Source organism: Leopardus geoffroyi, chromosome C2, assembly GCF_018350155.1.
Source record: "Leopardus geoffroyi isolate Oge1 chromosome C2, O.geoffroyi_Oge1_pat1.0, whole genome shotgun sequence".
NCBI lineage: Eukaryota > Metazoa > Chordata > Mammalia > Carnivora > Felidae > Leopardus > Leopardus geoffroyi.
The window spans coordinates 45,036,373-46,174,111 of record NC_059333.1 but is presented as its reverse complement, the minus strand read 5'-3'; the positions used below and the strand labels follow the sequence as shown (position 1 = coordinate 46,174,111).

The 1,137,739-nt window shown below is 35.9% G+C and overlaps 4 protein-coding genes, 1 long non-coding RNA gene, 1 other non-coding gene and 2 pseudogenes across 24 annotated transcripts; 4 read left to right on the top strand and 4 right to left on the bottom strand.

Annotated features, from left to right (window-relative positions):
• Positions 1–6,730: 6,730 nt before the first annotated feature.
• RIOX2 (ribosomal oxygenase 2) lies at positions 6,731–35,005 on the top strand. 8 transcript variants are annotated; one of them, XM_045501737.1, is made up of 10 exons: positions 6,731–6,781; positions 12,581–13,052; positions 18,929–19,048; positions 20,113–20,241; positions 25,993–26,096; positions 29,282–29,384; positions 30,181–30,346; positions 32,326–32,414; positions 34,002–34,088; positions 34,513–35,005. In XM_045501737.1, exons 2-10 carry the CDS (start codon positions 12,618–12,620, stop codon positions 34,669–34,671), a joined length of 1,392 nt encoding a protein of 463 aa, XP_045357693.1. In that variant the 5' UTR covers positions 6,731–6,781; positions 12,581–12,617; the 3' UTR covers positions 34,672–35,005. The 8 variants fall into 8 exon arrangements, with proteins under 8 accessions (XP_045357693.1, XP_045357689.1, XP_045357688.1 ...); XM_045501733.1 differs by having other exon boundaries at positions 30,178–30,346; XM_045501732.1 differs by having other exon boundaries at positions 6,776–6,847.
• CRYBG3 (crystallin beta-gamma domain containing 3) lies at positions 34,931–164,716 on the bottom strand. 3 transcript variants are annotated; one of them, XM_045501728.1, is made up of 23 exons: positions 164,353–164,625; positions 146,568–146,634; positions 129,102–129,532; positions 116,935–119,036; positions 112,814–114,819; positions 111,411–111,455; positions 110,940–111,055; positions 109,835–109,982; positions 104,238–104,374; positions 102,566–102,680; positions 101,403–101,438; positions 99,163–99,296; positions 95,697–95,823; positions 75,014–75,156; positions 74,775–74,901; positions 73,849–73,881; positions 68,128–68,237; positions 58,319–58,445; positions 44,798–44,937; positions 42,420–42,543; positions 38,762–38,920; positions 37,245–37,404; positions 34,931–36,490 (listed from the first exon to the last, which is right to left on the bottom strand). In XM_045501728.1, the coding sequence occupies exons 1-23, from the start codon at positions 164,499–164,501 to the stop codon at positions 36,402–36,404; spliced, it is 6,825 nt and encodes a 2,274-aa protein (XP_045357684.1). In that variant the 5' UTR covers positions 164,502–164,625; the 3' UTR covers positions 34,931–36,401. The 3 variants fall into 3 exon arrangements, with proteins under 3 accessions (XP_045357684.1, XP_045357682.1, XP_045357683.1); XM_045501726.1 differs by having other exon boundaries at positions 112,814–119,036; positions 164,353–164,716; XM_045501727.1 differs by lacking the exons at positions 129,102–129,532; positions 164,353–164,625 and having other exon boundaries at positions 112,814–119,036.
• LOC123610769 lies at positions 63,035–64,695 on the top strand (annotated as a pseudogene).
• A 30,668-nt stretch (positions 164,717–195,384) lies between the features above and the next one.
• Positions 195,385–236,398, bottom strand: ARL6 (ADP ribosylation factor like GTPase 6). Of its 4 annotated transcripts, XM_045501721.1 has the most exons (10): positions 235,954–236,385; positions 233,184–233,333; positions 225,696–225,757; positions 225,190–225,258; positions 221,085–221,179; positions 218,341–218,352; positions 205,338–205,467; positions 201,670–201,725; positions 201,526–201,538; positions 195,385–195,913 (listed from the first exon to the last, which is right to left on the bottom strand). In XM_045501721.1, exons 2-10 carry the CDS (start codon positions 233,304–233,306, stop codon positions 195,880–195,882), a joined length of 594 nt encoding a protein of 197 aa, XP_045357677.1. In that variant the 5' UTR covers positions 233,307–233,333; positions 235,954–236,385; the 3' UTR covers positions 195,385–195,879. The 4 variants fall into 4 exon arrangements, with proteins under 4 accessions (XP_045357677.1, XP_045357678.1, XP_045357679.1 ...); XM_045501722.1 differs by lacking the exon at positions 218,341–218,352 and having other exon boundaries at positions 235,954–236,391; XM_045501723.1 differs by lacking the exon at positions 201,526–201,538 and having other exon boundaries at positions 235,954–236,383.
• A 13,226-nt stretch (positions 236,399–249,624) lies between these two features.
• Positions 249,625–1,117,630, bottom strand: EPHA6 (EPH receptor A6). 7 transcript variants are annotated; one of them, XM_045501718.1, is made up of 22 exons: positions 1,116,199–1,116,240; positions 1,047,579–1,047,643; positions 997,997–998,116; positions 952,309–952,362; positions 951,699–951,836; positions 746,646–746,801; positions 729,416–729,751; positions 577,830–577,954; positions 535,622–535,669; positions 535,054–535,216; positions 501,165–501,273; positions 497,366–497,439; positions 494,597–494,722; positions 455,858–456,043; positions 407,814–407,939; positions 384,248–384,309; positions 356,852–357,061; positions 280,919–281,068; positions 264,928–265,121; positions 262,540–262,611; positions 252,919–253,068; positions 249,625–251,967 (listed from the first exon to the last, which is right to left on the bottom strand). In XM_045501718.1, exons 6-22 carry the CDS (start codon positions 746,722–746,724, stop codon positions 251,853–251,855), a joined length of 2,325 nt encoding a protein of 774 aa, XP_045357674.1. In that variant the 5' UTR covers positions 746,725–746,801; positions 951,699–951,836; positions 952,309–952,362; positions 997,997–998,116; positions 1,047,579–1,047,643; positions 1,116,199–1,116,240; the 3' UTR covers positions 249,625–251,852. The 7 variants fall into 7 exon arrangements, with proteins under 7 accessions (XP_045357674.1, XP_045357673.1, XP_045357669.1 ...); XM_045501717.1 differs by having other exon boundaries at positions 951,699–952,362; XM_045501713.1 differs by lacking the exon at positions 997,997–998,116 and having other exon boundaries at positions 951,699–952,362; positions 1,116,199–1,117,630.
• On the top strand, positions 281,576–300,265 carry LOC123610766. Its single transcript, XR_006718289.1, has 2 exons — positions 281,576–282,378; positions 300,063–300,265. It is a non-coding gene; the product is annotated as an uncharacterized LOC123610766 (long non-coding RNA).
• On the top strand, positions 417,672–417,928 carry LOC123575959 (annotated as a pseudogene).
• On the bottom strand, positions 996,830–997,020 carry LOC123576325. The gene has a single exon (XR_006701329.1). It is a non-coding gene; the product is annotated as a U2 spliceosomal RNA (small nuclear RNA).
• Positions 1,117,631–1,137,739: the final 20,109 nt, after the last annotated feature.

Below are 1,137,739 nucleotides of genomic sequence, written 5' to 3'. Positions count from 1 at the left end.
CTTATTTTCTACAAGAGTGCTTCAAAGGCTTTCTACAAAATTATGCTGTTAGTGGCTCACTCTTTGCCTTAGGCCATCCAAAGGAGATGTTATAATGTCATTAACAAATATTTTTAAACCTATTATGAAGTAGTAATGCTTTCTGAAGTTCGATACACAAGCCTAAATTCTTTAAAAAATTTTTTTAATGTTTGTTTATTTTTGAGAGAGAGAGACAGAGCATGAGCGGGGGAGGGACAGAGAGAGAGGGAGACACAGAATCCAATGCAGGCTCCAGGCTCTGAGCTGTCAGCACAGAGCTTGATGCGGGGCTCGAACCCCCAAGCCATGAGATCATGACCAAGCTGAAATCAGATCCTTAACCGACTGAGCCACCCAGGCACCCCATGCCTGAATTGTTTAAAAGTAACACAATATTTTCAAGAAGACTAACTAACTTAACAAGGCACCCTAAGAAAGGAAGTGCTTACATACATTCATTTCTTCTGTTCTTCAGAGAACATTAATGCAGGTGTTTCAAGGGTTTTATGCTCTAAAGAAGTGTTATGAACATAAACCCACACATCAAACAAATTCTAGAGCATTCACACCACCCCAGAATAACTTAAAATATGTTTTGTTAATTAGGTTGTATGTTTGGTGAGGTCATATTTAAATTAAATGGTGACTCAAAGTGAAAGAAACCTGAATACCTGCTAAAGAGCTTTTAAATGAATATGCAGTTCAGGTACACAGTGAAGAAAGAGGTTTTCTGAAAAGAGCTCTAATAATTTAATGTGACTTATAGAGATAATGTGAATTTGAAGTAGGAGAGAAAAATAAGGTAAAAGAAAGGAGAATGGTAGAAGCTAAAAATGTGGTTCATTTCACAAAAAAAAGTTCTGTGGTATGTGTCCTAAGGGAAGATTTGGATTTGAGGGCAAAATTAATTATATTTAATTATTTTGGGTGATATCCTGGTCTAGATTAATACAATCAGATGATTATTGCTCATTTGTACAAAAGATTGTGTGTCTTTGGGCAATCAAAGTAATTAATTGCATGTTGGTCACCAAGTACTCAATATAATATGCCATCTTGACCAAAGTAATCAAATTATTTAAGTTATTAGGATCATTTGATTCTCTCATGACATTAACTCTTACTCCTTTTATGCAGTAAATTCAGTGGTGGAATTTCTGTTGAGTTCTACTTGACTAATGTAGATTAACCATTTATTATATTGCTGAACTATATTTTACATGAAATAATCTGAATTTGTTGGGGGTACTGATAGAATATGGCTTTATTTTTAATCAATGACTGTTTAATATGCTTTATTAGCTACAACTTCTCTGCCCCTTGCTGGCATCTCAGGTAGATCCCACAGCTTTTTAGATACTGTGAATTATCAATCAATCAATTAACAAGCACATATAGACATATACGTACAAACAAAACAGTTTGATGATGGAGATTTGTTTTCGGGTATAAAGCCTAGACTGATTTCAGTGTGTTTTCACTTTTCCCACCTCAGACTTAAACCCTGAACTGGGGAAATTGTCCTAGGAAGAAGGTAACATCTGCTCTAGGACAGGCCTCTCTCCTACCCTTTTCCATTCTACCAGGTTCAAGGGCAAGGAATGGATGGGTGAGATTAGGGATGGGCACAAGTCTTTTTACTTAAATGGTATAATGTATTTTAGTTCTTTGCTTGGTTGATGTCCTCTAGGGGGCAGGTACACCTGGTTTCCTGAGCATGAAACCAGTATCCTCACACAAGGTCCCACCCTTGGGGGTTAATGCTCTACAGTTGCCATCTTGAAATTCTTTTTTTTTTCAACGTTTATTTATTTATTTTTTTTTTTTGGGACAGAGAGAGGCAGAGCATGAACGGGGGAGGGGCAGAGAGAGAGGGAGACACAGAATCGGAAACAGGCTCCAGGCTCTGAGCCATCAGCCCAGAGCCTGACGCAGGGCTCGAACTCACGGACTGCGAGATCGTGACCTGGCTGAAGTCGGACGCTTAAGCGACTGCGCCACCCAGGCGCCCCTTGAAATTCTTAATAATGTAATCTTTAAATTTATTTTGTAAGTAAAGTCTGTTGGAACAACAACGCGTGTACCCAGGTTTGGCACGTGCAGTTCCGCTTCCTGTGGGACAGGTTCTGGACGTCACTTTCCTGCCTCCTTCTTCTGGTCCCACCTGAGGCCCACCACTGCTCTCTTCCCCTGGCAGGGGCTTGTACATAGGTCCACACATACCACAGCATTTCCCTGCCCTGGGCTGGCAGTGCCCTGGTGGGTTTGAAGAGTGTTTAGACTGGAGCATGCCTCTTACCCACCCCCTATCCAGGTAAGGTGTGAGTCCTGGGAGGTTATAATCTCCTGAGGTTGGCCAGTCTGCTTTGGGTTGGGACCCTGACCAGTGAATCAGGAAGATTGACTTCTCCACCCCTGGCCTGAGCACAGCAGTGCTGGTCCAGTGGTTAGCAGGAGGGGGTACTGAGTAGCCTGTGGGCCATGTGCTTCCGTGCATGTGTGGATGCTGAGCGGCATCGCAGGGTCCTCCCATGCCTGTGAGTGTATGCACTCACCTTTCAAGTATTCCTGTGTTTTCTAGAGCATGACATTGAATAGCAAATAAAAAACACCCACCATTATAGCGAAGAGAGAGACTGCAAAAGAATCGTTCTATATTTTAGTACCTTTAACAGCACTTCCCTCTTTTGGAACAAGGAGCTTCACATACTCATTTTGCACTTGGTCCCACCAATAATGTAGCCATCCCTGGTGGCAGGTGTTCAAATGTTGAAGCTTTCAAGGGCTACTGGTGAATGTTCTTTGGAGGTCTACATGCTGTGGTTCATTAAAGTTAACCCTTAGATCTCTGACCTCGTGTGACTTCATGCTCCTTTCCTGTCCATGCCAAAGTTTATGCATCTATTTTTACAAATAACAGTCTATAATTTTCTTTCTTAAAAGGGTTATTTTCCTTTTCTATATTTAGAAGCAGTTTATGTAAGGTATGTTTTTCTCTTCCTTGAAAGTTTAAAAAGATTCATTAGCAGACCTGTCAGTTCCCAGCAACTACACCTTTGAGATCAATCGATGGGTCATTATTAGGTCATTATGACAAAAAATTTTAAAGAAACATAAGTAAATGAATGTACCATCACCATGTGAATCTCTCTCATCCATCCATACATGTTGTGCTAGTCTCCCAGGAAACATTTTTCAGTTGGAGACTGTTTCCTTTTTAACAAAGGCAATCCAAGCAGTATGAACAGAAAACACCTGTGTAGGATTACATCTTATTTTTATAAGAATCATGGACAAGTTTATTTCAGGTTTTATGGGTAACATATTAAACAACTTCTCTCTCTGAGGGAAAGAGTCACTGGCCAAAACCCAACGTGTATTTTCATTTGCAAGTGCTTGGCTATTGAAGAAGAGAGGTGTGTAGCATCATTTAATTAAAAACGTTATACAGCCTGTCACTGACTTTCCTACAGGCATAGGCTATACAAGAAATCAGACTGTAAGTCAGACAAGAAAGTGGGAATACTAACCCAATCCAATTTTGTAAACATTGAGTAACTACACCATGCAAAGCTCTGTTCTAGTTCTCAGAATAGATGAAAGCAATTTCCTGGCTCCAAAGAGTTTAAAACATAGCTATAGGAATATTGATTTCAATGAGATGTATCATAACTATAATTTTGGAAGACCTCAGCCTGGGTCATTAAAAAAATGTGGCTCTTTCTGAAGTTAACTAAGTCTGACCAAGATTATTCATGGTGATATGGCTACGTCAGTGAGAAGGTGCCTTGTTGGATGAGTTTAGTCAAGGATGTGAAACATATACATGTAAAAGCCTCAGTTGCATTTAATTCATTCTGTGGATCATGTTCAAGATGTTGTAATGGATTTAACAATAATGCCTCTCAGGTGAATAGCATTCTACAGTTTTAACACGCTTCTGCTTACTCTGTCTCACCTGAGACTCACAGCAGCTTTATGAGTTAGACAAACAAAGCAAAATTAACCATTTTTACAGGTGCAGAAAATGAGGTTCAAAAAGAGGATTAGTCGATAGGCAGCATGGGATTTAAGTCCCAGATGTGCTATCCAATGGCTGTATAATTTTGAGCAAGTTATTTAACCTCAGTATGTCTTGGTTTTCTTATATTATATATATTGTTTGCAAAAGTTAGGATGATAATAATAATGGTACAGGTATTAAATAAAATCATATAAAAGAAATAAATCACTTATATCTTTTCTGGGCCAAAGTGAATACAAATACAATACAAATACGTAGGGGGCAGTATGCATGATTCCTGATTTTTCTCCTAATACCCTGTGGAAATTGGTGCACAGACCTTTAGGATTATAGAATGTGAGAGCCAGTAGGGATGATAAGAATTATCTGGTTCAATCTCACCTAATAAGTGAGGAAACTGAGCATTAGCAAAAAGAGAAAGTTAAGTTCATGTACTTCGCATCTCTTCCCCCTGAGTAACCTTAAAAAGTACACTCACACAGCATAATTCCAAGATTCTTTAAGCCCAGGATCATTCTGATTGGCAGTGGAGAAAGGACAGAGATGGGTTTGTGCAGCCTGACACCCAGGCAGGGCAGGCCCAGTGGGGAGCCCCAGTGAAGCGGCCAAAACCTAAAGTTCTATAGGAAGAACAGCCTAGGAAATCACAGGAGAGGATGACAAACTTGGGTTTGAAATGAAGCAACACAAAGCAACACAAAGGGTATAAACATAAAACACTCTTGCAGAAGTGCGAGTTATTTTTGTGAGAATCGTAGACAAGTCTATTTCAGGGTTTCTGTATAAGGATGGAATTCTCTGCTCTTTCCTATCATCTCGGCATCTTGTTCCCAGGCTCCACGGGAGGATCACTAGTCTATTGATTCAGATATCTGGGGGCTTCTTCAGGCCCTTCTGGGTAGGTCTGGGTCACTGAGCCATCTATGACTCAGCTATCTATGACATTGTTTTTATGAGAAAATAGATTACAGAAAGAAAATAACTGACTTTTTAATGAGTCTGGAATAGATAAGTTGGAGACTGCATAGTGGCCTGCTTCTTGTCCTCTGGAACAACTTTAAACTCAATGGACTAAAAGCAAAAGATGAAAAAAACAAAGTACTCAAACAGTATGTTAGGAATGCCATAGATTCTGAAAGCTCTTCTCTCACATTCCCCCCCCCCCCCACCCCATCCCTTTTCCTCACTTCTCTCCCTCCTCCTTTTCTTTGTAGACATGCCAGCCATTGTTTAGGTCTGAAGACTGAATGAGCATAACCTTTTTATTTTTTTTCTTTTCTTTTCTTTTTTTTTGCTTGCTATGCTAACAAATCTGAATTATAATGACAGTATCAGAGAGAACACATTGAAAGACTAATTTTGCATCAGGGGAACTCCTATACAAGATGTATGATTTTCCCTAGCAGAGCCGACTTCAATATGTACTTTTGTTCTGTCAGGCACCCTAGTGACGATTCTCCGTCTAGGAGATGGTTTTATTTGTGTTGACATTGAAACTTTTCTTTATACAAACACAAAGTGGTGCTTTTCCATATAATGGACATGGGTAAGAACTTACCATTTTCTGAATCCTTGTAACATCAATACTGTTCTACATTATCTTGGTAGATGTTTTGTAGTCAAAATAAAGAGCAAAGTACATTACCAATATAATGTCAAGTGGACTAGATTTTTTTTTATAGTCTCTTCCGAAAGACAGATCTGAGAAAGTCTTTCCCGAAAGACTTAGCTCTTCCAAATCTAAATGTGACTTTGTGCAAGTTAACTTCTCCAGACCCAGTCTTCTCAACTGTAAAATGGAGGTAAGCACAAGATTGTGGTGAGATGGAGTGAGGAGTCCCCGAAACAATTAGCATGGTGCCTTACAGCAAGAACTCAATTCAGGTGTTGCTATTATTGTTAGTTTCGGAGGAGTGTTAGACAAGGCTGTACTTTGTTCCCATTTGCTCACGTGTCCACATCGATAATCAGAGCTAGTCATTGGTCTCAATCATCCTGACAGAATGAAATAATTTCCTTTAGGTCCTCTTTGGCTGTCTACAGAGCAAAGAAGGACACAGGCCAAAGCAGAGATGTGCCATTGATCTCTGTGCTCAGTTGGTCCAGCCTCCCCACCCAAACGTTTCCAATCAGTTTGTCTGTCTAAAGGACAGAGCCTTAGGCCAAAATTAAATAATTGCTTTTGTTCTTCTCTTCTATAGCTACCGTCACAAAGAATTTCCAGTATCCTTTTAAGCCGGGATTAATTCTGACTCTGGTAGCAACGGGATATAAATTACAGTTGACAGTACAAAGCAGTACAGCTTAGCATGGAGAGCCCAAAAGAAAGCGATGGGAGAATCTGGACCTCCGACTCCCTAAACTTGGAAAGCTCTCGTCTCCTCTCTGCATCTGGGTTTCTCCATTCATAAAAAGAATAGGGTTGTACTATAAAACAGTTGCCCCAAATCCAGAGACTCATCCCGCCCCAACTCAAAAAAAAAAAAAAAAGAACCATGCATTTCCTTTAACACCAAAGGGGAAAACGTGATGGCGCGAAGACCCAACACCTGCCGGTACTGAGCGCCAGAAGTACCTACCACCCGCGGCCTGGCGCGGGGTGGAGCCGGAGCGGGAGCGGGAGCTCAGGCAGGAGCCGGAGCGGGCCGCCCCCCAGCGTGCGCACGCCGCCCCGCCCCGCCCCGCCCCCAGCCGCTGCCCCGCCCGCTCGCGGCCGCGCGCAACAGGCCGAGCAGGGTGAGTGGAGCGGTTTTCGCCGCCGGGGGCGGGGTCGTGCATGTCCTGTTCGGCCTCCGAGCGCTGGTGCGGGTAGGGCCTGGCGGGTGGCCTGAGAGCCCAGTCCCCGGGACCCTCAGAGCGGCCGGGGCGGCTTGGTGGGCGCTGGTGCTTTTGGGACCGGGGACGCGCGCCGACGCGGTCCATGATCCCGGGGACCGGGGCAGGGAGGACACGCCGGGTCTGCTGCTGCCCGGATGCGGGAGTAGGGTCACGAATTGCTTGAGCACCGAGAGTGGCCCACGTGGGCCGCCGGTGGTCTGGAGACTGGGACGAGCGCGCGGAAAGTTTGGAGGCTCCGCCGGGAGGGTGACGCCCGCCGGGGAGCGCGGCCTCCACGTGGGTTGTGCCTCTGGCGTCAGGTCGGGCCTAAGAGACAGGCTTTACTGCTGGGAGCCCTGCAGCCAGGGCTACGGGGCGGGGGCGTCGCGGCTGTCTGGTCCTAGCCTGACTTTAAAATTACAGACCCCTCTGCCAGTTCACTCAGCAAGTGTTACTAGTTCGGGCAGCCCGACAGTGGGTTGTCCAACAGGTTCGTGAGGCCGGCTTGCTCACTGCGTGTTCAGGAAGCAGGGGCCTGGGAGTCCACTGATGAGCTGTAAATTCGGCGCCAGGCCATTGATTTCCCTGGACTCACGTTTAAATGGAGGAGCCTGACTTATCCAGCCTCTGCCACCATCGCTTGGATAGTTTTTGCCTCTCTGGCCTCATCCTTCGTAACATCGTGCTTACCACAAGACACGGAGGTGTTGTAATCTATTTTCTTTTTAAAATAGGACTAAAAGGGTAACTGCCAATCACAGCATTAGGTCAACAAGAGAACGAGTTTTCCCTCCGGATGAACATTTCTGTTAGGCAGAAAAGGAGTATTTTAGGTCAGGGTGGACTGGGTTGCTCAGTGGGTTAAGCATCTGACTCTTGGTTTTGGCCCAGTTTATGATCCCAGGGTTAGTGGGTTCAAGCCCCCCATTTGGCTCCATGCTGACAGTGTGGAGCCTGCTTGCGATTCTCTCTCTCCCTCTCTCCTTCTCTCTCTAAATAAACAAATAAACCTAAAAAAAATATTTTAGGTCAGCCGAGGCAACCTCGTTACAGGTAATATTTCTGTCAGGTGTGTGTGTTTAATTGAGCAGAATTTGACTAATGTTAATGGATCTAAAATTCCAATGGAATATTTCCTGTGTTAATGTAGATTTTTAGGACCCAGCACAAGAAGTGCTTAATCTAGTAGGCTTGATAGGGGGCCTAGAAATTTGCAGGTGAACAAGTATTTCTGGTGACTACACTGTAAAAAGCTCTGCTCTGAAGACTGTAGAGACATACCTCCCTCTGGTTGGTAATAACCACTGCAGGCTAATTTGCCTTTCAGCTCTGACAGTGCGGTTGAATACCCAAGCTACAGCTGCCATCAGAATTATCCCCTTTGAATAAACTGTTTTCCTCCCAACTCTGTTTTGTGTAAGGCTTTTGAGGATTTTTCTCTAATATTATATACAGACTATGAAAAAGGAGGATAATTCATTCAGCAAACATTTCTTGGGGACCTATGTGCCCCGTTCTGTGCTAGGCTCTGGGACCGTGCAGATGGCTGTTCCCCAGACGAAGCTGTGTTGACTTTTTGTCAGTGAATATTACTACAGAAAAGAAGGTTAGGACACTTAAGGATATAAAGGCTCGGTTTATATTTATTGGCTGTAGAATGGATATCAGTGGATTTTATTGTAGAGTTTTAATCCTTCAGAGTTGTTCAGATCAGTTGGTGATTTTTTTTTTTTTAATCTGTGGGCAGCTAGTAAAATATGAACCGTGACTCTTTTTACACTAATGCTTATAGTCAACTCAGATTGGAAACATTTGTTTTTTTAAAAATTGGAATAATAGGTATATAACAGTTTCAGGTGTATACCATGATTTGATATTTGTATAAATTGTTAAATGATACCAATTGCTTTTTTTTTTTTAAAGTTAATGTTTGTTTATTTTTGAAAGAGACAGAGTGTGAGTGGGTGAGGGGCAGAGAGAGAGAGAGAGAGACAGAATCAGAAGCAGGCTTCAGGCTCTGAGCTGTCAGCACAGAACCTGACATAGGGCTCGAACTCACGCAAGTGAGATCATACCTGAGCCGAAGTGGAACACTGAACCGACTGAGCTACCCAGGCCAGTTGCTTTTTTAATAGCCACTAATTGCTTTTTTTAAAGACTGTTTTTTTTTTTCCTGTAGCTTTATAAAAATATTTACTCTAAACTTCTGCTTGGGTAGTCTGTGAGGTTTCTGGGCTGGATGGTATTGGCTTTACTTTTCTAGACAAAGGTTTTCCTTGTCTCATTACTATATTTCTTAGATACTTTAGAAAACAATTTTTTTTATGTTTATTTATATTTGTGTGTGTGAGAGAGTGAGCGAGCGAGCAGGAGAAGGGCAGAGAGAGAGGGAGACACAGGATCTGAAGCAGCCTCCAGGCTCTGAGCTATCAGCACAGAGCTCTACGTGGGGCTTGAAGTTATGAGCTGTGTGAGATGATGACCTGAGATGAAGTCAGATACTCAACTGCTGAGCCACCCGGGTGCCCCTAAATTTCTTAGATTCTAAGATATGCTTTTTTACTTTTTCTGAAATTGTGATGCATACTAAGATTTTTACATGTTTAATGTGATAGGGTATGTCATCTGTTCTCTCCTCCACGCCCCAAAGCTATTAAAAAGAATGGTTGTCTTACAATATGGGTAGTGTGAGAATCAGAGAAATAGTTTATTTGCCCAGTAATCTCTAAGCCAGGTTCCAATTAACTGAACCTTAAATCATTTCAATATGAAGGCAGACAAGAAATGATGCAACTTTTGGCAGTATGAATAGTGAAATATAGATTCTAACAAAAACATTTGTTATGCAGTGCTGGGTTTATTATGTTAGTGATCGTAGATAGGAAAAATGCTTTAAGTGATTTTTTTGGCTTAGGTAGGCTTAAAGAAAGGCCTTTCAGCGGCATCTTCCTGCTGCCCACATCCCTTAAATAAATTTTAAACTGACCAATTGTGAGAGATAAGAGATGTGTGGCTGAATATGAAATTATGTTTTCATTATAGGGTACCTTAATGGTAACAAACCTTCTGAACCAATTTAACACTTTTTTTTTAATATTATTTTTGAGAGAGGGAGAGAGTGAGTGCAAGCAGGGGAGGGGCAGAGTGGGGGGAAAGAGGATCCTAAGCGTGCTCCATCCTGACAGCACAGAGCTTGATGCTGGGTTCGAACTCATTAGCAGATCATGACCTGAGCTGAAGTCAGATGCTTAACCAACTGAGCCACCCAGGTGCCCCCAATTTAACATTTTTTAAAAATAGTGAGCAGTGTGTTGGGGGGATCTCTAAGACCATCTCTCGGTTCAGTGATTTACTAGGACTCACAGCTGATTTATTATAGCAAAAGACCAGGTGCTTAATTGGCCCAGCAACTAGTTGTGACAACTTGTGTGAAATGTTGCCAGCCAGAGAAGCTCATCAGACACTCAGAACTGAGGGTTTTTATTGGGGACTGACCACATAGGCACCCTCTGCCTGGCACCTACCAAAATTCCAGACTCTGAGAAGGAAAACAGGTGTTCATTATAAACTGCATTGTGCAAACAGTTAAGGCAGAGTGAGTCACTCTTATTAGTTAAAGGTGGTGGAATGCTCCTGAAATCTGAGTTCTCAGACCTTAGCTATAGTCGGGCCTTTCAAAGGATGGCTGGTAACTCTTCTGCACGAGCTGTGCTTTTTACTGTGTTTTCATGTCTCCTTGCATTTCTGCATCACATCTGGGTTCCAAGTATTAGCAATACTTTTGTTCATGGAAGCCTTGATTCTTTAATTGAAAAATCACACTGGCTGGGAAGCTTGAAAGGTGTGCAGAACATTTTCAGAAAATGTCTCATTGGTGACATAGCCAACACCAAAGTTTGTTTTTTTCTAAGCTTAACCCTTCAGTCCTCCAGTGCAAGCTTTTAGGGTCAGTTTATACTTGTTTTCCACCTCCGTCCATCAATTTGTACTTGTTTTCCACCTCTGTCCGTCAGTTTGTACTTGTTTTCCACTTCTGTCCTATGTGCCCTACCAAAGGCACTTGATCTGAGCTGTACAAAAGTTTAGCAGCTAAAATGAGGGCACTAGAGTTGTGTATTTTGATGTTTCCACTTCCTGAATTGTTCAGTTTATATTTGGGTTGCATTCCAAAGGTTCATTTGTAAATTGTTGCAATGTGTAACACAGTGTTCCAGGTGCTTACTTGCCAGGCCAGACCACTAATTCTACTTAGTCCACAGTGTAGCTGAAATACAGCTTAGTTATAATAACAAAAGGGCAGAAAACAGTGTTCTTAAAATTTTGCTAGCAGTACCAAATAGAAAACTGTGGTATCTATAAATAAGTTATTGGTCTCTGGGAAAAATCGTTCTTTATAAGTGCAGTGGTTCTTAGCCCTTCTTTAAGAATCAGGTGAGCACAATGTGCCCACACCCAAATATGTATTTATATATAGAGATGTAGACACACAGTTTGAAAAAGGATCTTACAGTTTCTGAAAATTCATGTAATTTGAAATACCGTTCTTGGGACGCCTGGGTGGCTCAGTCGGTTAAACATCTGACTTCGGCTCATGTCATGATCTCACGGTTCGTGAGTTCGAGCCCCACGTCCAGCTCTGTGTTGACAGCTCAGAGCCTGGAGCCTACTTCAGATTCTGTGTCTCCCTCTCCCTCTGCCCCTCCCTCACTCACACTCTGTCTCTGTCTCTCTCTCTCTCTCAAGAATAAATAAACATAATTAAAAAAAAAAATGAAATATCGTTCTTGAACCCCAGGTGAAGAACACCTGCATTATTATAAGTGTGATGGTAGTTGTGGTTTGGGGACAGTTCTGAGAGAGGCTTGGCAGGGCTTGGGATTGTCACTCCTCAGATGTGGTCCATGGACCAGCAAAAGCATTGTTACCCGGGAGCTTGTTAGAAATGTAGAAGGCAGTTCTAGAAGGCGATGCCTAGGTGATGTTGGTATTGTGTCTTAGTTTAAAAGTTAAAGCTTTTTAAAAATGGGGCATAACTGTCTTTAGCCTTTACTTTGTAGTCTTGAACTCGTTTGGTTTTTTTAATGGGGGCGGGTTTTCTGATAAAGTAGCAGTTTTCAGGAAAAAGCTGGGAATCAAAAGTGCGGAGGTTCATGTGGTGAGGAAGACTTGGGAGCAGCAGCTTCTTGTTCCAGCCACCAGGTGACACTGGCCCAGGGCACCTGGGCTGCCTTCCTAACAGTTGGGGGTCCTGGCGGTGAGCCCCTGTTGGTAGTTCTCGAGGCGAGTGCCTGTAACTCAAGAGTGCGTCTAATTAGATTTGGGACCTGGTGCTGATTGAAGCCAAAGTCAAGATTTTAGACTGCTGTGTCAACGGCCACAGGCTAAAACTGTGACTAGGAACTGCTTAGGTGGCTGAACCATTTAATTTGGGATCATTATGCCTCCTAACAAACAAACGGTGACTTTAACGATTTAGTGCCTATGCCCGAGAAAAAAAAATGCTTTCCTTAGATGAATATGTAATCTGAGTGGTGTTTGAGGCTGAATCCTATCTTGGATGATGTGGTGTTGGATTAAGGCTGTATCCCATCCTGGAGGAAAGGGCTTTGACTTACAGGTGCTCATGAAGGTGGCATGGTCCCACGAGCTGTGTGTGCGCCATCTGCTAATGCTAGAACTCCTGGTGAACCTAACCACGTGTGCTTTGTTCTCTGGTAGGTGCACCTCGTCACTGCTTTGTCTTGAAGACAGAACGATGCCGAAGAAAGCAAAGCCCACAGGGAATGGGAAGGAAGAGGGGTCTGTTCCCTGCAAGCAGGTGAAGATAGAGGCAGCTGGTGGGCCCTCCTCTATTTTAAATTTTGAAAGCCCCAGTGATCTGTTTGAAAGTTTAATCTCGCCCATCAAGACAGAGACTTTTTTCAGGGAATTCTGGGAGAAGAAGCCCCTTCTCATTCAGAGAGATGACCCTGCAGTGGCTACATATTACCAGTCCCTGTTCAGGCTGTCAGATCTGAAGAGTCTATGCAGCCGGGGTATGTACTATGGAAGAGACATAAATGTCTGCCGGTGTGTCAATGGGAAGAAGAAGGTTTTAAATAAAGATGGCAAAGTGCACTTTCTTCAACTGAGAAAAGATTTTGATCAGAAAAGGGCAACAATTCAGTTTCACCAACCTCAGAGATTTAAGGTAACAGGTTCTCCCTATTATGGAATCGTTAAATGTATTAAAGTGCTAACATTTGGCCACAGGTCAGCTCAGGGGTGAACCTGTGATGAACCTGCCAGTCTGAGAAGAGATACCTCCTGTTTGCTCTTTAAATGCATTCCAAATTAGGAGACCCTGTGTTATCTTTTGGCTAAACCATTGGAATCTCCCAACAACTCAGGTGGACATGATTAGATGTCATCACACTGCAAAAACTCTATTGCAAGTTTATAAATTATTACCCCTTCAGGAGCGTGTTCTGTGGGCTGTTTTATGTTTTGGTATATGGTAGACCTTTCTATTTGGTCATTATAAATTAAATTATAATTAAATGTCATTATAATATAAGGTGTGATAGTGTCGAGGTGATCATTTTCTTCTTGAAGTTACTTCCCTTTACTGCTGACATTCTAGCTAAGTAGAGGCTTTAGAGCTGTGACCGGATCAAGGACCGGATGCATGTTCAAGAAGGAGACTTCACCCTTATTAACAGCTGCTCAGGTGGCATTGAGGAGCTGGGTCTTAGAACTGTTCCTGGGGAGACAGTCATAGATGGAGGGTAGCTGTGATTTGCAAGTCTGGGAGACTGGCTAACTTTTTATTCTGTATCAGTGGTTAACATTTGAGAAATACTTGGCCTCCTTTCTGCTCAGTTTCTGCTTTATAAAATGCAGTCATAGCTTATCTGCTTCTGTAGAGGTTTGAAATCTTTACATGACAGGTGGCCCAGAAGGATTGAGGGCGTGTTCTGAGTTCAGAAATTCCCTTTTGTGATCCATGGCTGAACCAAAATGGCAGCATGGGAGGAGAAGGAGAGTGGTTCCTAAGGCTCCATGTTGAGGATTCTGGCTGTGTGATGGCTCCTGGGACTTTGTCATCAGTTACCAGTAATGTTTCCTATGATTGAACTCAGTTGCTTTGTTAGAGTACATTGGCCAAATCTAGTGAATGCATTTTGCTGTCTACATAAGGGATCTTGAACCTGTTTCTGCTCTGGAGAAAGGGTAAGTACTCTTAGATGTTTCAGTACAAGTCCTAATTTCAGATATTCCACCTCATGCAATCATAAGAAGTTGAAATGTCCCTAGGTTGCCCAAACACCCAAAAAGAACTTATAAATCACTTGCCAGACCAAGTCATGATTTGTGTTCAGGAAATGTGGACACCACAGTGCTTCTCTCTTAGCTAGTCCTTGACTCTTCTCTTGGTTAGAAGCAACACTTCTTAAAATGTGTGTTTTACCACACTCAGATATCACCTCACGCCAGTCAGAGTGGCCAAAGTGAACAAATCAGGAGACTATAGATGCTGGAGAGGATGTGGAGAAATGGGAACCCTCTTGCACTGTTGGTGGGAATGCAAACTGGTGCAGCCACTCTGGAGAACAGTGTGGAGGTTCCTCAAAAAATTAAAAATAGACGTACTCTATGACCCAGCAGTAGCACTGCTAGGAATTTACCCAAGGGATACAGGAGTACTGATGCATAGGGGCACTTGTACCCCAATGTTTGTAGCAGCACTCTCAACAATAGCCAAATTATTTTTTTTTTAACTTTTTTTAACGTTTATTTATTTTTGAGACAGAGAAAGACAGAGCGTGAGTGGGGGAGGGGCAGAGAGAGAGGGAGACACAGAACCTGAAACACACTCCAGGCTCTGAGCTGTCAGCACAGAGCCCGACGCGGGGCTCGAACTCACGGACCGCGAGATCATGACCCGAGCCTAAGTCAGCCGCTCAACCGACTGAGCCACCCAGGCGCCCCAACAATAGCCAAATTATGGAAAGAGCCTAAATGTCCATCAACTGATGAATGGATAAAGAAATTGTGGTTTATATAAGTACTACGTGGCAATGAGAAGGAATGAAATATGGCCCTTTGTAGCAACGTGGATGGAACTGGAGAGCGTGATGCTAAGTGAAATAAGCCATACAGAGAAAGACAGATACCATGTTTTCACTCTTAGGTGGATCCTGAGAAACTTAACGGAAACCCATGGGGGAGGGGAAGGAAAAAAAAAAGAGAGGTTAGAGTGGGAGAGAGCCAAAGCATAAAAGACTGTTAAAAACTGAGAACAAACTGAGGGTTGATGGGGGGTGGGAGGGCGGGGAGGGTGGGTGATGGGTATTGAGGAGGGCACCTTTTTTTTTTTTTTTTCAATATATGAAGTTTATTGTCAAATTGGTTTCCATACAACACCCAGTGCTCATCCCAAAAGGTGGAGGAGGGCACCTTTTGAGATGAGCACTGGGTATTCTATGGAAACCAATTTGACAATAAATTTCATATATTGAAGAAAAATAAAAACTTTAAAAAAACGTGTGTTTTAGACATCTAATAACTATGAACATAACAGGTCAGTGAAGTTGATTGTATGTGATTGGGTCACAAACCAGTACAAAGTTATTATTTGGCATATGTATGGTGTCCTTAATGGCTGTAATATCTGTACATTAGAATTATCTTTGGCTTTTCTCTGCTCATCTCTTAAGTCTTTTTTTTTTTTTTTAATTTTTTTTTTCAACGTTTATTTATTTTTGGGACAGAGAGAGACAGAGCATGAACGGGGGAGGGGCAGAGAGAGAGGGAGACACAGAATCGGAAACAGGCTCCAGGCTCTGAGCCATCAGCCCAGAGCCTGACGTGGGGCTCGAACTCACGGACCGCGAGATCGAGACCTGGCTGAAGTCGGACGCTTAACCGACTGCGCCACCCAGGCGCCCCTCATCTCTTAAGTCTTGTACATTTCTCCTCTCTGATTCCAGGTGGGCCAAACACTTGTACTTGCTTTGCCCCGTTGACTCTGTTCTTTGGCCAGGTTTATGAAAGTGGGAAGGATGAGCTTTCTCAGTCTAAACTCAGCTCCCAGGATAGACTGGGTTGCACCCTGCCTTTTCTCTTTCCACCAGTAGAGAGACCTATAGGAGCTGTGGGAGCTCATCCTCTTATAGTAGAATCTGGGTTCTAAATATTTTCTCAGAAGGACTAGTGTTGTGTATTTAGGAATGTGTATGTTAATATCAGGATTGAAAAAGTCTAGAGATGGTTTGTCAGTAGCTAGGTTGGGAGACTGTTTAGTGACAGTGCCTTGTTTATTGGGGTCTCAGTATGTGCACAACTTATTATTCTAGTTGGTCTGGAGGTGAATAAGGAGCAATCAGAAAGCCATAAGTTGTTTCCACTCCTGCTTTGGGTAATCCATATGTCAAAGGTCTGGGTGAGTTTGCCAAATACACGTGTTCACTTGAACCTTCTAACAGACATTTAAAATAGAGCATTCATTGTGGTCTGCATCTTACATGTTAAAAAAAACAGGTTCAGAGATGTGACTTTTTCGTAACTGCTAAGTAAGCACTTCCGACTCCAAATTTGAGGCAGTTTCATACCATACTTTTAAAGATGTTATTTGAAATGTAGTAGGGCTTTGGTGTGTGTGTTTTTGCTTTTCTCTAAGTGTACCTGTGGGCTTCTCTGGTCTTAGCAATTGCATTCAGTTTCGATTTTGTGAGTAGGTCAGTGGAGAGAGGAGGTTGTCCCCAGCAAGGGGAGAGGCTGCCACCTTCCCTTTTCGCTGCTCTGGGGTGCTCCTGGGCAGCTCCAGGCATGGTTGCGAGTTCTGAATTAAAGAAGACTGGTTTCAAAAGAGCCTTGTTTGTGCCTGAGTCAGTGTTGGTGAGGCAATGTAAATAAGTTTGCAGGTAAGTTGTTTTATGCTGTTCCCCAACAACCTTGGGGAAGGAGGTGGAGTCCTCATTTTACAAATAAAGAAGTGAAAGTCATTTAGTTTGTAACTACATCTTGGATTGAGGTGCTTTGTCCTGATCTCTTTCTACTAGGCTATACTTGGCAGATTCAGAAGCTAAAGGTTCAGGAGAAATAGGAAAATTGTGCAATTGCTAGTATTTTTGTAACCTTTAACAAGAAAGGAGACATATACGTATCAATTATAGACCCAGATGCTTGGGCTGGGAACCATAAAGTCACCTACATGGTCCTGAGATACCTCTCAAGCCATTAGAAAGAGAAGCTTTGGTTTTCTAATGGTTTCAGTCACCGTATAAATGTAATTACAGAACCAGGTCCTGCTCGCCCCTCCCTGGTATAAATTAGGCTTCTTGGGAGCTCTCTTAACTCTTTGGAGCTATTCAGAAGCCATTAAATTATTCTTCCTGTGTTAAGTAGAACCCTTGAGATCTATAAATAGAGTAGCCCAGTAGTCTTTATAAAGATGTCTCCCAAAGCTTTTTTTATACTGACCTAATTCTTTTCCGCTTGAAACTTTTAATACTGTAGGTCCTTTTTCAGTCAAATGGTAGGATTGATTCCTAAGCTGTGGTTATTGGTTTACTCACCAGATTTTTAAAAATGCATTTTAGCGGGGCACCAGAGTGGCTCAATTGGCTAAGTGTCCAACTCTTGGTTTCAGCTTAGGTCATGATCTCATGGTTTGTGAGTTCAAGTCCCACATGGGGCTGCCGCTGCCAGAGTGGAGCCAGCTTGGGATTGTCCCTCTACCCCTCCCCTGATTGTGGGCACACTCATGCTCGTGCATTCTTTCTCTCAAAAATAGGCAAATAAATAAATTAAAAAAAAAAACATTTTAGTGTCTGTTGTGTGTCAGGCACTGTACGTTCATACACTTGAGACTTGGGGTCTTGAATGTCCATTAGAGTCCTTGTAGGTGACCTGTGTTTTCCTTAAGATAATTCCAAAAGAGGCAATATGGAGCCATGGTTAGAGTGCTCAAGCCAGGCTGCCTGGATTTAAATCCTGGCCACGTCATCTAGTAGCTGTGTGTTCTCATGCTTCAGTTTCCTCATCTGTAAACCAGGAAGGATGATAGTGCTCACCTTATGAGAGAGACGGGGTTGTTGGGGACATATATAACCAGTATATGTAAAAGCCCTTAGAAACAGGGCTTAGAATAGAAAAAGTGCTAATAACCATGTGGCTTCCCTTCTCATCTGCTTGGGAAAATCAGGATTCATATTCTCTCTTTCTCTCTCTGTGTCTGTCTCTCTCTGGAACCAATGTATAACTCTCCCTGCACACATCTCCCCTTTCGCCCCTGCAAAAAAACTTGTTCTCTAATAAGTCTTTACTATTTCAATAAGTGGAACCAGGCACTAATTGCCCATCAAAGCCAGGAGGGTTTGAATAGTCTTCCCCTTCCACCAGCCCACTGTACTTGGTGCCTCCCAGGCCCTGCCAGTGCTGCTTCCAGGGTGCATCTGCCCCTCTCTGCTTCTCCCCCACCACCCTCGTCATCTCTGGCCTGGGCGACTGCCTTAGTAGCTTCCAGACTGATCTCTCTTGCTTTTCTCCAGGCCATTCTCCACATAACAGCCAGAGTGAGCTTTTAAAAATGTAAATTAGGGGGCACCTGAGTGGCTCAGTTGGTAAGCATCCGACTTCGGCGCAGGTCATGATTTCATGGTTCGTGGGTTCAAGCCCCACGTCAGGCTCTGTGCTGACAGCTCAGAGCCTGGAGCCTGCTTGGGATTCTGTGTCTCCCCTCTCTCTGTGCCCTTCCTCCACTCAGGCTCTGTCTCTCAAAAGTGAATAAAGATTAAAAAAAAAATTTTTTTTTAACATAAATTAGATCATGTCATTGTCCTGCTTAAAATCCTGCATGACTCTTGATTGCCTGCTTTGCCAGTTTCTCGTTTGTCTGTGCTGGTCTGCACCAGGATGGAAGATTCTCCAGGGCCCAGGCGTTGGCTCTTTCACTGCTGAATTCTTGGGTATGTGGAACATAATAGCTGCAGCATAAAGACTTGCTAAGTGAGTAAGAATGTGTCTTTCCTCTTATGTCTAATATACTTTTCACCTCTTCTCCTATCCTCCTTTCTTTTTCAGGATGAGCTTTGGAGGATCCAGGAGAAGCTAGAATGCTACTTTGGCTCCTTGGTTGGCTCGAATGTATACATAACCCCTGCAGGATCCCAGGGCCTCCCACCCCATTATGATGATGTCGAGGTAAGAGGAAGAAAATTGTTCTCTTGGGGCCTGGGTTAGCTGTCAGGGTTCAGTTCAGCTCTCTGCCCTTCTTCCTGTGTGGTCTTAGAGATCCTGACCTCACCTAGATGTTGGGCCAAATTAATCCCACCAAACTGGCTTCCTGCTCATTCTCAAACAGGAGAGATGGTTTCCAGCCTTACTAATATAAAGAGCTACATATCCCTACAAAACAGGTATTTATTGAATCTGTCCACAGAAAAGCATGAGTGGCTTTTTCTGTAATTTCACAACGTAAGGGTTTTAATAAAGTGAGGTCACAAGTAATCTTTACATCTGCTTTCATTTTGTCCTTTTTCTGGAGCTGCCAAAAATAGATAATTTTTTCCATTTGTGAAAATCTTGGGGCAGCTTGAATGAAGGTCATGGTCTCACTTAAGCACTGGCACCTTGACAAGTGTTGCTTCACTCTCATGTGGCTGCCAAAAAAGGTAACTCTTTGGCTTGGGCATTTTGTACTTTTATTTTTATACTAATACAGTTATTAGTAAAAAGTCTCCTTTTTCCCCCCTCTGAAGGCAATTTGATAGCAATACATTTCCCAAAAGTTTTTGATTTTGTTTTTAATATTTTAAACAGAGCTTTAAGATATCTTTGGCTGAATGAAGAATAAAAAACTTGACGTTTTCCTATCTGCCAAGGATGATATTCAGGATTTTAAGCACCATGAGTAATTTCTCAAACTTGGCTTTTCCCTCAGAGATTATGGGCTTTGTTGTCTGATAGAAGACTTAAAGGAAGGAGATAGTGGGATATAAAGAGCCCAGTGAGGCTTTATTACACTGGAAAGAATGAATATCCTTCCAGTATCAAGGTTCATGATGACCTGTTTTTTTAAAAGTGAAAAGCAGTAGTGGCAACTTTTATTCAAGTGTAGAGTGAAACACATCACTAATCTCTCATTTTTATTTTCCATCTGGAATGTGTAATTCATTGAAGCCCTTGGGGGGGCTAATACCCTAGAACCGCTTTGCCTCATGAGTTGTCCGGAAGCTGACATTCCCAGGTCCTGTGGCTCTCTTTAGGTTTTCATCCTGCAGCTGGAGGGGGAGAAACACTGGTGCCTTTACCACCCCACTGTGCCCCTGGCACGAGAGTACAGCGTGGAGGCCGAGGACAGGATTGGGAGGCCGACACATGAGTTCACGTTGAAGGTACGGGACCTCTATCACGGGAGCTGCTCGTGAGACAAGTTCAGGTCTGGGGTTTAGTGTTTGTGTGATGGTCCTCGGAATACACGCAAGAGGGTGGGAGGGGGGAGGGTGGCTCTCACTCGGCCACGTGCAGCTTGTAAAGGAGACTTGGTGTTTGCATGTGTAGAATTGAGCTGAGGAAATGTTACATTCATTTTCCAAACAACCTGTCTTCAAATATAACCCTAGTTGCACAGGAATGGATTATGAGCTCGGTGACTACTGCCTTAGAAGTGGAAGGTTTGGCCTGGGGCAGCTTCACCAAATCTAAGAGAGCAGTCAGGACTGGGCTGTAGCTTGCTCAGGCAGAGCACAGCCAGGGGCTTCTTAGTTTTTTTGTTGGTAGAATGCTAGCATGACCCACTCTCCTCCTGATTGTACAGTAGACCCTCTCTGCACTCCCCTCCCTCCCCCTGCATGTGTAGCCACCAGAAGAATACTAATAATGAAAGGTCTTAAGGAATCTTACTCCGGAAAGCCAGGTTGGTTGATCGTGGCGGCAGGCTCGCCGGCATCTTGCTACAGAAAGAGTCTGTCTTTGAGCAGTTAGCCTGGGTGGACTCGTAGCCAATCCCTAGCAGGTGAGATTGCTGAGAAAAAAATCTTAGAGGGATGAGAATAGGTCCTTAATTCAACTTTATATATTGAATTAAGATACCATAGTTAGCTCAAACCATTCCAGAGATTCTACCAACTTGATGTATATAGTTACTGTTTTTGCACTTCTTGTGTCTTGAATTTATCACTAGTTATAATTACTCAATGCCTTATGGACCTTTCTTGATTTTAAAAAGTTTTCCTGCCCGCCTGTACCTAGGAGAAGTAATCTCCTTTTTTGATGTGTGCTTATATTACAGGAGATTTGAATAGACACAATAAAGGTATCATTTTTTTAAGTTCTTGGTCAGCAGTCAGCAGACCATGGCACATGGGCCAGAAATAATGGCCTGCTGCCTGTTTTTGTAAATAAAGTTTACCGGCACACAACCATATGTATTCCTTATTTATTGTCTAGGGCTCCATTCACATTGCACCCATAGAGTTGGCTGGTTGCCACAGAGACCACATGGCACATGAACCAATGTTTCCCATGGAGCCCTTTACAAAAAGAGTTCACCAACCCTTGCTCTCCATGAAGCATGTTGAATAGGCTCTTGGTTGATTATTTTTAGGGAAAGATTAAGCTATCCATGGTCTCTGAGGCCCAGGCTGAGTTCCTTAGCTTGATGACAGCCAACTGGCCCTACCCAAGAAAGTTAGTCTTTATAGTGGTCTTCAGGTATAGATGATGTGGGTTCTGTGAGGCGGTGCTGGGAGGCTGGGATGTCATGGAGCGATGCCCATTGGTCACACTCGTGAGGATCTCCATTCATTAAGAGCAGCCCTGAGTCTCCTAGGAGGAGAAAGGCAAGCATCAGGTACCGTAGGGTTTTTTCTCAATTGCACATTTATATACATGTGAATTTTAAACCACCGAAGATCCTCAAATGAAGTCTTGGCATAAATGCTTAGTATATGAAACAGAAAAGCCGAGTCATTCTGGGCGGGGTGGGCATGAAGGCCACGACGAAGGTCATCACACCTGGGGTTTTGGGATGAAGACCACCTCTGTGATGGAAGCACCACTCTGGTTTTGGGGCCTGACACGCCTGGTTTTGAATGTAGCTGTGGTCGCTTAAGAGCTATGTGTTCTTGGGCAAGTTGTTTATGTCAGTCTCAGTTTCTCCTTTATTGAAAACGAGAGCATAATATTTACCTTGTAGGTTGTAAGAACTGAAGTTTTTTGTTTTTTGTTTTTTGTTTTAATATTTGTTTATTTTTGAGAGAGACAGAGTGTGAGCAGGGAGGGGCAGAGAGAGAGGGAGACACAGAATCTGAAGCAGGCTCCAGTCTCTGAGCTGTCAGTGCAGAGCCTGATGTGGGGGTTAAACTCAAGAACTGTGAGAACATGACCTGAGCCAAAGTCGGATGCTTAACCAACTGAGCCATCCAGGTGCCCCGGAAGGATAGGTTTTGATGCCTCCTTTACAATGAAACTCCTTGGAAGAGATGGCTGTATGTCAGTACATTTATTACTGCTTATCAAATTACCACAAATTCCCACAAATTCAGTGGCTTAAAACAACACACATTTAGTTCTGCAGTTCATCAGTCCAGAAGGGATTTGGTTTTCCTTGGCTGAAATCAGGTATTGGCAAGACTGTTCCTTCCAGAGACTCTAGGGGAGAATCCATTTCCATGCTTTTTCTAGCTTTTAGAGACCTCCTGCATTCCTTGGCTCACAGCCCTTCCTCCATCTGCAAAGCCAGGAACATAGAGCCCAGTCTTTCTCACGCTGACATCTCTTTGGTTCTCTGCTCCTGTACCATCTTCTACTTTTAGGGATCCTTGTGATTATGTCGTACCTGCCCGGATAATCCAGAATAATTTCCCTCTCAGCAACTTTAATTCCATTCACAGCCTATTCATATCATCTGTATTCATAGATCTGGGGATTAGGCCACAGACATCTTCAGGGACCCTGCCCAGTCTTCTCTCCTGCTCCTGGGAACACCTCCCAGGAGGCTCCCCCCCCCACCCCCAGACTTGCTCCAGGACCAGTCTCCCCAAGGTTACCAGGGGCTACCACGTTGTCAAGTACAGTGCTTGCTTCTGAGTTCCCATCATTCCTTTTTTTAAAGTTGTATTTATTCTGAGCTAGAGATAGAGAGCATGATCGGGGAGGGGCAAGAGAGAGGGAGAGGGAGAGAATCCCAAGGAGGCTTCGCATTGTTAGTGTAGAGTCTGATGGGGCTCGAACCCACAAACCGTGAGATCGTGACCTGAGCCGAAGTTGGACGCTTAACCGACTGAACCACCCAGGTGCCCCCGTCTGAGTCCCCATCTTAGCATCCTCCTGTCAGCCTCATTGGACACAGTGGTTCACTCCCACCTTCCTCACTGGGCTTCTAGGATGCCAGCCTCTTTTGCTTCTCTTTCCTGCTTACTGGCTGTTCCTCTTCATTCTCTTTGGCTGTTTTATCTTCAGTCTTTGCACCTCTGAAAGTTAGGGTGCCAGGGTTTATTTCCTGGACCTCTTTCCTCAATCCATACCCACTCCCATGGTTTTAAATTCCCTCTAGAGGGGCTGAGACTTCAGCTCATGTCATGACCTCACGGTTTGTGGGTTCAAACCCCGCATCTGGCTCTTTGCTGTCAGTGAGGAGCCTGCTTTGGATCCTCTGTCCCCTCCCTCTCTGCAACTCCCCACTTGTTCTCTCTCAAAAATAAAACATTTAAAAATAAATAAATTGGGGCCCCTGGGTGGCTCACTCGGTAAGCGTCCGACTTCGGCTCAGGTCATGATCTCACGGTTCGTGAGTTCGAGCCCCGCGTCGGGCCCTGCGCTGACAGCTCAGAGCCTGGAGCCTGCTTCAGATTCTGTGTCTCCCTGTCTCTCTGCCCCTCCCCCACTCACACTGTCTCTCTCTCTCACAAATAAACATTAAAAAAAAATTAAAAATAAATGCCCTTTAGACTGATGTATTTGCAATGCTATGTCCTGTCTTTAGCCCACATCTCGAAACTCCTATCCAACTGCCTACTTAATGTCTCTACTGGAAAGATAAAAAGGTGTCACAAACTTAGTATTCTGCAAAGCAAACTCCCATTTCCTGCTGTCCCCAGCCTTCTTTCCTGTAAATGTGACACATTTTCCTGCTTGTTCAGGATAAAACCCTTGGATGTGGATTTATACAAAAGCCTCCTATCTGGTATCCCTTTTGCAGGCTTTTCTGACATGACCATAATGATCTTTTGAGATCCATTGTACCCTTTGCCCAGATCTACAGTAGCTTTCTATTAAATCCAGAATAAAAGCCAAAGTCTTTAAAACAGGCGAGAAGGTCCTGTAATCCAGCCCCTCTGCTGCCTTCTCACTTCACCTCCCATCATTTCCACCCTCACTGCTCTCCTGCCACATGGACCCAAGCACATTTTTAACCTCAGGACCTTTGCCCTTGCTCTTCCCCCTGCCTGGAATCCTTTTGGCCCAGGTAGTCACTTGGCTAGCTTGCTCATTCTCTAAAGTCTCAATTGAAATGTCAGTCTAGCAGAGTGAGGTTTTAGCGCCCATCCTGGATAACAGTGGCATCTCTTACCCCAGGCACACCCTGCCCACCACCTCCATGTGCATCATTCATGTCTGTCTTCTGCTTCTTTGTCTTCATTGCACTTACCACTGCTTGACATTATTTACTGCTTTATTTTCTGCCTCGTCCCACTCGAGTGTTTTTCTTGTATTCATTGTCTCCTCTCTTCTCAAATGTTTGTTCTCATCTCAAATGAACTACAAAGGGGCAGGTCTTTGTTTAATGCTCTAACCCCGGTGCCTCGCATCTTGCCTGGCGTGGGAGGACGATGGAGAGGGTTTAACCAAATGTTTGTGGGATGAATAAATGAGTGAATGAATGAATGAAGGTCTCATTTGGAGGGTGGTGCAGAGACACTGAGCAAATGATAGCTGTAATTGTGAGTCAAGCATTTGCTTCAAGTGGTAATTTCCCTGTCAGTTTGGTGTCGTTCAGGGTGAATGAGCCCCTAAGATAGCCCTTATGAATGTATTTAATTGTATACTGTTTCTTTCAAAGGAAAATCTTAACGTTAAGGAAAGGGTTTTTGGTTTGTTTGTCTTTTTATCTGCTGTCTCTTGAACCATACCTCCTGGGCTCTTAACCAGAGTCAGACTGCTTCCCGTGTTGCAGACAGGAGGCTAGCGGCTATCAGGATTGCCTCTCCTCCTTAGGCAACTGCTATATGGAATGTTTCTCGTCTGGGTGGGATTGGGGAGGATGTAGCTTCAGGAGTGATTTAGGAAGGATATTTCTATCCCCTGGCTTGGGCGAGACCTAGCACAGGATGGAGGCGGCTCACCTGCCCAAGAGGGGGACTGATCTTCAGTTCCATCTAGTTTTTAGGTTCAAGGGAAGGGTTACATGGTTTTTCAACTAGTCATCCACACATTCATTGAGCCTCTATTGTACACCTGATGCTTTGGGAGTTCAGGTTCTGGAGGACACACGATGGACCTCGACCCTCCCTGGAAGAGCTCACAAACTTCCTGATGGTTGATGGGGGAGTGGCAGGTAAAATAGTACTTACGGTACAACCATCTGCCTGTCACTGTTCCAAGAGCTCTGGATATAGCATCTCCTTTAATCCTGAAAATAAGTCTGTGAATTTTGGGCCATTGCCTCCATTTTACAGGTGAAGGAACTGAGGCTTTGGTGGGTTAAATAATTTTCTGAGGTTCCTCACCAGTAAATGGCAACGTCTGTATGACTCTAAAGCTTCTACTCTTGATCACTGGACCCTTCAGAGGGTGGAGAGGAAGGGTGCAGGCTTCCCAGACACAGGAGGTCACCTGCTTGATCCCTGGATTGGGATGGGGCAGTTTCAAGTGTAACTGGTCTCGGCTGTGAATAACGAAAGTGACTTCGGGTACTGAAAGCCTCTCAGGACTGGGGTTCACAGTAACAGACTCACAGGCACAGTGAAGCTAGACTAACGGGACCCCAGGAGCCCAGCATACAGACCACCCCATGAATCAGTAAGTAGAAGGTCTCTAGAAGGGAGAACTGAAACTCAGAGCCTATTTTTGTTTCTTTAAGACAAGGGATTGAGAAGACCTCCTCCTTATTAACTCCTTCCTCCCTTTTCTTTTTCTTCCTTTAGCCGGGTGATTTCCTGTACTTCCCCAGAGGGACCATTCATCAAGCGGACACTCCTCCAGGTCTGGCCCACTCTACTCACGTGACCATCAGCACCTACCAGAACAAGTATGACCCTCTTCTCAGCCTCGTGTCCCAGGGCAGCTCAAGTTGTGGCCCAGGGCAACCACACACGGAAGGGAATGAGGGAGTTGGCCACTACTGTCCTGCTTATCCAATCTCAGGGGTTTCATTCAGGCTCCCTTGCTAACTCCATACTCCTTTAGAGTCTTCTCCCTGCCATCGCCCTGTCGGGGATTCCTCCTGGGAACGCCATGAACATTGGGATTTACCCAATGAAGACTCGCAAATTTGGGACGAAAGAACCATAGCTGTAGGTGTGGCAGTGTTAATGATGCCAGGCTGGACTGGTAGTCTGTCTATTTTTAAAAATCTTTTATTGCAGTAAAATATTTACAACGTAGTATATGCCACTGTAACCATTTTTAAGTGTACAATTTGGTGACAGTAATTACATTCACACTGTTGTGTAAGCATCACGACTATCTGTTTCCAAAACATTTCATCACCCCAAACAGAAACCCTCATGTCCACTGAAACCTCTGCATCTCTTTTAAGGTTTCTGTCTTTTATGAAAGTTCATGAAGTTATGTAGGAGAGGAAGTCTGGAACAGTAAGACCTAAACTCACATGTGCTGAAAACAGTTCTAATTAAAACTGTGTTCCATTTCGGTGAGTGCCTCCTCACAGGACCCGGGCAGAAGCGCCCTCCCTGTGAGTGATTTCCGAACAGCAGCGACCTTGCTAGTAGTCCAGACCTCCTTGAAAGTCATTACTGTATCGCAGCCTGCAGGCACCAGCCGCTGTGCTAGTTATGCACAGCCTGTTACTGAAGGGGCTTTGAGAGAACTTGCAGTCTGGAAGTCGGGGCAGATTCCATCATGGGTCTGCAGGGGGAACTCTTGCAGCATAGAGGAATGCATTTTGCCAAGCTGGGGCATCTAGGAACGCTTCAGAAATGACTTGACACCCAAGCTGAGTGAGTCTCAAAGGATGAGTAAGTAGAGGTGGGTCAGAAGGTCAAAGTAGGAGAGGCATTCTAGTCCTGACGGACAGCCAAGTCCCCTCCTACCTTCAAAGCCATAACTTGCAAAACAAGTTAGTAAGGCACTTCTACTTCCTCATCTGGGTTTTCTGGGTGAAATTAACCCCTGCGTTTAAGAGGCTGCTCCGAGGAACTTGCTGGAGCCTGGCCTAAAGTTAGTGCAGTCCTTGCCCACAAATAGAAGGCCAAAGCTTATGAAAAATGCCTTTGTCACTGTGGCTAGGCAGATTCTTGGGCATGGCCGGGAACAGAAAGTCACCAAGGCCAGCTTAAGAAGAGCGGGGACAATTGAGGGAGTGGGATTGTAGGAAGTGGAAAGAGCCAGCCACAGGGAGGCCAGAACCTGAAGTTCACTGTGGGTACAAAGTACCTCTGGGCCTTGACAGCCAGTTTGGCACCATGAATGTCCATGTAGCTTCCCGCCATTAATGTTACTCAGCTCCTCCCCCTTTCTGTGATTCTCTGTCTTTTGCATTTCACTTACTGGCCCCGACTGGTTTCCTAGTAATTGGTTTTTCACGTACTTTGCTGTCTTTCCTCATCTTCTGTTCACTCATAACATTGACTCACCATAAGCCATTATTAGGTTCCTTGTCTGACCTCCCTTTATCTCAGTGGACTTAATAGCTTTTACTTTTGCTAAACTGTTTCCTAGTTCCAAGAGTGAAGAGCTAGTGGGCTCTTTTCCCTGGGTCCCACCCATGTCTTTGGTCAGCTGGGGATGTGGATGGACACCATGACTGACGTGTGTAGGTCAGACTCTGACCTGAGCCTTTATCGGTGGTTCTGGGGCTAGGATGGGACAAATTTAACTCAAGAACCATTGCTTCCCAGAGATGTCCCTCTGCTTTGGTCCTAGTACTCTTGAAGGCACTGTGGCAGGGTGAGGATTTCGGGGCCTTTTCCTAACACCTCTTAAGGGTAGCTTTTTTGGGAATTTTTGGGACCTCTGTGGGACAGCAGCAGGTTGGTTTGGCTATTTTACCAAAGTGAACCCCTCAAGAGGTATTAACCTCAAATTCTGGAAAGGCCCAACATCCATTCTGACTCTGAAAAGAGCGCAGAGCTCTGGTTAGCTGCAGTTAATCTCTTCATGAGCTACTGCCACATGATTTCACCTATGGCCTTGCAAAAGGAGCTTATTTTTGTGCTGGTGAAAAATCTCCAGGAGGAGGTTCACGCAGTCAGATCTGTGAGGTTGGGTGTAACGTGAAGTTATAAAGTGGTGAAGATGCCAAAGGGTGGACATCTTAGGGAAAGTGTCTCTGATGTGGCTTTTGTCTTCGTTTGCCACTTTTCCGGAAGGGAAGCATAAAAGTGTTAATTTTGCTTAGTGGGTGAGAAGCAAAAGTCATACTGTGAATTTCCATTTTGCACGTAGCCAGCAATTTGAAATCTGGTGACACTGAGGAAAATTTTAAACAGCTAAGAAATGTTTAAAGAGAGCAACCCCACAGAGCATTTCTTACAGTGGCACACATTTGGGAGTGAGCCAGTGGTAAATGCCCCAGAGAAAGCACAGGTAATTGAACACCGATGCTCATCCCTAGATGTTATTTTTGGCCATTGGATTCTACCCCTCCATCCCAGTAAACCACTGCTAGAGTTTCAGCAAGTTGCAAGTTGACTATTTTAAAATTGTTGATGTTGGATATTTTACTGGGGAAGAGTGCCCCTCTATTACAAGGGAAAAAGGAAAATGTAGCGTCTAACAGTTCAGATGATTACACAGTCTAGGGATCTTATGGTTACCCTAAATGTATTTCTTTTGGAGTTTTTGAACATAAACATTTTTTATGTCCTATAATTGTTAAAATCTCCTACAAAGCTCCTCTCATAGACACTTGTGTTATAGTTGAAGACATTAAAAAACATTGGTCCCTTGAACTTCCCACTTAGACTGTGTATGATTGTGTGGTATCTTTAGGAAAAATTGTGAATAAAGTCTAGCTTCCCACTTTTAACTTTCCACGTGAGTGTCTGGGAAAGGCGGGGAGAGAAGCTGTGTGATTGATGAAGGTCTTTTAAAGTTTTTTGTGCTGAGTAATGTCAAATTAATTAAACTCACGATGCCTGGGGAAGGGAAGAAAGTTGGAATGCCCTTTGTAGCTTTGGGATTTACTCTCGAAATCAGTGTTTTTTGTAAATTCCGTGTGTGGTCTGTTTTCTTTTTTGGTGCATGTTGCAGTTCATGGGGAGATTTCCTTTTGGACACCATGTCGGGGCTTGTGTTTGACACCGCAAAGGAAGATCTGGAGTTCCGGGCTGGCATACCCCGGCAGCTGCTCCTGGTGAGGAGTGAAGGCGGGTGGGGGGAGTGGCAGCCCAGGCCGGCGGAAGCCGTGGTCCCCCTCGGAGGGACCCCAGGATCCTTCCTCCCACAGGAGTCAAGCTTGTCTCCTGGGCTGACGGCAGAGCTGGGAGGTTTGCAGAGGAGGGTCGTGCTGCACGTGACGTGGGACCCAAAGAGCCTAGGGTGTTGTGCAGACAGCCCTCTTTCCATATGTCACGGTGGCAGTAGCAGGCGCTGTGAGGACGCTGGCTGAATAAGTGGTTGAATAAGTAAGATGTGTGGCTAGGAGAGCCATAGATTGATTGCACATGATTACTTAGGAGAGACCCACAGGAGATCCTTGGGGTACTGGGGTATTCCTGGCTTTCCTCTGCATCCTTGTTTTATGTTTGAAACAGCAGCACTGTTAGGCTAGTTTTGAGGTGACTGAATTAGTGCTAAGATGAGCAAAGGTTACTTTCACTGTCTGAAGCAGTCACCTCAGGATGATGAGTTGCCTTCCTAAAGGCAGAGCCGAGACTGCACCATATTTCTAGGGATCCCTCTTTCTAGGCAAAATCCTGACAATTGATCTTGTTTTGGCTAACAAAAGGCAGCTTATGATGAATAGTGGTTACAAGGAAATAATGGGGTATTCTTAAACACACTGGTTGTCCCCTGCCCCGTACCCCCAGAAGCGTCATGGATCTTTGTCTGTACTGGGTGATTATGCTCAGTGTACTACTTTGGAGACCAGGACCTTGGTGGTAAGTCTTGTTGGAGTTTGGGCCAGCACTCACTTCTCTTTCCAGCAGGTAGAAGCCACAGCTGTTGCAACAAGATTAAGTGGCTTTCTGAGGACCCTTGCAGACCGCCTGGAGGGCACCAAAGAGCTGCTTTCAGCAGACATGAAGAAGGATTTTGTTATGAACAGACTTCCCCCTTACCACATGGGAGACGGATCAGAGTTTTCAACGCCAGGTGGAGCTTTTGCTTTTCTTCTAGGTGGTTGGGCTGATGTGGGATATTTTGAGGCTTTCCTGGGTGGGCTCCTCTTTGGGAAGATGGAAAGTAAGAAGCATCTTAAAGTTTATTTGAGAGAGAGGGAGGGAGAAAATCCCAGGCAGGCTCCATGCTGTCAGTGCAGAGCCCAATGTAGGGCTCCATCTCACGAAGCATGAGATCATGACCTGAGCCAAAATCCAAAGTCCATCACTTAACCAGTGAGCCACCCAGGTGCCCCAAGAAGCTGATAAGGTGGATCTGGATCTGTCTTTGGCGTGTTACGTTTGGATAGGACATGCTGTACCTTTAGGCATCCTGCCTCCCAGCATGTTGGGGAGAAAGAGCCCTGTGATTATGGGTGAAAAATAGGTGTATTTATGGGTCCTCTGGTATTCATCATCTTCAGGAAGTTTTAATAACTTGAACACTGAACTAATTCCAACAAGATGAACTCAGTGATGGGTAAAATGTTGCCACCAGCAGGTGAAATTTAAGAATGCCCAAGGTGGCCACCAACTTTCCCTAAGTCCCATGTGACTACTTTGGGACAGGTTTAGGCTGCAAATGACCTAACGCTTGTGGATAGATGGTGATAGCATACCATCAGTATGGCACTCCTGCAGGGGGACAAATGGGTTTAGGACTTATTGCAACTGGGAAGACCACACACTGTTGAGGGTTGTGGGGCATCTCAGTAAAAGAGTGTTGGAAGGCTTTATAGGATTTGGGCTCTGGTTAGGTGATTTTTTAGGAGGGTTAAGAGAGTGGGGCTTTGCTCTGAGTTGGATGCTGTCAGAAAATAGGGAGTCTAATTGGGTCTTCTGTAGGCAGGAGGAGTGAAAGGAAGCTGAAGTTGGAATTAGTAAAATGGGATCTGCTTCCCGGATTAGCAGGATGGGGACCTGTGGTCCTTTTGGAGGTTTGGACAAAGTTCTTGCTTTTGCCTGAGTTCTGACATGATTGTGGAGCAGTCTTGTTTTAGTCTGGCTCTCTCACAGAGAAGGGGCCTTGCTTACTGTTGGTGTTCAGGGGGACTGTGTTCAGCAGAGCACCGACACGTGGCTGTGAGCTCCAGGCCCAATCTCGGGCTGCTTGGTATTTTCTCCATGGAGTAAGAGTCTCATTTTTACTAATTTTTATTAAAACCTTTATTTATCATAGTTGAGAATCACTGAAATAGTCTATAAGGTTGCCTGTAACATCGATTCTATTTATATTTTTAGTACAATCTTTAGGGGAAGTTTAGAATTAGTTTGGTCCTATTCAAAACAGATTTTTTTCAGCATATATTTTCATCTTTATAGAACCGTTTTCTGAGTATCCGCTTATGGCACGGAATATCTTCTCTAAGTTAGTTTTCCTTGTCTTAGCCATTATCGTCCATAAGGCTCTGTTTTTTTGAGACTCTTTAACCAGATGACCCTGTAAGATTAGTCTGTTTTTAATGGCTACTTTTTCACTAAGTTAAATCTAACTTGGGAAAGGACTATTTTTTTATTTCTGTGAATTTTATTAGCTGGCTTTTATGATCTTATGCTTGACCTACATGGATAGAATAATTTGCTATGATTATACAACTAGTTGGTGAGATGGTGCGGTTTGAATGCAGTCCTTTCAGGGTCCACGTGTAGAGCAAGAGGCAGAGGACAGAAACTGGGGAAGGGAGTGTTGTGTGCAGAAGGCACGGTGGCCCTATTGTAACAGTTGTCATGCTTCCATGGTATTGTATACATCTATTTAATATGCTTAACCATCTATCGTTACTGATCTGTTAAACATCTGCCCTGGAAGAATGAGCTCCATAAGGATGTAAACTATATTTCAGTATCATTATAAATATAGGGTAAGCCAATACTTGAGTTGCAGGGTACCCCACATTTAGATTTTACCCACAGACAAGATTCAACCTGGGTTTCCTCTTGTGAAGGTTGTCTTTCTCCCTGTGGGTCTTCTAGGTGGACAGTTACCAAGGTTGGACAGCACAGTGAGACTGCAGTTTAAAGACCACACCATCCTCACAGTAGGGCTGCATCAGGATCAGTCTGTGAGTATACAGAGGGGAGGAGGTTTCCTCTTTTCTCAGAACATTTCTGTCACGGGCCTCAGGTTATCAAATTAACAAACGGCCCCTGCCTTTACCCCTCATGCATCTGTCCTCGTAACTTTGTGCCCTGGCTTTACATCAATCAGATGGTGCTTACATCTCACTGGGCCAGAGAGGCCTGCCTGTTGGACGGTTGGGGTTTGCCCTCATCCCCACAGATTCTCCTTTATTCCCCTCATGTGGGGATTATTGCCTGGTCTCAGGCCATACTGCTCTTGCTCAGATAACTGCAGACCCTTGTTCATGCACCTCCCTCAGTCCCTCTCCCCTCCTGAATGTTGTCCAAATCTATCATTTACATATGGCTTTGTGAAGGTTTCTTCTCAAAAAATCTCTATCTTGTAGATCATGGAGAAGAAAGTCGACATTCCATAACCTTGTCACCTAATCCTATGGTTGCCAAAACTGGCTGATCCTTGACTCTACTGAAATTTTTTTTTTTTTTTTTGGAGAGTGAGTGCCAGTGGGGGAGGGGCAAAGAGAGAGAAGGAGAATCTTAAGCAGGCTCCATGCTGGGCATGCTGATTCAGGGCTTGATCTCACTGTTGTGAGATCATGAGCTGAGCTGAAATCAAGAGTCGGAGGCACAAATGCCTGAGCCACCCAGGTGCCCCAACTGGAAAAGTTTTAGAAGTTTTAAATTCCTGGGTTTCATCTGCTCTGGGTTGGAGCTTCTGTATTTATTAGTAAAGCTCCCTGGACACCATCCCCTGCCCTATGACTTCACCCTCTTCCTTTTAATTCGCTATCTTGATAGGTACTCCATAAATGATTGGAAGGGGATGAGAGTGTGGGGCAGCTAGGTGTGTCTATAAGCAGACTGTCACAGCCATCATGGCCAGACCTGGAGAGGACTGATTTATAAAACACACAGGAAAAAAAACCTCAGAAGTATACACTCTTGTATTACTATTTAAAAAAAAAAAAAAATCCTAGTTATTCTGATAATCAGAATTATTCTGATATACAGAATTTGAGACCTTCTGTATCAGGCCAAGGTCTTTGACCCTGATGTAAGAGGTGACCAGGAATGAGTGAGGGTTCTGATTAGGATGATAAACCCCTCTGTGTAGGATGGAAAGGAAGGGAAGTTGGGACTATTTGGGAGGCTACTGTAATTGGAAGTTTTTATAGCTCCTGTGGCTGGTAATATTTGCTCCATGGTGTTCATAAATTGTCAGCTTATCTATAACTGGGAATGTCAAATTCTGACATAAAACTGTGCTGTTAGGATCAAAGGAACAAACTTGTGTTTCATTGATAAGTTGATATGTAAACATTTGTTTTTTTAATTAAACCCCATTTCTGATGATGTTCTACCAGCTACACTCTTTAAAAAGTGCCTATTTGTTACATACAAATAGTAATCTGATTATAATATATACCTTGTATATAATCATTTTGTGTCAAAAAGATTCTTTACAGTATTCTGGGTGTTGAATTTCATTATTGGAAAACATTCCTAGTAGTCACCTCCTATTTTGTTGTTGACAACTTAACCCACCCCTCCCCTTTTTTCTTTTAAAGGACGAAACTCAGGAAAAGATGATTTACATCTATCATTCCTTAAAGAACAGGAGAGAGACACACATGATGGGAAATGAGGAAACAGAGGTCCGTTCCAACCTAAAATGTCTTTCCTGTGATTTGGTGGTGGCTGGGAAGAATGTGTTACCTTTGATTTATGGGTGATGTGCTTTTTTATGATCGCAGCATGGACTTAACATTTCACACAATTGACAAAGCCCTTGCATGGGGATGATGAAGCCAGTTTTGTGATGTACATATACCAGCTTTAAAAGATACTAGCTGGGACTTGCAGCCTTGAAGGAAATGTGTAATGTAATAAATATGAAGCAGTGCAAATGACTATTATATAAACTAGGATGCCTTTCATAAAGTCTAAATTTTTATATGGGAATTGGCCAGTTCTGTAGGTTGCCTAATTTTAAGGTTATCAAAAATGATGTACTGATAACTATAGAAGTTTTTTTTTATGAAAGTACATTTTTTATCTAAATGGTTTGTCCTTTTTCAGTCTCATGGACTTCGCTTTCCTTTATCACATATGGATGCACTGAAGCAAATTTGGGGCCATCCAGCTGTTTCTGTCAAGAACCTGAAACTTCCTACAGATGAGGAAAAGGAAAATCTGGTGTTATCCCTCTGGACTGAATGCTTAATCCAGGTAGTCTAGTGCCTTTCCAGAGTTGAGAATGGACCATCTGTTACATACATATGAGAAGAGGAGGAGCAAACATTTATGTGCTAGGCAGCTTCTATTGCTTTCAGTCAGCAGCCTGGGAATGGTTCTACAGCAGCTTTCCTTACAACTGTCCTTACCTAACAACGTGAGACCTCCCTGTTTCAGGAAGTTGGTTGGCCATGTGTATTACAGAGGCACATGGAGGAAAGAATGGCAGATGAAGTATATGTCTCAGAAAGTAACAAAACCGTACTTTTGAGAAACTTCTTTAATCCAGTGTGGTAGAAAAGGTACAACTCGAATAAATGTATCACTGAAATTTGAATGTCATTTACCTGGCTTTGTTCTTTGGAAGAAACAACTTCTTTAAAGAGCCTCACTGGCTCTATAAAAATCTTTTCAACAATTAAAGAAATTTTAAATTGGTTTTTTACAATGAAAATATACATACCTTTGTGTATACATAACCCCCCCATTAAAATAAATTTACCCCTATAAGTTTCATTAAATACTGCCAAACTAATGAGAGTCACTCACATCTATGGGCTTAAGGGAGTTTTACAACGCTGCTTCAAAGATGACAAAAAGCCTGAGAGTGAAGGAAAAAAACTCAATATTTACATGGAAAGACCAAGTCTCTATAAAAAAAATGCTCAAAATAGCAGGTCTTTGTGTTTAAACAATTCACTGGTATTTTATATTCTAAAGTGCTTATAGGGGGATATTTAAAAATATTGCTAGCAGATTGAATCTATATAAAAATAGGTGGTTTTTTGCTTTCTGGTAAAAGTTGGGGATGAGGGGGAACAGCTGTCTCAATTTGTTTAAAACCAACTCAGGAGGAAAAAATACTAATTTTTAAAGGTGGTAACCATTACTTGATATCCAACCTGATTTTGCTTATAAATGGAAAGCTGAGTTTTCAGTCATTTTATTAAATAAAATGGTAGAGTCAAGGCTCAAATACTATTTGGGTTTTCATTTGAACATCTGAAATTTACTTCAGCAAAGAAAACTGTGACTAAACACTCCTCGAGGACAGATCAGGCAGAATCTAGGATGAGGCCTCAGCACCAGGACAGGTGACCACTGGTTACAGTCTTGCCACCCTGAAGGGTGCCTGTTACTACAGAGGAAAAGGATGGCCACAGGTTATTTGTGCTTTTTTTTTTTTTTTTTTAGTTTGGCCACAGAAAATATGCCAGTACTTGAGCCTTTTTCCTAACAAAGCTGAGGTCCTCCCTGGGGTCAGTTACAAGTGTGAATGCTTAAGGTGCTTCTGTTATAAAAGCTTCAATAGAGAAGAACCTTTAAGGTTACCTAAATACAGCAGCTTAATAGGAAGGCTTATTAAATGTTTTCAGGTATTGCTAAAAAAGTTATCTTCTAGGAAAAGTACAACTTGACCTAAAGGAATCTGTTTTCCTGTGCTTAGCACTCACACCCATCTACTAGGAGGATCTTAGGAGAGAAAACACACACTTGATGGAGATCAAGCAGGAATAGAACCTTTCACAGAAATCAGAACATGTGTTCGTCATAGGAACATTGAATAGCTGGCAAGAACACTTTGAGCTTTTCCACGGTTAACAACAATGGTTTGGAACCTGGGAGAAAACCTTCTGCTCAGTGATGGAGAAGTCTGAGGACAAGGAGCTTCCTCTCCATGGGATGTGAAGTTCCTTCTTCCTTTGCTCTTTCTCGAGATGTTGCCAATTCTCTTACAATATTTCAATGTCCCATTTCTGTGTTTCTTCTCCCTCCAGGGGTTGATTTACAATTACATGAGTCTTGTCATAATAATTTCCTCCTACAATAGAAATTCCAAAAGAAAAGATGATTTGTTCACACAGGTGCTTAACCATGTTCACAAGCTTTTGTTCATCCCATTGTGTGGTAGACTGATATTTGATTTACAGAGCAGCCTGAGATGGAAAACTGAGTTTAAATAAGCTTAGCTGTTATTAACCTCAAACCGGACCTTATCATGGCTCAAACTGAAAAACTAAGGGGTGTAAATTGTTCAGAATCGCTTTGTTGGGGCACAGTGCTTTTGCAGTCAAAGCGCTGGGTCGGAGGCAGCTCTGGCTGAATGTCAGGGGCTGTGATTTTGCTTCCACACAGACAGTGGCTATGACTAAGCCAGTTAAAGCAACAGCCTGGACCTTGCTAATAAACATGCTTGAACAATACCCACCGTCAGTTTTAACTGAGGGTTTTTAAGGAGTACAGCAGTTCACAGCAAAAAGAGGTTTCTTTCTAAGAAACAGGACATCTTATAGTTGATGAAGCTTCACATTTACAAATGTTCTCAAAGATCACGTAGCAAATGAGGATTTTACAACTGTACTAATGTACAAAAACCTTCTAAGGTTTGTCCTTAAGCTTTTCCTACTTGATCCAAGTAGCTAATTGTTTTGTTCATTAAAACAGCGTTATCTCTTTTCAAGAAGAATTAGAAATAGCTTAGTATTTCTTTTACCCAGGAAGAGGAGGAGGTTTGGAATTTAAATTACATCCAGGGACACACAACGTTTGTCCTGTGGGTTTGTTCAAAGGCCCACCTTTAACATCAAGGACAAGCTGATCACTGAGATAGGAGCTGATGGTTCCATTTCTGTTCAGCCTCCACTTCTGCCGGAACTGTCCGTGTTCGGTCCATAGAGCCACTTTGGCTCCAGGTGTGTCCCGGCCACCAATCACATCCAGGCATGTATCACTGGCCTAAGAGGATTAGGAAGAAAATTGGCAGCACTGTGTTATCTCGAATCAAGTGAACGGGGTCCCTTTTCTTTACACAACTCCCATCTAAAAAAGAAGACTGTATAGCATAGTTACAATTCCACTAACTTTTTAAGTCTTCTTTATGGCCGAGAGAAGGAGATGGTACAGAAATAGATCTACTGAAATAGAGGTGCTCATTTTTTAAAAGGATACCTGCATCTGACAACAGATGGTCAATGAAGGTTTGCTGCATTACAATTAAATGTTTATTAGCATAAACGTATCGGATCACTGGAGCTTGGTTTTCCTATAAAAGCATCCGTGATGTGCTAGATAGCCATATGATAATTACTCTTAAGTGCTTTTCATTTTTGTTGATGAGAAAAAGGTAGGCAATCCATTGGTGACATAATAAAACTGGTGTTCTGTTCCCCAGAGCATCAAATGTAATGGAGCATCACAAATGTAAACTTGGTTTTTCTAAGCTTTCTCCAGTAACAACTTCTTGTACTACTGCTTCCTTGTGTATTTTGAAAGCGAAAGGTTCAACATGTTTAAATCACAGACACCTGATTTTACCTGGGCCACAGTAAGGAATGTGTCACAAAAGCACAATGTCCAGTTGAATCCAGTGAGTTGTCACTGGTTTTAAAAAATCATTTAGGGGCGCCTGGGTGGCGCAGTCGGTTAAGCGTCCGACTTCAGCCAGGTCACGATCTCGCGGTCCGTGAGTTTGAGCCCCGCATCAGGCTCTGGGCTGATGGCTCAGAGCCTGGAGCCTGTTTCCGATTCTGTGTCTCCCTCTCTCTCTGCCCCTCCCCCGTTCATGCTCTGTCTCTCTCTGTCCCAAAAATAAATAAACGTTAAAAAAATTAAAAAAAAAAAATCATTTAGGCATATCCAGTGTGTGATAACCGTAGTTTTTCACTTCAAATAGAGAATTTTCCCATCTAGAAAATTCAGTTTCTAAGTCGATTTCACTGAAAAGCCTTAATAATATACATCACAGTATCTGAATAATCATGCAACTGTTTCTAGGAAGGTGCATTATTTTAAGTATTTTTTTAAATGTTTATACACTTTTTGAGAGACCGAGTGCGAGCAGGGCAGGGGCAGAGAGAAAGGGAGACAAAGAATCCGAAGCAGGCTCCAGGCTCTGAGCTGTCAGCACAGAGCCCGACGCGGGGCTCGAACTCACGGACCGCGAGATCCTGACCTGAGCCGCAGTCGCTCAACCGACTGAGACACCCAGGTGCCCCGACCTTTGCATTATTTTATACTCCCATTTCATCGGGCAAGATTCTGGTTTCCAAAAGAAAAAGCCAAAAGGCAGGGCGAGGTATCAGTGGGTGGTTACCTTGGACTTGAAGAGTCCTCGGCAGTAGTGCCAAACCTGAGTGGTCTTGCCGCTATAGGGAGAAACGCACACAGATGTTGCCCTTGTGTCAGCGACATTGCCGGTGACAGTCAGGTACTCGTCCTGGGCCCGGTTCCTTATTCTGATGTACACTGCAGGCTAGCACAGGGGAGAGACTGCCAATTAGGAAAAAACATTATGAACCTGGCAATCAAGCCTTCCACAGGACAGCAGCTTAGAAGGCAGGCGGTGACGGAATTCGGCTTGCTGTGCACTTGAGCCCTTCCTCCCTTGAGTCAGTATGTTTAAGTTACTATTTTTCTACTGACAGACCTCAGGTCACTGAACACTTTTCTCAACACGGCCCTTTTGGAAAAGTGAAAGGTAATAGTTTCATTCGTTAAAATGCCACATGGCAAGGGGCGGTGAAGCATGCCGGACTTGCTCAGTTTCATTCAGGAACCAGGGTGTCCCATCTGTGCTGGGAGAGCAAGGGGAGGAGGAGGAGGGCGAGATACTGCCCACCTACAAGGCTCTAACAACAACTTAGCGAACACTGCAATAATGAGACCCACTGTTTGAGCTACTGTTAAGTGCCAAACGCCTGCTGTGAAAGTCTTGAAAAACCCAGGTAGCTGAGGGCCTGAGCAGCTGTGGTAGTGTGTTTAATTTATACGTTGTGGGCCTTTACACTTCAAGAGAAGAGACTATGTATGTTTAATCACTATGTGGGTATTCAAGAACTTCATCCCCTGGGCCTGGAATACATACACAAAGTTTTCAAATACAATATTAAATCTAGGACTTGCCTCTAAGGATAATAGTTAATATTTATTGAGAGCTTAGTATATGTCAAACAGCGTGCTAAAATAAATGCTTTCTGGGCTATTGTATTATCTGTCCAAGTCAATAACCAGAAGAACCCTTTAAGAAAGTACAATTATGAGCCAAATTTACAAAGTTAACACAGATGTGCAGAAGCCAGGTTGGCCTTCACCAAAACTGTCCCTCTTAACCACGATGCTCTAAGGTTTGCTTACGTGTACTAATTATCCTCAGACACAGAGAACAAGAGAAGGTGGTGGTGTGAGTTAAGTCAGAGGAGGAAGGGACACAGCATAGGATGGAAACGCCCCAGAAACCATTTTTTCAGCCATAGGCCTCCTGTCTTAATGAAATAAAATACAAGACACTCCACATCCCCACCTTGGGTCATATGCTGGCACCCTAATCAGAATTCTGCTAGATAATAACAAACCATCTATTTAATAAGGAAGCACTTCCACTCTGAGAAACTCAAGTGCTAGGTAAATGCAATAATGTATCATGGTAAGCCCGCCATATTCTACTCTTTTGAAACTCAGATCAACTGAAAGCCAGCTGAATTTTGGTATATTGCTGCCACGTTCGGCCTTTCTAAGGAAGTAAACATTCTGAGTACTTAGGCAAATAGAAGGACACATTTGTATCTGGCCATTTAAAGCCGGTAAAAAAGACCTCTACTAGCAAAATGTTTTCAATGCTTCAGAGCACTACCACATTCATACTGACACAGTAATGAATGTGCTTAAATTATCTATGATTGATAATAAGTTTATAGGAGGGATATAATTCTGTAAGTCTCCCACTGCCAATTTTTAATTCTTGAGGCTTCAGTACAGCTTTATTAGTTTCTTTACTTTGCACACAGAAAACAGGCGTGAGGTGTGACCTTCACAGAGGACACAATTCCAATTATGTTAGGACCAAACATTACAGTTTTAATCAATTAACTCAAGCAAAGTACTAATTACCCTTATTACACACTTGTAGTCTGACTCTTCTGTAATTACACTTTAAAATAGTGATGTGCATTATAAGTGCCTTAGTGACTTCCTAATTCCCAAACTCAAAGAGGATCGCATTTTAATTATTCCTGAATTTCCACACAAGAAGATGAATTACAGCAGTACCGAGAGCCTCACCAAAACGGAAATGACCCATAATAATACTGTTTTAGAAACCCAGAATTCCTTCACTGGGTTCTAAAGCTGTGGCCTAAATAAACAAAGACAAAATAATCTATAAAAATATTCTTAAAATTGATTATTAAACCAGAATGGGAATCAGGTCCTAAAGCACAACACAATAACAACACAGTGTTAACTGTCAAAAAACTTCTGTGTGAAATTAGAGGCTGTTGTTCTAGCTATCCTTGATCTCGGGACCCTGAACAATCACAGAGACCTTCTCCAGTAAGGAGCTACGTTTCACAAGTGAGAGGATAGTCTTAGCGTCTAGGTTGGCCTCTAAAGTTCCTAACAACATAGGAGTAAGCATTATTATATAGTTGGGAAAAGCTAAACTGAATTCCCACTTCTGCCTTGCTTTTTCCTATGGTTTTCAGTAGGATTACCCACCATCTCACGTGACCGGAGTGAGGAATAAGCCAGATGTGAAGGTCATGAAATTCTGTACCACCAACTCTTTGCCAGGAAAAGCCTGCTCACGTTTAGTGTCACTCAGAAGAGCATCTCTAATTCTCTCAAGGGACACTGACGAAGGAGCTTTCAAAATAAATGTGTTCCCACAGTAATGTAAGCCAGATGTCGTGTCAGGCTCTTTACATACATGTTCTTATTTAATCCTCACAACAATACTGAGAGGTGAGCAAGGGGATCGCTGTTTCATGAGAGGAATCTGAGGTGCCAGGAAGTGAAGTCACTCACCCAAAGTCACACTGCTTACAAGTGGCAGAGCCAGGATTTGAACCAACAGAACCAGAGAGTGGTGGGAAGGGGCACAGTGTGGATGTGTGTGTGGCGGGGGGCAGGGGCAGCAAGACCACTTACTGGCTGCCATATGTCCAATCTGAACATCAGAGCCTCAGCACTTCTATCCACTATGCCACCCTCAGCTCAGTGCCTGGAATGTACGGTGCCACTCTGTAAATGTTAATCTTATTTTGGACAAAGTTAAGCGTGTGGCTGCTCAACACAAATTTTAGAAAATAAATCTGGGTTCAAATCCTGGTTCTGACAGTTGGAGGACTTTTGCTAATTTGCTTTACCTCTCTGACCTTTATTTTCCCATCTGGAAAATGGGAATAACAACTCCTACCTTAAAGGGCTGTTGTTGGAATCAAGTGAGAAGTCTTTCAAATTAGAAGTCAAATGGCATATCCACTGACGATCGCACCTGATCGCCTGGCTTGGCTTTCCCACCTTCTGTGAAACCTCCCATGGCTCCACACATGCTGATATTTCCTTTCTGTGACCCAGAAGCTTTTGAACGGAAGATCGACAAGCAGTAGGTGTGTAAGATCCATCCTGAGTTTTATTAAGTAGGGGAAAACATCCAAGTACTTAGAAAGTAAAACTAGGGCAGTCTCTGACTTCATTGTTTCGTTTGCTTTCCACAGACCTGATGATATTTATTTTTTCCATGAAAGGTCAACAAGGTCAGTAAGATTGTGGACTCAAACCTAAAACCCAACATTGACCTTAGATACAATTTAATGAATTGGTTAACATCTACAAGATTTCTCATCCTAATTTGATCCCCTTGTAACATAAATGTCAAACTAAATGGTCAATATTTCAGATGCTGTGGTTCATGACATTTGTACTAGAAAAATCAAGCTATTTTGGATCTTATGGGTTTTTTCTCTTCTCCTTACCTGCTTCATAGGACGGAGGGAACCAATTGTTTTCCATCCACTGAATGCTGTCCAATTTGGGATCTCATTAGGCTCAAGTAGGATTTGTCTTCCTAAGAAATTGGATCCTTCATAAGCTATCCACCTATATAAAAACAGGAAAAAAACAGAATACTTAAAAACAAAAAGCAATCTCTTATCAAAAACACCTTCTTGTGTACAAGGTTCATTCTTTAAAACTTCTGGGTTTGTAGATTTTCAAAGAAAAAATGTATAACTGTTTTTTAACAGAAAGGATAGGAGGGACTGGGAGGAAGCCCACTGCACTGGGGCTCAGAAGATTTGCATTCTAGTTAGGATTCTGGTTTCCTTACTTCTTTTTTTTTTTTTTTTTTTTAAATTTTTTTTTCAACGTTTATTTTATTTTTGGGACAGAGAGAGACAGAGCATGAACGGGGGAGGGGCAGAGAGAGAGGGAGACACAGAATCGGAAACAGGCTCCAGGCTCTGAGCCATCAGCCCAGAGCCCGACGCGGGGCTCGAACTCACGGACCGCGAGATCGTGACCTGGCTGAAGTCGGACGCTTAACCGACTGCGCCACCCAGGCGCCCCTGGTTTCCTTACTTCTAAAACAAGGTTCCCTCCGGGTCTAAAATTCTGTGTGTCTTTGATAATGCTTTTTTTTTTTTTTTTTTTGTAACAGTTTAACATTCAAAGACAGACCACAGCCTTTCCCTGTTACCAGTTACAAAATACTAGGTTTACTCTCCCATGCGTAGGCTCATCGCCAGGTGTCCTTCAGGGTCTCTCTAGGTGGTTCCAGGGAACTCCCAGGCACACCTCCTTCTATAACTTCTCCAAGGTCACCAAGGACAACTGAAAATTATCTACAGAAATCCACTCTCTTGCTTTAAGGCCCAGCTCTGTTGCAAAGCCTGCTCACTGCTCTTGAGGCCTCCAACTGGGGCCAAGTTAAAGCATGTAGAAGCGTTCAGGGCCTTGAGGGGAGTCTCAAGACTTAAGTGGCCACATTCATTCTTTTACTGACTGGCATGTGAATAGTTGTGACTGAGATAGGATGGCCAACAAACTGAAATCATCATCTGGTCCTTTATGGAAAAAGTTTGGTGAGCCCTGATTTAGCTCAACAGCTAAGGGTTATAATAAACTGGGATTGCCAGGAAGATATGAAATTCTCAGGACTCAACGTCACCACAAACAGTGCTTTCAGAAAGTTAAGTGTGGAAGATGAGGTGGCTACCTTGCCTGGTTCAGACAAAGCACTCTGCTTGCTTCTCACAATCAAGATCAGGCTTGGCCTGATTTTTCATGGAGAGAATAGGATATTTGGCCTTCCCTCTGCCCCTTCTTGCGTACACGAATCTAAACTATAGAGAGGCTCATCTACCTCTCCAGCTGTGCAGACTTTTTAAATAGGCAGGGAAGTTTCAGTTATAAGGCAAGACTTTAATAAACTACACCGCACCATACATTAATCTTAATGGATTCCATAGCTAAAAAGCATTAAAGCTTGACAAATCGGAGATATGGGATAATACGGGGATTAAACAAAACAAAATATGTCAACAGGGCAGCTGGCTGTGCATTAAGTCCTATTCTGAGCCATCTGCAGCCTAGGAAAACCTTCAGACAGCATTCTCTATTCCTTACTCTGTGTACTGATTTTCTCTTAGAGAATCCAGAACAGGCAGAGTAGGTGGATAATAAGTGAAAGAGAAGAAATAATGTCAAGGTAAAATAGTACCAGTTTTCTACAAAAGAGTGAAATAAGAAATGGGAAGAAATTACAACAGGTGAGTCAATAATTATCAGTTCCACTTAGGAAAGTAAAGAAAAGTGTAAAAATGCTGTGAAACTCGTATTATCACCAGGATGTAGAATTCAAAAGACTTAGTTAAGTGGTAAATAATATACTAGTATCTAGTATGGGAATTATTATGCTTAGAGAGAGTATGTCAATTTATGGTTAAGAAACACCACTGTCAAATGCTCTGAAGAAGAAAAATTAAATTGCTATACAGGTGACTATTCAAACTTCATTTATTATAATAGTTGACTTAATTTTCAAATCAATTTATATTCTTGGCCGTCTCTTCTGTTATCCCCAGGCACTTAAATAAGCAGAGTTGATTATCACACAATTTAAAAGTCATAAGAAATAAAAACAATCATCTTTATATTAATCATCAAGAGCTATGTGCGGTCTTTTAGTTCACTTTTGGTACCCCCCCCCCCCCGCCGCCCCCGTCTGTCCCCTGCTGGCACTTGCTCGCTTTCAAAATAAATGAACATTAAAAAAAAAAAAAAAAAAAAGCAACTGTGCAGCTCTCTCCTAAAACAGTAAGTGAACCAGGCCATACCTTTGTCCCATACTTACAGTCCACTTTTTACCCATACAGACTGGGTGTAAAAGTGCAGGTCCTTGTTCAGAACAGAGTTCACAGCCTCTTCTAGATGTAACTCTCTTCCCTCACAGTGTTCCAGAGCAAAAAGGCTAATGGAGGGTTCTTCAAAAACCTAACAGCAAAAAAGAGAAAGCATCACCATACAGGGTGGCCATTCTCCAGTGACCTCCCAGTCACAACACAGGGTACCCTGGATCCACCGTATTCTTGAATGCGTACAGTTTACTGCTCTACCCTCTAATGATGTTATAGTCAAAACTGCACAGGTGAGACTAAATTCTACTCATAATTTTTGTTCACGTTTTAATAAATTAAAATTGGAGGTTTATTTAGAACAGCAATCTCAGTCTCATAATGGAAATGGACACTTGGTTCCAATTAAGGTCTGGCTGTGCTATAATACGGGCATTTTGGTCTTGCCAGCACTTTCAGCTGGTAACAGGATGAACATGGAATGGAACAGCACCATTTCCCCAGAAAGCCACAGGAACAGTCACTGAGAATCCAACACATGATGGCTCCAGGCTCTTAAACTCATTTCTAGGAGGAAGAAAAAGGCATTCTTTTTCTTTTTTTGAGAGAGAAAGAGAATGAGGAGAGGGGCAGAGGGAGAGAGAATCTCAAGCAGGTTCCATGCTTAGCATGGAGCCCAACATTGGGCTCTCAATCCCATGACTGTAAGATCATGACCTGACCTAAAATCAAGAGTCAGATGCTCAAGCAACTGGGCCACCCAAGCACCCCAGAAAAAGGCATTTTTAATTTAACAACAACCAAAAGCCAAAATGCACAGGGGCAGGAGTGATTTCTACATTCAAAGTAAGTATTCCCCAACTCCTTGTGTCAGAGAAGAACAGAACCAACTTTGCTCTTTTTCACTCATTGGTATATGCAAGACAGCATGCTAGAAGACTTTTCAGGGATGAGAAGACAAAGCAAGGCACCATCCTTGTGTCTGGGTCATTACTAACTAGTAACTAAAATTGGAGAATTGCCCAGGTATTGAAATGTAATCCAGGGTAGAAAAGGATATGCTCTGTGAAAGTTCTCAGAATATAGAAGACTTGATGCTTTTTTTTTTAGCAGAAAGGAGCAAGGATCAAGGAAGCTTCACAAAGGTGGATGTCGTGGTATGTGAGCTCAGTCTTCAAGGATGCCATGATTTGGACAGGCCCAGAGAGAATGGAGGGAAGGCACTCTATACGAAGGAAGGGAGACAGAAATGCATGGAACATGTTAAGGGAATAGCAAATAGATCCATATAACTAGAATAGAGTCCAAAAGGAAACAGTGTCAAGTGCCCCCACTGTTTGCTAGGGGGTATTGAATTGTCTGCTTCTCCTTGTCACTAACAGGGCAGAGACAGACTTACTGCCAATGGGGAGTCCTTGAAGGCTTCTGGACAGGGGCCTAGGAAAGTATCTGTAATTGGTACATGAGAAACAGAGCACTAGCAGCAGGGAATGTGGATGTTCAAAGAACAGTAAATAAACAACTGACTTTGCATAAGAGCAAGATGAATTATGAAAGCATTATTCTTTGCAGCAGTGTTTGGAATAACAAAGGATACAGATGACTTAAATATCCATCAAAAGGAGACTGGCTAAATAAGTTATGGTACATTCATAGAGAAATACAGCTGTAAAAAAGAATAAGGAGATCTTTATGAAAGATCTCTAAGATATATTCCTTAGAGGTAAATACAGTGAACAGTAGTGTGGAATAGCATATTTCTTCTGCTTCCACTTGTGCATTAAAGGGAAAACTTATGCACATGCCCACAAATAATGTGCACGTGTACACATGAACAATTTTCTTGAAAGAAAGAAAAGAAAAGAAAAGAAAAGAAAAGAAAAGAAAAGAAAAGAAAAGAAAACTACTCCATGACTATCTATCAGGAGAATAGGATCTGAAAGATGAAAGTGGGAGCTGAGGTTTTGACTACATGCCTTTCGTACTTTTTGATTTTTGAAGCTTAGAAATGTATTATTTATTCAAAAATTTAACTTTTTAAAATGTTTATTTTTGAGAGAGACAGAGTGTGAGTGGGGAAGGGGTGGCGGGGGCAGGGGACACAGAATCTGAATCAGGCTCTAGGCTCTGAGCCGTCAGCACAGAGCCCAATGCGGGGCTTGAACTTGTGAACCATAAAATCGCAACCTGAGCTGAAGTCAGACACTTAACCAACTGAGACACCCAGGTGCCCCTCAAAAATTTAAATCGGTGATTATTATGCACATTTTGCATGTATGTGTATTTTTTTTTTAATTTATTTGAGGCAGGGCACACAAGCAGGGGAGGGGCAGAGAGAGGGGGAGAGGCTGAGAGAATCCCAAGGAGGCTCTGCACTATCAGCTCAGAGCCTGATGTGGGGCTCAAAGTCACAAACCATGAAATCATGACTTGAGCCAAAACTGAGATGCTTAACTGAGACACCCAGGTAGCCCTGTGTTTTTCTTTAAATGGACTTTGGGAAATATATCAGACAACATGAGTGAAGAAAACAGAAATGGAAAGTAGATGGGAAAAATACTCCAGTCCCAAGAAAGAGCCAGACCCTAAAGTGTGTGTGTGTGTGTGTGTGTGTGTGTGTGTGTGTGTGTGTGTGTGTGTTGGGGGCAGTGCAGGGTGGGGGGGGGGGGCGATGGTGGAAGGTTAGGACTGGTCAGCAAGGGATGGCCAGAAAATCCATCACAGTGCTAAAACAGACATAGGGCTAACAAATGGAATGAGTAAACACAGAAGACAACATGCAAAGATGTGGCTGGGGGCACCGTGGTATAACTTCTCATACGAGGAAATTTGGAGGGAAATGTAAGCTAAGAACTTCTAATAAATGAAGCTAAGAACTTCTATTTAGAACTGGGTGTTTTTAATGTTCAGACAGACAGGACAGACAGGGTAATCTTAACAGAAACGTCCACCAAAGACTGGACTTTTGGATCTGTGCTTCAGGGAAACAAATCCCATGCAGGCATGAAGAGCGTGGGAGCTCCCAGGATCTGGGTGACACCAGAGATGGGTAGGGGTGAGGAAAGGGAAAAGAGGACAGAACTGGGCAGACATGCAAAGGAGGCTGTGGAGGCGGTGGAGTAAATGTACTATGAAAGCACAGCTAAAAAGAAAACACCAAGGAAATAAAGGGGAAAGGAAAGGCGAAGGAAGAGTCATCCATAGTACCAAATACGTTTGCAATGTGGAGGAAGAGGGTGGCTGTGGCAATGCTGCTGGGGTCTGGGCAATCAGGAGGCAGCTAGAAACCTGTAAGAGAACTCTGAGCGGTGTGCAAGACACGAGGGGTGGAATCTAGGTCATAGGGACTGAGGAATGAGTGGTGAGAAATTGTAGACAGGGTGCACGGGATTGCGCATTTTAGAGAATGTTGGTGAAGAGAAGGAGGGAAATGGACTGGTGGCCCATAAGAATGTTTGTGGGCACAGTGGCGTAGGATAGAAAAAGCTCAACAATGTAAGATGAGAGGGATGGTTCTAGGGAAGAAGCGAGATGTCCAGTCCATTGTTTCCCATCAGTACAGAACCTCTGACTAGGAATCGGTCCATGAAGGGAAATATCACTTTGAAAAGATGAACTATACTTCCTCTGAAATACAAGGAAAGATAGGAAAAGAATGCCAAAGAAATTTCCAGGTAAATGTGTGAGTTAGTTTCTCTTTACATTATGTGGCAAAGGTTACCTGATGAGGGAAGAAGGTATGAAGTACTATCCAACAGCACTTTCTGCAGTGACAGAAATGCTGCTTATCTGTACTTATCAGCCACGTGTGGTCACTGATCATTTGGAATTCGGCTTGTGTAACCAAGGGACTGAATTTGTTTTATTTTAATTAAGTAAATATTAAATATAAATATGATGTTATAAATCTAATGTAAATAAATAAGAAATAATGACGTGGCTAGTGTATGGTAATGGAGAGTACAGATTTAGGGATTAGAGGATACTGTAAAAGAACGTCACAATCACTGTGTGCAGTGAGACAGTAAGGTAAGCCTTAAAGGGCTGTCCAGGAGCACTGATTTTCCTTCAGTAAACACCGCAAACTGGGTCAGGAATAGGGCTTCATCTCTAGTCACTGAGTGACCGCAGGTAAGATTCGGCACCTCTTCTGCTATCTGCGAAATAAAAACTGGAAGCATCCCAACAGCTTATGGAAGAAATGTCCTTACAGGAGTCCAGAGCAGCAGGTAAAAATAGCAGATTCTAAATTACCCACTAAAACTGGTGACTGAAGATGGATAATCAAAATCCACAGATAAGCCCCTGCCTTTACTGTTGGACTTTCTCCAACATCTTCACCCTTAAGCTTTTAAAAAAGCATTTCAGCTTATCTCTTCATACATCTTCTGGTTGAGTTACTAACTAGTAAGGAAGGGCAGCCAGGCAAGGAGCCCAGACAGGGCTCACAGTCAATTGTTAGCAACATTCTCCCCAGTGAAGAGCCTACTGGGGTAGAATGGCAGATGCCTCTATTAAAGGCATTTAAGGCTGACATAATGTAACTGTTTTAAACCCAAGAGGGAAAAAAATTAAAAGCTTACTAGGAGAATGCAATTTAAATGCTAAGCATTATTCTAAGAAAAATAGGACCTGTGTACATTTTTCTTCCTCTTTTGCAAAACGCAAAGACATTTTTAAAAAGATGGCCATTATCCCTCAAACTGAATCAAATTCACTTCCGAATAGCAATTCTGAATCTAGAAATTTGTCTTTGGGAAACAATGTAAAATGTGGTGCAGGGGATCACAAAAGATGGTTTTAAAATGATGATGCAGGAAGACAGAGAACAAAATTGTAAAGAATGATAGAGACAGTATTTTTTTTTTAAATGTTTATTTATTTTTGAGAGAGGGAGAAACAGAGTGTGAGCAGGGGAGGGGCAGAGAGCAAGGGAGACACAGAATCTGAACCAGGCTCCAGGCTCTGAGCTGTCACACAAAGCCCGACGTGGGGCTTGAACTCATGAGCTGTGAGATCATGACCTGAGTCAAAGTCAGCCGCCCAACTGACTGAGCCACCCAGGCACCGAGACAGTATGTTTTATGAGTTTACATAAATCAGTAAAAACAACCTGCTGCTCCACTAACAGCAATGGGCTATCACCAAGTGGTCCCATTGACTAGACTTCTCATTTGAGAACATCTATTATCTCTACGCTTACAGTTATCCACCCTCTAGAGGTCTGATCTATATTTAAACTTGATTTTTCTCTATTTAAGTTGTTTAAGTTTAAATGGTTTTAATTTTTAAATGTACTTAAATTTATAGATGCATTTGATTTATACGTGTACTTAAAGGTTAGGAACATCAACATAAGTGCTAATGTGGAAAGAACAGTGGAAGGTGGTAGATAGGTAATCATTCAGAAAAAAGAATGAGGAGCTACTTTAAAAACCTATTTTTCTGATACATTTTCCAGACATGAAAATAGGAATATAAACTACTAATAGTCTTCAAAACTGCAGATGACAGAATAATCTGAACTTTCCAAGGACAACAGAAAACACCAGAATTTAACTACAATTTGAGCTCTACAAATGTCTTGGCCTCAGTCCATGTTAACTTAGAAGACAGTCAACCATTTTGGGCCAAAGGCTCTTCTTAGGGGTCAATAGTAATGGGACATTCCTGCTGGGTTAAGTCTAAGGCAAAAATCAGACAGTTTCTAAAAGGAGAACATAGTTAAGAAAGAAAAAGAATACTTGAACAAATTGTATGAAAGAACTTTTAAGAAGAAAAAAACCCTCCACCTCATCCCATCAACTAAACCACATTTTAGGTGACAAGACTAGTAATAATTAATATATACAGCACTTTCATATGCACCAGACATTATATGTAAATATATCCATCCACAACTCCTTATCCATCGTTCAGGACACAAAAACCTTAGTCTAAGTCCCCCACCCCCCCCTTTTTTTTCTTAACTCAATTGGCAGCAAAATCTGACCTGAATAAGTAGAGGGCTACTTATAGTATTTCTCCAATATGTGTAGCCATAAATATATTTGCTACAGTAATAGGAATGTGTTTAATTATGGGGTGCTACTTAAAACGCTTTTGCAGTGTTTCCTTAAGTGCTATGAACCATATCACTGTTTAACATGGGAAAAATATCCCAAATCCCAAAATATATTCAGATTAGTGGATTGTGAATTTATTTACTTATTTAATCCACACAACTTCCCTTTGATGTGGGGGCTATTTTTAACCCCACTTCACAGATGAAGAATCAAGGCACAGGTCACACACAGTAAGTGTAAGAGCTGGCATTTGAGTCTACAAAGTATGACCCCAGAGGCTGTGTTCTTAACCCCTACACTGTGGCTCTAACATATTCTAAATGCCAGTAGTTTTAATGGCGAATATTTCTACTGGCATGTGAGATAATGTCTGGAGCACTTGACTCCCAACTTGGTCAGTTGGGCAACGTATATGATCCCTATTCTTACCTCTCTCTCTGGCTTCAAAAGTGTTGTCTGCCACCTGAATTTGAAGTTCTGAGATCCTAGTGAGAGTATTCTGCTAGAGGGACTACATTTATATAAACATATCTCCAATATAATGGATAAAATTTTTAAATCTAAGTAATTTTTGACTTAGAAAAAAACTATAGACCTTTACTTTAGCAACTGTAGAGTTCTTTGAGTTTCAAATCACCATGTATATGGAAGAGGTGTTGACAATAGCTCAGGGTTATATTAATTGGTTAGACTCTAAATATAACGTATACTTTTCAAAATATTCAGCAATCAGCCATGAGAACAGCCATATCCATAGAGCCTGACAACATCAATTCATCTCAATCTTTGCCAAATGAACAATGCCTAGCTAAAACAGGAAATACAAGTAAGATGAATTAAAGGAAAGTAACCATAATGCATACCTCTAAAACCATTCCATTCCAGAGCAATACCAGTGTGTTGGCAAAAAGTTATGTAAAATGATACAAATTTAAATAAGGCTCATAAATGTCTAATATGACTCTAATCTGGAATCTTTTAAGTTTGGCATATTAAAAACAAAAATATATAAATACCTTCAACCTACCATGCTAATGGTAGTCCTCATGTTGCTTAGTGAGTATTAATTATGGTCTATGAGCTCAATTAGTGAGTGCTTATGAGCTAAGGGCTGTACATGCAGTAGCTTGTTTAAACCTCACACTTTATTAGATGAGAAAGTTGAGGCTTAGGGTAGTCAGAAACATGTCCAGGGCCACTCAGCTAACAAGTAAGGGTCTGTCGGGCTCCCAGACTTCACCAGTGAACTATAATCCTCCTCAGAAAACTGCTTTCATTTGGTTTAGAAAATCAGTTTCATTCTAGATCTACCTTTCTAATTGGTTTCCCCTCTCCACTTTTTAAGAAAATTATTTGCACCTATTTAAAAGAAGCTAAACAGGGGCGCCTGGGTGGCGCAGTCGGTTAAGCGTCCGACTTCAGCCAGGTCACGATCTCGCAGCCCGTGAGTTCGAGCCCCGCGTCAGGCTCTGGGCTGATGGCTCAGAGCCTGGAGCCTGTTTCCAATTCTGTGTCTCCCTCTCTCTCTGCCCCTCCCCCGTTCATGCTCTGTCTCTCTCTGTCCCAAAAATAAATAAACGTTGAAAAAAAAAAAAAAAAATAAAAGAAGCTAAACATTAAAAAATAATATATAGATGGACTATGTACCCATCATCCAAAAGTAATAAATTTTATTATATTTGTACTGAATTTTATAAATATATTAACAGGTACAGCTGAATTTGAACCTCTTCTCTCTAAAGGTAATCACTATGCTGAAGATGTGAGTCCTTCCAGTTCGTATTTTTATAGTTTACTAATGGTTATGCATCCTTTGTTTTTATTTTTTATTTTTTTAATGTTTATTTATTTTGAGAGAGAGAAAGGGAGAGTGTGTACACACAAGTGGGGGAGGGGCAGAGAGAGAGAGGGAGAGAGAGAATCCCAATCTTGACAGTGCAGAGCCCAATGTTGGGCTTGAACTCACGGACCTGGAGATCACAACTTGAGCAGAAACCAAGAGTCGGACATTCAACTTACTGAGCCACCCAGGTACCCCTGCATCTTTTGTTTTTAAATTTCACTTACAGTATCTTACCATAATACCCTTTAGTAATACATGGAACTCACTTTCATTTATTGTAGCCACTGTCTTACATTTCCTCACATGGATGTGTTGTGGCTCCTTTTCATCCAACAATAAACTGCAGCAAACATCCTTATTTCACTGCCCTGCCTACAGCACCACCTCATGTAACTGACACTGTTTCCAAAAACTGTGTATGAATAATCCCACTTCTCTGCCACCAAACCAAACCATTCAAATGTTTCTATTTAAAGTAAGGCAATATTACCTAATTATTATTTTATTTTGCATTTACTTGATCACTAGTGAAGTTTAATATTTTTTGCATATCCTTTAGCCATTTTTCTCTCTATGAACTATTCACATCCTCCTGCTAAGTTTTGAAATACGTTTTTCTTTTTTTCTCAATTGATTTGAGAGTTCTTTTTATATTCTGTACACTAAACCTTTGCAGGTTTTATAAGGGCTGCAAATATACCCTCCTAAGTCTGTGGCTTGTTGCGGTAGGCTGAATAATGTTCCCTCACGTCCACACCTCTCACCCCCACCCAACCCCCAAAATGTCCACATCCTAATCCCTAAAACCTGTGAATATGTTACCTGACATGGTAAACGGGACTTTGTAGATGTGACTAACAGTTAAAAAACTTGAGGCGGGGATATTAGTCTGGATTATCCACAGAGGCCTAATATAGTCACAAGGGTCCTTATCAGAGGGAGGCAGGAGGGTCAGAGATACAGGACAGAGAGAAGTTGGGGTGATGCACTCTGAAGACAGACAACGGCCATGAGTCAAGGAATGCTGAGGAGGTTGAGAAGCTGGAAAAGGTAAGGAAACCGATTCTCTCCTTAGCATCTTCCAGAAGGAATGCGGTCTTGCCAGCACCATATTTTTATCAGGCTAAGACCATTTTAGACCTTCTGACCACTAGAACTGTAATCTGGTTTGTTGTTTTAAGTCACTAAGTTTGTGGTAATTTGTTATAGCAGCAATAGGAAATGAATACACTTGCCTTTTCCCTTTCTCTTACTGACATGTACATTTTGTTTTAAATCCATTCTACTCCAATACTATTAGGCTAGTTTCCATATTTTCTTGTAAGTTTTAAAGTTTGTTTTTCACATTTAGGTTGCCACAGTCCATCTGGAACTTATTTCTGCGTTTGGAGTAAAGCAAGATTCTAACTCTATCTTTTTCCATGTAAAGAGCCAATTGTCCCAACACCAATTTATTTAATAGTTCATAATAGCCCCATTGTAACCTATTTCAGTCACCTTCCAATTCCATTATTTACGTAGGTCAGTTTCTATGCTATCCTATTCCCCAGTTCTGTGTTCTTCCCTTGCACCAATACCCACTGTCTTTATTACTATTGCTGTATAATGCAATATATATTTGGTAGGACAAGTGACCCTGTCTGTTGTTCTTAGTAAGAAAATTATCTTGGCTGTTTTGGATCCCTATCTTTTCCAAATTTAGGATAAGCTTGTCATGTTTTACCATCTCACCCTAAAAAGGCACTATCCTAGAAAGTCAAAATTTTCTGTAAGCATCTTGCCTGAAGTTGTAATAATTTGGAGAGGACCACAACTTCACAATATTGAGTCATTTCAATCTATAAAAGATTATTATCTCTTCATCTTTTATGCCCTTCGATAAAGTTTTTATTATTTTCTCCATAAATGACTTACTTGCCTTGTGGTTTGACTTATTCTTAAGTATCCTATAGCTTCATTGGCATTTACCTTGTATCCAGAAACTTCTTAAAACTTCATATTAACTCTAATAATTTGACAACTTTCTTTCCTTAAACATTTTTTGGATTTTATCTTATTCAAGTGTTTGGGGATCCAGAATCACGAATAGAAATGGTGATAGTAGATACCTTTGTCTTCTGCCTAACTTTAAGGGGAAATGCTTCAAATGTCTCACTAGGAAGCGTGATGTTTAGTCTGCAGGGTTTTGCTGGCCTTCATTTTAAAATTGTATGCAATAGTTTAAACTATTAACTAAATATGGATTCAGCTGAAAAGTTTAATAGTAACCAAACTCTCAGACACGTTATAAACTCATTGCTTCCTTTCATTCTGTGGCTGGATTTACAGTCTTCGACTATTTATGGGTGTGTTCCTTATTTAGCATGCTTGCACAGAATCAATCACTGCCTTGCCAATTCTTACTCTACCTCTTAATATCATTATGTCATCACAGTTATAATTTCATTTGAAGTTTTTCTACAGCCTCTTGTTACAATGTTTCTTTTGCTTTGCCTGTTTATAGCTGCCAGGATTGGATTATTACTTCAAAGGAGGCCAACTTCCATGCCAGGCCACCATGGAGACACTAAAGAAGTAATGAGCAGAATGCTGCTCCCATGGAAACGCAATAAAAGGTTACCTCACACACTACTGGGCCAATGCTTAAAGCATTTATATAGGTTCCCCACTCACCTTCAGCTCCTAACCAACTGTTCTGGGGACTGTTATATGGCATACCTTTATTGGAAGCTAATCTACTATGTTATTCCCTCAAACCACATGAGTCCTAATGCTGGATATATTGTTTTGCATGCCCAATTAGAAATATACCCAAGATGCTTATTTGCAACAGAACTAAAGGCTGACAAAGATTTCAAAATACCTAACAGTTTCTTTACATATAAGTTAAGTGAGGTGCAAATAAATTAAGTGATTTTCCCAATATCATCTTAGTGAAAGGAGAACTATAAAATATACTCCTAAGGTCCTTTCACTATAAAATGACTGCAAATTATCCATGGGCTTCTAGAATGTAACATATGTCTAGACAAACAGAAATCAGCAAACTGTCATCTGCAAAACATACTCATCTTGTACGAAGAGGAAGTCTTAAAACTCCTCAACATTATTCCATTATGACACTTTAACAGTAATTCACAGCATGTCTGGGAATGCTAACTACAGGCAACATCCTCAGAATTCTGCAGTTGTAACTAATTAAAGCAAAATCAAGAAGTTAGTCCATATACATGTCAACTCAACTGGACAGAAACATTTTCCAGAATCCCACTGGACTGTGGCTTACACAGTGACATTAACAAATCTGGAGGAAAAGGTGGGGGCAGTGGGGATGCAGACTGAAGCAGAGAAGCAGGATAGGTAGAGGGTGTCTAGCATTTTCCAGGATTTGGAGAATGTAAACACCTGGGACCCTCAGGAGTCTCTTCTGTGGGGAAGGTTAGCTGAGTAAACTAATCTCAAGATACCTACTTCATTTTACCTGGATCTTATGCTCAACAAATAACCTTCTGAGGACTATTTCAGTTTTCTATGTTCTAGAGAGGGGAAAAAAATGCTCAGGACAGAATTCTCAAGCATTCTAGCCATGAGAATCCACCTTCTACAGATTACTGTATTGACCTGGTTCATTTATCAATCTCCTAGGTCGGATCAACTCAGGGTGTCAGGGCCACCAGTGTGAAGCACGGTGGAATTCACCAAACAAATGTTACCTGTTAAAGTCTCTTCATGGTCATCTGGGGGGTCTTTGTTGGGATGCCCAACCTTACCTCACATTCCTTCCATTTCAAAACCAAACGTACTGCCTAAATATATCTTCAACAAAGACTTTTTAAAGATTTAAAAACATACCGTGTAAAAGCATTAAGACAATGAATGTGTTGTCCTTACATAAACTGGATATATTCTTTAATCAGTTCTTAGAGAGAAAAGGCTATAGCTCCCAGGTCCTTCCTAAGACGCACCTTCATCTATACTGCTTGGGTTTCACAGAACCAAAATAGTGACACACAACGGCACGGTAAAACTTAAAAACATTTCTTCTATTTTCATTCCTTATTTTAATTATTCACTTTTGACTTCACGAGTGTTAACTCTTCAAAGAAAAACAGTAATACTCATTAATTTTGATTGATTCTAAAGCTCCCTCCCTAAAAACTTAGTTGGTTTAGCTCACTGAAATAGAAGTCCTGCAAAATCCTTTCAAGATGGTACTTTCATATTTAGAACTACATATACAAAATAAGTATCTGTCTGCTGGCTTGACCACTAAAAATTGCTAAGAAAATTCCTTTCCCAGTAAATGTGGACTACTTTCCAATGTCTTTTTCAACCGTATCAATACTTGGAGAGACTGAACAGACCACATTCTTTTTTCCCCCTTTCTGTTTTTTGTCCAACAGACAGGAAGTATCAATCAATAGCCACTTAAGTCTTTACCAGTTGGTGTCTAAGATGCAACTGAGAGAGACCGAGGACTGTTTCTATTTTTGTTCCTCAACCAAGACTCTATTCTTACTTAGCCTGATACCAAGAATACTCTATCCAGTAAGGTCTTGAAATAAGGCTACATTGCTTAGGCTGGGATCAAAGTTTCTGAGTATGATCAAAGTTTCTGAGTATGATCATCAGCTCTGGTTGAAAGGTCTCAGTCATTCATACCATTATGCAGGGCTTCAAATTATCTCATCTCTGTGTAAACCTCAGCTTTGACCAAATGCTCCAAGGGAATGATCACAATCAGACATCTTGAAAATATCCCAGATCCTCATTACTTCCTCTGCCCAGACCTACAAACATGGAGCACAGAACTGATGCTGCAGAGTAGTGATCCTGTTTTGCTCACATCAAAATTCTGAGTAAATAGGACAGAAAGGAAAAACCACTTACTCTACAGATGTGGGTCTCCAAGGTGACCCAGGTAATTCTGCACACAGCAGGCAGGAAATCCCTAGTTCCCTCAGACAAAGGTGTGAAATCAGTACCAGTGGCCATATCAGGACCCAGGCCTTAAAGTAACATTGTGTGACTTATCAAGTAGGATAATAAAATTATCAGGTTATTATTTTTATTAAGCAGCTGCAACAATTACAACTAACAGTTATAGCTAATTAATAGCTAATGTTTAATGACTGTTCACCATGTGCTGGGCATTTTATAAGCATCATTTCACTCAATATCCCAGGAGACTTATAAAGTACTATTATTTTTCATAGACAAGGAAACTGCGTAACTTTACTAATGTCATCCAAAATGGTTAAAATATCAAACTGAGATTTAAGCCTAGGTCTATACATATTACTTAGGTCCTGAGTTTTGAACTCTTGCTTTAAAAAATATATATGATGCATATAGATATGATATATATATTTTTTATATGTATCATATATATGTATATCATATATGTAAAATATAAAATATATATATATGATACATATATCAGTCTTACGTTTTGGATTTCATGAGTGAATCTCAATTTTACAGTCTATGAATAAATATTCATACTGTTATATTTACCCGTGTTATCACTTTTTCCAACATCACATCATTTATGGTAATTAAAGAGGACAAGAAAAATGTCTTATAATTATGTACCCAAGCAAAGTACTTACATAGTCAATGGGCTTGAGGGATTTAACTCTAGATGTTGGGCAGCCACAGGAAGTAAGGTCAGCATAGAGGCCTTCTTCTAGTACACACTGATTATTAGAAATGTCCTCTTGGTAATATAGGAGCCAGCTTAAAAACAAGCAATAAGACATTCGGACAAATTATATCAGTTGACATCTCAGGCTCATCATCATGCTGTGGGGAACCAGGGAAGGAGTAGGACATCAAAGTCATGGTGCTGACCAGCAGCAAAGACCCAGCTTCAGTTTAAAGAAACAACTACCACTATCATTTACTGACTGCTTACCATGTGCTAGACATGTGCTAGGTACTTTACCTATATTATCACACTGTGTCCTCAATTCTATGAAGTAGAAACATATCCTTATTTTTATAGGCAACAAAACTAAGTATTAGAAAGATTAGGTAATTTGCCCAAGGTCTCCTCAACTGTTAAATGACAGCGTTGCAATTTGAAACAAGACATCTGCTTTACGCTAAAGACATTAGCTTCATTTGGTACCTCCAAGTACACAACCTTGGGATCAGATTATGGTAATAATTAAGTACTTGAACAGATTAGAAAAATACTGCTTGTGTTTCTTTTAGGAATAACAATTAATTTGTATCCTTATTTAATGATGAGCCTGATGTCAGTGTAGGGGAGTAAAGAAACCAGACTCCTAACATCACATGACAGTAAATAAAATCTATCACCTGTACATCTGATAGCTAATGGAGATTTTTAAAAAGAAGTAAGCCCATTAAGAATCTTTGGTAGTGAATTATCTTCAATACACCACTCATCAAAAACTTGGTTAAGACCTATGCCCTTTTGAAAAGAAGGAGCCCAAGGGAGAAATGAACTGGCTGTTACTACTTCACTTCTGGTGTGTTTGAGTTTTAACCTTATACTTTAAGACCACAAGAACTGTACTCTTGCTAGACCAGGTTAACTTAGGATAACCACAGATATGCTCTGTAACACTGTAATTAGTCTCATATCTTCTATGTAATTGGGCATTTTATCAAAGGTTTTCAACGTGTTAGGCATGGAGTTAGCCCTTCCTGCGCATCATTTATTTGGCCCTTATAAGAATCCTTTGAGGTAGGCACTGTTATTATCCCTCCTTTACAGACGAGAAAAATGATTCAGGCAGATGATCCAATTTGTTGAAGGTTATATATCTAGGAAGTGGTGGAACTGGTCTTTAATCCAGGTCTCCCAGGTACTCAAGCAACCGCCAGGGTTCCTGTATTCTTTTATAAGACTGCAGTTTAATAAACTACACACAACACAATTTTAAATTACACACACACACACACACAGAAAGAGAGAGAGGGAGAGAGAGAGAGAGAGAGAGAGAGAGAGAGAGAGAGAGAGAATATTCCTTACATAAAGCAAACACAGGACTAATTTGTTCCAGATTTCAGTGTCCGGAAAAACACTTTCCTCCAGAAAACCTTCAATACTTCCCTTTATTAGATAATGAAAATATATGTCACTAAGTAATTTTTTATCTTAGTGGAGAAGAAACTCAGAGCCAAATACTAGTAACAAAATTATTTTAGATAATAAGAGTTGCAGATAATCTACTTAACTTATAGTACCCTATTTTATGTGTTTTAATATTGTAAAACCCTCGTATCCTTTTTTGTAAGTATAAAAATAATAACATCCACAGAGAAGTTCAAACTAGTTAGAGCTATAGAAAATTTGAGAGGTAAAGACTGGTGGAGTTAGGGTTAATCAAGGTTGACCGAGAGAATCAGTATGGACTGGGTGGACTGATCCTTAAAGAAATACTCAGTTTAATATCAAATGGAGGCTACAAACATATATACCAATAGGAGGCCAAGCAGGTAATATACATGAGTAGCATACCAGGTTAAAAAAAGAAAGCTGGAAATATATCCTATGGTACACTGGGACCACATATCCCATTTACTTAACACTAGCTAATAATTGCCAAAGGTGAATGCTTCTTAAAGTTTTCAAATCTTTTGATTTTTTAAAGAGAAGGTGAAAAACACCCTAAACCAAAATACTGATACATTTTTGTTTAACATACTGTGTAGGCCAAACAAATAACATTGCTGGTTAGTTAGCTTTACCTGAAACCTACAGCGTTTCCTATAGAGCAGGGATTAGCCAACTATAGCCTGTGGTTGTAAAATCTGTCCCATTGCCAGCTTTAATACAAACCACAAGCTAAGACTGCTTTTCACATGCTTCAGTTTTTTTTTTATGTTTATTTAATTTATTTTTTTTTTTTAATTTTTTTTTCAACATTTATTTATTTTTGGGACAGAGAGAGACAGAGCATGAACGGGGGAGGGGCAGAGAGAGAGGGAGACACAGAACCGGAAGCAGGCTCCAGGCTCCGAGCCGTCAGCCCAGAGCCTGACGCGGGGCTCGAACTCACGGACCGCGAGATCGTGACCTGGCTGAAGTCGGACGCTTAACCGACTGCGCCACCCAGGCGCCCCTATGTTTATTTATTTTTGAGAGAGAGAGAGAGCACGCGCGCGCGCACACACACACACACACACACACACACAGACAAGCAGAGGAGGGGCAGAGAGAGAGGGAGACACAGAATGCAAAACATGTTCCAGGCTCTGAGCTGTCAGCACAGAACCTGATGTGGGGCTTGAAATCACAAACCATGAGATCATGATCTGAGCTGAAGCTGGACGCTTAACCAACTGAACCACTCATGCTTCAGTGGTTTTAAAAAATTAAAAGAATAGCTTGTGATACGTAAATACACTGTGCAATTCAAATTTCACTGACTAGCATTTTATTGAAACACAGTTGTGCCCATTTATCTATCTTCTGTGGCTGATTTAGTGCTTACAATGGCACTGCTGAGTAGCTGGGACACAGCCTGTGTGGCTCACAAAGCTAAAAATACTTACTACCTGACCCTTATAGAAAAGGTTTGCTAACTGACCCCTGGTATAAGTAAGGAAAAAAAAAAATACTCAACTGAGTAAATGTTGGAAGAGGGGAAGACAGGGAGACAGTGTAAGGATAGAATGGGAATGGATGGCAAAAATGAGACTGACTGATGGTAAGCCCTGGAAAAGGAGGCATTTAACCATACATTTGTGGGTCCAATTCTGGAGTCTCTATTCTATTCCATTGGTCTGTGTGTCTGTTTTTGTGCCAATACCATGCTGTCTTCATGATCATAGCTTTGTAGTAGAGGCTAAAGTCTGGGATTGTGATGCCTCCCGCTTTGGTCGTCTTCTTCAATATTACTTTGGCTACTCAGGGTCTTTTGTGGTTCCATACAAATTTTAGGATTGCTTATTCTAGCTTCGAGAAGAATGCTGGTGCAATTTTGACTGGGATTGCATTGAATGTGTAGATAGCTTTGGGTAGTATTGACATTTTAACAATATTGATTCTTCCAATACATGAGCACAGAATGTTTTTCCATTTCTTTATATCTTATTCAGTTTCCTACAAAAGCTTTCTATAGTTTTCAGCATATAGATCTTTGACATCTTTGGTTAGGTTTGTTCCTAAGTATTTTACGCTTCTTGATGCAATTGTGAATGTGATCAGTTTGTCTTTTTGTTGCTTCGTTATTAGTGTACAAGAATGCAACTGATTTCTGTACATTGATTTTGTATCCCTTGACTTTGCTGAATTCATTTATCAGTTGTAGTAGAATTCTAGTAGAATTCATGTATCAGTTGTAGACTCTTTGGTGGGGTCTGTCAGGTTTTCCATGTATAATATCACATCATGTGCAAAAAGAGAAAGCTTGACTTCATCTTTGCCAATTTTGATGCCTTTGATTTCTTTTTGTTGTCTGATTGCTGATGCTAGAACTTCCAACACTATGTTAAACAACAACGGTGAGAGTGGACATCCCTGTCGTGTTCCTGACCTCAGGGGGAAAGCTCTCAGTTTTTCCCCATTGAGGATGATACTAGCTGTGGGCTTTTCATAAATGGCTTTTATGATGTTTCTGTATGATCCTTCTATCTCCACTCTCTCGAGGGTCTTTATTAAGAAAGGATGCTGTATTTTGTCAAATGCTTTTTCTGCATCAATTGACAGGATCATATGGTTCTTATCTTTTCTTTTATTAATGTGATGCATCACGTTGATTGATTTGCCAATGTTGAACCAGCCCTGCAGCCCAGGAATGAATCCCACTTGATCATGGTAAATAATTCTTTTTATATGCTGTTGAATTCGATTTGCTAGTCTCTTATTGAGCATTTTTGCATCCATATTCAACAGGGATATTGGCCTGTAGTTCTCTTTTTTTGTTGGGTCTCTGTCTGGTTTAGGAATCAAAGTAATGCTGGCTTCATAGAATGAGTCTGAAAGTTTTCCTTCCCTTTCTATTTTTTGGAAAAGCTTGAGAAGGCTAGGTATTATCTCTGCTTTAAGTATCTGGTAGTATTCCCCAGGGAAGCCATCTAGTCCTGGACTCTTATTTGTTGGGAGATTTTTGATAACTGATTCCATTTCTCGCTGGTTATGGGTATGTTCAAGTTTTCTATTTCTTCCTGTTTGAGTTTGGAAGTGTGTGGGTGTTTAGGAATTTGTCCATCTCTTTCAGGTTGTCCAGTTTGTTGGCATTTAATTTTTCATAGTATTCCCTGATAATTGCTTGCATTTCTGAGGGATTGGTTGTAATAATTACATTTTCATTCATGATTTTATCTATTTGGGTCATCTCCCTTTTCTTTTTGAGAAGCCTGGCTAGAGGTTTATCTATTTTACTTATTTTTTCAAAAAAACCAACTCTTGGGTCTCCAGCGCTGCCGCCGCCAGAGTCAGAGCTAGAGCCCGTGCAGGCTGAGCTGCTGAGGCAAGATGGTGGACTATAGCTTGTGGGACCACATAGAGGTGTCTGACGATGAGGACGAGACGCACCCCAAAATCGACACGGCCAGTCTCTTTTGCTGGCAGCACCAGGCCCGGGTGGAGTGCATGGAGCAGTTCCGGAAGGAGGAGGAGGAGCTGGAGAGGGGCTGCCGCCAGTGCAGGCGCAAGGTGGCCGAGTGCCAGTGGAGGCTGAAGAAGCTGGAGGCCGCGGAGGGCGAGGGTAGCAAGGCGGGGCTAGAGCGGCTGCAGGCTGAGGCTCAGCAGCTGCGCAAGGAGGAGCGGAGCTGGGAGCAGAAGCCGGAGGAGATGCGCAAGAAGGAGAAGAGCATGCCCTGGAACGTGGACACACTCAGCAAGGATGGCTTCAGCAAGAGCATGGTCAATACCAAGCCAAAGCAGACGGAGGAGTAGTCAGAGGAAGTGAGGGAGCAGAAACACAAAACGTTCATGGAGAAGTATGAGAAACAGATCAAGCACTTTGGCATGCTCCGTCACTGGGAGGACAGCCAGAAGTACCTGTCGGACAATGTCCATCTGGTGTGCGAGGAGACCGCCAACTACCTTGTCATCTCGTGCATTGACCTAGAGGTGGAGGAGAAATGTGCACTCATGGAGCAGGTGGCCCACCAGACCATCGTCATACAGTTCATCCTGGAGCTGGCTAAGAGCCTGAAGATGGATCCCTGTGCCTGCTTCCGGCAGTTCTTCACCAAGATCAAGACAGCCGACCGCCAGTACATGGAGGGCTTCAACGACGAACTGGAGGCCTTCAAGGAGCGCGTGCGGCGCGGCGCCAAGCTGCGCATGGAGAAGGCCATGAAGGAATAGGAGGAGGAGCAGCGCCAGAAGTGGCTCGGCCGGTGGTTTGGACCCCGTGGTCTACGAGTCTCTCTCTGAGGAACTACAGAAATGCTTCGACGTGAAAGATGTGCAGATGCTTCAAGACGCCATCAGCAAGATGGAACACACTGATGCTAAGTACCACATGCAGCGCTGCATCGACTCTGGCCTCTGGGTCCCCAACTCCAAGTCCAGCGAGGCCAAGGAGAGGGAGGAGACAGGCCCCGGGGACCCCTTGCTGGAAGCTGGCCCCAAGCCAGGCGACAAGAAGGATGTCAGCGAGTGACTCGCCCCTGCTGCCGCCTGCCTGCCCGCAGGCCCCTGTGTGCCCCTTTTCAGAAAACAAAAATAGATCCCTCTCCCCAGCTCCTGGCTTCCTCCACTTTCGCTGTTCCCGCCTGGGTCAGGGAGAGAGCTGCCCCCATCCCACTGCCCCCACCTCAGTGCTCATCCAAGTCTCTGCTTTGAGTCAAGGGGCTTCACTGCCTGCAGGCCACCCCCCCACACACACCCCACCCATCAGCATTATGCCAAAGGCCGGAGGGTCCAGGGAGGGGTGGAAGTCGCTAGGCTGGTCCGTGGGGTGTGGGGAGGGTCGCCAGCCCAGAGGTCTGCTCCAGTCACTATGGGCTCTGTTTTCACTGTTCATCCGCTCTCGAGTCTTCTATATGGTAAACAGCAAGATTTCAGAGCTCAAAAACAAACAAACAAAAAACCAACTCTTGGTTTCATTGTTCAGCTCTACAGTTTTTTTAGATTCTATATTATTTATTTCTGCTCTGATCTTTATTATTCTCTTCTTCTGCTGGGTTTGGGGTGTCTTTGCTGTCCTGCTTCTAGTTCCTTTAGGTGTGCTGTTAGATTTTGTATTTGGGATTTTTCTTGTTTCTTGAGATAGGCCTGGATTGCAATGTATTTTCCTCTCAGGACTGCCTTTTCTGCATCCCAAAGCATTTGGATTGTTGTATTTTCATTTTCATTTGTTTCCATATATTTTTAATTTCTTCTTTAATTGCCTGGTTGACCCATTCATTCTTTAGTAGGGTGTTCTTTAACCTCCATGCTTTTGGAGATTTTCCAGACTTTTTCCTGTGGTTGATTTCAAGTTGTGGTCTGAAGGTGTGCATGGTATGATCTCAATTCTTGTATACTTATGAAGGGCTGTTTTGTGACCCAGTATGTGATCTATCTTGGAGAATGATGGCCAACTAATCTTTGACAAAGCAGGAAAGAATATCCAATGGAAAAAGGACAGTCTCTTTAACAAATGGTGCTGGGAAAACTGGACAGCAACATGCAGAAGAATGAAACTAGACCACCTTCTTACACCATACACAAAAGTAAACTCAAAATGGATGAAGGACCTGAATGTGAGACAGGAAACCATCAAAACCCTAGAGGAGAAAGCAGGAAAAAACCTCTCTGACCTCAGCCACAGCGATTTCTTACTCGACACATCTCCAAAGGCAAGGGAATTAAAAGCAAAGATGAACCATCGGGTTCTCGTGAAGATAAAAAGCCTCTGCACTGCAAAGGAAACAATCAACAAAACTAAAAGGCAACCGACGGAATGGGAAAAGATATTTGCAAATGACATATCGGACAAAGGGCTAGTATCCAAAATCTATAAAGAGCTCACCAAACTCCACACCCAAAAAGCAAATAATCCAGTGAAGAAATAGGCAGAAGACATGAATAGACATGTCTCTAAGGAAGACATCCAGATGGCCAACAGGCACATGAAAAGATGCCCAATATCACTCCTCGTGAGGGAAATACAAGTCAAAACCACACTCAGATACCACCTCACGCCAGTCAGAGTGGCTAAAATGAACAAATCAGGAGACTATAGATGCTGGAGAGGATGTGGAGAAATGGGAACCTTCTTGCATTGTTGGTGGGAATGTAAACTGGTGCAACCACTCTGGAAAATGGTGTGGAGGTTCCTCAAAAAATTAAAAATAGAAATACCCTATGACCCAGCAATAGCACTGCTAGGAATTTGCCCAAGGGGATACAGGAGTGCTGATGCATAGGGGCACTTGCACCCCAATGTTTATAGCAGCACTTTCAACAATAGCCGAATTATGGAAAGAGATTAAATCTCCATCAACTGATGAATGGATACAGAAGATGTGGTTTATATATACAATGGAATACTACTTGGCAGTGAGAAAGAATGTAATCTGGATATTTGTAGCAACATGGATGGAAGTGGAGAGTATTATGCTAAGTGAAATAAGTGAGGCAGAGAAAGACAGATACCATATGTTTTCACTCATATGTGGATCCTGAGAAACTTAACAGAAGGGAGGGGAAGGAAAAAAATAAGTTAGAGACGGAGAGCGGCAAACCATAAGAGACTCTTGAATACTGAGAACAAACTGAGGGTTGATGGGGAGTGGGAGGGAGGGGAGGGTGGGTGATGGTCACTGTGGAAAGCTCCTGTTGGGAGGAGCACTGGGGGTTGTATGGAAACCAATTGGACAATAAATTTCATATTAAGGAAAAAAATATATATATATAAAGGAGGCATTTGAACTTGGCCTGACTAGTATTAGAGGGACGACTGTGGGATTTAAGGAAAAGTAGTAAAAATATGAAACTGGATTTGGGGACATACAATTAGGCTATAACTGGTTTCTGGTCAACAATGGAAAAGTAAGATGTTACTGGAATGGTGCTACTTAGGAGACAGAATTTCTTCAAATGCAAGAACTGGCTCAAGGGAAAAGGAGAATTGATGAATCCAAGATATCTTAAAGAATGAACAAAGAGATTCTGAGGAGTTATTAGGTGAATACTTGAAACAGATCTACCACTGAATTGCCCACTTTAAAATGGCTACAGAGGTAACGTGTATTTTATATTTTATAATTAAAAAATGGAGGAATTATGTTTTAGTCTTGAGAATCACATATGGTTCATTTATATCTGAGAAAAATCTAGTATATTGCTGTAGCTCAAAGAACACAAGATTTATTTTTTTATTTTATCATTATTTTTTAAAGTTTCTTTATTTGAGAGAGTAGGAGAGGGGCAGAGAGAGAGAATCCCAAGCAGGCTCCTCACTGTCAGTGGGGAGCCTGATGTGGGGCTTGAACTCATGAACTGTGAGAACAGGACCTAAGCCAAAATCAAGAGTCAGATGCTTAACTGACTGAACCACCCAGGTGCCCCTAGATTTGATTTAAATTTATTAAAATTGATTTAATTTAAAAAATCAAAAAGAATTGACTCTCTCTCTGCCCTCTGCTCACTCGCTCTCTCTCTCTCAAAATAAATTTTAAAAAAGGGAGGGGAAGGTACATGTGTAGCTCAGGTGGTTAAGCATCCAACTCTTGACTTTGGCTCAGGTCATGATCTCATGGTTGGGTTTGTGAGTTTGAACCCTACATGGGGCTCTGTGGTGACTGCGCAGGGCCTGATTGGGATTCTCTCTCTTCCTCTCTTTCTGCCCCTCCCCTGCTCACTTGTGCTCTCTCTCTCTCTCTCTAAAAAGAAAGAAAGAAAGAAAGAAAGAAAGAAAGAAAGAAAGAAAGAAAGAAAGAAAGAAAGAAAGAAGGAAAGAAAGAAAGAAAGAAAAAAAAGAAAGAAAAAGAAGAAAAAGAAAAAACAAAAGACTAAGCAATCTTGGGTCTAATATTTGGTGTGGGATCTTTGGAACACGAACTCTGAAATCAGGAGTACTCATATGTGAAACAAGGTTGATTTGATAAAGAATTTCAACAAAATATATATATTTTTTAAATTTAGGAGTATTATATCTAATCTGGACAGAAACAAAGTTTTTTAAATAGCATTCTATTATACTATCCAATAAACATACAAGCATTCAAAATATTTAGGAAATAGTCTAAGTTATCAGTGAGAAAATAAAATGACCACAATGCTCCCCAAAATTGGCTCACTAGCATTTCATTTCTCTGTATTACACAATGGTTCATAATACAAGCTAGGAAAAATTACTATAGGCTAATTAGCAGTTGACCAATGACTAAAAGAATGTTTTTAATTCACTGTGAATACAAAATAAGCAAGTCAAATCCCTGTGAATTTAAAGCAAATTTAGTTATTGAACGACAGTAGAAAGCACTCAACAAGCATACTTACCAACCCCGAAGAACTTTAAAAGAACATGGCCTGAATGAAGTCAAATCAGAGATTTCTTCTGTAAAATCTACACATTCACCCTGGAACCCTGGTTTACTGAATGCTTTGAGCTAGGAGAACAATAACACAACAATTTAATAGGAAACAACTGTGTGACATTATCACAAAAGCAAATGAAAACCTTTTATTTCCTATATTTATTTTAAAAATTCAGCAAAATATGAGACAGAATTTTATCTATTACCAGTGAATCGAGCTTAAGGGTGATCTGCTCTTTAAACTCCCATTGTTTGTTTCCTTACCCATTTCCAGCAATGTCACCATTTATTTACTATTTTCATCCATCTTTTGCATCAGATTCTGGGCACAGGGTCCCAGAAAAAAATTCTACCTGTAAGATTAAATCAGAATCCTTCCTCCACTAAAATGTGGTCCCTGTCTATTGTGTCAAACAATCATTATCCCTTGTGGTGAGACGACATGCATAAAATAAGAAGCGATGTAGTGTTAAATACGAAGGCAGTTTCAGCTAGTATGAGGGGTGGTTAGTATTAAGTCTTTTCTCTTCCCAAGTCTTGCTGATCCAGTTAATAAAAGGTTGAAGCATGAAGGCATGCCCCTACGTGGGCCTGACAACACAGGAGCAGATGGCAGAGAAAATAATGACAACAAGATTTCTGGAAGATTTACGGTGAACAAAGAAAGACATCCATGTCTTGTATTTTAGCTAAGAGACTTCTGCTTACTGTTAAGAATATCTTAAATGTACAGCTTACTGTTTAATATATAAACACATTTCTACTTCAGTCCTTTTTGTCAAGAAAAATCCATGAAATCTCCAAGTTATTCCCTTCAGACCAGAATACAATAATCTGCAACTCTAGTGGCCTTGAATCTATATAATAGGAAAGAAAAAGTTAATGAGCCCTATAAATATTTCAAAATACATGGGAGCCTTGAAATAACACAGCCCACAGGTTCACCCTGTACTGACAGGCCCGCATTGTAGCTAAAAATGCATCATAATGAGCGCTGGGCAGCATTGTCCTTTTTCCTGCTCACGCTGTATCAAGAACAAGGCTTCTTTGAGCAGTTGATGTTTGCCTCCTTCATCTTCCCAAGAGCCCTCTTAGAGGCTGATGGCCTCTGAGTTCTGTGCAACTGTGTCTTGACTGTCTTCTTCTGCTCTGACATCAAAGACCAGCGAAAACCAGGGAGGTGGGGGAACGGATTCCCCTGGACCATCCGTGGCTTTCACAATATAACTTCCTATCGTGAAACCAGTCTGCATTTGGAGCATTAAAACACCAGCTACTCCCTGCCTTAAGGAAGTTTCTATCATGATCCTTCTAGTGGATACAGAGGGTAGTAAGAAAAATGAAGTCCAGAATGAGACAGACCTGTGCAACAATTTCTCATGTAAGCACAATTTTATGTGTCCGGGGAAACTGCCGGTAATTTCCTTGATAAGAACACACATTTTGGTTAGTTTATACGCTACATGTTTTAACTTAAAGGCTTATAAAAACATTAGATTGAGAAGTATACCACAATTTAACTTCCAAAAATGTATAGTAATTTTTTCTATATGCAAGTATTATTTTAATCCATGATAAGAGTTGGAAAAGCCACATGCAAACAGAGGTCACGGCTGTCTTGTTCACTGTGCAAATACCCGGTTTTTATACTGCTGAGCTTAAGATTTATACTTCAGTTTATCACCATGAAGCCACGAAATCCCAGACAAGTGACAGTGCAAGCTAAACATATTTCAGATGGTCTATGTTGTAGCCAACTCTAGTGTTTAATCTGTCTTCATAAGCAGAAGCATTAATTAAAATACACATAGACACACACACTTGCCATCAAGTACCTTTTTGATTCGATGGGTTAGAATGTTCTTTGCCCAAATAAACAAACAAAATAAGCAGGCTTAATGCCAATCTGAGCTTATTTTATTTTTACACTCAAAGTAAGATGTCATATGGTTCACCCAAAATTTGTCCAGCCCCAGAAAAGTAATGCCTCACTCTGATGACCTTATGAATGCCTCAACAGAACATTCTCATGAAAATGTTCTGAGATTGGTCCATACAGAAACCAATTCTGTGATTATTAATTATAATTAAATTGTGGTTTCTACTCTTAGTGAAATTAAGTAACAGGACCTTGGTAAAATTAAGTCCTCGGAAAAGCCAGGTGGATAAATCACTATTTTGGTTTCCTTTCCAGATAAATGGAGAATGTACAAAGTAACTCAGATAAGATGCTTAGAATCAAGGCAAAAATCTAAACAAGAGATGAGTTTATTTCAAACTAAACCTGTGCCATTTAGGTATGGCTCAATCCCTACCAGCCTCCCAAATGGAACTGTATGGATGCAAAAAAAAAAAAAAAAAAAAAAAAAAAAAAGACCGCATACCACAGTTTTGCAGTGCAAACTGCCTTTTCACACACATTATCATACCTCTTTAGAACTACTCTATCAGACAGAAACTATCATTACTTTATGATGAACTTTTTGCAGAAATATTTTTTTATTATGTACTTTTCATTTGTGATATATGTGAATAAATGTAATAGGTCTTTAATATGACAAATTAAGAACTCAAAATTTTATTTATTGACCAAACACATAAGTTGGGCTCAATTTATTTCACACTATCAGAATAATTTTTTCATTGTAACTTCATTTATTCCAATGCTAAAACAATTTTTATGAGAAACTTTCTATCCTACCTAAATAAGACCTTGTGCAGCCTTATGGACCTCCTTTACACAAACATGTTCATTATTAAACAAAGAACAGTCTTGTTTCTATTTGTTTCTATTCTACTATTACATCACACTGTCTCCTACTGTCCTGTTTTGTACTCCTCACATCAAATGTTTACTACACAATAATTTTATTTCCCTGATTACTCGTAAAGGGTTTTCTTTACTTAGATAATTAGCTCTTCCTGAGTATTTCTGGTCTTTGGATTCTGTAAAAATGATCTGGTTGTAGCACCATGAAGAAGTGTTTCCCTCTGGTACCCTTGAATCTTACTAGCCTAAAGCTGTCACTTTCCTGTCCCCCATACAGGATAACAGTAACCCCAACTGTTAAAGATGCTGTGATCACTCTAAAATTCAATGTGGCCAAACTATCCAATACAAGAAAATATCTAGAGTTGCTTTTTCTCAGATAGAATCATATATAAAATGGAACAGAGGCTCAAAATTTAAAGAAATCAAAACTTCTACTAATAATATTTGCAAATGCACTTGAAAAAGATTCTAGGAAGAAAAAAAGGTCCTCAGTTGTATCAAAGGGAATAACTGTTTAGAATTTCTAGAGAATGGTGCCTGACTATACCACTTTGAAAGCTAAACTCACTTTTATAAGATTTAATCTAGTGAGATGTCTGATGTTCTGCTAAGACAAAGAGGTGATGAAATTATGAACATAATTCATATTCTGTTTTTATTTGGGGAAAAAAATGAAAAAATTAAATGCCAGCTGGTATTATGAAGAACTATATAATGATGCTGTACATTTTGAGTTGGCAATTAGACTTAGTGATTGATCTTCAGCCATAGGTAAAATAATAATCTTCTGCATTAAAGGAGGTGTTCTGGGTCTCAAATAAAACAGATCTCATCATAATATGGTAACACATCAGAACTAATATATTTATTAGAGGAACATCATGATGTGTATTTATCTCTGTATACATACATATTCTGGCTTTTCCCTTCTTAGGTTGCTTGAGGTTCCCTTTAAAATCACCAGCACAAAAAAAGAAAAAAAAAATTCTTCTTTGACTTCAACTCTGAGATGTCATTTCCTTATTCCTCAGCGAAAATAACATCTGAAATAGTCAATCTGACTATCACAGCTATTTGTGAAGAAGAAAATACTTTCTAGTTACTGAATGGAACCAGAGTGTCAGCCAAGATCCTTTCCCCTAAGTAAAAACAAGCAAAACATTCCGAAAATGTGGTCCAATAGAAATAATAAGAGCTTTGATACTGGGTAAACTAAGGAGGCTTTGTCTTCTTCACGTTACTAAATACTCAGCTATCATATACCTGTCAGAAACACTTATTTCACAAGGCTATGGCTGAGCCATATCCAGAAATATGAAGTGGGGCTCATTTCACTGGGTGTTTCCTGCTGCTTCCTTTCTCTTCAAGTTGGACTGGAAATACTATAAAGAAAATCCTCGGAGCAATCTGCTCCAAACAAGGAAGTCCATAAAAAAGAACAGGAATGTAGGAGGGAAAAACAGCACTTAAAAGAATGTGACTTTTATCTGCACTTAAAAACTTAGAAAATGTGCAGTTTGGAATTATCTCTGTTTAACTCTTTAACTACTCATGTTGATTCCTGTACAAGTGCTTTAAAAGTCTGCTGTTGGAGTTTTCAAAGATTCAAAATACAGATCTGGCAGGAAGTGTCTCTGAATCAACAACTCAATTATATTCAAAAAGGAAATGTTCCCAATAGGACTTGAACTAATCAGAAAATAAGAAAACCTGAAAACATACTGTTAACAGAAACATGGTTACAACGAAGTTGACTTGAAATACATAAACACTGGCAAGAACATGAAAAACATACACACTCAGAGAAAAAGATTTAGCTTCATCTAAAGCCAGCAAATGTCCAGTATTTAAGCTTAATCACTCAAATGGCTTCTTTTCCCAAATCTGTTATTTAAAGTGAGACAGAGGAAGGAAGCAATGTCTCTTATCCCCTCTCCCTTCTATGGATGTACTGATTATACCACAGGTCTTACTCTGAGGTAAAATCCTGAAAATGTGGTTTGAGTGGAGTCAGATACTAAAAAATGCCTATTTTGTTATTTCTAGCTGTGTGAAATGACACTTAAATTCCAAATCTTGGCTTTCTCATCAATAACTGGGATTAATTTTGACCTTACAGAGTTATCACAAGCACAAATTAAGCATAATTTGTAGCCCTCAATGGATCGTAAACAAACGTTAGGCTCCAGAGTACTGTTCAATCCTTCAATCCATGAACACACTAGAAATAAACAAGCAGGGCTGCAACTTTGCTAGCACTTTTAGGAAATATGTGATTTAGGTATTAGAAATACATTTACATAATAAGCATGCCAAGACAGCCATTTTTCCACGTTAAGTTTGCTCCTCCAAACACAGGATAACATACTGTGCTGAATAAGAATGTGACACTGAATGGGGGCACCTAGGTGGTTCAGTTGGTTAAAGCATCAGACTCTAGATTTCGGGGTCAGGTCATGATCTCATGGTTTGTGAGATCCAGCCCTGTGTCAGGCTCTGTGCTTGCAGTGCCCGGGCCTGCTTGGGATTTCTCTCTCCCTCAATCTCTGCCCTTCCCTCATTTGACCATGTGTACATGCACACTCTCTCAAAATAAATATATAAACTTAAAAAAAAAAACATGACATTGAAAAATGAACGGGCAATAGGAAAAGAGTGGCAGAGATTCAAAATGACCCCAAAGAGGTCAGAGTTAAAGCTCTATGAGGAGAAACCAAAAGGAAATATGGGAAGTCCAGGCCAATGCAACCAGTAACGAAGAGGGACACTCTTCTGCCTGTGGGTACCAAGTACGATATAAACTGTCCTGTCATATAGACATAAGAAATTTATCTGAGGGAAACAAAGAATTGAGATATTGAGACAAAGGGCACAAATGTTTTTAGTAAATAAAAAAATTTTCAAACATACCAAATGGGGAGGCTCATTTATTCCAAGTGGTTCCTGAAACATATATTAAAACATTTTAAAAATTGTAATCATATAATCTTACTTATCTTTTCGAAAAGTTTGAAAATACCATTTGAAAAATGAAAAAAAAAAGTAATTTACTAGATTTCTTGAACTAGTTATGACCTTCAAATAACTGAATTATCTTGATTTTAGTACTCATTACTAATTCCTTTTGAGTAATGTAGCTGGGAAAAAATATGTGCCTCAATGTCCATCAAACAGAGTCTGAGCTTCCTGTCATTACCTTTCCCACCACTATTTCATGGGCACCCTTCTTGTTGTGTGTTGTTACGCACAGAACACTCTTTCCTAACCACACTCTTTCCTAACATCATGATTTTGTACATGAGATTATTCCCTCTTTGAGGACTGCTTTTTCTGCCCCACGTCATCGTGTGACTAAACTGCTTTTAACCCTAAAGATATCACTCAACACAACCTCTTCTTGAGAAGAGGCCTGCTGCCCAACTCCCAGGCTCTGAGTGCTCCTTCACAGGTTCCCCCGCACTGCCTACACACCTCACCTCCTCACTCATTACACTACAATCAGTCATCTATATATCAATCTCCTCAAAGAGACTGAGACCCATCAGGGCGATCCTATTCATCTTTTATCTCCAGTGATCAGTAGTGTCTGGCATATGAAGCACCAAATAACCACTGTTAAATGAATGAAGTGATCAAATTACAGGCATCTCATTGATGTGTTGATACCACCTACTATCAGCTCCCTAAAGAATCTAAAGCAATTAATATGCTATTTTGTTTTCTCTGTATATTCACATAACATAATCCAGCAGTTTCACATTTAAAAAGCCTATTCTACATGTCCAGCTGTACACTGTTACATGCTCTAGAATTGGTTATGGTCGTAGCTGACTCACCAGTTGGATAGGTCGTATGGACATGATTATATTATTTGATCCTCCCCAGTCAAAAAAGCATTTGTATTTTCCTTTCTCTAAAATGTACTGTTCTCCACAAAAGAACTTCTGCTGGTAGGCAACCCATCTAGCAGGAAAAAAAAAGAAAAAGAACAGAGATGATACAGAATCGAGCAAACAAACCAACAATTTTAAAACCAAAGAACCTCTCAAAGTTCTCAGAATGGGAGAAAACTTACACGCCACTTTTAACGTGAATGGATCTGGTTTCACTGCCAAAGCCGATTTCTTCCAAGTCAGAAATTTCCTGATTTGTAATGTCAATAAACTTCCCACTTTCTAGGTCAGATTCAAAGAGTGTGATAGAGGATTCTATAAAATTCTAAAAAGAGGAAGAAGAAAGTTAAAGAGAGCATAAGGATTTTGTTCTATAGATTGTTGTACCTTTGCACAATTTTCATACTTGGGATTTCACACACATAACTCCAGGAGGAATTTTAAATGTGACTGGAAACAATTTTGATAGTTATTACTTTTAAAGCTTAAAGAAAAAAATAAATCCCAATTTACTTTAATCAGGAAATCAACATTGTTATATAAGTGGAAATTAATCAAGAGTTGGTAAATGGCTGGGACTTACGGGCTATTATATGTTACACTACTTATAAAGGAAACCAAAGTTTCACTTGTGCCTCAAAAGTGAAGCCACAACATGGAGCCAAGAGTAAATACAAAATGTACAGTGGGCATTTTGTGGGAGAAGATTTTATAAGCTTAAATGTAAAAGAAAAAATGAAATTTCCTTGACCATAGATTAAAAAAGTTAAAATGAGAGGAAAATTTTGAAGTTTTTATAGATAATATATTTACAACAAAAATATCAGAAAAATTTTAAGATCCAAGTTGATAAATCCACGAAGGACACAGACAATTCACAAAAAAGATTGGCATTAAAAACAAATATGCAAAAGTCCAATTTCACCAGTAAAAATTAAGAAATTCAAATTAAAATCCTTAGATACAATTTTCATTTTTTAAAATAAGGAGGTTGTAAAAATCCAGTTTTATCTGGAAACATTCCTGGTAAAAAAATAAATTGGATGGGGGCACCTGGGTGGCTCACTTGGTTACACATCTGACTTTGGCCCTGGTCATAATCTTGTTGTTCTTGAGGTCAAGCCCCAGGTTGGGCTCTGTGCTGACAACTCAGAGCCTGGAGCCTGCTTCTGATTCTGTGTCTCCCTCTCTCTGCCCCTTACCTGCTTGTGCTCTCTGTTTCTCAAAAAATGAATAAATGTAAAAAAAATATATAAATTGGATAGCAATTTTAGAAAATTATTTATTTATTTATTTATTTATTTATTTATTTATTTATTTATTTATTTATGGAGACTCTGGCACTTAATACTAAAAGAAACTATTTTCTGTAATATTTTTATTTATTAATTTATATATATAATTTATTGTCAAATCGGTTTCCATACAACACCCAGTGCTCATCCCAACAGGTGCCCTACTCAATGCCCATCACCCACTTTCCCCTCTCCCCCACCCCCCGTCAACCCTCAGTTTGTTCTCAGTATTCAAGTGTCTCTTATCATTTGCCTCCTTCCCTCTGTAACTTCTTTTTTTTCCCCTCTTCCCTTCCCCCCCCGCCCTCTATTAAGTTTCTCAGGATCTACATAAGAGTGAAACAAATGGTATTTGTCTTTCTCTGCCTGACTTATTTCACTTAGCATAATACTCTCCACTTCCATCCACATTGCTACAAAAAGCCAGATTTCATTCTTTCTCATTGCCAAGTAGTATTCCATCGTATATATAAACCACATCTTCTTTATCCATTCATCAGTTGATGGACATTTAGTCTCTTTCTATAATTTGGCTATTGTTGAAAGTGCTGCTATAAACATTGGGGTGCAAGTGCCCCTATGCATCAGCACTCCTGTATCCCTTGGGCAAATTCCTAGCAGTGCTATTGCTGGGTCATAGGGTATTTCTATTTTTAATTTTTTGAGGAACCTCCACACCGTTTTCCAGAGTGGCTGCACCAGTTTACATTCCCACCAACAGCACAAGAGGGTTCCCATTTCTCCATGTCCTCGCCAGCACCTATAGTCTCCTGATTTGTTCATTTTAGCCACTCTGACTGGTGTGAGGTGGTATCTGAGTGTGGTTTTGATTTATATTTCCCTCATGAGGAGTGATGTTGGGCTTCTTTTCAATGTGCCTGTTGGCCATCTGGATGTCTTTTTTTTTTTTTTTTTTTTTAAATTTTTTTTTTCAACGTTTTTATTTATTTTTGGGACAGAGAGAGACAGAGCATGAACAGTGGAGGGGCAGAGAGAGAGGGAGACACAGAATCGGAAACAGGCTCCAGGCTCTGAGCCATCAGCCCAGAGCCCGACGCGGGGCTCGAACTCACGGACCGCGAGATCGTGACCTGGCTGAAGTCGGACGCTTAACCGACTGCGCCACCCAGGCGCCCCTGGATGTCTTCTTTAGAGAAGTGTCTATTCATGTTTTCTGCCCATTTCTTTATTGGATTATTTGTTTTTCAGGTGTGGAGTTTGGTAAGCTCTTTATAGATTTTGGATACTAGCCCTTTGTCCGATATGTCATTTGCAAATATCTTTTCCCATTCTGTTGGTTGCCTTTTATTTTGTTGATTGTTTCCTTTGCTGTGCAGAAGCTTTTTATCTTGATGAGGTCCCAAGAGTTCATCTTTGCTTTTAATTCCCTTGCCTTTGGAGATGTGTCGAGTAAGAAATCGCTGTGGCTGAGGTCAGAGAGGTTTTTTCCTGCTTTCTCCTCTAGGGTTTTGATGGTTTCCTGTCTCACATTCAGGTCCTTTATCCATTTTGAGTTTATTTTTGCAAATGGTGTGAGAAAGTGGTCTAGATTTAACCTTTTGCATGTTGCTGTCCAGTTCTCCCAGCACCATTTGTTGAAGAGACTGTCTTTTTTCCATTGGATATTCTTTCCTGCTTGGTCAAAGATTAGTTGGCCATACGTTTGTGGGTCTAGTTCTGGGGTTTCTATTCTATTCCATTGTTCTATGTGTCTGTTTTTGTGCCAATACCATGCTGTCTTGATTATTACAGCTTTCTAGTAGAAGCTAAAGTGTGGGGTTGTGATGCCTCCCGCTTTGGTCGTCTTCTTCAATATTACTTTGGCTATTCGGGGTCTTTTGTGGTTCCATACAAACTTTAGGATTGCTTGTTCTAGCTTCGAGAAGAATGCTGGTGCAATTTTGATTGGGATTGCATTAAATGTGTAGATTGCTTTGGGAAGTATTAACATTTTAACAATACTTATCCCTCCAATCCATGAGCACGGAATGTTTTTCCATTTCTTTGTATCTTCTTCAATTTCCTTCATAAGCTTTCTATAGTTTTTAGCATACAGATCTTTTACATCTTTGGTTAGGTTTATTCCGAGATCTTTTATGATCCTTGGTGCAATTGTGAATGGGATCAGTTCCTTTATTTGTCTTTCTGTTGCTTCATTATTAGTTTATAAGAATGCAACTGATTTCTGTACATTAATTTTGTATCCTGCGATTTTATTGAATTCATGTATCAGCTCTAGCAGACTTTTGGGGGAGTCTGTCGGGTTTTCCATGTATAGTATCATGTCATCTGCAAAAAGGGAAAGCTTGACTTCCCCACTGAGGATGATAATTAGCTGTGGGCTTTTCATAAATGGCTTTTCGATGTTTCAGTATGTTCCTTCTATCTTGACTCTCTCGAGGGTCTTTATTAGGAAAGGATGCTGTATTTTGTCAAATGCTTTCTGCATCAATTGACAGGATCATATGGTTCTTATCTTTTCTTTTATTAATGTGATGTATCACATTGACTGATTTGCCAATGTTGAACCAGCCCTGCAGCCCAGGAATGAATCCCACATGATCATGGTAAATAATTCTTTTTATATCCTATTGAATTCAATATGCTAGTATCTTATTGAAAATTTTTGCATCCACATTCATCAGGGATATTGGCCTGTAGTGCTCTTTTATTGCTGGGTCTCTGTCTGGTTTGGGAATCAAAGTAATGCTGGCTTCATACAATGGGTCTGGAAGTTTTCCTTCCCTTTCTATTTTTTGGAACAGCTTGAGAAGGATAGGCATTATCTCTGCTTTAAATGTCTGGTAGTATTCCCCAGGGAAGCCATCTAGTCCTGGACTCTTATTTGTTGGGAGATTTTTGATAATTGATTCAATTTCTCGCTGGTTATGAGTATGTTCAAGTTTTCTATTTCTTCCTGTTTGAGTTTTGGAAGTGTGTGGGTGTTTAGGAATTTGTCCATCTCTTTCAGGTTGTCCAGTCTGTTGGCATATAATTTTTCATAGTATTCCCTGATAATTGCCTGTATTTCTGATGGATTGGTTGTAATAATTCCATTTTCATTCATGATTTTATCTATTTGGGTCCTCTCCCTTTTCTTTTTGAGAAGCCTGGCTAGAGGTTTATCAATTTTATTTTTTCAAGAAGCCAACTGTTGATTTCACTTATCTGCTCTGTTTTTTTAGATTCTATATTATTTCTGCTGTGATCTTTATTATTTCTCTTCTTCTGCTGGGTTTGGGGTGTCTTTGCTGTTCAGTTTCTAGTTCCTTTAGGTGTGCTGTTAGATTTTGTATTTGGGATTTTTCTTGTTTCTTGAGATAGGCCTGGATTGCAGTGTATTTTCCTCTCAGAACTGCCTTGTCTGCATCCCAAAGCATTTGGATTTTTGTATTTTCATTCAAGTCCATCTGATCTAATGTATCATTTGGGGCCCTTGTTTCTTTATTGATTCTCTGTCTAGACGATCTATCCATTGCTGTAAGTGGAGTATTAAAGTCCCCTGCAATTGCCACATTCTTATCAATAAGGTTGCTTATGTTTGTGATTGTTTTATATTTTTTTGGTACCAAATTCGGTGCATAGACATTTATAACAGTTAGCTTTTCCTGATGGATAGACCCCATAATTTTTATATAATGCCCTTCTTCATCTCTTGTTACAGCCTTTAAATTAATGTCTAGGTTCTCTGATATAAGTATGGTGACTCCAGCTTTCTTTTAACTTCTAGTAGCATGAGAGATAGTTCTCCACCCCCCCACTTTCAATCTGAAGGTGTCCTCAGGTCTAAAATGAGTCTCTTGTAGACAGAAAATAGATGGGTCTTGTTTTTTATACATTCTGATACCCTATGTCTTTTGGTTGGAGCATTTAGTCCATTTACATTCAGTGTTATTATTGAAAGATATGGGTTTAGAGTTATTGTGATATCTGTAGGTTTCATGCTTGTAGTGGTGTCTCTGGTACTTTGTGGTCCTTGCAACATTCCACTCACAGAATCCCCCTTAGGATCTCTTGTAGGGCTAGTCTAGTGGTGATGAATTCCTTCAGTTTTTGTTTGTTTGGGAAAACATTTATCTGTCCTTCTATTCTGAATGACAGGCTTGCTGGGTAAAGGATTCTTGGTTGCATTTTTTTTCTGTTCATCACATTGGAGATTTCCTGCCATTCCTTTCTGCCCTACCAAGTTTCAGTAAATAGGTCTGCTACTATCCTCATGTGTCTACCTTTGTATGTTAAGGCCCTTTTATCCCTAGCTGCTTTCAGAATTCTCTCTTTATCCTTGTATTTTGCCAGTTTCACTATGATATATCGTGCAGAAGATCGATTCAAGTTACGTCTGAAGGGAGTTCTTTGTACCTCTTAGATTTCAATGCCTGTTTCCTTTCCCAGATCAGTGAAGTTCTCAGCTATGATTTGTTCAAGTATACCTTCAGCCCCCTTCTCTCTCTCTACTTCTGGAATTCCTATGATACGGATATTGTTCCATTTGATTGCATCACTTAGTTCTCTCGAATTCTAATTCTCCCCTCATACTCCTGGATTTTTTAATCTTTTTCTCAGCTTCCTCTTTTTCCCTAATTTTATCTTTTACTTCACCTGTTCTCCCCTCTGCCTCTTCAATCCATGCTGTGGCCGCTTCCATTTTATTTTCCATCTCATTTATAACATTTTTTAATTTATCATGACTATTTTTTAGTCCCTTGATCTCCGTAGCAATAGATTCTCTGCTGTCTCTATGCTTTTTTCAACCCAGCAATTAATTTTATGACTATTATTCTAAATTCTTGTTCAGTTATATTGGTTAAATAGGTTTTGATCAATTCGTTAGCTGTTGCTACTTCTTGGGATTTGTTTTGAGGAGAATTCTTGCGTTTCATCATTTTGGCTAGTTTTCTATCCCTTATGCATTTTAAAAGCTTGTTGTGGTCTTTGTACCTGCGAGCACTGCTATATTAAAAGAGGGTCATACACTGTCCAGGGCCTGTCCCTTCAGGAGTTGTTTTTTCGGAGATTGTTACTTGCTCTCTGTTGTTGTGTTTGGTTATTTTATTACCCTACTCATAGTAATATTTTCGATCCTCTACTAGGTGTGCTTTGATTTGTTCCTTGGAGTAGCCCTATCTTCTTTCAAGCTTCCCCATTTTCTTCCTACTAGATTCAGTCTCTTTTCCTCCCAGGCTCTGGTGTTCATAGTCTTTTGGCTTCTGCACTTCTTTGTTGGCAAGTCACGGGAAGTACAGATCCTCCTACTCCTCTGCCATGTTGGCCGAGACCCTAAAAACCTTGGTGAAGAAAACCACGATGTAATGATGGCATGACCGGAAGTTGAAAATAATTTACAAATACATTTTAAAAGAGTGATATTGTTTAACTCTCTGATATTTTTGGTAAAATTCTTTTGTTTAGCTAGAAAAAGTTTCCTAAAACTAAATGATGGGGAATTTATATTCAAAGATGAATTTTTTTTTGTAATACCAAAAAGTTGTAAATAGTGCAAATACCCAAACGACGCATAAGCATAAATCTTTATACATCTACCTACCACCTGATGGAATATACTTACTACTGGCCAAGAGCTTTATGTGTTTTATTTCCAAAAGAGCTACCACATGAGATTATATTACCATCATTCTCATTTTCCAGCTAAGGAAGGGGAGTAATTTGCTTGAAGTAACACAGCTACTGAGGGGCAGAGACTGAATTTAAGTCAAAATCTATTTATCTACTCACCTTAATCACTGTCAGGATGAAAGAATAGGACAAAACCTCTCACTTATAAAACTGGTAAGACGATAAGCATGCAAACCCCCCCCCCCCCAACTTTTCATAAAATAAGACTAGTAGGAAAAAAACTCAAGTGTGGTTGGGTCCAGAGAAACTGGATAATTTTAACCTACATTTTTTACAAAACTTTGTAACAGATATACTTTTTAATTGGAAAATACAGAATACATTATTTTTAAACTTTTATTTTAATGTTTATTATTTTTGGGAAAGAGGGAGACAGTGTGCGCAGCGAGGTGCAGAGAGAGAGGAAGACACAGAATATGAAGCAGGCTCCAGGCTCTGAGCTGTCAGTACAGAGCCTGACACAGGGCTCGAACTCACAAACCATGAGATCATGACCTGAGCTGAAGTCAGACGCTTAACTGACTGAGCCACCCAAGAACCCCAGAATATGTTATTTTTAAAAAGAACTGTGGTAGGGTCCCCTTCCAAAGAAAGAAGAAAAAAAAAAGAAAAAAACACCTCAAGGCAACCTTGTTATTTGTATACTTGACAACCTCCATCCCCACCCTGTAACATAAGACCACTTAAAATCAGAGTAAGTTTGTGTGTTACCATATATGGGAGACAAAGAAATAAAAAATATATAAGAACCTGTGCCATATGGCATTTGGGGCTCAGTTCTTTGGGTACAAACCCAACTGAGCATTGCCAGCAGGAATAAAGTTGCTTTCTGAAAAGAAAAGCCTCGGTTTCATGACTCTCTGTGCAAGAATCCTGCTATATCACTTGGGGGCTCGTCCAGGATTCAGAGTCGGTGAGTTGCCACCTCCTTTGCCACTGGGAATGCGAGCCATCAGGGCACCAGGAGAGGCTGGCGCCAGCAGAGCACTTGATCCGAAGGAGACTAGCCCTCCTGGCGTGCTGGGGAAAGGACCCTGTGTGCGCTAATGGAACCCATGAGGCTCAGGAATCAGCTAAGGGAGCACCCGTCAGACTGGTAAAAACCCGGGTTCGTTTTGGTAGACCTGCAAGAGGCAGAAGGGGAGCCTGATCACCTCCCAGAGTCGCGCTAGTAATTCCACAAGGGACAAGGAACAAAGCTGCAACTCTAAGGCACTGGACGCTGGGTGGCAGGTTGGAGTCGCCATGTGACTGTGTTTGGGGACTTTTCTCTGTTTCCTGGATCAATGACTATGATAATTAGAGCCAAGTGTCTCTGGTTATTCTATATCAGAACAGGGACTTTAAGGAATATTCCCAAGCAGCTGCCAAAACTCCTTTTGTTTCAGGGAAATTCCTTGCCTTCTCTGGACTGACATTTACTGCCTAAGTCCACTGGTGGAAAACAAAACAAAAGAAACTGGTGCCTACTCCTCTGTCCAAGCTGACAAGATTTAAAACTGCGAATTCTCTTTCTCTGCCTTCCGCTGGCACCTTGTCTCTTCTGCGTTTCCTCCACCCCCCACCCACCCCTCCTGTTTCTACACCATTTGAGGGGTGGCCTGCATAACTGGCTCCTCAATGCCTCTGGCACCATCAGCTCCTCCTCCCACCCAAATGTCCAGGATCAAAGAATTCCACGTCAGATTTCCCCACCAATGTTCCAGGTAAAGATTAACCATGGGGAAGGGAACAAATTGTGTTTCACGGACCCAAGTAAAACGTATTCAGTGTTTAAGCTAATTTAAGTTTGTTAGTTTAAGACAGTGTTTATCAACATTAAACACACACACACACACACACACACACACACACACACAGAAACAAACTTTTATTCAACCTAGATTTGCTGAAGGTCAAATAGGTTCATGTTATCTCTGTTCTAATTTGCTAACAAAAGGATGACTTAAAGTGATGGTTAATTTTGTCTGTCTCAAAGTTTTCATGGGTAATCCTTAAGATAGCTTTCAAAGTCTTTGGTAACCTAAAATGTTAAAGTTTTGCTCGCATGATAAATTGAGATTTAATTCATTAGATATCTAACAAGAGATTAAAGCCCTATTTACTAGATGTAGGTTTGTGCTTCTCACTTGTTGCAAAAAACTAAGGGTATTTGGAATTGTTAAAAAAAAAAAAACATGCTTTGTGCTTAATGTATTCATAAGTTTGCCATCTAAAAAAAAATTCTGATGTAACAGAGTTCGTAAATGGTTACTACTTAGTTTTCACTGGAGACTAAGGTTTCTAAGAGTTAAAATTCTGCTACATGTAGTTAAAACTGATAAAAATTAGAAAAGCAACTCTGTATGTAGGTAAGTAAGAAATATAAAAAAATACATAAGAAATGGAAATATATATATTTTTTGAAGGTAAAAGAAAGTAATTTTGTCCTAAATGAGACTGGTTATTTGGAGAGAAATGGCTTGGGACAAAATCTAAATGCAAAGAAAAGTTGTAGAAGGTTTGTGAAGAAAAATCTTTAAAAAGACATTTAATGTGTGGTCAGGAAGGACCAAGGTTAAAATAAATGGATTTTAAAAGTACACGGGGTTAAGATTAAAATTCCTCCTCGTTTGATCCAAAGGCTGGGAAAATGATGGCAATACTCTGGTGCCAGCCTCCAAATCCTCCACATTTGTGTTATTCCTGTTCAGCAGAGGAATGGACGCCTTTGCCATGTGAGGGATGGATGATAAATGAAGGGCTTTTACTAAGATACAGGGGAGCCATTTTATTAAACTTAGCCCGTTGTATGCCAAAAATGGATATCCACATGGCTGAAACATTTATGTGGGCATTGTTGAGAAAGGCAGGGAAATAGACCTTGACTTTGGCTCTTTAACCCCCTCCCTCAATGGCCAATGATTGATATGTAAGTTACTGCTGGGCCAAAATAAAATTAGTGCATCCTACAACAACCAAGAAAATATTGCTTGGTCACAGTCCATACCTCCAACATACCCCCAAGGTCCTATAGGCAGGAAATGGAGGGGTCAAAACCACAAAACAAAACAAAAAACAGGAAAGACCAGGCCAGCTCTCAGAGGTAGAGTCAAGCCTGGTTAAGAATGAGTACTCCCAGCAACTCAGAGACTGACAGGGCTTTTGGCTGCCAATCACATAGCCAGCCAAAACAAGGGGCCAGGAGGTGAGGTTTCTCCTGGCAGGCTATAGGAAATTGAGATAAGGGACAACTTTCTTCCTTTTTCCTATAAATGGGTAATTCCCCATCCAAGGCCATTACTCCATTGGAATGCATTATGATTCATTTCTTTGCATAAAGGCTTGGCTCCCATACAAATTGGAAGAGGGAACCTGGCCCCCAGAGGAACATATCAATAACAATACTATCCTACAATAGGAGGTGTTTTGCAAATGTGAAGGAAATGGGGAGAATACCCCTATGTTCATTGTTTTTGGGCCTTAAAAAAATTAAGATATAATAATTTTGTTAAGTCAGACTCTTAATGAGACAGATGTTTTAAAAAAAAATTAAGGAAATATAAGATTTAACCCTTAAATTATGCTAAATTAGCCACTATCTTACAAACACAAAATGAGAGCTCAAAGGCCTTCCTGGAGAGGTTGAGGGAGGCTCTCATTAAATATACGGCTATCTCCCCTGACACCCCTAAGGCTGAGATAATTTTAAAGAACAGATTTGTCACTCAGTCAGCCCTAGATATTCAGAGAAAAATGCAAAAATTGGCTGTTGGCCTTGAAGGGACTCTGGAGGAGCTCTTATAAGCTGCCAATTGGGTATTACAAACAAAACAGAAAAGGAAGCTTAAAAAAAAAAATCTGAGGCCTTAATTGTGGCCTTACGTACTATGTCAGACCAGACTTCCTGAGGTCCTGGCACCAAGTGCCATTTATATGGCCATTCAGAGCACGAAAAGGAGAACGTCCTCAGAGGGGACAACCAAAATGAACACCCCATTAGCCAAGCCCCTATGTGGAGACAATCACTGGAGATCTGAACACCCCTCAGGGACCTCTATCTGTGAGGGTTCAGGTAACCAATGTCCCTGGAAGGGACTAACCGGGGCCTAAGGCTCTTCACGGTGGCTCCCCTAAACCAACTGTTTATCAGAAACCCAGAACCTCAGGTAACTCTAAATATGGAAGGAAAACTGATTTTCGGCTTAACACCAGAGCTACCCTTTCTGTCCTCCTTTCCACTCCAGGCCAACTATCCAAACACAGCACGACAACTAGAGGCATCTTTGAAAAACTAAATTTTTCTCTCAGACACTGGGATGTATATGAGGATACCTACTTTTTTCTCATTCTTTACTGATAATGCCAGAGAGCCTTACTCCTTTGCTAGAAAGGAACATTGTAACTAAATTAGAGACTATGGTGCTACTAACTCCAGGACAGATAAACAATTATGTGTTTTTGGAAATTACTGGATATTAAAGGGTTCAGGAAAATAGTTTGCTGCTAAATCAATTATTAAAGGAGACTCAATCACACCTACTCTCTCCAAAAAATAAATAAATAAACTGGGGTCTGACTCCTAAACACTGTCTCTAGCCCTTGGAATGGTTACAAACAAGCAGGGCAATTACTATTACCAAGCTCACAGAGCTAAAAGATGATTAAAACACAGCATCAGGGCTTCTATTTAGGGAGGGACAAAACTTATCAAATGGCCCAAAGATGTTTACTAGAAAAAATTTGTCAAGGACAGTTCTCCAAGTAGTATCAGGCTGTGAAGTACGTCTTAGAAACAATCCTTTCAACCACAAACTTGCTTTCCCAGACAGTCAAGGAACTGGAGACTATCCAGGAAAGATTAACAATTAGGTCTCACTCAGATGCCAAGGTCAAAAAAAAAAAAAAAAAAAAAAAAAAAATCCACCATCTGTTTGTATGGGTTAATACTTTTATTAATTGGATAGAGGCCTTCTCCTACAAGACAAAAAAGGCACAAAAAGTAATAAAAATTCTGCTTTATAAATAATACCCAGGTTTGGCTTACCTAAATATTTACAAATTAATAATGGTAAATGGCTGCCTTGACTCTTTCTCTAATAGAACTCCTGGCTCTTAAAAAAGTTTTACACATCAAAATAAAGCAGAATGTCTGCTTATACTCAGCAAAACTCTAACACCTCACAAGGATTATATGCCAAACTCTTAAAAATAGAGCCACCATTGATTACTTACTGCTCCTGCTTCTCCATCACGTGGGTTATGAGAGATTCCCTGACATATGTTGTTTACAAAGTCAGGGTCTCTCCTAGATTATTTGACTCGTTTGGAAACTGTAGACATTATCTTAAGACGCCATCTTATTGGTCAATATAATCTTTACTTTGTGTTTTTCTCTTTATGTCTACTAACGTTTATGCCACCTCATACCTGCCAGCCTTCCTGTAAAACCATACTGTGGGCCATTTGACCAACCCTTGGGTAGACTAACTGCTGTACCCCTATACCGTCCCTTAGCTTGAAGAAGCCAGAACGGTCATCGTCCCTGTTCCCTAACAGTAGTTACAGGCCCTAAGCCAGGGGAGAAATAAATAGGGAAAGGGTTAACATTAGGCAGGGAGAGATAAGGGACCTTCAGGGAAAGACTGCAGCTGCAAGTGGGAGGCTAAAAAAGCAGATGGGTTCTCTCCTTATAAAATCCTTTATGGGCACCCTGTCCCCATTATCAAGGGCATAAGCAGGGGATCTAAATGAGATAGACAATCTAATCCTAAAACAACAGATACGGGCCCTTGGCTTTACCCTAACCACCTTTCACCACTGGGTCAGGGAACGATTACCTGTGAATCTGCCTACAGATGCTCACCCCTTTAAACCAGGAAATGCAATATGGATAAAGTAGTAAAATGTCCAACCCCTAAAGCCCCTCTGGAGGGGACCATTCACTGTCATTTTGTCCACCCCTACTACAGTAAAGGTAGCCGAAGTGGGTCCCTGGATTCACCACAGCAGAGTGAAGCTGGCATCTTGAAACTGGGAATGCGTTCCTGATCTATCAATGCTGTGCAAGCTGACCATATGGAAGAAGCAATATGCAACTCCAGAGGCTCCAAGAAACTGCAGCCCTGCTTTAGTCACTCCAGAAGCTGACTAATCCATGCATGGCAGAAGCTTGAGGAATCGATGTCCTTAAGTCCAAAAGACTGTCCTTATTTTCTATATGTTTCCTTACTGTGATGCACTATCACGCCTTGTTTCCCACTATCATTGTGACTCCTGCTCTACTCTTTTCCATAGGTTGGCAGAGGCTGCCTCGGCTGGCTAAAAATGTGATGAGAGGTTTTTGTTAACACTCACCTTCCTTTTGGGAATAGAATACTTTGCTGGTACCTACATGGGGAAACAATGGCCTTAAGAGACTAAAAATTAGATCCCCACAAACCTTATAGTAAAACAAAATACCCCAGTCCTACTATTGGGGTTTGGCTTCTTAAAAGCTCAGTTACTGGAAAAAAAAAACTGTCTTCCCTAGTGGAGAAAAGTTCATTGTCATCTGTTAAAAACTTAGCATGCCTATGCCAAAGATTTTATAACTCAACTGTCCGAAAAACCCAATGGTGAGGGACCTCAGGTCACCTTGAGCCAGAGCCCCACCCCTTGTCTAACTTCTCCCATCTCTGAGAGGCCTGAGACAATGTCAACACAGGCATCAAAGGCGAGTCCCAGGTGGACTATGCTAGATATGTGCAAAGACAGCCTATATACTACTTCCCTCAGTCTGGTCAGGGTCATATGTGCTGGAAACTACTCATCCATCTTTCTTCCTGCTCCCACTTGCTAGAGAGAAATATTTGGGATTCCAAGTATATGGGGACAGGGAGACTCAAAGAAAGCAGCGTGCCTTACAAATTAATACTCAAAAAGATAATAAATGGCCTCTGGAGCATATAATCCAATATCATGGCCCTGCCACCTAGGCAGAGGATGGGTATTACAGCTACTACACTCCCATTTACATGCTAAACCGCATAATTAGACTGCAAGCAGTTGTAAAAATTGTAACAATGAAACTGCCAGAGCTCTTAACTTACTAGCCAAGCAACAAACCAAAATGTGCAATGCCATCTATCAAAACTGCTTGGCCTTAGATTACATGCTTGCTTCTGAGGGAGATGTTTATGGAAAATTTAACTTGAGCAACTGCTGCCTACAGATAGGTAATGAGAGGAAAGTCCAAGAAGAGATCACGGATCAAATGAAAAAGGTTTCTCGTGTCCCAGTCCAGACCTAGAACAACTGAAAGCCTGGGGAGTTATTTGGAGGATGATTTTCAACTCTCAGGGGATTCAAAATCCTCATGGGAATTATTGTCCTAATTTTAGGAGGCTGCTTAATCTAACCTTGCTTAGCTCCCCTGGTTGTAGTCCGCCTCCAATCTCATTGAGGCCATAATTAAAGAAAAAAAAAAAAAAAAGCCACTCATGTAATGATGTTATAAAAATTTAAACCTCTAAACCAAGACGATGCTCTTTGACCCTAAATAGAGGGGTCTGAGCATCAGAGGGGGTAATGTGGTAGGGTCCCCTCCCTAAGGATAAAAAAAAAAAACAAAAAAAAAAAAAACTCAAGGCAACCTTGCTATTAGTGCACTTGACAACATCCCTCGCGACCTTGTAACATGAGACCACTTAATCAGACTACATGTTTGTGTGTTACCATATATGGGAGACAAAGAAGTAAAAAATACATTAAAAACTATGCCACGTGGCATTTAGGGCTCAGTTCTTTGAGGACAAGCCCAACTGAGGGGTGCCGGCAGGAATAAAGTTGCTTCCTGGAAAGAGAAGCCTCAGTGTCATGACTCTCTGTGCGACATTACTGCTAGAGAACCAAACTCTCTTCCTCTGTCCCTACTATTTCGTTGTTTGTAGATTAGTCCTAGACCTATGGAAAATGTTAGCAACTTCTGTAAGTCTAAACAATATCAATTTTCTCCTGCTTTTAATACGATATAAATCTAATCTAAGAATAGATTTCGAGGATAAACATTCACCTTACATGAACAAGCAAAACAGTGTCAAAAACAACCAAAGCATCTGTCATAAGAAAATACATTAAAAAAACCTCTCATTTACTACTTACTTCTCAACTTCCAAGGAATTAAAAACTTCATATCAATGGATCAAATTTCATTTGAGACTTCAGGATAAAAGAGAAAGGCTTTTTACCTGAAATGTTTATTATAATTCATAACCCATAATTGTGTTTTTAATTCCTCCTTGACAGTAAACCTTTGGAACCTGACTGTATGTGTTACTTTCATTACCTTCACAAGGTTCTTAAATAAAAATGAGAGTTGGGTGAATTTATTTCACATCACTGTCACCATCCCTTCTTTTTAAAATTTTTCTTTTTTCATGTTTATTTATTTTGAGAGAGAGACAGAGAGCGAGCAGGGGAGGGACAGAGAGAGAGAGAGACACAGAATCCAAAGCAGGCTCCAGGCTCTGAGCTGTCAGCACAGAGCCCGATGCGGGGCTCAAACCCACGAACTGTGAGATCATGACCTGAGCCGAAGTCAGAACTTAACCGACTGAGTCACCCAGGCTCCCCACCATCCCTTCTTTTATTAATATAACACTTTATCCTTAAAATACTTGTACTTGTTATCATTGAGCTCCCCTAAATCTTAATTTTATATATATACATGTAATATACATGCATATACATGTGTACACATGTCTATCTTGAGAAAGATCCACCATTTTCCAGATACAAATATAAAAGTATAAAAATATATTAAAAAAAAAAATATATATATACATAATAAATATATAAAATGAAGCCTTTAAATGTTCCATAAGTGATTTGCCGTAAAGTCCCCAGGACAAGTCTTTCAACTGAAAAATGCACAAATGGGTGGCACACCAGCAATCCTGGTTATACTGACAACACAAATTTTCACCACCCGAAGAAGCTGAACATGCCTGTTTCTTGTAACCTGTAAGTATAAAACAAGCTCAAAGTGGCTGTGAGGATACAATGTGAGGATTAGCTGAAAGGAGCCCCATCTGGGTCCTGGTCAAGGAACTGGTACTAACAGTAATTAACCAAGCAGGCCCAAGAGCTCCAGGAGAGTCTATAGCAGTTCTTAATTACATGGCCCTCTCCTCCCTTACTCTGGTAACTCTGGAATGCTTATCTCTGCTTTTACTTCTTCTGCCCCTACAACTGTTCTCTACTCCCTGTTAGGGTTGCAGGAATAGGGGAACGAGGATAAGCTGAAACGCCATGGGTCACACTATATTGGAGTAAAATGAGACAAACACATAAAAAGACAAATACAGATATGTGTACATGTGCTGTGTTTGTGACCTTTCATTAAGAAATAACTATGTTATGATGTTATGTACTTTACTTGAGCAATGATTTGCACAAATCCTACCGTGTGGGCTGTGCAAGAGTGAACTGGGAAGCAGGCAACAACAATGCAGCCTGGAAGCTGAGCAGAGGAGGGACCCACTGTCACAGGACCCAGTGTCAAGTATAAGAGCTGACTGCTGCCATATGCTTGTGGATTCACAAATTTCCTCATATGGATTGAGTTTGTGTCCTTCCTACTCTGTCTGCTATTCTCAGACACCCGGCAAAGGGCCACAGGAGCCTCTTAAGTGGCATCACTCCCCTCTTTCCATCTTCTGCTTTTGTTTACTCAAGGCTATTCTTGCCTTACAGCTTTTGCCTTCTATCTTTTTCTAAGTACCTTTCTGAGCCACTTTCCTTTTTTCACTCTCTGCATTCTTCACTCAAATCTACATTATCTGATCTAGTTGACAGTTACCATCAATATGGTGTCCCTACTGGGCAGAGCTCGAACTAACCCAAATCCAATCACCTGGGCTAAATCTCCTGCAGATACATGTATGAAGTGTGATATAAAACACAGAAAAAACTACAAAAACCCAAACCCACAACTTCTAACTGCCTTGTTCAAGAGGAGATTGCAATAGGCACTTAAGAGTCATGTCCAGAGTAAGCATCATGAGATTTCTATGTTACTAGCATCCTTGCTTTGCCAGGTGCAATTATATAATTTTGAAAGTCACACAGATTAAAGTGGAGCTCTGTTGCTTGAGAAGAATGAATAATGATGGAATGATCTAAAATTTGTACTCCATTTTATATTTTTAAAGCACTTCTATCCAAGGGAAAATCTGGATAGCTTACTCTGGTAAGCTATCTCTGGTCCAGAGCTCCCCATTGTCAGAAAAAATGAGCAGATGCTTTGGGACCAAAGATAAGTCTTTAAGGATTAGTAAATTGGGTGTTTTTAAATTCCATACAATCCCATAGCTGATCTGCCCTGGAGCTCTTGTGCTAAAACCCCTGGTGGGCAAAGTATTATGAGACACCAGTGGAGAATTGGTATATACATTTATTTGGGAGAAATAATGGTCTCCCCATTGCATACCACCTGGTTTCAGAGATCTGAAAAGAGGCCCCAGGTCTGAAAATCCTAACAAAAGCAAATCCAAAAGTTAAGCTAGTATAAAACTGAGGGGAAAATACCCAGGAAGCCAAGGAATAAAAATTCATTGTTTAATCTCTGGAGTCTAAATACTCCTATATTCTTCTGGACCTCTCCTTAAAAAAAAAGAAAAAAAAAAAAAAAAGAAATTAACTCAAAGTCAGTATATCTGACTGCCTCATTTGGAATTAGAAACATATTTCCTGTTGTCTTCTCCAAGCACTCCAAGACACAGATCACATTATCCCTAAGGAACATGTCCAGAATTTGACCTTAGTAGATTCACAGTGTTCTACATTCTGAAGCCAGGACATTAGAAAACTGTATTGCATTATGCAACTTTTCTATCTATCTTCTTCTTTATTTTGTTTTATATTACTTTAACTTAGATCTTACATGTAGTGCATCATTCTTTCCCAGGTTAGGGACACCTGAAAATCTATATGGGGAAAAAGATGTCTCATGTCAAATCTACCTGCTAACCTATATAGGTTACGACAACCATGAGAACTTTAAATCTTATGTCTAACAATATTGTGTCTTAAATTTAAAATTTTTCAGAGAGAGTAGATCTTATGTCTTATCACAAGAAAAAGAAAATAATAATAAAGGAGCAGGAAGAAACTTTGGGAGAAGACAGGTATGTCTGGTCTTGATGGTGGTAATGGTTTCCCCGGTGTACACGTCTGCAAACTCATCGAGTTGTAGATGTTAAATATGTACAGCTCTTTATATGTCAACAGCGTCTCAATAAAGTAGTAAAAAAACCCAAAACTCTTCCAACTCTCTGCTATGTCTGAAGAATGCAAAATATTTCATCTGAAAATATTTTAGTGAACATAAATTTAAATTATAAATGAACTGTCTGAAAGTCATGTAAATATTTATTATACATGTGTACTGGTCTGCAATGTTAGCATACATTTCTAGGTACAAATGAAATGTTAATAAGCTTTTGGTTGAATGAAACCCAGTTTTCCAAAGTTAAGGTACTTTTTTAGTGTAATCACTCTGTAACAAAAATTAAAAAAAAAAAAAAAAAAGGAAAATATGACATGGGCTCTACAGTAACACAGACTTGATCTCAAATAACAATTCTACACTTGGTATGACTCCTACCTGAGACCCTTAGTTTCCATTCCTATAAGATGAAAATGGTAACAGTGTCTATCTTGTGGTCTTTGTGAAGATTCAGTACAAGTATGCATGTAAGGCCATTAATAAGCACTTGACAAATGTCAAGATTATAATAATATCTTTATAAGCTAACAAGTAGTCTTTTAATTGTTAAAAAACATCTTAAGAGAACAGAAGATTTTATGTCAAGGGAATTTATTTACATAAAAGCTGTCATTATTTTCGTAAACACCCCAAACTTTTGTATACAGCAGTAATCAACATGCCAATTCCTACCAGTTTTTTCCAATGTATATTATCATACTTTCTATACCAAATACCTACTATTTGGCTATATATAGTATTTATATCTTTTCACATTTTCTATTATTGGGAGATTTCAATGAGTGATTTGGGGTTTTATTCTGTTTGCTTGTTTTAGTCATAGTCATCATGAGAAGATGCCACATTCATTGTTGAACATTTCTAGGAACAGCAAGGCTTCCATTCAGCTATCTTTTTAAATAAGGAGGAAAAATATTAAAAATTATTCAACACTAGAGCGGAAGATTCTTGGACTCATGACCCATAGTTCCCTGAATGCATATGGTTGTGAAGAACTAAAATAAAAGGATGAAGGTTCTATCTTGTTTCATCTTGCTTGCCTTTTTAGAGGTCAAGAAAGGAATGGCTAAGTAGAGAAAATGCATGGACCTTGCATAATAGAATTGTGGACTAAGTACCTCATAGTTATCTCTCCACTGCTCAAGGAAACTCAGTGCCCAATTATCTTCAGTGGCCTGTCTTATAGGTCTTTTAGGTAGAACTGGTTTCCAACTCGTGGTCTTACTAACAAGGATCATTCATGGGGAAACACAAAAAAAGCTCCCTTGCTCCTGTGCAGCTTCCCCCATTCTTGGCTCCTCCTGCCTGACGAGGTGAATAGCCCAGACAGACAAAAACCTAAAAGGCCAGAGCATGCAACTCTTTGTGCCCATTCAAAGTTCATGTGGACACCCTTCACTTTATTATCAATTCCTTCAAAGAGGGCTTTAGAGGTCACTGCAGACAGTTAGTATTTATATGGGTAAAGATTACTTTGGGAAGAGACTGCAGTAGAACTCCTGAATTGCAAGAAAGCATGCTCCTCTGAACATACTTAAAAATCTCCAGAGCTGGTCAGAAAAATAAGCAACATTTGATAAACACTGATCCCTACAGAACTCTCTAACATGTATCTCCTCTTCTCTGTGACCTTGACTTCTACCTGGAGTTCTGTAATGTCCAGACTTATCTCCTCCATCCCAAGCCATTTCTGGATAGAGTCACCACAAAGATCTTTCTAAATTTCTAATCTAATCTTGCTCACTGGGCATAAGATCCATCAGAGGCTCAAGGTCAAATAAAGAAAAAAAAAACAATCTGGACTCAACATGTGTATAAGGCCCTTCATTATCTGGCTTTTGCCCTCATTTCTCCCAAAGTTCTGCCTAATATCCTGACTTAATTGTATTTCCCAAACACCCCAGTTTCACTTATAAGAGGATTTCTCAACCTCTGCACTATTAACATTTTAGACCAGATGACTCTTTGTTTTGAGAGGGCTGTCCTGTGACTTACGGAGGTTTGGCAGTATCCCTGGCATCCATGGAGTAGCTATCAGTATCAGCCCCCATCTAGGCCTCCACAAATCACAACAATCCAAAATGTCTCCGGACACTGTCAAATGCTCCCTAGGGGTAAAATCACCTCCAGCTGAGAACCAGTGGCTCGCATCCTTGCCTTTTAATGTTAATCTCTTGCTAAAATAGCACCTACCTTTCTGATTCACTCTGTCCTGGAACCTCTCCACTTGGCTAACTCTTGAATCAGACATTTTACTCAACTGTTATCTTTTCCTCTCTACTTCCAAGTGGGAGTAACTGACCTTTTTCTGGGTACCCTGAGTACTTTGTGCTTAATCCAATCATAGCCAAATAATATCAAACACTTATATAAATGCTATTTTCTCTAGTAGACTGCCTGCTCTGGGAAAGCAAGGACTGAGTGTCTGGCCACTGTATCTCCAGTATCTGATACAATACAGCTCACAAAACAGGTGCTCAAAAAGTACTTACGGGATTGATGGATGAAAAGTAAACATAAGTATTCTATAATAATCATAAAGTTAAGAAAAGCAGGCAAGCCACATTAGTGGTTCAGTGTAATGCTCTCAGGTATTAGAAACATTTTATAACCTCATGTTTTATCACAACTCATGACTGATTTTCATGGATAGAAAACAGAAAATTACGAATAACAAAGCTAACTCACAGCTTGTAAGAAGCGGAAAGACAAGATGGGGCCACTTAATGCTCCACAGGCATTACTGTCTTCAAAATCTCCTTCTTCAAGCAAGAATTGCTGGCCTTTAAAATGTTCTTTTTCATAGGCAACCCACCTAGAAATACAAAGGATATCCAATTAAGCCATGAATAAAAAAAAGAAAAAAGAAAAAAAAAAGAAAATATCCCGATAAAGCACTTAGTTGTATTATCACCATATTTAAAAAAAACAACACATTGTTTTGTTACCATTTATAAAGACAGATAAATGCTGTATGCTTCATGGATCAATAGCTTTTATAGTTTGCCGGCTTTTCCCAACAAAGGTTAACTATTGTAGAATTACAACAGAGCAAAGCTTGCTAATTGTGGTATGACATGATACTGTATCTCAATATGGTGGTGGTGGGGGGGGGGGGGCGGGGAACAGCCAATTAATGGAAAGTACAAATAGCCAATGACAAAAGTTACAAACCTATGCTGAGATTCAAAGAACCATTCTTATTTTATTGACAAAGCCCTTCTGTAATCACAGAGAATGATTACTATATTAAACATTTTTTTAGGGTTTAAATCAAAAGAACCTCTCAGTAGGCTTCAGATCTAAAACACATTACCGGTGGTTTTAACAAAGAGGAAATGCAACTGGGCTGGCATTAGCGCTGATGGCCCACACATATATGAAGGCTTCTGTAAAAATTTAGGGGTGGGCAATTTTGTTCCCACCATTTAATCAGTGGTGGTAATGGGAACAGGAAGCACGGTGACACAGTATGCTCCAGGGATACAGGTTTCTTGACTTCTCATCTAAAACCGTCAGTAAAGAACACTGATAAACACCATTGGTCATTAAGCTCCTCCACAAAACTTACCTTTTTATGGAATAATTCACAGTAGCTAACGAATGTAATGTGGGCATGGATGATTCATAACACACAATGGCCTGCTTAAATCTGCCTTGAGGGGCACTGTGGTGTTACAATGGGAGCCCCTCCAATGGAGAAGATTCCAGAATGACTATTTTGGGCTCGTGGGTTGGGAACTTCTGCATTCTGGGGCTTGACAAATGAAGCTGGGTACGGCTGACTACTATTGTTTTCAAAAAATTAAAAAACTACTCCAAAAAATTGTTTCCAAAGGGCATAAAATAATAGCAGTCGCTCAGCAATCATGTACACCTCCTCATTTTCTGCATGTAGGTGTGCATATGGCAAGGGAAGAGGGGGTCCACATGAATGGGGATAAACATATTTTATATATCTTAGTGAATTTGTAATATGTACAAGAACATTATATTATTCTTAAACTATTATGCGAAGATAAATTGCACAAGAAAGCTTTCAAAATTTTTTCTGAGTTTATTTTTGAGACACAGAGAGTGAGTGAGTGAGCTGAGGTGTGTGCCCGTGGGGTTGGGGAGGGACAGAAAGAGGGAGAGAATCCCAGGGAGTCTGCGCTGTCAGCACAAAGCTTGATGGAGGGGTCGATCTAATGAACCGTGAGATCATGACCTGAGGCAAAATCAAGAGTCAGACACTTAACCTACTGAGCCACCCAGGAGTCCCCAAAACTTTCAAATTCTAAATGTGGCTTTCATTTATATAAATGTGGCTACTCAAAACATGCTTTTAATAAACCTGAATGGGAAAAAGAATAAAAGATATAGAAGACCTAAATATTAAAGACAGATTAATAAATTATTACATGATGACAGTTCAAAAATCTTCTCAGCTTTTTTACAATAGATTAAGTTTTGTCTAAGATTCAATTTATATATCCATCTGGGATATTTAAAAACAGATGTTATCTGAGAAAAATGAAAAAACATCAACCTCACTTTCTCTAGATTCCTCAAGATGGGACAGAGATGAGTTCTTACTACCTGCAGATAAACAGTTAACAGAAGTGAAAAGTGGTAGTTACACTGAAAAACAATGAAATCAACTGTTCACTTTTAAATGGCGATATGACATTTTACTCCTACAGTTGTCATATGAAAAATGAAACTTGTCTATATTGTATCACAAGCCATAATGTTTTCTTGAGAGTTTTATAGAACAATTACAAAAAAACTCAGGAAACAATGCAAATCACAATCTAGTTAATGGGAAAAACATTCAGATTCCAAAGGGAAGAAAAGGCAATAATATTTAGCAGGGTTAACAAGAAGCATATGTGTTCACAGATTAGAGAAGACCCCAAATAAATATGACACAATAAAAATTTGTTTATCCAAAACGTGTTTGTTTTTCAAGGGCCTAATAATTTTTTAATTGAAAGATAAAGAATTAAATGATTACCAATATGTCAGACTAATTATGGATATGTCCTACATATCTAATATATGGCATAGTCTCTTATGTTTCCATTTTGGCTAGTGTGGCCATCACTTGATTTACAGCCAGAAACTGCAAAGTCTAAGTCTCTAAATGTAGGCCCTTGAGAGATCTAAGACCCATCATTTAACTTCTATGAATAAATATTTTAGTAGAATCTTTTGCTAGAATAGCATGAAAAAGTTTTATGGTGTTACTGCAAATAATGAGACATGGATACTTAAAATGAACCAACATTCCAAATAAACTATCATATCAACAGAGAGACCAACAATGTTCATGGAGAAATTCTAGTACTGAGTTGACAATGGCAAATAAGCTCTGATTTTATCTGCCAGGATACAAATACAAACCCATATCCCACCAGTTCAGTCATGGATTTTCTGGGGTCCCTGCCCCATAAACTGATGACTGAGATTAGGTTACACTTAGATTTATACTTAGAGGTTCTTGGGGGGGCTTCCTCAAAAACAGTATAATGCCAGAGGGTAACCGATGTAAAAAATACTTGACTTGGGAAACCTACAACCCAGGCTACTTCTTTAATGAAGGACTCACTGGCAAGATCCTCAGCACAGAAAGTTAACTAAGATCCACAGAATAGAGAATCAAAATTGGGGCTTCCATTCATATTCAAAATATATCAATTTCTTTTATCTGAGAGAGAGAGAGAGAGAGAGAGAGAGAGAGAGAGCGCACAAGCAAGTGTGCAAACGTGGCGAAGGGAGAGAGAGAATCCCAAAATGTGGGGCTCAATCCCACAACCCTGGGTTCATGATGAGTCCAAATCAAGAGTCAGACACTGAATAGATTGAGCCGCTGAGGCATCCCCCCCCAAAATAATTTTATTTTGCAATTTTTATCTTCTATATTGTGTTTAGCAATACCAAGTGTTTAAGTTTTAGAAACTATTTTCTACATTCAATCTATCTCAAAATCTCTAATACAATCAAGAGTTCACAGGAAAGCCATTAGTAACTTTTTTTTAATTTTATAGTACCTTACAGAAAAGATGCATATTTTTAGATTAAGGCACATTCTTTTTGCTCTGCTTAGCACATTTTCTGTGATCTTCAAAAAACAGACTATTAATTGAAATATTGAAAACATAACACTCACACTCCACCAATGACGCGAATTGATCCGATTCCATGAAAATCCCCGTTATTTTTTAAGAACTTAGGGACAGAATCTATGTGTTCACTAAACTCTCTGGCCTGTCCACAGAAGTGAGGTTTTTCATAAATAATAACCTGGAAGATATGAAAGAAAATTACTTAACATGCTCATATTTTAGAATAGGTACAAAACTCATTTACTTAAGTGAGACTAAAAATCCCAACATGAACAGGGACACCATCCATTTTTTTCACTAATATTTATTTACAACGTAGCACACTGACTGATATTCACAAGGATTTATGTGGGTTATTACCATGAAGATACCTTAATAATATGTTTCTGTCATGATTACGGCTGTTCTGGTTACCCCAATCCTAGGACCACCTGACAGGGTAAATTGTCTTATAATTGACTCTTAAATTACCTAATTTTAGCTCTCTGCCTGGAATTTAACACAGGCCCACCTTGTATTTATTGACTTTCCCCTATTAGACATAAATAAAAACACTCTTGAGGTTCTAGGACATAATAATAAATTATCTACTGGATTGAGAAACAACAGCTGCTTCTTATAACTTGGTGGCTGCCAGTCACTAGTAAGAAAGAGATATGCAAATTCCTGAATTTAAATATAAAACTTCCTAATAAGAAATGATTGAAAAAATTATGGTGTTTTCTTTTTGTTTTTGTTTTTTTTATATTTGATTCATGTGGGTGGGGAGGTAAGTATAGTAGAAAACCCATTTCTAGCATTTCATTTATTTTAAATTTGGATTGGTCCAAGTAGGTCTCTTCCACCATATTGGTGCTCTTTACTTCCCAAGTATGACCTGCCTGCCTTTAGTATGTGGAAATGATAATGGTGATAATGGCACTAATCTATCTACGTTCTATCACCAGGTCCTACTTGTGGCTAATGGCATACGTTGCATACAACTGGCAAAATAAGGCCCCATGCTAAAACATACTGACCAAGTTCTATCTAACTTGTTTTCAAAAATTTGTAAGATTATACAAACTGAAAAAAACCATGTAGTACAGCTCCTGTGTTCCACATATTTAATTTTCACAGGGTGATGTATTTGAAGAGATGGAAGTTTTATTTGGTTTAATACTTTCTACATCTGAACACATTCAAACTAAGAAGCAGTAATTCTTTGATAAGCAAGCCGTCAACTAACACATAACAACTTGAAAATGTGACCATGTGTGATAGCTATTTCTTTCATATGCCTCTACAACCTGTCAAACTGCAAATGTCCAGCCTGTCACACTTGAAGAAACTGAGACAGGAGTCACTCAGACTGTCACAGCTAATTTTGTATCTTTCAGGTCACTGGTTAGAAACCTCAGCTGCATGTTATCACAATCACCTGTAGAATTTCAAAACTTCTGACTAAACCCCAGACCAAAATGATATTCTGTGAGTGGAATACAATCATAAGTATTTTTTTTTAACTTGGATATGCATGACTCCAACATAGAGCTAAGGTATACTATGCTTAGATACTAACTTTTAAAAGATTCCACCTATGTGATTAAGAGAATGGTGGTCAATTCCGTAAGTTAGAAAGGTGAGAAATGGGAGGGTTGGAGGAGCTGTGTCTTGTTTTGCAGGATAGTAGATAGATAGATGAATCTTTGTTTCCATGCCTGCCTGTGGAAGTGCTATACGCTAGTTAAGCAGAGGTCTGGCTGAATCTTTGATCACTGCACTGGTTTTTTTCCCCCGCTCTCTTTTCACACACATTTTATAATTTCATTTCCTTTCCCCAAATGGGCTTAATCCTGGTGTCTCTACTGTTCCCTTCAGGTACTTATTTATTCTTACCAACTGATATCTGACAGGAGCTACCTACTGCTTCTTCTGATCACCCTGATCTCCTTTCTGAGCATCACTCCCAAAAGACTGCTCAATATCTCTGCTTGAATGTCACGCTGCCACGTCCCTAGCCCCTCCCCACCAAATCAAAAATCAAACCTATCACCTTTCCACCCTGTAGTAGCTGCTCATTGGGTCTGACTAGGTTGTCAGCAAGACCTCCATCCTTGCATACAGACCTCACTCTCCATCACAGCATGGGTCCTCAGTGACTGTTCGGTGCCGTCATTCCCCACCACTCCCAACATCCACCAAGTATTATTAGAATATATGCCAGTCATCATTTTTTTACTTTAACAGTTCAAAATATGTGAAGATTAATACTGAAACTATAAAAGTCAGTTTTAAGACTTACCTTTAGGTTCATAGGCATTTCCACTTTTAGTCCACCCTTAAGATAAGAAATTTTAATATTAAAGACTTAGAATATCTGGAAGTAACTAAGTGACATATGTAGGTTATATAAAAGTCTGATTAGTGAAGATTACATACCAGTCAGCTTTAAGTTGTGGTAAATTTTAAAATTTAAGTACAGAACTCTATAGCAGTCAAAACAGACTCAGACTGCTCATCGATGTAGATGGGACAAGAAATCTTCAAAATATACATTCCAGATTACAACCAATATAAGGAAGGAAACTGAGCTTTTTAGTCCTTAAGCACATGCAACTGATTAAAGATTTAATCCCACTGCAGAGAGTACCAAGAAACAGAGTGGAATTGCTAGATTTAAAAAATCACCTTTGGCAGAGTAGATTTCCAAACCACTGACACTACATTTCCTTATGACAACTGCTCGGGCTTTCTAAATTAGAGTGCTTCCCCTTCCAAATTCTATAAACACTTTCTATCATACTTACAGTCTTTGTGACATCAAGGTTGAAGAGCATAAAAGGTTAACCCCTTCACAAAAACTAATTCTAGAATTTCCTGTTTTTAATGCTACTCCACATTGTGGTATTTAAAATTTTGTAGGTTTTCTTGGTTTTTATTTTTTAAAAAGTACAGAGCAACCAAGAATGGTTTATCACTCACCTCACATTTAATTGAAGAGTCTGCCCTCAAATAAAAATGTTTGCAACAAAAATAAATACTGCATGCACTTATTATCTTTAAGAGAGCAACCACTGACAGATCTATTTATTATTAATGATGTGCTCATCATTCATTACTGCAATGGAAAAGCATAATTTACTGTAAGTGGTTTTCTAATAAGCATCAAAAAAAATTCAGAACTTTATTCAAAATTTTTGTACAATGGTACTTATAAGGAAATGGCATGCACTGTAATAAACTTAACACAAAGTAAATTCAGACATTTGTCTTCTAGAAAGCATTAAAATGTTTTCACACAGATATTCTCTATAATATAAAGAAACAGAAAAATAACATATAGGTTGTTGATTCAGTAGTATACATACTCATTTCTCAAGATAGAGATGCATGAGCAATCACCATAGCTGTTTAACTTTGGGCTCATGGGCATTTTGGAAAAATGCTTCTTTTTAATTTGCTTACCATCTGAAGTGGATGCAATGATTTAATTTCTGTTGCAGAAATCTCAAAGAGTCCATGGTCTTCCTCCAAAACTGTAGCTTGTCCCTTAAAATTAATATCTGGGTAGGCAAGCCAACTAAATAAGAAATGAATGGTTAAAGTATAATAGGGATACTATTGTCCTGTAAGAGTTAAAAGTAAAAAGGCCTATCAAAAGAAAAAAAAAAAAAAAGGCAAAAACCCAAAACAAAAAAACCTTTGTGGCAAAATTACAACTAGTAAAACATATTCGAAATGAGTTCACTAGAGAGCATATAACAAGAATTAATGCGTTATTAAGTACTCAACATTCAAACACTGTCTTATAAGTCTATTTATTATATGTTTTCCAAGCAGTAAGCATTACTTTTCTTAGAATTTTCCAATATTTAAAAGGTGTGACACCTTTGATTCAAGCAGAATTGGAAAAAAAAAAAACAAAAAAACATTCTACTGTTTTCTTTTTTTAAAGTAGGGCAACCAGAGGTGGGATTCTACAAGGCATTTTACATTTTTTTTTTCATTTAAGGCATTTTACATCTTTGGCCCACATTTTTAGAATCAATAATCAGTTCATTTGGCTGCCTCAGGAACAGCATTTGAAATGAGATTCCCAAAAGACCCACTACCTTCTACCTAAACTTGATAGGTACAGACATCTCATGGACAGGGTCAATTACTGGGTCTGCCCAAGAGTTTTAATCTATGGTTGGGAGAGATGAAGAAAGATGTCCTACAGTGACCCCCAACTTCTACATCAACCATCATCAGAGCAGATGAAAAGAGTGAAAGACAGAAAAGGAACCTGTGTTGAATTGGTATCACAGAATTGTCATTCAAACTCATCTGGAAACTATGAGCTCATCTGGAAACTAAACTCAGGGTTTCGTGTGCCTGGGTGGCTCAGCCAATTACGCATCCAACTTTGGTTCAGGTCACGGTTTGTGGGTTCAAGCCCCACATCAGGCTGTGTGCTGACAGCTCAGAGTCTAGAGCCTGCTTCAGATTATGTGTCTCCCTCTCTCTCTGCCCCTACCCCACTCTCACTCTGTCTCTCTCTCAAAATAAATAAAAACACTAAAAAAATTTAAAAACAAATAAATAAATTCAGGCTCAAAGTAGCACCGACAGTCTGAAAGATACCTTCAGAATCAGAAAGGTTTGGCATCAGACCCATGCCCACCAGCTGGTAGCCTGAGACAAGTAATATAATTTCCTCATTTATAAAATGAGTATCTCCACCTGCCTTGCAGGAATAGTAATAAACAAAAAAGCACCATGGGTCCAGCCCTGTGGAGGCACTCAATAACTACTGGCACTGAGACACTCTTGAAATAGTTCAAACTCCAGATTTTTAGGTCAGGGACATGTTTTTATTTCTCAATCTCAAAATTTGGTGGGTGAAAAGATGATGGATGAATCTATCAAGAACTATGTCTGAGAATCTCCATCTGTTCCTAGGAGTTCCACGTCAAAGACTTAACTGGATCCAAAGGAAGACAAAATCTGTTCAAATCCCCTCAACAGTCTTTCTTGAGTATCCAGGAGCATAAACTAAAACTTCACAGAAATGTATGTCACCTACTAAAATATGAAATAAAAAGTTAACTTTGGTGGCCATCAATCACTGTAATAAAAAGAAACTGATACATACACTCCTGACTTCACAGTGAAGGACACAGATTTAGGGATATTCAGCTCTTCCAAATTGGGGATGGCTCGCTGTATATGGATAGGACAATACTCTGGGTCAGACTGTGGGCAAAGTTCTATCTCTGGAATGCTGCAATCCTGAAAAAAAAAAAAAAAAAGGCTTTGAAATCATCTGGAGACACACACAATCCAGCATTCTCAATACCCTGGACATGCAATTACAATTATTCTCATTGTTCAGTTGAATTTCTTCTCAAAAACAGCACAAAGGAAATACTGTTTCATTTTACCAGTTTTAAAAATGAATTATTTTAAGAAGTTACATTGATGACATGAAAATTATAAAAATTAATTGAGAAAGTATTACTTTTTTTTTGCTTGGTTTTTATTTTTTTTCATAGTTTTTAAGTTTATTTACTTATTTTGAGAGAGACAGAGAGCAAACAAGGAAGGGGCAGGGAGAAAGGGAGAGAGAGAATCCCAAGCAGACTCCATACTGTTAGCATGAAGCCCAATGTGGGGCTCGAACTCACGAACCATGGGATAATGACCAGAGCCAAAACCAAGAGTCGGACGCCCTATGTAGTTTTTAGAAGTCTTGTTCTATTAAGCAATCAATGTTTAGTTACCAAACTATGTGAGTGCCAGAAGTCTTTAAGCCTTCCTTCTCAGAAGCATAACAAAGCCATGAGGAGGAAGGGAGTTAAGTAAAAGCTGATCTCATGGGGGATATAAAAAATAAATAACAGAGAGGCACAGTACTCTCTCAGTGTGTTATCTAATTTACATTGACAAAAGTAGGAATTAGAAGTGAGGGTAAAGGAAGTCTGTTTTCCTACTTGTGGGATTCTATTTATTTTCTTTAGTACAAGTTGGTTTGAAGAAGAAAGGCATTATAAAATTTGACCCTACACTCCATCACATACTCACTGCCACCATCTCCTGTCAAACCTTCCTTTAAAATTTCCCTTAACGTATATCTCTTATCTATTCCCACTGTCAAGGACTTTTATCAAGGCCAAGACATCAATTATGGGCCTATTCCACCAGTCAGGTATGAACCACATTATATACAGCTAGGCTTGTTAGAACACCGCTTTCCTCATGACACTCCTTGGCTCAAGACCCAAGCACATCAAATTTACATGTATTTGCCTTCCTACAACACGGCATCAACCCAGTAACCCACAGGAACTCCATACAACTCTTCAGTCATACTGGTATCCATGCTAATCCCACTCTCTTTTTTCATATGGTCTAAGTTTTATAAATGTTTTCCCCAAGGCAACTAAACAGGAAATTTTCTGTATTCTTACTTATGAAAATCATCTAATCGTCAGGTTGTAAGTCAAAAAAGACCTCATCTTTTCTTTGGGAATCAAAACTACAATTATTTTTCCCTCCTCTGAAATTAAAGATGTGCTTCTGTCTGAACACACTAACTCAGTAATCATGAGTGCTTAATTATACAATTCAAAATTTCAGTAGCAAAATTCTCACTTAGGACATTGTGAAATTCAAGTGATTATGCTTTAATGAAACAGGTAAATGAGTAACAGGGGTGATATTTATCAGGCTGAATAATTCTATTTTTTATTGTAATTAGTTTTGCAATTTTTAACTCCAATTTTCTGATTTTTTAACCTTTCTGCAAACTGAGTTTTGTTATTAATCATTCTTATCAATATGCACAAGTACATTAATACATCTTATTTTCAGAAAGCTAGTTCTGAAATGCAATAAAGAAGCATAACCTAAAATATCCTTTGAAGTATAAAATTGTTTTTTGAAATTTCATTTTACTTTTTTTTGGTTTTTTTTGAGAGGGAGAGAGTGAGCAGGGGAGAGGGGCAGAAGGGAAGCGGGGGAGAGGGAGAGTGCCCAAAGTCTTTAAGCCTTCCTTCTCAGAAGCATAACAAAGCCATGAGGAGGCCTTCACTCAGTGTGGAGCCCAATGCAGGGCTTGATTCCATGGCCCTGGGATCATGACCTGGGGTGAAATCAAGAGTTGGATACTCAACTGACTGAGCCACCCAGGCACACCTCAAATTTCATTTCAAAAAATAGCCAGAAATGTCCACAACAGTCACCTGTCAATCTTCAAAGGTTTTGTTTGCTATTAATAATAGAGTTCTATTAACATTATTTGAAATGCTGCCCTATTAATGTTCCCCTAGGGACATAAGGTACAGTAACAGAATACATAACTAAGTGTCTCACACAAATAAGTTTCCTCTGCATTGTGTTATACAAACAATGCTTGGGTGGTGTACTTTAAAAGGAAAAAGCTACAAGGCACTTGAGTCCACCACAACAAAGAAGGAAACAGCATAATGGAAAAAGTGTGATGATGACTAAAAAATGGAAAATAAACAAAAAGAACGCTTACGTTCTCAACTCTCTTTGCCAGAGGACCAGGTTTTTCTCTAGTTAAATGACAAAGATTTCAATAGTTAAGTTTCACTTTCTTTATGGGGGCTATTCTCACAGAAATAATGTCTCTTGCAAGACTTGCATAATTCTTGATGGATGGAGGCAGTAACACTAACAACTGAAGGGTACTTTCTAGTAATCTAGTGACAATGAACAGTTTATTCTTAGTAAAGTTTGTATGGCTTCCCCCCCGCCCCAACTTTTCTACTCATGATATACTTTTGATGAAATTTGCAAGCTTAAGACTATTAAAGCATTCTGTAGGAATGGAGACAAAACTATAGGAGAGAAACAGGGTAGGAATGGATTACAGTTAACAAAAACAATAAGAAAATCTAACTGACTCCACCTCACATAAAATACCATCAGTACCTGATCTAACATCCGATCTCTCTCTTCTCAGTAAATTAGTGAGGACAAAACCAAAGTCACTTCTGACCAAGAAAAATGTTATTCCTTTAAAAAAATATTAAATGCACAGTAAATAGTAATTTGCAATATTAATTTCTAATATTTGCAATGCTACCTCACTCCTAATTATTTCTGGGAGCAAAGATGACTTTGAGCAGAACCTACACCTGTCGATAACTGACGGTGTCCTTTGCATCTATTCATAGCAAAGTGAAGACATCATGAAGTATTATCTTTAAAGAACACAAGTTTTGACTACTCAGATTAGAGCAAATAAAAGAGAACAAAATAAGATAAAGTTAGTACTAGGCTTAAGCCTAGGTGAATCTGGAATGGTAACAATCCCCATGACAATGAAGCTATCAATAGGCAAAATTTTGACAAGGTTGGAGAAAGGAAGCAGTTTGATGCCTGATTCTTATTTTGTAAAATATTTAGAACAATGCTAATGCCTTTTCCATTCGATGCTCAATAGTTTTATTTTCCTTCCTCATTGAAAGGTGCTAGTCTGTTCAAGACATGAGTGCACTAACACTGCAATTTAAAACATGACTCCAGGGGCTCCTGGGTGTCTTGGTCAGTTGAGCGTCTGACTTTGGCTCAGGTCATGGTCTTGAGGTTCGTGGGTTCGCATCCCTTGTCGGGCTCTGTGCTGACAGCTCGAAACCTAGAGTCTGCTTCAGATTCTGTGTCTCCCTTTCTCTCTGCCCCTCTTCTGCTTGTACTCTGTCTCTCTCTCTCAAAAATCAATAAACATTAAAAATAAAATTAAAAAATAAATTTTTATTAATTTTATTAAATTTTATTAAAAAATATACATTAAAAATAAAATTTTAAAAAAGGCTCCAAGCACTCCAAGCACTGGAAGAAGGAAGAAATGCAAGCATCACTTACTCTTTCTCTTAATATAATCTAAGCAAATGGTGGATGCGCAAACACACATTTATATATCCATATTCAACAGAACTGAGTTTTTTGCTTGATTTTATTGTGGTTTGTTTTGTGGTGAGAAGGCTGCTGTTTTCAACAACTTACCTTTTTTTCTCCACTAGGCTTGGCACGAGGCCTGACATTCTCTCTCTCTCTCTCTCTCTCTCACACACACACACACACACGCACACACACCTGAAGGTATTTAAATCTTAGAAGATTATACCTACACACTATTCATTTCAATCAATTTCTAGTGAGTTAGCTAATTAAATGAGCACTCAGATGCCACTTGCTGAGCTGACCTGCTTGCAGTTAAGGTTTTCAGTGCAAACAAACACCCTCGATGCTGCAGCCGTCAATCTCCTTGTGGTACCAACATTCACATCCTTATTTAACACAAGTGGCTCTGCCAAGGACTTCCTCACATCTCCACCCGCCCACTGCTTTACTCTCTCAGGATTCCAATCAGGTGCCACCTCCTCCAGGGGAGTACCTCTTCTTTGTGCATCCTGAGGGCCCTGCAGAGCGTTCTCAATTCATATGCTTACGTGACTCCGATGTCCCTCCCCTAGACTTGCAGCAATCTCAAGCATGAGATCATATTCACTCGTATTTCCATTTCCCGTGTTCATCACAGTATCGGATCCAAAAGCAAAACAGGTATTTGTGAAGATACAGGCTTGTTTGCACTTTTCCAGGAAGTATTAATTCGCATAAAATTTTTGCAGATACCCCTTTCATGGAGACTTTTTTTCTGGAAGCTATGTTTCCTTCCTCTGTATGCCATTTGCAGCTATCAAGAGTTTAATAACATTGACCCAAATCACTATGATAGGATCCACCTGAATTTACATTTTTAAGCACATAAACAAAATCTCTGTAACTTGAAAAAAATATATATATTCATGACTGTCATATGATTGTAATAAATCATGCACTATTTTAATGCTGAAGGAACTCTTAAGAATGCCCTGGAGAAATAAATCTGTCCTTATCTGAGATCTCTCCTAACCACTAATTCGCCTCTCCTCTAAACCAACACAAAATGTTTTATTATACTGGGAGAACTTCCTCATGTGAGTATTAAATAGTATTTTCTAAACAGAAAATAAAAGAGGAACACACCTTACCTTCCTCTCTCCACCCTTCCTTCTCTGATTTCCTAAACACTCATATGCACACACTCACACACACACTCCTACACTCAGGGGTAGAGATCTATACTAAAAAAAAGATATTTGGAAATATTGGCTCTTTTCCTAAAGACGCCTGGATGATGTATTCCTACTACTATTAAAAATATATGTATGGGGCACCTGGGTTGCCCAGTCGGTTAAGCGTCCAACTTGAGTTCAGGTCATTATCTCATGGCTCTTGAATTTGAGCTCTGCATCGGGCTCTGTACTGACAGTTCAGAGCCTAGAACCTGCTTTGGATTCTGTGTCTCTCTCTCTCTCTTCCCCTCCCTAGCTTGTGCTCTCTCGCTTGCTCTCTCTCTCTCTCCCTGTCTCTCAAAAATAAACATTAAAAAGAAAAAAAATATATATATATATGTATGCACATATACATACACACATACATATATGTATCATGCACCAATTCATTTTTATGGGCCAGATTACAGGCAACATTTTCAATTATCACTCACTGTAACACTTTATATGCATAAATTCAAAAGATTATCATCAATATAATGAAGACTGGTAAAATTAGCACGGATATTAGCAACCGCTTTTAAACATCGCTAGACCAACGTACAGCTTTACTACTTGACAAAAGAAAATAAAAAAACAGGAAAAACAAAACAAAAGGTTGTGTCACCTTTAAGACACGTTTGATAGAACCCAATACAAAGTCTCTTGGTGGATGTTTTCTGTTCTGAAGGATCCAGTCACGATTTAACACCTTTTCCCCTTCTTCCAACACACATTTCTGACCCTGGAAATGTGGCTTCTCATATAAAATCCAGCTGAACAAATATAAAAGCATGATCGGTTATAATTAATTTTCTAAGAAATGAGGCATAAAACACATGATACTTAGTCCACAGACTATTGTACCTACTTAACTTTCAAAACCTGAGCTATTTTCCACAATTGGTATATAAACCTATTTTTGAAACAATGACATATGCTAATTTAAGTATAGACATAGGCATAAGAATAAAAGTGCACACAATTTGGAAATATTCCCAAACATAATCTACGCCTATATTTATGTATGCATAAATGCACGTATACTTTCTAGATGGTATATAAACAAAGCTATATATTTCTATCAAAAACAATAGCTTAACAATTCCAATTCTTAAATAAAATGGGAGCACAGGTGTCCCATTTTATTGCATGAAGACAACACTATACCATACCACTTACTTCATGAGTACTGACCAGTGGGTAACTGAGACTGGACAAAGAAATTTTGGCTGCAGCATATGCAAGGGAAATGGTCCATAACAAATGAGGTTTCCCCTCATTTTTACACCACACAAAGAATCCTTCACTTCTTGACCATGTCAGCTAGACAAATGACTTTAAGTATGTGGCCTTCACATTCCTTAGCATCCCACAACTTGTGAACTCGCTTTCAAAGCTATGTTTCATTTAGCTGATGCCTTCAACTCAACTTGCCAAATCCATCCTGCTACTAATGTAGTTTCAGAATGGTATTAATTGCATATAATATATATATTAGGTCTTGCTACTTATGGCCCATTGGCTTTAAGCACTAAAAACAGCCAGTATTTTCTGGCACAGTACATAAAAAGAACTATTAAATGATAAGACACTAATTATGTTTCAAAATATTCTGTCAAAAACCAGAGGAAAGGGAATGTGACTTTAATAAAAAATACAAAAAGCATAAAGAGTAAGAAAACACACTTAGTTGGGGGGAAAATGCTACCAAATTTTAAGAGATTTCTTACCAGCCCCTTACAACTTTTATCAGTATCCCATTCGGAAAGGACCATGATGTAGCATCGGGAATATTACAGTAGATCTCCTGCTTGTATTTACTTCCATGGAGATCATAGATAACCATCTGCAATATACAGAAAGCAGGCACAAAAACTAATTGTTAAGAATGCATTTAAAATTCCAAAATGTCCTAGAATGTAGAAAATATCCTAAACATACAAAAGATGATTAGTATAGATGCTAAATCTTTGAGTAAAATAATCCCTTTTAAAGTCAGTGAAAAGTATTTACTTTAAACTCCCCAAATCTGAAAGTAACTTTTTTTTTGTTTTTAAAGTAAGCTCTGTGCCCAATGTGAGGCTTGAACTCATGACCCTGAGATCAAGAGTCGCATGCCCAACCGACTGAGACAGCCAGGCATCCCTAATGTAACTTTACTTTTCATATTTTATCTTAGTTAATAAGAAACTTATGCTTACCTTCCCAGGTCTCGGGTTACACCTCAGAATTTGTTTGTCAACATTCTGAAAGAGTAAATGTGGAAGAAGTAAGCCTTAAGAAACATCAACAGAAAGATCTATAACTCACTTTCTTAGCAGTCACAAATCCAATTCATCACATATTTACTTAGGGACCATTATATGCAAAGTGTACCTCTAGGTACTACAAGAGATACAAGGGCAAATGTAAGGGTAAATAATGTGTTGTTTGTGCCCTCAAGGAGCTAATACCTGGAAGGAAGGAGCAGATGATCACACTCACGTGACTGTTCTGTGAAGGACTAGGTTAAACTCATGGGTAAAATACAAAGAAAATGCCAACTTATGGGCATCAAGGGGAATGACACCAGCAGAGAGGTGAGGTGATGGCACGGGGAGGCCCCCAAAAGGCTTGTTGGAGGAAGTGATATGGAGAAGGCCTTGAAAACACAGGATTTTAATAAGGGAAAAAATGTGGCAGGTTGGGGCCAGGGAGTTGATAAAAGAATTCCATGGAGAACATACTTTCCGAGGCAAGGTGGTAGGAAACACTGGGTGTATAACCAGAGCACGTGGAGACAAGGTTGGACAAACAGGACTTGGGTGTGCTGTAATATAGTGAAGATGTTTCACTTGACTTGGTAGGTGATGGGGAATCATTAAAGAAACATTTCTTCAAATCTTATCCTTTCTTTTAAAAAGACTTTGCCTTGCAAGCTACTGGTTGGTATTCTAGTATAACTATTTGCTACTGTGGCTATTCACGGTGAAGACATGGGTCTTGGGAATTGTAGAGAAAGTTCCATGATCTTGGGAATGACAGAAAGGAAGTCCCATGTTAAGTGAATATTCTACATTAAATGTTTAAATATTTCTAAGGCAAAAAAACCCCATAAAACTGAATTTCAAGACCATTACCAGCTATAATGTTTTCAGCTTTTTTTCTTTCAATTAGGCTGTTCGTGGCCCTGCTTTGTATGAACAATATGAGCAACTACTGACAGGATACTGCCAAGTGATTACTTAAGATATTTTAGAATATTATGAAATATTTTACGGAGACACATAAGCTAAATGGAATGTAACAATTTCCCCATATATAGTACCTTGAGAAATTCAGAATGCTGTCACTTAATTTCACTTGAAAACTAAATATTAGCAAAGAAGGGGGAAGTAACTTGCTTCTCTTATGCCTTTTAAATTCTGCCTAAGCAATTTTGTTTTCTCAATTTAACAGTCCGGCTAAAATACAGGGATTATGATACATTTCAAATAAAGTAACTTCTGATATATTTTTAAAACCATCTTTACACAACCTCACATCACTGATTTTCTTCATAAGTTTTTAGGTCATTTCATGACCCAAAGCACTACTTCATTTGTTAATAATCAAAATAACTTACCTCTGTGAATGAGCTTAATCCACCTGAGATGTCCTGAGCACGGAAATATTTTGACACTGGTTCCTGAAAAAGTCCACCAAATCTGGCTCCTTTGTCTGAGGAGTGGGTTTTGGAAGTATGCAAATACTGATGATAAGCACTCTTTAAAGAAGAATGTAGTTTAGAAGTAAGGTCAGATTTTTGTAGAAATGAAGCCTTTTCTGGCCACAGACCAACTTGCGGATTAGAGGTAGTAGGTTCATTTGACATTACGTATGAATTCTTAGAGATTCCAGTCCTTTCCTGGTCATCATCAGGATAAAACGTGATGGAAGGGTCTGGCAGCTTCGAAGTAATGGTTTCCTTCCTCCTAGGTCTCAGGCTTCCTTTATGTAATGGTTCCTCCCCCTCCTTCTCCTCCTCCTCCTCCTCCTCCTCTGCCTCTATCCCCTGTCTGTCTTCATCAAAATTCATCTTTAAACGCTCTGATACTGACTGGAGAAGGGATAAAACAGAAGAGGGCTGGTTTGCATTCTCTCTTGATTTTGTGGAGCCATGGTGACCAGGTGAGACCTCGCTGGACAGAATGTCCTCCTGAGAGCTGTCATCCTCATAAATGGGAGACAAAGCTAAGGGATAAATTTTGTACCTTCTGGCCTCCACTGATAAGAATGATTCTGAACTATCACTATCAAATGTCTCACCTAATTTAGTGTCCTTTTCAAAATGATGGACGAGGTCAGTTCTGCTCTCAGACCTCTCGCATGTGACTACAGGCATGCTGTCAGTAGATGTATCAGGAAACAGCAGAGTGTGTGTTCTTACTTCTGGGGTAGCACACCTGTCCTCATCTTGAAGGGGTTCGTCATATAATATAGTAAAGGAAGAATTTTCTTGTTCATCCTGAGAAATGAAGGCTAAATTAGATTCTTCTTTTTCATCACTATAATTATCATCTCTTATTTGGTTATCTACTGCAGTAACAGATGTTCTTTTGTCTAGCTTTCCCATGGTATCCTTGGGTCGAAAATCCGGCACTGCTAAAGCTGGGTAGCCTTCATAATCCTTGCTTAATGTAGGTGATTCATATCCCCTGAAATATGAGGCAAGTCTGTTGTCACACGCTATCAAGCCTTCCTTTCTCTCAGGGGGTCCTTTCTCTATTTCTCCAACACTCTCTCCACCAGGCTCTTGGGATGTTTTTTCGGCTTCAAATATGGGAGGCACAGCCTCTGCTTGTGTAATAGGCAATTCCAGACCTGTTCCATAGGTTTTCCTAACATTTACCACTGTAGATAATACTTTGTGTTTCCTGATAGCCTCATCAGAATCTTCTGGAGACAGTCTTTTCATTTCTCTTGGAGAGGGCATAGACACACTCATTCCAACTGCCTCTTTATCCTCTGTCTTACATGCCCTTTCCACTTCTAAGAAGGCAGGGACTGCCTTCTCGTGTGCTTCTTTCACTTCTAACACTAAAGGTACCATTTCAGTTTTCCTAACACCCTCTCCAGCATCCTTCTGGTAAGATATTTCCAACGAAGGTCTTCCAGTCTTTTCAGTGATGCCCTCAGCATCTTTTTTGTAGACGTTTACCACTTCCAACATAATGGGCATAACCTCAGTTTTGTCCAGATCAGCATCACTTAGGTAAATATTTTCCATTTCTAATGTAACAGGTATCACCTCAGTCTCTGTGATATCCTCTTCACCATCCTCTGGGTAAATATCTTCCATTCCTAACGTGGCAGGGATCACTTCAGCCTTTTCGGTAACCCCCTCAAAGTCTTTTTGGTACACATTTTCCATTTCTGACATAACTGAGGTCATCCCGGTCTTGCCAACATCACCTTCAGCATGCTTTTGGTAAATATTTTGTAATTCTAATGCAACAGGTATCACCTCGGCCTTTGCAATATCCCCTTCAGCATCCTTTTGGTAAATATTTTCCATTTCTAATGTGGCAGGCATCACTTCAGTCTTTCCAGTAATTACCTCAGCATCTTTTTGGTAGGTATTTTTCACTTCTGAAATAATAGGCATCATGTCAGTTTTGCCAAGATTTCCTTCGATATCCCTCATTTTATAAGTTTTCATTCCTAAAATGGCAGGTAATCCTTCAGTTTTTTCAATATACCTCTCAGCATCCACTTGGTGTACTTCTCCCACTTTAAAAATGTCAGCTGTTGGCTCAGTTTTTATCACATTTAGTTTGGCATCCTTTTTATGTGCTCTTCCCATTTCTAACATAGGAGGGGCTGCCTCATATTTCATAATATTCAATTCAGCATCCTTTTTGTTTGTTTTTTCCAATTCTAACATGGGAGATCTAAGCTCCATTTTTCTTATATTTACTTCCATATCTTTCTTGTGTACTTTCCCTACTTCTGACATTGTAAAGAGTGTGTTTTTATTACTCTGTCCTGGCAAGCCTTTTTCAGATATACACACAAGACTATCAGAAAAACTGTTCTTGGATGTCCCGGGTACATGGATGTCATCATTTGCAAATGGAGGCCATTTGAAATTTAATACAAGAGTTCTTGTATCCTCTGTCCCTGTTTTGTGATTATCCATACACGCTATTTCCACTTTATCTTTAGAGTCCTCTTTGAAAAATAAATGTGTTTTTACCTTATCATCTAACTCTTTATGGGGTGTATCTTCAGCTAGTAAAACAGCATCTGATTCCCACAAATTTGTCCTATCAGCCTGTCCAGCTCTATTTCCAGAAAGTGGGGATTCTTGGTAGAGAACAATTTCTCTTCCTTTAATTGACTCTGCGTCCTTAACTAAGTTACTTACAGAAAAGAACCTACCTAATATTTTATTTTCATTAATTTCACATGTGCTTTGATTTACTGCCTGTTCAGACACCAAGAAATCCCTTAATGTATCATGCGGCTTAACACTATCACTGTTCAGAATTTGTGAAGTATTAGCCTGAAGTTCAGAATCCCAGGTATCCTCAGTATCTTCAAAAGCATCATTTGCCAAATTTTCTTGGGCTGAATAAATAATCTCATTGACTAATTCCCTAGCTTGATCTTCTAACAAACAAGATAAATTCATTCTATCAGAATCAAAAAGGAGACTCTTCTCACCAGCTGTAAGTGAAACACAGACCTTTTCTTCCCCTGGGACATCTGACCTGTTTTCCATGCCCTGCTCTTCCAAATGCTCTGTTAGCTGGATCCCTGCCAGTGTCACTTCTGAGGAGTTTTTCTCAGGAACATCTTCTTTCAGAGTACCTGAATTCATTATGCCATCTATGGCTATATGCTCTTGGCAGGTATCAACTATGTGTGTGGATTTTAATTCTTCCCTGACAGAAACAAAAATTTCACCAATCAATGTATCAGCCTTTTTAACTAAACCACTTTTGAGGTCCAAAAGTTGGTCATGGACTCTTCTCCTTGCTTCTGTGTGCTCAGCAGAGGCTTCAGAACACTGCTGGCTTGAGCTGTTAACTGACGTCGGAGCCCCAGCAACTGCTCCAGTCTCTGCTTCCATGGGATTGTCAAATTGGGCAGCAGTTGGGAAATCGAGAGACACCTTCCCAGTAGGAGTCCCAAAATGTTCTTGAAAAGGGGTCACTTCTGCCCCTGTTGGGACAGATGTTTCAAATTCCAAATAAGGGCTATTAGGGCGCAGCAGGTTAGTTAAAGAGGCACCTTCATGTGTGGCATCTATGGTAACTTTTACAGAACTGGAATTATTTTGGTGACTATGTGAACTTAAAACCATGCTAACTTCTTCAGAGCTACCAGAGGAAGACACACTATCAATACTACCACTTAGGGAATGAGTATTCTCTTTTTTTCTGTGAGATAAGGCTTTCTTTTCTGATTTCAGCACAGGAACGTTGTGAAAGTGTGAATTCTCAGATACAAAAGCATTTTTCCCCAAACTTTTATCAGATTCCAGAAAAGGTGAATTTACTTGTGTGCTGTCAGCTTCTTGGAATTGTGGGGAAGCACTAGTTGAGTTGAATTTTGCCATTTCTGAGAAACCAGAAATCTTTCTAGTCCCAAAAATATGTGAAGGTTGATGAATCACATAGGTATTGGCCTCATAATTCTGTGCCATTTGCCTAGTAGCTTTTTTGTCATGAACAGGAGGTAAAATCTCAGATATATTACCTTTGGGAAAAGCAGGAGGATAAACTAAGGCTTTTGCCTCTGTTTCCGGAAAACCTTGATATTTGGAGGCAGGAAGAGATACCTCAGTCTGACAATTCTCTTTAATCTCCTCACGATCCACTGATTGAAAACTTTTGTCCTGTTCAGCCTCTAGGGAAGTTAATTCTGATAAAATAAGCTTTCCTGGCACATCTGTAACTTCAAATGGAGAAGAAATCTTATCCTGAGAAATATCTCTAGGCTCTGTTTGGGAAACAGTGATCTTGGAGATGGCTACAGTTTCTTCTCTTACAGAATGCAACTCAACAGGAACACCGTTCTGACCATCAACTTCCACCTTTGATAAAATTTTCGCAATGTCAGGTTTGGTTTCCAAGGAAAGAGAACCAGACTTCTCTGTAGTGCTCTTACTTGCTCTAGCATTTGAACACATCAATTCTGCTTTAGCAGGGCCTTGAGGTGAAATGGAACTGTTGTCCTCAGAGAGGCTTTCACACTCCAATCTCGAGTCAACTCCAACCTGGCATTTTTCACCTTTCGGAAGAACTTCCTTGGATTCAAGAGTTACAGATCCATGCTCCAGATGAAGACAAGCAGGAGTACCCTTCCCGTTTACTGCCTCAACACGATTTGCCACATTTTCTTCTTGACATTTACCAAGCGGACTGGAAATACCAACAATGCTGACATCCCCAGTTTCAGTGAGCACAGAACACTCATCCTTTGTAACAGGAGTATCTAACTTGCTCAGCATACCAACCCTGGAAACAAATGTAGATGAAATACTGAAATCTGATTTTGTACTGTCAAGGATAAGAGATGTTCTGACATCAGGTGATACTTTGGTTTGTTGAAGACTCTCAGAGTCAAGATGAGATTCTGAAATGTGATTTCTGTTAGGTTCAAAATTCAGCTTAGGGGATATTCTGTTTTCTAAGCACGCTACAACTGCTGATTGGCTGATGTGTTCTCCGGAGGCAGGGTTGTTTTGATTTATTCTAACCACATGAGGCATTTTGCCATGTGGCCTAAAACTGGACCTTTTGGGTTCCGTTACAAACAACTGGTCAATATCTTTGGGTAGTGGCTCAATTCTACCTTCTGGAGCTTTTATGTGACTTGAAGTTGTGGGTTCACTAACCAAGGTGCTTTCTGTTTCTTGTCTGATTTTTGTAGCAGCCAAATTTTTTTGTGAGTCTTGGGAAGACAGTCTATTTCCTTCATTTACAGATTCTGTGTCTGTCACAGCATGTCTCTGAAGAGCTGTGGTGCTGATATGACTGGCAGCCTGCTTGGCTGAGTTATCAACAGCTTGCTTGTCAGAACACTTACTCTCTGGCAACTGCAGATCTTCATGCATAATTGACTTATTTGGACTCAGCAAATCTGCACTGCCCTGTTTGGTAGTGTCACTCCCATCAGGTTTACTAGAAGAGCAGTCAGAAACAGCAGGGCTCTCATGCTCAACACGTGCTTCTCTTTGCACCCATGTCCCATCACTCATCACTGAGCTGTCTTCCTTTATTGTAGTTTCTGCTGTAGTTATCCCCTGAAAATCTGGACTGCAAGGAACTCTGCTACTGTTACTTCCTGTAAACAATGCTGAGCATACCAAATTTCTGTCAGTCTGAGAAACTGGTGCACAACTTAAATGGTGTCGTGAGTCAGATTCACTGGCAGTGGAGCTGAAGTTAGTCACAGAAGAAGGGGATGACCTACTTCTCACAGGTCCCCCAGGATCATTTTTATTTAAAACGTTCGTAGAAGCAGCAGTATTGGGCAATTCTAAATGGTTTGTCAGATGGCTTTCTGTGTTAACATTTATTTTGCTACAATCAGAGTCTTCTAACAGGCCTTCGAGCAAATGTCCTTTCACAGATATGTCTGTATTAGCTGATGACAACAACGACACCATCCTAGCCTCAATGTCACTTCCAGGGCCAATATGGATGCTTGTACTAGAGTCAGAACTTTCATTTTCTCTGTCCAAGTGATTCACAGTTTCCAATGCATTCTGGTGCTTCAAATATTTCCTAATTTGTCTGGGGCCTCGATATGTTGCATATGTTACGGAAGGCCTCTCTGGATTACTATCCAGTTGTCTGTAAAAAGAAAGAGCCCAATAGTATCATGAAATATAGTTAGTAACACTTAACAGTAATCCTAGAAGTTATGATAAAGTATATCTTTCAAATACTCCTACTCCTAATAAGTATTCAACTGGAGAAGGAAATCCTAAAATGTTTTAGGTAAACCTGTCTTTACTAAAAATAATGAAGATTTGACAAGGAACACATGAACATCAAGGCACATGAATGTTTGAGCTCCTTACAACCATTCCTTTTTAAAGATTTTTTTTTCAACATTTCTATTCATTTTTGGAAGACAGAGACAGAGTGTGAGCCGGGGAAAAGCACAGAGAGAAGGAGACACAGAATTGGAAGCAGGCTCCAGGCTCTGAGCTGTCAGCACAGAGCTCAAACTCACGAACTGTGAGATCATGACCTGGGCTGAAGTCAGACACTTAATGAACTGAGAAAGCCAGGTGCTCCAAAACCATTCCCTCTTACCTGATTACCTACATCTCTCTCACAGTAGTTACCAGACAGAAAGTGGGGTGACAAGTCCAAGGCTTGGGTTTTAGTTACAATCTCAAAGCGTGTTTGACTGGAAGGAACCACACTGCCTTATGTGCCTCATGGTGGCACAAGTTCATGGATATTTGTCCACCATATTAGAGCACCACAGTAAGCTTCTCTTCCTTTACTCTTGGATGTGAATTTGAACGGCAACTTCAAGCACATAGGGAGAGAACTTTTAAAGGAAAACAACTGGTAAGATGTCAAACTCACATCAAGCACTCAGCATGTATTTGTTAACTCAATGACAGAATTGCCTTAAAAATGCTCTTGTGTTAAGTTCTTCAAATATTCAATTTCTGTAGCATAAAACTGCTTGGGTAAGTGTAGGAATCAAAAGAGACTTCTAGTAAAAGTCCTCTACTTCTTCTCAGCCCCAGCATAAAGTTCCAGAGACTCTCAGCATCCAACTTCCTTTGAAGAATCTTTCGCTGGGAGTTCTCATGCTATCTGATACTGCTTAATAGCCCTGGACACACACCATTCTCTTCCCTTAAATCCCAGCCCCAGAGAGAAACTCCAATGTCTTCTGAGACTAAGTTCACAAGTCATCTCCAGAACAAACAGATCCCAGCGCCCCTTTCCTGCTAACACGGGCAGTTAGCCTCTGATCTGTGGGTGCAAAGAACCTTGAGCGCAGCATTTGCCATATCAGATTATAAAGATCTAGGCACTTAATGCATTTTCCCCACTTGCCTTGTGGCTATTTGAAGGAAGGCACTGTGTCTTAACCATTTTTACATTTTTAAATGCCCCCCACAAAATTTGGCAAATGGTACATATTTACAACTTTTGGGCAATGAATGTCTAAAATAAAGCAATGATAGTAAGTGCTTAGTGTGTGATTTCTTCCAGACTGCCTTCACTATTATCGATTACATAAAAGTGTTTTAAATTCTGAACTCTAGGCTCATTTTAGTATCCTAACACTAACAACGTATGGCAGAAATATTTGATGTTCTATTTTTTTTCAGATTAAACATATAATTAACAAAACATTGTAGAACCCACATGAATAAGAAATCCAGCCACCAGTATTCCAATATCTAAATAATGCTTTTTCTCCCCTGCTTTCAAGCAGTAACATTAAGAACACTAGACTCATTTACGCGATAAAACAGATGGTGAACCTCTTCGGACAGGTCAAATTTTTATGAACTGTGCCCCTCACATATTTCTTGAATTTTAGCTGAAATAATGTATTTCAATCTATATAATTGCTGGTCCCTGAAATCCAATCCACCACTATTGTGAAAACGTGTATTGGTTACATGCATGTTTTTACTGTCCATTACAAAGCGGCTAAACAAGATGACTAGGGAAAAAACTTTGCCTTATGAAAGTAGTTTTAGCTCCAGAATGAGTGTCAGGCTAGATCAAAGACTTATTGTGAAACAAACTCAAAAACGAATAAGGTAATTGCCTGTGAAAAAATACAAGAAGAGAAAAATACATGGTACTTTACAATACAGGTAAAGTAACGTCATTGGTGAAAACTGATATCAAAATACATTAATTAATCAGAAAACACAAAAGCCTTCAGAGCAACATGTGAAGATCGAGAAGCCCGAATAAATGACAAGAAATTTTTGGTCAGTTTTTCTTTCAAAGCTTTAATGTTTTATATTTAAAATCTACTCTCAACAGGCTGCAATATTTTTTCCTTCAAAAGATCAATAAAATAATTCTGAAGATATGGATACACAAATGTACATGATTCCAAAGAAATATGAAATGATATAGGAATCAGAATTCAATTTAAACTGACATTCTCTTCCTACCAACTCCCTCCTAAAAAGACCTCAAGACATTTTATCCTGCATCAATCCTAATGCACCTTTTGATCTAAAAGGTCTTCTATAAACCATATACAAAAAAATCCATTAAATGTCAACTCACTGTAATAATGCCTTTTGGTAGTTCTGGAGTCCTTTCAGGGGTGAGGAGAATCATTTTCTCCATTTTTTAGGATTTTCTGGGTACTTTCAACTAAAATGATTACATTGATTTATATGAACTAGTTTAAATTTGTAACCAGATAATCTCCTGTAGCACCTGGTGGAAATGTTATATGCTTGAAACTAAAACATACATTGCTTATACTAAACAACTATATAATCATGTTTAAAGCACTGAACATCAAAGTTTCAAGCCTAGCTTCGTGTACTATAATTAGTTGTGTCGGGTACTGATGAGCTACACTCCCTCTTTTTAAAAGATTAGTCATGTCACCAATGTAGTCTATTTTCTACAGCATTCTTTCTCAGGTTGCAGTTGAGTCTCCATAATTGAATAGTATAAGAATATAAAACTGTCCTTTAATTGTTAAGTTTTTGCCTGGTCAATAAAATAGAAAATGGCAATATCAAAAACATGTAACTTTAAAAATAAAATCTGAAGATGGAAAATTAAAATTTTATAAGCTGCACAGAGAAAATGGAGTATTAATTACACATATTATATAAATTGTCCATGGGATCTACAGCTTATCCTACACAACCAAAGTTAATATGATCCTAACAATAGTAAGAACCAAATAAGACAGGCTCTCTGCTCCTCTCCATTTGACAGACAGCCACATTTTCTTGTACAGTGCCAGCTGCATCCCTGAGACTTGATGGTGAAGGTTGGAGTAAATGGATTTGGCTGTACTGGTGTCTGATCACAAGGGCTGCTTTTTAAGTCTGGCGATGTTGATACTGTTGCCACCAATTTGTTGACCTCAATTACATGGTCTACATATTCTGGTATGACTCCACCCATGTCAAACTCAATGGTACAGTCAAGGCTGAGAATGGGAAATTTGTCAGCAAAGTCCATCTCCACCTTCCAGGAGTGAGATCCTGCCAACAGCAAACTGAGTGATGCTAGTGCTGAACATGTTGTGGAGTCTACTAGTGTCTTTACCACCATGGAGAAGGCTGGGGTTCACTCAAAGGATGAAGCCAAGAGGGTCATTGTCTCTGCCCCTTCTGTTGATGCCCTCATGTTTGTGAGGAGTGTGAACCATCAGAAGCAGGACAAATCCCTCAAGATGGTCAGCAATGCCTCCTACCCCACCAGCTGCTTGGCCCCTCTGGCCCAGGTCATCCATGGCAACTTTGGCATAGTAGAGGGACTCGTGACCACAGCTGATGCCATCAGTGCCAGCTGGCAGACTGACAGCCCCTTTGTGAAGCTGTGGTGTGATGGCCAAGGGGCTGCCCAGAATGTCATCCCTGCTTCTATTGGCACTGTCAAGGTGGTGGGCAAGGCCATCCCTGAGGCCAAGTGGAAAGCTCACTGGAATGCCGTTATGTGTCCTTATCCCTAATAGGTCAGTTACGGATATGACCTGACACCTGGAAAAAGCTGCCAAATACAAGGATATCAAGAAGACAGTGAAGCAGATACTGCAAGATTATCTCCTGCAAATTTAACAGTAATCCCCACCCTTCCATCTTTGATGCTGGGAATGGCATTGACCTCAATGACTACTTTATCAAGCTCATTTCCTGGTACAACAATGAATTTAGCTACAGAAACCAATGGTGGATCTTATGGTCCACATGGCCTCCAATTCAAGGAGTAAGAGCCCTCTGAACCACAAGCTCTATTAAGAGCACAAGAGGAAGAGAGAAGCCCTCAGCTGCTAGGGAGTCCTTGCCCCAGCTCAGCCCCAACTTACAGAGACTGTCATGACCTTGGCATCGATGTTTCCATCCCAGGCCCTGAACTTTGTCATATACCACCAATAAAATACACTGTACCCAAACCAAAAAAAAAAAAAAAAAAAAAAAGGAGAGCAAGAACAAAGTAACATACATAGACATTTCAAATATTTAAAGAAGTAGACATATGTACATATTGGAAATGTGAAAAGGTTTTATGCATTTTAGCCCAAGATATACCTACCTATCATGTAAAGATTTATTAAGCCTCCAGGTACCAAACACAGCTATATTCTTTTCTGTATATATTTGATATTCCTGATATTTCAAAGGTCAACCAAAGACATTTGTCATTCTTCAAAGGAAATCCTAAATAATAGCCTAAAAATAACAGCCTTAGAGCAAAGTATCTAACTCACTTTAAGAAAGTATGATTAAGCTACCTTCTCAGCATTAAGATAGATTTCCTTTCAAATTACAGTTAAGAATATCTTCTCTCATAATAGCAAAGGCTTTTAACTTTTCCGTATAAAGAAAAGCTGTGAATCCAGCAATTTTTTTTTAAATCACAATAAAGCTTTGACAGAAAATTTTTTCATGATGGATATGAATCAGTTGAAAACATAAAAATCATAGAACTTAAACTTCTTAAAGATTTCAACCCAACAGTGAAGTAGTTTCCTAATAAACTGCAATGAAGGCGTAAGTTAATGTATGGAAAACAATCTAAAAGTTGTCACCAAACAGGTTTAATGAAAGGCTTTATGGATATTAAAAATGAAATTGGCATAGTCAACATAAAAAACAATTACAAAGCTGTTTATTATTTTTAATTAAGCGAAATGAAATAATTTGTAACTTTTGAGCAGGATTTTTTTCTGAACACACTTCAAATTATAGTTAATAACTTACCTAAATTTTGAAAACTGTAATTAATAGTGACTTAAAAAGTATGCTTGATATTATAGTAATGGACAGCATTATACAGCACAGATTATTTTATAAACTTGTGTAAATTAAGCTATTAGCCCTTTTTAGTACACTCTGATTATAAAAGACCTACAGAGAAAAAAAAGTAGGGGCATTTTTACATGAGAAAGATGATGCAAAACCTTTAGTTAATTAAAAAATTGAAGTTATAAAAAAATTGAAATTTTGTGTGACACTCAAATCTCCTACCGATTTCAGAAGTGTAGACTCTAATGAGAGAAAACACTCTCCAAAGGCCTGAGCTAGAAGGAGAGCCATTCTAGATTTCTAAGTCAGCCTGACTGTACACTAACTTTGTTTAAACCAAAAGCCTGATTTATGGCTCACCAAGCATACACTGTATACTGATTTTATAAATGAGTTGCCTAACAGAAAACCATCTGTCCTTGCAATATTGATCAATGCTCCTATTCCCTGCATTCCTTGACCTTAAAACTTGTGCTTCCTGCTTATACGCTAGTCTATAATCTTTTGAGCTTTCATAAGATGTAAAAACATATATAACCCTGTAAAAACTGTTTATCACCCAGAGCACTTTCTTTCCTGTGAAGAATGTGCTTCCCAGGCAGCTGTTCTAACTTGGGTTTCAATAACACTCTCTTTCTTACCTTCAGAGATTCTTATATACAAGGTTTATTAATTATGCATCAGCAACTCTTAATTTTAAATAACATTTTATATTTGGAATATTCTCATGATCGCAATAAATTAAATATATCCTTGCTTTTAGTAAATTCATTTCACAAAACTAAAACAACTTTAATACTTATAATGCAGTCTCAAAATTATTAGTAAATATATTTTCCATATATTATTTAAATATCTAAAATTAGTTATAAGTAGTCCTTAATCATATTGTCAAAATAAACTATTAACAAAAATGGTATGTCAATTCTTATTTTTTTTTTTTAATTTTTTTTTTCAACGTTTATTTATTTTTGGGACAGAGAGAGAGACAGAGCATGAACGGGGGAGGGGCAGAGAGAGAGGGAGACACAGAATCGGAAACAGGCTCCAGGCTCTGAGCTGTCAGCACAGAGCCCGATGCGGGGCTCGAACTCCCGGACCGCGAGATCGTGACCTGGCTGAAGTCGGACGCTTAACCGACTGTGCCACCCAGGCGCCCCGGTATGTCAATTCTTAAATTGACATGTGACAGTAGGAAGTCACTAAACTGCAATTCTATACCTGATAATTTGTAGGACTTCTGGAGCTGGGCCAGAAGAGGCTTGTATCTCAGTCAAGACAAAAGCTTTGCAGAGGTGGTTCTGGTAACTGCCTTAAGCAATTTTTTTTTTTTTTTTTAAGGTTATTTTTGGGAGAGAGAGAATACACGTACATGTGAGCAGGGGAGGGGCAGAGAGAGAGAGAGAGAGAGAGAGGGAGGGAGGAAGAGAGAGAGACTCACCAGCAGGCTCTGCACTGTCAGCATGGAGCCTAGCCTGACATGGGGCTTGATCTCACTAACCATAACATCATGACCCGAACTAAAATCAAGAGTCGGATGCTTAACTGACTGAGCCACCCAGGTGCCCGGGCTTTAAGCAATTATTCTATTAATAAGGAGGGTTTTACTAACAAGAAATAAGAGGCAAGGTAACCTCTTCCATTTTCTACTGTCCAGTACCAAAGAAATAAACTTGACTAATCAAAACCAAAGGGGGGGATTAACAAGAAAAAAAGAAAAAACACAAACTTTCCATTCCACATAATTTCCACATAATAGCCTCAAAATCCTTACCACTTTAAGTTACTTTGGTACAAAAAGTCATCTGGAGAGGTTGTTAGAAGACTGCTGGGCACCACTCCCAGAAATTCTGATTTAGTGGGTCTGAATCAAATAATTTGCATTTCTAATGATTCCCAGGTGATGTTGATGCTGCTAATCCAACCACCACATTTTAGACAGAACTCCTTTATACAATCCTTTATTACCGAGGTACCCCAATTTAACCATTTTTCTGCTGTTGGACATTTATTTCCAGTGATATGTTCCTGTAAATAATATTTCAGTAAACACCTCCTTATATAATTAGAAATAACCTATAAGCTTTCTAAGCTTGATACATATTGCTCTAAAATATGGCCTCCACTCCTATCACTGTATATGGAGCATCAGCTCTATCAACTTTGAGTAATACAGAGTATATAATTTATTATTTTAGTAAAATTTTATAAAAGTTATTCCATTTTAGTTGGCATTTCCTTGATTGCTGGTGAGAATAAACCTTTTTCCACTTATGTATTAGCAGTTTGTATTTCTTTTGTTTATATTGTTTCACTTTTTTTTTCCCTATTGAGTTAGTGTCTAAAATGCTGATCAGCTCTGGGGCGCCTGAGTAGCTCAGTTGGTTAAGCTTCCAACTCGGGCTCAGGTCATGATCTCAAGGTTCATGGGTTTGAGCCCCGCATCAGTGGGCTCTGTGCTGATGGCTCAGAGTCTGGAGCCTTTGTAGATTCTCTCTCCCTCTCTCTCTCTGCCCCTGACCTGCTCACACTGTTTCTCTCTCAAAAATAAATATATACAAAAATTTTTTTGAATAAAATGCTTATCAGTTAAAGCATTCTCTGACATCTTTTTGTATCGAATTTTCTCACTTGCCAATATAATGTATCACTGTTTATTTTGTTTGACATAGGGAGTTTGAAAATTAAAAATAATCCAGGGGCACTTGGCTGGCTCAGTCAGTTAAGTGGACGACTCTTGATTTTAGCTCAGGTCATGACCTCTCAGTTCATGAGTTTGATCTAGCCCAGAGCCTGCTTGGGATTTTTGCTTTTCTTCTCTCTCAGAGCCCCTCCTCCACTCGTGTGTTTTTGTGTGTGTAGAGGGAGGGCGGGGGGATGTGCACATGCTCTTCTTGCTCTCAAAATAAACGTTAAAAAAAAAGTAATCTTGGGGTGCCTGGGTGGCTCAGTTGGCTGAACGTCCGACTTCAGCTCAGGTCATGATCTCCTGGTTCATGGGTTCGAGCCCCACATCGGGCTCTGTGCTCACAGTCGGAGCCTGAAGTCTGCTTTGGATTCTGTGTCTCCCTCTCTGCCCCTCCTCTGCTTGTGCTCTCTCTCTCTCAAAAATAAATAAACATTAAAAAATTTTTTTTAAAGTAATGTAGTTTACTGGTCTTTCCTGATACTTTCCATTGCTATCATGCTTAGAAAGTGGTTTCTCATCAAAACAGAATAAGTCATATTTAGCTAGTTTAGTTTTGTACTTTTTAAAATCATTTGTTACTGAATTTTAATTATTTTATTGTAATAATGAGATAAGTATCTAGCTTTTTGTTCCCTCCAAATTGTTAACCAATTTCCCCAAGTGTTCCTTTCTATAATATGGAAAACAATAAAAAAAAAAGAATATGTAAAAATGCCATCACATTCAAGGGTTAAAATCACATATATATAAGGGTCTACTTCTGGATGATCTATTCTGTTTCATTTAAATGTTTAGTAAGTATTACATTAGTATGACACTGTTTCAAATTATGTGGCTTTATCAGTACACTGACATTTGGTAGGGCAAGCCCTACCACATCAATCTTGATGGGCAAACTCAAGTCTATCAGGGTCTCAGTTCTCACAACTTTAAGTTGGGTCCATGCCTACCTTTGAAGCTTGCCTATGAGGAATTAACTCAAAGTACGTATATGAAGACACTCTGAAACTATAAAGAACTAAACAGCTCTAAGTTATCATCTATTTCTGACTATTTTATTATAGATGACCTCTTGAAATGATACAAATAATTCACAAGTAGAAGCTAATATCAGTACAACAGGGGCACCTGGGTTGGCTAAGCATCTGACTCTTGATTTTGGCTCAGGTCATGATCTCATGGTTCCTGAGTTTGAGCCCTACATTGATGGGGCTCTCCACTGACAGTGTAAAGCCTGCTTGGGGTTCTCTCCCTCCCTCTCTCTCTGCCCCTCCCCAGTTCATGCTCTCTCTCACTCTCAAAATAAATAAAAACATCTTTAAATAAAAATCAATGCAACAGATACTTACTGGTTATGAATGAATACTACTAAGTTACACAAAATGACTAATGGACCAAACATTGTTATATACATTTTCTAAGTAAAAAAATATTCCTTCCAAGTTCATTTGAGCAAAAGAAAAACAAGTTGGCGCCTGTCTGTTAATCAAAGACAGAAAAAAAGGGATGATGAAATAATCCTTATATCTACACAAGATTTCAGTTTCTCAGAGCTGTGCAAAAGCATCACAAGGCTAGTTTTACAAGTAGAGTCCATTTAATTTCTTTTCTTAACCCCTTTATTGTCATTCCACAAAGGAAAGATATGAATACAATGTGCATACAAACCTTAGCACCAAGCTAAGGGTATAAGCAAGGAAGAGACAGAGACAGGGAGACACAGAATCTGATGCAGGCTCCAGGCTCTGAGCTGTCAGCACAGAGACTGATGCGGGCCTTGAACTCACAAACTGTGAGACATAACCTGACCAACTGGGCCACCCAAGCACCCCTCCTTAGCACCAACTGAGCCACCCAGGCACCCCTCCTTAGCACCATTTCTGTTCCCAAAATGCAGACACCGGTCTTACTGCCTGTCCTAATACAGGAAGAATTCGGACAACAGAAAACACTCTCATTCAAGAAGTCTTAAATTAGAAATAAATATCGTACTGACAAAGTCAGCACCAAAAAGGTATTGGTACTGCCCCCTAAAATAGCACGAAAGGTCCTAGATTATATGTATGGTACACAAAATCATACAATTTTTTTTTTTTTTTTTTTTTTTTTACCTAGTAGCAAAGACATTACACAATACTTTTTCCAATTCCCTTCATTAATCAGGGTTAGAAGTAAGGCTTAAGAGCTAGATCCGTAAATTTAACTTTCTGGCTAAGTAAATTGTAAACTTACTTTAGTAAATCACTGGTTTCCTGTTCACTGTCTTGTGTTGTATCCAAAGAAAAGGAATCTGAGGGCTCTGCTGAGTTGGACTCCGGTTCTTCTGCTGGAAGCGCCTGGGTTCCCAGGGAGCCACTGAAAATCTCCCTTTCTCTTTTGACCCCTTCCTCAGGACGGTCACTGGAATTTTGTAAATCTTTCTCAGTTTTGTCATGGTCATCCTTGAAAGAAGACTGCTTGGCATCACCAAGAGATGATTTTCCTGAGATATTGAATAAGTTACCAAGAAACTGAAAAAAGCTTTCCTTCGGCTGCCTATCACTTTCTCCTATTTTGGTATCTGAAGTGGAGCGGGAGAGGTCATTTGGCTTTTTGGAATCTTCCTGCATTGGAAGAGCGATTAGCTTCTCAGCATGGTTCCTTTTGTGCTCACTTTGGGGAATCTTTGAAAACAAGACAGAGAATTATAAACATCATCATTTAAAAAATAACACAGATTGACCAATAACCTATTATACAACACACTGTGTGCCAGAGGCCAGGGATACATTTGTACGACTGATGGCTTCTGATTCCTCAGGCCCTTTACAGTCTAATGAAGGGCATGGTCAGCACACATTAAAGCTGTATAGTAAACGTTACACAGAGAGAGAAGTACAGCATGAGTGGGAAGCCAGAACAGGAGTAAGCAGTCCAGGTTTGGTAGCAGTGACAGCAGAGGAGGTTAACTCAGAGGATGATTCCTAGAAGTGCCCTTTAAAGGAGACCTAATATGTGACTCTGTGATGCTTATGCATCTCCCTCCATCCCCATCTCTCATCTCCTCCTCCTCCTCCCCTCCCCCCAACTCTATTTAGTGATGTGTCAGCTTCTAAAGAGTTAAAGATGAACGGAGTTTGGGTACAAAATGAGAAGAGTGAAAGATGTGTATGGAGAGGTAAGTAAAGGGACAGATCATGGCATACGTTATGTATATTTAAATGTGGCTTTCATTACTCTGAGCTAATGGACAGTACTTTCAAGCACTCTGGACCATCAGACAATACCTAAATAGACCTCATTTCGGCACTGTGCTAACCCACGAAGCCGCCACATTGTGTAAAACTGTTCCTCAATAAGATGAGGAAAGACAGCAACATGGTCTATCAATTCAGAGGAAAAGTCCACTATCCTTAATAGTAAAACACAAAACCCTGAGATGTGCATTAATGCAAAGCCTGGGCAGTACTGGGAATTCCTGCAGATGTTAAACAGTTCTGCAGGTGTGTTTCACCTGCTCATAGTTAAGTTACTAGGAAAGCAAAGCATATTCATGTGCACTCTGTGTGAGGAAAGACTGAGCTGCTGTATCGACATTCCATGTCACACTCTTTCCTGAAGCTTCAAGAGCTTTATGCCCACGTGCCAACTCAGCCTGTGCCTGCTCACCTACTTGTAAAAGGAATGTCTGTCTGACAGTATCTATCAGATGTCAAGCTCACTAGTCCTCGTAAAAGGAAAGCTCAAGTGCGAGTCAGAGAAAGGTCAGTACACCAAGGTAAAACCACCTTAGGGCACTGTACATTCACACGATAAAGTTTTATTAAGAGGCTGATCCTCAAGCAGGCAAGAGCATCATAATTATAATGTTATTTAACTTGTCCCATATTTTAATCCAAATTCAAAACAGCTTAAAGAAGTGTTCCACTAACTGCTAATAAAATTTAGCATATTCAAGCTTGAGAAAATGTTTAGAACCTATAAGCCCTGGAAATTAATTTCAAGCAAACAGTATTTTAAGTTTGTTCCCACCTTGGGAGTCAGAGGGTATTTTTGAGGAAATACACAGATAGCATTCTTTTTCTATGTGTCAGGAGCTTAATAAAACTTGTGAGTCTCTACATTTAGAATATCATCAACCTTCCAGAGTCACTCAAAGTCTCACCTTTTACTGGTTTCAACTGCAACTTGATCCCACACGTCGCCACCTCATCCCTCCAAGTTTCTGCTCATCATGGGAGCCTACGTTATAAATCAGTTGTGCCCTTTCCTCCCAAAAACAGCATAAAGAGCCTCTTAGTTTGGCAAGAGAAATGCTAGCTGACATTTTGAAAATGCTTCTGTGTATGAAGATATACATTTTTTTGTTCTTTATGCCATTTAATTTGTTGTAATTATCAGCCACAACATTTCTTCCTGTCAAAAGGAACTAAGACTGTAACATGAACAGAACGGTGATTTTTTTTTCTATAGTTAGTGTGAATGACTGCTCTTCCTGAGTAGCTATTTGAAGGAAGTAAACTATAGGCCATTCATTAGAATATTGTAAATGTTCTTAAAATGCTTTAAAGATTCACAAGAGTCTTATAAAATTGGGCAATGGATTTTTTTTAAAAAAGGAAAATTAAGAGAATATGGAGATTACATTTTTTGACATCAATAAAATCCCAAGAATAATTTCTGTCAAAAATATTATATAGGCATCTGACTCTTGATACCGGCTGAGGTCATGATCCCAGGGTTGTGGGATCGAGCCCTGTGTTGGGCTCCACACTTACCATAGAGCCTGCCTGGGGTTCTCTTGCTCTCCCCCCTGCCCCTCTCCCCTGCTCACATGTGTGCACACACTAAGGAAAAAAAAAACTATTTCACTGCCTCAACTATCATTTTTTACTTGACCTTTCAAAACACTGTAGACTGCTTTCTAAACAAAAAAAAAAGATATGTTTGCTAAGTGAAAGCATTTACACTTAACCTTTTTAGAGTTATACATAATTTTTTAAAACAATCGTTTGTTTTTCCTTCCCAATTTTCAGTATTTAAATATATATTTTTTAATTTTAATGTTTATTTATTTTTACAGAGAGAAAGAGAGAGAGCAAGCCAGGGACGGGCAAAGGGAGAGGGAGAGAGAGAGAATCCCAAGCAGGCTCTGTGCTGTCAGTGCAAAGCCAGACCCGGGGCTCGAACTCATGAACTGTGAGATCATGACCTGAGCTGAAACCAAGAGTAGGACACTTAACTGAGTCACCCAGATGCCCCCCAATTTTCAGCTTCTTTGCTATTCTAGAATCTCTGTATCTTCAGTTTACTGAAGAGCATTTTTTTTGTCCTTAGATGTCTCCACTGCTTAATTTCTCCCTAAATCTCACGAGAAATTTGTTTATAACAAGAAAAAAAAAAGTATCTAAATCTAGAAACAAAAACTAGCAGAAAAGTGTACTGCTATTCAAAGTAACACAATAAATTCTATATTTATATAATTAAAATTTTAAGTCTGATCTGAAACAGCTGCTCTTTCCCCTCAGCCTAAACAACAATAAAATTCAGCCTGCCACAAGCTAGGGCCAGTGCTGCCTGCCAGCAGGACTGTCTGCCAATGTTCCAAGGAGTAGAATGAAAGCAGTCAGGATCCAAGCAAACAAAACATCAATTCCAGTTGTTCTCAAAGATGTTGGTATTCTGAACATAACATACAAAGGCTACTGACGAAGGCATATGTTATCTGGGGAACTGGGACATTTTTTTCCTTCATACACAATTTGTTGCAATGCAGTGCCCTTAGGTCAATTTCAACCATCTCTCTACTCTCTTTGCTATGCCCCCAATACATGGAAGCATAGGAAAGCATTAGGGACACTGATAAGTGAAATGTAGCTTCGGCCTCAACGTGCTTATAGTTTAGGCAAGATGGTTATCACTGTGCCACTGTGCGGCTTAGAAGAGGTATGCACACAATGGAGGATACAATGAACTTGACTGGGGATGGGGAGAATCCACTGCAAGGAGGTGGGAACATCTGAGCTTGCTCCTAAAGGGTGAGAAGAGCATCCTAGACACACAGTATAGTATGTTCAAAAACAGAAGTATGAACTATGTTTGTCATGGCAGTGGTGAGGCTGAAGAAGACTGGGGTAAAGAGAATAGAGAATGAGGTTGATAAGATGACTCACAGAAGCAGAGGGAGAGGGACGACAAAGTCAGAGACAACTAAGTTTTCTAAATTGGGCAACTATTTGAGTAAAGTCAAAAAATGGATATGGGAAATAGGAGAGGTGAGATTAGGGCCTTTGTGGGGTTGGAAGGAGATAAGGCAACAAATTACTTAGATGGCAAATACATTGAATTTTTGGTCCCCTGGTGATGTACAAGTTGAGATGTCTGGAAAATACTCAGAAGCATAGTTTAAGAATGCAATTTGGCAAAAGACAGTGTGTGCAGGATAAAGGGGGGGACCAACAAGAGCCCTCAGGAAAAAAGATTTTAAAAAGGTGCAAATAGAGAAGAAATGACTGAGCGATGGAAAAGGCAAAAACCAGACCAGCTCATCCCTCCAGAATACTGGTTGCAAAGGACAACGAGGATTTCTAAAAGCAAATGGGGACTAAATGACAAATGCCAATGTGAGGGCAAGAAAGGTGACTATCCTCTCCCACTGTTCTTCAAAAACATTAGGTACACTCATACCTCAGGAATTGTACATCTACTCTTTCTGCTTAGAATGTTCTTCCCCCACATAGCTGTATGACTCACTCCCGTTCAGACCTTTATTGGAAAGTCATCTCTTCATTGAAACCTTCCCCAGTCATGCTAAAATAGTAAATTCCTCCACTATGAAAGTGCCAGTATCCTCTCTCTGATTTTTCTCCTTTGTACTTGCCAATATCAAATACACACACACATACACTTATATTATTCAACATCTGTTTCTTCCTATAGAAAGTAAAAACTGCAAGTGCAGGGATTTTTGTCTATTTTATACAGTGTAGCGTCTCTAGCACTTGAAATGTTCCTGACAATAAGAGGTGCTCTCCAATAGTTGTTGAGTTAGTAAATGAGGAACTAGGACTATAGAGAAGCCCTAAGAATGCAGAAGAAATAGTTGCAACAACTCAGGAACTTGCGAGTACAGCCTCCAACTCAAGGTGTTAAGCCAGGAGTAGTAGGTAGACAAGGGAATAGGAACAGGAGCACTCTGAATAGAAGGGAGCACTCTGAGAAGTTTTTTAACTAAAAAAAAAAAAAAAAAAAAAAAAAAAAGGAAAGACAGAATATGAGAGTTTAAGGTCCAAGACAGAATAGATATATTTTTTTAAAAATTTTTCTTTAATCTTTATTGTTTAGAGAGAGAGAGACAGAGACAGAGTGCGAGTGGGGGAAGAACAGAGACAGAGGGAGACACAGAATCTGGAGCAGGCTCCAGGCAGCTGAGCTGTCAGCACAGAGCCTGATGTAGGGCTCAAACTCACGAACCGTGAGATCATGACCTGAGCCAAAGTCAGACACCCAACAGACTGAGCCACCCAGGCACCCCTAGATGGCTTTTTGATCCTGTTCTGTGGATCAGCTCTGCACCTACTGGAAAGGGAGTAACTGCTATACAAGAGAAAAGGATGGCAGGTTCCAGAATAAAAAGCACAAAGTAAGATAGAGACCAGTATAGTCTCTAATACTTCTGATAATAATAAAGGGCAAGTATTATCCTTAGAGAAGAGTAGAGACATTTCCCCCTTCCAGGTAAAGAGGTAAGGAAGTGGCTAAGACCTGAGCAATGCTGTGAGGGGAGAAGCCAAAGATCAAGGTCCAACAAGTGGCTGTGACCTCAGTAAAGTGAGAGGAGAGATAACAAGCCAAAGGAGTGACACATAGGTGGAGCTGGGATTTGGGTTCCCCAAATAGAGAACACCTGGAAGATTGTTTTTGGGGAATGTAGTAGTAATTGGCTGAAATGGGTATATCAAGTAGCAGTTAGGGTCAAGGCAAACTTGAAAGCATTCACTCATTCAGTAAATAATGAACAAAAGGATACCATTCCAGGTGTTTAGATGCAACAGTAAAAACAACAAAACAAACAAAAAACCACCAAGAGCACTGCTTTCATGAAACCCACATTCTAGTGATGTAAGAATTTGTTTGCAGGTCTAACTAGTATTGGAGTGTATCACTTCCTATGAGCAGTCTATAGCAGGGAACAGGTGGCAGGTGCTGTCCCAACATTGTGATTAGCACAGGACATAAGGTCAAAAAGGTCACGGGGTAGAGTGTGTCACCATAGAGACTGTTGAGTGGAAAACAGTGAAGGGCCAGGTGACTCTTCCTTTATTGTGTCAAGCATCTGACTTCATCATCTTTCTACCTCAGACTCTGCCTTTACTGCACATAGCAAGGGTAATACTTCAGACACCCTGACTCACAGATCCTTAGCGCCCTCACCTCCAGTGACTTCCACTGCCACTTTTCTTGCCTCTTTAGTTAACTCTGACCCTAGTGGTTACCCATGACTGTGTCACCTCTGAAACTCCATCTCAAGCATTCCCCAGTGTCCCTACCTTCTCATCTTTCCGGCTGTCTTACCACACTGTCTCATGCCTCATCACAGCTTCTGTCCTCTCTTACACTGTCCCTTTCAGTTCCCACAAAATTTCCTGTATTTTCTATCTGGCTCTCAAATGACGAATAACCTCAAAGTCTCTTTGTTTTATTCCTTGGCCATCCCCACCCAGAAAATTTCCAGTTTTATCTTTTCTGCCTAAGCGAATGAGTCTTGCTTTAAAAAGCCCCAAGTATATGCACGCTATGCAGATACAGGCAGCCAATAATTCACAATTTACAGCTTCTGCTGGAAATCTGTCTGTGCTCTTTCCTCATTTTCCACAGCAGCTACTTCCCACCTCTCCTACTCCCTTCACTATCCCACAGACTTGCTCAGCAGAGCCCCCTACCCTCTCTTTCATGCAGATGATCCCTCACAGCCCTGACTCTAGCAGGATCTGCGCGGCTTCCTTCACTGATGCTCTTCATGAAGGAAGGACTCCTCACCCAAGGCGAATTTCTCCACCATGGCATAAATTGAGTCCTTGTTGTCTCCTTGGGAATTAAAGTTCCTCATCTGCCCCTTCTGTTAGCCCACCGTTCATAAGTAAATGTCCAAGGAAAGCCCTCTCCACTCTTTACTAACAACCTCCTCAAAAAAGGATACCTAACTCTCACCATCTTCTTTCCCCTTTCCTCCCAAATCACTCCTTAAGCGCTTGCATAATCTAGCTTCCTCCCCAGTTGTGCTGACCACAATCTCTAAAATACACTGTCCTACTTGCTAATATACTTTCCCCCCGCCTTGTCCTGCTCTTACATGAGTGTCTGCAGAATGTGAGATTTAATCCCTTCCTGATAACCAATCTTCCTTTGGCTTCTATGACATTACTCTGACATTTACCTTCTTCTCTAAACTTTTTGCATCTCCTTCCAGTTCACATCATTCTAGCCATCCCTTATGTAACATGTTGCTCCAATTTCCAGCCTAGGACTGCTTTATCTTCATGATCATCTTATCAGGTTTCATTTCCCACAGATTAATCAGAGGATTCCCAGATTTTTATTTGTAGCTCAGACAGTATATGTGATATATTAGTTATAACTATCAATTCACCATCCATATCCACCTGGATACTTCATTGGAACCTCTAGCTAAACACATCCCAAACTGACCTGACTATGCTTTCTTTCCACTCTTCCTTTTTCTGCAAACCTTAACATTCCCATTTGTTAAAAAGTCAGACAAAATCATCAGGATACCATGACCTCTCCCCTAGAATACTGCCAGCAGTGACTTAATCTGTTTCCTTGCTTGCACTGTCCCCAGTCTACTCTCCAGATAAAAACTAGAGCAGTCTTTTAGAATTCAAATCTGATCATCCTTAAAGACCTTTAAAGGCTATGCATTGCTGTCAGGATAAAATCCAAACTCTCAAGTATGGCACTCAAGGTACTGGTGGGTGGAGGCTCCTGTGTCTTTCTCCAATTTCATCTCTTGCCACTCACAATGCTTGCAATGTCTAATGTCATCATATCCATCCTCATTCAGTCCTTCTCCATCTCCTCTCTCCCCTCTCTCTTCTTCTTACTACAGAACATCCTTGCAATAATGCTATTCCCACTGCTGAGACCACTTATTCTTTGTCCTCTTTGCCTGGGAAATTTCTAATACAACTCAGGTTTTTCAGAATGAAAATCACCTATGTACATGTTCTTCCAATAAACATCCCTACCATCCTGTTTTCCCTGCCACCACAAGGTAAAGGCAAACAATTTTATATGCTTTCACCAAGAGGAAGACTATCACCTAAATTATTAACAGGTACTAAAATCTGACACTCATAAACTAAAAAAAAACAGCTGCTTACTAGAGAATTCTAGTTGGTTTGCTAAGACATCTGGCTGTTAACACATTACCTGACAAATTTGCCAAATTCTGAAATTCTACCACCAATAGTTACTATTTCTTCAGTTTTGAGGGAGATATTTATTATCAGATTTTTACTGATATCCTGAGTTAGCTATAGTTTAAGTAGTGCTAAAATTTTTAATCAAAATCACTATTTACTTTCATCATAACGGATTTAATTTGTGGGATGTTGTTTAATTAACTATAAACTATTGAGACATATTTACATGAATACTTTTTTCCAATAAATGGGTTTCACAACTAATGGTAAGGTGCAAAGGTGAGCTATTTATACGCTTATTGTTAAAGGAATTTTTGTTTGAAAGGTAATATTACATTTTTATCACAGAATTATTTTTCCACTAAAAAATTAGAACAGGCCAGCCGGTTGGACATCAACTATTTCACCCTGACTAATCTGGTTATTGTTTAACATAATAAGTTATCTGCAACTTTTAGTCATGACATATCTGTGCTGTGTTCTGAGATGTCACAAATAATTTATTACTAAAATTAGTTAAAAAGCTGAAGTTTGGGGCACTTGGGTGGCTCAGTCAGTTAAGCGTTTGATTTTGGCTCAGGTCATGATCTAATGGTCTGTGAGTTGAACCCCACATTGGGCTCTGTGTTCACAGCTCAGAGCCTGGAGCTGCTTCAGATTCTGTGTCTCCCTCTCTGCCCCTCTCCTGATCACACTCTGTCTCTAAAAAATAAATTTTTAAAAAGCTGAAATTTCACTTACAAATAATATTCTAGAATGGGGGGTGCCTGGGTGGTTTAGTCAGTTAAGCATCTGACTCTTGACTTAGGCTTAGGTCATGATTTCACAGTTTCATAAATTCAAGGGCCACATAAGGCTCTGCACTGACCCTGCAGAGCCTGCTTGGGATTCTCTCTCTTTCTCCCCCTCCCCTGCTTGTGCTCTCTCTCAAAATAAATAAATAAATTTAAATGCTCTAGCATGAAATCAAGTTTTATCTGTGATGATACTTTCAGTTTTTCATTTCCATGTAATTTCTGACAAAGGGATGTAGTTATATATAGTGTACCAAACAAGCGCCCATAACCACAGGTGACCCAAGACAGTCATCTATCATCTGTGTCAGAGGGAAAAAAAACATGAGAGTAAAAAACTGCCGGTCTAAAATAAGAAAAGTCTCAGCTATAGAGTAGCAATGGGTATGGACAGGAAGAAAGGGCTGTTGATGGTCCCTGGCACAATGAAGAGACAAAATGACAGAGTCATTTCCAGATGTCAAGATAGGGTAATTGGCGGCACCTTGAAGCAAGATAGGGAATACAGAAGAGAAGGAAATTAGGATAAAATAGACTGAGTTCAACTTTGAGACCGTCAAATCTTATACCCAGTGACACTGACAGGAAAGGTGCAAAGAATTGGCTCTCTTACCCTAAAGCTCAGGAGAACACATTGGGCTGGAAGGACAGATGTGAGCCTTGTCAAGGGTTAAGATGTAGGTAGAAATTCAATCAACCAGGGCAGGTGTGTAAGGAAAGAAGAAAGAGGAACCAAATGACATAAGATAGGAGAAAGGCCACTCCTTTGTTATGGTATCAAGATTTCTCTGATGAAAACACTGGGCCAGAAGAATAAATGTTTTTAATTCTATGAGAGCTTTCTGGAACCCCCTTCTAATGTTCTCAAATCAGTATGTGGCACCCATGGAGGAAAATACACTCACAGAAATCTGGAGTATGTAGATAACCTTTCAGAGACAGCTTCCATTTGATAAGGTACTCCATCATACCACAAAATAGGACCACTACTGGTCTCTGACAGAATGGAGCTGCCACAAATCAAACCAGATACCTTATACTACATTCAACACCCGGAACTCTAAGGATCAAGGCCCCAGACCAGCACCAGCCACACTGACAGGCTCTGGCCCTGGCAGTTCCTTTGGTCATCTGGACTACACAGTGATACACAGTGCAATCTCCACTTCGGGCACCTGACAGCCTCAGTCTTTATAGAAGGAATTAAGGGCTGAGAATTTTTTACTTCTGGCTAAATTTCAATGTGTGTACCTCCATGTGTGCCTTCTTTTCAAATGTGATAGAGAGTTAATGTTTCTAGTAACTACTTCTATACTATTCACCCAGAAAAAGTCAGCATCATTCCCAAAGAGTTATTTCTAAGTTTCAGCTAGACTTTATATGGCAAGAAGGCAGCTCTTTTCCTGAGTACCTATTTTGTGTCCAGCATCAGGTAGTGCTGTATGTGTTATCTTGGTTAATTCCAAAGCACTTCTATGAAACAGGATTTGAACAACCTTCCACACACTCCCACTGCAGATCAGCAAACCAAAGTTCAAAGAAGTTGAGTAAATTTTCCAAGATTACAAAACTACCACATGGAAAGCTGGGATTTAAGCCCAGATCTGTCTGATTCCAAAGACTGTTCTTTCCATCACTGCACATGTAATTTTAAAACTTTTCCAAGGAGGCCCATGGTTGGCAAAGGCAGGTAAGTAGTGGCTCACTATGAGACAACTCATTCCATCATCAACATTCCTATCAACTAAAGCTTTAATCTATTTATAAATGGGTTCCAAAAGTGATTACAATTGAATTTTTTTTTTAAAGAGTTCTTGTATTTGAAAAAAAAAATTTGGGGGGCTCCTGGGCAGCTCAGTTGGTTAAGCGTCCGACTTCAGCTCAGGTCATATCTCACAACTCGTGAGTTTGAGCCCCCATCGGGCTCTGTGCTGACAGCTCAGTGCCTGGAGCCTGCTTTGGATTCTGTGTCTCCCTCTCTCTCTGCCCCTTGCCTGCTCATGCTCTGTCCCTCTCTCCTTCAAAAATAAGTGCGTTAAAAAAAACAATTGCAAAAGAAAAATTTGAAAATCTCTACATAAAACTGACGTTTTACTCCTGCTATTATCTGTATTGCTGAGAAAAAAGATAGCAAGCATTTATTAAGGCCATAATTTATTTAAAAAATTAGGCCAGTAAGCAACTTCCCCCTAGCCTAACCAAGAAAACATTTAACGCATTTAAATTTGGCTATCATTTCACTTTCGGCCAAGAAAAAGGTGAAAGAGACCAATAAGGAAGGAAGAGTTATGCATATCAAAATATGAACAGATGTATATATTGAGTATGTCCATCTTACTAAACAGCACTGTACACTCAATAGATTAGTAGAAAGAACAGTTAGTGACTATTTCTCTTCAATAAGAACTTCTTGAGCTACAATTTTCCCATCTTCACCTGGCAATAGTTAAAAAAAAAATAAAAAGTGTGTGGAGGGGGTCTGGGTGGCTCAGTTAAGTGGTCAACTCTTGATTTCAGCTCAGGTCATCACCTCGTGGTTCATAGGTTCTAGCCCCATGGCAGGCTTCGCACTGACAGCACAGAGCCTGCTTGGGATTCTCTCTCTCCCTCTCTCTGCCCCTCCCCAGCTTATGTTCTTTCCCTCTCTCAAAATAAATAAATAAACATTAAAAAAAAAAGTATGAGTCTTTGTTGTTAAGTGACTTATTCACAGGATTAAAAATAAGTGTTATGAATCATAAATCATAGTAATATGCACTAGACTGATACTCCTTGATTATTCATAGGTACATTATAGGCATCTATAAACCGCCTGTTAAAAACCACTCTAGAAACTTCACAAAAGTTTTATGATTAGTTATAAGCAGCAGTTCTAAAATGGGAAAAAAGTTAAATTTTATATAAAGCAGATGTCAAGCTATTGAGAACAAGCCTAATAACCATCAATTTGTTTAGGACTGGGTTGGAGAATCTATAACCTATGGTCCAAATTTAATTCACTTTACTTAGCTAATGACTTGTTTCTGAAAATAGAATCTAATTTTTTAATAAGATTTCTTTTTGGTAAATCTAGTTTATGAATATATCTTATAAATTAAGTTCACAAATGCAGAACATTATACAGAACTGTATCTGAATTCTCGTCTCCTCGCACTAACAGTGTAGGTTTGTTTAGTGACAATCTTTGAGATTCACTTTCTTCAATTATAAAAAGATAAAAATTCTAATTAGCACTGTTGATGAAGCACATACTGTTTCTCTTGTACAAAACATTACAAAATGATAGTAAAGGAAATGTTTAAGTTATAAATACAAAGAGAGGAAGAGAATAGATATTAGCGGATAAGAGATTTCAAAAAATGTTTAGAAGGCAAAGGCAGCTGGAGGCAGGGTAACTGACCACAGGAAGCTTCTACCCAACTGTCACCAAGGGGGAGCTCTGATCATGAAGGAAACAATCTAGTCCATGGACAACATGAAAAAGGTCAGGTTTTAAAGACACTAGGTACCACTTAGGACAGTGTGAGACACAGGATAAAAAGTAAAGAGTTTGGTTGAAAATATTCAGACAGAATACGTGAGCCCAGGGCTCTTCCCTTTTCCTAAGCAGTTGAAGGATCCTCCCTACCTTCCATCACCTTCACCTCCCAACCAAATACATATAGAGAACATCTCTGAAGATATCAAGACTTTTGGGCAGACTGAATTTGAGGTATCAAAGGCCATCCATGCAGAAATGTCTGGAACACTGATGCTCAAGTCTGGAGTTAAAAAGCGATGTCAAATAGAGATGTGAGAGCCAAAAAAATAAAATAATAAGACTGAAAGATAATTACTTCGGAAGACTGACATTGAGGAAGACCTAGGACTTTGAGAAACATCTATATGAAAAGTCATTTAGCCAGAAAATCAGAAGGAAACAAAAGGTATTCACCAGAGGCAGGAAATGAAACAAAGTGTGATATTATGGAAGCAAAGATAAAAAAATAAATCTCTGTAAAGAAGACAAGACCTGGAAAATTAAGTGCCTCAATAGGTTAAATAAACTAAGAATTAAGAAAAGACTACTGACTGTGGTTAGCAAGATGTCACTGGTTTCATGGGATGACTTTTACTCATTTAACTACTTACTGAGTACTTATGACATGTGTACCAGGCACAGTACTAAGCTTCCCATGTCTGAGGAAACTAGAAAAGAGATAGGAATCAAATTGAAAGGATCAAGAATTTGACAATGATTGAAACAGACTTTCATAAGAAACTTTTGGGTAGAAACAGGGAGTGAAGTGAAATGATAGACTGAAAAGAAACCAGACCCACAAAAAGAAACAAAACAAAACAAGAAGAGAAACAGAAGCCAGCGAAGATGGAGGGATGGACAGTCAAGGCAAGGTCCAAGAGAAGGCAGGAAATAAGAGACCAAACCACTAGAAAGGGGCCCAAGGAAGTTTATCCTTGGAAGGCAACAAGGGATGAAAACTCCTCTGAAGTTGGTAGCTGGCAGCAGAGAATGAGAACATGTCTCCCACTCTTTTAAATAACAGCAGGCGTGAATGCACCAAGACCAGGTGTCTAAGGCTACAAGACCGAAGACTGTAGACCCCATAGAAAAATAAAGGTAGAATATGGACTAAGTATCTACAAGTTTTGCCAGCCATAGAAACCTAATTCATATAAAAGAAATAAATTTATCAGTGGAATGACAAATCCAAGTGTTAGAAATAGCTACCAATGTTCGCAAAACAGCAAAACTTATATGGCATATAAGTGACAGCTAAGAATATAATGATGTCCAGACATGGTATCAAGCTTCTATAGTCTTTAGTTGTTTGAAAAATACAATTAAATTTTGTAGCTTAAACTTACAACTAAACAATCTTCAACATCTTGATTTGGCATCTCAAAATCAAATTCAAAAGGAAACAGATAACATTTATTATTCATAGATCTGTTACATTTCAGACTCAACAGGAAAAATGCTGCATATTTTTCCTCATCACAGAAGGCATTATCATAAAATTCAGATTAATAAGATGGAAGCATGGTAACAAATGTCACATTACAGTAGAGTGCTGTGTTTCAGAAAACTACTTATTAGAAAGAAAACAAATATGCATGTTTTATTCCACTTGCTTCTGAAAATACTTAAATTGAGACTATTTACAATAATAAGATCATAAATATTGTTGCTGACCCATTTTTTCCCTGAAGGAATGGTGTTGACTATTGGTATTATCAAAATACATATTTTTTATGCATGGCAGAAATAGGTATCTAAACCATTGGATCTGTGTGGCTAGGTTGAAGAAATCTTACTAACAGTTTCCAAAGGACCAAAATGCTCAGGCCACTCCAGTGAGAGTGTCGTGATGCCCTTCCAATATGAGCTCAGTGGACTGCCCGTGTGTAAGTAATCCAATAAGCCTCAAATCATAAGAGAAACAATCTTGGGACTGTGGGCCATATTTACTTGGGAACACAGATTGCAAACTGAAATTATCTTAGGTATTCAAACCAAGATATTAAGAATGGATAGAAAGACTGTAATAGCAGAGGCCCAGCTGTTATATTTGCCCCACACATATATTTACCATATCTACAAAGGTGTGCCTTTGTCTGCAAGTAGAAAGAAAGACTATAGGGAAGACCAAGTTTGAAGAGTGAAGGGTTTTTTTTAGTGAGGTTATAGCTGAAGTAGTACAGTATCAGTTACAGGCTGTGTGGGAAAACAAGTAGAGACCAAGACAAGGGAGGCCCAGCAAGGAGAGCAGAAATGTTTGGTGAAGGTTAAGGAACAGGTACAATGAGGCAATGAGGGATTAGAAGATGGAATGAGGGGCGCCTGGGTGGCTTCGTCGGTTAAGCTTCCGACTTCAGTCAGGTCAGTCGGTTAAGCATCCGACTTCAGCTCAGGTCACGATCTCGCGGTCCGTGAGTTCGAGCCCCTCATTGGGCTCTGGGCTGATGGCTCAGAGCCTGGAGCCTGCTTCCGATTCTGTGTCTCCCTCTCTCTCTCTGCCCCTCCCCCCATTCATGCTCTGTCTCTCTCTGTCTCAAAAATAAATAAAACCTTAAAAAAAAAAAAATTAAAAAAAAAAGAAGATGGAATGACAGGAGTTAGCAGCCAAAGAAACCTTGAAGTTTGAGATCTCAAAAGAAAATATTTCCTGTAAAACAACCTAAGAGCAAGGCTGCATGTACACCAAGAGAAGTAAAAATCTTGAAGTAAGGCAACTCAAGACATGCAAAAACTGAAGAAGAAGAAGAAGAAAGCTACAAAGCCCATGCAGTGGTCAACCATCAGGTTGGCTAACAACTGGTTGAGGAGGTAGGAGAGGAGTAGGCAGAAATGTTACAAAACCTTAAAGCAGGATCTAATAGTCAAACTCACAAAGAAATGAAGAAAGATAAAGAAAGCAAAGTAATCCTGATTTTTTTCTTTCAATAAAGTTAAAAAAAAAATTAGATCCTGATGTTTTCTTTCAAAAAAATTTTGGGGGGCCTGGGTAGCTCAGTTGGTTGAGTGTCTGGCTCTTGATTTCGGCTCAGGTTATGATCCCAGGATCCGAGGATCAAACCCCATTTTGTCTCCACATTGAACATGAGACCTGCTTAAGAATATCTCCCTTCCTCCCTCTCCCTTTCCCTCTCCCTCCCTCTCTCTTCCTCCCCACCTCCAGGAGCCTGGGTGGTGCAGTCATGGCTCAGGTCATGACCTCATGACTCATGGGTTTGAGCCCCACATCAGGCTCTGTGCTGACAGCTCAGAGCCTGAAGCCTACTTAATTCTGTGTCTCCCTCTCTCTTTGCCCCTCCTGTCCCGCCACTCACACTGTTCCTCTCTCTCTCTCAAAAATTATATTTCAAAAAATTAAAAAAAAAAAAAAAGAATCAAGGGGCACTTGGGTGGCTCAGTCGGTTAAGCGGCCGACTTCAGCTCAGGTCATGATCTCGTGGTCCGTGAGTTTGAGCCCTGCGTTGGGCTCTGTGCTGACCACTCAGAGCCTGGAGCCTGTTTCAGATTCTGTGTCTCCCTCTCTCTGACCCTCCCCCATTCATGCTCTGTCTCTCTCTGTCTCAAAAATAAATAAAACGTTAAAAAAAAAAAAGTTTAAAAAAAAAAGAATCTCTCCCCCACTTGAGAATTCTTTCTAAAATTTTAAAAATTATAATTAAAAAAATAAATTTATATTGTTGACTGTGATGGGGAAGAATGAAAACAACTTTATCTCAACCATATCTAATGCCTTTCGAATTATATAATGTTTAAAAGTCCCCCTGTGAGGGAGAGGGGAAAGTGGGTGATGGGCATTGAGGAGGGCACCTGTTGGGATGAGCACTGGGTGTTGTATGGAAACCAATTTGACAATAAATTATCTATATATCTAAAAAAAAAAAAAAAAAAAAAAAGTCCCCCTATCAGGCGGTGCCTGGGTGGCTCAGTCAATTAAGCAGCTGACTCTTGATTTCAGCTCAGGTCATGATCTCAGGGTGAGTTCGAGCTCTGCATCAGGCTCTGTGCTGACAGCACAGAGCCTGCTTGAGATCCTCTCTTCTCTCTCTGCTTCTCCCCCACTCCCATTCTCATTCTCTCTCTCCCTCCCTCTCTCAAATAAACAAACAACAACAAAAAGTCTCCCTATCAATAATGAAGAATTCACTGGACTTTGTGGTCCTCCCACTGACCAAGCTAACTTACTCTGGAATGCATGGGAAGTACAAGCATTCTCCTGTATAGACTGTCACAAATCATGTAAGAAGAAAGTAACTGAGAACAGACTCCATGACTGTGGTACAGCTATGAAAACTTGGTCACCTATCTGGCATCGTATCACCCGACAAAACAAATGTACAATTTCTAGTAAATCACTTATGAGTAAAAAAAAAAAAAAAAAAAGTCACAAGGTTTAGTGATTCTCAAGGATTTTTAACCACACTTATCGGTAACTATCTAGGGAGGTGTGTAGCTTACACACTTTTCATGCTAGTCCTGTAGAAGCAAAAAAAAAAAAAAAAAAAAGCCAGTTCATATGTGAGCTGATCAAAAATATCCATCACATACTACGAACATGCAAGAACATGTTGTTAACTACTGCCCGCCTAAAGTACTATTAGATGTCAGCAGCATTTGGGAAAACACAACATAAATCAAAGAATGTCCTAGGGAAAAGAAACTCTGGAGATCAGGTGATCCATTTCACAGATTTATAACTAAAACTAAGGCTCTGAGATGTTAAGTGCCTCGGCTGAAGGCCTCACAGAAGGTTAGTGGCAGAGCTGGGATGAGCACACCATTCTCCGACTCTCTCAGTGCCCACTCCCCCCACCCTGCCCCACATACTATGTCCAACAGAGGTGGGCTGGATTTACACATCAATAATACAGTGCTCTTTTTCAAATGTCAAATGAGACGCAGAATCTAAAAGGAGCAGAAACTAAGAAAAATATTTGCTTAATATAATATTAATTTGAAACTATACCTTTACTGCTTCTGATGAAAGCGCATTTTCCTTTTTCTGACTTGTGCTCATGGGCTCATTTTCAACACTGAAAAATAAAAACCACAGTTTCTTTGAAATTAAAAGAGAATTACCAAAATACAGTTTCTTTGTTTAAAGTAAAAACTGAAAGGTCCTTCACGTGCAATGCTCAAAGGATTCACACACAATATGTAAAAGAATATGTTCATTTGAATCTCTACACTTGAAAACACATTCAAATATACTCATCTGGGCCTCAGAAATTCTTGTGAATCTATCATGCGCTACATTCTTATGTTGATAATCATCATTACAAAGAACAGCGTACAACTATCTTGGAAATGATTAACACTCCACAATTTTATTTATATTAGGGTTTTCCACAGCCTGATATTTATTTTTTAACGCCTATACTGAATGCTACATGGAATACAATATATTTCTATTCAGCAAGTCTTTATAAACATATAGGATCATCTAGTGAACTTTGGGAATACTCAACAATAGATGCAGGCTTATCTAGCCCCAAATGTGTCCCAGATGGCACCTTAAGAACCTGATTTTCCAGACAGTCACCTCCCAATTGTCTGGTCTAGAATACCTTCACAGATGCCTTATGTCATAATGAACTATGCTTCCTATTAGGCACATATACATTTCAGATATAAACTTTTATATTTTATACACGATCTTATTTTCATACTTTCATAATGCTAGACAAATTGAACAGCTCCCCACTAAAGATCATCATGACTGTCTGCCATGCGCCAGGGATTATGCTTGGCCTTGAGGATATAAGAACAAGTAGGTCAAGGTCTTTATAAAACTCAGTCTTGTAGGGGAGACTGATATACAAACAAACTAAAACTACAGTTTGGTAGAAGTTACAACTGCTCAAAGAACAAAATACTATGGAGCACAGAAGAAGCAAAGAACAGCAATTCTTCCTGCTAAGTGCTCTCAGAGAAGGCACAAAGGAGGGGTAATAGAGAATACGGCATTTTCAGGAAACCATGTTTTGTTTGTTTGTTTTTAATGTAAGACTGGCGCACAACAACTTGTGTCAGGCAGAGGTAACCCTGCTAGAGAGAATGATACCAGAAGTAGTGGCTGCCAGACCATGCAGAACCTGTCTGACACGTTTCAGAACTTGATCTTTGTCCTACTAGCACTGGGAAGCCTTTAGCCAGGGGACAAGCATAAAGCAGGAGGGATGATGGAGAATGGGGAAAACACAGGGCATCATAGTGACTGGTGGTAGAGGTGATGAAAAGGAGGTGGTCTCAGTAACTCAGATTAGACACAACAGAAAGAGAAGACATGATTTAGGCTAGTTAGATTTTCTATCCATAATATCCAGTGCAATTATGTAGACAGGGAACAAATGGTAACAATAAAAAGACAGAAAGGTAGAAAGATCATGAAGGTGTGGAAAATACAATGGATTTAAATTTCATTGAGTCTCAGACTCTACACAGAATACTCAAACCAATAAGAAATAGTCATATTCATAAGCCTTTGAAGTGTCAGCAGGAAAAGCAACTGTATAAAGGAAATAAATATGTGCTTAACACATGAAAATTCCATATGAAAAACCAAGGACAGAAAGAAAAATACTGTACAGTTCAGAATTGTAATCAAAAACATTTAATATACACACAAACACACACAAAAGGTCTCAAACATTGCTGTTTTAAAAGTGATTGGTTTCTTATCTCCATTTTCTATTTATTTTCTATTTTAGCTTTATTTTTTGTCACAAGGTTGTTAACAATTTTTTTTTTTTTTGAGAGAGAGAGAAAGAGAAAGCGAGTAAGAGAGAGAGAGAGGGAGAGAGAGAGAATTCCAAGCAGGCTCCATGTTGTCAGTGCAGAGCCCAACGTAGGGCTCAATCTCATAAATGTGAGATCATGACCTGAGCTGAAATCAAGAGTCAAATGTTTAACTGACTGAGCCACCTAGGCGCCCCAACAATTCTCTTTTTAAATTAAATGTCAATACTGGTTTATTCTAGATCAATGCAAAAAGAGAGAGTAACAAAATACATGTAAAAAGAGCACATTATAAGGATTTGTCATATAATCAAGAATAATACTGACCTTAATGGTTTTATAAGTGTATTCTCTAACTACAGTCTATTTTGAATGATTCACCTAAAAAGTAAACATACAAGTACCTTAGTCTCCTAGTTCTTCCCTTTAAGACTCCTGAAATTCTCGAGTGTTGGGGCGTCTGGGTGGCTGAGTTGGTTAAGTGTCTGACTTGGCCACAGGTCATGATCTCAGTTTTTGAGTTGGAGCCCTGCATCAGGCTCTGTGCTGACAGCTTAGAGCCTGGAGCCTGCTTCGGATTCTGTGTCTGCTTCTCTCTCTGCCCCTCCCCCACGCATGCTCTGTCTCTCTCAAAAATGAATAAATGTTAAAAAAAAAAAAATGAAACTCTAGAGTGTTTACAGCACTCTCTGTAAACTTACTGCCTATGAAAATGGCAAAAGTTTCTTTTCCAATACAAAAGGTCTGTAGAAAATGTAGCTCCAGGTTCATGAGAGCAATACAGAAATCAGTATTTTCAAGTAGTTATAATTACATACATTCTACACATACACACACACACACACACAATGCCATAAAAATATAGTTGTAGGTCAGCATATAAGTATTTTGTACTGAGTAAACAACTGAAGAATTAAAAGCTGGGAAAAAAAAAAGAAATACCTTCACAAACTTTCTAAACCTTATATGGTATGTTTAAGACTCATGAATCTTACTGCTAAACCAAAATTTAAAACTGTGTTGAGTTCTAAAATAAACAACGTATTTTAGAATTCTGGTTTAGCTATAAAAATCACTGTTTCAGTTAAAGCTTTCCCCCTCTTTTCTAGTTTACTGACAAAGAGTCCTTCTTAATTGATCTCAGGCCTCTTCAGGACTGCTATGTTTCAATCCTTTATTCTTGTCAAAATGACTGTTAACCTGATCATCACACTTTCCAGTTTAAAAATTCCTTCAGCAAATCTCTAGGAGGTGATGAATAAAATGAAGAGTCCTTAGGATATAGAAAGTTACTCACGTGGCCCCAGATACGCCCATCACGTAGAACCACTTTACATTCTCAGAATATGCTGGCAAACCACTCTCTTCTCCTGTATGCAACATCCTCGATACTTTGCCCTGCTCTTAATCCTTTACAATTTAGTCCGAGCTTAATCTTTATTTTTTTTTGGGTTCTCATTGAACCCAGTGATACCACACATACATTTATACTATATACTATAATGTTTAGCTATCTAATTAGAATTTTAACTCATTAAATTCAGCATTGTATCATTCATGTCTACGTCCCAGAGCCTAGCATTGTATCTGCCATTCAAATATTATTTGTTAAAAAAAAAAAAAAAAAAAGATACCAACAAGGTTCTTTATTTGTGCCTGCTTAATCAAAAAAATGGGAACAATGTAATCATATTTTTTTCTTAATGAAGCAGTATGTAAGTCTCTTGAAAGAATATACACCTTTTGTTGAAAGGTATAAAGAAGAAAGTGGGGTTGGTAGGAGAAAATACTCAACAGAAATAAGATTATTCTGAGATGATTTAAAGGCAAAACACACACAAAAATAAAACAGAGTAGATGAAAATACTGAAAACATTGACTTACCAGTCGGCTTAGTTAAAAAAAATGAGCAGAAAAGACTTAAAAGGCTTGGAATAGTATTCTCAGACTCTTAAATATATGAAGAAAAGAGAAACATGTTCAAATTCAGATGATCTAAAACCTTATGAAAGACGACAATCCGTTTCTATTGTTCTCTCACAATTTAACCCCCTTTGGGACCCAGGAATATTTCAATAGCAGTATTTTTAGAAAGCACACATTTTGCTCATGGCAGGGGGTGAGGGGCAGGAATCATAATCACACGTAGGCACAAATAAGACCCTGCATTTCCAAATAGCCTCATCTTACTTATTAGCTACGGGAATTCTGGAAATTAATCTTTCAAAACAGCCCAGGTAAATATCAAGGTCTAAGTAACACAGAAGCTTCTCATTTTTGAAGCTACCTAATTTACACCATACTTGAAAACCAGGAATCCCACATGCAGTCATTTACCATCTACTTTCCAGACACAAATTAAAACAAAACTCTGGGCCAAGAAAAAAACAAAGCATATTCTAGAGTTCAAATAATTTACACAGAGGAAAGTCTCTATCCTGGCACTTAATATGTATCTTATACTTCTATTTTTTATTAAATCATAACAAGATTCCCTAACCCATAGCAAATAAGCAGAAGAAGACTGGGCACATCAACTCACTCAGTCAGCAGATAAGTACTGGCCCCTTCCTTTCAAATCCCTTTTAAGTGCCAGGCACTGTTGTTGGTGCTAGGGGTTGAGCAGTGAACACACCAGATGAAATCTTTGCCCTCACTCCTTCAGAATCTCTACCTAGATGCACCACCATCACCTGGGCAATCGTATTTATAAAGCAAATTTATAGGCCTACCTGTCAATGATTCCAGTTAGGAGTGGGGCCCAGGAGTCCACATTTTCAATAACCAACTCCCCCTACCCAGGATTTTTCTGAAGCAGGTGGCCCTCTGACCACACTCTTGATAAACAATGGTTTGAGAGCCTCTATTCTTCAGCAGAAGCCAACAAATGAGAGTTGTACAGGGAGGAGAATGATCCAGTCTGAGGGAGCTCCACTTAATATTATTTAAATGTGTTCAGTGTTGATAGTTAAAGGGTAGGTATCAACTACTTAGAAGACTCAAGTCATGTAAAACACTACCCATTTTCCAACAGCCATGCCCTGCAGAGCTCCTGGCCCCAACCAAGAGCTGTTGCCCGAATGGGTACACTGACCATTGCAAGTGCAAAGTGGGACCAACAAGAAAATATACCCTTCGTGGGGCAGCTGGGTGGCTCAGTCAGTTAAACATCCACTCTTGATCTCGGCTCAGGTCATGATCTCACAGTTTGTGAGTTCGAGCCCTGCACTGGGCTCTGCAGGGATGTCTCAGAGCCTGCTTGGGAGTCTGTCTCTCCTCCTCTCTGCCTCTCCCCCGCCTCTGCATGCATGCTCTCTCTCAAAATAAATAAACTTTAAAAAAAAATAAGAAAATATACCCTTCTTTTAGGTGTATACCACAGACTGAAGAATAAGGGATGCTCCTGGGCCTCTTCCAGGCTCAGTTCCTCATGTGGTAGGAATGCAACTTCCTAGATGGTCAAGGGATAGACATGCGGGGACAGCACACAGACTCGGAGGACTGGGTGGAGGCACAGTGAGGGAGAGTAAGGCTCTTCACGCCACCCCTCCTAGAGCACAGCTGCTGTGTATTGCCTCTTACTCTGCCTTTTCTCTCACAGATTCATTCCTGTGGCTCTATCAGAAAAACCTGAAAATGTCAAAGAACTGAATACAACTTCCATAACAGTCTTTTGGAGGCTTGCCCACTTTTCTACGGATGCAGAAGTCTATGATTTCTTGCCATTTTCAGAAAGGAGGTAACATTTCTCGCTGAAGACATCACTGGCGGTAATTCTGAGCATATCCCTAAACACAAAGCCACTTAATAAAACGTAGTCCCCAATTTGGGAATGCCCTATACATCTAAACAGCCTCTCCCCAGCCCTGCCCCCGCCTGGATCCACTGTCCACAGGAACTTCTCACCATCCCTAGAGAAATGAAGGATTTTTTTTTTTCTCCCTTCTCTTTCTCTCCATCCCACTCAGCCTGCTGCCACCTGACATTATCTTCTGATTTTTCACTTCCGCTGTATGGTGTAATGGTCTGCAGTAGAGGAACCAGCAAGGTTAAGGACACAGAAAGACAGTCAAGGCAAATCTATTGTTTTCTCCTCCTCCACTAACATAAAACTCTCCTGATCCACTAAACAGCATCCCCCTCTCCACCACAGCTCCATCAGGCCTCCCTGTCTGGCATGTTATTTATTATTCCTCACCTCAGAGCCCACTTGACATTAAGTACTGTGATGAAACTCCAGAAGTGGCCAGAATCTGGCCTTCCTTTGAAATGTGATCAAATCATACTCAGTCCTCCGGGCATCACTTTACCTTGGAGAATTATATGAAAAAATAGTACAGAACAAGAAAGGGTCTTTTACCTATCCATACCCTTTTCCTATGGTCATTGGTAGCAAAATGCTTTGCAAAAACTCAAAATGGACAGATGTCTGTTTCAGGGACAGCACTTTAGGGACAAAAGGCACTTCAGTCAAAATGTACCTTCCTGGACTGGATTTTTCAAAGACATAAAATGAAAGAGTCAGACCAGCTCTCTGCCAGATCTAAAATCCCATATGAATCTCCACTGGCAGCAAGAATGGAAAAAGAAACAGGTAGGCTAACCTTGAAGTTTCTGTGGTGAAGGAAGAGACAGACTCTAACTAAGAAACCAACTCGGTGAGAAAATTAATACCAGGACATTGTAACAAAGAGGCAGAAACTTCTACAGTCCTTATTTCAACCACCTAGGGGCCTGTCCTGTATTCCCTTGGGCTCCACCCTCTCAGCCCTCACGTGGGGTCCTTAAATACAGTATAGGCTTTTATTCCCACAAACTCTCAAAGGGTCTGCTGCTGCCCTGGGAGCATCTACACTCCTTGGAAGTTTTTTCTTACAGACACAGCTTCACACCAGAAGCGTGGAGTTCTCTTTTTTCAATATTATACCGCAGGCGTATTATGGATTAAACCAACTTGTGTGCCCTGGCCTGGAGCCACATCCAACATTTCCAACCTAGCTTCTATGGGGATAAAGACAGAGCTCCACATGGACAATTTACAAACAACCATCTGGAAAACCATCCATTCATAAACAGTGTCTGCCAGCAGTAGAGTAGTACTTGTATTTTTTTAATGACCATTAACAGAATATAAAACAGGTGGTTATGGCACTATTTCTGGGCTTCAAATTAAAAGGTAACTAAAAGCTGCCATTTTAAGGCAGTCGAACAGCATGTATTTTAGTTCAAACATCTGGCATTTGAATTTCAGAACTCTTTGGAGAAAAACCGGGAAAGGGAGGAAAGGTAAGACATGATTATGAAACTCTGTCGCTTTACCATCTTAGACTCTTGTGACAGTCTTTTCCCTATCATGTCAGCCTTCTCCTATTGTTTATGTAACTACCTGGAAGCTGCTTTACGTCCGGTCTCCCTGCTCATGCCCCCCGAAACAAGACCCTTTAGTTTAATCACAGGCTACAGAGAACGTTGGTATGTTTGATGTGTACCTGAGCTGTCTATATGTGACTGTATTAGTAACTGTTCTACTATCCCAAAGTCCTTGACCTCATATCCTTCAGATTCTGAACATTTGTGATCTACCTCACATGAATCAACACCCTCCATCTTTAGCTGTGACATGACCTCAAAACAGGGTTCTAGTTGCCCTCTAAAACAGGCATCTGTTCATGTAGTATTCATCAAACTGTCCTAAGGACGGGGCACTGGAGGTTCAAGGCCAGGTGAGACTGTGCCTTCCCAGAGCCTGACCTCACCTCCAACTCAAATTCTTTCTCACTGCAAATTCTTCCAGACATCAATAAACCAACAACCTTTGTGAGAATATATAAACGCATACACACATATAAACCTATGCCCAAATGATACTTTCTAAAAGTAAACATCATCTCAACTCCCTACCTTGGCCTATCTCCTCTGGCCCTGACTCCGTTCCCCATGTCATTGACAGCTGCTCTCTCTTCCGTTCTGTTGTCTCTGCTCTCTCTAGCATCTGTGCCAATATGATATTACCCCCAGGCCCCTGGAAGTGGCTGTTCCCTCTGCTTGGAAAGTTCTTTCCTTAGATTTGTTCCCCACTCCCAAGTAGCATCGAGGTCCTTTGCTTAAGTGTTACCCAAGAGAGAGGACTTTCATGACCATCGTATCTACACCTCACTCCAGACCCACTACCTCCATCATGTTCCATACCCTCACCCTGACCATTATACATTACAGAATTTGTTAATTTTCTGTCTTCTCCCATTACAGTGCAAACCCCACATAGGCAGAGAGGCACATTTAGATATTCAAACTGAATTCTGAAAAGTGATGATAACACTCAGATTTTTTAAAGGACTAAATTTAAAATTATTTTTGTAATTTATATAAATATATATACTATTGTAGAAAATGTTAAAGCATTATGGTTGAGTGGAAAAAAATAAATTTCAAAATCCTGAAGAGAACTTCCACTTTTTGTAAAAATATGTATATATGTGTAAATGCACATTGAAAATGATCTGAAAGGATAGTATGTGTATGTTTGTCGGTAGGGTTATGAGTTGTTTCTTCTTTTTGATTTTCTTATAATTCATCATACCTGTTTTTAAAAAGTATATATTACTATTAAAAAGACAAAAAAAAAATGCAAAGTATTATAGTGATTGTGAAAAGCAAACAAATGGAAGTTAGTGAAAATGAATTCAGAATAGACAAATAACAAAATGCTAATACTACAAATATTACATAATGATAACTTATTTGTATCATAATATATAGGAGATCCTTATTTGCCTTCCTAAAACAATGAAATAATCAAAATTATTACAAGACACATTTCCAGCTTTGACTAATAGAGAACAATGCCACCCCTCCAGCGAGGGTACACTCCTTGGTGATCTGACAAGACAAGGAAGTCTGAGAATCTGTATCTCACCTAACCTGTCTCCACTTAATAGAACGGAAAATTGAGAGTATTTCATTTCTTGTCATAAGCAGCATGGTAATTATAAAAAAAAATATGATCTGCCACTAAGGTAGTATCTACGTTATATATAAATCTTAATACAAAGAATAAAGCACAAACTTCTAACATATATCTTTAGAAATTATATGAAACTACTATTTGTGAGGGTACTCAAATGCCATTTTCACAATTTCTGGTACTGCCATTTGTGCTACTTGTCATAAGGAAGATATAAAAGCTAGTGTGTTGTATTATGAAACCAAAATTGTATTTCATAAAAATCTAAATATTGGCTTTTGATTTTATTCCAAAATCAACAATTATATTGGCTGAATGAGTAAAGGAAGTAGGAAGAGGTATAAAATAGCTAAGTCCTCATCTACCATAACCAGAAGTCAATATAAGTTATCTAAAGTTTAGAACTCAAGAAAGAACTGTAAGGCATTGTTCAGACACATGTCCAAAAATACCAAAAGAAACAGCTTAAACAAGATTAGAAGTTTCCTCTAAAAAGTGTGTCAAGAAAGGGCCCACACTTGTTAAATGCTCCTATAGCCCTGAGTGGCACCTTGGTGCTCATCTTTTTTTTTTTTTTTTTTTCTTTTCTTTAAAGGAACATATTTTTTTAATGTTACTTTTGAGAGACAGACAGACAGACAGACAGGATGAGCAGGAGAGGGGCAGAAAGACAGGGGGACAGAGGATCCAAAGTGGCCTCTGCTCTGACAGCAGAGAGCCCAATGTGGGGCTAGAACTCACTAACCGTGAGATCATGACCTGAGCTGAAGTCCAACGCTTAATCCACTGAGCCACCCAGCAGCAACACCCCCTCCATACTCTGCCCTGGGTACTTAATTTAAGGGAAGAAAGATTTGTGCTATGTCTGCCTTCCCCACAAAACTGCATGTGTACTCTGAACCAAAGACCATGTTGTAGCATGTTCAGTTCTGGATTCCCAGAACCTAGCACAGTGCCTGGTATGAGGGGTAAATGAATTCTTGGTAAACACTGGTGAAAACACATTTTCATACATGACCTTTCCAGTAAAACAAAAAGTCGTCCTAATATACAGACATCCTCATTTTGTACACTTATTATTCTGTGGAGTTTGGGCTCATATGCTAAATCTGGAGATTTAAACCTCATATGCTAAACCTTAGAGATGAGGGCCTGCCTCAATTTTTAACAAAAGACTGAAAGTGTGAATGAAATGCTAGGGTCATACTGTTAACTCTAAGTATATGACAGGTGACCTCACGAAAATGAGTTGGTATTTTTGAGGCTCTGTTAATTCCACCCAGTTTCACATTATTGATTCATAATATACAAACCTCATTCATAAAAAGTGTCAAGATATCAAAGCTCTCTGTATTATAAATATTACTTCTATATATTTATAGCCTTAATTATAACTTCTCTCATTTGAATAAGTTAATGTAGTTCATGCATTTTTTGGAAAATCTCTGCCAAGTCAGGATCCTAAATTTTCTTGATTCTTTTTCCCCTCTTTTATACCCAGATATCCACCAGGTCTTAAACTAACCTTACTTCCCCTGAAATAGGTAATTCGCATAACTTTTTTATGTATAAAAAGATATAAAATGAAGATTCCTTCCTGTTCCTCATTCCCTGAGTCACTTTTCCATCTCCCCTAGTTAACACAACCCCAGTAACAGACTTATTTCACACTCCCCCATTTTTGATACAGGAATGGGAGCATACCACACACAGTGATTTCCACCCTTTTTGTTTTCCCTTAAAATCTTGGAGATATTCCTTTATCAGTACATAAAATGCTTTGTCATTCTTTTTGGCAGCTGTGTAATATTCTATTACATTGTTGTACCCCATGTAACAATTTTATTTTTTTCCTTTTGCTATGAAAGCAACACTGCAATGGCTAACTTTGTAAAGACAACATTGGGTCTGTTTGCAAACTGTACATGTCTAAGGGAATTCCTACAGGGAAGTGCTGGGTCACAGTATGTGAATCCAGAATACTGAGAGAACCTTCCAGTTTATCCTCCCACCAGTCACTACTTCTAGTTTCCCCACATCCAACTCGTTTGCTTATCAATTAGGGAGAATACGGTATCTTGCTGCTACACGTTCAGTTTCTATGTCTTTTGAAGAAGATGGACCCTTTTCAAGTGTTTAAATATATATTTATAATTTGTATAAATATATAAATTTGTTTTCCTTTTCTCAACTGTCAGGACCATAAACTCTTTATTGTACAGAGCACTAACCCAAGCCATCTGGGCAGACGTCCAGCTGCATGCCATTGTCTTTTATTTCCATTCAAAACCATTTTCTAAGGCCAGCTTTCTTTTATAGGTCTTCCTAAGTTAAGCAGAGGAAGCAATCACATAATGCAGCAGGCTCTGAATTCAGGAAGAGAATCTGACTCTGACTCCACCACAGATGCTGTGAGACTTCTGATTAACTGCTGGACCTCTCCAAACCTTAAATTATAGATCTGTAAGACAGAGTAAAAATACCTCCTCTCTCAAAGGTTGCTAAGGATTAAATGAATGTATGTATTTAAAGCCCCAAGCACAGGCCTTGGGTCTGATTATGGCCTTAATAAAGGGTGGTTTAGTTTTGTCATCACTAATCTGTCAAGCAAAAAAAACCCATTTGACTAAACAGTTGTTTCACTGCTTTGGGATACCTGAAATTAAATACCCCCAGGGATGACACATTGAGGGATAGTCCTGATGGAGTTGTACCACTGGCCATTCACAACTGCCACCTAAATATTATGAATGAGTTATTTCTGGGGTGCCTGGATGGCTTAGTTGGTCAAGCATCCAACTCTAGATTTCGGCTCAGGTTATGCTTTCACAGTATATGAGATCGAGTCCTGCATTGGGCTCCTCACTGACAGTGCAGAGCCTGCTTGGGATTCTCTCTCTCCAACTTTCTCTGACCCTCCTCTGTTCTCTCCTGTGCACCCTCTCTCTCTCAAATAAACTTAAAAAAAAAAAAAAAAACAACTTTATAAAAAAAAAAAAGAATGAGTTATTTCTGGCAGCAAAACTTCAACTTGTTTCTCTATCGACACTAAGTAAGGATCTCCAGTCACATGAAATGTTAATGCCCGAAAGGATGTACTTTTCTGCCTCCATTTGGAACTTAATCAAACCTGTGAAGTCTAGGAAGAGCAAGAGCAACAGGGGAAAAGCATTCATCCTGCTGGTACAGTTACTGTCACATCTCCCCAGTATTGTTTGGCAAAGGATGCTAAACAAACCATGCTCAGAAAAGTTAATTAATGTGGGAAGAGATCTTGAAAGCCCAAGTAAAGCTCTCATACAATATATGACAGTCATGAAACAGCAAGTGTATTATGAACCAAACAGGTCACATGCACATATGTCAAAAACATTTTTAGCTTATAATGAGCTCATCTTGAGAACAGAGATGTCCGTGTTTATCTCCTCTGTTAATTTATGCACTCTTTGAGGGTAGTTTTGGTCATTCATCTTTATCCCCACTGCTTAATAGCATTATCTCACACATAGCAGCCCTTCAAATTTATGGAATGAACAGACTCCAAATAAATGATGTTTTAAACTTTTATTTCATGCTGATCTTCTCTTTTCAGGAGAAAGCCCAGATTATTTTCCTGAATTTAAATTTACACCAACCTAAGTTTTCTTGCTACCATAACTGTATTAGCATTTCTGGCATATCTAGGCTGCAGTGTATTTCATTAGTACCCTAGTTGGGAAAGGAAATATTTTATCTTGAAGGGAATATTTTCCTCTTTGCAAAATTTGTTTTTATCTCTTTATATATTGTCCTCTGAGATGAAAATGCTATCAGTTTTCAATACAGTTAGAAGTTCTGATGACGTAAATTTATTGCTGGACAATGTGAAGTACTTGCAACTCTTAACACTGAGAGTGTACAACTAAGTTAGCTTACAAGGAATGCCCTCACCAAGAAACAGAATCCCCAAATTAGGCATCTGGCAGACACCCTATTAAACCCCAAAGAGAGAAATTTCACTTGAAAGATGATACAGTTTCAACACCCTAACAGTCTGTATTTCTACTCTGTCAAAAGTACCTTCTATGCTTTCACTCAACTTGGGAGTTCAACATTCTTAGAAAATACCGCTGAGGACTTCTGGAATTTTCCTGTCATCTTTACTACAATGGGTATGAACTACTGATGTGGTCCTTCAAGATCACACAGGTATCTCCTTATTCAACTAAACGAGTTACCAATTATTTTCTATAGTGCTTGCAAATCAGTGAAAATATAATCACCATGAAAATTCAGAGAACAAAGCTCCCTTTTCTCACCTACTTGATGCTGTGGTCAACACTGGTTCCTTAACAGCCAAAAGCTCTCATGCATCAGGGGCACTACTGACATGTTTGTTTTTTATGAGAATATCTCCTGTACAAGTCATTAGCATCCTTGCTCCACCCATTTAACACCCTCAGCCATGGTGACGAGCAAAAATTCTCTGAACTTTAAATAGAGAGCCAAACACTGTATAGAAATCTTTCAAGATGCCCCATGTGTCTAAATGCGCACTTCAGAGCTGCGGGAACACTGTACTACCTCTAGCTGAAAACCACTAGTAAGTGCTTCAATGTTCCATCAAGAAATAGTGATTCACTCCTCACCTAAGCTGGGTAAACGGGACACCAAGATGAATAAGACACAGCCCCTGTCCTTGGTTCTAGTGATTCTCTTACTTTCTATCAGTAACGATATACTGGAACACTGGAAGGAACAGCCAAAAAGAATCTATCTGAAATGGGCCACACTAACACTCTTTCTGGAACAAAGTATGAAAAATTCCCATTGACTTACGTATGCAAATATGTTTTGAATGAGCATAGTTTAGAAGAAGAGTGGGCAAGATGGTGTGGGGGAAAAAAACAACAGCAGCTTTTAGAGTCGGAGAAACCTAGGTTCAAATCTCAACCTTGAAACTTATTTCTTCCATGATTTGGGCTAAATCATTCTTCACTGGGAGTGGTATCACTCTACCTCCTCCCATGCACCTGGGTGGAGGTGTTTGGATTATCCCAATGACTGGAGAATGCTACTGGCAATTAGTGGGCGGGGTCACCGATGCTAAATGTCCTGCAAAGGACAGCAGAGTCCAGTTCACCAAAGAATCGTTCCACCCAAGATGCCACCAGTGTTCACTACTAAGAACTCTCCACCCTCAGTTTTCTCAACTGTCAGAATAGTGATCAGTATACTAACCTTCAAAGTTGAGGGTGAGGTTTAAATGAGATGCTGCAAGTAAAAGTACCCAACCCAGCAATATGTGTACAGTCTGCCTTGATAAATGCTGTTCTCACCTTACTGCCCCCCCCCTCCAGAGTTAAAATGTCACACAGCGTTACTTTTAAATAGGTCCATCATGTGTGATACAGCAAAGAAAGGGAGCAATCATTTCCCCCCAAATGGAGAATATTAATAGGCAGGTATCCTCCAAATTTGACATTCTCACAGTATCTGTTTAACAGGCTTTCACATAAGTAGTCTAACCTTTAAATCAAGAGCCAAAATCTGACCTAGCTCCAATCCTTACTGCCTCTTTCATTCTGTCCCACTAATGTATATTAAATTATATAGTCCCCAACAGATCATAACCTCCTATAGGCTCTTGCTCAACCTAGAATACCTGTTCCCTATTTCTATCTTACTGGCTAAGTTCTCTTATTAAAACACTACTAATGTCTCCAAGAACCAGGTAACAATCCCTCAACCGTTAAGCCCTCCCTGCTATCCCCTATCACTTTTTAATTATTTTCATTGTTTATTCGTTTTTTGAGAGACAGAGTGCAAGTGGGAGAGGAGCAGAGAGAGGGGGAGACAGAATCTGAAGCAAGCTACAGGCTCTGAGCTGTCAGCACAGAGCCCAAAGTGGGGCTTGAACTCATGAACTGTGAGATCATAACCTGAACCTAAGTCGGCCACTTAACCGATGGAGCCACCCAGGCATTCCCCAACCCCCCATCACTTTTAAGGAGTTCTTTCCTTATGTGCTCATAAATTGCTTTAAATATTATAGCAGTGGTTTGAAATAACTGGGATACACAAAGCTCAGAGTTTTCAAGTTTCCTATGAAAACTTCAGTTACATTTTCCTATCTATATAATCTAAAATAAATATAAGCACCTCCTGGATCTGGTCACCCAAGAAGAGTACTAACAAGCAATTCAAGTGTCCACACCTGAATTTGCATATATAACAGCGTTGATGTTTCCTGACCTTCTTTAATTGCCTAAGGTTAATGAGAACAAAACAGCAGCAAACTCAATAAATAAATGATGTGTTCACAACAAATGAAACCCAAATAATTTAGAGCACGCCATAAAAGCAAAGGCTTTCCTATGGTTCAAAAAAGGAAATGTTAGAAAACCTGAATCACGGCATAATCACAGCAACCCCCAAGGACCCTGTGTTTGTCCCAGTTGGTACCATCTGCATTTTGTGAGAAGCCAAAAAAGTGTTTTCAGGATAATGCTTAAAAACTGACTCTTATTGGTCTTATGTTTAATTTTCATTCTGTTCTTAAGGAATTTATGTCCCATTTTATATTTGTACATGCCTACATTATGTAAATAAAATTCATATAAACATCACTGGTAGTGAAGAAAAGGAAACTATACAAGTTTCAAGTTTGACAGAATGCATTTCATTTCGAGTACACTGAAAAATCAGAACGCAGATATTAACCCTTAATGTATGTTAAGGGGACTCAGAGTTGCAGGCACAGCGTTGGACTTAATACTTGTTCACTGAACGAAAAGTAGTTATGGACTTGGGGCAAGTTTCCTTAGCTCTGTTTTCTATAATAAAATGAGGACGCTAATCGCAAAGGTGTGTCCAACCTCAAGTGTAATATTTTTTAAGTACTTTTACAAATTGTTAAATGCTAAATACATGATAGGTGCTAATATTATTGTTTACAAGTGGTCTTTTCAGCTTCTTACAGTTCCTTGAGAGAAGGAGCCTTTTCCAGTCTTCTTTACCTCCTTACCACGCCAAGCACTTACATGTCTGCTGTTGGGATTCCTCGCCACCCAAAATCACCCGTATAAAAGGTAAACTGGGCTCCCATTAAAACTACAATTTTTTTGCTGCCTTTAAGAGCCAAAATGCCCCTTCATTTTGAAATAAGAGCACAGTGACAAACTGCAAATCTGTTTCCAAACTTGTAAACACCAGGGTGTTGTGTTACTAGGACACTGGGTACTACTAAGAGTTTCCATTTGTTTCATTAAACTTTCAATAAAGGCTTTGTATGTGTTTATATTCTTGAAAAGAAAGATTTAAGCTCATTTAAAACATAAAACACCCACAGAAAGGATTATCTGCTATCCCCTTAACATTGGGAAAGTTCTACAAAGATGAAGACAAAATTAGTGTTCACATAAGCACTATTAAAATTCTCAGTGTCAAAAGGCCAGTGCTTGCCTATCTGGAGATAATGAGAATGGAGAAGCGCTAAGCAGACAAGAGGCCAGCTGCTAGAGTGGTTAGCTCCAGAGAGAGGAAATTAGATCTGAGAAGTGCCTAAAAAGCCAAAACAGGGCAGGAAGGCAGGCAAAGTTTCAGCACAATTCTGTTCTGAACCTCAAGTTGGCCAGCCTATTCCCTTCTAACACTGACTCAAGTTTCCAACTTTTGCTAAGACTACTTGGGATTTCTTTTAAACACTGCTTTCATACTATCCAACATTATTAGTGTCGTTGCAGTGATGGCAGGCACCTCAGGCTGTCTGCCCCCACCAGATCTGACACTCTGGTTGAGCCCCGTCAGACTTCGAAACTATTTTTAACTACTGTGTAACTATGAATTTTAAGTTCCCCCTTAACAGGGCCACAATAGCTGAAGCTTCCCAGGAAAATTAACCAATTACAGGAGCTGTCTTGGAATGATGTGGCATTAACAGACATTCGTAATGGACACGTTTCAAAAGGAGGGAAACTGAGGTACACATAAGCGACTAGAACCAAATCACGAGACCTGAATACTAATGAAACCAGCTCGGTCACAGTTCTGCTTCCTATCCATTTTCCTCTGAAGTCCTCCACGAAGTCTTTAAAATCTGAAGTAAACACAGCTTTCTAGAGAGCGTCCTTCCAATCAAAAGGGATTACACTCTTCCGGTGCAGTTTGGGAGAGGAGAGACTATAAACTTGTCTTCTCACCAAAAGCTTAAAACAGCGAGATGTATTTGACCCCTCTTCCCTCTGAGCAGAAAAAAGAGGCTCAGGAACGGGCATTTTACGGAGACCCGTCTAAAAAAAATAATCGATTTTACAGCAGGTGGAGGAACGAGGAAAGACTGCGGAGAAGGGGCACGTTATCCTTGCTGAAACCAAGACAGCTAAGTCCTGCTTTCTGGAATCTGTTGGGGAACTTGAGGCAGATGTTCCCAAAGAGACATGAGAAAGGGCGGCATCATTTAAATGTCCAGGCAAAATGGTAAATAAAACTAGCGAGGTTTTGTATTTTGACGAAGTCTTGGGAACTCGGCATCACATTAAAAAAAAAAAAATCATTTTGAGGAAATTGAAATAGGATGGCAAAACACCATCTGAGAGGGTGGCGCTCCAACGCTTTACCTTTCCCCCACGAGTGGTTTCGGATGGCGCCCTCTCCGCCCCGGCTGGTGGCTCGGCTCGCTCACAACTGTTTCCCATTACTGCCGGCAGGACGCCGGGGGACTCGCTTTTGCCACAGAACTTGGAGCGCAGACGCCAGTGTGGAACGGGAACAGAATTACGTTCCGGGAGGGGGAGTGGGAAGGAAGAGCGCCGCGCAGGCTGGGCCGGGTGGGAACGCGCTCCTCCGCGGGTCACGAACTTCACCCGGATTTACCCAAGGAAAGGGGAGTGAGGCGGCAAGGGGACCGGGCGAAGAGGAGGAAACTTTAGCAATGGAGAAAGGAGAACAGAAAGTGGCGAACGGAGCGCAGCCTGGCCCCAGAGCAGCTGGCTGCAGGCGGTCGGTCGGGCCAGGGGCCCCCGTCCGGCGAGTTCGCACAGGACCCCCAGACGTCCCCCGCGGCTCCCACCTGGCGGCGCCCTGGCCTGGAGCGGGCGGCTGGCTCGTCCCCGACCTCTCCTCCTCGTCCTCTTCCTTGTCCCGGGAAGGGCTTCGGGGAGCGAAGAACCGGGAGAAGGTGTGCCAGGGGGCGCCGCCCCTCCTCCGGCCTCCAGACATGTCCCCTGCGCGGCTGCCGGTTCGGGGCGGTCCGCGGCGAACGGGTTTGGCGGTGTCCTACGCCGGGAAGCCCGGCGTGGCAGGACCGGCGAAGGCAGGACAGACGGCGCGGGCAACCGGCGCGGCTCAGTCCATCCCGGGCGGGAGAGGCGCGGGCGCGACGCGCACCCCGCGCGGCTGTTGCTAGAGCTGCACGCCGGCTCCTCCTCCCGCCCCCGACTAGCCCGCCCCCTGGGAGGAGCCAGAAGCCGCGGCACCGCCCCGAGTCTGGGCCCAGCGGGAGTCTGCGGGGCCGGCGGGGTCCCAGCTAGAGGCGGGAGCCTGAGATCCTGGTTGGGGTGAACGCGCAGCCTGGGACGCTGGGCTCCGGGTTTCCCGCCCAAAACAGTTAGGCTGTAGTCCTTTGGACTTTGCGCTCAGTTTTTACTCTGTATTACTGACTTTTCTATCCCTCAGGCAGTGAACGAAAACTGTACTCAGACTTTTAAAAGAAGTTGAACTCAAGTTCGTGACAGCACCTTGTAAACTGCGGTATCAGAGGGCCTTGGGCTTTTAGCTAGCAAACAGCTACTTCAAAAACACTTTCCACCAGGGCTGCAATAGAGATTACTCCATGGCGGGGTCCCAGAAGTGAAGGTGGGGCATAGGTGTCTGTGTAGGTCTGTCAACTCTTTTCTTGTTCAGTTACCTTATGTGTGGAATAACTTTTCCTAACCCGGATGCGCCTTAAATTTCTCACACTCCATGTTATATACGACTCTGAGAACCGTCTTGCAAAAACGACACTGATAAAAACGTGACTTAAATTTCTAAGTGTTTGTTGTTGAAATATATTCTACAGTCGTTACACAGCTGTCACTGAAATCTGGAAACCAGTCTTTAAGATGGCTTAAAAACAAAAACAGTCTAAATACAGTAGTATGGAATTTATTAGTTTTTTTATGTTTTACATACAGAAAGCCCTACATAATTAATGTATACATCTTGATGAGTTTGGAGATAAACGTACTCCTGAAACCATCATCACAATCTATGTCATAAACCACCAGAAGTTTCCTCTTGCCTTCTTACTATTTGATAACACTTGAACATACAACACAACACAAAAACTTCTTAGGAATTTTTTTAAGTGTCCAATACAGTATTGTTAACTATAGGCACAATGCTGTACAGTAGAACTCTAGGAAGTACTCATTTTTCATAACTGAAACTTTGTACCCTTGAAGAGCTCTGTTTCCTCCTCCTTGCGGCCCCAGGGGACCACCATTCCCCTCTACTTCTATTAATTTGGCTATTTTAGATTCATCATATAAGTGTTATCCTGTAATATTCGTTCTTATGTGTCTGACTTATTAATACAGTGGATAGGTATTCTTTTATTTTTATATCCTAGTAGCTAGCAGAGTGGCTAACATTGAGGCTCATTCACCGCAGGTATTTTGGTTTTGTTTACTCGTTTCTAAACTAAATTGCTCCTGAGATGGTGTAGAAATATTTACAGACATATTTACAAAGAATCAGACTTTTACTTGTATAAAAATTATATACTAGTAAATGAAATGTCCCAGGCAGTTTTGGCTTGGGGAGGGGAAGGAAGGTACCTTGGGGGTTATCCCTCCTCTAGCTTTGGGGTGCTGAAGAAGAGAAGGTTGTTTATGAGTAAGTTGGACATCTATAAGCCCTGGTCATTTCTGCATCAGCTGGTGGCTGTTGAGCCTCTCTGCCTTCCCCCAGCGGTCTCCTAGAAGCACTCTAACCCCTCCTAACTGCAGCAGAGCCCAAGGCACTCACCCTGATTTGTTTTAGCTTTGATTTAACCCACCAAAGTTAAATCAGCCCAGTTTCCTTCAGCTGGATTCAGACTGACCAGTGCTTTCTCATTGGAAATATTTCCTCCTTTTCTGTGAGTCTGAGAAAATAGGGAAAAGCTGGAATAATACATAGGCCAAGTAAAGTTCCCAATTCTAACTTATCATTTTAGCAGAGAATCTCCATTAAATGCCAATTTACCAGAAAGCCCAGATGACATGAGAACAAAGAGAGTATGAAGCAAACTGTTCCCTCCAGCTAGAAGGCCCAGAGAATGATTTATCTCCCCAAAGGAATGTTAAGTGAGTACCAGATGTGTCCCCAACTTGTACTGTGAAAAGCAGGCCCTATACCCTAATGTCCACGCAGTGGGTAGATTGTTTGGAAGTCTTTCTGGGGATAGAAGTGGGTGGGATCCAGCAAGATTTAGTACTGAATTATGGTTTTAACTAACAATAGCTTTCTAAGAATAAGAATTTCTCTGAAAAATAGCTGTCAAGGAAAATACAGTGACAGTCCTATTTCTGCATTAGCCACTATCCTCGGTAAGTGAGAAGGCATCAGAATTGTAATGTGTAAACTCCTTCATAAAAATTTTCTACAGTGTTGGTGATGATAGGATAAGTAGTGGAAATAATGCTAATGTTCATCCAAATAGAATCCCTTGTATTAATGAACAGCTTGTAAATGTATAAGATAGTATAGATGTTATTAGAGGCCCCTAGAGTGAACATTTGGGCCAATATAGATCTATGATACTTTTTTTTTTTTCTCAAAAACAACTCCTTCATGAAGGAAACAATATCTAATGATACTCTAATCTACATTCTATGGAGGAACAAAGCAGCACTTTGAATGAATTGTAAATATAAATGGTGCCTGGCTCCATTAAGGCAAGCTTTGTCAATGCAAGATTAGTTTAAAGCCATAAAAAAATGACCCTAAATTTTCACTGACTTACTTTTCTAATATTTATCAGTTCTTAGATATCCTACATCCTGATATTCTGACTCATATTAACAAATTTCTGAGTACTAAGTTCTAACATTATATTAGGAAGTCTGTACAAATGAATTTTAGAGTTGCAAGGATGTTAGAGATGAAAATTTAGCACAGTTCATTCACTCATTCAGTTCCATTTAGTGAAGGCCCACTGCAGAAGCATATTCGTTGTGAAGCTGATGAAGCTGAAGCCTCGAGGCTCCTCACTGGCACAGTCTCTTCCAATGTGAACTCAGGAATGGGATCACATGGTCATGTGTTTTTTTGTGAAATTTATACAAGTAAATATTTTAACTGCAATTGATTAAGACACATAATCTTTCCACTTGGGATTCCCACACCCCTACCCCCATCATTACACTTCTCCTAAAATCAGTTGATGTTGGATTTATTGGGAACATTTTGGCATCTTCTAGGGAATTTGAGTTGGATATACATTCAGTTTGGATTTAGTGATGTATATTTATCTGATTGTCAGTGTGTCCAAAATTTAACTAAATTACAGCTTAAATTCCAGTTTGTCCATTGTGCAACTCATCAAGCATTATAGCCAACATGCAGGAACAGAGGTCTTATCAAGGTATAAACATCAGGTCCCTGATGTTGAAAATGTGTGGGTAGTAGAGGTGAAACAAGATTTGAAATGTACAATAGGAAAAAGGGAATGTGGAAAATTATTCCAGGCATCAGAAGACAAAATACAAGAAGAATCACTTGCAATTGATGTGATTTCTGTCATAGCAGTAATATGTTCAATACTGCAGTGTATATAATTTTTATAACTTAATATATCAAACTTTTTTTTGAGGAAGAGAGCATGAGTGAGGGAAAAGGGCAGAGGGAGAGAGAGAGAGAGAGAACCTTAAGCAGGTTCCATACTCAGCACAGATTCCAACGTGGGGCTTGATCCTGAGCTGAAATCAAGAATCGGATGCTCAACCAACTGAGCCACCCAGATGCCTGCATCAAACTTTTTAAATGAAAATCATATAACATAAAATTTATCAGAATTCTTCTTTGTAGGGCACAAACCTGTCACAGCACTACAGTGAGTGTGTGAGAGTGTTGCATGTTTACATACCCCTCCAATCAATAATACACTCAACCAGATGTATAGAAAGTGATATTAGAAAAACAATGTTAGTAGAGCATGTGACTCTTGATCTGTCTTAGTTGATAGAGCATGTGACTTTTGATTTTGGGGTCATGAGTTTGAGCCCCATGGTGGGTGTAGACATTACTTTGAAAGTTTTTAAAAAAAGAAAGTCATTGTCATATGAAAGACTATCAAAGGGTATACTATTGGGGTGCCTGGGTGGCTCAATTGGTTGAGCATCCAGCTTCGGCTCAGGTCGTGATCTCACGGTTTGTGAGTTTGAGCCCCGCCTCGGGCTCTGTGCCGACAGCTCAGAGCCTGGAGCCTGTTTCAGATTCTGTGTCTCCCTCTCTCTCTGCTCCTCCCCTGCTCATGCTCTGTCTCTCTCTCTCAAAAACAAACATTAAAAAAAAATTCAAAGGGTATACTATTAAAAATAAAAGAAAAAAAGAATTAAAGAGGTATGCCAACCAATGGAAAAATATATTGATTTTCTAGACTTTGTGATTTAGTATTGTTGACTTTTTAAAATTGGTAATTTGCATGATTTATTTTTTTCATCCATTTCTATATCTAATTTTCATTCTTAATTTTAAATCATTTTTCTTTAAAAAGGACCCATCAAGTTGTAAAAATCTTCAGATACCTCAGAACCTCTGTCCCTAAGTGCCAAACTATGTGTCAGATGCATGCTTATTCTTAGAGATACTAAGATGAGTAAGATACTTTCCTTCAAGAGGCAAGTTTGACAGGAAAAACAGATGAGCAAAGAGGGTATAATAGGGAAATCTTTCTGTGAGCATACATATAGGATGGACCTTCATTATAGTCTATAAGTTTCCAGCATGGTTCATAGAGGAAATAACTCTCAGCATGCTCTCTTACCTCCTGCGACCACCATGACTCCCATAAAAAGAATGCACTTCAGTAGCTTATTTGATACAGGAGAAAACCTGAAGCTCTTCACATGGTGATTCCCAAAGCATAAGCACTAAACTCAAAAGTATGAGAATAGACTAAAAGTGCTGATCTCTGAAGCATTTAAATAAGGATGCAAGTGTAGTTTAGAAATGCTAAGCTTTTTGTTCTGAAAAGTCCACCAGAGGGATAAGCTTCGGTATATATCTTAGAGCACAGTATTTACTATGTGGCAGGTGGCCCAGGAATATTAAGACAGCTGTCAACATCAAGGAAAGCACCAGCCCATGAAAAGCAAGCAGATGGATTGGGGCACTTCGCTAGCTGTCTCCTAGAATAATAGCTGTGCATGGCCAAATGAGGCAATGTCATGCTGCCCAGGGCAGCAAAAAGCTATTACTGGATATAAGCGCTCAATTAGGAGATGGGGCGGGGGAATATCCTCCCATTTCCTTTGTTTGCATAGCTCAAGTTTTCATTAAGAACCACAACAGCATATAAGAAACTGTGTGTGTGTGGGGGGGGGGGGGGAGAGTGATGGGTGGGGAGAATAACGCTAGCACTTTGCATTCTGTTATATTCTGATTATCATGGTTTGTAACATGGGAAAATGCCTCAGTCTTACTGCTTCAATGGGAGCAGATGGTGAAATTTTTAAGTAATTGGTTATTCAGACTTCTAGGGGATGCATGAAGTTTTATTGTATTGTTTGTCTGGTTTTTATTTCTAGAACATGTGGAGATTGAGATCTTTCAAACACATATCTTTCAAGTTTAAAGTGAGATATGTTAGTCTGACCTAAATTACATTTACTCTTTTCTTCTCTTGATAACAATTGCAAAGAGAAATGAATTCTTTATAAAAATATAACATTAACAATTCAATATTTATTTCTCAAGCAGTGCCAAATTTGGTAATACTAAACCATTATATTCTAAAAAGTATAAAAATAGAGGAATTTCTTTAGCAAACACAGATTGAGATGTATGTCAAAATAGCTATTCATATCAACTCAGTTTAATGTGTCTTTTGAGTTAAATGCTGTCTAGAATACAAAGTCTTATGTAGAATATTAACTTTTATTAATGCAGCTTCTTTTTTTTTTTCAACGTTTATTTTATTTTTGGGACAGAGAGAGACAGAGCATGAACGGGGGAGGGGCAGAAAGAGAGGGAGACACAGAATCGGAAACAGGCTCCAGGCTCTGAGCCATCAGCCCAGAGCCCGACGCGGGGCTCGAACTCACGGACCGCAAGATAGTGACCTGGCTGAAGTCAGACGCTTAACCGACTGCGCCACCCAGGCGCCCCTATTAATGCAGCTTCAAAAGCATGGCACACATAATGGCTCAGAATAAGAATTTACTTGTATATGAAAACCCCATTTCCAAATATTGTTTTCCTTAATTATTTCATCTGAGTATATAAGTACTATATTGTGCATATCTGATATACAATTTTAAATGAACCTATTCTTTAAAAAATAATTATTTACAAATTTCTGGACTGCACTTATTAGTGTTGATTGCAAATTTTATTAGGGCTTCATGAAACAAAGCTTTAGAGTAAAATGATAATCGGCTTGTGAAATGGATTTCACTTTTTATTTGCAACATACATGTCCTAGAGTTCTCTTACTATGGACATGTTGTTCCCAGTTTGACTTGTTGCAAATGGTTTGAAAACAAGACATAGAGGCAGCTGTTATTGTGAGCAAATGTTTTGATTAGAGAGAGAAAGCAGCTGGAAGTGATATATGCTGTCATATAAGATGAACCAGTTTTCACGTCAGGACTTTACCTAACCAAAAGTGAGATTAGCATTACTTCATTTTCATGAATTTTCTTTGTATAGAATGGAATAGAAGTGTATCCACTTTGCGTATAACCTGGAGTGATGAAGTACTGAATATATCACTGAATATAAAGTTGACATACTTATCTATGAAAATCTTACATGATCCATTATGAAATAATATCATTGACAAACTTTCAAAAAATTATTTAAAAATACTGCTTAATGTAGTAGCAAAAAATCTGTATGAAGCTTATAAAACTAAGTGTTACTGTGGTGGATAAAATTTTGATTTTTTAGAAATGTAGCAAGTACGAGGGTACCTGGCTGGCTCAGCCTGTGAAGCATGTGACTCTAGATCACATTGAGTTCAAGCGCTATGTGGGGTACACAGATTACTTAAAAATAAAATCTTAAAAAAAAATTAATGTAGCAAGTACATTTCTCAATAACTCCACTTGTATTTTAAAAGATTTGTATAAACTCATCAAACTATAACTTAACTGGTTTTGCAAATAATTAACAAAAGCATTCAACATCAAATATTTCATTCAGTCTATCCTCGCAATTGAATTCCTTCCTCACCTCTTCCAGTCAACTTTTACTGGTAAAGAGAAAAAGGAGTAACCTATGACAAAAGGTAAAACTGAATTCAAAAAGTTACAATAGGAATATTTTGACTCAAATATGGAAGTAAAATAATTGTCATAATTTCATATTAATAACCATCTTAAAATTGAGTCATGCCTGTATTCTATCTTCTACTTTTTGTTTCAGCTCCTCAAATAAGCACTTCTAGGTAGTCAGTTTCCATTATAAATCATTTGGCTTACTTCTCATACAGGTAAATGTACTGACATACTTTGAATGACCAAGTCTGGAAGACACTTAAATGAATGTTTTTTGAACCTCACAGTTGGTATTAAACTCCACTTCAAATGATCTGTCATGTATATTATCAAATGAAGTAGCTGACTGCACCACAGTATAGAATTTGCCTCTATAAAATTATCAACCACCTGCAACCTGAGGGAAGGGGAAATTAACTTACTTATTTAAAATTCTGCCATTTTCATTCCAGTTCTTCCTACCACTTAAGTATATTCTATAGGTATATTTGGTCTGGATAACTTAAATAAAACACAATCTAGCTTAGAAAAAAAATATCTTTAAAGAAAATGTAACAAGTAGCTATTTGTTGGCAAAACTCCTTAGTTGGTCAGGAAGGTAATCAGAGAACTTAAAAAAAAAAAAAAAAAAAAGGACATGTTTACTGAAAAGCCTGTTAATCAGTCTACATTTCAGAAACACAAAACCAAGAAAATAGAAAATTCTGAAATACATATATAGAATCTAAAGATTATTGACCTAGTATTCATGACTCTAGTATTAGCTGCTTCAAATTTCCTTAGGAGAGTTGGTAGGAGAAATATACATTTAAAAAATAAAATACTTCATTTACAAAGTTATTTTATAGTCTTCTGCCCATTCACTAACTTCTTATTAAATACTTCTAGGCCCTGTTTGGTGACTGGAATCAACCATCAACAAGCTCAGTCTCTGAGATGGAAATAGAACTAAGCAAAAGTTACAAATTACAAGACAATGTGATAATAGAAACATGTACATGGGAAAAGGGACAAGAAAGTGCCTAACTGTATCACTTGGGCAGGCTGTACTTGGGGTCAAGGATAGATTTCACAAATCTCAGCTCCAGAAGTATAGATCATAAAGTCCCACAACTACAACTAGTTTCATACACCTGTTGTTATATATTTATATTATAAATCTATGTTAGATAAAACTAGATAAATTTATCATCAATTAAATTTACAATTAGATAAAATCTATATTAGATAACAAGCAATATTAAAGTCCGATAGGAGTGTACACAATACTAGCCCAACAATGAACACATAATTAATATTTACTGTCTGATTTAGTGAGAAAACATTGCAGTAAATGAGTGCTACTACATTGTGAATCATCAAATACTATGTGTAACATAAGGATATTCAAAAGCTTTGGTATGTTAATATGAAACTACCTTTAAGTGAACTCTTTGCTACATTCTTTAAAATAATTGCATAATTGGGGTGGCTGGTGGCTCAGTCAGTTGAGCATCCAACTCTTGATTTCAGCTCAGGTCATGATACCAGAGTCATAGCATCAAGACCTGCGTTGGGCTCCATGCTGAACATGTAGCTTAAGATTCTCTCTTTCTTTCTCTCTCTCTCTCCCCCTCTGGCCCTCTCTCCCCTTGCACTCTCTCTCTCTCTCTCTCTAGAATAAAAACAAAAAGGAAAATTCATAAAAAATAAGATAATTACATAATTAAAAGTAAATGACAATGATAAGGTATGAGAAATATGCAGGTAGAGAAACTGCTACACAGATTCTAATACGACCTACATAATTTGAGTTTACAGCTGCCAATTACTGACAAAGGCAGGTTAGACCAGTAAATCAGGCAGGAAAGATCTTACTACTAACCAACTATCTAATTTAGGACCCAAATCAAGTATATGCAAGAATTAGTTTGACATGTGTGACATTCTTATATCAATTATCTTTCTCATAGCTATTACCTTGGATTCACTCTAAAAGTTGTCAAATTGATGTTATTAATATTGTAAAATCCAGAAAGTCATGTGATCCATCTTTATGATTAGTGGTTATTTTTCCCCCTAAAAAATTGGCAGTAGTACTGTATTTTCTAATATTATATCTTTAAATTTCAAGAATTCTGTAATTCATAGAAGTATATTCACATTACCAAGCTAGTTGCAATTATCAACATATTCAGGTAGTCAATTTTTATATGAGTGATGCAATTTCAGACCTTTTTTGAAAATAAATTACTCATCTACTGTATTCTGTTCTGGTTCTTCTCATGGAGAATGCCATTTGCTCTATATTGCTATTTCATATAAAATTATTTTTATCTACAGATAATTTTAATTTTGAAATTATTTAATACCTACTGAGAAATTACATGAATAGTACAGAGATCCTTTTATTTAATGAACCATTTGAAAGTATGTTGTCAAAATGATGTCCTAACACCCCTCAATAGTTTGATGATACTTAACATGGCCATTGTCCTAAAATCCTAAGTAACCAAAATATAACCCTCAAAATCAAGAAATTAGTTAATACTACCATCCTAGCCTCAGATACCATTCATGTTTTGCCAATTGTCTCATCAATGTCTTTCATGGCAAAGTGATCCAATCCAGAATCACATATTACATTTAGTTGTCATGTCTCCATAGTCTCCTTTATTCTGGAAAAGTTCCTTGGTCTTTTTTTGACTTTCATGGTTGTGAAACTTTTGAATATTAAGGGCCAGTTTTTTGTTTGTTTTGTTTTGTTTTGTTTTGTTTTGTTTTGTTTTGTTGGTTGGGGGTAATGTGGACATCTCTTCATTTGGTATGCTTGGTGTTTCCTTATGGCTAAATTCAGCCTATGAGTTCTTGGCAAAAATACACCAAAAAGTAATGTTATATTCTTCTTGTGGCTGGTAGTACATGATTTTAATTTGTCCTATCATGGATGATGTTTGCTTGGGTCAGTTGAGTTCTATTTTAATTTATTGGCATTTTAACATATGTTTTACATTTTTTAAATAGTTGCTATAAGGATTATAATATACATCCTTAATTTTCACTACTAGAATTAATACTCTATCACTTCATGTACAACATAGTTTTACAACTGTTTAGATCCTTTATGATTCACCTTATCAGTTATACTGCAGCTGCCATATCTCATTTGTATTACATCTACATATATTATAAACCCCACAATATGGTATACTTTTTGCTTCAGACATTCACATGTACTTTAACGACATTAAAGCAAAAAAAAACCAAACATTTTATATTGACCCAAATATTTACCATTTCATTGGTTCATTGTTTCCTGAAAATTAGTTTCTCTTTAGTATCATTTCCTTTTAGCCTGAAGAATTTTCTTATTGGTAGTGCAAAGCTGCTGGTGAATTTTTTTTTCTTAGTTTTCAATCTTATTATTCTGGATCAACTTTTTTTTCAACACTTTAAAGATATTGTACTACTGTCTTCTAGCTTAGATCATTTCTGGTAAGAAATCCACAGTAGTTTATATCACTCAGTATATAAGGTGGATTCCTTCCACCTGACCCTGGATATTTCTGAAATTTTCTTTGGTTTTCAACCATTTGCTATGACGTACCTAGGGGTTTTGTTTGTTTTGTTTTGTATTAACTCTGTTGGGCATTTGCTGAGCTTTTTGAATCTATAAATTATGTGTTTAATTCAGTTTGGGAAATTTTTAGCCCTTATTTCTTTAAAAATTTATTTTGTCCCATTCTCTCTTTCCTTTCCCCGTGGGACTCCCAACTACACATATACACAAATATAACTTTTCATATGATGCCACGGAATCCTGAGGTTCTGTTTTGTTTTGTTTTTTCCATATTTATCTGTCTTCTCCACATGGGAAAATTTATTTTGATCTATATCTTCAAGTTTGCTGATTATTTCTTCTGTCATTTTCATTCTACTGTTAGTCTATGCAGTGATTTCTTAGTGTCCGATATATTTTTTAGTTCTAGAATTTCTTTGTTTTCTTTTATATTTTCTATTTTTCTGTTGAAAATTTCCATTTATTATAAGAATTTTTTCTTTTATCTCACTGAGATAAATTACTAAGCTGCCTTAAAGTCCTTACCTGATCATTTAAGTCATCTGTGTTGACCTCTATTAGCTTTTCCTTTGAAAATGAGTCATTATGTCGAGTAAATTTGGATTGTCTCTTAGATTTTGAATGCTATGCTGTAGACTGTGGATTCTATCATGTAATTTGAGAGAGCGTTGTCATTTTTATTTTATAGGGACATTAAATTGTTTAAACTGAAACTGCAAACTTGCCCTTGCTGATTGTGGACAGCAAATCAAATCTTATTTCATTGTTTTAGTTGTAGCTGTAAGCTGCTTTGAGTCTGCCCGCTGTTTGTTCCTGGTTTGGGACTCAGCCAGAGACTTGGGGATGTTTATACTTAGAATTTTAGACTCCTATTCTCTGGATCTATCCTTTACTAAATGTTCCTCCGTTTACTTTGCAGTGGCTTTGGTTGTCCTATGATCTTTGTCCTCTTTTCTTCAGGGCAAAATATAGTAGATTTTCTATCATAGGTTTAGCAGCCCAGAATTTTAGCTGTGACTGTGACCTGTTCTCAGAATTGAAGCCTCAAAATGGAGTCGCCTGGATGGCTCATTTGATAAAATATGAAACTCTTGATCTCGGGGTTGTCAGATCAAGCCCCACTGTGGGCATAGAGCTTACTTAAAAACAAAAAACAAAAAACAAAAACAAAACAAAACAAAAAACACCTCAAAACTCACCCCAGTGCAGTGCTGCCTTCTAAGTTTCAGCTCCCTTCCAAAATATGCCAGCTTCTGTTCATTCTCAAGAACCTTCAGGTAGTTGGATTTTTTTGTTGCTGCCCAGCATTTATAGTTTTCTGTAGGAAGGTTGGTCTATCAGCAACCTATTTCTTTATACCAGAATCATCATTCAGTCTAAGCTTATTTTTAAAACAATGAAAAAGATCATATACTACTATCCCAGTACCTCATGGTTAGAAGCTTAAGAATATCGTTAGGAATAGAAATGAACATATAAAAAATAGTTAATCACAGAATAATTTAATATTTTAAGTTAACACAGCATTAACCTTCATTAACATTCCAATTTTATTTCCTTATTATGCTCCCAAAATCTGTGAACCAGGGCAAAAATTACATGTATTGGCTTACATATTAATTAATTCAACAAATATGGGCCTAAAATGTACGGTGCAGTATCCTACGCACTTGGAATGCAGTATGTAACAAATTTTCTGCACTCATGGGGTTTATATTCTAGTGTGAAAGACCAACAATGAATATACATAAGTATATATAATAATACCAAGTCATGATACAGTGCAATAAGAAAAAATAAGGCAGAATGAAATAGGGGAAAGGGATGGATTTGCTCGTTTGAATATAATAGTCAGAGATGACAACTCTGAGGAAGTGACTTGAGTGAAATGAGGCAGTGAGGTATGCAAGGATCTAAGGAAAGGCATTCCAGCTAGAAGAAAGAATATAATGGTGTTGAGATTAGAAAGAGTGGCTCATTTGATAAATAGCAAGCTGGAGTGCAGTAAGTGAGGGCAACCAGTTATTAGGAAAGAGGCTAAAGATATAGCTAGAACATGTTAGATAGGAACCCTTGTAGACTCTGGCAATATTTTGGGGTTTATGTGATGAAAGCTATTGAAAGGTTAAGGATAGAGTGATATGTTTTATTTTTTAGAAACAAAAATGACACTGGTTGCTGTGTAGGAGAACAATTGTTGAGGTTAGAAGGGAGCAGAGGGTCTAACTAGGGAGTGAGTTTAGGGGTCTAGACAGGAGTTTATGGTAGTTTGGACCAGAGAAATACTAATGGAGGAGGTGTGAGGTCAGATTCTAGACTTTTAAAATACAGAATTTGCTGATGGATTGCAAGAGGGACATGAAAGGAGAAATTATATCTCTTCTTCATGTTTTGTTATGGATTATTTCTTTATTTTGAGAGAGAGAGAGAGAGAGAGAGAGAGAGAGAGCATGAGTGGAGTAGGGGCAGAGAGAGAGAGGGAGAGAGAATTCCAAGCAGGCTCTATGCCATCAGTGCAGAGCCCGATGGGGCTTGAGCTCATGAACTGTGAGATCATGACCTGAGCTGAGACCAAGAATCAGACGCTTAATTGACTGACCCATCCAGGTACCCCTGATGACTGATTTTTGGCATAATGGATAATTTGCATTATCATTTTATTATTTTACTTTGCTATCAATGAACCCAGTTTTAGTCACTGATACCTTATTTTAGTTGGCTAAATGAACTAATGCAAGTCAGTACATATAGGATATTCTTCCTACATTCATTCACAAATTGAATGGAATATTGATTATAATGGATAAGTTCTTGTGATTTTGGCATGCTTATATAACTTAGTACTGTGATTACTCACTTCTCCCACTTTTCTTTATATACCCTACTGTAAATTTTAGAATTGTATACAACATGATGCCATTTTGCCTTTACTTAACAGCAGGAAATGAAATTATCAGTACTGTTGAAATACAGCCATCTCAGATTTACAAAACATGCAAATGTGAAATTAAAAGCACAGAATTTTAAAAATTTTGGAAACCTCATTAACAGTTTTAAATATATTATCTTGGTATTTTCAGATGATGAATGTTCTATGAGACTTTAGGATATCACTTGTATTAACTTATAATTTCTACTTTTAAATTAATTTTGTAAAAGATCACTTTTTTTTCAGTGTCCTACATCTGTCTTGATTCAAACATATATACATGCATGTGTGTTTACATAGGTATCTTCACACACCCACATTGACAAAAACAGAAGGAGAAAAAAGAAATAATACAATATTGTGGTTTACTACCTGTTTTCAGTTCTTAGGTATAATTTCTAAATAGTTCATTTTACCATGGCTGGTCAAAGCCCTAGAAAAGTACCCCCAGCCTCCTGAATACTGACTGGTTGCCGCAAAAAAGCTGGTTTTACGATATAGAGTGTCTTGTATTCTAGTAGTGAGAATTACCTAATAACTCGATCAAGATCAGGAGATGAGAGAATATGTGGATCAAAGCAAGGTCCACCCAAGGCCTTGAACCCATTTCACAGCTATGGCAGTTATGTTTTGTTTTCAAAGAGCCAGCTTTTGGTTTTATTTATTTTCTCTATTGAGTTTTTAGTATCATTGGTGTCTACTCTAATCTGTATTATTTCTTTCAATCTGCTTGCTTTAGGTTTGCTCCTCTTTTTCTATTTCTTAACATAGAAACATAATATTGACTTCAAATCTTTCCTTTTTTTTTTTCTAATTTAATGCTGTATATTTAATTCTATATATTTCCTTAATATATATGCTGTTAACTACAGCTTCCAAATTTTGATGTGGTGCATTTTAATTTTTGTTTAGTTACAAATATTTTTTTAGTTCCCCTTGAATCATCCTCTTTGACCTATGGATTGTTTAGAAGTGTGTAATTTTTAAGTAGTGATTTTTTAATGTTTATTGATTTCTAATCTAATTCTTTCATGGTCAGAGAATGCACTTTGAATGGTTTCAACTGTTTTGAATCTATTATGGCTTGTTTTATGACTTGGTGAATATTCCATATACACTTGAAAAAAAGTGCTACTCTGATGTTGGATTGGGTGTCCTATGAATGTCATTTAGACCTAGCAGGTTGATGATACTTTCAGTTCTTATATCCTTGATGATATCTGTCTACAGGGCCTATCCATTATTGAGAGAGAAGTATGGAAGTACCCAACTATAGTCATGGATAGATTTCTTATAGTTCTGTCAATTTTTCTTCATGTATTCTGAAGAAGTGTTTAGGTAAGTGCACATTTAAAAGTGTTATCTTCTTGGTGACTTGACCCTTTATTACTAAGTAATGGCCATCTTTATTCCTGGTGATTTTCCTTTCTCTGAAATCTACTTGGTCTGATATTAATATTGCTACTCCAGCTTTCCTTTGAATAGTGTAGTGTTTGTACAGTAAGTCTTTTCTTATCTTTTTACTTACTTATATCACTATACTTGCAGTGAATTACTTATAGAGAGCATATAGTTCAGTAATGTTTTTATCCATTCTTTTCTTTTAATTGATGTGTTTACACCATTTACATGTGAAATGTATTTTTTATTTTAGAGAGAGAGAGTGAGTGGTGGAGAGGGGAAGAGGGAGAGAGAGAGAATCTCAAGAAGGCTCCACACTCAGTGCAGAGCCTGACATGACGCTTGATTCCACAAACCTGGGATCATGACCTGAGCTGAAATCAAGAGTTGGATGCTCAACCAACTGAGCCACCCAGGTGCCTCTGCACCATTTACATTTATTATTGATAAATTATTGATATGTTATTATTGAATTATTGATATGTTTGGATTTAGGTTAGGTCTCCCATTCTGTTTTCTGTTTGTTACCTCCACATTTTGTTTACTCTGCTTCTTCTATGCCTTCTTTTGGATAATTTGAACACATATCAGCGTTCCATTTTAACTTATTTATTACACTGTTGACTATATTTCTTTGTATAGTTTTTTTTAGTGCCTTCTGTAGATACTACAACAACCAGGAGCACCTGAATTGGCTCAATCAATAGAGTGTGGCTCTTGATCTCAGGGTGAGTTTGAGCCCCACATTGGGAGATTACTTAAAAATTTCTGTAAAAGATATTACAACAACCATACTTTTCACAGTCTACTTAGAAAAAAATGCCACTTCAAGAATTATGTGGAAAGAGCCATATTTGACCCTATATTCTCCCCCTTTATTTTGTAGTTGTATTGTACATTACATCTATATAAATTAAAACCCCCATAACACATTTTTTAAATTTATTTTTTATTTTTTTAATGCTTATTTATTTTGAGAGAGAGAGTGAGTGGGAGAGGGGCAGAGAGAGAGAATCCCATATAGGGCTCAAAAACATAAACTGTAAGACTATGACTTGGGCCAAAATTAACAGTAGTATGCTTAACTGACTGAGCTACCTGGGTACTCCATAACACATTTAAAAAATTTTTTTAATTTTATTTATTTTGAGAGAGAGCATGTGAGCACGCTGCCAGCATGGAGCCCAATATGGGGCTTGATCCCATGAACCATGAGATGATGACCAGAGTCTCAATCAAGAATCAGACACTGTTAAGTGACTGACTGAGCCACCCAGGCGCAACCCCCCATAACATATTTTTAACTGTCAAATATGTTTTAAAGAACGCAGGATGTTAAGTTTCCTTCTGGTATCATTTCCCTTCTGTTTAGAGAATTTCCTTTAGCAATTCTTCTAGAGCAGATTTGGTGGCAATAAATGCTCTTGCTTTTTGTAATTCTTAGAGTGTCTTTATTACATCTTTATTCTTGAAGGATATTTTTGCCGGACATTATTCCATGTTTATACTTTTATTTTTAAAGCACTTAAAAAATAGCGTACCATTTCCTTATGGCTTCAATGATTTCTGATGAGAAATCAGCAGTCGTTTGAATTGGTATTTCCCTATAAATTATGTCTCATTTTCTCTAGATGTTTTCAAGCCCTGCTTCTGAAATCTGTATGCTATGCCCTTAATCAAATTTGGGAAGTTTTTCATCATTATTACTTAAAATACTTCTTATGCTCCTTACTCTCTTCTCCTTCTGGGATACTGCTTATATGAAAATGGACATTTTGATGTTATCCTACAGTTCCATAAGGCTCTATTTTTTAAATTCAATCTTTCTATTATTCAAATTGGGTAATTTCTATTAATCTACCTTCATGTTCATGGAGTCTTTCCTCTCATTTTCATTCATATTTTAAATCTTTTTTTAAAAATGTTTATATAATTTTGAGAGAGACAGAGTGTGAAAAAGGGAAGGGCAGAGAGAGAGGGAGACACAGAATTCAAAGCAGGCTCCAGGCTCTGAGATGTCAGCACAGACAAACTGTGAGATCATGACCTGAGCCAAAGTTGGATGCTTAACTGACTAAGCCACCCAGGCAACCCTCATCGTTTTGTTTTGTTTTGTTTTTAATTTTTATTTTAATTCCAGTTAGTTAACATATTGTGTTAGTTTCAGGTGTATAATATAGTGATACAACAGTTCCATACATCAACCAGTGCTCATCACAAATCTACTCCTTAATCTCCATTATCTTCTTAACCCAATCCCCTACACTCCTCCCCCCTGGTAACTGTCAGTTTGTTCTCCATAATTAAGAGTCTGTTTCTTGATTTGTCTATTTTCCTTTGCTCATTTGTTTTGTTTCTTAAATTCCATATATGGGTGAAATCATATGGTATGTCTTTCTCTGGCCAACTTATTTCACTTAGCATTATACTCTTTAGCAAATGGCAACATTTCATTCTTTTTGTGGATGAATAATATTCTATTACACACACACCTCGCACCTTCTTTATCAATGGACACTTGGGCTGCTTCCACATCTTGGCTATTGTAAACAATGCTGCTATAAACATAGAGGTGTATGTATCCATTTTAATTCGTGTTCCTGTATTCTTTGGGTAAATACACAGTAGTGTGATTGCTGGATTGGAGGGTAGTTCTATTTTTAACTTAAAAAATATATCTTTATTTATTTTTGAGAGAGAGAGAGACAGAGTGTGAGCGGGGTAGGGGCAGAGAGAGAGAGAGGGAGACATAGAATCCAAAGCAGGCTCCAGGCTCCGAGCTGTCAGCACAGAGCCTGATGTGGGGCTTGAACTCATGAATCACAAGATCATGACCTGAGCAGAAGTCGGTTGCTTAATTGACTGAGCCACCCAGGCACCCCTATTTTTAACTTTTTGAAGAAACTCCATACTGTTTTCCACAGTGGCTGCACTAGTTTTCATTCCCACCAACAATGCAAGCGGATTCCTTCTTCTCCACATCCTCCCCAATACCTACTGTTTCCTATGTTGTTGATTTCAGCTATTCTAACAGGTGTAAGGTGATCTTGTAATTTTGATTTGCATTTCCCTGATGGTAAGTGATGATAAGCATACTTTCATGCATCTGTTGGTCATCTGTATGTCTTCTTTGGAGAAATGTCTGTTTATGCCTTCTGCACATTTTTAAATTGGATTATTTGTTTTTTGGGTATTGAGTTGTATAAGTTCTTTATTTTGTATACTAATGCTTTATTGAACATGTCATTTGCAAATATTTTCTCCTATTCCATAGGTTGCCTTTTAGTTTTGTTGATTGTTTACTTTGCTGTGCAGAAGCTTTTTATTTTGATATAGTCCCAATAGTTTATTTTTGCTTTTGTTTCCCTTGCCTCTGTAGTCATTTCTAAAAAAAAGTTGCTATGGCTGATGTCAAAGAAGTTACTGCCTGTGTTCTAGGATTTTAATGGTTTCAGGTATCACATTTAGATCTTTAATCCATGTTGAATGTAATTTTGTGTATGGTCTAAGAAAGTGGTACAGTTTCCTTCTTTTGCATGTTGCTGTACAGTTTGTCCAACACCGTTTTTTGAAGAGATTGTCTTTTTTTTCCATTGGATATTCTTTTCTACTTTGTTGAAGATTTGTTGGCTATACAGTTATGGGTTCATTTCTGGGTTTTCTTTTATGTTTCTTTGATCTCTGTGCCTTTGATTTTTGTCCCAGTACCATACTATTCTAATTACTAAAGCTTTGTAATATAACTTGAAATCCAGAATTATGATGCCTCCAGCGTTGCTTTTCTTTTTCAAGATTGCTTTGGCTATTCAGGGTCTTTTGTGATTCCATACAAATTTTAGAATTGTTTGTTTTAGTTCTGTGAAAAGTGTTGTTGGTATTTTAATAGAGATTGCATTCAATGTGTAGATTGCTTTGGGTAGTACAGACATTTCAACAATATTTGTTCTTCCAATCCATGAACATGGAATGTCTTTCCATTTCTTTGTATCATCTTCCATTTCTTTCATCTGTGTTTTATAGTTTACAGAGTACAGGTCTTTTGCCTTTTTGGTTAGGTTTATTCCAAGATATCTTATTATTTTGGGTACAATTATAAATGGGATTGTTTTCTTATTTTTTCTTTCTGCTGTTTCATTATTGGTGTATAGAAATGCAACAGCTATACACTGATTTTATATCCCACACCTTTACTGAATTCATTTATCACTTCTAGCAGGTTTTGATGGAGTCTTTTGGTTTTCTCTATATAGTATCATGTCATCTGCAAACAGTGAAGTTTTACTTCTTTCTTACCTTTACTTCCTTCCTTACCTTTAATACCCTACTTGCATCAATCCACAGATCATCTAAACAGAAAATCAACAAGGAAACAATGGCTTTGAATGACACACAAAAACAGATAGATTTAACAGATACATTCATTCAGATCATTCCATCCTAAAACAGCAGAGTACACATTCTTTTCAAGTGCACACATGGAACATTCTCCCAAATAGGTCACATATTAGCCCACAAAACCAGCCTCAACAAATTCATGAAGATCAAAGTCACCTTTTCTGACCACATGCTATAAAACTAGAAGTCAACCACAAGAGAAAAATCTAGAAAGACCACAAATACATGGAGGCTAAACAGCATGCTACCAAACGATAAATCGGTCAACCAGGGAAAAACAAAAGAGAGACAGAGACAGAGAGAGAAGAAATAAAAAAAAAATACATGGAAACAAATGAAAATGAAAACACAATGGTCCAAAACCTCTGGGATGTAGCAAAAGTGGTTCTAAGAGGGAAGTTTATAGCAATACAGGCCTATCTCAAGAAATAAGAAAAATCTCAAGTAAACAACCTAACCTTACACCTAAAGTTGCTCGAGAAAGAACAAACAAAACCTAAAATGATCAGAAGGAAGGAAATAATAGAGTAGAGCAGACATAAATGATATAAAAACTAAAAAACAATAGAACAGATCAATGAAATCAGGAACTGGTTCTTTGGAAAAGTCAATAAAATTGATAAACCTCTAGTCAGACTTCTCAAGAAAAAAAAAGAGAAAGGACTCAAAATCACAAATGAGAGAGGAGAAATAAAAACCAACAACACAGATATACAAACAACTATAAGAGGGTATTATGAAAAACTATATGCTAACAAATTGGACAACCTAGAACAAATGGATAAATTCCTAGAAACCTATAAACCAAAACTGAAACACAAAGAAATGGAAAATTTGAACAGACTAATAAGCAGTAAAGAAATTGAATCAGCAATCAAAAACTCTCAACAAAAAAAAGTCCAGGGCCAGTTGATGAATTCTACTAAACATTTAAAGAAGAATTTATACCTATTCTTTTCAAACTATTCCAAAAAACTGAAAAAGGAAAACTTCCAAATTCATTCTATGAGGCCAGCATTATCCTGATACCAAAACTGGATAAAGAGACCACTAAAAAAGAGAACTACAGGCCCATATCCCTGATGAACATAGATGCAAAAATCTTCAGAATAGTAGCAAACTGAATTCAACAATACATTAAACAAAAATTCACCATGATCAAGTGGGATTTATTCCTGGGCTGCAAGGGTGGTTCAATGTTCATAAATCAATGAACATGATATATCACATCAATAAGATGAAGGATAAGAAGCATATGATCATTTCAATAGACGCAGAAAAAGCATTTGACAAAAAACAACATCCATTCATGACATAAACCTTGAACAAGTGGGTTTAGAGGGAACATTCCTCAACATAATAAAGGCCATATATGAAAACCCCACAGCTAACATCATCCTCAATGGGCAAAAACTAAGAGCTTTTCCCCTAAGATCACGAACAAGACAAGGATGTCCACTCTCACCATTTCTCTTCAACATAGTATTGGAAACCCTGGTCACTGCTATCAGACAACAAAAAGAAATAAATGCCATTTTCATTCTTTAATTGGACCTATTCAGTCAGTTTTTATTCCAGCTATTGTACACTTCAGTTTTAAAATGTTCATTCCTCTTTGTTGTTATATCTTCTAGTTCTATGCTGAGACTACCCATTTGTTTCAAGAATGTTCATCTCTACTTTGGGCATTTTTACAATAACTGTTTTAAATTTTTTTTTAATGTTTATTTATTTTTGACAGAGAGAGACACAGCATGAGTTGGGGAGGGGCAGAGAGAGAGGGAGACACAGAATCTGAAGCAGGCTCCAGTCTCCAAGCTGTCAGCACAGAGCCCAATGTGGGGCTCAAACTCACAGACCACGAGATCATGACCTGCACCGAAGTCAGACGCTTAACCGACTGAGCCACCCAGGAGCCCCAAAAGCTGTTTTAAAGTTAGATAAATATGTTAGGTATCTCCAACATCTGTGTTCCATTGGCATTGGCATCACCTGCTTTTTCTTTCCCCCTGTGAATGTTCCCTGGCTTTTGTATACTTAGTAATTTTGCATTGTATGCTGGGCATTTCGAATATTACGAGACACTGTTAATCAAATTCTATGGAGATTGTTGATAATTTTGTTTTAGCAGGCGTTCAACCTGGTTGAGTTCAAGGCACAAGTTCCAACTAGCTTCATAGGAATTATAGTTTCAATGTTATTTGTTTCCAAAAACCTCTAGTCCATGTGTGTGCCACCCAGTGGCCAATCTTGAATTTGGGTCATAGTCTATCCTATAGTTTGGTTCTTAAAGTCTACACATTATTTATACTCAGACCCACACTGAGGTTAAGGCTGAGAGTCTGTAAACAACTCTATGGTGTTGTTTTGCCGATCTCCTCCCTCTCCCAATCTTCCATATACTGTCCAGTTCCTGGGGCTCCCTTTTCTTTTTTTTTTTTTTTTTTAAATTTTTTTTTTTTCAACGTTTATTTATTTTTGGGACAGAGAGAGACAGAGCATGAACGGGGGAGGGGCAGAGAGAGAGGGAGACACAGAATCGGAAACAGGCTCCAGGCTCTGAGCCATCAGCCCAGAGCCCGACGCGGGGCTCGAACTCACGGACCGCGAGATCGTGACCTGGCTGAAGTCGGACGCTTAACCGACTGTGCCACCCAGGCGCCCCTGGGGCTCCCTTTTCTGATCCTCCAGCTAGAAAGCTGGTGCTTTATGCACCCTACTCTGCCATACTCTTGGAGTGTGCCCTTGTATGGCACCAAGCAGTGGGAAAAGAGAACAAAGGGAATGAGCATTTGCTGCAACTTCTTGGGACCATAAGGACTGTAGAGGAGGGTTCATCTTCTTCAGAATTTTAGCTGTGAGTTCCCCAGTGCTGCTGTTGCTATTGTTGCTGCTGTTGAATAAATACCTGAGATTGTTTGGGGGCTGATGCACAACACAGTGTAGAAAAGAATGCAATATTTCCTTAACTTTTGCTGATCATTAAAACTTCTTTTCTACTCTTGGTGCTAGAATTTCTGCTGAAGCTCTGCACAGAATCACAATTCTGGGTTTGATGCAGCCTTAAACCCAGAGAGTGAGGATACCACAGGAAAAATGGGCATAGTTACTGATGACTGGTGGCACATTTAAATTCTGGTTTTCTTCAGTCTTCCTGCCATTATTTATTTCTCAGTCCTCAAGGTCCATGCATTCAAATAGGTGGTCTATGCAGGCTATACAGTTATATTCAGAGGGGAGACAGGGTGGAGTGTGCTTTCTCCAACTTACCCAGAATCAGAACTTCCAAAGTAGTTTTTGATCAACTGATTATCACTATGATTACTTATGGGTGGCTTTTATGTTCTTCACAATCCTAGGTCTTGTGATGTAGATAGTGGGGGAGGCTATGTGGAGGTCAGAGTAGAAATATGTGAGAAATCTCTGATTTTCTACTCAGTTTGCTATGAACTTAAATCTTCTCTAAAAATAAAGTCTATGTTAAAAGTGAAAAAAAAATATTAGGGGAGTGCTTCTCAGACTTCAGTGTATGTGTTTTACCAAAGGTGACTTTGATCGGAATTTGAGAGCAGTATTGGATACAGCCTGGGTTCTTCAGAAAGCATTGCTGAGGCAGAGGAACACTGTGCTATTACTTTATGAGGGAATAAAGTTATGGAAAAAGGATGATGAAACAGGTCGAGAGGCAATCTGAGGTGTTACTGAGCTAGATACTAAGTGTGACTAATTGTCAGATTCAGAGGAATCATTCCAAAAGCTATATAATAGTGTCCCAAGACTGTCCATGATCAATGGGAAACATAGAAAGAGGGAAGAATTCATTCACTGGCTCCTGTCTCCCACTGGCCATTGGTTCCCCTGCTGGGTTATGTATGTTCTGCAATGATAGTGGTGAGGGCATGGGAGCAAAAATAGGAAGCTCTAAAACAGGAAATGAGGGATGTGGGGCACTGTCAAGTTGTACCTACATATGATGGCTGGAGCCTACAAGCAGTGGCAGGAACAAGAGATAGTGAGCCTGAGAGAATCTGAAATGGCTTATAAAACACGTCTGAAATAATACAAAAGGTAAGAAATTTGTTAGATTACTTGCTGAGTTTGAGGCATGGAACTACAAAGTGTTGTGGTCATATGGTCATATTTTTCAACACGTGTTCTTTTTGGGCTAGGCCAGATTCTGGCTGCCTAATTATTCCCAGTGAATTTCTTTGGCCCTTACTGAAGAAATAAGCCATTCAGAAGTATCCAGATGATCTCAACTGAACCACATGAAAGCACTGGCATTCAGCTGCTTTGGGCCTACAAAATGACAATGTCATATGGTTCAATTTAATAGAATATGTTAAGACTTTCCATAGGGAACCCTAGGAACTGATATACCTGTAGATAAAACACTGAAGATAGAAATCAGCAGAGAACAGTATCTTGGATGGTGAATGGATATTCAAAATAAGAGTGGCTCAGATGTGCAAAAAAGATGAAATGCATCTGCTTCCTCAATAAAGGATTACAGTGAAAGGCTCAAATATTCAAAACACATCTGTTGCCCTTCCAAACCAAGCTCATGCACACCTCCCTAAAATAAATAGAGCCAAAGTCTAGAATAATTTTGAGGAAAACAAAACCGTTTTTCTAAATATAACATAGGCTGGGAAGAGCTTTACATTACTATGCAGAGTCTATCAATCACTAACGTGTTTACTTTCTGGCTTCCAGGCTGTGCCCCAGGCTTACTGAAACAAGCAACTGTGCTATTAGCCATCTACTCATTGATGGCTACACAGATTTGGAAGCAATATGAAATCATGATTTTTCTGAAAGTTGGCCCGGATTAGAGTTTTATCCAGGGCACCACTGCTCCCTCCCACTCTATAGCATTCTCTGTAAGAAGGAAGAGAAGGATTTGGGTTCTTTCTTTATAATTAGAGTTTATACTTGTAGTTACACTATTAAATTTTTCTGCTTGCAGCTGATTAGAGGATTATCTCAGTAAATGTAAGTATACTGATATTAATTTTGGCCTTTCAAAAAACAATTTGAGGTAGGTCTAAAGAAAAAGATGAAAAAATAAAAAAAATTAATTGAATAATCTCAAGGTTTCCTTAGAATAAGACATTCTAGTGTTCTGGTTTTTCATTTTGTTATAAGGTGACCTTAGGATGTAGCTACTCTTTCTCAGTTTGCTTCTGGGAGGCAAAATATATTATACTGATACTGAAATAAATCTAATAAAAATCAGGATGTAATTAAGTTAAACACAGAGTATTGTATAATCTTTAAACTTAAACAAGGTCTTCTTTGTGGTGCTAGTAATTCTGCTGAGACATTAAAAGTAAATATAATTGTTGGGTTCTTAAACATAGTTGTTGTTTGAATGCTATTTTACTGTAGGGCCCTATTCATAGAAAGACTAAGAAAATGCCCACTTAGTATGGAGTGGAAGCTTCAGGCTTGTCCTAATCTCTTTTAAGAAAGAACCATAGTCTATTTCTTAAGTTTATACTCATTTCCCATATAGACAAGTTATGTGTTGAGTACTGGGTATCTTTGCTTGTTATATGTAAAGATCTAATGAGCAGAAAAATATTGCCTCTTGCCTTTATAGAGACCAACATCCCATTTTAATCAGAAAATATGTCATTAACATTTAAAAAGTAGTTCTAGGGGAGGCTGGGTGGGTCAGTCGTCAGTTAAGCGTCTGACTTTGGCTCAGGTCATGATCTTGTGGTTTGTGAGTTCAAGCCTGGCTTTGGGCTCTGTGCTGATAGCTCAGAGCATGGAGACTACTTTGGATTCTGTCTCCCTCTCTCTATGCCCCTCCCCCGCTCACATTTTATCTTTCTGAAAAATAAACATTAAAAAATAAAAAAATAAATAAAAACTAGTTCTGTATTAGATATAGTATTTCATAATAGAAAACTAATTTTTTTTTTTTCAACGTTTATTTATTTTTGGGACAGAGAGAGACAGAGCATGAACGGGGGAGGGGCAGAGAGAGAGGGAGACACAGAACCGGAAACAGGCTCCAGGCTCCGAGCCATCAGCCCAGAGCCTGACGCGGGGCTCGAACTCACGGACCGCGAGATCGTGACCTGGCTGAAGTCGGACGCTCAACCGACTGCGCCACCCAGGCGCCCCTAGAAAACTAATTTTTAACAGTAATAAGAGCCCATGTTGATATAGGGTCTTGGAAATCTTATTTGTTCTTTCCAAAGTTTTATTTAAATTCAAGTTAGTTAACATATAGTGTAGTATTTATCTGTTCTTAAAAAATGTTGTTTTGCTATGCATAAATGAAATAAAACCATAGTATAGGGGTTTTAAAACATGAAAAGGGACAATAAGTTCTATTTTGTGATTTGATAAATTAAACTCACCAAATTAGTAGACAGTATTTAAGACATTAATAACCCACATTTAAAAATGCATTAAATCTCTATCAAATAAACAATAAGGTTTCTAGAAATGGTAAGTGCTGATATATCACATTTAAGAATTATAAAAACAACAAAATAAAAAAAAACCCTAAAACATGATAAAAATAACATGTTTGCAAGATTCATCTATAAATTCGCCTAAGAAAGCCCAAGGAGAAAAGCTAATGATCACCAGTGAGCGAAGCGTAACTTCCTACGACCTTAGGATGGTGTGTGCACACACACACACACACACACAGTACACTGAGCCTAAGATAGAGCTTGAATGTGAAATTAGCTTTAACTGCCAACGTTAATGATTACATTTAATTGGAAGAAGCATAAACCTATCTCAGAAATAGTTTACTACAGTAAGGTATTTCATAAAATACTTGAAAGAATTTATAACCTTTTCCAAGAGAAAATAAAAGAGAATGAGAGACGAAGAGAAAGAGACACTAATTTCGGGGCCTTATCCTTTATGGATATATGCTATATCACCAGTCACATGGCAAAAATTTTGAACATGGGGGCATAACTAATTTTTTTCGCTTTCATTATTACTTGTGGTCACTTAAAATGTACATCCACAAATTGAATTATAAATGTTTCCACATTTTACCATATATATTTCAAGACTATCAACACTAGTTATCATTTACATCAAAATATTGATGAATGTCACTGGGAGGTCTGGAAGTCCAAGCCAAATTCTTGGGGATAATCTGTGAGTGTGGTTATCCTTTAAAATATTAACAAGTCTGATGTTTCAGAATCTGCACAATCTGTTGCCACTCATTTATTTATTTGTTTAGAGAGTGTGTGAGTGAATGGGGGAAGAGTAGAGGGAGAGGAAGAGAGAATCTTAAGCAGACTCCATGCCCAGAGAGAAGCCTGATGTAGGGCTTGGTCTCAAGACCATGAGATCATGACCTGAGCTGAAATCAAGAGTTGGACACTTAATGAATGAGCCAGCCAGGTGCCGCTGTTGCCACTCATTTAAAGAAAAGGAAGGAAAAAAACTTTAGGTCAGGACATCTATCTTACTGGGGGGAGGGGGAGGCAGCAGAGATTTCAAAGAGCATTACTTTTTACATCTGAATCTATTTTTTCATCTTTAATATAATTATTTAGGAAAAAATTTGTAATTGTTTTATTCCATTTTAGAATAATATTTAGCTTTTTGACAAATCTCACAGAGGTTAAGAATGTAGATTTTGAAACCAGATTGTCTAGACTCAAAATCTAGGGTCCTCTGTTTATTTGCACTACAACAGGAACTGACAGTTTTTATGTAAAGCCCCAGACAGTAAATCATTTTATGCATTGTGGGCCACATTACAGTATCTGTTGTTCCTTTTTCTTCCCTTAATTAATCCTTTAAAAATATAAAATTATTAGCTCAAGGGCCATACAAAACCAGACTGGTAGTTTGCTGACACCTGATCTATGTAACAGAGAAAATAACATTTACTTCACAGCATTGTCATGAGGATTAAATGAATTAATATATGTAAAGTGTTTAGGAAGTTCTATATATCTAAGATATATAGGAAGTACTATATATCTAACCAAATTTTGTTTGCAAAATACCCACTCTTTTTTTTATGACTTATATAGCATTAGTTAGTGATTTCAAATTTGGAGAAGGATTTAATTTGCCCCTCTTGGTTTATTCTAAATCACCAGAAAAAGTTTAACATTGCATGTTAATAAAATGTCTAAGAGTGACATTAAAATTGAGTAACCAGAAGGGAGAGTAAGTAATGGTCCTGAGGCAGTTCTTTGCAAGCCCCATCAGGAACATCCTTAATGAGAAAGATTCACTATGAAAATATAATAACTAAGTTACATGAAACATTCAATTAAACATAATAAACAATTTTCTATTATTATAGTATTTCTCCACACAGAAATGGACAAACCTATTTTAATCCATTTAAATGAACATTTAATGTTTTATTTGTGCTTTTTAAAAAAAGTTTATTTATTTTGAGGGAGGGAGAGAGCACACAGGAGGGGCAGAGAGAGGGAAAGAGAGAAAATCCCAAGCAGACTCCACACTGTCAGCACAGAGCCAGATGTGGGGCTCAAACCCACAAACTGTGAGATCATGACCTGATCCAACACCAAGAATTGGCTGCTTAACCTGACTGAGCCACCCAGGTGCCCCTATGTTTTTAAATAAGAAGAGAATAATCAGAAAGCAGAAAATAAGCATAGTTAAAATGCTAGAGCATTCACACAGGAAGTATTTGCCTTAAGTACTGTTAAGAGTAATTGAATATATTTATGGAAATCACAATGTACTATGCCAAAAATTCCAAAGAAAAAAATATCTTATCAAGAAATAATTCACAATTTTTAGCAGACAACCCAAAAATGAAAAGCAAATCTATAAAACTCAGCTCTTGTGATTTACAAGGCACAGGTTGAATAGAGCCACATATATTTATTTACTTTTTTTTTTTTTTAATTTTTTTTTTCAACGTTTATTTATTTTTGGGACAGAGAGAGACAGAGCATGAACGGGGGAGGGGCAGAGAGAGAGGGAGACACAAAATCGGAAACAGGCTCCAGGCTCTGAGCCATCAGCCCAGAGCCTGACACGAGGCTCGAACTCACGGACCGCGAGATCGTGACCTGGCTGAAGTCGGACGCTTAACCGACTGCGCCACCCAGGCGCCCCTTTATTTACTTTTTTTAATGTTGATTTATTTCTGGGGGAGAGAAAGACAGAGTGTGAGCAGGGGAGGGGCAGAGAGAGAGAGGGAGACATAGGCTCCAGGCTTTGAGCTGTCATCACAGAGCCTGATAAGGGGCTCGAAATCACAAACCATGAGATCATGACCTGAGCTGAAGTCGGACACTTAACTGACTGAGCCAGCCAGGCGCCAAGAGCCACACATATTTAAATGCAAAACATACAACAGGGTTAAGTTTTGAACATTTTATGAAATGTTTATATTGAAATGTAGAGCTTAATGAATTAAGCTTTGTAACAGAGTGATGTTAAACACGAAAAAAAACACTTGCTTGAGCTTTAATGCAATAAAATTTAATTGTACACTATGTTAGAACACAAATGCAATAAACTCAGCTTCCACACATTTCCATGACATCCTGTGACTACTACAGCCCAATGTGCTTCTACATAGTCTTCACATGAAAATGTAGAGTAGAATAGATGTTTATAGAGTATAAACTAGATTTGGAGATCATGGGTTAAGAAAAAGGCAGTACTTCTAAATATTTACACCGGTGTGAGTTACTGTAGTTTGTGGAATACTAATTAGTATCAACATAGTTTTAAAAATAATTTTCATCAATCACTTAGGCCCAGAGTTTAAAATCTGAAGTGTTTACAGACTTAAAACTGTAAAAATTAAAAAACAAAACAAAACAGTAATCACTATTCTCTGACCTCCCCACCCCACCCTGGTCTCCCACCCCAATGAGAATCTTTTCAATCCTTTTAGCTATCATGGCAGATACCTCTATATTTCTAATATCTGTAATACTCCTTTAAAAATTTTTTAATGTTTATTTATTTTTGAGAGAGAGAGAGAGCGGGCAGGGGAGGGGCAGACAGAGAGGGAGACACAGAACTCAAAGCAGACTCCGCACTGTCAGCACAGAGCCCAACGCGGGGCTCAAACTCATGAACTGTGAGATCATGATGCGGGCCGAAGTCAGATGCTTAACTGACTGAGCCACCCAGGCGCCTCATATCTCTCAAATTCATCTGTCTTAAACAGACGGTTTGGTCCTAAATCCTAGCACCATCAGTTACCAGTAACATTTAGCAAGTAATTTTTTTAGGTCTCAGTTTCCTTGTCTATAAAACAAATGATAAAACCTACCATAAGAGGTTATTGTTGAGAATTAAATACTTTAAGATCCAGTATGTGTAATAATATCTAGCTTAAAATACAGCACTCATAGAATGATAGCTATTATTATTGCTATTATTATGTTATGGTGAATGAGGATTTGAATTCTAACATACCCCTTCTCCATTCTCCTATTCTCCTAAACACAGCATGTAGTAAGTATTTTGTTAAACTACATTTGGTGTTTTCATCATCTTCTTTTTACATTTCAGGCAACTCTACATTACTCAGAATCTCACTTTGTATCCTCATCAAAACAATTTATGAGAGGCTGGCAAGCTAAAATGATGGACTATTAGAATATTTTGGATAACTTTCAATTTTCCAAATCCAAACCACTGGTATTTCTGGGCTAAAAGAAACTGGATTACAGAATGTTTACTGTGGCTTTAAAATTACTTTATTCAAATTTCTATGAAACACACCACAATCATAGTTACTATAACACACCTGTATTTACTTACCTTTTGCCTCCTATTTTTATCATTTTTACACCTAAGGATGTTTAAGATGTTACACGTTATATATTGCAGTTTTTCTTTATATGCAGTATTTTTCAGGATTGACATCATTGTTCTATATACTATTTTCTAGTGGTTAATTTAAAATGAAAGCTTCTATTTAGAGTTCACAATTATAAGTGGTCTTATAGACCACTTCTTATAGACCACAAGAAGTCCACTAAAATAATTATTGAAGAATTGCACTAATTCATTTTTATACCTCTTAATATTAAAATGCAATATATTCATTTAGCCAATGAAATAAAATTAGATACTATGTATGAAAAGGTCCTCAAATTCTCCCTCATTAAATTTTAAGTTCTCTAAAGATAAAGAATATATCTTATTTACCTTGTATCACCGTTGCCTAGGACAATGACAAACTAGAGTAGGTGCAGAGAGGTTCAATACATATTCACTGGATGGATAAATTCAGCTTCACTTGGTCTCAGATAATTTACAAATGCTTGACATTAAAACACTAAATATTAAGTTAACACAGCATTAATCTTTTCAGCATAAACAAAGCACACTAGTTGGTATATTGCATATAATGTTTTATTGACAGTGACATATAGTAAAAGTTTTATGTATATATTAATTACCCATGGTCCCTTATAAATAAAGTTCTTCCAAGCACAATTGTACTGCAAAGTCATATCGTAAACTAAATTTTTAGAAGACAATTTAAAAAATAAAATGCATTAAAGATATTATAAATCCTGATGAGATATTGAGATGGCTTATAACTCTGACTTTAAACATTCTAATTACAATCAAATGTAGACCTTTACCAAGAAGTTGGTAATTCTGTGGAAAGAGCCCTTCTGGGGAAAGATTCAATTTTAATATAATTTATGGTCAGAATAGCATACCTGCAGTCCTATGTTCTTAAAAAGCTCATTCAGAGTCCATAAATGCAAGCAGAAGATTATAAAGTATTCTTAGATGCACAAACATCTTTTAAAAATTTGAAGTATTCAGTTTGCCTTAAGATACATTCCTTGAATTGAAAATTGTTGAAGTTTCCAAATACTATCTTTTCAGGTCTTCACAGCCTGGATCTGATCTGATAATAAAAACCAAATAAAAAATTATCAGTCTCCACAGGCAAGATCCATTTTCTAAAGTAATCCAAAATAAATCTATAAAAACACTGTAGAAACATATGCACACACCAGTTTTTTTAAAAGCACAAACATACTGTAGTTTTTGTTTTTGTCATTGTACATACACACAGTTAAGAGTCAACTAGTTCTCTAAGGCTTGTATGAAAAGTAGGAGTCCCTTGCCTCATCTCTTCTTTCTCTTTTCACAAGTAACTGCTTCTAACTCCCTGTTAGGAGATTTAGCTCTGTATCTCTAAATATACTTTTATTCTTCTTCTTAAAATATCAGTTCCTTCAATGTAATATGAGGCTTCAGTTCTCACATACTTCTCTACCCTGCTCCTCTGCAACCCTCATTATACTTCCAATACTCCCATTTTTCTACCATATTAATATAGTCATCAGTATGACTAGGTAAACGCTATTAACAACTGAGACAGGTTGTACCCCCTTCCCTGTTACTCTTTCTTTCTTTTACATTTTGTTTTCTCCATTTTAACAATTGTTCCTCATTCTCCAACCCTGCCTATCTGCTTAATTTTTTAAAGTACTTAACATAAATTCAATCCCACTACCCCCACACTGTTTAAGTGTGGAGTAATGAAACACCATTATATAGCCTATGAATTTCATTCGTATTATGAAATTATTTTGAATTACATAGCCTATGAATTTCATTTTCTTGAAGAAATCTTAGAGTCTTCCAAAACTCTAATCTGGACAAGTTGTTCTCTATGCTTGCCCAGTTATCTTGATATGAGATATTTCATTATCATTCTAGGATTTCATTATCTTTCATTATCATCCTGAGGATCCATCCCACATACTCTTATTCCTGTTTCGTGGTCTCTTATTTTCTCATCTTGGTTTATTCCTTTGTTTTTTAAGAGTATATCTCTCAAAGGCCGCCTCAGTAAGAAGTACAGAGGTACATTCTTGAGACTGTGCATGGCTGAATATGTCTTAATGCTACAACCACAATACAATGATACTGCCTGAGCATATAGTTCTTTTATTTTCCCCTTGGACTTTTCAAGGCATTGCCCAATATTTCACAGCTTCCAAATGTTGAGGTTTACAAGTCTGATGCTATTTCTGCTTCCTTATCCTTTACATGAAGCTTCTTATTTTCTTCCCAGGAAGCTGGTAGGATCTTCCGTTGTCTTCAGTGTCGAAATTAAGTAATGATGAGCCTTGGTGTGGGAATATTTTCATCCACTGCATTGGGCTCTCAAGAGGCCTTTGAACTAAAAACTCATCATTTAGTTCTAGAAAATCCTGTTTGGTGATTTATTTGATGATTTTTCTTCTTCTTTCTTCTCCCTTTGTTCATTCTAAAATTCCTATTATTTGGATATGGAGCCTTTTTTTTTCTTTCCGATATTTTTTATCTTTTTGCTCTACTTTCTGAGAGAACGCTTCTATTTTATCTTCTTTTTATTGACTTTTCAATTTCTTCTAATATTTTCCAAAAATTTTTTTTTTTTTTTTTTTTCCTTTGGTCCTTTTCAAGTAGTATCCTGGTCATAGTCATGAAAGTAATACCTTTCATTATCCCTTTGAGGATACTCTAATACGTTTTTTGAAATGTTTTCCCTAAATAAAAAGTAATACCTTTTCTTATCCCTTTGAGGATAGTCTAATAGTTTTTTGAAATGTTCTCCTGGGGCACCTGGGTGGCTCAGTTGGTTAGGTGTCTGACTTCGGCTCAGGTCATGATCTCTCAGTCCGTGAGCTCTAGCCTGACGTAGGGCTCTGTGCTCACAGCTCAGAGTCTGGAGCCTGCTTTGGATTCTGTGTCTCCCTCTCTCTCTCTGCCCTTACCCTACTCGTGCTCTGCTCTCTCTCTCTCTCTCTCAAAAACAAATAAATCTTTAAAAAAAATTAAATTCTACTTCCACCGATCTGTTTTTTGTTTGTTAATGTTCCCTAACTTATAATGTTTAGGTCCTCAAATGCTTGGTGATCCTTTGTCATCTTCTCATAAGTATGAGTGAACACTATAAAGCTGACTGAAGTTTTATATGTGTGTGAGGCTTGTCAAATGTGGTCTTTATTCTAGTGTAGCTAGCTAAGCCATTTTCTTGGAAATCTTTGATGTTAATACTTGTAGGTCTTTCTCTGGCTGGTCTTATTCCTCAAAGATGACTTTTTATATCCTGCCTACTGCTGGTGTCTTCTGGGAGAAGTAGGAGAAGGAAGAAGAGGATTACAATATTGGGTATCACTCCTCATTTTCAGATCAGCTCTGCCACACAGAGTTGTGCTTGGTGTTCCCCAGTCAAGATATTGTTTGACTCTCTGCAAGAATGAACCTTCAGTCTTTTGTGGGGGCAAGAAAATAATAACTGTTTTCTCTTTTCAGCCTCACCTCATCCTTAGTTCCACTTTCCATCAATAAGCCTTTGAGGGGATCTGAAATGTAAATTGGGATGTTTTCCAGCTGTCCTCAGTGCTAGTTCAGAATTCACCTTTCTCAGGTCTGTTAAGTCATTCAACATGCATCAGGCATCCAGCTTTCATAATTTGGTTGACATCTTTGTCACTTCCAGTTTTTTGCCCTTGTGGGTTAATGTCTTTAAACAAAAGTCCCCTTTCTGTTAGTGAGATTTGAGAAGGGGAAGAAACTAAGTATGTGTTCATTCCTCCATCTTTCATGGGAATACCCATATGCATAGTTTATAAAAGTCTTATATTAAAAGTTTGGAAGCATTAACTTTGCAACACAGATAAAGTGATAAAATGAGTACATTTCATTAGTCATGCGGAAAAATTTTTTTATAAATATCTCATTTGAAAGTTTCAAGCTAGAAAACAACTGATACCTCTGCAATGGTTTCTATATATTCTTTGATGGTTTTAAAAAATACTTCATAGTCTACTTAGGAGTTCTTGTCTTTGGGCTGTAATACATACGTAATTATCGAGAATCCTTCCAAAAGAGAATGGAATCATGGCACAAAATATGTCATTTAATATTTTACTCAAAACTTTTCAACCTTAAAATAATAAGATTAAATTGTTCATTAAAATGAACCAGAGGATTTCTTGTTTATCATGCTAAGAAATTTCAGAATTCTGGAAGCAAAATGAAGAGATATAAATGCAGAATATCTATCCTTCACAGTTAAATTTACATAAAAATAAGTTTGGCTAATAAATTAACAGCTATAGGCACAGACTAGTCTCCAATATTAACTGCTACCTAATTTGCAAAATAGGTTTTCACCTCTTTTTAAATCCAGAGAGATAGTAGGAGAATCAAAAGGTAATAAGCTATTTACTATCATACAGGAAAGATGAAAAAAAGGATCTCCTATTCATAACCAAGCTGATTACAATTTTTTTTAATTTTTTAATGTTTTTATTTAATTTTGAGACAGAGAAAGACAGGGCATGAGCAGGGGAAGGGCAGAGAGAGAGGGAGACACAGAATCTGAAGCAGGCTCCAGGCTCTGAGCTGTCAGCACAGAGCCTGACACGGGGCTCGAACTCATGGATTGTGAGATCACGACCTGAGCTGAAGTCGGACGTTCAACCAACTGAGCCACCCAGGAGACCCATACAATTTTTAATCTAGGTATTAAGTTTCTTCCTCTCATAAATAGAGAGTAGTTAGGTGAAAGGGTAAATTTAACATTCATTGTTTTTTTTCTTATGCTAGGCACTTTAACAGAGTGTTTCATTTAACCCATACAATTTTTGACTTTTATTTTTTAATTGTATAGATGACAAAATTATATTCACAAGAAAATAATATAAGATTGTTAATAATTAGTTAATAAGTAGTAGATTAAATCTGCTAGACTCAAAAGCCCAAATGCTTTTCATTACTATTCATGCTCCCTACATACAATAGGGAAACTGCCCACAGAAAACTGCTATAAATGTTACATAAAATAATACGGTAACACAAAGACATAATACTATTTCCAATAGTGTATTCTCCGTACAAAAAGGGAGGTAAGATGCAAAGATTATGAATCAGAAAACTCAAAGACACAAAAATTAGGTAATTAGACCAGAGTTGGCAAGTGGCACTGCGATGTTGGATCGTTACTGACACCTAGTGGCCTCATTATTGCAGACAATATAAACCGAAAAAAAAAAAAAAAAGAGAGAGAGAACTATAATTTACCAACCTGTTTTCAGTACTATGATTTTATGAGCAATAGTAGGGTTTCTCTCTGTGCTATAACTTCACTGTGAGCAATAAGCACTTGTAAAGTAAGAAATCAAGGCTGAAAACATGCTTCTGGCGTCTTCTGTAGAATGTTGCTCTGTAATCTGTTTTACGTGGGAATCAGTCCCATTAAATCATCAGAAGTGTAAACCACTTCTTTATCGCAATCTAAGAAACTAAGTTGGTGTGTTCACAGAAAAATTCCAGTTATTCTGCGAACCATGAGAGGTTCTCAATTATGTTTACTTAATTGTAAAATATGACTATAATATTCTTTGTAGTTTAATGGTAAATGTCATGATGTCTACACAAATACAAGACAGAAAAAAAGACAGTCTGTGCACTTTACTTAATACCATACTTTACTAATAACATAAAAATATTTATCAGATGTACATTTAGTACTCTGAACCAGAGAAAGGTCTCTTTCTGTATGGGCAAGCAGCCTATTCTTAGATTCATGAGGACATGAATAAGAGAAAACAAAATTACACATAACTGATATTAAAGGGTTAGTGTAGAAGAAATTAAATTTATAGCCACAAGACTACAACTAGAATTAAGAATATTTTGTCATTCGCCCTTGCTCAGGGCAGGGAGATTCCTGATAGGAATGATCTTCAGCTCTACTCACAAATGGACAATTTTTGGCCTCTCAGGGTCCCGTAATAAAAAAGACCTACAAAACTTGGTTTTATTCACACCCATTGCTCTGCGTGGGTCACTTCTTTAAGCCATTCCTTGGTTAGTAAACAATGTAATCTTAGAGGAAATGCTAGATGTTAATTTATTCCTTCATACAGTAAGCCTGTACCAACCTATGACAGCTATTTTGATGAATAACAAAATTGCAGTATATAAAACATCAATACAATACCAGTATTTATAACACTAAATGAGTATTAAAAATTGTGTAAGGGTGCCTGGGCGGTTAAGTGTCTGACTCCTGATTTCAGCTCAGGTCATGATCTCACAGGTTCGTGAGTTCAAGCCCCATGTCAGGCTCTGCGCTGACACTGCAGAGCCTGCTTGGGATTCTCTGGTCTCTCTCTCTCTGCCCTCCCCACCTCAAAAATAAATAAAAATAAAAAAAAAAGTTGTATAAACATGCTATGTATAAATGGAGCTATACATAGAATTCAGCATGATTCTTAAAAGATATATGCCATAGAAACTTACTTTTTAAATATTGACAGTAAGGCCTAAAATTTGTCCCAAATTTCAAGTGTGCTTCTATTACTAGATATGATAGAAATTTGTTGCCATAAATTATAATTATTTTCTAGAGTTATCATATATATTGAATTGTAAAGATGCAAATACTTTATTTAAATAAACTCTTTAGAAAAATGTAATAGAAGTAAATGTAGCAAGGTACTGGATACTTACTGTATTGTTTTTTCTGACGGCAGAAATAAATGGAAACAAGAGGGAGAAAGGCTATGATATAACAAAAATGAAATGTAAAAGGAGGAAAAAAATGTGAATGGAATGGAAATAAAGGCTGAAAATGCACAGTGTTTTGTGATGTACCTTGAAGCCAGTCTACACCTTCTTGCAATCCTTCTCCTTTTATGGCGTCACTAGCACTGAAATAAAATCCATAAGAAACATATCCATTTCACTACATCATAGAACATAAGAATAAATAATTATAATTTTTCTATATGGCAAATTATTATATTCTAGTAACATATCTGAGCAAAGCTGGTTAAGCACTGAAACTGAATATACATAGGAAATAAAAGTCTAAGTGCTCAGGAAGAAGACATGATAAAATTATTCATAATTTATATAGACATTTGAAAAAGTATATCACTAAAAAATTATTATTCTACTTTGCCCAGTCCTAGTGACTTAAGAGCATTTATTTATTAGAAATGTTTGACTTCGGTTACAATTTAGCCACATGATGGAGTGGCTTTATTTGAAATGGAATTTGGTATCTGTAAGGTATAAACCTATGATTATAACTTTGGTAAAGTGGCAGAATAAAAAAATCTCAGATTTCAATCATACTCTTATACCTACTGGCTTCAGGAACCTGGATTGATTACTTAACTCTCTGTCTCAGTTTTAGCATCTATAAAATGATGGTAAATTGACTAACATAATAAAAGGCAGAGGATTTTTATAGTATCAGATCACCTTTTTCAAAGACATGGACTGACAGCATTTAGTATAAACAATTAGATTTTCTGAATGATTAGGGTTCCTTTTAACTGTGCTGAAGCAAGATTTAAAAATGTACCTAACTACCTAAAATAATTAGATGCTAATAAAATCAGAAATTACTTCCAAGGCATTACTTATTAGATTACAAATATGACTTATCATGGAATTATTTTTTAAATAGAAAGAAACCAACAGCATTGATACATAATTATTCAAAGCAAATTATAAATTATCCGTATCAGTAGCAAAACATCAGTAACTGAAATGCTTAAATCAAGAAAGATCAGTGTATTGATTTTTATCACACATCTATAGTCCCAAACAAGACTATAGTCCCAACCAAACAAATAATACAATGGAAAAACTTTCCCCCTTTACTGGAGATGTTAATACTGTACTAAAAACCTTGCATCTTTTCCTAATAATTCCCAAATGTATGAACTCTACCTTTCCTTTTGAACACGTCATCAGGTCTATAACTAGAAAAAAAGCCAAAGTTTTTACCATGTCTTACAAGACCCAATGGGATATGGTCCCTGGCTATTTCTCAATGGCCCCATCTCCTATAATTTCCCCCTAGATTTCTGTTCCAGCCAGCCTGGACTTCGTGCTATTCCTGGAACACACCAGGCACATTCTCACCTAAGAGACTTTTCACTTGGCTGGTCTCTCTGTCTGGAAAGCTATTCCTCCAAGCCTTCGCATGAATTGCACCCTGACTTCAATTAGATCTCGCAGAGAGAGCACTTCTTATTATTCTCTCTCTTATTATCCTACTTTACTTTTCTTCATTCTTCCAGCTGACATTTTATATACTTATTTATCTGTTTTGTTATCTGTTGCCCTCAAAAGAGAGTAAATAAGCAAATACATATTGTGCCAGGGACTTAGTCAAAGAACACACAAGAAGAATATTAACAAAATCAGACCCTGAAAATCAGAGTTGACTACCTGTTTAGTACAACGATGAAAACCAATGATTAAACCACAGAAATTTTCCTATAATTTTCCAGGCTATGTTTCTCTATAATCTCTTGTTTATTGCCCAGTAAATTTACTTGTACCTAAGGCAAGAGAGATACAATATTTTATCTCCGTATTATTGAGTGTTACCTTTATCTGTAAAACGGGAAAAGAAAAATAACTGTATTTTCAATTTTTTACATGCTTTAAAGAAAATAGAAAAAAAAACACTTAACAAATGAAACACTAATCAGAACTTAGTGAGATATTTTTTGAATTAAGACGTCAATATTATAGATAAATTTCTTCTGTAAGTTATATAGAAAATATAGAACCAGGCAATATAATACTCCACATCATTACAATGTCAGGATGTTACTTTTTCTCTCAGTGAGAAATATTTAGGTGTCATAACTGAATAAATAAATCTATTAATATTCAACTGCTGATTATTTTAAGTAGAAAGATTTTTTCCATTTGCAAAGTAAATTTCTATTCCAAAATTAAAAGGACTATATCTTTTACTAATTTAGACACAGATTTCTTAATGTACTTCGTATCGAAACAGTCCCAACACTTAATACAATGCAAAAATTAAAAATTGTTTTACTTTAGATATTATCAATTTAGGTATGATTTAAAGAAATACAATGTTTCTAGCTTAAGATATTTCTTTACCTAAAATCCCTCCTTTCTTTACCAACCAAATACCACAGAACCTCAAATCCAACTCAAAAGACATTTAGTAAAATTGACTCTCCCTCTGATTTCAAAGTAAGGAGGGTTTTACTCAAGATATGCAGTGTTTTGCTCCTGGGTAGAGATGCTGTTGGCCCTGAGTAACTGAGGCATTTTAAGGGCTTTTTCAAGCTCTCTTTTATACTATTCCTTTTTCAGAATGAAGGTTAGTTCTAAAAATTCTTTTCTGAGCTCTACTATCTCCTTGTTCATACTCTGTTTCTCCTTCTAGAGGCAGTAGATTCCTCTGCCTCTGTTAGGCCTTTCTCCATAAAAACCTTCTTTAAAAAAAGGGAAACTGGAAAGAGAAGGACATCTTGCAGCAGGAGAAGGTAGGTGGGTGGACAGAAGGAAGCTTAAATTAATGTAAGGCCGGCACTAAAACACTAATATATCACTTCTGGTAATCCTTATTGGAATATTTTGGAGGAAAGACACACTGGAGTTAAATGTATCAATAAGAAACCGCTTTCCAAATAAACGCTGAATAATAATGTCAGATACTAATTATTGCAGAGTTCAATTTTATTAGTATGTCCAAATGAAATTATTATTCCCATTTCTATATACTCATATAAACCAAAATTCGTTGTGTACATACTAAGTACCTGGCACTATTATTATTCTAGGGGTTACAGAGTGAATAAAACTGATAAAATCCAAGCTCTCATGGTGTTAATGTACTAGTATGAGAAGATGGACTATAAAAGAAGCAATACCCAGATAAGACATTGCAATAGAAATATAAAGCAAAGTGTGAAAAAAAAGGTAGAGAGGTAAGATATAGTAATATTCTGGAGGGTTATCAGGAGGGGTCTCTCTCCTGAAGGAGGTATAATAGCAAGTCAGGAAAATTACTTTGGATAAAAGGAGTAACACGTGCAAATGTTCTTATGGGATTGTAGATGGCTGATACAATGTGCAGAAGGAAATCAGTGTGGTTGAAATGGGGTGAGTAAGTGGGCTAAATTATTCTTTTAAAGAGTCGTTTATATTTTTCTATCCCTAAAAAGATTTTAAAAGTTTTTTTTTTTCTAAGACTTACTTAGTTAAATAATCTCTACACCCAAAGTGGGACTCAAACTCACAACCCCAAGATGAAGAATCACATGCTCCACCAACTGAGCTAGCCGGGTGCCCCAAGATTTGAAAATATTTTAACAATAATATATTCATGAGCACTTGCACTGACACAATTCTATACAACAAAATCCCTAGCTTATATCCTATCATGTTACGTCACTTACACGATAAGCTTGGCAAAGAAAAATTGAAGCTCAGAGATTTTTTTCAGAATAAAATGAAAAGCAAATATAAAACTTTACCAAATGTGCCATGGTTTATCTTTGATGTTCTCTAAACACAGCAGTTGAGACACTTTTACAGATGTTACTGAATCTCTAAGATCCATTTTGTTTGCAAAGAATAAGATTGGTATTCGGCGGTGCTTAATATCTAAAAGAGAAAATAAGACGATCATCACACCTCCAGCTTTTTGGTCCTTCCCCCCAAATTCTTAAAACTAAAATTCACTAAAACTGTTTTCCAACCTCTTCTTTCTATATCGAACATACACAAACATTTGAAGACATGTACTGTCAGGCATGTATTTGAATGATAGAATTAAAAACAAACAAACAAACAAACAAACAAAAAACCTTTCTTCTTAAGACTATCTGCCCTCTGGTTGGAGCTTTAAAACAAAGATGAGTGAGGTGGGAGTTGGGGCTCGTTAAGCAGCTATTGAGCAGCACCTGCAAAGGGGTTAAATATTTTGTTTTTATTGTCAGTAGAAAGGAGGCAAACTTCAATGAAGTAGAAGATAAACTAGATCTTGATTTTAGATTTTAGTCACAGTTTTCAGGTAACAAGCTGGATATTTTAACAAGATATTTTTTTACCTTGTTACAATTTTGGAAATATTTTCAGTTTTGAATAGATAACACCTTTAAATAGTTCAAAATTCAGAAGACACAACATGGTATACAGCAAAAGAATCTCCCTCCCACCTGTCCCAGGCTATCCACTTGTCCTCTCTAGAAGAGTTAATTCATATTACCTATTTCTTGGCATCTTTTTAGAAATATTTGCAAACAATTATTATACATTATTCTTCATACAGATAGTAGCAGACTATTCAGTTTTATATATTTTTCTTTTCACTTAATTTCATATCTTGAAGACCATCCCGTATCAGTACATAATGAGCAGTTTCTTCACTATTTTAACAGTTGCAGAATACTGTCTGTTAGTACTATGTGCCATAATTTGTATAATCTGTTACCAGTGAGATATATTTGTGTTGTTGCCAATTTTTAAAAGTATAAACAATGCCGGGGCGCCTGGGTGGCGCAGTCGGTTAAGCGTCCGACTTCAGCCAGGTCACGATCTCGCGGTCCGTGAGTTCGAGCCCCGCGTCGGGCTCTGGGCTGATGGCTCAGAGCCTGGAGCCTGTTTCCGATTCTGTGTCTCCCTCTCTCTCTGCCCCTCCCCCGTTCATGCTCTGTCTCTCTCTGTCCCAAAAATAAATAAACGTTGAAAAAAAAAATTAAAAAAAAAAAAGTATAAACAATGCCGAAATGAATAAAAGTGTACACAGCAAATTTTGCACATGAGCCAGCATGTTTATAGGTTAAATATGAGAAGTAGAGTTGCTGGTGAAAGGATATGTAAATTGATATTTTGACAGTGATTACTGAAAGGCTTTCCCTTAAAAATTTTATCAATTTATACTTCAACAACAATGGATAAGAATTAATGTTTCCAGTGCCCTTGCCACAAGAGTGTTATCAAACTTGTTGCTCTTTTCTATATGACAGGGGATAGGTAAAAAGTACTATCAGAATATGTTTACTTTGTTTTGAGAAAGGTCAAGAATTTTTCTATATATTCAAAGGATATTTCTATTTCGTCTTTTATGAACTATCTTACCCTATCCTTTCCCCATTTTTTTAGTAAGTTTTTATTTTCTTATTGATTTGTAGGAACACAACAAGTAGTAAGGGAAAAAGTCCTCTAGCTATGATATAAACTGCAAATATTTCCCCTTGCTTGACATTTGCCTTTGACTTCTCATGGTTTCTCTTTTAAATAGTAAAATTCATCGATCTTTTCTTTTAGGATTCTGGGTTCTGTGTTATAGTTAGAAAGGTCTCCTCTTGCCCTGTAATATTTATTTTATTTTATTTTATTTTATTTTATTTTATTTATTTTATTTTATTTTATTTTATTTTTTTATTTTTATTTTATTTTATTTTATTTTATTTATTTTTTGCCCTGTAATTATTTTAAACTTCTCCCATACTTCTCCCATAGTTTCTTCTACTGCTGTAATGTTGTGATTTTTACATTTAAATATTTAGTCCAGCTAGAATTTACCCTGGAACAGAGAATGTCAGAATGGATAAAAAGAAGTTAGACATATCTATATGATGTTTACAAGAAACACACTTGGAACATAAGGACACAAACAAGCTGGGAGGAAAAGGATAGAAAAACATTATGCACACATGTAAATGTAAGAAAATGCACATGGCTACACTACTATCAGAAAAAGTAGTGCTTGGGGCGCCTGGGTGGCTCAGTCGGTTAAGCGGCCGAATTTGGCTCAGGTCATGATCTCGTGGTCTGTGAGTTCGAGCCCCGCGTTGGGCTCTGTGCTGACAGCTCAGAGCCTGGAGCCTGTTTCAGATTCTGTGTCTCCCTCTCTCTGACCCTCCCCTGTTCATGCTCTGTCTCTCTCTGTCTCAAAAATAAATAAATGTTAAAAAAAAAAATTAAAAAAAAAAAAAAGAAAAAGTAGTGTTCAAGATGAAGGGTATTAAAGAAAAAGACCGCATTTTTTGGTTATTGTTGTTCTCCGTGCAGTTTGCTTTATGTCAGTGTTTTTTAAGTTTTTGTTTAAATTTGTTAATATACAGTGAAATATCAGTTTCAGGTGTACAATACAGTGATACCACACTTCATACATCACCTGGTTCTTATCACAAGTACACTCCTTAAGCCTTATCACTTATTTAACCCATCCCCCCTACCTCCCTTCTGGTAACTATCAGTTTGTTCTTTATAGTTAAGAGTCTGTTTCTTAGTTTGCCCCTCTCTCTCTGAAAAATGCAGGCATTTAAAAATTATAAAAGTGTCGATCGTTTACTCAAGAGGACAAAACAATATTAAATGCATATGTATCTAATAAATAAGCTTCCAAATATATAATGCAAACTTTGACAGCATTAAAGGGAAATATAAAGAAATCCACAATCATAGGTGGATACTTCAAGGCCCCTCTCTCAGAAATTGATAGAATAGACAAAAAAGATCACTAAGAATGTAAAAGATGTGAACACTATCTATCAACTGACATTTACAGACCCTTCACCCAACAACAGCAAAATACATATTTTACTTAATTGCAGATGGAAGAGTCACCAAGCTAGACCATATATGTTGGGCCATATATTCCTAAGGATGAAATCATACAGAATATGTTATTCCATCAAATGGAATTAAGTTAGAAATCAATAACAAAAAGAAACCTCAAAAATTCTCAAATATTTGGGAAATTAAATATAATTTATATTTATATATTTATATATTTTATATTTATATTATATATTATAAATATATATTATATATTATACATATTATATATTTATAATATATAATATATAATATATTTATATATTTATAACATATATAAATATATATTATATCTAATATAATATTTATTTATATAATATATATTATATGTTATAAATATAGATTATATTATTACATTTATATATTTTAATATATATTTATATATTAAATATAATTTATATTTATATATTTATATTTATATTATATTAAATATAATAAATAATCTAAGGGTCAACAAAGAATTCACAAGGTAAGTTAGAAAATACTTTAAATAATAAAACAAACATATCAAAATTTGTGACATGTAGGGATGCCTGGCTGGCTCAGTCTATTGAGCATCCAACTCTTGGTTTTGGCTCAGGTCATGATCTCACAGTTTGTGGGTTCGAGCCCTGAATCAGGCTCTGGGCAGACCTGACTCAGCTTCAGATTCTCTCTCTCTCTCTCTCTCTGTCCCTCACCTGCTTTCTCTTTCTTTCAAAATAAATAAATAAACTTAAAAAAATTGTTTCCAACTGAAAAAGGTAATAAACACTGAAATACAATGTAAGTATAGAATTTTCATAATAAAACAAAGAACAAAAATTAACAAAAATTTTAAAAAGACAAACCATCAGAGGAAATTAACAAAGCCAGAGTTCTTAAAAAGTTAATATAGGGGGCGCCTGGGTGGCACAGTCGGTTAAGCGTCCGACTTCAGCCAGGTCACGATCTCGTGGTCCATGAGTTCGAGCCCCGCGTCGGGCTCTGGGCTGATGGCTCAGAGCCTGGAGCCTGTTTCCGATTCTGTGTCTCCCTCTCTCTCTGCCCCTCCCCCGTTCATGCTCTGTCTCTCTCTGTTCCAAAAATAAATAAACGTTGAAAAAAAAAATTTAAAAAGTTAATATAATCAATACACTCTTTAAAAGATTGAGAAAGAAAAAACTGAGGAAACATAAATTATCAATATCAGAAATGAAGGAAGATACATAGATCTTATAGACATTAAAAGGATAGTGAGAGGATATTATAAACAGTTTTATGCCAGTAAACCTGACAATGTAGGTAAGTTTAAAAATATGGTCATAAATTACCAAAAGTGACCCAAGGAGAAATACAAAACTTTAACAGACTTATATCATTTTAGGAAATTTAACTCATAATTCATAGTCTCCCTACTCCCTGACACTCCTTGCACACACACAAAATCCCAACCCAGATGACTTCATTGGTATATTCTATCTAACACTTAGGGAAGAAATAATACCAACTCTATCCAACCCAAAAAATAAAATAAAAAGAGAAAGAGTAAATACTTTCTAACCCATTTTATGAGGCCTCTATAACCTTGATGACTAGAGCATTTTAAGAAAGGTATAAACCAAAAAACCTCATGAGCACAAAAACAAAAATCTTAGTAAAATGTCAGCAAATCCAATTCAATGATATATAAAGAGGTTAATAATCAATGGTCAAATGAGGTTTAATCCAGAAACGTAAGTTTGGTTTAATATATGTGAATCATACTATCATTGCAATAGATGTAGAAAAAGCATTTGGTAAACTATAACATGAGTTTACGATGGAACCTTTTGGAAAATTAGGAATAACAGAAAATTTCCTTGACCTAATAAGGAAAGATATAAGCAAACCCTACTGAGCAGCATACTTAATGATAAAATGTTGGATGCAAAGAATGGGAGTAAGACACAGAAACAACATAAGTGTCTATCAATGGATGAATGACAAAGTTAGTGAATAACATGAGCTTGAACTATGCAGGTCCACTTATACATGCCTTTTTTTTTTCAATAAATATATTGAAAATTTTTTGGAGATTTGCCAACAATTTGCAAAAATCTGTAAACAAATCATGTATCCCAGAAACATAGAAGAAAAATTAAGAAAAGGTTAGGTATCTCATGAATGCATAAGATACATATAGATACAAGATGAATTTATCATTTAATACCATAAAAGATATACAAATCTATTATAAAAAGTTAAAATTCATCAAAATTTACATGTACATAGACCAAACATGGCAGCATTCAGTTAAGAGATATGCAAACAAATGTAAAGATGCAGTATTAATTCATAACTGCATAAAATTAACTGCAACACATACTGTACCACTAAGATAATTTCAAAGTCATCTCCTGCACCTATTGCAGTGAGCTTAAGTGTTGAAAGTATCTGTTTAAAATGCTATTTGACCCTAATCATCTCTATGTGAATTCTTCTCTCCAGTAAATCGTGTATTACTGTAAAAGTTATCTCTTACAGTTCTCACATATTTTTTCACCTTAGTTTGTGCAATACTGTAAACCTTGAATTATATGGCACCCATACAAAGTCCCACCAGTCATCCTGGAAGTGAAAGAAGCAAAGAAAAGTTATGACGTTACAAGAAAAAGTTGAATTACTTGATATGTACCATAGATTGAGGTCTGAATCTGTGGATGCCTGAGGTATGAATCTGTGGTATAAGGACCAACATAAAAAAAAAGAAAAGGAAATTCATGAAGCCATTGCTGCAGTTATGCCAGCAGGCATGAAAACCTTGCACATTTCATGAAATACCTTTTCATCTTGTATTGAAAATGTAGCTTTTGGGGCGCCTGGGTGGCGCAGTCGGTTAAGCGTCCGACTTCAGCCAGGTCACGATCTCGCGGTCCGGGAGTTCGAGCCCCGCGTCAGGCTCTGGGCTGATGGCTCAGAGCCTGGAGCCTGTTTCCGATTCTGTGTCTCCCTCTCTCTCTGCCCCTCCCCCGTTCATGCTCTGTCTCTCTCTGTCCCAAAAATAAATAAACGTTGAAAAAAAAAAATTTTAAAAAAAGAAAATGTAGCTTTTATGTGAGTGCAGGATTGCTATAAGAAAGGCATCCCTATAGACTCTAACATGATTCAAGAAAAAGTGAAGTTATTATGTGAACATAAAGCAAAAGGAAAGTGGAGGATTTAGTGCTAATAAAACATAGTCTGATGGGGCTCCTGGGTGGCTCAGTTGGTTGAGTGTCTGACTTCGGCTGAGGTCATGATCTCGCAGTCCATGAGTTCAAGCCCTGCGTCAGGCTCTGTGCTGACAGTTCAGAGCCTGGAGCCTGCTTCAAATTCTGTGTCTCCCTCTCTCTCTGCCCCTCCCCCACTCATGCTTGCTCTCTCTCTCGCTCTCTCTCTCTCTTCCTATCTCTCTCTGTCAAAAATAAATAAAAACATTAAAAATTTTTTTTAAAATAAAAGATGACCTGATAATTTTAGAAAGAGATTTGGCTTAAAAAGTATCAAGATAACAGGAGAAGTAGCTTCTGCCAACCAAAAGGTAGCAGACAGTCTCCAGATGCCATTAAGGAAATCATTGAGGAAAAAGGATATCCACCTGACCAGGTTTTTAATGCAGGTGAAAGTGCCCTATTTGGGGTGGGGGGGGGTCACAAAGGGCATTTATTAGTAAGGAAGAGTGGCAAGCACCAGGATTTAGGGCAGGAAGAAAGCAGGAAAAAGGTAAGACTTAACCATTTCTTTTTTTTTTTTTTTAATTTTTTTTTAGTGTTTTATTTATTTTTGAGACACAGAGAGATAGAACATGAGCAGAGGAGGAGCAGAGAGAGAGCAAGACACAGAATCTTGCACAGAGCCTGACGCGGGGCTGAACTCATGAACCACGATATCATGACCTGAGCTGAAGTCAGATGTTCAACCAACTGAGCCACCCAGGCGCCCCAAGACTTAACCATTTCTATTCAACATTGTACTGAAGGTCCTAGCCAGTGCAATAAGACAAGAAAAAGAATAAAAGGCATAAAGACTAAAAAGGAAGAAGAATTTTTGTTGTTAACTTCATACATAGAAAATTCTAAGAAATCTAGAGAAAAATTACTAGAATAAGTATATTTAACAACCTCCCATAATATAAATCAATATTTTCACATACTAGCAATGAACCATTAGAATATGAAATAAAATAAACTATTTACAATAGCTTTGAAAATATAAAAAAAAAAACTTATGGATAAATTGAATGAATGATGTGTAAGACATACATAGAAAACTATAAAAGATAGAGAAATTGAGAAAAGGATAAATACATGAAGTGACATACCATATCCATGAGTTGGAACATTCAATGTTAAGTCTAATGTTAAGATCTCAACTATCTGCAAATATGATCAAAATAAAATCCCAGCACAGTTTTACAAAATTAATAAGCTGATTTTAAACATTATTTAAAAATATAGAACACCTAAAACTACTAAAATCATCTTGAAGAAGTAGACCAGGATTAGAGGATTTATCCTGACTTCAAGATTTATTAAACATCTATGGTAATAAAGACAATGCAAAAGTACATAAAAGGGATCAGGGGAACAGAATACAGAGTCCAGAAACAGACACACACATATACACAAATTATATTCAATAAGCATGAAAGTCAAATGATTTTGACAAGTAATTCAGTGAAAACAATTTTTCCCCAACAAATGTATTTTGGGGTAATTGGATATCTGTAAAAAAAAATGCAAAAATTAATTCAAGATGGGTCTCAGGCCTAAATATAAAAACAAAAACTATGAAGCTACTAGAAGAAAGCATAGGAGAACATGTTAGTAATCTTTTTTTTTTTTCTTTTTTTTTTTTTTTAATTTTTTTTTCAACGTTTATTTATTTTTGGGACAGAGAGAGACAGAGCATGAACGGGGGAGGGGCAGAGAGAGAGGGAGACACAGAATCGGAAACAGGCTCCAGGCTCTGAGCCATCAGCCCAGAGCCTGACGCGGGGCTCAAACTCAAGGACCGCGAGATCGTGACCTGGCTGAAGTCGGACGCTTAACCAACTGTGCCACCCAGGCGCCCCAGGAGAACATGTTAGTAATCTTAAGGCAGTAGGCACAGATTTCTTAGAGAGGACATAAAAAGCTTGTATTAAAAGGAAAAAGTGAAGGTTGATGGAGGGAGGTGAGTGGGAGATAGGCTAGGTGGGTGATGGGTATTAAGAAAGGCACTTGTGATGAGCACTGGGTGTTGAACATAAGTGATGAATCACTGAATTCTACTCCTGAAACCAATATTGTACTGTATGTTAACTAAAATTGAAATTAAAAATAAAAATTGAAAAAATTGATAAATTAGACTTCACCAAAATTAGATAAATATGTTCATTAAAAGATACTGTGAAAATGGGACACCTGGGTGGCTTAGTTGGTTGAGTGTCCAACTCTTGATTGATTTTGGCTCAGGTCCTGATCTCAGAGTGTGAAACTGGCCCTGCATTGGGCTCTGTGCTGGCAGTGTAGAGCTTGCTGAGGATTCTCTCTCTCTTCCTCTCTCTCTGCCCCCCACCTCTAGATAAACTTAAAAAAAAAATAATGTGAAAAAAATAAACAGGTGAGCCACAGACTGGTAAGAAATCTTCAAAACACATATATTTGACAAAGGTATTCTATTTAGAATTTATAAAGAAATGTTAAAATTCAATAATAAGACAAACAACCAAATTAAACACATGGGCAAAGGTTTAAAAAGACATTTTACAAGAGAGGGGTGCATGGGTGACTCAGTCAGTTAAGCATCAGGCTCTTGATTTCAGCTCAGGTCATGATCTCATGGTTCATAAGATCAAGCCCCACACTGGGCTCTGCGCTGACAGTGTGGAGCCTGCTTGGGATTCTCTCTCCCTCTCTCTCTGCCCCTCCCCCACTTGCACACACTCTCTATCAAAATAAATAAATATTTTTAAAAAGACATTTTACAAGAGAATGTACAAGAATGGTTAATAAAATATGCAAAAGTGATCAACATTTTTTTTTTATTAAAAAAAAAATTTTTTTTAACGTTTATTTATTTTTGAGACAGAGAGAGACAGAGCATGAACGGGGGAGGGTCAGAGAGAGGGAGACACAGAATCTGAAACAGTCTCCAGGCTCTGAGCTGTCAGCACAGAGCCCAACGCAGGGCTCGAACTCACGGACCGCGAGATCATGACCTGAGCTGAAGTCAGACGCTTAACCGACTGAGCCACCCAGGCGCCCCGATCAACATTTTTAATCATCAGTAAAATAGAAATTAAAAGCAAATGAGATCCTATTACACACCTTGTTGAAAGGCTAAAGTGAAAAAAAATATAACATCAATCATTGGAGAGGATGTAAAGAAACTGGAACTCTCATATATGTTGTTAAGAATGTAAAATAGTATGACCACTTTGAAAAATCAAGGGGCAGTTACTTTAAATATGACCCATATGTCTATCCTATGACTCAGCAGTATCATTCCTAGGAATTTTTCAAAGAGAAATAAAAACATGTCTACAAAAGTCTTTTATAAGAATGTTCATATCGGATTTATTCATAATAGCCCTAACCTAGAAACAGTCTAGATGTCAATCAACAGGATACTGGATAAACAAACTGTTGGATATTTACACAACAGAATGTTACATAGCAATAAAAAGGAATAAACAAGTGATATATAAAACAATATAGATGATTCTCCACACCATTATGTCAAATAAAAAAACTTATGCACAAAAATGCATGTGCTCCCCCTCCCCCATTTACATGAAACTGTAGAATAGACAAAATTAATCTGGTGACAGAAATCAGATTAGAAGTTCTCTGGTATGAGGTGAGGAGTATTGACTGGGAAGGAGTGTGAAAGAACTTACTGGGGTGATGAAAATGTTTCTTGATAGGCAGTGTAGTTACATGAGTGTATGCATTAGTCAAAATTAGTGAACTATATAATCAAGATCTAAGCATTTGACTATATACAACTTATACATCAATTTTAAAAAGTTCATATACAGGGTGACTGAATCGATAAAAAAAAAACAAGACCCATCTATACACTGACTACAAGAGATTACTTCAGAATCTAAAGACACATACAAACCGAAAATGAGGGCATGGAAAAAGATTTCCCATGCAAATAGAAGCAAAAGAAAGCTGGGGTAGCAGTGCTTATGTCAAACAAAATAAATATTATTTTATTTATTTTTATTTTTCATTTTTTAAATATTTTTTAACTTTAAGTAATCTCTATACCCAACGTGGGTGTACAGTCTGAACTCATAACCATTAGATCAAGAGTCGCATACTTTACTCACAGAGGCAGCCAGGTGGCCCCAGATAAAATAGATATTAAACCAAAGATTATAAAAAAATACATAGAAAAGCAATAAATAAGATAAAGAAATCAATCCAATAAGAGGATATAACAAGTGTAAATATCTATGCACCCAACACAGAAGCATCTAAATATACAAAGTAAATATTAATAAATATAAAGGGGAGAAATTGACAGTAATATAATAATAGTAGGGGACTTTAAGATCCCATTTACATCAATGGAAAGATCATTTAGACAGAAAGCCAATAAGGAACTTTGTTCAGTGGCACTGAACAACACATTAAACAGATGGATTTAACAGATATATACAGAATATTCCATCCTCAAACAGCAGAATACACATTTTTTTCAAGTAGACCTGGAATATTCTCCAAAACAGAACATGTTAGGTCACACAATAAGTCTCAATAAATTTAAGAATACTCATATTATATCTTTTATGACCACAATGGTATGAAATGAGAAAAGGAGGTAAGTTTATAGCAATACAGGCCTACATCAAGAAACAAACAAATAAAAAATCTCAAACAATCTGATCCTTTATCTAAAAGAAATAGAAAAAGAACAACAAACAAAGCCCAAAGTTACTAGAAGGAGGAAATAAAGTTCTGGGTAGAAATAAATGAAATAGAGACTAAAAAACCAACACAAAAGATCATGAAACCAAGACAAACAAAACTGATAAATCTTTAGCCAAACTCATCAAGAGACAAAAAGACAGAAAGGACCCAAATAAGTACAATCAGAAATTAGAGAAGAAGAGACACCACAAAAATGTCAAGGATTATGAGACTGCTATGAAAAATTATATGCCAACAAATTAGACAACCTGGAATAAGTGGATTAATTTCCTATAAACATATAATCTTTCCAGACTGAATCAGGAAGAAATAGAAAATCTGAACAGATTGATTGCTTGTAACAAAACTGAATAAAAAAAAAATCAAATGACTACCAATAAACAAAAGTCCGAGACCAATGGGCTTCACAGGTGAATTCTATCAACATTTAAAGAAGAGTTAATATCTATCCTTCGCAAACTATTCCAAATAGTAGAAGAGGAAGGAAACCTTCCAAATTCATGCTATAAGGCCAGCATTATTCTAATACCCAAACCAGAGAAAGACACTCTAAAAAAAAAAATTACAGGCCACTATCTTTGATGAACACAGGGGCAAAAATCCTCAAGAAAATGTAGACAATCAAACTCAACAAAGGATAATACACCATAATCCAGTTGGGTTTATTCCAAGGACACAAGGATGTTTCAATATTAGCAAATAAATCAGTGTGATATACCCCATTAACAAAATGAAGGATACAAACCATATGATCGTCTTAATAGATGGAGAAAAGCATTTGATAAAATACAACATCCATTTATGATAAAAACCCTCAACAAAGTGGGTTTAGAGGGAGAACACCTAAACATACTAAGGTCACATGAAAAACCCACAGCTAATATCATATTCAATGGTGAAAAACTGAACATCTTTCCTTTAAAATTAAAAACAAGACAATAATGTCTACTCTTGCCACTTTGATTCAGCATAGTATTGTGAGTCCTAGCCACAGCAATTAGACAACAAAAAGAAATAAAAGGTATCCAAACTGGCAGGGAAAAGTTAAACTGTCACTAACTATTTGCAAATGACATACTATATATGGTAAACCCAAAAGCTCCATCAAAAACTGTTGGAAACCAATAAATGAATTCAGTAAAGTTGCAGGAGGCAAAATTAATATACAAAATTTTGCTATATATTTGTTATACATATACACAAAAATCTGTAACACATATTGCATTTTAATATACAAAATCCTTAACCAAGGAGGTGAAACTTATACTCTGAAATCTGTAAGACTCTGATGAAAGAAATTGAAGACAACACAAACAAATGGAAAGATATACTATGATCATGGATAGAATTAATATTGTTAAAATGTCCACTCTACTCAAAGCAATCTACAGATTTAATGCAATCCCCATCAAAATACCAACAGTATTATTCACTGAAATAGAACAAATAATCCTAAAATTTGTATGGAACCACAAAAGGCCCCAAATAGCCAGGGCAATCTTGAGAAAGAAGAACTAATCTGGAAGTATCACAATCCCAGATTTGAAGCTATATTACAAAGCTACAGTAATCAAAACAGTATCATACTGGTAAAAGAAAAATAGATACATAGATCAATGAAATAGAATAGAGAGTCCAGAAATAAATCCATGCTTATATAGTCAATTCATCTACAACAAAGGAGGCAAGAATATACAATGGAGAAAAGCAGATAACCCAGATAAAAGATTGCTAAGTTTTTAAAAGTGAAAAAGTCACATAAAAAGTACGAGCTAGATAATTATTACCCAAATATTTGAATAAGCTTAGGTTGTCTGATAAAAATACCAGTGATTGTTGTTGAGCAGGAAGAATTATTAGAAAGCCCCACACTCTTCCCATTCTATTCCTAATAAATCTACACTTCTTTTAAACCACCACCTCTTCCTAAAAGTCATAGCACAAAGACCACTTAAAATCTTTTTGCAGGAGTAAAGCTATTAATGCAGAGTTCCACAATACTTACTGGAGAATTGTACTGTGGAGAAAAAGAAAGAATATCCATCAATTGGTAAATGACAGAATAAATGTGGTACACTCATAGTATGGCATATTAGGCACTGTTAAAAAGACTAATTACATATATGCAATTTGACTTGAAAGGATTTCCATCATTCAGTGTTATCTGAGAATAGACAGATCAGAAGAGTATAGAGAATATGATATGATTTTAATAAATAAAAATGAGAAAAAAAATACCAAATTGTTAATACTGGTATCTTAAAAGGGGATAGAGGGCTGGCAGTTAGAGTTTAAAAACATAAAAGATCTATTTCAAAATATTTCTCAGAATAAATATATATGAAATGCTGTGATTGCACATACCTATATATACATACATGTATGAAAAAAATGGCAACCAAAATAATTTTTGTTTATTTTATTTTTAATGTTTATTTTTGAGAGAGAGAGAGAGATAGAGAGAGAGAGCATGTGCTTGCAAGTGGGGGAATGACAAAGAGAGGGAGACAGATCCGAAGCAGGCTCCTCGCTGTAAATGCAGAGCTCCACGCGGGGCTTGAACTCCCAAACCGTGAGATCATGACCTGACCCGAAATCGAGTTGGCCATTAACCGACTGAGCCACCTAGGCACCCCATAACCAAAATAATTTTAAATACATGTTGAAATACATGGATTTTTACTTCCTCCTTTCTTCTTTATCGATCTATATTTTTGGCTACTGACACCTATTCTTTTTATGCAACCAAAAAAAAAGGGTATTTTTATTTTGGGGCAACCTGGAAAACACTGCAAAACCTTTGAAATTTCATTCTTCACAGAGCTAGGACAAACAATTCTAAAATTTGTATGGAACCAGAAAAGACCCTGAATAGCCATGGCAATTCTGAAAAAGAAAACCAAAGCTGAAAGCATCACAATTTTGGACTTCAAGCTGTATTACAAAGCTATAATCAAGAGAGTATGGTACTGGCACAGAAGTAGACATATAGATTAATGGAACAGAACAGAGAACCCAGAAATGGACCCATAAACATATGGCCAACTCATCTTCAACAAAGCAGGAAAGAATATCCAATGGAATAAAGGCAGCAAATGGTGTTGGGAAAACTGGACAGCGATGTGCAGAAGAATGAACCTAGACTACTTTCTTATACCATACACAAAAATAACCTCAAAATGGATAAAAGACCTAAATGTAAGACAAGAAACCATCAAAATACTAGAGAAGAACACAGACAGCAACCTCTTTGACCTTGATCTCAGCAGCTTCTTACTAGACATGTCTCTGGAGGCAAGGGAAACAAAAGCAAACATGAACATCAAGACAAAAAGCTTCTGCACAGCAAAGGAAAAAATCAACAAAACTAAAAGGCAACCAGGGAGAAGATATTTGCAAATGATATATCAGATAAAGGGTTAGTATCCAAAATCTACAAAGAACTTATGAAACTCAACACCCAAAAAACAAATAATCCAGTGAAGAAATGAATAAAAGACATGAACAGACACTTTACCAAAGAAGACATCCAGATAGCTAACAAACACATGAAAAGATGCTCAACATCACTCATCATAAGAGAAATACAAATCAAAACAACAATGAGATACAACTTCAAACCTATCAGAAAGGGTAAAGCTAACAACTGAGGAAACAACAGATGTTGGTGAGGATGTGGAGAAAGAGGAACCCTTTTGCACTGCTGGTAGGAATGCAAACTGGTGCAGCCACTCTGGAAAACAGTATGGAGATCCCTCAAAAAATTGAAAATAGAACTACCCTACGACCCAGCAATTGCACTTCTAGGTATTTATCCATAGGATACAAAAATGCTAATTCAAATTGGCACATGCACCCCAATGTCTATAGCAGTGCTATCAACAATAGCCCAATTATGGAAAGATCACAAATGTCCACTGACTGACAAATGGATAAAGAAGATGTGGTGTGTATGTGTGTATATATATATATATACATACACATACATACACACACAATGGAGTATTACTCAGAAATCAAAAAGAATAAAATCTTGTCATTTCCAACAACATGTAAGTAGAATGTATTATGCTAAGTGAAATAAGTCAGAGAAAGGTAAATACCATATAATTTTACCCATATGTGGAATTTAAGGAAAAAAACAGATGAACATAGGGGAAAAGAAGGAAAAATAAGATAAAAACAGACAAGCAGGCAAGCCAGAAGAGACTGTTAAATAAAGAACAAGCTGAGGGTTGCTGGAGGGGCTTTGGGTGGCAGATGGGCCAAACAGTGATGGGCATTAAGGAAGGCACTTGTTGGGTGAGCATTGGGTGTTATATGTAAGTGATGAAACACAAAATTCTACTCCTGAAACCATTATCACATTATATGTTAACTGACTTGGATTTAAATAAAAATTTTAAAAAGTACATGCAAACATAAAACACGTGAAAATTTAAAAAAATAAAATAAAAAACATATATAATGTGCTACAGGTAAAGATATGAGTTCTGCATAATTACTATATTTTAAAATTGAAAATAAAGGGGAGTAATATACTCATTACTGTTAGAATTGTTGAATCATTGTATTGTACACCTGAAACTAATATAAAACTGTATTGATTATATTTCAATTAAAAATTCAAAAATTTTAAAATAGAGATAATTACATAACACAAGTAACAACTTTCTGCCAACACTAAAGAACAAAACATCTCATGTAAACAGACCCTCAAGCACAGATGCCACAAACACACAAACATACCTGGATGATTCAGAAGAGTATCAAGTTCTTCTTTGGCCACAACCATTCTTAATCTATCACTGCTATCAATGACAAAAATAATGGCTTGTCCTTCTCTGTGTAATATAAAAAATGAGAAAAATTAGCGATAAACTCATACATTTTTCCATATTTAGTATTCATCTGCATTTCCTAACCTGTGTATTATCTCTTTATTTATTAGTTTATATGAGTGATTAATATATTATCATTAGTCATATTTTATGTAAAGTAATTTGTTCTCAGTTGGTTGATAATATGGTATATTTAATGACTTGTTATTTCATAATTTTAAAAAATTACAAGTAAAATCATAATTCTATTACACAGATACAATCATTATTAATACTTTGGCATAAATCATTTTTGACATTTTCTTTGTGTATACTCACATATGAATATCTACATTTGTATTTAAATGGAATCTTGCTGTTTTACATCCTGACTTTCTGATATATAAACATTTCCGTGATCTTTTTCTGCAGTATGGTTTGAGCTTTTTTAATTTTGAGAGAGAGAGAAAGAGCATGAACAGGGGAGGCACAGAATGAGAGGGACAGAATCCCAAACACGCTCCACACATCAGTGCAGAGTCTGATGCGGGGCTTAAATTCACAAACCATGAGATCATGACCTGAGCCAAAATCAAGAGTTGGACACTTAACTGACTGAGCCACCCAGGCGCCTCTTGTTTGAGCTACCTTTGTATGAAACATTAAACACTATACCAGTATTTTTTACCTTAACCATAGTGATAAATACATTTTACATTAAGAGGACACATAAGTATACATAAGTATATTTGAAATAAGTTTTTGGAAATAATTACAAATAGCTTTTATTTTATTCAATTTGATTTTTTTTAAACTGATAACCATCTACTGATAACCAGCTACTGAACTGGCTTAAGGGTTCACCTATAGATCTCACTGGCCCTTAAAAAAAAGTCACTGATTCCCTCTGACCCTTTCATTGCATGGTGTCATCAAATACTGTGCCAAACTTCTATTGGACTTAGAGATTATTCTTAATTTTCATGATTATGAAAAAGTTTGGAATAAACATCCTCCTAAATACAATTTTTAAATTTTTTGATACTTTAAGATTTGTTCTTAGGACTAAAATTTCTAGGAATATATACAAAATTAAAAGTTTTAGATAAACACTGACAAATTGTATTCCAGACATGCTTTGTCAACATCATACTTATACTAATATCAGTACTTTTCCCATCCCTTTCCTGTATGGCTTCTTAACAGTTTTCCATTTTTGCCATTTTAAAAGCATATTTACATTGTATTTCATTAATTGCTAGTGAAGTTCAATATCTTTTCATATATTTACTGGACATTTATACTTTTTTTGTGAATCACTTATTCTAGTAGTAAGTTATTATTTTAAAGTTCAATGTCATTAGTAATCACACGAATATAAAAATAAAACAACTTTCTAGTTCTATTTCTCCTACCATTAAAAAAAATGAATACAGATTATCACCAGTCATTTATTAGTAATAGCCATAGAAATTGATATGACTGGAAAGATCTACCAAGAGCTTTAAAAATGTTCAATCACTTTGAACCAGTAATTTTATTTCTGAAATTTATTCTGAGGAAACATGGACTATGACAAAGATTTATGCAGAAAGATGTGTTAACTGAAGGGCTGTTTATAATCTTCAAAAACTGAGAAAAGCCTTTATGTCCAAAAATAGAAAAATGACCAAAAAATAGACATAGGAGTATGAAAAAATAACAGGTAGCCATGCATTAGTTATATTCTTTGTATGTTTTTCCTGATTTATTCTTATCATGAATGTTAACTGAAAAAGCAGGATAAAAAACTATACATGGCAATTTATAATGTTCCTTTCTCTATTATGTAAAGTGTGTATTTTATATTTTAAAAAAGAAGAAATATACAAAAAAGATTAACAATAGCAAATTTATTAGTAGTGAGATTTATGGAAAACAACTTTTTTATATTCTCTTCTATATTTTTCAAATATTAAAAAAAGTGCACTCCTTATATTTTATATTTTATTACTTTTTCATATTATAAGGATAAGATGCAAAAATTATATAATAATTAATATTATAGAATCATATAAATGACAAAGTAAACTTCCCTTATAATCTTGTTGTTCCCAAAACAAATGCTATTAATGGTTAGGTGTACATTCCACCTATTTTTTTTCTTCTCTATATATACTAAGCCCATATTTTTATTAAGAATACTATTTTTCTTTTTATAATTGAGATATGTCATTATAAACAGGGTTCAACACACAATTTTCAGTGTATATCTTTGCCCACCAGTATTAGTCATAGGATACTTTTCAAGCAGCAAAATGATGGCTGGAGAGCATGAACATTTTTCATTTTAACAGATACTGGTAAATCTCCCTGAAAAAGATGTTACATTCCCACCATAAGAATGACTTGTTTTGCCAACAGTACACTTAATCTTTTTAACCTCTTTCAGTCTAACAGATTAAAATGAATTTGTTCTTTCATAATTAGAAAAATATAGAGATACAAGATATAAATTTACTATTACTATAAACTTCCCCATAGTAACCATATTCACTTTCAACCTACAATTTATCTATAGTGTTCATAATTAATTAACTTCTTCCAAAAAGATTTTGAAGAAAAAGGAATTAAAATAAGAAACATTTCCTTTTGGAGTGTCTGGGTGGTTCAGTAAGTTAAGCATCTGACATTTCGTTTTGGGCTCAGGTCATGATCACACGGTTCATGAGTTCAAGCCCCACATCAAGCTCTGTGCTGACAGTGCAGAGCCTGCTTGGGATTTTCTCTCTCCCTCTCTCTGCCCCTACCCCACTCATGCTGTCTCTGTCTCTCAAAATACATTAATAAACTTAAAAAAAAAAAAAAAGAGAAACATTTCCTTTTTTTAAAGTACTATTTTCTATGTATTTTTTTATTGCACATTTGCAGGAAAGAATTAATCAAAAAAAATTAAAATCAGATCTGGCAGTCATGTCATAACCATTGAAAACAAGAGTTCATAATGACAAAAGTGCATTTAGTCAAACGATACTGATTATAAGTTTCAGACTCCAAAAGTAATTTACATTGCTTATATATGAAGGAGTCCTAGCAATATTAGAAGTTAATTAATTCATTTTAATACCACATGCAAATCTTGAGAGGATATAATACATTTGGATCCTAGTAACTTGATAGTTCTTAATCTGCAGTGATTAGTGAGCACTAGATGTGCATATGCTGAAAAATATCTTGTTTAGAATTGGTTATAGAAAAATGGATCAACTGTTAGTACTATTATTTTAACTAAATTTATTCAATAAATATGTACTGATGTATATGTCCAGCATCATACTTGGCCTTGAAGAAAAAACCTTAATAAGAAATAATCCCTGCTCTTGAAGAATTCATACTCTCACTATGGAGGCAGGTATGGTACAGGACTTTAAGACCTAAGAATTATGATTACAGAGGTGTGAATGGGCAAAGTACTATGTGAATGCTGGGGACAGAATACCTGGGCAACATGGTGAAATTTCACAGAGGAGGTGACTTTTGAGTTAGCCTTAAAGCATGACTATATTAACTTTAAACAAAATAAAAGAGGGCATTAAAAACAGAGGGAACAGCATATGCAAAGAACCAAAGTCATGAAGGGCCTGAAGCCTTTGGAAAATAATATAAAGTATGATCATGTATCTTTTTAAATTAGAAAATGTGCTTAAATTATATGAAAAATAAACATTGCAACCTAGCCCATGTAATCTTTTGGATTTATCTGTTAATCGTTATTTGTTATTAAAATATAATCATCTTGGGGCGCCTGGGTGGCGCAGTCAGTTAAGCGTCCGACTTCAGCCAGGTCACGATCTCGCGGTCCGTGAGTTCGAGCCCCGCGTCGGGCTCTGGGCTGATGGCTCAGAGCCTGGAGCCTGTTTCCGATTCTGTGTCTCCCTCTCTCTCTGCCCCTCCCCCGTTCATGCTCTGTCTCTCTCTGTCCCAAAAATAAATAAACGTTGAAAAAAAAAAAAAATATAATCATCTAGTTAACTAACATTCATAAACATACTTACTTATAATAGTGCTCCCAGAGATTTCTGTATCTTCCTTGACCTGACATGTCAAACACTGTAAAAGACAAACTACAGAAAAAGACAATAAAAACAAAACAAAATCAAACACCAAACAAAGCAATGACTACCTTATAAATTACTAACTTAAGGTGTCACTTCTATTTAAAATTTTAAATTTTTTCAAAGAAGCCACCTTTGGATATACAATATGCAATTTGAATCAATTTTCAAGTACAAGTCCCATAAAATAAATTTTTTGAATATAAATATTTTTCAATAAGTAACATATAAAAAATGTTTTCCTTACTAGAGAGATTATCAGAATTTGTCTAAACTCTAAATTCTGAAAAATAATCCACAGGTAGTGGTACAAATATTTTAATACTTATGGATTTCTGAAACAACAAATTAATTTTTCTAAAAGTAGAAGGAATGATGAGGTAGATCTAATATTATCACTTTTTCACCCAAAACTTCTTAGTCACAAGCATAATAAAGTGAATTACCTGGACGATTTGAATTTCTCTATGCTGAATCCTATGGTTGGAACTATATCTTGAGATTGAGCCTTTAAGAGAAAAGATAAATTTAGAAATTTGCAATTACCAAAGATGAATTATTCCTCAGGTTAAAAAAAATATCCAATATCCAATTCTAAAATTTTTCACTAAGGAGATGACAGAATTAAACAAAATTATAATTTTTACAGTGGGATCACAGTGTGTGAATGCTTTACAGAAGTTTAAGGTTTACTAATATGAATCTGTATAATGTGTATGTCTTAATTCATATTTTGTGGCTTGCTGCAAGTTACCACAGCCTTAAAGCGGTTTGATGAGTCATTCCGAGTTCACATACAGGACTTTGTACTCTTTCACCACATACTTAATGAGTTTCTATATACTATAGGGGACTATTCGCATATCTAGATGGTGAATATACATGGCCCCTGCTCTCACTGAGCTTATTATCGAAAGAAGGTAAACAGCAATAACCAAGTAAACTACAAATGAACACGATTTCAGGCAGTGATAAGTACAATGAAAGGTGATTTGGGGATGGGAGGCAATGGGGGAGGAGGTTGGTATGGGGCATGGAAGAGCCTCTCTGAGGAGGTGACATCTGACCCAAGAGTAAATATCAAAAAGGAGAAAAGCTATGACAAGATCTTGGCAAAGAATATTCCAGTCAAAGGAATTAGCCAGTGCAATGACCCCAATGCAGGAAGGAACTTGTCACTGAGGAAAAGTATAAGACTTGTATATCTAAAATGTACTGAGTAAGGCAGAGAGCTGTATGTAATAAAGAGAGGTAGAGCCTCGAAGGTCATGGTGGGGAATTCTGTGTGAAGAGATACAAGGGGGCAAAAGTACAGCAGGAGACATGTTAGAAAGTCAATTAAGTGACTTAAACTGGCAATTAAAGTGCCTTAAACTGGGGTGCCTGGGTGGCTCAGTTGGTTGAGTATCTGACTCCTGATTTTGGTTCAAGTCATGATCTCACAATTCATGAAATTGAGCCCCATGTCAGGCTCTGTGCTGGCAGTGTGAAGCCTACTTGGGATTCTCTCTCACTCCTCTCTCTCTGCCCCTCTGCCACTCTCTCTCTCTTTCTCTCAAAATAAATATACTTAAAAAAAAAAAGACTTAAATTGTAAGTCATCAAATGCCTCCTAACAGTTCCACCATCAAAACTATTCCTCTCTTTGAATAAAAAAATCCACTCATTTTCTGAACCTATGAGTTATTCCTGACTGCTTTTTTTTTTTTTTTACATTTTTTAATATAACCATTCCCTAAGTTTTATTGGTCCTATCTCACTAACTTATCACTTCTTGCTTTGCTTTATTACAAAAAACTTGTAATTGCTCTTAATTGTTAATATGCTATCTTAGACAAGTTACTTCTCCAAACCTTAGTTTTCTCAAATGTGAAATCTGTTATTATCTTTAACTTGTAAAGTTATCATGAGAATTAAATTAGTTAATGAATGCAAAATACTCAATACAGTGTCAGGCCCATAGTAAATACTCAACAAATATCATAATTATAGTCACTGATTTCAGTCTCTTTCCAACTTTCTCCATGCAATCAATCACAGTGTAACTTAAAAAAGATCACCCTTTAGTTCATCATGTTGCTTTTGTGTGAAAACAGCAGGAGTAGAAAGAAAACTGTTGCCTCACACCATTACATTTAATTTGGTAGTCTACTTCTGGAAATTTAAAATTCAAATGCAAAGACAGAAGCTGAAAAGTCACTGGAGCTTCGTCACCTTAGTAGCAATGTGCTAGTGAAAAGGCCTCCCTAGAGATGCCCGGTTTTGCTTTTCTGAAGTTTGTTTATTCAGCTTTTCTTTCTTATGAGCTGCCTATATTCTTCCAAAAATATCTTTCTGTTTATGTTAGAATTCATTTCCTGCGATTCAGAGTCCTCCTGCCTCAGATCTTAGGGTTTCTTCACTGCAAAACAAACTTTGGATTAAAGAGTTTCCTAATTTTTGTTGTCTCTAAATAACCCACTGTTTTGGTTTCTGATTTTGATCACAATCATAATAAAATCATCAGCTATTATTATCAGGAAAAATATAACAGTAATAAAAAAGCAAGGAAGTTAAATGTTTAAAGAAATCTCAGGGGCGCCTGAGCAGCTCAGTCAGTTAAGTGTCCGACTTCGGCTCAGGTCATGATCTCATGGTTTGTGGGTTCGAGTTCCATGTCAGGCTCTGTGCTGACAGCTGAGAGCCTGGAGCCTGCTTTGGACTCTACGTCTCCTCTCTCTCCACCCTTCCTCTGCTCGTGTTCTGTCTCTCTCCCAAAAATAAATAAGCATTAAAATTTTTTTTTTTAAAAAGAAATCTCAGAAGATACACCTCAAAAGAATAGCCCTATCCTCACTGAACTGTAGTTAGAACATTTGCCTAGTCTCTTCACAATCACCCAGCTTCTGCACAAACTCTTTGTTTCCAGATCTTCTCTTTTAACTTGCTGTTTTAATTAACAGGGATAAAATTAATCAACTTTCTTTTCTTCCCATCATTTCTAAAGTTGTAATGTAAGATAATTAGAAAGAAGAAATTCCACAAATTAATTAGGATAAAACAAGGTATGTGAGCTGGTGCTTCCAGATTCAAGTAGGATTCATTTTCTTCTAGAGAATGATCTCCAACATTAATCGTCCTCTGCTCTATCTAGGAACAAATACATTTGGTCATTCTCTAACTTGCTCAGGGAATGGTACAAAGCAAGCAAAGAGTATAGGAATTATCACCTCAGTGGAATAGTCTATCTGACACAGCCCAAGGATAGACTAATGTTAACAAGAATAGAACAGGATTTCTGAAAGAGGATTCTATTTGGTTGGTCTAGTAAACATGATATCCTTGGTGCCATCAATCATCATTCCCTGCCCAAAAATGAAAATAGAAAAATAACCCATCAGTCCATTCACCCAAAACACACTTATATACCTTGCAATATTATTTGGGATTTAGTGTTGATTAATATGAGATATATGCTCTTAAGGAATTTAAATTTATGAGGAAACATTTAATAAACAAGCTACCAATCAAATATGCAAGATATTTCAGATTGTTTTAAATCATACAAATCAGGATGATGTGGTAGTATAATGGCATTTATGTGGGAAAGGGCGGGGGGTGGTTGGGAATTGGAAAAGAAAGATATTTATAGAGTGCATCTCTAAGAAAATACAGCTAAGACCAGATTCTCCAGTGATCAGGTTAAAATGCCTCCTCACCCCCATTCATCAGTTTAGAAAACACCAGCAACCTCAATACATTGACAATAAATAAGCATTAAGATAGCTTAAAGCCATTTTGGGGCCGGGAAGTATCTAGTTACCTAGAAACTGCTTCTATCCACAGACAAAAAAAAGAGACGTTACTATAAGATTTGCAAATTTTTTTGCAAGAAGTTTCTTGATAGAGCATTGTAGATTTCTATAATTCACTTAATTCATTAAAAATAATCTTTCTAGAGGTACCTGGGAGGCTCAGTCGGTTAAGTGTCTGACTCCTGATTTCAGCTCAGTTCATGTTCTTGTGGTTTGTGGGATTGAGCCCTGTGTCAGGTTCTGCTCTGACAGCGCAGAGCCTGCTTGGATATTCTCTATCTCCCTCTCTCTTTCTGCCCCTCCCCAACTTGTGTGGGCATGCTGTCTCTCTTTCTCTCTCAAAATAAATAAATAAACTTTTAAAAATAATGTTTCTAATAGTGGATGTAAGCTCACAAGAGATTTCTTCAGTACAGAGACACTGAGGAAACAAGGGTTATTATCTATACCTGTGTGACAGATTGGGAGCCTTTTTCAAGTGGTCTTTTGGCTATTAGCACCAAATTAAAAAAAAAAAAAAAAGCAAAGCAACTTACTGTGTTCTTAGGATCTAGAGGTCAGTTATTCAAGGAGACAGGGTAGTTGCCTAAAGATTAAATCTCAGGAAGTGGTGTTAGAAAGTAGGTGATCATCCCCTTAAAATAGCTGTATAGCAAGTCTAGGCTAGTTTTGTAGTTCACCAGAGGTAACAGAGAGACAGGGATGTTGGAAAACAATGGAAGATTAATTAAAAAACCTTAGTTACTGGCTGTGAACCCAGGTTTTCCGAAGGGCTCTTCCTGACTAATGTGGTGTGTTAGGCAGGGTTAACAGGTTACAAAACCAGTCTGAAATGGGGGTATTATAAGATCACGGGGGTGTCTGGGTGTCTTAGATGGCTGAGCATCAGACTCTTGATTTCAGCTCAGGTCATGATCCCAGGACTGTGTGATTGAGCCCTGCATCAGGCTCCATGCTGAGCATGGAGCTTGCTTGATTCTCTCTCTTGCTCTTTTTCTTTCTCTCTCTCTCCTTCTGCCCCTCTGCCCTGCTCATGTGCTCTCTTTCTAAAAAAAAAAAAAAAAAAAGATTATTTTAAGATCCAGACTGAGCATGCTGTCTCCTTCCCTTTTTGACCCAAATCCCTAGAAATGACAAAAGAAACTATGAAAAAAAAAATCCATAGCTAATTTAAAAAATAAGAGCCATTGTCTTCAAAAGAATATCCTTGTTCAGGTAAGAAAGCTGTTTGCATCCATACCAAGGAAGATTCTTCCTATGGTAATAACCATATTTGAGAACATAAGATTACTATACTGTTGGGGAGGATGGAAAAAGAGACTGTAATTTCTATTCTGTTTTTTTAACGTTATTTCTCCCAATGTGAGTGCAGTAGACATTGGGGGACTGGTCCATTTTGTGGTTATTAATGGTGGCTCTGGTTTCAATAATTTTGTACTTATTTGAGATCAGTTTTACCAAAACAAAAAAATTTACCTTTGAGGCTATTCTCTGATGTGGAGAAAAGTGTAAACACCTCTGACAGAATAAGCCCTTGCTTAAAAAATTTCCTTATAATCTTGTTCGCTTATTGCTGACAGCTTTACCCACAGAAATGCAGGTCACCAGTCACTGAGTTTAAGCATTTGCCCATACGGATCTTCTGATAGCTGATCCACAGTACTGATTATGGGCCCAGGCACAGTTGGGTATGGCTCTACTTTTAACATATACTCACTGTTCTTTAAATTCAATTCTGGACCCCATCAACTGGGTAGGTTGCTTTATCTTCCTCTTAAGGACTGATAAAGAAATTTCGTATAATCACAAAGTCAGGAGATAGACTCCAACGTATGTGGGCTTTTTGACCTGATCTTTGCCTTATTGGGGAAGAATCTCTTTTTTCCTGTCTTCATATAGAGAAAACTTCATTAAATGATACTCCTTATTTCTCAATCTCCCCTCCACCAATTTATTCCTCTCCATGGGAAAAGAATTACTCCTTTGCCCAGTTTGTGAAGTGAACTGAGCATTCTTCATTCTTCCTCTCTCTCCTCATGCTTATCACAAGCATGCAATCTCATCTGATCTTAGCCATTCAATAAACCTGGAAGAGGAGGATTTTTCCCTGAGGAGGAAAACTTGAAATTTTGGGAGGCCAATCTCAATACAATAGAGTGTTAGCAACTCCTCTGAACAGACCTAACCTCACCCTCCAAAATCAACCTTTTAAATAAAGCTGGTATGTTTTTTTAAGTTTATTTATTTATTTTGAGAGAGAGAGTGCATGTAAGCAGGGGAAAGGCAGAGAAAGAGGGAGAGAGAGAATCCCAACAGGCTCTTCACTGAAAGCACAGAGACTGATGTGGGGCTCGAACTCATGAACCGTGAGATCATGACCTGAGCTGAAGTTGGACACTTAACGGACTGAGCCACCCAGGCACCCCAAAGGTGGTATTTTTGATCTCTGCCTGACTTCAGCATGTTTGCCTGAGCTGACTCCCAACTCGGTGGCGAACTCCTTAAATTAACTAAATTGCCTTCCAAATCCATCTTCGACTTCTTATCCTGGCTGCCTCAAACTGTCTCCAACCTGAAGATACACCAGGAGTTAGTTGTTTTTCTGTGGCAAACTCATCCATGTAGAAGGGAATAATGACCAGAAAAAAAGAAATAATGGTGTTTTTGTAATTCCAAAGCAATCTCCAACTAAACAGAAGTAAAACTAAAGCTGTTGCAAAAGAAAATGGAGTAGTAAGGCTGTCTATTCTGCCCAACCTGAAGCATTATTTGAAGACAATAAAATTCATCTTCAACTACTATATTTAGGAGCAATATTTCCCATTCTCTAGCCATTTAGTCATTAAAAGTACCAGCTTGTCTTTTGTCCCATCTGTATGCAGTCTATTTTTTCACTCTACATTTTTCACTAATGGCTTTTACCTAAATAAGTGTATTTACAACTGTAAATGTTAGTTGTCTATTCAATATTCATTCTCTCCTTCTTCTATACTTACAGGATCCTTATTATTCCTGGAAGCAGCAGTATGCCTTGCTTTAAAAAAAAAAAAATCCAGCTTAGGGGCACCTGGGTTGCTCAGTCGGTTAAGTGGCTGACTCTTGATTTTGGCTCAGGGCATGACCTCACTGTTTGTGGGATGGAGCCCCACAACAGGCTCTGCACTGACGGTGAGGAGTCTAATATTCTCTCTCCCTCTCCCCCCATTCTCTCTCGCTCTATCAAAATAAATAAATAAACTTTAAAAAAATCCAGCTTTATTTATAGTTAGGGGTAGCCCATGAAATGTAAGTTAGGAATCATCAGTTGGTGCTTCTGGGTAAGCTCTTCAAAGAGGGCTTATTTAGGAAGAAGGTCTATTCCTTCAGCTTATTCTTTTCTCCTCCTGGTGACTTAGAATACAGATATAATAGTTAACCAAGGTGACCATGTGGAGATCTTGAAGATGAAAACCAGGCACTTGGAATAGCATAACAGAAAGATGGAAGATGCCTGGATATCTCACAACTGACCACAGCCCTGGAATACCTCCTCAGGACTTATTTAGGTGACAGAAAAAGAAACCTCTTACTTATTTAGTCCACCGTTATGTGGGTTTTCTTTATGTGTAGCAGAACCTAACTTCAACTTATGTACCATGTGTTGAATGTATAGCTTTATATATTTTACAGTTATTAAAATTATATTTTCATATACTTATTACTTCTATGACTTAAAGTCATTCTGCTTACTACTACTGATAGGTATACCACACTCCTGGTAAACTGTCTAATTATCCATAGAACCCATAAAAATGATTCACCTTTCCCTTTGCTTATTAAGAAAGAGCCAAAAAGAAGGCAATGCTACCTAAGAGTAAACTTTGCAAATCTGTGAGAATCTTTAGAGAAAAAAAGACATTTGGAAAATATTCCAATTTAAATAATTATCAAGACATATTTATCAAGACAAGTATTACTAATGTATACCTGCATAAAATACACTGCAAATTATGGCACCCTGACATTTATTACTTTAAGGTACTACAAGGTTAACAGGATTTCATAACATGATTATCTGAAGTAATGATGGCAAACAAAATAATTCTGCATATTAACTTTCTCTCGCAGAAAATACTTAAAGCATCTAAAAAAGATACTTACATTTGAAGGTTTAAGTTTGTTGATGATTGTTGTTTTGCCACTATTATCCAGCCCAAGGCACAAAACATGAACCTCCTTCTTCCTTAGGCCAAGCAAGCCTGAAAGTCTGTCTAGCAATCCCATAATGTGATTCAAATATTTACAAACCAGCTGCAAGTCAGAAAGTAAAAATGATATATCAATCACAGGCACTTTAGGTAAGGAAAATATGAGCATGTGCATCAAAAATTTAATAATTTAAAGACATAATGATAAAAACCATGTCAATGTAGCTCTGTATTTAGTAAACAGAATTTAAGCTGATTATCACAAAGGAGCCTTAACTGAAATGCAGATTGGCAGCTTACAACCCTAGGTAACACACAGAATAATGCCCTTGAAATAACTGTACTTTTCTCATTGTAATTTATAATATTTAAGAAGAAAATGTGGTTAAACTCAGTATTGTGTGGACTATGCCACTTGTGATCTTGAAAATATATGCAGCCTTTTCTGGAAATCTGGAACAATGAATGGGCAAAGGGGTTCATGCTAAGTCTAATGCGGAAGCTTAGAAGGCAGATTAAAAAAAAAAGAGAGAGAAAAACTTAGATTTTAGCTACATTATTTGTGCCACTGGCTAAATCTTTTCTGAAGCCAGGCCCATTGTTGTATTATGCAATAATCTGAACTATTAAATTTACTGTTGTTGTTTGTTTGCTTCTATCCAGCTTAGGTTGCATTTTCTATCAATAGGAACAAAGAATCCTAACAGATATATTTATCTTAATATACTTTGCTAGACATATTGCTTGTTCATAACCTGCTATGAACATTCCAAATGAAACTTTCCAAAGGTGCTCCCTTTGGGTCCATCCCTCCCCAAAACATTATAATGTGATGGCAGAAGAGAGATATCCCTGTTGTCAGCTCTCAACTGCTGCCCAGACTGCTATAGCAGCAACTGCAATCTGTCTGTGTCCAAAGTATTTCCTATTATTTTAACCATCATTTCTGAGTTCTCTAAATAGTCATCTTATTTAATTGATTTATTCTCATCTCCATCTAAGGTTCCAGAAGCCTGTCATTCCCCATTTCCTTCAGTACTTTTTAACCCACACTATCCTAGGCAAGGCCATTCCTTGAAGGCTGTGAGCTTGCAGCAACTTAAATGACGAGGTTTCCAAGACAAGTGAATCCAAAAGGAGGCTGTGTCATCGATTTTGCTTAGGCCTGTTGGGGGATCATACGGAAATTTCAAAACTGAATTCCAATGATGCGCAGAAAAGAGAAGGTACAATGCCCCACACAAGCATGGGGCCTATAAAACAGAGCCACAGTTGTTTTATCCAAGGGATGCGTTTGATCTCAGGTACTCCACTTGTGCCACTTTTCTCCTTGTGCTGGAGATTCAACTCTCACTCCATCAATCGTTTAAATCTCCACTTAAGGAGCATTTGTAGAATTCACTATAAGTTAGCCTTCTGATATGAAGCAATTCACACAGACCATTTTAATTGAAAGTAGATTTGCTATTACTCACTTTGTTATTTATTGTACCAAACATACTAATATAAAGGCAATATCTTGTTTTCCATTTTTCATACAATTTGAACAGATTTTTTTAAAAAAATGACTACTTCTCACATCCTCCTCCTTTGAGCATCCACTATAAAGCACTGATTGTCAAAAGCTTGATACTTGAATATTCAATTCATTTTCCATAGAACCCTGGATTGTGATTTTCCAACCCTTTTTCATGGATTATCAAACCTAATGCTTGTTAATGAAATATTTGGGGGCATACAATTTAGAAGTCAGTTGTTCTAAGAGCTATAATTATAGCCTTATACATGCTTCTATTTCTTAGTAATCATACATTTCTGTAAGTTTAATTTTTGCATGCATGAAAGAAGAAAAGATAACAATTTAAGCCACTTAACGTTTATTTACAATGCCCTATGTGCACAGTGGGAGATAAAATTAAAGTTTTCTGTAGCTCACTACGTCTAAAGCCCTGTCAACTTTTGCTGCACAGGGGAATCAACTACTTGAAGTAATTCTGATGAAGGGATTAGGGCATCTGTATTTTGAAAAGTTACACAGTGTTTCTGATGTATAGTTACTATTGACAACTACTGGCTTTCAGAATAAAGCCCAAACTTTCTCCCATAGCTTTTAAGGTTCACACCGTGGCTCCAATCTACATTTCCAGTTTATTATCTTACTGTTTTATTGTTTTCCTCTCTCTGCACACCAATCAATTCTCTTGATTGTGATCTGAGATTCTTTCTAAAGGATTACTTGTTGCCAGAAGAGTCTTGAAGAATTAGGATGTTATCCACAGATAGTAAAGGGCTTGGAAAGTAGGCCTCAGAGATAGTGGTCGGGCAGAGAAAACACCACGAATGGTACTTTGTAAACTTTAAGAAGTATTCCTAGAGTGAATTATAGCTCACTCTTAGTACTTCAGGCATTTTTATTAGGCTTTTAGTTTTTGATGATGAAATTTCAATTACATTTTCCACAAACCAAATAAAAACAAAAAACTGGGCGGTGTTAAAACCAAACAAACATGCTCAACCCAGTTCAACGAGTTTTCTGGGGTCCCTTGTACTAACCGCATAAACCAGCTTTCCTTTTCCACCTCTTAAACTTTAGAAACAACGGTACACAGTAAAAAAAAAAAAAAAAACAAAACACTAGGAAAGAGTAAAAAGCAATTCTAAAACGCGGCGGGAGTGGTGGCGGTGGTGGCAGCGCTGGCTACAGATAGGGGGCAGGGAGATACCTGGTCTTTGAGGTTGGTCTTGCGGGCCCAGGAGCTGAAGAGGTACAGGAATGGGCCACTCGCTCGTATCCGTCTCTGGGTTAAGAATCGGGCGTCTCTCAGCCTTCTTCTCTATGCTTCCATTGGAAGAATCCCTGCTCCTGAGCAAAGCCGCTTCTACAAGTTGGGTGAATTGGTAGCTTGTGCCACAGCCGGAGCATCAGTGGCTGGGCAGGCGCCTAGGCGCGTAGCGTTCTCTAGGCAACCGGACGTTCTTCCGGTCCCGAAGCCACGCCTCCTTGGAGTTTTAGGAAGTCAGACTTGGTGCTCATGTTTATGGGATTGAAGAGCACCGGAAAATGCCAGAGGCACACCGAGGAGTATTAAAGAATGTGTTTAGACAGGTGGCGGGGTGAACTGCCGCCTTCCTGCGAGGAGCAGTGCTGTCCCGGATGGAGCATGATGGGAGTTGTAGGAGCGCGCACAGCCTGCTGGGAAGCTCCTGGCCTAGCGTTTGCTGTGGGCGTTTCTTTCCGTCCGGATTTCTCCCAGGCTCTCGGGAGAGTATCAGCAATTTCACCCCTTTGGGGCGGGCCCTTCTTGTGGCTGCCAGAGCGCTAAGAAACCTATGTGTGTTTACCCGACACGCGCGGCAGCGTGATGGCAACGACTGAAAGACACAACTGCGCCCACTCTGGCAAGGCGTGCACCGGAGTTTCCCCGATGCCCCTTAAACCGAGGCTTTCCGGGCTGTGTTAGGCCTCAGGCTCTGGAGTCCTGGAGAAGTAAAAATGTTAGGGAGTGGAGAGAAACTAGTGTAAAAAGGCGAAAGCATTACTCGACAGAGGAAGTATGCCTGTACTCTGGCTTCTTAGTTCTCTGATCTCCTGAAGAAATTTCCACTAGTCATAATCTGATTAGATTACTGCCCCCAGAATCAAGGCGGTAGGTGGTTCAGAAAAGGAATAGTCTGAATGCTTAACAGTAACCACCTTAAATTCCACTGGGATTTTACAGTGATAGTCCAGTTGAAAATACCTGGATATACGCATTTCTTCACATTTTTATAACCGCGCTTTCCAAAGGACAGACTACAGTTGGGAGTAATTTTGAAGATTTTTCAGTCAGCCTAACCTACCTCCGTCCCAGGGCCAATGAATGGTTTTCATGGCTTAAAACGTTCTTCAGATGAGTTTTCATCTCTGGTTTCCTTTTTGGCCTTGAGTATGGACCATCATCCCCCTCCCCCCCACCTCCAGCTAGTGTTATGTTTACTACCCTGCCTGATTTTTGGCCTAGGAGGGTGAAAAAAGAGACTGGAAGAGTTACATAAAATTATTGATGCAAGTGTTTATGTGAATGATTACAGGGTGGGTTGGTTGGTTTGTTTTGTTTTATGACATTTCCAAATTTGCAAATGTGATTATTTTACAATGAAAAAGACTGGGGTTCTGAGCAAATGACTTGAAAGGCTAAAACTGACAAAAACCAAAAACCCAACAGTTGTATATTTCAAAATACTTACAGATGTTCTTGAAAAAAATGGAGTACGGATATATTCTTTCTGTGTGGCCTTAGGCCAGTTAACTCTTCTCTATGCTTCAGCTTCATCACTTGCAAAAATACACTATTATCTCATTTGGCAGTTTTGAGGATTGAATAGATTAAAAAACTATGTATGTTTCGCACATAGTAGGTGTTCAGTAAATAAGTTCCTGTCTTCCTTCACCCTGAAATTTTTATCATATAGATAGGATTTGACCCAATTCCTAAATGTTCTGGCTCGTTAACTTCTGACTGTAAATGCATTTACAAGGAGGTATTACTTTTCTTTCTGTCTCGCTGTTGTGATTCATTTTGATGAGACATGGAAGCTAATTTCTGAATAGCCTGAATGACTTTTTTTTTTTTCCCTTAGAGTTAAGCAGAAATCTTATGTTTCAGAAAACATTAGTGGACAGACTCCTGTTTGGAGTTGATATTTTCTGTCCTTAGGTTGAGTTCAATTTTTGCTTAGTACAAAACAGTTGGTGAATACTGGAAATGTAACCGGGAGATTGGGTATCAAATTTTCAGTAAATTTGGGCATAAGCATAAATCTTTTACAAAAAAAAAAAAAAATAGCTAAGAAAATAGTTATCTCCGGTAAGTGTAGTTGATGTCTTGATTTACTATCATTAGAGATTAAATTGTGGTTATAAAACCTACAATGTACTTAATAATCTAGAAAATGCCAGTTTTGAAAATACGTCAAAGTTTAAAAACGTAAATATTTCATATGGTTGAATCTGCGCTGTGGTACTTTGCCAACTGAAATTGCCTTCGAGTACATTTAGGCTCAGCATAAAAATTGTTCCACTTGATGTAATAAGTTAGTTTGGCTATCTTCATTTTATTATGAGGGAAAGAAGCTTTAAAAATGGTATGTGATTTTCTGAAGACTACTTAAGATATCTGTATAAGAGAAGAAAGTTTCTAGTATTTTATAACCAGTTTTAATTTTACACTGGCTTTTGGAATTATAGTAGAAGAATTATAAGAGTCCAGTGTAAGATACAACTACAATACTATTCTGATTAATTCAGGATACTTTTAAAAAAAATGTTTATTTACTTTGAGGGAGAGAGAGAGAGAGAGAGAAAGAGAGCAGGGGAGGGGCAGAGAGAGGGAAACAGAAAACCCCAAGCAGGCTCTGCACTGATAGTGTAAGACTTGAACTTCACAAACCATGAGATTATGACCTGAGCCGAAATCAAGAGTTGGATGCTTAACTGGCTGTGCCACCCAGGTGACCCAAGGGTAATTTTTATGTATTTTATTACCAGCAACTTTTAAAAGAATATAAAAAATCACTGAATCATAGTTTATTGCACGTTTTTGGAATGAATAGTCTAAAGCTGTTTGAATAGTTGGACATTATGTGTATTTTTTGGTTTTCGGTAATTTTATGTACCGTATCACCTCTGCAATGAACAGTTTAATTTATTGAAACTCACAAAATAGTTGGCCGATATGAAATCACTACAAAAATATATATCTATTTATAATGATTTATGTGAATTTATCCCTTGACCCTAATGACATTAATTATCTTGAAAAATTACAGCTATGATTTTGCATCCAGAATTATATATATAAAGAGCATCTAGATTTAAGAGACTAAAAATGTATTAAATCTGCATCAAACAACAGTACAAAAAAGTCACAAATTTAACCACCAGAACTGTAACTTTTATTTGCTAATAGATATTTTAATAAACAGGCTTACTCCATCTGTAAGACCCTGGTAATGCCTCTTAGGAAATCATAGAAAAATAAAATACAATAATTAGTAATTTGTACTTTGTACAAAAATGTTACTATGTTGCTCAGCAGGTAGTTTTGCTAAACACCATATTCTTTCAGCAAATAGATGACATATGTAATGCAATTCACCACAAACAATCCCTCATTGAGAGCTGAGCATTCTATAACACTATTAACTTGTAAGCATGCCAGCACATGAAAATTTACATGGAACATCATAATATTACAGTAGATTTTTATAAGATGACAACAATACCACCTTTAGTAAGTCTGGCCTACTTCACTGCTATAGCAAAGTAGATAATAGGTAGGATTGCAGTTCAATTGTTAACACCCTTTTACTGTGTTTATCTCTCTATTATCTTGTTATACAACCAGAAAAGAGAACATAGTCTGTATAAGGAACCTGAGTGGAAGGCATATATTGAAGTTCTATACAGATACCAAAGAGAAACAGTAATAACAAAGGGAAAAAAACTATAGTGCTGCACTTCCTTATTCTCACAGATCTTTTCCTCCTTTTGTAAGAGTAGATGGGTACACTGCTAAATCCATAATTAATGATAACTAACTTTATGATAGGTTACAGAGAGATACATTTTAAAAACCATATTCACTCTTATAGGAAGGAGAAATGACTTCAGCTGCAGTTTTTCATGAGTCAAATAATTGCTTTATGAGGAATTAAATGTCTCAACCTAGACAGATGTTATCTGGTATTTTATATAAATGTACTATTTAGTATTAAATTAATAAAATTTTTAGGATTTGTGCTACAAAGATTTTTATAACTTTTATTTTGAATACACTGCAACTGTTGACATCTACCATTTAATATTTGACATGGCCATTTAAATATTAAGTGTTTAACCAAATACATATTTATATGTACACATATATCTTTATATTTTTGTCTATGCTAAAACAGCAAAAAAAAAAGGAGAGCAATCTTATTCCATTATTCACAATCTAATTTTATATCAAACCCATATGCACCTATAAATTCAACACATTGAATTACATACAGCCTATCCAGAAATAAAGATCCAAGCACAATTAAGAGATCATATCCTTCCAATAGGATAGGGAGGTCACAATGAACAAAACAACCATATTTATTGCCCATGTGTTTCTCCTAAATGACAGATGGTACTGATGTTTTTCATATGAAAACAAAAGTATTGTTTTACTAAATGATTAGAGCCTATTTGCCTTTTTTTTTCTTTTTTAATTCAATGGGGGGCTTAAAACCCTCCAAAATGGTAATTTGAGGAAATCTCCAGCTTGAGTATACATACACATCTTTCAAGATTAAACTAATTTTAATTTTCATAGGCTTTGAATTAGAATAGTAACAAAATATTTCTGCCTTTTACTCTATAATAGATAAAAATAACAAAACATGTGGAATGTCTATGTCATTGAGAAATCCTCAATCTCTACATTAGGAAAAGAGAACTCTATTACGAGAGTCCTTGAAAATCACAGAATTGTTTCAGGTCCTTCTAATAAGATGTCTCAAAAATATTCAGTAAGAATGGCTTTAAAATATTTTATATACTAGGTCTTTTTCCTATGATGTATTAACATACACACAAATACCCACTATGTGTTTATGTATATGTGTATGGCTATGTCTGTATGTGTGTATATATAGAGTTCACTTTCCCCCTTTCCAACTACTTACTCCTCCTCCAACCTATACTCCCTTCCCACTCCATATGCTGAATTTTATGTCATCTTGGTAAATAGAACTATTCACCTAGTAACATCCTTATCTTTCTACCACAAATCTATCAGCCTATCTGCAATTCTGCCTTCCCTCCATTGCCATTCTATGTCCCCTCCTATCAAAAACTAACCTCCCTACTTATACTGTGAATCCTAACCCTTCTACCTCTCAAGACCTTTTCTATAATTATATTCTCTTGCATAATCAGTTTCCCCTTTTCTACCAGATTGTTCTCATTAGTATATAAATATACTCTAGCATCTTTTCTCTACACACACACACACACACACCAAACTTCTCTTGACCCCATATTTCCCTGAAGCTACTGCCTTATTTCTTCTTTAAAAAATTTTTTTTTTCGACATTTTATTTATTTTTGGGACAGAGAGAGACAGAGCATGAACGGGGGAGGGGCAGAGAGAGAGGGAGACACAGAACCAGAAACAGGCTCCAGGCTCTGAGCCATCAGCCCAGAGCCTGACGCGGGGCTCGAACTCAGGGTCCGCGAGATCGTGACCTGGCTGAAGTCGGACGCTTAACTGACTGCGCCACCCAGGCGCCCCTCTTCTTTTAAAGGAAAACTTCTTGAAAGAGTTTTAGTAGATATTGACTCCACCACCTTTCCTGCAATTGCTTCTTAATCCACTTCAATCAGGCTTTGACTACACTACTTCATAGAGACTGTCCTTGTCAAGACCACAAATAACTACTATGTTGCCATGTCCAATGGCCATTTCTTCGTTCTCATCTTGGCTTCTTATAAGCATTTAATCCAGATGACCAGTTAGTTGCATTTCTTTTTTCTCTAACTTACTTTGGCTTCCTTAGTGTCTTATGTTGGCTTCCAATTCTCTGCCTAACTTCTCAACATTGGAATACCCTAGACCCTCAACTGTGGCCTATTTCTCTAAAAACCTTTCGCCAGGTGATTTCAAAATTTTAAACACTATTTATATACTGATGACTTCCAAATTTTTATGTCTAGCCTTGACTGCTGCTTGGAACTCATATTTAACTGTCTACTTGTTACCTCTGTTTGAATATCTAATGGGCATCTCAGGCATTATGTAGCTAAAACCAAACTCTTGATTTTTCCCTCCAAAGCTGGTTCTCCCCCACCACCACTGACTTAGTCTCTCATTCCCCAAATATAGAATCTTTTTGATGTTTATTTTTCCGTCCTCATACCCAATTCATTAGGAAGCCCTTTGTTCAAACATACCCCAAATTCATCTACCTCTTTCCATCTTTACTACTTCCACTTCAACAAAAGCCAACATTTTTTTCTGCTTAAACTATTGCAGTAGCCTGATAAATGTTCTTTGACTCGTGTCTCCTATTGGCCTCTCTTCAGTTCTACTGTGTACTAGGCACACTGTTGTCTCTACCCTCAAACATTCCAAACTCCCACACATTCAACTGGTCTCTGCCTAGAATGTTCTTGCCTCAGATCTTCTCGTGACTGGTTCCTTCATGCTTTTCAGATACCAGTTTACATGTCACATCATCAGAGAAAATTTCTTTTGCCATTTAATATAAAAGCCACAGTCATGCTATATAACTTCATTGCTTTAATTGTCAAGATAACGCTTATCACTATTTTATTGTGTGCCTTTACTACTAGTAGATCAATTCCATGAGACAAGGCTTTTGCTTATATCTTGGTCACTCTGTATTCTCAGTGCTTAGAACAGGACACTGGTACATGACAGTGTTTAATAAACATTAGCTAATGTAACAAATGGAACGATAGATAAATATGTTTAAAGTCAGTATAAATGTGTGTATACTAATTTTAAAATTTGGGAATTATACAACTTTGGACCAGCAGACATATATAACTTCCTTTATTTTTCTTTTGTTATATCTGTTCCCTATAGTGTCAGAGCTTTGCCTGGAGAAATCATGCTTGTTGTTGTTCTTTATGTTGAACTATAGATACCTATTTCACTTAACAGTAGAGTGAAGCTGTAAGGTGGGAAAAGGGAATGTTTTGCTTCCTCAAAGGGATTTTTGGAAACTCTGAAGAAAATAAGCAGGTAATTAAAAAAATGGAAAGGCATTTCACTTTTGTTTGAAGTATTCCATCTGGTGAAATTTTAAACATTGAATAAACAGTAATCAGTGAAAAATAACTATAAAAATATATGCTATTTTGAATATACAAAGTCCAATGTAGGAGTTTCTTTTTGTATTTCCATTCATGAGAAAGTAGAGTTTGCTTTCTGTAGCAGACTTTATGAGACATCTGACCAATATTAGATTAAAAAAAAACAGTAATGTCCAAAATAACAACTTGTAGCCACAGTGTTTTGGCATTTGGCTTTAACTTCTTTGAGAAGTATAAAGTTATAAGTATTATGAGACTGAAAGAAATAAAAGATGTAAAGTAGCTCTTTTTAAAAATAGTTAACTGAAAAGAGAAGGCAATCTTCTTGAACGAATATAAACACTTGGAGATCATAACATATAACATAAAATTAATATGTATGTACCACATTTTTTAAACTTTTCAAAGTATGTAAAATTTATATAATTGCATAAAAGCATAAATTGATTCTGAAAGTCTGTCCTTTCAACTACATTCTTTTTATCTGCATCTTATGTAAACCTTTTACATTTAATAACAGAAGAAAAACTCTTATTAATGATAGTGATTCATTGATATGTATAAAATCCTTCGACAGTTGATTATTGAATTTATTTTTTTTGACAAATTCTTTTATTATATATGTCTTAGAAATCAAGAGATCTAGTAATATGGAAATGTTAGTAACTGTGGTCATTTGGTTTGTTAATAAATTCTTTTAAAAAATTCTTCTTTTTGATATTTTGGTAAAATTTCTTTATTTTATATATCACTATATATTTTAACAAATATTAATAGACATTTAGTTAGAGATTCCCATCCTCAAAATGCATTTTAGTTTCACAATTACCAGAAGAGGAATACGACATAATTTTTAATCACTCTATTCTAATAGTTTTTTTTTTAATGTGGTAATTAATAGTTTTGACAAAAAATTTTTTGTATTACCTTCTTGTCTTTTCATCAGTTTTAATGGGACTTGGTCTGTTTTCCACACTCTGCATTCATGCTCTGCATGAATTTTTTAAAAATAAGGTTATTATAGAAGGTATAACATAACCAATATTTAAAGAAATGTTGTTAAGAAACTATTAAAATTCAAAATTCAAAATTAAGGTGTCAAAGTGTGTATTGCATACAAAATTACACCCAAGTGTAGTTCATGAAAAATATCCAAAGACATTTATGTCCTGTAGTTATTCAAATTTTCAATGACACGACCTTAGATGGAAACTGATTAAGAACATGATTAATAATGTATCAGAAATAAAGCACATATAGTAATATTTAAAAAATCAAATGTTATTCATATTTTTGAGGACTGCTCAGGTATTATGCCCTACCCCCCCCCAAAAAAACCCCTCCCATTTCACATTTATTTTTCTCTTGGAGGCCTAAAAAAAAACCAAAATTACTTCAAAACTCTATATTTGTAAAAAGATGATGAGATTTTTGCATAGTAGAGATAAATTAATACAATTTTCTTTGAACACATATAAATGGCATGGAAGAAACATCACATTGAAGCAAATTAAGGGGCGCCTGGGTGGCTCAGTCAGTAAGCGTCCAACTTCAGCTCAGGTCATGATCTCACGGTTCGTGAGTTCGAGCCTCCCATCGGGCTCTGTGCTGACAGCTCAGAACCTGGAGCCTGCTTCAGATTCTGTGTCTTGCTCTCTCTCTGCTCCTCCCCCACTCACACTCTGTCTCTCTCTCAAAAATAAACATTAAAAAATATTTTTTAAGCAAATTAAAAACTTCAATGACAAACATTTATAAACATCAAACCTTATTTTCCAAGCAGTGCAGGAATTAAAAAAATCCCCAATCATTGTTTATTGTCATATTGTCTATGAAACTCATTATTGTTTTAAAGATAGTTTTAAATATATTGAAATGATAGCACTAGATAAAATACTAATGAATATTCAAATAAGTTAGATTTAACAATGCTCACATCAGTCACATAGACAGAAAAATAGTTCATTCAGTTACAAGTTTGTTAGCAAATAGTAGCCATTGATTTTGTCATAGAGCTTCTAAAGACCACAATTTAGGCAGATTTATTTTAAAGATAAAAATATGTGGCAATAAATAAAGCATGTACAGTCAATGAAAAATTTTATTACAACTTAAATAATGACATTACTGAGTAAATAATTCTAAAGAGAGCAAAAGTTACTACTTTGCATGAAAAATCAGCTAATGGGATGAATTATATTCCAGGTTCTAAGTGAGTAAAGATGTGTTTAAATGAAAATTTAACAAAAGCAATGTCTAGCTAAATGCATACATTTGATTCTACAAATTACTAAATGTAGGGAGACAATTTATTATAAAGGTGATAGAAGAGGACATGTTAAATTAGGTAAAAATCTTGAAAGCACATTGTTTATTCATCTTTGTGATTTAGCACTATTCACTCCATCTATCATGATTTTGAAAAGTTAAATGATATTTGATCTTTCTAGAACAGAGGCCAATGAAGACTGTTCTGAAGATGATGATCTATAAATGTGGGGAAACTCATAGAAATGTTTCCATCAATATTGCTTGCGTGTAAGCTCATATTTAAGTTATCAAAGCAAGGACGTCTATCTTCAAAGTTAATAATGCCTAAATATAAAACTTGGATATATGAAAAATGAAGGTTCCCCTACCTTGGATTCTTCTTTATAGTAACATATCATTTTGGAATAAAGACAGTTTTCCCCTTCAACGATGGCTAATGAGCTGGAGACTGGTGCTAACTAAATAGGAATCCAGAGGCACGTTGTTCTTTCATTATGTTGTAGAGCATAGGATGCTTTAAAGTCATCAGTTGTTCTGATTTATTATGTGAGTTGATAACTTATTATCTGAGCCAAAACTGAGTTTATTGTAACAAAATAAACACATCCAGAGGTTAAAAATAATGGAGAAATATAAGTAAGGAAAGAGCTTTACTTGAGAGAAGATTTTTCACTGAGTTTAATACCTTTCTAATTTATAGCTCCCAGGAAATTGTGTTGTTAATCTGTACTTCATTTTATAATCTAAAGTAGAAACCACTTCTTTATGTTACATTTAAGAGCTATCTTTCATCCTCATCTGTCAGGTAATTTTTCTTTAATGTCTTTGTTATTCTTAAGGATGAATTAGGTATGTGTAAGGGTAGTGGCATTCTTTAAGATTTTTCCTTTTAAATGAAACAAATCAAAAGTTCTCTTAATGATATAGAGATTTGGTACTGTAGTTAACCAACATGAAAATTCAAGTGAGAACCTTCCTTTGTTTTGTTTGGAAAGAAACTACTTTCAATCAGAAAGTGCAAAAATACAATAAAAGGGAGGTGACTTGGTATCATTAAGACATACACAAAACTGTATTTGCCAGATTTCTTTTAAAAGATACAGTTTATTCTTTTAGTAGTTCTTTGCTACTCTTAGTAATTAAAAAGCTTTCTTCTTTTTTGTTTCATTTTTAAAGTTCAGTAATTTTGGAGTGGCTCAAAAATTAGCTCAGTCCATTAGGTGTCTGACTTTGGCCCAAGTCAGGATCTCATGGTGTGTGGGTTCAAACCCCGTATCAGGCTCCACGCTGACAGTGTGATGTCTGCTTGGGATTCTCTCTCACTCTCCATCTTCTCCCCCCCCCCCCACTCATTCTCTCTCTCTCTCTCTCTCTCTCAAAATAAATAAACTTAAAAAAAATCAAGTTCAGTAATTTTGCATCAACACTGAAAAGCTAAAGGTAGACTTTCAAATCTATTCTAAAATCCTAAAAAAAAAGCAAATGTCAAGCAACCAATTTTTGCTTTGACTTAAAACCAAAGAAGCCACGTCTTTCAATTAATATGTAAACATCCTTTTTTACACGTTTTATATAAATTCATCATTAATTTGAAATTCAAATCTAATTATTAGTAAAAAAAAAAAAGAGGATTAAAGTTACATTTTGATGACCTGTATCTTCTGAATCTGTTGCCCTTTTCCCCCCAGAAATGTCACATCCCCTTATAACATAAACAATTTATTTTTATCCTGGAAATCTTTGAAATACTGCCTAATATTTTGTTTTAGATTGAAACAGTAAGGTTAAGAGGGGTATTTATGCCTCCACAACTTAAGATTTCTCCTCTCCTTTATTTCATCTAGTAATATGTTAGATCTAGGCATGAGTAATCATCTCTTTCTCTTGTTAAATGTATCATGTTTGAAAGGATTTTATGCAACTATTGTAGGTTCATACTTATTACATTTATTAAAACTAGTGAATTTGCTTGGGCAAGCGATTACTCCAGAGTTGTTTTGAAAAATGGTTAATGTTTTCTAACTGGAGACACCTTTGAGGTAGTGAATCTACACATAAATTGAAAAGTTTGCCATTGGACAATAACAATCTGTGACTCTTAAGGAGAGACTGCAACCATGCTCCTCTTTGCTAGAGGAAGTGTGGAGTGTTCTATGAGAATTTGAAGCCCAAAATATTTCTCTCTATAGGGACTGCAAATCCAATTAATACTGGACAAGGTTTTATTAACTTATTTAATGTATTTTTGTCCTATGGAAAGAGCTGACTCTTAATGACTTGGCAATCACAGTAAATATAGCAAATAGGCTCTAACCTCTTAGTTTTAAGCTTAAGAGTTACTTTGAAGGTATAGACAGTTTAGCCAAACTCATCTTTGCCATAAAATCTTACGTGTGTAGGAGACACCTCATAGATATTTGTTAGAATGAACTAAATAGTTGACACTGCCTTTACTGAACATTATACAGATTGAAAGTTGTTGAAAATATTGATCACAAGAACCGAAAGTTAGGTGACTTCAGAGCCCGGTATCCAATGGGAGAATAACATCAATTTGACTCAGCATACTCCTTTACCTTTTGGAGTCTTCATATAAAAAGCATCAAAATATTTTTGGATTGGACATGAAATAATATGAGCCTTGGAGAAGTCAAGGTGATAATATTAAAAGAAGTGATATATCTGCTTTTAATCTCTTTGTTATATAAGCACACATACACCAACTGTGAATTGATAACAGGTTTTGATTCCTAGAATACAAATTTTTAAATTAATAATAAATTTCCTTATCTAAAGCTGTAGAAACTTTCCAAAGCATTTAATTTCCAGGTAATAAAAAGCCAGAGTTCATTCCCTCTCTGTGAGTGCAAATGCTCCCATTTATGTAGTGAGACCCCAAATACTTCTGTAACATTCCCTTCTTCCCTTTACCTTCAGCCTCTTCTGAGGACAGTGGTAAGATCTTTTTAGGTTTGCTGTGCTTCTTTTGTTGATAGGGACCAGGGGTGGAGTGGTAGAAGCTGAGAAAGGAAAAGAGATGGGGTGGAGGAGTAAAGAGAGAACAGAAGGGGCTGAGCATGGTGGTTTTAGAAAATTTAATGAAGGAATAGAAAAAAGAGACCTAATATTGGTGAAGATTTGGAGATAAGAGATTTAACTGATTTATAAAGTAGAAATTTGGTAGGGAAATATATTAAAAAATGGATTTTTAGGGAAATGTGGTTGAGATTCATTCTTCACCATCTCTTTGGAAGACCTTCTGTAAAGACTGCTTTTCAGGGATTGGATTTGGATTTGTTTTCCCTTCATAGGCTGAGATAGGCCTTAGAACTGTAGCCAGAAGGCTGTTTTATTCAGGTGATAGCTGGATAGATTTTAAAGAGTAATGCAGAGTGAAATAACAAATCTTTTTTATTATGGCATGCATAACTTACTTATCAACAACTAAGATAACTTAGTGCAAAAGTGCTATAATTCTTGATTCTTGTTAAGCCAAGAGCTTTGTAATTTGATTGCTTTTTAAATGATTTACAAACCTAACATCTCTTCTTGATTGTGTATTGTTTTTACATTACCCCCCCCCCCCAAATATGCCTTATACTCTGAGGTACTGAGTTGGTTATATATTGGAAACTGACCACCCAGAAAATAAAATGAAAATGTTTTTTTCAACTCTCTGATTTTCAAAATCTCAAAAGCTTCTCAGTAGTGTGAAATAGGAAATTTAAAATAAAGCAAGTACATGAAGGTATATGCATATTGAAGTTATCAAAAATCATTACTGAAAGCTGTGATTTATGTAAGTTACTAATTTTCTTTATGTAATTAAATTCTATACTTATGCATATTAAACGGTTTTAATTACTAGACAGGTACACTAGTAAATCTCAAATATTTCCTGTAAAGTTTCCAAATGAATTTGGCAATTTAACTGTTAATATTCCTGGATATTATAATATCCTTGGGATCATGGGGTCTGTGATTGGTAGTCAATGAAGAAATAGATATCCTTATTTTTTTAATGTTTCTGTTTAATCATGCATACCTATTTCAATCATGTGTGCACGCAACATTTCTGACCATGATGAGGTTCAAAATTACACGTAAGATTATCATGCTTACAGTTCTGAAGAATATAAATGTAATTTTAAAGAAATTTTAAAGAGCATTTGAGGTAAGACACAAAGTGAAAAGGTAGTTTTATAATACTAGAGGAAGATGTTAGGGAAGAAAAAAAGAAATATAAATCAGATATAGAAAAAAGATCTCTGTATTAAGAAAAAAATTCTTAACAGTGAACTTTAATCTTTCAAGTACTGAATGCCCATCTCAAAGAAGTTTAAATACTTTATAGAATTTATTTCATCAAAGTATACAGATGTTGCTGACAGAGTCCTATGGAAGACCATAATTATTCTATTCCTTATGTTTCTAAATACCTTTTTTGTTGTATTATAAAAATAAATATATATGATTAATAAATTTAATCTGTTTTACATCTGTTCTTATTTAATATATATTTGAAGACAGTAAATATGGAAATTTTATATTTCCTCTAAATGTATCCAGATTTGTGTAAATGTATCAAGCAAACTGCAGATAGTGTATGAGTGATGCATGACCATGCAAGTGATGGGTAGAAAATGTTGCTATTTCTGACACACTTACTTAAAAAGTGATGAATTTCTCACTTTTTTCTTTTTTTTAATATACTTTAAGGAATACTTTAAAGACTCTTCCTTCTAGTTCTATACAATTTTTATTTGAAATGAGAAAAAATTAAGCTGCAGTAGGCAAAAATTGGGAGATAAATCAGCAAAAGAAATGTATGTGGAAGGGTCTAGTCTAATGGGACAGTCAACAAATCTTAAAAGAAGAATAAAAGAAAGAGTGAGTCTCCTTTAATAGCAAGACAGCTGCTATTAGCAAAAAATGTAATTTAGGTAGGAATTGGAGAATGTGGTTTGGGCACCTTTATCTCTTAAATCAAAGAAAAACCGACTTATTAAATCAGCATCTTTAGATAACCTGCCCCTTTTCCTCTGTCTTAACACATTCTCCCTACTCTTCCACACCTAGCACAGTAGCCTTTTTTTTTTTTTTTTAGTTTGTCAGGCAACAGCTGATTTTACAATTGAATTTATTCATCAAGCAGTACTATTTTGATAAATTGACTCAGCTTAATTCACTGAAAAATGTATTTGCCTTTTTTTGCAGCCTCTGAGAAGATTATGACAATACACTATAGCTGTGTTCACATTTTTATGTTACTATGTTATGGACTCAGGTTGACACACAATTTATATACGCTTATGTTTTAGGTCTGTTCATACCTTTGGAACATGCAGTGACATACTTGTCTCTTGAGAGGTTCGGAAAACAGCTCAGCATGTTCATGTAACTAACTTATTTTTCATGAACAAAATATAAAAGTTCTTAAACTTGCAAAATGCACCAATATCAGACTGTCAGCCAAATGTATTTATTCTTGGGGCCCTCATACAGCTATCATAAAATTCTGTTTAAATTAATCTTCTTTACATTATATCTAAGGCTATAATCTTAGATCTGTTTTTCAAAGCAATTCCCCTGAAAATAATTAATTTTATCAATGCTTTGAAAATTGCTTTTGCAAACTTATGAAGGTGAACCAAGGGAACAGACATGGTTTTATTTCATGCTTCCTCTATGAAAGCCTTTAGAACACTGGACTCTTGATCTTTCTGGGGTGAGCTTCATAATGTAAGAGAGAAATGTAGTTAGTAAAAATTAAAGGGGAAAAGCCTCTAAACTACTACTTACTACGAAATATGTAGGACACTACAAGGTCAATTTAAAAGAATAGACAAACTCAGCCTTAGAAGATTGAAAAGCACAGAGTGTTTCTCCCTCTTCCTCCCTGATAACCCCCTTCTTAGCGCAGTCACATATGGCAAGAATTCACCAAATGAAATCATTGGTCATTGCTGCAAATAAGTCTAACAACATCAGGCATTAACAGTTAAACTATTATAAAATAAAGTAACAATATGATCCATAGAGTTGAATATAATTATCTAAAACATATTTATGTCAGTTTGGAAGCTACCTGATCACAAAACATGAAAGAAAGGTCAACTATTTCTTTTTCATATATCATCAAACTCTAAATACATCCATCATTAAGGAAGCCACACCTGGGAAAATTCCTTTAGGTTAAGTTTGTGAACACTTCCCAAATACTGTTGTACAAAGATGCACATCCATGCTGAGTTATTTACCATTGTGTAGTGGTAATCTGCAGTGGGCCAGGGTTTCATTTGCAGGTAACTCAGAGAGGAGCTATGAGGCGTGATTTTAAAATCCGGGTTGGAAGCATAAACAAAAGGTGTGTGCCCATTGTCTGAACAGGAGACTGCAGTTTGTGAAGTGATGTTTGGAGAATCGGAAGAGAGGGTAGTAGAGAGAATATCTTTCACTTTAGAAATGCTGAGGCACAAAACACAAGTGCTTGTAGTACTTTCATACATGAAATCCTTTCTCTTGTATGTGCATCATGTGTAAACGTAAAGTTTGGATACTGCTGACTATTCGTCTCTGGTGTCCAATGAGTATGACTCCAATTCTTCTAATATCACTAGAAGAGACAAAGATAGAGAGAGGGGAGGGAAGAGGAGAGAGAATATGAACATCTGGTTCATAGATCTGGTAAAGACAAGTTAGGAAATGAAGATTTAGAGACAGAAGATATGCACCATGTCAGATTTGCCTTATGAATTTAACAAAAATTGTGTAACTGGTAAAATGAGAGTTTAAACAAAGATATAAATGAACATCAGGAGTTTGTTACATTTTTCTTCTTCCTGGCACCAGATAATCTATCAAGTCAACCTCAAATTTAAGGGTACAAAGAAATGTTCCAAATTCAGGTACCAATGTAAGGTTCAGACATTTCATAGAACTAAAAGGTATACAATTTAGATAATGACACAACTTTTCAACAGCATTAGAAAATAATATATAGGGTAGAATGTATAATGTGGACTGTATTGGAGCCCTATGGTCATCCAATAATATGAATAAAATGCCTTTGTATTCTGTTGAACTATATGAAATTGCTATTATTACTTCAAAATAATGGCAATTTCAATAGTTCAACCAACCGGCTATCTGTTAAGCACATGCTGAACATTTTTACTGCATCCAGGCAAAGAATCATTTTTGAGACAATGGAAAAATGTCCAACATTTATAATATAGGCGGTATATGTGAGTCATAAGTAATTTGCCTAGGTTAACTATGTTGACACAAAGTCTAGGATGTGAATGAGAGTCATATGTATTTCAGAAAGCATTTACAATTTTTGAAAATACCTATTTGAATTAAACACATTCTTCCAACAGAAAATAGTTAACAGTGTAGTGTTCAATTTCCACTGGAATGATAATCAGAAATGGTGAGGAAAGATGTGGAAATGCCATACTACCCTTAGGAAATAGTTGAATCATGGTGTTCCTGATACTGCATTTGAATTTGTAATCTCCTGAGTGCAGCGTCTGAATATAATAATAAACCTAGAACCACTTACTCAATGCTCATTCTTGAAATCAGGTCAAAAGTCGTAAACCCTGCTGCCATGAAGTTATTCTTATATTGTCCCATCTTTATAGAATCCAGCCAGTCACCAACTGTGACAAACAAAGGATATTCGGGAACTTCACCAGGAGACTCTGGCATTCTAAAAAAAAAAAATCCATTTAACAGTCAGATAAAGAAAAAATTAAATAAAAACAACTTTTTTTTCCTTTTACAATATTCTTATGACTAATATTCTCATACTCCATTAAAAAAATCTCTAATTTTCTATCATATTTAAATCAGCCACTTTTATCTGGTCACTTTCACTTGTCAGTTTTTCTTTTTCTGCTTTTTGCCACTATTGGGTTTTATACTTGATGTGAGAAGACCTGCATCTTGCTAACTGCTATTTACTTTTTTCTCTTGCATACATTTGTGTTTTCACACATAAGGAATAGCCCAGTATCCATCCCCAAAGGACAGTAACTAGCCACAGGCTGTTTACTCTTACACTTTCTAACCTGCCACTGAATCCATGCCCGTTTGCCTTTGCACTTGCTGTGAGAGTCCCTTCTCCTTTTTACAGTGAATTCACTGATCAATCCTCCACTTATTTGTTCTCAAACATTCAACAAATATTTATTATTTATTAAAAAGTAATTTCCCCCACTACAGAGCTCACTTGCATGAATAAAATTTACATATGCATCCATGCATAGGGTAAAATAGACCAAAACACAGATATTACTGTGGTATAAAACAAAGCAAAATCAATGCAAGTTTGGGTTCACAAGCAAAAGGAATCCAGCATTGATGGATTTTACAGTAAGTCATATAGACATCTGTATTTTTGTTCCTAATATCTAATGCAAAGAGCATTCCAATTGGGGATATTTTTGTAGCTTTAATATAAAAATAATACAGAGGTATCATTTTGGAAAGGCTAGCAGGTGTGTGTGTATTCATACATACATACATACATATTTGTGTATGTGTATATATGTACATATATGTGTATGTAAATACACATAATAGTTTTATGTAAGGTAAAAATAGAATAAACATGGAAGTAACCTTACAAATTATAGTAAAATTAACTAAGAATTGTGTATTTAACTGATTCTGGCAATAGAGTATATTATTCTCCTTATAGAAATACATGAACACTGTAAAAATATTTTATATAGTTTTACAAAATACCTGGCAGTAAAATTGCTTTTATAGTAATAAGTGAGTTTTTAGCCCTCTAGGGTAATAAATATATCATTTAAAAATTATTAGGTCTAGAGTTTATATTAAATAGTAAAGCAATAACCTTTTTTTTATGTTTGGTATTTGAGTCAAATCAGTATTTTCTAAGTAATGAAAAATATTCCCATTAGAGGCAAGCCATTGAATTATTTTTATTAGAATACTGAAGGATAATCCAACTTTCATTTACTTCACTTTTAATTTTTTATAAAATTGAAGAATGATGGAATCCATAGAGACTTAACTAGATCCATAGTTTTTAACATTCATATTTGGAATACTTCATCATAATAGTTTTTGCCATTCATATTTGAACTATTTCAGCTTTAACTAGAAACTGATAGTGTATGAACACATATGATGAAACCACATGAAATAAGAATTCCTCCACTGTAGAATGGAGTATGCATGCCATATGACCCTGGTATCATTCTGTTAAAAATATATGAGAATGGGAGTTAAGATTAGTGCATAAGGTAAAAAATAAAAATCTCTAATCATCAAAATTACCCATAAAATCCTTTAATTTACCCTTAAATCACCAGACCTTGGGTCTTTAGGTACACCAAAGTCAGAGACATTCTGCATGGCCATACAAATTGCATACTGGACAACTCATGAAAAGTCTGAAAGTGGCCCTTGGAATTTTTCAGGACACAGTCCCCACTAAAGGCCTAGGGTTCACTTCTTTGGTTTTCCTTTGATTGCTACACTGACTTCCCTTTTTCTAAACTGGGGTCTAGTTGAAGGTGGAGATGAAGGTGAAGAGAAATAATGAGGAAAAAGAGGGCTTTTGCTTTTAATATACAATTGGAATTTGCATAAGCTATATGCATGTATCTTGTGACTACCAAGTGGTCCATATTAAGTCTGGTTATTCTTAACAGTGACTATACCCTTTTTACCAGTACTCAATTCTGTTGCTGTATTTACAACTTGGGAGGCTGTTAAAAGCTACATGTTCTTCTTTTATACAATAAATTGCAATGCTATTTTGATTGCGGGATGATTCATTCAAATTAGTATCAGAACGATTCATGATTTGACCCTAATGAAGAATAGTTATGTCCAAAGGTTGAAAACCTATCACAGCATCTACTAATAAATACTTTAATTATTGCTATATTTTTTGTTTCCTAAAGGTATTAATAAGTATTATAAAATAAGCAAAAATTCATATAAAATACACAATAATAAAGATATCCATTGCAAACAAAGTTAAACAGAATTTTTAATTATAGCATTTCTCCAAGTCTTCACTATTTTAATGTGCAATGTGAACATATAAGAGGATTAAGAATAGCCTCTGCATTATTTTCCTAAATTGTTTCACCAGTTTCTGTAAAGCATAGTTTAAGAAATACTGCTGTAGGAAGTTCACTAAGTTTAAATATCAAAATGACTAGGGTACCCTTATTGCTTGTTAACATAAATAAAGCCACATACACTAGAAAACTGAATGTCCTATTCTAAAACAGTGTGGCTCCCATACCTTTTAATTACTTGTCAAAGGTTTGTTGAGACTGAACAAAATTAAAAGAACGTACTTCAGTGACTTTCCCTTCATGCTCCTATCCCATTCTTGATGCACAAAGTTTGATGACTTGCACTCCAATCCCCTGAGATAACTCTGGAATAACTTTTGAAATTTCACAATTTCATGTAATTGGTGAGTGGAAATGTAATTTGCTAATTTTATATCCTTAGTATAGAAAGGTCGTGGAAGGACGTTCTGTGTCCTAAATGACTTAAATGGTCTATTTCTCTGTTGAAAAGCATTTACTATTTGCTCCCAGAATGTCTCACTACCATAATTCCCTTTCTCTCCACACATCTTTAGTAACCTAGTTACTCTTTGGCCTTTCTACGACTGCATTGGCAGTTGATTTAGTAAGGTCAGGGTCCCCTCATTGTTCATATCCACTGTGCAATAACTTTTCTTTCACCTTATCTTATAAAGAAGTTGAAAAATGCTGCTATTTTCTGCCTTGGAGGGCTGGGTACCATCACCCTCACATGAATTCTCTGGAATATTACCTAATAAACAATAAATGCCCTTTCTTATCAACCATGTACAATGATAAATTCAGTCTGCTATTTGCTGAGCACATAGAAATTTCTGCTATTTGGTGATTAGTGGGAGCTGCCCACCTGAGAAATGTCTTTACAGCAAAATCTGCAGCTCACATTGAAAAAACTACATATTGTAGAACAGAAGGTCAAGGGTCTACAACTTTCCCCAGAAAAATGAGGAAGGGGTAAAGTTAGTAAATTCTAAGTGTATAAATGATGGTCAATTTAGATTAGAGAGAGGGCTGGAATATAGGTAGAATAGGTAATGACACAGTTTAAGGTTCGATTATATATATATATATATACACACACACACACACACACACACACACACACACACACACACACATACTTGTAATACATCTAAATATGTAAAATTAAGTAGCCCTGAGAGCCAATAAGTTTTTACTCTAATGAGCCCTTTGAGTTCACAATAGTACTAGTCTTTTAATTTAGAAAGTTATCATATAGCTAATCAGTAGGTATTAAAACTGCCAGTAAAAAGCAAGAAGATTTTTATCCTCAAAAGTTTTCCATGTTTTATATTTATGACTCAAATATAATAGTAATATATTGATTAAAAATGATTCAATAAAGGTTATACTTTGAGAAATACTGTTGTAAGGTAAGATCTTGTTTTAACATGAAGCCATCACATGCTTAATGGCTTTTCTCTTGTTACTTACTCTAATATAACTTTTTTTCCCCTAGCTCCTCCATTTATATATGGTTAGCGGAACTGTACAGGTAGAGTCCATTCTATTTTATATGGCTTTTATTTCATTTCTTAATATCTTACATGTTTTAATAGTATTCAAACATTAAAGGAGTGTATAATATTTTATATGTTGATGCTTAATAATTTAATTCCCTGAAGTTAGACTCCTAGATGGCTAGCAACATTATTTTATTACAGATGACTATGCAGTCTTACATGTATCTTTTTGTTTTAGTTGAATTACTTCTTTGGGAAAAATCCGTAAGACAGAAGAATTTTTTTTATAGAGTTAAGTTAAAATTCCCTGATGGCTGGGACCATATCTCACATATCTTTCTATTTTCTGTCAACCTTAGCACAATGCTGAAAGTATTATAGGAATTTATTAAATAAGTGATGATTTAGACTTAAATATTCTCTATAGAAAAGTTTGGTCCATTACATAATGACTGATTAATGATGAATGATCTCTTTTCATTTAGTTCCCTTAAATTGAAGAGTAAATGCCTATTGATATAATGGTCAACCTATTAAGGAACATGTTGTTTATTTAACTTGTTCCTTGTATTGTGAAAATTTTTGCTTCTGCCTTTATAGGTTTCAGAGTGGAGGGAGAGGCAGCTAAAGGTGGAGTGAGGTAGCACAGGGTTAGGGATCTAGAACCATAGCAGCTGCATTCAACTTACTCAATATCACAGCTTTCACATGAGTTTCTGATCTCATAACTCAGGGATTACACTTCACACTATTTAGTTAATTCATAAAATAATCTTCTAATACATAAAATATCTACCTAAACTCTGAAGGAAGAATTTATTTAATCAGATGAAAAAGAGGGGTGCCTGCGTGGCTCAGTCGGTTGATCGTCAGACTTTGGCTCAGGTCATAATCTCACAGTTCATGGGTTGGAGCCCCGTGTCGGGCTCTGTGCTGATAGTTCAGAGCCTGGAGCCTGCTTCAGATTCTGTGTCTCCTTTTCTCTCTCTGCCCCTCCCCTGCTTGTGTTCTCTCTCTCAAAAGTAAATAAACATTAAAAAAATAAAAAAAAAAAAAAGAAAGAAAAAGAAAACCTTGCTCTTTCTACAAAGAGCTCTAATAGTAATCTTGAACACAAGTTAAATTAGTAAATGAATTTTGGTATTCTTTTTAAAATTTTAAAGTATGATTTTACTCAAACTGCTATAAAATCTCAAATGCATAGAACCATGCAATATATTTTGTGCCTATTTCATGCTTGTGGGTGATATCTCATGGTTCCAAACAATCTGACTCTCCACAGTATTCTATTGGGAGGATGAATTATTTTTCATCAAAGTTTTATTTTCAGTGTCTTCAAGTTTTTTAAAAAATTGATATGATTATTTAATTCCCATAAGGATGATAACTGGTGGAGAGTAGGAAGGAATGAAAATTTCAATATTGTAGATGTGTTTGAACATTAGGAGTAATATACAGAGTAGGAATAATACTGCTTAAAAATCTCCCATAATTCTTTTTTTTTTAAATTTTTTTTTTCAACGTTTATTTTATTTTTGGGACAGAGAGAGACAGAGCATGAACGGGGGAGGGGCAGAGAGAGAGGGAGACACAGAATCGGAAACAGGCTCCAGGCTCTGAGCCATCAGCCCAGAGCCTGACGCGGGGCTCGAACTCAAGGACCGCGAGATCGTGACCTGGCTGAAGTCGGACGCTTAACCGACTGCGCCACCCAGGCGCCCCAAAAATCTCCCATAATTCTAAACACCTAGCACATTGTCCCTACAGCCAGAGTGGTAGATCAGTGAACCTCAAGGAAAGACTATTCTTGTAAGAAAATAATATAGGGACAGAAATGGATTTCTTATCACATGCTAAGTATAGTTCATTGGCAGTGGTTGTCAAAATATGTTCTTAAAAAGGATACTATGGCAGCATTTGGGTGTAGTGGGAAAGAGTGTTGTGATGATTAGTAATGTCTACCATAACAAGGAAAAGAAGGAAAGCATATATTTGCCAACACTGGAAAAATTCAATCTATAAAATGCCTGAGGATATAATCCTAGAACTATGTTGCTGCCATATTTTCCTCATTTCTCTATTTTGTTATAGTTACTACTCTTTTTTTTCTCAAGTAATGTTCTTCAAGTGGCTGAACTTTGTAGGAGGATGTTGAGGGGATATATGGACTATATGCTTGCTACTTATTACCATGAATGAAGGCATATACGCTACCTCCTTGTATTGGCTTAGTAGAACATAAAATAACAGGCTGTGCCTCACTGCAAATTATTTTTGGGCTTTTAATATACTCCATCTATGAAGTCTGATTAGTCCAGAGAAAACCTATTTGGAAATGTAAAAAAAAATGTATCCTCTTTTCCTATATTCGTATTTCTGAAACAGTGCCATATTGGGAAATATCTTGACATTTTGCATGATTGCATACTGTGTAGTGGAAAGAACAAGGGCTTTGCATTTGGTGGGCCTTGTTAAAATACCCAATCCACTAATTACTTGCTATACTCTTTGAGTCTCTATTTCCTTATGTGAGGGATGGGGATAATTATAGTGAGGAGTAAATGACCTAATAGATAAAAGCACCTAGTACAATAACTGGCACACACTAAGCTTTCAACAAATGGTGATAATAGTTATTATTGATGATATATATTGGGATTTTTATCAGTGTTAGTATTGGTATTAATATCAGTATTATCAGTAGCTTGTGCCAACAGTTCATGTGAATTAAATTTAGATTTTCTAACAGGTAGAAGGTTCACACTTCCTGATTAACATTTAATATTTTGTCTTCCTTCCCCCAAAGATTTGCTAATCAATCAATTACAACACTGGTTTTGGCAAGCCAGTCATTTATGTCATGGAAAATACCACTAAAAGTTCTAGTTATAAAAAAATTAAACAAAATAAGTTTATCCATGACTTGGTATATAGAGATAACTGATTTTAGTAAGTCCTAAAGCCTAGACAGCATTGAGGAAGATCTTTTCAAAATGAATGGAAAATTTTATATCAAATTGTTGAAAGTTATTGCCCTCAGAAGACAACATTCCAAGTGCTTTATAAATGGTACAGAAGAGGTAGTACCATTTAACCTTGTAATGTTTACTTGTGGTTCTCTAAGCAGAGGTTCTCAATTTTGATACTGGTTTGAACTTTTTCCTACCTTCATGACTCACACATCATGAAGCCAAGTAGGTAGCCAAGTGCTTGAAAGTTCAATAGGAAGGAAAGTGGTGGTTCTAGTTTCTAACAGCTAAAATATTCTAAGATCCCTAACTATGGCCCAGTGGGCAGTGAGAATATTTCTAAGTGTCTTGAACTTGGCAGAACATGATTTCTGAGGCAGGTGACTATCAATGACTGGCCCATTGGGTCAACAGCTGCCCATCCCTGAATGCCACCTTTTCACCTGATGTTGTCAAAAGAGCTCATAATGTGTAAAATTCTTTGTTAGTGCTGGGGATCTGGAGCAGGGACTGGAGGAAAGTGTTATTCTCCCATCATATGGTAGCACTGTCCAAAAAGGCACTGGCCAGCTGACTTCAGCCTAGTGTACTCAGTATGCTGAGTGAATGGAGGAATCAGGGGTGAGAGCTGAAGAGGTTGGAGAATGAATGTATAGAATAATGTGGGTGTGGTGGGGGAAGGTTGGGCTGGTTGAAGGGGCACCCATATAGTCATCAGTTCACTTTATACTATTAAACCACCGGATCTCACATGTAACCCTGGCCTCATGGGAGTATGCTTGGCCTGGGGTTGAGAGTAGCTATAGCATTTATTATGAGGGTCAGGGGAAAGGGAGCAAGAGGTGTTTCAAAGGTCATGGCCAGGAACTGCTCCTGATGCCATTCTCCATATAGCCTTGGCCTCAAAGTGAGCCTCTTCTCCCAGGGGCTGTGCACCATGTGACAGCTACAAATACTTCTTCAAAAGGAGGTTATAAGGCAACATTGTAGAATGAATAAAAGTGAAGGTAGTGTGAAATTCACATTTATAAAAGGATGAATGCCTACATTATAAGGTACTTTTTACAACTTTATATAAAGTATATAAGGTATTTTTTTTAAATCAATTGGATTTAAAGTTATACTTATAATATTGCTATGCTCACTTATATATCCACATACTTGAGTAGGACAGAAAGTAAGAATGCTCAGAATTATAGAGCTCTGCATATCCCCATGGGAGCGTGCCAGGCATGAGAATATCAGCATTATTTAGAAGAGCTGCTCCAATGAAAGCTTTCTTGACCAACATTTTTTCTATTGGGTGTTCTGTCTGTTGAAAGGAAAAACTGCCGATACAAGATTTATAAAATTTCTGATATGCTAGTATAAAATTATTGAGCTGTGGGTTTCACAGCTTTCCTCATCCCTTTTGTTGCCTTTAATTTCTTCTCCTCTTACTATTCTGTCAAAAGAAAGGATAAAAGCTTCTCAGGTGAATTCTTGAGAAAAAAGCAATTAGAGTAGAATAAAAACCATAGGGACCCTAGTGGATGAGAGAGTTATGTCAGTGTAGAAGTGTGGGAGAAACCTGGGAGTCTGGGAATACTTGATGTTTAATAAGAGTACAGGAGGGTTTAATCAGAGTTGCCGTGGATTATACACTTAAACTCCTTTACCTGTTTGAAAGATAAATGGGAGGAAAGACTGAAATTCTATTCTCTGTCATGTTTCTTTAAACCAACATCACTTGGAGACAGATGACTGGGCTTTGGGACTTGGGGGGTAGATGGGGGAGTTCATAAAACAAACCACACATTCTTCAGCTAACATGCTATCCTTCATACCACATCTCTTGCCCTTAAACAGTCTCAGTTCTCTGGGATCAGGGACAGAGTGGGTAGGTGGCATTGGAGGTGAAGGGGTAGATAAGGGTAACCCTCTCAGGCTGCTGTGAAAATAAGAATGGTGATAATGGTTAGGCCTAGTACCCTTAGAACTCTGGTTCCTTTTGTTTCTCAAACAAAAAAATATATTTTTTAATTTTTTAAAAGGCTTATTTATTTTTGAGAGGGAGAGAGAGAGAGAGAGAGAGAGAGAGAGCGCACAAGCAAGGGAGGGGCAGAGAGAGAGAGAGAGAGGGACACACAGAATCTGAAGCAGGCTCCAGGTTCCCAGCCCAAGGTGGGGCTCAAACCCATGAACTGTGAGATCATGACCTGAGTCGAAGTCGGACAGTTAACCAAATGAGCCACCCAGGTGCCCCTCAAACAAAAGTACATTAACAGAAGAAAACACTAGCCCATATATCTTTATCAGAAACAAGGACAGCAAATCAGTCATCAAATGAAACTGCCAACTTTATAGAAAGTATGCAACTCTTGCCCATGTGTGGTGGTGCCATCACAGACTTGCCATTTGCTGGCCTGTCCACAGGACACCGCATATAACATCAAACCATAAATTTCTGGCCTTAAGACACAAGCCCTCATGTTGACTTTACCTCAGGATCATTTTGACTTTTTGGCATATTTCTCACCTTAGAGTCTTCATCATTATTTTCCAAGTACGATAAACATTCATAATCTTGAAAAAGCAGGGAAGAAATGGTTTTATCTACTTTTCTTCAAAAAAAGGTTCTTACCTGCCTGCTTCTACAGCCATAGAACAGTTAGAGAGCTCTGTTGATGGGCACTGGCTGTGGGGTCCATTAACCCTATACCACAATGAAAGGCTCAGATTAAATGAGTTCAGTTTATAGATAACCAAAGTTCTTTTCCATTAATGCACACTCACTGCATGATCTCTTTCTGTTAGCTCTTTCTCTTCCATGTCAATACATACCCATCTCTTCAATAAGACATATAAAAACAAAAACCAAGAAATATTTTCTCCAACTACTTCTCTTTCTCTTCAGAGACAGGCTTCTTAGTGCTTTGTATTGCTCTTCTCTCTGACCTCATATTTACTTCTGCTCCATTGCAGCCTGTCTCACACAACTTTATTCAAATGCTCTCGCTAAGGCTGCGCATAAATACCTGACCACTCTGTTGCTAAATTCAATGGGCCCACCCCACATCACTTTTTATCTTACTGAAGCTTTGTGAAGACTTGGGGCATTACACTCCTTGAAAACTCTCCCCATTGTTTTTGTTTGTTTGTTTCTTTTTTTTTTTTTTTTTTTTTTTTTAGCTCCTATGACACTGCTCTTTCCCTGCTTTCATTATTACCTGTCCGGTTCTTCTTTCTCAGTCTCCTCTGGGTACTCTCCTTCAGCTTATTTCTTAAATCTTGGTGTTGTGCTCTTTCCCTGTGTTAATTTGCATACTTTATAGTCTCCATGGGTCATCTTAATATTCATGAATCTTCAGCTATAGTCTCTATGTTGATGATCTTCAAATCTTCAGCTCAGATCTTTCCACCTGAGGTTCAACCTACACATATAACTGCCTATTGGACATCTCCACCCACACACCCCACAGGCACCTTCAATTCAGCTTACTTGAAATGGTCTCATTTCTATTCTAGAACCTTATCCTTCTTTCTCTTTCTCTTAGTGGTAATATTATATCAGCCAGCTTGTCTAAGAAAGTAACTTTGACAAAATTCTTGATTCTTCTCTCTCCTCCCTCCATATTCAATCGGTGACCAAGACACATTTTTTTCCTTGCCTGATAATAAATCCATTCTCTTATCTCCTGACCCCAAGCTTTTTCCCATTTCATGAGTCAGGCCCTAATCTTTTCTATCTTGAGTTTCTATAAGCATCTGTCTCTGTTTCCAGTCTTGTTCCTTGTTTTGCACTCAGTCTAAATCAGCTCTGGAGTGATCTTGCAGAAATGTAAATGTGATCATGCCATTCTCTTGCTTAAAATCCTTCAATGACTGCCCTTTCATGATAAAATCCTAAATCGTTCCCCTCCCCCTGCCGCCCTTTAAGCTACCTCTGTTGGACTGCTTTAGGGAAGATGGGCTAGAGTAATAGTTTAATCTCTAGCTATTTCATGCTTGGCTTCACTTTACTGAGGCTGCCAATTAGTGATTTAGAGGTGAATTCTTGTGTGCTCTGCAGTGAACTAAGGCCTGCTTTAAGTAGTCCTTGAAGAGCCTTTGGCCTTATTACTAAAACCTGCACCGACTTGAACCTATGACCTAAAGTTGAACATCTGTATATCCTGTTGGCTGTCCCCTGAGTTAGGAAAGTGAGCTTTGGAAACACTTTGGGTATTTCTAAGTCCTATTTGGCTAAATAAAGACATATATTCTCAGTCTGAAAATATTTTAAATGTAATCTTTTCAGACATAGATAGTAGTGTTTCTTTTCTTCTACACTCCCCCCTTCTTATAACTGATTTTTAGAGAGAGAGGAGTAGATCTTCTCAACTCTACTGACTTTTACAAAATGGTGTATGAGCGCCTTCATTTATTTGTCTTGTCATTTGTCTTTTTCTGGTTTTAGGAATGGAAAGTAACAATAGCTGGGTGTGATCATATCAGCAGGAAACATCCTCACTCCTGGCTGATTCACAAATTGCCCCTGTCTTGCTTGCCATTTCAAATAGAGGGACAGAACATAGAATGGACAAGAAAATTAAAGAGGCTGCAAATATATACCAATACTACTTACAGAGGCAAGGAAGGATAGGTAAATAAAAAAAAAAGATATACAAATACCAAAGATGCCTACAGGTTAAAAAAAAGAATATATATATACATATATATATATATATATATATATATATACACATATATATGTATATATGTATGTGTATATATATATATATAGTAATTCAGAAAGATTAGATATGGAGAGAACAAAAGGAGTACCTGTTTTCTTTAAAAAAATCCATTTAACAATGTTAATAAATTATTTTTTCAGCTGATAAACAAAATATGGTTTGTATAAAATATTCTAAAAGGTTGACAACTAGACAGTTATTACAGTAAACTTTCTCCTCTCTACCTGTTAGTCTTGTCTATAGCCTGAAAGAAATGATTGTTGAGGGGGAAAAATCGACACGATGCATCTTACACAAGGATGTCCTCCACCAGCGTGTGAAGGGCACTGGGATTGCGGATCAGTTTGTCAAGGAAGCTGACAATGTCAGTAAATTTTGGTCTGTGGTTTCTCTCCTTCTGCCAGCAATGGAGCATCAGCTGGTGTAGAGATGCTGGACAGCCCATGGGAGCCGGAAGTCTATAGCCTTCTTCAATGGACAGAATGACCTAAATGCAAACATACATAGGTTAGTCTCTTACTTTTTGGAACAAATAACACAATATATGCTAAATTATAATTCCTTTTTATATAGGAAGTAGAGGCCAAAATTTTGGTAAACATGAAAATTGCTTGTGAGTACAAGCAGCCCAAACAAAGATAAATACACAAGTTGCAAGTATCTACATTAATATCTGCTGACACCTCTTTGAGGAAAATGTTTTTAAACATGAGGTATTCAGAAGGGAGGTTAAGCTTCATCACAATTTCAAGAAATAGTTCCTGTGTGATTTAGCTGGAATGTCTGAAAACCCAATTAGGACATCAGAAAGTCAGCATTGGATTGATGCATTTTGTGCAAACCACCTGTGGCAAATGTTTTAAGTAAAATTATACCTCTGCTGAAGCACTGAACTTCTGAGTCATTTTTTATCCTTTTATAATAATGTCAGTGTGTATTCTTTTGCTGGCTATCATTCCTTCTTTCTTCTTTATTGCCTATTTAATTTCTCTTTGCTTACTTCTGGCTTTCCCTTAGTCTGACACTGATGTGATTATGAAGTCCTCTCAGAACTTCTAGGGTCATTCAATCCTTGAAATGCTATCAATGGTTACCTTAAGGCCACAGAGCATTAGGGTCATTCAGCCTGAGTATCCTTGGGGCCAGCACGGTCCAATTGAACTTTCTGTGATGACAGAAATGTTCTCTCTGTCCAACATGACAGCAAGTAGTCACATGTACCTGTTGAGTGCTTGAAATGTGGCTAATAAGACTGAGGAACTGAATTTTGTATTTTAGTTCATTTTAATTAGTTAAAATTTAAATTTAAGTAGCCATATGTGGCTAATGGCTACTGTACAGGACAGTGTGGCTCTAGTGAAAGGAATCTTATGAGAAGTCAAAGTTAAGAGTAACAAATGATGATAGTAAGTTTTTTTGTTTGTTTTGTTTTGTTTTGTTTTACTTAGGAAATCACACAGAAGATAAAGCAGGATTATCATCTACTTCATATACAGCCCACCTGAGAATTTCCTAGTAATATGATATAATTGACTCTGAATTTATACAGCTTATTTATTTATTTATTTATTTATTTTTTGTGAAGTGCTCAAAGGATTCATGTGACCCTTTATTCTTATATCCTCTCTGGGAGAAAGACAAAGAAAAGGGTTCATTCCCCATTTTTGAGGTGGGAAACTGAGGAACAGACTGATAGTTAAAGACAGGCACAATTCAACCTCATCCCTGCCCCTCATCAACAATAGAAATACAAAAATGCAAGTGCTAATATTGCTAACAGGAGACCTCTCTTTACTGTAGCAATATCTACGTGCTTTCTTTAATTCTTAATTTCTTTTTTAATTGACAGGACCCTGAAATATCCATAATTTATGCTAGAGGCAGTTTGTAAAAAAGGAGCAATAATATGCCTTCCAGAACCTCTTAGCTGCTAAGCTTTAGCTTTTTTGTAATAGGGGATTTCTCACAACCCCATCAGTGTCTTTGTGACCAGAACACTTTAACCCATTAGGATAATAGCATTTTTTAAATTCATTTTATCTCATTATTGAACAGGATTTTTTTTTTTACCTGTTTTCTGATTATTTTTGCTACTGAATAGGCTTGGATTTTAAGATATTTTACAACTCTTTTTAGTACATCAAAACTACTGTAGATAGTTTTGAAAAGTAACAAAGAAAAATAGTATAGAAAAGGATACAAAAATGCGGATTTGAAGGGGCACACGCACTCCCATGTTTATAGCAGTGCTATCAACAATAGCCAAATTAAGGAGAGACCAAATGTCCATCAACTGATGAATGGATTAAGGGTTAAAAGGGTGACAGGAGTTAAGGAGGGCAGTTTTTGGGATGAGCACTGGGTGTCATATGTAAGAGATGCATCACTGGATTCTACTCCTGAAGCCAAGACTACACTGGACGCTAACTTGAGAATAAAAAAAAAAAAAAATAATAATAATAATAAAAAAGAAAAATAGGATAGAATTCCATTATAAAAAGACTTTAAAATCCTACCCTAGGAGAGCTCTCTAGTTGATTGACCACAGTTACCTAATTATAAGTGCATAGAATAAAATAGATGACAATTGAGGCCACACTTGGAAGAAAAAAAAAATTAGCTGCTTTTACTTAGTATCCATCATGTGTTAGGTGATTTGCATGTTCATTGACTGATTAAAATAACTCAGTATGGTAGTTATTGTTATCTCTATTCTTATTTATTTATATATTTATTTTAAAAAAGTCTTATTTATTTAAGTAATTTCTACACCCAAATGTGGGCTCAAACTCAGGACCCTGAGATCAAGAGTTGCACACTCTTCTGACTAAGCCAGCCAGGTTCCCCATATTATCCCTATTCTTAAGTGAAAAAATTTAGACTCAGAGAGGTTAGGAAAATTGCCTAAATCCACACAGCATAGATGGTAGAGTTAGCATTTAAATCTAGTTCCTTTAGCTTTCAAACTTTTCCTCTGACCATTCCTCAGAAATGTTTTTCAGTTCTCATGGTAACATCTTCCGTTCCAATTTTATATCAACTAACACAATTTTAGGAGTGATTGCCATGTTACCTTTTGTCATGGCACTTGGCAATTGGACTTTGATGTTTTTATCTGGATCCTGAATTTTATATTCTGGGTAAATCAAACACATGTTTACTTCATAGTTTGCAAAATGTTATCTCAGGCTGAACAGAGTCATTTCTGAATGCTTCTGAGTCTTGTACACATTTCTATTATTGCTTCTATTACATTGTATTGTAACCATTCATCTGCTTTTCCTCTAAGGGTATTCATACCTGAAAGCAGGAATTATGTCTGTAGATTTTATATTCTCATCATTTAGTATGGTGCTTGACACATAAATAAATGTTATTGAACAAAACCAACGCTATTAGAAGAAAATTTTGGATTTGTTTTGGTGGAATAGCAGATTCTTAGAAAACCCAAAGTTTAAAGCTACCCAAGATGGATTCATGGTACAAGCATGACAGCATGTCAAGTCCCCTCCAAAGGAAGTATTACTAAAAATTGGTGTGTCACGCAGCATTCTCCAAAATGATCTCATGATCTCACTCTGGCTTGCTTGGACAAAAACTGGTGACACTGGGGCGTGCTCTTCTCCAGGACAGAAGGACTGGACTCAAACTCAACTTTCTGTAAGACTGGTGGCTTCTTCCTCCTGTCTGGAGGCCACTCCCAGTGGCCTCAAGATCACTGTCCTAGACAACTGTCATAAACAGTTAACACCCAATGCCACACTGCTTGGTGCCAAGCAGGCTTTCATATTCTCTTCTGACAGAATTGCTCTCATAATTGTTCTATAAAAGGAGAGAGTGACAAGAGAGTGTGGTCCCTCATCTAGAACTTTTACCCATAATGAATTCAGTACTGTGTCTGGCCCTAGCATGCTTTTCTGTGGGGACAGTGGGAGGATCGGGGAACTCATGACTTTTCTTCTTGCTGACCTCTGACTTTTAAGTTTCCTCAATCATTTAACTTGTGACCTTGTGAAATGTGTTGAGCCCTGGTTCATGTCAGGTGTCAAACATGAAGGTTCCTTATAGGATAATAGTAATAACAAGAATAACAACAGTGACAATAACATCTAACACTTAATGAGAGCCCTTGGATACTTCCAGGTACCAGTTCTAAATGATTTACACGTATCAACTCTTCTAATCCTCACAATAACCCTATGAGGTAGGTACTATCGTTATCCCTACCTTATAGATAAGGAATGTAAACATAGAGAGATTTAACTTGCCTAAGATTGCACACCTAAAAATTCTGGCTTTGAGGGAGCCAAAGAAAGATTAAGCAATATGATCCACAAATGGTTAACAGAAGGCAACATCTTTCTAATAGCTTTTTAAATGTATTCATCCAAAGATATATATATATATATATATATATATATATATATATATATACACACACACACACACACACACACACACACACACACACTATGTATACTATGTACACTATATATAAGAGTTAACAAATGAGTAAGAAATACCTCTGTCTTTTGGAAACACATATTCTGGTGAAGAAGACTGGGGAGTTTGAATACAGTAAATGCCAGTAGAACAGGGAGTTACGGGAGCATGTGGAAGGAGTGCCTAACCCAGTCTTGGGAAGGCTTCTCAGAGGAGGTGAGCTGGATCTTACAGGAAATGGAGAAGGTAGCAGGGTCAACTGGTCAGGCTGAAGGGAGGGAGATGTGACCTGATCAGGGAATGAAAGTAGATTCCTGCAGCTAGACTAGAATCTTCAAAGAGAGGAATGGTAAGATTTGAGGCTGGAAGGTTATGTAAAATTTTATTTCTTGGGATCATGAATGATTTTGTATGCTACAAATGACTTTTTTGCAAAGGGTTTAGGGTTTTAGCAAGTAAATGACACCAGATTTGCCTTTGGAAAGCTCGCTCTGGCTGCAGTGTGGAGAGTGTACCTGGGATGGGGAGGGGTGGGAGGCCAGGAAGGAGGCTTGTAGGGATCCAGGCTAGAGATCAGGATGGCCTTAGCGGAGGCCATGGCCGTGGTGCACAAAAGTGGACTGATTTGACAAGAACACATGATAGGGTTAAGATTAGATATGGCAGGACAGGTTTTTGAACTTGGTCAACTGGTAAAGACAGGACACAGGAGAAGAAAGAATTTGGGGGCTGGGCAATGCTGCGCTCAATTTCCTATGAGCTTTCTGGTTTCAGATTCAAGTAACATATATAACTCTGTGAGCTTATTACGTGCCAAGCTCTGGACTAGGTGTTTTAACATAGCTCACTTTATTTAGTCTCTATTTAGGTCTCAAATTACCTTATTATGTGAGTATGGTTATGCATATTTTATAGGTAAGAAAACCGAAGCTCAAGCTGATAAATAGATTGGGTTGTTATTGCATAGCTAATAATCCCCTGAAAAACGGACTGATAAGATCATCTTGATAGCCTCTGAATCACGGTAGTGGTTGAGAAGATCTGTGCTGAGCCTTGAGCCACATCCCTGACTTATTCCGCCAGAATTAGGTCCTGAGTCTCTCTCACGCTCTTGCTCCCTCCAGGCTTCACTCTCACCTATGTGCATGTGCCTGCCACAGTCACAGCGCATGCTTGGCTATCTCTGCTGGGTTTCAGATCTATCGCCTACATGACATAGAACTTCATAAGGCTGTCATACAGATATCTTAGATTTATTTTGTACAAAACCTATCCCATTCCTCCTCTGGAATTCCTGTCCTTTGCAAAGGGTACCGCCGTTCTTCTCATGACTCAAGGCAGAGATCAAGGAGTCATGTGGATCTCTCTCTCTGCCTTGATACTCAAAAGTAACTTAAGGGGCGCCTGGGTGGCGCAGTCGGTTAAGCGTCCGACTTCAGCCAGGTCACGATCTCGCGGTCCGTGAGTTCGAGCCCCGCGTCGGGCTCTGGGCTGATGGCTCAGAGCCTGGAGCCTGTTTCCGATTCTGTGTCTCCCTCTCTCTCTGCCCCTCCAAAAGTAACTTAAGTTGTTCTGATTCTACTACCTTCATGTATTCCAAATGTGCTCCATTTTAAATTCTCCCAATGATTTACTCCCCATTTTGATAACAGCCTCCTAACTGGTGTCCTTGCCTTTCATTCCCTTCTCTAATCATCTCCCACAGCCCATGCAAAGCAATCTTGACTGTGGGGCTGTGATCCCATCCTCCCATATCTGAAATTCTGCAGGAGCCTGGCTCCCAGTCCCCACATTTGGCTGTGTCCAGATCTTTGCTCCGGCCACCACAAAACACTTGTGCTCTTTCAGCTGGACAAGCTGAGCCCCTCAAGAGCAGCAACTGTTTCTTTTTCCCATAGGGTTCCAGCATCCAGCACAATGCCTTGTCAAGTCAAAAAATAGTTTCAATGGTCACATATGTGATCCATGAAAACTATTTTATGGGCAGCTTGAGAAAACCTATATTAACCTTTATCTTCATAAACATGTCTTTTGTGAGTAGTTTTGTTTTATAGGTGTTTTCTGATTCCTTAGTTAAGGACTGACAAAGAAGCAGAAGCATATGGGGTACTTTGTCTAAAAGACTAATTGAGGTTTGTTGTTTTAGGATATGAAGGGGTGATGATTAACTAGAAAGAATTTTGTAACAGTTTGGTTTATGATAGTTGTAGGCTGTCATCCTGTGGAGAAGAATTATACAAGGTTAAACCCTTATTTAAAAATGCAAGAAGAAAATTAAAATAAAGTGAAAAAATATGAAAATGACTGCAGTAATAATTTCCATGCAGAGGTAGAAGGAATTAGATTCTGTCAGAATTTATTATCTAAAACCTGGCTGGTTATTCTAAACAGACCGTACTGGTTCCTTGTCATCGACACTGCAATTTTTAGCAGCCTAGAATCAACATAAGGCTCAGTTGGGGCACGTAGCAGACTGTTCTGTTCTTGCTGATCTGATGAGTTTTCCAATTGTGTTGACAGTTTCTGAATCAAAGCAGGAAAAGGTGCACCTTTTATTAAACCAGGCAAACAAGAAGTAGACAGTCAATATGAAGATGCTGAGACATCCCTGAACAATACCATTGAACAAGGACCGCTCGGGCTATGCAGGGAATCACATTTTGTGTTATAAAACTGCTGAGTATCTCCAAAAAGAAGCACACGGAATTTAGTTATTCATACTTTCTTTTAAAAGAAACTGTCTCAAAATTTTAGTCTACTGAAATGTATACTAGTAAATGGAATGTGAAGTGGTTTTATTTTTATCTTCCCTCTAAATATTCATCATTGCTTTGTGGAAAACCTGTAATTTCAGGTAAAAGGGAGAAGGTGAAGCAAAGGGTCCCAGTATACACTCACTTTTTGTGATAATGATTACTTATACATATTAGGATATTTGGACTTGTAATACAATAATACTGAAAACACTGGTAATCTATTTTCCTAATATGCAATATAAACGTTGCATCTACATGGGAGAGAAAAAAAAGAAGGAAAGAAGTGGTCATAAGTAAATAACATTTATAATCTTATACTTATTTTGTTATTCAATATTTTTCAACATCTAGGATTTAAAATTCAGTGAAAGGCAGTCAAGACCCAAATTAAATTCAGGGTACAGTAAGAAAAAAGGGGGATAGAGAGGGGAATGAATAAGGTACAGGCAGAAACAATTTTTTTTTTTCCAGAGGCTCATTTGTAATTTGTAGATCATTAGGGCGTGGAAACTGAAGATTTCCTCATTTTAACTTTAAGATGAAAAGTTTCTTAAAAGTCTACACTTAAGGCAGTTCTCAAATCTCACTTTTTGGAACTCACCATAGAATGTCAAGGACATATAAAATGTATAGAGTGTTTGTCCTCAGTAGGTTACCACCTTTTGGACTGTTGAATGAGTGGACAAAATGGGGAACGATATGAACCGTAGGACTTTCCAAGGTGAAAGGTTGTTGATGGTAAGACTTGTCATCTGGAAAAGCTTTTACCCCTAACAGTAGAAAGTCATGCTTGTTAAGACAGATAACTAACACTTTATATGTAACACTGCTTCAGTGAGTAAGTCATGGAAAGAGCATTAGTGAAGGTGTCACTTGTACTGCATCAAAGTCTGAAACTGTCACTAACAAACTCAGTAGTTGGGCAAGTCTCTGTCTCCTCATTAAGGAAGAGAAGAGTACTGGATTTAGTACTTGCAAGAGTACCTTTTAGCTCAAAAAGCTGCTTCTAGAGTCACTGGAATTGCAGTCTTAATCTGCAGGACCTTTGGTAACATCTCTGCATCTTGAGTTTTTGTAACCTCTATGTCTAGATTTGGCCTTCATTGAATGGTCTGTTTCCCACAGAATTTCAAATGCAAATGCAGGGAGACAAAAATCTGGACAGGGCCAGAGTCTGTCCTGATAAACTAAGATTAAGAAGCTATGGAAAAATAGTTTATGAGTACAAAGAAAAGGGAGATTTTAAAATGTCCTCTTTGTAAATGCTCCAAAGACAGCAAAAGATGGAATAAAATTTGTAAGAGCTAAAGATTGTAAATATATTTCAATATATAAATATATTGAAGGTATAATTAATTTTTTATGAAAACATTACTGGCATGTATACATTCTTCAGCTTTGTGGTTGTTTGGTTAAAAAAGTTTCCCTTGGAAATTACACCGAGGTAGTAGTATATTAGTTATTGGTTTCCTCTACTTAGAACTTTACCATTTGAATTATTTACAATGGTGATTAATTGCCTTTCATAATATCCTCTATTACTCTTGCCTCTGTAGCAGACATGCATTATGCTAGTGTAATTAGTATGAATTTAATTAAAATGTTGCTATTTTCTATGTACCAATAGAAGGAATTATTGAAAAATTGAGAAAAGGAAGGCCATTTTGACAATTGCCTTGGTAGAGTACATATTCAAAGAAATGCAAAAATTCCCTTGGTAATATGGAAAAGTTGAAATAACGGGAACGGGCCTTTAGCGATTTCCTGTATCTTCCACAGATCATTACACAAGAACCATTACGTAATAAAGAGTTTGGAAAATCTAATCAGAGACAAAAATTGGAAATGCCTGGACTCTCCAACTCATAAAACCATACTGCATTTCTAGGTAAGTGGATTCTACACATCCACCATTCTTGGCTGAAACACTGATTTATAATTGAAAAGGTTATAGAATTATGAGGACAAACAAGAAATATGGTAAAAGGTTATTTTCTTCCTTCATAAATTTTGAAAAAAGGAATCAGTTCAGACAAGGTCAAAAGGTTCTTTTCAACCATATCACCTATAAAAGGAAAACCCTGAAGATAAACTCCAATTTTGTTTCTTCAGGTAAGTTTCCGAAAGCAATCTAAAGCAAAACTCATTATTAAGTAAAAACTTTTGAAAACTGAAGGGAATAAAACCCCACAGAAACACTGAGACAGCATTATGTTTCCTTGTAAGCTTTCAAATGAGATGATCCCTGATACTGGTTATCTTTTTGGGAAACTGAACTAGCTTAGTAGCATATGCCTAAATGATACCATACCCAGGAGACATTAGGGTTTCAAATTGCTTCAAGGAGACTTTTTTTTTTTTTTTTTTTTTTTGTATGGCATTATGTCAAGGGAAAAACTAAAGACAAAACCAAACCTGACCCAGGACTCTGGTCTTGTGTTCAGATCATTAGTTTGAGCCATGTCGCCTCTCATTTATGTGGCATTAGTTCTCCTCCCTACATATTAGCTCTGTGGGGATTTGGTTATTTAATGTTTCCTGCTGTTCATGTTTTGCTTCCATTTTCTTCTGTTAAGCACATTACACAGTGTAAATGTTGGGAGAACTGCAGTGCCCTTGGTGTCTCTCATCTTTGGAACCTGCATAGCTCCTAGCATTACATTGTACTTCCACTGTATAATAAACAACAATTATTTTGAACTTGAATGAAAATAACATAAAAATTATCCAGCAGTATCATAAAAAAAAAGCTAGAAAACAGTAAGGAGCTGTGCACCTTCAATGTACCTGTGACATGTTTCTGCTAGTAGGCTAAATTTGTCCATCATTAGAATTTGATTTTAAGCTACTGCTGTATATATTTTTGAGAAATGTTATAAAAATGGTACATTTCATAAATTTTTAATATCAAAACCCAGAACACTGCAGAAAAGATTTATAATTCCAAACAACAGTGAGTCAATCTGCATTCTTTTGCTAACAGAAAACAATGAAAACACTTCTTGTATGACAGAGTGGCATACATAATTAAAGATGCTTTGATTTCGTTATGTAGAACTTCTGTGGTATAGAGATTTCTTTGAAAATTAGACTTGCACAGTATAGCTTGGGGGCAACTTGGTGGCTCAGTCAGTTGGGTGTCCAACTTGATTTCAGCTCAGGTCACCACCTCACAGTTCATGAGATTGAGCCCTGTGTTGGGCTCTGCGCTGACAGCATGGAACATGCTTGGGATTCTCTCTCTCCCTCTCTCTGCCCCTCCCCTGCTTGCTTGTGTACATGCTCTCCCTCTCAAAATAAATAAATAAACATAAAAAAAAAAACCCATGCACTTTGGAGTAAGCAGGGGGCTTGAACTTCAGTTCTACCAATGCTAGTAACCTTGGGTAGGTTATTTAAACTTTCTGGAAAGCTTTAGTCATCTCACCTAGAAATGGGAGTAATAATAGGATTTATTTTAGATAGTTATTTTCAAGATTAAATGAGCCATAATCGAAAATACTTTCTCAGAAATGCAAGCTATGTTTATTACATTTGATTAATTAAATACCTTCTATGTACCTGGTGTTTTACAGACATTATCTCTAATTCTTTTGAATCCTGCAGTTGAGTATTCTGAATACTGTTACAGACAGTATCTCAAAAAGCTTAAACCACTTTCCTAAGATAACACAGCCAGTGAACTGTGGAGCTTGGATTTGAACCCAGATCTTTCCAGACTAAAACAGGGATTCTTCACTGGCTGTGATTTGTGTGCCCCACCTCTGACTGGTGACATTTTTGGTTATCATGTCTGGGAAGATGGTACTGACATCTGGTGAGTAGAGGCTGAGGACACTGCAAAACATCCTACAGTGCACAAGGCAGTCCCCACAACAAAGAACTACTCAGTCCAACAGTCAATATGTCAACAGTTCTGAGGTTGAAGAACCTTGCTCCAAAGCTCTCATGATCTTGCCAATATACCAGCTCCCTCACTAGAATACAATGACGCACAATGTTAATGTTTTAGTGCCCTTTGATACTACAATAAACAAAGTTGCTTTTGAAAACTATGTATACCAAAAAGGACAAAACAGTCTATCTCTGGAGGTACAACTACTTTCCTTTGGGGACCTCCTCTCTCACTGGGTGTGATTATGTGGAAATTTCCAATCACAGTGCTCCACCCACCTCTAAAGGCACAGGCTGGTACATAAAGCTAGCTTGGCCAATCACAGCATCAGTTTCCTTGGCCTGGTTTTGGCTCAGGTTTGGGCAGGACCCTGACAGAGCCAACCAGAGTCGTCTCTGGGATTGGTGTATGAATTTTCACAGAGGAAAAATGTTTCATTCTGCTGAGGAGTCCTGAGCCCCAGAGTGTAAAGAATACAAGAAAGAGGACCTTTGCGGTAGGAGAAAATGAGGTCCGTTGACCTAGGGAAGCATTAAAAATCCTGCACGGTCCTTGGGATTCAGCACCATTAAACCTTCTTAGTCTCATGAATGAAAAAAAATTTTTTTTTTTTTTTTTTTACTTAAGTTAGTTTGGGTTGAGTTTTTGTCATTTAAAATCAAAAGAACGCTGAAAAATAGAGTATGCATACTTTTTTGGTACATTAAAAAAAAGAAAACCGTTCCATTCACACAGTGTTGTTTCTAATAAAAAAGAAGGCAGTATGATGACTACACTTGAGGAACGCACATTCTATTTGGGGACAGGGCTGAGATTTACAAATGTCAGAACTTCACTTCCTTATCTACATAGTGGCCTTCTTGAGAGCAGGAACTGGGTTTTCTAGTTCTCCATCCCCATACCACATGCACACCTGGGCCCAGTGACTGGCACATGTTTAATAAGTAACTACTGAATAGCTAAGCAGATGGCACCTGCTGTAATGTTTGTTAGGCCTTTTATGGACTAATCTTGTATACTCTGTTTTTTCTCAGTTCCTTTCCCTAATGTACAGTACCACTGACCTTTGGGAAACTCATTATATTATTCAGTAAAACAGATTCTACAAACTCAGAATTGCTCATTGTAATAAAATTTGCCAGGGTCTACAGAATAGAGGGACTATTTTATAAAAATGATCTGAAATTTCCTAAACTCATTTAAAATTGTAAAACATGTTAACATTCCGTATTTAACTAAGCCCATAGCTTAGTTAAACTAACCAAAATGTAGTAAAAACATAAAATATTCAAACAGAACATAGTTGGATTTTTATTGTCTAAAATATTACTTTCTTTATTTAAAATGCACCTTGGCAAACATAAGACTATACTTTGACCAAACAAATGAGAAATGCAGAACAAACAGAGAATAACCAACCAGTATTTGGAGAGGAGCAGGTGGGGAAGTTTTGATTAAGCTATTTCTGCTTCCAAACAGAAATCCTGGTTATAGGATCTGTCACAGATATGCTGACTTCCAATATGTTACGCTAAACAGAATTTCAAATCTTTACAGCAGCAGCAAAAAATAGTCACAAGATACATAAAGGATTTTAGCTCTTACAGCTTTCCCCTGGTCTTGTATTGATCTGAGGACCTCAAGAGTTTGAATCCTTCCCCCACCCACAACTTCTTGTTCTCCTCCTATTTTTAGATTCTTGCTTGAATACTCTCTGGTAGCCACTCAAAGACTTTGAAAATTGCCCGCTTAGTTCCTATCTGGTCCTCAAAAAGCAGCCAAGCTCTGGGTGAAGGGAACATTCAGGTTCAGCCTTGTGCTCTGGGCATTGGCAATCGTGAACAAAGGAGAATGGCCTTAATGTCAGGAGTCTATTACTGGCTGCAGCAGCTTCTCCTGGTTCCAGATATACTCTTTGTGGCCAAATGAGGTTTAATAGACATAATCATTCTCTAAATGGTCATCTTGGCCACAGGTAATCAATACACATGGCCAGAATGGCTGGGCAAGCTATTGGGCAAGCTCCAGGAAGGGAAGGGTTGACAACAGAGTTTGGAACTCTCTGGGCAACAATTAAGAACGGTTTACATGGTAGTCTATGTTGGAAATTACTTATTTGGACATTTTCCGCTCTGAGGCTACTCTCCTAAAAAATCTGTTTTGTGGTATGGTATCTTAAATTTATATCTACTCTGTTCTGTGGAAGTCCTATCTCATTCTTGGCACCCCACACAGTTTCAGGAATGTCCGAAGCCTCACAAAAGAACAATTGGAATAATTCTTTTGCTGAGACAAGTATGATAATTTCTTCAGAGATTATGAAAATCATGACTTATTATTGCTGAAAGGGATATTAACAATCTAACCCAGTCTTTTTATTATATTTATTGGTCATGAAGCTGAGGCACTTTGAAAATTAAGTGACTTTCATGGTTAAATTATGGTCTACATAATAGATATGGTTACTAAATTGGTGGCACAGAGCACTTCAGCCGTTAGATGATAACCCAGGGGGCAGGAAAAATAATGGAACTTCTCTTTATGTTTATTTATCTCATCTGATATAATAAAGATTATTTATAAATATTTAATAAGAATGGCTAATTATGACTTTTATGACCACATAGAAATGACTTCTATGAATGTATGTGGCAATATACATGTGTTCAAAATCAGTGCCCTAGAATTTTTTATCCTCTTTTCATGTTTTTCCCCAGAAACAGTGGTTATCATGTTAGATACTATATCTTTTACTTATGTACTTTGTTTACAGTGTATCTCCCTTCTGCTGGAATGTAAGTTCCATGAGGCAAGACATCACCAGCCCTACATGGGGAGCTCTTTGGACTGTGAACCAAACCACCAAGAAAAGAAGCAGTTATTTCTTCTTCTCTTTTCCTTGCCCATGACTTATTCTAGAAGTTTATGAGCATGTGTTCTAATATTACCATTAAGTCACTTACTATAGGATTCTAAGGAAATCATGTTGCTTCTGTATGCCTCAGTTTCATAAGCAAGTTGGACTTGGGTTGGACTAGATAATCTTTTTGGTCCCTTCCAGGTATAACATTTGTTCCCTGTTCTATTTCTAGTTCCTAGAACAAAGAAAGCACCCAATAAATGTTTTTAAATGAATAAATGAATATATTGCTGGTACATAATGTGCAAACAAATATACGTATGTCAGCTGTGAATGCTCAAGAACTTTTTACCAGTGAGAATACATTATTTGTAATGTTTGGAGCCCTATCAGTTCGGCAGTTTTTGTTTGAAGCATGCTAGGGGGACTGGTTAAGGGTTAAATGGGGTACTAATGAAAGAGGGTACTTGAAGTGAGGGCTCTTCTGTTCAGTGAAGACTGTAATTCATCGGGAAAGGATTTTTTTATTCTAGAGAATTGTTTGAATGGCCTATTTTAGTCATGAGAAAGTAGGACAAGTAGGCAAGCATTATTTTGGGCTTAGAGTAGAGTAGGAACTATGGTGACTGAATCCAGGGCTTCCATTACCTTGGATAACAGGTTAAAAAAATGATTTCCTTTGGGGATCATAGGGGGCAAATTTCTGCTTCTGAAATTCGTTTTTTTTTTTAAGTTTATTTATTTATTTTGAAAGAGAGAGAGAGAACAAGCAGGGGAAGGGCAGAGAGAGACGGAGACAGAGGATCCAAAGCAGGCTCTATGCTGACAGCGGACAGCCTGACGTAGGGCTCAAACTCATGAACTGGGAGATCATGACCTGAGCTGAAGTCAGACTCTTAACTGACTGAGACACCCAGGTGTCCTTGATATTCAATTTTAAGAAGAACTGGGGAGGAGGTCACAAGTTGCCCCAAACAAGGTCCAGCAGCAGAGAAGAGCGATGACATCCTTTGAATAAAATTCCCAGAAGAATAGTAGACTCTAGCCTGGCCTGGATCCCAAAGTCTAAGTTTTGGGAGTAGAGCAGATGTTGCTTGTTATGGCACACTCTGTACCTCAGGGCAGATGTTCTGCAGGACCTAGTTACATGGGCTCTTTTCATGATGTGCTTTGGAGGACAATGACTGAACAGTGTGTATGACCTCCAACCTGCTGCCATGTAGGTTTCTAGACCTGGCATTCTTCACAGAGTCGGTAGGCCCCCATAGGACTGAGCAGGACTCAGCTTCAAAAGTAACACTCTATGGCAGGGAGAAATAATAGCCATGGTGAGCCAATCAAAACCAAGTTTTCTCTATTCCTGGTATTAAAACTTTCTTTGTTGCTGGGTGAGTCCTTTAGACACTTGGACAACTTGAGTCTGGGATGGAGTAATGGGGTCTGATGCACGGAGGGACTGCCCAAGCAATTGACTAGAAAAAACAAAAGAGATGTGAAAACTGTTTTACTCTGAGTGTGTTTAGAGATTTTCTACAGTTACATGGTCTTTTTTTTCCCTCTTTTTTTAAACCTGTGAACATTCAGGATCACATTAGAGGTGATTTTCCATTAGTATTGTTTCAGAAACCATTAGATACTTTGGCAAGTGAGTGGACCAAGTCCAAGTTCTGAGATGGAAACGTGTGAAATTAACATATATTTTCAGTTCTGACAGTACACTTATTTGCATTGTCAGGGTACTTACATTCTCTGATTACTGTTTTTATCTCTTAGGAGGTCACAGAGAACTCTCCTGTTGTATAATATTATTAATCACCCAGGTAATCTTTATGGGTCAAATAGAAACAAAAGAAATTGCATAAAGGGTCACATATCTCAAAATAACAATATCAAATGTCATATTGATAATACTCTGCCTGAAAGAATTTGCTCTTTTTCTTCTAAAATATCTAGTTTAAATTAATTTCCTCTTTACAGTGGTGCATTGCACTGCCTTAAGGAAGAAAGGAAAGGTAAACATTATTCTTTGTTTTTTGTTACTTGTAGATCAAGACAGTTGCATTAGCACAGTCATACTGCATTAAAGCAATGAGTGTAGAAGTCTCAGATGTAAGATGTGGACCAGGTACTCACATGACAAAGCCCATCAGCTGGTCCCTATGACACCCAGGACAGCTCAGAGTGAAAGGTTACTTACCTTCTCAAACTCAGCCACAGACCCTGAACAGCTCTCAGGAAGATAAAAGCTAATCTGAGGGCAAAAGCGTATTTGCTCCTCAGGGCTAATGTGTTTATACTTAAAAAATAAGTTTAACTATTGGGGTACTTACATCTTGATTAGACATTTCCCAATAAGGTCTCTCTCCGTAGGACATGACCTCCCACATGACAATGCCATAGCTCCATGCGTCACTTGCCGAGGAGAACTTTCTATAGGCAATAGCTTCTGGGGCTGTCCACCTTATCGGAATTTTCCCACCCTGGAAAACAAATTGGAGATTTCTCAGCTGGCTCACAAGTATATTAAAAAACCAAGTGGCAGTCCAATTAAATAGATTTTGTTAGAAAGATCTAAATACTGCATGATAGCATTGGCATTTTAAATAAAAGTAAGAGAACCAGAATAATGTTAAATGTCAGAAATATCTTTCCTATAATAATTATTCAGTGAAAACAACTTTAATGGGAAATAAGTCACACTTCAGAAATACTTTATTTCATTCATTAGAGAAATTTATTTTCACTTTAGATTCACACAATTAAACTCACTATCATGCCATTTGAAGAAAGTTCTGGATTATAGAACGTTAACACCAAATATCGTTCAGCATTCATTAAACACTGTATTACATGTATAAATAATAATGATAATACGTTCTAACTTAATTGAAGATAAACAGTTAAATACAGAACGGAGACATTCTCTGTAATTCAATGTTTATCAGAACTTTCTCTTTCCTTTTTATCTATGATTATATTTACTTCAAATTAAGAAATCCTTTAACATCATACAGGAGCACCTGAGAAGGATAATCTTTCTTTACGATACTTTAGGCTAGTTTATATTCTTGTTCTTCGGTGTTCAAGTTAACATTTGAACATGTTAAAGAGATAAAATTGCATGAATTTAATCTATATTGTTCAGGTATTAAAGTCGACTAATGTGTTATACTTATTTTTTTATCAACATTTATTACATTTTATCTCTCGAAACACTCTATAAATCCCTTTTTACTGTAATGACAAGAATAAAACAATTCATCCGTGTGAGTTACAATCTGAAATCTTTGCAGCGCGGAACAGCAAGCAGAGCGGAGGAGGGCGCCCTCGACGCCACTAGATGGCGGAAGAGAACGAGCTGCGCCCAGACCCCGGAGATGGCTTCTGCTAGCAACATAGATTTTTAAGTCAGAACGCACCTCGATGGAATTGTTTCATCATCATCAGCATTTCCAGGATCACATCATCTGATCCCCCACTGCGTTCAGAGTCTGATGTTAGGGTGAGTGGGGGTGGGAGGCAATAGTGGGTGCATTCATTGGCCCTTGAGGAAGTTAGGTCGAACATTTTTAAAGGTGAAGCCATGAATCGAGTAATCTAAACACTACTTTTTTTTTTTTTTTTTGAATCTAAGCACTTACTCGAAAAGAGATTCATCCGAGAGGGGAATAATTAGGTTTACAAGGCAAATGAGAGCATTAACGGAATCCTCATTTTAAAGACCTGTAGCAAGGAAATGTTGAAGGAACCTTGGGGATAATACCTTGAATTCAATCCCCTGATTTTACAGGTGAGCAGACTGAGCCCAGGGTTTAGAGATTTAGAGATTCCTCTAAACATTATTAAATACATAACGTCTACCAATGTTATCATAGTAGTATTATGGGGTATCAATATGAAGATGTAAATACTTCAGCATGGGGAAAAAGTTGGACCAAACTTATTTTAGTGTTGTAACACTGAACATCTGCAAGCATATATCATAGTAGTATAACGGAAGGAAGCCAGAGCCTGAAACCTTCGGTGTTCACACTTACTGGCCTTTCCAAATGAAGGCCAGGAAATTAAATTTACAAAGTTGGTGACAGTAGTTGAAGAGGGTGATGGGGAGAGGAAGCGAGTTTTAAGAGGAGGATTCATTTCTAAACCCAAAGTAGAGTTGCCAGATAAAATATAGGCCCCACCGTTACATCTGGATATCAGGTAAATAACAAATACTTTTTCTTTCTTCTTTTCTTAGTCTAAGCATGTCCCCATAAAGGAATACATTGTGTGTGTGTGTGTGTGTGTGTGTGTGTGTGTGTGTGTGTAACTATGTCCAAGTATTTCATGAGACATTTATACTAAAAAAAAAAAAAAAAAAAATCATGGTTTATCTGCAATTCAAATTGGACTGGGTATCCTATATATTTATTTACTAAACTGTGCAACCCTACCACAGAACATTAAAAAAAAAATTCAGAAATGGAAGTACTGTAAATGATCCAACACATAAAATAGTATTCTGAAAAAACACCTTGCGGTCTGTACTTCATGAGGGGACCAAGGACACTCTGACTTGTATTTGTGCACCAGCACTCCAGCAGCCTTTGTTTTATGGCATGTTTGTGGCTAAAGTCCCTGGGTCTCATGGCTCTGAATTTCAAAGCCACTTAAGTCAGGCTCAGGCTTGTTTCGAATATGAAGCCACATTTCCAGAGAATAAAGACCAAATCTGTAGAGCTAACTTCAGAACAGATGCAAAAGCAGTAGTCTCATTTGACATTTCTCATTCTGGATCTTTCTTTGTCTTTCTGGCAAAAAATACATAAAAATCTGCTGGCCCTACTAAATCTTTGTGAGTTCTATTAAGACAGGCCAATAAAAAAAAGTAGTTAACGGTTATTTTAGGTGCATTCACTTATTATTATTATTTTTAATGTTTATTTATATTTGAAACAGAAAGAGACAGAGTATGAGCTGGGGAGGGTCAGAGAGAGAGGGAGACACAGAATCTGAAGCAGGCTCTAGGATCTGAGCTATCAGCATAGAGCCCAATGTGAAGCTCAAACCCACAAACTGTAAGATCATGACCTGAGCTGAAGTAGGATGCCCAACTGAGCCACCCAGACACCCCTAGGTGTGTTAACTTATAAATGACATCTCATGTAAGTGAATCACATATACATTTATATTTTGCATAAGCTGATATCACATATAAATGATAACTTTATCCCTTTCCTAAGAGTTTGTTTTTTTCCTCAAGGAGAAGATATTACAGAATGCTTAATTAATAGCATTGCTGTCTGTTATGAACTGAATTGTGTTTCCTCAAAATTCACATTTTGAAGCCCTAAACCTCAATGTGACTGTATTTGGTGATAGGGCCTGTTAAGAGGTAATCAAAGTTCAATGAGGTCGTAAGGGCGGGCCCTACTTCAGTATGATTGCTGTCCTTATAAGAAGATGAAGAGATGCCAGATGTGTGCAGGCACAGGGGAAAGGCCATCAGAGGACACAGCAAGAATTTGTCCATCTACAAGTCAAGGAGAGAGACCTCAGGAGAAGCCACACCTGCCAACACTTAGATTTTGGATGTCCAGACTCCAGAACTGTGAAAAATAAGTTTTTGTTGCTTGAGCCATCCAGTCCCTGGTATTTTGTTATGGCATCCCTAGCAGACCGATACGCTACCCCTATGAAAAACCAAAAATGTTTATCTAAGATAAACAACATTGCAAAATGGACAGCAAATCTTTATTTCAAATTCTATTCCAAATGTCATCTTGAAATGGGAAGTGTGAGCTAGAATAAATCTGAAAGATGAAATATCATCACAGAAGTTTTAATGTAGGAGATATAATTCTAATTAATAAAAACACATGGTAACATGAACCTGACAGTATGCACAAATTTCAGTAATTCTGAGCATATATGGGATGGACATAAGGAAGCATTCAGATCTTTTTCTTTTTTTCTAGTGGCAGGATACAGACTGAATATAGTTGATCTCTAAGTGCAAGATAAAGCTGAAAGGAAGAGGTCCTTAAGAGTAGCACATGGACTGTATCCCCTTTCCTACTTGAGAGGACACACAGAAGCTTAGTTCTCCCCCTCCACCTTTTTTTTTTTTTAATTGAGTGGACCAACAAACATTTGTGGTTTAATCCCAGCTACTTATTTTTGCCCATGATCTTGAATCATAGACAGAGGTAATGCACTATGTTACTTTTTTCTCAAAGCATTAACCACCAGATGTTTGTTTCAGGTTTCAGGAATGAACAAATAGTACTTTAGATTTGAAATCACAATCATTGGAACATTACATATTGCTTTACCATATGTTTATGAGGGGGAAAAAAAGTTACCAGTGATGCTAATCAAAATGATTGAATGTAACTCAAAAGACTTCTTATTTCCTAGTACCTGCCTTATCCAGAAAGCTTAATCACTTAGGGAACAAAGGAGAAACAAGAAGTAAGCAAACCGGATCTAAGTTCATTATGGAAAGGGTTGTTAGCAAACCTTTTCTCTGCTTTAAAAGTCATATTCAGAGCTTAGTGTCTAAAGAGGGGTTATAGCAGGAAAAGTGCTGAAGAAGCAACCAGTAACCTTGTATACCTGAAAATCCCATACCTCCTGAGAGGAATTGCATTATAACTGTATTTAACATCTGAGGTTTAGAACCCAATCCTCTAATCTTCAGTGGAGGAGACAATCAATTGAAATATAGTGAGGTTACAAAGGCTTAATACTGAAACCAAATAGAAAACTTCTACTGAGAAACAAGAATACTTAAGACTCTCTCCATTTCTCATTCACTGGATTTGATGGTTATCTTAAAGGCAAATGGTTAGAATAGACAACGACCAGCCTGCAGATGTTTTTTTTTTTAATTTTCTTAATCTATGTCTGTAGTACCCACACTTCAATGAGTGTCAGAATTAAAACATACATACGATGCTTATAGATTAAGAAATTTCCAACAACAATTTTTTTTTTAATTTTTTTTTCAACGTTTATTTATTTTTGGGACAGAGAGAGACAGAGCATGAATGGGGGAGGGGCAGAGAGAGAGGGAGACACAGAATCAGAAACAGGCTCCAGGCTCTGAGCCATCAGCCCAGAGCCTGACGCGGGGCTCGAACTCACGGACCGCGAGATCGTGACCTGGCTGAAGTCGGACGCCCAACCGACTGCGCCACCCAGGCGCCCCTCCAACAACAATTTTAAGTATTTCTCTTTATGGGCTGCACATTCTAAGTGAGATGAAACTCTTCTACAGTCCATTGTGTGACTTCGGGCAAGTCTTAACTCTGAGTCTTATATTTCAGATCTGCAAAATGAGGGGATTTGAATTAATGATCATAAACTCATAAATTACAGTGCGTTTTAATGATTTGCCTACAGTTTCTTGGCTACTGTTAAATTGTAAGTAGACAGGCCGTATGAGTTGGTACCTAGTCCACATAAACAGATAGCCTGATGACACACAGTACAGGAGACAAACACACTCTTGAGTCACATCCCAGGCTGATAATTAATGGTCACAGTGATTATCCTAACTCATACGGAAGAGTTTAAATAACTTAATCACTTTTAGTTTAAGAAGGTAACAGTATGAAAATACATATTAGAAAGGTATGAAAATAGGACACTGACTTTTTTTCCCTTTTTGTTTTTTACTTTTAATGGGTTAAAATACTCTTAATGAGCAACCACTGGTTATTTGGAAAACTCATTATGTGAATGCTTACTGATGTCAGATGAAAGGGGCATTAATTTTTTTTTTTATTATATGAAATTTATTGTCAAATTGGTTTCCATACAACACCCAGTGCTCATCCCAAAAGGTGCCCTCCTCAATACCCATCACCCACCCTCACCTCCCTCCCACCCCCCATCAACCCTCAGTTTGTTCTCAGTTTTTAACAGTCTCTTATGCTTTGGCTCTCTCCCACTCTAACCTCTTTTTTTTTTTTTTTTTTTTTTTTCTTTTTTCCTCCCCCTCCCCCATGGGTTCCTGTTAAGTTTCTCAGGATCCACATAAGAGTGAAACCATATGGTATCTGTCTTTCTCTGTATGGCTTATTTCACTTAGCATCACACTCTCCAGTTCCATCCACGTTGCTACAAAAGGCCATATTTCATTTTTTCTCATTGCCACGTAGTATTCCATTGTGTATATAAACCACAATTTCTTTATCCATTCATCACTTGATGGACATTTAGGCTCTTTCCATAATTTGGCTATTGTTGAGAGTGCTGCTATGAACATTGGGGTACAAGTGCCCCTATGCATCAGTACTCCTGTATCCCTTGGATAAATTCCTAGCAGTGCTATTGCTGGGTCATAGGGTAGGTCTATTTTTAATTTTCTGAGGAACCTCCACACTGCTTTCCAGAGCGGCTGCACCAATTTGCATTCCCACCAACAGTGCAAGAGGGTTCCCGTTTCTCCACATCCTCTCCAGCATCTAGAGTCTCCTGATTTGTTCATTTTGGCCACTCTGACTGGCGTGAGGTGATACCTGAGTGTGGTTTTGATTTGTATTTCCCTGATAAGGAGCGACGCTGAACATCTTTTCATGTGCCTGTTGGCCATCCGGATGTCTTCTTGAGAGAAGTGTCTATTCATGTTTTCTGCCCATTTCTTCACTGGGTTATTTGTTTTTCGGGTGTGGAGTTTGGTGAGCTCTTTATAGATTTTGGATACTAGCCCTTTGTCCGATATGTCATTTGCAAATATCTTTTCCCATTCCGTTGGTTGCCTTTTAGTTTTGTTGGTTGTTTCCTTTGCTGTGCAGAAGCTTTTTATCTTCATAAGGTCCCAGTAATTCACGTTTGCTTTTAATTCCCTTGCCTTTGGGGATGTGTCGAGTAAGAGATTGCTACGGCTGAGGTCAGAGAGGTCTTTTCCTGCTTTCTCCTCTAAGGTTTTGATGGTTTCCTGTCTCACATTCAGGTCCTTTATCCATTTTGAGTTTATTTTTGTGAATGGTGTGAGAAAGTGGTCTAGTTTCAACCTTCTGCATGTTGCTGTCCAGTTCTCCCAGCACCATTTGTTAAAGAGACTGTCTTTTTTCCATTGGATGTTCTTTCCTGCTTTGTCAAAGATGAGTTGGCCATACGTTTGTGGGTCTAGTTCTGGGGTTTCTATTCTATTCCATTGGTCTATGTGTCTGTTTTTGTGCCAGAAAGGGGCATTAATTTGTTTACTGAAAGATCATTTTACATTAAAATGTCTTGTCAGTGGGATTATTTGTGGCAAAGGTGGTCTGCTTTGGGGAATAATGGTGGAGGAATCGGCACTCTGGGGTCTTCTGCTTTAATTCAATATGGTGTCCTGGGAAGTCATAGCAAATTGCAGAAAGATCTCTCACACACTAGTTTACAGAAAATCCTCACTTGGGGGATATTCTCCTTTCTCTTAAGAATTACTGATCTTGAGAAGTGACTCTATCTGTGAACATCTCTTTCTAGTTTGTATTCCCCAACCAACAAATGATATTGTGTACAGCTACATTATATTGTGAAATTTCTAAAAACTACATCCCACACCCTCACGGAGTGATGTACACTTCCCTCCTTCATTGAGGTTTACTGACCTGTGGCAACTCTGCTGTTGTGTGGAGCTTTATCTTTTTCTGAAATATGGGGATAATATTTGTCCTTCCTTGAAGACTGAGGGCTATAATGGAATGAATTCATCTGTAGTCACAAAGGAGAGATCTACTTACATTTTGGTTTCTAGATAACATTTATGAAGTAGATTAAATGAGATAGTACACACAAAGCACCCAACATATAATAGGCACTCGGGACACATTTGTCTCCTTAATTTAGGTACTTAAAAGTCTCTTTTTTTGGACCTGCATGGTAACTGTAGCCCATGTCAGCATCCCAGTTCTCTCATCTGGAGTCACCAGCCCACCACCTGCAGTGCTAGGCTCAAGGGTGAGCTTCTCAAACAAAAGCTTTTAGGAGCCAGAGGCAACACATAAATTGTTGGTAGACAAGCTCTGACTCAGTCATTGTGATTCAGACATGCCTTGTCCAGTTTGAGGAAATCTGTCTATCTTGGTCCAGGGAGTTCTGTCTATGCCTACCTTCCTGCCACTGCATGACCGATGTCCTTCCAAAACTGAGACATCTCTCATTCATCTTATTCTTTCATGGGTATAATTCTGTGGTTAAATGTTGGCAGCCAGATTTCTGCCTACAGCTGGATCTTCCTCATCATACTTTCTGGATTTCTTGCCTTTTGCTGAGTATTTCTCTTCTCTTTGTGGGGTGTGACACAATGGTTAAGATACAAACCTTTTGTCTTCACAAATGCACACATGGAATCACACACACACACATACACACAATTTTGCATCAGTATCATGTGATTTATACATGCCAGGTTGAGACACTCTTGCTGTAAGCAGAAGACCTTTTTTTGCATGGTATTTTAAAAATTAAGGCACTGACTGGTTCTTAATAACCAATTTTTATAGAATGATAAGTGCTGCAGAAATTTATAGTAAATAGCATTGTTTTAGGCCATAAACATGAAACAACTATTTTTATATTTTACATAAGACAAAGACTTCCTAACAGTTGTTTCTTGTGCCAGGCTTTCACTCCCTGTGCCAAGGGCCTTTGTGTGGGTATTCGCTGAGGTCTCAAGGTCTTGGATTTTACTGAATCTAAAGGTGACCACCTGTTTGGCCTTGAGCTGAAATGGGCTTGCAGTTAGGTTTTCTGTGGCTAAGTTTTGTTTTTGTTTTCTTTTTCCCCCTATTGTCTCTAAATGCCTTTAGACAGGGTGTTGCCACTTCAGAGCACGACCATTCCACTCCACCATCTCACTAAGCCTTCCTCAGATGCACTTGCCTCATTTCCATTATCCTCCTGGCTTCTGTAGGCATTGCTGTCCCCCTCTCTCACTTGAACTTCAACCCGACCTCCCTCTTCTGATTATGAAAAGAACGATGATCTACTTTTGAAATTTACGTAGACCATATTTTTCATAAAGAATAGGACCAGATGAGAAATGATTTCAAATAAACATGAATAGCTAACTCACCAGCTTTGTTTTCTACTCTGTAAAAAAAAAAATCCTAACTATAGAAAGACGTTCTCGTTCTCCTTTTCCCCACATTATCTACCTGGAACTACACTACATTTTTATTCATTGTCTAAATGCATAAACAGCTCAGTGAATGCTAATTTTTTTTTGTTCCCGTAATAAAACAGTGCTTATTGTGCTATTCAAAGCCTCAGAAATTAGAATCCTTTTCACCTGCTTCCTCCTAAATTGCTCCTGAAAATAATTCACTGGCACCTATTTCTCAGTACTCTCTTTCGATGAGAACATAGGTGCTACATCATTAAGTGAATAACACTGTTATGGGGGACATCTGTTAAATTAGATTTTCTATGCCATCCTATAAGGCAGATAAAGTAGGACACAATGTTACTGTAATGTGCTAGAATTAAACACATGCTTTATTATGAGAATTGCCATTGTGTCTGAGTGTAGATAACTTAAATACCATTGACAGTATAGGTAATTTTTTTCAACACAACCTATCGTTCATTATGGTTTTGGGAATATACCATATGGCAAGGTCCCAAGGGGATAGTGGATACTAACAGAGTTAAAAATCCTATCCCTACTCTTGCTGGAGAGTAGTAGTCTATATCTTTTCTTTCCATCCCTCTCCTTTTATTTTTCCTTTTAATCAAGCTGTAGAGAAGACTAATTCCCACTCTGCTACCTCCCCAGTGTATTTTGACAAAGTTTCTTAAGCTTCTCACATAGAGTTTTATGGCAAAGATCTATGGATATTAACACAGAAGTAATAGGTCTAAAAAGTGTACTGCATAAATCATAAGGGGGAGTAAAAGATTATTTTTGACCATTAATATTGGGATGTTCATACATTAAATGCTAATATAATATGTAAAATAATACAATTCTTCATGTTTATAACACAAGTGTCTACAAAGCATTTTTATCTGAATGGCCTCAAATTAATGTACACTTTGCTTTCTTATCAGGTTGCCCCGTGAGAACAATACTAATGACAAGCAGTAATTAGTGCTTATGCCATCCATGATCCAATGCTATTTATTTGGGGAAAAATTAATATCCTGTCATTAGGAAAAGAGACTACATAAAATGAAATATGTTTATTTTTATACTAGTATTATTTGCTAACCCTATTTGAAAACCCTATTCAAAAAGGACAGATAAAGTGTATAGGACTCTAGAGCATACACATTGGTGACCCTCATAAGTAAGGGATGCTTACTTTGGAAGCAGAATGTGCAACATAGGAAGAGAAAGTGACAGTGGAGCCGAATGTATGACTTCTGATCCCTCTTTTTTCCCCCCACTCATTCATTGTGTGATCTTGGACAAGTTACAGATTCTCTGTCAATTGAGGGGGTTGGACTGTGTGATCTTGCAGCTCCAGTGAAGGTTTAATATTCTATGATTTGTTAATATGCTAAAACTCTAGTTAGAATTAATACGCTGATTCTCTAGTTAGAAGGAACAACCTCCACTTCTGTCTAAGGAAACGTAGACAAAAAGGGTTAGTGCTGAGCTCCGTTGCTTCCTGCATCATTATTATGCCCACAGGCACTTTATACATTAAACCAGAGTCTTCCTGACAGACCCACAGTGTTCTGACTGAACATATATGAGAAGCAGGTCTTCTCTCGCAGCTGTCGCATGAAGTGTTGTGATACATCAGATCAGAGTGGCGCTGTGACCTCAAATTACCCATTGTCAGAAAGGCTAGCTCTGAGTGTAAGCCAAGGCGGGGAGACAAGATGACATGATGACATCTTTAGAGGCAGTCTGTTTGGAACCAAACACTGCACAAGTGAGGGCAAAATCTTCCGAAAAACTGAGGAAGCATTACTTTATGGAAAGGATGGGGCTGAGGGACTTATATTCAAAGGTGGGTAAGAACTTGAGAAAAGTCTGGAAGTACCTGGAGCTGGAAATGCCAAAAAATGCTTGTACAAATAAATCTATCTAGAAAGCAGACTTTGGCTGAAAGAATTATTAAAATGCTAGTATTCTGAATAAGTTTTAACTCTGCGATAGACTGATTACAATTTGCCACAATTTATATAGATTTCTTACACCCTCAGCATTTTAGTTGAGGAAATCTACACAGTCAACCCTTTGTTCATTCCATTATTCCAACATGAAATGTTATCTTGTCAACTTTTTCTTTAGCTCCTATTTTGCTCCTCTTATGCCTGCCTGTAACACCCACTGTCTGTGTTACATACCTTCTATGTACTATTATCTGGCTCTTTAAAATGTGGATGTAATGTTTTCTCAGAAAGGTTATAAAAATCTTGGAGGGTCTTTTAGTCTTCTTTGTAATCTACTTTAGAGTATTTAGCATGGTGCTATGATTATAATAGAATTTAATGATTATTGGCTGAGGGGATGACTGGATGAGATGAATTAGGCAAATGATGTAAAATGAAAAGTACAGTCTCAGAACCATACTGTATAAGTGGAATTCAAATTTTGCTTTTTTAGTTCCTTCTTAGTCATCATTATGAACTTGGTTAATGATAAGGAATAGATGAAAGGAAAATTTCCCAATCTGAATTTTCAGTTCATAGAGAGCCTCACCCAGAAAGGCACTGAAGGTCACTGGTGGCTTTCACTTACTCATTCATTCATTCTCTTATTCTTTGGTCATTTTTTGTTTGTTTGTTTTAAACACATCTCACATGCCAGGTGCTTGAGTCACAAAGACATTCTCCTTGTTCTCAGGGAGATCATTTTACAGTAGGAGACACATCGACATAAACAAATAATGGAAGCACAGAGGGTAAGGGCTCTAACAGAAGTCTGTACTAGATTCATTTGACAGCAAAAAAAGAGGGTCAGCTGTTTGGGATGGCTATGAGGAGAAGCAGAAAGGTGACATAACAGAGGTAAGTTTTAGGTAGAGTTTAAAAGGAAAGTAGGAGTTTGACTAGTAAGACAAAGAGGCCAGGACATCTCTTCAGAGAGAACAGAGTTCACAGGCACAGCATTTTATAATTTGCTATGCATATGTCACTATTTTCTTCATGCAAAATTATATACAATTGGTTTGATAGATTTTTTTGTTTGTTTTCACTCTAATTTTGTTGTGGCTGAAAGATCTGAATCATGTGGTAAAAAGTGGTATAAATAAGGTCTTTTAATTTTTTAAGTATAAAGGGATGACAGGGATCCTAAATCTCTTTTTTGACCTTTTCTACTAAATGTCTAATAAAAAAAATTAAATTACTTTTATTTCTTGCAGAATCACCTGCAGTGTGTGCGATCATGTATCATACCAAGCAGGTTGAAAGGTCTAATTTTACTTGCATAACATATTCACAGTTTTATAGAAGATTTTCCCAGTGAATAAATTTTGGAGAGGCAATGCTTGTAAAATAAGCTTCCAGCTTGTTTTGCTCAGGCTTAAGTATACCACTTGGGTTCTGAAGCCTTGTTCATTGTGGACAGCAGAGGGCTCTGGAGGACATCTCTGGAATGCTGAATGACAGAATCTGGATGTATTTGGCTGCAGGTAGAATGAAGAAAGAAACTATACCATCTTCAAATATCACAAGCCAATGGCAAAGTTTTACATAAAAGAGGGCCTATCTAATAGTGGGGTGGGGTCTTTTAAGAGATCAACCTGTATTTCTATGATTTGAAGGTTTCCTGGCTCTTTCTTATTTCACTTTGTACCTTCTTCTTGATTTGTTCTTTTCCTTTTGTTCTCTACTGTTCTGTTTTCTTTCACTCTGTTCTTGCTAATAAATGCTTGTTGTGTGTATAGAATAAAAGTTCCCTCAGGCAGGGATTTTGTTTGCTTGGTTCTTTTCTGTTTTCTCAGAGCTTAGAAATATGTCTGAGCATAATAGGTACTCAGTTAATGTCAGTTATAGGAATATTGGAAACGTAGCATAAGATCGTGACAGTATTTATTGTTTAATGGATGATAATGATACATAATAAGTGATGCTATGAAATGTGATAGATGCCATGGTAGGGGAGGTCAGAAAATGCTTCTAAGAGAAAATGATGTCTAGGCTTGGACCTTAGGGAAGATTGGAGTTAGACCAATAAAAGAGGTGTGAGAAAGGAGATCAGGGATGGAGTAGGAAAGACTGGTCTAGGTAGAAAGAACAGGTAAAAAAGAGAAATCATAACAGATTTAGAGGTACTGACAGAAGTTGCAATTGGAGAATAGAGTGTGAGGTGAGGGAGTGGGGAGAGACAGAGGCTAGAGAAGCAAGCAGCAGGCAGAATCATGAAGGGCTTCCTAATGCATTTAAATAATTTGGACCTTTTCTCATGGCAGTGGAAAACCACTGAAAAGCTTCAAGCAATAGGGTGATAAAACCAAGGGTTTTGCTCCTTTTTTTAGATCACGTTGGCTGCATTGTGGATTGCTGATGGGGGCTTAGGGGACAAATACAGGGAAGAGTAGAAGCAGGAAAATCTTGCCATGTCTAGGGAGTTAGTAACATTATTTAATAATTCTGTAATAGTCACACATGACAGCACATTTTAATACATTAAAAACACTTATTTCAATTCCTCTGATTAGATAGTTGCCTTATTCCAGAGAAGAATGCGATGACATTTACTCTGTTTAACATGTCTAAATGGAGAATTCAATCAATCATGTAAACAAAGTTAAAGGAGGAATAGTCCCAAACACTAATTTTGGAAAATTCTCTTCTCAAGGACTCTCATGTGCTGTCGAAGCATTGTTTACATACATTTTACATTTATATATTAGAACAAATCCCCTAAGGACCTGTTAATTAGAAAGATTTCTTATAATATTTAAAATTAATAATTCCGTGTTAAAAAACAATTAATCTTTTACCTTCTCCCACTTAATCTGTAATAGTTTTTGTGTGATTTATTTATGAAATTTATAGTTTAAGTAGTTTACCTAACAGGGAAGAAGGACAAGTGTTCAACTTTTTTTTCTTTCTTGCTTTCTCACATATATATGTGAAGTGGGTAGAAGAAAGAAAATTCATTCAGAAAGGTTGTTTTTCACTGTTGTCATTTATGAAATTCTATAGGATCAATTTTTAGTTGTTTATCCCCCTCTGAAAACAAATTTGCTCAGGGAAAAGGACTTCGTATGGGCTCAATATTACACTGCAGAGAATTCAACCCAAGGTCAAGTTGCTGAAGCAATTCAAGGAATCAAAAAGAGCAGTTATGCTTACCATAAGCTTCATCCATTATTTAAGCACAAAAGGAGATAATTTATTTAATTGTGTTTTTGACATGGTGCTTTTCATCCATACCTTGAGTCTAATATTTATATTTTGTTTTGTTTTTTTTTTTTTAGTTCACTGGTGATTTTAAAGCCAGTGTTGGCTGGAAAGCTTTATGTAATGTGCAAGTTGCTATGCATTCAGTTCTGCTTGTCATATTATTGCTCTAAGTAAAACATCTTTCACAGCATTAAACTTGTTCTCATATCTTGCTGGTAAACAAACCTGAACTTAAAGCAGAGCCCAGAGAATTCAGGAAGAAAAAAAAATAGGTCTAGTTGTAGAAAAATACCTGAGATGTTAAACCCAATATACTTTTTAAAAAATAGCATTCTAATTTGCAGGAAACTTCCTTTCATTTGAGGAAGGCTGTATTTATATTTTTCATTTGAAACATGAGTTTGGCCATCTCCAGTTAGTCTTGGGTAGACATTTGCTAGCAGTCCACAACCAGAACCATTTGGCCCAGTTTTACATTATTGACAGGCTCTTCCCAAATGGCTTTTTTCTGGAATCTAGAGGAAGTTGCATGTCAGCGTTGTAGTGCATTAGTGTTGCTGTCAGCAATGCTTCCCCAGGGCTGTCTGCTTTCTGCCTGACTTCAGCCACTGCTGTCAATCTTTCAGTTTCACGTACCCTCAAATGGTCCCACCCTCCCTTGCCTATATCTCTTAGCAAAGAAAGATGAACTTTCTTAATTTAAGGAGAATGAGACATATTTAGTACAGTGAGTCCCTGTGTTGTTGATGCTACAATGGGGATAATAGCCTAAATGTATTAGACTTGGATTTACTTATTTAGGATTTTTGTTTGTTTGTTTGAAGAGGAAAACCTAGACATTTTAATAGTTCGCTCTTTTAAATGAAGTTCACTCTAAAATAATGTGATTCAGTCAACCCATGGGAGTTGAAGCCAGAATGACTTGCATGCCACCTTCTAAAAATACAACCATTGGGATCACAATGGTTGGGACGACAACGAGAAGGAAAATAGTGATTAGCTTTCTGTATCCATAATAGGACAGAAAATGCCAAAAATGATAATTATTAGGCCATTATAATAAGAACTATATTACATTTAAAATAAATGGAAAAAAACCTACTTTGAAAAGTTTCTCTCTTTTATACTTATAAGTCAGGGTTCTTATGGTTTAAATTTTTGCTGAAACATGCTGCAACTTGGAAGCATCATATCTTTAAGAAAATTCAAAACTCCACACTTTTATCCCTTTTCTAGATGCTCATCTACTTTGACCAGATGCTTACTTTCCAGAAGTATTATGGAATTCAAACATTGCACCCATCTTTTTAATAAAACTTTCTCCTTCTGTCCAATGGGAACTTCCAGTAAGGAATAAAAAAAAAAAATCCTCATTAGTATTTCCCTTGTACCAAATCACTTCAGCAGTAAAGGAGAAAAAGTTCTTCCTCTATTCTAATACGTTGATCTTCACAAAGGTTGAAAGATAATAAAATGTCTGATAAAAATGCATAGCTTTGACCCTTAAAATCTGTGTAAGTGAAAGGGGAGTGAACATTTCTGAATGCTAAAATCTGTACTACAATCATATTTTCTTGGCAGGCTGATTTAAAGAGCTCTATGTGACAGTCAAGTTATACTAGCCTTGACAGTACAACTGGGTGAAAAAGATTCAGATCTGTTTTTATATTTAATTGGAGTGTAAGGGTCAGACTGTCAGAGCAGGATACTTTTGCCAGTTGTCAGAGGCTACCTTGGAGAACACTAAATTAGAAATGCAGATACCTGACATTATTTTCAACCTGGCACCCAATTTATACATTTGGGGAAATGGCTACATACCTGTATACATTATTTCTATCATCTATGGTTTAAGGAATTGATTGCATTACACTTGATGGGGGGTGGAAAGGAAGAAGGAAGGGATTACAGGTGAATGTGAGTGTCAAATAAGTACAACCCATACTGCACAACAGTCCAGAAGGTAGGTAACCATTATTGGACAAATTTATAGAGTAATATTAAATTAAAATGAAAATGTGTACATCTATGTACACATACATATATATTCCATGATCATGAGAAATATGTTCAAGTGGAGATATGTTAGAGTAGGCTATCAAAACCAATAAATTATACAATGTTTGTATTTGTTGCTAGTCTGAAATACGTATTGGATATCAGATATAAGTGCTTAGTACATTTTGCTGAAAGAACACAGTATTCTAATTCAGGAAAGTTAGTAATTAAAAGACTCGTCTGGCCTGAAATACGTATTGGATATCAGATATAAGTGCTTAGTACATTTTGCTGAAAGAACACAGTATTCTAATTCAGGAAAGTTAGTAATTAAAAGACTCGTCTGGCCATTTAATCTGACTCCCTGCCCCCACAGTCCTCTAATCTCTCCAAGAAGGAATACCTAACTATCACTGGTACACTAAGCTCTTTCTTACGCTCAGGGGCTGCTACTCCTCCTCGACAGGGAGCCCCTCACAGTGTAAGACTCAAAACTGAATAAGCCTTGTGGGTGTCCTCCTTGTTCATTAGGTCCTGCTTGCTTATTTGAGATCAACCCCTGTCCAGTTCTCATACGTAGATATTTGCCCTGCTCCTATCTAGTGTATAGATCTCATCAGAATAAAGTGATACTAGAATTTTTGATTGTGAGATCCATAAACTTTGGCATAGAATGTTTGCCTTCTTGGACTACCATTCACTATCTGCTACCCAATGCTCTGGATACTGTGCCTCGCCCACCAACAGGAAAACCCTTTTCTTCATCTTCTGACACAACCCACCTGCTTCCTGGTCTTTGTCCTCTAAAATGAGCCTAACATTCGACTCCTTTCTAGTGGCTTTTCCATTCTTCTTCCTGCTGTATTAGGACTAGCCTGCTCTTGTCTACCACTGATGGAATGCTGGCTCTGAATACCCACATCTTTTCAGAATTATATATCTAAAAATCCAATGGTTGTAGTTGGCTTATAACATTCAGTACTGAATATTTTGTGATATTGAAGGAGATTTTATAAATAATATACCTATATATGTGTACATCATAAATGTGTGTTGTGTATGTGTATATTTCTTCTTCCTCTATACCCTACACCCTAGATGTTGTTGTATCTTAAAAAGGAGATGGCTCATTCCTAGTGGGCTTGACTTTTGATTCTGTTCATCTGAGTTAAAGTTGACTTCCTAAAAGTCACACAAACATTAAGGAACGTGTCAGTTTCCATTAGCCTCATCTGCCTCTTGGACCAGGCTGCCATCCCTGAGCTCTGACTGGCCACTTGCCTTGGGAATGCCAAGTTCACCTCCACTCATTTAGGTCCATTAGCTATGGGCTCAGAATTTGTCACTTCCATCATTTCTGGACTTGATCTACCACACTGCTGAATGTGAAAGTTGGCATATCATGTGGTCATTAAGGTGCCAGTCCATTCAACTTGGAAACAAGGGGGAATTAACTCACAATTCCACAATCACTGGCCACTGGGAAACCAGAGATGGGAGGGAGTTGCACAGAGAAATCCCTCTTTCTCCCCTTTTCCCCATAAATGATTTCAAAGCATGCTTTCTCCATACAGCCCATTTGGAGAAGTTCTGCATGGTTATTGGACACATCTCTCAACTACTGTGTTTTTGTGGCCCATGTAAAGCAGGAGCAAGTACCACTAGGTTGTGATATTGCTTTACCTTCTTCCATTTTTCCTTAGTCTAGATGCCCTGCTTTTGTACATCCCAAAGAAAGCTTCATCATTTTGAATTCCTTTCTGAGGCTCTGTTTTCTAGGGAACCTGGGCTAACACAGTTGTCACAGAATCAATATTTCTGCCACCCTTGAAAATTCAGCGTATTTATTCTAGTCATATGCAAGTTTAGAAAAAAATATATTTAGTTAAATGCTTATCTGAACACATGTTATAGAAAATTGTTGCATAAGAGAAATAGAAGCAAAAAGAAATTACTTTCCATATGTTTTCTAGACATTTTTTGGTCTTTCTCTGAGGCACAGTTTATTCTTCTAGGCCTTGTGTTCTTGCTGAGCTCAGTTGGACTTGGAAGTGCATATCAGGATCTTTTTTGTGTGTCCTATATTTCTCTATTTATTATCTTGGGGCAGTAAAACATAGAGGTTAAGAGCAAGGCTCTTAGGTCACACTGCTTAGATCCAAATCCTGCCTCTGCTATTTAGGAGCTCTGGGCCTTTTGGCAAACTTCCTTACCTCGCCATACCTCAATTTCCTGACCTGTTAAGTGGAGATAATCTTAGTATCTTATGGGACTGTGTTGTGGATTAAAGAAGAGAACGTATCTAAAATGCTTGCAACAGTGCTTAGGTCATATAAGAGTGATAATTAGTATTATTTCTTTTATATTTAGTCTCTGTGCTAAAATCGTAGAATATACTCAGGAAAAAAATGTCTGCCATTTCAAAATGGGAAACGATGTGCTACCCCTGTTCTATATTTATCTCCACCAAGAGGAATGGCATCATTGTGTTTGTTGCTAATTGCAAGAATCCGCTGGGAGGAAGGGGAATAAAACGGTTCTCCTGTGGAACACCCTGAAGTCTAGGCTCTCAGAATCTACTTTCCTATATACACATGGATGTTCTCCTCCACAGTGACTAATGTTTCTTTTTTGGACACCACATATGTCAGAATTCTGGGAATTTGATCCTGTTTGACAACCAACCATGGCATTTTCCTTATTCACTGTGTAATGCTAGGTCACTGAAACTTTTTAACTCACTCTGCGTATCTGTAAATGGAAGATAATAATTCCTCACAGACTTATTTACTTATCATGAAGCACTTATTGTCAGCCACTAGGCTAGGACCTGTGGACACAAAGATAAATAAGGCATAGATCCTGTACTCAGCTTACTTATTACGAATAAAAACAGTTGCCACCAGTTTTAGACAAAGAAAATAGAGGTCAGAAAAGGCATGAAAACTGTCCAGGGCAATATGGCCAACGAAAGTGCCACATCTAAGAATTGGATACAGGCCTCTTCCCTCAAATCAGTGCTTTTCCTATGATATAATAATACTGCTCTACTTTTGTCAAAATTCAATAAAGTATTGTGGATAAAGTATTCTATAAATGTAAAGAGCTTTACGTATTAATTATATAGTGTTGTTATCTTGAAATGTACTGTTTCACTTGTTTAAGCACTAGAATTTTCTCTTTCAGCTTTTAAGTGGAAGTACATTTCCCACAAGGAAGACGAAGTTTTAGGTGGCAAAACAGAGTTTCACAAAAAGCCTTCATGTCAAGAATTGGACTGTGAATAGCTTGCTTGCCACAATTGTTGTTGTTGTTGTTATTTGTTTTTTCTTAAGACAATGACTATTTCTTTAATAATAGATAGGTAAATAAAACAAACATGCACTGGCTATTTTTAATAGTTCACTTTAATCTTAAAATTTCATTAATAATTTATTTCAATTAACATGCCAATAAAACTCATTCAACCTGTTTTGGGATGTTCTTGGGAAGTTTTATACTTCTATTTTTAAACTTTTTTTAAGTTTGTTTATTTTGAGAGAGAGAGAGAGTGAGAGAAGGGGAGAAGGGCAGGGGCAGACAGTGAGAGAGAGAGAGAGAGAGAGAGAGAGAGAGAGAATCCCAAGGAGGCTCTACGCCATCAGCACAGAGACGGACATGGGACTCAAACTCACGAACCTTGAGATCCTGAGCTGAGCTGAAACCAAGAGTTGGACACTTAAACAACTGAGCCACCCAGATGTCGCTGGTATTGGCAAGTTTTAAATGGAAGCAGTTTGGGGAGGAGGGCTGGCAGCACCCTAATATGTGAGAGAGATTGGCACAATGATTGCCGGATGCAGAATGCCCCACATTCTGCCGGCTCAGTCAGGCATATTAGATACCTTAGAAATTGATAACACACCTCCAAACCAAATTGCACACTGACAGGTTGTTACCAGCTTCATCATGACCTAACCAGTGGATCCCCGGAAGCAGTCTAGAACAGGCTACCCTATTGAAATTGCACATATAAATCAGCTGAAGTAAAAACTCTTTTCATGACCCTGAAACATTTCTTGAGGTCTGGAACACATACATCTTTTAAGGTTTTTACTACTGACAGGGGGACATACCCACTCATTCCTAGAAGTCATACACTCTCATATCCTTGTCTTTTAGGTGACAGAAAATAGCCTTTATTTTTGAAAAAGAATGTTATAATTTCTGTCCCTTTCTGTTTCAATTTTAGCTGAGGCCCAAAAAGGCCAAGGAGGAAAAAAAAAAAAGTACGTGGTAAGTATTCTACATTACAAACCTCTCTTACATTATTACACACTTGAAATGGAGATTAGAGGCAAAAAAATAAAATAAAATAAAATAAAATAAAATAAAATAAAATAAAATAAAAGCAATGGTTTTAGGACTCGTTGCTCAGTACCTAGATCACTGAGGTGGAAAAGGCTGGTATGGAAATAATTATTTTGGAGAATATAGTTGGTATGTTATGGCAACTCTCTTGTCAAATCTAATGAGGGGCTTTGACAGGAACACAGAGAATTTTTCTTTGCCATTGGAGTTAGGGAGAGTACAGGGCACTTGCTTTGAGTCCATGCCCAGAAAAGCTTAAAGGTGAGACACTGGTTGGTTGGTACCTGTTTTAATGAGAGAACATTGGTATGCCATTCTAAAGCTCAATTTAGTATTTGGTGCTAATACTAAATCTGTAATTTAATGTCATTGTTAAAAGCATGCATAGTAAAGCTGTGACCACCAAGTCTTGAGTCTTGGCTCTCCTCTCCGGGCCTTGTACCATTGGGTAAATCCATCTCCCTAGGCCTCAGTTTCTTCAACTGTAAACTGAGGATAACAGTACCGCTCTTCTCTTTTTGGGAAAGTTTAATAAGATAGTACATGCAGCAGTGCCTGCCCATAGTATGCACTCAGTAAAAGTCAGTATTTGTAATTATTATTACATTAGAACCCAGCTGTGCTTTCTTTCACTGACAACAGGCAGAGGAGTATGTTTCCTGTGCGTCAGATATGGACCTTACGGAATGGGGCCAGCTTGGTCTTCATACATATATTTTTAAAGGAACTTTGTCCAAAAGTGTAATATGACAACAGAGAGGTGAATAGCTGGAAAACAGAGACTAATGAAATGACTGTAAGCTCTAAAAGGCACAAACTAATAAGAAATCCTCAGGAAAGAGATGTATAACAATTGGGGACAGGTCCCCAAGGAACCTATGAGAGTATTCTATGAGAAAAAAAAGGTCTGTTTTAATTACCAAGCAAGCTCAGATCACCAGTGTGAGATCAAGAACATGCCAATTAAGTGGGATCTACCTTGCTGCTTACCTATTCTTCTCCTCCTCACACACATTCTATGAATGGGTTAGAGACTTTAGCATGAGAGCCATGGGAAAGAAGTACTAGCTTTTGTGATTGTGATAGAACAAGCAGGGCCAGGAAAAATGAAGTTGTTTTATTTCAAATTAAATTAAATTTTATTTTATTTTAAATTTGCAATCCATGATGTCTGGCTCTTTTAATCTAACCATTTGGTGTAAGATGTTATTTTGTGTTTTTTCTATATGGAAAGCTATAAAAAATCATCAATTAAGCTTAGCAAGTATCTTTTGAGTGCCTAATGTTGCAAGGTTCTGTGCAAAAAAGATGCTGTAACAAAAGTGATCCACTTATGTCCTGAATAAACTGCCATTCAGTAAAAGTTTCATGATATGTTTGGTTGGTTCAGTGACCGGGCATCATGCATATATCATTATAAAGTGTCAATTGTAGACTGTCACTATATAGGATAATCAGTGGTTGTACAACAGACAGCTTCTTATAAGGAATTCTCAGGTTTCTTAAAGATAATTAAGTAGAACTAAATCTCTGTCAAATGTTTGAATAAAGGACAAAGGATGACTTCTGGTTCATACTTGAGTATCCACTCTGTCTACAGTAATAGTATTTAAATTGACAGTGCTTTTACAACCTCACCTCATGGACTCATCTTTCTTTAACTTGTTTTCAGTTTCAAAGGACATTTTAATATACCACTATACATGAGTTCTGGCACTGGAATATCACCAACCCTATTAATCAACTGAATCTGCTTGTGGTTTTCCATGATGGTGTCATTTTTTGAGTAATATGGAATCAGATAATCTCTCACTGATGATGTATCTCAGTAAATCACTCTCTGAGTGCTGATAACATAATGACAATAACATATTAGCATAATTCATCATCACATGTACCTTTGCTCTGGGGATGTTTTATTGTAATGTATAATACACTGGCTGTCACTCTGATGATGTATTACAGCAAGACTTCCTCAGGAAAAAAACGCCTTTTGATGGAATACTATTCATATCAGATGGTACTGCCCAGGGATAAACAGTTGAAAAAAGTTTGACTTCATTTGCTATAGAATCCACATGAAGGTCAAAGGCACTACAAATGGTAAAAGATAGTTTGAAGACAACAGGTATCTATCTCTCTGTTATAAAACAGTTTCTAAAAGTTCAATTTTTGGTTCTAAGTAGGTTACAGCAGGTTTGTATCCCTAGTAAATATTTAATATCCACAGCACTGACACTATGCAATGGAAGTTTCTACAGCCTGGAGTACTACTCAGTGAAATGACACTCTTAAACAAGATGTGGAGCTTGCTTGGGGCAGAAGTGAAGTGACTTCCGAGGACAGATTAAAAGTGAATGCAATATATTATAATACCTTTCCTGCAATTTTGCCCCTTGAGCTACCCCATAGAATATTAGATATGAAAAGGACTCATAGATTCATCGATTTCATGGCCTAGAGAGAGTAAGACTTACTCTAGGTCACACAAAAGTGAGGGGTAGAGGCAGGACCAGACACTAGGTTTTTTGATAACAGTTTCAGTGCTTGATATAAGATAATCAAAGTTAACTGTGGACCATTTGCAACTTAAATAGCTAAAATAGGGTACAAGTATGGGGCTAATATGCTGAGCACAAAGTTCTTTATTTCTGTTACCTTTGATGAAGACCTTCATCAAAACAATGTCTACTTGACCAAGCACAACTATAACCATCCACTAGAAGAAAATGATGATGATGATGATGATGATGATGAGAATAGCTAACACTTACTGAGCGCTTACTGGACACTGTGATAGACATTTTGCAAATATTACCTTATTTTGTTCTTTCAATTTGTCGAAACACTTGCCCTGAAGCACGGATTCCAGAAAACAATGGTCTTAAATCAGCATATACAATCTTAAATCTTATCAACATCATTTTTTCCTTCTAAAACAAAATCCTTGTTCAACAGTGAAAAACACAAGGCTCATGTGTCTTTGATGCAATCGCTTTTGCTGATAATTATGTCCATGAAATCCTCCTAGTTATATTTTCTAAATAGAAGAAACAATTGTTCCCCAGAAGACGAGGCATGATCTTGTTTTATGTATTCTAGAAAAACGGCTTTATTTAAACATATACTGGTGCTGCTGATCCTCTGAATTTCCCTGCCAACAATTTATGTGCCTCTCCTTGTTTAGCTGATGTTGTTTAGCATCTTCCCAGGATGCCTAATTTAAATGATAAGGCACCCACACTGGCAGGTCCTCTGTATCTCCTTATGTTCTACCAGGACAGAGCACTTCATATGTGCTCAATCTTCTCTGCAAATGCCTATCTCACTGAAGCAGACAGTATTTTCCTCATTTACTTTCTTTATTATTATCAGATCATCATAGAGTCTTGAGAAGGGCCACTTAGCAACCACACATGTCATCCTCTGAATCACCGTCATAGCTTCAGTGTAAACATGCCAGCTGACCCTAAGAAACATTAATAATATTACAGCTTTTAATATCTCAATAGATGCTCATAATGCTTCTCTTATTTCTAAAGGTCAGGTAACCACTGGTAATGACGGAGTGCACAAAGGATAATAATCTATTGGGTAAAATGTGTGATTTTGTGAAGAGACTACCCACATGTATTTTTTAATTTGGAAAACAACAGGGCAGAAAATTGAGGTCACTGATAACTGAGTTACAGTAATCTGAGTATGAATGGAAAAGCATAATGTTTCAGAAAAGTTTTTCAGCAACTTTGGGCTACTATGAAAAGATGTCACTATAAATCAAAAGCAAACAAGTCACACACAGAGATGTTTCAGTGCTTTTTACAAGGCATTGTAAATCACATAAATTATTCAGAAAATGGCAGTGAGGTCCAGGAGAACGCCTGAGCTAGCTGAGGATTCAGGACTGAAGGGTCAATCGGTTTAGGACAAGAATGGCCTTTTTGAGATTTATGGTATTACTGGCAACTCTACCATAAAAAGGCTTGAGTCAGAAAACAAAACAAAACAAAAAACAAAAAACCACAAAAACTAAAGAAACCAAAACAGCACCAAAGCCTTGTGTTTGAAATGCCCTCCAAGCATCCTATTAAAAACTTCTGATCAAATACTGGTTATTTGCAAAAGGTTTACTACATACGCCAGAAGTACTTCTTAATAGTCTATCATTGAAAAAGGTTTACATACGGAATAAAGGAGTTAATTGTATTCAGACAGAAAACTTTGGTATAACTATTAAGAACAAGAAGAGAAAAGACAGATGAAAATAATGTGTTTTTATAAATTTGGCGGTAGGACACAATCTGAATAGAAAAGAAATTCCCATACAGTCAAAAATGTGCTGACAATGGATTCAATGTTTTATAACATAAACTCTCCAACGTTGGAATAGAGAGAGTAGGGCCATGCAGACTGTGGAAATCTCTCCATAACACCTTTGACAGCAAAATAAACTCAGATCCAAGAAAAGATCATGGTTTTTTGACAGAGCATGAAACCAGCAATCATTTCCCCAGTTCTGAGTCATTTCTATGGTGGCTCTTCTCTGGGTTTAAAGAAATGGTCACTTTCTTCACAAAACAAGTTTGTGTAGTTAAAAGTTCAAAGTCAGTATATCAGAAGGGGCTAGAAATGAAATTTCTCTGTTTTTTGTTTTGTTTTGTTTTTTGTTTTTGTTTTGTTTTTTGTTGTTTTTGCTCAGGATGTCATGTGGTTTGTGCCCTTCCAAACCTAATCATGTTCACATCAATGTTAATATAAGACTACTGCTTCAGTGGATATTTTAGTGCAAGAAGATAAATAAGTTGCTATGTGAGTTGGGTGTTAGGCTTATTAGAATATGAAATTCAAATAAAAACTTTTCCTCAAGAAAGAATTTTATGATACTATCTAAAGCTCAGAGATATTTTAGTATGTGAATATATATATATATATATATATATATATATATATATAAAAGTCAACAACCCTTCCCTTAATCACACCCATATCATTTGTTTTATGAGATGATTTACTAGGCTTTTATGTATAATTCAGGTGTAAAAAAACAAACCAACAAAAAATAAAATGGGCTAAAAGAGCTTTCCATTTTGACTCTAAAAATCAAGCTAAGTTGTAAAGGACCCACAATAGCTAAAACAATCTTGAAAAAGAACAAAGTGGACTCATATTACTAGATTTTAAAACTTATTATAAAGCTACAATAATCAAGACAGTACGGTATTATCATAAAAATAAGACACATAGGTCAATGGAATAGAATTGATAGACCAAAAATAAATTATCATGAATAAATATTTTTGTTAATTGATTTTAGACAAAGGGGTCAAGACAATTCAATGGGGGAAAATAATTTTCAACAAATCGTGTGGGACACCTGAATATCCATATTCCCCAAGAATGAAGTCAGATGCCTATCTTACACCACATGCAGAAATTAACTCAAAGTGGGCCACAGAACTAAATGTAAGAGCCAAAACTAAAAATCTTAGAAGAAAACACAGGAGCAAATCTTTGTGACCTTGGGTTAGCCAATGATTTCTTAAGCATGACACCAAAAGCACAAGTGCTCAAAGAAAAATAGATACGTTTTACTTCATAATTAAAACTTTTGTGTTTCAAATAAGGCCATCAGGATAGTGATAAGACAACTAACAGAATGTAAAATAATATTTGCAAATTATCTATCTGCTAAGGGAATTGTATCTAGAATACATAAACAACTCTTACAACTCAATTATATAAAGACAACCGGATTTTAAAAATGAGCAAAGGATCTGAGCACACATTGTTCTAAATACGATACATGAGTGGTTAATAGGCACATGAAAAGAAGGTCAACACCATCAGTAATTAGGGAAAGTCATAATGGCAAGCCCCTTCACACCCACTAGAATGGCTATAATCAAGAAGGCATTAATGCTGTTAGTGAGGATGCATTGAAATTGGAAACCTCATTCATTGTTGGTGGAATGGTAAAATGGTACAGCCATTTGGAAAACAGTTTGACAGCTCTTCAAAAAGCTAAACAGAGTTACCATGTTTAAGTCTACCATGACCCAGCAATTTGACTTTTAGGTATATATCCAAGAGAAAGACAAACATATGTCTACTCGTAAACTTGTACATAAAAGTTCATAGCATCATTATTCATAATAGCCAAAAAGTGGAAACAACTCAAATGTCCATCACTGATGGTTGGCTACAAATATGGTATATCCATATGATGGAATATAATTAGTCAGTAATAAGAAATGAAGTATTGATAATGCTACATCATGACTTTGAAAGCATTATGCTCAGTGAAAGAAGTCAGTAACAAAAGGCTACACATAATATATTCTTTGGTTAGTGTGAAATGTCCAGAACTGGCAAATATATAGAGAAAGAAAGTAGATTCATGGCTGCTTACGGCTGTGGGGAGTGGGAACAGGATGGGGAGTGAATGCTAATGAGTACAGGGGTTTCTCTTGGGGATGATGAAAATGTTCTAAAATTAGTAGATTATGGTGATAGTTACAAAACTCCGTAAATATATGAAAAAATATTGACTTGTATATTTTATTTTATTTTTTTTCAACGTTTATTTATTTTTGGGACAGAGAGAGACAGAGCATGAACGGGGGAGGGGCAGAGAGAGAGGGAGACACAGAATCGGAAACAGGTTCCAGGCTCTGAGCCATCAGCCCAGAGCCCGATGCGGGGCTCGAACTCCCGGACCGCAAGATCGTGGCCTGGCTGAAGTCGGACGCTTAACCGACTGCGCCATCCAGGCGCTCCGACTTGTATATTTTAATGAGTGGGCTTTGGGGTATATAAATTATATATTATTAAAGTTGTTAAATAGAACACAGCAATACAAAGACTGGCTCACTTAGCTCCTGGAACGAGGTTCTGAGTTTCCAGCAGCTCATTTGCAGCCCAGAGTGGATGCCAGGAGGAACCATGGAGCTCCACCCTCACCTGGAGTCAGAGCTATGGAGATACCTATTCACCTTCCTCACAGGTCCCTCCTACAAAGCTGATATGCAAAAAAACAAAACCAAAACCAAAAACAAACCAAAACCAAAACCAGAACAAAAAAAAATCCTAGCTTCCAGAAGAAAATTAATTTTTGTGTACCTAGCTAAAATCAAACATGCTTTTCAGCCCATCGTTGATATTAATGGAAATGAACATACATCTTACTATGACACTGGAAGGACCAACTGTTTGCTGTACCATATATTTCCTGGGACTTGTGAATAAGCCAAACATCACAGATGTTAGAATGAACACAAACGATTTGGCCAATCTCTAATATAAACATCAAAGTTTACTATTTTATTCTGTGAACTTTCATATGACTTCATAAGGCCACATTATCTGCAGATGGTACTATTTGGCAAATTACATTTACTTCAAATGATATTTGTTGTTATGAGTTTAATGTGTGTAAACTAAACAAAAATTGTTAAATCTTTTGATTATTTTAAGTTATGAACTGTTACAGCAAATATATGGCATGTCAAGATTCACAGAGAAAGAGAACTTTCAAGAAATAAAAGTAAAACTATATACAGTATTTAAAACTTGATATAAGCTATATATTTAGCTTACTCCATGAATAATTACAAATTTAAATATACAGAAAAAAATCAACATCTTCATTTAGGACAGAAAGTAGGGCTCTGTTGTGGATAAAAGGAGACAAATACCATATGATTTTAGTCATAGGTGGAATTTAAGATATAAAACAGATGAACATAGAGGAAAGAAAAAGAGAGAGGTAAAACATAAAATAGACTCTTAAGTACAAACTGAGCATTTTGGAAGGGACCCAGGTGGGGCATGTGTGATGGGTATTAAGGAGGCACTTGTGATGAACACCGGGTGTTGTATGTAAGTGATGAATCACTAAATTCTACACCTGAAACCAATTTACCATATATGCTAACTAGAACTTAAATGAAATCTTGGAACAAAAACAAGGAGCTTTACTCTTTTAATGACATAATTGTTTCTTTAAAAAAAAATTTTTTTAACATGTATTCATTTTTGAGAGACAGAGCATGAGTGGGGGAGGGACAGAGAGCAAGGGAGGCACAGAATCTGAAGCAGGATCTAGGCTGTGAACTATCAGCATGGAGCCTGACATGGAGCTCGAGCTCAGGAACTGTGAGATCATGACCTAAGCCGAAGTTGGACGCTTAACCGACTGAGCCACCCAGGCACCCCAATTATTTCTTTCTTATATTGAGAAGTGGGCCAAAGTACAAGTAGATTTTTTAAAAAAGTAATCTCATTCAAAAAAGAAGTAGGCAGAGACCCACATTACTTTTTTTTAAAAAAGTGATAACGTCATGTGAAAAAGAACCATATTATTAGGTGGTTTATATCAATTTAAGTAAATGATGGTAGAAATAATACTGTTCTTTGACCTAAATTGAAGTCATGAAAGACAAATAGAAGTAGAAAACCACATATCAATAACTGAAGAAACATACTCCCAAAAAATAAGGTGTTTTTTCTTAAAGAACATTGAAATACATGACTAGAAATCTGCACTGGCAATTACCATATGCCATCAGAGGAAGACAGGGAATCATACTTGATACTTACAGTAGACTGTGTTATTTGGTCACAAGTCTGCCTTTCCTTCCTGTGCTGACCATTGGTCACTGTGAGAGAAGCATAGTTCTTCGCCCCAGTGACTTTCATCTTGGCCCGAGACCTGCCTGGCCAATGTAACGTTAGGTAGACAGGTCACACCCAACCAGGGCTTTCTTTTTTTTTAAACATTTTTTTTTAAATTTTTTTTCAACGTTTATTTATTTTTGGGACAGAGAGAGACAGAGCATGAACAGGGGAAGGGCAGAGAGAGAGGGAGACACAGAATCGGAAACAGGCTCCAGGCTCTGAGCCATCAGCCCAGAGCCCGACGCGGGGCTCGAACTCACGGACCGCGAGATCGTGACCTGGCTGAAGTCGGACGCTTAACCGACTGCGCCACCTAGGCGCCCCAACCAGGGCTTTCTTTAATATGCTTGCATTGTTTGGCTCTCACTCTGGCCCTCCTGCCTGCACCATGAGAAGTGATGCCCCGGAGAGCTGCTGCTCCTTCAACCTGGGTCCCAGAATGAGAAATAGTGGAGCAAAGCTCAACCTAACAAACATTTCCAGCTGACCTATCACAGCTGACCTGCAGCCTCATGAGTGAGAAATAAAGGCTTGTTGTAAGCCACTGAGATTTTTTTTTGTTGGGGCCAGGAGGGGGGTGGGGATTGCTTATTATGCAGCATTATTATGAAAATAGCTTTTTTGTTTGTTTGTTTGTTTTCCCAACCTTTCCAGAATACTAGAAATGTTAATGATGGCAACAAAATTATACAGCATCTGCTATAAAAGAAACTAAGTGGAGAGGTGTACCTCAAGCCTAGAAAGGAAAATACAGTACAAAATAACTTAATGCAGGGTCTTTCCTCAACAGCCCTCAGAATCTCATTCTGAAACAGGGAATACGCTTATTACATTCATTATATTATAATCTCTGACAACTTAAAACACTTGCTTCCAGTTTAAACTTCTTGAAAATGGTAGTATTTTTATTTATTTATTTATTTATTTCCAATATATGAAATTTATTGTCAAATTGGTTTCCATACAACACCCAGTGCTCATCCCAAAAGATGCCCTCCTCAATACCCATCACCCACCCTCCCCTCCCTCCCACCCCCATCAACCCTCAGTTTGTTCTCAGTTTTTAAGAGTCTCTTATGCTTTGGCTCTCTCCCACTTTTTTTTTTTCTTTCCTTCCCCTCCCCCATGGGTTTCTGTTAAGTTTCTCAGGATCCACACAAGAATGAAAACATATGGTATCTGTCTTTCTCTGTATGGCTTATTTCACTTAGCATAACACTCTCCAGTTCCATCCACGTTGCTACAAAGGGCCATATTTCATTCTTTCTCATTGCCACGTAGTACTCCATTGTGTATATAAACCACAATTTCTTTATCCATTCATCAGTTGATGGACATTTAGGCTCTTTCCATAATTTGGCTATTGTTGAGAGTGCTGCTATAAACATTGGGGTACAAGTGCCCCTATGCATCAGTACTCCTGTATCCCTTGGGTAAATTCCTAGCAGTGCTACTGCTGGGTCATAGGGTAGGTCTATTTTTAATTTTCTGAGGAACGTCCACACTGGAAAATTCATTTTTTGAATTCTTGAAAACTTCAGAATTTTTGAAATTTTGAAAACTTCAATGAAGTTCATTTTCAAAAAATGAAGTATTTTTGAAAACTTCATTATGGCCCCTGTGTCCAATAATATTTTAACAAATATAGAACCACCTGTACTTTTACACAGAAAACTGAAGACACAGATAGAGATAAGGCAGTTGTAACATAGCACAAATGTTATCTTTGGTCTTTACAGTGAAGGATCTAATGCAGACTGAAATACATAAAGCACTTGAAAAAGATGTAATTGAAGAAAAAAATAAAATAAGACCCCTGACATTAAGAATGGAGACAGGATACCATGCCAGTAATTAAAGTTTAGAAACATAACTTTTTATGAGTGGGAGAGATACTGCAGGGGAAAGGACTTTCATTTGTCCTCTTCATGCACCATAAGAGACAAAAAGCCTGACACACAAATCATTGAAGGTGAAGTACAAGAAAGACTTTCTGCCAGATGGCTGTAAACAACTCTCACAACCATAAGAGTCAGACACAGAATTTTCTCCACAAAATATGGGAGGTGTTTTTTGCTGTGCCACAGGTAAACAATGTATACCCTAAAGCCAGGGAGAGTAGGAAGATATTTACTAACAGATGCCAAAGAATAGAGAATCCAAGATCCAGTGTTCCCTGATGGTTATAAATGCATCTCTTTACTATAATTCTGAGTGATTTCAGGGAAAACACTTGAAATCTCATTGAGGTATAAAGCTATAGGCACCATGTGTCAGTATAAACAAATGTGGGTACAAAAGCCAGGAAAGATAGTGCATGTCAGTTGTAAACATATCAGTGAATGAAACCAAAAGGTCTTGTGCATTAGAGAGATGTTAATAAATTCACAGGCTGAGAGCTGTAATAAACATATCCTGGCAAATTATAGTCTGGTCCTGCCCCTATAAAATCAGGCATATGTTTAGAGTATGAATTTCAAAAGACTTTCAGTATGTCTCATTGAATCTTATATAGCATTTGCACATCTCATTTATGGCTGTGATTGCGAGTTCCTTGGAAACAAAGGACAGATCTTATTCCTGTTTCTCTCTCCAATTCCTAATACCTGCCATATACCAGGAATGCAATATATTTTTTTTGTGAAAGAGAATATGGAAATAATATGGAAAGAGGGGGAAAGTAGGAAGAAAAGAAGGCAATAAAGGAAGTAAGGGCAGGTAGGAAAGGCAGAGTATTGATCATTAGCAATGAGTCCAAGCTATTAGATGTCCAATAGATGACCCTTAATGTCCAGATAATTCTTTCCTCCAGTCAGTGTTAGAAGAGTTTCCTCCTCTTATCTTTCTCCATGAAGCTGATGTGATGACACATCATAAATGAATAACTATATTCATTTATAACTTCTGAATGTGCTTTGGAACTGTTGAATAAATGTAATGATTGAGAATGTAAGCTATATTGCTCATTAAAGTAGAGAATGTGCAGATCTTGCTTGTATTACTTGTCATAATTTTTTAGCAAGAATATAAATCTTGGGGTAATACCATTTGCTATTCTAGAGCTTAAGGATTTACCAAAGAATGTACATCAAAGGAGGTAGAAGAATAGTGGTTAAAGCTTGTGGACTCTGCAACCTGTATGTGAATCTTAACCTTGCATTTTATTATTTGTATAAACTTTGGCTAGTTACTTAATTTTCTTCATGCTTCAGTTTTCCTGTATGTCAACTAGTGATAATAGTACCCACAGTAGTTATTATCAGCTGTTTACAAATACCTTTTCTTCCTCTAGGTAAATGGAGAGATTATTTTTGCCCACTTCTTTGAAGTTAGGCATGGCCATATGACTCGCTTCAGTCAACAAAACGTAAGCAGAAATTATGGGTATCACCCCCCTGCCCCCGTCAAAGCTTTTAAAAATCAATATGTTATTTGTCATTTTCTTCCTCATTGTTAAAATGACTGGAGATATTCCAGGTGGTGGAGGCACTGATATACCGTGTCTCCATGTGACAACCAAAGAGCACAATTTCTAACTGTAGAATATGAAAGACTGAGCAAGAAATAAACCTTCATTGCATTAAGCTGCTGATATTTGGAGGGTTATAGGTCACTGCTGTATAACGTAGCCCATTCTGCTATGATACAGCAATTTCACTGAGTTATTTTATGTGCATTTGAAGAAGCAAACACATGCACGTCTTTAGAAAGCACTCCATAAGAATTAGATATTATTCTTACTTTAGGCTGTTGCTGCATTGAAATGGCATACACATTAGCTGCATTTTTGGCTACATAATTTTGCTCACCTCTTCATTTGGCTGCAGTTTTATAATTCCGTAAAGAGAAAACAAAGGAAATTCAGACTTTCCCCTAGCACGACTGGTTAAAATTTGGTTTCATTAGTAGTTTAGGAAAAAATTCTTTCAGTTAATAACTTTCTATTAAAGTTTAATAACTTGATATTATGTAAATTTTTGTGATGGCTGCTAAATTTTTGTGATGGCTGCTAAAATTTACCAAGTTTCTCTATTAGCTATTATAGGAAAACTTGTTCTTTGCAGTACTGTTATAGAATTGTATCCTACAAACACGGGAATTGTGATAAATTCTGTTTCGCAAAATACCCATTAAAAGCAAAAGGAAGGTATGGTGCTTTTATTTTTTTTATTTTTATTTTTTTTAATTTTTTTTTTCAACATTTATTTATTTTTGGGACAGAGAGAGACAGAGCATGAACGGGGGAGGGGCAGAGAGAGAGGGAGACACAGAAACGGAAACAGGCTCCAGGCTCTGAGCCATCAGCCCAGAGCCTGACGCGGGGCTCGAACTCACGGACCGCGAGATCGTGACCTGGCTGAAGTCGGCCGCTTAACCGACTGCGCCACCCAGGCGCCCCGGTATGGTGCTTTTAAAATGGTATGTGCTGCATTATCAAATATATATATACATATTTTATAAGCAAGCACCAGTCCCATTGTGGGACTCAATCTCATGGCCCTGAGATCAATAGTCCCATGCTCTACCGACTGAGACAGCCAGGTGCCCCTCTGATATATATATATATATATATATATATATATATATATATATATATATATATATATACATACATATATATATATATTTTTTTTTTCCCCAAAATTTTTTTACTAGTTATTTATTTTTGAGAGAGAGAGAGAGAGAGAGAGAGAGAGCATGTGGGGGAAGGGCGGAGAGAGAGGGAGACAGAATCCAAAGCAGGCTCCAGGCTCTGAGCTGTCAGCACAGAGCCCGATGTGGGGCTTGAACTCACGAACCATGAGATCATGATGTGAGCCGAAGTCATATGGTTAACCGGCTAAGCCACCCAGGTGCCCCCCAATATATTTTTGACAAGAGAGAACTTCTGTTCCAATTGGACTTTGATAAGAAGTGACTACTTAAAGTTTTCCATATCTGGTAACTGAAAAAATTTTGAACAGACTAGTTTCTGGCTTCCTCCCTTTCAGTCCTTGTTTCTTTTTTGCTACTGACATTCTTTGAGGGCTGGGTATCGCAAGGCATGTTTAATCATGATAATGTTTCTGGCCCTGCACCTTTATATCATCTTGTGGTGATTCAGCATGAGGTGGGTGGAGGGGTATTTATGGAAACCATTCCTATCACAGGTGGCTAGCAATAACATTACTATATGTGGAAATGACTGAGAAACACATGAATAAATCCCACTGAATTAAAAACAAATGTATCCCCAGCTCAACTTTCTGATAACTGAATTTCCCCAATGCTCACGGTCACTCTAACACTAGGAGAAATGTTATGGAAAGTAAGCCAGTCAGAGCAGAGTCAGCAATTTTAACCAACTGCCGTTAGTATATCTTCCTTTTGCAAATTTTATAATAGATGATCACAAGAACACATTTCTATAGCTCTTCTTAGGTTCTTACAAGGAACCTCTAAAACTTAATCTTTATTAACTTCTCATAAAAGTTTTTCTATTCTTATGGATTAAATATTCTCATATTCATCCATCCATTCATTCATCTGTTCATTAATTAGAAAGTATTCATTGAATACCTAACATACGTTGAACATACAAATATGTATGTTCACCCATTCCTAGTGAACATATACTGGAGAGGTGGACATGTATATAATGGGCAGTAAATCCAGGGAATAGCAGATACTATTTATTTTTATCCAATATACATTAACCAAACTATTTCTTCTTTTTTGAGCTGAACTAGAATTGTGTTGGGTAATCCACCTTACTCCACAAAAACATGTCCACAAAACCATTGGTGGTAATTCTATTCTCTGTCTGCAATAGATTTAGGCGTGGGTATTAGCCGACGTGACAGGAGGGCAAGTCTGCTGAGGGGCTTCTGGGAATGCTTAGTGAACAATTCTTATTCCTCTTACTAGAACTGCAGTAGCCACTTGCAACCAGAAAGAGAGCTAAGCTGCACACAGAGGGGCACAGCAGTACTACGGAAAGAAGTACATAAGGCATTTTGTGGGGCTGGTGAGCAGCCGAATTAATCAACCCTCGAGCTACCATGCCCCTGGACTGACAATGCTTCAGGGAATTTAGAATTCAAAAAGAAAATTTTTAATAAGCTAGGAAACTTCAAATTAAACTGTGACAAGCTATTTTTGCCAGCTACTCTCCTCTCTGTAAAATTGTGAAGTTTCATTTTTCATTACTTTAATTCTGGTCCAAATATGAAAAGCAACCGAATGCCTCAGAGGGTGATTTGATTATCCTTTTTATAGTTACTACATCTGCACTAATGTTTGGGGGGTTATTATGCTGTTTATTTTCTATAATTTTTCCCAATTAACAGTTATTACCAGGAGCTATCTTTGTTGAATGAATGTTACTGCATACATCAGAGAACGTGTAGTGACATAAGGCAGACAACTATAGAAAAGGTACCCTTTTTACACAATGGTCAGGAACTAAAATATCACCTGAGTGCAGCTAAAATTATATATATTCATAAGAGCATAGTGTCAATAAAGGCTGAGTTCTCTGATATGAATTTAGCTTAATTAAAAATTGTAATTTAAACATATTCTAAGACCTTTTTTTTTTTTCTTAAAGGGAATACAGATTTTTCTAAAGGTTTCTGACTGAATAAAAAATGCAGATATATCCAACAAAAATGGTATCTGGGAAAGTGCTATAATAAGTTTATTTAATCTTAAAAGAATGTACTCAAAATGGAAGGGAAGGTTTTGCTGTTTGTTATTAAGATGTAGTCAGGCTCTAGGCAGTTGCTGACATTTGTTACCTTTCAGCTGTAACTAGGTGGGTCATCTCTATGTTTATAAATTCTCACAGTCCAATATGAGAGAATGCGTTTTGTTTTGAACAATTGAGTAGTGACAGACAAGCTGTCCATAGAGTACACAGATGATAGATCAAGAGGAAAATGAGCTCTTAGATAGTTTTTCAGTGTCCTTCACTGGAGAAATAGCCACGTGACATGTGTGGTGTACACGGTGGGCCTCCGTGTTTGCATTCATGCTGCTGGAAAATGCATTGCTTGAGCTAAATGCGCCCTGTATTGAGCACAAATGATTCGACCACAATTTAATAGGGAGGTCATTACTTCTGCAAAAGGATTTTCAAGGTAAGCAGTGAGGAGTCAGAGTCTACAGACGAAATTGAGACGTTACTTGCTCAGCATTGTAAAATTGTATGGCAGTATAGATAGATATTGATTCTTCTTTATGTCAATAAGTAGAAGGGTCAATTAAAAAAAAAGGCATGCTTTAGGTGGGTTGTAAGTACTAACACTTCTAGATATCCTTATTAAACCCTGGGGATTATTTACTTTCCTTAAATCATTTTAGTTTTGGCATCCAATGGTGCTCTGAAAAATGATCTACTGAGGGATCCGAGTTGAGACATTTTACCATCATCACCACTCCTTTGACCTGTTTAAAGTTATGAGGCTTTTCATCACACCATTCACCTTCCTCTGATAGATCAGAGTTGTATATGAGGGTTGGCTACTGACTCATAGCCTATCGGGTGATCTGAGAAGTAAGAAGGAAAGAAACAATTATTTTAAATCGTTGAATTCGATGGTCTGACCATTATTAAGAAACATTTTGGCTGCTTTTACTCCTGAGAGGCAGCCTGTAAGACTGTTCACACCTGTGCCATCGGCTATAACCAACGTTCAACCACTAGGCGTAGAAGTACTAAGCTGAGGAAGCCTTATGGGATGGCTGTAGCAAATCTTACGATAAATAGAGGCCAAATATATTTTTAAATGACATATGTAACATAATTTTGTTACAAATGATTCATATACAGAACTGTTTACAGTAAAATGTGTTAGCTCCTCCTCGTCTTTCTCCGCATCAGTTAACAACTGTTGGGCTTGGTGAGCACCACACCAACTCTGTTACAGCATATTTTCCTTCTTCATTTGTAAGGTCATATTTCATTCAAAACAGATCAGTGCATCAGCTACCTGAGTAGCTTAAAAAGCCTTTGCAATGTGAGTAGCTCAAAAAGCCTTCAAGTCACAGATTCATTCATTTGACAAACATACACAAATTTATACAAATAGAATTATTCTCAAAATTTAAATTTCAAATATGTTTTTAAATTTTTTCATTTAATATGTTCTGGAGCTCTTTCCAAGTCAATCCATTAATATCTGCCTCATTATTCGTAATGTCTGCATAGTATTTCATAATATGAATGTGTAATTATAGCCACTTACAACACATGGATGGAGCTAGAGAGTCTTGTGCTAAGTGAAATAAGTCAGTCAGAGAAGGACAAATACCATATGATTTCACTCATATGTGGAATTTAAAAAATGAACCAAATGAGCAAAGGGGAGAGAGAGAGAGAGAGAGAGAGAGAGAGAGAGAGAGAAACCAAGAAACGACTTTTTTTTTTTTTTTTTTTTTCAACATTTATTTATTTTTGGGACAGAGAGAGACAGAGCATGAACGGGGGAGGGGCAGAGAGAGAGGGAGACACAGAATTGGAAACAGGCTCCAGGCTCTGAGCCATCAGCCCAGAGCCCGATGCGGGGCTCGAACTCCCGGACCGCGAGATCGTGACCTGGCTGAAGTCGGCCGCTTAACCGACTGCGCCACCCAGGCGCCCCAAGAAACGACTTTTAACCACAGACAACAAAGTGATGGTTACCAGAGGGGAGGTGGGTGGGGGATGGGGGAAATAAGTACCGGGGATTAAGGAGAGCATTTGTAGTGAGCACTGGGTGTTGTGTGAAGTCCTGAATGTATAATTATTAATTAAAAATTCCTGTATTGAAGATATAATATTTACTTTGTTTTTCTCTGTCCTAAACAATGCTGCTATCAATACCCTGTATGTAATTCTTTGTTTTCACGTGAAAGTATTTCTGCAGAAGAGGGCCCTCCTTAGGTAAGAGTTGCAAATTGAAATTTTGAGATACTGCCAAATGCTCTTCAAGACAGATTTATCAATTGGTACTCCCACCAATAGTGTATGAAAGTGCCTATTTCCATTTATCACTGCCAGCTCTGAATATTATAAATCTTTCAAATTTCTGCCTATGGTTGAAGATACAATCTTGTTGTTTGAGTTTTCATTTTTCTGATTACTAGTGAGGTTGAACAAGTTTTCATATTTACAGTCACTTGAATTTCACCTTTGATGAAATGTTCTTTCTTTTTCCATTTATTCTATTTGGCATTTGCTTTCTTCTCTTGATCCATGAACCAAATGTTGTATCACTTTTGTCTTACCTACTTACTTTTGCCTTTTATTAACCCAGTGCTGATTCTGTATATTTTCCTGTGTACATGTGTGGTAGAACAGTTATAAAAAAATGCTTAATAGATTTACAAAAGTAAAAATACAAAGATTTTTTTTTACTTTTTCATTTTTGTGGAAGGTACTTTTATTACTTTTTAAAAGTTTTATGTATTTATTTTGAGAGAGAGAGAGAGAGAGAAGAGAAAGGGAAAGGGAGAGGGCAAGTGGGGGAGGGGCGAAGAGAAGGAGATACAGAATCCCAAGCAGGCTTTGCACCATCAGCACAGAGCCCAATGTGGGGCTCGAACTCAGGAACCGTGAGATCACGACCTGACCTGAGGTCAAAAGTTGGACACTTCACCAACTGAGGCACCAGGAGCCCTGTAGAAAGTACTTTTAATTTTATGTCTCCTTTCATTTAAAACACTTCAATATGCAATATGAAAAAAAAAAACCCGCTTCATTATGCAAATATTTGGACATTGACATGTAAACAAACCATGACAGTATAATTAAATCATGTCTTTTTTTATTTTTAGGTTCAATGCCTTTATCTGAAATTACTAAATTACTGAGAAGTTGAGGAACCCAATGGTTTTTTCACTTTCACATTTGTCATTCAGCAACACTCAAGTTCTTATGTGGTAAACAGTAGACATATAAAAATAAATGTCTCCCTGACGGAACTAGCGGTCTAACCAGAGAGAAAGTCATGTGCACACTTGTTGAGAGATCCTGGAGAACATGGGCCATGGTTGGGTGTATCTCCACAGTACACTTGTGGGCCCAGCCTGCCAGAAGTCTGTTTCTATAAGAAAACTCTCTTGGAGAAAGCACAATATAGGATAAGGGAGTGGGCATTATGAGACTGACATGTTAAATGAATTCTGAGACATCAAAAAATGGAGATGAGTCTAAACATATTGTGCCAGGGGCTATAATTTCTTTGTCCATCCCCACCATTGGGTTTATATTTGAGTTGTTTGTAGACTTGAGCAGGGAAGGAGGAAGGGGGAACTAAAAGTCAAAATGACAAGAGATATTTCATTAAAACCCTAAAAGATAGCGAAGATACAAGAAGTACTTTGGACTCTCTGTCATCTAGTGTAACTATGAAGAAGTGAAAGCAACTCTTCTGACCATTTCACAACAGAAAGTTGTGCAGCACCATTTCCCAAAATAGGAGCCATTGAAAATAAATTGCTAGTATGAGACAAGCAAAAGATTATATGGTCAAATAACGTTGGGTCACAAAGGGTTAGAAAATAGTCCTAATGTTGAGGCTTCTGAGTGCTTTTAATAAGTTAATCTGCCTTGGTGAATCAGCAACAGAGATATATAGAACTAAAATAACTTAAAAAGAGACCCTCTTTGGGGTTCCTGTGGAAGCCTTTCTCAAAGAAAGACACTTTGGCGTATTATGGGGTCTGGTACCTCTACGTACATGCTACAGATTCCCTTCTACTCATGTTCAAGATAAGATGAAGGTAAAAACCAAAATAGCTGAGGTTATTTACTCTTAGGTGTATTTAAAAGCAAATGATTGACTAGGGACTGAATTAAACATCTAATTATACTCCAGTTAATGATTCTTTCATTAAGCATGTGCCATAATATAGTACATTAATCAGGCGTGAGTTACTTAGTGTTACTTTTAAACAGTTTCTTGCAACCTTGTTTATCATGCCCACCAGTACCACAGAATGCATTCACATATATCAAGCACTTTTTTCTCTCTCTGTAAGTGCTCTTCTATGCATTCTTCCCTTTTAGGGTTGCCCAGAAAGCCTTGGAATTTTCCTTTACAGCTTTCTTTATTTTTTTCTCACTTGTGCTAGAGGAATGCTGTTGGCTCTACATTAAGAATACACCTAAAATAAAAAATAGAGCTACCCTATGACCCAGCAATTGCACTCCTAGGTATTTATCCAAAGGATAAAAAAACGCTGATTTGAAGGGGCACATATACCCCAATGTTTATAGCAGCACTATCAACAATAGCCAAATTATGGAAAAAGCCCAAATGTCCATCGACTGATGAATGGATAAAGAAGAAGTGGTATATATATATACAATGGAGTATTACTTGGTGATCAAAAAATGAAATCTTGCCATTTGCAACAATATGGTTGGAACTAGAATGTGTTATGCTAAGCAAAATAAGTCCATCAGAGAAAGACAAATACCATATGATTTTACTCATATGTGGAATTTAAGGAACAAAACAGATGAACATAAGGGAAGGGAAGGAGAAATAAGATAAAAACAGAGAGGGAGGCAAAACATAAGAGATTGTTAAATAGAGAACAAACTGAGGACTACTGGAGGGGTGTTCCATGGGGGGTATGGACTAAATGGGTGAGGGCATTAAGGAGGGCACTTGTTGGGATGAGCACTGGGTGTTATATGTAAGTGATGAATCACTAAATTCTACTCCAAATCATTATTACACTATATGTTAACTAATTTGGATTAAAAAAAAATGACTAGAATTGATTCACTTGTAATCACCTTCCTTTTCATTTTTAACTCCTTCAAACATTTTAGAATTTGGAACAGGCATTCTTTTGCCTTTTAATTTAAAAGACTACAGGCTGATATTCATTGTAACAGTAGTCGATTTTTGATGTAAGATTCAATTTATCTATGTATCTACACATTCCTGAAGTTCAATAAAAAGATGTGATGTAATAATTTTTCACTTTGTAATGTATATAAATACATACTCAGGGATTATAGAGAACAAATGTTGCAGATAAAGTTATCACCCTATGTGGCATAAAAGGAATTCCAAAGTTATGCTGATGAAGTTAGGTTTTGGTCTTCTAGGGTCCAAAACAAGAGTTATGCTATGTGCATTCTTTGGGATGTCACTATCGGGTTATTCTTGCTCTTTAAACTTTGCATTCAAGGCCTACAGGTTTTGTTTATGCAGGTTTTGTTTAACCATAAAACCAGAATCGAAGCAGGTTTCTGATTGCTTTCTGCTGTTCTTGTTGTGAATTAAATGAATCACAATGTACTGCTATTTCTTAGTTTGTCTCCTGCAAAGCACAGGCCCCAGAAATGTGATTTTCCTCTGGTTGGGAGCATGAATCCCCATATGGCTGTGTGTCTTGATGTATTAGAATCCTGCAAAGTTATGATTGTTCACCTCAAATCTGATGTACACCCCTGCCTCCTGGCTGAGAACTGATGAAGTAAAAAATGGCTATGCCATAGCCCTCAAATGGACTAGAATGGGAAAAGATGGAGACCTACTGGCTTACAAGGTTGTGGTTTCAGAGATGTGCTTTAGATGACAGCACTGAATAACAAATATAGTGGCTTGCTTCAGCAAATGGTTTTCTTGTCTCCTTTTAATTGAATCAGTCAGTTATTAGAGACTCAAATAACCATTTCTTAAAGTGGTTGCAATAAGCAGAAGCCATTGTGCTGTACTTTTCAAGGACTTGATTCAAACTCTGTAATTGAATTTTCCTGATTCCACTAAGTCACAAGGGCTACAATACTGGCAGAAATCAGTAGAAGCTGGTCCTATCTAAAGAAAATTTGTTTTCATCGTCTTTTAGTTAAAGATGCAGAATATGGGTCTACTAATTAATAAAATGATTACGTAAATTATCTTATTGCATAAAAATGGAAAATTACTTTGTATAGCCAGAAGTGCCCAGATATTCTTAAAAACTGCATGCGCAAATGGATAAAACTGAATTGCTGAAAATTGTAACTATTCTTGCATGAGCATGTTATGAAGCATTAGTAAGAGAGCCAGTGTGGATCAATGTGGCCTTATTAAAATCCTTAGGTGGGTAGTAGAATTGAGACAATATGTGCACTTGGTTGGAATGCAGTTCCTGGTACATAGAAAAGAAGCATGGCACTGTTAATATGCTCCCATTACCATTCACATAGACAGTATTTCCTGGGCAATGAATCGCTACCTAATCATCTAGGTTTTTATTTTTCTTGGTATAGTGTTGTGCTTAGCTTGTAGGTTTCTTTCTGTTTTTCTGCATACACATCACTTCAAGTATAGCTCTTTCTTAGAAAATGCTTTTTCCATTGGAATGAATATGAATATATATATATATATATATATATATATATATATAATTAAAGTGTAGTTGACATACAATACTATATTAGTTTCAGGTGTACAACATAGTAATTCAACATTTATATACATTATAAAGTGATCACCATGATGAATCCTGCTACCATCTGTCACCACACAAAGTTGCTACAATATTATCGACTATATTTCTATGCTGTACATTACATTCCTGTGTCTTAGTTATTTTATAACTGGAAGTTTGTAACTGTAACCCTTCCCCTATTTCACTCATCTCCCTATCCCCACAACTCTGGCAACCACCAGATTATTCTCTGTATCTATGAATCTGCTTCTGTTTTGTTTTGTTTGTTTTATTTTTTAGATTCCACATATAAGTGAGGTCATACCACATTTACCTTTCTCTGTGACTTATTTCACTTAGCATACTACCCTCTAGGTCCATCCATGTTGTCACTAGTAGCAAGATTTCATTCTTTGTTATGGCTGAGTGGTATTCTGTTGTAAAAATATACCACATCTTCTTTATACAGCTATGTATTGTTGGATGCTCAGGTTGCTTCCATGTCTTGGCAACTGTAAATAATGCTGCAATGAACACAGGGGTGCAAATATCTTTTCAAATTAGTGTTTTTTGTTTCTTTTTGAATAAATACCCAGAAGTGGAATTGGTGGACTGTATGGCAGCTCTATTTTTAATTTTCAGAGGACCATCCATACTGTTTTCCATAGTGGTTGCACAACTTTGCATTCCCATCAACAATGCACAAAGGTTCCCTTTTCTCTACATCCATGCCAACACTTGTTATTTCTTGTCTTTTTGATACTAACCATTCTGACAGGTATGAGGGAATACTTCGTTGTGGTTTTGTTTGCATTTCCCTGATGATTAGTGATGTTGAGCATCTTTTCATGTGTCCATTGGCCATCTGTATATCTACTTTGGAGAAATAAATATAGTGTCTACTCCACTCCTCTGCCCATCTTTTAATTGGATTATTTGTCTTTTTCATGTTGAGTTGTGTGAGTTCTTTATACATTTTGGATATTGATCCCTTATTGGTTATGTCATTTTCAAATATCTTCTGCCATTCAGTAGGTTGCCTTTTCATTTTGTTTCACCATGGTTTCTTTCATTGTGCAAAAGCTTTTTAGTATGATGCTGTCCTATTTGTTCATTTTCCTTTGGAATGTTTTTTAAAAAAGTATTTTCTGGAAAAACTTTTATACTCTACTACTATGTAAGTTATATCATTTAAATCAAGGGTAAAATATATTCTTGTTAATAGCAGACAAAACTATAATTAAAAATTATTACTAGGAAGCATCAGGCAGTTTTTGTTAGATCAGTCAGATATATTTCAGGCTGAAGTTGATTAAGATGGCCCTGGCTTGCTGCAATGGGGCATGAGCCCTTTGCTCCTCAGTGTACTCAGAAGTACATCAAGTCCTGAGCAAATAGATTCTGAAAAAATGGACTTGGCCAATGGGCCTAGTCTACAGACGCCCATGGAACAAGGTTCATCCTGATTTGGGGGCCTTTTCTTGGGAAAGCTGGTTTTGAGGTCCTCAAATTGTAGCAAACCTATTCTTGCATATGACCTAGAGTGGAGCTAACAGCCTCAACCTGATACTAACCTATCTTCCACTAGAGTAGGTTAGGCTGTTGGCAAAACATCCTAAAATTCAGATAATCACAGATGAGGTAATGTCCCCAAACCTGCGAATTCAGCTTGTTTTCCATCAGTGAAAGTGGACGGGGGATGCTATCCCTTTAAGGAAGTAGTTTCCTCTCCTTTCTTGCCCTGTCCTATGTCTGGAATCTGCAGGGATATTCATGCCACTCCCTGGGCAACACCAATTGCTTCTTCCTTTTTCTTCTTTTTTCCTCTTCCTGTCTCTGTCCTTAAGCTTTTTCACATTGAAGTTATTGAAATGATAGCTCAGAAAAAATTTTTTTGAAACCAAATACATGCAACTCTGACTTTATAGAAACAGAAAGTAGTGATGGGGAAGTGGTGTGTGCATAATTAATCTTTAAAGAGATTTCTTCATTTAAAAAGAGAATTCTCTACAGGGCCCTGTGAATAGCCAGTCTCCCTAGGGCCTTTATTTATGGCCAGGTATACAGGTATTAGATTTACAGATTCAGTCCTGCATACTTCTGTGAGGCAGGAGGAGGTGTTACCTGGTGAAGTTTCAATTTCCTTCTCACTACTCAGATCATTTTCACTTCTGAATACAAATGTGTCAAAGCTGAGGTTTCAATATGAAAAATCATTTTTAGCAAAATAAGTTTTAAGGAAAAATTTATATAGTTTAGTATTTTAGAGTAAGTAATAAGTTTCTGCCCTCACATGACCCTGAGAGGGGTCACTTATGCAAATGGTAACAATAAAATCAATCTTAACACAATTTAAGGAGTTATTCCCACATATTCAAAGATGCATTTTTGCCCTCCCTTCTTCCTACCTTCCTTCCCCTTCTACCTTTTTCCTTCTTCTCTCTCTTTCTTTTTTTTTTTCTTTCCTTCTTTCTCCTTACTTCCTTTCTGTCTTTCTTTTAAAACTAAAGAACGGTAGGCGGAAGTGTGGTACTAAAGATCCGCACTCACCACCATGCATTTGGCTTTTGTGCCCCATGTGACCTTCACAGTTGGTTTTATTGATAGTTGAAATTCTTTCTTTCTACCTAAACTTCCCCTAGCTACCTCCCATCCTCCAACAATAACATGTAAAAATAATTACAGTAAATAAAACCCTGGTCTTGAAAGCCAACCAAACTTCCAAAGTTGCAGAAATAAAAATAGTTTGGAAAAGGGACTAGTCATAGCAAAACAGTTCAGAGAGGAGATACAGAGAGAAAAGCATGGGGTTATCATTATAAAGCCAAGAGGCCTGCAGCAGAAAGTAGCATTCTTCAGAGGTGGAAGTTGGAGTAGTATTTGGTAGACCTGTAAAGCACTTTGGGAGATTTAACAAGTAAGAACCAGAACTTGAAATTGGAATTGAAAAAGACTTATTATATTACTTAGTCCCTTTGGTCAGGAAAGGAACAATACAATTTTGGATCTAAATTTAATTGGGATTTAACTAGATTCTTTGAAACTTTTCCATTTTTCATCTGAAAAGCACAAAGTGCTCATCCTTTCAGCAACAGTGATGGACTGTATAATCCAATAGTGCCTAGTGTATCCTAAATCAAGTTCTGAGCAGTCACAGCGGTGCAGTCAAAGGTATTCCTGAAATAAGAACCTAAACAGCTTTGCAGTGTGCATAGGGAAGAAGGTTAAACAGTTTAGATAGAATACAATCTGAATCATAGCTTCTATTTCTACTTTTTTTTAACATTGAAAATCTATGCTAGGATTTCATCTTTTATGCTACTATTCCTGCAGCAGTTTCTTAATAATTCCTGCTTATGTAGGACACTTAAAAAAAAAAAAAAAGGAACATTTAGTCATTTTGGTCTGAGTCTATCCAAAGTAAAGGGTATTTTAAAGTACTATCTTCCATGCAAACAATACCAAGATTACAGCAAGGAGACTTGATATTAAAAAATAATAAGGCAATGTGCAAATTAAGCATATTATATTTGACTTCTATGAAAGACTATGCCACTTTCATAATCCAGTTGGATATGTGCTCATAAACTCATACTTTCCAACACATTGCTCTCATATGATACTCTATAATCAAGCAAAAACAGACTCAAGCTGGTTTTTAAGAAAGTATTAGAGTGACTGGATAAGAATTTATCTCACCAACTTCTTCCTTATGGACATATTAGAGAAGTCCACATCTCTTGTCACGTCATTATTCCCTCTCTCTTCCCCAACCCTACCTTGCCCCAGCCTTCTGAGATAATAGAACTGAGACAGAGAAGGCAGTGACTGAATAGAGTGGCTCTTTGTAAAGTTATTAAACCCCATGTCTTCTGGTCTCAGCCAGCTTTCTGTTCAGAGGAGGCATTTGTGATACATAGACAGGGCAAGTATAGAATGAGCCACATAAGTAGTATCATTTACATTTTTATAGATGGAGAAACTGAGACTCTGGGTAATATACTAAAAATGTATTTGTAATTGAGTTGACACCACATACAGGCCTCTAAGGATCCTAAAGGAAGCTAAAATAGACCTTCTTGAAGATCTTCTACGATACTTTAAACTTAGGTGTTCTTAGAAGTTCTTTACCATCTCGCAGCCCCCAGATCTAATGAGTGAAACCTTCATTGTGGAAGACCTAGGAATCCAGAGCAGATGAATAGCAGTAGGCTAGTGAAAAAAATTAGAAAACTCTTCACAATATCTATTTTGAAGAAAGAAATAGAAGTGTGCATGTGATGGTGACGGTAATTTATAAAGGACCTCTGTGGACAGTGAATACACTAGAATGGAGTGAGTGTGCCACATGCTAAAAATTCAGGAAGATATTATACACTGTTCAAATCAGAGAGTTTTTTCCTCCTGTTTAAAGGCACGATGAATCCCCATCCCGAGTTGTCCATAAATTATTAGAAGTGAGTGATCCATGCCCTGGATCTGGGTTGCAGATAGACAAGAAACTGTCATTGAGTAAAAGAGGTTCTAAAACTTGATATGCCTGTAATTCTCAGGTCAGCATGGGCTTGGCAATAACATCTCAGGAGACCTGAGAAAACCTATAGGAAGAAAGACGGCATAAGAGATGTAAAAAGTGAAGCAGGTAAGTCTTTTTGTACTAGGTACCAGAGATGACCAAATACCATGTTTTCTACTGTATTTTTGTGGATCTATCTAAGAAGGAAGGTTGCCTTTGTACCTTTTTGTCTAACTTCCTCTCAATTTTAGCTAAGGATACCAGTCAATGGCATTTTCAGGCCCTTGTGGGAAGCATTTTTTTATCCTGTATTTAATTACCCAATAATCTAGTTGTATGTATGATGTTTTATGTGTATATTCAGCAATATGCATTATAACTTGTAAAGCTAATTATGAAGTATTTTATTTCCAGGAAATGGTTAAGGTCTGTCTTTTCTGCCTTTGTGTGATTGGTGTATAATGTAGCTAGCTCCTCATTATCTGAAAAGGGATGGTACTCTTAGGCAGGATGTTTATTGCACAGAATATCCCCCAACAACATTTCAATATGCTTAGAAAGTGGGCTTTTCATCAAACTTGTTAACAAGTTGCAACAGATGAGTGATATCTTCCCCAGAGAAATAGCCACAATGCATTAAGGAGAAGTCAGAAGAAGCGGAGAGCCTAGATAATCCATCGGTTAGTTAATTCACACCTGAATAATTGAGAGTTTGCTTTTCCAGTTATTGAATATTTATGAAGGTTCTACAATGTGCTGGAAAGTAGATGTGCCAAGTAAAAATACCAAAGAAAGCCAACCTGCACGCAGTTTCTGTTTAATACAGATCTTACTACTTGACTGGAACATGCAAAATAGAGTGTGCTTTCAAATTTCAGTGTGTATAAGAATTATGAGGAGGAGTGTGTCTGTTAAAATGGCAGATTTTTAGATGAACCTCAGAGGCGTTCCTTAGGAATCTTCATTTTTAATAATTTACCCCAGATGATTCTGAAGCAGGTAGTCCAAAGACTTTTCTTGGAGAAATTATCAATGTAGGTAATGACAGGACAAGTTTATTTCCTAGAAGGCACAGATAAGAAATCAGAGATTTACTGACCTATGAAATGAAGAAAGAAAAACCTAAAAGAGAATGCTTATTTGCATAAAGGAGAGTATGAGCATAAAGAAAAAGAAAAAAAAATGAGGCTAGATAATTAAATAATGGTACTATAAGAGATCTTAGTGTCTTAGAGATTTGCTATAATGTAAAAATGTCTCTAATTTGCTATAAATTACTTACAGTTCATGTAAATTACACTTCAGATGTGCATGGTTATTGCCATCTCACAGCTCACTCCTGGCTCACTAGCATTCTAAGAGGGAGCCCAGACTCCAGAGGGGACTGATAAAACTGTTGAGCTATTTATACTGGATCAATATCACAAGCTTCAATAAATAGTATAATGAATGTCAGAAAAGAAATTTCATTGTTTAAATTGGCAGATTTTTAACCAGCATAATGGATGTTAGAAGTGGTGAAATTAGTGGCATTCAAAATATGTAGATTGGCTAAAATTATTTAGTGATAATTTATTCTTCTTGCATATTCAGGATATAGAAATGCAGAGAGGCCTATAGCTCGCCTGTCATCTGAGGGATGGATTCTAATCTCTCAATAATCTCTAAATGGTGCACACAGTGAATCTGCTCGGCCTATAAGGCTACAGAATCTTGGCCTTGGGATGTTGTCTAGACTTCTTTAATTGATATATATTTTTTCAGGCAATATGTTTAGAGAATCCCTTATAAGAATGGAGAGCTGGAACCTCATTGATCTCATAGAATTGAGAATTGTATGAATAAATTGTATGAATGCCTTGTACATGTTTGTTAATAAATGTTTGTGTGTTGAGGGTTGACACATGAGGCAGAATTGTTCTGACTTGCTCTAATTTTAACTTGAAGCAAGTTCATGAGGGTGGTTGCTCATTTTCAGGCACCTCAAGTATTTAGGTTGGTATAGTTATCTACTAAAAACACTTTATGAGTTAGTTGCCATGAACTCACTTGGCTTAGACCAGGTCTCACACAAATGTAAAAAAGTAAAACTTCAATTGGGAGAGAAATTTGGTGAACCTTCTCTTGGGGATCTTTCTTTTGTAAGAAGAACTGAAAAAGCCACCTAGTTTTTAGGCTTTCTCTATTCATTGTCCTGCTTTTCTGGTCCCCGAAAGATATGAAAGGGTCAATAGAGGCTTGGTAGAAATGGTGTCAAAAGGCATACAGCCTCTGCTGGGTCATTCACTCAATGACAAAAAACAAACATGAGAAACAAGGATAAAATTTTGCCTTTTCAAACACCTGTCCACTGTGCTGTCTACTGGGCTAGGATCTCCATATGTTATTTCAGATCTTGCCCAGGCTATTCTGTAAAAGAGATACAGTAAAACCTTGGATTGCAAGTAACTTGTCCTGCAAGTGTTCTGCAAGACGAGCAAACATTTCTAACAAATTTTAACTTGATAAATGAACGATGTCTTGCAATATGAGTGGTATGTGACACCGAAGATCACATGATCACAGGTGAGCTAAAGATTCTCACACCCCCCGCTCGGGGATTAGGGGTGATCATCTTCCATGCTCAGATGCTCAGTCTCAGGTCACAGTGTTTGTCAGAAATTGTGATTTTTCAGAACAATAGAAGGTGCCCACAACTGGAACTAGGGTATGTTTTGTCACTTCAAAAGCACCTATGGACAGTCCATTGCTTTTCCAAACAAGAGTAAGCATAGGAATACTTTGCTTCATTCTAGTTCAGGCTGCCTTCTGATAGAGACCCTTTCCTCTGCTGCCTTATTGTCAGTTACATTAAATACAGTACATGACAAGTGTTTATTAATACTGTACTGTAGTCAAAATCTGTGCGGGTGTATACACTGGCCCCCATGGAGAAAAAGGTTGAAAAGAAAGGTGGTAAGAAGAAGGATATGATCATAATGGAAGGAAATCATTAAGAAGTACAAACAAGGTATGCAAGTGGCTGAAATTGCAAGATTTTATAAGAAGTCAATGTCTGTATCTCATCTGCAAAGGAAGAGGAGAAAAAGAGGAATCCCTCACTTCAAATGAAATCAGGGAGATGTGTAAAATGTGGGAAACTGTGCAAAATTTTGTAGGAAAGCACCACTTGAAAAAGGCTGTAGCAGTGTGAGGAATGAACCTGTTTAATGACAATGCAATGTCACATTTCCACTAAATCCTCAAAAGGGGGCAAAAGCAAGTGTCATTGGATAGATTCCTTGTTAAAGTTGCACAAAAAGAAAACGACTTCATTGAGGTAACAGATAGTAGTGATTCTGTTAGTGATAGTGAAAGTCATCCTACACAATAACCCTCTTCTCTCTTGTCTCCCTCACACTGGCCATGAAGGTTTTCAAAGGTAAGTGCAGGGCAACTTATTTATTTTTCTTTATATTTTGTATTTTATTTATTATTTTGTATTATATTGCAGTATTGTAATCATTTTTATATGACTATTTTTGGGTTGTAGAACAAATCATTTGAGTTTCCATTATTTCTTATGGGGAAATCCATTTGGGTATACAAGTGATTTGGATTACAAGCATACTTCTGGAATGAATTATGCTTGCAAACCAAGGGGTTTTACTGTACTTTTTTTTCCTTCTTATATTGAGTGTCTCAACCCCCAGCCCCCTGCTTCCCCAAGTAATTGCTGGTTTAAAAAAAAAAAAAGAATTAAAGCTAATCAGAAAGTTCTAGTTGTATGTTCCTCAATTTTCTGCTTAATATTTTAAAGTAATCATATGCTTTCAGTGTATCTTCCTAGAAAAGATGTTATATCAGTTAACACTTTTCACATTTATTTATCCATAGGTACTCAGATATGAAAATGTTCAAATGTGTTACATGATAATTTAGTTTTCTACAGTATAAGTGAAACTGTAAATGGGAAAATGGAAATGTTATATCTATATATTTATAGCAACATCTTTTCTGAGGTGATATTATATAAAATCAGTTCAGAACATGTAACCCAGCACCCTTTCATGCTGAATGGTAACAATATCTATGAGGTAATATCAACATATTAAAAAGTCAAATTATAGAGCAGGAGATTAAGCTATAGACATTGTGAAAGTTTAAGAATGTTTCTCTAAAATGTCATACTTTCAATAAAAGTAGGAGATTTAGGCTGGGTATTCTCTTACTTTTACAGTTATATGATTTATTAGATAATGTTAACATGCAGAGACAAAGTGGGAGATATCTATAAATAACATTGTATATGTTTGCCACAACTTGCCAGCAAATTATCATTTTGAGATATGATATGATGTTTCTGATTAATAAACCAAAAGGGAAACTCAATTATGAATTCATGCAATTAAACTTCATAACTAAGCCAAAATAAAGCCAACATTTGTAAGTCAGAATAACCCATCAGGGAAACTAATATGGTGGTGTTCTAAGGCTACACTGGGTAGAAAAGTGTTTAATGGAAAGAGGTAGGAAATACTTAAAAGACAAAGTTGTTGGAATTTTGCACATGACAACAAGACATTAAAATAAAGCTTTCACTTCAAATGAGAAATGACAGTGTCTTCAATTCTTTTCAGTTGAGTTCAGGGAACAGTTCTTGGGCAATAAACTAAAGCCTCTTCTCCAGATGGCCATTCTTAGTTCAAAGAAAGATAATCTCACAATGCTTTGGATCTCAGAGATAGGGGATTTTATGGGTTGAATTGTATCTCCCTCAAATTCCTATGTTAAAATTCTACCACCTAGGACCTTAGAATATACACTTACTTGGAAATAGGGTGGTTGCAGATATAAATAGTTATGGTGAGGTGACACTGGGATTGGGTGGGCCCCTAATTTAGTACCCATATAAAAAGAGGAAATTTAGACATAGCGAGAGGCACACAAGGAGAATGCCATGTGAGCATGAAGGCAGACAGAGGGATAATGTTTCTACAAGCCAAGGTATGTCAAAGATTGCCAGCAAACCACCAGAAGCTAGGAGAGGGGCATGAAATGGGATTCTTTCTCTCAACCTTCAGGAGGAACTAACCCTGTATAGTCCTTGATCTCAGATTTCTAGCCTCCAGAACTGTGAGAGAATAAATTCTTAAGCCTCTCAGTTTGTGCTACTTTATTATGACAGCCCTAGCTAATTCGTACAGGGATAGAAATAACACTGAAAACAAAATCTCTAGGGGCACCTGGGTGGCTCTTGATTTGGTTGGTTGGTTACATGTCTGACTCTTGATTTCAGTTCAGGTCAGGAGTTCAAGGTGGTGAGATTTAGCACCACATGGGGCTTTATGATGGGTGTGGAGCCTTCATGAGATTTTCTCCTTTTCCCTCTGCCCCTGCCCCACTCATTCCCTCTCTTTAAACAAAACAAAACAAAACAAAAAAACCAGGGGCACCTGGGTGGCTCAGTCGGTTAAGGGTCCAACTCTTGATTTTGGCTCAGGTCATAACCTCTGGGATCATGGGATCAAGCCATGTGTTGGGCTCTGTACTGGTGGTGCCTAGCCTGCTTGGGATTCTCTTTCCCTCTTTCTCTGCTTCTCCCCAATCTGTGCTCACTGCACCCCCCAAAATAAATAAATAAACATTACAAAAAACAACAAAACCAAACAAAATCTCTATCCTTAAAGTGCCTACCATCAGTTGTTCTACTATTAAAGTAGATAATCCCATTGGTAGAGTTTTGTCACTTAAATTGCAACATCAGGAGCCTGGAAACAGAAGTAGGTGAAAAGGAAAATGTATGTTACAAAGGGCTGAATTTTGATGAGGTTGACGATGAAGGGGACAGGCATTAATGTGCATTCTTGAAATAGCTGACTATGAGATCAAGGCTGGGAAAACAAGTGAGGGGAAAAAATGTTGGAAAGGTAGGTATTGATGAGCTACATCAAGCATAGGAAAAGTGGGGTTAGTGGGAGAAGTGAAGATTAGGTGGGCACAGGATTTTGTTTTAAAGACTTCTATTCTTTTAACTCTGGATTTGGGTAGGTGTACCCTCTTTGAAGGACAAATGTGGAGCACTGTTTCTTTTTAAACATTTTAAAGATGCCAATATATTTCTGAATTCTAATGAAAAGCACACAGTTGCTACCTTGTCAATGTTTCCAAAAATTCTTTAAAAATATAAAGTGTTTTAGACTCTTTATAAAAGCAACATAAAAATTAGTACAGTGACCATACACATATACACTGGTTGGCTTAAAAAATATAGCATTTCAGGGGTGCCTGGGTGGCTCAGTTGGTTAAGCATATGACTCTGGATTTCGGCTTATGTCATGATCCCAGGACCATGGGATTGAGTCCCAAGATGGCCTGTTTAAGATTCTCTCTCTGTCTCTTTCTCTCCCTCCTCCTGCCCCTCCCCCGCTTGTGTGCATGCTTGCTCTCTCTTAAAAAAAAAAAAAAGAAGAAGAAAATACAGCATTTCTTTTTTTTTTTTTTTAAAGTTTATTTTTTATTTTTGGGACAGAGAGAGACAGAGCATGAACGGGGGAGGGGCAGAGAGAGAGAGAGACACAGAATCGGAAACAGGCTCCAGGCTCTGAGCCATCAGCCCAGAGCCCGACGCGGGGCTCGAACTCACGGACCGCGAGATCGTGACCTGGTTGAAGTCGGACGCTTAACCGACTGCGCCACCCAGGCGCCCCGAAAATACAGCATTTCTAATGCAGTTAGTACAGTTTAAGCCTTTTAAGCCCCAGGGGTTCCTCTTCTAGTTCTCACTTCTGCCCTGACTCCCACCCCACTGGTACCTTCTACTCTAAACTTGTTTATCATGCATTGCTTTTTGTATCTCCCCCTTGAGTCATCCATATCAGAGGCAAGAGGGCTGAAGTCTTTATACCCACTGCCCCTGCCAGTTATCCATCAGAGGCTGTCCCTGAAGGGATGTGAATTCCAAGTTGCTTCCCAACTCCTTTTGCCAGCAGGCAAAGTGGGTGCTAGCAGTCTTTAGAGCAGTCTTCTGACAAAGCCCCAGATGCTGACTGGTGCAGTAAATGCATACTGGGAGCCTGTGTATATAAAGATGGTAAAGGAGATGAGAAACATGAGAAGCATGCTGTCAGTGTTGGCCACCTGCCACATCACGTGGGTATACCACACTTTATTTTCTGGTGGCCATTTAATTCATGCAGATCTTTATTCCATTTTTTTAAAAGATTTTATTTTTAACTAGTCTCTACACCCAACATGGGGCTTGAACTTCCAAACCCGAGATCAAGAGTCACATGCTTTACCAACTAAGCCAGCCAGGAGCCTCTGCTCAGTCTTTAATAGAAGATGCTAAGAGTATACCATAAAACATAGGCACCTTCAAGCATTCCCTAAAGATTTATTTTATTTTGCAATTTAAGAAAAAATATAAATCATCCATAAAATTCTTCTGTATGAAAAATCACTTTAACAGAGGGAGACTGTTTATTCTGGATTGTCAGAGACAAAGTGAACTGGGAGATGAGTTAGAACTTCTTAAAGAGAGCAGTTTGTTTTGATGTCTTAGGTCCGGATGCTGCAGGCAAGGTCCTTGCTGTAAGTGGGGACAGGGCCTGTGTCTGGGCCTCTGAAGGTACCCTCATCAAAGAAGAATCCTCTGTTCTCCAGGGTGCTTCCAATCCCTTTTTAACTTTCCAGTTTGCAGCTTGCTTAATCCTTGGCTATTTCATTTAATGCTTTAAAACATATGTTTCGCCTTTACTGTCTTTTTTCTCACTTGTTTAATTCATATTTATTTTTTTTAAGGTTTTTTTGTTTGTTTATTTAAGTGGGGATCAGGAGATATTTGCAAAAAGGGACAGGCTAATTGCCCAATCCCAAGGCAAAGAGGCTTGATAGCTTGATATCTGTTCCCTCCTTCCTCATCTCTCCAGTCTCTGTACTCCCTCACTCTTAGATTTTTGAAATACTAAAAAAGATTTCTATCTTCTATTTGAGCTAGCTCCAGAGGGTCTCCAGGACCCAAAAGGAAAGCTTGTGGGAAAGGAAGGTGTACTAAATCATACATAAACAATGCTTCTGACATGTTGACATAAATGAAGGGGAAAGGTATACTTTTCTACCCCCAAGAGCAGAGTACTTTCCATAAATGTGCTGAGGACCAGTATAAGAGCAGTGCTGATTTTGTCCATGCAGCTCACGGACATCATGAGAGAAATCCAACTGTGAACCCCCTTCCCCCACCCCCAAGTTGTGTGTATTAGTTTCAGACCAAAAGAGAAATTTTGAAAGATGTGATGGGGTAGTAATGCGTAAAGAGAATCCCTGAAATGAAAGCAAATCTCATTACAACTGTGATTTCAGGATTCTTTTACTCAACTATGAGAATTTTCCTTTTAATGGCTTGACTTTTAAAAATAACCAACTAACACACAACAACCACACAGAGAACACAAACTGATCACCTTCCAAGGGAGAATTTTATACTCCTTCCAGTTTTCAGCTCTTAAGGAGCTGGTTAGTATGAGGAACTGACTGTGTCCCTCCAAAAATCCTATGTTGAAATCCTAACCTCAATGTGATGATGGTATTTAGAGGTGGAGCCTGTAGGAGATAATTAGGTTTAGATGAGGTCATAAGGATTAGTGTCCCCAAGATGGGATTAGTGTCCTGATAAGAAGAAAAGGCTAGAGCTCTCTCTTTTTTCCACCATGTGAGGACACAGTGAGAGAGCAACTGTCTGCCAGCCAGGGAAAGAGCCCTCACCAGGGAAATGAATAAGCTGGCATCTGGATATTGAACTTCCAACCCCCAGAGCTATGAGAAATAAATTCCTGCTGTTTAAGCCACCCAGTCTATGGTGTTTTGTTATGGAAGCCCAAAATGACTGGAGAGTTAGGTTGAGAAAATTTCTAATAGGTATTTTAGTCTGGATGTCTGCAAACCTGATTATACTACTTGTAGTATAATTGTAGAATTTGCCACTTGAATACCTGAGTTTTATGAACTATAAACTGTCTCAGTAATAGTGCCCCATCCATCACAAACTCCAGTGTTCTATAAAGTTTCTTGAGTGTTTGAAGCCAGGGGAAGAACTCTTACAGTATATTAATACCTTTCTTTAAATGAATGTAGGGGCTTGAGTCCACCCCTGCCCCCCCGACGCCAAGTTAGCTGACCAACATTAGGGAGCCTGGTCTTAACTACAATTCTTTCCCCTCTAAACTTCTCTTGATAATGTTCCACAAAGAACCTCTTTATCAATGTTTTCCATTTATATGAAAAATGCAGTGTCTAGTATGAGGACTAGAAAGAGACTGGTGGTGCTATGGTACCACACAAAGAGATGTTATTTTTGGATTTACAAAGACAGCAGGGAACTAGCATTTTCTACTGTATTAAGGGAAGTAACTCGCCTTAGAAATAAAGTGAAAGAGAATGCACCTAACGTAAACTTTGAGCAAATGTATTGATACAAACAACAAGAAAGGCCTCATTGAAAACTGGAAGAATTCAGATTAGATCAAAATAGAACTATTGCTTTACATATATTTTTACTGAGAAAAACTTGGGATTTAATATTAGGATGTCATTTTTTAAAATGTTTATTTATTTTTGAGACAGAGAGAGAGCATGAGCAGGGGAGGGACAAAGAGAGGGAGACATAGAATCTAAAGCAGGCTCCAGGCTGAGCTGTCAGCACAGAGCCCAACGTGGGGCTCGAACCCACAAACTGTGAGATCATGACCTGAGCCAAAGTCAGAGGCTCAACCGACTGAGCCACCCAGGCGCCCCTAGGATGTCATTTTCTTATACACTGGATAGATCTACGGTAAAATGTATTTTGTTTTATTTTCATAACCTGGTTTCAAGATATTTTAAGTCATCCTTTTGTCATCCCGATGAAATTGGAATTAAAGAATACTCTCCAGATATTGTCATCTATTGATACCTTCATCGGCAGACCGTGACTGACCATGACGGCTAAGATTCTGGGACAGCGCAGACAAAATCAGGCACAGAATACATCTTACAGAATCCTGTTTTAATGGGGCACATTTCTGTCACGTTGTGCCACATTCATATTTCATTTTTGTTTTTCTCATTCTTGTGTGTCTGCCTCTTGTAAATTGTGGCCTAGTTCATTCATCCTCTCTTCTGCCTTGCATTGTGCCAGACAAGTTAAATACAAGCCATGTGCAGTGAGGGACAAGAGACTTCCTAAATGAGTCTGAACACCCTTCACATTCCAAAGTTCAGATTCACACGTACTGCATTTCCTGCCAATGTGAATGGCAGGATGGCTACAATCTAGACAGTGGAGAGACATGAGGAGCTTCAAAAAACTTTTATTAGAGACTATCCTGGAAACGTGACCTGGATTAACATTAAAAATTCAAAGTTAGAAAACTAGTAAAAATGGATATATAGTGATAGTTTTAAAAATTCCAGAGAACAGTGCAAAATACCAAAGGGAGTATTAATAAATGGCATTATATCTTAAGATTGTTAATATAATCCTCTTTCTGTCCATGTTTTATAAGGTTTCAAGAATAGGAATTAAAAACAAAAAAAGAAATATTTAGCCAGAAGCTTAATTCAAAATATCACAAAAAATGGACTGCTTTGGTTTTTGAGACTTCCTTATATTCCCTCGTTTCAGGATAAGAAAATTAGCCGTTTACAAATACACTTCCTTATGATCTTATTAGGTGCTAAAATGCTTTTGTATTTGTCTGGGCTATTTTCTAATACTTGAATAAACTGTAATAGTGTTGGTAGGAGGGAGAAATTCTTACTTGAACAGATGTGGTCTAAATTCTGTGGTTTTATAATCTAAAGTATAATATGAAGTAATGCAGAAAAATAGTTTAGAATTGTTTTATTGACAACTTATATATTACTATCCTCATATCCAAAATAGATTGGGAAAACATATCTATAAAATAAATGACATTTATTTTTCAAAGTAGTGCCTGCAATTGCTATTATTATTTCTGGTAATTTCCCCAATACAATAGAAAACCCACTGGAGTATTGTATAGTTTAATACTCTTTTCAGGTTTAACTCTTGACTGTTTCTCTCTTTATTAATAAGAGTTTAATCAGGTTTGTTGGTTTTTATTTACATTTTTCTCTTACATGTATCAATTAGATATAAGCTACTGAGCCCAAATCTGTAGAATTTCTCACTGCTTTAAATCCCCTGCTAAAATCATGGTTGTACTGCACTCTGGCCCTTAATTAAATGGCCTCTTCATGATCTCTTAAATATTCTCAAAACTAGGAGTTTCACTCCAATGCAAGAAAACTTAGCATTGGTATTTAAAAGTGTCAATGAAGAGTCTGCATTTTTTTTTTTTCCATTAAGTTTTTCTTTATTCTGGTCTTTCACCTGATTTTATTTTTTTTAACTGTTTGTTTATTTTGAGAGACACAGAGAGAGTGAGGGGGAGGGACAGAGAAAGAGGGGGAGAGAGAGAATCCCAAGCAGACTCCATGCTCAGCACAGGGCCTAACATGGGGGCTCTATCCCATGACTGCATCCCAGGACTGAGAGCACAACCTGAGCCAAAATCAAGAGTCAGACGCTCAACCGAATGAGCCACCCAGGTGTCCCCTACCTGATTTATTTCAAACATACACTGCTTTCGCTTACTTTAACAATTCCTTTTTTCTGATTTTATATATATATATATATATATATATATATATATATATATTTTCCACAGGGATTATGTTTCCACTCATACCTTAAATTTTATAGGTGAGAACAATGGTAAATTATTTTAAAGTCTACATTTTTGTCTCAATTTAAATGTGAGAAATTTCTCAGTTAAATATTAGGATTCAATCAGTTTTCTCTGATCTTTCCTCTGTTCTTATAGGTAAATGATTCAGAGTTATTAAGCTTTAATAAACAACACACAAATAAAATCCTTGTAGATCAGAGCTCATTAAAATATACATCTTCTAGGGGCACCTGGGTGGCTCAGTAATTTAAGAGTCTGAATTTGGCTCAGGTCATGATCTCACAGTTTAAGAGTTTGAGTCCTGCATTGGGCTCTGTGCTGACAGCTCAGAGTCTGGAACCTGTTTCAGATTCTGTGTCTCCCTCTTTCTCTGCCCCTCCCCTGATCGTGCTCTGTCTCTCTCTTTCTCAACAATAAATAAAAACATTAAAAAAATAAAAAATATATACACCTTCTTTTTCAGACAATATTAAACTAAGAAAAACAAAGTTGCTTTTTCTGGATTTCAAAAATTTTCAAATGTCCTGTGTCCCATTCATTCACCACAAGGGGGCATGTCTATACAGATGCATGGATTCCCTGTGGTAGCATCATTTGATGATTTCATGAAGGTTTTGTTTTATTTTGTTTTGCTTTATTATGCCTTTATGTCTTTTTTTTCCTTAGTATGTGCAGTTTTTATCAACTAATCCTAAGACTACTGTGGTTTCTAAGGATGAGTGTGGAGAATGCATTTCACTTTAGAACCAGAAAAAATATTCTAGGTCAAAATCTAGAAACTAAACTTCCTACAGTTTCTTCCATCTCCCATAAGGTATACTGGAGTTCAAATAAAACCTAATCATTTCCAAGTACCCTCAAACCCCATCAGCTTTAGATATATTAAACAATCAATGGCATAATTTGAAAAATACACAACTGTTTCAAGACTGAGATAAAATTCCGCACCTGGTGCAACTAAATGACTTTGCTATCTGAAAAAATTTCTTCATGTTTTTGGGCAAGCTATATATCATAGTTTAGGGTATGTTCACAATATGTTACAGGTCTTCAATAAGTGCCCAGAGAGGGGCATACATTTCTACATCAGTCAGTACTGGAGAGAAATGAAGTACATATTCAGATTAATGTCAGATAAGCTATTAATTTTTGTTTTGTGGTATGTTCTCTTATTGTAATGCCAACAATTCCAACTTCCCATCGCCCTCACCACTTTCCTCCCTTCCTCTCGCATCCCCTTTCCCTCTGTACTGACAAATATTTTACCTGCCTGGGACTTCAGTCAGGCTGGTGGAGGAAATGACTGGGTATGTGTCCAGATTGTATTAGAGCAGCTAATCAGGATGGAACCTTTAAATAACTTGTGTCACAATTAGCTGGGTGTTTATTAGGGATCCAGATTTGCAGATCATACCTTGCTACTCCTCCCCCAGACCTACTGAATGAAAATGAATCTCTGAGGCTGGAAACTGGGAATCTGCATTTTAAGTAAGTGCCTTAGGTGATTTTTATGCTGTTAATCCCAAAAGAAGCTATGATCCACACTTCAGTTTATTTATTATCTTGGTTGTTGTAACACTTCTGTAAAGTGGAGAGTGGACAGCTTTGTTAATTCTACTCAAGATGTGGAAATTGAGGAGCTCAGGCTCCCCAAGGCACAAGGGTTTTAAATTAATGATCCACGTTTATTCACTGAATTATTGCCAAACTGAGATTAAAATTCAAGCTCCAAATTTATAATCCCTGTTTTTTAACCATATTATCTCTGTAATGTTTGTTTTCTCCATTACTTAATGATTCCATATACACGTTGGGGTATTGAAATGTCTTGCTTATGAAACTCCATGGAGGTTGGCATGAAGATGAGGGGAAACAGCGTACCCCTTGATTTTGTTAGTTACTGTTTTATATTAGAGCACAATTTAGTTCTATTGAATTTGTGTCCTCCTTTGAGTAGCAATTATTTCTAAAAGCAAATGTATTTGTAACTTTAGTACAAGAGTCAGAAAATTTTTCTAAAGACAAAAAAAAAAAAAAAGAAATCTCAGCTTTTGCAAAAATAAATGGTACAAACACTTAAATTAAAAAAGTTACCTTCCCTTAAAGAGATTTTACTTGTACAGCATATATGAGAAATAAACTTTTGAACCACTAAAAAGAAAAAGGTAACGATTCAGTTTCTATAAAAAGAAGAGAATTAAGGACCAGAATGTGTTGAGACCTAAATTATGCAACATATACAGGCAAGAGTAATCTAGAAAACATTATCTTTATGTATAATTCATCTAGCAGCTGCCTATTTGTGACACATATTATACACTGATTAAGAGCATGGTTAAACAACTGAATAATGTGCATGCTTCATATAATAACACTCTGTTCTTATTGCAAGTTTAAAGAGGCAAAACTAGGTACAGTGAAACTTTCTGTGTTTATGTTAATTCGAACAAGTCATGATCTGAATATATGAAAATACTGATGGATCATGGATGCATTCAGAGCTATTCTTTGCAGAGAGAGGCCCAAGGGAGAGTTTGGGGAAAACTCTTTGCAGCCTCCTTTTCGGCAGCCTTCTTTAACTTTCCTGTAATGAGCCATGACCGCAAATGTTTGTCCTTTGAAACCCTGATTGGTAAGTAAGCTAGCATAAACCAAGCAGGGGTAGCCAGGTGACAAAATGAATAAATGTGAGAAAAGTATTTATTTCTTAACAAGGATATCAATAAATTTTTGTAATGTTTGAAATTCAATTTCATGTCTTTTAAAAGCAGACTCCAAGAGTCTGTAGTGCTTTGTCTAGCACTCCTAATGATTGTTTATGGGCTTGGAAAAGTTGATGACTGTGGGTCTTAATGGTAGGCCCTGGAGTGACAATGAGGGATAGGTATTGAATTGAAATTCTGAGGAAGAATCTGAGGTTTCTTGGACTATTGCCCAGAATTCCATTTTAAAAATCAGTAATGGTAATGTTCATTTCCTTACTCTTATCTTTCATTTAAAAATAAATGTAGTACAGTGAAATGACCTTGAGCCATCTTTTTGATTGGAGAAGTTGCATTAAAACAATTACATAAATGTGTTCTTTAGTCACTGATTAATACCAAGGTGAAACGTTATATATACTGGTCAGAAGGCAGAAGGATATCTTGGAGCTCTGCTAGGAGCTATTTCTCTATTTTTATTATATATATATATATATATATATATATATATATGCATATATATACACACACACACACACACATATATATATATATATATATATATATATATATATATATCTTTTATCATAAAAGTAAATTATCATCACAGCATAATTTTAAAAGTTCAGTAAGCAAAATATACATCACCAAAGACTAAGAGATCAATCTCTTTATTTCTCAATCTTCAAGACTTTCAACTACTACTATCTATTGCCTTCTGCATGGGACTCAGAGGTGAGAGATGGAAGGGAATTTGCAAATGATAGAAGAGAATTTTCAAAGGGAAGTATTGGAAGAGGAGGAGGAGAAAGATTCAATTGTGGGACACTCTCCCTTAACATTGTCATTACTGCAATGGTTAAATGACACCATTTCCAATGGAAGAACCATGTGCATACCACTTAATTTCTTTGGGCCTCAACTTCCTCATTTGTTTAAAACACACACACACACACACACACACACACACACACACACACACACACATCTAGGCAAAGCTATTGACACAAGATGTCCCAAATCTCCCCACCACTCTTTATTTTCTCTATTGCCAGTTTCCACCAAGCTGCCATTGTTTCCTGTCTAGGGTGGGGTGAATGAGTCTCCTTGCTATCTCTCTCATTGACCCTCTACAATTAATTCATTCTCAACATATCAGCCAGAGTGAGCTCTTAAAAACACAAATTCTGTTATGTCATCACCTGCTTAAAATCTTCCAATGAGTTCCCTTTGCAATTAGAATAAAATATCTACTTCTTTCCATGACCTTTGAGTTTCTGCAGGATTTGGCCCCTCTGTCCTCATTTCCTACGAATCCCTCAATGTGTCACCTATCCTGGACTTATTTCTACTCTTTTTTAAAAAAATTTTTTTTTTCAACGTTTATTTATTTTTGGGACAGAGAGAGACAGAGCATGAACGGGGGAGGGGCAGAGAGAGAGGGAGACACAGAATCGGAAACAGGCTCCAGGCTCTGAGCCATCAGCCCAGAGCCCGACGCGGGGCTCGAACTCACGGACCGCGAGATCGTGACCTGGCTGAAGTCGGACGCTTAACCGACTGCGCCACCCAGGCGCCCCACTACTCTTAAGATATGCCAAGCTTGTCCTTACCTTAGGATCTATATTTGTTTTCATATTAGAACATTTGACTTCAGATCTTTTCTTGGCGTGTACCTTTATAACTTTCAGGTCTCATTTCAAATACCATCTCATTAAAGAGGTACTTCCTGAACATACCTTCCAAGGTAGCTACTCCCTTTTATTTAAAAAATAATTATAAAAAAATATTATATATCCAGTATTTATCATTATCTGAGATTGAGATTCAGTTAAAAAAATAACTTTATTATTTTTATATAACAATTATTTTTATTCCCACCATGCTCAATACTGTAAACTCCATGAGAAAAGCTTGTTTATTGGAATATCTCCAGTGCCCAGAACAGTATCTGGCACATAGTTGGCACTCAGTACACATGTGCTGTATAAATCTCAGATTTTAACAATACATTCACTAGCATGAATATTTAATGCCTGTTCTCTCCTCAGATTCTAAGCACTTTTAGTTCCATTATCCAACTTGTTGCTTAATAATATTAAGAAATATATGTTAAATGAATAAATTATGATAACTGCATCTTCAGACTAACTGTACATTTACAGTCTTCTTAGTCTTGTTAGTTTGTATGACTAAGGTGATATTTTACTCAAACTTTCATTTTGAATTTTTCTATTTATATCCTCTATTAATATGGAGGTTTTCTATTTATTTATTTTTTAATTTTTCATAACATAATTGTTTTTTTTTTTAATTTTTAGTATTTATTGATTTTGAAGGGGAGAGACAGAAGACAAGCTGACAAGGGACAAAGACAGAGGGAGACACAGAATTGGAAGTGGGCTCCAGGCTTTGACCTGTCAGCACAGAGCCCGATGTGGGGCTTGAACTCACAAACAGTGAGATCATGCCCTGAGCCGAAGTCGGTCACTTAACCAACTGAGCTAGCCAGGCACCCCATCTATTTATTGATTACTATATAAGAATGTCTTTGGATTCCAAGTCATAGAGTTATAGATGCGAAATTCTCAGGAACTCAAGCAAATATGGCATTTAATTAAATTATAAGCAAATATGGAGTAAGTGGTTTCCACTTGTACACTATAAGTCGTTGTACTGACACAGAAGTGCAAAGATTTCATCAGAGAACCAGGATCTCTGTCGTCAAATGCTCTAGTACTGTACTATATCCCTGCATCATGAACTAGGTTTTTTTGAATTTTCCTCCTTGGCCATCCTCAGCTTTGGGTTTGTCTCCTTTGGCTTGTTGCTTCATGTATGAAAGATGGCTGTCCCAGCTCTAAGTGCTGTCTTTCCAAAATATATTCAAGGCAATAAAGGAAAGTAAGGGCCAGTATTAGACAGCTCTTTAGTCAATATTATTTCAGATAGACCTCAACCAGAAAATTTTCTAGAAGTTGTGCTTCTCACTTTCCTTTACTTCTAAGTGACAAAAGTGTAAAATGTAAGTGTCAGAGGACAATGGTATAAATATATCTGGTTTATATAAATCATGATTTTATTAGATCTGAGCTCATTACAAACATCCAAACTTAAAGATTTTATTAGCAAGAAAGAGATGACAAGAGATGTTTAATAGGTAGCTAGCAGGGTTGACTACTGACAGTATAAATAACTGATAACCTTTTTCAATTTCTTTGCTATTGACATGAAGCTTTTTATACTGGGAATAAGTAAGCTTTTCCACAGAGCTTTGATGTGGTTTATCCCACATTTATTTCTAATGTTCCTCTTTCCAATTTTTATTGTCAACAACAACAAAAAGCATTATTTCAACATCAGAAGTGGAACTCGCAATTAAGCATTAATAATGACTGTTTCTTCAGGTGATATCTTTGAAGCTCTAGGTTTGAAGTCAGCAGCTTTGTGTTCATTGTCTTACTTCATCTTTTTCTGCACAAGCAAGATGGGCCAGTGAGCACTGTACTTTCTGCTTGCTGAACATCTGCTGATTGATCTTTCTCAGTAAATCAATTTGGTTTGGGTTTGTTCTAAAATCACTGGGAGCAGGGAGACTAACTCTGAATTAGACAGTGTTGGATGTTGCCAACACAAAAACAAACAGCACTTGGTATTTGCTGTGGTTCTTGGTTAATCATCAGGTGTATGCTGAATACTTTTCAGCATTTGATTATTCCTCATTGATTACCAGTTAGGTTAGAAGGACTGGGTGTATGTCAGATGGTTGCAGGGATTAAAATTTTATGTATTATGTGATTTTATGAACTATTTGTCTTGTATCTTATCTATGCTGTAGGCATACTTTTGTGCTCAAAGCTTTTGACAGTTATGTGTTCACAGACTTTAAAACAGAATTTTTCCCTCTGTGACTCATTGTTGTAAATGCTTCAATATGTGCTACATTTGTTGCTTTGTAATGCAATTTTTTCATTTCTTTCTGATGCATTAAGGATTATTTTAGGCTTATTTATTTGATGGGTTGTGATTAACAGTGATATTAGAGAAGAAATAAATGTAATTTTATGGAAAAATGTTATAGTTTCAGTTACTTTCTACCCTTTTCTTATTGGTTTAGTTATCAGCAATTAATAAAGCAGCTATTAAATAGCATATTGTCTTAAGTTCTGGAAATCCTTTCAAAAATGTAAATGATAAATCTGTTCTCCAGGGCTTTACATAAATCTAAAGGAATTCATTACTTTAACAAATAAAACAAATTACCTGAAAGTCACACACCAAACTTTGAGTACTAAACAGAAAGTTTCTTAGTGGTCTCATCTTCAATAATGCCCTTCCAGGTCTAAGGCCTTAGCTTCTTTTCTTTAAAATGCATTTTCGACTGGGGCGCCTGGGTGGCTTAATTGGTTAAGCCTCCGACTTCGGCTCAGGTCATGATCTCGCAGCCCTTGAGTTCAAGCCCCGTGTTGGGCTCTGTACTGACAGCTCAGAGCCTGGAACCTGCCTCAGATTCTGTCTCCCTCTCTCTCTGCCCCTCCTCTGCCCCTCCTCTGCCCCTCCTCTGCTCGTGCTCTATCTCTCTGTCTCTCAAAAATAAATAAACAAAACAACAACAAAAAAATTTAAATGCATTCTAGAAAGACAAAGGGCTTGTTTTTGTAGATGATTTGCACAAATGGTAAATGGAGATTTTCCCAAAGCATGGCTTGGCTTCTTAATGGGATGTATGACTTAGCTAGATGGTCCTCTCTATCTTCCAGATTTCTGATAGAGCTGTTTGTTCAGTACTTTTCTCTTCTGTGTATGATGGTAATCTTCAAATCTTTTTCATTTGTTTTTCTACAAAGAACTCTGTAATGATCACAAACTGTTGTTTCCTATGCTTCAGAAATGAAGCTTTTTCAGGAAATGGCTCTTTAGATACTAATTTTCTCTGGTATTTTATTGATTGATTGATTTTTAATTTACATTCAAGTTAGTTAGCATATGTGCAATAATGATTTCAGGAATAGATTCAGTGATTCATCCTCTATGTGTAAAATCCAGTGCTCATCCCAACAACTGTCTTCCTTAATGCCCCTTACCCATTTAGCCCATCCCCCACCCACAGCCCCTCCGGCAACCCTCAGTTTGTTCTCTGTATTTAAGAGTCTCCTATGTTTTGTCTTCCATCCCTGTTTTTATATTATTTTGCTTCCCTTCTCTTATGTTCATCTGCTTTTGATTCCCATTTCCATATTATGCTCAACATCTGCTGTTATCAGTTCACTCAAGTAGCACAGTTCAAAGAAGTTCTGTGCTGACAACTACCATTAAGAGTTTGGGTCTCTCAGTCTGTGATCCAAGCTGGTGTGTGTAGTGTTCACCTCTTGAACAGTTATTGAAGAGGACTCTTGCTTTGCATTGAACACATGCTCTCTTTGGTTTAGTATAAAGCTTTGTTGCCCTTTCGTCCCCACTGTTGTGGATTTGCTTTCTGGCATTTGGCCTCAGAGTGCAGAGACGTTCATTTCGGAGAATACAGCTTCCACACATTAGATCATTAGAATTTCCTTTACAGAAAGTTTATATTGACAAAGATGAATAAAAACTATTAGATTTTCTTCTCACGAATTAGTCCATGAGATACTTACTGGTTCAAGGGCACATTTTTCCTTTGAAATTAGGAAACCTAATATGACACATTGATTTCTTTCTCTTCAGCTCATTATAATGGTCTATATATCAGACTGATTTTGACTGAGTGTTATCATAGTGTGTGAGGAGTCATTCTTTTGTTTTCCCCAAACTGTATAATTCCTTTCTTAGTGACGAATTTGGTTCCTCTCACCAGGATTTCATTGTTTTTCATTCTTCCAAGATTTATTTGTTCACCACCATTTTATTGAAAAATAAGTTATTTAAATCTTCACATACAGCATTCTGATAACATTGCTATTTTTCTTACTTTTTCCCTTTATAAAAAGTATTTATATTCACCTAGGCTGCTGAATTTACATTTGCCTAGAAGAAACTGTCATATCCCTTACTTTAATTTTTCAGTGAATTTTGTGCAGGTGCCTGTCCTCATATTCTATTTATGTTATTAGATGTAGCTTTTGGGGACTACTAGGCTTCATAGTCATCCACTTTAGACAAGAGTCTGCCTTTGTTTTTTTAAAAATTTTTTTTAATGTTTATTTATTTTTGACAGAGAGAGAGACAGGGCATGAGTGGGGGAGGAGCAGAGAGAGAGGTGGGCACAGAATCCAAAGCAGGCTCCAGGCTCTGAGCTGTCAGCACAGAGCCCAACCTGGGGCTCGAACCCACGTACTGTGAGATCATGACCTGAGCCAAAGTCAGATGCCCAACCGACTGAGCCACCCAGGCACTCCAAGAGTCTGCCTTTGTGCTTGAAACAGTCATACCCCCTCCATTTTTAGCTTGGCTAAATCTGAAGGAGCAATTGAAAAAAATATCATTCTTCTGGTTCACTTAAGGTAGACTTAGTGTAACATGCATCTTACCAAATGCTATATCTTAGTACAATGTCACCTCTACCATCAGTGACTTGAAACACTAGTAGGATACCTAAAAATAAAGTTTCATTTTTCAAAATCTAAGAAATTAGAAACATTTCTCAGTGAGAGTTCTTTTATTCAGTGCATCAGATATAAGATTTAAATTTTTTTAATGTTTATTTATTTTTGAGAGAGAGAGAGAGAGAGAGCGAGCAGTGGAGGGGCAGAGAGTGTGGGAAACACAGAATCTGAAGCAGGCTCCAGGCTCTGAGCTGTCAGCACAGAGCCTGACGTGGGGCTTGAACTCTGAAACAGTGAGATCATGACCTGAGCTGAAGTCGGAGGCTTAACCGACTGGTGCCCCAGATATTATAAGATTTTAAATAAAAATATTAAAAAAAATTTTTCCTGCAAAACTTTTTACTGTAACTCTTTTATTTAAAGTATACAGAAAATGAATGAAAATTCTGAGTATGTTTTATTAGCAGGTTCAGCATAATCTCCAGGTGAATCTTAATTACTCATGTTAAAGTACTTAAAGGCAGAATAGTGAATGATCTAAAATAATTTTTATCTCACCTTTACTGAAAATATTTATTCTTAAAGGTGGATGTATCTCAACATTCAAAAATTCCCTTCAGAAAGTCAAGCCAATTTATAAGCACTTGAATTAGGTAAAGGAGGAAGCTTGGGTAGATTTCCCCTCAACTTTGGCATACACATGTAAATAAGTCCCCCTCCTGCTGCTCCATTATTTGCTATAATTAGCTCCATGTTGGGTATAGACCATGACTTTTTAGATTGATAGATTTGACTTCTCTTATACCTTATGTAGAAGAGGGGAAGTTAAGAGGTGGAGCTTGGAAGAGGTCTTATGAAAGCAAAGTAAATAGAATTAAGATGTTAACAGAATTGTGATTATGCAGATTATGTGCTGTCAGTTGTGAGTGTCCATATTTCCACTAAGAAAGTAACATTCATATGGAATTGCTGCTCTCGAAGGAAAAAGCAAAGTTTGCCGTGGATAACATAAAATGAACACAATTTAAAGTTAGAATCAAAGAGTTTTAGAATTTTTAGCAGATATGGTGATAAAATAATTCTTCCATTTTGTTTTGATCTTTAAAGTATAAAAAAAGTAATCATTATAGTTGAAAAAATCTGTACAGTGACTGCCAATGTATTTTAAATAAAATTTATCTCTTGAAACAGAAAAGTGTGAGCCATAATATATCTTTGAATGTTCTTTTCAGGTAAATAGGACATCATTTCCATAAACGAGAACAATGAGTCCTAACATTTTCAAGGTAAGTTTAAGACTGGTTGCTTAGCAATATTCCAATGAGAGAGAGTCCCTCCCATGGAATTGGATATAAAACATTGTCCATGTGAATGTGTGTCAAGATTCAGAAAAGAGAGATTTCTTAGCATCTAAATTATAAACAGACAGAAAACCATGTAATCAAATGAGAACAATTCAAACTCAGTAAATATTGTATGATTAAGTCAGCCATGTATCAATAATTGTACATGTATTGTCAGGTGGGGTTCATAATCATTTGCCAATCTCTCCTTACTAAGTGCCTGGTAAGGTTAGCATGTAAACAAAAGGCCTCAGTCCTTGTCTAGATCCCATTTTTGGGCATTTTTGTCCTAGCTTTAGCCCCCATGCACATTTCTTGGTTTTCATTAAATTATCAGTTCTCAAGGTCCTTTGCAAAGGCTTGATGTATTTTAGCACAGGGCTTACCAGGAAATTCTCCTACTACTACTGGCACTTTTAGTTCTGCATTGCCCCTTCTTGGTGTCTGCACACTTATTGGTTTTATTATGTTTTACTATATTTGGTTACTCTTGGTCCCCTCTCTGTGTTATCATTTATCCATTCTCAAGAATCCCTTGATTTTTGGTTATTGGCTCTCCAAAGGAATAGGACCTTGAATGTGGTAACTCTATAATAAATTCCGTGGAGTACATGCTGAATGAATAGGTCTTAGATCTGAAGCAGAACATCAAAACATTCTTAAGTTACAGGAAGACATACTAAAATTTCTAGTTGTATTTGTCATAACTCTCATTCCTTTATTTACTTTAGTGTTTTATAATGGACATAATATGGTCTTATATACTACATGTATATATCTTCTTCTGCTTTTTTTTACATGTATATATCTTCCAAATAAGGCACTAGAATAATTGTTACTAGCTGTTGGCAAAGTAATCTCTCTTGTCACATCTCTTTCTGGTCTGGTCACACTGGCTCCAATGGCCATTCTGCTCATCTGCTACATGCTGATCAGTAAGTTCAGTGCTATGGTAAGTACTGGAATCACACGGGTCACTCTATCTTTTTTTTTTTTTTTTAATTTTTTTTTTCAACGTTTATTTATTTTTGGGACAGCGAGAGACAGAGCATGAAAGGGGGAGGGGCAGAGAGAGAGGGAGACACAGAATCGGAAACAGGCTCCAGGCTCTGAGCCATCAGCCCAGAGCCTGACGCGGGGCTCCAACTCACGGACCGCGAGATCGTGACCTGGCTGAAGTCGGACGCTTAACCGACTGAGCCACCCAGGCGCCCCAGGGTCACTCTATCTTTTCAGCCTGTCTGTTTACCAGGTCTTACTGCTCTTTGCTATGGTATGTGGCTCTCTAAATTGGTAAAGTCATCTTAATGGAAAATGTCTATTTATTCTGCTCCTATTTTGATTAGGAAGGGATAGTTTCCATGTAGCATACTTATATTTCAAGAATTGTTTTCCTGAAGATTACAAAAAAAATACTCATCTATGATGTCTTCCTGTTTTTTTTAAATTTTAATTTATTTTAATGTTTTTTTTTTCAGAGAGAAAGAGAAAGAGAGAGTGAGCGCGAGCGCGTGCGTGCTCACGGGCGAATGGGGGAAGGGCAGAGAGAGAGGGAGACACAGAATCTGAAACAAGCTCCAGGCTCTGAGCTGTCAGCACAGAGCCCAATGGATGCAGGGCTCAAACTCACAAACTGAGAGATCATGACCTGAGCTGAAGTTGCACAGCCTAACCGACTGAACCACCCAGGTGCCCCTGTTTTTAAAACACTTCACAAGCCTTCCTGTCCGAACACTTCTGATGCTGATTATAAAAACATTTATAAATAATAAGGAAGTAACAATTATAGTTACATATAAGAGAAAAAAAATCAAAATCATTTAAGGTAAAAGATATATTCTATGAAAGTTATATACAGATAACACTTAAAAAAATAAAATCATATTTAAAAAAATGTATCAATGGAGCATGCTCTTTAAAGTTATTTTCATGTAAATGTTTTTATAAAACAAAGAATAACTTCATATAAATAACCATCCTTCTCCTGTATTTTATTATACAGGATGTGCTTGAATTTAGGTATATCTTCACTAGGCAGTAAAGTTTTCTAAGAATCTCATTCCTTTTAATAGGAAATGCAGAAAGAATTTGGGGACTAAGTAATTTATATAAAGTCCTAAAAATGTGACATGCAATTGCAACAGAATGCCAATGTTCAATCTCACATTACCCTGACGACTTTGAAACAGAGTGCCTGTGACCCTTTGCTATAATTTTGCTTTGTAATCTAATGCCGTTAACGGCCATCTCTAATAGAGATTCTCTGTCTTGATTAATGTTGTCGCCATTCAACTAGTTGTTCAATCTAGAATTATTGGTGTCATTTTTAAATCCTTCTTCCTCCTTATAATTCATATCTAATTAGTTACTGAGTCTTGTAAATTGTATCATCATCATAATAATTTTCAATTCTCTACTCTGCTCTTTATTCCAATTGCTACTGCCCTAATTAAAGCCATATGGCCTTTCTGGTCTACAGCAATAATGCCTTAACTTGTTTCCTATAACCAGTCTTCCTGTCCTTCAATCCTTCCCTCCTTCACACTGTTGTCAATAATCTCATAAGACATACATGTATTTTGTTATTCCCCTATTTAAATAAATCAGTGTCTCTCTTAATTTTAATAGAAAACCTTCAAATTCTTGAAGTGCCACCCACCTACCTTCACAATTATTCCTAAGAAACCTGGGTTGTCCACTGCTCCTCTCCATTCTAAACTGTCCACATTTCCATCAACACATCCATTCACTTCCACAAATTTCCATATCTTTTTCCTCTTTTTGTTTCCTCTATCTCAATTCCCCAGCAATCTGCCTAGTGAAATTTTTTAACATTTGGTTCAAATTTTAATTTTTTGTAAAGTCTTCTCTAGAATTCTGCTTTTTGGTACTTCCATATTTCTTTTTAGACCTATATGTCAACAATTAATGCTCTGAATAACAAGAAAGCATAAGTCTACCCTGTAAAAGGGTAAACTCTTTGAAGGCAAGAATGCTGGTGTTTTACTTTAAAATGGTCATATTCATTATAAAGTGAGGTAATCAGTATGATATTTTGTACCCCAGGAGCCTTTGAAGAGTTAGGTATTTCTGAGATTAACAAAAAAAAAAAAAAAAAAAAAAAAAAAGCCCTTAATCACAATCCCTTCAACAATGATGTTGGAAAACCTGAACAGCTATATGCAAAAGAGTGAAACTGGACCACTTTCTTACACCATACACAAAATAAACTTAAAATGGCTTAAAGACTTAAATGTGAGATCTGAAACCATAAAAATCCTAGAACAGAGCACAGATATAATTCTTTGGCATTGGCCACAGCAACATTTTTCTAGATATGTCTCCCAAGGCAAAGGAAACAAAAGCAAAATTAAACTATTGGGACTATATCAAAATAAAAAGCTACTGCACAGTAAAGGAAATAATCAACAAAACAAAAATACAACCTACTGAGTGGGAGAAGATATTTTCAAATGATATGTCTGATAAGGGGTTAGTTTCCAAAATATATAAAAAACTTAAAGGACTCAACATCTTAAAAAAACCCCAAATAATCCAATTAAAAATGAGTAGAAGACATGAAGAGACATTTCTCCAAAGAAGATATAGAGATGGCCAACAGACACGTTAAAAGATACTCTACATCATTCATCATAAGGGAAATGCAAATCAAAACCATAATAAGATCACCTTACAACTATCAAAGCGGCTAAAATCAAATACACAGGAAACAAATGCACAACAATAGGTGTTGGCGAGGATGTGGAGAGAAAGGAACCGTTGTGTACTGTTGGTGGGAATGCAAGTGGTGCAGCCACTGTGGGAAACAGTATGGAGTTTCCTCAAAAAATTAAAAAATAGAAATACCATATGATCCAGTAATTTCACTAATGGGTATTTACCCAAAGAATATTAAAACACTAATTTGAAAAGATATATGAACCCCTGTGTTTACTGCAGCATTAATTAAAATAGCCAAGAAGCAACCCAAATGTCCAATGGTAGATGAATGGATAAAGAAGGTGTGGTATATACAGACAATGGAATATTACTCAGCCATAAAAAGAAGGAAATCTTGCCATTTGCAACAACATGATGAATCTAGAAGGTATAATGCTAAGTGAAATAAATCAGTCAGAGAAAGACAAATGCCATATGATTTCACTCATATATGGAATTTAAGAAACAAAGCAAACAAACAAAGGAAAAGAGAGAAAAAAAAACCACCAGAGTCTTAACTATAGAGAACGAACTGGAGGTTGTCAAAGGGGAGGTGGCTGGGGGAATGGGTGAAATAGGTGAAGGCGATTAAGGGTACACTTATGTGATGAGCCCTGAGTAATGTACAGAATTGTTGAGTTACTGTATTGTATACATGAAACTAATATAACACTGTAATTAATTAAACTGGCATTAAAAACAATAAAAAGTACTGAATCACATTATTTATCATTCAACTGATACCTCTTAAATTCAGAAACTTATTTCTTAATTGAGACATAATCTATAGCTTCTAAGAGGCACTTTTGGAGAATTAATATTCTGGTTACCTAACTTGATGTTTAATTCTGTAGTCAGATTAAATTATAATAGCATTGTTCCAGTCTCTAAAATCATGTAAGACAGAAGAACATGCTTGGAATCTGGATTTCAAATCTGACACAATAAAACCTAAATATGCTTCAAAATTTGGGGGACCCTGCCAATTTTATTAGTACCTTAAATTTAGTTATGAGCTTCCCATTTTAAAAAGTAGTTAAAATATTGTTTAATAAGGATTTCAAATATATCATACAGGCATACAAAGAGTCTAGCAGTTATTTCCTATTTTATTCTTTATTTCCTGTATCATTTTGTTCTGTTAGTAGATCACATTTGTTGGAATTTTTATAAATATTATATTGCATAATATTTTTAAAAATGTTTTTAATGTTTATTATTTTTGAGAGAGAGACACAGAGCATGAGGGGGGAGGGGCAGAAAGAGAGGGAGACACAGAATCCAAAGCAAGCTCCAGGCTCCAAGCTGTCACTATAAAGCCTGACGTGGGGCTCGAACTCATGGACCAAGAGATCATGACTTGAGCCGAAGTTGGACGCTTAACTGACTGAGCCACCCAGGCACCTCATATATTGCATAGTATTTATATAATAATTTTAAACACCATTCTCGAAGGTTGAATATAATATGCATAATAGAAAAATTTATCTACATTGTTCTGTAACTTGAAAAGTTGCTTCAAGTTATTCATCAATAAAAAGAAGAGAAAAGCCTTGAAAAAAAAGAAAAATGTATGACATCTTCCAATTAGAAAATAGAATTGGAAAATACTGCTTTTAGGGCACCTGGTTGGCTCAGTCAGTTAAGTATCCGACTTCGGTTCAGGTAATGATCTCATAGTTCCTGGTTCTACCCTGACAGCTCAGAGCCTGGAGCCTGCTTTGGTTTCAGTGTCTCCCTCTCTCTCTGCCCCTCCCCCAGTCACACTCTGTCTCCCTCAATCATAAAATAAACATTAAAAATTTTTTGAAAAAAAAAGAAAATACTTCTTTTTTGAAACAAACAATTTATTTTGAGACATGATAGATTTTTATTTTTATGAAGCCTTTTGGTCAAATTAAAAGATAAATAGATATTGCTACCTTATATGTCAGGCTCTAAGAGATTAATTCATTTTGCTTAGAAAATAATGAAAATATCATCAGTAAAGTGATATAGAGCATTTTACACCATAAATATGGTAAGGGCATAATATGCTTCATTCATAATATTAAACTTGCATCCCTTCTGGAGTAATTGAATACAGTGATGTTTCAAAAAAACTCATAGAAAATGAGATAAAAGGGAACTAAATAATGGATTTGCCTCTTTTAAAATAATGTGTAAGGTTAGAGGAAAGAGGAGAGGATAAAAACAACTTGAATAATTTTACTGACTTACTTTTCATTGAAGGTGACTGCCAAGTCAATGGTGAAGGTTTTGTTTAAAAAAGAACAACATATAGTATAGTTTTACAAATTATTAGGTTTAAGATAGCTGAAGAAAGACTTTGAGCCTGAAATCATTGAAACAATAATCAAAAAGGTTGGTGGAATTAACTGGTCTTGGGGCATTCAGAAATGCTTAAACTATTAATGAATTAAGTTGAGATCATACAATCTACAATGATAGTTTGGTTCTAAAGTTTTAGCCTATTCTTCTTGCTTGCACAATTCCCAAACATCAGTCAGAAAAAAGTTTAGAGGGTACTTATGTATCTCTAGAGAAACCTATCTTGTTCATCTTTAAGTATGATCAGATCAATCCATAACATTTGTTGTGAGGGCAAAAAAAAAGTAATTTCATAACCATTGTTTCTTCACTATCACTGACTTAATTGATTCACTATTGTCCTGTATAGAACTCCATTTAGGAAATAATTATTAAACATCAAAAATGCCTTGGGAAAAGGAAGATTTGTTGTAAAGGCAGTCATAACATGGAACTCAAGCATGATATTAAAGTCCAGTAAAATGAAAGAAAGAAAACAGTTAAATATAAGGAGGTGTTTTTGTTTTTGTTTTTGTTTTTAAACCAGGCACTCAGATAAAGCAATTATTTCTCAATTAAATAATGATGTTAAATTGTGAAAATGAGAGGTGTGAGTAGAAAATCAGGAAAGCCAAAAAGGATTATTCTTATAACATTAAAAACAATAAGGGTGAACAACCTATATATTGGAAAAGGACATGCAAACTTACAGTTGTTGTATAAGCAGCCTCTGGATCATCTTCCAGTACCCGGGAGAGACCAAAATCGGAAACTTTGCATACTAAGTTGCTGTTGACCAATATATTCCTAGCTGCTAGATCACGATGAACATAGCCCATATCAGAAAGATACTTCATTCCTGATGCAATGCCTCGGAGCATACCGACCAACTGGATGACTGTGAAATGGCCATCATGTTTCTGAAAGAGAATTACAATTGTTTACATTGATTTATTTTAATGTAGCACGTGTGTGTGCATGCATGCATGTGTGTATACATGTGTGTGTAGCATTAAGTAAAACGCTTGAATTTATTTTACTGGATCCAATAATATAAGAATCAAATTTGCTGATCATGAAATGTAAGAATTTGTTTGACATTTAAAAGAAAGGAAAAAGTCTAGCTGGAAGTGACAAAGGAGAACAAAGGATAAAAGCGAACCAACCAAATTAACTTCTAGAAAGAAAGATTTCAAAAACTTTAAGAAGAGAGACTGAAGTCAAATTAGGTAGCAGCAATGACTCCCAGAGATAGAATTTGCTTCCCATAGTTGTGAGTTTGGGTGGGCAGAAGGACTGCAAAACCCCTTGGTTTGGATAAAAGCTGTGTGATAAACTCGAAATATGAGTAAGAAATGATTACTAGGGAAAAGAAAACTTGTTTGCCTAAACAAGAAACAAGTTTAGGGAAGCTATGGGAAAGAGAGAAAAAAAATACATGCAAACAGAAAATAACAAGATTTTCCTATTCTTTCATTATATAGAGCAAATAGAAAGGAAGTTGTTGGCAACTGACTGAAATCAGGACTATTTTAGTACCCAGGTGGGAAGATTAAATAAAATCATATGAATAACAAGCCAGGCACAGCACTGGTATGTAGCAGACAATCTCTTGATTGTGCTATTTCTTCTCATTTGATTTAAAAATAACATATGCTTTTTTTAAAAAATTTACATCCAAGTTAGTTAGCATATAGTGCAACAATGATTTCAGGAGTGTAAGGGGCACTGAGGAATCTACTTCTGAAACATGCTTTTTTAAAAAGGAAAAGAACCTAATTGTCATCCATGTAAGATGTGTGCCTCAATAAGGCCAGATACAAACAATACTCTAGAAATTAAAGAAAAATAAAATAAAAATATTTTAAGTTTGGAAAATAACGCATATTGCTCTACAAAGTTATTTGGAGATAGTTGCCTTAAAAGGAGTTATAGAGAAACATGAAAAATTCCCCAGTTGGTTTTATATATTAGGTGACATTTATTTATGAATGTTATTAAAATGAATATCTAGTAAGAGACAGATGCATAAATAAGAGTTATCTTAAAATTTGCAAAGTTAAACAAGTTTTAATGGATACCTGATTTTGAACTATAGTGTGGATTTAAATACAGGCATGATCTGACCATATCACAGTGACACAGTATCCTATACAATGAGGATTCATTCGTCACTTAAATGAATAAGCTTATACTACAAATGAAATAAACTTTGTCTTTATATCAACTCATCTTCCTGATAGCTCTCTGATAATATCTCCCAACTCAAGTGCAGAGTAAGGAAAAGAACTCTCAAAAGAAACAGTCTATGTAGCAAGAGTATCCATTTAAGCAGTTCCTTCTGTATAATTAATGTATAAAAGATAACCTAGCAAAGAAAATCTTTGGTGTTATTAGCTCTTTATGTTTCCAATCCATCTTCCTAGACAGTGCACTATTAGATGAAATCTGCCTCTTCTATAATGTACACTACCTACCTCTCCTCTATTAGGACTCTCAAAGCCACTGAATAGAATTCAAAGCATAAATTCTTTCAGCCTAGAAAGGATTACACTACATTTAAAGAGGTGGCTCTTTTACCTATTAGAAATGAAGTTGCCTGGTACAGTTCTCATCAATGTAGAATTTCTGCATGGTAGGAAATGTGAATGGACCATCTGAAAACTAAGGAATGCCTCAGTTTTCTTATCTCTACAATGAGAATAGAATAATCTAACTCAGAGGTGCAGTGAGAATCACATATAAAACATAGAGCACAGCCCCTGACTTAATTTAATAGTTATTATTTCATAAAACCTTACAGTACTACAATTACATGTATTTCTTATAATTTAATATAAATTAATATTTAATATAAATATTTAATTTAATATCAGAAATTCTCCTCTCACTTTCCTGAAAAATCAATGGGCAACATACACCTTTACATCATAAAAAGAAATAATTTATTTAATACCAGGTTGAAATTTAATTTCCTATCTTTTCTGAGAGTGACACAAAGCACCAAGTTATTTCTTTAAAAAAAAAAAGACTACTTTTTTAGAGCACTTTTAGGTTCACAGCAAAATTAAGAGGAAGAGACAGAGATTTCCTATATATCTTCTGCCCTTTGCACATGCATATGCATAACTTCCCCCAAAATCATTCCCCACCAGAATGGTACATTTGATACAATTGATGAACCTACATTGATACATCACGATCATCCAAAATGCATGGTTTGCATTAGGGTTCATTCTTTGTGTTCTACATTCTACGGATTTGGACAAATTTATAAAGACATAAACACATTATAGTTTCATACAGAGTATTTTCACTGTCTTAAAAATCCTCTGTGCTTCATCTATTCACCAACACCACCACTCCTCCCTCCCCCATCTCCAAACCTTGGCTACCACTGATCTTTTACTTTCTTCATAGTTTTGCCTTTTCTAGAATGTCATATAGTGGAATCACACAGTAGGCAGTCTTTGCAGATAGGTTTCTTTCACTTCATAATATGCATTTAAGATTCTTCCATGTTTTTCATGGCTTGATGGCTCTATTCTTTTTAGTGCTGAATAAAATTCCTTTGTCTGGATGCATAACAGTTTCATTTATCCATTCACTTACGAAGGACATCTTCGTTGCTTCCAAGTTTTGGTGATTACAAATAAAGCTGCTATAAACATCTGTGTTCATAGCATGTTTGTAGTTGCAGGCTTTTATGTGGATGCAAGCTTTAAACTCCTTTGGTTAAGTGCCAGGGAGGGTGACAGCTGCATCACATAGTAAGAATATGTTTAGTTTTGTTAGGAGACCCCCAAAGTATCTTCCAAAATGGCTGTACCATTTTGCATTCCTACAAGCAATGAATGCGTGGCTTCACATCCTTACCAACATTTAGTGTCAGTGTTACCAGTTTGGGCCATTCTAATAGGTGCATAGTGGTACCTCATTATTTCAGTTTGCATTTTCCTGATGACATACAGTGTGAAGCATCCTTTCATAAGCTTATTTGCCATCTGTATATCTTTGGTGCCGTGACTGTTAAGGCCTTTGGTCCATTTTTAAAATGGCTGGTGTTCTTGTTGTTGAATTTTAAGAGTTCTTTGTATATTTTAGTCAAGTCCTTTATCAGATGTGTCTTTTGCAAATATTTTCTCCCAGTCTGTGGCTTGTCTTCTCATTCTCTAACATCATCTTTTGCAGAGCATAAGTTTTAAATTTTAATGAAATCCAGCTCATCAATTATTTTTTTCTTGGATTGTGTCATTGTAGTTGTATCTAAAAAGTGTTTGCCATATCCAATATCATCTAGGTTTTTCTATGTTCTCTTCTAGTGTTATTATAATTTTGTGTTTTACATTTAGGTCTGTGATACATTTTGCCTTAATTTTTGTGAAGGGTGTAAGGTTCTGTGTTTAGTTCTTCTGTGGTTGATTTTGCTTTTTGTTTGTTTTTATTTTTTGCATGTGGATATCCAGTTGTTCCAGCACCACTTATTGAAAAGACAAGTTTTGCTCCATGGTATTGCTTTTTCTCTTTTGTCAAAGACTAGTTGACTATGTTTATTATAGACTTTCTATTCTGTTCAACTGGCCTGTTTGTCTATTCTTTCATCCATATCACACTGTCTGGATTATTGTTTATAAGTCTTGAAGTCAGGTAGTACCAGTCCTTTGAGTTTGTTCTTTTTTGATATTGTGTTATCCATTCTAGGCCTTCTACCTCTACATATAAACTTCAGAATCACTTTGTTGATGTCCACAAAATAACTTACTGGGATTTTTAGTGGGTTGCATTAAAAATATATATCAAGTTGGAAAGAAGTGACATTTAAATAATACTGAGTTTCCTTAATCATTAACATGGAATATCTCTCCATATGTTTAGTTCTTCTTTGATTTTGTTAATCAGAGTTAAGGTTTTCCTCATACAGATATTGCACATATTTTGTTAGATTTATACCTAAGTTTTTCATTTTGAGGGTGCTAATGTAAATGGTATATATTTTTAATTTCAAATTCCACTTGTTCATTGCTGATATGTAGGAAAGCAATTGAGTTTTATATATTGTATATTAACTTCGTATTCTTCAACCTTGCAGATTGCAAGGTTTTTTCAGATTTTCTACATAGACAATATGTTATTTGTAATAAGGACGGTTTTATTTTTTCCCTCCTAAGCTGTGTACTTTCCTCACTTTTTCTCGTCTTCTTACATTAGCTACTGCTTCCAGTATGATAGTCAAAAGGAGTAGTGAGAGTGACATACTTGCCTTGTTCCTGATCCTGGTGGGACAACTTTAAGTTTCTCACCATTAAGTATGATAACTATAGGTTTTTTTTGTAGACAGTTTTTATTAAATTTAAGAACTTTCCTTCTATTTCTAGTTTACTGAAAGTTTTTTTTTTAATCATAAACTCGTGTTTGATTTTATCAAGTACCTTTTCCTATTTATGTGATCATGTGATTTTTCTTTTTTAGTCATTTGATGTGATAGATGACATTAGTTGATTTTTGAAAGTTGAACTATTCTTGCACATCAGGGTAAATCCCATTTGGTTGTGGCTGTAATTCTTTTATACAGTGCTGGATTTGATTTGCTAATATTTTTGTTCCAGTTTTTTTTTTTTAATTTTTTTTAACGTTTATTTATTTTTGAGACAGAGAGAGACAGAGCATGAATGGGGGAGGGGCAGAGAGAGAGGGAGACACAGAATCGGAAACAGGCTCCAGGCTCTGAGCCATCAGCCCAGAGCCCGAGGCGGGGCTCGAACTCACGGACCGCGAGATCGTGACCTGAGTTGAAGTCGGAGGCTTAACGACTGAGCCACCCAGGCGCCCCTGCCAAGTTATTTTTTAACAGCTTTATTGAAATACGATTCAGATACCATATAATTTATATTTTTAAACTATGCAGATTTATCATTTTTAGTGTATTCACAAAGTTAGGGTAACTATCACCATAATCAGCTTTAAAACTTTATAATAATTCCCCAAAGACATTTTATACTCATTGGCAGCCATCCCCCATCTCCTCCAATTTCCGCCACCAGCCCTAGACAACTACTAATCAACTTTCTATCTCTATAGTTTTGCCTATTCTGGGTATTTCATTTAAATGTAACCATAAAGCATGTGGTCTTTTGTGACTGTATTCTTTCACTTAATATAATCTTTCAAGGTTCACTCAATATTTTATTATTTTTACTGATGTATAATATTCTATTCATTTTTTAGTACCTCTATCGGTTGATTGGTTGATAAACAGTAGAGTTATTTCCACTTTTTGGCTATCATACAAGATATATATATATATATATATATATATATATATGGTTACATATATATATATATATATGGTTACATATATATATATATATAGTTACATATATATCCCTTTTTTTTAAGATGAAGGCACTTAAGTTCTATTCTTTTTAGCAAATATCAATTATACAATGCAGTGTTATCAATGATAGTCACTATGTTTGTTATATGTTAGATCCTCAGGACTTAGTCTAACAGAATGTGTGCATCCTTTTACAAACCGCCCTATTTCCCCTACTTCCCCCACCCTTGGCAACCACTTTTCCACTCTCTGTTTCTATAAGTTTTATTTATTCTTATTATTCTTATTATTATTTTCCACATATAAGTGATGCCAGCAATATTTGTCTTTCTCTGTCTGACTTATTTCACTTAGCACAGTATCTTTCAGGTTTACCCATGTTGTGGTAAATGGCAGGATTTCCTTTTATTTAAAGGCTGATTAATATTCCATTATATCTTTTCCAGGTTTTCTTAATTCATTCATCCATCAACAGGCACTTAGGTCTTAGATTATTTCCATATCTTGGCTGTTGTGAATAATGCTGCAATGAACATGGGAGTGCAGATATCTCTTAGAGATAATGGTTTAATTTCCTTTGGATATATTCCCAAAAGTGGAATGCTGGATCATATGATAGTTCTATTTCTAATTTCTTGAGGACCCTCTATACTGTTTTCCAGATTTTCTGCACCCATTTAGATTCCAACCAAAAATGTACAACTGCTCCCCATCTTCATATCCTTGTCAGCATTTTTATTTTTATCTTCTTGATAATAGCCATGCTTAGAGATGTGAAGTAATATCTCATCGTGGTTTTGATTTGCATTTCCCTGATGATTAGTGATGTTAACCATCTTTTCATCTACCTGTTGGCTATTTGTATATCTTCTTTGGAAAAATGTCTATTTGGGTCCTTTGCCCATTTTAAAAATTGGGTTATTTGTTTGTTTGTTTACTGTTGAGTTGTATCAGTTCCTTGTATACTTGGGTATTAACCCTTGTTGAATATACGATTGACAAATGCTTTCTCCCATTCCAGAGGTTACCTTTTCATTTTGTTGATAGTTTCTTTTGATGTGCAGAAGCTTTTTAGTTTGGTGTAGTCCCATTTGTCTATTTTACTTTTGTTGTCTTTGCTTTTGGGGTCAATCCAAAAAATCACTGCCAAGACCAAAGTCAAGGGAATTATCCTCTATGTTTTCTTCTAGGAGTTTTATGGTTTCAGGTCTTATGTTCAAGTTTTTAGTCCATTTTGAGTTAATCTTTGTGTATGGCATAATATAGGGGTTCAGTTTCATTCTTTTGAATGTGGCTGTCCAGTTTTCCTAGCACCGTTTGTTGAAGAGACTTGTAATTTCCCATTGTTTTTTCTTAGCTCTTTTTCATAAATTAATTGACCATATTTGCATTGGTTTATTTCTGGGCTCTCAATTCTGTTCCATTGATCTATGTGTCTGTTTTTATGCCAGCTTCATACTGTTTTTATTACTAGACCTTTGTAATATAGCTTGAGATGAGGAAATGTGATGCCTCCAGCTTTGTTCTTTTTCTCAAGATTGCTTTGCCTTTTGGGGCTCTTTTATGGTTCCATACAAATTTTAGGATTATTTGTTGTAATTTTGTGAAAAATGCCGTTGGAATTTTGATTTATGAGTCTGTAGATTGTTTTGGGTAGTATGGACATTTTAAAGATATTACTTCTTCCACTCCATGAGTATTCTGTACAGAATAATTTTCCATTTTTTGGTGTTATCTTCAATTTCTTTTTTCAGTATTTTATAGTTATCAGTGTACAGATCTTTCACTTCTGTGGGTAAACTTATTCCTAATTGTTTTATTCCTTTTCGATAAAATTGTAAATGGGATGTTTTTCTTCATTTCTCTGACAGTGTTTTGTTAGTGTATAGAAATGCAACTAATTTTTGTATATTGATTTTGTATCCTGCAACTTTCCTGTATTTATTACGAACAGGTTTTTGGTGGTGTCTTTAGGGTTTTCTGTATATAATATCATGTTACCTGCAAATGGAGACAGTTTGACTTTTTCTTTAATGATTTAGATGCCTTTTATTTCTTTTTCTTGACTAATTGCTTCAGATAGGACTTCCAATGCTATGTTGAATAAGAGTGGCAAGAATGGACATCTTTGTCATGCTCCTAATCTTAGAGGAAGAGGTTTCACTTTTTACCATTATGTATGATGTTCACTATGGGTTTCTCATATATGGCCTTCATGACATTGATACTGAATTTTGTCAAATACTTTTTCTGCATATATTGAGATGATCATAGGATTTTTATCCTTCATTTTGTTGATGTGGTATATCGCATTGATTGATTTGTGAATGTTGAACCATCCTCGCATCCCTATAATAACTCCCACTTGATCACATTGTATGATCCTTTTAATGCACTGTTGAATTTAGCTGGCTAATATTTTGTTGAAGATTTTTGCATTTATGTTCATCAGGGATATTGGCATGTAGTTTTCTTTTCTTAAAAAAATTTTTAATGTTTATTTACTTTTGAGAGAAAGAGAGAGAGAGAGAGAGAGAGAGGGAGAGAGAGAGAGAGAGAGATACAGAGAGCATGCGGGGAAGGGGCAGAGAGAGAGACACACACACACACACACACACAGAATCCGAAGGAGGCTCCAGGCTCCAAGCCATCAGCACAGAGCCTGACACGGGGCCTGAACTTACGAACTGTGAGCTCATGACCTGAGCTGACATCAGACGCTCAACCGAGTGACCCAGTCGCCCTGTAGCTTTCATTTTTAATTAACATTTAAAAGTAATACTTTTTGCTTATGACCACCAGGAGGCTGAGTTTCCACTCATCTGAGTGGGTATTTTGAGTGTAGTGCTGCTGATGAAATTTAGAGGCTTTTTTTTAAGGAAGAAAAAGATGAATTTTATCCCAGGTATTTCACAAGTCTGAGTAATGCGGTGACTTTTCAACTTCTAGACTATGTGTTTCTATTGTATTGTGGAGTCAAATTAGAATTCTAGAAAGCACAAAGGGAAAAGGCAGGCCAAGGAAACAATGCTTCCATTTGGCAAGAATTGTGCTTCTTCCTTGTGAGAAGATAAAATGCTGTGAGAGGGCCATCTGTGTTTTGAAATAGCATTTTCACTTCGTCAGCAAAAATTCACAAAATTGATTAAATATAGCAAAAGTTACTTTCCGCAATATATTTGCTTGAAATATTTATGCAATTAATATTGTTAATGAAAGAAAATGTGTAGAAAATTTTTGTTAAACTGTTTTTATGATTCCTCTTATTTAGACCCAATATAGGCTATCGAGTTGTCACAAAGAATTTAATTTTTTGCTAGCAGAGGAAGCTTTTGTTTGCCAAAAGAAGAACCATTTTCACATAATCATCCATATCCAAGTTCAGGGAAGTCCAAAATTTGTCAAAACCCTAAAGGGCCTAAAGCAATAGACATCTTTTACTTGAAAGCTTTTGAGGTTAAGTCTTATTTAGCACAATATAATTAAGCCAACATTTATTAAGCATTCCATTTAGCTCTTGATGCATAACAAACTATCCCCAAAACTTAGTAACTTAAAATAATGACAGTCATCTGTTTGGGTCATAAATGTGTAGCGTGGGGGCACCTGGGTGGCTCAGTCAGTTAAGTGTCTGACTCTTGATGGTGGCTCAGGTCATGATCTCATGGGTCATAGGTTCAAGCTCCACATTGTGCCCTGAGCACTGACATTGCAGAGCTTGCTTCCGAGTCTCTCTTTCTCTCCCTCTCTCTTTCCCTCCTCTGCTTGATCTCTCTCAAAATAAATAAATAAATAAATAAATAAATAAATAAATAAATAAATAATTAAAAAAAATCCACTAATGTGCAGCTTAGCTAGGGGTTGGCTCTGACGGTTCATGTCTGTTCAGGAGTCATTAAGTAGGGCAGCTCATCTGGGCCTGGAAGCAGTTTCCAAGATGACTCATTCATAAGTCTATCAAGTTTGGGCTGGCCATTGACCAGGAGTTCAAATGAGACTGTAGCTGGGAGCCCCTGGCTCTTCTTTACATGGACCTCTCCGTGGGATAGGCTGTGCTTCCTCACAGCATGGTGAATGGGTTCTAAGAATAAATGTTCTAAGACATAGGAAGTGGGAGCTGCCAATTTCTTAATCCTGATACTGGCTCAGAAACTGGTCAAACTATATTTTGTAGTTTTCAGTATATAAATCTTGCACTTTTTTTTACTAAATGTAATTATTTTATTCTTTTTGATGCTGATGCACATTTATATGCCATAGATCCATAGTTTTCACCAAATTCTCAAATAGATCTCTGACTTAAAAAAGCCAAAGAGCCATTAATCTAGTCAATGCCCCCTCTTTTCCAGTTTAACAGAGGGGAGACTGAGTCCTAGGAAAGTTATACAATTCATCCAAGATAAGTAAATGAGAGAGTTGGGCTTCAAATGCAGGTAGATGACTTCTGAATGGTTAACAAATATTTGTCAAATTATAACCTAAGATTCAGCTTCATAGGGGAAGAAGCATCCATTATCTGCATATTTTATTCTAATTATTAACTTGAGCTTACCAATGGAGTCTCACAAAATTGGCTATTGCTCCAAACTGAGCTCTAAAGCCAACCAAAACCAAAGCAAAACAAAATTAAAGCAAATAAAATAACAAATAATGAAACATATTTTTCTGATTATGGAAATAATATGAACCCATTGTGAAACATTGGGAATACAACAGAGAAGGAGGCAAACCATAAGAGACTCTTAAATATAGAGAACAAACTGAGGGCTTATGGCAGGGGCAGGGGAGAGGAGAAAATGAGTGACGGGCATTGAGAAGGGCACTTGTTGGGATGAGCACTGGTTGTTTTATGTAAGTGATGAATCATGGGAATCTACTCCCAAAGCCAAGAGCACACTGTATACACTGTAAGTTTAACTTTACAATAAATTATACTTAAAAAAACCATATAACATAAAATTTTGGAATACATTAGGAAACTATAAAAAGACATAAAATTCATTCATATTTAAGAGCCACCATTTGGTAGTCTAATTTTTTATGTTATTAAAATTAATCTCATATTTTTAATAGTATATTATGAAAATAGCAATGATATTACCCTATAAAATATTGTCTACAAAGATGATATAGTTTATGTTGTATAAATGTACATATTCCTATAAGTTTTGCTTCTTTTCAGTTTTTTATTATTAATTAAAACTTCAGTGAACAATAACATATACCCATCTTTGCATGAGGATAATTTCTAGAAGACTTTATACATTAAAGACATAAACATTATGAAAACCCTTGATGTAGGCTGACCAATTGCTTTTCAGAAAAAATGTTATTATGCTAATTTCTATAAGCCTATATGACAGGGTAGATCTCAGCACACCCTTGCCACTATTCACTGAAGCAAGAAAAGTTTTGTAGCAAGTACTGAAAAAGTGCCATTCCCTGTATTTTATTTATTTTTATTATTTATTTTTATTTCTTATTACAATGTAAGATCTGCAAGGGCTGGGATTTCTGTTAATTTTGTCCACTACTCATCTCTAATGCCTTGAGGAATGCCTGGTGCATAGCAGGTATTCAACAAGTATCTACAGAATAAATGAATAAATGAATAAATGAATGAACGATTGCATGTATCCTTTGAGCTGCCTTGCTCCTGTGGTTCGCTCCTGATGGTTTTCTTTTTTTTTTTATTTTTTATTTTTTTTAAATTTTTTTTTTTTCAACATTTATTTATTTTTGGGACAGAGAGAGACAGAGCATGAACGGGGGAGGGGCAGAGAGAGAGGGAGACACAGAATCGGAAACAGGCTCCAGGCTCTGAGCCATCAGCCCAGAGCCCGACGCGGGGCTCGAACCCACGGACCGCGAGATCGTGACCTGGCTGAAGTCGGACGCTTAACCGACTGCGCCACCCAGGCGCCCCTACTCCTGATGGTTTTCTTAAAGCTTTTATTCAAATTCCAGTTAGTTAACATGAGTGTAATATTAGTTTCAAGTATTCAATATAGTAATTTAATACTTCCATATAACACCTGCTGCTCATCACAGCAAGTGCCCTTCTTAATCTCCATTACCTATTTTACCCATCCCCCTACCCACCTTCCCTCTGGTAACCATCAGTTTGTTCTCTATACTTAAGAGTGTTTCCTGGTTTGCCTCCCTCTTCCCCACCCCCCTTTGCTTATTTGTTTTGTGTCTTAAATCCCACATACAAGTGAAATTGTATGGTATTGGTCTTTCTCTGACTGACTTATTTCACTTATTTCACCTCCAGGTCCATCCATATTGCCGCAAATGATACGATTTCATTATTTTTTATGGTTGGGTAATATTCCATCATATCTATATACCACATCTTCTTTATCCATTCACCCAGTCAATAGACATGTGGGTTCTTCCCATAGTTTGGCTGTTGATGACAATGCTGCTATACACATCGGGGTGAATGTATCCCTTTGATTTCGTATTTTTGTATTCTATGGGTAAATACCTAGAAGTATGATTGCTGGATTGTAGGATAGTTCTATTTTTAACTTTTTGAGTAAACTCCATACTGTTTTCCAGAGTGGCTGCACCAGTTTGCATTCCTACCAACAGTGCGAGAGGGTTCCCTTTTCTCCACATCCTTGTCAACACGTGTTTTTTCTTGTGTTACTGATTTTAGCCATTCTGTCAGGTGTGAAGTGATATTGCATGTAGTTTTTTTGTGGTGTCTTTGTCTGGCTTTGTTATTAGGGTAATACTGGTCTTGTTAGAGGTTTTTTTTTTTTTTTTTTTTTTTTTCTATTTTTAAATTTTTTTTGAGAGAGGAGAGAGAGAGAGAGTTTGTGTGAGCGGGGAGGGGCATAAAGAGAGAGAGAGAGAATCCAGGCAAGCTTGGCACCATCAGTGCAGAGCCTGATGCAGGGCTCGATCCCACCAACTGTGAGATCATGACCTGAACCGAAATCAAGAGTCAGATGCTCAAAGACTGAGCAACCCGGTGCTCCAGTAGTACTGGTCTTGCAAATAAGTTTGGGAGTGTTCCCTCCTCTTCTATTCATGCAAGTTATTTAAAAATTATTTTAACTACTCTTTACCACCAACCTTTGGAGAGGATTACATTAACTGCTTTCATTCAGTATTACAGCAATCACAATTCCAACAGCAATACATGGCCTCCTTAAAAATGAGATTTTGGTGTTTGTAAAGAAGATAAACCACTTACTCCATGTTCTGTCATGGGACCATACAATGTAGAATATGTACTTCTAATTCCCATGGCCAAGACATTTTCAGGGGTCCATGAGGTCGAAGCTATTTTTACAACAGCACTAAGACATATATCTGCTTTTTTTCACTACGGTGATATTTGTACTAATGGAACAAAACTCTTCTGGGTAAAACTGCAGAACCCGTAACACAAATCAAGGGTCAAGGTTGTGGCACCAAACCCAACTGTACTAGTATCCTCCATCCTCACGTTCTTCTCTGCCACATGAACTAAACAAACACACAAAAAGAATACAGTTTTGTATATGAGTGAGAATATATTTGATGAAGCAGTAATATTTTTTATTTTATTAAATGTCGGCCCCTGATTACACACTCTCAGGATCAACCGCTGTGGGGGGTAGAAGAGAGCAGGACCGGGCAGTAGAAGAACTTAAAGTGCAGTGCATTCACAACGAATGCCTTGATATATCCTATGGAATATCCTGGATCTGGGAGAACTCTTTGGAGTTGGTTCAAATTGAGGAAAAGTGTCTGGGTCCTTATTACCCTCACATCACTCAACCATTGGCTGAAAGCTGCTCCTGTAAAGTGTCACGATCTTTGATATGATAGCTTTCTCTACCCTCGGCCATTTCCCAGAGAGGGGCTCAGGTAAGGAGCATCAGCTGCCAAAACTCTAGAACTTGTAGCAATAAGGGAGATGATCTTGATGTTTCCCCCAGTGAAGTGTCTTCATGTGTATCTCCTTTTAGAATCTGCTTCCCAGCATGCCCAACCTGTGACAATCTCTCTCTCTCTCTCTCTCTCTCTCTCTCTCTCTTATTTATAGAATGTGGGTTTGATGAAAGAGAAGTTCCAAACATAGTTTTATATTCTTTTAGGAACTCATACTACTATTATTGATGCATTATTCTGGGGGAAAAATGCTAACATTCCTTAAACACTACAAACCAGTCGCAGTTATAAACTTCTTATTCTGATCTTACTCAATGTTTGTTAACAATTATGTGATATAAGTGTATTTATTATCTCCAATTACAGATGGTCAAACTGAAGGACAAAGATATTTAATAACCTAATAAATAGTAGAGTCAGGGCTTGAATCTAGGCAGACTAATTCCAGAGCCTGTATTCTTTTTAATTGGAGTTGTCTAAAAAGGAGCTGACCCAAACTTTACCATAATGACCCAGTCTGGGCTAGTTTGGGCAGCATAATTTGCTTAATAAAGCAAGGTATAAAAGAGCTCTGAGAACTCTAAGCCAAAAACAAACAAACAAGAACATTCTAGGTAAACCAACAAATGAGGACCTACTTATCTATGTCGCTGAGTGGAATAGTCCCATTTATTCACACATGAGGTATGGCATAAATCTATTTCTCTACAAATGATACAACTCTCTCCTTTATGCAAAATCTATATTCCCTTTTCTAGTCCTTGTCAACATAGGCTCCTCAGGTGTGGTTTAGGACATACTGGTTTTCTTGAACATGGTAAATGGTTAATAAATGGTGACCAAGTTAAATAACTTTTGGTACCATCTTGTAGTGCACTGGTTGCTATATTATTCCTATTGTCTTATATTTTAAAAAAAGCTGCTTTCTTTCCTTAAGCTAGGACACAGGTTTTCTCCCTTTTATGTAGCAGCTCCATCACAGCATCCACTATACTGCCATGCCTTGTGTCAGCACTCGATAAATATTAATTCAAACTGAATTGAATTGTTTATGAGGGGAGCAGAAAAATGTGAGAGTACTGAGATTTAATATCTTTGGGCTTCCTACTAGAGATTAATCAAAAAGAAACTATGAATTTTTTTTATGACACATGGTTTTTCCCCAGGAAGGCAGATTCAAATGAAAGAGAGTGAACGTGGCATATTTACACACTGCATCTCAGAGCTTAGTAGCTAGGATTCAGTTTGTCTTCATTCTTCTTTTTCTCTGCTGTCTCAGCCTGATTGCAGAGAAACATGCAGCTTAACCTCTATGTGCCAGAGAGGGTGAGCCTGACGGGGAGGTGATTTCTGAAAGCTATACATAATAATGCCTGCTACTTCTGAACACTGCAAAGCTCCACTGGACTGTCTCTCAGACCCCGAAGCAAAACATCCACCAGACTTGAGCAGTCATTGGCAAGTCACACTGTCTTCACAATGCAAGTAATGCAAACTCCGGATGATGCTTCTCAAGGCCCTGCTTGAAGTGTTCTGCTGCATAAACACTTTAAGCCTCTCAGGAGTCCATTCATCTTAGGTTGAGCTCAAGTACCTAGCCTGTGCTGAGGACAAATGTAGGAATCGAGTGCTATGCTGTCTTGAAATCATCACATCGTTGTCTATTTTTTGGAGAAAAAATTCAAATTCTATGAAAACACAAATATCAGCACATTGCTCCTTTCCTTTAAAACCTTCCAATGACCTTCAGTGAAGAATACAGTGCAGTATTTAATACAGACATGACCCTTGCTTCCATCTCTACTGTCATGTAACTTATTCTCATTCAATTTCTGTGTGTGTGTTTAATTCACCCATACAACTTGTTATTTCATGTCTGGTGTGCTGTGCTTATACAGTTCCCTCTTCCAGGAATGTCCATGTAGTCTTCGGTCACGTGAATTTTTCAGGAGAAGTATCATGTCTACTAGGAGGTCTTGGATGAATCCCCAAGTTCATTCTTTCAAATAATTCTCACTGAGAATCTACTACAAGTCAGTTATTGCTCTAACTGCTAGAGTCAGAGTGGGAATCAAAAGAGAAAGGTGCCTGTTCCAGTAGCACCAACATTTAATTGGAGGCAGAAAGACAGAAAATAAATGGGTAAGAAATACATGAGATACTTTTAAATAATGAAGAACTATAAAATAAATAAAATGGAGTAATGTGAAAAGAAGATGATGTGATGGAGGGTGTGAGTAGTTCCCAGCAGGAACAAATGGCTTAAGTTGAGAATGAGTTTGGCATGCTTGATGAATAAAAGCCAATGAGGCCAGAACTTGTTGAGTGACAGGGAGACTAGAGAGGTAGGCACAGGCAATATCAGGTAGGGTCATGTAAGCTATGGTGAATAGTCTGAAATATATTCTAAAATAATGACAAGTTAGAGAAAAATTTTGATTGATTGACTGAGAATGTGAGCAAGTGGGGGAGGGGCAAAGACAGGGAGCGAAAGAGAATCTGCACTATCGGTGTAAAGCCTGATGTGGGGCTCGAACTCATCATGGGGCTCGAACTCATGAAACATGACCTGAGCCAAAGTTGGTTCGAGAAGTTAGAGAAGAATTTTAATTGGGGAGTGATAAACTCTGACTTGCAAATGAAAACGTTAGCAGAGAGATCAAGCTGGAGGCTTTTAGAGTAACACAGGAGAGAGAAACTGGTGATTTGAATCACAGTTGAGATCTACTTTCAAGGCATAGCCAGCAGGACCTACAATACATTGGACCAGTCAGGAAAATGGAAGAATAAATTGGGACCAAATTTCTTTCTTTATTGCTCTCAAAGCATCCTATCTACACCAACACTGGTTAAAACCATATGCATATATGTCTGTCTCTCTCACTGGCTTGAACATAATCTCATCTAGGGCAACTGTCTCAGTCATCTTTGAAATCTCAGGACCTAGAACCATATCTGGCATGTGGCAGATATTCAACAGATATTCACTGGATTGAACTGAACTGAATTTATTTATTTTTCTCTTAATGGAGTGAAGTACTTCAGGCTATTAGTCAGTGGGAGGATACTTTAATGAAATATTTTTCATGGAGTTACTATAAGAGATTCTTTGAAAGAATCGTGAGTGAAGGAGAAGTATTCACTACACTTACAACCCCATCTTTACTTCTGAGGTTAAGACGGGTTTGACTCTGACTATGACCATCAGATTCTTACATTTTCACCAAAGAGTGATGAAAAGGGGGCTAAATAAGTTAGATATATTTCTACTATATTTCTTTGTAGTTCCTCACTGGAGAATAGTGATGTTGAACCCATCAAAAGAATTGCCTTACCAACTATCAAAAGTCTGTGAACCACAACATAAATCATTGTCCTAAAACTTTGTAGTTGAAAGTGTGCAATACTCCTTTATATATAGTAAATGACTATAGTGATTCAGTGTCCTGAAAATGTTAAATATGAATGAGAAACAGTGTTACATATGGTAGGTGATAAGCTGCTATTATAGAGTAGAATTAATAAAAATCACACGCCATCATTTAGCAAACATTTACAGAGAATCCAATTCATTGTGCAGTGTCTTGGCTACCTACAATAAATAAATCAACTTCAAAGATTCCTCACAAATCTGGTGTAATGACACTATTGGATAATGACAATTGATGCTCTAAAATGAAGTAATGAAAGTTTGATTCATATGCACGTCAAAAGACATTTTTGATTCACTAACCACAAGTGATAACGAAAGGCACCAGCCTTTCAAAACAGAATGACACAACCAGAAGGGTTAGTTGAAGCCTTGTAAAATGATTACTTCCAAAATGTTAACTTGAGCTATAAAAGGGCTGTGAAAAACATGTACCTCACTAAGTGGTTTACAAAAGACTGAGGTATATAAACAGTGGACTCTGTAAACCTCTTGTCCCCCAACTTCTGTGTTGCCAGAGCTTGGGGGATATGGGAGGATGCTAATCAACAGGCATAAAGTTTCAGTTCAGCAAGATGAGTAAGCTCTAGAGATCTGCTGTACAATGCACCTATAGTCAACAATACTGTTTTGTACACTTAAAAATTTGTTAAGAGAGTAGATCGCCTGTTAAGTGTTATTTCCAGAAGAAAAAAAATCTATTTGTGTTTACAAGTCCATGTAAAAGAAGCAAACTCTGGAGGAATTAAAATAGTATCTGTGAATCACAAGCAATAGTATGAATTAGTTTAACCATATATCTTGTTAAAATCTATGGTGATGAGAGAATGAGAGCTTAGAATAGGGTATGTGTGTGGGGTCCAGGTTATAGGTGATTCAACAAGGTGGAAAAAGACCTAACCTGTGGATAAGAGGAGGTGGGGAGTGTGTGCCACCACGTGGGATTTAAAACAGGAAAAGTTGGATATTTGAGGAGCTAGGAAGAGGACATGAATAAAGGGATGGATGCCACAGAAAAATGGACTCAAAAAAATTTTTGCCCAAGGCAAATCATGTAGAAGGGAGAAAAACACTCTTTTTTTGGTTTTGAAGGAAACTCCTGGCCCATTTCAGTATTGGAAGTTACATCCTTTAGCTGTGGTCTGTGTTAAAGAGGCTTTTATGGATCTGCCTAGGGACTTAAGCAATATCTTGGAAAGAAATATTTATGGGAAAGTGCATTTGAGTTTTCAACAATTGATTTATAAGTGACTTTGCAGAAAACAGACCTTGGAGGGTTACTTCTATAACTTAAGTTTAAAGTTAAATTTCAGTTTTTATATGTTCCTAAATCAGAAAGTTGACCATGCTGTGACTTTAAAAAATACTCCTGAATTTGAAAAAGAAATGGCTAAGGTTATTTATAGATTTGAAAAGACCAAGCCATTTTTTGTTTTAAAATAACCACTGAACAAATAAGAGTTAGTAACTCCTTTTTACCGAAGTCTTGGTTCTTGTGGCCTCCCCAGTTTAAAATCTTATTATAATTTCCTGTTGAATATTTACTAAGTCCTCCAAGGCTTTTTCTTTTGTAGTCATTATGGATTTGCACTTAAGCTAGGCAGAGCTGGAAAGGCTACCAATAACAGAATCAGAAATTTCAATCACAAGGAAACTAAAAATGTCATTTCTAAAATACCGAAAAAAATCTAGGAAGAGAGTAGATATGGATTTGTGAAACATGGTAGTTGGGTTTCAGAATTACATGTTAAAGGCTTAAAGTGAATCTGAATATAATATAGCTTTAGTTTACAAAGCTTACTACTGAATTTAATTTTTTTTTTAATTTTTAAAAAGAGTTTTGCTTAGGTTTATGCGACGTCAATCTACACTAGCTTCTGTGTGCTTCACTTAAGTAAAGCCAAGACAATTTAAACTTCTTTTGTCTGACATCTGGGGAAAGGTGTCAGAGTGCCAAAGCCTTGATGAAGCATCATTAGAGAGCATCAAAATTACCCAGGGAAGATTTTGCAAGATACATCTGCTTGAGTCTGTATCTATATTTTATAAAATCTCTCTAGGATGCTGATTCTGATTTGCAAGCATGGCTGGGAACTACCAAGACTCAGGTCTAATATTTAGTTCCATAAATCTAAAATCTCCTGTATGGTCCAAATAAGGATGTAGGAATGACTATAGAAGAGCTCAGGAAAATGCATGGAATAGCTCTTTATATTACTATAATTATGAACTCTACACCAATTTAAAAAATCAGCACAAAGACCTGTATGCAAAAGAATTAGTGAGGAAAATTGTAAACTACAACTTCGTGGTACCAGGTACTACAAATGACACAACACGTTTACAGTACTATAATGCTAAAAGAGATAAATTTAGGCTTTTGGAAGTTGATGATTGAATTTCTAAATTTAAAATAAAAAGCTCAGCCACCCATATGCTTGGTTCCAAGTACACCCTGCTTTCATATATTTGGATGCTTACTGTCATATTATTTTTAGAATAGCATTTGGTATTAAGCTGGCACAGGCATGAAAAATAATAACATTCATCTACATGAAGTTTTACACATATTTTTTGGAAAAAAAGGAATTAAGAGGATTAATTCAACTCTATTATGGTTTCAAAAAAAACTATTGGTAGGTGAGTGTGACTTAATTTTTTTCACTGTTGAATATCAAATGAATGTGATGTAGATTAATTTTGCTCTCATACCCCAGCACAAATATAATTCCACACAACACAATTTACAAGAAAAGTGTGCTAATAAAATACAGCTCTCATTATTAATATATAACTAGCATAAGGTAAAATGCCATCTTTACTAGATTTATAATTTGACTACATAAATATTTAAAAGATCCCTTTAATTTTTTAAATTAATATTTGCTTTGCATTTGTTCAAGGGAACTCTTCAAATGACTCACATTGCTTTTGAAATGCTGATATGCACTTATATGTATTATTTAAATACTCATATTCTTGACGTATATCTAGATTTTTTTAAATGGTGAAAATAAAACTATTTTTAGCCACTAGAAAAAACAGACCAGGAAGTAACAGAAAAACAATTTTAAAACTGTTAGTGACATCTTCTGAAATGTGTGTATGTATATGTGTGTATGTGTGTATGTGTAATATATATATGTATACATATATATGTATACATATATGTATATATGTATATGTGTATATATATTCTATATTTAAAATGTTTAAATTAATTTTTATTTATTCTTTAAAGTTTATTTTGAGAGAGAGAGAGAGAGAGAGAGAGAGAGAGAGAGAGCACAAGAGCACACACAAGTAGGGGAGGGGCAGAGAGAAGGAGAGACAGAATCCAAGGCAGACTGCACTGTCAGTGCAGAGCCTGATGCAGGGTTTGAACTCACAAACTTGCGAGATTGTGACCTGAGCTTAACCGACTGCACACCCAGGTGCCCACATTGTTTATTTATTTTTGAGAGGGAGAGTGAGAGCATGAGCATGGGTGAGGGGCAGAGAAGGGAGTGGAGGACACCAAATCCCCGCAGAGCCCCACATGGGGCTCAATCCCACAAACCATGAGATCATGATTTATGCCGAAATCATGGATGCTTAACTGACTGAGCCACCCAGGCACCCCTGAAATATATTATAATAATAGATACATTATGGAAACTTTAATAAGTACCTAGACACATATTCTAGGGGTTTTAGGTCTATTAACTATTTAATACAATATAATACAATAACTGTAAGAAGTAGTTATTGCCTATTATTGACGTTATTTTATGGATGTTAGTTGTCCTTCAATCTTCCCTTTTGCTTCTACACTTTATCCAATCTAACAGCAAATCCTATTGGCTCTACTTTCAAAATACAGCACAAAATCTAGTATTTTCCATCAACTCAACTACAACAATCCTCATCTAAAGTCACTTTCATCCCTTTACCTGGATATTTATTGCAAAAGCCTCCTAATTTCCTTCCATCCATCTGTACTTCACTACAGTCTCTGAATATAGCAACAGGAGTGATATTTTTAAGACACAGATTATATTGTATCTGTACCCTAAACCCTACAACAGCTTCATGTCTTACTCAGAGAAAACACAAAGGCATTACAATGGCCAACAATGTCCCAATTCATTGTTTTTACAACTTGGTTGCATATTACACTCAACTGGGAGAACTTTGAACAAATATTGATGCATGTGTTGCACCAAGAGATTCTGATTTAATTCACCTGTGATGCAGGCTGCAACTTGGGATTGTTAAAAGTTATCTAAATCAAATGAATATAACATACAGCCAAGGTTGAGAATCATTTCCCTTCAACATTTGAGTCCGTTTCTGCCTCCATCAACTCTCTGATTATCTTCTACCACCTATTCTAGCCATCATGACAGGGTGACTACATATTTTATTAACCCAACTGCAGCGTAAAAGGGTCAATATTAGTAATTTTGAAGGGACCATAGACATGAATTAGCACTGTCTTAGGCAAAAGAGGCATATAGTCATAAAGCATAAAGACAATTTGTAGCTCCTTGGGTATAAAATGCTCCAACCTGAGGGCATTGGAACCTATTCTCTTTGGAACACTTCTCCCCAGGTATCCATTTGGCTTGCTCCCTCACCTTCTTCCACCTTTCCTCATATGACACTTTTCAGTAAGACCTGATGTGTTCACTCAGTGTAATACTGAAACCTAATCTCACTCCCACCTTCACTGCTCCTGCTTTTTCTCTCTATCTGATGTACCATATATTTTGCTGAATTCTTTATTTCCCTTCCACTAGATTTTTTATCTCTGTTTTGTTCACTTCTGTATTCAAGGCTCCAGAATAGTACCTGGGGTTCTACAGTCTGTGAACACATATTTGTGCAAAAAAATGAATGAATGCTTTACCAGCTGTTTCATAATGGGCAAGTTACCTATTGTGATTTGCCTCAGTTTCCTCATTAGTAAAATGGGGATAATAGTAACACCTCATAATGTTGTCGTAAGCACCTGGTGAGTTAATGAATTCATGGAATTCAGAAATACCCAAGTCATAGAAAGCACACATAAATGTTATCCACATTAGTTAATTAAAGATATTCATCTTCATTTTTGCTTTAGTCACAGATTCTTAGGTCCACACCTGGAAATTGTCACCCCTAAAACTGCCTTGCTTCAGAAATCTTAAGTAAGTATCAATCTAGTGTGTTTGTAAACCAGACCTCAGGAGAAAAACGAAACAAACAAGCCCCAATTTGTGGTGTTTGCCCATTTGTGTGGTGTAAATACTTTCCTCATACCCAATTTCAAGCTACTAATAGTTTAACAGCCAGTTTTCTAAATTCCTGGCCATTTAATAATCATCTTTTGCAAGCTGGTATAATCTGTGGTATAACAAACCACTGCTAGTACCCTAGTTTCTGGTACACTTTTCTTTTCCTTCATCTCGCTCATCCTCACCATACAACTAGCCTTCCTCTTTTACGTAATAACAACACGCAGCTGATGACATTTCTACTCGCTTCTAGTCTATCAGTCTCTTTATTTCCTTCTTTCTCTATCCTGGATTCACCAGTTGCTTACCTGACAGATTCTTTTTCCACCACTCCAATTCTCCTTTAATACCGGTGTTTCTGTTGTACTTGCTCTACACACAACACTACCCCCCACCCCCCAACTTTGGTCTGATCAGCCACTTTTCCTTTTAACTTCAGCAATTATTTTAAACATTGACTTTAAATTAAGGTTTGTTCTCAAACTCCCAAATAAACTCTCCTACTTCATATAGAAATGGAACAATATCAGGTATCATTTCCTTCAATTTAATGCTTCTCATAAATCTCTCTAGGTCCACAACACACAACCCCATGAGTCTTGGAAGATGTGGAGGCTTCTACTATTCAAAGCCAATCCTCTACCAAGGTTCTTGATTTTGTACTTTCTCATCTCCTGAGATATTTTGCCTTGCCAATGTATGTTCTTTAATTCCCTATCCCCCAGTGTACAAATTCTCTAAATTTCTTTCTATTAAAAAATACCCTTTGCTTTTCTTTTTGCCTACTAGCATTTGATTTACCTCTTGCCTTGCTACCTCAGCTACTGTTTACCTAAAAAATGGTCTCCATTACCAACTCCTATTTATCTTTCAATCTCATTTTGCCCTATACATTCTGTCTGGGATCAACCCATTAAACATGCGCTTGTTGAGATCACTGAGGATTTAAGTAGTAAATCCCATAGATGCTTTCCAGTTTTTGTTTTCCTGACTTTCTCTGCTGCACTGGCGACAACTGCTTATTTGCTCTTGCCTGATGTGTAGGACTCCATGTCCTCATCTTCCTCCTTGTTCTTTTTTGACCACTTATTCTTAGTTACCTTTGGAGACTCCACCCAGCAACTTCCTCTGAGTGGCACATCACGGAGTTCCAACCTTGTTCAACTCCTTGCCTTTCTCTAAACTTCTTCCTAAAAAATATCATGGTTTGGGTTTTATAACCACTTTTATGCTAATGACTGCCAGATCTTTAACTTTGGTCAAGATTTTTCTCCTGAGCTTCAGATTTATATTTCTTATTGCTGTCTGGACATTTTCACTGCATGCTCCATAGACCTCTCAAATGGAATATGACCCAAATGAAATTCATCATCTCCCAACTACCAGCCCATCCTGTTCCTATGCTGTATCTTCCTATCAGTTGGTAGCACTACCTTCCACACATTCTTTTTGTTCCTAAGCATCCTTTCCTGACCACGTTTTGAAATATGGTTTCCCTATTCAATCTGATCCTGTCAGCTTCTGTTTTTAGTAATTCTCCCCCAACCTTTTGTTTTTTTTCTGTTGTTATATGGATGACACTCCCTCTTGCTTGCTCATGTGACTGTGCTTTGCAAATAATGTATCTGTAACATCAAACGAGTTGAGGTGGCAGCAAGAGGCTGTAGCAAGAACACAATAACATATTAAACTGAAACCAGTGGTATTTTTTTTTTGAATAACTGAATTTTGTGATTTGATCAACATTTTTGTGGTTGGCATGTGGTATCTCAAGGTTTTAAAGTATTTTATAACTATTATTATTTGGATTGCTAATTAATATTGTTATAAAAATGTAAGTCCAAAAATTTAGGGGGAAATCAGTTGCCAGGTTAAGTGTCACAAAAAGCGTTTATGAAATACATATACATAGTTCAAGAGAGATTGTATAGGGATGATGGTCAAGATTACACTTAATTCACACTAGTGTATTTCCTTGGAAAAGTTAGGAAAATTTGCACATCAGTAAGGTCATACATTCTGAGCAACAGGGCTGATTCTCTCCTTACTAAGTCAGAATGCATTTTTTTTTTAAATTGAAAACACACACATAGTCACATACCTACGTATATCCCATCTGCGTGTGCACATGCACACACGCGCACATACACAAACACAGGCACTTAACCACACCACTTCTTGCCAATATGTATCTGGAGGAATGTCCATAAGGATCCTGAACAATAGAAGATTTATGAATCCAGTGCAATATCACAGCCAGCCAGCTACCACCACTGTCACTAGATTGTAATTTTGTACTTAGTTTTGCTACCACTGTTTCATATAAAAGTAAATTGAAGTGATTTTCAAATATGTGGGAGACCAAAGGGAAATCTTTTCTGCTTCTAGCAAGCACAGAATGCTATTAATGAGCCATGGATGACTTCCCTACAATGCAATGCACTTAGTCACTTCCTCTTTCTGTGCTCACAGAAGCTGCGATTATCAAATTCTAAAGCAGTAGTTTGAAAAATGACTTCGTTTTTGAGAATTTGTGGGAGATGTGTATGTGTATGTATATATATATATATATATATATATATATATATATATATATATATATATGCCTGCCATGGGGAGTTGAGCATCTGCTATTGACATAAAGTTTATATACCACTTTGAGCTTCTGGGATAAAAGAGATATGATTACAAAGAAGGGTAAGAATATTAAAGAAGAGTAAGAAGGGAGTATTTGGCCGTGTTTTTTTTTTTTCTTTCTCATGCATGTGATTTTTATCTTAATAGAAATTCTATGTGCAGACAGGAGACAAGTTCACATGGGGATATGGCAGTGAACTTATAAAAAGAATAAGTAATTTTATTTTAAAAAGTGTATGAGAACATGGCTTTTTGAGTCAGAGACTTGAGTTTGAATGATCACTCTACCACTTAGTGTGTTACGTATTATTTTATAAACTTTAAAATAATCAACTCAATGACACTTGTATGAGGTAGATGCTGTTAATATTCCCATTTTATAGATAAGTAAGCAGAGGCACAGAGAAGTTAGTAACTTTCCCAAGTCACAAGGTCACATAGCTGGGAGGGACAGACCAAGATGATCTGGCATATATTGACATTCAGATTCTTACAGCAGTGGTAATGATAGCCACCATTAACTGAACATCTATTCTTTCCCAGACTGTGTGGCGTCTTACCTATATAATGTACAAAAGCCAAAAAATATTAGTTTTTAAATTTTAAATCATGAAATATACCACTTATAAACAGGTATCAAGATGCTTCTACATAAATATTTTATTGATAAGCTATTATATTTTCTTTATAATATATTGTAATTAATTCATGAGTCAGCAGGATAAAAAGGATATCTGAAGCTAAGAATTCTTTCCTAATTTGCTGTGGCAGTCATTTGATCCCATTTTCAAGAGCAATTTAGATTGAGTATGTGCTGCATTTATTTGCCATTATATTCAGCTCTAGGATATAGTTGATGCAAAAAAAAAAATCCATAACTTATCCCAAGCATCATTAGAGAATAAGTCATGTTGGTATATGTCTGATAAGAATGAGTTTTTGAATAAACATAATGGAAGGTCCTAACTATATATGCATTTCAAAGAACCATAGGTGGTCCTGATAATTTATTCTAAAATAATTTAGCACATTTACAGGAGAAATGAATACAAGTTATAAAATAACATCCTGAGAATGGCTACAGAAAAAATAAAAACAAATAGTTCATGTCCCCAAACACCTATGAATTTCATTTTGCTTTAAAAAGCATACTTGGTTGAGAGACTGCATTGTGTGAGGAGTATTGCTCTGTAATAACTTGACGATTTTGCTGAATTCAGCTTCTGGCATTGAATCTGGGCATCAAATCCAGTCACAGGGTAAATATATCATTACTGCTAATATTGAGAGAAGTCAGAAAAAGAGGGCATGAACTCAAGAAAAATAAATGAAAATGAGATTTTAAAAAAGAAAGGTAAGATGCAGAACTTAACCAAATAACATAGAACAAAAAATTAAATGAAGAAAGAATGCTTGAGGGGCGCCTGGGTGGCGCAGTCGGTTAAGCGTCCAACTTCAGCCAGGTCACGATCTTGCGGTCCGGGAGTTCGAGCCCCGCGTCAGGCTCTGGGCTGATGGCTCAGAGCCTGGAGCCTGTTTCAGATTCTGTGTCTCCCTCTCTCTCTGCCCCTCCCCCGTTCATGCTCTGTCTCTCTCTGTCCCAAAAATAAAAATAAAAACGTTGAAAAAAGAAAGAATGCTTGAGACTGTTTTTATCCTATGAAAATGAAGATAAAAAATAATATAATATATTCCAAATAGCAAAAGTCCAGTCATGTTATAAGTAAGAAAATGGCCATATCTCTGCAGATAGATGAATATTTGAGAATACAATGACATTCAAATATGTGACCTCTGCTGGGGATGAAAAATATTTACTGTAGTAATTATTTTTTGTATTCTGTTTTTTTTTTTTTTTACTATCAGTGAGTATTTTTGTAGCATATGATGGCTTTTTAAATATTAAAGACATTATAAATACATTTGAAATATAACTTCAAGATTGCTCTGTTATTCTCTACTACTATGTGAGACAAATGATTTTTGTATACACCATACTTTCAAGGATAAGTCATTTTAAAAAGAATGCTTTAAAATTTTTTGTTCTGAAAAAAAATCTCTGCTAGGGTTTTTTCTTTTTTCTTTTGTTTTCTGAAAGTCAGGCAAACGAACTTAAGAGTGATAAAACCAGTTTTCTGATATGAACTTGAGTCATTATTCGTAAATATACATCAATTTAAGGGGCTCAGCATTATAGATCATGCATAAAACATCATGCTGAATAGTTAAATGTGATAAAACAAAATGAATGTTTATGTGAGACAACTGAGTTTCATTTAATCTCTTTATAACATCATTTGGAAATATATATATATATTAATAAGGCATGTGAATTTATAGGAGAAATCAATTATATTATTATATGTATATACTCCTCCCATTGGTAACACACTAATGTATCACAGTATCGAAGAAATGCACCCTAGAGAAAATGTTGCTATTCTTCATGGAAAAATCCATGAATAACATTATGTAAAAATTAATTTATGATAAATGATTTAAATCTAGAACTCAGAATATCTTATTTAAATGCCATCAGAAAAGAATACCTCACCCGCAAAAAGGAGTCTAGGGATCCATTCTCCATATATTCCACCACAATCATTACTGGTCTGCCTGCAAAAAGAGCAAAAGAACACACAAGGATTAGAGCAATTACGGAAATATGTGCTGCAGTAAGAGATTTCCAGCTGTGGCAGCTAAATTATTTGTATTTTATTAATAGAAACTTCATTTGCCAACATGCTTCTACAAAAGTCTCCCTATTACATGTAGGCATCTCCCCTTTTTTTATGGCATCATTTCTGTTGAGTTCATATAAAGAATACAAATTACAAAGGAATTAAGCATTTCCTTTTCTGAAGCCCTGCAATCACTTGTTTATATTATGTTCTTTTTGTCCTAAGCTTTTCCTAAAAGATCATGAACAAGCTGAAGGCAGGGTTTAAGCAGTCCCTGTAGCTGCCTTGGCACTTGCAGAACACCTTGTCCTATAGTGGTGCAGTCACTGTGGCTGAATTACATTAGACTGGGCATTTCTGAAATATTCCTAAGGCAAAGAAGAAAGGAGAAATTCATAAATTCTCTTTAAGAAATTATAAACTATTAGTCATAGTCTGCTTTTAAGGGATTTTAAGTAGAAAAATGTCAGTAGATTGATGAATGCTACCAAGCTGGTGGGCTTTGCAATAGTTCTTGATCATGTCTTTATTGGACATAGATTAGATCAACAAAACATTGATGGCAGTGCATGAAAATAAGTAGCTCTGATTTTGTAGTCTAGTAACAGAAGCTAAAATCAGAAACTGAACATCATTTATTTCTTCTTTATCATATCTATTTGCAATTGCTACAGTTCCCAATACCTCTATTAGGTAGAATATTCGACATAAATAACTTAGATTTGTTTCAAAGAAAAGAATCCATTTGTTCTGCCAAATTGCTCAAGTTTAAAAGATAAACTAATTTCAGATGAAGAGAAAATATTTACCTGAAATAAACATATATGACATACTTATTTTTTACTTCTATATTCCTTGCTTCTCATTGAAATTTTTAGCAATTGAATCTGCACTGTGCACATTTTTTCCTCGTAAGTACAAAGAAGATCTGGAAAAAATTATGTGTACCAATGATGGAAATATTAGACCTCATATTGTAATTCATGTCTCTGTTATGAACTCAAAGCCTTGTGGGTTAAAAAGGGTGACTGTAACAAATTAGTACAATGTCTGCAAATGCTAGATTTTACATTTGAATCTATATTTTAAAGAAAGATGTGCTAAAGGTTAAATGTAGTAATAAAGCTCCCAATTTATCACGCATAGTATTAGAATCCAAAGAAATTTTCCATTTTGGTGGATTTCCATAATGTTCCTCAAAGTCATTACTTTCACCCAAACACAGATATAGAACTTTATCAGAAAATCCTGAGGTCAAATGAACTGTCAGCACTATTGTAGCAAGGAACTAGAAGATCCAGATTTTAAATCTGACACTTTGTCATGAAATCTTTTATTTGGCCATTGGTTTCAGAGAGCTTGGAAACAGGAGCTGGATGCAAACACTTGGTTAGCAAGGTAGGGAAAGTAAAAGATCATTTTTTATATTTATATATGGAAATTCTGAGACCGGTATTCCAGTTTCAATTGTAATGGATCATGGATGTTAAGGGGAAATGCTGGGTTACTACAGTGACTGCCTGAGTTCACCTACCCAGAGTTAACCTTTTCAACCTACCTTGACCATGCTGCCAGAGAAACATATATATACCTCTCCCTAAGAATGTCAGTTTTGATACAAAAGAGCTTGCAAGCACTTCGCTTGTATTAATACAAATTATTATTAGCCCTATTACACAGATAAGGAAATTGAGATAGAAAATTAAAGCACTTGCCCATCAAAGAGCTAAGTGGCAGTGTCGAGTAGTCTGTCTCAGAGTTTAAGCTCTTAACTTTTATGCCATAGGTGCCTCTCAGACATAATTTATAGATCAAAGCCGTAAGGCTTATCCTCCTTTGCTGGACCTCATCTCTCCTAACTAGCCCTGTCCTCTCCTGCTCCATTTGTTGTTATTATCATCTATACTGGTTCAATCCTGCCTCCTCTCCTTTCCCTTTTGGTATTCCCCTGCCAGGATTATTTCCCAATTTGCTTCTCCCTGATCTCACCTCACACCTCTTCCGTGAAAGTCCCCATGGTGATATTTCCTCTAGTGGCATTCCCATCACATCTATTGTCTGCACTATGAAATGTGCCTGGTTCTATATTAGGTTGTTTTTCTCTCTTATTTTCCCATAGATGCTATGTCTCCCCCCATTCATTAGGTTTCTCAAAGCTACCTCCCGTAAGGCTGAGCAGAGTAGGTGCTTTATAGTAACGAGTTGATTTTTCTCAATGACTTCGTAATTCCTCAGAGAGTAACACTGAAGTATTTCAGCAAGATTCTAATCTATGTGAATACCAAGTACTTTGAAATTAGTTCTATCTATAACTCCTTGGGAGACACTTTATACAATCTTAAAATTCATCAGTGACAAGTTTCATCTTCTCATTAAAGATAATAAAGAGTCAAATGAAGACTCCCCTGGTTTCTTGTGAATTATAAGCTTCCCACCTGAGCTCTGCATCTTTTGTATTTTGTGCAGTAATGCCAATTTAGAGCTGCTATTATTAAACTAAGGAGTTGTTTTATTAGAATACTGCTGGAATCTAACCTGTTATTTGTTTCCTAGTGATTTTCTATAGGAGGGTTAGTTACACTGTGAAGATTACAAGCAACTTTATAGTCTATGATTACATTTTATAATCAACAAAATAGATAAGTATAGGGAAATTATGAAAGGATGGTATTCAAATATGTGGCTAGGTGAGAGAATCCTATTGGCAACAGTGCTTTGTCTGTTATATTTTTAAATATGTAAAAATTATACAATACATTATTGCTCTTGGAAAATATATTTGGAGGTGATTCTATTTTTATAGTTTCAAAACATTTCAGCTTTTCTCACCTGTTTTCCAATTTTGGCCACTTCCCCAAGTGCCTCATGTTACAGAATTAACTTACTATTTGCTTTGTACTGAAGTCAATGGACAAAATCCAGGATTCTTGAATGTTAGTCAAGTCTCAACATCCCTAGACTTTTTTTTAGAAGTCTCAATGGCTTGCTTTAAGAAATTTTCAAAAACACTTCTTGAAGTCACACAAAAAAGTTAATTTCTTTCATTTTCCTTCAAAAAGTAGCCCAGAAATGTTTATTGGTATGTTAAATTACATTGGAATCAAAACCCTGTAAGAAATCACTTATATCCTGAACACAATGAATCACAAAATCCCAGATCATCTTTTTCTGTTTTAGACAAAAATTACTTCCTTTAACTGGGACTTTAATGTACTATTGACTAATGATTTTTTTTTTCAAATTTATAGTTTCCTAATACTTAAGATGATTTTGATATGGGTGGTGTTGAGAAACCATATGGTGATAAGAGTATATTTTTCTTGTGCTGTTGTTAAAGAAAACAAAATAAAGGAATTCTTTAAATGTTCTAGGGAAAACATTTTGCAAGTGAAATAGTGTTGTTTGTTTGTTTATTTGTTTGCCTCAAGAAGGTATGTGAAAGAAGGGGATTACAGGGATTTAACATTTTCATATAAGCAATGAGTTTGTACTGGATGTAGAATTTTGTATCAGCTTGGCCATTTCTAATATGATGTCAGTAATATCGAGAATCTAAAGAAATCACAATGACCCCCAAACTCTATTGTAGATTTAAAACAATTTTAGTTTATTTAACATTATATCATGTCTATATTTTATCTACCACATAATAAAGTTTGTGGTGTTAATTTGGATTGACGGTTACATTGCCTGTATTTATCCCCTCCCCAGGTGCAATTCCGGACTTTGGAGCCAGTTACTTAATCTATTTCTACCTCCCCTGTTTCTGCTGTAGAGATAGTGAATTATAATGATCTCAAATGGATTTGATAATAAATACTTTTCTTATCCCTCTAAGGCATTCAAAAGATATGGATGACATAAATTTGAACAAAGTTATAATATATTAAATAATTATTTTTATTCACCAGATAAGTACTAAAATTGGGGAATTATTTTTCCCTTATACTGTTGACTGGTGATTATCAGATCATGTCCCATGTGAATCTTAACTTTAAGGGATTCAAATAGAATCTTAACATTTCCCCTGAACCTGCTTTCCCTCCTATATTCCTGTTGGGGTTAAAACATCACCATCTACTTAGTTACTCAGGTTTGAAATCCCATTTTAATATTGGACTTTTCACTTTATCAAACCCCTGTCCATGAGTTATTAAGTTGTGCTGATTCTATATAAAATCTATTATCACTGCCCATATTCTGCCTTTATTTTCTCTTGCTTCACTTATTACAATAATCATTTGCTGGTTGTACTTGTTAATACTTATATAATCACTGTTCCAAAGAATGATCCAACTTTTTTTTTTTTAGTGCCTACTGTATATAAGTACTCTTCTAGTTTCTGAAGAAACACAATCAATACAAGGTCCTTGCTCTCATGGAGCATATAGTGAAAAGGAGAACGGAAATAGGTAAACAGTCAATTACTATAAAGGGCTAATGTTTCATACCCTCCCTTAAGAACTTGCTTTACTTATTGTCTTGTTTGCTGCAGAATTAAAATCTACACTGCTTGGCAATAAATTCCTTCACAATCTCTTCTCTGCCTTTGTTCTAGTGTCATCTTTTACCTCCCACTAGTTCCCTAACTCCTGTTTTTCAAATTATCTAGGGGACTCATAATTCATGAAGTGTGCCTTTACTTGTACCTGCCTGTCTTCCTTGGAAGACTGCCTTCTCACTGTTTCCACTTGGTAAAATCATATACTTAAAAAAGAAAAAGTAGAACTTATATACTGTCTCCACTGTCAATTCTATGAATCACTTTCCCTTTTAGGAAGAACTGATTGTTTACTTTCTCCTCCTTTTATATCTTAATCAAGTGTATGTGATACACTTATGGTATGGAATTGGTATTTGCTGTGTAGGTGTCTGCTTCCCTCTATAAAATGCCCTGGAGGTCAGGAAGTGTGCTTAGTTCTTCTCAGTAAATTCACTATTGAGCACAGAATTAGGCACCTAATAGGTGCTCAATTTCATTTTTTAAAAATGCAATGCCAGAAGGAACATATATAAAGATGTTCTTTATGACTGATTCTAGACCAAGAAAAGTTATTGAAATTACAGGATGGCAAATCAATAAATTTTAAATTATTTTCATTGTAAAATATATGGTTTTGAAGAAAGAAAACTTCAAAATTTAGCTCTGCTACCTATTCACTTCATGATCTTGGACAAGTTATTTTTGTTCTTTCAGTTTTTGCATTTAAAAAATGAGCATAATATTATATACTACATATGGTTTTCAAAGAATTAGATGAGACAACATAATTAGCACAGTGTCTGGCAATAGTTGGCACTTAAAAATGTTGGTGTACATTTACTTTCCTTCCTTTCTGTGCACAATTATCCGCTTTCCCCTTATTATAGTTGCCCACTATGTAACTTTTACAAAAAGTTTTACAAAAGTGGATCATTTCCATATTTTATTATAGTTTGGTATGGACATGAAAATTCTTTTATATCCTATGGCAAAGTAAAAATCACCACTAGTTACATGTTTTATATAATACAGTAAATTCTCAGTTTTGGCACTGAAATTCTTATATCTCAGGCAAATTGGGATAGTTGGTTACCTTACACCTTGTATGCTATGCACAGTGCAATTAGAAGTTGTGGGATTAGTATTAGATAATATGATATTAAAGACTTTTCCACTTTGGGCAAGTGACTTTTCATAACTCACTTACGCTACTGCCTGTCTCTTCATTCGTGTATATTTGTATATTACATATTATTACATAATAATAACACTTCCTCTATTGTGTGAGAAGTGAGATTAAATGAGAAAATGTGTTTAAAACACAGGGAATAGTGAATTATACTAAATACTGAATCACCCAATAACAGCTTAAAGAATGAATGGGTAAATGCAAATATCATATCCTACCTTACTGGCCTGATGTTAAGTCCTAAACTAAGAAGTGGTTTTCGGAGTTAAAAAGGTTCATAACCAAAAATGGCTATGTCAGTATATTTAGGAACTTTCTTGATGGTCTCAGAAGTCTACTTAAATCCTACACACCTGAAATTGACAGGTTTGAAGTTGTTTTTTTTTTTTTAATTTTTTTTTCAATGTTTATTTATTTTTGGGACAGAGAGAGACAGAGCATGAACAGGGGAGGGGCAGAGAGAGAGGGAGACACAGAATCTGAAACAGGCTCCAGGCTCTGAGCCATCAGCCCAGAGCCTGACGCGGGGCTCGAACTCACGGACCGCGAGATCGTGACCTGGCTGAAGTCGGACGCCCAACCGACTGCGCCACCCAGGCGCCCCTTGAAGTTGTTTTAAAGAACAAGATGGTTTCTCCTAGAGTAAAATAATCAAAATGGGTATTTTATTACTTTAAATGACACACTATAATACATAGTTTCTTTGGAATAGCTTCTGTAGGAAATAGATTCTTATCCCCATTAACAAGCTATGCTGTCTTTTGTACTCTACACATTTGTACCTGTAACAATGTGTTTTTTTGCTTAATTTGGAATTGGTTTTAACCTTAAATCTATTTGAAATTCCTGAATCTACATGATGACTTTGTTGATTTGGTTCCATGTTTTCTCTTAATTTCTTTATTTTTTTTTTAAATTTAGAAGCCATCCAAATGCTCCGAAAAATCATGAAGAATAAATTATTTTACCCAATGATAAAATCGCTGAGCAGAAATTAGGAGGAGGGACTACATTTGTGAAATCTGTAGCATGTCTTAATCTAGATTTGTTTCAGAGTAAATAAAAGGTGTGAGGTTTGAGAAATGAGACGTAATTTTCCTGCCAGTTCCAGAGAACAGTGGCATACCATCTACATCAATTAACTTCAGTAATATTCAGTACTATCCTGCCTACTGAAAATTACCATATGGGAAAAAAGACTTCTCTGTAATTAGACATGTCTTGTTGACAATAAAAGTTACTGCCAATGATGCCTAATGTTAGATTTTGTTTTCACTCTAAGACACTAACCATATTGCAAAATTTTAAAAACATATGAATTTTTAAGAGTGGCTCTCTTGTTTTTTTTATTACATCCATATTTACAAAAGTGTTATGACAATGATAAAATTAAAGGTACATGTTTTAAAATGATCTGGTTTATGACTTTTTGCTTTCAACTATAGTGAAATGATTGATTATACACCAATCAATTATTTAATTACTACTAGGTGGGAAGGAACAAAATGCATCAGAGCATTCTCATGACTTGAAATACTATGTAATACCTAAGTTCAAAACTGAATTAAACCATGTGACAAATAAATAATTTTATGCTGCCTTTGTTCTTGTTTTATTTTCTGTGAAACACTTTCGTGCAGGTAATTTAAAAATAGATACTACATCTAAGTCAGCATATATGTAATGAATGGCTAACTTTAAAAAATAAGTTTTTCAATATGCCATGCACTATTCTAAGGGTTTTACAGGTGTGACCTCATTTAACCCTCATACCAACCCCTGTGGTGAGGATAAATACTAGTTCAGTTTAACAGCTCAGATTACGGATGCACTGAGAGTTTAAGCAACTTGCTCAAGGATGCACAGTGACCAACTGGCAGAGCCAAGACTTGAATGCAGGAGATCTAGCTCCAGGGTCTGAGTTCTTGACCATCTTCCGATACCCCCAAATAATACTTGGGTCTCCACTAGTAATTTGAAGACATAAAGCATTACCCTAAATATCTGTGCCTCATCTTAGAAACACATTCTGGAAACACATTATGGACTGGGCACTGTGTTGCTCCCAAAGATGTTTTGTCCTTGAGAAGTTGCAGGATTTTAAGGTTTTATTTATTTATCTATTTATTTATTTATTTATTTATTTATTTATTTAGAGACAGAGACAATGCAGGGGGCGGAGGGGCAGAGAGAGGGATACAGAGAATTCCAAGCAGGCTCTGCACTGTCAGCACGGAGCCTGATGAGGGGCTTGAACTCAGGAAAACCACAAGATCATGACATATGCCAATACCAAGAGTCAGACGCTTATCCAACTGAGCCACCCAGGCACCCTGAGAAGTTCTTGGATTTTAAAGCCTCATAAAGCTCTATAATATTCTATATACACAGGCAATACAGGCTAAGGAAACTTGCTGGAAAAAAACCTTTAGATTTTGCTTTCCCCATTCTTAAGCATCAATTGATGATAATAATGCTGAGGATCCTTCAAGGAAATATTTTAAGAGAGTCTTGAAGCTTTTGAGAGAAGGTAGCATATTTTCCAGTAGTGTTTCAAATGGTATCCTTTATTTCTGGTTTCATAAATGTCTTATGGCTATACAACTAATCAAATATTCAGCGTTTTGGTCTTTTGTACCATTTGCTAATCAAAAGAAAATCAACACAAAATCTAAAAATAAAGCAAATGTCCAGAGAGGACAGATTTAATTCTAGCTACATAGGTTATTTATGGTGAGATTTTTAACAACAGAGAAAGTATTTCTTAAATGAAACACATATATAAGTTAAACTATCAACTACTTTCCTTTTTCCCTTCCAGGAAAGTTACTACTTATTTTTGAGCCTTTTCTGTAATTCTTATAAGGAGTTTAATTAAAAAAAAGAAAAAGAAAGTTCAGTTTTGCTAATTAAACTTTCTTTCAAGACCTCTGTGAACCCAACTATGAAAACCCTACGTTGTGCCACGGGCACCTTCCACTGTGCTTTGTCCTACAAGGCAAAAGAATGCTGCGATGTGACAAGTTTTATAACAGGGTTGGTCTATCCCCACTTATTTATGTTCACGAGTGGCCCAGCAGCCCATGAGGGCATGCATACAGCCCTCTGGGAGAGGAAAAGACATTTGAGCAGCTCAGTTACTTATCGTGTTTCCAATTAAGGTGTAAACACAAAGACACAGCAATTCCAACCAACACAGAAATTAAACACTAATTTACATGGAGACCCAGTTAATTTAGCAAGCTGTATAAAGTTTTTTTTAGAATTTCTCTTTGTGAAAAGAAAATGATTCCTGGATGAATCTTTTGAAAGTGTTGATAGTTTCTTTGAATAGCATCAAAAAAGAGGACACAATTTGTAATAATAAAACATGAAGATCTCTAGGGAGTAGACGTATATTCTCAACTGAGAATTTAAACAGCCATATAAATAAGGTCCATATTTTTAAGATTCAAACTTCTTAAATTATATTAAGATAAAAGTAGCATTTATGCCAATAAGAATGTATAATAACTAAGGTCAAAAGCTAATAGTATTTAAAGAATCTGAAAATAGTAAAAAAACACTAGTAAAGTAGAAGTAAAAAGAACTAGTAAAAAATGTGGAGATTACTTAAAGACTTAATATCTTTCATGTTTTTCTGGGAAAAAATAGAAATTCTCTTTTTTTCCATTTTCTATATGAGTGTGTGTGTGTGTGTGTGTGTGTGTGTGTGTGTGTGTATATATATATATATATATATATATATATATATATATAATTTATTGTCAAATTGGTTTCCATACAACACCCAATGCTCATCCCAACAGGTGCCCTCCTCAATGCACATCAGCCACTCTCCCCTCTCTCCCACCCCCCGTAAACCCTCAGTTTGTTTTCAGTATTTAAGAGTCTCTTATGGTTTGCCTCCTTCCCTCACTGTAACTATTTTTCCCCCTTCCCCTCCCCTATGGTCTTCTGCTAAGTTTCTCAGGATCCATATATGAGTGAAAACATATGGTATCTGTCTTTCTCTGACTGACTTATTTCATTTAGCATAATACTCTCCATTTCATCCATGTTGCTACAAATGGCCAGATTTCATTCTTTCTAATTGCCAAGTAGTATTACATTGTACATATAAACCACATCTTCTTTATCCATTTGTCAGTTGATGGACATTTAGGTTCTTTCCGTAATTTGGCTATTGCTGAAAGTGCTGCTATAAATATTAGGGTGCAAGTGCCCCTATGCATCAGCACTCCTGTATCCCTTGGGTAAATTCCTAGCAGTGCTATTGCTGGGTCATAGGGTATTTCTATTTTTAATTTTTTGAAGAACCTCCACACTGTTTTCCAGAGTGGCTGCACCAGTTTGCATTCCCACCAACAGTGAAAGAGGGTTCCCATTTCTCCACATCTTCGCCAGCATCTATAGTCTCCTAATTTCTTCATTTTAGCCACTTAGACTGGTGGGAGGTGGAATCTCAGTGTGGTTTTGATTTGTATTTCCCTGATGAGGAGTAATGTTGAGCATCTTTTCATGTGCCTGTTGGCCATCTGGATGTCTTCTTTAGAGAAATGTCTATTCATGTCCTTTGCCCATTTCTTCACTGGATTATTTGTTTTTCGGGTGTGGAGTTTGGTGAGCTCTTTATAGATTTTGGATACTAGCCCTTTGTCTGATATGACATTTGCAAATATCTTTTCCCATTCCGTCGGTTGCCTTTTAGTTTTTTTGATTGTTTCCTTTGCAGTGCAGAAGCTTTTTGTCTTCATGAGGTCCCAATAGTTCATTTTTGCTTTTAATTCCCTTGCCTTTGGGATGTGTCAAGTAAGAAATTGCTGCAGCTGAGGTCAGAGAGGTTTTTTCCTGCTTTCTCCTCTAGGGTTTTGATGGTTTCCTGTCTCACATTCAGGTTCTTCATCCACATTGAGTTTCTTTTTGTGAACAGTGTGAGAAAGTGGTCTAGTTTCATTCTTCTGCATGTTGCTGTCCAGTTCTCCCAGCACCATTTGTTAAAGAGATGGTCTTTTTTCCATTGGATATTCTTTCCTGCTTTGTCAAAGATTAGTTGGCCATACATTTGTGGGTCCAATTCTGGAGTCTCTATTCTTTTCCATTGGTGTATGTGTCTGTTTTTGTGCCAATACCATTCTGTGTTGATGATTCATCTCGGTAGTAGAGGCTAAAGTCTGGGATTGTGATGTCTCCTACTTTGGTCCTCTTCAAAATTCCTTTGGCTATTCGGGGCCTTTTGTGGTTCCACACAAATTTTAGGATTGTTTGTTCTAGCTTCAAGAAGAATGCTGGTGCAATTTTGATCGGGATTCATTTAATGTGTAGATTGCTTTGTGTAGTAATCACATTTTAACAATATTTATTCTTCCAATCCATGAGTATGGAATATTTTTCCATTTCTTTGTATCTTCTTCAATTTCTTTCATACTCTTTCTGTAGTTTTCAGCATACAGATCTTTTACATCTTTGGTTAGGTGTATTCCTAGGTATTTTATGATTCTTGTTGCAATTATGAATGGGATCAGTTTGTCTTTCTGTTGCTTCATTATTGGTGTATAAAAATGCAACTGATCTGTACATTAATTTTGTATCCTGTGACTTTGATGAATTTGTGTATCAGTTCTAGCAGACGTTTGGTGAAGTCTATCAGGTTTTCCATGTATAGTATCATGTCATCTTCAAAAAGTGAAAGCTTGACTTCATCTTTGCAAATTTTGATGCCTTTGATTTCCTTTTGTTGTCTGATTGCTGATGCTAGAACTTCCAACATTATGTTAAACAACAGCAGTGAGAGTGGACATCCCTGTCATGTTCCTTTCTCAGGAGGAAAGCTCTCAGGTTTCCCCACTGAGGATGGTATTAGCTGTGGGCTTTTCATAAATGGCTTTTATGATGTTTAAGTATGTTCCTTCTATCCTGACTTTCTCGAGGGTCTTTATTAAGAAAGGATGATGAATTTTGTCAAATGCTTTTTCTGCATTGATTGACAGGATCATATGGTTCTTATCTTTTCTTTTATTAATGTGATGTATCACGTTGATTGACTTGTGAATATTGAACCAGCCCTGCAGCCCAGGAATGAATCCCACTTGATCATGGTAAATAATTCTTTTATATGCTGTTGAATTCAATTTGCTAGTATCTTGTTGAGAATTTTTGCATTCATATTCATCAGGGATATTGGCCTAGCTCTCTCTTTTTGCTGGGTCTCTGTCTGGTTTGGGAATCAAAGCAATGCTGGCCTCATAGAATGAGTCTGGAAGTTTTCCTTACCTTTCTAATTTTTGGAAAAGCTTGAGAAGGATAGGTATTATCCTGCTTTAAATGTCTGGTAGAATTCCCCAGAGATTTTTGCTAAGTAACTCAATTTCTTCACTAGTTATGGGTCTGTTCAAATTTTCTATTTCTTCCTGTTTGAGTTTTGGAAGTGCATGGGTGTTTAGAAATTTGTTCATTTCTGCCAGGTTGTGCAGTTTATTGGCATATAATTTTTCATACTATTCCCTGATAATTGCTTGTATTCCTGAGGGATTTGTTGTAATAATTCCATTTTCATTCATGATTTTATCTATTTGGGTCCTTTCTCTTTTCTTTTTGGGAAGTCTGGCTAGAGGTTTATCAATTTTGTTTATTTTTTCAAAAAACCAAGTCTTGCTTTAATTGATCTGCTCTACTTTTTTTTAGATTCTATATTGTTTATTTATTATTTCTCTTCTTCTTCTGGGTTTGGGGTGTCTTTGCTATTCTGCTTCTAGTTCCTTTAGGTGTGCTGTTAGATTTTGTATTTGGGATTTTTCTTGTTTCTTGAGATAGCCCTGGATTGCAATGTATTTATCTCTCAGGACTGCCTTACTGCATCCTAAAGCATTTGGATTGTATTATCATTTTCATTTGTTTCCATATATTTAAATTTCTTCTCTAATTGCGTGGTTGACCCATTCATTCTTTAGTAGGATGTTCTTTAACCTCCATGCTTTTGGAGGTTTTCCAGACTTTTCTCTGTGGTTGATTTCAAGTTTCATAGCATTGTGATATGGAAGTGTGCATGGTATGATCTCAGTTATTTTACACTTATTAAGGGCTGTTTTGTGACCCAGTATGTGATCTACCTTGGAGAATGTTCCATGTGCACTTGAGAAGAGTGCACATGAGCAATCTTCCATTGCTTTGGGGTGTAGAGTTCTAAATATATCTGTCAAGTTCATCTGATCCAATATATCATTCAGGGCCCTTGTTTCTTTATTGATTCTCTGTCTATATGATCTACCCATTGTTGTAAGTGGAGTATTAAAGTCCCCTGCATTTACCATATTCTTATCAATGAGGTTGCTTATGTTTGTGATTGTTTTATATATTTGGGTGTGCCGCATTTGGTGCATAGACATTTATTATTGTTAGTTCTTCCTGATGGATAGACCCTGTAATTATTATATAATGCCCTTCTTCATCTCTTGTTGCAGCCTTTAAACTAAAGTCTAGTTTGTCTGATATAAGTATGGCTACTCCGCCTTTTTTTTTTTTTTTTTTGACTTCCAGTAGCATGATAGATAGTTCTCCATCCCCTCACTTTCAATTTGAAGGTGTCCTCAGGTCTAAAATAAGTCTCTTGTAGACAGCACATAGATGGGTCTTGTTTTTTTTATCCATTCTGATACCGTATGTCTTTTGGTTGGAGCATTTAGTCCATTTACATTCAGTGTTATTACTGAAAGATATGGGTTTAGAGTCATTGTGATATCTGTAGAGGTTTCATGCTTGTAGTGGTGTCTCTGGTACTTTGTGGTTCTTGCAACATTTCACTCACAGAGTCCCCCTTAGAATCTCTTGTAGGGCTGGTTAGTGGTGATGAATTCCTTCTGCTTTTTATTTGTTGGGGAAAACCTTTGTCTCTCCTTCTATTCTGAATGACAGACTTGCTGGGTAAAGGATTCTTGGTTGCATATTTTTTTCCGTTCATCACATTGAAGATTTCCTGCCATTCCTTTTTGGCCTGCCAAGTTTCAGTAGATAAGTCTGCTACTATCCTCATGTGTCTACCTTTGTATGTTAAGGTCTGTTTATCCCTAGCTGCTTTCAGAATTCTCTCTTTATCCTTGTATTTTGTCAGTTTCACTATGATATGTCATGCAGTAGATCTATTCAAGTTATGTCTGAAGGGAGTTCTCTGTACCTCTTGGATTTCAATACCTGTTTCCTTTCCCAGATTGGGGAAGTTCTCAGCTATGATTTGTTCAAGTACACCTTTAGCCCTTTTTTCTCTCTTTTCTGGATTTCCTATGATATGGATATTGTTCCATTTGATTGCATCACTTAGTTCTCTAATTCTCCCCTAGCACTCCTGGATTTTTTTCTCTCTTTTTTTCTTAGCTTCCTCTTTTTTCCATAATTTTACCTTCTAATTCACCTATTCTCTCTTCTGCCTCTTCAATCCATGCTGTGACCGCCTCCATTTTATTTTGCACCTCATTTATAGCGTTTTTAATTCATCATGACTATTTTTTAGTCTCTTGATCTCCATAGTAATAGATTCTCTGCTGTCCTCTATGCTTTTTTCAAGCCCAGCAATTAATTTTATGACTATTATTCTAAATTCTTGTTCAGTTATATTGGTTAAATTGGTTTTGATAAATTAATTAGCTGTTGCTATTTCCTGGAATTTCTTTTGAGGAGAATTCTTCTGTTTTGTCATTTTGGTGAGTTTTCTGTCCCTTATGTGTTCTAAAAGCTTTTTGTGTGCTCTGCACCTGCAAGCACTGCTATATTAAATGATGGTCATACACTGTCCAGGGCCTGGACATTCAGGAGGTATTTTTTTGGGAGATTGTTACTTGTTCTTTGTTGTTGTGACTTTGGCTATTTTATTACCCTACTCGTAGTGACATTTTGGACCCTCCACCAGGTGTGCTTTGATTTGTTCCTTGGAGTAGCCCTGCCAAGTTCTGTGGTTCAGGTCATGCAGATTGTTATGTTAATCCTCAAATCAGTTTCCTAGGTGTGCAAGATGGTTTCCTAGGTGTGCAGATGGATAGTGTTGATCTGGGTGCATTTCAGAGAGGATAGATGCAAAAAAACTTCCATGCTTTTCTGCCATCTTGGCCCCTCCCCTTGAAATTCTCTTTATAAATGTTCAAGAATTTGATATCAAATGCATCTTGCGGCTCTATTTTTAAATTTTTTCTTTTAAATGCACTGTCGATCTTACACGAGGATAATGATGTTCATTTATGTCAACTACACATAACTCTCTAAAACATTGAGTTTATAAGAACCTAGGATTCTTCATTTATGGATTTCAAGGTGTCCAGAGACCTCCTGAAATTGTATGCACATATTTACATATATGATCATATGTCTATTTTCTTGGTGAAGAGTCTGTTATTTTTGACCAAGAAACAGTATAATCCATTAGAAATCTGAGTCCATGACCTGTATTACAACATCAGCACTCTATAGGAGTCCTTAAATTCATAAATTCTGCAATTGATTAAAGGTTTCATAAACTGGATATTATTTGAAAGTTTGAATTATCCCTTCAATTTTGTATATGCTCCCATCATGAGTTTTCTTATCCCATGTGGGATAAGAAACATCTTCACATTGTCCTCTGTAAGTTTTTAATTATTTTTTAACCTGTTGTGTATTTTTCCTCAGTAAGTCAAAGAACCGTGCTCTTTGGAACCAACTGACTTGAAGCAATAGAGGAAGCAGACTAAACACACATTGACATTATCCAGCCAGCCCCTCTTGCACAGGTTTTGAAACTATCAGTATATCCCAAAAAGTGTTTTTAAATAACCACCTAACATAGCAATAAGAGTGTGCAGATATTTTAAAGGGGTAGTTTATTGGGGACATGACTAGAAATACAATTACTCATATCACTTTCCTTGTGCTTCTCTTGGCTGGGAGTGGTCTCTGTCATTTTATCAGTGACTCTCTTTTCTCTATGCCACTCCTTAGTCCTGAGATAGAATAATCTTGTTCTCCTGCCCATTCCTGCCCCAGATTTCCCATGCCAGTTTTTTAATAGTTGCAGTTCTGCAGCGTTTCCTTCTGAAGCTTGCAGATGCACAAACTTTCGAGGAGGAGGGTTCTCTGGGGAGAACCATATAAAATAAGTACTGAGTAGGGGCTATTGGGTCCTAGGTGGAATCACACAAATGTCAAGGAACAAAGAATCCAGGAGTTAGGAATCCAGATGAAAGTTTTTCTTTTTTGTTTTTTAACCATAGTTCATATTTTGAATAATTTATTCAGGATTTTACTTTGTATGTTTAATCCAGTTTTTCCTATACCCTTTATAATTAGCTTTTGGTTTGAGTGGGCACATGCAAATACTGATTCACACACACCTCACTCAAGGTAATTGGCAACATTCTCAGCTGCAGAAATGTATAAAATATACATCCTTTAATTAAAGAGCTTTTCTCCTCTTAAAAGTCTCTTACTTAAAAAGTAAACCACTGTCTCTTATCTTTTATGCATATTTATTACAACAATATTTTGTTAAAGATAAAATAAGGTCAATTGTCATCTATACTACATAAAAATATGAAAAGAATAATCATCCTCAGAACTATAGCCAATATAAATTATTTTGTCAGAAATGATTAATTTTGAAATATCAAATTATGGATCTCAAGCAAAGTTACTGACCTTTTTTAGAATGCCCGAATATATAAAAAATGAGATGGTTTACTTTGATTTTTCTGAACTGCAGTTCAATTGTATTTAAAAGTTATATACTTCCCTACTGTTGATTTCCCTTGGCATACTGAGTTCATGCCAATTTTCCTTAACTTACATATATTCTTTCAAAGTCTGCCACTTAGTCTTATATATTTGTGTTACTGCTTTTCTTCAGTCCTCTGTATGCATCAAAACTGATATTATATTCACTAGCTCTGAGAATCTCTGCAGCTTCAACTTTATTTATCATTCCTAACTTATTTCTACCATCTAAACTATATGCCTTCTGAATAAAAATTTTTTGCCTGAATAATAGTGCATGTAATATTTGCCCTGACTCCATATCAGATAGGATTTCACATGAAATATGGAAAAGAAAATATTGATAATCATGGTTAATGGATTTTGAAGACATTTTAATATTGGCTTAGCTCTGTAAGTCCTTTGCTATAGAAATGGTCTACTTAGATCTGTTGTTAGTGCATAGAAAATTGGACTGTGAATTCATTTCCTAACATTGCTAGTCAGGGGACACTCATGAGGATATGAAAAAGTCTGGCTATCTGAGTAGAAGGCTCATTCAAATCTTTTTTCAAAGGGTAAAAAATAATAGTAAACATTATTTTAGTTATATATTTAGTGACTGCAAATCTGGTGTTTGGGTCCCATATGTTCATATTTCTCCTGCTATCTGTTTCAGTGTAAGCAGAGGAGTCTCATGGGATTGATTCACTCCATCTTTGCCATTTACTTTGAACCTAACACATGGAAGGCAATGAAGAGAAGCTCAGGTAAAAATGTCAAAAGAGGTGTTTTATATATAGCATTGTATTTAAAGCACTAGCAGACAAACTGAGATGGTGTTTCAGAAGAACAGTCCCTCAACAACTGAAGAGCTTCCAAGATTAACCACAAAGGAAGTATTAGGAAGATCTTGAACAATGATTTCTTTCAGAATTTATCAATTTCTAAATCCCTCATGCTGCCTGTTTCCTTTGTTTTCTCTTTCATAGATTTTGGTTATAATTGATAAATCTTGTTAGTTTAAAGTGTATGTTTGAGTTTGGTCTTGAATCATGTGTGTGTGTGTGTGTGTGTGTGTGTATAATTAAGTAAATATTATATATATATGTGTGTGTGTATAATGTGTGTATATGCATATAAATATTATATATAGTAAATTATATATATTTACATATAAATATATATGTAATATTTACCTAATTAAAGAAAAATACAGTCTCCCACAACTGACTAAAAACTGCTAAAATATGTAACCTAGAATTTCGATGATCTAAACCTACTAACTTAGGTTATTATTTTCTGAGTAAATATTAGATGATGAGTATGCTTTTATATTTTATAAGTAGGTCTAGTTTTTAAGACACATTGTAATGTCTGGATCTTAGTGTAAATTTAAGATACTACACGATGTCAGATAGTTATTGCTGTGCAGTGACAGAAAAGAATAAATCAGGAAACGTCCATATATTATCCTATCATTTTAACTGTGTAATTTTATTTCTCAATAACTTTATTATGCTGGTTTTATTTGTATATGCTATATGTATGCAATCGCCAAAAACATAAAGGGTTTGGGTAGAGGCAGAGTCTGTCATACGATAAGCCACACATCTAAGACCCTATTTGTAATCAGTGCTCTGTGACGGAAAAAAATGTTCCATCCTACTTTCAGATACTGTATGCCTACAGAATTAAATCAAAGAAATAACTTGATGGAGGCACCTGGCTTGCTCAGTTGTTTAAGCATCCAGCTTCAGCTCAGGTCATGATCTCGCAGTCTGTGAGTTCTAGCTCCATGTCGGGCTCTGTGCTGACAGCTCAGAGCCTGGAGCCTGCTTCGGATTCTATGTGTTTTTCTCTCTCTCTGCCCCTCCTCTGTTCATGCTCTATCTCTCTCTCTCTCTTGAAAATAAATAAACATTAAAAAATTTAAAAAAAGAGGGGCGCCTGGGTGGCGCAGTCGCTTAAGCGTCCGACTTCAGCCAGGTCACGATCTCGCGGTCCGTGAGTTCGAGCCCCGCCTCGGGCTCTGGGCTGATGGCTCAGAGCCTGGAGCCTGTTTCCGATTCTGTGTCTCCCTCTCTCTCTGCCCCTCCCCCGTTCATGCTCTGTCTCTCTCTGTCCCAAAAATAAATAAACATTGAAAAAAAATTAAAAAAAAAATTTAAAAAAAGAAATAACTACATGTATTAAAAAGGACAATTTATTTCCATTTTAGAGTACGTGCCTGATTATACATTTAGAAAGGGGGCATTACTTCTTTCAGAGAGGTAGAATTTGATTCTAATTTTTTAAAGTTTATGTATTTTTCAGAGAGAGAGCGAGAGAGCGAGAGAGAGAAAGAATTAGTGGGAGAGGGGCAGAGAGAGAGAGAGGAGGACAGAGGATCTGAAGCAGGCTCTGTGTTCACAGCAGAGAGCCAGATGCAGGGCTTGAATTCATGAACTCTGAGATCATGACCTGAGCTGAAGTCAACCCTTAACTAACTGAGCCACCCAGGTGCCCCAAATTTGACTTTAATAAGGAGGTATACAGCAGGGGAAGACTTTGCATTAAAAAATATAATATCAGTTCTGCCATTCTACCTTCTCCTCTCTCAGCTTCCTTCTCTCTTCTATTTCCTTCTCTCCTCTTGTCTCTTCTTCTCTCCTGTGACTTTTCTTACTTTATTGAGTAACTACTGCTTGAAAGGCACTGCATCAAAGAATATTACTGGGTGATCAAAAAGAATGAAATCTTGCCATTTGCAACAATGTATCTAGATGGAACTAGAGTGTAAGTGAAATAAGTGTGTCAAAGACAAATATCATATGATTTCATTCATATGTGGAATTTAAGAAACAAAAGAGATGAATATAGGGGAAGGGAAAGAAAAATAAGATAAAAACAGGGAGGGAGGCAAACCATAAGACACTCTTAACTATAGAGAACAAACTGAGGGTTGCTGGAGGAGAGGTTGGGGGGGGGGATTGGGCTAAACGGGTGATGGGCATTAAGGAGGGCACTTGTTGGGATAAGCAGTGGGTGTTATACATAAGCGATGAATCACTAAATTCTACCCCTGAAACCAGTACTACACTATATGTTAATTAACTTGAATTTAAATAAATTTAAGAAAGAAAATAAATATATGAATATACTTGCTATTTAATTTTCAGTCAATTAGTTTCTGGCATTTTTCTCTATTTGAAACTAAGAAAGATAACTCTTTACTACGACCTTTCTAGAAATAAAAAAGGTCATATAGACAGTATAAACAATTGACAATAGTTAAATAAATACTGATTTTAGGCTTGTCTGCTTTCTGGGTCTCATAATTAAATGATTCATTGCAGTTAGTGCAAAAATAAGTACTATAGGGGCACCTGGGTGGCTCAGTGGGTTGAGTCCCACTCCTGGTTTTGGCTCAGGTCATGATCTCACAGTTCATGAGTGCAACTGCCCCATTGGGCTCTGCGCTGACAGAGCAGAGCCTGCTTGGTATTCCCTCTCTCACTCGTTACCCCTCCTATGTGTGTGTGTGTGTGTGTGTGTGTGTGTGTGTGTGCTCTCTGTCTCTCTCAAATTAAATAAATAGACTTAAAAAAATAAGTACTGGGGCGCCTGGGTGGCGCAGTCGGTTAAGCGTCCGACTTCAGCCAGGTCACGATCTCGCGGTCCGGGAGTTCGAGCCCCACGTCAGGCTCTGGGCTGATGGCTCAGAGCCTGGAGCCTGTTTCCGATTCTGTGTCTCCCTCTCTCTCTGCCCCTCCCCCGTTCATGCTCTGTCTCTCTCTGTCCCAAAAGAAAACAAATAAACGTTGAAAAAAAAAAAAAGGAAAAAAAATAAGTACTACATAAACACTGTTCCTTGATAGCATAGTGTGACATGAATACAAAGAAATGATTTTATAAGAAACATCATCGTGTATCTCATTTAAATTCGATTAAGATAAGTAACTGGGGACTAAATTAGCACCATCATTAGAACAGGCTTTGTGATTTCCTTGAATCACATAGCTAATGTCTTTTGAGACCCTCAAGGTACTGTGACAAAGAATCAATTGGGATAAAGCAAATTGATTGCTGCCCAGTCGCCATCAAACATTGGCCAACTGTTCAAAGTGCCACGGTACAGGTCAAGGGAGGAACTATTTTCTTGATGATGTCTTAAACCTAACGGGTGATGAGTTCATTTATTAGATAGCAAAGAAATACTTTTAAAAAATATGAAAGAATAAAAACTCATGATTACTACTTCATTCTCCTTTACACAAAATTATAAGGGAAATTCTCGGGAAATAACCTATAGATGTATGTAAGAGGATAAAAATTACCTTTGAAATTGTAGCAGTCATTACTGAATAGTGCCCGAGGAAATGCACAGGGATCACTTATCAAAGTGATATAAGCCAGGAAAAGTGAGTTGAGTTAATTTCAGTTTGAGGGAACAGGAACAAGTTTAGATCTATAAATTTTTTATGAAGCAATTTTGTTACACCTGATTTGTATGTAAGTCATGGAAACTGAACTGAGTTTTCTTTCCTATGAAAGCTGGAGGCAAATTTGGCTTAAAGCCTAGAAGAACAGAGTGCTAGAGTGTTCTTTCAGATCTCTCTCTAGAAAGTTGCTTCTGTGTATGTGCTATAGATACATCATCTTTCTTCTATTATTCTCAGTGGCTAAATGACAAGGGTTATTTATTTATTTATTTTTAGCAGTAATGCTGAATAATTCAAGTTACTTCTGAACTTTGTAATGTCATTTCTGCCAAACATACCTAAATCCACTGAGATTTGTCATTAAGAGTTAAGGATTAAGCTATTAAACTACAAATCATCCATTCCTCAATTCTAATCACTGAGATATTAATAATATATGTGAAAACTGCCTTTTTATATTTGCAGCTCTGAGAGCTTAGCTTACATAGATTTTTATTTTGTGTCTTTTGCGACACCACCATCACCACCAACAGTAAGAATAATATCATTTCTGAGCAACTGATACCATTTTTGTTTCTAAAGAGGAAAAAAAAAAGTGGCACTCATTAGAATTAAAACTGCTAGTTTTAAATTCATGTAGTTTTGGTTCCTACTGTATCAGTGGCATTGCTGGCCACAAAGCCTCCAACCATATCGGTAATTGTCCAATGATAAAACCAAATGACATCAAAGCATATTTACGATTCGCTATTTTGTATGTTTTAATTAAGAAGGCAAGGGTAATTGAAGAGCAACAGAAAAATAGAAATGTAATAATGTTAGGGCTTGTTGGTATAATATTGTTAAGAAAAGCAAGAAATGTGCGTGTTGGAATTTTGTTTTTATTGGATTTCCTAGTGTCTTCAAACATTCCCAGGATTGGTTGGCTGGGCCAGCCCTCCTGAATACATTGATGTCATCACCATAATTTGTGGCACAATTATGACTAAAAAACAGCAGAATTACACTAATTAAAAAAATGTTTTTGATACAGCAGGGAGAGGGGCAGAAGGCGAGGGACAGAGAATCTTAAGCAGGCTCCACACCCAGTGTGGGGGCTGACGTGGGCTGGATCTCATGAACTATGAGATCATGACTTGAGTAAGAATCAAGTCAGACACTTAAGGAACTGAGCCACCAAGGTGCCCCTAGAATTACAATAAATAAAGCTCCAAGGGGCGCTTGGGTAGCTCAGTTGGTTAAGGGTCCGACTCTTGATTTCAGCTCAGGTCATGATCTCATGGTTGTGAGATTGAGGCCCATGACGTGCCCACTGGGCGTGGAGCCTGCTTAAGATTCTCTCTCTCCCTCACCCTCTGCTTCTCTCTCTCAAAAAACAAAACAAAACAAAACTCTAAGAATCAATACCCTAATTCTATTTCTCTAAGACACATATAAAATATAAAGTGGGTTTATATCTTTTATACAACAGAAGAAGGCAGCTTGATATTTTATAAATTGGCAGGGAAAAAAACAATTTGTTTCTGAAATAATATCATGGATAATCCAGAAAGTGATTTACTAAACTTTGAAATTTCATTTCATTTCATTTCATTTCCTTTTTTAAAAGTATTTTTTACCAATTTTTTTAATGTTTATTCATTTTGTGAGACAGACACAGAGAGTGATTGGGGAAGGGACAGAGAGAGGAAGAGGCACAGAATCTGAAGCAGGCTCCAGGCTCTGAGCTGTCAGCACAGAGCTTGACAAGGGGCTCAAACTCATGAGCCATGAGATCATGCCCTGAGCTGAAGTCAGATGCTTCACCAAACTGAGCCACCCAGGCGCCCCTGAAATTGCATTTTAAAATTTTCGATTTCCGGGGTGCCTGCCTGGCTCAGTCGGTTAGACATCCAGCTCTTGATTTTGGTTCAGGCCATGATCTCATGGTTGGTAGGATATCACGCCCTGGAGTGCTGTCAGCATAGATCCTGTGCTCCTCTCTCACTTGCTCTCTGTTTCTCTGTGTCTCAAAATAAATAAATAAACATGAAGAAAAATGCTCAATTCCCTATATTTTCTTTCTTTCATTGATAAAATACAGCTTTGGTCAGACTGACATGTTTAAGGGGAAACTGTGCATTAATTTTCTTTTTCAAAAAAGTTCTTCAAGTTTCAAATTTGCTACTTTCTGGCTTTTCCTCCAATCATTTCTCTTTAGTAAAATTAAACTTTAATTAAATCTCTATAAACTTGCTCAAACATGGAATTGCCTGTCAATAATGCTGTTTTTAATTCTCTTTTCTAGTGAATTCCAAGTGGCAAAGTAGCTCCACTTTATCTTATTTTTATTCTTGAGTTATAAAATTTGAGATCTGAAGCTCTAGTCCTTATTTATGTAAAAATTATTCTAGAGGAGGCAGCAGCAGTATGCTAACTGGGTGTTCAGGTTACAGATCTGTCTTCCACTTCCTTTTACCACTTTCACGGCATTAGATATTATAAATGTGGTCCCTGCACTAAAGAAAGGTCACTTGTATTTTTTTTTCAACAATATATCTTAGAAATATTTATTTCTGTATTGTGTATCTTTCAGTTGTGAGCACAGTCCTGTGCTGTATATGGTGGCAGAAAACTTCACCTGAAATACCTACCAGCAGGAATCCTGGGGGGCAGAGATCCTCCCCCTGGCACTGGATGCGGGGCCTGGATGCTATTTAAAAACCCTGCCCTCAGGAAGCTGGGGCAAAACGCCTCCACCCCAATGGCCGGGAAGGATCCTTTTAAGAGATAAAAATGGACATTAATCAAAATCTATTTGTGGAAAAGCTGTTGATCATTTAACTGGGGAAAAAAATCCTATCATTAATAAAAACATCAAACTTTACAAGAAAGCTATAAAATTAAAAGGAATGAATGCATTTTTATTCATAATTAAAAAAAAATCAACTTAGGTTTTGAAAAGAAAGTACTCTTAACTAGTTACAATCCCAAACGATGTACAAGTAGTAGAATGTGAAGATAAAATTTCTAAACCTACATTTGACAAAGCAGATATAAATAAAAGTCACTGAGGTTGTCTATTTGCAGAGTCGTCCACATGAGTGACAGACATGCAGGAGACAGCCACAGCGGGATCTGAGATCAAAGCTGCACTGGAAGAAGCAGTGTTTTGCTTTAGGTCTATCAGCAGTAGTGCTTAAAATGAGGAAAGCTTTTACACCATCCAGCAATTATATATGTTTTTGAAATAGCGGTAAGGAAATCCATATCCACAATTCTTAATTTGTTACACCTTTCTATTAGGGAGAAGACAGAGTTTGCAAAGGTAGAACCACATGCTTTTGCACTTTTAAGAAGGCTACTGTGAAGCAAAAAAACCCAACAGGAAACCACTTGGAAGTTTATTCATAAGATTATATCATGAATTGTGAATAAAAGAATGTCAGAGCTGGAAAAGACATCATAGGTCATCCAGTCAAAAATTCTCATTTATAGACTAGCAAACTAAGGCATGAAAAAGGGAAGTGATGTCACTTAGGTGGCAGACTCCTAGGACAAAATCTTCCCAGTGTAGATTAAAAATAAATAATGAGCCATTTCCTATTTGGGAGATTGCTATTCTCTGAATATGAATCAGAAACCCTTCAGTTTGGAATAACAGCATTATAATTTGGTATCTCAATGACCTGAAAGACACTAAAATCATTCAGAAGAAAATTTAATATACATGCACTATCAGTGCGTGGGCAGTACTGGTAATTGATATGGTATATCTAAGTTTAATCACAGTAACACTCTAAAAGCAACTTACACTGATGGTTATAAGGAATGCACATCATTTGGGGCCTCTGAAGCTCCAATCAGGCCCAGCAGTTTTCAAATAAAGAGACCTTGAATCAATCCTCTCAGGCTCAGTTTTAGCAAGTCTTACATTTTTGAAGAGACTTCACTCTGTTCCTTGACACAAATTTCGCACCTAAAATATGTTAAAATTCATAGCCCCTTTGAAATCTGACCAGGATTAAAGGGACCTGGTATAACACATTCTATACAACTTGCTTCTACAGAGAGAGCTGATGCTAAAGAAAAGCCAGGATTTCTTAGATCTTTACAAATGCTTAGAAAGCGAAGTTACAATGTATATTTTAATGGGTGAGGCCTATTTATTGTGCATTGGAATAAAGAAAGCATGGAAAGAAAATCAAATGCTGTAATTAAGCTGGTTTTGCTGTTGATTTTATGAGGCTTTAGTGGAAAGGTCCAGCAGAGTTTGAGTCCCTTAAACATGAAGAGATGTGGCTAAAGTGCCAAGCAGTAGGTCAGAAAGTGTTCTGAGGGAACTTTTGATGAACAATGAATCTAATTTCTCCTTTGCTATTACATGGGGTGTATATATCATTGAGTACAAATATTTCCTCATGTACAATGTTTCCCATGCAAGGCATTTTCCACATTGCAATGTTTCAACACTGTCTGAGAAAGTACCCATCACCACGGAGCATTACTGAATACCAGGTAGAGACAATTATATATTTATACTGTATTCTTAAAGTTACAAAAGAAGTGGTGATTTTACAACAGAGAAAATAATTATAAGAAATTCAGATTTTATTATAGGCAGTAAAAACAGAAATATTCCAATTTTAGCTGATTATGGACTTATTGAAGCCAAGTGATAAGAAGTTTGGTTCAAGAATATGAGATTGTAGGGCCACCTGGGTGGCTCAATTGGTTAAGTTGGTTAATTTCAGCTCAGGTCATGATCTCATGGTTCGTTCAGTTTGAGTCCAGGGCAGAGCCTGCTTGCCATTCTCTCTTTCTCCCTCTCTCTGCCCCTCCCCTGCTTGTGTGCACACTCTCGCTCAAAAGCAAACAAACAAACAAACAAACAAACAAACAAACTTAGAAAAAAGAATACTAGATTGTAAAAAAAAAAACACAAAAAACAAAAGAACATAATCATGCACAGGAAAGAAAAAAAAATATAAATGCAATTATCTCAAAAGAAATTTTGAGAAAAACAAAAGTGTGTAGAGCAGACTTTAAATAATTTTAATATGCTTCAGATTTAGAGATTTTTATCTTTTTATTATTTTGGCATATTATGTGAAATTGTTAACTTAGAAAAGATGTCCATTATTTTAACTCCTTGAAAGAAACAAAATACAAATATTATTTTATTGCTATGATTACATTGATTACTATTTCTATTGTTGTGACAGCCTGTCATATTTAATAGCAGCTTTCATTTTCCTAAACCTGCTGCATCATTCATAATGGCTTTGTGATGTTTCTTTACTGTGGGTTAAAAGGTCTTTCATTTATTGTGGCATTTCTTCCTTAAGGGACTGTCATTTTTTAATATATGAAACAAACAGAAAAGCTGGTGTACATGAATACGTATTCAATTGAAATATGATATTATGTGATAATAATGCCTTATCAGTTTCCTCCTTAGGGTCAGTCATGTCAATAGAGATTGCATGAAACATTATAGCTCTGTTTTCACAATTGAATAATGAGGCTGAATTTATTTGTTATAATTCCCTTATCTCTTAATCTACAAGAAATTAAGTTCAGGAACCTTCTGGGATTTGATATGAAGTAATTTTAGTCTGGTTTGCTCTACTGCTTAAGTTGCTGGCCCTCGCTGTCTTTATTTATTTTTTTTTTAATACGTAATTGTAGCAAAGAAAAAAGACACTGACCAAGAAACACACTCTTAACTATACTGAACAAACTGATGGCTATCAGAGGGGAGGTGGGTGGGGCGACGGGTGAAATAGGTGATGGGGATTAAGGAGTGCACTTGTGATGAACACCGGGTGTTGTATGGAAGTGTTGAATCACTGTATTGTACACCTGAAACTAATATTACACTGTATGTAAACTATAGTGGATTTAAAATAAAACAAACAAAACAACAACAACAAAATAAATAAGCAATTGTGGAACTTATTAATTATATTGTAGTTAAAGAATGAACAACATCAAACACCTGTAGCAGGATAAATATAAATGTCCATCAGTTTTTTGTTTTTACGTGCATTCAACAGACTCTTTGTCAATATAAGTTAGATTTTTATTTGATGAAAGTATTCCTTTAGCCACTACAAATTTGAAATATAAGATGTGTCACTTCACACATGCTTTTCTAAATCTCAAACAAGTGAGTTTCCAATTTGTTAGTGATCTGGAGTCAGTGAGTTAAAGAGACACCAGGATAGGACACTAGCATTATATTATCTCTAAGATAGAGTTACCAGATAATCAGGTGTCCTGTATTTTTATTTGCTAACTCTGGCAACACTACTCAAATATAATTCCAAACACTTTTGAGTATCACACTAACAAAAGACACTATTAACTACTGGTATAAGGTAAATTAACATAAGTTACTGGCTGCAGGAGTTAATTTATCCGTCCTTCAGTACTTCAGTGGTTGTCAAGGTTGCTTAGGGAGTACTGCAAATTATGACTGGGGAAAGACATTATTTAGCAAGTGAGGGTCCGCATGTGAACCAAAGGCATCGCAATAACTGGTATACCCACTGCACAAAGGAGCATTTCCCTCAAAATGCTAGTAACACCACTGAGAAACATTGTCTGAGAGTAAAGCATCCTTAAAATAATGGTTGCTAGTAACCACAGCGTAAAAAAAAGCAGAAGTTGACATGGCCCGAATTTTGACATCTGGTCTGATCAATTAATGGAGGATTCTGATTGCCCAGATTATCTGAAAGTAATGTGGTCTATAGAGTAACCAGTTTTCAACGAGTTATAGTAAAATATATTTAACACTTAAACCGAATGAAACAAAATTTTATTTTGATATTGCAGTGATCTCTTTGAAATAACTTTACATTGGACATTCAATATCATTAAGAATTTGTGTAAAAAGTTGACTATGACTTTAAACTCTACGCCTTAATTTCCTTATACGTAAAGTGAAAATAACAATTGACCCTACCTCATGGGGCTGCTTGTAAGGGTTAAAGTAAATAATCATAAATATAAGACAATATCCTTAAATGGTCCTAATTTCTTTTTTAAAAAAGAAATCTCTTTGGGGGAGAAACCGAGGTAGGCTGATTAAATTTTCTAATGCAGAACTACCACCCTCCACCACTCACATACACAAAAACCGAACAGATAAAAATCTCTTCTTTGAAGATCATGCATCAGTAATTTAATTTTGTCTGAAAAATTTAATAAAGGAAATATCCCTTTAATAATGAATTTTTTTCCGATGTGGCTACTTCAAATCGTCGCCATCTTGTTTTGTTTTTGCAGATACACATTTTGACCTATGTGTAGAAAAAGAACACCTAGACGCAGTTAAATACAGTTTAGAATTGTAAACTGGAAATATATGCGCCCATGGTTATTAAATAATTTGTAAATAAAATATATTCATAATACTCCCCATGTATAATGCTCAACATTTTTATTGTTAGAGGTGTATACTCAGAGAATTTTGGAGAATGCTTGTTTAAACAATAAAACAGTGAGAAAAATGCTGAAGTATTTATGAAGGAAAACATTTACTTCATGAGCTTGAACAATTAGGGCAAGGCCTTGATTTCACCTGGCCTCAGGCAGTCATCCCAGAAGCCATGTTGTTCCTTATACAGTGGTTCTCAACCTTGTGTATACATTAGAAAATAGGTAGTCAAGGTCCAAGCAAACACACAGAACACACAGAAAACGGAAAAGCCACGTCTCCAACTGCTAAAAAGAGCTCTTTGTCAACTATAATGTGATGCAAGGATGATCTACACTGATACAAAAAGAAATCACAAAAAGTCCTAAATATGTAGCATCTCGTGTATATTGTGCATATGTGGTATGAGTATTATTTGAAATTAAGTGTCAAAATAAGCTGAACTTAATCATCAGATCCTATAGTGATACATTTTATGCTGTTAGTATATAAAATGAATATTATGTCAAAATAATTTTATTCCTTTTGTATTTTGTGTTTTATAATAATATAAAAGGTAACAAAGTATATCTGAATAAATATATAACATAAACAAATTAGTATTCACATAGTAGAGAGTTTTGGCTCAAACATGTCTACTGAAAATGACTAAAATTTTGGAGAGTTGAGAATTGAGTATGTATGCATCAGAGTAGAGATCCTTTCTTCAGCCTTAAGTATCCAGTATTCAGTTCTTTAACAGGCATATGGTAGCTACTACATGACTGCGTGGTTTAGGTTAATGATGGTACCTCTGAGCTACAGTGTGAATGAGCAAAGTTCAATGATGACATAGTCTGTTAAACCAAAGGCTATCTCAAGGGCTATTTTTCTTGAGGAATTCTCACTTCAGAACGTTCAAAGATTCTCTACTCGTTCTCTATTTATACATATGCCTGCCTATCCATCCGTATGTCTATCTACCTGCTGTTTGTCTACCTGTCCATTCCACTTATCCTGCGTCAGAAAGTGTGTTTCCTTCCAGTCCTAGTGTATCTCATGTTTTCTCTCCTGTGTGCCTCTCTTCTATTTCTGTTCCAAAAATTTATAGAGTACACATTCTCTCTTCTACCAAGAGAAGTACAAACAAAACAAAACAAAACCATAAGCTCATTGTTTGTTTGAACATATGCTTCCTAATTTTTTTTGATGGTGGTTGAAGCCTCAGACTCGAAGAGTTATATGACCATTGAAGGAAGACCAGAAACAGTAAGAAGCCATTTTCAAAAAAGGCATTTAAAGAATACATTTTTTTTTTACTCCAAAGAAATCTTTAATTCTCTTTACTTAATAACATGCAGGAAAAACTAAGCTGCTGTGCCTAGTTTGGTGGAGAAAAGATACCTGCCTCATCGTGGTGTAGTAGGTGGGCCAGCTGGGACCCCAACATTGTCTGCTTTAACTTGATCAGAAGTTGCACAGAGTAGGGTTTCAATAAAGGCAAATGGAATAAGTGGATTGGAAAAATGATTAGATGAAAAGTAATAAATTGCTCCTTCGGCAAATATCTTGCGAGGATCTAAAGGAGTACTGAGCCTGTTCAACTGCTTCCTAGGCCAACAGCCTAGATGAGACCTAATTATCATCAATTAGGCCTAACATGTGAAAGGGAACTATTACATTCATAAATAACTCATTCATACACTTATTCATTTGTTCAGTAAATATTTAGAAGCACCTATTTTTTTTTGTTTGTTTTGTTTTTGCTTGGCACTACAACATACATTTCTAGTACAAAAAGAGGAAATCAATTTTTGATAGGACACTGTTATTTTCAGGAAATGACTCTAACTAAGCTAAGCCAAAGTTACAATTACAAAATCTTTTCATTTCCTAAATTATTATAAATGGAAATATGCCTACAACTAAATTCATGTTTTCCTCTTTAGCTAGCTACACAGCTAATCTCCATGAAGATTCTGCAGCACCAAATACAATTAAAGATCATGCAACCATTACTGTTTGTTTTTGGCTTTTTTTTAATCCTTCAGGTCACTGCAATATGAATTTTATAGATTTATCATCCTGTTGTTGTTCAATAGGTCACAATAAAAGTATTGAAGCAAAAAGGGTAGTTTCATGGCTGGATTTTTATGAGTTATTTCTGCAATGCTTTTAAAAAGAAATTTGTAGCTTTCCTTGAGTTATTTTTAAACTTTTAGGATATGCTTGATAAAATTATGGTGGTTGTATTTTTTTAAAGCTAGCATTAACAAAGAGAATTAAGATATTCTGAAGCTGATCAAAAAAGACATTTATTAAAGTATTTTTAAATTTATATTTAAAGTAGACATTCTCTGACTCTTTAAAAACAAATGTTTTAAATGTCTGAGTTTCCTTATCTGTAAAATGATGAACTTGGACTAGCACTTAGCCGAATTTCCTTTAAGTTCTAAAAACCTGTTTACATAATTTTTATCCCATTTGTTACATTGAATTATATTTTCCCCAAATACGGATTATGTCCAGTGGTCTTACCTATGTTTGTATGTGGTGGGACTTGGAATCTGAATTATTAAAAAAATGTTCTGACTAAATTTGCAATATGCCAACACATTCATCAGTTTTTTAAAAATGCCTAGGCTTGAGACCAGAATTTTGATTCTACCATTCACCAGCTGGTTCATCTAGGGTAAATTATTTAGCTTCTCTGATAATTTCTTCATCTGAAAAATGGAGCTAATAATACACATATCACTTATACTGGTTTACTGCACATCATGGGAAGTGCCTGTTAGCGGCTAAAAGTAAGCGTTCAATAGTGAGAGAGAAATATTATCTTCTTTAATTCACTAAACTTGACCTACCATGGCATGTCTCTATGCCTCCGTGACATTTCCTCTTGAAAAGCCCTTCTGGCCTCTGGTTACTGTCAAAACATGCCCGACATACCCAGGGAGAACTCATATTCTTTCCTCTGTGCCCCCATTTAGTCTTAGCTACTAGAACAGAGGTAGAACACTATCATAGATACATTATTTATTTGTTTACAATTTTGTAATACCAAATGCAAATGCCTTTATGGCCCTTTGGGTATAATAAATAGGTATGTCAAATTGATGACCAAAAATAACTGATGACAAAGGCACTGGGTCAAATGAAAGTTCTGGCTAAGGGCAACAAATTCAGATGTTTTAAACAACACTGTAGAAATCAAATCAAAAACATACCTCTTAGCTGAGTTCAGCCTGTGGGCTGCCATCAGGTGACTTCTGGCTTACATGTCTGTCTTTTCTACTAGGATGTGATCCCTGAAGAACAGGGACAAGTCATGCACGTTTTATTCTCCTCTGTATGTCCAGTCCCAGCGCTTGCACATAGTGGGGGCTCGATGTAATGTTTATTGAGTTTAATTAAAACCACCTTTATATGAATAGTTCAAAGGCAGTTTGACTTTATTTGGATAAATAACAGACTGAGTTTTCTTGATATCAGAGATTTTAAAACCATGTATACTCTAATAATATAAATATCCTGAAAACTGTGTATAATTACTAAATTTCAATGAGATTTGTGACTTTCCACGAAGTGCTTATGAAGAAGCACTTAGGAATGAGGGACAAGTAAAATTCTAATAAAAAAATTAAATTCTAGAGTTCTTTTATCTAAGAAGTGGTGAAGGGGTGACCTGTACTTGAAAAGCATGTCTTCCTGATGGAGTCACCACACAGGGCTTTGGTCAGCGGACTGCTACCCAGCTTTTCTTTCTGGGGTCAGACTTCATATGTTCTTTAAACAACACCCAACAGCAACAACAACAAAACCCTATATGTTCTTTTATAAAAATGCTTTTTACCTCGGGTGCCAAGGTGTCAGTTAAGGAGCTGCTAAGCAGCATTTATCCATGCGTATGAGAGCTAGATCTATTTAGCTTTGCAGCCAGAGTGTGCTATGTATTTAATATTTATAAACTGTGGGTATATCTGTCACATTATTAAAGGGAAGTTTGTACACTTGATAAAGAGGTCATGAGGCAGGCTGCCTCTGCCTCTTTGTAATTTTCTAAGGCTGCCTTCAGTCGGGATTAGTCATTGGTTGCTAGCATGTACCTTGCTGTCAGGTGTATCACACTGTTGTCTCTCATGTACAAAGTATGAAAGAGAATGTTATGGATTTAGTTTCACTTCCAGATATGGGTGATAACATCATTGGCCATCTTATCTACCAAAAAATGTGCTAAAACATAATACCAAACATGTCTCATTAAAGGCTAAGTGATTGAAATTCCTTTCAAAGATCTGTTAGCTTTTTAAGGTCAGAACGGTACTGATTTGGAGAGAAGGCAAACCAAGAAACAGACTCTTCACCATAGAGAACAAACTAATGGCTGCCAGAGTGAGGTGTAGGTGTGGGTGTGGGTGGGGGGGTGATATAGGTGATGGTGATTAAGGAGTGCACTTGTTGTGATGAGCACTGGGTATTGTATGGAAGCACCGAGTCACTGTATTGTATAACCGAAACTAATATTACACTATATGTTAACTAAGTGGAATTTAAATAAAACCCTAAAAAAAAGAATGGTATTCATTTGACATGTATGTGGTACGGATTAGATAACAAGATAATTTGGTTTAATAGTTATCATTTCGAGAATTTGGTCTTGAAAATAATCAAGGAACACAGTAAGTCTTGAAAATAATTGAGAATAGCCAATAGAGAGCAAAACTAATCAAGACCCCAATGACTTTGCATCAATTCTGATACTGCAAGTATATGACTGAAGTAGTACCATAAAGGTGTGGTGGTGGCAAAGACATGTCCACTTTTCTAGGTAGCCAATTTGCACTCAAGGTAAACATGTGGGATTTCCTTCCATGTCCCTCCCTGCGTGGTGTAGACACTTAGGTGGACACCTCCTTGAGTCCTTTCAATTCAGATCATGTTATTCCTCATTAAAAAATTTCACATTCTCCCTACTGATGAATTCAAACCCAAGGAATAAGTATGGTTTCAGAGGTAGGTGGGCCAGGTTGCACTGCTTCCAGTCCAGGCCTTGCCTCCTTTCCTATTCCATCATGGGCTCAAGATGCTGCAGTACCAGACTCGGAAGGAATTCAGTCTCTTGGCCCTGACCTTGTCAGTCCTACCAAGACACGTGTGGTTCTCAAATATAGACATTCTGATGGGAGTTTGTGAATTAAATAACAAATGATTTAGTTTGTTTGGTGCATAGAACAGACCAAGATCAAGACGCAAATTGAGAAATTCCATAGTCAACTAATGCAACTTACAGTAGCCAAGGAATCCTGCAGTGTTGCCATGGAAACGGACCAAATGATTTGAAATGAAGACTGTTTTGTCATATTCTTAGGAAGTAAATATCTTTTGAATTTGAGAAAGTGTTGGTACAGAAAATACTTTATGTAACTAAGTGGGCTATTCAGAAGCTGAGAGATGTTTTTTTTTTTTTTTTTTTGTACTTTGTTTTCTAATGTTTACTTTAGAGAGTGAAAAATGTAAATGCTTTCAGTCAGGAAGCTTTTATTTAGTTTTGGAAATTGAACAGGAAATGCATCTATCTTGCAATCTTTTTGCACATTATTGGATGTTGGGCAAAATATATAACTATTCTCTGGTAATTTTGTATCAGTGATTTGAAAATGAGATATCAATTCTTCCTTAAATTTGGTCAATCTCTCTTTAAAAGAAAAGTAATTGTCACCATTTTGCTAGATTGATCCATTTCTTCTGAAGCATAAAATTTATGCTAATGATGACCAACAAATATAAAATATGGTAATGGAATTAATTGCACAGCAGTGTACCTATTTATTAGCATAGTGTCAATATCTTAAAGTTACTACAAAAACAAAAATGCTTTACCTTAAACTTTTCAAATTTAAACTATACTTTTAAATATAAGGGATTCATACTATCATTAGCTTGTTGAGCAAAGACTTACTTTGAATCTAGTTTTCCATGTTCAAAAACAGCTACAGTTACTTTAAATGCATACTGATCACTAATGGACTGAAACTACCATATTACAGAAATATTTGCCACATATTTCCCATTCATATTTTCTCAGAAGTGCTAAGGGTTTTTGAACTGTTAAATCTTTGCATACCTCTATGACATCCCTGCCCATTTCTGTACTAACCTAGGTGTTAAGCATGACTGTCATAAATGTTATACTTTCTTTTTAAAAAAAAATTTTTTACATTTATTTATTTTTGAGAGACAGAGTGAGACAAAGTGATAGTGGGGGAGAGGGCAGAGAGGGAGACACAGGCTTGGAAGCAGACTCCAGGCTCCAAGCTGTCAGCACAGAGCCTGACACGGGGCTCGAACCCATAAACCTCAAGATCATGACCTGAGCTGAAGTCAGACGCTCAACTGACTGAGCCACCCAGGTGCCCCATAAATGTTATACTTTCTGTTAAACTGAAAGTATGGTGTTGTTTGATGTTTATCTTATATTTGCAACCTGAATTTTACCACCTAAGTGTAATGTTCACATGTTGATTACCACATTATTATTTATTTATTTATTTATTTATTTATTTATTTATTTTGAGAGAGAGATAGAGAGAGCAAGCAAGCAGGGGAGAGAATCAGGGAGAGAGAACCTCAAGCAGGCTCTAGGCTCAGTGTGGAGCACGATGTGGGGCTTGATCCCATTACCCTGGGATGACGACCTGAGCCGAAATCAAGAGTCAGCCACTCAACCGCTGAGCAACCCAGGCACTCCAAGATATTTTTTGTTAAAAAAATGGTTTCAAAAATTCTTGACTTTTTACTCCAAACATATAAGAATTTTCATTGTTACTTAAATGTGTGGCTCACTCCTTCCAACACAAAGTAAGAATGCCCTATCTTGGCCTGACCCATTCTAAATGCCCTGATTAAATGCCATCTCTTTTCAGAGGCTTTCCGTTTTCTCACGGCTGGAATAATCTGCCCTCATCTGTGCTCCCTCAGGAGGCAGTAACGCTGCCATGGAAAGCACACAGGTGCTGAAGTCAGAGGGGCTCTGTTTCAAGACATTGCTGTGCCCTAGCCTGCTGGATGACTGTATTCAAGTCACTTCAACTCCCTGAGCCTCAATTCCCATTTCAGTAACATGTAGAAAACAGTCTGTTATGAGGACAATTATACAAGACAGTGTTTTAAAAAATATCTGATACAAAGCAGTCACTCACATAAGGCCTCTACCGACATTTCTTGGCCCTTTTCCCTCTCTCACTTACGTTTTTCCTTGCTGTATAATTGCTTCTGTTCATGACACAACTTACAATAAGTTCTTTGAAGAGTTTCTCATTTTTGTATTTTTATTTCTGACAGAACTGGGCATGGTGTGCTGCATACAGGGTCAGTTGTGAAGGTAAAGACAGGAAGTATAAAGCACATCCACATCTCCCTGACTCATGACAATGTTACTGATGGTTTTGAGAGCAGCTTCTGAGGGTGGAATGACAAAATCCATGTAATTGGTTTAGTGGGTTAGTCAAAAATCGAGTCATTAAAAGTGTTATGGCATGCAAACCCATACTCTCTAGCTCATATGCTCTTTATTCTCAGACAGACAGATGGGGACACTTAATGACACAAACAGCCAGACCAGGGGCCTCCATATATACCCTCCACTTCATTTCTTTCAATATTCTATATGTGTCCTCTCATTTATGCATTTAAGGGACAAAGAGAGAGAAGATTTCAAGGGCAGAGCAATCTTGACTGCTTGAGCCCAAGAGAAATGTGCAGCACAGAACTAAGGATGATGTTCTCTGAGGGAGAGACTGACTCACCATTCATTTTCTGTGGGCCTAATTCTCCTAGATCTGAGCCAGCAAATTCAACTGTGGCCTGAAGCAAACTAATAACAGTGTGTTGGGATCTATATCTAAATATGATCATAAGTGTGAAATGGGCTTGAAGAGAGTCAGGCCTTATTCAGTTTTATGGATCTTTTAATTTTTATCGAGGCCATTCCCATTTTTAAGCTTGGTGACTTTAGGAACCATATTAACTTCCAGGTCTGATCTGAGGTAACACTCATTGCTGGTAATAAGGGAGAAAAATAGAAACAGGCTCAAAGAAGTCTGATTTTATTACTCTTAAGCCACATGAACTGGGCCTGTCCAGATTGCCTAAAATAATACCTCCACCGACAATCTCCCAGCCCCTTGCTGTGCCACCATTTTCACTACTGCTGACCATTAGGTCATCCATGGCAGCCATTAGACTGAGTTCCAAATGAGGGTCGAGGTACATCCTATTCTGTGAGAATTGCTGAAGGAGATTCATGGATTTTATAAAGAGAGAAAGTGAGAAAAAGGGAGCTAGCAGGTGTTGTTCACTGTTGAAAATGCCCCGATCAATGTATTTTTCAGAGCTAATTCCAAAGCAGTTTCAGCCTCTTGTATTATTAGATTACTGGTTCACTTAGCATACACGTTTTTTTTTTTTTTTTATTACGTTTTCAATATTGGCTTGGATGTAAATTTGGGTAGTTTGCTAAGATATTCTTGTGATGGTGCATGATTATAGCTTCTTGGATATAGCGACAGTGTGAGAGGAATGGCAGCTTCTGACATGATATATCTGGAAAGGAAAACATTTGGAAGCAGTTTGAGTGCATTTTATTTCTGCATGGACTCTTTGGGCACCCAGCCACTTTCAAAAGCATTATTTAACAAATTATGGCACCACAAAAAGTATTTTATGCTCTGGATGTTAGTTTTCAAAAGAGGAACCAATAAATGTCTGGAGTAGAGAGAAGTACTATCTAAGAGACGTACTGGAGTGAGTTAAAATTAAAAGGACATTTATATTTGTAAGTGAAAAATAAAAACTTACTGCTTTCAAAGTATTACATTCAATTTTATTGCTACTTAAATAGACTCATTTTGTGTACATGTTGTGTTAATAGAGAAAAAAGATGTTTGTTTATTGATACTTTTAAGGAGCTGAATTATTATATGGTGATGAGTTTATCATCACATTTTATAGTTTCAGAGTTTAGGGAACAATGATGCACTTTTGTTTATATCTGATTTCTAAAAAAAATCCAAACAAAATGGCTCTCTCATTTACCCTTTAAATACTGGCACATGTGCTCTTAAATGGAGCAGGCCGTTGTTATTGTCTGAGCCATAGGTAAATATTGTGTCATATGAATCACCCTTTAGCGTCAATAAGGTTGGGCCAGTGGAGAAGTGGGGTGATGAAACTACTCCCTGGAAGAATGCTGCTCACCCATGTGAGGTAATTTTAGTGTGCTGGCAGAGGTAATTTCCTAAATGGCACCCTGGTGCCCTAGAAGACTTAATTCACTTCAGCTGAATGAGCAGTTGGATCAAGCTCACTCATGGAGAGTTACCCCATTCATACTCAAAGGCATATAGATCTCAAATTGAATATTCTTTAATTGGGTGCATATAACTTTAGGGTAACCTGGGTGCAGGTTTGGGAAAATGTAAATGAATGCAGCCTAATTAGAAAGCTCTATTTAAACTTGCTTTTCAAATCACATTTTCGCAGTACTAGATGGCAGTGACCTAAGAAGATGGAGTACTTCCAAGAAAGGAAAAAGCAAGTGACAATATCACTGCTTAACTGTAATCACAAACTCTTAGTTTGGAAAGAGTCCCAGAAAGTTCGTATTTAAGTACAGATGTAGGTATAATCTAGCAAACTGTATTTATAGAAAAGAAGTGCTGGCAAAGATAAATAATAGATAGTGGAATAGGCTTGTGAAGAAATAAACAATGAAAAGGAGATAGATTTTTGGGTAAATGACATATATAGATCAAATAAAATTGTTGCATAAAGATAAAGTCGCATGTTTGTATGTGTATGTGCGAGTGTGTTTATAAAGTACTGATTCACCAAACTTTAAGCACAATCTCATACAATGAACAAATGTGAGACTTTCAAATATTCAGTCTTTAATGAGACAAAAAAGTATAGTTTCCTCAGCTTTTTTTAATTTATAAAATGTATATCATGAAAAAACCATAAGAATAATCACTAGGTGAAGATACCCCATCTGAAAGAACTTTTACAACCTAATCAGCCTCTTATATCATATGCTGGACGTTCCACAAATGGAACAACGTTGGTTTATTCTTAATGTTGGAGTAAAGTTCTACATCCCTAGTCATGCTCTGACCTCATGGTGGCCAAGATTGACAGTGGCCCGTAAATATCTCTTTCCTCCTTTTTCGTACTTTCAGATTCCTTGATTTTTAGCTGGCAAATAGCTGGCCAGAATAAAGACCATATTTTTGCCAGCTTTCTTATGCATCCAGATGAGGTTATTTGATTAAGTTGTATGTGATCAAGTAAGTGTATGTGTCCCTAAAAGGAGGAAATAGACCATGTTTACCCTTTCCTCTTTCTGAAATCATGGGACGTAAGCATCCATCCTAGGCAGTGTGCTAAAGACAGCCCACTCAAGGATGACGCCTGCGTCTTTGAAAATCATGAAGCCCTCCTATTAGCCATAGATTGCTCTGAATGTTGCTTACGTATGAAAGAAATAATTTTTATTCTTTTAACCCACTGTTATTTGGAATTTTCTGTTACTCCCAACAGAATCTAATCTTAAACTGATTTTTGATTTGCCTCCTTTAACATGCCTGGTTCCTGAATTAACTGTACCAATATCCTATGATTGCTTTATCTCTTTGAATTTGAAACAGCCTTAATAATTATCATTTTGGCTATTCTAGACTATTCTTCATTTTGGCTATTCTAGACTATTCTTGTACATCTCCACCATTAGATAATTTCTATGAGGCCAATATCCTATGATCTTGTTCACTGTATCCTTAACACTTAAAAACTGATAAATGACCAGATGAATCTTATCATATATTTTCTACCATTTTTAGATATAAACCTTTTACTTTTGACAAGAATTAATTCTGGTTAATAAATGCAAGCACCCCACAAGTCATTTCTAATCTAGTTTTAATGCCATAGTTTTGTACATGAATGAGTTTTTATTTTTACCTTTCAACCATAAAATAAAGTGTATACATAAAATAAAGATGGTATGCTTTGAATTTAGAAAAACAAGTAGTCTGCCTCAATTGAATTCTTCTTCCACTTAACTTCTGTAACTCTGGGATCAACCCGAGGACAGAAAATATTGCTGACCCAAAAAGAACCCAAGCTTGTCAAGATTTATATGTCAGGGTATACTTAAGCCATTCTGACAGAAGACTTCCCCAAACTTTGTGCCTCCACCTGAATGTCAGCTGGTCAGGCTGGTTGGTGAGTGGAATGGAGGGAATGTTTGAATGTTTGTACAACTCTCTAGTGGGTGAGATCAATACACTGTTTGTCTCCTACTGATACTACGAACATCATAGGTAGATGTAGCTGCTCCGTGTTTACTCAAGGGAAACATTTACTGAATAACTTTTGTGGAATGTGTAAACTTCTTGAAGCTTTATAGAAATCTAATACATTTTTTGACAATTTTATTATGTGTATTTATAATTTATCTAGAGGATACAAAACAACTTTTTTACAGAAGTATAATTAACATACATTATTAGTTTCAGGTATGCAACATAGAAATCTAATACATTTTGATGGAACTCATTTGTCATTGACACCTTCTATATAGGATGGGTATTTTCTCTTGGAAAAAAAAGATTTCACAGAAAATCTCTTTTGAGATAGCCTTCCTATTCAAACTCCCCCATTCCTCAGGATAGCAAGGATCTAAGGATCATAATTCCTATAATTCTTTCCCCAACATACACACACACACACACACACACACACACACACACACACACACACACCCTGTATCCCTTCACTTAGTGAATGGACTTGACCATTCAGCTAATTGCTAAGTTGGAAACTTGAGGATCATTTAGACCTCTCTCACATTTGTCATCTTAAGGTGCAGTGTTCTATGGATTCCATGTAGAAAATATTGTTGTCAGTCATCTCCTTCTTGCATCTTTACCACAACTGTAAAACTTCTTTAAGTCCACCATTACTTTTACTCGGGACCATTGGAGCCATTTGTTAATTGACTTCCCTATCTTCAGGTTAGCGTCCCTCCAATTGCCCTTACATCAGCTGGCAGGAAGGCATTACCAAGATGCAAATGTGTTTATGTGAATTCCCTGCTTAAACCTTTTAAAAGCTCCCCACAGATTTAAGAATAATGCTTATAATTTAAATTACACTGTAATGCACAAAGATATTCTTATTAAAATTTAAACAATTCAGAACAGTGAAAATTCCCTTTTATCATTCATTTAATCCCTGCCTTTTACTGCTATCATTTTGATGTGTGCACTCTCAGATGTTTTTGTATGCTATGTATGTTTATAAAAGTAGATATGTAAATATGCTTCTTTATGTTTAAACTTGATTACATGTCTTGGAGACCCTCCTTGATATTGATCTACCTCCTTTTTAATTGCATCATAATATTCACTAGGACAAATAAGCAATAATTTATCTAACCATCTCCTTCTTGGTGAGTATTTGGGTTATTGTGTGTATATCTAGAATAGTTACATCATTGTAGGGTTTATGAGTTGAACAATATGTTAATTTTAAAATATGATAAATACGTTCAAATAGTCCACAAGAAGTCTGTCAATTGTGTCAATTTATACTCCTACCAATAGTGAATGACAAGTATGTTCTTATTTTCTCATCCCCTCCCTAGCAGTGGTATTATCAATCTTTTGCTAATTAGGTAAAAACTATTGAAATTTTTGGTATTAATTTGCATATCTTGGGTAATAGTGAGATTAAATACGTTTTCTTATTTTTACTAATCATATTTGTTTTTATGCAAATTGGCTACTCATATTTTTGCTCCATTTTATATAATGGAGTCTTTTAAAAGTGATTTGTAGGAACTCATCATCTAATTTCCATACTAATCATTTGCTTAATAAATATTGCAGTTTTTCTCTTTATCCATTGCTTTTCAACTTGTCAATCTCTCTGGCCACATTTCCCAAAACTGCTTTAATCTAATAACCCTTTGCTCCCAGAGTAAGGAAATGCTTGTAGGCTTATAAACCTATTAACCTGTTTCACATTTCTGTAGCTTCTTCCTACATGTTCTTTCTGCTAACAATATATCCTTTCCTCACCCTTCTAACCAAATTAATTCTTACTTGTTCTTCAAGACTCTGCTTAAGTGTTAATTCCTCTAAGAAAGTTTCTTTTATTCTCATTCTTCTTTAGATGGATCTAATGTGCTTAGCCTGAACCTCATGCACTCGTCCATTACCTATTATTGCACTCAAGTATCAATCCTCCACATCTCTTGTCACTTCTACTAGACTTATATACTCTTTGGGAGTACAGATGGAACATTATTTGTATTAGAATCCTATTAACTGCTCAATATATGTTTGTTGATTGAATGACTCTATAAATTCAGCCTTTAGGATAAATTATTAAAACCATTCCTCTGTTTGATAATGCAATTTGGATTTCTCTGAGAGAAACCTACAGTTCTTCTCAAAGCAATTAAATACTTTCTTCTAAGTTGTTTAAATAAAAGAGGGTGAAAAGTTATTTGGTGCACATTGTATGATAGGTTGATAAATAATATAATATTAAAATATCATGGCTATCATTTAGGCAAAGTATCTTAGAATTGGGAAGAGCCTGAACATTGTGGACATTCTTTTACTGTTCTATTTGCATCTCTGTAACTATGCTCTGTGTCAGTCTGTTTCATCGTTGGGCTTTCCGAACTCATATAAAATCAATACAAAATTTGCCTTCGTGCAACTTCCATCTGTTGGTTTTCACAGTTGTATGTAACAACACTTACCATATCTGGAGAATCCTATTATTGCCACTTACATTTTCTTACTACATTTTGACTGTAGGATAAACATACCTTGATCTATTAGACACTTATTTTAAGTCACACCACCTTAGTTACCCTACTGTTGGAAAAAATATACTTGGTCAATATTGCCTTTAAAATACGTTATCTGGGGGCGCCTGGGTGGCGCAGTCGGTTGAGCGTCCGACTTCAGCCAGGTCACGATCTCGCGGTCCGTGAGTTCGAGCCCCGCATCGGGCTCTGGGCTGATGGCTGGGAGCCTGGAGCCTGTTTCCGATTCTGTGTCTCCCTCTCTCTCTGCCCCTCCCCCGTTCATGCTCTGTCTCTCTGTCCCAAAAATAAATAAACGTTGAAAAAAAAATTAAAATACGTTATCTGGAACTGATCACAGTACACCAGATATAGACTATTAAAGAATCCTTCAGTCATTCAAAATGGTCCCTTTCCTAATGATATCAATGGAACCAAAAATGTAGTTAGCTTTTTGGAAATAGCCATGTCACACTGTAATCTATTATTGAACTTGTGGCCAACAAAAATTCACTGGCATTTTTCAGTTGACCAGCATTAAAGCTTTACTCTACCTAATATAATCTGAAAGCACACTGTTTTATATTTATTCTTTTAAGCTCTTGCTTGTTTTGGCCCTTGTCAGGTATCATGAATTCCTTGTATGCGAGTAAGAAGAATATTATTACCCTTTCTACCCTTTACATATTTTCAAAATTTCTTTATTTATTTTTTAGTGTTTATTTATTTAATTTTGAGAGAGAGAAAGAGAGAGAGAAAAGATGGCAGAGAGAGAAGCAAAGATGGCAACCAGGCTCCACACCATCAGCACAGAGCCCAATGTGGGGCTCAAACACACAAACCTTGAGATCATGACCTGAGACGAAATCAAGAGTTGGATGCTCAACTGACTGAGCTACTTAGGTGCCCTAGTCCAACAATTTCTTTTTTTTTTTTTAATGTTTATGTATTTTTGAGAGAGAGAGGGAGAGGGAGGGAGGGAGGGAGAGAGAAAGAGAGAGAGAGAGAGAGAGAGAGAGAGAGAGAGAGAGAGAGAGAAACAAGCAGAGGATAGGCAGAGAGAGAAGGTGACACAGAATCCAAAGCTGACCTCAGGCTCTGAGCTGTCAGCACAGAGTCTGACGCAGGGCCCAAACCCACGACCATGACCATGACCTGAGCTAAAGTCAGATGCTTAACTGATTGAGCTGCCCAGGAGTCCCCAACAATTTCTAAACTATGTCACTGGGAGGCAGAGTTATTCAAAATAGACAAAGTTGTTATTAAAAGGCCGTGAGTTTGGAATTATTCTTTACTAAGAAATTTGGCTGTTATTTTGTCTTTTACTTAATTCAGCAGTGTCCTACATCTAGGGGTGCAATATAATCTATATGCATTTTGTTATGAAGGTGTGGGCAGAAAGCAGAAGATTTCATCTAACATAATTAAGGGGCATAAGCTTTAGAGTCAGACAGACATGGATCACAGCTTGACTTTGACACCTACAAGCTGTATGATACTGCACAAGTTACTTACCATCCTTGAATTAATCTCTTTATTTGAGAAATGGAGAAAATAAAAATTAGCTTTGTAGTGTTTGTGAGGATTTGTTAAACTATATATGAGAAATGTGCAACATGGTATCTGGCACATAGCAGGCAATCAACAGGCAAATGAGAAATTGTATCAGATTAAGTTGGTCACTCATGAGCCAGCTATGTAACAACACAAAGGAATCCTAAATTAATTTTTAAAAAAAGTCTTATACATTCATTCTGCCCTTGGATTTAAAATCTGGGAACCAGAAGGCCAAGAACTATGTGGTGTATAATTTACTATGATTCTGTTACCTAGCTAAGGTCTTATATTACCGTGAGTGCCTTATAACTCAACAAGTATGTTAAAATATCACATAAAACACAAAATAGGAAAAAAGGAGCAACTAAGGGATTAGTGTTTAAGATCACATAAGCATTAATCAGAACCATATAGATTTTTTGGTCCAAGAAAGCTTCTACTTTAGATAAACTGCCAAGATTAAAAGGATAGTTTGCATATATGGATAAAATGCTGACTAAAGGAAAAAAGTAAAACTGGATTAAAATAACCTTATGGTTTTATGAACAGAAAGTGGCAGCAGAGGTATACTGAAATGCTGCTAATGTGCTACACATTGCAGTGTTGGTCTTGAGTCCAGAGCTCTTTTATAAGCAAGTTTCATTGACCTTCTACATTTCACATTGACCTTGATGCTTATAAACACTGCAGGGCTTGGCAATTAGTCTTTGGTGAACTGAGAATTCACTTCTTTGTAGGTTCTTATTGTTCGATCTCAATTAAAAGCTATTTAATGGCAAGTTCATGGGGAGTCAAAGTAACAGAAAAATTAGGGTCTAATGTATGTTGTGTAGTGTGAAATAGAGAAAAGAGTTTCAAGTTGCAAGGCAGACTTTCTTTTGTCTTAGGGAAATAAGATTTATGACTTACATGTAATTTTTGTCCTTTGAAGGTTACATCATAATGAAATAATAAGAAAAAATGGCATTTGAGATGATAATGCAGTAGCCAGGTCACTGAGAGAGTGACTTCTCTAAAAGTACAAGAATTTAACTCACAACTCAGCTTTAGAATCTATCAATTAGCACTTACGTTTTGGAGAAATTACCTGACATAAGCGATTATTTCAAAAGACGATATTTTAACTCTAGAACTTTTTAAAAAAGGAGTGTTTTCCTCTTGAATCTTCTTTGTGTCAACCCCTATAATCCCATTTCTACCATTTTACCTCTGGCCCTTACTACCCTTAATTGTGACTATTGCAATAGGCTGCTAATTGGTCCCTCTGCTTCTACTCTTTCCCTATTCGGGTTTATTAAGTTCTTGGGCTACCCTGGCAGCAGTATTTTGTAACTATTGAGACTGCTGCCCCGGATGACAACTCCCTACTGTGATACATGTGACGTGTTTCTATGTGACAACAGAATCTGACCTGGGCTCTGCCTACCATGTGCAATTCCATTCATCTGGGACTCTACCCCTGAATTTGGGCTTTGAGTTTCTAACTGTTTTTCCCTGACTCTCTATGTGAACTATTTCAGTCTGACCTTTCTCGGTTCTTAACAGAATCTGAAGATGACTTCTTTGTTGCCACATTCTGGCTTCTGGACTCTACAGTTGCTTGTAGAAGGATATTATTTCCTTGCACTCTGGCCGGGATTTAACCTCTAGCTTATCCTAGCCATTTTGTACACTACCCCTTCAGGAAGACTTGTCATCTTTCTATTCTTCAAGACTTTCTAACATTCAAAAAAAAACCTTCTAGTATTAAAAACTTTCTATTTCATTTTCGGTAGGGTTAAAATAGTATGGTTTAGTATTTAAGGCTTTCCATAATATGATTTAACATATCTTTTGGATTTATACCCTAATACCTCATCATGTAAACCTAATGCTTAAGGCAGACTGAGATGCTCCCTGTCTCCGAAATACAGAAATGCTCTTCTTGTCTTTGTGCCTTTGCTCATACTGCTCCCCTGACCTAGGATCCCTGGCATACAATCTTTTTGCTTGTTTGAATCCCAGGCACCTTTATCCTCCCAATTCATGGCCTTTTTCCTCCATAATATTCTCCTGACCACTCACTTCTATGACTCCTTCACATTTGTATTTGTATCACAATTTTATTTTATTTTCATGTATTTTTTTATTCTACTTACACGGACTTCAACCATAAAATTGCTGTTGGCAGCTGGGTAACATGTTAGTAGTGCAACCCAGTAATCGTGCCAGTGGATACTTCACAGTAAAAGAGTTTCTTTCATATAGCATTCAACAGGGTTTGATTCAACAAAAGCCATGGTGACTTACATAATGCCCGTCTGGTTCTGCATTCTTGTACAGAGAAAAGCCGTCAGAGGGTAATGGTTGATCACAGCAAGCATTTGCTTAACATGCAACAGGAAAGAAGGAACTCTGTTATTTTATATAAGTGGGTATATTTTTACACGCATATTGGAAAGTACCAGTAGCTACAGAAATAATGTTTATAATAAGTTCAGTGTTTTCAATATATGCTGATGCAAGAATAAGAATTCTTTCCAATTAAAACAGAAGTCTTGCTCTAATCTTTTGTCATGAGAAGTATTTTTATCAATGTATATAACATTTACTATGTTCTTAATATTCACAAATACATTCTTAATAATATAAATATATATTCAGTTAATCTTCCTAACAATCCAATGAAAAAAGAACTACTACATCTTTTTTTTTTCTTTTGGCAGAGAAATACTTGCTCAATGTCACCTAAATAAGTGACAGAACAGGAAATATAAGCAACCTGATGAGAGAGATAAGTGTATGTAAAATAATAAGGGTAACACAGCATTTTAGATGCCAAGTTAGATATTTGAGGAGGGCACAGTAGGGGAAAAAGGAAGTCATGATTCTATAGGAAGTAGGGAAGCCTTGATTTGAACCTAAAAAGGAAAAGTGATACTAAGAAAGAAGAGAGGAACATTCCAGGCAGAAGGAGCTGCTCTAGGGAGTATGGTGCTCTCTGAGTGCTTTAAGTGATTGAATGGAGCTGGAACATGTACAGCAATTATCAAAATGATCTGAGAGAGGAAGCAAGTGCCAGGTCAATATAGGACTTGAATACTCTGCTAAAAAACTTGAATTTTCTATATTAAACTGTGAGTAAACTTGAAAACTTTTAAGCAGGGGAGAATTTTATCTGTTTTGCATTTTATAAGGATCACTCCTGCAGCTCTGGGTAGAATGAGTTGGAGAATGGCAAAAATGGAGGCAAGAGATAAAAGTTATGTGATTCTCCCTTTTTTTAAAAAAAATCAGTGTTTATTTATTTTTGAGAGAGAGAGAGAGAGAGACAGAGCGTGAGCAGGGGAGGGGCAGAGAGAGAGAGAGAGGGAGACACAGAATCTGAAGCATGCTCTAGGGTCCGAGCTGTCAGCACAGAGCCCGATGTGGGGCTCGAACCCACAGACCGGACTGTGAAATCATGACCTGAGCTGAAGTTGGATGCTTACTGACTGAGCCACCCAGGCGTCCCATGTTAATTTAGAAAAGAAATGATGAGAGAACTTAATAAAGTTAGTAATGAAGATGAACTGAGGGAGATAGATTTAAGAAGCAAGAGAATGTGGATCTGGATTAGATGTGAAGAGTAAGAGAAAGGGGCAATCTATGATGCATCCTGGATTTATGATGAAGGAGAAGCAAGAAAGATCATGACTTCTGTTTTGGACATATTCTGAGTGGTGTATTTAATATCCAGATGGAGGAGAGCACCCAGCCATTGCATATTTGGAGCTCCGGGGAGTGGTGCTGGCTATGACTGAATTTGGTAATGCATGAATGGTCAGGATGAGCACAGTAAAAAGAAGGTTGGGGGTCAAATATTGGTCTCCCCAAACCTTAAGGGCAGAGGAAGAGGAGGACATGATAAAGCCAGAGAATAGCTAGTCAGAGGAGTAGGAGGAGAGCTGGGAGAGAAAGGGAATTGAGTAGGACAAGACAGGCTTTCTAGGAGGGAATAGGCAAAATGGCTAGTGTTATAAAGATATAATGAGATGCCCAACACTAATAAAATGGTTGTTAAATATTATTTTCAAAATATCAAAAGACTTAAAATAGGTAAGTAATACTATATTTCAAAAACATTAAAATAAAGTAAGTTCAAGTTTAATCCTGACTGACTCCAATGTGGCTGTTTCTTACAGATGATACAAAGAATAGCGTGAGCTGGATGGTTTGCACCAAGGGAAGTTTATTCTCACATAGTTCTGGAGGCTAGAAGCCTGAAATCAGGGTGCTGGTCCCATTGATTCCTACTAAGAGCTCTAAGGGAGAATTTGTTCCATGCTTGTATCTGCTGGAGACCATTGTCAATCTTTACTGTTCCTTGGCTGGTAAAATAAATCACTCCACTCTCTATTTCTGTTTTCACATGGCTGTCTTCTCCCTATGTGTCTCTGTGTCTTCCCATGGCATACTCCTCCCTGTATGTCTTCTCTCCTCTTATAAGGACACCAGTCATATTAGATTAAGGGCCTACCTTACTCCATTATGATCTCATCTTAACTAATTACATCTATCACCATTCTACTTCCAAATAAGGTCACATACTGAAGTACAGTCAGAGAGGACATGAACATGTCTTTTTGGGGGACACAATTCAATCCATAACAGTGGCTATCACTATACTGGACACTGCCACACATTATCATATGAAATCTTCATACCGCTCTGTAAAGAATGTATTATTAGCCCCATTTAATTGCTAGATTTCTTCTATCGTATGCTGCATGAATAATGTCCTTGGAAGTTGTGTAATAGAGCAGGACTGAATTTATTTTTAGCACATATGCCATTTTTACCAAGTTTTTTTTCTTTATGAAATAATTCATAGAATTGCAATGATGAATGTATTTTTTAAATTTAAATTCCAGTTCATTAACATATAGTGTAGTATTGGTTTCGGGAATAGAATTTAGTGGTGATGAATGTATTTTTAATAACTTACATATGAAGAAAGTAAACTCAGAAAGGCTTGTCAACCTACTCAAGGTCATACAATTAGATCTTTCTGCCTTTATTCCCAATGCTCTTTCCATAACACTATAATATTAAGTGTGCCAGATGTGATGTCATCTTCAGAATAAAAAATGAACCCAATTGAATATAGTAGACATCTGCTTTTGCTTGCCTGCAATCCATTTTCTTTGGGTCTTAGAAGAACACACTGACTTTCCTTAAAAACAACCTTTGCTTTCTCTAATTTCATGTGGTTTCTATTCTGTAGTGGTGAAGTTTCAAGACACCCCTCCATTCCAGTTGAGCTCCAGAGATAAGCCTATAGCATGTCAGATCGATGACGCTCATTCCAGGATGTTGTTACAAAGAACAGGGAATAAAGGCAACTATTCATTGGAATTGAAGTAGGTAGGGGATTAACATCAAAATACAGTGGGCTGTCACATGGCGACAGTTCACCCTGAGAGTGAAGCCATTATAGAATAAAGCATAGCCAATAGATTGAAAGCAACTTTTGTTTTTAATTCTAGATCCAGCCATACCTGCAGCTAAAAGATCCTAGATTTCTAGTTACAAGAGTCAACATAACCTCTTTGGATTAAGACAATATGACTTGTCTTTTATTCTGTTTATCATGTCTACTAATGAACAGAAGTTCTTAATTTTAAGGCAACCAAATATACAAATAAATCTTTTCTTCTACGGGTTAAAAAAAAAAAAAAGACAATATGACTTGGATTTCTGTGACTTCTTACAAAAGCTGCCTTGATTTTACAAATAAATTTGAATAATCAACATATAAAACTGACTTCAAGTCATGATTGTCCAATATAATCCTAACTTTAGTAATAACTAAGTATGTGACTTTTAGCAGATTCATTCTTTATAGTTTCAGGTTTCTCATTGAAATCGAGGAGGTTTGGCTAGATAGAGTAAGCACTGAAACTGTCTTCTGGTAGGATTGATAAATTCTATAAAGGCTCTTCCTATCTTTATGATGTCTTCCAGGGGCAAGACCTTGAAAATTCTTAAATCTTAATAAACATGTGTGAATGTATATTTGTATTCATAATGTGTAAATTCTGATATTTTACTATATTAATATCTAATACATTCAAGTTACATTCTGATATTTAGTTACCATCAGAGCTTACTTAGTATGATTTTAAGAAGTTAGAATTATTTAGAAAGCAGAATTTAAAAACTTTCTTTCAGAATTTATAAATCATACACATAGTTATTCCATTACACATATTCTTCTCTCTTTAAAAGATGTAATTAGAGATAATAATCACCTGTAAGAATAAGATTGTTAACATTGCTACAAATGCACAATTACTTGATTTTTTTTTCCGTAAGCTAATTTTCCTTGGATATTTATAATGGACTTTATAAATCATGGCATCTGATTAATGTAGGGGACTTCAAGGAGCTGTTCCTGACTGCTCAGATTCCTTTTGATATTTATTCAATTGATTTCTTCAGGCCCTTGTGAAACAAAATTTTCTTTTTTAAAAAAATGAATTTTAGCAGGAGACTCCTTAGGCTCTCTTCTGGTCTTTATTACTCTCTGTAAACTACTTCTGTCTTGGTATATGGATTGGATATCACTGATATCACCTCTATGCTGATGGGAGTCCTCTATCCTCCTTTTTCTACTCTCTTTTCTGACATTGGGAATGATATTTTTTTCTGCCTTGAAGGTCTGTATATGCCAGACATTTACCTGGACCATGCCTAAGCTTTCATTCTTGTATGACCTCTGATTATGCAGCAATTGGTCTTAAAGGGTGTAACTAACAGCTGCTGACAGCTTTTTCAGGTTTGACATTAGCTTCAGAGGTCTTTGCACATTTAATAGTAATTCTATGTATTGATCAAATTCAACAAAATGTTACTATTTTCTTCTTCTTTTTTTTTCTTTTACACGATCCATTATGCATGAATTATTTTCTTTTTGGGAAAAGAAAAAGTTGGATAGCAATTTTTGTCATGACTTATGTGTCATGGGTTTTAACACTTAATATGACTTGGAGTTTTTATCTATTGAATCTTCCTTTAAATGCCAACCATGCACCATGCAGCAATGTACTGGGCCTGGAGGTACTGAGAACAATCTGAAAAATTTGCCTTTTAGTTAAATTGGCTTTGTGGCCCATTTTTGTGAATATGCTATTTTTAATGTTCATTTTATTTCCTTACAGTAAACAAAGTGTTCATAAGAAAAAAAAATACTGGATCATATACTCAGCATTCAGAATGTATAATTTTAGCAATCAACTTAAATTTTACTGTGAAAAAATTAACTGCAATATTTTATATACAATATAATATTTTGTAATTAATATAATATCTAAACATTTAATATGATATTTAAATAATATAATATTTTATAATTATAAAACCTATATAATAGAATTGTCATTATTATTATGAAGCATGACAAGCATAAAGTTAAAACTACAAATACTTCAAAATGGTATGAAACAATAACAAAAAAGTCTACCAGCACCTGTAACCCTCTTTTTATATGGTTCTGATTAAAGGCTTAGATATATTTTTATCAAAGCCTTTTAAAGTATTATTTTATGCTGATCAAAAAGGATTTGAATAATATAACAGAAAGTGAATTTAGAATAATAGTCATAAAGTATTATTTTACTTCCATTTGTCTTTTCTAGGATACATTAATGTTGCCTGTACCTGTATATGCTGGCAATATACACTATGTATGTAGCGGACAGAAGAATAATGGAAGGCAATGGAAAACAGGAAAGAGGACGAAAGACAAACAGCCATGACACTGGGAGAGACAGGAAAAAAAAAACATATGTGAGGGGGAAACAGCAATGTCTACAATTTATTCATTGATTGAATGAAAAGTAGCTAGTGGCCTAGTAAAAGGCTCAGCTCTCTAAAGAACCTGAGGTGAAGGCTACCAATCTTGAAACTGTCTGTGGGAGACACTAGCTGAGTGGATGCCCTTATCCAAAGACAGGAAGTTCTGCAGCATTTAGCTGCCTATGGCTGTGAGAACAGCCTGCCATTCAGGCTGGAGATGCCTTCAGCCAGCTGGAAAAGCCTCTCATCTCAGCTGTATCACCCTCCGACAATTCAAGTGGTCTCTCTTCTTCTGTCCTCTCCTAAGCTTCAGTAGATAAACTCTACACTGGGAGAGAAAATCCGATTAATATCTTATTAATTGCCAAATCTACTACGTCTCTCCCTGTACTTGTGCTGAGGGAACCAGTTCTCTGCCATGAATTGGTAAAGAATAGGTAGGTGGAGTTGAACAAAGGAGACCAAGATGAACAACCAGAGCAGGTGGCTCGTCTACAGCAGCTACAGTTGATGAAATAGAAGAGTCATTGGACATGTGCACTGAGAATTCTTGAGATAATAAGTAAGATTTTAAAAAGCGAAAGGAAAAATGCACCAGAGAAATTGGAAAAAAGGAGGACACTACTGAAAATTCAATACTCATTTTTAAAAGATCTTAAGATCACAGGAGAATGGCAGATCTCGACTTAAGACATGAAATATGAAGGAGGACAGACTCAGGATACTAAGTGTGCATGTTCTGTGAGTTCCAGCAGGAGTGAAAAAATTGAGGAGAAGCAATTTTCAAAGAAACAACTGAAGAGAACTACCTTGAAGTAGGGAAAAAGTGAATTTACAGTTCTTGAAGCACATGAAAGCCAATCAAGATGTATGTAAAGAAGACATATTCCTGGATATATCTTGTAGTCATATAAGATGAAGAGACTATCTTATACCTTTCCAGATAGACACAGGAAGTTAACATCAATGTCTCTCATTAATAATGAGTTACATACTCCAGGTTAATAAAGAGTTAGGGACATGAATAGGCAATTGTCAGAGAAAGAGATGAAAATGGTCAATAAAAATAAAAAATAATGCATATATAGTTTTTAAATAATGCATAAGAAATTATGCATTATAAAATCATAATATACAATATAAATATATAATTATATATTCTATAAAATATACAATATATGAAATGATATAAAGGTAAAAATAATGCATATATAGTTTTTTATAATGCATAAAATTAACATATATAGTTAAAGATGCAAATTAAAACAATAATGAGGTGTTTTATGATCAATTAGATTGGTAAAAATTTTATTAAAGATGAATAATTGGTAGAATTAAGTAAAAAACAATGAGCATTCATTCTTTTAAGAGGATTCTAAGTTTGCACAATATTTTGGAAAGTAATTTGCAGTATCTATTTAAAATTTTTTTAATGTTTATTTATTTTTGAGAGAGATAGAGAGGGCACAAGCAGGGGAGGGGCAGAGAGAGAGGGAGACACAGAATCTGAAGCAGGTTCCAGGCTCTGAGCTGTCAGCATAGAGCCCGACGCGGGGCTCAAACTCACGAACCGTCAAATCATGACCTGATCCGAAGTTGGACACTTAACCGACTGAGCCACCCAAGCGCCCTTGCAGTATCTATTTTAAAATAGTATCACCCACACTTTGGCTTAAGAATTACAATTCTAGGAATCTATCCTATGATAATAAAAGCATAATGTGGATCCAAATTATAGCACAGTTTATAAAAAAAAAAAAAACGGAAGCAATCTAAATGTTTACTGTTAAGTGAAATGTTAAATAAAATATAACCATATAACTTAAGGCAGACATGAAAAAGAGGGATATTTAATGTGCTAATCTGGAACATAATATTGTAGCATGGCTATCATGCCCCAACACCTATTATTTCATTTTTCTACTGTGGAAAAGCCCATTTTTAAAAATTAATTTATTTTTTATTGAAAGCTAATTCACATATCATAAAATTTATCCCTCTAAAGGGTTTTAATTCTGTGATTTTAGTGGTGTGCAGCATTCAATACTATCTGGTAATGCTTTAAAATGTATCCAGGATTTGTTTTGATCAGGTATGGTAAGACAGACTGACAATGATAGTCATACAGGAATGAGTTTTTATATTCAAACATCCCTACTAGAAACAGGAAACATCACACACCACACAGGGCCACATGAGAAGCACCATGGTTGGTCAGGAGGTAACAAGAGTGAGGGGAAAATGTGGATGAGAGCCTTACCTGGGATTTTAGCAGGAAGGAATGAGCAAGGCAATGTAAGCTGATCAAGTGAGTTTACAGTTGACTAGTTGAAATAATTTCTGGGGCTTCAGGGTATAGGGGCTGAGCCTAGTTGTCTGATACTTGGCTCTAGGATAGTTAGGACCAGGGAATAATAGTTTGGGATGGGAGAGTTCAATAAAGAAGGTGGCGGGTGTGGGGTGGGGGTGTGTGTGTATAGGTTTTGGATTGATTTGTTTACATATGAAAGGGCCACTTGTGAATGAGTCCACTACCCTCTCTAGGAATTGATTGCCCTGGAGGGGCAGTTTCTTTAGGATCAGCAAGTCCCAGATGTCAAAACATCAGAAAATACAGAAAATAAGAAGGCATTATTAATACAGATAACAATATCATTAAGATAGGGACTGCATTTCCCAGCCTCCCTTGCAGCTGTTCTCAACACAACTTTTGCAGAATGTTCTTAATGTGAGTAGCAAGCAGCATCCTCCTTCCTGCTGGCTAGAGATGGCCAGGACAGGTAGAACTAGGGCAGAACCATAACAGGGAGATTGAAGTCCTATGCAGTGGGGAGTGGAAAATGAGATAGAAAGAAACTGATCTCAAATGACCATGGACCCTCTAAAAAGCTCTGTACTGTCTATCTAGACTCATGTGAGGAAGAAATTTATATATTACTTAAACTACCATGATTATAGCTGTTAAGTTACTCATAGCCAAACCAAATGTTCAATAATAGAATGCCTAATTTAAAAAAAAAATATTGAAACTAATTTGTATAGCATGATTCCAGTGAATAAAACTGTATATAGAGAGGTACAGACACAGATGCTTCTATATATACATGTATAGAAAATTTAGGAAGATGATCTCTGGATTATTAACAGGGATTAACTCTAGGAGATGGAACTGGATGGCAGAAGAAAAATCACATTATGTTTAACAAAGTTTTTTTTTAAATGGCAAGTTATGATTTGTTTTTACTCCTTATATTTTTGATTTTGTTTAAGTACAAATTTATTTTTTTTTTCAACGTTTTATTTATTTCTGGGACAGAGAGAGACAGAGCATGAACGGGGGAGGGGCAGAGAGAGAGGGAGACACAGAATCGGAAACAGGCTCCAGGCTCTGAGCCATCAGCCCAGAGCCCGACGCGGGGCTCGAACTCACGGACCGCGGGATCGTGACCTGGCTGAAGTCGGACGCCTAACCGACTGCGCCACCCAGGCGCCCCGTTTAAGTACAAATTTAAATAGCAAAAAGGTCCACTTATTTTCTTAGCTCCATTTACAAGCAGCTTTTAAAAAAATAAAAATTATAGTTAATAAACAGCATAATCATAGGTATACTAGTTTGTTGCTGTTAGCAATGTATTTGGTTTCCTAAAATATTTTTCTTGTCAGTCTGTTGTGAATCACCCTGCAAATCTGATAGTGTCTCCTATTGTTATATATAGATTATACACACAAGCATAGAGTTATGCTCATAACTATCAAGACCAAACAAATTAATTTTCTAGAGATTTTTTTAAAAATCCATGAAGTGAGCACTAATTACTTCTTTGTTGTCTTTCCTTTTGGGAAATGTCCCTTGTTTGTTCCAAGCTATTCTTGTAAGTTTTTCTCCTTCCAGAGGGGGAGGTATGTGACACAGTCTGCCCAGAGCGTCCCATCCACCTGGACACAATTATACCAAAGATGGGCATGTGGCCCAGCTAGGGACAATTTAGTCAATAGATCTGCAGGGAGTCATCTTTCCAGCAAGGAGAAAGAATCTGCCTAAAAAGGAAGCCAAAGGGAGCATGCAGAGAAAAGTAGAGGCTATCTATCTAATCTATCATCTATCTATCTATCTATCTATCTATCTATCTATCCATCTATCTAACCATCCATCCATCCATCCATCCATCCATCCATCCATCCATCAGTGATTTCACTGTTTTTTTGAACCCCTGCATGTAGCTGTTCTTGGATTACTACACTTCTCAGGTATGTGGCTCAGTAAATTATTTTTGTTTTTTCTTAAATTAGGATGAGTTGGTTTTGTGTTGCTGATTAATTTACTATTTTATTTGGGGAGATGTTTCCCTCCATTGTTTCAAGGGTTTGGTTATAGAAAAAAGTATGTATACAGATAACATTCTATTTATAAACTGGCCAACTCTCTTGCAAATTGAGTCTATTAGAAATGAAACCTAACTCATAGGTAGAGGCATATGGAATTTCCTACATTCAATAATTTTTCATCTATAAAAGTGGCAATTTTGTCAGGTTGTTCAATTTAATATAAAGATATTTTTCATCATAGCTTAGAAACAAAATCCCAACACAATATTTGTTTATTTTAGGAAGTACAGACAATATGAAAAATAACAAATGAAAACAAAACAAAATTATTCTAAGGCTATAATCCAAAAATAAACACTAACTTGGTTTAGAAAATAATTTTATTGGAACAAAAAACTATTAAGTTAATAATAAGTTTGCTATTTTGGGAATCTATTTAGCTAAAAAAAAACGCATGTTGCTTTCCAATAAATATGCTTCATAAGTTAATTTACTTTCTAAAAATTTTCTGCTTCAAGCTTTTCTTTGAGTTCATTTTTATTAACTAATTTGCCAACAGGCTAATCCATCTAAACTGGAATGACTTCTCTATACAATTCTCAACATATGCAGTGTTTGATAACTTCATTATTTACTACATAATCCCAATTCCAGAGTCTTTATATTAATGATATGCCTGGTTTATAAATAATTATAAAAAGGTAAGAATCCTATTATATACAATTTGATATATTATAAAAATATTTCATAGCGCTTTAGTCTACATTTTAAGTTTTAGACTGAATAATCTATTTGGTCTAAACAATCTATAGTTGGTAATGTGCCAAAATAATGGCATGAGTAAAACTGGGAATTCTAGAAATGCTAGTATGGTATTGTTTTAATGATATTGTTAAAATGGTTCATTTATTTATAAAGCAAATCTCCAGAGTGTTTACTTCTGTATATTCTAGAACATTCGTTGGTGCAGAGTATTCTAAGCACATCAGAATAAAGACTACACCATTTATAAAATTATATGTACAAGAGAAGAAAATAAGGCAAGATATAGGATAAAGAGTGTCTGGGGAGAGGAGGTAGGGTATTCATATTTTCAGACACCAGTCTGGTAAGGATATTTGGTAAAATCATGGCAGTGAACAAGAACATGGGGATCCCTGAAGCAGCAGTGAGCTTGGTGTGTTCCAGGAACACAGATGGTCTGGAGCACAGGGTGGTAGGAGGGGACAGAAGTAGAAGACAACATCTGAGAAGAAAGCAGGGTCCAGATCATTAAAGGCATTGCAGACCAAAGTAAAGACTTGGCAATTTTTTTTCCTAAGTGCAGTTTGCACATTTTTTCTTTAAATCACTCTGAGTATGAAAGTGGGTTGTGGTAAGGGCAACAGTGAAAGCAAGAAGAGGAGTTACAAGGCAATTGCATTAGTTTCAGAAAGATATCTTTAATTTAAGGTATGAGAGAGTCACAAAGTAGACATTAACAGGCTCCACAATATGTTCATTTAACTATAACTGTCCTGACCATTGAGGACAATATTTTGTAGGACAAATTTCCATTTGGGCAAATAAAAAGGACATGAAACATTTAAAAATAATAATAAAGAAAAAGTTACAGCTTTTGAAAATCAGAATATAGGTTTCCCTGACTATGGGAAAGTAGAGGTTTCCTGCGAAAATTTTGGAAAGCTGAAATGATATAAAGCAAAGAATATTCCCTGCTTTCTGGAAGTTTGCCTGAGACCATATTTTTAGGGAAGATCTACACTATTATGGTACTAGCATATGGTATTTATAACTAGATAATAATTGTTTTCTGCATCAATAAGGAGGTAGTTTCTGAACAAAATGTAGAAACTACAAAACTAGTATTTACTGCAATACCCACCTTTAGTGTTACGCAGAGAAGTTAATGTTTGATATAGGTGTACTTTATCTTTCCATGATTGACATCAAGATTCTAAATGATAGTATGGCTTTTGTCATCATGTCTTTGAATAACACATTATTTCCTAAAAGAAGGTTTTTTTTTCCTATTGTATAGGAGACATCTTTAACACAAGCAGAAATATACCCCTCAACCATGAAATTTACAACTGGATTCTTCATAAGCTTTTGAAGGGATTCAAATTTGATTTAGAGAGGGATTTGCTCCATTCATACTAGCTTTCCTACAATCTTTTTCTTATCGGCTTTCCTGGACAGTTCTCAATTTCTTAATTAGTAAGAAGTGTAGACATCTATACTTAGACTGAAGGGTGGGCCACTTTAACAACTGAGAATTTCCCTGTAGCTAAAACTTGGGGAAGATACCAAATGATTAGTAGCAATATTTTACCTATAGGAATGGCTTCATTTGCTTCACCTTATAAAACAATAGTAGTTTTAAGCTTTACATGTTGTACAATTAAAACTTTAATCATGTGGCAAATGTAGTCTTCCAAATGTTTTACTTGGAGGTAGTGTGAAATATTTTCTGAATCTATTATCAATCAATGCTATGACCCAGGACTATTGTTTGATTCAGGCAGAAAAAACTTGGAATACTGACAGTGACATAAGGGAACTTTTTTTTTTAATATATAAAGTTATTTACCTAAAATGTAAGATAATGATATGAATTACAAATCCTTTTTCAGGGAAATAACTAGTTTCTGCATTTTTTGAAACAAACTAAGAAATCCCAGTAGACTGACCCTTGATTCTTCCTTTCTTTGGAGTGGCCCCTTTCTTTGCTTGATTTTCTCCATCAGCCTTATGCTTCCTATCCAGACCTGTTTTCCCCAGGGAATATCCTGGGATTTCTTGCAATGATATGTAATCTATATTAAAGAAATCATTAAATCACAGAAACTGTAGCTAATGGAAGGCATTTCTGTATACTTTCATTCCAGTGTAATGGAATACTTCAGTGATTAGGTACATGAAATAGTGATCAAGTCGCAGAGGTGCTATAGCTTTCTATATTTATGGATAGCTGTACCAAATACAATAGCATGTCTCATATAATATATAGCTATGCCAAAATGAAAACTGAACTTATTTCAAGGAAATCATGCCATTAATGTTTAGGGGAAAGGTCGATGCATTATTTTCAGGGCTAAGAAACCTGAAATAGTCATTGCATCTGAATGAAAAGGAGAAAAAAAACTCACTGATGTCTCTGGTTGGCATTTGTGATGAGTGGAAAATGAATAAATTCACTTGCAGTGATTGATGTAACCTAATAAAAATGTCGATAAATTCACATCACTGTGTTGCTATATCTCAATCACGAGCGGACTAAGTTGTGCCTACTTTCTTTTCTCAGGCATAGGAAACACACTACCATATTTCTTCATCCATTCTGAAGTTGGGATTGAATGATAAGTGATATGACTTAGACTACATAACGTAGAAGTACGTAAAGATGAATTAGTTGTGTTCCTACTTCCAAGTTGATTCTTATCTACAGTAGAAAGAGACACGTACCTAAATAATTATAATGCAATGTAGTAGGCAGCGAAAATTTCAGAGGACAAAAACAGCTAAAAATATGATTGTTGCTCAATGGAATGAAAAACTACAAAAGTACAGAGAATCACAATTATGACAAAAGCTGCCAATTTCATATAAATGTGATTGATGTTAGACAGTGTTCAGATTTAGAACTGGCCTTGAAGTCTAAAAAATTAAGTTCCTTCTTTCGTTCTTTCTTCTTTCTCTTCTTTTTATTCTACCCCTATCTTCTCCTTCCTTTCTCCCTTTCATATCATTTTCTTTCATCCATATGCACTTAGTGCTTACTCCATTGCTCAGCACCATGCCAGGTGCCACAATAAATAAAATAAAAACTGTCTTCAACAGACCTTGACCTCCCCCCAAATGCCCATTCCAGTACAAAGGATTTCCCATTCTATTCAAAAGGAAATAAGTTTAAAATACATAGTAGGGGATATATATTAGAAATTTGGGAGGAGGGAGATGGAGGGGAGAATGAAGTAGAGTTGGGATAGAAAATTGGGATTAAGTAGAGAAAATGAGGTAGCCATACACAGCCATACACATTCTTTATTATCAAGAAACTAAGGGTCATCAGAAACCAAATAAACCTGTTTCAGAGAGATTCTAGCTGCTCAGAGTACATGAGTACAGCTTTGGTATCTAAGCGAAACCCTGAGGAACCAAGTAGAGAAAGACTATTTCCTTGCTCCACTTAGCACAGGACCCCACAAAATTCTGGGGTTTTGAAAACCCAGATAAATGCATTAATGGCAGGATTGTTTTATTCTACTGATAGGCAGTGACTGGGCTGGGGAAACCTCCATAATAGCTGTTAGCAGGTAGTGTGTACATAAGAGGGAGCCCCAACAGGTAGCAACTAACAGATTGGTTGGACTGTTTCAGAACAAAACCTCAGGGCATCAGAAAAGGGTGCTAAGGCCCTAATCCTGTGGTATAAGGGCTAAGAATACAACAGACTTCTGGGCCACATATAAATGGTGGTTATAGTACAACATGTTAAGTGCAATGCAGATGGCTAACCCATTGCAGAGATCTAGAAAGGAAGTTTCATATAAACTGTGTCATCCCCTTATAAGTAGAGTTTCCTGGCTGAGTTAAGGGTGATGGGGGCAGAGGAGAGGGACAATTTCCCCAAAATATGTGAAATAAGAAACAGCATAGTGTGTTCAGGGGAATTACCAAGGATTCACTGTTAATAGAATATAAACTTAAAGGTATAAAAGGCAGAAGATAAAGCTAAGGTATGTTGTGAGTGGGGCCAATCAAATAGAACCTTGAATTTCTAGCTTTGGCAGCATGAGGTTTGTCTGGTGGGTGAAAGAGGTAAAGGAAAGCCATTGAAGCAAAGAAGGAATCTTAAAAATGAGTAAACAGTTTTATTTAAAAAAACAACTGATTTGACAAATGGTGATGAAATGAAAAATATACAAAAAAAAAAAAAAAAAATCCAAAAGCAAAAACGAAAACACCTTGGCCCATACCTCACATTTCATACAAAACTAAACTCAAAATGGATCATAGACTTCCATGCAAAGTGCAAAGCTATAAAACTTCTAGAGGAAAGAAGAACAAATCTTTGTAACTTTGGGTTAGGTAAAATTTTTAGATATCACACCAAGAAGTATAATCCATAAAAGAAAAAAATATAAATTAGATATAACCAAATCTTATAAAACTTACACTGTTAAAGACACACTTCATAGAACAACACAAAAAGAAATAAAAAACAAAAATGAAAACAAACAAACAGATAAAAAAAACAAGCTAAAAACCAGAAAAAATCTACAAATCACATTTCTGACAAAGAACTGTATCTAGAAAATATTTTTTCAAACTTTAAAAACTCAAAATTAAGAAAAAACTAACCCAGTGCAAGAAAATAGGTAAAAATCTGAAGACACATTTCACCAAGAAGATATATATGGATAGCAAGTAAACATATGAAAAGATGATAAAATTAATAGTCATTAGGGAATGCAAATTAAAATGACAATAAGATACTGATATAGGTTCACTAGAATGGCTAATTTTTTAAAAAAAAGTTACAAAACCAAGTATTGTCGATAGCACAGAACCACTGAAACCCATCATTACTAGTGGAAATGTAAAATGGTACATCAGGTTTGGAAAACATTTTGGCAGTTTCTCACAAAATTAAACACATATTTATCTTTTAATCTAGTCATTCCATACCCAAACATTTACCCAAGTTAAATGTAAATATGTGTTCCCACAAACACCTGTGCATTAATGTTCACAGAATTTTACTAACAATCATCTAAACTGAAAGCAGACCATATGTCCTTCAACTACTGAATGTATCACCAAACTATGGTACATCTGTACAAAGAAATATTACTCCATAATAACAACAACAAAGGTGAATGACTCTCAAGCGCATTCTGCTAAGAGAAAGCAGCCAGACTCAAAAGTCTTCATTTTCTATAATTCTATCTATAGAACATTCTGAAATACAACTGTTCCTTAAAGAAGTATTCTGATTAATAAACATAGAACAGCTAAAGAAACAGAATACTCACCATTAGAAAATAACAGTAATAACTGCTGTAGGCAAGATCTACTATGGATAAAATTAGTAGGGAAAAGTTTGAAAAGAAACAGGATATTTGTATAATTTAAATTATCTCCCCCAAACATATATTAATTACAAAAGGGGAAAAGTAACTTTATAGTGGGTAATCTAGAAGGCAAAACCTTAACCAAGTGATTGATGTTAGCATCCCAGGAATAAGGCATATGGACATGATGTTCACAAAGGTATATAACTTCTGTGATACTCCAGCCAAAAATTCATAACCACAAATCAAATTATGGAAAAACAACAGACACACCTAGACTGAGGGACAGTCTACAAAATAACTGACTAGTACTCTTGAAAAGTGTCAAGGTCATGAGAGACAAGGAAACACTGCAGAATTGCCACAGATTAGAAGATCTTAAGGGGATGTGGAAACTCTCACAGGACCCTGGGACAGATGAGGACAGTAGTGAAAAGGCTGATAGAATTTGGACAAAATTCTGTAGTTTGGCAAATAGTTCTGTACTGATATTTATTTCTTGGCTTTGATAATAATCCTATGGTTAATGTAAAATATTAACATCAGGGGAAACCGAGTGAAGTTTATGTGGGAACTATATTATTTTCACAAATTTTTCTTAAGTTTGAAATTATGTCAAAATGAAAATTGGAGAAAAGTCAGAGTAACATATTCCAACAACAACAAAATAAGCATTAAAATATGCATCATCATGAAATTAAATAAGGAGCTTGCTAAATTTTTATTCATTAAGTTTATGGGTAGTTTTTTTTTTTAATTTTTATTTTGCGGGGGAGAGGGGCAGAGAGAGAGGGAGAGAGAAAATCCCAAATAGCCTCTGCACTGTCAGTGCTGAGCCCAACATGGGGCTTGAACCTATGAACTGTGTGAGATCACGACCTAAGCTGAACCAAGGGTTGGACACTTAACAGACTAAGGTGCCCAGGAGTTCCTGGATAGTTTTTTATTAGAAGCCACATATGCAAGGAGCCCATAATTATTTGCAGTGATTAAGACTTCTACTGTTCTTTATCCAGTCCTACATAAGACCATCAGGAACCTGGTGAAATTTCCTCAGTAATGACTGATTGCCTGAACTTCCAGTCTGGTAGAATGGTTCTCATGCTCCTGATGTCATGATGCAAATTTATGTCTATTATATAGAGTTATCTATAGCTCTTCTCAAATTCGGCACCATCAAACTTTTCACCAGAAGAAAAAAAAAAAAACTTCATCATGAATGATTTAGAAGGAATTTTTATTTTTGAAAATGAGTAAGATTTCACCCTCTAGATAATTCTATTCATTTTGATTTTGAGATATTAAAGGGCAGCATTAGGTATACATAAGATTGTATTTATATTCCTTTTTCTCTCCTAGTTCTATACTTTACAGTGCTAGCTTCATATTGAGCAACTTGTTACTAGAATTTTTAACCTGTTACATCTTATTACAGTCTACCTGATAATTAGCAGGCTGGTTAGGGAGAGGGGAGAACCACAGGAAGGACACATTAAGTTAGAGGCAGATCTAGAAAGGTGATTAAACTGAATGACCTTGAGAAAACCCAGATACTTAAACACGGAAGGAACAAGAATAAATTCCTCCTGAACACTGAAGAAGTACCTTCTCTCTCGTAAATAGGGAAGCACACTCTGGCAGAGTATAAGCTGCTGCTCCCAATTAGCCCCAGTGCTGCTTGAATGGAGTGAGGTACGCAGGCCTACCAGAGTATGTCATCTTGTTACTATTTCTTATAGTCACAGTTAGTTCATTTTATTTTTATTTTATTTTTAATTTTTTAAATGTTTATTTATTTTTTGAGACAGAGAGAGACAGAGCATGAGCAGGGGAGGGATAGAGAGAGAGGGAGACACAGAATCTGAAGCAGGCTCCAGACTCTGAGCTGTCAGCACAGAGCCATTGCGATGTGGGGCTTGAATTCATGAGCCATGAGATTATGACCTGAGCCAAAATCGGATGCTCAACCGACTGAGCCACCCAGGCACCCCTAGTTCATTTTCTATTTATCAATATGTATACATTATAATTCCAAGTGGCAAATGCTTTGCAGCAAATATCCCAAGAATCCACTGAGACTCCAAAAATTGCACAATTATAATTCATCACTATTTTCAGTAGCAGCAAATAGTAGATATTAGGAGAAGAGAGAAAAGATTAAGACAAATTAGTATTTCTTCTCTTATTGCTGCCTCTCATCGTTCCTTTTGTTAACCACATTTGTTAACCACAATCTTTGGGGTAGCAGTTCTGTCATGATCTCCAAGTTCTCTTGTGTCCTCAGTGATACTCACAACCTTTCTAAGTTTTCCTGGTCTGTTTTCTTTCTCACTCTTCTCAGGGCTATTTCAAACATTCAGGAATACCCCAAGCCCTTTACCTATCACTTGAGCAAATGACCTTGCCCCTTACATGACTGAGAAAAAAAAAAGGAGGCTGGTAACTCCAGAGGAGTCTGGGCCTTCTAGGTACCAATATCCTTTTCATATCATAGTTATCTATGTACCCATTAGGGTCAGCTTGGTACATTTGCATTCAGCTCCTCAGGGATTTCAAAGAGGAAGAGATACATGAAATAAATGAGGGTAAGTTTTAAGATGCTTTTATCATTCAGCAGGAATGTAATCTACAATTCAAGAGACTGGAGAAGAATGAAACCAGAGGATGTAGATGTATGGACCTGACCCAGGAGGACAGGTATTCTGGCTTTCTTTTTCACTGCCAAATGCCTAATGCTTATTAAAGTGCCTGGCACACAGTAGTTAGGTACATAATAAATATTACTTGAATGAATGAATAACATAGCATGGTAAGCATCTGGAATGTAAGTAAGAAATCAACACAATCTAATTTGCATTTTAACCTATCAGTCTGACTGCAGTGTGCACATACCTTATAGTCCACTGCAATCTGACCATCTTCATATAAGCTGTAATGGGCTGTGCCCTCCTGATTGCCTCACCCAACAGATGATTCTCAATCCTTGTCTTACTTGGCTTCCCAGCTCCCTTTACTCTATTGGCCTCTCCCTCATTCTTAGGAACCTTTCTTCTAGGTTGTTTCTTCTGTATCTTTTGTAAGCTTTTCATCTTCAGTTTGCCTGTTAAGGATAGTTCTCCTCAACCTTCTGGGTAAGCTTGTCCTCCCAATAGCTTCCACTACCAATCACCATCCATCTTTTTGTTTGTTTGCTTGTTTATTTTTGAGACAGAGAGAGACAGAGCATGAACGGGGGAGGGTCAGAGAGAGAGAGAGAGAGAGATGCAGAATCTGAAGCAGGCTCCAGGCTCTGAGCTGTCAGCACAGAGCCTGACACGGGTCTCGAACTCACGGACCATGAGATCATGACCTGAGCTGAAGTCGGATGCTTAACCGACTGAACCACCCAGGTGCCCCCTCACCATCCATCTGATGAGTACTCTTAAATTTTCACCTGCAGCCTAGACGTCCACCCAGGTTCCAGAGGATTCCTGGATTTCTTTTTTTTTTTTTTTTAATTTAAAAAAAAAATTTTTTTTTTCAACCTTTATTTATTTTTGGGACAGAGAGAGACAGAGCATGAACGGGGGAGGGGCAGAGAGAGAGGGAGACACAGAATCGGAAACAGGCTCCAGGCTCTGAGCCATCAGCCCAGAGCCTGACGCGGGGCTCGAACTCACGGACCGCGGGATCGTGACCTGGCTGAAGTCGGACGCTTAACCGACTGCGCCACCCAGGCGCCCCTCCTGGATTTCTTTAAGTGTCCCAGGCACCTCAAATACAACATCAAGTTAGAATTCATCATTTTCTCTCCAAATCTGCATTTCTCCAGAATTTCTTCTCTTGTGTTAAACCAGAAACTTGTAAGACATCTGAAATCAGTCACTGAAGTCTCCCAATTTAACTCTGGAAATATCTCTTGACTCTATTCCCTTCTTCTTATCTTTACTTATCTAATTTAGTTTCCCATTATGTTTTACTTGGATTACTACACTAGTCCCCTCACTGTTTTGCCTGCCTATGGTTTTTTTCTTTGAATATGTAATCTGTATTACATATTACTTTGCCCCTGATGTTTTGGATGCCCGAATCTGTATTACTGCTATTACTTTGCCTCTGATGTTTTGGATGCCCAAAACATGCCAACTTCTTTCTTAGTCACAAGAGTTTCTGTTTTCTCTGCCTGAATATTCTCCTACCAAATCTTGGCAGGGCTTGATCTTTCACTTCATTCAGGTTTTTTTCTCTTTACCTAAAATTATATTCATGCATTTAATTACTTTTGGTTTCCTCCAGTAGATAGAAGCTCTTTTTCAATACCATATTACCACTGACTAGATGAGTGGGCACCCAGTAAGTAAATATTCACTGAATAAATGGATGAATAAATTAACAATAACTGTATCCAGAACAACACATGCCACACATCACACTGGGGAATAGTGGCCTGCTTGTCTGTTGCTCCCAGTGGACAGACACCAACAAGTGGGTTTCTCATGAACACTGAGTGCTTCTTTTCTATAGCTCTAGGTTTTAATCAGAAATAATTTCTAACACCTGGTGGTGCTCAATAACTGTCTCGGAAAACAAAGCAAAACAAACCTCTCAAACTATCTTAGCTAGCAGAATGGCTGAACTCCAGAGGCCGGTGGGTTGGGGGGGAAAACTATCTAATTTATTTTTTTAGAATCAGTTTTGCAGAATATTTACCCCTACAATGTATATTCCTTATATCCAAACCTTGATTTTGCCTTACAGGAAAATTTTACCTATACATTCTCTCACAGATTGTTAAAATAAAACTTTATTAAAGGGACTTTTTGTTTCTTCTGGAACCTCTCTATCTTCTCTTTGGATTACTGATACAAACCTGAAGTTATTTAAAAAATTACAAGTGGGGTGATAAGTTACCAATGGCACAAATTTCCTCACCAACATCTGTGACCCTCTTCCTTTGGCAAAGGAATGGAACAGAAAATATTAGGGCTAAATGTGACTTTTACTGTTTTCTAGTCCAATCTGCACTCTTCAATCTTTTGTGTAGATTAAAACAAAACAAACAAAAAAAAAAAACTGACGCCTAAAGACATGGAGGACTTGGTCAAGACCCTGTAACTGGTATCTGGATGCACACCAGGTGGAGAGGCAGAGATCATATTGGTGGCAACAGTAATAGTCAGAAATCTTGGGCAATGTACTACTTGACAAGCAGAATGCAATTCTGGAACCAGAGGGGAAGTTCTCGTGCAGTTACTGTACAATGTATCTGACTGACTTGAATCTACTCCCTTAGAGCCTGTGTAGACCCACTGAAACTGTCTGAAAGGAACCCACAGTACTCTGCCATATTTAAAGAGGTTTGGGCATGCTGGCACTTTCTTGTTATAGCTCCTGTTCTGTCCCCACAGAATGTCTTTAGGAAAGTCCTACAATGAAATGAAGTTATGTTTGGGAATTCATTTGCTATCCTCATTGGTTTCTATTACTCCTTACTAGATCTATGATTTACCTGAGATATAGTTGGTATATCTAAATTTAATTATCAGCCTCTAAGCTGGGAGATAGGCACTTCATCAGTTCTCTCTTGTTCCTTCCATCATCATGATTCAAACTGCTGGCCCAGGCTTCAGGAGTGTGGTTATTGCACTGTATGTCTTCATCATTTAACCACTATTCTTATCTTTTTATAGGAGGGTAGTACTTTCTCTTTTGGTTAAGAAACTAATGACACTGGTGTATACCTTACCAGTTACAAATTGCTACTATGCATGCTACTAATGGCTACAAATCTGTTCTCTAACTAATGGCTTCTATTTGCTTGTTGGACAAAAAGTATGTGCTAAGCATATGGTTTAGCTCGATTAATCTCTGTTTATATCAGTTTTATCTTAACAGGTTAATGAAATTGTGATGCGTATCAAATAAATAGGTTCAACTTTTATCACACACACTTTTTATATAATGCAGCTTTTAATCATTTAACTTTCAAGTTTAAAATAAAAGTAGTTATATGCTTTGAATATGAAAGAGCAAAGTGTTCCCAAGAACTTTGTAATATGTATCTCTTGGAGATAAAATGTATACATAAGATAAAAAGTATCCCTATTAAGAATTTATAAAAGGATCTGATGAAGATTTTGATCTATAATTTTGCATTACTTTCAACTGAGATTCTGTGAGTTTATTTCTCAGAACCCCAGGATAGTCTACTAACATGACTGCATAAACTTATGCTTCATCTTTATCTTTGTCAGTATTATCTTTTATGCAATATGGTAGTCCTTAGGGAGCATTAATTGCTAGCTATCTTTTAGCTACTTAAGGGCAATCTTGGAACAATTACCATGTGTTTATGGGAATGAAGCATTCATTTATTTATTGCCTTTCTCCTAAAAATCTCATAGCACTTGAGTCAAGAAGATAAGAGTATAAATATGCCCACTTATCTTTGTGGGAATTACCCCTTTCTCTATCTCTACCACCCACCTCAGCAACAGCCCAGCACCCTTATATGGGCTCACTTTTACAAGTTCAAACTGTAATGATGATTGCCATTCAAAAGCATATTGAATCTGTCCTTTCTCAACTATCTTTTCCTCCCTTTCCTTCCCCCCACTTCTTTCTTTTTTCTTGAAATGGAACAAGGACCCTGACTTAGGAAGCATACAAATCTGGCTTTGTAGAGGTCACTGGTCCCATTTTTAGACAAGATTATTAGACATATGAAACAATCACTGCATTGGGGAGTATTTCAAATGGGCAGACACGTGCCACAGACTATCTCACTAAACCTATTCAGTTGATTTAGGATAAATAAATCTTACTACTTCATAGAGCTATATAAATCTTTTTCCTTTTCATTACTTTTATCCATATCTATATCTATATCTATATCTATATCTATATCTAGCATATAAAATATATGGCAATATGTGACATAACAAAGTCATATAATGTGATTTACCAGAGGGGGAAAACAAAGATCTGATACTTTTCAACCTCTGAATTTATTGTTTGACACATTTCCAGATATTACAAGCAAAAATACACATAAGAAGACCTCAACATTATATTTAAATTATTATTTTAAATGCTTTGCAAAGATTCATGACCCAACTTCAAAAGTATATTTTTCCTTCCAGAGAGATATAAGATAGAAGGAGGACTTGAAAAGTTCATGCCAAATTAACGCCAAGGAAGTCAGACAATATAAATAATAATTAACATATTGTTTCCACTCTGTCTTTCTATCTCTTTTAGATTATAGTCTTTACTAGCTATTATGGCATAGCTGGTTCTTTACAAATTTTACATTTTAGAAGTAATTTATTTTACTAACCTAAATATTTTCTCTATTTTAAAAAGTGGTATTATATTATTTTATTCATATTGTCATTTATTTAATGTCACTTAATTCAGATAAGATGAAGATAATTAAAGTATAAAACTGATTCATTCACTATGATATAGAAAAAGGAAAAAAAAAATCAACCCAACACACACACACACACACACACACACACACACACACACACCATGGGTTTTAGAGGTCTTTTTGACTCAGCCTGAATACCAGCCATGCTACTTGCCATACTACTGGATTAGAGGTTTTTCTGCAGGTTAATTAACCTGTCTGAGCTTCAGTGGACAATGATACTCATAGTAGCTGCCGTGAAAATGAAATGGTCAACTGTATGTGTAAAATGTCTGGCACATAGCACCAATAATGGCTATCGTTTAATGTGGCTTATTATGACACGTACTATGCTAAATGCTTTATATATTAACAAATTTAATCCTTACAGTATTACTATAGAGTAGGAGTTATTTTGGCCTTATTTTCACAGATGTGGAAGTAAAGGAGAGAGATGGTAAATAATTTACCTAAAGCTGTATAACTCTTAAGTGGCAGGAGTTTTCAAAACTTAGTGGCTTAAACATTTATCTTCTCTCATGATTTTATGGGTTGACTGGATTGAGGTAGGTGGTTCCTTTGCTCTAGAAGATGTCAACTGCAGCTGTAGCCATCTGGCTTTGGTGGTGGTGGTAGTGGGGAGAGGTGGCAATGTCTGAGATGGTTTATCACAAGCCTGGCATTCAGTGCGGACTGTCTGCGGGCAGCTCAGATAGACCTGTCGACTGGACATTCTACTTTTCCTCCTCTTTGCAATACTGCTCAAAGCTTCACCATAGGGACTGGTTTTGCTCAGTGTTGGAGGCTGGGTTACAGGAAGCAGTGTTGTAAGAGGACAAGCTCCAAAGTGCAAACGTGTAAGATGCTTCCACACAGACACATGGACAAGTCCAGAACCAATGGAGAGAGCAACACAAGGACATAAATACCAGAAGGCCCCATTAAGGTCACTAAAGTAATAGACCAGTGCAACAGCTATCTTCAAAAGTACACTTTTGGGTCTTCCAGGCTGTCAAGGCTGTTATCTTCTGTTCCCCTTGGGCAGCATGTTAGTCAATGCCTTATGAGAGGGACTTAGGAGTTTCATACACATACTCAGTTGTATGCTTTTAATAAGCTTTTATACTTGCCTGTTTTCAAATATGATGTGAAGTTTTAATTTTATATAAGTGGTTTAAGAGAAATATCATTTTTTTGAAAAAATGCTTCTCAAAGATTTAAATTACATTTTTTTTGTTTTTTTTAAATGCCATTTGCTATTGGGTTTTATAAGTTATAATTTTTAGTGAATAAGGAGAAATGAGTTAAGGTTTATGTCCTGTCATTATTCAAATAAAAGTGTTTATATAGCAATCTATTTTTTAGAGTATAAGATTAATTTTATATTAAGAAATATTAAGAAAGTTCAAAGGGATGGCTTTGAGCTCACTATTTCTGTAAAAACAGGATTTTTTCCCATCGAATTTTTAATTCTTTTTTCCATTTTATATAAATTAAAGTAATTTAGTTCTAATGGCATTTATGTAGATGGGTTCCATATAAAAATGTTTGTTTAGAAGTTCTACTTCAGATAAAGCGTCCTTATTTGTATATGAAATTTATTTCCAAGCAGAAGTATTTTACCTTAATGACCTAAAATATTTTAACTGTTTCTTCTATTAACATTGAAATTTTAACAGCTTTAGAAGAAGTAAACAGCTTATAGAGATTAGAAAGACATGTACCCCTTTACTTTTGATTCATTACTTCAAGTTAAATTAGCAAATGATTTACAGGTAATAGATACTATTTCAAAGCTGTTTGGTGACCAGTGCAAACTCTGATAATGTCATAGCCTAATATCAAGATTCTGAGGGGTTCAGAAGATGATATCTGAACTACATTATCTTCTTTTTTTAAATTTTTAATATTTTTATTTATTTTTGACAGAGAGAGAGAGAGAGAGAGCGGACAGTGAAAGGGCAGAGAGAGGGAGAAACAGAATCTGAAGCAGGCTCCACGCTCTTAGCCATCAGGGGGCCCAAACTCATGAACGGTGAGATCATGACCTGAGCTGAAGTCAGATACTTAACTGACTGAGCCACCCAGGCGCCCCCTGAACTAGATTATCCTCTTAATGGCTGTGGTATTGCTAGTGAGGTTTTCGTTTGTTTGTTAATTTTAAGGAACTAAGATAGAGATATACAAAAGAAGTAATGAAGAGAATCAGTACTTACTTTTTGTGACAACACCTTCCAGTCGAATGATATTTGGGTGGTCAAACTGACCCATGATACTAGCTTCTCTTAGAAAATCTCTTCTTTGTCGATCCATGTGGCCACCTTTCAAAGTTTTGATGGCAACGGGGATCTCTCTTTTCCCTGGTGTCTTCAATCGCCCACTACAGACTTCTCCAAATTCTCCTTAAAATATGAACAAAAGTAAAAAAAAAAAAAATGAACAAAAGTAGTTGTTTAAGCAGAATACTTACATTCCAGAAGAACTGAGTTGTCATACGGTACTGTTTTTTTTTTTTTTTTTAACATAATGACTGTCAACTGTGTCATTTCCACATGGAGATTTCTTTCTTAAAAATTAAACTTATAATGATGATGTGCTTGATCAGCATCATTTATAATGAATAATGGAATGCACTTTCATATGGTAAGGCACAGTAACTGCCATTGATAGATCTCCCTGATCTGCAGAGAAATTATGACTAGCAGAATGGGTGATGCTAATGTAATTCTATAGAAAAGCAATCACTGTATAACATTTCCTGTTCCTGTTCTCAATACTGAAATATGGGCCAAATGTCTGCTCTATTCAGGGAATCCATCAGGCATGTGTAGCTGACTTGATCCTGCAGACCATATATCTGAGCTTCACTACCACCAGAAATCAATGCTAGGGTCAACTGGTACATGAACATATTGAAATGACTACACTGAACTCAACTATAATAGGTGATTATACAGGCTAAATTACAAGTCACATGGTTGGAATACAAACATAGTAAGATAATTTATGGCTCAGCAATGGCTTCATTGGGAAGTAATGAATAGTAGGCAAATATTTATCACAAATTTAATATACATATTTAATATATATATTAAATATACATATTTAATATGTATACATATACATATGTGTATATGTATACATATACATATACGTATACATATATATGTATACATATACACATATCCAGTGCTACAGTGCTGTGAGTTCAAAGAAGTGTAAGACTTGGTCTCTGTTCTTAGGAGCTTATAGTCTAGCAGAAGAGTTTAGCTGAACAAATATAACACTCAAGAACATAAGAACCAATCTCTGCAAATGGTGTATTAGTTAACTAAGAACAGTGGCAAGCTAGAAGGCTTCCTGGAGCAGGTGAAACTTTTGCTGATGTTGAGCGATAGGTACGATTTGGATATTCAAGAAAAGCAGCAACGTTCCAGGCAGGGGTGCACAGAGGGAGCGAGAAAAATGAAGACAATGTTTCAAAGGTCAGAAGCCAAGGGTGGCAAGTGAGGTTATCGTGGGAAAGAAGTTTGGAAGTTTTCTTAGTGCAATGCAATAAATTCAATAAAACTTGAAATTCCAGACTTAACTTTTCTGAGGCCAATTACCTACATTTGCTCAAGAGCATGATGCTTGATCACCAATTTATTAATCTATCAAGTAAAGATAATAATAAAATCTTCCATAATTCTATAATGTCCCTTCTTCATCAGGATAGTGGGAAGATCAAAAGTGATGCTATATATAAAAGTGCTTATCAAATGTAAAGTGCTGTTCATGTACTTTAAGTTATATGAATCTTTGGAATGGTGAAAGAAATGAAAATTAAAGTATCTTCAGTTAGTTTATTAGCTAGTAGTTCTGGCTAATAGTTCAATGTAATGTAAATTTAAGTGTAGAGAACCAAATTAAATTTTTGAAGTACCATAGATTTCAATTATCCTTATTTGGTCCAAAGAAGAACCAATTCATTATAATCAACTAAATATTGACTATACATGAATATTAACCACCTTTTGCTATAAATGCTAAGTTATTTTTTAAGTGAAAAATAAAAACCCCTAGGAAGGAAATAAGACAAAATATTGCTTCTAAATTATGTGTAAACATGTCTATTAGAAATAGAAAGCAGTCTAACACGAGAGTTTACTCTATTTACGTTAAACCAACAAACAAGCAAATAGAAAACTCATACTAGAGTGGGGTCCCCAAGTTCAGTGCATATGATATTAGAGTTTTATAAATCTTGTTTAATTTGACATCAAAACAAGAAAAGTCTGTTTTTACTTAATGATACTCTCAACCTGTTGGAGGTTAAATGTTTCATGTTGACAGGAAAAGGAGGCTGTAGTTTTTCAGTTTTGTAATTACAAAAAAAATTTTTTAAAGATTTTCTCTCAGACATTAAAAAAATGGCAATTGGTAGAGATGTTTGACATTTTACTATTGAAGCTCTGAACCTTGAGAGAAAAGGTATGTACCTATGTCTAAATTAATGTCTTACACATCCAGGCCTACTAAGGTACTTCAAATTCCTTCTTGGACCACTGTGGTTTGTTATAATAAATATCCACAATAAAACAGATATTTCTTTTTTTTTATTTTGCCTTAATAAGTTTGCTAGTGAAAATAGAAGCTCACCAATATTTTAAAACTCCTCACCTGTCTTGAGCCCATAATGCAAGTGATTTTCTGTTAGCATTTCATAGTAATCCAAATAAACTTTTGAATGTAGTGAAATAAATAGAAAACACTGGTGTTATTTGATCAAGACAGGCAGAGTGGTAATTTTCTTTGTTTTTTTTTTTGTTCTCTGAAATTTATGTATCCTATTATCACCAGGTAGGTGTTTTCTTCATGTCAAACTTTGTACCATCAAGCTGTTATCACACTTATTTCAGTGACACTAAATATGGTTGCCTCAATTAAAGATCTGAGACTCCTAGTGCATTCTTCAGGCAAAGCCCAAAAATTGCAGTCAGGAAATGTATTAAAACCCTTATCTGTGGAAGGCCTGAATGTATAAGACATATCAGAGAGGAAAAAATAATCTAAATCAAATGCATAGTTTAAGATATTGCCAAAGGCTGTTCCATTATATTATTGTCCTTGTAGCAAGAGTTGAGGCCCTGTACATAACCATCAGTAAGATAAATTATTCTTCACTATGATGTGCGAACATTTTTATATACTGGTTAGTGCATCATTAACTCATGGACTACAGGAATATGGTGCTAACTATAGTTTGTTTTTTTTTTTTTTCTTTTCCAATCATTGTCGCCATCATTATTACACAGGGAGCACTTATACATTGCTTACCATGAACCAGATCTAAAAACTAAATATATATTTTGATCTTGACAACAAACATTTGTGGTGGGTACCATTATTATCCCCACTTTGCAGATGAAGAAGCTGAGATACATGGGCTAAATAACCTGCCTATTGTGACACAACTAGAAAGTGGTAAAACTGTAATTTGAACTCAGGAAGTCTGGCTCCAGGGTCTGTGGTTTTAGTGCTGTCTGGGATGTGTATTATTATTAATATTTTGTTATTATATTATAATAACAATTAGTATTGGATTTTCCATTTAAAGTCTACATACCCAAATTAAAACCGTGAGAGAATTGTGGAGGCGGTGAGGGACCATCCATTTGGGGGACTGCCACCTCACAATCTCTTGGAAGGTTTCCAAAATTTGCTCTCCCATGTCCTGAGACTCTGGTTTCCCCTACCTCCAACCCCTTGAGAGTCAATGAAGCCAAGAGCCACACTCCTGATGGCTTTTTAGAACATATCTCTCAGGTATAATGAGGTATTTCTTTCCTTACACTTGCTATTTCCCTCTGATAGGAATGTTCTCCACAAAGTGTCCTCTCCCTTGTCCATCTTCCTCAGTCCTCTATGGGGATGGTTTCTCATAAGCAGTAAAGGCCAAGATTTGAGGTCCCTCCTTCAGAAAACTTGCTCTGATAAATCCATCTAATTTAATCTCCACTACTAGCAGTCCCTTCTAAATGAGAAAGAAAAAATTAGCAGCTCAACAATCAGAAGCTGTCCTCGGTCTCACAGCTGGGCTATGTAACTCTCCTATCACACACTATACCAGCCTTGACAAGGTTACTCTGAGACCATGACAAAATGAGACAGAGCAAGGCCACTGTGTACTTTGCCTAAGCACAGACAAAGGCAAGGCCACATGCCAAAATACTAAATATGCCCTCCTCTCTTGGCTAGAATGAATAATGGCTCTTTCTTCACCAATTCTATCCTTATCCTTGTTCTTGTCTCCCCTCTGTGGATATAAGATTCATTAAGATACTGTGGTGTAAGTCCTAAAATTAAAGCCCAATATTATGTGCTGTTTTAATATCTGGGGGAAACTGGGAAGGCCTCAAACAGCCTTCCCACAGGCTCTCCTTCCCACTCGGCTCCCATATATATGGTTCTCTAGCCAAATATCCCTCTTTACCAAATGGCTCATATATAGTTCTTCCTTATCCCCATGTAGCAAGTTTCACTTTCCTGTCAGTCTGTGGAATGATTCAAACAAGCCAATCACATCCTCATAAGGGAAACAGAGGGTGCCTTATCCTCTTGGTACTACAAAGCCTGTCTCTTACAGCCTCCCTGGTTGTTTGGTAGGTTCCCAAGTGCAACCTCCAGGTGGCCCTGTGTAGTGTGTGGTGTCCTCTTCCTCCCTGGGCTGTGAGTACATGTAATTGATAAATATCTACCAACCTCACCTGCTTAACAGAGGGTGTTGTGTTTTTGGCATCCCATGACCCTAGGGTAAGAAGCCCTACCTCATCAACAGGGTGAAGCACTGTTCCTCAAAAAATTAAAAAAAAAAAAATAGAAATACCATGTGACCCAGTAACTCCACTACTGGGAATTTACCCAAAGAAAATGAAAACAGGATATTGAAGATATATCTACACTCCCATGTTCATTGCAGCATTATTTATAATAGCCAAGATAAGGAAGCAACCTAAGTGTCCATCAATTGGGAAATGGATAAAGAAGATATATATACACAACAGAGTATTACTCAGCCAATAAAAAGAATGAGACTTTGCCATTTGCAACAACATGGTTGGACCTAGAGGGCATTATGCTAAGTGAAGTAAGACAAACACCATATTATTTCACTTACGTGTGGAATCTTAAAAACAAAATGAACAAATAAAGAAAAAAGCAGAAACAGACCTATAAATACGGAGAACAAACTGGTGATCACCAAAGGGGAGAGGGTAGGGGTATAGGCAAAAAGGGGCGAAGGGGAGTGGGAAGTTCAGGCTTCCAGTTATGGGATGAATAAGTCACAGGGATGAAAGGTGCAGCATAAGGAATATAGTCCATGGTATTATAATAGTGTTTTATGGTGACAGGTGGTCGTTACACTTGTGATGAATACAGCATAACACATAGAATTGCTGAGTCACTATGTTGTACACTTGAAAGTAATGTAACATTGTGTGTCAACTACATGTGTATCAATAAAAATAAATAGAATAAAAAATACTTAATACAAAACACATACACACACACACACACACACACACACACATACTCAATTATAGAATTGTTGCTGCTTTCTGGCAGCATCTAATCTAATCTGCTTCCTTAGATTGCCTAAATCACCCAATGAAAGCCCAAATCCTTTAGTAGGTTTCATTTAAATTTCCCTTTACTGACACACGCTACAGTTCCACATGTTGTGTGTTTTTCCCTTGCTAAAACGAACAATAAACCCAACTGTTTAAACTACAGTGTGTTCCTGGGATCTTTGGCTTTGAAAGTATTAGCATAATATATTTACTGTATACCATTTCTGACTATCTGAAATTTCTGTGAAATTCATGTTTAACTATTTTACACATTTGGTAGGTATTTCTCCATTTAAAAATCTCTCCTTGATCATGTCCACTATAATGTAAGCCATGAAGGCATGGACCTTAACATCTTTATTTTCTATTGTATCCACAGTGCCCAGTACATAATAAACAACTCTTTAATATTTGTTGAATGAATGAAATGAATAAATCAAGGGGAAAAAGCCTCAAGACCCAGAGTTGGGATATCTTAGAGGACAGGGATTTTCCAATATGATAACATTTTTTTAATTGCATAGTATCCTTTGTTTTCTTCTCATTGTGTACAGTTAAGAGAGGCCTCAGTATCTTCTGCATTCAGTTTTTTTAACCTAATCATGCACAATCCATTTTCCTTCCTGTATATGGAGGTAACAGGAAGAATATTTTTAAGTGTCATAGAGAGAAAATGTTAAAAAAGAAGCGCCATAAAGGAAAAACATATAACCAATTTTTAATTTAGTTCTAGAGGGATATCTTAGTCTCTTGAGGTCTTAAGATAAATTCCATTATTATTAATGTTATCAGAAGGGTCACCTACCCAATTGTATTCAAGGACTTATGACTATTCTGTTGGATTTCTCCACAATACATAGCATACCTTCTACACATGAAAGAGAATAACATTTTTAAAGAAAATTTATAATTTCACACCAGTTGAAATGATATTTGATATTGAATGCTTCTGATTCACTGTCATAGAAAGATTCAACATGATGCAAGATATCCCATGTTTAACCAGACTTGTCAATAGGAAGAGTTAAGACATGAGAAAGGACAGGTTCTTAGAAAATGGGTCTTCATCAAACAATGGGTAGGGACTTTTTCTTTTTTTCTTTTTTTTTTTTAATTTTTTTTTCAACGTTTATTTATTTTTGGGACAGAGAGAGACAGAACATGAACAGGGGAGGGGCAGAGAGAGAGGGAGACACAGAATTGGAAACAGGCTCCAGGCTCTGAACCATCAGCCCAGAGCCTGACGCGGGGCTCGAACTCACGGACCGCGAGATCATGACCTGGCTGAAGTCGGACGCTTAACCGACTGCACCACCCAGGCGCCCCTGGTAGGGACTTTTTCAATGAATGAATTAAGTAACACATTATCCCATATTGTCCATTTTTTTCCCCACACCACATTTCAAATATTAGACAGCCTCTTTTTTCTTTCTGGGCAAGTTTTTTTTTGTTTTATTTTTGTTTTTGTTTTTTAAAGACATAATTCCTCTCAATTTTTGTGATTGGAATGTAGCAAGAGGACACAAGGCAATAATTCAGAACATTAAGAAATGGCAGTTAAGTCTGATAGCAATGTGCATGTTAATCATTCCAGTTGCCTGGAAAGTTGACTCATGATTTCAGTGGATTTATCTCCCTTTCTTCCTTCCCCCAATATTTGGAGGGCTACATTGTATTTTAATGCTTGGTGCACTACAGTGTTTCTTTACACTAACTTCCTAGTTGACGTGCCCTTTTGTTCATAATCAGCCTCCAATTTCACATCCCAGTCAGTTGTCAGGAGTGGCCAGACTCTGTGATCATAGGCATGCCTGCAGCAACGCTTCTTAACACACTTTTAAGACAGTATTTGATGTTTATGCATGCACACGGCAAATACATCTATTGCTGTCAAAGCTCTGTATTTGATAAAAATTTGTCTTTGTTTATATACTTGAGGCAAAAGCGGCCTTTGCTTTTCAATAAAATTCTGCCTTTCCTATTAGGCCACATGGGAGGGAGTTAAGAGGCGGGCAACAACTTGACAAGAAAATATTATGTGATTGATTCATTAATAATAACTTGAAGCTGTTTTTTCTATAAACATACCTTCAAAAGGCTGAGCTGACTGCTCCTTGATTTATCCTTCTCCATACCCTGGACCGACAATTATTCTAATGCTAGTACGTCTTGGTTTCAACTATTAACTCAGATTTCTCCTTACTAACTTTAAACATCCTAAAGGCAGAGACTATAATCTTATTGACCTTTCTATCTTAGTACCTTGCAAGACTCCTGACATCAAATAGGCACTCAGTAACTTGCTGAATGAATGAATCTGCCATAGGTTTGAGATTTCTGTGTGTACCTCCAAGGAGGGGTTGAGGATTTAACTGTATGATTCAGGCACATGATTACTTACTATTAACTTAATTAAATTAATTAATTGAGCTATAGCTGACACACAATGTGACATCAGTCTCAGGTGTACAACAGTAATTTGACAAGTCTACCCATTGTGCTGTGATCACCACAAGTGTAGCTCCTACCATCTGTCACCACACAATACTATTACAATACCATTCGCTGACTATACACTCCATGCTGTGCTCTTCATCCTTGTGACTTACTCCTTCCATAACTGGAAGCCTGTACCTGCCACTTTTTGTTCTTTTCTGCTAATACATGCTCCCAAATGCAACTCTGTCCTCAAGGAGATTAAAATTGTCTCTATTTCTGACATCACAAGTCCAGTATATAACTTACCTATTGAATACTCTTATTCACAACATTTTGACTTTTCAAACTCACTGCTCCCTTTACTCCCAGAACACCTTTTAAATCTAACGTATTAGCCTCTACCAAAGGGTCTCTCACACCACTTCCTTCCTTGCCTGAAGGGATATGGAAAGAGTTTCTCTTTAGACTAAATGATTTGCATTTCAAAACTCTGCCTGATGATCAAAATTGATTCTCCATTTTGCCATTCCAAGAATGATGTTAGAAATAAAATCTAATTAAAAAGTCTCTGTGACCCACAGAAAGTTACTCAATGTCTTCAAGTTTCGGTTTCCTTATAAAACATTGACTATCTGCCTTGCAGAGTTATGGGAAGTAAAGATACCTAGTACTGCCTCTAGCAGCTCCTACTACTATCATCAAATACTTCCACTTGCCCTTCAGCCACCCGCCTCCCCTCTGCAAATGAAACCCAGGACCAACCCAACCATCTGCCAGTCCCTACTCTCACAATCAGGTTGCTGAGCACTCTGCACTGGATAACAGTGTTACTAGAAACAAATGGTTCTTTACTCAACTGTATTCTCCTTTCAGTATACATACTATCTATCACAGGGTGATACCTTTCACCATCACCAACTACTGCCTCTTGGCTGTGAAGTTCCAAATCTAAACTTGTAACACAGACTCTCTCTTGAACTTCAGACTTGTATAACCCAGGGGCCATCTTATCATCTCCTATATTAGATTTCTTGGGCTGCTATAAAAAAGTACCATACCCAGAGTGGCTTAAACAACAGCAGTTTATTGTCTCATAGTTCTCATAGTTCTGAGAACTGGGAAGTCCAAGATCATGGTGCCAGCTAGTTTAATTCCTGGTTGCGGCTCTCTTTCTGGCTTGCAGAAAGCCATCTTTGCTTTGTGTCTTCACATGGCCATTCCTTGAGAAGGCCAAACAGAGAGCTATCTCTCTTCTCTTCCTTTAAAGCCACCAGTCCTATCAAATTAGGACTCCATCCTGAGAACCTCATTTATCCTTAATTGAAACTAGAAGACCTATTTTCAAATACAGACACATTAGGGGTTAGGGTTTCAACATATGACTTTTGGGAGGACACAATCCAATCAACAGCTTGGCTTAAAACCCATTTTCCTATCTTCATCTCTTCTTTCATTTAGTAGCCATAGTTGGTTGAATAACCAACTCTGGCTCCCCAGAGATATCTACTTACTAATCCATGAACATATGAATCTGTGAACATATTACCTTATATAGAAAAAGGGGCTCTGAAGATGTGTTAAATTAAAGATCTTGGGATGTGATTATTCTGAGTGATCCAGGTGGGGCCAAGGTAATCACAGGGGTATTTAGAAGAGGTAGGCATGAGGGACAGTCAGAGAAGGAGATGGGATGAAGGAAACAGAGGTAAGAGTGTCAGAGAGATATTTGAAGATGCTATGGTGCTGGCTTTGAAGATGGAAAAGGGGATACAAGCAAGGGAATACAGGTGACCTTTATAATCTGGAAGTCAAGGAAACAGATAAGTTCCCAGAATGAGTCAGTACTGACAATACCCTGACTTTAACTCAGTGATACTGATTTTGGATTTCTGACTGAAAAATAAGGTGCATGTTTTTTCAGCCCCTATTTGTGATAACATATGGATGGCTCTTAGCACAAGGCTTGGCACAGAATGAGTTCTTAAATATTAGCTTGTATTTAAGCTGGACAATATCCTCCTTTTAAGTATAATTTCTTATTCCTCTCCAATGCATCCTTTTACACTCTTCTATTACTGTCACTTCTCTCAAACTCTCACAGGGGTTTTGTCTTCATTTCAATCTCCAGTATGTATCATAGCAAACACCGTGGTTAACAACCATTCACCGAATGCATGTGTGATTCAACAGACATCCTTCCGATAGACTCCTTCATCAGTACTTTATTCTCTATGTTAAAACAGAGTCTTATTTGAGAGAGCAGCCATGAGAGAATATAATTTACCCTAGTTTGTGTGAATTCTTGCACTAGCACAAATAAGACATTTTGGAATTCAGTCAGGTAATAAATACTTCCACAGTATTCACAGTGGAAGGGTTGTGTTTAGACAAGCATGACTAAGAGAAGCTAGTGGATTGTCAACTGTAATGGTCAAAATGTTTTCATAAATGAGGAAAAAGTATTTTTCCAAATATTCATAAATAATTATTTTGACTAAAACATCCAATAAGTGTCCCAAATTATTATTAAAAATAGTATTATACAAGTTTTGTAATAGCAAAAAAGCATAGCTTTAATATACTAAATGTTTATAAATAAAAATTATAATATTAGATCATTTTATCTTAAAGAAAATATGCATAGATAATCACACCTTTGTAAATTAAACCATGATTCAGAACTCTAGACATTTTAACATGATTTTATTTACTCTCAAGGGATAATAACAGGCAGATGTTCTAATAAAACAATAAACATTTAGAAAGTTTGCTTTGTGTTAAATTACTATCTTAACTAATGTAAACCCAATTTGAGGTACATTTTAGTCAATCACTTTTGTTTTTCAGAAGACATTCATCAAACTTGATCTTTTCCAAAAGTTTATACTTCATTATTTTACTTATTCAAAAGATAGAGTTTACCAAGTCCTAGACTACAATACGTACCATTATTATATGTACAACCTAGAAAGTAAATGTTGCTGCTAATTAAGCTATGGATGCTATCAATTATAAGAAGCAACAAAATTCAATGATACTAAAATGAGAAAATTTACTTGATCAAAAACGTGAAAGAAGAGAAGAAATCCAGAGGCCAAATAACTGGAATGCAATCTCTTTTTGGTGCATATCCTCCTGACCTATTTCCTACACATAAAGTTTAAATTATTCTTTTCATAAAGTTGCAGGCATAATATATAGTATTTTTCTGTATACACTTGAGACTCTTATATTTGCTTACTACTATAGTACAGGTGATGCTGGATTAATGTGGGGCTTAGGGGTGCTGACCTCAGGCAGTCAAAATATGCATATTACTTCTGACTCCCCACAACTTAACTACTGATAGCCTACTATTGACAGAAAGCCTTACCAACAACATAAATCATTGATTAGCACATATTTTGTATGCTGTATGTATTATATACTGTGTGTTTACAATGAAGCATACTAGAGAATATACAATGTTATTAAGAAAATATGTCAAACTGAGTATTGTACTGAGTACTGTACTATAAAAAAAATGGTTTTTAAGTAGACTTGTGTAGTTCAAACTATGCTGTCCAAGGCCCAACTATACATGTAGTTTCCATGCTATTAAATGTAACTTATATTAACAAATCCCTTTTTAAAGAGCTTATATTCATCATCAAATTTGTTAATTGTATTGCTTATATCCTCTAGCCTCACTGATTTTTTTTCTTGTTGATTTAACAATTATTAAGGGAAGTGTATTAAAAACTCCTACTCCTTTGGCAGATATTTTTTTCTCAATTTCTGATTGTATTACTACTGTAAATTTTTGCTTTCTTTGTTTGGAATATGCTTGTATACATCTCATTCTTGACAGATATTAAAAAGTTAAAATCCAAAACTGTTATCTCTATTACTGAATGTCACCTTAGAAAATATGAAAATATTGCTTATAGTATTAGAATAGGTAAAACTTTAGCTTCAATCTAGCCATTTTATAACTAGGAAAAACCACTATTTTAAAATATAAAATAGTAAAATGAGTAAAAGTACTCATTGCTTCCTACTAGGTGAAAATAATAATAGCTAAGTAGGTACAAGGCACAATTTTAAGTATTTTATATAAAATAACTTACATATTACAAAACTAATTATGAAATTAAAGAAAAATTTAAAAGTACTAGGCCCTTCAAACTTGCTTAAATGAGCCACTGATAATAATAGAATTAGATATCCATACATTCTGGAATCCTAGTGAGAGACAAACACACTCTTCTCCATGACGTCCACAAGGCCCACTCTCATTGCTGGGGTAGTTACTGCTCTCATCCAGTATGATAACCCTGTTGTCCTTAAGAATATAAATAGTACATAGAATGTAGACCTAAAAAGTTTTTACCATCTGGCATTCTTCAAACATGTTTCTTAAGCAGATCCTTAAATTTTTTTAAATAATATTTATTTTTGAGATAGAGAGAGACAGAGTACAAGATGGGGAGGGGAAGAGAGAGAGGAAGACACAGAATCCAAAGCAGGCTCCAGGCTCTGAGCTGTCAGCACAGAGCCTGACGCGGGGCTGGACTTGTGCAACAGCGAGATCAGGACCTGAGCCGAAGACAGACACTTAAATGACTGAGCCACCCAGGTGCCCCAGATCCTTAGATTTTTAATCTATTTAAAATCAATACTTTTGGTATGGTATCTGCAAGTCCAAATTCCAGACTATTTTATTTTCAATATATCCAAATTAGTCATGAATGTCAGTAACCACCCAAGATTAGATGGCACCTGTCACGTCTGAGAAGAAATATAATTGGTTTAACTCTACTAATTGAACCCTGAAAGAGCATCCGCTAAAGAAACATAAACAACATCTAGTCTTATTTATTAGATTAAAAGCTCAAGAAATGGCTGACAACTGCAATATTACCATGTTTCAAGAATTTTCTAAGTTTAACCACATAGTATTGGAAGAGTTATTATTTAAAGCATTACATTTAGGGAAATGGAAGATAGAAGTAAAGAGAAATACATTTGTAATACTGTGAATGTATATCCTAAACTCTTTGAAGTTGATTCATACAGTAGAATTTTCAGAAACTTTTAAAAAGCATTTTGTGAAGGCATATAAGACTGCAAGCAGAACAAAGAAATATGCCAAATATTTCTGTTGTTGTTTATTTTTCTTTGCTCTTTTTTTAAATAATGGGAGGTCAAACGATTGCTTTGGATTTCGTTGCAGAGAAAATTGTGAATGTGACAGTATTCACGTTCATGTTAGTGAAAAAAAAATGTCACAGATGCTATGTTTCCTTCTGATTATAAAAGAACAACAATCAGGAAAAAAAAACAACAAAAGAGAAAAATATATTGCATTTAGTCTGAATACATAAAGAAATTTTTATTTGACATATTATAAAACTTGTATTTCCATACAGTAGCTGCTATCTTGAAATAAAAACAGGTCAGCCTATTTCTTAATCGATCACTTGCTTTTTATTAATCATAAGGAAGCACAGCATGTTCTTCCAGTAAAATATTTTGAATGGTATAAATTGATTGATTTTTAATGTTAAATGTTTAAATTTGGGAAGCTACATAGGAAGCAATTCTAGTAGTCTCACTTCATGTGAAAAATGACACTGTTTAAGAGTTAAAAAGAAGGGAGAAAGTCAGAAATCAATATATTAGAAACAAATACATTTATTTTTAAGGTATTTCAGTGGTTATCTCATTTTTAGACCATTGAAAATATAGTAGACTTGGTCTCTGGTTAAAGATAGTAGTGTACTATATGCTTAACCCCTTTCCCTCTATGAGGCCTCTCTAATAACAGAAAAGAAAAACCCTAAGTATAAACCCTTGTGGACAAAGGATAAAATGTGAGACTCTAGTGGATAGGAGTTGCAGCAAATTTTTACAAATAGAAAGTGATTGAAGAGTAGGAGTATTAATGGGTATAGTATGTCATAGAAAGGGAGAGGGAGACAAGAGGTTGCTTTGTTGAGAGGAGAAAATTTCATGTTGGAAACACAGATGGACTTCTGGCTTAGATGCACTCATTATGGGAAAGGGCAGGAGTGAGATGTAGGGACCCAAAAAACAGTAAGGGTATAGCTTTAAAGTTTAATACGGAAGAGTTAACCACTAACTACCATAAAATATCAAAAGATTCTTTTCTAGAAAAAAAAAGAATATTCCCAAGCAAAATAAAAACCACATACTGGCATTTGAGTATCTCCAATAAAACAACCCCCTAACCACCCAAAATGACACCTACTGTAGACACATTTACATTCTTACACAGAACCACCAATCAGTAACTATTTGTGAATATGAATGGAAAGCCAAGGATTACTGGTCATGTGAGAAGAGTATATAGTATGAAAGAGAGGCAAAAAATAATAAAACAGAAACAAGAAAACTAAAAGAAGCAATGATGATGTGTTATAATATGTTTAATCTATCAAGAAAGATCTAGACGTGAAAAGAAATAATAAAAAAATAGAGAAGTATCTGGAAATTCAATGCTAAAAAAATACTCAATAGAAATCTTGGGAGATAGAATTATGTAGATATAGTTAAAGACATCTGCTAGAACCTAGAACAAATCTACCTACAAAGGACAAAGCAAACACCAAATATATGAATGTAATGCTTAAAATGGTAAAAACTCAATCCATGGGTTCCACAAATGACTAGCAGACTAATAGAGCTCAGATGAGAAAAACCGCATGAAGGGTGGTAAGAGATACAGAGTTCAGCTATGGAATGAATAAGTCATGGGGATAAAAGGTAAAGCATAGGGAATATAGTTAATGGTATTATAATAGCACTGTATACTGACAGATGGTAGTTACTTGTGATGAATATATAGAGAGTTGTTGAATCACTATGTTTACACCTGAAATGAATGTAACATTGTGTGTTGCCTATAATAATAAAAAAAGAAATTTTGATGGAAATCTTTCTAAATGTAATTCATACTTTCCTGCCCTCTCAAAGGAGAAATGGAACATAATTTATCCTAGAAAAAAAAGGGGGGGAAAGAAAGATTACTAAAAGTTTTCCAAAAGCTAGCCTCCCTGGACTGAAAGAGCCTGTATGTGTATGGCACATTAATATGTCATTCCAAGGTAGAAGCCTCCAGGCATGGAACTGGTCAGCAGCTGTGTTGTCAGCTAAAAGTCGGTAGAGCAGTACCTTTAAAATTCAGAGGGAAAGATAATTTTTAACTTACAATTCTGTCCAGACTAATTATTCACTGTGTTTAATTGAAAAGGCATTTTCAGATATAAAAGAATCTAGAAAATGTAATTCCTCTGCAAACTCCACTGTTAATTAGGAAGCCAATGGCAAAGTGAAGATAGTAAATCAAGAAAGAGATAAGAGATACATCATGGGATACAGGAAATAATGGATCCAACTTAGTTAAGTGACCAGAAGAAAGAATGAGACCCATGCATCAGTCCAAATGGAAGCAGGAGAGCAGGCTTTACAGGAATGTAGTTAGTTATGTGTCAGAATCTGGACATACTGAATGACGCTCAAGTCTCTAGCAATCTAGAGCAGGGGTTGGCAAACTTTTTCTGCCAAAGGCCAGATAATAAATATCTTAGGCTTGTGGATAATTCTGACTCTTTTGCAACTACTTAATTCTGCAGGTTGTAGCACCAGAGCAGCTATAGTGTGTCCCAGTAAAAACAGGCAAGCTGGCCTGTGACCCATAGTTTGCTGAGTCCCGCTCTAGGGAAGCTCACCCATGGATTTCCAGCAGCATTACCAACAGGATATAGAAGAACAAACCGACTTTGGAGAAAGTGGTATCATTTAAAAGGACCTACACAATTCAGCAGTCAGGTTAAGAAAGGCTAAACCTTTTTCTCTTCCCAGCTTAGCAAAAAAATAATATCTGATGACCAGGAGCTCTCACATGAAGAATCTTAGCAGAAAGGACCAAAACAATTATAACATTAGTATAGCACTTTGAAATTAAGTTGTTTTCATATTTTCACTTTGATTATAGGCAAAAAACTATAAGCATAAAAATTAAGTACCTACATTGGTTGGAACAACATATAAAGACTTAAAGACAATATTTAAAGGTGAAAGGTAACATCAGTGACAAAGGTAACAACCAAACTGAGAGGAGAGGTAGGTGTTATAAGGAAGCTAAATCTTTATCTGTGATAATAAGAAGTCAATAGATAACATCTAATGTCAAAATAAATATGGACATAACCATCAGAATTAATAACAATCCATTAATAAGTATTGCCATGATGCATACAACGTGGAGCTAGAGGAGAGTGAAGGGAAGGGGTGGTGTGCTTGTGCTTTCATTACAAGCCCTTCTATTTTCTTTAATTTTTCAGATATGTGAGAGTTACTTGGTTTTAAAAATTAAAATTGATGATTGGGGCGCCTGGGTGGCGCAGTCGGTTAAGCGTCCAACTTCAGCCAGGTCACGATCTCGTGGTCCGTGAGTTCGAGCCCCGCGTCAGGCTCTGGGCTGATGGCTCAGAGCCTGGAGCCTGTTTCCGATTCTGTGTCTCCCTCTCTCTCTGCCCCTCCCCCATTCATGCTCTGTCTCTCTCTGTCCCAAAAATAAATAAACGTTGAAAAAAAAAATTAAAAAAAAAATTAAAATTGATGACTAGAGTGCTGTTAAACTTCATGGAATAAAGTAAAAGTTGTCACTGTTCCCTGGTACTATGGACATTTGTTCCACCAATCGGCAAGTGAATCGTAATAGACCAATACATCAAATGTAATAACAACAACCATACTTACTCTTTTTCATATTTAATATTTAAAAAATAAGAGTTAATTCTCCTCCCTCACCTCTTCATTTTTCTATCCTTAGCCAGGTATTAACTTCTGCAATAACGGGGCCCACGACCCAACAGGGAGCTGAGCAACACCTTCTGGACTTTGCTTACAACTTTGTCAAGCAAGACATTCTGCCTACTCTTGGGAAGAACTCACTTTTCACTTCTCTCTCAGTGACATGGTCATGAGTATTTAAAAAATGGGCATTGTATGTTGAGGATTTGCTTCCCACAGGACAGAGTTCTATACTGCAATTAATCTATTTGTAACTTCCCAGTTATTTCCTATCTTCATAAGAGGTATAGATCATGGGGGTAAAGAAATGTTATTTACTATAGCAAGAGCATAGTGACTTTCACCTTTTTGTAGAAGTCACCGTCACAACATCTGAACACAGTGTACATACTTAAAACTGAAAACTCTAAAATAGAGGATTCTGATCATATTCACAAACAAAAGACAAAACAACATCAAAAGAGCCCAGAGGGACATTCTTGGCTTGAAGATTACTAGATTCTTCTACATATATTTCAACATGTCAAATCTTCTGAATATCCTTGTGTTCTTTATCTTAGTCATTCTGGTCAGACTTGTTCTGTGTGCCTTGCTCTCATGAATCCCTGCATCCTTACTGGTTTCTCTGCTGCCAATCACTGCTAGTTGAATTCATCCTCCTCAAGACATCTGAATGATCATTTTAATTGTAAATCTGATTGCATAATTCTAACATTCTCCACTTGCTTTCCAGTCTGCAGGATGAAGTCATCTCTTAGGTCAGACTATCTTGATCCGTCAATTTAGCTTCTATGCCTTTTCTCTGAGAGGCTGATACATCCTTATCATAGCTCCATCACAATACTTAACCCTGGGAATGCACAAGGTGAATTACTGTCTCATCCCCTCATTCCAATCCTACACTAGGCTATAACCCTTTAAAATTTTTTTTTTCAACGTTTATTTATTTTTGGGACAGAGAGAGAGCATGAACGGGGGAGGGGCAGAGAGAGAGGGAGACACAGAATCGGAAACAGGCTCCAGGCTCTGAGCCATCAGCCCAGAGCCTGACGCGGGGCTCGAACTCACGGACCGCGAGATCGTGACCTGGCTGAAGTCGGACGCTTAACCGACTGCGCCACCCAGGCGCCCCAGCTATAACCCTTTTAAGGATAAAAGTCATTTAATGGATGAATAAATACTTTCATAATTTTTGTACATTATAAATTCTGTATCCATTCATTAAGGTAATGTAGCACCTACAACATGCCAAATATTATTTAAAGGGCTAAAGGGTATAGCAGTGATTAAGAGAGACAGAGGAAGACAGATGATAAGAAAATAAAAAAACAAATATAGGGCACTTGGTGATAATTGCTGTAGAGAAAAAGCAGGGTGATGGGGAAAGAGTGTGGGAGGAAGGTTGCTACTTTATAATCATCCCTACAGGTCTATTTGAGAAAGTAACATTGTCCCAGAAGTTGGAGGAACTGAGGAAAGAGCCATGGTGTCACTGGAGCTCGTGCTCTTAAGTCAAATGGAGCATCAAGTACAAAGGTCTTGAGATGGGAGTGCATGAGCCACATTTGAAGATGAGCAAGGAATTCACTGTTTCCAAAGAGCAGTGAGTGAGGGGGATGTTGTGGGAGATGAAGTTAAAGAGGTAGCTAGTAGGTGAACAGGCTTCTACTCTGATTGAGTCAAGAAATGATTGGAGAGTTGTGAACAGAAAGTGACACAATCTGATTTAATTTGAATGCATGTATATAGTCTGTGCTATATGTGCAGAACAGAGCACAGAGAGATACAGGTGGGAGGAAGGAGGCCAGGAGAGATGATCGTGGGTTGGGGCAAGGTTGTAGCTGTGAAATGGTAAAAATGATTGACTCTGGGACATATTCTGAAGGCAGAGCTGACAGGGTTAGCTTAAGGACTTATATAGCAAATAAAAACATGTGAACTGTTCTTCAAATGAAGGAAATTTGTGATGTCACCCCAAGAATAACCTCATGATAATAGTTAATATCCACATTAATACTGGTCCTGGTATGGCAGTGATTTTCAGTGGATCAATGCACTTAGAGTTAGCTAGTGGTGGCAGAGACAATTTATGCTATCACTACAAATAACTGAAACAGATAGTAAGTGTTACTATACACAGTCCTCGTATCATGGAGTTGAGAAGTGACTATTGATAGACAGATTGACAGATGGCTGGGATAAAAGCAAAGAACACAGCCGAATTCACCTAAGAGAGGTGGAGATTGTGTTAATGAATGGTGGTTTAGGGAATGGCAATTTCATAAGCGACAGATGATGCTATCCTTATGGAAAAAGTGTAGATTCAAATATAAAAGGTTATTTGTAATACAGTTATGGTTGATAAGAGCATGGGCTCTGAACTCAGACTACTCTGGAGTTGAATTTGGCATTATTAAGTAGCTGGTTCACTGTGACCAAGTAATTTAATTTCCCTAAGGTCTTAGTCTCCCTGTCTGTAAAATGGACATATGTGACTCTTGTGGTTCTCAGCACTGTGAGGACTCAAAGAGATGATAATACATGGAAAGCTTGCTTCAATCATGTAAACATTTAGTAACTCTTGCCTACTGTTAATATTGAAGACAGACTACCTTTCCTGATAGGATGAAGTAAGGGAGAGAACCATAGGAAAGATTCTGGCAGGAACAGAATACCAAAGGTTTCCCTTTAAAGAAAGAATTACATTAGTAAACATGGAAAGCCCATGTGCTTCAAGTGATAAACAATCCTAATATACATTATATACCATCTCATCCTGTGAGTTCATTTACTCCACCATGAAAGTAATAAATAAGAAGCTATAAAATATCATATATATCTGCCTTGTTGCTGTGTCTTTCCATCTTTCAAAAAGTCAACAAATTGTTATTTGGACTTAGTTGTGAAAAGAGACATTTGAAATGTAAGGGCTGGAAAGTTGGGAAAACTGACCATTTTTTTAAGTTTATTTACTTATTTTAGGAGATATATATAGAAAGAGAGAAAACAAGCAGGTGAGAGGCAGAGAGAAGGAGAGACAGAATCCCAAACAGGGTCCACAACATCAGTGCAGAGCCTGCTGTAGGGCTCAAACTCATGAGATCATGACCTGAGCTGACATCAAAAGTCATATGCTTAACCGACTGCGCCACCGAGGTGCTCAGCACAGATTCTGTGTCTTCCTCTTTCTCTGCCCCTACTCCACTTGTGCTCTGTCTCTCAAAAATAAATAAATGTTAAAAAAATATAAAAAAGAAAAAGAAAAGTGTGGACAACTCAGACTGGAAAAGAAAGATTTATGAGGGTCACATGCGGTCTTCATTTGAAGGGTCATGGAGTAGTGTAGGATTGGGGTTACTTTGTGTAAGTTCAATTTTGCAGAACAAATACCAGTAAGCAGTATTGTAAGATTATATACAGTGTTATAAGGAAGCACACTTTTACTTGCATAGATTGTCAATATATTAGAACTGTTCCCCAGGGAGTGCGTTGCCTGGTGAGGCACTGAACATTTTCATTGGCCATGTTTTAATAAAGGTTGGATGGTCAGTTAGAATCAACTTAATCTCATTTGCTTCTCACAACAGTCATGATGTACATAGCAAAGGCATTTCATTTTTACTGTTTGCCCAATAAAAGCAAAAATTCCTCTTTTCTTTAAACATTTTAAACTTTATATGTAATTAAAGATAGAATGTCACCAAACCAAAAAGTCCATTACAATTAACATCCAAGAAACAGGGCTAGAGTTATATTTGTGTCAAGAAAAAGGAGAAGCCTAGGCATTGAAGAGAAATTAGATAAAGAGCCCATGACATCAAACTAAAATCTCTCGAAATTGTCCCAAATTCCTCTTTACAATCTCCATATCTCTTCTTCAACCACTTGTCTCCTTCCCCATATACATTGCCTTTTCCTCACCTTGATATTTCTTATCTTTCAAATGCCATCTTCCTAATGCAATCTAATCGTTGAGTCTAGAATGATCTCTAGACTCACGGAATTTCAACAGTGACTTATATGTATGTTTTGTTAACTTATGATGCTCCTTTCTACCTTGTCCTTTCTACCTCCTTTCTACTTCTCCATTCTGCCTTTCTTTAAAATTTTTTTTTAATTTTTTTTTTATTTTTGAGAGAGAGAGAGAGAGAGCACTCAAGGAAGGGACAGGAAGAGAGGGGGGACACAGAATACAAAGCAGGCTCCAGGCTTTGAGCTAGCCGTCAGCACAGAGCCTCACGTGGGGCTCGAACCCACGAACTGTGAGATCATGACTTGAGGTGAAGTCAGACACTTAACTGACTGAGCCACCCGGGTGCTCCTCCATTCTACCTTTCATATTATACTTTCCTTCATGTCCTTCTTGGGCCTGAGTTCCTTTGTTATTCATTTTTGTAAACTGCATAGTACTTTAACCAAGGCAGATTACCTAGTCACTAAATAAAGGAAAACATGGATATCATTCATTAGGAATGCAAAGCAAAAATGATCATAGAGTTAAAGTAGCAAATAAATTCATAACCTGTTATCCATGCTAGGCTTAACAAATAATGATTCATTTTTCTAAAGTAATCATCTATGTGGTAGATTGTAAAACAGGACTATAAATTCTTTTCAACCTTGTATGCATGCCCTTTGTAATGTGACTTCACTGTTCCTCTCATCAAGAGGGAGAATCTATTTTTCTGCCTTGTTACCTGGACTAGCACTGTGACTGCTTTGACCAACATAGTGTCAGAATTATGTTGTAGAAGTTCAGAGCCAGAGCCTAAAGAGGCTTTACAACTCTTTTTCTTATCTGCTTAGAAAACTGCCTTGAGACTTTCACACCTAGCCTGTTGCTGAGGGAGAAGCTACACACAACTAGATCCCCCTAGATCAACCACCTAATTGCAACATTGTCCAGTTGAGCAATCTTTCATAGGAGTGACCCTGGGTGAGACCACAAGACAAAATCCTCACTTCTAGTGGAGCCCAAAGAAAACTGCTGACCCAGAGAATTATGATTAATTAAATGATTAATATTTGAACCATTTAGTTTTGGGATGGTTTGTTACATAGCAAAAGATAACTGGGACAGGCTACAAAGATAAGTCATTAGTTAAATACATAGACTGAGAACAAAAGTATCACTATGGGAACAATGAACTAATTACCTTATGCTAAATGAACTACAGTATGACATAAGCAAATCATATAATAAGACTTATGATCTTAATTCACATCTCATTATTCACCAGTGTGGAATGATATCTTGCTAGCAGACTTTCTTGCTGGCTTTAGTGAAATAAGTTACCAAGTTGAAGAGGCCCACACAGCAGGAATCTGAGGGTGTTCTCCATCCAATAGACAGTGAGGAATTAAAGCTTTCAGTGCAACAACCCTCAAGGAACTTTATCCTGATAGCCGTCATAGAGGTTGGAAGTATATCCTGGCCCACCTGAACTTCAGATGAGACCTTCAGATGAGACCACATCCCTAGCTGACACCTTGACACAACTTTGTGAGCCACCCTGTAGGAACTAAGCTGTGCCTGAATTCCTGACCTATAGGAACTATAAGATAATAAATGTTCCTTTTTTAAGTTGTAACGTTTTTGTTAGGTAGCAAGAGATAAGGGACAGAAATTGTTGCTGATGATGTGTATAGGTTTTCTCATGGCTTAAGAAAATGTATCATTTTTTTCTTTCTATAAAAGTTATACTCAGAGGTCCCCTATCTCCTTGGAGTACCTTTTTTTTTTTTTTGAAAACAGATGCCAAGTTTTATTCATTTGGGCAAATATGTTATCAATATTTATCAAAATATTCATCAAAGTTTGTAAAATTGCTAAGTTCTTTGTAAATTAAAAAAAAAAAAACTCTTCAAAATTACCTCATCTATTACACAAAATCAATAGAAAGTAAAGTTACAATGTAATCGTTTCTGTAAGATTCTGTATTTCACTATGCTAATGCAAAGGTATATAATAATTTCTATGCATTTGGTCTGATTTATTAAATAAATTAATTACTAACTATTAAATAAATTACTAACATAATTACTAATATATTAAATAAGTTACTAACATGCAACTACTATAACTCACAACTGTCCTCTATAAATATGTTCTCTACTTATACTTTATATATATTATGCATTTGATTTTATATTATATTAATTGTTTGTATTTTAACTTACCTCCATATTAGGGTTTTTCCTGATTACCAGATGGACATAGTCATTTAAAATAATTATTTAGAAATAATCCTATATTCCTCTAGTCATTAATTTATTTACTAGTTTATTTATTTACAAGTATTTCTCAAACAACTACTATGATGAGGCAACTTGCAAGACTGGGAAATGTGTACATGACATAGCAAATATACACTGAATGACCCCAAATAAAGTGTAGAGTGTTGAAATAGAAGTAAATAAAATGAACTTAAAGTCTATGAACTTGATACATAGCCCTATCTTTGAAAAATCAACTTATAAATTTCTTAGCCAGGAATAAATTGATAAGACTAGTTTATAACAGTTTTACATAAAAACACTGAAGTGAAAATTTTTTTTTTGGTTAAAGTCATTTTATCATATTACTTCTTAAGCTTAAAGTAAACATAAACACATATATAATAAATATAACCTCACAAGATACAGAGGAAACTAAGTTTTGAGTTTCTTTAATTAAAAAGAAACACAGAGAGAGGGGCCAAGATGGCAGAATAGCATGGAAGTTTTTTTGCATCTCTTGTCCCTGAAATGCAGTCAGATCAATACAAAACTATCTTGCACACCTACAAAACTGATTTGAGGATTAACACAACAATCTGCACAATCTGAATCACAGAACTTGGCAGGTACACAGCATGGAGAGGTGAACTAGGAGAGAGAGAAGCTGTGGAGGGCAGGAAGCTGTTTTTGCTTGCAGAGAGAGGACAGACATGGGAGGAGAATATGGGAAAGCACTGCTCCCCTCCCCCCCAATAAAAAGCAGCTGGAGAGAAAAGAAAGAGTATGCAAGGAACTGAACAAAAAAGGGAGAAAGGAAAAAGGAGAGGGTTTAAGTTCCATTAAGACTCTATAAACAGGGGGAGGGCAGAGTCTGAAACTCCATAGTAGTTCAGTACTTGAGGGTGCTCTGGTGGGAAGGATGAATCCCCAGGATCAGAGAGCAAGGTCTGAGGGGTCCTCAGGCCACATGGGAAGAGACGGCTCCCCTGCTGGGAGGACATTTGGTAGAGGCTGTGTAGCCACCCTACAGGCAGAGGTCCCAGCAGACCCCGGGGAACAACCACATTTGCTGGTGCTGGAACAAGGATGTTAAGAGTGACAACTGGTGCCAGATGTGTGTTGTGACTTACCATAATACCCAAAATCTGCCGCTACATGATTGTGTGAACTTTCTCTGGGCGGGCTGGCACCTGGGCTCAGTCTATGGGCATTGGCAGCAGCATGGTCCTGCCAATGTTCTTGGGTGCAGGCAGGCACCCAGCCGTTGCTTGTTGAGACCCTCCTCCAAAGGGTCAAAACAGGTCAAAGCCACAGTCCCTCAGAAGTGAGGGGTTAGGAAACACAGCCACATCTGAGATAAAACTAAGGAGAGAGGTGCCATCTGTCAACCTAATGGCTTGGTCATGGACTGTAAATGCGGGGAGCAGATGAAGTTGGAGACAAAGGACGGGTGTGTGATTGCTGATTGCGAAGAACAGATTTCCGATACTGGAGACTGGATGGCTGGGTGATGCCATTTTCACCACCCCCTGCACATGTGCATACACACATACAGGCCCCACAACAATCCACCCCAAAAGCTAAGCAGCACCATCTAGTGGAGAACAGAGCCATCACACTAAGCCCCACCCAACTGGGCCAACCTCGCTCTTCAAGAACACCACAAGTCTCTCTGCCTGCTTAGTTTACAGACTATAAAGTGCTTCATAGTTTGACTTCTAGGGGAAACTATGTAATTTCGTCTTTCAGTCTGTTCCCTAGTCCATCTATTCAATTTTTTTTTATTTCATTTCTTTTCTTGAATAGAGAAAGAGAAAAAATTTATTTTTATTTTCCATTTTTATTAAAAATATTTTTCTTTAATTTTTTTCTACTATAATTTTTACCATTTTGTAATTTTTTTAAATTCTATTTTACTTCCATCATTTCATTTTATTCTATTTTATTGTATTCATTTTTTCAAATTTTCAAATGTTTTCCTTTTCTTTTTTCCTTTTTTTTCCTTTTCTTATCTTTCTCTTTTTTCTCTAATCTATCAAGCTCATTTCAATAACCAGAACACCTAGGATCTAGCTTTGTTTATTTGATTATTTTGTGTTGTTTTTAATTTTTTAATTTTAAATTTTTTACCTTATTAATTCCTTTTCTTCCTTCAAAATGACAAAATGAAGGAATTTACCCCCCAAAAAACAGGAAGAAATAACAGCCAGGGACTTAATCAATACAGATACAAGCAAGATGTCTGAACCAGAATTTAGAATCACAACAATAAGAATGCTACCTAGCATTGAAAATAGATTAGAATTTTTTTATGCAGAGACAAAAGAAGTAAAAGCTAGTCAGGATGAAATAAAAAATGTTATAACTAAACTGCAATCTCAAATGGTTGCCACAGCAGCAAGGATAGATGAGGGAGAACAGTGAATCAACAAAACAGAGGACAAACTTATGGAGAATAATGAAGCAGAAAAAAAAAGAGGGAGACTAAGGAAAAAGAGCATGATTATAAGAATTAGAGAAATCAGTGACTCATTAAAAAGGAACAACATCTGGGGCGCCTGGGTGGCTCAGTGGGTTAAGCATCCGACTTCAGCTCAGGTCACGATCTCACACTCCGTGAGTTCAAGCCCCACGTCAGGCTCTGGGCTGATGGCTCAGAGCCTGGAGCCTGCTTCCAGTTCTGTGTCTCCCTCTCTCTCTGCCCCTCCCCGGTTCATGCTCTGTCTCTCTCTGTCTCAAAAATAAATAAACGTTAAAAAAAAATTAAAAAAGAAAAAAAAGGAACAACATCAGAATCATAGGGGTCCCAGAAGAGGAAGAGAGAGAAAAATGGGTAGAGGGGTTATGTGAGCAAATCATAGCTGAAAACCTTCCTAACCTGGGGAAAGACCCAGACATCAAAATTGAGAAGCACAGGGAACTCCCATTAGATTCAACAAAAACTGGCCATCAACAAGGCATATCACAGCCAAATTCACAAAATACTCAGGCAAGGAGAGAATCATGAAAGCAGCAAGGGAAAAAAAGTCCTTTACCTATAAGGGAAGACAGATCAGGTTTGCAGCAGACCTATCCACAGAAACTTGACAGGCCAGAAAGGAGTGGCAGGATATTTTCAATGTGCTGAATCAGAAAAATATGTAGCCAAGAATTCTTTATCCAGCAAGGCTGTCATTCAAAATAGGAGAGATAAAAAGTTTCCCAGACAGACAAAAATTAAAGGAGTTCATGACCACTAAGCCAGCCCTGCAAGAAATTTTAAGGGGGACTCTGAGGGGAGGAAAGATGGAAAAACAAAACAAAACAAACAAACAAACAAACAAAGAAAAACAAAAGCAACAAAGACTAGAAAGGACCAGAGACCACCACCAGACACTCCAACTCTATAGGCAACACAATGGCAATAAATTCATATCTTTCAGTACTCACTCTAAACGTCAATGGACTAAATGCTACAATCAAAAGACATAGGATAACAGAATGGATAAGAAAACAAGAGCCATCTATACGCTGTTTATAAGAGACCCACTTTAGACCAAAGACGCCTTCAGATTGAAAGTAAGGGGATGAAGAACCATCTATCATGAGAATTGTCAACAAAAGAAAGCAGGAGTAGCCACACTTATATCAGACAATCTAGACTTTAAAATAAAGACTGTAACAAGAGATGAAGAAGGGCATTATATCATAATTAAGGGGTCTATCCACTAAGAGGACCTAACAATTGTAAACATTTATGCTCCAAATGTGAAAGGATCCAAATATATAAATCAATTAATCACAAACAAAGAAACTCATTGATAATAATACCATAATAGTAGGGGACTTCAACACCCACTCACAGCAATGGGCAGATCATCTAGACAGAAAATCAAAAAGGAAACAATGGCTTTGAATGGCACACTAGACTGGATATACTTAACAGATACATTTAGAACATTTCATCCTAAAGCAGCAGAATACACATTTCCCAGTGCACATAGAACATTCTCAAGATTAGATCACATACTGGGACGCAAATCAGCCCTCAACAAGTACAAAAAGATAGAGATCATACTGTGCATATTTTCAGACCACAACACCATGAAACTCAAAATCTACACAAGAAAAAAATGTGGAAAAAAACAAATACTTGGAGATTAAAAACCATCCTTGTAAAGGATGAATGAGCTAACCAAGAAGAGGAAATTAAAAAGTATATTAAAGCCAATGAAAATGATAACACCACAGCTCAAAACCTCTGGGACGCAGCAAAGGTGGTCATAAGAGGGAAGTATATAGCAATTCGGACCTTCCTAAAGAAGGAAGAAAGGTCTCAGATACACAACCTAACTTACAGCTTAAAGAGGTAGAAAAAGAAGAGCAAATAAAACCCCAAACAAACAGAAGACAGGAAATAAAGATTAGAGCAGAAATTAATGCTACTGAAACCAACCAACCAAACAAACAAACAAAAAAAACAAAACAGTAGACAGATCAATGAAACCAGAAGCTGGTCCTTTGAAAGAATTAACAAAATTGATAAACCACTAGCTACTTTGATCAAAAAGAAAAAGGAAAGGACCCCAAAAAATAAAATCAAGAATGAAAGAGGAGAGATCACAACCAAGACAGCAGAAATAAAAACAATAGTAAGAGAATATTATGAGCAATTATATGCCAATAAAATGGGCAATTGGGAAGAAATGGACAAATTCCTAGAAACATATACACTACCAAAACTGGAACAGGAAGAAATAGAAAATTTGAACAGACTCAAAACCAGTAAAGAAATTGAATCAGTAATTAAAAATATCCCAAAAAACAAGAGTCCAGGGCTAGATTGTTTTCCAAGGGAATTCTATCAAACATTTAAGGAAGAGTTAACACCTATTCTCTTGAAGCTCTTCCAAAAAATATAAATGGAAGGAAAACTTCCAAACTCTTTCTATGAAGCCAGCATTACCTCGATTCCAAAACCAGACAGAGACCCCACTAAAAAGGAGAAATACAGACCAATTTCCCTGATGAACATGGATGCAAAAATCCTCAACAGGATATTAGCCAATGTTGGATGGATCCAACAATACATTAAAAAAATTATTCACCATGACCAAGTGGGATTTATACGTGAGATGCAGGACTGGTTTGATATCCACAAAACAATCAATGTGATACATCGCATGAGTGAAAGAAAGGACAAGAACCACATGATCCTCTCAATAGTTGCAGAGAAAGCATTTGACAAAATACAGTGTGCTTTCTTGATAAAATCCCTCAAGAAAGTAGGGACAGAAGGATCATACCTCAAGATCTTAAAAGCCATATATGAAAGACCTACCACTAATACCATCCTCAATGGGGAAAAACTGAAAGCTTTTCCTCTAAGGTCAGAAATATGACAGAGTGTCCACTCTTGCCACTGTTAGTCAACATAGTATTGGAAGTCTTAGCCTCAGCAATCAGACAAAACAAAGGAATAAAAGGCATCCAAATTGGCCAGGAGGAGGTCAAACTTTCACTCTTCACAGATGACATGATACTCTATGTGGAAAACCCAAAAGATACTATAAAAAAAACTGCTAGAACTGATCCATGAATACAGCAAAGTCACAGGATATAAAATCAATGCATTGGTCGCATTCCTATACACCAGTAATGAAGCAACAGAAAGAGAAATCAGGGAATCTATCCCATTTACAATTGCACCAAAAACCATAAAATACCTAGGTATAAATCTAACCAAAGAGGTGAAAAATCCATATACTGAAAACTACAGAAAGCTTATGAAAGAAATTGAAGAAGACACAAAAAAATGGAAAAATAATCCATGCTCCTGGATTGGAAGAACAAATATCATTAAAATGTCAATATAACTCAAAGCAATCTACATATTCAATGCAATCCTTATCAAAATAACACCAGTATTCTTCACAGAGCTAGAACAAACAATCCTAAAATCTGCATGGAACCAGAAAAGACCCTGAATAGCCAAAGCAATCTTGAAAAAGAAAACCAAAGTTGGAGGCATCATAATCCCAGACTTCAAGCTATATTACAAAGCTGTAATCATCAAGACAGTATGTTACTGGCACAAAAACAGACACTCAGATCAATGAAACAGAATAGAGAACCCAGAAATGGACCATAAACATATGGCCAACTAATCTTTGACAAAGCAGGAAAGAATATCCAATGGAATAAAGACAGTCTCTTCAGCAAATGGTGCTGGGAAAGCTGGACAGCGACATGTAAAATAATGAACCTGAATCACTTTCTTACACCATACACAAAAATAAACTAAAAATGGATGAAAGACCTAATTATAAGACAGGAAGCCATCAAAATCCTAGAGGACAAAGCAGACAAAAACCTATTTGACCTCAGCTGTAGCAACTTCTTACTCAACACATCTCCAGAGGCAAGGGAAACAAAAGCAAAAATGAACTATTGGGACCTCATCAAAATAAAAAGCTTCTGCACAGCAAAGGAAATAATCAGCAAAACTAAAAGGCAACCGACGGAATGGGAGAAGATATTTGTAAATGACATATCAGATAAAGAAGACATCCAGATGGCCAACTGACGCATGAAAAAAACGCCTAACATCACTCATCACCAGGGAAATACAAATCAAAACCACAATGAGATACTATCTCACACCTGTCAGAATAGCTAACATTAACAAATCAGGCAACAATAGATGTTGGCGAGGATGTGGAGAAAGGAACCCTTTTGCACTGCCGTTGGGAATGCAAGCTGGTGCAGCCACTCTGGCAAACAGTATGGAGTTTCCTCAAAAAATTAAAAATAGGACTACCCTACGACTCAGCAATTGCACTACTAGGTATCTATCCAAGGGATACAGGTGTGCTGTTTTGAAGGGGCACAAGCATCCCAATGTTTACAGCAGCACAATCGACAATGGCCAAAGTATGGAAAGAGCCCAAATGTCCATTGATGGGGAATGGATAAAGATGATGTTGGGGGTGTGTATATATATATATTGTGTGTATATATATATATATATATATATATATATATATATATATACACACACACACACACACACATATATACATATATATACATACATATGTGTGTGTGTGTGTATATACACACAATGGAGTAGTACTTGGCAATGAAAAAGAATGAAATCTTGCCATTTGCAATTACATGGATGGAACTAGAGGGTATTATGTTAAGTGAAATTAGTCGGAGAAAGACAAATACCATATGACTTCATTCAAATGAAGAATTTAAGATACAAAACAGATGAACATAAGGGAAGGAAAGCAAAAATAATATAAAAACAGGGAAGGGGATAAAACATAAGAGACTCATATATAGAGAACAAACTGAGGGTTGCTGTAGGGGATGTGGAAGGGGAGATGGGGTAAATGGGTAAGGGGCATTAAGAAATCTACCCTGAAATCATTTTTGCACTGTATGCTAACTAATTTGAATGTAAATAAAAAAAAAATTAATTAAAAAAAAGAAAGAAAAACAGGCACACCTGGGTGGCTCAGTTTGAGCATTTGAGTTTTGATTTCAGCTCAGGTCATGCGTGGGATCAAGCCCCACGTTGGGCTCCATCCTGAGCATGGACCTTGCTTAAGATTCTCTCTCTCTCTCCCCTGTTCATGCTCTCCCTCTAAAATAAAAAAATGTTTCAAAAAATAAAAAGAGGAAATAATTTGTTCATATACACATAGCTCTTAATGTACTGATAAAAATGAAACTTCATTTTTAACTACTAATTTTCAACTAACTCTGAAAATCATACATATCATTCTAGTTACTATGGCATTGATCATCAAATTTTGTATGGGAAGATATTTATATCAAATGTATTTTGAGAATTACATGTAGAGTGCCATTCTTCTTAGCCATTTCAACTAAATATAAAAACTATTTTGAATCTGATAGTCATGTTTCTGCCCTTTTACTGAGTGTTTACTGTATGACAGAGCTTCAGTATGTGTCATCTCTAAACTTTACACTAATCCTACATAATAGCTATTATTATTATTATTATTATTATTATTATTATTATTAATCCATTTTATAGGTAAGCAAACCAAATTTCTGAGAAATCACTAAATTGCTGAAGGTCATAGAGTAAATTAATAGTAATACTGTGATTCAAGCCTGGGTCTGTCCAGTTCCAGTCTGTCCTTTTTATTCATACTATAATGTCCAGGGAAAATGGATATAGCCCATCTTTCATTACATCATTTGATTTAGAATGCTATGAAATTCTTGAGTAAAAGGCACAAAAGTCTTGCCAGAATCTGCTGTTGATCTTATTTTCAGTCTAATTGGTTGGGTAAAGGGGTTTCCAAGAATAGAAAAGAAAATTAATCTGACCTCTACCATAAATCCTTTAAATTGATGGACAAGAACAAAATTTACATTTGAGAAGATCATCTAATCAATCTTGTAGGAAATAAGCCATAAACACAAGTTTCTTCTTGTAAAAAATGAATTGTGAGACTGCATCTGGAATACTGCCCACATTCCTCTTGTTATGTTGCAAACAAAATACAATATAGCTGTGGAAGAGGAACAAAAATAATATAGGGGATAAGAGAGTTCCTTTAAGATAACTAAAAAAATAATAGATTCTAGAAGGGTTAGTTGGAGGTTTGCAGGAGAATTAGCAGTGTCACCGGAAGTGAGCATTTTGCCCTGCATATTAGCAAGTACAACTATGACCTCAAAGGAGATGGCAATAACAGAACCAAATATTAGACTGAATAAATCACTGGTTTGTCATTCACTTTTTATATCCTCTTTGTTGTCCTTTTGACTTTCTTTTACCTGCAGATGCTTGCTGAGAAACCAACAGTTAAAACTTCCTGGATTATTCTAGGAAGAGAAAAAAAAATGGTGACTAAGCCAAGAGAAGAGAAGGCTGATAGTGGAGGCAATAATGAGTTTTGTATAGATAAAGGAATAGAATATGAATGGCTGAGAGATATTATGCATTTCCACTGAGACTAGGGAAAGAGGGAAGGTCAAATATAAGAGGGTACCCTATGGGCTTACAGACACAAGGATGATTTTTTCAATGGAATAATGTTTCAAAATTATAGATACTCTGCAAGGCAAGTGTTTCTTCTAATGGTTTAGGTTCAGGACTGTCCTGAAAAAGGAAAAGCCTTTCAATGACCTTTTTCAGCCCATGATTAAAATTCAGTTTACCAGTCTTCTCATTATCTCTCAAGATATGTGTAAAATAATGACTCTATCCTAATCTGACCTGGTTCTTTTAGCCTGGGAATTTCTGTTTTACAGTCCTCTGGCCACAGTATTTCATTTTATGATGCAAAAAGTCAAAGAAGATAGATGCTCTTGATAGTCTCCTATGCAACAGAGCTGCTCACTTCATTTAAATGGAAATGCACATTTTCATGGAAATTCAGGCCTGTATTGATGAACAAAGATAAGCTGCCACTATTAAATAGAATAGTGATATACCAAAAAAAAAAGTGTCCTAGAAAACTCATTAAAAAAAAGTAAAATTTACAGTGAAAGATAAGGAATTTTAAGTATGTATGTGTATATACTGTATATATGTATATATATGTATATGCATGTGTGTGTGTATTAAGCCTAGATATTGCATAAGTTTTCTAAGGATTTGTCACATAATATTTGGATAGTTACAAAGTTGAAAATCCCAGGACAAAAGTTATAGAAGACAGGCTGACTACATATGTTTTTGATAAGCATAGTGACTTACTATGAAAAAAAAAAATAAGCACAGTGCCTCTTATAAGTAGATATTAGCCATCTAACAAACATTTCTGAGGGAACATATAAAGAAATGTTAAGGGTTATGTGTAATATCATTTCTCATTTTCTTTCTTAAAATTTTAATGCAGCTATTTTGGGGTTCATTTTTTAACAACCAATTTAAGAAGTATTTAATGACTCTGTATGTGTCTCCCAATTAGAAACCTGGAAAGCATTCTTTTTTTTTTTTTTTAACAGTAAAGATGCTATTTACTGCACCTTTAGATTTGCTAATTTTTCTCTGAGATAGCTCATTTGAATTACATTGATAAGCCAATTGCTCAGTGATGCATTACTTATTCTGAATAATCTTATCATTAGTTAAATTAGGGCTTTTAATATTCTGGAAAGACATACTTTTATTTAAGAAGGAGGAGGCAAATTTTAGAAAAGTAAATCCAAGCAATAAGTGGCATTTGATTATGCTGGCATTAGAATACCATTTGTTATTTTTTTAAAAAAAATAATAACATTTATTTATTTTTGAGAGAGAGGGAGAGAGAGAGAAAGAGAGAGAGCATGAGTGGGGAAGGAGCAGAAGGAAAGGGAGACACAGGATCCAAAGCAAACTCCAGGCTCCAAGGTGTCAGCATGGAGCCGGACATGGGACTCAAACCCACAGACCATGAGATCATGACCTGAGCTGAAGTCTGACACTTAACCGATCAAGCCACCCAAGCGTCCCCAGATAACATTTGTTCTTTAGAGCAAAACACAAGGAAAAGAATTCTAATAGGACTCACTGGCCAGGAGGAAATAACAGCCTTGCACATAAATGTCCCTTCCCAACCCTATGAAAAATACTTAATGGTCTGCACCTTTATTTATTTGAAGTATTAACTTCTTTGGCCTCAGAAATACATTTATCTAATTTCTGGATTTTTTTTCAGTTTTTATATTCTCAAATTTCTCATATTTATCCATTATCCTCATATTTTGTTATATGAGAACAGGCGGGTATAGTTTTTGAGCTCTTATACAAAAATAATGTAGTATTTAGAATCATAAAAGAACACAAATAAGCTTTCATATCTATAAATTCTCAAACATTTTCATGAATGATAAAATAATAATAATAAATCTTAAGGATTGCAATTATTTCCAGATTGTATATATCTCTAATTGGTTCTTTCAGACTTTGGTTTATATGTAATTTATTTTCTTCACAAAATACATTTATTCTCTAAATATCCATACAGCATAAGAAATTCAATATTCTTTCATGAAAATGATTCCCTGATTGTCTTTCAGTTAAAATTTTTGTTTCAATGAGATATTAAATATCTTTAAACTACTTAAGATTTTTTAAAATTGGGAATGGTTCCTTTTTAAAGCACATTTTGATACCTTTTATGGACACAGTGTTTTGAGTTGAAGAGTAAACTAATAGCGTAGATACAATATAACACAGTGGTTAAGAATAGCAGCTTGGGTAGGGATGGATAAATGGATAAAGAAAATGTGGTATATATATATATACAATGGAGTATTACTCAGCAATCAAAAAGAATGAAATCTTGCCATTTGCAACTACGTGGAAGGAACTGGAGGGTATTATGCTAAGTGAAATTAGTCAGAGAAAGACAAAAATCATATGACTTCACTCATATGAGGACTTTAAGAGACAAAACAGATGAACATAAGGGAAAGGAAACAAAAATAATATAAAAACAGGGAAGGGGGACAAAACAAAAGAGACTCATAAATATGGAGAACAAACTGAGGGTTGCTGGAGGGGTTGTGGGAGGGGGGATGGTCTAAATGGGTAAGGGGCACTAAGGAATCTACTCCTGAAATCATTGCTTCACTATATACTAATTTGAATGTAAATTTTAAAAAATAAAAAATAAAAAATAAAGTTAAATTATAAAAAAAAAATGTAGCTTGGGAGTCAGTCATAGCTGGGTGTGAACCCCAGGTCTTCTACGACCTAATCTTACAATCTTGAGCAGGCCACTTAATGTTTCTTAACCTCATTCTTCACCTATAAATGAGAATAATAATATCTTCCTCATGGGGTTATTATGACAACTTTATAAGAAAATATATGAAAAGTACTTAACACAGGGTCTGAACTTGAGTAGGTGCTCAATAAAAACTATGTGTTAATCATCATCATTATTAGAATTGAAGAATCTCCAAAGGGAAGTAGCAAATAAAACAAAACAAAACAAAACAAAAAAAAAAAAACCTAGGGTAAGCATTATTACTACCAAAGGTTAACATTCAATTTCACAAGGGAGTTAGCTATTATGTTAAGACTTCAACAATAAAATACACTAAAGGAGACAGGTTAAGATGGCTTGCTGCATTCCTTGTGCTGAAGGCCAGGTGTTTATGCATATATATCTCAAACCTGACGACAACCTCAGAAAGCAGGTAGGTATGCCCATTTTATAGATGAGGGAATTGAAGCTCAGAATTTGGCCCAAATCATGCAACTGTTAAACTGCAGAATCAACTTAACTTCCAAATTCGAGTCAACTTTGGGAACTTTTCAAACTGGACCATGCAACCTTATTCAGACCAGATCTGAATCTGAAGCATGAGTTTATAGGCAGCTTACACTTTATCAACCCTCAGCTTTTATTTTCTCTTTCATCTACAATCTAACTCATCTAAAGGAACCCAAGAATTCCGAGGCCTAGTAAATATACCTGCTGCCTGCATATAGCTTCACTCTGCAGGCTCTTCTCTGCCTAGAGTTGGAACATTTCACTACCCTGGAAAGTGCCCAGGACATTTTAAACTATTTCTTTATAAACAAACAAACAAAAAAAAAACAAACAAACAAAAACAAAACAAAACACATGTAGGTCTTGTTGATTTTTCCTCAGCAATGAATGGTGAATCTCAGTATCCCCTCTATGGCTTTCTCAGTGCTTCAATCAGAACTAAATACCTTTCCCCTGACAATTATTAAGACCTGATGTCTTGCTTCTCTCCCATCACCACTACTCCAACACACCTCTCTCCCCTCAAGTCATTTAATTTACATCTCCAAGGGAAATACCTAATGCACACAGATGATGAGAAAATAGGAGTCTGAGAAGAAACAATCAAATAGGTGGGAAAAAATAAAGGATATGAGACAACCTAAGGAAAGGCTTTATAGTAAAGTGTTGGGCAAGTAACCAATTGTGTAATTATGTCAGAGATATTACATAATTCTATCAATTCTTCCATAGTTTGACCAAACAATGCTTTTTTCACACTACTTCTGTGACAAATGTCCACAGACTTACTAATGTTTTCCACATCCAAATAGAGTTTTAGGAACGTGACATAATGAGGTTAATTACAAAGTAGCACTGGCCAGGAATGCAAAGCAGAAAGTTATGTTACAATATAACATATGTTACAACTTTGTAACATAAAGCATTTTTATTTTTTATGAATTTTTTTGAAGACAAACAATAAAAAGACAGCATATTGTATGAAACTTGAAGTAACCAAAGGTGAATAAATATAAAAAGGAATACTGGTGTATAGGATTGATACCTGGTTTAGATATTCTTTCTTTGCCAAATGAGAGGAATCCCAATACAACTTATTAGATGTTAGATAGAATAGGGGGAATGATATTCAAGTAGTCTCTTTAAAAGTCACTGCTTTGGCAATGTGTCATACTTTTTTTTTTTAGGACAAAATTTATATTATGGTTGAAGAAAATCTAAAAAGCTAAAAAAATACTTATTTGTTATCATTTAAGATATTTGATATTATTTCTCAACATTATGATTTCAGACACTGCCATTTAATTTATGCACAAAGGACTACAACGGAAAATGCTTCTACTGTATCTACATGAGGACTGAACACTGCAGTATAAAAGGATATACCACTTTTTCTTGGGGACTTGAGGAAGAAAGCCAACAGTAGCATGCAACGGAATTATTTAACCTTCTCTCTTCTCTATTTCTCTGCTGTGTTAAGTAAATGAATCCCCAAACTAAATGACTATAATGCAATCACTCTTTCAATTATACCTTCAATGCCCATTGATGTGTTTTATGTTCAGCAGAAGAGAATAGAGAATCTGGTTTCATTCCAGGTTCTTAATCTTTCTGATAAGACAGCCTCTTCAGCTGTGAGCACTAGGATTAAGTGTATAGGCCCCTTGTGTCAGCTTTCAAAGGGAGCTCTAGCCTTGTGGGAGATGAGATGACCCATTGTGCATAGCGGAGTGATATAATGAAGGACTCTCTCCAAATGTTTCTGGAATTCCTGTATAGTGCTAGATTACTGTGTATCTGGGAAACAGAGTCCATTCAATGTGACTAGTCATACAGAGTCCTGAGTTTAGAAGGGCTCTGTCACTTGTTTTAATGCTCTGATGTCACTATCTTGAAATTCTTAGTAACTTTTTAACAAGAGACTCTACATTTTCATTCTGCATTGGTCTCTGCAGATTATGCAGCTGGTCCTCTTGTGGAGAAGGGCTTTGGAAAGAAACAAGGGATGGTCAGCTTCTTTCTTTGGCCTCTGCAAAGACATGATACCTGGCTGGAATGGTCATGCTTTGTAGGTACTGCTCAAAACAGTACATAACAGGTATCCAGCATCGAGAGGAGACCAATACCCCTGTTCAGGATCCAGTCTCCCTTCTCTACTTACACTTTCTCCTTCCCCTTCTTAGCTGTATGCATGGCTGTCCAGTCAGAGAATATGTTTCCAAACTCTCTTTGTGCCCAGGTAATTGAACTGGACCATTGAGATGTGAATAGACATGTTTACAAGTTCCGTGTTATTGTCTTACAGACAAAGCCAAAAAAAAAAAAAAAAAAAAAAAAAAAAAAGACTGAACTCTTTCCTTTTCTTTCTCACAGGTTGGAAGGCAGATGCATTGGTGTCCCAGCTTTGACCATTCAGAAGAAGATGACACACTAAGGAAAGGCAGAGCAAACAGTACAAGGAACTTGGGTCCTTTCAAGACCTCCTGAACGACCATTCCTCTGCTAACATGGACTGTTCCTTAGGTCAAGGACTTGAAAGAAGAATAAATATGCTGAGGTCTCTTTGTTATACCAACTTAGCCTCTGTTGTAAGTATGAACAGAATAAGGTCTTGGGAACTAATTCACAATAGTTTCGTATTTATATAGGAGAACTGAATAAAATAGTGTTCTGTTTGAACATTCTACATAGGGAAAATCACTAATTAGCACTGAAATGATATAAAACTATACTGAAGCTAATTTTACCCTCAATGATTTTTAGAACACTTCTGGATCCTGCAGAGTCAGTCATCAATATGAACACTAATTATACTATATATCTATAGATGTTGGGGCCTGAGTAAATCATTTATTTTATTTTATTTTATTTTTAATGTATTTTTTTAAAGAGAGAATGCACAAGCTGGGGAGAGGGGCAGAGAGAGAAAGAGAGAGAAAGTATCTTAAGCAGACTCCACGCTCAGCAAGGAGCCCAACCAGGGCTCAATCCCATGACCCTGGGATCACGACCTGAGATGAAATCAAGAGTCGAATGTTCAACCAACTGAGCCATCCAGGTACCCTGAGGGCCTCAGTAAATCTTTAACAACTTATGAAAAACTCCTGAAGTTACATCTTCAAAATGAATTCCTGTATGACCCTAGTTTCATTGTAAGTTACCTCCATACTGAAAGAAGACTACAGGAGTTAAAAATGACGTTTGCTTAGAAAATGAATTTAGGTGCTTACATACTTAAAAAAGTAACAGCATATAGAAGATAATTTTACTTCTCCTTTCTTGAAATTTTTTTTTAATTTTTTTTTCAACATTTATTCATTTTTGGGACAGAGAGAGACAGAGCATGAATGGGGGAGGGGCAGAGAGAGAGGGAGACACAGAATCGGAAACAGGCTCCAGGCTCTGAGCCATCAGCCCAGAGCCTGATGCGGGGCTCGAACTCACGGACCGCGAGATCGTGACCTGGCTGAAGTCGGACGCCTAACCGACTGCGCCACCCAGGCGCCCCTCTTGAAATTTTTCAAGACTAAACTGACTAAAACTGCTAAGATTTAAAATATTATGTTGATAACCTAGCTACAAAACCATCAAGGAATCATATCTTCAAAAGTACAGATTTTATGTTTACCTGCCCCAATGACTCTCTCAATGCGAATTCTTGAGGGATCAATCTCCTTTGCAAATTCATGAACTGCTAGGGATGGGTCTTCATATGTATCTGGATCTATGTAAGTTTTAATTCCTGGGAAGCGTACTGCAAACCAACAACAAAAAAAGATTGATTTAGTTTAAAAGTATTTTAGTGATTACACATCTTGTGTATGTTTAAAACAAGGATTGACATATTAAAGTAGTCATTCTTGTTAGTTACTTCAATTCTCTTTTCTTTCTGTCCCACTCCTCCTCACCCCCCAATAAAGAGTTGAGTACTTGGAATCAAAAATTTATTTACCTGTTAATGTAAAATGACCTGGTGGTTTAATAGAGAGTGAGCTGACAGGTTCCAGAAAACATATTTATTATATTTCTGTAAAATGTTTAATCAGCTCACTAATTCACAAACAACCCATACATTTTGTACTTGATCTAGCTCAGGACATGGGGGGAAAGGCATAAGCCTTTCTCCCAAAACCCTTTCTGCCAAAATGAGCAAGCCTGTTGGTGTCCCTCCTGGACACTTTGCACTCAGATGACAAACAGGGATGGCTGGAAAACTTGAATGTGTGGTTATTTTTTCATTTGCGACTTCTTTCAGTATCTGAAGAAATCACAGACTGTGTGTAGATATTCCTCTGTTTTGCTGGTAGGTTTCTGTTTTCCAACAGATTTCTGGCTCCCAGAGGACAGGAGATCATTTCTTATACATCTTCGTATCTTTCCAAATACCTTAGGTATGGTTTTACAGGTAATAATCACACAGCAAACCTTTATTAAATATGAATTAGTAGGGATTAAAAGATCAATGCAAATTCGTGGCATAGTGAATAGGTGATACTTGGTTTTGTTGCTTTAGATTTTGAAAGCTGCATCATACCCCAAGTTATTTGTTGGCTAGGATTCCTTAGAAACATGCTCTTGCAAGAAAATTTCAAAAGCAAACAAATAAAAGCTAATGAAGTGAGTTTAGAGGAAGTGCTGAAATGTCCATTGTCAGCAGAATTTGCTTCATGAGTTCCTCTACACTTGTTGCCCCCTTTCATTACTTTTTGCCTACTGTCTTCTGCTACCAGATGAACACCCATGAGAATATTAGTACTTCCCCAAATATCATCAGCAAAGCATTCTAGGTATACTTAGGCCTGACAATGATTCTGAAATACTATGCTTTATGTGACTTCCAAAGTTTAGATTGGAGGAAAAGACAACAGATAATCTTTACCTCTGGTTCATATTGCAGATACTTTTTTACTTAATGGGAGTTGTGGTTTCAGAATGAATACTCTATAAACTCAAATCCAGTGGCTACTATTAGATGATTAGTGGTATCTAATTGGATATGTGGTGTTAACGTCACCCTCTTTTTTCTTGTAAACACAATATATGTCGACTATCTGGTTACTTATTTAACTTACCCATGGTTTCTTAAAACTCAGTTTGTTATCTTTCTTTTACTTCCTTGGCTGTCTTAGGTTATTTTCATTGCTTCTTGCTGGGCCCATCTGGTTTAGTTTATGCAAAAACTGCTAGTTGGAAAGCAGATAATAAATACCTCAGGAACATCTTTTTCCTTTGCATTTCAGTACTAAATGCCCTGCAGTGAGTCTTAAGGTTGCTCGGCATATGTCATCTATCCAGGTGTTTGGGTCCAGGTTTCTGCATCTGTTTGCAGCATTTCCAGCTCATCCCATGGCTGGCAGTGGCTGTCTTAGCTTTCCCTTCTCTGCCAGTGCAGTGAGCCTCAAACGTATTGTAAGAAAAGAGCAGCCAGGGACACCTTGCTAAAAATGCGTATGTCTTGGCCCTACCATGCACCTTCTGAGTCAGAACTCTGGCTAGTGAACATGGAACATCCTAATACAGATAGTCCTCAGACCACTGACAAATCCTGTGAGCCTTAGAAATAGCCCTAAACCATCCCTCTAGTTTGTAATTTCCTCACTTAAATCCTTTCTGCCTCCTTCAGAAAGTGATATAGATTGAAAAGTCTCTTACTCCTTTTGCTCAATCTGAAGTAAAAAAAATGAGTTGAAAGAGTTAAACAGCTTGCCTCACACATTATTTCTACACTGTGGTTAATTAGAGAACATCCCTTTCTGAGATGTTAATTCAGCATCTCACGACAGAGAAACCGTCTTGACAAAGTAGTTTGCCATTTGGAGGTGGAGGTGGAGGTGGGTGTTGGGGAGGAGAGGGTGGCAATTATCAAACCAACTATAGTGGTAATTATAGCTTGCTTGGGAAGAGATTCTACAAATGAATATAACCTTGTAGTCAGCTCAAGGATTTCATACATATTCTAAAAGTTAAAGAGCTGATTTTCTTTTTTAGTGTTAATGAATTGTAAATTGATTTGTTATATGTTTAAATGACAGTCCCTACAAGAAGGAATAAAAGTTCCCTAATATTTCTATGGCTAATGCTCCACTAAATTAAACCAACTTGCATTCAGGAGTCATTGTGAATGGTAAATAACTAGATATAAGCAGTCATCTTGTATTTTTAGCATATTCAGCCTTCGTGTTTTCCAGCAAGCAGAATTAGGAAAAAAGTACTATCATTTAATGAGAAGCAGGTGCAATTTCCACCAACAAACCTGGAAACCAGATGAAAAGTCTTAATGCTGAAAGGTTGGAAGTACATTTTTTCAGGTTTTCTCAACTCAGTGGATACAAGTTTAAAATGAACTCTTGAGGGCTAGAGCAATGTAAAATAATGGAAGGGTCACTGAACTACTTACAATGCCCATTCTGCTGTAAGTGGTTTCTCCTCTTCTCTTCTGACTTCATTTTAGCTTTGATGTACCATTGGCACCTTTGAAAAGGGTAAGCAGAACCTTAGTTTTAGAATTATGCTGGATGAGAACCAAAACCAACTAAATTACCTATCACCAGTAGGCCAAGTTCTTATCACAAAGGCCATGTTTAAGAATATCTTTATATCACAAGTTTCTTTTTTTTTTTTTTTTTTGTATAGATCAGAATTAATCCCAGATAAGAATAAAATACTCTCACGTGGATTGATTGGTTTGAATGAAAGGAATCTTAGAGAATATTCTATAATCAGCAATAACCATCACATGCTTCCTTATAGAACTTCTAATAGCTGGAGCTGGTAGAAAGCATTAAAAGTCAAAATGAGAAAATGTTTTTGAGTCAGAATCTCAGAAATTTAGACAACTGTTTTCTAGTTTCATTGCTAAAGAGCATGCTTTCTTTTTATGTCAGAATTTTGTAAAGGTATGTTCTGTTCTCTCTTGGGATAATTGTGCTCTGAGAAAGAGAAGATGCTTATCTCGCATGACTTCTGCAACATGAATAAATTCTCCAGCATCCATGTGATTTGACAATTCATCAAACTTCTAATTCCAAATGGTTAAACAGACTACATCTGTGGTATATCATCCAATCTTTCAACGTGATTTTATCTTCAAACCCTAAGGCAAGTTGAGTATTTATTCAGAAATGTCTTACAGTTTTTATAGAATAATTTCCAATGAATACTCCTCTATTATGTGCTTAAAGTACATTATGTGCTTTAAAAAATGATTTTTTTTAATCTTATGTAACTGAAGTAGTCTTCCCCAGTTTGTAGAATATTACTTTCTAATGTCATATAAATTGGAAAACATGGAAAGTAAAAGCTGAAAATAATTTAGTACAAATTTTTCTTTACCATTAAATTATCTTTTAAAGATAATTCTGCTTCAGAAATCAAAAATAAAGACAACTTTTGAGCCCATCTCTCAAGTTTATTAGGCCAAATTGATTTAGCCTACAATGCCTGTAATATCTTCGTTAAAGCTTCCCATATTTATGTGTTAAGGCAATAATTTCTGATATTTTAATGAAATGCTTTTCCACATGTGTATGTGTGCCATTTAAATCACTGCTGAAATACTCAAAGAGGAAATAAAGCCTTAACTCATATTCTACAAATACACATAACTGTAACTTAAAAGTTACATCTGATTGTGCCATATATCGACTCACTATTAAATGAAACATCATTTAAATCAATTTCCATTATAAAGTTAGAGGCTTTTTTTTTTTTCAAAAAATTGAGGATAAAAGAGGCCCTGCTGTTTAAATAAAATCATACATGAGAAAGTACCCCACAGTTCTTCAAGAGTACTTTCAAATAAGAAAAAATAATATTTTTGAATGAAATTAACCATCATATATAAATTATCACAGTCTAGTTGACATAATTTGTGACTTTGGAGTTAGAATCACCTTATAGGTCCCCATCATACTTTAACAACTGAATAATCTTTCTGGGCCCCAAACTGAGTGCCTTTAAATTATGTGCAACTCCATGATAAATAGAATATTATCAAGGTATCAATGCCCCCAAACTCACAATGCATGAGCAGCACTTAGGTTATAAATGGCAATGAAAACACAGTAGAGTTATTTCTTCCACTTAGCATTTTTCTAATAAGGTTTGTTAAACACATAGCAACACATAAAGTGTTGGCATGTTTTCTTTTTTTTACCTAATTAAATTGTCATTGTGACTTTATATGTACCAAAATTGTATTCTAATCCTTCTTCTTGCAAGAGAGTCGTAGGTACGATCATAAGAACTCTAACATTTTTTTGTTTGTTTTTCAAACAAGCTTAGACCTCCACTAGGATACATAGGGTTTTGCTTGTTTGTTGGTTTTGATAACCAGTTCTCCCCTGCTAGTGATTAAGGATTTTGTAGATCACGTTTGGTATTTGAAGGATATCATACTGCATATTTTATTTTCAACCTGATGGTTAGTTGGTTTAGAGACTCTAACATTTATTTTCTGCCCACTGTAAAAGATGGTTGTACCAAAGCTATAATGATGGCAAGGACCTGCCCGAGGTTAGCATGAGGTATAAACAGAGACAGAAACAGGAGAGTGCTAGGCAATAGTATATGATGGTGACACCATGGCATGCCCAAACTAGCACTTTTTATTAGGATTAATTTATCAGTATTCCTGCATTCTTTCAAAAAATTTTTTCTTATTACTATAGCTATCACTCTTCTATCAGTTAATCAGCTTCCCCAAACAGGAGACTCTGAGACACTCTCTATTTATTACAAGAGCCATACTATGTCTATTTATACATAAAAAAATTTTAAGTAAACGTGGGGTACATGTGTCCATTTTACAATTAATTTCATAAAGAAGTCACCATTTCAACTCAACCATATTAAAATATTCATGTGTTTCTTTATTCCTTGGTAAGTTCTATAAAAGTGGGTTTGTTATCCCTAGATCTGACACCTTCAATAGCTAGCAGTTACAGTCAGGCAGGGACCAAACTTCTAAACATTTGTGAACTTATTGATCTATACCTTTACCCTGCTCTAAAACTGTAGATAATAATTTTTCATGCATGCATATCCTCTATAATTTAAAAATGAATTTTAATAAAATCTTGGTATGTAAGTAGAGTTTTTAAATAAATAAAAAAAGGTGTTTTATTGTTTATTCACTAAACTATTGCCCCTGAAAGTAGCTATTTGTTATTTCTGCTCATTATCAAATATCGACACTTTCCAGTTGAGACGGTGTACTTTAGCTGGTGTCATCATAGATGCATACTTTTTGGCTGGTATTCTTATTGCACTTTTAAATCATGACATTGTTTTCTTTGCAGTATGTGTGTTTTTAATATTATCAGGAAAATTCATGAGATATTCTTTTGTGACCCTATTGATAATCAAGAAAGAATTATTTTTTTCCTTAGTAGGAATAAAAATATGATCTGAATATATTCACAGTTTCTCACAAAAGTCTGGGCCTAATAACAAGGCTTATATAACAAGGGTTACAGAAAAAATCTTTTATATGATTTCATACATACTACCTTTACTCACATCTCTGTATAGTCAGTCAGTACCTGGCTCATGGCAACAATCTAATATATCTAAAAATCAATGAATGGTTTTAATTCATTGTTATATCAAATGTGTGCAAAAATACAAATATAAGATTTAGGTACCCGAAGCACTTTGACCAACTAGTCAGGATTCAGATCTAGGTCTTTTGCTCTGTCCAATTTATTGTTGCTTTAAATTTCCACCCCTATTACCTTAAAGTGGAGAAATACCGGATTTATAAAACCAATTAATGTAATTCTAATATAGATCCATTCAACATTTAATGAATAAATAGAACACATTCTATAACACTAAATTTATAGAAAACTTTTATATAAATTCTCTGTTGAATGATTTTTTTTTTTTCTCCAGGAAAGATCTCTTTCATGGTGTAATTTTAACGTGGTAAAGGAAAAACTTATCGAGTAAGAATTTATCTTTCATAGCTTTCAAAGTGTTTCTATCACGTCTTTAGTTGCTTACATATTTTGAAGCCTATTGATACAGAGAATTGGACATGGTGGTTCTGTTATCATATAAACTTCAGTCAGAGCAGCCTGCCCTGATCCCTTTTTCTCTCATAGTTTGCTACATTTGAAAGCATATGAATACACAGTATTATAAGAGAATGGTTATTCACAAATCTTGGAAATAATCTGGTATGCTTCCGTTACCTCCCAGTGATTAAGAAGAACAAAGTAAGAATGACGAGGAGAGTAAATCCCCCAACAGCTGCGGTGGCTATCACGAGAATCTGTCCCTGTTCAGCCGCCATGTCAGAAGCTGAAACACAAATACAATATTAAAATTTCCCTGGGTGACATTTCACTAACAAAATTATTTTACAAGTTGGTATATGCTTGAAAATATGGTGATGGATGCCAAAAATGTCCACCATATTTGCCTTTATTTGGCACACAGGATGCAAACCAAAATAAGGGCTGAAGATGGAGGTCATAACCCACAACATAGCCCTTTTCTTTTCTTTTCTTTTCTTTTCTTTTCTTTTCTTTTCTTTTCTTTTCTTTTCTCTTCTCTTCTCTTCTCTTCTTTTCTTTCCTTTCTTTTCCTTTCCTTTTCTTTTCTGTTTTTGTTTTTACAAAAGTACTAATAAAAGTAGATGGATCCTTAGTATCCCACATTTTAAGATTAAGTATTTGTTGCAAATTTAAGTCAGCAAATAGACTTAAAGGATTTTGTTTATATTATTGCTAATTTATTTCCTTAAACACTTGAATCAAGAGACCAGGCTTTATGCACTGTTTTGATGTCTCTTTCAACAAAGTGGAAAGACTATTGCATAATTCGTTTTAAGAATGACCTTTTTTATATTTCATAGAGATTAATTCAAACATTCAAGTTAGGAACTTACACTTTATAGGACAAGGATATACATAGGAAGTTCTTAGATGTTTAGCAGTAATTTTAAAAATGACATTTGAAAGCTTCCTTTTTTGAAGAAAAAACTAGATAACATATGGTAACAACATATTTCTTTCATTGACAAAACTATAAAAATTACATGGGATGCATGTTTTACTACTGCTTAGGCAACCTTCTAAAATACATTACTTCAATTAATTCATTAGCACTTCTCATTCTATGTATTACTGAAGTTTTTTAATTTTTTAATTTTTAAAAAAAATTTAGTATATGTGCTGCCGAAGCAAGCACAATTTTTTTTTTTTTTTATTTTAGAGAGAGAAGGGCATGAGCAGGAGAAGGGCATGGGAAAGAGAGAGAGAATCCCAAGCAGGACTCAATCCCATGACCCTAGGATCATGACCTGAGCTGAAATCAAGAGTTGGACGCTCAACCAACTGAGCCACCCAGGAACCCCTGTATTATTGAAGTTTTAATAAGAAATACTTTTTATTGAATGGGATATGAACAATGCTTCCTAATAGAAGTAAAAAACTGAAGCCCACAGAAGGTAAAGAACTTGCCTGACTTCACACATGACCATCTCCAGAATTCAAGGTTAAGTTTTATGTTTCATTTCCCCTTCCTATGCTATAACTTTAAGTAATAATTCAGTTATTTGGCAATACTCTAAAATATTGAATCAAACAGTCCCTTTAATATCCTTTCACTTGAATAAAGCTTTATTTTTATTTTTATTACTGTAAAAATCTATTAATCAAATAATTTATATGTAGAAAATTGTATCAAATAATATAACTGAAAAACATGGGGCATCTGGGTGGCTCAGCTGTTAAGCCTCCAACGCTTTTTTTTTGTGATTTTTTTTTAACATTTATTTATTTTTGAGAGACAGAGTGAGACAGGGCATGAGTGGGGGAGGGCTGGAGAGAGGTGGGGACACAGAATCTGAAGCAGCCTCCAGGCTCTGAGGCGTCAGCACAGAGCCCTGCATGGGTCTTGAACTCATGGACCATGAGATCATGACTTTAGCCGAAGTCAGATGCTTGACCAACTTAGCCACCAAGGCGCCCCAAACCTCTGACTCTTGGTTTTGGCTCAGGTCATGATCTCACGGTTCGTGAGTTTTACTGCCCTGTCAGCACAGAGCCTGCTTGGGATTCTCTCTTTCTCCTTCTCTCTGCTTCTCCCCTGCACATGTTTTCATTCTGTCTCAAAACAAATAAATAAACTTGAAAAAAGGAATATAACTGAAAAACAAACCATTTAATTCTCTACCATAATAATTCATTAAACTTGAGTACTTTAAGACTTTCACAGAAATAGTTCTTCTTCTGGGAATCAAGTAGGCAATATACACTATGTGCAAATTTATATCCAGAGTAATAACTTCCTCATAAAAATGACATATCTACTAGGGAATTTTTGAGCATTAAAAGCTATTGTTAAGTAAGAAACCAGTCACAACATTTAAGAGGCTTTTTAAGAAATCTAAATGTAAATAAAAACAATTGTCATTTATGTTCAGTTTTCAGTAAGAAATTTATTAAACCTTGGAATTAGATTTTATTCACTATGATTTAATTAAGATATTTTCAGGCATCTATTTCTTTCAGCTCATAATCTGTGCAGAAACAAGGTAAAGGGTTGCATCTTATCCAATAAATAATGTGCTGAAGATTTTTTATTAGGTCCTCACTGAATTTCCTAATCTTCAAAATAACACTGATATTGCAGGAATTAATGAGTGCTCTAAAATGTCACATTTCACATGAAAATTATTGAATAACAAATTATAAGGGATAGATGTCACAGAAAACATAAAATAACATTAATTTTTGACGATACAGAAGATGGCATTTAAAAAGAAAACATTTACTTAGCAACTGCTGTATTTGTAAAATATACAATATAGTTCAAGAGTTTTAAATCTGGAGCCTGTACTTTCACAGTAGCCAGGTAGCAAGTAATTTACTGAGACCGTATATTCAAAGTTCAGACAGGGAAGATTATGTAATTGGACCTTTTGAGACTTAGATTACTTTGTTATAGAACACTGTGTTGTTTACCTTAAACAATCGCTTAGCAAACTGCTATTTTTACTAATATACCTTCATTTTCACACTTATGACTATATATATTTATGAACTTTGCTTCAATTAAAATTTTAATTGGATATCAGAATAGGCAGTTGTGTTACTTTGAAAAATGCATATGCCTGTATAATTGTTTCTTAAACCTCTGTGCTAGAAATCTTAAACACTCTTCTTTGGAGATTGGCATACAGTTGACCCTTGAACACTCAAGTTTTAATTGCATGGCTCCACTTACACGTAAATGTTTTTTGATAAATACAGTATAATACTGTGAGTGTATCTTCTATTATGATTTTCTTAACCTTTTCTTTTCTCTAGCTTACTTTACTGTAACAATATAGTATACAATACATATAACATACAAATATGTGTTAATTGTTTTTGTTATTGGTAAGGCTTCTAGTCAACAGTAGGCTATTAGAAGTTGAGTTTTGGGGAGTCGAAAGTTATGTGTAGACTTTGGACTGGATGGGGCAAGGGGGTAATTGGTATCCCTGACCCTTGCATTGTTTAAGGTTCAATTGTATATAAATATATAAGTTATTTGAAATAAGAGTGTATGATGTCATGCACCGTTATATACTGGGAGTAAAGTGCCATGGATTATGGGGCTGGGATGATTATGAAAACATTAGGAATATCATCATCAACAACAGTCACTATCTATTTCATACTAAATTAGCTTCTAGCACTATGTTTAGTGCTTCAAATTCATTATCAAATTTATCTGCACAATAGTCTTAATAGGTAGGTACTACTATTATTCCTAGTATAGGTGGTTCTATTACTTGCTAAGGTCACACTTCTTGTACACAGGAAAGCTAGCAATCCAATCCCGATTTGTCAGCCTCCAGGCCCATGCTATTGCCAGTATTTTACACTACCATTTTCGCTAATAGAACAAACGGCTAGATCCAGCTCTTTTGTGGGTCCTAGAACAATCATTAGCCTCGCCTGACCTTGGCTTCATGTCTGTAAAATGAGAATTTTGAATTAAATGTTTTTTTTCACAATCTTTCAAAGCTATTTTACTATGGTACTATGTTATCCATAAAAGCTACAAATATTGGGAAGAGCAAGATTTGCCATATGGAAGTAAGAGGAACACTCAGGACCTGTGTTGCTCCTCTTGGTCCTGACAGGGATAATTTCTGCCTTATTATATCAGTGTTGGCCAATCACAGAGCTGACTCTATCTCAGGATGAAGTCTATAGTCTTTAACTTTGCTCACATGGCTCTCTACAAATGACTCTAAATGTATATCTCCAGATTAATCTCTTATCGTTCTCTATGTTGAATTCATTCCAGTTCCTTAAAATGTGCCAAGCTTTCTTTCATGGCCAATTCCTATTTAATCCTCCTATGTGAACATCACATCATTTGGGAAGCTTTTTATGCTTGTTTAGATTTAATTAGGACCCCAGACTTCTGTTCCCATAGCTCTTGGACTACTTCTACCAATACATTTCTATCATGCTTTACTGAAATCACTTTTTTTGTAAACTGTCTTTTCAATTAGACTACGAATTCTATGAGGGGAGGGGCTTTATTCACTATAGTATCTGTAGTAATTTGAATGATGACATCCCCTCCACCCTCTCCCTGCCCCTACAAAAAAAAAAGTATTTGCAAGTACAAGTAAGTTCCTTAACTTACTACTCATCCTGTATTAGCTGGGTGGGCCCAAATCCAATGACAAGTGTCTTTCTAAGAGATAAAATAGAAGACAAAGTAGAGAAGTCCATGTGAAGACAGAGGCAGAGATTAGAGTTATACAGCCACATGCCAAGGAATACCTGGAGCCACCAGACCTAGAACAGGAAGGAAGGATTCTCTCCTAGAGCCTTAGGAGAGAGTATGCTTTTGGTGTCCAGAACTATGAGAGAATAAATTTCTGTTGTATGTGTCATCTGCTATAGTAGCTCTCTGAAACTCATACAGTATTCAACCTATAGGACCTGATACAGCTCCTATTTATTGAGTAGTAGCTCAATAAATATTTGTTTGAGTAAATGGATTGAATTGTCATTTGCATTAGGTGATTCTGGTTAAAAAAAAAAGCCAGATTGACCTAGGGTTATCCATATCCTCACCTTCCACTTAATATGTAAAGATTTACCCTGAAGGTAGTTATACGTATGTGAAATAAGTCTACCCAACATAATTTTAATCAGAAGATGCAATTATTCTGTATGCTTGAAGATAATGCTTTCCAGAAGGCAGGAGGTGCTAGAAAGTACAGGCTTCTACATTTAATCAAGTTAAGTTGATTAAACTTAGAAATGTGAATATAAGTGTAAGAATGCATTAGCTCATTCAACAAATGTTTATTGAGAACCTACTACATGGCAGACACTGAGATAAACACCGGAGATTCAGTTACTGACCTCATGGATTTACAGTTCATGGGAAAGATAGACGATGAAAAAATAATTACAAGTGAAAGAACTGTTAGAAAAGGGATATGTGGGGCGCTCTGGAAAGGAATAAGCAGCCTCTAGCAATAAATCGGTAGAGTGGCAGTTAGGAAATACAGTTGATCCTTGGAAAATGTGGGAATTACAGTGCCAATCCCTGCAGTTGAAAATCACCCTATACCTTTTGATTCCCCCAAAACTCAACTACTGTTAAGTAGTTATAGCCTACTGTTGACTGGAAGCCTTGCCAATAACATAAACAGTTGGTTAACACATATTTTGTATGTTATATGTATTATATACTGTACTCTTATGATAAATTAAGCTAGAGAAAAGACAGTGTTATTAAGAAAATCATAAGGAGGAGAAAATACATTTACAGGACTGTAAAAAATCTGCCAATAGGTAATGCTCTGAGTGGTCTTGTGGATCTGTCTTATTTCAACAATGTTTGGACAGAACAGATCCAGGACACCCCTTCTTCCTCCAGCCTCCAGTCACCCTCCAAATCCTTTCCAGTCACAACCTTTGAAACCATCATCTCAGCCACCATCTGCCTCTGGGACCAGCCAACACCATCTTTTGAGCTTAGCTCTTTATTGCTGATCAAACATGAACTCCCAGATTCATCAGAATTATTCCACCGAGGTGGACAACATGCGTCTGCAGGTCTCCTACACCTACCTCTCTCTGGGCTTCTATTTCCAACTTGACAATGTGGCTCTACAGGGCATAGCCCCCTTCAGCAAGCTGGCTTAGGAGAAGCAGGAGGACGCTGAGGGGCTCTGGAAGATGCAAAACCAGTGGGGATGGTCGGGTCCTCTTCCAGGACCTGCAGAAACCGTCCCAAGATGAGTGGGATAAAACCTTGGAAGCCGCTATGGAAGCTGCCATGGTCCCAGAGAAGAACCTGAACCATGCCTGTGGGATCTGCGTGCCCTGGGTTCTGCCTTGCATACCCCTGTCCTTGTGACTTCCTGTAGAACCACTTCCTGGAAGAGGAGGTGAAACTCATCAAGAAGATGGCAACCACCTGACTAACCTCCACAGGCTGGCTGGCTCCCAGGCTGGGCAGGGCGAGTATCTCTTCGGAAGGCTCACCCTCAAGCATAACTATTAGCCTCTAGAGCATAGTGGCCTTTGAAGGGCATCCCCCTGGTGTCAGGACTTCTTCCTGAGCCTCTCCCTGCAGCTCCTATGCAACTTTTTAACCACTGTGGAACCTTCTCCCAAGCCTTGGACCAAGTGAAAACAATAACACTTTTTGCAGAAAAAAAAAATTTAAAAAACATTGAAATAAAATCTGTTGTGTAAGTGGATCTGCACAGATCAAAGTTGTGTTGTTAATGTGTTAAGAGAAGGAGGAGGAAGAGGAGAAGAAAGAGGAGTCGCTCCTTGGTTAGAGGCCTCAAAGACCTGATTAATTTAAATGGACACTTAGAAAAACAAACCATAACAGCATCTACCAAATGGATTCCAGAATAGTACAGTATAGCTAACAAATCCCCCTGCCATGATTGAAAACTTGTCTGCTTGTACCATCTGTTCATTTTTCAATCCTAAAAAAAAAAAAACAAAAAAACAAAAAACCACATTTCTAATTAGTTTGGTAGGATAGAATGTGTATTATTTACTCCTGTAAGTAACTCCCTAGAGAGCAAACCTGTCTTTAAAAAGATACAATGGGGGCGCCTGGGTGGCACAGTCGGTTAAGCGTCCGACTTCAGCCAGGTCACGATCTCGCGGTCCGTGGGTTCGAGCCCCGCGTCGGGCTCTGGGCTGATGGCTCAGAGCCTGGAGCCTGTTTCCGATTCTGTGTCTCCCTCTCTCTCTGCCCCTCCCCCGTTCATGCTCTGTCTCTCTCTGTCCCAAAAATAAATAAACGTTGAAAAAAAAAAAAAAAAAAAAAGATACAATGGGGGCGCCTGGGTGGCGCAGTCGGTTAAGTGTCCGACTTCAGCCAGGTCACGATCTCGCGGTCCGTGAGTTCGAGCCCCACGTCAGGCTCTGGGCTGATGGCTCAGAGCCTGGAGCCTGCTTCCGATTCTGTGTCTCCCTCTCTCTCTGACCCTCCCCCGTTCATGCTCTGTCTCTGTCTCAAAAAAAAATAAATAAAAACGTTAAAAAAAAAAATAAAAAGATACAATGAAATCCAGGTAAGGAATGAAATTTATTTGTGACTAGCTGATTGGAAATGTCTTTTTGCTTAATGGAATAAGGTCTTAATGGAATAAGGTCTTGGAAAAATATAAGTATATTGAAATTATTATTTCGTCGTACGGTTTGGAAAGAGGCACACTTCCTTAAGGGGCAAAAAGAGATGCAAAATTGTTATGAACTAGAGCTTAGCACCTAGCCAATGCTTGGCATAAGTAAGGATGCCACTATAAGGGAGGTTTGCTTTAGTTGTTTCTATTTAAAGAGGAGAAAAAAGCGAAGTTCTTTACTTGGAATCCAAACACTTTAAAAAAATAGGTTGAAAAAAATAAATTTCATGTCTTTAGGAAAGTATTGGAGAAAAGCAATTTTGCTATTTTTAACCAAAGATTTTTCTTCTACAGAGACATGATTTTGTCTCTCTGTAATCAAGATTATTCTAGTTTATATTTACATTTCAAAGTAAAATCTGTTATTTGTATGCTGTGTCATTTTCTGTGGAATAGCTTTTTAAAGTTAACTCTTTTCTGTTATGAACATCTTTTTAAAGTTATTGAAGACAGCAGTTACATATTTTTTTGAATAAAGTTTTTCTCAAAATGCTGCCCAGGGAAATAAATGGTGGTATATATTTGTTTCATATTCACATGTTTTATTTATGACTCACAATTCTTGATGAAATGTCAAAATTTCAAATGATATTATCTCATCATTTCAACAAAATGATTTTTTAAAGCACAGCACACATCTCAACAATGTAATGGATTGATAGTGCCCAGGAAATTAATCTTAAGGTTTATTGACAACCAATACAGGAAATCCTCTTAGGTCATATACTATAATCAGGGTTAGTTTAATCCTATGAAATGAGGTACATATATAAAGATTTAGCAATATATAATGAAGACTAATCAATCTGTAAAATCTCAACACTATATGGTTATACAGACATATGAGTATGACATATGAATGAAAGCTGAGGATATATTTCTCTTAGATAAACATAATCTTGTGATTTTGTAGATGATGCTGTTATTCTCTTGGCTACCCAGACTTGAAATGTACAATCATCTTGATTCTACCTTCACCTACAACTCCATGTCCAGAGTCAAATCTTTATTATGTCTTATATTATCTTGTGTTTATTACCACTGGAACAACATCATTTCAGGTTCAGCTTCACGGGATTAGGCTGCTTATATATTTGTCTATTAAATTGTCTTTCTATAGTATCTCTTCCCAATCCATCTCACATTATGTGGCCATATAATTATTCTTCAAAATAATATTTAAAACTATTCAGAATCTCTCCCAGTGCCTAGAGGGTAAAGTCATCCCACTGCAGAGGTTCACCATTCCTGGAGATATCCAGGCCTGAAACTTTGCACTCAGACTTCCCACAGTTTTCACCTTTGCCTTCACATTAATCATCAATCCTGTCATTATTACATTTTTTAATTTTTTAAATGTTTATTTATGAGAGAGAGAGAGAGCGCAAATGAGGGAGGGGAAGAGGGAGAGGAGCCACAGAATCCAAAGGAGCTCCCGGCTCTGGGCTGTCAGCACACAGCCGGACACAGGGCTCAGACCCACAAACTGTGAGATCACGACCTGAGCCAAAGTCAGATGCTGACCCACCCAGGCGCTCCATCATTACTACATTTTAAGTATTTCTTAGATTCATCCCCATTCTCTTCTATCCCCCCGACTATTCCTATACTCATCTTATCACATGTATTTGAATTCAGCTAGATGGCAACTTCATTTATGTGGAATGCAGTGGAATAATAGCAAGATGGACAAAAAGAGCTTCTGAGGAGATATCTGACAGATGTTCACGTACTAAAGAACACACAGTTTACTCCATGAAACAGCTTTGATGCCTCCCACTCTTACTTCAGACATGTTTATTGATTTCCAAATTCATAAAACAGTATTGTAGAAGTAAATTAAGTAAATGAGGCCAGGGTGAGATATCTGAAGAGAGGGAATTGAATGGACATGCACACTGGTAGGCTGACCAACAGAAGAACTGGGAAAACGGAAAGCTGACATAACATTCCCAAATATACAGTATTCAGGAGCAAGGAATTTAGGATCAAACATCCTTGTAAAATTCAGGGAACACAGAAGGACTTGCTATGTTATAACTCAAAACAATAATATGATCATACAAGGTGAATAAAAAAATGCTGAGTTATGTCCAAGATATTTTATTTAAAAGGGCAAGAGTCTGTGGGTGCATGATTAGAAAAGTATGTCTCTGCAAAATATTTAACAATAAATAGTAAAAATAATACTTTTAAGACCAAACTTATGTCTGAATATTTCAACTATCAAAAATGATTTGATTTCTGATGATTTCAGGGGTTGGGGCTCATTTCAACTACATGATAAGCTTCTTGAGGGCATAAATAATATCTTTCAACTTACTATATCACATGCGATTAGTAGAGCACCTTACACAGACTAGAAATTAATAAATATATATTTTTCCTGAAGAAGAGATAAATAATGCATTCTAGACATAAGGATTAAATGCCCTGGCTAAAGAAGAGTTTTCATATAAGATGCATTTGGTAATGCTCATGCTTAAAAGTGTTCTAGTTACATAAATGACCCTTCCACACTTGTATTTTGATATATAATATGTTCAGAGATAAGTGAATAGAAAATAGTGTGCTATAAACTTAACAGAAACCCATGGGGGAGGGGAAGGAAAAAAAAAAGAGGTTAGAGTGGAAGAGAGCCAAAGCATAAGAGACTCTTAAAAACTGAGAACAAACTGAGGGCTGATGGGGGGTGGGAGGGAGGGGAGGGTGGGAGATGGGTATTGAGGAGGGCATCTTTTGGGATGAGCACTGGGTGTTGTATGGAAACCAATTTGACAATAAACTTCATATATTGAATAAATAAATAAATAAATAAATAAATAAATAAATAAATAAAACAAAAAGAAAATAGTGTGAGTTAAATTATTTTAGTGTTTATTTATTTTTGAGATAGCACCAGCGGGGGAAGGGCAGAGAGAGAGGTGGTCAGAAGATCCGGGTGGGCTTCCTGCTGACAGCGGTGAGCCTGATGCCAGCTCAAACTCATTAACTGTGGGATCATCACCTTAGGCAAAGTCCGATGCTCAACCAACTGAGACACCCAGGTGCCCCTGTGAATTAACTTTTTTATTCAAATACCCCTGAGTAGGCTTTGAATGAAATAAATATTTCATTTATTATTTATAATAAGGAAGGTATTGGCATGGTATTGTATTAGCATGTTTCTTTTACATTTATTCAATATTTGATGCCATTTACCAACAGGAAAAATAACCTCTAAGATGAGGGGCGGGGGGAGAGAAGTGAGGGAGAGAGGGAGAGAGGGAGAATGACAAGAGATTCTCTGTTCCACTGAAGTAAGCCAGTTACTAAATTCTCAGTTGGAATTGAAAAAAAAGCCTCATGGATCATATCTATTGAAGTAGGAACCTTTAGCAGGGATTTTTTTTTTTTTTAGAAAGTGATTGCACCACTGTGCTTTCTTTCTCTGGTCTGCCAATTCTCCAGAAACAATGCAGTTTAGTACGTCAAACTGGCTACATTGGGACACAGAAGATTTCAAGATTCATTCTTCTTGATGACCTTAATTTACTTGTCAGATAAAAATGCCAAATGACACAGGGATAATTGGAAAATGTGAGTTTGGTAAAACTTGATGGAGAGGCAGAAGCAGAAGCATAGTGCAGCATGATGAAACACTTTTTGTCTCTCTCTCTCTCTCTCTCTCTCTTTTTTAAGATTCTTGTGTGCAGTGGGGCGCCTGGGTGGCGCAGTCGGTTGGGCGTCCGACTTCAGCCAGGTCACGATCTCGCGGTCCGTGAGTTCGAGCCCCGCGTCAGGCTCTGGGCTGATGGCTCAGAGCCTGGAGCCTGTTTCCGATTCTGTGTCTCCCTCTCTCTCTGCCCCTCCCCCGTTCATGCTCTGTCTCTCTCTGTCCCAAAAATAAATAAACGTTGAAAAAAAAAATTAAAAAAAAAAAAAGATTCTTGTGTGCATTAATAAATGGTCAAGATGCCTTGACAGGTAGGCTTCATGAGACAAATATCAAAGAACAGAGAAAAGTGACTGAGGCATTTAAACACCTGGAACTATTGTTAACATTCTAAATGTCGGGATTTAATTTGTAATTGTCTGTATTTCATATTGTTACATGCAGTTGAGATAGGTCTTTGATAATATATTTTGTAAGTGACATACTTACGCCTTTATACATACATATTTCATTTTTTAAAGATCCAGTGTACAATAGAATTTCCTTAAAAATTTCAAAAATTCTCTGGAACCAATGATGTTCAATTTCAAAAGACTATTCAACATGTACCATGTTATTAATAGCATTTGCATATTGGTAATCATACTTACGCACTTGAGGTTACAACTTCTCTGTATAACAGTGTGGCTTGAGGTAAGTAGCTTTGTCAGTAAATGTATAGACATTAGGGATCACATATTTCATAAGGTTAAACTCAAAGGTTTATTTAGGATCTAGTTTTCATAGGGGCACCTGGGTGGCTCAGTCGATTAAGCATCCAACCCTTGATCTCAGCTCAGGTTATGATCTCATGGTTCAGGGGATTGAGCCCCGTGTTGGGCTCCATGCTGATGATGCAAAACCTGCTTGATTTTTTTTCTCTCTCCCTCTTTCCCCCTTCCCTGCTCTCTCTCTCTTTCAAAATAAAGAAATAAACTTATAAAAAAAGAATATTTTTCATAGAAAATATGTAAAAAAAATCCAGATAAAAAGCATACATTTATTATTTAGAAAAAGTTCTAGAAAATTTCTTGAGTGAATTCTCATTCATCAACTCATTATTCACTCAAAAACAACAAAAAATACTAATCATTTAGAATGTGCCATGGGCCGCCTGGGTGGCTTAGTCGGTTAAGCGACCGACTTTGGTTCAGGTCACGATCTCACAGTTTCGTGAGTCTGAGCCCCGCATCGGGCTCTGTGCTGAGAGCTCAGAGCTTGGAGCCTGCTTCAGATTCTGTGTCTTCCTCTCTCTGCCTCTCCCCCATTTGTGCTCTATCTCTCTCTCTTAAAAATAAACAAACATTAAAAAAATATTTAGAATGTGCCAAACACTGTGATGTAGGGATTGGGGAGACAAAGAAGACTTAAGCCTGGTTTCCAATCCTCAGAGTAGTTTCTCTTTAGTGAGGGTGATAGATAACTGTAATACAGTGAAACTGTTGCTAAAATGGAAGTACGAGTGAGGGTCATGAGGGAAGAGTAGGAGAGTGATAATCTCGACAGGAAGAAGTGAAGGAGGGTTTATAAAAGAGGTGATTCTTAAGCTAAATCTGAAAGGGTTAGAAGAAATTGGCAAGTAACCAAAGTGACAAGTAGATACTGGGACATTCTAGTGTGAAGAAATGACATCACATGTATGGAGACATGAAACCACAGCATCTTCCAGAGATTTTACGTGTACTTTGAAGCAGAATAGAACCAAGAGGATATAGAATAGGAAGGGAGATAGAATGGATCGTGAAAATATAGTGACCTCATTCAGTGTGCTTAGTTTTTTCTCATGAGTAGAAGAGAAGGAGATGTGAGTTTACTCAAAATTGCAATTTTTACTGGGGATATAAACTCTTGCAAATATATGGGAAGAAACTATCAGACAATAAAATGAGGACATGTTTGGAGCCTGGATTTGGCCTGAATCTCACACTATACCTTGACTTTCTTTACTTAAAGTAATAAAGTCTCACTTTTCACTAAACCAGTTGGGATTTCATCACTTAAAGTTGAGAGTCCTACTTACTAAAATGAAACAAAGAGGAGAGAGTTTGTCTGTGTTTGTCTATACGCATATCCTATAACGAGGGAAGGAGAGGATAAGTGGATCTTTATATTTCCAAATTAACTACTAAAAACCTCTTCATGCTTATTATGTTGCTTAAGTTAGATGCTTTTAATCTCCATTTACTATTTACATTTTTTTCTATGTTGAACAGACTTCTGAGTCTGTTTGCCCCCATAACTGGATGAATGAAATTGAAAAGATAAAGCAAAATGAGGCGGGGTGGGGGGAGGGTTCTGTTTATAAAACAGCCATTTTTATAAAAAGAAAACCAAATGCTCTGCTTGGAGAGAGTCCATTTTCTTTTTCTTTAATTGATTGATTGGTTCAGGGTGAAATCAGTCCTATCTTACATTTAATGGATCTCATGTATTGATTTAATAAAAACTGCATAGATGTAAAAACAAGCAGACCAAAAATAAAAACAAATGAACAGACATTTCTTGCAACTTTAGTGAGACAGCATGTTAAAATCAGATTATGGAGGAATCTGCCCATTTTAAGCCATCTAATTATGAACCCATTGCCACCAAATCTGGAGCTAAACAAATTCCTGTGAAGATCTTTACTTAACCTTCACAGTTAATGTTAAAGCACATTTAGGGTACAGTTGTCTCTTACATAGCTTCAGTAGAAATCTTTACAGAAGCATAGAAACCAACAATGTTGGGGGTGGAGGGCAATTTGTCTTAGCTTTATGGACTCAAACACGGTGCCCCAAATAATTTAGATCACAGGCAACCAACAGGGACCTGCTATTCCTATGCCAAAACTCATTTGATTATCCCCTGAAAGCAAGTTCTCAAGGAAGCTGTTGCATCATTGCTTGAAACCTTTTGAAGCCTCTGCTCTAACAACCAAACTACCTCAGCTTCTAACTGATCACTGCAATCACTTCTGGAGAGATTCAAAGAGAGCCTACTCTACTTTATTATTATTTTTTTTAAGTTTTTTAAATGTTTATTTACTGTTCAGAGGCAGAGAGAGAAAGAGAGAGAGAGAGAGAGAGAGAGAGAGAGAGAGAGAGAGAACAAGCAGGGGAGGAGCAGAGAGGGAGGGAGACACAGAATCCGAAGCAGGCTCCAGGCTCTGAGCTGTCAGCACAGAGCCTGATGTGGGGCTCGAACCCACAAACCACAAGATCATGACCTGAGCCAAAGTCAGATGCTTAACCGACTGACCCACCCAGGTGTCCCAAGCTTACTCTATTTTAAAAAGAGCCAAACTTATTGTTCCACAAAACGATAGATCAATCAATTTTCTTAGTGTCCCCTTTATTATTTATGTTATGATTTCCCTTAAATTATGTGTTAGATCTCCCAGTTAAATTTTGCATAATATTTTGTTTTATGCACAGGATTACACCATAACTTATTGATATTATATTTTCAAGAAAATAAGATTGTTTGCTTTGCCTGTAGATTTTTCACTAAATTTTGGCTTTATTGCTCAGGGAATCAACTTAACTCAAAACTGAAACTTAGTATTATTATTCTGAAAATGTGGAGTAAATACCTCTTTAAAAATGAACTAAAGGGGAAAAAATTCCTGACATACTCTTTCACAAGTTCATGTAATATAAAAAAAGTGTCATGTTTTATTTATTCATCTTTTACACTAATATCTGCATATGATATTGATTATAGACAAACTGGCATGTGCTATCTTATTAGACAGTAATATATGCCTCTTTCTATATGCTGACAATACGGATTTAATTTTCAATAACTAGAATTGATTTCTGGATACAAATAATTCTACCATACTACCGCTGCTAGAAGGGATTGAACATCATCAACTTTATCAAAATTAAAATCATTTTCTTTGGCACACAAAAGGCAATTGATAAAAACTCTACAAAAGAAGACAACCTAGTCCATTTTTTACAAGTATACTTTTTCCATAACTTATCCTAGAAGGCTTGCTGCAAAAATATGTGGTTCAATATAACTTTTTCCATGGGAGCATTGCTCCTCAGGTTTCTTTTTGATGACTTTGAACACCTGCTTTGAAAATTTTCCAGGCCAGAATCATCTTTTTTCACAGTATCCAGTGGTGTGGAACTGTGGGCTTTCAATCTAGAGTATGCCTAATTGTTGGAGCAGATTCAACTCTGCTTCCTAAGGACAATCTTTGCTTCGCCTCCAGCTCATTTCAGTGCAAATGTAAGGATGGGAAAAAATATTGGTTGGTTGTCTCAGCTTTAATAGTGGAATTATTTCTGTACTTCTTCACCTTATTTTTTTGTTTATTTATTTATTTTGAAAGAGAGAAAGCAGGAGAGGGGCAGAGAGACAGGGAGACAGAGAATCCCAAGCAGGCTCTGCATGCTGTCAGCGCAGAGCCCTGTGTGGGGCTTGAACCCACAAACCATGAGAACATGACCTGAGCTGAAATCAAGAGTCAATCACTTAACCAACTGAGCCACTCTTCACCTTATTTTTGAAGCATTTGTACCATCTATCAGTGTGTAAATAGAGAAAACACATTCTAAGCTCTCTTTATTAAAGACTTAGCTCAAAATTTTAGTAAGTAATCTTAGTAAGAATACTAAGATACTAAGTATCTTAATGGGATACTGAACGGGTATCTATTAAGCTCTATCTCTGAAAACTGCCTCTCTCTCTGGTCCCTACCTGCATGAATTGGATTAGGAATGGAGACCTGACTCATATTGGGCCAAACTATGATATTTCTTCCAGGAATTTGGAATTAGGATTCATAGTCATTCTGGTGGTCTTGGTGCATGGTTGAAATGATGGGGAAATATGAATCTACAAGCCATGAGGCAGATAGATTTATTTTCCTAAATGAACATATGCATAGGTAAATCTGATCCTAGGCGAGAGAAACAGAAGCGAGTGGCTGTGTAGACCAAGAAAGAGATTGGTTATCTTTCATTTCAAGACCTTTCTGGTTTCTTGTTTCAGTTCTTTTTGAAGCCTAGCCTCATTTACGCCCCCATATTTCCACTGTGGCCCTGTCTGGGACATTCTTAGATCTCTTTTCACTTAACCTAGCTCATGGTATATTTGATATCTCCAGTCAAAGGGTTTTGGGGTATTCTAATTTTTAGTATCTGACCAAAGAACACATATTTAGAAAATAAATTTAAAGGGTGATTCTTTTTCATTCACTTCCCAGCTATACTAGCTCTTTTGAAGTCTGTATGCATGGAATTGTACTAAGTAACCTTTCTTCCTCATCTCATTCCCAGCATGGAAATCATCTTCAATCAGTGAAACTTTACCTTGGGTCTGCTTCTATCAAAGGTTGTAGTCATAAAACACCACATTAAAAAAGCACACTTTTGCATTTGTTGAAAAAACTCTGCTTGAGGCCATTATCCTCAGATTCTTCATCTATCTTTCTTAGAGCATTTGTGCTTCATATCATAAGAGCTTGAGGACTTCTCTGTTCTCTGGCTGCGTCCAGAAATGTCAGAGGCAGAGATGGTGTTCATGTGGTTCACCACTAGTGATGATCACCTCTTGTTTTTATGGATCAAATTTTCTACTTCTAGCTCTAATTCTGGTGCTTTAAATATTTTTAAATGCTTTAATATTTTGTATATGAGTTTTAGACTGCCTCAACTGTTTTTAGGGAGAAGGGAAATGCAAATATAAGTCAATATTCCTCTATTAGGTTAGTCAGACTTTCTGAGAAGGCAACCCTATAAAAATTAAGTGCAATTTAGATAAGTTAGCATATATATGGGAAAAGTCATCCTACTTACTGCTTAGAGCATTCAGCTTTCTTCCTAGAACAGGAAATTTGACTATACTTGTAATTCTGTCTCATCTCTAGTAAGAGGTATTAATGACTTAGATTAGTTATATGTATGTTTGAACATGTTCTGTTAAACAAAATTCTTGATTAAATAATTTTAGACGATTAACAGAAAGTGTAATAGAGGTCATTTCTATCTCCTTTTAAAACACATGAGAAGAATTTTTAAATTCCACATACTTATGAGCTTGACTAATTCATGTATTGCATTCCTTTTTTGGTATGCATGTGTATGGGGGGTAATGGAGGTGCATATACCTAGCTTTAAGTTTTCTATGCTGCTTCTCTTCTGAATGTTAACAAAAAGTATTTTTCTAATTGTTTTTATTTTCTAAACTGAGCTTTTCTCAATTCTTCACCTGTTCTGATGCCCCAGTTTCCACAGTTTAAGCTATTGGAAGTCTAAGCTAAGGGTGCTTATAAGACTGCTTCAACTATCTTCCCAGTCATGGACCAGGTTGGGGTGCCCCATCTCTCCTTTGGTATGTAAGTCTTTGTGCCTTAGAGGCTTCTACGGGTCACTGATCAATGAAAAGTAGAATTACCCCATCAATCTCTTATTTACTCATTTTTCATCTTCCTTTCCAGTAAGGTATTTCTCCCTCCATCTTAAGCAGTAAGAGCACTGAGAAAAACAATGACAGAGATATAGCCTCATGTGCAGAAGTTTGGTTTCTTTTTTTTTTAATGAAAACTCATTAAATTTATCTTTCCTGCTTCTATTAATAATCTCAAGGATAATGGTAGAGAATTATCATGAATGGTATACTTTTCAAACCTTAAAAATATTGCTGACATCAAGCAAACAGCAACTGGAAAAGCACATAACTTAAAAAAGAATCTCCATGGGTATTAACTGGGTATCTTTTGTTTAACTCAATTTGAAATCTATCATCCCAGTGGGCATTTAAGTAGGATGAGAGGGAGAAAATGACATAAAGCTAGCTAAGTTTAAAATGGTGCAGCTCCCATGATGGATAAATACAAACACTGAGAAATGATTTAGCAAGATCCAAACGCATTTTGAGCTGCAGTACAGAACATCACTGAAAAAAGAATGGGCTAAAGGCAATTAGATAAGCCCAAATCTCCTTGTTCTCCCTTGTTTGTCTGCTGAGCAACTTGGATTAATTTGGGAAACAATGAGGGGTGCCTGGGTGGCTCAGTCGGTTAAGCGTCCAACTCTTGATTTCAGGTCAGGTCATGATCTCACAGTTTGTGGGATCGAGCCCCGCATTGGGCTCTGCACTGATAGTGTGGAGCCGGCTTGGGATCCTCTGTCTCCTTCTCTCTGCCCCTCCCCTGCTCAGTGTCTCTGTCTCTCTCTTTCCCTCTCTCTCTCTCTCTCAAAAGTAAATAAATACTTTTTTTAAAAAATTGGGAAAGAATGGAACAGTCTTATTTCTAGTCATCATGCAAGGTAAAAATCTGTCTTTATAAAAGCTCAAGTATTCTTAAACCTGTACCTGTTCCATAATTTGAAAAAGTAAAATCCTTCCTCAAACAATTATTCTGAGTTTATTTTTATAGAAGATACAGTATAACTAATACCTATTCTAAGCCAAAATATAATTTTCAATATATAGCTAAATTTTACTTTGGATTGCTTATTCTTGTGCAAGGAAATAAGTCAGATAGTTTCTTATTTAATTAAAAATATATTGTGGGATAGGTGGCTATCAGTCATTTTTACTTGAAAAGTGATGAAGATTCCACAGAGAGTACCCTAAGAAAGTTTTCTTTCCAGACTTATAGTTTTTTCCTTCTTCCTTATGGAAATGAGTAGTAGCTGATTCACAGCACAGGCTCATTCAAAAAATCATATTGTACTAAATACACGATTGGGTCTCCCTCAGAAGGAGTCATTATTATAACAAACACTCCAGAGTGTTTACATTTGCCATCTGCAGTTCTAAATACATCACATGTATTTCACCTATTTAATCTTCACAAAGTCATTTAAGAGAGTTCTATTATTATCACTACCTTATAGATGGAGAAACTGAGGCAATAAGGTTTCTTAACTGGCCCTTGTTACACAGACAGAAGTGGCAAAACCAAAATGTAAGTACAGATAGCCTCGTTCCAGAGTTGCAGTTTCTAACCATTATGCTATATTGTCTATTAGTGCTGAAATCTTTTATGATTTAAGTATTTAAAAGAAAAGTGGCACATCCTATAAATAATCTGATTACGGCAGAAGCAGAGGCACCACAGTTCTGGGTCCACAAGGTGATGTTGCTGGAACAGGACTGATGGGGATTCCCTGACTTGCCTACTGTGTGGGTCAAAATCTGATTATCTCAGAAGTTCACATGTGGAGCTTCCTTGTCCAACCCTCCAATGCTTAGGCCCTGGGAGGTCAAGTCACTGGGGGAATCCCAGACTTCCTTATATGTCACCTATAAAAATTAAACAAAAACTAACACCAAGACTAGCCAGCTGTCTCCAGGGTAAGCTAATGGGCATGAAAAACAAAGGTCAAAGGAAAGAATCAGAAAATGACTTGATTCCTAGAGTGTCCAGATGCAAGAAGATAAGCAAGAATATTGTTTAATTTTTAAAATACAATTTTGAAACTGCTAGAATGGAATTTTAGGGCTGAAAATCATTACCAATAATGTCAGTATTAATAGTCAACATTTCCTGAGCCCTAACCACATGGGTATCAGATATTCTGCTAAGTACTTTACATGCACTGAACCACTGCATACTAACAAGAACACTAGAAAGTAGATGGTATTCTCATCCCTATTTTTCCTTATGTGGAAATTGAGGCATAGAGTGGTTAGCTGACTTATACAAATTATGATATATAGCAAGTGGTAGAGTCAAAATTTAAATCCAGGGTTCAGTCCAAAGCTTGAACTTTTAACTAAAATTCACTAGTTTTCTGTAGCTGTCTATTTATCTGTGAAGCATCTGCCAAATGAATTACATGAATCAGTTGCTGTCATGAAAAATTTCCTTGTTCTTGCTGCTTATTTATATCCTTCCTTTTCTTCAAGGCCAAGGTTAAGGCCCTCCTCCACGAAGTGTTTGCCAGCTGCCTAGCTCACAGCAGTAATTCAAATTACAGTGATAGTTAACATTTAATGATCACATTAGGAGAAAGGCACACCCCATCCTCCTTCTCAGCTTTGCTCTTCTCCAGAGCATCTTGCATCACCTGTCTTAGGGTTTCCTGGGGCACAGATTCTTCAGGCAGCTTTGCATGTAGCAGGTTTATTGAGGAGTGACTTCAGCAGGGACAGGTTGAGAGGACAGGGGAGCAGAAATGGGGAAATGGAGCAGTCGAACTATGATATGAGCTACAAAAACCTCTGCAGATCTCAGGAAGCTCTCAGCTGAGATGACCCTTCACAGTTGTCCTGAGTTAAGCAATGGGATAAATCTTTGACTGGCACAATGACACAGTCTTGGATTCTGTCCAGGCCTGGGGAGAGGGCATGACTCTGAGGAATGCAGCTTCTTTTGAACAGAGGCAATGTCTGGAAAGGAATTCAGCTATGAGCCTGGCCAAGAGAATGAGTAAGTGTCAAGGTCCTAAAGGGGAGGTATAGGCAACATACCATAGCTCTGAATCACTTAGCACTCTAACTATTTTACTAATTGTTTGCTTATTGTCTCTTTCCTTTCTGGGACATAACCTCTAGGACGGGATGCTAAGGATCTTTGTCTACGTCTGCTATATCCACAGCATGTAGACCAGCAGTTTGTACAGCGTTCAGAGTGTGTTTTCACAAATATTTGTTGAATAAATCTGTGTACAAACAAATAAATAAATTTCTAGTTTTTTTATGAGGAAACCAAAGCTTAAATAGGGAGTGGCAGAGGTTGGTCTGGCCCAAATCCTTAACCACTTCACTCAGAAGGTCCTTATTTTTAAAGCAAGGGTAGATAATTTAACACATCCCCTTTATTTTATTGATGGTAAATTCATGTCTAGGGTGGAGAATCATCATGAGCCAAGATACCAACTCCTACCTTGCCTAACTGAATGTATCATTTGGCCTTTATTAGAACATACACCCAAGTAATCTAGCCTGAGACAGGTCCGTGACAACCTCGTGTGGCATATTAGTCTTGGTCTCTAACTTTGCTTTGCTAACACACCACTTTTACCTCTCTGATATCTAGATCCATGAAGTTATCCATGCAGATAATTCCTGGAACATCTGCAACTGACCACTGAAAGTTTGGCATGGGATGGCTCAGCTCCAGTTTTCTCAGGAGGCTCTGATGAGCAGGTCATAATTCACTGTGTCCTGAAAGTCCAGAGACCAAATATGAACTGTCAAGGAGAAATATGCAGGCTTACATGCTGGCAGAGAGCAAGCATGTGTTAGAATTTAAATTGATAATTCCCGAGGTTCTAGTACCTTCGGTAGGTGAATTCTAAGGCTAAAAGAGTCTCTAGGGAATTTGGAAGTTATGACAGCTATAGGAGTGACAATGAAAAAGATATTTGGAAGGTTTTATTTTTAGTGTGGATAAAATGAAGGTGAGAAAATTAGACGTGTTAGCAATGGCACCAGAGGATTCAGTTATGAGAAGCTCATTCTGATTGGCTTGCCTGTCTCCAAACTACAGATAACTAGAAGAAAAATAAAAACTCAGGAAGGTTTTAGCCTCTGTAGCAAGATAGGAGACAGCATTGCACGGTCCCTACCTATGACTCCAGCCACATGTCTTGTATTTCCTATACCAACATCGTCACCCCCCAACATTCCTCACCTCTACCTTTGTACTCTCTGTTTAAGCTGCTGGTTGTCTAACTACAGTGTGCATCAGAATCACTTGGAGGGCTTTTTAAAACAGAATTCTGGGTTCACCGCCAGAGTTTCTGATTCAGCAGGTATATAGTGGAGTCTGAAAATTTGCATTTCCAACATTTTCTCAGGTGTTGCTGCTGATTCCAGTGCAGGGCCTACATTTTGAAAACCATGGTTCTAGCCACACTAAAATTCTTTCAGTTACTAGAAGGCTGCAAGCTCACTTTCATCTGTACACCTGCACACATGAGAGAACAGAAGCTCCCCGATCCTTTTATCCCACCCCCTGCCTCACCCTCCACCCCTCTCATTATCATAGCCAAGTTTTATTTAACTTTAAAGTTTCCTTTAACACATCACTTCTTTATGGAAGTTTTCCTTGATGAACGTTTGCTTGGGTTCTTCTCTTTGTGCTCCCCCAAACGTCACACACAACCTTGTATTGTAATCTTGTTTAATTTTCTGAACCTCTCACAAGCTTTTGTGAAAGGAGAGAACAAGTCTATTCTTTTCATCTTTGAATCTGCAGCGCCGACTTCTATATCTGGCTGGTGCATTAATACTTTTAGACCAAATGGAGGAGCGAACGAATAAATCGAACAATTAAACATTCTGCTTGCTTTTGCTTTTGCTGCTGCCTTTCAAATGCCCTTCACTTTCTCTCTCATTATGTCAAATTTAGAAACAAACTTTGTATCAAATTTAGAAATAAACTCTTTTGCTTCCAAGTGTAACAACTTAAGCAAGTATATTGAAGTCACTGACAATTTCATTCTTTCATCTCAGAATGAGAATAGGTACAGTGCATGAATGCGGAATATATGTATTACACGTATGTAAGGATGGATATATAGGTATAAATATGTATGCTAAATTTAGTAAGTAGTATTTCAATGTTTACAGAAATGCGGAAAATGATTGTTAAAAAAACACATTTGGTCTGCTTTCGGGTTTTGTATCTAGCAAGTACAAGATAACTATTTATTTTAAAAATAGCTATAGTGCAAGAGCATTTTTTAAAGGGTGCTCAGTTTTCAAAAAGCATAAGAGAATATGAAATTCAGTTTGCTGTGAATCAGCTATTTTATATCTGGTGGTAAAGTTGCCATATTCTGCTACTTTGCCTATCTTTACAGTGCGATAATATGCTCACACATGTCATGCTTGCGTTTGTGCACACACAGCTAAATCTTTTAAAGGGATCCTGCTGTTTTGCCAAGAATTCTTGTTATCTGACTTAAATTCACTGAACTACTGTTTCCCTTGAAAACATAAAGTGTAATGCAAATACTTTAGCTGTTTCTTAATTTTTCAAATAACGTTTGGTAGAGCTGGCTGGGTTTATTTTATAAACATCTGTCCACTCAGTATTGTGACTTCAGAGTGAGGTACAGCAAAAACAGATGTCTTGCACTGAGTGAATACAAATTTAAAAGATGTTACATTAGATAATTTAAACTTATTTTTCTTGCATACTGGTACTGTACAACTGGAAAAATTCAAGCTCTGTCTTTATGATTTGACGTAGGCAGATAACATTTAGTATTTACGTATTTTACATACAATACTTTTCATCCACCTTGGACATTTTGACAATCCTTTTGTTCAGCTCTCACGTGTTTTCAGCTCTAAAAATGATGGATTACCATATGGATAGAATTCCACTGGGAAATAGGAAAGAAAACCATGAAAGGAACCAAGTCCTGTGCTGTGTCATCCTTGTGGTCTGGGATTTCCTAAAGGACAATTTCATCGCAGCATCAGGTATTTCTGCCCTCTCCCTGTAAGAACCACAGCTATGTATCACCACTAGACATCATTCCACAGCTAGCTAGAACCCACCTCTTGCTTTAGAATCCCATTCCAGAAGAAGCTACTGAATAACACAATATGCCTTAGTCGTCTTGACAGAGTACATGATCAAGCAATAGAGGGGATAAGAGGTCAACCATAATTAAGAACCACACCACCAGTTCCAGATAGGCAATCTACGGTTTTCTCACTGTGCCCTTAATGCTTTCCTAACCACTAGAATATGATATTTTAAAAAGCCACTTTAAAATACAAATCAATAAAGCTGATTTGTGTAGTCTGAAGAACGGCTGTAAATCTCCATGTATTATATAGGGAATATATTTTTCACTGAATTTGAAGCAATTTGAAATGTCTAAGGAACATTTTTGCTCTCTAGAAGAATTCAAGGTTGTAAAGTCAAATAACTTGGCAGAAAAATTCAGGCAATTTATATGATAGCTGATAGAAAAAAATCCATCTCTTCTCAAATCAAGTCAAATTAAAATTAGACTTTGAGAATGACATAAATAGGAAACTCTGTTAGAAGAGTCTTTAGTGCGGCTTAGTGGTGAGCTTCCTGAAGACAGAGAACATGCATATTTATGTTTCTTCCTCAGCCTTACTGAGGTATAACTGACAAATAAAAATTATATATATTTATGGTGTACAATGTGATGTTTGGATATAAGTACATATTATGAAATGACCATCACAATCAAGCTAATTAATATATCTAACACCACACAGTTTGTGTATGTGTGTGTGTGTGTGTGTGTGTGTGTGTGTGTGTGTGTGTGTGGTTAGAACATTTAAGATCTACTGTCTTGGCAAATTTCAAATACACAATACAGTACTATTATCTATAGTCACCATGCTATATATCAGATCTCCAGAACTTATTCATCCTGCATAACTAAACCCCAACATAGTTATTTTTTTAAGTTTTTTAATTTATTTTGAGAGGGAGAGAGGGAAAGCACAAGTGGGGGAGGAACAGAGAGAGAGGGAGAGGAAGAGAATCCCAAGCAGGCTCTGCACCATCAGCACAAAGCCCAACATGGGGCTCAAACTCATGAACCAAGAGATCATGACCTGAGTTGAAATCAAGAGTCGGTAGGTTAACCTATTGGGCCACCCACGCACTCCAGCACACTGTTATTAATATATACGCACAAAAACACAAATAAGATACTGAAAGTATATAGATGAAATAATAAAATACATGCAATTTGTTTGAAGTAACAGATGCATATTAATTGAATATTTACCAGATAACATCAACTTACTTGATATTCACTAAAAGCCTTCAACGTGTCAGCAAGGCAATTATAAGAGGCACAAAAATGAGTAAGAGATGGTTCTTGATCTCAAACAAACCAAAAGAACCCAAAAAACTTCCACAGGATAATGGCTTATGTCTCAAAGAAATCATATTTTTGTATATGTTGCTTTAGGTCATTGGCTTAAAATAAATCTATATTCTGTTTTAAGAAATAGAACCACTCGGGGCGCCTGGGTGGCGCAGTCGGTTAAGCGTCCGACTTCAGCCAGGTCACCATCTCGCGGTCCGTGAGTTCGAGCCCCGCATCAGGCTGATGGCTCAGAGCCTGGAGCCTGTTTCCGATTCTGTGTCTCCCTCTCTCTCTGCCCCTCCCCCGTTCATTCTCTGTCTCTCTCTGTCCCAAAAATAAATAAACGTTGAAAAAAAAAATAAAAAAAAAAAAAAGAAATAGAACCACTGCTATTTGCTAGTGCCCTTTTCAATATCAGACAATGTGTAACACTGCATGTTACTATACACATTTTATAACTTCTAAGTAGCTGTTAATAGTTAATGATTTTTTCCAATCCATTTAGCAAAGCTATGATCTTTAATATTTTTCATATTGGAACGGTCCAACCTGTCTTACGGTACATAAGCCTGGTTCCCATAACTTAAGGTCATTATTTGGTCCAGGAAAAACTGAAGCAAAATACCTTTTTAATCAGTGGAGTCCTGAGAAAAAGAGACTTCCATTTTCTATGCAAGTAGTTCCCCTTCATCAAGTCCCTGCTCATGTAAGGTAATCAGACTAAGTGCATTATGTTTCCCTTAGAGTGTTATACTTGGTCTACCATGTGTGCATTAGTCTAGAAATCTGTATTAACACATGCATAACTCTCTGAATTTGATGTATGGTGATTTATATAGACTTTTGAAAGTCTATGTTTATATTCAAATACTCTATTTTAGGAAAGAATATATAATTGGTTAAGGGAAGGTGAAGAATTGGAGGCAAAAATAAAAAATAATCATGTAGAAAGTCCGAAGAAATGAACAAGCTGAATAAGAAAAGTAAAAACACTGAATGGGTAGAGATGGAACTCAGTTCCAGTTCTCAGAATTAGTATAAAAAATACTATACCCATAATATGCTATAGCCATAATATGTGCCCATTCTAACACTTTGTAGCTGTAGGAATGAGCTTGTGTGTGTTTCAGTTTCCTGATCCATAAAATGGACATGATAATAGTATCCATTTCAAAGGTTAGAAGACACAAAGAACAGAATAGTGCTTGGAACATTAGAACTCAATAAATATTATCTGATAGAATCTCAGTGTTAGAAGTTATGTTAAACTTAATATCACAACCTCCCAAACAAAGGAAGGATTCCCTTTATAATATGTTGAATAAGTACCCAGCTAGTTGCAGCACAAATTCTTATCATGAAGAGCATTTATTAATTCATAAGGTAAGCCAATTTATATTTGGACAACCTGACTTCTAGAAAATTCTTTCCTACTGGTGTTCGCATTTAGATAGCTATGGTTGCCAACATTGAAAGTGTGCTATTGACTAAAGATTATTTCAAATTAAAATCTTACATACTAGAATTTGTCCTCCTCTGGGTAGACTCATAAATATGAGATCTGGCTCCTGCTTGATTAATTAACTTTTTTATTACTCCACCAGGGTCAGCTGGTCCTCTTTCTGCTTCATGCTTCACCATTAATAACCATCCCCAAATTTCTGGCTGCTGTTAATAATGATGTAGCTAATTTCATCCTAAGTAATTGAAGCAGTGCAGATTGTGATTCAATCAACAGACTGGATCCGACACAATAGAGATTTTTTAAAAAGGAAGTTTAAAGAAGAAAATACATTATACAAAAATAAAAATATCATTTAAATATACCTACAATGCTTTCAATTTTAGAATTAACAATTAATTGGTAATTAAAGGTCCACATATCATATTTCTACACAACTCAAGCCAGGTATATAACCTGAAGCCCCAAATAAAGAAAGCAATAATGTTTATCTGTGGCCAATAAAAATATTTGATTCTTTCTATTTAGACTAGTAGGCAACATGCTATTCTCCCAATTTTAGCCTTTTAAAATTGCATGTTATTCATTTTTAAATTAAATATGTATTGGAAACTATAAGCAAGACACTTTATGAGACACAAGGATATGCTGGCTATAGTTCTTGACTCAAAGAGCTAGCAGCTTAGCAAATAATTAGCACTTGCACAATAAAATATTATAGAAAGTCTGAGGAAAGGTGGTTTTTCACTGGACTGATACAGAATATTTCATAACAGGTACAAGTTGAGCTGGCAATCATTTGTAATGTGACAGGTTTCTGAATTGTCTAGTTGGAAGTCACAGAAGAAGCTTAGAAATTATGAAGATTCAGAAAATTTCATGTATGAAGTATCCACGCATTTTGTCAGAGTTTGTTAACTGGAGGGAGACAGGACAGGAATGATGTCAGTCTGCACTACGACTGGAGGGAAACTTGAATATTTATTGAGAAATTCACCTTTTACGTGGTAGAAAATACTCAGGTTTTTGGAATTTTTAAGTGTACAGAATGGAGTATAGAAAAATTAGTCCACTGGAGACATAAAGAACAAAGTAGGGAAGAAAGAATTAGAGACACGATATTGAACCTCAATTTCTAGGATCATTTCCCATTTATAAATTATTAAAATTAACCAAACTGCTTAAACATGAAACCATACTAAAAATAGCTAACTCTTATGGATGTTAAAAATAATTAAGTGATTAAATTCTTTCATTTGTATCTACATAACACTTTTTGTATACATGTGTAAGATACGACATAAGATTCTATTTTGAAATACCCACTATGGTTCAGTAATAATTTATTTATTGTTTGGTTAGTTAATGTTGATCATGAAGACTTTTGCATGATCATTTTATGCGCTATAAATCTAGTCTGTTGTTACTACTTTTAGTAAATAATACACTTAAATGTTGACAGATGTGGCTTTTGTGTTACAAAAGTGCTTTCTGTAGCTTACAGGTAAAAACCTAAGTTTACATGTTGTTAAAATTTAAGGTATAATTTATCCTTTCAAGGGAAAAGAATGCTTTGCTTACATGTTGGCAATGTATTAATTCTCCAGGATCTTACTCATTAGGGCAATGGGAGAGGCAAACTGTTAATTATTATGTGTACATTTCCAGCTTTCTTTCAAAAGTTGGCTTTAAGCTATGGATTCTGCACTCTTTTGATAGCTTCACAAGTGTATTTCCTATATTTAAGTAAAATGTTAAAGTTGGCTGCAATATAGCAGGATATATTTTATTTGGGTTTTAAAAGTGTACACAGGAAATTATTTTCTGCTACTCCAAAATACATTTGAATGTAATAAGTCTTGGTGTTTTAAATAACCAAATGTTTGACTTCCTTATCTTTAAATTATCTTTATTTCTTTTTTTAAAAAATGTAGGCATAATTTTAACAGATTATTGTTAAAAATTGAATTAATATCTTTTTTGAAAGAAGTTTGTAAGGATATGGATATGATTGGTATGTGGATAAATTTTCAATTTTAATTGCTATTTTTTTCTCCATTGAAAAGAAGCACATTTTCTCCAGGAAATAAGGACAGAAATTATAATAAATATGAAGTGGTTAAGATTTCTTGCTGTTTTATTCGTATATGCCAAAAAGGTCTGTACTTAATTTATGTTTATATATGTGGTGCGTTTGATACGTGGAGACCTAATATAAATTTCATTTTAATATTAAAAATTTTATTAATTTTTTTAATGTTTATTCATTTTTGAGAGAGAGAGAGAGAGAGAGAGAGAGAGAGAGAAAGAGACAGAGACAGAGCACGAGCAAGGGAGGGACAGAGAGAGGGAGACTCAGGATCCAAAGCAGGCTCCAGGCTCCTAGCTATCAGCACAGAGCCTGACGTTGGGCTCAAACTCACAAACTGTGAGATCATGACCTGAGACAAAGTTGGATGCTCAACTGAGGGAGCCACCCAGGCGCTCAGAAAAAAATTCTTGTATTAACTTCTGACACCTATCTTTCACATAGCTCTCAGAGAAAGATAAATACCACACGATTTCACTCATATATGGAATTTAAGAAACAAAACAGATGAACAAGGGGAAGGGAAGGAAAAATAAGATAAAAACAGAGAGGGAGGCAAACCATAAGAGACTCTTAAATACAGAGAACAAGCTGAGGGCTGCTTGAGAGGTGTTGGGTGGGGAGATGAGCTCAATGGGTGAGGAGATTAAGGAGGGCACTTGTTGAGATGAGCACTGGGTGTTATAGGTAACTGATGAATCACTAAATTCTACTCCTGAAGCCATTATTACACTGTATGTTAACTAACTTGGATTAAATAAATAAATAAATAGAAGATCCACATGGAATGTTTATATATTCTTACTTTCTCACTACTGATTCTATTGTATTGTAATTTATTGGCCTAATAAAAAGGCCACTACACAATAGGCACTCAATAAATGCTGTTGATGGACACAATATGTAGTTGTACACTCTTTTTTTTTAAGTTTCTTTATTTATTTTGAGAGATGGGGGGATGGCACAGAGAGAGAGGGAAAGAAAGAATCCCAAAGAGAGATTAGCAGACACATGAAATGCCAGCACTAAAACAGAAAAGTATTTTGTGACTATATAGCAATGATTATCTATCTACCTATTTATTTATATATCTATTAATCATCTATATCCATCTGTCATCTATTTATCTTTCCATATACATGCACATACATGTAATGAAGTTATTCTACAGACCTGGGGCAAAAGGAAACCAAGAGGTCTAAGTCAAGTAAGCTCTTTTTATACTGTTAGAAGTCATAATTAGTAATCTTTACATTTATTTGGTTAGCCAGTTTCCACCACATAATGTAACTCCGGAAAAACATCCAATCTTTTGTCTGAAAGAGCAAGAGGGGTCACCGTGATTATTGTTCAGATGCCACTATAATCATAGAATACTGGTGAGTTAAGAATATTATGATTTTGGGGTGCTTGACTGGCTTGGTCGGTTAAGTGGCTGACTCTTGATTTTGGCTCAGGTCATGAATTTAGGGTTGTGAGATCAAGCTCCACATTAAGACCCGTGTCAGGCTCTGCACTCTCAGCAGGGAGCCTGCTTGAGATTCTCTCTGTGCCCCTCCCCTTCTCTCTCTCTTTCAAAAAAGATAAATAAAACAGTAAAAAAAAAAAAAGGAATATTATGATTTTGAAAAACAATTCTTTCATATTTTATATTATTGTCTTATTGGCACTCTTGAACCAAGTAAAACAGATATGGCTAGAGAGAATTAAATTGTAAACTACTTCCCTTTGCTTACTTAAAAAATTTGAACCAGACCATCAAATGAGAGAATCTAATCTCTCTTCCCCAACACACCCCCATCTCTAGGCATGTATTACCAAGTTAGTTGATAAAATAGAATGCACAAGAGAGAACTTAGTTCAGGCACTACTCAGGAAACTAAGGCTATAAAAATTAAAAACTATGAGCTAAGAGAGTATGAAGAGAGAAAGACTGATGCTATAGATTGGTATTCATATCCTTATACACCTGAATTTCTGGTAAACCTGCTCATATCCTACTATGACATTATTCACTGAAGTTCTCTTCTGGATATAGACAGCATGCTTTGAAAATGTAATTTAAAACTAACCAGATAAAAAATGACCCTTTAAATGATTTTCCCCCAGGCTGTAAATTGACTTGAGAGCTACACTACGTACCCAAAATCCAGGTTTAGACTAACACATTTTTCAGATTCTTCTCAGACATTTTGTCTCTTCAAGGATCTAATAAAAGTATCTTTCATGTCATTTATGAAATCAATGATTCATAACAGGTGTTTTGCCTTCTGCAGCCGCCATTGTCAGGTGGCTCTAGGGTTCTAATTCTGCACCTTTGCTCATTTGATTATCAGATTTTGGTTAAAGCTACTTATGTCTTTAGAAGGAGAAATAATCTTGTCAGAATTACAAAGATAATTTGTGTGAATTGCTCAGTAGAGAGTCTTGCACATGTGACTGGTCATGTTACTCCCTAATTAAAACCCTTGCATGGATTCTCAGTATCACCAGGAAGCTTAATATCGTTCACATGGCCAAAAGAGTACCTTCATGCTGGCCCTTGTCTCTGCCCTTACTCCCCTCTCTGTCCTTACTCCCCTTCATTTACCTGGATGTCTCCTCACTGCAGCCACGCCAAATTATTTACTCTTCTTTAAATTGTCTGTGGTATTTCGGGTCTGTGTTTTTGCTATTTCTTTACTACTCCTCTTTTGAGAATGAGCCCCAGCTTCTCACCTTCCACTAGATCCATTCATGACTGATTTATGCTAAATTAGGGCTTCTTCCCTCTGTTCTCAACACCCTTTGCATTGCATATCTTTATGATAGTACATGTCAGTAACCTGGTATTTTTTAATTAAATTTAAATTTTCTTCCCATAAATCTAGAGTATAAATTATGTGAAGGCAAAGGCTGTTGGTTTTATTAATACTATATATATTTTTTTATCCCCAGTGCCTCACACAGAGAATGGCACATATTAATTGTGCTATATGTCTTTGTTGGGTGAAAAAATATTACATTGAGTCATTGGTGAGTATGGGACCTTTTCTGATAAGGAATTTCAAAGTATTCTCTTCTATATAACATATGAAAGATTTCTAGTCCTGAAGGTAAAAGGAGTTGAAATTTAGAGTTAAACCAAATTAAATTTTTCATATTTAGATCTGAACTTTTAAAAAAATTAGACTAGATTATTTTCTCTAGAAGTACCAGATATACACAAATGACTTATCTAGATTTAGCCCTATAATTTTGTCTGAGAGTATGTTTTTGACTTAATGATATAGTACTCAAAGACGTCATACATTTTGAAAAGTTAGGTAAATTTCCTCATCTGTGAAATAAAGAAATAGAATGGAGATGCAGGGATGTAATACACAAAGTCTGAACAACACAATGACAGGACTCTTCTTGGGACCAAACTTTCCTTGAATTGCATTCTTTGGCTCGCACCTAGGCTGTCTTGACATGTGAACAAGGGAAAAACAGTCAACAGGACATAGCAGGTATGACACTTTGAATATTTTTATATTGTTTTTAATTATGGAGTTATATTTTGTGATAATTACAGTCTACTCCCAATAATTTCATCTCTAGCTTGAGAAGTCAATAGTGTCTGAAAGATTATAAATGATTTTCACTGATACTAACCATCTAGGTTATAAGTGTTCTTTTTATTCATTAGTTTACTTTCTCTCCCTAAGCTGTGTTTCTCCTTAATTATGTTGCTACTTTTTAGTGAGGTATAGTTGTAAAAAAGAAGTTCTTATGAATTGATACTATTCATCAATGTAAAAACAACATTCCTTCCATCACAGAATTTGAAATTCAAATAGCTTCATTTTAAGAGAGTGATAAATTGAGAAATTGTGGCCTATTTAGTGGTCTTACTATTAGCACTTTTTAATAATCCATTTTTTGTACTTTATTTATTTATTTATTTATTTATTTATTATTTTTAAAAATATAATTTATTGTCAAATTAGCTAACATACAATGTGAAAAATGTGCTCTTGGTTTTTGGGGTAGATTCCCATGGTTCATCACTTACATACAACACCAGTGCTCATCCCAACAAGTGAAATGAAAGAACTTGACAGGATGGTAGACTTGTTCAGAGCACAGGCCTTGGAAGAAAATAGCCCTCACTTTCAAATTTTAACTTAGCTTCTCATTATCTCTCATTAGCTGGACAAATTGCTCTATTTCTCCAGGCTTCTGTTTGTCATAAGTAAAATTAAGAAAATAATACTTGTCTCATTGGGTGTTGAAAAGTTTAAATGAAATAATACATATAAAATACTTTATATAATATCTGGCATTTTTTTAAATTTTTTTTAACGTTTATTTATTTTTTAGAGAGAGACAGAGCATGAATGGGGGAGGGTCAGAGAGAGGGAGACACAGAATCTGAAACAGGCTCCAGGCACTGAGCTGTCAGCACAGAGCCCGATGCCGGGCTCGAACTCACGGACCGTGAGATCATGACCTGAGCTGAAGTCGGCCGCTCAACCGACTGAGCCACCCAGGCGCCCCAATATCTGACATTTTTTAGAGGCTCAATAAATGGTAGCTATTATTACTGTTATTTATGAAGAATTTTTATAATAAATTTGCTATTCTTGAATTCTTAAGTAAATATGGGTATTTTAGAAATGATGAGAAAATATTTTTATTATGATTAGATATTTGAACATTTTCCACAGAGGAACATGGCAAAAGCCACCCATATTATCTTTACACAGATAGCAGTAAGATAGGTTTCTAAAAGCAAAAAATGAATTCAATAACAGGGCAGGATTTAGACTAAATAAGTCATTCCAAAGCCTATGTTACATGACATTGGAACACCTCACCTTCATCTCTCATTTTGATTTTCAACACTTCAAGGCTATGGAACTAATTTGAGTTTCTAATTAAGCCCATGTGTCTATATTTAAACTTATAATGTACACTTCAGTAGAGTTTTTCTCCTGACCACTGTTTTTATTGATCTAAGATAATAAGCCAAAGCTGCACAATTTTGAACTAACTGCTAAAATCATTTGCTCATGGCTTTATTCTCTTCCAAGTTTTCATTAGTATCATATTATGATGCCAAGACTGGCAAACAATTAGGCTAACACCACCCATTGAGACTCTATGTTACAGCATGAGTGATGAATTCTGCATAAAGAAATGTATCTGGGCTACGTTACAATTGTGGTAGAACAGGGCATTTCATGGAGGAATTTAATGATAGCAACAAAACATTAACTGAAATGACTATATGAGTATTTACAGGAACAGAATCCCATTTGATGAGACTATTCACAATTGGGAACATTAGGTTTTTAACTCAGGTCAGATTGGAATGGTACTAACTTAACATCTTATTTTATATGTTTGTGCAAAACTTACTCTCATCTCCTGTTTCAAATTCAAACTTCTGGCTATAGCCACTGTATCCTGTTGCAGTCCTCACTCGGATATGAAATATGTACTTGGTGGCTGGCTTGAGGCCTGTGATGATGACACTGGGCGCCTTGGACCTCGTGGAGGAATAGGTGAGCTGCTCATGCTCCTGGGGATAGAAAAGAGGAGAAAGGAAATGAAGCAGAATTTTTCCGCTTTTTCCCAGGGATATTCCCAAATTAAGCTGAGGAAGTATGCTCTGAATATCAAAAATATTGATTAAAAAGAGGTGTAAGCATGGTTTCCCATAAGTTGGCACTTATTTATCACTATGATGCACATGATATGGTCTTGATTTGGAAATTTATTAAGAAGGATGACTATCTTATATAAGCTTGCACTTGGAGGTTTGGTGATTTGGATTTCTGCTCCAACTCTAAGGAATGGTGGTGGCGTGAGAGCACGTTTACACAGAATGGCAGCTGCACCTTGAGCAAAATGGGCACATCAGATCAGACCACACCAGCAGAGTGCAAGGAGCAAGGGTGGGAGGGTTCAAGTCCCCGCTACTCACTTCTACCCGCAGGTAGTGCCAAAATGCCGGCGCTATCCGTGGGTAGACCTGTGGGTGAAAGGAAAAATAAATTAATTGTTTTTTTTAATTTGAAGTATTTTATCCCGAATCAATTACTTTGTTCCAAAACTCAGCGATGTCCCTGTAGTTAACAACTGAAGTGGAGTCCAGCTTGAAACATAAAACTATAAAAATTTTCCCTTAAGGGAGAACTGACTCCTTCCCCACCTAGATATTGCAGTTTATTTTTTAAAGATGTAAAAACTTGTGACGTAGGTTTTAACATAGTCTGCCCAAAAAGGAGCATCAAAAACAGAGAAGGTATGAAAGACTTACCACACACGTGGAATCAGAGGCAGGGCTGGAGCCTTGGTTCCCAGTCACCTGCAGTTAATTGCCAAACTACCTCCCCTCACTAATGGGAAGGGTTTACCACAGCTGATCGAATGATCTGGTCAGTCAGGGTCTTTTAAGGGGGCTCTCTTGCCCACCAGCTCAGAACAGGATAGTTCATTTTATCCATGCATGTAAGAGACTGTCCACAATATGCTGGCAATGGAGACAAATTAAACTTAATACTATTTTTGTACAGTGTTATTGTTCAGTAATTTTATACTGATATTTTAATAGGTGAAAACACTGTATTTGTGTGAATAACTCTTCTAAATTCATAAGTCAAATTAGGCCACCAGGTCCTTACGTTAATTCTCCACTCTTCTCATAAATCTGAAGATATTCTCAGGGATGGAAGTGACTTTCAAGATCATTAACTGAATCACTCATTTGACGCCTTAATTCCATCTATATTATTCCCATCAATTTTTCATTTAGCCTTTGCCTGATACTCTCTGTTGTTCAGATCTTCCAGACTAACAAATGAAGTTACAAAAATCTACACATGTGTAGATTGTGTCAAACTCCATTTATTTGCTGGTGATGCTTTAAGATTTAGAACTATGGAAATCATTTCACTTCAGCTACTTTTCAGAAAAACATCCTAATCTTAAAGATCATTTTAAAATTTTATGGCCCTATTTGTCAGAACATTACATGCTACATGTTATTCTGAGTCTAGCTGAGGAATTTAATTTGCCATGTATACCCTAAATAGAACTGTTTATTCAACACAAAAAAGAAAGAAAAAAATGAGTTAACAATAGCAACATTTTAACTAAAAAAGACAAAAAGATAAATTGCAGTTTATATTTACCGCTAAGTAATTTTGAGATTAGGAAGTAAATAAATATCTACCTAGCATAAAATCCAAAGAAATATAGTCTCTAAAATAATTAATGGGAGGAATCATTTAAGGGCTAAAAGAAGGAGCTAAGATCAAGGCCTTTATAATTAGGGAGCTTAGCACTCATATTTTAGAGAAAAAAAACCCTGCTTATGTGCCATTAGAAGAAGTGATAATGTTTCTAGTAGAAATCTGCAAAACTTTCTGGATTTTCAATCTCACAGTAGGAGAATATTCCACCTTTCACAGAATTTCCTGCAATGTAAGTGTTATGGTACATTTTGAGTAGTAGTTCACAATATGAAATGATGACTGAGAAAAAAATTGTAAAGCCGTGAAAAAATAAATTTTGTCTTATCCTTGAAGAGAGAAGTTACAGATTTCAAAAATCTACTTTTAGACTGGCAGCACACCAATTACACATTATGTCTTTGTTGCTTCATCAAAATGTAGCTAAATAGTAATTTCTTAGTAAAGTTACAGGCAGTAAAGGACACCTTTTGCAAACAGCTTTTAGCATTTCTGCTGTTATATACAAAAGTGTATCTGTACTTACATCTCTGGAATAAAAATCCCCAGGTAGGAAATGTGTGTACATGGTTCCTCAGCCTAAATGACAGCAGTGTGTTGATGGGCTGCCTTGTCTTAACATCTTGCCACGTCTCAGCCTGCCAAAGAGGAGGCCTCAGAAAGCAGCAGTCATGAGAGTTCCTCTTTCCAGGGTACAGCAGCCCTCTCTCCTGGTATTTCCAAGCTCTTGGGAAATCAGGGTAGCACTTATCCATTACAAGCATAGAGCACTAGTGTCCCAGAACTTTGGCTAATTGCCTTTCTGCCAACGTGTCAATTCCAATTCTAAGCAGCTGTCACTGGGTAGAGACCATCCTTTGCCACAGAACCATCTAGTCCTCTTTATTCATCCTCACAGGCTGAACTGTGGACATGTTTGAGTAGGATATGTGTGCAAGTTTTTCTGGAGTTTGTGCCATGATGGAATTGCTGGTTTTATGACATAGATGTTTTCAATTTGCTAGGTAACACATCCCACTGTTCATAAAACTCTTAAAAGTGTTTTTTGTATTTGCTAAATCCATAGTTAAATAGCTTTTGCATTCTTAATGCTATTTATTTTTGTAGTTTCTTTTCTTGATAAAGCTTTCCAGAGGTTTGAACCAACTTTTGGCTTTGTTAATCAAATTGCATCTTTGTTTTCTATTACATTTAATATCTGCTTTGACCATAAATGATTTTCATTCTTCTTTCTTCCTTCTTTGTGTTATGTAGCCTTTTAACTTATTGCATTTCATGCTTAACTCATTAATTGTCAGTATATCTTTTCAAATAGACTATGTAAAACTACAAGTTTTGCTCTAAGTACTGCACTATCTATACTCCATAAGTTTTCATATCATGTATTATCAACCGGTGCTAAATATTTATTAATTTCCAAAGCTAGATGATTTTTAAATTCTTTGTAGTAGATTCAGGATTATCACTTGTACACTTTTATGGTTCATGACAAGTTGTCAGGCAATAAATAAGTGGCATAAAGTGAAGCTCCAAAGGCATAACCCCACTGGTTGCAAAGCACACTGAGCTGTGGATAGGACAGTGGATGCTCATTGCTGGGTGCACTGGCAGTCTTCTGCAGTAGTGTTTGCTGCTGAAAGTAAAACAGCTTGTTGTACTCTTTCTCCTTGGATGAGCATGGATAAGAGCACCAACTGTGAGAAAAAACATTTAGTAATGATGTACTTTAATGTATTGCTATGTATGTCATTAAAAAGAATTAATATAGGGGCACCTGCTGGCTCAGTCGGTTAAGCCCCATGACATGGGTCATGATCTCTTGGTTCATGGGTTCAGGCCCCGCGACGGGCTCTGTGGTGACAGCTCAGAGCCTGGAGCCTGCTTCAGATTCTGTGTCTCCCTCTCTCTGTCCCTTCCCAGCTTGCCTGTCTCTCTCTCTGTCTCTTTGTCTCTCTCTCTGTCTCAAAAAATAAACACTAAATATATATATATATATATATATATATATATATATATACAATTTTTTTATATATTTGTATCTACATATGTATTTTAAAATAGTTCAGAACCAAATAGTGTGAACATTGGACATTGTCAAAAAAAATGTATTTGCACTGATCTCTAGAGATATTCACCTTCACTTATGGTTCTCTTCCCATGGGTAGACCCTACAGCTTTGACTCAGACACTGCTCCTTCCCAGCTGCTGAGAATCAATGTTTTTTGGGGGAAATCACTTTAGACCTTTCATTTACCTAAAATACTGAATCTAGCTTTACCTCTATAGACGTCAACTCTTCAGGGTAACTAAAAGACATGTTTTTACCAGATTCTGGATCCTGTTAGCATTTAATCTAAAAACTGTAACTTAGTGAAAAGGAATAGGCTAAGGTGCCCAGTTCCTGGGGCTGCATCTTTCTAAAATCAGTGTGCAGGGCGCCTGGGTGGCTCAGTTAGTTAAGCATCTGACTTTGCCTAGGTGATGATATCACGGTCTGTGAGTTTGAGCCCCGTGTTAGGCTCTGTGCTGACAGCTCAGAGCCTGGAGCCTGCTTCACATTCTGTGTCTCCCTCTCTCTCTGCCCCTTTCCCGCTCACACTCTGTCTCTGTCTCTCTCAAAAATAAATAAACATTAAAATTTTTTTTTAAAAAAATCAGTTTTTGAATGGCCTGTATCAACACAAGACAACATGTAGAGAATTTTGGGTTGAACTTTTCTTGCCTTGATCTTGGTCTTTGTTCTACTTGGGTTATGTATCTTGGTAAATCACATTGAAGATTTGGATTTACTCATACATTAAATTCATTTATTCCAGAGACACTGAATGCTCACTATACTTAAGGAAGGCTCTGGGGCACTCTAACAGATATAGATTAAATAATCACCAAAGTTCCAAGTAAGCAATTAAGTCCCCTCTCTTCTCCTGTAACTTCTTCTCACCACTCCTTACCTCACTCTTGGTTTACCACTCTCACTAATGGAAGTAGATTCAATGGGCCCACAAAGGGGTCATCATTTAGCTAGTTTTCGTTCTCTTAAAATTTCTGGGTCTAGTGAGACTTCTGTAAGATGTTACTTCTTTGACTTTTTTTTAAATTTTAAATTAATTGGATTATATATTGATTAAAAATTGTTTTAGACTTTTTTCTACATTTAGATCTAAAGATATAGCAGCACTCATAAGAGAACTACATTTATGCAATCCTTTATAATACAGTCTTTATGTGATATTCTTAATAATCTTGTGAAGCAAGAACTGATAATATCTTTATTCTCACTTAACATATGTTGAAATTGGTCAAGATAGAATAAGTAACTTACCAAAGCAAGTCACCTAACTAGTTAGTAGTTTTCATTCAAGTTGTGTTTTTCCACTATATCCAACTAATGCAGATATGTCCAGGGCAAATATGCTTATAGATTAGACTTTGAGTCAAGGTCGCATCTTTACACTTTACATTATTGATGATCGAATCACTAGAAATAACTTTAAATATAACACAGCCTATGAGCCAGATAGTGATGATTTGATGGCATTAGAATATCTTTATACTTTTCCTATATATTATACTTTTCCTATATATTAGCAATGACCACTTAACATTATTCTTTAAAATATTCCAGTTACTATAGTAACAGAAACCTTACAATACTTGAGCATATGACAAAAAATTGTGCAAAAAGTATGAATAAATCTATAACATTTTACTGTAGAAACCAAAAGGAAAATCTCTTACTTTTCTTCTCTTATTGCAATGCTAAGATTTTTAGTAGAATATTGCACAGTGGAAGTAAAAGGAGGAACTTTATTTTCCTCTGTTATTTAATGGAATGGCTATTAATGTGCAGCTGTTAAACATAATCACATCTGACTTAGGTTTTTGGTAGATATGCAGTTGAGAGTTTTTCTTTTTTCTTATACTGTGATTATATTTTTATTCTGTTTTTAAAATGTGAAAAGGATACTGAATGTTCTAAAACAATATGTCTGTATTTGCCTAGTTCATTATTTTTTCACCTTAATGTATATACTTACGAAGAACTACCTTTGCATTCTTAGATAAACTCTACTAATTCTTGTTCACAATATAGTATTATACTTTTTATTGAGATTTTTGGATTCAATTTGATATTTCAACTAGAATTTTTATACCTATGTTTATAGGTGATCTTGGCTTAGAGTTTTCTTATTTTTTCCCATTTTTATTATCAATCTCTGGTTGTGATAATTTGGATTAGATTATTAGAGAATATATGATGAAATGTTCCATTTACTAATATTCTGAAATAATTTATTTAATATGGAATAATCTATTCCTTGAAAACGTAATTGAAATGGACCTTCTGGGAGTAAATATTGACCATCTTTTAAAGTTATTTTATCCTATATTTGGATTGGATTGTCTTCTAATTCAATTTTGGTAAATTAGAGGATATTACCCATTAACATTATATTTTATACATACTGTTATAAATTATATCAAGTCATGTCCCATCATTAAAAATCTCTTCCATAAGTAACATCTTCCAACTTTGTTTATCAGTCTTTTAAGAACCTGGTTTTGATTTTTTTTAAATCAAAGATATTTTTATTGACTGAATTTCATTAATTGTTTTTTATTTTATACAGTAAAACCTTGGTTTGTAAGGATACGTCATTCCGGAACCATGCTTCTAATCCAAAGCACTTGTATATCAAAGCAAATTTCAAGAACCATTGGCTCAGTTGTGATCATGTGATATTTGGCATTACGTACTACTTGTATTGAAAGATATCGCTCATTTATCAATTTAAAATCTATTAGAAATGTTTGCTCATCTTGCAGAACACTCACAGAACAAGTTACTCACAATCCAAGGTTTAATGTACTTGTTAGTTCCTTCTTTCTACCTTTTCCCCCCTGCACTGGTCATCTTACATTGGTTTGGATGTATGTGTATCTCAATGTCTTTCATTTTAAACTAATTTATAACTTAATTTTATTACCTTTAAATAGTATAATACTTTAAATTTTAAAGAGGGGCACCTGGGTGGCTCAGTCAGTTAAGCATCCGACCTCGGCCCAGGTCAGGATCTCATGGCTTGTGAGTTCAAGCCCCGTGTTGGGCTCTGTCCTGACAGTTAGGAGCCTGGAGCCTGCTTTGGATTCTGTGTCTCCTTTTCTCTCTGCCCCTCCCCAACTTGTGCTCTGTCTCTCTATGTCTCTCAAATGATAAATAAATGTAAAAAAATTTTTTTAAGAAAATCTTTATAGATGTAGTTCCTCAATGACTGAGACAATTTTCAATGTTAAAGATTTTAACTAGTTATTTCAAAGATAAAATTTTTTTTCTTTTCAGAAAGAAAAACCCCACCTGCTAGGGGAGATGGGCCTGGTGCCCAAAAAGCTGATTGACCCAGAAACATAAGCAGGCTGGAAAGATTATTCTTCTCTCACATTTACTGAAGTGCATATGACAGAGTATATAGTTTGGGAAAAGAAGTGGTTAACAAGCTAGTTGGTAGGGTATTCTCAGCTAGTGGGTAGGGTGTTCTAAATTGTTTTGCTTAGGTAAAAACTGTCCACTGCTAAAACAAAATGACAAATTACGCATAAGTAAGAAAAATGTAGAAGTATATATTCTAAGTACACAAATACTTTCTGACTGCACTTTTGGAGAAGTATCATTTAGTATACCATGGCTATAATTTACGACAATCAACACTTGATTATCCCCAGTAATCCAAAATAGGAGGTAACCCCAAATCACTTTGAAATGCATTCATTATTTTTTTCTTATATTCCAATATATATCGTGTTTCACCTAAAATGAAAATTAAATGCATTCCTTGAACATTAAATGTTAAGCAATAGTAGGAGCTGGCACAAATGGACGCCCGATGATAGAAGAATAGTGATCTGGAATTAAACATTCATAATTGATTTTCAGAAAACAGATCACTTCTATGTAGATAATTAACTGGTAGAAAGAGTGGGTAGATAATACTGTTAGGAGAAATGGCTAAATGATTATAGTGAGATCTTTAGAAAATACTGGTCCTTTGATGATACCAATGGAATCCTACTTGTAGTCTGTCCATCTATGAAAACCAGAAAGTTTATACCATCTCAAAGGGTAAAGCTTGTTGTAAGGATAAAGCAAAATAATGTGTAAAACCCTTTTACAGGCTCCAGCAGATGTGTAATATAGCATAATTCCTTTATTTTAGGAGCCATTATTGGTAGGTGGTATATTTAACTTAGGGCAATGATAGGCTTGTGCCTTAAGGTAATTCTGCAGATGCTGTGAGAAGTTTTTTTATAAAAATTTGTATGTGTTTTGTTTGCCTTTTAACTTCTATATTCCCACTACTTAATGCCTTGTACCTAGAATATTATAGGCTCTCATAATATATTAGCCAAATGATTGAATAAATTAATGAATTAATTGCTCTATAAGTTTAGCTTTTAAGTTCTATATATTGTTATAACAATTTAAAATCAGTTGGCACAAATTAATGACAATTCAAATGAGAGACGAGAAAAATTGTTTTGCTGGCTTATAGTCCTTCCACAATCAAAATGCAATAATATTATGTCAGTATGTCTGGCTTGTTTTTTTATTTGCTTGTTTGTTTGTTTTAGGAACATTGTTGAGAACATCCAAGAATTTCCTTGCCAAAAAAATATTTACAAACCTGTATGCTTATAAAAACCAAGATTTGTGTTGAAACATCTGTTAATAAATATCTCTTAATATGTATTCAGTTTTAACTTTCCCATCTGTTTTTGCGTAACCTACCTTCATACAGATGGGATATAGACTGTTCTTCTGTGCTCTATTACTCTATAAATATTTATGATGGTGTTCAAGTAAAATTAAATGTTTAAAGTTTGACAGATGTTCCTAAAGAAAGTGTCTTCCACACAAAATTCCTTAAAGATTTTCTTAAAAGTATATCATAGACAACTTAAATTTGTAATTAATTCTTAATATTTTTTGATAATTGTATAAGAGCTTTTAAAGCAGATGTAAATTTGGTCATAGTAATACACATACAGATAGAAAAAGGAGGAAATATATGTAATAGAGAATAAAACATTAAAAATTTATTAGGGTATTGAAGGTTGATAAAATTATTTTATCTAAGGGGAGGAACTGAGGAGGAAAAAATCATAATCATAAGAATATTTAAGGATTATACTTAGTTTAAACTAAACATTTTCAGAAAAATTTACAAATTCCTACTGGAGTCAGTAGCTTACTAAATCAGCTACATAAAAGCTAGAAAAAAAAAAAAAAACTTTGAGAATAAAATTAGGGTAAGTTAGTAATAAATGACACCAAGAGGGAAAAAAAGACACTAAATATCTTTGGAAAAATTAATACAAATATGTTGACTGATTCAAATATAAATGGTATTCCAAATGTCAAACTGAATGTTTTCAAAGTTAAATTATTAGAACAATATGGCTGAATGGAGTGGCATGAAACTAGAAAGGCAACTCATGCATGGTGTTTTGATTAATTCTACCTCACCGGGAAATGTGGATTCTAAAAATAATTAAGCTAGAAATGATCATCTGTTTTTTAATTTTTTTTTTAATTTTTTTTTTCAACGTTTATTTATTTTTGGGACAGAGAGAGACAGAGCATGAACGGGGGAGGGTCAGAGAGAGAGAGAGGGAGACACAGAATCGGAAACAGGCTCCAGGCTCTGAGCCATCATGAGCCATCAGCCCAGAGCCTGACGCGGGGCTCGAACTCACGGACCGTGAGATCGTGACCTGGCTGAAGTCGGACGCTTAACCGACTGCGCCACCCAGGCGCCCCTCATCTGTTTTTTTAAAAAAGCAAAAATATAAAGCAGCTTTTTCACAACAGTGCTAACTGAAATATATACTAGGTAAGAAAAATGAAGGCTAGAAGGAAACAAATCTTTGAAAATGAGATAACTAGACAGTAAATGTAGGTGATTGGCCTCCAAAACTATCTCATGGTCACTAGATTTTTCAACAGAATGAAGTAAATATTAAGGAAGTTAAGATGGGTAGGATTTCACTAGAGTGAGAATATGGAAAAAAAAAAAAAACTTGTACAAAAGACTCCACTGAAAAACAGTATCATTTGTGAATGTCAGGTAAAGTGTTACATTTGTCCAAATTGGCCACAAAACATGTGTTAGATGATCAATTTGTGGGGAAAAGAAAGCAGAAAGCCATTTAAATATACAAGCATAGGAATGTCTTAACCTCATTTGAAATAGACACACTTTCTGCAGACTTATTTTGCATTTTTATCTTTTCCATTTGTCACTAAGATGGAACTTTAATTTTTTTTTTTTTTTTATATTTGTTCATGGATCTTAATTGTGATCTGATGACAGGTATATTTGTTATGCTCAAAATTAAAACAAAGATGTCTGTTAAGATTGATCTACAAAGCTACAAAGCATAATTTAAATCTCAAGGTACATAGTCCTACCTCCCCAAAAGATTTTAAAGTTTCTTTATAAGTGATATCATCTTGACTTGAAAAGTATCACATTATGCTCTAAATAACTCAATATTCTCAGTTAATCATGTAACACAGTCATTGATTTTGAATTTTCTCAGAGGACTGGCAATATTAAAATGTGCATCAAATGAATGCCTCAGATTTATAATAAAATGTAGGTTTACCTAGATACCGTGACTGGAAACTAAGTAATATTTCATCACTGGGAGAAAATAAGTTAGCATAATAGTAATAAACAGATTGTTGTAATTGACAGCTTCCTGCAGAACATAGGAACATTCACACACACTGTTCTAGTTTCACTGTGGTTGTTTGAAACCAAAGGAACTTGTAAATATGTCAGTGACTACAGACAGGGTGAAATAAAAGTAGAGGAATTCAAGGCAAAGCAAACTCATTTCCCAGTAATATTATTTTAATCTATATCATTATCAAACAGAGGATATGTATTATTTATTTATTCATACACATAAACTAGTTTTGAAATCAAGTTAGAATGAGAGAAACTAACGATGATAAAGAAGTAAATTAAGTTTAGGGTAAAAGGAAAAATAATCCCACCACAGTAAAGCAGTCACTGTTCTTTGGCCACAGATGTTGCCCATTTCAAACATTCATGCAATTTGTACTTGGGAGGGCTGCTGGCGACAGATGCTTTTTCCCTGGACAAGCAGAAATCTCCTTATTTCCAAGTTTGGATACGTTGATCTGTATAGCTATTTCATGATAATGAATACACTGGCACAACACAATGCAGAGTCCAGATTCTAAGATCTGGGGAAACTTCTTTGTGGAAGTTTGCTTTCTCTTCTCCTTAACTTTTATGAATGAACTATTTTTTTTGTTTGTTTTTGCTCTGCAACATTTTCACATAATTATTTAAATAGACTTCGAATTTTCATAATTTCATACATATTCAAAATTAATAAATTTGCTCTGGCCCAGTACTGAAAAACATTTATTTTTAAATTAGTACAAATTAGGGTGGCTCAGTCAGTTAAACGTCTGACTTTGGCTCAGATCATGATCTCACCATCTGTGAGTTCGAGCCCTGCGTTGAGCTCTGTGCCGACAGATCGGAGCCTGGAGCCTGCTTCAGATTCTGTGTGTGCCCCTCTCTCTGCCCCTCCTCTGCTTGCACTCTGTCTCCCTCTCTCTCAAAAATAAACTTTAAAAGAAAATGAGTACAAATTAGAAGCAAAGCACATGATGTAATAGGATGCAGGTCTCAAATCAAGCAGTATGACAAATTAAGGATGGTTGCAAACTCTTTCACACTCCTCCCACTGGAAAGTCAGGACTCTGCCCCCTCCCCTTGAATCTCATCTAGGCTGTGACTTATTTGACCAATAAAGTAGAAGTGACAAACTTCCAGTTACACCTCTAAGAAAACTGGCAATTTTCAACTTTGTCTTGGACCTCTGCGTTGTGGTATGCGAAGTATGACTAGCTGGAGACTGCTGAGCTTCATGGACCCCAAGAAAGCCATGTGGCAGACCTTTGGAGAGAAAGGTCATGAGGCGAGAGGAGTGAGAGAATGAGGGAGTGAAAAGGAAGAGAGAGGATGAGGCAGAGGAGAAAAGGATAAGATAATGTAAGGCTAGCCACCCAGGTGCTCCAGTCTTAGCCTATTTTCTATTCTCCATGATAAGGTTCTAGAAATTGTGCAGCAGAGATGGGCTGCCCCTGCTGTGTTTGGTTAAAATTCCAGATCCATAAATTCATGAGATATAATACTTATAAATTGTTATGTTTAAAGCCACTACATTTTGGGAGCAGTTTGTTATGCAGCAATAGGTAACTGGAACAAGTAGATTGAATATTAATCTGTATTTCATAGCCCCAAAGTTATATTTGATGGATCCCATTTTTTGTCATTAGATTGGCTGATGGTATTTTGAAGATTTTATCTTAACACATAAAATTTCAACATAAACATTCCAAATATCTGATTCTTTGGAAGGATTTATGAATTTTTAGCCTGAAATGACAGGTTAAATTAGTCAAAACAAATCAATTGAAAGTATAAACAGAACATAATGTAGTTAATTTTTTTTCTTAATGTTAACACTTTGGTAGTACTTCTGTGTGTCAGGCTCTGTAAGTGCTCCCAATACCCAGAAAATCCTCAAAGCTACTCTATGAAGTAGGTTTTACAAATGAGAGAGAGGTTGTACAGAGAGGTTGTAAGTTGCTCAATGTCACTCAGTTAAGTTAGTGGTAGGGCTGGGATCTGAACCCAGGGTGTCTAGCTCTGGATTCTGTGTTATTGCATTATGTAGCTTTCAATACCAAGTATTGCAATACAGCCATACCTTCCTAAGAATTTTATATACTATGATAGATATTATATTCAATTTTTATTAATATATTGACAAACATAAATGTAAAGATAAGAGTGAATCTAGTGGTGCTTGGTGGCTCAGTCTGTTACACATCCAACTTTTGCTTTTGCCTTAGGTTATGATCTCATGGTTTGTGAGATCAAGCCCTGTGTCGGGCTCCATGTTGACAGTGCAGAGCCTCCTTGGGGTTCTCTCTCTCTTTTCTCTCTGTCCCTCCCCCTGCTTTCTCTCTTTCTCAAAATAAATAAATAAGTAAGTAAATAAATAAATAAATAAATAAACATTAAAAAAAGAAAACAGTTAATCTAGATCAGTATATCATAAATAACCCACAACTCTAACCATAGTATATGAACCTCTGAAATTCAAAGTACTTAGTCTAACAAAGGTTGAGATAGATTATATAAGTCAAGAGGATAATTTAGAAGAATGAAAGTGTTATTTATTCTATCACAACAATTAAATTGTGGATCTAAGCTTTTCTATGAAGGCAATGTAGAAAGAATTAGCCAAACTAATTTCTTTTATTTGCACTTTCATATCAATTTCTTCATCATAGTGAATTTAGGAGGATACCTAGACTGCAAATCAGAACATAAGAGCTTTTCTAGGTTTTAAATGGGGATTTCCAATTCTGTTAACAGTTTCAACAGAATCTTCTATATTTACTGATAAACGGAGTGATCTTACTAATTAAAGCATTGGATCGGATTTCAAAGAAACAAGGCCCCCTTTCTGTGACTCATAAGACAGATGACCTTAAGCATATAATAATATTACCATGCTATCGTATAATAAAATGAAAAAGTGAACATAACAATCTCAGCTCCATCCAGTGCACAAATTCTTTGGATCAAATAAGAATGCATATTAAAATGATTTCTAAACTGGAACTTCCTTTCCAAATATAACATAGAATGATTATTATTGCTGCTGCTGTTATTAAATAGATGTCCATGTACTTTCTGGAAACATGTGTCACTTACAGTAAGACATAATTTTAATAATAAACTATATTCTGAGTTACTGAATGGGAATTGCATTGGTTATTTAGTAAATTAATCACTCAGAACCACAGAAACTTTCATATTTTAACCAGAAATTTAGTAGGAAAAATCAACCAAATGCCTATGAGTCTGATGACTTAGGTGATTAGGTGTGCAGTTGAGACCTATATGTGAGAATAACACTAATGTCTATAGATTTCTTTAAATGACAGATATTCTTTTAGAGTCAGTTACTTGGGCCTCAAGTCAGTTAGCCTGTGGACATGACCAGTTGACTAGTTAATGTTGCCTTCACTGGTACAATGGTGCCAATCTGAGATTTAAAATAGTGATTTATAACAATCTTTGATTGTGACATGTTTCAGGAGCTGAGGGGGACTATATGCCTGCCAGCTACCTCCATTTATTTGCTATGTTGTTGATGGACAACAATAAAATACCTTCATTAATTAGCTAATCAAAAATTAAACTAAGTCTTTAGAAGGACTATATTTGGTCTTTTTAAAATATAAAGTTATTAAACATGCTAAGATGAAAACTGCTATGATGCATAATTCACTAAATAGGAGGAAAATTACCAAGAAGTTGTTTATTACAGCAGTTGTAATAGGTATACACATTCAGGCATAACTAAATTAGGACAAAAAGATTTCATCCCTCCGCCTGCTGTGATTTACCATGAAATCACATGAATCAAGGGACATATGGAAATAATGATTGCACTGATTGTCTTCTTTAAATGTCCTTGTGTGAAATAGAAGGATCAAACACAGGTTCTGGGAGCAATTTGCCTTTGCCAACTGAAACTTAGCCAAAAACAATTAATTTATATTGCATTCAACCATGAAGAACTTCAGAATACTTTCTCAGCTAAAACTTTACATTTTCTCATTACAGACTTATGATTTTCTATTACTAAGGTTTAAGGAGGATCTAAATTAATTATAATACATACTTTTTCAATATGTGGAAATGTTGATATTTCTAATACTATTTAAGTCAACAGTTTCTAATTAAAATATACAGCTATATATAGGGATATAAACCTGTCTTTATCAACATATATAAATTGAGACAACAAAATCTCAAGAATAAAAATCTAAACAAACTTAAATAGTACATAAAATTACCAAGAAAGTTAAAAACATTAAAGAAAAATATTTCAAATATTAAAATCCTTACAATCATCAAATTATTTTCTAATTTTTCATTGAGATACTCAAGCAAATGGACTGATGTCTATTTTTATTTGTTCCTCTAAAAAATCAAATCAGATCAGTATGGCTTCTACAAGGTCACTGCGAATACATGATATTAAAACACAGCCAAATTCTGTAGCAACATAAATGTTTTTATGAGCAGCAGGTGTATTCTTTGAAAGACTATAAAGCTATTAACAGCTCAGTAAGGAGTACATAATAATAGGCTGTTAACTCAGCCTCCCTTACAAGAGTACCAAGGAAGGACATTTGAGACCATTAAGACAAATGGATTTTAAAAAGTATCCAGTATGAATGCTTTATAAAGAGAGGTTCATTTAAACTTTATATCATTAAAGTAATGAACTTAGCCTTCTTGATTTGAATATGCCTAACCAAAAGAATTATTTAGTTACTCTGAATAAAAATAAAATCATAATTTTGAAACCAAATATGTTCCAGTCAGGTAAGTACTTGAAAAATGAATTCTAAGTTAGATTATGTTATTGTAATTTCCAGGATTTGAGGTTTAGTCCAACAAAAATTTACAATACCTAATACAGGTGTCTACCACCTGAGAGTTTAATAAGTCTATTTTAATAAATGAATGAGTGATTTCCTAAGATAATTTATACATTGTTGACACTTTAGTTGCTCATTCTGTAAAAATTATTTATGATTTAATTCCCATTAGGTCATCTCTAGGTATATGATTCATTTGTCATATTTCATGCAGATGTAAACTATTTTATTTCTAATCTATTTCTGGAAGTTTACTTATTATTCTGCATACATTTTTTTAAATGATGTGATAGTTTTCCACATTTGAATTCTAGAATTTCACCATATAAGATTCATAGCTTGATGAGCTAACATAATATTCATATTAGGTCTTTGAATTATTTCCATTTTTAAAAAAACAATTGGAATTGTTTGTACAAACTGACCTTTCCAAAAATTGGTATGTTTATTTTAAGGTGTTTTCTCCAAGTGGAACTTCTTAGTCAAAATGTTTGAGAAGTTTTACAGTTCTTTACGTATTTCTAGATAGTGCCTTGGAAAAATTAAACCATATTATAGAGCTTTGAAAAAGAGTAGAACCACTTTGGTTTTACTACTTTACTGAAACTATTTTCATCCATAGTTGCCACAATCATTAAATCATTTAAAATTTTCTTTAAATTAAAAAAATTGGGATGTCAAAATGTTTCTGTTTATAGTGAGGCATAGAATATTTTGTGATGCTCATGAGCTATAACTACTGTGTTTTTTTTTCATCAGTTTGAATAGAGTTTTATAAAAAATATTTAACTTGATTTAGATATAAAACCATATAATATTTTAAATTTAATAAAAATAGGACAAAAACATAGTTTTAATTTTTCTTTCTTAGAGCTTTTGCTTCAAATTCATGCTTCAGTGAAATAAAAAAAGCTACACATCAGAATACTAGTTATTTAATAAAGATACTGGAAGTGATATACTTTAGCAATGAGTATTACTTTTCCATAGTGCTCATTCTCAAAATAAAGACAAAAATTCAGAAGAGAAAATATACATATATCATTTTAAAATAATATTTCCCTACTATAAAAGTATGAATGAGCTAAAACAAACATTTGTTTTTATAATTTCTATACTTGGAAGTGGTAAAATTTGGCTTGAAACAAAATTTCCCAAAGGGTTTTCCATGGAACATTATTTTCAAGCAATGTGTGTCATTAAGGTAATTTTTTTTAAAAAAAGTTCTATGATTGTGTAAGTTTGGATCTTCTAGTGAGCAGATTACAAAATCATTCCATCATCATTTCAAAATGAAATTGTGGAGTGTTGGGTGGCTCAGTGCATTAAGCGATAGACTTGATTTTTGCCTGGGTCATGATCTCAAGGTTTGTGAGATCGAGCTTCACATCAGGCTCAAAGAAAAGTAAAGAACAAAATGAACTTGAAAGTGGAGATATTTATGGAGAGAAATACAAGTGTAGGTAAAATGGGAAAGGGATTAAGTAGACAAGAAGAGCTTTCAGATCATAATGCATAATGCGGATATGACTCCTCTAAAAAGAGAGGCGAAGAAACAGGATTGGATAGAAAATGTCTCAGATGGCAGTGCAAATCTGAAAGTCTTGGCCAAGCATTCAAGGGCTCCCAAGAGAATAGTGTCTGTCAGAAGAATTTTGCATTTGTCAAGAAAGCCTTGGCTTTAGGAACAGAGGCCAGGAGGATTGGGGCTTTGATAAGAAAGCTGCAGTAGAAGCTAAAGGCGCAGCATTTTCTCTCTCTCTTTCTTTTTTTAATTTATGTTTATTTATTTATTTGTTTATTTTTTGAGAGAAAGAGAGAGCACTAGCCAGGGAGGAGCAGTTAGAGGGGGACAGAGAATCTGGAGCAGGCCCTGAGCTGACAGCAGAGAGTCTGATGTTGTTGGGCTTAAACTCACAAACTGTGAGATCAGGAGCTGAGCCAGAGTCAGATGCTCAACAGACTGAGCCACTCAGAAGCCTGGCAGCTTCTCTTTGAAAGTGAGAGAATCCTGCTTTTGAACCCTCCCTGCAGCAACTGGAATGAGATCTCCTGAAAGGAGATCTAAGTAATATACTTTGTATGACTTCCACCAAGGTCGAATAAATTTGGAAAACATTAGGTTAAGTAAAGTTAAGTCCATGTGATTTGTTAAATTCCAGAGATGAAAACTATATGCTACATATCTCAAATTGATTTGACCATGCAACCCTGCTGATAAAAAACATCCACTGAGACTAGCTGTACAGTACATACTTTGGGGAACATCAGTATAAGATGTACTAAATTAGTATAAATTCTGAGATACCATGAGTCATATTGTATGGACTATTTTCTGTCTCAAAGGTACCTAAATTAGGTCTATCTCTGCATTCCTTCCCTATCCAACCCCTTACCTTTTTTCACAGAGGTATTTGCTATTGGTAATTTTGTGTTGAGTCTACACTTGTTTAAAAAGTTAGTATTATCACATCTGTATGAGTTCATAAATACTACACTGTTAAGTTTTATATGTCTTTGAGCTTTCTCCAAATATTGTTATACTGTATGTAGTCTTCTAGGACTATGTTGTGTTTTAAAGTTTATCATACTGTGACAGTACATTGTTCATAATGTTGACTAGTACATTATGTTCAAGTACAATTATACATAATATTCATTCATTTTCACTAATAATATATTACTCATGTTCCACCAAACTATAGTGGACTAAACTTTAGTCATTTTCTTGATGAAATTAGGTTAAAAAATGTTTTATTATACAAGAAAGGGGAACCTTCTTGCACTGTTGATGGGAATGTGAACTGGTGAAACCACTGTGGAAAACAGTATGGAGGTTCCTCAAAAAGTTAAAAATAGAACTATACTATGATCCAGCCATTGCACTAGTAGGTATTTACCCAAAGAATACAAAAATACGATTGAAAGGGATACATACACCCCAATGTTTATAGCAGCATTATCTACAATAGTCAAATTATGGAAACAGCTCAATGTCCATCAACTGATGAATGGATAAAGAGGATATGGTAGATTTATACAACGGAATATTACTCAACCATAAAAAATAATGAAATCTTGTCATTTGCAATGACATGTATGGGGCTATAGAATATTATACTAAGTGAAAAGTCAGAGAAAGACAAATACCATATGATTTTACTCATATGTTGAATTTAAGAAACAAAACAAATGAGCAAAGGGAAACAGAAAAGGAGAGAGAGACAAACCAAGAAACAGACTCTTCACTATAGAGAATTAATTGGTGGTTACCAGAAGAGAGGCTGGTGGAGATATGGTTGAAATAAGTGATGGAGATTAGGATGTGCACTTGTGATCAGCACTGGGTGTTGTATGGAAGTGTTGAATCATTATAATGTACACCAGAAACTAATATGACACTGTATATTAACTAATTGGAATTTTTTGCTTATTTTTCATTTTTGAGAGAGAAAGAGTGTGAGTAGGGAAGGTTCAGAGAAAGAGGGAGACAGAGGATCTGAAGCAGAGCCCAATGCAGGGCTCAAACTCATGAGCTGTGAGATCATGACCTGAGCCAAAACTGGATATTCAACCAACTGAGCCACCCAGGTGACCTTTAACTAACTGGAATTTAAGTAAAAACCTAAAAAAACCTCAACCAACCAAAAACAAAAACAAAAACAAAAACCACAATCCTTCCTTAAACAGTGTAGGATATTGTCTTTATCCATATAAGATTTTTACAGTATATACATAGTGAAAATGCTAAGTCATTGGATAATGAAAATGTAGGACTTTAAAAAATTATTTCCCCAAATGATTTATAAATTTACACCCATTCTAACAATATCAGAGTTCCTATTGCTCCACATCATCTTCAATTCTTAGAAATATCTTGTTGTGTTGAGCACTGGGTGTTACATGTAAGTGATGAATCACTAAATTCTACTCCTGAAATCAATATTACATTATATGTTAACTAACTGGAATTTAAGTAAAAATTAAAAAAAAAAAGTAACAAATGTTTAAGTACAAAAACAAAAAAAGAAACATCACATTTCTTAATTATTGCCAATCTAATATGTATAAAATGTTATCTCAATGTGGTTTCAATTCACATTTTCCTTATTACTAATGAAATGAGCATATTTTCTTACATAGGTTCAATTTTTTTACTCAAAATACCCATTTTATTTATTTACTTATTTATTTATTTAAGTTTCATGTTTTATGGGTTGATATTTTTTATTAGGTTGTTCTTTTTCTTATTATTTTATAGGGTTTCTTTATGTATTTTGGTTAATAATCCCCTTACTAGCTATATATATGACATGCATCTTCTGCTTTGTGGCTTATCTTTTTATAATCTTAATAGAGTCTTTTGAAAGAAAGAGTTCTTAAAATAAATTAAAATTGTCAATTTGTATTTTATGATAAAGACTTGCATATCATTTATGAAACCTTTTCCTTATTCAAGGTGAGAAAAATAATATTTCATATTTTTCTTCTAAAATATTCAAAAAAACCCTGTTTAAAAATTTTTCTTATCACATTTATGTCCTTAGAATATTTGGACTTAATTTTTATAAATAATTTAAATGGAATAAATGGAATCCAGTTTCTTTCTTTCTGTTTTCTTACTATAGAGATTGCCTAGCACCATATAACGAATAAGCCATGATTTTCCTAATGATCTGCAGTGACACCTCTGTGTCAGATGCTTAAGGTCCATACATATGTAGGTCTGTTTCTGGGTTCTCTGTCAGGATACATTCAGCAGGTTGTCTCACTCTGCAGCAACATCACTTAGCATTAATGACTATAGAGTAACTCTTTATATCTGTCAAGACATGTAATCCTGACTGATTTTAATCAGAAATGCCTTGCTCATTCATTGTCCCTCTTTTATTTTCATTGCCATATTAATTTTAGAGTCATTGTGTCAATTTTTACAAAAAGTCATGTGAGAATTTTTGTTAGAATTGCATTGAGTCAGGGGCGCCTGGGTGGCGCAGTCGGTTAAGCGTCCGACTTCAGCCAGGTCAGGATCTCGGTCCGTGAGTTCGAGCCCCGCGTCGGGCTCTGGGCTGATGGCTCAGAGCCTGGAGCCTGTTTCCGATTCTGTGTCTCCCTCTCTCTCTGCCCCTCCCCCGTTCATGCTCTGTCTCTCTCTGTCCCGAAAATAAATAAACGTTGAAAAAAAAAAAATTAAAAAAAAAAAAAAAGAATTGCATTGAGTCTATATCGTTTGAGGAAAAATGACCTCTCTATGATAGTTTCCCTTATCCATGAATGCAGACTCTCCATTTATTTAAGTGTTTTTAAATGTTTTGCTATAAAATGTTACACTTGTTTTGCATATATTGAGATATATTTTAGATTTATTCCCAAATACGTCACAAATTATATTGCTATTACAAATGTAATTTCCTTGAAAATTATGTTTGCTGTTTGTTGCTGGTATGTAGATAGGCAATTTAATTTCTATAGCCATCCACCCTGATACAGTCTAATTATTTAAACAACCTGTATATAAATTTGGTGAAAATTTCTATGTGGAGAGTCATATAATCTGAGATAATGTAAGTTTTCCTTTTACAACTCATATGATTATATTATATTATTTATTTTTATCTAATTGAAATGGCTAGAACTTATCATATTTAGTAGAAACAATGGTAACAGGCATTTTCCTATAGTTGGCTGTTTTTAGGAGATTTACTTTAATATTTGATTATTTTCTTGATTTTAATTGCCTTAAACAACTTATCTTATGTTCCTAGTTTCCTAAGAATTATACTCAAGAATGGGTATTGGAGGGGCACCTGGGAGGCTTAGTTGGTTAAGCATCTGACTCCTGATATCAGCTCAGGTCATGATCTTGTGGTCGGGAGATCAAGCCCCATGTGGGGCTCCACTCTGTGTGTGGAGCCTGCTTGAGATTCTCTGTCTCCCCCTCTACCCTCCCCCAAATAAATAAATAAATAAATAAATAAATAAATAATATAAAAGGAATAGGTATTAGATATCAAATGCCTTTTCTGCATCTATTGAGAGCATCCTCCTTTAATCTCCTATCATAAATTATATTTATAAATTGTTTACTGTTAAAACCTTCATGTATGCCTGAAATTAATTTAACTTAGTAATTTTTTGTTTTGCTTTTTTGTTTGATTAGTTCGTTAATATTTAGTTTAGGATTTTGTATAGCTATGTTTCTGAGATTTGCCTGTAATTATTTCTCCTACATTTGGTTCTATTTCAGTTAGTTATTCTGGTCATATAGAATGCATTTCATAGAATTCCTTATTTTTTTCTGTTCTTAGGAAGTGTTTGCATGTTTGGAATGATGTGTTCCTTGAAAGTTTGGTAAACTGACTTCTAAAACTATTTAAACCAGAATCTCTGAATTTTAAAACCATTTTATCCATTGATTCAAATCACTCGTTAAATAACTATTATACCTATCAAAAAACTAGTTAAATAACTATTCAAGTTATCAACTTCTTCAGTTATATTTCGTAAATATTTTTATGCAACTTTTGTTTAGTCTATGCAATTTTTCATACTTATTTGTACAAAGTTGATCTTGGTAAATTCATTATCTTTTCAACCCTACAATATTTGTTATTCTATCCTCATTATTATTATCATTAATTTTTAGTTTCTTATTTCTTTTACTTTGATCAATCTATCTCAGGTTTTATATAACTTATTGATCTTTTTCAACTTTTGGTTTTGTTGATCTTCTCTTTGTATATTTTTTGTGCGGGTGTGTATTTTCTTGATTCTATTCTTGTGATCATTTCCTTCCTTCTACTTTCCCTGGGTTTATGTCTTTTTTTTTTCCTCTTCTGCTAAATGCATTAATAGAATACTTCATTACCTTTGGGAATTTATTATTTTATAATATGGAAATTTATTATGCATTTCCATTTATGAACTGCTTACATTGCATTGCATACTTTTTGCTATGTAATATTTTCATTATCGTTCAATTAGAAGTACCTTAATTTCCTTTATGATATCTTCTTTTACCCATAAATTCTATTTTTAGCCAGCATTTGAGTTTTCTTCTTGAAATACAATTTTATACATATAATGTTTGTTCAGATTTATGTGTACACTTACTATTTATTCATTTTTGGCTTCTTATACTTTCCTTTTGGAATAATTTTCCTTTTTACTGAAGTCATCTTTTTGGAGTTCCTTTATGGTAGGTCTTTTGGTGACAAAGTCTTTCTGTTTATATCTAAATGCCTATATTTTACTCTTGTTCATAGATGATTCTGGGTTGACAAGTGTTCTCTATCAAAAATTTGAAGGTAATATTCTTCAATCTTCTGCTTTCTGTTGTGCTAAGAGGTCTACTTTAATTCTAATTGTCATTCCTTTGTCAAAAGAATGACAAATAAGTCTAATTTAAAAATTGTCCCTTTTGTCTATTTCTTTACATTCGCAGTTCTACTAAAAAGTTTCTAGACATTAGTTCTTATTTTTCTTATTTCAAACATGTTGTACTTTGTGGATTCATTGGTTCTAGAAAATTCATAGTCATTACTCATGTAAGTATTGGATGCTTTCCATTCCTTCTGTTTTTATCTTGCTTAGAATCCAGCTTAGTGTATATTAGATTTTGTTATTCTATTTTTCACATTTCTGTATTCTTCTTTTATAAAATTTCCTTCAACTTGTCTCTCGGGTGAGTTCTGAGCAACATTTTCAGATACATCTTCAAGTTTAGTAAAGGTCTCCTGTTATTGTTTATCATATATTAATGAATGCAAATTTAATCCATTAGCTGCATTTTTCTTATAATAATCATGTATTTTAATTTTATAAGTTCCCTTTTCCCCTAATCTGCCTATTCTTTCTCATTTTCATGATTGTATTTGTTATTTTTTAAACATTCTGTATATAGCTGTTCTATGTGTGATTCTTTAACATATTTAGTCCTTGAGATTTTAAATCTGTTGCTGATTGTTTCTGATGACTCATTCATGTTTTTATTCATGTTTTTCTTTCTCTTGTACTTGGTGTTCTTTGATTATCATATTATTGCTTAATCATAATCTGTGGTGGAGTCCTACATTTTCTCCAGAAAGAATTTACATGTATGTGTGTGAGTACCTAGGGGCTGCTGATGAATTGGTGCCACCTCAGTTTTCCTTGAACATCTTGGCTCACTCAACACAGGAAACGCAGGAGCCATTTCCCCTCCTCACTGGTGGCCTAATACTCTAATTTTTATAATGGTGCTTTTAGAATACTGAGAAATCTACTGTCTGAGAAAGCCCATCATACCAAACTGATGGTGTATCCTCCCCATTCAGATGATGATGATGATGATGACGATGATGATTTTGGACAAGCAAAAACAAGTACTTGAAATTTTCCTTTAGCTTTTGTGAGAAGAAAATAAAAAAAATATGCTTTATACGTACCTATTTATTTTGCCAAGGAAGAACCTTTAGATATACTTAGTCTGACATCATTCTAGAAAACAATAAACCACTTTCTACCAAGACTAGGTGACATGGCACCTTTTTCAATGAAAACACTCCATAAACATAGGACAAAAAAGTGGAAGTTTAGGGGTAACAGATCATTCATTCATGCAATCACATATTTCTCAATTTTTTATTGCATTATTACATTATGTCTGGCAAAATACTAGTTGCTGGAAACGCAAAGATGCATCAGACATGATTCCAATATGACTCACAATCTAGCACAGAGAGACGAGCATGGTCAGAAAGGCCTGCAGTAACATGCAATTCGCTTTTGTCCTTACAAAATCTTCTTTACTTAGTAATTGACATATATGTTTAAAATAGAATAAAATTGCAAGGAAAAATATATTGGAACTATAATTGTCTTAAAATATACATCTGATCATAGGTCTACATTTCCTGAAATGCTTTCCATTTTGAAACAATGCAATATTTTGCTTGGATTCATCCCAAACTAAATATGTTGGGAAATAAAATTTGTGACTCAAATGTACTATAATGATTGCAAACATTTTAAAGAAAGACATTTATAAATACCTATCTTGATTTGGGCATTCAAAAAGGAAAATAAGTGGATAAGAGGTATAAATTAACTAGCTTCCTGAGTGATAGATTGAGTAAAAATAATTGAAAGTTTAAATGGTATTAATGAAAGATATAAAAATAGTCTACAGTCATGAAAGGCATGAAATTTTTAACGACAGTTAATTATATCGTAAGCATATTTAACCAAATACAATAAAGTACTACTTAAAATATTTAATATCATCCTTATCCTGAATCTGCAGTGACGAGCAGCGCCACATGTCAATGTTTGAGGAGTATTTGTTGAGTGCAGGAAGGAAGGAAGAAAGGAAGGAAAAGAGGTTGGGGAGACTTGGTTTGCTTCTGCACTGTTGCAGCCTCAGCTCTTCTTTGTCCCTTGCTGTATTTAAGCTTAGGGAAATGTCTTTTTCTTGAACTTGACAACTTCCTTGAGTTTCTTTTTGTCTTGGGTTCTCACAAAAGTGTTCTCTTTGCCTTAAATGCTTTTGTCTACCCATTTTGCCACAACTATTAATACTAAGTGTCTCCTCATTGTGGGCTAGCACCTAAGCCAAAAATGAACATGTTTTATCTCTTTAATTATTTAAAGTTGTATCCACAAAGGATTTTTATTACAGACACTCACTTAACTCTAAATTCTAATGTAAGTGTAGATTGCAGAGTCTTCGATTTAACGTTCAGGGTACAGAGTGTGTGAAAGAAGAAATTCTGGATTTGCTGTCAGGCAGATAGCAAAAATGTGTAGCTCAGGGGCATTAAATAGTTTCTTCTTTTCATTTCTATCTTTGTTCTTTGTTTTGTCCTCTATTAAAACAAAATATTAATAGAAGGTAAAGTGTTAATTTTTAAGAATAAAAAAGGAGTATATATATTAAATTTCTCTATCCTGTAGATTACAGTTCTCAAGCTAAAATTGGGTTCTAAAGTTCTGGCAATTAAGTGACATTAAGAAATATATGTTATTTTTTGACAATAAACCATATAACACTAGAGTTAGAAAATTAGATTTTTCCTCAAATATTACTCAAGTAGGAAAATACAAGTGTTTCCATTCATGCCTTTCTGCCCCCCCCCCCCACCATACACAAAGGTTACTGAATAAATCAGTAGACAGTAACTTCAACCATTGTTTTTTTAAAGGCAGAATCTGGGTTTATATAATACATTGCAGACAGTTTCTGATCATGTAATTTCTTTTCTTTTTCCTTTACTTTTTTATTTATTTAAATCCAAGTTAGTCAACATATAGTGTAATAATGGTTTCAGGAGTAGAATTAAGTGACTCATCACTTACATGTACTACCCAGTCCTCATCCCAACAAGTGCCCTCCTTATTACCTATCATCCAGTTAGCCGAACCTCCAGTGACCTCCCTCTAGTAACCCTCAGTTTGTTCTCTATATTTAAGAGTCTCTTATGGCTGTCTCCCTCTCTGCTTTTATTGTATTTTTGCTTCCCTTCTCTTATGCTCATCTGTTTTGTTTCTTAAATTCCACATATGAGTGAAATCACATATTTTTGTTTCTCTGACTGACTTATTTCGCTTAGCATAATACACTCTTGTTCCATCCACGCCGTTGCAAACGGGAAAATTTCATTCTTTTTGATCACCAAGTAATATTCCACTGTATTTATATACCACATCTTCTTTATTCATTCATCAGTCAATGGACATTTGGGCTCTCTCCATTGTTCGGCTATTGTTGATAGCACTGCTATAAACAGTGGGGTGCATGTGCTCTTTTGAATCAGTAGTTTTGTATCCTTTGGGTAAATACTTAGTAGTGGAATTGCTGGGTCAAAGAATAGTTCTATTTTTAATTTTTTGAGGAACCTCCATACTGTTTTCCAGAGTGGCTGCACCAGTCTGCATTCTCACCAACTGTGCAAAGGCACATCGCTTTCTTCACATCCTCACCAACATCTGTTGTTTCCTGAGTTATTAATTTTAGCCATTCTGACAGGTGTGAGAATGGCAGGAATTCTCATTCTGACAGGAATGAGACAGAATTACAAAATACTGTTCACATCAGGAGACTAATATTGGATGATAGGATAGTCTCTTCAGCAGATAGTATTGAGAAAACTGAACAATGACATGCAAAAGAATGAAACTGGGCCACTTTCTTATACCATACACACACACAAAAAATTTAAAGGATGAAAGACCTTAAATGAGAGACAGGAAACCACCAAAATCATAGAGGAGAAAACAGGCAGCAACCACTTTGACCTCAGCTGTAGCAACTATTTACTAGCCATGTCTCCAGATATAAGGGAAACAAAAGCAAAAATGAACTATTGGGACTTCATGAAGATAAAAACCTGCATAGGAAAGGAAATAATCAACAAATGTAAAAGGCAACCAAAAGAATTGGAGAAGATATTTGCAAATGACATATTGGACAAAGGGTTAGTATCCAAAATCTATAAAGAATTTGTCAAACTCAACACTTAGAAAACAAATAATCCATTGAGAAAATGGGCAGAAGACATGAATAGACCCTTTTCCAAAGAAGACATCCAGATGGCTATTAGGCATATGAAAAGATGCTCCACATCACTCATCAGGAAAATGCAAATCTGATCATCTAATTGAACAAAGGGACAGAGATCAGAGACTGTGTGAATGTGTTTTGAAATGTCTTTTTGTGGTCTGCTACAAATAAGCACCTTAAATAAATTTCCTATAAGCCCCAGATCTCAGTCAATCTAAAGACCACTTCCTTCGTAGGTTCATCTAAAACAAACAAAACAAAACAAATCTACTTCCTGTCTACAGACTTTGTCAAAAAACATGGTAAGATTTTGTAATCAAAAGATGTATATGATCAACTAGGTGACCATTACAGAGGAACAAGTTCAAGTTTCTTTGGCTTTTTCGCAAAGTCATATCCTAACTTCAACATGAATCATGCTTGGGATAAATTATATCGTTTTATACAGTTTGTCTTTATTTCAAATTGTGCCTTCAGCTTTATCCTGTAGAAAATTTTATGAGCTTCAATGTGTCAAAAGAATAGACAAGACAGAATTACAAAACACTGGTCACATTGGGAAACTAATTAATGTTGGATGATGGGACATTCTAAATTGATGCTCAGAGAAGTAGAATGTGACAAGTTAAAAACAAAGGAGTTGATAAATGCTGACACTCAAAAACCAGGTTTTCTTTAGATTACAGATAACTACTCCTAATGACTATTTTAACTGTTTTCCTCTGTAATTTTTCAGTGACAGTAACAGCATCATACACTGTTTGCTTCATCTTGTGACAACCAATGTTCGCATGACAAACAGTGCTAATTGGAGAGGATTCTGAGTTACCTTTTTAGAGCAAAGCCACCTGGATTACTGTTTTCCCCAGAGTGGCTGTTCTGTTCTGCAAGAAAGACAATCAGGGAATGCTTTCCAGGCCATTTTAATATGAAATACAAAAGCTTAGAAATCCCCTGTAAATAATTGAAGGCAACCATTAGGAGTATAGCCAACCATTCTCTTAATGGAGAGGTCATGAGGGACAATAGGCATAGAACCTCTCTGAAAAGTCCAAGGAACATTTGGTGGTTTATAATTGATTTTTCTGGGCAGATTTCCTTTTTTCAAATAGTAATTATATCAGTGTCATTAATAATGGCTGTTGCAAGGGGCCTTGCTTTATTCTCCAAGGAAAAAATTATATCTGGTCAGAGAAGCCTCATAATTATTTCTACTTATTTGAAGCAGATAACAGACTTAGGTTTTTTTCCCCCTCATTTGAGAATCTAAGACACTTAAGTCTTCCCCTGAGGAATCAGGATAATAATAGCAGAGCCGGGAAATGAAGCAGCTTCCTACACATCGCTTACTATGCGGGAATAAAGCTAAAAGAGTTTTGCTGTAATAGTTTAACTCCCAGAGCACTTTTGTAGTAATTATTTTTTTTTCTAAATTTTAAAGGTCCAACGAATATCTTGAGGATGTTAAGTATCTTTCTAAATTAAGAAAGTAAGACATTTTCTCAAACAAAATTTCTTTTTAAAGAGATGTACTGATTAACAATTAGAAAAGATGAGCCAAATATCAGAGTTTAGAGGATGGGTTGGAGCAGAGAAATGCCTCAGTTTTTAGCCTGGCCTTTATTAAGACATTTATTTGAATATATCAGGTAATACAAATCCAGATACAAGTTTCTTGGGAAATGGACTTTTGTGATTTAATTTTATATTTACATACATATATTTACATATATTTTATATTTACATCACATACACACACACATACACACATACACACACACAAACGCACAGATTCATGCAACTCTTTTGCCTAGTTTTTCCATACGATGAATTGATCTAGTAATCTTCCCATGGCTCCTTATAGAACTATGTAGCACAGTGCTTGATATATTTTTTTGATATTTTAATTAATATTGATTTGGGGAAAAGTTCAAATATTTTATTTTTTTAATAGCCTAAGAAGACACTGTGTTGGTTCATAAAATCAAGTTTAGAAATCTCTTTCATAAATTAAATGTTATTTATTCACAAAATATTAACTACTTTCCTGTATATCTTTACTATCAGGAGTAATTATACAGTGAGAGAAGACTTCTGTTGTTTCTAAGGGCACCTTTATCCTTTTGTAAGGCAAAGGAATTTTGCTTTCATGGGATCGGATCTACCCAAACTATCAGAAACTGTTAAGGTCTTGCAAGAGTCAAAGCAGTATAAGTCATGAGAGCTGAATATAAGGCCAAAGGTATAAGTTTTTCTGCTTAAGCTTCATAATGAGGACTATCCCTGAGGTTGTTTACTTGGAGATGTAGTTAGGTTGTTTATTTTACTTTTATTTTTGAGATAGAAAAATAACTACATGGGCTATTTAAATTATCTGACTTAGCTATTTGGAAAAAAAAGATCTGTTATGTGTATGAAGTGGAGCTTTATACATTGAATTTTGGACAACATAGTGCCATCTTCTAAAAATTTTGAAAAAATGAAATGGCCATATTATTGAATATGTAGAGTCTGTTTTAAAAGTATAGGTATTTCAGGGGCACCTGGGTGGCTCAGTCAGTTGAGTGTCCAACTTTGGTTCAGGTCATGATCTCACAGGTTGTGAGTTCGAGTCCCACGTCCAGCTCTGTGCTGACAGCTGGGAGCCTGGAGCCTGCTTCTGATTCTGTGTCTCCCTCTTTCTCTGCCCTTCTCCTGCTCATGCTCTGACTCTCTCTCTCTGTCTCTCTCTCTCTCTCTCTCGCTCTCAAAAATAAGTAAACATTAAAAAAATTAAAAAAAAAGCTATAGGTATTTCAGAATAGTTACATAGCATTTCCTCACAGATAATTTTCTGTTGAAGCCAAATTAAAGCATCATAGATTCTTCCAAGAGTCCTGATGTAGTGGCCAGCTGCTAAGAATGTCTCTAATGATCCCCCTCTGTTAAGCAATACCTCCCATATTATACAAGGGTTGGTATGTATGACTAACAGAACATGACAGAAGTAATAGTAATTGCTAAGATTAGATCATAAAAGATATTGCCTCTTTGGCCTTAAATGTGCATTCTCTTTTATATGTGATCAGGCCCACTGGATGAGTAGCTGAATCTTCCTCTCACATGAGTGAGCTAAGAAATAGGTTCCCTAGTCTCAGTTTCAGTGGACTGCAGCCCAAAATAGCTCGACTACAACCCCATGCCAGAACCATGCAGCTGAGCCACTCCTGGATTTCTGATTCTTGGATACTTTGTGAGATAATACATACTCATTATTTTAAATTGGTAAGTGTTTGGGCAATTTGTTATACTGTAACAGAAAACTAATACAGTTGATCTTTAGATGAGGTTAATGTTCAGTATCTTTTCCTGTAAGGGTAGGCTATCAAATAATTACTTCCAAATGGTGGTGCTTTCTAAGAAGAGACAATATGGAATATTCAAAGAGAGCTGGTCTTACATTAAGGATACCTGTGCTGTGGTCCTGGTCAATGTCACAGAAGCCACAGTTATTCTTGTTCTAGCATCCTAATAATACGTCAGAATTAGATTAAATTTGCCCTAATGGCCATTCATATTTTTAAATTCCATAATTCTAAAAGGATTTGCATGCTCTCACTTTGGAAATCTCTTTGCAAATGAAATCTTTATTTACCACAAAATTGCCTGCTTTTTGACATATTCTAATTTTTATAAATTAAAAAAAATTTTTTGAATGTTTATTTATTTTTGAGAGAGAGAGAACGTGAGTGGGGGAGAGGCAGAGAAAGGGAAGGAGACATAGAATATGAAACAGGCTTTAGGCTCTGAGCTGTCAGCACATAGCCCGACGTGCGGCTTGAACTCCAGAATGGCAAGATCATGACCTAGGCCAATGTCTGATGCTCAACCAACTGAGCGACACAGGTGCCCCTATAAATTTCTAATAATTAAAGAGAGAAGATTGCTATTGCAAAGGCGGGAAATGAGGGAAAGAGAATGTTTCGCTGTGGTGTATCATTTGCATAATCTACTTGGTCTTTATGGAGCAGAAGAAAGACAAAGAAGAAACGAACACCATGAGGGAAGACATGAAAGAGTGGACATGGGTAATTTACCCCAACTAGACAGGGATGAAATAATGAAATATGCCAAAATAAGTATAACTTCATACTTAAAGAATTATTCTCATATATAAAAAACTTGTCTTGGGGCGCCTGGGTGGCGCAGTCGGTTAAGCGTCCGACTTCGGCCAGGTCACGATCTCGCGGTCCGTGAGTTCGAGCCCCGCGTCGGGCTCTGGGCTGATGGCTCAGAGCCTGGAGCCTGTTTCCGATTCTGTGTCTCCCTCTCTCTCTGCCCCTCCCCCGTTCATGCTCTGTCTCTCTCTGTCCCAAAAATAAATAAACGTTGAAAAAAAAAAAAAAAACTTGTCTTAAATAGAAGGGCGGGAACTCCATAGGAAAGCTAAATACAGCCTAAGTTGGAAAGCACAATCAGAATACAACTATTTTTCTATGTCAATGGCTATACTACTGTACATTTATATATCTAATTTGTAAGAAAAACTTTCTGTTTCTTAGTGTCAAATGTTTTGCAGTTCAAGAACTATGTAAATTCATGTTAAGAAATTGATTTTGTACTTTCCAAATTAAAATGTTATCATATGCTTATACTAAAGATTCTTCAGTGACAATACAATAATATTATGGAATAATATCAAATGGTTAATATTGATTTGGATGGAATTTTTAATGTTTTTTTTTAAGTTTATTTATGTTGAGAGAGACAGAGACAATGGAAGCAGGGTACGGGCAGAGAGAGAGGGAGACAGAGAATCTCAAGCAGGCTCTATGTTGCCAGCTGCGGAGCCCTACGTGGGGCTGGAACTCATGAACCCTGAGATCATGACCTGAGCAGAAACTGAGAGTTGCTCACTTAACCAACTGAGCCACCCAGGCCCACTGATGTGGATGGCATTTTTTTAAATGTAGGAACTGGTTCTGCTCTGCAGTTAACTACATAGGGTACTAGCTACTATCTTTATACCTGTTGGACTTATTACCATATCATCTATAGAAAGAATAATAATTTTGGTGCACTTTGGATAAGATGTCATTATGTTTGGGTAACAAGAATTTCAAAGGACCTTAGTGCAGGGACTGAAACCTTTTAAAACACAAACTGGTACCAATATTTTAACTAATACCAATTTTAGGAGGTTATACATATTGAATGCCTATTTTTTCCAAGGAGTAAGTAAGATGGTCTATATTCAAATCTATTCCTCATAACAGCTGATTTGGTTGTTATCATTTCTTTCCTAACAGATGAGGAAATTCAAGTTCAGGGAAATAATAGTTGCTATAGGCACCCAGTTAATTAGTGTCAAAGTCTGGATTCTAATTCAAGTCTGTTAAAATCCATTATGACTGGATAAAGTATTACTTCCTTCGATTGTCAAGGAGTTGAAAGGGAGTTTTAAAATAATATAATAAGGCCATTTTCACTTGGCTGATGGAAATTGAGAAATTTAAGGGCTTGTGCAAGGTCTACAACTACATAGAGGCACAGATGATAGTAGAACTCCCCAGTTCAGTTTCATTTCAATTGCTTTATGATTTTAAATTATAGAACGTTTGTTCTTATGTGTCGAATATTTTATTTCAAAAATATCAGGATGAATTGACCACAGAGACACCAAAAATTAAATAAATAACAGAAGAAAAATGAAATAAACAGTAGCCTAGTCACTTTTAATGTTTCCCCAATATCTAAATATATTTTTATTAAAGTTTCTTATTAAGTTGCCAGTTGGAGGCTAAAATCTAAGTTGTAGTCAAGAAGTAGGTAGGTGTCTCTCATGAGCTAGCTGCTAATTAACTCATCTTACAATGAGTTAGAACAGGTAAAGTGCACTCAGTAAATGTTATTAGTATTACTTTTTTCCATAATCCAACTTAGTTATTAACAAGACTTTGTTCTCTACCTCCATTCGCTATTGGAAAAGTAGTTTCAAGGATCAGAAGTGTGCAAACATTTCAGCTCCCAACTCATTTTTGTTTTTCTAATTTATCCAACAAAACTCAAATGATGGTCTTACAGTAAATAAGGCTCGTTTCCTAACTCTAATTCTGGATACACTACAAATCCTGGATGTTAGACTTCCCTCTGGCAGTAAAAAACAAACAAACAAACAAACAAACAAACAAACAAAAATCCCTGCAAATCAAGTCAGGCAGTAGAGGCACAGAGCAGCCCACATATTTCTTATGGAAAATTTTTATTAAAAAGTTGAATTTTCTTTATAATATTACAATACTTTGAAATCTACAGAGCCTAATAAAAGCTGCACTTAAAAAAAGGCACAATTTCAAAACACATACACACTTTTCACAAAAGTATTTATGGAAGTGAACTATTTCTAGGGAGAAAACCCCACCAAATTCCTGATTTGCTACCAAGAATAGCTCATTTCTGCCTTATCCTCTTCATGGTCCATATTTCCTCTAGTAGCATTTCCTAAATAAATCCCTCAAGGAAAACTGAGGCAAACAATACACCCTGCCACCCTGTCTTTTATAGGAGATGTCTCAAGACAACTTCACATGATTTTTCATATAATTACAGGTCTCAAAATCCTCTGAAGAAATAAATGTATCTTTGTTCAATGTGTGGGTTTTCTTATTAAGTGCGGGGTGAAAGACAGTAGCAGTAGAGTATGAGAAGAGAAAGGATAATATTATGAATTGGTAATTATGTTTGTACTGCCAGCCCCACATGGTAATTGTCTAAAGAATAGGCAAAAATATGGTTGTATTTTTAACTACATTCAAAGTAAGCAAAGCTTACATTTCTCCCCAGGGAATATGATTCAGTCAACATTTTAATAAGGCCAGTGATGAAAAAACTTGCTAAGGGTAATATAACAGAATATAGTTGCAGCTCTTAGCTTGAAATTTATATTAGAAAATCTGGCAGGATTTACCTACAGGCATTATATAGTTGTATTTATTCTTCCATCATTTTAGGATGCAAAGTTAGATGTCTGACTTGTGTATTTAACTTTCAAAAGCAGCAACATTATACTTGCATTTTCCGCTAATGGAAGAGTAGTTCTTTGAAGGCTGAATGCAGTATCAGTTCAAGGAAATATACATTAGAAAAATTGGTGTCTGTCAGTGAGTTTTTTGGTCTGATTTTCACCAAAATAGATCAGAAATTTAGAGAAAGTTTGAATTTGTGTCCTTGTTATTGCCCAGAAGGAATTTTCTGGAGGAATGAAAATATAACAGTAAAACACTAATTTTGCATACTCTTTTACACTAATTCTTGGCAGGCCCAAATACTTTACCTAGAATAATTTTTAGTGTTGTTTTCCACCACTGTCCCCCATGCAAAGGGACATTGGTGATCCTCTGATAATTTGATATTGTGGTTCTATAACCCTGCATTATTTCTTCCCTCTCAACAACTTTAAAAAAAAAATGTTTATATTTGAGAGACAGAGCATGAGTCGGGGAGGGGCAGAGAGGGACAGAGAGAGAGATAGAGAGTGAGAGAGAATCCAAAGCAGGCTCCAGGCTCTGAACTGTCAGCACAGAGCCTGATGCAGGGTTCGAACTCATGAACCATGAGAATATGACCTGAGCTGAAGTCGGATGCTTAAACGACTGAGCCACCCAGGTACCCCTCCCTCTCAATAACTTTTACAAGAAAGTGGAAATTTATGTGTGAGTAGTTAATCATTTTAAAATACTCATATTTTTCTCTTTCTTTAGAAATGCAAAACCTGGTTTTAAAATATATAGATTTAGATTGTTGAAGAAATTGGATGATTATTTATTCCTTAAGGTTTTTACATACTCTTCTGTATTTTTTTAAATATTTCATATTTTCATTGGAAACATCAAGTCTCTCATTCTTTCATTACTCTTACTTGATTATTTACTGTTACCTTGCATAGCAAAGCAAGACACAATAAAAATAATAAGCTTATGTAACCATAGGATTTCAGAATTGGAAAACTACTTAGTTTACCCTAAACTCATCAAAAAAGAGAGAAACACATGGAATTTAGGAAAGTGATGAGGAAGCAGTTTAAGAAAAGTATGATCAAGAATATCAAAGCAACTGATTATGACTTCAGGATGTGAAACTGAATTAAAATGTTGTGAAATTTAGAGTTGATTGAACTATAGCAAGTTGGCAGAAGTGTGGTTAATTAATGTGCAGCCTTACCTAGTATTACACAGAACATCAGGGCTAGGATGGCACTTCCGGTGACTGTATATGGCCCAAAGAATCCCAGGCCCTTTGAGCACGATGGAGGGAGTATAGTTTTACTGTTCTTGGAAACAGGAACATAAATTTTTGACATTCATTATGTTTATAACTTCATTTCAGTCTATAAATTTAGGTATAAACTTTTGAATGAAATATATTTAGAGTACTTACTTCTCCCAACTATTTTTTTTCCCCTTTTTTTGGATGTACCAAGCCTTTGATATACTAAGCTCAGCTTCTATAATTTTAAGTGAATCCATTTTTTAAATCAAATGAAAGATAAAGATAGTATAACTTGTATGAAAATGGAGAGAACTTAAACTAGAATAGTTAATAGACACTTGTAATTTTCCTATGTGTGTAGACTTTATGCTTGATGAAATAGTATAAATATCTTTTAAATTTCTTTCTATTTTGGTATGTGAAACCCATACAGATGCCGCTTTTGATTCAGTACTGGCACCTGTCCCAGGCTTGCTATCCTGAGAATCTCTGCCCCAGGCACCGTGGGACTCCCTGGGCTCACTAAACCAGGCAGGCTTCTGCACAGTGTGGTGTTTGCTGCACAACATGGAAATTGGCTATGAAATCTCCTTAATGAGTGTTTGTATCAGTAAATTCCCTTGTTGTCCATTTTCCATTAGGTAATGTTGTTTTAATTAGTACCAAATGCTCATATCCAATTTCTCCGTGGTGGACATCATAACAAGTAAGGATTATGAAAAAGAAAGAAAGAAAAAAAAAAAAAAAAAACAACACAAAACTTTAACAGCTCCGGAATGCTGATTTCCTTAGAAGCAAGCACTCAATTGTATCTGAAACTGACTTGGTCCTTACTGCATTTTACTTCAAACTAACATATTAGGTTTGAATATCGTATGAATCTTATAATACCTATAAAGTTCTTAGCTATTTATAAAGATGGTTCAATGTTTAAGTTCCTGAGTATGTTTAGAAGGTCATGATTATTTCCCCCCTATCCACACTTGGCAATGTGAGGTGATGGAGAATCAGGGCCTCTAGAGACTTACAATTCAAAGCACAGTCCTTGGAGTGACACTGCTAGCATCCCTCGGGAGCTGGTTCCCGATGTAAATCCTCAACCCACTCGCCATGCCCCCAACCCACTTCCAATCAACCGAATCATAGTATGCCTTTCAACAAGATCCTAGTGTGATTCAGGCGATCCTTACGCCCTTTTCTCAATCCCACTTTTCTTAGTACATAATAACCACATGTAGGTTTACATGCAAGTTAATATTTAGGTTGCAAAATGTACAAGTTAGAGATGGCCACCGGGAAAGGAGGGTGCAAAGAACGAAGGAGATATGCTTCCGAACTAAAGAGTGGATGAAGGTTAAGGGTAGCATTCTGAAGTGAAGAGAAAATTTACTTCTTCAAACACCAAAGTGAAGGAAATATAACAAAAGAAAATTAGGAAGGTACACTGACCATTTTCTAAAAAGGGAAGTTTTTAAAAAAATGTCTGTAGTTGATTATTTTATTTTTAATCAAAGTAAGTGTAGATTTACTGATTATGTTATCGTTAGGAAAAAAAAGCTATTCACTATTTATTGAATTGTTATCTGGGGTAAAACCAGCTTGAGAAGGTAGAATAAGAGAGGAGGGGAGAAACAAAGAGACTTGTATAAAGTTTGGTATTGAGAAACATGTGACTTCATAAAGGACACCATGAATGCAAACTTCTCTCAAAAGGGCCTAACTTAAATCACCCCTGACAGATAAAAATATTTCCCATAATCGAAAGCTTCCTACAAATCTCCTCACCTTTTTTTAAAATAATACGTTGTTCTCATGACATGAAATTATGTAATTCTATACAAAACTAATAGATACTTTATTAGCAAACTAGGTGAAACAATGGCAGATACATTAATTCAGTATTTTATGTAGATAATTATTGACCATCTGGATATAAGAAATGTTTCCTTTCTCATGATGAGTTTTCTTGAACAAAATCTAAAAACTGCTGACCATGGTAAAAATTAACAACAGAACTTTAGGAAAAGACTTTACCAGTCACAGTGTCTTTAAATACTGGATGTAAGAATAATGAACCTTTATGGGGGATTCATGTTTGCAAAATGAGCTACCAGTTGGTAATTAGTGGAGCTGTATAGCACCCTGGTGAAATAGGTATGTTTAATCACTGCCATTTTACAGATGCAAAATGGGCGTTGGAGAGTAATGAAGGGTTTGGCCTCAGGGAACCCAGAAAATCAATATCAGCAGAAAGCACTGACTTTTTGAGACATCCAATTGTGATGCAAGTACCAAGGCCAGCGTTAACAACCACTTACTGGCTCTGTGATTTTTGATTTCTTGTGCCTTAATTTCCTCATCTGTAAAATGGGAACAGTAATAGTATTTATCTCAAAAGGTTGTTATTAAGATTGAATTATTCGATCCATGAAAAACACTTTTACAAGTACCTGACATGTAACTGGACAACCATTGTCCATGAATTATTAGTGGTGTACCCTTCTGAGTGCTGGGGGCGTGAAAGTAAACAAAGGAAATCCCTGCCCTGATGGGCTTACATTCTACATAGTAACAGAACGTCCTCTTAGTTGATAGACATTTGTGTATGGGTTTTCGTTATGAACAGGTAGAAATAGGGAGTTCTGGAGGCTTTCTTTCTCTGTTTTTTAAATTGCTGGGTTAATTTCACAGTGGCTAAGTGACTTTTCTCAGTTTTCTGGGAATGAGTGCTGAACAAAGAGGATTTTTACTAATTTCTTTAGAATATGACTGAAAGTAGACCGTTGTTTCAGCATCAGACACTGATTGAGCGTTGAGTGACAAAGACAAGAAATGATCTGCTTTCTTCAGGGGCTCATAAACTAGTGAGAGAGTCAGATACACACATGAATGACTCTAATCAAGACTAACTTTGATAGATATAATAAAAGAACAAAGAAGCAGGAGAAAGAAAAGTGCCTTGGGCAGAGAACAAAAAGGAGAGGAAAAATCAAGAATGTGAACACAAAGGGTAAAGAGAGAAGGGAAGAGATAAGGAAGGGGCATGTGTGATGTTCAATTGAATTTTTGGTATTTTGTAGCTGCCAAGTAGGTTTGCAAATTTGAGAGGTGGGGACTGGGAGATTGGGAGTGATAATGTCTTAGTTTTGCTGAAACGACTTTCTAGGCTGAAGATAGAGCTGCCCTCACCTGAGGTACCACATCAGCAAACCAAAAACAACTTTTGTACCCCTGTAAATTCTCTGACCAAAAATGCATATATCCAGTCGGCCCACCCCAAGCACCAAGTCAACTCTGTACTTCTTTCCTTCTTCCTTTTCACCCCAAACAAGGTTAAATATGTGGCCTCAGCCAGATATTTTCTATTTTTCTCCTCTTTGTTCTTTATCCTATAAAAGTTTCCCACCTTCTACCCCATTTCATGGTTCTCTGAGGAGACTGCCCACTTCACAAAGTGTTAAATAAAGTGTGCTTGTATCACTTAAATTGTCTTTTATTTTTAACAGTTCCCTCATTATGAGTAGGCTCTGCTTTTGGAGAAAAGCATTGTTAGTAAGTAAATGAAATATAACTTTTTGGTAACATATTTGACTTTCTTCGTTATTTTAAGTGTCTTTTCATGTTCAAACTATATTTACTTGAGTTTAAAAAACTAAACATTTTTTGAGTATGAAAAAAAGTAACTAAGAATTGGGGGGGAATAATTAACTGATGAGACAATATCTAATTAGTTATAATCAACAAGCAATATGTTTTCTTCTCCATACCCCTCTCATCACACACAGAAGACAATGGTAGTTTTTATATGTAATTATAATGTGAAAACTACTGTTCCCTGTGGTAAGATATTTTTTACAATGTGTATGTGTGCATTTAATTTTAGTAGGCATAAATGAAAAACTACAGTTATTTGAGTTATGGGATAATGTATCTATAAGCTATATGGATAAAAACATAGTAGCATCTGGAAACAGCTAGAACTATGAAATTATTTTTCTACCCTTATTGTATAGATGAGAAAACCAGACTAAGAAAATTAAGATCTGAGCCAAACTCAAATTTTTGACCACCCAGGCCAGTGCCTTTTTCTAATGTTACACATTCTGTGAGAAAAAGTCACTGGTAACAAGGGTATGTTGCTTGATCTCAGATATTTGTGGACACTGCACATTCTAAGCACCAAACTTCTTTCCTGATTTATAGAATAATGCTCTTAAGAAGAACTTAATAAAACAGCATGAATTCCTCAGAGAATAGTGTAAATATTGATTGTGGATTAATTATGAGTTAGCAATACAGACTGACTTTGATTAAAAGGAAATGGAAGGTTTAACAAGTCACAAATTAAAGACTGAGGCGCCCCTATTAAAAGACTGAGGAGAATATGAATATTACAATGAGCCCAGGATTAAAATTCTTTCACAGCTCTTTGAGCACTGAATTACCTTACTTAATAGTTGGTGTACCATCAGATCCCTTTGGACCACCTTTATGTGTTCCCGCTCCCAATCCCCCCCCAACCAAGTGCCTATGGTTTTTTTTGACTGTGAAGGCACCTTCTTTAAAGACCTAAACTTGGGCTACTAAAGCCACTACAGAGAACCAGAAGTGCCAATGACTTTTTTTTCTGTACATCTCATTAAGACTTGTAGCCAATGACTGACTGGAGCCAGAGCATGGGAGCTCAGCTTCTGTTATCTCCATAGGATGAACTCTGAGATGTAATTTACTCCAGAGCTCCCTTATAGTCCTGCCTCCCCATTCTTCAGTCGGTTTTCCTGGGAACTTTCTTAATTAATCACTTGCTAACAAAATCCTGTCTCAGGGCTTGCTTATGGGCAATGAGATTTAGGATCCATCCATCCATCCATCCATCCATCCATCCATCCATCCATATTTATCTAAGCTTGCTACTTCCCTCTCTCTTCCTTGCTTCCATTCATATACTTCTGTCCCCCATTGCACTCCAACTCAACACACAACACTTGAAACAGCAGGGTGTACACTCTATTCCATTCTATATTTCTCTATATTTATGTAACCATGCATACATATACACATATGAGGGGATACTTGTGTTCCAAAATTAGCATCATTTGTACATATATTTCTTTGTATTTTGCTCTTCTTTGTGTTTTGCAATATTTAGGTTCCTAATAAAGAAGGAAATTAGCACTTCCAACTAGGGATTCTATTATGAGTTGTCCTTGTTATAAGTTTTTAAAAAATATTTGCTTGGAAGGAGAAATCACTTTATAGAAGCAAATAGGTAAAATGTACAGTTACAATATGAAGGCATGGTTGGGAAAGGTTTTAATCCTATTAATCATTTCAAACCTCTCTGAAAGGTTTGATATTCTAACACCTTTGATTGGTTGCCTCTACATATGAAAAGATGATGATCTTTATTTAGTTTGTATACAATTCCCATGCTATTGTATAATGATTCTACGTTATATTATATGTCAATTATTTCCCTAATTCTTTCTTTTTTTTTAATTAAAAAAAAATTTTATTTACTTTTGAAGAGAGAGAGACGGTGTGAGCAGGCGAGGGGCAGAGAGAGAGAGAGAGAGAGAGAGAGAGAGAGAGAGAGAATATGAAGCAGGATCTAGGCTCTGAGCTGTCAGCAGAGGCAGGCCCCTGCACAGGGCTCGAACTTGCAAACTGTGAGATCATGACCTGAGGTAAAGTCAGACGCTTAACCAACGGAGCCACCCAGGCGCCTGCTCATTCTTAAATTAAATTAAATGATTTCTAATACTGATTTTCATCTTTGGGTCTGTTTATAAAATTAATCCTTACAACCCACTAGAAGACTTGATATCTTTCTTTATTTCCATTTTGTAAAAGTGAAGTGTGAGACATAGGAAGATTAATTGACTTTTCTTGGCCATAGGCATAATGAGCATCACAATCAGAACATGAACTAGGAATCCATGGCTTCCACCTCCATGTTTACTACAAGTTTAGTGACTCCATTAGCACTGCATCATTGCCATTTTCTTAAAAAATAGACTCCCTTATCACATTATTTATTCCACCATTAAAACGGGAAAATTATGCCAGCATCTTTCAGAATTTTATTGATTTCTAAAATTTTGATTAGATGATTATGGTTCCCTTTTTACAGAATCTGTATGATTTGTCCTTAATTGGAAATCTTACAAGTTATCTTCATCTTACAACATTTGAAACATAAATGACTATAAAATGAGAATTATTTTCTGTGTACAAAATATAGCCTTTATAAAGCATAGAGGGATGTTTTCATTCTGAAAAGTTGCTGATATATTTGTGCCCATTGCTTTTTAAATAATGAGAATTTTTGCATATCTATAGATCTACTTAATCTAGTAGACAGAAAATATGTTTACTTTGTGACAGCATGCTAGAGGTTGTAACGTTTGAAAGGAGAGCTCAGCAGGATTTCTGAGCACATGCTGGTTTGGCCAATGTGCACAATCTGTAATCCAATTAAAACTCAGTAAATTTCTCTTTTCTTAGACTATGGAGTTACTCATGTGAATTCATGATAACGACAGTTTTCATTGACTACATAATGCTGAAATTACCAGACGGTCAAAAATGGGTACAGGCAGGCTACTGAGTTACCTCTCTCTTTTTCAAACATACATTTGCTCAGAATCAATAGAATAGGAAAAGATAGACTTCTATTTCTGTTCTTGACCTATATTTTTTCAAAGGAAATCAAAATTTGTGATGTTCCTTTGCTTCTAGTAATTTACAGAGATGCAAGAAGTTCCTTCTTACTTTAGTATACAACTAGAAATTATATATAATTTTTACATTATTTTTTTAAAATTTAATGTTCCCTTTATCAATATTCCAGAGGAGTATTAGCACAATGAGACATATTAGAATTGTTATGTCCTCTCCTATAATATCTATAGCAACAATATCATAATAGTGAGGAATAAAGGGAAAACACATAAAGAAAGAATGTGAATGCAAGAAAGGTAAGGAAGTATATAATTTGGGAAAATATAGTAATTGAGAACAATTTTAAATGACAAAAATGAAAATTAAGATTAAGTTGATTTATAAACCAGATTTATCTGGGTGGCTTCTTAAAAAAGTAAAACAGCTGACCTAAATGTAAAACTCCATTTATCCCTTAAATCATCCTTTCCAAATTATAGAGAATTGTAACTGTAAACTCATTGGCAAACAATATGGGCTATACAAACTCCTTCTTTAGGTTCTAGCAATTCCATTTTACTATGTCTTCCAAGTGAATTTTAGAAACAATGTTATGTCAGCTAAACTGTAAGTTGAAGGAGTTATTACCTCTTACTATGTTGGAAAAATCCCTATAGTAAATCATGACAGAGATGAACATCTTATGTCTTCTAACTTTATCATCTGACATAAAACAAGACAAATTAAGAAAAGTATAAGCACAGTAGTAAACTAGAGTTTTGAAAGACATAGTAGGTATGAGGTTATGTCACAGAACAGGTTTTAAAGTAAAATAATATAACAACATGCTCAATATATACATATATACATATATATGTATATATAGTTTTTTTAGGAAGCTCCAAATAAGACCTACTTTCTCATAGTACTTGATCTCGTAGTCCAGAATGGCTCCATTGGAAAAAGCAGGTGCTTGCCATGATAGGGCAATGCTATTTTGGGATGCCCAGTCCTTCCTTACCACACCTATCAGGGAAGGTGCTGAAAGGAAAGAAAATAACTAAGAATTAATTGGCAGGAATCATTCTGCATCATCTTTTCTTTAATATTTTGTCTTCCAAGGAAAATATAATTCTTGTTGAAGTGGATAGCAATCGTTGATGTCAGATTAATAAGAAAGGCTCAGGATCTACTCTATTTAATCCAAATAAAGTATTAAAATATATTTAGAAGCACTACTAGGGAACATAGGAAAAACTCAAATAGTCCAAGAATAAGAGCCAGAACTCTTCATCTTCATCTTTGTTAGAGGAGATTTTTCTTTAAGATGGCTTTGGTTTTAGTCTATGACATGAGGTACAATACATTTGGATCCTGTATTTTATCAAATCTAAATCTACTATAGAAAAATACTCTGAAATTACAAGATCATTTATAGGCTTTTCTTTCTCTTCAAGACTTAATACTTTGTAAACTGTTAGTACTTTATAAAACTTTATATTACAAACATCTTATCTTTAGTAATTTATTGCATATCAAAGTGAAAATTATTTCTTTTGCATGGTTTCTGTGACATTTGAATAAAATTGAAACATTTAACTTCTGAAGTTTATTTTCAGAAGTATGTCCTTATTCCCCTATATAACATTGTATTAGCAACCCAATCCTAATCTAAGGTAATCTTGCATTTGACTTCCAAGATATCCCTGGATTTATATATCATAATTTTCTCTAACAAAATACTCATTTTTAAGTATTCTAATTTTTAAAACAATAGGTTTTTGCATAGAAGTTAAATTTCACTCATAAAAAGAAAAATACAAATTGAATATACTGAGGTATCATTTTTCACTAATCAGTTTGGCAAAAATCCAAAAATTTGACACCAGGCTCTATTGGCTAGACTTTAGGGAAAAGCACTTTAGTACATTGTCGGTGGTAATGCAAAATAGTACAACTTTTATGAAGGGAAATTTAACAATTTGAGGCAAATTATATGTTCATTTACACTTGGGCTTTTTGGAGTCTATCCCAAAAACACACTGAACAAACACAGAGAGACATATTTATAAGATTACTCACTGAGATTTATTTGTAAAGATTGGAAATAATTTAACTGTCCATCAAAAAGGGACGGGTTGAAAACCTATGCTACATCCACCAGAGAATTATGACTATAAATACTCCATATAAAAATGGAGTTTTTTCAGGATATATTTTTAAATAAAAAAAGTAAGGAGGGAAAATGTACAAAAAACAATGTAAGGATAAGCCTAAGAATAAAAAAATAATAACAATAGTCACCCTTAGTGGTGGGAAGCAACAGGATGGACATGATAAGGTTAGAAGATAGAAGTCTCAATATGCCTTCCCTTGAAGATTTACTTTGGAACTCTGTGAAGAGTTAAATGGTTAGAAAGCAAATTATTTAAAAAAGTAATATCAAAAAATTAAAAGAAAAATGAAACCTGTGTATTGAGGCACAGCTTCCAAGAGTAACTACTTAAAGTGACTTAAAACATAGTAACTTAGTGTATATCCCAAAGAGGTAGTTTTAAGGATTAAAAAAAATCTGCAAAAATTACTAAACTGTTTTTAGTAATGATATTGCTGTTGGTAGTATTTGTATTGTAAATCTGAATCCTTGTGCGTGTGTTGAGGGTTAAAGCAAATGAGTAATATGGTGTTACTGAGGACTAGGTCTGTTTATTTGTTTTTTTCAACAGGAAACGGAGATACAGATATCAAATCAATGAAGGTACATAAAAACTCTGTAAGAGTAAACTCATATTGGAATTATCATTATGAACTCACAATGTCTTTCCAACTCATTTCCAGAAATCTATTCAAATGAGCCAATTGCAGGTGAGGATAGAATTTGAAAAAATTGATTCTCTATGATTAAAATACATATACTTTAAATTTGTAAGAAAGGCTCAAGTATTAGGTTTGGTATTTTATTTCTGAATGTTGCCTTTGCATCGTAAAGATAAAGTATTTCTTAAATTGGTGAGAATGAAAAGTTTGGTTCTCCCAAGGAATTAAGTACTTTAGAAATTATATTAAAACTCTTTCCAGCTTTTCAATGAAAGCATTATTGCACTAAAATGTATTTTTAAAAATGAGTGATGATAATAACAGAAGTCGCTAAAAAGTAGAAGTGTGCTATACGCTAAAACAGAAGTGGATAGCATGGTAAATAAGAAAAAGTGCTCAGATAATTCATTATTTAAATTGAGTCATATTCAGTACTAATAAACTACCATTAATAAATGTCATTAATGCTCTTGAACTGTAGTATAATAGTGTATTAATGGAGTTTTATGGAAAAATTATAACTTTAAGATGAATCATACAAATTAGAAGTTGACTTCTATATAACAATTCATTATAATTTTTAAAAATGTCCTTTTCATGTATACAATCTTATGGGTAATTTTCAGTTTAATGTGCAATGTCATAAGGCAATAATATTACCAGTGTACTACATTTTGCCACATAATTATTTAGCACTCAAGGTCAAATGATATAATTCTTGCAAAACTGATAATAAATTCAATTATGGTAGCATATTAGAATAACTATTGATTAACATACAGGTATTATCTTTTCTATTTCCAATTCCCCACTGGTTAAGTAACAGTACATGTACATCACCTAAATTTTATGAGTCCTCTTCCTATAGTTCTATAAAATAAAGAAAATCTATTCTTTTACTACTCTGCGAAGTACTAATGAATATACTATTTTCTAAGAAATCTAGTTATAAATTCTTCACTTATACATGGACTTTAGTGTCCAAGAACCATATAAACTCTAAAATCTCTTCACTTCTGCTTATCATCTTTATATGTAAATGCCTATATTTTACATAGTTGCATAACCATGTATTTGAAATCTTATTCCATATTTTCATATAGTCTCCATAATTATTACTTTCATGGAAAAATATTCAATTATGTTTCTACTTTATCACACAATTCCTCTAGTGTTGAAATTTCCTATATGGTTCTGTTAGAGTTCTCATACTTTATGCACACATTTTTTATTTTGTTATTTTACAGAGCATGGTGCTTTACATGATTTGGATGTTCTGAACCACACTACGTATTAACCTATTGTTTTTGAAAAGAGCTGCACAATATACACTAGGCACACATTTTAAACAGTTAATGAATTAAAGCAGAGGATGTGGGAAATAATTTATAGGTCAATATACATCCCAAATGCTGCATCTTCTATTTTGTGAGAAGGCTAGCACCATATGGAATTTTATTTTAAAATATGGCATCAATACATGAAACCTCAAGAATTTGTTTTGAATATATTTGACAAATTTGTTTTCTTAATAACCTGAATTTATATAACATCTGAATTTGGCATATTGTGACAACACTGTAGTACCAACAAACATAAAGGGGAAAATACACTTATTCCTCCACATGAGAAAAACTAATTTTAGAACACAGAGGGCAACTATTGATTTTTACTTCTGATTCTAAAAAGTCAGAGAAAGAAATAAATAGTCAGGGAAATAATATCTTCTGGAGTTTGTCAGATCAGAGACTAACTGAAAGACTTGAAGGCTCAAGCAATGTTTCCTGAGTAAAGAATTGTGCATTCAGTATAGTTTTCAGTAGAATTGTATTTCTGATATACATCCTTTCTTAAGCCTTCAAAATCTTAGCTTTGACCTTCAAAATAAATGATTGTTGAATAGATTACCACATTTTTGAAAATGGCTTTAATACATCCCTTTTTGATTACTACATTTTCTGAATCTCAAATAGTTTACCAAGAACTACATGGCAAAACAAGAAAAGTACATCGTGGAGTTAGTGAACAAAGGAGATTTTATTCACATTAGGATGAGTGTTATTTTCTGATGCTTACATGGAAATACCTGAAAGAACTGTAAATTATTCTAGGTAATTATTTTGGTCCTAATTAAGATTTAATGTATGTGTGTGTGTGTGTGTGTGTGTGTGTGTGCACGTGTGTGTGTGTGTGTGTGTTTAGGTGAAGAAGAGAGAGATGGGGGAGAGCAAGAGCACACTTCTACACTCATGTATTTGTGACAATGGAAATCTTCACAATGAATGTTAAATAGTAGAATCAGTACTAGGATAGACCTTGTAAGTCATTTAGTATATTATTTCAGCAATGCAGAAAATTCCTCAACATATTCTTGTTAGCCGATTATCCACTTCTTGCTTCAACAGTTGCTCTAAAGAGTACACTACTGCATAAGGCTGTCCATTTCTGTTTGAAAATCTCTAATTGTTAACAAATTCTCATATGGAGTCATTGTTTTCTTCCTGTAACTTTAACCTAGGTCCTGGTTCTTACCTTTAGCATTAATGGAATTGACTCTTCACTTTTGCTCATCTATCATACTTCTTTTTTTTTTTTCTTTCTCTTTTTCCTATCCTTTTCCTTCCTTCCTCTCTTCTTTCTTCATTTCCCTTTTTAGTGCTTTTCACTCTCTTTTCTTTATTCTTTTCCTTTCTCTTCTTCCCTGTGCTTCTTTCCAGAGAGATGTATGCGTGTCTGTGTGTGTGTGGTGGAGGGGGGCATAATCAATGACATAATGAAATGTAAACAACATAATAAGTAAATAACAATGGCATAATAAATAAATAATATACACCAGAAATTGCAAATCAAGAATCAACTTTTAAGACTATGATTTTCCCTTTTTCTTTGCCAATGAACCAATGGGTAGAGTTGCCAAGCAAGAATATGGAGTAGTGTTTCAGTAGATGCTCAGGAAAGAGACATGCTATAATCAATACAATTCTACTTGTGAAGTTTTGTGAATGTGATATTTATCATGTTAATTGACATTTTGAAACTACTTTTGATCCATATCTTGTTTTGGAAATAGTTATTAAATATATTATGCTTTATACAACAATATATCTTAACAGTATCTGCCTCATATGCTTTTATTTTGATGTCTTTCTTATAATCAGAGTTTAATAGCAATCTCTATTGTTACCTACTTTCCCCATGTGGTTGAAATCTGGTTCTGAGTTTGAAATATACATGAAGTATACAGCAGAATCGATGCTTTATTTTCTTTCTAGTGTCTAGCTTTGTCCTGTACCTGGGAATAACATGGTATGCTAAGCCGTGTGACAGCTGTAATAGGATGAATAATGGCTCACAAATAGATTCACATCTAATCCCCAGAACCTGTGAATGTTCCTCCCTGGCAAAAGAGACTTTGCAGTTTTGATTAAGCTAAGGATTTTGAGATGGAAAGATTATCCTGAATTACCCAGGTGGGCCTGATGTAATCACAAGTGCCAAAAGAGGGAGGCAGGAGGCGACTTGTCTACAGAAGGAAGGCTCTGAGCCAAAGAATGTAGGCAACCTGTAGAAAGTAGAAGAGGGAAGGAATGAATTCTCCTTGGAGCCTCCAGAAGGAACCAGCCCTCCTGACACCCCTGTTTTTATACCTATAAGACTCATGTTGGACTTCTGATGTCCAAAACTATAAGATAATAAATGTGTGTTGTTCTTGAAACAGTAAATTTGTGGTAATTTGTTACAGTGGTAACAGGAAAATTACAACACTTTAACTGGTTTATCTTTAAAGACCTTAATTTGGGATAGATACATTTATGGTTCTGTAGGGAAAGTGGGTAGGTTTTAAAAAAAAAACGAGTTTCTAAAAAAAATAAAACAAAACAAAAAAGTTCTAAAGCAGTGATAAAAAGCATCTATTTGTTTAATTACCTAATTCATTTGATAATTTACAACCTTAAAAAAGTATTCAATCTGTTTTTTTTAAACATATTTTGAAAAATGTTGGATACTCTCATCCTAAAGACTTTCCTTATTTAACCTATAGTCTGTCAGGTTTCTCACTTCTCTGCCTTTCTTATTAAAAAAGGGAGAGGTTTTCTTCTTCCTGATTATACCACCTTAAGCTATTGGTGATATTGGACTACTTTTTTTTTCCAGTTTTTCCTCCAGGTTAATGTTGTTCTGTATTTTAAAAAAGCCCTTAGCTCTGAATTTCAAGTCTTTCCCAAAGAAACACTAACATCATGTAACACAAAGTTTGGTCACTCTATTTCTTCCCACCATATCAATGTGATGCTGGTAGGTAGCTTGACAAGACAAGTGAAAAATTGTGGAAATATTTGCACTGAAAACTCTCACCACCTGTGGAGGCCACAGTGAAAAATCACTTTTTAAGTAATAAGTTAAAATGGTACAGCACTGTCAGCACTTAATTACAGAGAGTAAAATCTGAAGCATTATCTTTAAAGTTCTTTTCAGCATAATCTGTGCCTTTTTAATTTCTATTTTATTACTCTATGACTTGATGATTTAATGCGTTCACTGTTAAGCTTGTCTTTAGGCTGCTGTTTAGAGTAATTTATACCACATACCTCTCCTGACTATTATATCATTCCAGAGGCATTTAAGAAATTGTTTATATTACAGATGCTATAAAATGCAGTTTCTTTGAAATATAAAGACAAAAAAAAGTATTCCCAAATTAGAACAGCCTGAGATTCTGCTGACCTTATTATTACCTGTCAATTTTTAGCAAAAAGATCTATGTTGTGCCAGTATTTTCTAAGCATTTAACATATGCTATTCACCAGTATCTCAGAAAGTTGCCCTTTCTAGAAGGCCAAAATCAAGAATGTGTCCTTTCTCGGCTTAACTTCAAACAATTTCCTTATTCATGGCATCCCATTTTATTAAAATCAAGAATATTGGTTTCTAGTAATTTTTCTAGGTAAAAATACAATTATTTGAACTGTACAATTATAAAAATTATATATGAAAATTATATAAATAGATTAAACATATTATATTTAAATATGGGTTGTAACTCCTGGGCCTCAGCTGATTCATGAAAAATTTGTTCCACATACAGGGAAAAAGATGAGCCCATTTAAATAACATCAAAAAAAGGAAAAAAATGAGCAGGAAAGTCATTTATACATAAACAACTAAAATAATTTTAACTAGTACTATGGAAAGGAGGCACCTAAGTGATAAAATTTACAAAAACATAAATCTTTAAAATAATATAATGAATTGGGGCTTCTGGGTGGCTCAGTCGGTTGAGCTTCCAACTCTTGATTTTGGCTCAGGTCATGATCTTGCAGTTTGTGGGTTCAAGCCCCACATCCAGCACTGTACTGACAGCGTGGAGTCTGGGATCTTCTCTCTCCCTCTGTCTCTGCCCATCCCTCATTCTCTCTCTCTCAAAATAAATAAATAAACTTAAAAACATAAAATAATATAGTGAATGGAAAAAGTTTTACAAATTTTATTGCTACATTAAAAAAAAGTTTGGACACTTGAAAGAACTCCATACAATAGATTTTAATGAAGCTGTTTTAAAACTGATGTATACACACAGGCATGGGAAAATAAGTGTCATACTTAACGTGAAAAAAACAAGTCGTAAATCAACATTCATACTGTGATTTAAAAAAAACTCTAGGGGCCCCTGGTGGCCCAGTTTGTTAAGTGTCCAACTTTGGCTGAGGTCATGATCTTGTGGTTCAGGAGTTCGAGCCCCGTGTCGGGCTCTGTGCCGACACCTCAGAGCCTGGAGCCTGTTTCAGATTCTGTGTCTCCAGAGACTCTCTCTGCCCTTCCTCTGCTCACACTCTGTCTCTCTCTCCTTCAAAAATAAATAAACATAAAAAATATTCAAAAAATTCTAAATACTAGATACCCCCAAATTGTTAACTAAATTATATAACTATTATATAACCAAATTGTATAACTATCAAGACCATATTGGAAGATTTGGGAATGGATGATGAGGTAAATGATGACCTAGTTTCCCTACTAAATATTAGTTCAGCAATATGTATAAAAAGGTCATTCAGAGATGACCCTCCTTTTGAGGATGATGAGAACAAAGAAAAGCAAATAGATGATATACCTGTTTGGGACTAAGAATCCCTGAAAGTTAACCAAGGAACACTTTTTGAACTTACTCTGGCTGCAAAATACTTAGACATCAAAGGTTTCTTGATGTTACATCCAATACTGTTGCCAATATGATCAAGAGGAAAACGAGGAGATCTGCAAGAACTTCAATACCAAAACGGACTTTATTAAAGAAGAGGAAGCCCATGTATGCAAACAGAACCAGCAGTATGAAGAGAAGTGAAATGTTGTGCCTGACGCTAACACTGTAAGGACTGCTCTAAAAACTAGTTGAACTATTCTATTTAAAACTGTTAACGTTGGGGTGCCTGAGTGGCTAAGTTAGTTGAGTGTTGGACTTCAACTCAGGTTATGATCTCATGGTCTGTGAGTTCAAGCCCCACGTGGGGCTCTGTGCTGACAGCTCAGAGCCTGGAGCCTGCTTCAGATTCTCTCTCTCTCTCTCTCTCTCTCTCTGCCCTTCCCCTCATCACACTCTAGAGTCTCTCAACAATGAATAAATGCTAAAAAAAATTTAAACTATTATCATTAGACAAATAGTAGACAAATGCAGCAGCAAATCAATTATATTAGCAGAATACTATTGCCATTGCATGCATAGTTTGAGATTCTAAACCTATGGCTGAGTTTCTTCTAGACCAAAAGTTTTTATTCTTTGCTCTGAATAAAACTGAACCCTGGGATATCTATTAAAAATATAATGAATATATATGCATATATATGCATAATATATGTACATATGCATATATACATTTTAAAATGGAATCACATCAAGCTATTAATAGTGGTTTCTCATGCTAGCCTAGGAAAACTAGATGTAACAAGAGAATAACAGAAGTGAATCTAACAATTGACCAGTTACTGATTTTTAAATTATATTAACAAATTATATTATCTGTACCTTTTGAAACTACTTTAAAAGGAATATGATTTTATTTTTAAAAACCTAACTAATCTTTGTCATCTCATAGCTAACGTGACATTCTGAAATTGTTTTCAAAAATATAATTGAAGAGTTAATAAATTTCAAAAACTTAAACCTAAATATTAACAGACTTATAAGCTATGACCATAAAGTAATACATGCGGCTTATGGAGGAGTCATTTAATTATAATCTTTCCCTGTATTTTTGTCATCCTTGAATTTATATGATGATACAAAATTGCAGAGGAAGCTAGATGGAAGAACACTGGATTCAAAAATATTTTAACCCAAGAAGCTTTATGAAAATTAGTTTTATAAATGTTATGGATTTGCTTATTGGATGTCTTAAGAAGGAAAAAAAATCTTTTTCTGTGCTGTTGTCACCTAAAGTGCATAAACAGACAAGACAGTTTTAGTTCCATTTTGGGGCTGTGAAATGACCCATGGATGACCTGGGGAATTTTAGAAGAAAGATTCACATTTAAGGAATGGTTCATAATATAAGATAAAATCACAGCAATTACCATTCTTCCCCTTCAGATAGAACTATGAACTAGCTGAAGACTTCTTTAATCACTTTGGATGCAATTGATTTTGATGTCTGAACTCCTAAAAGGTTTACTATCTATTCCTCATGACATCTAGCAATTGACTGCCTTTATCATAAGCTCTTGATATTCCTCTTTATAGAGTATATAATAATATATTAAGATTTTTAAGTGTTTATTTATGAGAGCGAGAGAAACAGAGTGCAAGCAGGGGAGGGGCAGAGAGAGAATCCAAACAGGCTCCAGGCTCTGAGATGTCATCACAGAGCCCAATGCAGGGCTGGAACTCATGGACTGTTGAGATCCTGACCTGAACCAAAGTCGGAAGCTTAACTGACTGAGACACCGAGGCATCCCTATAATGATATATTATACTTCACTTTTTAACTTCCTGTGCGCTTCAGATATATCATCTAATATACATTTTAACTTTGTAGGTACAGTTATTTCCATTTTAAAGATGAGGACATAGGATCAAACAGAAGCAACTTGCAGTTACATAAGAGGTACGAAGTGGACTCTAGGCTAAGTCTGGTACTTATGGACTGTACCTCAGTGATTGTGGCATTTCAGGATCTGAACCTTCCATAGGACCTAGTACAGTGCCACACAAACACATCAGGTAACTTTTATGTGAGTCTCCTTTATTCAAAACTTGTTTAAATCTTGTTTCAAACCTTATCAGATAATTGTCCCGTCCATGGGGTTTTTGTTCTATAAATCCTCTCTGGTACCATAGGAGCAATGGTCAATTGAGTCATATACTCCATGTATATGACATCATTTTATGAGACTAGATTAATATAAGAAAAAAATCTATAATATAGCATAATAACATATAATATTAATACCAGAAAATAAGTAAAGAGGCAAAGTGACAGGAATTTGAACATGCTGTATCAATCAAAATGGATATGCTATAATTTAATATGTATAATATTAAAATCCATCTTGGATTAGTTTATTGAATTTTCAATATTTTCCATTATTTAACTGTCTCATTTGAAAAAAAAAGTATTTGGATTGAGGAATAATAGGAAAACCAAAAATACGCTGAGTTATTTGATTATTGATTCAGAGTGTTCCTTTTCACTAATTCTAAAAATTTTTTTTTCAACGTTTATTTATTTTTGGGACAGAGAGAGACAGAGTATGAACGGGGGAGAGGCAGAGAGAGAGGGAGACACAGAATCGGAAACAGGCTCCAGGCTCTGAGCCATCAGCCCAGAGCCTGACGCGGGGCTCGAACTCACGGACCGCAAGATCGTGACCCGGCTGAAGTTGGACGCTTAACCGACTGTGCCACCCAGGCGCCCCCCTTTTCACTAATTCTAAAGACATTTTTCCCCATCCCTGCACCTGCTCCACCCCATGAGCTGTGCTCTCACTTTCCCTAGCCACAGTTTAACACATCTCAGTCAGTATAATTCTGCTGGATTCTATAGATTTTGTAGGCTATAGCCCTTAGATTCTCTGTTTTCTATAAAACCTAGATGTAAAATATTTAAAAAGCTGTGTTTGGGGATTTTTTTCTTTATTACTTTTTGGAAGTGAGAGCTATTCACAACTGTGTGTGTGTGCACGCATGTGTGTGTGTGTTTCCAGAAGATATATAAAGGGAGAAAGTACTCATACCGCTGGCCACTTGAGGGAATGTTGAATGATCCTGTCACAACTGATTCAGGAGGACGCAAGTGTATTCCTGCCAAGTCATCCGAAATGGGACTGTAAAGCTGCTTTTGTTCTCTCATTAAAGAAATAATGCGATGCAACAGCAGATTCATTGGCATTGTTTCTGGTTGAAGCCGAGAGGAATAAATCTTGATTCTTCCTTGATGGAGGTAGTCTTTGTGTAGGACAAGTAGCCAGGTGCTCCCACAGCTGCTCTGAAACATTCATGGCTTCCTGAGGATATGGGTGATTTTGTTCTCATCATTGATCAAATAGCAGAGTAAATCACTGACGTAAAATAACACCTGGCTGAGCTCTGTGTTTTCCTCTCATTTTCTCTAGTTAGTAATTGTTGTTTACAAATCACTGACTGCATGAGGATGAAAAGCCTGTGTATTCTCATACTGGCTGCTAGCTCGTAATTTCCACTTCATGTTCTTTCTCCCAGTACCTTCAAAGGCACTCAGTGCATATTATACTTTATCCCCTTGATTTTTGTGATTACTTTGTTAACAAACCAAATGCCATTGTTCCATATGTATTATAGAAGTTAACGGTATTACAAAGATTTTATTTATTTATTTATTTAGATTTTTTGAGAGGGCAGGGAGAGAAAGAGACAGAGAGAGAGAGAGAGAGAGAGTGAGAGAGAATATCTCAAGAAGGCTCCACAGCCAGTGTGGAGCTCAATGTGGGGCTTGATCCCATGATGGTGAGATCCTGACCTGAGTCAGATGTTTAACCAACTGAGCCACTTAGGTGCCCCACAAAGATTTTTAAAACTAAAAAGAATTGATTATTATTCATAACAAATGCTGTAAATCTTTGCACATTTTTATACTTCATTTGAAATGTAATATGGTATGCTAAATAATCTTGCTTTTTCCCCCCCTAAATTCTATTTATAGGGAAAAAAAGTATGCCAATGAAAATAAGTTTTATTTTAGTCTATACATTTCCAAGGTGGGTTTATGAAACCAACTAGTATTTGTTTTCTTAGCATTAACTTATAATTAATGGTACAGTATACATGAAATATCCATAAAATGTAACATTAATTTCAAAAATTAAATACTGAAATTCAGCAACATATAATTTCTGAATATTTAAATTATATTAGGTGTCAGCAAAATGTTAGGAAACAAAATAGGAAGATCAACGCTGAAATTCTGACATTCAGCAGGAACTCACTATCATGGCTGTTATCAATGGTTTACAGTGAATGGTCTCCTATCTGGTTAATTCCTATACCATATTTTAAAGTATGAGTGTTACCCTGAAAGTGTATACTATTATATAAAAATTTTAGAATATGTCACTTACTATAATTCTTATGATCTTCTGCTTTGACTTCAATTTCAACTGATAGGTTTTTTTTTTAAATTTATGTATATTAATTTGTGTATATTTCTCTTTGATTTGTATTTGTAGACTTCAGCTACATAATTTTGAGTGCTTCTTAGGGAAACCAAATCTTTGCTCAAAGAGAAGTAACCTATCAGGCAAAAATTGTCCTATATCATAAATCCCCAAAGAAACAACCCTTGCTTGCTGGACAATTTTTCCTTAGATACTCACAATGATGTTTCCTTGCCTGAAGCTGTGTTCCAGAAAAACCTAAGAATAATTTGTTCAGATTACTTTCCTTACTTCAGTCAACATCTCCTCACATTTTAGGCTGTTCTATTTCCCTCAACACTTCATAGAGTAGTCCTCCCTTATCCATGGTTTCACATTCCATTGTTTCAGTTAACTGTGGTCAACTGTGGTCCAGAAACAGATGATCCTCCTGATGTGTCATCAAAAGGTCAATAGTAACTTAACACTACATCACAATGCCTATGTCATTCTCCTCATTTCATCTCATCGCATGGCCATTTTATCGTCTCACATCATCACATAAAGAAGGATAAATATAGTACAATAAGATATTTTGAGAGAGAGCACACATTCACAAAACTTTTGTTACAGTATATTGTTATAACTCTTCTATTTTATTATAGTCATTAATATCTTATTATGCCTAACTTATAAATTAAATTTCATCACAAGTACGTATGTATAGGAAAAAAGACAGACTACGTAGGGTTTGGTACTACCTGCGATTGCAGGCAGTGTATCAACAGCGCATAAGGTTTCCTTTTTCTCCACATACTTGCCAACATTTGTTATTTTGTGGGTTTTGATTTTAGCCATTCTGATAAGTGTGAGGTGATATCTCATTGTGGCTTTGATTTTCATTTTTCTGATGATTAGTGATGTTGAGCATCTTTTCATGTGTCTATTGGTCATCTATATGTCTTCTTTGGAAAAATGTCTATTCAGATCTTTTGCCCATTTTTGTTGTGATTTCTTTTTGGTGTTGAGTTGTATAAGTTATATATTTTTATATATTTTCTATATTTTGCAAATTACCCTTATCAGATATATCATTTGTAAATATCTTCTCCCATTCCATAGGTTGCTTTTTTGTTTTGTTGATGGTTTCCTTTGCTATGTAAAACCTTTTATTTTGGTGTGTCTAGTTTAATTTTGCTTTTGTTTCTCTTGCCTTGAGGAGTCATGTCTAGAAAAATGTTGCTATAGCTGATGTCAAAAAAATTACTGCCTATGTTTTCTTTTAGGAGTTTTATGGTTTCAGGTGTCACATTTAGGAAACCACCAGAATCACCAGAGAGAAATTAGCACCAAAATAAGAAATTACCTAAACAGATATTGTTACCAAACTATCCTATCTCTCATCTAATCTAAGAGCCCATTTATCTTTTTAAAAAATAATTTGTTTTCCCATAAATTCACTTATCTCCCTCCCCTTCCTGTTAAGATGTGTTACAAGTCCCAAATTCTGACCATCTCCTTGAGACATATTTTTCTTTGAACTCCTATGTATGTGCATAACTAAAATTTGTCTTTTCTCTTTTTAATCTACCTTTTGTCAATTTTATGTGTAGGCTCCAAACAATAAACAAAAGAGGGTAGAGAAAAAGATTTTCCTCCCCGAGAGTTTCAACATAATGGGCATGGTTCAAAGCTAGTGGTATAACTGTGAATGGTATTGTTGGCTTAAAAGTTTCACATGAGAGCCTGACTGAAATGATTACACATATCAATGTGCCATTTTTATGGTAATGTATAAGGGAAGTTTAGATAAGGGGATATTTGCAAGGAATTAGAGGGAACAACTCCACAGGGCACACAGCTTAGGAAGCAAAGATCTATAGACAGTAGTTCTTTGAAATAAACCTGGGTCCAAACTTCTCACCTCTTTTTTTACGATTAGTCCCTTTTGGTTTTTCCCACCTAGGTACATACATGTCTCTTAGTATAGACTCTTTTATAGTATCTTTTTGTTATGGGAGGGGTGCCTGGGTGGTTCAGTTAGTTGAGTGTCCGACTTCAGCTCAGGTCATGATCTTGTGGTTCCTGAGTTTGAGCCCCGCGTCAGGCTCTGTGCTGACAGTTCAGAGCCTGGAGCCTGCTTCGGATTCTGTCTCCCCCTCTCTCTCACCCTCCCCTGCTTGTGCTCTCTCTCTCAAGAATAAATAAAAACTTAAAAAAATTTTTTTATAATACCTTTTTGTTATGGGAGTATATTCAAATAGTTATAGCTAGAATTATTAGGATATAGGCAATCTTGATATGCATCTAATATTGGAATTTTGGAAGAAAGCCTATGGCTTCACAACCAAATCAGTAGTGACTTAGTCCACATGTGACTTTTTCAAGTGCCTGTGTTGAGTCCGCATACAGTCATTCAGATAAGACCCTTAATGATAATCCTTAAAAATCCCTCTTGGTTCTCATGTGTAATTACCTCCACATCAAGAGAAGCCAATTTTTATGATGATGTGAGAGATAATGCTACATTTTGATAAGATTGAGAAATATATGGTGGCTAAAACCAGCTCTCATCAGCTTGCCAGAATCTATTTGCCTTTCCTTTTTGTTATTCAACATTCAAACACTGCAAATCAGCCCTAATCAATTCTTCTTTTCTTCTTTCTTTCTTTCTTTCTTTCTTTCTTTCTTTCTTTCTTTCTTTCTTTCTCTCCTTCTCCTTCCTTCCTTCCTTCCTTCCTTCCTTCCTTCCTTCCTACCTTCCTTCCCACCCCCACCCCCACTCTCTCTCTCCCTTCCTTCCTTCCCTTTCCTTCCTTCTTGCTCTGGAGAGCCAGTTTTAAACACCAGCATATTACTGGTCATAACTCAGCTTTACCAAACTTAGGGTGGTTGTTTAACATTGTTCTTCAAAATGTCAACAGATGTGCCGTGAAGAAAGTATCTTACCTTCAAAAAATTTGGAATATGCTAGATTAAATAAATTAAATACATTACTGTAAATATCCAAAAAAAAAAAAAAAAAAAAAAAAAGAGAGAGAGAGAGAGAGAAAATAGTGTGATACTTCTCTCTTTCGTGTTATCTAAAATGAAAAACTTTTAGTGGCACCATGTCCATAAAATATCAGAATGCTGGAATACTATTTTTGTAAATAATATTAGCCTAACCTCTGAATAGGTTATTCTGTTGTCTTTGGCTCAAGAATTTGTATTCATTACTGGCCTGTTGCTGGCACATGTCAGAAAGATTGTAAAATGTCTTAAGCTTCTGATGCAAAACTAAGTTTCCTCTTAAATGATATATCCTACTAGCCACTGGAAAGCCACAGCTACAAATGAATAGGGATGGAGAGAATCAGGAGAGTCTTAGCACAGGCTCTCATGATAAGTGAGGTAATTACATAGTGCTGTGATTAAAAAACATGGGCTTTGGAGCCAGCCTGCTTGGCTTTGAATCCCAGCTCTGCTACTCACTGGTCATATGACTGATCAATTTACTTAACGTCTCTGTTTCCTCATTTTTTTTTTTTTAATTGGAAATAATATCCACCATGGAGGGTTATTGTTAGGATTACATATATTATTTCCCTTAAAGCACTTAAAATAATTCCTGACACGTTGTAAGAACTGAAAACTGTGTATTATTGTTGTAGACAAAAGAAAAGAAAATTGATTAATTTTATTAATAAAGCCTATAAATGATTTTGCAATAGTTAATATCATAGATTTAGGAAAACTTTATATATCCCACATGCTAAAACACTATGTAAGAAACAACTTGTTTCTTCATGTATGAGAGAGTTTTAGCAAACATCTTCCAAAGGATACTTATTAAATGTGAATGTTGGGGCGCCTGTGTGGCTCAGGCGGTTACATGTCTGACTTAGGCTCAGGTCATGATCTCATGGTTTGTGAGTTTGAGCCCCGTGTTGAACTCTGTGCTGATAGCTCAGAGCCTGGAGCCTGCTTTAGATTCTCTGTCTCCCTCTCTCTCTGTCCCTCCCCTGCTCTCTCTCTCTCTCTCTCTCTCAAAAATAAATAAACATTAAAAATATAATGTATCAATGGTGTCCTATGACCACAAAATTAATGTGGCAACTTCCTTTGGATCAGATGAGATACCTTATTTGCTATGGGTGTGGTGGAGTAGATGGTTGTTTTAGCAAACTTTTAAATCTTCAGGACATGTGTATGTGACTTTTTACTTAATTGCTACTAATTTCTGAATATATTAGTACAAAACTGTCACTTCAAAGAATACAAAAACTAAAGACAAAAGCACAAATACTACAATTGAAACTAGATTGAATCTATAGGACGTGGTTGAAAACGATCCAATTCATGTTTCCTTGTTTATTTTGTTCTCATGTTAATAAAAACTATAGTATATTTGACAGATTTTATCCCCATAAATTTTTTTTTTTTGGTACATAACTCAGTTGTTGATCCAACTTTGTATAAACCATCAGGTGGTTGACTGTATGACTAGCACAGATCACTAAAGTTAAAAATGCTTTAGTTATTTGAAAGAGCACATCAATTGAGCACTACTGTGTTTCCCCAAGTCAGGGTGGATCCTAATTGCTTTGACAAATTTCCTGCTGGGAAATTGATCTTCAAAGATTTCTTAATGCCTTTTTTAACCCATTTACTTCATTTTAAAACTTCAAAGTGTCCCTTTCTATTAATTATCACATATACTAGAAAACACAAAGAACAAATGCTATGTTTTATTCATCTAAGCAGGGCATCTAAACACTAAGTTACAGCAAAGATTGGAACTTATTGAAGCAAAGGTCATCTTCTGTCAAACAAAACCATAAGAGGCTTTTCTTTTAGTAGAGAATTCATGAATATTTTATCTGAACATTTCCATGAACTTGCTGTAAAAGCTATGTTTCTTGGCATTTACTGAGGATGTCAAAATCAGTAACTGTAACTTAAATATTTTGCTAAGATGCTTATCAGACCCTCATTTAAAACATGCTTATTATCCATACAATTGTTCATCTAAAATAAATATTTCTAGTTAATATTATAGACTTTTATATTATATAAAATCAAATTCTTCTTTCTTGTATTTGTACATAGATATCATTTTTGTTTTAATATAAATCTGAGAAATAAAATAAAACAATGAGTGAATTAATTCTCTTTATCTAAATGAAAACAAAATTTCTTTATAAATGCTTCCAATGGTTAAGCTAGTGTTGAGCAGTCTCTTAGACCCCATATGGTGAAGGATCTTAAACTGGTCAACCAAGAATATAATCGTAACTCATAACCTACTAAAATTTATTTAATTAGGCATGATTATTTGATGTGCTAGAATACTTCTAACATTTCTAAGTCTTAACAAAATGTTGCATTTGCATGTAATATACATATCAGCAAAACCTCTAACCCTGATAGTATTCTCACTTTCTGAAAAACGGGAAACATTTTTGAGTATTCACAATTGTTCTCGTGAAGAAGACACAGAGATTGAGTGAATGCAGGATGTTTGTCTCTTGAACTTGACTAATCCATAAGTGTGATATGGCCTACTTAATAGGGGTAGATAAGGTATAGTTTTTAAAAATCACATCTTGAGATAGAGTTCCTTAACTTTGAATTCTGACTCAGCAGCTTAACTCTAGGCAATTCACTTATTTTCTCTGTACCTCATTTTCTCATCTATGAGCTAAGAACACTACTAGCATCTATCTAATAGGGTTGTTGTAGGGAATTTAAGAAGATAATCTGTACAAAGTGACTAGCTCAGTACTTGGGATATAATAGGCATCAATAGTAAATACATGGGTATTATTTTTATTATGCTAACAAATCTTTTCAGAAAACTTTATATTAAATAGCTATATTTTGAGACAAATATTTACCTTATGTATTTTGTTTACCTCTTTCAGGTATATTTCTATTAGAAAATTTTTTTGTTGGGGTGCCTGGGTGGCTCAGTCAGTTAAGCATCTGACTCTTGATTTCAGCTCAGGTCAGGATCTCATGGTCATGAAATCAAGCCCAGTGATGAGCCTGCTTAATATTATCAATCTCTCTCTCTCTCTCTCTCTCTCTCTCTCTCTCAATCCCATAATTGTGCTTCAGGCACACTGTGAATCTCCTTAATTTGTGAGCACATTTTTGTGTATTTCTCAAAGCAGTCAGTGATTGAAGAAAATAAAGATATCCGTATGTAGTCAGCACCTTCTAGGATACATTCTGAGTATAGGTCTGATTATGTCAATAAATTTTATATCTATCCCAAACCTGCAAGGTATATATATATTTTTAAATGCTTGTGTTGAAAAAAATGTGTGTGCGTGTGTGTATATATATATATATATATATATATAATACATACTACATAATATATAATATATAATATATATAAACAAAACATGTTTCCAGATCATGTCTGGGCAATATAAATAAAAAAGGTCTTTGCATTGTGCACATCAGGTATTAAATTTTGGAATGACTCTTTCAGGTTGTCTTCAATTACAGCTTCTTCTCTAATCTTCTGGATACTTCCTAAGGGGCATCTACGCGCTAAAGTTCCACTCTATCCTCCCATGAATTTCTGTCTCCCTGCTTCAATCACTTTTCTATTCCCCCAAAATGCTGAATGAGCTTTGTACATATGTCTGCCATGCTATTAATTTAGTTTGTCACTTCTCCATTTTATTTCCTGTCACATCAATTTTTATTATTCTTTATCATATATTGTTTTTCCGACTTCTCTAATTAGTACCTCTACCTTCATTTCATATCCAACTTTTTTTTCACCTTATGCTTTTTTCCACATGAGGTCAAAGTACATCCATTTGAAAACCATAAACATTTTTCTATGTTAATAGCTTCTACAGTAAAAAATATTTTCAGAGGTCCAAATTTCCCCTGAATCGTCTATATTATGTTCTCTTCCTTGTTTCTGAAATATTTTTAATTGGTCACATGATGACTTTTGCTGTTATGGTTAATTGTCTTTCAAATGAAAGAAATCTCTCTAGTCTGAGCTTTGGCAACACAGTACCAGAGAATCATCTTTATTCCACTTTTGTTCTTGGGGGGCTTGGTGTCATCTACCTAGTCCCAAGGCTGGACAACAGGTGCAGTGCTTGGATTTTCAGATTATAGATGACTTTTATCAAAAGTAATTCTACTAAATATTTTCCTATCCTCATTACCTGAATCTTTGGCAGCCTAATAATATGAAATCTGCATCATATACTATTATTTTATATTCTTCTGGTCTCCTCCAACCCACCTCCAGCATGGTTAAGCATTTCTGGCATTTTTCTCCTTACTTTCTGACTTTCTGATAAGTACAGATCTCTCAATGAACGTCCCAAAAAAGTGCACCTAGCAGTGTAGAAATGACTCTCCAATGTTCTGGTTCAGGCCTTGGATTTCTGAACCAAAATAAAGACAGAGGGCCTGGTTCTGCATGTAAGGAGCTTGGAAGTCACCATTCCATCCCAATAACAACTAAAAATCTGAACATATTGAAAAATCAACAGCTCTGGCACAAAAACAGACACATAGACCAATGGAATAGAATAGAAACCCCAGAACTAGACCCACAAACGTATGGTCAACTCATCTTTGACAAAGCAGGAAAGAACATCCAATGGAAAAAAGACAGCCTCTTTAACAAATGGTGCTGGGAGAACTGGACAGCAACATGCAGAAGGTTGAAACTAGACCACTTTCTCACACCATTCACAAAAATAAACTCAAAATGGATAAAGGACCTGAATGTGAGACAGGAAACCATCAAAACCCTAGAGGAGAAAGCAGGAAAAGACCTCTCTGACCTCAGCCGTAGCAATCTCTTACTCGACACATCCCCAAAGGCAAGGGAATTAAAAGCAAAAGTGAATTACTGGGACCTTATGAAGATAAAAAGCTTCTGCACAGCAAAGGAAACAACCAACAAAACTAAAAGGCAACCAACGGAATGGGAAAAGATATTTGCAAATGACATATCGGACAAAGGGCTAGTATCCAGAATCTATAAAGAGCTCACCAAACTCCACACCCAAAAAACAAATAATCCAGTGAAGAAATGGGCAGAAAACATGAATAGACACTTCTCTAAAGAAGACATCCGGATGGCCAACAGGCACATGAAAAGATGCTCAATGTCGCTCCTTATCAGGGAAATACAAATCAAAACCACACTCAGGTATCACCTCACGCCAGTCAGAGTGGCCAAAATGAACAAATCAGGAGACTATAGATGCTGGCGAGGATGTGGAGAAACGGGAACCCTCTTGCACTGTTGGTGGGAATGCAAATTGGTGCAGCCGCTCTGGAAAACAGTGTGGAGGTTCCTCAGAAAATTAAAAATAGACCTACCCTATGACCCAGCAATAGCACTGCTAGGAATTTATCCAAGGGATACAGGAGTACTGATGCATAGGGGCACTTGTACCCCAATGTTCATAGCAGCACTCTCAACAATAGCCAAATTATGGAAAGAGCCTAAATGTCCATCAACTGATGAATGGATAAAGAAATTGTGGTTTATACACACAATGGAATACTACGTGGCAATGAGAAAAAATGAAATATGGCCTTTTGTAGCAACGTGGATGGAACTGGAGAGTGTGATGCTAAGTGAAATAAGCCATACAGAGAAAGACAGATACCATATAGTTTCACTCTTATGTGGATCCTGAGAAACGTAACAGGAACCCATGGGGGAGGGGGAGGAAAAAAGAAAAAAAAAAAAAAAGAGGTTAGAGTGGGAGAGAGCCAAAGCATAAGAGACTGTTAAAAACTGAGACCAAACTGAGGGTTGATGGGGCGTGGGAGGGAGGAGAGGGTGGGTGATGGGTATTGAGGAGGGCACCTTTTGGGATGAGCACTGGGTGTTTTATGGAAACCAATTTGACAATAAATTTCATATATTATAAAAAAAATAAAATAAAATAAAATAAAATAAAAAAAAAAGAAAAATCAACAGCTCTTCTTAGATCAGCAAAAGAGGTGAGATCATAGGACGAACCTCTTCCTCAAAACTGGAGAGACAGACAGGCAAATGCAGGCTTCTCAGAACAGAAACTCATAAATAGAAATGGCCAAGGGAACCAGTGCTGGGGAAGGAAAACATGAACTGTAATTGACAAACTGCCAGGAGATCAGTATGGACAAGTCTGGAAGTTAAAAGCCCTATGGGACCCCAGTCATAAGGGGGCACCCATACTTTGTTAGTTTTACCTCCAGGAGCTGGATCAGATTCTTAAAGTAAATACTGGTGAAAAACTTCCTCACATTTGAGGCAAGAGTAAGAGAAAAGGAACTACTTAGAAATGTGTCAGAATATTCTGTTCTCCTTAACAAACCTGACCTCAGGGGAAACTAGTTAATTACAGCCTAACCAGCTGGTGTATACCAAAATCTAATTGACCTGGGGAAGGAAAATACCCAACTCCAGCTCACTGTAGGCATCCTGTTACACGTAAGGGGGGAGAAAAAAAAAATCTGAGAAACACATGTGAAGTTCACAGTCCAGAAGTATATATAGCCTCACTGAAAGACCAACACTTAATTGTGGAAATATGGACTGCTTCCTCTTACTCTGAACCTCACCACTACTTTACTAAGGGCTTATTTACAGTAGTTCCTTTTACCTAGTACTTCATGTCCCTTTAATAAGAGAAAAATTACAAGCATGTCAAAAGGCAAAAAAAAAAAAAAAAATTGAAGAGACAGAGCAAGCATCAAAATCAGACATTCCAGGGATGTTGGAATTATCAGACCAGGGATTTAAGGCAACTATGACTAATATGCTAAGAACTTTAATGGATAAAGAAGACAGTATGTACGAGCAGACAGGCAGTGAAAGCACAGAGATGGAAATCCTAAGAATGAATTAAAAAGAAATACTAGAGATTAAAAACACTGTCACAAAAATAAAGAATGCCTTTGATGGGCTTAGTAGAACATGGGAAATCGCTGAAGAAAGTATCTCTAAGCTAGAGGATGTGTCAATAGAAAACTTGAAGATCAAAATGCAAATAGAAAAAAAACTGAAAAAAAAAGAATATCCAAGAACTATGGGAAAACTAGAAAGAGTAACTTATGCGTAATGGGAATGAAAAAGGGAACAGAAAAAGGAAAAAGGAATAGAAGCAATATTTGAAAAAATAATGACTAAGAATGTCCCCAAATTAATGTCATACACCAAACCACAGATCCAGGAATCTCAGAGAACAACATGAAGGATAAATGCAAAAAAAAAAAAAAAAAAATTACACCTAAGCATGTCATTTTCAAATTATAAAAAATCAGAGATAAAGAAAAAAGTACTGAAAGACGTCAGAATGAAAACAAAAGCAAAAGCAAAAACAAACCAAAATACACCTTACCTATAGAGGAGCAAATAATAAGAACAACATCTGATTTCTCCTCAGAGAAACCATGAAAACAGGAAAGGAGTAGAGTGAAATATTAAGTGTTTAGAAAAAAGAACAATCACAAACCTAGAAATCTACATCCTGCAAAATTCTCTCTTCAAAGTGAAGGAGAAATAATGACTTAGTCACACTAACAAAAATTGAGGAAATTTGTTGCCAGTACAATTGTCTTGCAGGAAATGTTAAAAGAAGTAGTTTAGGGAGAAATCCTTTATAGGTCAGAAACTCGATCAACATAAAGAAATGAAGAGCACTGAAGAAGGAATACATAAAATTAAAATAAAATAAAATAAAATAAAATGAAATAAAATAAAAACTTTTATTTTTCTTATTCTTAGTTGATCCAACAGATAACAATTTGTCCAAAATAACACATACTAACAGTTTATTCAATTATGTATGCCTGTGTGTGTGTGTGTGTGTGTGTGTGTGTGTGTGTGTGAAGTATATATACAAGTAAAATGAATAACAATGAGGATACAAAGGATAGGAGAGAGGAATTAGGATTTTTTTTTTTTATTATAAGGTACTCACACTACCTTTGAAGTGGTATAGTGTTATTTGAAAGTAGATTGGATCAGCTACATAAATACATATTGCAAACTGTAGAGCAACCACTAAAAAAAAAGTAAAGAAAGCAATATAATCAATATGCTAAAAACGTAGAGAAAATGTAATCATATAAAATGCTTAATAAAAAAATAAAGACAAAAAAGAGTTGAAGACAAAGATAGGAACATAGAACAAGAGCAACAAATAGAAAACAGTAACAGATGTGGAAAATATTAATTCAACTATACCAGTATTCCTTTTGAATTACAAGGGTCTAAATGCAACAATTAAAAGACAGAAATCATCAGAATGGATCAAAGACAGTAGGACAGGCTGAAAACGCTTTACTTTCAGAAATGTAAACCAATGATAAACTTGCTCAATCCAGTTCTTTCTGCCTTAGGGATTTAAAGAATCCTTTCAGATTCTGCCAACATGCTGTTAGTCCTAATAGATTGCATACCTGTGAATATTCTTTTATATTTGTTTTTATATGTGCTTTATAGACATTTTAAAGAGAAATTGGAACACATGATCAGTCAGTTCTACTAGCCAGATGATATTTCAAACAGAAGCCTGCTTAGTTCATTTTGAATACTTCCAAAGGTAGGCCAATTTACCTTTTTAAAGTAATTCTATATCTTTGTTTTACAGAAATTAGCACCTTTAGGGAAAAAATCTGGATCATATTTATCTTGGCATCTTTCTGCAATATTCAATTTTTTCTCTTTATTAAAGTATACCTTATATATAATTATCTGTATATATTTAAATTGTACAACTTGACGAGTTTTGACAGATGTATACACCTGGGAAACCATCACTACAAATGAGATATCAGGTGTTTTTTATTACCAGCAAAACAGATATATTCCACCATTTGTAATCCATTTCTCCTCTACCACTGTCCCCAGACAACTACTAATCTGCTTTCTCTCACTATAGAATGAGTTTGCATTTTCTATAATTTTATATAAATGAATCACACTGTATGTAATATTTTTTCTACGGAATCTTTATTTCAGCATGATATATTGGGATTCAGCTATGTTGGTACATGTATTAGTAGTTTCTTCCTTTTAGCTGCTGAGTAGTATTCCATAATTAACTTTTCAAGCATTAATTTTATATTTGTAGTAAGGGTTCACATATTTAAAAATAATTTTATTTATTAACATGATACTTAAATTTTCTCAGGAAATGAAGCAGTGAAATAGTCTCTACAGTATGCACTGATTATAATTGTTTTCATAAATTATGTCCTTAATTCTTTATAATTAAAGTTAGAAAAAACTGATTAATTTACTTTATGGCTTAAATAAATAAAAGAGAAGAAAATGTACATCCAATACATGTTATTCAATAACTTTTGCCACTTCAGTCCTTCTCTCCACTCACACTGACCCAGGAGTCGATGGGAATAGAATGTAGTAAAATTAGCATTTAGATACATAGTTTAAAATATTAATAATGATGAAATTCCCTGATATTTTTTAGGTGATGTGAAAGAAACTAATCTTAAATCAGAAACAACAGAAGTCGGTGGGGTAGTTTAATGATTAGGACAGTTTTTTGTTTGTTTGTTTGTTTGTTTTTTAACACCCTCCCTTTTAGTATGCAAAGAGAAAAATAAAGACCCATGTAACACCATGACCAGTGTATGGAGAAAGCACAGTATCTATTTCCCAAACTTCATGAATTGTCAGGCTTTGTTCACTGGGGAATGAGAGATGCTTTTACTTTGTGGAGAAACAACAATAGAGACTAAAGAGGGTGGTACATTAAGAATCATTTTTGCCTCCTTCACTGTTGTGTATCCAGTGCTTGCACATAACATGGGTTACACAAAGTAGCTGCTCAATAAATATCTGTCCTCTCATTAGGTCTAAAAAGTACTGACCAAGACCATGCAAAGTCTCAAAAGCCAGAAAACGAGAAGTCGTAAATATCCTTAGCGAACAGACTGTGTATTTAAATCAGTAGTGAAAAGTGTGGGAAAAATGTAGTGATGGGAGTGGATTGTCCAGAAGAAGAATGAATAGCATCAAGGAGAACCTTTACAAGACCATTGCAGTCATCTAAGCTTGAGGCAATGGGGCCTGGGAAAGACTGGTAATAAGCGGTACCAAAAGCAGATGGTAATTTGGTAACCGATTCTTTGTTGGTAGGTAAGCCAGTGAGAATGTTAAAGATGAAAGAGATGAAAACGCAGGAGGGTAAGGGTTTTGAGTCTGGATGACCTAGAGCATCACGATAGCCCCTGTGAATGTAGGAAACCAAAACAGAAATGGATTTGTAAATAGGGATGGTGAGGTGTATGAGGTTTGGAACTTGGCCATAAAACTTTTACTTTAGCCCTTTAAAAAAAATTTTTTTTTCAACGTTTATTTATTTTTGGGACAGAGAGAGACAGAGCATGAACGGGGGAGGGGCAGAGAGAGAGGGAGACACAGAATCGGAAACAGGCTCCAGGCTCCAGGCTCTGAGCCATCAGCCCAGAGCCTGACGCGGGGCTCGAACTCACGGACCGCGAGATCGTGACCTGGCTGAAGTCGGACCGCGAGATCGTGACCTGGCTGAAGTCGGACGCTCAACCGACTGCGCCACCCAGGCGCCCCATACTTTAGCCCTTTAAAGAATAAGGTGAAGGCGCCTGGGTGGCTCAGTTCATTAACCATCCCACTCTTGATCTCAGCTCAGGTCTTAATTTCAGGGTTATGAATTCAAGCCAAGCATTGGGCTCCACGCTGGGTGTGAGCCTATTTATTTTTATTTATTTATTTATTTTTTTTTTCAACGTTTATTTATTTTTGGGACAGAGAGAGACAGAGCATGAATGGGGGAGGTGCAGAGAGAGAGGGAGACACAGAATCGGAAACAGGCTCCAGGCTCCGAGCCATCAGCCCAGAGCCCGACGCGGGGCTCGAACTCACGGACCAAGTGATCATGACCTGGCTGAAGTCGGACGCTTAACCGACTGCGCCACCCAGGCACCCCTGGGTGTGAGCCTATTTAAAAAACAAAACAAAACAAAACAAAACACAAAAAAATGTAAAAAAAATTTTTTTTAACATTTATTCATTTTTGAGAGTGAGAGAGACAGAGCATGAGCAGGGGAGGTGCAGAGCGCAAAGGAGACACAGAATCCTAAGCAGGCTCCAGGCTCTGAGCTATCAGCACAGGGCCCGACACAGGGCTCGAACTCATGTACTGCGAGATCATGACCTGAGCTGAAGTTGGACCCTTATCCGACTGAGACACCCAGGCGCCCCCTCCCCCCGACCCCCAATTTTTTTTAAATAAAATAAAATGAGCCTAGAATATAGAAGTGTTGAGAGAAGCAGGAGCTGAAATAGTTATTAATTCCCTACTAGGAAAAGAAAATCGGATTATATATATTTTGGTCTCTGAAAAAGCTTTGAAAAGTTTTACCTCTAGTTAAAAGTAAAAGCTATGGATCTAATAGTAAAACAACTTAAATTTTTTTTCTTTTGTTTTAAGAATTATATATCCAACAAATGCTTCATATAAACTATTTTTCAATTATTTTACACAGCAAACACAACTGACTAAAAAAAAAAAAACAGGCAAAAGAATTTTTTGTAAAGAAGAAACAGTTTGTGTTGCCTAAGGGTATAGAATGAGATAGTTGTATGGCATTTTTTTAAAAATTTTTTTTAATGTTTATTCATTTTTGAGAGAGAGACAGAGCAGAGACAGAGCATGAGCAGGGGAGGGGCAGAGAGCGAAGGAGACACAGAATCTGAAACAGGCTCCAGGCTCTGAGGTGTCAGCACAGAGCCCGACCTGGGGCTTGAACTCATGGACCGCGAGATCATGACCTGAGCCGAAGTCGGTTGCTTAACCCACTGAGCCACCCAGGTGCCCCTATATGGCGTTTTTAGTTGACGATATTTTATGAAGTCTTACTGATATAAAGGAGATAGTAAAAAAAAAAAAAAAAAAAAAAGGTAAGTTCAAAATCAAATGGCATGTTCTTTTAAAAATCATCATCTCTATTTTTCAAATCATGTTATAATATCTCAAAAGCAATATTTCTTATTACTGGTACTACTTCCTAAAAGGCTGAAGAGTTACTGACTTTGTGTCTGATGAATTCAAATAACAAGACATTCATGGATCAATTTTCTGACTTTAAAAGTAAATGACTTGTGAAATAATATTCTAATTTTACTTTATCTTTAATAATTATTTACTTTCTGGGGTGCCTGGTTGGCTCAGTTGGCTAAGCAGCTGACTCTGGGTCAGGTCATGATCTCATGGTTCATAGGTTTGAGCCCCATGTAGGGCTCTGTGCTGACAGCTCAGAGCCTGGAACCTGCTTCAGATTCTGTCTCCCTCTCTCTCTGCCCCTCCCCCGCTCACATTCTCTCTCTCAAAAATAAATAAACATAAAAAAAATTAAAAATGACTTACTTTCCCTATTAACAAGAAATGGATTGATCACAGTAGTTGGGAACTTCCAAATTTTTCAAGTACTTAACTCATCGGAAAAGAGGAGAATCACTAGCTTGTTTTCATAGGCTATCGTTTTTTGTTTTTTTGTTTTTTTATTTATTTTTTTTATAATATATGAAATTTATTGTCCAAGTTGGTTTCCATAAAACACCCAGTGCTCATCCCAAAAGGTGCCCTCCTCAATACCCATCACCCACCCTCTCCTCCCTCCCACCCCCCATCAACCCTCAGTTTGGTCTCAGTTTTTAACAGTCTCTTATGCTTTGGCTCTCTCCCACTCTAACCTCTTTTTTTTTTTTTTTTCTTTTTTCCTCCCCCTCCCCCATGGGTTCCTGTTACGTTTCTCAGGATCCACACAAGAGTGAAACCATTTGGTATCTGTCTTTCTCTGTATGGCTTATTTCACTTAGCATCACACTCTCCAGTTCCATCCACGTTGCTACAAAAGGCCATATTTCATTTTTTATCATTGCCACATAGTATTCCATTGTGTATATAAACCACAATTTCTTTATCCATTCATCAGTTGATGGACATTTAGGCTCTTTCCATAATTTGGCTATTGTTGAGAGTGCTGCTATGAACATTGGGGTACAAGTGCCCCTATGCATCAGTACTCCTGTATCCCTTGGATAAATTCCTAGCAGTGCTATTGCTGGGTCATAGGGTAGGTCTATTTTTAATTTTCTGAGGAACCTCCACACTGTTTTCCAGAGCGGCTGCACCAATTTGCATTCCCACCAACAGTGCAAGAGGGTTCCCGTTTCTCCACATCCTCGCCAGCATCTATAGTCTCCTGATTTGTTCATTTTGGCCATTCTGACTGGCGTGAGGTGATACCTGAGTGTGGTTTTGATTTGTATTTCCCTGATAAGGAGCGACGCTGAACATCTTTTCATGTGCCTGTTGGCCATCCGGATGTCTTCTTTAGAGAAGTGTCTATTCATGTTTTCTGCCCATTTCTTCACTGGGTTATTTGTTTTTCGGGTGTGGAGTTTGGTGAGCTCTTTATAGATTCTGGATATCGTTTTGATTGATATTTTGTGACTAACCTGCCATGATAAAGCTGAATTTCAGGGATATGAGATCATAGTCAGGATACATTTTTAAAACTGCAAAAAGGTTGAGTAACTATATGTCAGCCAAAATATTTGTCCTTAACATTGTGATAGCCATTTAATATAAAAATATACATTTCAAAGAGGTATTAGAAATACACTTTTCACTACAAAATCATATTTCATAAACAAGAATTACCAATAAAAAATTACTAAAGACAAAACTCTTTATTAAAATTTTTTAAGTTAATTTATTTATTTTGAGAGAAACAGGAAGAGCGAATGGGGAGGGACAGAGTAAGAGGGAGAGAGAATCCCAAGCAGACTCCCTACTGTGAGCATGGAGCCCAATGTGGGTCTCGACCTCACAAACCACGAGATCATGACTTGAGCTGAAACCAAGAGTCAAGGACTGAGCCACCCAGGCACCCCAGACAAATCTCTTTATAATGTAAATAAGGTAAATATTATAATGTAAATTATAATGTAAATATAATGTTCTTAAGAAGAACATTTCAAGTGCAAGCCTTCTGTTTATCATCAAGTTTCATACACACAAACTGAGAAGTATAATACTGTAATGGGTATCCATATATCACTAACTAGTTTTAACAAATGGGAACATTTGAAGGATGTGGTTTCCATGTGTTTTTGTGTAATTAAGACAAAAAGACCAGAAAATCCTTTAGAGATAAATAAGAGTTCCCTTTGTAACCTCTTTAATCAAATTCTATCCCCAAAGTTACCACCAACCAGAAGTTGGTACATAGCTTTCTCATCAAGGTTTTCATGTGTTTACTATAGACATATATATATTAAAAATGAATAATATTTTATATGTGATGTAATAATACCGATTATACATTATATAGTGTATGAACTATAGTATAAGGCAATATAACATTTTTGTAGTGTTTTTAAACTTTACTTAAAATGAATTATTTTATGTGTAGTATGTCCTTAATTCAATGTTTCATTTTCTAAATTTCTAAATTTATCTATGTTAATGCATGTATATCTGGTTCATTCACTTTAACTACTATATAATATTTCATGTCATGGCTATACCAAAAGTTATTTACTTATTCTTTTATTGATAAAAATATTGCTATTGAAACCAGTGCTGCATTGAACATCTCTGCCCACATGTCCTTGGGCACATAGGGGAATTAGTTTCAAGTTTGAATCTGAAAGTAAAGCCACTAGATAGTAAGAAGTATATACACATCTTCACATCATCTTGCTCTCCAAAGTGATTATATCAATTGATATGCTCCCTCAAAATGCATGAAAGTTTCCTTTTCCCTGCATCTTTGTCTATAGGCTTACTCCCAAGAAGCAAGTTTAGAGGTGACTTGGTGGCTCAGTCGGTTAAGCATCCGACTCTTGATCTCAGCTCAGGTCATTATCTCACGGTTCCCATGGTATTGAGCCCCCACATCTGCCTCTGCACTGACAGTACAAAGCCTACTTGGGATTCTCTGTCTCCCTTTCTCTCTGTCCTTCCCCCATTCATGCACGCTTTCTCTCAAAAGAAATGAACATTTTAAAAAAGCAAGTTTAAAAACTGACATAAAGTTTGAACTTATTGTTCCTTTAACATAAAAAATATTAACTAAAATGCTGTGCTGAATTTGATATTTATAATGAAACGACTTTAGGACCCATGGCTCCTAATTATGGGTCTTCTTGAGTAGATTAATAAGCATATTTAGCTACATAAAATTCAGCTGATAAACAGGAGCAGGCTGATCTTCTCTCACCCTTACTTATGATACCAGAAATAGAAGGAATTAGAATTCTCTAGTACCTGAGACAGGAAATAAGTCAGGTGACGGCATTGTATCCCTGTCCCAGACATGCTTTGGATCCCACTTTCATCTCTCATGAGCTACATGATCTTGCACAACTTATTCGAACTCTCTGAACTTCAGCTTCTCCTCCAAAAAATGTCTATAATTGCAGCTTTACGATACCGCTTCAAAGATGTAAATCAGATCATGTTTTTATAAATTTGATTTTTTTATCGTTTTTATTTTATTTTTTGAGAGACAGAGACAGACAGAGTGCTAGTTGGGGAGGGGCAGAGAGAGAGGGACACACAGAATCTGAAGCAGGCTCCAGGCTCTGAGCACAGAGCCCAACGTGGGGCTCAAACTCGTGATCCGTGAGATCATGACCTGAGCCTAAGTTGGACACTTAACCGACTGAGCCCCCCAGGCGCCACTAATCATGTTTTTAACACACAAAGCACAATGCTTAGCATAGTTTAATTACTAGAAAATGTTCATTCATCATCCTGTATGTTGTTAGGCAAACTGTCATGTTAAAGCCAAAAAAATAAAGTAAAATAAAATAAAATAAAATAAAATAAAATAAAATAGCTCTTTAATATATAATAGGCACTATGTATTTCTTCCTCTCCTCTGGATTCCATAACATTTAAACTGATACTATACATTTAACAGATACTGCCTAACAAGAACCCTGAGGTCCGCTTTTGTGTATACTTTGGCTTTACATGCTATACAAGTTACAAAGTACAACTAACTTGTTGGATACATACATAATACAGAACTGCTACTTACAAGAGTGACAGAGAAAAAAGTAGTAGGCAAACCTGTCAGTACTATACTTTCCCCCTTTAATACAATAAACTGTTAGGGGTCAAAAACTTTCTCTTATTCATATTTATATTCCCCAAATTGTCACATAGTCAGCATTCTTATATCCTAGATGAATGAATGAATGAAGAAAAAATTATCAATATTTCTTCTTGTGCTAATTTTCAAGAAAATTGAAGGTTGTGAGATGGAAAGCTTGCTTTGGCTGAATCAAATCACCTTTTTCATAAAAGAAAGCACTTAAAGTCTCTATTTGTGTACCATGTGGTTATCACGAGTAGCAAATTATAAGCTCCAAACATCAATCTGGTTTGATTTTGCTACCATACCAGCTGCAAATGCCACATGGCTGAAAATGGTCATGGAGTAAGGTGGTGGTCGGGTGAAGGGGAGTAAGGGACAGGGAAGGTGAAAAGATCACTTTAATATTTTGCTTTCAGTTCCAAAGCAACAAACAGTTATTTGTTTCTTATTGTTAGGTAGTGTGGGGCCCAAATTGTTTATATTAAGCTCCTGCTTTATGGAGAGAATAGAAGATTGAAAAAAATTATTTTTTTTACTTGGTCAATTGTCAGATATTAGTAGCCTGAAAAAAAAAGTTACCTATTCCAAATATGACAAATAAGAGAAGCTATAACTCTATAAATTACTTATAACTTACAAAATATAGGAAGGACACATTATTTATTATTAGCATATAAATGTTACAAAGAGGACAGATAAATTAAATACAGCCATGAAGTGTATCATTGAATCAATCAGTACGACTTGTGCATCACATAAAACAAGGAACACAAGTCAAGATAAGAATCATATCAGACTTAAGGCAAGAAGCTGATGCTAGCCACCTATGCCAGACTGGTAGTTTCCTGACAGTCCCCTAGTCTTGTCCATATCAATGACCAGAACCACCATATACCCAATTCTTAAAGCCAGAAACTTGAGAGTCAACCACAAGTGAATCCTCCATTTGGCTTGATTCCACATTTCCAAACCATTCTTAGCAAGTCTTAGCAGCTCTACTTTCAAGATATATCTTGACTCCATTCACTTCTCTCCATTTCCATTACCACCACACCTTTATCTCTTGACTAAACAAATGAAACAGGCTTTCCACTGACTGCTTTCTTTTCATACTTGACTCCATTCAATCCCTTCCTTACTCTGTAGCTAGATTCATCTTTTAAAGAGGTAATTCAGTTCCTGTTGCCTACTGTTCAAAAACTTACAATATCTTCCAAAAAGAGCATAAAATATGATCCAAACTTCTCACCTGCATGCTCTGGCTCCAAAGAGCCCCAGATTCCATCATTACATCATGACACTTTGTTCCATTCACTGTAGTCCAGCTACAATTGTCCTCTGTCAAGATACAAAAAACTTTTTACTCAGCTCAGGGTCATATGCTTTTTCTTATTTCTGGAATGCTGTTCAAATGGCTGAGTTATTCTTATCCTTCAGACATCAGTTTAGATGTCAACTCCTTAAAGAGATAAAGAGACTTTCTTTGACCTCTGTATCTAAAATAGGTCAACCTATCTTTCATAGCAACCAGGTTATTTCCCTTACAGGAGTGATTACATTGAGTAAAAACTTTTTCATTCTTTTTAGTTGTTTATCATGTGCTGAATAAAATTAATAAAAATGTAGCAAATAGAAATCCAATAAATATATTTTTGCTCTGACTAGCATATATGGTTTACAAGGTAAAAAAGGAAACCACTAGTTATACAATATGGTTCATGAAAATAAAAATGCTACTTATCTTTGCATAGGCATTCATATTTTCAAATTTAGTATGTTTGTACATGATGAAGTATTTTGACTTTTTTTTTTGCCATATCGATGTATATATATTTATAAAGAAGTAAATACATTTCAAAATTATCTATACACAATATTTTAGTAGAGATATAAATAATATAGTTTCTCATTTTAATCTATCAATGCCTAATGATCTGTTTTTCTTTTTCAAAAAATAAAATATAATGAAGACAACAGGCAGAAATTGAAATGTCTTCAGGTTGAGATCAACTGACATTTGTCTCAGAAAAGTAAGTAGTTTCTGACATTTGAATCCTTACAATATTATTACAGAAAGGCTTAAAATATTCCAGATGGGTTCAGTGTTTGCCAACATATGGTAATGTTGCCAAACAAAGAATATGTAAATTTTGAGTTTCGAAGTCAGTGCATTGAACTTGTGAAGTATGTATAAATTATTTAAGAAGTGTGAAAATAATGCTATGTTACATAAGAAAGTAAGTTACAAAAAAATCACCATCAGGCTCTGGTTTTGCATGGGCATGCTATACTGCCTTTTGGTTTTGGTCTTGTGTATTTTAAATGTGCTAATTATTTGAAGAGACTATACCTAAAGTGGAGATAGACTTTTCACTGGATATTTTTATAGCTGTTATTCTTTAACACAGATATTTTAGTTAGTAGTTGTATCAACTTACCAGTAGTACCTGAATTGCCTCCCCACCCCCCGACCCAATGTCTTCTAAGAGCAAATATACCATATCAATTAGGTTATCAACAGGAAGCAGATGGCACATTCAAATTGGGGGTAATTTAGGAAGGGCTTATAAAAGGGTTATTCACAAAGATGTGTGCAGGGTGTAGGGAAAGCACAGGGATAATTCAGAGCTAGAAACAGAAAACAAAACATCCTGAAACCAAAACAAAACTGTTACTGTCTTTGGGTCTAATAGAAGGGAGACAGCAGTTAACCAGAAAACCAAGGGAACGAGTCAGAGAGAGAAGCTGCCAGGAAAGGAGCAGTGACCCACCATCCAGGGACATATCCAGCCAGAAATAACCCTGAAGGAAAAGAGCTGGAAAATAAATACTGGGATCTCATTGTCCTCACTGTGCTCTACCGTGCAGTTTCTTAGTGGGCCAAGTCTGAGCACATGACCTGGCTGTAGCTGATTTAGGCAGTTAACTTACTTTCTATTTACTTGAAAACTGAGTTCACACACAAAAAATGGGGAAATCATTCACATTTTAATAATAATATACTTTATGTGACAAAATAGATAACAAAGCTCTTTCCTTTTTATTATTTCATGTGTAACCTCATAAAAACATTCACAGGTGTGAACTGAGTTCTGGAATAAGAACTCCTGGATTCAAGTCTCAATCCCTGCCCATAAACTGGGTGATTTTGGACAATTTTCTACTTTATGTACCATCACTTCATCATCTATAAAAAGGGAATAAGTAATATCTCCACCAGGGGTGTTGTCAGGATTCACTGAATCAATACATTTAAAGAGCTGAAAATAGTTCCTAGCATGCGGTAAGTGCATATAAATGCCAGCTTTTATTTTCATTTCACAGGGACAGAACTGAAGTTCAATGAACTCAAGTGATGTAAGGTGATAGTTTTCAAACGGTGACATGTAGCATGTGATTCACGTTCTGACTTATGATACAATTCTTTTTGTATTCCACATAATTACATGATCATGGTCTATTTGTTTTTTTGTTTAGTTTTTCCAAACATACACTTTCTGTTGACCACGCTTCCGTTTTCATAGGGCAGTGAGAAAATAATGGTACATTCCATGGTGGCGTGTTATTAATTCCAGTCTGAGACTACTCCATTAACAATCAATTGACTCCGAAGTAGAATTTCCACGCATGTACATATGATCATACTGCCATCTCTTTTAGTTATCTAAATGATTCAATCTAATTATTAATTTTAAAAGCAGGTCTAATACTGGAAAGTGTTTAACGGTTGCTTACTGGATTCCTTTAGTGCAGTGATGTCAGCATTGTGAATACTGCCTGGCACATAGTAGCTGCTGAATAAAGATTTGCTGAATTAACTAATTAATAAAATTACTCCTCCAAACATATTGCTGATAATAACTTTCAAAAATTAAACTGCCTACAGTACCAAAAAGACCGGGAAAATAAGAATATCTAGATTTAGATGGAAATGCAGAGGATTGATAAATCACAATGTGGAATTTCTATAGTTAGCCTTAAATAAATGTGGCCTTTCAATGTAAGCCAAAACAACAATACCATACTGAATTTTCTCAGGCTTATTTAGAGATAGTCGGCTGAATTTTCAGTATCTTTCCATAACTATTGTAAGAGAGAAATATTGACAGTGCAATGGTAGGTTTTAAATCTGGATTGTAGCAAATAAGAGTTTTATTCCATTGAGTGAATGAATTTTACTTGCCACAAAGAGTGAGATTCTTTTTTATCTTGCAAAATGTAGTTGGTAAAAAACAAAACAAAATAAAATCCCTCATCTACACATAATTGACGCAGTAACAGATATAACTGGAGAAAACCAAACCAAAGCAAACCAAATAAAACCATATTAGAAACAAATTCAAGCAAACCTAAAACAATCTTTCATTTAAATTCAGCCATGGCCTCTTTATATGAAAACCACAGGATATAAATGGAAACTTGTGTCTACTCCTAGAACTTGAAGAGTGAAAAATATAATGTTTAAATACCTCGGTAATTTTTTTCTATCATAATATTTAAAATGTTTTGGGGAAACCTGGGTGGCTTAGTCAGTTAAGCATCTGGCTGTTGACTTCGGCTCAGGTCACGATCTCATGGTTCATGAGTTCAAGCCCCGCATAGGGATCCACACTGACAGAGTGGAGCCTGCTTGGGATTCTAGCTCTCCCTCTCTCTCTGTCTGCCCCTCCCTGCTTGTGCTCTCTTTCTCTCTCAAAATAAATAAACTTAAAAAAAATGTTTTAAAAAATAAATAAAACGTTTTGCTAATGAGGTGAGGGTAGTGTTTAGAAGAAATAAAATAGATCACAGGTTTGGGGGAAGATGGCAGAGCAGCATGAAAATCCTCAGCTTGTCTCATCCCTGAAACTCAGCCACATCAGCACCAAACCATTTTGCACACCTAGAAAACTGATCTGCGGATCAACACAACAATCTGCATAACTTGAGCCATAGCACTCGGCAGGTACAAAGTGTGGGGAGGTGAACTGGGGGAGAGAAAAGCCACGGAGGGTAGGGAGCTGCTTCTGCGGAGAGAAGACAGTGAAAGGAGGAGAGTGCGGCACATCAGCAGAGTGCAGGAAAAGCACCCCCCTGAAAGTAGCTAGAGAGAAAGAGAAAGAGTGGAAACACAAGGGACTGAACAAGAAATCTGTTCCCCAAAGCCACTGAGGGGGAGAAGGGAGAGAGTTTCGATACCATCAGGATTCTATAAACAGTGAAGCACAGAGTCCAAAGTTCTAGAGCTCAGTGCCTGGCGGTGCTCCGGTGAGGAAAGAGGGTGAATCCCCACAAGCAGGCAGCAGTCTGAGGAGTGCATATGTCACACTGGAGAAGTGGTCCCCCTATATGGAGAGCATTTGGTAGAGGCCACATGGCCTCCCTTTGGGCAAAGGTCTCAGTGGACCCCGAAGGGCAGCTACATTTGCTGGTATTGGGACAAGGACACCAGAGTGTGGTGAAACCTGGCACTGGCTGTGTGTTGTGGTTTGTCACAATCTCTGCACGTCTGCCTCTGCATGATGTCATGAATATTTTCTGGGGCAAGCCGGCACCAGGCCATTGCTCAGCAAGAACCTCCCCCAGACAGTTGGTGTGTGTCTGAGCTGCAGGGGTCTCTGAAGTGTAGGGTTTTGAAACACAGCCCCATTTGAGATAAAAATGTGAAGGAAGGTAACACCAAGGTAGATGGCTTGGACAGGAACAGGGTAGTGGCAGGGAGTGGACAGAGGCCTGAGACAAAAGAGAGGTGCTTGATGGCAGGCCAGTGAGCACAAAATTCCTGTACAAGAGACCAGGGAGCTGGGTAAAGCCATTTGGACCTCTCCCACACACTCGCATGTGCATATGCACCAGACGGATCCACCCCAGTAAGCTAAGCAGCGCTGCCTAGTGGAGAACAGAGCCATCACACCAAGCCATGCTCAACTGTGCCCTCAAAGCACATCCCCCAGAAGCCCAGCACAAATCCCACCTCCTGCTTAGTGTACAGACTATAGATGGCTTCATAATTTGAGTTCTAGGAGAATCTTGACGTAACTTCATTTGGGTTTCATTCTGTTTGTTGGTGGTTCATTTATTAGTTGTGGGTTTTTTTTTGTTTTTGCTTCTGTCTTTGTTTAATTTCTTTTTCTTTTCTTTTTCTTGGATACAGAAAGAGAAACTTTTATTTTTAGTTTTTTAATTTTAAAATTATTATTTTTTCCTATACTTTATATTTTTTAATTATTCGATTTCATTTTCTTTATTTCATTTTATTCTATTATAATTTTTTTAATTTTAAAATTTTTTATTACCTTTTATTTTTCTTTTCTTTCTTTTCTTTCCCTTTTTTCTCTATTCTATCAAGCTTCTTTCTATAAGCAGACCAAAACACACCTATGATCTACTTTCCTTTATTTGATCTTTTTGTTTCAAAATTTAAATTTTTATTTTTTGTTTTATTATTTTTTTCTTTCTCCAAAATGATAAAATGAAGGAATTCACCCCCAAAAATAGAACAGGAAGAAAAGACAGGCAGGGGCTTATGCAACACAGATATAAGCAAGATATCTGAACTAGAATTTAAAACCACGATAATAAGAATACTACCTGGGATTTAAAAAAGCATAGAATCCTTTTCTATGGAGATAAAAGAAGTAAAATCTAGTCAGGACTAAATTAAAAATGGTATAACCAAGATGAAATCTTGAATAGATGCCATGACAGCAAGGATGGATGGAGGACAACAGTGAATCAATGATATAAAAGACAAAGTTATGGAGAATAATGAAACAGAAAAAAGAAGGGAAACTAAGGCAAAAGAGCATAAGAATTAGAGAACTCAGTGACTCATTATAAAGAAAAAACATCTGAATCATAGGAATCCCAGAAGATGAGGAGAGAGAAAAAGGGGCAGAAGGTTTATGTGAGAAAATTAGAGCAGAAAGCTTTCTTAATCTGGAGGAGGACACAGACATCAAAATCCATGAAGCACAGAGAACTCCCATTAGATTAAACAAAAACCAACCCATCACCAACACATAACATAGTCAAATTCAAAAATACACAAACAAGGAAAGAATTATGAAAGCAGGAAGGGAAAAAAAAATCTTTAACCTACAAGGGAAGACAGATCAGGTTCACAACATATTTAGCCACAGAAACCTGGCAGGCCAGAAAGGAGTGGCAGGATATATTCAACATGCTGAATTGAAAAAATATGCAGTAAAGAATTCTTTATCCAGCAAGGTTGCCACTCAAAATAGGAGAGATAAAGAGTTTCCCAGACAAACAAAACCTAAAGGAGTTTGTGGACCACTAAACCAGCCTTGCAAGAAATTTTAAGGGGGGCTCGTTGAGTGGAGAAGAGATAAAAAGACCAAAAGCAACAAAGACTAAATAGGACCAAGGAACATCACCAGAAACTCCAACTCCCAAAGCAACACAATGGTAATAAATTCATATCTTTTGGTACTCACTCTAAATGTCAATGGACTAAATGCTCCCATCAAAAGACATAGGGCATCAGAATGGGTAAGAAAATAAGACCCATCTATATGCTGCTTACAAAAGACCCATTTAAGATCTAAAGACACATACAGATTGAAAGTAAGGGGATAGAGAATCATCTATCATGCTAATGGTTGTCGAAAGAAAGATGGAATAGTTATATCAGACAAACTAGATTTTAAAATAAAGACTGTAACAAGAGATGAGGAAGGGCATTATATCATAATTAAGGGGTCAACCCACCAAGAAGATCTAACAATTGTAAATACTTATGCCTCCAACGTGAAACACTCAAATATATAAATCAATTAATCACAAACATAAAGAAACTCATTGATAATAATAACATAATAGCAGGGGACTTCAACACCCCCACTTACAACAATGGACAGATCATCTAAGCAGAAAATCAACAAGGAAACAATGGCTTTGAATGACACATTGGACCAGATGGACTTAGCAGATAAGTCCATTTCAACTGAAAGCAGCAGAATACACATTCTTCTCAAGTGCATGGAACATTCTCCAGAGTAGATCACATACTGGGACACAAATCAGCCCTCAACATGTTCAAAAAGAGCAAGATAATACCTTGTATATTTTCAGAACACAATGCTATGAAACTTGAAATCACAAGAAAAAATTTGGAAAGACCATGAATACTTGGAGATTAAAGAACATCCTACTAAAGTAAGAATGGGTAAACTAATTAAAGAGGAAATTAAAAAGTACATGTAAGACAATGAAAATGAAAACACGACAGCCCAACACCTGTGGGATGCAGCAAAGGCAGTCATAAGAGGGAAGATTTTAACAATCTAGGACTTCCTAAAGAAGGAATAAAGGCCTCAAATACACCAAGTAACCTTATACCTAAAAGACCTAAAAAAAAAGAATAGCAAATAAAGCCCAAAACTAGCAGAAGAAGGGAAATAAAGATTAGAACACATATCAATGATATCTAAATAAAGTAAAAACAAAAACAAAACAAAAACAACAACAACAAAAAAAAAAAAAACAAAACAGAAACAGTAGAACAGGTCAATGAAACCAGGAGGTGGTTCTTTGAAAGAATTAATAAAATTGATGAACCCTTAGCCCAACTGATCAAAAAGAAAAAGGAAGGGACCTAAATAAATAAAATCATGAATGAAAGAGGAGAAATCACAACCAACACCATGGAATTACAAACAATAATAAGAGAATATTATGAGTAATTATATGTAAACAAATTCGGCAATCTGGAAGAAACAAATTCCTAGAAACATATAAACTACCAAAACTGAAACAGGAAGACATAGAAAATTTGAACAGGCCCATAACCAGTAAAGAAATTGAATTAGTAATAAAAAATCTCCCCAAAAACAAGAGTCCAGGGCCAGATGACTTTCCAGGAGAATTCTATCAAACATTTAAAGAAGGTTTAACACCTATTCTTTTGAAGCTGTTCCAAAAAATAGAAATGGAAGGAAAACTTCCAAACTCATACTACAAGGCCAGCATTACCTAATTCCAAAACCAAAGACTCCACTAAAAAGGAGAACTACAGACCAATTTCCCTGATGAACATGGATGCAAAAATTCTCAGCAAGATACCAGCAAACCAGATCCAACAATACATTAAAAGAATTTTTCATGGGGCACCTGGGTGGCTCAGTCGGTTGGGCGTCCAAATTCAGCTCAGGTCATGATCTCGCGGTCCGTGAGTTCGAGCCCCACATCGGGCTCTGGGCTGACAGCTCAGAGCCTGGAGCCTGTTTCGGATTCTGTGTCTCCCTCTCTCTCTGACCCTCCCCTGCTCATGCTCTGTCTCTATCTATCTCAAAAATAAATAAATGTTAAAAAAAATTAAAAAAAAAAGAATTTTTCATGATAACCAAGTGGGATTTATACCTGGGATTCAGGGCTGGTTCAATACCCACAAATCAATCAATGGGATACAACACATTAACAAAAGAAAGAATAAGAATGTGATCCTTTCAGTAGATGGAAGGAAATCTTTTGAAAAAATACAGCATCCTTCATTGATAACCCTCAAGAAAGTAGGGATAGAAGGATCATACCTCAAATTCATAAAAACCATATACGGAACACCCACCACTAATATCATTCTCAATGGGGAAAAACTGAGAGTTTTTCCCCTAAGGTCAGGAACATGACAAGGATGTCCACTCTTACCACTGTTATTCAACATAGTGTTGGAAGTCCTAGCCTCAGTAACCAGACAACACAAGCAAATAAAAGGCATCCAAATTGATAAGGAGGAAGTCAAACTTTCACTATTCACAGACCATATGATACTCTATGTGGAAACCCAAAAGATTCCATCAAAAAACTGCTAGAACTGATCCATGAATTCAGCAAAGTTGCAGGATATAAAATCAATGTACAGAAATCGGTTGCATTTCTATACATCAACAATGAAGCATCAGAAAGAGAAATCAAAGAATTGATCCCATTTACCAATTACACCGTAAGATACCTAGGAATAAACGTAACCAAAGAGGTGAAAAAATTATACACTGAAAACTGTAGACAGCTTATGAAAGAAACTGAGAAAGACACAAAAAAATGGAAAAACATTCCATGCTAATGGATTGGAAGAACAAATATTGTTAAAATGTTGACACTATCCAAAGCAATCTACGGACTTCAAGCTACATTATAATGTTGTATCATCAAAACAGTATGGTACTGGCACAAAAACAGATACATAGACCAAAGGAACAGAACAGAGAACACAGAAATGGACCAATAAATGTATGGCCAACTAATCCTTGACAAAGCAGAAAAGAATATCCAATGGAAAAAGTCTCTTCAGCAAATGTTTTTGGGAAAATTGTAGAGCAACACGTGGAAGAATGAATCTGGACCGCTTTCTTACACCATACACAAAAATAAACTCAAAATGGATGAAAGACTTAAATGTAAGACAGGAAACCATCAAATTCCTAGAAGAGAAAACAGGCAACAACCTCTTTGACCTTGACTATAGCAACTTACTTGACATGTCTCTGGAGGCAAGGGAAACAAAAGCAAAAATGAACTATTGGGACCTCATCAAGATAAAAACCTTCTGCACAGTGAAGGAAACAATCAGCAAAACTAAAAGGCAACCTTTGGAATGGTAGAAGATATTTGCAAATGACATATCAGATAAAGGGTTAGTATCCAAAATATATAAAGATCTTACCAAACTCAATACCCAAAAAAACAAATAATCCAGTGAAGTAATGGTCAAAAGATATGAATAGACACTTTTCCAAGGAAGACATCCAGATGGATAACAGACACATGAAGATATGCTCAACGTCACTCATCATCAGGGAAATACAAATCAAAACTACTATGACATTCCACCTCATGCCTGTCAGAATGGCTAAAATTAACAACTCAGGCAACAACAGATGTTAGTGAGGATGCGGAGAAAGAGGACCTCTTTTGCACTGCTGGTGGGAATGCAAACTGGTGCAGTCACTCTGGAAAACAACAAGGAGGTTCCTCAAAAAATTAAAAATAGAACTACCCTAAAACCCAGCAATTGCACCTCTAGATATTTATCCAAAGGATATACGAGTGCTGTTTTGAAGGGGCACACGCACCCCAATGTTTATAGCAGCACTATCAACAATGGCCAAAGTATGGAAAGAATCCAAATGTCCACTGACTGATGAGTGGATAAAGAAGATGTGGTATATATATACAATGAATATTATCTGGTGATCAAAAAGAATGAAATATTGCCATTTGCAACGACGTGGATGGAACTATATATAGTATATTATGCTAGGCAAAATAAGTCAGTCAGAAAAAACAAATATCATAAGACTTCACTGATACGTGCAATTTAAGATACAAAACAGATGGGAAGCAAAAATAATATAAAGAACAGAGAGGGAGACAAACCATAAGAGACTCTTAAATACAGAAAATAAACAGGGTTGCTGGAGAGGTGTTGGGTGGAGGATGGGCTAAATGAGCAAGGGGCATTAAGGAGGACACTTGTTAGGATGAGCATTGGGTGTTATATGTAAGTGATGAATCACTAAATTCTACTCCTGAAACCATCATTACAGTATGTTAACTAACTTTGATTTAAATAGAAAGAAGGAAAGAAAGAGAAAGAAAGAAAGAAAGAAAGAAAGAAAGAAAGAAAGAAAGAAAGAAAGAAAGAAAGAAAGAAAGGAAATAGAACATTACAGAGCTTGCGGTTCATCTACCGTTAAGTAATCGCTTGTATCTTTACTTCAAGTAAAGGAATGTCTTTAAAATGTCTCTCAGTAAACTCAGTATCATGAATACATTTGATATGTCAAGGTTTTAGTAAGGTAGATCTAGTTTTCAAGATATTGCTAATGTCTTGTTTTGTTAACACATAATTTTCCTTTTTTCTCTGTATTGAATGGATTCCTTTGAAACCTAAATGTTTATTTTGCTTTCTGTTTAAAGCCTACATCAACCCGAGAAAGGGGATTTTCTTGAAATGGAAAAGCTCATGATAGTTTAGTTTAAGATGGACATACCAAAATCAAGTCTTCCATTTGTGCTTCATTGATCTTTTGAAGTGATTTCCAAGAAAATCAGGCCCATTTACTTTCAAAATTAAACACCAAACAAAAGAAATTATACATTATTCAAAAGGGATTTTTGTTGTTGCTTTTTAGGAATCAGTGCCTTTTGATTTTGCTAAGGGCAAATAATGACAGTTTTTGGTGTAAATTCAGAAGCACCAGAGTAGCATAGAAATAAATTATGTCTTTATGCATAACTGTTTGGTATATTCTTTTAAAATATAATCCTAACCATGAAGACTGGTTTCTTTCTTTGAAATTTTGCTAGTTGTGGCATAATTCTAAGGAACTCTTATCACAGGAAAAATAGTCATCCATCCTATTCTTTCCCATATCTTAAATTCACCCTCTTTTCTCGATGCTTGCTGAAATATTCATAACAGAGTAGACAGAAAACTACTCTTTAGGTCAATTGTGAAAGAAAAGAGATTAAAATTTCAAAAATTGATTCAGGCAATACTAACAGTATCTACCAAATTAAAATACACCCCCCACACACAAAGAATAATATGGGATATTAGATCCTTTTGTAGTTGTCCTAACAATTTTTCTCAAAAATTTCCCATAGATTCAGGACTTTTCTACTGTGGTAAAATATATACATAACATAAAATTTACTGTTTTAACTATTTTTAAACCTACAGTTCGGTGACATTAAGTACATTCGCATCGCTATGCAGCCATTACCATTATCCGTCTCCTGAACCTTTTAGTCTCAGCCTGAAAGTACGCAATTACTAGACAATAACTTCCCTTCCTCGGTCCCTGACAATCACCATTCTACTTCTGGCTCTATGAATTTGACTCATCTAGGTACCTCAGAGAAGTGAAACCATGCAGGGGTTGTCTCTTTATGACTGGTTTATTTTAGGTAGCGTCATGTTCGCAATGTCCATGTTGTACCATGTGTCAGAATGCCCTTCCTTTATAAGGCTGAATATTCTATTGCATGTACATACCACATTTTGTTTTTTCCATTCATCTGTTGATGGACACTTCAGTTATTTCCACCCTTTGGCTATTGTGAATAATGCTGCTGTGAAGACGGGCGTGTGAGTATTGTTCGAGTCCTTGCTTTCAATTCTTTTGGGTATATATCTAGAAGCGAAATTGCTGGATCATATGGTAATTCTATTTTCAGGTTTTTGAAAACTGCCATCCTTTTTTCTATAGCTAATTCAGAGCTCAAAAAAAGTTACAATGTATAAAAATCAAAAGAAGTAAAAAAGACAAGTTTGTATGCCCACTGTAGATTGAAAATTTTATGCTAAAAGAGCCTTAAAATTAATTATTTACCTACTCCATTATTTTATAATGACATACACACGTTGGTGTCCTGATTCCCAGGCCAATGGTCCACAAACCCACACTTTAGTTTTGTGTCTAAAACTTGGTTACAATTTTAGAACAAAAAAACACTTAAGCTTGGATGACCTATAGAGATAATTTATTTTTGCTTTGTAGCATCTGAGACTTTTCTTATATATATATTGCAGGGTCAATGTGGCCTGTTTTGGCTTTTGATATCTTCTACTAAAATACCTGGCACCAGTTTAAGGACTGCTGTTGTCTGGAGAATTCTTAACCTCAGGATCAACACCTCCAAATTAATTTCTATACTAAGGAAATTACACTCACACAAAAAGCAGTCTACAATGTATAACCACAGTGAATTCCCCTTGAATCTTATAAATATGTAATTAAATTACTTCCATTTCAAACATAGTTTTTGTTCTTTTTAAGAAGCATTATAGCAATATTAATGAACTTCTACACATCCTTTACTAACTAGGACCACAAGCACCTTCACAGATTGGACGATCTGATTAAAATAAAAAATGAAATTGACATCCTGACTTGGTGGTTTGCATACTTCAATAGACTTTCCTTCAAGTTAATTAATGTGTGAATACTTGACTGTGGTTTCAATTAACCTATAGGGTTCTTGTTGCTGTATTTTTCATAAAACAGCATGAAACACTCATATTTTTAAAATTCTCAGATACATCTCCTTTAAATATAAGTAAATAAATAATAAGTGTGAAATGATAATCAGATATTCTGAAAAACTTAACTTTCTCATTTTCTGAATTTTAATTATAAATACTGCATGTGATGGTTTTTATTCATAATAAAGACTCTGGAGTTATAATGTATCATGGTTTTATCATAGATACATGGTTTAAAGGAATTCTTTTAAAAATATAAGTGGGCATGCTCAAAAATAGATGTGTTTGACTGGAAATACTGAATAACAAAATTATATACATCAGTCTTTATCAAACTCAAATATAAATTATTCAGAATCATTAGTTTCTGTGAAAATGAGATACATCTAAATCTTCAACTTATTTTCTCTCATCACCCACTGAAATATCCTATTGTATCACAGGAGAGTCCTATCAAATTTTAATTAAATTATTATTTTTGCATGTATTTATCTCTCTCCTTTACCAAAATGTGCAGTCTATGCCAGCAGTGACCACATCAACTTCATTTATTGCATTATCATCAGTGCCTAGCACAGCCTACACATCTTAGATGTTTAAGAAATATTTTCTGATTGAATAAAAACATATTTTTAGATCAACTGCCTGATTTCCTTTAGGCTCCCCTGCCTTACTTTTTTCAGACATGGTGTAATAACTTAAAAAAAAAATCATGTAGCAGGAACCCATGCTAAATTGCATGACTCACATTAAATTTCTGCTGTTATTCAAGGCAACTGTTCTTGCACCTGGCATTCTGCACAGCACTGGTTTACCTCTCAGTGTTAAAAAGAATTGATCACTTGATCGTTTTTGCGAAAGACTCAAGCTGTTAGACCAAGATTACTTTGGGGATGCTATTAGAGCCTAGCAGGTGAAAAAACAAAGCCATTTATTTAACACAGTTTCTTACTGATAGTTACAGCAACTCTAGATGTGCACATTAATGAGGCAGGCTGCCTAGTTTGTGCCAAAAATGATGCATACCTATGAAATTTTTGTGCTGTTTGCACACAAAAAATGAGATTCCTACTAGATGTATAACAACAAAGCAATCCTTTCTCCCCATTGGATGGAATACTCAGTACGGTGCATCACAATTACAGTATTGGGAAAACAAATCAAAAGGGTATATTTTATTGATGGAAGGGAATTGAGTAACGTCTCCTACAGAGATACCTCACTCAGTGTGCTTCATTGAGCTAATAGGGTCAACATAAGCATACATAGATGCATTTTAGTGTAGATACCAGCTAAGTAGTTGGAGAATGTATAAGGGGAGGTAGTAAAGATTGACAAGCAAATAAAATGTTATTGCTTACTTACATTTCTCCTTACACTATAAATTATACTATCTGAGATTATGTCCTATATAGCTGATTCCTCTGATCTCATTTAGATTTTCATATATTGTCGTTTAAATATATTTTATTTCCTCAAGGTACATTTACCAAATGCAGTTTGAGTTAATGCAGAGCAAATTTCACATGGTCATAATCTTGGATCAGACAATATGAGAGGTTAGAATCTTAGATTCACCACCTGAAACAAAGACATCTGACCTCACCCTTTCTTTTAACCAATGTTCAAAGTCTGTTTTCATCAAATCTGTAAAAATATTTAAACATTTATTAATATTTTCCATGGGTATTATTTAATATGTGAGTAAATAAAGTTGCTAAAGAATTCATACAAATTTGTAGAGTCCTTATATTTTAGAAAATTTTTTCTCACTTAAAAAACTTCCCACTTAAAATCTCCAAAATTGAAAGACAAGTTTAATATAAGACAACTAGTCAATATGAGAAATTTTACAAAACTAGCTTTAGTACTTTGAAAATGACCTATTGTGATCTGAAAAATCACCTACAATTATCTCACACAAATATAACTGTATATTTCACCCTTAAAAGTATTAACTTTTACTATTTAAACATTGTAATCCCTTATTTTTGAGAACTGGTAGAGAGAACCTATAATAACCCCATTGATTCATAGCCTCCTATAATCCCCCTACCTTTATGTGTGGGAAGAACCTGTGACATGCCTCTCGTCAATAGAATATGGCAAACATGACAAAATGTCACTCCTGTGATCACAGTGAGTTGTATAAGACTCCTTCTTGGCTGACTGAAAAACAAGAGAGATTTCTGTTGGTTTCAAAGAAATTGCCACTATATAAGACAGCTATGAAAGGGCTGAATGCCAAGGAACTTCAGAGGAACTGAGAGCAGCCCCTCACCCAAGTGAGCACTTTAGTCCTACAACCACAAGGGACTGAATTCGGCCAACAGCCATTGGAGTTTGGAAGAAGACCCTAAGCTCAAAAAGGAGCACAGCCCAGACAACACCTTGACATCAACCCTGTGAGACACCAAGCAGAAGATCCAATTAAACTGTCCTTAGACTCCTGACCCTCAATAACACCGAGAAAATAAATAGTATTGTTTTAAGCTTCTAAGTCTGTGGTAATTTGTTATTAGCCTAAAAAACCAATAAAATAATTATAGAAAGTAACATATCTTATATACAGAAATCATTGCCGAATTTGGTAGAATTGGTCGTTTTATGTAATAAAGTACTTACATAGCTTCTTTAATAGTAAAAAAAATTATTCTTAGGAAGTTTTATTTATGATAGTTTAAAATTTTTAACTCAATGAAGTTCAGTCAAATCATATCAGAGTCACATAAGCCAAGGTTCTTATTTAACTAAGACAGTCACATACTAGAGGGTGACAGGAACTCTACTTTCCACGAGAACGCATTTCAAGACAGCTCCGTCTTTTCTGTTTACACCTGTAGTCTATCAGCAAGAATTAAAAATTAATTTTCCTGCATATAGAAAATAGCTAATAACATTTTAGTTTTTCTCATGTTCTCACTTAGGCTTAAAAGATTTTTCCCCCCTCTTTTTAAAATTTTCTGTTCATGGTCATTGGCCACCTGTTTTGCTCCCATTCTTTAATATTTGCATTTTCATTCCCTTGTTAATTGCCTAATTTTTTAATATATTGCTCAATATCTAAATTGTTGAATGTTGTTGACATAACATTGTTTAGAATAGTGTTTGTTATTAAGTCTTTAGTGCTTATAAGATCAGTAAGTGACAATATCTCTTCTATTTATGATGTTGATAATTGTGTGTCTTCTCTCTCTCACTCTTGCTCTCTCACACCCTGCCTAGTTACTGGTATATCAATTTTGTTAACCTTTCCAAAGAACCAGCTTTGACTTTATTAGTTTTCTGTATTGTGTGTCTGTTTTCTATTTCATTGACTTCTGGTCTTATTGTTCCTTCTTCATACTTACACTGGTTTTATTTTGGTCATCTTTTTATAGCTTTGTAACTTTAAGTTATTTATTTAGATATTTCTTTTATATTATAAGCATTTAAAACTCCACATGTCCCTGTAAGAGCTGATTCACTTGTATTTCACAAATTTGGGGGTGATGTTTTAATTACTCACTTCGACGTATTTTGTAATTCCCTTGATATTTTTCCTTTGGATTATTTAAAGTGTGTTGTATAATTTTCCCTGAGTATCTTATTGCTATTGATTTCTAATCAGTCCCATTTTAGTCAGAGAATATCTGCTACATTATGTCAATCTACTTAAATGTGTTCACACTTGTTTTATAGCCCAGCATATAAATTAGTTTCTCCAATTTGTTAAAACATAGTTTGACTATTATGTACCAAGATTTAGCTTTCTTTGTATTTATTTTGTTTGGTATTTGTGGATCATCTTGAATCTGTAAATTGGTTTTTTTTAAATCAAATATGGGGAATTTTTGCCTTTATTTTTCTCACTTATTTGCTGTCCCATTTTCTTTCTCCTATCTTGTGGAGACTCAAATATACTTTTGATATTGACCCATGGGACCTTAGGCACCAGTCTTTTATTTTCTTTGTTCTTTAGATTGTAATACAATCTATTGATCTATTTTCAAATTCAGTAATTCTCCTATCATTTCCAATCTACTGTTAAGCCCAACCGGTGAATTTTTAAATTCATATATTTTATTTTTCTCTCCTATAATTTCTGTTGGGATCTTTTTACACCCTTTAGCAAAGTTAGAATAATAGCTTTAAAATGCTTATATGTTAATTTCAAAATCTAGGTCATTCTGGGACAAATCTCCATTATATACATCTTCTTGAGTTTAAGCTGTATCAAGCTATTCTCTCTCTCTCTCTCTCTCTCTCTTTTTTAAGTTTGTTTATTTTTAGAGACACAGAGAGATAACCACCAGGGGAGGAACAGAGAGAGAGAAAGAGAAAATCCTAAGCAGGCTCCACACAGTCAGCATGGAGCCTGACACAGGGCTCGAACCCATGAACCATGAGATCATGACGTAAGCCAAGATCAAGAGCCGGACACACCTGACTCAGCCACCCACGTGCCCCTCAAGCTATTCTTATGTCAAGTAATTTTGAATTATATTCTAGACAGTATGATTGATACATTGTAAGGCTGTGTATTATGTTATACTTGTCTGAACATACTTTTTAAAATTTTTTTTGGAGGTCAGTGACTTGGCTGAATGGCTGAATTCAAACTACAAACTTTCTCCTTTGGGGTGAGCATCATGTGAAATCTCAGAACAGTTCTGTCAGTCTTAGTATGGCTGTTGGAATCTGTGCCCCCACACATGCAATTCGGAGATTAGCCAGAGATTAGGATGGAGTTTATACACAGAATTTAGGGTTTCCCTTTGTGGCTCTCTCTTTTCTACTATTTCTTATCCCTCGCTTTCCAATTGTGGTTGTTCTGCTTATGTCTGCTAGTAGGACTGAGTGTTCTCTTTCCCAGTTTAGGTGCTTAGCATGGCACAGCCTACGAACTGATCTGAAGCAAAACTCTAAAAATGGGAATTTGTCCAGTGCAGTTCTCTTCCTCCGGGTGTCAACCCTCCCCAGGATAAGTCTCATTTTAGTAGATCTCCAGAGCCTTCAGGTAGTTTTTAATTTTTTTGTTGTTGTTGTTTTAAATTTTTACAAAATATTTTATTCATGGTTTATAGGTGCTATTTGCAGAACTGGTCAATTAGAAGTTACTCAGCAATTATAAAAAGGAGAAGTTCTTATTGCTAACTTAAAATCCACATTACTAATGTACATTTTTTCTCATTCATTTATTAATTCACTCATTCATTCATTTGTTTCTTCATCCAATAAATACAGAATGTTTTTAGGGGAAATAACCATTCTGGTAAATGTGTAAAATACTGAATAAGACAAACACTATATGTACAAACTTATAGTGTGTTAGGAAATTTAAAGCACTTAAATTGACCTTCTCAGTCTCTGAACAGTAGACTGCACCTGAGTATTGTCTTAAGTCTAGCATAGAATGCCAGACCCTTATATTAGTTTATGTGATTTTTTTTCTTGTCAGTCTTATTTCCATGATCTATGCTATACATAGTTGCAGTAATACTGGAAATCATGTATATTACTAAATATTTCTTTCAAATGTAATTATTTTTAATTAGAATTATAAACCAACATAAGATATAATATTAATACCATATTGCTAATGGTTAATACTTACTCCCACTTTCTGTCCTTCCACCCCCTATAACCCCAAGTCACACATCATGAACAACAACAATAAAAGAGTTTCCTTCTACTACTTACAGGTTAACATTCTCTTCTGGAAAAACTAAGCCAACTTGTATCATATATAATCATCTTCTAATGACTTTGAGTTACTTTCTAATCCCAAAATAGCTACTTTAATTACTTCAAGTTAGAGATCCACCTCTGTTTTTAATTTTAAATTCATCAGAGTAAGTTGCCTCTATTTGTCATTGAAAACTATGCAGGGATGGAACAAATGGTTTTAACAGATTTGTTTTTATTAACAATTTCCTTCAATGCACATTTTTCCAAAAATTTGAACACGATAAAACGTAAGACCTCAATTTCTTTTTTCTCAAATTGACAAGAGTTACAATATATTTCTCTGGGGTTGCTAATAATTTTCTAATGTAAGAAATAAAAGCAAAACAAAAATAATAGAATCCCTTTTAGCTGAAGACCACATGAACATTGGTCAGGATTTAGGATTTGTTTGATGATATGTTTAGTCACCATTTTATAAGCAAGCATTAAATAACCTGATCCAGGTCACCCCTGAGTTGAAGGTTGGCCAGTCTATTTTTAAAATTTAAAATCATTGTACAAAAGCTATGTTGGCATGCCAAATGAGTTTTTCCAGCCCATTCTCACTGTTATCAACTAACATCTTTCAATCGACAAATTGCACTTTGGCATGAACAGAAGGATGGACTTCTGCCACTTTTTTCGGTCCCTACTAAAATAGCTATGAACATATGCAGTATGTTGTTCATTTTTAGAGCTTGAGGATGGCAGGTTTAATGGTACTAAAAGGCAATGAATGGATGGTGAGCTGAAGACCAAAAATGCTTAGCGGGAGATGTACAAGGTCATTTAGGATGGCTTGTGTATGCCAGTCTGGGATTCTCGGACATGTCATATTTCAGTTTCATCCCACAGGTTATCATTGCTTTCCTTGTTAACCTTGCCTAATTAAAACGTGTTAGCAAGAAAGGAGAGATTAGACTTTTTTTCTATAGGGCTTCAAACATGGAACCAATGTAGGGGAAACAATAGGTACCCTGATTTGGAATGGACTGAGGCTCACTTTCTAATGATGACAGCTGTCCAAAAATGAGACACATTGGAGGTTAAGTTCTATACTAATGGATGTGTGCTGACTGAGGCTGTATCATTTTAAGGAGCTTTTATAATAAAAAATTAAGCAAGTGATGGGAGCTATTTGTTAGATGGGGATTAGTATATTATTTGATGTATGCTAATGTGTCCTCCAAGGTGTCCTCTAAGGTATACTTGCTGCACACAAAAATATCATTTTCATAATGCATTAAAATAGTTTTAATTTACTTAGTTTTCCATTGTGGCCTTCCTAAAATACTATTCTTGTGGTCCCTATATTTATAAACTAATCTAAAAATGAAATATGTAAGACAAGATTCAATATGACAAATGTGTTGGATAAGTCTTTTAAGTGGTTCTGCAGTAACTAATTACTTAGCTAATTAAGCCTTTAAACAATAACAACCTTTAAATATCCCTTTAGTGTGATTCAGCAGTTTGATGATGTCTTTAAAGTCTAGGGATTTTTATCTTTCTGCTCCACCATTTTCAGTGTAAGACTTGTTATTGTCAAGGTGTTTTTTTTTTTTTTTTCTTGCTTTTTGCTTTAGAGTAACAAGAGTGCCGCTAATTTCCAGATAGCCGATCCTCTCTCATCAGTATCCAAACCTGGGAGGGTGGAAGGGACAAGGCAAACTCTTTCCCCAATGCTTATGTCTTTTGTCATGATGTAAAACATTTCCCAGAAGCAACCATAAGAATTACCTTGAACTACCATCAGTGAGAACTAGGTCATATGGCTGTTCTTAGAACAAAAACTGCAAAGAACAGAATTACCATCATTAATCAGGTTACAGTTTCTCAACCAGGAGCAGTACTACTCTTTAAAGGGGTATTTGGAAGTTTTTGACAGCATTAAAAAAAAAAAGTTTATTTATTTATTTTTAGAGGGAAAGAGCAAGAGAGCAAGGGGTGGGGGCGGAGAAAGAGGAAGAGGGAGGGTCCTAAGCAGGCTCTGCACTGACAGTGCAGATCCTGACCCAGGGCCTGATGTGGGCCTGAACTCATGAACTGTGAGGTTATGACCTGAGCTGAAACTAAGAGTCAGATGCTTAACCAACTGAGCCACCCAGAAGGTCCTGACAGCATTCTTTTTTTTAATTGTTACTGTGCCTGGGACATAAAGATGAATTTGAATTGAAGAGGCCAAGAATGGTAAACGAGATGCTGGTGGCAGAACATTGTGCTTCAAAAATCTCACTGAGAGCACTAGTTTAGGCAAAAATACCTTCCCTTGGAGCTAGGCACACTACTGCCTGAACAAAATTACATTTATGGTGGTAAGAAAAAAAAAAAAGATTGATTTGTGATGGACAAGAAATTGTGTCTGCCATGAAAGGGAGCAGAATTTGTCACCCCAAAATATGCCCCTTTGGCATAAGGATTATGTTAGGCTGAAATAGCAGACATAGGAAAAGCTCTGAAAACAGAGTAAAAGTTACCTTCTGGTAAGAGATTATTTATACTTATACGGGGAATCTCCACATGTAAGGGTGTCTCCCTTCTATACCAGGAAGAGGAAGAGGATCAACTAAACTCATCAATGGAGAAAGCTTGTACTTAAATCTGCATGACAACCATACCCCTGCTTCCTGTGCTTTGCCTGATAACTTCTCATAACTGGCTCCCCAACCCCAGTATCTTTTTTCTTTATCTAGAGATGGTATTTAAGGTGATGGCTTGGCCCATTTTAGGGAGTTACTCAGTTTTCCTGGGTACCTCCCATGTATACAGGACATATACACGTTATTAAACTTGTGTTTGTTTTAAATCTTGTTAATCTGTCTTCTATTATAAGGAGGATCTCACCCAGGAAGCTAGAAGGGTAGAGGGAAATTTATTTTTCAGTTTCCTACAGCCACAGTTTTTATGCTTTTTTTCCACGATTATTCCTTTGTTTTTATAAAACTCTGAAACTGCAAACTGTAAATATCTTGTGGAAGATACTATATAACACTTTGTCTTGCTATTGTTTTGCATAGTGCTCTACATTTCTGCAACAAATATTGGTTGATGGTGTTGGCAACGTCATGTGTGAGGGGTTGTAGATTAGCCTGAAGAGAAAAGTAAGTGTATCTGGTGATTATAAATGCCAAAACATTACTCATATATTTGAAGTTAGCTTTATCCAAAAGGTTTATCATGAGCCTGAACTTTGATTTGTTTCATTTCATATAATAAATGTTTGATGCTTTTCAAAACTAAATCCTGATCAAAGATAAGTCTTAAAGTAATATTTCTCACTTTTATTAAAACCTTTTATGAGAGTAAAATGGAATTTTGATGTAAAATAAATTGAAGGGGGATTTTAATAACACATGGAAACTTTTACCAAGATCAATTTTAAAGCTACCTGAAGCAGTGATGGGAAATATGCTCCAATATTCAGATAAATACTAAGTAAATGTTAGGATATGTAAACTATTATTATAGGCAGTATAAAAACACTATTGTTAGGAAAGTACCCCCAAAAGCTATTAAAATGTTGAATTCATTTGTTAAAGTGTTTTAACTATTTCTGATAATTGTCCACTTGATAAAATTACATTACATTGTAACTAGACCTTAAAAAGACTTGAGGTTCACTCCAACACTTCTATAAGTACTACTCCTTTATCCACCAAAGAAAAACACCTCTGACTACTCAACTATGCATCCCAATTGTGTAGGCTTCTAGATTCTTGCTCTATAACCCATTTTATGATAAACTTAATAAATATATCTTTGATCAGCACATGGTGAAAAACGTTCCTGATATTAATATATTTAATATTTTATCTAACTCTTATTTTCCTATATTAAATTACACTTATAAAACTATCTTTGTTTTCACCTAGCCCAGTTATGTACAATTAGTTGCTTAATAAATGCTTTTTGAGTATGATACTGATAAATTAACTTTTCAAATATAGTAATGATTCTCAAGTCACCTGAAAATACTACATAAACAAAAAATAAGGTACTCTACTCACATGTGCAATCAAGACTGTGTTTAAATAACTTTGAAGAAAATAAGATTAAATCTAGAAGGATCTGATATTTATTTTTGCCAAGTTTTAATATTCATTCACATTCACTTGATGTTAAACTGTGAAGGTAGACATAAAAAAATAATTTGTAAAATCAAATAATTAGACCACAGTCATTACATGGATATCATAGTGTTAAAAAAGAAACAACAAATCCAAATTGGAGTCACTTGCTCTCATGACCCTGGGACTCTGTGACCTTTCAACAATCTAAATTTTCTGGTCAGCAATAGTGAGGTAATCTGCATGATAAAAATTTTGCTGATCGCATGAAGCCAAAAGAACATGTTCTGGTCTGAAACAATCCTTTGCCTTCTTTTGCTAGTAATTCCTTGCCTCACCCTCCTTCCTATAAAAACTTTCTATTTTGTACAACTCCTCAGTGCTTACTAGGTGAGATGATGTCCCATTCATGAATCGTTGAATAGAGCCAATTAGATCTTCAAATTCACTCAACTGAAGTTTTATTTTGGGGCAATAATCAACTAAATATGTAATATAATAGGAAGGTAATTTTTATTATCAGATTTATATTTTTTTCATAAATAAATGTATTTTAGAAACAATATTTGGCCTATGGCATTCCATACTTTATAAGGAGTCATATACTATCCTAAGCTACATTGTCATTTTTTACTATTTTATTTATAATGTTAGTATAAAAACAATATATATAAAATTATTCTCTTATACACAAATAAAAATATAACTTCTCAAAAATTAACTTAAAAATGTTTATCAGTTCCTTAAACACAAGATAGCAGTTTTGTTGCTACTGTATAATATTAGAAAATCAGATATGACCATAGGGTGATTAACTATACATTTGTAACTTGATGCCTCTTTAAAAATACCTTGTCTTTCCATAATTTGGCTATTATGGAAAGAGTCTAAATGTCCATCAACTGATGAATGGATAAAGAAATGGTGGTTTATATACACAATGGAGTACTACGTGGCAACGAGAAAGAATGAAATATGGCCTTTTGTAGCAACATGGATGGAACTGGAGACTGTTATGCTAAGTGAAATAAGCCATACAGAGAAAGACAGATACCATATGTTTTCACTCTTATGTGGATCCTGAGAAACTTAACAGAAACCCATGGGGGAGGGGAAGAAAAAAAAAAAAAGAGATTAGAGTGGAAGAGAGCCAAAGCATAAGAGACTCTTAAAAACTGAGAACAAACTGAGGGTTGATGGGGGGTGGGAGGGAGGGAGGAGAGGGTGGGTGATGGGTATTGAGGAGGGCACCTTTTGGGATGAGCACTGGGTGTTGTATGGAAACCAATTTGACAATACTTCATATATTGGAAAAAAAAACACCTTGTCTTGATATATGGTTATCAAAAAGATTCAATTTTTAATTCAGTTCTTATATGTGAAAAATATATTTGCTATAGGAGTTCATCTGAGATGCTGAAGTTTATAGAAAGAGGTTTCAGTTGATAACATACTTCACAAAACCATGCAAAGTTTTAGCCAAGAAGTTGCCACACCACTGACGCTTGTCAAAGGCACTGTGTGGCAACTGTGTTTTCTCTAAGAATTACGACTCTAGTCTGTAAACTTGACTTGACCCTCTTCCCCTCTAAATATTTGCTTCTGGAATGAGAACTTAGTAATGGCAGCCTCAAATTCATTTCCACTTACACCTTTGAGTCAGTTTTACATACTGTATTACCCTTCCCAGAATTATTGTGTGAATGCATTATTCTTTCTGCACCCAAAGTAAAAAATCATGGGGCACCTGGGTGGCGCAGTCGGTTAAGCGTCCGACTTCAGCCAGGTCACGATCTCGCGGTCCGTGAGTTCGAGCCCCGCGTCGGGCTCTGGGCTGATGGCTCAGAGCCTGGAGCCTGTTTCCGATTCTGTGTCTCCCTCTCTCTCTGCCCCTCCCCCATTCATGCTCTGTCTCTCTCTGTCCCAAAAATAAAAATAAAAACGAAAAAAAAAAAAAAATCAAAATATTCATTCAATGATTTTTTTAATCAAATTCATTTAATATTTTTTTGTAATTTTATTCCATAATAGCCACTGAAGATGTAATAATGAGCAAAACAAACACCTATCCTAGCCTACCTGAGGGGACCCTTATCTTATTTAAGAATTAGTATCAATGGATAATGAACATATCCAAATTTGAAAAGATAATCTCCCCTTAAAACTAGAGAACTGCTGATAGAGAGACCAAAGTGAATATAGGGAAATAAATCATGAGGATATGTTCTGGATCTAGGCAGGGGTTACTGGTAAATTACACCAGAATGGGTGCTAAAAGGAAGAGATAAGAAAAGAGGTAAAGTTTAGGTGGTAAAATCCACAGGATTTTGGGATGCCATCAATCTCCAAGGAAGGGAAGTTGAAGTGTTAAAGATAACTCTTAAGAATTTTGTTTCTGCAGCCAGATGGTATAGTGCAAGCATCACCCTTTTTCCTTCCAATCACCATTCCTCTTTTCAAAAGTAATAAAAATACAAGATAGACATTTAGTATCCGAGGGAAAGAATAATATATTTTCCAGTCTCCCTTGAAGCTACATATAGCTATGTGAATAGGTTTTGACCAAAGAAATGCAAAAGAATCTGATATATGTAAGTTGAGTCATGTTTGTAAAACAAAATAGTATGTCTTATGGATTCCCCTTCCTTTTTCCTCTTACTAACTAATGGAATGGGGATGTGATGGTAGGAACTAAAGCAGTCATTTTGGACCCAGAGATTGAAGATATGAGGATGAAACAGTGACCAGTAAAGGAGTCTGAGTCCTAGACACTCTGAAACCATCATATCATACCTGGACTGCCCAGAGTTATGAACTATCTCAAAGGTACTATATTATATCTGGGTTTCTTTTTTTTAAACATTTTTGTGTAATAAACTTCCTTTTTTCTTTTGGTTCCGTACATCAATGTTTTAGAATATACCTTTCTGTATTTAATTGTCTTGTTCAATGCTAATGACTCTCTTGAAGGGGACTTTATTTTTCTCAGCCTGCTATATTACGTGGATCTTAGAATTTTAAATATATGGTTGCAGACTTTGAAGGACACAGGGGCATTAAGAAGATTACAACTGATTGGTTGATGAAGTGGATTATACAAGGTAAAAGAATGGAATCGGAGACCCTCATCCTCCTTGGAGGAAAAAAAAAAAGAAAAATATCAGAAGCCTCACTAGTTATCCATATGCGATATGGATGTATATAATTAGAGGAGGACGCAGAATTGGGAGAATGTATTAATGCAGTAAGGGGCAGGATTTAATTAATAAAATCTTTGTAAGAATTTCTCAAGACAGTCTTGAGAAAGATCATGACTTGTTGTCCCAATGCCGGTGGGTACTGGGCCATCAATAAAATCCACCAATACTTTGAAAGGCAAAATACTCTCATTTTTCACCTGATTGATTACTCAAGATTCCAAGCAGCTATAGCTATTATGAAAGGATCCATCAAGATTAACAAGGCTTACATTTTTAAAAATCTCAATTAAATTATAAATATTTTATGGGTAAAGACTATGCCAGGTATTGAATATTTTTGTGGAACTCAGGATTTATTGCTAAACACAAAATAGGTATCTAATATCTACTTTTAAAAATTATTAATGTGGCTAGCCCGGGGAAGATGGCGGTGTAGGAGGACACTGGGCTCACCGTGTCCTGCTGATCACTTAGATTCCACCCACACCTGCCTAAATAACCCAGAAAACTGCCAGAAGACTAGCAGAATGGAATCTCGGAGCCAAGCGCAGACGAGAGGCCCATGGAACAGGGTAGGAAGAGCAGAGAGGCTGTGTGCACTACACCGACTGGCGGGAGGGAGCCGGGGCGGAGGGGTGGCCCGCCGGCCAAGCAGAGCCCCCGAGTCTGGCTTGCAAAAGCGAGGGGCCGGACTGAATGTGTTATGACAGCAAGCGGGACTTAACAGCTCTGCTCAGAGAGCAGGAGGGCTGGAGGACAATGGGAGGGAGAGTTGCTGAGCCCTGGGATGACAGAGCTCAGTTTGGCAGGGAACAAAGGCGCTCGCCAGCGCCATCTCCCTCCCCCATCCCCCAACCAAAATCCCAAAGGGAACCAGTTCCTGCCAGGGAACTTGCTTGCACCGCGCAAATACCAAACGCTGTGCTTCTGCGGATCCACCCTTCGGGTGGCGGGTCTGACTCCCTTCCACTGCCACAGGGCCCCTCCCAAAGTGGATCACCGAAAGAGAAGCAAGCTAAGCCTGCCCCTCCCGCCCCCGTGCACCTTGCCTTTCCACCCCAGCTAATACGCCAGATCCCCAGCACCACAAACCTGGCAGTGTGCAAGTAGCCCAGATGGGCCACGCCACCCCACAGTGAATCCTGCCCCTAGGAGAGGGGAAGAGAAGGTACACACCAGTCTGACTGTGGCCCCAGCAGTGGGCTGGGGGCAGACATCAGGTCTGACTGCAGCCCCGCCCACCAACTACAGTTATTCAAGACAGCTCAGGGGAAGTGCCCTGCTGGTCCGCACCACTCCAGGGACTATCCAAAATGACCAAACGGAAGAATTCCCCTCAAAAGAGTCTCCAGGAAATAACAACAGCTAATGAACTGATCAAAAAGGATTTCAACAATATAACAGAAAGTGAATTTAGAATAATAGTCATAAAATTAATCGCTGGGCTTGAAAACAGTATACAGGACAGCAGAGAATCTATTGCTACAGAGATCAAGGGACTAAGGAACAGTCACGAGGAGCTGAAAAACGCTTTAAACGAAATGCAAAACAAAATGGAAACCACGACGGCTCGGACTGAAAAGGCAGAGGAGAGAATAGGTGAACTTGAAGATAAAATTATGGGAAAAGAGGAAGCTGAGAAAAAGAGAGATAAAAAAAATCCAGGAGTATGAGGGGAGAATTAGAGAACTAAGTGATGCACTAAAGAGAAATAATCTACACATAATTGGTATTCCAGAGGAGGAAGAGAGAGGGAAAGGTGCTGAAGGTGTACTTGAAGAAATAATAGCTGAGAACTTCCCGGATCTGGGGAAGGAAAAAGGCACTGAAATCCAAGAGGCACAGAGAACTCCCTTCAGACATAACTTGAATCGATCTTCTGCACGACGTATCATAGTGAAACTGGCAAAATACAAGGATAAAGAGAAAATTCTGAAAGCAGCGAGGGATAAACGTGCCCTAACATATAAAGGGAGACCTATAAGACTCGTGACTGATCTCTCTTCTGAAACTTGGCAGGCCAGAAAGGAATGGCAGGATATCTTCAATGTGATGAACACAAGAAATATGCAGCCGAGAATCCTTTATCCAGCAAGTCTGTCATTTGGAATAGAAGGAGAGATAAAGGTCTTCCCAAACAAACAAAAACTGAAGGAATTTGTCATCACTAAACCATCCCTACAAGAGATCCTAAGGGGGATCCTGGGAGACAAAGTACCAGAGACATCACTACAAGCATAAAACATACAGACATCACAATGAATCTAAACCCATATCTTTCAACAATAACACTAAATGTAAATGGACTAAATGCACCAACCAAAAGACATAAGGTATCAGAATGGATAAAAAACAAGACCCATCTATTTGCTGTCTACAAGAGACTCATTTTAGACCTGAGGTCACCTTCAGATTGAGAGTGAGGGGATGGAGAACTATTTATCATGCTACTGGAATTCAAAAGAAAGCTGGAGTAGCCATACTTATATCAGACAAACTAGACTTTATTTTTTCTTTTTTATTTATTTATTTTTTTTAATTTTTTTTCAACGTTTATTTATTTTTGGGGGGACAGAGAGAGACAGAGCATGAACGGGGGAGGGGCAGAGAAAGAGGGAGACACAGAATCGGAAACAGGCTCCAGGCTCTGAGCCATCAGCCCAGAGCCCGACGCGGGGCTCGAACTCACGGACCGTGAGATCGTGACCTGGCTGAAGTCGGACGCTTAACCGACTGCACCACCCAGGCGCCCCATCAGACAAACTAGACTTTAAATTAAAGGCTGTAACAAGAGATGAAGAAGGGCATTATATAATAATTACAGGGTCTATCCATCAGGAAGAGCTAACAATTATAAATGTCTATGCACCGAATACGGGAGCCCCCAAATATATAAAACAATTACTCATAAACATAAGCAACCTTATTAATAAGAATGTGGTCATTGCAGGGGACTTTAACACTCCACTTACAGAAAGGGATAGATCATCTAGACAAACAGTCAATAAAGAAACAAGGGCCCTGAATGACACATTGGATCAGATGGACTTGACAGATATATTTAGAACTCTGCATCCCAAAGCAACAGAATATACTTTCTTCTCGAGTGCACATGGAACATTCTCCAAGATAGATCATATACTGGGTCACAAAACAGCCCTTCATAAGTATACAAGAATTGAAATTATACCATGCATACTTACAGACCACAATGCTATGAAGCTTGAAATCAACCACAGGAAAAAGTCTGGAAAACCTCCAAAAGCATGCAGGTTAAAGAACACCTTACTAAAGAATGAATGGGTCAACCAGGCAATTAGAGAAGAAATTAAAAAATACATGGAAACAAATGAAAATGAAAATACAACAACCCAAACGCTTTGGGATACAGTGAAGGCAGTCCTGAGAGGAAAACACATTGCAATCCAGGCCTATCTCAAGAAACAAGAAAAATCCCAAATACAAAATCTAACAGCACACCTGAAGGAACTAGAAGCAGGACAGCAAAGACACCCCAAACCCAGCAGAAGAAGAGAAATAATAAAGATCACAGCAGAAATAAACAATATAGAATTTAAAAAAACAGTAGAGCAGATCAACGAAACCAAGAGTTGGTTTTTTGAAAAAATAAACAAAATTGATAAACCTCTAGCCAGGCTTCTCAAAAAGAAAAGGGAAATGACCCAAATAGATAAAATCATGAATGAAAATGGAATTATTACAACCAATCCCTCAGAGATACAAACAATTATCAGGGAATACTATGAAAAATTATATGCCAACAAATTGGACAACCTGGAAGAAATGGACAAATTCCTAAACACCCACACGCTTCCAAAACTCAATCAGGAGGAAATAGAAAGCTTGAACAGACCCATAACCAGCAAAGAAGTTGAATCAGTTATCAAAAATCTCTCAACAAATAAAAGTCCAGGACCAGATGGCTTCCCAGGGGAGTTCTACCAGACGTTTAAAGCAGAGATAATACCTATCCTTCTCAAGCTATTCCAAGAAATAGAAAGGGAAGGAAAACTTCCAGACTCATTCTACGAAGCCAGCATTACTTTGATTCCTAAACCAGACAGAGACCCAGTAAAAAAAGAGAACTACAGGCCAATATCCCTGATAAATATGGATGCAAAAATTCTCAATAAGATACTAGCAAATCGAATTCAACAGCATATAAAAAGAATTATTCACATGATCAAGTGGAATTTATTCCTGGGATGCAGGGCTGGTTCAACATTCGCAAATCAATCAACGTGATACAACACATTAATAAAAGAAAAGATAAGAACCATATGATCCTGTCAATCGATGCAGAAAAGGCCTTTGACAAAATTCAGCACTCTTTCTTAATAAAAACGCTTGAGAAAGTCGGGATAGAAGGAACATACTTAAACATCATAAAAGCCATTTATGAAAAGCCCACAGCTAACATCCTCAATGGGGAAAAACTCAGAGCTTTTTCCCTGAGATCAGGAACACGACAGGGATGTCCACTCTCACTGCTGTTGTTTAACATAGTGTTGGAAGTTCTAGCGTTAGAAATCAGACAACAAAAGGAAATCAAAGGCATCCAAATTGGCAAAGATGAAGTCAAGCTTTCGCTTTTTGCAGATGACATGATATTATACATGGAAAATCCAATAGACTCTAGCAGACCAAAAGTCTGCTAGAACTGATACATGAATTCAGCAAAGTTGCAGGATACAAAGTCAATGTACAGAAATCAGTTGCATTCTTATACACTAATAATGAAGCAACAGAAAGACAAATAAAGAAACTGATCCCATTCACAATTGCACCAAGCAGCATAAAATACCTAGGGATAAATCTAACCAAAGATGTAAAAGTTCTGTATCTGAAAACTATAGATAGCTTATGAAGGAAATTGAAGAAGATTTAAAGAAATGGAAAGACATTCCCTGCTCATGGATTGGAAGAATATTGTCAAAATGTCAATACTACCCAAAGCTATCTACACATTCAATGCAATCCCAATCAAAATTGCACCAGCATTCTTCTCGAAACTAGAACAAGCAATCCTAAAATTCATATGGAACCACAAAAGGCCCCGAATAGCCAAAGTAATTTTGAGGAAGAAGACCAAAGCAGGAGGCATCACAATCCCAGACTTTAGCCTCTACTACAAAGCTGTCATCATCAAGACAGCATGGTATTGGCACAAAAACAGACACATAGACCAATGGAATAGAATAGAAACCCCAGAACGAGACCCACAAACGTATGGCCAACTAATCTTTGACAAAGCAGGAAAGAACATCCAATGGAAAAAAGACAGTCTCTTTAACAAATGGTGCTGGGAGAACTGGACAGCAACGTGCAGAAGGTTGAAACTAGACCACTTTCTCACACCATTCACAAAAATAAACTCAAAATGGATAAAGGACCTGAATGTGAGACAGGAAACCATCAAAACCCTAGAGGAGAAAGCAGGAAAAGACCTCTCTGACCTCAGTCGTAGCAATTTCTTACTTGACACATCCCCAAAGGCAAGGGAATTAAAAGCAAAAATGAACTACTGGGACCTCATGAAGATAAAAAGCTTCTGCACAGCAAAGGAAACAACCAACAAAACTAAAAGGCAACCAACGGAATGGGAAAAGATATTTGCAAATGACATATCGGAAAAAGGACTAGTATCCAAAATCTATAAAGAGCTCACCAAAATCCACACCCAAAAAACAAATAATCCAGTGAAGAAATGGGCAGAAAACATGAATAGACACTTCTCTAAAGAAGACATCCGGATGGCCAACAGGCACAAGAAAAGATGCTCAACGTCCCTCCTTATCAGGGAAATACAAATCAAAACCACACTCAGGTATCACCTCACGCCAGTCAGAGTGGCCAAAATGAACAAATCAGGAGACTATAGATGCTGGCGAGGATGTGGAGAAATGCGAACCCTCTTGCACTATTGGTGGGAATGCAAACTGGTGCAGCCGCTCTGGAAAACAGTGTGGAGGTTCCTCAAAAAATTAAAAATAGACCTACCTTATGACCCAGCAATAGCACTGCTAGGAATTTACCCAAGGGATACAGGAGTACTGATGCATAGGGGCACTTGTACCCCAATGTTTATAGCAGCACTCTCAACAATAGCCAAATTATGGAAACAGCCTAAATGTCCATCAACTGATGAATGGATAAAGAAATTGTGGTTTATATACACAATGGAGTACTACGTGGCAATGAGAAAGCATGAAATATGGCCCTTTGTAGCAACGTGGATGGAACTGGAGAGTGTGATGCTAAGTGAAATAAGCCATACAGAGAAAGACAGATACCATATGTTTTCACTCTTAGGTGGATTCTGAGAAATTTAACAGAAACCCATGGGGGAGGGGAAGGAAAAAAAAAGAGGTTAGAGTGGGAGAGAGCCAAAGCATAAGAGACTCTTAAAAACTGAGAACAAAATGAGGGTTGATGGGGAGTGGGAGGGAGGGAGGGGAAGGTGGGTGATGGATATAGAGGAGGGCACCTTTTGGGATGAGCACTGGGTGTTGTATGGAAACCAATTTGACAATAAATTTCATATATTGAAAAAAATATTAATGTGATATATTTATATATAATACTTTTTGATATATTCAAATCCCATAATCTTTGGATATTGAAACGCCATCTAGGCAGTATTTTACCAAGTCAGCAATAGTGTAGCTCATTAGAAATCACTACACTATCCATGGACTCCTTGGAGTCAATCCCCTCATATTTCCAGATCCACTTCAACTGAACTGGAAGACTTGCCTTGTCTTCAATTTCTCATTCATTTATTTATAGAATCCTTATATGTGCCAGGCCTTATATCAAAACACAAGAGAGAAAAAAAAAAGCAAGAACAAGATTTCTTAGAAAAGTATTTCACATCAGCATGGTGTCACTCTTGCTGCTTTCCTACTCCAGCTTACATTTTAACTTCTTCTTGACTGTGTCCTGACTATACTCATGATGCCAATTTCCAAGCAGTTTTCTTTGACCCTGTTTCTAAGTGCCAGGATATGAAAATTTATGCTAGTTACATTTAATGCATACCTCTATTTGCTTTATTATTTTGACATATTTTTGATATTATGTATAAGTGAAATATTTTACTAACAACATTTATATTCCAACTTTTTTCCCCTTCATTGAGCTTTCTTTCTTACTTTCCCTCCCTTTTCGATTTGACTTCTCTGAAGTAAACAATGCAGAATTAATTTGTATTATTGGTTAGGCTTCAAGCATTTACTCCAAACTTACAATTTGCTCCAACATAGAAATCCAATCCTTTTCTTTCCCCTCCCTCCCTTCTTTCCTCCTCCCTCCCTTCCTTCTCCTTCCCCACCCCCTCAGTCTCTCTCTCTTCTGTAGAATCCATGATAGTCTTTCCAAGGTAAAATAACATGGTCCATGTAACATCATTAGTCAATAGGTACAAGTTAAAACCATAAATAGATTCCACTACATACCTAAAATAGTTAAAACTTAAAAGACAGACAGTATCAGGTGCTGACAATGACATGAAGAAACAAATTCTCAAAGAACACTGATGAGAGTACAAAATGATGAAGCCACTCTGTAAAACATTTTGACAGTATCTTATAAACTTCAACACAAACTTAACCATATATGATCTAGCAATTCCACTTCTGGTATTTACCCAAGTAGATTGAGAATTTATGTACAAACACTGTATTTGAGTGATTTATTATTCATGTTATTTTTCATATTATTAAAAAAATATTGTTCAAAAAAAACCACACATATTGGGGGGGGCATATACCCATTAACAATTGAACTGAATGAATAAACAAATTGTAGGAAATACTTTAAGTAGATCCTGCTCAGCAATGAAAAGAAACAAACTACAGATACATTGCAACAATGTAGATGAATCTCAAAGGCACTATAGCCAGACTTAAGAGACTATACACTATATGACTCCATCTGTATAACATCTGGAAAAGGCAAAACCATAGACACAGAAATCAGAACACTGGTGGCCAAACTGGTGTTAGGGGATGGAGGCTGACGGCAAAGGGGCATGAGAGAACTTGTCAAAGTTGACTGCAGTGTTCTGTGTCTTGACTGTGGTAATGGCTGCACAACCACATGCGTTTGTCAAGCTCAAAAACTGTAAAATGAAAAAGTGACGAATTTACTGTGTGTAAATTACGCCTCAATTTTAAAATAGAGGATCAGAGATAAGATTTATTTGAAAAAAAAAAAAAAACACATATAAATTACATTTGCTCTGAGTTCTGATTTTGCAAACACAGGACTAACTGGATTAGGAAGCAGAAGGAATTAAAAAAAGACTTCTCTGCTCTTTGCCTAAGATTAATTACAGGCAATGTTTTTGAAAGAGCTACATTTATCTTTGAAGTGCTTTTTTTTTCTTTATTTCTGTTTATTTCTTCTGTTCCTCTCTCTAGCTTCCAAAGTTCTTGGAACATCTTGATGTCTTCAGCATCATGTGTCCTCTATGAATGTCTACATTCTTTGTCCTATAGTGCTACATTCTTCACAATTACCTACCATCTCAAGTTCTTCTCAAATGGAAACCTCTGTCATTGAATATTTTCCTCAGTAATGGGGAAATTGATTTTGCTCAATTAATACAAATATATAAAAGCATGGAACACAGGAAGGTACTCTGGGAAAGAGAATGCACGTCTTTTATAAATTACTCTTTAATTGTCACATCATCAAGGAAAGTCAAAGCAATTGAAATATATTTTACAATTATTTATATCTATAAATTTTGGTGTTAAGTAAATATATATTAAATTTAGTATATATCAAAATCAGGTGGTGAGAGAGAAAACACTGATATTTTTCTCTGACCACACAGCACTATAACATGACAAGAATCTCCAGCTCTTGAGCCAGCTTTTCTAAGTGGTTTTCTTTTCTCTCAGTCTCTTCTTTCCCTTTAAATTTAAATGTACAAAATCCTTTAAAATTCCAGCCACTATGTCCAATGTCAGTTACCTTCACACTGGCATTTTCTCCTTCTGCCTTACTAACAAAGTCAGATTTCAGTCACTCCTTGAATGTTCAGGTGCCTAAGGGGAGGCTGGCTAACTCTGGCTTTGTCAGGTAAACAGCCATGGTAATTTTATTCCCCTTACCCATGAATGACTTAATTGAGAAGTCAGTTTTGCTTCTGGGAAAGATTTTACTCACACTTTACAAGGAAGAGTAGTAAGATGTTATAGACTGAATTGTGTCCCCCCCAAATCATATATTGAAGCCCTGACCCAAATGTGCTTGTATTTGGAGAATAGGGCCTATAAAGATGTTATAAAGGTCAAATGAGCTCCTAAGGATAGGGCCTTAATCCAATAGGGCCAGTGTCTGCATCAGAGTAAGAGACACCAGAGCTCGCTCTCTCCACAGAAGTACAAGGAAAATGCCACATGAGAAGGCAGTGAGAAGATGACTATCTATAAGCTAGGAAGACAGCTCTCACTAGAAATCAAATTTTCTGGCATTTTGATCTCCAAAACTGTGAGAAAATAAATGTTTAAGCTACCCAGTCCATGATACTTTGTTAAGGCAGCTCAAGCAGACTAATACTTAAGGGAAACATCCACTTTATCCTTCCAGGTTTTGGACACGGCTGTGCAAAAATGTTGTGATTGGAGTGTCTGCAGATATCTTAAGTTCATGAAGCAAAAAGCCTGGGGCCAAAAGCTGACAGGATGAGGATATCAGTTGAAGAGAAAGAATTTGGGTCCTTGATGACTGCATTGAACTTTTACATAAACCAAACCTGCCTCTCCCCACCCACCCAGCTTGTTACTTAGTTGGATTCCTACCTGCTCATAGCCCAACTGACTGAGCCCAATGATAGTGACAGTGATGACTCTCAGCCATGGGTGGGTGTGGGAGTATAGGAGTCACAGGGACTATCTATATATACCTAAAGGCTTTTGGTCAGGAATTGCCTGAAAAACAGTTTTTACCATTGGAAAACTTCTTAGTGTGTAACTTAAATCCTTCATGCTACATTGTTTGGAATAAGAGTCTTACTTTTTGTAGCACTTTTCCTTAATATACTACGAATATCCATCCCATAAATTCTTTATCTATTTTAAAATTTCATTTGGAAAAAAACAAAAAAACAAAAAACATTTAGGCCATCACTGTTCTCACACAGACCCCAAGCTCTGTGATAAGCCAGCTGGCTCTGGCCCAAACTGTGACTTTTCTTGACATAAAGTTTTTGGTTCTTAAATAGCTCAGTGGGAGCTAGGTAGCAGAATCCATCCTGTTGTATGTCCTTCTGTGACATCAGTGAAAGCCACCTGCACACCTCAAAGCCTTTGTCACTCAGTTCAGGACGTGGGCTGCTTCTCTTGGGGTAGTTCATTAGCTATGGCATGCCCAGGAGCTAGCTGTGAGCCGCTATTTGCCTCTGCTGTATGTGTTGTTTTCTTCTGTTTAGTAGCTTGTTCCATAGCAACACAAGGGTTTGTCCTAGGCTCTGTGAAAAGCTCTTCCTATATCTTTTAGTTCTAACAGTTTCTTTTTTAAAATTTTTTTTTTTCAACGTTTATTCATTTTTGGGACAGTTAGAGACAGAGCATGAACGGGGGAGGGGCAGAGAGAGAGGGAGACACAGAATCGGAAACAGGCTCCAGGCTCTGAGCCATCAGCCCAGAGCCCGACGCGGGGCTCGAACTCACGGACCGCGAGATCGCGACCTGGCTGAAGTCGGACGCCCAACCGACTGCGCCACCCAGGCGCCCCTAGTTCTAACAGTTTCTTAAGGTATGAAATGATATCCCTGTTTTACAGAGATATGAGGTAATTTGCCTGAGGTCATCAAGAGAGTAATTGGCACAGTCAGGATATAAACTCAGATCGGCCTGACCCCAAAGCCTATATTGTTAAACACTTCAATCTATTGCCATTGTGAAATACTACATGATAGAGGAGATGCTCAGATACTACTAATTCTTTTCTCTGCAGAATAAGATAAAGGACTTTAAAGAAGACAAGAAAGAGTGAAAAGAGATGGTGGCTTAAGGGGTCAAAGTGAACATCAGGCAAATGAAATCTTTGATGATCTAAGTATTGGACCTTGTAGGGATCCAGCCATGAAGCATGCCGGGATGTTAAAGAGGTCTCTGCTGTTTGTATCTTCCCAGTATACCTGTTTCCATTCCTCCTACAATAGCACCCTTTAGCTTCCTCCATACTCTGGTGATTCTGATAGGATTGTGTGTCACAATTTTCTATTCCCTTAACTAAGTAATCGCTATAGGAGTAGATATGTTAACCAAGACAGGCCAACCACCAATTGTTTATTCACTGAAGACAGTGAGAAGTCAGCCCTCTCCTTTCACTGAAATTATTAAGCAGAGATTATTTAAGCCTGGATCCATAGATAATCATGTTTCCAGCTTCTTGGAAAGGGCTTGTATACAGTAGTAAGAATAGATGGAGAAAGATGAGAGAGCCAGAGACTGGGAGACAATCAGAGAGGCAATTGAGTCCCTGGTTCCAATTCCTGAGATCTCTAGAAAAGTCTTGTTTCTTATAGCAAGACTTTTTGATTATGTGAAATTCCCCAGCACCCTTCCATTAAATCTTACCTACTCTTTTTTGCATCTCTCTCACTTACAACCAAAATGCTACTAACTACAGTGGATTCCAGGAGCTGAGTAATACAACTAACACCCTGACCTCAAACCACAGCTTCCAAAGTCATATGACAAAGTTGCAAACTGAGCAAGTGATAATCTCAGGCATTTGATATGATGTGTGCTACAAGGCTTCCAGAGTTTCTGGGTTGTGGCAATACTTGGAGGCAGCTATTATGTAGCTGGCAGCATTAGTTTCTGAGAATGATTCACTTGAGTTGAAACAGAAGTCTAGTGTCCTCAGGGCAAGGCCACAGTACACCATGTTTAGTGTTCAAACAAGGGCTGTAGGGATACACAGTACAAAATAAATAAAAATGCAGTCATGTGATCTGGGTAGATATTCAAAGAGAGGTTAGGGTAAGGATGGACTTCAGAGATGTCACTGTGCCAAGCAGTTTATGTTATGCACAATAGATATCAAATTTGCAACAGAATGGACACAATTCATGTCTTCATCCATCAAGCTTTAATTGCAAGTCTACTGTAATCAGACATCATGACTATGACACAGATTTGGTTCTGACTGGCATAAAATCCAGTCTGAGATGAAGAAGTAGAATTGTATAATGTGGGAGGACTATGTGAGTGGAGGATCTTAGGGGATAGGCTTTCAGAAGCTAATAGCTTTTACTTGTTTGTGAGGGAAAAAACAACTATTATCTGAGCTTTCTTCATACTTCCCCAGTTTTGGTCTCTCCAGTCAGCTCCAAATTCATATAATCATATTCACTTGAAAACAGGGGAGTTATCTCAAATTTAGCATGGCCAAAATAAATCTATTCCCTTGTCAGTCTTCCTTATCTCAGGAAATGACTCTACTATCCATTCACTGAGTTGCTCAAGTCAAATGTCTGGGAGTCATCTGTTATTCCTTTTTTAATCTGCTCCCATTCTTCTTATCAAATTCATCAAGCTCTCTTAGTTAAGTTACCACAAGCAGAGGAGTATATTCGTGCCTTCCTCTAAAAGTGAGTTGATAAATTCTCATGACATAAATGTGATTATTGGCATAAACATAGTATAAACATGATTACTAGTTTATCAACTAAAACTTTCAATTTTATTTTATTTTAATAAAGCATCTTTTGAACATTGTGTTTCTCATGTTTACTAGAGTGAAATTGGTACAGCTTCCTGGGCTGATAGACTCATTTCCCAGTTATAACACAAAGTAGTAAATATGTGGCATTCCTCAAAGTAAGCTTCACCACTTTGTAGCATAGGTGGGAAAAAGTTTATAGCACAAATGTTGTACAAATACCAACCACTAAAGTGGTTGTGGCAATAAATGTTGCTTTGTCATATATCCTCTGGGCTGTATTTCTTGAAAATATCTCCTGGACAAACCCTAGCATGGCAAAAGTAGAATTAACTTTATTTTTATTCTTTCAGTCTACTGAAATGGGGAGAAAGGGGAAAAGAATTATTAAGAGAAAAATAGAGTGACTTAGTAAAACGGGTCAGACCGATTAAAGTTTTGTACTCCCCAATATAATGTCTGGAACTAATGAAAAGAATTTTAAGGTCACTTAGGTCTTTAAACATGTAATATGTTATTTGAAAAATTTCCTTTGAAATGAACAGTGATTTCAAAAAAGTTGCAAATTGGTTTTGTAATAAGTCAGAGGTCAGGTTTATCACCTGCAGGTAAAAGCAGAGCATTACAATCCGCCTATCTCATCCTTTGCAATGCCAATAAAATCCATCAATCTGTGATTCAAAATTCATACCATGGTCTTAATATGGGTGTCTTGTGTTTTACAAAAGTTTTTAAAATGTTGGGATATTCTGGAATTTTTAAAGTATTATATGAGATGAGAAGAGAACACTGTAAGGTGAAAACTCTTGTTATATGTCTATTTTACCACTTCCATTCATCCTAGAGTCCTGGTGACCTATTACGATAATTGTTGAATTTAGCTGCTTCCTAGATAATTGGGGCAAAAAAGCACCAACCTATTTCTTAGACCTGAGTTCAATATGTGGATTTTTGCCTCTTGAATATGTGACAATGAGGAATATGATTATCTTTTGTGTATTGATTCTGTCTATGAATAGCTATTATTCCATGTAGGTCATGTATAAAGAGATCTCTAAGACACTGATGTCTCTCTGACAAGAGTTGTAAAACATGCAGTTGAATTATAATTCCTGGATCTTTTTCTTTCTCTCTAAAAACAAAAATTTTGTAAGCACTTCAGGAAGAATAGACAGGAGAAATAAAAACAAACCCTCTAAAGGAGGAAATACACTGGCCTGTCTGACATCTGTTAGAATGAAACAATTTATATAGGCACACATTAGACCTATGTCTAACATAGGACTAACGTCCAACAAGGACAAAATGTAAGACAGACTTTTCGGTTGGCTCTGCTATTTTCCTTTATAGAAACCAATGATTAAAGACAAACTTAGAAATATAGAAATAGCTTTTCACCTAACAGCAGCAGAATGCTCTTTATTCAAGTATCCTGCTATAGACTGAATTGTGTTCTTCCCAAATTCTTATTGTTGAAAGTCTCTCTCTCTCTCTCTCTCTCTCTCTCTCTCTCTCTCTCTCTCTTGCCATGGATACAACGAAGGATACAGTGAAGAGGCAGCCATCTGCAAGCCAGAAAGAGGGCTTTTACCATTACCCTTTCACCATTAAAGACTTGAATTTATAATTTAAAATCTTGCTAAAATAACTGTTCTGGCTGAGATGGTTTCACTGGGGAATTCTACCAACAATTAAATAACTAACAACAATTTTATACAATCTCTTTCAGAAGAGGTGAGAAGACTTCCCAACTCATTTTATAAAGCCCATATTACCCTAAGACCAAATGAGACAAACACAACACCAAACAAACACTCAATGTCTCTTATGAACTTAAATGCAAAAATCTTCAATATAGTATTAGCAAAATGAATTCAGCAATGCACAGAAAGAATTATACATCATGACCAAGTGGTATTTATTCTCTGTATGTAAGACTGATTCATCATTTGAAAATCAATATAATCTACTACATCAACAAGCTAAAGAATTAAAATTGTATGATCAATCAACACAGAAAAAGTATTTGACAAAATCCAACACCCACACATGATAAAAGTACTCAGCACAATGGAAATGAGGGGAATTACCTCAACTGAATAAAAAACATCTATAAAAACATACAGATAACATTATACTTAATGGTGAGAAACTGAATGCTTTCCCCCCACTATCAGGAACAAGGCAAGATGTCTACTCTCACCACTCTTATTCAACATGGTACTGGAAATTCTAGTCATTTCAACAACATAACAAAAAGAGACAAAAAGCATACAGAATGGAAAGAAAGAAAAATACAACTATCTGGAAGATAGCATGATTTATCTATGTAAAAAAATCTTAAGGAATATCCAAAAAAAAAAAAAAAAAACTAACCAAGCCCTCTTATAACTAATAGGTAAGTTCATCAAGATTGCAGTATACAAATCAAACACATAAAAATCAATAGATATATACTAACAATGAAAATGTGGAAACTGAAATTAAAAACTCAATGCCATTTCTAATTGCTCTAGATAGCAAAAATATACAAACACTTAACAATACATGTTCGGGATATGTTGAAAATTACAGAATGTTGGAAAAAGAAATCATAGAAAGCCTAAATAAATGGAGATATATACTCTTTTAATGAACAGAAAGACTCAGGATGGTAATGATGTCAATTCTCCCCAAATTGGTCTATAGGATTAATGCAATTCCAATCAAAATATCAACAAACCTTTTTGAAGACATAGACAAGCTTAATGGAAATAAGGAAAAAGTACAGACCCTAGACTACCTAAAACAGTCTTGATAAAGAACAATAAAGAGAGAGGAAATATTCTACCTGATAAAGGTTTACTCTGTAACTATAGGAATTAAAACAGTGTGGTATTAGAGGAAATATAGACATGTAAATCAATGAAGCAGAATAGAGAATCAAGAAATAGACCCACACAAAATGCTAAATCAAGGATTCAAAAGCAATTCAATAGGAGAAGTACATATTCTTATCAGCAAAGGACGCTGCAACACATGGAGATTCACAGGCAAAAAAAAAAAAAAAAAAGAATCTCAGCATAAACCTAATACTAACTTAAAGTGAATTATATCCAATGTACATGTAAGCTTACTTAAATGTAAAGCATAATTTTTAGGAAAGAAACATAGGGAAAAATATTTAGGATCTAGAGCTTAACCATGAATTCTCAGACTTGATACCAAAACATGATCCAGAGAAAGAAAAATGATACAATGATAAAAAAAATGTTTACCAACATTAAAAACTTTTGCTCTGTCAAGACCTATGTTCTGAGGATGAAAAGACAAGCTACAGACCTGGAGAAAACATTTGCAAACTACATACCTGACAAAGGAATAGCATTTAGAATATATAAAGAACTCTCAAAATTCAACAGGAAAAAAACAATCAAATCAGAAAACGGGAAAAGCACATCAAAAGAAATTTCACCAAAGAGGACATACTGATGGCAAGTAGGCACAAGAGAGGATATTCAACATCATTAGCTTTTAGGAGAATGCAAATTAAAACCACATTGGGATGCAGTTACACCTAATATACTGGCTAAAGCCAAAAAAAAAAAATAGCATAACATCTAATGCAAGGATGCGGAGAAACTGGATCACTCATATTTTGCTTGTGGGAATGCATCATGGCATAAACACTCTGGAAATCAGTTTGGCAGTTTCTTATATCCCTAAACATGCAATTACCATAGGGCTCAGTAATTCCACTCTGGGCAAGTACCCCAGAGAAGTGAAAACTTATGTTCACAAAAAAACCTGTGCATAAATTTATATTGCCTATTTATGTGTATATCTAAAAAACTGAATCAGCCAAGCTGTTCTTCAACAGATAAATGATTAACCAAACTGAGACATATATACCATGGAATACTACTCAATGATAACAAAGAATATTATAATATGGATACAACTTAGATGAATTTCCGGCTTCCTGCTGAGTGAAAAAAGCTAGTCCCAAAAGGTTACATACTGAATGACTCCATTATTTTTTAAATGACAAAATTTTTGAAATGGAAGAGATTAATGTTTGCCAGAGGAAGGGGGATAAAGAGGTATGATTATAAAAGGGCAACACAAGGGATGCTTGTGGTGTTAGTATTATTTGGTATCATGATATATAAGCCTACAGAGGTGGTAACATTTTATAGAACTACACACACACACACACACACACACACACACACACACACACCTACATGCACACACACTCCCAAATTAGGACAAGTAAAAGTGAGGAGAGATGAATAAATTGGGTTATATTAAGGCCAAAATCTTACTTGTGATAATATACTATAGTTTTGCAAAATGTTTCCATTGAGCAGGAAATTGAACAAAGTATATAAGGAGTATAAAGATCTCTTCTGTATTATTTCTTTTTTAAAAAAACGTTTATTTAATTTAAGAGAGAGAAAGAGAGTGTGTGTGTATGCATGCGTGCAAGTAGGGGAGAGGCAGAGAGTGGGAGAGAGAGAATCAAGCAGGCTCCATGCCATCAGTGTAGAGCCCGCCATGGGCCAATCTCACTGAACACCAGACCATGACCCAAGCTGAAATCAAGAGTTGGAAACCCAACCAATGGAGACATCAGGCACCCCTCTGTATCATTTCTTATAACTACATGTGAATACACAATTATTTCAATAAAAATATGAATTAAAAATAAAAGATTACTCTTGTCAGTAAATGCTTTTGGTTGTTGTTTTGGAAAATATAATTATGTTTTTAAAAAGATTTTGTTTATTATAGCATATAGTGAGTTGCTGTTATTATTAAAAGAACTAATAATGAATGTTTAAAAAAATAAACTTGAAAATCCTCTTAATCATTATTCATTCCTTCTCTGTTTATACTAAGGAATACTGCATGTCAACTGTAAAGAGATTCACATGCATTTTCATTTTCACTTCATCTTCACAAAACAAGAGGAAAATATATTTTATTATGAATAATCTTTACTTATGTTACTATGTACAAAGTGACCTGGAAATGCATTTCAAAGCTGACCATTGCTGAACTATTTTTCTAGGAAGATATAGAGGAATTGCACTTAAGAAAACAGTTTACAAGGGTGCCTGCGTGGCTCAGATGGTTAAGCATCTGACTTCAGCTCAGGTCATGATCTCCTGGTTTGTGAGTTCATGTCCCAAATCCGGCTCTGTGCTGACAGCTCAGAGCCTGGGGCCTGCTTCAGATTCTGTGTCTCCCTCTCTCTTTCGGTCCCTCCCCCACTTATGTTCTCTCTCTCTCTCAGAAGTACATAAACATTTAAAAAAATTAAAAAAAAAAAAGAAATCAATATACAAACTTAGTTACCAAATATGTAAAATAGAGGAGGCTTGGTGCACGAAGAAATATTTTTATATTTTATAAAGCAATTTATTTCTTATCACTTCTAACAGTAAACTTTCTTCATTCATTCAAAATGTAGCTGAATTTAAAAGTGACAGTAAGAGGAATTATAGGTTCACACTTCCTCCTAAAACAAAGTCTGATAGCCTCCAAGAGTGTTATTCACACTATTTGGAACATTGAACTCTCCACTTGCCACTGAGAAGCTACTCCATAACATGGAAATTATTGACATAAGTTCTTGTTTGAATTCATAAAAGTTTGATACACAACATTGTGCTAAGGAGTATCAGTGGCTTAGTTAGGCAATTTTAATGCAAATTAAGACATTTCTCACATTTAATTTCAGAGGCTCTGCAATGAGGCAAATCATATTTCTTAGAAATCTCATCAGATTTCCAGTGCTTTCTTCTACAATTACAACAGTTCAACAGTTTGCTTAAAATTATTTTGTCCTCTGCTGTAGGAAAGGTTTTTGCTGTTTCATGATGTGTGCTTTCAATTTCTACCAATACCATTTGCTTGACTGAAGACTAAAAAACTGAAACCCCTGTAAAGAGCACACATTTCTGCCTCAAGTTATAAAAGTTTAAGCTTCTTAAGTTCTAAGTGGTTTCTAAGGGTGTATCCTCAATTCACTTTTGCTCAGAAACTGGCTGTGGGCAGTTAAATCTCTGCAGAGGGGGTAATTTTCACATCTTGGTCAGATTATTTTCCCGAGTAATTCTTTTATCTTCATTTTTGATCACTACTAAACTAACCAGAACCATTTATTAAAAATGTAAAATTTATATTCCTTAATGTGATACGCCAAAAATAGGAAAAAAGGGTGGCTGATTTATAGTGCCAAAGCCAGAGTACTGTAAATATTGTATAAAATATACGAAGAGCTATCAGCAGCAGCTGCCTTTCCTGTCTATACATTATATAAATCTCAGTCATGGGACACAGTTACAACTGAAGGAATTTCCACGTAAGTATTTCTATATTACAATATATCTGTGAATTAACTCTATTCAATTTTTGTGCCATATGGAATTCTCCAGAGAGATAAATTATTCTGAATATAGTGATTCTTCAGTAAACTAACTTCAGTATTTCACTATCAGCTCAGATCACAGCTTTTCTCATACGGTATAATATACATGCAAAATATATGATATTTTATACATATTTTTGTCAAACTGCTTGAATCTCTTATATTTCAATTATTTGTATCTCTTCAATTATTCTATGGTAATGGAAAACCCTTTGCAACTTAAAACAACATACAGTGAAGTTTTTAAGAAGGAGAGTTGAGAAAACAGGAGACTCTTGGAAAAAGGAAGAGGTCTGTGAGGAGACAGCGTGGAAAACAAGGGTGAGGTTGACAGTGGAACTGGATAAAAAAATTCTGCTGCTTTCTGCTTTGTATGGGGGATCACTCAACCAACGGAAACTGCATTTCCTTTTTTTAATCTGAGGAGAAAACTGCTTCAGTTCATAGACTAAGTAAATGAGAAGCAACTCCAGATTTACATTTCCATCAGAATCTTTCTCAATCTAATAATTTTGAGAAGTAATTTTAAGTTGCTATACTGTTTCTTAGTTCTATTTGGGCTTTTTATAGTTCCACTAAAATATTGCTATCTGTAATTTTCTTGTGCTTTGAAACTATGTTTCTTTCTCTCTGTGGTACTACTGGGGAAACACTTTATCTTCTGTCTTTTATTCTGCTTAAAGTCAATGGTTCCCATTTGCATTTTGCAATTTTATCAGACCTCTTAAAGTATTTTTTTAGGTAGGGATCTGAATATAGAATTAAATACATGCTTTAGAGGACAGATTTCTAGAGGTTTCTTTTCCATAGATATAAAAGATTTTAAATATCTCACAAGTTTCATGGCCATAGTGTTTTTGTTTGTTTAAGTCCCATGATTTAGAAATAGATCTGAGCACTAATTGATATAAATATCACCATTTCTCAATAAAAATTATGAGCTTATGAAAATGTTTTCATTATAATTTCATAGTCAAAATTACCTTTCAGAATGTATGTAGAATTTCTTTTCATAAATCCATTCTTATTATTTAATGTCTTTTTGTGAGACCATATCTTGCCAGAGACATTCTCAGTTGTATGATCAAATGCTTAGAAAATCTATAGTGGCATGTGGAGTAGAGTATTTTGTTCAAATTTATATACGCAGCTCTTGAAAGCTTCTCTTTAAACTACAAGGGAATATGACACCCTGAGGGGTCTAATTTTCTTTGTCATCTACCTGAATAACTTCAATTAACATTAATACACAGGCTAGCATATCTGCTCTGAATATGTAAAAGAAAGTAGTAAATGCTGGGATTGAGGAAAAATCTGATTAGTTAAATAATACACTGAGCAATGTCATTAAGTAGGCCAGCTCTCATTAGGAGAATTGTTCTTCACTGAATCAAATACCATAATTAAAACATTAACGACTCAAAAAAATCTTAGTTTTTCCATTCAATTAAAGGAAAAAAAAAAACATATGCCATTAAAAATGTAATTGCATTTTAGTACAGTGACTTGGCTTTAAATTATTGTAAAACCTTAGAATTCAAGAATCATAAGGAATAAATTTCCCAATGTTATCTTATGCATAATATTTCTCCTGGTAACAATTTTTTTCTAGTCGATAGAATAATATTTCATTAATAGATGAGATATAGTCATATTGTAATGCTTTCTTTCCTTTTAAATCAATTATTACTGCTTTCATAACAAGTGGTTGACAACATGAAACCCAGATAATAGTTTCTTATTTGCCGTGGAAAGCAGTGTCATTTTGAGAATAGTGGGTAACTTTTAAAGGTCACCTTGTGTATACTGCCATTTTCATTAACAGTACTTTTCTCTGCAAATCTGCTGACAGATGGAGAGATACTTGAAGCTTTTGGAATTACCTTCCATGAAAAGGAAATGCTAGCATGAGATTAAGTAGAATTTATTTTTATTTAATTTTTATTTTGATTTTACTTTAGCTAGTTACACAAAACTAAAAACATATCTCTAATTCGGAGACTTAAAAAAAACACAGTCAAGCAAGATATTATTTTGCATAGTTTGGCATTATTATTTATTTTTGAAAAAAAATTCAGTTAATGGTATTTTAGCAAGTCTGTATATGGATTATCTTAGTTTGAGGTTACTTTCTTTAGGAGGAAAGCTGTAGTGTAAAGAGGTCAAGTTCTTCTTCATTAGAAAATGGAATCAGAAGGTTAAATATTCATGGATAGGAACTGGAAACAGGGCTGGCTTCATAGGCATAAAACCTGTGCAGTCTCACAGGGTCTTATGCTTAGAAGGGTCTTGCACTTAGTTTAATGTACGCTGTTGAAATTCTTAGTAATTTTGAACAAAGTGCTCTACATTTTCATTTTGCACTGAGCCTTGTAAATTATGTAGCTGGTTCTGCCTGGAAATATGATTTTTACATTCTGTTGCCTGGTTTAAAACTAGTCTATAGTAACACAAATAATTTGTTGACTCTTCTTCCAATTTTTATACTAATAAAAGTCAGTCTATTTACACATAAATTATTCACTGTTGATTTGAAGTCTTCAGTTTATTTTGTAATGTGCTGCAAACATCAGTTTGAAAAAGCTAGCCAAGCAAAAGGGAGACACATATTTTCAGAAGATATTTTGGTCACAGACTCCATTCAGGGTCTTTGAAACTTCATGTATCTCCCACTGGTGTGGTAGAAAGTAACATGAAGAATCTAGTTTGAAAATCTGGACATGACAAAACATTGATATGATAAAATTGCATTAAAATACTGATTTCTGAATATGTCCTGAGTAATTGGTGTTTGGAAATGTATTAAAGCCTCAATCACCTTCCCAACACAAACAGAAACTGTATTAACAAGTGTACCACTCACAAACCAGAAGTCCTTAAATTAAGGAGTATTCATGGGTTTAGTGTTGCAAAGCCCAGTTAGGAATTATTGACATCTAATACCCAAAGTGACAACCCAATTCACTTCTCAGGAGGGAAGAATACGAGCAATCTTGAAGCCTCTGGAAAAATAAGTGTGATAACTTGATGCTGAATCATTTCAACATTGATGAATCCAGCCTACTGCCTCTAATAGATAAGTAGTAAACCATTTCTAAGATTGCTCTTCCTAAACAATAAAAGCATACCCTTAAACCTGACATTTCCACAGTGATGAATCTTAGATGAAATCATATGAAATGTCAAAATAAAGACAGAAAAAAATCAATAGTTGTGCAGATGAAGCTATGTAAGGTCAATAGTTTCATAATGTTTGTGACAGGCCACCCATGTTTTTTTGTGTGACAATATTTTTTAATGTGCAATAACTCCAAAGCACTGAAAATTAATTTTTGAGATGGAATTACCTCTTGACAAGGATATAATTAAATTCATACTTTTTTCCCCCTGAGAACACAAAATGATGTGGTAAATAAGCTGCCCCTTCAAGGTCAGAGTTATGTTAGGTTTGTAAGCCCAGGAAAAGAGAGGCATCTCTCAGGTCAAAAGGAGTGTCGTATTTCTCTCTCTTTCCCAATTGTCAGCTATAGGTCAGCAGAATCACAGACTGTGCTGGATCCTCTTCCAAAACTCCCACAAACATATATACTTGAAGGGGGTGGGTGCTATGCAGTTGAAAAGGAATACCAGTGTTGGACAACTTTTGGGTGAGTTTCCCTCTCTGAGTTTTTGAAAGAGGAAGGAGGATAACATGTTTCTCTCCATCATAATTTTTCTCATTGTCTCTCTAAAGGGAAAGATTCAAACCTCTACTCCTCCCTAGAGAATACTAAATAGATTGGTCAGCAGAAGATTAGCAATTTAGTATATTTCAGAGGCCACATTATACTTCTTCATGATTTGTCTTCTAATTTGTAACTTCCATTAAGTTAAGTTTGACAGAGAAAGTAAAGAAAACTACAAGTGTAACTCTTCTTTACTATTTAAAATGCATCCATTGAAATGGAGAATAGTAATCATTAAAAATGTCCCATTCTTAGTTAATCTGAGATTTAGTTTCCTAATGAAATTTATTGTGCTTCACTAAATACGTCTGTATCCTCCATTCTGAAAGTAGATAATGTTTTATTTCCTGAGAGTGCGTAGTTAAGATTAATATAAACCGAGGCCAATTATGAAACAAAATGATAATGGTAGAGAAAAAGAAATAGAAAAGGAAATGATGTGAATGTGTGTGGAGGGGGGCACTAAGCAGATAGCTTCCTCTTCATTTGAAAGTTTTTAAAATGAGATTTTGTGAACATGGATTGATGTCCCATAGTTATCAAAAGTTTTAATTAATTAACTGCTTGTTCAAATATTGAAACAACCCCTAAAATCATGACATAATTAGTGGTGTCACATTTTGTATTTCCTGTTTAAAAGTTTCAATTATCTCATTAATTTTACCTAATAAAATGTAGTTTGTTTAGAGGCCAGCTTAGGATCTAGAAACACTTTAAGTAATATTAAGAAAAAATTATATTCTTTACATATAAAATATTTCACTGTTTTGAAAAAGTAAAGCAATTTGAGGGGGCTTGGAAGATGGCAGCAGAGTGGGAGGACCCTAGGCTCACTTTGTCCCATGAATACAACTAGACAACTATCAAATAATCCTAAATACCCCAGAAATAGACCTGAGGACTGACAGAAAAAAACTACAACTAAAGAGAGAGAAGAGGCCACATTGAACAAAGAAGGTAGGAAGTGCAAAAACATAGTTTGGGAGAGAAAAAGATTGGGTCCACTGTGGTGGGGAGGGAGCCATGGTCATAGAGAAGGGCAAGAGACAGACTAGCATATGGGAGAGCACATGCAGAAATTGAATCCCAATAGCAATTGACTTGGAAAGGGAGACGGGCCAAATTTTGTGAGTTCTTGCAACCAGCAGGGCTTAAAGCCTAGAGTTTTGAAGGTTAGTATGCATGGCTGGGATAGAACCTGGAAGGCAATGGAGCTGCTCTGAGAGAGAAAGCAGGGTAAATGGCCTGCAAACACACAGTGTGAAAACAGCCATCTGAAGAGTGCCTGGGGCACACAGTCAAGAGGTTATTTGCTCATCTTGGAGTGTGTCCCAGAGAGGAAGCATTCATGGATAAATCCCTCTGGGAACAAAGGAACTGACAGGTGTTATTTCCTTCCCTGTTCCCTCAGCATAAGCACAGGACCACCTGCAGGAATCAGTGCAGTGCTGACACTCCCTACCTAAATTGCTTACACAAAACCCCACCCCCCAATTCTTTGGCAGAATTGCCCCTTCTAGTCATGCTTGCCTGAGTCTCAATGTGGTGGGCCCCCTACCCCATAAGACAGGCTCAAGCCCCTGTCAACAGTACGTCTCCTGCCCTGGGAATTTTGCAGGACCTTGGTTTCAGCAGTGGTGGCAACAGGTCTCATTTCACAAGCATAACAGAGCACACCTAGTTATAACTCTTGTCACATTCAGGCCAGGGACCAAACACTTCTACAATAGGCAAAAAAGGCCTCTGCAGATGACTGGCCTGAAGGATGAAGTGACCATAACAAAACAGCAGAACACACACAACACATACTGGAGCACTGCCTAAAGTTCTAGGCCCTGGGGAACAGGGGAAACTACACAGTGCGGGTACTTTAGGACCTCTTCTTCATACGGCCATTACCTGCTCTTCAGGAAAAGGAGATGTAGCTGATTTTCCTAACACATAGAAGGCACAGACACAAAATGAGGAGACAGAGGAATCTGTCCCAAACCAAAGACTGGGAGGAGGCCACATCCACAGTCCTAAGCAAAACCAATGTAATTAACATGCCTGATAGAGAATTTAAAGTAATGCCCACAAAGATACTCACTGGACTTGAGAAAAGCATGGGAGGTATCAGTGAGACCCTTAATATAGAGCTAAGGAATACATAGCAGAGATTAAAGGCTCAATAATTGAAATAAGAAACATACTTGATGGAATGAACAGTAAGCTGGGAGAAGCAGAGAAATGAATTAATGACCTAGAATATAGAGTAATGTAAAATAATCAAGCTGAACAAATGAGAGAAAAAAGAATTATGCAAAACAAGAATAAACTTAAGGAACTAAGTGATCCATTAGATATAATAACATTCATATTATCGAAGTCCCAGAAGAAGAAGAGAGAACAGGGGGCAGAAAATTTATTTGAAGAAATAATAACTGAAAACTTCCTTCGTCTGAGGAAGGAAACAGATATTCAGATCTAGGAGGCAAAGAGAACCCCCCCCCCCAACAAAGTCAACAAAAGCATATCCACACCAAGATATATTGTAATTAAATTAGCAAAATATTATGATAAAGAAAAAAAAATAAAAGCAGCGAGACAAAAGAAGGCTATAACATACAAAGGAAATCCCATAAGGCTATCAGTGAATTTTTTGGCAGAAACTTTCCAAACCAGAAGGGAGTGGCCTCTATACAAAGTGCTGAATGAGAAAAAAATCTGAACCCAAGAATACTCTATCCAGCAAGTCTATCATACAGAATAGAAAAAGAGGTGAAAATATATCAGACAAACGAAACTAAAGGAGTTCATGACCACTAAGCTAGCCCTACGAGAAATAGTAAAGGGGACTTTGAGTGGAAAAGAAAGACCGAAAGTGACAGTATGAAGGTAGGACACACAAAAGCAGTAAAAATTAATATTCTTGTAAAAAATCAGCCAATGAACTCACAAAATAAAAGGATGTAAAATATGATACCATATACCTAAAACATGCGGAGAAGAGGAGTAAAGAATAGGTTCAAATTTAAATGCCCATCAACTTAATATAGACTGCTACATGCAAAGATGTTATACATAAACCTAAAGGTAACTACAAATCAAAAAGCATTAATAAATATGCAAATAATGAGAAAGAAATCCAAATATATCACCAAAGAATACCAGTAAACCATGAAAGAGAGAAACACAAGGAAAGATCACAGCAAATCTTCAGAAACAATCACAAAACAACTAATATATATAACTATAAATAATTATTTTGAATGTAAACAATGGAATGTTATTCATCCACAAAAAGAGTGATATTTTGCCATTTGCAATGACATGGATAGAGCTACAGAGTATCATTTTGTATGAAATAAGTCAGCCAGAGAAAGACAAATACCATATGATTTAACTCATATGTGGAACTTAAAAAAAAATGAGCAAAGGGGAAAAAGAGAGAGACAAATCAAGAAACAGACTCTTAATTATAGAGAACAAATTGATGGTTACCAGAGGGGAGGGGAGTGGGAAGATGGGTTAAATAGGTGATACGGATTAAAAAGTACACTTATTGTGATGAGCACCAGTGATGTATGGAATTGTTGAATCACTATATTGTAAATCTGAAACTAATAAAACACTGTTTGGTAACTAACTGGAATTAAAATAAAAACTTAAAAAAAAATAAAGTAGTATGTGCCTTTTTTGATTCCACATTTGAAAGTAATAAAAGTGTCATGGAAATGCTGAAAGGGTCTGGAATACTGAAATGATTAAATAATGAAAATTAGAAGTTAATTATAGGTACTGAAGTAAAAAAACTTGAGATCATAATATAGTTAATGACTTGGAAAACAAGAAGGAGCAGTCATGTAAAATACAAAACATTTTGAAAATAAAAAGAAACAATGTCACTTTGAACCATATCAAATCATGTTTTTGTAAGTACATTACACATATTGTACTACAAATTAGATATAAAAAGTCATACGAGACCATCATTCTTACTTTAAAAATGAGAAAATACAAGTTAAATAAAACAAGTCATATTTTTAATATATGCATTTAAGATAACTGAAATTTGGTAGGGCATGAAACACCCAAATAAATTAAATCCCAAAAGGAAACAAGCCTTCCCAAGGTGAAGAGAAACCAGTGGCCATTTCCATCCCTAGGGGAACTTAGCTAGTTTGTATGGTTGGCCGAGAAACAAGCCTGCCACAGAGAGAGAAAGTTTTTGTGATGATGGAAAACCTTTTTGCTTTCCAAGGGAGAAAACAGGTAAAATTTAAATAGCAGTATATGAGCTGGCATAGACCATACTGGAATTTGGAAGTACCTCATAAACCAAGCTAGACCTTCTTGCTTGTCATTTGTCTCATGGAACTTTCTGCTGAGTAAGTGGCAATGTAAGAAGCTGAAAACAGATAGAAAACACAAAAGGATTTCCTAGTCTTGTAGTGCTCAGAGGCCAAAATCCTATTGAGAGAGTACTAGATCTCACTTCAATATTTATGAAACCATAGATGGACTAAAATTAACTGAAAATGCAACCCAGCTTAATCCAGTTTAATTATTTAAAGATCAATGAATAAGGCCCTCACATTAGCTGCCAGAGAGAGAAAAGAAACAGTTAATTCAAGAATAAGAAATCTTGCCATATGTAACAACATAGATGGAATTAGAGTGGATTACGCTAAGTGAAATGAGTCAATCAGAGAAAGACAAATATCACATGATTTCACTCATGTGTGGAATTTAAGAAAGAAAACAGATGAACACAGGGCAAGAAAAGAGAGAGGCAAACCATGACAGAACTCTCAATGACAGAGAACAAACTGAGGGCTGTTGGGGCGGAGGAGGGGAGGGGGATGGGCTAAATGGCAAGGGGTATTAAGGAGGGCACTTTCTGGGATGAATGCTGGGTATTATATATGTGATGAATCACTAAATTCTACTCCTGAAACCCATACTACATCATATATTAACTAACTTGAATTTAAGTTAAAAAAATAAATTAAAAAATAAATTTGAAATACAGTATGTTGCATACAATTAAAAAATGAGAACATATGGAAAAGAGGAAAACATGACCCATAATCAAGGTAAAAAAAATCAATATAAGCAAACCACATATGCTCCAGACACTCAAATATTCAGACAAATGTTTAAAAAGAGCTATTAGAAATATGTAAAAAAATAGAAAGTAAACGGATAATACAGTTAAAAATATTTAGATGGAATGAGAGAGAGAGAGAGAGAGAGTGAGCACCAAATGGAAATTTTAGACCTAAAAATACAATGTATGAAAAAAGACTTATTGGTTCTGAAGTAGATTAGACACAGAAAAAATTGTAAAATTAAAGATAGACCATGGAAATTATCAAAACTGCAACACATAATGAAGACGAAGACAATGATGACAATATTCAGAACACATCTGAAACCTGTGGAACAATATCATCTACTTTAATATCATTGTAATTGAAGCCAAGTATGAGTAAAGAGATAGAATAAGGCAGAATAAATATCAGGAATTATAGTAAAAAGTTTCTCAGTTTATGAAAGTTTTAACCCATAGATCCAAGAAATTCATAATCCTTAAAGAGGATAAATACAATGGAAAACCATACCTGAACATAATCTTAATCTGTGGGAAATCAAAGATGCAATCCTGAAAACAGCCAAAGGGAAAAGGACAAATCACCTTCAGGGGAAACAATGAGTTGTTGTTTAAGTTCACATTAGAAAAATACTGAATGTAGAAAACAATGGAATGCTATTTTCAGAGTATTGAAAGCAAAACAAAAAAAACAAAAAAACACATAGAATACATAGTAGGAGGTTATCTTTTTTCAAATGAAGATGAAACAAAATATTCTCAGATTAAAAAAGAACAAAAGCTGAGAGGAGAGTTTGTCAGCAACTGATGCACTATAAGAAATGTTAAAAGAAAATAATCCCAAAATAATTCGAGATGGAAACCTAGATCTTTAGGAAGAAATCAAGAGTTCTGGAAAATGTAAATATATGGATAAATATAAAATTATGAAATATTTTTCTTCAAAATACTATTTAAAATGGGGCAGCTGGGTGGCTCAATTGGTTAAGCATCTGACTTTGGCTCAGGTCATGATCTCATGGTTCACAAGTTTGAGCCCAGCGTTGGGCTCTGTGTTGACAGCTCAGAGCCTGGAGCCTGCTTCAGATTCTGTGTCTCCCTCTCACGGTCCCTCCCCTGCTCACACTGTCTCTCTCTCAAAAACAAATAAAAACATGAAAAATAAAATAAAATAAAATAAAATAAAATAAAATAAAATAAAATACTATTTAAAATATAAAAAATTTGGGGTGCCTGCATAACTCAGTGGGTTAAGCATCCAACTCCAGCTCACGTCATGATCTCATGGTTCATGAGTTTAAGCCCAGCATTGGTCTCTCTGCTGTCAGCACAGAGCCTGCTTCCAGTCCTCTGTCGCCTCCCTTCCAGACCCTCCCCCATGTACCTTTGCGTACAGGCGTTCTCTCTCAAAAATAAACATAAAAAGAAAAAAAAATACAAAAATTCATTGCAGGGCTAATAAAACATGTATAAGTAAAATATATATGGTAGCACTAATACAATGGATAGGCAGAACTTATAGTGTTGAATGATTATGACATTGTGTAATGACAAAATATTATTTCAACTAGTGCAGTAATAAGTTAAGGAGTATATGATTATCTCAGCAACCATTTAAAAAAGGAGGAAAAAAATTAAAATGGCAGTAAAGGAGATAAAAATTAAATACAAGAAATCTGATTAACCCAAAAGTAAGCAGGAACTAAGGAACAAAGAATAGGTAAAAAAAAAAAAAAAATAGAAAACAGTATGAAAGCAGGCTTAAACCCAATGATATCTAGTTATATTAAATAAATGACCTAAATACACCATTTAAAAACCAGAGATTATTATATTGGATACAAATCTATTACTCAACTATATGATGCTAATGGGAGACATGCTTTAAAAGTAAAGGAATTAAAAATAAATGACATACAAACACTAATTTAAAGGAGTTAGTGTGGCTATATTTACATAAGGCAAAATAGACTGAAGATAAGATTATTAACAGATAAAGCAAGGAATTTATAAGTTATAAAAGGGTTGATTCATCAGGAAGACAGTTATAATAAATATGTACATAGCTAATAATATTAATTCAAAATTTGTGAAGCAAAAATTGACAGAACTAAAAAGGTAAACACACCAACCATCATATTTAGATTTGAACTCAGTGACTGAAGAATAAGCAGAGAAAAAAAGTAGTAAGATATGGAAGAGATAAAGAATCTTTCCAACAAACTTGACTTCATCAATATTTATAAGACACTGTAGCAAACAAGTGCAGAATACACATAGTTTTCCAGGGTACATGGAACATTTAGTGGACCACAAAGCAAATAAAAATACATCTGAAAGGACTGAAATCATATAGAATTTTTTTTATCAGACCATAATGGAATTAAACTAAGAATCAATAGTACAATAACTAAAATTCCCAGAGAGCCTGGGTGCCTCAGTGAGTTAAGCATTTAACATCAGCTCAGGTCATGGTCTCACAGTTTGTGGATTCGAGCCCTGCATCCAGCTCTGTGCTAAACAGCTCAGAGCCTGGAGCCTGCTTCAGATTCTGTGTCTGCCTCTCTCTCTCTCTCTGCCCTTCCCCTGCTCAAGCTCTGTCTCCCTCTGTCTCTCAGAAACAAATAAATGTTAAAAAAAAATAATAAAAAATATTAAAAAAATTCCCTAATACTTTTAAAGTAAGCGTCCCATTTCTAAATAATAAATTAGTCAAGAACAAATCACAATATTAATTAGAAAGTATTTAAACTGAGTAGTAATTGAAATTTGTCAAGCGCAGTGAAAGCAGTGCTTGGTTTTGGCTCAGGTCATGATGTCGCATTTTTGGGGATTGAGCCCCACATTGGGCTCTTTGCTAACAGTGCAGAGCCTGTTCTTGGGATTCTCTCTTCTCTCTCTCTCTGTCCCTCCCCAGCACTCATGTGCATGTGTGTGTGCACACACACATGCACTTTCTCTCTCAAAATAAACATTAAAAATAAGTATCTATAGTAAAAAAGAGAGTATTAAAATAAATGCTTTAAGCTTCAATGAAAGAACCAACAACAAAAATAAAAGCACATTATGCTCAAGGAAAGAGAAAAGAATACAGATATAAACAAATATAAATGACATTAAAAACAAATAATTGATTTTTACTAAGTCCAAAGTACTGTAGTACTTAAGAAAAAAAAAAAAAACAACCTAATCCCTGGGCAATATTAGGATAATCCAACCCCACATAAATTACTAATTGCTGAATTACTGACCCTTTAGGCAATAAAAGCACAATAGATAGTTTGAACAACTTTCTGTAAATAATTTGACATTTTAGGAGAAAGGAAATAAACATCTGGAACATAACTTTTGAAGTAATCACAAGAAGATATAGAGTGGTTGACTAATTATGTATATTTTTATTTAAATAAATTGTCACTTAAATATTTCCATAAAGAAATCTCTAGGACCATATTGCACCACTAGAGAGTTCTACCGTATATAAATAACAACAACAAAAAGAAAACTCTTTCAGATAAAGATGAAACACTCCTTAAATGGCTCTATTTAGCAAGTATCAAAATCTGACAAGGACGTTACATGAAAAGAAACTGAAAGACCAAAATTATGCCTGAGTATAAATGTAAAAAATCTTCAACAAAATTTTAGCAAATATTATCCAGAGGCAAATACAAACAATAATACATCACAATTGGGGTTTATCCCTGAAATGAAAGGTTGGTTTAGCAGCCAGAAATCAGGAATGCAAGGTAAAGCTTCCAAATCAGTTAATATTGGTCATAGAATAAAGGAGGAAAAAACTCACATATAGATGCAGGAAAATAAAGTGATAACATTCCATCCCAATTTAAAAAAAAAACAAATTTTCAGAAAACCTATACATCGGAAGAAACTTCTTCAATCTAACAAGAGTAAGTGCAAAAATTATAGAGCTAATATCATACCCAACAGTGATGTTTTACCCCCCAAACGAAGACCATAACATGAATGTCACTATTACTGTCTGTTCTGTATTTTATTGAGATCCTAATCCATGTAATATGGCTTGAAAAAGAAATAAAAGACATGAGAAAAGAAGATGTAAGTCTATCTTTATTTGCAGATAATATAATTGTATACATGGGGGGAAAGTAGGTTATTATAATTTTTAGAATTATAAGTGAATCTAGCAAAGTTGTGGGATACAAGGCCCAAGTACAAAAAAATCAATTGTATTTGTATATAATAGCAATAAATAATTGGAAAATGAGATTAAAAACATATTAGGAATAAATTAAATGAAAGATGTATAAGATCTCAACATTGAATCTGCTAAGATAAATTCAAGTCTAAATACATGGAGAGAGACCACAGTCACTGCAATTCTCAGGTAATGGTTAATTCTATATGTCAACTTGACTAAATGATGTGCACATAGTGGGTAAAACATAAATTCTGGGTGTGTCAGTGAGGATGCTTCTGGAAGAGATTAGCATTTGATTTAGTAGACCAAGTAGAGATCAGTCCTCAGCATTGTGGTTGGCCATCATCTAATCCATTGGGAGCTTTAATAGAACAAAAAGGAGAAGGAAGAAAAAATGCTCTCACTCTTCTTGAGCTGGGATGTCATCTTTTCCTGCCCTCAGACTTGGATCTTCTGGTTCTCAGGCCTTCTGACTCTGGGACTTACACTAGTTTCTCCCTATGCTCAGGTCTTTGGTCTGGGACTGAATTATACCACTGGCTTTCCTGGTTATCTGCTTGGAGAGAGCAGATTGTGGGACTTCTTGTCATCCCAGCTCAGGTGAGACAACTCTATAATAAGTCTCCTCTTCATCTCTCCCTATATATATCCCATTCTTTTCAGTTTCTCTAAAGAATCTTGAATAATACAACTCAATATTATTAAGGTGTTAATTCCCCTCAAATTGACTTATCGAACCAATTCATCCCCATACGAACTCTTAGTGAGCATTTTTTATTTTTTGTAGAAGTTAATAACCTTATTTTATAACTAATATAAAAACACAAAGGACCTAGACTAGCCAAGCAAATCTTGAAAAATAACAAAGATTATAGAAACATTCCATCAGACTTCAAAACTTATAATAAAGCTACAGCAATAAAATCAGTGCAGTATTGGTATAAGGAAAGACAAACCAATGAAACAGAGTCCAAATACAATTTAGTCATTTGTATTTTTAAATTTCTTGGAAGTTATCAATGCAATCAAAGAGGGGAAGGAAGCTCAGCTCTTTGCTGGAGCAACTTGATACCTGTATGAAAAACCCAAAACGCACAAAAACAATCAATTCAGAACATATATAAATTTTATTTGGTGAAAGCATCATCCAAATGATAATTAAGTACAAGGGGCTGTGTCTAATTAAATCTTCAGAGAAATAAGGGCAGTCAGAGACAATTACCAGAGCTTGAGGAAGACACACATGGTTAGAGACAGAACTTGTGATAGAAAGCATTTCAAAAAATACATTTGTGGGGCGCCTGGGTGGCGCAGTCGGTTAAGCGTCCGACTTCAGCCAGGTCACGATCTCGCGGTCCGTGAGTTCGAGCCCCGCGTCGGGCTCTGGGCTGATGGCTCAGAGCCTGGAGCCTGTTTCCGATTCTGTGTCTCCCTCTCTCTCTGCCCCTCCCCCATTCATGCTCTGTCTCTCTCTGTCTCAAAAATAAATAAACGTTTAAAAAAAAATACATTTGTAAGATTGCTTAGACTCATTCATTTTTAACCACTTTATCCCAGGAAAAAAGTGATTTTGGTTGCTAACTTTCCCGTCTTTATTAAATGGAGGTAACATGTTGTCATTATTTCCATGTTTCAGCATGGAGAAGAAGAATAGAAGAAATATTTTTTCTACTCTTGGTACCTGAGCACACAAGCTTTCAAAGGCATCCAGTTCACCAGAGTTGGGAGCACAGCTGGTATCATGGCACTGGATACCACTGCTCTTTTCTTCTAGATTGCTTATCAAATTGATCATACTGTCTCTGAGGGAAAACAGAGGAAGCAGACATTTTACATGAAAAATATCCAGTTTAGCTATGCATAGAATATAGACTTTTGTGTAATGTTTATTGGACTGTACAGATGGATCTCAGTCACTACTTTGGCTATATCAAAGAGAAACAATCAAATAATTACGGAAGTTTTCTATGTTTAAAATACTTCACGGATACTTTGGAGGACCAGAAAGAGTACAATAAATTAAGTTGTAATCTATCCTGGAGAGAACATATAGAAAATAATCTGTTGAGGAATAGTATTTGTTGAGGGCTTACTATGTTTAAGTTTGAAGACATGTCAATGCTCTGCCTTTCCTTTGAGATACTGACTTCAAATACTGCTTGCTACCAACAGAAGAAACAACAATATGATCAAAGTCATATTTTTTTTTAATATTTTTTTCAACGTTTATTTATTTTTGGGACAGAGAGAGACAGAGCATGAACGGGGGAGGGGCAGAGAGAGAGGGAGACACAGAATCGGAAACAGGCTCCAGGCTCTGAGCCATCAGCCCAGAGCCTGACGCGAGGCTGGAACTCACAGACCGCGAGATCGTGACGTGGCTGAAGTCGGACGCTTAACCGACTGCGCCACCCAGGCGCCCCCAAAGTCATATTTTTAATAGAGTATTGTTTTTTTGGCAACAATGATTATCAAAATATATATGATATTCTCAAATTCCTACAAGAAGAAATAATATGGAGCCACCAAGTTATCCGAGATTTGATTATATTTCATGAAGCTCATTTTCATCTCAGCTTCCTGTTTGTCAACTTTTCAATGGTTCTCTTATAAATTCTACTACATTGAGATGAAGTGGTCAAGTGTGGCTTTCTTTTTCCAGACGGAGAGAGCGGAACCTTTCTCAGTTGATGTATGTTGACTAAAAGCTTTCATGGCACCCACTGCCTTTTAGCAAACCCACTGTGAGGAAGTACTCCTTTACTGAATAAACTTGGAGTTGAGTTTTCCGATATTTATAATATAAACACTTCTGATACAGTAGTGAAAATGTAGGGAGGGACAGATAGAGTTCTCAGAGGAAAGTGGGTTGGGGTTAAGAACTTTGGCTTATCCTAAAACAGAGTCACCAAAGTCTTCTGACCAGAAAAATTACATGATTAATCTGTTTTCTAAAGATTTATTAATAGCCTTTGAAATAAATAATAGTTTTTTTTAATGTTTATTTATATCTGAGAGAGAGAGACAGAGTATGAGCAGGAGAGGGGCAGAGAGAGAGAGTGAGACACAGAATCTGAAGCAGGCTCCAGGCTTCCAGCTGTCAGCAGAAAGCCTGATCTGGGGCTCCAGCCCATGAACCATGAGCTCATGATCTGAGTCGAAGTTGGATGCTTAACCAATTGAGCCACCCAGGTGCCCCAATAATGGTTTTCAAAATTATAATGTGAAGTAATTTCATAGTTCAGTGACTTATGGTGGTTACTGTAAACAGTTAAACCAATGACTTTTTAAAAATGCCAATCTTTTTATTTTGTTGTATTGTTTTTAAATTTCAAAGGTGAGCGCCTGGGTGGCGCAGTCGGTTAAGCGTCCGACTTCAGCCAGGTCACGATCTCGCGGTCCGTGAGTTCGAGCCCCGCGTCGGGCTCTGGGCTGATGGCTCAGAGCCTGGAGCCTGTTTCCGATTCTGTGTCTCCCTCTCTCTCTGCCCCTCCCCCGTTCATGCTCTGTCTCTCTCTGTCCCAAAAATAAATAAACGTTGAAAAAAAAAATTAAAGAAAAAAAAGAAATTCTTTTAAAATAAATAAATAAATAAATTTCAAAGGTGATTACTAGAAGCATTTTGTTTGTTCATCATAAATTTTATAAGACATTTCCCCAGGGATTTCTTTCTGTCAAAATATGTTTGCTGATTCTACCTTTTTCTACAAACTTATAATAAGTATTATTGAAATAATACTAAAATGCATCATCTAATTAGTGGAGTAGTTCTGGGAATAAAGAAATAAAAAGAGATCATTAAATACACAAGTACTTGAATATGTTTCCAATAAAATAGCAATTCTAAATTAATTCAGTACCTATTTTTGGTGTATAGATAATAGATTTTTGATTTCTGTTATGAAAAGTATTTTCTAAGTAAAATAAGCAATTTTTATATTAGAGTTTTTCACTTATATTTAGATATAAACACTTGATACTTATTACTAAATACGTTTTATTTAGTTTTAAAGTTATTAAGCTATTTTAATGACAATTAATACATTTAAATCATTAAAAAGTGTCTTTTATAATATTATATCTATCAGACAGATTGGGAAACTAATAGTGTTTTGCCCAAATTTTTATGAACAAGTAAACAAGAATATTACTATATTGTCCAGTATTCTTTCCAATAACTTATGATAGTGTTGATTGAAAATAAATCTTTAAATATTTTTTTTATGTGTCTATATGACATAAAGTAGTCAATATTGTGGTTTTGTTAGAAATATTAGCAGTGTGTTTGTAATAAATTTTATATGTTCAATCAAAATATCCTCTAGGTTACTTTATAATTTCTGAACTGAATGTCCAAAGAGCATATGCAAAATAAAATAAAAATCACCTACAAATCAACTACTCAATGACTATATGTTATTACAAACTGTTTTGTTTTTTAAATTTTTTTTTTCAACGTTTATTTATTTTTGGGACAGAGAGAGACAGAGCATGAACGGGGGAGGGGCAGAGAGAGAGGGAGACACAGAATCGGAAACAGGCTCCAGGCTCTGAGCCATCAGCCCAGAGCCCGACGTGGGGCTCGAACTCACGGACCGCGAGATCGTGACCTGGCTGAAGTCGGACGCTTAACCGACTGCGCCACCCAGGCGCCCCCAAAGACTACTTATTTAAAATGTTTATTATCTCTAAAATATACCTTCACAGCAATACATAGATGGATATCTGACCAAACAACTCAACATCACAGCCTAGCCAAGTTGACAAAATTAACCATCCCAATAATATAGCTGTACTTTGCTTAAGCACAAATTGTGAGGTGAGAATCTGACATGATTATTTCCAGAATTGCTAATTCTTACAAAATATTGTGACTATTTTTAAAATTTCTGGTCATTTGTGCTACTTTTTGTTTTGTTATGAATTACCTTATAATAATGGAGCCTACAGATTTGGTTCTCATTGATCAATATATTTTTTAATCATTTAACATTGTGCTTGAATTTCTCTATTTTGTGATATCTTAATATCTGAAATAGTAATTTATTTTTTTTCAAAAGTCCGTTTTGTTTTTTTGCACCTGTAGTATTCCAGAGAAACTTCTTAATGAATTTTCTATATTTTAAACCATGTTCCTATTGGATTTACATTGGGATGGCATTGAAACTCTAAATTAATTTGGAACTATTTATCTTTGTAATATTTAACTTTCCAACATTAAAATCTTTCTTTTCTTTTAAATGTTATTTATTTTTGAGATAGAGAGTGCATGCAGGAGTGGGGGAGGGGCAGAGAGAGGAGGATAGAGAATCCCAAGCGGGCTCTGTGCTGACAGCAGAGAGACCAATGCTGGGCTCGAACTCACAAACCATGACATAATGACCTGAGCCAAAGTCAGATGCTTAACTGACTGAGACACCCAGGTGTCCCTAAAATATTTTATTTTTTAACGTTTTTATTTAAATTCCAGTTAGTTAACATACAATGTAATATTAGTTTCAGGTATACGATATAGTGATTCAACACTTCCATTCAACACCTGGTGCTCATCATGACAAATGTACTCCTTAATCCCCATCATGTATTTTACTCATTGCCTCCACTCCCCACCTCCCAGCTGGTAAACTATCAGTTGTTCTCTATAATTAAGAGTGTGTTTCTTGGTTTGCCTCCCTCTCTTTTTCCCTATGCTTGTTTGTTTTGTTTCTTAAATTCCACATATGAGTGAAATCATATAGCATTTATCTTTCTCTGACTATTTTGCTTAGCATAATACTCTCTAGCTACACCCATGTCATTGCAAATTGCAAGATTTCATTCTTTTTTATGGCTGAATAATATTCCATTGTGTGTATATATATGACACTTTATTTATCCATTCATCTTTTAAATTGTTTAATTCTTTTGATAAGTGTTTCAGTGTGAAATGATTCTACTTCTTTAAAAATGTGTATCTTTTAACATTAGAAAGGAACTTTCTTGAATGTTATATAGATTATTTCATTAATAAATATACATCTTTTTCTCTCTTTGTTTTTCTGTCTTCTTTATCTCTTGATTTTATTATTTTAGTGAAGATTCCATTCACTTCAACATTAAGTTATATGGAAATCTTTATTTTTATCACATAAAAATTATAAGTTCTTTGCCTTATGTAACTGTTTCCTGGAAAAGCAGATTAATATAATATTGGGCATATAGCTAATAAAAAGATTCAGGCATATACACTGCATGAATGCTTGCTTTTTCTGAGTCTACATTATGGCTTAGGCTAAAGTCAACAATATTTTCATTGCATATAGAAAGTTCTAAGATATTATAAGAAAATACTTTCATTTCTTAAATGAGAAAGATAACATATGCCCTGAAAAAAAAAATAAGGTAATAGAACTTGCTGACTGAGTCTTTAATTTTCCAGGCAAAGATCAAACTGCCTGCCAACCAGAAATATTGTGGAGGTAAGCAATGTGATGCCATTTATGACATTTTATTTTTAAAATGTTGGCACCTATGGGGCGCCTGGGTGGTGCAGTCAGTTAAGCGTCCGACTTCAGCCAGGTCACGATCTCACGGTCCGTGAGTTCGAGCCCCGCGTCAGGCTCTAGGCTGATGGCTCATGATGGCTCAGAGCCTGGAGCCTGTTTCCGATTCTGTGTCTCCCTCTCTCTCTCTCTGACCCTCCCCCGTTCATGCTCTGTCTCTCTCTGTCCCAAAAATAAATAAACGTTGAAAAAAAAAATTTAAAAAAAAAATGTTGGCACCTATAATTAATGTCAAAAGTCATTAGATATGATGCTTTCCTATGCTAAGACAATATACACCACTTAAAGGTAGTTGTCATTTTGACAGTGACTAAAAAGAATTGCCTGTAGTTAAAAATATCATTACTTAAGAAAATCTCTGTGTAAAAATATGAATGCTCAGAAAAATCTCTGTAGACAAAATAATACACAGCAGTTTAGATTTAAAAAATTTTTAATATTGTATTATGACAAGAGGTGCTCATTGTTTTCTACTTCCTGACAGGTTTTGCAGAATAATACAAAATTCAAAAATAAAAGTGTCATGCTAAATTCTCTTTTTTGCAAAGATAATCATTAAATTACACATGTCACTAACAAAATGGCCCCAAATTATCCATAGCTCTTATTCAAAACTACTGTAAAAAAAGAAAATAGGCTCATTAACTGGCAGATGTTGAGATGACCAAACACATCAAATTCAACATGAACTGAAAGCAAGAAAAGTTGTCAACAATTTTCCTTTTAAAATAACTTAATTGGCAAATGGAAGTAAAATTTGGTAGTAAAAGTATACTGTGCATATGCAAGTTATTATTTCTTTCTACAATAAGCATTTATTATAATTTCTATACTCATTCTGTACTAGGTGACATGATTCAAATATAAGTCAAATAAGCAGCCATGCTGCTCAATATATATGTGAATGATCTATAAGTGTTACCAGACAAATATCAGGTTCATAGTATAATTATAAATTTACACTTTAATCAATTTGTTGGGACACTTTTTTTGTCAGTGTTTTAAAGCATACAAACAAAGACCACGCATACCAGAGCTTTCATTTATTTAATAAAGATTGAATGGTCATGTCAATATTTACAGGGAGAAAAATGTGAACAAATTGTCAGAACACAGTGCGATAAGAGCTACAGGTCAAAATGGCTAACAGAAGAGACTCTGGAACCAGATTGCCTGGGTTTGAAACCTGGTTCCAACCCTTATGAGCTGTTTGACCATGATGGACAAGGTATTTATTCTTTCTCTGCCTCAGTTCCCTTATTTACTATATGGGGAAAAAAATAAGTATTTCATACTGTTGTGAAAAATAAATGAATTTATATTTGTAAAGCAATCTTCACATTGTCTGACACATAGTGAGGGCTATGTGTCTGTTAAATTAAATAAATTGATTAATTTTAGACAATCAATAAGTGAGTAATCATTGAGTCTGGTTGGTTAGCATGTTGAATTCATTATGCTAATTGTAGAAGACAAGCAGCAGGGAAATAGCAGGGAAGAACTTTCTAGATTACAGAATAGAGAGAATAGAAAACATTTAAAATTAAAACATGCTTCCTACCTAGAATGTGCCATTCTCTTTTTTAAATGCTCTGCCAAGATCGGATTATCTAAAAGTGGTGGGGTAAGATAGATATGAGGTCATTGCTAAGACTGGAAGCTGTTTTTAGGACTGCTATTTGCACCAACCAAACCTGGAAACTAGAATCTCAAAGGCTGGGCAGAATGGCTTACTTTACAGACACTGAGTGTGGACAGCTAGTGGTCACATGCTGCAAGAAGCATTGTGTTTTCAGTGGGGCTTGATAAAAGGAAACACATCATTTCAGGGCTCTCATAGGATATAATCTCGGTGAGAATCTCACAGAGGTAAATCCTAAATGCCGTGGTAAACTTGCAGAGATAGCATTACTCTTTTTTTTTTTCATGTTGGCATGTCTCGAGTGTGCAAGATCATGCTTCAAACCTACTGTCATGTAGCTCTCAATTCAAAACCATTTCCAATTGTATAATGGTCTTCTTGCCCTGAACTTTGTTCTGTCTATAGGCCAAGCTCATCCAAATTCACTGTAGAGTGCACCTCATAAAACAGTTCTGACTCTGGGAAGTCTGCTGGTATTCAGAACTGCCAAATAAGGTATCAAACGATCTAGTCACATCCCTATTCCTTGCTTCACATATCTACTCAAACATGTTCATGATTTATCAAGTTTGATATGCTGCCCACCACATTCGTGTGTGGAAGTATGTTCATGTTTTATGGGGAGAAATGAAAGTGATCATCTGGATTGGGGAAGGGCCAACATGGCAGAGAAGTACGGGGAATCCATACTTCCCGTGTCTCTCAAACAAAGAAGTGCAGAAGCGAAAGGACTCTGAACACCAGAGCCTGGGAGGAAAAGAGACTGAATCTACTAGGAAGAAAATGGGAAATCTGGAAAAAAGATAGGTGGGTAACTGAGAACTGCCCTGTAACGTGTGGGCACGGAGGGGAGGGACCCCCTTTTGCGGAGAGAAAAAGGGAAGAGAAAGAGCGACCAGGGAAGTGTAGGACCATATCTGGATAGGAGAAAGACCTTGGACTGAGACTGAGAGGGATCCAATCTCTTACTGCCAGGATTTCTTTGGACTGGAGCCAGCTTCCTGTTCATGCACCTGGGGAGGAGGGGAGCCAGGGGCCTGAGTGTGGTGGTAGGTCAGAGGCTCAGTCTGCATTTGGAAAAAGTGGTTACCTCACTGGAGGGCTGCACAATAGTACAGAACCTGCCTGCGCCCACCACCCCCGGGCGCAGTGGCTGGGCCAGGGCGCAGTCTGCAGGAGGAAAAGGCCATCGTTTCCCTGGAATGCAGTGGGAAAAGACAAAAGCCTGCCTGCGTCTGCCACCCCTGGGGCTCACGGCCAGGGCAGCAGGGCAGCGGCTCAGTCTGCAGTGGGAGAAGGTATTCCTCCCTGAAATGCGGCAGCACAGACAAAGCCAACTGGGACCACTATTCTGCCGCACTGAGAGTCGCTTCTCCAGTGTCAGAGCACACGGAGTGGGACTCTGTATCCTAGCCAAATGCAGGGTCAGGAGATTGCGGGGCAAGAAGGACTACCTCGTCTGCGCCTGGGGCACAGTGAGGACGACTCAAACAGAGTCCACTAGGTCTGGCTCTGTGGAGAAGAGACTGGGGGAATCACCATTCCTCCCCCTCTCACCCCACCACCACCACCAAGGCGGGGCCTCAGGGATCATTCCTGGGGCCCATAGTGGAGGTGGGTCCAAATTACACCAAACCATGCCCCTTTGCACTGGGTAACTTCATATCCACCTGAGCGGCACAGACCCTGTGGAAAGCCCCTCCCAGTAAGCGATGCAGCATTGCCTGGCTTAACTCTAGGTCAATTTGGATACATATTTTCTCTCCCCCACCCCCATTTCTCCTCCTTATCTCTTCCCTCCCCTAGGCTAGTTACTCTAGTTTTTGGTCTGTCTAAACAGACATATTTAATCCACTTTCTAAATACATGTTCTAAACCTCCTTCTTTACACTCCTTTCTCTCTCTCTGGAATAATCAAGCAAAATAGTTTCTCTGTCTGGGTAACTATGTTCATTTCATTTTTCCCACCTCCTTTATTTTCCTTTCTCTCTCTCTGGATTAAGGCTTTTAGTCTCTCTGCCTAGTCAATGTTTATTTTTTTCTCCCCCCACCCCACTCCTGTCATTTCTCTCTTTGTGTATGTTCTTCCATCAGCATCATCTCCACCCTCTTCTTTACTTGTCGTCAGTGTTTGTGAGTTTTTTGTTTTTAGTCTTTAGTTTTTTTGTTTTTGTTTTTGTTTATTTGTATTATTTATGTCTTTGCATGTTTTTGTCTCCTGTTTGTCTACCTGTTTTCCTTTACAGGGCTACTCTAAGGAACAAATCAAAGCACATCTGGTGGAGGGTCCAAAATATCACTAAGAGTAGGGTAATAAAATAACCAAAGTCACAACAACAGGAGAGCAAGTAACAATCTCCAAAAAAACACCTCCTGAAGGGCCAGTCCCTGGACAGTGTATGACCCGCCTTTAATATAGGTGTGGAGTACACAACAAACTTTTAAGATGCATAATGGACAGATAATGAGCTGGAAGATGGTGGTGTAGGAGGACGCTGGGCTCACTGCATCCTACTGACCACTTAGATTCCACCCACATCTGCCTAAATAACCCAGAAAACTGCCAGAAGACTAGCAGAATAGACTCTGCAGAGCCAAGTGTAGATGAGAGGCCCATGGAAGAGGGGCCTCTCCCGAAGTGGACCACTGAAGGCAAAGCAAGCTGAGTCTGCCTCTTCTGCCCCTGTGCACCTTGTGGATCCACCCCGGCTAATACACCAGATCCCACTGAAGCAGAACCACAAGTCTGGGGCCACGCCACTCCACAGTGAGTCCTGCCGCTGGGAGAGGGGAAGATAAGGTACCACACGAGTCAGACTGTGGCCCCAGTGGTGGGCTGGGGACAGATATGAGATCTGACTGTGGCCCCACCCACCAATGCAAGTTATTCCCGACAGCACAGGGGAAGAGCCCTGCAGTTAGGCGCCACTCCAGGGACTATCCAAAATGACGAAACTGAAGAATTCTCCTCAAAAGAAACTCCAGGAAGTAGCGACAGCTAACAAACTGTTCAAAAATGATTTAAGCAATGTAACAGAAAATAAATTTAACATAATAGTCATAAAATTAATCAATGAGCTTGAAAAAAGTATAGAGGACAGCAGAGAATCTATTGCTACAGAGATCAAGGGACTAGGAAACAGTCAGGAGGAGCTAAAAAATGCTATAAATGAGCTGCAAAATAAAATGGAGGCGACCTCACCCAGATTGAAGAGGCAGAAGAGAGAATAGGTGAATTAGAAGATAAAATTATGGAAAAAGAGGAAGCTGAGAAAAAGAGAGATAAAAAAATCCAGGAGTATGAGGGGAGAATTAGAGAACTAAGTGACACAATTAAACGTAATAATATATGCATAATTGGGATTCCAGAGGAGGAAGAGAGAGGGAAAGGTGCTGGAGATGTACTTGAAGAAGTCATAGCTGAGAACTTCCCTGATCTGGGGAAGGAAAAACACATGAAATCCAAGAGGCACAGAGAACTCCCTTCAGATGTAACTTGAATCAGTCTTCTGCACGACATATCACACTGAAACTGGCAGAATACAAGGATAAAGAGAAAATTCTGAAAGCAGCTAGGGATAAACATGCTCTAACATATAAAGGGAGACCAATAAGACTAGTGATGGATTTATTTACTGAAACTTGGCAGACCAGAAAGGAATGGCAGGATATCTTCAATGTGATGAACAGAAAAAATATGTAGCCGAGAATCCATTATTTAGCAAGTCTGTCATTTAAAATAGAAGGAGAGATAAAGGTCTTCCCAAACAAACAAAACTAAATGAATTTATCACCACTAAACCAGCCCTACAAGAGATCCTAAGGGGGATCCTGGGAGACAAAGTACCAGAGACATCACTACAAGCATGAAACCTACAGACATCACAATGACTCTAAACAGTATCTTTCAATAATAACACTGAATGTAAATGGACTAAGTGCTCCAACCAAAGACACAGTGTATCAGAATGGATTAAAAAACAAGACCCATCTATTTGCTGTCTACAAGAGACTCATTTTAGACCTGAGGACACCTTCAGATTGAATGTGAGGGGATGGAGAACTATCTATTATGCTACTGGAAGTCAAAAGAAAGCTGGAATAGCCATACTTACATCAAACAAACTACACTTTAAATTAAAGGCTGTAACAAGAGATGAAGAAGGGCATTATATAATATATACAGGGTCAATCCATCAGGAGGAGCTAACAATTATAAATGTCTATGCACCGAATACGGGGGCCCCCAAATATATATAAAAAAATAATCACAAACATAAGCAACCTTATTGAGAAGAATGTGGTAATTTCAGGGGACTTTAATACTTCACTTACAACAATGGATAGATCATCTAGACACAGGATCAATAAAGAAACAAGGGCCCTGAATGATACATTGGATCAGATGGACTTGACAGATATATTTAGAACTCTGCATCCCAAGGCAACAAAGAATATACTTTCTTCTCGAGTGCACATGGAACATTCTCCAAGATAGATCACATACTGGGTCACAAAACAGCCCTTCATAAGTATACAAGAATTGAGATCATACCAGGCACACTTTCAGACCACAATGCTATGAAGCTTGAAATCAACCACAGGAAAAAGTCTGGAAAACCATGGAGGTTAAAGAACACCTTACTAAAGAATAAATGGGTCAACCAGGCAATTAGAGAAGAAATTAAGAAATATATGGAAACAAATGAAAATGAAAATACAACAATCCAAACGCTTTGGGATGCAGCAAAGGCAGTCCTGAGAGGAAAATACATTGCAATCCAGGCCTATCTCAAGAAACAAGAAAAATCCCAAATACAAAATCTAACAGCACACCTAAAGGAACTAGAAGCAGAACAGCAAAGACACCCCGAGAAATAACAAAGATCAGAGCAGAAATAAACAATATAGAATCTAAAAAAATTGTGGAGCAGATCACTGAAACCAAGAGTTGGTTTTTTTTTTCTTGTAAAAATAAACAAAATTGATAAACCTCTAGCCAGGCTTCTCAAAAAGAAAAGGGAAATGACCCAAATAGATAAAATCATGAATGAAAATGCAATTATTACAACCAATCCCTCAGAGATACAAACAATTATCAGGGAATACTATGAAAAATTATATGCCAACAAACTGGACAACCTGGAAGAAATGGACAAATTCCTAAACACCCACACACTTCCAAAACTCAAACAGGAAGAAATAAAAAGCTTGAATAGACCCATAACTAATGAAGAAATTAAATCAGTTATCAAAAATCTCCCAACGAGTAAGAGTCCAGGACCAGATGGCTTCCCAGGGGAATTCTACCAGATAGTTAAAGCAGAAATAATACCTATCCTTCTCAAGCTATTCCAAAAAATAGAAAGGGAAGGAAAAATTCCAGAGTCATTCTATGAAGCCAGCATTACTATGATTCCTAAACCAGACAGAGACCCAGCAAAAAAAGAAAAAAAAAAAAAGAACTACAGGCCAATATTCCTGATGAATATGGACGCAAAAATTCTCAACAAGATACTAGCAAATCAAATTCAACAGCATATAAAAAGAATTGTTCACCATGATCAAATGGAATTCATTCCTGGGATGCAGGGCTGGTTCAACATTCACAAATCAATCAATGTGATACATCACATTAATAAAAGAAAAGATAAGAACCATATGATCCTGTCAATCGATGCAGAAAAAGCATGTGACAAAATACACCATCCTTTCTTAATAAAGACCCTCGAGAAAGTCGGGATAGAAGGAACATACTTAAACATCATAAAAGCCATTTTTGAAAAGCCTACAGCTAATATCATCCTCAATGGGGAAAAACTGAGAGCTTTCTCCCTGAGATCAGGAACATGACAGGGATGTCCACTCTCACCACTGTTGTTTAACATAGTGTTGGAAGTTCTAGCATTAGCAATCAGACAACAAAAGGAAATCAAAGGCATCAAAATTGGCAAAGATGAAGTCAAGCTTTCGCTTTTTGCACATGACATGATACTCTACATGGAAAACCCAACAGACTCCACCAAAAGTCTGCTAGAACTGATACATGAATTCAGCAAAGTCACAGGGTACAAATCAATGTACAGAAATTGGTTTCATTTTTATACACCAATAGTGAAGCAACAGAAAGAGAAATAAAGGAACTGATCCCATTCACAATTGCACCAAGAATCATAAAATACCTAGGAATACACCTAACCAAAGATGTAAAAGATCTGTATGCTGAAAACTATAGAAAGCTTATGAAGGAAATTAAAGAAGATACAAAGAAATGGAAAAAACATTCCATGCTCATGGATTGGAAGAATAAATATTGTTAAAATGTCAATACTACCCGAAGCAATCTACACATTCAATGCAACCCCAATCAAAATTGCACCAGCATTCTTCTCGAAGCTAGAACAAACAATCCCAAAATTTGTATGGAACCACAAAAGACCCTGAATGGCCAAAGTAATACTGAAGAAAACCAAAACAGGAGGCATCACAATCCCAGACTTTAACTTCTACTATAAAGCTGTAATCATCAAGACAGTATGGTATTGGCACAACAACAGACACATAGACCAATGGAATAGCATCGAGACTCCAGAACTGGACCCACAAAAGTATGGCTAACTAATCTTTGACAAAGCAGGAAAGAATATTCAATGGAAAAAAGACAGTCTCTTTAACAAATGGTGTTGGGAGAACTGGACAGCAACATGCAGAAGAATGAAACTAGACCACTTTCTCACACCATTCACAAAAATAAACTCAAAATGGATAAAGGACCTGAATGTGAGACAGGAAACCATCAAAACCCTAGAGAAGAAAGCAGGAAAAAACCTCTCTGACCTCGGCTGCAGCAATTTCTTACTCGACACATCTCCAAAGGCAAGGGAATTAAAACAAAAATGAACTACTGAGACCTCATGAAGATAAAAAGCTTCTGCATAGCAAAGGAAACAATCAACAAAACTAAAAGGCAACCGACGGAATGGGAAAAGATATTTGCAAATGACATATCGGACAAAGGGCTAGTTTCCAAAATCTATAAAGAGCTCACCAAACTCCACACCCGAAAAACAATCCAGTGAAGAAACGGGCAGAAGATATGAATAGACATTTTTCTAAAGAAGACATCCAGATGGCCATCAGGCACATGAAAAGATGCTCAACGTCACTCCTCATCAGGGAAAACAAATCAAAACTATACTCAGATACCACCTCACACCAGTCAGATTGGCTAAAATGAACAAATCAGAAGACTATAGATACTGGAGAGGATGGTGAGAAACGGGAACCCTCTTGCACTGTTGGTGGGAATGCAAACTGGTGCAGCTGCTCTGGAAAACAGTGTGGAGGTTCCTCAAAAAATTAAAAATAGACCCACCCTATGACCCAGCAACAGCACTGCTAGGAATTTACCCAAGGGGACAGGAGTGCTGATGCATAGGGGCACTTGTACCCCAATGTTCATAGCAGCACTTTCAACAATAGCCAAATTATGGAAAGAGCCTAAATGTCCATCAACTGACGAATGGATAAAGAAGATGTGGTTTATATACATAAATGGAATACTACTTGGCAATGAGAAAGAATGAAACCTGGCCATTTGTAGCAACATGGATGGAACTGGAGAGTATTATGCTAAGTGAAATAAGTCAGGCAGAGAAAGACAGATACTATATGTTTTCACTCTTAAGTGGATCCTGAGAAACTTAACAGAAGACCATGGGTGAGGGGAAAGGGGAGGAGTTACAGAGAGAGAAGGAGGCAAAGCATGAGACTCTTAAAAACTGAGAACAAACTGAGGGTTGATGTGGGTAGGGGGAGAGGGTAAAGTGGGTGTTGGGCATTGAGGAGGGCACCTGTTGGGATGAGCACTGGGTGTTGTATGGAAACTAGTTTGACAATAAATTATATATGTATATAAAAATAAAGTGATCATCTGTATGATGGGTAACCTTTGAGTGATTGGAGGAGGGTGTGAGCATTGTCTTCTGTGAAAGTTAAGAGTAATGTCCGACAATGTTACTGTCCTTCATCCAGGGTATCCATAAACTTTGTCTTCATTCAAGTTATAATTATTATTGAATTTCATAATCAAGATAGATATAATAAAACCTCAGGTCCTGCAGTAACTGTTTTTGGACTGGTGTTAACTCAGTCCATGATCTGAGGAATTCTTGGTGTAATTTTTCTGCATTTATTTTAGATTTTTTATTTTTTTAAGTTTTATTTTATATTTGAGAGAGAGACAGAGAGAGAGAAGGAGACAGAGCATGAGCAGGTGAGGGGCAGAGAGACAGAGACAGAATCTGAAGCAGGTTCAAGGCTCCAAGCTGTCAGCACAGAGCCTGATGCGGGGCTCCAACTCACGTACAGTGAGGTCATGACCTGACCTGAAGTCGGATGCTTAACCGACTGAGCCACCCAGGTGCCCTTATTTTGTATTTTTTCAATAAAAGGCTCTTATGATAGAGAAAAGGCAAGAAAAATGCTAAGGATTGAATTTATGTGATAGAATACTAATTTTTCTATTATACTCTAAGAATGAAACATGTGGCTAATAAATTAACCAAGGTTATGGAATCTATTATTTACTAGGTTCAGTTCAACCATCTTGTTTCCTAAGTCCATGTGTTCCTTGTGAAATATGTTGAATAAAAGAGTGATTGTCTAAAATCTAGGCACAACTTAAAAGTCAATGATAATTGCTATTCTGGGTTTCAAAGAACCTATGTGTGATTTGGCAATTTATTAAGAGAAAAAATTTCCCCATATAAATTTCCCTTTTAAATAGAAAAAATAAAAACCATACACAACTGACCCTTAAACAACATGGGTTTTAACTGCACAGTTCACTTACAAACTTTTTTTTTTATAAACACAGCACTGTTAAAGTTTTTTTCTATTCATTATGGTTTTATTAATAACATTTTCTTCTCTTTAGCTTATTTTATAATAAAATACATAAAATATAAAAAACTACAATATGTATAGTGTACAAAGTATGTGTTAATTGACTATAAGTAAAGCTTCCAGTTGACAGTAGGTTGTTAGTAAATTGGGGGATGTCAAAGTTATATGTGGATTTTAAACTGTGTGGGGGTTCAGTGCTCAAACCCCTGTGTTGCTTAGGGTCAACTGTACATAGTTTTGTAGTCATACAATTATTCTACATCATTGGCTTGGTCTCCTTTGATCTTTCTATGATGTCTTTAATGCCAATAGGCATTCAGGGCTCTTAAAACTTCCTTTCCGGTAAAAACAAACAACAAGAAAAATACTCATCTACTTTTCTCAGAGTGCTGTTTCAGGTCACCTACAAAGCTCTGTGATATGAAAAGAGCCTTTCACCTTAAAAATAAAATTTCTCTCATTTATTTCTCTTTTGTGCTGGTTCTAGGCAAAGCAGTGGTTTTCAATCCTTGAGCCATCAGGCTGAAACCTACATAAGTTTTGTTGTTTTTCTTTCATGAGTTTTCAAAGAGATAGCTTACTTAAATAATAAAAGGATATATATGTTTTCATATGGCCAGATATTCCTTGAATAGGAAAACTATGGGATCCAAAATGCCCACATGCACCCACATGTGCATACACACGTGTGCGCGCGTACACACACACACACACACACACACACACAGATCAGCAGTAGAAAACTATGCAGTCAAAGGGTAGTTACAAAGGTTTTAAGATAAACTAAAGTTTGGTAGACTATACAGTAAGTTTCTGTGTTAATAATAATAATAAACCCCAAATCTGTAAATTTTTGTTTGAAGAAATACTCTTTTTTGTTTCCTCTCAATGTGTTTATCGGTTCCCATGTTTCAATAAATATTATATTCTTCAAGTATTGAGAAAAATTTTATAATACCAGCTGGCTGTGTTTTAAAATGTATATTAAATAAATGAATATAACCACTTCAACATCAGAAAACTGAGTAGAAAAAAATTCAGTAAGTGTTTTCCCAAGTTAATCAGGAAGCCTGAGATAAAGTCAGAATTTAAATTTCAAATTCCTAATCAGATTCTATTTATTAGGAGAGCATGCATGATTTTTTTCGCTTTCTGAACATTCACAAAAAAAATGTTTAATGGTTACACTTGTCTTTATTGAGATTTGGTGGAAAGTATGTTTTAGAAGCAAAGCAATCCAAAAATATTTTAATATTTGAGCGGATTACTGTAAATGATGGCTATATGTTGGTTACAAAATAATAAATACTAAGAAAATAGTCTTTATTTTATCTATTATTAACAGAAAATTTGTTTCTGTTTTATATATTTAGTAACTGGGATTAAATCATGCCTCTCTAGCACATCATAGACAATTTAGATGTGTGCCGAGTATAAGAAAACTATTTAAAGAAGGACCCAAGAGTATAGTTTATTTTTGAAAGAATTGTCAAGTGAGGGAGTAGCTTTCACACTGTAGTTAATTATTTACTAAGTTCTTCCTATATCCTAGAAACAAGCAACTAAGAGTGTAACAAAATGCCATGATTTCTTCAGCATAGTGATAATTGTTATCTAACGCTTGTGCTTATGAAAAACTGCAGTCCTAGCCATACTCAGATTGATTTGTGGAAGTCTTAACCTTGTCATCCCTTATAGAAATCAGCCATAAAACTTGATCACAACCCATCTCTAGGTTTGAAATTCTCATTACTAAAGCAAATTCAGGAGACAATGACAGGAATGGATATAAAATGCTTTGGTAAAACTCTGAACTATCAGATAAGGCAGACCTGGTATTATTATGTTGGATACAAAATCTGTCAAGGGAGTTGGGAAAGGAAAAAAAAAATAGAATATAGTTGTCTTTGAAACTGCTTTAAAGTAATCATTGAAGTTATTTATTAAGATGTTAAAAAGGATACAAAAATGCTGAAGTATAAATACATCAAGATGCTATTTTCACAACAGTATACTAATGAGAGAGCTACCTTAGAGTATTCCAACTCAGCACATGGACACGGAAAGCCAACTACTGCTATTTGCTGTATTTTCTTGCTGGCTTCACATTAGTATTACGTGATCTGCAACTTTTAAATTCCATTTATTTTATACAATTACAATAAGAAAAACAGTATTTTCATTTTCAAATCTAGAGCTAGACAAAATACTCACTTGCAAATTGATATCAAAAGTAAAAATCAACTTAAGTAGAAAATAAGTAGCTGTTAATACTGGTGTTGATTTGCGAATGATCACAAATATTAGGTAGAAGAATGAATTTTTCAAGCATTTTAATCAAAATTTTAATATGTATATGACTTTGGAATATATTTTATTCTACATATACGTATATATGTATATGAATATTTTGGAATACTTTTAGAATGTATAACAATTGGAATATATTGTTTAACGGTAATATTTTAGCAGATTAATGAAACAGGGCCACTTAGGTGAATAATTTGTTGACCTAGGAGAAAGAATTTGGTATTTTTATTTGGACAAGCTTATCACATACTCTTGCAGATTTTTCCTAATAAATTCATTAGTTTTATAATTTATTAATTAGATTTATAATTTTAAAATAATGTTACAACTTGTCACTTAATGCTATATTAATTTATTGAGCATATTAGATCCTTCTTAAAAGGTATCTCTAAGTATTTGATTTAATATTTTAGAACTATTATATGGAAGTATGCTGATTGTAGATATCTAGCCATATTTAATTTTCTACTCTACATAATCTTGTAAATGTGTTAGATATTTTATAAATATATAACGAGAATTTAAAAGTTACATTTCTTTTTGTTGTTATTAGTAATAACAAAAACAAGAAAAAAGCCTAAACATCCTAAACAAAATATTCCATATCCCCAATGTCTTATACTCAATTACAGTCATACTTTTGTGTAATTAAATGATATTTGACAATATTGAGATATTTAACCATCACTGATAACTCTGAAGTTTATCTTTAAAAGAAATTGAAAATTGTCTGTGCTTTACATTTCAACTGTGTGGCCAAATCAATGACTACTAGCAGTGGTTTACTGGATGGCAATATCTCATAGGTCAGACAAGTTTCTGACAGACACCTACTCAAAAATTCCAGAAAAGACAGTCTCTTCAACAAATGGTGCTAGGAAAACTGGACAGCTATATGCAAAAGAGTGAAACAGGACCACATTCTTACACCATATACAAAAATAAACTCAAAATGTATTAAAGACCTAAATGTGAGACCTGAATCTGTAAAAATCCTAGGAGATAACATAGGTAGTAATTTCCTTGAAACTGACCATAGAAATATTTTTTTCTAGATATGTCTCCTCAGGCCAGGGAAACAAAAACAAAATTAAACTATTGGGATTGTATCAAAATAAAAAGATTTTGCACGGTGAAGGAAACCATCAACAAAACGAAAAGGCAATCTACTGATATTTGAAAATGATATATTCAATAACAGGTTAATTTCCAAAATATATAAAGAACTTCGACAACTCAACACCAAACCCCCCCAAAAAACCCAATTTAAAAGTGGGCAGAGGTCACAAACAGAAAGAAGACATACAGATGGTCAAACGGCACATGAAAATATGCTCAACAAAACTAATCATCAGGGAAATGCAAATCAAAACCACAATGAGATATCAATTACCTCACACCTGTGAGAATGGCTAAAATCAAAAACACAAGAAATCATAAGTGTTGATGAGGATGTGGAGATAAAGGAATACTCATAAACTGGTAGTGGGAATGCAAACTGGTGCAGCCACTGTGGAAAACAATATGGAAGTTCCTCAAAAAATTAAAAACAGAATTACCATATTATCTAGTAATTCCAACTTGGTATATTTACCCAAATAATAAGAAAACACTAATTCAAAAAGATATATGCACCTCTATGTTTTCTGCAGCATTATTTATGATAGCCAAGATATGAAAGCAACCCAAGTGTCATCCATAGAGGAATGGATAAAGAAGTGATATACATGTGTGTATGTATATACACACATACACACACACACACACACACACACACACATATATATCATTACATATATATAAATTTAGTGTGTATATATACATGTATATTTAAATATATATATGCATATATATATTTAGTGTGTGTGTGTGTATGTGTGTGTGTATATATATATATATATATATATATATATATAACAGAATATTACTCATCCATAAAAAAGAATGAAATTTTGCCATTTGCAACAATAATGGATGGGACTGGAGGGTAAAATGCTAAAATGTTAAGTGAAATAAGTCACTTAGAGAAAGACCAATGCCATAATGATTCTACTCATATGTGGAATTTAAGAAACATAGCAAACTAACAAAGAAATAAAAAGACAAACAAAAAACCATACTCTTAAACACAGAAAATAAATTGGTGGTTGCCAGAGGAGAGTTGGGTTGGGGGGAGGGAGGAATGAATTAGATAAAGGTGATGAAGAGTATACTTATCTTGATGAGCACTGAGTAATGTATAGAATTGGTTAATAATACTGCACACCTGAAACTAATATAACACTATATGTTAATTATACTTCAATTAAAAAAATTTAAAAGGGAAAAAATTCCTCTAAACTATTACACTTAATACCATTTAAATGATAAGCACATAAAGTATAAAAATGTTAAAATAAAAGACACCAATTATATAATTAATGTATACCTATCACTCTAATCATTGCAAGGATTTGAAAGATCTATATTTATTGTGGAAAGAATGCCCTTGGGGATTTGTTTTTCCTAACTTAATAGCAACTATAATGAATCACTATTATAACAATACGGTGCATACTGGGATAGTCCACAATTTTTCATGTCACGCTATTCAGTACTTCTACTCCAGAGTGCTGAACTGGCACTTCAGATATGAGTGCCTTCGTAGTGTATGGAATCAGCAGTCACATATTTGGAAGATGTTATTTTTAGAAAAGCCAATTCAGCAGAGGAGTAGAGGTACTAACTGGAGCATACAATTAAAATGTATAAACAAAAGAAATGAGAGAGGAAATGCAAAATAGGACTGACTCATGGTAAAGAACAAAAAGTAAATGTAAAGATTTAAGTGGAGATGTTCTCAAAATAAGATTACAAGAACAATGATGGTTCTTAAATTGTTCTAAAACTAACAGCCTGTTTCCCCTGAAAAATGGAGGAAATCAATTTTAAAGTGAAACTTGCAGAGACTTTTTACTCAAAAGGGCACCGATTTTAAAAGTTAGTAAAACAATAAGGATTAACTACGTATTTGGGAAGAAGTATTGACTCACTCTACTTTTTGCAAAGTAGGTGTACAATGTCATAAAGAGTAAATATTAAATAGATTTATTTAAAAAATTATAGGACTATGCATTTCTTATTTAGGGGTTTATTATTCTAATATTAATTGTATATTAAATGCTATGCATTGAGTTAAGTAATGGGTAACGGACATGTATAAAGCAGAATTCTTGAAATAACTTTTTTTTTTAAGATTAGAAGAATAGGATAATGAGATCAAGAATTTATTACATTTTTATTTTTTTTTTAATTTTTTTAACGTTTATTTATTTTTGAGACAGAGAGAGACAGAGCATGAACAGGGGAGGGTCAGAGAGAGAGGGAGACACAGAATCTGAAACAGGTTCCAGGCTCTGAGCAGTCAGCACAGAGCCCGACGCGGGGCTGGAACTCACAACCGCGAGATCGTGACCTGAGCCGAAGTCGGACGCCTAACCGACTGAGCCACTCAGGCGCCCCTATTACATTTTTAAGAAAAGATTATGGTTTGTAATTAAAAAAATTAAACAAAATTTTAAAAAAGGGGCGCCTGGGTGGTTCAGTCGGTTGAGTGTCCAACTTCAGCTCAGGTCATGATCTCATGGTTTGTGAGTTCGGGGCCCCTGTCGGGCTCTGTGCTGACAGCATAGAGCCTGGAGCCTGCTTCGAATTCTGTGCCTCCCTCTCTCTCTGCTCCTCCCCACTCATGCTTTGTCTCTCTTTCTCTCCTTCAAAAATAAACAAAAAAACATTAAAATTTTTTTTTAAAGATTATGGTTTGTAATACAACCTTAAATTAGATACAACTAAATTTGCTTTAGTTTTTGTCTCTACTTGAATATTTGGATCAAAACCTGATGCTCTGCCATTTTCAGAACTTACTTGTATTCTGATTACATAAAATTGTATTTTATTACATTACTTGTATTACAAGTAATGTGCCCAGGTGTTATTACTTACTAGTAATTTTAATTATTATTTTTTACTATTTTAGGTTTAGATTGCTTAACCATACTGAACACATAATAGGCTATTTAAGACAACTATATCTTATTGTTTTCTTTGCCACTTTGACTACAAATCAAAGTTAAAAAAAGTAAATGTAAGATAAAGATTTGGTGTCATTATTCAATGAATATTTTCACTTGTCACAATTTGTGAGATATTTGTTCCTATTTGTCTTAATGTCCACAAAATAATATCCTACATTTCAAATATTAATCTATAAAGTATAGATTAAAGTATGATTTAATATTTTCATACTATAAAGTATGATTAAAATATTTTCAAAATTAATTGGACTTCTCATTGTTTTACATAATATAGATCCATCCACTGATATGTTTCTTCTCTTGTTAATATTGTTATTTTTTAGCTTGAAAATTCATATTCCAAGTTACTAATAGGGAATAATGCATAAAATGCTCAACAAATAATTATGAGTGTGGTAGTATGTCTTAATTTATTTTTCCTAAAAAATTAATTTTTCAGGAGCGTCAGGGTGGCTCAGTCAGTTAAGCAGCTGACTTCGGCTCAGGTCATGATCTCATGGTTCATGGGCTCGAGCCCCATGTCGGGCTCTGTGCTGACAGCTTAGAGCCTGGAACCTGCCTTGTATTCTGTGTCTCCACCTCTCTCTGCCCCTCCCCTGCTCACACTCTTTCTCTCCCTCTCTCTCAAAAATAACTATTTAAAAAAAATTTAAAAATTAACCTTTCAGTAGCGTCCTTTGTTTATATAATGGCTGACATTAAATGTCTGAGATTTTACTGAAATTGTCAGTCTTTCAATGTAACTGTTGCAAAGGCTTGATAAGGAAACAAGCCTATAAAGATATTACAAATATAAGAAATAAAATTTCAATGGGAAATGTGTTCAATTTTTGAATTGCAACATGTAAAAACATTCCTGGTTTTCACAGTATAGAATCATATACTGTCTTAAAATTCCTCTTCAGCCATATACTGAGCTCTTATTATGTGTCCACATTCTAAAAATACCTGGTGATATTTTCTAAGTTTTTCTGCTGTATTTGTAATATGTTCTAAGTTATATTTTAAAGGTAATTAATCTAAAACGTTAAAAATTTCAAACCTAAGTCAAAGGTATAAAGTTAAAAATCAGTTCTATTCCTTTTAACTGGCTTCTTGATTTATTATTACAGTGCATTATACTGTTTTGGGTTGGGGGGAGGGTTGGCATATTAAACGTCAATAATTTACCAAAAAGTTTCTAATTATGCTTTTTAAAGTCTGGGATGATACTAAGTTTTGTCTGGAGATTTGGAGGCATCTTTTAAGATGGTTATTTTTTTTTCCTCCTTTGGGTTATTAATAGATTATCTAACATTGTATAATTTTGCATTTCTGGGATGAAGCAAACATATTTATGATATTAGCAATTATGTCCATAAGCATAATTCATATAAATATTTTATTTTTAAATTACATTTATTTACATAATGTCATTTTTGTAAGTACTTGGGTAATTCTGGTTTGGCTTAAGTAGTTTGGAAGATTTTCTTTCTTCCTTTTGCTCTATAAATAATATGCATTATCTTTTTCTAAAATATGTGAAAAAATCTGAATCTGACACAGTTTTATCCAAGTTTGTCTATTTTTAATTTCTCTCCTCTGTAAAGGATATTTGGTATTTCTAGAAAATCATAATTTTCATCTAGGTTTTCAAATATGATACACATATGATGATTCACTCTGTTAGTGATAAGTTACAATACCTCTTTTTCCATGCTAATATCCTCAATTTTATTTTTAAGTTTTAATTTAATCACCTCTGTTAGTGAGAAGACTCACTTGCCAGTTATGGTTTATATTTTTTTCTTTAAAATCAGTCATGGAATTGATTTATACATTTCAGGGTTTCTTCTGTTTTCAAAAGTATTATTTGTCCTTTGTTCTTATTAATTCCTTCCTTATGTATTTTTCTTCCCCCCCCTCCCCAGTTTCTTTAGTTTAATGTTCTCAATTTAAAAAAAAATTTTCTTAATGTCTATTTTTGAGACACCGTGCGAGTGGGGGAGGGGCAGGGAGCGAGGGAGACAGAATCTGAAGCAGGCTCCAGGCTCCGAGCGCTCAGCACAGAGCCCGAGAATTTGAGGGAATTACTGAGAATTTGAGGGAATATTCTTTGAAAACATATAAATATCTTGTTCCTCATCAAATCACTCGTAGGCTCCAGATTTATTCATTGGTAATTCATGCCTGAATATACTTTTGCCATGATGATTGAAATGTGATTTTTAAATCCTTTATATCTTCTATTAGAAGAAGTTTCCTTTTCACCTTATTTTTTTTTACTCACTTATTTTCCTATTTGTTTATTTTTATTGCCAGTATAGTTTTACCAACTATTTTAATCAATAGGTGATCATCTATTACTGATATTATTTATTTTGATTTTCAAATTTATCCCAATATGGCCAGTGCATTATATACCCATACCTTATTCTGTTCTTTGCTCTAATTATTTGTTCTGTAGCAGCAGTATTCTTGAGAAGTAGTATAATATTATAGTTAAGAATTGTCAAAGGCAAAACCAAGCTGAATATACAACTAACAAAGGCTATTTATTCATTAACATTCGGTAAGTGAATCTATTTCCTTTATTTTAGCAAGGCTTCAAAGGTGTTAGAAGAGAACAGCACTAGACAAAGAGGGGAAATCCTGAGACAGTCTGTGACTGGCAAGCATTCTATTAAGGTGAGATTTTGTAAATGTTCTTGTGTCTTTAGGAAATGTGGTAGTCTTTGGCTGCAAGGGTATAAAAAAGCAAGTTTGAGCATATCTCCAAACAGGAAGGATTGTTCTATGCTAGAAGTGAGGGTTTTCTGTGGCTGGCCACATCCTGGAACAAGTGGAAGTTGATGGGATGCTTTTTTGAGCGAACTGTCATTAACAGTCCTGATGTGAGTGGCTGCCTTGACAGACAATTTATCAGAACACTAACTTAATCCCTGCATCCATACCACCAGCTACGTGATTCAGGTCAAGTAATTAAGAAGCACTGGTGAGATTGATTTCGGGATATTTGCTCCCATTTGCTCCATTCTTACCCCTCTAGGGACTTTAAGTGGTTGCACTTCCGTGGTGTCACATACAGCTCCTGCAGGAGCAGAGTTCCTTCCACTTTCTCCTTCAGGCTTCCAAGGCAATCATTCCCTGCTATGCTAGTGCCCCAGACTTCATCCCCATCTATTCTCTTAAATTTGCCTACCCCTCAACCCCACTGTAAACTGTTCCTTCATTAAATTCTCTTTAGCTGACTCCCTTTGAGTGTGCCACCAGTTCTTGTCAGACCCTAAGAACTCCCTTGTGCCTCAGTTTGTTCAGCTATAAAATTAGGATACTATTACTACACTAAGGCAGGTTGTAAGGATTCCATGTGTTCATACATGCAAAGCCTTTAGAATAGTACTTGGCCCATAGAAAGCACTGGGTAAATCTAATTCACAGTAATAATGATGTTGATTATGTTATTATTACAACCTCAGTTTATTTAATTTGCCTTATAATTTGAGTCTCTTCAGGCTTCTTTTTGGGTATTCTATGCAATTTTCTCTACTGTGGGGTGAAAGTGATTGAAATCAGAGTGAGATTGATTGGATCAATAGGCACGCACACTTGATTAAGGAGATTGAACATTTGTTCTCCCTTAACAGAGTGAAAAATGCCTAATTTTACTTAAAGAGAAATGCAAATTGGGGCGCCTGGGTGGCGCAGTCGGTTAAGCGTCCGACTTCAGCCAGGTCACGATCTCGCGGTCCGTGAGTTCGAGCCCCGCGTCGGGCTCTGGGCTGATGGCTCAGAGCCTGGAGCCTGTTTCCGATTCTGTGTCTCCCTCTCTCTCTGCCCCTCCCCCGTTCATGCTCTGTCTCTCTCTGTCCCAAAAATAAATAAACGTTGAAAAAAAAATTAAAAAAAAAAGAGAGAAATGCAAATAAAAATATAATTAATGTAAAGTAAAATACAAATTAAAATGTGATCCATCCTTCTCTTCCTTGTCCCAAGAGAAGATGTAAATTAATTGTATTTAAATGGATAATGCTAATAAAGCAGTGACCTTAAAACATACACCCATAGTCACGCACATACACTTTAGAATTCATGACTGCAGTTTAGATTTTATCTTTATCAGCTTAAAACAAAACTCTTCTTCCTTTTTTATAACACCTCCCTGATATCATCTGATGACATCTAACTTCTTTGGTCCAGCTCTCATGTTCCCTTGGGAGACTTTTTTCCACCACTGTGTGTGGCACTGTTGGGACAGTCTGCCAAATGCCTCTGCATTCACATTCTAGGAATATCTGCGCATTTATTTTGTTTATTCAAACCTGATAAGGCTGATGAAGAACAAAGGTGTTTGGAGTTTGTTGTCTCATCAATAATGCTCTGAGGAACACCTACTTTCCTAGATCCTAGACTGCTTTACTTCCTATCCTTTCCTAGACTGGCAGTTTATTTATTTTTTTTCTTAATTTCCATGAGATCTCTATGTAGCTTAAGTCAATCAAGTCAATTTTGTCTCTTTACAAACAACTTTGATGAAAAGGTTTGTTTAATTTTAAAATAGTGAAGAAATTGCCAAGCAACTGAATTATGTAGATAAAAAATACTGATAGCTTACAAAATGTCTCTAGTATTTAGAGAAGTAACTGGACTATAAATCTGGACTATATCATCTGTTAGATTTATTGTCTGAAAGGAGGAAATGGAGTCAAATTGCTTGTCCTGTGAGACATGTTTAGTATGCTCATAATTACATATTCAAAGGGTGACAGAGACTGAACAAGACTCTGGATTTGAGAGTGACACCCAGAAATTTTTTGGTATTGGAACTTGCCCTCATGTTTGTACAATGTAGGAAACTCACAATCCTATGACAAGACACATAAGGAAAATATAAATACTAAATATAACTCTATAAAAAATGTTAAGATTATTGATGTATAGGGCCCTAAAAATTATAAACTGGAAGGGAACATAGGATATTCTCGTTCAATCCCTTCATTTAAAAACAAACAGTACAAGTCCAGAAAAATAAAGTGCGTTGAGAAAGTTCATGCAGATGGCAGAGAAAAGTCTGTGATCCAGATATTAGTGAGTCTTTTAATTTTTTTAATGTTTATTTATTTTTGAGAGAGAGAGAGAGAGAGAGAGAGAGAGAGAACAATCAGGGGAGGAGCAGAGAGAGAGGGAGACACAGAATCTGAAGCAGGCTGCGGGCTACGAGTTGTGAACACAGAGCCTGATGTGGGGCTCAAACTCATGAACCGAGATCATGACCTGAGCCAAAGTTGAGTGCTTAACTGACGAAGCCACCCCAGGCACCCCTGGATATTGGTGAGTCTTACATTTATTGTGTTTCACCTCTTGTTTTCTTGATAATCCTATATATATATATATATATATATATATATATATATATTTATATCCTATATATATATATATTTATATCCTATATATATATATATTTATATCCTATATATATATATTTATATCCTATATATATATATTTAATATTCTTTTGGTTTGCTAAATAACAAAAATAATAAAGTTACTTGAGCACTTACAACATGCCAGGAACTGTTCTGAGAATTTTATGTTGTGGCATTAATTTTCACAACAATCCTTCAAGGGGACACTATTATCAACCCTTAACTTACAGATAAGGACATCCAGCAGTTAAGCTACTTTCCTAATATTTAGACCAACACTTTCACAATTTCATCTTTAAATTTACTTCAAAATGCTTGGGAGCATATAATTTATTCATTACTCTTTAATAGGATTAACAACACCTATGAATTGGATACTGTTTGATCTGATATCTCTGACCTTTCTTCTAAAGAAAATTTGGGAGTGAAAATGTCACTCATGTCCTCAGTAAAAAACCAACGTCAAACATTTACTCTTTGCTATCTTCTTCCATCCTTGAATCCACCTTGATCATAACCAGTTTTCATTGATTCTCTCTGCTTGGCTTCCTGCCTATGATGTATTGTGTAACTAGATTTGGACTTTCTTGTAAAGTGCTCTTTCATTTTGCTTAAGCCTTACCTGATTTTAATTTGCACTTTCCCTGCTCTGACCTGCTTTGCTTTATAGGTTTCCTATTCTCCTCACTTGAGCAATCTGACAGCACTCAAAAGATGCTTATGATGGCTCATTTTTTTCCCCCTTAGTCACACTTGTTAGAGTGACATTTTCTTTTTATAAAATAGCACACCTTTGGAAAGACAGTTCTAATAAGATGAGGTTTAAAAAATATATTTTTCTAACATTCACAGTAAGAACTTTGTTAACAAATCACAAACAATATCAACAGATTAAAAATAATATATTTCTCTTTCCAAACAAATATTTTTAGAATACATTGAAGGTAAGAGCAAAACTAGGGTGGGTGGTCTGTCTTTTTTCTTACTCTGTGATTTGTGTGTTCTCATTTTGTGACTTGAATATTTAAGAGACATTCTAAAAAGTCTAAAAAAGATCCACTGAGAAGTTATGTAAGTATAATATAGATTATTATAGTGTATAACTCAACTATTTTAGAATCAAATTTCCCTATCAAGAAACAAAAATGGCTTATGAAAATATGTTCATGGTGAATGAAGAACAAACTAGCAACTTGTGCTTAATTTAATATTTCTGAACCCAAACTCTTTAATTAGTGATTGTAATCTTTTCTAGGATTAGAATGAAATAACGTTAACCTGGAAGTGACTCATATTTTCCATTTGTTAGGATATCTAATTAGTATTGGGAACAAAGCATTGTTGAACCAAATTTGCCTTTCTCAGATTACCTGATACCTAATTCCTAATTCCTATGCTTTGCTGCTGGGACCAAAAACTGGGTGGTCACCACAGTAGAGAAGAGGAGTACTTTTTAGATCTGGCTGTACAAATTAGTGGTTTTCTGATAATGCCTGGTAAAACACCATACTCTACTTCAAACAAGCTAAGGATTCTCTGTTGCTTTTCCTAGTTTTATGACTTAAGCCACATTTTCCCCCATCAGGAGTCTCTGGCAGCTAGGCTTTGGGAAATCCATGATTGTATGACTTCTCATGGGTGCCCATTCTAACAGTTATTTTTCTTCCTTCCTCAACTGCCCATCTTCATTCAGCAGCTTTAGACAATGGCCAAGTACCCTTAGTTGCTGATAGGCTGGTAAGCAGGAATACTCTGAAAATCCTGTAGAGGACCTTCTCATGGTAAAAAGAATATAGACCTCTACCCATACCCTAAGGAGCTCAATGAGTACTAAGGCCTTCCATTTCAAGAGTAGGATCTGGCTGCCTGACCATCCATTTGGCCACAGTGATAGGCCACTGTAAAGTACAGGTGCCTGAATTAATAGCCATTAGAGAAGTTCTTTGGACTCACTGGTGGTTATCTCCTGTCACTTTCTGGTAACCTGTAAAGATTTTTCATCCACCTGTTTGGATTTGACTGAGCTCATAGGAAACTATGTCTTTAGAAAACCAGTTCAGTATTCCAATATATATGTAGCTCTCAGAAAATCCAATTTATTAACTTATAAGGCACTGTTCAATTTATAAACTTTAAAACACATTTTCAGGGGTTCTTTTTGTAAAAATTTAAAAAACTGCTTATATACACTAAATTACCAATTAAGGGTCACCTTTTGTCTTGATACATCTTTATGTTTAAAGTTGCAGAATAAAATTATTAGTCACAAATTCAAAGCAATGTTCTTTCCTACAAGTAGATTTGTAATATTTAATAGGATAAAGGAAAGTAGCAGGCATTGGGTCTAAACTCTGATTTTAATTTTCACTATATTAGCTTTAAAGAAATATGATAAAGTCAAAATAAGAAAGGGAATGAAAAATGCTTAATGAACATTCTTTAAGAAGTGGCTATTGATTTTGTTTATGAAAACTTATGAATATATATGTGACATTAATTAATTGGTTTAATTTAAATTGTATAAACACAAATACTGTAAAACTTTTAAGAGAAACTCTGGAGAACTTTTTGTATCTTTAAAAACCATTAAAATAATTTAAAGACAGAAGGTACACAAAAAAGGCAGTAAAATATTTAGTAAATTATAATATTTATTTATTTGAATAAATTCAGGAGTTAACTTAGATTTGACGAGGCTACACATTCAGAAATGTGTCAGTCCAGGAGCTCATTCATTTCATCAGTATGTTAAACTGTTTACATCTAGATTTTCCTGGGACAGTTCAGGATAATGCCCAGCATACATGTATGATTATAAGTAGCTTTCTCCTTCATTTCAGAAATGTCTCAGTTTGGACATAAATTATATTAGTCAATTTAGTCCTTTATCTCCCATTATCTGGCCACTATTATCTAATTGTTACAGTTGAGAGGATAAATGAGTGTCTAAATTCCCAAATACGAGATATGATGTGGAAGAGCTATATACATCTTTTGAATCTTGAATGGCCCCTTGCTCTTAGACACTTGTAGGATTTGGGCAAATTAAAACATAAGCCAAAGACTACTTTTTGACTCTGACAACTTAAGGAATGGCCTACAGGCAGTCTGTTGTGCAATGATATTTACTGTATATGTTTGTACTATTGTGTGTTGTCTATGAGTGAAGAAGTTAAAAAAAGAAGAAGAAAAAAACATTCTGAGTCTGCACTGAAGACATTCTTCATAGGTACCACACTGGAGAGTGTAATGAAGGTTCTCCACTATAAACTTGGCCACCCCCCTACTGAGTTTAATGGTTAGAAGACTGAACAAAACAGTCTTAAAGCATTTCTTCCTTGTTTGGGATGTAGTAAGATGACTAATTCAGTTATGCCATGAAGCTTTGAAAGTATATCTGTAGGGTGTCTGAGTGGCTCAGTGAATTGAGCATATGACTCTTGATTTACACTCAGGTCATGATGCCAGAGTCGTGGGATCGAGCTCCACAATCAGGCTCCGCACTGAGCATAGAACTTGCTTAAGATTCTCTCTCTCTCTCCTTCTGCCCCTCTTTCATGATCTCTCTCTAAAAATTAAAATTATCTATCTATACCTATATCTATATCTATATCTATATCTATATCTATATCTATATCTATATCTATCTGTCATAAAGGCAAATGGAGTTGCTCAGAATTGTGTTGTCTAAGGCAAATCTGACTTGCTTTATAAGAGGAAGCATATTCTCTTCTAGCATGAAAAATTACAAATGCAACAATATACCCTATAGCAAGCCAAGATTACATGTATCATTAATTTTTTGGCAAGACTGTTAATATGCTTTAAGCAAAGAAAGAGGACTCAGGAGGATAAAATGATTTCTTAACCTGCAGGGGAGAAATGATAAAAGTAATCCCCTGGAGGAGTCTTTACCAACATATTCTTGGGCCCCTCTTTAACGTTCTAGAACTAGAGAAGTAGAAATAATGATGGTAGTTTTTGTAGGAGAAATAATAGGAATAAAGAGTTTTGCTAAATATTTCCCTATTTTTCTAATTTATTTGTTACAGTAGTTTTTTTTTTCTAATTGTGAAGTCAATGTAAATATTGATGCTTTTTAATTCAATCATTATTTTTAGTCTTTTCTGAAAATTACATTCCTATGACAATGCCTAGGCAACAAAATTTAAACTATGGATTCATGAAGTATATTTTATGTCCATGTAATACTGGATTGTGAAATTAACAGTGAACAGTGATCTACAAACTTTAATAGCCAAGTATTTTAATTAATAAAAGATAATCACAAAAATAACAGAAGTTCAAAATTACATTATAAAAATAAATTGATAGCTAAATTTATGAATTTACACTATTTAGTTTTCTGCTATTTGAATTACATGAATAAATGCCATTTCTTTCTTACATACTTTGTTTCATACATCCAACATGATGTGTGAAGGATACAATGATACAAATTACATTGTTTCTACCCCTTGGTAAACTTGAGACTTTGGTATGAAAGGGAGAATACTCCCAGGCCAAAATATGCCATCTTGGTATATTGATTATTTTGAATTAAAGGTACCTGAGGCATTATCACCAGAGATAGGGATTTTAGGGCCTAGAAGGATATACGAACAAAGTTCATTTACCAATTTACTACCTAAAGTCCAAACCCCTTTGTCTTGCCACTTCTTCACAAATTCATTGTTTCTTGATCTAAAAGTAAAAGGTACAAAAACTTCCCGCTTCTGTCACTTGAGTTTCATATTTGTTTTTTATTAAAAAAATTTTTTTTCAAGGTTTATTTATTTTTGAGACAGAGAGAGACAGAGCATGAACAGGGGAGGGTCAGAGAGAGGGAGACACAGAATCTGAAACAGGCTCCAGGCTCTGAGCTGTCAGCACAAAGCCCGACGCGGGGCTTGAACTCACGGACCATGAGATCATGACATGAGCCGAAGTTGGACACTTAACCGACTGAGCCACTCAGTCGCCCCTTGAGTTTCATATTTTTAAGGGGCTCCCATATATACAAAATAATTTTTTTCCTATTGATCAGTGTTATGTCGATTTAATTATTACACCAGCCAAATAATTTATAGGGGAAGAAAGAAAAAATTTTCCTCTTCTACAGCACATAACAAATTATTTCATAAGTGTCCATAATTTATTAATCCATTCTTCTTTTGTTAAATTTTTGCTTTTAATTTATTGTTTCTACTTTCTCATGATTTTTAATATACTTTTAAAGCAGTTTAAACATATTTAAACTCCTACCAACAGTATGTGAGACTTTTATCTTGCAACACCCCCACGAGTATTAAATATTATTAATTTTTTAATCACTACTAACTTCATAGGTAAACATTCCCATTTATAATTTTGAGTTTCTTTTCTTACTGAGAGCAATTGTTTAATACTTATAAGTAACTTTTATTTCTTTTTGTAAAATTATTTAATTATGGACCACTAAAATAATGATTTTAGTCCTCATATTGATTGGTTTATATTTATAGATTAGAGAAAAATCACCCATTTTCATGCTCATTACCAAAAATGTGCCTTTTATTTATTTTAGGTATATTAAGAATTTAAATATGTATATGTGTGTTAACATTTGATCCTAGCTTTTGAATTTTTTTTTATTGATTTTTGGATTACTAAAACTTTGCTACCTTTGAATCAGATAAAACTTGCCTACATGTTCTTCAAAACTACTTAATGGTTTCACCTGACTGTTCAAGTGTGATGGATGAATATATCTATATATAGAGGGACTGATTTTAATCTTTTAATCCCATAAAGTTTAGCATATGATTTTAAGACATGATTATGAAGTTAAAATCATGATTTAGAAGAGGGAATGATTAGCCACAGCTAAAGTACAATAAAAATAAGTAAGGTTGGCTAATATGATGGAGAAGTAAATTCCTGAGTATCTGTCTAAAAACAAAGCAAATTAAAATAGTTATTCCTTGTCTTTTGTGAATCTGAAAAAGTTTTCTTATCACCAGGACCAACAATATATGGATTTAATTCAACTGGGTATTGCATACTAAGTAAATGAAAAGACCTCATCTATTAGAGTAATAATATCTTTGAGGTAAGCTACCATGCTTTATTCTTTTCTTACCTATACTAACTAGTTGATGGTAGGTAGCACTAATAACTGAGTGCTTTAGTAAATCTCCAATATTTTATAAAGTAGAGCATAATATTAACTATGAAGTATAATAAACAAGGTATAAAGAACTTCTAACCTCTCTATAATCATTTTCTAGAAAATCTATTCATTATTTTTGAACAAAATATCTTATTATAAAGGATTTTTAAAATGCAAAAGTAAAAAGAAAAAAGGTATCATTCCATTTCTCAAAATGCCCACTTCTAGTGGTTTTAGAATCTAGCCTCCCAGTTATTTTTTTGAAACCTAGAAATTTTTTCAGAATCTGTAGCTCAATTAAGGAACTTGCTAAACATTATTTGACAGACACTATACATTAGCTTACTTGATGCCAATTTTCAGGTGTGTTCTTTGGTGACTTTTTTTTCTTTGTAGGGCTTGAAATGCACCAAACTTGATTTTCCAGGCTGCCATGTAGTTAGGGATGGCTATGGGGCCACATTCTGACTAACAGAATCTAAACAGAAGTTTGCTGGTTATGGTTTGTTAAAAATACTTTTTCTTTCTCGGGGCACCAGGATGGCTCAGTCAGTTAAGGGTATGGCTCTTGATTTTGGCTCAGGTCATGATCTCACAGGTCATGAGTCTGAGCGCCGTTTCAAGCTCTGTGCTGACAGCACGGAGTCTGCTTGGGATTCTCTCTCTCTCTCTCTCTCTCTCTCTCTCTCTCTCTCTACCTCTCCCGTGCTTGTGTCTTCCTCTCTCTCTGCCCCTCCCCTGCTTGTGCTCTCTCTCTCTCTCTCTCAAAATAAATAAAAATTAAAAAAATTCTTTTTATTTCCCAATGAAAAGGGACAGAAAACACTATTATTGTCATTTTGTTGTACATCGTTTTTCTTTTTTTCTGCCTTGAAAAGAGATATGCTGCCTGGATATGAAGCCAGCATCTTTATTGGAAGAAAGAAAGCAACACATTTTGTATGATAGAAGAGAAATAAAGAAAGATCCTAAAACCATGAATTATCACTGAATAGTTCCACTACCTTCAGCAAGATTCTATCTCTGTTCTTGTTACATGAGAAAACACACACACACACACACACACACACACACACACACACTCTCTCTCTCTCTCTCTTTTGTTTAAGAAAATCAGTTTTGCTGTTACTTTTAATGAATGCATTCCTAACTGGTAGAATTACTTACTCATCTTTGTTTTCTCCAATTTCAGTGATATGATTCCTGGGGAACCTCTCTATGGCTCAAAAAACAAAAACAACTGTTGAATATTTTTCCTAATAAAAAGAGGGAAGAGGAACACATACAACTCTTTCTTGGGCCTAGCATACCCTCATTTAACCTTACTTCACTATGAAGTGATTTTTAGATTTAAATACCTTGATCTTCTATTTGGGTCAACTGAGGGAAATAAAAATGAAATTTCATAAGCCAAAGTAAGTAACCTTCACATTTGAAATATGGAATGAAAAAGTAAATATAAACCCAAGTTATTTTCTCATGTGCTCATTCACTCACTTCGTCAGTCAACCAACATTTATTTGAAGGTTTATTATCTGACACATATTGTATGTGTCTCAGGAAAGATGTGGTGAATAATATTTTTGTGTTGTTTCCTTCCTTCCTTTCAATTGATCTTAAGCTTTTATTCTAATAGAGGCTGGACTCTGACAGGCATTATGAAAGTGGATCTAAATTGGATTATATTTCTCTATTTTAGTGGGCTCAAAAAAAGTGTCTCAGACCACAGTGGACCAATCATCTGTATTCAGAGAAAAAAAACATTACGTTATTTCCTACCAATATACAGCCTATAGGAAAAAAATAATAAGAGAAAAAGAGGGCAAATATGTTACATTTGTTAAAATGACTTGTGGGATCATTTGTTATTTAATTACTTTTAAAAATCAATGGAATATTTACAGGTATAGGAGCCCATACTCAAAATCTGAATTAGTAAACAAACACAACAAAAATGTAGTCAGCTAATTTTCTCTTAACAAGCAGATTAAACTCATATTTCTACATTAAAATAACAAATTACTGTGGTTACAAAACATTAGCTACAGATTTCGATAGTTCTGCCTCTGTTTCTATTTCATGATAACACCTCCTTATTCTTGTTTATTTCTAATGGAGAGTGGAGTGTAAACTGACCTTATACATAAATGACTTTATCTATATGCAAATATCTCATGAAAATACCTGGTGAAACAGCTATTTACAGGCCTATCTTAAAAAAGAAAATCCAAATGTCAAATTTTTAATTTGTACTCATTCTTTGTATTATATTTACAATACACTTTTATCTTATTATTACTAGTTTTCCAGGGGTTTTGTGCTGTTTGCCAAGGTTAAGAAAAATGTTATATGGGTAAAAGTCAGTCCTTTTATCTTGTTGGCACAAATCAGTTCAAGTTACAACACCCTCATAATACACCAACCTACCTAGGCTTTTGCCAATAGCACTTGAGTTAGATTTATTAAGTTTTTAAGCAATAATCAAATAAAGTGAAAGCTAAACAGCTGGGATAAGTTGTTTTCGTTAGTAGTAGTGAAATCTCCAAGAAGTTTTTCATTTTTAATATAAAACCTCTGTAAATAATATTCATGTGATAATAATTCCTGTTAACTCAAAAATTAGCATTTTACTTCTCACCATTAAATTTAATTTAGTTTCGTATTGCTCATTCTTAAATTGTACCTGGAATTTGAGGACCTGAAGAATTATAAAGTTTTATTATTCCCTATGCTAACTGAAAGGATTATGTTTAGGTAATATTAAAATTTATTTAAATTGCATTACTTTAACTATAAGCACACATTTATTATATAAATATTGATCATAATTTCATTTTGTCATTAGTTAAGATTAACAATGCCTCACATTATTTTCTGAAGACTAAAATCCATAAAAATACCCTTTTTATTTCCCCTTAATTTTTAAAAAATAAAATTACCAGCTATTTACTTCAAAATATCTATTTCTAAATGAGAGAACCATACTAGGTCTTTGGAGAATCATTCCTTTTCCTCTCTACAGATTTTAAGTAATGAACAGAGTTTTTTTCTAGCTGTCCTTTTAAACTTCATTTTTAAAAAAGTTATGAGCATATTAATCAAAGCATCATTACTGAGAATATAAAGCTTTATCATCTTGGGCATGGGTTTACAGACTATGTATACCTCTTTTTATAAATAAAGTTTTATTAGCACATAGCCATGTTCTTTCATTTATGTATTGTCGATGGCTGCTTTCCTGTTACAAAGGCAGAGTTGACTAGTCTGACAGAGAATATATGACCTGCACAACTGAAAATGTTTACTATCCGGCCCTTTACAGAAAAAAAAAAAAAATTAGATGGAAGGGGGATACATGCACAGATCTAGAATCTACCTATACAGAATCCTCATATTTTTTATTTGGAATAATTATTATAAACTGTCAAGGAGCTATGAGTTCTCAGTTTCATATCTACTGCATTATAGTCTCTCCTTCAGGAACATACATCATCTTATATTTTTTCTTCTGTTAATTTTGTGTGTCACAATTATAGCAAAAGAAGGTATAACTTAGAAAACAGCTTTGATATAATCTTGAAAAATTTTGTAACTTGATTTTTGTATTCTACATCCTTTACAAACATATTAATAAATACATTAAATTGTTAACTTACTTATTGAAACTATTTCTTAAGTACAACAAATTTTATATCTTTACATATTTTCGTTATTATAAGTAAAGAAAAGTAGTTGTACTATTGCTTTGCAATAGTATTTAGCTAGGTACACATAACCACTTTAAGTAGAAGGCTTTTAGGTAAGGCATCATAAAAATTTACCTTAAAAGTGCATTCCTTTATTTAATCATGTATTCCTTTATTCACCAAGTATTTACGAATACCTTCTAGGTGCTAGGCAGTCTACGAGGTTCTGAAAATACAGTAATGAATCCAATTTATTTCTAATTACAAAGCAGAAATCATTTAGATTGGCTGTGACAACACCTGTAAACATTTCTTTAAAATAATTTTGACATGTTTTATAGTTTGCCAGAAACACACCTATAAGCCGTGGTCATTAATAAACATACATTGATTCTACTTAGCAGTTAACACTGCCTTTAAAAAATAAAAGGCTAATTATATACAGTAGTTAAATAACTGACTAGAGTTAGGATGTCAAAATAAAGGAGATATTTGAACTGTAAATATTAGCTAGTTTTGCTATATAATTTTCTATCAATTCTAAATTACAGATATATTTAGACTAACTAGAAAGTGGTTAGTAAGTCATCATAAAACTTTTAAAAAATATTCACTTATTTAATTATTCATCCACTCAAAAAATATGTCTTGGGTGTCTAGTATGAGTCAGATTCACTGGGAATATAGCAAATAAACGTGACAGGAGTCCTGGCCTACATGGAATTGGAATTGACAAAATACATGTGTAAGTACAGGTGTACCAGAGAATATATACATTTTAAATTTGAACTCTTTCTTATTAAATGTATCTTTTAATATTGTTTTTTTCCTCTAAAATTTATTGAATGTTATATTATGAGCATATGGATATTAATAAACAGCAAAAATACTTATATCTGAATCAAGATAAAATATTCTGAAAGACCTAGGAACACTTTCTTTTTAAGTAGAGAAGGATCATTTTTAGTTTCAGTATCCTCCTTTGATTATGGTGTCCTTCAATTTAGGCGAGATGTTATAGTGAGAGACTAACAGAGTTTGTGTACTCCAAGGACAGCTCAAAGACACCTGGAGTCTATACGTTTACTGTGCTAGCTCGCCACATTTTCTATACAGTCTGATAAAAAGCTATCTTTATTCATCTTTATTTTCTGATAAGCATGTTTCTCATTTGCAATAGGCAGAGAAGCAAAAAGACTGGTGTGAATCAGGTGTGATTAAATAGAGTTTTATAACTACCACCACTCTCTTCAGGCCCAGGGTTCAACAGGCAGTGTGTCCTAATGGTTAAGAGTTCAGAATTCTGGGGGCACCTGTGTGGCTCAGTCGGTTAAACATCCAACTTTTGGTTTCTGCCCAGGTCATGATCTCACTGTTCGTGGGATTGAGCCCCGCATTCGGCTATGTGCTGACAGCATGGAACCTGCTTGGGATTCTCTCCCTGTCTCTCTGCCCCTCCCACTCTCTCTCTCTCTTTCCCAAAATAAATAAATACATTAAAAAAAAAAAAAAAAAGAGTTCAGAATTCTGGACCAAGACTCTTTGGTTACCAATTCTGGTTTGTCCATGGCCTAACTGGGTGATACTGACATTTTACTTAGTCTCTGTGTGTGTCAGTTTCCTTATCTGGAAAACACCCAAAATAATACCTTATTCGATTGGTTTATTTTATAAATGAATATAAGGGCTAGAAAGTGTCTGACATAGTAAGTGATCTCTAACTTAATCACATTAAATGAAGGTTAAACTTCATTTTTCTTAAAATTCATTTGAACTCCAAAGAATAGATTATTTAAGACATTTCCTGAAACATTAAAAATAATTGTCAAGTAGGAAGTCACTTACAGAAGAAACAACTGTCCAATAAATGCTAAACACAGTAAGAGCCATGGAGAACAGGCCCAGAAAAATAAATGAGGGACTAGTTAAGAAGTTTGTGATTCATAACACCTCTAGGCATTTAGGTTCACATTCACTTTAAGTGTCCTTGTTCACTTTAGCATGAGAAGAGTTGACAGACTTTCTAATGACCTGGTCAGCAGTAGTACAGATATACATACCTAAGCCTTCTCTTCCCTCATCTTCCATGTAGGTACCAAGATTCTGACACCTCTGTGAACTCACTTCCTGTTTTAGACTAGTAAGGCTATTCTCAGAGGAAGTATCCTTTTCATATACCTGGACTCATCTAACCAGATGTATAATAATCACTGCCCCCCCTTTCTTACCTGAACTAATTGTTATTTGTACATCTCTATTTTCTAATATTTCCTCTGGGTATTCTGTTAAGGTAAAACACAGCTTTATGATGCCCTTTCCAATCAACATCAGACTATTTGTTTCAAGATAGCAATTAACTTCCTGCTTAATTTGTCACACTTAATTTGAAATTAGGCATGCAAAGCTATTAAAAACTGTGGTTGTGGTGTTTGCATCTGGCTGAGGCAGTAGCCACTGGCAGCCTTGATTTATCACTCTTCATTTAAATTCCTGTGCCAATGATTTTAGTTCCTAAATGCTGTGACTGGCATTTATGGATTTCAAAATCAAAGTGAAAATAAGCTACAGTTAAGAACTCAACAGCTCAGATCGATGAAAAATGGTTTTATAACTGAATGCCCCGCAGTTAAATCCTAGGGGCTTGACCAAAAAAGTGCTTAGTGCTCAGAGATGTTGCTGTGGGAAGATGAGTATCCCACTCTCATGGCTGTTTATAAATCACTATCAAAACTCTGCATCTTGTAAGAGTGCCATGGAAATTTGTTCCCAGATGGAAACTATTATTTTGCTAGGCCTGCTTCTTAAAAGAAAAAAGCCCCACCCCCCAAAGTAAGCTTCCTGTCTGGTAAATCTCATCTTTGATATTCAAATATTTTTATCCAGCATTGCTCATATTTGAGGAAGCAGAATATAACATTGCTACTAAAACCTAATCCCTAATACCATGCGCAAAATTGTTTCCTAAATTGAATGAGTATGATTCTATAATTTTCTTATCAAAGACTGACTGTGGCATAAATCTTGATTCAGTGAAGTCTTCTTCAGATTGCACAGGAAGAATTAGGCTTTTCAACAACCCTGACAGAAGCAAATTGTAAAAACCTGTTCCTCCTGCATGGCTTCATAATCTCAAGGCTCAACACTTCTTGTATGGCCAATGTAATTCTTCCTTTAAGGCAAAGCTCTTCCAGGAAGTATTCCAGCTCAATCAATCTTTTCTCCTCTGAACTAAAGCATTCACAATCTGTATCTTACTACATAAGCGCTTAAAAATCTTTTTCTCTCTTTTCTTGTTAGCCTTTTTTAGTCTGCTAACATTGTCTCCCCAATTAAAGTAAAGATTTGAGGAAGCCACAATAGCTTCTTCCTTTGCTATACTGCATGATGGACTATAGTACTGATTAGATATTATGGCTTAATAAATGTTTGTTCATGGCTCAGTACACTATAAATGTACTGTTCAAAGCTCCAGGGATAAGTGAACCAACCAATAAAATACAGTGAAAAAGTCCAGTACTCATGGAGCATAAATTCCACGGCTGAAATATGAAATTATATTTGGAATGTATTACATCATGTAATTAAGTAGTGGAATAAAGAACACACACAAGCCACTCTGAAAAAAAGTGACTTAGGTACTATCATAGGAAATAAACATATGATCAAACCAAGTGGAAACCAAAAACCAAAAAGCAAGGTTGAAAGTGAAAGAAAACAAAGTGTGAAATAAAAGAAAAGGAAAGAGGAGAAAGAGATATTCTTCCTGTTATGCTTAAACCATGAAAATTGTTTCTATTTACATTCTCAGGTTTCTAATGTGATATATATTTTTTCTTTCCGGTAACCATAAAAAACTTTTATTTCTTATCATGGAGTGTGAAGTGATATGGACTTGAACATGGAGGAAATGCTAGTGAGATGCCTATTTTTACCTTCTAAAAATAACTGTATAACTTGAAATCACCAAGTCAAACTTTCAAGAATACTGCAAAATAATTACAGTGTAAGGCCTATAGCAGGAGTTGTATGCATGGAAAGTTACAATTAGATTTTTAGGAGAAGGTATCCTCTTAGAGGAGGTGTCAAAAAGTTTTGCATATTTATCAACTATTTTTTAATTTTTATTATATCAAGTCTTTGGGGTTATATAGAAAACTGGTTTTAAATATGGAAAGACCATGCAAAGAATGTTCACCATGTTATTTGATACAATATTCTCATTTTGCAGATGAAAAATGTGAAGTGCAGAAAGATTAAATAACTTGCTTGAATTTACACAGCTGGATAGTAGCAGTTTAGGGACTAGAACTCAGAGTTGATCAGATTCTAACCAGCTGTTTTCTGTCTCTCTGTAGGACTAAACTACTGGACATTTTCAAGAGAAAAGAAGGAATGACATTATGAGCTATACATTCATGAGTATGCAGATGGTAAATAGCAGACTAAACTATGTAACACAGGATATGAAATTTTGGACCCTAGAGATCCATAAAACCAAATGGACAATAATCTCTCCTGCATATTTTCAGGGCATTCCTGCTTAGGTTTACACAACTGAATGCCTTCAGAATGCCTTCTGAAGATCTGTTCCAGGACAATGAACCTATGAATAGAATACTTACTGTTGATGTCCCTAGTAAACACTTTAAGACTAAGGGACAAAATTATGATGGTATTAAAGCTTTAAAAGGTTCACTTTGAGTATTGTAAAATTTTGTGTTTGTGTGAGCATGCGTGTGTATATGTATACATATGTATACATACCCACGCACTTAATTCACTAATTTATTTAGTAAATATTTAATACATAGATTTTAGGTGAAAGGAACTATGTTAAGCCTTGGGGATACAAATATTTATCAACAATGCAGTAGAAAAAACTGACATGCAATTGAAATTCAGAGAATGGTGATAAGTACTGTAACAGGATAAATATAAGGACCTATAAAAAGACAATCAGGTCAGCATCATGAAGGACCTTACAAATTACTCTAGAGAAATCATCAACCATAATCCCACCACACCAAGCGAAACAGTGCCAACATTTGAAAATGTTGAAAATGCTATTCATTTTGCTATGAATAATGTGTACCTTAATTGTGTACATAATTAATTGATAATATATAGAAAGCTTCCATTGTGGCACTTAATGATATTGCTAGCTTCATTCTCTTTCATAAAACTTAACATTCCACCTTACAGACATAATGCATTTTACTTACTATGTTTTGTTAGTCATTTAGAATATACATTTCCTTATACATTATGCATGTTTACACACACATATAGTTTTTCTATGTCTTATCTTTCCTAGATATTAATGCAGAATAGCAAATTGAAAAAGATCATAACAATTTTAAGGTGCTAGAAACACACTGCCATATATTTTTGTGGTTACTTCTGTAGTCCTGTAGTGGTATGAGAGTTTTGATCAAATCACACCCTAAGAAGACATGAGCATTACCATTTACCAAGGAAAACTCCACAAAACACAAAAAACATACCCAATCTAGTTAGAAGAAAATTACCTACCATTGTTTTAACTTTCATTTCTTTGAATTTTAGCAAGAATGAAATGTTTTTTAATGCATATTAGGCAAATACATTTTTTCTGAGAATTGACAACTCTTGTCCTTTGTCTATTTTTATCATGTTCTACTTATCACAGGTATTTACCCAGCTTGTCATTTATTTTCATTTTATTTATAATGACTTTGATGTATAAAAATTCAATTAAGCTCATCTGTCTTCTGCTTTGTAATTTTTTTTTTGTTTCTCCATTCACTAGTCAACATTTACCTATATTTGCTTTTTCTTAAAATTTTTTATTTAACTTATCTGCTAAATCCTTTGGAATTTTTTAAAGGGTATTTTCTTAGTTAAGGATTAACTGGAAATGTGTTACTTAAATATTTGTTAAATATTTAGTTAGTTATTGAAAGAAAGACTGTCAGCAGAAGAGCAGAGAAAGAGGGAGACAGAGAATCCCACGCAGACTTTGCACAGTCAGTGCAGAGCCTGATGCAGGGCTCGAACTTACAAACCGTGAGATCATGACCTGAGCTGAAATCAAGAGTTGGACGCTTAACTGAATGAGCCACCCCAGGCGTCCCTTGAGATGTTTTAAATAATAATTTTTCTTTGACAAATTTTATTCGATGATGTATATTTATTTTCCCATTAATTTCAGATGTATTCTTTATCCTATGTTAAATATTTTTTGCAAATTAAGAACTTTTTTCCAAGGCTATCTCTTCTTTCCCTTTGATCACAAACTTTTTTTATCTTCTCCTTGGGAAAACAAATTAATTCCTGAAATGCAGGCTAATTATTCATTAGGTTATTTTGATTAAATATACTTTTCATGTTTTAAGGGGATATTCTTGGATGAGATTCCATTTAAGAAATGCCATACCCAAGTGGAGCAGCATAACATTTTGCATTTATGTAACACCTTCATTATCTTAGCAACAGATGACTTTGTCAATATCCAAACAGAATGCACCAAATTTTTGTAAAATATTATGGAATTGTTATGCATACTTTCAAAGAAAACTTTTACACAGAAAATTAAGCAAAATTTTAGTAAAGATATTTTGAGAAAATACCTAGTTTTTGAAAAGTAAGAATTTGAAAATAAAGGTTGTTCATTTGTTTTGCAAATTCTTGTACAGCAATACCATCTGTTTGCCATGTTTATACATCAAGTTTAGACAGTGCGAAATCAGAGTTTTTGTCTGGTTGTTATAAACCTCAAAAATTTACTCTTTTTAGCTGTCTAATAAATTAATACAGTAAATAAGTGGGCAACAATAACTTAGGCATCTTTTGGCTCTAAAATTATAGTTTTCCCTTCAAAATCTAGTCCTTATTGGCCAAATTTATGTCAAATAATTAGTAGCTTTTCCCACATTCTACTTATTATAATTCTCATAACTTGACAAAGTATAATGGTTTTAAAAGTCAAATAAAGGCAGATATATGACCTCATTCTCTTGTCTGATACTGGGAGACATCACAGGGAGGAAAATAAGAATTGATGGAAGTAGATTATGAAATTAAAGTCAAAATTGAAATAAATTAGATTAATATTAATATGAGAAATGAAAAAATTGGAACACTTGTAGAAAACGGTTTAGAGAAAGATATGTAGTTCTGGACCATAGTTTAAGAATGAGAATGTCTGCCTTGAAAGTTCATGAAAACTTTATCTAATTCTTCATTAGTACCATAAGAAAAGTTCTATTAGAAGGTTAATGCAGGGCACCTGGGTGGTTCAGTTAAGAGTCTGACTCTGGATTTAGGCTCAGGTTATGATCTTACAGTTTGTGAGTTTGAGCCCCATGTCTGGCTTTGTGCTGACAGCGTGGAGCCTGCTTGGTATTCTCTCTCTCTCTCTGTCTCTCTCGCTCGCTCTTTCTCTCTCTTTCTGCCCAACCTCTGCTCCTGCTCTTTCTCTCTTTTTTCCAAAGAAATTTAAAAAGTTAAAAAAAAGGTGAATGCAATTTGGTTACTTTTTTCATTTATCATTTTGGATTTTTTTACTGAGAAAACTAGAATAAAAATCATATATGAACAATTTACTTTCAAAATTTTATTTCTAATACAGAAATAATTATTTTTCATGTTAGCTGTATCTAATACTTATTCTTCAAATAGCAATAAATTATATACAATATTAACAGGAAACTATTCTTATAGTTTAGCAATAAACTATATGGAATGATATTAATAGGAAACTATTCTTATAGCTTTATTAAATCAATAACCAAAGGCAATAATGTTGAACATAAAACTCTAAGACCTTTTTCCCACATTTTGTCTAAATTTGACATAGAGAAATAACTAATCCCTTTATTTTAATTTATACTACATTTAAAGTTCTAATTACTTGACTATGTCAAAATGTGTTATATATTTTTAGCATGGTCTGACCATTTTAATTTCAGCTTAGTCATATAAAAGAAGATTCAAACATTTTGCAATATTTTAACATGAAATTTCATATTGTGGATTCTACAAAAATAAACTTTTAAAACACGTATAATTTTTATAGAACACTTTCCTGTTTCATGGTTCAGAGTTGAAAAACTTAAGATTTTAAGAGTAAACTAAACCCATTGTTAGCTCATTATCAGTAACTACACACTATTTAGAGTAGCTTTTTTTTTTTCTTATACAAATGTTACTTGGAGGCACCATTACTATGGCAGAATGACATGGTGGAGGTATTCAGATTTTGAAAAGTTTTTGTGATGATTCCATGACTCTTAATTCCCCTTTTGGAGAGGAGTCTCTCCTCTGGAGCCTAACATTGCCATAATGGTAATTTAAGAGAATGACTGTGAGGCTCTCAGATTACCTTGAATATGCATCCAAGAGGACCTCTTGAAGAGTCCTTAATCTGTTATACTATCTCTTCTCCTGTGGCTCCTGTTAAGATTTGTGACCATAAATTCATAATACTTCTCCAGTCCACCAGAATTAGAGAAGAGTAGAAGCAGTTGAATTGGGGATGATAAACTTGCAAATAAAATAAGTAGGGATGATCCAATTGGAATGTTCCATGGATGGTCTCTCTGTCTACAGAGAGTGCTGATGGAGGGAATGGTGACTCTCCACCTCCTGGAATACAATTCATTTTTTTCATTTTCTTATTATATAGATTAATAGGCAGAAGAGAGATTTTAGGTGATACATAGAAAATCATGCTAAAAGAGTCAGCTAAATGATATTAGAGGATTGGAAATATTTCTTTGAGATCTCTGAAATTAGATAAAATAACATTTATTATATTTATTTTATATGATATTCATATGTGCATCCTGCCTGGTGACTTGTTGAAGTCTGCAGTCTTTTGAGGTTTTTTTAAGGCATGTGGAAATTGTCACCTTGTAAATTAAGTGTAAAACTGATATGAGATGGCAGCAGTTAGGTTAATAAAATTCAGATAGTGGAAAATAGTTTATTTTAGGAAATAATTTCGCATGTCAGTTATAGCTTAAATTTAAATATATAATTAAGTAGCATTTGAAATAGAGTTTAATTGTTCTGCTCTTAATACAAGTATCTCACATTTTGTAAAACCGCTACATAAAAACAGCAGTTCAATCTTTTAAATATTCAGCACATTAAATGTTTCTTCTCATAAAAATAGAATGAGGAGCCTATTCCCAACTTTTAGGAATCTTAATGTGGAATTCATATCTACAACTGGCCAACATCCTTATCTTCATGAAAAGTAATTTAAAAACTTAAAAATATAAAATTAGGAGATAGGACATAACTATCAAATAAACTTATCAAAATATAATCTAAACTCATAGAAAATAGTCAATCATTCACTATTTATATAAAGAAGACTTGAACTAGGAAGTAAAAAAGATAAGTCATCAATTCACATATCTTAAAGCTGAAGAGTTATATATATTTTTATATAAAGTAAAAAGTAATAAATATCATAGAGCAGAAGAGTTATATAGTTTTTTAAAGGCAAAATGAAATGGAATAAAAAGTACATTTCTATCTTCATATACTTGTTTTAATGAAAGAGTACTTAAATATGTAAGCTGGATTACAATTTATTTTTTTATTTTTTTAAATTTATTTATGTTAAGTTTTTTTAACTTATTTTTATTTTTAAATTTACATTCAAATTAGTTAGCATATAGTGCAACAATGATTTCAGGAGTAGATTCCTTAGTGCTCCTTACCTATTTAGCTCATCCCCCTCGCTACACCCCCTCCAGTAACCCTCTGTTCTCCATATTTATGAGCCTCTTATGTTTTGTCCCCCCCTTATTTTTTGTTCTCCATATTATGAACCTCTTATGTTTTGTCCCCCCCTTATTTTTGTGGATTACAATTTAAAAGGATGAATACACATAATTCAAGCCACATCATAATTATTTTGAGGAAAAAAAAAAACCTCTTCTCTATCTAAGGGTATACCTTGGAAATGACTCAGTATAACAATACATAGCAGAGCATAAAGGGATCATAGTTATGAAGACTCACCTTTGGTCTATCAGAATGTCAAAATAATTAGAATAGCATTAGGTGCATTTTGGAACTAACTTTCAATTATCTTGTTTTTAATCTTTCATAACTGAAAGCTTTGCTTGGTGCCTAACAGAATAAATGTGTGGTCAAACAACTAGGTTCTCTTTCATAAAAATAGATAAGTGAAATGTCAACATTCACTCCCTGTCTTATCACTATTTAATCATTCATTACTTTATACATATTTTAAGGACTTGTGTACTAAGTAATACTTCAGGCACTCAGTTCCTGAAAATGTATACAGAATCAGGTATCATATAGTCTTTTTTACTTAGGTAAGCTCTCCCTTTTAAATCTAGGGAATAAAAGACTGACTGTTAGCTGCTCCACAGTAGGCAGCCCATCGCAAACACTCAAACATGCAACTTGTTTTCACTACATGGCATACAGCACAGTACTTGGCACATCACAGTCACTGAGTACATTTGTTTGCTGACTAACACATACAGGTAAATGGGAAAAATAATACATTACAGTTTTGTAAATTGTTTTCAGGGCTTGCTTCATGAATGTGTGACTTACCCAGCTACACAGTTCCCTCCCTCCATGTAAGGTGTTAATGCTCAGCTACTGCCATCTTGCAATTGGTAACAATTTTATCTTTGAATACATGTTTTGTAAGTGAAGTTTGATGGGACAATGAGCATGCACTGGGAGCTTGGAGCCCTGGCTCTAAGTAAGGTCCAGCCTCTAGCCACCTTCCCACATTTCCAAGATGTATTTTCCAAGGCAGACTCCCCTGCTCTCTGCCATGCAATCTTCCAATTCCTGTCTCACCCCATCATTGCTGCCACCCTCCACCTGAGTTAGGTGATTATGTTGACCACTGAGGGGTCAGGATCACATTTCTAGGTTGTCTCCTGTCTCCAGAGGGGGTCTGGACATGTGTGTAGGCAGGATCTAGGTTGGGTCTGTTAGCCCTGAGTAGTGTAAAGTTGTGTGTGTGTGTGTGTGTGTGTGTGTGTGTGTGTGTGTGTTGGCTATGTTCTGAAGAGGCCATGTCTTTCTAGGGGCAAGCTTCTCACCCACCCCCCTCATGCAGGTAGCAAACAGTTTCTAGAAAGTCAGTTTAAATATTTTTTAATGTTGATTTATTTTTGAGAGAGATAGAGACAGAATGAGAGTGGTTAGGGGCAGAGACAGAGGGAAACACAGACTCTGAAGCAGGCTCCAGGCTCTGAGCTGTCAGCACAGAGCCCAACGCAAGGCTTGAACTCAAGAGCTGTAAGATCATGACCTGAGCCAAAGGTGAACGCTCAAATGACTGAGCCACTTAGGCACCCCTAGAAAGGCAGTTTAAAGACTGTAGGGGTCCTTCCTTCTACTGTGGGTTGTGTACTGTGAGTACTGTGGGTTGATTACCTAGGGGTATCTTCTCCCTAAGGGTATCCTTGTGCAGAGGGAGTGACCACTGAACTGGCTCCGTGTCTGGCAAGACCTCTCTTCCTCCTTCCAACCTTTCTGAGTATGGCCTACCTTTGTCTGTTCTGGTCTGCTTGAGAAACCTTTAGGGACTCTGATGAGGGAGGAGGGACTATAGAAAAATAATTCTGTGACTTTGATGATTCCACAGATGAGTTAAACATTTTAATATTTGAATTTAAAGGTGTCACTGAGCTATATAAAAATGAATGGTAAAGTTTATGTTAATAATTTGAAATTGTATTTTTCATTACTTAGAAGAACATTAAATGGCAATTAAAAAGCACCATGACAAGTTGAGAGAAAAATTGCAGAAGGAAAAGGCTTTATATTTTAGTATCTTTAATGACTCTTTTTTCCTGCTTTTTGAACAAAGGGTCTTGTAGTTTAATTTTTCAGTGGGCATCACAAATTATATAGCTGAAACTGACTGTTTTAGAGACCAAACCAAATAGAAAAGTGCTGAGGAATACATGGAAGAAAAAAAAGCTATTTGATCTAAAAATTCTATATGGAATTTCAGTCTGATGAAAAGGTCAACAGTTTGTTTTCAATCTTTACAAATTATTTAAACATGAAGACATTTCACATTTTCAATAATGATCAGAATAATCTATCAACCTTGAAAATCTTTTAGTTTAGTTATTACACATTAACTCTTTTTCAATCTTTTATTATGTATGTATGTATGTAGGAGAGAGTGCAAGCAAGGGAGGAACAAAGAGAGAGAGGGACAGAGGATTGGAAGTGGGCTCTGGGCTGACAGGCTGACAACAGCAAGCCGATGTGGGGCTCAAACTCATGAACCACGACATCATGATGTGAGCCAAATTTGGATGCTCAACTGACTGAGCCACCCAAGCACCCCTGGTCCTTTATAATATTTAAAAAAAGGAGGCTTTTGGAAAATATATATTTTAAAAACCTAGTGTTTAATAGTAATCTCCAACAAATCAGTTATCCAAATCAGTCAATTTGTTTTGTAGTCAGAGTTTTACTGATGAAATTAAAATGGCTTCCTTCTCCAAAGAACTGCATTGGAAATGAGCAAATAATTGGCTAGCATATTCCTAATCATAAAGTAAAGCCTTATGACCTATGGCAGATATAGATTCTGCACAATGTGATCATATGCATTCATCTTCACTACTAACCACATCTATTTTTGCAGGATTTAAAATATTTTCCTAAACAATCTCTACCAACACTTTTCAGTTTGTGTGAACAAATGCTGTTAACAATGTTAATGTAGTAATAAGGCATTATAATAGCAATAAGATCTTATTACTTTCTACTAAAGAAAACAGTCATCTTTCCTGCAAAATGTGCAAATGAGAATTCCTCAGAGAAACAGCTGATAACTCTAAGAGCCAACTGCTTAAAATCAAATTTAGGATTAAACACATTTTTCTAGCAATGTATGATCACCAAGAAAAAAAAAAAACATGATTGCTATTAAAGGATGGTTTAGTGTTGATTAAAACCTTTTGTTGAAAATTCTGTAAGCATAGCATCAGGGGATTTAGTGAGCATGAAATTTAGTATGTGGTAAAGAAAATATATGCAATAACTTTCTAGACAAATTTCTACTTAAATTTAAGATTTTTCCCTTTTTTATTCCCACTACCTGCAAGTCTTTTATATAGTCACAGATTTTCTCTTCAACTCATGATCTGCTCAAGTGTTATGCTATCAAGAAAGGTATTTTTGCTTTCCCCATGTAAAATGCCCCCTTCTCTTTCTTCCAAATCTCCTATTGGGACATATCACTATTTGCCACTAAAACATGGTATCTATGAAGGCAGGGACACTTAACTGGTTTTTGTTGTTGTTGTTTATTTGTTTTTCTCCTTTATTTGCTATATAACACTAGTTCATATAAGAGTTCCTGGCACACAGTAAATATTCAATAAATATTTTTGAATGAATTAATGGATAAGTTAATGAATGCAAGACAACTCAAATCATCTCCTATTTCTGTTAATGCAAGTCAACAGAGATTTATGAATCAATACAGACAATGTAGGTTGAGAACATTCTTAGTCAAAAACACATCATCTTTGCTCTCAAGAGACTCACATGTTGGCTAGAAAAGCAAAATATTAAAAAATACATATTTATGGTTCAGTGAGATATAAAAATGTGTGCTATTGAACATAGCTGACTGGGAGCAGTTCAATTTCTTCATTTGTTGACTGAGAACTGAGGCACCGACTAACCTCAGCAAATTAACTTCTAAAGTCTAAGAGCCTTTTCTAGATTACTCAAAAGATGCATGCTACAAAAAGGCACTAGACTTGGAAGTAATTTGATAGTCTCAGGAGTAAGAAAAGTTTATAATCATCCACACTCTATTATAAGTTAATATTTGGCTGGGCCATAAAGTTATTTAGTTTTGATTAATTAGACAGACATTTCAATTATCTTCCATAAATAAAATATCCGGCATACTTTTCAGAAAAGAAACACTTCTTGGACATGAAAGTTTTATCCTTCAATATAAGGTGTTTGTAGTTTTTTTAATATGTAATTTTCTTGTGTTTAAGAAATATGAAAAATACAAATAATAGAGCATCTCTCTTAAATTATCATTATTGCCTTTTTGAAGAAACTTATACCATTAGCTTGTGTTCAATGTATATTTAGTAAGCATTTAAAACATACTGATTTTTTTTACTTTGAGTAGACTTGCACAGATTCTAGAAAAATAAGTATTTGTTGTCAATAATTTTGACAGGATTGTGAGAGATATCCTGAGATAAAATAATTTAAAATACAGACATAAAGATGAATGAATGTTTACAGTGTCCCTAATTACCTACTCGAACAATGTATAAAAGGTTGGCATTTGAGATAGACTGTATTTCCAAAATGAAGCAAACCATAAATCAAATAGACATCTCAAGTTTATAAATATGTGAGAATTTGGTTTATTTAAATCTATTTCAATGCTAGTTCAATTAATTATTGCTGCCTGAGCAAATATACGAAATCTCCAACCAAAATATGAGCCTAAGGCAAGACCTATGCAGAATAGTCATCCAATGGCAGAGAGGGGAGTGTTAAATGTACATTTTAAGAAACCAAGGAATTAGACAACCTGGTTCTGACAAGAATTGCTTTAAAGACCCGTTAGCAAATATCAGCAGAATTGGTTTGTAATTTAGCATTTCTTTCACTTTGAACATGGTCCCTAAAGGTTTTTGCAGATGTCAGGATATCTACAAACACAATTTGTTTCAGGTTGACTATCCATGATTAACATTCTCTTTTACTGTCTATGAGCTGAATAATTCCTTTTACTGCACTACACACCTTAGTTTTCCTATCATGCACTAAAGATTAAAATAAAATGTTTTCTAGGTGTTGCTTTCTAAATGAAACACTTTTAAAGACCATATAAATAAACTATGAAAATAGAAGATTGCAAAAATAGCTCTGAGGGATTGTAGAAGTCAGTTAATTAAGGTTTATTGCAAAGATTCCTAATTATGGGAGTCATAGTTTTAAATCTATAATCTTATTTAACCGACTGGAATCAGAATAATCAAGGAATGTTTCTCCTAACTACAGCTAAGTGGCTCTAAGTGATTTGGATTTTTTTAAATATTTGTTTAATTGTAAACAGAGAACAAACAATTAAGTCAGGGTTATTTAATATGGTTTCCTTAATATTTCTTAAAAATAAGAAAAGATATATACATATTAGTCAACTACATTAAAGAAAAGGCAATTCAATGAATATATTCTCTTTATCTCCATGTTTCACACTGCACACACAAAAAGTAGTGAAAAGATAATACAGTTGTCTCTAATATTTTATTTCATTACTCCTAAAGTGTCACCTCATAAACAATATTATTATTTTGCTGATTTTATTTTTCCCTGTTTATAGCCCTGATAATATAACAGCATCTTCTGCTAAATGGTTGATTCCCTAACTTGTCTTGGCTATTTTACAGACACTCACCACTCATTTCTTCACATTTTAAGTTAAATCTTCAGTCCCTTCCTCAAATCCTGCTGTGCCTCTGCAATGTATCAACTTTTTAGATAACTTGGGTACATTAGTTATCACTACCTAAGCCCTCAGTTGCTTACCCTTTCTTTGCTTGGTTCCTTCTGCTCTGAATCCTTTTCTTTGTCCATCCCAATCTCATTTTGCCTACTCATCTCTCAAAACAAAACTTAATATAAATGTCAGCTCCTCAGGGAAACTTCATTCCCCAGACTTGGAGAAGACTCTCTCAGAGCACCTTGCTCTTCTCTGTAGTGGGACTTACCACATACTAATTATATATTTGTCAAACTATTTTTTTATTATCTGCCTCCACACCAGAGTGTAAAGTTCATAAGGGCTCATTCATCAGTGTCTATATGTCGAATAAATTAAAGGTTTTATGAACAGCATGTATCACTGTTCCAGTTTAGTATAAAAACGATGATATGTAACCTACAGTTAATAAGAAAAATCTTTGACTCTGGTCCCCTTAGTCCAACAAAATTGTAATGTATTATCTACCAGATAACTTTGGAAAGTGTTTCAAGTTGCTTTAAGGAGATGTTCCAAAGAGACCCAAGTGGGATGATGGAACATGCCTTCTTCAATTTGCAACAGTAAAACTATTATCTTATTATAAAAAAGGCTGGCACACATTATGATGTCTGAAGTCTGGTTCTAAGAAACTCTAGTTACTATTAGCTCCTTTTTATACCCAACACTCGGATATGATATGATAAGAGTAACTTATACATGCACAGACACAGACTGAGTTATTTTATACTGTTCCCCTTGCTTAAAGCATTTTCTTTTTTTAAATTTTTCATTATTATTTTTTTCTTTTGTTTTTTTTTCTTTTAAAAGCATTTTCATTTTTAAAGATGTGATTCTCTACTTTCTGAAGTTCAGGTACAATGAGACAAGGCCTTCTTGGTATTTCTCAAAATTGACCTGGAGACAGTCACTCATACTTACTTGTAAAGCTGGTCATAATATATTTTTTGTTAGTGCAAGATAAATGTATTTTAATATTCAGTAGCTCACTGTCATCCTGCATATGTCTACTTTTGTTATTTTTTTGAAGATTCTATTTGAATTCCAGTTAACGTACAGTGTTATATGAGTTTCAGGTGTACAATACACTGATTCGACAATTCCATACATCACCTGGTGCTCTTCACAAAAAGTGCACACCTTAATCTCTATCACCTATTTAACCCATCCCACAACTATCCTCCCTCTGGTAACTATCAGTTCATTCTCTATAGTTAAGAATCTGTTTCTTGGTTTCACTCTCTCTATCTTTTTTTTCTCTTTGCTCATTTGTTTTTTGTTTCTTAATATACACATATGAATGAAATCATATAGTATTCATCTTTCTCTGACTTATTTTTCTTAGCATTATTCTCTCTAGCTCCATTCATATCATTGCAAATGACACAATTTCATTCATTTCTATGGCTGAATAATATTCCATCATATATATATTCACCACATCTTCTTTATCTATTCATCAACTGATGGATATTTAAACTGCTTCCATAGTTTGGCTATTGTAAATAATGCTGCTATAAACATAGGGGTGCATGTATCTCTTTGAATTAGTGTTTTTGTATATTCTGAGTAAATAGCCAGTGGTGCCATTGCTGGATCATCGGGTAGACCTATTTTTAGCTTTCTGAGGAACTTCCATACTGTTTTCCACAGTGGTTGCACTAGTTTGCATTCCTACCAACAGTGCAAGAGGGTTCCTTCTTTTCCACATCCCGTCAACACCAATTGCTTCTTGTGTTGTTGATTTTAGCCGTTCTGACAGGTCTGAGGTAATATCACATTTTTGTTTTGATATGCATTTCCCTGATGGTAAGTGATAATGAGCATCTTTTCGTGTGTCTGTTGGCCATCAGTATGTCTTCATTGGAGAAAGGGCTATTCATGTCTTCTGCCCATTTTTAATTGGATTATTTATTTTAGGGTATTGAGTTTTATAAGTTCTTTATATATTTTGGATACTAACCCTTTATCAGCTATATCATTTGTAAATACCTTCTTGCATTCCTTAGGTTGCCTTTAGTTTTGTTGATTGTTTCTTTTACTGCGCAGAAGCTTCTTATTTTGATGCAGTTCCAATAGTTTATTTTTTCTTTTGTTTCCCTTACCTCAGGAGACAAATCTAGAAAAAAGTTGCTATGGCCAAAGTCAAAGAGGTTACTGCCTGTGTTCTCTTCTAGGATTTTTGTGGTTTCAGTTCTTACATTGTATCCATTTTGAGTTTATTTTTTTATATGGTGTAAGAAAGTGGTCCAGTTTCATTCTTTTGAATGTTGTCCAGTTTTCTCAATACCATTTGTTGAAGAGATTGTCTTTTTCCCATTGGATATTCTTTCCTGCTTTGTTGAAGATTAGTTGGCCATATGTTTGTGGGTCCATTTCTGGGTTTTCTATTCTGTTCCATTGATCTATGTGTCTGTTTTCATGCCATTGCCAAACTGTTTTGATCACTACAGTTTTGTTATGATGCCTTCATCTTTGCTTTTCTTTTTCAAGGTTGGTTTGGCTATTTGGGGTCTTTTGTGGTTGCATATGAATTACAGGATTGGTTGTTCTAGATCTGTGAAAAATGCTGTTAATATTTTGATAGGGATTGCATTAAATGTGTAGACTGCTTTGGGTGGTGTAGACATTTTAACATTTGTTCTTCCAACCCATGACCATGGAATATCTTTCCTTTTTTTTTTTTTTTTGTTGCCTTTAATTTCTTTCATCTGTGTTTTACAGTTTTCAGAGTACAGGTCTTTCCACTCTGGTTAGGTTTATTCCTAGGTATAAAATGATTTTTGGTGCAATTGTAAATAGGATTGATTCCTTGATTTCTCCTTCTGCTGACTCAGTATTAGTGTATAAATGTAACAGATTTCTGTACATTGCTTTGTATCCTGTGACTTTACTGCATTCATTTATCAATTCTAATAGTTTCTTGGTGGAGTCTTTTGGGTTTTATATATATATATATATATATATATATATATATATAGTGTCATGTCATGTGCAAATAGTGAAAATCTTAACTTCTTTACTGATTTAGATGCCTTTTATTTCTTTTTTTTTAATCTTTAGGTCTTTATTTTTTGTACTTTTTATTGAGGCATAACTGACATGCATTTTATTAGTTTCAGCAATACAACATAATGATTATATAACTGTATATATTATGAAATGATCACCACGATATCTAGGTAACATCATCTTCACATATAGTTACAGAATTTCTTTTCTTGTGATGAGAACTTTTAAGACATACTCTCAGCAATTTTCCAATATGCAACACAATATTATTAACTATAGTCACCATGTTGTACATTATATCTCCATGACATTTATTTTATAAATGGAAGTTTTGACTCCCTTTACCTATTCTTCCTACTCTTCACCCTCTGCCTCTGGCAACCATCAATCTATTTTCTGTATCTATGATCTCATGTTTTGTTGTTTTGTTGTTTTTTATATTCCACATTTGAGATCATGTAGTATTTGTCTTTCTCTGACTTACTTCACCTAGCATAATGCCCTCAAGGTCCATCCATGTTGTTGCAAAAGGCAAGATGTTATCCCTTTTTATGCCTGAATAATATATATATATAATAATTATTATTAATAATATATAATATATAATATATATAATATATTATATAATATATATATATATAATCACAATTTCTTTTGTTCTTTTTAAAATGAAACAATTAATTAATTTTCTTCATGTAAGCTGTTTTCTTTCTTTAACTTAAATTTTTAAATAGTTAACATACAGTGCAATAATGGCTTTAGGAGTAGCATTCAGTGATTTGTTATTTACCTACAACACCCAGTGCTTATCACAACAAGTGCCCTCCTAAATACCCCTCACCCATGTAGCCTGTCCCCCACCCACCTCCCTCCATCAACCCTCAGTTTGTTCTCTATCATTAAGAATCTCTTGAGGTTTGTTTCCTTTTATTTCTTTTTATTGTCTGATTGCTCTGTCTAGGACTTCTAGTACTATGTTGAATAAATGTGGTGAGAATTATCTTGTTCCTGCTGGTCATAATATTTTATTAAATATTTTGTGTATTTTAGCTCAGTTTGGGTCCTTTATGTACTTTTCAAATAAAATTTAAATACATTTTTATTTTTCTTATTATTTATATCTAAAATACAGTTAAATTAAATTATCAATAATTAATTCTTAATACTCTTCAACAAAGAAAAATTAATTGAGGAGGACTATTTAATAATATTATCCTTCCAGAATGTATCATCTCAACATATGGATACTATATTTTGCTTTGTGCCTAATTAACCTTCTGTCCTCACAGAAATATAGTTTTAATGAATTCTATCATTTTAAAAGTGAGAAACAATTATATTCTGTCTTTCTGCTAAGTGGAAGAGTAGACTAAGTAACTCTTCTAACCCTAGAATTAAAGGCTGCTGAATATAATATGTTTGAAAATTTGTAAACACAGTTACATATATATTTTATTTAAAGTGATGCACTGTCTTTATCCCTCAACTTAATTATATATACCCTATAGTTAAGAATGATTGTTCTGAGTTGTATTTTTTGACCCAGCTACAGCCAAAAGGCCTTAGAAGTAATCTGCTAATGCTGAAAGGAACAGAAGACCCTAATCTGTTTTATCCTGAAGATACTTTGACAAGATTTTTGATACTATGGGAAAGAAGGGAAAAAAAAAGAGGAAATAGGAATTCCATTTTAAAAGCCATAAAGCAAATTCTATGGTGTGTAACTATTTGCTAAATGAAGGGGAAAGTTGCATGGTAAATACAAAGATGATGATTGTACGGCACTATTTGGCTTTGCTTTATTTATTAGATGCATTTCTGAAGATTATTGACAATGGGAATTTATGTGTAATACTTTAAATAAAAGTCACATTCATCTACAATGTTCTTAGTAAAATGTTAAAGTTTTCTTTCTGTGCATTTTACAGGTTTAGAAATTTTTTTTAACTTTTGTTTTACAATAATTATAGTTTCATAAAAATATGTATAGTGAAGTCTCATACACCCTTTACTCGGCCTCCTCAGTATTAACTATTTGCATAACTACGGTACAAATTCAAACGCAGAAAAATGACATTGGTAAAATCCACTGGGCATGTTGTGTGTATGTAGCTCTATGAACTTATCATATATGTAGCTTAATGTAACTACCACCACAAAAGATATGTAACTGTATTATCATCAAAGCTCTCTCCTGCTCTTGATAGCCATATCCCTCTCTCTCAAATCCCAGTTCTGGCTACCACTTATCTATTCCTCATGTCTATAATTATGTTATTTGAAGAATGTTATATAAGTGAATCACACAGTATGCATCCTTTTGAGATTGGCTTAAAGTTCATCTAAGCTATGTGTATCAATAATTTGTTCCTTTTTGTTGCTGAGTAGTATTTCAACACTTTCAATATACTTCTATTTTAAATATCACCATCTGCTGCCTTTAATGTGCCCCCATGTCCAAAATTCATATGTTGAAATTCTAACCTCAGTACCTCAGAACGTAACTGTATTTGGAGATAGGGCCTTCAAAGTAGTAATGAAGGTAAAATGAAGACAGGCTTCAGAATGAAATCAACCTTGCTGACACCTTATTCTTGGACTTCTAAACTCTACTACTATAAGAAAATAAATTTCTGTTGTTTAAGCCACATAGTCTATGGCATTTGTTAAAGCAGAGCTAGCCAACAAATACAATGTGTAAGAATAGTTTTATCTTTCTTTACAAATTGTCTCATATATATATGCTCATATATAATAATACTTTCTGCTATGAGACAATTCTTTGTGTGTCCACATAATTTATGAATGCTTTTCAAAGGGAGTTTTTAAAATCTCTGATGCTTTTACTCTGTCATGTACTGCAATAAATCATGTTTATGAGAGAGTTAAAGAAAATACACACTTATAAAAATCATAGGGGTATTCCTGCCTAACTATGTTGCAGTAAAAATCTATAGTGTTATGATGGGGGCATTTAACTGAAAGCAATTGGATTTTTAAAAAATACAATGTAACTACTTTTTACAAATGGCACCTAAAAACAGCATTTGGATTCATTTCTGGATATTTTTTTTTTTTTTTGCTCTTTTCAGAGTGGATAATAGTTAAACATGTTAGCTGTGATGTTTTTACAACATAGATATGCATTATAATTAATATTAATTCTTACTATTTGCTTTATTTGATATGGAAAAGAAATGGCACCATAAGTGGAATAACTAAATTTCAATTCACTTAGCAACATTTTTTTTTATCTGATGTTTGTTGGTAAGTTAATATGGACTTGCTCATTAAGATGTATTTGTATAGGATTATATCAAAAGCAATGCATAAACATTAGAGAGAAGCCTTATATCTAATTAACCTTACTAATAAGTTACTAAATAACCTTACTAATAAAAAAATATTTTTCTGGACCTTAGGAAGCAGTAAGAACAACAACCAGAAAATCACTTCTTTGGCATATAGAGTATACAACAGCACCTCAGTGAATATAATTCCACCAGGGATATTATGCATCGAAAAGGAATTATGGGTTTGTTTAGAGAGAACAGCAGTGGAACTTACCATCTTGATCCGTGGTCACTGTAATAGCTGTGAATGGCTTGGGAGAAAAACTCAACTCAGAAACTCCATTCATGGCTTCTATTTCAAAGGTGTAATTCACGTGAGACACAAAGTCAAGAACTATCACGGAATTGTTGATGAGGCCAGAATGTCTTGGGATGAAGCGGAGTCCTCCACCACAGTCCTCACACTGGCTGGTATCTAAGCCACATTTCTTACAGATTACACTGTATGTGAGATCTTTTCTCCCTCCTGTGTCACTTGGTGGGCTCCATTCCAAAATAAGGGCTGTTTCATTGATGTTAAAAGCCACATTCCTAGGAGCTGAAGGTGGCCCTAGAGAAAAGCAATTAAAAAACAAATGTACATGTGTAGGACAATGAATGAGAAGGTGCTACCTTGAAAACTCAATAAACAAACATTTGTCTTTTATATTAGTTTGAGCTCTTTCTTCTAATGGGAACCATAAAGAAATATGGTGAAAAACATCTGATTAAGTCTAGTAAAGAAAGGAATCTTAGGGGTGAAGATGGTCTATATCTTAACTTTTTGATATATGAATATGAGTATTTAATATCAAAGCCAAAGATCTCCAAAATATATGGTAATTAAAGTTTGAAAATTTGTTTACTGAAATATATAATAAGCAAACATTATTTAAATTATGTGATGATTTTAATTACGTCTTAATAATTATATCACCATTTTCAAAGTTTGAAAAATAATAACATACATATACAAAACATACTGTCTTCAGTCTTTCAGTCTTCATACTATACTCGGTATATAGATAAAACTCCCATTTATCACCTTTGACAATCCCTAACGGTCTATTTCTTGTAGGTTGAGAAAAAAAATATATAGGTTTTAGGTAGACAGAGAGTTTGGAAGAAGAGGAAGAGAAATAGAAGTTGGAAGCAGCAGAAAGGCTTTTACTAAGGCCTTGCCAATTTCATGGAATAAAAGTATTATATGGATGGGATAAAGGAGGGTATACATAAGAAATGGTGATTAGACTCTTTTCTCTCTATTTTTCCATATGGATCACACTGCATAGAGTACTTCATATCCTTTAACTACTCCAGTCTTTTCTTAAAATTGTGTCAATAAACTTTTACACTTATGTGAGTACTTCAAACCTCAGTTTGGTATTATTCATTGTACAAACATTAACCAATGGTCTGTTCAGTGTCAGGCACCACACTATATGTGAAATAATACAGAATCCTTTATCTAAGAGACTATGCTTTTTATAAATACTTTAAAAATAATTCATTGAATAAGTAACTAATGAAATAACATTCCTGCCATTCTTTAGAAAAAAAATTAGCTTCAAGGAAATCTAAAACAATTCCTCAAATTTATGCTATCTAGAAAATTTGCTTAGATTATGGGAGGGAATTATCTACAACATTCTTTCCACAGGAAGAGATTAAAGTTTTGGGATAGGCTCCTTTTGGATTTCAAGATACAGTCATTACTCATGAAATAAATATTTTCAAGTGACTACTATGTGTCCCAGACACTCTGCTAGATCTTGGACTTACAGTGTGAATGTAATAGACATAATTCCGATTTTGTTATTTACATTTTAGTTGAATGGCAGATAAACACACACATAAACAATAATAAAATTCAAATTATAATAAGTGCAATTGCAAAATCAAAAGGAAAGGAACTGAAATACACATTATCACGAGAACTAATCTGGAGAAACATTCTGAGAAAGCCTCATGGACTTAGTGAGGAAGATGTCAGAAGAGTGAGAATACTAAGGGTAGAAGGTTCTTTAGTCAAGAAAGATCTTAAAATAGTCATGGAACTGGAAGATAATCACTGTGGCTAGAACGCAAAAGGAAAAAGCAAGAAGTGAGGGTTTTTTTTTTTTAAGTTTACTTTTGGTTTTGCTTTTTGTTTGTTTTTGTGTGTGTGTATGTTTTTAAGAGGGAGAGAGAACCAGTGGGGGAGGGGCAGAGGGAGAAGGGATAGAGGATCCAAAGCAGGCTCTGTGCTGACAGCAGACAGCCTGACGTGGGGCTTGAACTCATGAACCATAAGATCATGATCTGAGGCAAAATCACATGCTTAACTGACTGAGACACCCAGGAGACCCAAGAAGTGAGTTTAGGGGAAGAAGGAAGGGTTGGATAACACAAAACTTCTAGGGTCATTAGAATGAGTCTGGACATTTTTCTATGTACAACAGAAACAGACTTACAGATTTAACATATGGAGGTAATGTGTTTTAAAAAAAACATTCTGGTTGCAGTGTAGGGAATAGTCTTAATAAGCATAGGGAACTTATTAGTAAGATCTGTCATACAGTGTTACAGTAGCATAACATTACTTATAAATGTGCATGACTATGTATTGGATTTGAGATATTAAGAATTGTTATTTTATATTTTCCTTTTTCTTTTTGTTGGATCCTGATTAAAGCAACCTGATGGGTAGGGGCCTCAGCCATCCGTTTGTATATCACCTAAAGTCTGACCTAGAAATGGGGTGGTTAGCTTTTCTAAAAGGTTTCTGCATACTTTGCTTTATGCCATTTCATGTTCCAGAAAGTTGCAGAAACGTCTGCCTTCAGAAAGTAAAATATGGAAGGCATTACAAACTACAGCAAAGGGACACATGTTGCTTTTTGCCTCCAACCTAGACTTAGGCCTGGGAGATAAAGATTCATTATCATTATCATAAAAAGGTCTTCCTACAGAATGACATATTCATATTGTTGCTCTTTTCTCTTATTTATAATGGAAAACATGAATTATTATTCACTTATATTTTCATGAATAGGAAGAATGTTATCAATTATGTTATGGGTGTCTGCAAGTATATAACTGTCCGCCTGGAGATACTTTTAAAAAAAGGCAGACACCCTTCTTACTCAAGGGCCCTCATACCAATTTGCATGACGATTAAATAGCTTTTTAATTGCTGTTAAATTATGCCAGCTAAACTGTGATTTCATGCAAATATTAAGCTGTAATGACATGCAGTGAATCATTTACTAAGATTTAAAACTTGGAACAAAGAGAGACAATTAATTCTAATCCTCAGATTCAAGCAAATTATCTGTCACTGGGCTTTTATGAATGTGGCCTGATTGCTTTGTTATCATTTATAAATTATACAAAGATTATGTGACATTGGAAAAAAAAACCTGGTGCAACAACCCTTTTGGAGACATCTGTATAGAAAACTCTCAGGGATTTCCTTATGTTGATTTTTTTTCTTTAAAGGAAACAAGTAATTCACATAGAAGAAGAGACTTCACCCTCCAGACTGACTTCATAAGAAAAGGACAATTATTCTGATTTGCAACTAGCTGTTTTTCAAGTCCATCGTACATTAAACCTTACAATAAAACTACAATTTTACTTCTACTAGTGTATCTAGCAAGTATACTTTTAATCTTTTGCTTCAGTTTGCGTTCCCCTGCGACACGTTTAAAGAATAAAGGAATGTTATTTTAATAGCAACTTATGAAACAGCCGGGTGGCAACACGGTCTATTCCCAGAAAAGCATCTGAGTCTACAGCCCTCATCTTCCTCTCAGTAGCAAAGGCCAGGTGGGCTATGATTTTTGTTTTATTTCATTTTATGTAAAAAAATTTAAAAATAGAACTGTATTTCCCAAAATATATCCTTTCAATATTTCTAGCCCCATGAGATGTCACACAAAAAATGAGCTTAGTTCTCAAATTAAGACTCCTCTGGTAGACTGATACTGAAACGAAAAATAATACAATTTGCTTTGCTTTGTTGAATCCAACATTTCTAAACATTTATTCATAGAACCTTATTTTCCAAGAAGCATCTACAGGAATACTAGCATTCTGCAGAACACTCTTAAAGGCTGACACTGAAGGACAGCAAACTTAAGGATCATATTTCAGTTACTACATCAATTGCTATAGATTTAGACACCGTGATTATAATTGTAGAAATACAGTAACTCACAGATAAACATGGATCTTTTTCAAATTGACTCAAGACTAATTATTCATCTATGATACAGCTAGTTGTGTTTGCAGATGCATTTTCTAACCTTAAGAACAATGAAAATTTGATCCAAATAACTGAGAGTATCAAGTTATGGAAGGCTATTGTTTACTAAACTATATTTTATGAGTTAAGTTACTCCTTGGCAATAATTTAAATGTGTTTGTTAATTTTATGACTATCATGAATATAGTAGTATATGTCTCCAGAGGCAAGGAAAACAAAAGCAAAGGGGACTAATGGGACTCCATCAAGATAAAAAGCTCCTACACAGTGAAGGAAACAATCAATAAAACTAAGAAGCAACCTGTGGAATGGGGGAAGATATTTTCAAATGACATATATGATAAAAGGTTACTATCCAAAATCTATAAAGAATTCATCAAACTCAACACCCAAAAAACAAATAATCCAGTGAAGAAATGGGAAGAAGACATGAATAGACACTTTTCCAAAGAAGACGTTCAATGGCTAACAGATACATGAGAACATGCTCAATATCACTCATCATCAGGGAAATACAAACCAAAACTACAATGAAATGTCACCTCACACCTGTTAGAATGGCTAAAATTAACACAGGAAGTAAATGTTGGCAAGGATGTGGAAAAAGGGAACCAACCCTCTTACATTATATTGGTGGGAATGCAAACTGGTGCAGCTACTCTATAATTTAATATGGAGGTTCCTCAAAAATTTAAAAATAGAACTACCTTACAAACCAGAAACTGCACTACTAGGCATTTATCCAAAGGATACAAAAATACTGATTCAAAGGGACACATGCACCCCAATGTTTATAGCAGGAGTATCAACACTAGCCAAATTCTGGAAAGAGCCCAAATGTCCACTGACTGTTGAATGCATGGATATATATATATATATATATATATATATATATATATATACACATATACACATATATATATTTATATACATACATATATACATACATATATATTTATATACATACATATATATATACATATATACACACACACATATATATATAAATACATAGATAGATATAGATAGATATAGATATAATAAATATATATATCACATGTATATACTCACACATACACAATGAAATATTACTCAGCCATCAAAAAGAATAAAATCTTGCAATTTGCAATGATTAGGATGGAGCTAGAGCATATTATGCTAAGTGAAATAAGTCAGTCAGAGAAAGACAAATATATGATTTCACTCATATGTGGAATTTAGGAAACAAAACAGATGACTGGGGGAAAAAAGAGACAGAAAAATCATAAAACAGACTCTTAACTATAGAGAACAAGCTGAGGGTTTCTGGGGGGTGGGGTGGGAGGATGGGTTAAATGGATATTAAGGAGGGCACTTGCTGTGATGAGCACCAGGTATTGTACGTGTACAAAATTCTACTATTGAAACTAATATTACACTGTATGTTAACTAACTAGAATTTGAATAAAAAGTAAAATAGGGGCACCTAGGTGGCTCAGTCGGTTGAGCATCTGACTTCAGCTCAGGTCATGATCTTGTGGTCCATGAGTTCGAGCCCCTCATTAGGCTCTGTGCTGACAGCTCAGATTTTGGAGCCTGCTTGGGATTCTATGTCTCCTTCTCTCTCTGCCCCTCACCTGCTCACACTCTGTCTCTCTCTCTCTCTCTCTCTCTCTCTCTGTACCATAAATAAACATAAAAAAAAATGCATATAATAGTACAGTCACCTAACAAATGGGAATTTCTTTATATCTATGAGTTTACAAAGGAGAGAAAAATTGTTCTATGTTAATCTATGCCAAAAAGAACATTTAAAAAATATATTGAACCATCTAGAGATGTCTAGGTAAATAATTTTGCAAATGAGTAAACTGTAAAATATACTAAAGAAAGATAAACACATAGGAATAGTTCATATGAAAAAGTACATTTCTGTATTTTAATAATGTACTACAATATAGGTTGCCAGATTTGCATATGGACATAATTTAAAACTCTAAAAGCCATCTTACTCTTTGAATTATTGCTCTTAACTTTAACTTTTATCTATAGCCATATTATTAATCTAATGTCCTTCCTATATGATCTTTGAAAAATGTATTTAATAAGTGTATCTGTAAACAGAATTCTGTATTTTCCTACTCTAAGCCACTTTGTGCTCTATGTTTTGTTCACAAAATGTTTGTATATTTGGAAATAAATGGTAAGGAATCACAAACATGGAGCTTCAACTTCATTGGAGGGAAGATAAATCAATTTAGTCAGATAAAGCAATAAGGCCCAGGAAAGTACTATAATTATGTCAAGGTCATACAGTGTACTAATGGTAGGATGATCCCTAGGTCTTTTTATATTTAGATTTTTTTTAACTCTACTACATGTATTCATCCTATAGGTAAAAAAAACACATGTGATATTAAAAGTATCTTATAGTGCTTTGCTTAGAGAGTATTGCCAAATACAAATTTTCAAAACATACAAATTAGAAATCTATTGCATTCTGATGGCAGGTTCTTGAATAATGTTATCTTATAGCATTTTTAAAATGTTTTTATTTATTTTTGAAGGAGAGAGAGAGAGCATGAGCAGGGGAGGAGAAGAGAGAGGGAGACACAGAATTCGAAGCAGGCTCCAGGCTCTAAGCTGCCAGCACAGAGCCTGATGCGGGGCTCGAATCCACAAACTGTGAGATCATGACCTGAGCCGAAGCCACATGCTCAACTGACTGAGCCACCCAGGTGCCCCGATCTTAAAGCATTTTAAAACAATTTTATATACAGAAGAGCAATTGAAAATTAAAATTTTAAGATAAATATTGCTCAAAATACAGCAGCGATACACTTCAAATTCTTTGTATTTCACATATTTTCATTTTCTTCAATATGTCTGCACCTACTTCAGTAACGAAATCGACGTTCCAAATTAACACTTGCTATCCATTGAGGCACCTGGGTAGGTCAGTTGGCTGAACAGTTGACTCTTGATTTCGGTTCAGGTCATGATCTCACAGTCATGGGATCAAGCCCTGCATCAGGCTCTGTGCTGAGTGTGGAGTCTGCTTAGGATTCTCTCTCTCTCCTTCTCTCTCTGCCCCTCTCCCATGCACATTCTCTCTCTCTCTCTCTCTCTCTCTCTCTCTCTCAAAATAAATAAACTTAACAAAAAGAGAGAAAAAAAGACTTGCTATCCATTAACATTTTCATAGTACTGTGAATGGTGACTTAGATAATTCTTTTTAGATTCTCCATTACTTCTAAAAGTCACAATTAAAGGAAACAAATGACAAAAATCTTATTGGCCAAATACCACTCACTTCCAGAATAAAAGCTAAACCTCTCAGCCTTGTCACCACGTGTCTTCATAACCACGTCTCTTGCTCCCTTTTGCTGCATGTCAATGCTTTTGTACATGCTGTTCCTTTATGTCCTTTGTTCTGTGGAAGATTCCTACTCATCCTTCAGTTTCCAATTTAGGTGTTACCCACTTGTGGCATTTTCCTATTGGTCCTGAGGCAGAAATGAGCACTTTTATACTTTTATAGGTATGAATTTTTAAAATATAGCCAGCATCTTGAGCACTCATTTTGTTCTAAGATGTGTACTTCTTACTTCACATGATTTCATTCATCTCACAATAAACCCAAAAGGTAGTTATTCATCACCATTTATAGAAGATGTGACTAACACTTAACAAGGGTACATATTGCACTGAAATATTTGTATTACTGTGCACAAGTTTATCCTGGTCCAGCCTGATCCAAAGGCAGCATGTGCTTTTACTAAGGGGACAAATAGAATGCATGGCATTATGCAATCCTCCAATAATTATTTTTCAAATAGTGCAAATTTTGACAAATATTGGAGAATAGGAAGTTTGAGGTTATGATCTTTCCAAGATCCTGGTGTTACTGGTGAAGGATAGACTCATATAACTTGAAAATAAAGAAGTGGAAGGAAAGGACTATGTTACAGTAACTGAGATTAACTAACAAAGACCCATAAACAAAAAGGGCAGTCAAGACCCATAAACAAAAAGGGCAGTCACCCGTCTCTCTATCCATTGGGAAGGAACTTACAACTTCTCAAATTTTAAATTTGTTAAGAACTTTTAAATTCCTTAAAACACTTAAGAATTTGAAAAGTAAACACTTGTGGCCCCAAATTTCTATGCTATAGAGCACAGATATAATTTTACCTGGGAAAAAGAAATGGTTATCGGCCACTCTTATTCAGAAAAACAAAAAAGGAAACCCATAAAATAACTAATTGTATGAATCACAGAAATGTATTATTGCTGTACAGGTCAAGAGTTAAATGGCAAAACCACATGTATGATAAAAGCACACTAAAATACAAATGAAATAATGAGAAGGCTGGCTTTATGTCTTCTGAGTAAAATAGCATCCAGTTCCCTAATACCATAAAAAAAATTATGCACACCTACATGTAGCCTTTTCTGTGTTTGAGTCAATTATTTTTAATTAAACACTCCTTAGAAATAGAAAAGAGAAATATGAAAAGACTAAGTACAGTCATAACTTGGGAGGGAAGATAAAACAATAAATGAATAGATTAAAGCAAATTAATAACCTTTCTCAAAATGCATAACACTGTGAAGATAATAATGAATGCTCCTTTTCCAATTATGGATGCTTCTTGGTAACTGGTTTGTTGTGTACAAGTAGATGATACTGAATGGTACAATATTTTCTGGATTCCAACTGTTAGAGGCCTGAGAGCAAGTGGTAACTCAATTCTCCAGCATCAGCAGAATGACCACTTAATATCTCTTTCTATAGAGGAACCTCTCCCAGGTGATTTGGTAAAAGAACCTCCACAGAAATAAAGATTAAAGTATCTTCATTTAGGAAACTCTATGAAGCTCAAAAGATACACTACATCAGTGATCAGTATTGGGGAAACTGGGATTCATTGCATACAGGTTTTTATTCCATAATGTAAGGATCATTTTAATTTTAAAAATATACCATTGCAATACATTGAGTGAATTAGAGCTATTTTCTACAGTAAGACAAGAATATAACATAGCCTTCTAGAAGTAAGAAAATCCACCTTTGTAACTTCTCCCATTCTAGTGTCTGCAGATTGTGGTTCCTACATTGTGCTTACAATGAGCCACCTGAACAATTAGTTGCACTTTTGTATTTTACTTGTGAGGTGGAAAAGCAAGGAACCAGAATCGTTTTCTCCATGCAAAACATGCTTAGGAAAGAGAGAAGAAGAAAATTGAAAGATATGGGAAAAATAAAGAGAAAGCAAGCACAGTGGGGGTCCCTGGGTGCGAAATCCTGTACCCACCCAGAAGTAGGGGACATGAGTTGGGCAGCACAAATGAAGAACACCTGTTGCATCTCAACACACTACTTGTTCTACTCAAAATAAGAATGAGAGATAATTACTTTAAAAAAAATTTTAATGTTTATTTATTTTCAAGAGAGAGGGAGCGTGAGCAGGGGAGGGGCAGAGAGAGAGACACACACACACAGAATCTGAAGCAGGCTCCAGGATCTGAGCTGTCAGCACAGAGCCCGATGCGGGGCTGGAACTCACAAACTGCGAGATCATGACCTAAGCCGAAGTCAGATGCTTAACCAACTGAGCCACCCTGGCACACCGAGAGATAATTACTTTTTAAAGTTGCAGATTATTCCAGCAATAAAGAAGCGATTTTACAATATTAGCCTTATAGCAAAAGTAAATTCAACTTTTGTTAAGTTCATGTCAATCCTCATCACTGTATGTCAAATACAAAGACACAAAACCATGGAGTTTGCCTTTATATTAAGAATGAAGTTTGAAAAAACTGTGTTTACTCCTAAGATAATTGATTCATATTTAGAAGACGAAAAAAACAGAGAAATCCTTAATGATGGTCCATTAGAATTACCTATATATATATATATATATATATATATATATATATGATTTACATTTTACGTTTTGAACCTTTCTATGGGTAACACAAATGTTTGCTGAATGTGTTAATCTTCCAGCATCTGTTTGGAAGCTTTTAAAAAATCCTATTGATTTAAACACAAGAGAAACAGCAAAGTAAAAATGCTATGACAGTGTAATTATATTTTGTCTAACTTTTCATGCAACCATGTATTAGACCCTCACTTCATTTCTCTTGACCCCTTCATGCTCTCTGCCTTTCCTGCTGGACAAGTACTTTCTTGGTAATTCTTATTTTCCTTATTTTCCTTTGTGTCTTTAACCTCAGTGAGTACTTTTCCCTGCTGGCCTGGAAAAGCCTTAGATAGTTATTTTGATAACAGATTTCTTGGCAGGCAGCTGCGTCTCCTGTGCTCTCAACTGCTCTCAAAGGCAGCCCTAATTGACCAAGATCTGACATGAAGAAGTGTCCTCCACAGTTCATCCTTCAAAGTACAGAATATACATTAATTAGTCACCTGGGAAATAAAGTTAAGGGTTTATGAAGTAGATTAAAAATTCAGAGAAAACATTTTGATATTTCATTTTAAATTTCTTATTCACAATTTCTTTTATGTATTTTGTAGTTCAAGCAAGACATAAGGAGTTTTTAAAAATCAAGAAGGCCTAAGCTTGCAAGTATGTTGTTGATATAACTGGTTAGTAGGGCTGTTTGAGAGATCCTAATATAGTTAAAATTAGAGAGGGAGAGGAGCACCTGGGTGGCTCAGTCTGTTAAGCGTCTGACTTCAGCTCAGGTCATGATCTCGTGGCTCGGCTAGTGAGTTTGAACCCTGCGTTGGGCTCTGTGCTGACAAGTCAGAGCCTGGAGCCTGCTTCAGATTCTGTGTCTCCCTCTCTCTCTGCCCCTCCCCCGCTTGTGCTCACGTGCTCTCTCTCTGTCTCTTGCAAGAATAAATAAACATTAAAAAAAAATAGAGATGGAGAAAAACAGGCCAGGATTTTTAATGTCCTTGGATTGACTTACAATTTGGCAAATGGAGGTTGGGCTTTGAAAGACCTTAGGAGGAAGTGGTAATACAATCAAGGTTTATTTTTCTTTCTAATAGTTTGGAATATTTGGAGGTATAGAAGACTAAAGGAAGGGGACTAGTCAGGATATTATTAAATTAGCCCAAGGGTGAGTTGAAGCCCTCAACTAAAAGGATAGGGCCAGGAACTAACAGGAAGGAATGGACTGAAGAAATGCTAAGAGGCAGAACTGATAGTACTTGTGTCTACAACATTGATAGGACATGTTAAAGTCTGGGCAAGAATTATGATTCCAAGCTTTCTGGTTTAGATGCATGGGCAGATGAGGATTCCCCAGGACAAGGACATAAAGCTGGGGTGGATGAGAAGGCTGAGAGACAAAGCAGGGAACTGACTTTTGCAGGTTGAGCTTGAAATTATTAGTCTACTCCTTCAACAAACAAATGAATTCTAAATAAATTTTAGAACCTAGTGCCTAGTGCCTACATACTATTATTAGTGCTGGAGAATAGGAGAGAAAGAACATCCATGATCTCATGGGTCTTATAGTCTAGTGGGGCTAGAATAACAATAAACAAAGAAGGAAGTGCACAAATAAATCAGAAATTTCAAAGACTGTTATAATCCATAAAAAAATAAAAAGTCACAGGGGAGCCTGGGTGGCTCAGTTGGTTAAGCATCCGACTCTTGATTTTGGCTCAGGTCATGATCTTGTGGTTCATAAGTTCAAGCCCCACATTGAGCTCTGGGCTGATGGTACAGAATCTGCTTGGGATTCTCCTTCTCCCTCTCTTTCTGCCCCTCCCACATGCTTTCTCTCTCTCTCTCTCTCAAAAATAAATTAAAAAAATTTTTAATCTTTAAAAAAAAGTGACATTAAAAAGAGTACTGGGAGGAATTCTATTTTTGAATGGTTGGTCAGGAAGTGCTTGTCCTAAGAGCTGGTATTTGAGCCTGAATGGCAAAAATAAAACAGCCATAAGAAGACTTTGAGGAAGACTATTTCAAGTAAAAGAAACTGCTGGTACCAAGGATGAGAACAAGCTCAGAATCTTGGACCATGAGATCAATAACCAAAGGGAATATGGTATTATGTAAGGTCAGACATTTGGGCAGGTTTCTATAGGACATAAAGGTTGTCAAATCCCACAATTAGTTTGCTAGACAACTTTGGACTTAGGAGAAAAGACTAGGATATGAATAAAAATATAGGCACCATCCATTTAAAGGTAGTATTTGAAGTCATGAGAATGAGCACATTGAAAAGATAAGAAAGCAAATAAAGGAACATGAGGAAAATTAATATTTAACAGGTAAGGAAAAGAAGAGAAACTATCAATGGTGACAAATACAATGGTGAGAAAATTAGAAGGGTGAACAGGTCCTAGAATGAAAGGAAACAGAGAGTTTCAAACAACAGACTTAAATACCATGAATAGCAGGACAAAAACATTACTTAAACAAAATGGCAAAGATAATTGGTGAATTTTTCTTACATATTTTACATGAAGTGGTAGGGAAAAAATCTAATTGCTCTCCTAGAGTGAAGAGCAAAAATCTTAATACAGTAGAGTAAAAAGCAAATAAAAAATGGAGAAGTAACCATAGCCAATAAAGCCTGCTTTAACAAGATTATATTTTTTGTGGAGAAAAAATTTTAGACTTGGAGTATTCTTTTAATGATAGAAATTCAAATATAGGTTGTGAGGAAGGAGTTAGTGGAAACTAAATGGCAAAGAAGGAAACTACAATAGCCATGTCCAATAGGTTGAGGATCAGGTCACTCTCCTGCCCACCACCATTGGAAGAATTAACTTTGAATATAAGGCATCATTTTTTTTCATTGTAACCACTTGTTTATGGGGACACCACTTCAAAGAAGATAGATGGATGACGAAAAGCATATGAAAATTCGCTCCACATTACATGTCAACAGGGAAAAAATACAAATTAAAACAACAATGAGATTCTACTACACACCTATTAGAAACGGTCAAAGTCCAGAATACTGACATCACCAAATGATGGCAAGGATGTGGAGCATCAGGAACTCTCATTCTTTATTGGTAGGAATACAAAATGGTAGTTTGGTAGTTTCTTAACAAAATTAAACATACTCCTACCATATAACCCAGCAATCACACTCCTTAGTATCTACCCTAAAGTGAAAACTTATGTCCACACAAAAACCTCCACATGGACATTTACAGCAGCTTATTCATAACTGTCAAAAGTGGGAAGCAACCAAGTTGTCCTGCAGGAAGTAAATAAGTAAGTAAACTATGTCACATCCAGACAATGGAATATTATTCAGCACTAAAAAGAAATGAGCTATCTGGCCATGGAAGACATGGAGGAATCTTAAATGCATATTACTAAGTGAAAGAAGCCATACTGTATGATTCCAACTATATGACATTCTGGAAAAGGCAAAAGGTATGGAGACAGTAAAAAGATAAGTGGTATCCAGAAGTTAGGGGGTAGAAGGTATGGATAGGTGGGGCACAGAGGTGTTTTAGGGCATTGAAAACAGTCTGTAAGATACTTCAATGATGGATACATGCCCTTACACATTTTCCAAACCCATGGAATGTATGACACCAAGAGTGAACTCTAATGTAAACTGTAGACTTTACGTGATTAGGATATGTCAATGTAGGTTCATCAATTGTAGAAATGTACCATTTTGGTAGAAGATGCTGATAATAGGGGATGCTATGCATATCTGGGAGCAGGGAAATTTATGGGAAATTTCTACATTTTCTCTTAGTTTTGTTGTGAATCTCAAACTGCTCTAAAAGAATAAAATCTTAATACAACTTTTTATGTGAATAAATCTTACATATGATGTGTCTCAAGATTATGAAATAAAAAGATACCTATCTCTACATTGAAAATGCAAAGAAATCATAAAAACTCTTAATGGTGAAATTACATTTTTAAGGGTTGCTGTTACAGTTTTGATGATGGCACTAAGGAGCAGTGGAAGACTTCTTACAGTCCTTAAAATCATATCAATTATATGATCACATACTATACCTATATATAAAATCTTTCCCTAGTAGGCCATTTACTAGTCAAATGTCCTGGTTTATCATTTCCAACATTTCAGTCCTTCACTTTCTTTTAAACTCATACATTTAAAATCTCTATGCCTCTGATACTAAGGGAAAATATGCCTCCTTTTAAATCCCTAAAAAAATTCTCTGAATGCAGTTTCAAATGCTAAGACTGACAAAAATCCCAGAAAGTGATGGCACTAACTGCTTAACTAACCCAAATTCTGCCCTTTAGATAATACACTATTGGAACAAAGGTGATAAAGAATGTCTAATTCATAGATACATGATATAGCAGTTAAGAAAGCAAGTATCTATTAAAATGTGACTATTGTTTGTGATTAATGAAAGATAGGAAAGGCTGATTGCTTGATTCTTGGCCTCTAATGTTCTAGATCTCAGTGAACTTATCCTGGTCCTCGTAAGTCTGATTTTCAATGATCTCCTGCCTTGTCATTTTCTGATTTTTCTTCCCTAACAATCTAAGTTTATGATATTTAGGAGTAATGATACTTTGGAGTTTATGCTCCTTACCTTTTCTGTATATATTGTAATAACTGTTAGGGTCTCTCACCCTAGTCAGACTGTATTTCAGAAAACCTGCCTATTAGATAGGCAATGGAGGTACAGGACTTAATGTATTTTGTGAAAAGGTCAAGAATTCAGTATATACATATTTTCAGTTTGTAGGAATGCAGATGATGGAATCCATGAGCCTAGTATAGTAGTATCAACCATAAACTGTGTTAATAGTTTGAATACTAGCTGATCAAAACCTATTTCGAAATGAACTATAAAAGAACAGCTTTCTGTGCTAAACAAACATGTACGTAGCACCTACTATGTGCTAGGTATTGTTCTTAGCACTTTTCAGCTATTAACTTATTTAATCATTGTAACTACAGAATGAGTTACATACTGTTATTAATAACAGTACTGTTATTATCACTATGCATGAGATAACTGAGGCGAAGAGAATTTGCCCAAGGTCACATAGTCACGAAGTACCAACACTGAGAATCATGCACAGATAATTTGACTCAAAGATGGTGAGCTTAAATACACTATGCTAAGTCTTTGTTATATCATCACACATAAGTCCTTAAGGAAGTAACACAGAGAAGCCTTGAGAGGGGAGCCTCCTAGGGCTTGACTAGGGAGATCTGACTAAAGCTTTCACCTCTTTTAGGAGGGTCTTCTCTTTCAATTTTTGATGCCAACCTCTATGACATTCTCTAAAACTCTGCCCAACAATAACCAGTATCAAACCTTTCTCTGCTTCTGCTTGGATAGCTGTGACTAGCATTGTCACAATGAGCGCCGGGTGATGTATGGCATTGTGGAATCACTATATTGCACCCCTAAAACTAATGTAACACAGTATGTTAACTATACTGGAATTAAAATGAAATGAAATGAAATGAAATGAAATGAAATGAAATGAAATGAAATAAAATAAATCCATCATGAACAAGACATTAATAAAGATGGCAAAAGATCAGACAATTACAGTTCCCTGGCAAATGATATCTACTGATTAAAATGAAATTAAAACATACAAAAGATAAAAAAATAAAAACATATAAACATAATATATATACCAAGGATAAAATAGGAAATATCTTTAAAAGAAATAACCCTTAAAAACATAAACACAAAGCTGATAAGTACACATCTCTGATTCAATGACTGACTTGTTTATCAGCTTCATAGACCGTGTTGCATCCAATATTTATTTCTTTAACCAGACTCTGACTCCAAAGAACTGCAAGTCTACCCTGCTACCTTACTGAAGGGTATTCCTTCAATTTGTCAATTGTCTATTTATGGCCTCCTAAGAATAAAAAGAAAAATTATCCTCTATCACTCACCTACAAAGTTCCACCCAGTTTCCAATACAGGTTTTGAGAAATACTTGCCTAGCAGTACTGTACCCATATGAAATACCACCATTTACCTAAGTTGAAGTATGCTGTCCACAATATAATAATATACAGTAACCATGCAAGGAGGTTTTTTGTGTATAGTAACAGCAAGATTTTCCTACTAAAAACTATTTCCATAATTAGATAAGAAAAATATATTTTGAATTTTCCTCTTCCTATTTATTAAGTTAAAATATATTCCAATGAAAAAATGCCAAGTAGTAATCTCCCAGGCTACAATTTTCTGAAGAAAATGGTCACTCAGTATTCACAATCAGAAGGCAAAATTTACATCTGCTAATGAATGTGTTACATTTTTATTAAATGGGTTCTATACAAATATTTTATATTAAAGTCTGTAGTAATGAAGATAAATCTACAAACTGCATCAGTTAAAAGAAATGGGACATCACCATCGTCTCTAAGGGATATTTAACATTATATAATTCTCAATCTATTTTTGCCTTTATGGAATTGCATAAAATAAGCAATAGTTTGGCACCAATTCATCAAACAGAAGGGCAAATTTTCACTATAATATCTTATTTATGTATTTAACAAGACTTTTATAGCTATCTAAGAGGTGACATTTTACTTTTGCATAGCTTAGCAATGCATTAATAGGCTTCATTTTACTTTTTAAATGTAAACTATATTTCACAATACTTTATAATAAAAGAGTACAAATAATTTAAAACTCTCAGTGCATGCATTAAAATAACCTTCACATTTAAATTTAATATTCTATTGGTTTCAACCCCAAAACTGGAGAGAATGTGAGAGGTGAAATGTGGACAAACCAAAAAATACCTTCCCTTAAAGACAAATGTCAAGGAAAACTAGAACTTTTCTGCAAAACAATAGCACAATGACTTTAAAAGTTCTGTCTGAAAGCCCCACCGCTCCCCAACACACATAGTAAACTTGATGGTCCTAAATTGATGTGCCTTAAAATGGGTAAGGGTGAAGCAAAGAACAAGTTTTGCTTATAAATTCTTGGGTAGCCTTAAACTGCTTTAACCTCCTAAGGACAGACTAAGGTTCGGGAAAATTTTCAGGGTCTCAGACCAGCACTGGGATTTGCATGTCATGGGTCAACGTGAATTCTGAGGAATAAACACTTTCTTTGCAGGCAGATGAAAAGCAATTATGCTGAGAAGAAAGAGAAACTTTCTTCTTCATTGCTATCAAAGACAAAAAACACTGTTGCTACAGGATTTTGTATATCTTTTTAAAAAACAATTTAGAATAAAGGGACCAAAAGGATTGAAAACAGCATTTCCAAATGCAAAATGTGTAGACTTACTGGTACATGCCATGGAAGGTGGGTCTTTTTCAGCTCGGAAGTAACCTTTTTCACACTGACAGACAGAAGTTGCTTCCATGTAAGTTAAACTGTGTGGAGGGCACTTAGAACATTTTGTGTTCCCAGCAAATGCTTTATAGAATCCTGGTCTGCAAGCTGTAAAAACAGGAAAAATAATCTTTGTTATTATTCCTAGAGTTCATTTGCACATGTACAACATACTTTAATTTATATACACTTTAATCTCAGAGTTCTGGGTCACACATATACAGAAGAGTCAATATATGGTAACATTTAATGAAATTAGTTATTCAAAATTAGTAATATAATGGTAACTTCACATTTCAGCTCAGGATGCTAATTTTAGAAAGCATACCTGAAACAAACATATACAAAATAAATTGTCTACCAGAGCATAGGGATGTCCTTAAACTGGCAGTAAGGGAAATGATTTTGTGTAGTTCTCGGAGATAGCACTAAATAACATTGAATCACACTGTTTAAAATGTATTTGCATTCTGTTTCTTCTTCAGTCCTTCTGAGTACTAAAGGAAAAAGTCCTAGTGTGGTGCTGGTAGATCTTAATATGTGCCCTATTGGTGCTTTTTATTTTTTTAACAAAAGGAAAGCTGGCCTTATGTTCAGAGTTTAGCAAGATCTACCTATAGTTTGATAACATTGTTTTATTTTTATCATGCTTGTTTTTATTTTTTTTTTTAATTTTTTTAATGTTTATTTATTTTTGAGACAGAGACACAGCATGAGCAGGTAAGGGGCAGAGACAGAGGGAGGCACAGAATGTGAAGCAGGCTCCAGGCTCTGAGCTGTCAGCACAGAGCCCAATGTGGGGCTCAAACCCACGAACTGTGAGATCATGACCTGAGCCGAAGTCAGACGCTTAACCGACTGAGCCACCCAGGCGCCCCATGTTTGTTTTTATTTTTTATGGCAAAATTTTTTTCTGTTTATTATACTGAAATACATTCATTTAAAAATTTTTAACTAATTTCGAAAGTAGGTAGACAAAATATTAAGTAAATAAAGTATATGTATTATACACATATGGCAAGAACCATGAAAATGTAACCAAATAAGTAAATTAAAAAAAATTTTTTTTACATTTATTTATTATTGAGAGACAGAGAGAGACAGAGCACAAGCAGGGGAGGGGCCGAGAGATGGGGAGACACAGAATGTGAAGCAGGCTCGAGGCTCCATGCTGTCAGCACAGAGCCCAATGTGAGGCTCGAACTCACGGACTGTGAGATCATGACCTGAGCTAAAGTCAGACGCTCAACCAACTGAGCCACCCAGGTGCTCCCAAATAAGTAAATTAAAAAAAATCACTATGTGATGAAATATTTTATTGGACCTCATTTGCTCTTTGCTTATTAAATCCATGTTGTCGTTTACAGTGTACATGTTCACAGGAATGGAGGCTCTAAAAAAAGGATTCTATGCTAGTTTTGCCGTCAAGGTCCTGAAGGAGGAGCGGGTAGTCTTAGTTGTTTCTGGTCTCAAACAAACCACGGCTGATTAGTTTCTAAATTAACACTGTTAGGGGCACCTGGGTGGTTCAGTCGGTTGAGCCTCCAGCTTAGGCTCAGGTCATGATATTGCGGTTTATGAGTTCAAGCCCCACATCGGGCTCTCTGCTGTCAGCACAGAGTCCCTTCGGATCTTCTGTACCCCTCTCTCTGCCCCTTCCCTGCTTGTGATCTTTCAAAATTAAACATTAAAATATTTATATATAAACACTGCTAAACAAAATAAAGTAAGAATAATGTATTATGTGTTTTAAAAATGTTTTAAAAACTTTTTTTAATCCAATTCATTTTCACAAAATCCTCTTTTTAGAAATACACAAGAATCTTAACAATAACCTCTTAATAAGGTTTCCGCTTATATATTCAGGAGAGAAAGAAAAAAATGCCACTTATTTTTTTTAGGTAAATTTAATGAATCCCCCCAAAATAACTATGTGTCTTTCTCTAGGTACATTTTGATGAATATTCCTACAGATCTAAATGACTGCAATTCAACTTATACCAGTAGTATACTATGCACCAGTGACTCATCCTCTAGGAGGGCGTAAACCACAAGATGTGCATGTACGTGCACACACACACGCATTTGTTGTAAATGGATTATTTTGGATAGTTAATGTTTCGTTTTACAATAACATTTATCATAAATTACCTAGCAATTCAATAGAAGTAAAATGATCAATTCTGTAGAGTAAAATTACTATTAAAAATTTGGTTATTCACTATCAATGAAGCTCTAAGTGGTGATACATAATAAATATCAACCACAGTCTATTCTCTAACTAGCTGATAAATTAATACTATGTCACTAATCAATAAAAACACTGTATCATTAAAATATTTCTCTAAGCCTGTCAAAATTTAGACTATGTAAATAATATATAATTAACCCCTAACATAATATATAATATAATATATGTAAATAATATATAATTAACCCTGGATCCAGCTTGAGGGTTAACCATCCTGTTACCTCTTTCGTTTTTTATTTCTTTTGAGAGAGAGAGAGAAGAGAGAGAATGAGGAAAGGCACATATGAGCGGGGGAGGAATAGAGAGAAGAAAAGAGAATCCCAAGCAGGTTCAATGCTATCAGGGCAGAGCTCCATGCTGGGCTCGAACTCACAAACTGTGAAATCATGACCTGAGCCAAAACCAGACCCAGGTGCCTAACCAACTGAGCCATCCAGGGGCGCCTCTGTTACTCTTTTCAACAGCACCATGACATGTACTTGTGTAATGGCTGAAGGCTCTAAAGGACAGACTGGTAACACTGATTATCATACTGTAGGTGTTCAATACATTTTCTTTTTTTTGCACTGAATTGAACAGGGTGTGAGTACTCTGTTAACTGAGTCTGCAAGAGCAGACGATTATACATTTCTACTTAGTGCATGTTCTGATCATAGTATAATTCATCTCACCAAAAATTTAGGGTTTTGTTTTTTGTTTTTTTGCTTTACTATAAGAGATGGAAGAAGTGAGTAAAGATATAGAAAGTGATTTAACTGCAGCTCAAAACTAATTATTCTAATACCTCCAGATGAGCTGGCTATAAAACAAATCTTTTCCACTTGAAATTATTATCCACATGAAGTTGAAAATTTTATCACCACAAAAAATACAAATACAAGTTGGATATTGGTACTGCCACTCTCAAACTTATCTCTCATTTGAATACACATAAAAATTTCCTTTAAAAATTTTAAAACGTTGAACTTATAAAAATACATTTGAATTATTAAAATATTACTCACCTTAATATTAAGGTTTCATATAATATTTCATTTAAAAACAATGGATAATGCTGTTAAAAATGTTAGAAAGCCATTGTTCCAGGGAGTCACATTCTCTTTATGTAGTATGCAGTAATGGCACACAACATATACTTCTCTTTTAGCTTGAATCATATTAGATTATAACTACTTTGTGACAATTATCACCTCAATTTCTTGTAACTGCCACAAGCCAGACATGGGCATATATCCATAATGCTTAGCATATTTCAAGTATATATTTAGTTTTTACAGAGGTTTGAAAAATTTAATGAGTAAATGAATAAATAATTCACTAATGTCTAGTATGAAATTACTAGAACTCTAAATGTAATAAACATTCTATATATTTATTCAGTTAGTGATTCTAGATTTTGTTTGTATTTCTGTTACAAATGAGATATCAGTACCTAAGTCTTAAGAACTTTTAAATTGTTTTCTTCTTCTCTATCACTTTTTAATTTATCTATTTATAGGGAATGTAAAATTCATTTCCAAAAACAAACCACTGTAGATAAGAGCATTTTCCAATGTATGTCAGTACTGCATGTGTTTGATATTTCTATTAATTTGTAAGAGCTGTTTATTAGCAATATTACAGTTATACCTATTGTTTTTATGTACATTTTTCTATCCATTTTATGACTTTGTGCATAAAAAGAAAGATAATAATCCCATTCATTATAGCATCAAGAACAATGAAATACGTTGGAATAAATTCAACCAAGACGTGAAAGAAATTCTTTCTTTGATGAAAGAAACTGAAGAAGACACAAATGAAATGATATCCCATGTTCATGGATCAGAAGAATTAATTGTTAAAATGTCCATACTACCCAAAGTCATTTATGTATCCAATGCAAGTCCTATCAAAATTCTAATGACATTTTCCACAGATACAGAAAAAAAATTCCTAAAATCCATATGGAACGACAACAACCACAACAACAAACCCTCTAACAGCCAAAGCAATTTGGAAACAAACAAACAAACAAACAAAACTGGAGGCATCACACTCCCTGATTCCAAACTATAATGAAAGCTATAGTCATCAAAGCAGTCAGTTACTGGCATAAGAATACAAACAGACCAATGGAACAGAACAGAGGGACCAGAAATAAATTCTTTCATATATGGTCAACTAATCTTTGACAAGGGAACCAAGAATATGCAATAGGGAAAGGATACTATTTTCAATAAATTGTATTGGGAAAACTAGAAACCACAAAGAGAAGAAAGAAATTGGATCCCTATCTCGCACCACTCACAAAAATTAACTTGAAATAGCTTAAAGATATATTAAATATAAGACCTGGAACTTTAAAACTCCTAGAAGAAATAATAGGGAAAAGCTCCCTGATGTTGGTTTTAGCAAAGATTTTTTGGATAGGACAACAAAAGCAGAAGCAACAAAAGTAAAAATCAACAAATAGGACTACATTAAACTTAAATGCTTCTGCACACCAAAAGAAACAAGCAACAAAATGAAAAGGCAAAACATCTATTTGATAAGATGTTAATATTCTAAATTTATAAAGAATACATGCAACTCAACAACAAAAAAGTAATTGGATTAAAAAACGACTATAGGAACTGAATAGACATTTCCCCCAAAAAGACATCCAAATGGCCAACGGACACATGAAAAGATGCTCAACATCATTAACCACCAGAAAAACGCAAATCAAAACCATAATGAGATATTACTTCATATTTGCTAGAATGGCTATTATCAAAGAGACAAAAAATAACAAGTGTTAGTGAGGCTGTGGAGAAAAAGGAACTCTTCTGCATTGTTGATGGGAACATAAATTATTTAAGCCACTATGGGAAACAGTATAGTTTCTCAAAAAATTAATAGAATTACCATATGATCCAGTAATCCCACTTCTGAGTATTTATCCAAAGGAAATGAAAACAGGGTATCAAAAAGATAACTGCACTCTCGTATTTATTGCAGCATTATTCACAACAGCCAAGATACAGAAACAACCTAAGTGCTTTTCAACAGATGAATGGATAAAGAAGTTCTATAATGATTCTATTTTTTAGTTTCCTTCCATAATATTATAACCTTATTATGTAAATCTGTATTTCTTGTACTACTGCATTCATCTCATCTGCTTGCCTCTGCTTTCTCCTTGCTCAAATCTGTGCCATAGTTACTACCAGTTACATTACTAAATCGCAGAGATGACCATGCTGCTGTCTATTGTCAAAAAAGTAGGAGTTGGCAAACATTGCCCTTTGGCCAAATCTGTCCTAGCCCTTGGTTTGGTAAAGCTTGTGAGCTAAGAATAGCTTATGGATTTTTAAATGATTACATAGGTACATGGTAACATTGATTTTGACTCTTGGCCTGCAAAGCCTAAAATGTATACCACCTGGCCCTTTACGGAACATGTTTGTTAACACCTGGTCTCTAGCATAAAGTCCAAACTCAGTGTATTTAAATTGCTTCAGAGTTGAGCTCACACCTGTTTTTCCAAACTCAACTTCCACTGTTACATAAATTTTAGACTTCTTCTCCCCACACACACCATATTATTTTTAACAGTTTTATTATGGTGTACTTGACATGAAAAAACCTGCAGGTACATGTAAAGGGAACAAATGGAAGAATTTTGACTTATGTATACAACTATGAATATTTAACTGCAACCAAGATAGTGAACATATACATTCAACTCCAAAAGTTTCCTTGCATCCCTTTATTTTCACCTATTTGCATTTTTATATTTATTTTATTTATTTTAAAGATTTTATTATTAAGTAATCTCTATACCCAACGTGGGTCCCAAACTTAAAACCCCAAGGATCAAGAGTCACATGTTCTACTGACTGAGCCAGGCAGGTGCCCTGGATTTTTATATTTAAAGTATATGTCCTGCAGGTAGCACTTTTCTGGGTCATGCTTTTTTTTTTTTAATTCTAATCTGACTTCTTTCTTTTAATTGAGATGTTTAGTGTATTTACATTTAATGTACTTACTGACATTACTAGATTTAAGTCTATCTTGCTACTTTTTCCCCATTTGTCCCATCTGTTCTTTGTTCCGTTTTCTTCTTCTTTTTTTTTTTTTTAAATAACTGCATGCTTTTTACAATCTCATTTAACCTCCTTTGTTGGTTTATTTGCTCATGAGCAAACTCAGGGGAACACTCATGGGAATGTCTGCAGCTCTCTGGAGCTCTCTTTTAGGGAAGCACTCTCCTTTTTCATACTTTGTTTTGTGAAATCTAGCTGTTTGGGTCTACATGGACTCTCAGATCTGTCTTCTTAATTTTTTTCAACGTTTATTTATTTTTGGGACAGAGAGAGACAGAGCATGAACGGGGGAAGGGCAGAGAGAGAGGGAGACACAGAATCCGAAACAGGCTCCAGGCTCTGAGCCATCAGCCCAGAGCCCGACGCGGGGCTCGAACTCACGGACAGCGAGATCGTGACCTGGCTGAAGTCGGACGCCCAACCGACTGCACCACCCAGGCGCCCCTCAGATCTGTCTTCTTAAGCCACAGAAGGAGTCTACTGGCTTCTATCAGGGTCCCTCCTCCCTGTACCACGGCCTGGAAACTCTCTCAAGACACTAAATGGGATAGTTGTACGGCTCTCCTCTTTTATCTTTTTTATTTCCCATCTCTCAGGGATCACAATCTTTCATAATCTGATATATTGTCTTAAAACGATTTTTTCATATATTTTATGTGTCTTCTAGGTTTCTTTCAGGCAACAGATGTTACTAAATCTTGGCTGCAAGTAAAAATCAAACTGCTTTAATCATTTTGAATTATTTTTCTGTCTTCATATTTCTCTGTTTTATAATGTTTTTATCCTAAATTCACCTAGTTAGTTTCTCAAAGACATACCTGAAAAACTTACCTTAAAGTACAATGCAATACAACTACCATCTACCAGATTGCCTAAGGTGAAAAAGACACACAATACTAAGTGTTGGTGAGGATATGGAGCAACATGAGCTCTCTCATACGTTGTTGAAGGAGTTTTAATTGGTACTACCACTTTGGGAAACTGTTTGGCAGTATTTACAATAGATGAACATAGATATATCTTTTGACATAACAATCCTACTCCTAGGTATATACCCAACAGAATAGCACAAAGTGAAAGTAGCTTCTATACCATTAGACAGGCATACCAAATCTATTGCCAGGTGAGTCATCACTCTTCCATTCGATTTTAATTTCTGTAATTTTGTTAACTTGTTGACCTTTTTCACCTGGGGTATTTTCTACTCCTTTCATCCCTTACTTTGTCCTTGTTGCTGTAACTTCTATGTTCCCTTACTCATTTTAATGAAATATCCTGAGGGAATGGAAGTAAACTGATATGTTCAATCAACTATGCTTAACAAATAAGTTTACACTTTAGTAAATTTCTAATCATGTAATTAGAGTATATATAATTTAAAATAATCAAATTACAATCAGGCCATTATTTATGAAATATTTGTTTAAATGTTTCCATGTGCCTACTTATAAAGATAGCAACAGTGCTGGAAGAATAAATGCAATGTAATTTGATAATGGTAGATCTATAAAATGCAAAATATATAAGTATTCTCATAAAATTATATAATAAATAATCTAAGTTAAAACATAAGTTGAACATAAGTTCAAAAATATGTTGATAATTTGAGGAATTTTAAATGTTTGCTCAAAATAATAAGAGATTTCATACATATTATAAGGTACAAATAATTTTTACAAAAAGCATGTATTAAAGGCACATTCTATATGAGTATAGTTACTGAAATACTGCTAATATTAATGAAGTATGTACCCTGCAATGCAATTTCCCTTATAAATTTTTGAAATTTCATTGTCTTTTATTCCTAAAATACAGTTTGAAAGTACTTTCTCTCTCTCTCTCTCTCTCTCTCTCTCTCTCACACACACACACACACACACGCACATTCATGCTAAAACATGAATGTCTTAAACAAACATCAAGCAATGTACGAACTGTTTTATAACTAAAACAAAATCAAGCAATGTACGAACTGTTTTATACATACATTATGTTAAAAAAGGAATGGTGAGGCTATACATAGCTAGCAATGTTTTGGGGATTTATCTTCATTATCAGAGAACTCTAAGACAAAGGACCAAAAGAAATCCTAGTTGGCATATCATGCAGTTCTCACCATTTGATGAAATATTGAATTGCATCTTGTGTGACAGAAACTGATGTTAATATAATTGACTCCCTTTCTCTCATCAGTGTTCAATAGTCTGTAAGTTTAGATAATCCTGAATGACTTATCAGTAAAATATGTGATCTTCATCATTTCTCAAAACATTAGAATTCATGAATTTAAGAAACTGGGATAGGGAATATCATCACTCCTTTCTTAGATGCTGTTCTGCAGTTATGAAAATTAAATTTTGCTATCATGTAAGCAGAGAAGGCAGGAAAGATTGGGGAATTAAAAACTAAAAAGAAAAGAAAACAAAAACCTAAAATCTAAGGGTAAATAACCATGGATATTTTGCTTCTTTAATCTATTAATAACAATCCAAGGAAAATCTCAAGACCAAATGCAAATCTATTAGTAATAAACTTGTAGGTTGTGCTTCAAAATGTTCAGTCTAACCTTCCTTATAGGGGACTACCATAAAGTCCTCATAAGATGAGGTATATAAAATTGCCCTGTTACTAATTCCAATTTCTAACTTCCATCAAAGAAATTTCTAAAGTGGACTTTCTCTTGAATAAACAAATAGAAAAAACAAAATACCTACAAAACTATATTGTAGGTTACATAACTTTTATCCTAAAGAATCAGAGGAAGGGGCTTTGGGTTCTGAAAAGGATGGAATAAGCAAACTGTGTCCTCTTTCTCTTGCTTATCTACAAAATCTGAGCACGCTATACCTAGCAGATATTTGAGGACTCTGAAAAGTAAGTTGAAGCAGGTATATTGGAGAAGATCAAAATATGCAGTACTTCTGAGTTGGTGATGAGTTCACCATCTTTCTCTCCCTCTCTCCCTTCCCTCCCCCCTGCCTCCCCCAACACTTGGAGCCTAAACTTAATGGACTGAACACCAAAAGTTGGCACCAGGTCACAGACAGAGGTCCAGGACAAGCCTGCTCATCATGGTTTTGGGAGTGGGAAACACAAATCCTAATGTTCAGGAGAGAATGTGAAAATCTGTTCCTCCTTTGCTTCTCTTTCTTTTTTCCCTTCTCTCCTGCCTATCCCTCACATAATCATGTGGTGGTGGTGGTGGTGGTGATGGTGGCCAGTAATGACAGTCCACAGGAGCCAAAATTCCTAAGAAGGGAAAACCTCCTCTTCATTCACTGAAACTGTAGTTCAGAGAGGGTAGTGTCAACTCCCATTGATTGCATTCCTTTTTCTCTCTGCCATCATCTCACTTGGCCCTGGATGCATATCCAGTTGATGAAGTGCACACAGAGTGGAGTACATAAAGATTCAGCCAGCCTTGTAGCCAAGAGACCTTGATGAGGAGCCATAGTGAACCAGAGAGTACTGGGAAGAGTGTGGAGAGACTGCAGCTTGAGACATCAGTCCCATAGGCTTGTTTATGAACTCCTGGGCTTGCTTCCAAACTGCACGTATGGGGATGGGATTCTATTTAACATACCAAAGACTGAGAACTGAACCAAAAGACCACTAGTGACTTTGGTCTCAGACTAGCAATAAGATTTTGAACTTCTGGTTAGGTAAAAAACCTAGAAACTAAATAGTATTTTTTTTAACTATATGACATAGTAACTTATAAAATAAAACGATACACACAGGCAAATCCACACAAGTTGCCATTAACAAGCATAAAGTGGCTATATCAGATCTTTGTTTTATCTTCCACCATTTTTCTCATTCTTAGATTTATAATTTATATGTTAAAGATGATTTGAAAAAGCATATTCCTTCAAGAGATGCATAATTGTCAACAACAGGGCATTACTTGGAAAGTCAAGTCAGAAATACTTTAGTAGTCTGAGGCTTGTGACATGCACAGTTAAAATTCTAAAGATGTAAGGTACTTACATCTAAAGAGTAAGGTAGTGGGGGTATGGAGACCAAAAGGTTTATATTAGCAGTTTTTTTGTGATTGGATACAATTTTAATTTTTATTACCATTTATCACCAGTTTGAAAGCAATCTGGTAATAACACTGGCACAATATTAAAAGCTAACCATATTTTTTTTAAATACAGATCACCATTTCAGTGTTCTAATATTCATCTTCTAATATAATTTTTAATTAATTTGTTACTCTCAGGTATATTTTAGTCTTAAACTTAAGCCTTATTAATTAAACATTATTAATACAACTTCCTCCATATTTAGCACTACTTTTAAAAATGTGTTTGTTGCATCAGTCATATTTCCAGATATTCTGAAATGAGATGCCATTTAACTTTTTCTTCCCTCATCAGAGATTCTTATTCTTATTTCACTATTTTTTCTAGACATCTAACTGTAATGACAGTTTCTAACTTTTTCTTCAACATTCCTTTCTTTTATACTCCTTAAGCCAACCTAAATTTACTTTTATGAATAAGAAAAGCCATCCCCACAGAGAACATACCCAATGATTCACTGTAATATATAGTAGTAATAATAGCTACAGCAAAACTATTTATAGTTACTGAGCATTAAGAATGAGCCAGATAACTGTGAAACACATTTTGTACACAATTTTTTAGGTATGCTTATAAAAATTAGTTACAAAGGATAATAAAGAATGTGGCCTTTGGAGCTAGATTATTTGGCTTTGAGTTATGTTCTTGTATTTTACCAATTCTGTCACTTCAGGCAACTTATTTTTCTGTGCATCATTTTCCTTGTCTGGAAAATGGGGATAAATGATAGCACTGAACTCAGAGGTTGTTGTGAGAATTTGAATTAATATGTATAAAGTGATCAGAAGGGTGCCCAGCACATTACTACTTTGATGAGAAAACTGAAGTTAAGTGATATTAAGTAACTTGCTAAGGCAGATAGTATTTTCCAGAAACAGCCTCAACAATTCCTCCCACTCTCCCATTCTTCTGACAATGTCTCATGGGCGCCCTTCCCACAAAAAGTTCCTTTCAGGTCCATGTTCCCCATCTCCTGAATCTGGATGTGTTTGTGACTAGTGGGAGTCTATGTGACTTCCTAGGCTAGGTCATAAAAAGTGAGAGCTGTTTCTTCCTTTTGGGATACTTACATTTAGAAACTGGCCACCACGACAAGAGGAAGGCCAAGCAGCCATGGAGAGGACCATGTGGAGAACTGAGGCCCTTGGCCAACGGCTCTGGCTCAGCACCCAGCTGACAACCAGTACTGTCTTGCCAGCCAGGTGAGTGAGCTCCCTGTAATGTAGATTCTCCAGGTCCTTGTATAACCACCTCAGCAAATGCTGTATAAAGCAGAGATGAGCTGTCTTTGCTAAACTTTGTCAAATTTCATATTTAATGATAGTTGCTATTTTAAGGCAGTAACTTTTGGGGATATTTTCTTATGACACACTAACTGGAAGACTTGCTTAAGGTCATATGGTAGGAGAATCAAAGTTAAAACCCAAGTCCTTTCTAATCTGTAATCTGAGTTCTCATCATAGAGTATATTGGTTACTCATTATATCTGGAACATATCTATTCTGTAATCTAGAGCAGTGAGGGAGTGAACTACAACTTTTAAAGGACAACTAGTGATGGTGTTTGAATTATAAATAACTGCTGTAATAAAAAATCACTCTTTTGTAGGATTTAATTGACAGATAACAGTTTTAACTAATGGTTTTATGTCTTCGTACACATCTTTTTTCGTAAGAAGCAAAACAAGTATAGCTTTTTTTCTCAGACCATTAGAAATAAAAATGTATTTCACAACTTTTATCATAAAATTCTTTTGTGACAACCTCATTTTATGGAAAAAATAAGCAAGGCATTTTATCTTTCAAGCTAGAATTAAAGAACAGACGCATAATAAAATGGCTTGTATGCATACATGATTTGAACATTCTGAGCAAACTCACTCATCACCGCTCTATGTCTCAAGTACTCTGACACTTTAAAGTTTGTGAAGTTTGACAACCATATCTGCTTCTGGCTTAGCAACAAACTTACAATCCATTCTTCAATCTGACAATCGTGAATGTCCCGTTGTCATGTATTTGTGGCATTTCTGTAGCTGAATAGCGCAGAAAAGTAACATTATTGAATTATACACTGTAAAAATTTTACTAATAAGAAAAGCATACATTCTTTTTATAGAGTTACTAATCATATTGATAATTGATATAATAATCACAATTTATAATCCGCTGTGTTTTACAAACATCATTCTACTTAAGTCTTATAAAAACCCAAAGATGTAGGTATTAGCATTTTCATCTTATAAATGAGGCGATAAAGGCTTTAACGGTTGCTCAAGCTTATATGAGCAAACCAGTATTTGAAACTGGGCCTCTCTGATTCTTTAGCCCAAACATTGTTAGGGACAATACCTTGTCATTATGTGAATATTCATATATGTACACAAATATGCACATACACCTATATATGTATATAGGCAGATATAGGAACATACATAAAGATATTCCTGGCAATACTTACACATATTTATCTCCTCCTAAATAACCTACAATTGTGATCATCATTTGCATTCCACATTTTGGCACCTGTTATTTCTTATTTCGTGACAGAACTATGTTGTAAATAACATAACAACTTACGTTATATATGCTATTGCATTGGGACAATACTGCAGATATAGCAAAAGCTCAAATATAAGCCTTACAGATTAACTTTATACATACTTAATATACTTGCTAGTCAAAGTTATATGAGAATATTATAGAATAAAGCTTGGCAGAGTAGACACTCAAAATATTCACTACCTTCTCTTCTTAAAAACTGTGAAGATAAAGTACTACAGTAGGATTTAAACTTGATAAGCTTTTTCATTGAGTTCACCTTCTTCATTGATAAATATTCAGATAATATCTGCTTTTCCATAGAAGCTTGAAATGGTTACTTATACCACTAGTTGAAATGTGAATGGGTGTTTTCAATGTAGTTCCACCATAAGTACCCTCTACAGTAAAACTCTATCTAGTGCTTGAATTTCATAATTATACTTTCACAGTTTTACTTTGCATTCAGTATCACAATGGTTGCATGTTGAATAACAACTAATGGGTTACTGAACAGTAGTTACTTTATCACATTTCTATTACCATTTTAAAATAAGCTATCAAAACCTTGGTTTACATTTCTTGGAGTTCTCTGAAATACTGAATTGAAGGAAACTGGAAAAGCATCCAGTTTCAAGTACAACTAGAGTACTTACACTGATCCAGCATGGTTTAGATATAACAGATTCTCACGGATCATGAGGGCACATTCAAGTGTGAAATACTGCATGTAGCAACAGCAGAAACTCAAGATTCAGAACCTCCAATACATTGCTTGCAAAAGCTCTACATGGTTATATAATCAACAGAAACTATGATATGCAGATTTTACAGATGTGATGTTTCTGACAAGAATATGGTCTCTTAATTTGGTTCATATCTAGTTCCAGCATGAAGAGCCATTCTATATATTAATGCCATTGACCTGAACCTGAATTTCCAAGTGACAATTTTACACCCAGGCAGATCATCTGTAACCTGGTGCTTGGATAAATCCAATTTTCATAACAAGCAGGAGCTTTCCTGAAACACCAGTTATAGCATTTCATGAACCCATATAAAGTGTTTCTATTGGACAATTTGGAACTAAAAGAGGCAGTTTTCAATTTTAGCTATAAATCCCATTAATCAGAAGTTGTATACTTATAAAATCTTGTGTAAATCTTTTATATCTGGGCATGTGTAAATATTTTAAACACAGTGGAGTAATTCTTAGCAAATCTTTCTTTATGCAACTCCAAACTCTCTAATTAATCTATTTTATACATATGTAGATCAGATTTCCTCAAATTGGATCATACTCTAAATACCTAGGCAAAATAGGTGTTAGGCCAAAAACATTTCATTATCAACTTAAGCCAATTTGTGTCTCATGTCTATTCCAAGTGCATATTACACAGGCCTCCATTAAAAGAGGTATTTGTTTTGCAGTGCTTTGATTATCTAGGGCCACCTCAACACCAGTATATGAGCACTTGTGAGAAGAAACTAACTCTGTGTTGAAATTCTCATTCTCTAATAGTGTTTATTATATATTAGGTACTCAATAAATATTTGCTAAATGAATGACTAAAAAAAATCTGTGGTCTTTGATATTCTTTGGCTTACGAAATCAATGTTTAAATATACAGTAAATATTACTAAATTATAAGTATTCTGATACAACTTGTCTAAGTAGGCAGGAACACTTGCAAAAGATACCTGGAATTAACATAAAATTTTACTATACCTGCTATCAAAGAAATATATTCAAGCACTATTTAAAAAACTAATCCTAAATTGTTATCCAGGCTTTTATTTTGAAGCCTACAATTTTATAACTTTTGTCTCAAATTGCTGTATTGACAAATATATTCAGCTTCCATGTTTGACTGCATATTTTAATTTGAATGCATGTGTAATTTTCCCTTTTTGCACCTTTGCAAACATGAAAATTAATATAAAAATAACAGTGCTATTGCAAAAATCATTTAGCTGATACTGCATTTTCAAGTACAATCACCTTTGATTATTCTCAAGTGGAACAACTTTGGTAAATGCATAATTGACTACAGTTACTATTCACTCAGCATATAATAGAGAAGTCGTGGGTAGAGATTGTGTAAGATGCAGTGAAGAGGTAATGAATATACACCTCAAGTTATATGAGAATATTAGACACTACATGATTAAATACCTCATAAATGGCAGGGATAATAAATGCCTGGAGTTTCAAGAAGAAACATGTTAATATGGAGTGCTGTACCTAAAATCAGCCTAGTGATGTGGCATTTTAACTGGTCCTTTTCTGTGAAAGGTAAAATGGGAAAAAAGAATGAGAAAAAAAGACATAAAGATGAAAGTAAGTATCACAAGTTCCTAAATCACAGAGGAAACCAGCTTGGATAAAATAAAGATTTGACAGTGGAAAAGGAGATAGAAAGTAGTTAATGGAGGATGATGATCAGGAGTCTTATAAAATAGCTTAAAAAATTCATATTGGGGTGCATGGAAGGCTCAATTGGTTGAACATCCAACTATTGATTTATACTCAGGTCATGATCCCAGGGTACTGGGACTAAGCCCCACATGGGGCTCCATGCTGAGCATACAGCCTGCTTAAGATTCTCTTTCTCTCTCTCTCTCTCTCTCCCTCTGCCCCCTCCCCTGCTCATGCTCTCTCTAATTAAAAAAAAAAATACATATTTACATTGAAGAACACAAGTTTAAACTGGAATCTACTTAAAATAAACAAACACACAAACAAACAAACAAACTTGAATCTGCTGACAGCATACCAAATCTACTAAAGAAGTCTGGGATAAGAGACCAAGTAGGAGACAAAGGGATTGATCCTGAGAAGAAATATTCAACAACAAAGCAGGTGGTGGTAAAAGAGGAAAAAGTGACACTATGAAAAAGATAACTTTTAAAATGATATGGAAACAAACAAGGTAGAGATTAAGTACAGTTTAAAAATACCTATTAAATATATTTAATATACTTACTGATGTTAAACTCTATATGATTGTGGACAGGGTTTGCAGCTTTTGACACAGAAATATTATATTCAAATCCCACTGGTTAAAATACATTGCCTTAGGTTTATTTTGGTTAATTATTTAACCCCTGCAAGTCTGAATTTACTCATCTGTAAAATGGAGATGAAAACAGATCTACCTGTTGGTATGATGCACAATATAATGTGTATAATGGATTTAGTTGATACCTAGCTATTATGAGCAATGGATGAAGGCTAGATCCATGTTTTAACATCAATCAGTCCATATACGTTCATACTGCCAAGAAAGAAACTCTCCTGTATTCTAAATAGTCAGGAAGACAGATGTAATGGCCAAAGATGCCAGTCATGTATTTCATAGATGAATTTCCATTTTCCAATAAATGGAATTTTAAATGCATAGTATGCAACTATAACTATACTTAATGAATATATTCTACCTTATATAATCAAAAAAAGCACTTTAGGATTTAACAAACTTATGTTTAAGCTTTGCAATGTCTGATTTTATCCAAATATTCATACTCAATATTTTTAACTTTTATATTCCTTCAAAGTAAAAGATAAAAAGAAACTAAATTTTAAACATGGATTAGGTTTGCTTTGTGGAAAAAAGGTAATTCAGGAGAAAGAAGTCTTTCTACATTTTCCAACTCAGAAGAATAAAAGTTTTTGTTTGAGACAAGTGAATTTAATTTTGTGGTAACCTAATTCATTGTTTGAAGTAAGTCTAAGATTTACAATAGAGTTATATACATATATATTGCTCAATTTTACATGTACTTTTAAGAAAAATATAAGCCTGGTAGATAGCTCTACCAAATATCCAACAAAAATTTCTTCTCTTTCCCTCTTATTTTTTAGGAAGATGATCTCTTCTAAACCACTCTAATCAAGTTGTCTTAAAGATTAGTAGGGGAAACCTACCTACTGTAAGTGAATCCACTTGAAACCTATTCTAATGTGAATCCACTCAATAAACATACACTGTGTGCTAGTTTATTCAATTATTTCTGCTAAGTGCATAAAAAGGCTTTGGGTGATAAAATCTCCTTTTAATTTCTTCAAAATTCCTTTTATGGAATTTAAGGGTCTTCTTCTTTTTCTCATAATGATGGAGAATAATTTATCGTAGGAATTCAGGAACTGCTTCTCTATATTAAATTCTCAAGAATACAGGCCTTCCTGGGGCACCTCGGTGGCTCAGTTTGTTAAGCGTCCAACTTAAGCGTCCCACTCTTGATTTCAGCTCAGGTTACAATCTCATGGCCCTGAAATCAAAACCTATGTCAGGATCCTCGAAGGGCATGGAGCCTGCTTAAGATTCTCTCTCTCTCTCTCTCTCTCTCTCCCCCTCCCACCCCCTGCCTTCTTCCCTTCTCCCCTGGTTTCAGGTGAACTCTTTCTCTAAAAAGAAAAAAGAAAAAAAGAAAGAAAGAAAGAAAGAAAGAAAGAAAGAAAGAAAGAAAGAAAGAAAGAAAGGAAGGAAGGAAGGAAGGAAGGAAGGAAGGAGAGGGAGGGGAGGGGAGGGGAGGGGAGGGGAGGGAAGGGAAAGGAAAGGAAAGGAAAGGAAAGGAAAGGAAAGGAAAGGAAAGGAAAGGAAAGGAAAGGAAAGGAGAAAAAAAAGAATACAGGCCTTCCTTTATCAATTTCAGATATAATGTAACATTTAGGGCATAAACCCTAGTGCCAGATAAGTTGGATTAAAAGCTTGACCCATCCACTTATTAACTATGTGACCTAAGCAAAGTTAACTTCTCTGTGTCTCATTTTCTCATCTATGAAATAGTTGTAAAAACAGCTCTTATCTTATAAGGGTATCTTGATAATTTAATTGAGTCAACATTTTTAAAGCAGTATCCCACACACAGTAAGTGCTAGGTAATGATTCTCTTATATATGATTTTATCTAACCATGTAAAGTATCTTTATATTTTGGGACCTTAACATATAAGAAATGAATTATGATTTAGAAAATGGTTATCTATTAATACATAAGGCAAATATTTTATAATTTCACGATTTCTTAAATAAAACAGCATCAGCTTTCATATGAATAATACTTTTTTCAAAGTTCTAGACTGTTTCCAAGGTTTAAAATGGTCTATAATTTGATGAGAAAATTATTTAAAACACACAATTATATACACTTTTACCATGCATCTCTCACGCATAATGTTTCAAAGCAAAAGACTAAGTGGGACTATAAAATGTTTAAGCTATTAGTGACTATAGAGATAATCTTCTTCCACAGCACTCTTGTTCTACAAAGCAGACAGAATGTTAGAAAGATACAGCTCATTCCTCAGAATTTCACCTTGGGACAGTAACAGAGCTGGACTTAGAACATAAGCCTTCTGACTCCCTGGATTTCCTGGAGGAAAGATTTCCTCAATACCACAATCATGCATCAGGTCTCTACACCTTAAATATTTCATTAGCTTTCTATTATCTCTTTCCTTCTCCTTGGAGTATCATAATCAGAGTCACCTGTAGTATTTTTGAAGTAGAGACACTACGATTTTGTTCAGAATTGGGTATGATGACTAGTTTTGTGGCAACTTTCCTACTCTTATGAACAATCTGTATAAACATCAAATGTCTTAAGTGGTTTCCTATCTTTGCCTTCAGCTGGTAAATCACTACCTCATTCTTGTGGCTCTAACTCCTAAAAGATGCTGTATCTGTCTCTTTATCTCCAAGTCCACATCACCATCATCTTTTGCCTAAATGGTTACAACGATTCTTCTACTTTTGCACCCACGACCTTAAAATATAGTTTTGACACTATAGTCAGAGTGATCTTTTAAAAATGTACATCAGAGGGGCGCCTGGGTGGCTCAGTCGGTTGAGCGTCTGACTTCGGCTCAGGTCATGATCTCTCAGTTCGTGAGTTCGAGCCCCGCGTTGGGCTCTGTGCTGACAGCTCAGAGCCTGGAGCCTGCTTCAGATTCTGTGTCTCCCTCTCTCTGCCCCTTCCCCACTCATGCTCTTCTCTCTGTCTCTCAAAAATGAATAAGCATTAAAAAAAATTTAAAAATGTACATCAGAGTTTACAGGCATAGACTTTAGAGTACAATATTTCACCTTACTACTTGAATCCTCTAATTGCTAGAATTACAGTTTGAATAAAATCTAAATTACTTATACCGCTTAAAGGGCAGTTCTGTAAGATCTGGCCCCTGCCTACCTCTCCAATCCCTCTCCTCTACCCTCATTTTGTTCCAGTCATACTGGCCCTCTTACTCCTTCTGAAATACACCAAAGATATTTGTGCTTTAGACTTAATCCTCTAACTAGTCTGTATCATATCATGTGTTCTTATGCTCTGCATAGTATTAACTACAAGTTGAATTTATTTTGTTCATTTATTAGTTTTTATTGCTATTCTTGAGAGCAGGAAACATTATTCTTATTTATGACTTATCCCTTGTCCCTAGAACAGAAGTTGCCAAAAGGAGTTTATTCAATAAGTATTTGTTGAATGAGTGACTGTGACTCTTATGGTCAATATAGGTTCAACTATCTTCCAGGTCAATTATCAGTACATTGCTACCACTATTTACTGGAGAAATATATTCCTTAATATTGTTTCTCCAATATATACCTTCAGGATGCCCCTAGCAGAACTTGGACCTTGGATTTCTTCAAAGTGCTCTTGATCAATTTCAACAATTTCTCTCTTAGGTCTACAATAACCATGATCTTTGTTCACAGAAAGAGAGCCTATTTTGAGCATCATAAAGGAGTTTCTTGCATGAAGAGTATATATAAGAGTTCTGTCTAAGGGGTAATATTCATTTATGTCTCTAGCCTTTCAGTAATTTTCCTTACTTCATAAAACGCAATTTTCTCCATTACTCTGTCAACTCCTTGAGGCTTCTTCTTTTGCTTGCATGGAACCCTCAGATGTAAAATCAACATAGTCAGCATGTTTGGTTATGTGTGTACCCATTAGCGTGCCTAGTTACAGTAACTTGCCAACGATGAGCAATCAAAAATTATGAGCTAGTGATGAAGATTCTGGTCCTTATGTGCCTGTGTGCCAGTATTAATTCAGGCAGTGAGGAATTTATGTCTTCACTGGGTATTGGGTATTGGGAAATATAAGGGCTATGTGTTGCTGCATATAACAGCACTTTCTTAATTAAGATTGGAAGCCAGAATTAGCTTTACTCAATATGTATCATTGCCTTACAGATGAGAACACTGAGGCAGTGCAGCATGATGAAAGATGCCAGCAGTTTAATTACAATATCTTAGTGTTATATGAAAAAGATCATTCTGTTCCTTATACCTGAAAAAAAGAGGTTATTAAATTATTGAAAAGAACTTAATAGTCGCTTTCGGCAGGTTTTCAAGTATATTTCCTAATTAAATAATATTTTTGGACATGTTTACTTTTCTTTAATAGTAAATAATGCCACAATGGTTGTACATTTTTTATTTTTACTAGGAGGTAAGCTAATGTGAATCAGGAGACCTGCACAGTGTATAGAGGATAAAAGTACCTGAATTAACAATTCAAGTTTTTGTAAATATTATTAATAGATTTAAGGCTTCAAGTAAATTTTCATTTTCCTATATGAAAAATAATGACTATGAAAAATAATTTAAATAATTTATAAAATACTTAAGATTAAAGAAACATACAAAACCAATGCTGATCAAATATTCCCCAGGACAATTTTTCAGTGTTGTCATTTTTATAGATGTGTTTCATGAGTAAACTATTTCAGTGATCTGCATTAAGAGACTTTAGAGAAAGTGACAAGGGTTACTGCTTGATAATTTATTAGAGGAAATGAAATTCTCATTTACTGAATTCTATAAAATATATCTTGATATCTTGTACACACTCATGTTGAAATGCAGTACAAATGTCTAAGTGATAAATTAGCTTTTGTTTGTTTGGTTATTGAAAAATAGATAACATTCACAAACTGAGCAATTAGACATGTTTTCTTCTATTTCCTAAGATGCAATTTGATTATAATTCATGTGTAATTTCTGAACCACAGTACCTTAGGCTTTTTGCCAAATGATTCCAACTTAAACCAGCCATTATACTTTGGCCTAATTAAAAAATAAACTGCATGGAACTCTCAGATTTTCACATCTGCCCTATCTCTGCCTCCAGCAGGCAATCAAAACTGTGTCCACACTAGCCTTGTATTAGATGTTTATGAATATACTATTTCAACCATTAAACTGCAGACTCCTGGAATGCAAAGAATATGCCATATTCATCTTTGTATCCTCTTACACCCAACAGAGGGTCTGCTAAATGGTCTGCTGAGCACTAGTAAACTTTCAGTAAATATCTATTGAATTAAATTGGATGAGAGGACTGAGAAATTATACTAAGAATCTGGGTAATGGGACTGTCAGTCACTGTGTAATTAAGCAGTACAAGGGAAAATGCTGAGTGTGCATGCTTACATTGCTGGAGGGAAAGCAGGCACAAAGGCCACCAGATTGAAAGCATTACAGGACAGAAACATGTAATTCACTGAGCACTTAATATGTATCAAGTATGCGGTGAAACACCATACATTCACCATCTCATTCAATCAATCACAGCCAATTTATAAGATAGGAAGGATTTATCTCACTGCAATATACATGAGAACCTTGAAGCAATATGGTGTGATGGTTAAGACTTAAACGCATTCTGCTTTCAGAACTTGAGTTTGATTCCTGGTTTTGCCAATTAAAACCACTCTGTAGCACTGACACAGATAGAGGCCTAGATGGCAATTGGGAAATATTTCTCAAAATGTAAAACAACATTTTTTGACATCACTATCAAATTTCTATTATTCCTCTTATATTTGAATGATAGCCTGGTATTTAAGACCCTTCACATTTTTTTTAATGTTTATTTATTTTTGAGAGAGAGGGAGAGCACAAGCAGGGGAGGGGCAGAGAGAGGGAGACACAGAATCTGTAGCAGGCTCCAGGTTCCAAGCTGTCAGCGCAGAGCCTGATGCAGGGCTTGAACCCACAAACTGTAAGATCATGACCTGAGCCGAAGTCAGGCACTTAACCTACTGAGCCACCCAGGCGCCCCAGAATCCTTCACAATTTGATCCTGGCAAGCTTTCATAACTTCTTACCTATTGTATAAATCAATGTAGCCACCCTAAATACTTTTTGTTCCCCCAGTATACTCTGCATTCTCCAGAGCCTCTGCAAATACTGTTCTTTAAAGTAGAATACCATGTTTGAAGTCGACCTAAAATCAGTTTCATGATGAGATTCAGATTTTTCTATTTAAAAGGCATTTTTTGCTGCCATTGTTGTCCATGATTTATCTGTATCAATTAAACTCTATTATTAAAGTTAAATTGGGGCCCCTGGGTAGTTCAGTCGGTTAAGTGTCTGACTTCATCTCAGGTCATGGTCTTAGAGCTGGTGGGATCAAGCCCCCATGTGGCTCAAAGCCTGGAACCTGCTTCAGATTCTACCTCCATCTCTCTCTGCCTCTCCCCCGCTCATGCTCTGTCTCTTTCTGTCTTTCTTTCTGTCTCTCAAAACTAAACAAACATTAAAACAATTAAGTTAAGTTGTAGTCATCCCCAGCCCCCTATGCTAGCTAATGAATTCTTTGAGATCAGAGACAATGAAGCTTTCTCTTTGTCTCATATATGCCTGTACTAACAACCCCAATGCTTCAAGGCTCTGGTGTTCTGTTTGGCCAGTGAACCCTGCTCAACTGCAATTAAGCTAACTCTTTTAGGAAGCAAGAGCACTAGTCTTGCTTGGTCACCTGGGGAGAGGACAAGCAGCAAGAGCAGGCTGAATAAATGCCAGACCTTTCTGTGTCACATTCAAGTTGGAGCAAGTGACATACACATAAATACGAACTTTCAAACCAGTGGAAACTATTTTGTTTCCCTAATTTTGAGTTCACACTTACACAAACTGTTTTCAGGCACTGGCAATTTTTATTTTTGAAAATTATCTTTTTATTCTTTTTATTTTAAATTTTTTAAAATTTAAATCCAAGTTAGTTTACCTATAGTGTAATAACGGTTTCATGAGTACAACCCAGTGATTCATCATTTATATATAACACCCAGTGCTTATCCCAACAAGTGCCCTCCTTAATGCCCATCACCCATTTAGCCTGTCCTCCCAACCCAACGTCCCTCCAGCAACCCTCAGTGTGTTTTCTATATTCAAGAGTCTCTTATGGGTTTGCCTCCCTCTCTGTTTTTATCTTATTTTTCCTTCCATTTTCCTATGTTCATCTGTTGTGTTTCTTAAATTCCACGTATGAGTGAAATCATATATTTGTATTTCTCTAACTGACTTATTCCATTTAGCATAATACATTCTAGTTCCACCCATATTGTTGCCAATGATGAGATTTCATTCTTTTTGATCACTGAGTAATATTCCACTGTGTGTGTGTGTGTGTGTGTGTGTGTGTGTGTGTGTGTGTGACATCTTCTTTATCCATTCTCAATCGCTGGACATGTGGGCTCTTGCCATAATTTGGCTATTATTGATAGTGCTGCTATAAACATTGGGTGCTTTCAATGTTAAATCTTTGATGACTTTTCATTATAAGTGACTTTGTTATTTCAAGAATATCATCAGGCAAAGGAAAGAAATCACAGTAAAATCTCCATTCTATTAAGTTTGGTTTTTATCCCTATGTAAACTTGGTTTGGTTCCTTCAGCCAAATGAAAATCTAAGGAACTAAAAGGACCAAAGCAAAAGTGCTCACGAGTTCCACCTTATACCCTCATGTCCTCTTATGATGCAGCTGAGAAATCCAGTGCTATTTAGTCATAGCCCATGCAGACATGGCAAAAGTGGAGCCAGGGATAGGGAGTTCTGTAGTTATTGGGCTAGAATTTACGAGCTGGAAGTTGGAACAGCAAGTAGATGACAGCTAGCAGCTACCCTGAATCTAGAATCAAAAAATAAGCCAGATATAGATAATATCACCAAGGGAATGTGAACAGTCACAGACATATTTTTTTTTTTCCTGTATAGGTCCTTACAGCTCGAGCAATGTTTTCAGACACTAGGATACCTTAAAGATGCTTTTTAACTAGAAAGTCCCCTTATTTCTCTTTGAAATATAATACAATCTTTTAAAATGGTTTTAAGAAGCTGAGTTAGAATATAGAAGGCAACTAGGTTCCTTGAGATATTGACTTTGAAATAAAAATCCAGTGTGAGTCGTTTATCTGGAAAGTGAAGGGGGCTGAGTGGGAGGCAGCACATTAAAAAGATGTTTTTAAGCTAGCTACCAGTGTGGATGATTGTGGAGTTTAATCTAGTTGGGAAACTAAGAGAGCCAAGAATAGAACAGGTAGCTGAGAATTATCCCACCAAAAAGCTGAAGAAGTTGGGATATTTATATACCAATTCTCATCCGTCGTTCACTGAGGGCTGCTCCTGGGGCACATTAATTCTCCACAAAGTAAAATCCAACCTCTAGGGGCTAGTGAATTCTGAAGTGGTAAGAATAAAAGGGTGAGACAAGACAGCACGTGCTACAAGTGTACATTTGGTTGTTGTGTGCTGTTCCTTTCAGAATTGCAATGTCTTCACGTAGGCCCTAGGACATTCGAATCACCAAAACTCTCCTAGGCAGTCTCTACTGATCCTGCCCATTGCTAGTTCCTGGGTCAATTTATGAGGGATTGCAGTATTTCCATTCAGGTTTAATCAGACCTTCATTCATCACATATATATTATACACTGCCACCCACAGGGAAGGAAGCTCTGCCAAACTAAAAAACCCTGAATTCTTAGAACGACACATGATTTTTTTTCACAAAATCTGTGTGCATCTTTAAAATATTGGTCATTTTTGTATTGTAAAAGTAGAAATGGTTTATTCAGTAGAAGTTAAAATTTCTGAACTAAGTAGAGATCACAAAATGAACTAAAATTTGAAATGGAAAAAGTGGGCCCATAGTTATAAGCTTCTCTTGGAGCAAACACTAATAATTTCCCATCTCCAAAGTCAAAAGGATATAAAGGTTAAAAGTAAAAGAACTGGGGTGCCCAGGTGGTTCAGTCGGTTAAGCGTCCGACCTCTGCTCAAGTCAAGATCTCACAGTGAGTTCGAGATCTGCATTGGGCTCTGTGTTGACAGCTCAGAGCCTGGATCAAAAATTAATAAATTCGAAAAATTTTTAAAAAGTCAAAGGACTTTGTGGTGAAAACTGGGGGGATGGGTAGAGATAGAGGACATTTCTGAGGCTATGTTCATCTTTCTAAGGAAACACAAATAGAGTACTATCCTACTTTACCCATAGTGACATGTAAATGCCTACGCATTTAAAAAGCATTATAATTTTGTTTGGAGACCACAACAAAGAATTACAGTAGGACTGTTTTTAATTTCATTGCTCTCTGTCCCTACATAAGTAACAATATTATTTTAGGCAACAAACCTCACCTGACCTGCATGATTCTGCATTCTGAAAGCAAGCTTGTGTTTTACAAGGTATATTTCGTAAACAATTTAAAAGAAGTATTTAAAGAGCATTTTGTGATACTGGTAATCTTCACTCGTACTTGTTGACACATCTCATACTATAGTGTCCACAAAGTCTGAAAACATAAATAATATTATTTATTTTTTACAGATAGAAGTTGTCCTTGATGGTGCTATATTTTCACATGTCCAGATTTTATAGATATCCTATAGGCCAGTTTCCAATATCCTTAGCAAAACAGAATGTAATAATATCATGGTGGCAGGTAACTTTCACAATTGAACATTTTTTTACCACAATAATGTTCATAAGAGTTACTCATATTAAAATATGTAACTGTAGTTTATTCACTGCAAATGATGTCCAGCATCCCATTTTGTGAAAATACCATAATTCATCCATTTTCATATTGCTGAGAGTATACATTATTTAAGACTATTTGCTTTTAAAAATAATGCTGTGATAAACCAACTTACACATGCTATTATGTTATGCATGTATGAAAATTTACTGGAAAAGTATGGAATTTCTGGATCATAGTTTATGTACTCTTCAGCTTTATGAGACGCTACCAAATTTTTCTCTAAAGTGATTAAACCAATTTATAGTTTTAACACCAGTAAATAAGAGTTCCTATTTCCCTACATCTCCAAACATAGTTTGGTATAATCAAATTATAGTTGGTATAATCAATATTTTGGAGTTTTTTCCAAGTCAGAAATGTATGAAATGGTATTTTATTCTTGTTTTAACTTGTATTCTCTTGATTTCTAAGGAGTGTATGGATGATTACACAATTATTTCTTACTACTTACAGCCCTAACTGTAAGAGTACTGCACCTACCTATCCTATCCCCTCACTGACATTAGGTTGACCCTGTGTCTTCCCAATTAGGTTAATTTGTGATAGGGACACAAATGACATATGTCATTTCTAAGGAGAAGCTTCAAGAGCCATCACATCATTCTGACATTTCTCCTTTCCCTCTGCCTCATAATAGATATCTCAGAAAAGGGCTGATCCTCAGCCTGTATTAGAGAATGAAGAAGAGCCATAGGGCTAAGCCCCACAGTGAACATAAAATGTTAATGACAGATAAAACCTTGTTGTTTTACTGAGGGTTGATGGGGGGTGGGAGGGAGGGGAGGGTGGGTGGTGGGTATTGAGGAGGGCACCTTTTGGGATGAGCACTGGGTGTTGTATGGAAACCAATTTGACAATAAATTTAATATATTGACAAAAAAAAAAAACCTTGTTGTTTTAATCCTCCATTGAGATTTTGGGTCATTTGCTATCACAACATAATCTAGTTAATGTAGAAGACATTACATGAATTAGCCCTGAAAATATGGTGTTTCTATTAAAAACAAACAAACTAAAATATGTGGTATCATCTGGGCCAGGCTAGATAATAGTTATTGAACTAGAAAGATGGCAACCCGTATTATATGATGGTGAAAATCTTGGCAACTTGATAACACACCAAAATAGCTCATAGTTTTAGATGAAAAGTCTGATAAATGCTATTGGCTGTGTTTGACAATGTCACAAGAAGAGATGAGCTCACACACAAAATTGGCTGTCTTGCAGAGAGCAATGGAAATCCTCAAGATTCATGTCTTGTAGGATTGAAAGAATCGATTGTTTCTCATCTCTAACAATTGAGAAATGTTTTCAGTGGCAGAGGCAAGGGCTAGGCTATCACACACTTAAACTTTTTCACTGATTAATTTGGCACCCAATAAATCCTTTAGGACAAAATGGCTAAGAAAAGACAATAAAGGCATGGTTCTACCAAGGTCTAGGTACTGGCAGTTAAGTTGAGAGAAAGGGGCATTATCTCTATAAGATTTATGAGTTTAGCACATGGAACAGGTTAGAGTTAATGGATGAAAAGATAACAAAGTTTTAACAGTTGTGAGCTGTATAGCCACTGAAAGCTACCACTCTGGATTAGAAAAGCTAAAAACTTAAAAACAATCATTGGGTCCCAAATTCTATCAATAGGAAGCAGACTGAGAGGAAAGCATATTTTGAAACATCTGCTTTCATATATGGCTAAGGAACATCTTGGGAAAGGAAGGACAACCCAGACAGTGAAACCATGGGCCATGGGAACAGTACATTGGGAAGTTATTTCTAGAGTGTAGAACCTAAAAAGCAGAAACAATTGCTACTTTTGAAAATATGTCACATTTTATTAATTTCCATTGCTTTTTAAAAAAAATATTTATTCATTTTTGAGAAACAGAGAGAGAGCATGAATGGGGTTAGAACAGAGAGGGAGGGAGACACAGAATCTGAAGCAGGCTCCAGGCTCTGAGCTGTTAGCACAGAGTCTGATGCAGGGCTCGAACTCACAGACTACAAGACCAGGACCTGAGCTGAAGTCAGACGCTTAACCGACTGAGCCACCCAGGTACCCCTCTGTTGCTTTAAAATAAACCTTGACAGCTTTTTTTTTCTATAATAATGATAGTCATTTCAAGATGTTAAAAAAAAACAACTATGAGCGGTGGTCTATAAAATAAAATACCATGGCAAAGGTATACCTCTACTATTCCATATATAATTCTATCTATATAATTCATATAATTCTATCTATAAAACTATATATAACATATCATTTTTAATGGTACTTTTAAATTTTTTTGAAATAATCAGTTAATTTTATTATCTCAAGAAAAACGGCTGACTCACTTTAAACTATAACATAGAACTGAACTCACCCTGCTACTGAGCCACTGCTGAATGCATGTCAGCTGCTGCAGAATCCATTGAATGCCTCAGATATTGATTGGTTAATTTAATGAAAAAAGAATGTTGGAGCCTAAAGAAATTTACAATGCTGACTGACAGGATCTTACCTGAAGTTATGTTCAGCAAAACATTCACATCCATGTGTATGCACACATGTACAGCACACACTCTCAATCAACACTGCCAATAGTGACTAATATTTTTAATATTATAAAGTGAGGTCCTCACTTATAATTTAACTAAAGAAGATAAAAGATATTCACAAAGAAAAATCCTAACTAGAATAACATGTTTTTACATGAATTTGTAAAGAATATGAATAGCTCACAAAGTATTCCTTCACTTTCCCTCAAAATGAACATCTGAGAAACTCTTAATTGTACTATCTAAAATGAGTCTCTTGTAGGCAGCATATAGATGGATCTCGTTTTTTACTCATTCTGATACCCTATGTCTTTTGATTGGAGCATTTAGTCCATTACATTCAGAGTGACTACTGAAAAGATAAGAATTTAGTGCCATTGCATTACCTGTAGAGATGGTGTTTCTGGTGATGCTCTCTGGTCCTTTCTAGTCTTTGTTGCTTTTTTTTTTTCTTCCCTCCACTCAAAAAGTCCCCCTTAAGATTTCTTGTAGGGCTGTTTTAGTCTACTGGTCATAAACTCCTTTAGCTTTTGTTTGTTTGAGAAAGCCTTTTTGTCTTCTTCTATTCTGAATGACAGCCTTTCTGGATAGAGTATTCTTGGCTGCATATTTTTCCCATTCAGCACATCAAATATATCTTGCCACTCCTTTCTGGCCTGCCAAGTTTCTGTAGACAGATCTGCTGAGAGCCCGATCTGTTCTCCCTTGTAGGTTAAGGACTTTTTTTCCCTTGCTGCTTTCAGGATTCTTTTCTTGTTTGTGTATTTTGTGAATTTGACAATGATAGGTCTTTGTGATAGCCATTTTTTTGTTGACTTTAGTGGGGGTTCTCTATGCTTCTTGAATTTTGATGTCTGCCCTCTCCCAGATTAAGGAAGTTTTCAGCTATAAATTACTCACCTAAACCCTTCTTCCCCCTCTTCTCTCTTCATCTTCTGAGACTTCTATGATACAAATGTTATTACATTTTAATTACTGAGTTCCCTAATGCCTTCATGATTCCTGACCTTTGTTTCCCTCTTCTTTTCAGCTTCATTATTTTCCATAATTTTATCTTCTCTACTACTAATTCGCTCCTCTGCCTCATCCATCCTCATTTATATGGCCTCCATTTGGGTTTACATCTAGGTTATAGCATTTTTAATTTCAGCCTGACTGGATTTTAGTTCTTTTATCTCTGTAGAAAGGGACTGTCTGGTGTCTTCTATGCTTTTTTTCAAGCCCAGCTATTATCCTTATAATTGTTGTTTTCAATTCTGGTTCAGACATCTTACTTATTTTTGCACTGATTAAATTCCTGGCCCTTGTTTCTTCCTGTTCTTTCTTTTGAGGTGAATTCTTCCATATTGTCATTTTGGAGGAAGAAAAAACAATAAGAATAACAATAGAAAAAAATAAAATTGTTTTAATTTAAAAAATCAAATAAAGGAAGCTAGATCCTAGGTGTGTTTTGGTCTGCTTTTTAAGAGAAACTTAATAGGACAAAGAGAAAGGAGAAAAGAGAGGAAAAAATTAAAAAATTAAAAATTAAAGAAAGTAATAAAAATAAAATAACATAATTTGTTCTTTCTGTAACCAAGAAACAAAAGAAAAGAAAAACAACAGAAACAGAAGCAACAATAAACAAACCAACAAACAAACAAAAAGACCAAATGAAGCTACATCAAGTTTCCCCTAGAGCTGAAACTTTGCAGCAGTCTATGGTCAGTAGACTAAGCTCCTGGAAGGGATTTGCTTGTCTTCTAGGGTACAGTGGGGGGCTGCTGCTCTGACTCTCAGGTTAACTGGCCCTAGTGGAGATATGCTTGGAGGGCACAGGGGGCTGGGGCATAATATAACCACTCTGTTCTCCACTTGGTGGTGCTGTTTAGCTCACTGGGGTGATCAGTGTTGGTGAACTAATGGTGAAAATGGCTTCACCTCACTCTCTGGTCTACAGAACAGGAAGTTTGCACCCTCACAGACACGAAATCAGTTACCCCTCCTGTGTCCCCGCTTCTGTCAGCTCCCCACCTTCTCCTTGTGTCCAAGCTGTCCATCTATCTACCAGGCTGTTTTATCACAAGTCGGCTGTGTTTCAAAACCTCACAATTCAGAGAACACTGCAGTTCAGACCACAGCAATCTTCGCGGGGAGGGTCTCATCACTCTGTGGCTGGTGCTGGCTTGTCCCAGGAAATGGTCTTACACTGGGCAGCACAGAGGCTGCATAGCCCTCTGATCCAGGGTCTGCTGCCCTCAGCACGCCTCTTTGTTCCTATATGGGTGAACATAATAGCTTCATGGCGCCTTCAGGGTCTTTTGCCCGTGGAGAGGCTATATTACCTCTCCCAAATGCACTCCAAGCAGGGGAACTGCTTCCCCCCATCAACCCAGGGGATCCTTAGACTGCACTGCCCACACCCGGGGTTCCACCCTGCTTCCTCACTGGAGCACTACCAGGCGCTGACCTCTAAAACTTCATACTCTGTGCAACGCTATTTATAAAAATAGCGGTATTGAAACCTCTCCTTTTCCCTCTGTCAATGATTCTGGGAAAATTTTCTTGTGCAGACCCCTGTGCTTATCTTCACTCTTTCTCTCTAGCTGCTTTCAGGAGGAGTGCTTTCTTGGGCAAACCGGATGGCTGCTCTCTCTCCCCTCCATCTTTCTCCTCTCCGCAAAAATGGCTCCCTCCCTTCTGTGGCACCATGGCTCTTATCTCCCCTAATTCACCTCTCGAGACCACACATCTGCCGTGCTGTCTCCCTCAAATTATGCAGATTATTCTGTTAATCATCAGATTGATATCCTAGGTGTTCAAAATGGTTCCATGTTCATCTAGCTGTGTTCCAGGGATGAGACAAGCCCAGGGTCCCCTTACTACTCTGCCATCTTAACTCCTCCTCTTTCTGTGTTCTTGATTTCTACAAAATCATTTTGACAATTGAATAATATTTTAAATATATGATGTATAGTAATTTAATCAGCCAGTTTTCTTTTATTACACTTTAAGTGGTTTCTATTTTCTTACAGCTTTAACAAAAATATAAAAAATTTTGTTGGAAAACAGCTAATGCTCATTCAGGATTATTTTCTTGGATAAGTTCCTAATGAGATTGCTGAGTAATGATAAGAAATTACATTGTTTTTCAATGTATTGCTAAATTGCCAGCAGAAAAATATTGCTGATTCTAATAGTATTATATGAAAGGAATAATTTTCCTGCCATATATTATCCCTATTTTCCTATTGCTTAATAATTTATAATTTAAAGTTGCATATCATTGTTTTAATTTGAATTTTTTTGATTTCTTGAGATAATCAACATTCTTCCAAGGTTAGGTTAGGTTCCAAGTATTTAATTCTTACTTAAACTTAAGTAAAATAGTGGGATAATATTTGGAAAATTACATTGACTCTACTTGATCACACCTCAATTGAAAATGGGGATAACATAAATATTACTCAGGTAACTCGTGGAATCCTTTATGAATTTCAACTGCAAAGCATTAATAAGTGAAATTAAGCTAAACAATTAACACAGGATGAACTCTACCACTTTTGGTTGAGCTTTAAAAATAAGGTAAATCATGTCAAAAACAATGTAAACCCCAAGAGAAGAGAAGATAAAGTAGATTTAAAATATATATATGCTTCCTCCATAAGAAACAAAGGGGCAAACTACCGTATTTAAAGATTTCTATTACATTTTTTTTAAAAAAAGAATACAACTAGTAATTGGGATACTAAAGAAAACTTAAAAAAAATAAATATTTCTATTATAAATTTTTGTCTTTCTTTCCTCTGGCTATTGGGTCCCAGGCACTTTGGGTCCCACTATAAAGCAAAACAAAGGTTGTGGTCTTAAGTTTATCACTCACATAATTCAAACTTCCTTATTTAAGACACTGAATTAGATCTATAGATCTTTTATGATATGAAGCCATGTGGGAAGTCACACTGTTTGCAAATATAAATGAAGAAAATTGTCAATATTCTTAATGGTACTTTCTCCCAGAATAGACTTCCTGGAGCTAATTTCTTCTGAACAAAATCATCAGGGCTAGTGGAAACTAGACTAATTTCTTGATGTTTCTGACAAGATTAAGATATACTTATCTTGACTTCATTAATTTTCCATAATTGCAAATGCTGCTTATGTCCCAGAAGAGAAATCACAATATACTAACAATAAAAAAGTATAGCTTCTGAACAGCCAATTAATAACAACTAATTATAAAAAAATGTCAATGCAAAATTGATAATTCTATGTATTTCTTAAATCTATTTTCAGTATTGTTCTCCTTTAGATAAGCAAGTCTGTAACGTGGAATTATAATGATAAATTTAGAGGAAAAAGTCAGCATTCTGAAGGATTTTTAGTGGGAACCAATTATTTGTCTCAGGAAACTCTTAAATTTTTGTCATTTGAGAATACATTAGAAAGACATATGAATATCATTTGAGTTATAGGCAACATAAGCCAAACTAGCAAAATGAAAGAAAGAAACACAAGGTTCAATTTTTTGAAAACCAACTGAGACATCCTATCTGACCTCTAGAAGGGCAGAGGCCAGCGTACCCCCTGGGGACCTTTGTAGCAGAGGTCAGTGGGCCTTTTCTCTGAGGTATGGCCACCGGCATGACTCATCTTCCTCAATTCTTGGCTGTTACATTTCTCCTATTCCAAGTTTTAATTCAAAGAAGAGGGGTTCTAATTGGTCCAGCTGTGACTGCTCATAGTTAAATCACTATGTTTAGAGGTCAGATTCAAAAGCAAAGCCCCGGTGTCTGGGGTAGCCACTGTGTACCAGAACCATCCAGATAGAGGTGATACTCAAGAGAGAAAACTTCAGGTTGCTTAAATAGACTTGGTGTCCCTGCCCTAAGTCTAGCCTTCCTATTTGCCTTTTTAAAAAAAGTCATCAACCATTGTGTGTCTACTACTGATACTTCAAAATCAGTGTACTGACATTCTAATGATTATGCATAGACTATTTTAGGTAACTTCAAATTTATTAAATGGAATTTTGAAACAGTAATTATTGTGCATAGTATTTACATGACTTATTTTGCATACTAGAAAGTGTCCATAAACACAGAAAAGTAAAAGGCTTAGTACATGTTTACATTTAAATGCATTATATGTGACTTTGGCAAGAATTGATAATTACAAATTTACACATTTAGATTAATGACTTTTATTTTCATCTCCTATTTGAATTGTAGACTATATTTACCTGAATAAGTAGTAGACTAATAATTTTATAATGGTAAGAGGAGACTTGCTGAGAATACTTGTAGAATTGAGACTCTAGCCAACATTTGTTTTGATGGGTTTACTAGATGTGTAATACTTTTCTACATTTGCATGAACCTTGGGAAATTTTTTGGATGAACAGAAATTTCTACCAATAGCTCATTGTTATGGACTGAACTGTGTTCCCCTAAAATTCATATGTTGAAGCCCTAACTCCCAGAACCTCAGAATGTAACTATATTTGGGATTGGGTTTTTAAAGAGATGATTAGGTTCTCCATCCCTCCTCTCTCTCTCTCTCTCTCTCTCTCTCTCTCTCTCTCAAAATGAAATAAATAAACCCCCAAAAAGTGGGGGGCACCTAGGTGGTTCAGTCAGTTAAGCGTCCAACTGTTGATTTCAGCTTGGGTCATGATGTCATGGTTTGTGAGATGGAGCCCCGCGTGGGCTCTGAGGGAACGGCTTGGGATTCTCTCTCTACCTCTCTCTCTCTGCCCCTCACCTGCACACACACTCTTTTTCTCTCACAATATAAATAAACTTAAAAAAAAAAAAAAAAGAGATGATTAGGTTAAATGAAGACCTAAGGCAGGCCCTAATCCAGTCTGATTAATGTCTTTATAAGAACAGGAGATAAGGACATACAGAGCGACATCAAGGATCCACAGAGAGAAAAAGCCAAATGAGGTCACAGGAAGAAGAGGGTCATCTGCAAGCCAAGTAGAGAGGTCTCAGAGGAAACTCAACTTGAAGACACCTTGATCTTAGCCTTCCAGAATCCAGAACCGTGATTAAATACATTTCTATTATTTAAACCACCCAGTCTGTGGCAGCCTGACCAAACAAATATGCTCACATTTGTTTAAATATCTTGTAAATAATGTTTTAAAACATTTCATATAAAATTATTTCTAGATTATGCTACCATGTTTGTTACCTTTGACATTTATGTTTTAATACATTTTAAAAGTAGTTTATGGGGCGCCTGGGTGGCGCAGTCGGTTAAGCGTCCGACTTCAGCCAGGTCACGATCTCGCAGTCCGTGAGTTCGAGCCCCGCGTCAGATTCTGGGCTGATGGCTCAGAGCCTGGAGCCTGTTTCCGATTCTGTGTCTCCCTCTCTCTCTGCCCCTCCCCCGTTCATGCTCTGTCTCTCTCTGTCCCAAAAATAAAAATAAACGTTGAAAAAAAAAAAAAAAGTAGTTTATGACATTTTACATGGACATTTATTACTACTAGCTTATTTAACCTCTCAAAATTTAAGTCTAGGTCTAATCAAAACCTCTGAGACATTTCAAAACATACACAATATATTTATATAGCATATGGCATGAGAAGTAATAGAAAATGACAAAATCTAGCATGTTAGACTAAAATATCAACTCATATTCTATGGAAATCTGTATGTGAAATAATTATGTTGTTGCTGACTACAAATACTTTCCAGATCTTCAGTTACTCAAGGTCAAAACCATGAATAGCATGCTGTTTGCTCAATAAAAATGTAAATAATCTTGATTCCTTGAAAATACAACAATTTGGTTGTGCTATGTACCTAGTCATTTGAGCAATAGGACAGTGGACTGATGATGCTATTATTCAAAGGAAGCCAGGTGAAATATTGATCGATAGTATAACAGTAAGTACATTTCTACATTTTAGAGCAATTTCTTCATTTCAGGACATGACACTTTTGTAATGCTATGATAAAAGCAAATGTATACAAATCAGTGATAAATATTTATGAGTCAGAAGCAACACTTAAAAATAAAGCTAATTCAGTCCCCCTGCCCTGAAAAAAAAAAAAAAAGATTTGGTACTGTGTTTAATTATATACTGATTTTTATATGCTTAAAGTTGTGTCTAAGCATGAATTCATGTTTCCTCTATGTATATGTACTAGTCAGGTATTTTAGAATGAGTAACAATCACAGTGCAATTAGATAGTTCTGCTTAAACTATCTATTCCTGAAATAGTTGCAAGGACAAAGTTTCAGGATTCTAGATAGGAAAGTAAGTAGCTTTCCAGCTGGCCTTCTTGCTCACTTATTCATTAATTCAACACTTATTTTTTGAGAGACTTCTCTGTGCAAGAACTGCAAAGCTCCACAGGAGATACACAATAGCTAAAATATAATTCCTACTTCTGCATATTTCACACGTCTGGATACACTGTTGTATATCCCATTTAGCTCACTACACACTCTGTCAAACCATTCACAGCAAACGTTCAAAAGACCAGTCTGTATATACCACACATTCATGCCAACACCCACCACCTCCTCACCTCATTACAACCCGGACTTGACTCCTACCATTTCACAAAACCCACAGTCTTAAAAGTTGCCATAAACAAGTTATGGATTGCCTTTCTCAACTCTCCACACAAATATTGCATTGGGAAATGTTGAAATGCTTCCTTCTTGATTTTCTGCTTTGACTTGTATGATGGTACAGACTTCTTGCTCTTCTGTAACCACTCTTTAATTTTAATCTATAGGGACTCTTCCAAAGTTGATTCTTGGTGATTTTCATGGTTCTGACCTCTCAGGTCACACAGCTTTATTACAAATTATCTTCTGGCCATCATACTAGGTGGATATTTAAACTCATTCTGTCCTGAGTTGAACTGACCATTTCCCTCTCTTCACTAACTGTAGTTAAATCTGTTCCTCCTCTACATTGCTATGATTCTGGTAATAGAACTACCATTCTAATAATCACTAACTCTCAAATCGCGGAGTTAGCTCTGCCTCCAAATTCACTTAGACATCATATCAAACCAATTCAAACATCCACTAGCTCCGTGGTTGCAATACCTTTTGCATGTCTGCCTTCCTCTTCATGCCTGTTTCTATCTTCATTATCTCTTACTTCTCATAAGCATAGATGACTGCATTCTTGGAGACCTTTTTCTCTCCCAGATTCTACCCACTGATAATTACTCTCCTACACATTAATCATACTACTTATTTCTTCCATTATTGAAACAAAATTCAAGCTTTATCTACTTCTCTCATCTTCAATTCATTAGATGGTAGGCAATTTGTTTCTATACCTTTGGAATAAATGTTTGTACTTATTTTTTTTTACATCATTCATTCATTTATTCAACAAACACTGATGAAACTTTTTGTCTCCATACCATGTAAAATCAGTGCTTTCTATCCCTTATAAATCTGTAGCTCATGCTAAACTCTTGTGTTCTAAAATCTTTTTCTCTAGCTAAGACAGAATTCTTTCCTGGTTAGTTTCTAAACATAATAATGAGCTTATCACTCATTTTTGCATGATTCTCAAGAAAATAAAAGGACTCTCAAGACCCTACAATCAGCAATATGCAGAGCGCCTACGTGTCACTCCTTGGAATTTATTTCTCCCACCTGCTTTCAGACCTGGTCCTATTTCTCCTACTCTCTTCTAAGCACAAACTTTATATTAGCAACTGTATCCATGATTAGAGCTTCATTAAGGGCTCATTCATGCAGGTTATACCTAAGGTGTTAAAAGAAGTTTCGTAAGAGTGGTCTCTGGGGTGCCTGGGTGGCTCAGTCCATTAGGCATCCACTTCAGCTCAGGTCATGATCTCACAGTTTGTGAGTTCGAGCCCCACGTCGGGCTCTGTACTGACAGCTTGGAGCCTGGAGCCTACTTTGGATCCTGTGTCTCCCTCTCTCTCTGCTCATCCCCCACTCATGCTGCCTCTCTCTGTCTCTCAAAAATAAAACAAAAAACATTAAAGAACAACAAAAAAAAGAGTGGCCTTTCTTGGATTACTTGATTCAGCTGTGAGTGCCAAAGAAGTTGGCATTAATGGTAACAATTTTCACTTGCTTATTGCCTTCGGCTATAAAACTGCCCCTCTTTCCAACTCCATTCCATATAGGGCTCTCTTGTCTAATTCTTGAAGTTGCTTAGGGTATTTAGCAGGTGCTTATAAATAACACGTGTATTTTTCTTCCACTTCAGTTCCCTTCCAGCCTCCTTGTTCAGGTGTACATTCTGAATTGCATATGAAATCTACCGGAGATAAATACACAGAGGGTTAAAATCTCTATAAACTTTATTTTTAGTGGGGGGAAATCAATTAATTTATTCAATTGAAAGGTATAAGATGAGGCTGAGTGAGGGAAAGAGGGAAAATAAGCAGATAATTAATACATAAATAATTGCATTTTATGAAGTACTAGTGTCTAAATATGTATCTGTATACTTACATTAATTTGACAGTGATTCTATACACTTGCAAATGAAATGGGAAGATGTGTCTAAGAATGTCAAAGAGAGGCCATAATAAGCATCTAAAAAAAGTATACAAGGAAATCACATTATACATACGAGATAGTAATGATATTTAAACCAGATGGAGAGAAAAAGAAGGGTAGGGGGAGAGAGGGTAGGGGAAGAGAAGAAGGCAGATTTAAACACTGAAGGGAATTCTACTAGCCATTGCCCTGAAGAAATGTATATTCTAGATTGAACATAAAATAGAAGAGAACCTGTGTCAGAATCTTTGGTGAAATTAAATAGTAAAAAGAATATGATAATTATTTTTAATGACTTTATGCTAAATGACATTTCTAATTCTGTAGCAACACTACAAACAGAATTATTTTAAGGGTATATGCCATGATGTAAAAAGATGGAATTATTAGATGTTATTTACCTTAAAAATGAAACCTAGAGTGTATTTGCATGATTAAATTCATCCAAATGGAATTCTATTATAACTTACAACTACTACTTAAATACTGTTATATCTGAAACCAAGGAGAGAGATAGTCTAAAACCTTAACTTATGTAGTAATGAAATAAGTAAATAAAGCTTCATAAGATTAAAATTGATGCTGTGGAACTAGTAATGAGAGTTGTGAGAGATCTCTTTTTTAAAGAGCTTCTGGCCTCAATATGTGATCTATTTCAAAACTTATTATCCAATAGAATCAATTATTAATAAACAATAATGTTGATTTTAAACAGATTATATACTAATATGACTTGGATAAATTAGGCTGTTCTTCAGGAAAAGTATCTCAATGAACACTATATTTTAAAGTCTGATAACATAAAAAAAGAACAAAAGTAATCGTTGATGACGCCTTATAACTTAAAACACAATTATCAGCTGGCTAGCTTCAGTATTAATAGTCAGGGTTTTGAATTTCAAAATTAATGATGTGTCTAAGTCAATTCTCTATTTCATTTGGATAGAGATTGTTTTTAAATAAAAATTTAAATCTGAATATCCATACCTCAACATACAGTAAAGTTTTTAAAGAAATTCAACTAAAATGGATGTATAGAGAGAATTCAAACATAAAAAATTCAGAATCTAAGTGAAACAGAAAACAGAAAGATCTCATTATTCATTCATATAAAAAAGCCTCTGGTAGATTTTATTATTGTTCTCCAATATTCTCTGCCTTATCTTGCAAGAAGATTATACCTCTCTATGCCTTGGTGAATTGTCATCACTCAAATTACTCCAAAAAAATGTAAGCAGAAGTTTTTCTATTATTTCTCAGTAGAAGCTTTAGGATCCTAAGTATGCTTTCCTATGCTTTCTCAACCCTTTCACCACCACCATCACTTTTATCATGACCAGAAATTCATAATAAAAGACATACCTTCAGCCTAGAACATGCATGAAAGTGACATACATCAGAGGAACAGCCTGTAAGCAATGGTCATACAGAAAGAGCAACAAAGAAGACTTTGTTATGATAATCCACTCTAATTTAGAGGCCATTTGTTATTGCAAAATTACATTGCCTCTTCTAAGGTATATGGAACCACTGGAGTTATGCAGTCTGTAGCCTGAACAACTGTGCATAGCAGCCCTTATACTGCATTCTTAATACAATATTGTCCCCAAAGATTCTTTAAAGCCAGTGATTCTAAAACATCTGCCATATCTGAACAAATGTGATTTTTTTAACGTTTATTTATTTTTGAGAGAGAGAGAGAGAGAGAGAGAGAAAACATGAGTGGGGGAGGGGCAGAGAGAGAGGGAGACACAGAATCTGAAGCAGGCTTCATGCTTTGAGCTGTCAGTACAGAGCCCAATGCAGACCTCAAACTCATGGACTGTGAGATCATGACCTGAGCCAAAAGTTGGATGCTCAACTGACTGAGCCACCCAGGCACCCCACGGATGTGATCTTTTAATCATGAGAAAATACTTTTAATTTCTATTCAAATTTAACGTTCCAACCTAATGTGATAAACAATATACTCAGGATATATACGATCCCAGGCAGGGTTTCCTCTATGCACAGAAACCATTATCCACAAGTTTGTTGCTTCGATTAAAAAAACAAAAAAAAAAAAACAAAACAAAACAAAACATACTTTCAGCTTTTCTACCTTAACTAAAAAGGGTAAAAATACAAATATTTTGTTAATTATTATCAGACTTTTTTAATTATAAAGGTTTAAGGTAAAACTAATTGTTTACAGTAAGTATTCAGAACTAAGAGCCACGTTTTGTGTCCTTCACAGCAGCACTTACATATTTGCACATAACAACAGATGGTATTACCAAATGCTTGTTCCATTAAATTTAAAACTTCCTTTGGGAGGCTAATTGCTTTCTGCAATATCACAATCACCCAAATTCAATATTAAAGAAACATAGAGGTCCCTTGGAAGGAAAGACTAATCTTAGAAGGAAAAGATAGATATTTCTTCATATTTTCATAGGTGTAAAGAAATCTAGTCGTGTCTTTTAAATGAAAACTAAAAGTGTCTGTATTTGTCTGACTGCACTACAAACTTGCTTTGTATAGACAAAAGACACATTGCAATTTCTACTGAATACTTAAAAATACGCTTTCAAAGAAATTATTAATCATCAAAAGATAATACCATTTCAACTTCCAATATGAAGCTCTTTACATACTACTTTCTAGATTATTTGTTCCACCCAATGGTGCTCATCAATGCTAGTGAAAGCTTCATTCCCTTCTGCAGAAAACTTAACTGGCAGAGTCATAATGATCCCGGCAATAACAATCGCTTCTAGCCTTTTTCACTTCAGTCCACACGCCCTGGCTTCTCTGTTCATTACCAGCCTCAGACATTTTCTGTTCCTCCTTAGAGCTAAACATTGTAAATTTATTTGCTCTGATTTCCATTTCCCATGATTATTATGTAACCTGCAACTCACCAAACACTTATATCAATGAATAAAATTTAAGAAATGCTTATTAAGACTTTGTAAGTTTAATGGTATGTATACCCTGCCAAAGATATACTACTGGATAATTTATTGAAAATATGTGTAATCTGATGCTGGAATTATAATCCATTATAAATCCCTGAAACAGATTTTAGGCAAACTCTTGTGAGATTTCAGAGAACAAGAAGGTTATATTTTGTTGAGGAGTCAGGAGACATTTGAGGAGATCTTGGTGTACAGATGGTTATCTCCAAGGAAGAGATAAGAGATGATAGGTCAGGAATAAGGAAGTGACAGCCAGTGATAACAGCACATGCAAAAACCAAAAATAGAATAGAATAGAATAGAAAGGAATAGAATCATTACATAAAAGTTCCAGAAAGAGTTCATAGGGCCCTCAAATAGGATGGTGGTAATAGGAATAAAGATATATGAATGGCATCATGAAAGCAAAGCCAGTATCTGACAACTAATTGTCCGTGAGAGGACAGAAAGAGTAGAATTACTTACTTCTTCGTGAAGAGAACACTGTTTCCCAAAATAGCAACATATGCCACTTGAATACAGTATATCCTCAACATCAAATACTCAGGATTTCCAATTCACAATTTTAAATAATATTTAACCAAACTGGTTACTTGTCTTACACCTTTAAGGGAAATAAGAATACCAAAAAAGTAACACAGGAGAAAAAAAGTAAGCAACCCAAGAAAAGTAGTTAAACTTACAGAAATCTAACAGCTTGAATAAAATACTTAACAAATAAAATCATCCAAAATAATGGTCAGCGATCATATTTACGTAGGTCATTTTACACAATTTCTATTAATGCATATAAAGTGAGCTTAGTGCTGTGGAAGAATGTGGGCGAAACAGGCAGAACAGCAATTTAATAAAAGGGTATTGGGTAGACCACAGAATACGTGGCAGGCAGAATTGCATTCAGAGGCTACATCCAACGTTCTAACTAGATCCAGGCATGAGATGTCACAGAGTGAACTACCAGCACCCCCAACACGGGTCACTAGATATCGCCAGTAGAATTGCTGTGTCTCCTTTCTCTGGAAATCAGATGTAGTTGCCATCATGGCCGCGACTTATCAGCAGAAAGAAGACTGGTAGTTCCTACAAATCTCATCTGCAGAACCTACAGCATGCCATGCCCCAGTTGAGAGGGAATCTAGAGAAGCCAAACCCTGGCATTTCAAATTCTATATGGAAGGAGGCTCTGCCATTTAAGAGGCCGCAGACACTGGCAGACCTGAAGGATGCTAGATAAAACATTGCTGATAGACACATATTCAACATTTAAAAAGAAGTATATGAAATTATGTTATTCTCATTGATGTTCTAAGTGGCAAAATTCACATCAAATTGTAAGTATTCAATACAAGCATATTTATTAGTCTATTTAATATAAAAAATAATGGGATTTCAGTGATGTTTGGTCAAAAAAAACCATTTTACTTGATATGTATGTATGTGTCAAGTCAAAGCTGCCACGAAAACAGGGCATACATGGGGTAATGCATTTTAACGGAAATATGTTAAATTCAGAAATAGGATAGGTATCTACTATAATGTTACTTATGATATTTGGACTAAATCATGGGACTTATTATTTATAAAGAAAAAAATAATAAGATTATAAGTTTAGACTACCACAAAATGTATAGTGCCTGGAATGAGATCCACAAGAGGTACTAGTTATCTGAACCACTCACTAATGACTAAATTTATGTCCAAAGTGGTCTTCTGTGGGAACATATAGACACAGAAAATGATCTGATTAGATTTAAAGATGCTAATGACTCTACTTCTAGTAGTAAAGAGAGCAGTGATTGTCTATGGCAAGATCTGGCAATGGAGATATGTACAACATCTCCTTAGGATACTCCTAAGCAATAAGAAACAAGGATATGATTGTTGTGTATATGATACTTTGAACATTTTTGGCAAACAAACATAATGGCTAGTTGCTCCTAATGTCACTATACAAAATGGGGAGAGAAAAAGATGAGCTCAGGAATTTGAATTCCCTGCATAGATGACCTGCTTCCATGTGAGCCCTCAGAGACTTTTCTCCTCTACCTGCAACGCTGAGAGTACTAAAAATTAAACTCAGAATCGTATTCTGTGACTGGCTGAATTACAATGCAAGTTGAACTCCTAGACTTAATGAGTACCTACTGTTCAAGTTAGGGCACTGACTGGGGGAAAAATGGGATACTGTAAGTTGGAACAGAGATGTGTAGAAAGATTCTGATGAAGTTGGGGACATTGAATTCTGATGTCTTCTTTGCCAGTGAAAGAGGCCTCCCCACCCCCAATGGGAGTATCATCCCCATCTGCATCTGAAGAAATTAACCCTGCACTGCCTGAGGAAACTATAATGGCTCCCCTGAGACAGTTGCCTTACAAGACAATGCAGGGTCCTCAGGACTCACCCTCACCACCCTTCTTTGCTTCTGGACCTGTGATTATATTCAAATCTCAGTAGGAGCCTAAAGGTGAGGTAAAAAGTGTGACCCATGAGAAGGTGTGCTATATACTTCAAAAGAACCCCTTGAGCTTTCTAATTTATACAAACAGAAATCTGGGGAACCCTGTAAGAATGAATGTTAAAAATGTGGGATAATTGTGGAACATAAAGTTGTATCAGGCTAACTTTACTGACACAGGCTTGCTAAAAATATTCTGAATTTAATGTTACAGCTCAGGAAGTTACAAAGGCTCTCTCTGTTTGTTTGGTTGGCTGAAACATGGACCGACACGTGGCCCATGTGAGCAACCTGGACAAGTCAGAACTTGGTTTAATGCAGAAGAAAGAATTCAAAGGCATAGGGAGACTAGAATGGGTAGAGTGAATGTGTCATTTAAGATCTATTTACCCATAATGGGAAGGTTTAGAAAACATACCTTTCACCATGACTATGAGAAATAAATTTGTGAAAGGAGCCCCCACCATCCTTTGGAATGATCTCTGATGACTCTGTTCTGTAGGCCAAACCTTACAGTGGGAACTACAATAACTGAGTTGGGACACACAAATGCAATGCAGGAAATTGGATCCTGTGGTAGCAGGGGCCAACTGGAAGCACACAACTGCCAGGGCAAGGCAGGAGTAGTTACTATTAATGGACAACAGAGTCAAAGCAGCAATTAGAAAAGTTTGACTCACACAGACTTTTTGACTAGTTGATCATAGTGTTCCTAGAGGAGAAACAGGAAGCCTACTAAATTCTTATTGATCTGTATAAGCAGAAAAGTACTAGGTCAAATGAACAAAAGTCTAGCCTGAACCATAAAAAAGAGTCACAGCCCCTCTATCAATTCTCATCCTTGAGCCAGTTTATGGACACAAACCCCTTAGAATGAAATGGGGGCCAAGTCAGAAAAGCCCTTGGTGCACTGCCAAAAATTTATATTATTAATCTTTTCTCTCAGACTTTCCTAAAGGGATCTGTGGCCTTTTACCAGGATAACTGTGTACTGGGGAATGGAAATTATCAGACATCTGGGGAACTATTGACACTGGCTATGAACTGACATTAATACCGGGAGAATCAAAACATCACTGTGGTCCATCCATCAGAGTAGGGGCTTATGTAGGTCAGGAGAACAATGGGATTTTAGCTCAGAGCTATCTCACAATGGGCCCAGGGGCCTCCCAAACCCATCCTGTGGTTATTTGCTCAATTCCAAAAAGCATAATTGTAATAAATATACTTAGAAACTGGCAGAATTCCCACATTAGCTCTCTGACCTGTGAAGCTAGGGCTATTATGGTGGCAAAGGCCAAGTGGAAGCCACTAGAACTGCCTCTACCCAGGAAAATAGTAAACCCAAAGCAATACTGCATTCTTGGAGGGATTGCAGCGATTACTGCCATAATCAAGGACTTGAAAGGAAAAAAAAAAAAGCACTTGAAAGATAACAGGAGTGGTGATTCCTATGATATCCCCATTCAAATTCTCCCAGTTAGCCTGTGCAGAAGATGGATGAATCCTACAGAATGACAATGGATTAGATTAAGCTTAACCGGGTGAGGACTCCAATTGTAGCTGCTGTACCAGATATGGTTTTAATGCTTGAACAAAATTATACATCCGTAATAACCTGATATACAGCTATCGATCAGCCTTTTTCTCCATTGCTGTCAGTAATCTCCACTAGAAGCAGTTAGCTTACATCTGGTAAGGCCAACAACACAGTCACAATTTAATCTGAAGGAATTTTGATAGCTTTTCTCTTCCACAAGATATCACATTGGCCATTACATTGATGCTATTATGTCGACAGGACCTCAGGAGCCAGAAGTTGCAACTAATCTAGACTTACTGCTAAGGCATTTGCATGTTAAAGGGTAAAAAATAAATCTGACAAGAGTTCAGGGGCCTTATACCTCAGTGAAATTTCTAGGGATCTAGTGGTCCTGTGGGGAATGTTAAGATATTCCTTATAAGATGAAGAGTAAGTTCTTACATGTGGTCCGACATTTTCTTCATTTGCATGTGTCACTCCACCCCATTTACTTAGTGACTCAAAAGCAGCTTGTTTTGAGTGGGGCCCAGACAAGAAAAGGCACTGCAACAGATCCAGACTACTCTGAGTTGTTCTGTCACTTGAGCTGTATGATCTAGCAGATCCAATAGTACATCAAGTGTCAATGGCAGTTAGGGATGCTGTCTGTAGTCTTTGGCAGGTCCCTTCAGGGGAAAAAAAAAAAGAGTGCAGGCCCTTAGGGTTTTGGAACAAAGTCCAGCCATCCTCTGAATAATGAATAACTGCTCCTCTTTTAAGAAACAGCTCTGGGTCTGATGCTAGACCTTATTAGAGACTGAATGCTTAAACATGAACTACCATGTGACCATGAAATCTGAGCTGACCATCAAGAAATGGGTGTTATCTGACTTACCAAGCCATAAAGTCAAAAGTGCACAGCAACACTTTATTATCAAATAGAAGTGATAACATATGCTATCAAGTCTGAAGGTGCTGAAGGCACATGTTGTATGAAAAGAGGCCCAAACGGGGCGCCTGGGTGGCGCAGTTGGTTAAGCGTCCGACTTCAGCCAGGTCACGATTTTGCGGTCCGGGAGTTAGAGCCCCGCGTCAGGCTCTGGCCTGATGGCTCGGAGCCTGTTTCCGATTCTGTGTCTCCCTCTCTCTCTGCCCCTCCCCCATTCATGCTCTGTCTCTCTCTGTCCCAAAAATAAATAAACGATAAAAAAAAAAAAAAAAAGAAAGAAAAGAGGCCCAAATGCCCATGGTTCCTACTCTTGATACACTACCTTCTCTGTCCTAAATTGCATGTATGGCCCAATGTAGGGTTTCCTACAATCAGTTGACAGAGGAAGAGAAGAATAGAGCCTAGTTTTCAGATGGTTCTGCATGATATGCAAGCAGTCCCCAAAAGCGGACAGCTACAGCAATACAGACCCCTTCTGGGACATCACTGAAGGACAACAGTAAAGGACACAACCCTAAAGGACAGTGTACCTGGCTTTCACTTTGCTTGCAAGGAGAAAGGGTCAGCTGTGTGATTCATGGACTGTGGCCAATGTTTTGACTGGATGGTCAGGGACTTGGAAGGTACATGATTGGAAAATTAGTGACAAGGAAATTTAGGGAAGAGATATGTGCACAGATCTCTCTGAATGGCTTAACAGAACAGTGGAATGGCCTTTTGGAAACTCAGTTACAGTGCCAGCTAGATGGTGATACCTTGCAGACTGGGGTAATGCTCTCCAGAAGGGTGCAAATACTTTGAGTCAGCACCCATAATATGGTGCTGTTTCTCCCACAGCTAGAATAAATGAGTTTAAAAATCAAGGAGTTGAAATGGGAGTGGTAAACTCATTATTACCCTTAGTGACTTACCAGCAAAAACATTTGTTTTCTGTTCCCACAACCTGGTACTCTACTAGCCTAGAAGTCTTAGTGCCAAAAGGAGAAATGCTCATACTAGGAGATACAGAAATGATTTCACTGAACTAGAAGTTAAGGCAACAGCCTAGACAGGGGCTCAATCCCAGACCCTGGGATCATGACTTGAGCCAAAATCAAGGGTCAGATGCTCAACCAACTGAGCCACTGAGGCACCCTAGTCAAGGTTGTTTTAAATTAGATCAGTAGCTCTGTTAATCAAAGTGAATCACCATAGGCAATAAATGATATCTTTATATTCATCTGCTTAGTTAATATTAGCTTTACTAAGTTACATTTTGGGGGAAATTTTTAAGTATATTTATTTTTATCAAAAATGTTAAGAATTAGTCTCTATATGGAATCTGCTTCAGCTATGACCATTTATTCCACAAGTCCCTTTTCCTTCTTGCATTCTGATAAGATTTTTTACTAAACTCATTGTTGGATTAAAAGTTTAGTCACTCTAGTCTTAAAATTAATACTTCCTTGACTCTGATCAATAGTGTTTAAATCCTCCAGGTTCATTCTCCTGTTTCCATTCACAGAGCTAATAAAATAACTTCACTTTTGTTTTATAGTATGTGGCAGGCAGCATTCCCAAATGCTGATGTCCTAATCTCTGGAACCCATGAGTATGTTATAAGGTAACATGGTATAAGGGACTTTGCAGATATAATTAAGTCCATACTCCTTAAAATAAAAATTGCTCTGGATTATCCACTCATCTGAGTGGGATTAATGTAATCACACGAGCCCTTAAAAATAGAGGACCTTCTCTAGGTGGAAAAGAGATATGGAGTAGAAAAGGCATAAAAGAATGGTGGCACAAGGGGCAATCAGAGAGCTTCCAAGCATGAGAAGAATTTGACATGCTATTGCTGGCTCTGAGATGTAGGCTCCTAAATGCAAGTACTCTAGTCAGACAGGATATAAGGGCAGTCTCACCTTTGTAGGCAGGTTAATGAAACCTCAGCCCTACAACCATAAGGAACTGGATGTCTTAGAGTCTCTCAATAAGACCCAGGCCAGCTAACATTTTGGTTTCTATTTTATGCAACACAGAGCCAAGAAACCAGTCCCATCAACCTGGATTTCTGATGTAAAAGGACTATGGGATTAAAAATTTGCATTTAAGCTTCTAAATTTGTGAATATTTTTTATGGAAGTAATACAAATACACAGAAAACAAATACACAGTATTACAGCATTTTTGTATTGAGCAATTTTCATATTTATTATGAAGTTTATTTCTAATCATCCAGGTATTTGGGAAGGGCATTATTAGGCCACTTATTCAATGCGTAAGATGGGTCTCAGAGTAATTGAATGACTTGTGAAAGATTCTGTTCCACATACTGCCAAGGGACAAAGCCCACCCAGGTCTTTTAGGTTTGGGTTCAAAGTCTTCACTCTAACAAAAAAAGAGGAACTAACAGGATTGTAAATGTAGAACAACATTAGAAGTTGGAATTTTACTTCTTAATACTACCTTTCTTGACAATTTAAAGGAATCTTTATTTAGTGTTTACTTATTCTTATTTTTAAGATAAGGAAAAAAATAATCTTCTAATTTCCCCTCAGCTATTTAAAAAAGTTAACCATAAATTAAAATCTCAGAGTGTTAAAACTCCTGAGAAAACATAGAATAGTACAATGCAGTATAACCTCTATTTCAAATACATCTTATATAGAACTAGGTTGTTTCCTTGTATAGTCATCTATTTTACATATTCAAATGTGGCCTAATAATATGAATGAATTATGTGTATTTTAGTCCAATTGCCTAAACTTCTAATTCAGATGGCTATGGCATCATTCATCCCATGTGATGTCAGGATTAGGTCTCCTGAACTGCTAATCTAGACAGTACCCAAGAAAGACTGTTTGGGTGCCTCAGCTGGTTAAGCATCTAACTCCTGGTTTTGGCTCAGGTCATGATCTCATGGCTTTGTGGCTTTGAGCCCCACATCAGGCTCTGTGCTGACAGCGTGATGGCTGCTTGGGATTCTCTCTCTCTCCCCCTCTCTCTGCTCCTCCCCCACTCTTGCTGTCTCTGTCTCTCTCAAAAGTAAAAATCAATAAACCTTAAAGACTGCTTGTGAAGGTGTGCTTTTATTTATTGGGGTCCTTTCCTTTTTCTTTTTGGTTAAGTCTAGCTACAGTTTATCAATTTTATTAATTTTTTCAAAGAACCAGCTCCTGATCTGTTCTATTGTTTTGTTTTGGTTTTTGGTTTCTGTTTAATTTATTTCTGCTCCTACAAATGAGAGAGAAGAATAGCAACCAACACCACACCATGAGACAGGAAACCAACAAAATCCTAGAGAAGAAGACGGGCAGCAACCTCTTTGACACTAGCCATAGCAACTTCTTACTAGACATGTCTCTGGAAGCAAGGGAAACAAAAGTAAAAATGAACTATTAGGACTTCACCAAGATAAAAATATTTTGCACAGTGAAGTAAACAATCAACAAAACTAAATGGCAACTTTTGGAATGAGAGAAGATATTTGCAAATGACATTATCTGATAAAAGGTTAGTATTCAAAAATCTACAATGAACTTATCAAACTCAATACCCAAAAAACAAATAATCCAGTTAAGAAATCAGCAGAAAACATGAATAGACATTTTTTCCAAGGAAGATATACAGATGGCTAACAGACACATGAAAAGATGCTCAACATTACTTATCATCAGGGAAATACAAATCAAAACTACAATGAGGTATCACCTCACATCTGTCAAGATGGCTAAAATCAAAAAGACAGGAAAAGAAAAGATGTTGGCAAAGATGGAGAGAAAAGAGAACCAAACCTCTTACCCTGTTGGTGGGAATGCAAACTGGTGCAGTCACTCCGGAAAACAGTATAGAGGTTCCTCAAAAAGTTAAAAATAGAACTACCCTACGATCTGGCAATTGTACTACCAGGTATTTATCCAAAGGATGCAAAAATACTGATCTGAAGGGGCACATGCACGCCATTGCTTACAGCAGTATTATCAACAATAGCCAAATTATGGAAACAGTCCAAGTGTCCACCGATTGATGAATAGAAAGGAAGAGGTGGTATATATATGTATGTATGTGTATACACACACACACACACAGACACACACACACACACACAATGGAATATTACCCAACCATAAAAAGAATGAAATCTTGCCATCTGCAACGACATGGATAGAGCTAAAGAGTATTATGCTAAATAAGTCAATCAGAGAAAGACAAAAATACCATATGATTTCACTGACAATGTAGAATTTAAGAAACAAATAAGCCAAGAGAAGAAGAGAGAGAGAGAAAGAGAAAGAGGCAGACCAAGAAGCAGACTGTTAACTATGAAGAACAAACAAATGCTTACCAAAAAGGAGGTGGGTGGGGGAATGTGTTAAATAGGTGATGGGGATTAACGAGAGCACTTGTGATAAGCACCAGGTGATGTGTGGAAGTGCTAAATCACTATATTGTACACCTGAAACTAATATTACATTATATGTTAACTGAATTTCAGTCAAAGCTTTAAAAAAATGCCAAAGAGGAGCCCCTGGGTGGCTCATTCGGTTAAGTGTCCAACTTCAGCTTAGGTCATGATCTCTCAGTTCATGAGTTTGAGCCCCACTTCAGGTTCTCTGAAGTCAACACAGAACCCACTTCGGAGCTTCTGCCCCCTCTCTTCCTCCCCGACTGGCTCGCTCGCTCTCTCTCTCTCTGTCTCTCTCAAAATAAATAAACTTTTAAAAAATGCTAAAGAGATAGAGCTGTTGCAGTAGTTAATTTTATCAACATGAACTCTGCTAACAACAACTATTATTTTCCTTTTCTGATTCAAAAAACCTTGGGAGAAACAACCCTAAACAGTGTGTTAGCATAACTCTTCTCTGCTTCTTTTGTCAAGGATTATACTTAGTGAAACACAGCCTTTGTAAAGGAGTATAATCTCCAAATAAAGCTTAATTCTTGACACCTTGTTACTCAATCTTTATGGCCATTAATCTTCAAAGGCTACTTATGTCTCCAGGCAAGCTACTTAATGTCTCTAGATTTAATTTTTCTTCCCACATTACATATGGAAATAATAACAGAATGTACCTGTTGGAGTTAACGGTGAACATATAAATGTTTAACACAGTAAATAGGTAATACATTTTATATATTATTAATACATACTAAATATAATCATATGAGAGTGTCATATATCATAAAAATAATGTTAGTTGATCACAATATAAATTAATCATAGAATATTATCAATATGAATTATAGTAATTTTAATAATGATGCCACAGAGTTATATTTATTATACTGATTAAAATGGAAATAAATTATTTCACTTTTTGGCATGGAAATTTGTCATGCAATGATTGTCTAAATTTATGTTTCAGGTTATTTTATTACTTGTTAGGAGCTCTGAATCTTCTCAGTAAGGAACAAAGTCTAATTATAATCTTTATTTAGTTTTTAAAAATGATGCAAAGCCGTGCTAAACTCAGACTAGCAGACCTATGCTTTGTGTTGCTGGTGCTCAAATGGCCAAGTCTGAAGGAAGAAAGTATATGTTTAAATTGCATTTGGTTGGCAGAACATGGTAGTTAAAGAAAGTTTTGGGTTTGGCTTGTGAAGCTTTGGGCATTTCTCATATCTGTATTTAGTTTCTTACTCATTCCAATTTCATTTAGCACCTAAGTAGGAAGCAATGTAAGAAATAAAAGATATATAGGATATTTTATATTTCCTCAAGCAGGTATCATTTGGTACAAGATAAAGGAATGGATGTAACAATTACAATATAAATGAGTGTCATATAAAAGGAGACAAAGAGAAAGATCACTTCTAAGTTAAAAGGGAAACATTTATAAAGAAATTGTTATTTGAAACGGAATTAGAGCACAGACTAGTTTTTAGTAAGTGCAGATCCAGAATCACAGTATTTTAGGTACAGGAATGAACAAAGGCATAGGGTTGGAAGTCATAGGATCTATTTTGTGATTCAATCCAGGATGTTGGAACACATGTTCTTTAAAGAGTATAAAGTAATACAAGAAAGCCAATACTGGAATGTTCTATCTTAAAACACTGCAGTTGTCCTCAAGCTTATGGGGGCCAGTTGCATAGCTAACTTATCCATCCTAAGTTTAGGCTATCCATCATAGTCTAAAAAGTGAGTCATAAATGCTTTAAGATGTTTGATAAATGCATGAGTTAGTGTTGTACTTTGATCAGTAAGCAATGGGTAGCCAAGAGATTTGAGTCAAAGGTGCACATTAGAAACAATGATCAGTGGATTTAAGAGGTCAGAAATTACAAGAAGAGAAACTAAAAGGAACACTTTTTGTGGATTTGAGTGTCAGGAACTGCGAAGGGGCTGAAATTTCTCCTACTTGAAAGCTTACCTATTTGCCACAGTTTTATGAACACTGGCAAAAGACAACAGATTCCTGGATCAGAGACAAAGGACTTTATTGCTAACAGGTAGAGAGGTAATCAAATATCAGCAATTGTGTTGTTTCAAGTGGCAATTCCCATAGAGATAGGTGGCATATGCATACCCAGTGGGCTGCATTACAGTAGAGGAAACTAAATCTTTTACATCAAGTAGTAGGCTGACAAAACTTTGTTCCAGAGTTAGATGAACTTTATTACACTGGAAAGTAAACAAAGCTACTCTTTGCTCCAGAGAGACCCTGTCTTTTTTGTCCAAGGCTGTTAACTATACAAACGTCCTTGAAAAGGTAATCCAAAACAAAGACAGCTTAAAAGATGTGCAGAAACATGAGAGACCCATAGAGAATTGTTTCCCAATAGTGACGGCCTGAATTAGGATGCGGTAGTGAAAATTGCATTCAAATAATCACCATACTCATGAAGGTTTCTGTGCTTTTATTTAGTCTGCAGGTCAAAATTTTTAACTAGAGAAAGAGACGTTTCTTGTTATATTGCTTTTTTTTTCAAGACTAGTAGAAAAGATAATACTTTATTGCTTCTGTATCAAAGTTCATCATAACTCAGGAGGGAAATGTTGACTTCTCATAAGAATAAATTATAAGTCAGAATTGAGCACTTCTAAACTTTGAAGAAGGGAGTTAAATTCACAGAATTCAGTGTTTATTCAAAACCCCTCTAAGGAGAGTTTCTGTCATCTTTGACAAACTCATATGTGTGTGTGTGTATACACATATGCATATATATATATCAGTATATATACTGATACATATATATTTGTATGTATATATATACGAATTTAAAAAAACATAGCAAAAAAAGATGAATAAATTTTATTATCATATAAACTAAAAAATCAGAGTCAATATGCTTTGTTTTGAGCTGTGAATATAGCAATGGCCAAAAAAAAAAAAAAAAAAAAACTAGAAGCAACATGAACACACACTTATAAGTCCTGTGGCAAGGAATTTAGCCTTACCTAAAATGAGATCTGGCCTTTTTCACCTGACCTCTGAGAGGTTATCTCTGAGTCTTTATGATGTCATGCTTGACAGGTGTATCTTTTCAGGGGAGCCTTGGGCCAGCCAGGTAGTTGCAGTGTGATTTAGGATGGATTTTGGGTCACCTGGTATTAGCTGATATCCGAGGAGGTGGAGACTGAGATCAGCCCCATTGAAAATCAATCATGTCTATGTGATGGAGCCCCAGTTAAAATTCTAGACATAAAAATTCAAGTTAGCATCTTGTATTGGCAATACCTGTGTGTACTGTAATATACTGATACTGGGAGGGTAATGATACCTTGACTCCTTAGGTACAGGACAAGTTGAATCCCCATGTTTGGAACTCTCCTGGACTCTATTATGCCCTTCTTCTCTTGTCTGATTTTAATCTGTATCCTTTAGGTGTAATGACCATTAGTATAGCAGCTTTCAGTGAATTCTATGAATCTCTTTACTGATTTTTTTAATGTAATGGTGGTTTGGGGAACCTCTGAACATACAGATGATGTCAGAAGTCAGGGTGGTCTTGTGTGGAGTGTGTTATCTCTAACTTTGCACAGTTCCCAACTCTAGAAATTTTATATTCAGGAGATAATATTTCATCTTTTTGTGGAACATATTTTACATTTTTGCAATTTCAATTTTGATTTGCATATTTTAATATGTAAAGGAAACATTATATTTTACTTTTTACAATATACATTTAAATATATATATATGAATGTATATATATATATATATATAATTTCATGAAATTCTAGAATCTGTTTTACAAATACATTTTTAAACTTTCCTAAAAAATTAACAAGATTGACTACATCTCAGTAGAAATAAAGCATATTCATCTTTCTAATTAAAGATAAATATATATCAATCTTATGGACCAAATATTTTACAAATTAATCACATTTTACCTAAAAATATATATTCAAAATGATAAATTTGATTCCTTCATATCATTTTATTTAAAATGATAAATTTGATCACTTTATATCCATCAGAGGCTAATTTTATTTCTCAAGATTTATTGTAAACTTAAAGAATTTCACATTTTGAAATCTTATTACAGGAAATTCTTGAATTTCCTAATTAGAAATATTATTAGCTATTGCATAGCCCTGAGGATTCTCATTAATGCAAATGTAATCCCTTGCTGGTTAACAAGGAGTTGGAAATGCCTTTCTACAGAAATATGATTTAACTGGTTTTTTTTTTTTTTAAGAGTATCTTAGCTACAGTAGGGATAGACAAACTGACCAATTATAGATTCTTGCTGGTGCAGTGGTGTGAAAGGTAAATTTACATGCCTTATCATTAATAAGTGCTTATTTTATGCCTACTGCATGGAAGCTGTACACAGAGAATTGTCAAGCCTCTTCCCTAGTAATGTGGTTTTGTACCCAGCCTCTGCAGTTTTTAGCCTCAGGGTTTCATATTGACTTGGGCGGGCCATGAGCATCAAAGTTCTGTAGGTAGCCTGCATGAGAAAATATGTTCTCATTACTTCCCTTAGCACTGTAACCTGGTGACAGTTCTTCTTTTAGTCATGGGCCAGAGGAAGCAAGCCAAAAAACCCTTGTCATCTTCTAAATTCACAGCATGAGGCTATAACATTTCTTTAAGGCTTCTTCTTTTATTTCTGTCTCCTACTGCCAGTCTGATTGTCAAAGTCACAGCAGGAGATAAAAATGAAAAGAACCATCAAAGAAACCCATGTGCAGAATTTCCCTACAGGAGCTTTCAGCAAGAGGGGTAAAAAAAAAAAAATGAAAGTGGCTACATTGACATTTGCCCTCCAGCAAAACATTAATAAAAAGGGAAAAACAAATGTGTGCTTGCCCACCCCTCAAATGTGTCCCCTGATATCAGAAAATGGATGTTTTATGTTTGTAATAGATGAAAAGACCAATTGCTCAAGCATATTTTGCTGTGAGGAATTTTAAAAATATAAAAATTGAAAATGGTCCGTAATATTCAGGTAGTCAAAGTCAGTATGAATTTCCATTGATTTCGAGGTCAGAGATTTACAAAAAAATTTTGACAAAATCAGGTGAAAAATAATGTCTTCAAATTTTGATATAGAACATATCATTAACACGTAGTGTGCGATCATAAAAGCATTTATATCTCCTCAATTTAAAATCAACCTTATAGCAAGTAGCTTATAATAAAAGAAAAATTGCATTTTTAAACAATTACAACTTCCACTAAAATTTTGAAAAAGATACACATTTGTAAAAATTGAAATGTTTTTATTGCAAGTGTTCTTTAAGTGCACATACTGTTTAGAAAAACTGTATATTGTATTATGTTAACAATTAAGCCATTTGTTGTTATAATTGCATTTTTGAAAATAAACTTTTACTTTGGAATAATTTTAGATTTATAGCAAAGTTGAAAATACATTATGAAGAGTTAGTTTTCATATACCTTCACCTAGTTTCCTGCATCAATACCTTCTAGTACATTTGTCAAAACTAAGAAACTGATGCTTGCACACTACTATTAACTATCAGACTTTATTTAGATTCTCCTAGCTTTTCAGTTTCTTTCTAGGATCCAATCTTGGTTGCCCCGTTGCATTAGGTTGTCATCTCACTCCTGGTCTGTGACAGTTTCTCAGACTTTCCTTTACTTTCATGACTTTGACAATCTCAAGAATTACTGGTCAGATAGTCTGCAGAATGTCCCAAATATGGACTTTCACAGTTGCTCTTTAATCCTATCAATCTGATGCATGTTTGTATAGTTTTGCTATGTATAATTGTTGCACAACTAATCACTCAAATGAATAGACAAACTAATGGATGGATATTGTATTTCGTTACTAAAAAGGAGGAAGTTGTCCTTCCAGAAAGACTTATTACAATTTTTTCTACTAGTCAAATAGCTTTGTAATAAGATTTTTCATCAAGATGAGATGAATTCATTAAATCAGTAAGCATTTATTGAATGACTACTTTGTGTCAGGCACTGTGCCCTACAAAGAAAACACAAAAATAAAACATGCAGTTTCTTTCTTCAGGGAGGACATAGTCAAGAAAAGGGAAAAATCAAATAAGCAAAAAATTACCACAGCAAGTGTGGAGGATTGGGTGGGAATTAATGTCAGAGACATACCCAGACCGTAACACCCATAAAGGCAGGTATCTATAACTATAAAATTATCAGATGTGTTCAAATATATATCATTACCTCTATAAATGTTATCTGCATTTCACTCTATTGTAAAAAGATGTAAAAAAAAAAGTATCTGTTCAGTCATGAGGTAACATCCAAGATAAGTTTTGTAGATGAGCTGGGTTTCACCAGGGGAAGAAGTGAGCAAAAAAGTTTTAGGTAAGGAAGTAAATGTTTTAGTGTGGCCAGAGCCTATGATGCTACTAGCATGCTTTGATACTGTCTTTTGAATTTCATTGAAATGAAGGTGAAAAGTTAAGAGAGGATTATTTTCCCTACTTATTTTAAGTAAAAGCCTGACAAACAAGATTTGCATTTTTAAATTTATTGAATTATTTTTCTTAAAAGAGCAACTTACATCACTTCACATATTGCAACTTTTTTTTTTTCCTTTTAAACTTCTTTGCATTTTAGAAAGACTATACGGTCAGCAACATGTAGAGCAAACTGGAGGTAGAAAGAATTAGAAACAGGAAATTATCAGAAAAATGTTAATATGATCAGGACAAAATAATGAGATTATTAACTAGGGATGAAGAAGAGTCTTTAAAAAGAGGTAGAATCTGCTGGATATGTACAAAATGAATATGGAAAATAAGAGGAGAGAAAATATTGCTTTTGAATTTCTACATAGCTGATAAGGTGACCTGCTGGTGTGAGTTTGTCTCTTATACAGGCAGAGTGAGGGGGCTGAGAGATGTGAAAATATTTCAGCTTTAAACAGACTAGGTGTAAGATGCCTGAGTTGGAAGACATAATGTAGGGGTGCCCAATAGGCTCGTGATTATTGGAAATGAAGCTAAGGAGACAGACTGGGATACAGTTTGGGAGGCGTTACCATATAGATGGTATTGAAAATAACAAAACTAGATGATACCCTCCAGCAGCATATAGAATGAGAAATGAAGGCTGTTGTTGGAGCTCTCAGAAAACACCCGCATTTAACGCATGGGCTGAAGTAGACTAACCAACAAAGGATACTAAGAAAGAATGGCAAGGAAGAATAGGGTAAAACTAAGAAAACTTTTTCACAGAAACCAGGAAGGAGGTTCAACATTCAAGGAAAGGAATTCTAAAAGCAGAAAAGGGTCAACAGTGCCAAAGCTACGAATATATCAGTCTATATAGGTATATTATTCTAAAATAACTTTTCACAGGATGTTTCTACTGGTTAATTTTAAATAAGCAAGCAAAGAATATACTAAACATTATATTTTAAACTGTACATTTTAGGGCAAATTTGCTAATATATGAGAATAAACTGATTCAAAAATCTGCAAAAGGAATAAAATTATGGAAAAACTAATACTCTGTAACGTTTGCACATGTGGAGATTTTAACACTGTTTTATTATGTACTCCACAACAATGCTTCAAACAACCAAAGAGAGTTTCCATAAAAAACAGATCACAATGCTAGAAAATTCACCAAAGTATACTAGAAATCTTCCGACGTGGTAAAAAGTAGGTAACAAGAATTTTACAACCAATACATTCATGGAATTGTTGGAAAGTACTCAACTCTCTATATGATGCATTTTGCTGTTCTCTTTTAAGCTACAGTCTGCACTCAAAATACTGCTTTTTAAAGACAAAAAAAAATCACTTTGCTGGTTTTATTTCAGCTAACAAAAAATCTTCACATTTAAAAAATAAATTCTTCGGGGTGCCTGGGTGGCGCAGTCGGTTAAGCGTCCGACTTCACCCAGGTCACGATCTCGCGGTACGTGAGTTCGAGCCCCGCGTGAGGCTCTGGGCTGATGGCTCAGAGCCTGGAGCCTGTTTCCGATTCTGTGTCTCCCTCTCTCTCTGCCCCTCCCCCGTTCATGCTCTGTCTCTCTCTGTCCCCCCAAAAATAAATAAACGTTGAAAAAAAATTAAAAAAAAAATAAATTCTTCAATAAATGTGGTTTGATACAAAATAAAGGATCTATGTAGTAGTGTTCCGTGACTGTTTAGGAATTGCCAAATTCTTCCTATTACAACTTATTTAAAAAATAAATGCTATTTGTAAAAATGAGAACAAGTGGTAATATAACTGTAAAATAGGATATTAGCATAGTGCATTAAACTGTTTTATTTATTGTTATCATTTCCTAAAGCTATCGATGCTGTCTTAAAATTAAAATTAGGAAAGTCAAGAGAAATAAAAACACATAAGAAAAAGCTATATGCAAGGATAACAGGCAACGGTATAAATAAACATTTTGAATACTAAAAATATTCCTGTTTAAAAAATGAAAAATAAAACCAATTGGAACAGGAGAAAATCAAATCTAAAAGGTCAGAATATCTAGAAAGTACTGACCAATTTAACTTTCAGTGAGAATTTCTGGACAATACCCCAAGACACCATCTACATGGTATAGATGGTATTGTACATTCTCATTCATATGAGAATGAGGGCTGTATCTTACACACAATGAGGGTTGTAAAGACCTGTAAGATATGATTAACTTTGGAAAACAAATGCAGAAAAATTAGAGTAAGCTCCCTCGTGTATTAAAAATTCAGAAGGGGGGGGGCGCCTGAGTGGCACAATCGGTTAAGTGTCCGACTTTGGCTCAGGTCATGATCTCACAGTTTGTGAGTTCCAGCCCGGCACTGGGTTCTGGGCTAACAGCTCAGAGCCTGGAGCCCATTTCAGATTCTGTGTCTCTCTCTGTCTACCCCTCTGCTGCTTGCACTCTGTCTCTTGCATTGTCTCAAAAATAAATTAACATTAAAAGAAAAAATTTAAAAATTCAGAGGGGAGAGTTACATTTCATTGCATATCTGTCTGTATTGCTTGATTTTATTTACTATGTACAATGAACACATTTTCAAGGTAAAATAAAAATTAAGAAAAAAGTAAACTTAACATTAAGTTAAAAGGATGTTTTTTATTCCCTATTCAGACACAGATATACAAAAACGAAATATTTGTGTTTTTTTTCTTCTTCCAAAATTTTATTTAAATTCAAAATAGTTAACATATAGTGTGTATTGGTTTCAGGAGTAGAATGTAGTGATTCATCCATCACTTACATATAACACCCAGTCCTCTTCCCAACAAGTGCCCTCCTTAATGCCCATCACCCATTTGGCTCATCCCCCCACCCAAAGCCCCTCCAGCAACCCTCAGTTTGTCTCTACAGTGAAGAGTCTCTTATGGTTTGCCTCCCTCTCTGTTTTTATCTTATTTTTTCCCTCCTTTCCCTATGTTCATCTCTTTTGTTCCTTAAATTCCACATATGAGTGAAATCATATGGTATTTGTCTTACTCTGACTTATTTCACTTAGCTTAACACACTCTAGTTCCATCCACATCATTGCAAATGACAAGATTTCATTCTTTTGATGGCTGAGTAGTATTCCATTGTACATATACACCACATCTTCTTTATCCATTCATCAAGCAATGGACATTTGGGTTCCTTCCATAATTTGGCTATTGTTGATAGCGCTGCTATGAACATTGGCATGCATGTATCCCTTCAAATCAGTATTTTTGTGTCCTTTGGATAAATACCTAGCAGTGCAATTGCTGGGTGGCAGGGCAGTTTTACTTTTAACTTTTTGAGGGACCTCCACACTGTTTTCCAGAGTGGCTGCACCAGTTTGCATTCCTACCAAGAGTAAACATTTATGTTTCATAATTTTTTTTTCTCAAGTGCTCAAGAAGCTTTGATAAAATCAGACTATAAAAATAGGACAGCATTAACACAGGAAAATGCTCTACATATGGTTTCAAAACCAGAATTCAGCAGGGAAACAAGGCAAAGGAAATCCAAGAATCAGCAAAAGGTAGTCTTAGGACAACAACTGTGCCTCAGACATTAAAACAAAAGCAAAAACAAAATGAGATCCACCGAAGAAAAATTTACAGGGGGAAAGGAAGAAATGTATGAGCTATTTAAGTGTATGAAAGTTTTATTAAAATACGGCACATAGGATATGTAGGTAAATTACTTTCATGTTTTAAGAAAATTAAGTACACTAAGAAAGATATGAAGAGATCTGTAATTCCAGTTTAAAAAAAACTGTAGAAGAAAAATTTTCATTTCCTTGTGCAGTATATGGTCCAGCAGTGAACAATAGTTGTAGCATTATAACAACAGAAATCTTGAATATGGATTTAGCAACATTTGAGAAGGGGAAGTTTAACTTAAAGTGCTGTAAATCTACTACAATAGATATAAATAATGTCTAAAATTGAGATTATGGCATATGCATTTTATTTAGATATATGCAGATAAAAAACTAGAAAAAAATGCCAAAGAAGAGAAAAATTATTTCCTCTGGGTAATGGGATAGGAAATGAGGTGGGGGTACATAAGGACTGGTTTATTTCTGTTATAAACCTAACTACCTATATGATTTTAAAGTTTTTGCATATAAATAATTTTAAATGTATAAAGTATATTAAATGAAAACATAGAAAACTCCAAAAAAACAGAAGATACTTAAACTCACTGTTGATCAGAGAAATTTAAATTAAAGCAGTATGAGACCACCTATACCCACTTTATTAACAAAAATGGATAGTTTTCTAACACTTATTTTTGGTGGGGATACTAGAAATTCACCCAAACACACAAAGTAAACCACTGACTAAACCACGGAGAATAACAATATTATGCTTATAAGATTATAATATTTCTTTTTTTTTTTTTCAACGTTTTATTTTTATTTTTGGGACAGAGAGAGAGACAGAGCATGAATGGGGGAGGGGCAGAGAGAGAGGGAGACACAGAATCGGAAACAGGCTCCAGGCTCTGAGCCATCAGCCCAGAGCCTCACGCGGGGCTCGAACTCACGGACCGCGAGATCGTGACCTGGCTGAAGTCGGACGCTTAACCGACTGCGCCACCCAGGCGCCCCAGATTATAATATTTCTTGATCGTACTACTTTTTGGCAAATTAGTACTGTTCAAAAAATAACTTTGCTACCTAATATTTAGCAGGCTTTTGAGGTAGCTGTATGAGCAGTCATTCTCAGTACTCTTTCCAACGGGCATAACAGAATTGGATCAGACACAGTGAAAACCTTTTCCATGTAGTATAGCATCATAAAATAATATGGTCATGGTGCAATCTGTAACCTACAGTATTTTTAAATTGATTTTGTAACTATTCCATATTTTAAGGAAGTTAATCTTTGATTATTCATAAGTGCTGAAACATAAGAATGCAGACAATTTTTTGTTACTCATAAAGATGTAGATGAAGAAAGAAAAATAGCAAAACAAGTTTCTAGACCTAGTCTACTACTGGCACTTGGCAAACGATTTAATTCTTTTTTAGCAATAAATACCAATATAGTTTTATAAAAAAATTCTTGCTAAATTAATTTCTATGTTAAAGGCATTGGAGTATCTGATGATTTAAAAAAAACAGTATTGAGCATTTGTCATATTTCAGGCACTGCTCTGAGTGCTAGCATTATTGCACCTCACTTAACCCTCAAAACAACTTCAATTTTGTAGGTTCAATCACTATCTCCATTTTACAGATATATAAACTGAAAAAGAGCGAGAGTAAGTTGTCCAAGTTCAAATGTTAGATCCAGATTTGAATCCAAGCAATCTGACACTAGCCTACATTTTTGGCAATTAAAAGCCAACTCTACAGAAGGTAGAATAAGCAACCATAGGGCAGAGAGACTGTACAAAATGGAGAATCAAAGACCCCGAAGAGAAAGGATACAGGAATTGTCTGAACTCGTACAAAATAAAGAAACACATTTTAAATTGCAGCTCTCCAAATAATTTGAAAAGTGACAAGTCTTTTCCACCTGTCTGTACACTGAATTCATAAATGTGACTTACATAACATAAAATTTTAAATTACCTTTACGTATTGATATTTTTATACTTATTTTTTTAGTTGTAAAGAATATTTACATTCCAGATATAATTCTTTTCATGTGAAATAGGAATTCTTTTGATAGTATTTTATTACATATAATTATGACTAAGATTGAGATTTGGATATTTTATGTTATTGTTTAGGGTATCCTTTTGAATATGATTTATTACCTTCTTAAGGAATACTATCAAAAATTCCACTAATGAAGAAATACTGGTATCATAATTTATGTATTTTTAAATGAAAGTATCGTCATTTAATCCTCCTACCTTAAAGATCATTTTGTTGGATAATTAATACTGGACTGATGGTTATTTTCTCTTAGTACTTTAAATATACCACTCTATGCATGTCTGTCTTACAGTAAAGCTTTCAGAAGTCTCCTATCTGTCAATAGTCATCCTTTTGTAGTGATATTAAGTGATATGCCCTTTTCCTCTCTGGATCCTTTTTTTTTTTTAATGTTTTTTTTGTGAGAGAGACAGAGACAGAGTGTGAGCAGGGGAGGAGAGAGAGAGAGGGAGACACAGAATCCAAAGCAGGCTCCAGGCTTTGAGCTGCCAGCACAGAGCCTGACGGGGGGCCCAAACTCATGAACTGCGAGATCGTAACCTGAGGTGAATTCAAATGCCCAACCAACTGAGCCATCCAGGTGCCTCTTTCTGGATACTTTTAAGATCTCTTTTTGCTGTGAAATTTCTTCCCAGTGTGTCTATGTGTATACTTATTTTGCTTACTATATATGGAGCTTCCTGAACTGTTGATTTGTATCTTTAATCAATTATGGAAAATACTTAGTCATTATGCCTTTAAGTACTTTTAATTACCATATTCTCTACTTCTGGGATACTGTGTAGTTAGATAGCATAATTTCTCATTCTGCTCTGTAGGTCTCTATATTTTCTACCTACTTATCTGTGTTGAATTCTGAGTAATTTATTCAAATCTATCCCCCATTCACTTCTCTTATTCTGTCATTTAATCTATCTATTGAGTTTTTATTTTCATCTTGTTTTTTTTTTTATTTTTAAAAGTTTTCATATGGTCTCATTTTGATGGTTTCTTTACCTTGCTTTCAAAAAACACATCTTTAAGTTCTTCAGATATTTTATATACTATCTAGGTCATTGTCCATTTAGGTTTGCTTGAGTTTTGTTTCTGCTGAATCATAATAGCTTGGTTCTATGAATGTTGAGTACTTTTAGTTTAGGAGCCCACATTTCATTGAATGTCATCTGTGGGAATCATAAAGGCATAATTGGGAATGCTTTCCTAAACAGAAAATGCAGAAATGATTCTTCGGGGAGTCTCTAAGTATTAAAAAAACTGAGATCACTTTAATCCCTTTTGAGGGTTCCTGTTTCAATATAAAAATTTCAGGTCCAGATCTGCTACCTTGCTAGGAATCCAAGACTTTTATCTATGTGATGCAGCACTGATACCTGCTTTGGCCTCAGTACAACCCCATTTTATGCTTACCACTCATAGCTTTCTGCTAGAATTTCAGCTTGCTGGTGTGTGTCTGTGTGTGGTGTGTGTGTGTGTGTGTGTGTGTGTGTGTGTGTGTGTGTGTACATCCCCATTTAGTATTTACTACTCAAAGTTTTCTACTATAGTTTCAGCTTGCTGGGATGGGTAGGAGTGTGTGCGTGTATGTGTAGGTTTCTTTTACTTTCCAGCAAACTCAGAAATGCAGTAATACTTAAATGTTTTTTGCATTTGATCTTGGATCTAGTTGAATTTTATACAAAAGTTCTCTCAGAGTGTTTACCTATCTATATAGCCAAAGTGTGAGTTCTTTTATATCCTGCTACTCAAGATAGATTAAAAACATCAAGAGCATTAGCATTACCTTGGGATTTGTTAGCAATGTGGAATCTCAGGTCACACCTAAGACATTCTCAATCAGAATATGCATTTTAACAAGTTTCCCGAGTAACTTGAATGCACTTTAAAGTTTAAGAAACACGGCTCTACCAGACCCTCCCTTATACTTATTAAATATCTTAAGAATGAATGAACAGAAATCGAAGTTTAGGTAAATTTTCTCCAACTTTCACTTAGTAATTAGTATTTATTTTCAATACCTTCTATTTGTGTGTCAGCAAAAATTTTTTAAATGATTTTTCAAATTTTCAAATGGAGATGGTTCCAAAGAGAAATGCCAGGGGTGGATGTTGAGATACAATCAATGAAGTTTTGGGCTCGAATATTGGAAAGTTCAACTGGATCAGAAATTTATAGCCTGCATAGATTAAGTGATCTTTCTCAACTTCATGCAGCTTGTTACTGAAAAAGCCAAGCTTTGAATGCAGGTTTTCTTTCTTTTGTGTGTGTGTGTATGTTTGTTTAACCTCTTTTAAATGTTTATTTATTTCTGAGAGAGAAAGAGAGAGAGAGAGAGAGAGAGAGAGAGAGAGAGACAGAGAGATAGCATGATCAGGGTAGTCAGGGTAGGGGCAAAGAGAGAGGGAGACACAGAATCCAAAGCAGGATCCAGGCTCCGAGATGTCAGCACAGAGCCCAATGCAGGGCTCGAACTCATGAACTGCGAGATCATGACCTAAGCTGAAGTTTGACAATCAACTGAGCCACCCAGGCTCCCTGAATCCAGGTGTTTTTTTACAGTCAGCATGTCATATCCTCCTGAGTGTTGGCCACAGGCTAAATAAATGCAAATATGTGTCTTTGTCAAGGTTTTGAGTGTCATACAGGTTTTACCTTTCTGATTGCACTCCCTCCTAACTTTAGGGAAATAAGAGAAGTACTTATTTTATACTCAAATTCTTATGAAATATAGAAAACAAAACCAACATTCATTTTTTTTCCCATTTCTTTTTATGTTTTACACAGTACAAAAATGTATTTTTGGACAAACTAAACTTAGTCCATAAGAGATTAAAATGAATTAGTCATTTGTATTTTAGTAACATAAGTTAAAAGCTATAAAGACTGATGTGTTTTCATCTCAAATGCGATACTAGGTAAACTATGAAAAGTCAGTAAACATGTTATTCAATTTTTTCTTAAATATCTGTTAAACATTTAAAATTAGAAATTTATTGGGGCGCCTGGGTGGCGCAGTCGGTTAAGCGTCCGACTTCAGCCAGGTCACGATCTCGCGATCCGTGAGTTCGAGCCCCGCGTCAGGCTCTGGGCTGATGGCTCAGAGCCTGGAGCCTGTTTCCGATTCTGTGTCTCCCTCTCTCTCTGCCCCTCCCCCGTTCATGCTCTGTCTCTCTCTGTCCCAAAAATAAATAAACGTTAAAAAAAAAATTTTTTTTAATTAGAAATTTATAAAAAATAAATGTAAATACTTAAAATTGTGATTCATGTGCTCAGTTATGTTGAAAACTCTTCAAGATACACATTTCTAAATTCAAATAAATGGGTCATTATTTATTCAGTACTATTATTTCAAATTTCTTTTTTCCCTCATTCTAGTTATAGTCTAGTTCTTGATTTCTTTTTATTCAGTTAAATATGTTAAAAATCAGTAAATATGAAATTTTATTTTCCTTATTTCTTTATATTAATACATTTTCTATAATGTAATGATTTTTCCCCTAACTTAGAATGTATTTGTTGATTTTTCAGTTTTTAATGATAAAAATATGCATTAAAGTATTATTATGGGAAATCATTTTAATAGAAGATAATTTTACTTGGTTAATTTCTTTGAAATCAAATCCAATATTAAGATCCTGCAAATATTTGCCCATATTTCAGAACAGATGATACTTGATTTCTCTTCATTGTTTGCAGTCCGGTCAGCACTACTCAACCATATGAGTAGATTTGCAAATATACCAATGTCCAAGATGCTCACATCCTCAATTACCTCAGATTCTCCTGAGTGTGGGACACAGATATCAGTATTTTCTAAAATTTCCCTGTATGATTCTAACATTTATCTAGAGTTAGAAGCCACTGATCTATCTTACTCATTGAAGTTTCAAAAAACAATTCTGCCTGAAAAAAATATCAAAGAAACAATCTAAATATATAGCTTCTGAAATACTATACTATTAAAAGAGATGTTATTTTCTTATGTTGATAAAATACCTATCCAGTGGGAGAACCTCATGTGGATAACTAAATATAATGCATATGAAAATAAACTAAATGTATATCAAATAATTCTTCATTTGTTTTTAACTGATATTTGACTCTAGTCATTTTCTGCAGTGTGTTATATTTATGTGTGTGAGTGTGTGTGTTTTTAATTTCATGAAAACAAACCAGGGCAAAAGCAATTTTCTTTAGTTCAAATATGAGGTTACTTTTCTAAAATCACACTCTGAGCTGCTAATAGGATTTTATATATCATATTCAGTATCAGTAATCTGCTATAGAATTAAGAGCTTCAGTTACGTTGATACACTTAAAAGGATAAAATTTAGAATTCCCTCTTGGAAACAAATTAAACTTATTATTAGAGAAGATACTTTTGACCTCTTTGATCTCCTACATGGTATAGGCATTCCTATGGCATTCTCATCACTTTCATACTGCTAAAGTCTCAATTACTAATACTAAAAATTTTACTACAAATTCCAATAAGTGAACACCATTATGCCATTCAAATACCTAGTCTGTATATTCAAAGACATTTTACAAAATACATTATGATTTTATGTTTGCAAATTAGCATTAGACATAGGAATATTTCCTGATAACTGTAACTCTATCTTCTAACTGTTGAATGTAAATACTTACAGTCTTCAGAGTCATTCTGACCATTTTTGTCAATTGTGCTTTGTTCTAATAAATATTTAATAAGTATTATGATAATTATTTTTTTCTAAGAAAACAGAAGACAAAGCAAATATGAACATTTGAAAAATTTAGTCATAATTACCTTGTGCCAATTTACAAGTTCAATTTGAAAATGCTTTAAAATCTGAGAGAAATTTGTCACTGAAAATTTGAGCAATTTTGTCAAAAGCTGACTTTGCCAAATATGCAAGACTTAATCCAATATTCTAGACCCAACATAAAGTACTTCCCTACTTTATCCACATCTCTATTTCAGTCACTGTAAGCTTCCTGCTCACTACTACTGGGTGTCATGCCTCTACAATATATGTCTATTATCTTTTAATACAAGTCTCAACCTTTACCAATCACTGGAAAGCTTTAAGAACACCAGTTATCTTTTCTCCATGCTATCAACATTTATGGGCTAATTATATAATGTTCTATTTTAAAACTGTGTGTGTATATGTATATGTATGTATACGTATGTGTATATATGTCATTTTATAATATTATTGTGCTACAACAAGAGGGAAAATTTGCCTTGAGTGGCTATGGTGCAATATTCTCAAGGGAAAATAATATTTTCTTTATTTTATTATTTTGTATCTATTGAATTTTGTAGCAATTTTAGGCCTGGGAGAAAGTATGCATTGATTACTTCCTGTAAATTTACTTTGAGTATTCATTTATCTACTTCTCTAAATGACAATGTTCCACTTAGACCCACTCTCCAGGTGATGCCCCATATTGTGCAATTGTGCCTTTGCTCACCTTTGAATTCTCAATTGGCTAACAGTAAAGCAATCTGATAAACTAACATCTTAGAGATTGTAGAATAAAGTTGATAACAGATTGATGTGTCAAGCCCTGCAAGATGTACTGTGATTTTAGAGGATATTCATTCACTGTGCCATATTTAAGCAGGGAAATAAGGAGGTGAAAGATCATTTTGAGCAAGAAAACATGTCAGTATATCCTTAAATATAATCATGAAAGGAACTATCTACCTTGACAGATATAGTTTTTTTTTTAATTTTTATTTATTTATTTTGAGAGAGAGAGAGAGAGAGAGGAATAGAGAGAGAGAGGGAGAGAGAGAGAGAGCATGAACTGGGAAGGGGCAGAGAGAGAGGGAGAGAGAGAATCCCCAGGAGAGAGAGAAGGAAAGTGAATTGCAGGGCTTGAACCCGAGCCACAACCAAGAGTCGGATGTTCAACCTATCGAACTATTGAGCCACTGAGGTGCCCCAATACAGGGCTGTATTAATAGGGGTATAGTAAGAAATTAAGAAAGACAACAGGTAGAGTGAATGACTTAACAGTTTTCCACCTCCTGTACTTTGTAAAGTACCTCTCTTGGAATGTACTGTATGTATATTTCAAGTCCCTGAAACAGTCCCTTACACATGGATAGTTCTTATCAATTATTTATTTTGTGAATTGATAAATATATACATTGATTAGAAAATGGATGACAGCTCTGTAAAGCAAAGGCTTTGATTAGTTTTTAATTCTATAACTAATTAAATATATATTTATATATAATTTTTGCTTTCATTATTATTAAATTGAGGGCTAGCTTCTTTGAATAGTATAATGGCATTCATAGATATTTGACAAATGGGTAGTATTACATTCTTCCAGTACCATGTAATATATAATTTTTATACACTTTAAATGTGTTTAATTTTGTTTTAATCTTCAGTGGAAAACACACCAGTTTAAACATGGCAGATCATTATATTATAATTGAAACCACCACAGGCTGCTTACCTCCAGAGGCTGATTTGCTGACAAAACAGCCTGTATACAAATGTATAAGCAGACAGCCACACACTTTGATCAAGATAGCATCTCTCTTGCTTATTATTTTTAGAAATAAGAATACAATAACAAGAGAATATTCATTACTTCACACACCTTGACTGAAATGAGAACTTTTCTGGTCCGTTAGCTGTTTGCTGCCAATATCCTGACAGGTGCCCTAGATAATACACCAGGCATCGAGTTGGGTCATTTTTAGCTTTCCATTTGCAAATAAGGTCATATGGACATGACCGTCCTCTCTTGGAGGAAGAAAGGAACTATATTTCCGTGATAATATTGTACAAAAAAATAAATATAAAAACTCACAGATTTTTCCTATTTCATCTTTATTATTTTATTATGGAATCTGGCACCAAAAATTTATTATTATAATTATTTTATTGCTGTAGTTAAATGTTTTTTAATGTTTATTTATCTTTTGAGAGAGAGAAAGAGTACAAGTAGGGGAGGGGCAGAGAGAGGAAGAAAGAGAATCCCAAGCAGGCCCTGCCCTGTCAGCACAGAACCCGACATGGGGCTTGATCCCACAAACCATGAGATCATCACCTGAGCTGAAATCAAGAGTCAGACACTTAACCAACTGAGCCACCCAGGCACCCCTGCTGAAGTTCAGTTTAATCACTGTTATGACTAATAAATATTCTAAGTAGGCTTGATCTATTTCTATTTTTATATAGTTCGAGGACATTAACAAGTGTGTATTACCTATTTATCTATCTTCTCTCACTCTCTATCCATATTTATATAAACTTACATATATATTACTACTTTCATTTGTGTTTTTTAAATTCCCACATCCACTATTACATTCATATAATAAAGGCTTCTGTACATTTTACTTCATATATGTCTAAAAGTGAAGTAAAGCACACATTTGGGTACTAATTTACATAATAATACTTCTCCAAATACTAGTTATTTTTCTCTTCTGCTATGGTAATTTTAACCTGCCATTGCAGTATCAGGGTATCACAGGTGTATATAAACTGCACTATTGATTCTTTTTCCCATGGAATCATGGAAGAATTAACTACTGAATTAAAGATCACTTTGTGTAAATTAAGTGGCATATGAATGGTTGTAATAAAATGATCATAGTAAAAACAAACTTCTGCAGTAACATATCCTCTCAGAAACAAATTTAGCCCTTCTCAGTAGAAAAAAAAAAGACAGTTTGGTTATAATCAGGGCGAATTGCAGGGAGGATAACTGAAATACTTCCACTTTTAACTGTTATATCTAGGGATATACACACTGCCTAGGATAGACATAGTTTTATTAGAAGCCTTATGTAGTCTCAGCATTGTTCATATGTATATTCCTTAATGTTTCCCTAATGTCAGACGAATTAATGTGCATATTGTCATGAGAATAGCTAAGGAATTTGTCATTCTGGAATGACACATGAATATGCAAGGAAAATGATAAATTAGGATAAATATGAATGGAAATTCTTAAATTAATGTTGTAAACTATCTAAGGTAATGGGTATATTTTAACTAGTATGGAAAGATGACAAAAATAACGTTCAAGAGAGAGTCAGAAAATTTGAGTAAATCAGAAATACCTATATAATCAAATAGACCATAGATGTTAACAAAACAAAAAAGTTAATAGGATGCTATAAAAATTATATTATATCTGAATTATGGCCAAATCAATTTACAATAAAAGCAAATTAGATATAACCATCCATATGTAGAAGAATTGTAAATTCAGTTTGACAGATGGCAACTAGAGAGCAAATGAAGAAAAAAAAAACTTGAGATGTTAATAAAATGTAGGAAGGGCAAACAGAATACTGCAGACATACACACAACCTGACAGGGAAAATAACAAAGGTTGGTTGAGGAAATTAGTGATAGTCTCCAGTACCACTACTAAAGGAAAAGAAATAATTTCACTAACAAAACCCACTATGACAGACACCAAATAATATTCATTTTGATCAAATGATAGACCTTGAAGTTCCATGATAGTTTTATTGCACATTGTTAACACATAATTTACCACTGCACCTTTGTGTACAACAGACTCAGGAAATTATCTCTGAATGATTATAGTTCATTGATTCCAATGGGAACATAACAATTCAGGTAGTAGAAGAAAGGAAAATATAAAAATATTTAAATAAAAGTAGACATTTTTCAGTTTATAGAGTTCAGATACTTTCTGTATCCAACAAAGCTAATTATGAAGTAATCTAACCTAATAGAGTGGCATAGAGGTGAGGTAAATTATAATGTCACATCCTTTAATCAAGATTATTATAAAGTGATATTTTTCTCTATAATATTTTATGTTTGTTATTGTTTCAGTTTTATTTTTTGTTTTGCAAGTACATCTAAGCTTTTTGTTGCTTTTTCTTATGCCTCCTCTTTTGGCTCATCCTCTTCTTTATGCTCTTAAAGAACTGATTTTCAATAAACCAGTATTGATCATTTAAGCATCAGAACTGAATGTATAGAGGCACCTGGGTGGCTCAGTCAGTTAAGCGTTTGACTCTTCGTTTCAGCTCAGGTCATGATCTCACGGTTCCTAGGTTTGAGCCCCGTGCCATCAGTGCAGAGCCTGCTTGGGATTCTTCTTCTCTTTCTCTCTCCCTACCCCTCCTGTACTCTCTGTCTCTCTCTCTCTCAAAAATAAAGAAATAAACTTAAAAAAAAAAACTGAATATATATACTAGCTTCAGTTCTGATGTATTTAATTTGGTTATCTTGTTTGACACAGGTAAGGACTCTGAATTTTCACTGTCCCTTAGTACAGAGTACAAAGCAAAAACAGATGTAACATTTATAAAAACCTAGTAGCAATTATCTGAGTGTCATGGGAAGTAATCTGTCATTTTTTGGTGTGGCATATCAATAAAGTTTCTCTATGTCACCAAACTCTACTCAGGCTTCTCTGAATTCTCTTCTCAAGTAGTCCCTGACTTTTGGGCTTCCACGGTTGTCTGTGCATTACCTAATTTTAGCAAGAATCTTGCTAAGTCAATTCAACCAGAGCCCCTCACCCTCAATATCTGGTCATCTTCAATGTCTGTTAATGTTCCTCATCCTCCACCATCCCTATGTAACATATAATCATCTTGACTCTGCCTTCACAAGAATCCTGTTAGGTCACCTTAGCCAGATCCCAAGAATTTCCCATCTACTAAATTCCCGACCCTCTCCCGGGCTATGAATTACCACTTTTCTTTGTTCTGTTTGGAGTTGAACCCAATTTCTCTCTCCTATTACAAAACCCCATTGCAGTAACCCCCAGCATTCCTATCATAATAGTGTTCCTTGGAGTTTGTCTTACCATCTTTAACAAGATGTCATAATTTTTTCTTTCTTAAGAAATGTTTCTTAACAATATATCTTTCTTAACAATATCTAAATTCCCAGGACAAAGTTGTTTAGAAGCGAGGTGTTAAGAAATTATTTCTTATTATGTTTCTTTATGTAATTATTTGCAGTTTCGTGAAATTGCATTATTTGTGCTAAATGCCAAAAATAAAGCAATTTGGATATATATATATATATACATATACATATATATATATACACATATACATATATATATATATATACATATACATATATATATAAATTTTTTTTTGCTTGCTCTCAGACTGAGACAGCTATTCAGGAAAGCAAGAAAATTACTGTTTTCTTCAGCACTCAAGGGATGCCAGCTGAAGCCTCACACCTGGAGTTAGCATTCCTGAACTGTGCTCCATGCTGCCAGTGCTATGTGTGAATTCAGAGAAAACAGAACTGCAATCCCCTGACTATTGGAATCAGGTGGGGGTAATAACTTGTTGACATGGCCACCAGGTCTAAATCCATAAATCTCAAACGTGGGTCAAGAGAAGAAACCTCAGTGCCTTTTCAAAAGTTTAAGAGACCAGCAATACTGTGAAGGCTAAAAAAAGTTGTCTTCTTAAGTAGTAGGAAATCCCATACCTGCACTAAGATTGGCTTTTGTCATAGAATCACAGCCTTGGGATTCAAGCCTGCTTGCCATTTGATCTTGAATAAGTCTCATTTTGTAACCCATTCACTAAACCAAAGCACAGTGGGAAGTGTGACTGTGATTGAAGCCGTGTCTGTGTTCTACAAAGATGAACTACATCAATAGCCTTTGCTTATGTCCTTATTAGAACTGGAGTGAATACTGTAAAACAATCTTAAAGCATTTATAACTGGGTCTGAAATTGAATAAAAGAGATATATGCGTGTGCATGTGTGCATGTGTGTGTGTGTGTGTGTGGTTATTTTCTGGGCTAACTGATCAGCCCAGAATTACTGTGATTCTGCTAATAATTAAAACTTAACCACTTATGTACGTAAGTAATATTATCTGAAAGTTTTCAGTTTGATCATTTATTTATCAACATAACTATAAGGGCTTTATAGTCATTTTTCTATTTCTCTTGAAAGAAGGAAAGAATAACCTGATACCTATTTTAAACTTATAATAATTATAATACCAAAAAGTAATCTGCCTTAAATTGTTACAATACCAAAGACAAATTATACTGCTCTGTGTTGCCTTCCAATGAATACCTGTCCATATTGCATTAGTGGAAAAAAAGTAACCCAATAACAGATGTGACCTTAAATTTTCTAGAAGCATTTCTACTTATTTATATATTAGCAAAACATCACAATTCCATTCTAGTATAACTGAAAAGAAAACAGCCTTATTGAATTGGGTCACCTTCTTCTATAGGTATCCTTCCATGTTCTGTATTTTATGTATTTTGCCAGAGACAGTCAATAGAAGCATGTTTCAATAAATATCCAAACTAAATATTTTCTCAGCTAAAGGTTAACACCTAAAACATCATTTGACTTTAAGTTCAAGGAGAAAAGTGGGGTGCCTGGGTGGCTTAGTCGGTTAAGCGACCAACTTCAGCTCAGGTCATGATCTCTCAGTTTGTGATTTTAAGCCCCATATCGGGCTCTGTGCTGACGGCTCAGAGCCTGAAACCTGCTTCATATTCTGTGTCCTCTCTCTGCCCTCCCCCTACTCACGCTCTGTCTCTCCTTCCTTCAAAAATAAATAAACATTTTAAAAAATTAAAAAAAGAGGAAAGTATTAGTCTCTTCTGATGACATTAAACACGCACGAACATGAGCGTGCACGCGCACACACACACACACACACACACACACACTGAAACACACAAAACAAGGCATATCATTGGTTTCTTCTGTCTTTAAATCTGATAGCCCAAAGGCATGTCCTTTTCCAAGAGTCTGTTATGACACCCTGCATTTTTCTAAGCAATACAACTGGACTTCTTCTAATGAGGTAAAAATCTTTGGCACTTGGAGGGGTCAACCTGCTCCCGATTAAGATTTGTAAAGCTTTTAAAAAGTGGGTCAATTACTTTTTTAGTAAAGATGTTTCCAGCAAGTCAAAAGATAGATCTGGAACTGCTAATGTCCCTTACTGACATTTGATACCTTAACTGTAAAATTTCTGAGGTCAATAAAGACAGGACCTGCAGTAGATACTGGGCTTTAGTAACTCCTAGGATCATGCGCATAAGGTTGGATATGTCTTGCCAAAATCAATAATAGTGTCTCAGTATCACTGAATTTTACATTTTATCTGTACCCAGAAGTTTAGCTAGAATAATAGAACTGGGAGAAGGGGGGAGTGGTGGCATCTCTTCAAAATAATGTCCAAGAATGAGTCTTTTTAAGGTAATTTGTGACAAAATATTGATTAACTTCAATCTAAAAGGCATTAGAGGAAGTAGTGTGAAAGCAAGACTTGGAAAAATCCAGAAAGGCAATCCAAGTTAGCATAATTCTTTTTTCCATTTGTTTTTAAATCAGGATGACTCTCCAAACTACCAAATCCAACATAGAAGTTAGGTACAACACTCTATTAAAAAGAACAGAGTCCTTAATAAAATACTCAAATATCTTTTAAGATACTACACTTATCCTCTTTATTCATCCCTCCTTAAATTTTCTCTTTATGATGATCAGATTAACAATAAAATGGACATGAAGAAATGTCTCACCCTAATGCCAGAAGAATTGTCATTCAATGTTAGTGGGGTTAATTCTAAATTGTACAGGATCAGTAAAGGAGCAGAGATTTAAACATGTGTATATATATAAGACATTTCAGCCGAACATGATAAATTACCATTCTCAGGTTTCTTATCTTCCACTTGTGTAGAATAGAATTGCGGCAATTAGTTCATTATTTGGGATGCTCCTTTTCTAAGGCATCTTGCTCAAAGTGTATGTGTATGTGAGTGTGTGTGTGAGTATGTGTGTACATACTATGTAAAATGAGCATAACATAAATGTGGGTCTATTAGAAGGCTGTGAAAGCATTCCCCAGAAATAAAGCAAGGAGTTACAGCTGGGAACCTGTGACCTGTCAGTTATCTAAGGAACTACTCTCCTCTTTGCTCTCTTTCCGTCAGTGTTTGTGGCTAAATGTATAAATAACTACTAGCTCTCAGGGACAGGGAAGCTCTGATTTGGAGTGCTTGCCTGGTTCCATAGTATAAATATACCACCATGGTAGATTTCAAACTACCTGCAAAAATACCCTAAAGTTTGGCAACTGATTCTTGTGAAATGGAATAAGGTGAGTTCGGTACACTATTGCTCTAGGACACAATGATCTATTCTTTTTCTTGATATGTCTGGTCTTTCTGATTCTCCTTGAAAACTGTTTTCTATACTGATTTACCATTATGCACATGTCTGAAAATGGCTGTCTCAGTCCCATCTCTGCATCAGTTAAAATTTCAATGACTATGCTCCTAATTTCAATATTTCAAGGAGTTATTTCATTGGATTAGCCTATTCCTCATGTGTTGCTAAATTTAAGGAAAGGAGAGGTGCTGATAGCAATAAAGTTGGGCAATACATAGCCACAACCTGAGTGCTATTTAAGGCGACTGAACTCCTTTCTTGGAATATTATTATATAAGAAGAAAAAAGAAGATGAGAAGCTAGGGCATTGTACATATTAATAATTAGCTATGGAAGTTTATTATGGCAGCACATGTGAGTTTTAAATACATTACTGAATTTTGAAGAGAAGAATCTTACACTGCAATTCAAGTATTAGGATAACTAATGGTATTAGCTACATGTGCTATTATTTACCTATTTAAACTATCAAAAATATTGTGAATTTGTTTCTAATTTGTGATTTCATTTGCCCCTGGATAAATGATAAGGTGATAACTACACACATTAGCATTCTTTTTTTATATCAAACTTAAAAGCAGCATACCTTATAGTTATTTCTAAATCAGATAAAAAATATTCTGGAAAAAAAACTACATATACATGAGAACAACAGTTTGTATTCATAGAAATATAAATAAGATAGCTATAAATATTTTTTCAAATTCAACATCAAATAACATTGTCATGACTTTTATTTTTAGAAATGGTAGGATTTCCTTTATCAATATATCACATATATATTCTTTATACATATATTTTTAACTATATGATTTTATTATGTGTTTTCCATTTTTACAAGCTTTTATATAAATAATATCATACTGTTCATAATAATTAACACTGTTCATAAATTGCTTTTAAGGCTACTGGTGACAGAAACACATTATCTTCTATCTGGATGAAACGGTCTCTTACCAAGTATCTTTCAGCTTCTAATCACTGCTAGGTGTCCAGCAATGAAATGCTGTATACAATCTAATAATGAATCGCTCAATTTCTTTGATTCTGTAAGAATTTTGTCAGCCTAAAGATATCTGTACTGTTTTCTTTCTTCCCACTGAAATACATTTTGTTTTTAAAAAGGATTAGCCACTCAGTAGAAAATTGGAACATGTAAAATCAATAGACTTCCATGCTTGCCAAATCAACATGATGTATAACAGCAAGTAATTCTGAAATCCATTAAAACAGTCTGATTTTTTTAAAAATATGTGTAAATTCAATTGAAAGCCATAGGCATTTCATTTTATGATTATGTGTCAGACAGATGATATTGTTAAGTATAGAAACAAAAAATTCAAGCTGATTCTTCCTACACAGAGCTTGGTAATATCAGAGAAGCAACAGAGAATAGCTCAAAATGAAAGAGGACCAATGTAAGTTTCTACTCATTGTTTCTGTTTTTTCTTTTCTTTTCAGTGGGACATCATGACTTCATGTGAATTTTATAATAATTTCTGGATTATAACTTATGTCAAATATTATCAAATATGCTAGTTATTTCACTTGTTATTAAAGACATATCCGGAAACAGGGTTAGTTCCTGGCACCTACGTTCTCACTGAATAAATAATTAGTGAAGAAAGACATAGCAACATCTATAGGCATCAAGGGGTTATAAACTCCCTGAAAATTTACAGAAAATATTTAATAAATGTGCAGGTCAAATACACCTAAACATCCCAGAGAGTTTGAAAACTAGAGAGGGCTTATGATTTGGTGTACTTCAATATATTCTCAATATATCTGCCCAGCATTATTGTAGAGCTGGAACAGATTACTCTGCTTCAGGGAAAGAAATGAAGCACAGGCAGCAACAATCATCCTTTGTCTTCTGTCCTGGATTGCAGCCCTACCCTAGTATAATCCTTTCAGTAAATATTGAATGTTGCTGTTAACTGAATCCAACCTCTTGAGAAGGCAGTTATAAAGCCTTCTGTTGTTATATGAACTTCTGCCCTTGGGCAAGGTCTGTATGGTATGGTCACAATGGCACCCAGCCAATAGGACAAATAAATGTGGAAAACTAGTTTGTAATTAGATTCCTGAAGCTGACCAACATGTCTAACTGGATCTACTTAAAGGCAGGGAGTATGCACCAAAATGCCACATAGGCTAGAGGTGGCCCAAATCTTGGAGATGGTCTCTCCTTCCATAAGAGAATTATGAAAGTAATTCTTCTGGCTATGTACAGGATTACATAGAACTAAGAAGAACTCTCTTAAAGCAACTCTTCTCTATCTCAACATATTCTTAGTGTCATGTTAGGGCTACTTTTAGATTAGGATCTTGAGTAACTGTTCAGCAGGCCACTACTAAATCTAGATCATGAATGTGCATTTGTGAATTTTTCTAGAGCAAGCATACACAGCTCTTTGTCAGTTTTGCTAAGATGCGCATATCTCAAAATAATTGGAAACTACTTTCTTAGGGTATTGTGAAATTGGGTGATATCATCAGGACTCACTCTTTAAATTGGTAACAAGGGAAATGGGAACATCTTCTATTTGTAGCAGCTTATTATACTGAAACGAATATGGACTTTGGCTTAACTGCCTTTTCTTTCAATAGTTACATGATCTTTTGCAGAACATAACATTTCTGAATCTCTTTTGTCATTTGTAAAATTCCAAACTAATAAGCATTTGAGAAGAGATATTTATCATCTTAATTTAAAGTAATTTTATCTTTCTCATATAAAACATTATTTAGAAGCCAGTGTTTTTAAATTTATACTATAAAATCATTTGGGGCCAATATACTATGGTATGTTTACACTTATAAATTAATATACCAGGAATGCTGAAAACTCTATTTGGTTAGTGATAATAAACACTAATAATTATATTCACTTATCCCGTGAAACCACAGAATCATGGTTTTATCATAGAGAAAATAGCATTCTTTTAAACACATCTGTTTTTAGGTCAGCTTAAGGATAAGTTATGAGACAAAACTCATGACCTATGAATTGTTTGTTAACATAAACATGACAACAAATAATACCCTTTTAGAAAACAACCATGGTTTTCAACCAAGATATTTCTCTTTTTAAACCCATTCCACATATTAGGAGTTTGCCTAGATTTGAGTCAGTTCATTATCTGTTTCTCTAAATTGCCTGGGCAATTACTAATTTTCATGCTTCTGCACTTTCCTAATCATGCAAAGCTGAGTGACTCAACAGTATAAGCAATATCCACACAATGTTTTATAAACACATTTTTATAAAAATATATAACATTTGCACACCAAGTTTAATAAATCTCACCTGTATCCAGTTTCTAAGAATTACTATTTCTAAGAAAACAAGGACTGTTATGGTTTATTTTAAAATTATACAAATTATAAACTAAAAAAATAGCATGTCTACTTCTTCAAAGCACTAATTTTTATGAGATCCAAAAGAAGCATCTAAATTCATATTTTGCTTTATATAGAGAAAGGGTAATTTTTGAACCCCAAAACAATATATGATAAACTGACAAGGAATTTGAACTCCAAATGAATAAGGGATTTTAAGAAGATATCTAACTACTCTAATATAGTTCAAGTTTTCTTACACAGACTAACTATATCCCAATGTTACAAGGAGACATCCATGTGAGTGTACGATTTTATCAGTGGCCCTTGGGAAATAGTGAGACTGGACTAAGACTGCAACACTGGCAGTGAGCAAATGAGTCTCAGCCTTCAACTGGGTTTATGTTGATCCTAAATGAAATTATATACTATAAATGGGATGGTTAAGAGTTTCTGCAGAGGAAGAATGGCAAAGAACCAGCATGGTTTTACCAAAATCCATTTGACATTTGCTGATTTTTCTTCATGGTAACTTTGTAGGCAACATGCAGCTAGAAAATATGTTAGATGCTAAGGTAAGATGAATCATAAGCAGGTGCAGAGTAATGGATCAGTATATAGTTTGCTGTCATCCTGGCTTACATGTGCTCCCCTCCTAGGTTTATCACTGATTCAGGGGGAACTATTACCAAGTTCTCAGAAATCAAATTTGGGAACCTAGCCAATAGATACCTAGGCTAACTGGACAAGGATCCAAAAGACTGTTTAACAAGTTGGAGCCACAAGCAGACTCTAACATGAAGCATTATACCAATTATAGTGTAAAAAAGAGGGAAAAAAATGTATACACGAGGGTGATATGAAAGCTAGCAGCTCTTGTACAAAAAGGATTTAAAATTTTCCTTGACAGCTCCTTGTGAGTAAATAGCATAATTGGACTGCCAAAAAGCAAATGCAATCTTTGTATTACTTAGCCATATCTAGAGTACTTGAAGTGATAGTATTGATCTACCAGTAACCATAAAAAGTCAGAAAAGGAAATTAAAATGTATTAAACTACTAAGGTATTGTATGGAAATATTTTAGACACTTTCACATTTAATTCTCACGACGACCTCTGGGAGATATTGTTGCTAGTGCCATTTTACAGATGAGAAAACAGAATGCTAGAGAATTTAATCAATTTTGCCAAGATCACAGGTACTAAAGTCTGGAAATAGTACTTTAAGCCATGTCTATATGATTCTAAAACATATGGGTTTGACACCATACATATGGATCTGGGTAGTCAAACTGAAATGGATGTGGTGAGCAAACTGGAAGCCACTTCCCCATCAAAATAGAAAAGGAACTAACGTGTTAAGACTGGGGAAGAGAAGATTTATATTAGACAAGATCTTTGTATCGAGATAATTTCAGAAGTAGAGAATTACTGGTCTCTGGGAGAGTTAGCGCAGGCTGAATGAACATTTGTGAAATGTACTGTTCATGTCAGACAGGCATTTGGACTAGGTAGTTTTTAAGGTAGTTTTCAACTAAAAGAATCTCTGATTCTAGCATATTTATAACGGAAAGAGTTCCAAAACTGAAGCAGAAAGCTTAAGTATGAGAAAAGAAGATAAATGATATTCCAGTGCACATGTCAGTAATATGCATACTGAGCCTATACAGCATCTGAATCGGAAGTTGACAGGGACCCTGAAATGGTTTAGAAAGAACCAGAAGACTTTGCAATAATCCTTTGTATATAAAATTGCTCTGTACCAGTAACTTAAAATCAAATCTTAATCCAGTATAATCTTTTAATGATTTTATTCAAATTAATGAATTTGAACTCTTAGCATCCTACTTATTTGATACAGTATTTGGAGACCAAAATGAAGTTTGTAATACATAATACCTCTTTCATGGATGTTTTTCAACAGACATTCATTGTGTTCCAACATTGTGCCAAACACTAAAGGAGGTGAACGTAATATTAAGTAATACATGGTTCTTTGTATATGAAGTGATACCAAATGTAGGAAATATATTTTAATATCCTTTTAAGACTAAAATAATTAAGCTGTACTATTCATCTAACTTTTGGTTTCTCCTTGCGACCAAATTAATTTCTAGCATAGGAAATCTTGTGAGATATAGATGCATAGTTGATTGCAAATGAACACAGTCAAGCTTGCAACCTTAATTTAAAGAGCATAATCCTCTAATCTAAAATATTTAAAATCAGCTAGGATTTTTAAATTGGATACATGCAAATAATAAGATGTTTAGTTTTTTCCCTTTTATTCTATATGCTTTCACTACAGAAGAAAATCTTACATGTAAAAGGAAATTAAGAAGAAAAATTCCAGTGCTGACTCACCTTCTGTTTGCCTTTGGGCCAAAATTCAAAAACTTTTTACATAATTCATCATTTTTTAAAACTAGACCATTAGATTCTGTGATTCTTTTTCAGGAAGTTAATTAATAAGGGGATTCTTTCTAAAAGTGTCCTTTATATATAGTTATTTGATATGTTTAGATAAAATATTGTGATACTGACCCTATAATACAGTTAACTCCAGCATCCTAAAGGCCTTTCATTCCATAACAAAATGAGAATAAACTTAGGGCATAATGTTAAATGAGTGCATACAATGACTGCAATTACATAAAGGGACATACGGCCACAAAGAATGTAATATATGAGTCCTCGCTCTTTTTTAATCTCTATTCTCAGGGCACCTGGGTGGCTCCGTCGATTGAGCGTCCAATTTATGCTCAAATCATGTTCTCATGATTCGTGAGTTTGAGCCCTGCATTGGGTTCTGTGCTGACAGCTCAGAGCCTGGAGCCTGTTTCAGATTCTGTGTCTCCCTCTCCCTCTTTGCCCCTCCCCCACTTATGCTCTGTCTCTTTTTCTCTTTCAAATATAAAATTAAAAAAAAAATTAAATCTCTATTCTCATTCTCCCTTCTTTCCTCCTCCTCCAAACCCTCAGAATTCCTGTTCATTTCAATGATTTCAGCTGCTGCATACATACTCCTGATGCTGAGTTACAGATGCAAATTTGAAGCTTTCTGTAGAATAAAAAGATCTGGTTGTGCCACAGACACGTGGATGAAGACATTTCAAAGGTGAATTAATATTTCCTGCCACTTTCAGTTCCTTCTCCTGCATACTTTAATTACTCTATCACCATTCACTCATTCAATCTAGAAACTCCAGTAAATTCCCCACTTCTCTCACATTTTCTTCATCTGCCTGGCAATAAATATCTGATAGTTTTCCCTGCCTTCATTCATAATGCAACAATTTCATAGCTAGATTATTTAAATTGTCTCTCATTTAGGGTTCCACTGATAATCTATCCTACACATAAAATTAAAACTTCCTTTCTGAAATAAAGATATGATCAAGTTATTCCCTTTCTCAAAACCAACACAAAACAAAACAAAACAAAACAAAATCCTTAAATAGCTATCTATTAAATACAGGTAAAATTATTTTAAGGCCCTTTAATATTAGACCTTAATTTCGGTCTCTGTCATGTTCTACTACTCATGATACAGCCCATTTCCCAGCTATTCTGGAAGTACTGTTCATGCATACTCTATGCAGATCAGAAATCAGGCTTATCTGACAAGGATCTGCTCAAAGGCAACCCCCTTCATTCACTTTATTTTCTAGTAAATCTGTCAAGAATTAGTTCTATTTTAAATGTTCCAAGTAGCATTTTTCACAGTACCAAAGAGCATTTATCCAATTGCTTTAGATCCACTTGTATATCAGATTCTTCAACCACATTTGTGAAAATTTTGAGGAAAAAAGCATCCCATTCATCTTTCAACCCTTTGTACACAAAACAACTCCAAAATGGTTCTTTTTTTTTTAAATATAATTTATTGTCAAGTTGGCTAACATACAGGGTATACAGTGTGCTTTTGGCTTTGAAAGTAGATTCCCATGATTCATCACTTACATACAACCACACTGAGTGCTCACAAGTACTCTTCTCAATGCCCATCACCCATTTCCCCTCTCCCCTGTTCCCCTTCCATCAACCTTGATTTGTTCTTTGTATTTAAGAGTCTCTTATGGTTTGCCTCTCTCTCAATTTGAAATTATTTTCCCCCTTCCCTTACCCCTCTTCTGTTAAGTTTCTCAAGTTCCACATGTGAGTGAAAACATATGATATCTGTCTTTCTCTGACTGACTTATTTCACTTAGCATAATACCCTCTTGGGAGCATTGCTATTTACCCCAATGTTTATACCACCACTTCCAAGATGGTTTTTAAATGAATAAGTGGATTCACAATTTAAAAAGTTTTTTTTCTCTTCTTATGATCTTAATCAAATAAGACAAAAATGGTAAGCTATAGAGTTGTAAGAAAATTATATCTTAAATGAGAACATATAGGATCTTAGTTATTATCATTTCTTTATATTTACTGAGAAGAGACAATGTGAAAATAAAATTATACTAAACCTAGAATCATCAAAGTACACTTCTGAAATTATAAAATAATAAAAGAGCACTGAAAATAATTTACACAGATCTCTTACCATGTGATAACATTTTGTTGTGATGTAACAATGAGAAGAGACATTTTGAAATTAATCCAACAGTTCTAAGTATATTAAATTCAATTGTATTTGCTGGTGAAATTAGAATCTTTAAATGTAAGGAATTGTCTGTACCATCAAATGGCCTTTTGTTATTTGCTTGAAGATCCTTAGCAAAATTTTTAGGTTCCTTTTGATGTAAACTAAGCTAATCATTATAAAAAAAATGGTTGATGTGACAAAATTTCCTAAATGTGGTTCAAGTTTATAAAATGTAATTGAAGGTATGGAAGGTAAGAGGGCTTGTTCATCAAGGAGCTCCTCTGTAACAAAACTGCTTTTGTTACATCCAATTTTCACTTATATATTCTGAATGAATAGCATAATAGCAGCAGATGTTATGTTAGAAGTAGTAATCACCTCCTCATGGTGATCAGGAACTGGCCATCTGTCCCATGATACCCCACGCAAAGCCAGTGATATTTCTGCAGAATTCTAGTGTAGAGAATGCCTAAAGTTAATCTATAAATGAAATAAAAAGTGATTAAATCTCTCATCATATGTCTCATGACTAGATATACATAAAATATTGTCTTTGTTTTATTTTATTTATAGGTAAAATTATAATGAACAAGTCTACAGAACATTTTTTCCACTAGATATATTTTAAAAGATTTTACTCTGTGCAAACTGCAGTAAGAAATACCATTAGAGGCTAGAGGAGCTGACATGGTGGAGAAGTAGAGAGATCTGTACTTCCTGTGTTTCTCAAACAAAGAAGGGCGGAAGCCAAAGGACTTTGAACCCCAAGAGTCTGGGAGGAAAAGAGACTGAGTCTACCAGGGAGAAACTGGGACAACCCATAGGTGGATGACTGCAAACTGGAGGGACATAAAACAGGCCACTTAGGCATGCAGGGAGGAATCCCCTTTTGCGGAGAGACAAAGAGAAGAGAAAGAGCAGCTGGGGAAGCGTAGGACTGTATCTGCACAAGGGAAAAAAAACTTGGACGAGGATGGAGAGGGATTCCCATCTCAAACTGCAGGTTAGAGGATCTCTAACTGCAGATCCCATCTTCAGACTGGGGCCAGCTGCCCTGTTCCTGCACGTGGGGAGGAGGGGAGCCACCTCTGGGTTCAGTGGTAGATCAAGGGCACAGTCTGCAGTTGGAGAAACCAGTCCCCTCCCTGAAGTGCTGCGACACAGGACAAAACCAGCCAGGACCATATATTGGGAGGTGCTTCCCCAGTACTGGGGAGATTAATTTCCAGCCAAGCACCTGGGCAAAGGAGTCGGAGTGAGACAGACAGCTTCATCCATGCCCTGGCACAGTGAGGATGGCTCCAAAGGAGTGATTTGGGACACCGGTTGGTGGAGAAGAGACTGGGGGCGGGGTGTATGTGTGCCATTTTTCTCCCCATCACCACCAAGGCAGGGACTCAGGGATCGGTGCGTGGGATCCACAGTAGAAGTGGGACCAGCCTACACCAAACCCCACCCCTCCATGCCTGGTAACTACCTATCTACTACAGCAGGATAGAAGCTGTGGAACCAGATGGCTCCATCCTCCAGACCAGCTCTGCTGCATTGCATGGATTAATTCTGGGACAATTCTTGTTATATAGATATATTCTCCCTTCCATTTCTCCTTCTTATCTCTTCCCTCCTCTAGGCTGGTTACTCTGGTTACTTGGTTTGTTTAAATAGACATATTTAATCCATTCTCTTGATACATGTTCTACATCTTCCTTTCTCTCTCTCTCTGGAATAATCAAGCCGTATAGTTTCTTTGTCTGGGTAACTTTATCTTTGCTTCTTTTTCCCCACCCCCTTCTTTATTTTCCTTTCTCTCTCTATGGATTAAGACTTTTAGTCTCTCTGCCTGGTCAATGTTTATTTTTTCTTTTCCCCACCACTATCATTTCTCTCTTTGTATGTGCTCTTCCATCAGCACCACCTTCAACTGTTCTTTACCTGTAGCTGGTGTTTCTGGATGTTTGCTTTTAGATTGTTTTTAGTTTTTGTCTTTTGTTTTTGTTTGTTTGTTTTATTTGTTTGTGTGTTTACATATTTTTGTTTCCTGTTTATCTGTTTGTTTTCCTTTCCAGGGCTACTTCAAGGAACAAATCAAAGCATACCTGGTGGAGGGTCCAAAACATCACTTCAAGTAGGGAAATAAAATAACCAAAGTTACAACAAGAGAGACCAAGTAACAATCTCCAAAAAACACCTCCTGAAGGGCCAGGCCCTTGACAGTGTAGGACCCGCCTTTAATATGGCAGTGCTTGCAAGAAAAGGAGGGAGCTGAGAAAGAGATAAAAAAAACTCCAGGATCATGAGAGGAGAATTAGAGAACTAAGTGATTCAATTAAATGGAACAATATCTGTATCATAGGAATTCCAGAAGAAAAGAGAGAAAGGGGCTAAAGGTGTACTTGAACAAATCATAGCTGAGACCTTCCCCAATCTGGGGATGGAAACAGACATTGAACCCCAAGAGACACAGAGAACTCCCTTCAGACATAACTTGAATCAATCTTCTGCATGACATATCATAGTGAAACTGGGAAAATACAAGGATAAAGAGAGAATTTTGAAAGCAGCTAGGGATAAACAGGCCTTAACATACAAAGGTAGACACATAAGGGTAGTAGTAGACCTATCTACAGAAACTTGGCAGGCCAGAAAGGAATGGCAGGAAATCTTCAATGTGATGAACAGGAAAAATATGCAGCCAAGAATCCTTTATCCAGCAAGCATGTCTTTTGGAATAGAAAGAGAAAGATTTTCCCAAACAAAAACTGAAGGAATTCATCACCACTAAACCAGCTCTACAAGAATCCTAAGGGGGACTCTGTGAGTGAAATGTTGCAAGGACCACAGAGTATCAGAGACATCACTACAAGCATGAAACCTACAGATATCACAATGACCCTAAAACCATATCTTTAAATAATTACACTGAATGTAAATGGACTAAATGTTCCAACCAAAAGACATAGGGTATCAGAATGTATAAAAAAAAAAAAAAAAAAAAAAAAAAAAAAAAAAACAAGACCCATCTATTTGCTGTCTACAAGAGACTCATTTTAGACCTGAGGACACCTTCAGATTGAAAGTGACAGGATGGAGAACTATCTATCATGCTACTGGAAGTCAAAAGAAAGGTGGAGTAGCCATACTTATATCAGACAAACTAGACTTTAAAGGCTGTAACAAGAGATGAAGAAGGGCATTATATAATAATTACAGGGTCTATCCATCAGTAAGAGCTAACAATTATAAATGTCTATGCACCGAATTAGGAAGCCCCCAAATATACAACAATTAATCACAAACATAAACAATCTTATTGATAAGAATGTGGTAATTGCAGGGTACTTTAATACTACACTTACAACAATGGAAAGATCATCTAGACAGAAAGTCAGTAAAGAAACAAGGGCCCTGAATGATACATTGGACCAGATGTGCTTGACAGATATATTTAGAACTCTACATCCCAAGGCAGGAGAATATACTTTCTTCTTGAGTGCACATGGAATATTCTCCAAGATAGATCACATACTGGGTCACAAAATAGCCCTTAATAAATATAAAAATTGAGATCATACCATTCACACTTTCAGACCACAAGGCTATGAAACTTGAAATCAACCACAGGAAAAAATCTGGAAAACCTTCAAAAGCATGGAGGTTAAAGAACATCCTACTAAAGAATGAATGGGTCAACCAGGCAATTACATAACAAATTTAAAAATATATGGAAACAAATGAAAATGAAAATACAACAATCCAAACGCTTTGGGATGCAGCAAAGGAAGTCCTAAGAGGAAAATACATTGCAATCCAGGCCTATCTCATGAAAAAAGAAAAATCCCAAATACAAAATCTAACAGCACACCTAAAGGAACTAGAAGCAGAACAGCAAAGACACCCCAAACCCAGCAGCAGAAGAGAAATAATAAAGATCAGAGCAGAAATAAACAGTATAGAATCCAAAAAAACCCAAAAAATCAAAAACCAAAAACCAAAAAACAACAGTAAAGCAGATCAATGAATCCAACAGTTGGTTCTTTGAAAAAATAAAAAAAAATTGATAAACCTCTAGTCAGGCTTCTCAAAAAGAAAAGAGAGAGGACCCAAATAGGTAAAATCATGAATGAAAATGGAATTATTACAACAAATTCCCTGAAGCAATTATCAGGGAATACTATGAAAAATTATATGCCAATAAACTGCATAACTTGGAAGAAATGGGCAAATTCCTAAATACCCATACACTTCCAAAACTCAAATGGGAAGAAATAGAAAATTTGAAGAAATCCATAACTAGTGAAGAAATTGAATCAGTTATCAAAAATCTCCCAACAAATAAGAGTCCAGGACAAGATGGCTTTCCTGGGGAATTCTATCAGACATTTAAAGCAGAGATAACACCTATCCTTCTCAAGCTGTTCCAAAAAATAGAAAGGGAAGGAAAAATTCCAGACTCCATCTATTAAGCCAGCATTACTTTGATTCCCAAACCAGACAGAGACCCAGCAAAAAAAGAGAGTTATAGGCCAATATCCCTGATGAATATGGATTCAAAAATTCTCAACAAGATACTAGCAAATCAAATTCAACAGCATATAAAAAGAATTATTCACCATGATCAAATGGGATTCATTCTTGGGCTGCAGGGCTGGTTAAATATTTGCTGATGTGATATATCACTTTAATAAAAGAAAAGATAAGAATCATATGATCCTGTCAATAGATGCAGAAAAAGCATTTGACAAAATACACCATCCTTTCTTAATAAAGACCCTTGAGAAAGTAGGGATAGAAGGAACATACTGAAACATCATAAAAGCCATTTATGAAAAGCCCACAGCTAATATCATCCTCAAGGGGAAAAACTGAGAGCTTTCCCCTGAGATCAAGAACACGACAGGGATGTCCACTCTCAGCACTGTTTTTTAACATAGTGTTGGGAATCCTAGCATCAGGAATCACACAACAAAATAAAATAAAAGGCATCAAAATTGGCAAAGATGAAGTCAAACTTTCACTTTTCACAGATGACATGATACTCTACATGACAGACTCCACCAAAACTCTGCTAGAACTTATATATGAATGCAGCAAAGTCGCAGGGTACAAAATCAATGTACAGAAATTGGTTTCATTTTTATACACCAATAATGAAGCAACAGAAAGAGAAATAAAGAAACTGATCCCATTCACAATTGCACCAAGAAGCATAAAATACCTAGGAATAAACCTAAACAAAGATGTAAAAGATTTATATGTTGAAAACTATAGAAAGCTTATGAAGGAAATTGAAGAAGACACAAAGAAATGGAAAAACATTCCATGTTCATGTATTGGAAGAATAAATATTGTTAAAATGTCAATACTACCCAAAGCAATCTACACATTCAATGCAACCCCAATCAAAATTGCACCAGCATTCTTCTTGAAGCTAGAAAAAGAAATCCTAAAATTTGTATGGAACCACAAAAGACCTTGAATAGCCAAAGTAATATTGAAGAAGAAAACCAAAGTGGAAGGCATCACAATCCCAGACTTTAGCCTCTACTACAAAGCTGTAATCATCAAGACAGTATGGTATTGGCACAAAAACAGACACATTCACCAATGGAATAGAATTGAGAACCCAGAATTGGACCCACAAATGTATGGACAACTAATCTTTGACAAAGCAGGAAAGAGTATTCAATGGAAAAAAGACAGTCTCTTTAAAAAATGGTGCCGGGAGAAAAGGACAGCAACACGCAGAATAATGAAAGTAGATCATTTTCTTACACCATATACACAAATAAACTCAAAATGGATGAAGGACCTGAATATGAGACAGGAAACCATCAAAACCCTTGAAGGGAAAGCAGGAAAAAACCTCTCTGACCTCAGCCTCAGCAATTTCTTACTTGACACATCTCCAAAGGCAAGGGAATTAAAAGCAAAAATGAACTATTGGGACCTCATGAAGATAAAAAGCTTCTGCACAGCAAAGGAAACAATCAACAAAACTAAAAGGCAACCAATGGAATGGGAAAAGATATTTGCAAATGACATATCGGACAAAGGGCTAGTATCCAAATTCTATAAAGAACTCACCAAACTCCACACCTGAAAAACAAACAATGTTTATAGCAGCACTTTCAACAATAGCCAAGTTATGGAAAGAGCCCAAATGTCCATCAACTGACGAATGGATAAAGAAGATGTGGTTTATATATACAATGGAATACTACTTTGCAATGAGAAAGAATGAAATCTGGCCATTTGCAGCAATGTGGATGGAACTGGAGGGTATTATGCTAAGTGAAATAAGTTAGTCAGGGAGAGACAGATACCATATGTTTTCACTCATATGTGGATCTTGAGAAACTTAACAGAAGACCATGGGGGAAGGGAGGGGAGAAAAAGTTACAGAGAGGGAGGGAGGCAAACCATAAGAGACTCTTGGATACTGAGAACAAACTAAGCGTTGATGGGGGGTGGGGGAGAGGGCAAACTGGGTGATGGGCATTGAGGAGGGCACTTGTTGGGATGAGCAATGGGTGTTGTATCGAAACCAATTTGACAATAAATTATATTAAAAGGAAGAAAGAAAGAAAGAAAGAAAGAAAGAAAGAAAGAAAGAAAGAAAGAATTACTATAACAGCCTCTACCTTTAAAGTGCCCATGCCTGTGGTTATGAATTTAACTCGTACACACTAGAAAAAAGTATAATAAAGTAGAAAATGCAATAAATGTTACAATATAAAAATAGATGAAATGCTATGAAGGTTAAGTGGAGGGGGATACAGAGAGAGATAGAGTAGAGAGGGGGAAGGGAAGGGAAGGGAAGGGAAGGGAAGGGAAGGGAAGGGAAGGGAAGGGAAGGGAAGGGAAGGGAAGGGAAGGGAAGGGAGGGAAGGGAAGGGAAGGGAAGGGAAGGGAAGGGAAGGGAAGGGAAGGGAAGGGAAGGGAAGGGAAGGGAAGGGAAAGGTTTGACTTTGATTAGTATTACTTCCAGATGGAAAAAAAGAGAAAAGCCAGGGAAGACAGTTTTTTTGTAGGTACTATGGTATGCCACCCAGATCTCCTTTTGTGGACTGAGGCCTCATCAGCTGCAAAGCGTGTTGGCTGCTGATGGAATGCAGCTGACTACCTCCTTGGGAACTGCCCTTGAGAAAAGGAGGAGCTTCTCATACAAGGAGTGGTGTGCAGTATATATCAATGGCTTGTTGATGAGTAGGAACAAGGGGATCCTCTTGCCTCAGTTAGGGGCAATTCTGAATGGCTGTTTTAGCTCCAGAACAATCTGTTGGATTGGGTGAAGCCACTTTTGCAAATGCATCTCAGTTCAACATCTGCATCCACCCAGTCACACTTCCCTCACTCCCTCATAGGTGTTGTTCCTTGGAGCACTTCTAGTAAATGTCCTGAACTCAAATGTTGCTTCTAAGTCTGTTTCCAGTAAATCCGACCTCAAACAGGATCACTAAAATCAAAGCAAGGGTTATACAAGTAATTTTTATAGTACAATAATGTAGAAAGACTACAATTCTGGATAATTATTATCTATAGGATACTGCTAAGCCAGAGGGAAGCAAAAGTAGGCAAGACAAGAGCTTGACACACAGTGGAGACTCCAACTGATTGTTGCTTTGGAATGAGTAACTAAAAACAAGCCAAGTAGGTTAGAAGTATAAGGACAGTAAGCTAGGATGTTGAACTTGAGGCTCACAAATATGACTGAATAGATAGAAAAACAATTATTTTTATGTGAATCATTAAAGAAATATGGAGGCTGTCCTGTCAGTTATTGGTAATGATGGTGAAGGGCAGACAGTGGGATTAACTTTATGGTGCAAACTTCAAGAGAAGGAAAACAAAACAAAACACAATAAAACTGAAAGCGTGCATTAAGAATCCTGTATAAAAGGGACACAGATCCATACCTGAATCCTCTGAATAAAGACTTATAAAATATTGTTTAGGCAAAAAAACTTCCCAAATGTTTAGTAAAGCATCAGACTAGGCTAGAAGAAACTCTCCCATGGTGTACTGTTCCAGACAGAAAGTTAGACTATGTTGACTAAGCTTCATATACAAAGTTAACTTCTTCATGCACTTAGGGGACAATGAAAACTATTATCAACTTTGAACCAATATAATTCTTGAATCCTAAAAAAGCACTTAGCTTTTCTCTTCCTTTCTAACATCCCCAAATCTGACTAGTGTCCCCAAATGTGATTATTCTGACAAGTCTAAATATTGTAGAAATGATCATCAAAGGTATCAGACTTATTTCTCTAATACTCTTTTCATTGCAAATGACATCCTTCAAGTCCAAAGTGGAATTAAATGCACTTAGGATACCAAAGAACTCATGAATAGTGTGCTGTTTTTGTAAGCAATAGTTTTCACATAAGTTATTAACCCAAGCCAAACTTTTAGAAGTTTCACAATAAAGACATGCCAACACATAAAATAATAAAAACAACAACAAAAATCGCTTATAAACAAGCAAATGGAGCGTAGGAAAAGACAGAGATTAAAATTTTCTCATTGTTTCCTATTCATGGAAGTCATCAAATAAACATCGTATCTTTACAAATCACATATTGTAAAGTGAAATACTGGTGAGAAAATTTAAAACCACATGATGTGGAAATATGGTTAAAGTACTCTATGCCTTCTTGGATACAGGCAAGGACATTATAATACAAAATGGAAACAAGTAATAAATAAATGATATTTCTTATTTTACTTGGAAATGAAGTTAAAATATAGCATATTTAAAATATTGAGTCTAGGGCTGTAATCTTTCCTCCGTCAGGGTGAGCAGGAGAACCTTCCTTAAGTGGCAGTCACAGCGTACATTCCCTTGCTTGCCAATCAGATGAATGTGGAAGAACAAGGTCTCAGTTACAATGCTATGTACTGAGTAATTCTGTCCTTCAGGGATAAATTTAAGCAAATGTCATGGAGCTTTACTGAGAAATAAGTGCATATTGCTTGAATGAAAGAGAGTAACACAAACGAAAAAATCCAAAGGATCTTGGGAAAGTTGTAAATTGCAAGAAAATATGTTACAATAATATAAATAAGGTCTTTCAGTGTGCATCTAACCAGAAAAGCAATTACATTTTTGTTTCTGGGGAAAAATATAATTTTAACGATTCATTTAAATGATGGTGACCTGCCCACCCAGAAGCTGTTTTTCCTTCCTTCCAATTTATCTGTAGATGAAAATATGCATTACATATTGCCACACAGCTGTCACTCTCTACTTGGCAGGAAAATTGAAGCTATGATAGCACATATTGCTTATTATGCTAAAAGCCGAAAACAAGTACTTAACTAGGTACATGTCAAATACAAGTTTTAAAAATTCACTCACAACAAATGAACACCACAATAATAGATACTAAAAACTTAATTCAAAGGATATATTTTATAACATGCAAAGAAGAAATTCATGAATAAAAATTAAATTTTCTCACATGAAAATTCCACATTTATAAATGGATTATCATTGCTGCTGTACATAACCTCTAAGTCTGTACATGATGAAAATCTCTAGGTGTATAACTCAGAGCCTTTAATCCCTGGCTGAGTTTGGGGGGGTTTTAACTAACAGTCACAGAAGCACACAAGATCGTATCATTTTTATATGCAAAGCTCTCTCTAAATCTTTTTCTGAAGATCTCCAATAATAAAATTTTCAGGAAAAATGTTGCCTTCTTACTATCATACAAACTACATAAATATAAATATACTCAGTAATTATATATTTTTCAGTGCTTCCTACAAATTATGACAACTCTGGTCTAATCTTTGTAAGATTTGAAGCATGTCACATTATCTCACGGAATTCCAATTTCCTCTTCTGTAAAATGAAGGGTCTACATTGGTGATCTAGTATTTCTGGGTTTCTAAATTAAATCGACAACAACAGTAATGAATGAAATCTGAAACAATGTGGTTTAACATGGAAAAAAATTAAAAGAAAGTGAAACAGACACAACAATCAAATATAACCGAGTATGATTTCCAGCTGCCCTTTAGCTGTGTAACTGTGGGCGGTTATCTGACATTTCTGCTGAGAGAGTTGTGTAAGTGGCAAATTACATCATGGAGGTAGTGCCATTACCATGTCTAAGTAATTTGCACCCATTATCCACCCCCACCAGCAAATATCTTAGTCACTCTAATCACTACACATGAAGGTTAATCTACCTGTTTCACTGAAGAGTGTTAATTTAAAATATAATAAATATGTTAAGTATCTATTTCATATAAAGATTAAAATATGGTTAGTTTTCATTTCCTCAAGAAGTAAGAAATATAATGAATAAAATTTCAATGCTCCTTAATATCTCCTAAAATTTAATTTTTTATTGTTCTAAAATATGTTTTTCAACATGATGTGTCTCATATACACCAGCACTTCCAGTGACAATGATTATTTTGGTTGAATAATGATCAGGTTAGCATATGATCACATCTATACTTATCACAACCATCATTAATGACTTAAAATAATTATAATTTTTGTCTTTCTTCCACTAGACCATATGCTTCATAAGGCCAGGAGCATTTGTCCATCCAGTTTACTACTGTTGGTATCTGTCATAGTACCTTGCCTTTTCTCAATAAATATTCTGCAATTAATGAATAAATGAATGCTACACATCTTCTTGACATCCTCATCTCCAAGGTCTCTGCTTCTCATATGACTTTGTTTCTAGCATCCTTCTCTGTGAGCACAAAAAAAATCTCTGTACTGTATAAAAGCTGAAAAAGTGGAAGCTCCTAGCATCTTCACTTTTTTGTTTTTTTACTACAAGTAATGGCATTATTGACAGCTATTTTTCCAAGTCTTCTTAAAATTTCACTTGAAAGTGTTCATGAAGCTTCACATTTAAGAGCTTAAAGCACTCTCCTTCCCCTGCAAGAGTAAAAGTTTTATCCTATTTAGCTCTTCTGGAGTGAACTAGGCCCATGGGAGATGGTTTTATTTTATACCAAAACTAACTTCATAAATCTACTTTTTACCTTAAGCCTAAACAGCCTTCACCCTAAATTTGAGCCATGGATGTCCACAAAAGCTAGACTGCAAGATATCCATTTATATGTTTGATTAGGCAGCTTTCAATGGAAAAAGAACTCACCCAAAGAAAAGTGAATATTGCCTAATTTTGGCTGAGTACAGAAGCTTAGAATTGTTCATTCATTCAACAAATATTTTTGAACTAAAAAAAATCACAGTGCTTGCTCTCACTCATCTCATACTCTAATAAGAAAATCCTGACAATAAATCAATAGTTACATTTCCTTAATACTGTTGTGCCAAAAGGCAATAGGACAAAGAGGTGGTTATAAGTATTGGCCTGTCATCTGTTGCTGTGGTTGCCCTATGCCCTAGGAATGTTATAATTGCCACTGGAATGGCTCCTACATTTGATGTTCATCAGAGCCTTGAACATCAATATTGGAAGCAAGCGCAACAAAGGAAAATGCTGACTGCAGTATTGCTAACATGAAAAAGAGTCCTCAGAGCACATTCATGTGAACCCTTAGAAATTTCGAGAAATAACAAGGAGTATTTGGAGAAGTCAAATATCCCAAACAGGGTAAGAGTAGCACCAGAAATTCAATAGTTTGTTAATGTTTCCCTTGTCCACCTATTCTTGGGATAGCTTGGGGAATACAGATTGTAGATGAAAACTATTTAAAAATGGGATATGCTATCTTATAAGATAGTAAATTCTGTGCTCAGATCCTCTCAGGCAGTGATTTTTGTTATACAGAGTGTGTGGGGGGGGTGACTTATTGGAAAAGATTCCCTTTAATTCCTAGAACTGTGATGTCATATAATGTAGCATTACATCTGTCTGTAATGTCATATAATGTAGTATTACACATGTATTTTGGTCAAACCATTGTGTTCTTTTCCTGTGTACTGCCTTTCTTTCTTGGCACTGCAGCCATATTTTGAAGAAATGGGCATTTAGGACCTATAAATATAATAATAGGTGGGCCATTTCCTAAAGCTCCCTCATCGCTGTTTCCTGTCCAATCCTAAAATAGACTTAGAATGAACAAAATCTGCAAATATCAATGTTTCATGCTGACTAAGCTATTTTGGCGTCCATTGATTGATTTTAAACGGGAACCTTTGCCATCTAGTTTAACTATTGATAACAACAAGCATACTGTTTTCATGTGTTCTATCTCCTACTGAGCTCACCAGTGACTTTCTACTAACACTCCTTTCCTACTACTTCCTATTGTGGGTGACACTATGGCAGCTTTTACCTAGCATGCAATTTACCTAGGTTTGCACCCCATGATATGGGAAGTACTAGCTAGAATTATAAAGGTTTCAGAGATAAGAAAAGGTACCCCGCTATGTTTTGAATGAGGCCAAACTTAGCGAGGGAAACTTAGGTCTCCTATGTACAATAACAGTGCCGGCACTTGAAAAGTATCATGTAGTTTTATTTGAAAACCTGAGAATATAAGCTTTGAAATAAAATAAAAAAAACCTTAAAATATACAATACATAACTGACTTTAAAAGGAATGACCTGTTTACAAGTAAAATGAGATGCCTAGTCTGAAAGAACTCACAATCTACTTGAGGAAATACATAGAGAAAAACAATGAAGAACACCAAAAGATAACATCCATTAAATGATAAATAATGTAGGATGGGCCCTATTTACTGTCTAGAAATTCAGTCTTTGTAATCTGTCAGAATCAAAGAAATCCTTGTGGAATACATGAGCATGAAATAAGACTGAATAAGATTGTAGATGAGCACTCCAGAACAGAAACAGCATAATCAAAAGTATGCAAACAGCGTTAGGATAATTGGTGTAGGAAACAAACATGAGGTTCAGCCAATTACAAAGAACTAACCTTATGGGAGCTGGAGAGAAAACAGGCTTAGTTTATGAAAGGTCTTGCAGTAAAAGTTGAGAAATATAGACTTAATTCAGTGGACAATAGGTAAGCAACATATTGTCTTGAACAAAGTTGTCAAATGAGGAAAGTGGTATAAAACAAACATAGACAGTGTCATCTAAGATGACTTGTGTAAGGAAGAAAATAGGAATGGGTGCAGGGACCCCAGCTAGAAAACCAGTTTAAGAAATCCAGATGAAATGTGGAAGCAGGTCTTCTAATTATTATCAACTTCTTGGATCTTCAGGAAGATTCCATGACTGCCCCCCACCATATAAGATACATCTCAATGTAATTGTCATGTAATTTTCAATATTCTAATAAAATATAGTATTAATATATACAGAACCCTGAAAAGTAGTATGGTATGTGATGGGTGCTTTAATTCATTCATCCATCCATTCAACCTTTGAGTACCTAAAATGAACAAGGCAGGTGGTAGATTTGAAGATGTAAGACTAGTGAATTTTCTATACTCATTTCTTATACCACTTTCTTTGGTAGTCCCAAAGATTTATTTCTCAGTCACTTTACAGTTCAGTGTAGTCAGTAGAGGGACTCTGTTCCATATGAACATTCAAGGATCTAGGCTAATTTCATCTTGTGTTTCTCCATCTCTGTGTGGCCGTGGAGTTCTCCACTGGATTTCTGTCATTAGAATGTGAGAAGAAAGATGGGAGACAGACTGGCAGATAATATGGGAAGCCATTTAATGGACCAGGCCTACAAGTGTTATATATTGTTTTAATCTTCTTAGTTGCCAGAAAAATTACATGAGTCTACCCAGCACAAAGAATGCTGGAAAATTTCATCCAGATGGATGACAAAGAGGAAAAAAATGAGAATTAGATAAACATATAGTATTGTTTCTGACATAATACACTATCTGATTAGTAAGAGATACTTATTAAGAAATATCTAATGCTTTAACAAATATGCTTACAGGAAAAAAAATGGGAAAATATTTGTGAATACCAAAATACAAATTCTATGCAATATTAAACAGATTTCTGACTAAAATAATTTCTTAATTTTAAAGACAAGTTTTTAACATTTTAAATGATCAAAAATTTCCTAGTTAGAAATTATAAAGTTGACAGGAAAGAATGTTTAAATTTTATGGTTGGCAAAGCATGATGGGAAAGTTGTGGATCAGTTTTCTGAAAATAGATTCCCCAACTGTGATTAACAATAAGGAAGCTTAAACTAAATTAATGAATATACATGTTGACTTTAAGCTTCAATTCACTGGAATAATTACTTCACATTAACATATCAACAAGCCAGCAATAAACAGTCTAAAGTCTCAGGTCACTGACTACTACAAATATATATTTTTTTAATTTTTATTATTATACATCCTTCTGCAAATTCTCTGTCCATATTGTTACATGCTTAATTGCACAGAATCTCATAAATTCTTACTGAAAGTGTTTTCTTAATGTTAATTTTACCATTATGTTAATGAGAATATAATAGAACTGCATTCTGATAGTAATGCTGACAGCAGAAGCCACCAATTTGTTAGCAAATCATCAAACAGCAGCAAACACATTCACCAATGGTGGACAGAACAGCATAACAATGGTATCTCTATTTTCTTGATAAATATAGTAGATTATAAATTATGATGTAGCCTTCAAGGTATTCCAGATAACCCCTTTCTTTTGTAGACCTATAACAGAAGTATTATCTTTTCCCACCTTACTGACTTCTTTATCTTAAGGGGCCTAGAAACAGTCTTAAGAGGCTCAACTACTTTTTCATCATAAGTTAGGCAAAGATATTTCACGTAATATAGCATAATCACATGACATCAAAACTTAGATGATTCATGTTTAAACCGATTCATATTTAAAATCTACTCAGACCTGTTTTAATTTATCTTGCCCTACTTTTCCTGGAACTGTTTTGTTTCTCCCATAAACTGTGTTGTCTACCCAGATGTAATACCTAAGAAAGGTAACATAAAAAGCAGGAAGATTTAAGTAATCCTGCAAATCAAAAATTAAGTCAGCAAGTCAAGTTTGTAACTTCCAACAGTCCCAGAAATTGAATAACATCCAAATAATTTGAAATAAAAATAAAAAATAATGTGAATTATTTAGATGTTTTAGAGGTCTAGAACAAAGGCCTAATTAAAGCATATACCCTGGAGTCAGACTTGATTTAATCCTTGGCTCTACCACGTGCTAGCCTGTAAACTTTTCTGCACTTGAGTAGCCATATCCTCAAAATGAGGATATTAATAATGCCATCTTAAAAGGTTTTTGTGAGGGGCACCTGGATGGCTCATTTGTTTGAGTGTCTCACTCTTGATTTCAGCTCAGGTCGTGATCTCACAGTTCGTGAGACTGAGCGTGATGTTGGGCTCCACTGACAGCACAGAGACTGCCTGGGATTCTCTGTCTCTCTCTCTGACTCTCTACCCATCCCCCACTCACGCTTTCTCTGTCTCCCTCAAAATAAATAAATAAACTTAAAAAAAAAAAAGAAAGGTTTTTGTGAGACATATGCTAGTTTCTATATATGAAACACTTGGAAAAGTCCTAAATAACATTGTTAACTTGAGTTATATAACTTGAGTTATCCAAATTCAAATTCCTAAACAAGATTTATATTACACTGGTATTAAAAAACTTTAATTTGACAGGAAGGGAGATGTGACATCTCTAATGATATAATTCCTACCCACAAATGTAATTTAATAACCACTGCATACATTGAATTTTCATTTTAGATATGTTAGCTGCATGCATTCTTCTCATTTATCTACTATGTGATTAAAATATTGGTATTTCTTAGCATAAACTTTGACAATTCATCAGTTACTAAAAAACATTTACCTATTGTAAACACAGGTTTGATATCTGACATATGTGTCACAAAATATGGGACATACTTTAGTACTCAGGATCTTCTATTCTGGCAGTTAACATGTTAGGTTTTAATCAAATAACTATAAAATAATATATTAAAAGTGTCACGTGGTAATTTCATTATAAAAAAAAACAATGTGATTTTATCTAAATTGACATGGTCACTCGAGTACAAGTAACATTTTAGCATCCACAATTTTTTTTCTGGTTTTCAAATTCAAAGCTTTTAATCCAAAGTTTTTTAAATTTAATTTTGTTATTATTATTATTTTTAATGCTGGTATATCTCCTTCCTCCATAAAAAAAGGAATGACAATTATGTAACTGGTTATGACTTGTTTGCTTTGACTACCAGCAAACAAAATATAGCAATGATGTCCAGGCATTTAAATTATTCTTTACATCATTTTTTAAAAGCTTGTACTTTTCATTGTATTTTTCCTTTTATACATTTTATTTCCCTTTTATTATTGATTTACTTATGTGTAAGTCACCTAATTCTTCATAAAACATATATAACCATAAATACTCAATACTTACATTTTAAAGAATTCTTGTAGCTTCTTAAACTATATTTTATCTTTTTTTCTTTGTTCTCATAATATCAAAATATAATTGCTTTAATGAGAAGCATTAGTGAAATATCTGAAAGTTGGATTTTTTCTGTTGGAATTTGAATTTTCATTTAAGTGTTTATGACTGTACATATTCTCAGGGAACTACAATGAAGAAAAACATTAGATGTGGGAATTTAACCTTGAGTTACTTATAATTTTAAAAAGTTGGTTAACAGAGATGATAAAGGCTTTTCTGACTTATTTCTTTTTCTTAATATAGGTCTAAATTTGAACATAAAAGCAAAAGCTTGCTCTATATCCCTTATGTTGAAGTAAGTACTAGCTTCTGATTTTCAATTTTCAATTAAAATGGACATTTCTATCATTAAAACCACTTCTGATTATTCAAACATTAAGAAATTTAAGGTTGTGTAAATAAAGGCCAGAATTTACCAATGATTTTAGCATTAAAAAATACCTGAATATACTATTCTTACATGTCTCACTAAGAATTTAAATGCCTTGGTCAGCATAACCCATGACAGGTTATAGTATCCTTTTGAGTTATATTCAGTAGTTCAGAAAATCGAAAGTCATGAGGTTAAAGGCCAAGCATTCTCAAAACTTATAAAGTTAGTAAATCTCATTATTAATCATTATCCTTGAACATGTTTATGTACTACTATAAAATACTCATAGATTTAAAATATATGTATACAATAACATAATTTTAAACTACTCTAAATATAGCTTTGGTACAAAAATTTAATACTCAAGGGTAAGATGTATTTGTATATCCTTAGGTTAAATATACAAACACATACTTTACAAGTATTTTCCTCCATATAGTCAGATACATATAAAATCATTTTATTAGACCAACGTTGGAAATAACATGAATTAAAGCAAAACCCATTACATCGGCTCAAAGATGTCTTAATTGCTAAATAATGAATTTCATATTATATCCTCAGTCCTCAGTTTTGGAACAAATATTAGTTTTAAAATTCCCTGGTGTGCACAAGTGTTTGGGTGAAAGACCGCCATCAACCACTGTAAGAAACTTAAGCGTAGGAAGGGTGGGGAGAGTGGTGATCCAATTTTATTTAGTACATTTCATTGCTATTAATTAGGTTTGGTTGAATTTGACAGAAAATATAAGTTAACAAACAACTGAGACATTTATTTCTCTCTCACAGAAAAATATACATGTAGGCAGTTCATAGTTGATATAGTAGCTCTGCAGTTTTCTGAAATCAGGCTTCCAGCTTTCTTATCTGCATTCCCAGGACCCTCAAGTTTATGGATCCAGATGCAGCACTAGCCATCACATTCACATTCCAAGCGTTACAGTGGACGAAAGGACAAGGCAGAGGTTCCCAAAGTGTAGCTCTTAAGACTAGCAGCACCAGCATGTTCTAGGAACTTATTAGAAATGCAAATTCTCAGTGGGGATGCTAACAGGACCCTAGGCTCCTCTTCTCCCTCAAATACAACTAGAGAACTATAGGATCATTCTGAATACCCAAGAAATTGACCTGAAGACTGACAGAACAAAGGCTACATCCAGTAAGGTACAAAGTGCAGACACACGGTTTGGTAGAGAAATGGATCACGGGTGCTGTAAAGGGGAGAGACCCCTGGTCTAGAAATACAAATTCTCAAGCTCCTCTCCAGGCTTGAGAATTTATTTATTTATTTAACAAGCTTTTCAAGTGATGATGATACACATAAAGTTTGAAGCAAGTTCAAAGGATGTATCCAAGGAGTTACACACATCAGTTTCTCCCACATTTCGTTAGCCAGATTTTAGTTGCATGGCCACATGTAGTTATGAGGGCAAGGAAATGTAGCTGTTGTTTTAAGGAGCAATAGCCCAGCTAAACATCAGGGATTTCATTAGTCTAAGGACAGGTGGAATAAGGGGAAACACTATCAGCCTGTGCCACATAATTTTATAAGGAAAGGGGGAGGGGGAAACCACAACTACAGAAAGTAGGAAGTTATGTATTGTTTTCCTTTTCTTTCCAGTGAAAAATTCTACTTTTCTTAGGAAAAGAAAATGTTTTTGATTAAAAAGAGAGTGCTATTTTTCTTGGTATTTATTCATTTTAATGACAGCCTTTTTCTCTTACTTTATTAAATTTTTAAATCAAATACTAATCATAAAGAATGGGGATCAATTTTGTCCCTCTTTGGAAGATAAGGAAACTGAAAGCTTCAAATTATAAATTTCTTACTCAGGAACTCACAAACTCACTGGTAGGAAGAGTCACACCTAGAAATCAGATTTTCTTTACCCAAAGTTCTTTACCCTTTACATTATATCACATTTATTTAATGAGGGCCACCCTCTTTATCTTCAATGTTTCAATACCTCAGCTTTCAACTTTCCTTTTTTTTTGTCCCTCCAAATACTTTCTTCCAGTGAATCTTGCCCATTAAAATGTTGAAGTCTTTTAAAATGTAAAGGCTAAAATAATAGTTTATGTAGCCATACTAAAAGAACTTTACAATTATACTACTAATCAGAGTGAGATACACTTGACATTTCCCTCTATTTCTTGTTTATATTTCAATCATTGAAACATAAAAGAAGTAACTGGATTTTAATAACTGAGAAATGTTAATAACTCAAGATAAATAGCTGCCTAGCACTAATATTTCTAAACTTTGATTTGAAGTTAAACTAATGTGACAATGCAATCTTTAAGAGACCGGGACAATTGACATTAAATTGTTGCTTGCTTGTTCTTCCGTTAAAAAACTGAGAAAATAGTTGTTATGACAGGAACTATAATGAGAGTAGAAAGTGATTAAAAGTTACTCTTTATTTTTGATATTCTGATCAGAATATTCAGCTCAATTCAAGTCACTGACTCTTTTCTCTAATGTTTTAGAAACATTTATTGCCAGAGTTTAATAAACTATCTGATGATTTGCTCCAGCATGTTAAAACTTCCATATGAAAACAAGGTACATAGCTTACAGATATGAAGATACATACAACATAATCAATGTAGCACAGTGTTAACAGCAGCATAGATTCTAGAACGCAGAATAAAAGAAGCTTTACTGATGCTGAAGAGCAGTCCTTATGTTCTAACTGGCATAAGTTTTGAAATGCAACAAGAGTAATCAACATGGAGGGTGCTCTGGCCATGACCGAGACAAACCCAGAGGACACCCATTTGGTTATTACATGACTTGTCTGAAGCTGCATAGTTATTGACCAAAAAGGGTCATTTTTCAGTCCCAGAAAAGTAGCTGAATTTCCCTGACAGAGCCCCTAGCCATGAAAGAAAAGCATTTGCTATTCCTATGCCTGTAGGAAAGAATGCTCATAAAATAAGGACACAAATAGTTGTAACTTTATAAAATTATGAGATTTAATCACTTTAATAAATGGGACAAAAGTATTACATCACTAAAGTAAAGAGACGGAGGAGTAAGTAATCATCTTACGTATACAAAGCACAGAACACATGATGACAAAAATAATAATAGCATGAACCATATACTGAGAATTAATTTTACACCTGACCATACATCAAATACTTAAGGTACATTATCTCATTTACTCTTTTTACTGATCTTTCAGGGGTATTATTCTCTTTTTTTCTGTGAGGAAACAGAATGATGGAAATACATTTTTTTTTAAGTCACACAGTTAGCTTGGTAAGATGGCTGGATATGCACCAAAATTTTGTATTCCCTTTCCAAATGTATCATTGCAGCTAGGAAGTAGCTGTCCAACTAGAGATTTTATTTATCAGCTCCTCTTTTTATGAAGGTAGGTATGTTGACTGATTCTTGTCAATGAATGAAGGTGACTATGTCACTTCTAGGTCAAGATATTTAATAAGCTGGGCTGGTTGGAAAATGGTGGCAGAGCAGGAGGACCCTAGACTTACCTCATCTCATGAATACAACTACATAACTTTCAAATCATCCTAAATACCCCAGAAATTGACTTGAAGAGTGGCAGAACAACTCCACAACTAAAGGCAGAGAAGAGGCCACATCCATGAAGGTAGGAAGGGCAGAGATGAGGTTTGAGAGGGGAAAGGGTTGAGATTGCTGTGGTGGGGAGGGAGCCACGGTTGTGGAGAAGAGCAAGAGACAGATAAGCACACAGGGCAGTGCACAGGGAAAACAAAAGCCCATAGCAACTGACATGAAAAGTGAGAGTGGCCAAATTTCGTGGCTTCTGGCAACTAGCAAGGCATATAATCTGGAGTTTTAAAGGTCAGCAGGCTTGGCAGGGATAAGTCCTGAAGGACATTATACTGCCTTTGGATAGAGGGTAGGCAAACAACCTGCAGACATACATCATAGAAACAGCATTCTGAAGAGCTCCTGGGCTACACAGTGGAGAGGTTACTTGCTTATTTCAAAGTGTGTCCCAGAGACATAGAATTCACAGGGAGACCTCTCCAGCAACAAAGAAACTGGCAGGTACCATTTCCCTTCCCGACCCCTCAGCATAAGCACAAGGCCACTGGCAGGAACCAGAACAACACCTACATTCACTACCTAAATTCCTTACAGCAAGACTTGCCGCCCCATACTCTGAGACCCTTTTCAGTCTCCCTTTCCTTAGTGCCAGCACAGTTGGTCCCATCCTTCAAAATACCTGCCTAAACCCCTACTCCCACTGCATCTCCTCACTGGGGAGTTTTGCAGAGCCTCAGTTCTTGCAATGGCGATAATAGGTCTCATTTCACAAGAATACCAGACTGCAACTTGTTAAAATGTGCCACATTCAGTCCAGGGACCTAACCATGTCCACAACAGGCAAAAGAGCCTCTGCTTAATGGATAAAGCAGCCAGGACAAAACAGCAGAGCATACATAACACAACACTGGAGACACTCCCATAAGCACCAGTCCACTGGGGAACAGGGGATACTACACAGCAGAATACTACAGGACCTCTTCTTCATAAGGTCATTACTGTTAAGAACAGGAGATATAGCTCACTTTCTGAAAACAGAGAAACAAATAAAGAGACTTAGACAAAATGAGAAGATAATTTATCCCAAATGAATGAACAGGACAAGGACATGGCCAGAGATCTAAGCAAAACAAAAGAAATGTGCTTGATGGGATATTTAAAGCAATGATCATAAGGATCCTCACTGCACTTGAGAAAAGAGTAGAAGATATCAGTGAGACTCTTAACAGAGGTAAAGAATAACACAGCAGAGGTAAAGGGCTCAATAAGCAAAATGAGAAACACTTGATAGAATGAACATCAGACTGGAAGAAGCAGAGGAATGAATTAATGACCTAGAAGGTAGAGTAATGGAAAGTAATCAAGCTGCACAAAATGGAGAAAAAAATTATGTAAAACAAGAATAAATACAGGGAACTCAGTGACTCCATCAAATGTAATAGCATTCTTAATATAGGAATCCCAAAAATATAAGAGAGAAAAGGGAGCATTATTTGAAGAAATAATGGTTGGAAACTTCTCTAATGTGGAGAAGGAAACAGACATCCAAATCCAGCAGGCACATAGTACATGCAACAAAATCAGCAAAAGCAGATCCATACCAAGACATACTATAATTAAATTGGTAAAATATAGTGATAAAGAAAAAATTTTAAAGGGAGCAAGACAAAAGAAGACAGTAACACCTAAGAGAAAAGCTACCAGCAGATTTTTCAGCAGAAACTTTCTAAACCAGAAGGGAGTGGCATGACATATTCAAGGTACTAAATGGGAAAAATCTACAACCAAGAATATTATATCCAGCAAGACTATCATCAGTGAGAAATAAACATTTTCCCAGAAAAAGACTAAAGGACTTCATGACCACTAAACCTGCTTTGCAAGAAATATTAAATAGAACGCTAGAGTGGAAAGGAGTGACCAAAAGTGACAGCATAAAAGTAGGAAACAAAAAGCAGCAAAAATGAGTATTTCTGTAAAAAAAAAAAAAACAAAAAAACAGTCAAGGAATTCACAAAATAAAAGGATGTAAAATAAAATATATAACAAAATATCTCTAAAACATGGGGAGAAATAAAGGATTATTTAAAGTTAAACGTCCATCAACTGAATACAGACTGCCATATGCAGAATAGGTTATGATCAAACCTGATGGCAACCATATATGAAAACCACTAATAAACATACAAAGAATAAGAGAAAGAATTCCAAATATATTCCTAAAGAAAATCAGAAAACATTGAAAAAGACAAGAAAGGATGAGAAAATCTTTAATGACAACCACAAAACATGTAATAAAATGGCAATATATACATATCTATGAATAATTACTTTGAACATAAATGGACTAAATGCTCCAATCAAAAGACACAGGATGTCACACTGGGAAAACAACAACAACAACAACAAACACAAAAAACCCCTAGACCCTATATATGCTGCCTACAAGAAAATCATTTTAGACCTAAAGGCATCTACAGAATGAAAGTGAGGGGATGGAAAAAGATGCATCATGCAAATGGCTGTCAAAAGAAAGCCAGAGTAGCAATACTTATATTGGAAAATGTGGACTTTAAAGCAAAGACTGTAACAGGAGACAAAGAAGGACACGAGAGAATAATAAAGGGGAATATCCAACAACAAAATGTAACAGTTGTAAATATTTATGCAACCAAACTGGAAGCACCCAAATACATAAAACAGTTAACTACAAACATAAAGGAAAAAATCCATAATAATAAAAATAATAGTAGGGCATTTTAACACTCCACTTACCTCAACAGAGAGATCATCTAAACAGAAAATCAACAAAGAAACAGTAGCTTTGAATGTCACACTGGAACAGATGGATTTAAAATATATGTTAAGAACATTCCATCCTAAAAGCATAGAATACACATTCTTTTTGAGTGCACATGGAACATTCTCCAGAACAGATCACATATTAGCCCACAAAACAAGCCTCAATAAATTGAAAAAAGAGTGAAAAAGAGTCATACCATGCAACTTTTCTGACCACAATGCTATGAAACTAGGAGCCAACCACAAGAAAAAATCTCAAAATACCAGAAACATATAGAAGTTAAATAACATACTACTAAACAATGAATGGGTCGGCTAGGAAATAAAAGAAGAAATAAAAAAGTACATGGAAACAAATGAAAATGAAAACACAATGGTTCAAAACCTTTGGGATGTACCAAAAGTGGTTTTAAGAAGGAAATTTATAGCAATACAGTCTACCTCAAGAAGCAAGAAAAATCTCAAATAAACAACCTAACCTTACACCTAAAGGACCTAAAAAAGAACAACAAACAGAACCTAAGCCAACAAAAGAAAGGAAGTAATAAAAATTATAACATAAATAAATGATATAGAAACTAAAAAGAAAAAAAAAACAAACAAAAAACTAAAACAGTCAATGAAACCAGGAACTGGTTCTTTGAAAAGATCAATATAATTGATCAACCTTTCACCAGACTTGTCATGAAAAAAAGAGAAAGGACTCAAATAAATAAAAGCACAAACAAGAGAGGAGAAATAACAAACAACACCACAGAAATACAAACAGGGATGCCTGGGTGGCTCAGTCGGTTAAGCATCTGCCTTAGGCTCAGGTCATTATCTCGTAGCTCATGAGTTCAAGCCCCATGTTGGGCTCTGTGCTGATAGCTCAGAGCCTGTAGACTGCTTCTAATTCTGCGTCTCCCTCTCCAGCCCCTATTCATGCGTGCTCTCTCAAAAATAAATAAACTTTAAAAAAAGTGAACATGTTTTAAACAAAAAAAGAAATAACAAACAAATGTAAGAGAATAATATGAAAAACTATACGCCAACAAATTGGACAACCTAAAGGAAATGGATAAAACCTTAGAAAGATACAAACTGCCAAAACCAAAGCAGGAAGAAACAGTAAGTTTGAATAGACCAATAGTGAGCAAAGAGATTGAATCAATAATCAAAACACTCCCAACAAACAAAACTCCAGGACTAGATGGCTTCATGGGAGAATTCTACCAAACATTTAAAGAAGAATTAATACCTAGTCTTCTCAAACTTTTCTAAAAAATAGAACAGGAAGGAAAACTTTCAAATTCATTTTATGAGACCAGAATTATGCTGATACCAAAAATCAGATAAAGACAACACTAAAAAAGAGAACTGCAGACCAAACTCTGATGACAAAGATGCAAAAATCCTCAACAAAATACAAGGAAAGCAAATAAAAAATACAGTAAAAAATTATTCACCATGATCAAGGGGAATTTATTCCTGGGTTGCAAGTGTGGTTGAGCATTTGCAAATCAATCAATGTAATACATCAAATCAATAAGAGAAAACATAAGAAATCATATGATCCTTTTTATAGACACAGAAAAAGCATTTGATAAAGTACAACATCCATTATGATAAAAACCCTCAACTAGTAGGTATTAGAGGGAACATACTTCAATATCATAAATACCATACATGAAAAACCCATAGCTAACAACATCCTTAATGAAAACTGAGAGCTTTTCCTCTTCAGTAAGGAACAAGACAGAGATGTCCACTCTCACCAATTTATTCAACATAGTACTGGAAGTCCTAGCCACAGCAATCAGACAACAGAAAGAAATAAAAGGCATCTAAATCGATGAGGAAGAAGTACAACTTTAATTATTTGCACATGACATGATACTATATATAGAAAACCCAAAAGACTCCACCAAAAAAACTGTTAGAACTGATAAATTCAATAAAGTCACAGAATACAAAATTGGCATATAGAAATCCATTGCATTTCCATATCCCCAGAAAGAGAAAAAGAAATTAACATAACGATCCCATTTATAATTGCACCAAAAATAAGACACCTTGGAATAAACCTAACCAAAGAGGTGAAAGACCTGTACTCTGAAAATTATAAAACACCGATGAAAAAAACTGAACACAACAAAAAGAAAGGGAAAGACATTCCATGCTTATGGACTGCAAGAACAAATACTGTTAAAATGTCTATACTACCCAAAGCAATCTACACATTTAATTCAATCCCTATCAAAATACGAACAGCATTTTTTCATAGAACTAAAACATACAATTCTAAACTCTGCATGGAACCACGAAAAGATCCCAAACAGCGAAAGCAATCTTGATAAAGAAAAACAAAGCTGGAGGAATCACAATTCTGGGCTTCAAGTTATATTACAAAACTACAGTAATAAAAACAGTATGCTACAGTCACAGAAGTAGATAGATCAATAGAAAAGAATAGAAAATCCAGAAATAAACTCACACCTATATATGGTCAGTTAATCTTTGACAAAGCAAGAAAGAATATTAATGTGAAAAAGACAGTCTCTTCAACAAATGCTGCTGGGAAAACAGGCAGCTAAAGGCAGGGGAATGAAACTTCACTATTTTCTCACACCATGTCCTCCTGATGTTCCTAGACAGATTTGAATAGAACTGTTCAATATTATAACATGTTTTCTTTCATGAAGGAGTCACACTGCAAACAGAACAAAGTACCAGTAACATTAGTAACCAGCTTTTTTATATCTTGAGAAGAGAATATTAGTATCTCATCAAAGCAATAATGATGATGATGACAATAATTACAATAACAGATATGTTGAAAAGATTGATTCAGACTACTTTGTAGAAACACTTTTGTCTACAAATTCATTGAGTAGGGGCTCCTGGGTGGCTCAGTCAGTTAAGCGTCCAACTTCGGCTCAGGTCATGATCTCACGGCTGGTGAGTTCGAGCCTCACATAGGGCTCTGTGTGGACAGTTCAGAGCCTGGAGCCTGCTTTGGATTCTGGGTTTCCGTCTCTCTCTGCCCCTCCCCCACTTATGCTTTGTCTCTCTCTCAAAAATAAATAAACCTTAAAACAATTTTTTTTAAAAATCTGAGTAAAACAGACCCCAAAATATATATTCCAGGAGAAGTATCAGGTCTCTTTTTGCTTAGGTGTAAGCCTTTTCCTCGAAGACAATTTATAGGAGCTATGCATTAGAAGGTTAGGGAATGATATGTATGTGTATATGGAGTTGAAACTGATCTCCATTTGAATATTAATATTTTGTCTATATCCTTAATTGCTATCATCACTCCCATTCCAGTAATGACATTCCCATTGCTTGACATAAGAATAAGATGTGGGTTTATATAACACATTGTTAAATTAAAGAAAGGAGTAATGTAGTAAGGATTTGTAATGTCCAAGCTCTGCCTTTCCAGGTAAGAAGCTTTATTTATTATTCATTTAGTTAAATGTGGTGGTGATAATATGTTAAATTTAAAAAGCAAACACACAAAACCTTGCTAACGAAATAATACATTAAAAAGAAAAAAAAAACCTTTTAATTGAGACTATTCTGAAACACCAAATTTCCTATCATAGTGTTCTCCCATCATAATGACTGGACCTTTCCCTTGCCCTCCACTCCTGCCCCGACCTCACCCCCCCCCCCCCGCCCCAGCACAGCATAGCACTAACTCAGAAGCTACAGAGAAGACACCTGGGCAGTTATTTTTTAAAGGTTTACATTTCTTTTTTTCTTAAAAGTACCACAAGTGATGCTAAGACAACCAAACTCTATTTTGCATAAGAGCCATTTGAAAGAAACAATATATAGTTCCTATCATTAACATGTTAAAATAAGAAGTGGCTAACATTCAATGAGTGTGTAATGCATCCATACTAAGCAGAGTGTGGCCATTCTTTTCCTTTAATTTTCACAATAATTAAGCATAGATATTAGCTAATCTTACAGAATGAAAAATTGAAGATTAGAGAAATTGAGCACATTTCCCAAGGCCACAAAGTCATTATGCAATAGTACACAAATAGCTGTCCTCTTGCTTTGCATAGTGTATTTTGCTTAGATTCTGAGGCAACACTGGTCTGACTGGGCCCATCCGAAAAACATGATCCAGTGTACATAGTTTTCCACAAAATTTTGTCTGTTTTTAGGACTACTGTTATTCTGATCCATAGCAGAATATATTTTTTTAATTTTTTTAATGTTTATTTATTTTTGAGAGACAGACAGACAGACAGAGCATGAGTGGGGGAGGGGCAGAGAGCGGGGACATACAGAATCTGAAGCAGGCTCCAGACGCTGAGCTGTCAGCACAGAGCACGATGCCAAGCTTGAACCCATGAACCATGAGATCATGACCTGAGCCAAAGTTGGACACTTAACCAACTAAGCCACTCAGGTGCCCCTATAGTAAAAAATCTCTTAATGTTGTTGTTTTCCATTAGTTTGGGTAGCTTCCTTTGGAAACAATGTATACAATAGAAAATGACAAAGACTTCCAAGACTGTTTTCATATTTTGAGAGGAACATCAAGGGACAATTTATTTCGCAAATAACTCCACTGTCAGAAAATTGGTCTGAACAGGAAATCATATAGCTCAATTTTCTTGGGACACTGTTATTTGTGCCTATTGTCCCAGTCAAATGAAAAAAAGAGTAATGTTTTAATCACAGGGCTGTGGAGCGGACTGAATATAATAATACACATGAAGCTTCTGGCAAATGGCTATACCTGCTAAGTATGGTATTAGCATTAGAGATTATTATAATTATTAGTGGCTATTTCCAGGTGTTGTAAACATCTAGCTCTTTTATTCTCTATAACAGATAATTTTATATTTTTCTTAGTTCTAAAAGTATAATATTTATCATTTCCCTAAGTTCTATTCCCCATAGTAACTAAGGAAGCAATTTTAAAAGTAAATCTCAAGTCTTTAAAGTTTCTAGAAATTGTTTTTACTTGTGGTAATTTTGTTTAGCCAATGAGTCCATCATGAATCCCAATTTCAGGTACAGAATGTTTAAAATTGAGATAATGACTCCATTATCCAAGCTGAAACACAATATTTCAGCTTTATATGTACTATATCAAAGAGAACATGGTAAATAGGTGTTTCCCTTGTGAAATGTAAACAAATTAAACTAAGATCATATGAGGCAATAAATTAGAATTTGTTCTTTAGTTACTATAGATTGCCTTTTCCCTTCCATTTCTTGAATTTTCAAATCTTGTTCATGCTGTAATTTACACACTTACTGAGCTGAATATATTGCCACACATTATAAATTGAGAGTAAAAAAAGAAATTTGCAATGTGTAACCACCCCTTTCTTTATACTGTAATGCCTAACAGGAAAAAAAAAAGATGTGAATTTATAGTGTGATCTATAAGTAAATGTATACAATGTTCAAAGTCATGATTCATAAACAAAGAATCCACACTATTTCTTTTTTTTTAATTTTAAAGGGTTTCACAGAATCTGTTACAAAATGTCCTCATCAAATAATCTAACCAAAAAGGCAAAAGAATAAGTAACTTATTTCATTTTGAAATAAATGAAGTAGCAAATAGCTTGTTTCAACTAAACTAAGATAAATTCCCTATTCTGCTTTCTAGCGTGAGGAGAACATAATAATTTTGTGAAAAAGGCCCTTGATGTCTCTCTATTAGGACATAAGATATGAATAGCAATTACAATAATTAAATATAATTACATTAAAATAATTAGTACTTAAACTATCAATTGCAGTGCTCTACTCAGCAATTAAACACACAGACAAAATTTCAATATAATTTATATTGCTCTGTTCCTTACTCAGGAAGTGATGAAAATAATCTCCCTGTGTGTTTTCCATTAAACCAGCATTGCATCAGTTTTACATCAGTTTTTGAAGCTAGAGAGGTCATAAAACTTATGAATCAATGAACTTTCTTAGTGGCCGTAGTTTGATGGGTTTACCAAATGCTCTGGAAAAGTCACTTTTCTACTTCTAGAAATTCCTAAGATGGAAGCTGGCCCTGCCTTGGAACCTATGAATAGTGACAGATTTTATTGCCATTTCCACATCACAGGCTTCAAAGTGGACACTCAGATACTACTGATATTCATTTACAAAATAGGTCTGAATAATTCTGATTTCCATTTGTTTGGGTAGCTCCCTTTGGAAAACAATGTACAGAAGTAGAAAATGATAGATTTCTGAGACTCCAAAATTCTCACTTAGTAGGGGAGTCAAGGGAAATCTATTTTGCATGAGTTTCAGATTGTTGACATTCCAGCATTAGAAACATCACTCAATAGGGGTGCCTGGGTGGCTCAGTCAGTTGAGCATCCGACTTTGGCTCAGGTCATGATCTTGTGGTTGACCAGTTCAAGCCCCGCATTGGGATTCTGTTCTGATAGCTCAGAGCCTGAAGCCTGCTTTGGATTCTATGTCTCCCTCTCTCTGCACCTCCCCTGCCCCCACTTATGCTCTGTCTCTCTCTGTCTCAAAAATAAAATAAATATTTAAAAATTTAAAACAAAGAAAGAAACACCACTCAATAAAAATTATTACAGAAAAATAAGTTCACAGACCAATGACTCAGGAACTAAATTACATTGTAAAAATTACAGTATGACACCAATACCTAGAAGAGTGGACCGTGAAAAGATTACATAATACTCAGCATCTCATTAACAGGTTTGATGTTTGTTGTTTTTAATAATTTTTAAGCCAGTACTCCCTAGTAAAACACTGTAAGTTGTTAAAATGTGAAGTACTTCTCTACCAATTGGTAAATACCTGGTATCCAAACTTTCTGAGTTACCATTTTGCTGCACTGATGTTTATCCTGTTTTCTCTTCTTCTAACCTCTCTAAGATCCAGCAAATAACCCTGATATAGAAGGTGTCAAGGACACTACTACTGTCATAAAGCCAGCATCTATTTAGTGCCTTATTGGCTATAAAACATAGTGAATACACCCTTGGAAAGATGCTGCGCTAAACCATCAGCAATCCTTTCCCCAAACTTTCTTAGTGTCTGGCATGTCACAGATAGATGTTGCTTTTAGCTAAGACCATTTCCATATGTAATGTTGAATAAACCAATGTTGATGGAATGAGCTGGCATTTAGCATTTAGCAGAATCTAAGGACATAGACACTGCGAAGAGATGTCAGGGACGGACAATCAAAGCAAAAAGGGATAGAGGAAACCCAGTGCTCTCCCAAGCAGACACTGAGATCTATGGTGGGGAATAACCCAGAAGAGCAGGGGGAAAGAGAAGTTAAAAGTATAGTAAAGGCAGAGACAACAAAAATCAACACAAAATGTGTTCCAATAAATCTGTATCCATCACATGGGGAAATATGAGAAAAAAGACGGACAGAAATGAGGCATGAAAATACATGATAGCCATACAACTAGGGTTCAGGTATGCTCCGGAGACCTGACAGACCGGGCCAACTGAACAGCTCTAGGTATCTTAGAGTTAGAGTGAGTCCCAGGGATGATCCTTGCTCAGTATTTGCCCAAAAAAGCCGATTAAGATCAATTTCCCAGCAAGTTACAGTGACTGAAAATCTAGTATGGACTTACAAGTCACATAAACTTCAACTCAAATCTTAGGGTTTCCACTTACTAATTCTGCGACTTCAGAAGTGACTTAACATCTCTAAATATGTTTCCTAACTGAAAAATGCTTTAATGGGATATAAGGAAACAGATATTTTTAAATTACTTTGGACTTGTCAGTATTGAGCCAATAAAAGCTATGCCAATAATGATTGCATTGAATAGTAAGAAAACTTCATCAGCAGTCTCTGCTATCTTGCCAGTTAAAACTCCATTTCTATCCAGAGGATATGAACGTAGGTGATTGACCACTCATTACTATTATTTGAGATGACACTCTGGTGAAACAATCAACACATACTACTTTGATACACAGACTCCTGCAATGAGTATAAATATACACCACAGTACTCAGATGAAAAATAACTTTAACCTTTTGGTTTTCCACTTTCTGAATCAATCAACTCTGGTTCTGAATACCCCACCTGCCTAGCTGACAGGATCCTTCCCCTTTGTTAAGGTCATAAATGTTTCTGGCTTCTTACACAGTCCAGAAATCTTGGGAAAAGAGATGATTTTTCAGTTCAACTGAGATTTTCATTATCCATGTCTCTTTGGTCTGACCATCTTGACCACTTTCCTATGATAATTTTAGTCAGTAGAGCCTTTGTTGTTATTTCCAAGCTCCTAAATTTGAGACTCAGTCTTCAGAAATTTACCTCCAACAGAAATAATTCCATCAAGCTCCTACCATGACTGTTGCAGTATAGATGGAGACAGGAGGAGACACCATCCATGCACTGTCCCCAGTTTCCAAAAATCCACCTCATCTGAGGCCAGCACAATTCTTGCTCTTTTAAGTAATCTAGGTCTTTTTCTTCCCATAGTTTAGATATTCCTAAAAAGAGCCATTAAATTTTTGCCCTCTGGCAAGGGCAGTGCCTGGATAGAAGGCAAGGCTCCTTTGTGACATGCCCACAGGAAAACAATATAAGTCTGTTCTTCTACTGAACTATATTCAGCATGGTTTGTGGTGATCTCAAAAGCCATGAGTTCTATTTCTCCACTAATAATTCCACAGTATTTAACTGCTCCTAAAATTACAAATATACAATCTGATGATAGACTAAAATTGAAACTTTTAAGATAGCTATAAATTATAGATTAGTAACTCTTTAAATATGAAAATTAATAAGTCATTAAAATTTCTTCATCAGAATAAAAAATTACTCATGTAGAAAATCTTGATTTTCCTTTGCGCTATAAATACATTGAATGATTGTTATTTAGGTAGATATTTAAATCTTCAGGATGTTCAAAATATTAAAAAATATAACCAATGAATGTTAAAGAATACTGCCAATGTAGGTATGTTTATATGTATGTATGTCTATGTGTTTATATTCTTTTTGTTGTTGTTGTTAAGCTTTATTTATTTTTGAGAGAGAGAGAGAGAGACAGAGCAAGCAGGGGAGGGGCAGAGAGAGAGGGAGACACAGAATCCAAAGCAGGCTCCAGGCTCTGAGCTGTCAGCACAGAGCCTGACATGGAGCTTGAACTCACGAACTGCAAGATCATGACCTGAGCTGAAGTTGGATGCTTAACCAACTGAGCCACCCAGGCACCCCTGTCTGTGTGTATTTTTATGTTTCCTGGTAAGCCCATGTAAATTAATACCTTTTCAATTTCCTAAGTGTATCACTGAAGAGAGTAGGACAATAAATTTAGTATTGTACAACTAAATTAAAAATTTGATAAACTCTACATAAAGTTTAATATTTGTATTGTTATCAAATTCAATATTATTTAAAACCAATGAATTTCAAAATCGTTTTATGGTAATTACAATAAAGATAAACTATAATTTGAGGAATGCTTATTTGACACATAAGTAAATTAGAGTTGAATATAAATACTAAAAAAGGTGAGATCTTTGTTACACATGGAACTGTGAAGCTTCAGCATGAAGAAGACAATATTATAGCTCAATATATTGAAGATATTTATTACATATTAATTTTACCTTAATCCAATAATTTCCAGAGAATTTTAAAAATAATTGTAATTTATAATGTAATCATACTGATAAATAGCTATCAAATGGGAATTTTATCTCATCAATTTCAAAGAGAGGACTTGATTTATTTTATTGATATGAAGGAAATATACTCAGTCTGGCTAACTAAAAAAGAGATGGAAAGTATTTTAAAAAATAAAAATAGAAATCAAATCAAAGCTCAATTGTGTTTCCGAGGCCTACAATAAACAGTCAAGCATAAATGTAACAGAAACAACAAATCCAATCGTAATATTTAATTCATACTATCATTCTGTTTTATCTGAATTTGTATAGCAAATTTGTTTTGATAACATCCAGATGGTCTATAAATGAAATGTAAATCTGTGAAATTTACTTTATTAGGCTATCAACAAGCAACTATGATATTGGACTCATATAAAGCATGTATCACAGAACACTGGATACTCTTCAGTAAACTCAAAGTAACTTGCTTAAGGTCACATGCAGCCATTTTCTCAAAGAATCACTGTGCATGAACATGTTGGCCATGTGCTGTGTCACTTTATGTTTATAGTATCATTTCTTCAAGTTTGTACAAATTTTATGACTCAGTTTGTCAAAGTTTTTTAACTCCATTACTCAAACTAGACTTTCTGAGAATAAAAGAGAGCTGGTGAGTAGAGGACATGTATTTCCTAAGACTGAGTTTGTGAAATTATGTTTAAAAGTAGAATTAAACTTTCATATTCTGACCATACACTCAACTAGTGCAAATTGTTGTCTGATGAAAGAAACATTTCTTTATAAAATTTTGATTTATTTTGTCATATCATGTTAAGTACCAGAGTGGGTTATAAATTGTAATCGGAAGTCATTTCAAAGTAGAATATTTTGAAGCAATCATGTGTCTTATGATCTTAAAATATTTTTAAGTTAAACTGGTGCCATTCATAAAACTTAGAAGTACTAAAAGGATTTCTATGTAATTACTTAAATCATGAATGTATTATTTTGTTAATGATTCTAAGAGCTTTCTTAACTATCTTTAGATTTACAAGTGGTTTTGTAATATTTAGATAAATAAGTTTTTTTAAAATAATGACAGGGGCGCCTGGGTGGCGCAGTCGGTTAAGCGTCCGACTTCAGCCAGGTCACGATCTCGCGGTGCGTGAGTTTGAGCCCCGCGTCAGGCTCTGGGCTGATGGCTCAGAGCCTGGAGCCTGTTTCCGATTCTGTGTTTCCCTCTCTCTCTGCCCCTCCCCCGTTCATGCTCTGTCTCTCTCTGTCCCAAAAATAAATAAACGTTGAAAAAAAAAAATTAAAAATAAATAAATAAATAAATAAATAAAATAATTACAGCCAAGAGGCACCTGGATGGCTCAGTCATCAGCACAAAGCCTGCTTGGGATTCTCTCTCGCCCTCTCTCTCTGCCCCCTCCTCCATTAGTGTATAAGCTCTCTAAATAAATAAATAAATAAATAAACAAACAAACAAACATTAAAAAAATAACGACAGCCAAAAATGTGGCATATACATTATTTTCACACTTATTGTATCATTACCACATATTTATCCTGTGGTCATAAGCACATAATATGATGTCAGACACTATGAAGTTACAGTCATATATTTCAGAAAGTCCATGCTCTAGAGCATCTTATGAACTAATGAAATATTTTTTTTAAATCCTATTATCAACATTGGGATAATATTTGGGATTCTCTGTCTCCCTCTCTCTCTGCCCCTACCCCGCTCATTCATGTGCATGCGCTCACATGCTCTCGCTCTCTCATAAATGAATTAATAAACATTAAAACATTCTTTTTTTTAGAAATGGGGCTTTAAATTAAAGAATTTATAATAAAAAAAGAAGACAGGACAAGACCATCTGGAAAATTGATTAAATATAAAATAGAACCATCTCAAAATACACATAAATAAGGATAAAGAAAGCACAAATCACGTAATTGGAACCAACTGGGAGTAGTTGGTTAAGTTTTTTGATTGGATGAGTATTGTTTGGAAAAGCAAATGACTAGCAAACAAAAACTGAGAGCAATTTCAGACAGTTTAAGAATGGTAACTGCACAGAATAAATGAGGTCAGGACAAATTTAAAGTAAAACCTGTGGTTACATTAGACTCAGTGATGAAAGAACCTTGCACAGAATGCAAAAAGCAGAGAACTCTGCACAAAAAAGTATTTCTAGTATAATAATGAAAAGCTGTAAGAGTCTGAGTTATTCCAGGGAAGCAGAAGTATGTGAGTGAGAGTGAGAGAAAGAGAGAGAGAGAGAGAGTGTGTGTGTGTGTGTGTGTGTGTGTGTATGCACTGTGATCACCTCAAAAAAGTCAGATATTTGGCTCTGCCATTTTTGTTGTGAATGATGCAAATAAATTTAACAATTGATGTTTTGCAATGGGTGAAAAGCAGGATAAAATTTCTTCCATAGAGACATTCTGGATAAAAAAGAGAGCTTACTATAAGGGTTTAATTTGTCTCTCCATACTATAATAGGGGCCCTGCATCTATATTAATACATATATATATGTATATATATATATATGTATAATTTTTAACATATATGTAGATAGATACACAAATATCTCTATATATTTTTAAGAACTTTAATAAAAAGCACCATTCCTATCTATGCATTCATACCCACCTACAAACACATAACACATACATATAATATCTATTTTAAACAAAAATGAATTCATATTAGTTATACTATTATGTTGATTTCTTCACTTTGCACTGTATCATGGATAGTTTCAACCTCAGATTTACCTTGTTTTTGTTGTTGTTGTTGTTGTTGTTGCTTTTTAATGGCTGAATAGAATTCAATGTATATATGTACAGTAGTCTAGCTTACTTATTTTTCTTTTGAGAAAATCTTAGATTTTTTTCATTTAACTGTCACAAAATGATTCTGTGATTATCTTTGTGTATACATATCTGAAAATTTGTGTGAATATGATTAGTGAATGAATTTCTGAAAGTGGAAAGGCTGGAAATTTATATTTGAAAGAAAGATTTAAAGTGGTGGTAAACATTTGTGCATAGTTCTAAGCGTAAGTATAGATTTTTGTTGAGGGAACAAGTTTAGAAATAGAAAGAAGACCTAGCATTATGAACATAAATATAGCTGAATAAAAGCACTATACAGAAATGTGGCAGATAGAAACACAAAGGAAAGAAGTTAAGGGTAAGTCCTGTTATCCTGTTCTTAAATTTTATAGAAGTAACATAAATGATAAACATAATCAGCTGTGATTTGAAAAAGATAAACGGCCAGGAAGCAAATTCTAAAGAGTCAAAACTAACAAGTGGTTAATGATCTTTAATTATTAAAAATTAACAGTCTTCATTCTTTTTTAATTTTTTAAAATGTTTGTTTATTTTTGAGAGAGACAGGGACAGAGAATGGGAAGGGGAGGGACAGAGGGAGAGGGAGACACAGAATCCAAAGCAGGCTCCAGGCTCTGAGCACAGAGCCCGACGCGGGGCTCGAACTCACGGACCGTGAAATCACGCCCTGAGCTGAAGTCAGACACCCAACCGACTGAGCCACTCAGGCACCCCTACAGTCTTCATTCTTAAAAAGGAGTCGTGAGGATGGTGATACTGAGATTAGCCATGAGATCACAGTCACAGTAAGGAATAGTTTTGTAAAAGACTCATGATGAAGATATAAATTAGGAATGACCAGGCAGAGATAGGGAAGTGAAAGTAGAAACATGTTTCAAAAAAGGATGGTAATTGTAGGGAAAGTAGATTTGAGACAGCATCTATCTTCATAAAAGACATTTGTTGAAATACATTAAAGGAGGTTGAGCACAAAGTAACTTAATTCTTATAACATGAATTAGGTGGTCTTAAAATGATGTGCTCTCACGTAGATCTGAGTTATAGAATGGAATATTAAATATTTAATTGATATAATCCAAAAAGGAATTTGGAGATATTTTATTATAAATCGTAAAGCCAAAGCATTTTCTAATTCAAATATTTGTAACATGAGAAGAAAAGTGAGGAATTCAGAGCTGTTAAATTTTACCAGACTGCTCGCAACATACAGTTATAGAAGACTATAAACTTAAACACTTACTACACTTTTAAAAATGTGAAAAAAGTTGTCAGTCAATACTGAATAAATTTAATGGTATGTAGTGGCAGTTATGACAAAAGGTAAAAGAAAAAATAAACATGCCTACTGATTATGCCACACACCAAAGATTAGAGTAAGTTTTCATGAGTATTTTTATTTTACAGGTGTTGCATGCATGGTCACCCATTCTTATAAACAACTGACAGATCATGAACAAAATCAATAAACATATATAGAATTTTATACTAACGTGACAAGCAGTAAATTCCTTGTGCTGAAACTAAATATGGGTTTTCTAATTTAAAGTTTTAAAAGGACTGTATACATGGCCAACACCCTAACAATATATGATACTAATAAATGAAAACAGGGGAAAAATTGAATATAGCTGAAAAACTGATGCTGGAAACAGTTTAAAAATAGTAAAAAAATACCAGAAAACATATTCTTAACTACAGAGAATAAACTGAGGGTTGCTGGAGGACAAGTGGGTGGGAGGATGTGTTAAATGGGTGATGGGGATTAAGTAGGGCATTTGTGATGAGCACTAGGTGTTCTATATAAGTGATGAATCACTAAATTCTACACCTGAAATATTAAACTGTAAACTAACCTGACTTTAAATAAAACTTGAAAAAATACATAAAAAACAAAATAAAATAATAGCTAAATATAAAAAAATGTAAAAAATAATGTACAATAAGTGAATATTTCCTTTTAATACTATATATTTATTTAAAAGTATATGATTATATACATTATGATTATAATTATATACACTGTAATTACATGTATGTCATTATACATAAATGATATTAAAAATCAAGTGAAATAATGTAGGCTATTTTCTGTTTTCTACATGTATGAATCCCATATCTAATTCATGAAGTTTTTATAAGTTTTTTTTTGTATTTTTCAAATATTAAAAGCAATATGTGGTCATTTTGAAAACTGGAAATAATGTATAAAATATGTAATAAGTTACACAACAGCCGAATACATAAAGGCAAACAGCTAATATCTTGTATTTTTTCAGAATTTTTGACGCAAATTTTAAAATATTATTTTAGGTTGATATATAAATTTTCTTGTCTAAAAGTTTTTTTGAATGTTTATTTATTTTGAGAAAGAGTGTGTGCATAAGTGCGTGGGAGGCAGAAAGTGGCAGAGAGAGAGAGAGGGAGAGAAAGAGAGAATCCCAAGCAGGAACCAAACTGTCAGCGTAGTGCCTGATGCAGGATTCTATCCCACAGAACGTGAGATCATGACCTGAGCCAAAATCAAGAGTCTGATGCTGAACTGAACCACCCACGTACCCCCCCAAAATTTTCTTTTATCAAGATGTAGGCAGCATTGCCTCATACTACTTAAAAATATGATTTTAATGGATGCATAGAAATTTCATTGTTATTATGGTATATCATAATTTTGATAAGCAATCTTATTTTGGACACCTAGATAATTTCTTTTCTTCTTTTAAATAATATCAGAGGCACCTAGGTGGCTCAGTCTGTTGAGCATCCAACTTGTTCTCACAGGTCTTCGGTTTGAGTTCCACATAACTTGGGATTCTCTCTCTCTCTCTCTCTCTCTCTTTCTGTCTCTGCCCCTCCCCCACTTTTGCTTGCTATCTCTAAATAAATAAATAAATAAATAAATAAAATAAGAAAACAAAAATAAATAAATAAATAAATAAATAAATAATAAATAAACAAACTTAAAATAATATTATAGTATGGGATGCCTAGGTGGCTCAGCTGGTTAAGCATATGAGCTCTCTCTCTCTCTCAAATAAACTTAAAAATAATAAAAACAAAATAATATTATAGTAAACATACATTCTAATCTCTATGTGTGAATATATCCTTAGAGTAGAAGTGGAATCACATGGTCAAAATATATGAACTACTGAAGGTCTCTTGCTATACTGGCACAGCACTATATTGTTCTGAAATCACTGTTTTAATGCCTACTCACATTAGAAGTGTTTAAGTGTGTGAATTTCAATATACTCTGTCCAGAAAAAAAAAAAAGTATAGGGGCGCCTGGGTGGCGCAGTCGGTTAAGCGTCCGACTTCAGCCAGGTCACGATCTCGCGGTCCGTGAGTTCGAGCCCCGCGTCAGGCTCTGGGCTGATGGCTCAGAGCCTGGAGCCTGTTTCCGATTCTGTGTCTCCCTCTTTCTCTGCCCCTCCCCCGTTCATGCTCTGTCTCTCTCTGTCCCAAAAATAAATAAACGTTGAAAAAAAAAAATTTAAAAAAAAAAAAAAAAAAAAAAAGTATAATCATTTACAACATATACATTATATTGATAAGGAAAATTACTTATCTCAATAGGTATTAAATTATATTTGATTATAGTGAGTTTGAGCACTCTTATTATAGATATTAGCTTTTTTTTTTTTAATTTTCTTATGCTTGTTTGCACTACCTGTTTTTGTCCTTTGTCAGATTTTTGAATGGGAAAGTAGTATTTTAACATAGCTTATAAAAGAAAGCCCTTTACATATTAAAAATTTTAACTCTTCCTCTGTAATGCTATACTTTATTTTTAAATTTGCTTATAATTTTTGCAAGATATTTTAAAATTCTTTATAAGTTTGTGCCTAATTTCAATAGACCCAATAATTAAATCAGAGATAATAATGTAGACTATATTAATTCTACATTAATACCTGTTGAATTTCTGATTAGGCCAAGAATGTTCTGAATTCTGCTTCTCGGGCCTTCTTTTTAATGCCAGTTTGACAGAAATGTTTGCTTTCTATATATGATAGTAGCATTTTATTGAAGAAAACAAAACAAAACTACACCAAAGAAACCCTCTATTTTTTAATAAAAATAGGATGCACAAAAGTACAGTAAAACGCCTCTAGTTTTTTTTTTAAAAAGGTCATTTTTTTAAAGCCTGTTTCTCACCTTATACTATAAATATAACTATGAAAATATATAATGCATATGTCTATGTATTTTGTCACAGATGTTCAAATTAAGCCAATAAATGTACATGTATATGCTTTATATATAAGCACTACATATTCTAGATTTTACAATTTTTTCATGTTTGAGGGAGACAGAGAACAAGTGAGGGAGGGGTACAGAGAGAGACAGAGAGAGAGTGAGAGAGAGAGAGAGAGAGAGAGAGAGAGAGAGAGAGAGAAACTTAAACAGGCTCCGGGCTCTGAGCTGTCAGCACAGAACCCGACACAAGGCTCAAACCCATTAACCATGAGATCTGACCCAAGCTGAAGTCAGACACTTAACTGACTGAGCCACCCAGGTGCCCCTAAGCACTATATATTCTTAAATTGAGTTTGGGAGAGTGTTCATTTCTCAGTGTGAGCTGATTTTTTGATGTTCAATTTATGAAATGTCAAGAAGTCATCAACTGTATTTCTATAGACCTAGTAATTGCTATTCCTACTATTATTACACATTTTTATATAATCTTGAGTTTAGGTTCATTGTATACCTTACTGGAACATTCTCTTCCAGATACTGCTTGCAAAAAATAGTAACAGAGGCAATTTTAGAGAGATTTTTGGCTTTAGATGAAAAAAATACTTTCTGAGGTAAGCTTACTTTGGAAACATGACTCATTATAAAGAAAACACCAAATATGAAATATCTTCCCTATCCTGCCATTGATCTTCCCCCTGACCTCCCGACCTGTGGCACAAGAATACAGATTAAGCTGTGGCAATTTCAGTAACAAAGTGATCACTTTCAGTACCAGAGTTTTGCAATCCATTTTATGATCATGTCTCTGAAGGTAACATTATCTCATTAATTCTAATGTTATTGTAGATATATAAAGAAGACTGTACTATATTATTTATTTATTTAAATACAAGTTAGTTGACATACAGTGTAGTACTGGTTTCTGGGGTAGAACCCAGTGATTCATCACTTACATAATAACTCCCAGCACTCATCCCAACTGGTTCCCTCCTTAATGCCCATCACCCTTTTTGCCCATCCCACCACCCACCCCTCCTCTAGCAAACCCTCAGTTTGTTCTCTATGTATAAGAGGCTCTTACGGTTTGCCACCCTCTCTGTTTTTATCTTATTTTTCCTTTCCCTTATGTTCATCTGTTTTGTTTCTTAAATATGAGTGAAATCATATATTTGTCTTCCTCTGACTTATTTCGTTTAGCGTAATACACTCTTGTCCCATCCATGTTGTTGCAAATAGCCAAGTAGTATTCCATGGTGTATATATATATATATACACACATACATACACACCACATCTTCTTTATCTATTCATCAGTGGATGGACATTTGGGCTTTTTCCATAATTTGGTTATTGTTGATAGTGCTGCTATAAACATTGGTGTGCATGTGCCCCTTCGAATCAGCATTTTTGTATCCTTTGGATAAATACCTAGTAATGTAACTGCTGGGTTGTAGGGTAGTTCTACTTTTAATTTTTTGAGGAACCTCCATACTGTTTTCCAGAATGGCTATACAAGTTTGCATTCTCACCAAAAGTACAAAACTGTTCTCCCTTCTCTGCATCCTTGTCAACATCTGCTGTTTCCTGAGTTGTTCATTTTAGCTATTCTGACAGGTGTTAGGTGGTATCTCATTGTGATTTGTACTTGTATTGCCCTGATGATGAGTGATGTTGAAAATCTTTTTATCTGTCTGTTGGCATCTGGATGTCTTCTTTGCAAGTGTCTATTTGTGTGTTTGCCTTTCTTCACTGGATTATTTGTTTTTTGGGTGTTGAGTTTGGCTAATAAGTTCTTTATAGTTTTTGGATAATAACCCTTTATCTACTATGTCATTTGCAAATATCTTCTCCCATTCCAAAGGTTGCCTCTTTGTTCTGTTGATCGTTTCCTTCACTGGTCAGAAGCTTTTTATCGTGATGAAGTCCCAATAGTTCATTTTTGCTTTTATTTCCCAAGCCTCTAGTAGAAGCTGCTACAGCCGAAGTCAAAGAGGATGTTGGCGTTTTCTCCTCTAGGATTTTGATGGTTTCCTGTCTCACAATTAGGTCATTAATCTATTTTGAATTTATTCTTGTGCATGGTGTAAGAAAGTGGTACAGTTTTCATTATTCTGCATGTTGCTTTCCAGTTTTCCCAGCACCATTTGCTGAAGAGACTGTCTTTTTTCCATTGGATCCTCTTTCCCGCTTTGTCAAAGATTAGTTGGCCATATATTTGTGGGTCCATTTCTGTTCCATTGATCTATGTATCTGTTTTTGTGCCAGTACCATATCGTCTTGATTACAGCTTTGTAAGATAGCTTCAAGTCTGGAATTGTGATGCCTCCAACTTTGGTTTTCTTTTTCAACAATACTTTGACCATTTGGGGTCATTTTGGGGTCATTCGGGGGTCATTTTAGGAGTTTTTTTTCTAGCTCTGTGAAGAATGCTGGTGTTATTTTGATAGGGATTGCATTGAACGTGTAGATTGTTTTGGGTAGTAGAGACATTTAACAATATTCTTCCAATTATTGAGCATGGAATGTTTTTCCATTTCTTTGTTTCTTCAATTTCTTTCATAAACTTTCTATAGTTTTCAGCATACAGATTTTTTACCTCTTTGGTTAGGTTTATTCCTATGTATCTTATGGTTTTAGGTGCCAATGTAAATGGCATCAATTCCTTGATTTATCTTTCTGCTGCTTCACTATTGGTGTATAGAAATGCAACAGATTTCTGTACGTTGATTTTATATACTGTGACTTTGCTGAATTCACGTATCAGTTCTAGTAGTTTTTTGGTGGAGTCTTTAGGGTTTCCCATGTAGAGCATCATGTCATCTGTGAAAAGTGAAAGTTTGACTTCTTCTTTGTCAATTTGTATACCTTTTATTTCATTTTTTGTTATACTGCTGAGGCTAGGACTTCCAATACTATGTTGAACAACAGTGGTGAGACTGGACATCCCTGTCACATTCCTGACCTTAGGGGGAAAGCTCTCGGTTTTTCCCCATTAAGGATGATGTTAGCTTTGGGTCTTTCATGTATGGCCTTTATGATGTTGAGGAATGTTCCTTCTATCCCTACTTTCTTGAGAGTATTTATCAGGAAAGCATGCTGTATTTTGTCAAATGATTTTTCTGCATCTATTTATCTTGAGAGAGAGATAGAGAGAGAGAGAGAGAGAGCATGAGTGGGGGTAAGGCAGAGAGAGGAGGACACAGAATACCAACCAGGCTCCATGCTGTCAGCACAGAGCCCAATACAGGGCTTGAATTCATAAACCACATGATCTTGACCTGAGCCAAAATCAAAAGTCGGACACTGAACTGACTGAGCCACCCAGGTGCCCCAAGACTATATTATCTTTAAAATGTGGCAGATAATACACACTGGTACATTAATTTATCCATTGTGACCAAAGTAAAAGGGGAGAAATATAGTTTGCTATTCACTACATAAGTTGTTTTTTTTATGATAAATATTAAGCTGAAAATCTTCAGTATTCATTCAGGAATAGAAAATTATAAATTAAAGTGCTACAGATTTTCTAAAAGCCAAACTTATATTATAGTTTTAAAGTGTGGCATAAAACCTAGAGACCCCATAAAAGTTCAAATTATTGCAGTAGTAAAAATATGACCCACAAAAGTCAAAGTTCAAATAAAAAATTGGAAAAAATATTTGGAACATACAACATGTAATTAACCCAGTTTTCCTAACATACATATCAATATTATCTTTACTTTTAAATAAGCAAAAAACTCAAACAGCCAAGAGCAAAATAGATGTAAAACATCATGTTTCATAATCCATATGTTAAAATTCTCTTTTACCCTTCTTGAATATGTATAATTTAAGCCTCTCATAATTGATTTCATTTCACCCTCTCTATACTAATATAATTCTCGTATTTTGCCTTGAAGCTGCAGGCTGTCCTAATGGTTGAAGAAATAAATAACAGAAAATTGAGGAAAAAAGCTTCCCTTTTCCCCCAAAGCTATAGAAAAGACACCATTCTACATCATACGATATGTCCTAAAAACATGGTATATTGAGAACATTCCAGAATTGTCCATTGTGCTCTCCAGTCCATTATGGAGATGTGTATGGAAATGCATAATCCTGTTCTGTTACCAATCATTGAACAGAACTTGGAACTGAGGATCATTTTGAGATAGAATTCAGAGAATGATGCAAATGATTTCTAAAAAGTCTGAAACACTGCTTTATTGTTTCCCATTATTTTTTGATCCCAGAAATCATATTTATCTCTGTTTCCTTGAAGTTATAAGAAAGAAATAAGTTTTTGGATTTTGCTTCTTTTTGCATAAAATCAAAATAAATCCTGTGACTCTACAGAATCATTATTCAAATGAGGAGTTTGAGAATCTTTGTTTCATTTAAATTAACAACAGAAAAAAAAATCTCAAGATCAATCATACTCCCACTTTTTTTTTAACGTTTATTCATTCTTGAGAGACAGACAGAGATAGAGTGCAAGTGAGGGAGGGGCAGAGAGACAGACAGGGAGACACAGAATCTGAAGCAGGCTCCAGGCTCCAAGCCATCAGCACAGAACCTGACACGGGGCTTGAACTCATAAACCATGAGATCATGACCTGAGCCGAAGTTGGACACTTAACCAACTGAGCCACCCAGGCTCCCCAATCATACTCCTACTATTAAAAATGAAAACCTTACTAATTAAACTACCAATTTAAATTAGCAAGTTCTTCAAGAATAAAATATTTCATAGGTCTAAGGGCTCCTTAAGGTATGGGAAAACAAGAACTCTCCAATACTGCTGTTAGGAGTGTAAGTTGCTATCAATTTCTGAAAGAAAAAACTGGAATATCTATCAAAATCTGAAATGCAAGTACTCACAATTTTACTAATTTTACACACAATTTTACTAATAATCTACACATATCATCAAATAAGTACACAGATGCAAGTGTGTTGACTTTTTATACCTGCAGTTGTCAGGGGAAAAAAGAAAACAATCTAAATGCCCATCAGAGAGAGACTGGCAAAATAAAGGTGGCACCTTGTAAAATTCAACATGGTATATATTGTAGATATTTATATATTTATGGAAAGGGATCTAAGTTTAAAATGTATTTATAATATGCTTCAAATGACATAAAATAGTATATATTTTTCTCATATTGATAAAAACTTTATCAACAATAGACAAATGAATAAAGTACATGAACAGGTCACTCATAAAAGAAGAAAAGAAAAATATAAATGCCAATAAACATGTTGAAAATCTACAATTTTGCTAGGGTTCAAATAAATGTAAATTAATCCAATAGTGAGATACTGATTTTCCATTTTCTGAATCTGGCATACATTTTTCTTTAAAGTAACAATAATTTATACTTTTATCAAAGGGGAGGCAAATATACTTACTCATAAATGGATTATAAATAGCAATAATCATTCATATATACACTTACATGTGCACAGACTATTTTCCAAAGGATATTCCAGAAAATCTCAGCATTTTTTTCTCTATGAGAGAGATATAGGGTCATATTGAAGATCAAAGAGAAATATTGTATCTTACAATATACCCTTCTGAATTATTTGGATTTTGTTTTTATAAAGAGGAGATATTACATTAAAAATTTATTTCTAAAAAGTTTAATTGCCATGATATTGACAAAAATTATTAGATGTAGCTCCCCTTGTGCAGTCAGAGTAAAATAGCATCTTTCTAACACAATAATATCAGTTGTGTAAATGTTCTTAAAGCAAAATCCTTTGTGTGGCAAAAATCTCTGAAGTTTCTTTTCAGGAATAAGAAGAGGACACTGTCTTTCTTGGTTTACTTGTTATCTTAGTTCAGGTTGCCATAACAACATACCACAGACTTTTTATTTCTTATAGTTCTGGAGGCTCAAAGTATAAGATCAAGGTGCCAGCATGATCAGGCTGTTGGTGACAGCAATCTTCCTGGTTTACAGACAGTGACCTTCTTGTTCAATCTGCACATAGTAGAAAGAGACCATCTCTCCCCTTTTTTATACGAGCACCAATCCTATTCATAAGGGATCCACCTTCACGACCTAATTACCTACCTCCTAAGGCCCCACCTCCAAATGCCATCACATTAGAGTTTCAACATGTGAATTTTGAAGAGTCACAAACATTCAGTCCATAGCACTGACATTATATTTATTCCTAGTTTTGATGTAAATATGTGGTGATCCTAGGACAGTGAATAATAGGACTGAATAAGTTAATTTTTCTCCTTCCTGATACTACCTGTTCTTGGGTCTCTTTCAAGTAGTATTTGCTTTTAAGTGAAGGAATCACTCTAAAGGTCAGAAATTCCAATTTAAGGTGCGCCTGGGTGGCTCAGTTGGTTAAGCGTCCAACTTGGTTTTGGCTCAGGTCATGATCTTGCAGTTCCTGAGATTAAGGCCCGCATTGGGGTCTGTGCTGGCAGCATGGGGCCTGCTTGGGATTCTCTCTGCCCTTCCCCTGCTCTCTCTCTCTCTCTCTCTCTCTCAAAATAAATAAACATTAAAAACAAAGAAATTCCAATTTAAGTGTAAGAGACATTTGGGTTAGCCTTGATTTCAGGAAATAATTTTGTATTCTTTATATCTCCTGTTTAACAGTCTTATTTTTTTTTAACGTTTATTTATTTGGGGGGGGGGAGAGAGAGAGTGAACATGAGTGGGGGAGGGGCAGAGAGAGAGGGAGACACAAAATCCAAAGCAGGCTCCAGGCTCTGAGCTGTCAGCACAGAGCCAAATGCGGGGCTCGAACTCACAAGCTATGAGATCATGACCTGAGCTGAAGTAGGACACTCAACTGACTGAGCCACCCACCCAGGTGCCCCCACAGTCTTTTTAAATGTTCAGAAATAAAAATAGGCAATAGTCAAAACAAATCAGATTACAGAGAAATTAAGGAAGGTGTTACAGCATTTTAGAAATTCTTTTCAGTTCATATGGTATTTACCAAAAAGAAAGATGGAGTTGAGTGAATGAATGAGTTTGATGAAAGGTCCACAATTCAGCTGCCAAGGATTCCTGTACTGATTGAGGGAAAAAAAAGTTGATCTCATACAGCAGATGTATTATCATACATCTATATCTTCTTATTTTGGCTGTAAATCTACATGACATGTGGCATCGAACACCCTATGTAAAAAAAGAAAGCAGTCCCTCCTCATAAAAAGATAATGGAAGATAGGATAATAGAAGAGGGTACATTGCCTTACTATGTTGCAAGAAGTTATAAGGTTTTTGATGTCAAAGGTAATATGAAGCCTGGAGTGGAAGACCCATACGCTATGAGCAAAATACACATCACAGTAGGTTCCTGAACCCGAGAAAAAATTCATGGTTAATTCAAGTGCAGATTAGTACCTGCCCAATGGGAAAATCTAAGGTTAGATTAATTAGTGTTTCATAATAGTTGACATTGAGACAACAATCTGCCACTTGTTGGCAAATTATAGTTCCTGAAATTATTTTCTCCTTGTCTACAGTAATTTTTATAAAAAGATATTTTCAAGTTACTTTAATCATTGATAAAGATATACTTTTCTAACTATAGCCCTAATAACTATTTTTAAAATTATTCCAATCAGTTATTCTATTACCTATGATTCTATTACCATGATTCTCAATTAATTTCTGTCCCTTCATTAGTTTCCTAGGGCTGCTGTAGCAAAGTACCAAATATTGAGTTGCTTAAACAACAGAAATATATTGTCTTACAGTTCTAGAGACTAGAAATAAAAAACAAAGATGTCTGAAGTGTTGATTCCTTCTAAGGGCTGTAAGGGACAATCTGTTCCATGTCTCCCTCTTAGATACTTGGCTTATCAATGGTGTTCTCCTTGTGTCTTCACACTGTCTTCCCTCTCTGTACTTTTTTTTTATAAGAACATGGGTCATATGGAATTAAGGTCCATCCTAATGATCTCATTTTTTTAAGGACTTATTTCTTTTAAAAATATTTTTAATGTTTACTTATTTATTTTGCAAGACAGAGACCATGTATGTGAGCAGGGAAGAGACAGAGAAAGAGGGAGAGAGGGAATCCCAAGCAGGCTCTGCACTGGCAGTCTTGATGCAGGGCTTGATCTCATGAACTGTGATATCACGACCTTGGCTGAGATCAAGAGTCTGAGCCACCCAGACTCCCCAACTAATGATCTCATTTTAACTTGATCACTTGCAAAGATCTTACTTTCAAATTAGATCATATTCACACATAACAGGGATTAGGACTTCACCATCTTTATGTGGGACACAATTCAACCCATAACAGTCCCTAAAGGCTGGAGGGGAAAGAAACTCCTATAAATAACATAGTTTACTTCAATTGTTTTTATTGTAGGAGTACAAAAACTGGTACTAAGTCAAAAAAGGAATAGTGCTGTATATGGGGAAGTTTGAAAAGAATGGTTTAGGTTATTATAAACCACAATATCTACTAAGGAAAGTCTTCCCCACCTTGTTGGAATTATTAACAAAGACTAGACCTAATCCCATTTTTCTAGTGGGAGATGCCTAAATTAATGCTGGGGTACTGCAGGAAAAATAATCACTATAATCACTTTTAAAAATCTAGACTACCAAATTTAATTCTATCAACTGATGGCAAACATCATTTAGGATTTTGTTATGCCAGTTAAATCACATCAGTTATCTATTAATTCTATTATTTGACAGATAATTTTGAGATCATATTCAGTGTATCAGACATTGATAAGACACTGTGGATACAAAGACACACTGATCATCTTCTCTCCTCTCAGCAAAATTATAGCTTAAGTTATTGAGCCTACCCAGAACACCTGTTTTCCTACAAAGGTAACTCTGAGCAGTAGTTCTCAAACTATTTTTTTTTTTAATTTTTTTTTCAACCTTTATTTATTTTTGGGACAGAGAGAGACAGAGCATGAACGGGGGAGGGGCAGAGAGAGAGGGAGACACAGAATCGGAAACAGGCTCCAGGCTCTGAGCCATCAGCCCAGAGCCCGACGCGGGGCTCGAACTCACGGACCGCGAGATCGTGACCTGGCTGAAGTCGGACGCTTAACCGACTGCGCCACCCAGGCGCCCCTCAAACTATTTTTTATTTTGACATACATGCAAGATTTTCCTACCATGCACAAAACATTCCCAGAAACACATATAAGTTGTTTTTATTTATTTATTTATTTATTTTTTCAACGTTTATTTATTTTTGGGACAGAGAGAGACAGAGCATGAACGGGGGAGGGGCAGAGAGAGGGAGACACAGAATCGGAAACAGGCTCCAGGCTCTGAGCCATCAGCCCAGAGCCTGACGTGGGGCTCGAACTCACGGACCGCGAGATCGTGACCTGGCTGAAGTCGGACGCTTAACCGACTGTGCCACCCAGGCGCCCCTAAGTTGTTTTTAAAACATCAAAAAATTTTAGAGTAAAAATACAACAGTAATTCAACATCATCATCATATTAACATCTTGAGAAATAGTCACTGATGCTACACTGATTCCTCCTAATGCCTCCTCTTCTCCCACACAGGAATATGTGAGGGATATTATAGAGATAGTATTGTCAGCTCTATAATATTTTATAAGAAAATCATTCATAAACCTCAATCACTTATTATTGACACTACATTGCTTTTAATATTGCCTCACAACTGATGAGGCAACCAGAGATGCCAAAGATGCCATGAGGTTAAGGTTTAGTTCCTCTGGTTCAGCCCCCATGACTTCCCATTCCCAACTCCCCCAACTCCACATCCTCTTCTGACATAGCAGCCTATGTTTTAGGAAAATGCGGCATGTTACAGATACATTTAGCTAAGCACATTGCCAATTATAAAATACTGAATACATGTTATTTAATTTTTTCTCATTCATTAATTAAGTGGTATTTATTTACCGTAATATTCCAGGCCCTCTTAGAATTATAGGGTAGTTGAGAGATACACACAATAAATAAGCACATATGACCAAGGCAGCCTTGGTTAATGATAAAAGCTCTGAAGAAAACCAAGAGATACAATGGACTGAGTAGTGAGGTAGGAGGAAAGCTCTTTTAGATCAGTCAAGGAAGGTTTTCCTGATATTTCATGCCATATCAATAGCAGAGCATTCCAGGCAGAGCAAAGAGCAAGAACAAGGCCACCCAGCCTGAAAGAGCTAGGGATGCTGGAGAAACAGAAGGAGGCTGTACTTCTCAGAAACACTGTTATTAGAATTATATATAAAAAATACATTATTACCATGTACTTTCCTTTGTCTCATTTTGCAATTAAAATGTATAAGATGGAAGACATTAGCTTCCCCTCCTGAATTTGAAGTTCCATAGATCATGAATTACATCTTGTTCATATTTGTATTTCTGATACAACACGATATTACCTACTGCATGGCAAACATTGAATAAATATTTGAACAAATTTAACATTCAAGAGATTATATGATATAAATTTATGATGTAGAGTTTGCTATTTAGGTTTTCTGCTAAATCAGATGGGCAACAGCAGTCAGAATAAATTAAATACACACTTTTGAAATTTATCATTATTTACTGAAAGTGAGAAAAAAAAGGAAAGAATTCCAAAATGGAAGATGTACTATAAAGAAGAAATAGTCTTCAGTCTAGAGAACTCTATAGTGTTAAATACCATTCTGAGATATCCTGATGCAAAAAAACAAAGACATCCCTCCTGGCCTATTAAATTGCTAAAGTAGGTCTCTGCTCCATATTCTGTCTTTTCAGATTAATTTGCTTTATCTGGTGATGATTCTTTTCTGTTTAATCCCTCAATGAGTATGCCTACTGCACTGACTTGGGTATACTTCAGAAAACATTTAGAGCTCAAGACATGTAAAAACTTGAGTTTTGAATTAGTTTTATTAAAACAAAAAATGAAAACACATACTTGTAAGTAATCTATACTCTAAAATCTCTATAGTCCCTACACAGCTGACTGGATATTTGATGTGCTGGGAAGGCCTCAGTGAGGCAGCTTATTTATAGCAAAATGTATGAAAAGGCAGTAGCCACAGACATTTGTTCTGATAAGGTAAACCTATCTCCTCTTGTGTCTCATCGACAGAAACTCATCCCAAATGGAACACTAGCATAATTCACTTGGAAATATTTTATAAAATCCTTCTGTCTCCTAAGATTCCTAAAACATAGAATATACAGTCTGTTTTATAACTGAAGTCAACAGTATAAGTGACTTTTTCATATTCATATATATTTAAAAGTACATTTAATTCACATATTGAGCAATCCCTACATCTATTTTTCACTAAACAAATTTTCACTTTTGAAATTACTTTGTAAATGTTATGTTTTCTTAATTCTTTCTTCTGTGTAAGTTCTATAAGAGAGATCCCACGGCAAAACAAACTGTGTAGACATTCCTGGAAAATGAGGCATTTTGACAATGGTAAGTGGAAAACATTCCTGATTAGGAATAAATTATAAAGAATTAACTAGAAAATAAATGCACTAGATATATTTCTGCCTTGATTTCATTTATTAGAAATGTAAAGGTCTAACACGGATACACTACTCATTTATTCATATATTCAACAAATATTTATTGAACACCTACCATGTTTATGGCTGTGAACATCTGTGTTCTCTATATATTATTATTTATATGTGATTTTTTAAAAGCTGCTTTCACAAACCCACATTTATATAAAAAATAAACTTTATTTAGTTACTACAACATAAACTAGTATCATATTTTCTGAATAGAGTAGAAACCAGGCATACAAAATTAAAAATAGAATGAAATTATAAAATGTTCATCCAGGTACCACATAAACTCATTTAATGAGACAATAAGGATACAAATACCACTCTTTGAGAAATTTGTTTATGGGAAATATTGCTGATATGTTAAAAAAAGCCTTAAAATAGTATATTTTCCCAGTATTAACCATCAGAGTCTAATTATCTTGACATCAGAAACTGACTTTCCTAACTTTTTAAATTTACTTCCTCACAAACAGTGGAAACACAAGAAGTTAACTACAGAATAAACACTGCATAAACCTCTTGAGTTTCACACAGAATTTTTTTTTTTGGAACAGTAAACATATCTTACTCTTCAGAGATTATTTCATTTCTAAATAAAAAGCATCTAGCATTTTATCTAAATAAAAATCATGTATTCAGAAGAAAGTCCCTTTGCCTTAATTTGGTAACATGCATATTTCATGGGCTCTACTTTGAACATTTAACCAAGAGATTCGATGTGATTATTTCAGTAACAATTCAATTTGAAATGTCAACTATGTTCAGCATTTAAAAATTAATAGCTAAATCCCTTTAAAGATCAGGGAAATTTTGTTCTGGCTTAGAATAATTTTATAGCTTTATGAATCTCCTTGTGCATTGTTTGCATATTTTAAACTATTCTGAATAATGCACTCCCTGTAAAGGCCCATTAGTTCAAAGAATTCTGACAGTCACAGCTCAAGGTATTAATTTTCATACCAGATATATATTTTCGATTGGCAGTAAATTTTTCAACTCAAATATACTCTACCTAAATTGTGACTGTATATATTTTGAATAGATTATAGCAGTAAACAACCATGAAAAAAAAAAAAAAAACCTGAGAATTTAATCAAGCCTTTTCTCCTTCCCATTTATTTTGCTTTCCGGGAAGAGAACAGCCATTAAAGGAGGAATCCTGAAGCAGCAATCATGGCGTAACAAATGTGGCTGGAGGAAGGGGAGCCGTGCAGTGCTGGAGCAGAGATTTTGGCAACTCTAGAGTAACAGGGGGAAATAAAAATGCTTGATAATGTAATTTTAAAAACCTAAATTGGAAAACCCTTGACCAGTGTCACTTTTTGGTATATCAGAAGCACTCCAGACTTAAATGAGATTAATGAAGATATCATTATCTGAAAGGCACTGAGAAGAATAGACAGAAAATGTTCTGGGTTATCAAGACCATCGTAGCAAAATCTAAAATGATTCATTCAACTACCCATTCAAGAAGCATTTATTATGGATGTCCTACTATGTCAAGCACTGTGCGAACTACTCAGAGAGCAAAACACATCTCTGTCCTCTTGAAGCTTACAGTTTAGTGAGGATTATACAGGTTTAATCAAGTACTGTGTATTAATACATAACTACAAATTAAGATAAATGCCAGGAAGGAAGGGGAGTTGGCTTTTGGGGAGTATTTTGCTAGAAAGGGATCTCTTTAGGATTGTTGAATGGGGTAAGCTTCTCTAAAAACTTGATAAGGGCACACCCTTTAATCCTTGCTCATTTTATTTACACTATTTGGCCCAAGTTATAGTAAAATCTAATATTTATATTATGCCACACCTGGTTATAAGCAATTGAAGATTCCATATGAATTGACAAAGAAAAATAGAACTAACTCCATGACAAATTTAGTCTATGAGTCTTCTTTGGATTTCTCTCTACAGTCTCAAGATTTATGCAGAAATGTAGCATTTGGATACCTATTTTCATAAGGTGCTGTATCTAGAGCCGATATTATATCACACATTATAGAATATGGACTATAGTATTCCCTAATCCCTTGCTCCTTCCATGTATCCATAACCATCTGACCTTGGCTTCCTTCTCCAACACCATTCACCACACCCCCAAGTATTCTGCAATCCATTGTTAACCCATTGTGCTGTTATGATTTATTGCCCTTTAGCTCCAAATTCATTCTTCATTGTTTGCTTTGTGAAGACTAAGCTGAGCCATTTAGATCAGTTTTCCTTATCAGCTGTGATGAAGGTTAATAATCTTTATCAGTACAGGGTGATACAGAGGCACTGGAGGAGGAAGGAATTTTCATTCCTGGTCTGGTATATGTTCTGGACAGCTCCTACTAGGTATACAACTTGTCCAGCACCTGCTCCAGCATTAGGCTCTTACAGTGCCAGAAGTCTCCTTGTCCAGCATCAGCTTCCTACAGTATAGAGAGCTTTTCCAGCACTTGACCCCACAGTACACAGTGGCCAGCAGCAGCCATCATCTTCCTCCATGTTCCCCCCCCCCCCGCCCCCCTCCACACACAGAGTTTGGCAGCCTCTAGTGAGACATCTCTCTGTGAAAAACTTTCTCTGACACCTTAGAGGACCAATTTGTGGTAAGTTTCGAAAGCAAATTTTCAGCAAATTCCGCCAACTAGCATTCCAGCAACTTCTCTGCCATGCAGTGATTGATCCACAGTGAAGCCCTCTCTTGCAAGGTCTGGGTCTCAGCCCTGGGGGTACAGGGTTCAGGAAGCTGGAGGGGTTTTATTAGGAGCTTTTCCTCAGCTCTAGGAGTGGAAAATACTCCTTATATCAGCTATTCTTTTATCTTTACAGTTCTCTTAGTTCTTACTAGAGAATCCCTACTTATTCAAATCCTATTATAGTTAATAATTCTTCATATTAAACTTTTCCTGTCCAACTTACTGTGTGGCTTCTGTCTCCTAATCGGACCTTGACTAATACCTCCATCAATGTCATATTTTCAATTACTAAACATACGAGGCTACATCACAACTAAAGGATGATTCATTTGTCACCATCTTCCTGGAATACCTATTCTCCATTATACACCTGTGTGATTCCTATTCAACTTTCAAGATACAACCAAGAATATATGCTCTGGGAGTCCTCACTTCCATTCTTCTCTCCAGTCCCCAAGGACTAAGTCTGAATTAGTGTCTTTCTTTTCTTTAGCCATTTATCCTGTGACTACTGGTACATGGTTATTAAAGCGTCTCCATATGATTTCTGCTATACTTCTCTATCTCCTCAACTATATCAGGAACCTTATAAAGGAAGACAGTGTGTCTTTTTATGTCTGTATTTCCAGCACAGAGCACAGTATATAGTACATAATATGAGCATTTATAAGGTTGCTAAGTGAATCACTTCTTTCCTTCCTATTTCCTGTCTGAGTCTGACATTGGCTCCTTCCCAGGTAGTAGTGACTTCTAGAGATGGAGTATCCGAAGCTCAGTGTTCTTACTTTTTACCTTCTCATCTCCTTGTACTTTCCCCACGATAAACACAGAGTAGTAGATTTATTCCATTTTTAACTGATTATATATTGTTCTTTGAGAATGCTTTCCAATTCTATCAGCTTCCAGAAACACAAGACTGACCTTTCCTTGCAACTTGTTGAACTTCTCATGATTTCTTTCAGGTAAACACCAAGAGGACGAGGACTCTGGGCCCAAAGTACAGGCTCTGTTTATTGCATACTTGGATAAATCATTTACAATGGCAGTGTCTCCTTCATTTGTCTCTCCAGTTCACTTTTGTTCCTTTTCCCCACTCTAATCTCTTTCACAACTCCATTCTGATCTTAGTCCTGTTGCCAAGAAGGGAACTTACATAGCTCCCCTTCTTGACCAATACTTGCTCCACATCCAATTCCTGTCTATGTCTACCTATTCTGAAATCCACATTATACATTGAGTTCCTGTTATCTCATTTCTTGGCGTTTGGGTCCTAGAAGAAAAGTGTTAGCTACTTCTTCATATAATTTTCTAATGTAGGTTACCAAGTTTCTAGAATTCTTTATTCTATTGAAATCTCTAATTCACCAAAGTCATCATTATCTGTTTCTCCACTCCAGGGTGTCTATCCCAGGGTTTATTTCTATAAGGCAAGTTCAACTATTGTTAATTACATAAAAGTTCTTATTATAATATGTATGCTTATTTGGTAAAATGATGAAAGTACTTTATGTTCTGTATATATACTCTGTGATACATTAGTTTTCCTAAATTATAAGTCACAGAGCATAATATGATGCTTAATATCATTTTTTTAACGTTTATATATTTTTGAGACAGAGAGAGACAGAGCATGAACGGGGGAGGGGCAGAGAGAGAGGGAGACACAGAACCAGAAGCAGGCTCCAGGCTCTGAGCCATCAGCCCAGAGCCCGACGCGGGGCTCGAACTCACGGTCCGTGAGATCGTGACCTGAGCTGAAGTCGGACGCTTAATTGACTGAGCCACCCAGGCGCCCCGATGCTTAATATCATTAATTTAGGTGTTCCTGATCTTGGAAGATGGCGGCGTAGGAGGACGCTGGGCTCACCGCGCGTCCTGCTGATCACTTAGATTCCACCTATACCTGCCTAAACAACCCAGAAAACCGCCAGAGGATTAGCAGAACGGAGTCGCCGGAGCCAAGCGCAGACGAGAGGCCCACGGAAGAGGGTAGGAAGGGCGGCGAGGCGGTGCGCGCTCCACGGACTGGCGGGAGGGAGCCGGGGCGGAGGGGCGGCTCACCTGCCAAGCAGAGCCCCGGAGGCTGGCTTGCAAAAGCGGAGGGGCCTGCCGGACTGTGTTCCGACAGCAAGTGCGACATAGCTTCTGGGAGGTCATAAGTTAACGGCTCTGCTTGGAAAGCGGGAAGACTGGAGGACAAAGGGAGGGAGAGCTGCTGAGCCCCCGGATGACAGAGCTCAGCTTGGTGGGGAACAAAGGCGCTCGCCAGCGCCATCTCCCCCACCCATCCCCCAGCCAAGATCCCAAAGAGAACCAGTTCCTGCCAGGGAACTTCCTCGCTCCGCGCAAACACCCAACTCTGTGCTTCTGCAGAGCCAAACCGCCAGCAGCGGATCTGACTCCCTCCCGCTGCCACAGGGCCCCTCCTGAAGTGGATCACCTAAGGAGAAGCGAGCTAAGCCTGCCCCTCCTGCCCCTGTGCACCTTGCCTACCCACCCCAGCTAATACGCCAGATCCCCAGCATCACAAGCCTGGCAGTGTGCAAGTAGCCCAGACGGGCCATGCCACCCCACAGTGAATCCCGCCCCTAGGAGAGGGGAAGAGAAGGCACACACCAGTCTGACTGTGGCTCCAGCGGTGGGCTGGGGGCAGGCATCAGGTCGGACTGCGGCCCCGCCCACCAACTCCAGTTATACACCACAGCACAGGGGAAGTGCCCTGCAGGCCCTCACCACGCCAGGGACTATCCAAAATGACCAAGTGAAAGAATTCCCCTCAGAAGAATCTCCAGGAAATAACAACAGCTAATGAGCTGATCAAAAAGGATTTAAATAATATAACAGAAAGTGAATTTAGAATAATAGTCATAAAATTAATCGCCGGGCTTGAAAACAGTATAGAGGACAGCAGAGAATCTCTTGCTACAGAGATCAAGGGACTAAGGAACAGTCACGAGGAGCTGAAAAACGCTTTAAATGAAATGCAAAACAAAATGGAAACCACCACGGCTCGGATTGAAGAGGCAGAGGAGAGAATAGGTGAACTAGAAGATAAAGTTATGGAAAAAGAGGAAGCTGAGAAAAAGAGAGATAAAAAAATCCAGGAGTATGAGGGGAAAATTAGAGAACTAAGTGATGCACTAAAAAGAAATAATATACGCATAATTGGTATCCCAGAGGAGGAAGAGAGAGGGAAAGGTGCTGAAGGGGTACTTGAAGAAATAATAGCTGAGAACTTCCCTGAACTGGGGAAAGAAAAAGGCATTGAAATCCAAGAGGCACAGAGAACTCCCTTCAGACGTAACTTGAATCGATCTTCTGCACGACATATCATAGTGAAACTGGCAAAATACAAGGATAAAGAGAAAATTCTGAAAGCAGCAAGGGGTAAACGTGCCCTCACATATAAAGGGAGACCTATAAGACTCGTGACGGATCTCTCTTATGAAACTTGGCAGGCCAGAAAGAATTGGCACGAGATTTTCAGTGTGCTAGACAGAAAAAATATGCAGCCGAGAATCCTTTATCCAGCAAGTCTGTCATTTAGAATAGAAGGAGAGATAAAGGTCTTCCCAAACAAACAAAAACTGAAGGAATTTGTCACCACCAAACCAGCCCTACAAGAGATCCTAAGGGGGACCCTGTGAGACAAAGTACCAGAGACATCACTACAAGCATAAAACATACAGACATCACAATGACTCTAAACCCGTATCTTTCTATAATAACACTGAATGTAAATGGATTAAATGCGCCAACCAAAAGACATAGGGTATCAGAATGGATAAAAAAACAAGACCCATCTATTTGCTGTCTACAAGAGACTCATTTTAGACCTGAGGACACCTTTAGATTGAGAGTGAGGGGATGGAGAACTATTTATCATGCTACTGGAAGCCAAAAGAAAGGTGGAGTAGCCATACTTATATCAGACAAACTAGACTTTAAATTAAAGGCTGTAACAAGAGATGAAGAAGGACATTATATAATAGTTACAGGGTCTATCCATCAGGAAGAGCTAACAATTATAAATGTCTATGCGCCGAATACCGGAGCCCCCAAATATATAAAACAACTACTCATAAACATAAGCAACCTTATAGATAAGAATGTGGTAATTGCAGGGGACTTTAACACCCCACTTACAGAAATGGATAGATCATCTAGACACACGATCAATAGAGAAACAAGGGCCCTGAATGAGACATTGGATCAGATGGACTTGACAGATATATTTAGAACTCTGCATCCCAAAGCAACAGAATATACTTTCTTCTCGAGTGCACATGGAACATTCTCCAAGATAGATCATATATTGGGTCACAAAACTGCCCTTCATAAGTTTACCAGAATTGAAATTATACCATGCATACTTTCAGACCACAATGCTATGAAGCTTGAAATCAACCACAGAAAAAAATCTGGAAAACCTCCAAAAGCATGGAGGTTAAAGAACACCCTACTAACGAATGAGTGGGTCAACCAGGCAATTAGAGAAGAAATTAAAAAATATATGGAAACAAACGAAAATGAAAATACAACAATCCAAACGCTTTGGGACGCAGCGAAGGCAGTCCTGAGAGGAAAAGACATTGCAATCCAGGCCTATCTCAAGAAACAAGAAAAATCCCAAATACAAAATCTAACAGCACACCTAAAGGAAATGGAAGCAGAACAGCAAAGGCAGCCTAAACCCAGCAGAAGAAGAGAAATAATAAAGATCATAGCAGAAATAAACAATATAGAGTCTAAAAAAACTGTAGAGCAGATCAACGAAACCAAGAGTTGGTTTTTTGAAAAAATAAACAAAATTGACAAACCTCTAGCCAGGCTTCTCAAAAAGAAAAGGGAGATGACCCAAATAGATAAAATCATGAATGAAAATGGAATTATTACAACCAATCCCTCAGAGATACAAACAATTATCAGGGAATACTATGAAAAATTATATGCCAACAAATTGGACAACCTGGAAGAAATGGACAAATTCCTGAACACCCACACTCTTCCAAAACTCAATCAGGAGGAAATAGAAAGCTTGAACAGACCCATAACCAGCGAAGAAATTGAATCGGTTATCAAAAATCTCCCAACAAATAAGAGTCCGGGACCAGATGGCTTCCCAGGGGAGTTCTACCAGACGTTTAAAGCAGAGATAATACCTATCCTTCTCAAGCTATTCCAAGAAATAGAAAGGGAAGGAAAACTTCCAGACTCATTCTATGAAGCCAGTATTACTTTGATTCCTAAACCAGACAAAGACCCAGTAAAAAAAGAGAACTACCGGCCAATATCCCTGATGAATATGGATGCAAAAATTCTCAATAAGATACTAGCAAATCGAATTCAACGGCATATAAAAAGAATTATCCACCATGATCAAGTGGGATTCATTCCTGGGATGCAGGGCTGGTTCAACATTCGCAAATCAATCAACGTGATACATCACATTAACAAAAAAAAAGAGAAGAACGATATGATCCTGTCAATCGATGCAGAAAAGGCCTTTGACAAAATCCAGCACCCTTTCTTAATAAAAACCCTTGAGAGAGTCGGGATAGAAGGAACATACTTAAAGATCATAAAAGCCATTTATGAAAAGCCCAGAGCTAACATTATCCTCAATGGGGAAAAACTGAGAGCTTTTTCCCTGAGATCAGGAACACGACAGGGATGCCCACTCTCACCGCTGTTGTTTAACATAGTGCTGGAAGTTCTAGCATCAGCAATCAGACAACAAAAGGAAATCAAAGGTATCAAAATTGGCAAAGATGAAGTCAAGCTTTCGCTTTTTGCAGATGACATGATATTATACATGGAAAATCCGACAGACTCCACCAAAAGTCTGCTAGAATTGATACATGAATTCAGCAAAGTTGCAGGATACAAAATCAATGTACAGAAATCAGTTGCATTCTTATACACTAACAATGAAGCAACAGAAAGACAAATAAAGAAACTGATCCCATTCACAATTGCACCAAGAAGCATAAAATACCTAGGAATAAATCTAACCAAAGATGTAAAGGATCTGTATGCTGAAAACTATAGAAAACTTATGAAGGAAATTGAAGAAGATTTAAAGAAATGGAAAGACATTCCCTGCTCATGGATTGGAAAAATAAATATTGTCAAAATGTCAATACTACCCAAAGCTATCTACACATTCAATGCAATCCCAATCAAAATTGCACCAGCATTCTTCTCGAAACTAGAACAAGCAATCCTAAAATTCATATGGAACCACAAAAGGCCCCGAATAGCCAAAGGAATCTTGAAGAAGAAGACCAAAGCAGGAGGCATCACAATCCCAGACTTTAGCCTCTACTACAAAGCTGTCATCATCAAGACAGCATGGTATTGGCACAAAAACAGACACATAGACCAATGGAATAGAATAGAAACCCCAGAACTAGACCCACAAACGTATGGCCAACTCATCTTTGACAAAGCAGGAAAGAACATCCAATGGAAAAAAGACAGCCTCTTTAACAAATGGTGCTGGGAGAACTGGACAGCAACATGCAGAAGGTTGAAACTAGACCACTTTCTCACACCATTCACAAAAATAAACTCAAAATGGATAAAGGACCTGAATGTGAGACAGGAAACCATCAAAACCTTAGAGGAGAAAGCAGGAAAAGACCTCTCTGACCTCAGCCGTAGCAATCTCTTACTCGACACATCCCCAAAGGCAAGGGAATTAAAAGCAAACGTGAATTACTGGGACCTTATGAAGATAAAAAGCTTCTGCACAGCAAAGGAAACAACCAACAAAACTAAAAGGCAACCAACGGAATGGGAAAAGATATTTGCAAATGACATATCAGACAAAGGGTTAGTATCCAAAATCTATAAAGAGCTCACCAAACTCCACACCCGAAAAACAAATAACCCAGTGAAGAAATGGGCAGAAAACATGAATAGACACTTCTCTAAAGAAGACATCCGGATGGCCAACAGGCACATGAAAAGATGTTCAGCGTCGCTCCTTATCAGGGAAATACAAGTCAAAACCACACTCAGGTATCACCTCACGCCAGTCAGAGTGGCCAAAATGAACAAATCAGGAGACTCTAGATGCTGGAGAGGATGTGGAGAAACGGGAACCCTCTTGCACTGTTGGTGGGAATGCAAATTGGTGCAGCCGCTCTGGAAAGCAGTGTGGAGGTTCCTCAGAAAATTAAAAATAGACCTACCCTATGACCCAGCAATAGCACTGCTAGGAATTTATCCAAGGGATACAGGAGTACTGATGCATAGGGACACTTGTACCCCAATGTTCACAGCAGCACTCTCAACAATAGCCAAATTATGGAAAGAGCCTAAATGTCCATCAACTGATGAATGGATAAAGAAATTGTGGTTTATATACACAATGGAATACTACGTGGCAATGAGAAAAAATGAAATATGGCCTTTTGTAGCAACGTGGATGGAACTGGAGAGTGTGATGCTAAGTGAAATAAGCCATACAGAGAAAGACAGATACCAAATGGTTTCACTCTTATGTGGAGCCTGAGAAACTTAACAGGAACCCATGGGGGAGGGGGAGGAAAAAAGAAAAAAAAAAAAAAAAAGAGGTTAGAGTGGGAGAGAGCCAAAGCATAAGAGACTGTTAAAAACTGAGAACAAACTGAGGGTTGATGGGGGGTGGGAGGGAGGAGAGGGTGGGTAATGGGTATTGAGGAGGGCACCTTTTGGGATGAGCACTGGGTGTTGTATGGAAACCAATTTGACAATAAATTTCATATATTAAAAAAAAAAATTAGGTATTCCTATTATTTAACCTCAGTTTTCTCATCTATAATAGGAGGTAACATCTAATAAAAACTCAATAATATAATAAAAGTATCCTATATAATGTTCTGAATACAGGAAGTGTCCAATAAATATAAGCTCTTATTTTACTATGGATATGTTCAACATATTTGTCTATTTTATGGTACTTGAGAAATGAATTTCAATAATAATGAGTATTTATTACAATCTAAATATTCTATCAATTATTTTTTATCTGCTGCTAAATTCTGGATCAGGAATAAAATTTCCAACATCAAACAGTTAAGGTGAAAATATGAGCCAATTTGTGATGACCTAATTTGTTATAGTTTTCAGAAATGCATATAGGTAAAAATGATATCTTTCAGCACCCCCACATAATAACACTCTTGATGAGAATATATCTGGAATAATGTATTCATCTTAATGACTGAAAAAAATAAAGCGCTCTACTAGTGAAACATCTTACAAAACCTTCAATGGGTGTTACACTTGTATCAAATCCTAAAATGATTATCTTCCCCAAGAGACAGGATTGCCCTAAGGTGTCTGAGGTTTGCTTTTAAAAGAAAGTATTTCGAATGCAAGAGAAAGAAGTGTGTTTTCCTCTGAGACAGCTAGTTTTATTTTTCACAGGCTATTATTATAAAGAAAAGCCATTTGAGAGAAAAAATTTGATTCTCAGATATCAGGTTCAACAACTCTGAAAATCAGACATTTACAGATATTTATTTTCTTGCCTCTCTTCTGGGCTTCCTTCTGTTTGCTACTACAGTCATAAAAACAATAGTTTTCTTATTCTCCCACTTGCTTCACTTTTGTTTATCTTACTTAAGGCCTATCTTTTTATCTATTCTTAGTATTTGATCTAAAGACTCCACTGTTCAGAGATAATTCCTCCTCCCCACCAAGCCCCCCCCCCCCCCACTATAGAATGAAAATCCCAAGCTCTTGAGGTTAGATTTCAGTTAAGAGCAGATATTTTCTCTCCAGCATTATTCTTAGCCGTTTGTATTTTTGAGAAATCATTTCAAATATGAAAAAATAAACACAATCTTACTGATACATCACTAAGAAGACTTGCTCAAGCTACCTCTATTAGTTCATTCTTTAAACCAGTAGACTTGATTCACAGATCTTTAATGATTTTTTAAAGTCCAGTTTTAAGCTAAAAATGATTAAGGAGAAGGTCAGTGATTTGTGTGGTCCTTTATATAAGGAAAAAGTCAAGCTATTGATTTAATTATGGACTTCAAAAACTATTCCTTGATCATTTGAATACCTATATTGAAAACAATGACATACACTGAACATGGAGATGTGCGTGGCTATGTTTTGGAAAAAAAATGTAGAGTATCAAATTTTAGAATGACAGGTAAAATAATTACCAATATTTCTGCTGCAATGCATTTTAATACTACAAATTATTCTAATTTTCTTGCAACTAAAAAATGTGATTCACATACTGTTTAAATTAAAATAGGAAATCCATAGAAAAGTCAATACCATTATTTAGGAAAAAATCAGAGTACAACATATAATAAGCACAAGAACACAATAAAACTAGATAATTCATCTTGCTTTATGTACAGAGCTAGAAACATTAGTGCCTACCAATGATAAAGGATCAGGGTCTAAATCAAGGCTGCATTACAAGAATGCTCAATTCTCCCTTCCATTCTAAGAAATAAGACAAGAAGTTCTTTCATGCCTGAAGTAGATGAGAGAATTAATATCTTGCTCAGCTATAATAGTAGCTGAAAGTACCCTACTCATACACATATTGGAGTATTTTCATTCTGTGAAAAAACTACTGTGTGATAGTCGAGGTAGGGTCTTATATTAATGACTCTCAATGTATTAGCCCTCCTGATACTTCTACGTTTTGTATTTTTCTCACACAATGACTCTGGGCTTGATCATCTGATTTGCTTTGAACAATGTGACATCACCAAACATGACCTAAGCAGAAGCTTAAAATGTCCTTTCACATTGAGGATTGCCCTCCTATAACACTGCTGTTTCCATAAAATTCCTTCATGAGGAGGAAAGACCACATGAAGAGAAGGAGCAAGCTATCCCAGCCACCTCAGCTGAGCCCAGCTCCCAGGTGAGCTGCCTGCTATATGCAGTTGCAAGAATGAGCCCAAGGGAGGCCAGCAACACAGAACTGATAAAGGGACTGTTGCCAATACTGCTTCCATTAGGCAGGATGAGATAAGGTAGAGTTATCAAAAATTTCTATTTTTTTTTAAGTTTTCTATTTTAAATATTAATGTATGTGGGGAAAGAAAAAAGGTGGGAGGGTAGTTGAAAATAACTGTGATGCAGTATCCTGGACATCCAGTTGAAAAGAAGGGTGTTTAAAGTAAAATAATACTTAGACCACTATTCTTTTCATTTTTACTACTTCTAGCTCAGCAGTATGTATTGGTTGATCAAATGTATGAATGGGTTAGGTAACTCCCTACAATTTTTTAATCTTTGAGCAAGGCAACAAATAGAAATAGTGATCACACATATCCATTCTATCTTTAGAGTTTTTCCTCATATTTTCCTATCAGAAGTGTATATTTTATCTAGAAGAAGCAATAGTATTGGCAGCAATAGTTGTACTGGTGATAGTATCAGTCAAAATAATAGGTACTATGTGTAATACACTGTGATAAATATTTTAACTCAATCATACCTCACAACAGATCTATGAGGAAAGGAAGAAAATACCTTTAATATCCCCATTTACAGAAAAACTAAAGCTTGGGAAGGTTAAAAGAATTGTCCAAGTTCACATAGCAAGTAAATGAGGATGCTGGATTGCAAATTCAGATCTATTTAACTCCAGAGGCTGTTTTCAACCACTGGGCTAAAACACTTTCACTCTTTTTATATTTATCTGTAGTATTGGTACATGGATCTGTGAACACTAGGTCCAGGCACAAGAAATTCCTCTTTTACCAAAGCAGCAATAGCACACTTCTGTCTAAATAAACTTTTCCACTTCTGGGAAAATGCTATACAACACAAGAGGTCAGGAACCAATGAGTAATGAGACTTGTGAGCACAAACATCTCCAAATTGAGGGAGAAGGTCAAACCAGAAGAGCTATTCCTCTCATCTCTTGGGGCAGTGCTTCTGCTACCTATCATGGGGGTAGTGATGAAAGGATTTGTGAAAATGTTTAAATGGGAAAGGGGCTTTTACCTACCAGCACATAACAATCTCAAGTTTAGAATCAGCATATAATCTGTTATCTAAATCACGTTAACTGAGAGTGAAAGGGGAACTACTACGTAGGCTGAGATAATAGGTGCAAATTTTGACTATTTCAAGCATACTGAAATACATAAAAGCTACAATGGATTTAAGGTAGTTTGGGGATGCCACCCATAGTTTTGGGATCATCTACTCTGGTGATGATATTAGTCATCATGAGATGAGTAACATTTCCAAATATTTATATAAAGTACTGATCTCAATTGTCTCTAAATGATTGAGGTACTGGAAGAGGGGTATTCTGGTTATAGTAATATCACATGTCTTTAGTAAAAGAACATATTAATAATACAAGGAAAATCATATGGTAAGTGCAGAATATATTTTATGTTGCATGGGAAATTAAATTTCAAATTAAAATATCATATTTTATGTCATAGTCAAATTTGCCAAGTTAAAAATGCAAAATTGATTTTTCTAGAGTGCTCTATTCTTAACCTTTACTATATTTTTAAGTACTACAACTTTTCATTATTGTCATCCCTTAGGAAATAGATTATTTTTATTTAAAAAATAGAGAAATCAAAGGAACACTAAAGGAAAAATATGAGAATTCCATGTAATATAATTATAGAGTTGGAAAAAACTGCATATATGATTTGTTATTAGAAAAGATCATTTTCAAGTGTTTTATAAGGAAATAGATGCCTGGAGGACAGTTTTTCCCCAACATTACATTTTATCTAACAACTCATTCTGTTTCCTTTATGTCTTTTACCATACTCAAGCACTCAGCTGTTCATTTTAGTGTCAGTTTGCAAACCTGTGTGTATTTCCAGATGAATCTAATTCTTGAAAGATTATAAGCCTTTCTAAAAATTAATGACCCAAGCAAAAGTCTTTCTATAAACAAACCATTTCTACTCATGAATCTTAATTAGCTAGAGGTTTTAAAAGTAAGATTTCCCAAGTTCCCTCTATGGATGAAGAATATCCTTTTATTCTTAGCAACTATATCATAATCCATTTACAACACTCCTAGGACTTAAATAAGGTAGGCTATATATAAGCCTGTATTTTCAAACTTTAATGTAAGAATCACTTGAGAAGTCTGTTAAAAATATTTATCCCTACTCTAGAACCTCAGATGTTCAGGTTTAGAAGGTTTTGGCTAAGACAAAGGAACTTGCATTTTTAACAAGCAATCCAAATCATTCTGATGAAGGTCGCCCTCAAGTGTATCTCTGATATAGTGCTTTTTGAGAGTTAGTCTGCAACATTTTGTAAAAGGGAAGTAAATATGTCAGCCTAGTTCCCATTCAACTACTTAGAATCAAGTAAGTATATATGAAATTTAGATTCCATTTTTCAGAAACACAGCTAAGCAGAATCATCCTCATTATTTCTTAAAGAGGGAGGGCGAAGGGTAACAGAAATGGAAAATGGTGGACAGGGCAATAGCAGAAGGAGGTATAGGTTGTATTATCCTTAAAAGGTTTATAAAGAAGGAGAAGGAGAAGGAGGAGGAGGAGGAGAAGGAGAAGGAGGAGGAGGAGGAGGAGGAGGAGGAGGAGGAGGAGGAGGAGAAGCCACAATAGCTACTCAGTTACAGTGAAAGCTGGAAACTTTTAATACACACACAAACACACATGGACAAAAGACACACACACACAGACACATGTGAATAGATTCTTATGGAAACTGAAATACCCTTCTTTTAAAAAAATTTTTTAATGTTTATTTATTTTTGAGAGAGAAAGAGAGAGGCAGAGTGCCAACAGGGGAGGGGCAGAATTAGAACCAGGGTCCAGCCTCTGAGCTGTCGGCACAGAGCCTGACATGGGGCTTGAACTCATGAACCATGAGATCATGACCTGAGCCAGTCGGACACTCAACTGACAGCCATCTGAAATATCCTTCTTGAACAAATCACAAGGAAAGTAGAATTAAATGTGTCATATAAATAAAATGTTATCTATCTGGTAAAAATCAAAAAAGGACTTAATTTTTTGAGAATAATACATTTTTGAAGCACTAATTAGAAGATTTATTTCATACCAATGATAGTTGTTACATTCAAGAATTTTTTTCAAAATGAAAAGCAAACATTTTACTCTTTTAGTGCATAAAGAAAAACTACTTTTAAAGTGAACATTTATGCCTTCCCTTATATAAGTAGTTGCTTAAATCAATTCAGTGACTATTCTGTCATATTTTATACCATTCTGTAATGATGCACTTATTAAATTGTTTTAAAGGAAAAATAAATGGAAGTGGAATAGAAATGCTGCTTTTTTGTAAGCTAACCTAAACATTCTTTTCTCTGCACTAATATTTATGTTCAATAGCTTCAAAATAACTATGTGTTTGTGAATAACAGAGAGCATCTGGAAACCTAGTGTTAGCCATTCATGTAACAAATCATTCTAAAGGAATATTCAATTTGCAGGCCTTGGTGCAATGTTTATTTTTAGGGATTCAGGCAGTTTTCTTCATCTGTTTTTGGTTGTCAAATATATGTCAGAAACTGCTGCTTACCCTGTCTACATGCTTTTTTCCATCTGCTGGTTGCTTAGAATTTTGTCATTTCATCTGTAGTGTGAGCCCCACAGGAATTGGTTACCTCCTAGCCATGAAAGATACAAAAAACAGCCAGTGGGCAACAAGGTATAACAGAAAAAAAAAACCCACAAAAAACACACAAAAAACACCAAAAAAACAAAAAAACAAAAAAAAAAAAACAAAAAAACAAAACCCTGGATTTGAAGTTTCAGCCCCAACCAATTCCATCTAGGTTAGGTAAAACACAAGGTAAGATCAAGGTTTTATTAATCTTGAAATCAGATAATTTGAGATTCCCTTTAAGATCAAGACAGGGAAAGGGACCCATAAAACTTGGGGGCTCTAAAGCTTAAGCTTTGTTAGCGACATAAAAAATCTGCATCTGGAGAGATACTCCAGATTTTCCATTATGATAAATGTAAAATGGAAGTCCAAATGTCTACCTAATCTACATTACCAGATTAGTTGTAAGAGGTTTAAATAAAATAACATGTGGAAGTTCACCGTCTTGCAAATCCAAGTTGTATGGGAAATAATAGATCAGTATTAAGACTGCTGCTAGACCCTGAAACTAAGTTCCTTGGAATGTGCTCTCTTTTGCATTGCCTTTCTTGGTTCTTAGTGCTTTACTTTCCAATGCTTGACTGTTCTATCAGTTCTAGTTAGTCAATTTAGTAATTAAATGCTACTGTGGTCAAGAAACTAGCTCCTATCCTTTCCTTTACATCTAATTCTGGTTCACTCATTGGTTCTATCTTAGCACTTATAACATGTTCCCATTCCAAAGCATTCTGTACTTCCTGGTCCTGCAGCTCTGCTCAAACTCAGCGTCTTAGTCCTTCTCCAGACCAGACTTACCCACGTGTCTACTCTATACAGAACCCCTGCCCTTATCATAACACTCTAACTCTTAACTCTTCTCCTAGGACCCCCACCCTTCCAATTTATTCCCTGAGATAACATTACTTTCAACAGATTCAACTTTAAAAGCTTAAAAGGCACCTGGGTGGCTCATCTGTTAAGCATCTGATTCTTGATTTCAGCTCAGGTCATGATCTCATGGTTCCTGAGTTTGAGCCCTGAGTCCAGCCCCGCATTGGAGGCGCCTGCTTGGGATTCTGATTCTCTCTTTCTGTCCCTACCCCCCCTCATGGACATTCTCTTTCTCTCTCTCTCTCTCTCTCTCTCTCTCTCTCTCTCTCTCTCTTTCTCTCTCTCTCTCTCAAAATAATAAACTTAAAAAATACATAGGCTACATGATAAAATATCTTTATTTCATTCACAGGCTACTATAATACCTTACAATATGTAAGACTATTGAAATAGTCTTAAGGTAAGACTCCTAATCAATCTCTGCTTTGATCTTCTCCAGTCTCATCAAACTTTCTGCAAAGGGCCAGATAATACATGATGCTTTCCGGGCCACATGTGTCTCTGCTGCAACTCTCATCTGTGCCACCATAGTGTAATAAAAGAATGATAGGCAATACTTAAGTAAGTGACCATGGTTGTATCCCAATACATCTGTATTTATTTATGTTCAGCCAAATTTGAATTTTGTTTAAATTTTACATGTCATGAACACTCTTTTTTTAATGTGTATTTATTTTTGAGAAAGAGACAGCATGAGTGGGAGACGGGCAGAGAGAGGGGGGACAGAGAATCTGAAGGGGGCCATGCGCTGACGGCAGCAAACCCAATGCAGGGCTCAAACTCATGAACTATGAGATCATGACCTGAGCGGAAATTGGAGGCTCAACTGACTGAGCTACTCAGGCGTCCATGAATATTCTTTTTAAAATTGTTTTTCAACCATTTAAAACTTAAAAAAATCATTCTTAGCTCTCCAGATGCCAATCCTTGCTCTAGACTATCTTGCACACTACTGCTGGGTTTACCATCAGAAAACACTTCTTTCATTGTTACTAGTAATTCTGGGTTCCTTAAACCTCCAGGCTCTCCCCCTCACCACTCACCCAGCATCAGCTAAAAGCAGACTTTTTTCGTGGATGGTGTTCCTGGCTTCTGCTCTGAATTACTCTTGTTTCTCCTGAAACATGTACTCTACCTCCCTGACTACTGCACTTGCAACACTTTATACACATTATGGCCTTATCCTACCTCTTGAATATAGGCTTAGCATCATTCCTTCATTCCTCACATTTCCCTCACTTCCATTCTCACCACAATTCATCAGGTGTCTGACTTTGGTTAGATGGAGGTAGATCTCCCTGGATAGAGATAAAATTGTATCCAGGATGATTTGGAATGGTTAGACTTGCTTACAACATTTCCCTGTTGTTCCCCCTGAGTTTCCTTAAGTCCTTGTGGTGGAAATAAGATGTATCACATGACTTCCTTACTTAAAATCTTCTATAATCCCCCACTATCTTCAAATGAAACCAAACACCTCATTCAGGAATTCAGGAAGCTCTATAACAGCTTCTGACACATTTTTGGCTTTGGCTCTTAATCAATTCAATTAACTTAATTTACTTATAAGACTAAAATACACTTTTGCTTTCCAATATATTCAATGATGCATTCCTCCATGTAATCATTTACTTATTCAATATACATTGAATAGTTATTATATTCCAGACATTATTAGGAGAACCACAAAAACACAGCACACTCCCTTCTCTCAAGGAGCTCACACTAATATGACAGACAAAATAAATAAATGAATAAACAGATAAATAAATAACAGACCCTGACAAAAGCTACAATAGGAGTATCAGTTCTCCGGGTAGGGAAGTAGGGAAGACATCCTGTAGGAGGTGACATTTGAACTGTGAACTAAAAATGGTGAAAACTCACCATGTAAGAGGTTGGGGGAAGGCATTTCAAGGCAGTGTAAACACATATGATATAGTTCAGTGACATGAGAGTGGCATGAAAGGTAGCATATAAAACATGTGCAGGTGCTGTAGTATTAATAGTGAGAACTCTAGATCCGGCCTCCTTGGCTTCAAACCCCAATTCTGTCATTTACTAACTGTGTGGCTTTAGGCAAGTCACTTTAGCTCTGTTTCTCATATGTAAAATGGGAATAATAACAACATTTTATACTGACTGTCACTATTATATTGATCATCGTCCTCTTCATCATCATGTAGAAGTCTGCAGGTAGTCACTGTGGCTAGCAGATGAGTGTAAGATGTATGTCATGAATGGCCTTACAAACAGGCTCTAACATCTGAAACACAACTATGCTATGTTTGGCTGGATATCATCCCAATGCCTAGGCTGCAAACCGGAATATTACCAGAAACCCTGTGGGTGAGACCCAAGCATCAGTAAAGCTTTCCAACTAACTCCATTGTAAAGCCAAGATTGAGAACCACTAACAGGATTAGGGAACTTGACTGAATTGAGGAAAACTGGAAGTGGATCTTCTTGCAGGGAGCTACTATAGCACTTGTCAAATAACTTTTGGGTGCCAAATCTAATATCCAGTGAGTTTAAAAATATACACTCCTAAGTCTTACCCCAGAGATTTTGGTTTTATGGCTTTATATTAGACAGGACCAAGGGATCTTTATTTTTTATTTTTTTTTAACGTTTATTTATTTTTGAGACAGAGAGAGACAGAGCATGAACGGGGGAGGGTCAGAGAGAGGGAGACACAGAATCTGAAACAGGCTCCAGGCTCTAAGCTGTCAGCACAGAGCCCGACGCGGGGCTCAAACTCACGGACCGCAAGATCATGACCTGAGCCGAAGTCGGCCGCTTAACCGACTGAGCCACCCAGGCGCCCCAAGGATCTTTATTTTTAAAAAGTATTATAGGTTATTCTGATGTAGGTTACATCCACATCAGACTTCCTGTAACATTATATGTCACCCATATGACACACAGTTTATAGTATACCTGGTGCTATAATAATAACATACATTTTTACCTCTTTTACAAAATAGCATTTTCTGGAGAGCAGGGGCCAGGCCTTAAGCACCAGAAACCCTGGGCCACACATATACATGCATACTCTATTTCTTTTAAGAGGAGATTTAATAAGTACTTCTTTGTTTCAATTTATTAGAGAAAAAAAGGCAGCTCTCTAGAGATACTTTCCAAACTCTACATCCCCATGGGTGATTTTTAAGATATTTTGTCAGCAGAAATAAAATTATTCAGGCTATTTAATGATAAACGAATGAGTGATACATAGCTTATTAATTGTCTCTCAGATTGCCTCCAGTAGGCTATTGCCATTCTCAATTTCCACAATTCTCTGAGGGTACTGACAAGCCCGTCTGAAATAGTATCACAGGACATGTTTCCTGGATAAACTTATTCTTTCTGACAAGATCCATATTTTCAATCAATAGAAGTCACGTTCAAAAGGACTCTTTATACCAGGGCTAAGTAAATTCAAGTTCTATATTAGTACATAAATTTATTGAGTGAATTCCAAGGTTATGCTGAGGATCACGTTTTTAAGTCTACTATATTCCTAAAAAGTCAGGCTAAAATATAGAATGCTGATGCCTTCATGGTAAAGTTCTCTGCATGGGTAGTACCCAACAAATGAGCAGCAATCTTTCAGTTATTCCTTTCTAAGGCTGTGAGAAGTTATAAACAGACAAATAAAGGAAGAATCATAAAAAGCAGCAGCTATCACAGGCAAGCTTTGTGTTCCAACTAAGTATCAGTATCATAATCATATATTTTTAAAATTAGAGAATAATACAGAGATCATTAAAACACTATTACCTCACCCTGGCTTGAAAAAAGAAAACCTTCTCTGATGTGGAGCTCCCCATTTCAGCTTAATGGTCATTTTCTAATGCTTCTCAAAGCAATGTACTCCATTTTCGGAAACATGTCCTTCCTGGTATGCACATGAAATTTTCTAATAACCCACATATTTCAGTTTTTACATTTTCCTCTAGGCTTACTACTGATTGTGCCTTTCAACATTCTGACACACTTCCCAGCCCAAGTCCCATCTAGCCCAAGAGCACATAAAAAAGTCACTGAGTCCAGGGTCACCTGGGTGGCTTAGTTGGTTAAGTGTCAGACTTCAGCTCAGGTCATGAACTCCTGGTTTGTGGGTGTGAGTCCTGCATCCGGCTCTGTGCTGACAGCTCAGAGCCTGGAGCCTGCTTCAGATTCTGTGGCTCCCTCTCTCTGCCCCTCCCCCATTTGCTCTCTGTCTCTCTCTCAAAATGAATAAATATTAAAAAAAAATATTTTTAAAGTCACTGGATCTATCTACTAATTGATAAATGAATTACTGTTTCTCATTTTTTGCTTTAAATCTTCTCACTAACTAAGATCTTTTGGACATTAGAAGCACCTGGGTGGCTCAGTCGGTTAAGCGTCTGACTTTGGTTCAGGTCATGATTCGGTTCTTGGGTTCGAGCCCCACATAAGGCTCTGTGCTGACAGATCAGAGCCTGCTTCCAATTCTGTGTCTCCCTCTCTCTATGCCCCTCCCTTGCTTGCACTCTATCTCTCTCAAAAATAAATAATAAACATTTTAAAAAAATTTAAAAACAAAAGATCTCTTGGACATGACATTTGATTTTGCACCCAGAGTCTCTCTCTTCCTTGTGTCATTCATATTTAATATTTATTTGAAGTGTTTTCATCCAAACCTCTCAGTAATGCTGACTCTCATACCTGACCTAGGCTGAGTCCAGTGCCCTAGATTACTTGTCAAGGAGAGGGAGACTCCAGAAGAAAATACCTGATTTGACCTGACAGGTTTCAAATGATTTAAAGATAGTTAGTCTTACCCCTAATGCTCCTCTTTTAACTCCTTTGAAATTTCAATGGTCTTTTACTAAAGCACATTTTCCAAATAATTTCTGTCCTAATAATCCCTGGGCACAGATGACTTCTAAATCTAGATTAATAAATTCACTTGTGAGCATTACAAGCATTACCTCAACTTAAAATTTAACCTGACCCAACAACAGCATTATCATCTTCATCAAAAATCTGGCATTCTTCCTAATTGCTCTGTTGGATTTACTAACTGACAACCATACCTTCTCCAACTTAAATTGCCAGGATAGTGTTTCACTGCTCCTGGGTGCTTATTCAAGTAACCTCATAACTGGTCTTCCTACTTCTAATTTGTTCCCTTCAATCTATTTTCAACACAGTAACCAGAATAATCATAAGATAATAATGTCAACAGGATTCTGTTAAACATGTAAGTCAGATCATGACACTTCCTTGAGCAAAGCTCTCTAATGGTTCCTATCTCCCACTGAGTGAAAACCAAAGCCCCCTCTCTGGCTTTACCCAGGAGACATCTCTCCAGTATTTTCTGGATCTTATATCCCATTCATTCAATCCTCCTACTTCCACTGGCCCCCATGTACTTCCAACATACTTCTGTCTCAGGGCATCTGTTTTTGACATTCTTTCTATGGAAAAAATTGTCCTCAAGATATCCCTATGGCTTCTTCCTTTACCCTCTTTATGTCTTCACTCAAATATCTGCTATACAGCAAGGCCTTTTCTGTTCACCTTATTATAAAATTTCTCAGTCCCCTGCCTTCACCATACTTCCTATTCCCTCGTCATTGCTTTGTGTCTCTCTATAGAATTTATTTTCTAACTTATTATACATTACATTTATGGTTTTTATTTATCACCTGTGTCTCTCCCCACTAGAAACAAGTTCTTTGAGAGTAGAGATTTTTGCCTGATTTTGTTCACTGTTTTATTTTTAGTACCTGCCAATCAATAAGCATTTATCAAATGAATGATTTCCCCATGTTTACATATTAGAGTTCTGATGAATTGACCCTTACTGTGTTTCTTCCATCAATCCCATCTACCACTGATGTTACAGCTCAGAATGACATTACATTTTACTGTAATTATTGTTTTCTTTACTACAAGATCTCTCACTGATCCAACACATCCTACATCCTGTTGTAAGAATAATCTTTATGTTCAACTACCTTCACTGACATTGTGACATTGTTTAACAAATAAAGCAGCAACTCCATAATTTGGCATTCAAGATTCTTCTAACTGGAACCCTAGATGTCATATTCAAGCCATTTGTGACTATGTCTCATAATTTCTCACCTCTATGCCTTTACTCACATACAGTTTCCTCCCCCTGCAACAGCTCTTACTCCAGTCCCTGCTTATAAAACCCTACCTTTCCAGTAAGGCTTTACATTCAGTTATTACATTCCTAATATTTTATTCTTCCAGCCAAATTAATTTTCTCCTTTCAACAGATCCAGTCGTAGCACAACTAAATCTGCTTGTCTCTTCTTTCCTATTAATTTTTAAACTCTTTACCAAGAGTGTCAAAGTAAATCCTCATCTTAGTAGTTTGTTTTATTGAATTATTTATATGTTCCATGTTTTTATTCTTTTTGATTTTAACAAAAACATGTTTATATCTTTATCAACTGTATTGATCAAGCTAAAAATGATATTTCTATGAGTAGAGCTTAGTGATATCCATTAGAGAATTCCATTAAAGTAGACATTGATCCATAATTTAACAGTCCTGAAACTTGATAATTTCTTCATTTGTCTATAAGGATAATGAGAATGACTATCAAGCATCCTGAAATTGACATCAACTACAGCATTTCTCCAGTAACTCCTTTAGAAGGAAAATTAAGTTACCTTAATAATCCTCGCTTTTAGGGAATTTATATTTCCACTGACTACTGCTTCTTTCCTTCCAACTGAAGTGATACAAACCAATAATTTAATGGTCCATCCTATGATATAACAAATATTAGATTTGAGCACATTGCACTGAAGATTGTATTTTTTTTTTTTTTTTTTTTGGTAATCAGTACAAAGTTTTCCTATCTCTAGATTTCGGGCCTGTGATATGAGCTACAAATCTCTTCATTTAGAATGTGGATAATATTTTTATGTTTATATTTTTTTTATATTCTTAGAGAACTTCAGATATTGATAAAATTATTATGTTCAATAGTTTCTCTATAGTTTGTCTTGAGGGGTCTTGTGTAAGAAATTTTTATGTACCCTATCATCATACCATACATAAATTCAAACCCAGGTTCACAGAAACTTAGTATGAAAATCAAATATGTCAAAATATTTAATATAATATATAAAGTTATCTATGATGATAAGGTACATATGGATTTTTTAAAACAACACTGAGAAAGACAAATTTTAAATAAAAAATTTGAACTAAATTCTCATTCAGACAAATTATGTATCAGTTTGTCAACATTCATGATATATATTTACATATTTTGAGTATTGAGAGTTCTCATCACTAAATATAGTAATCTACTTACATTTTATTTTTTGATCTTCAATAAAGTTTTATTTTCTCTTCATAAAGTTTTTAATTATTTTCTAAAAATTTTTGCAGAACTTTTTCTTGGTAATCTTTTCCCAGGATTCCTATAGTTTTTGATTATATAAATGGAAACTTCCTTTCATTTATAATTTCTAATTGTTTCTTGTTGGAAGGTAGAAACATTATCAGTTTTTATAAAATGATTGTGTTCAGTGATAATGCTGAGTTTTCTCATTGATTTGTATAGATTATTGCCCTATTATCTTGGATTTTCTATACAGATAATAATATCACTGAAAAAAGGCAAGTTTTATTTCTTCCTTCTCAATTTTAAATGTTTTCTATCCTTAGAATGAGTGGATCTAGAAAAATGCAAGACAAAATAAAGACAGTGGGTATCTTGTCAGGTCTTTCAACTCATCTAGAATTTCATAATAAAGCATGTTTTTGATTCAAAAATCCTTTTTCACATTAACATTACATTTTATTCCTCCTACGTCAACAGTCTTTGTCATGAATAGGCATTGAATCTTACCAAACAATTTTCCTGCATCTACTGAGATGATCATATTTCTCCTTTAACCTGCTAAGGCAATGAATTACATTAAAAGATTTTATGTTAAAATATCCTTGAATACCTGAGATAAAACCAACTAGGTCACACAGTATTACTTTTTACACATTGTTGTACTCAGTCTTCAGTTTTCTTTAGGACTGTGATGTCTTTGTTCAAATATGAAAATGGCTTAATTTATCTTTTTTTACACTACCCTTGTGTAGATTTAGTATTAAGGTTGTATTTGCTTTATGAGTTAGGAAAAATGACCCTCTTTTTTTTAATCAATGGAGGAATTTACATAAAATAGGATTTTCCTTTCTAGATGACTTTAACGCTTCCCAGAAATCACATTGTGCTCCCTGGTCCATTCATTTACAGATTCCTGGATGTCTATTTCATACTGTTTATATTTTCAAATCTCCTATGACTCTCAGATAGTTACCTTGCTTCTTGTTTTATTGTAGAAATGAAGTCAATCAAAAGAAATCGTCTATAAACTTCAATCATCACAAGTACTCACATATAAATACAACTATACCCACCTTCTTTTAAGAAAAAGAGTCAAAAACTGCTGACAAACAATTTTACATTACAACTATTCTAAAAAAGATATGAAAAAACATATTGTCTTTGTGTAATGGGGCTATGAGTAATTTGTTTTTTTTTCCTATTCTTCATTCATAAAATTTCTAAAGAAATATACATATTCCTTTTTAATCAAAAAACAATGAAATCAGGCACCTTATAATGTCAGACTAGATTTATCTCTTTTTTCTGGTTACTTATGATACTATTATTTTGAATATTTGACTACCCATATTTTTAATGAAAAGAAGACAAACCAAGGAAGTCAAAGAAAAATGAAATAAACTAGTGCTTCATACCCTTTACAAAAAGACTGTCAGAAAAATGCTGACTATGTGATTTTTTTCCTCTATCCTATTTATGGTAATTTATCATTTTGTGACATTCCAACCCTTCTTAATCATATTGTAATTAGTTTTGCATGTTGCCATCTGCCAGGAAAATAATCTTGACTGAACTCTACAAGGGTATGAAATATCAGTATTAGATATTTTCTTTAATATGGTACATTTAAAACAGAGAATCTGCATTTTTTAACTATATATTACTGAATGTATCACATTACATCTTAAGAATAGCATAATTTACTAAAATGTTAACATCCAATTTAGCCACAGAATAAACTAAATGTATAATATTAGATATTGAAATATATCCATAACTACATATTAAATGTCAACATGTTCAAATTAGATAAATTTGATAATATCCAATTTTAGTTTATATTCTTGTATAAGTTTATCCACGTGAGAAAGCTTCTTTTAAAGAATTTCTAATGACTAACTTTTTCTTGAATTAGATGAAGTTCTTGGTGTTTACCTTAATACATACACTTTAATTTTTAAAAAAAGGTGGAGCCACCAAACTTTTAATAGTTTACTCCACTTTTTCATTATATTTACTATATCCCTAAAGTCTAAAATATAGTGCAACAATTATCTGAAATTGAAAATCTGGTTAAGTCTGCATATTACATACAAGCCCTGGGGTTTTTGTTTGGTAGTCTATAATTGGCATATTGATCCTTTGCTTCTTTTTTCCTTCATTCTTTGCTCCTTTCCTCTCTTTGTTCTTTCCTTCCTTCCTTTATTCATTAAGCATTTTATTTTTTTTAATTTTTTTTTTTCAACGTTTATTTATTTTTGGGACAGAGAGAGACAGAGCATGAACGGGGGAGGGGCAGAGAGAGAGGGAGACACAGATTCGGAAACAGGCTCCAGGCTCTGAGCCATCAGCCCAGAGCCCGACGCGGGGCTCGAACTCACGGACCGCGAGATAGCGACCTGGCTGAAGTCAGACGCTTAACCGACTGCGCCACCCAGGCGCCCCTCATTAAGCATTTTAATTGGCATCTTCATATTAGGTTGGGTTGTAAAGAACTGTGCCGGTAAGAAGGGCATTGCCGGGCCACCCAGGCGCCCCTCATTAAGCATTTTAATTGGCATCTTCATATTAGGTTGGGTTGTAAAGAACTGTGCCGGTAAGAAGGGCATTGCCGGGGCGCCTGGGTGGCGCAGTCGGTTAAGCGTCCGACTTCAGCCAGGTCGCTATCTCGCGGTCCGTGAGTTCGAGCCCCGCGTCGGGCTCTGGGCTGATGGCTCAGAGCCTGGAGCCTGTTTCCGAATCTGTGTCTCCCTCTCTCTCTGCCCCTCCCCCGTTCATGCTCTGTCTCTCTCTGTCCCAAAAATAAATAAACGTTGAAAAAAAAAAAATTAAAAAAAAAAAAAAAAAAAAGAAGGGCATTGCCAATAAAGTATCAGAACATCCAAAGAAATCCTTTCTTCATCACTTACCAGACACTTCACCTTAGGAAAACTGTAGAATGATTCGAAGCACTGTTTTCTCATGCAAAAACAGTTTTGAAACAAAAAAACTTACACAGTTTAGAGGATTAAACTCAATCATGTATATATAAAAGCACTAAGCACCATACTTGACATACAGAAGTAATTGAAAGTTAATTTCATTTTCTTGCTCAGAATGACTGAGTAACAAAGAAATAATTACATTCAATATGAATCATTTTAGGATGCGGGTATGAGCAAAATGCTAAAGAAACACAGAAGAAGAAATGACTAAATCTTTCAGCCAAAGATAGGTTATGAATATTTGACTGAATCCTAAAGGCTAAGTAGGTCTTTGCCAGATGAAGAAAGATAGGGTAGGTATTCCATGTACAGAAAGCAGCATCTACAAATGTATGGAAGTTAAAACTATTACAAATGTACGGACACTACATGTGGCTAGAGAACACGGTATCTTGGAGAAGTAGTGAGAGGTGAGGTAAGTTAGTAGTCTGCGAAAAAGCATGACTGCAATGCTAAGGAAGTGAGTATTGTTAATAAACCAGGGATTCCCAGCCAGGGTGGATACTGATTCTTTCAGCCATCAAGGCTTTTGGCAGGGCCGGACGCATCCTTTGGGTTCAATCTCCTCTAGCAACAGAGGCATGTTGACCCCAGTATGCTGAACAAATATATTTTCATGCTCCAGTATATTAAAAAGGCTTGGAAATATCTATACAGACCTTATCATAAAGATTTGGATTTTTATACTTGCTAAATTTTAGATGCTTCTTATCTTGATGGGACATTGGAAAAAGCAACGGACATCAGGAATCAGATAAATGAAAAGAGTCATAACCAGAGTAACCAACTCACCCTGGGTATGAGGGTGGAAATGAAGTGATCCCACTAAAGAGACTGCTCTGAAAAGGGGCATTTCATTGTAGCTCCTGTAGTTTGGTATAAACTAAGTATCCTAGTGTCTGTTGAAGAGTACCAGCATGGAAAATACCTCTATTCTTAGAAAGGTATTCCAGGGTTCTTGATACAGAATGACTCACTTCTATTGTACAAATGTCTATTATATTGCTGCCCAGAGGATTAGAGTATCCCTCTAGGACACATGGCTAAACAAAGTTCTAAAAGGGGAGAGCAGGCAGCTCTGATCTGCATATACGTAGCTGACTGGCTGCCCCTGCCAAGGGAGACTTGGCCTGTCTATGGAACTACTGCTGAGATAGTACGTCCTCCCTCTGGTTCTAACATAGGACTGGGCATGAGCTATCTTGCCTTTGGCTCATGATTTTCTAGAACGTAAGACTCTTGGGTTAATTCCACACACTAAGGAATTTCAAAAACAAAGAAAAGTCTAGCCTGCATTACCAAAAAAAAACAAAAACAAAAACAAAAAACAAAACAAAACAAAAAAAAACAAAAAGGTTACAGTATTAGACAAAAAAGGATGAAATACAAGATCAAAGCAGTATTCATGTGAGTCAGTGGCTGCAGCAGGGAGTTGCTTTACTTTGCCAGTCTGCTATTACAGCTACCTTTCTGTTACCTACTATCTGCTCTGAGGGCGTGCCTGCTGAGATCAAGCTTGCAGAAAGCTACACTGCTAGGCCAAGTCATCACACCAGGCCCTAGATTGCCTGCTATTGAGAATGTGAGCAGTATAGGGGTTGTCAAGATTTTAGTTTGATCTGATTGTACACAGGGCAGTACATCTGATCTTACTGCTTGTATTTGGACGTAGACAAGTGTATGCTTTTCTACTCAGAGCCTAGTCTGAGGTTCAAAAAGTTCACAGTCCCTCCTGCTGAGTAACCTTGCCTGCTTGAAAGCAGAGGAGTTCTCTAATGGCTGGACCCACGATTGGATCTACAGGAAGACAAACACATAGCACCGATTTTCTAGTCCTACAGACAGTTCTGGGGCATGGAGATGCGTAACAAATGTTAGCAACGGTCATACTCCTCTTCAGTAGTGGGAGTGAGGTGATATGAAGTATCAGGACTTCAGGTAAGGTGAGATAAGAGACAGGCCAACTCAGGAGAGGGACCCAGATCTTTGATATCATACCCTGGATGAATCTGACCTATCTATATATCCAGGGCCATTAAAGTTTGTGCTCCCTGAGGTGTAACATACCATCTCATTTGGTAAATGAAAAGGCAAACATCAGGACTGAAACAGAGTCCAATAAATATGTAAAGGTTTGGGAAGAGGCAGTGGTAGAAAAGGGCACCCTTTTCCAGAAGGTTTGTATCTAGGTTATAGGCAGGGCATAGTTCTCCCAAATGATATAATTCACATTACACCATTACACATATGTCATTACAAGGGCACATCCAAGGCTTCCAGGAGTAATGTCCAACAGACTCAAAAATATCAGTTCCATTTACACCCGTCAAGCATTAAATCAGAGGGACACGGATGGGCACAAACAGGAAGGGTATCTGATTTCAAGGATTAATGATCAGGTAACGATTATAACACAGGAACATGGAACAAATGCCCTAAATGAGGTGTGAATGTAATACTGTAGGAATGCAGACGAGCACTGAGAGAGTCAGTCCAGTAGTGACGGGTTCATCTGTTTGGATGCTGTTGCCTAAGAATTCTTGCTACAGAGAAAATAAACTGAAGATAGTATGTTAATTCATCTCCACTTTTTATGAATAAGCAAAAGTAGAAACAAGAAGTAATTGGAGGAGGAGGAAAAGAAAATGAGACAGTTATCTGAATAAAGGTTATTAGAATTCTTAAGTAAACCGTCCTTTGGTGTTATAGTCCTAAACTGTCAGCATTAAATTCTAAATACCATAAGTATGATATATTTAACAATGATATATAAGGTTTTGAATCCATAGTCATACATAAGATACAAGTAAGACTTAGAAAACAAATGGTTAATTTAATTTCTCCACTCCATGGTAAACAACTGCATCTCTTGTCTGGTGTTCCTGATTATAAAATAAATTATCCCCAAAGGATATGACATAGCCAAAGAATTAAATTATTTTATTTCAGGAATCATCTCCAGGGAGAACAAGAATCCTTGGATCTTTACAACTATGTTAAAATCAATTAGGATTGATCAGAGAAAGAGAGTAGAAATAATAATATAGAAGACACTCCAAGGAATTCAAGTTCCCATAACATTAAGAATTCATAGTAAGCTGTTCTATCCTTAAAAGCAAAGGCCATGATAAATTGAAAATGGCTTGCACACTTTCATCATTTTGGTTGTTTCTTACTTTAATAACCTATTTTGATATAAACTATCAGACAAAATAAAGTTGTTCTGTTATGAAATATGATCAATACTTAGAATATTATTTTAAAGTCCTTATCAGAATTCCCATTGTATAATATTAGCTCATTTATATGATGAATATTTTAATTAGTATCTCCACATACTTATTTGAGACTTGAGACCCAATTGGATAGTATCTGAAAATTATTAATAATAAAGGCAATAAGGGTTCAGAATGCCTAGATGCATTATTTCAAAGTGGACATCAAGAATTAAGTGCTGATAAATGTATATATTTGTAATAAATATTCTATTATCATTAGAATTAACAGATTTGCTTCCCTTTTTAACTACTATTGCTTCCCACTGCAGTCTATAGTATCAAACAGGCTCATAGATCAAATTGGGTTGTTCTGTTCTCTTTCTCTTTTCTGAGCCATGTTTCCTCTTCATTGTCTTCTGCAGTTTTATTGAACTTAGTAGTATAAAGGTTACAAGGGCACACTCTGAGGCTGCAATTTGCTCAGTATTCAATTATATTACAAGGACTTACTGCCTAACAGCTTACTTCAAAATGTCCCCTGGCTACAACAAAACAGCCAGGATCAAAAGCTGTAAACTTGTAGCAAACAGCTGCCACTTTTTCTCTTAACTCTTTACTATCTGCTACCTGTGAGTTTTATATAAACATGCATTTAAATTTTTTTTTTCAACGTTTATTTATTTTTGGGACAGAGAGAAACAGAGCATGAACGGGGGAGGGGCAGAGAGAGAGGGAGACACAGAATCGGAAACAGGCTCCAGGCTCTGAGCCATCAGCCCAGAGCCCGACGCGGGGCTCGAACTCACGGACCGCGGGATCGTGACCTGGCTGAAGTCGGACACTTAACCGACTGTGCCACCCAGGCGCCCCTAAACATGCATTTAAAAATCATCCTACTTCTTCAGGATATGAAACTAAAAATAAAGTGTTAAAGACTGAGAAATATTTGAAATCAAATAAAACTACCTACGCCTATATTCTACTCTTATTCTCTATTCCTTGTTTTTATATTTCATAGAAAATGTCAAGAGCTATTGTGATTTTTGTGTGTGTGTATGTGTGTGTGTGTGTGTGTGTGTGTGTGAGAGAGAGAGAGAGAGAGAGAGAGAGAGAGAGACGGAGAGACAGAGAGAGACAGAGAGAGACAGAGAGAGTTAGTTTGTGGATAACTGCCCACAGAAATAAAAGGTCCTTGAAGGCAGGCACCCTGTCTTATTTATCTTTTTTTCCCCTTAGTAATTAGCACAGATCTGGCACATTGTAGGTACTTTAATAAATTTGGTTAAGAAATCTACCATTTACTTTGTTTAAATACAATTTTAAATTCTACTGTACTTTTAATTTTTTTAACAAATTTAAATAATTTGCCTATTTAAGAATTCTCAGTATTGGAGGTATTCTTAAGAACCTCCTGATGGTCTATTGTGTTACCTTTAAAAAGTATTTACCAGGAAAGTATAGCAAAGCATTTCACATATATTTGGTTAAACCTACTTTCCAGAAACAAAGACTTAGATACATGTGATATATTGTGAATGTGTTTTCAAATAAAGTGGAGGAATCAGAGTAGGACAGGGGAAGGTTTGCAAAAATGTGGTCTCACAGTCTTGCTTTGGTTGTATCCTACAAGGAACTATACAATGTGAATCATATTACAGAGTTTTTCTTGCTTTAAGGGAAGGGGTATGACCTTTGGAAACCCCTTTTAAATCCATCAATGGCTACGGGTTCCTCCAGGGGTTTGCAGTGGATATACCTTCCCTGGCCAGGCAGCTTTCAGCCAAGGGCAACTCTTGGAGGAGGGGCAGCTGTGAGCCATTAGCAGCCAATACTCAGCAGTTAAGGGATGGTTGCAATTGCTCAGTAAAGGGGATTTGGATAAGGTATCTAGAGTGCCATTATATATACTTTTTCATTTTAACATCCATCTAAGAAGATTATCATCCCTATTTTATGATGACAAAATTAAATGTAAAAGATTAAATGATTAGTTCAAGAGAAAACTCCAGCACAGGATACTGCCCAGAACCATATCTAGGACTTTCACTCTAAAACCAAGCCTTTACCCATTTAATCTGCTTTACATTGCAAAAGAGATCCTTAGAGAAGTGAAGAACCTCTAAGCTGGAGGATAGAAACAATGACTTACTTGCCACACACACATACACATACACACACACACACACACACACACACACGATTAAAATATAAAAACACTAATGACTCGGGTTTTAATGATTTTGTTCTGCTCAGCATTAGGAAAATCACCATAATAATAATGGGGATTATACCAGCTAGCATGTATTTGGTGTTTGCTACCTACTTATAATCATGCTGATTGATACCTTTGAAGGTATTTTCAAATTTAATACTTTCTAGCCTGATAGGACAGATACTGTTGTTATTCCTACTAAATAGATGAAAAAGCAAGCTACAGAATTTTTGTTTTGCTCAAAGTCATAAACCAAGAAGTTACATACTTGGACTTGAACCTAGGACACCCTGATACTAGATTCTGTGTAGTGACTAGATTCTGTGATTAATTGATGTCAATGGCAAAATGAATTGATGTATCTAATTCTGTACATAACCAAATTATTCTATATCTAGGACAAAAGTCTTATGAGAGAAATAGAACAAAATAACTCAGTGATAAAAACTTAATGACATATTTCACACTTTATTTTTAAAATTACTCTACTGAAATATGGTAAGGATTAAATCAAAGCACTATCATGTTTTGTCATAACAAGTGAAGAAAAATTCAGACACTCATCAAGTAACTGGAAAAGAGAAAAATAGATATAATTCTAAAAGGAGAAATCTCTGACAACAAATGAAGAAACATCTCTCTTATACATAAGAAGTTGAAAATATAAATAAAATTATTTTGGAATATGGATTATGCTACAAAAATCATGTAATTTTGAAAGCTAAATTGGCAACAATAGAACTAAAAATAGAGAAGACTTTTATTAAGGTACAATCCATTGCTTTAAATAAATCCATTCCTTTTTCAAAAGGGAAACTTAAGGGCTGTTATACAGATTTCTAGATACATGAATCAAGTATTAAATATCAAAGAACAAGTACTACTTGCAATACAAGAAGAGGCATATCACTGTTTCAAAATACACTTGGGGAGATATTAAGAAGGGAAGGATGATAAAAGGGCATCATGTAAAAAGTTCTGGTGGCTATAAAAGTTATGTACCACGAGAGCTTACCTCTTCACCGAGTATTCTATACAAAAGAGAAATTTTATCTGCAAAGCATCCCGCTGAGGGACTGGAATTGCTGAAAAGGTAAAGTGCTTGCTGTAGCATCAGAAAAAGAGAGTATAAACCTGAGAGGGATAAGCCAAAATAACAGTGATTCCAACAATGGTTGGAATGCTTGTGCTCTTCTTTGGGGGCAAACTGGGGTGCTTGTGACCTATAGTAATTAACTACATAAATAATTATTTCACTCATTTCTAGAGGGATTTTGCAGATACTCTAAATCTTTTTTTTTTTTAATTTTTTTTAACGTTTTTATTTATTTTTGAGACAGAGAGAGACAGAGCATGAACGGGGGAGGGTCAGAGAGAGAGGGAGACACAGAATCGGAAGCAGGCTCCAGGCTCTGAGCCATCAGCCCAGAGCCTGACACGGGGCTCGAACTCACGGACCGCGAGATCGTGACCTGGCTGAAGTCGGACGCTTAACCGACTGCGCCACCCAGGCGCCCCATCTAAATCTTAATCGAAAGCAAAACAAGAAACAGGACTGTGAAAAAGAAAGAATGGAGTTTACATTTACTCTTACATTTTGCCTAGAAGTCTGGCATTATACTCTGAAAATATAATTATGTGTGGAAATATGCCTGTAATTCTATTTCTTTCAAGAGGATTTTTTAAGTGTATTTATTTATTTTTGAGAGAGAGACAGAAAGAGAGACAGAGAAAGAGAGAGAGAGAGAGAGAGAGAGAGAGAGAGAGAAAGCATGAGCATGGGAGGAACAGAGAGAGAGGGAGACACAGAGAATCCCAAGCAGGCTCCATGATGTCAGGGCAGAGAGGGACACTGGCTACATCTCACAAACCATGAGATGATGACCTGAACTGAAATCAAGGGTGGATGCTTAACTGACGGAGCCCCTCTTTCAAAAGGATTTTTAACATGCAATACGACAATTGCCAAGGAAGTTTCCAAACTGTAATTTGAGGAATCTTAGCTGCTGAGTTCCAGAAAAATTCAAAGTGAAGAAGATCTCTGCATGTGACTGTTTATATTATAGTTCCATGAACAAATTGTTTTGAAACCAAAAATCAGTACTCTGTGTGTGTGCATATTATTTTTAGTAGACTGCTTATGCTACTTTGCAAACAACAGGTGTAAAATAATCTATTAAAATGAATCTAAATCTGTTTTTAGCTAAATCTGAAAGATTTAAAGCAATTAGGTAAAGGAAAAGTAAAAAGAAAAAAAAATCTGCTCAGACACAGCTGACTTCTAAATGTTACTGAGGGTGACTTCAAACAAGGGATAATGCCTTTAAAATAACACATTTGCTGACACAAATATTAAAAGAGATTCTAATAAGAATGGAAACTTCTATTTAGAAAATCAGATGAACCATTCACATCATACTAAATGGCGTTTTCATGGACAACAAATAACTTTATATATTAAGTCTATAAAAAAGAAAATACTGAGGTTGTGATAATCTACAGCTATGGCACTGATCATTACAAAGACTGTAAAACTCTCCCCAAGGAGCAGAAGCAGAGTTCAGTTTGCTCTGTCCACATTAACATCTCATTGGAGGTCAAGAAATACAAAACTCAGCACTATAATAAAATGATTTGTTTTCATACAAATTGTGAAATTATAATTCAGAAATGAATTACATTTTCATTTAAACAGCTGGAGCAACTGGATTATGTTATCTGGGAAAAGAATGTTCAAATTAAAAGTTGTCAAGAAAGTGTTTTTTTGTTTTTAAAGTGCCAATGTAGGTGGATTAGACTGTCACCTTAGGATACAATTTTATCCTCTGATATAAAGGGACAGAATGGTGGTCAATAAGTAGTTTACAAATGAATTAGACAGTAACTAAGGTAAACTCCCTGAAATATAAAGGCAGAGCTTAAAAAAAATGTTTTACTTCATAATAATTCTTAGAAAATGTTATGTGATTTATAAAACTACAATAAACACTTGTATATCAAAAATATGTATTATAATTTTGGGGGAGAATTAGGCATAATAGCAGTTTTTGTGTGTTCTCAGAAACTATGCTGCTTTGACTGGGGCTTTTTTCTAATGCAGTCTTCACTGAACCTCAATACTCCTTCATAACAATGAACTTGGGGTTTTCACTAGTCTTCCATCTTAGAAATTAAGGGTTTTGCTTTGTTTTGGTCTGACCTGACAGTCTTCACCATCTTATATTTTAGTTATTAATGAGAATATGATCAATTTTTATAGAATATGTTGAGCATTATCATACTATGTTCAGCCAAGCACCATCATATAGCTGCTATACTTTAACTTTTTATAGTTAAAATCAGAATGTTTTTAGTTTGTTCACTAGTGATTTTTAAATAATTTGTTTTGAATATAACTTCTAGAATTTTCTGAAAAATCCATGATATATGTCATGATGAATTCAAGATGTTACCTCATTGTTTATTTATGGTGACAGATTGACCACCTTTTCACATATAACATTAAAATTAACTGTTGCGATTTTTCCTAGGTTAAATTTTGTACATATAATTATCGACAAGTTTTCTTCAACTTAGAATAATTTGAATAACATGAGTGCACACTTAGAACATTTTAACACCAATCATTGTGATTAAATACACAACTTGAATAAAACAGTATACATAGTAAAAATTAAATTGTTATCTCCTAAAGCCAGTTCATAGCACCCTTCATGAAAATATGCACTGAGTCTCTGACAGCCTCCTCACACAACTCCTTGTTTAGGATTTTCCATGTTCCTTTGTAGAGGAACTGCTGCATTCCTAAGAACCCCTTAACTTTTCTTCAAGGCTTCTCAGTCCCTCCTTCTATTGTGCACAACTTTCACAATATGGACAACTATAGTTATTCAGGATTTTCTAGCTCTTTGTATTTAAATTGGCCACATCATACTTTTTTTTATGTTGAATAATGCGCATGTGCTTTTCTTAATAAATCACACGCACACACATACACACTTTCATAACTTTAAAACATGGGAAAACTCCCATAATGCTCTCATCATAAGTATACCTGATTCTTATGAAATCACATTTATGGTTTATACAAGTTTGTATTCTGCTTCTATTCCTAAAATTTTAACATAACCATATTATTTCATCTAATGGATACTTTTCTAACTCATTTCTTGACTATTTAACTCCCTTATAGTTTTTCAGTAAAATGAATTTGTCATGGTAACTTAAGAGGTAGTAATTAGACACAACACATAACTCTATACCAAAGTTCTAAGAAGTAAGTAGCCAAACTCATTGAAAAGATTATACTACAATCTCTGGAAGGGGAAGGGAGCTTAGGAGAACTTTCAGGACTAAGAAGGGGGATGAAAAGGTGCTAAAAGACTGGAAGGGGTTGCAGAACTAGTGGGGATATAAGCCCTGTTGCATGGCTCTAACTCTGTTGGATGGCAAGACATCAAAGGGGTGGCTATTTAGGGCGCCAAAGAGACTGGCTTTTTAGACACTGGGTGTCTCATTCTGTCCAAAGACAGCCTTGCACAGAAAGTGGCAAGAAAGTAGCAGACCCCTGAATGGTACAACCTGGGATGTAGTCCAGTGCAGAACAATGGCAGTTTGAGGGTCATCCCTAATTCATAGGTATTGAGTTAGGTTTCAACAACTTGGCACAACTGGGTGAAGTCAGTAATAACAACTCAGGTTTAATTCCTGCCTTTTCAGTAGAAAAGTGGCTCAAGAATAGAATTAGATTGACTTGAGAAAAATAAAAGAAGAGATATTTATTACATAGCTAAATATTTGGACTAAGATTCAAAACCACTAAATAACCTACTCTGAAAAGAAAATCTTGTTGTACATCACTTTATCTTTCTGGATTATCTCATTGACAATTTAATGGTAGTAGAATTGATATGTCCATGGGTAGGAACATTTTTTATGACCCTGGAAATGTATTATCAGATTGCTTATTCAAAAGTTTGACCAATAAAATTGCCATGATCATCACATCCTCACTAGATTTAAATGACACCATTATTGCTGTTGTTTGGTTTATTTTTTAGTTTTTATAGCCCATTGGTAAAAAAAATAGTGCCTTATAGTTTTTTTATATTTATTTACTTCAAAACTAGCAAAGTGAAACTACTGTCCTTGTTCTTTTTTTTTTTTTTTTTTTTTTAATTTTTTTTTCAACGTTTATTTATTTTTGGGACAGAGAGAGACAGAGCATGAACGGGGGAGGGGCAGAGAGGGAGGGAGACCAGAACCGGAAACAGGCTCCAGGCTCTGAGCCATCAGCCCAGAGCCTGACGCGGGGCTCGAAATCATGGACCGCGAGATCGTGACCTGGCTGAAGTCGGACACTTAACCGACTGCGCCACCCAGGCGCCCCTGTCCTTGTTCTTTTTAAAAAATAACTTTAATAAGATACGATTTCTGTAAAACGAACTATAGCCAGTTAAAGTGTGCAATCTGATGAATTCTGATGAAACCACCACAAAAGAATTACAAAATCTTACCATCACCCCTACCAATTTCTGTACTTCCTTGCAATTCATCCTTCCCAGCCCCAAGTTAACTGCTGATTTGCTTCTATCAGAATAGAAGAGTTTACAATCTAAAAATTCATGTATCATTCATATGTATTCTTTGTGCTTCAGCATGTACTCTTTCCCAAGTTCTTTCACTCAGCATTATAATTTTTGAGAATTTAGTATCAGGATTTCTCTTATATAAATTACTTGGAGTCTTTTTCTCATTTACTTTCAAATCTTTTTCAGTATATGCCATTACATTTCATTAAAGATATCAATTTAGTATTTTTAAAACAGCAAATAAGATGTTACTACCTTTCCTTCTTATACTAACTAAATCCTGTTAGAAGCTATAAAAATAAAATTTGGAAAAATTTTTATAAAACTATATTATCACATTTATATTTAGATAATTCAGTGTTTTAAGGGAAGTAAATATTTAATCATTCTGTATACATCCAGTCAAAAGGTAAAGTAGGATGCTCCATGCATACTGGAGGGTTTTTTTTGTTGTTATTTTGCAAGAAGTGGAATATAGCTGCAATTGTGACATATGGGCAATGAAATCAATTTTCTAATCTTTGTTTTTACTTTGTAAATCTGCAATATCTCATTTACTTATTTTTAAATGTTTGACCCTATAACACTCAATTAAAGGCAACAAAAAGATATCAGCTGATCTGAGGTAAATGCTCAGACAAGGAAAAAGCTTTTATCAGTTCAAGAATTAAAATTATTAAGTGACATAAGTTTGTATTTAATTATGATCGATAAGAATACAAATATTTTATTATTAGTTATTTCATGTAAATGAGAAATTATATTAACTTCTATTGTTTTCAGTTCAGCACCTTTCTAGGGAATATAATATCAATAACATTTATAAACAACACAGTCTTAATAAAATGGAAAATCATCATAGTCACTTTTAAGCTCTTTGGAAGTAACTGAATTGCAAAGAGCGTTGTAATTATTCCAGAAAAAGAAATCAATTTTTCACTTTTTTTCTTTAGAGAATAAGAGAGAGAAAGAGAGAGAGAGAACTCCACAGCTAACCATTATGGCACAGATAATCCTGAAAGTTTAGGTAATCACAACTGTGATTTCCTATTTTGATATTCATGGTGATCACATCATCTATAAGAAAGACCAAAGAAAAAAAGGACATTTTCACTGATCTCCTTTTATTACCAGGTACTACATTCAACATTTTATCTGTATTATCTCATTTAAGCCTTCCAACAGTCATGAGAGAGAAGTATTATCTTCATCTTGCAAACTAGGAAGCTGTTGTTTAAAGTGGTTAAAGAAGTTCCACAAATTCATCCAGGCAATGAAAGTTGCAATTTAGCTCTGCCCCTTTTATAGTCACTAAATCTAGTCCTTGACTTTTTCTTCTCTATGTAAAATAAACCAGTTCCTTCAATCAAACATCATTAGTCCTACCCTCTGTATCCTTTCTAAATTTTTTACTTCCCATTTTTAGAATACCAAAATAAAACTTAACTCTGAAATGATGCTAAACATGTTTAAAATGATAGTAAGAAAGAAAATTTGGCCACTTATAGCTTTAACAGGAATTCTAGAGACCCACTTCCATTTGGGGATCAGGATATGGGATTTAAGAGTAAGTATGAGGAAAGAGATTTGTGTCTGTATTGCATATCATTTTTGATTAAGGACTATTAGAAACAGAAATGGGTCATCAGCAAAATATTTTACTCTAACCACATAACAGTAGTTATGGCCACAAAGGGATGTTAATAAAAATAGACTTTCCTTTAAAGGCAGTATACCTCTGGGACAGAAGCTATTTCCTCACAGTTTTAACAGGAACTGAGAACATTATAAAGCATTAGAAGGTTGGGTTTTGGTACATTAAACAAGCAACTGGATTCACTTATTTTGAGACAGAGGTTTCATTAACCTGTTAATGTTTATTCATCCCAATTCTTAACAGACCAAAAATAGCTAAAATTCTACTGAGACCAATATTATTCAAGCAGCATCAACACCTTCACTTGTATAAGGTTTCTCTGCCCAGTTTCAAACCACTAATGTCATGTTTTCCCAAATCATCTCTCTCTTTAGTCCCAATTCATTCACTCATTTAATCTCTCTCTCTTTTTCCCTCCTCCCTGGTAGGATTTTGAATTATTTTTTATTAAAATTTTTTGAAAACTTGCATAACCATAACAGCTAACATAGCAAATACTTATAATGTCAGAGGGGCAATGCTAAATCTTCTGGGTACATTATCTCTTTTAATACTCACAGAACCACATGACACACACTGCTTTCTCCCCTGGCTTTAATGGTTGAACAGCTCACTTTACTCTGTGAGTGGCAGAAATGAGCTTTGAACTTGCTCAGACTCCAGAGCCTGCAAACCTCATCACCAGACTATACTGCCTTGTCTTAAAATGTTACCTATGGAAGCAACATTTTCAATTAAGTCATAACCAATTTTGTACAAAGGCTAATGGTCTTTAAAAATGTTTCCATTTTGCAGTGATTTCAGAAACCAGAAAACTTGTCATTAAATAGTGGTTGGTTTTTAGATTTTTTAGGTAATTTTTCAAATAAAACAAATCAGAATCAAGAGTCACTGAGAAAATAATCTAACAGTAAAATTGGAAGAAAAGATAGGAAGCAATTAGTGAGCAGCTCTGCAAATGTTAACTTTGCTGGCAGACACTGTGTCTTATTTGGTGTGGTATCTCTTAGTGTAACACTCGGCTCACGAAAGATGGGAGTTAAACGAATCCAGCAAACAATGACTTGAATTTTCAAAATTTGGACTAGATTTTCTTATGTTTTAGATTCCTAGTTTTACATCTTCAAAGAGAAAAACACACAAAAAAAATCCTGTCTTCGTGTCATGCTTTGTTCAAACTCTTCATGTTTGAGAATTTAAGGTGTTGAATTTTAAAATTTCTTTCAGATCAATTAGAAATAAAATGTCAGAATATATGTGCTAATTCTAAAGCTTAAAAATTGATTTACTCATAATGCTTATAGTTTATAGGAGTAAAAACAATAATGTTCTTTATATGAAATCATAGCTCATTACACCTTACTACCCCTACCCATGACTGAGATCAATATTTTGTCTCTAATAGTTTCAAAGAAGCAAAACTTCAAACATATGTAAAACATGTGTGTATTTTGCCATTTGCGTATAGGTGATGTATTAGCTGTCTTCTCCCATCTACTACCTTATTTCCACACTAGGTCTCAGTAGAATGAGAGAAACAGATGGGACCATGATAGAATATGTTTATTTGTATCATGACTTTGATATGCAAATTTCTGTTCTAAAAGAATGAGAAATGAACTGACCACCAAATATTCTCATAAGAGAATTCCTCTAACTATGAGATAGAGAGAGAGAGAGGAGACTGTGAACTCTGAGAGGGATAAGCTTTGACATTTTACTTTCCTATGTAATGTACTCAAATGCAGAATACTGCTTACATTAAAATGCATAAAAAATCAATTCCAGGGTATAAAGTGTAAATGTTGCAATAGATTCATTCTGCTAGTCTTACAGATGATTCTTTACTCAGGCTGATATTTGTCTTTATGAATAATTGAATTTTATAACTCTTTAGCACAGAAAATGAGATATTTCTCTATTTGAGATTCTTTATCTAAATGAACATAAGTAGAAAATAACTTTAAGAGAAGCACCATAGGGGCGCCTGGGTGGCTCAGTCGGTTGGGCGGCCGACTTCGGCTCAGGTCATGATCTCGTGGTCCGTGAGTTCGAGCCCCACGTCAGGCTCTGTGCTGACAGCTTGGAGCCTGGAGCCTGTTTCAGATTCTGTGTCTCCCTCTCTCTGACCCTCCCCCCCGTTCATGCTCTGTCTCTCTCTGTCTCAAAAATAAATAAACGTTAAAAAAAAATTAAAAAAAAAAAAGAGAAGCACCATAAAAAAGTTTTTAAAAACTCTAAGAATTTATTTCTAAAGGTTATATAATGCAAAATTGAAAAATGTATTTCCTCTGACAATAGTTTTTAGTTCTGCTTGCTTATATGTAACATTTCACCAAATTAATATATATTAATAATATCAGAACATGAAAAATAGATTTTAGAAGGCAAATTATAACAACAAAAGTGAATAATATAAGAATAAAGTCCTTGAAATCTAAATATGGCTCTGGTTATGAGGAATCCCTTATGGGAAAGAAATTCAAATTTGAAAAAAATATATATAAAGGCAAAATAAAATTATACTGTAACTTAAAACACATAATATATTTAACATATAATACACAGATTAAAAAGGAAAAGTATAAAAATATTTTATACAACTTAATCTTACAAAACCTGACAGTATGAATGACACAAGTAAACTAAAAATAGAAAATGAGAAAAAGAAGAAAATTTTTCATATAAAATACTTAATTTAGGCAAGATATACACTGTAAAGCCTGTTATTCTGTAAAATGCTACTGTAATATAATGTTAAATGGGGATTATCCCATAGCCAGAAATTCCAACAAAGGGCCAACTGGAATTTAATCATTGCTAGGAATCTATACTCTTTTTTTTTTTTTTAATTTTTTTTTCAACGTTTATTTATTTTTGGGACAGAGAGACAGAGCATGAACGGGGGAGGGGCAGAGAGAGAGGGAGACACAGAATCGGAAACAGGCTCCAGGCTCTGAGCCATCAGCCCAGAGCCCTACGCGGGGCTCGAACTCACGGACCATGAGATCGTGACCTGGCTGAAGTCGGACGCTTAACCGACTGCGCCACCCAGGCGCCCCAAGGAATCTATACTCTTATCTCACAAACATCAACATGTGGGGCCAGCTATCTCAAAAAATGGAGTGTCAGGATTCACCAGTTTCAATGCCCCTAGTCATTACAGCAATAATGAGTGATAAGCGAGAATGGTCTTTCGAGGCGATGTGAAGTAAGACAGTCAAAAGAATTTTTCATAAATGTTAGGTTAAATATCCTTAAAATATACATTAAATACCATAAAATATCCCCCTCAAATTTATTAAATGAGATCGATTCCCTCTTCTAAAAAGTTGGTGGGTCCATAGATAGCTTAATGTTGTCCATGCATGAAAATAATGACCAAAATAGAGAGAGGGAGGTGCTGAAACAAGAAGATCTAGTGAGTAACTTGTCCTCTTATTCTTTGTGGACTTTCCTTGCATGGTACGCATATGAATAAGGCTCCTGAACTTAAGCTAACCTGCTAATGTCCACTCAAGTAAATTACCAAAAGGAAAAGTCACCCTAACAAGAAGTCTTTTTTTTTAATTATTATTATTTAAATTCCAGTTAGTTAACATACAGTGTAATATTTGTTTCAGGTGTACAATATAGTGATTCAACCTAACGAGTAGTCTTTGGGGGGTTTAGTGAAGAATAAAGAAAAAAATGAAGCTGAATCTTTATCTGCCTCTTCAGTGATCCAAGAAATGGGACACCAATAGCATAATTTTTGGAGGAAAGCATACAGGGGAAGCACTAGCACTGGGAGGTCAGCTACACAGAGGATATCTACGGTGAGTTTCAGTCTAAGAAATAGCAACAACCAACAAAAAGAAGACTGCAATCTCATTGAGGCCTATAAAAACACATTTGTCTGTTCCTGTCACATCACAGATGGAGCTGGTATCTAGAAGTGGGAGAGAAAAGGGGTGTCTGGAAGCCAACCCACACCCCAGTACTCTCAAAACGTAAGAGCTGTCAGCACAGATGGTATGTGTAGAAAAGCTTTGATTGGAATTGGAGATTGACATTTAAAAATGAATACATAATAGAATAAACTAATAACCCAGGTGTCTGAGAAGTTATGGCATCTGTACAAAAAAGAGTCAAGGAAGAGCTCCCATGTAAGGAAAAAAAACGGGGAGAATTTCCATTATAACATAGCTAAGGACAATTACTGGAAAAAATTAAAACAATATCTTACTTAAGAAATAACAGATTGTAACTCCTTAATAAACCAGTCACTCTATTAAATGGTATACTTAGCATAACATTATTGTGTTCTATCTTGCTGGATCATGCAGCTCACGTGTATTTATCTCTGAGAAAAGGCACAAAAAATGTATTCTTAAAGTGTGTAGCACACCCAGAAATAATTATGCTGCCCCATAAACCAGAGCATTGGAAAAATGCATTCATTCAACAAATGTTTTTTTTTTTTTTTTTTCCAACGCCTCATATGTGCCAAGCAAAATTCTTGTTGTAGTGAGCTTAGTGATGAGTGAACAGAGCCAGATATGTCCCAGTTCCCATTCTGTTAGACTACACTGGGGATAAACCATAGTCTAAGAGGAACTCTCTGAAGAAGTGATATTGGAAATAAGACCTGAATAAAAAGTCATCAGCCATGTTATGATTTAAATGGTAGGGACAGGAGGGAAGTTGTTTTAGACTGAACTGTGTCCTCCAAAATTCAAAACCCTAGCCCCCAGGGTTACTGTATTTGGAAAAAGAGCCTTCAAGGAGGTTACTAAGGTAAAGTGAAATCATAAGGGCAGGTCCCTAATACAAGAATACAAATGTCCTTTTAAGAAGAGGAAGAGGCATTAGGAGTGTATATGCACTGAGAAAAGGCTATGTGAGGACACGGCAAGAAAATAGCCATCTGCAAGCCAGGAAGAGATGTCTTAGCAGAAACCAATTCTTTTGGCAACTCATTTTGGACTTCCAGCCTCTAAAATTATGAGAAAATAAATTCCTGTTTTGTAGGCCACCTAGTCTGTGGTATTTTATCATGGCACCGCTAGAAGAATAATACAGAAAGGGAGATATTTCAGACAGAGGAAACAACTAATGTAAAGTCCTTAAAGAAAAAAGCAGCTTGGGGAGTTCTACAAATCAAGTGATATCAGCAGGAATGTAGTCACATCAAGTGTGGCAAATGTAGGAGTTGAAGTTATAGAGGCAGTCAAGGGAGGAGTTAGATCATGGGGACAGGGAAGGGTTAAGCATATGCTTGTGAAACCTCTCCAATAGACTAGATAGAGCTTGTACTCCAGAAGCTTAGATAATAGAATACCTATTTCTCTCATCATAATCTAGTAATAATATAATTCTTTAGTTTCTATCCTTGTTAGCATTGATTGTTATAGCTTTGTATTCCCATCTTGAATTTTCTTGACCCTTTATCCATGGTCCAACACACTGAGATAATGTGCAGGCCATTTCAGGTTACTGTAAACTGGATTGCCCTAAAAATGATATATTTTTCTAGCTTGGCCAGGGTTATATGATGTGTTATCCTGTCATTTTCATGTAATGACCAGATCTATTAGCTTTTTGTATGCATTATTCATATATTATCATTCTCAGTAGATATGGCTTTATCTATATTATTCATCTCCTAATATTTATTCTGGAGATTTGCTGATGTCATCTGATCTAGCCTGGACTTTATGGGGTGACCCTGCTTCAATCTGTAGATTTGGCTGGATTTGGCTTCTCATTATAGCTTGGGTTTTCTACTCCAGCAAATACTAACTTTTCATGGTGTTGATAGAGGTGCAAGGAAACAAACAAAACCCAAGCTAGGCCTCTTGAGATGTAGGCTCAGAACTGGCAACTTTACCTTAGGCTCTTATTCTGTTACAAGGGAATGAGCTTGAATACAAGGAATTAAGAATTGAGGGCAGGGGCACCCGGGTGGCTCAGTCGGTTGAGTGTCCAACTTCGGCTCAGGTCATGATCTCACAGTGTGTGGGTTCAAGCCCCGCATCAGGCTCTGTGCTGACAGCTCAGGGCCTAGAGGCTGCTTCGGATTCTGTGTCTCCCTCTTTCTCTCTGCTCCTCCCCTGCTCACACTCGTCTCTCTCTCAAAAATAAATAAAGATTAAAAAAATAAAAAAAAAGGAACTGAGGGCAATAATTCAATTTGCCACACCAATATTCATATATCACGCTGGTATTCACCCTTCTCTAATTACACAGATTTTTAAAAAGTGTATAATCATGATAGACACAGACTTATTTCAAAAAATGCAAATGTAACAAATATGTATATATTGATATACACATACATAATATATACACGTATATAACTGGAGAGGAGATTGATGAAATAAGACAAAACTCTAAGATTTACAGAGGGACCCCTTTAGTACTCAGTTGAATGATGATCAGCATATATGTATAAAAAAATAAGCCAACATCCATACACAATGGATTCAGAACTGAACTCTACCAAGTATTTAAAAAATAAATAATATAAATTCTGAAAATTTCTAAAATATTGAAAAGTAGGAAATACTAACCAATGCATTCTATAAATTCAATATTACTATGATACCAAAACTAGACAGAACAACTATAAGTCAACAGCCCTAATGTACACAGATGCAAAAACTCTTTTAAAAATTTTAGGAAATGAAATGAAACAATATTTATAAAGGATATTAAATCATGACAAAGAGGAATTTTATCCTGGGAATGCAATTCACATCATTTTTTTAGAATGGTAAATCTTTTTATTTTTTATTGAAGTATAACTAACATACAACATTAGCTTCAGGTGTACAACATAATGATTCAACACTTGTATACAATGGGAAATGACCACTACAGGAAGTCTCATTACCATCTATCACATAAAATTTTTTCTTATGATGGTAATATTTATGACTTACTTAGTATCTTTCAAGTTTGCAATACAATATTATTGACTATAGTTGCCATGCTGTACATCATATCCCTGTGACTTATTTATCCTGAAGATTATGCCTCTTAATCCTCTTCAACCATTTCATCCCCCTCAATAGCCTCTCTCCCATCTAGCAACCATGGGTCTGTACTCTGAATCTGGGTTGGGCTTGTTAATTTGTTTTCTTTTTTAAATTCCACATAAAAGGGAAATCTATGGTACCTTTCTCTGACTTATTTCACTTAGCATAATACCCTTATGGTCTATTCATATTGTCACAGTCCGATTTCATTTTTTTTTTATGGCTGGGTAGTAACCCATTGTATACATGTACCACATCCCTTTATCTATTCATCTTTCAATGGACATTTAGGTTTCTTCCATATCTTGGTTACTGTAAATAATGCTGCAATGAACACAGGGGTAAATATTTCAAATTAGTGTTTTCATTTTCTTCAGACAAACACCCGCAAGTAAATTGCTGATCATAAGTAGTTGTACTTTCATGTTTTTGAGAAACTTTCATAATATTGTCCATAGCGGCTGTACCAATTAACATTCCCATAAACAGTGCAGAAGAGTTTCCCTTTGTCCACATTCTCAGCAAAACTTGTTATTTCTTATCCTTTTGATAAAACCCATTCTGACAGACATGAGGTAATATCTCATTGAGATTTTGATTTGCATTTCCCTAATGATTAGTGTTGAGCATCTTTTCATGTTCATGTTGGCCATCTGTATGTCTTTGAAAAAAATTCTATTCAGATCCTCTGCCCATTTTTTTAAATAGGATTTTTTAAAATTATTATTGAGTGTATGAGTTCCTTAAATATTTTGGAATTAATCTCTTACTTGATGTGTGATTTGCAAGTATCTTTACCATTCAGGAGGTTGCCTTTTCATTTTTTTGATGGTTTCCTTCACTGTGCAGAAGCTTTTTAGTTTAATGTAGTTTTAATTGTTTATTTTTGCTGTTGTTGTTTTAGAGAAAGATCCAAATAAATATCACTAAGACCAATGTCAACAAGCTTACTGCATAGGTTTGCTTCTGGTTTTATGGTTTCAGGTCTTACATTCAAGTCTTTAATTCATTTTAAGCTAACTTTTGTGTATGGTGTAGGATAGCAATCCAGTTTCATTCTTTTCCATGGGGTTGTCCAGTTTTCCCATGATTTATTTAAGGGACTGTCCTTTCCCTATCATATATTTTCACCACCTTTGTCAAAAATTAGTTGACCATATATGGATGGGTTTATTTCTGGGCTCTCTACTCTGTCCCATTGATCTACGTGTTTGTTTTTATGCCAATACCACATTGTTTTGACTATTATAGATTATTAATATAGTTTGAAATCAGGGAATATAATGCCTCCAGATTTTTTCTCTTTTCTCAAGTTGCTTTGGCTCTCTGAAGTATTTCGTGGGTCCAAACACATTTTAATTTTGCTTTAGTTTCATCTAAAAATGCCTTTGGAATTTTTATATTGCATTATCAAAGAGTTTGCATTAAATCTGTAGATTGCTTTGGGTAATATGGACATTTAAACAATATTACTTCTTCTCCATGAGCATAGAGTATTTTTCCATTTATTTGTGTCTTTCTCAATTTCTTCCAACAATGTCTTATACTTGTCCGTATAAAGATCTTTCACCTCTTTGGAGAAATGTATTCCTAGGTATTTGTTTGGTGCAATTGTATACTGAATTGTTTTATTAATTTCTCTTTCTGATAGTTAATTGTTAGGGTATGAAAACACAACAGATTTTTGTATATTTATTTTACTTAATTAATTTATTAGTTTAACAGGTTTTGGTGGTCTTTTGAGTTTTCTAAATATAAAAGCATGTTCTCCACAAAAGCGACAGTTTTACTTCTTCCTTTCCAATTTAGATGCCTTTTATTTCTTTTTTATGCATAATTTCTCTAGCTAGAACTTCCAATACTATGTTGAATAAATGTACTAAGAGTGGGCATCCTTTTCTTGTTCTTTAAAAGAAAAGATTTCAGTTTCTCACTGTTGAGTAGATATTAGCTGTGAGCTTGCCATACATGGCCTTATTACACTGAAGTTCATTCTGTCTATACCTATTGTGTTGAGTGTTTTTATCATAAATCACTGTTGAATTTTGTCAAATGTTTTTTCTGACACAACTGAGATAATCTTACAATATTTATCCTTCATTTTGTTGATGTGGTGTATCATGTTGACTGATTTGCAGAACCATTCTTACATCCCCAGAATAAATCCCACTTGATCATGGTATATGATGTATTTCTGAATTCAAATCACTAATATTTTATTGGGAAATTTTGTATCTGTGCTCACCAGGGATATTAGCCTATAATTTTCTTCTTTTGTGATACCATTACCTGGTTTTAGTATCAAGGAAAGGCTGGCCTCATAAAATAAGTTTGGGAGTGTTCCTGTATCTTTAATTTTTTGGAATAGTTTGAGAATGAATAAGTGAGTTTAGGATGTTTGCAAGATACAAAATCAATGTGCAAAAATTATTTGCATCTCTGTATGTGAACAACAGTTAGAAGTCAAAATCAACAAAATATCTACAAGAGCATCAAAATATGAAATACTTAGAAATAAATCTTTCAAAAGATATGGAAGATATATACACTAAAAATGTTTTTTTTTAATATTGTTATTGGAAATTAAGAAGATATATGAAGAGATATAATGTACTCATAAATCAGAAGAATTACTATTACTAGAATGTCATTTTTCCCCAAATTGATTCATAGAATTAACTCAATCCCAATTAAAATCCAAGTAGTTTCTCTTTTTTGTAGTAATTTACAAATTGATTCTAAAAATTCATATGGAAACGCAAAAGACCTAACCAAAGAAATGTTTCAAAGAACTAAGTTGGAAAACTTACTCTTCCTGATTTCAAGACTTACTATACAGCTACATTAGTCAAGAACATTGTTCTATTCTATAAATAGACAAATGGATCATAGCAATAGTCTAAAATTATACCTACACATATGTTAAATTTATGTCAGACAAGCATGCAAAGACAATTCAGTAGTGAAAGGAAGGCCTTTCCAATCAATGGTGTTGGAACAACTGGATATCCATAATGAACAAAAAATAAACTTTTATTCATACCTCTCACCCTATAAAAAATGTTGACTTATAGTAAATCTGAGACCTAAATAAAATCCTAAAGTTATAAAACTTCTAGAATAAAATACAGGAAAAATAGTCTTGTGATTTTGGAGTTAGGAGACATAAAATAAATAAATTGAACTTAATCAAAATTTTAAAAACTTCTGTTCTTTGAAATCCTGTTATGATAATAAAAAGGCCAGACACAGAATAAGGGAGATGGTGTTCAAATCACATATTTGACAAAGGACTTGTTTTGGGAATGTATAAAGGACTCTCAAATTTCAATAATATGTAAACAACATAATTAAAAATAGGCAAAACATTTAAACAGACACTCCACCAGAAAGAACAAATGAGCACATGAAAAGATTTCCAACATCACTAACCACTGGGAAAATGGAAATAAAAACCACAATGAGATACCAGTACACAACTTCAGAATGTGTAAAATTAAAGAGAATGACTACCCCTAATGTTGTCAAGGATGTGGACCCACTGAAACTCTCATACTCTGCCAATGGGGTATAAAATGGAACCCCTCTACAAAAATGTATCATTTTCTTTAAAATTTAAGTATACATTCATCATATGACCTAGATATTCCACTCATAGTATTTACCTCAGAGAAATAAAAGCATATGTCCATGTAAAGAACTGTACATAAATGTTCCCAGCAACTTTATTCGTAATAGCCCAAAACAGAAATCAAAATGTCTATGAACAAATGAATGCATTAACAGCTTGTGGTTAATCCAAAAACTGTACTACTCAACAAAAAAAAGTAATGAAGTATTACATGCAAGTATATAAATAATTTTTAAAATAATTATGTGGAATTAAAAAACCAGGAAAAAGACTGCATATTATATAATCCCTGTGATATAAAATTTTAGAAAATATGGACCGAAGTATAGAGCCTATAGTGACTGGCTATAGGCAAGACAGATGAGACAGAAATTATAGAAGTTGATGAGGAAATATCTGGGTATGATGGACATGTTCATTATCTTAATTGTGCTAAAGTTTTCTTGACCATATACATATGTCCAAACTTAGCAAACTGCACACTTTAAAGTATTATTTATTGTATGTCATTATACTGCATGAAGTTGTTACGTAGAAGTTTTACATTTATCCCATGATTTTTTTTTAAGAGACAGAGTATGAGGAGGGGACAGGGTCAGAGGAAGACAGACAGAGAGAGAGAGAGAGAGAGAGAGAGAGAGAGAGAGATTGAGAATCTTAAGTAGGCTACACACTCAGTGTGGATACCAATGTAGGGCTCAATCCCACAACCCTGGGATCATGACCTGGGCCAAAATCAAGAGTCAGACACTTGTGGCACCGGGTAGCTCAGTCACTTGAGCCTCTGACTTTGGCTCAGGTTTGCATCAGGCTCTGTGCGGACAGCTCAGAGCCTGGAGCTACCTTCGGATTCTCTGTCTCCCTTTCTCTCAGCCCCTCCCCCTGCTTTCACTCTGTCTCTCTCTCTCTCTCAAAAATAAATAAACATTAAAAAAAAAAAAGTCAGACACTCAACCAACTGAGCCACGCAGGTACCTTATCTCTTGATTTTTAACTGAATTTTACACATTTTATTTTAAAGTACACAAATCTTTTAGAAAGCAAATAACTCTTTGCTGTTAGATATTTTTATATCTAGCTTACTTCTTTTTTGAAATCAAGATATTTCTATTAAATAGTTGATCATCTCTTTAAAATAAAGAGTTTATCTCTGTGAAAACTCAAGCATAGTTGGCCCTTGAACAACAATGGTCTGGTTCAGTCAAAAATCTGTATATAACTTTAGACTTTCCAAAAACTTAACTACTAATTGTCTTCTTTGAATGGAAGCCTTACCAAAAACATAAACAGTTGAATAACACATTTTGTATGTTATATGAATTATCTACTGTATTCTTATAATAAGAAAATATTAAGGAAATCATAAGAAAAAGAAAATACATTTACAGTACTGTATTTATTAAAAAAAATTGCTTCTAAGTGCACCCACACAATTCAAACTCATGTTGTTGAAGGGCCAAGTATAATTCTTGACAGCGGTATATTTTTATACATCTAAAATGAATGGAAGGTCAAAAGGGAATAATCACTTAAACTGATAAAAACAAAAAAATATCTGGAAAATAATATATTTAAAGTTTAGGGGAAAGATTAAAGTACAGATTCTGTTCAAATTACTGATATTCAGAGAAATGGCTTTGAACCAAAATTACTAAAATTTTAGATTTTCTCACTTACTTGAAATCAGAAGTGTTCATTTTATTGCTGAAGATGCATTGTTTAAAATCATAAGGTGCCTGCATAATTCAATTTCTATATGAATTACTATTTGAATATAAAAAGTATATAAAAAGTATATAAACATTAATGTATCTAAAAATAAAATGGCAGAAATATTCAACCAGTAGCCATAATTAAGACCACCAGTTAGATTTTCTGTACATAAGAAATGAGATAATACTATTATAAAATTTACAGCACACAATTGAATCTAATCCTAGTTTATTATAATTATACTTTTTTCTTCAGTTTTAGTGGATCTACATGATTTCTTCTCAATTCATTGTTTCTTATGTGGACCATCACAGGCAGGGAACTTCTAAGAAAACCAACCCCTACAGAAAGCCGCTGCAGTAAGACACAATCTCCAGTGTTTATTCACCAATTTGGGATTTGCCTTTTATATTTTAAGATTAATCAAGCTGTTGTTTTTTCATTAGGAAGAACAAAGTACAAGATACTCAAGTAGTACAAATAAACTTAAAAAAAGAAAAAGGCCGTAACTGAAGCCATTCTGAAATTTAATGTAAAAGGGTTGAATTAAAAAAAGAAAAAAATCCTCTTAATTCCAAAACATCACTTCTGACAAATCTTCTAAAGCAGTGAAATTTTTCAGTTTCTAATTAAAAAAAAAAAAAAAACCACCTGCTTTGGTGAACCAAATAAGCCCAGTAATGTTCTCAGTGACTCAGCGCCACTTAAGGTACTTGGGAAGTTGTACCTTTTGGATGTGGGACCAGGTTCTCCAGTACCATCCTTGCTAATACTGTCCACACTTCTCTCTAGCCCCTTCCATTGTACATGTGGTTATTTTAACTTACCCTTTTGATTATCATCATGAGCTCATAGCTGTTCACAAACACACACACACATATATATGTACAATTTATATTTATGTTTATTATATTATTATAGAAAGATATATATATGTTTCTTTTTAACATTTTAATTGTTACAACTGGAGGTGGGAACAGCTAGAATTACTTTTTGTCCTTACAACACTTAGACTCTTATTCTAAAAGCATATTTATTTTGGCATTTAAGATGGTCCAGGTGTGCCTGGATGGCTCAGTTGGTTAAGAGCCTGACTTTGGCTCAGGTCATGATCTCCTGGTCCACAAATTTGAGCCCCATGTCGGGCTCTGTACTGAGAGATCCGAGCCTGGAGCCTGCTTCGGATTCTGTGCCTCCCACTCTCTCTGCCCTTCCCCTGCACACACTCTGTCTCTTTCCCTCTCAAAAATAAATAAAAACATTTTTTTTTTTAAATGTAAGATGGTCCAGACAGAGCCTGATGGTCTTTCTGTATGAAGACATTAAATTAGCTATATATTTTTTTTAATATTTATTAATTTTTGACAGAGAGAGAGAGAGAGAGAGAGAGAGAGTGTGATCAGGGAAGGGACAGAGATAGAGGAAAACACAGAATCCAAAGCAGGCTCCAGGATTTGACCTGTCAGCACAGAGCCTGACACTCATAAACCGAGAGATTGTGACCTGAGCCAAAGTTAGACGCTTAAACGACTGAGCCACCCAAGCACCCCAAGAAATGAAATTAGCTATAATCCAAGCCCTCCCAGATATTTTGGGAAGAATATAGATGTATGTGATGTTTCTGGGGAAATAGTTCCACTGATATTTTTAGAATGATGTTTTATGTTACTCCCTTTTTAATTCCTAACTTTAATAATTTTCTATGAAAAGGAGTGAAGATAACCAACAAATTCAATGATTTGATAATTATTTTTTTCTCCAATAATAAAACTTCTGTCAATAATCTTCAATTTTGATTTACTTATCCTTGGAGGCTTCATTAGATCTACTAATGAACTAGGCATAATTTTAATTAGAATTAACATTTTTTATCACGTTTCTGAATATATATAGAAGACAAACTTTGAAATGCTGGTCATGTGGGAATTCCGTCAAATTGTCATGGCAAAATTGAGATATTTCTCATGAAATACTACTACTCCATGGCCATCAGACAGTAAATAAATAAACGTTCATTGTTATCACATGGAGAGGAAAATTCTCTCAAAAAAACACTGCTATCTCCTTGAGGAATTATTTTATACTTTGATCTTGCCTTTGAAGTAATACTCATTTAAAGATACATTTCAGATGCAATGCTAGACTTTCTTTAGTGTTTCATTAGTAGGCACAAGAATTGTATGGTATGTTTTCCATTTAGCAGTCAGGCCATTAAATTGTATAAGTATCACTAATATCTACAGTTCAAAGATCATAGTCTCTTCTTAAGAATGCCAGTTATACACACAATAAAGAGTCTTAACAGAAAATGATGTATTAAGCAATTATTTCTCCATTTCTTCCAATCAAGTTTTTCTGTATTTATTCCAAGACATTATTAAAACAAAGGAGTTAGGGAGAGAAAGAAAGGTGGGGGGAAAGGAGGAGGAGGGAGAGAAGGAGGGAAGAGAGAAAGAGCAAGACTATTCGAATAGTAAATAACATAAGGCAGACTGACTCCTTAAAAAGGAGATGATAATGCTCACTGTGAAATACTGAAAATATATTTTAAGATTAAATGCCAAATGGTTTTTCTAAATCCTTAATTGTGATGAATTATCTATATCTAGCTATATTAAAAGACAAGATAAGAAGAGCATAAATGTAATCACAATTCTACAGTAAAATATTCAGATAAAATATTCAGTGAGTTAATTTCTCTAAAGGCATAAATAAGAGAGAGGGTAGGGGGTAGACAGCAAGAAAGAGAAACAAAAATAAATGAATGACAAAATAAAGTAATAATAAATTTGCAAGGGGGCACAACTGAAGATACAGATCACAAAAAAACTCATATACATACATAAAGCTTCATACAAAACACCCTTTATAATTTGAAACTATTATTTTAGCTGAAAACAAAGGTTTTATTATTCTTTAACAGGTATAATTTATTGCTTACTTTAGAAATATGTGTGTAAAAAGATACTTGTTCAGGATTATCAAAAATTGGGGAGAATCTTTTTAAAAATACTCATTCTAAATATATTTTATAACATAACAAGCAAAATATATAAAATTGTGGGCGCTATGCGAGTGTATGTGCCTTCATAAAAGTAACAGCTCAATTGTTTGAACAGCATTGTATGGCAAGGTCTGTGTGTATTGTGCAGCAGAGATCACGGTAATTCATAGCAATTCATAGATCCTAGGATATAAGAGGCATGCAATAAATGTTAAGGTTATAGCCTACCTTAATAAACACATATCTACCATTGCTGAAAATTCAATAAAATCTGAAATTAGGAGCAAAAAGGGGAACCACTGGAAATTGTACCTTATAGTTCACATAAAGTCTGTTTTCTTGTAATTTCTAAGTAAAACTGTAATTTCTAAGACAAACCGATTTTTACTTATCATTTGCTCCTGCGTATTATTTTACACAAAGAATATAAACAATCAACTTGCCAATTTTTAACAAACACACTTTCAGTGTCTAGTATGGGAACCAGTCAAGATATTGCTGAATAAGAATTAACGAGCTAGTATCAAAGAGAGTCCTTGAGAAAGGTCTTATAAGCAAACAGCTCTGAACTAATTCTCCTCTAATGAAAATACACACAAACCCTACATTTTTTACTAACTGATCTTTTCTCTCAGATATTTAATAAAAATCTCGTTTCCCAAAAATAAATCAATATGAAATCCTCCACTGAATGCTTTTGAAATTATATTCCTTAGCACAGACACTTTAATAAATGAATGAATAAAAAAATGGCTAACTTTGGAGGAAAACCGTTCCACTAGAGGTTTTATTCTATGTTTAATTGCAAAAATGTTACACCCTAATAATTGGCTCAAAATGAAACGGCCTAAGCCCCTCTGGCAAACCTAGTATTCTTTAAGCTTTGGCAACACCCTTAGCCCAGGTGATTGATTAACTAACCTTTCTTTGTGTAACTATAGATCATGCATTCTTTTCTAGAAAGAACAGAGCACCTCTGCACAACCCACAGGCACTCAAGAACCAGACCCTGCTGCACAACCTCCAAGCACTGAGATAACGTCTGTAGCTGGCACTGATGGAGTCTGCACATAATCAAGAAACATCACAGACCACTGTACTCCCTTTATTGATTAACTACCCTAAACTCATTTAAAAACCTCTGGGCCAGGCAGAAACCTCACAGTTGGCCTTTGGCCTTCCCCCTGAGGTGGCTAGCCTCCTGAATAAAACTCCTATTTCCTTTCCAATCAAAACTCATCTCTTGAGTACTGGCCTTACAAATGACGGGCAGCTGAACTTGGGTTTCAGTAACAGAAAGAAAAAGTTTGATAATTTTTTTCATATTTCTCAGATATGCTTTAATCTGCCTATAGTAAAGAGTTTTGCAAACATTATCTATAAAAACATATTTTAGGTTTATGAGCCATATGGTATCTGAATCAACTACTCAACTCTGCTCTTGTGGCTTAAAAGCAGTGATAGACACTATGTAAATGAAAAGTCTTGACTGTTCTCCAAAACACTTTATTTCCAAAAATGGGCTGGGATGGCAAGCAGGCTATAGTTTGCCAAGCCCTGCTATAGGGTATTATATGATACTGACAGAGTCTCTCCTTGACCAAACTTTAGACAGGCTTCTTTAAGCCCTCTGCTCAACTAGACCCAACAATGGGCTTTTGTTTCTATTCATGTAAAGTCTAGTTTTAACAAGAATCGTGCTAAGTCTTAAGTTTAGAGAGAATCCCTCAACCCAATATTTGGCCACTTCCTTATCTCCTGATATTTGATCACCCTAATCTGCCATTAGCAAGAATCCTGTCAGATCAGTCCAGCCAGAATCATCCCTTACCTCTGATGTTTCCTCTTAATTTTCCAACCACTGACCCCTACCCTGTTCTTTGTCCATAAATTCCCACTTTTCCTTGTTGAATTCAGAGTTCAATTCCTCTCTACTCCAAAACTCCTTTGTTGTAGTCCCCTTAAATAATGTCTGCCTTACAGTTCTTTAACAATGTCTGATCATTTTTCCTTTCACAATATCAAAAATAATCTAAGATTTTCCTTTGATTGACCAAACTCCATATTTAATAACTAGATGATGTCTTCTTTAAAACACAAATGAAAAACAAAAACAATTTTTGCTGTAAAGTCTCATCCTTTAGTACTTTAGTAATGTTTCTCTTTTGCCTTTTTAATTCTTAAAAAAATTACTGTTTCATTATAGTCGTGAATTTCCATGAAAAATCTAATATGTATCTTAGAAATCAGCATCTTTTCATTGTAACTTTGCCTTAGGCTTCATTTTATTGCAACAAGAAATTCTCTGTGGCATTCCTGTTGTTCCCATAGTTCCCTAAACTAAGGTAGGTGGAGGTTAATTACACACATTCTAAAGGAAGATTACCTCAACAGTTAAGGTAATTCCTCTAGGACTTAGTAAGAGGTGATAGTGATGACCCTACACCCAAATCATTATTGCTCTTCCCTCACCAGTCTCAACCCTTATTAACTAAGAATGACTGAATTAAATAATCCATCAATTTTCCCCATTAGTGATCTCTATTTACCACAAATTAAACTACTTTATGCAGTTTCGTCTATTTCTTTCTCTTTCTACTTGGTACCACTGACAAAATATTTTTCTTTGGGACTTAATAACTACCTATTTTAAATAATTTCCCATGAATATATTTTAATATCTGTCAGGGTTCTTGCTCACCTTTACTGTTCTTTTCAAATAATCCACATGTCATTCCATTTATTATTTCACATAAAATTTATAATCATTTTTACTGAGTTCAAAGTAGCTAAAACAATGAGAAATCAGAATTTTGAATGTGATTTATGATTCTAAATTAATATTTATATCTTCTGAATGTTTCAGTTTATCATCCACAAACACACTTTCTCATCTAAGAATTATTCTATTCTTCTTTACATCACTCAAAACACATTTTTACTTCATTGCATTAGGATACCCTCTGACCAATTTTTTTAAAATGTAAGAAAAACGTATAATTCAACATTAAATAAATGCATTGACACCAAATTAATTTAAATTTGACCAAAGATGGGTCATCTAAGGAAATATATTGTTATACCTCATCAATAGGTTTATAGAGGAATTTTATAGTCCCCTTAAATAGATGCCTGTGAAACTTTTAAATATTCAGCAACTATCATGAACAAAAATATCATCTAATTAATGTATGCTATTTACAGAATAATTTTGAAAAGTATACAATTAAATATAACATTTCATCTGCCTGGCAAATTCATTCACATTAAGCAATCTGAATTACTTGTGAATATAGTCACATATAATTAGACTTTATGAAGAGTATGCTCTTGGTCATAATGCAATTAGTAAATTAATTTTAAAAAGTATTTTAAAAAGCTCTCACATAATCCATATTTATTGTCGTTTCGAAGTTTTACCAATTAAAATTGTTAAAATTAATTTTATTAAAAATATTATTTGGTCAACATAGAGATAAATAATATAAGATTTTTCACTGTGATAGGGTAAAAAACAACCCACCCTGGGTAATAGTTAACTTTAAAACAAGAATAGAAATAAAACAAAGAAATACGGATATTAGTCATTTTAATAAAAAGACAAAAAAAAAAAAAAAATGGAGTGATTCTACTTAAAGAATTCTATCCAAAACAATGGTTGTTTATTTCTGTCCAAAGAAACAGGGTTTGCATCTTTTAAGAGGTTTTCATGACTTTTTTAACAGTCACTTTTGATGCTGTCAAATAATAGGAATAAATCATGCCTTTTCCCTGCCCACTGTTGAAGATAAAGCAGCACTTGTTTTTACGCTCCCAGAGTTCCCATCAATTTTGGTATTGCGTGCTTCTTTATATGGTGATAGTCCTTGTATATAGCAACTGGCAATTGGAAATCTCCATCCCTTTAAATTTATCACCATTCTACAGTTCCCTGTAAAACTGAGACTAAATACCACATTCCTTATTTATTGGAACTCATTCCGAAAACAGATAGTTTGTCCTAAGCTCAGACTGAAAATAGTAACTGGTTATCAAAGTTTATTGCTCATACAGAATCATGATAGAAAGCTATTTCTAACACTAAATTCTTTTACTGTATACTATTATATGTAAAAAAGAAAAATCTCAAGTACAAAAAAAGACTTACTTCTTAAAAAGGCCATGTGCATAACTGAGAACACCAGTGATCTCTTTAATACTGTTGTTATTTCCAAAGACTCAAAAATATTAATGTCCCCCAATGTCATCACAATGTGTATTTATCACTAACTCCTAGGTAATTATAGTAACTTATTATAAATGAAATCAAGAATGCTTTTCTCACAAAGGATCACAAGATTTCTTAAACCAAATAAACGTATTAAATGTACTTATATCTCTACATTGTTTCACCCACTCCTTTTTCTGCATCAAGTTTTTCCTTTGATGCTTGTTTTTCTTACAATTTTGTTGTCCTTTGAAATATACTTCCCTAGAGTTTAAATATGTAAATATCTGAAAATGCAAATTACTACACTTTTGTTCATATGGAGAATAGTCAATCATACCTCTGTACTTCCAAAGCTAGCTATGAATATATAATGAAAAATTTTTAACATGAAATTATTCCCAAATTTTAATATGCATATTATAATTGTACTATTTATAGTTGTTTTGATGCTTAGAATATGATTTAATCTGAATTATATACAGATTTAATAAATACAATACTTTATTATTTTATTATATTTCTATGAAATGAAAAGTAACATCTTTTTCTTCTCTGGTAAAATGTTGCCATTATGTCTTCAATGTACTACATAATATTCCAGTGTAAGGTTTATGCTGAATGTTTACTTGTGGATGCTATGTATAAATAATCACCCCCTTCTTCAAAATAGTTGAATCCTATTCCTTTTCTATGAAAACAGAATAAGGTATGGATACATACAAATAACTTTTCTTTTACTGTTTAATTTAGCATAATTAGTTCAGTTTGTATCTGCTTTGATGTAACATTGTTACACATCTTCTGCTTGTCTGTTGATAGAAAAAAAACCTGATTATACTTACTGGACAAACATAGCTTAATATTAAGGTGCACACTGAAAAGCTTTTACTCTATGGATTATGTAATTTTTACAAGTGTGGCAACTGTAGGTAAAATTTATAAGTCACTCCTATGCCAAAACTTTTAAGAAAAAGGTATGTGTTGTATATGCTCTCCTTCTTCTTCCACTTATTGGATACAGATGACTATAAGGCCATATGTGATAATGAAGCTACAAGTGGAAATGGTGTAATTCTCTATTCTTTGTATGAGGGAAAACTGTCAACAACCAGGCACACTTTGGGGTCTAATGTATGTGAAAAATAAACTATATGTTAGACTCTAGAATTTGGAATTTTGTTTTCTCAGCTTTTAAATATCTATCTACAAATATATCCTCATACATATGTGTGTGTATACATATACATATACATATACATATACATATACATATACATATACACATACATATACATATACATCCTCTTCAATTGGGATATACCCAAAACCAAAACCTAAAACATATTGCATTAGCTTAGCAGTCAGAAGACAAGTGATATGTAAAATTGTAATAGGAGACTACACCGATGGGAGACCACATTACATAATAGTAACTTTCTTTGTAAAATTTTATCTGCAATAATTTGGAAGGCAGGTAAAGTACTGATTTATTTGTGTTGACTGAAACTTGATGCATCTAACAAGTTATTTCCAGGAACAGGTGACCTCAATCAATATTGGCTGGATTGAAAGTTTCAAAGAAAAGGAAAGAAGAGTATAGAACTTTAGTGCTGTCAGGATTATAAAAGATCACTTCTGCTCCATCCCATGGAGAGGAAATTAAGAAAAAGCAGCTTGAGCACCAAAAACAGATTAAGACATCTTAAACAAAAAGACTCAGACCTATGTCCAAGATCTACCCACCCCTATTTTATAATGACCTCAACTTAGATGCCATTAGGTTAACAAAGCATATGAATAACAAAGCAAGTAGATACATTAGTTAAGCATTCATACTTGAAAACTATGTCCAAGAAAGAACTTTGGGTGTAGACTTCTGTGTAGTTTCTGGCACCTGGATTGACAGATAGATTAAAAGTCTAATTTGACTTTTAGGAAATTTTATTGCCAACAAATTTGGTCTGGTCTCCTATAGCTATGAAATGATCATCAAGCTCTCAAAACATTACCATAAAACAGGTATGAAAGCTGTTCAGCCACCAATAACTACTCCAGAAGTTGTCAGGATGATAAAAGAGGCTCACAGTGGAGTCAATGGCCTTTGAGAACAATGGGTAATAATGTCCCAGTGAACTCACATGCCCAGATCTGTTCTTTACAATGCCTATCCATCATGGCTATGGCTGGGTTTATTCTTTCTTAAGAAAGAAAGGTTTTCTATGTATTTCAACTATTGTGTATTTTATGTTAGGAGAAGGTAGGTTTTCATTCAATCTGTGGGTCACCAGTTGACAAAACATATGTGAACCTAGTGGAGAAAACTTTGTATTACCAGATATATGAGGATGAGCATACACATTTTGTGGGTAAAGTGGTAGACTACAGCAGAGATGACCAAGTAGCTACAGAAACTAGGGCCTCCTCTTCTTTAATAGAGAAGCATTGTTGGAAAGTAACTACTGAGTCAGGGACATCACTTAACAACATCTTACCTCTATTTCCAGCTAGGTGTGACTATATAATCAGTTCTCACTGTTGGTACGTAAAATGATGTATCTCTTCATATTTGAGTTGGTTAAAAATCACCTGTACCTTCTCCAATCTCCTGCTGCAATTTCTGGACACAGATAACTACCAAACTCTTAAAAGATGGTGGTTTCCCTAAATGCAAGAAGCCTAGATCCTTGAATCACCGCATTGGGTATAACTCCTATCAACCAAGAATTCCAATATGAATTATTTGGTAAATTTATTAGTGCTCTTAAGTTTGCTTTATAGCTTTATATAAAGCCTCAGGGAGCAGAATTAGCCCAACTACAACATCTCCAAATTAAAACAAAAAAAAAAAAAAAAGAGAGAGAGAGAAATAGAAAACAGCCCTACAAGTAACAATTCCAAAAAAAGAAAAAAAGAAAAAAAGACAGTAATGCTTAAATATATAACCAATACACTGAGATCGGGAGATTTAGAACAAATTTCTTTCAAAATTAATTTTAATGTGACTAAGATCCATAAAGAATCTATAGAAGAGAAAAACTATGAAACAAATCAGGCAGAAATAAAAAAAACAACAAATGAGAAATTTAAAAAAAAAATGAATAGCAAAAACTAGTGAAGATAAAGATAACTTAATAGATGAGGTAAACTTAACTAGGTATAGTCAGAGTGAAAAATTCATAACCTAGAAATCAATGCTAAAGTTGATATTAAATGTTAAATAGTTTAAAAATCACAAAGATGACAATATTGAAAGTCTCTAACAAATATCTAATATATATTCTAGAAATAGAGAACAGAAAAAAATAATGCACACACACACTTTCTTAATTTAAAAAAATGCAAAGCATGAGGCACCTGGGTGGCTCAGTCGGTTGAGCATCTGACTTCGGCTCAGGTCTTGATCTCACAGCTCATGAGTTTAAGCCCTGCATCTGGCTTTATGTTGATAGCTAGAGCCTGGAGCCTGCTTCAGATTCTATGTGTGTGTGTCTCTCTCTCTGCCCCTATCCTGCTCACACTCTGCCCCTCCCTCACTCTCAAAAAAAAAAAAAAAAAATTAAAAAATATTAAAAAAAAACGCAAAGCAGGAAAAAATAAATGCACACCAGTTATACCATAATGTAACTGAAAACCAAATATATGGAACCTATAATCTCCCAAGTAATAAGAATTAGAAGAACATTAGCAACTACAATTTCAATAGATTCTCATGGACAGGGAAATAATATTTTCAGAATGTTAAGGAAATATAATAGTTACCTAGTATTCTGTATCCAAGTAAATAATCTTTGAAAAAGGAGGTTAAAATAAACCTATTTTTAAATATACACTAAATGAAGAGTTTAAACACTTATAGTACCTTGCCAAAAGATCAGAAATATACTTCAGCAAATAGCATAATGAACCCAGGTAACAGGAGATAATAAAGAAAAAATAGCAAGTATAAAAACTTAATATATCTTGATGTATCTAAGGGGTGACTTTATAAACCTATTAATTCTATTTCTTTAAAAGGTAGAACTAAATTTCAAGATTGGTAGCAATTTCAGTGGATGGCATAGTATACTATGTTTGAAAAGTGAATAGAGATGCTAAATAATTTTATCTTTTTAATTTTTTAAAATGTTAATTTATTTTTGAGAGAGAGAGTGAGACAGAGCATGAGTTGGGGAGGGCCAGAGAGAGGGAGACACAGAATCAGAAGCAGGTTCCTGGCTCTAAGCTGTCAGCACAGAGCCTGACACAGGGCTCGAACCAGGAACCATGAGAACATGACCTGAGCCAAAGTCGGACGCCCAACTGACTGAACCACCCAGGTTCTCCAATATCTTTTTTAAATATATGCATTAAGAAAGGATTTTTTTAAATTAAGGATAGCCCCTATAGAAATAGGAGTTTTAGCATTCAAGTCAGCAGAGAGTAAAATAGTTACTAAATTTGAAGTTAAAATTTAGTTAAAATCACATACTAAAAATGATCATTTCAAGCCAGCTTATGTTTTAACCTATTTTTAAAATTGTGACAAAGAACAAAATATAATTATTTAGCTTTATCTTTCTTGGAAAGAATACCTTCTATTTTTAGACTCCTTGGAGCCTCTTGATTTCATATTCTTCTCAAGCTGGGTGAAAGTCAGGAATTGCTTCATGAAAAAGCAGCTTTATTTGGAATTGAAGGTTATATTGTAAGAGTTTATATTTAGTTTTGAAAACCTTTAGAAAGTGAAGATACTATTTGGGCCAATAAGTATGCCCTTTTTTTCTGATCCCAATCTCAACTTTTAGCTTTCCATCATATCCTCAAACCCCCTTATTTAATGTCAGCAAATCCTGGTGTCTCAAAATTTCTTTATGCTCTCTGCTTCCACAATCACCTCTGATAACATGATTAGACAGAAGATCATAAACACAGAGCATAAATGTTTCTGAACTGCAGCAGAGGACAGAGCCATGAAGCCTTAATAACAACACTCTTCAGGAGATCAAATCAATAGCTATGTCACCAAAGGCCCTGTATATCCCATTCATTCAGTGAACAGTAACGCAATGGTCTGAGAACTGCCAGAATCCTTTCCTCATGAATTTTAAAGCAGCACTAGAGAAAAATACATAAGTAAAAGCATATATGTAGAAAGAGGAAGAGTGTTTAAAAAAATTCTCAGTGTTTTAGAACTTTTCTTTCCATAGTCAAGTGTTATTTGTTAAATTACATCATGTGATACTTAAAGGCTGGAAGAATATATCCTTGCCGTGTGTTTGTACATACACAAGCGTAAAAGCCCGAACTCTATTATCTCTAAGTACAAGTGCCACTGTCTTAATGAGATTTGTTTTAAATTAATATCCAAGAGGAATTTATTAGAAATTCATATCACTTCAAAATTCACTACTGAACAAAAATTGCATTCAATTTTTCATGTTAATTGTTTCCAATTATTTCTTCCATAGTGTTAAGATATTCTTAGATATATGCAGTGAAAGACTATTTGATGTAAATTAATGCTTCATGAATCAACATTATTTTTTATTCAAATTCTTTGTGGAATAAATTAAGACAATTAAAAAAATAAAATATGTAACACCACTATGCCTAAGTATGATAGTTTTAATTATAAACCTGTGAGATAAAATTAATAGTTATGAAAAATAAGTTGAGATTTGTGCCGAGAATAAAATACTGCTTACTATATATAACAGAATAACCTAAATGACTGTTTGGTTTTAAATTTTAGCATATCTGCATAATATAATATTTATGTCTATTTAAACCTGATTGATAGCAAGAATAAAAGAACCTCTCCCCTTTACGCACCTAGCATTTGGATCTAGATATGCCTTAACAATATTACAGAGAAATGAATCACATGTTCAAATATTAAGTAGTATAACTTTTAGGATAAAATATAATGATGAGTTATTTAAATGCAAATAAATACACATCATTCATAAATAATTGATAGTATGAGTAAACACAGATTAATTCTGTTTTAAACCAGCTTACCGTGTTTTTGTTATATAGCAGACCAAGAGTTCTCAAATCTATTCAAGTAAATTATCAGAATCCCTAAAACCTCATTATAATTTTTCCTGTCTATCGTATCTAACAGCAAAGTTCAGGTAAGCCTATAATTTTTTCCATCATTATCAGTATCCTGAATTTCAGAATAGATATGTAGATACTGTTCTGTGTTCATATCAGATTCCAAAATATAAACACAGGAAAAAAAGCCCTAATGAATGATCAATAATAACTTAGGGCTCCTCTGCACTGGTGGACAGGCAGGAAAAGTTAAATCAGGATTAAGGGTATAGATGCCTGGAATGAGGAAATCAAAGAGAAACAGAAAGAAAGAGAAAACTGAGGAATGGGAGAAGGAACAAAGTAGGGAGGAAAAACACAAAGACCAGACTTAAAAATGTTTAGGCTTTAGTTCTTAGTCTGGTATTAGTTACTGAGTGGCCCTGGGGAATAAAACTCTGTTCTCAGTAATTTAGCATCTTGATTTATAAATGAGGGATAAAGATATTTTTAGGGATTTCCAGATCTAAAGCAACCAGATCTACTGTAACCCTCCTTGAATAAAACTTTCCTATTTCACAGAAATAAGAAGACACAGAGCATTCCATAGGTATACCACTAGTGTCCACCTTTAACTATCAGCAGAGCTTGGTTCTCAATGCTATGGTCATTCATAGCAATAAATTTCTTACCCTTAATTACACACATGCTTTTAAAATACTCCTTTATCTGACAGCCCTGTGAAACAGACACATAAATAATTCTTATAAATAAGGAAGATGAAAATAAACAGAGACAGGGGAGGGAAGGAAGGAAGGAGGGAGGGAGGGAGGGACGGGATGACTCAGAAGGCAGAGCCAGAAACCACAGAATGAAACTAAGTACCACAGAGAACCAATCCCAGGGAGCAGAACTGGGCTCCAATCAAAGAACATTCATTACCCTCTCTTATTATAAGAGATCTTGACAACATCCAGCTGTATCTCAGAATCACAATGGACCAGTAACTGCTGTGTTCCTAGCCTTTAGGAACGGGAAAATCTTTTACAATTATCCTGTCCCTATCCCATGTGTTCTGTGTAAGGAACGATAATTTATCTTTTTAGTTCTTATTTCTCCAGATCAAGAGGAACTTGAGCTATGAAGCTTCATTTACGTCTGGAGCTGGTTTTAACAGTGCTCTTCTGGACTTCAACATGATGCCATAATGGAATAAATGTTTGGGAGAATGTGGGGTTGTGTACATGAAGGAGAGACACTAATCTTGAGAATCCAGAGAGTGGACTGTGATATACTGTCACATTGCCAGCTCCCTATAAACATATTTCCAGGTATTCACCCCCTTGTGTACTACCCCCTCATATACCCACTCTTTACCTGCCCATGTGAAAAATTTCCTCTTAAGGTAGCCACCATACTGTAAAATATCTTAAACTAGATTCTTAAATGATGGGACAACATATGGAAAGGAACTCTGGAAGATAAGAGGTTGTCTTAGACGTTCCAGCTCTGGTCAACCTCAACAGCTGAATTTAGCTGCACTGCTGACCTCTGCTTAACCTACAGCAAAAGAATTATCCTGTTGAGGCCTGAGAAATCATAAATCAGTGTGGTTTTGAGCTAATACATTTTGGGTTGTTTTATCTCTCAGTAACAATAGATAACTAAAACATAAGGCTTATCAGTATTTATCTCTACCAACCTACCAAAAGTGATTAACAGATAAATACTCAAAAATGTTAATAGCTCAAATTAATTGTGTGTGTATATATGTATGTATGTACACACACACATACATATACATTATATATGTGACCATATACTTCCTTGAGCTATGGTTTTATTCATATAAGTTCCAATTAATTTACCATTTAGTTTACATGTAATTCAAAGATTAGGTTGTGAAATAAGTTGTTGACAGATGGCAATAGAATCTGATAAAAATTATTATCAAAGAAAATAAAAGGGCAATGCAATGCATCAAAACAGACACTTATATAAATACTCTAAAATGGAGACTGGTGGTAGTACAAGATACCTCTCTCTAAAAATGAGGTCTCTGCATCCACTCTGACTTCCCCTGTGTTCTTAAATAGCAATTTATTGTATTTAATTGGAACAAGCATATGTGCATGTTTTTAATATTTCTCTATATACTTTATCATGAGTTGATTACAACCAGTACTTTATTTATGGATAAGGCAACTGTGATTTCAAAGTTAATAAGCCATGGATTTAGAATTCAAGCTTAATTCTTCCAATTCCTGCCATCCACTACAAGATGATGAACATTGTACTATACCCACTCTCTTGCATTTCTACAATCAAATAAATTAAAATAAAGATAACAAGCTATAAAAATAGATGAGTCTAGCAGTAGCTCTACATAAGCTGATAATGATTATCATTTGTCCAAAATCATCCTTATCTAACAACTGGAAGTGGAAGAGTTTAAGGTATATAAATAAGAATGAGGGGCGCCTGGGTGGCGCAGTCTGGTTAAGCGTCCGACTTCAGCCAGGTCACGATCTCGCGGTCCGTGAGTTCGAGCCCCACATCGGGCTCTGGGCTGATGGCTCAGAGCCTGGAGCCTGTTTCTGATTCTGTGTCTCCCTCTCTCTCTGCCCCTCCCCCGTTCATGCTCTGTCTCTCTCTGTCCCAAAAATAAATAAACGTTGAAGAATGAAATTCACAGAGCAAACATATTAACCAAAAAAAAAAATCTAGTCATCAATAATTGACACTACCTTTTATTCTGTGATTAATGCCACAAAAATACAAATATTTAATAAAAGCTAATCACATAAATCCTGGGAATTATTCTTCACGTATTTTAAAATCTTTATTATTTTTACCAATGAATGACTAGTTTCAACCTAATTTAAAATGTGGTAAAACTACATGATTAGTATCAGTATCCTCAGCACTTATTATCCTCTTAATCCCACTATTTATTCATCTATATTAATCTTTCTTTAGTTTATTTTCCAACATATAGAAATGTTTATAAAATTCCTTCAAAGAATCATTTCTGACTATTCCATTGTAAATCCTTGTTATGGGTAAATAAAAACTTGGAATTAAATCTATATTGATAAACTTCAATGAAACATCTTTTAATAATTAAATAGTGGAGGAAACCTGGTTCATGCTTTATAAAAATATACCACAGATTCTATACAAATATTTTTAAACAACCAAATAAAATCATTAGAACTGACTAGAGTTAGTGAACTTTTGAACATTCAAGAACCCAAGTGTTTTATAAATAGATAAAACCTTTAAAAATACACACATGGAGCGCCTGGGTGGCTCAGTCAGTTAAGCGTCTGACTTAGGATCAGGTCATGATCTCTAGGTTTGTGAGTTTGAGCCCGGTGTCGGGCTCTGTGCTGACAGCTCATAGCCTGGAGCCTGCTTCAGATTCTGTGTCTCCTTCTCTCTCTGCCCCTCCCTGCTAACAGTTTGTCTCTCTCTGTCTCTCAATAATAAAGAAGGTTAAAAAAATTTAAAAAAAACCACATATATTTCCCATGACCCTTACATGCATACAAGTATGTTTTTTTCTTATTATCATCCTTTTTAAAGAACATGAATATACCACAAAAAAAGAAATCACTAAATTTAATATGGTACTACAGAAAAGAAACTTATAAATCACCTACCATCAAGAGGGAAATATCTGCACTATGTTAATACTTGTCTACAATAATTTTATTTCTATATATATTTTTTTTTTAATTTTTTTTTTCAACGTTTATTTATTTTTGGGACAGAGAGACAGAGCATGAACGGGGGAGGGGCAGAGAGAGAGGGAGACACAGAATCGGAAACAGGCTCCAGGCTCTGAGCCATCAGCCCAGAGCCCGACGCGGGGCTCGAACTCACGGACCGCAAGATCGTGACCTGGCTGAAGTCGGACGCTTAACCGACTGCGCCACCCAGACGCCCCTTTATATTTTGATTATAAGATCTTAATCCAAACACAATTGATATATATTATCTTTATGTAAAAATTTTTAATGTATAAATTTATTAGATTAATAAGCCCTTACAAAATGATTCATATATAAAGAAAAAAAATGTTCTACCTTGAAAATTACAGGTAGTTTATTATCATAACAATGTGAAAGGTATGGCTTTAACTTAATTACCCTTGTATTGTGTTAATATTTCCTGACAGATCTTACAGAAATATTATTATTACAACTAAAAGGTAATTTGTTATATGGTAGAAAACGGTATTTTATATACAGTTATGTATGCTAGAGCTTAAACTGTATTTAACTGGTTTACCGAATTCAATATGGAGCAACACTTGTCATGGTATACAATTTATTTTATATTTTCACATATCCTCTCCAGGAGGAAAAGTAATAAGAAACTATCTTATAGTTAATAATTTCTTGCACAATTAATTCTACCAGTAATAGCATTTAAAAATTTATCACTTGAAAATAAATGTATAATAAATTTACCTTTTAAAAACATTATTTAAATGCATGATAAATTATTTGAATGCATCTTTCTTACCGTGACAAGAACCTTCAATTTCTTCATATCCTGTACTGCAGATACACCTTCCAAGAGGAACCAGCCAATCTCCATCAGCTCCACAATATAGTTTAGGAGTGTCACGCTCTTCTGCACTCTTCACACAAGAGCCCCTTACTTCAACCAAAGAAGAAGAATCAACCCTTGGGATGGTGTCAGGAAACATAGCCAAGTTACGAACAGTGAAGGGGCATTTTTTGTAGAAAACACGGACAGAGACCAAGGCGATGCATGCCCCAATATCTTGAAAAGCCAAATAAAATCCTTTCCTTTCTATAGGACCCACCTCACGAATTTCTGTGTTTAGCTTCAGGATACGATCACCCAAATCCATCTGGGTAAAACTTTCATCAGCAGCAATTGTGTCAATCTTTGTATACTGGCTTGGCTTGAATTTAATTCCATGAGACTCATCTGATTCCACATAATACAGATTAAATGTTTCTTTGCAAGTCCCCAAAACCCATGGGATGCTGTTACAATCCCTTAATGTAAACTTCATTTCCACATAAATTTTCTGAGCTGCGTCGCGGGAGATCCAGTTTGTACGAAGCCAGTTGTTTTGGTTTGGTTCCATTACATTGCATACCTGGTACGTGTGAATGGGCCTATTGTGTTCATCCATTTCAGTGATGGCATCCCACTGCAAGAAGGAAAAAAAAATTAAGTGATTATAAAACCACAGTGGTTAAGCAGATATGATTACTTCTGATATTTTCAGTTTTAGCAAAGAAACATGAATAAAAAGGATACAAATGAAGCTATTCAAACCAATAATGCAGCAGGATTTTAACCATGAACCTCTGGTTAAGAATGTAGGTTCTGAAGGGTGCCTGGTTGGCTCAGTCAGTTGAGCGTCCAACTTCAGCTCAGGTCATGATCCCATGGCTGGTGAATTCAAGCCCCACTGGTGGCTGGTGAATTCAGAGCCTGGAGCCTGCTTTGGATTCTGTGTCTCCCTCTCTCTCTGCCCCTCCCCCACTCATGCTCTGTTTCAGTCTCAAAAATAAATATACTTTGTTGATCCTTTTTTAAAAAATTAATAAAAATCTCTAAGTATCTTGAAGTAAATTGGCATCGTCCGCATTTACACATATAATATTGATAATTGCACATTATAAATTTAGATTGTAATTGTATTTTATTTGTATAGAAACAGTGATAACTTTCAATAGATTTAAAACAAACCATTCTGTTAATTTTATAGCCTTTTTGGAAAAACATGCTAGTTATCATAATTTCTCATTTCTATTAATATATACTGGAAATAATAAACTATTTTCTATCATGAATAAGTATTTTATTTCTTAATACCAGACTTCAGCGATTTATAATATGATTATTTAACACATTCTGTTTGCAGTTTCTTACTCTAATTGGCAGTAGAGAGTCACTTAATCAAGATTCGTTGAATTTCAATTAGTAGTTTCTAACAGATTGACTACTTTCTTCAGTCTACAGGATAGTTATGACACTTAAATGTCTTCAATATCTACTGTACATTTCCATGAAAAAAGAATTATATTCTCAAGCAAACTTAAAAATAATCTGTATCTGAAATTTCATTTACAAGTTGCTAGCTTTAAATTGAGAGGATACTATCCAGAAAAAACAATAAGTTTCTTTGGAACTGTGGATATAATTTTGCAAAACACCCCTGATAAACATAGGAGTGATCCAATAATCTCATAAAGATACATGCAATTACTCATCTAAATGTTTTTCATCCTAGCAATCATGGGTCTTATGTAATTCTTACATTTGTATTTAAGGCAAACCACCATTATCATAGCTCATTTTTAAAAAATACTTATTTTTTTTGTAGTCTGCAAGTGGGGGAGGGGTAGAAAGAGGGGGACAGAGGATCTGAAGTGGGCTCTGCAGTGACTGGCTGACAGCAGCAAGCCTGATGTGGTGCTTGAACTCATGAACCATGAGATCATGACCTGAGCCAAAGTCAGATACTCAACCGACTGAGACATCCAGGTGCCCCTGTTATAACTTATTGAATAAGCAAAGTAACCATTTTGAATATAAGCAGTGAAGCAAGATGCAAATAATAAAATTTGTGAAATATCAAAAGCAGTATCTAAAACTCCAAGCATTTCACGCATTGGAGAGCCTCTGAGGGTACTCAACAAATGATTATTCTTATTTTAGATAATTTCTAATAAGAACTGATTTTGTTTCTCAGGAAATGCATGTCTATACCGCATCCAGAACTTTTCCGTATAGAATGACAGGGCTATATTCTCAATGAATTCTGTTTAAATAATTACATCTTAAAACCTTCACACTGTATCTCTTCATATTAATAAAAAGTATTAATCATGGTCATCACAACTACTCCTAAAATATGAAATTTAACTAAAATGTCAAAAATTGCCTCTTGTGACAAAAATAAATTCTGAAATCATTTTATATCTTTATTTAAAATGTGTTGGGTGTGGGGGAAATACTTAGATGGAAAGAAAGGTCAAGAATGAGAAGAATGTAACATACATTCACTGAATTAAAACTGAGCTGAACCAAGGGATAAGGAAATGACAAAATATACATGGATAATGAGAAACGTGGTTCTTCTCAAAAACACTGCATAAAGATTCTTAACAAAATGGTACCTCATTTTCTTGGCTAAATTTGTGATATTTGATGGTCATTAGTGTTTTTTCTTTCTTTTATTAAAAAAAAAAGTCAGAATTAGATTTGAGTACTGAAATAGTTAGAACAGATCAATTGCTAAATTCTATCTTATCTAAAACATTCAAAGTAATTGAAATTAGATATTTAAATCTGAATCTAACTAAAACTAGAATATAAATTCAATATTGATATACCTAAAAGATTATGAAGTTTACTAAAAAATATAAACATTAGCAGATATAGAAATGGTATGACAATTTAATCATAATATAGCCTTCAGAAATACTGCATTTACACATAATTATATTTGCATTTATGTAGTTACATAATCTTTTTGTTATAATTTTCAAGTGTTAAGTAAGACCTCTAAAACTGTGGGGCCCATAGTAAGAATGGTAGTATGAGGGTTCATATAGCATGTGTCTAAATATGTTAAAATGATAAATCATTCTTTAAATCATATCAAATTCTAAGTATGTTCTCTTTGCCTACATTGCAAAGATACCTTCATAAAAACATGGAAGGCCAAGTTCAAATTTAAAATACTTGGCTTTTGAAAAAACTAACTTTTGGGATTACCTCAAAATAAAAAGCTTCTGGACAGCAAAGGAAACAACCAACAAAACTAAAAGACAACGTACTGAATAGGAGAAGATATTTACAAATGACATATCCAATAAAGGGTTAGTATCCAAAATACATTAAAAAAAGTATACATCTCAACATCAGAAAGCAACAAACAAATAATCCAGTTAAAAATGGGCAGAAGACATGAACAGACATTTCTCTAAAGAAGAAATACACATGGCCAACAGACACATGCTCAAGATCACTCATCATGAGGGGAATGCAAATCAAAGCTACAATAAGCTATCACCTCACACGTGTCAGAATGGCTAAAGTCAAAAAACACAAGAAACAAGTGTTGGTGAGGAGATGGAGAAAAGGGAAACCCTTGTGCACTACTGGTGGGAATGCAAACTGGTGCAGCCGCTGTGGAAAACAGTAAGAAAGTTCCTCAAAAAGTTAAAAATAGGGACGACTGGGTGGCTCACTCGGTCAAGCATTCGACTCTCAACTTCGGCTCAGGTCATGATCTCACAGTTCATGAGCCGAGTCCCATGCTGCCAGCATGGAGCCTGCTTGTGTTTCTCTCTCTCTCTCTCTCTCTCTCTCTCTTTCTGCCCCTCACCTGAGTGTACGCATGCATGCACAAGTGTTCTCCCTCTCTCTCTCAAAATAAATAAATAAATTTTAAAAAATAATAATAATAAATAAAAATAAAACTACTCTGTGACCCAGTAATTGCACTACTGGGTATTTACCCTAAGAATTTGAAAACACTAATTCGAAGGAATATATGCATCCCTATTCATTATTTTTTTTAAATGTTTATTTTTGAGAGAGAGACAGAGACAGAGACAGAGCATGAGCGGGGGAGGGGCAGACAGAGAGGGAGACACAGAATCCGAAGAACGTTCCAGGCTCTGAGCTGTCAGCACAGAGCCCAATGAAAGGCTCGAGCCCACTTGCTGTGAGATCATGACCTGAGCTAAAGTCAGACACTTAACTGAGCCATCCAGATGCCCCCTGCATCCCTATGCATTATTTACAACAGCCAAACTAAGGAAGCAGACAAATGCCCATCTATAGCTAAATGGATAAAGAAGATATGGTATATACAATGAAATATTCAGTCATAAAAAATAATGAAATCTTGCCATTGGCAACACAGGGATGGATGTATAAGGTATAATGCTAAATGAAATAGGCACGTCAGAGAAAGAAAAATACCATATTCCACTCATATGTGGAATTTAACAAAACAAATGAACAAAAGGGGGGAGGGGAAAAAAGACAAATCAAAAAGCGAACTCTTAACTGATGGTTGCCAGAGGGGAGATTGGTAGGGTGATGGATGAAATAGTTGATGGAGATCAAGAGTAAACTTAATCTTGATGAGCACTGAGAAATATACGGAACTATGGAATTATTACTGTACACTTGAAAGTAATATAACATTGTATGTTATCTACACTGGTATCTCTCCATAGAGAGACTGCCCTTAGCTTTAACCAATCCCACTTCTAATTCCTTCCCTGACTCTAGCTCTTTCCCATACCATGAAAGTCTTCACATATGCACATATAGACAGCATCCCAGCCCTCAAGTCCAAGCTGTGCCCCTCTCCTGTTACAAAAAGCTGCCAATTTTGGCCTTCCAATCAACTCAGGTTGAACATACCAGTGGCACAATATACCCACTGGAGGATGGACCCCAACAAGAAGTCATTAAGTTCTTTAAAAGAACTTAGATCCTGATGAGGGAGCATAAGGCCAGCTGACAGGCTGTAAACATGCCCCTCCCCCCAGATAGGATATGTGTGATATTCCTCAAGCACTCCTGGCTGCCCAAGAACAAAGGAAAGGGGCAAAATAAATGGTTATCTGACTCTCTCTCTGTCCCTCTAATAGATGTGGGGGCTTCTCGCTCATTCATTTCCTGGTTAACGGCTCTAATGGGAGCTACCTGTGGTTAGTCTACCCCAGGACAGGGACTTTAAGGAATATTACCAAGCAGAACAGCTGCTGAAGCTCCCTTTGTTTCGGGAAAATTCTGTCTTCTCTGGTCTGACATGGACTGCACATTCCCACTTGTTGGTGGAAAGGAATACAAATATGGTGTCTGCTCCTCTGTCTGAGCTGAGGAGATGTAAGACTGGGAACCTTCTTTCTCACCTCCTGGTGGCATCTCACCTCTTCTGCCTCCTACTGTTTCTGCATCACCTAGGGTGTGGCCTACATAACTGATTCTATACCATCCTCTGCCTCCTCATTGGTTCCTCCTCCCACCCTCTGTGTCAAGGAGGGAAGAGCACCCACTTGGACTGCCCATTTCAGATTTCCCCACCCGGATCCCAGGTAAGAACTGACCATAGGGAACAGATTGTTTTTTAAATGGATGCAGGTGGAACATTTTGGTGTTTAAGCTAATTTAAGTTTGTTGGTCTAAGACAGACCTATCAGCATTAAACATGAAACTCTTATTATTCTTATCCAGGTTTGCTGAAAAGTCAAATAAGCTTGTGTTGTCTCTGTTGCAATTTGTTAGCAAAAAAGGCAACTTAAATGATGGTTAATTCTGTTGCAAAATTTTCATGGGTAATTGTTAAGATACCTTTCAGTCTTTGGTAATCTGAAACTTTAAAGTTTTGCCTTCATGATAATTGGGACTGAACTCGTTGGACATCTAGGCCTTTTCTAAATAGAATGGAGTGCTAAAGCACTGATTACTAAACATAAGGTTTATCTGCTTTTTGGCTTCTTATTGCAGAGAAACTAAGGATATTTGCGTCTGATTATAAACACGGTTTGTGCTTTATAACTTTCTGAAGTTTTTGGGTTGATGGTGGAGTTCATGGGGTCCAGAGCCGACAGCCAAGAAAGACTTCTTGAAGACATCTTTGGTGCAAAAAGGTGATTTAATTAAAGCACGGGGACAGGACCTGTGGGCAGAAAACAGCTGCCCTGGGACCATGATTATAGACTGTGGAGTTGGGGGAGGTAAAGTCCAGGAGAAGTTTCCAATGAGATTTTCATATGTTAAAGAAGACTCCCAGGATACTGGAGGCCTAGCTATTGTCAAGCTAAGGTTTTCCCTCTAGCAAAGCATTAGCATTAAGTAAGAAGGGAGTTCCTGCAGAAAAGTTTTACTCTCCCAGCCTCAAGTATTTGTCAATGGGCTGCAGGTTATAAGAAAATTTACTTCTATCTGCCATTTCTTTCTGCCTTTGTTTCCCACATCACTATGAAGGGGTGATCTTGGGGCTCCAGGAAAAGGAGTCTATAGGTTTCTGGAGATTAGGCTATTTGATAGGATTGCCTTTTTCTTGTGATTTACTGATTTACTAAGATATCTGTAAGTACTGATTTACTAAGATGGAAACTCAGGACCTGCAGGACTATGATCTCTATCAGTTAACCATTTGTTGTTTCCCCTTCCCTTTGTTCCTGGGCAGCCAGAAATGCCCTAGGAATATCACACATATCCCAACTTGCCGGGGGGGGGGGGGGGGGGGGGGGGGGGGGGGGGGGGGGGAGGGGTGGGTAGTGTTTCCAGCCTGTCAGTTGGTCTTATGCTCCCTCATCAGATCCTACACTTTCCTTCTGTACCACACTGTAGGGAAGACCCCAGGATTCCTTGCTCAGATGGCTTCAAGTCTTCTTTCAAGAAGAATGAATAGCAATTAATATATAAGATTAATCTACATACATACACTTATTAGCAACTGTAACTGTACCACATATGTTCAACGGGTAGAAGTTTTTGCTCCTATTTAAAACAAACACACAATTTATTCTACAGCTGTGAAATATTTAGATGTACACATACCTGGAAATTGTAGAAATTACAAGATGAAAATATGTATCAAACCTGTTACTAATTCTGTTATTTAGTTGGTCAATTCTGTCAGCTGTTTGCTTTTACATAATAGATAACCCAAAATATTATGACTCCTTAATCTCATGCTGTTTGTAAAAATATTTTCATATAGGACCTGAAATACCAATATATAAAACAGTTTACTAATATATAATATAAAAAAGAGCTCGGTACCACAAAAATTAAACCATAAATGCTTCTGCAAAGTAAAGTATCTTGCAAATTCTATCTGTTCTTATGGCCTGCACGAGTAGAACAGAAAGTTTCTCTCTTATGTTAGTTTTAAAAGCCCTTTCTTTGGATCAAGGAGTAGATAGATAACTTACAAAATGATGAGTGGAAAAGTTTTTTAACTTGGGAGTATTCATTCTGCTCAGTGAATTTTGGTTAAGCAAGAATCAGTTGTAAACCAAAGGGTTCTCTCTTTTAAAAACTTCAAGGATATCTTGGATTCACTAATTCCTAGGGGAAACTATTTGTATATTGAATTTATATTTATCAAAGCTTTTTTACAATTTTATTTTTTACAAATGTTTACATTTGTTTCACATCAATCCAGTAAAGCAAAACAAATATTTTCATTTTCATATTACAGAAAAGGAACCCAATACCTAGGAATTAGTCCTTGCCCAGTGTCGCATGGACCAAGGACTGAAACTGAAAGGGCGGGCCTAAGCCGGCTGACTCTATCTTGTTCTGTGTCCTTCACCTTGACCACTCATCCTCCCCTTGAGTAATCCCCCGCTCACCTGCCTAACAGGACTCGGACCCTTCCCCAGCCAATCGGCAGAGGCCACAGCCATTACCTCACCAACTGCCCCTAGGCCCCAATAAAACTTTTGTCCTTTTGAAACTCGCTCTGTCTCCCTGGTATCTCACCGCTGTGTCCGTGCAGGTAGGGGATTGAGCTCGAACTAGCTCAAATAAAGGCTCTTTTGCTTTTGCATGGGACTCGGCTCCCTGGCGGTCTTTGGGGATCACGAATTCTGGGCATAACAGAAACCAAGCTTTCTAATTTTATTTTCTGTATTTTTGTTTTGATGGCACACTTACTGGCCTGGGAGAGACTACCCCTCCCAGGTCTAGCCAATTCTTAGAGACAGCAAAGGGGCCTGGGCCTTTGCATTTGAAATTATGTTCATTTGCATATGAAAGCAACCAAACTAGAGTTTATTGCCCCAGCTACTTTCTTATTTAACTCTGGTACCAAACTAATATTTCCCCTGCCCTAAATTATCCCAGAGCTTGATAGATGCCAGGCAACTTGAGAGCACTTCTATAGTCTAAAGCCCGCAGAATTATACTAACCAGCTAATCCTAAACTGTTTACCCTGCCCTACCTTGCCTTTCCCACAGAAAACCCAATAAAGGCTCTGGCTCAGGCTTTTCCCTCACCCCATCTTCTGCCACTTGACCAAAACTTGTCACTTCCCCTGTGGCCCTGTGTGGCATGTGGTTACTCCTTTACTGAGTCCAATGGATATAATAAACTTTGTTTTTCCAAGTCTAGTTCTTGTTTCCCTCAGTGGCCACATGGACTTCACCATACCATACCCAACATTAACATTCTTAGAACAAATAGTCATGGATCCTGAGACATACTTCCTGACAACCCTTCAGAGGACAACTGATTCTTAACCAAAAGCTTTCACTGAGCAAGATGAAACTTCAAGTTGCAAAGCTTTTACTATTCATTACATATAATTCATATATCCACTCCTTGATCTAAAAAAAAAAGGACTCATAAAATGACCATATGACAAGCTCTCTCTTTTCTATTAATCCAGGCAGTAGGAGCAAATACAATTTGCAAGATATTCTACTCTGCAGGAGCATGTATCAAGGTAATTAAACAAGGATATCATTAGACCAAGGTGGCTCTAATGCTTTTGCAGACTACTTAATCAAACTGAAACCTAAACTATAGTAAATTCCTATAAATGCTCCAAGGTTAAAAAATCAAAACCTATGAACAACAAATCATAAGGAGTCAACCAAGGCTTTCCCAAATAAGGCACCCACTTAAGCTACAGGCAATGAATAATTTCCTCACTTTCCTTTGACTTCTGCTCTGCTCTATAACAGCCTTTTCCCTAGCTCCTATTAGCAGAATGACCCTTAATCACTTTTGGTTTGACACTGCTTGATTTCAAATTAATGCTTATTCAAATACACATTTAGAAATGTTAATATGCCTCAGTTTATCTTTTAATACATAACTTGAGTTTTGATCTACTATAAATAATATTATCAGTGAATTGTGTTTTTTTAGTGTTTATTTATTTTTGAGAGGGGGGGGGAGGGAGAGCAGGGGAGGGGCAGACAGATATAGGGAGACACAGGATGTGAAGCGGGCTCTGCCCTGACAGCAGAGAGCCTGATGCGAGCCTCGAACTCTGGAACTGTGAGATCATGACCTGAAGCCACTGATAATTCAACTGAGTCACCCAGGTGCCCTACCAGTGAATTTTTTTATACTGTAGTATTTTAAGTCTTACATGAAAATATAGAAAACTAAACAACATAAGATGGGGGAGTTAAAATATTTTCAGTTAAGTTCCTATTATGTAAAAGCATATAGTTGACAGAATTAATCAACTTAATTTCAATTGCAGAACTAATGATAGGTTTGATTATTTCATAGTGCAATTTCTACAGGTATAAAGATTATGTACATCTAAATATTTTACACTAGAGAATGTTATGCATGTGCTTGTTTTAAATAGGAGCAGGAACTTTTCCACACTGGAAAAACTTAGTAGAGGGTTACATTTACCAAAAGTTTGTGCATACAGCTTAGTGCTTTACAGCACCTAAGAATATTTCTTCACTGATGGATCTCTTGGGCAGCCTCATTTAAAGTGAATGTTTCTTAGAAGTGACAGGAAGTACAAACAACTATGAACAGTACTTAATCCTTTTATGCCTGAGGTTCTCTAAAAACCTATCCCCACACACACATAGAGAATTTTTGTTTCTGTAGCAAGCTAAATAAACTAGGCCAAAAAGCTGGATTCCTTTTGGGCATAGAAAATTAGAACAAGAAAATTAATTCTTAAAGCAACTAGCAGTCATTGTGGAATCAGCTTTCTTTCTTTTTTCAGAGAACAAAATAAAGCAATCAAATAGCCTTTCTAGGCAAGAATATTCAGACAATTTGCTGGCAAATTGACCCAAACATCCAAACTGCTAATGTAAATCTTTCAAATTTATACCTTCTTCTCTCTGAAAAATCTTTGGAATTCATCAGGAATATAAACATTTATTTCAAAAATAACTGTTAAATTTTTAAAATAAAAGCAGATAGTCTGTTACTCAGCATAGAAAGGGCTGTAAACTAATTGTAATTTCAAATAGCAGTAAGTCCTGATTACTTACTCAAAAACCACAGTTCAAGAAAACTTGTAGAAAAAGAAGAGAATTACCCTCATACTACCATGCTCACTACTGTGTCTCCAGACAAAAAAGGGAGGGGGAAAATCATATCCTAGATACCTTAGGACCCTAACCAGCTTCAGGGCTGGTCTGCTTTTTGGCAAAAAGAAAAACAAATTAGTAAGAAACAAAGTTAAATATACTGATAGTTGTGACTAGGGAAGGTAGCACTCTAATAACATTGAAGAATGAGATAGCTATACAAAAATAAATTTGGGGGCACCTGGGTGGCTCAGTCGGTTAAGCGTCCAACTTCGGCTCGGGTCATGATCTCACGGTTTGTGGATTCGAGCCCCGTTTGGGCTCTGTGCTGACAGCTCAGAGCCTGGAGCCTGCTTCAGATTCTGTGTCTCCCTCTCTCTCTGTCCCTCCCCCACTCTCTCTCTGAGAATAAAATATTAAAAAAATAATAATAATTTGGGGGGGGGCACTTGTGTGCTCAATTTAGCATCCGACTCTTGATTTCTGCACAGGTCCTGATCTCCCGCATCTCTCCTGGGATTGAACCCTGCACTGGGCTCCAGGCTAACAGCCTCTCTGCCACTGCCCCACTGGTGGTTATGTTTTCTCCCTCTCTCTCTCTCTTTCTCTCTCTCTCTCTTTCTCTGTCAAAATAAATAAGTAAACATTAAAAAAAATAAAATAATTTGGGTTTCACCTTCACCTGTGCTTCCTCAATGAATAAGTACTTTTTTGTATATATGTGAAATTGTTCTTCTCTTTCTTTTTCTCTCTGCCTTTTAAAAAATCATTTACTATAATACTACTAAACACTCTAATATCAAATTAATAAGTCTTAAACTTATATCTGCCCCCATTTGTAACACATCCCAGCCATAAGCTAAAAGGGAGATAAATATGTTGTGAAAAATATTTTTTCTTGATTTATTTCTTTAAAATGCAGTTTTGATAAATATATAGACAGAGTATATACAAAGGTTAGAATATAACAGAAGATTATTTCAAAGATATGGAATCCAAAAGAGCAAATGCCTTTTTAGATTAGCTACTATTACATTGCCATTTGATTAATTCATAAATAAATGAGATAGCCTATTATTCAGATTTTTTCTAAAAGTAAAAAATAATCTAAAGATAGGACAAAGTAAAACAAAGAAACAACAATAAAACCATGATAAATCTAATATTCTCAGTTTCCATGTATAACTTGTTACCAAGTGTTTTGGAGTATGTGGCTATAACTAATTATTCCTCAAAATTGAACCAAATTTAAATGAGAAAGGGAAACAAGGGGAGAAAACCTTCAACATCATTCTAAGATTGATAAAAATAGAAGAGCTGAGAATGAAGACAAGCCTTCATTTGGTGAATCTCTGATTTGTTCCAAACATTCTACCTCTTACCATGCATAATCCAAATAAACTAAAGTTGAACGTACATAGGCATCTCATTATGTAACGTTGTAATGGCTTAATTTTTAAGTCATAAGTATCTAATATTCTCAATCAACGAAAAGCTTGTTAAAGGGGCCTTCTTATTCTAATGTGATATTTTCCTCAGAACCACTTAAATATTCACTTTGAGTCAATATACTGACATAAACTTAGAAAATTAGTGCCCTGAATTCTGCTGCTAGGCATGTAGTTAATAACATAAATCTGTTTTTGCAGCAGAAAAGTGAAGGCTCTGCATTTAAATGATAACTACTTTCAGAGAATAAAACAAGAAGCAAAATGTATCATGTGCAGATACATTTCTATTTCACTTTGGGCAAACATAAAACTTTTTTATTAGCACTACAAAGATATTTAATAAAAAAAAAGTACGAACTCAATGGCATGTCTGGAAGACAACTGCTGAGACTAAGTAAGTTTTATAAATAAATTTATTACTTTTGGTGCATTTGTCCTATTAACAGGATCAAAATATAGGAAAAAGGATAATTTCCATTAAGAAGGAATAATTCTTCCCATAAAACATTGTCATATGAAGATTAAAACTTCTTAGAGTCTATCTTCTGAATGTCTGAAAGTCTTAATTGTTATAAAAAGTTGAGATTTTCCCTTAAAAATGAATAACATAGTGTAAATATCATCTTTGAATAGGATTTCTACAAAAAAGATGTAAATATTCATCTTAATTATTCTCTTATGTTCAACAATACATGAATACCTTGCAAATATAGAATACTTTAAATAAAATACCTTGCAAAATATAGAAAACTTAAAAATAATCTCACAAACTATATTTAATTTCATTTCATTTCTGTATGGTAGAATAAATCATATCATCCTGGTTTTATGGACGAGGGGATTGACTTCTTAAATTTAGAGAGAAAACAGGAAAGTCAACATCACAAGTATCCGAAAAGTCCTATTGGCCCATATGAAGTCTCTGAACTAAATTTAAGTAGCTTGTATTCTCAGTGAGGGAAGGCTCTTTGTTTTGTCCATCACTGCATCCCTAGTACGAGGGGATACAACACCAGGATCAGAGTGGGTTCTCTATATTAGCTGAATGTAAATGAATAATAGAAGGCTTGAATTCTAAACCAATCCTGAATGCTTCTGCTAATGCTTCTGAGACTTACTACTTCTTAAATCAGTATTCTAAATATCACACATTATTGAGAGATATATACACTTTGAGCAATCTCCTAAACTAATCTTATTTTAGAACTTTCATAATGACTTAGCTGAACATAAAAATATCAGATGACTTAATTGCAAACATCAGATGACTCAGCCAGCATTATGCTAGTGCACAAGACTTTAAGTTAGGATGAAGACTCAGGTTTAGAACTGGGAGATGCTCTGTCTGTATGTGTGTGTGTTTCAAGACAGAGGGAGGAGGAGAGGAAAATGTTATTAAGAAAATGTGTCTATACCAGAAAAGAGAGTGAAATGACCAGGTGAAATAGTGCCAAGGATGCTTAGAAGCTATCCTTTAATAGAAAAGGACTTTCAGATAAAAAGGACTACTTACTGATCCAGTCAAATTACCTTTGCTCTAATTACTGATAAAGTCTATAGCCCGGATTCTGATTAACTTTCTACTTTAGGTAAAAGGTATAATATTTAAGTATATTAAAATTAGGAATTGGTAATTCTTGCAAACATGAAGTATGAAATAAATGAATATTCAAACTCTACATGTTAATACAAATTGGCAGAAGAAACCTCCCGGATATTCTGTACACGTTAAAGAAGAAAATGATTAACAAAGGAGAAAGTGTTTGAGCACATCAAATGCTGCTGAAGGTCCAATAAAATAAAGACAGCCCAATATCTACTGGATTTGTTAATGGAGAAGTTCTGGCAGCTATGACAAGAAAAGGCTTGGTACAGTGCCAGTGTGGGCAGAAGCATAATCTTCAAGCAGAAATCTGGAGACAAGTGCTTTCTTATTATAGACATGTAATGTGTAAAATAAATTTGTAGAGATTATTCCAAAGTAAGAAGATGATTCTGTACATATCTTCTTAGTTTATGTTCTGGTCCATATGTTGTTTGACACTTCACAAAAATATCTATTTTGACTTGTTTTTTCAAAATACATAGACCTTCACAATTCAATTAAAACTATCTCTAGAGGCACCTGGGTGGCTCAGTTGATTAAGCATCTGACTTCAGCTCAGGTCATGATCTCACAGTTCCTGGGTTCAAGCCCTGCATCAGGCTCTCTGCTATCAGTGCAGAACCCGTTTTAGCTCCTCTGTCTCCTTCTCTTTCTGCCTCTCCCCCATGTACGCTCTCTTTCTTTCTTTCTCCCTGCCCCCCCCCCAAAAAAAAAAAACAAAACAAAACACAAAAACAAGCTACAACTCTACCCAGGACTACATTTCAATGGGAATGGTTCCTGGTAGGTCAAAACTTGACATCAAAATCCTATAGGTAAAACTAATGACTGTCAGCCAGTTCAAAGGCTTCAAACTGAGATTTTTCTGCATTAACTGACATATGACATATGTGTATTTCTGACTTGAATAAAACTACAACAGATTATACTTATTTATTTTGCATATTTGTATTCAAAGACTCTTGAACACAGAATATAAGTGCATATATAATGGGAAAAGTATAAAAGCATAGGCACTATTTTTTGAATAACTCTGTGGGACTGATTTCTATTTATTAAAAAATTATTTTAAAACAACAAATTATTAGTAATTAGAAGGGAAGTTTTACACTATTGAGCCAAGTTGAGAATTTTCCCCTATACCCTCTTTTTAATCTCACAAATTATTAATGAACTACAGTATAGTTTAGATGTATCATATTCTTTGTGTTAAACTATTTAAAAGAACTGCATGGCTTTATATATGATCTGACACAATCATTACTGTGCAATAAGCCAGGGAGTATAATAAACTTACCCTTTATGGTAAACAGCCTTTTAAAAAGTTCCATTAATCTTTTCTTAGGAAAACAAAACAAAACACAACAATATTTGAAGCTAACCAAATAACAATGCTTAACAACCATTCACCTTCCAAACTTCAAGGAAAAAACTATCCCTGAATATTACATATATTCTACAGAATAATAAATTAAAATTGCTGTTAGCATAGTAATAAAACTTATGATGCATAACAGAATTTTAAGGTCATGTTGGGAACATAAATCTTTCAGCTCTGAAATATATTATATGGACCCAATGAACTTAGGTACTTCTGTACTAAGGTGCTTTTTAAAAGACAAAAATGATTGGATGTTAATTATCACATATACTTCTGATTAATCTGATATTTTTGACAAATAGAAGAACATGAGTGTATTGTCAGTAAATATTTATGAATTGTTTTACATGGATATTCTCTGAAAATACATGAAAATATTATGTGCCTCTTTGTGTTTGCTTATATTACATTTTTCTATGAAAGTTTATAATTCATAACCCAATAAGCAAAATATTGCTTAAAATATAGCTAAAAATCAAAAGGTCATAGAATTAAGCAAAGTACTACATATATTTAAATAGATATGGTTCCCATAGTTAAGAAGTACATTCAAAATTAGTATCATCACTAACATTTACTTAAAAGGATTTAACATACACTAAAAATAGTCAATATTTAGAGTAATAATTTAAACTAAACTCAATGGTTTACAAGCTACTAGAAAACAATCAACAAACATATACATCCAAGAAAGTAGAAATATAGTAAAGTAGGAGATAGAATAATTCCAGAAAAGAGTGTCATAAGGAGAATGAAAAGAAAAAATTTTAAACCAGCATACACATAGAAGGTATATAATAGCTCATGACAGAAGACAAAATATACATGTCAGTTACCAAACAATAATTGTTAAATATCTACTTTTAAAAAATAAAAACTCCTGGATTTTACAATAAACAAAATCCAACTACAACTCAAATATTGGCTGTGGATCCATTGGTCCCTATTTCAAATTTTCTTAAAGCACATTAGATTAATTTCTTTTACTAATTAGATTGGTTAGCCCTACACTGTTACCTCTGTTTCAAAACTTAAATATAAAAATCCATAAAAATGCTTGGCAAAATAAAGAATTTTCCAGTAACTAAAACACACACACACCCACCCACCGGAAAGAGTAACTAATTGTTCACACAACTGCAGGTTAATGAGAGTAACAACTAATCAACATAACACCAAAAAGTTAAGAGTAAAAGGACTTCCTAGAAAAAATATTGGCATAATGGCCAATCATGAAAAACTTGGCAATATATTGAAGAATTCTGAGAATGTATTTAAGCCACAGGTCTAGTAATTCCACTTCTAGTATTTTATCATAATAAGGTTTAAAAAATAATTGTGGAATAGTGAGATGAAAGAATGCCATTTAGTCATTAAAACTCATTTTGAAAAGAACACTTAATGGCTTAGAAAAATATCCATGATTTATTAAGTGGAAAAATAGAATTATAAAATGAGTTAACTAAGCTGAAAGACAGCAACAGAGTAGGAGGACCATAGACTCACCTTTCCCATGAATGCAACTAGATAAATATCAAATGATACTAAAAAACCCAGAAATTGACTTCAAGATTGACAAGGCAAATTCCACAAATTAAAGGTAGAGTAGAAGGCATATCAAAGAAGGTAGATAGTTTGGAGACACAGTTTGGGAGAGAAAGCTGCTGTTCTGGGGAGGGAGCTGCAGTCACAGAGAAGGATACTAACACACAGGCAAGCACAAGGGAAAATGAATCCCCATAACAACTGACTTGGAATGTGAGAAGGACCAAATTTTGTAACTTATGGCAACCAGTGGGGCTTAAAGCCTGGAGTTTTAAAGGTCAGTGAGCTTAGCTGAGATGTAGCCTGGAGGACAGTGTGTTGATCTTAAAGAGAAGGCAAAGAACCCATGAACATAGAGCATGGAAAGAGTGATCTGAAGAGCATCTGGGGCAGAGTGGAGAGGCTATTCACCCTTCTCAGTCCGCATCCCAGAGAGACAGTGTTCACTGGGAGACTTCTCTAGCAACAAAGAAAGGGCCTATACCATTTGCCTTCCCTCCTTCCCCCCCCACTAACATAAATGCAGAGCCACCTAAGGGAACCAGCACAGTAGTGACACTTCCTACCTACCTTTGTTTATACCAAGCACCGACATCCACCGCCCCCACTCTGGTGGCACTGCCCCTCCCAGTCATGGGACTTGCTTCAGTCCCTCATAGCCAGCCCTCCTCCCCCAGAAGACCCAAACTCATGCTCACACTGTGCCTCCCTACTTGAAAGTATTGTGGATCATCCCTTTCAGCAGTGGTGGTGACAGATCTTAGTTCACAAACATACCAGAGCACATCTAGTAAAACATGTCACATTCAGGCCAGGAACCAAACACTTCCACAACAGGCAAAGACAGTTTCTGTAGATGACTGGCCTAATGGATAAAGTGGTAAAAAACAATACAGCAGAGAACACACAGCACACAATGGAGACACCCCTAGAAGCACCAGGCCCTGGGGAACAGGGAACACTAGATAGCAGAGCACTACAGGACCGGTTCTTCAGAAGGTCATTACCCTCAAGAACAGGAGACATAGCTGAGTTTCCTAACACACAGTAACATGCACAGAGACTTAGACAAAATGAGTAGACAGAGAAATTATCCCAAATGCATGAACAGGAAAAGGCCATAGCCAAATATCAAGTGAAACAGATATAACATGCCTGATGGAGTATTTAAAGCAATGATCATAAGGATACTCAGTCAACTTGAGAAAAGAATCGGAGACATCAGTGAGACCCTTAATACAGAAATAAGGAATAAAGTAGTATAGATAAAGGGCTCAATAAATGGAATGAGAAACACACTTAATGTGATGAACAGCAGTCTAAAAGAAGCAGAGGAAAGAATTAATGACCTAGAAGACAGAATGGAAAGTAATCAAGTTGATCACAGGAGAGTAAAAAGAAATATACAAAACGAGAATAGATTTAGGAAATGTAACAACATTCGTATTACAGGGGTCCTACAAGAAGAAAGGAGAAAAGGAGGCAGAAAATTTGTTTGAAGAAATAATAGCTGAAAACTTACCTAATCTGGAGATGGAAACAGACATCCAAATCAAGGGGGCACAGAGAACTCCCATCAAAATCAACAGAAGCAGATCCTCACCAAGACATATTGTAATTAAACTGACAAAATACAGTGATAAAGAAAAAATCTTAACAGCAGCAAGACAAAAGAAGACAGTAACCTAAAGTAGAAAACCCATGAGGCTAGCAAGAGATTTTTTAGCAGAAACTTTCCAAGCCAGAAGGGAGTGGCATGATATATTCAAAGAGTGGAATGAGAAGAAGCTGTATCCAAGAAACTTTATCCTGAAAGACTATCATTCAGAATAAAAGGGGAAATAAAGAGTTTCCCAAACAAAAACTAAAGGAGTTCATGACTAAACCAGCCTTACAAGAAATAAAGGGACTCGTTGAAGGGGAAATGAGAGATCAAAAGTGACAGTATAAAAGTAAGAAACAAAAAAATGAATATTTCTTTAAAAATCAGTCAAGGAATTCACAAAATAAAAGGATGTAAAATAACATATATCTAAAACATGGGAAGAAGAGGAATAAATGGGTTCAAAAAGAAGAGGAATGGGTTCAAAGTTAAATGACTATCAACTTAATATAGACTGCTATATGAAGAGGTTATATACACACCTGATGGCAACCATATATCAAAAACCACTAATAAATATACAAAAAATGACGAAGAAATCCAAATATGTCACTAAAGACAATTAGAATACCATGAGAGAGAAAAAGACAAGAAAGGATCAGAGAAAATCTGCAGTAACAACCACAAAACACAGGAATAAAAAAAAAATGGGTAAAAAAAAAGACCCATCTATATGCTGCCTACAAGAGTCTCATTTTAGACCTAAAGACACCTATAAATTGAAAGTGAAGAGATGGAGAAAGATGTAACATACAATAGCTGTCAAAAGAAAGCCAGAGTAGCAAAACTTATATTAGACAAACTGGACTCTAAAATAAAGACTATAATAAAAGACAAAGAAGGACACTATAATATAATAAAGGGGGCAATCCAATAAGAAAATTTATCAGTTGTAAATATTTATGTACCCAACATGAAACCACCCACATACACAAAATGGTTAATAACAAACAAAAAGGAAATAATCGATAATAATAAAATAATAGTAGGGGATTTTAACACCCTACTTACATCAAGAGAGAGATCATCTAAACAAAAAATCAACAAGGAAGCAATGGCCTTGAATGTCACACTGGAACAAATGGATTTAACAGATATATTCAGAACATTCCATCCTAAAAGAGCATAATACACATTCTTTTTAAGTGTACATGAATATTCTCCAGAACAGATCATATATTAGCCCATAAAACAAGCCTCAACAAATTCAAGATTGATGTCATATGATGCATTTTTTTGACCATGTTATGAAACGAGAAGTCAACCACAAGAAAAAAATCTGGAAAGACCACAAATACATGGAGGTTAAATAACATGCTTCAAAACAATGAAAGGGGTCCATCAATAAAAAGTACATAGAAACAAACAAAAATGACAATACAATCATCCAAAACCTTTGGGATAAAGAAAAGCAGTGCTAAGAGGGAAGTTTACAGCAATACAGGTCTAACTCAACAAGCAAGAAAAATCTCAAATAAACAACCTAAGCTTACATTTAAAGAAACGAGAAAAAGAACAATAATCAAAACCTAAAATCAGCAGAAGGAAGGAAATAATAAAAATTAGAACAGAAATAAAGGATAAAGAAACTAAGAAATGAAAAGAAACAAAAAGAAAAAAATAACAGAACAGATCATTGAAACCAGGAGCTGGTTCTTTGGAAAAAAAATCAATTAAAATTGATAAATCTGGGGCACCTGGGTGGCTCAGTTGGTTGGGCATCTGATTTCAGCTCAGGTCATGATCTCGTGGTCAGTGATTTCAAGCCTCGCATCTGGCTCTGTGCTGATGGCTCAGAGCCTGGATCCTACTTCACATTCTGTGTCTCCCTCTCTGTTTGCTCCTTCCCCCACTCTCTCTCTCTCTCTCAAAAATGAATAAACGTAAAAAAAAATAAAAAAAATAGTTTCCAAGCGCAGAAAACTAAATTCTCCGTATTAATTCTAGTTAATTCACATACTTCTGATAATAAAAATATAACAATCTTAATCACTACAAAAAATCAACAAATTACTTCCCTAAAAAAAGTAATAGCAATAGCAACAACAGAAATATGGTTCAAACTTGAGGGCAGAAATAAATGCCTCAAATCCCTAGTCCAATAGACTTAAATAAATTCAACCAAACTTTAAGAGCAATTAATTCTTGGGGCGCCTGGGTGGCGCAGTCGGTTAAGCGTCCGACTTCAGCCAGGTCACGATCTCCCGGTCCGTGAGTTCGAGCCCCGCGTCGGGCTCTGGGCTGATGGCTCAGAGCCTGGAGCCTGCTTCCAATTCTGTGTCTCCCTCTCTCTCTGCCCCTCCCCCGTTCATGCTCTGTCTCTCTCTGTCTCAAAAATGAATAAAACATTAAAAAAAAAAAAAGAGCAATTAATTCTTATCTGAGACATTATTAAGTACTGTCTCTCAGCTTCAGAGGTAACCTTCTGTACTGTGATCTGTGGTATGAGAACTGGACCCTTGTAATCACATTTTTGCTTTGCCAGCTCAGCTGGCTTCCTGCGAGCGTCTCAAAAGAAGTTCTTAATAAATGGAGGCACATCTAATGCTCTTAGATGGGACACTATAATCTGTGATAATAATGGGATACTTTAATAGGCTAAAGGTGTCCATTTTCTCCACATTTATCTATAAGTTAAATTGAATTATAGAATAAATACTAGCTAATTATCTTTAAGAAACTCAGTAAACTTATTCTAAAATACACAGGAAAGAATTTCAAAAATACTTATTTCTTAAAAAAATGTCCTACAGTGGTGAGTTTTCCTATTACTATTACAATATACTGTAATTCCACAGTTATAATTTTTTTTTATATTAACATAGTAACAGGCAAATGGGTCATGAAACAGAATATAGAGTTCAAAGACCATGTTTATATGTGAAGTAAATATCAAAGACTGTATACACAATCACTTCAATGGATGGCTGTTCAGTAGAAACACTCAATGTATAAAGAAAAATAAAACTAGATTTCTATATTATCCTTCATAAAAATGTTGATCTCCAAAGACAACTGATCTAAATATAAAAGATAAAACTTCAAAGTTAATATACTATATAAACAAATATCTTTGTGACCTAGGGCTCGAGAAAGACTTATTTAACAGTAATCTAAAGTACAAAATATAAAGTGAAAAGCTGGTGAATCTGATTATATAAAAATAAGAATTTCTACTCAACAAAGGACACCATGGTCAAAACTGGTAGGTGACAGATTTGGGTATGTTTTTTGCAGTGGTAATACTTAGAAAGGAAAAATATGCAGACTATATAAAGGATTCTTGCAAATCAATAATAAAAATCCAGCAACCTCAATAAAAATAATCCCTGAGGATATAGGATAAAGACAAGTACATCAAAATATTCACAAACTCATTAAAACGTAAAGAAACTGGAACAGTACTGGAATAACATCTTAGATTCATGAAGATTGACAAAAATAAAAAAAAAGCTCTATCTTTTCAAGTGTTTTCAGAAGGTAGACAAGGAAGAAACTTCATACATCGTTGATAAAGAAGTAGATTCTTGAAGTTACTATAGAGGACAATTTTCTGAAACTTAAGTATGCATATATCATAAGACATGTACATGCACATAAATATTCACAAATACATAAACTGCACTGAAATATTCAGGTCCATAACTGGAAATGTATAAGTATGTTCATCATAGCATGATTTATGGTAATTGGAAGTTAGAGGTAATCACTAGAGATAAGTAAAATGTAGTGGAACCAAACACTGACAGAATACATTCACAGAAGTTAGTAGTGAAAGACTAAATGTATTTTGAGTAACAAAGACACAGGGCTGTTAAAACACAGGGCTGATGAAAAAACAGTGAGGATCAAGTTGAGATCTACAGTAAAATATAATTTATGAAAACCAAAATGTATTAATAAGACAATTTACATGTCTAAGAACATATACAAATTAAAGGTGTTCACCTTAAATACAACAGAATAGATGTCTATGTAAAAGGAGTTTGAGTAGGAAACAGGATTAAACAAATAAAGCAAGAGGGGACTTACATAGAATTATGATGATATTGTATCATTGAACTAAGCAGTCAGAATTAAGAGGCAACCATAATTGGTTCTTCTAGCCTCAAGAGGCTTCTTTCTTCCAGAAAGTGAAAGAATTTAACTAGGTCTCACTTCTTATACATGAATAAGCCATCCTAAAAATTTGGAAATCTGGGAGAGAAACATGGGTGAGAGCCGCATGAAAAAAATGATTCTTTCAAATCTTGGCAAATTGGGCAACAGGGTTATAATACCTTGGTAATATGATATATTATTTTATCCAAAGCTAGAGGTTTACATACACTGATTTTCACAGATGCTGTTTTTTACTTTATATAAACATATGTAGGAGAGATTAGTGCTTAAATTGTAGTGTTTTTTGTAGTACTTGATGTTTTTGCACATCACTTCTGTTAAACAAGGAGGAGACATCAGAACTCAGTTGTGTGACACATAATAAGTTTTCTGGAAATGAACGTAAACTGTCTCCATTGTAGACACAGAAATACTGAAACATGTCTGGCAATCTGCTGCATCCTACAGAAGTCCTTTTACTAGATTTATTGAAATAACCTGTGAAAACCAGTAGAGAATTCCTCCAAAAGAAAGAGAAAGCCAGGGGGCGCCTGGGTGGCTCAGCCGGCTGAGCATCGGACTTCGGCTCAGGTCATGATCTCGCGGTCTGTGAGTTTGAGCCCCGCATCGGGCTGTGTGCTGACAGCTCAGAGCCTGGAGCCTGTTTCAGATTCTGTGTCTTCCTCTCTCTCTGACCCTCCCCTGCTCTCTGACCCTCCCCTGCTCATGCTTTGTCTCTCTCTCTGTCAAAAATAAACATTAAAAAAAAATTAAAAAAGAAAGAAACAGAAAGCCAGCCTACATTTGACCCAGTAAGAAAATCCTCAACCTTAGTCGTAGAGGGAAGTTTCTGACTAGAAGTCCCAGAAATAGCAAAATCTGTAGGGTTTTTATGAGTGGGTAGAGACCTGGGTTTGCCTAATTTGAATCTGCCTATTGGTGTTCTATGTAGAGATAACAAATTAATGCAACCATTACTAGATTAGTGATTAAGATACGAAAACATTTTCTTAGTTTTTATGCTTTTTTTCTTTTTATTTTTTAGTGTTTATTTATTTTGAGAAAGAGATAGAAAATGAGCAGGGGAGGGTCAGGGAGAGAGGGAGACACAGAATTGGAAACAGGCTCCAGGCTCTGAGTCCAGGCTCCAAGCTGTCAGCACAGAGCCCAACATGGGGCTCAAATCTAGGAACCCTGGGATCATTACCTGTGCCAAAGTTGGACGCTTAACTGACTGAGTCACCCAGACACCCCTTGACACTTTTGTTTCTAAGTGGGTTTCGGATTATTCCAAAAATGCTCCTCAATGCTTCCTTCTTTTTTTGTTTCTTCTTATGCATCTAATTTCTGTCCCTTGTCTTTGGCAAACCACTACTGGGACTGACATATTACTAAATGGAATTCAAAGGGCACATACAGGTGACTGAAAAAAATACAGTAGACTAGAAAATGCAGGTATGGACCGTGTTGTGTCTCTCTATGTGAAATTGATTATGCTGGAATGAGGCTAATTTGCTTTAGCTAAAACAATATATTTAAGTTTAAAGGTGAGGATAACATTTTTTGTGAATCTTCATAATGGAATACAGGAAAGAACCTTGGGAATATTTGTCTACATTGTCAGTTGCCAATTTTTTAGAATGGAATCTTGTTTTATGTAGAAATAGTATTGTTGAAATACACTCAGAATGCTATTCTCTCAAGTGAATGCTTCTAATGTGACTTTAGTATTAGAACTGAGTGTAAGTCTTGATCAGAACTGAAATAGAAGGAATATTATCATGTTGCATCCCCCTTGCATTGCACTACCCAATTAAGTCTCTGTTCCCCAATCTATGTATGTGCAACATTTTCACCCAAGAAATGATCAAGCCTAAATATTTTCTTAAATGGCATTCAATGACCTTCAGATCTGACATCAGTTAACTTTCTTTCTTTCTATTGAGATAAAATTGGCATACATTATTAATTTCAGATGTATAACATAGTAATTCAACATTTATATACATTACAAAATGATCACCATAAGTCTAATTATCATCTGTCACCATTCAAAGTTAACAGTGTTATTGTCCATATTACCCATGCTATACATTTCATCCCCATGACTTATTTATCTTATAACTAGAAATTTGTACCTCTTGATTCCCTTCACTTATTCTGCCTACACCCTACCCCTGATCTCCTCTAGCAACTAAAAGTCTGTTCTCTGTATCTGTGAGTCTGATTTTGTTTTGTTTTGCTTATTCATTTGTTTTATTAGAGGCTCCATGTACATGAAATCAAACAGTATTTGTCTTCCTCTGTATTATTCATTTCACTTAATAGAATGTCTTCAAGGTCCAGCCATATTGCTGCAAAGGGCAATGTTTTGTTCTTTTTTATGACTAACATTCCATCATAAACAAAGAGAGACAGCATGTGCATGTCTGCTCATCTTTATCTATTCATCTATATAGCACCTAGGTTGCCTCCATACCTTAGCTATTGTAAATAATGCTACAATAAACATAGGAGTGCATATATCTTTGCAAATTTGTGTTTTCATTTTCTTCAAATGAATACTTGGAAGTGGAACTGCTGGATTATATGGTAGCTTTATTTTTAACTTTTTGAGCAACTTCCATACTGTTTTCCATAGTGGCTACATCAATTTACATTCCCACCAGCAGTGCATGAAGGGTCCCACATGTTTACCAGCTTCAGATTTCTTGTTTCTTCTTCTTCTTTTTTTTTAATACTAGCCATTCTGACAGGTGTGGAGGGATATCTCACCATGGTTTTGATTTGCATTTCCTTATTAGTGATGTTGAGCATCTTCTGATGTGCCTGTTGCTCATCTGTCTTCTCTTGAAAAATGTCTATTTAATATTGTGCCCATTTTTAAAATCAGATTATTTTTGTTATTGAGTCATATGAGTTCTTTATATATTTTGATATTAGCCTCGTATCAGGTATATGATTTGAAAATATTTTCTCCCATTCAGTTGGCTGCCTTTCAGTTTTTTGTTCAGTTTTTTTGCCTTTCAGTTTCCCTTCACTGTGCGAAGGTTGTTCAATATGATGTAGTCCCAGTTGTTTACTTTGCTTTTCATGCACTTTTCTGTACAGTCTGGTCCAGAAAATACACTAAGACTAACGTCAAGGAGCTTACTGCCTTTGTTTTCTCTTATAAATTTTATAAATTTTCAGGTCCTACTTTCAAATCTTTAATCTATTTTGAGGGAATTTATGTATATGGTATAACCTAGTAGCTTAGTGTCATTTTGCATGAAGCTGTCCCACTTACCCATGCCCTTTATTGAAGAGATGGTCTTTTCTTATATATTCTCTCATACACACACACACACACACACACACACACACACACACACACATTCACCTCTTTCATTAAATTTATTCCAAGGTATTTTTTGTTATTGTAAATAGGATTGTTTTCTTAATTTCCTTCCAAATAGTTATTACTAGTTTACAGAAACATGATAGATTTGTGCATATTAATTGTGTATCCTGCAACTTTACTGAATTCATTTATATATATATATATATATATATATATATATATATATATATACATAATATAAATTCTTGCCTACTTTGTTGTAGATTAGTTGATCACATATGTGTGGGTTCTTTTCTTAGCTCTCCATTCTGTTCCATTGATCCATGGATCTACTTTTGTTCTAGTATCATACATTTTCATGACTATTGTTTGTAGTACAGTTTGAAATCAGTGAACATGACACCTCCAGCTTTGTTCTTCTCAAACTGCTTTGACTCTCTGTGGTCTTTTGTGGTTCCATACAAATTTCAAGATTACTGGTTCTAGCTCTGTGAAGAATGCTATTGGTATTTTGACAGAGATTCACTGAATCTGTTCTTTATGTAGTATGAACATCTTAAGAATATTAATTCTTTCCATTCATGAGCACAGTATATCTTTCCATTTATTTGAGTCTTCTGATTTTCTCTCATCAATGTCTTATAGTTTTCAGGTATAGGTCTTTCACCTCTTTCATTAAATTTATTCCAAGGTACTTTTTTTGTTACTATAAATAGGATTGTTTTCTTAATTTCCTTCCAAATAGTTCATTATTAGTTTACAGAAACATGATAGATTTGTGCATATTAATTGTGTATCCTGCAACTTTACTGAATTCATTTATTAGTTCTAAGTATTTTGGAAGTCTTCAGGCTTTTCTATATATACTATCAAATCACCTGCAAATAGTGAATTTTATTTCTTCCTTCCTAATTTGGGGCTTTTATTTCTTTCTCTTTCTTAATTGTTGTGGCTGGACTTTCCAACATGCTGAATAAAAGTGGTAAGAGTGGGCATCTTTCTCTGGTTCCTGATCTTAGAGAAAAACTTTCAGCTTTTTATCTTTGAGCTTGACATTATTAGCTCTGGGTTTGTCATATTACAGCCTTTATTATTTTGTGGTACATTCTGTCCATAACCACTTTGTTGAGAGTTTTTATCATAAATGGCTTTTGAATTTTGTCAAGTGGTTTCTCTGCATCTATTTAGATAATCACATGATTTTTACCCTTCATTTGTTCATGTGGTGTATCACGTTGATTGATCTGCAGATGTTGAACAATTCTTACATCCCTGGAATAAATATCACTTGATCATGGTGTATGATCCTTTTAATGTAGTGTTGAACTTGGTTTGCAAATATATTGGGGATTTCTGCATTTATGTTGATTTGAGATATTAGCTGTAATTTTTTTGTGGTATCTTCGGTTTTGTTATCAGCATAATGCTAGCATTGAAAATGAGCTTGGAAATATTCTCTCATTTTTAATTCTTTTGGACTAGTTTAAGAAGGATAAGTATTAAATCTCTGAAGTTTTGGTAGAATTTATCTGTGAAGACATCTGGTCCTGGACTTTCATTTGTTGGAAGATTTTTTATTACTGATTAAATCTCATTACTAGTATTTGGTCTATTAAGATTTTCTATTTGTTTATGATTCAGTTTTAGAAGACTGTGTGTTTCTAGGATATTTATCCATTTTTTCTAGGTTTTCTAATTTGTTGGCATATAACTGTTCATAGTAGGCTCTTATGACCCTTTGTATTTCTTTAGTATTAGTTTTAAGTTCTTATTCATCTCTGATCTTATTTATTTGGGCCCTTTCTTTTTCTTTTTCTTGATGAGTCTGGCTAAAGTTTTGTCAATTTTGTTTATCTTTTCAAAGAATCAGCTTTTAGTTTCATTGATATTGTCTATTGTTTTTTTTTTTTAATTTTTAATGTTTATTTATTTCTGAGACAGAGAGAAACAGAGCATGAGTGGGGGAGGGGCAGAGAAAGAGGGAGACACAGAATCAGAAGCAGGCTCCAAGCTCTGAGCTGTCAACACAGAGCCTGACATGGGGCTCAAACGCACAAACCATGAGATCATGACCTGAGCCGAAGTCGGTCGCTCAACAGACTGAGCCACCCAGGCGCCCCTGTCTACTGTTTTTTAAGCCTGTATTACATTTATTTCCATTCTGATATTTATTATGTCCTTCCTTCTAATAACTTTGGGCTTCATTTCCTTTTCTAGTTCCTTTAGTTATAAAGCTAGATTGTATATTTGAGATTTTTCTTATTTCTTAAAGTAGTCCTGTATTGCTAAGAACGTTCCTCTTAGAACTGCCTTTGCTGCATCCCATAGAATTTGGAATGTTGTGTTTCCATTTACATTTCCAAGGTATTTGTTGATTTCCTTTTTGATATTTTCATTGGCCCACTGGTCATTTAGCAGCATAGTGTTTAGTTTCCAAATGTTTGTGGGTTTTTTTTTTCCAATTTTTTTCTTTGTAATTGATTTCTAGTTTTATAACACTGTGTCAGAAAAGATGCTTAATTTCAATCTTAAATTTATTGAGACTTATTTTGTGGCCTAACATGTGATCTATCCTAGAAAATGTTCTTTGTGCATTTGAAAGGAATCTGCTGCTTTTGGACAGAATGTTCTGTATACATCTCTTAAGTTCATCTGGTCTAATGTGTTGTTTAAGGCTGTTTCCTTATTGATTTTCTTTCTAGATGATTCACCCATTGATGTCAGTGGGGGTATTAAAGCCACCTAATTCTATTGTATTGCTGTCAATTTCTCCCTCAAGGTCTGTTAATATCTTTTTTATATTTAGGTGCTTCTATGTTGAGTGCATAAATATTTACAAATGTTATATTCTCTTGTTGAATTGGTGCCTTTATCATTATGTATTGTTCTTTTTTGTCTTTTGTTATAGTCTTTGTTCTAAAATCTATTTTGTCTGATATAATTATTGCTACCCCATTCTTTTTGCTCCATTTGCATAGAATATCATTTTCCACCCCTCCACTTTCAGTATGTGTGTGTCTTTAAGATCTAAAGTAAGTCTCCTTTAGGCAGCATATGGATTGGTCTTGTTGTCTCATCCATTCAGCCACACTATGTCTTTTGATTAGAGCATTTACCCCATTTATATTTAACACTATTATTAATAGGCATGTACTTACTGCCTTTTTGTTAATTGTTTTCTGGCTATATTTATAGTTTTTCTCTGCTCCTTTCTTCTGTCTCTTCCTTTGTAGTTTAATGACTTTCTTTAGTATTAAGCTTAGATTCCTTTCTCATTTTTTGTGTGTATCAATTAGACTTTGGTTTGTGGTTACCATGAGATTCCCATATAATAACCTATATATAGCAGTCTATTTTAATAGTCCTTAAAGTTTAACCACATTTTGAAAGCACTACATTTTTATTCTATCCCATTCCATATTTTATGTTTTTATGTCATATTTTATCCCATTTTGTGTATCCCTTACCATATTATTGTAGTTATAGTTGATTTTACTGATTTTGTCTTTTAACATTCATACTAGGTTTATAAGTGGTTAGCCCACTATCTTTACTGTATATTTACTTTTTGCAGTCAGATTTTTTTCCTCTCATAAATTTTTTATTTCTATTTAGGGCCTTTTATTTTTAGCTTAAAAAAGTCCCTTTAATAATTCTTTTAAGGTCAGTTCAGTGGTGATAAACTCCCTTAGCTTTTACTTGTCTAAGAAACTCTTTATCCTTCCTTCATTTCTGAATGATAATCTTGCCAGGTAGAGTACTCTGGTTGGATTATTTTTTCTTTCAGCACTTTCAGTATACCATACCACTTTCTTCTGGCCTTCAAAGTTTCTGCTGAAAACTAAGGTAATAACCTTCTGGGGTTTTCCTTGTATATAACCAGTTGTTTTCCTTTGTTGCTTTCAAGATCCTCTCTATAACTTTTGACATTTTAATTATAATGTGACTTGGTTGGATCTCTTTGGGTTCATCTTGTTTAGGGCTCACTTTAGGTTCATCTTCTTTGGGGATCTCTTTGGTTCCTGGACCTAGATGTCTGTTTCCTTTACCAGGTTAGGGAAGTTTCCAGCCATTAGTTCTTCTAGCAAGTTTTCTGCCCCTTTATCTCTCTCTTCTTCGGGGACTCCTATATGCAAATGTTATTATACTTGTAGTTTCACTGATCCCTGAGCTATCCTCATTTTTTTTTCTTTCCTATCTGAGTGATTTTCACTATTCTGTTTCCAAGTCACGGGTCTGCTGTCTGTATCATCTAGTCTCCTGCTGAAACTCTTTAGTGCATTTTTCAGTTCAGTTATTATATTTTTTAACTGTATGAGTTACTTGGTACTTTCTTCTTATTTTATACCTCTCTGTTGAAGTGTTCAGTGTGTTCATCCATTCTTCTGCCAACTTCAGTGAGCATCTTTATGACTATTACTTTGATGATTTATCAAATTTGTCAGATAAATTACTTATCTCTGCTTAATTAAGGTTGTGTGTGTGTAGTTTTATCTTGTTCCTTCATATGGAACATATTCCTTTATTTCCTCATTTTGCTTGATTTTCTCTGTTTCTGTGTATTTTGTGAAATAGTGATCTCTCTCCCTGTCTTTAAGGAGTGGTTCTATGTAAGACATAAATGTTATTTAACCTTGCTTTAGTTCTTGATTGTCTACTGAGCTGTCTCCCCAATTATTTCAGACCCATGGAGTCCAAAATCACAATCCTTCCTGACAACCTGAGCCTGGTGCTCAAGGGGCATTCTCTGTGTCTGAATATGCCCACTGGCTCTAGCAGGGTTACAAGAGTGATGGGGGGTGGTGGGGGGGAGACAGGATGGCTCACCTGCTGTATCTGACAAGCATGTGCAAGTGGTATAGAGGGGTTTGGGTTAGGTTTTTGTGTCGGTTGGAGCAGGACAAGTGAGGTGGGATAGGGGGTGGGGCTGTTCACCAAGTGCTGTTAGGCAGTTAGGAGGGTAAAAACATGATGCATGCCAGTACTGGTGCCAGCAAGGTAGAGGGAGGCTATAAAGATAGCATCTACCAGTGTTGAATACTCAGAGACTTCCAGCAGACTTTGGCCCATCTGGCAGGTGCTTTAAGTTTAGCAAGTAAATCTCCTCAACTATGGCCTAGGATTTTTCCAAACTGCTGGGTTTTTTGCACTGTGTCCCAGGGTGAATAGGTTTGCATGTGGGCACTTTGAAAGCAAAATATTTTCCCCTACAGCCCTGTGTTTCCCTTGAACATAATCCTCATTGGTTTTCAAAATGAGACACTTCAGGGGCTCATCTCTCTGGTCCAGGACTCAAAAGCTAGGGTCCCTGGTATGGGGCATAAACCATTTTTCTCCTTAGGGAGAAGCTCCATTTATATCTGTTTGTTTTTGTTTTTTGAGATCCCTCCTCATTGTGGGCAGGTATGGGGTTTCTGCTGAGAGTATGTTTCTGACTCTCCTATTCATCTTGGTATGGTGGTCCCTTTTATCTTTTGTTATCGAGGTGTTAAGCTAGTTCTCAGGTTCTTTACAGAGGGAATTAGTCCATATGTAGCTATATATTTGTTGTGTCTGTAGGAGGAAGTAAATTCAGAATCTTCCTAAGCCACCATCTTGAACCCTGATATGAATTAACTTTAGTTTTTTTTTTTTTTCTTCCCTGTAGTAGATGCTGTCAGTGCTCTGCCCATTTCCTCTGATATTTTGGGATGTTCTAACGTCAATTCTGTGCATGACAGTTGTTTTTTTTTTTTTTTTACCCCCTCAAACTACAGAAGCTCTATGTACACACCACATCAGAAGTGCTGACAAATTAACATCCCTATGGGAAAAGCCCTCAGCAAATAACTCATCAAATTTAGGGTTTGAGACATGTGTTTTATACCGTTTCCCTGAATGTGCTGGTGGTATTAAGCTCCAGTTATCCATGGTATTCACTAGCTTAATAAAGTATCTTTTATTGCTGTCATCCTTTTTCTGCATCACTTTTCCTTCCCAACCCTGCTCCCAAATAAACTACCTGAATTATTCTCTCACCATTACCTTATAGGGGAACTGCAACTAAGTTAGTCTGTACAAAAAAAATGATTCGGTAAATGGATTACTCACTGGCAAAATGGTTGCAAGGATTCTACTACTGGCAATGATTGGGGTAATGACAACCCCTGGATTCTAGAGTATCTAAATCACTAACATCCTTACCTATGGTAAACTAAGATGTCATAAGGTGGAGCTATTACATTAGTTTATGTAGTAACTCCAGGATTTGAGTGACACTGCAGTAGCAAAGGTAATTATAAGAAGAATGGTTACTGTTAAATGCTATCAATGCACTGAAAGAAAAAAAAAAAGATATACTCAACTCAGTAGCATCCAACTCAGGAGAATAGAGTGAAATAAAGGGCTTTTTTAAAAAATGCTATTTATAAAGATACTAATCTGTAGTGTAAAGGCAGTTAGGAATGCAAAGCAAGCTTAGGACCTGGTTGTGCAAGAAATAAAACTGCAGAGAAGAATGAATTCACAGCCTAGTTGTGTCTCTTAAATAAAGTCAGGCATATATATGGAAGGATCTAAGACTCAGAGAAGGAGATGAATGGAAATCTTTGAGAACCTGAATCCCCAGATTTTCCTAAAATGTGTGGGCCTGCAGAAATAGCTCATTCACCTTTGCTAAAGGACAACAGCCTCCTTTTGCCTGGGGAATATTCCGTGGCTTTTTCTCAGGTAGATATCTGGTAAGATGAGGCCAGCCTTCTTCAAGATCTTTTTCCACCTTCTTCAAGGCTTCTAGGCCAACAAGTACAGTTAATTCTCAGTGTAACCCAATTATAAAAGTACTCCCCCTTCACTGGGAGGGAAGGGATTACTGATCAAAAGAACTATAAGCCCTGGCTCATATGTATAGGCAGAATTGTGAAATGATGCCTGGGAATAGATCTCAAGACAATTAGACAAGGAAGGGCATAATATAAGGCCAGATAAAAGAGAGTTGTTTAATATGGGACCCTTCATCTGTGACCTGGAATTTAATGACACCTAGAGTGGTCATTACATGCTGTTAGGATGTTTAGGATACTTATTCAAAGCAGGGATTAGGGGAGAGGGTGATAATAATCTAGGGTAAAAAAGGTAAAACTACCTATGACAAGTTTTGATGAAGGGATCAAAACTTCAGAGAGATAAACATACAACACGAGCTGCATTAAATAACAGTAAAGAATCCACCAGTTGACTATATTCCTGGGACAGCCCTAAAGACACATTTCCCTATAGCCAAAAGGAATGTGCTAATGAGAATAGCCTCATCTTCAGAAACTCAGTTGGGATTTATAGACCAGATCTGAAAGTGGAGTTGGAGGTCCGCTTATGAAACTGGTTCCCTAGCTAGAATGGTAATGATGGGATTTTGGAATAGCAGCAGCCAGATGGTAACACTTAAATGTAAGATGAAAGGTGGATGTAATTGTTCTAAGTGCCAAAATGGGCAGCCAAGCTTGAATGGCAATCAGAAGAAATGCACATGCAGGGATCTGTGGCATTGGCTAAAAGATCATGATGTTCTAAGAAATGAGATAGCTGAGACACCATGCCAGCATTGTTCGATATCAAAACCAAGGAATTTCAAGACCAGAACACATCAAAGCTAATATCAGTACTGACAGTGAAGTTATTATACCAGACCCACATTCTGCACTACAATATTTCTCATACCCCAAGCCAATCAACTAAATAGCAGGCCAAGTCCCTTTGAGAAAAATATCTATAACACCAGAGAGGATATCACAGGTTCTAGGGAATCAACACATACTCCAAGAAGTCCTCAACCAAAGGATTCTAGAAAATTAGTTTACAAATATGGCAGGTCACTTGTGTCCAGTGGCAGATAACCCCAAGGTAATTCCCAAAGACATTTCTTGTCTTTTTTTTTTCAGAGTCTGTTTATTTTTGGGTTTTAAGATCTCTGCAAACCTTGCCAAAATGAAATAATTATTTTAACTTTTTTGCTCCTTTGTCTTTTCTACCTTGCTTATCATCTTCTTCCCTACTATATCTCTATCCATCCAAATTCTACTCATACTTCAAGAAACTTACAAAGGCTACATATTAAAGCTTCTTTAATCACCCCAAGTAGAGTTTTGCTCCTGGTTTCATGAGCAATGTAATCATTACTGGAAAAAAACAAAAAACAAAAACATAATATTCAGGCCAAGGATTCCATATTTTCACAATACCATTTAGTGCTATGTTGACAGGAACTTAACAAGTGATTAAAATTTAATAACTTCTATTATTCTTTGTAGTTACGAGGCACTCAAGGCCATAATGCATTCCCCATTACAGATTCTTTACATTGAGAAACTGGAAGAATTTCATTAAAATTAAGTAAAGCACGCTTCTGCATATATGAAAAGATCCAGAAACTAGAGGTCCCATTTTGTATGTTCATTTGGTTCAAATTTTCAAAATTAAATTGAGAACCTCTGTGTGTAACATGGTAATGTCCTTAGCCATCCAACACTGCCAACACTTACTTTTTCTCCTCTTAATATCTCCAAATACTCTTCAACTTCATAGACTCTCTCCCTTTGGAGATCCACCAAAACCATTGATCCACCAAAACCATTTGATCCACCAAAACCATTTGATCCACCAAAACCATTGCATTGCTGTTATCCAAATTCCTTTTAATGACTCTTTGTTATTTTCCAAATCACTCTGCACATTATTCCTCCTCTGTTCAATACACTTACAGTTAGATCCAGAAGTATTTTATTTCATTCAGTTTCTATTTTTCTCATCACTGACTCAAATTTTCTACACTCGTATTTTCTCTCTTGAACTGGGTTTGTGGAATTACCTGAACAATTTTTTTCTTCTTTTTTATAAAATTTTATTTTCATGCCCTCCTGATCACAAGGACAATTCTCCTGCCAAATTAATTCATTCAGGTCTTTACAAAACGTGTCTTCTAGCTTTCCAGGAACCCTTCTGTATGGAATTCTAAGTTCTGTCACCCACTGTTTACTTAACATATCTTCTTTTCATTCCAAAGTCATAACATTCAACTAGAAGGAATTAAAAAAAAAAAAAAAAAAAAAGCTAACAGAGTCCATCAGATTTCCTCCCAGAATCTCAAAAAGCTAAGAGCTGTTTCCCAGCTTTGGGTTAAGTGCATTATTTGTATTCATTTGAATTATGTTGGGTTAGAAGCAGTCTAGTGAGTTCAATGGGTCATAGCTATCAGAATATGCTTAAACTTTGTGATTCACTCATCAGGATTACTTACTGTCACCTATGTCATCACCTCTTATTAGCAGTTTCTCAATAACCTTCGAGGAAAGAAATTTTGCTTCTAATTACCAATATCTAAGCCATTTCTCTGTATATAAATTGCTATTTCTTCAGAAGGTTTAGGAAGGCACTTGTAAAGAAGTGCATATGTATTGAGTAATGTTCTAAAATTTATTTTCATGTTCTTTTTAAAGCATGGAACATTTTTCCATTTAGCAACCTTTGACACTAACCTGCTGAAACATTTGCTCAGAAATGTAGAGGGCATGTTTACCCCATTTCCTACTGAATACTAATTCACATAACTACGAAAAAAGCATGTATTTTAAATATTTTTATCCCTTAGAGCTACCAACAAATGATTCTTCAGCTGATTTCTTCAAAACACTTTTCATATCACACAAACACAGTCTGTACTTGCTCTTACTTATAACACTTTTCAAGTGACTCCTATATTTTAATTAAAGTGCACTCATCTGAAAAAGTCATTAGCATAATGTGTAAGAAGGTGGGAAATACTAGATTTACTAACATGGATAATAAAATGAGTGTTGTTCATTATATACCTTTTTAAATAATTGAACTCTGTCTGTGATGGTTAAAATAAAGATTATTCAATAAAAAGTACCACTCAACCCTTATTTCTTAAAATTTCTGCCTGCTTCTATAAATTCACACCATAGTATCTTTTTCTTAGGTCACGTATTCCTTTTGCCATTAATCTTGAAATTTACCAAAAATGAGTTAAGGGACTGGGAAACTGATACAAGTATTAAAAAACAAAACAAAACAAAACAAAACAATCCAGGGCTCCTGGGTGGCTCAGTCAGATTAAACATCTGACTCTTGATTTTAGCTCAGGTCACAATCTCATGGTTTGTGAGATCGAGCCCCAGGTCAGGCTCCACACTGACATCATGGAGTCTCCTTGAGACTCTCCTCTCCCTCTCTCTTTGCCCTTCCCCCGCTTGCATGTGTGGTCCCCTGTTCTCTCTCAAAATAAATAAATAAATAAATAAATAAATAAATAAATAAATAAATAAACTTAAAAAAATAAATAAAATAGAACTAATCCTAACTTCCACAAGTTAAGTGGAAATTCTTCACATACCAAAACTGCTTCCCTTCTGCCTCCATGGAAAACATACAGTACTAAATACTTTAAATATTTTTTGCATAGACATTGAAAAACCATAAACAGTATGAATATCAAGTCTATTCACATGTATGAATAAAACTCATTAAAATACAAGGAGCCTGAATATATGTAACCGATATAACATGTCCATGGATAAAAACACTCATTATTATAAAGATACATATAATCCATCTTTGAAAGATACCTTGTCAGCACATATCAAATTTAAATTTTTATACCCTTTGATGTAGTATGTCTACTTTTAGAAATATGCTATAGAAATACATCATAAGAATGTTCACTGGGAAGTACTTCTATTAGGGAAAAATTAGAAACAAATGAAAGATCTATAATAGGTCAATGGATAAATTATGGTTGATTTATACTTTAGAATACATAGAAATGTTAATACAGCTCATTAAACATTCATATAATTCAATAATTCATTCAATAAATATTTTTTAAGAACCTATTATGTGTCAGATAGTGTTCTATTTAGGGCACACAACAGTGAAAATATAAGATAAACTCTTTGCTTTCACAGAATGTTTATTAGGTGATAGCTTATTTTGAAGGAAATTAAGAAGAAACATTATGAAATATCACTGGTGAAAACTGCTATAGAGAAAAATAAAGTGAAGTAAGGTAAGGGGGCAGTGAGTGAAAGAGAAAGGTTTTCTTTTATAGAAGATAACCAAGTGATATCTGAAACTTAACTGAGGGGGCAAGACAAGAAGAAATATGGGGGAAGAGCATGAAAGGAGTAGGAAATAGATCAAATTGCATGAGTTGGGAGGAAGCACAACTTATTTGAGAAACAGCAAGGGGCCAGTGTGACTGGAGTTCAGTGTGCAAGGCAGGGAGTGGTAAAGAAATGAATTCAAAGAGAAAGCTGAGAAGAAAGACCACTAAGACTCAAGCAGGCATTAGAAGATTTTGACTTCCCCTCTTAATAAGATTTCAAATGACTGGAAGGTTTTGTCATGAGCAATGACGAGATCTGGCTTACATTTTAAGTGGGTCATTCTGGTTATATGGATAATAGGCTGCAGAAGGCAAGTGAAGGAGGGTATCAGTGAATATGCTATTGAAATAGTTCAAGTGAGAGGAGATTAAAATAGCATCTAGATTAAAATAGCAGCAGTAAATGGATACTAGATATCTTTTTAAGGCTGACCTGATAGGACTTGCTAATCATTGGGATATGGAGTGAGGTATAAGAGAGCAGGAATGACAAGTATGAGATGTATCAGCACATGCTGATACAGAAGGTTGCCCATGATGTTATCAAGGGAGAGTGAAGAAATCTGCCTAAAACTGTGCAGAACCGGACCATTAAAAAAAGGGACGGGGCCTGGAAAGATAGATACATATAAAGGGAATTTTCAACTTTTACTGTTTGTGGGCCCTGTTCCTGGGCTCCCTGGGAAGCTATACTTTAACATTTAGCAAGGCCAAAATGACTTCATGAAACCTCAAAGCATGGGCTCTATTTCTGCCCCAGGCACTAACTGTACATGTGCTTAAAGAAAATAACCAAAAGGAGCATTCTAAATACAAAAGATAAAAAGTAAGAGACTTCCCTGGTTCCCATAAGATTAGAGTCATACATCCCTGAACACAGTAGAAACTTAAGGTCTGCAAATTTCTGAAAAAGGTCTTTATGTAATAATTTGTAAATTTTAATTTAAAAAAAAACGTATATGGCCCTACACCAAACGTTCCCTTCCCAGAGCAGTCACTTAGGCTCAAACAAAACTTTCTTCCATTTTTTTTTTTAGAAATTCTTTTTTTTTAATGTTTTATTTATTTTTGAGAGAGGGGTGGGTAGGGGCAGAGAGAGAGGGAGACACAGAATCCCAAGCAGGCTCCAGGCTCTGAGCTGTTAGCACAGAGCCCGAGGTGGGGCTCAAACCCATGAACTGTGAGATCATGACCTGAGCCAAAGTTGGACACTTAACCGACTGAGCAACCCAGGCACCCCATAGAAATTTTAAAATGTTTGTTTATTTTGCATCAACAATACTAAGTTTTAATAGTAGTTAACTCTAATAGAGGAAGTGGGAGCTAAAAACTTCACATTTTTTTACTTCGTGGTCTTTGATATCATTTGAGTACTTTATTATTAACATATAATTTGTATAATATTTAAAGTAATTTTAAAATTGTTTCTGTAGTGAAAGGAGAGATGATAAAATGAGCCTTAAAATTAGAAGTGACTATAGTTCTGATAATTCATTTATAATATTCAGTAATGTAAATACTAAATTATTTACAAATACAACTTCTCAATAGTGATTTAATAATTTGAAATGTAAATCCTGTACTTTATTTTTCAATGATATAAATGAATTTCCAAATGCAATTTCTTGTTAAAAAATTAAATATTTGATTGGCATACAACAAAGCATGGCAAACCTAAGTTACATGGTATGGTGGAAAACAGAGGCTATGGAAAATCCAGAAAATCCTGAATTCAAATACTGACCCTGATACTAAATAGAAAGTAAGTTTAGAAAACATATCTATTATGTACTAGTCACTGTGCTCAGTGGTGCTTACCAGGCTATTCAACTAACGCTCCAACCATAACAAGCTCACCTTCTTGTCTGGAGGGGGGTATGAGAGGATGCTAAATGATGACAGTCTATGCCTGGTATAGTGTGGAAGAATGGGGACAAGTACTCAGCTTGGGTAATAAAAAAGGATGAAGTGTTCCGAGAATCTTAGCTTCTAGGATTAGGGCTACTCCCTTTTCTGCCTTTAGCTCAAACCATGTAAACCATAATTTCCTAGGTTGCTAAGAAATAGTAAGTCAACCCTACTCTTTAATTCCTATCTTCACCAGAGACCATGCTATGTTTCCTGACTACCTCAGGTCACAGAGATCTCTTTTTTCTAAAATGCTATAAATGTATGGACTATGATACCAAGTTTGCATTTATAATGTACTCAGTGCACAGTTTTCTGTCTTTGTAAATAAAGGAATGAGTTTCGGCTTAGGTCATGATCTTGTGGTTGCTGAGTTCAAACCCTGCATCAGGTTCTATGCTGACAGTGCTGAGCTTGGAGCCTGCTTTGGATTCTGTGTCTCCCTTTCTGTCTGCCCCTCCCTGGCTCAGGGCTAAGGCTCTGTCTCTGTCTCTCTCAAAAATAAATAATAAATAAATAAAATAAAACTGAGGTCAGCCTAGATAGAACTTCATTAGTTAAAAGACACTGAATGAAAAGGACATTATTTTAGGAAGTGAAGGACACAAATATTTTAATGTTAAGACCATTAAATTTTGAATATAAAGCATCTAATGTTAAGATTGAATTTCCAGTAGTCAATGTGGATTATGGGGTGAGGCTCAGATAAAATTTCAGGGCAACAGAAAATATTTTGATTAATATCTAGCCTTCTATGATTATGGTAGCCACAGATAACATGTTCTAGAGGCAGTAAGTTTAAGCAGTAGAGGAAAAATGGAGGAGAAAGCACTAAACACACTGATATTTAAATAGTAGGGACAGAAAAGAAAAAAAAAATACAATTTAAAATTGTGTGCGCATAGAGTCAAACATTTCAGCAGTTAATTCTCCTCATGCCTCTTTCCTTCTTTCCTTTTTAATGTTTTTTAGTCATTAAAATTGTTACCTATTTTAATCCTATATCATTCTCTTATAATCCCAATAATTATAGAGGTTTAATGTCATGTGCTATACTAATAGATAGTACTATTTAGCATTTAGTTTAATTTAATCATTTAATTCTCAAAATAATCCCGTGAAGTCATTAATTATTATGAACCAAATCTTACTACATAGAAACTGAGGCATAGAGTGGTTAGGTAATATCCCCAAAGTGACACAATAAATAATGGAACAGAGTTTTCAATCCATAGCCCACCTTCTCATTAACTACATTACTTCTATATATTTCATATCATTTATTGCCAGTAGTTACTTTTGTTTCATGTTATCATTTTCACTTTAATCACGTTAGTTAAATTCTATAATTATATTTAAAAGAAGTGAAAACCATCTACAACTCCTCTCTGTTAATCTGTAACTTGGCCAGATTCTCATTTATATTGGACCTGGAGTATACCTATGAATAAACAGCAGTGTTCTTGGTTTTGAATTAATAATCAAGTGCAACAGGCATAATAATCCGACACCAAAGTTTCATGTAACACCATCTTTGTTTGGTGTTATGACAGTATGTAGGGCACACAACAAAATTCCATACATAGCAAGAGGCAAGAGCATAGCATGGCCTCCAAATGTCCCACTCACTCATAATTCAGCACACACAGTCAAAAGAGGCAATGCAGGGTGTGTGAAGACAACCTCATTTCAGAAAACCAATCAGCACTAGGGCCCCTGAAGCTTTTACACCTTGCTCTAATCCTCTGAGTATCAATATTGGTAATTATTACCCAGTAAGCCACCTCAACAATCGGTACAGGTATTTGGTTTAAAAAGTAACTTGGTCAGATTCTCATTTATCTTGGATCTGGTATATACTACAAATTCCTTGAATTTGTGGTATAAGGAGGCTTTCCGGAGATAGAGAAAAGATGACTAACCAGGTATTCATACTTTCTTCCATGTTATAATTTGTAACATGAAATTATTTCATTTAATTAATATTTATTAAAATGTAATTACATGTTAAATGCTTATTGACTTTTTCTTAAAATTTAATTGATTTTTAAGATATTTAACCTCTTCTAACTTTCAGGGAAGCAAAGTAACATCAAAGTAAAATCTTACTGATTTGCTACATTTTCCTATAGGTTAAAGAGTGTACTGATCCCTAATATTTGAAATATATTTTAAAATATCCAAAATACCTAAACTTACACCAAAGTCAAATATGAACTATAACAGAATACAGACTGAGTAGTCACAAAATATTTTAGTTTCATGGTGTCTGGGTAGCTCAGTCAGTTAAGAGTCTGACTAATTTGTGGATTAAGCCCTGTGTCGGGCTCTGCACTGACAGACAGCCTGAAGCCTGCTTGGGGTTCTCTCTCCCCTTCTCCCTCTGCCCCTCCTCTGCCTTCTCTCTCTCTCTCACTCTCTCTCTCTCAAAATAAATAAATAAACATTAAAAAATGTCTTAAGTTTCTTTTGTGTGGTAGTTGACAAGCAATAACAGAAAATGTCCTTGATGTCTTATAGGACATACCAAGCATATAAAGTACATACAAAAGCAACTGATCTTTAAACAACCTAATTTTTAAATGAGTATGTCTATTTTAAGAAACACACAAGTTATATTTTACCAAAGTACAAATGAAAATCCCAATTTTTGCCCTCATACTATTTTAAAGTGGTTGGGAAAAATTATCTAAAACATGTACAGATTTTCATTTTTTTTAAATCACATGAAGAACTTTATTGAGAAAATGTTGACTTATTACAGTTTTGCTCTATATTTTCTTTTCTCCATGTACATTTTGGAGGCTGATATTATTTCCTGGGCATCAGAATCATAATCGTTTTAATAATTGCAAATTTGCTCTCCTTCACTTTTCTGCAGCCTTTAAGATATGCTTAAAGTTCTCAATTTAAATCTATTGATTTTATTAGTAATTATAGATTCATATATTTTTCATCATTTATAGATATAAATCTGTAAGTACAGCTTTGTGCTGCACTGATTTTTACATTTTTTTTTTCACTTAACCCTCAAAAAATCTACAAAGTTTAGGTAACATTATTTTTGTTATTTTAGATAAGAAAACTAAATATGGAATTGTTAAGTGCTCTGATAGTCATACAGATCTATATTCTAATTTTTTTCAGGCTGGGAGTATATGCTACTTACTAGAATAAGTTGAGAACCTATCCTAATTCCAATATCTGGCTTACACAACCTTCATTAGCCTTGGTCATATACAAGTTAGCTGCTCATTCTATTTGTCCACATGTATAATTCAGACAATATAGGGCAAGTGAAAATTATTTCATTTCAGGGAACCCATCAGCTCTGGGGATCCATACTGGACAACACAGGCCTGTAAGTAGAATAGACTCTTAGGGGGGATGGTAAATATGGAATCACAAAATCTACTTAGCGCTTGCTATTTCTACTAATCCAAGGGAAAGGTGATCCTATCATGGACCAGAGTGGTTACAATAATGGTTTTAAAAGGCAATCAAGAAACAGACTCTTAACTATGGAAAACAAATTGATCATTACCAGAGGGGAGGTGAGGTGGGGGGATGGGTTAAATAGGTGATGGGGATTAAGGAGTGTACTTGTTGTGATGAGCACTAGGTATTGTATGGAAGCTTTGAATCACTATACTGTACACATGAAAATAATATTACATTGTATGCTAACTAACTGGAATTTAAATAAAAACTTAAAAATAAATAAAATTAAAATTTTATTTTAAAAGAAAAACTTCTGTACATATTTATAAAGGAAAGCCACAGAAATTTGCCATTGAACCCATTGTAAAGTTTGAGGGAAATGTTAAGTCAAATATGACTCCAAGTTTTTGTTTAGAATTACTGGAATGCTGGATCTCCCTTTTATGAAACAGCGATTACTGTGGAAGGAACAGGAAGAGGTGGATAATAAGGAGTTCAGATTTGCATAAGTTATATAAGATGCCTGACAGACATCCAAGCTGAGCAGGTACAATTCTGGATGCACAAGTCTGAGTTCAGAGGAGAAATCTAGGCTGGAATATAAATTCAGGATTTAGTTAATATAAAGTCTTAAGGCTCAATAAAACCACATGGAGACTAAATGGCAATATAAGAGTCAAGTTACTGATCCTTGGAGGAGAAATCAACCAAGGAAATAGAAAACATAAGAAAAGAAACAAAATAGAGTGATGTTACGAAAACCAACTGATATAATTGTTTCAAAAAAGAGGTAACTATTATATATGATTAATGCTGTTGATAGCTCATGTAAGACAAAGGCTGCCAAATTTGACAATGTGAGCATTATAGGTGATCTTAAGTTGAGTTCTTTTGGCAGAACAGTTGGACAAAAATCAGATTGGAATGGTTTTGTGAGAAAAGATGGGGAATACAGATAGCTCTTTCATGGAGAAGTAATGAGATAATATATAGATAATTGTTCAAGGATTTTTTAGAGAAGTGTATAGCAGCTTAAGGGGATGAACATATGGCAGTATATTTATATGGACACATATATAATACAATTACAATTGATAATGCATTAGATTAATACTACTAATATTAAAGAATACATATCATGAATTGCATAATTCACCTTGCTTATATTTCAATGATAATTTCCCAAATCTTAAATTCACTTTCTTTGTTATCTCCTTTATGTTAATAGTTAATTTTTATAGTTTATTCCCCAGGAAAATAAAGATTTCTAGCTCACCTTTCATCTACAATTTTTAATATGATTATGTGCATACATATATATGTATGTGTACATATATAAATATATACACACACCTGTATGTATACTCACACACAGATATAAATATGGTCTGTACTGTGAGACAAAATGACAGGTTTAAACTAAATTATCTCTTAGTCCCCAGACTATTTCTAAAGGACTATAATCCTTTCTTACAGCCTCTCCAGAGACTTGCTTCATTCATTGAGAGCAGTTATGCAGAGAGCTATTGCTAAACTTCACCTGTCACTATAAACTCCTAAATGTGATCTACTTATGACCCATTCTTCTTGACTAGGAAAAAAATATCTTTGGCACTTCAATTAAAATTATTTATTGATTAATAAGATTAGTTATTTTTTTCTCTATCTCAATCTGTTAGAAAATTTTGTTCCTTGGTCCATTTTTCTCTTAACAATTGTTGCCTCTTTTCAGTTTTGCTAATCCATACTATAAAGAAGTTAGAGCAGCTAAATTTGTCAATGATGCTCTCATTATAAAAAATAAAGAACCCAGGGCGCCTGAGAGGCTCAGTCGGTTAAGCATCTGACTTTGGCTCAGGTCATGATCTCATGGTTTGTGGGTTTGAGCCCTGCATCCAGCTCTGTGCTGACAGATCAGAGCCTGGAGCCTCCTACAGATTCTGTCTTCCTCTCCCTCTCTGCCCCTCCCTCACTAGTGCTCTGTTTCTCTTTCTCTCTCAAAACTAAATAAAAATATTTAAATAAAATAAAATAAAATAACCCTACATTATTCCTTACTTTAGGGTTTATGTTTTTCCTTCCTTTAGGGTTATTTTTATTATTACTTATTTTATGTAGGCTGATACTAAACAGTTCATTTTCATTGAATGTTTACTCAATGCAACATGAGAAAGTTAGAATTTTTTAAAATATGATTTGGACCACCATTCTAATCTGTCCAAAATAGCAATCTGTTAGACCATTAAGAAAAGACAGTAGCCACATATGCCAAAGTTGCTTTACAGTTTCCAGGCAGATGAACCCATAAATGATTCTGAAATTAATAAACACAACATATTAGGAATCAATAGCCTATTTTATATATAAAGCATGTTTTTAGGCCAAGTATTTTTTTTAAATTTTGCATTTGTACATTTAGTTCTATCAACAAACCTGCTATGTAATTAATATTTTATAATCAATTTATCTCACTTCATAGGAGACAGAAACATAATGATACATTGACATATGATCACTTCTATCAAGGAGTTTACAACTGAATACTAGGGAAAGAAGAACAAGAGTAACAAAACAAAATCCCCTGAAATAATAATTGTAATACAAGGCAAATGAGAGGAAAGCTTTAAACCACGTATAGGTTACTGTATATTTTTCTGTGAAAAAGTTGGCAAGAGAACTATAAACAATTAGAAAGATACCTCAAACTTTAGAAGTAACATGCTGGGATTAAGTTGACATGTAGACATATACCACTGTAATATTACCTTACACACATGCAAAGATAATTCCTACTTTTGTGCACTTATTTCAGAATTAAACTGCCAGTGGTATAACCTATTGCTTTTCTTAGATCTTTTATTTAAAAATTAACCTCATTTATTATGTTCCCATAGTTAAATTATGTTTTTTATTCTTTATTAATATATTTTTTTGATTATTGCTAGGTGATTATATCTTTAAAAAGGCTTGAATGTGTGTGTGTGTGTGTGTGTGTGTGTGTGTGTGTGTGTAGAGGTGCACCATTCCTGGAAGTACTGCAATAACAGATCAATGCACAGGAATGGATGGAGCAAGCTACTATGCCCCCTCCCTCCTCCAAAAATCTATTTAATATATTATCTTTAAATATAGGACATATCAGATACTAAACTAATAAGAACAAATACTACACATGATTTAGCCAAAAGGCCAAGAAGCAATTGACTGTTTTTAAAAAAATACGTCAGTTACAATTACAATTTGCAACTTCTATTCATGGAATTACTATCTCACACACACACACACCCCACATTCAAGCCTTTTTAAAGATATAATCACCTAGCAATAATCAAAAAAATATATTAATAAAGAATGAAAAACATAATTTAACTATGGGAGCATAATAAATGAGGTTAATTTTTAAATAAAAGATCTAAGAAAAGCTATAGGCTATACCACTGACAGTTTAATTCTGAAATAAGTGCACAGAAGTAGGAATTATCTTTGCATGTGTGAAATGTATCATTTCTCTTTATTGCAATTGCATTTCAATAACCTGAGTAGAGATTCATTATATTTCAAAATATACAAAATCTGAAATTTAGGTTCTGAGATTAGTCTTATGAAAAAATGCCCTTTTATGTTCATTTTGCTAACTCACTGACCTGTATCTCCAGAGTCCACCCAGATACAGAGAATTAACAACCTTATATGAATATTTAGTTACGTTTAAAGTTTCACTTAGAATTAAGAGCGATAATATATACTGAGCTCGAGGTATTAGAAAAAAGAGCATTATAGAACTATCTACTGCCATTTATGTAGTATATACAGAAGTGCTTGAAAAAGTTGATATCATTTTTATAATAATTTAACATTAAACTCTAGTATAATGGATTAAAAACAGCTTGATATTTTTATAGTATGGATAAAACAGAACCATGATTTTTTTAATTAGCTAATTTTGCATACTTTAAAACCATTACATTTCAAAAATATTTTTGAGAAGCCAGATGTTTTCCACTTCATTTTTAAAAAATGAAGAAACAAATGTTAAGTTCAAACTAAAAGTATAGACTTTTTCATGTACTCAACTCTGGGGCCTAAAAAGACAAACTGCCAAATAGGAAAAAAAGTCTTTCTACTTAAAAATATATGTTATTAAGGAATATGCTGTTTTCCTAGAAACTTTTCCAACCTGGCTCCTATGGAGCTGCAGCATGTACATCCAGAGGAGAAGTAACATCAGGGTCTGGTGAGGTGGTCTCTTCAGTGCCTTCTCGAATTTTCCCCCCTTTTAGCAGTGTTGGAAATAGGTCTGGAAAAGCATAGGAAAGCTATATCAAATTTTCCTTATGAGGTTTTTTCCATACTGTTTTAGCAACTTTGCATGGTGAAGGTGTTATATGGTATGACACACGTATTCATTTTCACTAATGAGTGCTCTCATGTAAAATTAACAATATGCTCAAGAAAAATATAATTACATTGTATTAATTCAAATCAGGCTATATTTGAAATTATGCTTGTGTGAGTCAGATCAGAAACATCCTTAGAACTACACACACATAAAAATGATTTCTAAGAAAAACTGAAGTATTTAGGGTGGTATCCTTTATAAAAAATGAAATATGATGCTTTAGGACAATATAAAACTTTTGATATGTTATCTTTATAAGCTACATTTTCAAAAATATTTAAATAGTATATGGCCCTATACAGTCCAGAAAAAATGAAATGCATTGTTTAATGATGATAAATAAGAATCATTTCCATGTGTACTAATAATTTTACATACATATGTCACATATATATGAAATAGTTATATATTTGTGTTTATCGAAAATGAAAGTATCACTAATTACATTTCTAATGAATTGAATGAAAAAGATAAGATTATATGTTGGCAAATATATATATCATCTTTAGTTTGTTGAAATGATCAGCATAATTAGTTACAACATGAAAAATATATTTTGATTTGATTCTTCCCCAGTATTAACTACCTGGCATGTAGTAAAACTATTGGATGATTTAGTTATAGTTGTTTTCTAAAATCCATAAAAACGTTGGTAATGTGGGTATTATCTTCTGGTTTAGTGAAAACGAACATAGTAATAAATATTTAAAGAAGAGAGGTTGCTAAAACAGTAACTATTAATCTAAATACTCAATGTTACTGGATTAAACTTTACAAGGCTTGGATGGACACTAGAGAGCCAATACATTTGAATTTCTGTAGTATGATTGAAAGTGGATATAAATTGCAAACAGTATCACCATTTTTTATAGTGCTAGTATACTGAAAAAACAAGTAATGGAGAATACTTTTATAATGCTAGGAACCAATACAATATCTAAAATGATCATATTTAAAGGATTTTTTGGGAGGCACCTGGGTGGCTTAGTCGGTTAAGCCTCCGACTTTGGCTCAGGACATGATCTCGAGGTTCATGGGTTTGAGCCCCACACTGGGCTCAGCGCTGACAGTACAGAGCCTGCTTGGGATTCTCTCTCTCTCTGCCCCTCCCCCGCTTATACACGGTCTCTCTCTCTCTCTCTCTCTCCCTTTCTCTCACTCTCTCTCTCAAAATATATAAATAAACTTTATAATAATGAATAAATAAAAATAAAGGATTTTTGTGGGGAGCACCTGGATGGCATAGTCAGTTACACATCTGACTCTTGATTTTGGCTCAGAGCACGATCCCATGGTTTATGAGACTGAGCCCTATGTCAGGCTCTGTGCTGACAGTGCAGAGCCTGCTTGGGATTTTCTCTCTCTCTCTCTCTCTCTCTTTCTCTCTCTCTCTCTCTCTCTCTCTCTCAAAATAAACATTTTCTAGCTGATGTTTTCATATTTAGGATTGATGGTCCTTTAGGAAAAAGACATTTGAATTATTTAATTGTTTTATGGTACTTAAATTTGTTAATACTTATTTCAATGTCATTTGCCTTCCCACTTGTGTACTCTTAAATTTATAACTTTATCTAAAATTCACTAATACTTGAAAACAATGTAAATTAATATGAATACTATAAGTTAATTTCTACAAATATTCTTATATCCACTTACCATATGACTGTGACATAGTTATACATATAGTGAAATTACAGTTACACAATATGTAGTTTGCTTAATGAAACACAAAATCAGTAGAATTGTCTATTTCTGCTTGATATTGATATATTTTGTTGGATTATTCTAGGAATCTGTATTTGGTTATTTTGAAACACATTTCAAAAATAATAAGGTATGCTGAAAAAATTGACTCTAAAAAACAAATGATAATTTACAACTAAGATAATAAAACTCAAATGTGTTAATATAATTTATTTAATAATAATGACAGAATAAAATTAGAATTAACCTTTAAGAATAAACTCTAAAAACAAAAATGAAGACCAAAGCTTGATTCAAGGAAGGAAAATCTGATAGAAATTAATACTGTCCTGTGACTTAAATTTAAGTTAAAAATCACAATAGTCTATTTATAAACATCCGTCTTTGTGGCTTAAATGTGTGCAAATTTATTTCTCCCTGTGGGAAAAGAACTCATTAAAACAGGGAAATATATTTCACATTTTGATAGAGAAGCTCTATTTAACTTACTCAGCATGAACAGAAAATACTGGATGGGGAACTGATGATTTAACAACAGAAACTTCTAAGGTGGAGGTGTTCACCAATACAATATTGCAAAGACTTAAGGAAAATCATATGTAATCAGAACACCTGATTATGAACAACAAGAAAACCTGCAGAATTGAAGGTATGTTCAGAGGCAACTTGCTGTGACAAAAACCTACAAAATAGAAGCTGTGTTGTCTTTAAGATAAGCTATAACATAAGCAAATAAAATCTTTCCAAGATATCTACAAAAATAAGAGTTCACAGAGTTCCCAAGTGTTCATTAAGTATTCAATTTAAATATGTCTTTTAAATTTGAAGGTGCCAAAGTTAAAACATACAACAATAATAAAATTAGTTTGATTTTCACAAATTCCTGGCTAATAGGTTGGCACTTTGCATAAGCAAGAAGAATTCAAAACGAAAAGAGCGAACTATGAAAGAAAAAGAAAAAAAAAAAAAAATGAACCAGGGCAAAGTTTGGTCTGAACAAAAGCACAGTCTAAGAGAAACATGTTCAAAGTTATGACAGATAAACCAGGCATATTATAGAGGTGAAACTAGTAAAAACTTCATTTTCCATGATTTAGTAATGAAATACAGGGTTCATAAATGGCAAATTATTTTTTCTTCCTGGAAGATTATTACATCACATAAATAGACATGCCACACATATGTACTAATTGATATAAGCAAAATTTTAAATATCAAATTGTTTTAGGCAATTTCAGCCAATGTCTTATAAGAGATTGAGTATGAACTTCAGTTTAAAGGAAAGAAAGTGAAATTTTCTAAGTATATAGATCCTCAAGTATTAAGATGAGTAAGCAGAAGAATGGTAGCAGCTCATGAACATCCTTAATTATAAACTTCATTATAGCATAAATAAAGATTAATACAATTATTCAGTTATTAAATAAAGGGTTTTAAAGTTCCCAGTGAGTATCTAATTAGCTTAGAGAGCAATAAAGAATGAATAGAAAACAACTGGTAAGGTTACATGGAGGGACTAAGACGAATCTGAATTTATTGAAGACATGCAAAATAATTTTGCACAGCATCAGGAAGAAATGAGAGAACTATAATAACAAAAAAGAATTCCTCAGTGAAACAAATTATGGGAAACCTGAGAATCAGATTTAAGTGTTGTCTGCATGTTTGTGTTGGATTATTTATTTTTATAATTAAAAATATTTCAGTCTTTAAAATGCTATTTTAACTTAGGAAGGGTATGCTATTTACTTCCTTTTTTTTCGAAATTTTTAACGCTTATTCATTTTTGAGAGACAGAGTGCAAGCAGGGGTGGGGCAGAAAGAGAGGGAGACACAGAATCCGAAGCAGGCTTCAGGCTCTGAGCTGTAATCACAGAGCCCAACACAGGGCTTGAACTCATGAACCCTGAGATCATGACCTGAGCTGAAGTTGCATGCTTAATCGACTGAGCCACCCAGGTGCCCCGATATGCCTCTATTTTTTTTTTTTAATTTTTTTTTCAACGTTTATTTATTTTTAGGACAGAGAGAGACAGAGCATGAACGGGGGAGGGGCAGAGAGAGAGGGAGACACAGAATCGGAAACAGGCTCCAGGCTCTGAGCCATCAGCCCAGAGCCTGACGCGGGGCTCGAACTCACGGACCGCGAGATCGTGACCTGGCTGAAGTCGGACGCTTAACTGACTGCGCCACCCAGGCGCCCCAAATTTTGATGAAATACATCATGGGACATTTCTCCCCAGTGTACACTTTAGATAACAGTGGCCTATACTGAAAAATATAATATGTGGCAATAGGAGAGACTTATGGTAAAAAAATTACAAAGTTTTCTGTTGAGCTGCCATTGCAAATACTGGGATTCCCTCAGTACATTTGCAAATCTAACTCAATGGACATATTGAGTTTAGTAATGGGTAGGGATAAGAGATTATAAAAGTGCTTGCTGGTTTTGACATGCTTTCAGGTAAAAATAGTTAGTCCTTAAGTCCAGGGTATGAAAGGTCATTAACCTATCCCCACCTTTTGTTCCCCTTATGATACTGCTGATAGGGTGCAGCAATATCCTTGGAACCCTGGAATTTTCTACTCTCAATATAACCATCCTAGAATGATAACTCCAGTGCACTCCTGGTGAACTGCTTTTCTAGCCTAAAATAAAGGAAAAAAAATGTTCTAAGATTGAGTTTTGTTTGCTTGTACAGAATGGTATTAAAGATACCCATAACTTCCCAGAAAAGAAGAAATTAAAGAGAGATATATAAGAATATCTATGTATAGGGATGCCTGGGTGGCTCAGTTGGTTAAGCATGCTCTCTCTCGCTCTCTCTCAAATAAATAAACTTTAAAAATAAAGAATATTGGGCGCCTGGGTGGCTTACTTGGTTAAGCGTCTGACTTCAGCTCAAGTCATGATTTCACAGCTAGTGGGTTTGAGCCCCATGTAGGGCTCTGTGCTGACACCTCAGAGCCTGGAGCCTGCTTAGAATTCTGTGTCTCCCTTTCTCTGCCCCTCCCCCGCGCTCGCTCGCTCTCTCTCTCTCTCTCAAAAATAAACATTAAAAAATTTAAAAAAAAGAATATCTACATATACTTTTGGCAGAAGGTAAAAGTAACATGAAGTTTTGACAGGATGGCCAAGTGGGGGGAGGGGAACACCTCAAAAATATAGCCTCATAAGAGTCACAAATCTTAAAGGATAAATAAAATTTCACAAGTCCATGGTTTTAAATGTTACTATATTAGTTATTTAGAAAGACTATTAAAAAAACTACAAGGGCATGTCTTCAGCCTTTGATATAGGTAGGCTAGCTTCTGATAAATTGTCTTCTGCTAATAGTAAGAATAAACTCTGGGGAAAAACTGGAAGAGACTTAAGGGAGGCAGAATCTAAAGGAGATGAATGAGATCTTTGAAAGAAAAGTGCTGGTGACACTGGTGCTGTGTCAGATTTCAGACACCCCCATAGTGAGGGCCCACAGTCTCTTAATATAGGGGGGCGACTGGAAGGGAATAGAAAAGAGCTCAATTAGAAAGCTTTTTTACTGAATCTCTATGGAGGAATCAGAAGTTGGACTTTGACTTTCAGAGCAGCTGGAAATGAGGGCTGGGGGTGTGACTGTGGACAGCCAAAGAAGGTGGGGTCCAAAAGCTGCACATACACATCACTCAAACTGCTCTTTTTCTAAGCAAGGCTAAAAGCAGCCCAGAGGAAAAAAACTGAAAGCCTTGAAAGAGCTTAGTAGAGATTTTAGCAGTTGAGTACCCCAAGGGAGGTGAATTCACAGTTAAGTCTCAACAAATTCAGAGTTTGTAAATACTCCAGCTGTCCTTGTCTGCAGACTAAGGGATTGTTTCTACAACTAAGTGCAAAACAATTAATAGACTGAATAGCCCTAACAAAGCCTAAAACCAAGCCTCCAAAAAAAATCAAGGTAATCTACAAGTAATTTAAATTGCCTGCTAGAAGACTATTCAAAGGTTTTCAGAAGAAAATTTCAATATCCAGTCTTTAAAATATATCATTCACAATGTTCAGTATATAATAAAACTTACTAAACATGGAAAAACAAGAAAATGTGAATCAGTATCAAGAAAAAATCTGTCAATTGAAACAAATAGACAAGACAGCAGCTAAGAAGAAATTCTGGAATTGAACAATGCAGTATCAGAAATTAAAAAAAAATCCATTAGTTTAAATTAAAAATATATTGGACAAAATAGAAAAAGAATCAGTGAAACATGGGTTAATAGAAATAATCCACACTAAATCATACAGAGGGAAAAGACTGAAAAACAGAAAAGGGAATACAACCTCAATAACCTGAGAGCTAATATGAAGATACCCTGCATCCACCTTTTAGGATCTCAGAGAGGAGAGAGAGATTGGGGCAGAAACATTCAAAAACATTATGACAAAATATTTTCTAAGTTCCATCACAAAGAAACCCACAGGTTCAGGAAGCTCAGCAAATTCCAAGCAGGATAAATAAAAACTATTGGTTCTTTTTTAATTAGGATCTTGGGAGATTTTAATTATAGACATCAGTTGTTTGCTAGGAAAACAAAGTAAAAACTAATACATAAATCATTTTGTAAATGGTTACAAAAGTACTAAAGTTGTTGGAATAGTAGTTTGTTGCTGAATTAACAAGAACATTAAATTGTGGAAAATATACAAAACGGATTAAGGACTTGAACGTAAGATAATAAAACCATAAAACTCTCTGAAGAAAACATAGGCAGTAAGTTCTTTGACATCAGCCCTAGCAATATTTTTTTGGAACAGTCTCCTCAGGCAAGGATAACAAAAGCTAAAATAAACAAATGGGATTATATCAAACTAAAAAGCTTTTGCACACCAAAAGAAACCATCAACAAAATGAAAAGGCAAGCTAAAGAATGTGAGAAGATATCTGCAAATCTTACATCCAATTAGAAGTTAAAATCCAAATATAAAGAACTTAAAAAACTCAATACCAAAAATAAATAAATAAATAAATAAATAAATAAATAAATAAGCAAGCAAGCTAGCTGACTAAAAAATGGGCAAAGGACTTAAATAGATATTTTTCCAAAGAAGACATGCAGATGGTCAATAGGCACATGAAAAGATGCTCAGCATCACTAATTATCTGAGAAATGCAAATCAAAACCACAATGAGATATCACCTCATACCTGTCAAATTGACTATCATCAAAAAGACAAGAAATAACAACTGATGGCAATAATGTGGAAAAAAGGGAACTCTTATATACCACACATAGTGCAGTCACTATGGAAAACAGTAAGGAGGTTCCTCCAAAAATTAAAAATAGAACTACCATATGATCTAGCAATTCCACTTCCAGGTATTTATCCGAAAAAAAGCTACAGTACTAATTTGAAGAGATACATGCACCCCTATGTTCATTGCAGCATTCTTCACTAAGTGTCCATTAATGGTAAATGAACAAAGATGTGATATATATGTACAATGGAATATTACTCAGCCATAAAAGGAATGAAATCTTGCCATTTGCAAAAACATGGATGGATCTAGAGAGCATAATGCTAAGTGATATAAATCAGATACAGAAAGACAACTATCATATGAGCTCACTTATATGTGGAATCTAAAAAACAAAACAAAAACAACAACAACAACAAAAAAACAGAAACAGACTCATAGATATAGGAAACAAACTACTGGTACCAGAGTGGGAATGTGTTGAGAAGTGGGCAGAATAGGTAAATAGAATGAAGAAGTACAAACTTCCAGTTATAAAATAAATCATGAGGATATAATATACAGCATAGGGAATATAGTTAATAATATTGTAATAACTTTGTATGGTTATGGATGGTAACTAGACTTACATTTGGTAATGTATAAAAATATATCATGATGTTGTATACCCGAAACTAAAATAAAACTGCATGTCAGTTATACTTCAATTAAAACTTCTAGAAAATATTAAAGAATTAAGTTATTTAAAAGTTAGGGCACTCAATTAGAAATTACAACCTTAAAGTACTTCTTAAAAAGTTAAATATTATAATTGACCAAGTGATGTTAATGAGGTGGCTTCTGTTTTTTTTTTACTTTTGTGCGTTTTATAAATAAACTTTTAAAATATCATCATTCACATTATGCTACTCTTCTTTCAGAATTGGGTAGAGATAATTTTTTTCTTGATATGGCAGAGTTGGACGAAGATATGGAATCTGTCATAGAATGAAATATTTACCTAATGTTCATTAAAATTGTATGAAAGTTCTGAAGTTCAAAGACACACATGGAGAACATCTAAAAAAGTAAGGACCATGGAGAAGTTCTGAAAGCTAAGAAAAGTCATATTCAGATGATTTACAAAAATGAAATACCAATGATGAATTCCAATGACCAATTAGCAAGAATTATTATAGATCAAAATCTTTAGTTTATTAAATTGGTTTATAAAATAAAGCCCAATATTATATATGTTAAGTTCCATAATACTGACCAAGTAAAATGTTGGCTGCATCACTGACAAGTTTATAAAATGATGAGGGTGAGCACAGCGTATATATGGGAACCATTTTCAAATGTGGAAATCCATATTAGCATTATTTCAAGAAATCTTACTTCAGGATTTCACACCAAAAAAAAAAAAAAAAATTACTAGCTTTGGTAAAGTAGACTCATATGGTGCTAATGGAAGTATAATGATTAATTTCATGCTCATTATACACCAAGTAATTTTTGGGCATTTGGTATAGTTGTGAGCAAAACACATAAAAATCTCTGCCTTTGTACAACTTAATTCTAGCACTTATTGGTATCAAAAGCCTTACAATTTGCAGATCATTTGGACGTACCTAAAATGTATTTTTAAGGCTTACTGAGGAAAGTATTTTAAATTATTGTTGATCCTTATGGAGTTCAAGTATTGGCTCTAAACCCTTATTTTGCAAAAGTTGTTTCCTTGAAAAAAATCACTTGCATAAATTCTGCTGCTTCAAGGAAACCAAACTACAAGATAAAATTTGTTTTGTGTGTGTGTGTGTGTGTGTGTGTTGAAGTGGGATGTATGGGAAAGGAAAACAACTTAATATTTAGGTATTTGTAAAAATATTAGTATGTAATATCATTTTTTAGATGTTTATTTATTTTGGGGGAAGGAGGGGCAGGGAGAGGGAAATAGAGAATCCCAAGCAGGCTCTACACTGCCAGCACAAAGCCCAAAGTGGGACTTGATCCCACAAACCATGAGAGCATGACATGAGCTGAAATAAAGAGTTGGACGCTTAATGGAGTGAGCCACCCACACCAACTAACATGATTTTTGATGTAAGAAATCTTAAACTTGTTGGTTCTCTACATTAAATTACTACTTCAGAGGCTACTTCATAATTGTTATATAAAATTTGCCACAAAACACTACAGTAATAAAGCCATTTCCTATAAATAATAACAACTGGTATCTGGTCATTTCCTGTTGTATGACAAGATGATCATCACAGTATTGTTTATAATACCCCCTAATAGAAACAAGTATCTATACACTCTCCCTTGTCTGATTCATCAATCCACAATTAGTTGTTTTACATATTTTAACTTTCCTCCAACTTCAATTTATAGTCAAACTCTGGGGGTAACTGGGTGTCTCAGTCAGTTAAGTGTCTGACTCTTGGTTTCAGTTAAGAACATGATCTCACAGTTCATGAAATCAAGCCCTATGTTGGGCTCTGTGGTGACAGCATGGAGCCTGCTTAGGATTCTCTGTCTCTCTCTGTTTCTCTGTCTCTCTCTGTCTCTCTCTCCTTCTTTCTGTGCCCCTCCCCCACTCAAACTCTTTTTCTCAAAATAAATAAACTTTAAAAAAATTAAAAAATAGTCATAAAATCTGTATCCCTATAATTTCATACTAAATTCTTCTCTTCCAAAAAAACTACCATGTCCTAAACGTACTTGTGCTCCCAAAATGTCTGTCTTCTTGATCCCTAATCTTTCTTGTTTTCCCTCTTAATGCAAGGTGCTAATGAAACTGTAGAATTACGAGTGAATTACATTATAACATACTAATTTTAATTGGGGAAATTTAAAAACCAAAGTAGAGCTAGTGGAATCCTAAGAAACTATACTATTTACTATCTAGAGATCTGTCTATGGCAAAGTGTGAATTTTGAAAGTGTGCAAATATTTAAACTAACATTTTTGTAAATATCTTTAAAGAAATTTAGTAATATATAAATAACAAAGGCAGGTTGGCAACTTTTGAAACTAGGAGATCCAATAATTAAATATATCATTAGTAGAGGGAGATATACTAAGGCAATTTAATTTCCTTTTAAATTCAGCAGATTAATCCTTTTAGACATTCATCATTTTCTTCATTATATCAAATTCATTATGAATTTCTAATTCATGTGGTTTAAGTAATGTGAAATATGTTAAATACTAGGATAAAGGTTTTCTTTTTATAGGCTTTTGATGAAGTAATAAAATGAAAAAGATGGGTAGATAATTAACCTACACTCTATAATGGTTTTTAAAATATTAAAAAAAAATTGCTCAAAATATATTCAGGAGGATAAAAAGTTGGAGGAGGTACATCACTTAGATTTATTTCCAAATATCATTTTTTATCATTTTTTAATTTATACATAACATTGTAAATACTTTAGCTAGACTCTTCTAAAAATATTTTCCTTCATAACCATCATACTATTATCATATTCAATAAAATTAACACCAATTCTTTAATGTTATCTACATACACAGTCTATTTTCAAATTTACTGACATTTTCAATAGAGGTGTACATCTTGCATTTGATTATGATTCTACTTTTTAAAGCCAATCAATTTGCTACCACAAATATTTTACCTATGAGTTTAATATCCTTTGACAGTATGTGCTGAATTAATTATTCCACTAAGTTTTGTTAAATGGTGATTTTTCTAATACTACCATTCCTTCTTTATTTAGTAGAAGGCATTTTTCTGTAATGAAAAGCTGTACCTCATGAACTGAGACTATTTGGTTACCCAGAAATAGAGTTGTTACAAAAATAAGCATAAATGTTTAATTCCTTTCTTTAATTACAAATTTTCAGAGTAAGGATTTGGTATAATATATTTTTTTAATTTTTTACATTTATTTATCTTTTGAGAGACAGAGAGACAGAGCACAAGTCGGGAGGGGCAGAGAGAAGGAGACAGAATCCGAAGCAGGCTTCAGGCTCCGAGTGACCGCACAGAGCCTGACACGGGGCTTGAACTCACAAACCGTGAGACCATGACCTGAGCTGAAGCTGGACGCTCAACTAACTGAGCCACTCAGGCACCCCAGGATTTGGTATAATATTTATCAAATAATAGTTTTTTTCTGTTTTCTCTCTCTTTCACATCAAAGTAGACCGATGGATTTTAATATACTTAATATGTTTCAATCAACTTCAGTCATTATTCTTTTTCATGCTTAAATTTTCATAATCTTGACCAACAGAAGCTCCATTAACCTGATTTCAATGTTATCACAAATATACACAGTACATTAGCAGTCATGACTTTTCAATAAATTTCAAAATCATCTCTGGAAATTAATTTATTTAGTATTTGTTAGCTATTCTAATTGAGGAGACTGATGAAAGCATTGAGAGATTCACCATTGCCAATATTAGCCAAAAATATTTATAATCCTAAATATTTTACATTAGGAGAAAAACAATCATAAAAATATATGATTTTAGAAATGATACATTTGATTTTTCTGGATATTTTTGAAGTTTAAAAAATTTAACCAAACATATATGTACTTGGAAAAAATCATAATAATACAAAAAGAAAACATGTAAGATGATTTATATAGTTAACTAATATTTTCCTCTATATATGTTTGATCTGGAAAAGAAAAATAAGTGCTTACCAATCTTCAATTATCAGACGATTTTAATAACTTTTACAAAGTAATGTTCTCATTGTATGCTAATCATGAAGAAACTTGCAATCACCTCTAACATTATCACCAGTGAGTTTTTACTATGCATATTTTCCTATTTTTATAGATAAAGTTATATGTATAATTCTCAGTCTTAAAGTAAAACATAATCTGGATATATGTATTAGAATTAACTTTTTTTTTTCTTATATAGATAATAGCCTTAAAGAATTCCAGACAAAAGATGGCTAAAGTTAATGCTCTTTTATAATCCATAAAATCTTGCATTATATAAAATTTTCTTTTTCTTGAAGCTTACATAAATTAGTATTTCAAATTCTACTCAAAACTGAAACAAATTATTTTTATTCTACAACATACATAAGTTTTAATTATTTAGGTTTCCACTATAGAGAACAAGAAATTTTATTTAAGTTGAAGTCATTTTATGGGTCTATTTAAAAAAATATATGTTTATTTATTTTGAGGGAAAGAGAGACAGAGTGCAAGCAGGGGGAGGGTCAGAGAGAGAGGGAGACAGAATCGAAAGCAGGCTCCAAGCTCTGAGCTGTCAGCACAGAGCCCGATGCAGGGCTCAAACTCACAAATTGTGAGATCATGACCTGAGCTGAAGTTGGACGCTCAACCAACTGAGCCACCCAGGCGCACTTATTTTTATTTTTAATTTTTTTTTCCAACGTTTATTTATTTTTGGGACAGAGAGGGAGACAGAGCATGAACGGGGGAGGGGCAGAGAGAGGGAGACAAAGAATCGGAAACAGGCTCCAGGCTCTGAGCTGTCAGCACAGAGCCCTACGCGGGGCTTGAACTCCCGGACTGCGAGATCGTGACCTGGCTGAAGTCGGACGCTTAACCGACTGCACCACCCAGGCGTCCCTATTTTTATTTTTAAAAATGGAGGTCTTGTGGCACCTGAGTGGCTCAGTTGGTTAAGCATCCAACTCGTGATTTCAGCTCATGATCTCATGATTGTGAGATTGAGCCCCACATCAGTCTCCGCACTGGTGGAGCCTACTTAAGATTTTCTCTCTCCCTTTTCCTCTGCCCTCCCCTGCTCGCACTCTCTCTCTCAATAAAAAATAAAATAAAATAAAGGGATGTCTTCCCAGAAAGACACAAATATACACATATATATATATATATATATATGTACATCCTAAAAAATATAATATAGTATTGACATACATATACCCACACAATTATAAAGAAAATCCTATAAGAAGTCTTCTTCAAAGGCTTCTGAAATAAATTGCAAAAGAAACATCTATATATCAATACAAAGATAGCTTATCTAAGTGGAAATGTTAGCTGGTTTGTTTGTCACTGTAAATACAACTTAATTGGCCAAGAGAAATTTGACACTAGCTCTTAAAAACTCGTGAAGAGCAAGTCTTTGGCACTACATAAACGTTCACTAAATATACTGTGAATTGAATAAATGAATAAATGAAGGCATGTTTTCATTTTGTTTAATATGTCCTGTAGTTTACACTGTAATGAAAGGGGATCTTTCTAATTTATGATAGGTAGATGAAAATTACACCCTTAAATCCTGTGTGCTTTTCCATCACTTAATCACTTTTTCCACCAATTAATTTGGCATTAATTTAAAGTTTAAGTTTAAACATCTTTTGTTATAGGAAAATATGTCACTGATAAGAAAACTTACATAACACAAAACTACTTTGGCAATTTTATTTTTACTATTTTCTTCCACCAACCATTTGTTATGATGAGAAGCAAAAGATAAAATCAACTTCTGTTGCCTTTCCCTTGTCTCCTTAACTTAATTTGTAATGTAAGGATTTTGAGTAGTCTTTAAGAAATCTTTGCCTACTTTTAAGTCATGTATTCTCCTATTGTTTTTGTTTCCAGGAAGCTTTATGTTTTTAGCTTTTACATATGCAACTGGTTAAAAATTTATTCTTTTAATGAGTATTTATATCAAATAAGTGGGTAATTACCAAAGGAGAGCTTTACAAATTACAGATTTGCACTCAGAGACATACTATGATTTGTATGCACTCCTTTTCTTCTTCTATAAAGTAGTATAACACTTACACAACACAGAACGGAAAAAAAGGAAAAAAAATCCACAGTGTACTTATTATTAACACAAAGAGCTTGCAGCAAAGTGATTTGTCAAGTAAAGAAATATTAAGAAAAGTATTATTAGAGATGGACACACACTTCTCCTTTGGCCAAAGGCATAGGCTTTTACATCTGTGAGACTTTAAATAGTATCCAATACCTAAAAGTTATTAAAGTCAATTAAAATCCCTGCCTCAGTAGCCTGAAAAAAGATAGTTTCTCTTACTGAAATAGACATAAACATAAAAAATTCCCTAAAGCCAAATTAAATGAAGTGCCTAAATGAGTCATTTTTAAGCAAGAGACAACATAACATTCCTTTGTAGATAATATTAATGTACTTTTATGAATTTCTATGGAATCTATTATCCTGCCACAAACTTTAATTGAATTCTTCCTAAAACTTTTTTTTAATGTATTTTATATATAGACATGTAAATTTAATCCTTAATCTCAAACCTGAATTTATGAGCTTCTGTCATTCCCAAAAAGATTCTCTAACTTTGATATTCATGATACTTCGTATTTCCTCTGGTTTGCAGAGTAGTAGTAATGGATTATCTAATTATTTACTCTTGATATTAATGCAAAATATATATAACATATCCTTAAACCCTGTAAAGAATAGACATTTTTTTCAAATACATAGTTATAAAAAATGGCCATATTCAATTGTTGCCCATATTTTATTTATGAATAAAGTAGTAGAATGAAAAGGAATAACCTAGATTTCATTTTATGTTAACTATAAAATTTCCCAGCTTATATTAAGAAACTGTGACATATTTTATTAAAGTAATATTTCCTTGTTTATGTATTTGATTTATTTAAAAAATTAATTCAAAAACACATTAAATTCATTATGTAGTATTATAACTAAAGAAACTCCTTTCCCCACCAGAAATTTATTTATTAGTCAGACACCTAAGTATATAAGAATGTGAAATAAAATAATAAATCAAAAGTAATATACTATGCTTTCAGATCACTCAATATTTTTTGGTCATCCCTCATATATAAGCGAGAATCTAAACATTAAAAAAAAACAAGAAATATTACTCAATTGCTATGTAATTCAAATAAAGACTGCATAATACATTGAATTAAACTGTTTTTAAAAATGCTAAATAATTCTGAATGCACCATTTCATAAAATCAAGACAACTTATGGTTAACTCTATAAAATATTCAATTTTTAAGGTTTCAAAGTAGTTAACTAGCTTTTTACCTTCCCCATTACAGACTGCATAAAATGCCATAATCTTAGTCATAGAAATAATAAATAATTTAGAAGTTTTACAGTCATAAACATTGCTTCCTAGTAGGGTAGAACTGGCAACTCATAGTAGGATTCTGGTCATCTGCTTTATAAACTCAAACATTAACCTTTTAAAAAAAAATTTTTTTAATGTTTATTTATTTTTGAGACCGAGAGAGCAGAACATGAACAGGGGAGGGTCAGAGAGAGAGGGAGACACAGAATCCGAAGAAGGCTCCAGGCTCTGAGCAGTCAGCACAGAGCCCAACTCGTGGCTCGAACTCACACACCGTGAGATCATGACCTGAGCCAAAGTCAGAGGTTCAACTGACTGAGCCACCCAGGCGCCCCAAACATTAACCTTCTTAATCGGAACTTGTACAAAACATTGTTTCAAAATTATTTTAAAACCCTAAATCATGTTTTGACTGTCCTATTCCTAGAGTCTATAAATAGACACCAAGCACCTAACATCTATTTTTTTAAATTAGGGTAATATCTTCCTTTATGTTTTTATACACACTTCAATCCATGTTTACAATGTGAAATGTCTATTTATTTTTACTAAAAAACATGAAAGCCAACCATGAATTATTTAAAATACTATTAAAACACAATTTCAAAAAGCCTTATAAAGTAAGGTCCCAATGTTTTATAAACCCGTACCGTATATAATTTTTAATGTATTTCCTACTCAGATCTCTTTGCTGTCTTGTATTTTGCTTTCCATCACTGAATGGGCAAAGAAATTTTAGCCATCAGGTAATGCCTTTATATACTGACTATCCATTATTATGCAACTTAGTTTATCACAGCACAACTTTTGAAATCTTAAAGGTAAGGGTTTAAAAGGATACTTTTCATATTTTAATAACATTAGGCTATAAATATTTAATATGTAAATTGAAAACATAATTTTGCCCAGTTGGAACAGTATACCATTAGTTGTTTTTCCCTTCAAACCTATTTTAACCTCTAGCATATATGCAAATTTAATAATAATTATCTACAACTCATAATCTTTTTTGTGCTCCAATCTCAATGCACTGAAAATCTCAATCATGACTGGGTCATCAAAATAATAGTGGGTCATGAGGTGCCTGGGTGGCTCAGCCAGTTAAGTGTCCGACTTTGGCTCAGGTCATGATCTCACAGTTTGTGAGTTCAAGCCCCATGTCGGTCTCTGTGCTGACAGCTAGAAGCCTAGAGCCTGCTTTGGATTCTGTCTCTCTCTCTCTCTCCCTGCCCCTCCCTGGCTTGTGCGTGCGCGCTCTCTCTCTCTCTCTCTCTCTCTCTCAAAAAATAAACATTTAAAAAATATGTAATTATAGTCGGTCACGACTACCAAGATGAGAGAAAAAACAGGGAGGGGAAATGGAGATGAGGGGAGGAAGAGGAGGGGGGAGGAGGAGGAGCAGGAGGAAAAGGAGGAAAAGCAGGAGGAGAAGGGGGAGAGACTAGAAAAAGTAAAATAGAAAATAGTAACAATAAGTATTATTTTCATAACTTTCTAAAATATGGGGTTGTAATGTAAAAATTATACTGTCAATGGCAAAAAATTTTGAAAGATACCATATAGAAGAATCAAAGAAATTCCACTGGGAAAATTTTTTTTATCTGAAATTATAAAATTGAAAACATTAATGGCACTGTAGATATTCGCAAATACTAAATCTTCCATACTTTTGAAGATTACTAAGTACGAAGTTACACAAGTTAATTAATAAAAATGTACCAATTTCTCATTTTGCAAATTTTCTGAAGTTACTGAGTCTTTGTGATTGGGGGAACTTCTTATATTTTCTGATTGCCCAGTATTTTGAACTCACTGACCCCCTGATTCTGGAGACTCATATTAATAATAATAATAATAATAATAATGGTCTCCTCATGTAGTAATAAGTCTTTTAATCAAAAGGACCGTCTTCTATGCATTCTGCCATGTTAGACCAAACTTACTTTCCACCATTCCACAGTGGAGTTCATTGTTTTTTCTTTGGTCCCTTCAAGACATACATTTTCCCCCTCAGAACTTCAGTAAATACAGAAGGATATTTATTAACCTACCAAGTAATGTCAAAAATACTACTATGCTACTACTACCAAATGGTAAAGATGATATAAGGAAAAGCCTACAAAAGGATTTCAACTACTCCCGGAACTTACCATTATGAGAATTACCAAGTATGCTTTTATTTCTTTCTCCTCTACAGAAATCAAAATCACCACTTCTTTCTCTCCAGTTAGACATCTGTTTACAGGCAACCAATATGAATGAACTGGTTCCCTACGGTTCTGTTCTCAAACTCCTAAACCAAAAATCAAATTTAATTATGCCTATTAGGCTACCCTGGGACCAAGAAGTTCAAATACGTCCACATCAGTCTTTTACCCACCCACAAATATGGATAGGTCTATTCTCTTTCTTTAGGACTTGAATACTTTATAACCTTTTCAAGGACTCAATTATCAGCATTTTTAAATCATAAATTATTAAAAGGATGAAATTTATTTAAAACCACATTGAAATACAAAGTACTATACCATTTTAATTTATTAAAAGCCTGCATTTCTACCTGCATCTGTAGAATCACACAAACCTACATACACCCATACAATTATGGTTTCTCCTATTTCCTGGTTTCTTCTTCTCACCAATAAAAATATGACAAAACAGCATATATTTTACAGAGTTCTTTTTTGAATTAAATGGAATTAATGTATTAAATTAATACTGTCCCCACTGTGCTGGGGACAGTGTCTGGCACACAGTAAGCCCAATAAGTATATGCTATCACTATATTATTACTAATGCTGCTGCAATTGCTACTGTTATCAACAACATGTGAGAGGGCTATTGCAGTATAAAGAGAAGAACATGGATTAGAATAAGACACATTTTTATTTAAATCTTGACTCCCTGAAAAATAAGTGCTTGTATTATGTAAGAAATTTTGTTACAATTTATAAGCTTTAGGTTCCTTAGCTACAAAATGAGAATATCAATTAATGAAAGAGTTTTTGTGAGAATGAATTTCAAAATATATGTGAAGCATTAGGTACATAGTAGGTAGAATTTATTACCTTAATCACTTCCCATTCTAGCCAAACATTAACAATTTAACCATGCTTATGCATTAAGTCAGTAATTCTATGGCTTCCATTAGGGAACAACCGTTTTCTTCAGTATAGATATGTTGGATTAGCCTAAATTACTCTATGTACCACTAACAGAAAACAGCTTATTAACATTAAAATGTAAATAATTAATAATACACATGAATAAAGGAATGCTCGATTTTAAAGCAATATAAAGAAATACATATTTTAATACATGTGGCATTTTCCTTACATTAAAGTTTAACTGGTAGCTACTATGGCTTATTTTAACTTCCTTTTCCCTTACTTTCCTTTCAAGAAGACATATCTTATTTCTTCACAGTGCAAATATTGATGCCTCAATGTCCCCATAACTTTATAAACTTTTATATTCAATCCACAGTACCCATATTTAATAGTAGAGACAAAAAATATTTAATTGAATTACCTATCTAAAGGTTTTACTTCTTAACACTGTTTTTCACCAATCTGTATATGCAATTTTAGTCAACTGAAATTTGATTTTTTTAACCTCACAATTCTCTCAAAATCTCACAAAAGAATTTAGATAATATTCTTCAACATTCTTTTAAGTTTTATTTCAATATCGAAAAGAGTGTGGGTGGGGGGAATCAAAATAGAGAATTTAATTCTAGAATATCCATACATCTTATTTCCCTGGCAAACAAGATTCTCTCAACTTGCTTTTCTTTCTGGTTAATACCTATATCCTTTACTAGGAATTTCTCTACTTAATGGCCATATTGCCATTTAACTCTGCCAAAAATTATGAAGTAGTTTCTCCACACACTGCATAAATTTCACTGAGTTGGGGTCTCTGGAATTCCTATTCTTTTTAAATCACAAATGATAACTTAAAGAGCTGAAATTAATTTTACCAGAAAATTTTCAATTTAATATTTGCTTTGGAAGCCAAAATTCTACATGGATCCTTTTGAACTAGGTACTTTTATGAGTACATTTGTGGCTGTTTTTTGTAATTACAATGGCTTTTTGAAATATGTAATTACAAACAGTATTTAAAATAATATTGATTTTTCTGGCTTAAAAGCATGTTATTATTTTTATTATTTTATTATTTATACATAATTTAAAATTTTCCTGAATAGATACTCACTCACTTATCATTGATCAAAAAACTTAAGTAGATTTTTAAGAACAGCAACAAGGTAGCTATTTCCAATTCATCAATATCTCCTAATCTTTTAGACTAGTGCTTTATCTTTGTTGATAAATCATTAACAGCAAGTCTCTAATTATACTTTAAAAGAAGCTCTACTCAGGCAATTCTTTCTATTTTGGTATAAAAGACATTTTAAAGTTAATATGCAGCTTCAGGGATATGAAAGATCCATAAAAGATAAAGCTTTTTCTTCTTTAAGATGTAATAAGGAGAAGAAATCTATACTTTTAGCTGTTTATTTAATATTGCTGATTGTACCTCTACAATACACCTTTCTTGAATTGTAGCCATTATTTTTTTTAAATATTTATTATTCACACACCTTATCACTTATTTCCCTTAGTTTCTTTTTTTTAAGTGTTTGTTTATTTATTTTGAGAGAGAGTATATGTGCATAGTGGGGGAGGAGCAGAGAGAGGGAGAGACAGAGTTCCAAGCAGGCTCTGCACTGTGAGCACAGAGCCCAACATGGGGTTAAAACTCATGAACAGGCAGATCATGACCTGAGCAGAAATCAAGAGACAGATGCTCAACCGACTGAGCCATGCAGGCACCCCATCTTCCTTAGTTTCTATCACAATACTTGGCACAGAAAGGTCCTCAACGACTGTTTGTCTTACAGAGATAAGAATGAGAAAAAAAAAGATTAAAATCATCATTGAGTTTTAGTTCTCTTTAGCTAAGTTATTAGTTAATCTTAAAAGTTTTCTTATTCATGGTATTTAGATCCCTATAGATCGCTCATTCAAAACATACTTATTGAATACCTACTACATAAAACGTACTGAGACAGGTGCTGGTGATACAGCAATATACCAGACAGTTTGGCCTCTACTATCTCAGAGATTATGATTCAGGAGGAGAATGTAACATTGAACATCTAACCTCATAAATTATTATTCTATTATAATTATAACATGCACTCTGCAGGTGATGTGCAAAGTGTTAAAGAGCATATGCAAGGGGAATATGATCAGGTTTAGAAAGTTGGGAAATTCTCCCCTACTAAAAGTTTTTTTTTTAATTTTTTTTTAACGTTTATTTATTTTTGAGACAGAGAGAGACAGAGCATGAACAGGGGAGGAGCAGAGAGAGAGGGAGACACAGAATCTGAAACAGGCTCCAGGCTCTGAGCTGTCAGCACAGAGCTCGAACTCATGGACCGTGAGATCATGACCTGAGCCGAAGTCAGACGCTTAACCGACCAAGCCACCCAGGCGCCCACCCCTACTAAAAGTTTTAAAGTGAATAGTACATAGTAAGATACAGCCGGGTCTGCAGCCAACAGTGATCTTCCATAAATATAAAGTGGATTAAGCCACTCCCTTACAATTAAATCCATGTTCTTTAATGTGACATATACAAGGCCTTGAAACACAATCCCAGGTTTCAAGATGTACTACAAAGCTGTAATAATCAAAACACTATGTACTGGCAAAAAAAAGAAAATAGACATATAGATCAGCGGAACAAGAGCGAGCCCAGAAATAAACCCATACTTATATAGTTAATTACTCTACAACAAAAGAGGCAAGAATACACACTGGGGAAAAGACAGTCTCTTCAATAAATGTTGCTAGAAAATCTGGATAGCTACATTCAAAGGAATGAAACATGACCACATTCTCAGACCATATACAAAAATAAACTCAGAACAGATTAAAGAACTAAATGTGAAATGTGAAACCATAAAATTCCTAGAAGAAAACAGGCAATAATTTCTTTGACATCAGCCATAGCAACATTTTTCTAGATAATGTCTCTTTAGGTAAGAGAAAGCAAAAGCAAAATAAACTATTGGGACCACACCAAAAAAGCTTTTGCACAGTGAAGGAGACCATCAATGAAACAAAAAGGCAACCTACTCAATAGGAGAAGATATCTGCAAATGATACTACCCATAACAGTTAATATCCAAATTAAATAAAAACCTTATATAACTCAACACCAAAAAAAAAGAAAAAACCAAAGAAACAAAACAAAACAAACAAACAAAAAAAACAACAACAACAAATAATCTGATTAAAAATGGGCATAGACATTTTTCCAAAGAAGACATACAGATGGCCAACAGACACATGATATGATGCTCAACATCACTCATCATCAGAAAAATGCAAATCAAAACCACAATGAGATATCACCTTATACTTGTCAGGATGGCTAGAATCAAAAAGACAAGAAATAGTAAGTGTTGGTGAGGATGCAAAAGACAAGGAGCCTTTGTGCACCACTGCTCGAAATATTAGTACAGCCACTGGGGGAAAAAGTATGGAGGTTCCTCAGAAAATTAAAAATATATTAAATACATTAAAATAATATCATAATATATATTATACTGTATACCTGAAACAAATATAATACTGTATGTGGGGATACCTGGATGGCTTAGTCAGTTAAATATCTGACTGTTGAATTCAGCTCAGGTCATGACCCCAGGGTCGCAGGCTAAATGCAGAGCCTGATTAAGATACTCTCTCTCACTCTCTCTCTCTCTCTTTCATAAAAATAAAACTAAAACAAAAATTAAACAAAAAACACAACACTTTATGTAAATTATACTTGAATAAAAAAATTGCAGAATGAAATAACCATATTTCCAGTAATTCCTTCACTAGGTATTTACCAAAGAAAATGAAAACACTAATTCAAAAAAGATAACACGCGCACCTGTGTTTACTGCAGCATTATTTACAACAGCCAAGATACAGAATCAGCAGAAGTGTCCATGATAGATGGACTAATAGACAGATGAATGGATAAAAAAGACACACACATATATGGAATATTACTCAGCCATAAAAAAGAATAAGATCTTGCCATTTGTGACAGCATGGGTGGACTTAGAGGATATTATGCTAAGCAAATAAGTCAGACAGAAAAAGAGAAATGCTTTTCACTTATATGCAGAATCTGAAAAACAAAACAAGTAAAAGGAGAAACAAACAAAAACCTAGACTCTTAAATACAGAAGAGTCTTAAATACAGAATACAGTCTTAAATACACACTCTTAAATACAACCTCCTGGTTGTCAGAGGAGAAGTGGGTGGGATGATGGGCGGGAGACGTAAAGGGGATTAAGGGGCAAAATCTTCCAGCTATAAAATAAATAAGTCACACAGATAAAAAGTAAAGCATATGAGAATATAGTAAATAATACTGTAATGTTGTATGGTGATAGATGGTGACTACACTTATCCTGGTAAGCATTGAGTAATATATATAATTGCTGAATCAATATGTTGTACACCTATAACTAATATAATGTATGTTAATTATACTTCAATTAAAAAAAATTTTACAACTCCTCTTAGATATTCTTTAGTTCCATCTTACACTGCTTTTCCCTCTCTCAAAAACCATGCTGCTAGAATATTCAACCATGTTTCCTTTCTTTAGGAGAGCACTACTTAAGAGAGAGCACTACTGTGCTCTCTCTCTGAAGGACTTCTGATTATTTCTAAAAATCTTTTGCCTTTCCACTTTTTGCCTAAATAAATCCTGCTCAACCTTCAGGTCTTCAATAGATGCTACTTCTCCCAAGAATAAATGTATAACTGGGGTTGGCACTTCCTCTATTATTTCATAGTACTCTGTATTTTATCACATCAACACATTTATCTCACAATATTGGAATTTCCTGTTCACTTTATCTCTTGCTAGGCTGTAAATTTCATGAGGATATATCTGTTGTTTTCACTTTTTATTGGCAATTGGTTCATGACACACATGGAGAAACTGAACATGTAAAGAGAATTATATATGCAAAGCAAAATTCCTGCATATAAAGAATCCTATGGATTCTCTAATAGCAAATCTTACATATGTAAATGAATTCGTTCCTTCTTTCCTTCCTCTCTTCTGCTTTTCCTTCTCTCCTTCCCACCTTTCATACTTCCTTCCTTCTTAGAAAATGCAGCCATCAAAATCCATCAGGAGTTTGCAAGACATCTGTCAAGTTTCTGCAATGTCCTACTGTGCACGACGGAAAAATGTTGGTGAAACTAAAAGGACAATTATTTGATTACTACTAACTGAATAGCCAAGTTCAAAAGGTACTGATTAAAAAGGACTTAAAAATGTCTGTTGTTGTGGTTAAAAACTGTGACCATAACAAAATGTCCTGTCCAGTCCTGCATAGTATTTTCAATAATTTTTATGAATATACTGAGGGCACACTTAGCACTACGAACAACACAAAACTTATGAAGACAGATTTCATCTCAGTATAAGAAAAACTTTACTGGCATTTGGAATTACACAGATATGAGTTGGGCATACTGAGGAATTAACAAGCTAACTATTTATGGGAGGGTATAAGCACCAATGGGCTATTCACGGAAACCAGATGTAAGGATGGAAGCTTAGATTATGTTTAGACCAATTCCCACATTGTAGGACTGAAGAAATATATGCCCAGATCAGGCATAAACTCTACAACAAAATCAACATTCCTAACTCCCATCCACAGTTTCTTGTTAAAGAAAGTTAGATTTTAGGCCATGATATTCTAGTCATATAACTGTTGGGTTGTGCAATTCACTGAAGATTTATCACTTTTTTTTTACTTCATTCCATTAATTTATATAAAAAACATATATTGAGTCCCTTGAACATAAAAGACTGAAGTCTTCTTAAGATGTAATATTTAGAATATATTAAAAAGTTATTCCAGGGGCGCCTGGGTGGCGCAGTCGGTTAAGCGTCCGACTTCAGCCAGGTCACGATCTCGCGGTCCGTGAGTTCGAGCCCCGCGTCAGGCTCTGGGCTGATGGCTCAGAGCCTGGAGCCTGTTTCCGATTCTGTGTCTCCCTCTCTCTCTGCCCCTCCCCCGTTCATGCTCTGTCTCTCTCTGTCCCAAAAATAAATAAACGTTGAAAAAAAAATTAAAAAAAAAAAAAAAGAAAAAAAAAGTTATTCCATATTTAATTCTAAAGTTATAAATTAATTTACATAGTGCTATGATAAGTTGCCTCATACCTTTTATGGAAAGAGGTAAAATATAAATAAACTTAGTAAGTGAAGCCACAGATACATTGTTATTTTTATTACAAACATACACACATTATACAGTTCTTCTAAGATCTCATATGTAGATATTAGCCATTCTGAAATGTCAATGGGAGGAAGACAGCAGAAAAGAATAAATATCAAACAAATATTAAAATATATTTGTGAAAATTCCTATTATGTTTATCTTTACACCAAAATGTTTCACTGGAACTTACTTTTAAAAATTAATTCAGAGGGGCGCCTGGGTGGCGTAGTCGGTTAAGCGTCTGACTTCAGCCAGGTCACGATCTCGCGGTCTGTGAGTTCGAGCCCCGCGTCAGGCTCTGGGTTGATGGCTCAGAGCCTGGAGCCTGTCTCCGATTCTGTGTCTCCCTCTCTCTCTGACCCTCCCCTGTTCATGCTCTGTCTCTCTCTGTCCCAAAAATAAATAAACATTGAAAAAAAAAATTTAAAAAAATAAATAAATAAATAAAAATTAATTCAGAGATTTTGAATCTAGTGGACCAGCCTAAAAAGTTTAAAAATAATTATTTTTTTCTTAATAATCTGAGTGCCCAAATAATTCTCATCTACACTAAGTATATTAGTTTAAAAACCAATTATTGGGGTGTCTGGGTGGCTCAGTCTGTTAAGTATCCAACTCTTGGTTTCAGCTCAGGTCATGATCTCACAGTTTGTGAGTCTGAGCCATGCATCAGGCTCTGCGCTGACAGTGCAGAGCCTGCTTGGGATTCTTTCTCCCTCTCTGACCTTCCTGCTCTCTCTCTCTCCCCCAAAATAAATAAACCTAAAAAAAAATAAAAATAGAAAACAATAAAAACTAATTCCTTAGGAAGTTAACATACCACATTAGCTCCGTCCTAAAAAAATATCTCTCCAAACTATTTTTAGAACAAAAACAACCAGTTAAAGGAACATGAAAAAATATCCTATCTACCATCAAAGCCTGCACCTCTCTACATCTGTTGCTGAAACCTTGAAAACTGTGTCTCACTAATTGAATCAATATAAACAAAAGAAACCTCTGGCTCCTGTTTTTCATCTTTCCCAGTGTTTCAATTACTTTACAAATCTCTGAAAGCTTTATTTCTGGCTCATGGTAGATTAACATCAACAAAGCCATCCCCTTAAAACTAGATTAAGATGATCCTTTCATCTCAATGCCTCCAAATTAACTCAAATAGCTTTTGCTTTCAAAGTCATCAACAGTTTACAACAATAAAAATACAGAAAAAAAAGTTTTCTCTATTGTAAAATTTTAAAAAGACTCAAATACTTCCTTCTCTCAGTATAAAACTATCTTCTCATATCCAACCAACTCTCCCACCCAGCTGCCCCTAGATTCCATTGTACTTCATTGACTCACTCAGTTAATAATAGTTATTGTTACCTCAGAATATGAAATGAAATTGCTAAATCTGAATAAAAAAGGAATAAAGAAATATAATTTTTACCCTACTTATTGATCTTAGTTGAGAACTAAAAATAAGCTATCCAAGTACACAAAAAAGCTATCCAGTTCAATATTTCATTTTGCCACACTCTATCACTGGTGATCAGATATGGCAAAATATCTGAAAAAATTTTGCAAAAATTCTGTGGTTATTCAATTGTATTCCTGTGTTTGTAGAATAAAATAGAAATTGTTATGTAAATAAGGCTAAATTGGCCTTTGGAATGAAAATATACATAAGCATGTAATACACACTAATAGAAAAGAAAACTAAACAAAGTTAACTCATTTGTTTGAATGGTACCGAATTTTGACATTTTCTCACAGTTGATTATCTCAGGATATACTGTAAATTATTTCATTACGCTGTACCAGACATATGACCTTAGGGAGGGACTACTGGGTATCTTAAAATCAATTATAAAATAATCATTAATTACAGAAAGTCAAAAACATAAAATATCCCTGTATATTCTCTTGAAACTGACATCTTTTACTGAATATAAAAGATATAAAAATTGAAACTATTAATGCCAATAAAAGATTATATATCAATGCAAACAAAAAATGAAAAAAATAAGTAATAATTATAAAACAACAGCAGGAGAAAAATATCAAAATATTTTCCCCTTGTTATCAAAAATAGGTAAAGGTCTAGAAATAGCTGCAAGATACCAGAAGCTAATTAATCTTATTTGCAACTATTCCATATTCATAATGAAAAGATAACTTGAATAAAAAGAAGTAAAATAAACATCTTTTCTGGAGAGTATGTAATAAAGAGCACCTGTAACAGTTCCTTGAACACAAGAGGTGCACAATGTTAATAAGGAAATAAGGTAAAATATTTAAGTGGTCAATCCTACAATCTTGGCATTCAAGGTATTTACAGTAAAAGTCTCAAGGAAATGCTAAACATATTTTAATAAATTATACATAATAGAAATCACAGGAATGCAAGTCATTTGTCTTTGATTACTATTTTTACTTCTACAGATCTTTTAATTATCACCTTCCTTGATATTTCATCAAGAGTAAGATAAGTAGCAAGAAGTCTTATTTGTAAACCCAACCAAGGTATCTTAATTTCCTCAGTGTTCAATTCTTTCTTCCTTTGTTGCCTACCAATCCTACCAGGAATCCAGGAATCATTTATCTGGAATCTCAGTGTCCTACAAATCTAGACCTAATAATCTTATCCTTTGTCTTATCAGTATTCTTCCCATGTCCTGGTCTCTATTTATTTCCAGTTTCTATTTCCAGTGATCCAAATTCTGCATGACCTTTCTGTACTCTAAACTTTCTAGAGAAAAATATATCTTGAAAACTCCTTACTTCCTAACTCAATGGTTGTCCTAAACCAGCTACTGCTGGTTTGCTGCTTTGCTGCTGCTTTGTAGTCTGAGAGACCACAAGAAGTAGCAAAGAAAATTACGACAAAGAACAAACCAGAAATTGTAAACAAAGGTGCAAAGACACAAAGATATTAAAAAAAAAAAAAAAGAAAGAAAGAAAGAAAGAAAGGAAGAAAGATATAACAGGGCACAAAGGCACATGTCATGACAGGATGTGTGAATGGAAACAGCTTTGATATGAGTTCCCTTGTGATCAGAGTGTTCAAGATACTCAGTGGGTAAACAAGTGAGACAAGAGGATCTTGATGCATTGTGAAGCAGATGTTAGAGTATGAGGAATAGGATCCAGGAATAAAGAAACTGAGTACCAAGGAAGACAAAAGCCTGGGATTCAGTGAAACTTACCAAAGATGGCTGACACGTGACCCACTTCACATACAGTGTTGGTCAGAACAGAGTAGAAATCTGAGACTGCAGGATCTGCAGAAATAAAAGTAAAAGCAAAAAGAGAGAGAGAGAGAAAGTAGGGGGAATGGAAGTTATATTGCCTGCCACTTCTCTCTCTTGCAGCTTTGCTTAGCAATTTCTTGGTAAGTGAATCTGGACAATTTAGCTTTTATTAAAAAAAAAGGGGGGGAGGGGGAGAAAAATAACATTGGGGGGCAATTCTCTGGGATTTCTCAGTATGATTTGTACTCAGCTGACCTATCATACTCAGATTTTATAAGATGTAGTTTTAAGTTTTGAACTACTAATCTGTGTATGTATGTGTGTGTGTGTGTGTGTGAGAGAGAGACAGAGAGAGAAAGAAGAGAGAGAGAGAATGCACACACACATTCCTACATAGGTTAGGTATGTATTTACAATATTATTCTAATTAAAACATCTTAAATATGAGATTCTATAAACCATAAGTAATCTATGATAAAAGTAACTCCTGTAGACTACAATTTACTATATTTAAAAGATCCATATATGGTAACTTAAAACCAGTTTCGCTTCTCTAGCATTTGTAGAGACTGTCACTCTTGGTGATTCCTATAATAGTAAGTAAAACCTGATAAGAATAATTAATAGTCTTATTTCCTACATGTTACAAGTTTTTCTAAGCTATAAGTCTTTCTACAAGTGACAAAGCATGTCAGGTATTTCAGTTCAAGTATATTTACCATTCTTGAACCCAGTGTTCACAGAACTATAAAATACTTAATTTGGTTTAGATAACATTAATAACTTTTAATTTAATTTATTTATTTTCTTTGTAGAAAGATATGATAATATTCCATATGATTTTTTTAAATCTGTATTTTCATCCTTAATTAGATGCATTCAGGCCTCTATGCTCAGACTAATAATTGTGAACATTAAAATTGTAATTAAAAATTTAAACACAGGAAGAACTTTCTATATCCTATTTAAAATAGTTTTCAAATAATTTTACAACTAAATATTCCTATAAAATTATTCACAGAACAGGAAAGATCTTAAGACCTTGGAGTTCTTAATAGACCCAAGTCACCATAAAACATCTGTGATTTAGTGAAACTATTTGTACTATCATAAATATTAATGTACTTTGAATTCTAAAGCCATTTTTCTTCGTTCTCTTAGAAATGTTAAATAACTAGGCAATTAACATCTTGAAGCACATGTCACATGTACTTTTTGCGTTCCCTAGTCAAGATTCTCATAAATGGTAATACTAGGTAAGAATGTTACTGATTTTATGGTTTGTGGTATGTACCTATTTTCCAATATATACAGTGATATTAGCCTGAACAAGAACACTAGTTTTAATGCTTTTTTGTCAGTGTTATTGTCTGTTTACAACTTTAATTTGACAAGTAAAATATTATCGTTTTCATGTATTGTGTGAGCTAATTGTATTTGGCAGAAATTTCATGAATATCATCATCCTGTACATCAAATTTAGAAGTATTGCCAATGCTGGAATCCTGGCAAATATCTACAAATTTCTATCATGCGTTCTAAGCGGAGTCTCTCAAAGAGAGTTCCAATAGAATATCTGAATCAAATAAGCTGTCATAAATGCAGGGGGGAGGGGAATGATATCTTTGTCCTCAACTCCTACAATTCATGCCCTTGCTCCATTCGCACTAGTTATACCAGCTCCCATGTTTTTCCTTACACTTGTCAATCATCCAAACTTGAAAGGGTTTGCACTAGATGATACCTCTCCCAAGAACAGTCTTCCTTCTGATGTCCACATGGCTCACCATCCTTTTTTTTTTTTAAAGAGTTTTGCTCAAATATTATCAGGGAGATCTTCCCCAACTTCAGCACCATTTCACTAACAGTCTTCACTCTTTTGTCATTACTTTATTTCTTCTTAGCACAAATCACAACTTTACATCATAGTAACTTACACATGCAATTATTTCCTTTCTCTCTTGGCTTAAATATAAGCACCAAGGAGGCACAGGTTTTGTCTGTTTTGCTAATTTTTGAGTCTTCAGTGTTTAAAACACATCTGACATACAGAAAATGTTCAATATCTATTTGTTAAATTAATATAATTAGCACATGAAGTGGCAGTTTCCCAGAATCAATTGCTGCCTAACTTCCAGTTGGATCTTGTCAGTGAGAGACACTGATGGGAGACTGAAAGCAGGAAAAAAGGCATTGTTGCTCCCCTAGTCTACTTCTAGCTCTGGCAGCAGAGGAGGGGTAGTCCTGCAGTCCTTAGCAGGACAGCCTCACTGGCTCTGGCAACAGGCAATGCAGCAGCATCAACTGAGATGTGGACACCAGCCACTTCATAGATGAATGCCAAGAGCTTTGGCCAGATTGTGCTTGCCAAAATTCTGCCAGTATGGGTAGATGTGTGACTCCTGGCTTGCTGAAAAATGGAGAGTCAGTACTTTGAATAGCAGAAGCAGCCACAGGAGCTCTCTGTCATGGGACTCTGGATAATCACTTATTTTTGCCCCTTCAGTACTAGGGGTTTTCCATCTTTTACTCCTCTATTCCTTCTAATATGTTTGTAAACCATTTCCTGTTTTAATTCCTGTGTTGAAATTAATTAGAGAGGTTTTTGTGTTCCGACAAGATTAGCCCATTGCTTTAAAAATAACTTTCTGCCAAATACCTGCTCAATTTAACAGCAAGTGTGCCCATATTTCCAATACAGCAATCCCAGAAGGTGCTAAACAATGCCAAGAGGTTTCCACTGCCCTAGCTCTTTCCATGGTCTTTTCCCATCTTTTGTCTTTCTTATTGGTAATATAATACTCTGACATATTAAATTAGCAATAAGTTTTGTGATGTTGGCATAATCATCCCACTCTCCATAGGAAATACAGTGATGTCTTTTAAGTTTTCATACATATTTACTTGTAACTACAACAAATAAAAAATACTTTCTAGGATACCTACTTTACACTTAAAGGAACTAGAAAAAGAACAACAAAGAAGACCTAAAATCAGCAGAAGGAAACAATAAAGATTACAGCATATATAAATAATATGGAAACTAATACAAAAACAAAACCAATAGAATAGATCAATGAAACCAGGAGCTGAATATTTGAAAAAAATCAATAACATTAATAAACCTCTAGCCAGGTTTATCAACAAAAAAGAGAAATGACTCATAAATAAAATCACAAATGAGAGAGGAGAAATTAACAACCAACACCACAGAAATACAATAACAGAATATTATTAAAACCTACATGCCAACAAATTGACCTAGATGAAATGGATAAATTTTTAGAAACATGAAACCTACCAAAACTGAAAAAGGAAGAAATAGAAAATTTGAACAAATCAATCACCAACTAAGAAATTGCATCCAGTAATCAAATAACTCCCAAGAAACATCCAGGACAAGATGGTTTCACAGGTGAATTCTACAAAACATTTAAGAAGAGTTAATACCTATTCTTCTCAAACTAGTCCAATAGAAAAGGAAGTAAAACTTTCAAATTCATTCTATGAGACCAGCATTATCCTGACACCAAAACCAGATAAAGATACCGCTAAAAAAGAGAAGCATAGGACAATATATCTGATGAACACACATGTAAAAATCCTCAACAAGATGCTAGCAAACCAGATCCAACAATACATTAAAAAAAAAATCACCCACCAAGATGAAGTGAGATTTATTCCTGTTTCAAGTGTGGTTCAGTATGTGCAAATCAATCAACATGATACATCACATCAATAACAGAAAGGATAATAACCATATGATCATTTCAACAGATGCAGAAAAAGCATTTGACAAAGCACAAAATCCATTCATTATAAAAACCTTCAGCAAAATGGCTTTAGAGGGAACATAGTTCAACATAATAAAGGCCATATATGAAAATCCTACAGCTAAAATCAATGACCTTAATGGGAAAACACAGGGCTTTTCCCTATGATCAGGAACAAGACAAGGATGTCCACTCTCATCATATCTTTTCAACATAGTACTAGAAGTCCTAGCCACAGCAACCAGACAACAAAAAGAAATAAAAGGCATCCAAATTGGTAAGGAAGAAGTAAAACTTTCACTATTTGCAGATGACATGATACTGTATACAGAAAACCCAAAAGATTCCATCAAAAAGTGCTGGAACTGATAAATGAACCCAGTGAAGTCACAGGATACAAAATCAATGCACAGAAATCTGTTACATTTCTATACACCAATAATGAAGTAGCAGAAGGAGAAATTAACAAAACAATCCTATTTACAATTGCACCAAAAATAATAAGATACTAGGAATAAACCCAACCAAAGATGTGAAAGATTTGTACTCTGAAAACTACAAAACATTGATGAAAGAAATTAAAGATTACACAAAGAAATAGACATTCCATGCTCATGTACTGGAAGAACAAATATTATTAAAATGTCTACACTACCCAAAGAAATCTACACGTTTAATGTGATTACTATCAAAATACCAATAGCAGTTTTCACAGGACTAGAACAAACAATCTTAAAATTTGTATGGGACCACAAAAGACACCAAATAACTAAAGCAATCTTTTTTCTTTTAAACTTTTTAAGTTCCATTTTCTTTTTTTTTAAATGTTTACTTATTTCTGAGACAGAGAGAGACAGAACATGAGTAGGGGAGGGTCAGAGAGAGAGGGAGACACAGAACCCAAAGCAGGCTCCAGGCTCCGAGCTGTCAGCACAGAGCCTGACACATAACGCAGGGCTCAAACTCACAAACCATGAGATCATGACCTGAGCCGAAGTCGGTCGCTCAACCGATTGAGCCACCCAGGCACCCCATAACTAAAGCAATCTTAAAACAGAAAAGCAAAGCTGGAGGCATCACAATTCTGGACTTCAAGTTATATTACAAAACTGCAGTAATCAGGGGTGCCTGGGTGGCTTAGTCAGTTAAGCGTCCAACTTCAGCTCAGGTCATGCTCTCGTGGTTCATGGGTTTGGGCTCTGCATCGAGCTTTGTGCTGACAGCTCAGATCCTGGAGCCTGCTTTGGTTCTGTGTCTCCCTCTCTCTCTGTCCCTCCCCAGCTTGTGTTCTGTCTCTCCAAAATAAACAAGCATTAAAAAAAATTTTTTTAACTGTAATAATCAAACCACTTTGGTACTGTTACAAAAACAGACACATAGCCAATAGAACAAAATAAAAAACCCAGAAATACACCTACAACTATATGGTCAATTAATCTTTGACAAAGCAGAAAGGAATATCCAATGGGAAAAAGTCAGTCTCTTCAACAAATGGTATTGGGAAAACTGAACAGGAAAATGTAAAATAAAACTGGACCACTTTCTTACACCATACACAAACAAGCTCAAAATGGATCAAAGACCTGAATGTGAGACCTGAGGTTTCTTAGGGAAACAAAAGCAAAAATAGACTATTGGGACTACATCAAAATAAAAAGCTTCTGTAAGAAAACAACAAAACTAAAAGGCAACCTTCAGAATGGAAGTTGAGATTTGCAAATGACATACCTGATAAAAGGTCAGACAACTCAACACCCAAAAATGCAAGTAATCCAATTTAAAATGGGCAGAAGAGACGAACAGAGATTTCTCTAAAGAAGACATACAAATGGCCAACAGACACATGAAAAGGTAGATGTTCAACATTACTCAACATCAGAGGAATACAAATCAAAACTACAAATTGATATCACCTCACACATGTCAGAACAGCTACAATCAACAACACAAGAAACAACAGGTTTTGGTGAGGATGTGGAAAAAGGAGAACCTTTGTTCACTGTTGGTGGGAATGCAAACTGGTGTAGCCACTGTGGGAAACTGTATGGAGGGGCATCAAAAATTTAAAAATAGAACTACCCTATGATCCAGCAATCATTCTACTGGGTATTTACCTACATAATTCAAAAACACGAATTCAAAGGCTACCCCTATGTTTACAGCAGCATTATTTTCAATAGCTAAGATATAGAAGCAGACAAATGTCATTTGATTGATAAACTGATAAAGAAGATGTGGTATATTATATACTCAATGGAGTATTATTCAGCCATAAAAAATAATGAAAGCTTTCCATTTGCAATAACACAGATGGAACTAAACAGTATTATGTTAAGCAAAATAAGTCAGTCAGAGAAAGACAAATGCCATATAATTTCATTCATATATGGAAATTAGGAAACAAAAATAAATGGGCAAAGGGGAAAAAGAGAGAGAAAGAGACAAACCAAGGAACAGACTCTTAACTCTAGAGAACAAACTGATGGTTACCACAAGGAATGTGGTTGGGAGGACTGGTTAAACAGGTGATGGGGATTAAGGGGTGCACTTATTGTGATAAGCACTGGGTGATGTATGGAATTGTTGACTCGGTATATCGCACACATGGAACTAATATTACACTGCATGTTAACTAACTGGAATTAAAATTAAAATTAACAATATGCCCTCCAGGACAATGTTCAAACTTTTTTTTGGTACTTTTTAATCTTCATATTTAATAGATGTTTGGCAGAATAGACACATTAATGAGTGATTAGTGGAAATGATTGTATATAAAAATAATTTATAATACCACCATTTCTATGACTTGTTGGAAGTTGAGTAATGATTACTTGAGACTCTTCAAAATCATAATTATACTTGTAGACTCTGAGCCAAAAAATGAAGCATGATCTAGCCTCCCTGTTCTCCTTGGCAATATGAATTTTGTAACATACTCCCCTCTACTTTTTTTCCTTTAGGAACAGGACACCATTCTCATCCATTTGGCAACAACGGAAGGCTGTTTTTGTTCCCTCAATGTGAGTTTAAGTTGCAAATCATGTGACTTTATTTTTATTCTGTTATGACCACTAAAATTTTAATAATTGTCCCTTTTTAGAAACTCATTTTCCTTGCTTCATATAAAAGCATAAAAATGAATGTGATATAAAAAATAAAAATTAATGTGAATATCATGTATAATTCTACTTTTTTACAAAAGGGTATAGAGCAAATAAATGTCATCTTCTACCAGAGTCCTCTTAATCCGATTCTGAATCTGGGAGGTAACTGGGACTGCTGCAATATAACCAACTGGAAATCACTCACCAAGTATTTGTGATTATATGTATACTGTGCATACATATATAGTGCCAATAATTTTTGTAGGTACTTTTTCAAGATTAAAAATAAGGTAGTGTTATAGACATAGTCCTGTAATAGCTTTTTTCAGTTAATCATATATATATATATATATATATATATATATATATACACATACATGTGATGTGTGTGTGTGTGTGTGTGTGTGTGTGTGTGTCATGGCTATCCTCAGAAGCCTGCAGATATGTATTTTCTTCTTTGACTGCCAATATATGTACTATTTCCTCAATAGCATACTCAAATATTTAGGCCTGCTGCAAGCCTCATGAAAATAATTGGGTTAACGGTGTCCATGACAGAGAACTTCAGAATCTCTTAGCTGATGGGAGTCTCATGAATTAATAAAAACTGTCCTGTCTTACTGAACGCCTCATTTTCCATGAGTTTTAGCCTCTCCTAATATGCTGCCTCTAAGCAACAAATGTCATAATTCATGCAAAAGAAATAACATTAGTTCTTTTTTACTCCCAGGCAAATGTGTAGTTAGAATCAACACTGATCACCACTTCCTATTTAGCCAGGCACTTGAGTTTATCTTCAACCTGTGACCTGTTATATTAATGCATTTTGCGTCAAAGATTCAGAATGTGGAAATCCAAGGATATTCCAGTTTTTTCCATTTTGCTCACACAAACACTGTAGGTTTTGCATAATGGCTACAGGACTCAGTAATGATGCCATTAATCACTTGTTCTTTCAAATGTTTCCTCATGTCCTCCCTCTCATAACAGGCAATTCTCTGAAATCAGTCTTTGAAGGGCCATGACTGACAGAGATGAATAGGATGCTTAATCGCAGTGGCACATGCCAGAGCCTATTCCTGTGGCAAAAACATGCCACGTAAAGCTTTTTAGTAACATTCTATATATAACAAACAATCTCTAAAAACTAAACATCTCTTTCCATGATTGTTATTACAGCTGTATTCCGTATTCCTCAAAAGCCTCATCTCTTTCCTTCTCCAATTCCTGTTTTCTTATGTTTACTGTATTCACTATCTTCTTCCTTCTTCCTCTGTTTTGATTTTTTTTTTGCTTTTTCTTATACCTGAACACTGAAAAACATATCCCTGAAATATCTATCTTTTCACATATCTGTATTATAAGTAAGACTCAACAGATGAATTTACATAACTCAATTTGAAGTTATTTAAAATCGAGGATCCTAAAAAGAAAATTCTGATCCTTCTCTGCAAAAAAGGTATCACCAGGATTAAGGTGCTTTAAAAAAAAATTAAGTCTTCTTCAGAATATTTACAATGACAATCTAATGATATTCAATACCATTTAATTTCATTTGTAGTAATCCAAGTACCTGGGATAAAAAAGACATGTACACAAGAATAATATGTAATATGTTACATGTGAAATTTTAAATTAAACAGACAGTAGCTTTTGTTTTTCTCCAATTACATATGCCATTTTACCCGTCTAGGGAGTTATGCAAAACAGGGAGCACCAATTTGCACAGTCTTCTTACTGAATTAATACCTTTCTCCTCCTTAGTTCAATGACTATGAAACATTAGCCATGACTGAGAGAAGCTATGTTTGATCATGATTTTTTTTTCCATGTTGAGGCATGTGAGAGACACAATTATTCCAATTACCAATAAAGAGATCAGTAAGTTGGTAAATAGCTAACAGGACTGTATGCACTGTTTATAACTACTGTTCTAGAGTAATTATTGATAGTGATCACTTCATTTTCAAAAAAAAAAAAAACAGTTTGCATATTAATTTACTTCAACTGCCACTGATTCATAGTATAGAGCAGACCAAAGTCTGACAATGGGAAGCACCTGAAAAACCATTACAAGTAAACAGAAAATGATTATATATTTCCATAATTTCATAACCTTTTTCAAGATCTGTATAAGGGCTGTTGGAGACCATATCTAAATTAAAAATTAAGATTATTTCCTGAAATTACAAAAAAACATTTGCAAATTTCTCAAATCCCTTTGTTTCTTCTATTGTCCATATTGTATTTAACAGTGCTTCTTCAGATTTCACTAAAGACAGGCTCCTCCATGGCAACAGGACTATGCTTATAAAGAAATATTAAAAGACAGAAGACACAGGGCAATTATTCTACCAGCACATAACTATCAAACATTTTTAGCATCTCAACTACTTCTCAATGAGAATGAGTTTATTCAAAATGTCAGATGTTAACCTCAAAGAAACAGGTACTGAACAACTGTACTGACTTCATATTGAATTAATCTATGTATCTGTCACATTGTTTTACTTTAAATCATGAGTATACCTTTTATACCACTGTGAAAATTAATATGCTGACACAGAGTGGGTTGAATAGTGCCCCCCACCTTACAATTCCATCTAGAACTTGTAAATATGACCTTATTTTGAAACAGAGATATAATTTTTGAAGATGTAATCAAGTTAAGATCAAAATGTGTAACAACAGACCAAAATCCAGTGACTGGTGTCCTTGTAAGAAGACACACACAGAGGGAAGAGAGCCATGTGAATACAGAGGCAGAAAGTGGAGAAATGCAGCTACAAGCCAAGGGATGCCAAGGATTGCTGGAAAACACCAGAAGCTTAGAAGACACAAGCAAGGATGTTTTCCTAGAGTCTTCAGAGGTAATGTGATATTGCCAATACCTTGATTTTAGACTTCTTGTCTCTAGATCCATGAGAAAATAAAATAAGTTCCTGTTGTTTTAAGCCAACCAGTTGGTGGAAATTTGTCACAAAAATCCTAGGAAATGAATACATGATATGACATATGCTATGATATATAGTAATAATTCCTATTTAGGTTGTACTTTTAACTAGTCATAACTGGGTAATAAAATTGACTAATAATTTACATGTCTTACATGTAAAAATAAAGATTCATTGGTCATACATATTATTTAAGTAACTTAAATTCTGGCAATAGAAGAATACTTTGAAGCTTTGAGTGATTACTCTGAATCCCTAGATGAGATAGTTGGTAAGTGAGGGTTGGGAGATGGAAGGCAGGAAAGTATTGCTGCGGTTGGGAAAACTATCCTTCTCTACTATTCATGCAATGACAGATTTCTTCTACCAGCTATCTTTTCCCAGTTTCAATATGAATCTATGTCTTATCCTTAGTATGGCTCCCAATAACAATATTTAAGTCACATTACAAATATTAAATACATAGACACATTTAATTACTTTAATATTAAAAATAGTTTGTATAGTGAATATAAAACAGTAACATATGGAAAGTCAGCATTTCATTTCTAGGCACTGTCCTAGTTAAAGGTTAAATTTCAATTATGTACCATTAGTTTCAACAGATGTTTTCTTTCTTTAGCAAAATTTCATTCCAAACAGGTAAATAAACCAACGCTGATTTCTTAAAACCCAAGTAATGTGTAAAACTTTATAAAACTAACAATTTCTATTTTCATTTGCTTTAGGTTTTGAAGTATTATGGTTTTAGGGTTAAAAATTATGCATTGAGGGGAAAACATTTTGCCTTGAGAACTGCCTAACACTAAGTGGAAGCACTGGCTAATTCACCAAGGAAGACTAGTTCATTGCCCCATGCTATACTTTCCAATGGCAAAGGGAGAAATTGTCAAATCACATGTACTGAAATGCCAAAATTTGTTGTGAAGATGTATTTTTTTTTTAAAGTGGGCTTCACCTCCAACATGGAACTCAACACTGGGCATGAACTCATGACCCTGAGATCAAGACCTGAGCTGAAATCAAGAGTCCAACAATTATTGTATGTTTTCTGTACCTACTTCTTTACTGTAAGACCTAAAATGTGGGTATTTCTCAGAGCAATTCTCATTAGGAACCATGAAGAAATCCCTTTTAATGTGCATCAGAAAGTACTGCATTTAAGGAAAGCATATAATTTGATTAAATGAATAAAATTATTAAATTGAGCAATCTAAATCAACAATACAGATTTAATTTTACCTCTCCAAATGTGGTCTATAGAATGAACTAACATTCAAAGGATAAAATGTGTGTGTGTGTGTGTGTGTGTGTGTGTGTGTGTGTGTGTATTTTTAAATCCTAGTTTCATGCTTTTATTTGAAAGACTTTTTAAATTATGTTGAAATATTTTGGTATTTATTTCTACCTAATTATGGGAGAGATGAAGACTAAGTCAAGTATTACATTTATGGGCACAACAGGTTTTGCTTTCTTAAGATGAAACAAAGTTAAAACATATTAAACACCTATTTTGCTTACTATGATACATTAGTTCAAAATACTAATTGCATGGAATACAGATTACAAAAACCTATTTAACATTTAATGCTGACCTATGCTTTTTGAAGCTTGACTGGTTAACATAAATTTTCTAAAATTTGCAGTCCATCTATCAACCATTAAAAATCCATATGTTCTATTTTTTATCTTCCTCTTTAATAACAAAGTGCAGGATTAATATCCATCTGGGGTTAATACTTCCCAGACGTGATTCAGATCATCAACTGTTCTAAACCAGTCATTAATTCTTTGAAAGTGTATTATGCCTTGACTGGGGTTGCTTAAATACCTTTTAAGCTCTTTTATAGTCTTTATTTCATAGGTAAGTATCTTTCCCACCCACCTATCAACTTACTTTTAATGTAAAAAAAATTAATGATGAGAAAATGGATTGGATTGCCTAAAATACAAAAATGAGAATAAATATATAAACCATTCTGCCTATACTCAAGACCAATGCTAAATAAGAACTCAGTTCAATTATCACAAGCATTTAGTCTTTTCTTCATAGCTGATTCAGCCCAAAGGTAATATCAAACTGTTTCAGCTCCAGTGAGAGTTGTAATACCAATATCTTATCTAAGATATCTTAACCAATAACTTATATAAAATAATTTGTTACTTGTATATCTATGTAGCTATTCAACCAACTTTTACTGAACATCGGTCAAAGGTCAGTCACTATACTGCCTAATTGATACAGGTGACACATGCAATCCATTCCTTTGAGAGTTCACAATCTGGTAGGAGGCAGACATTTAAATTTTGTGAAATAAATGCTATGATATGTATTGAGTTTTGGGTATCCCAAAAAAAGGAGTTTCCTAAAATTCAACTTTCTGCAGTAATAAGTCTACACAGAAAAGATGGAAAATCTTCTTTGCTTTAAAATCCAACAGGAAAAAAGCCAGAGAAGATAAGGGTTGACAAGAGAACGTTCCATATAAACTCAATAGCATAGTCTTACACGAAAGTAACAGAAAGTTACATAGAAGAAACTACAAAAGTCTCTTTCAAAAAAAAGCTGGAAAATGGGCATGGCTAAAGGGCAGAGAACATCAGAAGGTGAAAAGTGAGAAGCAGCTGTGGGTCATGGGGCAAATGGTAGATAAGGGGAAGAGGGATTAAACAGGAACACGATTTGATCTTCAGTTTTCTGATTAGTCTGGCCACAGGATAAAGGATGGGTTGGAAAGGTTGGTGGAAGGGACTGGAGAAAAACCCAAAGCAAGAGGGTAATTTAAAACATAACCATGCTGATTTGGAGGAGGCGATGAGGAACCAAAGTGATGCGGTAATGAGAGAGAATGATCTGAAAGAGCTTCAAGGAGGTAGAACAACAGGATTTGGAGATTGGAGGTGGGGTTTAAGAATGAGTCAATCACTTAAAATGCAAACAAGATTATAAGAATATCTGGCCGACTACATTTCCTCTAGTTGTTAAGTATTTTACTAATAATCCCTTAGAGTTCATAAGAGAATTTAGCGTTTGTACGTGCTTGCTTTGGATTTAGATGTAGACTCTTTTGTTTATAAATGAAATGGGTTTTTTAAAGTTTATTTATTTATTTTGAGAGAGAGAGAGAGACAGAGACAGAGATAACTTGTATGTGTGTGCATGCAGGTAGGAAGACAGACAGAAAGGGAAAGAATCCCAAACAGGCGCTGTGCTCCGAACAGAGTCCAACATGAGCACAAATCGAACCATAAGACCATGACCTTAGCTGAAATCAAGAGTCGGATGCTTAACTGACTGAGCCACCAGGGGCTCCTAAATGAAACGGTTTATAAATAGCTTGAATTATTCTGGTTAAAACAATTAGAACTTTTTGATAAAACCAGAAACTGAGTTTAAATTATATAATATGGGAGTTATTTTAAAAGAACAACTGTAAACTTCTGTTGGAACTAGGAGACTAGAATTAAAGCTTTCTAAGTAATAGTGTAAAAAATAAAGAGAATAAAGGAAAGATTATGTTATATAAATCAAAGGTAACTGGCTTAAAGTGACCCATACCATTATATATATATAAATATATATAAATATACATATATATGCATGCTTATGGGAAGACACCAACAAGAATATACAATAAAAAACCGCAGAGATACTGGAAAAATGAATTGCATACATACTTATTTTCAGCTGCCCAGAGAATATGAAGCTAATTATATATTCACAGATCAGTAAATACTTCACATCTGATTTCCCAAATCATTACTATCTGCTTTACTCTTACTTCTCTTCCTCACCATAGAATTAGTTTCATCACTACTCAATACATGTTCTTTCAACTGGTAAAAACTAAGGAAGCAATCCACATATTTATTTTGGAGAGGATGCTACTATATAGGAAGGAATAGTCTGATATAGTTCACAGAAAAGTGCCACAAATCACAGTTGCTCAGCATTATGAACAATAGTCCAATTACGGAAAGAGTTCAAATGTCCAACAACTGATGAATGGATAAAGAAGTTGTGGTATGTACACACACACACACACACACACACACAGTAGAATATTACTTAGACATAAAAAAAGAATGAAATCTTGTCATTTTTGTAGTAATGTGGATGGTGCCAGAGACTATTATGCTAAGCAACATAACTCAGTCAGGGACAGACAAATGCCATATGTTTTCACTTATATGTGGAATTTAAGCAACAAAACAAATGAACATAGCAGGGAAAAAAGAAAGGAAAACAAGAAAAAAGACTTAACTACAGAGAACAAACTGAGGGTTGCTGGAGGGGAGGTGGGCAGGGGCATGAGTTAAATGGTGATGACTATTAATGAGGGTACTTGGTATGATGAGCATTGGGTGTGTATGTAAGTGATGAATCACTAAATTCTACACTTGAAACTAATATTACACTGTATGTAAATGAACTGTAATTTAAATAAAAACTTAGAAAAAAAAACAAAAAATATCACAGTGGCTCAGATATTAAATATTTGGAAATTTATGGACTCTAATAAGCTATGCATATTTACTCACCTGTTTCCTCGCATTGCCCACATGCAGGGGAGGTCATTTACCCAAGCACAAGTTGATAAAAGAGGGCCTGTAGCTAGGGTAGTTCATATTCCTGTGTTCTCTTCAAGGAAATTCTACCTTCCATGGATTTTATGTTTCCTGGTTGGCCTTAAAACAGGCTCTGATATATGGAATACAGTGCCTTTCCAAACAGTTTAATTGTAATATAAGACTCTTTTATTACAAAAATCATTTTGCCATTATAAAAATTATTATAGTAATGGAATTACTATGTTCACTTATAGCTTTTATTTAGACATGAATGACCTGAATCACTATTTTCCTAATTGCTTCAGAATAAATTTCCTAATAGTAATACACTGTATTTAACAGATAAGATCACATATCTTGTATCATCTTGGATTATTCAAACCCTAAAGATCATCTAAGTCACAACGTGCAAAAAATACATATATGGTATTTGAAATTAATATTTGACATCTCAGAAACAAAGTTTTCTAACCTCTAATTATCATAACTAATATAAAATACAACTTAATATCCAATAGCAATTTTTTTCTACTAGCATTAAGTTTCTTCTTTTTGTTACAGTGTACTTCACTGTTGAAAAGAAGTTTGATTTTGAGTATTGGTGTGCCTATATCTATGTCCACTACAACTTTGTAACAAAGATCTGACCTACTATGTTTTACAAGTAGCCAAAAAAGAGTGGGAGAAAAAAACTGGGAATATCAAAACTTTCATTTTCTTGCTAAAATTATTACTATGAATAAAAATAAATAGTTAAAATCTTCCAGGTGAGTTGATGGGGTGATTAAAAATCAAGTTGTTTCAGGGCATCTGGGTGGCTCAGTCAGTTAAGCATCTAACTTCAGTTCAGGTCATGATCTCGTGGTTTGTGAGTTCCAGCCCTTCATCAGACTCTGTGCAGACAGCTCAGAGCCTAGAGCCTGCACCCAATTCTGTCTCTCCCCCTGTCTCTGCCCGTCCCCAATTCACTCTCTCTCTCTCTCTCTCTCTCTCTCTCTCTCTAAAAAGTAAATAAACATTAAAAAACTTAAAATCAAGCTCTCTCCATCAACAATAAGTACTTTTTAAATGTTTACGTATTTTGAGGGAGGGAGGGAGGGAGGGAGAGAGAGAGAGAGAGAGAGACAGAGAGAGTGAGAGAGAGAGAACGAGCACAGACAAGAGGCAGAGAGAGAGACAGGGAGAGAGAGAATCCCAAGCCCACTCCAGGCTGTACACGCAGAGCCCGATGCAGGGCTCAATCTCACAGATCATGACCTGGGCTGAAATCAAGAGTCAGACACTTAACCAACTGAGCCATGCAGGCACCCCAACATTAAGTATGTGTAATATTGAATATAAATCAAATAATACCTTATGGACTTATTATTATGAAATGTTACCTTTCAACTATCAGGATTTATTCAGGTATAAGTACTGTTAATAATCAGTATGTGGCTACCCAAACAAGTCATTTATCTTTTCAATTACAGTATCAAAATTAAAAACCACATAGCTATTACATTTTAAGTAGTATCAAATATAATTAATAAAGCTCAAAGGAAACAATATGTCTTTAATCATGAAATTTCTTTTCTATATTATGAAAAGTCTTTTACTTTTCTGGTGAGTACCGGTTACTTTTTATTAGTCAGAATTAATATTGAGCCAGGATGCCCCACTGTGATATACCCACTGCTGGGAAGTATTGAATGGGACCCAATCTGTAATGAATATTACGGATTTTGAATGTCACGTTCAACTACAGGTCTTACTGTATTTTTCTATTTCATCTACAATGTTCTATATTGGCCAAAACCAAACTGTAATAAATAAACTATCAATAAATAAAATTATCAATTGAAAGGAGTAAACCACGAGTATTTCAAGAAAATTTATGTGATTTTTCTTTAACTCTTTTTCAGATTATGAGAACTCAAGAGATATATATTTTTTAATTTCTTCTTTTGTACAAAGTTATTGCATGAACAGTATCCTTCATGTTTCCTTTTTTCTCATTAGCATTACAATAGCATGACTTCTTAAAGACTATCTCCTTCCCAGAAGATTTTCAAAATTAAAATGGGTCTTTCATTTTTGCACTGGGTAAGATTTAGTATTAACCAGTTAGTTATTAGTGATTTACAGCAAAAGGAAAATCCAGGGCATATGCCCTAGACTTAATATTTATGAAAAAAAAATCTCCACTATTCACTAATAACTTCTATATGTTATGTAAAAATTTATATGCAGCATTCTTTCACTGATTACCATAGCACTATTAACTACTTTGTTAATCATCATTTTACTATGTTAGTGTAATACACTGACAGATTAAGGATGGAAGGGACACTTACAGGATAAAGTTCTTAAGATTGTTAAATTATGTAGACATAAAATTTTGACATTTGACACTGAGAGCATAGTGTTAAAATTGCAACCACTGGTTACCAAAATCTTTGATGTATTCATTCTTTTCTAAAACCAAGCTTCAGCATATATACAAGTGTAACTATTCAATTGTACTCTGTTCTCAATATATCAATAATGTCATATTGTCTATATTTTGAACATCCTTTCCTAACAATTTTCTAAGGTGCCTACCTTTCATTTCCAAGGGTCTATGTTATTATCTAAAACAAAAGAAAGCTTTATGAATTTTTGTTTGTTTGCTTAACTGAATCCAGAACATTTTTACTTTTACTTCTATTTACTGGGGGTGAGACATACACTATCTAAATCAGTTAAGAAACTGAAATTCTAAGTTTCCCACAATATGGTTAGCCTATCATCACAGTCTCCTTTTCTCAAAACCCTTCACCCAACCACACAAATTATTCTCAACATTCCTATAACATAATGCACACACATCTGAGAATTCTGTGCCTTTCCTCAAGTTATTCTTTTTGCCTAACAGATGCTTTCCACCCTCTTATCCAGCCCATATGTGATTCCTTCACAGTTTATAAGAAAGAGCTGATGTCACATCCTACTACCATTTTTTCTGACCAGAATTAATCCCTCCTTTTATTATTCTTTCACAAACCATTACTCAAAACTACCTGAAGACACTCTTTGGCCTTCTAATTGTGCAGAATTAGCTCTATACTCCAAGACTCCGCAAGTTATGTAAGCATACTTTTAAGCACCCTAATGGGGTACTTGGCACAAAGAGCATAAAATGAAAAGTTTGTTAAATTGAATTCTGGGGGCGCCTGGGTGGCTCAGCTTGTTAAGTATCCGACTTCAGTTCAGGTCATGATCTCACAGCTTGGGGGTTCGAGCCCCAAGTTGGGCTCTGTGCTGACAGCTCAGAGCCAGGAGTCTGCTGCGGATTCTGTGTCTCCATCTCTCTCTGTCCCTCCCCTGCTCATGCTCTGTCTCTCTCTCTCTCAAAAATAAATAAACATTTAAAAAATTTAAATTGAATCCTGGACACCACATATTTTAAATGTTGGTACAAGTGAGTTAACAAGCAAGCATTTCAGCAAATATATACATTTTTTTTTCATTTTTGCAAGCCTAAAGGTCATTTGCTCAAGACTATTCACTCATCTATCTTCCACATTCTGTAAACAGAGGTGCTTACCTACTACTCAAATAACCAGTAATGGTTGTATTTACAACATTGCAAATGTCTACTCCTGTAACCACATTAGCATGATACTACTGGTGGGATGGCTATTCTAAGTAAAAAGAAAAAAAAATCTATTAAATAACTTATTAAATCACATTATTTTATATAAATAGTATATAATTTCAAAAATATCTCTTAGTTCAAGTCTTTATAGAAAAAAAAATTTATCTGGGATCCTGGGTGGCTCAGTTGGTTAAACATCCAACTCAGATCATCATCTCACAATTCATGGGTTCAAGGCCCATGTTGGGCTCTATACTGACAGCTCAGAGCCCGGAGCCTGCTTTGGATTCTGTGTCTTGCTCTCTTTGCCCCTTTCCCCGCTCACACTTTGTCTCTCTCTATCAAATATAAATAATCATTTTAAAAAAAGAAAAAAAAATGATCAATTAAAATGTTATTCCTAGAAAATACTTCATTTAGAGAAATACCAATTACACTTGATATCATAAAATTACCCAATTTAACATCTAGCTGTCTTTTCTACCTGTGGCATATTTGTAAAATCAACTTAAATAGTCAATTTTAGTGAAAAAAGTCAATTTTAGTTAAAGTGACCATTCATATTAGCATGGCTCAATAAATGTGACAACCTGAAAAAAAGTCATACAATTTCAAATAGATATAATTTTAATATACAGATATAAATGGTAGTTTAAATGTTATAAATTGATTAACAGTTTCTATAGGTTTTTAATTTTTTGACTATTATTGATGTCTAAATGATTTTCACTCTTGCCATCTTTAGTAGCCTTTTTCAAAGTTCTTCATCCTTCTTGATTATTTCCTTACTTGTTTTTACCTATCAAGAGCATTAAGTAAACTCCATTCTTGTCAGTAATATACACCCTTCATTAAAAGAGAAATTGAAGCTATATATGTTCTTTAAAACTTACTTAAGTCATCTATCCATTTTATTGTATCCCTTGATTAATCTGTTTCCTCTAATTCATGCACCTATTATAAACTATGTCCATATACTCTCATTTTCAATTATTCCTACTGCTTTCACTTTCCATATATGCATTATTATTTGAGGGATAATCTAAAAGTAATATAGATCATTCCAACAGTGACATTCCAAGGCAATTGAGTACTCAATTTATGTGTTAATGCCTGAATCCTTGTGTTACCTTTCCCTCTGTAGTTTACACATATTGGTCACTGGTCTTTATATTTACAAGGTAGAATCTTAAAGGAAATAGATTTCCTTTAACAAATAACATATATGTGTTAAAAATTAGGATCTGTTTGGCTTAGAATTTTCACTGCACTAATTCCTAGCTCTGTGACCTTGTAAAGGTTATTTAATGTACTTGAGTCTCAATTTCCGTATGTTTCAATAGAGTAAAATGATTCTTGATTTCTAGGACTCATGTGAATAAACTTCTTTGAACAAAGACTAGCATATGGTAAATGCGTGATAAATGTTAACCATTTCTCCCTTTTCCACCTTATTCTATCATACATATTTTCTACTATTGTCTCCTTCCTCTCCTTTCTCTCTTTCCTCCTGCAAATCCATGGCTGGTGTCCAAAATGTTCATCTCAGTCAAGTACTATGTTTGGCAAGGGGAGAAAAGAAATCTTAATCAATTATGCAAATATCAACATAATTAATCGGCCTTTTATGAAGTTTCCAATGCTCCTCTCTGTTACCAGTGCCATGATAAAGATATAGGCTTTAGTAGAAATAATTTATTTTGAAATAAATCCCATCAGTCACGATTTAGCCTATAACTTGTTGGTATTTTTTGTTCCTTACTCTCTTTAAGAAGAGGTTTCTCCAACTGGGAACCAGAACTCAGATATACCTCATAAGGCTACTATGGAAATAAAATGTAAAATTCTTAGTGCAGTGTCTGCAAATAGAAAACTATGGAGTAAGCATTACTTTTCAGACAATTCTGCCCTTTCTCTTCGAAACTAATAAACTAGATATAGTAGAAAAAAATCTCACTTTCATAACACCTATTACAAGATCATTGTAAGAACAATAGTTCTTTACAGTAAGTTTACTTGTAACTAAGTCCCTGTGTCTCCTCATTACCAGTTTGCTTTGAAACAGCCTGATCAAGACAAATACAATCACGACAGCAGGGGTGTAACTGCTGTTCCTCACAGGATTCTTTGGCTATGACTCCATGAGGTGAGTGATAATATAATCACTAAACTTTTTGTCATTTTTTTTCAACAATGGAAAAATAATTCTCATAAACTTTTTAAGGATTTATACGTTCTTATAAATTACTTTGTACACTGAGAACACAGATATGTATATATCTTGGAGGAGTATTTTAGAAAAAAAATCATTCATTCCTTGAAAGTAACTAATAAATTTAACATGTTTAATACAATCAATAAATATTGATGTTTACTAAAAATATGATGAATGTACAAATATAGTTTCAAAGATATGTTTTCAGGAATAGTTTGATGAGAGCTCTATGAAAATAAAAGGAAAATTTCAAAAAAAAATAAAATCAGTCTATAAAGCAAACAAATCTAAGGAAACATAAAGCCTGCTGAACAAAGACAGAAAAGTTAACTCTTTACAGAAATGTATACTTGAAAATACACATTTAATGAGTATTTATATAAAAAGTCAAATTCAAACAGCAATATTTGAATGATTCTAAAAATAAAACATTTTTCAGTCAACTTCTCCTTTCAAATTTAAATTTGCAGATGTAATGGAAAAAAGAAAACAATGTAAAAGTATCAACTAAGAATCTGATGAATGAGAAAAATACAATTTATAAAAAAAAGGAAGAAAAGCTAACCCAAGTACACCTGAATAACTGTTGACTACCTCTGTTACTATAAATTTTCCTTAATTAGGCAAAATCTAGATAAAAAGCTTCACAAACCACACTTTTATTTTTACTTGAAACAATTTTTTTAATATGGAATTTACTGTCAAATTGGTTTCCATACAACACCCAGTGCTCAACCCAACGGGTGCCCTCCTCAATGCCCATCACCCACTTTCCCCTTCCTCCCACCCCCCATCAACCCTCAGTTTATTCTCAGTTTTTAAGAGTCTCCTATGGGTTGACTCCCTCCCTAACTTTTTTTTTCCTTCCCCTACCCCATGGTCTTCTGTTAAGTTTGTCAGGATCCACATAAGAGTGAAAATTAAAAAAGAAGTAGAAACACATGGCAATGTGAAAACGTGCAAAATATATTAAACCACATAAAAAGTCCATTATAACCACAGCTGAAGTGATATCAGTACTTGAAAAATTAGTTTGTAAATTACACATCTTTAAATTACACATGCCTTTCAAAAGCAACTACTCTCAGGTAACAAAACCTAATCATAATGTTTCTTTTGGTCAAGTTCAAAAACATACGCTGCTTTATTACACTCATATGTTTTAATAAAAAATAAATTGTTAATATCTGTAAAATCCACTTCTTTTATAACAATCTAAAGTTTGTTTATGGACAAATACTCACTGAGGTTACCAAATTTAATAAACCTATATACAAAAAACTCTTATACATAGAATTTTTTTCTATGAAAAAAATATTTATAGGGGAGACAGTCTAATATTATATAAACACTGTATTAAAGAATAATGAAAATTTAAAGAAAAGCAAATATTTGTATACATCATTCTCATTGGTTACCAATTCTAATTGTATTTTAATCTTTTCTAAGAGATTTTAGTTATGTGCTAAAATTCATGGTAACTAGAGCCAAAATTCACTGTTCCTTTAACTATTATAACAAACTCTAAACCTAGTAAGGATGAAAGTTTTAAAAACATAATTAAACTTACCCCATTTAATGGATATGTTTTCCATCCTAGCTCTCCCAGCACAGTTGTTGTATCAAGCAACACAACTGGAATTAAATTAAAAAAAAAAAACTTACATGAATATCTCAAATTGATGAAAAAATGTTATTTAAATCATTAATGTCAACTACCTTTACTATTATTCATTGCATTAGCTTTAATAAATTGCATTACTTACTTTAAAATTAACTATGTATACTAAATTCTAATATATAATATTAATAATAAAATAACATAAAGTAGTTCTAACTCATTTTCAAAATATGTATTTTGTGTTTAACAATGCTAAATAAGGCAGATAACTGAATAACAGAATTAAGTTATTTTTAATAGCTGACTTTTAAAATTGACAAGTGTTGAAGGAGGTAATCAAGAGGATGTGACTGTCAGTTGACCCTCGAGCTGGACTCAGGCAACTGTAGGCTCCTCATCCCCCCTCCTCCCTCCCCTATTCTCAGAATATGAGCTCTGCCTACTGTTCCCATAGTGGGAGGTATTCTAGGGACACAGCCTTGACAGAGTAACATTAGTCATTGCAGAATATTCTTTCAGTACTGTTTAAATCAATTCATTAAACATATGTTTGTAGAACTAAGCTTCAATTATTTAAATTTTATTGTAGAAAATTCTCAAACATATTTTAGAATGTAGAGAAAACAGTAAAATGAACCCTCATGTACTCATCATCCAGATTCAATAATTACCAATTTATAGCCAATCTTACTTCATCCACATGTTTTTATCTAGTCTCTCCCACTGCAGTATTTCTTTGAAGCAAATTCCAGTAACATCCATAAAAATTTAAGTATATATTTCTAAGATAAAGACTCCTCTTTATATAGCTACAGTATCTTAATTCATTACTATAAGTAGTAATTCCTTAATGCCATCAAATATCCAGTGTTTAATATCCCTATTGTCTTAACTTACTTGAATAGAAAAATCAAGCTCTAAATAAGTCCTATTCATTACACTGAGTTGACAATCTACTTTCGTTTTTTTATTTTTTTTTTATTTTTTTTTCAACGTTTATTTATTTTTTTGGGACAGAGAGAGACAGAGTATGAACGGGGGAGGGGCAGAGAGAGAGGGAGACACAGAATCGGAAACAGGCTCCAGGCTCTGAGCCATCAGCCCAGAGCCTGACGCGGGGCTCGAACTCACGGACCGCGAGATCATGACCTGAGCTGAAGTCGGACGCTTAACCAACTGAGCCACCCAGGCGCCCCTACTTTCGTTTTTTAATCTACACTTTATCCCATTAACTTTTTTTGTTAGATTTACTGAGGTATGATTTACTTACAATAAATTTACCCTTTCTAAATGTACATTTCTATGAATTGTGACAAACACCCACATCCATGTAACCACCGCTACAGTCAAGCTATGGAATATTTCCATCACCCCCAAAACTTCCTTTGTTATCCAATATGGCTAATCCCTTCCACAGCCCAGTCCCTGGCAACTACTAATCTAACTTCTGTCCCTATGATTTTGCCTTTTCCAAAATGTCAAATGAATGAAATAGTATAGCATGGGGTCTTTCAAGACTGGTTCTTTCTTGTAGCATAATGCATTTGAGATTCATCTATGTTGCTGTATGTATCAATAGTTCCTTTTTATTGTTGAAAAGTATTCTATTGTATGGAATTCCCTACTTGATGGAAATGTGAGTTATTTCCCGTTGGGGACATTATAAATAAAGCCACTATAAACTTTCATGTACAGGTTTTTATATGACCCTATGCTTTCATTTCCCCATGGTAAATAGGGATTCCTGGGTTTATGGAGAATCCTCATTTTGAAGACACTGTCCAACTGTATTACAAAATGGCTATGACGTTTCAAATTCCCATTAGCAGAATACCAGTTTTCCAGTTGCTTCATATCCTTAGCAGGACTTGGTATTGTCCAGGTCTTTTTTAAGGCATTCCAACAGGTGTATAATGGTATCTCATTGTTGTTTTAATATATTTCCTTAATGCCTGGCCAGTTATCTTTTTCATTACTTGAAATCAAATTTACTGGAAAAAAAAGGTTATTTTGTCCTATATTCTAGATTTTTCTAATTGTAAGATATCATTGAACATGCCCCCCATTCCCTTTGTATTCTTTAAATTGGTAGATATATTTAGTAACTTGATCAGACTGAAGTTCAATTTATTTTTTTTTTTGTGTGTGTGTGTGTGAAATTACTTCATTAGTGATGTTTTGTAATCCTTATACAGAAATCAAGGAAGATATCAATGTTTTACTAGAGTTGTGTCAAAAAGACTTGGGAACCAACCTGGATAGGCTTCTACTGGCCCAAAATGGATAATCTGATCATACACAAGGTTAATGACTATAGGGACTGAAACACTTCAAATATGCTAAAATCCATGCATTCATAATGATAAAATATACCTACTGACAACTTTTATAGAATACTAGGAAACCATTATTTTAAAAACTGGTAACTAATATGAAAACAATAAAACATTTTATTTTTTTTCTTTATTTCTTTATTTTTTATTTGAGAGAGAGTGCATACACACACGTGAGTGGGGGAGAGTGAAAGAGCAGGAGAGAGAATCTTAAGCAGGCTCCATGCTCAGCACACAGCCCCACACAGGGCTTGATCCCATGATCCTGGGACCATGACCTGAGCTGATACCAAGAATTGGACACTCAACCAATTGAGCCACCCAGGCACCCTTATTTTGCTTTTGCTATATAAACTACTTATGAATAAAAAAACAGTTAAAGAAGGAACATTGCTCTTATTGAAGTAGTTCAGTTAATAAATGAAGAAGGAATGGCTGAACTAGGCTATACTGTTTTCTAACTCCTAATGAATTAATAGACTTAGCTAATGGTCACACACACACACACACACACACACACACACACACACATTCTCATACACACACGCAAATACATAAAATGATATTTGATGTCATTTGGGTTCATTCAGTATAACAAAAATAACCTCATTTATTAGAGAAAGAAGCTAAATATATCATTATAATAATATTCAAAGCTGTAAGTTTACCTCATTATCAAATGAAAGTTACTTTCATTTTTGATATACACTATTATAAAGAATTCAGAAGTATTTACTACCAGTATGCACTTTGGGATACACAAAAGTTTAATGTTACTCATCTAGAACATTATTTTTTAATTTTTTTAACGTTTTATTTATTTTTGAGACAGGGAGAGACAGAGCATGAACAGGGGAGGGTCAGAGAGAGGGAGACACAGAATCCAAAAAAGGCTCCAGGCTCTGAGCTGTCAGCACAGAGCCCGACGCAGGGCTCGAACCCACAGACTGCGAGATCATGACCTGAGCCGAAGTCAGCTGCTCAACCAGCTGAGCCACCCAGGCACCCCTCATCTAGAACATTTATATTTTTTAAATATATCATTATTTCCCTGAAGGCAAGAAAAATAATGATACTAATTCACAGTCACTGTTGGAAGAAGTTTCTATGTATTTTCTTCCTCAAGTAATCTCCACATCGTCCTAGAAGGTGTGTCTTTTTCTAAATGCTCAATTTACAAATGAGAATACTGAGCCTCAAAAAGGTTAAGTAATTTTCCTTTATATCACAAACTGACAGATTTGGATTCAAACCAAGGACAGTGATGTTAGAATGTCCTTTGTAAAACACTTAAAGTCTTTCAATTTTAAGTGTTTTTCTTACCTTTTTTTACAGTTTTTATTTAAATTTCAGTTAACGTATAGCATAATATTAGTTTCAGGTATACAATACAGTGATTCAACACTTCCAGTGCTCATTACAAGTACACCTTCATCCCCATCACCTATTTAACCCATCCCCATCCCCAGTTCTCCTGGTAACCATCAATTTGTTCCCTATAGTTAAGAGTCTGTTTCTTTGTCTGCCTCCCTCTCTTTTATTTCTGTAGATGCAGAAAAACATCACTATTTCTTTTGCTGATCAAAAACTTTGTAAGTTTTTTTTTTTTTAATTTATTGATTACTTTTTAGAGAGTGAGAAAAAGAGAGCAGGGGAGGAGCAGAGAGAGAGAGAGAGAGGGAGAGAGAGAGAATCCCAAGCAGGCTCCATGCTCAGTGCAGAGCCCAATATAGCCCAACACAGAGCTCGGGCTCAGGAACAGTGAGATCATAACCTGAGCCGAGATCAAGAGTCAGATGCTTAACCGACTGAACCACCCAGTCACCCAAATCTTTTTAAGTTTTTATCCTAGTTTTTCATGAATAGTCTCTACAGAAAATTCACCAGTACTACCTACAAATCATGCCATTTAAGTCAAGAGGTTTACTGGAGCAGAGTGTTCAAAAATCCTTAATATTGAAGTCTACCAATAGAGATTTATTTTTCACAGACTGGAAAATTAATTACTTGATTAGTTGATATAAATATACTTTCTAAAATGTTAGGCTGCTTGGTTCTCGATAATTAGCATTTGTAAACTGTGAGGTATACTCACTTCAAACAAAAAAGGAAAATATGTATACCTACAAAAGTGTAAATCCTTAGAATTTTTTTAATTTCAGATTAGCTTTAAGAAACAAGATTTATATTATTGCTTTGTTTTCCTCTTTAAACTGCAATCATACCTTTTAAAAATTCATAAGAACAGTAAAATTCCAAATTTGCATTCCTGACAAGTGAATGATAAACTGATACTAAAATAAAACTAAGGAGTTTTGAGATTTTTAATACCATAAAACGTGATAAATGTTTAAATTTTACTATTTGTTTCATATGTAAAAACCCCACAAATTCAGGTTTTTCAGGCTCACTAATTGCATTGAACCCAGCAAGGTGAGAGCTCCTCCTGCTGGCTTTAAACAAGAGTTATCCAGTTCCTACCAGAGTGTAAATACTGTAAACTTAAACAGGGAAAAAACCACGATGTCGACATAAACTCAGTAAAAAGTCAATACTTTTTTTATTTTTAATTTAATTGCAAGCTTTTAAATATAGCACAATACTTATTATTTATGTAAGGAGTACATATGAAAATATAATTATTTAATCACATCATAATGAGAAGTTGGATAAGGCAAAAATAAATGGAAGTAGGACTAGGTTGGTGGTACCAAAGTTTTGAAAATATGTGTATTTTGTTTAATAAGCAACATAATGCATAGAATATATTTGCTATACCACATGCAATTTTCCTATTAACCTTTAGAAATAAATTTCCAGCATATTGTATTTCTGTCTGAAAATATCTCTTAATTTTTAGTACTCCCTTTACTCATTATTTTGGAAATTTTAAGAAAATTTCATTATGTTCTAAAAGAAGATATGAAATGATAAAGGCAAGGTTGATAATACTGAATTAAATGAGACTGATGAGTATCCAAGATAAAAAAGCTCAATGCTAAGTTTTGCCTTAAATAATTTATCAAGTCTTTATCTACATCCCTTTTAATGAATTTAAGATATTAGTTTTAAAGCAATTAGCATATAGGTTTATCATATATGCTAGATCATCTTTACTCCAACTGTACAATAAAAAAGGAGGAGATTTTATTTGTATGCCATTTTGACAAATTAGGCAAAGAAGAGATCAATCAACCCACTAAGCTATTCTTTTAGGATAATTTTTTTGTAAAAATTCAAGTTAATGGCATGTGAATTGAGTCCAAATATTTATCAGTATTTTTTAAAGTTCAGATACCAGTAAACACAAGTTTGGGATTTTCTCCAATAGACTTTATGAGAAAAAGAAAAAGGAATTTCTTCTTATAATCTTCAGTTTAGAGCCTTATTTTACAAATAGAGCCCAGAAAGGTAAAGTAAGTTACTAAGTTTTTTAGTAACATAGTAATAGAGGCTTTTCATAGTAAATTCCAGTCATGTTCCACTGACTGTAACATACCCTACAACCCCCCATAGCTCCAAACAAACTAGTAAATAAACAAAAGGAATACTTCTGACATCATGACCAAATATAATACAGTCAGAGAATACTTTGAATTATAGATAAACATGCATATATATCTGTGTGTATATTAGCACTAGTCTATTTGAATGTCATCCTGTTTACATCCTGCTTTAAACTGACATTCAGATTACTACATTAACTACCAGTTTTGGCATAATCGTATATTTCTGATTGACAAAAATCACAGCTGTAACTTCCAGATCTGTATACAATGGGTATCTACCCTCACATAGAGTCAAAATCAATATTTAATTCCTAAAAATCAACCACAGATTGATTTAAATAAATGTAGGATTATTAAGTTTACTCCTATGTCCCTTTGTGTATTGGTATTATTTTAAGCCAACATTTTCCAAAGAGAATCATTCCTTCTTAAAACTCACAAAACTACTTTTGTCTAGAAACTGAGAACAATTATTTGTTCATTAGGTGTACTTACAGCATTTTGTTTTGTCATGCCTTTCTTAATTCTGTGGTTACCTGTCTGGGTTTTTTTTGTTTGTTTGTTTGTTTTTACATTTATTTAGTTTTGAGAAACAGAGTGAGACAAAGCATGAACGGGGGAGGGGCAGAGAGAGAAGGAGACACTGAATCTGAAGCAGGCTCCAGGCTCTGAGCAAGACGTCGGCACAGAGCCTGATGCGGGGCTCGAACCCACTAACTGTGAGATCATGACCTGAGCCAAAGTTGGACACTCAACCAACTGAGCCACCCAGGTGCCCCATAACTGTTTTTAATATAGGTATTATTCATGATTGTTTTTTCTACCCAATGTGAGAGTTTGAAAATCCTATCTGAAAGATAACATGAACATAGTGATATTAAGCACCTTTCTCAAATTTATAGGATGAAGTCAAGCCTAGAACTTTTGAATTCATACCCTTCAACTTCCTACTCTTCCAGAAAATGTTATCTTTTTTAGAAAGCATGTTCAAATCTTTCTGCCTCTGTCCCTTCTGGAAAACAGATCACTTTTTTTTTTTTTTTTTTTTTTAGTTATGATGGAAAAATAAGCTCTAATAATCAGAGAAATTATTCCTTCATTATTACCTTAAATAGAGAAAAGAGCAAAAAAAAAAATTCAAGCCAGTTTGCTATATAGAAGGCAAGTTATACCTTAGAGTCAAGTACTGCCAGTGAAAACTTTATCAATAGTATTTGATTAAAAATATAACTAGTAGTGTTCATCCTTATCACTTCCACACCTATTTCGCTCAAAAGAACTATACTGTTATCCTGCTTGACACAGCTTTATTTGCTTTAGTCTTAAATAATTTCTAATGCCTGCCATCCAGATGGGCTAGTTTACCCCAAAGACCCAAGGAGAACCCAAGTATAGATCTGATCCATGACAAGGTCACCAAATGACAGGTTTATTCCTAGGCTCCAGCAAGGTCATTAAGACTTATCAATGAGTCACCTCACAAGTCCTGCTTTCCCCATCAAGTTGTTTAGTTATTTCTATGAATTAAAAAAAAGGAAAAGAAATTTGACAGATTCCTAATCAACAGCAAATACAATTCTTCCATTTTGACATCTTCATCACTTTGATCTATAAATCAACTAAGTAGCTTTGTTTAGGACCTGTATTATTTCCATTTTTTTTTTTTCAATTACACAGGGATTGAATAGTAGAAAAGACTATTTGGCTTTGGTTTTAGATTTGCTAGTCATACATTTAACAAATGTTGTTGATCTTCTCATCTGTCACAGAAACTCACAACATTTACTATATATACTCCAGTTAGCCCAAACCACTAAATATTCTCCCCGTCACTTACACAGCATCAGAGATGCTTCTTGCCTTTCTAGTGCTTTCCTTTCTTATATTTTTCACTTGTCTTCCATGGGCTTTGGACACTTTCTATTTTTTTGGAAGAATATTATGAAACTCAAGGTTTGAAATGCACTTAAATATTATTTTATTAGCTCTGGTCAAAATAGATTATGAATACTTTTTGAAAGTCTTATCTACAATACAATAATGTAAAACCACTTTTACATAATGGAAGAACAGTCTAAATAAAGTATTGAAACCCTTACTTTAAAAAGAAACAACAGTAGCTTTGCACTGAGAAGGAAAAAATGACTTTTACTAGAATCTAAGAAAAAATTATATGAGTAAAACAGTTTTATTTTTCCCCTGGAAAATGGAAAGGAATTTTTGTTTTTGTTTTTGTTTTTTCCCCTTTGCAATATTGGTTTTTTTCTCCATTTCATTTACACAGACATAATGTAAAACATTTTTAACCTCCTTCATTAGGACATATAGTCATAAAAATGTTACTTGATTTTACTTTAAGACATTTTGATATTATTTCAACAAACATTTATTGAGGCTGTTATATTCCAGAGGCTGTATTAGCTATTGCAGACTACAGAAAGTTTATAGGATACTATGTATAGCCTCAAGGAGTATACCTGATGTCATGTTTTTCACTCCCATTGTTAGGATTTTTGTGTCAACTCACATGCCATAGTTTATTCAAACATGTAAATAGCAAAAAGGCTTAAAATGCCCTTATTCAGAAGGTGCAGAAAAGGCGGCAGCTATTGAGTAGAATGTGTAGAATTAAATTGTTGTTCCAAAAGGGTAAACATCCAATAGCAAATCAACATCTCCATAAACTGTAATTGGACAACTTATCTCACTTTCTACAGAAGTGCCAAACAATGAATAGATTGTAGAAATATATCCCAGTAGTCAACAGTAAGGGAAATAGTAATTTTCTACCTGAAGAATACTCTTCAAAACAATCCTGAACAAGAAATATCTGCTAAATTTCTCAGAAGAGATAGTGTTTTACTTAGAGTATGAATTTAAAAAATTAAACTACACACTACTATAAGTAAACATTTACTAACCCAAGCTGAAGTCATCAGCTTTAAAAAATTATCCAGTAAAAATCTTAATTGTATTGTTAAAATTTTGAAAAATATACATATTAGACAACGGTGAAAGGACAATATTCTCATTTTTTCCATTAAAATTATGGCCAAATCAAGACATAATTATCAGTATCAATTTAAAAATTAGTTCTCCCAATATAGTATGAGCTCCTCAAGGGCAGGGTCTGTGTGTGTGTGTGCGCGCGCATGTATTTGTTGAATAAAATGAATGCATGAATGAATGAACAAAGGAACAAACAGATGAGTGAAAGGAGCATGCGCAAAAAACTCATGCCTTCGAGAAAACATTTTTAACAAACTACTGAAAAAATAGTGCAGGATTAGTGGGAAGGCAGGCACTGGACAAAATTTATATAGTCATTGTGCTTACTTTGTAAGGGAGAAGGCTCACATATGATCTCTCTAAGAAGTGGTTAAGGGACAAAGCGGTCTTTGGGAAAATATAGTTAAAGTAGGCATTTGTTTTGAGCACAGAATAGATTGTCAGAAGACAAACATTTTCATACCTTTTGGAGTCCTTTTCCCTGCTCCATCCCTACCCCTACCCTTTCATCAAAGAGTACCCTTAGGCTGCTTGCTCTCAGTCCAAACTCTGTGCATCTAATCTCATCTCTCACAGTGCACAGTGTTCAAATTATCCCTTCTAATCTGCTGCCCCACTGAACACACTCATCATATCAAGAAAACATCTTAAGTAAAATAGCACACAAATGTGCTTATGAATACTCATTTCCCCTTATCCCTTCCTACATTATTAATTTATCCAACTTAAATTTGAATTGATTACAGCACCTTTTGGGTGACAATGAACTTGGGACTCTTCCATGGCATAGCTAAAATCACACGGCATAAGCAATTTCTCATAGAACTATATTGCAAAAGAATTCCTAAAACTCCAATTTCTAATTGCTTGTTGGCCTTTTGGCTAAGATCAAGTGTAAAATTCCAACTTCTACCATATTCAAATAAATTACCCTCTGTTTAGATTATATGATGTGCTTGTGTAAACTTAGCCAAGTCATAATTCTTATTCTACCAACTGTTGGGAATTGCTCTGCCATAAACCAAGTAATTCCCTAAGCTTTAGTATCCACTCTAACCTGGCTCTTGACAGACTCTGGTCTTAGCCACTCTTCTAGGGTAGCATGTATGACTTAGCATGTAAAAACAATAGTAACAAACAAAAGTTTGCTTTTCGTGTCATGGGTCATGATTGTCTCTTCTTTGCCCTTTGAGTTTCTCTTATTAATTGATTACTCGAAGAGTCTTCTTCAAGAGAAAGCTAAGAGAAATGTTTTTATTTTCTTTCTTAGATTTCCCCATCTACTCCCTCCAGTTGCTTACAGAAATATTATCCATACTCGCTTTAGTTTCTAAAAAAGGTACAGCCAAATTGCCAATTGAAGACTCCTCTAAAGCAGCTAACTAAACCATCCATGAACACTTAAACAGTCAACTGCTTATAAAACATGATTGTCATGTCATAAAACTTGATAATCTGTTCATATAAAATATATTTTGGGAGAGATGCTGTAAAAGAATAATTTAAATAAAATGTAATTTTTAACCCTTTTCCCATAATTTCACCATCCTTCACTGCCTAAGGAATGTGTGTTGTCTCGTGAATCACTAAATTGAATTGTACTGAGAATTTTAGTAAGTAGTATTGCTTGTGGAAGAGAAAAGTCTGTAATGAGAGAAATGGGCAGGAAGAATGTGAAGAAAAATAAAATATTAAAACAACCAGTTGTTGTATCATTTATACATAAAACAGCTTTTTAGGAAAATTTGATAAATAATGTCATGAGAATTATGTAGGACAATTACCTACTGAAACTACTGAGGAAATGAGAGAGCAAATGTGATGCCAGATTTAGAGGCACATGAACTGTAAAGACAGCTGATCTTCTGTTGCATATTTCTGTACTGCAGACGAGTCAGGAGGAGGAATGGTTCATAAATGAAACATTTACAAATGTGACCCATGCCAAGAGCAGCGTGGCTTCAGTATATAGGAAAGAATGACAGATGGACACTTTAGTGTTGGCAGAAAAAATAAAAGAAAAAAGCAAAACAACAACAAAAAATGGCATTATCATCATTATCCTGTAGGGAAGGCAAGTCATTAAGTGCTATTGTGAAAGTGTTTATCACCAGGATCTTATGCAATAAAGAGGATAATGTCATTTTAGCATTTAGGCAAATGGAGAATATTTTATCCAACACAGGTTTCCCAAGCATAATTAAGCATAAGAAAGCAGATATAGGCTTTCATAAGGCAGTGATCAGTTTTAATTTATTGATTACCCAAGACATGGATTATGGTAAGAAATATAAAATGTTGAGAAATTCTTTTGGTGAAGTCATCAGGATCCAAACTCCATCTTCAAATGCCATGGCTGAGAAGCTTGATTTTTATCATTCCAAGGAGGAGTGATTATATTTTAGGAGACTTATTCCTGGTAATCAGACATACAGGAGACTAATTTATAAATGAGAAGGACGATTTATTCATTGATGATTTATCTCCCCAGGGAATCTCCTTCCTTGCAGGTAAACACATTCAAGAGACTAAATTACAGATCAAAGATTTCTAGGAAAGTACTAAATTACTGAAAAGGAGTAACCCCTGTTTTACTTTTACAGTCCTCTACGTCTATTTCCATGTAAGGAACAAACAATTTTATCTACTCATTTTAAAGCGCTTAACTTTAACAGTGCGGAAGAAACAATAAGAAGTTCATTACTTCCAAAAAATTATTTTTCAAACATACATATTGCCAACTATAACTCTGGCATTTCAAACACTATTTACAAGGCATATTACAGTCTCCATGGTTATAGCCTAGTATTGGCTAAATTTTGGAAGTACTAATTTTTATTTTGTGGGAAAAAAATGGTTCTATCTATAGACTCTCGTTAATAACAAGTACTATGTATTTTTCCCAAGAAAGATTCTCACATGTGAGTAAAATAAATTCCAATTATTTGGAATATGGTTTCAAATAAGGACAGGGAATAACATTTGCAACCTTGCTGCACAATTTGGTAAGAATCTAAACTTTTAGGCATAGAGTCCATAGTTGGTTGGACAGATTGTTTTGGTCTTAGACTGCTCTTTACTACAATCTTTATTTTTATCAGCCAAAAATGAGAGAAGTTTTAAAAACTTAAAACCATTGATTTGTCAATACATAGAAACTTAATATTATTTCTGAGAAACTTAATAGTTTTCTCCTACCTAGATGACGTTATTTGATCATATAATCTAAAACTGCCATATTCTGAATAATGAACAATTGTATGTTCTTCAGAAATCTGTTACTTCTTGTTTTCTCTGTCTTCATGTTTTTCAGAAAAAAAAAACTTACCAGTTAGAGAGTTTCAACTATTATTTCAATTCTACCCACCTCCAAAACAGTATCTCCTGAACAAATCTCTCTTACCCATCAGACACAATTCACAAGCCCTTTACCTGTTCACAAACTGGCCTCTGTATAGGGAAGGCAGGGAAAGACCAAAGAAAGAGAGCCAAAAAGCCTTCAGGTTAGTAGGTGGCAGGTTTTAATAAACAAGGCTTGTCTTAGGCAGCCACAAGATGAGTGGACCTCCATATCTCCCTGCCAGATCTTAAGTTTACAGAAGCCCCAAATGGGTTCTCACAAGTGTACCATCCAGATGGTCTCAACAACACCTTACTCTCTCCAGGCTATGTCTTTGGAACAGCTCCCACTGCAGGAATAATGGGCAGAACTGTACATTCCAAGAACAGTGAGGGGGCAAGAAGCCTCTGATTACCCAGGTCCATCTCACAGGTCAACTGTTAGCCATATCTTCTGGATTACCTCCTTCAATATCCCTCAAACTTAACAAGTCCACATGTGACTTGATTATTTTCCTATGAACAGATATTACCTCCTGATTTCCCTATTTGAGGTACTGGCACACAGCATCTGCCCAAGTACACAAATTAGGAATCTGTACCCAACCCTAACTCACCCTTAACTGCTCATCTATAATTTTGCAAAGTATATGCTGTAGGCAGAATAATGACCCCCTCCCTCCAAAGTTGTTCATTTCCTAATCCAAGGAAACTGTGAAAATGCTATGTTACATGGCAAAGGTAAATTAAGGTTGCAGACTGAATTAGATAATCATCTAACCCTGAAGATAGGGAGACTATCCTAGATTATCCAGTGAGCCCAATGTAATAATAAAGGTCTTTAAAAGTAGAAGAGGGAGTCATTAGAAGATGTGACTACAGTAGAAGGTGCAGTGAAATACAACCTTGCTGGGCTGAATGTGGAGGAAGGCAGCCATGAGCCAAGGATGGTGCGCAGCCTCCAGAAGCCAGAAAGGGTAAGGAGATGGACTTTACCCTACAGCCTCCAGAAAGGAACACAGTGCCACTGACACCTTGATTTTAGCCTAAAGAGATCCATGTCCCATTTTTAACTTACAAACTGATAAGAATAAATTTTTGGTTTTTTAAAGCCACTCAATTGAAGGTAATTTGTTACAACACCAACCAGGAACCAATACACTAAACATCCTAAATCATCTTCAAATCTATCAGTTTTTCTCTCCACTACCCATTTCACCTCTCAACTGGACTAGGGTCCCTTGGTCCTTTTCCTCTCATTTAACTTCCACAAGGCAGCTTCAGTGATCTGCTTAAAATATAAATCCAAATTTTCCCTTCTTTTTTTCAAAATTCCTCAGTGGTTCACCTTATCACTTAGAGAATTCTCCTAAAGCATTTGCCAGAAATGTGCAATAGAAATGTTCATAATGTATACACTGAACATTCTAGCAGGTTCTGAGTAAAAAGATGAATCAAAATAAACATAGCACATGCTTTCAGGGTTATTATAATCTAATATGAGAAACAGAAATTAAACAAAAAATAAAATAAATATAGACCTATATTATAAGAAGTGCTATGAATCTAATTTATATTTTAGGCTCATGGAAAGCCTCTAAAAAGAGTCATGATTATAGAGTGGAACTATTCTCTATATTTCTTTTAGATTAATGATGCAAAGTATATAATAATGAATTGGAGAAGACATGAAATAAGATATTCCTTATTATTTTTAACCCAGTATTTCTCTCACCTTTTTGGTACTAGAACCTCTTTGACACTGAATATGCATTAACATTCTATGGTAAAATGTTCAAGAAAACACAGTAAGGTAACTGCTGCCTTACAAGGGATCCTTTCCACTGCATGCAAGATACTTCCTGGCTTGATCCCATCTATCTGCCCTACTTCATTTTCTATAGTACCCCATCCCTGCCCTACATTACTCTGATATACTGGTAATGCTCAAACTCATTTCATCCTCTCCCCTCTCTCTATTTCATGCTATTCCTTTCTTACTGGAATTCTCTCACTGTTTTGGTCCTGCAAAAAGACTCCTAGTCATCACTTACAGTTTAGCCTAAATGTGATTTCTTACAGAACCTTCCTAAACTTATTCCCAAAATATATACATGCTCTTACTCTTATGCCCCATTGAAATTTGTACATACTTCACAGACAGTACTCATCTCACTTAATTTTACTACAATGTATGTATTTCTTGGTGTAACTATTCTTCCATATAACCTAAAATCCTTAAAGGCTAAAATTGTCTATTTCAACCCCCCCACACTTTTCCTGAATTCATTATTTTAAAAATGAGTAATTGTTGTGAAGAGAACTGGGTGTTATATGTAAGTGATAAATCACTAAATTCTATTCCTGACACCATTATTACACTATATGTTAACTAACTAGGATTTAAAGAAAGTAAAAAATAAACTCTGTATATGAAAAAAAAAAGGAAGCTATTACAATAATCTAGGCAAGAGTCGATGAAACTTGGACAAGAGTTGGGGCAGTGGGAGTGGTGAAAAGGGGTTAAAAACAAACAAATATGGGAGTCTGGGTGGCTCAGTTGGTTAAGTATCTGACTTCGGCTCTGGTCATGATCTTGCAGTCCATGAGTTTGAACCCTGAGTTGGGCTCTGTGCTGACAGCTCAGAGCCTGGAGCCTGCTTTAGAGTCTGTGTCTCCCTCTCTGTCCCTCCCCCACTCACACTCTGTTTCTCTCTCTCTCTCTCTCTCTCTCTCTTTCTCAATAAATATTTAAAAAAAAAAGAAAACATATAAACAAAAATGAATAACCGAATGGATTAGCAAAATGAATGTAAATAAATGAGAAATTCAGAATAACTAAATACATACTATGCCACAATTAGTAAATGGTTCAAAATGTCAATAAACATGGACAACTCAGAGCACACACACAAAAAAAGCAGTACACTTTCAGTAGCTACAAAGTACACTGGAGTACACTGAAGAGGTAGCAGTTAAGGTCCTGTGATTATAAATCCACTGCTCCAAAAGCAATAAATAATAAAATAACTTTGTGCTTTTCTATCAGATTGTTAAAAAGAAATTACTAGAGCAGAGTTAAAGGACTGGCAAAGTCACAAAATCCAAAATCCTGATCATATTGGAAAGAAAAAAATTACAACTTAAATGAAATCATAACGATTCAGGAGCTTCAACTACTTACGCAAAAGAAATTTCCATGGAAACCACATAGAGAGATTTTATATATATAAAATATATTTGAAGTACTCTTGAACACATTTTAAGATTACATAAATATATATGTAATATATATGTATTCTAATTAATATGTATGTAACTAATCTAAAACAATACACTCAAATAGAAGGGGAAAAAATACCCATGAAAAAGGAGAATCATCCACTCAGAATAAAATAAATCAGTTGGTGCTCTTGATTAAGAAAAGTTGATGTATTATGGCCACTAGAATTGGAGAATAGCTAAGGAAAGGAACATCAGATGGTATTAAAAACATTTTAAAAGAGAAACTCCCAGGTGGCTCAGTTGGTTAAGTTATCCGACTTTGGCTCAGGTCATGATCTCACAGTCTGTGAGTTCAAGCCCCCCATCAGGCTCTGTGCTGACAGCTCAGAGCCTAAAGCCTGCTTCAGATTCTGTGTCTCCCTCTCTCTCTGCCCCTCCTCTGCTTTCACTCTGACTCTCTCTCTCTCAAAAATAAATAAACATTAAAAACATTTAAAAACATTTTAAAAGAACTATGGAAGCTGCTACAACATCTTTGCAGTGAAATATAAGAATACTACTGTTTGACACTTTCACTTTGAAGTAACCAGAATGATACCACAATTTTATAGAGCCCTTATTTGGTTGGGTTTTCAGGTAAATTTCCAGGAAATTTATTTTTATTAGATACTAGATATACTAAAACCTCAGAAAATAAAATGGGATATTAATAAATCCCCATACCTAATATTGCTCTAAGACATAGTTATAAATTTTGATGACATGTCTTTGTGTCTTAGAAGAGCAAATTGTAGATATTAGGAAATATGGAAGTCCCAACAGAGTCAAGATTTCACATTATTACTGAGGAAAGACTCTTTTCTTTTCTAAACAAGGGGGCCAAGTTGACTATAATCAGGAAGAGGTACGCTACTCTGACCCTGGAGTCAGTGACAATTATCTCGTATGCCCTCTATTATAAGAGCAGTAATATCATAGTCATCTTGTTTACAGAGAAATGGATGATATACTGAAACAATTTTATCTCAAAGAAATTCCATAAAAACAACTGTAAGAGAAACCTCTTGAATGAATAGTTTTGCCTGAGGCCCTAATCCCAGATATATAAGCTACTGATGTGAGAAACACCAAACACAGTCATTTGCCTCCTTATCACCACCTTTGTCAATCATCTATCAAGTACTTAGTAAACCCAAGAACTTTTGAGGGACTCAAGTACATATGGAATGGAGGGGAATAGGTCAAGGTAAAGCAAACCATTTTCCATTAGAAAATGGTTTGTGAGATGAATACTTCAAAAACTAAGAAATATATAGTACCACATAGAATTCTTTTTTTTTTTTTAAGTAGGCTTCACACCCTGCATGGAGACCAACATGGGGCTTGACCTCATGATCCTGAGATCAAGACCTGAACTGAGATCACAAGTCACATGCTTAACTTATTGTGCCACTGAGATGCCACTGCACCACATAAAATTCTTCAAAATAGGGTGGCTGAGAACATTTACTAAACTGACCCAAACTCATGAAACTGAGTGATAAGGAAACAATTTTGAATCCATCCTGTCCAAAAGATTAAACTTTGATGAATATCCTCTTGACATAGTATTGGACCCATGTGGATAAGAACTGGAATTTCTAGTTTTCTAGAAGATTAATACTCCAGTTGCTCCAGACCAACTCCAAAATGTCACACATTATAAAGAAATGTTCCTACCATACCATCATAAATGTGACTAAGCTAAAACATTTAGTCAATTTAAAAAACAAAATACAATTTGCAAATCTGCATTTATTCACCAAGCCTTTCTTATATTCTTCTTTAAGATGATATTTTCTCGAGTATTACCTAAATTCAACAAAAATTCTGAGCAACTCTCAAGTGACCAACATGTCATATGTCCCTACAGGCTCTTGACAGTCATCTCAAGCCTTTTTTCTTAGCACTCTATCCCTCAAACCCAGTGCTCCAGGCCTTACTAAATTCATTTAATGTTCTCAAAAACCTCAAATTCTTTGGGCCTTCTCACAAACTAATATCTCATCTTGGTAACTACCCACTCACCCTTGGTCACAGTTTCCATGAGATTCTTGTTAGAATCTCTCCTGATCTCTCTTACCTAATGATGAGGAAGTGTCATGTTTAATGGGCCTCCTTAGACTAATGCATATTTTATAGCTGAAAAACATGTAACTATTTACTATAAGCGTTCAATCATATATTTCCCAGAAGAGAGTAAGTTTTGTAAGTTTAGGGACCTTAGTCACCTTGTTCAGCAACCTTTTTCTAGGACCTAGAAGAATGACCTATCAGAAAGCTATCAGTAAAAGTCCAAATGAGAAATAATAGTAGCCTTGGCATAAAAAATTTCCCCAACTGATCAAGACCACAATAAACTCTACTTCCTCTAAATATACTTAGCATGCCTGGCTAATTTTTGCTTCTCACTCGAAACTTACCATATGACAGTTTATGTTATTTATATATTATATCATATCACAGATGAGGAATATAGGATCCAGAAATACGAGAAGACTTACTGAAGGTCACTCAGAGAGTTAGTGTTTACTACCAGATTAAAATCCATTTCTGAGCTGAAGAAACAGAATCACACAAAAGAAGACACTGGGAAAATGTGTTCCAAAGCAAAGAACAAGACAAAACCTCAGAAAAATAAACAAGTGAAATGGAAATAAACAATCTACCTGATAAACATTTCAAAACAATTGTCATAAACATGCTCACCAAACTTGGGAGAAGAACATATGAACACAGTACGTCAACAAAGAGATAAAAAATATAAAAGAGAAACAATCAGAGTCAAAGAATACAGTAACTGAAACAATAAATACACTAGAGAAAATCAATAGCATATTAGAGGATAAAGAAGAATGAATCACTGATCTGAAAGACAGGGTAATGAAAATCACTCAAGCTGACCAGCAAAAAGGAAAAATAATTTTAAAAATAAAAAAGTATGTAAGGGAAATCTAGAATAACAGCAAACATAAGAACAATCACATGATAGGGATTCCAGAAGAAGGAGAGAAATGAGGCAGAAAACTTATTTGAAAAAATAACAGTTGAAAACAACCTAACCTAAGGAAAAAAACAGGTATCCAGGTTCAGGAAACAGAATCCTAAACAAATTGAACCCAAAGAGGTTGATGCCAAGACACATAACAATTAAAGTGCTGAAAATTAAAGAGAATATTAAAAGCAGCAAGAAAAAAAAGCAACTAGTTATTTACAAAGGAACTCCCATTAGACTATCCAGCTGACTTTTTTAGCAGCAATTTTGCAGGCCAGAAGGGAGAGGGACAATACATTCAAAGTGCCAAAAGAAAAAAAACAAAAAAACAAAAAAACACTAAAATGAGGAATACTCCATGTGGCAAGATAAACAAAAGTTAAAGGAGTTCTTCACCACTAAACCAAGCTTGTAAGAAATGTTAAAGGGTCTTCTATAAACCAAAAATAAAAGGCCAAAAATAAAATACCTAGAAATAAATTTAACCAAGGAGATAAAAGACCCACACTCTGAAAACCATAAACACTGATGAAAAAACCTGAAGATAACGCAAAAATAAAGATACTCCATGCTTATGGATTTGAAGAACCAATACTGATAAAATCCATACCATCCAAGGCAATCCACCAACTTAATGCAATCCCTATCAAAATAACATTTTTCACAGAACCAGAAAAAATAATACTAAAATTTGGGTGGAACCACGAAAGACCCAAATAGCCAAGCAATCTTTAGAAAGAATACCAAAGCTAGAGGTATCACAATCCCATATTTCAAGATATACTACAAAGCTGTAGTAGTCAAAACAGTATGGTACTTGCCCAAAAACAGATACATAGATCAATGGAACAGAATAGAGAGCCCAGAAATAAACTCATGTTTATATGGTCAATTAATCTATGATGAAGGAGTTAAGAATACACAATTGGGGAAAAGATAGTCTCTTCAACAAATGGTGCTGGGAAAACTGGATAGCTACATGGAAAAGACTGAAACAGAACCACTTTCTTGTATTATACAAAAATAAACTCAAAATGGATTAAAGACCGCAATGTGAGACCTGAAACCATAAAATTCATAGAAGAAAACACAGGCAATAATCTCTTTGACATCAGTCATAGAAAAATTTTTCTAGGTATGTCTCCTCAGGCAAGAAAATAAAAGCAAAAATAAACTACTGAGAATAAACGAATAAACCCAAACCAAAAGGTTTTGGAGAGTGAATGAAACCATCAACAAAATGAAAAGGCAACCTACTGAATAGAGAAGATATTTGTAAATGATATATCCAATAAGGGATTAATATGCAAGACATATAAAAACACATATACAACTCAACAAGAAAAAAACAAAGAACATGATTAAAAATGGGCAGAGAACCTGAATATATATTTTTCCAAAAAAGACATACAAATGGCCAACAGACACATGAAAATATGCTCAACATCACTCATCAGGGGAAGGCAAATCAAAACCACAATAATATATCACCTTATGCCTGTAAGAATGGTGAAAATAAAAATCAAAAGAAATAAAAAGTGTTGGTGAGGATGTGGAGAAAAAGGAACGCTCATGCACTGTTGATAGGAATGCAAATTGGTGCATCCACTGTGGAAAATAGTTAGAGGTTCCTCAAAAAATTAAAAATAGAATTACCATATGATCCAGTAATTCCACTACTTGGCATTATTCCCCACCAAAAATGAAAACAATCATTTGAAAAGACAAATGCACCCTTATGTTTATTGCAGCATTATTTATAATAGCCAAAATATCAAAGCAACCCAAGTGTCCATTGATAAGCGAATGGATAAAGAAGGTGTGGTATGTGTGTATATGTATGTACATGTATACATATGAAATAAAAGGGATTCAGAGTACACTTATCTTGATGAGTACTCAGTGATTAATGTATAGAATCGTTGAATCATTATAATGTACAACTGAAAATAATATAACACTGTATGTTAATTATATTTCAAATAAATAAATGGCCATAACTGTAAGTATAAAAAAAAAACTATGAAAGAAAATAAATCTTATTGGTAAAAGCAAACATGTAGTAAAAAATAGTGGATCAACCACTTAAAAAGATAGTATGAAGGTTAAAGTACAAAACTAAGGATATCTACAATAACTACATAAGGGATACACAAAAAAAAATGATGTAAAAAATAAAATATGGTGGTAAGGGTAAAAATGTTGTGCCTTTAGAGTTTAAGTGACCATCAACTTAAAATAGATGGCTGCATACATAGGGTGTGATATATGAACTCATATGACCACACATGATATATGACCACAAAGCAAAGATCTATAGCATATACACAAAAAATAATAAGAAAGGAAGCCAAAAATAACACTAAAGAAGTCATCAAATCACAAGAGAGAAAAGGAAAGGAACAGAGAAGAGCTACAACAGCCAGAAAACAATTAACAAAATGCCAATGTCTACCTATGAATAATTATTTAAATGTAAATAGACTAAGTAATACAATCAAAAGACATAGGTTGGCTGGATGGATGAAAAACAAAAACAAAAACAAAAAAACAAGACCCATCCATATGCTGCCTACAAGAGTCTCACTTCAAACCTAAAGACACATACAGACTGAAAGTGGAGGCAGAAAAAGAAGTTTCATGAAAATAGAAATAAAAAGAAAGCTGGGGTAGCAATATAGCAATATTATATCAGAAGAAATAATCTTTAAAACAAAGACTGTAACAGGAGATGAAGAGAGTATTACATAATTTAAAGGGATCAATCCAACAAGAAGATAGTATTATCTTTGTAAATACCTATGTACCCAACGTAGGGCCACCTACATATATCAAGCAAATATTAATAGACATAAAAGGAGAAATTTCCAATAATGCAATAACATAAGACTTTAACACTACTTACTCACTAGATAGATCATCCAGACAGAAAAATCAATATGGACCCAGTGTCCTAACTGACACATTAGTCCATGTGGACTTAATAGATATATACAGAACATGCCAGCCCAAAACAGCAGAATAAACATTCTTTTCAAGTGTACATGGAATATTCTCTAGGATAGATCACATGTTAGGCCACAAAACAACTCACAATAAATTTAAGAAGACTGGAATCACAAGAATCTTTTCTGACCACAACAATATGCAACTAGAAATCAATTTTTAGAGAAAGGAAAAACACAAAGATATGGAGGCTAAACAGCATGCTGCTATACAGCCAATGGGTCAAAAAAGAAATAAAAGAGGAAATAAAAAATACCCTGAAGCAGATGAAAACAGAAACACAATGTTCTAAATTTGTCAGGACACAGGCCATATAGATGGCCAACAAACAGATGAAAAGATGTTCAATACCACCAATCATCAGGGAAATGAAAATCAAAACCACAAGGAGATATCACTTCACACCTGTCATAATGATTAGTATCAAAAAGACAAGCAATAATAAGTGTTGGTGAGAATGCAGAGAAAAGGAAACCCTCATACAGTTATGTTGGGAATGTCAACTGATGTAGCCACTGTGGAAAACAGTATGGAGGTTCCTCAAAAAATAAAAAATAAAAAAATCTACCATAATATCCAGCAATTCCATGTCTAAGTATTTACCCACTCTAATTTAAAAAGATACACACACCCGCTGTTCACTGCAGCATTATTTACAATAGCCAATACATGGAAGTAACTTAAGTGTCCATCAATAGATGAATGGATAAACAAGATGTGGTAATATAAACAACATACCCAACCCTAAGAATGAAATCTTGACATTTTTATAAACAAGGATGGACCTAGAGAGGATAGTAAGCTTAGTGAAATAAGTCACGCAGAGAAAGACATTGTATGATTTCACTTATGTGGAATCTAAAATAAATAAATAAATAAATAAATAAATAAAATAGAAACTGAGCCATAAATACAGAAAACTCATGGTTGCCAGAGGGGAGGAGTGTGGGGAAAATGGGTGAAATAAGTGAGTGGGATTAGGAAGTACAAACTTCCAGTTATAAAATAAAGAATTCACAGGAAGGTAAAGTACAGCATAGGGAATACAGTCAATATTTTAATAAATTTGTATGGTGACAGATGGTAACTACACTTACTGGTGGGATCATCTTGAAATGTATAATAAATGTTGACCATTATGTTGTACAACTGAAACTAATATAATCTTATATGCCAACTCTTCTTCTCTAAAAAAAATCTTTATCTTTCATGAGGTATACTGCTTTTCCTACTACACTGTAAAATTACATTCCCATAACTAGCATTCATGCTTCCAGAGGGCAGCAACATATGTATCCTGTGTCATATAGGTAAGAGTATACTTACAGTAAGTGATGATTTTATTGAAAAAACTGAATTGTATTTATATTTACATTTTAGTTTAGGTAATTATGCATTATATTTATTTTATGTGTATTTTTATTTGATTTTAATTTTCTGCCACCCATCCTTAAAAAGAGTGTTACCCTATCCTCCACTGAAATCTTGGGCAGATAACATTACTTTGCCATGCCTTTTTAGCCTTTTAACATGTGGTATTTCAAAATTTTTAAATATTCAGTTCAAGAAAATAATTAAACTTAAAATTCACACTACTTTGCACTTCTCCATCAGTTTGGTTTTGCTTAAGGCCTGGAAGCTTGCAGTCAAGAAAGAGAATGTGTTTAGATTCCCTTCATAATCTGCCACTCACAGGCTGCTATTTTGGACTCACCAGGATCAAGCCAAGCGATTAAGGAGACAGTGGTACAGTTTTTCATGACTGCTTCAGTTCAGTCTTTATCTGGCTTTGGTGGTCTCTGGGACTGGAAGATGGTCAAAACTGACTTTACCTTAGATGACCATTTTATGGAAATTCTCTTGCTGGGAAACCCCAATTCTGAAGAAAATGTTTTCTCTTCTAGTTAATTATTTTCAACTTCCTCCTCAGCTCCTACCTTATAGCATCCTGTCCAGAAACTACTAGGCCTAATCCTAACCCTAACCCTCTCCAAAAGGTTTCAGAACTGTTCTTTTCCTAATGGTCCACAATTAGACATGGAAATGCTCACATTTTACCTCTACATACCAGTTATGTAGCTCCCTCCTGGTACAGCCCTGTCTTTGCCTCTGCTTTCCTGTCTTAGGCCACCTAGTCACTGTCTCCTGTACCATCCTCTACCCCCTGCCCAGAACATATATTAACCTTTAGGTTGTCCCTTTAATGTCCCCTGCACTAGAGCATCCCCTCTGTAACCCCAAAATGCAAGTCCTTCCAATCTCCCTAAACTCAAGCACTTACAATACTTGAAACTAGTCAACTATAAGTGCTGGAAAAATAGGTTCTTAAAAACTTCTAGCCATGAGGTGCAAAGGGAATTGTCTAGTGCTTCATTTTCATACATGTAGGTATTGGTACCTATACGTTGCTCTTGTCTTTGGAATTTCACCTGAGTTTATGAGTCTCATTTTAAAATCCTATACTGTAATATAGTAATTTTAGCTAACATCTGTTAAATCCTATAAGTCAAACACTTAGCTAAATAAACATGTTCTACATGCATTACCTTATTTGCTATTTATTTCAAACCTTTTTTTTTTTTTTTTTTTAAGTTCCTATTACTACCTCCACTTTACCAGTTAAGAAAGCAAAGTCCTGAAGAGGTAAAGAAACAAACCTACTCCAGGAAGCAAAGCTAATACAACTAGCACAAGCATTTGAATTTAATGCCTGCTGGGTTTTTTTTAAAGCTCAAGGACCTAACCACTATGCTAAGGCCTCTCTGATCTTATCAAGAACAAGTGAATAGGAAAGTTTAAGAGAAAAGGAAATAGAACAGCCTGTAGTGCTAGCAGAGTGAAAGGGAGAACATATCTAAGAGATTTTACAGGGATCCTGAACTCCTGGTTTTCTGATTTAAGGACTCGAATAAGCAGCTACAGAAGATTAACACAGCAAGATGCAAAAGTTTACATTATTTTCTATGGGTCTTTCCTAACATACAGCCAACAAAATAATTACATTTATATTTATTTAAAATTTTAGAAATAAATATCATGAAACTTTATATTAAATTTAACTGATTTTATAAGGAGTCCCATTTACTGCCCAATCTCCCATAGTGTGAAATGAATGACTATTAAGCCAGAGTCATTCACATTTCTATTGAAGTAGAGCCTGCTTGGAATTCTCTCTCTCTCCTCTCTCTCTACTCCTACCCCACCTGCGCTCTCGCTGTCTCTCTCTTAAAATAAATTTTAAAACATTAAAAAAATAAAATATATGAACACCAGTACTTTGTATGTATCTAAATGGGATTATGAATCTTGAAGATTTTTATAAGATACATAGACATAAAGTTATTCATTCAGATTATCTAAGAATAATAACAAAAAATGCAGTCTAGTCTAGCTTAAAATACATCTTATTTTTAAAGGATAAATTATCCAATTTATCCCATCGCAAGAAATTCTTGAACACTTTTTTAAAACCATTAACTATTATATAGCATAATAAAGTGTGTTAATTTAATTTTCAGATAAAACTTGATATGGTCACCTGATAGTTACACAAATCTTTATTTTAAGATATTTTCTTGGGTATTCTTAGAAAAAATTAGATTTGAACAAATTTTTATAAAAGTAAAAATATTAAAAATAATTTAAAATAATCTATGATCCTTATCACCTGTTTAGAATTTTAATACACATTAGTAAAATTTCAATAGGGGAAAAAAGCTAAAAAACAATATTAAAAACTAATATTAAAATCTGACTTGTAACACTAATTTAATGAACTGTATATGTATACATAAGAATGTTTGCCCATACACAGGTAAACATAAAACCATCTTGAAAAATGATTTTTTAATACATCTCCAAGTTGTAGTACTGCTGATAGTACTCCAAGTTATTTTTGTTTGCTACATCCAAGAAAACTGTGAGTATTATAAAACATATCTCAACAAAACTTCCTATCTTCTTAACACTGATATTTGATATAGTGACTAATAAGCAATCAATAATATGTACTAAATGAATAAACACGACTCTTTCTACTATACTTGCCCCTATATTAGTTACCCAATCAAATCAAATTTTAAGTGGCTTACAATAACTATATTATATATCTTTTGGGGTAAATTATATTTTAGCTTTTGATAGTACACAGTTCCAAAATATCCAAAAATATATAAATATTTCATTTTTTCTTATAATTTACCCCCAATCTACTTAGCAAAAATAAGTTCTTATATAATAATTTTCTTAAAGACTATAATCCTAGAGTTTGAGAATATCATCTGTTAAATGTTTCATCATCTCATGGATTATAATCCATATTCCTGTATCTATTTACATGTAAGGTTAATTCTAAAAGACTATGTTTCTTCTAAAGAGAAGCAATACTCTATTTTGCATAACAGTACAAATTTAACTAATCCTGTAATTAGCTAATAAGTTTAGCTAAATTCACAATATATGTCTTGGAACTGGGACTGAAAAGTAAAGCCAGCTCTGAATCAGGAGAACGAAGAGATACTACAAAATATGGTGTGGCCAGTAGGACCTTACCCTTTATACCAACAAACTCCTTAACCTATGATCTATGAAGGATATATAGAAATGTGCTAGGTTTCCCTTTCCTGGTTAACTCAAATTAAGTAAGACCTTATAAAATGATGAGATAATTAATCAGTTTTTACTGTGGGTAAAGATTAAAGTTCACTATGAGAATTCACTAATGATGGTCGGAAAGTTAGAGCAGACAAAACAAAGAGGGAAGTAAGACAAAAAGATCTTTAGTAATATACTGAGAGCAATCACCAAGACATTTGGATGAACATCAGCAGAGAGGTATCACCAACATTACAGATGTGAGGAGTTTATTTTCATTTTGAGCCAGATACTAAGTCTTTGTATTACAGCACATGAACTACATTGCTGAATGAAAGTTAACTGGGCACAGCATGAGACTAATCCTAACACAACTCCTCACCAAATTAATAAATCTCCTTTATGCCCCCACCTTGAATTCTAACAGATTGATTATATTTGGATAAGTATAACATATTTTTTTTACATTCTTCCATTTAATCATGCTATCTAAAGGGGGAAAATCTATTAAGATGTGGAAATTAATTTTCTTCTTTGATCATATAAGCTACTTTCTTAAAGCCAGGCTTTCCTCATTTAAAAAATTTTACTAATTAATTCAAAAATATCTGTCTCACCTTTACATTAGTTTTTGTGCTAATTGCTAGGGACACAGTAGAGAATATAACAAATGCACCTTCATTAAAAGTAGAATATATTTCTTTTATCTTAATTTGCCCATGCTTTATATCTCATTTAATTATTTAGTCTCACACAGACTGGATGCACTGAAGATCAGCTAGGATCATCTTGGTTGATTTTATTTTAGCTGGTGTTCCTCATTCTTATTAACTATCTTGATCTCTCTCTCACACTCAGTACCTCTTCCCTCCATGTACTATTTTATATTTGCCTCTCACTTTTTCACATTTGCCTCTCACTTTTTCACAGGCCACGTTCCACTGGAATCAAAATCAAATGTATCCCATACTTGCTTATAGAAATTAAACACTTTTATTCCTCACAGGATGATTTGACACACATTTTATCACAATTTTATTATTCTGAGAAAAATTGTGCCACAATTCTTAACTGGCTAATCACAACCCAGATATTCAATTATCTTAGTCTTAACAAAGTAAACAGACCAGTAATAGCAAAATGACTTTTAGTATACTAATAACTCACGTCTCATATATAAAGATACTTTAAGGTCATTCAGAAACAGATTTTTTAAATTTAATCATTTAAGTTTAAATTATTTTCCAAATATCCCAATCTTCTTTGAGATATATTTTTCATTATACCTACATAAACTCAATTTGTAATTTATCATAAATGCTTCATCATATTTGATGTCTCTGTATGATAAGCCAGATAACACAGACCTATATCTTTAGTAGGTAAAAACATTGAATGTCAGAGCATAATTAGAGAGAGTAACATATATCCAGAGGCTAGTCTCAATTTAAATATGAATAACTGAGAAGGTCAAAAGAATAATGTGTGACATACATTTTTGTGTCTAGTCACAGGGTCGCTCGTGGGAAGTTTAACTATAGATATACAGGGAATACCACAAACACTAGTTGAGGATAAAGCTTATAGACAAAAGTAAGGAGTCAAGCACAGAGTTTCCATCACTAGACCAAAATTTGACCTTAGGAAAAACAGAGAAGCCTAGATATTAGAACAAATATAAAATATTAACCTAATATAGTAATCTATGCTGCATGTTAAAGATTCCTGAAATTTTTCTATTAAGTCAAAGCTACTCCTACCTTTCAGACTGAATGGGAAGTATACCCTACCTGTAGGGCTCAAATGGGTCCATGTTCAAGCAAAGAAGAATTCAGTGGAAAAGAATATGACTCCAATATGCTTTGTGCATTTTATATAAATATAAATATGCTCACTTTATAAAGCACATCTATTGATCAATATTGATTTCTTTAAAAAATAGTAAGAATTACAAGTTAAAGAAGTGGACAATGAAAAATTTCTTATAATTTTTAAGTACTGTTTTCATTAAAGTACACACTTTTATCAAGGTGTCATATAAACAGTAGACACTCCAGAGTATGCTGAAAGTGATAATTCATATGCTCTCAAGATAGCCTATTTTGGCTGGCTGTCATTCCGAGTGATAATTGTACTTGTACATATCCCTTGTTCCTCATCTAAGTAATCCCTTTATTCTGAACACTCATAGCCAAATTTCCCTTGCTAGATAAAGGAATTCATGATTTCTAAAGAATAAAACCCAACTTCATTACTACCCTTTCTGCTTGGTCACTGCCACCTGACAGATAGAAATGCCTCATAAAACTGACAAACATCCTTCTCTTCCTAACTAACCTAAACTAAATTTGACTTTAGTAAAGAGTTCTATAAATATCTCTAATCTATAAGTTAGGAATATTATTAAATGAACATGTTTCAAACAACGTACATCACACAAACATTCACAGGTCTTCACATACACTCTCAGCTATCCAGTCCCCAAATATTTTCATTAATGTTCATTTCTAGCTGAAAACTAAACATTGAATCCTTATTCTTGCAAGATTAAAAAAATAATAAAAACAAAAACCTCAGATTAAAGGCAAAATATTTTGTTCAATTCATCCTGTCGACATTATATTCTCATTAACCAAAATATGAGATCAGTGACAATCCTTAGATGTTGACAGATCTTCTCTGACAACATGTTGCAGATGATGGACAATGCATATTGGCTTGCACAAAGGAGATCCCTACATGGAGATGCTTAGCAGAAGCTAACTAAGTAGGAATCCTGCTATAATGAAAGCATTTTTATCTTTTACTTAATTTTTTAAAATTAGAGTTTTAATAGAGAACACCACTTTAAGTTTTATGATTGCACCAAATTTTAAAGATACTGAGTTAAGGGGTGCCTGGGTGGCTCAGTTGGTTAAGTGTCTGACTCTTGATTACAGCTCAAGTCATGATCCTGCGGGACATGAGATTGGGTCCCACACTGGGCTTTGTGCTGACAGTGTGGAGCCTGGTTGGGATTCTCTTTCTTCTGTCTCTCTCCCTGCCCCTCCTCTGCTCACACTCTCTCTTAAGGTAATTAACTTAAAAAAAAAAACATCCTGAGTTAAAAATTGGCTGATAGAAATATTTAAAAAAATAGATATTAAGAGTAAACAGCTATCACACGCAAACCAAACCACCCTCAACTCAAGATGCTAAGTAAATAAAGATATTTAGACATAACACTCCAATCTGAACAAAGTGATGCTTCTGGTTTTGTTTTCTGGGGAATTCTCTCCAATTATATTGAAAAAGAGTAAGATATTAATGAAGTATATCTTGAATAAAATTAAAGATTTTCTAAGAGGGAAAGTAAAACCAATTAAGGTGTAATAAACCTTTAAAGGTCTTAATACCATCACCATATGTAATGGATTAATTACTGAGAGAATGTTAGCATAAAGTTGAAACTTACAATGTGTTTTAAAGGAATTAAGATAATAATCTAAGCCTGTTTGTAAGGTTAGAGTTAGAATGTAGTGCTAAAGAAACAATTAGACTTGAGGTAGGGGAGCGACACTTTGCAGAAAGTGTAACCTTCCAGATATAGTCATCTGGAGAACAGCTACATCACCTTTTTTCCCCCTGTATTTCTTATGTTTCCTCATGGATTATGAGAATATAACACATCAAGGAAAGGTCAATTAACACCTATTCTTGGCTTAGTAGACATAATCTTACTTCTTACTGGTGTAAACATTAACTCATGCTGAGCCCTGGGATGAGGTCCCCCATTTTCCTGTATGACACTGGTAGCACTACTGGTTATTTTATGCTTTAAGATTTTCTGAGATCACATTTTCATGCCTCTGATCTCAGATCTGGAGAATAATGCCTTCACACGAATCTTATCTTTCTTTAGGGAGCAATCTGCAGCTAGAGATGGGAGTTTGCCCCTCAAGAGAGAATCTGAAGGAGGGCAGATATTTGGCTTGTTGGCAGCTGTATCACAGGCATCATGACCTATGAGCACTTAATGAAATGTTTAACCTGGAGTGAGGGACAGCAGGAAGCATAGACTGAATTAATTTCAGTGCTGGTGGCAAAACCAGAATGTTCGGTGTTCTCGTGGCACTGCTGCCAGCAACTGATATTAAATATTCCTCATAAATACAAATAAAACTGAGATGCTAACTTTTACCTATTATAAAGATCAAAAAGTATATCAATATATACTATTGTTAGGTATATTAAAATAGGCTAAAATAAGCTATGCTGTAGGGAAAAAAAACTCCAAAAGTTCAATGAGCTCCACTGTGCTCTTGGATGGAGGCCCTTCTCATGGTAGCTAGAATCCAAGGATGAACAAGAAGGCATAAACATGATCGCTGCCATGGAAGAGGGAAAATAAGCCTCTAGAGAGTGTTACACTGGCACTTAATGTAACATACACATCATTTCTGATCTAAACTCATTAGACAGTACTAGCCACGTGGTCTCACCCACCCCAAAGGTGGCTAGGAAATTCAATGCTACTGTGTGCCTGGAAAATGGAGAGCCAGGAATGTTGACATTAGCTACTACAACTTGGAAATAAATGTTCATTCTTTCTCAAAATCCAGTATTATTGACTTACTTGATTGCCACAATGAGGCCAAAAGAAGTATATTTCCTTTTTTCTCCTCTAAACAGTCATTCTAATGACTCAACTTTAACAAATTCTGATTTGTCCAACCCCAAAACACTATCCAGTAATCAGGGTTCAGTTCTCTTTTGTTTTCAATTATTACTTTTCCTACCCTCCCCAATATTCCACCTTCACCCATAAGAATGGGTCAAGTCTGAGTTAGGGAGATAAGTTATTACTACCATCCCAGTATAGTTCAAGAAAAAGGAGTAATTCTGAATAGATTAAGAGTAGAGAAATAACAGTTTTCCTGAACACCACAAGGTAAGTGTGTATTTTGTTGACAAGAGGCAGAATGAGTCAAGTATTCAGTTACCAGAGGACAAACTAAGAAAGTCATTATTGCTGTTCACAAAGTATATATAGATCTCCAACTTCCAGGCACAAGGTACAATTGTGTTTCTTATCCCTTTATGGTTGGGCCCCAAAGGTGTTATTAGCTCTAGCCAATCAGTTTTGGCTAAGTCATATAGTACTTCTGACCTGGATGACTCACTGGCTGGTTTAAGATCCTCTAAAATCTATCCACTCTCCACACTCACTGCCACTGCTCTAGTCCACATCACCATCATTTCCCCCTGAATAACAGCAATAGTGTCCCAGCTTGAGTCCCATTAACAACTCTTGCCCTCTCCAAACATCCAAACACTGTTCATCCAGGGACCAGAATAATCTTTTTTTTTTTTTTTTAAAGAAACTGGATTATTTAATCCCTCTCCTTTTTAACACCTGCCAATCATTTCATTGCTGTGCCAACCACTGCCTAATAAGTGCCTACAAAATCAACAACTCAACCAAAACCCACAATCAGGACCAAGATACCAAATCTTAAGCTCACAAGGTTCTTAGAAATCATTGTTTACTCTTTCCTATTCTATTGTAAAATTACTTTTTTAATTGATACCACTGGCTCTAGTCTCCAAAACATTTAATCACTTCCAGAAAGAGTATTCTAAAATATTAATTACAATATAGACTCCTTATTTCTAAAAATCTATTAATGGCTTCTAATCAATTACAACATATTCTAACTAAAACCCTTGGGTCTCTGATGCTAGTATTAAATGTACAAATTAAAACATATAATTTTGGCTTTCCAGTTGCTTTTTTAAAAAGTCAATGGATAAAATTATTCAAAATTTTCCCCTTAAAATGAAAGTCAAAGGGATGCAAGCAAGTGACAGTTTATAGAGATAAAGCAAGCACTCAATCAGCCTTTCTCTTAGTCAGGCTCCACTAGCTATAGCTCATTCTCAGTCACATATATTAAATATCTACCCATAAATGACCATCAATTAAAGTAGGAACAATAAGAATACTAATGTAGAGTTACATTAAAGAGATAATTGTGGTAAAAACTGTGTTTAATTATTTACCTGGGGGAGGCTTTCAACACGCAAAATGTGTTCTCTGCAGATAAGTATGTAAAACTGCAATTTGGCTACTTGTTTATTTTATCATGTAGAGCTAGAATATGACCATTATAAAAATTACCACTGAGAATTTAGTGAAAATTTGATAAATTCCAAATATCAAAATATTAATAGATTTTTATAGCATATCAAGTAAATGCATTATAACTGACATATTAAAATATACTTTTGAATTATATAAAAATCATAATTGTATCTTACATAACAATTTTAAATAGTATTAATTATCAAGCAAAAAGGTAAAATATAGTAAATAATATTGTAACTACATTATATGTGACAGATGCTAACTATACTCACTGTGGTAAATATAGCATAATATACAGAATTGTCAAATCACTGTGTTGTACACTTTAAACTAATATAACATTATATATAAATTATTTTGTATAATTTCAGTTTAATTATTAATGTTACTATAATTTTATAGCAATCAAAATAAGATGTCTGTATCCAAAGTTGTCATATTATACCAAAAATTATTAAATAAGCTATTATTTAAAGGTATTAAAGATATCATAACATAATGAAAAGGGTACAAAAGTAGAATATAATTGAAGCATGCTGACTAAAAAAAATAGTTCAGGACCACCTCATTTTTCCCATTTGTCCACTACTTCCAATCCCTTTTTGCACCCCACCAAAGTCAACTATACCAAATTAGTTGCATTTTCTGCAGAAATGCCAGATTCTTAGCTCTCTCTGCATCTTGGAATGGCCTCTTCAACCTTTGGAAAAGCCATTTTATGTTGATTCTCCCTCATCATAAACAATGTCATTCAAGACTCTGCACATAAAAACGAACACATAGATCAACGGAACAGAATAGAAAGCCTTCAAATAAACCCACACATGTACAGTCAACTGATTTTCAACAAAGGTGCTAAGAATACATAATAGGGAAAAGAGAGTCTCTTCAGTAAATGGTGTTGGGAAACTGGATCCCCACATACAAAAGAATAAAATTGGACCCCTATCTTAACCATACACAAAAATCAACTCAAAGATTAAAGTCTTAAACATAAGATCTAAAACCGTAAAACTAGAAGAAAACATGTAAGAAAAGCCCTTGAAATTGGTCATGTTAATGCTATTTTGGATATGACACCTAAAACACAAGTAACAAAAGCAAAAATAAAAAAGTGAGACGACATCAAACGGCAGTTTCTACACAGCAAAGGAAACCATCAACAAAATGAAAGTCAACCTACAGAACGGGAGAAAGCATCTAAAAATCATTATGAAGGGTTAATATTCAAAATATATAAGGAACTCTTAGAACTCAATCACAAAAACAACAAAAAAATCAAGTTATTCAGATCCTTTTCAGCAAAGGACCTGAAATGCATTTTTCTAAATCATATCTGTTAAGATGGTTATAATCAAAAAGTCAAAAGATAAGTGTTGGAAAAGGTGTGGAAAAAAGGGAACCTCTGTACATTGTTGATGGGAATATAAATTGGTACAGCCATTATGGAAAATGGTATGGAGTTTCCTCAGAAAATTAAAAAACAGACCTACCAAATGATTCAACAATCACACTTCCAGGTATATACTCCAAGGAAATAAAGTCACTATCTTGAGGAAATATTAGCACTTCCTTGTTCATTGCAGCATCATTCACAATGCCCAAGATATGGTAACAGCCTAAATGTCCATCAATGGATGGACTATACTGCACATATATGTAGGTATATATACAATTGAATATTAATCAACTTTAAAATAAATCAAATTTGCAATGACATGGATGGACTTGGAGGACATTATGCTAAGTGAAATAAGCCAGACAGAGAAAGGCAAATACTGCATAATTCCACTTATATGTGGAGGGTATAGAAAGTGAACACAGCAACAATAGAGTAAAACAGTAGTTAACAAAGACTGAGTTATGAGGGAAAAGGAGAGATTAGAAAAAAGAAAAAAAAGAGTAGAATGATGATTTTCAGGGGCTGCTGGGAAGAGGGTAATGGGGAGTTACCGTTTCATGGGTTACAAAGATTCAACTTTGCAAGGTGAAAATAAATGGTGGTGATGCTTGACAATAGTATGAATACACTTAATACCACTGAACTGTGGTATACAGTTTTACCACACACACACACACACACACACACACACACACACAAATACTACACAAGCAATATATCCTGTGAAAGCCTTTATTGATTTCTGCATGGAGAGTAAGTTGCACCACCCTTCCTCAACCTGCAGAAAATCCTATGCATTTTCCTACCAGAAAATATTTACCGTATTTAATTATAATTACCATTGTAATTTTTCTCCACTCTGAATTTCTTAATGAGAAGCTATTTCCATCTATTTCTAGAATATGATTTGAGGATGCAGGCCACACTTCTACTTGCTATACAACAGCAGATATGAAAAGTCACCACTCCCTGCCTCCTCATCTTATATTGCCCAATGTAGATACTTTCAGACATTTATGTTTTCCTTTTATTTTCTCATCCTATATGAGTAATCTTTGATAAATTACTTATCTTCTCTGTACCTCAGTTTCCTCATTTACAAAAAAGGGCACAGTGTCACTACCTATCTCCCAACGTTGAAAGGAAATTAAGTGTATATAATCTATGCAGGCTTCCTTTCCCCTTTTGGCAATATGTCAATTTGATAATCTAGGACCAGCCAATTACTGATAGAATAGACCAATGTACACTGTTATGTGATGCAGCAAGGCTGAAGTGTGCACAGGTACAATCACAGTGACAACACCTTAACACAACTGGCTCACCTGCCCTTACCTCTCCCACCATTCTTCTTGACTTAAAAGGAAGGCAGGATGGTTCATCTTTTTAATGCCAACATGAATCACAGTTTCTGGAATTCAATTAGTGTTTCTTCAATAAATGTGGAATGGATGATTAAATGACTTGATCAACACTACTTAAAAGTGTTAGAACATTGCTGATGAACAGTAATGAAATAATACAATTGTGCAGCACTTCACAATTTTAAAAAGATTTTGACAAACTATATTCTATTGCAATAACATGGTAAAATGAAATTTTAAGGATTATCACATTTTAGCCACAAAAAAAGCAATATCAGCCAGCCAACCTAATTAGTCTGTGTGGTGTTTCCTTAAGGGAGTTAAGCAAGGGGGTTATTTCCTTAAGCTACTCATATGTTTTCTCATGATTTCAATAAATTAGCAAAATCTGAGTTAAGTATTAATGGCCTAAATGGTTTTCCATGATAGTTGTTCATGCACCAGACCCATGAGTGAGAAAAGGGATTTAATAATTTTAAAGAATGAGAGAGGGAATATATGACTATCCTGTTTATGGAAAAAGAGATCAAAGCTGAACACTTAAGGACAGTGTCAAGTGTTGCACAGTTTACATAGCACAAAGTTAGTTCACTTTTTAACTATATAGTCTCTCGATGGTTTGTTTCTTCCTACTGAATTTATCTCCATCATATAGAACATGAGATAAATTTTATACAAGCAGTGTGAGAAATAATTACTGACACTTATTTCCCCTTGATACTGTGAAATTCTTAGCTATATTTTTTGTATAATTTTCATCTCCAAATTTGTGTATCTCCATTTAGAAATGACAAGGTTTATCCCATCATCACACTTGTTTGGAAAATCAATGAAAATCACTTATGTTGTATATGGAAGTTTCAGTGTGTTGTAGAGGTTCTTGTATTCATTTTGCCAATAACTGCTAAATGACCATGGACAAATCAGTTGATATTTTTCAGTCTCATTTCACTCAGATCAAAATTACAGAGTCTTGCTAGTGATTTCTGGCTTTCCACATACCTCTAAATTCCTATTTTATACACCCAATTGCCCAAATAAATCAATAGAAATATAATAATAAAAAGAAAGCACAACATTACATTAAGAAATCAAAACATCAGTTACAGCCATATTTCCATGATTAAAGTATCAAAATACTCCACTTTTTAAAAACATCACTTGAAAGTAAATAAAAATTTTATTGTATTAATATTAAAAATGTTTAATTGAATAAAAATACTTTAACTCAGAAGACGTCTGTAATAAAAATATAAACTTTTCCCTACTTAGCACTTCTATGGCATAGAAATGATATAGATCAGAAATGACATATAGATATACCATATATTTGAGAATACAGAGGAAAACATTAATACTTGAATGAAAGCAAGATCTATATTTAAGGTCAACACGTAATTTTTACTATTGGTCAATTACTATGTTTTCAGTTTATCATCTTCCTCTGTTTTCTTTTTTTCCCCTCAGCTTTACTGAGGTATAATTGACAAATAAAATTGTGAGATAGGTAAAATGCATAAGGTGATACACATTGTGATAATTTGATATCTATACGCATTGTGAAAGGATTCCTCCCATCTACTTAATTAATATATCCATCACCTCATATATTTTTATGGGATTATCTAAGTTCTACTCTCTTAGCAAATTTCAATTATAAAATTCACTGTTATCCACTACAATCACCATGTTACACATTAGATACTCAAACCTAATTCATCTTATAGCTAACAGTTTACATACTTTTACCAACCTCTCTTCTCAATTTCCCCACTTTCCCACCTTTGGCAACCAGGTGCCAAAGGTTTTTGTTTTTTTTATTAAGGTTCCATATATGGATGGAGTTAAGATGGCAGAGAAATAGAAGGACCTTATGTTTGCCTTGTCCCTGAATAGAGCTAGGTAAGTATCAAATCATTCACAATACTCAGGAAATTCATCTGAGGACTGAGAAAACAAACTGCACAACCAGAGGGAGAAAAGAAGCCACACATGGAAGGTAGGAGGTACAGAGATGTAAGATGTAATTAGAGGGAGAAAAGAATCACTGATACTGTTGAAAGGAGGGAGCCCTGACCAGGGAGAGAGGGGAGAGGGAAAAATGGAGAGTGAGGGGAAGAGAGAGAGAGAGAAAGAGACAGAGAGAGGAAGCAGGTGCCAGACATTGCACAAGAAAACACTTCCCCAAAAGCACTGACAGGGAAGACAAGGAAGACTAATAATCTTAAGTTTGTACAAGTAGCAGAGCTCAAGGTCTGAAGTTTAGAAGACTATGGCATCACCGGGGTGGAGCCTGGTGGCAGTAGAGGTGTTCTTGTGGAGAAGAAGGGCAGAGGCCTGGAGCAGAGAGAGTGCTCTGAAGATCCCCCTGGTAACACTGGGAGAGACAGTTCCCCTTCTTGGAGTGCATTTGGGAGAGGTAGCCCTGCATCTCAGGGTTTGGACAAAAGAGCCTGCAGGCACCATTGAGCTGCCCTGTTCATTAGCACAGGAATAGAGACTACTGAGGACACCAGTTTTTTTGCTGTTCTTTACTATAAAATCCAAGCCCCTGAAAGTCTGCATGACTGCCCTTCTGGGACAAATTGGCACCAACCACAGAGTTGGCAAAACCCTCCACCAGAAGATCAGCATGATCTATACTGTGCCAGGTCCCTAAAATTTGGAGTTTTAAACTCAGCTGGAGTGCCTGATGTAAAACACAGAAGCACCACACTGCTGGATGGGCAACTACTTGGACACAGACAAGGTGATGGCAAGGATCTGACAGAAGCCTGGGACAAATGAGGGGAGATTGTGTGCTCTTCTGTGAGGATTTCCTGAACCCCAGTAGGTGAGAACTCCCTTCTCATGGGAAAAGAGAAGCGGATGATACCATTTTTCACCCCATCCATCAGCACAGACTTCAATGACCAGCACAGTGTCCATAAGGAAGCATGAGCCACTTACACCAAGCCCCAAACCCCTGTGATAGGCGGGTACTTCTGAATCAGAGTGTGCCTGACAATTAGAGAGGCATTGGGCCCCTCCCTCAGACAACCAGAAAAAAGCCAAGTCTACTGACCAGAGAGTGCTACAAAGCTTCAGCTCTAGGGGAAATAGGATCTAGATTCTTTTAACAAGCAGACCAAAACACACCTAGTTAAAACTCACCACACAGTGGACAAGGTCCAAACACTCCCCATAGCAGACAAGGAGAAACTCTGCAGAGGACTATTCTGAGGGAAAGAGCAGCCAAAACACAACAGCAGACTGGACACAACATATACTATAAGCATTTCCTGAAGCATCAGGCCCCAACAGTATATGACTTCTTCTTAATAAAGCCATTACTCTCAGGAACAGGTTTTCCTAACACACAAAAGACAGAGAACTAGATAAAATGCCAAGATGGAAAAACCCATCACAAAAGAAAGAACAAGAAGTCACTGCCAGGGATCTAATAAAAAACAGGTATAAGTAATATCCCTGAACCAGAATTTAAAATAACAATCATAAGGATATTAGCTGGGCTTGAGAAAAGCATAGAAGACAGTTGGCAGTCCTGCAGAGATAAAAGACCTAAAAACTAGTCAGGCCAAAGTAAAACATGCTATAACTGAGATGCAAACCAAACTGGCATAATGACACAAGGATGGAAGAACCTGAGGAATGAATAAGTAATATATAAGATAAAATAATGGGAAATAATGAATCTGAAAAGAAGACAGAAAGAAAGGTATGTGGTCTATATTCGGATCATGAATGTAGACTTAGAGAACTCAGGAACTCCATAAAGCGTAATAACATTTGTATCATAGAAATCCCAGAAGAAGAGAGGGAAAAAAGGGCAGATGGATTATTTGAGCAAATTATAACTAAAATTTTCCTAATCTGGGGAAAGAAACAAACATTCAAATCCAGGAGGCACTGAGAACTCCCATCAAAATCCACAAAAGCAGTCCAACACCATGACATATTGTACTAAATTTGCAAAATAGAGAGATAAGGAAAGAATCCTGAAAGCAGCAAGGGAAAAAGAAAAGTCCTTAACCTACAAGGTAAGACAGATCAGGTTTGCAGCAGCTCTCCACAGTAACATGGCAGGCCAGAAGGGAGTGGCATAATATATTCAACATGCTGAGTGGGAAAAATAAGAAGCCAAGAAAACTTTATCCAGCAAGGCTGTCCTTCAGAATAGAAGGAGAGATAAAGAGTTCCCAGACAGACAGAAACTAAAGGAGATCATGACCAATAAACCAGCCCTGCAAGAAATATTATATGGGACTCTTTGAGTGGAGAAAACAGACCAAAAGCAGCAGAGACTAGAAAGGAACAGAGAATATCACCAGAAACACCTACTTTACAGATAACAAACGACACTAAATTCGTATCTTTCAATAATCACTCTAAATGCAAATGGACTAAATGCTCCAATCAACAGACACAGGGTATCAGAATAGATTAAAAAAACAAGATCCATCTATATGCTGCCTACTCATTTTATACCTAAAGACGCCTGCATATGGAAAGTGAGAGGATAAAGAACCATCTATCATGCTAATGGACATCAAAAGAAAGCAAGAATAGCCATACTTCTAACAGAGATGCTAGATTTTAAAACAAAGCCTGTAATAAGAGATGAAGAAGGGCACTATATCATAATAAAGTCTGTTATGTCCAAAATTGGTATAGCTACTAATGTATTAGTGTATTAGCTACTAATGTATAGTAACCCAGTGAAGAAATGGGCAGAAGTCATGAATAGACACTTTTCCAAAGAAGACATGGAGATGGCCAACAGACAAATGAAAAGATGCTCAACATCACTCATCATCAGAGCAGCACAAATAAAACCACAATGAGATACCACCTAACACTTGTCAGAATGGCTAAAATTAACAAGTCAGGAAACAACAGATATTGGCAAGGATGCAGAGGGGAAACGGTCTTCCACTGTTGGTGGGAATGCAAACTGGTACAGCCACTTGAGAGAAATGCATGGAGGTTCCTCAAAAAACTAAAAATAGAACTACCTATGATCCAGCAAATACCATTAGATATTTACCCAAAGGATACAAAAACTACAGTTTCAAAGGGGTACATTGTTTATAGACGCATTATCAATAGTCAAACTATGGAGAGAGCCCAAATGTCCATCAACTGATGAATGGATAAAGAAGATGTGATTTATATATACAACAGAATATTACTCAGCCATAAAAAATGATATATTGCCATTTACAATGACATGGATGGAGCCAGAATGTATTCTGCTAAGTGAAACAAGTCAATCAGAGAAAAAAAAAATACCATATTATTTCATTCTTGTGGAGTTTAAAAAACAAAAAAAGATTAACATATGGGAAGGGGGTGGAAAAAGAGGAGAGAGGGAAACAAAACAAAGGAGACTCTTAACAACAGAGAACAAACTGAGGGTTGATGGTGGAGTTGGGAGGGAGATGGGCTACATGGTTGATGGGTATTAAGGAGGCACTTGCTGTGATGAGCACTGGGTGTTTGTTGTAAGTGATGAATCACTAAATTCTACTCCTGAAACCAATATTTACACTACATGTTATCTAACTAGAATTTAAATAAAAACATGAAAAAATAAATAAAAATAAAATAAAACAATGCCATATATAAGCAATACCATGCAGTATTATTTGTCTTTGTCTACCTGGCTTCTTTCACTTAGCATAATGCCCTCAAGTTTCATCCCTGTTGTCTCAAATGGCTAGATTTACCTCTTTCTCATGGCTGAATAATATTACATTGTATATATACACCAAATCTTCATATCTATTCATCTGTTGACAGACACTTAGTTGTTTTCATATCTTGACTGTTGTGAATAATGCTGCAATGGATAAGGAGTGCAGATATCTCTTTGATATCCTGTTTTCATTTCTTTTGGGCATATTCCCAGAAATGGGAATGCTGGATCATATGGTAGTCTTACTTCCAATTTTTTGAGGAAGCTCCATACTACTTCTGTAATTGATACACCTATGTTCATACCCACAAACAGTGAACAAGGGAATCTGTATCCTTGTGAACATGTGTTATTTCATATTTTTGATGATAGGCATTATCACAGGTGTGAGATGATAGTTCACTGTGGTTTTGATTTGCATTACCATGATGATTAGTAATTTAGAGCATCTTTTCATATACTTGTTGGCCATTTATACTTCCTTGGACAAATGTCTATCAGTTCTTCTGCCCATTTTTTAATTGGATTGTGTTTTTGTTATTGAGCTATGTCAGTTCCTTATACATTTTGGATATTAACCCTTTATCAAATATATGATTTGCATATATTTTCTCCCATTCCATAGGTGGTCTTTTCATTTTGATGGTTTCCATTGCTGTGCAGAAGGTTTTTTTGTTTTATGTAGTCCCGCTTGTTTATTTGCTTTGGTTGCCTTTTCTTTGTGTGTCAAACCCAAACAATCATTGCCAAGATTGATGTCAAGGAGGTTATCCCCTATCTTTCCTTCTAGGAGCTTTACCTTACAGGTTTTATAACTAAGTCTCAAATCTGTCTTGAGTAAGATAGGGGGTCCACTTAAATTATCTTGCATGTGGTTGTCAAATTTTCCCAGCATTCATTGAAATGACTGTTCTTTCCCCCACTGTATATTCTTGGCTGCTACATTGTAAATTGACCACATACATATGGGTTAATTTCTGGGCTTGTGATTCTGTGCCACTGATGTGTGTATATTTTATGTCAATATCATACTGTTTGGATTACTAAGGCTTTGTAATATAGCTTGAAATCAGCACAGATGATGCTTCCAGATTTGTTCTTCTTTCTCAAGATTGCTTTGGCTATTTGGGGTCTTTTGTTTTTTTTGTGTGTGATTTTCTATTTCTATGAAAATGACATTGACATTTTGATAGGGATTACACTGAACCTGTAGATTATTTCAGGTAGCACACATATTTTAAGAATATAAATTCTTCCAATCCATAAGCACAGAATATCATTCCATTTGTGTCTTCTTAAATTATATTCATGAATGTCTTATAGTGTTCAGTGTATAGATTTGTTACCTCCTTGATTAAATTTTTCCTAGGTATCTTATTCTTTCTGATGCAATTGTAAAAGGGATTGAATTCTTAGTTTCTCTGACAGTTTGTTATCAATGTATAAAAATGCAACTGATTTTTGTATATTGATTTTTGAATCCTGCAATTTTACTGAATTTGTTTATTAGTTCTAATACTTTTTGGTGGAGTCTTAAGAGTTTTCCATATATAATACCATGTCATCTGCAAATAAAGATAATTTTACTCTTCCTTTCCATTTGTTTTTTATTTATTTTTCTTGACTAATTGTTCTGACTAGGATTTCCACTATTATGTTGAATACAATGGTGAGAATGGGCATCCTTGTCTTGCTTCCAATCTTATAGGAAATAATTTCAACTTTTTACCATTAAGTATAATGTTGGCTATGAGCTAATAATATATGGTATTTACTATGCTGAAGTATGTTCCCTCTGTACCCAATTTGCTGAGAGTTTTTATCATGGATGGATGTTGACTTTTTGTCAAGTGCTTTTTCTGCATCTAATGAGATGATCACATGATTTTTAACCTTCATTTTGTTAATGTGGTGCATCACATTCATTGATTTCTAAATGATGAACCACCTGTATATCCCTGGAATAAATCCCACTTGATCATGGTGTATGATCCTTTTAATATAGTGCTGAATTTGTTTTGTTAATATTTTGTTAAGGATTTTCACATCTATGTTCACCAGAGATATTGGTTTGTAATTTTCTTTGCTTGTGATGCCCTTGTCTGGTTTTGGCATCAGGGTAATGCTGGCCTCATAAAATGAGTTTGGAATTGTTTCCTCCTCTTCTATTTTTCAGAAGAGTGTGAGAAAGATTGGTATTATTATTTTTTAAATATTTGGTAGAACTCACCAGTGAAGCCATTTGGTCCTGAACTTTTCTTTGTTGGGAGGTTTTTTTATTACTGATTCAATTTCCTTAGTAGTAACTACTCTGTTCAGATTTTCTATTCCCTCATGATTCAGACTTGGTTAGTGTGTTATTTACATCAGATATTTTGGGATTTCCAGTTACTTCTGTTATTAATTTCTAGTTTGATCCTGTTACATAAACAGAAATTGTGTGAATTCTCTTCTTTTAAATTTGTTAAAGTATGTTTTATGATCCATAATCGGGTCTATCTTGGTGAACGTTCTATGTGAACCTGAGAAGAATATGTACTCTGCTGCTGTTGGATGTAGTAGTCTACTGATGTCAATTATATCTAGTTGACTGATGGTTTTCTCAAGTTCAACCATGTCCTTACTGATTTTCTGCCTGCTGGACCTGTCCATTTCTGATAGAGGGATACTGAAGACTCCAACTATGGTTGTGTACTCATTCATTTTTCCCAGCAGTTTCATCAATTTTTGTCTTACAAAATTTGATGCTCTGTTGTTAGGCATATACATGTTAGGGATTTCTTGGAGAGGGTTTCTTGAAGAACTGGTCCCTTTATCAATATGTAATGCACTTCCTTATCCCTAACTTCCCTTGCTGCAAAGTCTGTTATGTCCAAAATTGGTGTAGCTACTAATATATTTTTTTTTTAGTTAGTGTTAGAATGGTATATTTTTCTCCATCTATTTACTTTTAATGCATTGTTTATTTACATTTAAACTGGTTTTCTTGTAGAGGAAAGATAATTGTGTCTTGATTTTTGATCCATTCCAGCAAGCACTTTTAGTTGGTCCATTTAGATCACTGATGTTCAACATGATTATTAATATAATCAGATTAATATCTAAATTACTCATTGTTTTCTGTTTATTGTTTTTGTACTTTGTTCTTATTTTAGTCTTCACTCTCTTTCTGCCTTTTGTGACTTTAATTAAGCTTTTTTATCATTCCACTTTCTCTCCTTTATTAGCATATCAGATATACTTTTTTTACTTTTCTTCAGTGGTTGCCCTTGAGTTTGAAATATACATTTACAACTAATGTAAATCTACTTTCAAATTAAACTATACCTCTTTGTAGGTAGAGTACCTTATGATAGCAAAATAATCCTACTTCCTCCCCTGTCCCATGTACTGTTGCTGTCATTTATTTCACTTAGATATACACATACATAAATATACAATTACATATTAATAGTATATAATACAAATAACTGTGTAGGTGTATATATATTACATTGTTGCTATAATTGTTTTGAAAAAATGTTTTCTGTTTTTATTTTACCTTTATTTATTCCTTCTTTGATACTCTACCTTACTTCATGAAGATCCAAGTTTCTGACGTATAATATTTTCCTTCTCTTTAAAGAACTTCTTTTAAAACTTCTTGCAAGACAGGCTTACTGCCAAGAAATACTCTCAACTTTTCTCTGAGAATATCTTTTTCTTTCACTTTTAAAGGATAATTTCATAAGATACAGGATTACAGGTTAGTGGTGTTTTAACACTTTAAGTATTTCATTCTACTCTCTTCTTGCTTGTTCCAAGAAGATGACAGATACAACTCTTATCTTTGTTCTTTTATAGGTGAGTGGTTTTTTTGCCTCTGGCTTCTTTCAGATTTTTTCTCTTTGATTTTCTGTAGTTTGAAAACAATATGCCTCAGGGTTTATTGTTATTATTATTCTTTGGGCATTTATTCTACATGGTATTCTTTGAACTTCCTGGATCTATGGTTCTTAAACACTATTACTTCAAATATTCCATCCATTCCTTTCTTTCTTCTCCTTCTGGCATACCCATTATGTGTATGTTGTACCTTTGGTAGTTATTCTATAGTACTTGGATAGTCTGTGCTGTTTTTGTTTTGTTTTGCTTTGTTTTTTTTCCACGATTCTGTTGACATATCCTCTAGTTCAGAGATTTGTTCTTCTGTGTCCAGTCTGACAACAAGCCCATTAAAGGCATTCTTTATTCCTGTTTGAGGTGTTTTGTTTTGTTCTGTTTTGAATCTCTAGCATTTCTTTTTGTCTCATTCTTGGGATTTCCATCTCTCTACTTACATTGTCCATCTGCTCTTACATGGTGTATAATTAATCCATTAGAGACTTTAGCATATTAATCATAGTTGTTTTAAATTCCTGACTTGAGGGGTGCCTGGGTGGTTCTGTTGGTTAAGCAACTGACTCATCTTAGGTCATAATCTCATGGTTCATGGGTTCAAGCCCCACATAAGAGTCCACTTGGGACTCTCTCTCTCTCTCTCTCTGCCCCTCCTCCACTCATGTACATGTACTCCCTCTCTCAAAATAAACTTTTTTTTTAATTCCTGATTTGAAGTTAAGAAACAAAACAGATGAACATAGGGAGGAAAAATAGAGAGGCAAACCATAAAGCAGATTCAACTACAGAGAACAAACTGAGGGTTGCTGGAAGGGAGGAGGGCAAGAAGATGGGTTACATGGGTGATGGGTATCAAGGAGGGCACTTACAATGAGTACTGGGTGTTGTATGTTAAGTGATGAATTACTAAATTCTACTCAAGAAACTAATATTACACTATATGTGAACTAATTGAAATTTAAGTAAAAACTTAAAAGAAAAAAAAAATCCTGATTTGATCATTACAACCATGTCTGCTTCTGATGTTTGCTATGTCTCTTCAAATTGTGTTTTTTGCCTTTTGATATATTTTGTAATTTTTTTTTCTTGAAAGCCAGACATGATGTACCAGCAATGGTTCCTGTGGTTGTTTCTGTTTGTGAGTCTCTTCTCTGAGAAAGTGACTTCCCTATATTTGCCTCTCTTTCCAATCTTGGGGGCAACAACTTGCCCAGTATCCACCCCTCTCCCACAGGTCCAAGAGGAGTTGATTTTTCAGTCTGTTAAGCTTTTCACTTATTGTCAGGACTTAGTGACTTATTACAATCTCATTATATGTGAAACTGAATAGTTTTTCTTTTTATTCCTAGATAAGTTTTTTAGATTAGTTTAATTCATTTCTGTCTTTGAAGCACTAATGACAAACTAAATCTGTGTATAACAAAAACAAAACAAAACAAAACAAAACAAAACACCCATAGGTAAAATATTCATTCTATTTTAGAAGTTGAAATAGAGAAATAACTAGATTGTCAGCTTCAGTATCATGGAAAAGTTCAGTGTGCCTCATATCATGCTAACGTGGTATAACTAGGGTAAGAATACATGAATGTGCTGCTCACAAAATGTACCCTTTGGCTATTTATTAGTAAATCACCAATAAATATATCAAGATATCACACTGATGGCTATTGGTCATAATTAACTTAATATCTTTTTTTTAATTCTTTTTCTTTAATTTTTTAACATTTATTCATTTTTGAGAGAGAGAAAGATAGTGTGTGAGTGGAAAAAGGAAACAGAAAGAGGGAGACACAGAATCTGAAGCAGGCTCCAGACTCTGAGTTGTCAGCACAGAGCCCGATGTGGGGCTCAAACCCATGGACCATGAGATCATGACCTGAGCCAAGGCTGGATACAACCAACTAAGCCACCCAGACACTTCTCTTTTTTTTTTTTTTTAAATTCTTGAACACCCCTGTAAAAATGAAACTTTTTAATAATGAAAAAAAATTCCTTTCATGTAACTCAGTAACATAACTAAAAATATTTCTGAAGGGTTGTAATAGCTAATAAAAGCTAACTACTAAGATCAATCAACCAATATTTATTAAGATCCTACTATATGCTTAATGAGTGTTAACAAGAGCAGGAAGAAAGATGTTCAAAATTCATTACATTTGGGGCACTTATTCAAAATTTCCCAGTGTGATTTTGATATACAGCCAGGGTTAAGAACCTCTGGGTTCTCATGATTAAGAACAAACCACTAATAGCACAGCATTCAAGGCTCTTCATGCCCTGACTCCTATTTTTCTTCCTTCATCTCCTACCTCACTCCTCTTCAGAGTCTTTACCCATTCCTAACTATTACCGGTCCCCCACAAAATGCTATCATATGTGTTCTCCATGACCTCGTACTTACTACTTCCACTGTCTGGAATGATTTGTAGTCACCAATCATTTAATGAATAGCAACTAATATTTCAACACTCGGCTCAAGCTTCACTGCCTATATAAAGTCCTTTTTAGTGCCTGAAAGTAGACGTGACCATCTTTTCCTTTGAAGCTACTGGTAACCTGCTCATATTTCCATCACAACATCTATAGCAAATTGTCTCCACTCAAGGGGCGCCTGGGTGGCGCAGTCGGTTAAGCGTCCGACTTCAGCCAGGTCACGATCTCGCGGTCCGTGAGTTCGAGCCCCACGTCAGGCTCTGGGCTGATGGCTCGGAACCTGGAGCCTGTTTCCGATTCTGTGTCTCCCTCTCTCTCTGCCCCTCCCCCGTTCATGCTCTGTCTCTCTCTGTCCCAAAAACAAATAAACATTGAAAAAAAAAATTGTCTCCACCCATTTAACTCTCTCTTCCCATTAGTAAATTCTCAAAGAACTAAGTTTACTCATACTTGTATTCTTGATATAAGGCCACTAGCAATATAATTAATAAATACTATGTGTGCTATTTCAAAGGTAGTGATCTAGGTTTGGTTCCAAAATCTTTAGATAATTTACTAGATTGTGACCTTCAGTAAATTCCCCAAGGTCTGACTTTGTTTTTTCAGATGTTGAGTGTGAATAAACAACATGACCTACTTCCTAATTCAGATGAGAGGATGTAATGAAATGGTGCACCTAAATCCTTAAAACATACTAATAACTCAATTAATAATAGCTATTATTGTGATTGTGTGGTCAGGTGCATCTATAAATTCTCAAAACTGATTAACTGTTCTTTTTGTTATTTTTTAGAGGTTTAAAGCAAGGCCAAAGTATTAAGCCAGTTTCTAAGAAACTCATTCTTAATAAACATAGGACTGGAATTCAGTCTGAGGCTTGTTGATTACGCAGCTCTGAACAAAGTAAAACTTTAAGAAATATAAGGAGATAGAAAATCAAGCATCTTATTGACCAAACTTTAATAGTAAGCTATTTCCTCTACTGGATACATGCAGAAAACTCCCCTTAACTCATCTTTAATCTCTTAAAGTTGGAAGGAAAAAAAATACCAAGTTTTCTAGGACTTCTTTTACTTTTCTATCCTTGACAATTCACATCATTCTGACATCTTGAGATTTTCATTATTGCTTCTACTATTTCAGAATTGAGGTATCAATGTACCTTCTAAGGACTTCCTACTTCTAACTCTTTCTCATTTTACCTTTCATTGCATTTATTTCTGAACAGAAGAGACCTAGGTTATGCATGATTTTTCCTTTATTCTACAGCTGTCGGTTTTAATTAGAAAAAGCTATGGGCAGAAGGCTATGCACATTCTCCATTATGGTTTGTAGAATAAGAATCATTATTTTTCTTCTACATTTTTTCCTATTAAATTCACTAGTTACCAGACCTGGGTTTATGGAAAAGTCGTACTCTATATGAGCTCAGATATATGTAAACAGTTACCAGCCAAACAGCAACCACAGAAATCTTCCTGAAGATTTTCTATCTTTCCCTAGACATTTAGTAAGGGGATACTTTTTAATATATTTAAATAGACTTAATTCATATAAATTTATAATTTATAATTAAATTCTCAGATATTTTCCAACAATATTTAGTCAGTTTTTGTTTCTTGTTTGTTGTCAGTTTAAAGGAAAGTAGTACTTTAGGCTCCTTATTCATCCACGTGCTTGCAAAGAGGCACGTTAAACTCCAAAAAAATGCTACCAGCTCTCTTAGTCTAGATTAGCTTTCCTAGTTGAGATCTCTTTCACGTGCTAAGAGATGATGTGTTTATTCATTCTCTTAACCTCAGGAAGACAACAATATAGTGTGTTGCTTAAGAACATAAACTTCTTGGGGTGCCTGGGTGGCTCAGTCGGTTAAGCCTCTGACTTCGGCTTAGGTCATGATCTCCTGGTCTGTGAGTTAGAGCCCTGAGTCATGCTCTGTGCTAACAGCTCAGAGCCTGGGGCCTACTTCAGATTCTGGGTCTCCCTCTCTCTCTGCCCCTCCCTTACTTGTGCTCTTTCAAAAGTAAATAAATAAACTTAAGGGGGAAAAAAAAAAACACCTTACTGACTATATACTTAGGATGGATACATTTAGGGGGGGAAAAAAAGAATGTAAACTCCAGAAATCCAAATCCTTTACTCTGTTAGTTTCGTAGGGATGTCATAACAAAGTATCACAAAAGGGGAGTCTAGAATAACAGAAATGTATTGTCTTAGTTCTGGGGGCTAGATGTCTGAGACACAGATGTTAGCTCTTTCAGAGAGCTTCCAGAGAGTATCTATTTCATGGTCCTTTCCCAGTTTATGGCAATTTGCTGGCAATCTGTGGTGTTGCTTGCCTTGCAGATGCATAACTCTAGTATCTGCCTTCATCTTTACGTAGCTTCTCCCTACATACATGTCTATGTCCAAATTTCCTCTTTTTATTAGGACACAAATTATATTGGATTAAGGGCCCACCCACCCTATACCAGTATAACCTCATTTTAACTGATTATGTCTGCAACAATCTTATTTCCCAAAGAAGGTAATATACAATATACTGAGGCAATAGGGGTTAAAAACAACTGATTTTGGTGCGGGGGATGGGAGTGGGGGGGTGGGGAGACACAAATGAACCCTTAACACTCTGTAACTAATACACTTCAACACTATGCCAAGTTACCTACTTAGTTTGTGTCCTAATTTCCTCACCTATAAAATGGGGATGATAATGATAATGGTTACTTTATGGATTGTTGTGAGGATTATACAATTAAATACATTAAAGTACTTAGTACAGTTCCCAGCAAGGAGTGAATACTCAAAAACTCAAAGTTTATACCACTGCACTTAAGCAGCTATTTCTGGGGAAATGGGCTACAGAAAAGTAATTATTTTAAAATGAAAATCCAAGCCCCTTAAATGTCAGTAATTGGATATTTTAAAAACATAAGGCTTAGATGCATATCAATTTTGTTCTATAGTTTAGGAATATGTTTATTTTCAAAAGTTCAATAGTTGTAGGAGTGCCTGGGTGGCTCAGCCAGTTAAACATTCAACTCTTGATCTTGGCTCAGGTCATGATCTCACAGTTCATGAGACTGAGTCCCACATCAAGCTCTACGCTGACAGTGTGGAGCCTACTTGGGATTCTCTCTCTCCCTCTCTCTCTCCCCCTCTCCCACTCTCGTATACCCACAGGCTTGCTCACTCGCTCTCTCTCAAGATATATAAACTTTTTTTTATTTTTTTATTTTTTTTTTGAACGTTTATTTATTTTTGGGACAGAGAGAGACACAGCATGAACGGGGGAGGGGCAGAGAGAGAGGGAGACACAGAATCGGAAACAGGCTCCAGGCTCTGAGCCATCAGCCCAGAGCCTGACGCGGGGCTCGAACTCACGGACCGCGAGATCGTGACCTGGCTGAAGTCGGACGCTTAACCGACTGCGCCACCCAGGCGCCCCTATAAACTTTTTTTTAAAAAGTACAATAGTTGTATACAGAAGTTAGATCAATATTGGGCACAATACTTTGTGTTACAAATTTTCTCATGTTAATCAAGCAAATGGTAATGACCAAAAATATTGTACACTATATTAATACACTGAAAGTCTGAACATAATAGCACTAAGTCATTCATTAAAAGATCAAATTTCTTGTAAAGCAAAGTTTAGTTCAGGTCACCTATGTTTCCTATAGTGTAAAATAAGAATTTTATCAAGGGACATTTTTTTTTTTAATGTTTATTTTTGAGACAGAGGGAGACAGAGCGTGAGTGGGGGAGGGGCAGAGAGAGGGAGACACAGAATCTGAAGCAGGCTCCAGGCTCCAAGCTGTCAGCACAGAGCCCAATGAGGGGCTCGAACAAACGAACCGTGAGATCATGACCTGGGCTGAAGTCAGACGCTTAACCGACTGAGCCACCCAGGTGCCCCTCAAGGGACATTTTAAAGTATACTTGAGAAAAGCCAATATATACTATCCGTTTTGGGAGACTGGCTTAATGGTTCTATTAAAATATGCCCCCTAAATCAATAATACTCTATTGAGGATAGTAGCAAAATTGATGCTACTTAACCAGGAAACTCTATAGACTCTAATTATATAAACTTATATTCACTTCATAATTAAGCGTTTAGTGTAAGGGCTAAAATTCTTTTAAAAAGTTATTTGGATAATAATATTACATGATCAGTCATTGGACATGTGTTGGGTTTTGGCCACCCATTACCCATTCCACTTGTTTTACTGACAGCATTTTTAAAAAAATTACTTGTGCCATATAGTGTCCAGTCATGGTAAGGTTGTCAATCAAGGAGTTCTACTCTTTCTTTTTTTTTTTTTTAATTTTTTTTTCAACGTTTTATTTATTTTTGGGACAGAGAGAGACAGAGCATGAATGGGGGAGGGGCAGAGAGAGAGGGAGACACAGAATCGGAAACAGGCTCCAGGCTCTGAGCCATCAGCCCAGAGCCCAACGCGGGGCTCGAACTCACGGACCGCAAGATCGTGACCTGGCTGAAGTCGGATGCTTAACCGACTGCGCCACCCAGGCGCCCGAGTTCTACTTTTTCAATGATGCTGGTGTTCATGACACAATCTAGCCAATCAGACTCACTTTTGCAGGAATAAGATTTTTAGCTGAATAATAAGATTATAGGAAGAAAAAGGTCTGAAATCAATTCAGCCCAATGAGGCTAATAATTAATTCCTGATGCCTAGATCCCAGGTGCTGCCTTGGTTTCCATCTTTTTCTAAAGTTGATTCTCTAGGATTCTCTTTGCTTCTGTGGATTATTCAACATTTTTAAAGCTCCTTTTCTGCTTATTTTAATTCCTACAGCTTGCAAACAAAGAACTAGAATGGATACAGATGGGGATCTGTAAGTTGGAGTGTCTCAAGCCATCTGCATCTAAATTTTGGAGAGTGCTTATTAAAAATGAATAGTCCTAAACACTATCTCAAACATTAAATCCAATTCATTGGTAGTGGGCCCAGAAATGTGCCACTTAATAGTGGCAGCAAGTTCTGCAGCAATTCTTATAGACACTAAGACTTGGTAGTTACTATGCTAGATCTGATTTGAAGGAAAATGAAAAGTAGCCCATGCAGAGGAACATCAGGAACTGAAGATTCAAACTATACAGCCTCTCATTAGGTACTAAAGTCTTAGTCTTTATTATTGTTCGTTAATCAAGGCTTGTTACACAAATGGCTAAAACATATCAAGACAAATTAGTAAACAAGAGCCACAGAGAGAGTAATAATAAAGAAAAAGCAAGAAAAAACAATATATACAGAAAAAGAGAGTAAAAATCACAGTATCATTTGAAGCCATACTATTAATTGCTAATAACAAAAAATTGTATATTCCAAGGATTTTTTTTTGTAGGCTTCACATCCAATGTAGGGCTTGAACTCACAACTCTGAGATTAAGAGACACAGGCTCCAACGATTGAGCCAGCCAGGCATGCTATCTAGAGATTCTTTATAAAGACTCTTTGCAAATAATTTTCTATTTTTTTAAAACAGATTTTAATTATTTTATAAGAGATATAGGCTCAGTGTTTTTAAGTGCTTTCAAGACATTAATATTGAGAAACAATATTTAAATTTAATATCTTTGCATTTGTAATACTCCAGACATTGCTTGAAATTCTCCTTCTCACTTAGAAAGTACACTGATCTCACAGGCTTAAGATCGGCTTTCTTTTTTCCTTTGTGGTTACTAATTTGGTCTATCAGCTTTGCCAAGTAACTTAATGTCCATATAAATTCCATTAGTAAAATAAGTGCAGTAATTTATGCTGCTTACTTACCTTAGAGAGGTGGAATAAAAACGATAAAGTGGTAGAATTAAATTAATATACATAGTTGGGAAGCATTTGGTCTTTTTCTTTATTTTTCCTAGTATGCCAAATCCTCCATCAACTGGAGATACATTTTTATACGTGCATTAATGGGAGAGACTGCTGAAAGTAAAACATGTTTGAGTTTTTCAGAAAAATATCCTCGTTTAGCACAAAGATGCTATCCATTTATTTTGAACTTAAATTAGAACTGATTTTCCTAATAACTACAGGCTCACACAGGTTATATTTCAAATACTTAATGTAATATGACTTGAAATACAGTCAAAAAGATAAAAATGTACACACACTTTAAATTTATAGTTCTTTTCATTATAGCACTAAAATGGGATACTTGGAATTATGTGAACCATTGCGCACCAGTGAAAAAAAGTTTATAGAGCAAGTAGTGTAGTGTTTTAGGCTGTGTGTGTGTGTGTGTGTGTGTGTGTGTGTGTGTGTAGACAGATAGTAAGTCAGAGTGGAAATAATTGCTAACAGGTTAAAAGAGCTACGGTAATAGCTAAGTAAGCTATTTTTAAGCTTTTGAACAAAATACAGTAACTCAAGCTAAACATATGATATTTATTTCAAATCTATTCCATTCCCTACATATGACAGTCATAAGCATTTAATACAAGATTTCAATCAAGTCAGAATGCTGGAAGGAAGAAGGGGAGAGGAAGCAGATGCTCTCTCAGTTTCCCCATGAGATTGGAAGATAGCTCTCATCCTTCTATGGATTGCCATATACTTAGTTTTAAGAAGAAATACACATTAACTGCCGAAATACTAAAGTAGTGTCCAAGAACAGGACAGCAAGCAAATAAACACACCTCTCTTCCTTTGAGTACTTCCGAGGAACACAGACTCCTCCTAAGCCAGCTATTTCTAGTAGGCTTTTATTGGAAAGGGAGCATCCCAAGGTGCTTCAGAGCACAGATAACTGACAGAAATAAAACTGCCTGGAGTAAAAGGAAATGACTGTATTTAATTGTATTCCTTTCTTATTGTACCATGTGGGCTCATTTTTTCCCTTTCATAAAATTTCCAAAAGTGAAAGCAATGATGCCACCTCTTCATCAAATGTGTTTTTTTAAAGGAACATTTGTTACTCTAAGCAACAGTATTCCTGATAAACAAATGACACTTATACGCCTAAGAGTGGTCCGCATGCTGCAGTGTGCCCTATTTTACAACCATTATAAAGGTGGACTGGGATAGCTTGCAACCTCCTAAATACAGCCAAAAATATAATCTGAGTCTGAAGCTTTCCTTATGAGATGATGCAGGATCTATTTCCTGACCCTGGTAATCCCAACCAGTTTGAATGAATCATTGCTCTTTTCTACAATTTCTCCAAACCTGGAAATGCTGCCATTCAAAATATACCCTTCCTAGAGATTAATTTGTCAGTGATAGCATGTGACCAAATTAATCCTGTTTGCAAAAAATCAGAGAGAATGTAAAGTCAGCTCTTGGCTGGATATCAGGCAGCAAAGAGAGAATAGGATTGGTGGCTGCCACCACAAAATGTGTTTGAAAGGTCAGAATGATGGAGTTATAGAGGTGTTGGGAAATGATATAGTGTTTATCACCCAGGAAAAAGGGGATGAAGGCAAACAGAGCCCCACCCCATTCCTTCATTTTTGCTAAAACATTCCCCCATTTTCACTTCAGCTGGAAACTATAGCCAAATCCCTGACTTCAGGGCTCATTTCCATGAGCAAAGTACAGGTGGCCAAGCTATTCTGTTCATTCATAAAAATGAAAGTGAAGCTAGTGTGTTTAAAGCATCTGAAACAAGATTACATACTGTTAAAGTTACCACTTTCCCTTTTACTTCTCTAAAATCCATTTCTTACACATTTGACCTGTATTTCCTGAAGAGAGAAATAGCACACATAGCAAACACAGAGGAAGCTTTGTTTCTTTTCTTTTTTAAATTCTTTGCCCTCTATAAATTTTCTGTGGGAATGCTGTCATGTTAGATGGATCCATGCTGCCTCCTCTGAAGGGATTAGAGACTCGTTTTAGGACTAGATGAGAATAAAATTCCTGACCCAGCTGCTGTTCTTAACCACCTACAAGAATAGGGCAAAGTTTCTGAAGAACCAAACCCCATTTCGCTGAATAGCTAAATCTTGTATCTCCAGGAATTTATTTTGAAGGGTGGTTGATTATCTAACTGTTCTTATTTTCTCAGAGAATTTTTACTCCTATTTTCTATTATCATTTTTCTGGAGTGTAACAGATTTTGATAAAATTGTGCAGGTGAAGTTGGGGTGATCAGTTAACATCTCAGTCATGCAAACAATATCAAACAGAATGGCAGTCACCATCATTTTTAAACTCTCCTCTTGTCTAATCTAAACTGACCCCAGAATCTACACTACACTGTTTCTCTTACAAGCCTTCTTTCCTGGTTCTCCTACCATCTCTCCAATGTTCTCTTTTTAGTAGCAAAACAGACTTTTCCACTGTCTCACACAGAGGAATTTGGGGCTCCTATTGATTCACATGCCCTCATTTAAGAATTTTTTTTTCCAGGGATACCTGGGTGGCTCAGTTGGTTAAGAGTCTGACTTCAGCTCAGGTCAGGTCATGATCTCACACTCCGTGAGTTCAAGCCCCGTGTCAGGCTCTGTGCTGACAGCTCAGAGCCTGGAGCCTGCTTCGGATTCTGTGTCTCCCCTTCTCTCTGTCACTCCCCTGCTCACACTGTGTATCTCTCTGTCTCTCAAAAATAAAATAAATGAAAAAAAAATTAAAAAGAAAAAAGGAGAAAGAAAATTTTCCAAATAAAGCAAGTTATGTCTCTATAAGGACTCTTCTATTTGGGAGCATGTATTCTGATTCCAATTTTTCAATTTTATAAATAAGACAGAAAAAAATCCTTGTATATAAATGTTAGCCTCTTTTTCTATGCATTTCCCTAGAATTTAAATTCATGAAAACAGAATTAGTGGATCCAAGCATATAACTATATTTCAATATTCTGCTTAATTGCTTTCTGGAACATTTTATATCTTCAAAAGAAAAGTTTGTTGTCACAGCATCATTAGAGGCAGGATATACTAACCTGAAGACATAACATACTAGAAAATACAGTTAAATAGGATGTGCAAAGATTCTCTATACATTTAAAAAAAACTCATAAAATTAACCAAGAAAAAGATCAATAGACATAATTCCATAAAATTGTAAACTCCTCCAAAAATATTAATTGTTAAGAAATGAGAGCTAGGGGTGCACCCGGGTGGCTCCATCGGTTAAGCTTCTGATTTCAGCTCAAGTCATGATCTCGTGGTTTGTGAGTTCAAGTCTCACATTGGGCCCTGCGTTGATAGCTGGAGCCTGCTTCAGATTCTGTGTCTCCCACTTCCTCTGCCCCTCACCTGCTCACACCCTCTCTCTCAAAAATAAATAAACGTTAAAAAAATTTTTTTAAGAAAAAAGAAATGAGAAGTAGGGAAGAAAACTTTGTTGCTTTTAGCTAAAGATTTAGCTTTAGCTCTTAGTCAAATTCTTAACCCCCATTCAACTGTTTTCTAGGTTTTTTCATCCAAGGAGTTTTTTAGAGCTAAACAATATTACAAGATTGTGTATGTATGTGTGGATTCAAGATAAAGTCACACTTGCAGTAAAGCCTCATGAATCTGCTTTTGTGTCAGCCTCATTCCATGTAGTAAACATTTCTACACTTGAACATACCTTTCGCTCCCCCTCTTTTCCATCTACAACTAGGTAAGTATCAGCCATTCTTGTGCATGTGGATATTCGTAAATGGGCTTAGAATGATTTAGATTTAAATTGGAAGGCAAGAAACGCCACTTCAGAGTAACTTCTATTAGTTGTAATTCTATAACTGACTTTTTGCCAGGAAACTTATCATTGGTATATAAACTACTATTGTAGTCATTGGCAAATGGACATCTTATTTCCCAACTGCTTATTTATCAATGTGTACATGAGCCTTCAGAAGCAATCTTAAAGGGAAAGGAATAGTGAGTGGGAAAATTTGAAGGTTGAAACCAATCTTGATATCCAAATATTAATATATTTATTTAAAGACAAACTTGGAGGAAACACCTGGAGTTAAAATGACATATATAAGTAGTATATAAAGAATTTATACGTAACAAAAGCAAAAATCATAATCATTCCAATTTAATAGCTAAAAGAGATAAATTAAAAATAGCCACTTCACATGGAATAGTTGCTACTTTTACACTGAAATAGAATTAAGTGCATGTTTTTAAATTGGAAGTTGAGAGCAACTGCACTTAACAGAATAATCTTGGACTTGGAGAATTAATATATATCAGTGACAAACATATTAAAAAGGAAATTTCTCTGATTTTTCATTATCTTTACAGGTACTATATAAGCTTTGTAAATTCTAGTGCCACATCAGGGATAGAACTTTCCACTAAGCTACTGGTGTATTTGGAGAATGGGATCCATGTATAAGCATTGTGTGTGTGTGTGTGTGTGTGTGTGTGTGTGTGTGTGTGTGTATGTGTGTGTTATAGTGCTTATAAAATCATAATCTTATACAATTAAGATATTAAACCTCAAAAACATCATCAGTCTAGTAAAGTCCGGCAACAAGTTACATTCTGACAGCCTAGGTTAATCATCTCCTGTCGGTGAAAATACTTTGAAGACTTATGATATATGATATATACTCTGGCATAGAATCAAAATAATTTTTATGACATAGCAATAACCATATTCCAGGTATTGTATAATGGTTAAAGGAGAATATATTAATCCAATTATAATATGCCTTATAAATACATTTATTTTCACAAGATAGAAATAATGCCTATACTAGCATATTGTAATAATAATAACAACAAACGTAGACGCATGCAAATATATGAGTAATCCATTAGGCTTATTGGCAGATGTCTAATTTTTTAATTAATTAAAGTCCAGTTTGTCAAAAGATCTATAATTATTTCAATTAATTGTTTTTTTATAAGTACACCTTTATGTTGGAGGGAGGATGTGAACCACAAGACGTTAGATTTGAGGGGTGCTTTGGTGGTTCAGTTGGTTAAGTGGACAACTTTTGATTTTGGCTCAGGTCATGATCTCACAGTTAATGGGATCAAGCCCCACACTGGGCTCTGTGCTGACACCGTGGAGCCCGCTTAGGATTCTCTCTCTCCCTCTCTCTCTCTGTCCCTCCCCCACTCTCTCTCTCTCAAAATAAATAAATAAACTTACAAAGATAAAAAAATAAAATGTTATATTTGAGAATATTATTGTAATTTAGAAACTAAATTGACAGTTTTCAGAGATTTTGACATTCTAAATATACAAATCTAAATGCCAACAGCTAATCATGGATAATCTGCTATTGACTTTTCTCTGTTTAAAACTACCATGTGCTGGCAGCAATTTCTATTTCTATGCGTTTCTACAGGCACATTGTTCAAATATGAAATCAATAAAACAGCGATTTACCTAATTTCTTTAGATATTAAAGCAATTTCAAAGTTATGAAACACTGCTAAAAACAAATATTTAATAGAGTTAGGGAAAAGAATTATATAATAAAACAAGTAATTAACATACTAGGAGATGGAAAGAACCTACAAAAAGATTTTTAATCTTTAAATTAAATATAATATAAACCATACAGGTATTTCCAATTTTGCCTTCATCTAAAGATAAAATATTCAGTAGAAAAAATCACAAGTAATCCATTAAAATTTAGATTTTGTCGGTTTTGTAAAAGCAGCCACCATCACTAAATATATTTCTTAAAGAACCTGATAAAACTCTATTGAAAAAGCCAAGGTGAACCACTTAACTTAAAAGTTTTATGTTCAATGTAAGATATTACTTGGATATTTACTTTGCATTTGTATGTAGAATAAATCTTAAAGTGCATAATAACTATTCAAAGTAACTTAAAAATTGAAGTCTCTGGGGCACCTTGGCTCAGTCAGTTGGGCGTCCGACTTCGGCTCAGGACTCATGCTCCTGGATTCAAGCCCTGCATCGGGCTCTGTGCTGACAGCTCAGAGCCTGAAGCCTGCTTCGGATTCTGTGTCTCCATCTCTCTCTGCCCCTTGTCCTGCTCATGCTCACTTGCTTGCTCTCTCTCTCTCTCTCTCTCAAAAATAAACATTAAATTTTTTTAAAGAATTGAGATCTCTGGAGGAGCTACTCATTTTAATTCTCTTAATAGCTTCATATATTCATGATGATGAAAACTGATAAATGTGAAGCTCATTTTTATTTTCCAAGTGTGACTCATTTATTCGTAAAACTTGATGTTATTTCCCTTCATTTTATATTTGCAATAATAGATCACTAATGTTTAACTGTCTGGTATTTCTCTTCAATTTCATAACATTGTCCTTAAGGTCAGGAGGCAGATCTTAACTTATCTCATTTCTAGCAGTCACATAAAGTCATGGCCAATATAGGGAATGAATATTTATTTTCAATGTTTCCATATATCAATCCATAGACCCTTAAGGCAGTACTTTTATCTTTTCATCTCTGTAAACAATAGTTCATAGATGTGAACTTATCTATGCGACAGCTAATCCATATAACCTTGATATATAAATTAATGCTTCACTTATTCAATAACATATAAATGGCCTAACTAGATCTTAGGCTCTCAGAAGTTCCTGGCAATAACCTGCCTTTGTATTTCATGTGCCCAGCACAGTGAAAAAAAAACATGAGTTATCAATATATTTCATTTAAAAATTGGATGAATGTACACTTATTGTTGAACTAGTTTGAGAATTCTAGAAAAAAATAAACCATATATATCTAAGTAATAAAAATATAAATGAACAAATAAAAAATCCAAAGGTAACAACAGCTATATTCCAATCAAAAAGTATTTGAGGACTTTATTATAGAAACAGGCTAACAATTTCATCTGATTTTAAGGCTTCACTACATTTTTAGGGGAAAAAAGCTTCATTTAGCCTTAATAAGCATATTAAAACTTTGGAATACTAACCTTTAAAATAAATTCTTATATTTTAATTCTGCTTTACTAGGTAATAGGGCTCTGGAAAATCTAAAAAACAACGCATACATATATAGATTTCTGATCCTAAACTAGTGAGTATTATAAAGATTCTTACACATTTAATTTTTATTAAACAAAGAACCAAACTGATGCTTTTAATAACCTTGGTGAACTACAGTTTTTTTAACCTATAAAATGAAATTATTATACTATAACACTGTAAGATAGTAAGTTATTGCATCTACTACAGATAACTTTTTGCTCTAATATAGTATCATAAATATAACAATAAAATTGGAGCATGTTAATTTTTACTTACTTTAAACTATACTAAGCAATATGTTTTAACAATAATATATACTTCTGAAATTTTGGGTTTCTTTTCAAGATAAAAATTGAGATCTCTTCCTGACTGCTCCCTCACTAAATTACGTGTGAAAAATAGCTAAGTTAAGGGTGAACTTTCCTCATTAAATTTTCTAGTATCCTAAAATTGTCCTATTATCCACTTGTCTTTTTGTTGCTGTTGAGACATACTAATTATTAACAAGTTGACCAATATAGAAATTTTACTGAATTTTGAAAATTGACAAAACTCTTATGATTTTTGCAATGCTAGCTACTAGTTTGCTCAGCTATTTCCTGTCACACTTAATGGCAGCTACTACTTATTTTCACTTGCATTCACAAGATAAACATTATCTAAGCATACTTTAAATTCAGAGGTAGTGTGGAGGGAAATTTGTAGTTTTGGGTTTAAGTTTTAGCTAAGACTGTTTGTCATCAATGGGCACTTCTATACTTGCTGAGATTAAGGAATCTAAGTCGGAACTTTATGAGAGATGTATAATGAAAGATTCCTTAACCAAGAGGTTCATTTTTTAAATAGAGCCATAATTCATCTCTCTCTTCTATCCCTATTTTTCTTTCATTTTGGTGTCTGCATAAACTATGTAACTACTGAATCATATTTAAAAATAAATGTCATTGTTTAAGCTATCAATTTTTAGAATAGCATACATTGTTCATTTTAATTCTCTATACATTTAATTTATATTATATTCAACAATATTAAAGTATCATCTCTCAGCAACATAACAAAAAAATTCCTGCCTTTTAAAGTAAAAACTAAGGTGATATTAAGATATAATTCAACTCAAATTTCAGGGCAATTTCAATTAGTTTTGATAATTCTTACTTGGAATACATACTAATGTAATACCTTTCCATTTCTAAGTACACAAAATATTTCTATTGATTAACTTGCTTAAAATATACCTATTAATAATTATCATAGGTAGAAAAATTTCCATTTGATCATTTTTTTAATTGTGGACAAGTGTTTTATCTTTATTTTACATATTACACTTTATGTACTAAGAACGTGTTTCTCATTGCAATGCTCATGTACCACAAAATATAAGTATCATAGTATAGTACAACCTGAAAGAATATATAATTATCCTAGTCTTATGTTATTTGTAAATTAGCATAATAAATAAGTTACATATATATTTACACATATGCTTACTTTTTATCAGCTCCAGAGAGCCACAAAGATATCTAACATTACAAGATAAAAATAACATTATTTCCACCCCCTGAATATCCAATTTTTAAGGAGATACTATCTTGTATCTCCTATGATCAAAAAGTAAGTATGACTTTTACACCTGAAGTTATGAAAGGAAATATGAGGAAGAGTGATGACTTTTCAATTTTATGCAAGTACAGGTCATCAAACAGGCCAACAGTTAGAGGACTCAGCAGTATCCTAGGAAAGTAGCTGAAGTATTTTTCAGGACATGGACTGAAAATACACACTTTAACCTTAATTCTCACTCAAAGTTCAATTAAAAGGTATGCTTGCTCCTATTTGAAACTGGAAACTGGCATCTTCAACATAAATTACAGTTTTCAATAATTAGTCCACCTTAAAAAAACAAAATATGCTAGCTTGAACAAAAGCTCACTCCACATGTCAGTCTGTGGAAAGCCATTAGGTATTCGAAATATGTTTTTATACCATGAATATATTTTTAAGATGTATATTTATGCTTTTTCTTATATAATTAAATATATACCCATCATAAAACATTAGAAGATTCTTGTGAAGCAATTTTACAAGTAAAATGCGTAAAAAGGTTGATAGTATTTTATTCCCTTCCCTCTCTCCCTCATAATCTCATTTACTATAAAATTCTTCATCTTATAAAAATCACCAAGTAATTAAAGATGATTCAAAGATATACAACATCAACAGTGCAGACTGAGCTTCTAAAGAACAGAGACTGTACTATAATCATCAATGTAGCCTCAGAACCTAGCATAATTCCTGACACAAGCGAGATGCTTAATGATTATCAAGTGACTCATTTTGAGATAAAATGTAATCTTAGATATCACTTTCAAATAAATGATATATAAATGTTCTGAGGGTTTATTGTCAGTACTGCTATACCTTATCACATAACAAACGTGTTTTCAAAGTTTTTCTAATCGCTTTTGTACCTCATTTTAAGGAAACAAAATGTTCCTGCCAGATCTGGAAAGAGACTGGAAACTCCTCATTGGGTCATATTCTTTGGAAGGGAAACTTCTCCTTTATCCATTATAGATGGCAAGTAAACACCCTATCAAACTCAAGGCCTTCAATAAATATCTTTTAAAGAGTGGATGTTTCCTTTCAGTTATAATATTTATCATTGAAAACTGAGGCTGTATATTACATAAGTCAAAATGTTTACTGAAAGGAAATAACTGTAACAGTAGCCTTTTTTTCAGAAAATTTTAAGCAGTAAAGTAAAATTTAAGATTTACTATGTTTGAATATATATTTAAGAATATTTGGAAATGTTTTTTTTTTTTTAATTTTTTTTTTCAACGTTTATTTATTTTTTGGGACAGAGAGAGACAGAGCATGAACGGGGAGGGGCAGAGAGAGAGGGAGACACAGAATCGGAAACAGGCTCCAGGCTCTGAGCCATCAGCCCAGAGCCCGACGCGGGGCTCGAACTCATGGACCGCGAGATCGTGACCTGGCTGAAGTCGGACGCTTAACCGACTGCGCCACCCAGGCGCCCCTATTTGGAAATGTTTAAATGAAGCTTCTCCAGAGTATTAATTTTCTAAATACAGACTAAATATATAGGACTGTTAAGACTTTTTATGATTCTATATATTTAATAACAGCACCCATATAATATTATTAAAAGGGAATTCAAACAATTGATAATTAACTGGTCAGAGAAAGTTGTTAAATGACATGCAATTTACTATTGCTTAGTGGAAAGTATGTTCCTTCCCTCATTCCTGCCCCCAAGAATATCATATAACCACCCCTCCTATCCCTGTCAAGTATCAGTAATTATATGGCAAGGTAATTTTTATGGGGAGTAATGAAAAATTTGTTTGGGCCCCTTGGTAAAAAAAAAAAAAAAAGATACAAATGATGAATATCTACACTTATTTCTTTGTAAAGATAAGATGGTTCCACAAATTCTACTTCCAAAATGGATCTCAAATCCGTCTTCTTTTCCCCATTTCTGCTACCACCACTCTAGGCCAGGCCACCATAACCCCTCTCCTGAACAACTGCAACAGACCCCTAATTCTATTCTTGCCATCTTCCAATCATTTCTTTGCTCATCAGCCATAATGTTCTTAAAATGAAAATTGGTTAAAATCTCTCAAGAGCTTCCCATTTTACCTACAATATTATTAAAACACAACTCATTACCATGACTCCTTTTCTTCTCTGTGGGATCTGGTTCCTAGCCATCTTTCAGACCACCCATTGTGCTACTCTCTTGTTTTTCAGTGAACTCCAGTCACACAGGACTCCGTTCTTCAAATGTGTCAAGCTCATTTCGTTTCCAGATCACTGCCAAGGCAGTTCTCTATACCTAGAATGCAATTCTTCCCCTTCCATACTTCTACATTTTTTCTCCCTAGAATTTGGCTCAAATGTCACTTCCCCAGTCTAATGAAATTATAAGTTGATCAAAATGCTGTAGACATAGTATATCAAATTATATTGCACACTTCAAATACATATTATTTTTTTATTTTACAAAGGAACATGGTAGATGTATAAACAACTTAATCCTTCTTTATAAATTTAGTTGGATTATATTGTACTTTAGGCAAATCAACCCATTTTGATTACTTAACTGTATGTATTGATCTCTATCATATTTAAGCTTCCGAAAAATGTTGAGTCAAACACAAAGAAGAAACTTCTATTACTGCTAACTTCTATTACTGCTGGAGTCTGGTTGATGTACAGTATAAAATACAATCCATTCTCTTGCCATCTGGGACAAATGCAGTATGTACCCTGAAGTACTCGGGTGTGTGAATAAAGGTAGAGACTGACTGAGATGTGGTGCCTCTGATGGGGAAAGATCTTAGGAGAAGGAAATACAAGAAATACATAATGCTTTTTGTACTAGTTTATACTGGCAATAATGAGTGAAGAAACGGATTCTACTCTAATATTTTTCTTAATATTTAATTTTGTAACATGAAAGTAATACAAATTCCATACAGAAAAGCTTGAAAATATATAAAAAAAAATTAAAAGATATAATGGAAACATTAATTTTGTCTTGTCCCCTAGATATGTATTTTTTCCTCTTAGGAAAATCGAAATAAAACAATTTTATTCATGTTACTTCTACTTTAAAGAGACCCTTAAAGAACACTGTATAACTTTTGTGCATGAAAAAGTTTTTAGATACACTTTTATCCCAAACCCAGAGCAAACAATACTTAGATGATCAATACATATCAATGACATTTTATCTCTCTACTTTGAGTACTAATCATAATGACTAATTACACATGATTTTTTCTAATTTGTAAATGTATTATAAAACTACACTTTAGGTTGTTTTTATACTTATAGTTAATAAGAAGGCATGTGATTACAAACTCCTGCCCCTTTACAACCATGAACAGCTTACCCCTGCAAATGAATTTTATCTAGGTGAAAGGTCTTTTAGAAACATACTTTGTAAATCATCCAGTTTCTCTTATTTAACAAAGTTTTAATATTTTCGATAAAGTTCACTCAAACTTTCTAAAAAAACTTTCAATTCATCCCTTTCTATAAGAACAATATTTACTTTTACAGTTTGTGAACAATACTGATGGAAGTTCAACTAATTTTAAGCTATGACTTCTCTTAAGCCGATATTTTTCTGCTCAGGTATGTTAACCTTTATTCACATACAACTCAGGGGATTTTACAGTCAATTCATTCAAATTAAGAAATTCAGTGATAGTAATGAGTCAGACTACTGTTTTGCTTGTTTATTTAATTTTTCCTAAGTATCCTGGAAAAAAAAAAGATCAATTCACACAATCTTTGTAGTAAAATGAGTTCACTAGACTCTTGTATGCGAACCATATTTTGCTTTAATCAATTACTTTAGTCTCTGATTAGTTTTGGAAACATGATCTGAGAAATAAATCAACACTTTTAGGCTATACAGTACTATTAGCTAAAACAGAGTAATCTTCGAATAAATGGACCCCTGGTGGCTACTAACCACTGTAATTGATAGACATGGTTACTTACATATGAAATAAGATTATGCTTTATATTCACCTAAATGCCCAGTACAGAAATAAAGCTTATAAAGAAGATAAAATGTTATTTTTAAATTAAAATTGGTATTACTTAATAAATATTGTGGTTTTAAATACAGAGAAAATTAACGGAATATGAGAAATTTGAACACAAATCATGTTTTCACTTACTTAATCAGATGAAGTGATCTAGGAAGCAACTCTACTTTCTGATCGATTCAAGGAGGTTTAGGTAATAGGAAGAGAGCGTCAAATTGATTTATTTTGTCTTTATAGTGCAGAGCTTCACATCCAGTTAAAGGACAAGAGATGCTTCCTATAGTCAAGTTACTCTCATTACCTTGTTAAGCATCATATTAAAAATGAAGTAGTTCACTTTTTTGTCATTATCATCATTTTACCCTGGCTAAGTAATAGAAAAACGGAGAGGGAAAGGTGAATCTACTCACCACGGAAGATTTTATATAATTTGGTAAAAATATATAAATAACATTTAAAAACTTACTTTGTAAATATCCTTAATCAGAAGACAAGTTATATAAAAATGAAATTTTACCCTAACACATTTTTTAAATAAAATATAAATTCCATTATAAGACAAATTACTAGGAAAATAAATACTACCTCCTTAAAATTAAATATTAATCATATTACTAATATTTACTATCATGTGTATAACAAATCTAATTTATGTTTTACATTATTCTTTTTATATTGTACACATACTGTAATGCCCCATATTTTCAATGTTAAAAAATTGTTAAGGAACGTTTTGATTCATGTTATCTAATTCATGAAACTACAAATTAAAAAAAAATCTCCAAAATGTTAATAACATTTTGAAGTCTGACATTTTATTAACCATTAGTGTGATGATTTCAGTATTCAAATATTACCTTAAAGTAACATAAGGCTTAATTTCTAATCACTATGAATTAGGCTGTATAAACCATTTTATAAGCAATCACTTGTGTCTGATAAAAAAAATCTGAGCATATTTCTCTATAATCTTCTGTTGAAGAACTCTAAATTTTATCCAACTTAGCCTTTAGGTACAGTATTGTTCAAGTGCAATCTTATGCATAGCCTGTGTATTGTCTATTATAATAATAAAAATTCAAATTAAGATCCTCCTTAACTGATGGGTAAACTAAGTAATGTTCACAAACGTTAAGCTAATTGGCACAAACACACATATAATACATATATTTGGTAAATATTTTAGGTAAAATGTATTTAAAAAGTATGGGAAACTCATAAAAAATAAAAATTACTGCAAGAGGTTAACAAATAACTCCTCAATGCCCTTAAATTTAATATGAATATCTGAAAGGTGGTATTTTAACACTTGACACATTTTGGTAGAATGGCACTTTAGTCACTTGGAGATTCTGATATGTGTTTTATTTATGTTAGTTTCCCCAGGGCCCAGTATGGTAACTGGTATATCATAGATACTTAATGAAAAACTAAATGTTGATTTAGGGATATGATTGCATGGAAATAACTGTTAAATATTTCTAGTAAATGAGTCTACTGTGGCTACTAAAGACATGTATACTAACATACTAAATATTAACACATACTACGATATAAATGTCTGAGTTTCTGATCATTAAAAATCGTTTTTGTCTTCCCACAAAAAAAGTCCAAGTAAATAATTTTATGCTATTTTTTAAAACCTTCTATTCTTACAGAGGTATATTAAGTAACTACTCCTTCAATATTTAATGCCAATTGCCCTTGAAAACAAATGAGGAATGTGTGTGAAGGTATACACCAACACAGGCAAGTATTGTACTATAGGTGGCACTTTTGTGACAGATCTTCAAAGGCATGACAGTTATGTATGATTTCCAAATTTACATATGCATGTATGATTTCAATCTGGCAGGTAAAAAAAAACAAATAATTAGGAAAACCTGTCAAAAGTAGCAGCTGTATAAATAAGAACAGAATTCTTATTCTGAATAATTATATTTTCCAAATAAAATAAAATGGTCATATGTTTATGACACAAAAGAAGGCTGTGTTGTTTTACTTGCCTTCTACCTTCTCATCCTCACAAAGCAAGTGCACACTCATATCATCTGACCTCCATTTTTATATCTGCAAATTATTTCAAAGCCTTAGATGTTAAATTGTAACTATAATTGAAGTTTTACATTTGAGGTCTTTAGAAACGTGTGACATAACAGGTGACATATTGATGGTCATCACGGCGCCAATGAGAACATCCAGCCAGGTACATGCTGGAAAACTTTTATGGTTGTTCGCCACTTAGTTCAAGGAATTTAGATTATGCAGGTGATATTTTTACAGAACCTTAAATATTCACAGCAGATATCCAATGAGGTATGTCTCATAAAGACTACTGAATAGAAGGAAAGAAAATGTTCAAGAATTCTCAGTGCTTTCCATTCTGTAAACCTTTCACTTTTCACACACTATACAGTTTCACTTTACCACTTTATCTACCAAAGTCTTCCTCCTACAAAATCTGTCAGTGACTCCACTTTACGAGTAGGATATTCAGAACTTGGAAATTCACACTTAACGTTTTTTTCTCCCCGAGACCCCCGCCCCCCTCCCCCCCCCCCCCCCCCCCGCCTTGTCACGGCAATAAAGAAACCACAAAAATCTGGGCATCTGGTCCAGGAATAATTTCCAAGTCTACATTCGGTCTGGATGGGCTAAAGGGGTTGCGGCTGGGCGAGGGCAACATAGCTACCACAGGCACAAGGCTGTTATTTAGTCACAGGGTACAGCGGGAGCTATCCGCTTTCACGAAAGCAAGTGAGAACCTACGAGTAACCGCGCTGTTAGCCACAGCGAAGAGCCAGAAGTCCATTAAGCGTATGCCACGGAGCCTGACCTTCTGGGGAGACAGCGCTGCGGGGAGCGGTCCCGCGGCCGCCAGAGGTGGGACCCAACTGCTGCTGATGCCCACACATCCGTTTAAAGACATTTGGGAGCAAAAGGGACCGCAACTCGGGAGGTTGCCGCTCCTGGCGCTCTGGTAAAGGGGACAACAACCTCGACCTCCTCATGTGGCGAACCCGAAGAAGCCTACCCCGGGACAAAGTTACCTGCAGGAGGCGACCAATGCACCGGTCGTCAGAGTACCCGCCTCCTCCCGCCCCCCTCCCCCATCTCCGCCCCGTCCCTTACCTTGGTTGTTGGAGACGTGACTGCAGTCGCCTGGCCAAGCTGTCAGCAAAGGCAAGAAGAAACCAAATTGCAAAAGAAATTCCCGGACTTCGCAGCCCCCCATGGCTCTCCCCGGCTCTCTTCTCCCACTTAAAGAGAAGTGACAGCAGCGGGACCAGGTGTCCTGCGTAGGGTAGGGGTCCCGGTCCACGTCTTCTTCCTCCTCCTCTTCCTCCTCCACCCGGCCCTCAGGAGGTGTCCCGGGGCGCCCCCCGCGCGAGGCCCCGGGGGCAGGGCACGAAGGTCCAGGCTGCCCAGGTGCAGACGCAGCTGCTTCGGAGGAGGACGCTGCCTGCGGCGCCAGGGAGCTCCTGGCGGCAGTAAGGGAGCGGAATTGCATCCACCACCGTGTCCCGCTCGCGCGAGGACTATTCACTTGGGCCCGGGAGAGCGCGCGCGCAGGAGCGAGCTCGGGCTGTGGTTTGGAGGAGGGGAGCGAGGGGGCGGGGGAGGGCGCCTCACGGGGGGGAAGTGGGGGGAGGGACGACCAGGTGCGGCGGGCAGTTAGGCGGCCCGAGCGCCTCTCCGGACTGAAGTGGGCACTTGCAGAGCCAAAAGCAGGAGGCGCAGCAGTTGTGAAGGGGCGCGGGCACCGCGCGGGCACTCCTTCGGCCGGTGTGGCGAGAGCTAAGGAAACGAAGTGGCTCGGCGGGGCCGCGAGTGGTCCGAGCGAGCGAGCTACGTGCGCGCTGCGCCCTCAGCCCCTCGCCCAGGTGGCAACGGCAGCGGCTAGCACAGCGGACACCTCCGACTCCGCCGCGTCCGCGCTGAGCCTCGGCCTTGGCAGCCTCTTTCCGGGCATTTCTAAGGCCGAACTTAGTCCCCCAAACACTTTGCTTCCCATTTCGCGGCAGCAGCGCCGAGCGTGTTGGGGCTAATCAGCCCCTGACACCGTTTCTCCCTGATTTCTCCACATTTCCGCCGCTGGAGGGGGTGAGTGCTGTGGGCAGGCGCTCCTGGTGTGGGGCGAGCCTGGCGGCGGCCGACCACTCCAACCGCTTGGGTCGCCCAAACTTGCCCACTAGGGCGAGCGCCTCAACTTTGTGGCCTCCTTCGCTGCTTCGGGTCCTAGTAAGGCAAAAAAGAGCGAGTCAGCAGCTGAGGAGAGTCACATCAGGCTGGATACGGGCGGGTGCCCGGCGCCGGGGCTCACTGAGGTCTTCGCGTCGCCGTGCGGCGGTGACTTCGCGGTGGAGGTCACAAGCATTGTCGCAGTCGTGGGCGCTGGGATTCTGGGGGCTCGGAGCGCTCCTGGCGTGCCCCCGGCGTGGCGGCGTCGGACCGTGCGCTCTAAGCAGCCCGAGGGCTGAGCGGCGCGCGGCAACATCCACGGCGGCGCCGGGTGCGCGGCGAGCGGACTGCTCTCCCCACGCAAGCCGCCCCCTCGCGGCACCCACTCCCCGCCGGCGCTCGAGTCGGTGCGAAGCCGCAGACTCACTGGCGACTCGGTAGGATCACGCGGCTCTCAGCGCAGGGCCGGGCTAACACGCAGTGCTAACAGGGAGAGGTCTCGCGTCCGTGGCCCTCGTGCCCTCGCCCCGCGGCCGCGGCGGGCGCAGAGGGCAGGGCCGGAGCCTCGAGCTCTCCTGAGCTCCGCCAAGCCCTGCGCTCGGCCCGCCTGGCAGCCGCGGCTCGGATGCTGCCAGTTCGGCGCTAGAGGGGGTTAGTCGACAACAAAAATGCCTCCACTGCTCTCCGGTGGAGGCGACTGCTCACACAAGGAAGAAAAAAGCAAGGAGGAAAGGCTCTCAGACTAAACTTAATGCGTTTTTATAGGGTGGCGCAGAGCAACCCATATTGCTAGCATGGGGGTTCTGTAATACTTTATTTGCTGTTATTCTTTAGCATCATCATCTTCTTTCTTGAAGGGACTTAGCCTGTCACAGTCGAGTGAGCTTGAAAAGCCCTCCTTAAAACTCAGAACGTATTTATGGCAGTGGAGAATGCTGAGCGGAGAAAACAGTGTTCTTATAAAGGGTAGACGATGTTTTCAAAGTGGGCAGAGGGAAATGGCACAGTGGCATGTGTTGGGGAAATAGCTGATGAAGGAGCAAAGGATCAGCGTTTGACGCTTACGGAATTCTGGGAGAGAAAGGATCCTCATTCGATGTGTTTCCACCCTGCGATGTTTGTATCACATATGGTAGTTGAAGTTCAGTTATTGGCTAAAGTCTACAGGAAGCAGAGGGCAGTGTGGCTGAAGAGGCCCCACGTCTAATTCAGCTGCGTGGAGAGAAATGTAAAATGCAAGTGATTTTGAGAATGTAAGGAAGGTTTCTGATTGGTGACTGTACTTTCACTCTCCTTACGAATTCAAACACTGCCTCTCTTTAAAGGTGTCCATGCCAGTTTAAACGTATGCAAATCACTGCTGAAAAGATAACCAAGTATGGAGTTTATGTATTGGTACTTAAAGGAGTAAAATTTGATTTTACCACTCTTACTGATACTGACTGACCACATGGGCATTTGCAAATTCAGTTTATAATTTGCCAACTGTAAAAGTAAAAGGCTGCATTATAATATAAATCGTTATGTCTAAACAGTCTTAGAAGTGTTAATGATTCATTATGCTGATATTTTGTTTAAACAATCTCTTTATTGCCAAAGAATAGATTTCCATGACCTTTTTAAAGTTAAATTTGAATTTTTAAACTGGATCTTTACCCCTACCTACAATTCATCTGCAATTCACAATTTTTGTTTGTGTAAATAAGTCATAGTGAAGCATATTACTTTCTGGTCAGATAATTGATAGTTATATTCTGGTTTTGATTTTTAAGAAAAACATTACAAGACTTTTATCAATATTAAAGTAAAAACTGCTTCATATATTTAGATATTGTCAATTGCATGTCTAGAAAATAACGACCTCTTAAAAAAAAAAAACTCAAAGAACATGAATTGAGTGCAATTATCATGACCTTTGACTAGTGATATTCCAAAAGAATTACCATAACTATTTGACCATTGTGCTACATTATATGTACATACAAATACATAGATATTTATATACACACATATATATACACACACAATGTGTATATTGATATTCATTCTGAAACATTTGTTGATCTCTTTTATGTGGTCAGTTCTCTTCACTCAGAAAATAGTTAATGATAATATAAGTAAAAATAATTTATTTTTAAAAGCTAACTTTTTATTTAAAATATACTCATGGTTATCTTATATGAGGGGGAAGCAATTTCATTTAACAGAAATGTAGTTCCTTTTTGATTTTCCAGCAGTGTTGATGTATTTGCTGACATGTGACAGTTTCAAAATTATAAGCCACTCAGTGAACCAGATGCAATATTCATGTAGATTTATCTGCACTTGTCTGTTTGAATCATACCCATATTCAGAAAAGCATTCATGTCTCATTTTTCAGTACTATATTCAGAATTCTTTTGTATTCTTTCAGACTGCTGTTCTTCATGATATATGGTACATATACCTGGTCTGGATTCAGGTAAGAATGATTAAATTTTTATTAAATAAAGACTATGTGAGGTAAAGGGGATTAAGAGGTATAAACTTCCAGTTGAAAAATAAATAAATCACAGGGATGAAAAGTACAGCATAGGGAATATAGTCAATAATATGGTAATAACTTTGTACGGTGATAGATGGTAACTACACTTACCATGGTGAGTATTTCGTAATGTATATAAGTGTCAGATCACTATGTTATACACCTAAAATTAATATAATATTGTATGTTAACCACAGTTCAATGAAAAATATTTGTAAATAACACTAAAAACTAGTATAAGCTATCTTTTATAGTAGAAATAATAGTATTCAAAAATACTATTTGCGTTTTAAAATGATGAAAGGAGAAGAGACTTAACCTGCAATTAATTTCTTTGAGGAAAAAAAGGATTATAATGTTTAATACTCAGCATGTTTCAAGGCTTGAGAAAATCTTAGGTATTTTATCCTGGTAGAAGAGTAAATTAGTCCATTTATATCTGTAATTTACATTTTCTAAGGTCAAGGTAGAAGCTACATAAATAAAGAGTGTTGATTCTCAAGTATGTCAAAACATCAAGTCTTAGAAGATTAGTACTTTGAATAGGTACAATTGTCTAAGTCTTTTTTGTTAATATAAAATTTAGAGACATGCTGTGAAAAGTATTGTTACTGTCATGTCATTAACTTTAAAGTATAAATTAATTAAAAGCTTAGGTTTTATAGGTTTTATGTTCTACAATGCAGACCACTAAAATAAAAAAAAAAATCCACAAAGTCAAATATACTTAATGTGAGGCCCTTTACTTTAAGAAAATATGTAATCAGAAGGAAAACACACTTCAGAAATATTTCTTTGATATTAGGAGATAGTTAATATTTTTCTGAAAGAAGACATTCAAAAGCAGTGCTGGCTATTTCACTTTTTTGTTAAGCATATCAAATCTTAAAAACTTCACAGAAAATAAATCAACTTGAGGCTACATAAAACACATTGGCTTATTTCGCTCTGATATTACCTTTTGTTTTTATGTTGTATGGCATTTTGTAATAAGATAAAATATATGTGCAAATATATATACATCATATATATAATATATACATTTATTAAATATATACATACATTTTATTAAATACATATGATGTATATATATATATTAATGTGTTTGCAATTCATTAAAAATCTTCTCTCTAGTACTACTCTAATTCAGTAACATTTACCAGGTGAGATTTCCATGTGCATCTGTGCTAAGCATTATGGGGAAGGTACAAGGATTATTTGGATTTAGTTCCTAACTATTAGAAGCTTATATTATATTGCAGTCACAGACATATGAATTATTCCATTACAAGGCATCCATTACCCCATAATAGAGTTTCACATTATTTTAGTTAAGAGGAAAAGAATCATACCCTCACCTTTTAAAGCATGGATCTCTACCATTACTACTTTTGCTTGAGTTAAACTTTTGGTAAAGATTGTTTCATCCTTTGAAAGCTAGTACATGAACTTTTACTATTATCAATTACAATACTGAAGGCTCTACAGAATGGCCAAATAAGTCAACTAGATTCAATTTACTTGCCTTTTTAATGAGGTTTACATAATAGGCTCTGTGGCATCAGATATTCACAAAAATTAATTTTACCCAAATTATGTAGAGAATTTTAAAAGTTTGTTTTAAATTATTTCAGTTTTATTAGTAACATATTAATTCAGTTTTTCTTTCATGCCCACTTGAATGAAAAACTTCATTTTTATTGAATTATAATAAATACCATTAAAGAGCATGTTCTAAATACCAACCAGAGACCAATTATAGAAGTAAAACTAAAAGTAAAACTTTAAAAAACCTTTATATATTGAAATACACCTATTTCCATCTTAACAAATAAGATAAAATATTACAGGAATACTGCTATTAATATCTATTTATGTATTCAAATTAGTCTATCAAAATAGGCTTAGACATTTTCTATCATATCATATGTGCATTAAGATACTTCGTGACCTGCTTCAGGAAAAGACAAAGCTAGGTTTTGTAATACAAATACTTGGGTATATCAAATAGTTAAATGTTAAATTTATTAATAATATTATCCATATTAATAACCATTATCAGCTAAACATTTTAACTATTTTGATACAATTAATGCAAAACATGTTCTCTTACTACAAATTAGAGATAGAGTAAATGTGTCAGATGAAAGGAAATAATTAACCCAGCATCTCAAGCTGGATTTTGTAAGTACTTTTTATCAAAATGTTTCTCATAATATTTCAGTTTAGTTTGAAGTCAGGTACCATGTTTGCATTTATGAAGTTCTATATATTTTGGTGTATATTAAAATTTGATTATAAAAAGAACAGTTTTTGAATGACATCTCATTATATTTCCAAATGACCTATAACAGCCCAATGAAAACTTAATATGCCTTTTATGTCAGGAGTTCCACATCATTTTAATCATAGTATGTTTCTTTACTATGGATGTTCAAATGTTTATAGGGAATATAAACATTTCTCAGTATCATCTTATAATTATTAGATGGTTAAAAATTCCATGTAACTCACTTATACCAATCACTTGACAATTAACTTATGGTTCTTCACATTTTTGTCTAACTTTGATACACATATACAGCCTTCTCAAGAACCTCAAAGAGTTTTTAAAGCAGAGAATGTTTCTTTTACATGTCTACAAAAAATATGTGCTAAATAACTGTGTGTTTAAACACTAATTATATTTATTTTTGAGTCAAATTTATCATCTTAATTAATTTTTCATAAAAGATAATTGAATATTACATATTTCAACTATTAAAAAGTATCTAGTTTTCCTTTTTCTGTTTGTTAAAGATCATTAAATATTTGAGTCATTATAACATTATAACTTACTATATGTGAAATACATATATTGCGTGTAAGATGTGCCCATTCTGAGTTGTTATGAAAATGGGCTTTTGCTACTCAGGAACTAAATTCCAATATAGAGCCAATGTGAGACTCCTCTGGTATTTCACTGTTAAATTCTATAAATGGTCCATAGTATTTGAATATACGGATGTTCATAGTATTTGGAATTCAATTGTAGTATCTTTGCTATTTTTAGAGGTAAAAATAAAATTTTACATACTAATGAAAAAAACATAAAAACTAAGTTGACTTTGATTATTATTAATGTATAGTCAAAGACTATTGATTTATATCTTCCTGATTTATTTTGTATAATTTTTGTAAATATATAAAAATCATAAGTATATTCATGCTTGTTTTTGAGTATTTTTATCCAATGGGAAAAAAAATAAGTTTCTTGTTTATTGAGAATGTGTACAAGTTAAAATATTAAGGTCATATGTGATTTATCTAAAACAAATGATATATCAATAACTGATTAATAGAACTTACTGCAGTGTTAGAGATTTTGTATATCTGTGTTGTTCAATACAGTAGCCAGTAGCCACGTTCACATATAGCTTTTCGGTATGTGAATGTGGTCTAGAATGACTGATTAAATGCATTTTTAGTTTTTCTTAAATTTAATAAATTTAAAATTAAATAGCCATATATGGCAGTGGCTACCACATTGGATAGCACATATTTTATATATGTCTATATCTATATGAAGATATAGATATAATTTTATTCTCTCTATATATAGGTTTATTTTCACTGTTTGCTTGTTTACTATTGGGGAAAATAAGAAAGGAATCTGAAAACCACGTAAACATTGCATAGGCACAGTACAACTTTTTACAAGAAAAGCCTATTCTTACTACAACAATTCTGTGACACACAGTCATGTTTATCATGAACTAAAATGAAGCACACTTTGAACAATAACTCTGCTGCTACATGGGTTTACATTGTCTTCAAAGCTAGCCTGACATGATGTGCTTTTTGTATATTACATTGAGTTGGTCAAAGACATTAAAAATAGTCACCCTGATGGAAAAGCATAATATTATTTAAAAATATTTCAATTCTGAATAGAATTATTTGCCAATGTGCCTAGTCTACATTGCTAGATGCTACATTTTAAAAATGGTTCAGAAGCTGCCATCAACCCTGCTATGCCTATTGTGGCTGTTAAACTGCCAGGGTTTCATAAGATCACAGTAACCTGAGGGACTCAGTAACAGTAGTGGAGGTTCCAAAACTAATATCCTTAGCCAGAAATTCGTTAAAGAAGCTGCAAGACTTTTGCATTTAGATGATAATGTGTTTGTCTTTGTGTTACGGGGCTTTTTTTTGTTCTTCCTCTTTAGTTTTAAATTTGCATGTAGAAATGTCAGGATCCCATTTTCATGTTAGTAGTTTTTTTTTTTTTTTTTTAAATATGAGGGTTCATAGGAAAGCCTGAGAATCTGTTCACCAGTGTTTCATTTTTAGCATATCAAGGTTGTTACTTGATGCTATCTTTCTATAACTTTAATTTGTTATAAGCACCAAAGTAAAAATTAAAAAAAAAAAAGAAAAAAGAAAATCCAATAAAAATGTCATCTTGCAATATAATAAATAAAAAGTATTAATTTTTCTATTACTTAGAAAGCAGTTACATAGTATTTATTGTGTGCCAGGTACTATCCAAGTACTATTTGTTTTTTGTGTGTTGAGTTTGATAAATTCTTTATAAACTTTGGATACTATTTATTGGATATGTCGTTTGCAAATATCTTCTCCCATTCTGTAGGTTGCCTTTTAGTTTCTTAATATGCTACAATGACAAAAATAAGGCAATGACTCTCTGTTATAAAATCTAGGCAAAAATGCAAAATAATTTAAGCGAATACATTTATTTTACCTTGCCTTTAAATACTTCCTTTGTGTACCATCCCTCCTTTGAGATACTAACCTGATACAACTAACCTAATAACTCAATTTTGATCTTTATTTGTTCCCTCAAAAAACAAAATGTAAAGGAGAAATGGAAGCAATTGGAGCCATGCTGTTCTATTTTCTCAACAGCCAACAACTCAACGATAACAGTACCAATGATATGCATTTGAGAAAGTGAAGCTTGAAAGATAAATTATCCAGAGTTACACAGGTAATAAGTAGCTGAGTATTTGCTCATGTTCTTTGCATTCAACCTGTTTTTTGGCTGATACTAAGTATTTCCTAAAAAAATTATATCTATCATTACTTATTCATGTGGCTTTAAGTGCAATTTAATTTATTAAAAATTAATAACAAGCATTTTGGGAGAGTTATAAATTGTGTTGATTATTCATTTTTATTATACTTTTTGTTATTTTAAAAGTAATATAACCATATATAAATACAAATCTGAACTCCCCAGTTGTATATAAAATTAAAAATCTCTAACGATTTTCAACTCTTAGACCCAATCCTTGTGATTAACACATCTACGTATTTCGGATTTTGTTTTCTGGTATTTATTTTCATTATTCTAAATCAGTGTTTTCCAAAAGAACTTTCCAATATGAGAGAAATGTTCTCTTCTGCATTCCCCAAAAAGCGTAGCCATTAGCCATATGTGACTACTGAGCATTTGAAATATGGCTAGTGTAACCTGGAAATACATTGTAAATTATTTAATTTTAACCAATATAAATTTATTTGATACATGTGGCTTAGTAACTATTGTATTGGATAGTGAAGCTCTAGGTAAAATGTTAGTGTTTTTTTAATTTATCAAATTTAAAAAGCATCTTTTAACTCTCTGCTATGAAAATGTGGAATTAAGCTTACCTACACTAACTTCTTTACTATTTTTCTCTGTCTCCATATACTGTTAAATTATTTCTGCACTGATCTTTAATTCTTCTTTATTTACAGTACCTCTTGGCTGCCCAAATACTAAGTTTTGAAATGAGCAGTCTATATATCCTTTTACATTTCTGTCTCTTTACCATAACCTTGTCAAATATAGCGTTATTATTCTTATTATGATCATAACCATTACCATTATTGTTTTACAGCCCGAAGGTTTAATTAAAACATATACATTCTGTTTAGTAACTATGACTAACTTTTCCATATTTTCAGTATCAGTTATGCTAATACACTGTGTTGATTATAGTATTATGCAAGTATTATTCGCTGAAACATTGGTGATTGCATCTAGGGGGAATGAAATGAAACTTAAGGACTAATCCTGTGCCAGCATATTGGTCTAGTGGCTCAGATTAAAAACTTCTCTAGGACTTCATTAATTTTACAGTATCATTCTATGTATTAATTTGTCAAATGCGTTTAGTTTAAACATTTTTGTTTTCCTGTTTGTTTTTCAAATTACTAGGTTATTTTTTCTTTGTTGATAAAAATTGTCTTCTTTAAATCATCAGTAAGATTTATCTAGTACTGACCTATTTCAAAGCTAGAAAACCATTTGTTAAATTGGACTTCTAAAAATATTTCAATCCTTTATTTTAATATTTAAATTTAATGATAATATTTCCATGTGGCCTAAAATATGTTTTCCTATAGTCTGTCACCAATTTAACTTATTTCTTTTAAAAGAGCATATGGGAAATAAACTCAGACCTTTATGTTTTTTTTAAAAAAATTACTCTACTCTAATATGTCAGAAAATTTTTATTATTTTCTTACAGGTTGGCTGAGTGTATAATTATTTCTTAGCAAAATTTTGAAATCATGCTCCATTGTCACCTATGATTGCTAATATTTGATGTTAGTGGTTTTCATTTCAATGAATCTAACCTCCATTTTTCTCTCTTTTTGAAAATGGTAAGGATCTTCCAGTTATATTTGGTGTTCCTAAATTCAAGATAGTCTATTTAGAATTGAACTTTTCTTCTTATTCTTTCTGCTCATTTTCAAAATTTAAATAATAACAATAATGGCACCTTTATGCATTTATCAAAACCATAGAACTGTACAACCAAAAAGTGAACTTAATATAAACTATAAATTTTATTTAATAGTAATGTACCAATATTGGCTCATTAATTACGATATGTGTATCATACCAACGCAAGATGTTAATAATAGAAAAACTGTGTGCCGGGGGAAAGGGATAAGTGGGAATTCTCTGTACCTTCTGCTCTATAAAATAAAGTCTATTTTTAGATGTTTATGTATTTATTTTGAGAGAGGGGGAGAGAGAGCACACAGAAGCAGGGGAGGGGCAGAGAGAGAGGGAGAGAGAGAATCTCAAGGAGGCTCCGCACTATGAGCTCGGAGCCCAAGGCGGGGCTTGATCCCACAAACAATGAAAGCCTATCATGACCTGAGCCAAAGTCAAGAGTTGGACACTTAACCAACTGAGCTACCCATGTGCTCCAAAAATAAAATCTATTTTTAAAAACAACATCTATATTTGTCTTTGGGAAATGTTATTTTATTAGTTATATTCTATTCACACATTCTTTTATTTGTTTTCTCTCTTTGGTATACTGTTATATAGATTTTGGACTCTGTGGTTTCCTTTTTTATGTCTATTAATTTTTCAATCATATTTTACAATTCTTTTTCTATTTGATCAAATTTCTGAGAACTTATTGGCTCTCCTTCCTATTAATTTAAAAGTTTAATAATATTTTTAATATTTAATATTTAATTTAATAAAAGTTTAATAATATTTTTTTTCTCAGATTTGAATATAAATGCTAGTTAGTTAATATATAGTGTAATAATGGTTTCAAGGGTAGAATTTATTGATTCATCACTTACATATAACGCCTAGTGCTCATCACCCATTTAGCCTATCCTCCCACCTACCTCCTTCCACCAACCCTCAGTTTGTTCTCTGTCATTAAGAGTCTCTTATGGTTTGTTTGCTTCCTTCTCTCTCTTTTTTTCCTTCCCTTATGTTCATCTGCTTTGGCTCTCTTAAATTCCATATAGGAGTGAAATCGCATGGTATTTGTGTTCCTCTGACTGACTTATTTCTCTAGCTCCACACATTTTTGCAAATGGTAAGATTTTATTCTTTTTGATGGCTGAGTACTATTCCATTGTGTGTGTGTGTGTGTGTGTGTGTGTGTGTGTGTGTGTGTGTGTGTATGTCACCTATTCTATATCCATTCATCAGCTGATGGACATTTGGGCTTTTTCCATAGCTTAGCTATTGTTGATAATGCTGTTATAAATATTTGAGTGTATGTACCCCTTCAAATCTGTATTTTTGTATCCTTTGGGTAAATACCTCGTAGTGCAATTCCTGGGTCTAGGGTAGTTCTATTTTTAACTATTTGAGTAAAGTCCATACTGTTTTCCATAATCGCTGCACCAGTTTGCATTCCCACCAACAGTGTAAGAATGTTCTTCTTTCTGTGCATCATCACCAACATGTTGTTTTCTATGTTGTTAATCTTAGCCATTCTGACAGTTATGAGGTTGTGTCCCATCATGGTTTACTTTTAATTTTTGAGGAATCTCCATATTGTTTTCCACAGTGGCTAAAAAATTTACATTCCCACCAGTAGTGCATAGGCTTCTTGCTTCTCTACATCTCCACTGTCACTTATTTCTTATTGTTTTGATTCTAGCCATTCTGACAGTGTAGGACAATATCTCATGGTAGTTTTAATTTGCATTTCCCTGATGATGAGTGATATCGAGCACCTTTTCATGTGACTATTAGACATCTAGAAATCTTTGGAAAAATGTCTATTTATGTCTTCTGTCCATTTCTTAACTGGATTATTTGTTTTTTGGGTGTTGAGTTTGGTAAATTCTTTATAGATTTTGGATGCTAATCCTTTATCAGATGTGTCATTTGCAAATATCTTCTCCCATTCCATTGGCTGCCTTTTAGTTTTGTTGATTGTTTCCTTCACTTTGCAGAAGATTTTTATCTTGATGAAGTCCCAATAGTTCATTTTTCTTTTGTTTCCCTTGCCTCTAGAGTCATGTCTAGTAAGAAGTTTCTATGGCCAAGGTCAAAGGGGGTACTACTTATGTTCTCCTCTAGGATTTTGATAGTTTCCTGTCTCACATTTAGGTAATTTATCCATTTGCAGTTTATTTTTGTGTATGGTGTAAGAAAGTGGTCCAGTTTAATGCTTTTGCATGTTGATACACAGTTTCCCCAACACCATTATTTGAAGAGACTGTCTTTTTACCATTTGGTATTCTTTCTGGCTTTGTTGTAGATTAGTTGACCTTACAGTTGTGGGTCCATTTCTGGGTTTCCTCTTCTGTTCCATTGATCAATGTGTCTGGTTTTTTGCCTGTCTTGACCCCTACAGCTTTGTAATAAAGCTTTAAGTCTGAAATCATGATGCATTCAGCTTTGCTTTTCTTTTTCAGGATTGCTTTGTCTGTCTATTCAGAGTCTTTAGTGGTTCCATACAAATTTTAGAATTATTTGTTCTGGCTCTGTAAAATGTGCTCTTAGTATTTGGATAGCAATGGCATGAAATGGATAGTTTGCTTTCAGTACTATAGACATTTTAACAATATTTGTTTTTTTCCAATCCATGAACATGGAATATTTTTCCATTTCTTTGTGTCCTCTTCAGTTTCTTTCATAAGTGTTTGATAGTTTTGAGAGTACAGATATTTTACCTTTTTAGTTAGGTTTTCCAAGGCATCTTATTGAACTTGGTGTATTTGTAAATGTGATTGATTCCTTGATTTCATTTTCTGCTGCTTCATTATTGGTGCATAGAAATGCAACTAATTTCTGTACAATTGGTTTTGTATCCTGCAATTTTGCTGAATTCATGTATTAGCTCTAACAAATTTTGGTGGAGTCTTTTAGGTTTTCTACATAGATTATAATGTGGTCTGCAAACAGTGAAAGTTTACTTCTTGCTTGCTGATTTGGCAGGTTTTTTTGGTTTTTGGTTTTTGGTTTTTTGTTTTTTTCTGATTGCTAAGGCTAAGAGTTCCAGTACTGTGTTAAATAGTAATGGGGAGAGTGGACATCCCTGTCTTCTTCATGACCATAGTGGAAAAGCTCTCAGTGTTTCCCCGTTAAGGATGACATTAGCTGTGGTTCTTTTGTATATGACATTTGTGATGTTGAGGTATGTTCCCTCTATCCCTAGTATGTTGAGGATTTTTATCAAGAATGGAACTTGTATTTTGTCAAATGATTTTTCTGCATCTATTGACAGGATCATATGGTTCTTACCCTTTCTTTTGTTAATGTGGTGTATCACGTTGATTGATTTGCAAAAACACCTGCACCAGGGAGTAAACCCCACTTGATCATGGTGAATAATTCTTTTAATGTACTGTTGGAATCGATTTGCTAATATCTTGTGAATTTTTGCATCCATGTTTATCAAGGATATTGGCCTGTAATTCCTTTTTAGTGGGGTTTTTGTCTGGTTTTGGAATCAAGATAATTCTGGACTCATAGATTAGTTTGAAGGGTTTCCTTCCTTTTCTAGTTTTTGGAACAATTTGGGAAGAATAGGTATTAACTGTTCTTTAAATGTTTGGTAGAATTCCCTTGGAAAGCCACCTGGCCCTAGAGTTTTGTTTTTTGGGATATTTTTGATTACTGATTCAATTTCTTTGCTGGTTATCAATTTTCTGTTTCTTCACATTTCAATTTTGATAGTTTGTATATTTGTAGGAATTTGTCCATTTTTTCCAAATTGTTAAGTTTGTTGGCATATAATTTTTCATAAAATCTCTTACAATTGTTTGTATTTCTGTGGTATTGTTTGTGATCTCACCTCTTTCATTCATGATTTTATTTATTTGAGTCCTTTCTCTGTGCTTTTTGATAAGTCTGGCTAGGGGTTTATCAATTTTATTAATTCTTTCAAAAAACCAGCTCTCAATTTCGTTGATCTGTTCTACTGTTTTTTATTTGTTTCTATATCATTTATTTCTGTCCTGATCTTTGTTATTTCTCTTCTTCTGCTGCCTTTAGTCTTTATTTGCTGTTCCTTTTGTAGCTCCTTTAGGTGTAAGGTTAGGTTGTGTATTTGAGGGTTTTTTTTTTTTTAATTTCTTCTTTAATTTCCTGGTTAATGCATTCATTCTTTAGTAGGATGTTTAGTGGGATGCTCTTTAACCCTCCATGTATTTGAGGGTTTTCCAAATTTTTTCTTGTGGTTGATTTCAAGTTTCATAGCATTGTGGTCTGAAAATATGCATGGTATGATCTCAGCCTTTTTGTGCTTGTTAAGGCCTGATTTGTGACCCCGTATGTAATCTATTCTGGAGAATGTTCATGGGCACTCAAAAAGAGTGTGTATTCTGCTGTTTTAGAATGAAATGTCTGAATATATTGTTAAGTCCATCCAACACAGTATATTATTCAAAGCCACCGTGTCCTTGTTGATTTCTGCTTAGATGACCTGTCCACTGCTGTAAGCTGGGTGTTAAAGTCCCCTGCTATTATTATCAATGAGTTTCTTTATGCTTGTGATTAATTGATTTACATATTTGTGTGCTTTCAAGTTGAGAGCATAAATATTATCAAAATAATATCAATTGTTAGATCTTCTTGATGGATAGACCCCTCAAGTATGATATAATGCCCTTCTTCATATCTTGTTACAATCTTTGGTTTAAAATTTAGCTTGTCTGATATAAGTATGGTTACTCCAGCTTTCTTTTGACATCCATTAGCTTTATAGATGGTTCTGCATCCCTTAATTTTCAATCTGCAGGTTTCTTTAGGTCTAAAATTAGTCTGTTGTAGGCAGCATATAGATGGATCTTGTTTTTATCCATTCTGATACACTATGTGTCTGATTGGAGTATTTAGTCCATTTACATTCAAACTGATTATTATTCAAAAGATATGAATTTAGTACCATTTTGTTACCTGTAAAGTTGGTGTTTCTGGGTGATGTTCTCTGTTCCTTTGTAGTCTTTGTTGCTCTTAATCTTTTTTTTTTTTTCACCAACCAAAGAGACCCATTTAATATATGATACAGGGCTGATTTAGTGATCATGATCTCCTTTAGTTTTCATTTGTCTGGAAAAATCTTTATGTCTCCTTCGATTCTGAATGACAGCCTTGTTGTATAAAGTATTCTGGGTTGCATATTTTTCCCACTTAGCAAATTGAATATATCATGCCACTCCTTTCAGGTCTTCCAAGTTTCTGTGGATAGAGATGCTGCAAACCTGATCTGTCCTCCCTTGTTCATTAAGGACTTTTTCCCTTGCTGCTTTCAGGATTCTTTCCTTGTCTGTGAATTTTGTGAATTTGTCTATGTTTCTATATCTTGTTGAATTTTTTTTTAATTTTTTTTTTCAACGTTTATTTATTTATTTTTGGGACAGAGAGAGACAGAGCATGAACGGGAGAGGGGCAGAGAGAGAGGGAGACACAGAATCAGAAACAGGCTCCAGGCTCTGAGCCATCAGCCCAGAGCCCGACGCGGGGCTCGAACTCACGGACCGCGAGATCGTGACCTGGCTGAAGTCGGACGCTTAACCGACTGCGCCACCCAGGCGCCCCTATATCTTGTTGAATTTTTTACATTTTTTTTAAAATTTATTTTTGAGAAAGAGATAGAGACCAAGTGGAAGTGAGAGGAGAGAGAATGGGAGACAGAATCCCAAGCAGGCTCTGCACGTTCAGTGTGGAGCCCCATGCGGCCCTCAAACTCACGAACCATGAGATCATGACCGGAGCCAAAGCCACCCAGGCACCCTGTATGTCTTGTTGAATTGAATCGGAGTTTTCTGTGCTTTTTAGATTTTGATGTCTGTTTCCTTCCCCAGATTATGGAAATTTTCAACTATAACTTGCTCAAATAAACCTTCTGCCCCCTTTTTCTCTCTCTTATTCTTATGGGTCTCCTATGATACGAATGTTGTTGCTCTTTAAGGAGTCACAGTGTTCACTAAGTCTACTTTCATGATCCAATACCTATCTTTACCTCTTCTTTTCAGCTCATTATTTTCCATAATTTTATCTTCTATATCACTGACTCATTCCTTTACTTCATCGGTCCTTGTTGCCATTCCACCAATCGGTTTGCCTCTCAGTTACAGCATTTTTTATTTTGGCCTGAGTAATTTTTAGTTATCTTATCACTGTAGTAAGGTGTTCTTTAGTGTCTTTTATGCTTTTCTCAAGCCCAGCTAGTATCCATGTGACTGCTGTTTTAAATCTGGTTCAGGCATCTTACTTATATCTGTATTGATTAAATCTGGCTGCTACTTGTTCCTGCTCTTTCTTTTGGAGTGAATTCCTTAGACATGGCATTTTGTCTAGGTCAATGTTTGTGTGTATGTGTAATTGTTAGGAAAATCTGTTATATTCTTGCTCCTGAGAATAATGGCCATACCAAGTAGAGGTCCTCTACTGTCTTGGGCCTGGGGCTTCAGGAGGTGTTTCATGGTGTCCACTCTGCTATTATGCTTTGGATGCTCCTTCCCTCAGATTAATCCTCTGCAGAGTTTCTCCTTGCCTGCAGTGGGGGGTATTTGGACCTTGTCTGCTGTGTTGAAAATTTTAACTAGGTTTGTTTTGCCTGCTTGTTAAAAATAGTTAGATCCTTCCATAGTGTGGCCATCTTTGCACCTGTATATGTGCAGTTTGTTCTCACAGTCTTCAGATCAATTTCTTGGGTGTTTAGAATCATTTGATATTTATCTCTCTGTATTCAAGGGATGAGGCAAGCTTAGGGTTCCCCTACTCCACCACCATCTTAACTCCTTCTCCAAAACTCTTTCTTCCTAAACTCTCTGCCTCTCACTTTTGTACTTCCTTAATAACATTATTTTTAATACCCACAACTTTCTGAATGTTTGATTAGTCTCTTTTAATAAAAGTTCAGTTTTTTGTTTCTATATAGTAATATTTTCTTTGATAATGATGAGTAATCTATGAATCAGACCTCTTGGTTTCAAATAACAGAAATCTGTTTCCAACTGCCTTAACCAGAAAAGGAGAATGACATTCATTGGCTATTACTAGCTCAACTTTGGTCATACAGACAAATTTTAAATTGCCATTGCCAAAGGGATTCAGAATTCTCACAGTTTGGATAGTTCATATGTCTACTCCTAATAGCAGGGGGTAGGTTAATCACCTTGAGGACCATGCAAATTGAAAGTAGTCGAGGGGTGGTTCTCAAAGAAGAAAAAAAAATGGATGCTGGTGTTGTCAGAACAGTTCTTTAAAAGAATAACAATTACATAATCTTAAAATATCTCCATTTTCCAAGATCACCAGTTTTGTTTAATTAACTTATCCTTTTTGGAGGGTAAGTATGGAAGTGGAGATTCATTTTCCATAAAAGACTAGTTGGCAGTAACTTCTTTCTAGATATGTGTCCTGAGGCAAGGGAAACAAGAGCAAAAATAAACTACTGGGACTACATCAAGATAACAAGCTTCTGCACAGTGAAAGGAAACAATCAACAAAACTAAAAAGCAACCTATAGAATGGAAGACGATATTTGCAAATGACTAATCTGATAAATGATTAGTATCCAAAATATGTAAAGAACTTATAAAACTCAACACCCAAGAGCCAAATTATCCAATTAAAAAATTGGGTAGACCACATAAATAGACATTTTTCCAAGGAAGACATATATATGGTCAACAGACACGTGAAACAATAGTCAATTTCACTCATCGCAGGGCGATACAAATCAAAACTACAATGGGATATCGTCTTCACCTGTCAGAATGGCTAAAATCAACAACACAAGAAACAGTGTGCATTGGCAAGGATATGAAGAAAGGGAAACACTCTTACACTATTAGTGAGAATGCATATTGGTGCAGCCATTCTGGAAAACAGTGAAGATTCTTCAAAAAGTCAAAAATAGAACTACCCTACAATCCAGCAATGGCACTACTTGGTATTTACCCAAAGAATACAAAAATACTAATTCAAAGGAATACATGCACCCCAATGTTTATAGCAGCATTATCAACAGTAACCAAATTATGGAAACAGCCCAAGTGTCCGTTGACCGATGAATGGACAAAGAAGAGGTTATATATATAACCTCAGTCATAAAAAGTAATGAAATCTTGCCATTTTCTATGACACAGATGGAACTAGAGAGTATTATGCTAAGCAAATTAAGTGAGTCAGAGACAGACAAATACCATATTATTTCAGTCATGTACGGGATTTAAGAAACAAAACAAGCAAAGAGAAAGATAGAAGCAAACCAAGAAATGGATTCTTAACTATGGAGAACAAACTGATGGTTACCAGAAGGGAGATGGGTGGGGGAAATGGGTTAAATTGGTGCTGGGATTAAGGACTGCACTTGTGATGAGCACCAGGTATTGTATGGAAGTGCTGAATCACTTTATTGTATACTTGAAACTAATAGTACACTGTAAGTTAAGTAACTGAAATTTAAATAAAAACTTTAAAAAACAATTTTTAATATTTTTATTTTTGACAAAGAGAGAGAGAGTGTAAGTGGGGGAGGGGCAGAAAGAGAGTGAGAGACACAGAATCTCAAACAGACTGCAAGCTCTGAGTTGTCAGCACACAGCCCGACACGGGGCTTGAACTCCTGAACTGTGAGATCATGGGCTGAGTCAGAGTCGGACGCTTAACTGACTGAGCCACCCAGGTACCCCTAAATAAAAACTTCTTTAAAAGACTAGTTATTTTGCTCTCATTCATATTTCTTTTTTTTCAACGTTTATTTATTTTTGGGACAGAGAGAGACAGAGCATGAACGGGGGAGGGGCAGAGAGAGAGGGAGACACAGAATCGGAAACAGGCTCCAGGCTCTCAGCCATCAGCCCAGAGCCCGACCCGGGGCTCGAACTCACGGACCGCGAGATCGTGACGTGGCTGAAGTCAGATGCCCAACCGACTACGCCACCCAGGCGCCCCTCTCATTCATATTTCTAAAGGAAGGACTAATTAATAAAATTAGCTACTGTGGATCTCTCTTATATTAATTCTTTTTGCAAATCAGGTCTCTCTTCAGCATTATGGGTTGACTGAAAGTTTACTTTGGGCAGAAAGCAGTCAGGCTACTTAGACTTTACTCCATCCTCGTGCTAGAATAATAAACCCTTTACTCTTAGGGAAACAAAACCCATTTCAGGACCCTTATCCTCTTTAGAAATTCAATTTTATTTCTTTAGAGGTGGGCCCCTGAGTTTCCTGGTTCTATATTGCTATTGTTGATCTCTGTGGGCATGGTGTAAAACCTGTCTTTGGAGCCTCACAGGAAGACATCTCTCATCTTTGCTCCAAACTTCTATGGATGGTTTATACTGTGTATAACAAATGTTAAAACTGACATTTTGACAGTGAACAGATACCAAGATTAGGAAAGACAGATTATTATGTGCATTTACAAAGGAACTTTACATGAATCCACTCTTGTCCCTTGGACCCATCTGTTAGAAAAAAGATTAAGGTTTAGAGAAGGAAGCTTATGATGAAACCTTTGTGAAGACATCTGTCGTCTTACTGCAAAGATAAAATGGTTGGTACGAGTTGAGAAAGATCCATCAGACCACTTGAAGCTTAAGATATATTTGCTGCACGTGGGAGACATAGAGCGCTGGTGTATAATTCACTCCTAATATTCCACTTTTTCATTGTTTGTACCTTAGTGGCATAAAGCAATCATTCCTTTACACTCATGGACTCAGTGGGATAGGAATTCAAACAGGGCACATCAGGGAACAGAGCCAGTCTCTGTTTCATGCTGTCTGAGGCCTAAGCTCAGGAGACTCATTGGCTATGAGTGACTCAAGCATCTTCCCTTGCATATCTGACAGTTGATGCTGGCTGATGCCTCATTTGGGACTGTCAATCAGCATTTCCACACTTGACCTCTCCGTGTGGTCTAGGCTTCTTCAGAAAATGTAGGCCCCACATGTCAATGGAAAGAATATTATAAGAAGAGCATGTGCGCTGGAAGATCTTGTGGTAATTTTGGATAAGATATTATGCCTGAGAAAGCCTACATAATTTGTGAAAAATAAGATAGGGGTGGCTGCAATGGAAGCAACCTGAACCTCAATTTGTAGAGCAAGGAATGAATGGGACATATGAGAATGACTATTTAATCAGGTCATTTTGAATTCAGTCTCAGAGGGACAGTAAAAAGGTGAAGAACTCCAGCAATAAAAAACAGGATGTATGTTATCCAGGAAATCCATAGTAAAACAACAATGATATACCATTACACCGCTATAAGAAATGCTCAAGTCCAGAACACTGACAACAGCAAATGCTGGTGTGGATGAGAAGCAAGAGGAACAGGTGGTGGCAATGCAAAATGTTACATTTGGAAGAAAGAGTTTGGCAGTTTCTTTAAAAACTAAGCATATTGTTACAATATAATCTGGCAGCTATACTCCTTGATATTCACCCAAAGGAGTTGAAAATTTATGTCCACACAAAATCCTTCCCACTGTAATAGCAGCTTTATTCATAGTTGCCAAAACTGAGAAGCAACCAAGATTTCCTTAAGTAGATGAATGAATAAATAAACAGTGGTATATCCAGACAATGGAATATTACTCAGCACTAAAATGAAATAAGCTATCAAGCCATGAAAAGACATGAACATGGAAACCAATCTGAAAAAGCTAGATACTGTATGATTCCAACCATATGACACTCTTGAAATGGCAAAATATGGAGTCAGTAAAAGATCAGTGGCTACCAAGGATTACTGGGTAGGGAGGGGAAGTAGATGGGGCACAGACAATTTTAGATCTGTGAAACTACTCTTTATAATACTATAGTGATGGATAAAAACATTATACATTTGTCCAAACCCACAGAATATGCAACACCAAGGATGAACCACAATGTAAAATAAGGACTTTGGGTGGTGTTAATGATATGTCAGTGTAGGTTCATTAATTATAACAAAGGTACGCTGGTGGAGGATGTTGATAATGGGGGAGTGTATACACACATATGGGAAAAGGTATATGGAAAATCTGTGTACCTTCCCTTCAATTTTATTGTGAACCTAAAACTGCATTAAAAAATAAAGTATTTAAAATACAGGAGATGAACACTAGGTTTATAGAGAATGTTGAATGAGTCATAAGGGTCCAATTGGAATAGAGATGCCTCTTCTCAGTTCAAAGGAACTGCATGAGAAAGATGGCCACAGATGTGAAAATCTAAAAAATTTACAATAGCAGCTCATG

Coding starts and splice junctions, on each gene's coding strand:
- RIOX2 (XM_045501729.1), top strand. CDS start 6,822: ATGTCCTGTTCGGCCTCCGAGCGCTGGTGCGG. Junction 29,385..30,177: donor TACCCCGGCAGCTGCTCCTG/GTGAGGAGTGAA, acceptor TTCTCTTTCCAG/CAGGTAGAAGCCACAGCTGT. Junction 32,415..34,001: donor GGCTGCATCAGGATCAGTCT/GTGAGTATACAG, acceptor TTTCTTTTAAAG/GACGAAACTCAGGAAAAGAT.
- CRYBG3 (XM_045501726.1), bottom strand. CDS start 164,501: ATGTCTGGAGGCCGGAGGAGGGGCGGCGCCCCCTGGCACACCTTCTCC. Junction 102,681..104,237: donor TTCACTGTGAAGTCAGGAGT/GTATGTATCAGT, acceptor TTTCTTATTTAG/TTGGCTTGCCTACCCAGATA. Junction 74,902..75,013: donor ATTCACGTTAAAAGTGGCGT/GTAAGTTTTCTC, acceptor TTTTCCTGCTAG/ATGGGTTGCCTACCAGCAGA.
- ARL6 (XM_045501721.1), bottom strand. CDS start 233,306: ATGGGATTGCTAGACAGACTTTCAGGCTTGCTTGGCCTAAGGAAGAAG. Junction 225,758..233,183: donor ACAAACTTAAACCTTCAAAT/GTAAGTATCTTT, acceptor TTTCTCTTAAAG/GCTCAATCTCAAGATATAGT. Junction 201,726..205,337: donor GATAAACCATGGCACATTTG/GTAAAGTTTTAT, acceptor ATTTTATTTCAG/TGCTAGTGACGCCATAAAAG.
- EPHA6 (XM_045501713.1), bottom strand. CDS start 1,116,577: ATGCAATTCCGCTCCCTTACTGCCGCCAGGAGCTCCCTGGCGCCGCAG. Junction 729,752..746,645: donor ACCTTCCATGGCATGTACCA/GTAAGTCTACAC, acceptor GCTTTTCTCTAG/GGCCACCTTCAGCTCCTAGG. Junction 535,217..535,621: donor GGCACTACCTGCGGGTAGAA/GTGAGTAGCGGG, acceptor TTCTATCCCCAG/GAGCATGAGCAGCTCACCTA.